The sequence below is a fragment of the Pezoporus flaviventris genome, unplaced genomic scaffold (assembly GCF_033815535.1).
Source record: "Pezoporus flaviventris isolate CSIRO_AGI_PZ_B2104156 unplaced genomic scaffold, CSIRO_AGI_Pfla_v1 ptg000213l, whole genome shotgun sequence".
NCBI classification, from domain to species: domain Eukaryota; kingdom Metazoa; phylum Chordata; class Aves; order Psittaciformes; family Psittacidae; genus Pezoporus; species Pezoporus flaviventris.
The window spans coordinates 13491920-14508980 of NW_026892761.1; the positions used below are offsets into that span (position 1 = coordinate 13491920).

The following is a 1017061-nucleotide window of genomic DNA, read 5'->3' on the forward strand; positions in this document are numbered from 1 at the left end:
GAAAGACTGTGCATTGCAGATAACACTTGGGAATTAAGCATCAGGGATTTTCCCATCTGTCACTGGTCTGAGCTGGGTAAAACTGGCAGATGCCTCTGTTCCACTCTGACCTGTATAGAAGCCAGGCACTCGCATCCTCAGGCTCTAACTTTGGCTAAGCTTAAATGGTTCAGGTTTCCATGAGAGCCAGTGGAGCAGGTTGGGGAGAGACCAACATCCACTGCCAAAGCCCAGTAAGGCTTGAACTGAAAATCAGAATAAGCTGCAAAGCTCAGCTCCTGGTGTGGGCATGGATCTGTCCCACCCAGGCTTATGTTCTTCATCTCCACACAAGCCTGAGGATTACCTGTATGTACCTGCTCAAATAACATCCTAAGAAAAGCCTTTCCAGAAGGCATAAATTGAGATACATATGTTTTTGTGGACTTAATAGATCACAGTGACCAAAATGCTCATATGGATATACACTGTTCAGGTGTACTCAAGGCCCCATGACCCGGCCCTTGACTCTGCTGGGATTTATTTTTTTAGATGACTGCAGCAGATGTGAGACTACAAATAACAGTATAAGAAACTGCATCCTCTACTAGCTGCTTTTCTTCATGATCTTACGCTAGATTAGAAGCGAGCCCTCAGTACTAACACTCACAGGGTTTGTTTAGTCAACACTGATGGAAACCTTCCTACTGTAAATCTAGGCAACATGGGGCTTTTGAGAATTTTTGGACGCCTGGAATGTCTCATCACAAGGTGAGTAAAGGGTTTGCTTTCTAGCAAGGTAGGAGTAACTACAGTTAAGAAACTGAACAAATTTTTAGCTAGGAAACACGAGCTGATGCCAAACTGGATTTGCGACTGGGATCTTGTCCTTTAGGAAGCTTTTCAGGCTTTGTGGTGCAAGATTCTAACTTGCAACATGTCAAGAGACCAGGAAGGGAGCTGTAGATGGAGCGTTCTCAATCCCTAGAGCTATCAGAGCCATCACCATTACTGAGAACAGTTCTCGCTGCCTGTCTGTACGGGAGAACAACAACTCAACACCTGGAGCTGGTTCTTTCCCACCTGTGCTTCTCAAGAGGTCAGTTGTACCAGGGGTAATGGCAAGGCAGCCTGCAGCTGTCATGGTCTCCTTTCCTTCACCGGTTAAGGCAGGAAGGAGAAAAGGCAAACTGGTGTTTTGTGGGGAAATACAATTACAGCAGCTGTAAAGCATGGAGAAAACTCCAGGCCTTGGACACTTGCCATTACCTGTTGTATGTAGGTCTTAGACACTGAGCATATCAAGGACTTGGTTATCATTTAAAAAACATAAAATAAATATAAATTGATTAACCAATGGGAAAGGTGATATGTTTCTTGAAGATCTTTCCAAAATTCCTATTGTAAGGACATGCCAAGCGTTCTCCTGTATTGGACATGGAGTCCCAAGACCCTTAACAGGTGGAATTAAATCACAGTCTTTTAATCTTGCAATGATGACCTCAATTGCAAAGGTATTCCTCATCATCTTGTCTTGGCACTGATCTAGCTCTTCTTAGCATTTCACACTGGAAGCTCAAAAGCACTGAATATAAGTTGAATAGATAATAGACAATTAAAAGCGTTAGCTCATTTTTTAAGACTCAGAGGAACACCATCATTGCCTGTAGGAGACAGCTGGGGAATTCAGGAATCACTGTGTTCATAAGGTATTGTTATCATATTGAAGTCTAACTCTTGTAGGTATATGATGATAAAGTTTTGAAGATGAAAGATTGGCCTGTGGAAACTACATTATGGAACAGCCATTAAATATTAATCCTTGGGTACCTGAGAGATTTCCGATTAAAATTTATGATGTAGAAACGTATCCGTGCTCTCTTCACACAAAAGCACCGATTGTCTTGGTAAATGCAGTTACATCTGAGCAGGGAAAACAATCCGGGTGGAGAGCCAAGTGCAAACCATCTCCAAGTAAAAACGGAGGGATTTTTAGGGAAGCACCAGAGCGACTGACTGGTGACAGCACGGCCACAGGAGGGCAGCAAGGAAACATTGTCCTCTCTTCCTCGGGTGCTCCTCGGTACCCAGGGCACCCTGATCCCTCCATCCCGGTAGACAGTTTTCAGGCGCTCTGGGACTCTGGAAGAAGCAAAGACTGTGTAGATACCTGATTTCTTGGCCACGCTTGCAAAGTGGAAAAGAATAATCACCCCCAGGTGAAATTGTAATTAAAGGTGTGCCAGCATTTTCAGTGAATGAGGGTAGAGAAAAAAGCCATCCCTTTAGGCCAAAAGATTCATGTAAATCCCAAGTTTTCCTTCATCTTTTGAAATAGAATTGAAATAAATCTGGAGATTAAGTGTTGATTGGAGTGTATGTTAAAAAAAGTGCTGAACTCGGCACTTCAATTTTCTAACTGAATATTTCCAGATTGGTTTACCCTGCTTTTGGGTTATTTTTGTTAGGGTCATGGGTTCAAACTTAAACAGGTGAGATTTAGGCTGGATATAAGGCAGAAGCTCTTCCCTGTGAGGGTGCTGAGGCGCTGGCACAGGGTGCCCAGAGAAGCTGTGGCTGCCCCATCCCTGGCAGTGTTCAAGGGCAGGTTGGACACAGGGCTTGGAGCAAGCTGCTCTAGTGGAAGGTGTCCGTGCCCGTGGCAGGGGTTGGAGCTGGAGGAGCTTTCAGGTCCCTTCAACACAAACCAGGCTGGGATTTTCCCAAAGTAAAACCAGAATTCATGGAAAGTTTCTGTGTATCTGATGAAGCCCAACCCCAGCCCTTAGTGATGTTTGTCTCAAAGCCTTGCCCACTTCAGTACCTGTCCATGGCTCAGTCATTTCCTCTTCTTACAGGGCTGTGGGTCCCATCCCGCAGTAGCCAGCCCTATGCAAAGCCTACCTCTACCTCTGTGTTGATGTGCTATAGCCACCTCACTGCTAACTGGCACAACAATTTCATGTGATAAGTGTCAGACAGACTCTTTCAGTCAACAATGTTATGGAGAAATAAAAGAGGATAAAAGGATTTCAAGAAATGACGTGCTTGGGCAGACAGCAATTAAGCACAAGGGCTGAGTGAAGAGCAGATGTTTAATAGGGCTCCAGTGTAACTGAAATGATATGCTATATTAATACTTCTTTTTTTTCTATTGATCTCAAAAGCTTCAATCCAGCAAAAGAAAGTCCACTGCCGACTGAACAATATGCTAAGCCTTATCTTTATTGAGCATTAGGGGATGTTCACGTGGGCAGCTCAGGGCTTTTGCTAATTCAGCGTTCACGATGGTATCTTCCAGTTACTGTGATTAGCAATATATGTATGGAAAAGGTTTTGTTCTTTTCCAGGGAGGCTGAGCACCTGGAAGTGTCACTGTGCATGAGCAAGGGTGCAGACCTGCCGTTTGTTAGCTACGCTGCTGTAAGTGCCCTTCTACCTGCTTGTAACCTCCTGGTAAATGCAATGTAGCTCACCCCTTTTTTATACTGTTGGGAAAGATGACTGAGATTACCTTGGACAAAACTGTGGGATTAAAGCCTGCGTGCAGGCAGACTCTTAAGTTACTATGGAGAAGACAGCACGCTGTAAATCCACATCCCAGTGTATGCTGTGGTAACTTCTATACAGACATAACCCTTCCCACCCTTCACCTCCCGTACTGCAGACTGGAAGCTGCCATGGTGACTGGACCACTGCGAGAACCAGTACATCCAGGAGGCAATTTCTGGCTATTCACACACAGGAGTTTTGCTAGTTCATTGATTTACCCATTTCTCCCAGCCAGATACATTCCAATACCAGAAATCCAGTTTGTCACATTATCATTTTCCCTTTGGAAATGATTTGTGACTGGAGCACTACAAAAATATACACCAGCTGCAGTGTTATTGAGAAAATCTATTTAAAAATATGTATTTATTTCACCATGCAAATATTAGGGAATTGATTTTTTTGTTCACTCCTTCTCCTGCTGGCTGGAAGTGCTGTGATACTGTAGATCTCTTATACTATGGCCAGGCTTGAAGAAAGCAAACCAGATTGTTTTCTTGGTAACTTCACTCTTTATTCTGGATTTTGGGGAAGTTCCGGTGTATAGTATCTCTCCCTAGATTTGTTTTCAGCATGCAGGCTCCTCCAGATGAAGTTTGGAGTCTGGTGTATGGAGTTGCTGCTGCCAGATTATGTTGTGTGCAGCCTCAGAGATTTTGTTTATCACGTGGTTTCTTTACCAGAATACTCAAGATCATGTTTTTCTCAGTTCTTTCCTGAAGACGTGCACAAAGTGATAGATGATTGTCATCTGGCAGAGCTGGTTGCTGTCCAAGAGCCGTAAGTGAATGCTCGCAGGCAGCTGCATAATGTGCAGCTTTACAAAGAGAGCTGTTGTGTATCGCTGCCTGGCCAAGCAGAAGTTACCTATTCCAATGTAGGCTGCATATGACAGAGAAGACAACACTCCCATGATCCGGCCAGGAAGGACATGAAGATGTAGAAGGCAAAACTACTTCCCCAGCAACCTGGGGAATCAGAACAGGCAGCGCAGGCTTTGGCTAGGAAAAGAGATCACAGGGGAGGGAGTGGTTTTCTCTTGTTAAAGGTTCTAAGGAGGGTTGCCAACTTGACGCTAATTATATAGTATTCACCTACCACCAGGGCCAAAAGTGATTGAAAGAGACTTTTTATCCTGTCATGCAGTTTGAATTGTCTGTGCCTAAATGAAATTGGTCTTTGGAAGTCTCTCCTTACTTCTATCTTGGAAACTGAACCTCTTCAAGGACGAAGCCCTACAGTGTATCTTCCTATTCCCAGCCAGAAATTAGCTTAACAAACAAAAATGATTAAACTCAAAATCCAAGTAATTATAACCATTCAACACACCAAAGCTCTTTCAACAGTAAGTTTTGTGTGTCTTTCTGTGCTTTTACAAAATGCCTCTGTTCTGTCTCTTGACTTTAAAGATTTAAACGTTCAAGTTCCCTGTTTCCCCTTAATGCTCTGTATTTTAGCAATCAGCAAGTCTGGATCAGGACTTCAAAGTAACTTATACTCTGAGTCTGTAAGGACCTGTTGCTGTCAGACATGTGTCTACTCTGTCTTCCCTTCCATTTACAGCATTGCTGTACTCACAAAGTGCTACATAAATCCCTTCTAGTTGTCTTCCATATTGTCAGATCATTTCAGCTCTGCTGGAACTTTTCTGCTGCTCCTGTCTTCCATTTGGGATATTTTCTTTAATTTTCTCTGCACACCTGGTAGTGTGCAGCGCTCAATAATCTCTCAGAGTCCAAAACACTTGAAATACATCGTCTATATGCAGTCTCACATTTATTATGGCTTCTGTTTCAATGAGCATAGATTTCTTCAGTGTGTCATGCTCAACTCCCCTGTTTCTGAGATCCTTTTCTAAGTTACAGTCCCCAGTAATGTAGTTATCACCTTTACTAATTTTCATTCTCCATTTTTATCTTGGGGAGTTCTTTTTAAGGAGTTCTTGGGTGGGGAAAAAGCTGTAAAATACCAGAGCAGTTTGGCAGGCACAAGACTGGTGCTTCATCCCTCCATTTGTATAGGTTCACTTAGCAATAAGAGTAGCTCAGTCATGAAGCTCAGCAGTATGTAGTGGTAAATTGTGTGTGACTTCTAGGAGTTGGACAAAAGATGTTGGCCATGAGGTGGCCAAGCTGATAAAGCTCCACTGCATCAATCCCCTTCTGGGCTGCCTTGGTCCAGATGAGCTGCAAGTACATCCTCAGCAGCTTTCCTAGGGCTTCCTGTATTGACATGACAAGTCAGAGAGCTGTAGCACATCACACATTATAGATCCTAGGATGAAACCCAACTTATTTACACTGTAATTTCAATGCCTGTGTGCTGGGATGCCACAGGGTAGGTGAGTGCAGGTAGTGGGATTTACCATTGGCTCCATTTCAGCTGCCACCTTTGTGTCTTAATGAAGCTTCATCCTTGGCAATAGCTTCCTCCTCTGAACCCTCACAAAGCTCTGGTGTAACATGGTATTTTATCCAGCAAAGCTGTAGAGCTAGACAACCTCTTGCCTTGCTCTGCACGAGCTTGGGAGTAATAGAATGACTCATCAGCTGGGAGCTTAAAATGACAACGTGTGCCACCACTTCTGAAAAGCTAAAGAGATTAATAGTAAAAAAAATCAGATACAGTTCACTCACCAGTGTAATGAAGAGGTATTATATGTACCAGGCACCTGGTGGTGAAGGTATACCTTTAACAATCTATTACCATTTGAATGCAGAGAGATTGAATACACATTAGAAACTAAGCATGAGGGAAGTTATACTGTTGTTTCTCCAGGACTGTGCTATGAAAGAAAAGCAATGGCAAAGGGAAATGTTAAAATAAACCCCCAAAAGACTTAAAAGCATCTTCCTGTGCTATATTTTGGGTCTCTTGTTGCTCTCAGCACCAGCTGATTCTGTGAGAGGACACAAAGTCAAGGCGACAATGCACTATGCTGGAGGAGAGTTAGGTCAGCTGTTTTTCTTCCACATACAGGGACTGAGTTTAGTGAGTCTTAATGGAGATGCTGCCAAAAGAGTTTCCAAAGTCCCAGTTTTGTAGCACTTTATATATGTTACTGGCTGTCATGTTTTGTTGGAAATAGCTCTCAGAAGTTCTGCAATAAATGCCTGCCAAACTCCAGGAAACTAATACTTTACACACGGCGGCATCTTACCACACACAGGGAAGTACTTTCCTTGCATTTTCCTTCCCATTATTACCAATAAGTAAAATAATCTTACTTTTATCTAGAGCCTTTGTGAAGTGCTATACACATTATTTGTTCAAGAAGAATGCCAATGAATACATTCCTTTTTCCTTTACTTACACAAGAATAAACCCAAATTTCCCACATCTCTGATACCTAGATGGGGCAAGCCAGATTATTTTTCTATGATTAACTTGAAATTTAACAGTGCTAATTTGGGTGTTTTCTAACAATAAAACTACAACGCTTTTGGAGTAGATCACTGTTGTATAGAAGTGTTACAAAGTCGTTAGGTACTCTGCAAATCCCACACAGTCCCAGTACAAACTAATGTATTGATGGGTAGCTAAGTTTTCTGCTGTCTTCTGCAGCGCAAGATAAATTTCATTGGTGGTCCTTCTATTGCTCCTTCTGTTGATGGTGTGCGTGACCACCCAGAAGTTATTCAAAAGTAAGCTTTTTATGTCTTAAACATGTTTGCCCCGTTTGATGCCCCTCTGACTGCCAAATGATGGAGGGGTGGTCTTTGGAGCAGATGAGCTTGATCGTGTTGTAACATCTCTTGGCCTTTGTTTCTGTTAGGAACTGTGGATGTTGATGCAAGCCAAACCGTGGCACTAGTTGAGGCGTAATCTTGGGATCATAGCCATGTTCAAATTTCCTTACCCTTTATACAGATACATTTAGTATCCCTGCTGTCCTGAGTTCAATTTGTGCAGCAGAGTTTTATCAGGACATCCCCAAGCTATCCTGCAGATTGATTTGTTGGCTTATTTTCACTGAGAAAGATGGGTGGCTGAGGAGGAAGGATGTTGATTTTTCCTGCATTAACACCAGCAAAGAAAAGAAAGAAGCTGAAACCTAAGAAAATTGCACTGCTAATCATATTTTCGTAAGCAGTCCTCTGTAGCATTACAGTCACAGAATATATTTATCTCTGGGTTTATATGAGCAACAGTTTAAGTTGGGGAAAATTGGTTTCCTTTTTAAAATGTCATGTTTCTCATTTCCTCGCAGAATCTTGGGTTGCTTCAAGCTTTTATCAGCCTTTAAATCATTCAAAACCACACTCCATAATTAAAATGCCATAAATCCTCATTAATCAATTTAGGTTTTTAGATTTGTTCTCAAACACATTTAAATAAAGCTGAAAGCTTACTAAAATATCATATAAACCACACAAATGCAAAGCAAAGAGAAGATAAACCCACCCTAGGAAAGCTGCACAGTGATGGAGATAGACTTCAGATGAGAAACATGACTTCTGAACACAAGGGACATGGTTCTGGGTTCTCAAACCAGGAATGAGCCAACTGTCTTTTCAGGTATGGGGGCTCTGACAGCTTTTATAGTTTGCTGTTGCTTAAGCTTTGGCTTCTGCTCCTGTATCTTGTAACACAGTTGTTTTGCTCCACTGAAGGGTTGGTGGGTCTATTTGCCTCTAGACCCTATTACCTGTGCCAATGCAGTAACACAGTTGTAAACTGTCCCCAGCTACTTATATTCTACTCCTTACTACACCCATATAAAGGAAACAAATTAGTTATAAGTGTCTACATGCTTCATACCTTGCTTCAGCAGTGGTTCCTTTACCTGGTTTGCATTTTTGTGTGCTTTGTCACTGACCACTCTGTGTCTTGGGTTAAAGGCTTCAATTTTCAACTTTGTGACTTTTTGGTTTGCTTTGGAATGTTTTCCTTCATCTCTTCTCTCTGAAGTATTTAATTCTCTCTACAGAGCCTACAGTCTCCAAGCAGTCTCCTGGATCCACGAACTCTTCCCTGGACACTATTTTATCCCATATTCCAATCAAGATCTCTATCTTCTAGGGTAAAGGCTCTGAGATGCTTTATTGGGATGGAAAGGTATAGAGCTCTGTCACAGTTCACAGACATTAAAGACATATTTTGGACATTTTTCACCATGATGGTGCTTGTTAGGAACAAATCACTGATGAGCACAAGAATCTGCTTCTAAAGTCCTGCACAGTCTTGCAGCATTTGCTCTGGGGTTTCGACTTCTCCTGTTAGTAATTGTTAGAATGTGACAAAATCAGAGCGTAGGAAAAAACATGGAGTCAGAAACTGTTGGCTCAAGGGACAAAAATTCTGAGCTTCACAATGTCGTGTTGGTCAGCTGTCCCTTCCTTCAGCCTACTTTATGTAACATGAAAATAGGCTGGTTTATAGTCTTACAGAGGTCCATGCTAAGGCTATATCCAGCTATTGGTAACATTATTTGAATTTATTCAACCTGAGTAGTTGCCTTCAGATCTCCGTAAGTGATAGAATAAAGGAAAATAAACTGAAATTAAACCAAAGAGAAATGAAATAGAAAACAACTGACCCCTGGGCCCCAACAACATCTTTGCTTCCTGCAATCCTTATGCAGAGGCAGATACAGTTAGACACCGGTTGCATTAGAAACAGCAAATAAAGAAGCCACCCTAGAGGAATCAAAACATCAATATTTCAGAAAGGATAGCTCCAGACAGAAGAATACTGAGCCTTCTTTGTTCAGACTTTTCATGTCTGTTGTTAGGGCAGGTAGAGCCAAAACCAATAATTACACCTAGAAATTTCCCTTCAAGAAAATGTGGCAAGGGAAAAAAGCAGGTTGCTGGGGATAAGCACTATTAATGCAACACTTCATGAAAAGGAAAAACGAAGTTTGTCTGGAAAGGCAGACAGATCAGGATCCTCACATGTTTCTAATAAACTGTGATAAAGCCCTCTTCTCTCAAGTTACGGGACATTGACAGACACGGTGCATATAGATTTCCCTTTTCCTGCCAGCACTAGGCTGGATGAAAGCCCAGCGGTGCATTCTGTTAAGGAGCTTATTCATACAATTCAGTTTAATTGTCAGCAGTTTTGATACTTCAGACTAAAATGAAACCTGGCTCTACTTCTGCAGCTTAGATCCACCTGCACCCTAGGAGAATTCTGATGGTATTGAAATCAGAGTCTTGCATGGTTAAAATACCAGCCAGTTACAAGGAGAAATTCTGCATAAAGAGGTTTTTTCCTCCTAGGTCTGGGTAATTGGGCAGCATAGAACAGCATCGAACAGAGTTTATTTATTTTTTTTAAGCAGTTTGTTGCATAGGGAGAGCATCTTTCCCCTTCTTGCCAGCACTGTGGTTCTTCCACAGATCAGTGGGCTTCGGGGCAGGGTTTTGAAAGACAGACATACATACATACCATATTTCATCTTTACATGAGGCTGAAACACATGGCATTTTGCAAATACCACTAGACTCATACAGTGTGTTAATGAGCCTTAACATTATTGTTTGCCCCAGTATTAGGACAGAAAACTTTAGGAATACTTTACTTCTGCTGTTGCTTCCTCTGACACTTAACCTTCACGCTCTCCTGCTCGAGAGCTCCCATGCTTCATTTCTCTTTCTTTTTAAAACAGGATCACAACAAATCAATGTCTGCAGTCCCCCAGCATCAGTTTTTGCTTTTCTTGGTGCTCGTGCACATTCTCAGCTGCCTGGAATGAGGATTTTACACAGTTAATACTAGTGCTAGCTCCCACTCCATAATAGGTAGGTCTGTCTAACATCATCCAAGCTCTCCTTTAATAACAGTATCAGGGTGGGGAGTAGGGAATTCATCATCTATTTTGCCTTACGTCTTAGTGTAAGGTTGTGACCATGACTGGATACTTTGGCCTGGAGGATAATAGTTGAGTTAGATACTCTTTATTTGAACAGAGATGGAACCAAAGTGCTCTCCTCTGTCCCTGAGTGCTTAGCCACCAGGCTGGGAAGCCTAACAGCAAGAGCAACAGAGCTGTGGCAGAAGACTTTTAAGTCTAGTGACTGGAATACTCTCATAAAAAACAGGAGTATTTGAGTCAAATTGCCACTCTAAGTCAGTGCAGTGGAGGACTTGAACCTGAATCTTCATCGTTTTGGATGAGTCTTTTAACACTTGGTATATAGGACCAGAAGGGTTGTATCCTATTTTCCCGACTGTTTTGTAAATGGTGGCAAAACCTTTTTCTAGATCCACCACTCTACTTCCATTTATCCTTTACTCTTCAAAGTATCCAAACTCAAAAAAAAAGTCTTCTGTTTAATTTAAACCACTGTTTCACATATTCATACATTTTGTTTTAAATGCTGTTTTCTTATGATTTTAATGGACATTTCCTTTTTTTCCAGACCTCTCATTATAGTCACCTTGCTTACACATTAGTAATCATTTATTTGTGCTATAATCAACATCAACAGGACTATTTGCAGGAACAAGAAAATGTTGGGCTCATGTCACAGCCCAACTCACGTTTCTGTGACATGAGCAGTGCTTTGCAGGAGCAGAATAGCCACAACTAATCACATTTTGGAAATCATGGAAAGTGTAACATTAATTCATCATGTGCTGCTGTGAACACTGAAACCTTCTGTCCTCCTTTAGAAACCAGATTACAGGAGAAAGTATCATCAGAGCTTTACCCGTCCATTATAACACTGCTGGCTCATTAGGTAGAATAATTAAACATCAAGCAGAAATAATTATTATAATGACATTTGAGATTTCATTTGCCTTCATGAAATATGACTTACATAAACTAATTCCTTTTATAAAGGCCACTCATAATAGCAGTGAATGTCTAAACAGTTATGCTCTTTGCCTAGTTATTTTTGTAGCATTATTGGGCCAACCTTACCGTAGCCATTAAGAACTCAACAATTACCAACTATTATGATACCAGGATCTCCAAATGGCCTCTATATAGTTAGAAAAAAGGAAATTACCATAGTAATTGTATTCATTCGTTCTGTTCCTGCTTCTGGAGGGAATACGGGATGGAAGGGGGGAAGCTATAGGGGAAGAGCTCAGTGTTTTCTCTACCATGCTGATTACTACAGAAAACGTTCAGCTCCCGATAGCAACAGCCACTGCTTTTATTTCTATGGTATTTTACATTTTGTGTATAGCTGGATTTTGGTCCTGGGATTGCTTGCTTTTGGTCTTGTAATATCCTCCTGAGCTGTGTTTGCTCGAGCATCTTTGCCGGCACGTCTGAGGCAATCTCAAGTGATCCAAATTCAAACAGCAAAATGGAGCGCCACTGAAATACTTCAGAACAATACTTCAGCCTTTCCTAGCATAGCTGTTAAGAGAAGTAAGCTGTCTCATATTGAAACACAGGGCAGTTTCCCAAGGGACACTAATGAGCATGTTCTTCTGCAGCTAATCATAAGATTGCTTTGACACATGTATCGAAAAATATAGATGTTGTCAAAAGAGTGCATTAAGTTTAGACACTCAGACTTACGCAAACTACTCACCTCTATATTTACTGCAATAGACCAGATGACAAATGTACCGTATTAGGTAATCTCATTCACAGAGGCTTGCAGTAAGAAGGCACAAGTCATGCAATAGCAAAATGCATGTGTAGTAAGAAAAAGGGAAAGAAATAACAGGAATATCAAAACCACCAGTATAATACTATCTTACAATTGAATTTCTCCAAAAAAGGGAAGCTGTCAGGCTAGTAGGGCTCCAAAGCAACTTAAAAGATGGAAGTGAAACTGGAGAGATTGCATTTATGTAAAAAGCTTGAAACAGTTATTGTGGCTTGGCTAAACAAATGCTGTAGAGCTAAATTCAGAGCACTTGTAGATAGATATTGTTACTATTGCATTTAAACAGCCCTGGATCAGTTTGAGGTTGACAAACACTTCATGCAGGGTACAGGGAGAAGGATACAGTCTTGAAAATGCATCCAGAAAATGCCACCAGCATCAGGGCAAAACAACTTTATCTTGCCTGATTTCTACTAAAGGCATTACCAGATTTACTTCCTAACATTGAAGCAGCAAAACAGGGCTCCAGGCTGTGGTAAAGGTTTCTCCCCATGAGCCAGCACAAGCAGAGCAGGGCTAAGCAGTGACAGTGGGCATAAATCAGGGGGAGGAAGTTATCTCTTAACTCTTTTTCCTGCCTCTGGAGTGGGGATACCTGATCCGCATTTTTAGTTTAATACAAGCCTTCCTATCTTTCTTTCCTGCCCTTTCATGATCTCAGCTCAAATCAGCTATGGCCATCCCTACTGAGCTGCTCCAGCCATGATTTGGGCCAGCTGCCCTTTCAAATGGAAATAGGTCCGGACTGGTCCATGAATACAGACTTCTTGAAAGGTTTCCAGGATTACACTGAAGCAGGTGATTTGGGCACAGAAGATCAAAAAGAAAGTCACAGTCAAGGTTTGCTGAGGCCTCCAGGGAGCAACCTAATGAAGAAGTGTAAATAATGCCCAACAAGAGGCTAAACTTCTGTCAATTCAGTTGTTGACTTGGCTCTTGGAGAAGCTCCTGCTCCATTGTTCTGCAAATGAAGCTCAGGTGGCTTTTTATTTGCTTATTTAAACACCCTCCCCGCTTTACCCTGAGTCCTGGTGGGTTTGTGAATGTATCAGGCCAGTACTGCTGCTCTTATTCCTTTGAATGGCTGAGTTTGTTCAACCCTCCATGGGATTATCAAACAAGGAAGAAGGTAACAAAGAGATCATCGTCTGCAGGTAGGAGAATAGACACATTTAAAATTAGTTCAGCATCTCCAGAAAAGTATTAACCCTGGCAGAAGATGTCCCTTCTCCTCATGCAGTGAAAAAGGAATTACAAAGCATCACTGAGAAACCAAATTAACGCGACAAGCTGCTGTTAATGTATAAACTCAGCAAGCTTGGGTTTTAAATGTTTTTCTCCTATTCAATTTCAAATGCACATAATTAATTATTGCATATGATCTCTGTTCTCCCTCTGGTCTGCAGCATGCAGACCAGCACTTAATGGTGTCAAAACTCACATCAGTGTTAGACAAAAATATATATAGGTTATTGTTGTGCAATTTCTAGGCCTCTCTGGTATAGTCAGACTAGCAATTAAGATGTAATTGGAAAGAAATTAATTTATATAAGCAAGTTATTAGCATCACCATTGATTAAGTATAATCAGAATCAGTGTCTACATGAGATACTGATTGCTGCTTGCTTTTGTAAGTGCAGTTGTAACATGAATTAACTGTGCATGGCTGGACCTTTTATTGTTGTAAATACTCAACTGAAGCAAGAGATTAAATTTTGTGCAAGCTCTAAATTGTCTGAAACAAGTGTGACTCCCTTGCTTTCATTTGGTGCTGTGAAGATTTAAGTAGAGTATGAAGGAGTATTTTTCTGTTTCCTGGATTAGATTACAGCCCTTGTCATGCTTATATGTGGATAACAATCTCTAGACTGTGAAGCAGATTTATAACTAGACTGAAAATGGGTCTGCAGTCTCTCGGGGTTTATCTGACAGTGCCCACAAACCCGTGTGTGGTACAGAAGAAGTGAGTTCTGTGAGACAGATAGGCAACTCTACATGCATGGTTTAACTTGTATACATTCTCCAACTTGACCATAGGCTTTATCCAAAACCTAACACAGTAGGAGTTCAATCCTAGTAGACTTTGAAGAGCTGCAAGATCAAACCCACTGGATCTGCCTTTTGCTTATGGCACGTTTTGGTATTTGACAGCAGTATGGGACATTTTCACAGCCACATTACTTGAAAATCTGACTGCATGTTTCATCTGGGGTATTTGTCCATAAAAAAAATAAAAACATAATTCCAACGATTCAGACTTTTGAAGAAAATGCCAAGAATCAAAGAGGGGTTTGGGTTGAAGGGACCTTAAAGCTCCTCCAGCTCCAACCCCTGCCACGGGCAGGGACACCTTCCACTAGAGCAGCTTGCTCCAAGCCCCTGTGTCCAACCTGCCCTTGAACACTGCCAGGGATGGGGCAGCCACAGCTTCTCTGGGCACCCTGTGCCAGCGCCTCAGCACCCTCACAGGGAAGAGCTTCTGCCTCAGAGCTCATCTCAGTCTCCCCTCAGTCAGCTACTACAATAATTTATGAATAGAAATAATTACAATATAAACAAATTTGGTGCCCATGATGATTAATTAGGAAGGTTACCTAATCAAATTCTTGTTTAAACTTCTTTAAACTCTGCTGATGCTTTCTCACTTTACACACAATGCGGGCCCTTGCTTTACTTTCCCTTTGGAAATTCCATGCAGAGCAGTAGGGAAGGAGGGGCTGGCAGTCTCAGGGCATCAGTGTCAGATTATGGTGTGGAATTCTTGCAGCCTTGGTGCAGTTTGAACAAAGTCTCCAGAACTTTGTGGCTGCGCTGCTCCCATTCATCTGACCAGGGAGTCACATTCTGCAGGTGAAAAATGAGGAGCAGATATCGGCACTCACGCAGCTAACATTGCCCTCAGATGGGTTAGTAGCCACATGAGAAAATCATTTTGGAATGCTTTAGCTTCACTATTGGGTTTTCCAAACCAAAGCTGAAGCTTGCTGATGAAGCAAGGCAAAAAAGTCTGCACAGCTCCTGTGGGTGCTGCCTGTTCTGTGCCCTGGAGATGTCATTCTCCAGCTCCACCACGGCACAATTCTCCTACTTAATCATCATTAAACAAAATATAGATATTTCTTGATGACCTTGCTGATATCCATAGCTTGCATCACAGATGCAATCGGTTACGCTAGGATAAGATGGGCACTGGCTCCTAACCCATTTAGGCTGTTGGGTCTTGTCAATCCAAGCTGGCCTGAGCTCTCCGTGCAAAGAACAAATGTAGGTTGTCTGAGCAGGGTTTCCAAAGCTGTTTCTTCACCCTCATCAGCAAATTTAGAAAGAAATTTGAACCGAATGCATTCGGCTCGGAGAGTTGCCATGGTTGCAACACAGACGATCTAAATGTGGGACATTATATAATCAGCCAGAATGACTATTTATACAAAGAGTTTAATTTAAACAAAAAGGGAGAGAAAAGCCAATGTGTGGCATAATACATGGCTCTGTCACTTTGCACTCCTGTGCAGCAGAACTGCTGCAGCACCGATGGTGTTAAATCACAGCACTCGCATCTGCTCCCCGTGAGGTGTTTATTCTGTGTACTAAATGTAAAATAAATATATAAAAAAGAGCATTAAGTAAAAAGTAATGGACCGGATCTAGGCAGGCAGGAACGAGCCTATTCTATTGTACCTGGATCAGTGACAGATGCACAAGCTTTTCTATAACGTTTGTTGTTTCACTGTCTTACAGACTTAGTAGACACAGTAGTGTGGATCTCCTTTCTTGGAAGGCTCATCCTATGTAATACTATCGCAGGATCTAATTTATCTTAACTTGAAGCAACAAAACATATGGGAGCAGCTGCTATGGCCCACATGATGTTACCTATATGTGGTAGTTTCATGCTTTCATAAAATCATAGAATCGTTTGGGTTGAAAAAGACCTTAAGATAACCCAGTTCCAAACCCCTACCGTGGGCAGGCATGCCTCTCACTAGACCATCTTGCCCAAGGCTCTGTCCAACCTGGCCTTTAACACTGCCAGGAACAGAGCATTCACCACTTCTTTGGGCACCCTGTGCCAGCACCTCGGCATCCTCACAGTAAAGAACTTCTTCCTTACCTCCAACCTGATCTTCCACTGTTTCAGTCTAAACCCATCACCCCTTGTCCTGTCACTACAGTCCCTGATGATGCAATTTCCCAAACACCTTCTAGGAAGGAAAGTTTCTGTTGAAAGGGTTTTGCTGTTTTGCACTGGGGGCTCAGGAGATGCAGCACTGAGCTGGGCCTTGGAGCTAAAGGTGGTTTGTTTTGACTTAGGGAAGGTCACTCTGCGGCCTCACAGAGGTTCACAGCACAGGCAGAAAAGCATTTGATATGGCTTTGGCCTCCCCAGGATGCCAGGTTTGTGAGCAATATGCTCAAGACAATTCCTTTCTGCTCCCCTTCCTATCAGCGCAGGCTGGGCTGGTCCAGCAAAGCTGTCCAGCTTTTCAACTGCTCCCTCAAGGCTGGTTCACTGGGTTTCCCCCTCTGGCACATATGAAGCCATCTGCTGCATCACTTGGAGTGTGGCTGGAGCGGGGTTCCTTCCCTGTGGATTTCCCTTCAAATGGGCAGTGGAGTTCTATAAACATGATTGAGCTTGGCAGGGATTTTCCTAGAAGGAAATCAGCCATTTTCCTATGAGAATATCAGCCATTAGCTGATAGTGTGGCAAGGAGCAATAATAATAATAAAATACATTAACTACAGGGAACGCAGGAAAATAGATGTGCCCCAAATGTAATGGGGTCTGTAGCTTGGTCTCACCCTTGGCGGTGGCAGAGTAGACAGATGTGAACAGATTGCTTTCATACTTCAACACCATATGCCTAGTGCTCCCATGAGGACCCCTGCATGCTGGAAGGAGTGTGTATTTATTAAGCATCTCTTTGGAGTGGGGGAACTTTTTGTCCAGTGGCAGCAAATGCTGGGGCAGCCAAATTAAACTGGAGCTGCATTCTGGCATTAGTCAACTGAGCCATTCGTTTGAACAGTGGGTATTTCTCCTCCCTGCCTTTCACTTTCTGTGATGATAGACTTTCCATGCATGTATGGCTCTGTTCAAGTGACAAAGAGGAATGGACTGTGTAAAAGCAGGGAACAAGGACAGTAGAAAATCTCTACTGCAGGCACAAAAAAGATATTAAAAATGTTAATGTTGCACAAGTAAATCCAGTTAGAGAAGAGAGATACGGAATACCTCTATCTAACAGGCCATGGAGGAAAGTGTTTCACCCCTTACTGATTTTCCAGGTTTATTTATTGCCTTGTAGCATAGTGTGAATACATCAAGAATGTGGTTTGGGTACAAATGAGCTCTCTCTATTTTTAGAGAAACTTGGCCCTACCAACCAAGAGGTGGTGTTTGATGCCTGTCACCAAGAGCCAGTGATGGGGCTGCCATAACTTCCCACAATGGGAATGTGAGCCAGTGCTGACCTCTGATCTGCAAGGAAAGGGCTGTGCTCCCCATGGCTGCTCGGAAGATGACAACTGCCGTCAGCGCTGAGCTGTCTGGGCATGTGGCTCCAATGGGAAAACTTGGTCCTCCAAGGAAAATGAAATCAGGCAGTTTTCTGTAGCTGTTCTGAGAGTTAGATGCTTTTCCACTGCAGAGAGAGACATCTTGGACTGTTCCAGCCTGTAGAACATAGTGTCTTTGGTACGACACTCTGCTTTTTGCTGTTCACTTCAAATCCTGCAATGCATGTCTCTTGCCAAGGTAGGGTTCACCTCCTCTATCTTTTGCAGTGAAAAAGACTTGCAAATGTTGGCTTTCTTCTGTGAAGTTCATTTTCATTTTAAGGGATTACAAAGAGAAAGCTTATATTTATAATTCAAGCAGAGAAGGCAGACTCTCTTCTGGTTTTCTAAAGTAAAAGCACTGTGTGAGAGAGGCCTTGCAGCAGCCCAAAGCATGTTCCTGCTGCTCTGCTATCGATCTCAGAAAACAGGGGTGATGCAGCCTCAGCTCTGGTTTTGTACAGACCGTTGTCACTAGAACATAAAAGGGATTTTTAAAGGTGATTAATGTTGCTCTCCCACACCACAAGCAGCCATTCGCTTGCTGTCTGCAAAGCTTGTGTGAAAGGAAGGGATATATGGGAGCTGGAGAAGAAGCTCCTGAGAAAGCAGAGTGTGAGCACCTTGCTGGTGGTCAGGGGGCTCCAGCGGTTCTGTTCCTATAGAGAGCTGGAGGTTTGTGGTGCATCTGTTAAATATCTGGTGTTTTCTTCTCCCGTTGAGCCTATTAACTGAGAGCATTAGATGCTACTGCTGCAGGCACACTGCTTTGCCTACCCTTTGCCACATCTTTCTCGGTACTAGTGATCAAAATGAATATGAGAAGTGATCCTTAAACAAGGTTACTGGATGTGGAATATGAGAAGTGATCCTTAAACAAGGTTACTGGATGTGGGAAGTGTTTTCCATGCACTTGTGGCCTGCCAGGCTCTGTTTGGCTTCCTTAACTGTCAGTCTGGACACAGTCTGAGGAGATGGTCCTAATTGTGTTTTCTAATCAAAGTCTAAGCAGAGCTGTTTTCTCATTATTCTATCTGCTGCACATCCTGAAACACATCTCAGACAGCGCCTGCTTCCTTCAAACCTTGTTTTGCAGGAGGATGACCCTGGTACTGCTCCTCTGTCCTTCCAACCTCCCTTTAGCAACAGCTATGGATCTAGAAAGACGAAACCTAAAATGTGGGTAAGACAGTGTTAAAGATCAGAGGTTTGTTACAACCCTCCCACCTCCTGCTCATGAGCAAGCTTTTGGCAAATAGTGGGATGGCCTTTTGAAGAGGACTCTGAGCTTTATTGGTCCATGATGTAGACATGATACTGGACTGAGTGACCCTTAGCTCACGAGAGAGGAGTGAATGCTTTTATGGGAGGATTCACCTGACTGCTCTGTTAACACAAGTGAGAAGTACACCCAAAAAATACTTATTTCTCCCTTTTGATAAAGGCAGTCCTGGCTGACTTACTGAAATGCAGACATTTACGTTGGGACAAAGAGTCCTACCCTGATGGGTCAACAGACCCGTGTGTCTGCCATATGAGTGTCAGAGATCTACATGGTGAGGTGATGAGTTCAGTTATTTGAAGGTGTTTGGTTGTGGTTTTTACTGAGATCTAAAGCTTTGCATTGGTTTAATTTTAGACTTTTCATTAGTAATCTTCCCTACAAGACATCATGTTTATTTTACCATTCCCCAAATCCTGTTCACTCATACTTGTTTCCTTAGTGCCATTTCTGTGATGACATGGGATTGTACTCAAGTCTGAAGAGGTCCTTTTTCATCTAGTCTTTTATCTTTCTAAAGCCTCGTGTTATCTGAGAAGTACTTCAAACTGAAGTCTCATTGTCCTCTCATGTCTTCTAAATAAAAAGCATGAAATAAGCTTAGCCCAAATCTCTGGAGGAATTTTTTCTGATTGACAAGGCCGTGCAAATATGTCCTGGGACCTGCCTGTTCTGCTTAATAAATCATCATTAACCCTCACCAGATAAAGAGAGATTCTCTTCATCTGACAGCGTATCAATTCAGTTGCCTTAATGTCTATAAGGTTTTAAGTGTCTCCACCAGCAGGCTCCAAGAGAGGATTTTTGTCAAGTGGAAAAATGGAATTCAGGCAGCAGAACTCAGCTGCCAGGTTTGCCAGTGATGGACGATGCAGATGGGAACGTGGCTCTTTCCTCTTCTGCTTTATTGATCCTGTGGCTCTGACCAGTATAGCAATGTTTCTGTATCAGTAAAACCAAGCAGAAATGAATAAGGGGGAAGGTGATGGCTTTAAGTCAGTGTCAAAGGCAGAGCACTGCTGGGGAGAGCTTTTGGGAGGTCAGTGGCAATGACAGCTCTAATGTGGGTAAGTGCTTGACCTCACAGGACACTAAGTTGCAGTGTAGTACCAACTCACTGCACAGGAAAACTAAGTGGAAGGTAGTTTTCCATTTTCTTGGTCATCTCATTTAGGTACGTCCACAAATATATGCTCATCATGGGCAAATCAAGAAACCAGTACATAACATGCAAGCCACAGTTTCACCGTTCATTGTTGGCCAGAATCATGCCATGCTGGAATTGAGAGGTTTGATCTCATTCTTGGGATGAATTCTTGCTAACATTAAATGTGATGCAGATAGCTCACTATCTCCTTGGTTTTCTTTAGTCTTTCTCAATCTTAAGATTTTTAAAAATTGTAGATTAAAAAATACTATTGCTCTGTTTGACTGCAATTTGTGTCCTTCTGCGTTTTCCCACATAAACAACAAGATTAAAAAAAAAAGTATTTAAGGATATTTCACTTAATCCTTTCCCTGAAAAAGCTGAGCTATTAAGAAATGCACCAGACAGAAGTCTTTTAATGCACTCACAGAAATGGCAATACTGAAATCACTGCAGTATTTTAGTCCTTGTGTTTAAGTATCAGGATTACAAAAATATATGAGTTAATACCCTAAGTAGTTTATTTTCTACCTGTTAGCTTACTTGCTCTGGCAGAGAGTTCAACATGAGTGAATCTGTGGGGAGGTAAATGTCACCTTATATCTGAAACTGGGCTATGGTCTTTAAGGAACTCAACAGAATTTTTGCTGCCCATTGAAGTAAAGCAAACAGGAAAGGACTGACTGAGTGTGGCCTTTGAAGAGCCCAGGGCTTTTCTGAGTTGCTGATGTCCCAGTAAGAGATTAGTGTTTCCAGATCCACACTGACAGCAATGGTACCAGGGCAAGTCAGATAAATATGCTGAATTGGTTGTAGGGAGTTGACTTGAATCAAATAGCCATGGGTAACTTTGCCCTGTTGGGGCAAATTCTGAAGGAGGAAGTTGGGCCATGAAGCAAAATACCAAGGAAACATACAGCAGATGGCCACCAGTCATAGAAGAAAAGGAGAAGAAAGGAAAATGTATGTGGTCCAGGCTGTGTTATAAACACAGTTTGGGTGTCCAGATAAAGGTGTCACCTATGGGAAAGCAAAAGTCAGTAGTTTTTTCTGTTAGCATCAGTAAAGTTTGTGTTCTGGAGCACAAACGAGATCAAAAGGTCTAGTCAAATGTTTCCTTTCTGAATATGCAATGATTTTAATAGTCATCCTCTTAAAACTGCCCTAGAGATAAACCAGGTCCTTTTTAGTATATCTACACAACTGGTTTTTCAGCCCTCCCTGAATGCCAGCCCCATTCCACAGCTAAACTGAACACCTGAGTCTGTTCTCCTTTGCAGCCTTGGCTCTATAAATAAATGATAATTATTTCTATAGTGTGGTCCAATTCTTTAAGCTTTTGACAGGGCTTTTAAAGGAAACTGCTTAAAATCTATGTTAACACAGGAAATAAATATAAGCCACCTATATCCCTCCTGACTTTGTTCAGTACTCGGTGAGAGCACAGTAATGCAGCCAGAATGTAAAGATGGCATTTGGGGAGCAGAGCTGCTGCTTGCAGTGCCTTTAGGGCTTGAAGATAAAACAGTGGTTGGGGCATGGAGCAAAACAACAAAGAAATGTGTAGCGGATGGCCACCAACCAGCAGAAGAAAAGATGAAGAAAGCAACTCATGTGGTTGGGGATGTGTTATAAATGCAGTCTGGGTGCCCAGGTCAAGGTGTCATCTATTGGAAAGTAAAAATAGGTAGTTAGAATTAGTAAAGTCATCCATAAAGCATCAGTGTCAAGAGTTATGAAACAAATAGCAGAGTCCCCTTTTTCTGTCATTCTCATTTGCCCAGCAAATGAAGGAAGTGTTGGCTTATGTTAGAAAAGAAATATCTTAGCATGCCTCCCAGCACTCAACTTGGAGCCACTCAGTCCTTGGCACTTCTGCAGCACCTCTCTTATGGGCAAACAGTGAGTGAGAGACCTTGTAACACTTATGTGGTGCAAGGTAAATCACGTCATTCTGATTATCATGAACGTGGTCGCCTTGTTGGATGGACTCAGAGATGCTGGAGTGCCAGAGGACTCTGGCTTGTCCAATTTCTCAGTTGGATAAAGCAGAAACAACCTTGTGGAATAAGAAGTTGTGATGTTTTCTTTATGGGATGTATCATAAACTTATAAAGGGTTCCCAACAGCATAAACACTGTCATGTTCGTTACAGCATTACTGCCTATTTATAACTGAGTTAATAGAACACAGACACAAAAAATTCCACCAAAATTGAACAGAATTCATAGCCGAAACTAACATTAGTTACTTACTGAACAGTAGTTTATCATGATCATTAAATTAGGCCTCCTTCTGTAGCCTACCTATGATTTTGTAACTGTCAGTGAAAGAGGCTAAGCTGTGTCTTACTGCATGCACTGGCTGTATTTTCTCATGGCCTGTTACTGAAATACTATGTCTGTTACCTTTGTTGATTGCAGCTTCAGAAACCGTGGCCAGTTCCCAGAGCAGTCCCTTTTCTTCATCAGTGTCAGCTTCTGTCAGTTCATCTCTCAGTTACACAAATTATAAAACAAAGTCCACTGCCTGTTGTCTAATATTTCTTCCATTAAAAGATGCCCTGCACTTTTGTTGCAGGCATCTGACATTAGATTTTGGCACAGAGAGCGGTTTACAAATCGAAAATACCTTGCTGACACTACCTGACCCTCCCTCCATGCTTAGGAAATTGCCATAACTATCTCTACTTTACAGAAAAGCTTGAAAGAAGCCTCAGAGTGATACCCCAATTGTTGTTCAGGGCTGGTAATTTTGATGTGTTGTTAGCTGTGCTCCCAGCACTTCAGCCTGAATTTCATTCCTGTTAAATAATTGACTCTAGCAGGATACGTGTGTGCTTTATTCTTCCAGAAACATGGTGTTGCTAACAGGGTGCCCCAAAACGATGTGCAAGCAATAGCAATTTTCACCTAGCTAAAACCTGAAGCTTTGGTCCTGAACAATAGCCAAGGATCTTGAGGAGCCTTGCAGATCCTTGGCAAGAATTTCAATGTACTTACAACTGTTTTATTATCTGGCCATTACTTACATTTGTTTCCTTATCTGCGCTGTTTTCACACAGTAATCTCCGAATCTTCTGCTGAGATGCTCTCTGCCCCAGGTAGCGAGGTCTCGTTCCTTAGTACTGCCTGTGCTGCAGTACTGCAACCTGTGGCTCAGTTTGTAACCCATCGTATTTTCCCTGACTCTCTCCTGAGGAATAGTGCTTCTGATTAACTTTATTAGTGGGTATATTTCAGTTCAAAATGAGGTGTGGGTTTCCAAGTGACAGAAAATCGTCCCTTTCTTAGAGTACAACAATGTAGTTCAGAGATGTATTATCCAGAGAAAACGAGAAGATTTTAAAAGCTTCTTTAAAGGAGGAAAATTTCAAGCTTGATTAAAGACAGAACTAAAGGGAGAAAAAAAAAAAGCTAAGCAGTAATTCCAAAACAGGAGTGGCAAAGGTTGCTTCCATGGGTTACTGCTGTAGTCTGTCACACAGGGAAACAGGCCTGAACACTGGGTGCTGAGAAACGCTTCATGCTAGGAGCTAATGTACAAAATAAAGAAGCTTCTAGGTAGAAGAGAGGAGAGGGGCTGGGAACTTGAGGAACTAAACCTTAGTGCAAGAAGGAAAGGAAGGAACAATAAACTCATGGCAGTCTCTTAGTCTGTGGCAAGAAACAGAGTGGTTTCCATCATCGCATCTCCTGCCTTGAGTAAGACTATTCATCTTCTTTCTCTTGTATCAGAAAGTATCTGATACAGTTCGCCATATAAGGCACAATACTTGATTTTTTTCTTGTTCTCTCAAGAGGGGTAGTCTTTTTCCACTGAGGACCATGGTCCTCAAGAAACATTTGCTCATTCTTATTCCAGCTTCCTACCTTTACAGCTGAGCTCCTTTCTCATCTATGAATCATGTGCCTTGCCTCTTGATACCAGAAGTGATCTGACTGTTCTGTTTTGCTTAAATGCAATGATCTTCTTTCCCAGCCCATCTTCTAAAGCATTCATCAAGCAAATGAAGAAGTCTCAAGAGCAACTGAGTCTTCCTGTTCAACTATATGCTTCAGTTTACTTAAAGTTGTGAAGACAGAGAGCAGAACTCATTTACAGAGGACTGAATTGCAACTTTTGTCTCTGCCTTGGCTCCAGAGAGCTCTTAACACAGAGCAATTTCCTCTCATCAAAAGCTTTCTTCAAGGTGGTGCTCGCTTTACTCAGAGTGAGCTTATGCTTATTCATCTTCCTCAATACTTCATTAATCACACAGGGGAGGTCTGTTGTGGAGGATCCTGACTGAAATTCTACCTAGTCTCTTGTTTGGTTTAAAATGGGAGTTAATGGCTTAATACCTTTGTAGAAAAAACTCTCGAGAGCAGGGAGCACTCGGGGGAGGCTGGAAGCTCAGCTCAGCTCAGCTCAGCTCACAGTTGTTGACTCAAACTGCTTCGTTTAAACTGGGAGTTTCCATTTAAGTTCTTCAATGTCACCAAGTCCAGCCCTGCCTGGTTCTAACACCCTTTACTGTGCCTTCCAGAAGTGACTGACTTTTCAGTGGTTGACATTTATAGTAATTTTATAAATGAAAGTTTGCATTGCTCTGTTCGTGGTCATGCAGCTGTTGACAGCTACACATATTTAACTTCATTTTTATGAGTTATTCACAGAGGCAGAGTCAGCTGTAGTTGTTTGCTGCACAGTTTGCATACAGCACATACAACTTGCATACAACTTTTACACAGATTGTTTTCAGCATGAGTACAGTTGCAATACAAGATTGCTTTTATCTATCATCTGATAGTTTATTGAAATTATTTATCATTGAAGTCTCCCCAACAGATCTTTGGTGAGTCCGATATATCAAGGCACACCTTGAATAGTAAGAAGCAGCCATTCAAAAGAGGAGAGGGTATCAAATAGGTTCACTGTTGGTCATAGTTTAAGAAAGGTTTAAACGCATTGAAGAAGGAAAGTATGAACTCCAGACCTAGCACACACATAGGCCTTGCCCCATCTTACTGCGCTACCTGTGGAAAGGAATAATGTCTCTCTTCACCATTAAAAATACTTTGAATCAGGCCCCAAATTAGCAGAAGTCTGACCTAATCATGAGACATACTGTTTTCCCATTTCTCTTTGATTTAAAACTTGTGGGATTCCAAACATCAACTTCCTTGACACAGGCTAATAGACAGAAATGTTACTCATGAACTTCAGCTTAAATTTAATTGTAAGTCATCAGAAGTAGCCCAATTATTTTACTTGAAAAGGGGGCTGAAACAGGGATGTCAGCATGACTCTGCTAGTGTCACACACCAACTAGTTAAACTGTTGGGAGTTGAATTAATAGACTCCAGGCTGCTTAATCCCATGGTGACAATCAGCCTTAAAGATCTTTTTAACCTTTCATTAGAGATAGGAAAAGGAAAAACAGTTAAAAAATGAAGATGTTAGGTATTAAGCAGGACTTTCAGTTTAACAATAGCCCTTAATCCTTTTTCCTTTAGCTATTGAGAGATATTTATTTTTAAGGAAAACCCAGGTTTGGAGACTTTCAGGTGGTACAAAAAAAAAAGACATGTTTAGGAGAAAAGATCAGTTAGTAGAGATAATGGAGCTGATGTTACTGCTGCTGCTATTGTTCCTGCTGAAATCTAATTCTCATTCCCGGTGTGTGTGTGTGTGTGTGTGTGTGTGTGTGAAGGGGAGAAGAGAAGAAAATGAAAACAGGAGCAAGAAGAGATTAGCAAAGAAAAGGTGCGTCCTCTGTTTTTTGTGGGGCAGATTTTTCCTGGTAGTCATGCTAGTAGAGAAACAGAGATAGCCTGTGATCTGATCAGCTTCTCCAGCACTGATGTGATACTGAAACCTTTGCTTTTAGCTTCATTTCCAGTAGCAAACGCAGCAGTGCTGCAAATGCGATAGTGAAGTCTTGCCTGGCTGACAATGTCTTTTTGCTGTTTAAATAGAAGAAAACAGAAAATGAGAACAGAAAATACAAGTAGATCTGTGAGGACTAAAAATTAATGAAGCCTTGTTTTTTATGGACGAGTGTCCAGTAGCTGAGTGGATTTTCTGCCTAAGGATGTTGCAGTGGAAACTTGCATGATTAAGACCCTTATCTTACAACGACTACTTTATGTGCAGTAGCATTAGCTTGTAATACAGCCCTTTACGCCATGCTGGGCATTTACAGGGGACATGAATGTGTTTCTATTTCTGTTTCCTGTTCTCCCAGCTGCTTATGCCCGCAAGACTTTTGAGGATCCAGTTGTCTTTGTTCTACTGGTCTGTCAAATTTGATCAGGGCAGAGATACAGGCTTAGAAGTAGTGTGTTAGGTGAGAGGAATGAGAAAGACGGTGGGATCACACGAGCCTTGTTTCCATAGTAAATGAGGCTAAGAATGTGGAGGAAGAAAGAGGAGACATATGGCAAATGGTGATAGCAGGAACCAGAGCTCTCTTTCTGAGGGTGGCTTCAGGTTTTAGTCATATGTTGGAGACAGGGATGAATTTCTCTGAATCAGCCAAGATGCTTTTCAGGATCACATGAAGCTGCAAGAGCATCAGTGATACAGGAAATAAGATTTGTTGTTATGGTAAACACAGTTCTTCCTCTTCATATCTTTCTATCCAACGTCAAAATGCTCAACCAACTTCCCTTTAATTTCATCTATTTTATTTTAAAAAATCCCCAAATGCTGATGGCTTATATAGTTTTTTAGGTCCATTTCCCCCCCCCCCTTTTTTGCTGTTTAACACAATAGGTAAAAATTTGTTTACCTTTTCATCCAGTTGTATTTAGAAGTAAATAGCATTTATTATTCTTACAGCGTAGACCTCTGCATAACACATTTTCAAGAATTGTTTGTTGTAAAGAATAAACTAAATATGAAGAATTCATGGGGTTAAGGCAATAGCCAGAGTGTATGTGTTTGCAGTTCTAGTGAAAGAAACTTAATAACATTGTGACATTATATAGATGGGGTTTACTGCTTGCTGTTTACTACTAATAATCTGTTTTATAACGTATTCTTAATTATCTTCATTAAAAAGAGCTCAGAAAAAATCTTGTTTACAGCAATGCACTTACTGCCAAAAAAGCAAAGCGTTTTCCACACATTCTTCAGAGAAAATAGGTTTTAGATACATGGCTAAATCATTTGGATCACACACTGGAAGCAGCTGGAAAGCGGTAAATGCTCTAAAGAACGCAGGAGTTTTCAGTTCTGCGAACACAGAAGTAAACAGGCAACTGACACACACTTGCTGGAGATGGCAGTTGTCATCTGGCCTGTATTACTGACTCCTCCTCAGATTTAAACCATAATGGTATATCATAGAATCACAGATTGGAGTGGGTTGGAAGGGGCCTTCCAACCCAAGTTCCACCCCTCTGCCATGGGCATGGACACCTTCCACTCGATCAGGTTGCTCCAAGCGCCATCCAACCTGGCCTTGAACAAATATGCCGTAGGCCTTCCCCATGTGCTTGGATGACAATCAGCTGGAGAAGTACATTCCTTGACATGGCAGGCGATGCCAGCAGCAGTGATAAGAAAACCCGAGCTGGTCTTTCAAAGCAGGTGCTTGGGATCCCTCTGCCAGGAATCCTGCCACCAAATCTGCATGCTTGATTGAATGCAACTTGTTTGACTCTGCCTGCCTCGTTACCTCATGCTCTGAAAGATTCGTTGTAGGAGCAAAGATAAATGAAACCAGAGTAGAAAGGTATCTGTATCTGCAAGCCCTGCTCTCTGTGGCTTATGGCTGCAGAGACCCAGCTCCAGGATGCTGCTATGGGGAGGTGGTAGAAACAGAAGCTACTTGTATACCTTGTTCTGTGTTAAATCAAACCTAACCTTGTCTCCTTTGGCCGTTTCAAATTGTGGGCTGCAGGGCAATGATAGGGAGGGAGATGCTGCCTTTTGCCGAGTGGCAAAGAGTGAATTAACACAGCAGGGGAAATTTTTTTTGCTTTTAAGTAATTGTAAAACATAATGGCAGTTACCTGCCTGTTTTCTTGAGGGATTTGTACTGAACAAGGGGAAGAGCTGCTAACAGCACCCCAGGGTTGAAGAGAGATTTGAGAGGAAGGATCAGAAGAATTAAATATGTGGCGTGCAGTGAGGGAAGATGATAATGAATGGGTATATCTGCCTGGCCCCGCACCGTGCCACTCACTGCCAGCCACTTGAATAAATTTATTTAGGGAACAGAGGCAAAATAGCCGAGTTACCATGATTCTCCATCCAGAAACATACCCTTTTTTGTCAAAAATGCCAGTTAGCCTAAAGAAAGCCTCCCTTCCAGTCCCATGGGGCTGAATTGTTAGCATAGATACACTGTTGGGATGATCCAAGTCAGTCAACTCATTGGAATCCCTTCCTTTACCCAAGATGTTTAAATCCAACCATTTGAGAAGGAAGAGAGATGATAAAACTCTGGAGGCTCTAAATGCTAAGGTAAGAGGAGGGTGTTATTTCATGTTGTACAAAGAAATCTGTTTAAGCACAGAGTTACACTAAAATAGGAGTTTTTATATGAGCTATAAGAGTGTCAGATGGCTCAGATAATAATAATATCACATAAAATAAAGTAATTGTATTTTATAAAGGTTGTCAGTTTATTTGCAACACATCTAGTCATAAAGCTGATCATTTTCTGTTAAATTAGAGTTGCACAATTTGCCTCTGAGCAAGAAATAACCGGCCTTTTATTTTGTATTTGTAATTTGGGTTACTCTCTTTATTGGATTTTTTTTTTAAGTCATTAACTGAAAGACAGAGTTTTACTCACTCAAACCCAGCGCATTTCAACTGAAAAGTTCAGGCAGCCTTAGAAAGTTGCTTTTCAAAAAGCCTTTGGATGATGGGAAAAGAGTGTCTCAAGGAAGGCAGGAGCACTGTGACTCAGCGTGGTTAGAGCAGGCAGGACAAGGCAGCAGCAGCCGTGTTGGATTGACTGTGCTCAAGGGTATGGGCTAGCTATTAAATGGGGCTCTTATTGAGGCTGGGAACAACTTGTAGCAGAAAACTCTCTGTTGCAGAAAAGCACAGGCCAGGAAAAATTAAGAGGCCTTAGTGGGCTGACATTAATATTGAACAACTTGGCCTGGATATCAAAGTGTCTCTCAAAGCAGGGGTTGAAAATACGTATTTGGGAAAAGTAGGCAGTTCTCCTTTCAGCACCTATGAAATGTCCCTGGGAAAGGCCTCAACACAACTTCAACTCTTAGAAGGCAATTTCAACTACCTGACAATTGCCACTGGAAACTTATTTTCAAGGTGAGTGACAAACTGGTTCCAACTCTGAATGCTGAGCAGCGAGTCTTGTGCATCTTCCATCACGGGTGGCCTGAGTTTAGTGGTACAGCCAATAGGCACTCACATTCTATTTACTCCCTGGATCAGGACATATGTAATTGTCAAAACTTCTAATAAAATCCTTTTTTTTTTTTTTTTTTCCCTGCTAAATGAGTTTAAAACTTCAGCCCTTCAGGTCAGTGAGTCAGGAAGATGAAGTAGCAAAGCAGAGAAGATACTTGTTTCCAAATGGATTAGGAATTTGAGAACTCTCCCTATATAGGCTATAAATCCCAAATCAGATTTGATAAATCAAGTGATACTAGAAGAGGAGATCTGCAGGGCTCAGTAGACTTAAATATTGCAAGGAACTATTGCTCTCATATCCATCTCAAGAGACAACTGAATGATGTATACTAATGGATCAGTCTCCCTACACGTGTTGCATTTTTGGAAGACAATAGATCAGTAATTTAATAAATAAATAAAACCCAGTCCTAATTTCTGTTCTGGAACTGCATGAAGGATGATTTGTAGCTATTCATTTATTTACAGATTACTTCTGTGTAGCAAAATCTGCTTCCCCTCCAGGGGTGCAATACAGCCACAGCTGCATTAGCACAGGAGCATGGTTAGGATCTCTGAGACTTGCAAATAATCTTCTGCATTTCATTGAAATTATTCCTGCTAGAAATAAAAGTAAGGTTAGAGCATCATCTTCCCTGCAGCATGTTCAGACACCGTAGTTAGAGAATCTGCACTAGACCTTTAATCCCTTCTGCTCTGAAAACATGGTTCTACAATGAATTACAGTGAAAATCTTGCTAGTACTCAAACTCCTTTTGCTTGTGGAGATTTACTTCAGGCTCGTATCATGCAGGGGTATAGATGACATGTAAAGAAACATTGTGTGTGTGACATGCTGTACTGAAAGGATGCACCACAGGGAAATTACTCAGTTAAGATGCAAAGATGTGGCTTCAGCAAGCACAGTGTTTACAGCGTACAAAGACAGGAGTTTAGCACTCTTCGGAAAGACTTTAAAGCAGTGGGGAACGCATCTCAGTTCTTCCCTTTTTTGTGTCTAGTACTTCATTAAAGTAAAACATGTGGCATAAATCTGCCACGCTTTCTGTCAGGCTGTCACCTGCACCAGCGTGCAGGGCTGAAAGCAGCAGCTGATGCCTTCGATCTGGTCTCAGGGAAACAAAACCTGCCTCACACAGAAGGCACCTCGGAGAACAACGCACTCGTCTTTGCGTTGCTCCTGCCTTCACTTCCCACATGCCCTAATTCCTGGGAGCAAGAAGTCTCACTCAGCTCTTTGATTAGTGAGTAACTAGAATGGCGTTGGGGATCGCATGTGCCAGCACAGGCAGAGCTGGTGAACGCGAGAGCTGGGGTCAGCCATGTGTTCCTGCTCCCCGAAAGGACTTCCATAGAGTTGATGTTCCTTTCCAGACACCAGCTTTCTTCCAGGTTTCCTGGAAAGTTTTAAGGCAAACACAAAACTTATTTAGATCAAGCGTGATGACCTGGATCATTTTGAGGATATTCATGCTTTTTTAGGTATGTAATATAGTGACTCTGAACAGTCCTATGTGGGTATCCATAGTTCTTGGTAGACAATTTTATCTTCTAGATGTAGGTGCTCTAAGTTTTAGCTTGGATACCTGTAGTACACAGAAGCAGAGGCCACTAACACCTTCAAACTGCCTATGTCTTCACAGCTAGTTCAGTTTTCACTTTAATTGGGGTCTGACAGTTCCAGTCCTCTTACCTCCTGTACAGATACCAAAATAACAGTACTATCCCTGATAAACCAAGGATTATTTCAGAGCCTGTATACTTCACTCCCATGAAGTATAAAAGTGGCAAAACAGAAAGGTAAAAATACTTTTGTCAACTTAGTCTTTAGCCCACCTTTAAAGCCTGGGCTGAATTCCACAGGCAAAATATTTCTCCCTTGTAATTATGATGATTTTTCATTATTATCACAACCAAGATCCATTTAACTAAAGATATTCTCATTAGTAATTTCTTCTCCTGCCATTCACCAGTGCATTTACATTGCCAGCACCTATTTTTGTGCATCCAGGTTCTGGAATAACAACCAGAGACTGGCCAGCTGCAAAGTGCGTGTATGTTCAGACATGTGAATTACTCAGTCTTGGAAATGAACCCCTTATAAAACCATCTAATACAGGGAAATATTTGTGTAGTGTAACGTCAGTGTAGGGCTGCAAGGACTTGTCAAAGGACTCCAATTAAGCTTCCAAGGAAGGGAATGCTGTCCAATCCAGCATGCAGTTTTGGCTCGGACAATCAGGCCCTAGACATGTACAAATGTGTGCATATGATGAGCCTATTTAAAGGGAATCTAATTAGAAGTATAGACAATCCACCTTTCTTCAAATGAAATTATTGTAGTCTCTGATCCATAAATCTGACATTTATACATATTTATATTCTACTGCTTAATGAATATCTGATTAAGGAATACAGCTGCCAAGTGAATAAATTTGTTGTTAATCAAATGGCACTATAAAGACAGATCATCAGACCTATTAGAATATACTCATTCAGCAGATAAATCTGCACACCACAGCCTGTTAGTGCAATGTGTAATGCAAATCAAATTGTTCTTTAGAGATAAACCTTGAGCTTTGCCAGAATAAACAAGACTTTGCACAGAGGCAGATGAGATGAAATCATATATTCTTACTGAGGGTGTGACAGCCCTTGGCATTATGTCTTGTATTGAAAGTAAATTTCACCCTAATTGAACACTAAAGACTAAGGAATGCTTAAGTCTGTGCACTAAAGATTTTACTGTGGTATATAATTGCCTCTCTCTTTTGTTAGTGTATCTAATTCAGCAGTATAAATTACCAGCTTAATTTTTTTCTTATTGTGCGATGTACTAATACTATTATTTTGTACTACCAAGAATTAGCAACTGGCATTTAGGTTTATAGATCCTTTTATCCAGGGAAAATCTAATAACAACATTGCTCTAAATATTACATTAAAGGGCTGAAGCACGTTAAAGATGAAAAGATAGCCTGAGGTAACTGTGAAATGGCCACAGTGTTTACAGGGATCCTTCAAACACTACAGTGACTTTCATGAGCTTGGAAATGTTGGTACATTTTTGAATTGAGATTTGAAGTGCTGTTTGCAGGATTGTGTTTCATACTGAAGCTTCAGAAGTGTGTCTGTGCTTCACATATTAACAAACTGCCCACTCTTCTCCAGCAGGCACCGATTCTGCCTGCATAAGCACATGTAGCTGAAGTTTCTAAATTCCCCTGGTGAAGAACCTATGTCTTTACTTCAGTCCTTTGCCAAATCTGGGCAGTGTTTTGATGGGCAATGCTAGATCTGCACGTAGCTGAAGTGCTCAGGGCAGTTTTATGTTCCACACAGCCCTTTTCACCCTCATCAGATACAACACATGCAAAACTCCTGGTTACCTTGCAGAGAATATTAAATCAGGCAGATGGCCCATTTTTTCACTTCAAGCCTACTTTGACTCCCTCACCTCCCCCTCCCCTGCTTTTCACCTGATGAGTATTTGCTGATGGCAATAGATATAGTAAAATCATAGAATCACAGGATGGTTTGGGTTGGAAAGGACCTTAAGATCATGCAGTTCCAACACCCTGCCATGGCCAGGGATGCCTCACACTAAACCATCTAATCCAAGGCTCTGTCCAACCTGGCCTTGAACACTGCCAGGGATGGAGCATTCACAACCTCCCTGGGCAACCCTTTCCAGTGCCTCACCTCCCTAACAGGAAAGAATTTCCTCCTTATATGCAATCTAAACTTCCCGTTTCAGTTTTAACCCGTTACCCCTTGTCCTATCACTACAGTCCCTAATGACGAGTCCCTCCCCAGCATCCCTATAGGCCCCCTTCAGATACTGGAAGGCTGCTATGAGGTCTCCACGCAGCCTTCTCTTCTCCAGGCTGAACAGCCCCAACTTTCTCAGCCTGTCTTCATACAGGAGGTGCTCCAGCCCCTGATCATCCTCATGGCCTCCTCTGGACTTGCTTCAATAGCTCCATGCCCTTCTTATGTTGAGGATACCACAACTGCACACAGTGCTGCAAGTGGGGTCTCACGAGAGCAGAGTAGACCTGCTTTAGGTTGTGTTCAGCTGAAATTACTCCTACTAAGTTTGTTAGTATCTGTGAGTTAAAAAATGACACGAGGAAAAAGTCCAAGAAGAAGGGAAAAGCTTTTGAGAAGTTCAGATTTGTCCCAGCCTGTGGATGGGAGTACCAGGTATTTCCCTGCATTATTTTACTTCCTCTGGATGTTGAGGACTTGTTGGAAGAGGCTTGGGGAAGGAGCACAGTTTCCTCCCAAGCCGCTGCCAAAGGAGCTGAGCTGGTTCAAGGGAGATTCAAGAGATGTCAGCATATCCAGGGAAAGATTGTAGTCCTTGGCTTATCTCCAGGAGCAAGGTGAAGGTAAGCATTGCGACTGCCCCTTGGTTGCTGGCCTGCTCCTGGCACAGAAGAGCAGTTTCCTTCTTTATCTGCTGTCCAGGATTGAATGCGAAAATCTAATCTAGTGCCTTATTAATTGCATTTATCATGTACTTTTACCATGTCACATGAAACTTACCCATTAATTTTCTCTGATGACTTGCTCTTAAGAAACCTTTGGATCTGCTTCAGAAAATGTTTTTTTTTCAAGCAAACGTTCTGGGAAATCTCTCCTTAAATCCCAGTTAAATCCCTTCAGTCTGCTCCATTCATTCAGAACTGAGGTGGGAAATGCACCAAATACAGGTCAATCTGCTTGCGTGTGCTGTGAATATTCCCTTCACCACTGACTATCCAGTGGGCAAACAGCAGTCAGCAATTTAAAGCTTGAGCCAAATAATCCAGTAAATGCAATGGAGGAAATTGAGATGCAAGTGGGCACAAAATTTCATTGTCTTCTTTTGTGGTCTAATGTGAGGTGTTCCTGCCCATGGAAGAGGGTTGGAACTAGATCATCTTAAGGTCCTTTCCAACCCAAACCGTTCTCTGATTCTATGATTTCATTGACTTTTGGCATTCTTTTATATGTATGTGTATATGCATATGTATATGTATATGCAAATGTGTACAGATGTGTATGTGCACACATGCACATGCTACAGTGTTTCTAGAGTGCTTGGAGCTGGTCCTGGTGGATTTCCAGCTGTGGTGGGGATCTGTTCTTCTACTTTCAAGCAAACTGTATGTCCGTAACTAAGCAGCTTTCTGGTATGATTAATGGGCTTGATGAGGGCTTTAGATATTTTCTTTTTTCCTAGTATACAGCACATTCTTTTTCCCTCTAGCATGTGCTTAGAAGGAATCTTGGTGGTCTTTACTGCAGGACTTGTACAGAAGCTTTTTTCACTGTGAGAAGTTTCAACTGAGATTCGTTTTACACTCATCAGCCTTTCTCAGTTTGCATTGAATAACTTAAATGTCACTGAGAACAAGAAATAATAGTTTTGCCAGAGTCCCAGAAGTCTTGCAAGCAGTGGAGTCCACCCTTGTGGCCCAGTTGTGTCAGAAAAGGCCATTTTTAGTTGTTTTTTGGGTTCCATTTTTGAAGTTGACAGAAGAAAACTGAGCAGCACTGTTTTGTTTGAGAATACAGAGGCTCGGCAGTCAGAACTTTGGAATTTCTATATTCAGAAGCATCAAATGTATATAACCTTGGAGGAAAACAAGGCTTGTCCTGAAAGCAATGAGTGACAAAGGGATCAGAGGATGAGCGAGAATTTGATTTTTGTCTTCTGTTTTTGGAGGTTGCATGTCAAGAGGGAGAAAATGGCAAAAAATACTTACAAAATTCAGAACAGGCAGAAGAGAAAAGATTAAGCGGTGATTATACACATGCTGTCTGAAGAATCAGGTCGTGCATATGCGTAGGTTATGCATAGCTCTATGATCTCACATCCCTCCCATCCATCTCCTTCCTTGTTTGTGCTGTTCCTTTGTGTCATCCCAAGTTAAATGGCAGGAAATCTGTGAAGAGACTTGCCTGCTGTCTCCTGTTGACATACCATCCAATGCACAGGATTTCAATACCAACTGGAGTTTCTGAATACCATTCAGTAATACAAGTTCAACCCTCCTTTTCTATGTTCCAGAATGAAAATGCATATAGATGAGTGTTCCAGTTTTTCACTAAAGTACATACAATTTGAGTGGTTTAATACTTGCAGTTCAATTTTCAGTTTCATTTCAGCACAGGCAGTCCTTATCTGTGGTCCCGTTGTGCTAAATCATTACAACCACTGGAGTATGAGATGGGCACAGATTTCTAATAGCTCTTGGATGGCCTGGCTGAGCAGTGCAGGCACCCTGTTTTGTGTCTAAGGTCCTCATCCCCCATCAGTCCCCGAAGGCCAAACTGTGCGTTTTCCCTTGCTGTCTGTCACGGAGCAGAAAGATGTGTGGCAAGTCCTACAAAACTGCATCAGCAGCAAGTCTGAGAAAATTACTGAATCCACAGTGATGATAATCATAGCCTTAGCAAAGTGACTGAAATTAATGCGCCATCTGAACAGTTCTGTGTGCTCTGCCTTGATGTTCCTCATTTCAAATGAATCTCTTTAGACCTGAAGGCTGTTTGGAAACAGCTGATGGTGCCTATAATGAAGATTCCAATCTTCAAGTCTCCAAACTGAAATTAGACATATGTCCTGCCATGTTGACATTCATTTGAGCTGTTATAGCTGTAATGGGTTTATTTTGCTAGCATTTTCAATAGAGTTTCAGGGGAGACAGGCTTTGCTCCCTGAGTCAAGTTGGGGAAAGGCTGTGAGCAGCCATAATTCCAAAGGTTAATTTGAAAATGCTTTTCTCAACAGAAATTTTCTGAATTGCAAGATTACTTAAAATGTGGTATTGTAATAGCTGGTACTATGGCTGCAAAAAAAGCAGGCTGGATGCCGTGGTGGGAATACACTAGCCTTTCATTTCCAGTATTCAATTCCATCTTGACTCTAAGTAAAATGCAATAATAAATAAATGCAATAAAGTAGAAGTAATAGATTCATTCTACTCCCTACATACGACGTCAATGTGTAAACCAAAAGGCCAGGTCCAAACTGCAGTTTTCTACTCAGACTTTTAAATAGCAACTAGAACACACTGGCTGAGCACGTTAACCCTGCAGAGGGTGGGTTCAGTGCCTGGTTTATGGGGTTTTTAAACCCATGAAGAATAGGTCATGTTGAATCTTGCCTGCTGCAGGGAGCAGCCGACGGCTGAGCTGGTGGCAATGGTGGAGAGCAGCAGTGTGCACCCCAATGGGGAAGGCTGTCCCACGGCACCTCAGCAATGCAGCTGTCCCCAGCTACTTCAGCTTCCCCAGCCCAATGTCTTCAAGACACCGGCTGTTTATGGTAAAACTGCAAAAGCAGTTGCAAATGCAAAACCCCCTCACCCATTCCAGGGACTCACTGGCACTGATGGAAGAGCCTGTCTGCTGCTCCACACCCCCACAGAAGGTCCTGAGCTGAGCCAAAGCTAAGCCAAAACTATTCACTTGGTTTATTAGGTATCAGTTAAACCCAGTTAAACCCCAGTCTTTCTAGTGAGATTTTGGCCCAGGGTGCCCAGAGAAGCTGTGGCTGCCCCATACCTGGCAGTGTTCAAGGCCAGGTTGGACACAGGGGCTTGGAGCAAGCTGCTCTAGTGGAAGGTGTCCCTGCCCGTGGCAGGGGTTGGAGCTGGATGAGCTTTAAGGTCCCTTTCAACCCAAAACATTTTATGAGTCTATGATTCTGTGGAGGAGTTCTGTTAGAAGGAACTCAATATAAGAGAATGGGATATAGCTGTTGGTTTTGAAGGGTAAAATGTCACTGTTGGCAGATTTTAACCTAGCTCAAATTAGGAGATATTTGATGCTTTCATTTCCTTCCACTGACTTTATACAGTGGAACAAGAAGTGGTTTGCAAAGATTAAACAATATTCTGTCCACAAAATAAAATCAATAACTTATTTATAGGGCTGATGCTGCTCTCACAACAAAACAGGCCTGCCAAGTGGCTGTAAAAGTCCTGAATCAAATGCCCACATCTCCAGCCCATCTATGCACCTGGCTGTCTGTGACTACAGATAGATCACAATCTATCCAGTAACTGTATCACTTGGTAATCATAATACATAAATAAAGCTGATTCCTGAGCCAGGCTGTGGTGATGGTTGTTTTAAGATCTCTGTTTTGCCGGGTTGTTTCCCACATTCACCATTGTTAAATCGCTCATCTGGGGTTTTCAGGAATCTATTTATTTTCACAAAAGGGGGTTGGACAGATGCTGTACTGTGTTTTAAACTTCTGCAGGTGTTCCAAAGAGCAAATCACAACCAGTCAGGGGGTATGACAGAAGAATGAAGCTTGATAATTGGCTTTTTCCTGTTCCTTTTGCCACTATGGCAGCAGTGGTATTTGGAGAAAATGAATATCAAAATTCAGTGTAAGTGCAGTTCTGCACTGTTGGTATGCTGGGTCATTATGCTCCTTTTGGGGCTAAAAGGTTTCCAAGATGTTATGTCAGCAGTGAGATCATTACCTGGATAGGAGGCCTGGCAGCAGCTTTGTTCAACAGGAGAACATCCAAAAGTACTCTCTCCTTCCAGTAGCTGCTTTTCCTCTCCTCACTGGGTGCAAGACACCCTGAGAATGATGTTTGCTAAGCTCTAAATGTCTTTTTTCATCTGGTACCCAGCACTGAGAATGGATATTTCAAAACAAATGTGATTAAGTTACTCACAGCAACTTAGGGATCACATAACCCTCCATCGATACACAGCCATAACGAGAACGACTCTGCATGCAAACACTGGACAGCAACACCAGGACTGTTCTATCCTCGAGCCTGAGCTCCTGCTTAACAGTTCAAGTATTTGGCCTGAAGATCTGGTAAAAGTTCTTTGAACCACCAGACCTTGGCGGTGGGATGTAAAAGTCCCAGATTGTAGACTTATCTCTTTCAGGCTGAAATCACTGCATCCAGTGCCTTCTGTGAGTTGGAGAATCTGAAGCATTTAAGCATTCAGGTACTCATGCACTGGAGTTTTTTGCCTACAGCTTTCTGCCCTTTCCTATCCTTCCCTCTGTGTTGGTGCATGGGGCAGTGTCAGTGCCTGCTTCCTTAGCAGCAGAGCAGTGATGGACGAATCTCCCTACTGCTGCCGAGAAAATCGAGTGAATGGGAATGGGAAGAGGGATGAAAATAGATGCAACACAAATTGTCATTTTGCAAAACGACTTTTTGCAAAAGCACTGCTCTGAATACATAGTGACACTGTGCAGATGATTCTTGGCCTGTTAAATAACAGATTTCCTTATATTTATTGCTTTTGAGCTCTGCCTGACAGTTTTATTGCATGCAGACTGGCACATTATGAAAAGAGAAGTAAATAGGTCTGTGGAATCATGGCCGCAGTATTCCTGTTTAAGCGGAAAACAGCTCTGGGTTTACCACATGTTTGAAAAGAGAAGACAGTTCTCCCTCAGTGTTTTATGGCAGCTCCCCCTCCCACCACCCCCTTCTACCTTAAACAGTCTGGATTTGTTTTGCTTGTATAATTAGGCAATAGCAGCTGATCAGATTTGAATCAACGGCATTATATCATCCCAAAGCTGCCTCAATTGATGGACAAGAGAGGCAACAGTCTGTTGATTTGCAAAAGCTATAAAATGGCCTGCCTGTGCCATGCACATAGAAAAGAACATTAACTTTAGCTTTTTTATTATTTTTTGAGAGTAGATATACTGCTAAGACACTTGAACTCTATTATTATGTCAAGCTTCTGCTACTTTCTGTTATCCTTGGGATGAAAGCAAAAGAAATCCTGTATATGGGCTCATAAAAGTGAATCTATTCTTTGAGAAATAATTGTACCCATAGCCCTTAGTGTGCCATCGAACCTATACAAATTAAAAGACCATTATCAAAGTTAGTACAGCTTTTATTTAGGCTAAACCACCTCTTTGCTAAGTAATTGCAATGATGGTGCACAGCAGCACTGCTGGAAATGTGTTTTACTGACTTATTTCCTTCCTCACAAATTCAGCAAGAAAAGATACAGCTATCTTCTATCAGCCAAGATTTGGATTTAATGACTTGCCCTCTTTCCTCCCAGCCTTTTCTGGCTGGCCAGTTAAGAGCAGAAATAACGCTGTTTTTTCCGTGTATACCTCCCTAGTTTTGCCCTCAATTGCTCACTATTATCTCCAGCTGCGAACATCTTCTGGACAGCATTCCTTAGTACAACTGCAAGTGCAATGGTACCTAAATGATGGCTGTACAAAAGGATGCTAACAAACTCAAGGAAGTACAACCCCACAAAGCCATGAGGTTTTCACTCATTTAACAGAGACTCAGAGGCTTAACTAGTTGGGTACAAAGCTGTGCTTAAGAGTTCAGCAATGTCTCTTCCAGCAACACAGCTGAAATTGTCTGCAGGACAGGATTAGAGCTGAATTACTTGGACAAGACATACATCTAATGTAAGCAGGCACCTGTGGATTGTTCACAACCAGATTCATTTACCAACTGAATTATTATTAATACTTTGAATTTTTTTCTTTTTTCATTTGAAAAGCAGGATGTTTTTTTCTCAGTGCCAAACCAATCACACAGATGCTGTGATGTCCCTGCAGCCCTCGGCTTGGAAGCTTGTCACATCAGGATGAAATGGTCAAAGGTCCTGAAAGATTGAGTGTAGGGGAGAGGAAGGACTCACTGTTGGACCAAGTATCACAGAAGCTTATTTGTTTAGCTTAAGAAACTCTGCTGCAAACAAGCTGTCCCCCTTTCATTCTCGTTTCTCTCCAATCTATGACATCTCTGTAATAGTCTCCAGAGTAGAAAGAATGAAATGCATCTTTGGAAGCAAATTTCTGCAGCCACAGTAGTGCCATGGGTCAAAGTGGTTCTCTGCAGTCCCCACAGCACAGCTTCTATTGCTGCTCAGGTCACTATTGAGGAGGTCCTTTGTTTCTCACAAGATACTGACTCATAATAACACCGAATGCAGCAGCACAATTGTGGCAGGCTGGAGGAAGGGGGCTGCAGGGCTCCACTGACTGCTGCTTGTCTCCATCAAACACAGAGTGCACCGGCTGAGATATATGTGCAGGAAGATTAGATTTCAGTGTGAAAGGCTGTGCCTGGCCTGGCTGAGGCTCTTGCTCTCATTTTCATAAATACCAGATTTATTGTGACATTACAGTGAGTATTTTTCTCTTGTCTGAGAAGGGGGAGAACAAGCCAAAAACCAGCACTCGGCTGAACAGGCTCTTTCAATTCAGCTGTATGAAAGGTACCCTGCCATACTTGTAAATATGAGAGAGAAAATGGTGTCATCAGCCTGTAATAAAGTATTCGAGCCTCAAATTGCTGTCTGTCAATGATATTTTAGCTTATTTTCTTTCAGGAAAGAAAGTGAGGTTATTTTCTTTAATCTCCTGATAAATTACTCCAGTTATTTACAGCACTGGTTTTCCGTTAAAAGGATTGTGCTGCAGCCAAGGGGATTATTTGACCAAATAGGGTCTTCTGCCTTTGTTTCACTGCATTAGCTCATTTTAAAGAAGCAAAGAAAACCTTCTCTGGTGCTTTGTGGAGGCTGCTACAAGTTTCTTTACTTGCCATTTCTCTTTTCTCTGCAAAAAAAAACACATGATACAGAATTATCAATGACACTCCTGTTAGAAGTTATGAAACCCAGACTACGCAGGACTGATTTTTAAGGTAAATTTTACACTATATATTTTCATGCTTTTATTTGCTCTGTTTTGAGCCTCAGCTCATTGAAAATGCTTTATCATTTGGATGCTATCAGACTAGGAGCCTTCTGAGTGCAAGCAGGGCTTTGTGACCACCTCAAAGAACAGAGACCCCAGATAAAATGACCAAAACCTCAGCTGGTCATGGCCCTAGTTTTGGTGCACATGTACAGTAAAAAGACTAGAGAGAGAAAAAGTAAAGGTGAAGGAAAGTAACCCTGTTTGCCTCCTGATGACCAAGTGACACCCAAGTGACAAGTGGTGTGTGAGTTAATAAAGCAACACGGTGTGGGCATGTTTCCTTTCATCATTTCTAAGTCCTTGAGGAGTGTGTTCCTCACTCCCGATATACAACCTGCATTGAGCAAGCTGAGGCAGGATCAGGAATTCAGAATTTTAATTACACTCAAGGGATGCTGGTGAGATCAAATCCCATATCCTGATAGATGGAGGCGGGGAATACACCTGGAGGCGGCTGCACGGAGCTACTGATGTGCAGATTCGAAAACTGGGAAACATTTCCCAATAGGATTACTCTCCTTAAATATTACCTCTTCTGTTTACTAAAGCTGCTGATGTTGGAAAAAGCCTAAAGAATCAGCTCCAAACCCCATTATTCTCTTCACTACCAGCTAATGAATTTTCCCTCTGCCCTTCTACATCAGTTTTCTTTCAGCAAGAGACTTCTTTCGTATTACTTTCAGCTATCTCTGGTGCCAGAGCTTTGATATCTAGTTAGTACAATCTGTAAATATGACTCTGCAGACATCGCTCAAAGGCAAATTTTGACCCTGAGCACTCCGGCTGTCTCAGCCTTAGAAAATACATCTACCAAAAGCTGTTCCATGATAGGGGCTGGCACTGCAGGCTGGTGCTTCAGCAGAGTTAATGCGAGAAAAAGGAAGTGGAACGTGATGGTGGCCAAACTTATCCCTGTCACACACAGTTGTTTTGGCATAAAAATACTCTATTATGACAAAACGTTGCCAGCTCTTACAGTCTTAGTATGGTTCACATGTTATATTTGTTTGGGCTTTTTCCCTTCAAGTTCTGGTTCCTGGAGTTACGCCAGTGTAAGAAATTCAGCTTTTTTCCCCTCCTAAAAGTAAGTTTTTCTACTTCACGATTAAGAACAAAGGCTTGAAAATATGATTTAAATGCATTTTGAAGAATCAGAAAAGCAGAAGATAAATAACTCAACACATATTATTTTTCTGAAAGATAACACATGTTTTCGTGAAGGCTGACTCGTGACTTTTAAATGCCGGTGGTTGGCAGCACTGTTGTTATAATTTATGACTAAGTTTGATTTTTCTAATTTTTTTTAAATTATCAGTCATATCCACATCTATGTATTTCTATACATTCCAAAATAAATGCACGTCACTCACATGTTGGTAAAGCGGAAACTGGTTTCTATATATCTGTATAGATACAGTGATAATCTAAAGAGCAGGGAGAAGCAGTAGGCAAGAGGCATGGTTTAAATTTGGACGTGGTATCTTTGTGTAGGTGTATACAAAAAGCGGGGAATTTAGGCCCCAAAAATGTCTTCCTCCTCCCCACATTGAGCTTATCTATTTCAAACATGCTCAGGAGGAGTTGTTGGCCCTCTTCATACTAATTAAATGATTGCTTTACCATGTTTGAGGATGGAGATGTTGCTCACACAGAACAGATGTAATGTCCAGTGGTACTTGGAGGGCTGATGAGCAGCTCTGGCAGAAGCAGAGCTTCTCACTCCCAACATCTGCCTCGAGGATGTGTCTTTTTACAGTGCTTTTTAAGGAGTTAACCTTCACAGGCAGGTTTTATGCTGAATGAGGTGGCATCCATCATAAAATGTAAATCTTTACAAAATGAGCTTTGATCTGATAGATGGGTATCTATGTGCCTACAGCTGACCTGGGTAAAATGGTGCTGATGAGCGATCCAGCAGCACGGGGATGATGGGCTAGTGGAGACTGCGCTCTAGTCTCAGCATGTACACTCCAGTGTGAATTATCCCTGCGCAGAGCTATGTCTCAACTCGTGAGCTGATAAACACACTCATTACAGGGCTTTAACAGCCTTAACTCACCCAAGGCACAACCAGCCCTTCCAGAGTGACAATAGTGCAGGGGTGGGAGGCTTGGGGAGCCCTCCCTGCCTGGAGGCCGTTTGAGTTGTCAGGCTCTGCTCCTGCTGCCACCCTGGCAAAAGGGCACCCAAAGCAGAGTGTTGGCAGAAGAGAAATAGGATTCAGTGTTTGCTTTCCTTTTCAGAGCTCCTCCTCCCTTCAGCCCCAGAAACCTCCCTCCTCCCCATAAAAACAAGGAAAAACCTTGTATCATTGACATATGTACCCATTGAGGCCACTGCAAAGCAGAACATCTTGTGATAAAGAATATTTCAGAGAACCGCAGCATCCTGAGCGGAACTTTTCCAGGGTCTCTTCCATGTTGACAGGACAGGATTTCATGCGTGCAGGAATCTCTTGCTCAGTACAAACTTTAGTGAGGGTCTTTATTTCAGTAAAGCCTTGGCATTGCAGCAGTGAACAAAATCTATTCAGGAAGCACATGAAAATATATAGAAATAGTAACAAGGAACCGATCATCTTAACCCCAGATATGCTGAACAATCACTGCAAAGCAGCACTTACTTCCCTGAGGACATTTTGTGTCTGCCCACAGGGTGAATAAAGCGGATCTGTAGATACAGAAAGTGCTGCGCTGCAGTTCTGGCCCTGAGGAGCAGCGCTGCCTGCTCACCTGGGATGGGATATTTAGCTCTGCCTGTCCCAGCAGTCCCAGTGTCAAATGGGACCAAGCTGGAAAACAGCCTTAAAGCATGAAGGGCGGTGGAACTAAATGATCTTTCAGGTGTCGTCCAACCCAAACCGTTCTGTGATTCTATGTCTTGCTGAACCACCTTCAGCTTTTGCAGTTAGAGACCTGTTTTAGTTTCTAATCACACGGTTCACAGCTACATCTTCCAGTTTTAGGTCTGCTCTCCAAAACCCAGTCTTCAATATTTGCTGGGCTTCCAAGTCTCCCAAAAGTGCCCCCTTGCCAATCCACTGCTGTGGCATGTGATCCATCAGCACACCAGGTGCTCCTTCAACCAGCACGCAGGGCAGCCAGTTCACTGCTCATAAACACTGCAAGAACCATGAGAGCTTGTTTGAATGCCCGCAGAAATAATACTGGATATTGGATTTCCAGTGTTCAGAGCCTCCTAAGGATCACAGCTCAAAATTAAGAAGGCAAAACTTATTTTTAACAGCTTGGAGGATGAGTAGAAACCAGTAACTGCTTGCTTCTTTTCTTGCTTAATTTAAACTTTTGATCCTCTCTGTCTAAACATAGTCTTGATACTTCATTATTTCACTCCGGAAAATTCCTGAAGGGTGACTAGCTGGAAAATCTGGGGTAACATTTAGTTTAAGCTTTTTAACTGGAAAGTATTTTAACTAACTTCATCCTACACATTTCACCCATTTTCACTGATGCTCGCTCTTTGTTTTGCTAAAACTGCATGAGTTTAATCAGTCTGTATACTTTTGGAGCAATAAAGAATTAGTTCAATTAAATCATTTCCTCCGTTATCATTATAAGCATTTTTATTTTTTCAAGGATTTACCTTTATACAAACATCTCAATTAAAAATGTTCAGTATTTTCAGCCCTGAAAAGCATAACAGGGACCAACAAGACAGTTAAGATCTAGGCAGCACCTAACTCAGTTGAAGCACAGCCTCTGCTCTTTAAAAACTGAATGAAGCTGCAGAAACCATGGCCGAATGAAAACAAATCCCTGCTAGCCAAGGTACCCATGAAATTCTGCAGCACACGGCTCGATCCCTCCCAGAAATTGAAAGTACACGAAGGAAAAATGAGGAGATTCATGCAGCATAGCAAGTTCTCCTCAAAGCAGGAGCACGAGGCATCCTCCTAACGTCTTCCCGATGACTCTCATTTTGAAGAGAGCATCTTCCTGGCTGTTCAAAGAGTTGCAACTGCCTCTGAACTTCAGCCCTCGGTGCTCGGTGAGGCTCTCTCCCTTGCCTTATCAACACTTCATGTGGCAGATAGAGCTTAGATGAAATTTGCAGTGGGTGGAAGCCCGGCAGCCTCTTGTCTCTTTGTTCCCCATCCTTTCAGTCTCAGAACCAGGTATTCCACTGGCACTCAGTGGCTGTGGAGGGGTGAGTAAAACCCCCCTTTCCTGGGGTCAGATGTCCAGGAAAAAGGTTTGTGAGCTGGCATAAACCAGAGAAATCTGGTATTTCTAGTGAAAGCCTTTGGTTTTTTTTCTTTAAGTGAGAAAAAACTTCTAGTTTCCCACAGTTCTGGCTGCAGCACCTTTTCCAAATCCCATTGCACTGGCATGGGCAAGTCTGCCACGATGGTTTAGCAGGATTTGGAGCTTGACAGAGATGTTATCTTAATTTTTCATTCAGGAAACCCCAGTACATGGACACAAAATACCAAGAGAGGATTCCGAAGACAACTGGTTAAACACCTGGTTGGCAGCAGATGAGGAGCTTGAAAATCAAAGCACAGGCTACATGACAAAAATACTTGGTGGGTTTTGGCTTTTCTGGCTTTTTTTCTTTTTTTTGGGAATTGTTTAAATTTTGAAGAGTCCTAAGAATTGTTCTCTTGATGTTGGTTTTTCTGTAATAGTATAGAAAAAGAGACTCAGGCCCTTCATTTATATGATAGGATTTTCAATACACACATGAATACTGAAGGTAAGTAACTGTGTCCATCTCTACTGGGAAACAAATTCATTGCTGCAGCAAAGGTTTTCTATCATATTGCTGTGATTTGATAATTTCAGTGCTGGTGGTAAGGGAGTCTACAGCAAAAGCTTAGAGAATTATGAGCTAATAGCTCCTGAAGGCTTGTAGCTAATACTGAGCTTTTATGAAACCAGATTTTCTTCTTCAAAGCTGTAAAAAGCAACTTGAATCTGTGCTAAATGTGAAACCATGTTCTCCCTTTGCATGGGGTTATCTACTTCAACACCTGCCCTGCCAGACCTGTGGCTAGCAACTAGCAATATTTGGCCACTCCTGCTTGCAGAGCCACTGTTGACATGGCTCTACAACTGCCCACTGGGAGAAAAGGGGTGGTTTCCACACTTGGCTTCTTATCTGCGTGGATTCAACCACACTCCACTCTTGATGGCAAGACAGCAGAATGTAGAAGGTTGTGGGGAAAATGTGACAGCTGCCAGCACTGTGGGAAAGACTTAGAATTAGTCATAGTGTACCCACAATGGCCGAGTGGCCCAAAAATCCTTGTGGTGCAGAGCTTTGATTCAAGGCTTGTGGGTATGAATGGGAGGTTTATCACAGATTTGAGAAGACTCAAGTGCAGAAGTTGTAATAATGAATGATTTAATAAAGAAACCATAATTCGATGAGCCTGGAGAAATAAAGGACATAAGGAAAAAGTCAGGAACTAAACACCTAATGGCATACAACCTGCACGGGCATGTTCTTGCACGTGGCTAAAGTAATGAGGAAGCAGCATTATTAGAAACTGGGTAAGATACTTCTGTCACCCTCTAATTGGACACACTTGATCTTGAGACAGAAGGAAGTTATATTCTTGCTATCAATCAGAAAGACAAACTAGAAAATAATGCTGAATTACTGTCTAAAAACCCCAAACCTAGCTAAGAAAGGCCTTTGAGAGAATACTGGATGTTCTGACTGACCTTCTCTTTTAATATATCTGTGGAATATGGAAAGTCGCCTTCATAAAACCATCACATTGCAGAATCGATTATTTCTTTGTCATAGTGTGTTGCTGGCATTTGAGACTTGCATGCCTTTTAGACATTGCTACCTTTGTGACTCGCATGATGAGAATAGATCACATACCACACCATATTTTAATCACTCACATTTTATAGAAGAGCTCTTAGCAAGCTAAATGAAGCATGCTGTATAGCCTTTTAGCTGCCTATTAATACCTAAATTTAATACCTAAATTCTCTGTCTGGGTAAAGTTGCTTTAGTCTGCAGGTGCTTGAGCAGGAGAATTTTAATGGAGAATGAGCAAATCTGGGCCAGGTGCTTGCAGCAAATCTGAACAAGGCCCCAGCATGGACACTCCCAGGTCCTGGCAATGGGAATGACCCTGAGTTTTCAGGCACTGCAGGTATTCTGCTCCCAGGAGTCAAAACTTCATGAAATAAATGAAGACTGCAAATTATGGGGAGTCTGGTGGCTGTGGTCAATCCTCTTTTTTTACGAGTGATAATGTGCTCATCCAGTCTGGTCAGAAGACAATTCAAAGTTCAGTCAGGGAAACCCAATGGTGGCATAAAACTGACTAGGAGGCATCTGAGGACTGGAAGACCCCCAACTTGCCAGGCTCCAGAGCAAGGAGTGAAGGAGACGACCTCACAAGATTACCATCTTCTGGAAAATCTGTCTGCTAAGAGCAGACAAGATGTGAGCGCAAGCAAAGCTTTGTAGACAGAAGTAATGTCTTCTATTATCTATTTATATACCAATTAATACAGTTATGGAAAAAGATCTGGTGAGCTATTAATTCATTACAGAGGTTTTCCAGGCAAGGCATTGTTCCAGGGTGCAATTGGGAGGACGCTCTCCTAGGGCTTCCATTACCCAGTGAGCCTTTGGGTGTTTTCTGTCCCTGTTTAAAATCTTGAGTTTCACCAAAGTGCTTTTATAAAGGTCTGGCTGCAGCAGTCTCATGGTACGTGTTTCTTGTGGACTATAATTAATCTGCTAACTGATCCCAGCTGGAGCACAGAAGCAAAGAAACTTCCAGTTGTGGTTACAAAAATGTGGTGATATACAAAAAGCTAAATATTCTCATGCTTCTTCCAGGTTTTCACTAAGTTTCTCTGGCTGGGGAAAACCCCATCATTTAGTTTGCTCACTCATGTGTTTTAAAGCAGTGCTTCGGCCAGGTGAGTCCATGTGGAGGATGCAGTACAGGAGCCAGCTGTGAAGAGGTGAGGGAAGCAGAGTACAAAGAAGGGGAGGGAAGCAGAGAAGCAATCAAATCAGGTGTGAGCAGGGGACCCAGATCACCTTGGTTAATTACACAGAAAACCTAGCCTGCAGCAAAGTCCAGTAGGGTCTAAAGCATAGAGAATAAGTAAAGATAAAAATATATTGAAAAATAACATGCTTTTGATCATCACAGAGTTGCCCATTCTTAAAGTCAAACCCCTCTCTCTGCAACACTGTTAACAAATCCTGCAAACTTTGAAGCCTGCTGTGATAGCATTGTTTTTACTGCCTTGTTTTGAGGTGGTATTGTGAGGGAGGGTGTTTGTGTATCTTTTCCAATGAAGAGAGAAGCTCTGTTGGATAAAGGGAGGTCCTGCTTTTGACAGGGAGGTGAGTAGAGATGGTTCTGGGCGGGGGGGACCTGAGCAAAGGAAGGAGATGGTCTAAGGGATGTGTCTGGCTGGGGACCTGGCTGAGATGGTGCTCGAAAAGGCTTCCCGGAGAGATGTGAGCAGTGTTTAGAGTTGGCAGCAGCCCAGAATTGTGATAGCTGGACTAAAGAAAACCTGAAAAGATCTCACGTGTATGGGTATAGTGGTAGGGAGCACACTCCATTTAGAAACCCCGCTTAGTTCTACTGTGTTTATTTCCTCTGTTTTAAAACTATATCTGGTTAGTGCCTGTTCAAAGAAAAAGGGGGCTTTCAAATGTCAATGCTCTCAGGTGGTCTAGACTCACCTACCTGAAAGCTGTGGCTCACCCTATGTGAGCCACACTCCTACTATGTCCATCTAGTTGGGAAGATGATTGTGTGCCTTTTTTTACCATTATAAAATGAAGAGTTAGTAAAAAAGAAAAGAACAAAGGAATAACTAGAGGTTATCCTGTGAACTGTTCTGACTTGAGGGATTTCAGCTTGCTTCTAAGTGTGTTTGGGTTTTTTTTTCTTTCTGATGATCTTTTTAGTAATGAGAATGCAAGTTATTTAAAAGGGTTTAGAAATGTTGATGGTGCATTATTATTGGTCTGTTGGGTGTTTAAATTGCAAATATACTCACAATCATGCTTTACAAGGCAAGCTCTTCTTGAAAGATTTATGGCTATAGTCACATTGGAGTATAATAAATTTAACATTGGATATGAAGCTGTATTTGTCATGGCTGTCCTTATTGGATTACTCTTTGAATAAGTTTTCATAGCTGCTACCTGCTCTTGAGACTTCCTGCAAGCGTCATGCACTCAGATTTACTTGATGAAGAGCTTTCTGGAAGCTGTGGAAGTCACCACCTGACATACAAGGACTGGAACTGATTGTGTGTGTCTGCCCAGGGGCCTGCTAGTGGGAGCAGGTCTCCTCTGTGCTTGTCTAATGGGGATGAAGTCAGAAGTGAGGTCCAGAGTTTAGAAACTGCACCTTTTATATCTGCTTCCAGATACATTTAAGGTAGCAAAGCCAGAAGGAAAACTAAAGAGGCTTCTAAATAATTTAAGATCCATTTCAGTTGTGGGGCAGATATAGTTTTTATTGTGGACTGGATGTGTCTTTTGGGTGTTTTCTTCAGAAGTAGGTTGAATTTACTTATAATTCAGCGCCTGAAATTCATTTGCTCATTTTAGTTCTCTTCTTTATACTGTGACTGCAGTGACTGATCAGCTGCAACAGAAACAACATCCCCATCCGAATGGCTTACTGAACTAAACACCCCTGCATGAACAGTGACCTTAAAATCCCATCTGTTCTGAATGAGTTGCCTGGTAGAGGTATGTATCTTGCCTTCCCATATTCTTGCATACCAAAAGTAATCAAAGTTGCTTTTCTGTTCTTGTTTTGAGTTGTAATTTACAGCACAGCTCCTGTACTCCACTCCATTCTGAAGTAATTAGGAGATTATTTTGGTCAATATGACTGAACTATGATTTAATGCTTTTCAATGGCTAGTTGCATTAGTGACTCTTTAAGGATTAGAAGCTTAATGAAATGCACACATCAGGGCAGCAATTTAATCTTTTTCTCATAAAAAATGTTCACAACGAGATAATAAACTATAGGAGTAAAAATCATTTTGACAAACCTGTCTAGCTTTGAGGCTGTGTGAAGTGAGAGATAATTACCTGTGGGCCACTTCTGCTATACCAAGGATTATTGAAAGGGCAGCTTTCAGTAAAGGTGTAACGTTCCTTTGTAGACAATTGCATACAGAGAGATGTATCCTCAAACATATGAAAGTGTGTGTTTGCCAACAAGTTACTTTACATTTCCCAGTTTTATTTTCTTTTAAAAATCTCAGCTATTGTACTGGGAGGAATCACTCTTAGGAATCAACTAGGTTTCAACCAGTTCTCACAATTAAATAGAACAGCTAAGCCAGTTTGGTAACCTTTTGCATTCTTAAACAGTATCATCTCATTCCGATTAGTCAAACAAAATCTCTCTCTTTGGGTTATAGAGCTGAAATTCTCCAAGGCTGATGGAGAAGCCAAAGGCTTCATTTGGCAGGTCTCCAATGTGAAACAGGTTTAGTGTCTCAGTCCAGCCTGCAGTTTACAGACAGGTCTTTCCCCCTGTGTATGTGTTGTCTTCTACTTCATGCCTGTACTAGGAGCCCTTTGTTCTTCTCTGCATTAACTGTAGGACACGGGTAACAGAGAGAGGACCAGTCCTATTCTGTACAACCTGTTAAACCCATGGCACTTCTTGAAAGTAAATAACTTCTGAATGCTGCTGGAGAAGGGATTTATGCCACAAAAGTAGAAAAAGAAAAGTAAGTTTAAAATTACTCATCTTCCAAAATTGTTTCTAAACTCAAACTAGAGCTCTAGTGCTGATCTACTGCAAGATAGAATAAGCTGAAGGCTGGATGCTTCAAGGCCAGGTTGGACAGGGCTTTGAGCAATTTGGTCTAGTGGAAAATGTCCCTGCCCATGTCAGGGGGTTGGAACTGGTTAAGGTTTAAAGCCCCTTCCAACCCAAACCAGGCTGGGATTCTATGTGTTTTCCCACTCTCTTTTCCTCCCCCTTAGCTCCCCTTTAGCTGGTACATGTGGAGATGTGTGCTACTAGAATCTGTCTCCCAGCTGTGTAGAGAAAGATATCACATCCCCAGATTGTCCTTCAGATAAGATAAGGAAATAAATGGAGCTTGTGCATTGGAGACATTGCATAAATGCAGAGTTGTGCTTATTCCTGGACTTGGAAGCCTAGAAGAAAAATGTATTAAAACAGAAAGGCAAATGCTATGTTGTCAACTGTGTCCTAGAGCTTTAAAAATGGAAAATAAGTTGTATTTAAAAAGGACTTTAAAAATAAATGGAATAGAAAAATAAGGCGGCTGAATTTTTTTTCCTCATTAAACCTTATTCTGGGTTTTGCGTATTTTTCCTTTCTTGCTTTGAGAACTTTTGTAAACACAATTGATTTGCTTTGTAAGTGGTTATAAAATGAAAATTGCCCCTTAAATGGCGTGGTTTTGTCGAAAGAATATGGACCAACAGTTAAGAGTGAGCATAGTAAGTTTTCATGTTGTAATGTCTTCTGACAGTCTTGTTCTCCTTTTCTTGTGCTGCTCTAAAACATTGGGAGAGCTGGGAATGGAAAGGGGGAACAGAATGTCTTTCTTTTCAGATTTATATAACCGTTCAGGGAGGAATAGAACTTGCATGGGGAAATCTCATTTATCGTTGCCACTACTTCTAAACTTGGACTTCTAAGACAGATGTGAGGAGGATGAATAAGACTTCAGGGAGGTTGAAATGTATTTTCTTAGGGATAATAGCAAGACTTCCTAGAGAAAACTCTCTTGTTTCTGTAGACTAGATGCCCTTAATCTGTTATTCTGACACCTCTCTCCATATTTCTGGCTTCCTGGTAATCAAAGCTGAAACGATTCTCAGAATTTCTACATTGAAATGAACTGCTTTCTGGTGCTGTAGTTCAGTGATGATTTTTTTTTTTTAGAGGATAGTTCAGAGGTTTAAGTCATTATTACACTCCAGTTCAGAATAGAACATACAATAATGCACTGGTTTGAATAATGAACTAGAGTTTACTTGGATAACATGTATTTGACTGTGATGCTGTGCTTTAAGATAGTCAGTTTTTCAAAACTAAGCTAGAAAAGGCAAAATACCTTTCAGTATCATTTGAAAGCAGATGGGATTGGAATAGATGCCTTTTATCATAGAGCTGTACTAAAGCAAAAAGCTCAGATGACAGTTTTTGCCTCCGCTGCCACAAAAAGGAAATGTCATTGTTCGATCTTTTCTGACTAATAACTAATTGGCTGAGCCCAAATGTTGTGACCTGGGTCTGTGAAAGTGCTTGATTTATATTCAGCTTATTCTGGCAAGCTGTACTACAGCTACCTCTCTTGTTGCTTACTTGTGAGGTGATGTGATGCTTGAAATGGCTCTTTTCATCTTTGAGGTGGCTCCTAGAATCTGCTAACTAGGCTACCCAGACATGCTGCTCCTTCGTGTTTGCTCACTGGCAGTCCCTCCAGTTTGCTCTACATAATAAAGAAGCTAATTCCAAGCAGTATTTTGAGGGCAAAGTCATGTTTTGAATGGGAATTAAAAGGTTGCATGGACAATAGCTGAAGGAAAGGCAGGGTACTTAAATGACGCCATATTGCCTGGACAAGAAAGGAAGCAGAGGAAAAGAGAATGTGATCTCGTTCACCTTCATAAAACAGGGTCTGTAGTGTAATAAATAGGCAAGTGAACCTGTAATGAGGGAAGTACAGCTATGGGAAAATCATGAGCTTAATGCATCTGTGTTGGAATGGCGAGCAGGAGCAAGTAATAGCCTCATTCTCAACTTTCTTGAGAAGGAAATAATGGCAAACAGAAATCAATATTTCTTCAGTATTTCTGGCAATAAAAGCTATTCCGTCTTCAGAAGTCTCTAGCAACCCCAGAAATCAGGAGATGAAAGTACAGACCTGAGAAGGATCTTAAGAGAGCGGTACCTGCCCTAGACAGGCTGTGCTGGAAATCCTTTCAAGCTAGGTAACAGGTAAAGAGGCAAGGTGGAACTGTAGAATGTATGGAGGAGAGCTTATTGAAAGAGAGGAGCAGCACAGAGCTCATTAAGATGTGTGCTGCAGGATAGACCAGGCCATGGCATTAATAATGAGAATTCTCAGGTGATTGCTGGCAGAAACAACTTTGTGCGAGTCAGAGCTGCAGGAATTCATAGCAGCAGAAGCCAAAAAACATGTGCAAGGCTTATGCATAGACAGAAAGGATTTAATAACCTAAATGTACCTCTTAACAGGTTCCTAAAGGGAGTTTCCTGCGTGATGAGGTTTAAATTCTCATCTTCCACCCACACGTTGAAGTTGTAAGTGACCCCGTGTTCTAAATACCTCAAAATCGGACACTTGAAAATTGGGTTTTGACTTTTACAAACCATGCAAATAACCTGGAAGTGAGAAGAAAACAAAAGATATTTGCCTCAAAAGAATGCAGACTCCTGTGAAGCGGTGGGAAGAGTTAGTCATAAAGTGTTGGTATGTGGACTTCCCTTGTTGCAATACAGTAATACACGTCTCAGCACTGCAGAGCAAAATTAAACATCCTGGTGAATGTAGAACTAGCCATGCATGCTAACAGAGGATAAGCCATGATCTAGTCCCTGTCAAGGGGATATTGGAATGACAAAAGACACAAATTGCTGAGTCTTAATATCCTGGGCCAAAGACAAACTCTAGTTGCAAGAAACTAAAACTACATTTGGTGAATGCTTTACCCATAGGTGGTAGCCAAATTCCAGGGCTCTAGGAAAACTTAACTTTTAGGCAGCCATTTATAAAGGAGTTTTACTGTATTTAGCAAACTTTGTGGTTGAGATAGATATCCATCTGGGGGGGGTCCAGCCCCATACTAGAAAGCTGGACTACTGTGTGTCTCCAGAGAGAATGTGAAGGGACTTAAGCATGTCTGGAAACATGAGAGCATCTTAGCAGAAAAATTGTAATGGATCAGCATAGATGATTGATAGACCTGACTGTTGGCATGTTGTCATGGTTTAAACCCAGCCACGCAGCTCGTTCACTCACTCTTTCCCTTCTTGCCCTCCCTCTGCTCCTGGAGGGATGAGAAGGAGAACTGAAAGAATGTAACTCCCAGGGGTTGAGATAAGAACAGTCCAGTAACTAAGGTGTAACACGAATCACTGCTGCTGCCACCAATAATAATAATGATAAGGGAAATAACAAGGGGAGAGAATACAACACCTCACCACCCGCTGACTGATAACTCACCCCACCCCACCTGACCAATACCTCCTCCAACCCCGCAGTGAACTCATCCTTCTGGCTAACTCCCAGTTACATCCTGGGCATGACGTGCTGTGGTATGGGATACCCCTTTGGTCAGTTTGGGTCAGGTGTCCTGTCTCTGCTTCCTCCTGGCTTCCCCTCCTCCCTGGCAGAGCATGAGACTCACAAAGTCCTTGGTCAGACTAAACATCACTGAGCAACAACTAAAACCATCGGTGTTATCAGCGCTGCTCCCAGGCCAAAAGTCAAAAACACAGCACTGCAGCAGCTACTAAGAAGGAGAAAAATGACTGCTACTGCTGAACCCAGGACACATGTAGAGAGTATAAATTTATTATGTATGAAGTCTTAAGCTTAGTGGTTACCCTGTTCTCTACGCACATGGCTCACTGCTTGTCCTATGCATTACTGTCTGTGTGGCTAGGGGAAGAAAACTGTTCTGGTGTTCACCTTGCATGTGAACTGCTGGGCAAGGTAAAATCAAGGTTAAATGCAATAAATAAGAAGACTTATCCCAGGGGAAGCCTGAAGTTTTCTGAGATGGAGAAAATTTGTTGAAAGACACATTCTGTAGTGAGGATTGACAGGTTTTCCATACAGCAAGAAATGAATCTGAACATTCGTCAGTGTTGGAAAAGGTGTTTCAAAGATTACAATGAAGACAGCTTTTGGTCCTTTTCTTCCTGGAGCCAGATGTGAAATTCTTGAGATGGGGGAAGGAAACACTTGGTGTGGAGACAGTGTTCTCACAGGAGAATGGATAATGGGTACACGAACTCTGAATAATCCCAAGTGATACAGCAAGGCCATGAGAGGCCTGAGGAAGCTTAAGCAAGCAAGATAAGAAGAAGCTGGAATTCACTGAGTTATGAGAACTGTGGACTGTTGGCAAGCTTTCGAGGTCAAGTTCTCACACCTGTGTTTAACCAATTATATGTTAGTCATTAAGGGTCTTCAAGACATGTATCCAATCATAATATGCCAAATCACTGTAAGTGTATGTAAGCAATAGTATATAAGGAGTTAAGGCTTTGCAATAAACGGCTTTGGTCTGATCATATTAATCTCTGACTGAGTCCATATATTTTCTGTGGCAACTTGGTAAGAGAGCAATGCCTAGTAGACACATTGCTGTCTGAATACAACTGCTGTACAGGCTTGTTGGACGAGCTATGGTTACTATTGCAGCTTTCTGCTCTGTTTTCAACATATTAAACATCCATCACCTGCTGGAAGATGCCATTTGCATTGAGCAAAGAGAGGGTTTTCCAAAAGCCTGAAATTCTTAAGGTCCCTGGAACTTCTGGAGCTGTTCTTTGTCAGCATCAAAATGATACCAGCCAAAACTTCACGTGAAGCAGCTGCTCTTTTCTCCCATGAACTGTGGGTTATTGGCAAACAGTTTACTGCATATCCATCAAGGTCACCACCCCCGGAGGAGGGCGGTTTCTCCCAAGTCGAGAAAGAAACTAATTTTTGTTTTCTTTTGTTTTAATTTAGATGTCAGTAATATTTGTCTGGAAAGCTCTTTATTCTTCTGACACATCTCAAGTCCTGCTGCAGGGTTTTTAAATGGATGCAAAGGCATGGATGCTGTTCTCTGCCAAAACCAGACCACGTTTCTCCAATGGAGATCCCAACCTTTGAACTGACTTTTTCTTCAAGAAAAATGTAGGTTGGCAGAAACATCTGAATGTAATCTGTATAAGCCCTGTTGCCTAGAACAGAGCCGCCTTTGGAGTTAGTGTGTTCCCCAGGGCTTTATTCCATTCAAGTTTAGAAAATCTCCATGGATGGAGGTCTCATATCTGTCCTGTGTCCTTCTGGCAGTTGTTCATTGTCCTCACTGTGAAATATAATATATAAATATATCTATAATATATAAATTTACTTGTATTTCCCCCAAATCTAATTGGACTTTCCCTTACCACAAGTTGCATCCATGGCTGCCTCTCCAATCGCTGTGCACCTTCCATGACTCTGGCTTTACCTTCCGTACGGTTTCCAGCTGTTAAAGTTCTAGCTGAAAGATTTGTTAGTTTTAGGTGGGGTTTTATTGCTTTCCTTGCTAAGAAGCCTTGAATAAGATGAATTTTGGCAGTTGAAATCAAAGCTGAATTGATGTGTATTGGTTCTGGTTTTGCTTTTTGTTAACCAGACTGTAGGGACCTAACTTTTGATAGGAATTTCCAAATTAACTGAGACCAAGGTGGGGAGGTTCCTAGCAAGGGGCTGACAAACAAACCAGTAGCTATCTTGCAAAGTGTGAAGTGCACGCTCAGGGTTTCAGCACCTGTAAGTTAATGTGGGTTTTGGTACTCTTGAGGAAGAAGGACTTTGTGTGACAATAATCATAAGACATCACCCCGATCATGAGGTGTTCCTGTCCGTGGCAGGGGAGTTGGAGCTAGATGATCTTAAAGCCTTTTCCAACCCTAACTATTCTATGACACCCAGTACTGGAGTTCTTTCCTTGGGGTAGTGACTGTACGTAGGAGGAGTAGAGCAGGGCTGCAAGAACATGATTTGGAGTAATAGCAGGTCTGCACAATAGGAAGTATGTCCTTCCCCTGAGGAGAGACTTCGTAGCTGTAAGGAGGTGCTGTTTTACAAGAGAAGGACGCTGTTTAATTTCAAGAGTGCATATAAACGCAGTGAAGTGGATGAAGGAGGGAGGTTGACAGTTCTCAGGAGCTTTATATGCAGTGGGGGCTGTTTCATCTTTAAGTTAATAAAAGTTTCTCTTTGTTTACCATTCAAGTAAATTAAGTGGAAAGCTGTAACCCAAAAAGCTGGGAGGTACTTCCTTCCCTCCATGGCCTATCATCAAATGTTTTCCTTCAAGGGGAAAGTGAAGGAATTTCCAGAAAGCATATGACTATGTGTTGGTTTTTTTTATTGTCTTCTATTTGAAGAGGAAGGTGCTAAAATAGTCTCATTTTGTGGTTTTTTTTCTGGGTTTAGGTCATATCAAGACATCAGGTTATATTGAGAATGACAAGGGACTTTCATAACTTAGCAGAATACCTTGCTCAGCTGCTTTAACTTGAGGGTATTTTGGTGCAGAGGGGAGGAAATACACAGATAAGAAATAAGAGCTTCCGCAAGCTTGGTTTTGAAAAAGTTTGGTTTCTTCTTGTTGTTTTGGGTTTTTTTTAAGTTTAAAATGCATGAAAAATCAAAGTGTTTTTTAAAATGAAACCAAAGCAAACCAACAAAAAACCCATCAAGACTGAAAACTCAAATAACCTGCGAAACGAAATAAATGAGATTACAACACGTAGGCAGTGTGAAGGGACCTGAAACTTTCAGACAGCAGCTGCAACTCTCCCAGCAAGTGCAGGGCTACCATTAGCAAGCGTTGCTACCTGCCTCACATGGACCTGTGGTGGGGACCTTCCATTATGGGCTGAGAAGTGGGAGAAGGTCTGAGATGAGAAGGTGCCCAACCGAAGAGCATAACCAAGTATAGGGTATCTCAGTATTTTTAATGCTTGCTACATTGTCCCCACAGAAATGACTTACAGGAGATGTCATTCACGTTTTCCTGTCACCCCATTACTTGAAATATGATTGTAGTAGGAAGTTATGTGTTATAGTTGTGTGGAGCACTAGTGTCCTTCGCATGGCTTCACATTTATGCTGTGTACTCACTGTGGCACACCCCGATCTCGAGCGGTGCTCTGAGCAGTGAAGGCTTTCTCCTGGGGTTTTCTCCTCCTTTAGCACAATGATTGAAAAAGTTTTGTGTGCTGACTGATGCCTCTGCTCTGAGGTATCGATTGGGTTTGTTGAAAATGGTCAAATGAAATAAAGTAGCATTTAGTTTGGTGCAGGCTGAAAAATTCATCTCTTGCAGGCTCTTGAAGATTAGATCACACCGGGCTGATTTTCTTTGCACATCTTTGCTTCAACTTGGCACTAAAAGCCCTTGTGATATCTTAGCTGAAAGACCACAGTAAATAGCTCAGCTGTATTTCTGAGGTTCTTTAAGAGAAACAAAAGAACACTTCCCTGTGCCACAAATAAGGACTGATCCAGTGACCTGACCCTTTCTCGAGCCCACCCGTAAGAAGTGAGGCTGTCCTTTTTTCAGTCAATATTGCCTTCCAGTGTTCTGGATAGAAATCATTGTGAATTTAGTTTTGTCTTCTACCCAAAAAACCCCAACAGACATAAAAATAACCCTCCTAATACCCCCAGACCCCTATATTTTACCTGTGAAGCTGATTACTGTCGCCACTGGGGCTTTGGTAAGAATTGCTGAACAGCCAGCTGAATGATATTAATATTTTCCCGTTTATTAAACCCAATTTCATAACTTGAAAGAACTCCACAAAACCTGAAGTCGTCTGTCTCCTGACGCCTCTGGGGGGCTGCAGCATTTTACACTCAGCAATGGCAAAATTGTTTCTTTCCCAGCCCACTCAGCAGGAAAGCAGACATACAGAAAGGATCATAGAACCATGGAATGGTTTGGGTTGGAAGGGACCTTAAGGTCATCTAATTTCTATCCCCCTGGCATGGGCAGGGGTGCCTAACACTAGATCATGTCACTCAAGGCTCTGTCCAACCTGGTCTTGAACACTGCCAGGGATGGAGCATTTGCCACTTCTTTGTGCAACCTGTTCCAGCACCTCTCCACCCTCACGGTGAAGAACTCCTTCTTTATATCTAACCTGAACTTCCCCTGTTTAAGTCTGAACCTATTATCAGCCTTTCTGGACCTGAATTCTGGGGTTTGTACCCTCCAGGAGAAGCTGGTGGCACACAGCTGAGGCAAGGCTGGCCGTGCTGGGCTATGAGAGTGCAGCAGCCAAGTATTTGAGTATATTTGCAGAAAGCATCAGGCTAAGACTGAAGAAGCACTTGGCTGCTGAAGGGCACTGCAGGAAAAGGGAGAAACGCAGAATAACTTTTTAGCCCATGGAGGGTTGCACAGTGGCCAAAGAGCTGGAATTCACACTGGAGAAAACTTCTGCACCCAAAGGGTGAGGGAGAAGGTTTAAATAACTTTTCTTGTTGACAATATCTCAGCCAGCCGTGACTTCCTGTGCTGGATGAAATCTTTCCCCAGCAGACATACACAGTGCGCTGAGCAAGCCCTGAATGCAGGTATTCACTGGCCTAAAGCTTTTGGAGTGTGTATGATCCACATTAATGCAGTTAGATTTACAACTGCATGTGGGAGGCTTCAGCAGCGAGCACTCTTCACCTTGTGTTACCTGATGGTTGCAGGTGATGTTCTGGTAACTCCAGCTCTGATTATTTTATGCCTGCCCATTTGGAACAAAAAGTTATTCATTGTGTCAGAACGGAATGGTTGTTCTTCTCCTGCGCTGACAGCTAAATGGCTTGATCTGCATCTCTTGTTTGCTTCAATGTTCTCCTATTGTATTAGAACATTTTCAGCGGATTAAAGATTTGTTTAAAAAACACTCGATTTGGCCTTCACTATAGCACTAAATTCTCTTATTCTGTTTTCTGTGAAACAATTTGTTTCCTTTTGTTGTCTCTGCAAAAGGTATTTCAAGCGCTTGGCAGAAGAATAAACAGACATAGCTTCAAAATAACTCATGGAAAATAACAAGAAGTCTCTTAAAATGAATAGAGGAATAAACAGGTCTGGGGGAAGCTTATTTAACACTTTGCTGCAATAATAAATTACCCACTTCCAATGTTTTTATTTCTCTGTTAATGACAGAAGTTCATTTTTTGAAGTCATCAGATGAAAGAAAAATTGGGGCTGCTTGCAACTCCCCTTGTAAACTCTGCTTCGTAGCATTTCTTAAGGAACTTTGCTTTAACATATTAGCATAGGAAAAGCCAATAGATTTAAAACAAGGATGTGCTTGATTTGGAAGTTTCTTAATCCTGAACTCTTCTCTATAAAATACAGCTATTCCCGGTCACAAGCAGTGCTGTGTTGTGGGGGTTAGCAGCCCACCATGCAGCCTCAACCCTGGTTTGCAGACAACAGTTGTCTTACCCAGCAGCATTGTGCATGTGCTTGAACTCCTGTGGGGAAAAAAGGGGGGAATGTTAATGGAATCCAGACCAAGAGCTTTTTTGTTACATGTAGGTGCTTAGCTTTGTCATAACAGTAGGAAAACAGGTTAATGCCAGTGTCCTTGGTGCCTTGAACACTCCTCACATCCAAGAACATCATGAGAAGAAAAAAAGAGTTATTACATCAGATAGAAATATACATCAGAAAAGTATTGTTGCTGGTGAGAAGCCGCTGATGAGCTCTTGGGCTGGATGGATTGCAAAATAGTTGTGTGTTCCTCTCTCACACTCTATCCAGTCACAAATGGGCATAGGGCTAACAGTGTGATCCACTGGTTGTTCCCATCTCCCCAGCGTCAAACATTCTGTTACCACAGTGCTGGCTCTGAACATCCATAAATGCCGAGATGTTTCCTGGGTAGTTGGTTGGTCTCCTCCCTACAGTCACACTGATCCTCTCCTGGGTGAGGTGGGGTGTATTAACCCAAATTTTTAAATGTTAAATGTTTTAAATCCTTAAAAGTGGGGTGTTTTTGTTTGCTTTGGTTTTGTTTTACCCCAGGTTTGTGTCTGCAGGAACAGGACCATGGTACTATCACAGCATCCTGCGGCTAAACTAAGCCATATTTGCAAAGCATGCTTAGTATTGCTTTCATTAACTATTAACATATCTTTGATATGGCAGTGTGCAAGGTACGTGAGTGAGTTCATACATGGGTTAAGGTGTGAAGGTTTGTTGTTGAGGTTTGTACAGAACTCCTCACTGCATTTTGGCATCTGCTGCTACTTCACATTTCTGATGTGCAGGATGAAGGTACTTTGTTGGTAGTGCACAAAGAAGTCCTATGGCAAATGCAGTTGATGTGCTCAAGTGCCTTAGCACCTTTATACTGTCTGATAACCCATTTTCTCCAGAATTGTTTGAGTCATTCCAGGTTGTGTAATTAAATGGATTGATGGGTGCCAACAGATTGGATTGCCAAGTCTGCATGTGTTGACTTATACCTGTGTTAAAGAAAAAAAGGCAGGGGGGTGTATGTCTTCTGCAGATCTAGGTAGGGGAGCACTAAATAAGCAGTGTGAGTGCCTGTGATACCCAGGGCTGTTTGAGGTAAAGCTGCACTTTGTGCAAGTGTCTCTTGGTGTATTTTCTCATTGCAGGGCTCTTCTAAGTACTGCTAAAGTGCTGTTTCTATGCTATAAATTCCTAGAGTTAAAACCAGAGAAGCAAGCAGAGCCACCTCTCCAAGAGGCCCTGTAATTACATTTCTGATGACTCAAGGCTGGTGTTTGTCTTTTTGTTTGATGCTGGCAGGTAACATGTAGCAAAAAGGCTTTTGAAGTTAATACCTAATTAAGATGGATGGAGAAGGTCACAGCCCAGATAGTGTTATTGGTTCAGGCTGTCGACTGCCTCAGTAAGACATCAGTGAGAAGATTTACAGGGAACTGTTCTGTGCATCCAGGATGGGAAATGTTATTTAAAAATCAATGGGTAAACAAAAGTCCCGAGTTCTGCACATGGAGATAGCTGTCTGCCAAACGTGAAAGCTAAGGTACTTAGCTTACTTCCCTGTAAGAATATCCATGTCTCTGTTCTCCTCTGATTAAACACAATATAGCAGGGGCTAGATGCACCTAGGGGAGCTCAAAGTGTTGCTGTTGCACTCACAGGTGTGTACTGTAGATGCACCCACAATTTGGTTATCAGGCTCTAGCTAAATGGGGCAGCCCAGAGCTTTGGGTGATGAACCCCACTCCTCAGCTGTGTTTGTAGTTTGCAGTATGGTCCATGACACTATAGCTGGGCTACCACCGGTACCCACAGCACCACAACACTGGACCTAAATATAGGACGCAAACACTGAAATAAGGACAGGGACATGTTCTTAAGTGTACACCTAATCCTGAGCTGATGTAAAATGCTCAATGCAAGCTGTGTATGAGCTTTAAGAGAACCCTGGACCTCTTCATTATGAGGGTGCTGAGGCGCTGGCACAGGGTGCCCAGAGAAGCTGTGGCTGCCCCATCCCTGGCAGTGCTCAAGGCCAGGTTGGACACAGGGGCTTGGAGCAAGCTGCTCTAGTGGAAGGGGTGCCTGCCCGTGGCAGGGGTTGGAGCTGGATGAGCTTTAAGGTCCCTTCCAATACAAACCATTCCAGGATTCTATATGGCACAGGAGAAGGGGAATTAAAAGGCAAAGTTTTAGATAACAGTAAATTAGTTAACGTTCTTTAGAGCCCAGCTATGTTCATTGTGCAGCATAGATCTGAGATACTGATCGTGAGATAGACATCAATCTCACAGTAACATGAAGCAGGTAAGAGAGACCGTTTCACAAAGAGTTGATGTGTCCTCTGTGCCTAAAGCAGGCAAAGACTAATGTGTACCTGAGCTATGGGAGTTCACACTGCTGCTAGATGGGATGTAAAAAAGCAAACTAAAATATATAGAATGCTTTAGCCTGCTGTGTGTACATATGAGTTTATGCACAGCAAAAGTCTAACCTGTCTTACTCCTGAAATGAGTCCCTCCTTGCTTATATTTGCAACCTTACTCGCTGCTTCTGCTCAGCTAGCTGAAAGCTTCCCAAGCCTTAGATGAGGCATTACTGCTAAACTACATGGATGTGGCCTCAAGACGGGAAACAAGAGGAAGGTGGTGCCTCTGGGTAAGCCATACTTGAATTTATTCACACAGGCACCAGTAAATGTTTTGCACCACCTCAAAACCTCAAGATAACTAGAGAGAAAACATTATGTTGGATAATGACAATGCAGAAACTAGTTTCATACTGGATAATTCCTTCCAGCTGAAAATGAGGTCTTGCTGGTGCTTTCTGGAAAATGAAAGCACTCTGGGGAAGAGCATTGGTAACCCAGAGACAAGCCTCCTTTGCACAGGATGGCTCGGTCATGTCAGAGCAATATAACACATATCTAGGTCTAGTGGGTGGGGTGGCATGTTAGATTGGAGAGAAAACCCCCTAACTTTTCCACCTAACCGGGTTTGTGCTAACTACAACCTTGTTTCTTTGTGTCAGTTTGTTATTGCTGCCTCCTACACGTTCCTCAGCACGTTGGCCCTGTCATGATCTCTCCTGCTGCTTCACATAGTTAGGAAAATATGTACTTGTGCCTGCAGTAGAAGTACGTGGTTAAACCGGGAAGCTTTGGAGGTGTGTTTATGAAGATGTGGAAGGGCAGAACATCTGGTTCAGCTGCTAGCTCTGGTGTGAAGGTGTGTGGATAATGCAATTGGGCTATACACTGGCTCAGGTAATTGAGAATGGTTGTGTTCTGGAGTTATTTTCAATTGCATTTTATTCTTCTTGCTGCCTATTCAAATAGTTACTACAGCAAAATGCCAATATTTAATTGTCATTCTATATTTCTCTAAAGAAAATAAGGAAGTCCTTCAGCAGTATTAACATAAAAACTTGGGAAAATCAGTAATATAGGTTCAACATTGCTGCAAGTATGTTGTTACTGATTTGGGAGAAATTCCAGCTGGGTTTAAATGAGCCCTTTTGTCTCACTTTGTCCAGCAGCACCTTGGATTAATTATGGGAGAGAAATAGCAATTTTGCCATGCTAGAAGAGACTGCTAAATACCCAGATCAGTAGACCACCAGAGCAGATGAAAGTGGAGAATTAAAATCTGAAGGTTTGGATACCCATTAGTAATGCATCTTTCTTCAGTTTTTAGAGGCCTTATTCAGGAGTGGAGACTCAGTCCTGACTAACATGAAAGAAGAACCCTTGGTCTAAAGGTGTTCGTGGTTTGGTGTGTTGAAAAGCCTACAGCACAGGGCAGTGGCACTTTGTAACCAGACATTGTAAGGCAAGTATTTACAGTAGATCTGAGGGATTCCTCCTGCTTAAAGGTATGAAAAGTAGTGATGAGGATTTCTGTGTATGCGTGACTGATTTTTACTGAGCAGAAAACCTTTGTCTGCATCAATATTGCAGCTGAGTGGAGGAGGATATGTGTAGGGACTTACATACTATATTGCCCTGTGTATTCAGAATGGCTATGTTGCTAGGAGGGTGGAGAGGGAGGAGGAGGACCTTTGGGATCATCAACCAGGGAATATGCTTGGTTTATGATACTGTTCTGGGGGGGTGGATTATTGCTCTCTCCATCTGCTACACTGAATGCCCAGTGATTGCTGCTTTTTTTTTCACTTCCTTTAACTGTGAGTGCTGCTGATTCATTTGGAGAGTGCAACAACAGATCTGTAAGCATTTAAAAAAGGCACTAGGAGTGCTGGCCCTGAGATTTACATTGGGTATCGAGTCCTCCAGGTGAAGCTGCTGGCAACCTATAAAAGAGTAAAAGCATCCTCTCTGTTCCTCCTTTTCTATCCTTTATGACACATATATTCACCCAGTGCATTTCTTAGGTCCCTGAATTAATTCCTCTGACCCTCCTGTATTGATTTGTATGGGAAATTAATCTCAGATGAATGATGGTTCATGGAAGTGGATATTAAATATTTGGAAATGAACTCTGAAATACCACAGAGGAGTGATGTCCATCAGGGTGTTGCTGTACTGTAAACTTTGCATGATGTAAATATGAGTGATGCTGAGTGGGGTGGTGGAGAGGTTTGTTTATTCTGAGATGAGTCAAGATGTGGTAGGCTCAGGCCACCAGGAGAATGTCTGGGGTGACTGAGAACACGTAAGGTAAATTTGGCTGTAAAGAAGAAACAACAAGATGAGGAGCAGGTTTTCAAGGGCTAAGGAACAAGAGAATTTACAGGAGAAGAAGAAAGAAGGGGAGTTTAAAAGTGAGTAAGGAAGAAGAGTGGAGATGGTAGAAGAAGGTGTGTTCTTGGAGCAAAAAAAAAAACCCAACCAAATGTCAGACATTGCTAGAGAACTAAAAATAAGGTGGGTTGACTAAAGGAGTTGATACAAAACAAATCAGTTGTAAGACTGAGGAAGCAGTTAATAAAAGCAAACACAGATATCTAGCAAGGATGGTTTAGGACCTAGGAAGAGATTATTTGGCAAGAATTTTAGGAAACTTTAATCATGTGTGTAATATTTCCCATGTGAGTCAAGAAATACATATGTTCCCAGGCTGAGGAGTCTCCTGGGGACCTACGTGTTGCAGTCCTTGGTGAGGGATAACACAAAGCTCTGCGTCACAGCTCCTTTGTGCCTTGCTGTATTTCAAAGCTGCCTGGGGAAGCCCCAGTATTGGAGAACATGAGTTTGGGGGCAGAAGGGGCCCTATGGCTGAGACTGTTTATGTACTACTCTGCTTAGTCATAGAACGGTTTGGGTTGGAAAGGACCTGAAGGTCATCCTGTTCCAAAACCCTGCAATGGGCAGGGATGCCTCACCCTAGACCATGTCACCCAAGGCCCCGTCCAACCTGGCCTTGAACACTGCCAGGGATGGGGCAGCCACAGCTTCTCTGGGCACCCTGTGCCAGCGCCTCAGCACCCTCACAGGGAAGGACTTCTCTGTTCTAGTTCAAACCCATCACCCCTTGTCCTATCCCTACAGTCCCTGATGAAGAGTCCCCCTCCAGCATCCTTGTAGCCCCCTTCAGACACTGGAAGCTGCTCTTAGGTCTCCATGCAGCTTCTCTTCTCCAGGCTGAACAGCCCCAATGTTCTCAGCCTGCCTCCATGCAGGAGGTGCTCCAGACCCTGATCATCCTCATGGCCTCCTCTGGACTTGCTCCAACAGCTCCATGTCCTTCATGGACTTCAGAGCTCCTGGAAGAATAGTATCTGAAGTTTCTAGTCTGCTTAAAAAGGCTTCTTTTTCAGCTGTAATTGTCCAATGGCCTCAGGTTGAGCACTGGGACAGTATGGGTTGGGGGTCATTATTCTTGAGACAGAAACCCTCATTTTCAGATATCTTCCTCTGGTTGTTCAGTCCTGTTTTAAACTGCTATTGTTAATCAGGTTATTCCCTGGAGGGAAGGTGACGTTTGCCACCTGCGTGTAGTCCTTTGCTTTGCAGTTATTTTATATTTTAAGCAAAAATGTTGTCTCTGCATTTGTTCAGAGGGCATCACATTGTCACCAGCCTCTTCGTAATACCCTTGCAACCAGTCATAAATGAGTTCTCCATCGCTAATATTTATTAGTGTGCTACACTACAAAGTACTTTACAGCCTATCATATGTTCCAAATTGTTCTACTTCAGCCAAACAAATTGTCCAGGCTTAATTTCTGAGAAATCATTGTCAGAATTGCTGAACCAGTTTAATTCTAAAGCACATATTTATACTGAGCTGCACAAATCACAGCGGCAAGTGAGATTACAAATGGGAGAGAGAAAAGTTTAATCAGAAATGAGATTAAATTTGAAAACGTAGTGTTAGTGATTGCTGCTGAGGCTCAGACAGGGTGTAAAGTCATAGATTTTTCTTAGCAGGGCTCAGAATAACTCACTTGAGGAAGCTGAAGAGCACATATGCCCTTGTGCTGACAGCGGGAGAGCGGTGGTGGCCTGAAAACGGAGGCTGTTATTTGTAGCAGGCTGCTGCAATGTTGTGTTGTGGAATGAAGTTAAAGTGGGAGGGAGAAATAATTCAAAAGGCGTGTCCTGGTGCCAAGTGGAGATGAGGGACACGGGAGAAATGACTTGGTTTGTGCTGATGCTTTGGGAGGTCTGAGCCTGTCACCCCCAGCACCTCTGAGGTGACTGGTGATGGCTGGTGGCTTCTTTTGGGCAGCTTCTATGCATCTGAGCAGAAGGATTTGTGAGCTGACGTGAGAGAAGAGGTTAGTAAAATAGCATCATTCAGTGGATGCTAGTGTCCCTGCCGTGCTCCAGCTGTAAAATAATCACACTGTGCTTATTCATACCAGCTCAGTTTTAATGTTGCCCTCACCTGGCCTCATGTGAGAGGTGCCTTTTGATATCATTCTTTATGTCATTACAGTTGGAGTCTCCTTGCTCTTAACTGTTAATACACAGTTGTGCAAACACGTTGTGTTTGTACCTATAGAGCTGTCATACTGCAGAGCACCTGGTTACTCTGCATGAAGAAGCATGGATCTGCTGTGTGGAGGAGTACGAAGAGACAGTACTGCACACAAAACCTTGCCTGAATCTGTTTGTCAGTGAAAATGTACACTTGGCAGTGCTTCACTGTTTCTTGGATATAACCGTTGACGGTTTCAGCTGTAGGAGGAATTCGGAGCCTTGAAATGGGATGTTTTATCTCTGTGGAAACTCTTCTCTCTTTTTTTTTTTTTTAATTTAAACATTTTGTTGTCTTTCCAAGTCATCTCTTCAACATTTCTAAATAGGAAAGAGAACTGGTACAAACCCGCTGTCATTGCCATATTCCCTAAGCTTCATGATGAACTATGGAAAGCTGCTATCCCCTAACTGAGAACTGATCTGATCCCTGCCCCCAGCACTTCACAGATGATGTTCTGGTTTACAATCACTCCAGGGAGAAGCAAGGCATAGCAGCAGCTTCTTATTACAGAGCCCTGTATTAAAGCTGGGAGACCTCTCTTCAAATTGCAGGCTGATTAGAAGTGCAGCCCAAGAACAAAATTACCCTCAGTTTGCTGTATAACATAGATTACACTTGCCACTGGTAAGCTGCTGGTGTTGACTGCACTCCAAAATGCACATCTTGTGGCCACCGCAGGGGTCCTGATTCTCTTCTTTTTCTTATTATTATTAATTAAGCATCACTGAGATAATTCCTAGTTTGGTTTGCATTTCTCTGACCAGTTGTTTCTCTGCTCTGTTGGTACTACCTTCTTTTTTCTCTTGCAGCTCTTTGTTTTTGCCTTTCCTCCTAAAAGCTGTTCATCAGGTAGCTCTGTTTTGCTGATAGGTATTTCACTGTACAGTGGGGAGGAAATTAGAGGTGGTATCTGGGTTTAGAAGGCCATGTCCCTCATCTAAGGCATCTTCCAAGGCCCTGACACTTCTCTTCTTGGTGAGTGGAGAGAAACAGGGGAGTCTGCTCCTAGGTGGGTGATATATGCATGGGAAGGTTAACCCATAGAACAGTTGCCAGTTGGGACCAATATAGAAATGGCATTAACCATAGAGGAGACACTGACCACTTGGCTGGATTAACACATCAGGCAATGACAAAAGCTCGGCATCTCAGTAACCCTGCAGTAGGCAATGATGGTGAATAATCCAGCCACAGGAAAGCCTCCTACCTCATTTAAATCTTGGCACTCAAAGTTGTGCTGTTTTGAATTATCCATAAAGCTGCCTGCAGATACATTGGGTAAATGTGTTTGTGTCAGGACTGAGGCAGAACATCCTAGGAAGTAGAAAAAATGCTTTCCTTTCTTTTGTACTTGTATTTGATATCTTGAAGTGAGTGGTGTAATCGTTAGTGGTGCTGGATTTGTAGCTGCAGAGTGAAGTTCACGTTCAGTCACAGTTCAGTGTCTGTGTTTAAAGAACTGGAAAACTGTGGAGCACGGTGACCAGGTGCTCAGCAGGCCTGGCTGCTTCCTATGGACGTGAAGCCTGCAACAGTGTTCTTAATTGGCTAAGAAAAGGTCAGAGCTGTGATACAGCACACCAGACTCAACCTTTCCTTTGCATATAGGTAGCACAGGTCTTCTGACATGTCTCTCCTTTTGTAAGTAAGCTGGTATTCACAGTTAAAAGAACAAAACCCACACAAACCCACCATTTTATCCCCCAGACTTTGGCTTGCAAACACCTGATTGCCTAACTCATTTCATATTCTGATTTCATTTGCTTTAGTACAGCTAGCCATAAACTAGGCTGTAGAGCAAGTGCTGCATTTGGTCTTTGAAACACTGACTTTCAATGCAGTAACGGCAGAATATAATCAGAACGATTATATTGTCATTTCTACCTAATGTAGAATTATTAAAGCATATAAGGAGAGGAGCAGAACTGAAGGCAAATGCATCATGCAATAGACTTTGTGTCAGGCTGCTGAGGGAATGATACTCTTGGAGGCCAGGGCAAAAGTGTTCCTTCACAAGAGAACAAATTGGACAAAGTGGCAGAAAACTCTGCAAACATTAAAGAGTGGCCCCCAATTAGGAAGGAGAAATGGCACTTCCGAGGACAAGAGGAAGCTGATAGTCACAGCAGAAGCCATGGGAAGGAAGGGCTGTGCTGATGAGATCAAAACTTGGTGCTGTGGAGAAATCCATCAGCATCCCAGAGGGACCCATTAGACAGTAAACACTGTATGTGGTCCTGCACTGGAATGATTGAGAGAAACAGAGGATGGATAACATGTGGGGTATTAAATTGCTTGATAGTATGCCCTTAAGTGTAATGATTGCTACAGTGCTAAAGTGCCATGCATAAAACAGGACTCAGATGTGCTGTATGTATTTTCCCTGTAGCCCTAAAGAGGTAGCATTGTCTGCATATAGCAAGAAAATAAAAATGCCTAGGAAAATCTGAAGTGAAGTAATAATTTTCTTGGGAAAATCATTAGCTTTGCATTGACTGAAAGGAGAGTTCCTCATCTGCATGAGCGTGGATCCTCTCCTTGGTTTTATGTGCTATTGCAGCACCTTCACGAAGCTACACTGTAGAAAGGTATAAATTAGTCTGTAACCTAAATCTCAGCTTTTACACCAGGAGTGAACCTGACTTCTAATTGTGTAGTGCCAGTACAAATTGGATGGGTTTGTAATAGCTGGGCTGTGTGTGGGTCAACCAAGCCTTTAAGCATGGGTTTTTGTTGTCCTATGAAGGACACTTACTCAGTTATTTTCCTCACTGTCCTTCGGAGCATAGATATAAAAGGAGACAAAACTGAAGACCGAGACAGTAATTTTGTAGCATTACAAGGACTCTTATTTTGTTCAGTTCTTTCCTCTTTTCCCCTCAATATTTTGTTTTACATCTACTTTTATTTCAAGGCAGTGCTATAGCTCCTTGCAGAGGACACCCCTGAGATGGTGACCTGGGTGACTTAAGTGTGGCAATCAGCATGTAGCAAACTGTATAAAGGGATGAAAAACTTTGGCTATGGGCACCGAGTTTACAAAATGTGTTTACAAGAATAAAATGCCACTCGGATTGCAAGAGCCTTAACAAGTACTGGAGAAATTATTATCCCTACTCCGTGTATCAGAGAGCTGGTAGCAAAGAAGAGGTATAAGGGAGGTTGTGTGTGACCAGTCCAACCCAGTGTTGTAGCCAGGAAACTGAATATGAGGTGGAGCTCATTTAAGACCCTGAAATAGCTTTGTAGCAATTTTAGGCAATAAAATGGTATGACTTGTTTTTGTTAGACATTAAAGGGAGTGGTGCAAGGAGAGCCTGTTGAGATTTGAACTTGTAGGTCCACCAAGGCTAGCTATTAAAAAATTAGACCATAGACCATTTGACCAAGCTGCCAGTGTGAGGGCAGCCAATGTGGTGTGTGAGTCACCAGCAGCATCCTAGGAGGGGCTGTGCTTTTGTGAGGGAAGGTTCCTGCTTCTGTCAGCCAGCCAGAAATGGATTATTCTGGAGGAACAAGAGACGGACCCTGGGCTTTTGTCAGCTGCAGAGCTGCTTTTCTCTGGTTGGCAGCCAGCAACTTGCTGTGCTACTATTCTGCTCCTCAGCTGGGGTCCTTCAGACAAATGAACCAGCAGTGATGATGAAGAAAGAAGTGGCAGCAGCATTAGAAGATGCCCCTTGGATTCACATTTGCTTAGCAGACCAGAAGATCCTGCAGAGTCTTATGGGGATGGAAGTGGCAGTGCTTAGCTCTGCCGTGACATGAGATACCTTCTCCCCCCCTCCCTTTTCTGTTATGACTAAAAGGAGAACTGGGCTATGTTCCAGACCTGTAGCCTGTGGCACTGGGCTGAAGAGATAAGAATTCACAGAAATGTAGAGCACCACAAAGTGTACAAGAAAAAATGAAATGACAGAATTCTTAAAGTAGAACTTCCGTAATTGGAAGCGTTTCAAACTGTTCCGTCCTTTCAGATAAACACAGTCAGCTTTCATGCTCCTCTCTTATCTTCTCCTGCCATGTATGCAATTATCAGAAGTGTTTGTTTAAAAACTTCCCTTGCTTGAGATTTCTCTTCTGCAGGAAATACTTAGAGCCGAACGCAAGGTGCACACAGGTGCCACCTCCCAGAGGTCTGAGCACCACGCTGACGTCTTCTGTCTCCATAGCTCAAAACCTAGCATTGTACAGTGGAGCAAGACTTGGTGTTTACAGACACCCTCAGCGCAGGTAAGCCGTGGTCATTGTGTATGCACAAAGAATACACAGTTGTTTGCACTGGGAAACAAGGTACTGCTTGTTTACAAATGGCAGGTGCAGGATTTTGCATATGTAAACTATTTTGCAGGCACGTTATTCTGCTCAAGAACTGCCTGGGTGCTGATATAGCCACTACTTCATTGGCAGGGTTTTCTGATATATTGGGGAAAATAAGGATGAGCTGGGCAAATATCTCTGTCATCCTGCTGTGATCCTCCCCCTCATGTTTGCTTCTCAGTGAGTTGGTCTGTCTTGTAGTTACTTGAAGCATTTTGGGGAAGGAAATGGCACTTGGCACAGAGAAGCCCTTGATCTATCAATGGGGCCAAGGGAAGATCTCGCTGCTCCCTAATCTGAGAGAAGGTACAGCTTTGTTGTTAGAGGTGTGTGTATGATGCTCTGGTATTCACAGTGGTCATGAGCCGGTACCTGTAGGGTTTGACATTCTTTTAAACTCATTTGTTGCTTTCCTTTTGCCAGTGAGTAACTTATTTGACTTCTTGCACCCTTAAAAATGGTCTGTCTTATAGCGTCCTTTAGTTTCAAAATAGTATTAGTAATCAACAAGTCTTTCCTCCATAACAAACCTGGCCAAACATCAGGGAGGAGGAAGGATGAGTAAGGCATGATCTTGATCCCATTGCAATATATCGTAACTCTTGTTCCTTCCTTCCCTTCCTAGAAAGGAGGATTCTTGTCAAACACCAGCATTGAGGGATGCTTGACTGGAATGTGTTCAAATTTCTATTGCATTTCTTTTACAATTGTTTTTCTTGCTCTTGATCCCGTGCTGTTGGGTAGGATTTGAGGATCATTGAAAGAGGAGTTCAGGAGTAAGTCTGCCCATCTGTGCATGTGTGTGTGTATAGTCTTCATCCCAAGTAATGTTCCTTTGCTAGCAGAAGAAAAGGGAAAGGCTAATGTACAAATTTGCTAGATCAGGCTGATCTGATGAATGTCATCAGTCTGACAGAGCTCTTTATGACAATTCAATAGCTGGAATAGATTCAGTAAATTTTCCAAGCCCTGTAGCTCAGAATACATTACACACTGCTGGGTTCCTGACACGGCAGCTACCGACAGCTGTGTAAAGCAGGGGACCCTGCGCAGTTCTGTAACACCACTCCATGGCAGTGTGATTTACATTACCAGGTGTAAGTGGTGCTCTCTGTTAGAAATACAGCGCAATTTTTCCCCTCTTATATCATATTAGGAATAAATCTAACACCCATAAAGACATCTTTATTACCCGTGCTCTGTTTTGTATAATAGATGCATGCACCCTGACATACAGTTTTCTATTGCACTGCAGGACTCTGCAGGACTTTGTCTTATTCAGGTCTTCAGCAATAGAAAAATCAGACAGGCAAGTTCATTAGGGAAGGCCAAGAATTTCTTTTTTTGGTGGGGGAAGATAAAGGGGAGGAGGAGGAGGAGGAATAGGAGGGTGAAATATCATTGACATTTATAAGTGAATAGATGGTAATAAATGAATGTTGTAACAAGAGATTCAGTGGTACTTTTCTCCTCTTACTGACATTCAGTGATGCTTTGAAGACAGCAGCGAGCTTTGCTTTGAATCCTGAGCATATCAAAATTAGATAATTTAAATATTTTTCCTTTTTTTTTTTCCCTCCAAATATCCTTATCCTCAAGCAATTTCTGTTAAGGATGCTAATTGCTCAGACCCTGACTAATGCAGGCTGTACTTTGCTGCTGGATCATTCTCCTTTGCATCTTCTGAAGTCAGGCAAGGCACAAATTAAAGCAGAAGATGTAAGTACTCCTTTAGTGCTTTAATATTGCAACTACCATTGCCAGTGTAATTTAGCCTGAAGCCATGGCACCGACGGACAGCTTGCATAGCTCTTGTAGCTGTATTCTTATTAGTACATATGAACTAAGTGCTGTGGACATAGTATCTTGCATGTCAAGAAGCTTTGTCTTTGTTCTATATGCTTGTCTAGCTCTGTATCTGAATTGGGTCATAGTTTCCATGTATCACTTGATATGTCAACCTTATTAAATTGTGGAGTCTGAAGTAGAATAGCCATCCTGCAGTTGGTGCTTGTATGTGTGTGTCCTTCAAATGTGTGGGATGCCTCTGTTCGTGTTCCACAGCAAACAGCTACTTGGTTGTGTCAATGTGTGTGTCTTGGATAAAAGGAAAGGATAGTAAAAGTGACAGTCTTCTGCGTGCTTTCCTTCTTTGTTGCTTTAAGGCAGCCTTCAGGTTTTCCTTTTACTTTTCTTGCAGTAATAAATCTAATGTCTTAAAATATCAACATTTCTTCATTATTATTATTATCTTCTTGACTCAAGCTTTATTCCCATACAACTTCTTAAAAACCCTCACACTGGGTTTATCTGCTTCGAGTAATTCAGTGCTTCTTTAAATAATTAACTGCCCGAACATTCTGTTCTATATTACCTTCACTGGTAAGAAAAGAGGCTGTAGGTGTTTTCAGGTGAAAATAATCCATAGGGCAGAGTTGTTTATGTTGGATGAGAGCCTGGGAATCTTAACTGCTTTCTTCACAGACTGTAAGCACAACTGACTTAATGGCTGTTATGGATTGTATTGAGTTCTAGCTCTTCAGTGGTCTTGATGCTTATTCAGATTGTTTTTAAAGGATGCAGGATGATTCCACAGCATGCACTATATATTTTAATTGTCCTTATTTATATTTCAGTCTACTTTTGCTTTTAAAGCTCTACCAGTTTAACTGGTGACTTATACTGCTGCTTTTTATATGGGGAAGAAACTAAAAGATACAGACAGCAGCAATGCAATTCACTGGCTGACATTACACAGCAGCCCTGCTGGGCACCCACAGGATCTTGTCTGGATTCCACAGGCAGTTTTGTCTCCCTGCTCCTTGGATTTATCCCAGCATTTCATTTGTCTGCCATACTCCTCAAAGGCACAAATCCTGTTTTCCTGACTGTTTCCCAGGGGTAACCTGGGAGAAGCAAGTTCTTGCATGCAATGCCCATTACTGGGTTTACTAGAAGGAACAACTTGATCTGAAATGAGGATTTGGAAGGTCCTTATTTGCCCTTGTCAGAAGGACCGTGTGAATCCATGGTTGCACAGTGTAACAGGTTGGTTTCATCTCAAGTTGGAAGTTCAGGAAGTCAGCAAAAGTTAGGGTGCCTGTGGCTTATCATAGAATAATACTAAACTACAGAGCAACTTTCAAGTTTCAGGACAAAATAAGCTGAAATGTCCCTCTTCCTTGCTTACTTTAGGTACAGCTGCAGGTACAGAACGGTTTGAAGTTTTTGCTTTCGTTCAAAGAGCAGCTTTGCTCTGTGTGCAAGGAGTGATAAATGTGCCTGAAACACAAACTTTCAGAGGAACTGGGGTCAGTCATGTACTGACCAAAGTGTAGGTTTCCTCCTAGATGCTAAGCCAATTAGTCTTAATTTGAGTGGCTTAAATGGTTAAAGGCAAGGAGACCTTCTTGTACCCCTGGTGAGGTGCAGGAGGTGAGGTGAGGAGCTGTTGGGAGAGTAGTGAGTTTTTATGGGGGTCTAAAAAGAGTTCAAATATACTTTTTCTTTTTTTTTTCCTGTATTTGTCAAGAGATATTACTTTGTATTACATTACAAATGCTCTTTGGATCTAAAAAGCTCTACAAACCACCAGCTGGAAGCCCCTGTATGTGATACCCTGTAAATTCCCTTCACCACTGGTGGATTCCAGCTCCACTGAAAGCATCTGCCCTACAGCTACAGGCTTAGGTGGTTTTATTCTGGGGTTAGAGAGCTTTTAGGAATTAGAAAAGTCTTTCAGGTCAGTATGGGCATGCTGTGAACTATTTCTTCAGCAATAAGAACTGTAGGATCCTGCCCCAACATTAATGATTTGTTTATGCCTGGAACTCAGCTTGTGCAACATCATAGTTGAGAGAGAAGAAGGAAAGATTGATCAAGACTGAATTCTGATTAGAGTACCTTGTAGTCTACTGAAATGTATTCCTACAATTGCAATCTTCTTCCTCATTCCTGTTTTGGATAGAGAGTGAGTTTAGAGAATGGAGATACATGAATGGACATCTCTGGATGTGCTTAATCAGTGCTTGAACTTTAACTTGAGCCTTTCCAATGAAAGATGCTGTGCAAGAACAAAAATACTATGTAAAATAAACCTAATTGGATGATATAGCATATGTAAATGAGCTAAATATCTGGCCTATATGCTTAGTTGAAGCCTTCAGAACAGATCCTTGGCTCACAGAAAAATGACTTAGCTGGAGCTTGGGGGAAGATGGGCAATTGGAAGGCAGAGATGTGCAAGCACTCTGCAGCAAGCAGAGGTGAACTTTGAAGTTGAGGAGTGAGCTTTTATGTTCTGATTGCTCTTTGTTATTTGTCATTTCTGTTGAGCCTTCCCACTGGGTTGGTATTAGCTGTATAAAATACGTCTTCATGAAGGTGTAGAAACGTGTCATGGGCTCCTTTTTGTTTTGCTTCCTAAAAAGCACTGCATGCTGGGCAAAGTAAGACAAAGTAGTGTGTGTTTACAAACTGCCGGCAGAGAATACAGTAACGGGATGATTATGAATTATTCTGTATGTAGTTTCTTAATAGAGAAACTGATCTTGAAACCAGTTTTGTTCATCAAGGTGATACCACACTTGTTTTTCTGGCAGAGTTTCAGTAGACCCGAGATTGAAACAGAAACGGGTGTATTTATAAAGTTAGCAATGTGCCATATTTAAGAGTTAAGCCATGTCAGTTTGGTCTTCAGCTACTAAATTCAGCATCCCTAATGACTATTTCACACTGCTTCACCAGGTATTAGATTTTTAAGGATGGTGTTGGGGCTTTGTGATTTGCTTCAGATTTTTTCCACATGGTGGTTGGGTAATGGAAAAAAACTCACGGAGTTTTTAAACTGGCCTGATTTGGCCTTGCAGACATTGCTTCTTGTTCTGTTGTTCTTTATTACATTAAGAAGCTCTTTAGTAGCTGATATCTTATCCCCAAGGACACACCTGTAATCAAGTCCCTTTCAATCTTTTTGATAAAGTAACCAGACTGATCTCTGTCTTACAATCAATCCAATGTGAGACACTGTCTCCTCTGGCTTCAAAGCAAATATTGGGATGCTTTCCATAGCATCTTGATTTCTGGGGTATTTTTTTCCCCCCAGCGTCATCTCTGAATGTGAACATGGGTTTTAATCATTCCAGTAAGTCTGTGTTCTGCCATATGCAGTGGTTGGAATAACTGCTGTTCTTGTGTTTCTTACATCCTGGAAAGCCTTATTGCTTTCAAATCGCTCTGGTAATTAGTGTGTTTTGTTACTAACCAGTATGACCCATCAATTCCTCTTGATTTCTTTCTTTACCAGAATCTCATTCCACAAGTACTCTCATCCTTTTTAGAAGCAGCACTCAGCACGAAGTTGTGCTAAAATACTTTTTGTGGGAGTGGATGTGTGCATGACAGAGCCCTCCATGCTGCTGGACGTGACTGGCCTTCAGATCATCAGTTAGCACTTCTCCAAACACTTGTAGTTAATGCGTTTAGGTTTACCCCACGTTATTGATATACATGATACTACCGGATATAGTTATCGTTCCTTGCCAGAGAACTCATGATGACAAAACTGTATGATGGCAGCCCCTGTTGTGGAACAATCAACTTCCTACTGATTACTCTAAGTGTTTTATCTTGCTTTATAACTTGCAGTATCAATTAGGGAATTGATATTAGGGAATGATGTGCACCATTAAATCAAATATCTTAAACCACTCAATATACCTCACATCTGTCAAGGTCAGTTTAACTAATGGATGTCAACCCAATCTTCCATAAATTCCTCTCCCATAGCTATCCCTCAGTTAGAGTTGGGCCCATTTTTCCTTTTTGCCCAGGACTTAGGCCAGAGCTAACCAGCTTTTGTGAAGCTGAGTCATTTCACTTGCCTTACTTGGATCCTGGTATGATGTTATCCGTCATCAGAGCTGTATTTAAATTAGTAGCAGCATGTCAAACATGTCCCAGGGTGTTTTCAGTGAGTTCCTGTTATCCTTCCTGAGTTGCTCTTGATTGCAGCTGCAGTATGAAGTGCTTCATCTTTCTCAAGTGATACAAGTATATCCTCCTGCTTCTTCCAAAATGTAAACCAGAAATATTTATTGAACTTTTCTCCCATTATTCAAAATTTTACCCTTCTTATGCAGTAATGGGTCTATGCCAATGACAAAAATCTCATTGTTTTAAAACAACTCTCTATCATACTTAGCCCTTCCTGCCATGGACTTTCCCTAGTGTCTTTTGATTCTTCTAAGACTTACTCTACATTTTATAGGCTCTCATGTATATTGACTGCCCTCTGTTATTTTTTTTAATGTTTGGGTTTATTTTGAACTGCTCGTTCCAGTTTTTAGCTGAAGCAGGATGGATTTTTAGTCTTCTAGTTTCCTGTTTCTTGCTGAGAGGAATGTTGGCCTCATGTTAACCGTATCAGAGGTGGAAATGATAAAGCTTCTCAGATGGGAATAAAAGAAGACAATTGGTCCCCAGTGCAACTCTCTGCGCAATTTGCCTATTGCATGTGATAGCCAAGTGTAATCTAACCACTAAAGTCTGATGCTGGATAGTGCTTAACGTACTATTTTACAGCAAATCAACTTTTAAGAAACTTCTTTTTTTCATGCCACCTAAGGGAATTCATTTTAACTTTCATGGGATTTATTGGAAGCTTAATGTTACCTTTGAGACTCTCTGAACTCCCAGCCTAATTTCTTTTTTCCTAAATGCCATGAATATATGCCTAAGTGCTGCTGATTCTCTATGAGAAACTGGCTCTTGTATCACTTTCAAAATTTTAACTATCCACTTTTGCAAATTACTGCTTTTTGGTGTGGAAAAAAGTCAATTCGATATCGCTTCACCACATGGAGCACAAAACGGGTGCAAGATGGAACAGGAGCATGCTCTAGGCTTGACACTCTGTGCTTCTCATTTTCAGGGGTATATTTTTGGGGGATCTGGGGGACGAGATACTAGGTATGGCAGAGGTCCAAAGTTGTACCAGCTTGTGATCACTGGGATGCTCAAATCTGATGTTATTCCTGAGTGAACTGGATTTTTATAAACACTGTGTTATGGTTGTGCCCCCAAGTTCAGAGGAAATCTTGTCTGTTTATCTACAGACGGAAGCAGAACCGAAGACTTTTGCCTTCTGTGAGCTCTTTTGTTGCTGTTACTGTGCGACATGGACAGTGAAATTTAATCTCTGGCTCTCCTAGCCTGGAGGTTAAAAATAGTTCACCTGTCATGTAAAGGAAAGGTTTAATATTATTAGCTAGTACTTTGGGAAAGCTTTGAGATAATGTAATGGGGGTGTCATGTAGGTGAACGTGTTGGACTATATAACCTGCATCTTATTTTTGCCTGCCTTTCCCCAGTGGCAGCTCTGTTAAGAGCCCATTAAATAATGGGGAAATCCATTTCTGCTGGCTGCAGTGGTAAGAGGCAGGTGAAACGCTTCCTAACTGGAAGTCACTTGTACATGTTTTACAATTAGCTAGCAAAATGTTCCCATGTGAGGTTTCTCTGATTATATAGATTTCGGATGTTGTGCTTTTACAGTTTCTCTTTTTAAGGTATTGCTTTTACTGCAGACTTAACAGGTTTATTTCTGGCTCCAGCAGAAAGCAATTACTGCAGCTACCAAAATATTGAGTATTGAACAAGAATGTTCAGCTTCAGGATTTCTGGAACAACATTTTTCTCCGACGAAGCAGAATCTGGTGGTATTACACCAAGATGCATTTGATTTGGGGTAGTTTTATTTTAAAATGAAACACCAAATAAACAACAACAAATAAATCACTGCACCACCCCCAAAGAAAACCAACCCCAATGCCAAAAAATACCCAAGCCGTGGTTTGAGGCTTAATGCATGTCAGGGAGAGGTTTTAGAATGGTGGGTGGGGTGTTTTTTTTTGTGGTGTGATTTGGGTGGGTTTTTTTTGGTGTGGTTTTCTGCTTTGGGATTTGGGTTTGCAATTTTTTTAGATATTGTTTTGGTAAAGCAGTGTGTCTTATCTTCAATTATATTTATAATGGCTAGCTAAAGACTTCTAGGGTCTAGTTCCCCTTAAACCTAAGGTGACATGAAATTGCAGCTAAGGGTATTGTTTTCTGCCCAGTTTGAATTCAGTCTTGTATTCACTGAAATCAATGGCAAAGCTCCTGTTAGCTTCTCTTGGTGGTTTCAACTGCAGCTTGTACTACGGTTACTTACAGGAATAGAAACAGTGCAGCAAACACTGGGTGAATTCTCAAACGTTTCTGCAAACACCAACTTCTAAATGTGTGAGTGAAGACCTCTTGTTTCTGTTAGCTCATTGACGTGACTCTTGTTCCCACAGGGTTCTCATGATTTGTGAGACACTGAAACTGGGCATGCCTATTTCAGCAGATACACCTGAAAGAGCTAGCTGGTTTAATGACATTTTTTCTCAGTGTTAGGAGTGCCCAAATTCTGGCGTTCCAACCTGTTACACAGCCTGACTCTGCCAACTGCAGGCACGGGGTGATCTGTGTGGTTTGCAGCCAACCGGCAGCAGCAGCAGGAGCTCCAAATACCAAAGGCTTGCAACAAGCTGCTTTCAGAAAGACAGCAAGCATCCGTTGCTGTCGTGGTTTAAACCCAGTCAGGTAATTCGTTCACCCACTTCCCCCCCTTTCGTGCCCTCCCCCTGCTCCCGGAGGGACGGAGAGGAGAATCGAAAAGAATGCAACTCCCACGGGTTGAGATAAGAACAGTTTAGTAACTAAGGTATAACACAGATCACTACTGCTACCACCAATGATAATAATGATAAAGGAAATAACAAGGGAAGAGAATACAACGCCTCACCACCCGCTGACCGATAACTTGCCCCCCCTCAGCCTGACCAAGCACCGACCGATACCTCCTCCAACCCTGCAGTTTCCCCAGCCCTTCCGGCTAACTCCCAGTTACATCCTGGGCATGACGTGCTGTGGTATGGAATACCTCTTTGGTCAGTCTGGGTCAGGTGTCCTGTCTCTGCTTCCTCCCAGCTTCCCCTCCTCCCTGGCAGAGCATGAGGCTCACAAAGTCCTTGGCCAAACCAAAACATCTCTATCAGCTCTGTTCCTGAGCCGAAAGTCAAAACACTGCACTGCACCAGCTACCAAGGAGGAGAAACATGACTGCTACTGCTGAACCCAGGACAGTTGCCCCATCAAATGAGTCAAGAAGATGGGAAGTCTGTCTGCAGCTGCTTTCAACAAATAATTGAAACATTTCCATGTACTTTTACTCAAAGCTGGGCTTTTGGAAAACTGATTGTTTGCCATGGTTTTAATCCTTGGGTTTTGTTTGACTGCTGTGGGCCATAAGGATGCTGATAAAGCTAATAATTACAGGTTTTAATCCTAATTCTGCTATGTACCTCTTTAGTGCGTTAGGAGAACTTGACCTCTCAGCCTGTTTTCTATCTGTAAAATGGAGATAACGATGCTACTCTGTTCAGCAGGGTTATAAGGGGAGCTGCTTGAATATGTATGAAAGGATGTAAGCTGAAAATGAAGCTTAAAGAGAAGTTTAGGTATGCTTATATGTCATGTACATAACCAGAAGAATTTGTGTTCTTAGTTTAAGAGTGGGAGTATGATAGCCATACAGGCTGGTAGCAGGAGGCTGGAAATGAGGTTAGATGCTTTTATAAAATACTGTATAAAATTCTCTTTTCTATTAGCTGGTAAAGCTGATGCTTTTGAGTACAGAGATCCCTGCCATGTCCCTGGTAGGAGACTAACTCTTCACACGTATCTTTGAGTGCGTACCCACTTAGTAACTTCCTAAGCTACTGTTTTCTCCCATCATAAGCTTGGAGCTTATGATTTTGTGTTGTTGGTTGGTTTTTACTAGTTTGTTTTTTTTTTAAGAGATCCTATGTAAGTGAGCTGGAAATATCACCAGTAGCTTTGATTCAAGTGCTGCTAATTACACAGGCTTTTTGCTAAAGGCAGTAAATAGAGATCCTTCATGGGTCCTTAGAGGCCTCAAAATCATTCAGTATTCATGGTAAATATATGAGGGAGCTTCATAAGAGAATCATTTTAAAACAAAGTCTGGTCAGCTCTTTAATAATTCACTGATAGTGATAGCAAGGAGAATATCTGATAACTAGCAAGACTGCCTTTCAAGCAGAAAATAAATTAGTGTTAGAGGAGTGGGTTGTGTTGTTGGTTGTCTTTTTTTCCTAAAGAATCATAATTACTATTAGAGAAACATTTGGTTATCGTGTCAGTTCTTGATTGCTTTACAAGCACTTACCAAGGCAATGACACTTTATTTGATTATTTAGGAAGCTACAAAGCCAAATTTGTTCATGTGAAACTTACCTGAAATGGGAAGCTCTCAACGGGTTTATAAAGTCCAGTCTCAAAACACAGGAATCTTTCATGGGCCTGAGTGCAACATCTGATAGCAGTCCACATTCACTGGTCAGTGTGAAGGGACACTCCTTGACTTTGGCCAGCTGTATACACCTATTTGGCTTCATTTTTAAAAACTAAATTTGGCTTCATTTTTAAAAGCTAAATTTAGAATACCTATAGGAATATATATATAGGAATATATATATATATTCCTATATATAAAAATACAAGCTTACGCAAAATTTGAGTCCTTGCCATAGAATATCTTGCATCTGCTGATGGTCATGGCCATGGGTAACCCAGGTTACAGCCAGCAGAACAGTAAGGAATTAAATAAAGGAAATGTGAGCAGTCCTTGCCTCCATTCTTCAGGCCCTGAGTCTGTTTGCATTCAAGTGGCCAAAGTGAGTGGGCCACTGAAAAAGCAAGAACAGGGAGTTTTGGTTGTTGTAAAGAGATTCAGGCCCTCAAACAGGAAATGTGGAAAACGAAGGGAGCTGGGACCTGCCTGCCTTGTGCTGGTCTTGAGGGTTCATCTGCAATGGTTGGTAGTGTTTATCTAAACAGTTTCAGATGGGTGGGTGGTCAAAGAAGGAGGTTGAATTAATTAAATTAAAGTTTCAGTAATTAGTAAAGGAAAAGGTAGATGGGTGATTGAGTTTCCTACAGGCCTTTTGTTTCTAGCACCATATGAGGAAGAAATTGTTCCCTTGTTTCCAAAGCTAACACAGCTCTGTGTGTGATACCGTGGTCCTGCCTCTTCTACTAACAACTGCTAATGACACAGTGGCATAGCACTGAGAGGAAAATACGGCCTTAATAAACCCTGATGAATACTTACACCTTAGAAAGTATTTAACGGTATTTTTTGAAGTGGGGAAAAGTGAAGATGCAGTAATTGATTATTTTTTTTATGGTATTATATGTTTTCCAAGCCTTTGGTGAAGTTTGTGCTCAGCAGTGGGGCTATAGTAAATTCCTAACAATTTATTTTTCTCTCATGATGCTAGCTTATAAATTTCTCTATAGATTTTAATAGCTGAGCTTCATTAGCAATCCATTTAAAAAAGGGTGCTCTAGAACTGGAAAGCTTTTCTGTGCAGTTTTTTGTAAAGTTCTTTTAGTCACAATTCATGGGCATATTGCTGGGGCTGGCATTTGGCATGCTGTGCAGGAGGAAAGGCTTACACCTCTGGTGAACATTTAGCTGTTTTCTTTATGTGAGCTCAAATCCCTCAGGTAGAACTGAGAATAAGTGAACAGCTTATGGTCAACAGTGAGGTAATGCACATCGTCATAAATTTTAACGTAACTGGTTTGCTTTTAAAGGATTTTCTACCATTCACTAATGTTCTAGGCCTATTTCTCCTCCTAGAGAACTTCTTGTGTTGATCAGTTCTGGGCCACCTCCGTGTAGTGACAGAGACACAGCTTGTATCTGCAAAAGAGAAATGCAAAACCCGCTGTAGGCTCCCATGCACAGAATGCTGAGGGTTTCTTGCTTCGCTGTTCTGACAAACTGTGCTTTCGTACACTTGACAAAGTTGAAGCTGTTGAGCGCGCTCTTGGCTGACCTCCGTTCTTCACTGATTAGCTTAAATGGCCTCTACTGATAGAGGTTTTTGTTTATTTTTTATCTGAGTTGGGAAGGTGTGAAATATGCCCTGTGGAATCTTAACTTTCAAATTAGGATTCTGCAGTTTCTTGGAGGGAAGAGTGAGGCAGTGAAAGAACTGGCTGTGATTTATCAAACTGAATTTGATGTATTGGGGTGGAAAAAATGACTTCAGATATGCTAGCTAGAGTTAAACTCGCCATAGTTGTTGAGCCTCCTTTTTACCCCTAATATCCAAGGGAAATTAGGAGGAATAGATACTACAGAAGTAGAATTTGCATCAAGATAACTGGAAAATATATATGTACACTGAAGGTTACTAATTACTTTAGTAGTCACAAATTAAACAGATTTGCCTCCCTGAGTCTGGTGGGATGCAGCAAGTCAAGTATTCTTATGATCTTGCTTCATATTTCAGCTTGAGCTTCTCTTGCTTCTAAATAAACTTTGGCTGCAAAAGCACATAATAATGTCCTTACTAACTGATTACTTGGCGTGTAAGGAGGAGCTGTTTGATTGGCTTTATTGGTGCAGCAGGGTGTGATTTAGAACGGCTAAAGTGAATGCTCAGTAAATCGGGCATATAGGAGGTGGTGCTGGTTATGCTGCCCTGTCGCATGCTGACAGACCTCACCGTTTAATTATTAATCACATTTATTACATTAGTCTCTAATGGTCCTGTTGCTCTAGGCACTGTATATACAAGAGCCGTGTGCCTGGGAGGTTTCCATTCCCCAGGGCAGGAACAGGATGAGGGGCAATGGGCATTGTGGCTTGGTTTAACCCAACCTGTTTCTCCATGCCTAACCTGGATGTCGTTAGGAGGCTGAAACTCCAAGGTTCAATGTGCAGTTGGTGGAGAGTTGCTCTTCTTGGAACAAATCAGTTTGGTCCAAGATCAGAATCATCTCCCATGGGTGCTTTTTCTCTTCCCACCCACTCTCCAGTAAGTACAGGGGAACAAAGTTCTTGTTTTAGTTGCTTGAAGGGATGAGCCCTGGTGAAAGTGAACTATAAGATGGCAGTAAGTAGCATAGGTTTTCCCTTATTTTTAATGAAAAAGAAGGGGAGGGGGGAGAGGAAGCAGAAGAAAGTATATTGAAATGGTTTGGAGGAGTAAAGGAAGAGAGAAATTAAGGTAAAGGAACAGGGCTGGGGGAAAAACATCAGGTTGAAATTCTAGACGGGGCTTCAACAGGGGTTTTTGTTTCTGTTTTCGGAGGTACTTCTAGTGGCTTCTTTCTTCTTTGTGAATTGGGTATTTATGGTCTCCAACAGCTGAGTATCTGAGCATGGTTTATTCTTTCCATTATATTACAAGCAGAACACACCTTAGAGGGATGACTTCTTCCCATATTTAGATGTGAAGTGGAAGCACAAGGTCTGGGTTGAGTTTCTGATTTCTTCAAAGAGAAAGATTAATGTCAAAGGATAAATACTGTACTGTGTGGAGGGGAAAGAGAGACTTTAATCCAGAGGTGCTAATGCAGTTACCCTTGTTTTGTCACTTCTTCTGTTACAGCAAAGTGTGCTCTGCATCACTTAGTGATGGGGGAAAGCACCTAAAAGCTGGAAAGCTGCATTTGAAATTCCATGTGTGTCTGTTTGTGTGGGATTGTTTTCATAGAATCACAGAATTCCAGACTGGTTTGGGTTGGAAGGGACCTGAAAACTCCTCCAGTTCCAACCGCTGCCACGGGCAGGGACCCCTTCCACTAGAGCAGCTTGCTCCAAGCCCCTGTGTCCAACCTGCCCTTGAACACTGCCAGGGATGGGGCAGCCACAGCTTCTCTGGGCACCCTGTGCCAGCGCCTCAGCACCCTCACAGGGAGGGGCTGGGCTTGGAATAATCTTTAACTGGAATGCAACTATCTGGCCTCCTTTCTTTAGAGCTGACAGATTTGTTTAGTTACTTATGAATCCAAATAGATCAAAACCTACAATGATACAATATCATTTTCAGATGTTTTTCTGAGGTCTCTTATTGCAGTTGGAATCTGTGAGTTGTCTGAGGCAGATGGCAACTAATTTATGGCCCCTGTTCCTTTTCTTGTAACTAATGAGAAGACACTTTCTTCCCCATTTAATGGCAGCATCCTCTGGAAAGTTGTGCAGAATGTGTGTAACTCCCTGTTTAATAATGCACGTGTAATCCACACCCCCATTTCTTAGTGTTAATTCAAGAAAGTTTTATATCAATTGAAACTTGCATGGAAGCTTTTAATGAGATTAGTGAGCAGTGTCAAGGTCTAGCGCTCGGAGTGTATTGTGGTACATAAAAGTGATGAATCTCAGCTAAAACATGAGTTTATACCTGTTCAGAGGTTTGGAAACAGCTAAAGGTAACAAATTAGTGGGAAAATAGTCCACACAGAAATATGCTCAAGGTACTACTGAGTCAGGAGATGGCAGTAATGACTCCAGCATCCTTTGTCTTTGCTCCTTACCTTGAAAATCAGTTAGAGCCAGCACTGCTGGAATGACCAGCTTTCTCAAACAGTAAAAGCTCAGAGTGATCTGGAAAATATTGAATACAAATAAAAGGTTGGCTAAGCAAGCATCCCCCTGCCCAATTTGGTCCTTCAGAGTCAGCCTTGTCCTTCAGGTTTGCTTTCATCAGATGACACGGTGGCTTCCTGCAAACGCTGCAGCATCTATTCTGGGTGCTTGGGAAGAGCTTCTCTTTTTATTCCCTTCAAGGCCTGGCTGCTGCTCTTCCCTGCAGTCTCCCTGGCTGTGGTGCTGATGCAGGCTGCCTTTGACCGGCTCTGATTTTTCTGTCCCTGCCATCTCCACATGCACATGAGGCGTTTTCCTCACTCTGAGCAGGTTCAGGTGTTTTCCAAAGGGAATATCCCCCTCTCCCAGGCCAGGGTTTCATCCACCTCAAGTCAGCGGCAGGGATAAAGAGCCAGGCAGTGCCTCTTCTGCTGTTCAGCCTTTTCAAAGAAGCACAACATACAGTAAGGTACAGACAGGCAAAATTAATATTGTGTATTAGAGCTGTCTCTGAAGTGTCATTAATTTTAACTATAAATTAAATTACAGCCATGAAGAATTGTGCTTTGTTTTAGAAGGACACTAGCCTAGCTAGAGCCACAGCCGGCACGCTTCAGCGACGCGAGGGTCAACGGAGATTAGGAAAATCAGAGGGGATAGCGCAGAGACATCGCGATTCCCGACATCTCCCGATCCCCGAAGCCCCAGCAGCCCTTGCGAGAGAGAGGCTGACGTGGAGGGGGGCGTTCCCACGGTGACGGCGACCACTCCCCTGCTGCTTGCCTTGAAAAAGCCTTTGAGAGGGCAGCGACAGGTTGTGGCCCACCGGGCACAGGGAGGAACAAGCAGGTCGTGTTGCTGGTGTCCCAGACTGCGCACCAATATGGTTGCTTCCAGAAAGAGAGCTTGCAGTAAGGTGACTACAGCAACTCAGACAGAGACCCCGTCCCAGACCGTGGCTGTTCAGGTCTCTGGGTGCAGGGAGTGCCAGAGCCTGCTGCTGCCGGGGGAGGGAGGACAGCATTCCACCTGCGTGAGGTGTGAGCAGGTAGAAGATCTGCTTAGCCCGGTGGCAAGACTTAAGGAGGAGGTTGAGACGCTGAGGACCATCAGGGAGTGTGAAAGGGAGATCGACTGGTGGAGTAACTCCCTGGCGGGCCAGTCAAAACGGTTCCAGGGAGATACCCCCCAAAAGGGGAAGGACCCCCTGCCTTCTCACACAGAGGGGGATGGCCTGAGGCAGCCCCTGCCCTGTAGCTGTTGCGCAGAGGTAGGGGACCAAAAAGACGACGAGGGTTGGAAGCGAGTTCCGGGTCGACGTCGTGGGAAACCCTCCCCCCTTCCTGCCCTGCTTCCCCAGGTGTCCCTCCATAATAGGTTCGAGGCCCTGGATCTTGAAGGAGAGGTAGGTGAGAATGTGGGGCAAGGCCAGCCCACAAGGCCACATAGGAAAAGGGAGTCGACTTTGCACCTCAAGACTGCCTCTGTTAAGAAAGAAAGAAGGGTCATTGTAGTAGGGGATTCCCTTCTGAGAGGAACAGAGGGCCCGATATGCAGAGCTGACCCTCATCATAGGGAAGTGTGTAGTCTGCCTGGAGCCCGGATCAGGGATATCACCAGGGCGCTCCCCAACCTGGTGCACCCGACAGACTATTACCCGCTGCTGGTCTTCCAGACAGGTGGGGAGGAAGCTGCTTCCCGCAATCTGAGGGGGATGAAGAAAGACTACAGGGCCTTGGGGCGGATGGTGAAAGAGTCTGGGGCTCAAGTGATCTTCTCCTCACTCCTTCCATCTTCCACTGATGATGTGGGAAGGAATGGGAAGATTCAGTTCATGAACAATTGGCTTCGAGACTGGTGCTACAGGCAGGGATTTGGATTCTTTGATAACGGCTGGTTTTATAGGGCACCAGTCTGGACAATGACAAGTGAGAAAGGTTTGTCTCACAGAGGGAAAAGGATGCTGGGGCACGAATTAGCAGGGCTCATTTGGAGAGCTTTAAACTAGATTCGAAGGGGGATGGGGTTGTAGCTGGGCTTGCCCCAGTGGGGCAGCGCTCCAGAATTAATGAAGACTGGGAGGCCTCCTACAATCCTAGGGTGAAATCGGTGTGCTCAGCTCGCTCCCTGAAATGCCTGTACACCAATGCGCGCAGCATGGGAAATAAGCAGGAGGAGTTGGAAACCTGTGTTAAGTCAGGAGATTATGATCTGGTGGCAATTACAGAGACGTGGTGGGACAGCTCACATGACTGGAATATAGTCATGGAAGGCTATGTCCTTTTCAGGAAAGACAGGCCAGCCAGGCGGGGTGGTGGGGTTGCTCTTTATGTGCGGGAGGAACTACAGTGCACCGAGTTCTGTCCAGGGACAGATGATGAGCAAGTTGAGAGTCTGTGGGTGAGAATTAAGGGGCAGGCTGGCAGGGGGGATACTGTTGTAGGTGTCTGTTACAGACCACCGGATCAGGGTGAGGAAGTTGACGAGGCCTTCTACAGGCAGCTGAGAGCGGCCTCACAGTCACAGGCCGTGGTCGTCGTGGGGGATTTTAACTTCCCTGATGTTTGCTGGAAGGACCACTCGGCAACCCAGCCACAGTCCAGGAGGTTCCTCCAGTGTATGGATGATAACTTCCTCCTGCAAATGGTGGATGAGCCGACCAGGAGAGGAGTGCTGCTGGATCTCATCCTCACTAACAAGGAGGATCTGGTTGAAGCAGTAAGGGTTGAGGGCTGCCTTGGTTGCAGCGACCACGAGATGGTGGAGTTCAGGATCTTGTGTGGCAGGACTAGTAGAATAGCAAGTAGAATTGCAACCCTGGACTTTAGCAGGGCAAACTTTGGCCTTTTCAAGCAATTGCTAGGGGAAATCCCATGGGCAGGGCTGCTTGAAGGTAAAGGGGCCCAAGATACTTGGTTGACATTCAAGGACTACTTTTTCCGTGCTCAAGATCGGAGCATCCCGACACGTAGGAAGTCAAGGAAGAGGGCCAAGAGACCTGCGTGGCTAAATAGGGAATTGCTGGGTATGCTCAAGTGGAAGAGGAGAGTTTACAGGTCATGGAAGGAGGGGCTGGCCACTTGGGAGGAATATAAGGCTGCTGCTAGAGGATGTAGGAAGGCAGCTAGGAGGACTAAGGCATCCTTAGAATTAAACCTGGCAAGAAGGGTCAAGGACAGCAAAAAGAGCTTTTTTAAATACATGGCAGACAAAACTAACACCAGAGGCAATGTAGGCCCACTGATGAACGGGATGGGTGCCCTGGTGACAGAAGATAAAGAGATGGCAGAGTTACTGAATGCCTTCTTTGTCTCTGTCTACTCTGCTGCGGGCAGTCCTGAAGAGCCCTGTACCCCTGAGACCTTAGATGAAGTCAGGTCGACGGAGCGGTTTGCCTTAGTCGATGAGGAATGGGTTAGAGACCAGTTGAGCAATCTGGACATCCATAAATCCATGGGTCCAGATGGGATGCACCCGCGGGTGCTGAGGGAACTGGCGGAAGTCATTGCTAGACCACTCTCCATCATCTTTACCAAGTCTTGGGAAACGGGACAGGTGCCTGAGGACTGGAGGAAAGCAAATGTCACTCCAGTCTTCAAAAAGGGCAAGAAGGAGGACCCGGGTAACTATAGGCCGGTCAGCCTCACCTCCATCCCTGGGAAAGTGATGGAACACCTTATCCTTGGTACCATCTTAAGGCATATCAAGGATAAGAAGGTTATGAGGGGCAGTCAACATGGCTTCACCAGGGGGAAATCATGTTTGACCAATCTCTTAGCCTTTTATGAGGAAATAACACAGTGGATGGATGATGGCAGAGCGGTGGATGTGGTCTACCTTGACTTCAGCAAAGCATTTGACACAGTCTCCCACAGCATCCTCACGGCTAAAATGAGGAAGTGTGGACTGGATGATCAGGTAGTGAGGTGGACTGCGAACTGGCTGAAGGAGAGAAGCCAGAGAGTTGTAGTCTATGGGGCTGAGTCTAGTTGGAGGCCTGTAACTAGTGGAGTGCCTCAAGGGTCAGTACTGGGACCGGTATTATTTAATATATTCATCAATGATTTAGATGAGGGAATTGAGTGTACTATCAGCAAGTTTGCTGATGACACTAAGCTGGGAGGAGTGGCTGACACGCCAGAAGGCTGTGCTGCCATCCAGCGAGACCTGGATAGGCTGGAGAGTTGGGCAGGGAGTAACTTGATGAAATATAACAAGGGAAAGTGTAGAGTCCTGCATCTGGGCAGGAACAACCCCAGGTTCCAGTATAGGTTGGGGAATGACCTGTTAGAGAGCAGTGTAGGGGAGAGGGACCTGGGGGTCCTAGTGGACGACAGGATGACCATGAGCCAACACTGTGCCCTTGTGGCTAAGAAGGCCAATGGCATCCTGGGGTGTATTAGAAGGGCGGTGGTTAGTAGGTCGAGAGAGGTCCTCCTTCCCCTCTACTCTGCCCTGGTGAGACCGCATCTGGAGTATTGTGTCCAGTTCTGGGCCCCTCAGTTCAAGAAGGACAGGGAGCTGCTGGAGAGAGTCCAGCGCAGGGCAACTAAGATGATTAAGGGAGTGGAGCATCTCCCTTATGAGGAAAGACTGAGGGAGCTGGGTCTCTATAGTTTGGAGAAGAGGAGACTGAGGGGTGACCTTATCAGTGTCTATAAATATATAAAGGGGGAGTGTCACGAGGACGGAGCCAGGCTCTACTCGGTGGCAAACAATGATAGGACAAGGGGTAATGGGTACAAACTGGAACACAAGAGGTTCCACTTAAACTTGAGAAGAAACTTCTTCTCAGTGAGGGTGACGGAACACTGGAACAGGCTGCCCAGGGAGGTTGTGGAGTCTCCTTCCCTGGAGACATTCAAAACCCGCCTGGACGCATTCCTGTGTAACATTATCTAGGTGTTCCTGCTCGGCAGGGGGATTGGACTAGATGATCTTTCGAGGTCCCTTCCAATCTCTAACATACTGTGATAGTGTGATACTGTGAAGAGTAATCTGACCCTTATCCTATTATATAGGAAGATGAAGACTTCAAGTTCAAAATTCACTGCTAATGGAGAAGAACTGTTGGCCTGTTTGACATTTTCAGACTACTTCAGTGTTGTTGCCTTGCTGTACCTCTCTACTTGCTTGCGTCTGCCCACAGTATTAATATATTGCTTTTCCATGATACAGCGTCAGTGAGATAAACTGCTAGATCCAGGCCTTCTAGGCACTTCCCAGAAAGACTCATTGTGTTTGTGTGCAAAGGGGAACTTGGATTTCCAAACAATTGGTGGCTGCTAGTTAGCTTTTCTTTATCTTCAGAAAGGAAAACCTTAACGAGAACGATGCGTAAGAGATCAATGCCAATGTGTCTGACATTGATTAGTGATTTCAGCCTGTAACTGGACTAAAAAAAGCAGCTGGTATCTCTATTTGCACACCCAGTTATCTGCAAGCGTGCTGATAACGTGGTGGGAGTGGAAAAACAGGGAAGGTACCACTTAAAGGGTACAGGTAACTGGGCAGACGTCTTCTCCCTCATGTTCAGTGAGTTGGCCTACATGAATTCCTCAGTATTCAAGGTGATGCACAGCCATGGTATAGGTTTCTCTTTTCTCTGGGCATGGAGTATCTGTATTTGCACATGTACGTATATAAATATGGGTGAGACACTGGCACAGGGTGCCCAGAGAAGCTGTGGCTGCCCCATCCCTGGCAGTGCTCAAGGCCAGGTTGGACACAGGGGCTTGGAGCAAGCTGCTCTAGTGGAAGGTGTCCCTGCCCGTGGCAGGGGTTGGAACAGGATGAGCTTTAAGGTCCCTTCCAACACAAACCAGTCTGGGATTCTATGACACAATTTTATTTGTAATAAAAATCCAGAAGGCAGAAGAATGAAGGTGCAAGCGATATCAGGAGAATGGCACGGGGTGTTAAGTTTCCTTTCTTTGACTCGCCTCTGCCCACCTGTGACAACAAAAAACTTAACAGGTCACGTTCTAGACCCAATAAGAATACTGGGTTCACAATATAAAGAAATGGAAACTTTACCTACAACTTTCCCCCATAAATCCTGCTGACTAATTTTAAGGAAGATGCTCCATATTGAGTAGTTCTGTAACAAAAGCTGCAAACTGTGTATTTATTAGTAATAAATACTGCTTGACTCGAGGGAGAAAAAACAGTCTCACTATTGGATCAGGCTGATCTTGGTGTGTACCAAACTTCTTAAGTATGACGTTCTCTTTATGCACCTATTGGGTGTGTGTTGCTGTGTACATGGAGCAAAGTTTCTCCTGTATCTCTAGGAATCTCCTTATACCCAGGTAGTTGAGTAGCAGTTGTGTTTTGGTGACCTATGCACCACCAAAGAAGCCTGTAGAGCTGCAAAAAGATGGGTTCCTACATGTTTCTCTTCAAGCCTGGCAGCAGACTGACTTGCTCGCTAGACACTTCAAAAACATACATGTTGAGTCAAGTCCATGAGCATGAGTCCATTTTTCTTTTAATAGCTTTCCTTGGTTTAATGCATCTGGTGCCGTGATGTGACAGTGCCCCCAGTTGTTTGGCACTTTGCTTTCCAGGGGCGCTTGTGGTTGAGTAAAACTAAGAATTAAATTTTCTCCTTAAAAAGTAATTAATTTTTAAAGTAAAATAATTATAGAAAATAAAAGTTAATTAATTTTTCTCTCACTGAAGTGAAGGAAAAGATTTTTGGAGTCAAGAAGCCTACAGCCACAAGCTCAAGAAAACTTCAGAACTTATGTTAATGTTTTCTTGTTTAAGCCACTTGAGACCTTGCTGGAGTTATTAGTAGCAGCAAAATAACGTAGCTGATGATACACACCCGGATGGGGTCAGATTTAGAACTATTCTTTTGCCATCTTTATAAATAGAATCAGAGAACCCCAGACTGGTTTGTGTTGGAAGGGTCCTTAATGTTCATCTCGTTCCAACACCCTTCCATGGGCAGGGACACCTTCTACTAGACCAGGTTACTCCAAGTACCAGTGGTCCTGGCCTTGAACACTACCAGGGATGGGGCATATAATAATATATAATAGCAACAATTCAAATAATAATAATAGTAATAATTCAAATAATAATAATAATTATTATTAGAGACATTAGCCCAGAAACATAGAGATCTAGCAAGCCCATTTTAGAATCAAAGAATAGTTAGGGTTGGAAAGGACCTTAAGGTCATCCAGTTCCAATCCCCCTGCCAACACCTCACACTAAACCATGCCACCTGAGGCTTCATCCAATTTGTTCCATTTTGTAGGGGCTTTAATTCTTGTGCTAGCTCAAAGGCCACAGAATATATAAAAGCACATCCTATGAATCATACCATTCTATGATTCTGTGATACAGTGTTAACTGCTTGGTTAGTGCCAAGAGTCTGGGAGCATGGCTTGTCTGTATCTTTCTTGGTGGTTTATCACTGAACCAATCTTACGGCCCTGTTTGAATTTCAGAGGTTCCCTTGACTGTCAGTGAGTTATACTGATGGTATGTCTGTTTATTTTGAACTAATACATAATACACAACATGTTTTCTCACTGTCCTTCTCCAGTGATACAACTTTTTGTCATAGTTGCATTTCATCCAACCATCATCCATTCAATTCTCAAAGATGATGACTCTGGAAGACTGTTTTGATCCTCTTGTGTTACAAACATCTATGACTTTGCCATCAGTACATTCCCTTACAAGTCAACCCATGGTATTAATGTAAAGGTTTGAACTTTAAGGTGGCTGTAGAAGTACCTTACCATTACATTCGCATCTCTGTGATCTCTGCTTGCCCAGCCTTGGTCCCTTTCTCTTTTAGGGCAGTTCACTGCTGCATGTGCTTTCTGCAATACTGCCTGTTTTCCTGGGTGCCATTCAATTGGAAGATCTGGGAAAACGTTGATAGATGTGACCTGATCATATTCGTTTCATTTACAAAACAGCCTGTGTTGTGCGGTGCTGCTTTGAGGTGGTCTTTTTAAGGTTGGATCTGCCCAATTTCCATTGGAATATCCACACTGTATTTTAAACTTTTTTTTTTTGTTGTTTAGCTCTACATCCTTATTCCTCCATAGTTTATTCTACTAAAGGTCTTGCACACTGTGGGAAGATAAGTGGCTCCAGAGTTCATACTGTGCTTGTTGTTCAGCACTTAAGATTATTACCAGCTCAGTGCTGCTGTTAACTGAAATACTCACTTCAGGGTTTGGGTTTTTTGTCTAATATCGCCTAATTTTAGCTTATCCTGTCCTCGCTGCAGTCATCCTGTATCTTATCTCATTCTTTGCTTTCCTCTCTCCCAAGAAAATGGTTTTTAGCTCAGGCAATCCTTTATAAGGCTTTAAAGCCTGATTTAGTTCAGCCTAGTATGTGGCTTCACACTATTTGATATCTAGGGCATAATTGTCTCTTCTGATCAGTCTTTTTTCCAGACTCTTGTAGATTGCTTATTTCTAACTTTTTTCTGCTTTATCTAGTTAGAGGTAAGGATCTTCTGCCTTTCTTCACCTTGCTTATGGTGCTGTCTCCGTAAGTATTATGATGCTTTTTCTTAGGTTGACACCTTTCTTTGGGAGAAGTACTAAGCTTCTCTGCCTTCCACTCCCTCAGCAGCTTGCATCTCAGGAAATCACTTAGTTTATCAATTTTTTGTCATTCTGAACACAAATTCCAGACTTGCTGTTGTTACTTCCCATTTAGTTTTTATGGAAACAGCTGGTGATTTCAGGTTCATTTTTTACAGCTTGTTCTTTGCTGCCATTTGCTTCGCTTCTTACCAGCAACATCTCTGTGTTTCAAGACTCTCTGGTCTTTTTGTCCAAGCATTTGACTTGATATGAAAGAATATTCCAGCAGTTTCTGACTGTGCCTACTGTGAGGGCTGGATCCTTTCTACTACCCAGAAGAGTATTTAGTGGTATTTTCTTTCTTTTTGCTGTTCTGTTCTCTGCTTGCCCTTTATTTCCAACTGTATGCTTGTTCATGATCATCCTTATGCTCAACAAAAGATAGCAGCATGTCATAATTGTATAGGTGATGCTAATGCCTAAAGAAAGGAGCACACTTTGGTTGTTGGAAGGCTTTTTTGGACTGGGGGAGATTTGGTTTTGAGTGAGATATGTGGACCTCTGAACCTCAGCTCTGGGTAGGGGTGCTGAATACTTCTGAGGGGAGAGTATCAGTTGCAAACTGAGGTTGTCTCCATTGGCTAGCAAGGTAATGCTTGCACTTCACCGAACAAATGATGCAATGTGAAGCTCTTCAATGGTGATTTCAAAATGCCAAACTTGGTGCTCCAGTGCTCAAACCACAAGCCTCATCAATGACCACAGTCCTTTCTGGTCATTGAAAGTGAGCTCGTCAGGGCGCAGCTAGACCTGTGCTTGGTGTTGGCAAGCAAGCACCCTCCCTGCACTTCCAGCTGAGTGCTCTGTCTCCCTCCTACACTCAGGATGCCATGGCTCAGCCCCAGAACCTCACTCTCCTTGCAACTGTGCAGGAGAGGGCACAGTGCTTCCAATGGGTTCCTTCACCAAGGCGAGATCTGTCTCAGGCAAGAGAGTCTGTCAGGATGGGCCCTGAACTGAGCCCTAAAAGAATCCCAGAATCCCAGACTGGTTTGGGTTGAAGGGACCTTAAAGTTCATCCAGTTCCAATCTGCACCACGGGCAGGGACCCCTTCCACCAGAGCAGCTTGCTCCAAGCCCCTGTGTCCAACCTGCCCTTGAACACTGCCAGGGATGGGGCAGCCACAGCTTCTCTGGGCACCCTGTGCCAGCGCCTCAGCACCCTCACAGGGAAGAGCTTCTGCCTAAGAGCTCATCTCAAGTCTCCCCTCTGGCAGGTTCAAGCCATTCCCCTTGGCCTGTCCCTACATCCCTTGTCCCAAGCCCCTCTCCAGGTTTCCTGCAGCCCCTTTAGGCACTGGAGCTGCTCTCAGGTCTCCCCTTCAGGAGCCTTCTCTTCTCCAGGCTGCCCCAGCCCAGCTCTCTCAGCCTGGCTCCAGAGCAGAGCTGCTCCAGCCCTCGCAGCATCTCCATGGCCTCCTCTGGACTTGCTCAAACAAGTATGAAGGAAATAATCTTCAACCTTCCTGTGTGACTTTTAAGTGTCCGGAGCTCTCATGTTAAATACACACCAGTAGTTTTAAGTACAATTCGGTGTTAACGGCCTAGTTCCTGCCCTGGTTTGGGCCAGGGCCAGGGTTAGGATAACTCACTGGGACGAGAGAGCTCTTCGTGCTGGTGAGAGCCCGTGCGCTGGGCCAGGTTCCAGCGCTCGGGAGGCTCCGCGCGAGAGCGGGGCCACCGCCGGTACAACACCCCCCCCTGCGGGCTGCTCCTGGCCAGGGCTGAGAGGGAAAGGGAGCTGGGACGGGAGCTGGGACGCTGGCGGCAGCAGCGCTGGGTGTAACGGGAAAGCGGTGTGCTGGGAAACGTGAATTACTCGTGCCCGGCACCTCTGGCATTTCTGTTGCGAGCTGAGGTGCTAACATCCCCCAGTGGTGCTGGTGGTTACACGGATGCTTTAGCCGGGTATTCATCCACTTCCTTCCAGTGTGCAAATCCGAGCTCAGGTGGTTTATCGGTATTGATTCATCTACTTTGTGCTTCTTTTTCTCTTACGAGGGGCACGCTGTTTGGGTGAAGAACTTGCCGGTGCAATAAGCAATTATTAGGGGTTTGTTCAAGCTTGTGCCTTCACCTGTGTATAAAGCCTCGGTGCGCAGCGGTGCGCGATGAGGTATTTAGCAGTTAACTCGAAAGTAAAGTGAATAATCATGACAATGAGTATTTTCAGCTGCAACCGCCTCCCGCTGTTCCCAACCGCCGCTCGCACAAAAGACCCTCGGAGCCCACCGTTTCCCACCGCCGGGTTCTAGCAGAGGGTGGCTTCTCTTTCCTTCCCGTTTCTATTCCTATCCTCATCCCCGGGCTCAGCCGCACTCTCCATCCTCCGGTTAACGCCGTTCTCCTCGTTCACTCCCCATTCCCGCTGGAAGCAGGGCAGGAGCTGGGAGCCGGCACTGCCTGCCACGGCGCTGTGCTCCAGCTGCCGCCGGTGGGAGACTCCGGTGTGCGCAGCTGGGCTTGATTAGGAATTAACACACACACACACACGCACACACCCCAGCCCCTGCAGAAGCCTTTTAACCCGCGGGAGGGTTGGGTCGCGCCCCTCACCGTAGTGGGGCGGCGGGGCCGGCTTAGCGCGGGCGCGGCCAGTTCTGGGCTTGGTGAGGGGGGGCTCGCTGCCTCCCGCCTCCCGCCCGCTCCCTGCGCCGCCCGCCGCCACTTCGGCGGCTCCTCCGAGCAGCGCCGCGGCTCCGCGCCGCCGATGCGGGCGATGTTCGCGGGCAGGCAGAGGCAGCGCAGCAGCGTGGGGGGCAGCTGAACTCCGGGGAAGGATGACCAGCGCCGCTGCGATCCTCTTCCTCCTGCAGCTCTTGCCCAAGGCGCACGGACAGGTTTTCGCAGGTGAGTGCCGCCGCGCTGACTGACCGGCTCCCCGGGTGCATCCCCCGCGGCGGGGCGTGCGGCCCCGGGGACGGCAGCGGTCCCTTTCCCCGGGCTTGCGGGGAGCCCCGGGGCAGGCAGGGCGGCACGAGAACGGCTCGGGAAGGCGGCGGGGGAAGGACCGGTCGCCCTGGGAGTCGGTCCCCGGAGCCCGGGGGTTTCTGTTGCTGACCCTACAGGGCTGCGGGCAGCGGCGGGTGGGGGGCCCGGTCCGCGGGATATTGATGCGATTGGAGGTGGAAGCAGCGCCTTTGTGCTTGGATTGACCACCGCTGAGCCCTCTCTGTGGTGAAGAGGCTTTCCGAGGCAGTCAGCTCCCGGGGATGGGCAGCTCGGAGGAGCCGCTGCCTCTCTTCCTCCAGCCAGGCGAAGGGGCTCGGGGCTGTTTTCACAAGTTTAGCGGCAGCTTTTTCTCCCCTTGTATCTCGCAGCTCAATAACTTTCTCGGTGGGCTCAGCTACTTGGACCGGCCCCTTCCTAGTTGGCACTTTCCCTGTCACTCTGCTGAGGAATACTCTTCTCTCCTGGCATGTGGACAGTAATAGTAGCCAGCTATTTTCACTCTCCTGCGAGTTTCTTTAGGCATAGGTTGAATTACTTGAAGATAACAGGTGCTTATAGAGCTCTTTTTCTCCTTTTGTGCTATTTTGTACCAAAGATATGCGTTGTCTTGTTTTTCACTTGGCTTTTGTAATACGCCATTAATTTTCTCACTGCAGCTTTTTCTTTACGTGAAAAAAATTAGTTGTAACTTTCTTCTCTCCTGACTTCATGTATTAAGCTTTTCAAAGTTATTTTTTTCTTTTTTTTTTCCATTTTTTATTTAAATCATTTTTTTTCCACCTATATCTATGACAAGTAAAAATTCCCTGTCCAGCATTGCCAGGAATAAATCTCAGTGCTTGTGGCTCGGGCACGTTGGAGGTTGGAAACTAAGTTTAGATGGTCTCAAACAGCAAAAGATTTTTCTTAATTAAGACTGAGACAGCTCAAATGACTTCGTCTTGCTTCTTTAAGACAGAAATAGTGCCGAGGGTCGTAGATGCAGGGCAGCCGGAGCTCGTGTAACCCCTATTGGGTCCAGCCTGGCTCTAAAGCCAACGGGCGTGCGAAGGGCTCCGGGAGGCTCAGCTCAGTGAAGTAGCTGCTGTCATCAATCCTGCCCGGTGCGACACCCCCTTGGTATCTTGTCTACATTGCTAGGCAACTGCACAGATCCCCAGATTTATTAGAAAGGCTGGGAAATCTAACCTAGTTCGATAGCTGCTTCGTTGAGTAAGCAATATGCGGAGCTATGTTTTTTCTCTCTTCCAGATGTATGTTCATGTTCTTGACATTTGCCATACCAGTTGATATTAGATATTTGCCTTTTGGTGACTCATTTACCCAGATGCTTAGAAAGAAGAGTGTCCTGTGAAAATATCAAACTTTAAGGGAGTAAACCCCACTTTCCATCGTTACTGCCCTCAGATGCAGTATGAGCCGTTTGAGCTAAACACATGCACATTGAAGGATTGGCCAGATGTTGTCATTATTTATATATAGCCATGAAATATTCTGTTTGAATCATCTATTCAGTGGGAATAGTGACCGCGAGGTTTCCTAGTTCTTACTGCCTCCTACCCCCTATTTGAGTCCACTGCTTACCATTCAGAGAGGAGCTCATTTGAAAAAATGTTTTCTGAGCTGCTTTTATTGGCTATAAAAGAAAGTTTGCTCCTCTTAGACTGTATTGAGTGGCTTGAAGTGTCGTGGTCTGGTCTCTGTCCATAGAGCTGATATTTTTATGGTAAAAAGCAAAGTTTTTCAGATGCGCGCTGTCTGTAACATTTCACTGAAGTTTGGAGACTCGCTACGGCCACCTGTGCCTTTTCGCATCTTCCATGGGGTGGTGCTGTCTCCATAACTATTAGGATGCAAATAGCTCCCGTCCGATTCTTTTTCAAAGCTTAACGCGTTTATTCAGCAGCCTTTTGTTAAACATCCCAAAAAATCGCTGTGCGAGAAGTTGGCTGAGTTTTCGTATTTATTTTCTTACATGGTAGTGAGCTAAGAAGTAGGAAAGACACAAGTCAAGGCAACGTGGTATTCTATTCTGACCCAGCTTGCACAGCTGATGCTGATGCTTCTTCATATTATCCACGGCATATAAAATTAGGAATACTACACAGTGACAGCAGAACGCCGATGGCTTTGTTCAGGAATACCTGGTTTCACACTGAGGGAGCTGGTTAAAGGTTATTTCCTTGTGATTTCTGTACTGCTCGATTTCCAACTCTCCTCCCCAGCAATTACTTTCCGTTGCCTGCAGTCGCTGTATTTATTTGTAACTGGAGATATGCTTTTGAGGTTCTACACTTTTTGTTAGCTTTAGGGTCAGCTACTAATCTAATTCCTCCACTATCCCATAGAAGAGACAGAAATAACACCAGTTAGCTCTAGCAATTGCCAGTTCTATCAAGGTTTCACAAACTAAGGAACTTTGCTTATGGGGAAGTTTTTTCCTTAAAGCACATGTGCATTTTTTCTCCCCCCCTCCAGATCTGTGGGATATTCTTGCAGTTGCTGTCTGGTTTGTGTGTGTTTTTAGCACAACAGAGTGGAGAATAGAGAGATTAAAGTCATGCGCAGCTGTGAGAAAGCATTCGGGGGGAAAGTAGGACAGTGGGTTTACATTGGGTCTGTTCACCTGAACACTAGCTTACTTTGACACTTGGTTTTCTTCTGATACCAGTGTTTGCTTTATTTCCCCCTTGTATTGCTCCTAGTTTTACTGTGGATGCTCCTGGGTGTTTAGATAGACATGTAGCTGGCTGCTTTCAAGTAGAGCTGCCACATCTTAAAGTTGCGGCAAACCACTAGCTTGTTACACACGGTTTGTCTAGGGAAGAAAGAAGATGAAAGGGGAGCAGGCGGGGAGGGAATTTTTGGGGGAAGGTGAATTAATTTCCTTGGAGTTCATTTACTCGCAGATTTTGCCGTCAGTAAATTGGCAATGAAAAACGGGATCTCCCTCAGCAAGCTACTCTGTGTGGCAACTGTTAACAATGCAGCCATTTAACTCAATAATCACTTTTCACTCCCTCTGGGGAGCTGTTAGCGCTACAATCCCACTTTATTTTTCACTCCTGGCTGCTTGATTTGTTTTCTAGCACATAAACAATTAATATTAAAAAGGTGATATTGTGAAAGTGCCTGTTTCCACGGTGGCAAGGAAAGGTCACTGTGTGTATAAAGGCATTTGTAACTCTTTGAGTGATATTCTCTTCTCGCTGCATTTCAGAGCCCTGTTTTTTACCATCCACCCTTCTGAAAGTCTCTCACCACAGCTTTCCCTGTTTAATTGTCCTATTTTAGTCTGTTACGCCCTCTGTGCAGGCCCATATGCTCTGGCTTTCATTTATATTATGGGAATGATTTGGGACACTTATTGCAGAATATGATAGTATTTCTTTTTAGAAGGCACCATCATCTGTTACCATGGAAACCCAAATAGTGGCAAAGATGTAGGTCTGAGGCTTTGAACCTCAAAAGATATGGACATGGGTTGGTTCTTATAGGAACAATTACTTTTGTACATAAAATCCAGTTAAGTGGGGAGCAGAAAGGGAAATAAATCGATCTGTTGAGCACTGTGCTGACAATCCTCCTTTTGAATAACATTCAGCATAGAAGGATCAGTGTCTCTGATTCTCTCTCTGTATGTGTATGGCTTTTTTTAAAGCTCGTTATTTATCATAATAGTTGTTTTATGCCTGTGGTAATTTTCATTATAATTTTATAAATGAGGTAAAAGTGTATTGGCAGGTTTTATTCTTTGCTTGAATGGAAAGTGCTGCATGCAGAATGCAGAGGTGTGCAACGTTAGCACTGGAGCTTAAATATTTTGGCACTGAGTAAATTTGTGACTGATTTAATATAGCCCTAATTAAAAAAAAAAAAGAAAAAGGCAGAAGTCATCCAAAACCCACCTGCCAATATCTGCTTGAGGTATATATGGGTTTGCTCACTGATCTGAGCAATAAGAGTGATGATACTTATCTGGTTTGCCATAGAAATACTGAAGCCTAGTTAACATTCATAAAAACTCTTATGATGTTTGGGTGATGAGCAGCAGGAGTGTGTGTGAGTATTGCTATATAAAGCCTATGTCCTTTAGAGACTTCTTAATTTTGTATGGAAACTGCTTCAGTCTATTTCCTCAGTGTCTGGTAACGCATAGATAAAACATGTAATGAAGCTTCTAAAACGTGCTTGGAGGTATGCTCATAGATGAGGCTTTTCTGGCAGATATTCTAAACAGCAGCAGCGTCTAGAGGTCACCTGCTGTTGTAAACTGAGCCAAGCTGTAGCCCAGATTTCCTGCTGCAGTGCAAGAAACCTGTGTTTCCCATTGCCCCAGTAGCACAAATCATGGCTTGTGAGTTGACATTTATTGACTCTGTGGTGTCATTCTTAGAAAAGAATATGCTGGACTTCTTATGATATTTCTTGAACTTTTCATGGAGTGGTATTGGCTTACTTAAGCCAAAGTCACTTTTTTTTACTGGTACCACTCATGTTTCCTAGTTCTCTAAGGAAACATAAGGGCACGTAGGGATAGGACAAGGGGAATGGCTTTAATCTGCCGGGGGGGGGGGGGGCGCTGGCGATTGAGATGAGCTTTTAAGCAGAAGCTCTTCCCTGTGAGGGTGCTGAGGTGCTGGCACAGGGTGCCCAGAGAAGCTGTGGCTGCCCCATCCCTGGCAGTGTTCAAGGGCAGGTTGGACACAGGGGCTTGGAGCAAGCTGCTCTAGTGGAAGGGGTCCGTGCCCGTGGCAGGGGTTGGAACTGGATGAGCTTTAAGATCTCTTCCAACACAAACCAGGCTGGGATTTTTAGGTTTCTAATTTTCCTTCTGATGGTGTTCTCCTGCTGTGCTGGTTAGCACTACCTGGGTATTTCATTTGGATGACATTCTCCTTTTTTTTTTTTTTTTTTTGTGGGAAATCCTTACCCATTTCTTGACCTATCACCTTCCTAGTCTTGTATTGCCTTTTACTTTTGAATGCCACTTGCCTCCCACCACTCTGCTCCTTCCAGGCAGACTCAGAGGACAGAGCAACTCTAAGTATGCCAGAGCAGCCACACAAAGAAGGTGACTGCTATTGATGGCATCGATAAGAACTTGTTTCAAACTGGCCCTGTCTGTACGCTCGTAATTGCAAAACAAGCATTTGCTTCTAGTGTTCATTATTGCACGCTCTAAAGATCATATATCTTCATGGTAGAGGAGGCAATTACTATGTCTTAATCAGACTATATATCATTTAATCAGACACACTTGTTTTTTAATATCCAAAAAATACATCCCATCTATCTTAGCACTGTTCAGAGATGTCGGATGCTTTGCATGCTGGATGGTAGGGCACTGACTGTCCCAGAAGAAAATGCTACAAAGTCAGTTAAAGAAAACAAGGACCTTTGAAGAAAGAAGACTCCAACTATTACTTAGTGCCACAGTTAAAGCTGATGTAATTCTGGGGAGTGCAATATCCACCTGTGAGCAGAGCTGGTAAACAGGGCAAGAAACCCCAGGAAGAGTGAACCTACGTAGTGCTTGGTCTCCTCTGGCTTTCTTCTTTTAACTAGTGCTTGTAAATCAATCCAAGGCCAGTAGCTTGGTTTCTTCCTTTCTCCTGAGAGATCTCTCTGTGACCGTGGGCTTGGAAATTCAAGCCAATTTGGCGAGTTCTGCTGTGTTTGTGGCGCAGCTCATGGAGTTAAGAATGATTGAGCTGCTTATGAATTTTGGGAGGATGGGACCTGGCTCTTGTGCCTTAGTGTTTTTGAGCTCATCCTGCAGAAGGGCTGTGGGGTTTGACAGCTGCTGCTAATGGGTGGGCACAGATCAGTGCTGCAGCCTGAGCAACCTGTAGTTATGCAAACCTCTATACAGCTGTGCTGCTTCCTTCGTAGTGGCAATGCTCAAAGTAACCCATATCTCATGTTTTGTTAGCTGAAACATCTTCAGAGCCAATCTAACAGAGGAAGTGGATTTTTACCACATTTCTTTTTATCACGTACAATTCTTGTCAGTCTTAGCTTCATTCCTGGGTAATGACTCTGTTAAATCACTGGGAAGCAGCTCTTGGCTGCTAATTCAACTGTGCATTGAGCAGAAGAGGGCTGCTTCAATACTTCTCTGTGATGTTGTAAAGAACAACAACATAAAGAGTGTTACAACTTAATCCATGGTTTATCTATTTTTTAATGTGAGAGGGTCAATCCTTCTCTCTTTGTATTTGAAGAAAACATCATTATGTCCTGCTTAAGCAGAAGTAGGGCTTTGTCCTGTACTGGGGATGATCTAGAAATGTGCTTTTGACTTCAGTACTGCTGAATTTGTTGCTGTTACTGAAAAGACCTTAATCTGTGTGTCTGTGTGAGCCTTCATTCCCTTAGTATCAGCTCAAAACTCAGCCCCTCAATAACGGAGGCAGGGGAGGCCAAAATAAGCAAAGACAACTTTTGTGTGAAGTGTGCTTTCAGGTTCTTTATTTAATGAGAAAGCACAGGGATGAGAGTGGTCTTGGTGCTATATTCTGTTTATTTGAAAAGATGCTGAAGCTGGTAAAACTATGCCTTGACAGAAAGCATATGACACGGCTGTGCCCAGCTGGTAGAAGCAGGGCATGAAGGGGAAGCAGGGGTGTGAGGAGGGAGTTAAAGCAATTTAGCTGCTCTATAGGTGGGTCTTCCTTCCTTTAGAAACTTACTGGAATTGCAGCAATACTTGCTGGATAAGCAGAAGAGCACTTCTGTCAGCAAGATGGGAAGCTGCTGCACTTGATGGTTCATTTCTCCAGAACAGGGATTTTCTGTCAATGCACACCCATTTATGTGCTAGCAGCATTTCTAGGTGTGAATTCAGTGCTTTAATAGAAACAGTTGTTGATGAAAGTGCCAGTGTAATGCCTTTCTTCCACAGTCAGTTGTTTCTTGGCAAGATATTTCACGTTTTGATACTTTTTCAGAGGTGTGTGACTGTAAGAAGTGTGTTTTAAACAAAACCCCAACCAAGCAAAACCCCCAAACCAACCCAGCCCTCCCCACAACAAACCAAGCAGTTCCACACTTGGCTGCACTGGTTGGTGTCTCTCTCTTTTCAGTTCCTAAGAAGTGAAAAGCACAGATACAAACATTCACAAGCTATTTCTAGTGTTTTCCACGCAGCTCCATCTCTTTGCAAGAGGTGTGTGTACCTGCATTTCTGTTCTAGCAGGGGACCTGCTTTCTCCAGCCTTTAGGTTGGGTGTGTATGTAAGCTTACATTCACTCTCATTCTGGACTTGATGGGCAATTGTCCGCCTGTAACTATATCAAGTCATCTTTCCTAGTGAGCATCTTTAATAGAAAGTCCTTTTTTTCCTCTTTATTGTTTATTAAACCCGAAGTGATTGCTTTATTGTATAGTAACTTTGAAATATCTGAGGAGCCAACTGTGTTAAGTGCTTCAGAGGCACAAATGACTCATTTTTGTACCCTGAAGATCATTTTTATCTTGCAGTTGTACGAGAGAGAAATAGCAGAAGAAAGGGGAGCAGCATCACAGCCAAGCAGCAAGGGTGGCAGCTGACAAGATGTTGGCATGTTTGGGTGGGGGGTTAGTTACAGGGAAGGGGATGGGAGGGCGGTATGATGAGATTATAGCAGTAGGAAGAGGAAGGGAGCAAGTAAGAAAAGAAATATGAAAGGTAAGAGGAGCCTGACAGGCTAGAAAGAGTGAGGAAGCTGACATGAAATAAAGCTCAGAAATTGGCTGCTGTTCCTGATGCTTGCAGGCTGGGAGGATGGCTGGCACTGCCATCAGATTGTCGTCTCCCTTCTTGCAAGTTAACTGTCAACCAAAGTTATTGCTGCAGAGCTCAGGACTGCAGATTTTGGTCCTTAGGCTGAAATGCTGGCTGCCGAGTTGAGGTGTTACTGTCAACCCTTAATTTTACGATGTTTTCTCAAACTGGTTGATCACATCTCTTCACAAGCCAAACTGATACGGATATTTTGCTTTTACTAGCAGCCCATTCAAGGTTTGCTTAGAGAAGTACAAGATTCATATCTGTTGTTACTGTAGCTCAAATGGTACATCAGAGATCTGTTCCTGTGTTCACACTACAGTTGCACATTGTTTATTTTGGTAATGAAAAAGAACAAGAGTGAGAAAAGAGAAGACTTTGGTGCATTTGCCCTCTGAAAAACAAGATCATCATCCCCGTCTGTACCAGAGTAGCTCAACATTTCTTCCCTGTGAGGGTGCTGAGGCGCTGGCACAGGGTGCCCAGAGAAGCTGCGGCTGCCCCATCCCTGGCAGTGTTCAAGGGCAGGTTGGACACAGGGGCTTGGAGCAAGCTGCTCTAGTGGAAGGTGTCCCTGCCCATGGCAGGGCTTGGAACTGGAGGAGCTTTAAGGTGGCTTCCAACAGAAACCATCCTATAATTAGGATAGCAACTATGTCTGGGTACCTTGGTGTATCGCTGGGGTTGGTGCAGAACCTATGCCAGCAGCCCAGATGTGATGGGCAGTAGCCAAACTCAAATGTCTGGAAGTTGTTGCTTTCATCAGCAACCTAATGCCAATTCCTCATCTTTGCTCCTTCCCTTCAAAAAATTGTATTTTCAACTTCAGTGTAAGTCTGCTGCAGGCCTTTTGTTGCATTGCTGGATCTGGCTAAACAAGATGTCATCTTCTGTTAAATTTGACTTTCAGATTGGTGGCTTCCAGCTCTCAGTGCTCCTGTGGTCTGGCTGTTGGTTGTCAGCCCTGACTTACTCCCTTTAGGGCAAATGGATCTCTCGGAGATGCCCCATGGTATCCTGCCTGCAAAAGGCAGGTGAGGAGATAGCAACGCCTGGGTTCTTTGTCAGCAGTCAGACAGTTCTTTCATGTTACTCCTGCGTGCAAGGAGTATGTATAGTTATTGCCAGGGATGCTGCTGACTGTTTGGATGCTGCCTACTTGAATTGGACCCGCTGTTTAATTTTGGTGGGAGAAGGAAGTGGAAAAAAAATGATTTCATTAAATCCAGGACCAGTTGAAAAGTTTCCACAAATGTGATCTGAAAATCGATTTGTAGGAAAATAGCTGTTCTAAACCAAGCAGTTCCCCTGCAGTTCTTGAGATTCAAGCATTTCAGCATGAACTGGGGCAAAAAAAAAATCCATAGAATCTAGTATAAAATAATAGGTTTCAATAAATTCTGTAGGGAGTCTGATATGTGGGCATTTTAAAGGGGTTCCTACTATGAAACTGGTGGTAACACCCTTCCAGCTTCCTGAATAAATGAGTTTTGTCAGCAGTAGGGTCTCTTAGGCAAACAGTCAATGTGTTTTTATGATTAAAAACGGGGAGATGGTGTATGTACTAACAGATACCAGCACGTGATAGCAGTAATCAGGGAAGTGGGAAGCTTGGTAATAAACAAACATGCTGCCTCTGCTGGCACAGGAATAACCCTGGAGACTGCCAAGGCCAGAGCCTGTAAAAATAAGAAAGTATAATTAATTGTCCTTAAATGAACCTACCAAGCAAAAATAACCCTTTTAAAGTAAACTCCCATCTTTGCATCTTTTATTATAGAGCTGTTCCACGTGCCAAAGTTTCTAACGTGCTTGTTAACATTTCTGTGCATGCTTGGTGTAAAGAATTAGCGCACAGAGCATAGCTGCATTAGGACAGCTGGTTTACTCTTGCACTTTGATGCTTTTCTAGCAATAATACAAAAATTAGTTCCCCAAATGGCTGAGAAGACAAGTTTTGGAGCAAAGTCTTGGTGGCGTTTGAAGGTCACTTGGCAGTTGTCTATATTAAATCACTCCCTTTTTAAGAGGCTTTCTCTTCCTTCCAGTGCTTCCTTATACCTGTGTTGATATGAAGAGCATGGTTAGAAAGCAGAAAAGAGCTATTTCCCCCCACCTTCCCCCAATGATCTCTGCTGATGCTGTTGCTAAAATAATGCTGAGGAAATGAGAGCTTAATTGACAGAAGTACTGAACTTCCTTGTGTCATTCAGTATAACTCCCAGTGGTTACTGACTTGAGGGTGACTTGCAGGTGTTTGGGACCCTGAGCATGCAGGCAACAGCAAAAGCATTGTCAATACAAGACAAAGCTTGGAGCGTATCCCGCTTGCCAAGCGTAATTCATGTCAGAATTTCCAAGGAGAATATAGAATGAGTGCTTGGATCATATAATTAACCTGTAACTTGCTTCCTCATAGTGCAAGTGTTGGCAGAAAGATTATTCCTCACAATCAGACTTCAGATACAATTCCTATTAAAATTCAGGAGAAATTCAGAAGTAATTCTTTTGTAAGTTATTTTCTTAGAGCAGGTGAACTTTAAAACCCTGCAAATTGGAGAAGTAATGCTGGAATTAAGAATCCCAGGCAGAAACTCGGCACCAGTCTTGGGAAGTATTGCAATATAGATCCAGGGTAAATAGATACGAAGTTATTTTGAGTGGATGAGAGAAATCTGGGAGTGATTAATGCTGAGATTGAGAGGGCTGACAATTGACAGCATATTTGCATGCAACTGAATATGAATTTGCGAAGAGGCAAGTACACCGAAGGCAGAATGTGCCACCTGCTGTGTATGTGGTTTAAAGAAGCGTGTGTCTGGGATTTTTTCCTGTCTGGAATATTCCCCTCAGCCCTGGAGATCATCTTATTCCTGAGAGTGACAAAGTATTGAGAGTACCTACAAGTGACAGCAGTTTCTTCACTTCTGAACAAAGATTTGCAATCTCTAAATACATTCAGCTTCTGGAGCTGTAACTGAGAATGGAGCTGTGAAAGGGAGAGCACCTCGGAGGAAAGGAAGGGCAAGAAGGGAGAATTACTTGATGTGTATCAAGAGTAATAGAATGAGATTAAAACAAGAGAATAATTTACTTTGAGCACTAGGAAAATCTTATTGCACATCCATGAGATTGTGGGACTATGTCCCAAAAGAAATGGTGGAAACTCTGCTGCAAGAGTCATTTTAATTTAGACGGGACAAAATAATTGACTACCTTGTGTAGACAGGGAAAAAGCTACTCCATTCTGTCAGAAAACAAGTAATCCACTGCAGGCTTTTTGCCTCGATATCCCTTATAGTGGTGCTGAAGAGGGAAAGGAGGAGGAGGTACAGGGAGGAAAAAGAGAGAATGCTGTATTTAGCATATAGTAAGTGTGAGTGCTATTAACACATACTAATGCTTCTCAACTGTGTTTTTAATTCATCTGATTATCTGTTGCAGATCTGTTAAATAGGAGCAGCATTATGGTGAAGTTAAGTTTGGATGACTGCCTCATGTCCCCTTCCAAATTCCTCCCACTCCCCCCACCCAAATCTGTATTCAGACTTGATCTAACACGGGGGCAAATAGGGAACATGGTATTTCAAAAAAACAAAGCAAAACAACCCCAGAGCCCCCCCAAGTAAGACAAAACTCCAGCTATAAGTGCCATGTATGACATGTAGGTGCTAAAAAAGTACATAATGTATGAGTTGGAGAGAGGGGGAGTGTTAAAGTGATGCCTTATTTCTGTGGAAAAGCTCCTGAATGATGCTGGGTAAGGTTGTTTAAGTTAAGTGAGCACTAGCTGTTGCCCCAGGAGGGCCTGGGTTGAGGCCCTGGATGTAACATCCTGAAGGGCTTTAGAAGTACTGTCTGCAGCTGAAATCGGTGCTGCTGTGTTTCCCATGTGTGGTATTGATAGAGATTCCCAAGGACCCTGAAAATCCCTGGGTGATTCAGATGGGGAACATGGGAGTTAACATGGGTATCCTTCCTTCATCTCTTTGGGTCCCTACATTGGGAAGGATTGGATGTGGTGCTGTGAGGTGGGTTGGGGAGTGCATATCTGTTTGTGAATTCTATGTGAACTCTGAAAGGAAATGATTAATGCTCCCTGTGGAGATCAGTTTGCATAGCATGCAGTAAATAATGCATGGGGCCATGGAGTTAAGGATAAGAATAAAACCAAATATTGCATAGCTGTTCATTCAGTAAGTACCATCCACCTCCTGCATAGAACAACAAGAGGTCCCATGGCAAGAAGAAAGTACGTGACCAGGTAATATTTTTTTAAGTCAAATCTATACAGGTTTTTGTGGACAGCCTTCTGCTGGGGCATTTAATACCTGTCAGAAAGCTTGATAAGCTTGATTTTTCTTGCCATTAATAACATTACCTTTTTCTTCCCTTTGTGATAAGCAAGCCCATCACCAGTAAGAGCTGGAGAATAAGTTTGGGGCTTCTCTTTTTGGCTGCATGAGTATACTGGTGGGGGCTTTTGTCTGCTGCTTTGCAGTCACAAGCTGGTCTGTGTATAACTGTGCAGTACCCTGCCTCTTTTGTTGTACAGTGCAACCCCAGAATTGATAAAGTAGTAAAAGCAGAAGTTTGGATACTTTGGAAGAGTGAACTGTGCAACCGGCTCCTGTGGAAGGTGGTCATGGAGAGTTGGGAGGATCTGTATTATGGCTTAGGCTTGACCTGTGAGCAGACAGTTGGACTGTAATGAAGTGGGATTTGAGGCTTCATGATTGTTTATGAATGTATTTACTGGGGGTGCCTCATGGCGCACTTGTCTTGTTTGAATCAAACCAGCATCATGTATGCAATTAAGGTCACCCTGTGTTTTGTTCATTTTAACTGTAATATTAGAAAGCTGGGTGGGGCAACCAGTGCTGCTGCAATTAAATTGAATAACTGATTATTTGAGTCCCATTAAAGAAGAAAGGAGGTGAGGAAAGAGACTGTGTTTTTTATCAGTCAACACAGGGAATTCATGTCTGTTGAAAATTAACTTTAATTCTATTGTTCTCAGTATTTACTGCAGTGTTAAAGAGAAAAAAAGAGTTTCTTCGAAACTTTCTCCATTATACCCTCAGGCTTCCAATTCATTTTCCTTACTCTGCTCTTTCCACTTCAAGCCATATATAGTGGCCATTCATTCCTCCCATGTGTTAATGCAATGCCCATCAGTCTTATGCTGTAGGAATTTACTGTGGCACCACGGCAGGTGTGTGTGCCTGTGTGCTCAGATACATATGCTTAATAAATATGCAGATCCATTCCTGTTCTCAGGCCATAAAGGTGAATAGATTTATTTAGGAATCCTCTCTAAATTCTTGACTGTAACAACTCAGGGCTATGAAGAGTAAAAAGGTAAGAGAAAAACGGGAATTAAAAATGCTTTAGCAGAGCTTTTTCTAAGTGGATTTTTTGTCAGTTTTCTGACTCACAATTTGAATGTTAAATGTGTTTGATAGAGGGAAGACAGCATTGTGGTGTCTTTATGCCATGCTGTTGGTAAAAGAAGGGAAGCCCTAGCAAAGGGTTTTTTCTAGTGTTATTGGGCTGCCATCAGCTCATGGGTTTTGTTTTCCCAAGGCTGGTACCTGAGCTCGTTCCAACCAGCCATGAGTGTATCAGTGTCCTGTCAGCTGCTGCTGTGAGTTAAAGCATCCTCTGCTGAGAATGCACACCAAAGATCTTGAAATCTCTAGAAAATCATAAATAGCGTGGCCAGTAGGACCAGTGCAGTGACTGTCCCCCTGTGCTGGGCACTGGTGAGGCTGCACCTCGAATCCTGTGTTCAGCTCTGGGCCCCTCACTACAGGAGAGACATTGAGGTGCTGGAGCAGGGCCAGAGAAGGGAATGGAGCTGGCGCAGGGCCTGGAGCACAAGTGTGATGGGGAACAGCTGAGGGACCTGGGGGTTCAGTCTGGAGAAGAGAAGGCTCAGGGGGGACCTGATCGCTCCCTACAACTGCCTGACAGGAGGATGGAGCCAGGAGGGGCTGGGCTCTGATCCCAAGGAACAACGGACGGGACAAGAGGAAAGGGCCTCAAGCCGCACCAGGGCAGGTTTAGATGGAGCTGAGGAACAATTCCTTCCCCAAAGGGTGCTCAGGCATTGGAACAGGCTGCCCAGGGCAGGGCTGCAGTCACTGTCTCTAGAGGGATTTAAAAGACATAGATGTAGTTGTGGCACCTGGGGATATGGGTTAGTGGTGGCCCTGGTAGTGCTGGGATAAAGGTTGGACTTCTCCAACCTAAACAATTCTGTGTCATAGAAGCAGCTGGTGGAAGGTCACAAAAATCTGGGAGAAGCATGGTGGGATTAATGAATTTGCTTTTTGCTTCATGGACTTAGATTTCATTGGCATCTAGTTTACTCGGGAAGGAAAGGATGTCATTCTTCAGGGTATCTGCCTGTATCAGAAGATGCCTTAGTTAATTGGTCAGAAATAGAATGCACTTACCACTTTTCTTTTATGGGAACTTGGGACAAAACAGAAGCCAGGAAACTTGAACTACGGTTTATTGATTGTACATGTCCATAGGATACAGTAATGAAATAGCACAAGGTAATGGAAGTGGGAATCGCATATTCAAGCGGATATTTGTGTAGGACTTGACCTTGACTCATTCTGCTCCCTTCCTTCCACTTAAATCTTTTAAAAAGAAAGTAAATGCAGATGAATTATTTGTTGTATTGAATGCTGTTCCCCAGAATACCTCTCTGCAGATCAAACTTTGATTCCAAAGATCTTAAGGAGAAGGAAAATGTTTACAGCGCCATTTTATAGCGAGGCAAATTGAGTGCAAGAACATTATCTGTAATATATGTATAATTACACAAGGGAAATGACTTAAAGAAAATGTATTCGGAGATGAACATGAGTCAAAGCCTTCCCTTTGCCTAGTACTTTATGATGCTTCACTGTTAATTAATTGTTCTAGAAGTAAGTGTATTGCAGCCCTCTGCACTCTCTCTGCTTCTGGTTTTCCCAGAGAACCAAATTGCTCTGACTCACTGTGCTTGTGTTTTGCAATCTCCCAGGTGAAAATGAAACCGTGCCCTTTTTAGCTAACTTGAGCTTTCCTTGATGACAAACCAGCCTATTGAATGTTGTGCTGAAATCATGCAAATTGTGTGAGAAGCATGTTCCCTTCATAGTACTTTTTATACTCACAGGAATTTCTGTTTTGTGAGTTCCTCTCAATTGTAGGGAGTAGATGAATGTTTTTTAATGTATTTAGATCAGGCATTTGGGATTTGGAGGCTCAGGTCTTCTGTTCCAAGCTCTGTCCCCATCTTATTTTATAACCCTTGGCAAGTTATTTTTAGCATGTCTCTATTAAGTGTATTGTAAATGGTATATATGTTTCTTTTCTATCTCATAGGAGTCTGGGGAAGTTTAATTAGCACTTGTGAAATCCTTCAAGATCTCCTGATGAAAGGCAATACAAGTGCAGTGTGCTTTCAGGCTGGCTCCCTCTAGCTCCTGGTATTATCAAATGATACCTTCTCCAGAAGGTTTGATAAGATCTTGACTGTCATTCATGAATACACATTGAATGAAATCAATAGAGCTCCTTACTTTTTACCTTGCAAAAGTTTCTTGGGAACAGTAAGTGGTGCACAGCTCTTCCATGCAGGAAGAGATACCAGTTCTCTACTCACCAGTCGAAATGAGAGCTGGTGGTTCCACTACGGTCTGAAAAAAAACACCTGTCAGAACTCTTATTCTGAGGCTTGTGTCTTTCAGAATTTGTTTTAGATTGCGGCAGTTTTGTATCTTCAAGCTCATCTGCCCTTGTTGCCTTCTGTAGCCAAAGTGCAGATGTCAGAGTTAGACATGAAACTGTGCTTTCGTTGCAGACTTGTGTGCAAGAGAGGCAATATAAACCATTATTTATCGTAGGGATTTGGGAGGCAGTGGTTGTGATTATCTTTGGGGAGCTCCTTTAGGTTAGGGATTGTGCACAACCTTTCTAACAAAAGAAATCGAAGGGGTTTCTGCATGGTATGGGTGACCTTTCTCCTCCAGATTTTTTGCCCTTTGTCAGGCAAAAATGAACTCCTGTAAGTGAGCCCCGGTCCCAGGTGCATGCCCATGTGTCTGCTCATCCTGCTTTTCTCCTTGCAGCTGGTCAGGTTTGTGTTGTAAACAGGCCTGCGTATCGGACTAGTGCCTGAATGAGCAGTGGAGTGCGTTGCTTTAGCAAAGTGGGAGATGCCTGGGGATGTCTCCATCATAAATGGATTCAGGAACTCACTCTTTTGGGCATTGCTCTGTGGCAGATGAATTGTGGCAGGGCAGACATTGATTTTCCCCATAGCGGACAAGTATTCTTTTAAAGAAAGATGGTGTAATAGTAAATACACAAATGCTGGGAAGTGAAAGGGGTTTGTTTTTTCATTTGAGCTGTTGTTAAGAATTGATTTTGAGATGCAACTATCTTTTATATTTGTGACTGATTTATGTCTGTGTTGTAGTAGAGAAAATTAAATGCATTTCTTTTGTGTATTGGGGGCACTTATAAAGTGAACAGTGACAATGCCTCTAACTTATGGCCTAAAATGCTACTTTTCACTTTCTTGGTCTGTGGTTGCTCAAGTCTAGGTAAAGAGATAGGTAGCTGTTAAGTTAAATGGTATTGATATTGGACTTGAATTTCAGAATGATTGAGATGGGACCTCTGGAGATTGTTTAGTCCAAGCCCCTGCTCAACACCTCCAGCAGGTTGCTCAGGGCAGAGCTCAGATGGGTTTTGAATCTGTGTAAATATGGAAAAGACGGGATCTGTGTAAAGATGCCTTTCTGTGCAACCTTTTCCAACGTTTGACCACCTTCACAGTAGAAAAGCTTTTTATTTTCATGTTTAAATGGAGTTTCTTGTATTTTAATTCATCCCCTTTCCTTCCTGCCATTTCACTGGATGCCAGCAAGAAGGGTCTGGCTCAATCTTCTTTTCTCCTTCCCATCAGGTATTTATGGACACTGGTAAGAGCCCCATGACTCTTCCTGAGGCTTTCCCAGCCTCTCCTTGTGTGTTGGATGCTCCAGTCCCTTAATGCTAGATTCTCATCAGTACATCCATGTCTGTCCTGTACTACTTGTGTATTTGTGCGCATGTGCATGTTTTAACTCTGCACATATTAGTGTAACCCTAATGCAATAGCTGTTTTGATATACACATTTTTGTGTATCTTCAGACACACAAACCTAAATAGATTGGGATTTCATTTGGAGGCAGCTGAGGCATAGGACAGGATTTCCCAAGTGGTTCTTGTTTGATTAAATTTCAGTGTGTGCTTCATCAAATATTTGCTTTTGCTGAATAAATTGGTGTATTATGTTAGCTCATCCTGATTTACTGTCTCGGTGCTGTCCACTAGACACAGAAAGGTAATAATCAGTGTGTCAGTAGCTGTTATATTTTCATTTAAAGCGAATCATACTAATTCTATTTTGAGGCAATATACAAGAAGGGAGAGACATTTGTTGGTAAAATACTGATTTATCAGAATGTCTTGCTAGAAGCTGAGACAGTTTCATTTAAGGCATCCTGAGCAATGTATTTGGCTCTAGAAATCCTGAAAAGCCTTCTAGTTCTTGGACCTCCTTAAAGGTGGGAGGTATCCTTGCTGTCGAGGTGGCTTAGCTTGGTAGAAGTGAACTTAGAGTATGTTTGAATTCTGTAAATTGAGAAAGCAAAGTCAATTTATTCTCTCTTAAGGTGTGTTGAATGAGTTGGGGCTGTTTGTGGTTTAACTTACTCGTTAAACTCTTGTTTTGGGAGTGGTACTACAAGGTGTAGTGTTGAATATTTGATACCTCCAAACTCCTTCTTCTGCCAGAACTGTGTTTTAAACTTATTTTTGCATTTATTCACATCTTAAAATAGCATAGCAGTCTGTAGGGGAAAAAAGGGAGGGCTTTTTCAGTGATGGATTTAATCTTGACTAGCGACAACTCTGTGGAATTAGATTTCTGCCTTGTCTGCCTGAATCCATCTCTGCTTAGTCTGGCCTATGGTTGTTGACTCTTATATGTTCGTTCCTGGCTGCACTGGTACTTCTAGTTCCCGTTACAGGATTGATAGTATTTGATGCTCTGCCTCCTTGGACCAATCTCATTAAATTTAATGATTTGCAAAATATAACTTTGACTACCTGCTTGCTGTAGTCTGTAAACTGCAAGCACTGCAAGTAGTCTTGGAAACACGTTTAATAGTGTTTTAAATGCATGCATTAAACAGGGAAAGAGAAAGCTCCTCAAGGCAGTCCAAGCCTCTGTTCTAAGCTCCTGCTGCTTTAGTGAGGAAAGACATAGGTGTCTATGTAGCTTTGTATGTGTAGCACAAGGTCAATAATGTGATGAGTTTTGTTATTATTCTTTGAACCAGCTGATTGCCAAGATTGTACAGGCTCCTCTCTAGCTTTAGAGAGGGTTTGGTTAGTATCTGCATGCTCACAAGGTAACAGCCACCACCAGACCAGAGCTGGCCTCAGAAGTGCCTTTAACAGACATGAGTCTTCTCAAATCATGGAAGGGTTATAGTTGGAAGGGACCTTGACGTTAATCTAGTTCCAACCCCTTGCCATGGGCAGGCCCACCTTCCACTAGAGCAGGTTGCTCCAAGCCCCATCCAACCCTGAACACTTCCAGCGATGGAGCATTCCTGATGGGTCCCTGTCAGGATTGCAGATCTCTTTGCAAAGATCCTCTCAGCTGCTCTGTCAGATGGATGCTGTCTCTTGCTCACAGTCATCAGCTCTTGGAGAATGCTGGGGGTGTAAGAGCCAAAGCTCTGCCTGGGACACCTGCAGTGCAGATGTGTCAAATAGAACCTCCACCAAAACCCCTGCCCAGTGACATGCTGAAATCTCAGTAGGACAGTATTCTTAAAAACTGAACACTGAATAGGAGCCGTGGTACCAGGTAGTTACAAAGGTTTGTCTTCTCATAAGTTGGTGTTTCAGGTTTCTAGTTGCATGGCTGTACTCAATGTCACTATTGTAATTTCCCACCACTGAATTTTTAATTGCATGTGTTTTAAAATTGACTGTTAAATAAGTACATCCTTCTTGGAATGAGGGGCTTTTGACAAGGGTATGCAGTGGCAGGAGAAGGGGGAATGTCCACGAAGAACTGCAGCCAGTGGGAAGGACTCATCTTGGAGAAGATCATTGAGGACTGCCTCCTGTGGGAGTGAGCCCACACTGGAGCAAGGGAAGAGTGTGAGGAGTCCTCCCCTGAGGAGGAAGGAGGGGCAGAGACAAGAGTGCGATGAATTGACCACAGCCATCATTTCCTGTCCCTGTGCACTGCTTGGGGAAGGAGGTAGAGAACCTGGGAGAAAAGTTAAGCCCAGAAGAAAGGAAGGGTGGGAGGAAGGTGTGCTTAAGGTTGGTTTTATTTCTCATTACCCTACTCCGGTTTGATTAGTGTATATTAACTTCCCCAAGCTGAGGCTGTTCTGCCCATGACAGTAACCGGCGAGGAATCTCCCTGTCCTTATCATGACCCATGAGCCTTTTGCTGTATTTTTCTTCCTTCTCCAGTTGAAGAGGGGGGTGATGGAGCAGCTTTGTGGGGCACTTGGTGTTCAGCCAGAGCCAACCCACCACAATAAACCAGAAACTTTCTGAAGAGAATGGGAATGTAGGAAAAACCTGTGACAGATGTCACTATGTTCTTAGAGTGCTGCTTAATTTTTAGGTTAGAAACTCTCAAGTTTTATAATATTAGAGGCTGAAATTGAGTTTGTTTTACTGATGAGAAAGCTCTTGATCAATGCTCAATAATCCTTGTTGAGGAGATTTCTTTAGCAGAGAACACGCAGACCTTTACCTTGAATTCAGAACAAAACATTGCTTTGAACTGAACAATTAAAATCTATTGATTTTTTTAACTTGGCGGTATTAAAAGCAAGGAAGCTTGTGTCAGTTTCTAAACTCCTTTCTCCTAGTGGTGTTTTGCACACAGATAAAGCCTTACATATATAGCTGACTACTTCCTTTTTTTCTCCAGCACCTTCTTCCAAATCTCTTAATGTCTTTGCTTAGCTGTGGGTATGGGCACACTGTTGCTGGTCAGAATTACTAAGGGGTGTCTGTTTGCATTTGCAGAAGTACTCTGAATCTGACAGCAAGTGAAGTGCTTTTGTGAAGCCTCTGCTGGCTTTGGGAACCTGAGGAGCTTTGAAATGAAGTTTTGTCATGTTTCTCTTCTCCATCCGCATCCCATCCCTGCCATGGGCATTTTCTACTGTAGTGAAAAATACCAAGTTTTCTGTGGTGAAATGAATAATGTGGTGAGAAGTACTAAGGTGAAAGAAGGTAGATTTGGGTTAGATCTTAGGCAGAAGCTCTTCCCTGTGAGGGTGCTGAGGCGCTGGCACAGGGTGCCCAGAGAAGCTGTGGCTGCCCCATCCCTGGCAGTGTTCAAGGGCAGGTTGGACACAGGGGCTTGGAGCAAGCTGCTCTAGTGGAAGGTGTCCCTGCCCATGGCAGGGGTTGGAGCTGGAGGAGCTTTAAGGTCCCTTCAGCACCAACTAGGCTGGGGTTCTATGAAGTTGTAAATTTTATGCCGAATCAGAGATTGACTTAGATGATGCTTGTGGGGTTTCAGTTTTAATTAAAGGATATTAATCTCCACAAAACCTCTCTCACAAGCTAGTGATCCCTGCTGAGCGGAGCTGGGAATAACCCCCCTGCTCCCCCAGACACATGTGGCCTTCTGCAAGTAAGGTCTTTTACCATCTCAAAATACGGAACTGTGTGTAAAAGTGTTTTTTTTTTAACACCCCCCCATCTTTGAGAGTTTAAAGCTTAATGTAGCTGCTTGTAAGTCAGACAGTCTGCACTCTTTATTTAGACTCCTGAGCAGGATTTTCTGCACCTTCATTTTGCAACTGCAAATATTCTAGAGGGTTTGTTTGTGAATATACATTTATGCACACAGCCCAATGAAGAAGAGGGGACAGAGGCTTCTGGGGAGGTCTTGAAGAGAGTTCCTTTAATTCTAGCAAAGCTGAAGAGTTGATTAGCATTCCTCTAAACACAGTGAGTTATCTTGAATTTCTTTGCTATTAATTATTACAGGTAAATTACAGTGCTAAAAAATAGTCTGTGGAAAGATTGTAATTTACATATATGGTTTAAGTGTCTTTTCAGTTATGGTAATTTCCATTAAAGGGAGAAGGATGCTAAAGAAAAGGCTGGTGGGGGCAGAGATGGTAGACTAATTTTTAGATTGAAAAAAGATCTGTATTTCTGATGATGGGAGCTTTCATTGATGCTGGTCATGTAAAACAGAAGCAGCTGAATTCTGGATGTGACTTCACCCATGTTAGAGGTATTGAGGCATTCTTTGAATTCATTTGAAGGTTTGGGTATTAACTGGGCAGCTGTGCTCAAGGGTCTGCTTTAAAGCAAAATATGTAGGAAAGCTCCCATTGACTTGCTGGAGCTGACTCACAACCGTTCCCTACTTGCAGCTTTGTTGAAACAGATTGAGTCCCAGCAATTTTTAAGCCACCTTTCTTTTTGTGTTCCTCTCTTGTGAGCATATCATCTCTGTCTGCAGAACTTTGACAGGATTATTGCCAACAGCTCAGCTGACACATCCTGTACTTCTAGGAGGAGACGGTGCTTGGTTCAAGTTCCAGTAGGAACAGAGACCTTATGCTGCTCTGATTGAGAATCCTCGTGCTCTGTCAACATTTGGTGGTTCTACTTCCCATCTGTTGGAATATTGCCCTTCTTAGAAAAGCAAACATTTTCTCTTCCCTTGTTTCAGTATTGGGCTGTGAGAGAATGGTGGTGATTACTGCTTCATACCAAGTGCCTAAAAGGCATCTAACTGTTGCTGGGGTTTTTAAATGCCAACTTGTTTTTCTGCTTGGATAATAATGTGTCTGTAACTGCTCTGTAACATATGCAGATGAAGGCCCTGACTAACTGTGAGGTTTTGGGAGTAGCTTGGCCCAGTATTAAGAGGATTAATCATATATGTGAAGTTATGCATGTAGGTTCACTTTTGCCAAACGCAAAGCTTATCTGGTGCCTACAGTATCACATTTGGGCTGATGTCCAAAAATCAAAACTGGTCAGTGACGATTGCCAGCTCCTCTGGCAAGGCACCAATTATCCCATTCTGTTTCCATCCCTCTGTGCACATGTCAATAAATTATCAGTCACCCATCATCCCAATCAACTCTCTGTGATTAAGCATGTGTGGCCTGAAAGCTTCTAAACTGTAAGTGGTTGCAAACATCAGAATGCCTTTATTCATTTGTATTCTTTCAAGTGGATAAAATACCTATGGAGGCCTTAAGTTGTTTGATTATACTATGGAAAATCAGTTACACATTTCATGGACTGATCCATATTGGCACAGAAATACCTCTGCACTGTCTGAACTGTGTAATAGCACTAGGAAAGCACCTCAGAAGTGAGTAACGGGATGCTGTGCTGCAAATAACTGGATTTCTGTCTGGTTTAGAGCTGTTCAGCTTTGAAAGTGGTACAAAGCGACTTTGTAGTTGTCCTTGTTTGTGAGAAGATTTCTAATAAGCTGTTGTGCATGTAAATTATGCATCCTCAAGACTGAGATAAATCCACAATTAAAAGAATTACTTTATAAACAGTAGATACAATTAGTAGTAAATAGAGTTGGATGATTTGCTGTAACTGGGGTGGTTTCAGTGGTAGTGAAGGCATCACATTCTCAGCATTGCCTGTAGAAGTTGTCCCTGCCTGTGGCCGGGCGTTGGAACTAGATGAGCTTTAAGATCCCATCCAACCCAAACCAGTCTGGGATTCCCCAGCCCACAGCCATGCTGTGCTTGAAATTAATGATCACTTTGCTCCCTATCAGACCTGCAGCAAACACCATCCAATTAGTTCCTGGGTTCATAAGAGAGCCGTTCTGGCTGTGTAACTTCAAAGCAAATGTGGTATTTGCGTTTCTCCATGTGCATGCTCTGTACTGCAGGAAAAAAGCAGTTGTAGAGAAAACTCAAGTATCTAGGGACCCCTTGGTGCTGCTAGTGTGTTTGCTGCTGTCAATCTCATGTTATGATGTGAAGTATCTTTAATTTTTATGGCATTTTTTTCCTTAGAGTGTTCAAGAGCAGATGTCCTTTTAGCTCAGGAGGTAACATGCAGATATTGGAAGAGCTGCTGGAATAAGAGGCTGAAGCTTTGTAGGCAGAGTATGAAATTTGCCAGAGGCACAATTTAATGTTAAATGTAAATGCAGGACTGCAGATGGCATTCTCAGGTTTTCAGCATGTGAATTCAAGCTGCTGCCGAGATGGTTTTGAATTGTCTTCGAAAGTGGAAAAGCTGAAGCTGAGCAAGTTGGATCTTGAGTTTTCCTTTGTTTTGAGGGGAACAGATTGCTGCTCTTATAACTGGCAGCGTTTTGCACTGAAAAAACCCAAGTTCTCACAAAGCTCCAGGTGCAAGGTCCCTCGGCTGAGATAGGTTTTCCTTACCTTACTGCTTTGTTTACCTGATCCAGCCATGTTGTGCTTCATGCGTCAGTAATAATTTAATTTGTAATGATGTTGCAGTACCACGAACTTTCTGTGCCCAGTTTTCTCTCAAGCAGAATCTGTTTTTAAAAGTAGTGTTGCTTCCTAGTGACTCTCCCAGGAAAAGAGAGGGGTGTGGGGGGGTGGGGGTTCAGAGAGAGCCATCCTCTACATATTTGCATTTAGTTCTTTCAGTTGGACGTGTTGTTTTTTCAGTTCTTGCTCTAAATCATTGCAGTGTTAACAACTGGCTCACTCCGTCCCATCTGCATTTAGTACAGTATGAGTTATAATGCCATCGATTTTTGTAAGGCTTTTCTTGGGATGAATAAAAAACTTAAAGATAAGCTAGGATATTTTATTAAGATTGTTTTAATTATAAAATATTATTAAATATTTAATTTGACTATATCTTGAATCTGGTAAAATTCTTTTCTCTGCTGTACCAAAACCTTAGTTTTTGATGTTTATTTTGGTGGCTTTCCTCTTGCTTATACAAATGAGTTATATCCACATAAATGAATTGAGATTCTGTAATGTGGTAACTGCCATGGTTTAAAAACAGGGGATGGGAGCTAAGGTTTCTGTTGCAGGCTTTGTAGTTTAACACCCTTCGATCGATATTGGGCTGTTATTTTGGAGATTGTGTGCTCCAATATATACTTGTATTTAGATCCTGACCTCAGTTCTAGAGTAGTTTAGCTCTTGATAAGATCAGGCTTCTTAACTTCAGTAGCAGTGAACTTGAATATATAAATTTTACTCAAAGAAAGCAACACTTACCAAATGGTTCATTCAAAGATCTTTCTGTGTAGTGCTTCCTCTGATGCTCTGGTTTTTGGGCTTGCCTATTTCTTCATCTCAGTTCATCTGGAGCTCCAGCCTGTGGTGGATCTTGAGGTGATTTGGGCATAATCTGGATGTTTGCAGGTGCTCTGCAGGCTGTTCAGATCATGAGCTTTAACTCAGCTGCAGGATGTTTTGATCATGTATACTATACACACGCAGTGAGTGTTATCTGTATCTTCTCAGATGCAGTAAACATGTGGCAAGGGTGCTGTTTAAGTAGTGAACATCCAGTGCCCTTGTAATGCTTTGGACATACAGTTTGTGCGTGGTCGTGACACACTTGCTCACTCTTGTGAAGCTGCATAACATCAACTTCCATAAAACTTGCACTACCGTGTTGAGAGTTTTGGAAGGGACCATGGGCTGAATCTATATAAAGAACCATACTTCCGGTATCTCTGTGCATTCAAGGCACAGCTGGATTCCACCAAGGAAGAAAGAATGTGTTTAAAATACACTCTTCTATAGTAATGCATTATCTGGGCCTGAAGTTGGAGAACTAATGTGCAAGTTTGACTTTATCACAGGGCACAGTTGTTTCCCCTCTTGCAGAAAGGTTGTGTAAGAGCAAAGACGTACTTGCATGACGAGTATTAACTCCTTAATGCACAAAGAACTTGTTCAGTTCCCGCTGTGTAACTTCTTTGTAAAGAACTTCTGCAGAACAGAATTTGAGAAAAATGGTTTGTAGAAGTAATTTTTGTGAAAGAAACAGCCAAAGGGGGGCTGTTCTTGTGTGTGGTGTTTATCTCCCTGATATTTCAGTGGTTTAGTGGTTCAACAGGGGTTGTTTTCAAATTAAGGTTGTCTTTGCTTAAGTAAGATGTGGAAATGGTTCTTAAAGCTTTCTCTGTGCTTCATAAAAGTATAAAGCATCTTCATATATTGCCTTTCAGATCTTGATTTTTGCAAACCAGCTGTTCTTTGCCTATTATATTTGGGATAGAGCTCACTGGCCATCCTCTGAGATTGGAGAAGTCTTGTCTACTGCAGTAATTTCTCCAATCTAAATAGGCAGAGGCCACGCTACAAGTGACTTGTGTGTGAGAATGTCCGTGTCTAGAGGGTTATGTACAAAGTATTTGGGAAGCTTAACTTTTATTACTTTGGGGCAAGCTAATAGCAGTTCTCACTACACTGAGCATGGAAAATTGCTTAATGTGAACATAACCTGTGCCAAAGGAAACTTGACTGTGCTGTAGATGCCGTGATCAATAGGAAAAAAGAAATATGAAGAGATCAATAATTCCAGATAGTTCTTCTGATTTGGAGAGAGGCACAGCATTGATTTGTAAAATAGGATTATGGATGCAGCAGTTAAAACATGCTGTGTGTACACACGTTAGATAATAAAATAATGTAAAACGCCCTCAACCTCAATCAAAGGCAGATAGTAAATCATCAAGCAGTAGCGCGCATCCCCTCGGAAGCAGAAGGCGATGAAGCATGCAAATGAACACTGGAGCCATGCAGAATGAACTGCATGAGAGAGAAAATAAAACCCAAAGATGATGATCATCAATCAGGAAGAGGAACAGTCCTTGCTCCACATTGTGTAGTGTTCCCGCATGATTCCATGCGAGAATCAGAAGTGCTAGAGGATTATGGCAAAGCAAAAAAAGCAGCATCTGGTTTGGTTTGCTACTGTGGACATCTCAAAAGCCTTAGCAAGCAAGTTCAGACAACTGCTTTGGGAACTACTTGAATATATAAGGTCAGGAAGGCTCAGCTTTATCTCCTGATGTATCTGGCTGCTTGACAACAAAGCCACCCAGAGAGGAAAAACTGACTGTAACTGGAACTGACTGATTGATGTGCCAGCATTTGGTTTATTTTGTTTTCAGACTTGATTCTGTTTATGGTCACCTTGGTGCACCCTTTCCTAGCCTCAGATCCCTAAATGGGCACCAGTGTTATGGGGAGAGATGTTACATGATTCCACTGTTAGCAGTGTATGAAGTGGGGAAACCCAATAAGATCGCAGCAATAGGCGAGCTCCAAAAGGCATGCCTGTAGTAAACACCAACAAGCCCCTATATCTGGATGAGAAAAAGATGTTGATGTTGACCAAATGTTAGTATTAAAAGCATTGTATTATAAAAACGCCAAACCAAACAACAAACTTGTGTTTTATGGCACTTCAGTGCCTCTTCCTCACATCCTCAGACCCCTGCAACTTTAACCATTGCCATATTTCTAGGTAAGCATATCAGTTTTAACATGCCGTAGGTTATACTGCTTCAGATGTGGGTGGTATGTGTTAAGGTAAACTAGATGGGGTTTGTGTGTGATGTTGATTAACATGTACCAAGATAAGTTATTAACTGCCTCTATAAATTTTCTGCTCTGAACATAACTGAAATTGGGTATTTTGAACCCATGATACAGCACACCACAATTGCTCAGCATTGACTCTTGATCTGCAGGCTTTCAGGTAGTTTTCCTTTTAGGTAGGCAGTGGTAATTAATAATCAAGAACCATACAGGCAGTTGTGATGTTGAGTATTAAGTTTCTTTATTTCACTTCTTGCTTTTGGAAAAAAATCTGTAATATTAATGAGAAATAAAAGCTGCAGCTTTGTCGTTGTCGGATGCCTTTGCTGCAGCAGTGGAGAGAATGACTCTCCTTTAAGTGCAGATTTCAGAAGTTCCTTATCCTCTGCCAAAAATGATGCGAGTAGGAGTCTAGGTAGTGACTGCACAAGTGTGTGCTACACAGGCGTGTGTTCTGTTATGTCTGTGTATAGGGAGGGGAAGAACCTCCAGATGCCAAAATTGTATTAAAAGAGCGTCTTTCTGTTCTAGTCTGTCCTGTTAGACCAGCCCATATTTAGGTTTAAAAGCCGTACAAGATAAGCACTGCCATAATGTTTCTAACTTAAGAAGGTAAGCCCTACACTGTGCTTCCGAGTAGGCTCCTCTGTGCAGAGGAGACTTCATAACACTTTGAGAATCATAGAATTGTAGAATTATAGGATTGTTTGGGTTGGAAAGGACCATGCAGTTCCAGTCCCCTGCCATGGGAAAGGACATCTTCCACTAGAGCAGGTTTCTCCAAGCCCCAACCAACACGGCCTTTAACACTGCCAGGATGGGGCAGCCACAGCTTCTCTGGGCACCCTGTGCCAGTGCCTCAGCACCCTTTGCAAAGCAAATACCTATGTGAGGTCCCTGTGAAACTTAGCTGAAACAGTACTTGAGGATTTGAAAACCCTTGATGCCTGTGTTGGTATCATTGGCAAAGCTAAAAATAGTCACTCCAAAACAACTTCTAAATAAGAAGTTTAATTCACTCAGCCTTGCTTTGCCATCTGAATGATATGCTGTCAAAGATAATGCTGCAGAGAGATGTTGAAGTATTATACAAATGTTATTGAATTAGAATGCAAGCAAGATCCAGCCCAAGCCATCCTATAAATATCTTATTATGAAAGGCTCAGAGATGTTTCTCTTAGCAAATTTAAAATAATCATTAGAATCCTTCAGCAGATTGCTGTTAATTGGATTGAGAATTAAACAGCTTTGTATGGGTGCAACGTTAATTATTAGTTCATTACTTTTTAATAAGGCAAATTCATTCGGAAATAAGTGATGCCACGGAGTTTACCACAGATTTGGTGCGAGATTGGGAATATTGGCCTTCTTTTGGTGGGACAAAAGATTGATAATTGAGTTGCAAAGGTTGGCTGCTGGTGGGGGAAATGGAAAGGAACAGAATTGATTTCCAAGTCCTCAAAGGGATCGAGCCCCTGAGATCCATCCATGTGCCTTGTGTTGGTTCCCACCACTGCTCGAGAAACGTGAGGCATTGCAGAGCAATGATGGAGATCAAGAAGCCCGAAAGCATTGTGTAGTTCAGTTAAACGTTTTGGAGAAGAAAAAGAAAAAGCATGCTATATCAAAAAATGTTTCCTACATATCAAAATGTTTGTGGCTTTTTTCCTTTCCTTGGGAAGTAGTTACCTTTCACAGTCTTTTCACCAGAAATAGCTCACTTTCTCTATTTGCTTTTCCTTTCCTATCTCCTACAACATCTGCCTGTGTCCATGAGAAGACAGACCCTTGCTTCTATGACTTTTCCTAGTCCATGAAGTTGTTGACAATATATTTTTCATTCCTCGTGTGCCAATTTAGCTTCATACCCACAAACTGAGGGAAAAAGGAGCTGCACTTCTATCTTTGTATCTTTTAGCTGCCTTTATTTATGCCTTGTAAGCTGTACTGAGGAAATGTTTCATGCCAGTGATACTGAAGGAGGCCTGGAAAGCAGCCAGGCTGGCCTTGGTTCTTGGTATCAGAGGCTGAGAGAACATCTTCACCATGCAGTAGATGTGGAGAAGGTACAGGAGGCAGCTCTTGCTCCATTAGTGTGTGCTGTGTTCTGGCAGCAGGGTGGTTAACTGAGCAGGATGTCGGATCATGCCAAGTGAAATGCCTTGTGGAAGCTTGAAGCATCTTTGTCAATGCTTAAACTTACTGGTGTTTAATAAATTTTCATGGAAGAGATGATGCTAATCTGTCAAAGCCTCTTATTTCAGTCAATATGGTTTTATAGATGAGTTTTATTAGTTTCTTTATTAATTGAGTTCTGTATCAGCCATTCAGTTATTTTACCTGGGATTGATGCCAAGCTGCAACTCTGTAGCTGCTCAGGTCATTTAATTTGTCCTTTAAAAACATATCAATAAAACCCCCTCTATCGGACATCTCCTCTAGGCTAAATCATAATTTTTGCTTTTTTACTCAGTACATAAAATACATAATTTGTTTATTTCTCTTTCCTCCCACCCAAACTCCCAAGGGCTATTTCTGAACTTCCTGTCTTCTAGAGCTACATTTCTTCTCTGTTTCCCCCTTTGCAGGGGTGACAATATGTGGCAGGTATCTTCCCCTGCAGAGGAAGAACTTCAAAAGTGTCACTTTTCTGTATGCACAAATCCAGAAATCTGTTTTATTTCAAGTTCCTCTGTATTTTCTTCCTTGGCTGCAGTTACCAAAGTGGCTTCCAGTCACTTTGAAATGTAGTTAACACTTCATATCATTTATTAAACCTATTTGTTTTTAAAGAACCTTTTCTTCCCCTCTCTCTCCCTCTCCCAGCTGAAGTCAGGATACAATCACCCTGTGCTCTCCTCTGTTCCACACCCTTCCCCCCCCCCCATAAAATACAGCTTATGTAAGACTTTGTCATGTGAAAAGTCTATTATGATGGCTATAAAGAAACCTCTATTGTTTTGTGATACCTCTGAGGGGAAGGAGCTCACCTTTGTGTTACTTTGCCACTACCAGCCCTTTTGGCTGGTGCTGAGCAGGATCTGGTCATGCAGCAAGAGCAATCTGTTGTTTAACAGGTTGCTTTTATGAACAATCACTGGAAATGAATAAGAGTGCAAGCTCATTAACTTTGTGGTTTCCTCAACTATGACTTTTGAGAAGAGGTAGGAGAGATGACCTGGATTAAGACACAAAGATAGTACTAAGTCTAAAAGCTGGGGGGACATCACCTGATGTCTTTAGGGAGTGTTAAAACTCCAGATGAAAGCTGAGCATCATCATCAGCTGCTTCTAGAGTAAGAACAAGGAGAGTAATTTAAGTACCGAGGCAGTTTGTTCCTGAATCAAATAAAGCTTCACGAGAATCTCCCTGCAAACTGTGTGTCAGTTAAGGAGTTGTACAAACTGATAATCACCTGACCATGCAGTTTTGACTGGGTTCATCATTTCCCGTCCTCAGGACTCACTGTGCCATGGGTGTATGCCTTGCAGATGGGCCCAGCTGCACACTGACCTTGGAGGTTTCCCATGGTCAGTGGCTTGTTGTTTGAGCTCTCTGTTTAAAAACTTTTCAGAGAACACTTGGACACTGAGCATCCCACCCCTCAGCTTCTGCTACTAATATTTTAAGAACCCTTATCAAAACCACTGGGTTAGAAACATGGTTAAGGACTTCCAGTGTCACCTGGAGAGAGGGGAGGGGGAAAGGCCTCAAACCTCTCTGAGCTCATTTAGAAATAATTAGGTCAGAAGTAATGCCTGAACCACACAGCTGATTTTCATCTGTTTCTAAACTATCTGGATTTATTTCCAGGGCAGAGCACCCTGCTCCTCAGGTGAAGTGATGGTCACTGTATCGGTGATCTTGGCTAAAACCTAGTGTTATTAATGCTTTGAATGGAGGAGTTCTGCAATTAAACCTGTGTCATTGTAGGCAGATAATCAATTTAGATGTCAGCACGACTGGGAGTTTTGCTTTTAACATTGGGATTTCACCAGCGTGTGCTCTTGGTTTACTCACCAGTGTAAGTGGAGTGTGCCTTTTCCATTTAGCACCCTGCAGTACTCATCACTGCTCACTTTACAGCCAGCAAAGTTACACTAAATCCTGGTATGATAATTCACAGGTCTGTAATTGCCATCTAATGCAGCCACTTTTTAACCTATTACCATGCTGTTTCCCACCAGTGGTAGGGAGTTGGTAGTTCAAAGAACTAGGATGCACCTTCAGGTATGACAGTCCAATTAGCACAGGAAGGAGCCGAGGGGCCGCATCTCGGGATTACAAAAGTAAATGTGACCCTGATTAGAGCTGCAGGCAGTGGCGCTGCAGGTCCTGAGAACTTGGTTAATGCAGCTCTTTCTGCTTAAAAGAGACATTGACTGGGCATCAGTATCACTTACAGGCTCTCTGAGACATCAAACCAGGGCTTCCTCTAAGCATTTGGTTTTAATTTCAAGATGTTTTGAAATAAGCTGAAGATGAACTTTTAGTTTTAATTCAGAGGTTACATTCCAAGCTTCAGGATTTAAAAGAGCTTGAAATGGGGGTTAGAACTAGATGAATTTTAAGGTCCCTTCAAACCCAAACCATTCTATGAAATGAGAATGTTTGTGTTCTTGGAACATTGCAAAAAAACCCTGTCACTGGATCTGAAAATTGTTTATTAAACAAAAGTCCATGAAAACTATTCAATTTGAAGCAATTTGTTATCACTTATTTCTGACTAGTCAGAGAAAAATCTTTCTTGTCCACTAAGCCACTGCAGAGACTCTCTTGTGAGTACAGGGGCTCACATGGTGGATATTTTCTGTTCTTTTCATGGTCTTTTAAGGGCTCGCCTTAAATGTTATAGGAATTTCTATTTTTTTGGCTGATTTTGTGTAGCTGCCCTTTAGAGGAGAACTTTATTACTGTTCATGTACTTTGTGCCATGTCAAGAGTTTGCTGCTTTTGGGAGCACCTTTTCCAACAGGCAAATCTGGGAGGGAAGCAACACTGATCTGGAGAGTGGGGTGGAGGAAGGAGGATGCTACAAACTTCATCTTATTGTGAATAAAATAGTAGGACATTACTTCTGCTGTTCTGAGGAATTGGGCTGTATGCAAGAATTGGCAATGTAGTTGCAGGTCTTAGTGTTTTCTCTCTTAATGTAATGGGGTTAAGATCTTCATAAAAGTGCTGTTTCCTGGAGTCTTCTTGCTCCTTCACTGCTCTCTTGGTGCCATAAGGTAGCTGAGCTGGCAGGTTAAGCTCTCTGGGTTTGTTGACTGGTACCCAGCTAGGACCACCACAAGCATCACCTCCTCTAAAAAAGTCAAGGGTGTCAGTGGAGTGCTCTTGGGGGTAATAATGATCCCACCTACTCTATCAGCCCCTGTTCAGTGAGAAGGTGGTGATGAGGTGTGGCCTGTTCTTTGTTTCATGCTCTTTGCTGAGACCTGGAGGGAAGAAGTAGAGGCAGCAAATTGGCTTTTGACTTAGATGAGAGTTAATTGTATGTGGTCATCAGGAGTGGTGAAAAATAGACATGGAGGTGTGAAGAAGTCTGTGGCCAAGCAGCTTGTGGTTAAAAAAGCTAGGTTATCATTCAGATCAGCTCTTAAATTAGGAGCCAAAAAGGTCCTTTCCTTGGTGCTGTGTTTAAAAACCTGGTAAAACCCCAAATGACTAAACCAAGTTGTCTCTTCTCCTTATGTGTACAGTATCTAGTATTTTCGGTAGGACTGGGATTTTCTTGCTTTGAGGTTTTTTTCATTTCTTCTGTGGTTTTGTGACTTGTGAGAAATGTGAAGATAATGATAAATGGGGCTCTTCTTTTTGCTTCTCGACTTCTGCATTGCAACGCCTGTTAATTATAGTAGGAACTTAAGCCATGCAGGTCTTCTCTGAAGAAGTTGAGTTGCTTTATTGTAAACTAAAGCGTTGATCATCCTGCAAGCAAATGAATAGAAATTGAAATATCTGACATTTCTGACAAGGCCATGGAAGAAAACTCTGAGAGTTGGTTTGATTTTTATCTTATTTTTAAAGCTCCTGTCATTTTTGTTACATATTTAATACCTACACAAACCACTAGCTGTGTATGTAAAATGCCTTCCGCATTGATGTGTGGATAACAACACTGCTTTTATTTACTTTGGTTTTGGAAAATGAAACTCTCTTGAAGTGTTTTTCAAGATCAATCAGTAACAAATTTGTAATATATCTCTGCCCAAAGCAAGTTTCTTTTAGGGTGATGGATAGCTGGAAAGATGAAATTTGCACCTTCTGTAGACTGCTTTCCACCACTTACCTCCAGATGGGTATAAATCTTCCAGTATTTTCCCCTCCAGCACTGCTGTGAGATGTCTCAGTCTCTTATCTGGCACTTTCATTATGTTTCAGGAATGTTCGATAGCAATTGTATTTTATACCAGCGAATGTAGCCAGGAGATGGGCTTGGTCACTGGTTTCCTCAGAGGTTAGATTTGTCTGCTCTGAAGTCCTGATCTTTTTCAGGCAATATCAACATTTATTCACTTTAGGGCATTTAATTTTGTATTAAAATCAGTTTTCAGAGATCAACAGGTCCCAAACTTCTGCTTATAAGTATACATGGTCAGTGATTATACCAGTTGCAAGACCCAGTTATCCTTAGGGAGGTGCAGATGATGTTGAATGTCGGTTTGACTTGTCCATAATTGTGGGGGGGTTTGTAACATGGTGCCCACTATTACGTTTCATTTCCTACAACTACTTTATTTTTCAGCTTAAAAAAGGTGAAGAATAATAATCAGTAATGCGTAATAATAATGATTGAAGTTGGCAATCAAATAGGTATTAGAAAGTTCAAAGGCATAAATGGCTATTCCTGTGTTACCAAAACCTCACAGTCAAAGGAAAGCTAAATCTGTGGATGTCTTCCCATTAGAGCTGAGCAAGCGACCACAAATACCACATGGTTGGAATCCAGCTGACAGCCACTTATAAATCCTTTACTGTTTCCAGGATTGAGCCACAAGGTCATGCTGAGGCATGGTGTAGAGTGAGGAAGTTAAATGAATACTTCAGATCTGTTCTAACTTCTTATCAAACCTCCTTTCCGAAAGGGGCAAATAAGATGAATGCTGCTTTCAAAGAGAATGATGGTACTGGGGAAGAGATGTTTTGCCTCAAGGCAATACATTTGAATAGGTGCTAGCTTAAACAACTGAATAATTGATTTTGAGAGTAAGGCTCGATTTTTGTGTATTTCAATACACAATATTGGACCTTTTCTTATTTACCTGAATAGTAATAAGCTTTTCAAGGAATTAAAAGAAACCATTAGGTTTTTGTCCATGTCAGGTAATGCCCTGCGAGCTCTGTCAAAAGACTGGATTTGTTTCTCCCAGTTGTTAGCTAAGCTTGTTTCTGGTTAGACACTAGAGGAAAATTATTCACAATGAGAACAACTGCAGCCATTGAAATAATCTTCCCAGGGAAGAGGTGGATCTCCAACACTGGACACTTTCAGATTCAGGTGGACAACAGGGTGCTGGCCATCTTGTCTAGACTGTGCTTTTGCCAAGAAAGGATGACCCCTGAGGTCCCTTCCAACCTGGGATTCTATGAAATAAATGACTAGCATTGTTGTATGTTTTTGTGCATGTATTTGGGAGGGGCAGAACACAGGTCATTTGAAAGCTGCGGCCACAACTAAAGAGCATCAGAATCCAGACAACTGGTCAGATGTAAAAATTCCTGTTTCATAGACTCACAGAGCGGTTTGGGTTGGAAGGGACCTTAAAGCTCATCCAGCTCCAACCCCTGCCACGGGCAGGGACACCTTCCACTGGAGCAGCTTGCTCCAAGCCCCTGTGTCCAGCCTGGCCTTGAACACTGCCACGGATGGGGCAGCCACAGCTTCTCTGGGCACCCTGGGCCAGCGCCTCAGCACCCTCATCATCTTTTCTGTGGTCAGTTCTCCTGTGCCATGGGATTTTGGACCAGTGCTTGTGGTTAGCTTTTGCAGGTCAGGGAGGTGTTTAAACCCCAAGTTGAACAGCTCTGTCAACTAAACTTGTACAGAGAAGTGTCTCTTGCGGTGTTTTAACTGCTTCAAGTGCATTTGGTCTCCAGCAGGATCAGAGACAGATTTGGGGGAGGATTCTAGGTGGACATGGACTTGTGTGCTGGCAGAGCTGCCTCTGCTGGGTGGCAGCTGATGGGCTGAGCAGGGCTTCTTGCGCTTAGCTTCTGGAATGTGGGACAGCAGATGCAGAATGGGGATGCTTCTGACAGAGCAGCTGTTATTCCTGTTGGTGAGTCATGGAATAGAAATGTTGCTCTGTAAATTTGAAGCAGAAATGATGGCAGTCAAGGGGTTTATTATATTTCGCTCTCTTAATGAGCAGAGATTGTTTATAAGAAATGTGCATAACTAAGAAGCTGCTTTTATAACATCCAAACATTGTGTTCAAAATGTGCAAGGACAAAACAAGTGATGCTGTGAAGGATTGCCAGTCTTTTGCTGTCTGTGTTGTCCAAAACGTGTGCTGTCTGATTGAACAACTCCCTCTGCCTTTCTCACAGTCCTCTGCCTCTGTGGTGACTTTTTTTTTAAGATGCATTTAGGCATTCAAAACTGAGAACAAAACAGATGCTGATTTATCCCATCTGGAAGGGGAGCTGCCTCCCTCCTCCTTCTCCCTCATTGAGCTCCCCACAGTGCTGTGTCTGCCTGACTGAGCATGTCCATTTATACCTATTTAGCACCACTGACAAGATAGCTAACCTGTGTTTGATGGATTTTTGGCGCTTCCCACTCCACAGCATCCTATTTCTTCTCCGTTTGCAGCATTTGACAGGTTAAGGATTTGATCTACCTTTCCTTTCCACATTGGAATGACCTGATTGCAATTCAGAGCAGGCACAGCTGATGCTTTCCATGTTCTTGCAAATGTGAATGATGGTGCCAAATGCCACAAATAAGCCAGCTGATGCAAGGCATGGGTGGCTGTGGTGGGTCATGTTTGATAACAGCATCTCACAGAAACACTACTCTATAATAGCAGGTTTGATGATCTCCTATTTTTTAAACAAAGTCTTGGACATGCTGCTGCTGTGAATCCTCTTGTGTCAGCTTTGCAGCTGCTTTGGGGAGGGGAGGAGAAACCTTTGCTGTGACTCTTAAGCCAGCTCTGTTCTTGCTCTGTACCCCCTCCCCTAAATGCTCATGTCCTGTGTATCGGAGATCACCAGGAAAAGTTGCTGCTGGGCCCTCTCCAGTGGGAAAGGTGGAGGAGATGAGACCTGTGAGCTGAGTGGGACCTCCAGGAGGGAGGCTCTGGTGTTTGTGGGAAAACAGCCGGGACAGATGGATATATGGTCATGGTTGTTGGCTTCAGGTGCTTGGGACAATGGCCACTGCACTCTCTGTCTTAACCTTTAATTATTCTTGGGAACAAAATGAAAGTTCTGCCAGCAGAAACATCCAATCACCACTTGTTATGGATAATCCAGGAGGGATACTCTGCTGAATGGGCATGTAATGTTCCTTCCCCAACGCCATTTACTGGTTTTTGCTTGCTCTTGGTAAAATAACCACAACAAGATTTAACATGGAAAGCTGTCTGGTGTGTTGGGGGTGGGGATTAAATTAATGATCCCAAATTTAAGGATGCTACTTTCTCCTTCTATTGCAGCCTTCAAATAAATGAAATTCATGAGGTTTATTGGTGTATAGTTATAAAGCATCAATAACGTTCCCCTTGGCAGGCTTTTTATATGTGCGTCTCTGTGTGTATGGTGAATAGAGGGAAATGTAATCTCCAAGTTATCAAACTGTTTTACAGTGTTCTTCTGAACTGCTGAAACCCTTGGGAATATTTATGCTTCTCCTGAGTCTTATTATCACAAAAATTATATGTGTATTTTATGGGATAGAAAATATATTGTATTTCTTTGTGATAATACACAAAACAGAAATATGAGCTTGTACAAAAAAAATAATTCTTGTGGATGCTTTTGGGTTTCAGTTGTTACATCTCTTACTGATGTTTTCCCTTGATTCTTGACACTGCCACCCCTGAGAAACAAAAGGTTCTTCCCCTTTGGCTACATCATGTGTTCTGGATGCTCCTGCTCATCACAGCTTATCCCGCATCAGGGCTGCTCCCCAGGCTGTGCAAGAGCAGGCAGCTGCCCAGGACCCTCAGGGGAAACCTGTGGGTGAAGAGATAGGGCTGAGTGTGGGCTTTGTTTTCCCCAAATAAATTGGTACAGCACCATGGAAGAGTCTGCAGCTCACACAGACCTCGCTGGGAGGTGAGTAGTTTATTGGTTTGCAAGATCAGGCACTTCTGTTGTGTATTTTTGGCTTGGACTCTTCCTCAGGTTGTGCATATCCTGCCTCTGCGTATGAAAGGGCTGTTTAATGATGTGAGGCTGAGCTGTGGACCAGGGTTCACTTGCCTTTTCTTCACAGACTTGTTGCCTAATCTTGGATAACCAAGGTCTCTTGGAGCTGTCAGAACGCCTGCTGAGTTCTCTGTGCTTATCTTGACAAAGCTGAGCTGTGGTTCTGATTTATATGCAGGTGAAATATCGGAACCACAGTTCTTTCATGTCCAAGGATCTAGGCAAAATATTAAAGACTTGATGTGCCCAGATGCTATGGTCATGGAGGGCTACATAATCCATGTAGATGTAACTTACAGTTGGTAGTGTCTATCCATCAGGTAATACATGTTCCCTGTTCCACACAGTATCCGGTCATAGAGGTGATTCTGAAGACTAGGGTAAAGAAGTTTCAGTGATACCAGGGCACAGGATACCCATGGAAGAGTGTTAAATCGGGTGCAAAGGATAAGGGCAGTGTGGAATAAACCTACTGAAGTGTTTCCTCTTAATATGCTGCAGGTCTTCTTACATGTGTGACCATAAAAAGCAGTTTGATTTCTCTACCGGTGACAAATGCACATGAAAGCATTGTTCAAAACCAGTATTTTCTTTTTCACTGGATCTGACATAAAATCTGCCTTTTATGAAATGTACAGAAATTATTTAATATATAATGCAGAACACAGGAGGCCACCCTCATGCACCTAAAAAGCTGGTATTTCCTACTGCCCCCGAGGTAGTAACAGTCTAACAAAGGACATTTCCTCCTGACCTTCCAGTGAGTTCGACAGTCTTGAAAAGCAAGGCATTATACATGTAATGCCTTATTTGCAACAATAAGAGTGAGAGCACCCTGTTCTTTATGTAAAAATGGAAAGCTGCCACATACCAGATCAGGGAATATAGCGTATCCATCTGCTAGACATGCTGATGAGTAATTCTTACTACTGCAGCAGAGATTCTACTCACCTCATTGCTGATGCTTTTCCAATTGACTCTAGTTTTTAAAAGTTTTTTTGTGGATGCTGAAATCAGGAGGGTAAAAATAAAAACCCCAAACAGGCAATAACCAGACTATTCCTTACCAGAACACAAGAACAGCTGAGGGAATTACCTTGTAGCCTGGACTGTGGTCCTGAGGTCCGCTGGTAATACATGTGCACCGTTGTTTGTTGTAGTGGTGCTAGCGAGGAAGCTGGGATGAGCCCCTCTAGGGTGAGGCAAGCTGGCTTTAGACAAACATTTTACTAAGAAATTTACTTAGTTTCTTCTAAAATCCTGTGCTATCACCAGGACTTCAAAGATTGTTATGGCTGTAGGGGCTACTTCTTTTTATTTCCTTAGCTCAGTTTCTCTATAAATATTGTTCAAAGTCCTTTCTTCCCAAAAGACCCTAATTATTGTTAGAAATTGCTCTGTATTTTCTGTACTTCTTTTACCATGGCAGCACAGCTACCTAGAGTGTGAGATATGGTTCTTGCTCTGTCAGTATGGAGCTGCTCTGCTTTTGTGCTTGCTCCCCCTGGCTTCACACTCAGGGTTGGTACTTCTGCTGTTGAAAGGTATTGTGCTAACAATCCTAATTAGGAGTGCCATGAACCACAGTTAAGAACAGAGCAGCTAACTAGGACAAACAAATGGGGAAGTGACAGTATAATTGAAACTGCAGGGGAGTGTAGCAGTGATAGTTTGCGAATCTCAATGAGAAATTCAGCAAGGGCACTGGGGAAAACTATTACTCTTAAAACTTGCCGTAGGAGTTTTCTCAACGACCATAGGCAGTCAGGACCTCTCCTGGGTCTTTCATCCATGTTTAATTAACTGTTCCCTTGTGATTGATGACTGCTTCTTGCAACCTCTTCTAACAGTCTCCGCCTGTCCCAGCTGTTGCCTTGGCTGAAGCAACCTGTTGCTGTCCCCATGGCTGCTCTTCCATAGATGCTGTTCTTGCATGGCTCCTACCCAGTTGTTAGTGTGGCTGAGGTGGATGCAAGTGCTGGAATTCAGTATTAAGTTCCTGGACACGAACTGCTTCACAAACTCCACTTAGAGGATTTGTCTAATTGACTGAGGAAATAGTTTGAAGTGGAGGAACATTTCTTTCCATTAATGTTCAAATGAACTGCAAATTACAGAACTTTGAAGCCTCCACATTTCCTTAAGATAAAAGCTTCTTAAAAAATGGGAATGGAACTTTGTTTTAAATCAGAAACAGATGCATTTTTATGTGGTGGGGGAGGGGGTTTAAGTAATTTGCTGCATGAATAAATTGAAAGCTGCTGATGACTAGTGAGGATGGGCTGCAAGATTTTCTCAGTCTTAGGCTGGGGAATATATATAATTTTTCTTACTGTTTATAGAATGGGAGCTGATGAGACAGAGAAAAGAAATTCCCTAGGCTTAGCAAATGTCTCAGCATCCAAGTTGACTCTAGTGCAGAGTTGTCCTGTTTATGCAGTTGTGGATGTTAACTGGATTTAAGATCTACCTTGCTACTGTGATATACCAGTAGAATTAAGGTGTGGATAGCAGAACTCATCCTTGTGGGATGAAATATTGTGTGTGTGTCTACATGGAGGGGGAGCTCAAAATGGGAGGGAAGGGGCAGGGCTACCAGGTGGACGTCTGCTTTCCTTGTGACTCTTTGGTGACCTATACAAGATCTCCAAAAGTCTTACATGGTGCTGTTAATACAAGGTCTGACATCAGTCACTCAGTGTATGGCAGCTGAGCTGCAGTGGTGAAATAGCAAATTCAGGATGTTGTTGTATGTCCCTCTGTCCTGGGTTCAGCAGTAGCAGTCATTTTCCTCCTTCTTAGTAGCTGCTGCAGTGCTGTGCTTTTGACTTTCAGCCTGGGAGCAGCGCTGATAACACCGATGGTTTTAGTTGCTGCTCAGTGATGTTTAGTCTGACCAAGGACTTTGTGAGCCTCATGCTCTCTCTGCCAGGGAGGAGGGGAAGCCAGGAGGAAGCAGAGACAGGATACCTGACCCAAACTGACCAAAGAGGTATTCCATACCACAGCACGTCATGCTCAGTATAGAAACTGGGGGCAGTTACCTGGAAGGGCGAGATCACTGCTCGGTCAGGCTGGGTATTGGTCGGTGGGTGGTGAGCGGTTGTATTCTCTCCCCTTGTTATTCCCCTTATCTTTATTACTATTGATGGTAGAAACAGTGATTTGTGTTATACCTTATTACTGGATTGCTCTTATCTCAACCCCTGGGAGTTACATAGTTTCAGTTTGCCTCCCCATCCCTCCCCGGGGGGGGGGGGGGCAGGAAGTGAGGGAATGGTGATGTGTTTTTTCTGGGTTACCAGCTGGGCTTAAACCCCGACACCCTCCCATGATAGCTCATTAAGCCATGTTGTCTCAACTCACACTTGTAAGTTGAGAGTGCTCAGGCACATCATTACTGTGAGTAGCCAGGTAAGGTAACAGCAACCAAAAAGTAGCTGTGGGTGATTTTTTCCTTTCATCTCCTGCAAATTGCTCCCCTTGTTAATGTAGACTAAAAAAAAATCGGGACGCTGGCAAGCCTCCTGAATACTGATAACAGCTCTTCTGCTTCTGGAGAGGTTTGTGCCCACTCTGCAGTTATTCTATAGCCACAGGTAAGGGGTTGTGGACTAAACCTAGTTTGCATGCTTCTATCTACTTTTCTTAGGATGCTGCCGTTACAAAGAGCTGGCTGTTTGTGGTCTGCAGTGTGTATATGTCACAATATGTTTAGCCAGTATTAAGCATGAAAATCAATCCTTGGTGGTTTGTGTGTTATTAAATACTCCATATTTAATAGCAATGGACTTAATATCAACACTTCCATTATCCTAGCTATAACTGAAAGAAAAGGCTTGGGATCAAAGGAACTACAGCTCCATATATGCTAGCAGCAAAAGAAGTGGAGCCACTACATTTAATATGGTGACTTGTTTTACAGAAGCATCATTTACACTGGTCTTAAAGTGTATTATAGGTTTCTGAATGTAGTCTTTTGAACTTTTTCTGTTCCACGCTGCCAGCAAGAAAGAGTTTTAGTATTAAGAAATACATCAAAAGTTTCTTCTCTGTGGAGAAACAAACCTCGGTAGTAGAGGCGTTGCTTTAGCTCCTGGGAACTAGATTTCTACCAGTGCTGGTTACAACAGTTGGTAAAACTGCTGTAGGACCTGCAAAACTGTTGTATAACAGTTAAGACCTTTAAACAGAAAACCAAGTGAAAAGTGCAGTTTTGTGGCAGAGGGGATGCTGGAGATCACCTCTTGGATAAAACAAACATCTCTGTTTAAGAGCATCCATGATGATTAACTGGTCTGTTGACAGAGATCGAAGAATATGTGGGTTTCTCTTCTATGATCATCTAGGAGCTGACGGTGCTTCAAGTTTAAGCATTTGGCATGAAAGATCGGGGGAAGGTGGGTGCTGCAGAAGTATAGCCATGGATTGATGCAAGAGGACGCCACCATGAGAACAGGCTCACTTTTCCTTGACCCTGTTGCACAGTGATGGAGAAACTCTTAAAAAAGGCCACAAAAACTACTACTATTTTACTGTATTCTCTTTTCCTTTTCAGTCCAGACTGCCCATGGAACATTTTAAGTGCAAATGCTGCTGTTCTGCCATGAAGAATGCTTATTAAGATCTATTCTGTATAGTTTTTACATTTCCAGAAGCTGCAGTACACATCTACAGTTCACTCCTTATAGAAGTGTTCCATGTAATATAGCTTTGTCCTAATAATATCCTTGTATTGTTTTTCCCCATCTGTTCTGCAGCCATTATATTTCTGTGCAGAGCTGTATATAAGGGAAAGAGTCTTTACCTACAGCTAATGTGGGTACTCTCGGGAGATATAAATACCATGACCCTTTTTCTGGGAAGGGTAACAGATGGCACCCAGCCACACGCACACTTTGATTTCCTGTGAGCTGTTTTGACACTATCTCAGGAGAAATAAAGTTTATCATGCAGCCGTTCTTGCTCCCCTCAGCAGCCCCAAGTCTTGAGAGAGCTGACCTCTGGTGAGCAATGTCAGTGTGGTGGGTGAAGATGACAGGGAAATCTTTGTACCTGCTTTTATTTTATGGAGAGAGGATGCCCTCTGAGTTCTGTTTCTCAGATGTAAAAGGTGGATGGGTTCTCCTAATTACAGCTCGCCCACGTCCCTGAAACAAAGATGAAAGATGTTTCCTAAGGAGAACAATGATGCAATATTTACTCAGAAGATAGAGAGGCAGATGAAAGGAACCGCTTTGTTCTTTCCTTACACTGTACAACACTGCTTTGTCTTGAAGAATGTTAAAGGAAACTAGCTGTTAAAAACAGAGCCTAAAGAAAAACAGATAATGGGGATTGACTTCCACGAGGGTTATTTACTTTCGTAGCTTTGCATCTCTTTTTTATTAAGGATGGTTAATATTGGTTTGTATTAAACTAATGTAGATCTACACTATGTTAGCTTAATTCTAATCTATAGCACATATCTTACTCATCTTTCAGACTATTTTGGCTCTCCAACTTTTAGAGACTTAACTTTGGGACACTAATTTAAGTTTAGAAATTGTTCTGAACCCTGGGCCTGGATGTGATGCTCATCGCTCTCTGACCTGTGAGTGCTGCTGGGGTGAGCTGTCACAGCTCTGCTTTTGTCAGTGGATCCAGAGCACCTGGGAGCCACCACTTGGAGATTGCTGTTTACAGGGAAATGCAGGCTGTGAGTGTGCACACATCAACTGCATTGCGTTAAGGGACTCTTCATCAGGGACTGGAGGGACAGGACAAAGGGTGATGGGTTCAGACTTAGAGGTTAGAAATAAGGAAGAAGCTCTTTCCCTGTGAGAGTGCTGAGGCGCTGGCACAGGGTGCCCAGAGAAGCTGTGGCTGCCCCATCCCTGGCAGTGTTCAAGGCCAGGTTGGACACAGGGGCTTGGAGCAAGCTGCTCTAGTGGAAAGTGTCCCTGCCCGTGGCAGGGGTTGGAACTGGATGAGCTTTAAGGTCCCTTCCAACACAAACCATTCTATGATGACTGCATAATAAATTCTGTATTTGCTGAAGAAATTCACTTTTTCTGAATGATTTTTGAGCATTCTGTGCATCAAGTGATTTCAGGTAACTGCCATTAGTGAAGTTAATGTTCTTTTTCTGTTTCAATGCCCTTTTCACCATTTGCTACAACGGGCTCTGCCTTCATGCTCAAGACAAGTTCTCTTCAGTTATGCAGCAATTACAGGTTTTTTCAAAGTCTTTGCTAGACTGTAATGAGAACCTTGGATCTCAGAGCCACAGGAGAAGCCCATCTTCCCAACAGCAGAGGTTAGGTTTTCATGTATATAGTGCTTAGCAGAGGTAGTTGAGAATCTTTTATCATTTTTCAAGGCAGTGTTAGGAAGAAAAAAAGTCAAAATGAATGGGTATGTCAGAAATTTCTCTGTATAGTGTAGAAGATACATGCAGTATACTCTACTGTACAGGTTGAGCACTTTCTGGAATGTTTCTCCCTAGGGGAAATATGATCCCAGAATTGTATGGTGAAAGAAGACGTTACGAAGAAAGATATGTTATTGGCTGTAGTCTGCAGAGCATAAGCTGTGTGTGAGTATTGCCTTGTCAAACTGAGCTTTGAAACAGACCCCAAATTACACACTGGGATTTGCAGAGGAGATGCAGCCAGCTTTAGGCATGGGGCAATGCCCTAGCAGCATCCTGTGCTCCAGCAGCTTTGTGTTGTGTTTCAAGTCAGTGGTTCCTTTAATGTAAACCAATACCTAACTCTGCTGAACACTCTGAATTACGATTCTTATTTAGAGCATGCCTGAGGTTTTCTACCAGTGCTGCTTCCCTATCTCTCTGTAAAAGTGTTGCTTGGTGATGAATGGATGGCCACGTTTTTTGGTGGTATGAACTGTGACTGAAAACCCTTTTATGGCTGAGAATTGCTTTGAGGGGGGAAAGTAAGGTCCAGGAACTAGAAGGTGACAGTTTCAGCCTGAGGAGGGGATCCTGCCTTTGCACTCTGTGATTGGGGTTGGGACAGGCACACAGCTGAAATGCTCTGTGGAGTCAGACCTGGCTCTTGTCAGAGGTGAAGAACTGCCATCAGCAGGTGAGGTGCTACCAGCTCTGGTGCGGGAATTTCAAGGCTTTTGGACAGGTCATACAGCTCCAAAGGTCAGCCATCCAGCTGTAATGTAATGTATAGGTACCAGCCTGCAGAAAATCCCTTCATGTCTAATGTCGTCAGTTCATTCATCTGTTGAAAAGAAATTATTGTAAAAATAGCTCTAAATGCCTTTAGGAGACTTCTCTTAGTTCCTGTGCAGTCACACACATCTCTCAATCTCCCCTCAAGGCTGCTAAGGAGGAACCTAAATGATAAATCTGTGGAGACAACTAATGGGAAAAGCTATTGATCTTTCAGAGTGTTAACTTTTAATATGAATGGCTTGTACATCAGTTCTTCATATTCAGGTTATTTTTATGCCAGTTCTGTTACGGGGCCCTGGGGATGTTTGGAGTGATGGCAGGTGGTTGATAGGACCTTGTTTTAATTGACTTTAAATTCTGTGTTTGAGAACTAGCAAATGATAGCCAATTCCTGAGTGTGTCATTTCTGTCTATGAAGCACCCTCAGCATAAGAGCTTCTTCTAGCCCTATGAGGACAACTGTGAGCATTCCTTATTTCAGCCTTTTATGTTGATGGAATGTTTTACTGAAGAACAACACACAACTGCAAATGCTCCTGAACAGACAAATCATAGAATCATAGAATAGTTAAGGTTGGAAAGGACCTTTAGATCATCCAGTTCCAACCCCCCTGCATGGGCAGGGACACCTCGCACTAAACCATCTCATCCAAGGCTTCATCCAACCTGCTCTTGAACACTGCCAGGGATGGAGCATTCACAGCCTCCCTGGGCAACCCATTCCAGTGCCTCTCCACCCTAGCAGGAAAGAATTTCCTCCTTATATCCAATCTAAACTTCCCCCATTTAAGTTTTAACCTGTTACACAAAGCTGTGGTATCTCTCCATCCGGTATAACTGCAATATAGATTCTACTGATGAAGTTGCAGCTCCTTTTCATATCATTGTGGCTCTTGCATAGCATTGACTCAAGCAGGCTGGAGCAAAGTCTCCATGTGAAATTTAGCCCTTGTCAATATGTCGCAGTCCTCAGTGTGTGTAACTGGTGTTCAGGACAACTGTGAAAGCTGGATATGAGGCTGGAATGGTAACAAATTCCTGCCTTGCTTGTTTGCCAAGGAATGAAAATAAGAGAATACTATGCCTTTAAAAAGGAGCTAGATCTCTCCTTAAGATTTCCCAGTTTACTTTGTTATCTCTAGCAACTATCATGAGCAGTGAGATTTCTGATGAGGGTAAGCAGCTGAAGTTGACCTCAAGCCTGGCTTGTTTGTAATTGTATTAATAAGTAACTGTAGATGCAGTACTATTACACTGCCCTTGCAGTCTCTCCTGGGTAAAAAACAGTTATTGTCTAGTAAAAGGTAGCCTTGCCTATGGCAGGGGGTTGGAACTGGATGAGCTTAAGATCCCTTCCAACCCAAACCAGTTCGGGATTCAATGATTGCCTTCCTCTAAATTCATGTTCATCAGCCCTGATCTGCTTTGGATGCAACGACAGTACCAGCAGTAAACAACCCTCTGCTCTCTTTTTTGTTGCTGCCAATGTTACCAGATAACCCCTGTCTTTTCTCAGCCCTGTATCAGTCAGCTGTCTAAAAGGCTTAAGAAAACATTGTGCTATTGCACAATTAGTAGAAATGAATATAGATCTCCTGGAATAGAAATGCTATGTCTACTTTTAATGGAATAAAAATGATTAAGTTTGTTTGTCATGGGCTGCCCGGAAAGAATAAATCTCTTACTGGAACTCCTAAGAGACCGAGTAGCAGTTTTTTGTCTGCTTGAAATGTCATTAAGAAATAGTGTCCCATAACTCTGGGTGATGTGCTGTATAGCCATTAACTTTAACAAGTGGGTGCTTTTTTGCCACCTCAGATATTTGCCTAGAACATATATTGTGATACTGGAAGACAAGCCATTGCAGAGAAGAAACAGTCGGGGCTGTTCTGGGTAGGCTGAGGATGTCATCGTGGTTTCACAGTTGAAAATGTCGGAAGCGTTGCCTTAGTGTGGGAGAAGTCACTGTATTTGGTATATGGTTTTGAGTGGGTTTGTTTTGTTTTGTTTCTTTCCCTTTCCAATCTTTACTCTCTTCACCATGTGTTTTTGTGGGATTGTCAACTGTTGTTATTACATTTGGCATCCTGAACCCGAAGGTTTTCAAAAAAACAGATTTCAACTGTTGCAATTGCTTTCCTTTTGATAAAACAGACTTTTTTTGATGTTGTAAGATCTTTAGAGCAGGTACAGCTGTGTTTGCACACTGCCTAGTACAGGGAGCAGGATACTACAACATTTTGGGCACCGCAGTGTAAATATACAACCAGATAATGTTGGAGGGGAGGAAAAAACCCAAAGAAAGTCAGTCCAGTCCCATGGCTTCTGATGTGCTTGATCTCTGCAGCAGCAGTTTAATCTTCGAATTTCAGCTTTTTGCTATACTTTAAGTTTTGGCCTCACAGTTTATTCTACCTCTGAGAAGTTGCACTCAGAGCAGCCCTGGGTTTCTGGGACCTTGTTCTTCTTCATCATACAGGAGATGTTCCATTTGTGCTGGCATAAGCCATAGTACTTGGTGCAGGTAATTGGGGGTGGGAAAATGAACCTTGAAGCTATAAATATTCATAACCTGGACAATGTGTGTGTATGTGTATCTCTGTCTTTGGTCATTTACAGCAAAACCTCCGATGAAAAGGCAGAATAAGTTTTAGGATATAGAATCGGTGAATGTTGAATACTTAGAAGAAAAAGAAGTAAATTGAAAATCTAATTACCTAAAAATTGCATGTCTTTAGCTCGGGAAATTAACCTGGCAGTGTTCAAGGCCAGGTTGGATGGGGCTTAGAGCAACCTGTCTAGTGGAAGTTGTCCCTGCTTGTGGCAGGGGCTTGGAACTCGATGAGTTTTAAGGTTCCTTCCAACACAAACCAGTCTGTGAGTCTCTGAAATTAAAAGCGAAAGATGCTCTCAAGCAGTTGCAGTGTGCAGATGCTGTGGTGTGGAACTGCTGGGCTGTGATCTGTAGCCTTCAGTTGCCTAGCTTGGAGCTGAGCCTTGCATCAGTATGAAGTGGGATGTGAGCAGGCATGAGAGCCCCAGTGTTCCCTTCCCATGCAGCCCGCACAGTTGAGCTGTGTCCCAGCTCCAGCCTGTGAATGCCGGGATTGTAGTGGAGGATTGCTGGCTGTGCCAGCTCCTGCTGTGGGGAAACCTTCTGGGTCTGTGGGAAATAGTGGGGGGCCCCTTTCAGCCTCCTGCATGCACCTGGAGGCGCTTCATGGTCTGCCTGGGGTTGGGTGTGAGGTTTCCATATGCTGCTATGTGTTTAAAGCTATATGTGCCTGTTTTCATTAGAAGGAACATTAATATTAGCAAGATTTAAGTGTACCTTGCGGAGGGTAGAGATAGGTTAGGTGTTAGGCAGAAGCTCTTCCCTGGGAGGGTGCTGGGGCGCTGGCCCAGGGTGCCCAGAGAAGCTGTGGCTGCCCCATCCCTGGCAGTGTTCAAGGCCAGGTTGGACACAGGGGCTTGGAGCAAGCTGCTCTAGTGGAAGGGGTCCCTGCCTGTGGCAGGGGTTGGAGCCGGATGAGCTTTAAGGTCCCTTCCAACACAAACCAGCCTGTGAGTCTATGATTGCCTTTGCCTATGGTCATTTGGAAGGGATTTGTTTTCTTTTCCTCTTGTCTTGAAACCTCATAACCTTGCTTTTTATGTTATGAAGTACCAAAAAATCCCGTTTCATTCAAAACTATAAACATAATAAAGTAATTATAATCTGTTTTTTCCCATTATAGATTTGTGAATGTTCTGGTAATGGTGCAGAATATATTCTTAATCTCTTGTTTAAAGTTTGAGTTAATCTTTTATTTATACATGTATAGAATCCAAAACCCTAAACAACTTCCAAAATAACTCTCCCTATAGGAAAGACTATTTTACTTGTTTTTGCATGCAGTGTGTGCATCAGCATATCTATGTGATCATCAGTGCAAAGCAGCTAAATTACTCAAAGGAGATTTTCTACTTTAGGAGCGTCGGTTTACCTTGTGTACTAATAGAGTGCCTGCCAGTCCTTCCAGGTTTTTATGGCTTCTCTGAATAACCGTGGCTGCTGGATGTGAGCTGGCTGTTAAATAGTGTGAACCTAGTGACAGTGTTAAAACTCATGCTTTAAATGGTGCTTCTCTCTGCAGAGGACCAGACAGTGTGTGCTGTGCCCCAGCTCCCTGGGTAGCTTAGGCTTTAGGGTGCTGCTCTACCTCCAGCTGTAGGATCATTTTTTCACTGTTTCAGTTCATTTCTAGGTGCAACTGAAATAAGAAAGGGAAAATAGATTCAGAATGTACTATGGAGAGACAAGGAGAGAAGCTTTGAGGGGAGGACACAAGTCCAAAAGATTCTCTCTGAAGGCTTGGCAGTCAGCAGAGGAATAAGCAGTTATGCTGTTGTGCATTCTGTTAGTAAGTTCAAGAAGCATTAGCTAGCAGGGAAGCCGGAGGTGGTATTTTTTTTAGGTGCCTTGTGCAGTCTCTGGTTTTATACCAGTCACATTTTGAAACTCTGAGAAAGAGGAATTCACAGCAGAGAGCTGAGCCCCTGAATGGTTAATCTTGTATGCTCTTAAACTTGACATTTAAAATTGACACAGGCCATAATAATACTGAGATTGGGCTCTGCTGAGTTTATAGCCAAAGTAACTTAATGATGTCCTCCTCTGCTTCCTCACTACCGCCCTCCTTCCCAGAACACTACAAGTGCCTGTTTTGATTTTTTCAAAATCAAAGACATCCATATTGGAGGCAGTATGAAGTCTCCATAATAAACAACCACTAATGGATGACATAAAGTCGTTTGCTTTAGTAAGAAACAGTCAAGGTCTACAGTAACCTTGTGACAAAAGCAAATCTAACGTCAGCTATTCAATTTAGCATCAGCTGCAAATTGGAAATGTATAACGGAAAAAGCTGACTAGCTCTGAAGAGCGCAGGAGTGAAGAATAACTGAAAAGCATTATGAATTGCCACATTGAGAAGCACGTGATGACCTCCATGTCCCTGGGGCACAGCATGGCTTTGTCCTTGGGCTACTTTGGAAGGTGATATTTTTCCAAACCTGGCTGTCAAGCTGTGGCCAGGATTCATTTCTGGTGGGTTCCACCAAATCAGAGGAGGAAAAGAGATGAGGAAGAATAGCAGGGCTACTCAGTGGAGAGAATAGTGGAGATTGGTTTTTATTCCCAGATACATTGAGATAGCTCCTGGTTGAAATGTTGGTTTAAATGGGGTGAAATATTTCTGAATAAGAGAAATCTTTCAGTCATAGGGGAATTTATAAGGAGTTTTCTCCACTGTAATTGGGTTTTAATGTTCAGTGGATCCTGACACATCAAAGGGACTTGTCTGTCTGAATGTATCTTACTGGAAAGCAAAGCCATTCTGAGGAAAACTTAACAGGAAAGATCTCCAAAAGGGGAGCATAAGCCCTGGTCAGCCGGTCACAAAGCAGCGACTGCATTACAGCTTTTCCAGTTGAGTCTTGGGCTTAAATGTTAAGACTTCCCTTCCTCTAGTTAAAATCCAGCAGTGCTGTCACGAGAGGGATAGGACTGTAATATTAATGATATCTCCTTAAAAAGTGTGGTTTTCTTCCCTTTGTTGGAGTGATGGTGTTGGTCGTCTTGGGGTGGCCTGATGGGAGCATGTGGGAGCTGCCTGGCTTGTGCAGCCAATGCCACAGTGGAGGATGACCCTCACAGTTGGTCTGTGTTGATCTGGAGTCCCAGCTGCTGTTGCAAGGTGTCCCTGCCCATGGCATTAGGTTGGAACTGGGTGAGCTTTAAGGTCCCTTCCAACACAAACTGAGACTGTTGTAGGTTTTCCTATAAGCTATATTGTAAGTCTCAGGGGGAAATGCTTTATAAGAAGGTTTGACAAGAGTGGGAGGGCAAATGGTTGCTTTACTTGAAGTGGCTTCTTGGCTGTCCCTGTGGTGCTAGGAAACCCAGGGGCTTGAGAAGCTGGTGTCAGCGGCTTGAAAAAAAATAATCATCTTTTCATGGTTCTGGAGTGGGGAATTAGGAGGAATATTTCACTTCATGAATGGCTTTTTCATTTTTAACATATGTCATTTCTAGGAGAGTGGTTAAAATGAATAATTTGATTTTCTTTTTCTAAGCTAGAGATACCTCCTGTCCTATGTAGAACAAGAGAAATGAGAATAGACGGGAAGATTTAGAAAAGCTTTTATAGTGTAAATGTCTGCTACATCTGTTTATTATGCTTTTTACCCAATTTTGTCTACGGCAAACAGTAAAAAATCTTTTATCCAGCATTTACAGCACACTTCTTTAGACCTTCTGAGTGTTGTATACTGCCTATGGCAGAGACACTCTGTAAATGACCATAAGAAGAATACGTAGTATTGAGATGCATAATTGTGATTATTTAAATAGGAAATAATTTTGGTCAAGCAAAATGCTAACTTTATGTTGTATTTCTGTCTTTTAAAGACCACTCTAGAGAATATTCTGTCAAATAATTTGTCTTCTGTATAAATTTAATGCAGAAGATGATCAGTTAATTTGCCTCTACTTCATACTCAAGTATGCAAAGCTGCTAAAGAGTTTTTGCCTTAAACATCCCTGGGTTTTTTTGCCCTAATTTATTCTGTATTTCCAATTAAGATGGTTGTTGTAAAGAGGGAAAAAAAATGTATCTTTTCCTTTTTTAATTTTTTATTTTTCCTGAAAAATACATTCCTTTCCTAGTTGACAAAATTCCCAATGGAAGCCTCTTTCAGCCCTTATTAAGACAAAATTATGTTTTTTCCTGAAAGATCAAGATCTGCTTCAGAGTAAAACCTGTAAGCTGGCCCTGTAGAAGCCAGTCATAGGTGAAAATGAAGGCTTGATGTAAATGTTACAGAACTCTTTGGCCTGAAAATTCAAATGTGGAGCACTTAACAAGGAGAAACAACAGAAAACAGTGAATTTGGGCTTTAACATTTTGAGGATAATTTCACTGCAGTTAAGTGCAGCTGCATTGATGGATCCTAGTACTGAGTCATGATAGAGGTCTTCCTCTTGTCAGGAATTGCAATCGGTGCCCATGCACTGAAAGGACAAAACTGGAGGGCTGATTTTGAGCACAGAGCCAGTGTTGACCCTCAGGTATGATGCTACTCTGTATTAATTTGTTTTGTTCCTTTTCTCCCCCCCTCAATCTACCATTTATATCACAATTGAGAGAGCTGGGAAATCACCTTTGCAATATCTTTTGTACTGATCTCTATAGCTGAAGCAGATTAATGTAAGAGTTTACACATCCATGTGACAGAGAAGAACTTTGTGTCATTCAGGATGAGGATACCTAGGAAATGGAAGAGGGGGAAGGATAAAGGATTTAACTATGCAAGATCCAGTCAAACACAAGGTTTGGGGTCCAGTAGAAGAATGTGTTTGAGTAGGTTTATTATAGCAGACAATGCTGTGTAACTGTTCACCTCCAAGTATAGAGCTTCTTTGATTCCCAGGGATGGGTATTTCCTGTAAACCTGTAAGGCTTTTATATATATATGTATCTAGGAATGATAATAAAGCCAAGAAGCTATCTCTTGCAAGGAAGTATGAAAATGGCTCTTTTAAGGCAAATTCCAAGTTGGGCTTGTGCTGCCTGGGATGTGACATGGCAAGACTGAACCCTTTGCTTCAAGGGCTGTCCCACAGAGTATTTTCTCACTTTGGGATGACTCGCTGGTCTGTCCTGATGTCTGTAGCCTTGGCAGAAAGCTGAATCGCTCTCAGTATTACCACCCATACATGGGTGCACACGGTACTGTAGGGAGCAGGCAAGAGTTTCCCAAGATAACTGGTGCTTCCCAGAAAAGCTGTGGCTGCCCCATCCCTGGCAGTGTTCAAGGCCAGGTTGGACACAGGGGCTTGGAGCAAGCTGCTCTAGTGGAAGGGGTCCCTGCCCGTGGCACGGGTTGGAGCTCCATGAGCTTTAAGGTCCTTTCCAACACAAACCAGCCTTGGATTCCCTATGTCCAACTATTGAATATTTGGGTTTTGAGACTCTCGGGTTGTGGCTTTTGAGTCTCTTGACTCTACTGAGAAGTTACTGGGAAGCAAATAATTGGAAAACCAGGGTTTCAAAATGTTTCCCTGCACTAGCAGACCTTTTTCCTAAAGCCTAGTTTAGAGACTTACAATCAGCACATTGCATTTCTGTGTTTGTGTGACTTTTAATGTTGTTTTAAGGTGCTTTCAGGAGTGTGACAGTGGATATTTTTCTTTAAATATAGGTAGCAAATACTTTGTGTTTTACATAATACTATCAATCACCTATATGCAGAGGAAAAGTAACTACCGCACACAGTACATACCAAGCAAAAGCAGGGCACTGCCTTGATAATTACAGTATCACTGCAGAGTAAATGTATCGTTCTTCAGCTCACAGCATAATTAATAGCATCTATTGAGCAGTTTGACTGCTGCATTTTGTTCCTGTTACAAGAAGGATTATTTTCGGTGGTGCTGAACAGCTGTAGATCCCCATAGCTGCAACTGGAGCCGTTTGCTCAGTGCCCTAGAATTCACACCAGCAACGCCTGCGGTTCAGGTATTTCTCAGCTCTTGAGTTCTGAGAGCTGGGATTAAAGCAAACTCGCCTTTTTGTAGAAAATTCTGCTCCATCTGAGAGAAAGAGGGGGAAATCCAGAAATAGAAACCTCCGGGGTGAACTTTTGGTGCTGGGTTTTCTGACAGTTTTGTCACAGAAGTCATAAATGCGACTATTCTGGTAAAACCTCTGCTGAGGACACGCAGCTTCAGCCTTCCTGTTCTGACAGGACGCGCTGTGCAGATTAAATTTTTAATGTCACTGAAGGAACAAAAAGTCTTTCTGCTTTGCTCTCCCAGTCTCTGTGTTCTGACTGCTGCAATGTCCAGCTCATGAAGCCTTTGCCATTGCGGGGCCATTCGTGGTCATAGGCCTTTGGCCATCAAAGTGATTTCAAGAGAGAGCTTTCCGATTGTTTCCATGCTTAGAAGACAAGAAAAAGAGGATGTAAAGGTGAAAAAACTAAGCAAAACCTTCCCAAACCCAACAAACAAACCCAAAACTACATATAAAACCCAAATGAATAGAGTTTATTTCTGTCTTCCCAGTGATTCTCACGTCTCTGCATTGTCGTCTTCACAAAGGCATGAGAGTGGCTTAGACAAACTGCCATGCTTCATAATGGTGGGAAAGTTATTTTGCTTTTCATTTCATTCTCTGCTTTTACAGCCTCCACTTTTCTGCTCCTGTTTGTTGTCAGGGGCATTACTTAGAAAGCAAGGAGAAACAAACAAAACCCACCAACACCCCCTAAAAACCCCAATTCTAACAAAACAAACAAAAAAAGCCCTGTCCCTCCCCTCAAACCCACAACCAAACCACAAACTAGCAACAGCAAAACTCGCCAAATGCCACTTCACATGCTTGGTTGGCCAGATCTGAGAAACTTTAAAGCCATGATAGTATTAATTAATACCATTAAGACTATGTGGCCTCATCATTTTTAATGTTAAGCCTCAGGTAGTAGTTAATGGTGCTGCAAAGTATATGAATAAAATTACTTGTAGTAATTAAGGAAGAAATTAGGAGGATGTGAGGAGCTCAAAGTGTTAGGTTGGAAAGAAATGGGAACACAGCCCAAGGGGCCTCTAGCTTTTCATCTCCATCCTCACCACTGTGTGTGGCTGTTCATGGGTGGACACTTGGCTTCCGGAGCTGTATGAGAGCATCCTCTGCCTCTCACTCGCTGTGGCAGGGGACTAGCCTGTGACAGAAAGGCAGCTGAAGGAGGGATTGACCTGTAAGTGTTAAATAAGAACAGGATAGTTTTAATTTTCTCTTCGTTTACTCAGAAGAATTAGTCATGGATCGTTTGCAATGTTTTTGTTGCTGTAGTGTAAAGACCTGAAGATTGATTCCCACTGCTGCTTTGTAGGAAGCATCTCGATTAGTTGTATTACCAAAGTATCCTCCAGCTTTGGGCAATGGCTCTTTAACTTCTGGCACATAAAGTAACGTGTATGAACCCAGACATGAGAGCAAATGAGAGTTTGATTCTGAGCACCACTGGTCTGTTTTACTTCCGTTCTTCCTTTTGTACATGTAACTGGGTGCTTGTTTACAGCTAATCGTTAAAATCAAAGAGGTTTTGTTGACCGTATAAAGATTGCCCATCCCGCCAGTCTGTTTGTTTGGGTTCTAGTGGATGGGTGTAATTGCTTTGTTAATTGCCAAGCTGCTCAGAGTGAATGCAGTGTGGATTTTGCAAAGTGGAGATCAATAGGCACATCTTTTGTCCTATGCTGCTTCCTCTTAGTAAAGCCTATAACATTCATTCCCAGCCTTATGCTCATCCCTCTACAAACGTTATTGCATCTGAATCTCGTGGGTGTCACCTACTTTAACAACTGGAGAGATGAAAAGGTGATCTCTGTATTTTGCTTTTCTTTCTTTCTTTGACTTCAAACTGTGGCACTAACCAGCTTCCTACAATTAAAGGTTGTGACATGATAGCTGCCAAGGATAACGTATGTTCAGAGTAAGAGCAGACCATTGTGGGGGGAAAAGGGAGAACACGGTTGCCACAAGAAATAGGAATGGTAAAATAATTGCCTCTGGACCTCTCTTCTGGGATAAGGAGAGGATTGAATGGTAGTTCATGGCTCAGGATACTGCATGGCCTTTTTTCAATCCCATGCTATACATACCATAGTGCTAAATACCAAAACTTCTATGACTGCAATATTTTATGTTCATTCTGGAAGCTTCCTTTCCGTATTTAAATTAATTTGATCTCTTCTCTCAATGCAATAAGAAGACTGAATATGAGCAGCTCTCCCAGACGCTACGTGAATGTCTATGCCTGCTGAATTTCCTCTGTTCTGGCATTGCGTATCGGTATTCATAGCTTCCTCGGATGTTTTTGCTGGCTGCTTCAGAAAAGACAAAAAAAAGGCAATCCAGAGATTAATGATAATTGGAGTTGATTGCAGGGGGTGCATGTGGCCCATCAAACAGTACCCCAGCCCTTAGAGGAGCATTGAGGGGGAGAGAAGCTGCAATGAGAAGTTCAAACATGAATTAACTTCCAGTTTTACAGAAAAAGTGTTTGGGAATTATTAATCATAATTATTTTTACTGTAGGAAGAGCATTATCTTCAAGGTCAGTGTCTATGTGGAAGCTTTAAGCCTAGAGTCTTGAAAACAAGCAAGAAGCTGCCCCCTTTGCCCTTTAAAGAAAACAGTGTTTTTTTCATGGTCAGTAGAAATACGCTGTTAGCTGGACCAAGGTGTCTGAACTGTCTTCTAGGGTTTTCCTTTGGAATGGTAAAAATTGTCTGTGGCTTTCTTTTGCTATGAACTCCTTTCTGTCCACACCCTGTAAAGCTGCTGAGTGCTCAGCTCAAAGCTCAAGCCTCCGATCTGTATGTCCCGTGACGCTCTCCAGGCTTCCGTGCCGAGTGTCCATGCAGAGATGGTCCCACCAGCCTGTAAGGAGATGTGAGCTCTGCAGTAGGAAAACAGCACTTAATATCAATCTGACTTGCAGCGCTGAGAACTAGAAGAAGTGTTTGAGAAATATCAAAATGTGTCATTTTGCTTAAAAAGACTATCAAAACAGTGTTTGAGTCCTGTTTTAGAGGTTGAAAGAAATTCAACTCCTTACTCTAATCTGGGATGCAGAGAAATATTTTCATGTTTAAATTTTTCCTTAAATTTTCAGAAATTGTGAGTTGAATTCAACTTCTATTAGAGCCTGGCAAAAATCTCCAGTGTCTTTGATCCTTCTCTTCATTATGGAGAAATGTTAAATTAAGATAAGAATGTTTTTGGTTTATTCAAATGAGAAATTCTTCATCTAATTTGGGACTTGGAGCATGCAATCAATGTGTTTTCCAATATAGATCTATTTTCTCTTTGAAAATGTAGCAAGACCAGAAAAAGAAGTAAATATCCAGACTGCATTATCCTTTCCCTGGTAGAAGCCTGAAAGAGTATTGCTGTTAAGCAGACAGAAGAGCACCAGATGGAGAGCCTGTAGGCTGTGTACTCAGTTGAGTCCTTGTCTGTCTTATGGCTTTTGGGCAAATTATATCTATGTTCTCCATTTGTAAAGTGTGAGTAACAGGACTTAACTCCCAAGAATGCTTAATATACTAATCTTTCTGCAGATGTTTCTCCTATCACAGCAAATGTGCAGAGCCTGATCTCATCTTGTTTTCCTCAGGCTTGCCATTTTAGGGTGGAATTCAGAAAGTATTTGACATGGTCTTAGTTTTTCTTCCTTCCATGTTAAGTCTTGCAGCAGTACTCAAGCCAGCTTCATCCCGACAGGAACTGAACTAGGCTTGTCAAAACTCTCTCACTTTTAATTTTCTCTAGTTACTTAAAAAATGGTATTTACCAAGTCAAAAATAGAAATATTTTTTTCATAATGGTTTTAGTAATATTATGCAATAATAGATTTTAAGAAACAATCATGTTTCCAATTTTGGGGGCTGACTTGGGCAGTAAGCAACAGAGCAAGAGTAAGAGCAGTAAGTAACAAGTCAAAAGATTGCTGTCTGGACACTTTAGCAGCCGATATAATACTGTGTGGTAGCAACATCATACTTCCTGCAGTTAATACCAGGCACATGAGAAAGCTGCTCTGCCAGAGCTGCTTCAGAGCCCCTGAGTTAGCAGGAATTTATCAGGTTTCTACTTGACGGATCCAGCAGGGATGGATAAAATGATAGATGTGGCAAACGCTGGGATGCTCTCTGCTCTGCCCATATCTTGTGACACTGGTGCTTACTGGGTATAATGAAATTTGGGATGCGGAGGTTAGGAGAAGTTCTAGTTAGCCTGATCTCTCCAAAATGACTGACATGGATCATAAAGAATGTAAATTAAAAGCATGCTGTTGCTGTTCCTGCACCACAGCTGCTGTCTGTGCAGCATCTCTGGATGGGAGGTATGAGCTTTTGACTTAAAGCTGCAGTTTTGCTCCTAGGCTGGACTGGTAACCTCTGAAAGTCACTTCATCTGACAGCTCTCTCACGGCCTATGTGGAAATGATTTATCGACTCCTATATTCTGATTTAAAAATAAATGCCCCTGTTTAGTGCAGTGCTGTTCTGGCTTGCGCTCAGTTCAGAGCTGACCTCTATCTAGGGGTTCTTTGCTTTTCCAAGTATGTGTTCCACCTCAATTTTCTCTTGTTCCTGTTGCTACAGATGGGTAGTTGTTTTCAGTTGTGGGCACATTATGCTTTCTTAACCTCTTGGAAGTATGTGGCTTGGTTTGCCTTCAGTGCCTGCTACACAGCAGGTAAAAGTCTATTAAAGCTCTAGCCAGGGGGTTTCAGATGACTTTTTGCGGCTGCTTTTCCTGCAGGTAAAACAAAAGCCAGCTCAAGCAGTGAGAAAGGCATTTTTCCTTGTATAGGAAACTAATGCAAACAAGTGGCCATGTCGTAACAGCGAACAGAAATCATCAGTCTCGGGGAAAAGGTCGGAGCCTGAATGAGTGCTGTAACCTCAACTGAGCTGTACATATAGCTCAGATGTGTTGCGAGATTGAAATATGCCCGCAGTGCGCCATAGGAGGCTTCTCCTTGCAGTTTTCAGTCTGTAAACCTTTTTCATGGACTAGTTGAAAGGTCTAGGCTGGACACTGCTGTCTGCAGCAACTTCTGAGCTCTGAATTGCCCTCTGCAAGAGAACAGCCTGATGCAACTTTGTGCTGCCATGAGAGCACTGTCATGTGCTGAATTCCCCTCTCTGCTCCACCACTGGCATCTCTCCAGCTTCCCATGAAAATCAGTTTTACACCCAGGGCATGCCTGCTTTATAGCCTACTTGCAACTTCCCTTTTACTGACTGACTTTGGCATTATAAAATCCGTATGCTTATGTAGACTGCCTAGAAGCTTTGAGGAGGCACCAGTGAGCTACATTAGGATCCGTTAAACCACGGCTCTTCTCTAGAGAGAAATTTTCCCTAAGCAAAAATTATGTTTGATAAAGACATTCATGTTTGCATTGTGGCTTTCATTCTCTGGAGGGTTATTTCATTAACATATGATATTGGTTGTGGATTTGGAAGGTGATGCTAAAAATGGAGCTAAAGGAAAAAAGCAAAGTTAAGTAGATATGACACTCCTGTATCTGACGGCAAAGAATTGGGTGTCAAAACAATGCAGTGTTTAAACATGGAGAGGAGCTTTGAGTTATAGTGAAAGAGAGCTAGCAGGTCATATTTGGAGCCTCCTATATCTTAAAGGCATCTTGAGTCCTTTCCTCTGATTTTAAGAGATTTTGTTGAGAGGAGCTGGTTTCTGAGGGGTCTGAGTTCCTGTCCTGTACTTCCGAGATGGTACTGAATAATGGAACGGTTGAGGTTAGAAGATGTCTCCAGATGTGTCTCAGAGCAGGGTTAATTAGAGCACATTGCTCCAGGCCTTGTCTAGTTTTAAATATCTCCAAGGATGGATATTCCACAGCTTTTCTGGGCAACCTGCTTTAGTGTTCAATCATTTTTATGACTAAATTAATTCTTATGTTTAAATGGGATTAACTGTATTTCATCCTGCTCCCATTATGTCTTGTCCTTACACTAGACATCAGTGAGCACTGTCTGCCTCCATGGTCTTTATTCCCTCCTTACATGAGTCAGTAGTTGCAGTTGCACCTGATAACATCACAACCCTGAAGCTGTTTATTGCAAGTCCCTTAGGAGTACTTTACAGTGTCTCCATCCCCCCTTGCTGTTATGCCTAAATGAGGGATTTTCACTTACCTGTTGTCAAATTCATGGGCTCTCAGGCTTTCTCTCACTGCTAGCTAGTCTTTGATTCCTTTTCCCATGCTGCTGGCACAGGGCTGAAATGAAACTCCGCTATCTCTATCACATATGTTTGCTTCTTCCTTTTGCTCCAGGCTGTCCAAACCCTCTGAGAGATGCCAGACCCCTTATCACTTCAAAGAGCCACGCACAGTCTGCAGAGCTGCTCTCATAGTTTGCCCATGGGTCAGTACAATCACCTAGTACACTTAATGCTGCTGTGTTCTTCAGCTCATTCGTGGTGATTATTGCCTTGCTCCTCGTCTTCATTTTCTGTCTCACAGAACTGCTTTTTGAACTATTATTTCTGTCAAATTGGTGGTCAAACCTGAAAACAGATTTAAGTCAATCAGTGGTAATTGGCGTGTAACAAAATTAAAGTATAAGTATCACACCTAGATGAAAGGCTTGAGCCAGCTTATAATGTGAACCAATTTAACTGCTCTAACAGTAACCAGAATGGTTGCGATACTAAAGCTCATACTCCAGGGAGACGGGAGAAAGTTCCCACAAAACCATTTCTGCTTTATCCTCTCCGCCCTTCCCCATGATAGTTCTCAGATATTTTTTTCTTAACATTTATATGAAAAGATTAAAATTACATTTTGAATAATCAAAATTTAAATCTTTATCTCCTTTAAAAGCACTGTCTAAATAAACCTGAGTATCTGAGAGCTGTGCCATTACTTAAGAGATTTGGGTGCATTATCTTGGTAACCTTTGTGAGCTGTTATTAACAGAGCTGCACAGATTCCCCAGGCAGCATTTGCAGGCTGTGGGGGGAGGGCTGGGATGAAGACACAAAATCCAACCAATCTAACCAGATTATAGCGCTCCAACTCCTTTGTCCAAATATGTGGAGATATTTGAATAGGAATTAGTAAATAAAATAACTGCTCAGAATTGGGGTGGGATATAAAGCTCCCCAGTCCCCATTTTCATTCAAGGTGCAAGGTAACTGTTTTCTTGCATTTCACAGCATATCCACAGCATCTCAGGAAGGGGATATTAACCCTTGCTGTTCCTGGCAGCTCAGGAGGCTGGGATTGTCTTTCGCAGAGACAAAGAGAGGTTAACAGCTCTGAGATGCCAGATTTAACCTGAGAAACCACCCACAAATGGCAGCTGTTACATAAATCTTTAGATTCCTGCCCAGGCATCAGACAGATGCTTCCTGCAAAACCAACTTCTGGTTTTCTGTCCTTCACTAGGATAAATGAGGTGGTGGTAGTGTCATTTTTATTGGCCAGATGTGCCCAAACATCTGGAGCTGCCTTGCCGCTGCTATGTCAATGTCTTTTCCACTGATTTCTCCCCCCCTTATTTCCATGCTGCTGTAGTTTTAGCTCAGTTAGTGGTGGCAGTGCTAATCTGCTGCCTAGGTGTTTGTATTTTTTTTTCTATCTTTTTTTCTTGTCTTGGCGTTCAGTGCCTACAGGAGAGATACTGGGCAAGTAACAGGTCTCTTGCCACCTGCAGTACAGTAGGAGAAGATGGCAATGCTTCTGATGAAGGCTGGCAAAATAGAAATCTTCAAGATTCTCAGATAACATGCTGAAGTGAAAACAATCCTCCAAAAGAATGTAAAATGTTCTATTGAAATCCAAAGAATCATTAATTCAGGGCATCATTTCCACTGATGAAAACCATTCATATTCGATATGGGCAATAAAGAACATTGAATCTATGACTCTATAAATCCTGCCCCTTGCCTCTCAGAGCAGCCTCTTCTTTTCCAGGTATTGTCTCAGCTGTACATAACCTGTCAGGAACAGCAAAGTCATCAGAGCCTAGCTTGGGTAAAATAAGCCTAAATCAAAGACACTGCATTTGCCATAATGGTTTATAGCAGTATCTGTCATCTTCAGTGTCTTATTTCCTGTTATGTCCAACACTTGATTCTTCAGAGAAAGGGGGTGCTCCTCCCAGCAAGCAAGGTAATCCTTCTGCTAAAATAGTCCTGCTGTGATCTGCTTCTTCCCGAGTATGATTCTGTACTTTTGTGTCTAGCTACTATGAGGAGAAAAAAATGACATTTATACCGTTCTGCTTTGTCACAGTCTTAGACGCAACCAATTATTTCAGCTGATGGATCCACTTACTCTCGAGAAGCTATAGCTGGCTCTTTGATATCTAGTAAGAGTATTTGCCACTTTCACTCCTTTACAGCTTCAAAGCACTGTATAAACATTTAATTTAATATAAAACCCACTAGGGATAGTAAATGAATGAGGTATGTACAAACTTGCACGTACAGGACTAAAAGGCCTTTTGCAGAACTGGTGGGAATTGGCGCTTGCTTTACACAGCATGTTATTTATGCCAGTGCTGAGCTGTCCCTCGCAGGCAATATGTAGGTGCAGCAAAAGGAGCATGAGCAGCAGGTCAAGGAAGGCCTTCTCTCCCTCTGCTGTGCTCTGGGGAGACCCCCCCTGCAGTCCTGATCCAGCTCTGGGGCAGCAGCACAAGAGGGACGTGGAGCTGTTGGAGCGAGGCCAGAGGAGGCCATGGAGATGCTGCGAGGGCTGGAGCAGCTCTGCTCTGGAGCCAGGCTGAGAGAGCTGGGCTGGGTCAGCCTGGACAAGAGAAGGCTCCTGAAGGGGAGACCTGAGAGCAGCTCCAGTGCCTAAAGGGGCTGCAGGAAACCTGGAGAGGGGCTTGGGACAAGGGCCTGTAGGGACAGGCCAACCATTCTATCATTCTGTGATCTCCCCTGGTCTGATCAGCACAGATTAAAACCTCTTTTCCCTCTCCTTGTCCTCATTTGCAGCTATTCGTTTTACCACTGTAAAACACTAAGCTTGTTCCCTCATCAGATAAAGTGGAGTTTCTAGGAAGGAGGGTAGCCGGACCATAAATTGCCAACGGAACCAAACAAAAGCTAGAGCTTTCATATTTAAAGCACATTTAAAGAATGTATTGCAGATCTCATGCCCTGTTTCTGTGTCCTTAGCAACTGTTTTGTTTGTCAGTACCAAGGTTTCTGTCTCGTGGTATTCATGTTTTATTATTGTGCTGAAGAGATCATAGAATCATAATAGTATCCTAACCTGGTTTGTATTGGAAGGGACCTTAAAGCTCATCCAGCTCTAACCCCCTGACACAAGCAGGAACGCCTTCCACTAGAGCAGCTTGCTCCAAGCCCCTGTGTCCAACCTGGCCTTGAATGCTGCCACAGATGGGATCTAGTGAAAGATCTTAGAAGGAGGTTGTGACTTGGTTTCAGTGTTTTATATGTGAGTATAAGTTCAGGCACCTGTAATGGTTTCTTTCCTGTGCTTGCTGGCTCTTCTCTGTGTTAAGTCAATGTTGTGAACCTCTTCTCAACATTGAATCTGATCTACTCACAAAAGAGGCTGTACTTCATGAGGTTTTATTTCCAAGTCTTATTTCTGTTATCATAACTTCAGCTTCCCAGATTAATCATTGTCATGTGTCTTGTCTGTGGGCTGCACACAGCTGCTGTGTTGGGTTTTGGTTTAGGTGTGGGATGCACAGTGCTGCAGCAGTGGTGTGCTGTCAGGCTCAGACAGCAGCAGGCACTGCTAGGGGGGTCATTAGGGTCCTGCTGTGTTACTTGCCACTGACTGACATGATGGGCTCATCATTTCTGCCACTGCTGCCACTCACTTCCATGCAGTGTAAAAAGGTGCTGCATGTTTTGTTGTTACCAACAGCCCAGTTAAGTGGAGGGTGATGGGTGAGCTCAGTATGTTGCAGTTAAAACTGCTGTTTTCCAGCTAGTCATGGAGACTGGAAGTGTTAAACTAACTTACAGAAATCCTCCCACTGACCAGCTTCCAAGGAGTTTCTTTTATCTTAAACCAACCAGAGATGTGGGTAATGTGGTCTGTCCCCCCAGGCATAGGATGTCTTTTTGTGCAGTGCTCTCTGCTGGGTTTTATGGCTGATGATTTTGTGAGCTGTTTCTCTGATCTATAGGCATCTATAGAGACACAATTAGAGAGGGGGCTTTGTGAAGTGTGGTCACCACTGGCTACCAGTGCTCCAGCACAGATTTCAGTGTGAGCTGGGCTCCACACAGGGTCCTGTGAGATGGAACTTGTATCCTGCTGCTCCATCAGTGGTGATGCCCGAAGGCAGCACGCTCAGCCAGCTGCCCTGCAAATTCACCTCCCAACAACACAGATGGACTTTAAATCAACGAAGGAGGGTCAAGGCAGGCAATGTTGAGCACATGCCTAACAGACATGGTACATGGTGTTACCTAGTTTTTGCTCTATGACATTTGGTTCTTGGAGGTGTTTCCATCCTCCTGGAAGCATTAGGCTTGATGTGGGCTAATAATTAGTGCCTCCAAGTAGCTGTTCCCTCGTACTGTATTCTGAATTCCTCCTGGGTGTGTTGGTAAAAAGTGAATACAAATTACCTGACTAATTTATCTTTCATAAATACCACTGCAAAAGAAACAAACTTCATATTTGCGCATCCTTTCATTATTATGGTAATTAATTTCAATTTATAACTAATTAATGCTGTTCTACATCTAACCTGCCCCTTATTAGCAGTACCAAGTGGGAATCTGTGAGTGTCTGAATTGCAGATGCTGGCCTGTACGCTGACACGCTACCTGGCAGCAGCCGCCTTTTGAGAAGCCATATCCTGCCACTTTGAGACTGTCACTTTTCCTGCTGCTGTAAAGCATGATGGGTACGTTGAGCTCTGCATCACTGTGCTCTGTGAGGAGGAAGGTGAGAAATGGGGATGTCTTGCAGTTAGGAGCTGACGGAGTGATCAGAAATACAAACCTTTCTCAGGGAGCAAGGAGAGGGGAGGAGGAAATACAGTAATGCTGTGCACAGATGCTCTTTGATCTTGGCTGTAATTCAGAGCAGCACAGTCCTGCTGCAGGTGGCATTAGATAAGAGGATGTAATCCCTGGACGGGTTTTGCTGGCACTCTGAAGCAATTAGCTTCTGCTTGTTTGTAAAATGAATTAACCAGGTGTGCTCCCCCTCTCTTTCCCCAAAAAGTGTGTTTGAGACATTCCCATCTCCCAGTTGGATTAATTACAGTTTCATCTCCCTCCTGGATCAATTACAGCAGTCTATGCTACTGGGTTTGCTGAGGGGGTTTCTTGTTCTCTTTCTCTCCATCTTTTTTTCCTTCCCCTGAAAGGTGCTCTTGAACTGAAATATCTCCTAATGGGTGTAAAGCAAAAAGTTCAGAAGCTCTGCAACATTAAAGGGAGACCCAGATAGTTTTAGTTCAAGGGCTAGAAAGTTCCTTGTTGTCATGCATGGGTACTTTCAAGGTGGAGGAGGAATGGGGTGAGATGCAAGGGAGGAGTACCTCGGGGAAGGGGAGCTGTTCTTCAGGGCAGAAATGCTGCACATCCTGCTTCAGTGATATACTGTTATTTTTTAGACAATCTTTGCTATACAATACAAGTCTGTCTGGCTGCTTTATTGCTTTGTCCTAGCTCTGTGCTAGATGACCCTTATGAGAAATGGTGATGTACGTTAGGAGCTGCAACTGTGCCTGCATGGCAGCAGCAGCAAAAGGAGAAAGCTGCTCTGGCTTGGTAGAGCAGGAGAGGCAGGTATGATGCTGCTGTGGTTGTAAACCTGCAGCCCTACAGCCCCAGACTTAAAGCCTCTCCTTAATAGGTGTTTTCTTTCTTACAGACTATAGGTGGCTGGCACTGAGACTTGGCTCACCACAGCCTCAGATGCAGATGAGAGCTTGCTAGTCGGGAGGAGAGGTGTGCTGCTCTGTCAAGGGGATCGGCTCTCGGAGCTCGAGGCAAGCTCCTGCTGCAGCTTATAAAATGCACATGTTAAATAAGACTCCTTTCTCCTGTGAAGAAATGCATAGGTGATGGCTCAGGTTGCTTTGTCACCCAGTCCTTACTTTATATCTTTTTCATCTCGAGGAAGATTGAAGGCTCCTTCTGTAGTATCCCCTTGGAAGCGCTGAGATTTCCTTTTGAGCCATCCTTCCCCAAGTTCTTACCTCCAGCAATTAGTCAAACAAATCAGCTTTTCAAGCTCCTCAGCCGTTTGCCGCCTTAGAGTGTAATTGTGCATGACTGTTCCTCATTAGACAGCAATATTTACCTCTAGGGAATGGGGCTTTTCAGCTGAGGATGAATTAAATGGAAACTTTGGCGAATGTCACTGCTTTTGTCAGGACTGAGATAAATGAGCTGGCGTTGAGCACACGTAGCTTTCAGCACCTGGATATCATGCCTCTGGATGCTGGGGGGGGGGGAATGGGGGGGGTGGTGGTGGTGTATGAAGCTTTGGCAAAGCTACTGGTCTTAAATCCCACTCCTTTACCATGGAGCAGGAATACAGAACTTGAGCAACATTGGTTTATTGTGCACATTTGGGTTGCACTGGAGACCAGTTGGCAGAGTAGACTTATTCATACCAATGCTGCACAGGCTGCCAAGCATGTTAGCAGTTGTGTTTTAGGATATACACATCTGTGTTTCTGACTTGAATCCAAACTATTAGCCTATTTGTGCATGAATGCAAGAGGTAAATTCTAGCTTTAAGCCTGGAGATTGCAGCTCTCCCTTACGTTCATCTCTGCAGGGGAAGGATGGGAATTCCCCTTGGTCTAGGGCTTTGACAGAAGTGTGTGTGTGAAAGTCCTGTTTTGCTCACTTCATCATCTATTATTTTATCATTTTATTTATATTTTGCTGCTTTATGCAGTTCTGCTCCAGACAAAGGACTCTCCTCTCCAGGGTCCAAGCACAAGAAGTTAATGAACCATTTGAACTCCAGTAACCACTGCTCTCTTGTTTAAGCTGAATAATGCAGGCTGCAGCTGTGTCCTCCTGTAATCAGTGAGGAAGGGATAGTGATAGGATGGGGGTGATGAGAGGGAAAGGAGGAATTGGGCTAGTGTGGAGAAGAGAATTTGCCCAAGATTTGTCTTTTACCAGTAGTTCATCTATTAGGGATGCTGTGTTCCATTGAAGCAGAATGAAGTAAAAGCAGAAGAGCCCTGCATGGATTATTTCCCCCTGCAAAGTGAATTTGTTTCCTTTGGGCTTTGAGTGCATTTGCAAGGAGATGGTAGAATAGAGTCAAGGCTGCCTGGTGACTGCTTTTATATTTTCCCCTGGAACTCTGCATGTGCCTCCATGGAAAGGTGAAGTATCTGAGTTACCATGGCGCAACCTCAATGCTCCCTGCATTCCCCGGGAATGCCTGGTGTTGGTGTCTGGCAAACAGAATCAGACACCACCATCTTCCAATGGTGTTACTTTTTTTCAGAGACTAGTACAATTCTTATTCTCTACTGTCTGCTTTCACTTATCAATATTAAACAGTAGGTGGATTTTGCCTTACGGACTGTATGTTTCAAACAGAGGACAGAGCAAATAGATATGTTAGAATGTGTGGTGGTGCAGCCTGCCTGGTGTACCTGGTGGTGGTACTCAGTTCAGTGAGAAGCATTTAATCTGGTACAGCTATGAGCTAAATTAATGTTGGGGGTTAGAAGAAAACCAACCCAAACCAAAGCAGAACTCCCCAACCCAACCAAACAGCAAACTCAAAAAGCACTGAAGCTCCTGGAGCTGGGTCAGTTCAGGACAGCCAAGTGAAGGTAGTGTGTTTGTGGAAGAACAGGGCTCTTGTAAGAATTGAGCTGGTACTTTTAATGCCTTGTTCCAATTTCAGTGGATGGATAGGGTATGTTGTGCTTCTGAACCATGAAACATGAAGCATAAGATTAATCTCACTAACTTTTAGATGTCTGTGGTATAGGTAGCTGCCCTGGAGTGAGCCTTCAGCTCCCCTTAGAGCAAATGGAGAGGCATAGGTGGATCTTGGGGATGATTCGTCTCACCTAGACATCTGCATGAGGAAGAGCTGACATGCAGAATAGAAGTACCAGTTTCTCTTCACCAAGAGTGAAGAGAGCAGAGATGATGTGGGTTTATTATTTAGATAAATCCCACCTGATACGTTTTCTGTTCCTCTCTGACGTTGGTAGGGCTTCAAAGCATTCAGTTTGGTGCCAAGGGATGCTTAACATTCACAAAACCAAGCTGGAACTGTGTGAGGTGTGAAAGCTGTTCCACCTTTGTCCTAAACTTCTGTGGGTGGTGAATGTGTTGCTTTTACTTGTCAGGTGTGACAGTAAGAAAAATAAATATGTATTCTTTCGATCTCTGCAATAAACTGTAATGAGGAGATTTGGAATGAGCTACTGTCCAGTGACATCTGAGCATAGCTCAGTGTATTAGCCTAAAGCTGGATAGATCCAGATACTTAGAGTTGTCAAAGATCTTACTTTGTTATACTAATGTTAATGCTTTTCCAGGGCAACAAAGTTCATTCTCTGCCTTGCATTTTGCATGCAAAGCATCCAGTTTAAATACAAATTAGTCTGAAAACAATCCTCTTTTCACTTCAAATTTTTAAAGCTTGGATTTAGCTTTTAGTCTCATTAATATTCACAAACACTGCTTAGTTAAGCTTGCTTTAATTTCTTGGTGTGCTTTGTTAACAGGGATTATAGTGATGTTTGCATTTGCATGCAGGGCTTTTACTATTGTGTAAATTTTGGTTATTATTATGGAAAGAAATGAAAAAAGCAAGTTGAAATTCTACCTGGGTCCCTCCAGAACTTTCTCCAACTCTTGTACTTCTTGATAGCTTTGTAAGAGTGTTTCTTTCCATATTTATTAGGTGGATTTTTCATCTGCCTTTGAAAGGTATTTGAGAGTCCTGGAAGCCCACAGGAGAAAGGCAGGCTTTTGGTCTCCAGGTATGCCTTTGGCACACAGCATCAACAAGGGACCCTTTCAAATCTGGAAAGCAAAGACAGCCTTGGAAGAGTCCCACAGTTGTTGTGTCTCTCACTCAACCCAGGTGGTTGCAGGCGTTAGTTACCCCCGTTGCTCTGGCCAAATGAGCTGGAAAGCACAGCAGCGTTTTCCTAATGATGTGCCAGAGCCAAACCCTGCTCCCAGCAAAACACCTGTATCTGCAGTCAGTGCTGGCTGTGGGGGCTGCAGAGTGGGTACAGGAGGATAATCCTTCCAGTTTAATGCTAAACGTGTTCCGTGTTCTTGAAAGGCAGCAGACTAATCACTCTGGGGCTGCAGCCTGCTGTCTGTCCTGAGAGAACGCCACTGGAGCCCCAGCTCTGGGGCTGTACCACAGGTCTGCCCTGATACCCGAAGAGAAGCTGTGGAGACCTCAGAGCAGCCTTCCCATACCTGAAGGGGACTGACAAGGGTGCCAGAAAGGGACTTTTCAACAGGGACTGTAGCGACAGGACGAGGGGGAAGGCTGGTTACAAGGAAGAAGCTCTTCCCTGTGAGAGTGCTGAGGCGCTGGCACAGGGTGCCCAGAGAAGCTGTGGCTGCCCCATCCCTGGCAGTGTTCAAGGCCAGGTTGGACACAGGGGCTTGGAGCAAGCTGCTCTAGTGGAAGGCGTCCCTGCCTGTGGCAGGGGTTGGAGCTGGAGGAGCTTTAAGGTCCCTTCTGACACAAACCCATTCTATGAATCTAAGATCCCAGGGTGCAGAGCTCTTTAGCCCTTGCATACGGAGGTAGTGAGTGCCTGGTCAGTGGGATACCTTGATTGCTAGAAGTGAAGCAAGATTGATGACACAAGCTCATCTTAGATGAGCAACCACTGCTGCTGTTGAGCTGGGATGACTGGGATCACTTTCTGAGGAGTGAGAAGACTTGATTTAATGTCGAAACTTCGGAGGATTTTTTTTGTTTAAGCATAGCTCAACATTTCCAAGACAGTCACATATATGTCACTGTAGTGCCCCTTTAATGTTTGTAAGTTCATTTGAGCTTTCTGCACCAAGTCTTCCCTTTGGCTAGGTGCCACTGTGTCTTGATCCTTTTGGTGGGTAGGATAGCTTGAAACTGCTGTCATTTCTTAGGAACTGGACAACAGGTAAGTGTTTGCAGCTGAGGCAGAATCTTAATCCTTGTTTTTCACAGAGTACATGTTATACCTGCCCTGGCTGCAAGATGTGTCAGACCCAGGACTACCTTGTAAAGAAGCAGTCTTGGGTAGCAGTTGTCCATAGAGAACCTCTACCTCATACATGAATGCTATAGACAATTCCTTCAGTCTTTGGAGGATCTTAGGTTATGGTTTATTGTGGGTTTTTGTCATGTATTTTCTGGCAGGTGTACCTAGGTATGTAACTAACATTAACATAAGCTGCATCTTTCTTGATCCATAGAGGAAAACCAGTACAGTGCAGAGGCTGTACCAATGCACAAGGCAGCGCTTGAGTTGAGCAAACACCCTCTGCCTCTCAGCTTGGATTTAGCACAAGCAGCTTTTGGCAAGGATGGAAGTTAGGGCTAAGAAAGAATAAATGGCTATGTCATATAGGCAACCTCCCTTGCAGATCAAGAGTTAGCAGGTACAGATCACTGCACAATGCTGTGGAGGAGCAAAAGGAATGTGTTTCAATGTGTGTAACTTGGAATAACTCTGCAAAGGGAGCAGAGGTCTGCTGAGGCATACCAGGCGATAATCCTGCTTCAGATGTTATGGATGCCTGTTTGAGCCCTAGATTCAGCACAGGAGCTCAGAGTATTCCCTTTTCTCTCCTCTTTTTTCTTCCAACTCACAGATGAGTAGCCAAAGGAAACTCATACATTTAGGAACTTCCCATGCAAAGAGAGAGCTTCCTGTTCCCTGGCTGTTTCGAATGCATGCATATTGTGCCTTCCTTTGGCATCTTTACAGACTACAGGGAACGTGGTGTTAATTTCATGTATCCCTGTAATTCATCACTCATATAGTTTTGGCTTCTGTAGTGTGAGATGCAGCAGAATCTATAAATCTGATAAACTATTACTGTGCCTGCATAATAAGAAGTACCTATATTTAGTTCATGTTATATCTTCAAGAAATGCGTCTTGGATGTGTTTTCTGGGGGGGATGTTAAGGGAGAAAAATGCAGTTCTCTGGCAAACCTTTTATATTTGGACCTGGCAGGAAACAATTTGTTATTTCCTGTAATACCTGTTTCAGTAGTCCCTATTTCAGACCAGCAGTCTGCCCAGGCCACTTTTCCTCTACTGAGAACGTCTGTTGTGTGGTGCATTGCAAGAGCATGTAAGGAACACAGGAGGAAAGTCGTGGTGTAACTCATACAGATGTTCTCATTCCCACCTTAGCTAGAAAGGTGCACAGAGTTAATACTTAGGATTTGTTTATTTATTTATTTATTTATTGAAGTTCATTCTGATGGATTTAGGGGTTTCCATTATCCATGTCTGTACCTAATCCTTTGAATCAGCAGCAGGATGAATCTTTGCTCCAATTTAATAAATCACAGGAAAGCCTGGAGAGGGATATAATAGTTTCTGTATCTGTTTGCACTACAAAGCGTTTCATCCAAAATGTCATTAATCTTTAAGTAAGCTCAAAAAGAGATGAGAACCTGAAGGTAGCCTTTGAAAAAATCTTAGAAAGCAAAGAATGTCTTTATTTAATACATGTGCCAATTAAAACAGGTTGCATGATAGTTCCATGCATCATTTTGGGCATCTTTCCTCATATATGTAGGAGTTGTGTGTATGTTTTTTGTCTCATTCATGCCTATTCAAACCTTTTATGAAGTCAAGTTGTGATGGTTATTACTCTGGAGTGTCTTATGAATGTGTGTAATCTCTCCCTATGTATGTCAGATTGTAGGCTTGGGGACTGTAGCTTGAAAGCAATATTATCAGTTGTTCTCTGCTAAATTTCTTTACAAGGATTCACTTTTCTACTTTTATCCTGTAAAATAATTGTTGCATTTTTCACTGCAGTTACTACTGTACCTTGACCTTCCTCTGGCCATACATGAGGTCTCTGCAGAGCCCTATTGAATATACTGTGCGGATCTGCCACGTGGAGTGGATTTTGGGTTGGAATTTGTGAATTAAAGGGAATAAACCAATGCAAATCTAGTGCTTATAGTTGAGACTGTCAGAACTTTGTGGGACAACGTTGCACTAAAAATCAATGTTGGCTTTTTGTGCATAAGATTCTGGCTTTCTGATATTGATTTATTTTGGGGGTTTTGTTTAGTTGTGGTGTTTATAGATCAATGCTGTAAGAGGCAACACACGTCATCCCGTCAAACACACACACCTCACTTGAGTCCTGCCGAGTCAGATCAGAGTGCTTTAGCTTCTGTAAATGAACATCAGCATCATTTAAAGGATTTGGAGTTAAAATAGAGAATCTGCCATAGTTTACAGAATGTGTCACTCCAAGATAAAGTAAAACTGCCAGAAAATCATAAAACTTTGAGATTTAGTTTTAAAGCTTAGGAAAAGAACGTTATTAGAACTGCAAAAGTCCTGCTTCCGTATTGGCGATGCTGTAATGGAGGAGGCAGAATCCCTAGAACTTCCACAATTTGCTTTGCAGCAAGCACTGCCTTGCTGAATCCACTGAAATGATCTGACAAAGAGCTGCTGAGGCTGTAAAAAGACCCTCTTCAAATGTGCTTCCTTCTCTCTCACTGTGTATCTATAAAAACTCTTGATATAGCCTTACCTAAATAGAAATTAATCAGTAAATAACTGACAGTAATTCTAACTATCATTATCTAGGACCAACTAGACTTTACTGGGTACAGTTTTTGTTGTGATATTTTGGGATGAAAAAACCCACATGCATATAGTCCCAATATTAAGGGACTAATTACCTGAAATTTTACTGCTACAAGTATTTTCTGTTTTGCGTTGAGTTGTATCATGGCTTCAAGATACTACTTGGATCGGTAACATCTGAGCATGTAAATGACTTTGAGCCTGAGGTTTAAGGTATGTTTGTGCTTCTGTGTGGAACTTAATGCAGCATCGAGGTTTAGGAATTCTTGTATGTGTGATGCATTATTGTTTGAAAGAAAAGAAGGGAAAAAAGCACCTATAGATCCTCTAAAAGCCGTGAAAACACCCAGTTGCACAGATCTGCAAAGCTGAGATTATTGTTTCTGAAAGCATGCTAATAATGCACGCTCTGCTCTGAGACCATGGTTAAGTCCCTTCATACCCTTTCTCATTTTAAGAGGTGAAAACTGCTAGGCAACTGAATACTTCAGCTGTGTACTAGGAAGAGCCTTCTGACTACATAGGAAGGTAATTGCAAAATCACTTTTTAAAAGAAACAACAGTAAATCATCCTTCCAAACTTTCATCACTTACAAATAATAATAACGAAATTCAAAGTATTTATTGAAATAAACCTGAAATAGTTTTCTCTAAGCAAGTCTTTTCATTCATGTTTTTTTAATATCTTCAAACTTATGGTATGCTGTGAGGGGATCAGCGTCGCCAGATATGTTCTTCTGAACATCCTGTAACCCTGCCTATGAGGTGATTTTCTCAAGGAAGCTGAAAGGTGGCTAGGTTAGAAATATAAACCTTCAAGGCTGGGTGAACTGGAAATGAGACTCTTGGCCTGGATGATGGTGAAATCAGGCACTGTGAGATTGAAATGGTTCTCTTTTTCCTCACCTTTCACTTAAGTTCTTACTCCTCAGGACATGTGAACCCATGTACAGAAGCCAGAACAGATTAACTAGTTTATTGCATCCTCTTTTTCATGCTCAAGCCATAGCAGTCACTTTTATCTGAAACAAAGGAATTGTTCAAACTCAAGCTATGGCTTATCATAGAAAAGATCATACTAGGATAAGAAAATACTTGTTCAGAATGAAAGATTTATGTTATCTAAAATAAGACTATGGCTCTGCAGCTTTGAAATCTCAAATTATTGACTTAAAATTCTCTCTCATAAAACCCATGAGCTCACTAAAAAATGGTTCTTGTTTCAGTTCTCTCGGTAGATGATCTTTCTTGGTCTACTGAAGCATGTCACTGTCCTAAGGAAAACCTTGTAAAGTCTATTATGGAATATGCAATATCAGACTTTTAGGACCTAACGTTTGTAACAGGTACCAATCCAACTTTTATGCTGTCAGAGTTGCACTACTTGATTTTTTTGGGTAGTGGTGGTGGGGATATTTTCAACTGTAGGTCATTTGCACGTTTCCTTTCCCCATTTCTTTTGTCATGCATACACGCATATTTTGCCCTGGGAAGAATTCAGCACTAGAGCTCACGTGTGGATTTACCCTGAAAATACAAAATCACAGTCGATTGGGCACCTTTGATAAGTATGTGAAAGCGCTTTCACCGCCTCACAGTTCTTGTGCATATCTTGTAAATTACTGCTTGTTTAATTTTTTATTCTGTATTACCCTTTCCAGCCCCCACCTTTCGGTACCTCAGCCATAGACCAGTCCCAGAGAGAATCTCATTGTTAGCACTGGATTTTCCCATCTTAATCTGTCTCAGAAACTTTTGACCATATTCCAGAGGCAGAGCATCCTTTTTGTCAGGTCTTGCCATTCTTTCAAGGCTCTCTTTTTAGTCTTGCAGTTCTGTGGCACAAAGGAAGTAGTAGGAGCAATAACATAATAGAATCAGTGAGGCTTTAGTTAGTTTTCCTCTAACAACAATAGTAGCATATATTTTGTCTATATTATTCCCAACAGTGGTAGTTCTCATACTCAGTAGTGAGGTTACGTCTTCAGCAGCAACTTCACTAGAATGTGTTCTGAAGTTTGGGGTTTCCCTTTTGCCTATTTCTTTAAACCAAAGGCTTGGGGTTTGTTTTTTCTCCCCTACAGTCCTCTTCTGAAGAATTACTGGTCTGTCTTGCTCCTTTCCTTTGCTCTACTATTTGCCCGTTAATTTTCAGTGAGCTTCTGCCTTGAATTTTAAAGCTCTCAATCCAAGCAATAGACGTCAGCAAATATCCTCCTGTATGAGTTTTCCTACCCTTGGAGTGTCTGCCTCGATTTTTATTGAAACAGTCTTTCCCTGGCTGTTTGGCTTCTCCATTATTTTCAGTAAGACAGCAAGCTTATTGCTTTCCTCCAGTCTGCTCTTTTTAAACTGAGGGCCTTTATGTTATGATTTAAGAGTGAAATCAGTCAAAGATGTCTCAGCAGTTTCTTCTTGCTCTGTTAAGGCACAGAAAGTTCAGAAGTTTGCCAAATTGTGTGTGAGAACATTCATTGAAACTCACATTCACAGGAATTGGGCACAGGAGGAACCATCTCGTAGCACCACCAGCATCTCCTGGTAGTCAGGCTACTCGTTTTCACTCATTTTCTCACACTCGAAGCCAAGAAATGAACTGTAACCTCTACCTGTCTTCTGGAAACTTCATCTCAAATACCAAGATAGGGAAGACACAGCCCTTTCCCTCTGCAGGGTACACTGGGGATTAACCACCCTTCCTGTTAAAAACGTGTCCCTTCTTTCTAATTTGAAGCTGTCTGAAATTCCCTGGAGCAGCAGCTGTGACTCTGACAGAGCAGTGTTTCATGATGTTTCCCTGAAGTGATCTAATAGTATTTAACATCTGTGGACCACTCAGCTCGCCAAGATTTTACAAGCCTGCAGTTAGAAAGCTTGGGTTATAAAGGGCACCCCACTTCTGTGCTGGGTTCATACATGGAATTTTGATGGCTTTTTAAGAAATCAGCTAACATCTTAGTACTCAGGTAGGTGTGCATTAGACTTATTGTGCTCTAGGGTACAGTGTACATGTGCATTTGCTATGTTCATCTTCCCTACCTGTATCCATACTGATTCCATATACTCTATGCCTAGAAAGACAGTATCTTGGACAGAAATACTAACTGGGTTTGGGCAAATGTGGCAATTATCTGTCAATCCTAGAGAAGTAAAAATTAAAAGCCAGTATGTGCATTGGTTTAACAAAAAAAAACAGACCCCAACAACTGAACAAAATAAAACATCATCTTTTGTTACTCTCAAAAAGGATTTGCTTCAAATGTATTTGCTTTGTATTGCTTTTCTTTAATTAGAAACAGAGCTTGTTATTTACTGAGGGATGTGTATTCAGAGGCAGAATAGAGGATTTGTGCCTGAAGGTTACATGTTGTCTCTTCCTCTGTTTGTGAGATGCCCCAAAGAGCCTTCAAGGTGGGGCTGTGTGGTGCAGCATCACTCCTAGAGGAGAGCAGCTGAATGGCTTTGGGTGGTTATGGGAGATGTGAACAGTGTCTGAGCTCATCAGGAGGGGAAAAACATGAGCCCCAGAGGGCTGTTAGTTGTGTGACTGCTTGGAAAAGAGATGGGGGCAGGGAGAGCAGAAGGGCGCGAGGAGTCATGAGTCAGATACCTGTGCCTAGTGCAAAGGCAAATGGAGCTTGTTGATGCAGCATGTTAACCGTTGTTGTCCTTAGTTCTACTTTGCAAAGTATTGGGTGTCAAGGGCACAGACTGCTTCAGAATACCCTAAAAACCTAAGGAAGTTGCACTACAACCTGCTTTGGATGGGCACTGTGCTCTCTGCTTGTTTCTTAAGGTACTAGGGGTGATGTTGCTGTCATTCATCTCTGTTGTAACAAGTGTAGAAATATGCTGAGAAATGGGAAGTGAGAGAAGGGTCCTGGTCCCAGAATTTTACTACTTGAGAAATCCACTATCTCTGCTACTTGAGCGTAGTGGTTTCCACTTTCAAAATCATTTCTCCTTAAGCTAACCTTTACACACTTCTCTAGAGCTTTTGGATCAGTGGCGCAGAAATGCTGAGTATTTGCATCAGGATACAGGCATGTGCTGAGCTGAGTCATTCCTGTCCAGCTGAATGTCCAAGCTACAACCCAGCACTCATCATCACTTGCCTTTTCCAGGCTGGCTCAGAGAAGAGCAGCTGACCCAGTGGCAGGTAGGGAGGAGCCTGGATGTTGAGCCTTTGCTGTCCTCCAGAGGTTTTGTGCTAATTTGCTGAACACTTCCAAGGTGTTAAGGGCACAGAAGGTATATAGGAACTTAATGCCAGCTTTAGCAAGGTGTTAAGTGATTAGTTCCCACTGGTTTTCAGTAGGAGTTATATGCCTGGCTGCTGCTTTAAACCCTGTTAATTACTGTCTTATAGCTTTAGGTACATTATTACATTTAAAAACGTGTCCTGTGGCCTTTACACAACAGTTTCTCCCTCATTCAATAGGGATAATGTTTCTTCTTTCACAATAATGACAAGGGTGAGCACATGAAAAATTATGTTCTTGAACTCTGTGGAATCATGGACTACACATTTAAAGTAATCCTTTGAACAGCACTTGATCAGAAACAGTTCACTGCTTATAATTTTAGTTGCTTGGGTTTTTTTTTCAGCAACACCTGAAGGATCCTTTCATGTGAAAACTGAATTTTGTATGAAAAAAACCCAAAGTTTTCTCTATCTTGCCTCTGGAGCAATGCCCAATGACCTGTCAGCATAGAACTGGGGCAGAGGACTTATTTCTGAGAACTACAATTGACACAGGATATTGAGAGGGGAGAGGATGCTTGAATTAATTTCATCTAGTTTTAGGATATATAACAGACTGTGCTCTGCATTGCTGCAATCTCACTGTACTTCTAGGGGCTAGAGGGATTAGAGGAATAGTGATTAAGGTTATCCTTTCCTTTTAATGCTTATGTCAGGTCTGTATTGGAATAGCCACCGTGATTATCCGTATACACTGAGACTGATTTCCTGCTGTCCCCCTCAGATGATGGAGTAGGAGTGTGGCTTTTATGCAAACATATTGTGAGTGCTGGGCAAACTCAATGTTGGTTATGAGCTGAGAGGATCGTTCTTTAGGCACTGGTGTGAGATGCAATCTTGTTGTGTTTTGCTTTTACATGCAAGATCTGCCTCTGGCCTTCAAACAAAACATTTCTGTTCATTCTTGCTCCTCATCTCCAGCAATATTTCTTGAAGTGGATTCAGTTTTTTTCAGACTGGGGTGTGCTGCTTTGTTGATACCAGTCCATAATGTGTTTAACTTCAAATTATGTTATATTAAAGTTCAGTGAAGCTGAATGTTTGATATTATTTCTCTGCCAGTCAAATCAATATCCTTCATCTGTTTGCCAACAGGAGGCAGAAAGACTGGTTTGCGTAAGTGGGATGACTTGACAGGCACAAACAGGAGGGGATAAGTTGTTTCCTCTTCTGAGCTTTTGTTTTCCCAGTTCCAGGTTTTACGGTAGGGTCTTAAGCAGTTCTCAAAATGATGCAACTTCATCTTCTGAGGAACACATGCCCTGCCAGTGTATAATTTGCTGTCAGCTGCAACAGAAGGTGCTTCCCCAGTGAAATCATTCAGGACCAGTTGCTCCTGCAGGTGTCTGTCATATCATCCCAGTCAGACTCAGCCGATTTCTTTGACAACACCTGTATGCACACTAAAAAGTCTGCTTGAAAAGGAAAACGTGAATCTGACCAACTGCTTACATCTATTCCTGTGCGTAAGAACTGCAAAGAAAGCCTCTTCACTTCTTAAAATGATAGTCATAGGATTTCATTATTGTTCTTTTTGAGACAATTAAAGCTGAAATACCATTTTGATAGGCTGTGGAGCAGAGTAGAAACTAGGATAAAGCTGTGACACAAGTGATGACCACAGTCATAGCAGCCAGTGGGAAGAATACTTTGGCATCTCCATGCTGTAAAGGTTGGCCACTGTAAAACTGCAGGCTGCTTTTTAAACCTGACACCACTAAAGTGCTGGCGCTCAACCAGCTCTGGAATGGCTCAGTCTTTAAATGTTAACATTTCAGTTTCTAATTACCACAGAATCCCAGACTGGTTTGGGTTGGAAGGGACCTTAAAGCTCATCCAGCTCCAAGCCCTGCCACGGGCAGGGACCCCTTCCACTAGAGCAGCTTGCTCCAAGCCCCTGTGTCCAACCTGGCCTTGAACACTGCCAGGGATGGGGCAGCCACAGCTCCTCTGGGCACCCTGTGCCAGCGCCTCAGCACCCTCACAGGGAAGAGCTTCTGCCTAAGAGCTCATCTCAATTTACCTTCTTTCAAGCAGGACATAGTCTTGCTTTGCTTCTCTACTCAGTTTCCCAGGTAAGATCCTTAACGGATGATAAATCCATTTAAAGGTTAACGCAGGATACATTCTTCGAGTTGAGTTTTTCAGTGTGGGAACTGCAATGTAGATACAAGCACTTATTCAAGAAAGTTTATGGATTGATATGGGTTTTTGGTTATCTGTATGTTTCTATCAGTGGATAAACCCTGTGCTGTTTTCATGAGATTTGGTTGTTGCTTTTGATTTGACTATTTGAGTTGAAATTGGGAAACAAAATGGTCTTTCAAGACAGATACATAAAGCAGCCTTAACCATACTGTCTAGAGCAGAAGAAAGTAAGTTTTTAAGAAATGTTTGAAGAAAATAAGTTAAAATTTTTTTAAAAGAATGATTTAAATCAATTAAAATGGATTTATTAAAGTAACTTATGACAATAAAGTTGAATTAGAAGTAATGCAAGCCATGCAGACACTTCCTCTTACTTGCCTTGAGTGTGACTTGCTAGAAATAGGAAGGTATCTGTGGTTTTGCAGTGTGAACAATGCCTGGGAAGGAATGAGAGGGAACTGAGGATTCCTGCACTGGGTGATGCTCCTGCCCAAATGGGTGTGAGTCGTTACTCTGAACTGACAAACTTTATCATGCTCTAAGATCAAGGGCTATTTTCTGTTCCAATTCTCTCTCAAGTTAGTAAGCTCTTCGCTAGCAAACTGTAATACCTTGCTAGTCGTCTTTAAAATGTTCTTTTGGATGAATCCACGCTCTATATTTTCAGTTAATTCCCACGTTTTCACTTCTGCTGGCCTCCTGATCACTACAAATCCTCTTTATCCCAGTGAATAGTGAATACGAAAACCTCCTTTTAAATAATGCTCGCTATGAGCACAAGATAATTATGTTTATCTATTTCACACAAACCTAACTTTCACACCACATTAAGTCTGCGAAGTCAAGCACTTACAAAAAGCACTATTACAGCTGAGCAGCAAATTTATGTGCTGTTCTTATTGCCTCTTCAGAAGTCTGCCTCTGCCAGCTCTGTTTGCCTTCTTTCTTTGCTGACTTCAGTCAGTTTGGCTCAAAAGGGCTGTCCTTGAGGACAGTATTTCTTCTATTGGAAATCTGTTTTCTCTACTTGTTCCTTTTCCAGTGCCATACTGTAACTTTTGTTGGTGGAGGAAGCAATGAGCTCTGATGCTGGTTCTGCACCTATAAGCTTCCTGCACGGTTGGGATGAAAACCACTAACTCTTTGTTAACTGTAGCCAGCTTGGTTTCCTTCTACTTCAGTGTCCAGGAAGGTTGAAGTGATTCTTCACATTAGTTATTGGATTAATCTGTTGGAGCTTTTTAAGAGCTGAGTAGTGGGGCTTGCTAGCACTTTCCTGAATCACAGAATCAAATGCATTGGAAAGCCCTTTCAGCTCATCCAGTCCAACCCTTACCCCAGCACTGCCAAGGCCACCACTAACCCATGGCACTGAGGGCCTCGTCTCCACGGTGTGTGAACACTTGCAGGGATGGTGACTCCAGCACTGCCCTGGGCAGCCTGTTCCAATGCCTGAGCACCCTCTGGGGAAGGAATTGTTCCTCAGCTCCATCTAAACTAGTATTCAATTTGTATTTCTGTCATATTTTCTTTTTCTTTTCATTCTGGATAAGTGTAGAGCTTCAGCAGACTTTACAATAAACCAGAAGGTATCTTTTGGTGCACTCAGCTACTGCTCAGGAACAAGACTTATGTAATTTATGTCCTTTATTATATTTTAACACAAAAGCCTCAGATTGCAGCTGCCAGCCCATATATGTTAAGCCAGGCTCCTGAAGTGGATTATTTTATACACTGTGAAACTACATCGAATGCAAGCACTTAATGAGATTCGACCCCAAAGACACATCTGATGGCTTTATGCAGCTGCCATGTATGCACCGATAGAAAAGAACATGTAAGGGTCAGGCATGTTTTTCAGGCAGCTACACCACTATTGATTCACAAACGTGGGTACTTTGACATGTGGGTATGGACATCCTGTGAGCTAAACCTGTGCCTGACAGAGTTTTGCCCTTTCATTGACAAATATGTAGTTAATAACTCAGGCTCACTTCTGTTCCAGAAATCAATCATAAGGCTTTTACTCAGCCCTTTGGTAACTTCCTACTCCTTAATAAACAAGACAGCTGTTCTCTAATGCCAGGATTATGAATCTGGGTGAGCATCCCTCTGTTACAGAGGTTGGTTTCTGCCTGCTCTGTGTTGTGGCAACTCATAAAAGTAAATTTTCCTGTGTGCAATACAAACGGGAAATAAAGAGGATGTGTGCCCCACAGTGTTCAGAGCATAAATGCAAGGTGAGAGAGCAAATGGCTGGAGATGATACACAGAAGGATATTATGAACTGGTGCTGCTTTTGTGTTATCTTGGAGGGAGGGATGTGAAGGCAGAGGCACTGGGCTGCTGTCAATAAGTCAAGATTCTCCTGTTATCAAGTAAAGGTTGTTCTGTGATGAAATGCCTTCAGCAAATGATGCCATGGGGTGCTGTGCAAGAATTCTCTGCAATTGGTACCTTTACTGTGAACTGGGCAAATACTTGTGTCTTCTAGAGAATTTTCCCTCTTTTGTACAGATGCTTTTAACTGTCAATACTTATTACTTCAGGTTTGTGGTCAATTGTAAGACTACAATGAAAACTCCTGGGTGCTTGTACTGATTCACTATGTCATTGCTTGCTATATCAGATATGTTTTCACTTGTTGGGACAAACCTGTACACTGTTAAGACTGTTTAACTGTACAGTAAGGTTTAAACTTACACTAGCAGAAGAACAGAAAACCAATTCTGAGGGAATTCTCATACATCCTTTAACAAAAGATCTCTTCACTGGGGAGGATGCTATGTCTGTAACTGCGCAGTGTTTATATTCTCTGCCTCGCTGCTGCCCTGTGACGGACACATTAACTCACTGGCTGATGTTCTTCTCAACTCATCATAGAAATAGTTATTTTCGTCAATGGCAACACGATATCAGCTGAAGATGGATCAAATGGCTTGGGCAGAATTCTCTTCTCTCTGAACTCTCCTGCTCAGATCATTCTTTAACCATTTTGTGATGAAGTTTGGGGCATCAAGTGAAGTAGTATGTTTGTATACATAGAAAAGAATGAGTAAGATGACAAACATTTGTTTGGTTTTCTCAACACTTTCCTTTTTGTGTGTGCTCTGTGTTCCACTGATGAGTTTTAGATACAGTGGCCAAGTGAACAGGTTGGAAGTGATTTTAAATTCAGCCACTGTGGAAGAGTGGGAGCCTTTTTTTGTTGGCTCAAGGGCTGTATGTTAGTAGCTGGGAGGAAAGAGAGACTGATATTTGTGGGTAGTTGCAAGAAAATGCAGTTCTGTATTCAGTGGCTGCTGCCTGGCCACTCCAGAGATCCAGACTAACCCTGGATGCTGGCTCTGCTGGAGGTATCAGGGCAGGAAAGGGAGTTACTGAGAGGAGGATGAGGAAGGAAATAGATCCAGTGTAAATCAAGCTTCATTACAGCCTCTGCAACACATTTAGCACTGTCTTTACATCTTTCTCTCCCAAAGCATTAAAACCTAAAGGTTTGCAACACTACAAAAACCAGATGAAAGTATTTTGGCAACCAGACAGAACTTCTTCTAATGAAATAGCCACCAAAACAGTGAAAACATGCTATGAAAGTGGCAGTTGCTGACCCAAGCCCATGAGCTGCAGCCCCACAGAGGTGTGCTCATTTGAGTTTGTCTGATTGCATCAGCTGAGGCCGTGGTTCTGCAATGTGAAAAGGATGTAAAAGATCCCTAAGTAACAAGGGATAGAAGAGGCAATGGCCTCAATGCCACCAGGGTATGTTTAAACTAGATATTAGTAACAATTTCTTCCCAAAGGGTGCTCAGGCATTGGAACAGACTGCCCAGGACAGTGCTGGAGTCACCATCCCTAGAGGGATTTAAAAGATGTGTAGATGCGGCACTGAGGGATGTGGTTTATTGGTGGCCTTGACAGTGCTCGGGTAAAGATTGAATTTGATGATCTTAAAGGTCTTTTCCAACCTGGTTGATTCTATGATTCTGTGGCATTAGTTTTGTGGCTTTGAGAACTATAGGCACAAAGGAGATGAGATATCCATCTGGTACCTTGTTTTAGCAGGAAAAAAAAACCTAAGTATTTTGGGCATTATAATACTGCTGGAGAGGATCACTGCTGATGGCATGCACTGGAGCCAAATCCTGTTCTGAAACGTGTTAGCACAGATGTAGTGTCACTGCTTTTAAAAAAAGAATGAAGACATCTGGATTTGTGCTGCTCTAACAAAGCAGGATGTTGTCCTCTGGGTATAGTTTCCCTGTACTGAACAGACAGAGCTTCCAACATTTTAAATATTGACATTTTATGATGTTTTCCCAAGGTGCTCATTTGCAAAAAACTAACCAGGAAAATACGGAAGGTAGGTACTGGCTTTCATGTGCCTCCAAGGGAGAGAATCCATCCCTATGCAAGCAGAGCACTCAACAGCTCACCTGGAGACTTCAGGAACTCTCTAACGTACTATGTCCCTTCCCAAGGACACAAGGATCACAGCTGTGGGAAAAGATTTCCTCTGGACTGGCAGGATTTGTGTACTTTGCACTCTTGGAGTTCGAGGTCTAGGGACTGTGCTGTTGGTATTTGTGTAACCTGAAATCTTGTCTCATGTTTTGGTTTGCCTCGATGCACCGAGTTCTCTTCTCCTCATGTATATTGCATTATCTACAAAGAAGTGGAGCTGAGTTTGCATGAGTGTTCTTTGCTCGTCTGCTGCTGGTTTTATTGGAATCCATAATCTAAATTGTGTTTTAAAAATAATGGTCAATGTTGACACAGCATCTCCCCTTTTTAATTTCCTGCCTTTTCCCAGCAACCTCAGCATCAAACAGTTGCCTTTTCAACCACTGCCACACTAGGCTTGACCCGAAGCCTATTCTTAATGATGTTCACTCTGGTCTGCCAAGTAAGTAATTTCTGTCTGCTATTCTGTAGACACCTCATGCTATTAGGTCCTTTATTACATCTCGCTGTGCCTTATCTCCTTGGATAGGCCAAATATTTGCCTCCTTCAGATTGCAGTGAGACTCAAACACCAAGTTGTCACCACAGTGATTTTTTTTTCTTCCTTGTACCAAATTAAGGTGGGTATTTGTACAAGTTATTGAAAAGCAGCTTAATTAGCCATGTCATTCTGCACTACATAAATCCTTCTCTGTTTAATTGCATGGTTCATTCCTTTGCTGTTGTAGAGGTGTCCTGTTTGTCAGTGCCTTCCTTCTGGGTCTACTCAGGGATATATGCTCCTTGGTTTTGTCTGAGTATTTAAGAAGTATGACAGCTCTAGAGATAGCACATTGTCTCAGTTTTGGGGAATGTATGTTCTGTGTGGCATTCCTGGGGTGCATCCTCACAGCCTGTCCTGAAGACACTGTGAGGATCAGCCCATTCTAGGACTTGTTTCATCTGCTGGAAGCAGAAAAGATCAGGAAAACAATGGAGGCATGGCTGGATGATGACTGTGGGTAATGAAATTCATCCTCCCAGGGTCCTTGGTCTGCAGCCTCACCTTTGCTTCCCAACATAAAATAGTAAGAAGGAAATGAAATACTTGATTTCTTTAAAATTTTAATGCTATTGAAATCTCAGCTCTAAGATTAGAGGAGACTTAAGCTGTCATTTTAAGTGGCTTGTTTTCAGGATGCCGAGATCAAACTTTCATCTGCACTAGGTGGTATCAACAGTGCTAGGATCAGGCACGTCTTGTATTATGGGACCTACCTCACCACAATAAACCGTTGCATTTCTTATGTGTCTTGGGCATGGGATGGATTGTTCTGCTACTTCCCAAAATCCAGGTATCCTCCTGGGGATGTGTTGCATGTTTGCTTTGAGAGCAAAATCTATTTCTTCCTTTTTATCAGGACGTCTGAAATAGTCTTTGGTTTTCACTGTTTCTTCCATTATTTTCTGGATATCTCTCTCTAAGATGTGAAAGGCCAATGTAAGATGAAGTGACTGATAAAGTCTTTCCATAATGCTGAGGTGTCTGCTGGCATTAAACTTGCGTTGATTTACCAATTGAGAGAAAATTGCTGTCCTAATTGGGAAGGATGCTAAGAGTGGTTTATGGATGATGACATCACGTTAGTTTTCTACAACTACTAGTAGAAATTATTCTGTAGATAATAATAATAATTCTTGTTGCTGTAAAGGCAGGAGACTTTTTCTGCCTTTTTGAGAAACTGAAACATCAAATCTGTGAACCAACTTCATGTCATACTATGTTAAAGAGTACAGTAAACTTGGTTCAGTAGCTGCTGAACTATATTAGATAGAGTTTCAGGCTTCAGCTACTTTATATGGTTGTTCTTTATTTGCCTTTTTTTTATCCTTTACCCAACAAAAATACTAACAGATTTTTTTCATTTTATTTTGCCTAAAGCAAATGATCTACTAAATGACTCTGTTTTGAAACTGAAGCTTGAATAATAATGTAAGCATTTAGAAGTACTTTGATTAACCACATCACCCTTTTGCAATTTGACACAAAATAGGAGCAATAAATTCTAGGCCTCTTGTAATGGGAATTTTAATTCTTCCTATGTCTTTGGGGCAATAGTAAATTGGAGATTTTCTTGCTGGGTCATATTCATGGGAGCTGAAGGATTGTTTTGAGTGAATACTTCCCCTCTTTCACTATTGCTTTGACAAATTCATCTGCTCACTTTTAAATGGACTACCCAGAGTGAAGCATTTGCTCTACTTGCGGACACCCAACAGATGTGACACTTAAGTTGCAAATATGTCTCTTTCTGAACTCCTATAACACGACAAGGGAGGAAAAAGTTAATTTGCAAACTTTGCAATGGAATTTGCAACAAGATTCAAAGTTAAAGATGAAATATTCTGTAATTAGGAGTAAAAACTGCATAGCAGCTTCTTGCAAAAGTAGATTTGCTGTTGAATATGAATGCATGTTGGGGAGCAAGTTGCCTGACTCCCTGATTTCAGTTCACAGATAAGGGTAGTAAAAGTGAAAACGAACTCATGGCTATTCTTTAAAGCTTGCTGTATCTAAAATGGGCTCAAAAGGAATTATTAATGTCTGTGTAAAGTAGGAGGACTTTTTTTAACATAATTCCTATTATCCCTTTTGAAAAGCTCAATATAACTCAAACAGGTCAAGATTAAAATTCCAGCTGCAGAAAGACAAGGCATTTCATCTGCATGTGGGCACTAAGGCTCTTCCTTTTATACTGGCTGGAGGTACTAGCAGCTCAGCATGGCAAAGGCTGCAGTCATTCAGTAAATGCTTTCATCTTATTTGGTGTGTGGAGCATCAGCTGAGAGTTTTGTCATACGAATGAAGCTACTGCCTTATATTTCATATATAGTTTGTGAAGTCCGGAACCTAGACTGTGATTTTTCTTTTGTTTCTCAGCATGTGCTCTGCCTATTGGTAATTTTAGTTTGAGCTTGTTTGCTGTTTGATTTGAAAGAATTTGGGTTCCAGGCATAGGCCTTTGGCAGTATCCAGAAGCAGAGATGCTCGGAGGAGATCTATGTAATCAAAGCTACAGAGGATTCCCCTGTGTCTGCCGACACAGAGCTGGGGTCAGGCAACCAGCTTAGAAAGAGAAAATGATTCTTCTCTAAGTGTTCTGCTTATGTTTCTGGAGACTGTTAACATTCTAGGATTTCCTTTAGGCTTGAGTAGCAGACAGGGCACCTATGACAGAAAAGCACTGTTCATGAGGCAGTCCAGGGGAGAAAAACAAAGTGTGTTCGTGTGGCACTGATTCAATGCAGAGAGAAAAGAACTGCAGGGGAGTTCTGCCGTGCCTGTGTTACAGGGATAAGAGTCTGACAAAGGGAAGGTGGATGTGGGGAAACATTAATGAATAAAATGTCACCTATGGAAGCTGTCATTGTCTTCCTTCTCTCTGTATCCAAGAACACACAGGAGGCTTGGATAGGTAGCAAAAATAGTTAAGTGTAGTGGGGAATAGAGAGTTTGTCCTGGCCTTTTAGTTATACACAAAAGACAATATACGTTGTATTGTCACCACTGACTAGAGAAGAATTGAGATGTTGGGTTTTTTCCCCTCACTGTTCTTTCTCCAGTGAGATTATACACATCTGCAACTCCTGTGTTAACTGTCTTACACTTTTGCTTTTGACTTACAATTACCATTTCTTGACTCAGCTGTTCTTGTCATCCTTTTATTACAGATCACTTGAATTAGATATTCCGAGAGTTTAAAACTCGGAAGATGCCGTGAGTTTCTCTGAGAGATCCATCCTGTTTATAGTTACCATTACTCTTAGGTTTCTTCCCCCTTACTTGAGTGCTGGGCATTAGCTGCTAATGTAAACCTCAGCAATAGACCTTGTCCACCCTGAGCCAGTGTGGGGCTCTTCTTGGTTGACTCTCCAATTACTTTGAGCTATGGGACTTATAAACTTTAATGGTTGTGCATTAAAGTATGCATTGCTCACCTCCTTCAGATCTCTGGTTCTTCACTATAACTTATACAGAAGCAAAACACTGTCCTGCACATAACGCACTCCAAGGAGAAGATGAAATAAAGCTGGAGTGACAGATGTTAATCACAGTACTTTATGTGCTGCTGGAAACACTGATGAGGGCTGGTTATGAACCCACAGCTGCTGATGCTCCTCTTTCCATACAGGCGTGAATGTGTGCTCAAGGTAGTCGGTATCCGTGGAGTGGCTTTGGGTTTATACCAATGTTACAGAGCAAAAAACCATGCCTGTGATTATATTTGAGGTCTGGCAAACTGAAAACTTCTCATTGATCGCAGCTGCAGCATTCAAAGTAAAACCATGAGGTTTTCTTACCCCTGCTGCTCGCGCTGCCCCGTCCTTTCAGGTTTCCAGGGACCCGAGGGGGACCCTTTCATCTCCTAATTGAGGTAAAGGGGGATACTTTTTCTGCTGAATTCGGATTTTGCTGCTTAAAAGCTCTTCCTTCAGGCAAAAGTCTGCACAACACTCCATTAACACCAAGTGGCAGGGTTTTGTCCCCCTTCACTTGGGAGCAGTCTCAGAAAAAGGGAATTAGCAACTTCTGTAAAACTCTGGAAGTGGATGATAACTTCCATTTTTATTTAAGCATAATACGCATGTACGAATTTCAGGAAAGTTGGTATTTCTTCTACCTTACAGAACACGTAACACAGGAGAGACAGAAGGGGTTGAGTTAAATCCTTGAAATTTTAGTGGAGTGCACCAGCCTACCTGAAGTTCCTTTGTGAATCTTCCCTTTTTAACCTTTGGGATTTATGTACCTCACCGAGAATACAGAATGCATGTAATAGTTTTTTCTGGATAAGCTTTACCTCTAAAATCTTTGCTGTTCAGCAAAAGGATGCTGCCCTTCTACCATTAGATCTCCAAGTGTTTAAATTAAACATGCCTTCTGTCTGTGTTCTCCAACTCGTGGCCATCAGCAGTTCGGGAAGGACTTCCCCCTGCACACCCTCTCTCCTGCCCCCTTCAAGCAGATGGAGCATCAGGGCTCAGCCTGCCAGTGTGCTGTCGGTTGAACAGGAGTCCGAGAAAGCAAATTTCAGAGCTCAAGGCCATCCCCATGGATTGCATTGCATTGTGCCCTCACATATACATCTGTTTCCACTGCTGTGTCCCAAGGCGTTAGTAGAGGAACTAAGCAATTTTAGCTATTCCCAGGAGGTATCTCTAATTTTCCTTTTTAGCAGCCAAAATGCTTCTTTTTTGCCTAACCCCCTGGAGCATTGCAGACTTTAATTTGTAGAAATCAGTTTCTCAAACTAAAATGAGATTAAATCTGTGAATTTTACAGAACTTGAGGAAGCCACAGTGCATAAATAAACCAGCAACACTGAGTTGAAAGAGGTTGAATGCAGGACCAGGGAGCCAGTTCTCTGCAGAACTGTTTGGGGCTGGTCTTTTACATATAACTTCATTTATATACATTCATATTTCAAGTGCCTTGCACACGCTCCAAGTCAAAGTTCCAATTAATTTGAGCAATGGGACTTATAAACTTTTACTTTAATGGTTGCATATTAAAGTATGCATTGCTCACCTCCTTCAGATTTCTGGTTCTTCACTATAACTTATACAGAACCAAAACACGGTCCTGCACATAACACACTCCAAGGAGAACCCTGTCAACCCCCTTTGTGTGGCTTCAGGACAGCACAGAAAAACTCTTCCAATGTTATAGATGGGGGTGATTGGGTTGCAAAATGACTCTTTTAAGTCATTTTGTAAGGAAATGTAAGGAAAATCTGTACCGAGATGATGCTAGTGCTTGAAAACTTGTTGACCTCTGCTTAGATTTCCTGAAACCAAATCCCATCTGAAGGGATACTGGGCATCCTGTCTGGAAGTCTGTTGCAAATGCTATTGTTGATGTCAATGAATTTTGTATCAGGTTCAAATGATTGTGTGATGTAATGCACTGAATTTTCATTGGGTTTATTTCTTTAAACTTGTCTTTCTGGAGATGTGTGATTTGTGCCTGTTTACAGCAGATTTTTTATACGTAATATCTTTTCGGGAGTTATCTCGGGTAACATTTGTATTAAGAAGCTGCTTGGCTTTGCAGTGCTGATTTTAAAGTTGTCTGTGTGCTTTGCAGCAATTTTAAATGCCTTGAAAACCTATCAATCCTATTTATAAAGGAAAGGAAGAAAAAAACATTGTGTGCGCCAAGTCTGAAGTTGTAATCAAAAATGTGTGTAGCTACAGCAAGTGCTGCTTTCCTATTTTTGTGTCACAGCACTGGTTTGTAAATGTAAATCAGTGTCACTTTCTAATTTCTCATCTTTTACTCTTTTAATTAAAAGTAAAACTATTAATGGCAGGCTCTGCTGGGAATGCTCTGCTGTTCTCTGCTGTCGCAATGGCATAGGCTTTGGTGGGCATCACCCTCTTTCCTTGTGCTCAAAGGAGTGAACATACTGGAAATAAAAACCAGAGGAGGCTTCTGCAGGTACAAGAAATTCTAGTTAGTCCATAAAGCTCTGCAGCAACACAGATTGCCCTTTGGCTTTGCAAGAAAAGGCGTTTTCCTGAGGGTACGACCTCTGGTCCATCTCTGAATTCTTCCTGTAAGTGAAATAAAAGCTACAGGAGCTTTAGTTGTGCTCTTTTCAGGCATATCTCCCTTTCTTGGTCTTTCTCAGCTGAAGTTCTGGCCAGTCCTTCCCCACTGTGTGCTGTTCCTGCTAAAGCTTAGCTCAAGCTGCCTCCTAATCCTTTACAATGACTTTGAAGCAGCTTCATCAAGGAAGTGAGCTTAACCCTAAGCTAAGGGTCTGCTTAAGTGTGTAGGATGTTCTTCCATTTCCTCTCTGTGCGTAATAACTGTTTGGAAGATGGGAGAGAGCAATGGGAGCTACTCACCCTGTGATGAGCACCAAGTGTCATTTAAGGTTTTAGGAGCCAGGTACATGCTTTTCTTTTTTCTGGTTACAGTGAAGCAAACTATAAATGTATAGGAACATAATTAGGAAGCTTCAAATTGAGGCAGCTCACTGAATGAGGCTGGGGTGGAAGCGCAGAAGTACAGCAACGATGGGTATGCATGGAGACATCTGATAGCTGGTAATTTGCTTTGGTCATTCACTCTAAGCTTGTTGTTTGCTATTACCTAAATGTGGAGAAAAAAGCCAAGGAATTTTTTTTTTTTCCATGGATGGTAGCGTTGCTGGGTTCTTCATGAGAAGAATTAAAAGATCTTAGCACTCTGATCTCTTCTTGTAACACCGTCTTCATGACTAAGTGGAAGATTTCCAGTTCTGTAAAACAGATTGTTGTATTTGTGTTTATTCACTTTTACTGTCTGTTCTGCTATTCATCATCTTTGGGTCTTGTTCCCAGAAGAGCTTTTCTTGATGTCACTTTATGATCCAGAAGAAGTGTCCTGCTGCTTTTTGTTCTCTTCAGCATCGCAGCATCCTTCACACCGGTTTCCCTGCCTACCTCACCTTGCTCCCTGTGTTTCACTAAACATCGTCTCTACTCTAGTTCTTCCTTCCAAACTGATTTGTTCTGTGCTTTTCTCGCTCTGCATTCCATTGATTAACTACTCCAGAATGAAAACAAAAATCAGTAAAGTTTATTTTTGTGTATCTTGCTTATAATGCTCAAAAATCCATTGGAGGGAATGTAACATCTGTGCTGTTCTTCATTAGCAGCTATTTGTTATTCTTGTCATGCAGGGGAAAAAAGGGACATCCAAGAAATTTGGAAGGTAGCATATTAAAACTGATAAAAAAAGAGCACACATTTTACTTGTGCTATTCTGTCTTGAGGCATTTGGAGAAAATAACTTAGTAGGCTTGGCAAAAGATTAGACATTTACTTGAAAATCCACAGTTAAATTATGTAGGATGAAGTTGGGGATGAGATATGAAGCTGCCTGCTTTAGGACATCAGCCAACCATTCACTGCCTGGGGTTAGGCACTGTCTTCCTTCCCACGAACCTTGTTACTGCACATAATGATCTCTTGCTGGTGGTTACACCTTCCTCAATAGCCAGCTCCTGTTGGGGGCTGGGTACTGGACAAGATGCTCCGTTGTTTTAATCCAGTATGTTGTAACTTTAGTTTACCTAAGTACACCAATTAATGGGTCATAAAGTTGTTCAGGCTCTTCATTAACAGGGAGTACAAGTGATGTACAACCCATGGGAGTAATGCATCAGATGAGCCGTAGGGTTTGCCGTAGCTGCTTTCTGAAAGGTTCGGGATGGTTATGCCACTTGCATAGCAAAGACCTGTGTGGCAGCCATTGGTATTCCGGGAGTGCTTCCCAAAGGGAATTTCAAAAAAATAACTGTGGCATTTTATCCTTTTCCTCCCTTTTTCCTTAGTGCTTTGCCTACATGATGATTTTTATGGAGACGTACGTGGCGCAGGGCTCCCTCTCCCTTCTCGGTGTACTTTGGCTCATTGTTCCTGCAGCAAAGGGAGGCTGTTGTTGTGAAAAGGAGGAAGGTTACAAGATCACAGCCCTCATAAATATCAGATGAAACCAGCGGGAAGGAATTTAGGTTGGGAGTAAATGACACAAAGCCCTGTGTTGGTTTTACACATGTGGGGGAAAACCTAAACAATCAATCTTTCTGTGCTGACAACTGAATATTTCTTCCCTTTGCTTTACTATGGTATTTCTGTTTCTATGGCAACCAGGGATTTTTGCAGGCTGGCAAACTCCCACAGCAAATCCCGGGAAACAGGTGTTGGCCAAGGCTTTTAGTTTTGCTAGGGATGCTGCAGCTATAGCCTTCAGAGGAGGATTTGGCCACGAGTCTGTGGGGTGCTCCCTGCCAGCAATGCTCTGCATTTGCATCCCATGGGTCAGGGCAGCTAGCATTCCAGTGTTGTCTGTTAAGGATTTAGGCTGAAAATTGAAATGACTTTATCAGGACTCCAGTTTCAGTCGAAGTGCACAGAAGGGCTCAGACAGCCCCGACTTGTCTTTCATATACAGCATGGGGTTGTGGTATTTTATAGAATCATAGAATCCCAGACTGGTTTGCATTGGAAGGGACCTTATGGATCATCTAGTTCCAACCCTCTGCCATGGAAGGGGGTTTTCAGGAGGGTAGGGTTTCGTTCCCATTAAGCGTGAGTCACTATTGTTGCAAGCTCAGTTGCTTCATTCTGTTCCGTTCTCTGGATTCATTGATCCACGTTGTTTCTCATAAGCTGCAGTAATACCCAGCACACATTAGCTTTGGAAGCTAAGGAGTTTAAAAAGTAAGGCTTAATAATTTAGATCCACAAATTGCCACTGGAATAACCAGTCTGGGAAAGTAAAGTCAGAACTGCGCTCTTCTGTTTTCATACGTCCTCTGTTAAGAGAGGAACAAACACAAACTTTTCTTAATCTTGTCTCTGTAGGCAGCCAGTGAGATGTCTTGCTGTGATGGTTGTACCAAGGGGAGAGGGAAAGCTTTCCATGAGCATGACTTTGTTAGTGCTTGGATGTGTGTAGCAGCTTGGCAGCTCTGGGCTGACAATGGGGAGATGTGCTGTCAGGTTGGATTCCCTTTCCCATCCCGTTGGTGGTCTTGGCATCAGAGCTGTGTCCTGATGGCTGCTTTTCCCATGAGTCTGCAAAAAGGGAATGTTTGTTAGACTGTAAAATCAGGTCTGTGAACTTGTATTGCAAAAGGACTTCGGGGTTTGTTATCTTTGTGTAGGGAATGGTTCCACATTGCCACAGCCCGCCAATAATGATTGGTAAGGAATTATACTGCATTTATGCTGTGATTGTAGTATTCTTCTCCCATGATTTCCTTACTGCTGGACATGTTGCTGAATGAGGGGAACTGGGGGAGAGAGGGTTGGCTGGCTAAGTGTCTCTGTTTCACTGAAAACAATGAATAAGGTGTAAAACAGTCGCTAAAGCTGGTTTGTTACAAAATGGTATTCTGTTTTCTTGCTCAGGAAAGAAGGTAAAATAAACCAACCAGAGATGAAAAATGTATTGTTTTCCTCCTAGCACTACATTCAGTAATATGAAGGTGTGAACTGTAAAGTATGAACTAGTGTTCATATGCAGGCTTTAGTTTAGTGTAATATGCAGGCTACCTGACAGCAGCACAGATTTGCCTCCTCCCATACACTATCCAGTCAAATGGGGTTTTGTAAGAAACAAGTGAAATTAATATTGGTTCTTAGCAATGTGTTCAAATTCTTAATGTGTACCCAGGTCTTTTCAGACTTGGTCCAGAAGTGTCATGGGATATAAGGCTGCCATGCTGTGGCAGGAATGGAAATGCTCTGAACCATCTAATCCTGAACTGGTGAATTTGGGACACATCTATCTGTGCTCCTGGGCATGTTCTGGAGACAGAGTCCAGTGTTTGGAGACAGGCAAGAAACCCGATCTTTAAGTTGCTTGGTAGCAGCTTAAGTGTGAGTGTTCTGTGTTCCTGTCTGGTTGACAGAAGCAGCAAAATCTTAGAGGTCTCAAACCACCAAACTGTAAATGTGCTTTACCAGCAAATGTAAGTGGGGTCTTTTTTTCAGCCCCTGATGGGATGCTTTTATCTCTGTGTGCTTGCTGTTTTTGAGTAGCATGTGTTCTGTGGTTCATGCTCAGGAAAGTATCCAACCACAAATGATGCTTTAAAGCAACGCATCTCTTCACCGTGGTGTCAAAGCAGTGCTTATTTCTGCCAGACCTGGAGGGCTCCTTGGGGTGAAGTGGCAGGGTAGCAACCGCGGCACTGGGAGCTCAGCTCTTTCAAGCAGAGATGATTTGATGATGATCCTTCTGGATGTTCTCACTCTGCCTGTGCCATTGAGACAAGTATGAGAACTGAGGGGTTAGATGTGGTACTTGTCTGAAGCAAGCTTTCAGCAAAGTCTACGTGCTGGTTGAACAAATCAGTAGGGCCTATGAGCTCTCCCTACTGAGTAGATAAGAGATGGATTCAGGTACTGTGCCAGCCACTTGTCTTTACATTTGTGACTGGAAGAGGAGGATATGTTCTTTTGCTCCCTGTACCCTGCAGAGATTAGAGCCCAAGAATTAACCCAGTCTGAGCGCTCAGAGTGGCAGAAGGATTCAGTGCTTGGTTTTGCTGACAACACCTTGAACTAATCATGTAATCACTTGTTGCCTCATTCAGCCATCTGTACAGAGAGGTACTAATGACGGTACTTATTAGCAATTATAAACCGTGTTCAAGTGATGAGAAAATTAAGCATGGCATTTTGTCTCTGAGAGAAACAAAGTCCGGTGCAGGAGATCCAGTGGCATTCCAGCCTTCCCAGAGAAAGCGGTCCCATTGCTTGACTCTTAAGGGGAGATGCTTCCAAATCTCTTGTTTGCAGTGGTCCTCCACAGTCAGTTATGAAAGTTCTTTCAAATGTTTCCAAAGCTTTCAGCATTTTGCTGGGCCACAGTTTGCTTTGAAGTGTTTGTCTCATTAGAAATTTCTGAATCATGTTGGGAAACTATTGTATTTACAACATGAAAAAAGAAAAATAAAACCATCTCTGCAATGAACAAGTTTCAGAAACAGGGTTTAGAAATCTGATGAGACAGTGTCAAAGCTGTATCAACATAGAATTGCAGAATGGTTTGATTTGGACCTTGAAGCTCATCCAGTTCCACCCCCTGCCACGGGCAGGGACCCCTTCCACTAGAGCAGCTTGCTCCAAGCCCCTGTGTCCAACCTGCCCTTGAACACTGCCAGGGATGGGGCAGCCACAGCTTCTCTGGGCACCCTGTGCCAGCGCCTCAGCACCCTCACAGGGAAGAGCTTCTGCCTAAGAGCTCATCTCAGTCTCCCCTCTGGCAGGTTCAAGCCATTCCCCTTGGCCTGTCCCTACAGGCCCTTGTCCAAAGCCCCTCTCCAGCTTTCCTGCAGCCCCTTTAGGCACTGGAGCTGCTCTCAGGTCTCCCCTTCAGGAGCCTTCTCTTGTCCAGGCTGCCCCAGCCCAGCTCTCTCAGCCTGGCTCCAGAGCAGAGCTGCTCCAGCCCTCGCAGCATCTCCATGGCCTCCTCTGGACTCGCTCCCACAGCTCCAGGTCCCTCTTGTGCTGCTGCCCCAGAGCTGGATCAGGACTGCAGGGGGTTCTCCCCAGAGCGCAGCAGAGGGGCAGGATCCCCTCCCTTGACCTCAGTGGACTCTGGGTATCTGGTTTCTGTTACACCTTTATCCGACAGCCTGTTATGTCTTGATGAGTCTGTGTTGGCTGTTATGTTTCCTTATCACCCAAATACATACAGGTGGTTTGTCTACTGTGTGCTGTTGCTTTGAGAAGGAATTTTAACTTAGGTGGCCTATAACTGTCTTTTTCTCTCTTTTTTTGATCGGTACTATGTTCACCTTTGTGCATTTTTTAGATTCTCCTCAGTCCTCTAAGTTTTATTCAAAGAAAAAACTATAAAACCACAGGTTCCAAAAATTTTATCAGGTCCAGCCAAGCTACAGACATCTGACTTTTGTAGCTGTGTGCAACTATTCTCTCCTCCCTTGCCTCGGTCCATTTTACTAGTTATCATAATACAGTTTTCTTACCAGCTTCTGTAGTGTTAACTCCTTACTTCAGTGCAGTGATTTATTGACAGCTTTTATAGCCTTTAGTTATTTCTGTGCCACTGGCCTTTCTGATTTTGGTCTTTTCCTGCCCCTACTGTATTTTTGAGCTCACTTAAATGGTATGGTCCAGTTTCACCACCTTCTTCAGACTTGCACATGAGCTCATTGAAGAATCTGTGATTCAGATCTTTGTTTCTCACCTCTATCCATTCTCTGTGCTATAAAAGTTTGCTTTATAGAACTGCAGGATTTCTAGAACTGCTGCTGTGTTCTGTGTGGTTTCACGAGGTACCTTACCTGCCGGTCACTTGAACCCTCTGAAATCTGCTTTTTCAGAGGTCCATTGTTCTTGCTGTTCTTCCATGAGTTGGAAACTTTACTGTTTCATAGTTGCTATCATTCAAAATAGTTTCAGTTTTCATAGCATCAGTCACTTCCACTTCATTTAGTCAAGTTAAAGCTAAATCACAAACTGGTTTGGGTTGGAAGGGCCCTTAAAGTTCATTTATTCCAACCCCTTGGTTGCCTTTCTCCTTCTGTATCAAAAAATGGTTCCCAATATATTTATTGTCAAGCCTTTTTGAACAGTTACTGATGGCTTATATTACTTTTCCATCAAGTGGTGATCCCATCACTGCAGTTATCCAAGCACTGATCATGGTTCTGTCATCTGGGCTAGAAATATTTCTGTATGATTAATCTCAGAACAGAGGTAAGAACCTGCAAAAATGACAAACATGAGTGTGCTTGTACAAGAAATACGGTTAGCAGGGACGTAACAGGCCATGTAATCAGGGTTGTTCTCCTCTCATCTTTCCAGAGCTGTTGAAGTTGCCCAGAATAGGGAATACTTCCTGCCAAGCTGCAAAGCATTTGGATGAGGGATGAAACACCACTGAGCAACAAATTTTGGGGGAACTTTCCTCCTACAGGTGGAAACCAGCCCCCATTTGCTCTCCAAAGAGCAAATCCCAAACACTAGAACACTACCAGTATCTAGAACTGGCTTCTGCTTATGCGGTGTGTCTATGGGTTAAAATAAGACAGTAATTTAGCTCTGAGTGAGGATGGAGCGACTGATAGACTTTGCTTACTATTGTCCAGTTAGATTTCCAAAACCGAGCAGAGGGACTTAATGAAATATGAATGAGAGGGAATGCCTTGGAAATGGTGCGGGATTGGAAACATCTTTCCTGTTCCAGCACTAGCACAGGGTTCATTAATATACATTTCTCTCTCACTGTTTGATCTGATTGCTGTTTAATTTCTTGGGCTCCTTCCAGAAGGAGTCTGTGCCTTCTGTCTCTATCTCTCCACCTCATCCTGCAGGAGAGGAGCACCTAATTAAATTGCATGCTCCAACCCAACAACAACCTCTGGTTTTGGCTGTCACTTCACACAACCACAGTGAGAGGGTGAGGGGGAGTTGGGAGGAAACAGTGACTCAGGCAGATGTTAAAACATTCTGAAGACGAGGGGAAAAAAAAACGGGAACAAGTTCTCCTTCTGTAATTATTGCAGCATCACTTAATATCGCTTTTCGGGGGTGGGTGTACAGTAAGCTATAGTGTACCTGGGAGCTTTGATTTTGGGTTGAAGATGAATGTCCTTCTCAAGAGCACAGAGTTCTCTGCGCTTTCTCAAGGCACAGAAATGATAGAGGCAGAAAATTTAAGGTTAAATGAAGGATGCTTCAAACTACTTCAGAACATCATAGGTATTCAGCTCTGGTTACACCTTTTCCTTCTCATAATGGTCCTGGTGTGCTCTTTGATCCTCTGGCAGCCAGGAAGCGCACCCATCACTGCTTGTTAAAGTGACATGTTAGTGGAATTACAGGAACTTCATTCCAATTCTTGGCTCAGAAATAATGAACAGTGAGTTTAGGGAAAACCTGACTCATAAGAGAGCTGAAGAAACACGGGGTTTTAAAGCTCTGTTTTGTACCTTTAATCTTTCTGCAGATTACAGGGTGACAGGATTTTCTGGGAATGGGTAGGACTGTTAACGTAGTGTGTGGAGATCAGCTGTGAAATGACTACTTCTATCATAACCCCTCAAAGAGATCTCTCTTTATGCTGTTGGGAGATAAGCATAGATTGTACCTGGGAACTTATAATAAATGCTAATTGTGTTTAGGAATCACTTCTAAAACTGCTCTTTTTCTGTGCCTAGGGAGGAAAGAAGGGAAGAGGGTAGAATCATAGCCCCACTGAACGGGGACTGTTATTACTGTGCGTAAAGGTGTTTTTCTGTGCTTTGTAATAGATTCCTCCAGTTTACAAAACACTTTGTTTAGAAACAGCTATGGTTGCATGAGAACCTGCTTTGCCCACCCACATGGTTGAAAACACAAAGATATTGTGAATGAGGAAATTCATCATCTTTTTCTGCTTTCATGATACCTCCTGAGGTCCACACTTCCTTTGCTTGCAGCAGATACCAGAAAGCAAATGTGCATCCTGCTGTCAGCCAATATGCACAGATTTCCTTGGCTCTGTGGTGAGTGACACTGCTCTGACAGTGGGTTGAGAAGTTTTCTCACAACTGACAGTGCCTGTTTGCAGGTCTCCTGTGCTTTTTAATCTGGGTCACGGGCAACAAATGTGCCTGTTGTGGCTGCTCGGGTAAGGTTTGGTGCCTGTGTAGCTTTGTCCTCTCTGTAGGTGTGATGAATGGGGTGTGTTAGAACAGGCAGGCAGCCTTTAAAAAGGAGATACTATAAAAAGTCAAAAGCTGGTCACCTTGTGGCATAGGAGATCAAGGATTAAGAAAATGGTTTGTTCACTCATTCTACCTGTCTAAAAGCTTTACGAGACAGTAGCCCAGCAGCCTGGCCTCGCTAAGCTGCTTTGTCTCAGCCTGTTGTCTTGAACATGACTTGCCAACACAGCCCCTTTGCTCTCTAGAGAAATGTTTGCTGTTCTTAGGTTCTTAGCTCTGACAGAATGCATCCTAGGAGCAAGGCAGGTTTGCAAGTAAGTAACCGAGTCTGCTGCATCCTGTGACAGCTTTGCTGGAGGCATAGTCTTTTTGTTCTCTTTTGCTTCCTTTGTTATTAATTCTGATCATGAGATTTTCAGTGCCACAATAGAGCATTCAAAGCGTAGGCTTAGCATTGAGCTACTGGGACGTTGTCTGCCCTCCTCTGTGCTTTTCCAACCTGGCTGGATGAGATTGCCAGGAACTCTGTGCAAATTCTTCCCTTTGGATTTTTGTGGCTGCCCCAGACACAGGTTTTGCTCCTGTTTGTGCTGTGCCATCCTGGGCAGGGAGAAGGGAACTGCATACTGAAGCCTACTTTTGACGAAAGGAGCAGTGTCTACGATAGCTAAATGTTCCCTGTGGGCCTTTGCGGTTGTCAGGAAAAAAATCAGTGTTTTCTCATGAAAATTCTACTTCAGGCATGTGCTACATGAACAGCGCTCTTGCTCCCATCCCTCCCTTGTGTCACCATGCCATCTGAAGAGCTTAATGAGGCTCAAGTAAGCAGGAGGCTGAGAGATGTGGCTGTCAGTATCCCCATAGGTGGAGTGAGCTCTTCTGCCAGCAGTGACAGCTGGGAAGCAGAGCGCTGTCTGTTTAACTACCTGTTGGATGGGTTATGTGCACGTATCCTGGGACCAGTGATATTTTGTACTTGTTAAGTTGCCCACGACACCTTTACTGCAAACACCGTGTAAATGCTGTGAGCCCTCTGCAGGTCTCAGCAGCTCTCCAGGAGCAGCATTGCCTGCTGAAGGTGAGAGCTGGTGCCTGCCTTTGACCTACTTCTGATACTTGTGTCTAGAAATCCATCCCATAGTATTCACTCCCCTGGAGCAGACTCCAAGTAGAACGTCACTATGCATAAAAAAAGCTACTAGGGAAGGGAGCAAATACCGAATAGCTGATGTTAACGCATGATGCAAAGTGCCATGTGCCACAGGAGCTTAAGTAATCTGTGGGGACTGAACATGGTGCTTCCAGGCACGGCAGCAGCACCAGCCAGTGCTCAGGCTGGAGGAGCTACATTAGGTTGTAAAGAATAATATGTTCTAACCTCTATAGGTAGACTGGAAACCACAATGAAGCAGCTGCTGGTGCTGTGCAGGTTACAGACTCCTGCTAGTTAGGGAAAGCTTGAATTATGTTTATGGGAACAAAGAAGGACTTTCTCCATCCAACAGCTTTATTGAATGAAAAATACAGAAGAGGAAGAGTGCAAGTCCTGGTCACTGGGGAGGAACAGGAACATTCGAAGTGTAGGACAGCTTAAAGTGTCATCTTCTCAATTCATGTCAGATAAGAGAGAACTGAAATCCTGCACCCATAGCTGTGACTGCTGTTAGTCTGTCATCAGATGATGGGGTCCTCCTTGGGTGGTTATACCTACTGAATGTCAGCAATGCCATCAGTCAGTTATTACAGTGGTAAGGAAAGGTTTTAGAATTTAAACCCCAGGAAAACCATAACTATTAATAATAGTATCTGTGCGACTTGCAAGTTCTTTGGTACAGGGAGATGAACCCTGAACGATCCTTTTGGTTTCTACCTTCTGTCCTAAGGTCTCCATAAAAAACCAAACCAAAATATCAACAGCAGCAAAAAAGGACAAAGTTGCAGTCAATGGCATGAGGGAACAGCTATGTTTAACTGTTTTTCTCAGTGCAAACTGCCAAAGGAAAAACAGCATTGAGGTTTTTTGCAAGGTGTAATAAACACTTCCTGATGATGCACTGGCTTAGAGTTTATTTGAGCTTTTTTTTTCTATGTCATTACAATAGAAACCCTGATCAGACATGTCTCTACAAGAGGGAACTACTCACTACAAGCAGGGCAGTATAAATATAGAGGGTAATTTCTCCCAGGTCTTGAGAGCAAGAGAAGTGCTTGCAGGGAACCAGGGGGGACAGAGCAGCCCAATTTTCCTGGTTTTCTTTCCTCCCTGTCCACGTGAAGCAAAGAACAGGGCAAAGTCCTTCATGTGTAATTCTAGGAGGTTGAGTATCCTCTGTGTAACAGAGGACAACAGCAACTACAGAATCACAAGCATAGCGCTCTTTGAAGCTTAAAACCCCTCCAATAGAACTGTTGGCCACAAAGGACAATTTGAGACCTGTAGGTACTTTTATTTTGGGTGCAAGATGTAGAAATAATTTGTAATTTCATGCTTTAAAATTCCATACACTTCAAATCACAAGGCAATGAGAACCATTTTGTGCTTACAGCAAACAGATGTGAGATTGCATTTTCCCTCCAGGACAGGCAGAGCAAGCAGGGAGCTGTGCATTGCATTTTGGTACCTTTTCAGGTTTTGGGTGATCTAAAGGGGCTCTATGGACATTTTTAGCTGGCCAAATTGGTCATCTTCTGTGACCTACTTCTCATCAAGGAAGAACAGGTTCTTATCTACACAGGTAATAGCCCATGATCTACGCTCACATTTTCAATTTAGCTGCTGCTGCTGAGGCAAGGCTGACAGCAGTAACATAAAGCAGTTTTAGCCTGAGATTCCTAAGCTTCACTGCCATGACAAGTTACTTTTTTCCATATTGCTCTGTCCCTTTTCCATAGTAATTTTTAAACAAATAACCAACTTGAGACACATTCCAAACAGGAGTTAGTCTTGGCTAAAATTTTGCTAAGATGAAGGAGAGTAGTAGGTAGGAAGGAAGGAGACACCCAAATTACCTGGTGCTCAGCTCTGGCTGGTTCTGCTCCAGCTGGCTCACATCAGTGAGCTGCTGGTTTATGGAAGGCATGGGGAGGTGCTGTCATTAAGCTGTGGGAATGTAACAGCACAAAGGGGACAATGATTGAGAAAGGGACCTACAAGAAACCTGAAAGAGGGGCTTTGGACAAGGGCCTGTAGAGACAGGCCAAGGGGAATGGCTTTAACCTGCCAGAGGGGAGACTGAGATGAGCTCTTAGGCAGAAGCTCTTCCCTGTGAGGGTGCTGAGGCGCTGGCACAGGGTGCCCAGAGAAGCTGTGGCTGCCCCATCCCTGGCAGTGTTCAAGGCCAGGTTGGACACAGGGGCTTGGAGCAAGCTGCTCTAGTTGCAAAGATCTGGCTGCAGCATCCTTTCTTCTTAATTTGGGCAAGTGGTGGACATTGGAGAAAGTAAGGAAGTGTTCTCTGTGTCCTTCCTATCCTCATTATTGCAGGAATTGGATCATTTGACTGAAATGGGGCATGTGTTTCATGGAGCTAAATCTGATTATAGCGATTATGGAGAGAGGCAATGGGGCAGCTGAGAAGTTGTGGATGAGTTGAATAGCATGGAATCACTGCACTGTGAAGCAAACCTGCCTGTCTCTCCTTGCTCTCTGATAACATATTTAGGCAATTGAATTTAGAATCATAGAATCATAGAATTTGAGACACTAGGTAAGGAACAGAATAGTTTGGTTTTGTGTAAATGCTCCAAATGAAAACTGCTATTTTCTGCATCATTCCTGCATCATTTCTGATGTGTGAATGGTAGCGCTCTATTCTGTGGTCAGTTAAGGCTGGAAATCAAGGTTACTTGGGTCATCTGTATTTTCTGCAGTGCTGGAAGAAATTTTCAACTATCCCCTGGCTGTGCCTCGGGATCTTTTCAGGTCTGCAAGGGTTTAGGATTGGGATTTGGTTTGCTGTTTGTAAAACAGATCAGGCAAACAGCTGAGGATACCTGCATGTGGCTGTTGCACCACTGAATAAAAGGACTGAGATTTTTACTGAGACCTCCTCTCCTGTGGAGGATGTCTAAACAGTACAGCTCACATGAAAGAAATTAATTTTATTTGCCCATCTGAAGCTGTTTCTTCTCCTGTTTGTCTCTGTGGAGAATGCTACACAGGAGAAAAGGGGCCAAAGTAATAATTTAGGACCATTTTGAGCTGCTGTAAGTACCTGGTGCTTCCAGTAAGAGCACTTTTCTAATATTAAGGTTGGCAGCACTCACTTTATAGGTGGAAAAGGAAAGCACACAAATCCCAAATGTCACAAGCACCAGAATGCTTTTTCTTGCAAGGACTTAATCCTGCACATACGCAGAGTTTGCCTTGTGGTTTAAGACAAACTTAGGATTTCTCACCTGAGTATTATATTTTCTTTGTCACTTCCATCAGCAGCTGAACCAGCTGATCCTGATTCCCTCACTTTGGTTTCCAATTCCTTGTAGCTGCAGGAGGTTTGAATGATGACTTCCTGAATATTGACAAATTTTGCAAGTGTTTCAGGTAAGAACCAATAGATTTTTGTGACTCCCAAGTCCAGCAGAGCTTTACTGGCTTAAAGGCTTTGTAAAAATCATTTAGAACTAGGATTTGATCTGCACTTGCATTTGTAGCATGCATGGGGCACAGCTGTTAGTACAGAACTGTCAAGGAAAGTTCAATGGGTAAGAACCTCTGAGCGTCCATCAGTGTTATTTGCTGCTGCCTGGCTGTTTCTCTCTGGCGCTGCTGCTGCTTTGTGTATTGTAACATGCCTCAAGTTGTGTTGGGGAGGCTTAAGTTGGATGTCAGGAAAAAGTTCTTCACTGAAAGGGTTGTCACTGGAACAGCTGCCCAGGGAAGGAGCTGAGGCACAGTCTCTGGAGGTGTTAAAAAGATGTGTAGATGTGGCAAGGGATGTGATATAGTGGTGGACTTGCCATTGCTGAGGTAGCAGCTGGGCTCAATCTTGAAGGTCTTTTCCAACCTAAATGATCTGTGATTCTCTAACACTGGCAATCCCAGCAGCTGCAGAAAGGGCTAAAACCACAACAGTCAGTGGTGTGTCAGGGGCAATGTGCTCTTCTTGGAGCTGCTGTTCTTGCGGGTATTTATCCCTTCACAAGATATCCCCAGCTGTAACCAACCCTGGTCCTTCAGGATCTGTTCAGGTGTCGTGCTGCTCCAGACTCCCATGAAGGACATGTCATATGGATACTGCAGTTTTTCTTAATCACTGGGAAAGCAAAGAGATTTCTCTATGGCATGAGGTGTGCAGCTTTTCTCCAAGAGACGATGAAGCCTCCTTGTAGTGCTCTGGCACAGGTTATCCATCTGTAAAGCAGAATTCACGTATCAAAACCACTTAGGTTGATTGATCCAGCCTCTACGAACCAGAAAAAGCAGATTTGCTGAGATGTTTAGAGATGGAACATAGCAAAATGGTGACACTTTGATTTGTGGGAAAGCATTAGAAAAACAGCGAGTTTTCTATTTCCACAATTTGTGGAATTCCTCTGTTCAGCCTGACAAACAGTGGCTACAGCTGTCACTTTCTGTGATGGAAAGCAGACACATATCCATCTTAACCTCTGGGGGGAACCGATGCTGTTTAATCTGAAAGGCAGTTTAAAGTCACTTGTATTTCTCTAGAACAATCAAACAGTCTCTGAGGAATTCTTGAATTACAAGATAAAGTCATTGCTTGAATGCACCAAGCATGAGGATGTTCTGTGGGAAGCAAAAGCTGCTTGTATTCCTGCACTCTGTAGAGGGAGAAATAATCCTGCCTGTCCTAATTGCAGCTCGTAAGGGAGGGGGGGGATGATCCATATTCCTGATGGCCACAGCTTTTCTGTGCATGTGGTGGCAGGAATGGAGCACCAGGTGGGAATGGCTGTGGTTATTTCCACATGTAGCTTGCTTTTCCAGATGCCTCTGGGAGCTGCAGGTGGTGGCTGTATGCAGTCAGCTCCACTGGAAACTGCAGCAAACCAAATGGATGATTTTTGTCATGCTGTTTCTTTTCCTCCCAGCACTCCCTGATGCTCTGTCCCCAGAGTGCTGCTTGCTACCAGCAGCTGCTGCCTGCAAGTTTTATCAGGCCTTTGGTACTTTAAAATCAAGAGTCTTTGGCTATTTAAGGTCTTTACTAAGTAAAAAAATACCAGATGCTTCACATGGGATGGGACATGGAAAAAAGAGCATAGGAATTTTAAGCAAGCAAATGCTGTGCATTTAAACCAAGGACAACTGCATCTGAGACAGCATTATGGGGCATCTTTAGGAAATTCATGTTTCTGTCTGTTATGTTCCCCTATAGTCCTAAATGTTTCTATAGTCAGCCCATAAATGCACAGCAAAGAGGTCTTTGTGGAGTAGCTGTGCTACTGGTGGCTGCTTTGCTTTTAAGTTACTACAGAGTAGGGTTAGTGTAAGCTTCTGTGGGCAGGGGCACTAGCAACAATTGCAAAGTCTGTCCAGGTTTCTGCACTAAAAGGAGCTCTGCATTCCAATTGTGTGAAAGGGTATTGCTGCTCTACTGCTGCCAGAGTCACGAGAGTGATAAAAGTGCCAGGAGATGGTGTAACGCTTGCAGAATGGGATGGAACAGAATTGGGCAGTGCTGGGTTCTGTACTATGGGTTGTCAGTTGTCTAATACCGTCCTCAGAATGCTGGAAAGCTTTTCATACTTAGCAATTCCTTTAAAAAGCAATTGCCCAAAGGGATTAAGTGACATTTCTGCTTGTGAAACTGTATTAAAAGCAGGGGACTTGCAGGAACTCTTGTACAATGTCCCAACAGGTTTAAGTCCCAGCATCTTATTTGCATTGCTGTATGGCACTAGTTGGAACCAGCGATCATTTTTGCATCCAGTCATAAAAAATCACTGCTGTTGAGTTCATTTTGTTGTTATCTTCCCTTCTTTTCCCCCATCCCCCCAAGCTGTTATAATTTCTCAGGAAGCTCTGAGTTTTGCTCATTAAAGAAGAAACAGAAGGGAAGGATCTGCACAGGAAAGAGCAGCAAGTTAGCTTTTGGGTCCATGCACAAGCCCACACAAACACTTGAATGGAACAGCAGTGTAGGTGGGAAGGGTGTTACTGCTGGCGAGAGCTCCGGGATGGTTTCATACGAGTTACAGTAGGGAGGGAGGCAGAGGGGAAGCTCACACTGCAGTGTGTGTTTTTGCTGTCCTTTCCACAGCCCTAGAAGATTTACCAAATGAGCTCCCCTCTCACTCTGTGCAGTTTTCGAATGTCCACTTGTATTGCAGGAGAATGGAAATGAGTCCCTTGCTTTCACTGAGGCATCTGTACAGTGAGAACAATTGTTCATTTACAGCACTGGGGAGGCCACTAAGCTGCAAACTTCTAATCAGAGAATCCCAACTGGTTTGTGTTGGAAGGGACCTTAAAGCTCATCCAGCTCCAACCCTGCCACGGGCAGGGACACCTTCCACTAGAGCAGCTTGCTCCAAGCCCCTGTGTCCAACCTGGCCTTGAGCACTGCCAGGGATGGGGGATGTTTCTGCATTCCTGATTCTATTGCTTTTAACTGAAATTTTCAGCTCATAAATTATAGCGGTGGTTTTTAAGTTTTGTTTTTTTTTTTCCACCTAGGATTATCGGTTAAAAGGGGCAGTGAGGTGGAGAGAATTCTTGTTCTGAATTCTGTGTGATGCTGCTAGTACTAGAAAAAAACATTGAAGAGTCTGGCAGTAAACCCCAGAGCTGTCAGTGCTGGCGAAAGGTGAAAGGAAGGGAGAACATGCAGGATGCGGTCAGTTTAGTAGAGTGGAGAGGGAAAGGACAGATGTTACCATTGTTTCAGTGGCGGATAATCCCTTCAAGCAGTAGTAAGTCAACTCGGAGTTTTAGAAAGTTGTATTAAAATTGTACTTCAGAAATCCCACAGTTCTGAAGCTAAGCCATGTTTTCCTAATACATTAAGCAGCTGTCAAAGGAGGTCTTCACACTGTCTGGTCTCTCCGTGTGCATGTCCTGTTCCTAATGTCCTTGGCTGCTTTTCTTCACTTATTGCCTTGTTGACTTTTCCTGGTGTGTAGTGTTAGGGAGGGCTGCAAACGAGCCCAAATGAAGTCTGTCAGTATTTAAGTTTCTCTCAGCTAAGTGAAAAGCATTTCTTTTACTGCAACATTATCCCTAATGCAGGTAGTTCTATGGAAAGAGCTAAAAAGTAACACTCGGAGGACTTTTTCACATGGTCTAAACTTCTGATGAGTATTGACCAAAATTGTGGCCTTTTCCAGAAATACTGCTTTGCCCTCTGGAAGAAAAATCTGCTTATTCTTCTATTTAGGCTTTTTTTGCCTAAGCTAGAATCTGAAGGGGGAATGACTAGCCTGCTGTTTCAGAGATCTTATCCATGAATTTAACGTAGTCTCCTAAGGGGGCGTCTGAAGTCTCTGTAGATGCATTGATTTTAGGATTCCACATTATGAAAGTGTTTCCAATGTCATTTGCCTTTCATGGAATTTTAAACTTAAATTGTAAGTGAAAGCTTTATAGTCACAGGTGCTAGAAGATTGCTCACCTGTGAATGCAAACATGACAGCACTCTGTGCGTGCGTGTGCAGAGTCTTGCATCAGAAAGTAAACTACCACGTTCTGCAGTTTGTCCTCTGTGTACTAAGTGTGAGCAGAGCTGCAGGTTCCACCAAACTGAAGGCTTAATGTCTTCTTGCTGCTGAGCTGCTGATGCTTGTTTGAGGAGGGTCAAACAAGTTTGGGGCATTACCTGCAAGGGAGCTTTTGAGTTTGCAAAAAACCCAGAAATGGACAAGGAACACCTATAAATGGAAATGTGTGATTTCCTTTCTGGGACAAATAAGCCTATCTGAAGCAAGAGTCAATGAATGATACAGGATCATAATATTTGATTTATTTGAACAAACTGTTTCATCTCTTAGGGAGGAAAAAAAAACAACACCCAACAACTCCTTCCTCAAAAGCAGCATTTGCATTGAAAATTCCACTTTGTTGTTGTCTGGTGAACATTTGATACCTCATGCAGTAGAACATCACTGGTGTATTCAGTTTCTCTAGAGATAGAAGTATAAAGGTGGCAGTGGTATGAACTTTAGCAGTCAAGCTTTTTTGTTAAGGCTTTTGCACCTTTCAGGCAGTCCAAGTATGTTACTTGTGTAAGAATAATTCCATGAAACTTTTGAAAAGTAATTAAAATACCTAATGACCTGAATTGGGTAAAGTCTGCACAGTCCTGTGTGAGGAAGGGACATACACAAGTTTTAATATTGACATTTCTTCCCCTAATCTGAGGTTGTCAGTGTCTAAAATCTGTCCCCCTCTACCATGAAACAGTCAAGTCAAAAGTAATCCAAGCAGATGCTTGAAGCCTTGTATTTAAAAACCTGACACCTTCAGGTATGAGACCGGCTTGCTGGTGGGCAGCCAAGTTTAAGTTGGGTGAACCGATAGTAACTGCTTTTTTATCTGTCTAGGAAGTAGCAGGTACAGACTTGATGGGTCAGTATTCTAAAATGGAGAGCTAAGGTACCCGCCAAGGGCTTGGTTGTTAAAAGTACAGTATGTATTACCCCTTTTAATGTATTTCACCAAGCTAACTATTACAGATTGGGATTACATAATGGGGTGCAGCTGCAGAGAAGAGAGCTCTAGCATTTGCACATAATGCCTGACTGGTTACCAGAGATCTCCTACCCTTCTACTGCCTGTGACACCAGGGCGAGAATGTTACCTAAACAGGAATAAAAGATATATTCAAATTACTTGGGCATCACTTTCGGCCAGGCAGCTTCTAAATCATAGAATCCCAGCCTGGTTTGTGTTGGAAGGGACCTTAAAGCTCATCCAGCTCCAGCCCCTGCCATGGGCAGGGACACCTTCCACTAGAGCAGCTTGCTCCAAGCCCCTGTGTCCAACCTGCCCTTGAACACTGCCAGGGATGGGGCAGCCACAGCTTCTCTGGGCACCCTGGGCCAGCGCCTCAGTACCCTCACAGGGAAGAGCTTCTTCATGGTATCTAATCCAAGTCTACCCTTTTTTTTGGTTTAAAGCCATTCTCCCTTATCCTGTCATTACATGCTCTGGCAAAAAGTCCCTCTCCAGGTTGTTTGTAGGCCATGTTTTGTTCTAAAACCATGTTTTAGAAACCAAATTATACCAAAAGTAAGACACTCTGTAATTCTTCACCTTTCCCCTCCAAAGCACACCTTTTTTGTGAGGGCTCACGCTCTAATCAGGCATAAGGAAACAAAGGTTTAGTGGGTAAATAAGTCCTATCCTAGCAACAAATCTTAGACTTAGTATTTGGACTCCTAGAATCAATCCTAACCTCTCAGCCTCCCACCCAGAATCTCACTCACCTATAGAATCCACTACCAATTTTTACTGCGGACTTTACTGTGCAGTGTAATAAAAATTCCAAAGGAATTTTAGCACAATAACCTGAACTTATTCAGGTTCTGGCCATCATTTATGTCTCTGGCATGCTACAAGAACATGGGAAATTGAATGTTCAGCTGGGGGTATAGTTTGTATTTCTGGGAAAAAGGATGAATATCCATTTGGAGGTATTTTTGGATAAGACCTGTGGTTGATATCTTGGCCAGAAAGATGTAAGACTATTGGAAAACACTTTATACTTGTTCAGAAATGCTGGCACTGAACAACAAATGTAAAAATTAAGATAGAAATATAATAATTTATAATCTGATGTCTCATTACATGCCTGTGGTGTGGGTGGTTGCAAGCAGATCATGCTGCTTTAAAAGTCATACAGAAAAGGAATGTAATTTAACTAAAAAGCCTTAATAACAATAAAAAACGTAAATAATGGGTAGTCCAGTTACCTGGTCTGTGTATCTTCTGGCAGCCTTTTCAACATACCCCATGTTAGACAGTGGGTAATGTAATGTAATAGCTTAAGAGCTCATAAAGGACACAAAGCTCATTAAAAATAGGTGAAGGATTTTGGTCTGCTTTAGAAAAAAATCATATATTTAAGGATAGAATTATGTGACATTTATAGGAGCCTAGAAATACATGAAGCTAACTGAAAATCTTATAATATATTAAAAAAAAAACCCAATCTAAATTCCCTGGTAGACACATTTATTATGTATGGAATCTCTTCTTTTTGAGATAACCTTAAACAACTAATGGTAGTTCAAAGTGATGTGGGGTTCTTGGTTTTTCTAAACAGTCTTGCAGGAGGTGCTCAGTTTGGTCTCTGGAGCAACAGATCTTCCACTCAAATATAAATGCACTGTAGACCAGTGGAAGGAAACAGTCATCATGCATGATTTATACTTCTCATTGACACATTACTGTTCAAGTTGTAAGTGTTTGAAGACTTGCTTCCACTAGTATAAGACATTAATTTGAAGAAACCTGCAATGTAAAATGTCTTAACAAGGAAAAGGTTGAACTTTTGAGCAGAAGGCTTCATTTCTGTAACACAGTTCCCCCAGTGATGAGTGTTCTCTCTCTTCTCTCTTGGGAATTTAAGTATAACCCTTTAACTTGGACAGTTCTGTTGTGAAGGGTTGTAGAGAAACAAAAAGAAGCATTATGATAGTGTGGTCCTCTGGGATTTAGCAAAATAACCTTAAAAGGACTTCAGTTATTTTTCTGTGCTTTATCAGTTCTGTTACATTGTGTTTACCAGTTCTGTTGCATATCTCATAGATTGGGTAGTACCACATTGTTGCCCTATAAAACAAGGTATAAGCCCGATGTTTTCAACAGGTTTCCGGGGCTTGTTCCTACCCAAGCACTCACCCATTATCTTCAAGGAGTTGTCTGTTGCCTGCCTCACATGAAAAATGGAGCAGTGACTGCTGTTGGTGTGTTTTCTCACACAGTGAAGGAAAAGCAACAGCTACTACCAATTCAAGTATAATGTAGATCAGCTTCCTCAATGTTATAGTTAGCAGAAAAAGGATCGGATTTCTTTTACTAGCTATGTGTACAAATATACTTACTTCTGTCTGTATATAAAAGAAGTAAACTCTCAAAGCCAGGGTGGGAATCAGCTTTCTATGCATAGTGTGCATCTGCAATATTGTGAAATTCTCCCAAGATTCAATGAGGAAAAAAATCTAAGCTTGTAGTAACTTATAAAGGTACTTATGAGTTACTAATTCAAGATTGTTGATGCTTCATGTCAAAACGGGAACTTCAAATTTAAGCAAGCCCAATGGAAGCTTGTGATATGAAGGGGTTTAGAGCAAGTGTACTTGTTCTTCTGTTTCTCATCATCATTTTCTCCTCTCAAATACTGTATCAATTTGACAGTACTGGAAATCAGATTCTATTTAATAACTGCCCAATTTAATCAGTACCAGCATGCTAGTCCACTGACTTTATCTCAGACATTATATCACAGTCAACATTTAATATCATATGGAACTAGATGGATGGAAAATCGGTGCAAGCAGGTACAAAATCTTTCATTCACTATTGAATCTTGCCGTATTGATTGCTAAAGCCAGACAGGTTTAACTTAGCCTACAGTTTTGGAAACGCACTTATATACATGTGAAATGATACACTTTACAAAGGAATCGGTGACTGGATGTTACTGAAAAATTAGTTGTGGGTTTGAGCTACAGTGGTAGGGAGGCACTGCTTTGGAAAAGGTAGTGTAGGAGCTCTAACTCAGGTTTTATAACATTATTATGGAAGAAGTGTGTCTAAATGGGTGAGTCTAGGACTAAATAACAAGGAATTGGCTAAATACAGTCAACCACACACAGCTGGAGGAGGATACAATTATGAGACAGGAGGAATTAGGACTTCGAAATGCGATGAAATGTTTTATAATGGAATGTAATTTAGCATTACCGAGTGCAAGGTCATGCACCTCAGGACCAATTAGTTTTTCACTTTAAGATTATAAATCAGTTGGAAATGACAAGAAGCTGTTGGAGCATTAACAAGCGGAGATGGAGCTGAGTCTCTGAGAATTGGTCCTGAAAAGAGAACACGTTTCTGTAAGGTGGGATGGTGAAATAAGAATACTGTTATATAGACCAAAAATCATTTCATCTGAAGTATTTGGTACAGCACAGGAACTCCTTCAGAAGAAAGATTAATTCAGCACATCACAGAAGTCGGACTTCTGCTAGAGTGAACCTGTGGTTTGCACAAACTGCTTCACAGTTGAAGTATTTTCTTTTCCTAAACAGCAACAGAGCTTCACTTTTACACTATTCTGTCCTTGCCACGGTGTCTTCCAGCCATCCTAGGGAAGTTGCGATGATTCCTGGTTACACTGGGATGAAAATACCAATGCCGTGTCACTAGTCATAGCTCTCTTGAGCATGCCCAGCTATTTGTTTCCTCATTCAATGTAGGTCAAAAGAAAAATCAGATAATTTAGCTGATTATCTGCTAATAAATGCTGTAATTTTTACTTCAGGCTTACAGCTCATGCTGTCACTATGAGTACAGTGCTCCCTGTGGCTGCTGTCAACTCAAAGGAAAGAGAAGGTCACTTTTTAATAGCTCATATTTTCATGTTCATGTTTTCAGAGTGGTGTGTAATTAAATTCCTTGTTTGTGATAATGCTCAGTCCATTAAAGAAGTGTCGTGGCAATTAGCTCTACATACATGACAAACCTCACTGTGAAGATTGCACTGACCCTCAGTGGTGATGTGAGGAGTGGGATCACTGAGCTATAACTGCTTTTAAAGTTAGTAGTGTAACTAAGTCAGGTCAAATGTGATCAGTAACTCAGTGCTGACACCTGTCCTGCAGCTGAATGCAGCTGATTTACAGCTGTATCATCTCCTTCTCTGAGGAAAGACTGGAGGGGAAAGAGCAAAATTTCATTAAAACAAAACCTGACCTCTGCAGCTCTGGCACAAGCTTCATGGTTGAAACCAAATCCACTCACTTTGATTCTTTTTAGACTTTATGCTAATAGAATTGTAAATGCTGTTTAAATATTGCTTTTTTTAAAGTCCACTTTAATTGTAGTCTCTGTTCTGGGAAGTTCGAATAGTTTTTGCCACAGATGAGTATTTTTAGATGTACTTAAATAACACCTTTATTCCAGCTGGGACCTCATCATCGAGTTTGTATTCATTATCTAATCTTAAAATAGTCTTAAACTGCTAAAAATGCTGCAGTACTGTCAAGGACCACAATTTTGTCCTCCCTGTGAGACAGTGCCTTAGAAATCAAAAATACGCACTGTTGATGGATAGCCTAGTGAGAAGCCTGTCTCCTCCCAAGGTGCAGAATGTGATTTACAGCAGCTGAGTCTCCTGGGTACAGCCTGACAGGCACACTTTCTTCCATGGGAAAATATACTGCAGGCCCTTTCTCAGACCTGGAGTATGAGTTCAGCACAGGGCAAATGCTGTCTCTGCAAACACACTGCTGCTGTCCCATGGTTGTACAGCATTGCATAAGGACAAGAACGCTCCTGCCCTTCCTGTTCCTAGTTGTCCCCATGAAAGTAAGAGCCCGCAGCTGTCAGAGCGTGGCTAAGATGTAGAAGTATCATAGGAGTTTATGGATTCCAGAATCCCAGACTGGTTTGTGTTGGAAGGGACCTTAAAGCTCATCCAGTTCCACCCCCTGCCACAGGCAGGGACACCTTCCACTAGAGCAGCTTGCTCCAAGCCCCTGTGTCCAACCTGGCCTTGAACACTGCCAGGGATGGGGCAGCCACAGCTTCTCTGGGCAACCAGAAGTGTGCATAGATCTGGAAACATTTGGGCAAATCCATTGAAAAAACAGCAATCTGTATCAGTGAGGCTTGTTTGAGGCTGGGAAGGTGTTTCAGGGAGTATTCAGTGTGTGTTTGTTCTGCTCTTGTGACTTTTCCAATTAATGTATAGCAGATGCCTGACATGTTTCAGCCATTCCTCTATTTTTAAGCTCCGTGCAGTGCTCTGTTGTCTTTTCCTTTGCCAGTCCCAGATATGTGCTGCTCAGGTGATTGTGAAAGGACTCTGGCATAAAAAAGATAGTCTGATGCTATAATTGTTCCAATAGGCTGCAAAGCAGGTAGATAACAAATGGTGATGCCTGATTAACTTATTACATTATTGGTTTTACCTATGCAGTGTGCTAAGGCTTGCACCTGATAGGTATGGTTGCATCAGGTTACGAGAAGGATCATAGGGCAAACACCAAAGAACAAGGCTTTTGCTCCGTCTCTCACATTTTTGGCTGTAGTGCCTCATGCAGTTAACTGATATATCGATATAATTGCAGTATGGTTCTAATTGGGTAAGTATTTTCAATTCTAAATCAGAAACTGAATTAATTTCTGAATTACTTAATATCACAATGATAACCTTTTGAGGAATCCTATATTTAATGAAATGTATTCTTGCAGAGGTTATCTTAAAATGACAATGACCTGTATGAAACTGAACAATGAATTCATTAGAAACTTTATGCTCAGTTGAACTTTTGGAATCTTTAGAAGGATGCTTCCTCTGCTCCCAAGTGCCTATGCTTTCACCTGGGGGCTCTGGGAATGCATTACCTTTTAATGAAGTTTCTTATGCTGTTAAATACTACATGCAGTTGTACTCAGAAATACCCTTCTAGCTACCAAAATCCAAGTGGAAAGGTGTTTTATAGGGCCTGATGAGGATATGGATAAAGTGATGTCATGCAGAAGGTATTTTGTCTAATTTATGGAGACAGTGTCATTCAATGTCTAGTGTAAAGAGAAATCTTTCAAGCAAGGACAATTATCTTCTTAAATTGCTTGTAAGACCTTATTTCCAGAAGTAAATGGCCAATAGATGAGCTTTTTGTGCATCTGAATTGCTTTTATGAGCCTAGACAGTGCAGGAACAGCAACAGAAAGTTTGTCTGCAGTACTTCCCAAGTGTCTTGTTTTATACTTGTGTAGGTGTTAACAAAATCCTCCTAAGTTACTAAAAGGAAATACTGATGTATTGCCTGTTAAACTATTTCACAGCATGTTTCAAATGTAGATGTTTAGAATCTGTCCTTCACAAAGCCATCTCTGTTTGGATGGCAACATGAGCCTGGGGATAAAAAGCTGAGTGTCTAGCTCATGTCTCGAGGAGCCAAGGGTTAAATGATGACAGAAACCATGGTTTATATGACAGAAAAAGGGCTTCTTATTAGAATCTGGTCATTCAGTATCCTGAACAGTGATTACATTTAGGTTCCTTCACCTTGTGCCTTTCAAGTCTCAGAAATGCTTTAAGCTTTTAATTCTTCCTGGCAGGGTTCAGGCTTGATGCTATTTTAAAGGCATAAGAACTGGGGAACTCGGAAAGTCTTTCTTCAAAAGTATTTTCTGTTGGAAATGTATTATTCTATATTTCAGCCTCAAACTGGAGATGATATATCCCAGAAACAGAAAAAATGCCTTGGATAATGGAATAGGGAATCTTCTGCTGTATTTTACCAAGTAAATTTTGTATAACAAGGATAGTACAGCCTGAAATTGTTTTGACATGAAGTCCACAGTGACCATAAACCATTGCAAATTAGTACGCTTTACAGTTTGGAATTCCTCTAATATTAAGAAACTCTGCAGATATTGAGCTGCCCTGTTATTAGCAAGTAATTTCCCCACACAAGGGGATAGGGGGAAGCTACCTTGTAGTGGCTTCAGTGGGACTGTCTCAGCAAAATGTGGCTGGTGGTCATATTTGGAGATTGCCTGTGATTGTCACTGGCTGCAGGTGGCTAAGGATGGGTCAGAACAACACCCTGAGTGGGGAAGTGTGTGTGATGCCTCCTTTCTAACAGAATGCAAGCTGGTTTTAGAGCGAACTGCATTTCTGCTAATGTTGCCCTAAATTTCCCCTCCTTTTCCTTGTTGTCACTCTTTAATACAGAGTTTAGAACACTGCAGCTGCAGCTCTGCTAAATGCATGTTCTAGGTCAGCTAATGTAAGTGGAAAATTCATAGCTGTAATTAGAGAGGCACTTTTGCACATCTGCTTTACATAGCGTAGTAGGAAATTCGGTTAAACAGAAAAGGAGTTCTATATATTTTCAAGAGCTCACATGTGCTGTTAGGCAGGGATCTATTTATTCCTGGCACGTATTTACTCTGTTTTGCTTTTTGGGTAGAGAATTTACACAGAGGAGTCTGGAGGCTAAAAGCAAGCAAACCTTCCCATCATTCCCATGTTTACAATGTGGTGCAGAGGACAGCAGGGTTCCAGTGCTCAGTGCTTGCGCCACTTTGCTGTGATTCCGAAAAGCATCCACAAACATCAAGGGAGAAAATGGGCATGAGAAATGGAGAGATAAAATAAACATATATATATAGCTTTTCATATATATATGTGTATATGAAAGAATCAGGTAACAGATTGTTAAAATTGGAACCTCTACCTGATTGTTAGTCCCTCAACTGTCAATCAACCGGCCAAACTTTGCAAGGTCTTTTGCATAGTCTAGTATTTATCCTCCTGTTCCCTGATGACCCCAGGGCATGTGAAAGCAGAGCAGCTGGCTAACCACTGTCATTTCTGAGCTTGACTTGCTCCTGACACATCGAATGAAGATCATGGTTCAACTGAAACCAAATTAAAATACGTATTTTCGCATATCCTTGCCATTGCACTTTATATGTAATTTGAAGCAGTAACTGTTAGCAGCAAGCAAAAGGGTATCTAGTAAGAGAACCTCAGTCTGAAGAATGCACAGTCTTGTAGCTATAAGGATTGCTAGACCTCAATAAAAGTTATTGATAGAGCCACTCCCTGGGAGTAGCTACTAGTAAGAGAACTATTAAATTTAAGAAAATATATCAATTGCTACACCCATTGCAAGTTACTGCCATTGTATCAGTCAATAGATTTTATTTGTTGATGATCAGTATCAGATGATATTTATCTTTTTAGATAGTTTTCTGTCATTTAACCAGCATACAGTTGAGCTAGTTTATATTAAGCCTGCTAGCTCAAATATCAAGGAGCAGCCTTTGGAGACTGGCACAATGCTGGAGCTTTAACTGCATGTGGTGTTCTTTAGAAGCAATTTGAACAAAATATCAGTATTGTTCACCAAGAATCTCTTCTACAATAAAACATTTAAACTCTTTTTCGAACCACTTGGAATACAGATGGGATGTGTGTGTATAGATGCACCTGTTTGCCCTTATGCATACTGTGGGTAGTTTTCTGTAGGTGCACAAGATGTAGTCACTAGACCATGGTAGGTGTTAGGAAGGGGTTAGCTTTGCTAATGTGGTGGTGAAGCTTCAGAGAGTGCCAAGTGCAAAGTTTCACAGAGGTCTCTGCAGATGGAGTGTTAAGAATTTCTACAGAGAACAAGGGACCTTCTGAAGTTCAGCACTGCTTTGACTGACTTCCTTTGGCTTCATTTGGGAAGGCTGTTGTGCTGATGGAAGTATTATGAAAATGCCAGCCCAATAAGCACTGAACTTCTTCTCTAAAATATGTCTGTTCTGGTTACATTTGACTGTAACCAAATCATGTTTAATTTTATGCTGTGGTCACTGGCAATAAACCAGACTTCCTACCCCTTAAGTTTGTCTTCATGTCTTCTGACTGTAAGTTCCAAGAAAACATCTCAGCTAAAAGGAGATCCTATTCCAAACCAGGAGCCCCAGCAGCAGTAGGAAAAGAGAAAGATCAGAAGACACAATTGTAAATGGTATTGGAATCCTTGAAATTGTCTCTTTTGAGATATTATTCATCACCAAAGACAATGTGAGTCAGTCAAAGCCTGCTTCTTGCTTACAGTCCAAACACATTCATTTGGTTTGTACAAAAGCTTATTGAGGAAGATAGGTTTTTAATGGAATATAAAATAAGTGAGAACCAGCTATCTTCAGACAGTTTTTGCTGCCTTGGTGGATGGTAAAGTAAAATAAATACATCATTTAAACAACTGCAGCTTGAATAGGTATTCCACGTGACATTACCTAATGCTGAAATGAAGTAAGTCAGCAGAGAGTTCTGACTGATCCAAGACTCCAGTGCAGCAGTTGATGTAGCATTTGGCGAAATTGTAAAAACAATGAATACTCACAAATGGTTACTGACAAATACAGCACATCTTCAATAACTATGGCTAATCATTTCAGATGTTTTTGGAATACAGAATGGCACTATTTTAGGGAAAAACAAGTGGCCTTGTAAGTTAAAAAACAAATGGAAGCAAAGTAAGGCTTTCTACTCAGACTACAAGAATAAAAAAGTGATATAAATTTGCATTTTTAAAAAGGAATCTTCATTTCATCTTATGAATAAAGCAGGAAGCCACTAACTACTGAATTACAAAGGTTATTAGCTAGAAAAATAAGAAAAGATGGTGGGGAATGTCTGTTTAAGGATCTTGTATGGTTTTGAAGACTCTATTAATTTTACAAGTTTCATTACACTGGGACAGACAAGTCTGAAATCTCTTCACATAAATCTTGGTGTTTCAGCAGGCTGAAACTAAACTGAACTTGCAAAGTTAGGGTTCTTTGAAAGATGCAGTGTATTAACGGGCTTTCTTCCATAGCTTAAGAAATCCAATGAGATTATAGATATGTTAATAATGACACTTTTAAATAAAGCAATAAAATGTTAATATTGAGCTATTGAAATAGTGACAGCTAAGCTGTCAGCAGGAAAAAGATATTCCTGGTATTAAATAAAGGACAGACATTCTGGCAAGTGAAGTTAGATGAGTCATCCTAGAATTTGGACACATAAATTTAAACAAATGACATTTAGTGTTAGTTTTACTCCTAGGATACTTCAAAGCGCTTTCACTCATCTTTGGTGGATTATAAAGTACAGAATTAGTAATGAATGTATGAGCTGGTCCAGGGCTCAAATCATGAGATGTAGGTAAGCTTCTGCAAAGAGAAACCTATAACAATGAATTTAAGAATGAAAACTTAACCTGACAAGTTTAGGAAATACAGCTTAAATACTTGTTCCATATATGCCAGGATCCTAGGCACAATGGTTGTTTTGCAGCAGAGTGGTTCCATGGGATTAGAAGATAACTGATAAACTGTGTCAGACTCTATTGCGCATTTGGGACCAATAACTTCTGTGGAGAAGTATTGGAAGAAAAACTTGTTACTGGGAGGTGATTTTGTCTTTAGGTGTTTCACCAGACAACATTAGACCTGTTTGATCTCTTCCTTTCACAACATTCAGATACGTTATTGGTGACAGTCATGAAGACCGCACAGGATTCCTTACGCAGTGTCAGTAATATTTTGAATATAGCAAGGCTTCTATGAAATGAACATGCAACCACTGAATTTGTGCGTATGCGTTGTGTGTGTGCATGGAAATTGTGCTCGTGAACCGCTTCAAAGCGCGTGGAAGTAGATGTGTAACGTTGTAATGTAAGTGACAGGACGAGGGGCAATGATTTCAGCCTGCCAGATGGGAGACTGAGATGAGCTCTTAGGCAGAAGCTCTTCCCTGTGAGGGTGCTGAGGCGCTGGCACAGGGTGCCCAGAGAAGCTGTGGCTGCCCCATCCCTGGCAGTGTTCAAGGGCAGGTTGGACACAGGGGCTTGGAGCAAGCTGCTCTAGTGGAAGGTGTCCCTGCCCGTGGCAGGGGTTGGAGCTGGATAAGCTTTAAGGTCTCTTTCAAACCCAAACAATTCAGTGACTCTATGCAGAGATAGCAATTTGACATGGCATACAAATTTGGAAAAGACTTTAAAAAGATGTACTGGTATGACAGTCTTCCTTAATAGGTTGATAGCACTTGAAATCACAGTGGTATAAAAAAACGCCAGTCTTGAGCCTACTTTGCGACCATTACCGTTTCCAGTTGAAATGAAGAGCTTTTCTAAGCTGTGCTCCAGTTTTAGGGGTTTAGTTTTTTTTTTTTTTCCCAAGGATTAGCTTGATATAGGAAAACAAACCCTAAAGCTATACACATATATATTAATCCTGAAGTGATTTTTCATTGGTGCACTTTCTGAGAGATCTGATTGCCAGAACAGAGACCATGAGAAAGGAATGAAATTCAGTCAATTCTAACAACGATTCGTACCTAAACCAAACAATTGTTACCGCTATCTCAGAGGACTTGCACCTTCCAGAGTGTAGAGAAAACTTTCTCTGCTTATATGTGACTCTAATAATACTGTGTTAAGAGTAAGATGGAAAGGAAAAGAGATGGAACTCATCTGTGGCAGATGAGTAATACCTCATCAATGAGGAGTGATCTTGCAGCAGAAACCAAATCACATACAGCAATGTGTTTGAGGCACTAGAGAAATCACTGATGTTTACTTCTAAACCCCAGAACATCTGGATACCTGGAGAGAAGCACTTTTGTGAGCACCAGAAGCGGAGAAGCCGGTTTTCAGTGCATCTGTGTTTCATGGTTGAGTGACTTACCTGAATTTACGGTAGGCCTAAGCTCAGTTCTTAAACAACTGACATCAGAAGATGTTATGAATGTTTTACTTTGGAGTTTATGCCTTATTACACACTGGGGAATCTGTTTCTCAGTTTCTTTTGGTGTAGATCCTTGAAGCAAGGCACACAACTTGATCAAAGCTTTTCCTTGCAGTTTGAGGACCTTTCCCTTGCGGAGTTTGAGTTTAAATACATGGTGAACATATGGTGCCCTTTGACTCAGTAAAGAGAACTCCTTTTTCTTTGCAGAAACCTTTTTCCTGAAAATCTGGGAATACAGAATAAATCAGTAAAATAATGAAGTACTGATTGAAACTGGCCAGTTAGAAAAACAAATATATAACAATGCTGCTAATAACTATATAATAAAATAATAAATGCTACTACTGATAAATAATATTAAAAATAGATATAAAATAATGAAGTACTGATTGAAACTAGCCAGTCAGAAAAGCAGGTTGATAATGTGATGGCAGCAGGATGATTTTCTGACAGATGAGATACCCATTACTGTTGGCTCTTCTCAAGCTTCCCATCCTGTGCTGTGCAGATACCTAAGGCTATACAAAATGCATTGCTTTCAGGGTGTCACATTTAAAACTAATGATACCTCAAGTGACAAGTTCAGTCTCTCCATGCTTGTCCTCTTTGGCATGATGTCTGTTGAGAGCTGAGCCTGTGGAGAGTGCTCGTTAGCAATAACTCTAGTCTGGAGAATCTGGATCTGCTTTCTTGTTCAGCTTAGCATTTTGGGTTGCTTGTGTGCATGTTTCTGATGTCTTCTGTCGTAATCTTTCTGGAAGGAGTAGAAAGCACATAAAACACTAAGTACTCTTCCTGAGGGAGGGAACCCCCAAATCCCTTTGTTTATCCCATCTTAAACAAAGCAACTCCACACAGACTTTACATGCGCATTTTTATTCTCTTCTCTCTCCATAAGAATATGAAGTAAGATTTCTCAAGCATATACTGTGTGAGGTCTCACAGTTTGATAAACAAAAAAGTTATTAATGTGTTTTTGTATAATAAATCCCACAATAGAAATGATCCTAATGAGTCAAATGTATCTCACAGCCCTTGTAAGCAAGAATGTCTTTGGAAAAGATGAGAATGGATGATCAGAAACAGCAGCGTGTTCATTTCTGGAGTTTTATAGCTCCTACCTCACCATAACAGTGTTTGTTTCTTCCTCTACTTGCCTCATATTTCTTGAGGCCAAGGTCTAAGCTGATGAACTGGTATCTCAGCTCTCAGGAGAGCCTCAGAAGTGTTCCCCAGCAAAGTACTGCATGCTTTTAAAGCATTTCTGTGCTATCCACCACCCCCCCCACCTTTTTTTTTTCTTAAGTAGTTACTTTTCTCCCTTATTTATTATGTCCCAGAAAAAGACCTGAAATGGGACAAAGGAGACTGATGTACTTGCTATGTCTCTACCCCCTTCCCACCTTGGGAATGTTGTAAGCACTCCAAACGATGTCTGAATCTGTGCTGTTTTCTGTGTGTATTTAGAAGCATAGGATAACCAGTGAGGTTTCTCACGCAGTGTTTCTTTATCTCTTTTTGGAAGTATTGGATTTTTTTAGATCTGTTTTGTCGTAGGGAGTTTGACATTGGATGACTTTATAAAACATTTTCCTAATTGGATTTGTTAAAATAAATAAATCAAATACTAATTGGACTGTGCCCTGCCATTATTTTTGCTTACTGAATTAGATATTATGGCGTGAAGTTCTTTTTATCATATTTGTGCACTTATTTAAACACCCCCCTGGCGCACATTTCTGCAAATTCAATTATATATTCAAAGGAAGCATTCAATTTATGCAAGGCTGGTTTACATTTAATCCGGGGGCAAGTCTCAGTGACTGATGATAGGTCTGCTCAAGATTAATTAGCATCATTCAGATGAGCAGTGGCATTGTTACAAGCCTGCAGTGTAAAACAAGGGATATTTTATCCTTCCTATGTGAGCTGTTATTTGCTTCAGTATGACCCTTTTCAGGAAGAGAAGAGCTTCTTGTTTGGGTTTCATTTTGTGAAAAGGGGTCAACACCACATGCATTATCTAACAATATCAGTCATATCCATTCGCTTTTCTTTTGCCCCGCTTAGCAGCTGCATTTGTCACTGTTTAATTTTCAGCCAAACATGGGAAATACTCCAAGATCCCTGTTAGCTTCCTAAAAAATCCTCATTCTTGTTAATACATGAAGCTGTAGAACCCTGTTTTAGCAGATGTGTAGGTGTTTTCATGTTACTCAAACACCTTTCTGATACTGCGGCTAAAATGATAACGTGCCAACCTGGCACCTAAATTCACTGAGTGGTATCTTTGTCTTTCAATTTGAGGATTATTATTCTATGTTTATGAATAGCTCTGCTTTCCTGCGAAGCAGTCGTGTTTCAGCAATGGATGATTCTGCATTAGGATGGATCTAACCTTCCCCTCTTCCCCTTTACGTTCTAGTGTATTTAGGTGTAGCTCATATTTAGGTATCCACGTAAGCAGTGTGTCTTCGGAAATACTTGAAGTTAAGCTTATGAACGTAACCTCTCTGGTCAATTTCGCCTGTCAGTTCACTTGACAGTTATTACCCCCACTGAAGTGGACGCTTGAAATGTAGTCTAAACTGAACTTCGCTAACGGGGTGTAACCGCGTGCTTAGGGATCTTGCAGCGCGGAACGCTCGATCCAGGCGGTGAGCACGGGAAGCGCCTCCTCCAGGAGCGGGACGGGTAACCACGAGCCGCGGCTGGGTTTGCGTTTCGGAAGCCGGTGTGTGTCTAAGAGCCCGGCTCCACGTCCCCGTGCTGGAGGCGCGGCCTCGGCGAGGAGAGAGCGGGCTGCGCTGCCCCGCAGTGCGCAGGAGCGGGGCGGAGCGCTGCGGGAGCGCGCTTAAGGAAGGGGAAAGGGCGGGAAAAGGGGGAGGAAGAGTGAGGGAAACCGTCCTGAGGGGAGCGCGGTGGGCATGGAATTCTCGAGGTGAGGTGGAAGGTTCAGAGCCGCTTTTGAGCGTGGCTGCCTGTAACTGGAGCTGTGTGCCGTGCTCTGCAGGAAGGGTAGGAGTAAGGCCACCTATGGTACGCTCGTTTGGCAGGTATGAACAAGTAACTGCTACATCTGGAATACTGTACATGTTGTGATTTTTCCCTTCCTCTTTCTGAAGTTTCTTTCCTGTTCTGTAGTATTATGTATGCTGTAATAGTGCAGAGGAGTTGCTGACTTTTATCTACCAAGTTAATACAGCTCTGAGTCCAAACTTCCCTTTTAATTCTGCTCTTTTGACGCCCCATAGCAAGAAGCAGATGGAGACTTCCCTCCTCTTGGGTACCCGAGATTCCTGCAGCCAGCCTGCTTGTCTGAGCATTAAAGTTGACTCAGGTTTTTTCTCCTTGTCCTCATTTCCTGCAAATTCACCTACAAGCTCCAATTCTGTTATCTGGTAAATTAATCCTTCTGGTTTATTGCCCTGCCACTCCGCATTTGGAGGTTTCTCCACTAATCTGTTAGGTCTTTAAAATGTAGGTGCCTTGCTGCTATTTTTCAGCCTCTATATGGTTTATTCTTGCCTTTCTTACCTAATTGTACTGCAAGGTTAGCTTTGACTTTCAGACAAGGCACTTTAGAAGCTTTCCCAGGTGTTGTCTCTTATCAGTGGAAACTCCCAGTCTTGCCCAGGTTCTCACCGTATCCTCTCCTCAGCCCCTCTGCTGACTTTGCCTGCTTCAGCGTGTGTAAAATAACTTACTTAGCTGATTAGAGCAAGGTATTGATAGTTACATTCCCTGTTATATGAGGATTGCTACCCCATATTTTGCTGCTGTTGCTTGTTTTGCTTCTGGGACCTCGGAACAGTGCCTGTGCAATTTTCTCTGTGTGCGTGAGGCCTCGTACAATTGTCTGGCTCCATCAGAGACTTTGTGTGCAATCCCTTCAAAGTGATAGCTCAGAGACAGCACCGTTATTGTGCGCTGCATTGCGCTGAGCAGAGGTTGTGTGGGGATGGTTTGTGTCTGGAGTTGTGCTATTAAAGGGGATCTGTCAAAATTAGAATGCTCTGGTTGGAGGCTGAGAACAGGCAGTTTGATGTCTCTCATACCCTCTCGCTGTGAAAAAGGTGACTTTCAGTTGCATTGCATACTCCCACACAATCTGGAACACCTTGATTTTTCCCCTAGACGTTTTAATGAGCATGTTTAATATTCTAAACTTGAACTTTTTCACCTATATTAGATTTATCAAATTAAGGAAACATTTTAAGTGTAATCCTGCTCATTTTGACAGCTGGCAAAGCTTCACAAGTGCAGTAAACTTAAAGAAGAAATTACTAAAATAGTGTAAAATAATGACACAAAGGAAATATTTCTAGAGACTTGACTCTAACAGGCAAGTTTACGAGGGTTATAGAATGTGCTGTAGTCAGATTTATTTATCATGGAAATATATGGTCTATCAAATGTTTTTTTAGGAGAAGCTTGTGTTTAAAGTCTTCTTCAGCAACAGGGTATTTTTACTTTATTGTAAGGGTGGTGAGGCATTGGCACAGGGTGCCCAAGGAAGTTGTGAATGCTCCATCCCTGGCGGTGTTCAAGGCCAGGCTGGACAGAGCCTTGGGTGACATGGTTTAGTGTGAGATGTCCCTGCCCATGGCAGGGGGTTGGAACCAGAGGATCTTAAGGTCTTCCAACCCTGTTCTGTGATTCTGTGATTTTTTTGGGGTGTCAGGCACTCTACCCAACAAATCCTTCCAGTATACACTTAAATAGAAATACTGTGTGAATCTTTGTAGAAAACCAGATGTGGTTGGAGTGAGCATAAAATCCGTTAGCAGAATGAGGATTTAATAAATATTAATGACATGGTATATATTTGTGTTCATCATTTATGAAGAGTTCTACAGGAACAAAGACAAGTTTGGGCTTTTCTGGAACTAGACAATAGAAAATATAGATGGAAACCAAAGAAGGCTTCTATGTCCCCATGTTGGATAATCCTTAAAGAAGAACCATGGATCACTCATGTTCCATCTATTCATTCAGTGCATATAGGCAGTGCAGCCTGTGGGAAGGAGTAGAGAGTCAGGAGCATCTCTGCCTGTAACTCCGATTAGCGTCAAGAGCAATTGGCAGCTTGGCTGGCAGAGCAAGTTCGTGTTGCCTTGAGCTCAGTCCTTGCAGCCTGGAAGTGTGAGATGTCCAGTTGCCTGTGGAGGAATAGTATCTGCAGAGAAAATGTATCCTTGCTTCCATAAGAGAGAAAGCCAGAGCTGTACAGAGACACTGTTGACATGATTAATGTCTAAACTCAAGGACCTGGGATGCCTGATCTAATAGATCCAGTACTGGAATATGTTTGGCAGACTAAGTTGGGTGGATGTGAAGAGGAAATGTGCCCGAAGTACTTGTAAGGGACACCAGCAGAGGAATATCCATCCTAGCAGGGAATAAAGTAGCTTGATTTGTCTGTGTGACACACATTTCAAATCTGTGCTGGAATACAGAATTTCATTGCAGTGTTCATGGATTTCCCTTGATCCACAAGTGTTGAGGCAGCTGCCAGGTTATTTGTGACAGTTAACTCCTTCCAAGTATTTCAGGAACTGCAGTAGTGAAGATCACAGTCAACAGTCTGGAAGGTGTGAATGTGGGTTGCCATCCACTCCTTGTTACTCTCTTGTTGTCAAGAACAACACTGCATTCAAAAGTATGGAAAGACCTTGAGGAATGGTCATGTGCCACTCAGAGCTGCATGTTGTTATGCAGAAGAGATGGTTAAAAGGCAGGTTGCACTTTCCATAGGTGTAACCCAACCTTGTGTAATTCGAGGCTTAAAAGTGAAGTGAGGATTACCTGTAGGAGCAGCAGTGTACTTGTTTACCATCTGTGTTCCTTCTTCCGTCCTCCCACTTCTCACTCTCCTGTTCTATTTTTTTGGGGTATTTTTGCTTTTAATACCTGACTTGGGGGGTTATGTAATGAACTCTCAGTTTCAGGGACCCAAATGCAAATTTTCTTGCATGTGCACATCATATGCTTGTAAATGTAAAGGCAATAAGCTGAAATAAAGGGAACTGATCTAGGAAACAGTAGCATGGAGGGAAGAAAACAAAGGCTTCCAATGGATACAAAGTGGGGAAAGAACAGAAATGTTTTCTGAATACCTCCTCTGCTGCCTGAAATCTAATTTTTTTTTTTTTTTCCCCTGGGTAAACTTGAATATGAAATATTTAAGTAATTGACCGGCCATAATGAGGGATAAACAAATAATACAGGAATGTGTTTGTTTTTCTTGGTTTTAGGTGGTTGTTCGTTTGATGAGCACTACAGTAATTGTGGTTATAGTGTGGCCTTGGGAACCAATGGATTTACGTGGGAGCAGATCAATACCTGGGAAAAGCCAACAATGGATCCTGCTGTCCCAACTGGTAAGTAAGAATCCCCAGCAACAGTGGGGAGATGCTGTTCTCCGAGAGAATCAGTTCTGAGCCCTAAATGGGTGTGTACAGGGTCTGGGTACCAAACCAGAACCCAGTATGACTTTTGTGTTCAAAATAATTTGACAACAGAGTTCATAAATGTGCGTGTCTTTTCCCAACATTTGCCATTCGATATGTTTGTTGAGTCATTTTACATAGCTTATTTATACTTTAATCCTGTGTTCAACAGAGAAGCAGTGTTTCAGGTCTAACATTCTAAGGCTTGGCCAGTTTTTTGCATGTTTCAGAATCGCAAAGCTGGCTTTTCTGGGAGAGACATGTTTGAGAGGTCAGAAAAAATAAAGTGTTGTAATGCCTGGGAATATTGGACGTTCCAGTAACCATTTAGCTCTTAACTGACAGCTTTAAATTCTAATTCTGAGAAAGACAAACTCCTAAAAAACGAACTGCAGTAGTCAGTGCTTGATTTGGCTGGGATTTCAGACTGCAATTTTCATGTGCAAAACCCACCCATTTCCAACAGGGAGTTACCAGAATATCTAATTTACTAACATATATCGAGAGCATCCAATAATATCAGTCTTCCACGTGGTAGGAATATTCTCTGAAGAGCTCACAATAATGGTGATTTCCAATAGTTTTGTTTCCCACTGGAGTCACCGTTGTGGTATGTGTGGGAGTCAGTTCTCTAGCCTTAAAAATGTTGTGGAATGCTTTGTTCCCATTGAAAAAGAACTTAAGCTCGCTAAGTTTGTGTTCCTTGCCACCTACAGTAGCAGCACAAGCCCCTCTAATGGAAATAATGATAGTGAGACCTGACCAGCCAGTTAAGACTTTGATTTCAGTCTTAAGAAGGAAGTATTTGTTACAGTTAGTGCATTGCACTCTGAGAAGCATGAGCTATGTGGCAGAACCGGAATGTTGTGTTGTTCAAGAGGTATTCTTATGGCTGTAATTACTGGGATAAGAGACTTGTAATTGCTCACTGTGTGCTAAGGCTACCATATAGAGCTGATACAATAGCTCCCTGATTGACAGCCCAGTCTTCATCTCTGTATGCTTTTTGTCAGTAGAAAACAAGCGCACAAGATACCAGCCTAGCTGCAGTTTCTCCGTCACTAAAGGCTGGTTAAGTTGTGGGGTGGTTTTATTATTGGAGCTTGTTCAGAACAGGATCTTTCAGAGCATGTAAAGCCTCGTTCGAATTGATTTGGCTGTGGCATCCCCAGAGTTAATTGGGAATGTTGCAGCTTTCTGGTATTTCATTGTTCTGGATGTTGTTCCTTTTTAATCACGGCAATTTAATCTCCGTAGTATCTTGGCTCTTACCTTGTGTCCTGTTCCCTGACCCTGCTGAAGACCTAGCTAGAGACACATAGCAGATCTTTGAATTAACTGATACCAGAGTGAACTGAAGGAATAGGAACATGTGCAGTTTTGATCCAATTTGGAAAGAAAAGAATTAATAAGAACGCATATATGGCTTGGACTGAATGAGTTCAATACTTGTCAACTCTGAATGGTAAAGGATCTATCTTTCAGGACTCTATATGGAAATGTATTATCATCTGAAGTACACTGGAACCATAGAGAAGTAAGTAGAGAAACAACAGTCTGGAATGCAGGGTAAAAACGCCAAACAAACCAAACCCCAAAGCACAAATGTAATTTTTAACAAGGCTTTCAGAATTATTTCTTCTAAAACTAGCTAGAGGTGTTTTTCCCCCTTAATACATCGCTTCATGGTATCTAGTAGCACTAATAAATGATACAAAGATCTTAGAGCAGCTGCGAATTTAATGAAGGCCAGACAACAAATAAGAAACAGAGTTCTGTTGTAGAAAGATGCACAGGTAAAGCAGCTGCCAATGTGAATGTGCTGATAAAGAAATATTACCTGAAGAGATTTGAAGGAGCATATGGAGAAATTACTCGGATCCTCATGTTACTAACTGATGTCTTAGGAGTATTCACACAGCACAAAATGTGAAATTAGTAGGTAGAAAAAAGCTTGACCGCAGCGAAAGTGCACAGAAGGCTCTAGTAACAAAAACACGTATTCAAGGGCTGTCCAAATCACACTAACCTTGAAGTAAATTATAGTGGTCAATTAGAGTCCCTGAAGCTAACAGAGACGTTCGGAGCTATTATTGAGAGTCTGGGCTGCTGCACAGAATCGTAATGCATGTTGCTTGTATTTGGTATGTATTGAAAAGTCTGTTTTGTGAGAATTAAAGATGTTTATTTAAAATTCGTGTAGTGGCAGAGTTGGGCGAATCAGCTGATGAACAGCACGTTCCATTCCCACAGGTAGGGACATCTTTAAAGCCAGAGGGCTGGAATGATTATGGTGGTTGGTTTTCCATTGCATTTAATTTCGTCACAGTAGCTGGAAGCAGTGGGGTGTAAATCCATTGAGCTGCAGGGTGTAAGGGATGGCAAGAGAGGTGTTCATGGAATAGAGGTTAGCTTTAGATTAGATATTGGGAAGAAGTTCTTCCCTGTGAGGGTGCTGAGGTGCTGGCATAGGGTGCCCAGAGAAGCTGTGGCTGCCCCATCCCTGGCAGTGTTCAAGGCCAGGTTGGACACAGGGGCTTGGAGCAAGCTGCTCTAGTGGAAGGTGTCCCTGCCTGTGGCAGGGGTTGGAACTGGATAAGCTTTAATGTCCCTTCCAGCACAAACCAGGTTGGGACTCTATAAGTGAGTATCTTCTGGTGGCCAGCTGTAGCTGGGAAAGCTCTTTGGCATGAAGGGAGGAGACAGGAGTGCCAGAACACATGGGTTCTGAGAATGCAATAAGTAATACAGATTTTCTTTATCAGTATGGCAACTTAAATATTACCTTACCATTACCTTTTTGTAGTTGTTAATAGGTTAAAATACTACATTGTGGAAGTGGTGAAAACAAAATGGGAGCAGGAGTTGGTTTGGTTCAGTGATACTAAGCAAGTCTGCAGCGCAGCCTGCCGGGAGCCGGTGGCAGGAAGCATGGCCTGGCCCCGGCCTGGGCAGCCCGCCTGCCTTCACAGCAGAGCTCTTCTCTCAAATGTGTCTGCTTTCAGAAGATCCCTTTGAATTCAACCTAAGCCATGGAATTCTGGCCTCCTGAATACTAATGATAATATCCAGCCCTTTTTACAGTACTTCTCATCCTTAGATCGCAGGTCAGTACCATGGGTGAGAGCCTGAGTCTGCAGTGCTGTGTAATCCTCTGCTGACACACTGCTGCAAAGCTCTGCCTGGGGACAACTTTCTACTCTTTATTTTTTAAATTAAAATGTCAAAAAAGGAGGGGAAAAAAGGACAGTTCTCCTGCTCTATTAGCAGTGTAGACGTTGGTAGGCAATTTGTTTTACTCCATTGCTGGCAAATAAACTGTTTTCCATGATTTCTATGATTAATTCCTTAGGGCTGAAAGCAGCATTAACTGGGGGATTAAGAACCAGATGTTTGCTCTGAGTAAATGTTTCAAAACCTGAAATTAATTGATGAAATTAATGAAAGAAATGAATTGTAGGTGTTGTGTCCTCAGTCTTCGGTGGGACTCTCATTGCACCGCCTTGCAGGAGGTATTACAACAAAACATCCTTTAACAGATGGGTGTTTACTTAAGCCTGAATACCCTCAGCGATGAGTAGTAGACAGCCTTTGGGCTGTTTGTTCCACTGCTTAAATTAGAAAGTTTCTCAGTCCTTCATTTTCCTTTTTATGGCTTCATCTCAGTGGTTTTTTGTTCAGTCCTTCACTAGGGAGAACAATCAGTTGTTGGTCTCTTTTATAACCTCCTTTATATAGTTGCACGCAGTTAAGTCTTTGCTTTGCAGGGCTGAACCTGACCTACTCCTTTTAACCTTTCCTAACTCAGTGTCTCATTTCCTTCTCTACCCTATACTTTCAGTCATCGCTTTCTGATCTTTTTGGGGTGTTTGCCTAAGTTTGTGTTACCAAGGAGGGGTTCAGTGCTCTGCATGACAGTGCTGGCAGGGCACAAGACTTTAATCCTGTTATAGAAGTTCAAAGTACAGCCAGTAGATTTCCCCTGCGCCTCTTTATTTCCATCTCACAGTTTTCATTGCCCTTTTTCTGTAAATACTCAGTCTTTATGTGCTGGTGTTGGGTGATGTATGATGGACATGGCTGTTTAGTTTATGTTGGATTACAGAAGTGATTGCCTTGGTGGTAAAGTAGGGCCTGAGCTTTCCTGTATTTTTAAGCCCGATGCTTGGTTCATACAACAAGGAAATGTGTTAAAGCTAGCCAGGCAAAAGTACTGGCCTTATTTGTCATGTTACAAGCTTGCAGTATTCCGAGGATTTGGCCCTGCCTGTTCCTGCAGCAGTTGCAAGAATAATATTAATAAAGCATTTAATATTTGCACATTCAAAGGATTTCACCATCAGTTGCAAATGAACTCTAACGGAGACTTAACCAGGGCTGACTTGACTGAAGTAACTACTTTTAATTGTATTAAATACGATTCTACTCTTTCTACAAAGCCATCCTGCCATGTGCCTGTCTCCACAGCATTCCTTGGTGTTAGATTTACTGTTAAATCTCAGGCTTGCTTTTGTGAAGTTTCCCTGTTCCAAGTTAGCACATACACAGCACACAGAGGCTGAAGATCTGGCTCCATCTGCTTGACTGCTTACCCCTTCATGTATGTAAATCACACTTAGTGTAAGCACTGCTTTACTTTTTGTGTATGTGTGTTTGTATATACATAGATTTGTATCTATACCCGTGATCCATATCATGCTGTTTCTTGCTGAATTGCTTTCTAAGTAGACATTCTGTTTGTCTAAGAAACAGTTTAGATACTATGAATTTATGGATGAGCAAATTATAGTATTCAGAGTGAGAATTGCTGGGCTTTGCTTGCTTATTCCAGAAAGAGCCCACACATTCTCTGCAAAGGGAAACAGGATCTGTTATTTACCAAAGGTGTGTTTGTGGTTGAAATTAATCCATTTTTAACTTGCTAAGAGCCACACTTGCTTGCAGCATCTAACTCCTAGTTTGGAAGATGCAATATACATGTGGGGAATGCCACTGATCGTATTTTCATGGATTGTGTGTCTGTAAAGCTTGTCGAGTAGCAGGCAGCTAATGCTAAGCAGTGGCTCAGAAGTGCCACAAGTGTCCTTGTACTTCTCTGTTTGCAACTGAGCTAAAGGATCAGAGCTTTTTTATGGTGCTTTAGGAGATTATGGCAGGATATTACCAAAGGGTTGCTGACTACACCATTAGTGTTCATGGCACTTGCAGCACTGACAGGTCTGGTTCACCCTCCAGAGATGCAGTCAGCATTTGCTCCCTAATTTCCCTCATCAACTTGGAGGAGGAGCCTGTTCTGAATGCTCTTAATGGGGATCATTTTGAGGTAATAGATGGCAAGGTTAAGGCACAAATGGGTTCCGAGTGCTTTCTTACCCGAGTCTGCTTTGCCTGGCCTAGGGAAGTGAACACAGCTCCAGCCGTGTGTGCAACTCATCGCTTCCCTTGAATGCGTTGCATCACCTCACGGAGAGCTTGTAGCAGAATTCCTTTCCTCTCTCTGCAGCAGAGAGGAGGAAAGAGGACTCTTCCTACTTCTGAGTGGGTGTGTTCCTTTTGTTCCAGTAACTGGAGGGCTTTCTGAGCTTCTCCCAGAAAGAGCAGAAGGGTTGTTATCATCATTAGTGTTGCTTCGTGAACTACTCATTTAGTGGGCAAACATCATAGACGTGATGTATGTATGAATACCAGATGGCTGAATTCTGCTTGGACTCCACTGAACTTAGTGAAGTTTTATGTTAGCCTAATAGGCCAAATGCTTTCCTAAGTCACCTTCCTGGCTTTGTGGAGTTACAGCATGAATGAATAATTAGGGAACAGCTTTCCTAGAGGAAGGTGATAATCGTCTGTCTCTGCCCATGCTGAAGATGGGCAGAATCCTTTTGTTCGGGAGGTCACTGATGTGAAGTTAGTGTTATCCTCTGCAGAGAACAGAGAACCTCTGCGCATAGGTCACACATTGGTCTTTTTTTCCCTTCAGGCTGGAACAAATGCCAAGAGGAGTTAGACTCAACATTTGTGAATCTGAAAGGCAATGCAGTAAAATTAACATTTGCCTGTGTCTGAGTGTATTAATTCTTACTTACAAGAAAACACACAAAGGAACTTGTTAAAGGCATAAATTATAATTCAACTGTGTATATATGATGAATCATGATCCAGTTTTGTCTGAGAGGGAGAAAGAGATTTGGCTCAGCTGTCTGGGTATCATTTTTCTCCAGAATTGCTAAGAGTGAGTCAAATACATTTCTCCCCACTTTTTTTACATCCATACAAGTAAATACGTTCATCTGGGGCTGGGTGATGCACCTGAAGTCATTTCTCAGGTTTTAAGCACAGAAGGGGATCTCTGGAGGCTTTCCTCAGTGTATTTTTGTTGTGCTGTTTACTGTGCAGCTCTATGGCTGCGTTTTGGGGTTCTTTTTAATAGCTGCAGTTGTAAATAGTCTTTCCCCATTTGCAGAATTTCATCCCTGTTTTATGCTAACCTGAGTTCGGGGGTTGCTTGCTTCATTTCCTGGATTGAGTGGATATGCATGGAATGTTTAGATTGTTGGGGAAGTACTATTTTGGCCTATTTGTGAATATAGCTTTGGGAGTGAGGTAACCTTGCAAGCAAGTAGAGGGAACTTTTGCACTCTGGCCTTTGGTTGCTCCCTCTTCTCTATCCAGTAAGTCCCCCAAAGCCATTGCTATAACTGGTACTGTAATGGTTTCTGGAAGCCCAGCATTAGGATTTGGCTGTCCTTGGATGAATGTGTTGTCACCCATAGTTTTTGACTATCTCCCAGCAGGTCTGGGCTGTCAGGAGCTAAGTCATACCTGCATTAGTATACAGTTCACCTGCTGCAGGCAGGGAAAGGCAGCGATGATGACTGTGAACTTCTTTTGTGTAGAACTGGTTTCAGGAAGGTAACAAAGCAATTAGTCTTAAGAGTGATTTCTTATGCATTATTTGCTTTCTGTCATGTGTCCCTGTGTTCCAACACCAAGTAGAATCTTTCTTCTGTGATTAGGTGTACTAGTTCTGGATGGAATAGAAATAGTGAAGGACCATTTGACCCAAGTACATGTGGAATCACAGACCTGTAAATTAAGACCATCACACTTAAAAGCCAAATAGCTATTCCATGATGTAAGGTGCAAGAGGAGTGATTTAATTAAGAACATTTACCCCTCAGAGGCCTTATACTGAAGTGAAATCACATCTGGGTTTAATACTTGTCATTCCTATTGTAAAAGTGAGATAGAATTTCTCCTCAGTGCTGTTGAGAGAGGTTAGCAGAAGCAGACTTCCACTTAGATGCAGATGGTATGTCGGTTCTGAAATCCGGTTTAGCAAGGATGTGTAGCCTTCTCTGAATGGGCATGGTATAAAGAAACCTTATCAAAGGAATCTGAAAGAATCTCTTCTAGGGAGGCCTTTTAATGACCTTGAAGGGATTGCTGTCTGTAGGGAATACACGTAGTTACTGCACCTTGATGTGTTAAATGGTACATTTGAACTGTTGTCAGTCTATTTGTGATCCTTTTCTGTGAAAGCTGTCGGAAACAGATCTGTTGGTGAATGTCAGAACCTTTCTATTATCGCCATTAGTGAGACCTTGACATTTTTAAAGCCCTGCTGCAACATCATTCAGCATCACACAGGTGGGAAGGACAAGAGAGCCACTGTTGGTATGTGTTTTTACCTCCATAGTTTTGAGTACTGAAACATAATTCTCTCAGCACCTCTTGGCTCTAGCAGGTGCTGATGCCTTTTAGCATCGTAGCACACAGCCTGTGGTTTTTGTAATCTAGCGTTTTGAGCTCGATTAGGACATGTTGTCCCGAGGCCAAGTGTGTTAAAACTGGTTTTTATTGGAGAGCCAAGTTAGGGAATTGTATAGCCACACCAATGGAAAACCATTTTTCATGGAAAACTTTAAAGGCTTCAGGAGTTGGGGGATGGAAGGAAGAGAGGTTTCTTTGAAGTAGGTGAAATCGAGTTGAACTTCTGTTGAAATAAACATGGTTGCATTGAAATAAAGTTAAGAGACAAAGCAAGCTTTGCCTAAGATCTTTCAAGTACTTATTTCTGTGGAGATTCTTTCTGTAGTAAGGATCACATTGATAATTTAACAACACCCTTTTGCTCATATTAGAAAATCCCGAGCAAGAAAAGTGTGTTGGAGGAAGAACAGGGTAAACAAGGTACATGGGTAGGATGAGGAATGGGAAAGGTCTTTCTGGGGAAGATGGGATAACAAAATTAATGACTGTGAAGCAGGTGGATAATAAGGACCAGAACAGTGTCTAAAGTAGGAACATGTTTTGGAAGGAATAGGTAGCTACAGTGAAGGAATTGACAGGAGTAGGGAATATTGGAGCTCTAGTAAGAGCTAAGGCATTTGTCACAACCTTCCACAAGGGAAATTTATACAGAATTGGTATTTTTGTTTTCCCAGCCTGTGAACCTCCTCTCCATTGGGTGCATCTTCTTTATTGCTTAGATGTTAAATTCAGTGGGAAATGGGTGTAATCTTTTACACAGACTTTGTACTGCAGTGGATTGTCTGGATAATGCTCTAATTTCTTTCTCATTTGTCTTCTTTTGCCCTCGTCTTTCTCCTTACTTACTTTCTTCTGACTTCTGTCAGAAAGCTGTCACACCTCTTAACAGACTCTCAGCATCTGAGTAAGGAGCTGTAGTAAAGTATCTTATGTTCCAGTGTTAAGAGTCATTTAATGCTGTCTCTTTACCAGAGTCCTGATTAAGTGTAGAGTAAAATTAACTGGAAGTCTTTTCAGCAGCTTCAAATGAACAGGATGGGGATTCATAATGAGCAGCATACCCAGTCTGGATTTTCACATACTTCTCTGTGAACACAGAATCATAGAATAGTTAGGGTTGGAAAGGACCTTAAGATCATCCAGTTCCAACCCCCCTACCGTGGTCAGGGAAACCTTACGCTAAATCATATCACCCAAGGCCTCGTCCAGGCTGGTCTTGAACACTGCCAGGGATGGAGCATTCGCGACCTCCCTGGGCAACCCATTCCAGTGCCTCACCACCCTAACAGGGAAGAATTTCCTCCTTATAGCCAATCTAAACTTCCCCTGTTTAAGTTTTAACCCGTTACCCCTTGTCCTATCACTACAGTCCCTAATGACGAGTCCCTCTCCAGCATCCCTATAGGCCCACTTCAGATACTGGAAGGCTGCTATGAGGTCTCCACGCAGCCTTCTCTTCTCCAGGCTGAACAGCCCCAACTTTCTCACTCTATCTTCATATGGGAGGTGCTCCGGTCCCCTGATCATCCTCGTGGCCCTCCTCTGGATTTGTTCCAACAGTTCGATGCCCTTGTTATGTTGAGGACACCAGAACTGCACACAGTGCTCCAGGTGAGGTCTCACAAGAGCAGAGTAGAGGGGCAGGATCACCTCCTTGGACCTGCTGGTCACGCTCCTTTTGATGCAGCCCAGGATACAGTTGGCTTTCTGGGTTCTGGGCTGCAAGCGCACAATGCCGCATACTTAACATACTTAGAAGGATGCCGATTGTTTGGATGGAATGGTAGTAACAACCTCTGTTCACTGGTTCCACTGAGAACTGCTGCTATTGGCAATTCGTGCAGGAGAGAAAGAGTTGGTTTTTTTTTTTTTTTTATGCTTAGGATATATTAGCATTTGCTACTCCCATATTTGATTTTTAGTGCATGTAATTTGGCACAATTAAAATACTGGCTTTAAGTAAGTCTGTTTTCCAAAAGTCATTTATATATGTACAAAAGGAAATGGATAGCGACAATATTAATATATTCTCATGGGGAAAAATAATTGTGTGCATCTCCTGCCTTGGCAATCCAGCCTGCTGTGTAGCATTCACCTCTTTTAGAAGAGAGTGGGAACTGTTGTGGTTGTATTCCTTTGAGATAAAAGCTTTAATATTACAAATTATCACTTGTTTTCAGTATTGACTAGAAAAATAAATGCAATTATGTTTATGAATGTTGAAAATTAAGCAAAATAAAGCAATTGTATGTGTTTGAGGAGCTTTTCAAATGAAAAGCTGCATTCACTGCGTTCTCATCGTCTCTTTCTCACTGTCATGTTTCATGATGTGAACTCTCAAAAGAATGAACAGCTGCAGTAAAAATGGCACCAGCCAAGTCCCAGGGAGCTCACAGGGAATTGAGACATCTCAAGCTGTAACACAGCTCTTTGGGCCCTCTGTTACCTTGAGAAATGCTTGGCTTTTGATAGGATAGCGGCTATGAATACAGAGGTGTCAAGCCCTTATTTGCAGTACTTAGACTTGGTTCTTCAGGGTTGGCATTGTACAAACAGAACAAAGCTGCTTTGCCAGCACTAGAGGGTTTCTGTTTCCAATCATGGCAGCAGTTTCTTCTGCTCTTGTGCTTTGGGTTTACTGACAGTGTAAGTATGAGGGTGGTAGCAAGGAAATGTGTTGGTCAGAAGAGTATTTTAAGGAAAGCAGAACATGAAACCCACAACACACTCCGGTGTCCAAGAGTTGTTTGCTTAATTTTAAGATGCTATAGAACAAATGTTTTATGTACTGAAAGTTTATGAAGTGCTTCCATTTTTTAATTCACTTTTATACCACACATCTTTCGCACCCCAGTGAGTGTGCTGAACATCTTCACAGGATAACTGTTAGCGACACCTCCTCACGAGTCAATCTGCACCATAAACTCAGGTTTAACTCCTCACTATTCAAATACCACATGAAAATATAAACACTTTAAAAATTCCTTTTCACTCATCCCCATTTTGTTTTCTATGTGTATGAGACTCTTTTTGCATTTCTTGTCTCCTGCAATACCATGTTCATTTATAATCTGCTCTGGTTATGGTAGTGAAGCTCAAGCTGTGAAGAATGCTGGCAATAAAACCCAGATCACATCTCCCTCACCTCCAGCCTAACTGGGATATAATCAAGATACTTAAAACCAACGCAAACAAAACAACCACCACCCCCCACCTATATACTAAATTCTTGCTAAATGCAATGCACTGAAGATGTACCCTGGATATCACTATGTGATCTCATGGCCACTTTTACTACTCCATCTGTCTCTAGCAGACAAATGCCTTCTCCCCTTTCAGTTTTATAGGTTTAAGTTGTTTAGCAGCATAGTTATGGGAATATTAGAAGGAGGAATCATAACCAGAATGAAGTGGTTTAGCTTAGTTCTCATTAGCTGTTCATCTAGAACAGATTGCATAGGATGGTCTTCTGGAGTGTGGCTAATTGCTGCAGCATGGGAATTTAATGGGGACACAATTTGATAAGCTTGTTCAAGTGCATGTGTGCCAACTGACCTCACAGCTTGGTGTGCAGTGATTTAGCTCTAGAAACTAGACTTTAAACGTAGGAGCTTGTTTGTATGGTCCCCTTTGAACTCCATTCGCTGTTATGTATTTGTTTGATTTTCACACAGCATCTGGCATCACTGTGATATCTGAATTGAAACTTCACCCTCTGTGCTGTTCACCAGCCATAAATGTTTTCTTTAGTCCAGCTTTCAAGTCCAAACAGTCCTGTTTTCTACATTTTTACTTCTTTATTCTCTCAGCTGCTCTTCTCATATAACATCCATGTTCCTTGTCTTTCTTTGCCTAGGAGCTAAGATTTCCTCTTTTACTTAAAGGGGTTTTTGCATAGTACCAAACCAAGAAGCTTTCGAAACTCACTGCTGTGTCTCTTCCTGCATGGTTTCTGAGTGTCTTTTCTCAAGACCTTATGTCCATTTCCTTTTCTCCTTTGTTCATTTCTTCTTTGGCCTCTTCTCTCAGGATTCTGTCCCTCACAGCCTCAAGTGCATTGAGACACAGATCTGTAAAACTGTTTCCTTGAGAGTGCCAGAAAAAGAGGCCAAGCACACTCTGTGTAACTCAGCTGAACTTGTACAGAAGGGATTCCTCAGCCTTGCAGCCTTTAAGTGAGAAACAGGATTTCAGAAGATAATGTGTTTGTTTTCATAGCACGATCTTAATTCTACAAGGGTGAGAAGATGATTGGATCTAATTGAATTTTCCTCTTTGAGAAGAAGGGAGATCACTTGCCCAGCTGCTGCTCTGAGCAAACATGGGAGCGTACAGCCTGCAAGATAAGCTTTGAACTTTATGGAGTCTCTTGACAGTGGATGCTAATGTGTGCTGCTGGAAGAGGGCTGGAACGTCTGCCTCTGGTTGTATTAATTAGTGTGGTGCTCCAAATGAGCTGCAACTTGCTGTAAAACAAGTAAGAGCTGTTACATACAGGGCTTTCTCCATCCTTGATGTCTTAGTGTTTGGGTAGGGTGGATTGCAAGTGTTTGTTTGGCCTGATTCGTGAGATCACAGGACTGGTGTCTCCCTTGATTCCTTTTAAAACTTGAAGCACAGTCTCTTTTATTCAAGATGTTCATTTGTTGGAAAATCAAGCATGTGCTCCAGTCGTGTGTTTGAAGAGAAACTTTTTTCTCCCCCAGTATTTCAACTTTTAATGTAACTTCAGGAAGTATCTCAGAGCTTCAGTGGTCATATGAAATTCCCTCAGAAATGAAATCTGCAATAATTTAGAAGTTTTGGTCTCTTTAATGTTCCCCTGAGGTGGATTTGTTATACTCTTAAACCTGCAGTTCCCAGGTGGAGGAAGTTTGCTAGTATGTTAGGATACAGTTTCATGTCTATCCCTTTTAGAGCAGCAGGCAGTGCCTCAGACCCTCCAAATCTTCCATTAACGGGAGTCTGCCCTCTCTGCTTCCATCCCTGCTGTGCATCCCCAGTGTGAGCCCTGGCTTCTTCCGAAACCTAGAGAGGTGCATGTTGTTGGCAGATGTCTGTTACCCATGCACAGTAACTTCAAAGTCCTAAATATTTTTGGGAAAACAGAGCTTTGCTGTGATTACCATCTTAGCCCATCTTGCTGATGAGCTCATTGAACTGGTGCATAATATGCTCTGCCTCTTTATATATCTTCTTGCAATGCAGTAGTGGTCCAGGCTGCTTGGTTGAGACCTGCCTGTCTTCGGAAAGATAAAACTCTCCAGGAGTCAGTTACAGTAATTTTATTCTGTATTCTTAGATGTACAGCAAAAGTCTGTGACTGTTCCAAGAGAAGAGTCAGTGTTCAGTGCTTGAAAGACTTCACTGCTGTCCTGAGTAAGACACAGGATGAAAGCAAATAACCTGTGTGGTACTACAGGGAGGGGCTCATAGCGTACAGTGCATTGAAACTGCTCACCAGGGTTGGTGGGAGGCTATGAACACGTGCAGTTGGTAACTTCAGTATGTCTCCTCCCTGCATTCCAGACTGCTTTCTGTTTGCAGATCCATATTTGCAAATTTGCAGTCAGTTAGGACAAAAAGATTAACTTTATCTCCATTATATCACCTTAAGATATTATAATTTCTTCACACACGTGGCTTAAATCCAGCAACTGACTTTCCCATCACCTGTAGTGAGATCCTGGCAAGCACAGGTCCAGACTACAGCTTTGCATCTACTCTGGCCTGCTGCTAAATGTGGTGTACCTTATGCCTGCAGGTTCCAGGTTATATTTAGCCCCCCTTAGACATCTCTCTAAGCAGAGAGATCGAAAAATTTAGTCAAAATCTTGGTATTGGCTCAAAGACAAGAGGGAACGGCTCAGAACTCCTCATTTGGATCCAGACACTGCTCTAGGAGAGGTAATACACTGAGAATTATTTTAGCTTTTTTATTCTGTCAGCTCTCTGTTTAGATTTCTTTTCCTCTTTGTCTGAGACATGAAAAATAGATGAATTGCCAACATCCTCCCTCTGAAATAGAGTTCGTGCCTTCCGTATTAAAAATAAAACACTGCATTACGTCCTTCCTAAGGTCTTCTCTCCATCTCCCTCTTCTGTGGGAAAAGAGAAGCCACCATTTCCACCTGAAATGCATCTTTGCTCAGATTGATAGCTCAGTGATTCTCCCCAGCTACTTTTAATTCAAGGGCTGTGACCAGCACTAGGGGCTTTTAGTCACCCTGCATCCCTGTGCCTTACTCTTTTCTTCTTTGGCTCTTGAGACAGCAGACTTTACCCTCCCACCTGCTATTCTTGAACACTTTTCATTATTCCAAAAGCAAAGGCAATAAGTATTATCTCACTTGATGGTAAATATATTTAAAGCTTTCTCAAATGAAGTTCAGATCTGAAAACTTGAGCAGCACTGTATCATAAATGTACAGTGGAATAGCCTATAGAGAATTCAGTGGGCTATGGCAAATGTTCTACACTGTGCTGTGCGTTTGATGCATGTACTCCCGTACATCTGCTTGAACTTGGAGAAAGTGATAAAAACCTGTCAGCCTTAGAGCCAGTGCCATACTTTATTTAACAGGTGTTTTTAGGGCAGTGACTTAAGTCTTTCCATTCAGTTTACACACACCCTTGGAAATTCGTTGACTATGTGCATGTCTCTTTGGTTAAGAGTTGCAGCTCTTCCCTTTTGCACCTCTGCTGGTGTGCTTGGACTGCTGCTGAGCCTTCTTGTGCACTCATGGTAGAGGTGTAATTCTGCAGTAGGATGATTACAGGGCTGTAGAATGTGTACCCAGTTTGCAACTAAATGTGTGTTCTGCCATTACCTCATCCTGCAACCTGAGCTCCAAACACCAGTCTGCCCTTTTTCCTTGCTATTTACATCACCATAAATAATTACGCTTTTACAAACCAATTATGTTTCAAAAACATATGTATAATCCCTGTTGCCTTAATTTATTGTCTTACTTGGAAGTTTGCCACAAAACCCATGTTATCTGGGACAGTATAACATTTTCTGTTGTGTTTGTTACTGTCAGCTTCTGTTGGTAAGGCAGTACAGCAGTGCTGCCATGGCCATGGCTGCACCCGTATCAAAGTGAAATCAGCACATCCCTGTACACAAATATAAGCTATGCAGTCACTTCAAACCAGCAGGGCTGTGGCTGACCTAGGTGGATCAGTGTTCCATAGGTGAAAACTGTGAAGCTGAAGATGTCTGCATCTTCAGTAGCGAGTTCAGTATGTAAAAGAATTCAGCTACTTTTTGATTGCCTAGAAGTAAATGCAGGGTTTGGTGCAGAAGTGAAGGAAAAGTGAAGGGGGTGCTGGCACAGGGTGCCCAGAGAAGCTGTGGCTGCCCCATCCCTGGCAGTGTTCAAGGGCAGGTTGGACACAGGGGCTTGGAGCAAGCTGCTCTAGTGGAAGGTGTCCCTGCCCGTGGCAGGGGTTGGAGCTGGATGAGCTTTAAGGTCCATCCCGTCATGAACATTACTTGTATTTCTTGAGGATCCTGGTGTAACTGCAGGAGCAGTCAGTCACCGTTGCAGTAGTGCAGACTTCCTGAATCTCTGCCAGGAATGTAAATGAAAAGCCATTCTGTTTTCAAAGTGCTAGCTAATATAATTAATTGCATTCATTTTCCAGGTGATGTTTGGGGGAAGTGAGCAATAGGGGATAAAAAAATAGAGATTTCATCAGTGATTACAAAAGAGACAGTGATTTACTAATTGCCTTTTGCTGGTGCCTGACAGTTTGTATCTCTTGCCACCGAACAATCTGCCTCAAGTCACTGGGAACATTTTGTGTGTTGAGAGATTAGGATAAATGTACTGCAAGTAATTCTCTAGTGGTAAGTTTGTTGTTTTCTTTCATGGGGAGCTAGATTTGTCTCCTGTGTGTCATAGCAAATGCAGCCATTTACCATGAGACCCCAGAAAAGTGTGTCCTGAAGACCTCAAGCGAGGTTTCAGTACAGAGCTGAACTCGCAGTGGAGTTGGGAGCGATGCTCAACCCCCTCTTGGACGGTGCGATGGAGCTGAGCTCTCTTGGCACCTCTGCTCTCATGGTTTTAGCTCCAGGAATCATGAAACCAGTGGTGACTTACATCAGCTGAACCAAGGGGCTGGGGGCTGCTGCAGTGATTGCAGGTTTCCCTGTATTGCTGCCTCTTTACAGCTCAATCTCCAATTAAATGAATGGAGTCAGACTTCATAGTCTCATTCAATTGCCAGGTACCTGCTAGGACAGCAGCTCACCTGCTGGCATGGCTCCTGGTTCCTTCTTTGCTGCCATGAGATTTCATTGTGCAGTGACCTGTGCTCGAGGTAGTACATGATCTATTCGTGGTTGTGCAGGTTCAGATTGTAAAGAAGCACGTTTACTTTGAAACCCAGTGAGCAGCATTTAAGGGAAACACTCCTTTTATGTTGACATAAATGCATCTGGGCTCCTGTGCCAGTGCGAAGCTGGAGCCTGGCTTAGGTTTTACAAGATAAATTGTAAAAAGAGAAAGCTTCAAAGCCAGAGAACCCTGAGAACAGTGTGATAGGACAGACAGGGATCTTTCTAAAGCTGTTTGAGCTTTGATAGAACCTATATTTGTACTTCAAATGGTTATACTTCTACTCATACGTTAAAATGTTCCTCATTTCATACCTACAGGACACTACCTGTGCTATGACTCAGGATGTCCAGCGTACCCACCTACATAGATTGACTTTCATTGCAGAGCACTGTGTATCACATGTAGCTGGTGCAGGACAATAATGGTGGCTGCAACCACACCTATGAGGGGCTGAATCATAGAACCATAGGTTTGGGCAGGAAAGGACCTGAAGTTCATCCAGTTCCAACTCCCTGCCACAGGTAGGGACACCTCACACTAGGCCGTGTCACGCAAGGCTCTGTCTAACCCAGCCTTGGACACTCAGGACAGTAGTTTCACCTCTGGTGTATTCTCTCTGGCAGCCTGTGGATAACTTGTTAATCTGTTTAATGAGATCGATCTGATTCTGTTGAATTCTGTAGAAAAACATATTGAATGTGGACTGCATCATGGCAGTGGTGGCTCAGACAAGTGCCTGATGTGTGTGGGATCCTTCAGGCATTTCTAAGTTTTACATAGAAGTACAAACAGTGTCAGCTTTGTGACCTGAGCGAACTGGCAGATTTGGAGCCGTGAGTCTGTGGATTCAATGAGGCAGAGCCCCTGCTGATGTCAGCAGTAACCCAGTTCCAGGTTGTTTAACAAACCACAACAGGAACCTCTCAAAACTATCAGTAGATAAACAAAGCATCAGAAGCTGAGTAAACAATAAAGGCTTGGACAGCATATGGAGAAAGATCATAAATGATGCCTGTGATTCACTGAGGCTTAAATCATTTCCCTGTAGCTAGTTCTGTTTGGGAGTGAATAAGTAAATACTTTGTACTGCAAGACTGGGCTTCTCTAGTCAAAACAAGTTGACAGTTGTTCTTTTTTCCCTGAAATACTTCTTTTAGGTAAAATCAATGCAAAAGAGCAGACAAACCTGGAAGTAACAGTGTGTTAAGTGAAGTTGCCCTTGATAACTGTGTGTGAGGTTTGCCTCTTGCTGCTGGCAGAGTAATGGGATTCAGCATTTCTGTGCTGTGATGATGTGAGATGATCCTGCCGTACTTTGCAAGCTGGCTCCATTGTAAATTTGCTTCATTTCCCCTTGGTTCATCTGCTATTCTCAAGGGAAAGCAGAGCAGGAGCAAATGAAACAGAAGTGGTATTTCTCCTTGTGGAGGATGCTCCTCTGTTCTGTTACAAACTCGTGTGTTGACTTTGTCACCTTAAGTGGTGACAGAAATCTGAAGCTATTTAGGACACCCATTAAACTGAATTCAGCATGTACTCCTTTTACTCCCAGTAGTTTTTACTGGCATTTAAAGCCCCTGAGCTCAGTTGAGTTAACAGTTGTGACTGTCACCCAGTTGTTTTTCTTTCCTGCCCAGATGAGATGTGTCCCCTGAAGATAACATGAGTCTGGTTTGCAGGAGCCCAGCTCTGGTGCATTAAACAGATGGCAGTTATCCTCAGTTACTGTCATTTGTGGTACTCCTGGGTTTTGGATTCATTTAAGCACTTGTGATTACTGTCCTCTGACATTTAAAGACTTATTTGCTTTGAACTGGTTGCTAAAGCCATGTACTTGTGTGTTAGAAAGGCACTGGATTTCTCCTGGGGACATGACAGTGGCACAGATGTGCAGGAGGGACTTGGCTTGCTTCTCATCTATAGGGAGCATTAATGGTCCAGTACAGAACAGGAGACTCCGTAACCTGTGTTCCTGTTCAGTCAGTCTACATCATTTCCCTTTAAATGCCATATTTGCTCTATACCATATTCCTTTGATGTTTTGAAGCTTTTCTTTCTTTTAAAATTGTTTTTGAGATATAACCTACAATGGAAGTCAGAAAGCAGGAGATTGTCTACCAGCTTATTTAACTTCCAGTTACATAGGCTGAAGATGGGTTGTGGAGCCTTTAATCTCTGAAAATGACAGTCAGAAAACTCAGATCTGCCTCCTTCAGGTGCAGGTAATGTTCTAGTGGTAACTATGAAGATGTGGAACAGTTTAATTTTCATTTTGTAGTATTTCACAACCAAATCATTGTTTGATCAATGAGAGGAGTAATGTGGATTTTAAAAATGTGAATACTGATATATCTGAAATGTGAAGATCTGAGGTATTCTTGTGTCATTTCTCTGCAACCAATGGAAGTCAGCTTGCCTGGATCAGGAAAACATGGAAGAAAGTTGCTGCCTCCATAGAATTATTCTGCCTTTTACAGTTGCTCTGTGATCACTTTGGGGATGGACTGTAGAGTGAAAAATAAGTGGTCACAAATGTTTCATTCCAGTACATTCAGGATATTTGTTTCAGTCTGTAAAATGCAGACATCCCTCTGTCTGTTCTGATTTGTAACCTCACTTGTCCTGGCACAAGCCCTGAGGAGGGGTTTGAAGAGCAGGGGGACATCAGGTGTTTGTGATCTGAAGAGGTCTGAGGAAGTGGGATTTGTCTTACATAAGTCCAGGTTTGCTGTTCAGGGGAATCTGTTCTGGTGGGTTTTAGTCTTCCTAAGAGAAGTTTCCCCTATTCACTGATTGCTGGGGGTCACCATATGGAGTTTCTTCTCTGCAGGAAAACAATCTCTGACAGCTTTGGGCCCACATCTGCCAGGGGCACAGTGAAGGTGAGCATTGCCATTTGTTATTCAAGGTAATAAGCAGTTCTCAGCTTCCTTTCGGTATCTTCCTGAAAGAAAGATTGTTGAGCAGAAAAGAGAAAGGAAAAATGAAAGTAGCTCCGGAAGCAGAACTTGTCTGTGTGGTTCATCCAGTCTTGCTCATTTTGAGGACTACCAAAACTCACTGGCTGAAACAAGCTGGGCATCAAACCCAGAGTTCTGTAGCTCCCGCTCCAGAGACGATGGTATCACTGAGACATACCGGGGAGATCAGATATCCTTCTTCATCCAGCAAAGTACACTTGATTGTTATTTGTATGTTCACAAATGAAATCTTGAATATGAGAAATCTTAAATTCTGGAATCACAGAGTGGTTTGGGTTGGAAAGGACCTTAAGATCATGCAGTTACAACCCCGTGCCACAGGCAGGGACGCCTCACACTAAACCATGTCACCCAGGGCTCTGTCCAACCCGGCCTTGAACACCTCCAGGAATGGAGCATTCACCACTTCTCTGGGCACCCTGTGCCAGTGCCTCACAGCCCTCACAGTAAAGAACTTCTTCCTTGTATCTAACCTGAACTTCACCTGTTGAAGCCCTATTGGTGCTTTCTTTCTACCTCTTAGGTACTTTGGAGAGTGTTAGGTAAGAAGTGTTTATTTATAGCCATGGACTGTTCTAAGTACATGCAATAATGCTGCATATTTCTAATATAATTCCTAATAAGAGGACAAGGAAATGTTTCCTATATCACAATCAATGAGCTGATACCAGGATCAGAATATTCACAGGTGCAGATCTGAATTCCAAACCAGGAAGTTGGATGTTCTGCAAACATTGTACTCTTCTTCCAAATCCTGTCCTCCTTATCTGGATGTAAAGTCAGCTACTAAATGAGAGAGGAAATGAGCTGTTGAATTTATTCTTGAATCCCCTTGGATTGAGTAGGCAACAGAACTGAAAAGGGGAGCGTTTCTTGTGTAGAAGTGGTGATAAAGGAAGAACAAGTGTAATCTGAAGTAGGGGAAGGAATTGCATCATCATCTGGAATGAAAGATGATATTTGTATGCATGAAATTAATCAGAGATGCGAAGTAGGTCCACTGAAGATCTGAAATCGGTGCATGAGCTGAGCTTCAGTAGGTATTTCACCCCTTTGTTATATAGCAAGTTATCAGAATGGTAACTCCTAAAATTGGCTTTTGGAATTTCTAACAGGGATGTCACTGGGAAGTCTGTAGCAAGATGTTGAAAAATCAAATGTGAGATTTTGTATACAGGTTATTTATAATGAAAGGAATAAAAAAGATTAGAACTGGTTCCAGCCCAGAGGGTAGGACATAGGTGGTTTGGGAGTTCTGGATAAATGTAAGGCAATGAAGCTGTAAAAGCCAAAAATAGGGGGAATATAAGTAATCATATAGTTTAAAAAGGAACAGGAAAAGAAAGAGGCAGTAATAGAAAAAAGGTTTATAAAGGATGAAGCTGCTGCCTTTACTGCATTGCTCAGCAGCCTTAAACACAATAAAAAGCAAACCAATTCTGGAGTGAATGTCACAATTCTGGCTGTCTGTTCAGCCCTGCAGGACTGGGGGGTCTGAGGTGAGTGGAGCTCAGCCTATTACAGAAAGGCTGTTAGGGAAGAAATGAGAATACAGCAAAGGTCAAACTGGAATGGTCTTGGGGTCCTGAGGATCTAAAGGTATGAAGGGAAGTCAGGAAAATGCAGGTTTAATAGCCTTCGGAAAATAAAGGTGGGAAAAGCCATTAACGGGGGGCCTCATGGAATTAAAGATGTTCTGGTGGGAATACAACGGGCAGATGCTCCAGAAATGTTTGGGCTGGTTATACCTGTGAGAACAAGGCTTATGAACTAGAAGTGAGGCAGGGCTGTGCACATTAATCACAATTCCTCAGAATAGAGGGAAATACATCAAATAGAGACCTTCAAGGACAAGAGTAGGGTAAATGCTCTGTGTGTACTATTAAAACAGAGCATTTAAACATTATGTTTTCTTAGGAGAAACTTTGCTGAAGACACAGGCACCGCACTCAGAAGGGTGCTTCTACTTCTAGAAGCACTCCAGGTTGTTTCTTGCAATACCAAGCACTGGATTTTTTAACAACTGTATGTAATCTTTCTAAAAAGGCTACAGAAGGATTCATTCTCCAGTAGGATACAAGTTTATAGAGGAAGAGACTCTCTTTAACTGAAGATGAATGAGATTAAAACAGAAACTTTATTGCCTGGAGTTAATTTCTGCATCAGGAACTGTAGTATTAAGACTAGGGGTGATGGGTTTAAACTGAAACAACGGAAGTTCAGGTTGGATACAAGGAAGAAGTCCTTTACTGTGAGGGTGGTGAGGCCCTGGGACAGCTGCCCAGAGAAGTCGTAAGTGCTCCATCCCTGGTAGTGTTCAAGGCCAGGTTGGACAGAGCCTTGGGTGACATGGTCTAGTGTGAGTTGTCCCTGCCTGTGGCAGGAGGTTGGAACTGGATGAACTTTAAGGTCCCTTCTAACCTAAACTGTTTCATGATCCTATGAATTTCGAGCTGTCCCACCCATCAGACCCAGCTCCTCAGTTATAAATTGATAGTGACAGTGCTCCACTATGTGCTGCAGACCTGTTGTACTCAACCTTCCCCAACTACAGTACTTGTCTGAGGTTCTTGCTTATGTGCCTTTGTTAAGGAGATCTGATGTGCAACACTGTACTAGTGATGAAAGTTATGGGCAGCAGGGCTGAAAGCAAAGAACTGAAACCAACTCTCGTTTTTGTATGACTTCTCCATATATACTATTGTTGTGTTTTTCTGTTCTCTGTGAGATTTTTAATGGACAGCTTTAATTATATATTCAGCATCCAGAATGCAGTCAAAACAGTGGATCTGGTACATTTTGTATGTCCTAAACATGATGTTTGGCCAGTCTGTATGTTCTTCCTGACTCCTGTGGAGGAGGCGTTTGTGGAGTTTCGGAGCTGGTTTGACTAAGAGACATAGTGTTTATTAGCTTGTCTATATGTTTATTGTGTATGTGTCAGGGTTTTCAACACTTCCCTTGTACAGCTGATGTTTTTCAGGCTGGGAAGACATTGCTTTATCCTCAAGAAATGATCGTTGTTTGTCTTGGTAGATAAGAATTAACATAAGTATCTTGATAAATAGCAAATAGAACAAAGTCATAAATATTCTTTCATTAAAACAACCTTTATTTTTTGTTAACTTGTTTCCAAACTAATTCTTGCAGGCTAGAAGTAGACATTTAAACATTATTGTTGTTCATGAAACTGTCAGGTTTCCCAGAATGTGTGCTTCAGATTCCCAGGTTGGTTTTGACATCTGTATATGAGGATGCAGTCACTACACTGTAGAACAGCCTGGTAATATTTGACAGCAAAATAAAACCAGTGCAGTCTGTGATCCTATTCATGATGGGAATGTCCCTTCTTTTCCATCTGCTTGTCCTGACTACCCATATATACCTGACTACCTTCTCTTCCATCTGCTTGTACCTGACTGCCCAAACATACATGGTGTGTTTGAATGTTTTAGCACTTCTCTTGAAAATACTCCCATGGAAACTATTCCATCACACTGTGCTTTGAGAAAACCATGTACAACATCATTAAAGCCAAGGCAAGGTCTTGCCCCTGGGCTGGGGCAGTCCTGGGCACAGCTACAGGTTGGGCAGAGAAGTGATTCAGAGCACATTCAATCTCCCCTCTGGCAGGTTAAAGCCATTCCCCTTGGGCTGTCCCTACAGGCCCTTGTCCCAAGCCCCTCTCCAGGTTTCCTGCAGCCCCTTTAGGCACTGGAGCTGCTCTCAGGTCTCCCCTTCAGGAGCCTTCTCTTCTCCAGGCTGCCCCAGCCCAGCTCTCTCAGCCTGGCTCCAGAGCAGAGCTGCTCCAGCCCTCGCAGCATCTCCATAGCCTCCTCTGGACTCACTCTAATCTCAGTGTGTTTTCATCTTCCCTCACAGTGTTCTGTGAGCAGTACTTTGCAGACTGACCCCAAAGAGAGCTTATTACCATGGTCCCTTTCCTCTTCCAGTAAGAGGTGCTGTTAGGAAAGGCAGAGATGATCATTCAGGAGCCCTCAGTCACTGGTGCAGTACTGACTTTGGTGAGCTTGTGATGAAAATTGTTAGCCTTCAGGGTTATATTTGGGCAAGGGATGGGTTGTTTACTGTCATATGGCAAATCTTGTGGCAAACTTTGTTGTATGTCTTTGCTATTTGAGCTCTGCCACTTGGTATGAGGTCTTAAATCCTGTTGCAAGTGCAGAGCTGCACTTGAGAAGTGTTGAAGATGTGTCCTTACTTCATGTGCAAATAACAATGGCACCAGTGTATCGTGAGGCTAAACTGAAACTAAATGGAGCTTTATGGGCTTTGCTGGTTCTCTGGAGATTTTGGTTTGTGTTTTTTGAGGTTTTGTTTTTTTGTTCATTTTCTCATTCTTTAATATAGGCCTTACCAGCAGGCCAGATTCTCGCATGGTGGGTGCAGTATCTCTCAGTTTATCTCTCCCTCGTCTTTCCTGGAGCCTGGCAAGTTTGCAGCAGTTTAGGGTATAATTCTTCCCTTGAAGGGCATGTGTCTGTCAACTGCAGTTGTTTTCCCAAGGAAAACCCAGTCATTTTCCCATTGTGCAGCCTGCCTTTCTCCTTCATGGTGCTTTTCGGAGGTCAGCATATCTTAGCACATTTGAAACGTCGCGGAAGAGTTGAAAAACTTCCCCTTCAGCGTATGGGATGTGCCATCAGTGAACTCTGCTCCGGACACTGGGAGATGCAGGCAGATGGCATGAGGGAGCCTTGGAACAAAGTGAATCAGGTGGAAAGAATAAAAATGGGGAACTAGTGAGATAAATCAATAAACCCCTTTTAGATATTTGGATAAAGTAATATGCTTGAAACCCCAGGAGGAAGTACTGGCTTCTTTCCAGTCCATGCCCAATATTTATTTAATTTTATGTCTTCTGCCTGTTTGTAATATACTTTTATTAAAAAAACCCTAACAACTGTGTACATGTGAGGTAATTTGAAGTAGTGACTTGCAATTTAAAAGAAATTGTCTTTATTATAGCTAGAAGACAAGGTAGGTTAAGCTTGCTTGTGTTCAACTAGAGAGGGAAGGAGTGTTTCTGTGGTGTCCCCAGGACACCATGTGTATACACAAATCATTTATCAAGAGCACATGGATCAGGGTTATTTGGTTCTTAATACTGTTTGTGTTTTTTTTTTTCTTTTAGTTATGGTTATTTCCAGTCATTGAAGTGCTCTGTTATGCATGAATGTACTATGTATATCCAGGCACTTTCTGTCAGGGAGGGATGGAGCAGGTTGGACTAAATGGGGACTTAGTGAATTTCCATGTAGGTTGTTCTGAACTCCAGTTTGACTGTTGGCTCTTGCTATAGGAATGTCTCACTCCAGCCTTCTGTGTCTGAACTAGTGTAACTGGATCACCAGAACCTGCAGTGTCACTCTGAAGGGTACAGTTGTGCTTCCCCACTCTGCCGCTTTGGAAATAGCTGAATGCCTTCTCAGAGCTGGGAAGGAGGTGGCTTTGAACACTTGTGCATACCTCAGAAATGAAAAGCAATAGCTCAAGTGCCCTGGAATACCCCTGAAACTGCTTGTGGAGGAAATGAGTAACGTCAAGAGGTTCTTCACTGCTTGCAAGTTGTTCTTTCTTCTTTACTTGCAGTGTATTTTGCATATTGAGTTGAGAAATTAATGCTGTTTTCCTGTGGCACGTGGCCTCTTTTACTGCATGTGTCTGGTGGAGAAACCCTGCACTGTTTGGGGCTCTGTTGCCTCATTGTGTGCTTTGTGATGCAGCAGGTCACTGAGGAAAGAGAGCAGTAGGGAGCTGTTGTGCAGGATTTCTACATTCCATTGCAAATGCTGTCCTTTTACTTGGGCCATTTCTGCTGCTCTGGTCTGAGCGATGGTCACTTGTTCAGTTCTGCACAAAAGGCAGAAATCCTGCCTGGGATTTGTCTTACCACAGTCTTTGGCTTTAGCCCATTGAAGTAGACTGGGCTGAACCAGGGGCTGAATTTCTCTGAGCGCAGCAGGCGTTAGGACTCTTCAGAGGGTCACAGTTTATCACATACATGTACAGTATGTCTTGCTTCACCCAAACTGGACTTTCAGAGTTTTACTGAAGTACGTTGCTGTTGGAGGTGTTTGGTCTCACTTTCTTTGGTATCCAAAACAGATCTTAAAAAGCAAATACAGAGAGCTGAGTGAAACCGAAACTGGAACAAAGCACAGTGTTACAGGAGCAGCTGCCCCTGTGTCTGTTTTACCAAAATGAGCTTGAAGGTGCCAGAGGCATTTGTGACTTTAGAGCTGAAATTGATTTTTCCAAAGCATGTAGAAAGGACACAGTGTAATGCAAGACTTGGAAATGGACAGGCACAGAGCTGGGTGGTTTTGTCTGGAAGCATGGGTGGGATCTGTGGTACTTTTAGGACTAAATCACCTTGCATGAGTGGTGCCCACAGCTCTAATAGTCTTCCTACTGTTCCTCAGCTGTATTCTCTGTCAGGGCATGGGCTACCTCCCAGTGTTGCAGGTCTAAGCAGCTGCTTACAAGTACATCAAAATTAAAAATACTGAGGAACTTGTGTGTGTTAAACCAGCATCTGCAGTATATGCTGGGGCTTGCACTGCTGCATGTGTTTTGATGCTTGGGTGCTCCTTTGTGAGCTGACAACACTTGAGGTTTTTCATGTTGTTGTGAGATAGTGATGGTGGAGATACTTGCAAATGCTGTTGTCCCAAATCCCCAAGGGTAGTGAGGCACAGCTACTTGGAATTGTTCCCATTAGAGCTGTTAGAAGTACATATACCTGTTTGGATGACTTGAAAGAGTATTTGTGTAGGATCTCAGCTTGTCATGAAGTACTCTGTGTTATTACAGTGATATTAGGCAAAGTTCTTTTCTGTTCATATGCCAGTAAGTGGCAAGAACATGTCTGCTGGTGGGGGGGATACAGAGGGTGTTAACAGCAAGAATACTTGCAAGCCTTTGAGTGATGATCTGGGCTGTGCCGGTGCGATGGGATCAGAACAGGATGGAATGGTACTGGAGTCCTTGAGCTGAGCACTGTGCTCCATGGGATGCTTGAGGCTCCAGCTAAAATGTTCCTTAAAATGAATCTGGCATTGAGCATTAAATTCAGAAGTTGCTGTCGGTAGGTCAGACCCCAATTCCATTCACATCCAAGTGCTTTTAAAGTGATTGATAATGCATTTCCAAAAATATTTAAAAGCAAAACCGAACATTAAAGTTATTAATTTTTTTCAAAGGCACTGCTGTTCACACAGGACGTTGGGAATCCGGTTGCTGTGTCTTCCTGGGAATCTGGTTGCTGTGTCTTTGTTCCCTGGGCATCAGAGGTTATGCTTTTTTCCAGTTTCATTCCCATACTATGACAAGAGGGTGTTTCTTCCTGCCACTCAAGGGAAAGGTGTGTTCAGGAGTTGGCAAAACACATCTTTACTGCAAATACTGCTCCAGATGCCGGGGTTGCTGCAGTCCATTTAAAAGCTGCTCCTGGGCTTGCTCTGCAGCTCTGCCTGACCGTGCCAAGCTAGTTGTTCTCATGTGGTTCTAAAGGCTTTCATCTTATTCTCTGGATCAAGGTCATACATACATGCAATGGTTTGGGTTGAAAGGGACCTTCAAGCTTTAGTTCCAGCTCTCCATAGGAGAGCGTTCCAACCTTCTGATAATCTTTGTGGTACTGCTCTGGACTCACTCTGACAGGTCCATGTCCCTTTTATGTTGGGGGCCTCAGAACTGAACACAGTAAAAATTGAGCTGGAGAGAGCAAGGGCAATACTGGGAAATCGGTCACAATGTGAGTGGGTTTGGGTTTTTAGGGAGTGGGAAGCTTAGAGATTTGCGCAACTGGCTGTGAGAATTCAAGTCTGCCTGTAAAAAGCCTGTCTCTGCTATTTGCTGTTTGTTGTGGGAGCAGTTGTTCTGTGCTTGTAACAGGCTCAGTGATCCAGTCCAGGAATAGAAACAGGGCTTTTGTTGCTTAGAGGCACATGCTGCGATGAGCAGAAATGAGCAGTGGGTAACCCATCAGCTGAAAAATGGTACGTGCAGGATTCACACTATTACAGAGCCCAAACAAACCCATACTTGTCAAGCTGGATTGAGAGTAACGCATAAGTGTCCATATTATTGGGTGAACCGCTTACATGCAGTTGCTCAGCCCCTTCTTACTGTGGTGACTTACGAGCTTGTATAATTCTCCCCATAGCATCCTTTTCTTGTTCCATTTAACTAAATAGCTATGTCAGGAATTCAGCTGACATTCGTCCCTTCTGCCAAAGCTTCTGAAGGAGCTGAGACATGGATCATTCCTTCAACAGATGGGCTAGCAGGCTAAAAGGAATCCAGTTCATGCCAGCATGGCCTCTTGCATTACTTCCCTGAGATTCTGTTTCCATCTGAGCAGAGAGAGAGAGTAATGCAAAGCATATGCTGTCCCATTCGTTACAGGGGTTTGTAGAGCAGTGTGTCACGGAAAGCTGATCCTGCAGGAATGCTCGTGTGAAGGGCTGAGTGTTCCTAACACTTATACATTGTTCTGCCTCTCTGAGAGATACTTCATATCAGGGAAGTAGAAGGATATCAGTGATTTATTCATTTCGCTGAGCAGAGGATCAGCCCTGCTGACATTAACCCTCCCAGGGAGGCAGAGTTTCGTGTGTTTGGTTTCTGATGTTGTGGCAATGAACCAGGAAGGCTCTTACCTTTAGGGGAAGGAAGGCAGCAGGAGTATGAATGGCAGAAGCAGCTGAACCACTGCGATGTTTGAGTAGTTTTTGGTGTGTTATCACCTCTGTTTTCATTATTGTATTAGAGTTCATTGAAGCCAGTTGGATCTTTGAACTGGTGGCGCAATGTTCCCTGAAATGTTTTGCCCAGCTCCTGCAACAAGCTGGTGTGTTAGTAAATGAAGCCCTGAGTCTGAACCTTGGGTTTGAAATCTCTGGTGCCACCTCAGTGCTGGGGAGCTGGGTGCTTAACAGATAAGTGTGGTTTATGTCCCCCTTAACTCTGAGTGATACTGATAGAACATACCAGGGATGAGGCACATAAACACAGAGTCTGGAGCACACTGACCACCTTGTATTCATTGATTTCTGAAGGAATCTTTGGGACCCCCTTCCAGCAACTGCAGATCAGCATGGTCAGCTATAAAAAATCCTGGTGGCCACTTTGAACGAAGAGGTGAGGCACAGCTATTCTCTATCCTTTCTCTTCTATTACACTGATTTTCTATGTTGAAAAATGAATCTGTGCATGCTGCATGTGGTAACAAGATACCTGTAGCATCCGGATGCCTTGTGAGACAAAAGCCCCAAAGAAAATCACAAATAAAACTTGTATGTTGAGATCAGACAGTACCAGCCTTAAAAAGCTTTTTTGTGAATGTGGTAGGACTTGGCTATTCTTATTCTAATGACTTATTCAACAGAAGAAAATCTATATGGACAGAACAAGATAAATCTGTGTTTCTCCACAAACACATGCATCAGCACATACTTCAAGTACTATAAAAGTGTGTTCTTTTCCTTAAGTCAGTCATAAAGGACTAAATGATGCTGCTGTGCTGTGAGGTGGGTAATACATTTTAGCAGTTCTGGCTTCAGAACACTAAAGCTGTGTCTCTCCATTGATTAGGGAGCACATCCTGTTACCTTTAGCAGGGAACCTGCACTGGTTGGACCATTTGAGGAGGGAGGAGCACTTGTTTTCCATGCACACACATTGAATTTTGCAACATTGACAGGTGGGAAGGGGCAAATCCACCTGAACCTGAGGTGCCAGGTACCAGATACGAGTCTTGACTCATACGTGAATTTCTATGGCATTGGAGGTGGCCTTCACATCCTCAGCTTATTTAAAACTTGTCTTAGCAACAAATTCCCTGGTAGCATATCTGCTGTGATTCTCAGTAGCTGAACAGAAGTTATTTTGCTTGTGATTTTTCACTGTATAATAAGCCTGAAACATCTTAAGTTTGAAGGTTTCAAGGTTGATAACTAATTACCCAGCCTTAGAAGAGTTTCTGTAAAAGGTGTTATTCTCCAACCGTTCAGTGTAAGATTTCTTGCACTATTTTATTTGAAAGCATTCCAGTGTAGCTGATTCTAAAGAGAAAATACCAGACTCATTACTTACCTTTCAAATGTGTTGTGTTGGTTTCTGTGTTTTTTATCTGAAGTAAAAAACAGTCTCACACTGATGAAATATAAACCAGTAGGAGTAATTTCAGGTTGACTTTAAGCGTAGACTTATAGACTGGTTTGTGTTGGAAAGGACCTTAAGGCTTATCCAGTTCCAGCCCCTGCCATGGGCAGGGACACCTTCCACTAGAGCAGCTTGCTCCAAGGCCCTGTGTCCAACCTGCCCTTGAGCACTGCCAGGGATGGGGCAGCCACAGCTTCTCTGGGCACCCTGTGCCAGTGCCTCAGCACCCTCACAGGGAAGAGCTTCTTCCTTATCTCCAACCTGAACTTCCCCTGTTTCAGTTTGAACCCATCACCCCTTGTCCTATCACTGCAGTCCCTGATGAAGAGTCCCTCTCCAGCATCCTTGTAGCCCCCTTCAGATACTGGAAGTTGCTCTGAGGTCTCCACGCATGCTACAGTATGGAATATCCTTTGGCTAGTTGGAGTCAGGTGTCTCGTCTCATGCTCCTTGTGCCCCTCCTCACTGGCAGAGCATGAGAGATTGAACAGTCCTTGGTCAGGGTAAGTGCTACTGAGGAACAACTAAACCATTGGTGTGTTACCAGCATTGTTCTCAGGCTGAAACCAGCACACAGCACTGCACCAGCTACTGGGAAGAGAATTAACTCTATCCCAGCCAAAAGCAGGACAGCATACTTGAGACTTGCTGTAAAATGGTGGGGTTGAGGATGTGAATTCCTGCCATGCAGCAAGCATACCTGCTTCAGAGTGCAGAAACACAGAAAATTGCACCTTTAAGTAACTTGAAGGTGCCAGGAGCTGTAGGAAATATTGATGCTGTATTGGAAAAGAGTTAGTGTTCTGCCTTCCCTGCCATTGCTGCAGTGTGGTGAGTGTCCTTAGTTCCCAGCGCTGTCCCAGTGTTGGTATAAGTACTTGGGAGCGTGCTGTGCTGCTGTTAGGTGGCAGCTTCCCTGTCCAGGCTTGCGTTTGGCATTTCTGCCCAACAACAAAGTACTTCAGTTTGTCAGGATGGGGAAGTTTAGGTGCTTCTTGGTGTTGGATTTCTAACATCATTGTGTATGAAATAGACTTGTTCGATGGTTTCCTAAATAGAAATTGGTTAAACAACCTTCTGTACAAAGGCATGATAGAAGTATATGAGGGGAAAAAGTATGTCAGTGAGCCAGGGAATCCCAGGGAGATAAAGGATATACTCTTTGGAAACACAGCTCTTGGAAAATGGAAGTGAAACAGTTGTATGCCCAGTCTGACAGATCGTGTGAGCAGGAGGAAATTACGCTGCTGTGCTTCCCAGTTAGTGCCCTTCATAGAGGCTGTGTGATTCCTAAAGACAAAGTGATCCAAACAGGACAGATTTTATCTTAATTCTTGTTAATTCATTTATGCACTGTTACGAATGCAGTGACTAAAGAAGTATTGATCTGCTTAAATTAAAATGGTCTAATATTGGATCCATATTTTAGAAGAAAGGAAAAACAAGGTAGCGTTATTAGAGTATTATTTTGGAGACAGAGGAAGGGTTCCCTTTAGCGTGTGGTAGGCACAGCACTGTGAAATCAGCATTTCCTAAAGCTCTCTCTGCTGCACGTGTAAATCGCGGGCACATTACCAGTTTTTAGTGGGATATGCTGAGCCTTTGCCTTACGAGAGTGAAACATAATTGTGTCCTCAAAGCACAAGCTGCAAGTGGTATGTGTTCCGAATGGAAAGATGTGTTTTAAATGGACTGCCTGGAGGTTTGGAAATTGGATTCTTCCCTCCAGGGTAAGGAGGCAAATTTGCCATAGGAATTGTCAGGCGGGATGACTGCTAAATCCAGCCCTCAGGGGGGCTCACATCGTGGAGCTCTGCTTGCCAAAAGTAACAGAGAAGACTAAACAAATGGAAAAGAGCTGTGGGTTTGTAAATGTTGTTTTTACATTTGCATCACAGTGGTCCCTCTCAGGTGTGTTTCTTCCTCAGCCCCTGGCAATGGTGTGTTCATAGAGCCACTTCGAGCAGAGCATTAGCAGGGAATGTCTTAAGCTGTGAACATTTCTACTGTTCTTTTAAACAAAAGGTTTGTTTTATTGTAGCATATTCTGATCTGTGCTTCCAGCCCAGAGCTGGGAAGGGCAGAGTTCTGTGTGCGGGGCAGCCCTGAAGTCCCTGTGTCTGCAGCACTGCTGTCCATCCTGAAAGGGTGCTGGAGAGGAACTCTTCATCAAGGACTGTAGTGATAGGACAAGGGGTGATGGGTTCAAACTGAAACAGAGGAAGTTCTTTATTGTGAGGGTGCTGAGGCGCTGGCACGGGGTGCCCAGAGAAGCTGTGGCTGCCCCATCCCTGGCAGTGTTCAAGGCCAGGCTGGATGGGGTTTTGATAGTTTGCAAAATGCTCAGATCTATCCAGCATTCGGTGTCATTGTCCTTGACAAGAGGGATCATCCTGGCAATGCAGTAGGCTACCTGTACGTGCACCCTCATTTAAAGGGCAGTATTATGGGTTTCATGAGTTTCCTCATCATAATGAGGTTGATATGGGAGGGTTCTGTGTGGGTGACCAAGTCATGAGCAAGTTGTGCAGGTTGCTCTGAGTGTCAGTAGCAGTAAAAACCACTGTTGTGTACCTGTCATAAATGCTGGGATTATTTCAACAGTTGTTTTTCAGAGGTATAAACTTTCTAGTTTGGTCTTTAATAATCATCTTCTGCCTGTGGAGTGCCATTCTAGTAGCTGTGGGTGGGGTACATATGCTGATCTTGCTCTAGTGCACATGGAGTTAATGCTAGTAGTAGTCAAAGTGAAAGTGTCCTCTGGAAGGGGAGAAGTTGTTGAGATGTTTAATCAGATGTTTAATGTTAACACTGGTACATTTTTAAGTAACCACCTATTTTTAGACTGTTGCGCGCTTAAGTAGTATTGATAAGTAAGCTTTTGTAATGGCACACTTTATGTTGTTACAACTATCAGAGGAATAAATCCCATTTAATTATGCATTTAGAGACAGTCTCTTATTTCTCCTGTGATTTTTCATCTCCAAAGCTGTCTGGATGAACACAGTGTGGAAAACAGGAGTGCACTCAGTTTAAGTTAAGGAATCTGGCTGTTCTTGTACTACTGGTCTTCTGCATGGGTCAGGTCAGAGTTCTGAGCGGTTATTTGACAAATAGTTTAAAGATCTAGGGGATGTATCTGCAAAAGGTAAAGTTTTTAGAAGAGATCTGAAAGCTTTCATCACTTCAGGGGAATATCAGCACCTTGTAACTGAATGACATGCACAGACACATGTTTTTCAAGAGAATATGATGAATTGTATTCCTACAAGCAAGGCACCTCTTTAATGCTTAGTTTGGTGTTGTGAAGGCAGCTGAATGATTAAGGGAATAAGTGACACCAAACAGCATTTCTAGTGGCAGTAGGAGCACAATGAATATGTGTCACACAGTGTATAATTTTGATAACACTAATACACACCTTGAATTGCAATGTTGTTGTCAGGGGATTACAAATTCTTGGCTCCGAAGCCTGACAGGAACCTGGGGTGTGCGTTTGTGCAGGATGGGATCCAAATTCTCTTCCTTCAACTCCTCCTTGGAATTCCCAAGTGAGAAGTGGAATGAAAATCATCCCAGTTTGCCTGAAACACACCTGGCTGTTTAAACAGGGTTCTAAAACTGAGCAGGCTGAGAGCATTTGGGCTGTTCAGCCTGGAGAAGAGAAGCTGTGTGGAGACCACAGAGCAGCTTCCAGTGTCTGAAGGGGGCTACAAGGATGCTGGGGAGGGATGCTTCATCAGGGACTGTGATGATAGGGCAAGGGTTGATGGATTCAAACTGGAACGGGGGAAGTTCAGGTTAAATACAAGGCAGAAGTTCTTCCCTGTGAGGGTGCTGAGGCGCTGGCACAGGGTGCCCAGAGAAGCTGTGGCTGCCCCCTCCCTGGCAGTGTTCAAGGCCAGGTTGGACACAGGGGCTTGGAGCAAGCTGCTCTAGTGGAAGGTGTCCCTGCCCGTGGCAGGGGGTTGGAACTGGAGGTGCTTTAAGATCCCTTCAGTCCAAACCAGTCTGGGATTCTGTGCTGGGGAAACCTCTATCCTCAATCCCATTTCTGAACACTGTTGACTCTTGGAGCAGACAACAACCCTGATAACTCTTGTACTAAGAGCAGAATTTGACATATTAAGCAAGGAAAATTAGAAGTATGACCCTGGACTAGTTTTCTCTAGTAGAGATTAATGGGAAAACTGAAAGCTAAATAGTGTCCAAGTGCTGAGGTGAGCCTCTTTGCAGGAATGTGTGGAAACTCAGTGTAAATCCTCCATAAATGGCCTGTTTGAAGCAAGGCCACTCTGCACTCGCTCCAGCAGCTCCACATTCATTCAACCATTGCTACATTTGGGGACATCTTTGAAGATTGAAAGCTCCATCTGGGAGAGACTGCTGGGACTATGCTGACTGGCAAATAGATGGAAACTTTGAGGATAAAAATGTCATTCTACTTTTAAAATTAAAAGGCGCCTCCTAAGAAAAAATTCAAACTGTAGCATAGACACTTTAAAGTGGGGTGAAAAGAGAACTTCAGAATAAGGTAATAAGAGATAGGAGATTTAAATAAACCTGCTAGTTGGAGGAGACAAGGAGTAGTGAGTCAGCAGCACGTCAGTCATTAGCTGCTTCCCCTTGTGAAAAATGTACCCGTCTGATGGTTTAAATGATTATTTTGCACTGCTTTTAGTTTTAGGAATTACTGTGTCTATTTTTGGACCTTTCTGATTGGTTGTCAGTGTAAGATACTTTGGGGCAAACGATCAGGCATGGTTTTGGTGAGGAACAGCAAATCTTCAGAATTGGAGGAAGTTTTGCAGAGAAGTCGTTGTTTTGCTGATGTGGGGTTTTCGGGGGTGGCAGTTTCAATGGTGACTGAAAAGAAGAGCAAGGAAATGCCTTTCTTTAGAGAAAACAGGATGATCCCAGAAAGCTTGGAGGTGGAACTGCTTGAACCAGTAGCAAACAGATGAATGAACTTAGGGTGAATCCAGCATGGAAGTTCAACCAGCAGAGCCTTTGCAGAGGGAAGTTCTCACTTTCTACTGTACAGAAATTACTGCCATGCCACTGTAATTGTGGATTAAAACTGGGTTTACCAGGGATTTCCAAGCTTTGGAAATAACTCCCGAGAGTTTATTATCTCAAGTAATCCTCAGGGGGACAGAATTCTGTGTGGGATTTGAAGACTAGTGGAGATAGTCACATGTGGCAGGAGGTTAACAGCTGATGAACCAAATGGCCTTCCTGATAATGTATAAAATTGCATCCCGTGAGAGAAGATCAGCAATTAAATGTGTAGAGTGGCACTGCCAGGAGAAGTTGTTGAGAGCTGTGAGGAACTTGAGACAAACTGAACTGGTATCCTTGGGATGGGTTAGGGGCTGTGTCTTCTGGTTAATGGGATGAACTCTGTTTACTCTGCCAACTACAATTCTGTGTAAGCTCAGTGTTGTCGTGTCTGTATGCTTCAGCTCCATCCGTTGAAACAAAGTGCCAGGAGCTGGTGCAGTGTTTGTGATGTGGTTACATTCACCTTTCCTTTAAATGAGATCCTCCCATGCAGTTCAGTGCATTTATGACTGTATCATGGAATCCCAGCCTGGTTTGGGTTGGAAGGGACCTTAAAGCGCATCCAGTTCCACCCCCTTGCCATGGGGTCAGTTCAGCATCACCTGCAGGGCTCAGCGTGGCTGTTGTCATCCACAGCAAGAAAACCTTGACCAGAAAATGGGATTTGTCAGATAGCATTAATATCTAATAAAAACATAACCTCATGTGTGTGCCACTGTGAGGTTCTACATGCGCCGCAGTCCACAGGAAATAAATCTCTGTGTTCTGCTGGACAGTTGAGTGAAAAATATTTACACAGGCATCCAGCTGGGCTCAAAGAACCACATGGGAATAAAAGCCTTGGAAGACAGTGGTAAATGTGTTGGGCCTAATATCAAACAGAGCAAGGAGTGAGTCATAATAAAGCTGTTGCGAATTCTGTGTATGGGAAGTGTGCTGAGCATATTAGTTTCATTAAAATATGGAGCTGTATATACAGTGGCTCAAAGGCAGCAGATTTCAAACCACTCAAATGCTTTGTTACTGCACACAGCTGTCAAGTTATTTCAGTACAAATATTTGGCAAGTTTCAGTAGCTGTCAGATGTTTCCTTAAATAATGATTCAACTTTTGTGTAATGACGTATCTAGTTTTATAATCTTGAATTGCATCTGCATGGTTTGGGATGTTTTGAAGCACAAATGCAGTTTTGTGTCATGAGCCAGTCACCAACTTGATCATGTTATGGACAAATACCTTTTATTTGGATTAAATATAGTATTCTTCTCTGAATGCCAGTACAGCCACTGTTGGCAACCGAGCTGCTTCAAGATGGCATTTCTTTTTCTCTTCTTGAAATAGGTCATAGGATTATAGGACCACAGTCTGGTTTGGGTTGGAAGGGACCTTAAAGATCTTCTAGTTACAGCCCCTTGACAGGGACAGCCTTCCACTAGAGCAGATTGCTCCAACTTGGCCTTGAACACCGCCAGGGATGGGGCAGCCACTTCTCTGGGCACCTTGTCAGTAGCACTCAACTAGGAAGTGTCCACCTGAGCAGGGCAATAGCCCTGGAAAAGAAGATGCTGGTAGTTATTCCTGTGCTATAACTGTAACAGGCAAACAAACATTGCCTGTTTAAAAGAAAACTATGGTGCAATGTGGTTCCCATGGGGATGGGAAATGGCAGTGGTTGCAGCTGGGGAGATGTGGGTTGAAGTCAGGGAGGTTTCTTTCTCCTGTGCCAATTCGCCTCCCCAGTGGTCTGCAGCAGCCTCTGCTTTGGCAGTTCTGAGCTGCTCCTTTTGAGAAGCTCTCGCTGCTGCACTGAGTGCTGCCTTCTGAGGTGGCCCGGAGTATTTTCTGTATTCACTGTGCCAAATTCCCTTCCACCCAGAATAGCATCACTGCCTTCAACAGCACCAGCACACTGAAACTCAGCTCAGCAAAGTTGAAAATGTGATGCAAAAATAGCTTAGCCTATAAACCTCACCATATTCTGGGGTTAGAGCTGCAGTTTCGATATCTTAAATGTGCAAACAAGTGACCATATGGTTAGAACACAGCTATGGAAAAACAAACTGTTGAAGAAACAATTCCTCTTCAGACATCGGTTGCCATAGTTGTCTTTTGGCTTTAGGTTTAATATGTGGTTTCTGATACAAATATAAAGGTAGTAAATCCCTTTGCCGTTTCCTAGCGAGTGTTACATGTGCACAGCATATGGAAGCTTTACACAAGTTGCAAAGATCATAAATGTTGGCTACTAATGTAGCTGTATGTCTGCTAATGAGAGATGGAATTCTGGCTGACATTCTAATTACAGAATGATGTAATGAGAAACACTGAGAACACCGAGCTGCACCAGGGTGTCCACAGGATAGGATACAGCATCAGTGGCTTTAGAGTAGCCAAATGAAACCAAATTATATTCAACCTTACTATGATCCTTCAGCCATCCATCTGCACGTCTTAAACGAGACTGCATCCCACAGAAGCTGCTCCATACTTGGAAAGGGAGGAGTAATGGGGATTGTAGCATGTGTCCTTCATCTTTTGAAATGGTAGAAGGGCAAAAGTGAACAAATGTATTCAGAGAAAAAACAGAATTGGAGAACAAGATAAACACCAAATACAAGTAGAGCACAAAGGGCACCCTGGGAAAGGATTGCTGTTAAGTTTTTAATGTCATAATCGATCAACCACTGTACCTGGATAATGCAGAAAGTCAGTGAGGACACTCATGTGTTATATTAGGGTTTTTTTGTGTCTGATGACCATTACATGTATCAGACCTTCATAGGTAAGACAGGGTTTCAAAACAGAAACTCTAATCCTAACGTTGTGCATGTCAGGTGTATTTGGGCAGATCAGATCCTGTTCCTGTTGGCAGTTTTCATACTGAGAGGCAGCCGACTTTTGACTTCTTGCTGCCCCTTGCAAGGAGAGCTGCTGATGTTGCAGTAGCTGAGATGGAGTGATTTAATTATTGAATTCCTTCTGGTCACTGCACTATAACATGGTTTCCTTCAATCTGTATCTGCCTAGGTGGAGAGCTTTTCATTTTCAGCCTTTGCTAAAATAATGCTTTGCTGCATTGAAACAAGTTGGAATTTTGGTTTTAAAAAGAGTACCAGATTTGAGTCCAAAGCTGAGACACGTAACAAGTAGTAGTTACCTTTTCAGAAAAGTCTATACAACACCTCTGAACTCCTTCATTGTTGGCATTTCATCCTAAGAGAGTTCTTTAGCTTGTTCAGCCTGGAGAAGAGAAGGCTCCTGAAGGGGAGACCTGAGAGCAGCTCCAGGGCCTAAAGGGGCTGCAGGAAACCTGGAGAGGGGCTTTGGACAAGGGCCTGTAGGGACAGGCCAAGGGGAATGGCTTGAACCTGCCAGAGGGGAAACTGAGATGAGCTCTTAGGCAGAAGCTCTTCCCTGGGAAGGTGCTGAGGCGCTGGCACAGGGTGCCCAGAGAAGCTGTGGCTGCCCCATCCCTGGCAGTGTTCAAGGGCAGGTTGGACACAGGGGCTTGGAGCAAGCTGCTCTAGTGGAAGGTGTCCCTGCTCGTGGCAGGGGTTGAAGCTGGAGGAGCTTTAAGGTCCCTTCCAACAGGAACCATTCTGAAAGCCTACAATACTCTCATTGCACAAGTACTTTGTATCTTGAACTTAGAAATCTGAGTTGTTTTCCAGAGGTTGTCTGTAGAGGATCATTACTGAAATGCTCCTGTGTTTGATGTGAGAGGGGCGGGCATTTGGCAGTGGTTCATGGCACAGGTTAAATCTGGTGACAGAGATACTTGGTATTCAGCTGAACCCTGATTCTTCTTGAGAAGTGCTTGCAAGAGGCTTTGAACCAGAGGCTCATTAATGGTCCTACAAGTCATTTCACTGTAATAAAGCTCTTAGGTGCTAAGAACAGGATTTGCAATGTCTTTAAAGGAAGACATTATGTTGAATTATGGCTGTTCCCCCTATTTTGTTTATTTGCTGTTCAATAGCCTAAACTATTAAGTGTTTCAATAAATTGCCTGCATTTTATGAAAGTGTTAAGATAATGATTGATAAGATGAATAGTTGTCAGGCTCCTGGAGTTAAAATGCAACAAAATCTATTCAGTTTTCAGTGTTTAGTGCGCATTTCCATCAGTTTTGAAAGAAGACAATGTAATGAAGAAGTTATAATTAAAGTTATAGAGAATTCTTGTTGTTTATAGAGAATTATGTTTATTATTGCAGGATTCCTTCACCTCAGACTAGTATGGCTCCAGTGCTTACAGGGCCTTTTGTTTTATAACACTGCCAATTTATGCATATTTATAAGTAATGAAGTAAGGACGTTCCAAGTGTACTACAGGAGTGACCTGACAGCAGTGAATGCGGGCAGTGAATCTACTAAAATGCTTTTCACTGCTGGGGTTTCTAGAACTGTTTCTGATGGTAGAGCATGCCCCATGGGTTGTCTCTCAGTGAATCTGGGCTTCCAACTGCTGCCATTGGCCTCTATTTAATAAACTTTTACGATATTGGGGAAGAAAATTCTAGAAATAACTGGAGCTGAGAGGTAAGCAGGAGATACTCAGAGCGGGTCCTGATGGCTGTAACTTCAGAGCAATGGCTCTTCTGAGCTTTGACAGAGTTCTGCTTTGTAAATTGGAATGTGAGTTTGTTGGTGAAGAGGGAGAGGTGATTTGACCACTGATGCTGTTCCAGCAAACATCAGTCACAAATGTTTTCCAGCTGATTTATAAGGGGTTTAAACTGACAGAGGGGAGATTGAGATGAGCTCTTAGGCAGAAGCTCTTCCCTGTAAGGGTGGTGAGGCCCTGGCACAGGGTGCCCAAGGAAGTTCTGAATGCTTCATTCCTGGTGGTGTTAAAGGCCAGGTTGGATGAAGTCTTGGGCGACATGGTGAGTTGTCCCTGCCCATGGCAGAGGGTTGGGACTGGATGATCTTAAGGTCCTTTCCAACCCAAACCATTCTATGATTCTAAGATTTTTCTGCCCCCCCCCCCACATTCTTTTTATGACATGAATTTTCAGAGCAGACTGTCTCTTAAAAAAACTACTTCCCTATTATCTGACAGTTGCCCAAGTGACTGGATTGGCCTCATGAATTATGCTGAACTCAGCTTGCACTTTATATTCCTATCTGTCTGTGACTCTGTTTCACTAGTAGATTAATTCAGTATGGCCACATTTGAGAGCTAAACCCCATGGGTCTGATTTTGTCCTAATACTTGAAGGAGGGGTAGCAGCGAGGAGATACAGCTTGGTTAATCTTGAGTTGGTACAAATGCTGCTGACTTCAGGGAGAAGAGATTTCTGAGGCTTGTTCAGGTGATGCACATGAGTCTGAAGAGCAGGGATGTAAAAATGTGGGAAGTGTGATGCAGGTGGGTAATGACAACTTTTCATAACATAAGGACTGCAAATAAGGTTGTGGCAGGTGAAAGCATGTGCATGGAAACACATATTTCTTTTCCCCAGCACAATGTCTAATTACATTATAGATCTTGGTGACACAGTCTTATTCCTGACTGACTCAACAGAAATTACAGGAGGAAGATCAGTCTGTGGCTCATCAGTGAAAGGGCTTGATGCAGCTTTTGACTTTAAGAACTTGATAGCGCTGACCATCAGCAGCTTGAAATGGAAATTCCTCTTCACAGTACCCTTGGCAGATGGCAAGCTGAACATGAGCCAGTGGCATGCTGTGGGAGCAAAGGAGGCTAATGGCATCCTGGGTTGTTTTGAAGGGGTCATAGCCAGTAGACAAAGGGAAGAGGTCCCCCTTTCATTGCCACTCATTGGATTGCATTGAGTATCCTGTGCCCAATTTTGGGCATAACATCAGAGACGCTGATGAACTGGAGCAAATTCAATGAACACCACCAAGTCTGTGGGACTGGAGCACTTGTCTTGTAAGAACAGGCTGAGAAGTTAGCAGGGGTTGCTCAGCCTGGGGCAGGGAAGGCTTTGCAGGCACCTAGCACTGGCTCCTGAGTGCTTAGGAGGAGGTTGTCGGGAATTCCAAGTCAGGATCGCTGCAGCAAGTGATTAAGGGTTTAAGTCGAAAAGAGAGGTTTTGGACTGGCTATGAGAAAGAACTGTGAGGGCAGTGGAGCAATGGAGCAGGTCTCTACAGGGAAACAGGGCAATGGAGCAGGTTTCCACAGGGACAGCACAGGCTGCCCTCCTGGGAGGTGTGTAACACAAAATAGATAAAAGCTCCGAGAAACCTGGTCTGGCCTCGTGGCTGACCCTGCTTTGAGCTGGAACCTGAGGCCGTTCCAACTGGGATTATTCCATGGTGCTGTGTTCTACCTTAACAAGGACAGACAGCACACTTACTTTCTTGCAGATAGAGTTGTTTTTGGCAATAAGCAAAACTGTGTTTAAAACGGGCTCACGCGCCTGATGGAGCTGCTGGAAAGCCTGTTCCTTTATTTTGGGAAGGAGTTTGCAGTTTAAGAGAACACGATGTACCTGATTGTGGTTTTCAAGGTTCCCAAAGTCTCATTTTGAAGTTGAGCATTTTGACAGCTTTCTTTCCAAGTTTACATTCAGCCTTTAATGGTTGCTATAATTTCACTTTTAAACAGCCCTGTTCTTCAAAGGCAGTAATGAAACCACATCAGCTGAGGTCTGTGGGGTGATCACGAGGGTTCTCTGTGCCTCATTCCTTCAGCTGTCATTTGTCAGCACACACTCATGTAATCTTAATGAACAATGTGCAAAGCCATTAAAAACTCAATTATGGCTTTCTTTTTACTGCAGACGTGAGAAAATGCAATCATAAAGTGCTGATGTGTAAACACAATAGCCACCATCTGCTACTGAGTAGCATTTCAGCTCCAGAAAGAGGAGATATGTTGCAGATGCATCAATAATAGGACGCTTATCAAAGCATCATTATGCACCAAGCAGGGGAAAAATTGAAATTTATGGCCAGCAAGAGAGCACTTCATGGTTTAATTTCCCAATTTCCAGTGCTCTGTTTAATAACTATGAGAGAATGCTGCTTTATGGGCCTGGCGGTTGAGGGGGGTTTTAAAAATGAATTTATTTACCAGCTTCCCATCCTCCTGCTTCTGGCTGATCCCAACACAACACGTTCACTTCGCTTACACAGGACAAAACCAGCAAGGTATTAGTTGCTCTAACCTGTTGATCCAAGAGCACTAATTTTCATTGACATGATAGTCAAGCTGCTTATTTCTTCACCCAATAACTATAAATTTTGCCCCCAAAAAATCATTTTTTCACTTCACTGTTTATGACACAAGAAGTTGCCTTAAGAAGGTGAACAAAATGAGGCCAAATGATTTTTTTTTCCTACTGTTACTGTTCTGCAAAATTGGATATGCAATGGTCTAAGGCAGAGTTTCTCCAGGATATCTTGGGTTTTATTCACATTCTTGCCTGCAGTCACTGAAGTGGCTTTCAGACATGCGCTGATCAATAATTTCCATTTATGACATGTGAATTCATTCCCTAGTTCTGTATAGGAGTGGAATATGTGGCAAGTGCTTTGTTGGTGCCAGACCAGATTGTACTCTTTTATTTGCACATACAGGCCTATAAATTGAGAATAAGTCCCATCAGCCTCAGTTCTGTGTTCAGGCTAAAGAAGGCTGTCAGGCTCTGTATCACAGTATGTCAATTTTGGTAAGGATAATAAGGAAAACCACAATTGTCCTTAAAATGCTGTTTTCTCTCCACCACCCCCTTTCCCTTCCCCTACCCACCCTCCCACCCCCAAATTTTCATGATCTCTCACGTGCCTCTAAGTGACGTATCCTGTCCAGACAAGCTTCCCTGGGCATGAAATCGTAGACTCCCAGATTGCTTTGTGTTGGAAGGGACCTTAAATCTCATCCAGTTCCAACCCCTGCCATGGGCAGGGACCCCTTCCGCTAGAGCAGCTTGCTCCAAGCCCCTGTGTCCAACCTGCCCTTGAACACTGCCAGGGATGGGGCAGCCACAGCTTCTCTGGGCACCCTGGGCCAGGGCCTCAGCACCCTTACAGGGAAGAGCTTCTGCCTAAGAGCTCATCTCTCTCTCCTCTCTGTCAGTAGGAAGTGATCTCAGCTGCTGATCTTGGAGTATGCAGAGTGACAATAAGGAGGTCCTAGAGTACAGGGGACAGGATGCTCATTCAAGTTCATGCTGTGGAAAGAGAAATAAGAATTTGTACACATGTGTACAATTTGAGGCCAGTTTAGAGAATACAGGGTATAATAACGTGTGCACAACTGCATGTTGTAGGTTGGCATATTCCTGTGACTGAGCTGTGGGTTCTCCTCCCCACCACGATGGCCAGGCTGGAGATGCTCTGCCTGGGTCTTGGCCAGCAGCAGGTATTGTGGGACCTGCTGCGCTTCAGTCTGCAGAAATAAGGAATGTGACTTAGTATATACCAAACTGCTCTAAACAAGGTGTGAAGTGTGAGTACTGTTCTCTGACAGATGGCACTATAAATGGAAATATTTCATCTTTTCCACTCCCATATAAATTAATGCCTCTTACAAGGACTTCACCAGACAGTTGGGTTTTTCTAGGATTTTGTTCTGTGTCTCGAGACATACTGTATTAAAAAAAAAATCACAAACTATAAATAGGGAGCTATGAATAATTTGCATATCATAGTGGTTTGTAAGGCTATTCTTTAGTAAGTCAGACTAATGATTTTGCTAAGTGCTTTTTGGTTGGATGGATGTTTCACTTGCTTGTGTTGTCAGTTTCTAGATTCAGGCTCCTTGCCTGTTGTCAGCACTTGCACAAAAGGCCATTGACATACCTTGTGATTCCCTTTTTGTGGGTGGTGAAAAATCAAATTGTGATTATTGCTTTGAACTTTTTCTACATGCTGATGTGTTTTCTGAGGAAAGCTTGTTAACTTTTATAAAGGAATCTGTGCAAGTGAATTTCTCCCAAACTTCATCTGTCACTGAAACACTTACCTGTCCCAATGGAATCCCAGCCTGGTTTGTGTTGGAAGGGACCTTAAACCTCATCCAGCTCCAGCCCCTGCCATGGGCAGGGACACCTTCCACTAGAGCAGGTTGCTTCAAGCCCCCATGTCCAGCCTGGCCTTGAACACTGCCAGGGATGGGGCAGCCACAGCTTCTCTGGGCACCCTGTGCCAGCGCCTCAGCACCCTCACAGGGAAGAGCTTCTGCCTTATATTTAACCTGAATCTCCCCTGTTCCGTTTCAAACCCATCACCCCTTGTCCTATCCCTACAGGCCCTGATGAAGAGTCCCTTTCCTGCATCCTTGTAGCCCCCTTCAGACACTGGAAGCTGCTCTGAGGTCTCCATGCAGCTTCTCTTCTCCAGGTTGAACAGCCCCAATGTTCTCAGCCTGCCTCCATATGGAGGAGCTCCAGCCCCTGCTCATACTTGTGGCTTCCTCTGGACTTGCTGCTTCCTCAGCCCCTCATCCCGCCTCCCTGGATGGGATGTGGAGGAGAATCAAAGGAATGTAAACCCCACGGGTTGAGATCAGAACAGTTTAATAACAAAAGTACAACAGGTTATATTTATATAGAATATAAAACTAAAAAGAGAAAGAGGAAAACCCCAAGAAACACAAGTGCTGCACAATACAATTGCTCACCTCCCACTGATCGATATCTTGCATGACCTGAGCAGCTATCTGTCTCTCTGGGGTAACCCCCCCCCCCCCCCCCATCCAGTTTCTATACCAGGCATGATGTCCTCTCGTGTGGAATACACCCTTGGATAGTTTGGGTCAGGTGTCCTGTCTCTGCTCCCTTATGGATCTGTGTGCCCTTCTCATGGCAGAGCATGAGAGACTGAACACTCCTTGATCAGGGTGCATGGTACTGAGCATCAAGTGAAACATCAGTGTGTTATCTGCATTGTTCTCAGAGTGAAGCCAAAACACAGCACTGCACCAGCTACTGGGAAAAAAATGAACTCTATTCCAGCTGAAACCATGACAGTTTTCCCCCCTTATTCCATACCATTCGTGACATGCCAGGTCTCACACTTTCCACCATCAGCTTTCCTGTCCTTTGAGATATATATATGTATGTATATGATATATATGCATACATGTATGCACACACAGATATCATTCCCCTTGTCAGTGCACCATCACTACAAATGTTTGTTGAGTTCATTCAGTCCATGACTTGGGGCTCCATCTGTCATGTGTCTCTCTGGGCAGGAAAGCTGGGTGGTGTGTGGTGCTGGCTTGTTGCATGTTGAAGCTTATTCTGAATCTGTCTTCCTTGCACTTGTCCAATTTTATTGATGAGTGCGTGCTTCGTTAATGTGATGATCAAAAGGGTTCAGATCCTCCAAGCTGGAGCAGTGGAGATGGGTGCCACGAGGTGTCCGGTGCTGTACTGGGTGCATGGCCACCGTGGCAGTGATAGTATCCAGTGTATCCAGCATCACACAGTTCAATTCAGTGGCCGTTCTCACCTAAGAGTAAATCCCCTTGAGGCACACACCAGACTTGCCCATCCTCCCACATCACCCACCAAGTGCACCCATGTCCTTGAGCGAAAGCAGTCCCACGAGTGGGTTTGCCTTTGCCCGAGGCAGGACTAACCCATACCGGCTTCCCAGCAGATTCTTTGGTAGTCTGTGGTACAGTGGGGCCTCCCAGCACGTGTCACCTCCTCTTCTGGTGACATTCCACAGTGTTTGCCCTCTGCCCAGTCCATGAGGACTCCTAGGGTTCCTGGGTGACTGGAGCGTATTGGTGATTATGGGTGACTTATTTGAGCTCGTTGTCTCCATGTCCCTCCTGCCAGTTTATTCCCAAATACCGGCTTTCCTGTGCAGGTCCCTTGACCTTAGCCTGCTTTATGGCAAAACCGGCTTTCAGCAGGGTTTGGATTATTTTCCTTCCGCTCTCAAAAACTTCTGCCTCTGGTTTCCTCCTTTTCTTAGCTGGGATGCTGTCCTGCTGGGAGGACTCTTGCTCGCTGGTGGTGCTGCCTGTCATGGGGCGCTTGGCCGGTCTGCTGCCTGCCCCTGCCAGTGTGGGCACCCCATGGCATGAGATGAGTCCCAGGGGGAGTGGCAAATGGCTTAGAACCACCCTGGGCTGGCTGAGCAATGCCTCCTGCTCCAGTCTGTCAGTGATGGGTGGCTGGTGCTGGGGGTTACCTGATGAAATGGCTTGAGGAAAGGGCACTGGCAATCGCTTTAGAACCACCCAGGGCTGCCTGTTCAGTGTGTCCTGCACCAGTCTGTGTGTGATGGGTGCATGGTGTGGGAGAGCAGCCGGGTCCAGGACACTCCGCAGTGGCACGTGGTTCAGAAGCACCCTGGGCTGCCAGCGGGGGCTCCACGCTGGATTTTCCATAGGAGCTGTCATGGGATCCTTCTGGGGACTCTCCGCAGATCCATGGAAGGTGTTGTCAGCATCCTCCGTCTCCATAGTGCTGCTGTCCTCTGCCCTGTACACCAAGAGGAGGGGGAGCGTGTTGAGGGAGGTGGTTGGGATGGGGACTTTGGGGACATCAGGAACTGTGTCCTGGCCAGCCCCCAGCCCCACCACCACCACCACTGGCTCTTTGGAGCAGCCGCCCTGTGCCACGTGCCTGCAGTTTTCAGGGAGCTCGTGGGGCACCTCAGCAGAACATCTGCGGTCATCAGTGGGCACGATGCTGTCCTCACTGTTGGGGAGCTGCGCCAGCGCTGCCTGGTCCAGAACGCAGTCTCCGTTCACCACACGCTCCAGGAATTCAAAGAACTCATTGAAGAATTCGGTGATGGTGAGGCTGTTGGGGAAATGGAGACATTAGGCAGAGTACTCAGTGCCCCTTCCCCCGCTCCCCCCCAATGGCTCTTTGTGCAGCCGTCCTGCACTGTGTTCCTGGAGTTTTGGGGGGCTCAAGGAACATCTCAGCAGAACAGCTGGGTCCATCAGGGGTCGCGGTGCTGTCCTCAATGTTGGGGAGCTGCGCCAGCGCTGCCTGGTCCAGAGCACAGTCTCCATTCGCCACACGCTCCAAATAGGCAAAGAACTCGATGAAGAAATTGGTGAGGCTGTTGGGGAAATAGAGACATCAGGCAGAGTCCTCATTGTCCCCTGCTCCCACCGCCACCACCCCCCACAACGTACTCAGAGCGTTCAGGGAACTGCTGGAGGAATCCATCCGAGTCGGGCACATCAGGGATGGTGTCATCTTCATCTCCTGTGTCAAATGAGGTGAGCTGATGGCTGGAGTTGGCGTCTTCTGCCTGGTCAGGAAAGTCCTCAGCAAGGGCGGCTGGTCCTTGCTGGGACAACTGCATGGGCTAGGCGAGATCTGCTGGGGTGGTCATCGCTGCTGTAAAAGCACCCAAAGGCAAGGCAAGCGTGGGGCGATGCAGGGTTTGTTCAGCTTGGCTCAGGATCCTCAACCCCCTTCTTGAGTGCAGTGGGACAAAGAAGTGAAAGATGTTGGTTGTGCAGTGTAGAAAGGCGAACAGTGCTGCAGTTCTAATTGCACTGTTGCTTGCAGAAGCATAAATGCCGGTGGATTGGGTGCCACAGGTGCAGTTTTGCCCAGAGCAGCCCTCATCTTGGAGCTTGCCGAGAGTCTGTGCTGCAGCAGCAGAGCAGCACCAGTCCTGGATGGCAAAGGCACTTTGCAGTCACCATTGAAATGGTTTCAGTTCCTTGCTGTGGGACTTGGGATTGTGCCTGCTCAGTCAGGGGGATGGAATCATCTTTGCTTGGGAGCAGAGCCGGTGGTGAGATGGCAGCCTTAAAAAGAGCTTAGGATGATGATCTTAAAGGGCTTTTGCAACCTGGCTGGTTTTATGATTCTGTGAGCAGAGTCTGTTTGAACATCTTGAGCTGTAACCGGCTGCCTTCTAACACATCAGCTTTGGGAAATCCTTCCTTCTCATCACCTTCTCTTCCTATGCTTTTCCAAATTGATTTCATCTGCCATCTCCCATGGGATTTGCCACCGGCTCGTTTGATTTTGCAGGCACTTGGCTGCCATGGAGCTCTCTTCCAGGTTTGTCAGGGCAATTTCTGGCTCTGTTACGGTTTTGTCACGATGGTCACAGTGGCCCCAGCACCTTCACTCCTTGCCCCAGCCGGTGCAAACTCGGGATGGAGTTCAGGAAGCTGCCATGAGGTCGGTGCAGGGCGTCCTCATCTCCCCCCTTGCTGCTTCCTGCCCGCTGTGCACTGCTCCCCACCGCTGTTCTGTGCCCATGTGTCTGCCCCCAGCACAGCGTTTCCTAGCGCTTCCTCAGCCGGCGCAGCTCCATCTTCCTCCTTTTCTTAGCTGGGATGCTGTCCTGCTGGGAGGACTCTTGCTTGCTGGTGGTGCTGCCTGTCATGGGGTGCTTGGCTGGCCTGCTGCCCACCCCTGCCAGTGTGGGCAACCCCTGGCATGAGATGAATCCCAGAGGGAGTGGCAAAGGGCTTAGAACCACCCTGGGCTGGCTGTGCAATGCCTCCTGCTCCAGTCTGTCCATGCAGGGTGGTTGGTGCTGGGGGTTAGCCAAGGAAATGGCTTGAGGAAAGGGCACTGGCAATCACTTTAAAGGCACCTGTGGCTGGCTGTTTAGGGCCACCTGCATCAGTCTGTCCGTGATGAGTGGCTGGTGCTGGGGGGCTGCCGGGGAACAGGCCAGCGGACTTGGTGCTGGCAATCCCTTTAGAAGCACCCTGGGCTGGCTGTTCAGTGTGTCCTGCACCAGTCTGTGTGTGGTGGGTGCACGGTGTGGGAGGGCAGCCGGGGCAAGGACTCTCTGCAGTGGCACGTGGTTCAGAAGCACCCTGGGCTGCCAGCGGGGGCTCAGCAGTGGATTTTCCATAGGAGCTGCCAGGGGATCCTTCTGGGGACTCTCCGCAGCTCTGTCCCCTGCAGCCTCTGCAGTGTCCTCAGAGCTCTGCACAGAGCTCTCCAGGGAGCTCTCCTCTGCAGTGTGCGAGGGGCTCAGTGGAGGCCAGGGGGGGAGGTCTGCTAACCCCCTGACCTGTTCCTCCTCTATTTCCTGCAAGGGGTGGCTGGAACCCCGCAGGAGGAGTTGGCATCCCCCAGCATTGCTGACACTGAGCAGCCCTTGCTTCTCCTGATGTGCACCCAGTGCTGCAGCCAGTCAGGGACTTGGTTGGAGGAGTCGGTGCTGTCAAGGATGCCGGGGCTATCACTGAAGGTGTTGTCAGCATCCTCCATCTCCAGAGTGCTGCTGTCCTCTGCCCTGTACACCAAGAGGAGGGGGAGCTTGTTGAGGGAGGTGGTTGGGATGGGGACTTTGGGGACATCAGTAGCATGTGTCCTGGCCAGACCCCAGCCCCACCACCACCAATGGCTCTTTGGTGCAGCCGCCCTGTGCCACGTACCTGGAGTGTTTGGGGGCTCATGGAGCATCTCAGCAGAACAGCTGCGTTCATCAGTGGTCACGGTGCTGTCCTCATTGGTGGGGAGCTGCGCCAGCGCTGCCTGGTCCAGAACACAGTCTCCGTTCACCACATGCTCCAAAAAGGCAAAGAACTCGATGAAGAAATTGCTGAGGCTGTTGGGGAAATAGAGACATCAGGCAGAGTCCTCAGTGTCCCCTGCTCCCACCGCCACCACCCTCCACAACGTACTCAGAGCGTTCAGGGAACTGCTGGATGAAGCCATCGGAGTCGGGCACATCAGGGATGGTGTCATCTTCATCTCCTGTGTCAAATGAGGCGAGCTGATGCCTGGAGTTGGTGTCTTCTGCCTGGTCAGGAAAGGCCTCCTGCTGCGAGGACTCTTGCTCGTTGGTGGTGCTGTCATGGGGTGCTTGGCTGGCCTGCTGCCCATCCCTGCAGTGTGGGCAACCCCTGGCATGAGATGAGTCCCAGGGGGAGTGGCAAATGGCTTAGAACCACCCTGGGCTGGCTGTGCAATGCTGGTTGGTGCTGGGTTACAGCCGAGTTGCTGGCCTGTGAACTTGGTGCTGGTATTTGCTTTAAAAGCACCCTGGGCTGGCTGTTCAGTGTGTCCTGCACCAGTCTGTGTGTAGTGGGTGCACGGTGTGGGTGGGCAGCTGAAGCCAGGACTCTCCTCAGTGGCACGTGGTTCAGAAGCACCCTGGGCTGCCAGCGGGGGCTCAGCAGTGGATTTTCCATAGGAGCTGCCAGGGGATCCTTCTGGGGACTCTCCACAGCTCTGTCCCCTGCAGCCTCTGCAGTGTCCTCAGAGCTCTGCACAGAGCTCTCCAGGGAGCTCTCCTCTGCAGTGTGCGAGGGGCTCAGTGGTGGCCAGGGGGGGAGGTCTGCTGACCCCCTGACCTGTTCCTCCTCTATTTCCTGCAAGGGAAGGCTGGAACCCCGCAGGAGGAGTTGGCATCCCCCAGCATTGCTGACACTGAGCAGCCCTTGCTTCTCCTGATGTGCACCCAGTGCTGCAGCCAGTCAGGGACTTGGTTGGAGGAGTCGGTGCTGTCAAGGCTGCCGGGGCTATCACTGAAGGTGTTGTCAGCATCCTCCATCTCCAGAGTGCTGCTGTCCTCTGCCCTGTACACCAAGAGGAGGGGGAGCTTCTTGAGGGAGGTGGTTGGGATGGGGACTTTGGGAACATCAGGAACTGTGTCCTGGCCAGCCCCCTGCCCCTCCACCACCAATGGCTCTTTGGAGCAGCCGCCCTGTGCCACGTACCTGGAGTGTTTTGGGAGGTCATGGAGCATCTCAGCAAAACAGCTGCGTTCATCAGTGGTCACGGTGCTGTCCTCGCTGTTGGGGAGCTGCGCCAGCGCTGCCTGGTCCAGAACTCAGTCTCCATTCGCCACATGGTCCAGGAATCCGAAGGGCTCAGTGAAAAATTTGGTGATGGTGATGGTGTTGAGGAAATGGAGAGATCAGGCACAGTGTTCTCAGTGTCCCCTGGCCCTACCACCACTACGCCACCACCCTCCACAGAGTATTCTGTGAGAGTTCAGGGAGCTGTTGGAGTAAGCCATCCCAGTCAGGGACATCAGGGATGGTGCCATTTCTGTGCATGGTGTCCAGTGAGGTGAGCTGATGGCTGGAGTTGGTGTCTTCTGCCTGGTCAGGAAAGGCCTCAGTGTGGGCGGCTGGTCCCTGCTCCAACACCTGCATGGGATCTTCCAGGTCTGCTGGGGTGGTCAACACTGCTGTAAGAGCACCCAAAGGCAAGGCAAGCGTGGGGTGATGCATGCTTTGCTCAACTTGGCTTAGCCTACTCAACCCCTATTTTTGGGTGCGGTGGGAAAAGGAAGTGAATGATTTTGGTTGTGCAGTTTAGGAGGGGGAGCGGTGCTGCAGTCCTAATTGCACTGTTGCTTTTGAGGAAGCATAAATGTTGGTGACTTGGGTGGCACAGGTGCAGTTTTGCCCAGAGCAGCCCTCATCTTGGTGCTTGCCGAGAGTCTGTGCTGCAGCAGCTGAGCAGCACCAGTCCTGGATGGCAAAGGCACTTTGCAGTCACCATTGAAATGGTTTCAGTTCCTTGCTGTGGGACTTGGGATTGTGCCTGCTCAGTCAGGGGGATGGAATCATCTTTGCTTTGGAGCAGAGTAGGTGGTGAGATGGCAGCCTTAAAAGGAGCTTAGGATGATGATCTTAAAGGTCTTTTCCAACACAGCTGTTTGCAGAATTCTATGAGCAGAGAGCCTGTTTGAACAACCTGTGCTTGAACCGGTTGTCTTGGCTTTCTCGCACCTTCTAACACATCAGCATTGGGCAATCCTTCATCCTCATCCCCTTTTCTTCTCTTCCTATGCCTTTCCAAATTGATTTCATCTGCCACCTCCAAGGGGATTTGCCACCTGCTTGTTTGATTTTTTCGTTTCAGTTGTTGGGTCTTGGCTGCCATGACGCTGTCTTCCAGGTTTGTTGTGGTCCTTCCCAGCTCTGTTACGGTTTTGTCACGATGGTCACAGTGGCCCCAGCACCTTCACTCCTTGCCCCAGCCGGTGCAAACTCGGGATGGAGTTCAGGAAGCTGCCATGCGGTCGGTGCAGGGCGTCCTCATCTCTCCCATGGCTGCTTCCTGCCCGCTGTGCACTGCTCCCCACCGCTGTGCTGTGCCCGTTTGTCTGCCCCCAGCACAGCGTTTCCTAGCGCTTCCTCAGCCGGCGCAGCTCCATCTTCCTCCTTTTCTTAGCTGGGATACTGTCCTGCTGGGAGGACTCTTGCTTGCTGGTGGTGCTGCCTGTCATGGGGTGCTTGGCTGGCCTGCTGCCCACCCCTGCCAGTGTGGGCAACCCCTGGCATGAGATGAATCCCAGAGGGAGTGGCAAAGGGCTTAGAACCACCCTGGGCTGGCTGTGCAATGCCTCCTGCACCAGTCTGTCCATGCAGGGTGGTTGGTGCTGGGGCTTAGCCAAAGAAATGGCTTGAGGACTGGGCACTGGCAGTCTCTTTAGAACCACCCTGGGCTGGCTGTTCAGTGCCTGCTGCACCAGCCTGTGTGTGATGGGTGCATGGTGTGGGAGGGCAGCTGAGGCCAGGACTCTCCACAGTGGCACGCGATTCAGAAGCACCCTTGGCTGCCAGCGGAAGGTGTTGTCAGCATCCTTCATCTCTGTAGTGCTGCTGTGCTCTGCCCTGTACACCAAGAGGAGGGGGAGCTTGTTGAGAGAGGTGGTTGGGATGGGGACTTTGGGGACATCAGGAACTGTATCCTGGCCAGCCCCCAGCCCCACCACCACCACCACTGGCTCTTTGGAGCAGCTGCCCTGTGCCACCTGCCTGCAGTTGTCAGGGAGCTCATGGAGCATCTCAGCAGAACAGCTGCGGTCATCAGTGGTCACCCTGCTGTCCTCACTGTTGGGGAGCTGCGCCAGCGCTGCCTGGTCCAGAACGCAGTCTCCATTCACCACACGCTCCAGGAATTCAAGGAACTCTTTGAAGAATTCGGTGATGGTGAGGCTGTTGGGGAAATGGAGGGATCAGGCACAGTGTCCTCAGTGTCCCCTGGCCCCTCCAGCACCGTGCCACCACCCTCCACAATGTACTCGGAGAGCTCAGGGAACTGCTGGAGGAAGCCTTCCCAGTCGGGCACATCAGGGCTGGTGCCGTGTCTGCCCATGGTGTCAAGCGATGGCTGGAGCCGATGGGTGAAGCTGGTGTCCGCTGCCTGCTCGGGAAAGGCGTCAGCGAGGGCGGCTGGTCCTTGCTGGGACACCTGCACGGGCTGTGCCATTGCTGCTGCGGCGGTCACTGGTGCTGCAAAGGCAAGCAAAGGGGAGGCAGGCGCGGGGCGATGCAAGCTTTGCTCAGCTTGGCTGCCTGCGCTCAGGCTCCTCAGCCCCCCGGGCCTCACCTCTGGGCTTCGTGGTTGCCAGCAGAGCCGGGGCAGTCTGGTGGGGCCTGGCGGAGCCGATGGTGCCCCCCGTGGCTGCCCGGTCCTCGGTGGCGGCCGCCTCCTGCCCACGGGCGCAGGGGAGCTGTGCCGCGGGTGGCAGCGGCAGCGCAGAGGGGAGCTGCAGCCGCTGCCCCGGGGCCCCGGGGGGCCCTGGCACCCCCTGCGCCAGCTGGTGGGGGCCAGGCCGGTCCCGGGCAGGCCCCAAGGACAGCGGCAGCCCCGCGAGAGGGGGTAACGCTCGAGTCGCGATCGGTCGCTGCGTGGCCAGAGCATCCGAGCTCAGACCAGACACTTCCATTGCCGTTGGCAGGCGGAGGGGAAACCTCTCTGTCGGGAGAAGCGGAGAGAGGCGCTGGGGTGAGAAAGTGGCAGGCAGAGCGGGCTGGGGGTTACCTGTGGGGCAGGAGCACCGGGAGCTGCGGCCGTACCTGCCCCGAGCGAGGGTCAGTGTCAGTTGGGCGTGGGCCAACGGCCCCTCTCCACCAGGCCCCACCCAGCGCTCCGCCAGTCCCGGCTGCTCCAGCGGCCTCGCGGACCCCGGCCGCTTCCCCTCGCCGTGGTTTCCTCCCCTGCTGCCGATTCCCTGCCCTAGATCTCGGTTTCCCGGCCCGCAGTGGTTTCCCGTCCCAGTGATGTTCCTTAGGGCCGTGTGTCCTTCCCAGCCCTGCTGTGGTGGCGGTGGGAAAGGCGCTTGTGGCGCTTTTGGGTTGTTGTTGTCCTTGCCCCTCTCTGCTGTGGGCCCCCTGCACGGCGTCTGTGCTGGCTCTTGTCCCCCTGTCACTGGCTGGTGGGACCCATAGGGCACGTTATGGAGCTTCCCTGCCCGCTAAGTATCAGGTCAACCAGTCTTGAAAGTGTTAACGTGTATATGTGTATGTGTGTGTATATCTCTGTCTATGTATCTGCACATATATATTTACATGTGCAACTACATATATATAGCTACCCATGCCTATCTACGAATATGTCTCTCCCTCTTTCTCCTTATGTAGTTATCCATAGAGCTGTCAGAACTATTTTCCAGGCAAGTTTTGAATTTTTTTTCTTCAGAGCAGGGCTGTAAGTAATTGTAGTGGTGGCAGGAGCTGTGTCAGCTGTCAGTGAAATCCTTTGATTTCATGACTTGGTATCCTGTGTCCCTCTGCGGTTCCTATCACTCTTTTCTGCTTCCTGTGGCAATGTCTCTGCAGCAAGCAGAGGATGGGAGATGGTTTCTGAAGTGTTCCAGTGACCTGCTTCAGCTCTTCTGCTTGCAGGTGCCTCTTCTTTGAGCAGAGACTGCTTTTGTCGTTTCCTTCTCCTTCCTGAATCCAGAGGAGCTGTTTCACAGTGGTTTGCTTGGACACTCATGGTCCTTCTATCTTCAATGAATTGATTTGCTTGGGACAGTATTTACAGACAAAAGAGAAGAGTGAACTTGCCTCACTAAGGCTGAGGCTTGGGTTTTAGAGCCACATCCCTGGTTTCTCTCCCAGTGGTTTTCGGCTTTCTAGAGGAACTTAGCTTAGCAGCAATCCTGTTTGCCACCAGCTGTTTATAATGGATAGTCCCCATAGCAGTGCTTTTCTTGTCTTGGAGCAGGATTTTTAGTGACATTTTGAGCACTTTCTGAGGCTGGGTATCTCCTTCTGAGATGTCACTTCATGGGGTTTCTGCCTACCTCTCTGAGCAGTTTTTGCTGAGATGTGACCTTTGAGAGCTCTGTGTTTATATTGTGCTGCTGGACACAGTACCTGTATGAATACCCTCTGCTGTTCCTTGCCTGCTTTTGGCTTGCCTGCTCCCTTCAGTGTTTCTGGGTAGCCCTGGTTCCTGACCTGCCAGCTCCTGACTGCTCAGAGGTTTTTGGGTGTCAGGGCCATCCTGTCTCCTCCCTGGCTCCCCATGCTGGCTGTCGTGGGCTAGGCTTGAGCAAAGACTGTTGTCAGTGAGCTCTCTGGTATGAGGAAAGCACAAGAGGAAAGAGGCTTCAATGGCAAAGCTGATTTGTGTAGGAGCTGTATGGCCAGAGGTGGGGCTTGACTGTGGGTTTGTCATCTACTGCCAGGGATGGGGCAGCCACAGCTTCTCTGGGCACCCTGGGCCAGCGCCTCAGCACCCTCACAGGGAAGAGCTTCTGCCTAAGAGCTCATCTCAGTCTCCCCTCTGGCAGGTTCAAGCCATTCCCCTTGGCCTGTCCAGACAGGCCCTTGTCCCAAGCCCCTCTCCAGCTTTCCTGCAGCCCCTTTAGGCTCTGGAGCTGCTCTAAGGTCTCCCCTTGAGGAGCCTTCTCTTCTCCAGGCTGACCCAGCCCAGCTCTCTCAGCCTGGCTCCAGAGCAGAGCTGCTCCAGCCTCGCAGCATCTTCATGGCCTCCTCTGCTTCACTCCAACAGTTCCACGTCCTTCTTGTGTTGCTGCCCCAGAATAGTAGTTCTTACAACTGTTCTTGCATAATTTGTAAGGGAAGATCAGGCAGACTGTGTGTGCTGACAGAGATTGCTAAAGGAAGTGTCACAATTACTCTTAGAATCCAGGCTGTCACATTTTCAGCCTTAACTGTCTGCTTGTGCTTCCTCTTCAAACCTCATCAGTTATATTTTCTGATAATCAGTTAGCTTGGGTCAGAGAAACGGAATCCAAATTCCAGTGTCTCTGCATTTCAGTTTACCTGGGTAGGTTTTAAGATTAGCATGTACTTGCTGAAGAAGGAGATTTTGTGGTTGATGGGGAGCAGAATTATATTAGCAGTGAAATGTGTCAAGATCCCATGTTATGGACTTCGATTATTAGAGAGATACTAAGAAATTTGGATTCAGCTCTTCCATTTCTTTAAGTCCTTGCTGTGAATCTGGATTTTTTTTTTATTTGGGGCCATTGTGATTTCAGCATATCAAAATGATGTTGTCTTGCCTCTCAGTTTTCCTGTTTCTTAGCCCACCCTCTTCCTTGCATTTGGCGTGATTTTCCCAGGCTCTCTTGAGTTTGTGTTTTCTTTTTCTTTGAAAGATTGCTTTCCTTCTGCATCCATGCTTTTCAGTGCTTTACAGAACGCCCATCTATCACAGAAACACAAGGGAAAAAACATTTTTGTAGGAGCAAGTTTCTGGTTTCTATTCATATAGTTTAGAGTATCTGGCTGTTCACTGCTCAGAATTGATCAAAATGCTTATCCGGCTCCTCACAGTGTTACCCTACTGGAATAGGGAAGTCAATAGGTTAGGAGTGAGGCAGGGCTTTTCAGACTCAATCTTCTGGGAGCTGCAAGAGGCCAGCAAAGAAATACATCTGCAGCAGCATCAGAACCAGCGTGTCGAGAGGGCTGTGTTTGATTAAAAATTATCATGCCTGGCTGCTGACACACAAATTCCTCCCAGTCTTGGTATTTTCTTTAGCTTTCTCCAAGGGTGAGTGTCTGTGCACACGTAAAGGAGAGCCTTTCAATAGAATTGAATAAATAACTTTCATAATGTTTTGCCTTATTGCTAACATTTGTCACCTTGATGCATCTGCAAAGACATGAGTCGAGACACAATGTGCTATGAAATAACGGCTTGATGACTCAAAATGTCAGTTCAACATCAAGTGTCGTGGTTAATACAATGCAAGCTTCCAGGTTAACAAACTCATAAATTGCCTTAGTATATATTTCCTTCCTTAAATTCAGCTTATTCTTCTTTCCTAGAAGAGTAATAGTCTTTGTTCCATTAGTTCTAGTCAAGGTATTGCGGATGCTTGCAAGCCTCATGCGTTTGGCCTCCTAAAATGGTTTGGTTTTCTTTTTAACACATTACAACCTTTCTAAGTTTCTAGTGCCAAGGTGCAGGTACAGATTGGCTTGAAAGAGGAAAGGGCCATGTAGGCAGACAACAGCTGTGAATTGGGTCCCTTTGTGGTAGTAGTTCTTTATTGAATGTGCCGTTGGGTATAGCAGTAGAGCCTTGCTGCTGCTGCATTGTCCCTGTGCTGCTGGTTACAGGGCCTGTTTTGTCACAGGTTATAGAATCATACATGAAAGCCCAGTATTTTTATCTATATTTTTGAAGTTATCTAATTAAAGTGCTGCTAGTTGGTCCTCAATCTATTTGTGTGTATATACATCTTAAATTTTACTACCCTTTCTTTCTGTTACCTGACAACGAGCATAGGATACTTGGTTTGAGCTCTTCAGGTGGGTGTTTTGTTTTCTGGTTTCTAAGGGAATCACTGACTTTTCTAATGAAACTGATTTTCGCAGAATCCCAGCCTGGTTTGGGTTGAAGGGACCTTAAAGCTTATCGGGTTCCAACCCCTTGACACAGGCAGGGCCACCTTCCACTAGAGCTGCTTGCTCCAAGCCCCATCCAAGCTGGCCTTGAGCACTGCCTGGCTGGGGCAGCCACAACTTCTCTTCTACGGCAAAAGCCAGGTAAACCCACTCCTCCTTCTCTTTCTGCTTTCTTTTATAGGCTCCTTCATGATGGTGAACAGCTCTGGGCGAGCATCTGGGCAGAAAGCTCACCTGCTCTTGCCTACACTGAAGGAAAATGACACCCACTGCATTGACTTCCACTATTACCTGTCCAGCCGAGACCGTTCGAGTCCTGGCTCTCTGAACGTCTACGTGAAGGTGAATGGAGGACCACAGGGCAATCCCATATGGAATGTCTCGGGGGTTGTTACAGAAGGATGGGTGAAAGCCGAACTTGCCATCAGTACATTCTGGCCACATTTTTATCAGGTATGAGTTTGGAATGTTTTTCCTTAGAACATTTGGCTGGGTATGAGCTAAGCTATTGTTAGCAACGGATATTCTGAAAATCATTTACCCCTTGCCCTCCTTCCCGACTCTCAAGTCTGACAGCAACTTTGCTATCATTGTTTTAGTTTTAATTAGGTAAATTGTTCACAATGGCCTCACATACTAGGTGATACATACATGTGTTGCAGGGGGGTTGGAACTGAATGAGATTTAAGGTCCCTACTCAACCCAAATCAGTCTGTGATTTTATCAATAAGATACAGGAGTGAGAGTGGGATTAGGGTAGAATAAACTATTAAAAGTCCACAAATAGTCTGTAGATAGGAAACAGCAGGTAGAAATGCTTGCTTTCGTTTTCTTTATTTACTTCTACTAACTGTGTTGCAGGTCTGTAAAATCAGAGCTGAAGTAGAATGTTTTCTTGTTCTACCTCTGGGAAAAAGTTGGGGATAGCAGCAGCATACATAGAACCACACTGTGCAGGGTGAGACGGAAGGATAAAGGGATTTAAACGGGTGGAAAAAAAGGGCTGTTCTGAAATCATAGTGAAATGCTTGTACTCCATTCAGATTAACATGAACCTCATCATGAGCCAGAATTTGCTTCATAGTAGGTGCTCCACAGAGGTAACAGGAATGAGCTTTCACCCAGGTAATCAGTGCTTTAAAAACCTGGAAGAGACAGTCTGATCTCACTCCATGAGAGCTCCTGTCCTTAGCAATACCAATAGCAGATTGCCTGAGCCTGCCTTACTTCTTTTGCAAGTCCTTTTGCAGGTCAAGTTTGCTTTTCCTGAGCAAAAAAATCCTTTAAATCAGACAAGATTTTTTTCACTGGAGTGTAAAATGAACAGATTGGAGGCAGCAGCAAGTGCTCAGGAGGAGTTCCTCCCTAGAAATACAAGGGTTTTCCGTTTTACTTTTTGTTGAATGGGGTAATGTTTCCTTCTGCATATATTTATATTCTCTCTCAAGTGTGGCTTTGAGATTGATCCCACTGTTATAGAATCATAGAATGGTTTGGGTTGGGAAGGACCTTAAGATCATCCAGTTCCAACCTCCCTGCCACAGGCAGGGACACCTTCCACTAGAGCAGCTTGCTCCAAGCCCCTGTGTCCAACCTGGCCTTGAACACTGCCAGGGACGGGGCACCCACAGCTTCTCTGGGCACCCTGTGCCAGTGCCTCAGCACCCTCCCAGGGAAGAGCTTCTGCCTAAGATCTATCCTGAACTTCCCCTGTTTCAGTTCAAACCCATCACCCCTTGTCCTGTCGCTACAGTCCCTCATGAAGTGTCCCTCCCCAGCATCCTTGTAGCCCCCTTCAGACACTGGAAGCTTCTATGAGGTCTCCATGCAGCCTTCTCTTCTCCAGGCTGAACAGCCTATCTTCATACAGGAAGTGCTCCGGCCCCTGATCATGCTTGTGGCCTCCTCTGGACTTGCTTCAACAGCTCTATGTCCTTCTTATGGTGGGAACACCAGAACTGTATGGTGGTCTAAGTGGAGTTATGGGAAATCTAATGGACTGACCTATCCTTGGTCCCTGATTTCATAAACCACTCCTGTTGATGGTCTGCTATCCTGTGAGTTTTTACATTTAACCAAGGTTTAAAAAAGAAAACTTTAAGTTTGCAAAGGTGAGGAGGAAAACACAGTGAAGGATTAAGTCAGGATTCCTGTTATTTGGCAGTTTGCAGTGACACTTAGGACTGAGGGAGTCTGGAGGTATGGGCTGACCCAAGCCTGGGTGTGCTGTTTGCTAGGCAGTGTCCTGTTTCACACTCCCAATCTAGGACGTGCCATCAGTGTTGTCAGCTTTAAATGAAAATTGCACGCCTGGAAAAATCTTTTGCATGACAAAGAGGCCTGAAAGCATGGTCTGTGTTATCAAAAGCGCCAGGGAACACAGGAAAAAAAAGAGCATTTTTCCTAAATCATGACATCTGTGTCAAGCAAAATGTGGGTTATTCTGTTAATGCACAGAAACCACCATCTTGAACTGCAGTATGCATCGAAAACCCAGTCAGGCAAAAACTGCCTGCCCTGGGTCTGAGGCTTACACAGCTGCTTTGGTCTTTGGAGATTGGACTAGTGGAATACTAGTAACTAGCTGCCAGAGTTCATGTTTTGGGGCTGGTAGTTCTGTGCAAGGGTTGTAGGAGTCATCTAGATCCAAAAGCACTCTGCTGAGCTATAAATGGTGGTGGTGGTGGTGGAGATTTATGATGTCTGCCCTGGAGTTACTCGTACGTGGATTCCCAGCCTACAGATGTTCTGAGTATAGTGAGAAAAAGCTGTAATAGTTCTTGGAGAAAGGTAATACATGTAATCTTGAGTTACTGCTTGCCGTAAGGATGAGCTTAGTCCCAGAATGCACCAAGGGCAGTGCAGGAGTCTGCCTGGAAGAGGTTTTTTGATGTATAGCAAGGAATGTTATTGATCCATGCCTGAAGAAAACTGTTGTACCACAACAGATGAGCCAGGCTAACACAGGCGCTGTTGGTATAGAGCAGCAGTGAAGTGTAGGATTATTTATTGGGAAGGAAACATGAAATGACTTTGTATTTCCAGGTCTCCCAAGCATTTAAGAGTGTTTTTTCAGAGTAAAGTTTTGAATTTTTTCATCTATATTAATTTTTGGGAAGTATCTTAAATCTAAAGCATTGTTAAAGGCCCGTCTCTCAACCATTACACTGCATTTCCAGCAGAAGGTAAAAAGATATGAGAGATACTCAGTGTGGAATTTGCAGAGCTGAGCCTCATCAGCCTTTATTCCTGCCCATTCCTCTTCAGGAAATTCCTCCTCAGTTCTCAATAAAACCGTGCTCTTCTTGCTTTGGTAGGGCTGAGATGCTGCAAGATACAGATGAAGACAACATGGAAATTTGAACTGGGAAATAACAGGAATATCCATGTGTAAAGCAGAATAGATAATAGTTTAGTCTGTAAGAACAATGATGTGTGACTTGAGAGGATCCTCCACCCTTCCCAGTGGATTCTGCACCAGTGTGCATGGGTTTTGTAGGAGCCGACTGTTACCAGTGCAAATTGTATTGTGCTGCGTTAAAGACTGAACATGTAATTAACGAAGGTAGTTCTCTGTATATTGGTGCTTCCAGTTGCCATGCACTAAATGCCAATGCTTTGGAACTTTTCTTTCCAAGCTCTTGGCTTGCAGCAAATTGGGATTTAGTTCATTGTGGCTTTACAGCTTCTTGGAAATACAAAACGAAAAGAGGATTTTGTAGCTGTAATGTTGCACTGGAATTGAAGGCTGAAGGGAGCTGCAGTTCCTTCCATGCCCTCCTCAGGAAGTGTGATTTTTGTCATGAATGACATTTCTAAAATTACTATAATTTCCATAATAAGGGTTTGCATTATACTTTTATACTGTCCCTCAGAAGCATATTAAGAGCCTTGATAACAAAACACTTGGGGGTTTTTGTTGTTATTATTTTGTCTTTCAGAGACTGGCTTCCTCCTATTGTTCCTTGGACAATTGTTCATTCCTGGTTTTTGTCCACCCTCCTTTGGAGTAGAACTTTGTTTCTATGTATTTAAGCATTTCACCTTTTCTTAGTTTATAACTTTGCCTGTTAGTTTTTTGTGTTCTACCTGTTTTTATGGTGTCTTTTTTCCTAATGGATGCATTTCTGAACATCTCACATTTGGATGTGTTCTGAGTTAGAGAAGCAGACCTTATGGAGTCATGGAAACATGAGTAGAAACTGCACTCTGGAAGCCCAAATGCAAAGCTAAATGATTGAGGGCAGTTCTGTACTTGCAAAGGACATGCTGCTCACTTTCATAACCAGGGTGTGCGGTGACCAGCTTTTGGGCAGCTGAATCTTTTCCTGGTTTATATCTGATGAAGGAGTTTAAGAAGAGGCTACACAGTGACAGACTGGGGATACCAGCTTTTAGGTAGAGTGAAAGTAAGTGTTGAAAACTGGCTTTAAGTAGTTAACTTCTTGTTCGAGTGATAAATTTTAGAGGTTACAAATTACTGAAGGATTTTCTTATGTGACACAAGTATCTGCACTGGAATCCTGCTCTGATAGAGGTAACAGTGCCAGCTGAACATGTTAATTCACTCTGTCCTTGCGAACATTTTTGTATACTCATGCATACATGAGCAGTTTAGAACAGTGTGAACATTACTCTGGGAAGAGGGAATAAAGCTGAGGACATGTTTCAAATGCAGAGGATGGCATTCGTTATGTCTCCATCCATTCATTCTTTTTCAGAGTAGTAAAGGATTCCTTTGGGAGGAGAATCACTAATTGAGAGGTAGCACCACCGGCACCTTAAATAACCAGGCTGCAGTTTCTGTTTTCTCTTGCAGTTTAATATTTCTAAACTTCCCTTTTCCTCACAGGGTAGCTCAAGTTGGAAGGGATCCATAGGGACCATTGAGTCCACTTCCCTGTTCCTGTGCAGGAGTACCTATGAGTAGTCCAGATCATGTGTGAACTCTCGCCAGCTCAGTGCCCTGACCACTGTGTTGGAGGTTACAAATTAGGGAAAGATTTTTTTCTATGAAACAGGTAGCCCAGGGAGCATGTCCAGAGGCAGACCAGCGTCTCGGTGAAGAACCTTTTCCTACTGAAAAGTTGCTCTTGAACTTCCCCTGATGCAGCTTCATTCCATTTCATAGAATCACAGAATCCCAGCCTGGTTTGTGTTGGAAGAGACCGTAAAGCTCATCCAGTTCCAACCCTGCCACAGGCAGGGACACCTTCCACTAGAGCAGCTTGCTCCAAGGCCCTGTGTCCAACCTGGCCTTGAACACTGCCAGGGATGGGGCAGCCACAGCTTCTCTGGGCACCCTGTGCCAGCGCCTCAGCACCCTCACAAGGAAGAACTTCTGCCTAATGTCTAGTATAAATCTATCCTCTTTCAGTTTAAAACCATTGCCTCTTGTCCTGTCACTGGTCACCAGAGGGGAGCTCAGCGCTTCCCTTCACTGCCCCCTCTGAATAAGGTGTAGGCTGTGATTATATGTCCTAATGTCCTTTAATTGTTGGTCAAACTGTGCATATTTAGTGCTGTTTTCTCCTGAACTTTTGGTTAGCTTATTTGGCAGTAGTTAATGATCATTTGTTTAGGTTTTACTAACTGCTGACTCTGGGATAGCTTGTGTATTTTTGGTAACAGGGTAATTCAGGGCAGTTTTCCAGGTAAAATCACAAAGCCATAGGGAAGAATGAGATTTTGGTTCATGTGTAATTTACTATCTGTCTATTCAGACACAAATTAGTGGAACACTTTCATTGCCCAGCTACATACACAATATAGAAATTGCTACTTAGTGTACCATTAATGTAGAGAAATACTACATGTGGGTTTTATGAATATTCATTCTCAGACTGTGTTAGTTCAAGCCATGAAAGGTAGAAACATCTTTGTTGTATCTGTGAGAATCCTATTTCATCCCAGTAACTGAAACTCAGGATCAGCAGTTGCTCATGATTTGCTTTCCAGTACTGAAGTGGTATGTGTGCCAAATGAAGATGTTCTCCGGGAGGATCCATTCAGCGGTTTTGACTCAATTGGAGTACATGTACAGCATTCTCCAGCATTCCTAGGCATACTAAGAACAAGGTGATTATCCACCTAATGTTCTTGGACTGGTGCTTAAAGTAAATGTAGGTGTGGATATACACAGTCTATTTTTTCTCTTCCAAATGCAAGAAGCACATAGTTGCATAGTTGTCTCTAATCCTAATGAATGTTGCTCTAACTTTTTACTTTTCATATCAAACAGATTTCCAGTCTTTGGTATGCCTGTACAGACTGTATTGCCTGGTATCCCTTCGTTATTCCTGATGAAATGCCTTGAATGACTCAAACACTGGAATAAGAGCAGAACTGGTGATTGGCCATGTGTAATTGTTCTTCTTAAGAAAATTTTTCTTGTTTTGTGTTTCAGGTGATATTTGAGTCTGTCTCTTTGAAAGGACACCCAGGGTACATAGCTGTGGATGAAGTCAGAGTTCTCGCCCATCCATGCAGTGAGCACTCTTTGTTTTTCTAACCATATTGGTGTGTTATTACCAAGCTTTACAGTCTAAAGGAGTGATTTACCCAGTTTGGTCAGCACTAAAATGTCATCTTGCATCCCTCTGAGGCACCTAAAGACAATCAGCTTTGTATAATTATCTAACTTAGCAAGTTGTGCAAGAGACAAATGTGCTCTCAGGCTATAGCTAGCGCCAGGCCATCTGTGGAAGTCTTTTTTCCTCTCTTGTTATGAGAACATAAAACTGATTGTTTTATTATTTCTGAATCATATTGCTCTAGAAAACAATTTGAAAAGCTTCTGATGATACCCTGTGTGGGTAACTTCAGGAACAAATAGTTTCAGTATCTCCTTGGTAAAGGGCATATCCTAAGGGTCTCTTAATAAAGGTTAAACCCAGTCAGCCCATAAAGATATTATAACTAAATCTCAGTCAGACAATACACTTGCACAGGAGTAGAAACTAAAGCAGGTTCATTATTATGTTCAAAAATATTAATGCCATGTTTCCCCTACTGCAGCCATAATAATACACTTAGATTTATGTTTTTTTTTCTATTTAAAGAACCTTGAGCCTCAGTCTTGAGTCTGAACTTGTTTGGTTTCTTTGTGCATCTACAGTGTGGCTTGAGGACTTTGTGTGTTTGTTTTGTGGATGTTATATCCAGTTTCTTCTAAAGATTTGTTTTAACAGCCACTCTCACTGGGTCACAGTTTTAGTCAGTCCATGACAGCTGCTCACACAAAAATTCATGGATCATGTCGATGGAGTGAAATCAACCGATTTTCTTGCAATGAGGATTTCAGAGAACAGCTGCCACTCAATGTGACAGATACGGTTCTGCTCAAGTTTAACAGGACATTCCTGATAACTGCAGTATGGTTAATTGCTGCTTAACTGAATTATATTTGTATTTACCATGTGCTCATTGCTCAGGCCTTTGGGTGCACTTACTTCATTAAGAAATACTTAGAATCTGTATGAGCCAGATGTTGCTGATAATGGCAGCATCCAGACAGATCCCCTGAATGGTCTGTGTGTTTTCCACAGCCTGTTGGGTGATGACCTCTAGCAGCCTTCCAGTGTCTGAAGAGGGGCTATAGGGATGCTGGGGAGTGACTCTTCATTAGGGACTGTAGTAACAGGACAAGGGGTAACAGGTTAAAACTTAAACAGGGGAAGTTTAGATTGGATATAAGGAAGAAGTTCTTTACTGTAAGGGTGTTGAGGCACTGGAATGGGTTGCCCAGGGAGGTTGTGAATGCTCCATCCATGGCAGTGTTCAAGGGCAGGTTGGACAGAGCCTTGGGTGGCATGGTTTAATGGGAGGTGTCCCTGCCCATGGCAGGGGGGTTGGAACTGGATGATCTTAAGGTCCTTTCCAACCCTAAATATTCTATGATTCTATAACCAATCCCTTCACTGAGAGGCAGGCCAGTGTGGGGCAGAGCCTGGACAAAGTTTGGGATTTAAAACCAGAGACAGGATGCTCTGTTACACCCCTGCTTGATTTAACTGAAGCATTCAAACTGGTTTTAAATCCATTTCTCCAAGTATATGCACTCTTAAAAATTAAGTGCATTCTTAGTGACTCAAACCGGAAGTGATTCAAACAGTTAGCTACTCCGTTTTGAATTGGTTTGCAACCTGCAGCATACAGTACCCAGTACAAGCTGCAAGGTCTTTGTAAATGCTTTTCCTGTCTGATTGCCATCATTGCTTTTGTGCTGAGCAATGACAGCCACCAGTGTAAATATCACCAGAGTGTGTTCTGTTGACTTGTACAAGCTTTTCCCCTCATACTTGTTTTGCAATTGTTTGAACTCAAGCCATGGGGACCATGGTACTCCTGATGACCCTGGTGGTTACTGAAATTACTGGTGTTATTCATTTCTGCTTTACCTTGAGAGATGACAGCACAGCAGGCAGACCTAAGTAGCAGCAAAACCACAAGGAAGTGCCCCTAATGACACAGTAATGGAGACAAATAAGTATTTCACTGGTCTTGCCTTTTTTTTCTGTCCTGGGAAGAAATGCAGTGCAGTATTGATTCTCATGAGGCTAAATCACAGTGACTGTATGTGCAGTCACAGACCAGCCCTATGCTCTGGTCGAGGAGTCTGAGGTTCATGTGGCTGCATTCACCCACTCCAAACAGCTCCATATGTGGAGCTGGCTTGTATCTGCCCACACAAGACTAGCAGAAAGTGCTAGTATTAGCCTGCAAATACCATGTAGTACTTTCTGTCACCCAGAGGTAGTGTTCCAGTAAGCTTTGGTGCCAATTGCTGATCCCCAGAGAGCACGATGGTACAGTCACTATCTTTCAGGAGGTGTCAGCAAGCTGAGCATGTGGTGAATGGGATAGAGAAACTAGATATAGACATCTGGCGTAGCGTATTGGTGTGTGTTCTCTGTTCATGTTTCTGTAGTACACAAATACTTCTGTGTCAAGCTTACACACAGACACAGATGCCCAAATCCTTCTGAAGCTGTTTGGAAATAGACAAATATGGGTTAGCATCCTCTGAAGTGATTGAATTGGTGTCTGGTCCTACTAGAAATGCAAAGATGAAGTTAAAAATCTCTGTCCTTTGGAGTCTCTTGAGGCTTCAGTGTGTCCTGCTCAATGGTTCCAGATGGTGCCCAGACTTTCTTCTGAAGCCCTGGAGGAACTAAGTTCATTTAAAAGTGTCAGATTCATTATTGAAAGCTTTTTTGTTTTCTTCTGTGTTAATATACAGAGGTGAATGAGCCTGGTATTTAGTCAAAAAGAGTCTCCTCTGCTCTGGTAGCTTTGTGAACAGATGTGCTTTTAATTTTAATATCAGTGGTTTAATATTGAATTAATACTGAATTTAGTATCAGAAAAACTCGGATATCCACGATGTTAAACTAATGCAGGGATTCAATACTGTCAGATGAAAATTTCATTTAATACCTGATTTGGTATTAATGACACATTATTATTCTAAAGGTCTAGGATGTATTTGATAGTCAATAAAATTAAAAGGAAAAAAGACCCTTGGGAAAACTGGCTTTGGGTCAGTTGTGCTTGACAAGCTCAGGAGCGTTTGAGGGCTTTTTTGACCTTTTTAGAAACATAACTTTCTGAAGAAAAGAAATTACTCAATTACTCTTTATAGCAAGCACTGAGAGATTGTGCTGATGCCCATGAACTTGTGATTTGATCTCAGTCTGCATTTTTAGCTGTGCTAGAGCTCTCTATGGTCCCTCAGGCCATCCTCTGTCGGGTCCATCATCCCCAGCACTCTGCAGTGAGCAGTTAAACATTGAAGGACAGCTTTATTTTACAAAATCTTTTTGTCCAGGGTAGTCCTTAGTGCTTTGCTGAGTGTTTGTATCTGTTGGTGTGACACAGCCCACCACTGCCTTGCTCTACCCTTGCAATACTTCTCTTTTGTTAGGAAAAGCACCTCATTTCCTCCGGCTGCAGAACGTGGAGGTGAACGTGGGACAGAATGCGACGTTCCAGTGCATTGCTGGGGGGAAGTGGTCGCAGCATGACAAGCTCTGGCTTCAGGTAATGTGCCTTTTTGGGGGTTTTTGGTTTGTTGGTTTGATTTTGGTTTGTTTCTTTTTCCAAGTAGAATAAGTCAATGGAGAAAGACTGGGTGGTGGGGCAAAATCTTCTCATCGGGGTCTTTTGAGAACTGCCTTGAACTGCTTCTAGGTGAGAGTTTAAGGTGACAAAGTACAGAATTGTGATAGAGAGGATGGGGAAAATGCCCAGTGACAGCAAAAGTTAGGATTCAAATGAATGCTGATGTACCTGTAAGGAGGTCATAAAGCAGAAGAGAGAGAACAAGTGGAATAGTTCTTCACTTCTGCTTTATTATGCAATCTTCTTTCCTCTCACTCTCCAAAAACATCCTCAGCCCAGAGTCAGTGACAAAATGTCAAGAAGGAAACCTACTCTTAAATTCTGAGATTGCTCCCTGGCTGGTGAAACCAGGCAAAACCATTTTGCAGCCACTGTTTTTCTTCCTCCCAGTTTGTCTCAGCTGCATTGTGCGCAGATTGTTCCTTTTAGTCCCTCACTAAAAGGCCAAACCATTCCCTTTCTTGATATCTGTACTTTCACCCTGCTGGTTGGACTTCAAAGCCTGGGTCCTGCTATTCAGGTGGGTGTAGAAACAATTTTAAGAACTCATTTTCAGTTCTAGAGTTAGAAACGGGGCATACATCAAACTGAAATTGTGGAGTGCATGTTTCCTAGCGAAGGAAAAAATTACTTCTTCTGCCCTTTGTTGTCATCTGTGAATCCCAACATTGCACTATACACAGTGCTCTTGTAGAAGCTTTTAAAGTAACTGAGCTCTTTACTGCTTCTAAACTTAGAGAGTCATGGAATGGTTTGTGTTGGGACCTTAAATTTCATCCAGTCCCAACCCCTGCCACGGGCAGGGACCCCTTCCACTAGAGCAGCTTGCTCCAAGCCCCTGTGTCCAACCTGGCCTTGAACACTGCCAGGGATGGGGCAGCCACAGCTTCTCTGGGCACCCTGTGCCAGCGCCTCAGCACCCTCACAGGGAAGAGCTTCTCCCTAGAGCTCATCTCAGTCTCCCCTCTGGCAGGTTAAAGCCATTCCACCATGTCCTGTCACTTCTGTGCTGTTAAACACCTAACATCCCAAACAAGTCAAGAGGAGTCTCTTGCTGGATGTACTGTACATGTACATAAATGTGTGCCAACTTAAGTCATCACCAGATTTTATTCTCAGCTTGGCCTGATGTGACTGATGTCTGACAACCCGATCTTTGTGACGTCAGAGGCAGCCTGGAATGGCCTTCATCATGGTCTCTGTGGCATGTGTAGTCAAAGAAGTGAGAGCTTTTTCTCAAGCGTTTTTATTGTCTTCAGATGTTTTAATAAACGTGAAAAATAACAATTTCAGATGTAGCTGAAAGGCTGGGGGAGGAATCAGTTTACCTAATCACGAGAACGGAAATTCCTGTTGGGAAAAGGCTTGAGCTGGAGAGGAAAGCAGTTGGCATTATGTAAAAAGGTCTTGACAGGCACTTTAAGTGTACTCTTGTCGCAGCTGTTCTCCTAAAAGTTCCATTTTAATCTGAAGTTTATTAACCTGTGGTGTACTTTTAGCAGCCACTGACATATATTTTTGGCTTATTCTTGATCCTTTTTTGCATTCTTTCAGTGAAATCTTTCTGCATTATGTCTAGATATGTGTAAAAACATTTCTGACCTGAAGCAGTGCCTTTTACTGTGAGAAACAGGGTCTTGGGAGGAATTTGTTATTGTTGCTGCTGGAAACTTGTTTTCCATTCTCCAAAATTGAAACATTTAATGAAAATGGCATTGGAAACATCCCCAAAAACTCATTACTGGGAATTGGCAAAGCAGCATTGTGTGCTTCTTTGAAACTCCTAATAAACTAGGCCAGCTGAGCAAGTTTAGGTATTTTTCATGTGAAGAGTTTCTGTTTCTTTCTAGTTGTTCATCTGTCCTTTTTTCCAGTTGGGAAAATGTAGGCTGGCATTGGCAGAGAGGAGTATTGGGGAAGGTTGGACATAAAAGGATGTCTGCTCATCCAGCCAGTTTCTTTGAATTGGTCCAGAGTCAAAGTTTTACATCTGAAAATGCCAAGTTTATGAAATCTGGTCATTTGTAGCATTTTCCCAGGTGTACACAAGCCATTCAGTAGTTGTCTTTTCATATCCTAGCCAGGCTTCTAAATACACTGAGTACAATTGCACAGTCTGAGCTCGCTCTCTCTAGCCTTTCAGTAAATATAATGCATTAAATGCCCAAATATTACACAATCCCAGCCTGGTTTATGTTGGAGGGGACCTTAAATCTCATCCAGTTCCAACCCCTGCCATGGGCAGGGACACCTTCCCGTAGAGCAGCTTGCTCCAGTTCGTGTCCAACCTGGCCTTGAACACTGCCAGGGATGGGGCAGCCACAGCTTCTCTGGGCACCCTGTGCCAGCGCCTCAGCACCCTCACATGGAAGAAGGGTAATAAAGAATGAATAGCACATGGGTGCGTGATCTGGGTGTCTTCATGACTTGCATTATCTTTGTCTGCCTTTGCAGCAGTGGAATGGAAGGGACACAGCACTGATGGTCACTCGAGTGGTCAACCACAGGCGCTTTTCTGCCACGGTGAGCGTGGCTGACACCTCCCAGCGCAGCATCAGCAAGTACCGCTGCGTCATTCGCTCCGACGGCGGATCTGGAGTTTCCAATTATGCAGAATTAATAGTCAAAGGTAGGTTGCATTAAACCAGCCAGTTTATGCAAGATGAGTATTTTCTCCTAGATGGCAACTCTGTAGAAACCTGACAGCCTATTGGACCGTCTTCTTTCATTCATATTTAATTTAGGTGAGAAAAAAGGGTAAAAGTGACATGAATTTCAATCATTTTATCAAAAGGAATGTTTGAATTGGAGCTATGTCTGGATACAGCCCTCTTTGTAAGCTTTTGGAGTAGTGCATGGTAATTACGGATACTTTTACTGTAGTCAGCTAACAGTTTGGCTGTCAGTCAGCTTCATCTGCCTGCCTTCACAATACTTTATCAGGCATAAATCATCTTGTGATGGAGTATTGCACGTCAGAAGAGCCTGCTCAGGGCTGCTGAGAGTAAATGCTGGGATTGACTCTGCTGATGTCCTGAAGTACACAGTAGAACATCAGTAATTCTTCAAGGATACTAGGGGCTTACCTTTGTTATGTACTGTGATTCAAGAACTGATACTGTGCCTGACACATGCCAGATGTGTCTTAATCCTGCCTTTATGTGGCATGTGGTGAAGTCTGTTCACTGAGCTACTTTTCTCTTTTCTGATGAACCCTGAGCTGCATCATGGGGACATTCAATGACTCCTAGGTGGAAAGATCAGAAGGTGGCTCCAGAGACATAATGTGTTTAGGGTGGGCATGATATGAAGTTAGAGGAAGTGTGGGATTGCTCATAGTATAATTTCATTGATCTGTATGTTTGACTTCTGTGTGCAAATAGAGGGCTGCTGCAAAAATGAGATCATTTTTGTTCACTGTCCTGCTTCCTGCCAACTTACTCTCTCATGTGTTGGTCAGTATGTTGATGCTTTTACAATGCCTTGAATTTTGTTGAAGAGTGTTGTGTGGTGCAGTTATTCAGACCACACAGATCACACTTCTATTATATGCCAAGTGCTTTTAATTCCCACTTGGTAATCTTGCATCTTGTTCAAATCTGAATGAATTAATTCATGCTTAGAATGGGACTGAGTTGCCAGGAATAGCATATCTAGTGTTGTATCATAGCTAAAGAGAGGGAAGGCAGTCTTCCAGAGCAGCCAAATATCAGCATATGCAAAGTTGAGTAGGTGCCCAGCCCTTTCATGTTCATTGATATAAGAAGGGAAAAATCCCAGAAAGATAAGTTAGAACCATGAATGGTTGGATGCCCACCAGGAGAGACATTGCTGGATTACTTGGGCAGGCACCCAGTTACAAGAAACGTTAGGAGGGTGATTCAGTTATGGGAAGGTGCATCCTCCTTTCCTGGCTCTGTGTAGGAAGCAGGTAAGGTTGGGTGGCTCAGTGAAGGTTAGTTTGCTGCAGCACTGTGACATGCTGGGGTTGCACAGATGAGTGCTTCCAGAGCCTGACACTGATTTTAGTGGGGATAATAGCAAATCTGTAATGCAGGCACATAGGCTGAGCTGAAAACAAACTGGAATTGTTTAATTCTGAAGAGATGTTTATTGAATTACAATCATGTACTTGGGTATACATCAAATTAGGCTGTAATTGAAGTTTCGCTCAACTGAGAGTCCTGCCCCTAACCCGCTAAATCCAAGCTAATACTCAGCCTCTCATGTGCTTTTTCTCGTGATCAGCTGAACATCAAACCAAAGGGAGTTTCTTCAGCAGAGGTTAAGGTTTAAAAGTGTATCTGTGGATCTTTTTAATTTAAAGATCTGTTTGCTTCCCTGTGTGTACAATGTTTTATGGTAGTATTGAGAAAGGAAAGATTAATTTATGTTGCTCTGTATTGAATAATAAGATTTGGTAGACACAGAAAGAGAAGTTTTGCTTTGAAATGCACATACTGCTTCACCCTAAGTTGGAACAACAGAAACATATTTCAGCAAATGATCAGTTGAATTGAAAAATGATCAACGAAATGAAACATCCACTTGCCGCCCCCCCTTTCCCACCCCCAAGTCCTCCCCTTACATGTGTGTGTGAACGTCTTCACTAAGGACAGTATCTTACTGTCAAGTAATTATTGAAGGCCTTATACTAAAGATCATCACTATATTAGTTTCAAATCATTACAGTCTGTGTGGTGGCAGGAGATACATTGGTAGTGCTGTGAGAACGCTGTTCTATAGACAGCTATTTGCTGTGTATGCTAATACCTTCCTGCTTCCTGGCTCTGTTGCAAGGTTTGTATGAATGACAATACATTCATTCTGCTCTTTGCACTAGAATCGTAATAGTCAAGCCAGAGAAACCTATCATTTCCATCTGTACACTTTGCCATCCTTTGGTGCTCCAGTGGAAGTAGGTCTTCTCTATTTGTTATCTCTCACCATTGCACATATAGCAATTTAAGCCAATTTTGTGCTGGGTAGTTTTCCACAAACCCTGCGGGTCTGATTCTCACTGCACTGATCACATGTGAATGGGAAGCTGCTTCTCTGTAATTTTCTTTTAAGTAAAAGCTGCGTGGCACTTGCTCACAATGTGAACTAAATGTAGGGCTTGCTTGTGTAAAATTGTTTAAAATACTGTGGAAATTGGCTGGAGTCTTACTATTTAAGGTCTCTATTAGTGATGGTGTCTTTCTAGATGCCTGTCACATTAGGTAAGGCTGTGAATGACATTTTGAACTCTGTGTGTGTGTAGCAGGTTTGTTTGCAATTCTTTGTTTGGTTTTTTTTTGTCCTGATTCCTTTCAGATATTCTGGATGCCTAAATCAATGATAGAATCCCACAGTGGTTTAGGCTGGGAGGACCTTAAAGTTCATCCAACGCCCTGAGACTGGGGTGTTGATGTGAAGAGCAGACACTGCACTGCAGTTCTCCTCTTTTGCTGTCAAGGTGGCTGGAAGTCTGAGTCCATTCCTTGCCTTGGAAGCACTTAGGAGATAAGTTTAGCTGTGGTCTATGTGTCTTTTAGATTTTACTGTTTCAAACTACTTTTTCTAGCCTGCATTAATAAATTCAGATGGGAATTTTCCTACCTTCCAGCTACTTACCAGACTCATCTGGATCATGGAAGATGCAGTGTAGATTTGAGTTCATCTGCCTGAGTAATGCCCATTAATCAAAGTCCTCAAGGTTATCACCTTGTGAACAGGAGAAAGGCTCTTGCTCGTGCTGCCCTCAGTCTCAGAAGCTGTGACAACGAGGGTTCCCCTGGGGCTGCCTGCTGCCTCCTTCCCTGTTCTTCCAGCTTACACAGGTAGATTCAGTCTGCAGAGTTTACATGTCCATGAGAATCTATGTACAGGTTTGATAAAGCATGCAATGATGCTGCTCTTCTGAACACCACCCCAACACAGAAGGTGGGGGGGGGAGTGTTTGTGTGCCTGTGAGCCATTTAGGAAGGTTGTGCTGCCTTTGGAATTACTGAACAAGGGAGAACGGCTTTGTGATTGTGGGGTGTCTGGAAAAGCCACTTACAGTCTGTTACTTCTGTGCAGTCTCAGTGGTGGAGGCAATGCAATGCTCCCTTCCTTGGTGCTCGCATCTGGCTGGGATTTACTCAGTCTTGTCATTGCTGTGTTTAATTGCTTGGTTCAGTGAGTTGCTTTACCTTAGTTTTGATCATTAGGTGAGGGTGTGAGAAAAGTGATAGCAAAGAGATTACAAGCACTCCTCCACTCTTACAAGAGCTTGAACTCCTCTTTCTCTTCTTTCAGTCCAACTTAGCATCTTTCTGTGAAGTGGACTGGGGGGATAGGAAGACAAAGCCCATGTTTCATAGACGTCAGTAGTTAGTATGAGCCATATATGTTCCTTCCAAAGGAAACATTTCCTTCTCCTTCCGTTTAACCTCTATAATAGAACTGGCAAATGAAACCATTTCCCTGAGAACCGATTAATGTCTACTGTAGAGATTGGATCCTGCTTTCAGAATAACACAAAGTATCATGCAGGGGTGCTCCAGCACAGGGCAGAAATTAGAATAAGCACATCTAGGAAGAATCCCAGCTACAGCTGGGATAAGGGGAAGTTCACAAATGCGTATTGACAATTCACTCTATATATTTGTTCCAACTTTTTAGATCTCTTCCTTCAGTAGCATTTCTGTTTCTGTGTAACACAAGCAGGGAGGATTGGCTTAAACTTCATCTTGGAAGTTCCAAGTAGCCACTTGGGAAATTATGATGACTCTCCTATCACACCACTGAGTTGTTTCAGGAATTTCTTGACAGATTGATGCTGTCCATCATTTGTGGGGCTTTGTTTTGGATTTCTTTGTCTGGTTTTTCTTCCTGAGACAAATGTTAGTCCAAGAGTTCTGGTTTTATCCTGACTGAAATTTCATTTGAGACTGGTAGAGAAATAGGCATGGGATGGATTTGCTTGGACTTGGTTTTAATGTGTAGATTTCTAAGAATGATGTTGCTGATGTTATATTGACTAAATACAAGATATAAATACAATAATAAACAGAGAAAGATTAAGGAACAATCTTTCTGAAGCAGAAGGGACTTGAGTAAACACCCTTCAGTTTTCCAAGGATGAAGAGTGTTATGGGAAGCTGTTTCTTCCTTCCTTGTTTGTGGAATTGTCCCCAGCCTCTATGATGCACAGTGGATACCAGCTGTTGCTGTGGCTTGGTGAGCAGACAGCTCATGTCGGGAGTGGTTCTGAGTGGAAGTCATGGGGAAAGAGTCCTCACTGCTCCTAGAGAAAGCTCTAGTAGCTAATAGTAGTGAGAAAGTACCTGATGGTTCTTTCTTTTTCTCTCTCTCAACACTCTAAGAAATAGCTTCTCCTTATTACATGAAGCTGTAAGTAACTTGGTGAAAGATTTGTTTTTTAAATTTATCTTTGATTGCAGTTACTTGAACTGTGCAACTGCAGGATTCCCTGTGGGGAGAAAGGAGCTTCTTGTTGCTTTGGTTAGTAACTGTCTTTTGTACTTCATCTGTCATGGTTCTTCTTCTCCCCATTCAAAGGGAACAGAGGGAATCTCCAAAGAACAAACAGTGACAGAAGAAGCAGCACTGCAGGAGTAGGTCTTCTCTTTCCCTTAGACTCTCTCTGCTTCCCTTGACTTCTCAGTGACTTGATCTTGCAGGGCAGACCTCTATAGAAGAGCCTGGTTCTGTTATCTGCAGTTCTGAGGTGCCTTATCAGAGAATATAAAGGAGAAAAAAGGCATCCAAGTCTAAACAAGCTGACTTGTGAAAGCGTTCCCAGTCCTGTGAAGGTAAAAATGCTTCAATAATTTATGTTAGATTTTGGTCTTCAGGTAAAATATGAACCCCAATTTAGGAGAAATAGTATTATTTACTGGTGTGTATTCCAGTACAGCACCATCCCTATTGACTTCCTATTCTACAGAAAGCTCCCAACAAATACTGCGGCTGGTGGGAGCTGGGATGCTGCAAACCCGAATGGATCTGTTTCAGCCTACTTGGCAATACACTCATATTTAGAAGGTATGGACAAGATAATTTCACATATTTCATGCTGCTTTCCATCCTGCAGCAGTAACATGACTCTCCAGTGTATTGCTACTGGGTGTGGAGTGTTAGCAGTCAGCTCCAGTTCTGGGTTTCAATGCTGGAGGCTTCCATTGAGCTGTAGTACCCATGTGTCAGGATGGAGTGTTGCAGCTATCACTTCTCATGTGTTTATTTTGAAAGGAAGGGGGGAGTAGCAGTTACTTGGCTACTATTACTCCTCTTCCCTGTTGCTTTGTAGCATGCTTGCCAAGTGTAAACAAAATATAGAGCTAATTCTTGATGCCATTTTTTCTCCAACCTATGCTGCTGTGGCCAGTGGGGTGTGTTCCTGCTAGATGATCCCTATGGTTTATGTCCTGTAGTCTCAAGTCTTAGCCTTTCCAGTGTCTAGTTAAAATGAGCAAGAAGGTTTAAGGCAACTACACAGAAACTGATTCAGGACCGTTGATACTCAGAAAAGAGCATCAAATGTGAAGGTAAAGCCCCAATGCCTTTGTAAACTGGAAACTTTCTTGCAGTGGGTAGGTTGGTAACTCAGATGTGCCGTTGTAAAAGGTGTCTGGCAGCTTTCCCTTGTTTGTTGTTTCTTTTTAATGTACAAATTTTCATGCAAGTTGATTTCTGATGATGCTTATGTGACATTACACTGCACAATGACAATTCTTTGCTTATGCCTTAGCTAAAGATTTAGCAGAAAAAATGAGTCACATTCAGTGCTAACTCTTCTGTTCATCCTTCTTCTGCCTAATTATAGGTAAGTTATTAACGGGCTTCTTCTGGAAAACAGAAACTAAAGCTGTCCTTATCCACTCTGTGGTTAAAATCCTGTTACATGCTTTTAATTCAAGAGAAGTCCCTTAAAGTATCATCTGTCACCATACCTGGATGTTGGTGAGGAGTGTGCTTTGATTTAGGTTTACTTGGGCACCTGTGAGATATATTTGTTGGATATGAGCTGTTACCTCAGCAGGAAGGGTACCCTTTTCATATCAAATTATTGCTTCTGTTGCAGTGGAAAAAAGCAACCTAAAAAACGTGGGGCTTTACTTAAGTGAAATGCAGAGATGCGTCATAAAATCAGAGTGGTTTGGTTTGGAAGGGACCTTAAAGCTCATCCAGCTCCAATCCCTGCCACGGGCAGGGACACCTTCCACTAGAGCAGCTTGCTCCAAGCCCCTGTGTCCAACCTGGCCTTGAACACTGCCAGGGATGGGGCAGCCACAGCTTCTCTGGGCAACCTGTGCCAGCGCCTCAGCACCCTCCCAGGGAAGAGCTTCTGCCTAAGAGCTCATCTCGGTCTCCCCTCTGGCAGGTTAAAGCCATTCCCCTTGGCCTGTCCCTACAGGCCCTTATCAGAAGTCCCTTCCAACCCAAATAATTCTGTGATTTTCTGACACAGGCTGTTAAAAGCAATATATTGGTTCCTTACCTTACCTTGGTTTATTTTACTTAGTTTTTCTCCCTTTGTACCTCTTAAATCATCCTGGATTGTGTTGAGGTCTAACACTTTCTTCAAAGATCTCTATGTCTATACTCAGCTTCCTCACGGACTTCCAGGTCTGTGTGTTACATACACCCTTCTACTACCTCTTCTTTTATTATGCCACTTGCATACGCCGCAGCTGATCTACTATATGGGCCCTTGTTAAACTCTTCTGCTGGGTTTGGAGATTGGCATTTACAAGCTGAAGCTCTAATACTAAGGTAAAGAAGGTTGCAGATTTTGGAGGAAAGACTGAGGGAGCTTTGCAAGCACTGAATGGTTGAGTTCTGAGCTAAGGATGTTCATATTATGGCAGCTTCAGAATGTTTTGAGCTTCAAAGCTTGGAAATGACAAAAATCCTTTGTTAGGGTGGTGAATGGAGGCTGTTCTGCGCACTTGTGTTGGGTGTTCAGATGAATGGGGTTTTTAAAGTTTGCATAGCATTTACCTCTGAATGATGGATCTGAACTGCTTTGCTTTCAAAGCCAGTATAACTGAACTCCAGGGAGAAGCTGGGTTTTGGTTATGTTTGCGTTTGTCCTGTCTGAATGAAGAGATTAAAGAGTGTGTTTCTGTGTTAAGGAAAGAATGATCACTTTGAAGTTAGTTCCCCGCTCAACTGTGAGAGTATTTGAGGCAAGAAAACAGGCAAAATTGAGGTTTGAAGTGAGATTCTGTAGTCCTTCTCCATCTCTACCCATTCAAATAATGCTTCATTTTTTGAGCACATAATTTCCCAGCATCCATTCTAACTGTAAGATGATGAAATACAGTTCTTACAGAATCACCACCCTGTAATCTGTTGTGCTGTTTTTCAGCTTTGATCTGATGTGTTAATCGTCTGCCATGTGCTGGGACACTAGATCAGATCCCATTCTCACTGTTAGCCCTGTGCAGCTGTGACTTTTAAAGTGTGCTTCAGATGTAAGGAGCAGAATCCTGCTGAGCAGCAGTCAAACAGGGTGATGATTACAGCAAACTCTGCAACTATTTTAATAATTAGACTATCAATTTCAGAAGAAAGAAGACATAGTGTGACATTTACTGGCTCTGTACAGTCCACGCTGCCTGCTGAATGCGATGCTAGAACATCTTCCAGGTGAACCTCGTAAAACTCTGGCTTGGCTTTGTTTGTAGAATCCCAGCCTGGTTTGTGTTGGAAGGGACCTTAAAGCTCATCCAGCTCCAACCCCTGCCACGGACAGGGACCCCTTCCACTAGAGCAGCTTGCTCCAAGCCCCTGTGTCCAACCTGCCCTTGAACACTGCCAGGGATGGGGCAGCCACAGCTTCTCTGGGCACCCTGTGCCAGCGCCTCAGCACCCTCCCAGGGAAGAGCTTCTGCCTAAGAGCTCATCTCAGTCTCCCCTCTGGCAGGTTCAAGCCATTCCCCTTGGCCTGTCCCTACATCCCTTGTCCCAAGCCCCTCTCCAGCTTTCCTGCAGCCCCTTTAGGCACTGGAGCTGCTCTGTGGTCTCCCCTTCAGGAGCCTTCTCTTCTCCAGGCTGCCCCAGCCCAGCTCTCTCAGCCTTATTCATAGATCTCTCCTAGTGTTGCTAATTTTTCTTGCTTTCCTTTTATTACTATGAGTGATTCCAGCTGCAGCACTGCACTCTGCTTTGCTGCACAAATACGTAAACACCCCTCTCTGAAGAAGTTATTCCAGTCCTCTTTCTTTTTTGCCATCTTTTTCTCCAATGTATCTCTTGCCTTTCTCTCAGCAGGAAACTTTCCGTCAGTGCTTGTTTGTATGTGAGGCAGATGCAAATAGCTGCAAGACTTGGTGTCTCTCTCTTTGGATCCTATAAATCAGTCTTTGCATATGCTTTACAGTCCTATTTATTAGCCTGCAGCTAATACAGAATTACATGACAGACTACAACTTACAGTGTTTGTTCCCTCAGCAGGATACAGACACAAATTAAAATGGAGGAGGTTTGGATTGCTTCCTTCCTTATTTTCCTCCTTTCTTTCCTTCATGTTATGGCAAATCCGTCTTTTGTTGCTACTGCTGAGGATTTGACTGACCCTCCGAACACTACTGATCATATGCTATTGGCTTTTGAGTAGCAGCATGGTATTATTAAGTCTTCTGGCCCATGTTGCTCACTAAATAATGATTTGTCGGTATTTTCCATGATTTTGAGGCTGAAACTCAAACTGTCATCAGTTCTGTTCTTGCTCTTATATGGTTTTCTACCACCTCCCTCTACTTAACCTTACCTCTGTTACAGACCTTTGCTCTGCATGGTGAGTCCCACAACTCCTTTACTTCTGTTTGCCTTGTGCCAAGCATACAGCACCTTAAGGATGACCAGGAATTTTGGTACTTTTGTTTTCTAATAGAATCATAGTTTGGGTTGGAAGGGACCTCCAAAGCTCATCTAGTCCAACCCCCCTGCAGTGAGCAGGGACATCTTCAAAGAGACCAGGTTACCCATTGGTTTGGCCACCCAGAGCTGTGTCTTAGCTTGTCGGAAGTTTTATGGTTATTGTTGTAGTCACAAACCCATACATTCTTGAGAACTGAAATCTTGTAGCAGAGGTATTTTGCATCAATTTCTATACATGTAACTCTGAGACATCCCAAGTGCAGTACTGTGTGAGTGATTCCTTTCAAGATTTAAAATGGGGATGTTCACTTGATGCCAATAGTAAATACTGTGATCTCTGAGAATACACCTCAAACTCTGCAAGCTTGAGTCTTGATGAAGTAAATGGCCTTGGACAAATGAGCATTCTGCTTATTTTCTGCTGCCTGCTAAGGGAGGACAGGGCTACGTTGGAGCTGTAGGGATGGGGTGGCACATGTTGAGGCAGACAGGGCTTAGCTCCACTATGTAGAATTGAATTGCACACTGACAGTAATTGGGAAAAATACATTTTTTGTCTTCAAGATAAAACCTTTTCACCATATTCATGGTCCTCTCCAAAGCTGTGCCAATTGGATATGATTTAGCGTTAGTTAACACAGCATTTAGTCAAGGCATCTGAGGAAACTCAGTCTGTTACAGAATTATCCTCAAATTCACTGTAATTCCTTTTAATGTTGTTGTCTTGGAATCACAGCCCTGTTCTAGTCTTTGCAGTAAGATTATTGGTATTTCCTGAGCAAAAAGGGAATGTTAATACTCTTCATGAAAGCTGGGATAGTTTCAGTAGGAACTAGGATGTTCTGTCTTCCAAGATTTACTTTTAGAAGGGAGGATGTGAATTTTCTGCATGACTCAGCCCCAGGTACAGGAGTTCTATACTCATAAGGAACTTTTATTCTTTTACATATATCTCATCTCACTTAGAGCTGTAGTGACAGAAAGAAAAAATGTTTCATCTAATTTGACCTTTTGCAATATACAAGCCATAGACTTTCCAAGTCATTCCTGCATCAGGAGCAATAAAGGAGCAGAATTTTCAAGAGAGGTTGATCACGATTTAAAGTTTTTAAACTATAGAAGATCTCAACAATTTTAGGTGAGTTCTGATGATCTTCAGTGCTTAATGTCTAGCTTATTCCAGGCAAATGTTTACAGCTTTTACATCTAACAGATATTAAGTCTTTCTGCTAAGTATAATAAATCTTAAAGTATTGAATATTTTGTTGCTGTGTAGAAACTTGTGTTGACCATGGTCTTGGCTTTGATATTTGGTTAACTTAGATCGGTGTTGTCAGTATCTTTGCAGTGTCCCCTGTCCTGTTGAAGCTCTGCTGCCACCTCTGGGGAAGTATCTCATATCTCTCAGCCTGGCTCCAGAGCAGAGCTGCTCCAGCCATCGAAGCATCTCCGTGGCCTCCTCTGGCCTTGCTGCAGCAGCTCCACGTCCTTCTTGTGCTGTTGCCCCAGAGCTGGATCAGGACTGCAGGGGGGGTCTCCCCAGAGCACAGCAACAGGGGAGAATCCCCTCCCTGAGCTGCTGCTTATGCTCTGGGGATGTGGCAGGAGGTGACTTTTCCAGATTTTATTGGGATTTTAGCAATAGCTTTCCAGAATTCCTCGTGTTTCTCTCTGTCTTTGTGTGCTTTAACCCTGCTAGGAATAAAGCATGGATATATTTTGGGAGCACTGGCAAGCAGTCTGTCATCAGCAGGTAAGTGAACAGCAGTTTGGCCATAATGGAAAATGAAGTGCATATGCTTCTGGAATAAATGAGACTCAGGCCTTGTTTGGTGCTGGCTCTCCCCACTTTGCCTGTTTTGCAGGAGGATTGTGTGATAGTTTCAATCTTTCCCAATTTCCTGCAGGCTCTGGAATGCTTTTTGTGGAAATACCAAGGCCTATCAGGCATCATTACTGCTATCACAGTAAGCAGCACACCACACAGCGTACACCAACCTGTAACATTTATTACTGCCTCAAAATGCATTTTCTGAGAAAAGCAAAAGAATTGGTCTTTCAGTGTAATACTTTAGAGACTCTCATAAGGAACAGCCTAAATCAAGAAGTGTGTTTCAAGGCTGAGCTTTAAACTGAAAATAAGCAGAAATACTGCCCAGGAGAGGTGAAAGATGGAGGGGGAGTGTTGTGATCTGCAGGGGATTCTGAAACTATGGGTCATAAAAACCTGATGTAAAAAGGTCAGTATTGAATGGAGGAGAAAGATTCACCTGGTTTCCTTATGACTTCACAGTTTAGCAGACCCTTGCAGTGTGTCTGCCAATGGCATCTGGGACATTAGATTACAAGGGGGATGATAATACTATTGCACTTCATATGGGAGGTGGCACATTTATGGCACAAATCCTGAAGATGCTTCAGCCAACATGGGGGGGAATTTTTGGAAGGAAGTCACAGGGAAGAGCAATACCTTCCTGCTGAGCACAGACATAAAGGGGGTCTGTGTTCACTGAATGATCAGACTAATGGTGTGAAGGTTGTATGAGAACATTCCCCTCTCCAAACCCATACCAGGGGGTGACTGGAGCACAAACATGTAGGTAAACCTTAATGAAGGCCCACAGTAAAGTAAAAGGCTTCCATTGTTAACTATTTAGTGTAACACTGTGGGGTGTAAGATAGACAGAACCCAGCCTTGGAAAACTTTGGGTTTATATGAGCATTTCAGATGCTCCTTGCTCACTATAGCAGTTAATGGCTGGGTTTTTACATCTAAAATTTACTGGTGCTTAGCAAAGGTCTGTTTCTATCAATTAAGTTTTATTCTTGCTGCTCAAACCTCAGTAAATTGGCAGCTTAGCTTTCTCTGGTTTGAATTTTCACCTGAACATTTCAGATACATGGACCTACAGCCTCACTTTAAATGTGAGGCTTTTCTCTGTGGCTTACAGTGCTCCTTCCAGTTAGGGAAGAGAGAACCTCCCTGGGTGTAGGTAGAAGATGGCCAAATGGAGTGAAATAGTGGAGGAAAGAACCGAACAGATGTATTTACTTGAAAAAGCCAACGTGGTGCTCAGTAGCCAGGCTGGCATATGAATTGGCATATGCACAGTGTGGAGGGGCTGTGACCTCTGAAGGCGTGCTAAACACACCAGAATATTTTTCTATGGTGTACTCGTATGATTTGCTTAACTCTATAAAGTCTAAGCAGCCTCAGTAGCATATTTACTCAGGGACAGCTGAACTAGGAGCCTGAACTGTTTGGAGTGAGGCTTGTTTGGCAGAGGATTGTGTCTCTGCTTCAGAAGCTCTGCAGCAGTAATAAATGACAGGGATGGGTGTGTTTTCTCTGAGATGTCAGCAGGAAAAGATGAATGATGTAGAGGCAAGTGCATCAGCAATGGACTTGCTTTTCTTACCTCAGTGAGGCTGCCAGGAACTACAGGGAAATGTATTCTCTGACGCAAGGGATGGTCTGAAGATCATGTGAGGGTATGAAGCAATGATCTTCTGAAGCTTAATACTGTGCAGCTTTTCAGGCATTTTAGTTGAAAATTGTTTCAAGTGGGTTGTGTGCGCTAAATCAGCAACCTTCAGCATTTGCTTCATTTGCTTGGAGCAAGCTGCTCTAGTGGAAGGTGTCTGTGGCCATAGCAGGGATTTGGAACTGAATGAGCTTTAAGGTCCTTTCCAACACTAATCATTCTGTGGTTCTACGCTGTACCACCTGTTTGTATAAACAGAAAAGGGAGTTTGTCTATCGCAGATCAAACCATTGTACATGTTTGTGTCAGCTCTTCCGTTTTTGTACCCACCCATTCCTTCTTTCTCATCGGCTGCTCTCCAGGGCAGCATTTCCAGTGCCAGGCCGTGATGTTTTGCTGCAGGTGAGGTGATGATTTTCCTTACATCAATCACAATTTTGGCAGTAAGATCAACCAAATGACCCTCTGGTTTCTGCAGCATGTGTTTATCCTGTTTCCAGTTTGAACAAAGGAAAATACAGTAGGTAATATTGGAAGAAGTGAATGGAGAAAATAACTGGTAATTGGCCAGTAGACACTCAAGTTGCTAGGGTTATACCCAAACGGTAGAGCTTTAGTACAATTACAGTGTTGCAGTTCCTTGTATGTGATTTATGAAAGGAGAAGAGGAAAGCCAGTTAATTGCAAAACAAGGAATGCTGTATACACAACAGTTCCTCCATTAAGCCAGCATTGCTTGTGCATTGCTAAGCAGAATGTGGTGTTACATACCTACAAGTTACAGGCTCTAATGTGCTCTTTTTCTCACCGTTGAGCAAACTAATATTCCAGGCACTCATATCACAAGTGGAGAGTAAAAAGAAGTTCAGCTTGTTACAGGATGTGTGAGATACTGTTTGTAACCATGGGGAGCAATAAGTGAACTTTTATGATCAAACTATAATTCAGAAGTGCTTTGTGACAAAATGTATTTGAGTAACAAAAAAAAAATGGAACAAACTTCAAAACTATATATCTTGTCCCATTGACCACTGCAGACCCCATCGTGATTTGCTCATCTCAGAAGTTCCTTTTAGGTTAAAAGCCATCTGTACCTGCCAGATGTGGCCTGTATTATCCAGGCTGGCCAGAGGAGCTGTGTCCTTGGACAGGAACAGAACTCTTAGCTCTTCTCTTCTGCTCTTGTCTCCCCAGGCATTACTTGGTGGTTATTAAAAAAGACACAGCTAGATTTTTATGTAGTTTTGGGTTTAACTGTGTTTTTTGGATTCTTGGCATTCCATGCTTGGCCTGGGCAGTGGCTTTGATTACAGATATTCCTCAAAAATTGCTTCACTCTCACAGCAGTACATGCACTGCATCTCAAGAACCTCCTGTCCAGTACTTTAAGGCTTCTTAAAGGGGAAAGTCATTCTACATGCACAATAAAGTCTATATTGACTAGACTTTTGTAAATAGATGGAGAGAGGAGACAAACTAAAGGCAGTAATTCTGGTGGCTGTTGGAATTATTGGAAGCTTTCGAGCAGAAGTTTGGTTGTTTAGAACATATGACATCAGCCTGCCAAAGCTGAGCCTAAACTTGAGCAGTCCAGGTTTTGCAGAGCTTTTCTCAGTTAGTGCTCTAAGCGACTGAGGCACTTGCTGTCTGAGGCCCTTTCATTAGACCACTAAGGTGAACACTCAAAATAGCTGTACTAGACATCACTTACTGTGCATATTGTTTCTTGGTATTCCTAAAGTGGCTGTAGCTTTATGCCCTGGTGAACTTAAAATATTCTTATGTAGTTAATAGAGTCATCCTGGAGTACAAGCACCAGTTCAGCTGTTGCCATGCACTGTCACACACATTAAAGCATTTACTGTACTGCAAATCCAAGCCTATATTTGTTAACATTAGTGAAAAACTGGACCCAGGGGACTTCACATGCTGTGTAACTCAATGACTGTGATTAGGGCCCTGAGCCAATGGCATAAAATGTGGCAAAGATAACTTACATGGTTTGAGCTATTATTTCAGGTATCTGTTAAATGAGTCGTCACATACCTTAGTAGGGTCTGCAGCCTGCTTTTCCTTATAGATTGTGTTCTGTTCCTGTTTGGAACCATCACTTTGAGAGAGTATAAAAATAATCTTCAGTAAAATCCTACTGGGTTCCATCATCAGGAAAATTAACAACTGCAAAGTTAATTAGAGTAATAAAATGGTAAAGGATGAGGCCTTGTTAATATTGCATGAAATGCATATCCAAGATGAAAACCAAACCAGAATTTGGTAGGTATGTGCATTTGTGTCCTAAAGGGTTGCCATTAAATCCATGCACGTTGCTCCAATCTGAGCTGGTAAGCCAGTGTAGGAGGTAGAGACATGGACTCTGAATACACTGCTTGGCTCCCCTCCACCCCATGATAGTAGGAAAATTCATTGTTTTCATTTGTGGTTCATTTGCACTGAGGGTTGTTTCAGGATGAGACCTTGATGGATGTCAGAAGACTTGATGGGAGCTTCCAGAATTCAGTTGGCAGTGGTCATCTTCCACCTCCCATGGGAGCGTTGTGCATCCCTAGCTCAGTGCAGGACTATCCGTGCACTTAAATAAACCCCTTCCTGCATTCTTTTGCACATCCATCAGAACCAGAGCTTCTCACGTTACTCCTTCTTCTTCTCCTGCATCACTCCTCTTGTGCCCAGGTCTTCCTGCTTCACTTTTGCGTTGGTCCTATTGCTATATCCAGGCCAGGAAACAGGTATCTAATGTGCACTCTGGGTGTAGGCTTGGAGCTGGGAGTCCTTGATGCCCTTAGGAAGGAATAACTCTGGATCTTCATGTAGTCACACAAGCAACTGTATGAAGGAAAACCAAGTTCCTCTCCTATCCCCAGCTACAACTCTTGCAAAAGCTGTTATATTTTTACCAAATTCAGTTCCACCACTGTTTCTGTGGAGTGAGATTGCTAATAGGAGACATTTTCTAGGTGAATATTGCTGCTTGTTGAAGTCACAATATTGCCAAGCCACAGGCTAATGCTACTGGCATGAAAGGAAGTTTGAGTTCTCCAGCCTTTCCAAATGAAAGGCAAGCAGGCCATTACACAGTGCCTTAAATCTGAAATTCCCATCAGTTCCAACCAATTAGTATTTTACTTATTCATTGGAAAGAGGGAGTTCAAATTTAATTAGTCTACAACAGCCTTTCCTGTTCTTTAAAGACACCCTTAGGGGGATGCTGCTTTCACCCAGGTTAAAGCTAGTTAATTTTGTATGCAGTCAGGTTGAATGTTGTAGCATGGTTTATTTTAGTGCAAGACACTTCAGTGGATGGAACCAACTTCTTGAAAACAGCTTTTTCTTTGTGGATTTTTGAAGGAAAAGAAAGTGCAGTAAATACCACTGCCATCTGCTTCATTTAGGAAGTTTGGGGCTGTGAATGGCCTTGCAGAAGCTGAAAAGCCTGCACAGATTTATCTTTTCTTTAGTAGTTAAAAATGAGTAATTTTAGAATTTGCGTTGAATTTTTCGTGGATTTGATTGCATTGAACCAGATGTTGTTTTTTTCTCGGAGAGCCTGCACCAAATCAATGTGTGCATGTGATGTATGCTCTGAGAAAATACATGGCTAGCAAATTCTGAGGGCCTGATGTAGAGATCTGAAGATGCAGTGTCTCACACTTTTCACAGCATTGAAGTAAGTACAGAAATAGCTGCAATCCTGGCACACTACCTGTGATGAATGAGCTTGTTTGTCCAAGCAGATTTCCTTTGTATAATGCACAGTTTTGCTTCTGTCCATTCCCTTACCTGGTGTAATCACTCTGAAAGCAAACCAGCTTTGATTCCGGAAAGTCTTTTCCTCCCTGAGGTAGTGTTCATCACTGTTGTGTGCCATGTGAATGGAGCAGAAGCCATGTATTGACGACAGCAAGTGAAACTTCTGCATGGGTTAGAAGCTGCTGATACAGTAATGATTGCTTTTATGTATCTAGAAACAGTGTGTTCCTCTAAAGGATTGCTGATTTCATTTTAAACAGGGAACAGAAATATCTGACTCACTCTCTGATATGTCTGCTGGCCTTCTATAGAGAATGCCTCTGCTTCAGTATTCAAGGCATCTAAAAGTGCTTATTCACTTGCCACTTTGCTTTTTAATAACTAAAGGGTTTCTGAATAAGTACCATCAAACAAATTAGTACAGAGCATAAACATCTATTGTATTATGCCTGATAAAGAAGTACCCTGTTATCCCACTCTGATTCAACCTCCCTTTCTTTTGTTGATAAATGTCTTCTGAGGAGTCTGTGCTAGCAGGCCTGCTTGACCTCTCTGATCTTCTGTACCAAACTGACATGTAGCACTGCTTTGGGAGACCATTTTAGTTCTTATTCCATGTGGTGGATTACATAAGCATCACTGAGCTTCTGAGACATTTCGGGAATTTCCTGTGAATGAACCTTAAGTATTCTGTGTATCTCTCAAGAGCTGCAGTTCCTGTTGGGTGCCGTTAGTTGCTACATTTGGATTTGCATTCTCCCTTTGGAGCCTACCAGTATCACTGTTTGGCACTGTGGACTGACCTTCTCTTTGTATTCATGGTGCATCTCCAGGCATCGTTCCTCTGAGCAGCATCTATTGGCTCTCTGGAAATCTTGGACAAATATTCTGCACTGTTCCCTCTACAGTTCGTCTGCTTTGGCTTCTTATCTCAGGACTTATTTCTTATCAACTCTTGTCTCCTAAAGTCTCTTGCTGTATTTCCTGAGCTTCCTTCCACTTGTTAATGTGAAGAACTTGCTTGTGGGTGGTCTGGAGTAGTTTTACAGTAGATGCTGTTAAGCAGTTGGTGAACAACTAAAGCCAGCAGGTTGGGTTATAGTGGTGATGATTTGCTTTTCCTCTTGATCTGTTGCTGGGTGAGGCTGGCAGCATGTGTAAACCCTGCTGAAGCCAGTGGCGATAGCCTGAGCCCTGCTGGCTCCCTGATCCAGGTTGTGCCTTGATTCTGATTTCTCGTCTTCTGCCTGCTAAGATATAAGCCCCTAGAGCTTCCTATCCACTGGGCAGCATCACCCATGCTTTTGTCCCTGTGGTTGTACTTAATGTCATCAACCTGGGTGGCTGTGTATTGGCTGGTCATGCCATCTTTTTAATCCATACTTGTGATCTGATGAGTTTGGAAATAGATAGAGAAAGCCATCCCTTTTGATTAAAGCTATACACGTCTGTTAAATGTGTATGAAATAATGCTGTTTTGGGAACCATCTTGCTGTTACTGATTGTACCTCAGCACTATTGTGTGTTAATAAGCAAAGCACCTGGGTATGGAGTAGTTTTCCTTTTGTATCCTAGTGCCAGGGCTGCTGATGGAATTGTATGTGGTTATAGTGCTTTTATTCACAGGCTGTCACTATTACTCTCTAATCTATCTAGTTCAGAGGCAGATAAGGTATGGCATCTTTCAGGACTGTGTTATAGGGTGGAAATAGAAAAGTTTAGTAAAAAAGTAATGCCTAAACAGTGGCCTTATTCTTCAGGGAGAAAATAAAAACCTGCTGACAGTTCTTACCTTGGTGACATTCTTGCTTCTGTCAAAACATCAGACGCCCCATCATCTCCATTGGCATTTGCAAGACTTTGAAAGAGATGCATAGGAAAGCAGAGTGTTTTGATGAGTGCTTTTTTTCAGTTGGCATCCCTTTGCATAACCACTGCCATGCTTGAAAAGGAACTTTTTTTCTATCTATCCCCTCTCTGGTTGATCAGAGAAGGGTTTGGGAGTGAGAGGAACTGAAGGGAAGGTAACATGTAAGTTTCTCTCCTGTACCATAATTAACCTGTGGGAACTGCTGCTGCACAATATCATTGTGGTGATCACAAAGAGAGCTATGTGTAACCTGGACAAGCTGGCAGTGGGGAAAAGGGATGCTCTGCTGATCCCAGCCACTCCTGTGGCTTTGTGTGTATTTAGAAGATACTGGAATCCTCTTTGTAGAGGTGTGGAGTGGAGGAGGCAGCAATGTCCACTTGCAGATAAATGCAGTTTTTCAGCATTCAGGATCAGTCCCAGCCTCCTCTCTGCAAGTTCATGGAAAGACCAAGCTCTTAAGGTAGAGCTGACCTGCTTCTCTGGTCATGGGCGAGGTCTCTGTGTCACGGGGCTATGCAGGGATATGGGGAACAAACACTTAGTGATACCCTCACTGGTGAAGTAGGATCCAGTGCAAGACACACGACTGATTCACTGACAAATTTCACTGAAATACTGCTTTGTGAAAAGTGGGTTTCTCCTTTAACTGTTCTTTCCTTTCTTCCTGTATCTTAACTTGACCAGATGGAGTCGAATTCAAATATAGGCAGCTCTACCTTCATTCTAAAGGGGCTTTTAAGGGAAATTACAGATCATAGGAAATTATATTCATCCTCATCTCCGCTCTTCAGAGCAGATTTAGATTGTCTCATTACAAGTACTATTTTCTTTACTTTGAGAAATTTCTTAGAAATTTTGTTTTCCATTTTATACTTCTTCTTACTGTCTGGCTTTGCTTTTTTTTTTTTTTTTTGTGTGTGTTTTTAAACAGGGAAATGTAATAGGACTGATGTTTTTAGAATGCACAAACTTGGGAAATGCATTTGGGAGGCTACTCTGAATGTAGGAAGTGGTCTCAAACATCAGCCTTTTGAACAGATTTTCATAGAATCACAATAATAGAATCATAGCATGGTTTGATTTGGAAGGGACCTTAAAGATCATAGTGAAGAGCTTCTGCCAAAGAGCTCATCTCAGTCTCCCCTCTGGCAGGTTCAAGCCATTCCCCTTGGCCTGTCCCTACAGGCCCTTGTCCCAAGCCCCTCTCCAGCTTTCCTGCAGCCCCTTTAGGCTCTGGAGCTGCTCTCAGGTCTCCCCTTCAGGAGCCTTCTCTTGTCCAGGCTGACCCAGCCCAGCTCTCTCAGCCTGGCTCCAGAGCAGAGCTGCTTCAGCCTCACAGCATCTCTGTGGCCTCCTCTGGCCTCGCTCCAACAGCTCCATGTCCCTCTTGTGCTGCTGCCCCAGAGCTGGATCAGTACTGCAGGGGGTTCTCCCCAGAGCACAGCAGAGGGGCAGGATCCCCTCCCTGAGCTGCTGCTCACGCTGTGGGGGTGCAGCCCAGCACACAGGGGGTTCTGGGCTCAAGCACTCACTGAAGCTGAGTCATGGGGAGCTTCTCCTCACCCAACACCCCAAGTCCTTCTCCTCAGGCTGCTCCATCCAATCTCCCCAAGTCTCTGTGTTTGGGATTGCTCCATGCCATGTGCAGGACCTCGCACTTTTCCTTCTCACTGTTGTCCTGGAGTAGTTTTCAGCAGCTGCCCCTTTCCTGCAAATTCTGCCAGTTTTGCAGCACATCTGAAGGCTGAAGGTCTTGGTCCTTCAGGTCTGTGAAAATACATAACGTGTTACCATACAGGCGAGGTTGGACACAGGGGCTTGGAGCAACCTACTCTAGTGGAAGGTGTCCCTGCCCGTGGCAGGGGATTGGAACTGGATAAGTTTTAAGGTCCCTTGCAATCCAAACCACTCTGGGATTCTGTAACCACAGCTCCAACAGCAGAACTTGTCATACTGTTGGACACAGGAAAGGGGCTGTTGCTGCCATATCAATCAAATGCTGCTCCTGCTCCACACTGTTTGTCTGTTGCATTTCTATTTATCTCATGAAAGGAAATAAAACAAGCAGTGCTTTAGGTCATCACACTGTGTGGAAGGGATACTGAACTCTGGCAAACAACCAGAGAAGATAACTTGCTAAACAAACTGGCCTCAAAACTGCATATTACAGCCATACATCCTGCAGTGTTTCTGCTGGTCCCTAAGGCCGCATTTAGAAAGAAAGGAAGCAGCAGTGGTCTTTGTCCTGAGCCTGAGTTGCTGTTCCTGGATGCACTCCAGGTTTGTACCAGGTCTTCCTTGTTTGGCGTTTGAAGTGTCTTGTAAGGTGAACACATTTGATGATACGCGATGGGTTTATAGCTGGGAATGTGATGAGAAATGCCTGAGCTTTGATCATGATATACTTGCCCCCAGCTATGAAGTGAAATAGGCAGAATCTTGAAGTTCCTCGGGAAAGAGGGGACAGAAGAGTTCCTACGTCCCCAAGAATGAATCTCTGTCCATTTTTGAGAACCTTGCAGGAACAAGAATGGGATCATATGTTTTATAGAGGTGGGATGAATCATTTACTAAGTCTGGAGCCACTTGACTATAAATTGGAAACACTGGCATTGATTAACTAGAAACTGTAAAGACCAGTCAAATAGGACTGGCAGAATACAGATCTTACCTGTGGTATCTTTTTAGGCTAAAGCACACCACAAGGTTTACCACTGACTGAGCTTTTGTGCACTACACTGTGACATCCAATCCTGGTGGTGGAAATAGAAGGAAATGTGTGTTGCATATTCAGTTTGCAATTCTTAACTGTTCCAGGAGTAGCTTGCCATTTGAACAATCATAAATGATCCATGATGAAATTTTCCACTGTGCTGCTTCCAACAAATGAAGCAGTGGTAGTGTATTACAGCAGGTAATCTTGGGGTAATAAGATGTAACAAGATGATTTTTTTCCCCACTATGAACCACACTGCAATTCTTTAGCTTCTTTCTTTTGTGTCAGATTATATATGTGCCTTGCCTAGATGTGACTGTATTCAATTGTTGTGTTTCTACATCCTTCATTTAGATTCTCAAGTGTTCTGTAGACAGGACTTGTTAAGTTTGCCTTAAAACTGGCTCTGTATAGGAGAGGTATTTAAGTGCTTGTCTGAGTCATTGCATTTATTTCCTGTATTGCACTAGTCTGTAGTTAATTCTATTAAATTAGTTATGGCAGCATTCTGAGAGAGTTTTTTTTTAACAAGGAACACCAGAATCCCAGGTTACCAGTTGATTCCTCATTGTAGGTAGCTGCTAAGCATTTTTTGTTGTTTACAGGAGAAAATGGTACCTTTGGATGTATTCCACAGTACTTGTGAGATGACTATGCTATTATTATCCACGTGAGTTACTTTCTGTAGGAACACATTGTATGTAAACCCACCTGAGTTTAATGTCCAGGCATTTCTAACTGAACAATGAGGAATGAATAATTCTGATGAAGCTGACATCACATTGGGATGTTTTTCTTTCTCAATTCCAATGAAAACAAGACAAGCTGTTGGTGCAGCTGATGCCCTACCTTAGCTCAGTTATAAGAGCTTCTTGTCCTGAGAAGGTGGTAGGTGTATAGATTTCATCACTAGGTCTTTGATGTCTGGTTATTATGCCTCATTTAGACACCGTTGATTCACAGGCTTAGAATCTTCAGTCTGTGCTGTAATTTCTGAGAGCAAGAATTGGTGCAATTCAGTGGTAAATTAACCTGGCCAAGTAATTAAGCAGATCAGATGAAATGCTTAAAATCTCAATCTCCATGTGCCTGAGCTCCTTTCATGTGGTTACCTCAGGTCTCTTGGGTTCCACTGATTGAAGAGTCAGATACTGCTGTTACTGTGTGAAGGAGGCATTGAACTTAATGAATCAAAGAAATGAAGGGGTTTGTAACATACAATTCAAGCAAAAGGCACTTAAAAGATACTTGAAAAGGCCTTGTGGGTCAAGTTAGCTAATTGTGGATATTAACTTGTGGGTTGTATTCTAGCCAAATAATGTAGCACGGCTTCCTATGTACCATGGGAAGACTGTGTGTGCTGCTTCCTTCATCATCTGCTTCGTTGCCTCCTGCCTTTGCACAACTAAAGCTTAGTGAAGGCCTTTGAGTACCTTGTGTGGGTAAGACAAACTGCACTACAGTCCAGTTTTATTTCTTCAGGGCTTTTTGTTTTCTTGTGTTGAATAATGCAAAGAGATAGTTTTGGTTTGGTGGGTTTTTTTGATCTTAATGTTTTCAGGAGACCTGCTCTTAGTTTTTCACAAGTTCCTTTTGGGAGGTGTTACACTGCTCTTTAGAAGTCTGGGCCTCTAAAAACCAAAAACCTTGTTTATGACTGAAGTGAAAGCAGCCTTAAACATACACGTGTAAAATGTAGCAGTACACAAAACCGTTATGGAAATTTTGGCTTTCTGATGAAGAAAATCTTCACTACACTGCAAGCACAAAGTCGATAGTCTGGTCTATGGAACCACCAGCAATGAGCTACAACTGACTGGAAGCCTCTGGCTTCTTAGGGTTCACTGTTCCCTCCTAGTCCTGAGCTGTTGCAGATGCTGATGTGGATGTTCCCTGACTTGAAGTCCCTCTGAGCTGAGGGTGCTCTGCATAACCCTGAAACCAGTTCCAGTAGTTGCATGTTCTCAATGATAGTAACTAATGAGCAGCTTATTTGCCAGTTAACACCGAGCTTCCACCAGGTGATCCTTGAAAATCAGCCAGTTCTCCTGGACCCCTCTTCAGGACCTGTGGGATTCTTCCTAGCAGAACCTTGAACAGGCCAAAGTCTGCTTTCCTCATGTCGAGGGCATGATCCTGCTTCTCAGGACCATGGAATACTGGAGGGTGTCCAGTTACTCCTACAAGCATCAGTGGATGCGCTGCGCTGGGTTTCCCAGCAGAAGATAGGCTGCTCCCTGTAGCAGTGGTGGGAGAACCCATTGTGTGCTGACTTCTCAGTTGGTTTAGTTCCCACTCTGTAACATGGGGCTTTGCCAGTCATTTCAGCTAGGGAGACGGAAGAGGCAGCAGAGTCTTCTTTCTCCTCTAGCCCATGCTTGCTCTAGTAATGTCACATAAAGAAGGACCTTAAACATTTGTGGTTAAATGGTTAAATTTAATAACTGTCTGTAAAAGCCACTTAGGTATTGAAATCCTTTCCCGTGGAACAGAGCTTATTTGTAGCCTCCTGTGTGTTCTTGTTTCCATGATGAAACATTGGGCACTGTTCCACCGTAAGCACACCTTATCTGGGAGGTGCTGTGAAAATGTTAATCCTGTGATTTCCAGGGGATAGCAAGATCATCTAAATAGAAAGCAATGGGCTGTAAGGACTAGAATCCAATACAGGCAGTTAGGAGCTGTAAGTTAAAATTGCAAGGGGTTGTGTAATGGATTGGCAGCTAACACAGTACTTGAAATTCATGTGGCATTTACATGCATGGTAAATTCCAAATGAGCTCCTAAGAACCCTATAAAAGAAGAAAATGTGTGTGTGTGAAGTGCTTGTTTCTTCCTGTAATGTATATCCTCTTGTTCTAGAGCATAATTTGCCTTTGTTTCAATGGGAGGTTTTTTTAATTTATATAACAAGGGGATTTCCATTCTTAGATGAAGTTCAGGCATTCCCAGTAATAACAGGAGCAGTGTTACCATTGCAGCTGAAGTTTGTACGTAGAATCATAGAATAGTTAGGGTTGGAAGGGACCTCAAAGCTCCTCCAGCTCCAATCCCTGCCATGGGCAGGGACCCCTTCCACTAGAGCAGCTTGTTCCAAGCCCCTGTGTCCAACCTGGCCTTGAACACTGCCAGGGATGGGGCAGCCACAGCTTCTCTGGGCACCCTGTGCCAGCGCCTCAGCACCCTCACAGGGAGGAGCTTCTGCCTAAGATCTAACATGAATTTACACAGTTTAAGTTTGAGCCCATCACCCCTTGTCTTATTGCTGCAATCCCTGATGAAGAGTCCATCTCCAGCATCCTTGTAGGCCCCCTTCAGATATTGGAGGGCTGCTCTGAGGTCAGCATTCTGTGCAAGTTCACCTCATTCTTGCTGTCCGTGTTTCAGGATAGCTTGCTTTTAGCAGTGAGGACTGGTAGATCCCAGGAAAACACAGCAGCAGGTTTTATGAGGGAGGAGGTGAAGGGCTGCCATTCGCAGGGCAGGTCATGTTCGCGCTGACAGCTTGTGACAGATGGGTATGGGATGCCTCTAAATCACTGCATGGATTCCCTGTATTCCATATTTTACTCAACTTTCAATAGGAGTTACACAAATAAATCGAAAGGCAGCTGTCAAGCTCAGCAGCAGAGTAGAAGGCAGATTTGTAGTATAACTGATTAGCGAGCCAATGACTTCTGGAAAACTTTGGAATACATTTTGCTAGATGAAAGCAGCAGATTTGCTTCCACTGTTTGTTTTTCTTGTCTTACATTTAATAATTGAGAACACTCGTAATCAAGCTGGTTTCAGAAGGTTTTGTTACAGCTCTGGGACTGGTTCCATGCCTGTTCCATTAGTCCCAGTGTACCCTTCTCTGGTTGTTTCATTGCTTTAACTCTTCTGGAAATGAAACCCTCTAATGCTCTGCCTAGGGTGTGTAATATGTGTGCATGAATCAACCACTGCTGCTCAGAAGGTCCAGATGGGCTTAGCTCAGTTCTTTTGTTCTTAAAATCAGGGGGTTGTGTAATCTTAGACAAACCATCTACAGACAACTCTATTTAAATCCCTATTCTTTCGTTGCTGTGCCCCAGAGCAGGCAGCTTTGGATACCGTCAGTGTGTGCCTGTCAGTTGGAGTAGCTCCCCAGCAATTTCAGCTGTCTCTAGTCAATTCTTATCCGGTTGGCATTGCTTGTTTTGACTGTAAGCTGCTGGCTCTGCTTGTCCCTGGTTTTATTATGGAGCAGAGGCAGATCCTCGGAGGCCGGCTTCACTCCACTGTCCTGCAACACCTGTGTTTGTTGAGCAGCATCCTGTCTTGATTGCCCCTAGTTCCTGATATCCTAGGATCTACTCAAATACGCTGGGGTGAGGAGCACAGGTAGCCAGGCAGTGGTTTCTTTTCCCTTGCTCCTGCTTTTTGCTCCTGGTCACTGCCAAGCTCTTGACAGACATCACTTAATGGCATTCGGATGCTTGAAGTTTTCTGTGCCCAGCTTCACAGACCTGTCCTTGTTTAAACCATTCTAGAAAGCATAAAGTATTTCCACCTAGCACACAGTGCTTTTGCTCTCCCTCCGGACTGCTTATAGCCACCTGTTTAATAGACTAAATTCATCAAGTCACTTTTAATCATGTTCATTGGACTGTGGAGCTGTGCCAGGGTCCTGCTAAGCACCAAATTGGTTCAGAGCAGGCACAGAGCAGATTCTGTTAGAAGATAGTTCCCTCTGGTGCTGGTTCTTATCAGCTTGCCTGTGAAGGATAAGAAGCCATCAACATTTCAGATTACTGGCAACAAAAGAGCAGAAACTTGGCTTATTTGCATCACAGCAGTAACTCCATTTATTTTGGATCTGTACCAGCATAAACTAGAGAAGAATTAGGCCGAAAGCCAAATATCTTTGTGTTTCTTAAATAATTAAGCAAACCTACAAGGAGCTAAGCTGATGAATGGTTAACAAATGATAGGGAAATGATCAGATGCTATTCATTAGAGCCAGGCATTACACAATAATCTGTATTTGCCTGTCCTCAACTCAGGAGATTCTCTACTGCTTTTAAGAATACCTGGAAAAAGGAACTCTGGGTGAAGCCAGATAGACACAGTTTTAATAGCCATACCTAGCAGTAGACCTCCTGGTGCAAGTGTTTTGAGTAAGATTTGATCTATAGTATTTTTCTCTAGTTCTTCTGAAGGTTGTGGTTATGTCTAACCATATCTGGTGACTTTTATTTGGGCTCCAAGGAGGGAATGTAAATTTACAAGTTTGAGGAATAAATATTATTCTGCGGCACTGAAGGATATTCTGATGAGGTACTAACTGGACTCTATTTGGACAGTGTAGGTTTCTGCTTGTGAAGACAGAAAATAAATAGAAGAAAACTGGAAGAACTGAATACTTTACTATGCATGATCAGGTCAGGTCCTTTCAGACACTTGTGCAAGACTGTTCTGGATGTTTTGTGTTGCTGCTCTTGCTTCCAAGTCTCTGTGTTTCAGTGGAATACTGCCCTGTTTCATGCTGAGATGTGCTAGCAATGGAATGTCTCACCAGGTCCTGGCAGGGATTACTGACACCATGAAAGGTGAATTTTGACCCCAGGCTTAATAAAGATGGAGCGATAAAATCACTAACACAGACATTCTTGATGGTGTATGTGACAGCTTACGCAGTGACTTGTCTGCTTAAAATTTGTTATCCACAGCAGCTGGAATTCCACATACACAAAGTAATGCAAAAGAAACCCTTATGTGTCCTAACTCCATGTTATGTGCTTAGCAAATGCTTAGAAAATTGCCTTTGCTATTTTGCTTCAGTGTGAAAGATGCAGCTCTGGAGTTCAAAATGGAGGTTTCCAAACTGGTGGCATTTCCGTGATGAACTTGTTTATCCATCAGCACTTCAAATCACAGAATAATGGACTTGAGCGTAATGACTTCTCCATTGAGTTGAGTATGGTCCTGGTCCAAAGTGATAAACATCCCTTACAAAGGAGAAAAAGAACTTTGCAAGTCATGATTTGAAACTCTAATGTAGGAAGAAAACTTTTGAATCTCATAGTTGGTCATTTTGCGTTTCAGCTGCTGATTCTTCAGTTTTACAGGATGCCATGTTGTTCAGATGCTGCTAATTGTGGGCTTGCTGTTATGGTAATTGGCATCTCTCAGTTTTGTTGTTATGACTACAGAGTATTCTGTAGCAGGCTGATAATGCAGAGAGACTGCAGCCTGCCTTGCTGGCTGAGCCTCATCACTGTTCCTTTCTGTTCCGTCTGTCTGCGTGTGCTGAGTTACAAGCTGTTTGGTGTAGAGACTGTTTGTACACTGTTTGTACAGTGCTTATCACCACCATGCTAGAACATCACAGCATATAAATACTGCAGGTGTGTGCATATATGAACACATCTAATCCACTTCCCTCCATCAGTGGTGAGCTCAAATCCCACTCTGCAGTAGTGTGGTGCTTAATCAGATGTTTCCTTATGTTTAGGTAGTCCCATCATCTTGTTTCAAGCCAGAAATTGTGGATGAATTCCTGTTTCTTGATGATTCTTGGCCTGTTTGATAGCCATACTTAGGGAATACTGGTTTTAAAAATGGTTCGGTTGTATATCAAAGCTGGTATATGGGTGTGCATCACCCTGAACATATGACCAGTTGTTATGATCTAAATCCTATGTACTGTTCTTCATACTGTTAAAAAAAAAGAGTTTCTTCTGCATCTTAATAGATTTCCCACCCTCTTTTCCCTGTTTTTAGCCTTTGCTGAACTCAGGAACCTACTAAATGTATGCCTGGAGGGGACCAGACTATGTAAGAAACTCTCAGCTGATTAAATCAGTAAATCCAAATTGAATCTGAACCTCCTCAGGAAAACACAGGTTCAATTTGCATTGGTTGGGGAGTAATAATTTACTGTGAGCAGAAAACTCTAGATGGGAAAGTGTGCTTCAATGAAGAAACTACTAGTAATCTACTTAGTCATCGATGCAGATAATGATTGGATAGCTGCAGATTCTGGTTTAGGAAGGTGTGTAGCACAGTAAAGACTCTGATAGCTCCTCAATAAAACCTTTTAATCTACTATTCTGCCATTGGAACAGATATTTTTATAATAGAGTTTTTCTTTGAAGGAAGCTGATTTGAGGTCATGGATATGCATAAATAGTATAATGGGAATCAAGCATAACTTATTCTCTAGGTGAACGGGTTTCTGTTGCATAACTTCAAATGCAGAAGGCTCCTGGCTGTGCAGGACCCTGGTTGACTTAACTGGGTTTCACATACAAGACCCATTAAAACCAGTTCAGTTCTACAGCCTAAACTCCACAGGCCCTTGTGTAGCTCTTCCAAAATCTAAATAGGCTCCCAGATTTGTCTAGTGGTAGGAGATCTTATTTTTGTTAACTGTCTCTGGGACAACACAACAGTAAGCAAGGATATGTATGGAACAAAAGAATTCCTTTACCAACTGCCAAAATTCCTGGGAATATTCGAAGACTTATGAAAAACCAGAAAAACTCTAACATCCAGGATCCTGGGTCTCTGGTGCCCTTCAAGTTTGGGGGAAATACCCTGTTTGCTTTTCCTTAGTTGGGCTATTGGATTTGTGAGAAATTGGCCTCATGGTTAGGCAGTTGTTCCTGGTGTTGGATGGTTTTTTCCCCTCTGCTGCCTCTGGGGAAATAACCGGCTCTCACTTCCCATCGCCATCATTTCTCTGCTACTGGCTGCTCACCTGGTTGTGGCTCTAAGAATACATGAGTGCAAGTGTCACTCATTGTTCACTGCTGTAGATTGCTGTCTTAGGCCTTCAATCTCTTGTCTTTAATGGCTACAAAATAGGTTCCTTTATGACTAGAGAGGTTTTGAAATGTCTCCTCTCTGCTGTTTCACAGGTGGCATTGTGATATTGGGTTAAGACTCTTGAAATAGAGTGGGCTGTATCAGACATGAAGATCATGATGTTAGTGTGACTTCCCAGCTGTCTGCAAGTACTGTGTGCTGTGGGAGTATACAGATAGTGTATGGATTCAATCTACATGCTCCCCATGTTCCAAACCAAGCTGTGCTTCAAGGCTATTTTATTTGTATGAATGTGATTGATGTAAGAAGGAAAAGGAGAGAAGACAGAAACGAAATTGACTGTAGTTTGCCTTGTCTCTAAATGAGCAGGTACATCTGGGTAGATAAGATGGAATAAGCAGAGAAAGTACGTTTTGAGAAAGGTTCCTCATATTGTTGGAGCATATTTAGGGTTAATGGGATTGACTGTCACATATTCTTTCAGCTACATTCAGAAGTAGGAAGTTTGTTCATTCTTTGAGGAAAAAACCAGTTGGAATACACCAGAATGAGTGGGAACATTCAGTTCTGATTGCGTGTCTCTGTAGCAGACCCGCTTCTTTTGTGCGTGTTTACACTGGCCAGAGACTGATGTATGACTTAGCGGTGGAATAGATTCCTTTATGTTCTGGAAATTGCCATGGAACTTCAAGTTGTTCTCCTGATGTTTGTCTTGCAGGCTATGATTCTTTTTGCCACCAGAAGCAAAGATTCTTGCCTCATCGACATGTCAATAAATGCTGAGGTTGCTCACATAGCTGTATAAGCAGAATGGCCTTCATGGCAGCACAACAGTTATTGGCAGCAACTTGGCTCATTTTCACACTTTGTTGTGTATTTGTTGTGGAAGGGTGATTCATCTGTGTTGAGTTTCTAGGATGAAAAGTGCTACTCCAGATGTAAACTACATCTGAAGGGCAATTTTTGGAGGTGTTATTATTGTGAATGTTCTGGAATCTGCCTAAGGAGTATTTAAACAGCATTTATATCCTGGTGTTCAAGTAGTTTCCTTCGGTTTCCTGGGGAGTACATCTGTAGTAACCCCGGAGAAAGAAGAGAGGAATCTCTTATATTTTCGTGAAGCATAGCTGTGATGACGGCAAAGCCTGCTCTTTCCCTGTGCTAACTGCGTGCCTCAGCCTGCCCAGGTCTGTCGTTTCAGTCAGTTGAGACAGGAGTGACTTCCAAAATGAGCACACAGCAGAGGTCCTTTTAAAATCCGTCACCTTTGATTCATCCAGGGTTTGAGATCTGACCCATGTTCTTGTGCAGATGAGTATCAAGCAAGCGTGCACTCAGGTGGTCATCCACTCTTGGACTTCATTGCCTGGATACTTGTTCATGCTGCTTCCCATGATCCAGGTGCATGGCTTGAAATGTTCCTCGGGTGCTGCTTTACTGGTGTGTGTGTGTGTGTGTGTGTCTGTACCATGGTGGATTCCCAAGAGCTCTGTCACTGACTTTGCTATGTCCATGACAGCTCTTTAGAGGCTGTGTCAGACCTGACTTGCCTCCTCATGATCAAATGTGATCAGTGTTTCTCACAGACCTGCCATGAGGAAATAAATGCTTAAATGAAAACATTGTGCTGTATGGGCCAAAAAAGCCTAAATTTATGTGTCAAGCCTGGCATATGCTTCTGTGGAGGGGGTCATAAAGCCTGTAGCCTGGAACACCAGAATGCATTTAGTCTGTGGCCCTACAGCTCTCCATTAATCATGATTTCCTATTATAAACCAACATACTCATACTCTCTTTACCAGTATATTGTGAGGATTCACTGTGAAGATGCCTTGAAATGTGCTGTCTTCCCTCTTCAAGCTGACCCAGCTCTGGGGTACATATGTATTTGCAAGAAGAGAGATCAGTATCTGTGGTGCAACATCAGAATGGATGTTGTTGAGTCTACAGGTCTCTGCCATGGTGGTCTCGCATATTTAAACTCCAGCCTGGCTATTGCCTTGGCTCTCCTTACTGTTCGCACATCTCTAGGCAGTGCACAGGGTGGTAAAGGGCAGTGGGATGTTTAATTCCCCTCTTTGCCTTAAATGAAATGAAGACTCCTGCCTCAGCTTTTCCTGCAAACCTAGCAGGCTGCTATGGATTAAGCAGCGTAATCAATCCAGAGAAACCATTCTATGCTGCTTCATAGTGGTTAATACCTCCAGTCACTTGCCATTGCAGCAGCTTAAAGACTAACGATCCTTCAATCTGCAGAGATGTGCCGGAAAGCAAAAGGTGCTAAATAGCCACTGTAGATGAAGCTGTAAAATCCTTTTGCCTTCCTCCTTTCCCACCATCATAAGCTGGTAGCATAGCAACTGATGAAGCTGCTTGAACTTGAGTTGACCTGAAATTACATGTTTCACAGTTTATGTGTTTATTCCTGCTTTCTCCTTTTTTGGTGCATGTTGAGTTTACATTTCCAGTCCCAACAGGAGATCACCAGCTTGTTCATGCAGAAAGCTGAAACAGATTTAATAACACATGATGTATGAGCTTAAATAGTCCATGGAGCTAGATACACGAGGGAGAGATAAAGCTGCCCCTGGCTATGGGCTGCTGGAGAGGACATTCTTTTTGATAGGATGTGAATGCAGCTTTCTGTATCTTTGTGCAGTCTTCCTGGAGTCATAAGAAAGAAAGAAGAGCCTCACATAGACTGATGTTTCAAATTGTGGAATTGGCTGTTAAAGGAAGCAACGTAGGTTTTGAGTATGCATAGGCTGTAGAAACCTGGGATTATAGAAAGTCAGACATAGGTCCAGAAGTGACATGCAACTTGAATGACCACTAGTGCATGTGCAGTTGAAGCAGTTTCTGCTGAAGAAATCGGAATGTTTTCACCAGAGTTTCTGGAAAGTTCCAGTATTTCAATCTCCATTGTCAGAGAAGAGATGATGCTTGTTTGTTTGTTTGTTTGTTTTGGGCTTTATTTTTCTGATCCCTTTCAGATATTCCTAATGCCTAAATTAATTGCAGGGTCATAGAATGGTTTGTTTTGGAAGGGACCTTAAAGCTCCTCCAGTTCCACCCCCTGCCATGGGACACCTTCCACTAGAGCAGCTTGCTCCAAGCCCCTGTGTCCAACCTGCCCTTGAACACTGCCAGGGATGGGGCAGCCACAGCTTCTCTGGGCACCCTGTGCCAGCGCCTCAGCACCCTCACAGGGAAGAGCTTCTGCCTAAGAGCTCATCTCGGTCTCCCCTCTGGCAGGTTCAAGCCATTCCCCTTGGCCTGTCCCTACAGGCCCTTGTCCCAAGCCCCTCTCCAGGTTTCCTGCAGCCCCTTTAGGCACTGGAGCTGCTCTAAGGTCTCCCCTTCAGGAGCCTTCTCTTGTCCAGGCTGACCCAGCCCAGCTCTCTCAGCCTGGCTCCAGAGTAGAGCTGCTCCAGCCCTCGCAGCATCTTTTAGTGCTTCTGTTCATAATGGAGCATTGTGTGCAGTTCTGTTGTCCTCAACACAAAAGGACATGGAACTGTTGGAACAAGTCCAGAGGAGGCCACGAGGATATCAGGGGACTGGAGCACCTCCTGTATGAAGATAGGCTGAGGAAGTTGGGGCTGTTCAGTCTGGAGAAGAGAAGGCTGCGTGGAGACCTCAGAGCAGCTTCCAGTGTCTTAAGGGGGCCTACAGGGATGCTGGGGATGGACTCTTCATTAGGGACTGTAGTGATAGCACAAGGGGTAATGGATTAAAACTTAAACAGGGGAAGTTTAGATTGGATATAAGGAAGAAATTCTTTCCTGTTAGGGTGGTGAGGCCCTGGAATGGGTTGCCCAGCAGGTTGTGAATGCTCCATCCTTGGCAGAGTTCAAGGCCAGGCTGGAAAAAGCCTTGGGTGATATGGTTTAGTGTGAGGTGTCCCTGCCCATGGCAGGGGGGGTGGAACTGGATGATCTTAAGGTCCTTTCCAACCCTATTCTATGATTCTATGTCAGTTTGAAGCTTTTTTGCAGTTGAAAAACTCAGAAAATTGCATGCACATTAAAAATGAGAGTTAATTGTCTGTGATTCCCAACCCTGGGGAGCTTGTCATTCTTAGGGATTACCTACGAGACAGCCTGTGTCCTGTGCAGGGGAGCCCTGTGAATAAAGGTTTCTTTCTAGCACTCAGTGCACAAGCCTCATGTACATGTTCTGCTGCAATCCTGGGGATTCTTACATATCAATACTGAGCCATCACTGAGCCATGGGAGTCTGTAGTCACCTTTATTTCCTCTTTTCCAGTACAAATAATGACTCAAAGAGAAGCATCCAGTTCTAATCCATGTGAGTTCTTGTAATAAGCTTTACAATTAGAGCACAGAGCCTTCCATCTAATTCAGTTAATTTACACTGGGAAATGAGATAGTGTTCACCTAATCCGATGCTATTTTCTTCTTTATTAGAGAATGAAAGCATCCTCTGAGGCTCTCGTGGATCCAGGCTAAGCTGAGACACAAATAGTGTGAAATGCTAATGAGACAGTGTGCTACTGGAATTTCCCCTTGGTAGCACTGCCCCTCTCCCTGAAACCTGTACCACCATTGGAAGAGTTGGCAGGAGGCTCTGCTCCAGTTCTTCCTGCTCTCAGGAGCTTGTGTTTGATAAGTGACACCAATGCAGATGAACTTTGATCAGCTCAGGTTTGTTCTGCTGTCTTGCATGGTGACTGCAGTGCTTTTAGGAAATAGTAAAGATGTTTTCTACTGCTTTATAGTAACTCTTGTCAGCATTACAGGGTTCTTTTCTTTAAACCTAGTTGCTTAATTTAAAACACATGTGTTCAAATCACTGAGGACCTTTTCCACTGCTTCTTAAGGGGAAAACACATAGAGAGCATGTGTTCTGCATTTTCATCACACTGCTGCAAGTTCTCCCTTAGTATGTAAGTGCTGCACCTACGCTATTTTAAAGGGAATAGTCTTTGAATTGTGGGTTTGGGGGATGTCAGAAGACGAGCATCCTGCCAAATATTTGGTCTCTTGCTCCACTGGCTTTCTTTGGTGACACTCTATGTTGTTGCCCCAGAGCTGGGTCAGACTGCAGGTCTCCCCAGGGTACAGCAGAGGGGCAGGATTCCCTCCCTCAAAGTCTTCTCTCATTTTCCTGGATTTTGGCTTTAAGTATTCCAAATTGCTAATGTCAGAGTTGGATGTGGGCATTTCTGGTTTGGAGCACACAAACTGTGCTGTTTGCTGGTGCAGTCTATCCGTGCGGGTGAATTAAGGAATCACTTTATTAATGCCGCTGTCATATTCTTCTGACACTGTTGACATGTGCCACTGTTGTCAGCCTGATCTGTCACTGTGAGACGCATCTGAATGTCTCTCTTTCAAACAAAAACCTGTTAGCATGGTGTCAGCACAGTGAAATAGCCTCATGCTAAATACTGTAAAAGTCCTTGTGCCATTTCTTTGTGCAGTAGATGGAACTGGGAGTTGGACAATCCCTGGAAAACAAAATTCAATGGCTCCATTTACTACAGTAGTAGGAAGTGTGTTAATGAGCACTGCCAGGATAAATACTGTCGTTAAGAGCTCAGATTGCTTATTGCTGTGGTGTAGAACTGAGAAGGGTACTCAGATTTGCTGCTCAGTCAAGTGAATCTCCAGTAGCCAGCAGTAAGGTTTGCAAAGGTGACAGATTCTGCCTAAAGAATGGAGGGACAAAAAAATCAGAACAGAGGCATTCAACGTGATTCCATTTTTATTTAGAACAGCTCAGTTTGCCTTCTTAAATGCAAATTTAAGTACCTGTGATCTAGGTAGCTTTTAAATTGCAATAGTCTGTGGTTGGTCTGTAGAAAACCACACAAATATGTTTTGCTCTGTATTGGTTTTGCTTAAAAAAGTTCTCAGAACTTGAAATTTGGTTCCCTTGCTTTCCAGTTCCATCTTCTCCACTTGGCAAGCACAGTCCACAGCTGCTCCTGTAGCTTGCAGTTCCCATTAGTAGAGGAATAAGCAGTGTCATGTTTGAAAACACAGATCCTGCTTGTTGGGCAAATGTCTTCTGGTAGCAGCTCCCATCCCCACCTCTTCAACCCCCAGAGAATGTCGAAGACTGTTATGATCTGATTTTGGAGCCTATGCTGTACGTTGTGTGTATGAGAACACTGCAGGGCTGTCTGTACATGGTGCAGCCACCTTCTGTTGCTCTGCAAGCCTGGCCTGTGTGTGGGGAATCCACAGCGGATGGTTTGGAAGGGTTTCCAGGTCAGCTGGAAGTGCGGAAGGTGCAGACCGCATGGCCCAGCCAGATACAGGCCTGTTTTTCTCCTCTATTAAGCAGGCTTGGGTCAGGCTCCTCTGGCTCCTCTCTGGTTTTCTGATTCTCTTAGTCCAAAATTGAGAGGTTATTTCAGTGTTTGAGAGAGTTGTGTGAGGAATTCATGTGTTGGCGTGGTTGTTCAGTAACAAAACAACATAGAGGTTAGTACTTTAGAAGCAGAATTGCTGAACCTTGTGATATACTGGTGTTCTGTAGCATAAGGGGTTCCTGTTGCCTAAGGCCATTGAGAGGCCATCACTGCAAGTTAAAGTTCCTGGCCATCTTGGCTGTACATTTTGTCAGATGGTCTTGGTATGACCAAGAAAGGAATTTTCAGGAAGTTAAGTTTTATTCCTAGAAGATCCATAGTTTAAGGGGTTTCTCCAGCTGGTTTTATGTTTTCTATAATGCCTTTTTTTTATGGATTATTTCACAGGAGACAGCAATAACACTTGTTGGGGGACTTTTCTCCTATTTTTCAGTCTTCCAGTTGCATCTGAAGGATTCATGGAGCGCAATTTTCTTCCATCCTCTAACAATTGCTTAGAATTGTCTTGCTTAAAAGATCACATAAAGAAGTACTCCAGTAGTAGAGTAGAAACACTCGGGAGGAGTTTCCAAAGAGTAAAGTATGTGTGTTTTTCACAGTAGTTGCAAAGTATAGTATTTGTGGCATTGATTCTGTCAGAACTCAGACACATTAAGAGCATCTGCATGATGCTCTTCATCATAGGGTTGAGTTTTAGGTATTCGTGCAAGGAGCAGGGAGTTGGACTCAGTGATCCTTATTGGGTCCCTTCCAATTCAAGATTGTCCATGATTCTCTTTGGTCTTTTTTGGTCCTTGAGGTCAGTTTAGTCTTGTTTTCTCACAGTCTTTGCATTACCAAACTTTCTGTCATGTTAAAGCCCTAGCAGGGTTCTGCAGCTTCAAAGCTGTAATCCACAGCTGTATTTCTTCTTCTAATGGGAGGAGAAAGGCATATCCCAAATTCCCCTTATGTCTGCACAACTGGAACTGATTTGCACATCCCATAAAAGCTACTCATGTTCAGTAACTTCCTTTTTTGAGCTTGTTCAACATAGGTCTTTTTATTTCCTTGAAAGGGGGCAGCAGGGAACCACGTTTTTCTATGTCTTTCCATCTGGGATTCAGGCTAGATACTGTTCCAGTTCCAGAAATGCATTTCCAGATGTCCTCACTGCTGGGAAGCCTGTGGCTTTCTCCTCTGCACTTGGAGGAAAAGGAGGAAGGAGAAGAGCTGAAGGGAAACAAGAAGCCAAGACAATGCTTCCAATACAAAACACTGTCTCGATCAAATGGGGCTGGTTGGTCCCAGTTACATTTGCATGAGGCTTATCTGTCACCATGTCTTTTTAATCAAGTTCATGTAGGGATTTTAATTAAACAGCGAGATCACTATGTCAGGCTGGTCACCTGTAACTCGCAAGTGAGTTTAGTTAGCAATGGCAAGAAATGGTTCTTAGTTATGTGCCACTTTTGGTAAATAATGGGAGACCTGTGCCCTTCACTTGCAGGAACCTGGCACAGAGCGATATTAAACAAATTGCTTCTTGTCCAGTTGGTGCCAGTAGGGAAGAGCACACTGTTTTTAGTGAGATGGGATTGAGCCTTCAGTAGCTACTATAGGAGCTGTAAAATTTGGGAAGAATATGGTTTAAACTCCTCATTTTCCAATATTCTGTAGCACCTGGTTTTCAAATGGTACTTAAATAGGGGGAAATGAATGGGGTGGAACCACCATCAATTTTTTGGGGGACTGTCACTTTTTTGTGGGGAAGGTTTAGGTGTGATCTGCAATAGTGAAGACAGTAATGCTGTGTGAGTCTTAATTTAAATCATTTTGGCAATGGTAGTTTCTAGACATGCTAGATGAGATGTCCATGGCTGGTTTTAGCAGGACAAACTGCTCTATTAATTAAGTTCTGTCCCATAAATCTCTTCTAACTTGCATTCAAATCCCAAAGTAACCAGGATCATGCTGCTATTGAAGTCTGCAGTCCAGGAGAATGGAGTTTAATATTTCATTTGCCTTGCGTTCCGCTCGGATGTCACTTGTAAGATGTCTTTTTTGCACTGGGAATAAAAAGCACTAAGTCTATCTTTTAATTGCCTTGCACCAAGAAGCAAGTAATAAACTGTGATTTATAATAATTTGATTTTTTAATGAAAATGTATCCACATGCATTTCCTGAAAGCAAATTTCTTGGACAAATCACCTTCCTAAGTCAAAACATAATCAGCCTGACATATCAGAAAAGGGTTCTGGCAGGAGTTAGGGGAGCAGTGCCAAATCCAAGCAGAAACAGACATTCCACGCAAAGCTTACCTCGCAACAGTGGTTTTGGGTCACGTTGGATACCTGCTGCAGTGACAATTCAGATTGCTTTTTGTTCCAGGGGTAAAATGCACAACTGCTGCAGTCAGTCTCAAGGAGACAGCTTGGTTCATTGCCATTAGCCAACAGAAAGGAAATTAATGATGTTTCAGTCGATCATTTTGTGTAATAATGGTTTCCACACATAATGGTTTCCACACATGAATTTCTCTTCATTGAGCAGATATTTAACTTGCAATACTTCTCCAGAGGGGAGGACCCATCTTCCTCCCTTCATGTGGTGCTGATGCTCCTTTCTTCTCCCTTTCTGATTCTTCCAGTTCTGTGGGTTCTTTGAGGAATCACCTTTAAGCGGGGTTTAGAGTAATTGCCCCAGAACTCTAACATGAATGTTGTGTTGTAATGTTCATAGGTTCCCTTTTCTGAGACAAAGACGTCCTTTTGTCACCTTATTTTCATGACAGAAGAGAGTTTGTGTCCTTGGGGCTGAGGGCAAAACGCATTAGTGTGTGACACAGGGATGGCCAGGGCAGGTTAAGAGAATTGCTCATAATCTTGCAAAGTTCAGCTCAGGTTTGAAGGTTTTCAAAACCACAAGGCATAGGCTGTTCATGCAGCTTCCAATATGCAGGTGTTATTTACACACTGATGAGAGGGGGAAGAATAAAAACCAGGCAGGTAGCCAGAGCCCTGTAGACATTTTATTTTGCTTCATTTTGGAGCTTTAATCAAAGGGTGCTGCTGAGATGTCTTCTATTGGTTTGCTTTTCTTTTTGTCACAGAGGTGATATTCAGCAGCCAGGTTCCTGCCTCTTCATGATGCTTTTCAGACGTCTGGGCACTCTTCAAGCCTCGTAGACACTTTGCTTGAGTGCCTTTACTCCTGAAGTTAAGCAAACTCTCTAAACAAAAGTGACAGGAGGTGTTGATTCACTGCTGCCTCAGAGTTTGCCTTAGTTCTGAGCTACACAAGCTCAGTTCTAGCAGTATCCTGACAACTGATACTGTCAACCGTGGGAATATCCCATGGTGAGGCCATGTCACAGGTTGCCCAGAGAAGCTGTGGCTGCCCCATCCCTGGCAGTGTTCAAGGGCAGGTTGGACACAGGGGCTTGGAGCAAGCTGCTCTAGTGGAAGGTGTCCCTGCCCGTGGCAGGGGTTGGGACTGGATGAGCTTTAAGGTCCCTTCCGACCCAAACCTGGGATTCTGTGTTCCCTAGTGTTTAACTTCAGTAGTATTTTCTCACACACGCAGCCAGTGCTTTGATTTAAAACCACATCCTATCTTTAAACTTTCTTTTCCTTGGTAAAATCACAGAATAAGCAAGTCATTTGAGTTTTCCACTCACAGCTAATTGTGTCACAGTAAGAATTGCACTCATTTATTTGGCTGAACCCTAACACCATGAGTAATGATTGTGATATTCTGCCATGTTAGGTCACAGGGTAGAGGAAGGGCTGTTGTACTTTTTATATGCCAAGTGCACTCAGTTGTCTGTACTTAAAGTTTCTTTACCCCTCACCCTACAGTATTATATTGAGTGCTATTGCTCAGATGTTTAGAGGGGGAATAAGTGTAAACCTTCTGATCTCTTAAAAGCATCTTATTTTAAACCATAGTTGCTTTGAGGTTACTGTATCCCTGCAAGTGGAAATTTGCTCCTTTAGCCACAATAGTCTCATGCTTCCATGATTTTTTGCTGTCCACAGAGCCCCCAACTCCCATTGCCCCCCCTGAGCTGCTGGCTGTCGGTGCCACGTACCTGTGGATTAAACCCAACGCCAACTCCATCATTGGAGATGGGCCCATCATACTGAAGGAGGTGGAGTACCGGACGACCACTGGGAATTGGGCTGAAACACACATTGTAGACTCTCCTAATTACAAGCTCTGGCATTTGGACCCTGATGTGGAGTATGAGATCCGGGTGCTGCTCACTCGCCCTGGAGAAGGAGGCACTGGCCCCCCTGGACCACCGCTCACAACAAGGACTAAGTGTGCAGGTAGGTTGCTACAGCTTCATAATACAGTAGAGATGATTTTGTTCACTTACTATCATAGTAACAAATGGTCTTCCACACATCCTTATAGATGTGCTTTGTCAGTGATCTGAATTAACATGATGAATTTTCCTATATCCTGGAATATTTTACTTCAAATGCCATAGGCCAGTGTTTAGGGAACTGTAGTTTTTATGCATGTCGGATATTTGCCAAATTCTCTGTTCTGGTGTATGGCTGCTTTCTGTTGGAATGGGCCAGAGAATGAGACTTTTCCAGCCAATTTTCCAGTAGGCAAATTGTTCTTCTGTCAGACTGGTCTGCTGGAAAATCTTTACCCTGTAAATGCATAAAAAAATATATGTTGTTCTTGGGTAATAGTTCAGCTTTGGTTCTTAACAAATAGTGCTGTCCATTCATGAGTGCAGTGTGGTGAAGTGGGAAGCATTTAGTTTCTTGTATTCCATTTGATGGAAGTAATTCCTCTCCTCACTCCTGACAAAGAAACCTGTTCAAATGCTGTGCAGCATCTCCCCTTTCTCTTTTGTATTGTTAACAAATCGATTTTGCTCCAGGGACAGGAAGCCTCTCTCCTCTTTCTAAGCCATATTGGCCTTCCCAGGAAAAATCAAGGGATCATGTTCCTCATATTTCGCATATAATGGCTAAATATATGGTTTCATGCATACATTATCAGCCATTAAAGAAATCAAGCTCTGTGATTTGCAAGGGGGTGAACAAGGCAGTTTTCTGTCCAGCACTTTTTCCTACCACACACAGCTGTCTTCTGAAGGTTTGCATTTCTGTAATGTTTGCAGAGTCCTCACTGTGCTGTGAACAAAGGACAGATTAACAGGCTGCTCTCTTCCTTCTAAAGCCTTCCTCCCCACAAGTTAGTGGTTTGCAGCGAGTGGATTGAAGTAATGCAAAGCTTACACAAAAGCATTCTGGTCCCAGTTACTCTTTCTGACCAGTTAGCAAGGCTGAAGTGGGAGGAATGCCTCAAGAACAGCCAAATCCTTCCTGGTATGGGATTGAGCAGTGCAGTGTTAGCTTTCCTCACCCACTGTCCCAGCCTGTGCATCCCCAGCAGCATCCTCTTCCTCTACCAAGAGAGGAAGGCAGGCAGGTTGTGTGCATTGTGGGGCAGGGATGTACATCCTTACTGCCTTTCCTTTACTATACAGGTTATATACAGTGAACAGTTAATGCATCTTTAGAAGAATTGGTCAAAAACATAAATTTGAGCTTGAGGATGTGGTATGGAGTTGTTTGCTGTGTTCGGCATCTGCCCATTAGCAGAACACAGATGTTTGGAGGCTTTTCTGCAGCTGGGTGGACAGCATGTAGTGATGTGGGTGATGTCCTGGCCCGTTTGGGAAACAGGCACATGCTCTGGTGCTCATCTTTGACTGTTTCCTCCTGTGTGGTCACATTCTCTAACCCTCAGCAGAAATAACTGCAGGCCAGGCCTGGGACAGGGCATTTGCAGATGGAAGTGGGATGTGCTGAGCTGATATGGTTCATGTGCTGGGACTCTGCAGACACACTCTGCAGCAGCCAAACTGGTCTGCATTACCTTTGAAGAAAGCATGCTTTAGCTTACTGCAGGGGTAAAAATAAAACAACAGAAAGGCTGTTGGCGTTGTGCTGAATGATGTCTTTTACTGGGTCCCCAATTGCTCAGCACAGGTATCAATGGACATCATGAAGGATGCTGTGGATAATCTGTTCCACTTGGCTGAGCTGAGCCACTCACTGTTTTCTGTCCTAATTTACTAACGAAAATCTACCTGGAGTAAAGGTCATTCTGTTAATGGTAGTTGTCATACAGAGCTTGTGGAGATTGATGGTGATGGCATTTAGGTTCTTTGGAGTGGAGAAATTGTAACGATCTTGATACTAAGAATGGATTTGAAGAAAGGGAGAGACTTACCCAATATCTGAAGATGTACGGCTTCCGCAAAATGCTAGCTGGTACGGTGGAGGGGGAAATGCAACTCATTATTCCAATTTCCTTATGTTGTGGAGCTCCCTCAAAATACCCTATTTTGAGGATAATTACACAGAACTTCCATGGTAAAGATACTAAATAATGCACTGAACCAAGAAGAGAGCGCTGCTTCCTTCATTTTTCTTAGAGCACCTAATGACATCAGTGAAAAGGGCAGGGTTTTAAATAGGCGGGAGATGAGTGATGCTGCTTTTTGCAAGTGAATTTTTGCTTTTTTTCTTTGTCATTGTTTTTTCTTTGCAACAGGCAAGTACCAAACTGCTACACATCTGTCTGCAGTCAGTTGATGACTGAAATTGTCCTGTTTTACTGGACTATTTAGTGTTAGCACTGTGTTTATTAGAGCCTCTAATAAGAGATAACAAAATCAGCTGCGGAAGTAGTGGTAGAGAATATCACCTAAACTGGTGAAGAAGTAGTTACTTATTTAAATAGATATTTACATAAATACTTTCTTCCCTGTGAGGGTGCTGAGGCGCTGGCACAGGGTGCCCAGAGAAGCTGTGGCTGCCCCATCCCTGGCAGTGCTCAAGGGCAGGTTGGACACAGGGGCTTGGAGCAAGCTGCTCTAGTGGAAGGGGTCCCTGCCCGTGGCAGGGGTTGGAGCTGGATGAGCTTTAAGGTCCCTTCCAACACAAACCAGTCTGTGAGTCTATGGTTAAGTTGCAAGAAATCAGTGCAACTATAAACAGAAGGTGTCTGCAACCTTCCAACAGCGAGAAGTCAATGTCCCTTTTACTAAACAGTCTTATTGGTGTCTTTTCACATAGGCATTAGATGTTCATGTGCTAAGGAGTAGCTGCTGGCATAACCTCACCTTGCAGTGAGATCTTTTTTCATTGTTATTTTCATCTCTAAATCAGAAGAGGATTTGGGAAAGACCATGTTTTACTTCCACTTCAAATCAAGCACCAGAAGCTCACTTACAGAGTTGTAGTTGTCTGCTCTGAGTTTCTTGGCTCTCAACCTTGCCTCAGAGCAAAAGCATGACCAGAATGCAGAGCATGAGCTTACAAAGTCATTGTACTGTGATGTAACTCGTATCATGATCATTCATTATTTTCTGGTTGTTGATCAGAATGAATGGTAGTTGATTTCATGGACTTCAAAAAGTTTTCATTATATAAACCCCATAAAAACTAATTATGAAAAGTCTCGCTCTGAGCACAAAGTTTTATTAAACTGGATAATATCTAAATTTCTGAAACCAGTATGTGCCTGGGCATGTGTTACCCACTGACGATGCTTTTGGTTTCTACAGGACAGCATTACAAGACTTCATTTCTCTATTTGATCTTTAGAGATGATACTGAAAATTAAGTCCCAGTTTGGCTCCATCCAGGAAAAGCCAATGGCCAGAAAACATGGCAAACCCTGCCTTTGGAAATGAGTGATCTTTTTTGGTTGTGGGTTTGTTGTTTGTGAGGGTGCTGAGGCACTGGCACAGGGTGCCCAGAGAAGCTGTGGCTGCCCCATCCCTGGCAGTGTTCAAGGGCAGGTTGGACACAGGGGCTTGGAGCAAGCTGCTCTAGTGGAAGGTGTCCCTGCCTGTGGCAGGGATTGGATCTGGATGAGCTTTAAGGTCCCTTCCAACACAAACCAGTCTGTGATGCTGTGAAGATGTGTTGGGTTTTGTGACCTTGAGGCTTGGAAGGAGGAAACTTTCCAGTCTGACAGGAGAATCGCTTGGTAAGGAATGGGAGGGGAGAAAAAGTCCTGAGAAATGCCATAATTTGCCCCCCAGTCAGTAATTCTTCATTGGACATGCTTATCACAATGGGAGGTTTGTTCTTATATGAAAAACTTCACGTGGTTCTCATGCAGCTCATCTCTTCAGATAAGCTGCTAGAGACTGGGTAATTCAGCAGGAGGGTGTGATTTAGCTCCTGGAGAAAAGAGCAGTTGTCAAGATCAATACTCAATTTTTGTTGTTGGCCTGGGGAAATAGAAGTTACTCTTGAGCAGTGTGGCTGAATTCAATACTCCTCTTACAGTCAGTCGGGATAAAGCAGCTGATATAAATGCAAATAGTCTGTACATTCAGAGTTTGATACAGTATTGCAAGGGAGTGGGAAAACCTCTTCCTTATTATTAAAGGGTACTTTGTTGCCATGAAATTTTGAGAAGTTTAGAACTGGGAAGCAGCTTTTGCTGTTTTGTTTCTTCAGTTTAAGGCCACATGTCTTATAGAAATGTTTTGGTCTATTGATCTGTTACAGATGTTAGAAAAAGGAAGGAGCTGTGTACTGCTGTGAAATACTCAAACTGAACAACCAACAGCTTCATTGTGTGCTAACATAAGTTGTTACAACAGGTTCATAAATGCTTCTTTCTGATTTCATTTTAAGGTGATAACTCCCATTAAATAGCAAACATTTACATATTGGAAACTAAGATTGAGGGGTGCTGCACTGCCTTCATTTTGTACTGGTTTTCAAGCTTACAAATTAAAACCAGACACCCTGAAAAAGGCTGATCTCTGAGTCAAAGCACTGCACAAATGGCGTGTGGAGGGTTTGAAAGAGTTCTGTACAACTGATGTGGAGGTATTATTGCAATCACTCATTTACAGCCTCATTTAACTTGGGAGTTAGTCTAAGCCTTGTCCTGAAACATGCATCGCTTCCCTGTTAATATTAGTTAAGCTTTTGGCTCCACTGTCTTTATAACTTTAAATGTAGACAGTGGTGGGAACGGATGCTGTTTTAGCAAGTTTGCTGCTGTTGGCTAATGCTTCTATAGAGTATTAGCAGTGAAGGAAAACCTAACCTGGCTTTCTTGTTTCCTGTGTCGCTAAGTGCTGTGAGGGGCTTTCTTCTCTCAGCGATGGTAAAACAAGCCTCTGCCGTGCAGCTTGTGCTTGTGTTGGGTTTTGCTCTCTTCTGAATTTCCTGAAACAAAGGCTCATATAGCACAATGAAATGCTGCTGCTGTTCTCTTGATAGCAGCTGTTCCCAAGAGCCGTACCCTGCAGGTGCGCTGTTGAGGATATGGCATCATTTTGCATCTGCCCTTTGGAATGTGGATCCTGTGAAGCCTGTAGGACCAGTACCCATTTCAGTGACTTTGTCTGCGTAGCCTGATGATTGAAACTCTGTTCTTATTCCACCTCAGTAGCCTTTGGCATGACAGCTACGGAGATAAGAGTAGAGTTAAAAATATTCTTTCCTTTTGATTCTTGATCCCCAGTTTGTGCTTGGGAACAGCCCAGTTGTGTTGCTGAAAGATAGGGGCTTCATCTGCCTCACATCCTCATAGCTAAAGTCTCCCTTTCAATGCAAGATGATGTTTTTCCCTGCCAGGTTGATTAAATAGATAATAAACGTATCTTGACTTCTGTTTATTCTTTCCCCCTCCTCACTTTGTTTTTAGGGAGCAGAAGGACAGCATCCACCCTTTAAACACGGAGAGAAAAGACAGGTGGAAGAGAAGGTGAAGTGCTCCTGAATGGCTGACATCCTGTGGCTGTGAGCTCTGCCAGGTCTCAGCTTCTGTTCAGCCCACAGCATGTCCCTTCAGACCTGTTGAAACAGTACAGACAAGTGAACTACAGAGCTCTGTAGGAAGCAAAGTGTACTTCAGGTTTCTCTTCAAGTTGGGGTGCAGGTGGTTGCATGATAGGGGTGCTCCAGGCAAAAGATGTCTTTCTGAGCTATGTTTGTGATAGGAGGGATGATCTATATGGAACAGGAGGAATTTGGGAGGAGAAGGGAAGGTAATTGAATGGTGAAAGGGGAAGTGCTTGTGTACTTTGGGTGACTGGGTAAATACAGAACTCCAGAAAAGCCAGACAGATCCTTGGAGCTGACAAGATACTTGATTTGGTGTTAGACACTGATGCATCCAAAGTTCACACACTAAATTCCATGTGTTAGGAAGCAGCAGGGTGAAGAGAAGAGGCAGGGATATACTGCTGGAGCATATCAGTGTGCCAGAAATTTGATACTGGTTTCTAGCAGTGACCAATGCCTGAAAATTCCTGAGTCCAGCAAAGCATGTCCCCCGATGCCTTTAACCATGGAGCATGTGGTGAGGAGTCTTCTTTATCCTGATCCGTGCAGAAGATGGGCTTTTTGTCCTGAGGTGTGTGGATTGATTGCTCTTATCTTAGTCTGCATAAATACAGTTATGAATACAAAGGCAGTCACAATAATGCTTTGGTCAGGATTTTTTTCTCCCAGAGGGATTTTGCTCATGATGGATTTAAATTCTAGGGATTTACTTTTTATCTGCAAAGGCAGTTTGTTATCCAGCAATGGTTTTTATTTTTATTTATTTATTAGGATGAAGTGTAGTTATTCATTTCCACATCACACTGGTTCTGCTTGGTGCTGTTACTGTTTAATTTAATATATTTCTATAATGTGGTTTGACTATAGCCTGGTTTTCTGATTGGACAGGCTGGGCAGTAAGGTGATAACTTTCATAATGGCATGAGGCTTCCATGCTAAGAGCAGTTCTTACTAATGATCATGGATTGATTTGGGGTTAAAGAGAGCTTAAAGTTCATCCAGCTCCAACCCCCTGCCACGGGCAGGGACACCTTCTACTAGAGCAGCTTGCTCCAAGCCCCTGTGTCCAACCTGGCCTTGAGCACTGCCAGGGATGGGGCAGCCACAGCTTCTCTGGGCACCCTGTGCCAGCGCCTCAGCACCCTCACAGGGAAGAGCTTCCTAATGTCTAATATAAATCCTAGATTAGATACCTAATCTATCCCAGCCAGGTTGGACGGGGCTTGGAGCAAGCTGCTCTAGCGAAAGGTGTCCCTGCCCATGGCAGGGGTTTGGAACTGGGTGAGCTTTAAGGTCCCTTCCAACCAAAGCCACTCAGTGAGTCCATGATCTAATCTTTGGGATGGGAGCCTGGACACAAATGATACTCAGAGAACCTAAATCAAGTTTATATCAGCTTCTGCCTTACCAAGGCAGCCCGGGGTAATCAGGGAACTGAGTTCTTATCTTTATGCACAACACAGTTTTTCTTGTCTGTGATAATTAGATAATAAAATCAGATAATTGTGTGATTTCTCTTTTTCAGCTCACTTAAAGAACCCATAGGGGGAGGGAAGCACAGTAAGCAAATATTCGTTGCGTTAATAGCTTCTTTCCTCTTTGCTTATGCAGCTTCATTTCAGCACCCTCAATTTAAGGGTGTCTCTAGTCTGGTCCTACAAATGGGACTTCTTGGGATGATGTCCTTAGCTTGTGCAGAGCTGACACTGCTTTACCCAAGTCAGCATTTTCCATCCATTCAGCCTCTCCTCCACAATTTGCCCAAATGGGCCAGACGTTTCTTCTTGATTGTCACTCAGTCCCCTGCTAAAAGCAATTCGTTTAAATTGCATGGTGTGTTAGTCTTCAGTTAAGTGGCATCTTTCATAAAATGTCATCCCTTATTACCATATTATTACTGCTTCTGTTAGTTTTGAGATGTGATGAGGCGACTGTCTCCAGATGTTGCTTTATAGGAGTGTGAAAAGCTCTGTTAGTGGGAGGGCATTGGATGGGATAGTGCTCTGTGTGTGTTCCTGCATTGAGCTTCCACTGAGGAGCCACCAGAGGCAGGTGTCTGCTTCCTTTCTCTGGGTAAGATGCACCAGAACTCATCCTGGGAGTGAAATGGCAGGCCCAGTCCTGCAAAACATTTATTAAGCTCTATGCATTTCCATGGTCATGATCCCTTCTTTGTCCTGGGACAGACGTTGCTCACTGCTTCCTGCTTATGTTCCTCTTTTTGCCTTTCCAAAGACCACAGAAACATAAATGCCTTTCATCCTTAAATGGGTTTTTAATGTACACAAGTCTGCATTAAAAAAGCACTCAAATAATAAGAGATGTTTAGAGTTTATACACTCAAAGTTTCCAATTTTAAACCTTTCAAAGGCTGAACCATGTTATTTGGCTTTCTTGGAAGCTCTAACATATAAAAGCAAGGCAGGGGCAAAACGGAAGAGCACACTACACTTTTCACCTTATGTTAATGGCTTTTAACTTGAAATATTTGTGGGACATTTAGGAATATCTTTGTTCCTTATGTGTTGTTTTACATTTTGTTGTCAGTATTTTACCCTGTTATTTTCCACAAGTGGACTCTGAACTATTGAGATAAACATTACTTGTTGTTTAATGTGTGCCAACTTACCCAGAGGAGCAGAGGTGTTGCACAGCTTGGGATAGGGGGGTGGGATGTTGGTATCTTAAGTCATACTGTTGCAGAATGAACAGATGGAGTATGAGTGTGAGAGCACAACCCCTTTGGTAACGGTGTGTATGTGTCTGCAGGAGTTGCATTTTCATACTGCTTGAGCTTGGTAATGGAATTTTATTTGTTTAACCACCTGTTCTGTCCATGGGCATTTCTCATTTTAGACTCACAGAATGGTTTGGGTTGGAAGGGATCTTAAAATCATCCAGTTCCAGCCCCCTGCCACAGGCAGGGGCACCTTCCACTAGAGCAGGTTGCTCCAAGCCCCATCCATCCTGGCTTTATTTCAGTTACATTACAGTATCTGAACATGTCAAACCAGAGAGGGAATGGGATATATGTCATTCTATTTGGTTGATGCTGGGCTTCTCAGCTCACATGACAGAGGTGGAGAATTAAAGACCCCCTGATCTCCACAGGCCCGGGATTGGGGTCCTGGTATTGCCATGGCCATGGGGCTGGAGAGGGATTCATGTGCTCAGTCATCTTAATTATTTGCTATTCCAGTGAGTGCAGTGAGGGATAAAAAAGGGAAATGCTTTCAATTCCTTTTAGCTTGTGTTTGCTCTTTAGTTTCTAAGCTAAAAAGCTTTTTCTTTCTCCTTTTCTTCACTTGTTTTTTGAGCTATGTTTCCTGAGAATTTGAAGCAGTGAAATATTTTATGACTTTAGAAGCAGCATTTGAGTAGAGCATAACTGTGACCATATCAAAGTACTCAACCATTGCTGGAGAGGCACACAGGCCTGAGCATCAAAATCAGACTGACAGCTGCTGTGACAATGGATTTCACTCAAAATCCACAAATCCTTATTTTAGCTGCCAATAATCCTTCAAATTATTAAAGTAAAATCTTGTTGCAGAGATTGGGAGGGGTTTTAGAGCCACTGGGAGGGGGCTTAGAGCAAGACCACGACTCACAAGATAACAAAAGCCGAAAGCCTGAGCATCACAGTTTCCTCCCTGTGGCACTGTGAAAGGTTTTGTAGCATTTACCAGAGACCCAGAAAGGAGCAGGAGGGAAGTGGGTCTTGCAGATAGATCCAAACCTCCAGAAGCTGGAGTTGTCAGTTAAGGAAGTTTGACGAAAATCTCTGGTGAGCTTGAAAGATTAGATTGGGTATCAGGAAGTCTGGCGCTTTGAAGATAAAGCCTTCAAGTGATAAATTAATTTAATAATGGTTTTAATAAGAAGATAAACTTCGCATTAAGTTGTCTTTTTTTAAGAGAGATGGGGGGAGGCAGAGGAATGGGATGCCAGATTTAAGAGAAGGGATACTACACCAAAGGCAATCTTTGGTATGAACTACTGTATGTACATGTAAAACCCAGTCCTTCCCAGCTGGTTTTATTCTGCACAGATGGGTTATTTTTTAACCTACTGTTCTATCAGTCACTTTGCTGTAATGTTTATTACATTCATAACACATTCATCTGTGAAAAATCCACAGGGTTCTTTTTCCTGGTTAGAAAGAATCCCATTACTAAAGAAACTGTGCCTGAAAGCAAGTCTGCAACTGGGATGCTTTATTGTTTCCTACGTAATTAAAACTGTGGTGTGCCACTTGGGACAAAGCAGCTCCCTTTGCTGCTGGGAGAGACCCAAAAAGTCTTTGAGCTGTTGTCCAACACATACAGTGGATTAATTCCTGTTGTGAAGCATTGCTTGTTGCAACTTTAAATGTATAGAAATAACCTCGCAATGTGTTGCATCCGGTAATTTGCTTTGTGGTGGTGGGTTTTGGATGAGCAGTGTTAAGTTTCTTGTAGAACTGATGCCCGTCACATCAACACATGGTATTTTCTTCTTGGAAGTCACTCAACCATGCACTTGTACTAGTTTCAGTTACAAGGCTTCCCTTTGTGAAATCTCAGTGCTTTTGATTCTCACTTTGTCCTACTCTTCTAAAGACACCAGGAACCACCAAGTTGAAAGATGAGCGTTGCAATACCCAACATAAGACCTGCAGAGTGAAAATGAGTTTTGTATCTACTTCTGGTGCTCTCATTTATGTTCTGAAGCTCTTTTCAATAGTTGTTGCTTTCAGTTAGCATTGTGCGTGTGAGCTCCAGATAGGCACCTTCTGCCAGCCTTCTACTCTCTAGGAAAGGCAGTTTTTGGCTTTCCTCGATCCAGCTGGCACAGCACAGCAAATATTTACTTATTTTCACACAGAAGCAAATATCTCAGTGTAAAAGAGTTGGAATCGTGCTCTGTGCAAGCAGCGCTTCATACAATAGTGGTACATGATGCTGCAGCCGATCAGGAATTGCTCTGGAATCCTCCAGGGCTCCCACACTACTGGCATTGTAGGGGGATGGGGACTCACAGGTCAGTGTCAGTGCTCCCAGGGGGTCAGACTTGGTTCCTTCCTATGAGTGACAGTTTGTCTACCCTTGCTTGTGTCGGTGTATGTCTCAGTTTAGAAGATGCTCTTGCTTGTACCAAGAAATCATCTCCAAACCTGATCATGATAGCCTATGCTAAAAGTAATCTATATTATCCTGTTAAAGTCCTCTGTAGGCTGTAGTATACCTGCACCTGTGTGCCGAAGGAATGAGGATCAGCAGCTAGGTACTCTTAACTTTTCTCTGTCATAGGAGTGCCCCTTGGCAGTAAAACGCTGAGATATTTTAAATCAAAGTGCTCTTTATCACAGAATCCCAGCCTGGTTTGTGTTGTGACCTTAAAGCTCCTCCAGTTCCAACCCCTGCCACGGGCAGGGACACCTTCCACTAGAGCAGCTTGCTCCAAGCCCCTGTGTCCAACCTGGCCTTGAACACTGCCAGGGATGGGGCAGCCACAGCTTCTCTGGGCACCCTGTGCCAGCGCCTCAGCACCCTCACAGGGAAATGCTTCTGCCTAAGAGCTCATCTCAGTCTCCCCTTCTGGGAGTTTAAAGAATGGGGAGTGAGGTTTGCTTTTTTCCCTCATTCATGGTACGAAAAAGGACCTTGCAAATAATCCAGTGTTTCTTTGTGATTGCTGCTGTATGTCCATGATTACCTCATTGCAGATCTTGCAGTGTTCATCTCTACAGAAGTGCTTATGGAATCACAGTTTAAATTAGGGAAATAGAAGGGATTATGAGGCACTATGCTATTCATCTTACAGAAATACTATAATCTTTTCTTGTATGAGTATTAGGAAGAATAATGTCAGAGTGATATGATGCTGTACAGCCCATCATGAAGGAGGCACCAGAGGTTTCCACACTTGCATCTGAGATCTCAAATTGTGGATCAGTTTCTTTAAGCCAAAATAACGGCCTGCCTCTTCCCCTGATCCTGGTACGTCCCTGGTCCAGGGAAGGAAGCAGGTCCTGCAGCTGTGGGGCAGGTGCTCAGTGCACTCACACAGAACAGAACCCGCCTCGTGGTCCAACTGCCCTGGTACCTGGTGTTGATTCCCCCTGCCCTCTACACTGCCATCTGCAGTGTGTGATTTCTCAGTGCTCAGCTGGGGGAACTCAGGGGCTGTAGCTTTTGTGTTGGGAAGAGCCCATCATTCAGAATGCACATGAGGGGGTTTTATAAATGCAGTCATATCTGATTGCTGCTGTAAAGAGCATGAAGGTTTAGACATCCATATATATTTTTGGCTCCCTGGTCTCTGCCTCCTTTTTAACCAGGTTTTGCAATGTGAGGCTGTTTCAGCTAACTCAGCTCTTTTCAAATGATGTTTTCTTCTGCTGCTTCTCAGTTCAGAAACCAGGGTCCAGGTTTCCTCCTACGTGACTAAAATCTATAGCCCTTGGTGCCTGTAAGAGCTGTTCCTCTCGGTGATGTATTTCTCTTGCTGCAGCACCTGTCCTCAGCTGACCATCCACTTGGCACAGCCAGGTTTATCCATTTGACTGCTTTGAATTGGATTGCTTAGACCTTTCCAGTTGTCAGCACATGGTAACAGTTCCTCTCTTAACCCAGACATACACATTTGTCTGCTGACCATGTATTTCCCATTGCAGGTAAATAACTCGAAACCCAGGTTGTCCTCTAGAGGTTAGGTGAAAAAAGCAGGATGTGCTTAAATTGCTGCCTGAGTTAGAGGCATAAACACCATGCAGGAATCTCCTGTAAGAAACTTGCTGCACTGTGCAGGGATTTGCACAGGAATCGCAGAATGCCATTGCCTCTGATCATGTACTTGAATGTGTTGACTGATAGGAATGCTTTTAAACTCAAACACCTTAAAGACTTTATGAAATAAATCCTACTTTAGCTCATCCCCAGGGTTAAGGACTGGGGTACCAGTGGCATATCACCTTCAGCATTTTCTTTAGATTTGTATTCCTTAAAGGAGTCAGGAAATAGCAAACTGTGGCCTCCAGCACTCCATCTGTTCCCTCCTGGGTGCATGGAGACAACATGAAATGCTCTGGGCACCCTTCACACCACTGCAGGTTGCCTTCTTTTATATTCAGAGCACAGCGATAATGATAACGTGGTCATATTCTGGGCAGCAAAGCTGAGGGTTTCCCAGATTGTGTTGGCAGGTCTATCCTTAAAAATCCTTTCTGCTTTGCTTTTGTGATATTTACGAGTGTTACAGCACCGTTGGTCTGTTTTTTCTTTATTTTTAAACCTTTCTTTTGCTTACCCTTTTGTGAGTACGTGACAGTCACAAATCACTCATTAATTCTCCATGTGAAACTGCAGGCACTGGCCCCCTGCTTCCAGGCTGCTCTCTGCACCCCTCATCTCTGCTGCATCACCTCACCTCGAGGTGGAAAACCCTCCTGCAGTGGCATACAGCTTTTCCTGGGGTGACCTGGCAGAGGAAAATGGGTGTTCACTCTAGTTGTGTGGTGGGTACATGTCTAGTTCTGTGAATAAGGAGATTAAGGTAGGGGCAGGTTGCTAAAACAACCTTTATTGGATCTGCGTCCTCGTGTCCAGCCCCAGGAGAGTCAACAGGTGGTGGGATGCAGAGCCAGAGAGTTGTGCTTGGCTGAGAACCTGCCTTGGAGTGCTGTTCTCCAGCCTCAAAAAGTTGCTGAAAAAGCAGATTCCCTCCATGCCCACACTGATTCTTTTTGCTGTGCTGGAGGCGAGATGGCAGAAGATCTGGTGCCTGTTCTGGAGACGCCCATGGAGCACCAGGGACATCTTTGCTGCTGCTGCAAATCTGTGGCACTGTGGCCTCTACTGGTGACAATCAGCTCAAACAAGTCCTTCGAGCGTTCTGCATTTCTTACAAAGGCACCCACCAAATTACATAGCTTGCTATAATTTTAGCTGTGCTGACACTAAAATACTATCCTGGAGTATCCAGGGAACCTCCTCACTCTGTGTAGTATGTTGTCTGCTTGGAGAACGTGGGAGCCCCAGGAACCCTGCCAGTCCGTGTGAGCTGCAGAGCTCCACATGTCCTCCCATTGCTCAGTCAACATATGGGTGTCAAGATGTACTGTACTAGAGACACTGGTAAGGGCAGCTTTGAAGGAAGCTTCAGAACAGCGCAGCTTCTTGGCAGCCATTTCATTGTTTTGCACCATTTTGGGGGTGTATGGTGATGTTTTGGGGTTGGTTTGTTTAATACAAAGCTATTTGGGTATTAATCCACACCATTCAATGTAGAGGGGTTGTCTGGAATGCTGTTGAGCTCACTGTGGCTATAGCAGTGCTGGGTTGAGTACTGTTCACCTTTTACAATATCATATCTTCTGTTTCCTTTATTTCCTTTGTATTTTATTATCTCTCTTTCTTGCAGTGGAAAGGCTGTATTTGAATTGCAGAGCTGTGGTGATACTTTGTGCTTGTGGGAATAAGAGCTTGGCTTCTCCTGCCTCAAAGCACAGTCTCAGATCTCGGTTTCCTTTAAGTGCTGTGCCAGCTCTCAGCTCTCAAGTGCCTGTTTGCTTTGACTGGTGCCTTATGTGGGTAGTGAGTCCTGCTGCCTTCAGATTCCAGTGTTGTCCTGGGAGGATGAGGCATTATGGAATAGGTTCATTTCATCCTGCAGGTTGTGTTGTGTGTGTCAGACCTTTGGGTTATAATTAATCTTCTTAGGAACTTTCATGGTGAGGTATACAAGGCATTTTCAAAGAATAATTCAAGCCTTATAATGTTCCTTAGATACAACTTCATTACTGGGGGGCAAATTGCCTGAAGAACTAAACTTACAAAGCTGTGTGTTTGCAGGGAGCAGGAAATAACCTCCGAGTAAAACGCATGGTAACTAACTGCCTAAGCAATGTCGCTTGCTTAGAAGCAGCTTTGGGGAAGATCTCATTATTTGATACAATATAATGTGTTCTTTATAATAACATAAGTTGGGGACGTTTTGTTTCTGCTGTTTATTGTATAGAGAAGCTGATGCCTATTCAGTGTGTGTGTGTGTGTACAGACCTAGGTAAGTGCTCAGCAGAATCTGTCACCTTGTGTGTCTATGCTGGAGGAACCTGATCTTCATGCGGGGCTCCTGTGTCCTGATACTGATCAACACAGAAAGAGGCATAAAATGTGAAAACAATCACTGTTATGTCATTGCATTCAAATTTGACAACTCAAGGAATGTACTTTGTCTCTTTTCCATCCCCATGTGCATACATAAACAAGCAGGGATACAACTCCCTTTGTGAAAGGAGCAGAAGGTCCAAGCCCCAGATGCTGCAGTTCAGTTCAGGGGCCTTTCTCCTCCCTGCTTCTTCCTTAGATAATCACTGCTAAATTTTTTTAGACATAGTATAAATATTTATTTAGACACTGTCTAAACCTGCAAAAGAAATCTGAAGATTGATGTTGTTTTCAGGGTGCCTCAAGTAGCAGATGAAAGAAGATGCTCCTAATTATTGCCCAGCTCTAAGCGCTGGTTTCAAGTGTGAAATGTCAGTAAAGTAATTACAATGGGGGAGAAGCAGTGAAACTTTCCCAGCGTCAAAATGTTGAGGTTAACATAAAAGAGGGAAAATACAGAAGACTTGTTAAGATTTCTATGTTAATCAGTGCTGAGTAGCTATTTTCTTTATAATAACATCTGCAAGTATCTATCGATAGTGTGCAAGTGTTGATTGTATGTTACAGTGCTTCATTTTAATTAGACTCCATAGGAGATAGTTAAAGGGTTGATGGGGAAAGATACTGTAGTAGTAAATATTATGGCACATTTGGAAGCGGAGAGGGTAAGAACGTGTTGGCTTCAGTGTTTGCTGTAACTAGCACTGCACTCTGGGACACACTTTTCACTTCTTTTGACTGTAGATGCTCAGTGATACATTGCATTTCCAGTTGGTAAATCTTCCTTAGGGGACTAGTTTGTCATTGAAACACCCTGTTGAGGCAGCTGCAGCAAGCCTTGCCTGTGGTAATCAGTGATGGCTGAGTCGGACTGGTTTGTGTTGGAAGGGACCCTAAAGCTCATCCAGTTCCAACCCCTCTCACGGGCAGGGACCCCTTCCACTGGAGCAGCTTGCTCCAAGCCCCTGTGTCCAACCTGGCCTTGAACACTGCCAGGGATGGGGCAGCCACAGCTTCTCTGGGCACCCTGTGCCAGTGTTACACTGGCAGAGGAGAGATGGTGACTGGGGGCCCGTGCCTGAAGAGCGGATGGTACCAAGCTGAGTGCTGAGCCCACGACCAGTAGATGTGAATGGGGCTGGTGCTGCTCAGGGCTCAGCAGCCCACCTTGACTTGCTGTGACTCCAGAGGTTCCTTCCCAAGGACTCAGTGACATGAAGAACAGTTTGACAGGCAGGAGGGTACAGATGAGCATCCCTGTAATAGGAAAGATAAGAGCAGGCATCCAATAACTGTCCCAGTCCTTCAGTCCCAGGATCTGATCAGGTGTTTTATTGCCTTTTTGCTTTTATTTATTGATTGATTTTTTTCTGGTCTGTAGCCTGTTCAGCAAGTATTTAGCCCTTTGCATAGTGCTTTATTGAAATCAAAGTCCTTTTCCTTGCTCTTTAGATGTAACTCATGAGGGTCAGCAGGCTGTGGCCTTCATTCACACTAAATACTGAACAGACTAAAGCCTAATTAGAAAACCAAGCAGCTTCCTTCCTATCCCTGCATGCAGTAGGAAAAGCAGTTTCAGGGACATGAACTTGGTTTAGGTTCTAAAAAGAAAATAAATAAATCTGCACATGTGGGTTTCAGTCTGACTCCTGTCCCAACGGTAACTACCCCATTTAAAATGCAGCACAGCTTCTCATCTGGCTTCTTAGTTTCTGGTTCTGCCATCCCAAGATGAGACAAAATGAGGTTTCGTCTTGTGTAGTAGGTGGCAGTTTGAAGCATTAACTGCTGTGGAAGAAGATTTGAAAGACAATTTGCCTTCTCAATTTTCTCTCAAGTCATTAAAATTCATCTTCAGTTCTTGAAACATCCCAATTCTTGTTCTGCCTAGGTATCAGGATTGGAGATCTTACGCTTGTTCAATGCACTGAATACCCCTTAAATTTATGGCAAACTGTTTGACACCATTTTACAAATTGTCTGTGATTCTACAGTTTTATCTTTAGAAGTTTAATTCTTCCCCCTGCCAAATTGATGATAATCTCACTATGAACTGAGTTTACAACTACTTAAACCTGATGCTACTTCTTTGCTTTCTACCTACTAGAGGTTTGCACTGCTAAGACAATTTCTTGGTACTTGTCTGTCTTCAGGTTGGACGTATTTTGGCTCCTCAGTCCTTTGGTTTAATACACTGTTCTCTGGCACCAATTCCTCTGTCATCAGTAGGTGGATGGTGTGAGGAGCAAGAGTGTGCTCTTTGCTGATCCATGCCCTAAAAGCTGCTATCTGGGAAGTGAGGAGGCTCAAAGTTTGTCTTAGAAGTGCAAACAAGTATAAAAATGACTTAAGAGGTGTGCCACCTGATTTGAATTTAAAATAGCTCCTTTTTAATTCACAAAAGCTGGTGGCAGGAGTTGTCAGGCTTTGGGTGTCAGCAGGGTGATGGAATTGTGTGGGAGTGTGGAGGCAATAATAATACATAGGACTCTCTGTGCCTCTTTTCTTTGGGAAGCTTGTGGAAGGGAATAGCCTCTTGTCATACTCGTGTCACATTTTATTTTGTTTTAAGACTGATGAGAGAGGAGCAATCTGCCTGTCCAGAGCAGCCTGTCTCCTCTTGCTGTCTTTTCTGTTCCTCTGATCCTCAGCTTCCACTGTTCCTTGGAGCACAGAAGAGGCCAAGCTCTAGTTAATCCAAGCAGAAGCATCTGGGGGGCTTTTCTTCTAGATTCAGGTGCTATCTGCTCGTTCTGCTGGCTTTTAACCAGTGATGTAGTCTCATCTCTTCTTAAGATTGGGTCTGTGCCACACTTGGTTTTACTTGTTATGTGTAACTCTGCAACCAGTTTAAGTGTGAGCCCTCTATGATGTGCTAATTCACCTGGGATAGGGGAGCTGTGGATGGGGTTTGTGCCTAGACAAAGACCCTAGTAACTGATAATTTGGAAATGTAAGGTTAATCACAGCATTCTTTTCAAGATGCTGTGGTAATAAAGCACTAGGATGTGGAACACAGAGATAGACAGTATTTATTTATATCCTAGCATGACACTTCCCTGTCCTGGAAGAGGCTGTTGGCAACTCTTGCTGCCTGTCATGTACAGTAGAACAGTGAGGGTAGGAGGGGGTTCATCTTGTTCTCTGACGTTACTTTGTGCTTAAAGGAGAACACTAAAAAAGAAGGTTAAATGAAGGGTGAGATGCTCCTTTTCTCCTGTATTTTGTTCTTCAGTTGTGCCTGTAATTGTGTGCTGCTTGTTAAGTAGCCAAAGGCCTTTTGAAAACTCCTTTCATTGGAGAAAGATGTTAGACAGAGCTGCTTGTGAAATAATTACAGAAAATGAGTGTTGATGGATGTTTTGACTCTGCTGCAGGAGTAATTCTGTCTTCTCCAGTTGAAGTAATTACATTTGTTTCTAAATAGAGGGAAAGAAATGGTAATTGTCAAAAGAATGCATAGATCTGACTTCTGTGGTTATGCAGAGGCAGAGAGATGGGAAGCAAAGAACTAATTATTATATTGGTGTAGTCATTATTGTGTGTTATTCATTGAAGTATGGTGCTGCTGTTGAAAACAGTGAGTCATGAAAGATCTGTGGTATCCTTTCCTGATGGTTACCTACACACTCCATACAGTGGAGTATGAACACAGGATACTAGGTTAATAATGGATTCAGTACATATCTGCAGGAACTCAGTAGCCATTAACAACTATTTCCTTTTTTCCCTCAGATAAGGAACCTTTTCAGGCATTGTAAACTAGATTCCTCAAGTAGGAAAGGGACTACAGCTGATATATTTCTATGCCTGTGAAGCTGCTTCAGTTCAGACTGCTGCGGGGGTAATATCGTGCCAGCAGCTGGGATGATGCATTTGCTAGTTTTGGAGTGGGATGGAGCTGCTGTGTTTTATGGGGGTCACGAACAGTTGTGAGACAGCACTGCTACTGCTGCCTCTGGCAGCATGGCACCACCCGCAGGCCTGGGAGCCCTGTCAGACCATTCACATTGCACCTTCTAGCTTTTCAAAAGGATGAGAAACGTGTTTTGTCACCCTGAGATGAAGATCCCTGTGGTTTTCCTGCAGTATCAAATGAGAGCGCACAGCTTTCAGTGAGGACAAGGGTTAAGTGTATGTTAAGGATGAGAATTCAGAAGCAGGGTGAGGAAAGCCGAGGTTACAGCTATCTGTGGAGGCTTGCTGGTGATGGATGTGGTTTGTTTTTCTGTTGTGGATGTGGGCCTTGCAAAAGCACCTGTATTCCTGGTCTGCATGTGAAAGAATCCCAGACTGGTTTGTGTTGGAAGGGACCTTAAAGCTCATCCAGCTCCAACCCCTGCCACGGGCAGGGACCCCTTCCACTAGAGCAGCTTGCTCCAAGCCCCTGTGTCCAACCTGCCCTTGAACACTGCCAGGGATGGGGCAGCCACAGCTTCTCTGGGCACCCTGTGCCAGCGCCTCAGCACCCTCACAGGGAAGAGCTTCTTTCTGGTATTCTTTTGAATTCTATTGCAAGGCAATTCTCTCAGTTTTTAAGGGAGAGCTGTCAACAGGGATGCCGGAATCATCCCTGCTTTTTGGAGAGCAGAAGGTCAGAGTCACATGAGCTTTGTTTCAGTGTAAAATTCTGATGAGTTAACCAAAGCACTGTGCGGACCTGCATATAAATTGCCCCTTAGTGAGTCAGGAAATAATACTTCATTTTCTTTCTTTATTTTTCCTTGCTTGTGCTGGAAAGCTTTGGAAGGCACATGATGCTGTCAAGGCTGTCAAAACTTCACGCAGTCAATATCAGCTCTAAAAATATATATATGAAAAAAATACATCTCTGGTGTGAATGGGAACAGGGAGAACCTGGCAAGCTCTCTTGACATCAAGGAATGAGGAGGGTGTTGAGAGATTTCCCCTTTCCAAGATCATGAGCAGCATATGTTCAACTTGGGTATTCTTGTTTCTTCAGGAATTAAAATAAAGGCCTGCTTTTTGCAGGAAACTTTCCAGGCTTGTGAAAGAAAACAGAATGTACTGAATCTTTGCACTAGCATTGTTTAATGTGGAGGAATGTCCCTCCTAACTGATTGCACATCCTAGTGATGACATTGAGCTGTGGACTGGCAGATGTGGGACTATTTGTGGGCTCTTCAGGAAGCCTTTGGATTACTGGAGCTTCTTGGAAATGCTGTTTTCATGCAGGAAATGAATCAGTCCAGCATCTGCTGGAAGGGCAGCATGGCAGCATGCAAGGAATCCAAAAGGGGTTGGGAGTGCAGCAAGAGTAATTTTAGGTTGCAGGTGCTGGGTGAGCCAAAAGTTGATTCTCAGTTGAATCTATTAGCCTGGAGAGGGACTCTTCATCATGAACTGTAATGACAGGACAAGGGGTAATGGGTTCAAACTGAAACAGGGAAGATTTAGGTTGGATATAAAGAAGTTCTTCCCTGTGAGGGTGCTGAGGCACTGGCACAGGGTGCCCAGAGAAGCTGTGGCTGCCCCATCCCTGGCAGTGTTCAAGGGCAGGTTGGACACAGGGGCTTGGAGCAAGCTGCCCTAGTGGAAGGTGTCCCTGCCTGTGGCAGGGGTTGGAACTGGATGAGCTTTAAGGTCCCTTCCAACCCAAAACAGTCTGGGATTCTATGAAGTTTGGGACTCTGGAGGTTAGTGGCAGCTTTGGTTACAGTGACCATACGGTACGTAAGGTCCTAAGGGAAGTGAGGCAGGTGAATGGCTAAATAATGATTGTAATAAAGAGGGCAGATCCAGGTAATCTTGGAGCTGTGTAGTGAGAGGACCAGAAGAAAGGGATCTGTTAAAATTTCCAAGTTTAATGTAACCTTGAAGCTACCTGTGCTTTGGTAGGGAGTTGGACCTGATCACTTGCAAATGTCTCCTCTTACCTGAATTATTTATGATCGATGTCATAGCCTTTAGAGACGTATATGACATGTTATTTTCTCCTCCGTTAACAGGACTCTTTTATTTACTGTTCCTCTCACTCAGAAAGCTCACTCCTCTGACCAGGAGTCCAGACTCCCACATCCTTGACTTTTAATGTTGCAGTCCCAGCTATTACTGTATGTTGGAGGGGGGATGAAGGGTGAGGAGGCTGCAGACTACACCAGGAGCCTGAGGATTTGTAGTCAAATTAAGGAGAACTGGGGAAGAAAACAGGACTTTATGGTCGTCCTGATAGGGCATCATGGTTCCTACTTCAGCCAGACCAAAGGCAGTTGTTCTCCCAAGGTGTTAGGAATGAGGAGGGCCACGCTGCATCAACTGCTGCAGAGCTGCTTGCAAATATTTCTCTCTGCCCTGTTCATGAGCTGCGTGTTCTTAACTGTGAGGGAGTGGCATTTTGTGTGAACTCTGTTATGCAGCCTTTATAAATCACCAGAGCTACCAGATGGATCACAGGTTAGGGAAGAGCAGCTCTATGAGGAGTACAGTCATTTTACTCAATGGGAAGTTGCAGACACTGGACTTTGAAAGACTCCATTTAAGGGAAAAAAGGATCTTCAAAGCTGGCATTTTTCAAGTAAATAACTCTTTAGCTTTGATATGCCTGCTTCATGCTGCCTTGTCAGTATAGCGGAAAGATGTACCTTAAATCAAAGTGGACAACTGAGAATGAAAGCTAATAAAAGATTACAATAAGAAAGAAATCCCTGTCATAAAAGAAAAGAAAGAGACATTGGTTTCTATCCCTTGCAGCAAGCATTCACAGGAGGGAATAGCTAATGCAGAGTCTGGGCTAAGTGTGAACTTTTATCATGTACTTAAAGCTCTGCAGAGTGATGTGAAAAATAATCACAGGGGGAACAATATCCCAAACCACAGTTTTCCATCACCTTGCAGAATTTCATGTTACCACTCTGAAAGCAAAATCTCTAATGGGCTAATGTTAGTTTTGCTGAGCTGGCAGGGCCACGGTGCATTAGCACATGGAGCAGGATTCATTAGCTTCTTATTTTCTCGTGAATTCAACATGATTGCTATTTAGTAGAGCAGCAGGCCATGACCCTGAGCAGTCCTGTGGAGGCCAACACTACAGAGCAGGAGGCAGCAGGACCTTATTTGAATTGAGAGCATTTATCACTTGTAAGGAAGTTTGTTAGTACTCCTGGACTTGACTGAGCGTTTCAAACCAGGAATCACTGCGGAAAATAGGGTAAGGCAGTCTGGAGTTCAGCTCTCTTTCTCCAAGAACTCCAAGTAGCTGCTGGTTTGGGTAGGTTGCTGTTCCTAGCTTCAGCACATTTCCACATGCGACTCAGCAGTACAGCACAAGGGTGCAAGTCCACTGATGTAACCCTGAGGCAGAATAAATATGATGTATGCAAAATGTATTATTTCAGATACAATGTTACTGTTTGATAGATTTGAATGGCACTCCAGTGTCAGTAGTGAGATAGCACTGATGAGGGCAAGCCCTAAATAGCTGGCCTTGTCCCATCTGATCTACTCGTTTCATTTACTGTTAGTGCAAATCTCTATGTTGGATGCAGAACCTGCTCTAGTGGAAGGTGTCCCTGGCCATGGCAGGGGTTGGAACTGGATGAGCTTTAAGGTCCCTTCCAACACAAACCAGTCTGGGATTCTGTAATTTATGTGAACATAACCTTGGTCTGATCCAAGTTCTGTCCAAGTAAAGGGAGTTCTCTTTGAGTCAGGTTTACGTGGTTACATTGGGGTTTGACTTGCAAATCTTCAAGAACAGCACTTAACAAATCCTAGAGACATCACACATATAATTTCAAGGTACAAACTCTGTTGTAGGTGATGCTCATTATCATGGTCCAAAGCAGTAGGTTGAAACTACCCAGTATGAGATGTTTTGGGAAATAAACTGTCCATGCTGTGCCTCCCCAATCCTGCATGGCTTGTTCCAGCTGGCAGGGGGAAAAAAAGGCCACTGGACACTAACAGGCTCTGCTTAAGAGGCACAGCCTGGCTGAGCTGTGGTGGTAGCACAAGGTAAAGCTGCTTTCATCGAGAGATATTTGCAGTCTCCTCTGATATCCTCTGAGAGCAAGTATTCACCTGGAGTGTACTCTGCTGTGAACTCCCATTGGGAATCACATGGGATAACTTGTCCCTGAATTGCTGTAAGTGCTTCCTAAGACTTGAACCTGGATTTGCCATGCCTAAAGGCTTATTTTGAGAGGGATAAAGTCAGTGGCAATTTAGATGTATAACGTGACCTCGTATCTTTAAAATCTGTTGTTCTTAGCCTGTAACGATCTTAAACCAAAGTGTGTGAAGTGCTGCAGGACGCTGTGTACAGTGGTGGAGGAGGAGACACACAGGTTGTGAACTTGAATTCTATTAAAAACAGGTAGTAGAGAAAAACAAAGAGAGTTGGAAGCAGCTATAACAGTCTTTTTTAATAGAGAACTGATACGTTTAAATGTCAAGGCCATAATAGCAATTCAGAATGCTTAGTTATTGTGCTGTGTCCAAATTTGCTGTCCATGCCTCAAAGCCAAATAGAAATTTAATTGCCTACCCCTGAAATATGACCACTAAGAGACTAAGACACAGTAAGCAGTTTACTTCAGGAACATCATAAAATGACCAATAGTTTTGGTTAAAATGAGGTGGAAACATCACTTAAGTCTCTATTTTAGTATGAAAATGGTAACATCTCAGTGTATCTCACATTACTATGATTTTGCCAGCCAGGATGGTTGGAGGCATACCTCCAAGTGGAGCATGTTGCGCTGGGGATGAGTTTTTGGGGTTAGCTGTGTTTACAGACACATGCAAATGCTCCACTGCCCTGGGCTTTCTGGTGTGTGCTTTGAGGAAGAATTTGTCAGCAGACAAAGCAGGACGTTCCAGGAGGCAGGGAGCACTTTTCTTCCCCGGCATGCTCAGTTCAGCCCCAGCAGTACTGTGGGGCAGGAGCAAATGGCTCCATCTGCTGCATTGGGTCTCAGAGGGAGAAGAGCTGCTGTGCCGCATCCACAGTGCTTCATGCACCCAGCACAAGGGGCAGTGGTAGGCCTGAGCACACTCTCCTTGGAAGCTTAAAGTGCAGTTTTGCTGTTACTGCATTGGCTTTGCTATAACCTGAATGATTTTCAGCACATCATGGCGGTAGCCAGAGTTCTTGTGTGTGTGTGTGTTATCTGTCAGACCAGAATCAATGAGGTTTGTTGTTTGCAGTCAGAACTTGTGTTGAATACATTTTTCTGCCTGTTGGTTCAGTACAATCTTGACCAAAATAAAGCTTTGTGTGTGTGCAGACTGCTGTGCAAAAATGCATGTTAGCATCTGCACAAATTGCCATGGCCTGATACTACATGTACGTTTGCAAAAGAAGCCCTAAGTGTTCAGTAGTTCGTGTAGATGGTGTGTTTTCCTTTGTGTAAAAAAAGATGGTCTGTTTTTCTTTGTGTAACAAAAAATGGTCTGTTTTTCTTTGTGCATTGGCTTTTCCATCTTGAAACGTGTCCTGCAGTGTCTATATCCTTATCCATATGTATGAGGTTCTGATAGATCTTAGTAATCTTATGTTTATCAACTGCTTGGGGATTCTGGAATGGCATTTGCAAGATATTTGGGAATTAAAAACGCAGACTGAGCTGTTCACTGGTATGTGCTTTTTGTTACTGTTTACAACTTGAAGTATAAAGGCCTTAGTGCACCTTCCTCTGGATCATGTGCAGATGGAGCCCGGAGCTTCACCTTCATCCTTAAACTAATAGGAAGAGAATTCATGCCCTGACCAAGAGTATTTCTGATTATTCAGAGTTTGTGGCAGTGGCAGTGAATAGCTTTTACTGGTCAGCACCTTCTGTTGTTTAAAATGCGTGTGAACATCCAGTGTGTAGACTCTGTGGTGTGTCGGGCAGTGACTGATAAGTCTTGAAGGAACTGGATGTGTATTGTCTGAGCTGTTGCTTGTAACAGCACTGCGCTGCATCCTTATTTCTTTCTGGGGGCCTCTTCATCATCATCATCGAATCAGAGAATGGTTTGGGTTGGAACTTCCAACCCCTGCCAACACCTCCAACACCTTCCACTAGAGCAGCTTGCTCCAAGCCCCTGTGTCCAACCTGCCCTTGAACACTGCCAGGGATGGGGCAGCCACAGCTTCTCTGGGCACCCTGTGCCAGCGCCTCAGCACCCTCACAGGGACGAGCTTCTGCCTAAGAGCTCATCTCAGTCTCCCCTCTGGCAGGTTAAAGCCATTCCCCTTGGCCTGTCCCTACAGGCCCTTGTCCCAAGCCCCTCTCCAGGTTTCCTGTAGCCCCTTTAGGCACTGGAGCTGCTCTCAGGTCTCCCCTTCAGGAGCCTTCTCTTGTCCAGGCTGCCCCAGCCCAGCTCTCTCAGCCTGGCTCCAGAGCAGAGCTGCTCCAGCCCTCGCAGCATCTCCATGGCCTCCTCTGGCCTCGCTCCAGCAGCTCCAGGTCCCTCTTGTGCTGCTGCCCCATAACTGGATCGGGGCTGCAGGGGGGGTTCTCCCCAGAGCGCAGCAGAGGGGCAGGATCCCCTCCCTGAGCTGCTGCTCACCCTCCTCTTGGCTTAATATAAATGGTAAAGCTGAGTTTTCTCCAGTTGATCCATGGCTGCTGGCGGGGTTTGTCAGTCACTTGCAGAGAAGACAGGAAAGGAAAGGGAGGGAAGTTGTCAATACTCAAAATTTATCTTTTGCTGTCTGGTTAGCTTTAAGGGGATGTGGATTTGAGCTTTAGTTGCATGTTTCTGGGTGTGAAACCTGGTCAAGTTCAGGTGAAGATGTATATGTATAGCTCTGTGGTGAGGTGACAGGTGGGTTTCTCAGAACAAGAATGTCCTTTTGTAGCTCTGGGTGTAAATACTGGCATTGAGCTCGTGAGCCTAGTTTTGTTAGGGGATGTGGCTGAAAGTGAGCTCTCGGAAGTGTCATGAACATGACCAGGGGATCGGCAAAACAATTCATTGTTCTGGCTCTCATGAGGAAGGAGAGCTCATGAAGGCTGAAGTAGCAGTTCTTAAAGGTTTTTTAAGCAGAGATGTAATAGTCCTGGAAGGGCTGTGCTGCTTCTGACAGCACTGTCTTGTTTTGTGTAGAACATTGTACTCGTCTGTGTTGTGTCCAGCCCAGGTTTAGATCACTGAAATGATGGGGCTGTCTCAGGGTGCGTATACAGCTCTGGGTCTTAGTTGCTGACATTATGCATAACCTCAGATCAGCTCTGCTGATTAGCTCATGAAACCTCAGCACCAAACTTTCATCTTTGCTGTGTTAGAGATTTAAATGGTACAGCAAGCCTGTGATTTTCTGTTCAGAAGTCAGAAATAAAGAGCACAAATTTAAAGAGCCCAGGTGGTTTCTTAGCAGTCTAGCATTCTCTTTATGATACTTTATTTTGCAACATGCTCCACTTCTCTCTCTTCTTCTCTAAATACCATTGAGCCTTCCCACCAAAGACACAGTGATGTGCTTGGTTTGCTCTGACTTGGGCTGCTGGGGTACGTGCAGAGGAAGCAGAACTGAAGCACCAAATTGAAGCTTTCTTCCCATCAGGTTGGCACAGGAGATCCAAGGGTGCATCTCCCTGCATCCTGGTTAGTGAAGGGGTAGATGACAGGACTGGCTGCACTGGGAGCTGCTACCATTGCTGCTCTTGGCTGTTCTGCTTCTTCTCAGCCCCTTTGGTGGCAGCAGCAATTCAAAGAGTTGAATGTTGCATAGCTCTGTCTTAAAAGTGCTACTGTCGGAGGTAACAAGTACCTGGACCCGTTATCGCCAGGTTCCATTTGTTACATCCTTGTCTGTAGCACATCCTGGTATTCCTGAAGAGGGGGAGATGCCTGTTTGCGAGGCTGAATCATTTCCCTGAGCCACATTCAGTGCACAGGTTGGAATCGGGCCAACCTGAATGGTGAAAAGATTAATTTTACTTTATTGTCTTCCCTAGTTTTTAAGTTTAGCAGTTGAGAAAAGGATTAATTATCTTTCTCATTTGTAAGATTCAGTTTTAGACTTTACAATTGATGTGAGCGTGCTTTGAGATGGATAACGCTATTTTGAACTGAAACTTAATACTGCAAAGATCAACACTTGAGAGCTGGGGCGTGGTTCTCAGTTTGAATTTATGGATAACTGAATGGCTGAAGGAGAAAGCGAAACCTAGGTCTGCGTTAAAGGCTGATTTTTGAGGAATTGTTAGCTGTAGTAAGTAATATTGATTTAGTTTTGGAGAGTCGAGAGTTCAGAGAAAGCACTTTTCATCTTGTGCCTGGGTTTGCAGTTAATAGAATCAGAATATTGCAGAATTGTGTTAGAAGAGACCTTAAGGCTCATCCAGCTCCAACCCCTGCCACAGGCAGGGACACCTTCCACTAGAGCAGCTTGCTCCAAGCCCTGTCCAACCTGGCCTTGGACAAAGGAAACGTATGAGAGATGTTGTGTTTTTCCCCTCCTACTCTCAATACCCACATAAGTTAACTGAACTGTCCAACTCGGTGACATGGCAGCAGCATCTGCTTGGCGCAGGCGGTAGTGGTTGCAGCTTATTCTTTCTTTAATAGCCGTTGTTCAGTGATTATTATTCAAACAGCCATGGAATCATTGAATAGTTTGGGTTGGAAGGGACCTTCAAAGCTCACCGAGTCAAACCCTCCTGCATTGAGCAGGGACATCTTCATCTAGATCAGGTTGCCCAGAACCACATCCAGCCTGGGCTTAACCATGTTCCCAAGGGGTGGGGGGACTTCTTCCAGCTGAGGAATTTGACTTTGTTTAAAGTATGACAGATATGTACTGCTTGGAATACAAAATAGCCTGTGAGAAAATACGCTTAAAACTAAAAGCAAGCAAAGCCAGAAGTCCCAAAAAGTTAAGCTATAAAACACCCCAACCAAGCAAACCAAGGTTGCAGACACTGAAAAATTACCTTCCCACGTTTTACCCCACGTGAGATGAGTTCATGATCTCGGTGCTATCTTTGTTTAAAGACCCCTGAGCATGTGCATACTTACTGGCTGGTGCAGCGGGAAGGTCAGTGGGGAGCAAGTTCTTGGGGCTGAAATCTCGGGTGCCTTCCAGTAGAGCTGCATCCAGAGAAAGCTGAAGCCCCCCAGCAGGGTGCATAGGGTGGAGGAGGGTTTTGCTTACCCTTGCTCAAGTGCTTGTGTTGCTGACTCCAGTTTCCACGAGAATCAGAACTGAATCCTCTCCTGTCACCTCTACAGAGGAGAGGAAAGAAAAATCGGAGACAGCAACAGTCCTTGGTTTGGTTTCTGTAGCTTTAGCATAGAACAAACATGACAGGAACAAGCTTGCTCTCCTTTTTAAAACCAAACAACAAACTTAGGTGCTTGGGTGTTCTGCGATGACCTATTTCCTGTGCAATAAAACATACAACCTAAAGAGATAAGGCTTCTTGTAGAGCACAGAAGAAATAAAATAGGCAGACATGCACACAGGCATATATGTGAAGGCATGCATCCACGTGGGCTTTAACAGTTCATTTTATACACATGAAAGCCTATGACATGTAGTAAATGCGACCTGATGCTTCAAATAACTTTGTGATCTGGTGATGTTCTGTGATCCAAAACTTGCAAGCATTTCTATAAAGAGGTTTTGGAATAGAGATGATCTTGGCAGAGGGAACCCTGAGTGTTTGGTTGGCTCAGAGGATATTGTGAACTAAGTGATAAGAGGAATTGCATGAAGGTGAAGTTTCAGTTCCTGGAAGAGCCTAGAATAATATAAAAGTGCAGATAATTTGAGATTTATCTCTTGTGAATTTGGATTAGTTTCTGTAGTTGTTGTGTTGATGATGTGCAATCTGCATCTCAGCTGTATGGAGGAGCTCATTCATGTACAAATCATTCAGGGGAACTTGAGCATCAGGAAAGAGGAGCAGTGCACAGCCTGCAGCTCTGGTGGGGGGCAGATGGAGCTCTTGGCTCTCCTTCCCTCCCACTGCCATGCTTTGCCAGGCTGCATGTGATGAGGACCCTTTTCCCCCTGTTTTTTAGCCCCTGTGCACATTATTCCATGAATAACACTTTCCTGCAGTGTTAAAGACGCAAATCAAGAAACTTAATGTCAAAATTGGTATTTGAAATCTGCTTGGCCCAGGCATTGGAAGGGGACTTTCAGATCAAGGCGCTGGGTAGAAACCTCCAATGGTCCTGCATTGACTGGTTCATGCCCTGTAGTGAGCTGAGGCCCGTGACCAACCAACAATCATGAAATATGAGCTGAACCTTGATCAGAAGATATCCTGTTATTTCAGGCCAGGAGTTACAATGTGCACAGCAGTTGGTAAGAGCTGTGGAGGTGGCAGGAACCAGTCAGGGGAGGAGGAACAACAGCATCTTCAGAAACACACTTTGGTTTGAATTAGATTATTGTCCTGTAACCTCATGGCCAGGTGGTATCCTGCATGCAGCCAGTGACTTTAAGTTTCCATATGCATATAGGTTAAAGAATTAGGCCATATTTGCATATCAGATCATGGAGGAAGCAGGGAAGAATATAGAAATCCTTGTAACAGCAATATTACTTCTGTTTTGTCGTAACCAGACACAGAAGAGTAGTGAATCCCCTCTCTTAAAAAGAATCGAATGATCCTGGCTTATCCCATGGTTGTTTCTTGAAGTGGAGGATGGGAATTTAAATAGGAAATACATCTGATGCTAGATGATATGTAGATAGGTGAAAGAGGAAGAAAAGGGTGGCAGAAGGGATAAATTGAATGTGTCACTACAGGGAAATGTATAGCACTGCACCATTAATACAGTGCAGTGGTAATGGGAATCCATGGAAAAACAAGGCTAGGAGACAGCAGAGGTCTTTTTCACTAGTAAGCCTATGGACCTTCAGGCTACTCCCTATTAAAGGCATGCAATAAAACATTCTCAGGTGTTTCTAGAACACATTTTATGGCAGTGACCATGGTAATATAGTGAAAGTGTTGGCTGCATTTTATAGGGGCTTGTGGAAGAGCGAGAAATTACATTGGAGAAATGCTTGAAAACACTCTGAGTGTACCCTGAGGCCACTGCTGTAATGTTGGGCTGCTTGCTGCTCTCCTGTATTGTTAATCTTTCCCTTTTCTGTGTGCTTGGTGCTGTGCCAGGCCTGCGGTATAGAAAATCACAATGGCATTGACAACAGAGTGGTTTGAGGAGCAAGCCTGAGCTGGCCGGGAGGTGGGGGGTGGCTGCCCTGTGAGCACCATCCCACCCCTGGGACTGAAGGTCGCTATTCAAATAACATTTAGCAATTCATTATCTAGGTTTCGAGGGGGCTGAAGTTGAGTATATTCTGATGAAGAAGTCTGAATTGCATGCCCTTATCCTTTTAAAACACTTAATTGATGTAACCATTTATTTAATGGCCCTTCTTTTTCTTGCCCATTCATCCCTGGAAGTCATTGCTGAGTTTTAAGGAAGGTTTCCCTTTTCCTCTTGGGTTGTATATTAAATTACATGACCAATTGTGGTTTATTTCCATATCTTGTTTTATATTTCTCCTAGCAGTTGCGTTTCAAGCTGTGCTTAAATGAAAGGGGCACATCAATCATTTTCAAAGGAATTGGTGTTGGATGGAAGAAGGATTTGATGCAAGCTTGTTGTTTGACAGTTCAGCCCTTCCTTGCTGGCCTTGTGGTCCCTCATCAAGTGCTGTAAATAGTCATTTAAGTAGTCATTTTAGTTTATTTATTTATTTTGCTAAAGGGTTTTCTGCTTCCTCAACAGAGGCTGAGTGCTCAGTGTGTTTCCTAAATGTTTAGAAATCCAGTGACATAAAAAGGTAAACTTTCTGAGTGTTGCAGCGTGTTCTGTTGCACTAACCACTTGTTTTGCTTTGCCCACAATAATACTGGTTTGAAACCGTTCTTCATCATAAAAGATGGTATCTAGCCCCCTGTAATCCTGCTATTCATGAAGTACAGCGTGTAGAATGAGTAGACTTATTTAGGTGTATCTGCCCCAGCCCTGGCAGTGCTCAAGGCCATATTGGACAGGGCTTGGAGCCAGCTGTTCTAGTGGAAGGGGTCCCCCTGCCTGTGGCAGGGGTTGGAGCTGGATGAGCTTTAAGGTCTCTTCCAACCCAAACCATTCCATGATTCTATAACTGGTGCAGTTTCTTAGAGGACCCAAAAAGGATACAATTCAACACATCACACATGAGAGTAACTGAACTGCTCCTGAGAGTGCGGTCAAATAGAGGACTTAAAAAGATGGGTGGGTTTTGTTGGCTCAGCAGTGTGTAATCTACATGTATTGATGGGAAATAGTGTCTCAAGTCATGTGGTGGAGAGATAATGTTCATTCTGAAATGAACAGCTAATTCCGCATCTCTTTGTAGAGGGTCAAGAAGCTGAAGCTTAACACTATCATAGTTTCCTATTTGTAAATAGGGACAGAATTGAGTGACCCTGGGTGCTTCAACATGAGGTGTCCTACCTCAGCTTTTAAGCTTGCTAAAGACACTGTGGTCCACATTCAGTAACATTTATGAACTCTATCTGAAGAATTTACTGTGGGTGAAAGCAACGAGGTCCTGCAGGCATTGCTTTAAAAACTAGTAGAAATTAATAAAGAATTATGTCTAGTCCTAAAGATTTTTAAGACCACCCTATAAAGTCTATAGCAGGAATAAAATTAAGTGTTAGGTTCTATACAAAGATATGAAAACACTACATATAGAATGTAATGGAGAATTAAATATGTTGTAAGGTACTTTCTCATAAGGGATAACTAAATATCAGGCAAATGCCTGGACCTTTAATCAATACAAAATTCAATTTGGAAGCGAATAAAAGGGGTAACAACTTCTGTGCAAAGAAAACCATGATCTGTCACAGTCCTGGGGACGCTGCAGACCTGAAGTGCAGCAGAAATGTTTCAGCAGCAACAAATGACAGAGAAAAATGTCCTTTGAGTGGTATTTGCACCCCAGAAAAGAAGTGTTGGCTGAGTGCTCTGGTGTTCATGAAGGGAGGGAAGACATCAAGGGTACAGAATGTGAAATGAGGAAATGGGCTCCAGGCTTTGTGCTATCAAATAGAGGTGACTTTTTAAATAGCCCCAGTCATTTTCCCAGTGCTCCTCACTCAGCTGCAGAGCATTGACTGGTATCCATGTGCCTGCACCAGGGAGTAATTCAAATCACCAGAAAGACACAGACTGCAGAGGTGTAAAATGCATCATCATTCTCTGTGGAGGACAGCGCTGGTTGACTGTTATCTGAGGGCTGCTAGTCACAAACTGTACTTTTAGGGGTTCCCAGTTACTTCTGTGAGGTTTTATTTTGTCTATTACTACATAAAATCCATAAACTGCATTATAAACAGCATCCACATTCATGGTCTCTACTATGCGGAAGGAATTGCATTTCCAGTGATGTTCGCTGAGGAGATGCAGTTCCCTCAAATGTTTGCCAACAGATGCTCTGGGGTTCTTCAGCTGCTTGGTGAAATGACCAAACTCCTCCTCCTGTTACTGTTTTTTGAAAGACTTAATCATTGCTGGGCATTTAGTACAAAAAGCATTTTTCAGATAGCTGACCTTTTCCAGTTCTGCTTACTGTAAGTGCAATTAATGTCCAAGTTCCTTGAGAGCTACAACAGAAGGAAATGTCAATGGCATGTAATAGCTGATGTGGTGCTTTAAGAGATAGGAAGAAATAAAGGGAAGAAAATGGACGATTTCATAGGAAAGTGGGTTACTTGAGGAGATGGCTCTTATCTGAACATGTCATCGGAGCAGGTCACACTGGTATTTTTGATGTTCTGTTTTGTTTGGATTTCATCATGACTGTGACAGATGAGACGTATTTTAGTCCCAGATCTCTCACATCACTTGATCCCATTTTAAAAACCAATTTTTAAAGGTGATGTATTGGGATATGACAAAGGGGTGCTAGCATAAGGGCTCTCACATGCCCTTGTGCCATTGACCATATCTTAATCACATCTCATATTTGCTTCACATCACATTAAAGTCACATAAATTATTTCTTCCTTCCCCCTGTTCTTCTCCCATATCAGAAATGAGATTGCTGTGGTACCTGCAGAATGCTTTTTCCCTTGTAAAATGAAAGCAGCAGCATTCAGTAGCCTGAATTTCAAATTAAGCTATAGTAGCATGGTTTCAGGTAGTTCTTATAAAATAACTTCTGACCAAAATACATAGTTTTAACATTTAGGACTATGCTGTGAAGTAGAAAATGGCAAAAGAAAATGAAATTATCTTACTGTTTGGGTTGTGGGTATAGCTATAGGTATTTTAAAGGCTATGGCTAGGCAGCAGGGAAATAGCCAGTCTTACTGGGGAATACCTGAGCTTTTGGACTGACACAGAGCCTACAAACACAAATGGCTTGCAGCAGAGCAAGGAGATATTCCTTATTGACTTGCACTGGTTTCTGGTTTTACCCTTATGCTGTACTGCTGCAGACAACATTATATATGGGCTCCAACAGAAATCTGACTGAGCTTCCTGATCCAGTAGCTAGTTCTAATAACGTTAGAATAGATGAGCTAAAACTTCTGTTATCACTCTCTATATATTTAAAATTAAACAAACAATAAAAAGCAGGCAGAGTATTTGTATTTTATTGCTGTAGCCTTTGGCAAGAGTGGTGTATGCTTCTGTAATTTTACTTTGATATTGCTGGGTCTCTTATGTGACAGCAGCATTGAAGTGAAAGAGTATGACTGCAGAGAATAACATGTCAACCCAGTGGTGTTCAGATGTGGGAAGGTGGCTCCAGCTTTGAAACCAGGGGTTTGCTTTGTTTTCCTTGCTCCTTCCTGGAAGACTGGGAGAAATACGTTTAAAGGGTGCTGTTATTTACAGCAGGTAACTTGGTTATTCACCCAACCTTTATTGTCTTCCCCCTCTGCTCCTTCTCTACAAGTAAATTCCTAGAGGCTGGAGATGTTTCTAGATGCCTTTGAAGATGTGAAAAAAACAGCAAATGGCATAAACACCAAAGATCAACTCAAGGAAAATCAAAGGATTTCTTTGAGTATAACCCATTGCCCATAAATTGAAATGCTTCAACTGCTGTTGAAGAGAGGGGCCCTCTATAGTGGGCCCCTTACAATTGATTTTGATACCACCCAAATAGAGAAGGATGGGCAGTACGCACCACTGGGCCTGGTGCGTTATTCACGCCTGGATTCTCTGCAGTCATGCTCTTTGATTTCAGTGGTGTTGTCATGTAAGAGATCCTGGTTTTCTGTAGAATTCTGTATCTCAATTCCAAAGCAGTAGTTTCACCAACCCACACCAAACTTGCTTCCTTAAATCCCCTGTTTCTAAAAGTATGGGGGTAGAGCCAGCAGCCCTTCTCACTCAAACCTATGAGGAAACCTGTCATCCCAGAGCTGGTTATGGGTGTTGCCTGTGCCCATTGCCTCTGGTAGTAGATTGCCTTATTGAATTAATATTATTGGTCTTAGTACTACCTTGTTTTGTTATCAAATGTTATATGTCAATATACTTGTGTAAATAGTGTATGATAAATAAGTAGTTCAGTATTAAATACATAGTAGTAGTACTTACTAATTGGCTAATTCTTCTGGGCTCCTAGTTGCTGTTACGTTGTGGGAGATGTGTTCATGGCTTTGCTGCAGGGCAGGAGCAGAGAGGAGTATCTGACCATGAGCTGGATGTGCATGTTGGGCAGTACAAATTGCCAATAGCAATGTAGAGAATGAATTCCCTGGAATTAAACCTGAGTAGTGCAGGTGTTTGTTTCCCCAGGGAGGAGTTAAAGGCTGTTCTGACACAATTTTATGTACTCAGAGGATCATAGAATCACACAGTAGTTTGGGTTGGAAAGGACCTTAAAGTGCATCCAGTTCCAACCCTGTGCCATGGAGAGAGACCTCCCACTAGACCAGATTCTGCATCCAATGCAGAGGTTTGCGCTAACAGTAAAAGAAATTGGTAGGTCAGAGGGGGCAAGGCCAGATATTTAGGGCTTGCCTTCGTCCTTGCTACCTCACTGCTGACAGTGAGGTCATGTGCAAATCTCTCAAAGACAAACAGTAATATTTTATATGAAATACCATGGTTTCCATGCATCATATTGACTGTACCTTGAGGTTACTTCAGTGGGCTGCTGTGCCTATAAGATTTTCATTATTGGAAGACAACCATCTTGAAAACACTTTAAGAAGTTTTAAATATGTCTGGGTTTGACAGAAGGTCTCTTCTCCTTGTGTAGATCAGCAATTCCTCTCCTTGCAAGCACTGCTTATGTGCCACAGGGGCCTCTTACAGACCTAAGTGCCACTATGGAATGAGGTTCGGATGCTGTCAGCAGTTGCTGCAGCTGTGGCTGCTGCATGGTGTTGTATTTGTCAGTGGAGGTGCAGAAGGGGAGTCCATCAGGACTTCTTCCTGGAAAATAGAGATATTCAGCACTGGTACTGGCGATGTAAGGGAACTTTTTCTTTTTGGGGTATAATGCTGGTTTGTAGTGACTGAGCAACAGAAACTCTTTCATATTGGAGAACAGCTGAATAGCCTTTAGTGTTTGCATGTGCCTAGAGAATGTTGAGGTCAGGAGAGAACAAAATGAGGCATTTCTGGTGAAGCCCTTGTTTTGGAACCATGATTTGGACATCAGTTTATATCTAGGGCTGTGGCTCTGCTGCTCACCAGCCAGGGATCCTTGATATGATGCACTGCAGAGTGCTGTGGGCATTGCACCTCCCCAGCAGGGTGCTCTGGGGCCTTGGGAAGTCCTGCTGAACCCCTGCCTTGTGCTTACGTGATTCTCATCCCAAAGCCAGATGCTTGAAAGGAAACCTCAGTTGCTTGAGCTTCAGATAGATTCTGTTGAAATTCTTGTTTCTTCGAAGAACTGTCAGATTGCTTTAGTCTGCCTGTGGCTCACATTTCTGTGCCTCCAGCACCGCGTAGGCAGTGTCAGGGAAGTCATGGATGTTAAGCTGATAAGAGAGTGAAAAGAAGAAAGGGAACGGCTTTGACCACTTGACAGTGAAATACCAGTTTAATAGCTGTACCCTGTGAAGTTGTACTGCTGGCTCTAGCATGGTGTCCCTGCCAGCTTGGCCTACAGAAGCAAAGCACAGCATGATCCACTGGTTCTATTTCTTCTATAAATGAGAAAATTCCTCTTATGTTTCTCCATGCAACCTTGCCCAGAAGCAGTTCAATCCATTTAACACTTCTTTGGCATCAGGAATTAGGCAGGTGTGGTAAATTGGAGTGATCTTTGTTTCCTTTCTGCTCTTTCATCACCTAGGATTGGCCCGTCACTGCTTGTCACGCATTCATGTGAATGCTAAAACCTTGTTAGATGCTTGATCAAGTTACCCTTCTCCCTGCCTGAACTGAAAACCTTATTTCCTTTTCCCTGACTCACCTCAAAAGCTTTTCTCCTCTTCCCTGTGGATTTTACTGCTTTTAAAGGCTGCAAAGTAATATTGTTGACTAGGAGGTCAGAAGTATGCAAGAGTGTTTCCAAGTGATGGGTTTGGGAGAAAGAGGAAAGATTGCGTGAGATTGGCTCCTTGTGCCAAGCCAGAGCCATTGGAAATGGTTTTCCAAATGAGCTGGTACATGGGGGAGAGTTGCTATATGTCCTTCTGCTGCCCAGGGCTGCACTCTCTCTGTTTAACATGTTTCCTGGTACCTTTCTGAGAAGGAGTGGAAAATGTTCTCCCATCAGCTGATGCTCATTTTAGCAGATTCATCTTCACATCAGAGCACAAAGAAGCTACCTGCTGGTTTGAAGGCGAACTATTGCACGGAGGTCAAAGCAGGACATCAAACTAAGGACTGCTGCCTACAAAGGGACAGCTCCAAATGACTGCAGTGACAGACAGTGCTGCCATCTAAGGAATTCTATAATCCTGCTACAGGGGAGGGCAGGAATTCCTTGTCATTACACTTCATGCAGGCTTCACAACTTGCTTTTGTTTCTATGAATATAACTCTTTGTGTGCAGCAAATTCCTTTTGTTAGATTTTTCATGGCCTGCTTTTTATCTGTATTTGCTTTGATACAGAGATTGTCTCACAAAATCTAGAGACAAAGGAATATGAGGCTGCTTGGGAAACACCTTTCGTTTCTGAAGGACAAGGGGCTCTATGCTGGTCTTCTTGTGTTGTGTTCTTCCCTAGAAGAGCTGCAAGTAGGTGACAAATCTGAGGAACATCTGTATTTGACATAGTGAAATACTTGGTGTTTATTAAAGACAAAAGGGCAATTTTGAAACTACTGGGACTGTTCAGACTGTATATGGAGAAGTGTCATAATTCAAAGTAGGTTGTTATGTTGCTCAGGGTATGTTGTATGTCATTTTTCTTCAGTCCCGGTGGGATAAGAAGCTAATACAATTATCCAGGTGTACTGAACTTGGGGAAAATCACCTCTTCATTATACCCTGCTTTGCAGGGGGAAAGAATGTGTGTGGTGTTTTGTTCTGGTGTGAGAAAAAAGACATAGAATTGAGTGGTCTTAAGGGAGTCTTGAGCCATGGAGGGGAAAGAGCACTGAAATGAAATGTGTCTCTTTACCTTTCAGTGTCTGCAGTGAGGGATCCAGGGTGTTTAGTAAATTAACACCGTGTGTCAGGTGTTTAGTAAGTTAACACCGTATGTCAGGTGTTATGGGGGTTTCTCTGGAGCTTAGTCACAGTGAAGGGGAAGGAGCTTCTGACTCAGCTCTTCAGACAGGGATGTGATGAGTATCCACCAGAGAGAACAATAGTGGGAGGTGACAATGAGACCACAAGTGCCTGCACTGTGGTTGGAGCTGAAGCTGTGACAATACTTGCATTAGGAAATGATGATTTAATTATAAATGGTATGATAGATTGATGTGATTTTAAAAGGCGCTTGGTAGCGATTAGCTGAAGTTGTTGGTACAATATGAACATCATGAATAAAATCCTGGCTAGCTTCAGTGCTGAAGAAGTACTGGCTTTCTTTTAACAACATACATCCATAAATTCCTTATAACTGCTGTTCTCATCTGCTCTATAGGCATTGAGAGTCTCCAAGTCTGTGCAGGTCTCTGTCCAGCATTCCTGTGCCTGTATAGATGGGAAAAGTTGATGTCGGATTACAGAAATGTTCAAGTACAATTAAAACCTTCCAGACACCAAGTGTGTGCCTCATGGTGCGATAAGTTTGGAGACTATGTGTTCATTTCAGGAAAGAATAAAAATACATCTTTATTTCCTGTTGTTTGTGATACAGTCAGCAGTTCCTGCAGGGAGGAGGGCTTTATATAGCAGGACCCACTAGAAACTTTGGAGTTTTTGAATGTTCATGGGTTTTGTCTCTGACTCCAAGGAGGCTGTTCATTGCCAGGTTCCTCTCTTTATTCTCTCCTTTCTCACATGGCCTGCAACATGCTTTTACAAATGAAACATTATCTTCTACAAGAAAAGTGTCCATCTCTCTTAATGCTCACAACAGCACTAAATCTAATTCAGGTAAAACACACAGTTCATTCAAGTGCTGTTTCAAAGAATGCCCACTGGGTTGAAACCAACGGATCACACATCCTAGAGCAATACAAGGATTACATGGATGGTTGCTGAAAGATCAAACTCACTGTCCTATATGGCAAAATAAATCAGCTGAGCTGTTCAAAGAGTTCCTTTTTTATCGCCCATGCTGACTGCAGGGCTTTGAACAAAAATCTCTTTTAAGAAGTGTTTTCCAAGCTTATGTTTTCTTCTCTGTAGTGTGTAAACAAAAAGTGTCTATTGTGTGTTTTGGGAAGAGATGGTAGAATTAAGAAGGAAGTTGGTATTTGAAATGCAAAACCCATACGTAATTCAAGGGGTGCCATGGCTAAGGCACAAAGATATTGAGCTTATATCTCTATCTGTGGACAACATTTAGAAACAGCTCTGTAGGAGAGGCCAGGGCTGGTGGAGGGCACTGAGGTCCAGTGGGTTTTCTGCAGTGCCTTCATACAGTCATTGTCATCTTCATTTGCCATTAGTCTGCAGTATCAGATGCTCAGAAATACATGCAGTGCTTCTACTTTAGGCAGAGACAATACATTTGGTTTAGGGACTGTTTCTGACTTCTGGCGTAAGCTCATGTGAAATGCGTGAAGGGGGTTGGACCTGGATGAGCTTTAAGGTCCCCTGCAACCCAAACCAGTCTGGGATTCTATGATAATTTTTTGGGGTTTGAAAAAATGTGAAAGGAAGTACAAGAAGGAATTTAACAGGAACAAGATGAAGGGGAGAAAAAATTACAGGTGTTTTCACTATTGTTCTAATGCTTTCTAATTCTACATTCTTTTTTTAACTTCTACATTCTAATTCTAATATTCAAATTCTACAGCCATCTGAGAGCCTTAGAAACAGCACTGTCTCTTTAGGCTCTCTTCCTAAGTACAATGAAGCCCAAAACGATCCTCTAACAGCACCAATACACCTACTGCTGCAAGAACCCAAAAGCTTTCAGCTACACCTTAGCCACAGCCTGAAAACCAGATGAAATAAAATGGCCCACTTTAATGGCAACAAAACACTCCAGACAGCAAATTTATAGGTATTAATGAATTTCTCAGGTGGTTTAAGGCACTTAATCTTCGACTTCATTCCTTATTGTACCACCCAAGTGAGGTTATATTCACCCAGAAACGCATTGCCTGATGAGTCTTTATTGCTTAATTATCAAGGTGAGATGCTTGTATTTAATTGGGCATTTAATTACAAGCACACACGTCTAAGCATTGCTACCAAAAAAGTTCACTTGGCTACAGAATCTGATTTATCTTTTTTGATGTTGTTTCATTCTTGCATGATATTAAATGATACTTTGGAGCATAGCTTTTAATTTTGTCAAATGGATATTGAAGAAGAATTTACATATCAAGTTTGGCATTTGTATAATAATCCTGTGTCAAACTTCAGGACCCTCCTCAAGCATCTTTTTATGGAATCATAGAATGGTTTGTGTTGGAAGGGACCTTAAAGCTCATCCAGCTCCAACCCCTGCCATGGGCAGGGACACCTTCCACTAGAGCAGCTTGCTCCAAGCCCCTGTGTCCAACCTGGCCTTGAACACTGCCAGGGATGGGGCAGCCACAGCTTCTCTGGGCACCCTGTGCCAGCGCCTCAGCACCCTCACAGGGAAGAGCTTCTGCCTAAGAGCTCCTCTCAGTCTCCCCTCTGGCAGGTTAAAGCCATTCCCCCTTGTTCTGTCATTATATACTCTGGTAGAAAGTCCCTCTCCAATTTTGTATGTATTTCACCTAATAATGTGCTCCTTGTATGTAATAACAAGATGCAGGTGGGTGCTTTCTTGCCATTTTTATCTTTAACTCTGTAAGACTTCTCTCAAGATCTTCCAAGTGACTGGATAGCTGCTGTGACTTCACCAAGCTCTGTGCGCACGGTGGTGTGTTAACCTTAACTGGATTCTCTGGGTACCACTCTGAGAGAAACATGAGGCAATAAAGCATCCAGGAGTTGGTATTACACAGAGCAGAGTGCTGGGTGTTTAATAGCTTTGTGATTCTCTGTGTTCTCTTCATAAAACAACCGACTTCAGAGTCTTTTCTCTTGCATCCAGCTTCCCACCAGAGCTCTAATGGAGTTAGTCTGGATTTACAGGCATGTAGGAAATTGGAAAAAAACCAGCCCACTGTAGTATATTTTGACAAATCAAACCATTATACATGTTGTTTTTTTTCCCCTGTTGATTCCTTCAGGATTTATGTTCTTAATTTCCCTTTGCTCCCATGTGCGGCCCCAGAATGTCTCTCAGATTTGGTTTTCTGATTACCGCAATGTAATGGATTCCTAGTCTAGCACAAATACCCATGTACAGTTTGGTGTCAGTGGGGGCTTATGAGAGCTGTGGAGACGATAGTTCTGCCTGTCATCAAAGATGTGATGCCTGTCTGTATAGTTTGGGTCGGATGAGGTGGAATTGCTCTCCGGTTGACATTAATACATGGTGGTGACTGGAGTGTGCTCTTCTGATTGCTTCGATGAATAATGTGTACCATGTGCTGATTTTTGAGTGTGAAACAAACATCTCATCGGAAGAAAGTAGATTATTAGCCTCTTGCAATGACATAAGAATTAGACACTATAAAATGGGAATGAAGCAGGGTCTTATGCTCTGTCCTGGGTTCAGCAGTAGCAGTCATGTTTTTTCCTTTGTGTTAGCTGGTGCAGTGCTGTGTTTTGACTTCTAGTTTTGAGAACAGCGTTGGTGAAGCCGATGTTTTCGGTTGTTGCTAAGTGATGTTTACCCTGACCAAGGACTTTGTGAGGCTCATGCTCTGCCAGGGAGGAGGGGAAGCTGTGAGGAAGCAGAGACGGGGCGCCTGACCCGGGCTAGCCGGGGAGGTATTCCATACCACAGCACGTCATGCCCGGGGTGGGGGGTAACTGGGAGTTACCCGGAAGGACAGGAGCTTCCGGGTGGAACTCGTTTTCTTGGCCGGTGGTATCGTATTCTCTTCCCTTGTTATTTTCCCTTATCATTGTTTTAGCTGATAGTAGCGGTGGTGATTTGTTGCTGGACTGTTCTTGTCTCAACCCGTGGGAGTTGCACTCTCTCGATCCTCCTCCCCGTTCCTCCGGGAGCGGGGAAGGGGAGAGCCCCGGTGCAGGGAGGGGGGGGAGACGAACACGGACCTTGATTGTTGTCAGCTCGGCACCACTCACTGGGAGTGAGTGAACAAGTTACCTGACTGGGTTTAAACCACGACAGTTCTTTTTTTCGATCCTCCTGTTACTCCAGAAATATAGATGGGTTCCACCCCTTGACAGTTTGATGGCATCAGGGTACACTGTGCACCGGTATCTACTAGAGCCTTATACTTCTGTGGGACTGATGTGCCAGGCCATCTGATCCACACAGTCCAGTAAATCCGATTGTCCCCTACCTCCACCTGGCTGGAGGCAGGGCCCCTCTAATGGTCGTCACAGCATTGGACACTTAAGTCGTGTTGAAAGGGATTATTCTTCGTTATCACAGGAGCTGGAGTAAAATCAGCTCTTCCACTCCATCTGGGAAACTGCTCACCAGAGACTGAAGCCGTAGCTCTCATGGGACGATCAGTCTTGGCCCTTGCTCCCCTCTTCAGTTCACTCACCCGTTCCTCCAAAGCTGAAGTAGGTTTTCCATCCCACTTTGTCATGTCTTCTCCGTGATCCAGCAGGTAAAACCATAGGGTACCCCGTGGCGTATACCTTCTGTATCTCCTCTCTTGAACAATAGGACGTCTTTTGTTAATAGCTGAGACGCGTGTTGGTACACGTGAGGAGCTGGATAAATCAGATACATCGTCCCTCAATTTGTCGAGGTCCTGGGACAGTTTTTTCACAGCTGAGATGATGGAAGGAGTGAGATTGTCTTCGAACTCTCGGAGTTTATGAACCATTTCATCCACTGTTAGTGGTACTATGTCATTCCAGGTCACTGTTGCCAATGAATGGGCATATGATGACGGTGCATTCCGTGTAAGTTTTCGCCACATGGGTCGTGTACATTCAACTTCATCTGGATCTATAGGTGTATCCCCGTTATTCGGCTTGATGTGATAGATCATCTCTACGATGGCCGATTCCCTCAGAGACTGGATGCCTTTGTCTATAGTAGTCCACTTGGCCGAACGACTCGTAACATCGTCCTTGTACGGAAACCTTTCTTTCACAGCTGCCAAGAGCCTCCTCCAAAGGCTGAGGGACTTTTTCTCTCTTGCAATTGCTTTGTCAATTCCCCCTTCTCTAGCAAGTGATCCCAGCTGCTTGGCTTCTGTACCTTCTAGTTCGTGACCATCGGCCCCATTGTCCCAGCATCGGAGTAACCAGGTGATGATGTGCTCCCCTGGTTGACGGGTAAAATCTTTTCGCATATTCCGCAGCTCGGTTGAGGTCCGAGGTCGAGAAGTTACTTCTTCTTCTTCTTCGTCATGTGAGGATGACTCCTGATCAGATTCTGGACCGGGTGGTGAATTCATTGGTTCTTCATCTCGCTTCACCCTTTTTGCCTCCTTTTTGCTTGTTCTCTTGCGTACAGGGGCAACTGATATTGGTACGAATTGGTCCTCTGGTTTGGCTGCAGTGATTATCACTGTGGTTTGAGTAGCAACTGTACTTGTTGCTGGGGGTGGTGTAGCTACCGTGCTTGGAGCTGGGGTAACCGCGCTGTCTGTTGCAGTTGAAGTTTGAGCAGCTGCTGTACTTGCCACTGGGGTAGCTGCGCAGTTCATTGCAGCCAAAGTTTGAGTAGCGACTGTCACTTTGCCCTCAAATCCGCCGACATTCTTTTCCTTTTGAAGGTGCTGAATAGTGTTGAACAAGGCCCTGTAAGCATAGGCCAAGCCCCAGCACGTTGCCGTGATTTGTCCATCTCTGGTATGGCCAGAATGACCACACACCTCATTTAAGTGTTTTACTAATTCTTCTGGATTTTGCAGTTGTTCGGTAGTGAAATTCCAAAATACTGGAGGGGCCCACTGACCTAGATACTTGCCCATACTATCCCACACACCCTGCCACTCATGGCTGTCCAGCCTCTGGGAAAATCTCTCGGTCCTCCTACATCGTCGTTTGACCCCAGACAAGACCCAAACCTGAATCTGCTTAACTCTTGAAATCAGTAGTGGGCAAAACACACTCTGTATGCGTGTTAGCATGGTGATTCCCATCACCATCAGCAAACAAGTCTCAAGAGCATTAAAAGGCCATTTAAAAAATTCAAAACTCTCAAATGTAAATGGTCTGGGGGGACGACTAGGAGGGTAAAAGGATGTCTCCTTCACAGGTTGAGCACCTGAGAAGGAGAAAAAAGATGTGTAATTGCTAAGCACCTCCATCATATACCTCCCAAAGTATAAAGGTGGTGACCACACTGGGAACATAAACCAGATCAGTTTCATGATCAATGATTCTATTGTATTACAAGTCATTACCATAAAGTACAATGGGATAAAAACCTTAGCCCAAGCCCCACACTTGAAAAACACTAATACAGCCAATACCGGATGGACGTAAGATATGGTATACTGAAACTGTGAGATCAAGAGGAAAAACCTTGAGAGCCAATAAATCAGCATTGTGACGAGTGACTATCAATCCAGTCAGATCTGTTCTTATCTCAACCCCTCGAGCCCCACGTTGGGCGCCAAAAAAAGAACTGTCGTGGTTTAAACCCAGTCAGGTAACTTGTTCACTCACTCCCAGTGAGTGGTGCCGAGCTGACAACAATCAAGGTCCGTGTTCGTCTCCCCCCCCTCCCTGCACCGGGGCTCTCCCCTTCCCCGCTCCCGGAGGAACGGGGAGGAGGATCGAGAGAGTGCAACTCCCACGGGTTGAGACAAGAACAGTCCAGCAACAAATCACCACCGCTACTATCAGCTAAAACAATGATAAGGGAAAATAACAAGGGAAGAGAATACGATACCACCGGCCAAGAAAACGAGTTCCACCCGGAAGCTCCTGTCCTTCCGGGTAACTCCCAGTTACCCCCCACCCCGGGCATGACGTGCTGTGGTATGGAATACCTCCCCGGCTAGCCCGGGTCAGGCGCCCCGTCTCTGCTTCCTCACAGCTTCCCCTCCTCCCTGGCAGAGCATGAGCCTCACAAAGTCCTTGGTCAGGGTAAACATCACTTAGCAACAACCGAAAACATCGGCTTCACCAACGCTGTTCTCAAAACTAGAAGTCAAAACACAGCACTGCACCAGCTAACACAAAGGAAAAAACATGACTGCTACTGCTGAACCCAGGACATGCTCCTTGGTGATTAGTGAGGATGAAGTAAAATCAACAGGAAATGAGCTCAATTCATGTCCCAGGGCAGGATGTGTGCTTCGTTTTTGATGCTAAATATCAGTGAAAGAAATGAAGCCAGGATGTTACATACAACAGCACAAGAACTTTTGAGTTGGATCAAATTTATTTAGAATCCTACATTTCACTTCTTTTAATGCAAAACTGGCATATCTCAGCATAGACGTAATTGCTGTTTCTGAATTAGAACTGAGATTTGGGATGTACTAAATGTCTTTGGTTTCATTCTGGCCCAAGTTCTGCTTCATCTGAATAAACAGACTTTGGAAGGGGTTTTGTGTAAGTGATTGAAAGGCAGAGATTTGAATTTCCTTCCCATTTCCAAATAGAAATCTCTTCCAAGCTCTCCCTTTTCCACCTGCAGGGTTTGAAGCATCTTCCCCTTTCTCTGCTGGCTCTGCAAATGCTCTCCCTAGCGCTCAGCTCATCTCCCTCTGTGTTTGATTGCTAAATTTATTTCCTAATGTTTTATTTGTGACACTTTTCCATGCTTACTAATATTCCTAAAATAATGCCTACATTTGTGCACTGAAATTTGTCTCCAGTTATTTTTTTTTTCAGAGACCTTGTGATACTGAATTCAAAATAAGGGCACACAGGCTTGTGAATGCCTCTTTCCCAACTGGAATGGAATACCTGCTGGCTTCCTTTGTCTTTTCCAGATACATTCCTCACATCTCCTGTGTGCATGAATTTCCTGAAACAGGGCAGAAAAGCTGCTTGATAAGAATTGAGTCTTCCATTGCTCACTTAGCCTCGCTTAAATTGTTCCCTGACTTCTCCTAAGTAAGATGATTTCATTTGTTGCATTCATTGTACTTTGCAGGCAGAGCACTTAGGGAATGCTGCAGATCCTGACAGAACTAAAGTGCTGGTAATCAGCAGGAGTGGAGGTTTTTCCAAGGTGATTTATTTGTCTCTTGTCTTTTGTGTGCCACTTCCATTTAGAATGGTTTTTTTCACGTTTACTCATAATATTCCAGATACAACTTCTGGAGGTACCTATCCTATGAGGTAGGAGGCTTAGCTGATGTTCTGGCTCAAGGCATGAAACTATATAATAATCAGTTGTTATCTTGGAGGTGCTGAAAAACTGGAAGGAATTGAAATACACTCCAAATGCTCAGTGAACTAGGAGGAGGTATTATGGGCTGCAGAGAGGGAATTAGACACACATCTTATGCCTCTATTGGGCAACATCAGGGCAGAAAGTGAAGAAAAAACTCAGTATGTAATTTAGGCCTTTGTAAACACTCGGAGGAAGAATGTAGGGTGATCCCAGGAATAGAGCTGTGAATAGCTGAATGGGAACCAAGAAAGAAAAAAAGCAAACTAATTCTATTAAACATCAGAGTAGGGAAATGTATTAGAATTAGTAGCCTGTTTGCCTGGGGCACTTCAGCTTAGCATGGAAATTGCAGTGCCAGATCATTTCCTGAACTATGCTTGACAAAGGCAGAGGAGATTATCTTAATGACCTCTGGTCCTGAGGCATTTCTGAGTGAAACTTCATGTACACATAATGCTTTGGAAAGACCAATACTCCCATTTTCTGTCATTTTTTCTGCTATTTATTATGTTCAAGACCCAACAGCAACACTCATTTGTGTGGGCAAGAAGGATATCACACCAAGACTTGTTCCTTTAGGAATAGTGGTTGTGCTGCTGAACCTCTTACCCGGACACATAATGGATGTGACATTGAGCGATGTGTGATGGCACGTGCTCTGCTCGTTGTGTAGCTGCACCACACACTTGAGCTTGTTCAGTTTAGAGCAGGTTTGGAGTTACAAATCTTTGGGTAGCCAATGGCCAAATAAAATGGTAAGGAAAAGTTACAGTTAAAGGTAGATATGTTGGAATATGCGGTTTGAGGACTTCTGAATGTGATGTGATTGATTTCATTGGTACCTTTTGCAAGCATTTCAATCTTTAGCCTTTTCCCTTCTGGTACTATCACACTTTGAATGTCAATCACAGGTCAATAGCTACTAATTTACAAGTGTCCTTTCAGTCTCCAGAACTCCTGAAACTTCTAATGAGCAAATTTGAGTGCTGTTAAGTTCAATCGCAACAGAGAAATAGCCAAGGCATGGTCCAGGGACCAGTAGAAGCAGTGGTGCTAGTGCTGGCAAACCCTTCCTCACACAGCTGCTTGCATGGACTCTTTGAGGCCCCTTTGATGAAAGAATTTTGAATGTGTTTCTTCCTAACCCTCAGATTTGTTGTTCTTGGGTCGTGTTTCTAATGTAATGATCTTGGTGCTGTCCAGAGAGTGCACATCTGGGCTGCAGGGTCTTCTATTACCTTGGGAGAAAAGTGACAACTTTAGCCGCATTTCTTCTTTGAGTTGCTCTGTGTATTCCAGCACATGTCTTTTATATTGTTTAGTCTGTACCATAGCATCCTGGGTTCAGCAGTAGCAGTCATTTTTCTCCTCCTTGGTAGCTGGTGCAGTGCTGTGTTTTGACTTTCAGCTCGGGAACAGAGCTGATAACAATGATGTTTGGGTTTGGCCAAGGACTTTGTGAGCCTCATGCTCTGCCAGGGAGGAGGGGAAGCCGGGAGGAAGCAGAGACAGGACACCTGACCCAAACTGACCAAAGGGGTATTCTATACCACAGCACGTCATGGCCAGGAGGTAACTGGGAGTTACCCGGAAGGGCTGGGACTGCGGGGTTGGAGGAGGTATCGGGCAGAGCTTGGTCGGGCTGGGGGGCCGAGTTATCGGTTGGCTGGTGGGGAGGTGATGTATTCTCTTCCCTTGTTATTTCCTTTATCATTGTTATTATTGGTGGTAGCAGTAGTGATTTGTGTTATACCTTAGTTACTAAACTGTTCTTATCTCAACCCGTGGGAGTTGCATTCTTTTTGATTCTCCTCTCCGTCCCTCCAGGAGTAGGGGGAGGGAAAGAAGGGGGTGGGGGAGTGAGTGAACGAGCTGCGTGGCTGGGTTTAAACCACAACACATAGCTAGACTGAGATGAGCTCTTGGGCAGAAGCTCTTCCCTGTGAGGGTGCTGAGGTGCTGGCACAGGGTGCCCAGAGAAGCTGTGGCTGCCCCATCCCTGCCAGTGCTCAAGGGCAGGTTGGACACAGGGGCTTGGAGCAAGCTGCTCTAGTGGAAGGTGTCCCTGCCCGTGGCAGGGGGTGGAACTGGATGAGCTTTAAGGTCCTTTCCAACCCAAACCAGGCTGGGATTCTATGATGATGTGCATACAAGTTCCTATAACTTGAATGCAGAGTGACCTGTGAAAGCAGATGGAAATAAATGCATTGTTTCCATTAAACACAAAAGGGCTGTTCAAGACAAGTGCCATGCTGCAAGTTGCATACAAGTAAACCAGTATGTTCCTGTTCCAAGAGGCAGATCAGCGCTTTTCTGTCTGCCGTAGCAGGGCAATGACACAGCAACCAGCCACCCACCCTGAGTCCTCGTGCTCTGAGCCTGAGTATGTAATTGGAAAAGCCACAAGTACATTGAAGAGCCACCTGTTTCCTCTTAGGATTATAGAAGGATGTAAATACCTCACTTCAGGAAACCTGAGGAAAACACACAAGTATTTGCTGATTCATGAGCAGTTTCTCCTCGTGGTTGCCTACCCTGTGCTGCAAAAACACCGTCTCAAATATTTCTTAAGCAGCGTGGAAGCCTCAGAAACTTGCCAGTGGCTCTCCCTTGGGAGCATATCCTGTGCTCCATCACTCCCGCGGGCATCTCCTTCCTTAGATTTCCCTGCCCTGTTCTTTCTGCTTGCATAGAAAATCTATGAAGACTGAAGACACCGTCAGAGCACATTCCATTCTGAAGAGCAGTCAGTGGGGCTGCTGGAGCTGAGGACAATCAACCTTCATTTCTTCTTGAGCAGGCTAAAACAAACTGCTTGCCCTCTGAACCAGGGCAGAGCGTGTTTTCATTGTCAGCTCTTGAACACTTGGAGAGCAGCTATTCTGAAAGGAGTTTGAAGACTTTTATGTACTAGGGCTGTGCTTAAAGGGCAAACTTGCATTTTTGACAAATGGGACCATTATACTTTTGGAATAACGCTTCTCAGAAGTGCCTTTTAGAAAGCTTCAAGTTCTCTTTTAACTGTTTGAGATTTCAAATAGGTCAATATAAACACACCAGCATCTATGATTATCAACTGACAAAAGCTTTGCCTGCTACGGACAAAATAACATCCTCATAGAGGGCTTCTGGTGCTTTTCATCACCATTACGTGCTCATCAAAGAGGACTCCTTTTATTCCCTCTTGATTATATTGCAGGTTTGGACTAGGGACAGAAAGTTCAGAGATAAAAGCAGATTATCACTACTGAATTAGAGTTTTTCCCCTGTGGACAGCTATAGACAAGTCTCCATGGACATTGGTTCTCCAGTGACAAATACAATACATCAGGCAGGCTTCTTCACAGCTTCTTGTGGCGTAATTTCTTTCAGTGGTGGCTCCTTGATAGAGGCTGCTTCATTCCTGCTGTGGCTGTGTAATGACTGGTCATGAGCTGACCTGAGAGCTGTTATTGTTAAAACTGGAGTTACTCCAATAGTAGTCAAGGCAGAGCCTTCACGTCTCGCATGGTTCAGCACCATTGAAAGGGGAGAAGATCCCCACAGGTACTCAGTGCATATTCCTGCTGCTTCTGATTCCACAGCAGGATGTTCCCAAACTGCCTGACCTTTACAAGAATTTTAGGTGAAACAGAAATCCCATCAAGTTGCAGTCTTGGTGTCAGGGTAAGTTGGCAGCTTCTGAGCATGAAGCACAAGAGCCGTCTCTAACACTGTGAGTACAGTATTTATGGTATCAGGGGGACAAGCCTTTTGTCCTGCTCAACCTGAGGAATAGTTTTTCCTATGGAATACAGGTACAAATTGAGATCTGAAGCCATTACAGTGGTCCCTTTTTGCATGTCATGCTCATTTAGGGCTACTGATGGATAGCAGACTGAAGATATTTTAGTATTTTTCAGTAGTCTAGTTAAAAGTTCTAGGGAAAAAAACTCAAGATTTTTACCTCGTTACCTATTCCAAGAATGAAATTTCTCTGCACAATCCTGCAGCTAATCTGGTGTGTTCTTTTTTCCTTCCTTTGAAGCATTAGGCACAAAATGAGAGAAAAAAAGGCAGTTGCGGACTTGTTATCAAATGTGTTAGATCTCACATGCCTCTGTTCAAAGCACAGGCACCAAGTTTCTTAGATCCTTTTGCAACAGACTGAGTGTATTGTAGGTGAAAATACACAGGTCTGCCTTTTTCAGAGTACAATTATAACTGGATCCCAATTGCAGCAGTTACTTCCCAGTAAAACTCTTACCGTATTAACGTGCTGAAGCACTTTTGATCTGTTTTCTGTCTGAATCCTGTAGGTCTTTATGCATATATAATGATTACTTGCATAGAAAATCCATGCTGTTCTTGAATCGAGCCTCAAGTGCTGAGCTGTGCATTTGAGCTGCTTCATGATCAAGTTAGTCATTATTGCTGTATTTAGTTTTGGAGCTGGCATCTCAGGAGCCTGGCACTTTCAAACTTAATTCAGGCCATGGAGATGCTGCGAGGGCTGGAGCAGCTCTGCTCTGGAGCCAGGCTGAGAGAGCTGGGCTGGGGCAGCCTGGAGAAGAGAAGGCTCCTGAAGGGGAGACCTGAGAGCAGCTCCAGTGCCTAAAGGGGCTGCAGGAAACCTGGAGAGGGGCTTGGGACAAGGGCCTGTAGGGACAGGCCAAGGGGAATGGCTTGAACCTGCCAGAGGGGAGACTGAGATGAGCTCTTAGGCAGAAGCTCTTCCCTGTGAGGGTGCTGAGGCGCTGGCCCAGGGTGCCCAGAGAAGCTGTGGCTGCCCCATCCCTGGCAGTGTTCAAGGCCAGGTTGGACACAGGGGCTTGGAGCAAGCTGCTCTAGTGGAAGGTGTCCCTGCCCGTGGCAGGGGTTGGAGCTGGATGAGCTTTAAGGTACTCTGCAACCCAAATCAGTCTGGGATTCTGTGATATACTTGCTCCTTCTCCTTCCCAGCTCCTATGATGTTTATGGGTGCCCATGCACTGTGAGCAGGACGCCCTCCCTGTGTGCTGTTGTTTCAGACTGTAAAGTCAGATCCAAGCTCTACTTCTCAGCTTACCACCCTTCCTGATTAGCAGACCAGGATTAAGTGACGAGTCTGGCTTTTTATCACAATGAAGTGTGAGATTGCAAGTGCCAAAACTGTATTCTTATGTAAAGGCTGGTATTTCAGCTGATGAGCTAAGTAAGACTGATTTATGGTTATTCCTACCTGGGTATTAATTTCTGCTTATAATAAATGCACCAGACATGTGCTGTCCAGTGCAGCTGAATGCAGCTTTATTTCACTTTTCAAAGCCATCTCCTAGGAAGTTGGATTTGTCACATCTTGGGTAGGAGGATTATCTTCACAAGAATATTAACCCTGTATGTGAAAATTTCTAGTTCTTAATTTCTGGTCTTTCTTCCTACGTGACTTATTTTCTGGCTGATGGACTGTGCATTTACAGTATACTATGCATTTTTTATTTCTCTTTGATGTTGTTATTGCCTACTGTTTGTGGACAAGCACTCAAGTTAGTTTAAACTACATTTTGGAAACATACCCCAGAAGAGAACAGGATTCAGCAGGAGAAAGCAGTCCCCTATGTAATGAATTTCTCCAGTGGCATTTGCAAAGTACATGGAGTTTCAGTGGCTGCAATACAAGTATATGCAATCTATGCACTTTAGGTTGGTATGGGTAAGTAGGTGAGCACACCTTGGAGGTGGCAAGCGTCTTGCTTTGCATCCTCATTACTGGAGATTAAAATCTCCTTCCTCTAGGAAGGAATAAAAAGAAGGAAGCTTTCTTAACAAGCTGTCAGATGTGTGTATGCTTTGACAGTGTGGTACACGATGTGAGGAGCTTCCTCATTGCTTTGTAGTTTCTCCACATTATCACCCAAGACTGCTGCGGTATCAGCACTTCCTTTGCATGCCGCTTTGCTTTAGATAGAAATGGATTAAGCAGTAACAGTAACAGAAATGATTTATGCAAGGGCATGTAAAATAGAATTTCACACATAACAGGAATATTTCTTGTATCTCATCTGGCACAATGACCTCTCTGTTTGCAGGGTTGGAGGTTCATCTTTCAGCACTAGGAAGTTCCTAGGTGTATGAAGCTGAGGCCTGTAGCCCTTCTTGCTGGCAGCTCTCAGGGATTCAGCTGGATGGAAGCCCCTGCACAGGGGAATGGCTGTTGCTTTGTTCTCTGTTCTCCCATGAGCCCCATGGAATCGTAGCTGGGTATGTTGCCTCTGCTGAGGCAGCCTGCATGGGGATGCATTACTCAAAGTGACTCTGAACTTCTTGTGGCGGTAATGCTTCTGACAGGAATTGAAGTTCCAAATTCAAACTGCTGGGAGTTGGAATAGAAATCTTCTTATCCTACTCCCTGTGTAATAACATTAACTTTTCTTTTGCTGTACTTCTGGAGCAGTTGCTATGGAAGTAAATCAAGAGATTAGCGCTGTATGGGGAATCTGTGACTTGGAAACTGTTCTCAGGTTCGTTTAGTCTCCATTAACCCTTATGTGGCTTCCTATTAAATACACACTGTTGGAATCATCTTTACCACACCCAGTCATTGATAGATTGAGAGATGGAAATACATTCCCACTTCATCTAAATACCTGTTTTCTTTAACTGATAATCACATCATACTTACTGTGTGAGAAAGTAGCGCCTTTATCCAGGTAGTTGATGCCTGCCACAGTTATTTAATAAAATTCAGCCTGAGCCTCTTTTGTGTATATAATCCAAAGGGTATCTTGTGAGCAAAATATATACATTTTGGTTCCCATTTAAAATGAGTGTCTTAGGTCCAACAGTTTCCTTGTTCATCTGTGTGGGGATGGGAGTCTCTGGGTTTTACTTTGGAGTTTTGCAGTAGCTTTAACCCAGCAGTGTCACAAATCACTGCAAACATTAAAAATGCAACATTCTAATGTGGAATGAGAAAGCAGGAAAAAATCATCTTGGTTCACACAAAAGGTCTAAGCTGTGTCTGATGGATCTGCTTCGACTTGTAAATTACTTCAAGGTGTTTTCTCAGGGTTTTTAACGTTTTCAGTACGATGCATGTAACTGGAAATCACCTTTGACACTGTCACATCTCATTGCCTCATATTGCTACCCATTATTTTGTCAAGTCTTTTTTTTCATATAAAAGCACTTACTGAGATCTACTTTAAAACCTAAGTAGATTTATTTGGTTTTAACCTATGCTTAAATCAGAAGCTTATTTCTCCTGGCATTTGGAAATACAGGACTGTATGTTTTATACTTTATTGGTTACTACTGGCTCTTAATTTTGCACTAAGAATATGAAATCAAAGGCAGAGGGCCCTTTCCCCATCCATCAGCCGTCTTCCCCCAGGACCAGACCACTAGATTATTTCATCTTACTTGCTTTTAGACAGGTTGCTGTACCATCAGTGGTTGACCTGAGTTAGTTGCCTGTCGGGCCAGCTAAGGGTGTGAGAATGTTGGGGAAAGAAAGGAAGCTGATGACTCTTGATCCTGATCAGTCTCATAAACTGTCTGTCTTTTACATAGAAGGTACCACCACTACTCTCTGACTACAGGAAAAATTCATTCCTGTCCGGAGTTGCTGGAAGGTAAACCAAAGAGAAGACATGAACCCCAAAGCCATACTGGAGATGAAGGGCAGTATGATTCATGGTACATTCTGGAGATAGCTTGCTGAGTTCATCCACAATTGTATCTGAAAGCTATCAGGACTTGCAAACTACTCAGATGAATGTGAGTCATCTTGTGAACGTGTTGAATATGCTGTGGTGGGATAAAGGGATGTTGGCCAGGGTAGAAGGGATTGGTACACTCCAACATCCATCAGCGCCTAGGACAGAATCTGCCATGCCATTTCTGTGAGTCAGACTGGCAGACAAGGATGCTCCAGAGCAGAATTTCTAACTGAAGTAACTAGGGACTGCCTGTTTTGCATATAGATTGATGCATATATTTCAAAACTTAGCTGAGAGAGAGCACAACAGCAAAACTCCAAGTGCAGACCATGCCTGTGGACAGCCTGCACTTGGCATATGCTGGCATTGCCCCTTGTATCTGATGTAGAACCAGCTAGTGAGCGGGCGTTGATGGACCTGGTGCTGTGTGAGAATGCTTGGAAATATCCCAGGCCCCACTGGGATCACAAATTCAAATCCCAAACCTTGTTCTATTATAGAAAAAGCCCACCCCAGGATGTTGTGCTGTTCATCATCCCGTGCAGCAGATCCCCACAGTGTGCTGCTGCTTATTTCACCAAAAAAGCCCATTTAGTTGCTTAAGTTACAGCATAAAGTTATTTTAAATCTTACTGTTTTCTGCTACTTTCTCTTCACATAATTTCTGAGTGAAATAATTCTGTTTGGCTGATTGATTCAGGAATTTGACTGTCACATTGGAAGCATGACATTTGCAAAGGCATACTAATAGACTGTAAATGCATTGCTGTAAGTTTTAAGGTGATATTTTTAATGTCGAGGTGGAGCACCAGTATCTCTTTGGGTAAAATCTATTACTCCTAGAAACAATATTTTAAAGTTTAGTAATATTCATTACTACATTCCTTATGTAATTGCATCACTAAAAGAAAACCAGTGTGCTTTACAGCCTGGCCTTGTCTGACACAGCTTTGCAGAGACCTGAATTTTACAACAGGATGGTGAAAAAGAGAAAAATAGTGCTGGAGCAGATGAAAAATGCGGTAAAATCTAGCTGCAGTGGTCTGGAACTTCAGTGCTGCCTCTCTGCCTGGTCTCGTAGTGCCTTTCTGGTCCAGTCTATAGCTGACCATGATGCGGCTGTGAACTCAAATCACAGTCTTGCTCACATCAGTACAGCCCCCCCTTAAAGAGTGCAGATTGCAGCTTAATGGCCTTATTGGCCAACTGAATATTGGTTTTATAAACTGGATGGTTCCTCTTGGAGCTGAGGAAACAGGTATTCATCAGACATGCGTATTTGGAAGTGCAAGTATTTATTTAAATTCACCATATTAATGCAGATCTGCCTTTAACAATACTCACACTTAGGATCTTGGATGGTACATGGCTGCTGGTAAGGTCATCTCTGTGATGAGTTTCAAAATTGAAGGCTTTGATCACTGAAGGAGGTACTATTTGCCAGTCGAATGGCAGCCTTCCATTACCTGAAGCAGGGGGTCTGCAAGAAACCTGAAGAGGGGCTTTGGACAAGGGCTTGTAGGGACAGGCCAAGGGGAATGGCTGTAACCTGCCAGAGGGGAGACTGAGATGAGCTCTTAGGCAGAAGCTCTTCCCTGGGAGGGTGCTGAGGCGCTGGCACAGGGTGCCCAGAGAAGCTGTGGCTGCCCCATCTCTGGCAGTGCTCAAGGGCAGGTTGGACACAGGGGCTTGGAGCAAGCTGCTCTAGTGGAAGGTGTCCGTGCCCGTGGCAGGGATTGGAGCTGGATGAGCTTTAAGGTCCCTTCCAACACAAACCAGTCTGGGATTCTATGGTTATAATGTCCCTGCCATGTAAACCACAGGCATGACGTTTCTAGTACCCTGTTCATGGTAAGATTATCCTACTTGAGTTTTAAGTTTGGAGTGTGTGTATTCTCATATTGGAGGAATTGAAGCGAGTTTTGTCTGATAACTGCACAACTAAGCCCACTTCAAAAAAAGAAAGGTGTGCCAGTCAGCTCCTTGTTACATATCCCTCTTGAGCAAGACAGCAGGACCCTGATTCCAGATGCTGCAGTGGCTGTATGTGTGCAGCAGAATGAAAAGGATGCAAGTGTGCGTCCTACAGTGAAACAGGGGGTGGCAATTAAAACCATCTTACTTTTTCTCTCAAGCAGAGCATGAAAACCTTTTAGTGCAGAATGAATGGAGACCAGCAAAGTGACGTTTTTATGGTCTCTTGACCACCATCATGCTTTAAGCTCTTCAGTGGTGCTAAGAGTTAGTAGTGGAAATGATACACTGTATTTGTATTTATACATACATATAGTGGAAATTATGTGTTTGTATTTATAAGATGTGGGAAATTACTAATCATATCACCAACTAGCAAGCAGCTCACCTGATAAAAGGAGCTGCAGTCGGATACTTCCCACAGGCCATCATTTGCTCAAGGACAAATTGTGTGCTCTATATGAAATACTCTGGCTGCAGCCAGAACAGTTTGAGAGCATGTGGCTGAGAGCTGTGTGCCTGATGGAGTTACCCTCCACTGCTGCTCTCAGAGGGCTCTCTTGAAAATCGGATCTGTAATGGATATTATGCAGATTTGAAAGAAAAAATGAAACAAGCGACTTTTTGATCTGCTTTTGATGTTCCATTCAGCTGCTTTCATCTCACAGGATAAAAGTAATTGAACAATAATCCCAAAGAGAGTCAAATACACAAATCAATAAACTGCTCTCACAGGAGAATTTAGTTTGATGAGTGTGCTGGTACCTAACACTTCCCCAGGCTGTTAGCTTTCCATTAGGTGGTCTTGTAGTCTTTAATAGAGATAGCAGGATCTAGATTGGAGAACATAGGCAGTGAATAAGACAGATACAGAAAACAACAACAGCTTTTTACCTCCTTTGGTTGACATCCTAAATCTTCACTGGGTGCTGAGAGCCGGTTACTGACTTCTTATTTTTGTGTTCTTTTTGTGGAGTATAATGAAAGCAAAAAAGGTCTGGTGCTTCCACTAGATATAGTAGTAGAGTACGCAGTTGTTAGGCTGCCTCTGGTGAGCATTCTCTTATCTTCACATCACCCTCTGTGGTGGGCAGAGAAATCTTTGGTCCTTTGTATTCCTTTTCTCTGCTGTGTTTTCCAGTGAGCTTGGATCTTAGCTTGTATTTTTATCTATTATTATTATTTTGAACAATTTCATATGCAGTCTTTAAATAAGTATTTTGCTAATCCTCTTCACCTTTGTGTCAGGTGCTCATAGGCAAAAAGAGAAAGAAAATCCATGTTTCATGTTCTTAAAGTCCAAATATGAAAGCAAGTTGAACATTACTGTCTTATGTGCTGCTGTGGCAAGACTTGACCCACCACAATCTTTCTGTGTGTTTGAATTAGATGAAATGCGAAAGTTGTAGCCCATGTGTCCAGTAGGAAGTTCACAGATGGTAATAGTTAAGCCTTCAAAAGACTGCAGTCGCTCTCAGTTCCTCTTGACCTGTCCAGTGTTAAATTAGATATTAGAAACGAAAGGAACCTTAATCCTCTAGCAAAAATGGTTTCCCTACCATGTTCAGTCAGTCTGAAGGGGAAATGTGCTGGACTTGAACTTAGAGCTGATGCAATGTGTTGGCAGAAAGAAAATGGGGAAGTAAGTTTAGAGAGTTATCGGGAGCAGAAGGTGAGAAAGATAATTGTGTAGGGCAGCGGGGCGCAAAGAGCAGGAGAGGGAGCTGGGCTGTCTTTTTAGGATGAGTGTAGAACATATGAGCAAGGTCTGAGACTAAGACCCAGTGGCTGATAGGGGTCAGGAGCACAGGCTGAGGAGGAGCTGCCGGTCCCTGTTGGAGGGTGGATTGGGATGGGCTGGTGACTTGGATGGAATAAGAAGGCTTGGGAGCAGACGTAGTTGAGGACTTTGAGAATGCAGGAAGTGCTGGAGTGGAGAAAAGACTGGGACGAGGTAGGCAGATCAGTGGCAGTGGAGGGTATGGAGCAAGAAAGAGTAAAGGAATAGAAGAACGTCAGTAGATAATGTTCTCAATCATGACCAAATTTAAGTCTTGTGATTTTTTTGCTGCCCAGTGGCACAGCTGAAGAGATACATGGCTGCAGCCTACTGCTATCTGCTAGTCAGAGCATCAGTGAGTCGCTGAATTGACAGGCTGCGTTGGGACTTACACCTGGTTTACTTTATGTGTGTGTACTTGGGGAAGGAAGTGCTTCTGTGGGGAAAACCACTCCTCCAGTAGAGTGGTCCATGGGCAAGAGGCCCGGGGCTGCTTGGGAACTGTGACGGTCTGAAAGTGTGGGTTTATCCTCAAAGGGAGGCTTGGGTTGCCCTAGAGCACCAGGATACTGCAGGGGGTGATGGGCTCTTCCCGAGTCCCTGATACCAGAGACACTGAAAAATCTCTGTAAGTCCTTGGGCACGGTGCCTAAGCACAAATAACACAAAATTGCCATTGTATATGCAACCTTAATTCTGACAGGACCCAGCACTTGGTTGCTTCACACTGTAGCTGTAGTGCTTGTGGATTTTAAGTTTCATAGATTTTCTGAAGATGAAGAGGGAGAAGAAAGTGATTGTCTCTGTAAATCCTGAGAGATTAGAGCTGAATGGATGCCAGTTGGAGATCCCTGATGTTTCTAATCTTCTGCTTCTTGACACAACTTATAACTGTCTAGGGAGCAGATGCTAACGCATCTCCAGTAGGATTAGTGTTATTTTAATAGCAAAGCAGGAACTATTTTTTCTCTGCCCTTCTTTCTTGCCCTCTGCTCTGAACAGAAGGGAATCATTAATAGCTGGAGGACAACCAGCCATCGAACTGGCTTTTTCAGCACTTGTTCTGCGTAGGAATATTAGAGGAAAATGAAATTAGGAACAGTATTTTCTTCATGTGAAGTCAGTGGTATATTAAATGAACAAACAGTGTGGCTCCCCATAATGCTGTCACAGCTCGCGGCCCGGTGGTGCCAGACTGTGGCAGGAGTTATTAGAATGTTTCAGTGACATATTAACAGATCTTTTCTTAGAAACTCTCAGCTTTCCTTAACTCACTTCCAGCAAATGGATTTCCAATAAGCATCTACCTCCTTTCTCCTCTTTCCACTTCCAAATAGACTCTTTCAGGGCACAGTGGTGCATTTGTGTGGAAATGGCTTTGCTGAGAAATTGAAAGGCAGGATCTGGATCAGTTCCCTGCATGAGCTTTGCAATATCCCTGAAAAGTGTTGTGATCTGTATTTGGTGCCCAGAGCATTGCTTAAGCTAGTGAGGGGAAAACTAATCTCTTGCACTTTCATTGGCAGCACTGTCTCATAGACAGATCCTAATGGGGTGGAAATGAGCTCAGCTGCCTAATTCTGTTAAAAACATAGGCTTTTTTTCACACATGAATACTCATCTACTTCCTTCTAGCCTTGTTGTTAAAGCCATGGCAGCAGAGAATCAAACCATAGTCGCAGCAAACAAAACACACTGCCTTTTTCCGTTTCAGTTCTTTTTTTTTTCTTTCTATGTGCAGTAAGCCAGAGCCTCAGCTCACCCAGAAAAAACCCATTCTCAAGTATAAGATCTTGATGTGAATAAATGAGCTGTTTCCCAACTTTTAGGCATGACTTAGGAACAGCTTTAAGGTTGCCCAGAGAAGCTGTGGCTGCCCCATCCGTGGCAGTGTTCAAGGCCAGGCTGGACACAGGGGCTTGGAGCAAGCTGCTCTAGTGGAAGGTGTCCCTGCCCGTGGCAAGGGTTGGAGCTGGATGAGCTTTAAGGTCTCTTCCAACCCAAACCAGGCTGGGATTCTGTGATTCCGCAAAAATCCCTTCCAATGTCATCAAGTGCATGGAATCAGTGAGTGCCCAGCATACAGAGATTCCCCACATAAAGCTCCTCATCAGTGATGCAAAAGGGAGTTACTGCTGCTCCTGAACCTGAGAAAAATGATTTAGGTCAATGAGGATATTTCATTAGTGCCCTCAAAGCTGATGTGTCATGAACTGGTAGCTGCTTCTGCTAGAGCTGCAAGGGGATCTGGAGATATTTATTTATTACTTTTGCTTTTGAAAGTCAGGATTGTGAGGGAACACAGAGAATTCCTCTTGCAGATTACCCAATGGAAGCCACAGTTGCAAATGTGAGAAAGCCCATCTGCAAGAGCGGTGCTTTGCTTTGCTGCTCAGAACAGTTCAACAGACCCTGACTGGGTGGAGGAGCCTCTATTTTTCCCTCCTATTTTAATTTCCTTACTTATTTCTATGGCAATAATTTCTCTTTTGTCAGGAACTAGCTTCTCTGTTATTCTGATCTCTTTCACTTACTCCAGTTGAAGCTGGCAACTGTACACAGAGGAAGAGGCAATATAAATAACTGCACGTGCATGGTAGGAAAATAAATAGTTAAAATTTATACATAATAAAATGAGTCTATAAAAACCCCACATTTTACTTGTGCTTCACACAACCCTCAAGTTTACCTGGTTCGAAATCTCACTTTCATTAGCATATTTAATTATGCTTTTGTATTTAATCAGCAAAATGCTCAATAATGTACATTTTGTTCCCAGCCATGGAGTGCCACGGCTCTGGGTATCCGTGATAGATGACTTTAATAAAACCAGTCATTACCCTTTATTGTGGGTTTAAATTATTATTTTTAAGTTGGTTAGGGAACAGCAGTTTTAGGTACATGGGAAGAGAACTTTCATTTCACCACTTCCTAACATCATGACAAAGAAATCCATTTAAGCAGATGCTAATATACCTTTTTAGACAGTTGTGCTTCATTAGTGAGCGGTTGTTGGCAAATAGAGGTTTGGGGCTCTGTTCCAGGTGTAGGGAGCATGAGCAGACCTGGGAAGTGATTTCTGTGTGACTTCAGGTACCTGCCAGCATGTGGATTTTGAGTCTGTGAGAGCAACAGGCACATTTGGGAGCTTACTGAAAGGTCACAGGATGTTTGATGAGATTTGTAGCTTAGCAAATACTTTCCCTTTTATTATTTTTTTTATATCTTGGGTTTCTTCCAGTGCAGAATTCAAAGTAAAATTTGCAAGTAAACCAAAAACCACATCAATCAAAGAATGAAGCAGATGTGCTGTGAGCTGAAGTAAAATGATCATAACTGTGGCATGCTTTAGAAGAGACATGAGGGAGAAGCTCTTCCCTGTGAGGGTGCTGAGGCGCTGGCACAGGGTGCCCAGAGGAGCTGTGGCTGCCCCATCCCTGGCAGTGTTCAAGGGCAGGTTGGACACAGGGGCTTGGAGCAAGCTGCTCTAGTGGAAGGGGTCCCTGCCCGTGGCAGGGGTTGGAACTGGATGAGCTTTAAGTTCTCTTCCAACCCAGCCCAGCCTGGTACTGCATAATTCGGTTAACTGATCTCAGTCCCTGACTTACCTAAGCATATATTCCATTCTCTGACTTCTTTCATCCTTTTTAACAGATTCATCTGTATGGCAGGCCTCCTTCTTCATTGCTCAGAGAATGCCATAAAATAACTTTGGTGACATGGTTCAGTGTGAGGTGTCCCTGCCCATGCAGGAGGGTTGGAATTAGATGATCTTAAGGTCCTTTCCAACCCAAACCATTCTGTGATTCTATGATTTGAGTTCATCAGCTTCAATGACACCTGTTTCTTTGGGTATAACTTGGGATTTAGTTGATTACAGGTATCTCAACAAACAGGCTGTTTGTTCTGCAGTGATTTTATTGTCAGTTTCCTTTTTCCCTTCTCTGTGTTGCAGTGTCTCTCAGAACATGCCTTTCCATCTAATTGCCTGCTTTCAGCCTTGTCTGCACTGACTTTGGAGAAGTGATGAGAACTGAACTCATTAAAAAAAAAAACTAAAAATGAGATCCAAATATTAGGGTGATGTTCTTTGTGCATAAAAGGATAAAGCCAAAACACTTCTACAGCACTGAAAGACCAGTGAATTCTGTTTAATCAGTGGTTTTATCTGTCATGTCTGAAAAGGCATTTCTAGTACGTTCAAGAGCACTGAAATGTGATGGGCAGCGGTGTGTGCATTATGCTGCTCAGCAAAGGAGCTCTGTGACAGACAGCCACGCAGCACTGCAGGGATGGACAGGGTTGTCTGTCATCCCGAAATGTCCATGTATAGGACATAGGATGTGGGACGTTTATGGAACAATTTCTCTGTCAGGATCCCCGACAGTGAACAGCACACACTCTAGAGGGGTGGTTTTATGGCACGCAAGAATTGTGGATTTAATGCAAACTCCTTGAACGCTTTTGCTTTGCTTATTTTGCTGTGGGTTTGGAGTAGGTGTTTCCCTAGGCTTGTTTCATCTGTGGAAATTTGAGGAGGAAGAGGAGGAATAGAGAATAAAAGGAGGATGGGGAAGGCTTCAGCTCTAATCTAAAGCATGGAGGAGAGGCATTGTCAGACAGATTGTTTAAAAAGTACAATGAATTGTAAAAATAATTGATACAAGGGCCTGTAGGGACAGGCCAAGGGGAATGGCTTGAACCTGCCAGAGGGGAGACTGAGATGAGCTCTTAGGCAGAAGCTCTTCCCTGTGAGGGTGCTGAGGCGCTGGCACAGGGTGCCCAGAGAAGCTGTGGCTGCCCCATCCCTGGCAGTGTTCAAGGGCAGGTTGGACACAGGAGCTTGGAGCAAGCTGCTCTAGTGGAAGGTGTCCCTGCCCGTGGCAGGGGTTGGAGCTGGAGGAGCTTTAAGGTCCCTTCCAACCCAAACCAGGCTGGGATTCTGTGAAACGACTGCTTGGTTTTCCAGCTGTAGAACAAGAGCAATGTATTTGGAAAACACAAGGTTTATCCTAATCACCATCATAAGGAGTTTAGCTGCTGTTGTTTGACAAGTGGCCATTGTCTTGATTTGTCACGAGAATGAAATATTCTGTGAAGTTCTCAACCTACTCTGATACCAATTTTATATTTTGTAAATTAAAATGGATTTCAGTATTTTCTGGGGTACAGAGAGAGGACTTACCATGCTGGTAGTTGGAAGAACACAAGTTTTGGTCTCATTATCAGCTACCAACACACCTAGTCTTGTCCTTGTCTTCTCCCAGTCTGCCTAGCAGAAAGGGATGGGGACCTTACCTGGGTGTTGGCCTGTTCTGGTGAGAGTGACTGGCTGATGAGCTTATGTAAGGGTGTGTTGAGGAGAAGGCAGGAATCACACCTGTTTTCCTACTCTTTCTCCATCAGAAGGCATCAGTTGAGGGCTCACACAAAGCTCTTGCCACACTCATTTTTCTTCTGTTTGTGCATTTGCAGTCTTTGTAACCTGCTGGGAAAACCAGGTCAATCAGTGGACAACTGCACAGCTAATAAAGTGCCTCCTGCTCTCCATAGGTCAGGAGACACGGACATGAGGACTCAGACTAGTAAGGACACCTTCTGTGCTGTCTTTAGTGACAGCAATGACTTTTCCCAATTACGCTCCTGCATCAGATAGTTAACCCGGGGGCAACAATTGTCTCTGTTTAACTTCACTGCTCAACTTGAGCTTCATGTTCAAACCCCAGGGTTTCTCCATTGCTGCCTTTCTTCTCTGTTCTTCTCTTGATGGAGGGCTATAAAGCAAACACAATTGTTACTATCTATCTGAATCCCCCTTTGGTTTTCTGACTGCACAATGAGCAAGAAGGCTGCAGTGAACAAAAGGAGATCTGTTACAATAAGGAAAAAAGGAAAACCGGCCATAAAAGTCAACTTCTCTCTAAAATTGTGATGGCAGAAAATGCAGTCTCTGAAAACTGCACATCACTGTTGGGTCAGAAATCTGCTTCCCTGGGCTAAGAACAGAGAGTGCAGCTGGGAGATCCCTGGGAGAGCTTCATGGAATCCCAGCCTGGTTTGGATTGGAAGGGACCTCAAAGCTCATCCAGCTCCAACCCCTGCCACAGGCAGGGACACCTTCCACTAGAGCAGCTTGCTCCAAGCCCCTGGGTCCAACCTGCCCTTGAACACTGCCAGGGATGGGGCAGCCACAGCTTCTCTGGGCACCCTGTGCCAGCGCCTCCGCATCCTCACAGGGAAGAGCTTCTGCCTAAGAGCTCATCTTGGTCTCCCCTCTGTCATCCTGCTGTCACTATGATCTGTACAGCATCATGGTCTCATTTTTTTGACTGGACTGAAAAATCTCACAGTTTAGTGCTATTGAACAGAGTACTTGGGAGAATGCGACATGTTCTGTGATTGTGTAGTGGGGTCTGGACTATGTTTGTGATCTGTATTTTAGCTTCTTGCTTTGGAACTAAATTCATCTGCAGTCTGGGTACTCTATTGAAAGGTTGTGTTGCAAAACCCCAGAAAGGCCTCAGGATGCGTCTTTTACAATAAATTTTGAGTAGAATTAGAAACTGGTTGATACAAGACAGCCTCCAAGACTTACAGTTTTGGGTGTGAAAGGAAAGGGCAAATGTGAGATGAGCAAGCTAAAAACTGCAGGTATTCTTCCATAGTCCAGGTTTTGGACATCTGACTTGGTGAGATGATGCCGAATCAGAGTTGTTCCTTACCCACTAGTAAAGTCAGCGCATCTGACATCAATAAACCAAACACCCTCAAATTACCCTTTCATTTCGTAACATGACTGACTTAAAGAAAATAACTGTAATTTAAAGAACAGTGTAGCATTAACCTGGAGGTTAATTGCCATCTTCAGCTACATCCTTGTCTTGGCATGAAATGTTTTTCCTGTCGCAACCACATTCTGTGTTGGGGTCTTGAGTGGATTACTTTGTGTAGAGTTTGGAAGGATGAGCATCTGCATCTGCTCTTGGTTTTCTTGCCTTTCGATATAGCTTGGAAGGAGGTTTGTGCTTACCTGTATAGGTTCAGAGGCTGAGACTTCACACAGTCATTCTTCTGTTCGCCTTATTTATCTATCCAAGTCATCTATAGAAAGGTTCTTTCATTGAGTTTATAATACAAAGAATAATTATCACCTAATGCTAAGTATATGTGTGTATACTGATGCATCCAAACTTTCTAATTTCTAAATTATGATTATTTTGACAGACTACTAAAGAATCTCATTTAAGGTGTGTTTTCTATGTCAAGGAATTGACATGACTGATATGGAATCCTAAGCCAGTTGCTCGCTTCAGCCCACTGGTCCTTTCATATCCATCCTGTTTCAAAAGTGGCTGCATCTATATAAAGATTCTGAATTCTGTTCATTTTCAAGGTAGCTATTTTTCCAGTGCCACTCACTAGGGTTTTCTTGGAAGTAATACAGAATATGCTGGTTATTATAGTGTATTTTCTGCTTATGCATTAGTAGATTGAAGTCAGTGCTGTGGGTGCTTTAGTTTCAAGAATTACTGGAAGGCTTTTTTTCACTTCAGTTATCTTTCCAAGAAGCATAAGTAGCATTCTGGAGGCCTTATGACTTTTTTTGTTCCCATGAAACATTCTGTTCCTTTCATAGGTCGAAATTATGAGAGAATATTAGAAATAGGCGAAACACTGAATTGTGCTGGAAATCAGGAAAATTTCCATCAAATGATGTATTTTCTGATTCCCTTGCTTAGATCTATACTGAGCCAAAAAAACAAATGAGCCGTGCAAGTTGAGGAAATGTCAGATAAGCAAACGATGACATGGGTAATATTGCTACCATCTGACGGATTTCAGACACTGGTTTTACTCATCCTTCATTCTCTATATCCTCCTGTCTAGCAGCGCATGCATTTATGCTTTATATAAAGGACATTTGAGTTATGCTGTTAAAAATAAGTTAAGGAACAGCAGGTGAAAATGATTCCTCCACATGAATATTCAGCTGTACCTCAGTCAAATACTGTGGAAGGGATGATAAAGAGCTGGTGGGGCCAAGGCGTTGATAGGATCTGAAAGGAAAGTTTTATTGGCAGAAGGTGGAGATGACTCAGAACATACCCAAGGAGCAGCGTGATCTACTCGGATGTGCCATCGCCAGAGCATCCAAGGGTTTGGCAAATGGAGGTGGCAGTACACTGGGATGTTGGAAGTCTGACAGTCAGACTCCTAATCCTGATTCTTACACTCCCGTGCTTTTGTCTCTGAGCAGAATGGGTTTAGGGTAGGCAGGAGAATGTAGGAGCTACATAGCTAAATTGAAAGCTGAGTCTCGAGTTCATCCCTTCTCTGGCAGCCATTTCCATGTGTCTGTATCACTAGGGCTGGACTCACCGAGGTAGTTGGGCACTTCCAAGTGGATCACCTACCTTTCTGGGGCTTAGGGGTTTTTTGTTTGGTTTGGGGGCTTTTTTGGTTGTTTTCTGCTCCCCATTGTTTTAGTTAAGAATGAAGCAAGTGTGACTTTCACACCACTTACCTGATGGACTCATGCTGCCACTGTTGGAATCAGTGCAGTTTCACAGGAATCAGGAGCATGACCACTGATTCAAGGCCCTGTGACAGGGGAGTTTTCAGGGAAAACTCAGGAGCCAGTATGTATTTGCGGCTCTGACGTTCATTTCCCTGTCACTTACACGTTGTAAAGACAGGAACATTCAGAGCTGTGAAATACTCGAATGCTCTGACAGGAAGCATATTATTGGATAGCTGACTTCTTTTAATGTCAAATTAATGAGTTTTTTTTCCTCTTTGCTTGCTCCACAGATCCTGTTCATGGACCACAGAACGTGGAGGTGGTTGATATCCGCTCCCGGCAGCTGACGTTGCAGTGGGAACCCTTTGGCTATGCGGTGACCCGCTGCCACAGCTACAATCTCACCGTCCAGTACCAGTATGTGTTTAACCAGCAAAAGTTCGAGGCAGAGGAACTCATCCAAACCTCGTCCCACTACACCTTGCGAGGTCTCCGGCCCTTCATGACCATCAGGCTGCGGTTGGCCCTCTCAAACCCTGAGGGTAAAATGGAGAGTGAGGAGCTGGTTGTGCAGACGGAGGAGGATGGTGAGTTGTGTTGGGTTTGCTTGTTCTGGGAGGAAGACTTAATATTTCCAAGCTGTAAATAACAACATAACTCTTTGCCCCATGAAGCTTACAAATGGATTCTCTGGATAGTGTGTGTTACACAGTATTTGTAAGTGTAAATCCCATTCCACAGCTGTGGAATGAAACAGCGAGGATCCCCAGGGTGCTTGGGAATGACAAATGCCAGTTTGAGCAGTCACGAAACAGCAGTAGCTTTAATTCTATAGAATCATAGAATAGTTTGGGTTGGAAGGGACCTTCAGAGTTCATCTAGTCCAACCCCCTGCAATGAACAGGGGCATCTTCAGGTTGCCCAGAACCACATTCAGCCTGGCCTTGAGGTTGTGTTTTGAACTACTCACAGAGCATCATCCTTTCCACGGCAGTGGGGTTGGAACCAGATGATCTTAAGGTCCTTTCCAACCCGAACCATTCTGTGATTCTATGATATGGGCAAATGTAATTCTGGTGTTTGTTGATTTTTCTTGTGCATGCACATCACTGTCCCATAAAAAGAAGTATAGCATCTTCTTTTCCACACTGTAGCTTTTCTTAATACTGATCTGGATGTAGTATTTTATGTATGTCTCAGAAGCTAAATTCATCCAGTGCTAACTCTTCCATTCTGGATAGAAAAGAACTGTTTTCCGGAAGTACTGATGGAAAGCTTTAAAGTGTTATTATCCCATCTGAGCTATTTCGAGGACTCTCACAGATGACAAGCCTCCATTCTGTCTAATGTGTTAAAGAAGAAGTTCTTCCTGTGCCAGAGCTGGAAGGAATTGCTGTCCTAAGTTTCTCCTGTTGAAAGTGGCTCTTGCAGCCCATTATATCATCCAGGGGGACATAAGAGGATGGCAGATCCTTCAGAAAAATGAACAGGGTTTTCATCAGCCAGGTTTGGGAGTGCATTTATTAGTTACCTTCCACAGCATTCAAGTTTTGCTTGAGTAGGTGGATTTTTTAGCTGGCCTTGTAGCCAGAATGGAATATAAATTTTGCATTGTTACTTTGCTGAGGAAATCAATCTTTCATATTGATAAAGGTGTGCAGCCCAGTAGCATCTTTATGCCAAGGTGCAATCTGGCTGTTTAGGGGGATAGAACTTTATTGTGTGGGAGGAGAAGGACACATTAATTCCCTGCTGCTGTTGTGCTGCACTTCAATAAGGACAAGCTGAAATTAGCTTCATATTTTCATGGATTATGATTTTATTTATCACTTAGTGGTTAGATGAGGGTGTTCCTATTTGACCCAGCGGTTAAGAATAGGCCTTTCATATGATTCAAACCTTGGCAATAATGGTGCCTTGAGCTTTGTGGGGTTTTTATTATATCTATTTAGCTATTTTGAGCTCTGAGTTCGGGTCTGGTGGCTTTTTGGTGTCCTCTGATGCGTGTGCAGCTGGAGCTGTGGGAGCTTCTCACACAGATTTTTGGTGGGTTTTTTTTTTCCCCCTGTAGTTCCTGGACCTGTTCCCTTGGAATCCATCCAGGGAGGACCTTTTGAAGAGAAGATCTATGTTCAGTGGAAGCCTCCAAATGAGACAAATGGCATCATTACACTCTATGAGGTGAGGAGAACAGATTGTTGTCAAGGAATACATGCCACAGGGCCCTTTTCATTTGTGTTTAAGCCAATCCTGAGCTCTGAGATTTCAGCAGGTGCTAAAAGAAGCCTGATTAAAATAGAGAAGCTTCTTCAAGATAGTGTGCTGCTATCACTGAAAGTTTTCCAGTTCAAAAGAGAGAAGATCTGTTGCAAAATGAGAGCCAAACATTCCCCCTGTCTCGGGTGTTCAGTTCCTGCCCTAATTTCATCTGCAGTATCTCCATGGTCAGTTTTCTTTCCTTCTCCTTTTCTCTTGAGGTAAACGTCAGTTAGGTTTTATACCTAAATACTGCAGTTAATTCCTCTCTGCCTTTCCAAAAGTCACACTACTTCCTGGCGAGCTCAGCGGAATGTAGCCATTAAGTCTTATCTTGCAGTGTTCTCCCTGGATCTCTCAATGATAATCTGTCTGGCCCAACTACTCTCCCTGCCTCCAGACAAAACACACAGCAGACTACAGGATGATCACTGGCCATCCTGTGCTGAATGGGAAAACTAATGAATGTGATTAGAGTATATCAAAGGAGGTGCTTCTTGTTAAGGTAAGGAGGTGTTACTGTTGTCGTCTGCTGCTGGTGAGACCATGGTAATGTTGGGCACACCAAATGTGTGGAGAAGGAATATAAAAGGCTGCTTTAGAGGATCATGTGAAATGGGAGATAGTCCTAGAAGAGAAGGTACGGGCACTTTTATTAAATAGCAGAAAGTGGAGCACCAGTGCTGGCTGAGTGTGTTTCAGTTTATAGGTTCAGCATCTATCACTAAGATTAGAAAAAGATGCTTTTATGGTCATGTAGGAATCCTCAGTGTGGGTTTGTGCAGCGTTTTCTGGTACAGAGGGGAAGAAATGCTTTTTTGATTTCTTTTTTATGATGACTGAATGTAAAGACTTGCTTTGGAAAAGGCGTGGGTGCAAGAAACCACTCTGCCATCACCAGTGAGTTCTGCTCCTTTCCTCTTCCCTCCAGCTTCTCACTTTGGCCAACATGTCGTGTAACATGTCACTGCTAGATCTCCTCGCTGACACTGCCTTTTTCTGTCACATTGATGGTCGAATGGGAAAAATGAAGCAGGTTTCACACCAGTGAGCTCTTACACTACAGCGTGAGCAAGAGATACCGACTTTCTCTTGGGCATAAATGTTACTTGACTCTTAGGTCATCACTCCAGCTGGCTCACAAAGGGTAGATGGGATTTGATATGGCAAGACTTCATAAATAAGTTTCTCTCAGTAATTTCAGCCAGGCGATAACCCATGACTACATAAGGAGTCATTTTTTGTTGATACACTTTTGGCAGTCTGTGCAGGTTACATACTACCTGTCTGTACTAGAACAGAACTAACCCTTGCAATATTTTGAACATGTACTGCAGCCTGTCCCGTGTCTGTGTAAGGAATTATGTACTAAAGCTGTCTGTATTTTTAAGGAATTAAGCTGAAGAGAATCAGTTGCAAATTCATTATGTTTCTGGCAACGCAGGTGACCTATAATGAAACACGTTTAAAATAATCCAAGTCAAATGATGCAAAAATAACTCCTTTTAATTTTTAAAGAGGCAGTTTCCTACTAAAATATTGCCTTGGGCGCAGCTCATTGAAAGGACTTCAGCAATCTGAGTAGCTTTTCTGGGTGAGCAACTACATAGAGATACTTCAGTACCTCCTGGGTAGTGATGCCTCATGACAGTGCCTTTGCCCCTCCAGCCATATAACTGCTCAAGTCTCAGTGGAGACAAAGAGATTTTTCTTTCCTGATAATGATTCTGTGCATATTCAGCAGCTGAAGCCAAAGAGAAGTCAAGGTGAATTAGAACTCTTCCTCCTTTTCCTTCTCTCCCTCTGCTCCAAAGGGATGAAAATCCAAGTGTTAAAAACACCAGCAGAACCAGAGTGCCTGAAGGTTGTCAGGAATGAAATGTTTGCCTTTCCTGTCCCTTCTTACATGTGAAAATACATACAGAACATTCCCTGAAAGAGTGAGATCCTGAATCAAGGACTCATGTTCTGCCAGTGAGGGGGGGCACCAGAAACCAGGAAGGAGCAGAGGCAGGACACATGACCCACACTTGCCAAAGGCATATTCCATAGCATAGCACATCATGCCCAGTATAGAAACTGGGGGGAGTTGCATGGAAGGGGTGGATCACTGCTTGGGTCAGGCTGGGTATCAGTCAGTGCGTGGTGAGCAGTTGTGTTGTGCGTCGCTTGTTTATTCTCAGTGCAGTTGTCAGGCTCTAGGTCTGTATCACAAGCAAATCTGTTCCAAGTAATGGAAGATCCTGGTTTTGAAATTGCTCAGTAAAGTTCAGGTCTTTGCACAGAAACATCTCATCCTGCAGTTGAAGTTCAATCTTCCTAAAAATACTGAGATATTTCCACTGTTGTCCAGGTAGCTGCATCTTCTGTGTCTCTTGCTTAATCCCCAGCCTATCACAGCTACTTAGACCAGCACCTTTGTCTCTGCTGGGGTTTTTTAAAGATTTCGTGCTGTGTGTCTAGGACCAAAGTAATTCCTCAGCAGTAATGACCTCCAAGAGCCTTGTGGAACCTCATGCAGGTAACCTCACCCCATTGATCCAGCCTGCCCAGATCGCTCTGCAGAGCTTCCTACCCCCCAGCAGATCAGCACTCCCACCCAACTTGGTGTCATCCACAAATGTGCTGAGAGTGCCCTTGATCCCCTCATCCAGATCATCAATGAAGATATTAAACAGAACCAGCCCCAGTATTGAGTCCTGGGGAACACCACTAGTGACCAGCCACCAACTGGAATCAGCTCCTTTCAGCATCTCTTTGGGCCTGCCTACAGAGCCAGGTTTTTATCCAGCGAAAAGTACTAGTGTCATAGAATCATAGGATGTTTAGGGTTGGAAAGGACCTTAAGATTATCTAGTTCCAATTCCCCTGCCCTGGGCAGGGACAGTAATGACTGAGTACTTCTGAAGAGCCTAAGCAAAATGGAAGGAACTTAACAAACCTTTTGGACTTACATAAATCTCTTCTATCCTTCACAATGATACTGTAAAAATAAAGGTGGCAATAGCCTTGCACTTAAAACTGCTTTAACCCCCTGTGCGTTCAGCTGGATACAGCCAGAGGTGGATTTTTAAACTAAGGAACTATCTAGAGCCCCAGATGAGTAGGTAATTGCTGTCTGTTTCTGGAAAGCAGAAAGCTCTTGTTCACAGGAACTCGGAAAGCTCCCAGAATTACAAGTCAGTTAATCAGTATGCTGAAAGGATTAGGGTACAAGCTGTGTGAAAGCAAGTGATGGTACAGCTCATTCTGGGGTGCTGGAGAAGCACAGCAGAGCAGTTGAGAGCACGAGTGTATGCTGAGTTATCTGCAGTTGATCTGTCCAATCAGGAAAGCCATGAGGGAGATGTGTAGCCTGCTCTTACAAGTAAGCCCTGCAGCGGAGAGGAAGCTTAAGAGCTCTAGTTACAGTAAAGTCCCCAGGTAGCTCCAGGGTGTGTAGGTACTTAGATGAGACAAACAGATCAGTCTGTGTTCAGAATCACGGCTGCACAGTGATAATGGATTTGCTGGTACGTTGGTTTGGGTGGAATGCTCTACAGAGCTGTTTTTGCAGGTGACATTCATGGAAGAGGTGTTACTACAGCTGTCTCTTGTAGCAAGCTGTGAGTGGCAGCATCTAATAATGTTGTAGTAAGTCCTGTTCCCCTTCAGTCCCCTGGCAGACTGAAAGCACCACAACTTGTATTCTTTTTATGCCAGTCCTGAAAAGCTGCTACGCTTTAGAATCCCTAGTAATGAAATGCTGCTTATTGTGCTGATACCATGTGGGAGTTCAGCTTCAAAGCCTTTGTGTGCAGAGACATGTAACAAAGATTTCATTTTTGTTCTTTTTTTCCTCCTATGCGTGTAAAGTCAAACCACCGTCAAACAGCAGAAAGACCCACGCTGTCATTGGAGAGTAGGAGCAAGCAACCTAATTTAAGGTCTTGGACCAGGGAGGTTGGAATTGGATGAGCTTTAAGGTCCCTTCCAACCCAAATCAATCTGTGATTCTATGACCAGCTTTGGCACTTAACTTTTCCTGCTTTTAGTTGACATAAGGTGGTCTAAAGCATGTTTGTTCCATAATCCAAACTGAAGTGATTCAGAGACATATTTTGTGCAAACTTGCATTGTAGTGATAGAACAAGGAGTGATGGGTTCAAACTGAAACAGGGGAAGTTCAGGTTAGGTATAAGGCAGAGGGTACTGAGGCACTGGCACAGGATGCCCAGATGAGTGGTAAATGCTCCATCCCTGGCAGTGTTCAAGGTCAGGTTGGACAGAGCCTTGGGTGACATGGTCTGGTATGAGGTGTCCCTGCCTGTGGCAGGGGGTTGGAACTGGATGAGCTTAAGGTCCTTTTCAAGCCAAACCAGTCTGTGATTTTGAAAATGTAAGTTAAAATTGCATATTTATATCTGCATTTAACTGCCCAGTTGGGCAGCTGGAGGCTCGTAAGTGCACTCCATTGGTGATGTTGGCTTTCACCTTTGACAGTACGTTTTTTGTTTGTGACCTAATTCTTAGAATTGCCAGGTTTTAGAATATTTTGCCCTTAAAGGGAAAGAAGGGAAAAACTCACCCAGTATTCCTGTCATTTGTCACATTGTTATAAGCTATTCCAGTCCTAGAGGCATTTAAAAGGTGGCTACAGTATCTTCAGCTCCTTGGCTGGAGAAACACTCTCAGGCTGTTGAAGTCCTTTTGGTAAGCCATGCCTGAAGGTGATGTTTAAGCAGCAAAGTGTCTTTTTAAGCAGTGTAAGGTGTAGTCTAGTAATCACGTTCTCTATGAAGTCCCATGTGGGTTGCACATCGGTCCTGGGGACAAATGATGATGCAGCTTCCAGCTAGCTAGTTTTCTCAGCCACTGTTCCTGAAATGTTGTTAAATCTCTATTTAGATGCCAGGAGTAATAATATAGTGGACTTCCATATACAAATTCAGGTCCTTAATGGGATGTTTGGAGCCTAGTTCCTCTAATCCCAGAGGATTTGAGTTTAAATTGCACTTCCTAGGTTACACATCCTCTTAGTTGCCATGTAAAATTGCAGTCTGCCCTTCAGCAGTTGCCAGTGCCATTTCTTCTCCATTGCTTCACTCTTTCCCAGCATGAGAGGTTGTATACATGGGGACTGTCTCTTAGAGGGTCAGGAGTAAGGTCAGTATTTGGGGGATGCACTGCCTGCATTTGCAGTAGGTTGGAAACAAATTTCTTCCCCCTTTAACCCCTGAAAGTACATACTTACTGTAACACAGAGCATGATCTTTTGGTGTGGTAGCTACTCACTGCATGCATATGTGTGCATTCCTATTTATAGCCCTTCCTTAAGCTATTCAGGAAACCTGACATTTTCAGGATAAAATCTTCCTTGCTAAAAGGTGTAGCCAGAAAAATAAAAGAAGGTTTCCTGAAAGGACTGAGAGCTCAGCTTGGTGTTGGCAATTTTGGGGGTATTTAAAGGGTGGGTTTTGGTTAAGAAGAGTGAAAAATGGCTCCCCCAGGAAAGAAAGCAACAGCCATGGAATCTTGTAACTGATTCTTATAAAGCTCTACAGCTGAAATAGTGGAAAGATGACAATTCAGGGAAATTGCCTTCAGTGAGAAGTGGCTTTGAATGTTCCCATGAAAATCAGTCATGTTACAGCTTCTAAATTGCATTCTGTGGATGCACGATACTCCTGGGACGAAGCTTGTTCACTTCAGCTCACCAAGCTGCACTGAGGGAAGTCCATGCTACAGGCAGCTGCTGCTGCATTTAGCTGAACATTAAGAGAACATTAAAGAGATGATATTAAGTGCTCAAAACCCAGGAAATGGTCAGTTAAGATGGTATATTCAGTCATAGCTTTATCAGTCATCTGTACAGGCATTTGACAATGGTCTTCACACAATTGGGCATTATTCTCCCTTCATGTGCAGCACTAATGTTGTTTTCCTGTGACACTGGATTTATACAGTGTCTTGTGCTGCAGTATATTGTTTGTCCAGAGCCCATGAAAGTCAATTACATGAGGAATAAATGTTGTACTGCATCTGTACTGCGTTGAATTACTTTTTTTAAATAATCTAAAGATGCAACAAAACTGTGTGGCCGTGTTTAATCTGCTTAACTTTGGAACTGTCAGCTCTATGGTAGGCTGCATCATCCTCTCAATTACGTGTAAGCTGTGAGTATATAGCCAGCTAAAGGAGTTCTAAAAGAGTGAACTCTGTCAGAGTTAGTGGCCTATAGTGCTGAACTGTACTGGAAGAGGGCTGGGCTTTCCAAGAGAAGCCCATCTGAATGATTGCCGACTGGTATTTGCTGAGCACTGGGTGGACGTGTTGGTTAGTTGCTGGAAGTGTTCTGGGTCCCACTCAGTAAGGATTCAGCCCTGAATTTGCAAAGTGAATGGTGCTGATTGCACTGATTTATTATCTGTCCTTGGCAGTTGAGAAGGGCAGTAAATCTTAGAATCATGGAGCAGTTTGGGTTGGAAGGGGCCTTAAAGCTCATCCAGTTCCAATTCCCTGCCACAGGCAGGGACTCCTTCCACTAAAGTAGATTGCCCCAAGCCCCATCCAACCTGGCCTTGAAAGAACCTGCTGTATCTTTGTTGCTGTTGTTTCTTCCCATCTTGTCCCAGTTAAACACAGCCTTAAAAGCAAAAATCTTGAATTGATTTCCTAATTAGGGATATCTCGCTGCATAAACACCGTACAGAGCTTTGAACAAACTTCTTCAAATTATATAGGATTCTTAATTGTGTGTTACTCGCTTAGTTACTTGCAAGATCCACTTCACTTGGAAGCATTTGTTGATGATGCTCTCTTAAATCTTATTATTTCCAGTAACATCTTGATGAGAAAATGAGAGGGGGTTTTTGAGAAACTCAGATGTCAGGGTTTTTAACGGGATGACAACCTCCAGGTAAACAGCACACTTGTGATATAAATAGTATGAATCAACTGTTTGAGAAAAGTGCTTGATCAAGCTTTCCAGAAATAAAAGCCTAATACGGTCCCTTGAGCACAGCATTTCCTTTGATTACCTTTTTATTGTTCTTTTGAAGCCAACAGACTTGCAGCGATATAAATCCCATGCAAATGAGAAAGTGTTTGGCTACCACAAAACTGTTTCTTCCTTAAAAGGAACTGAATAATTTTAGTGTGAGTGTTGGGCTCTTTCTAAGCCAAACTGAGTGGTAAGAACTGAACAACTCCCCCTTTTCCCCCCACCCGAAAATAGAACCCCAGCAATTTCTTCTTTCTTATAATAAAGTTCAAATGTTAAAAATGATTTTGGACATACATGGACATCTTGTCTTTCTGCCTTCAATTCCTCTATTTTCTTTTCCAGGAAAAATATATTTTGGGCTTCTCTCTCTCTCTTCTTTCAGCCCTGCTGTTTCTCTGTATTGCTCATCCAGGAAAACAGTTGATTCTTAGTCCCATTTCTTCCATCTGATCTTCCAAGATCTAGTGCAGCTGGGCAGTTCTGGTAATACATTTCAAGCTCTTTAACAGTTTCATGTTTAGATGTTACAATACCTAGCTTACCAGAATGTGGTAGTTACCTAAATTGAAAGCAGACTACAGAGACAGGTCTGTGCTTCCTTCCTAGATGGGTTTTTTCTGTTTCATCTAAAGTATCACTTAATTTAGCAAATAGATGGGATTGAAACAGGCAGAAGTGGTGGCTTTATCCTGTTAATTGGTGCAGCTGAGGCCCTGTGTAAAGGAGAACAGGCCAGTCAAGGTGATGTTTTCATCACTTTCTAAAGGACAAGATGCCGGTATTATGGTTCCTTTTTGGAAATTAATCTTACTGCTGTCCTTTCTGTGCGTGTCTTTAGGATCTTGCTGTGCAGTGGACAGAATGGGTTTGGGTTTATTTTCCTGAGCCCTATTCTCATTACCAACCTCTGTCATTTTGAGTCCCTTGCCTCCGTTTTTGCCTTCTCCTGTTGCTCTACCTGTTTGTTACTGGTTTGCCTGGTTTCTGCTTTCTTACTGCCCCAGTGGTATCAGTATCACTGGCAGCAAGGGCTGAACAGCTTTAGGAGTCTGATGGCTGCTGCAAGGTTGTAGCCCGGGGAGAACAGCTCACTTCATTTTGTTTCTAATTCAGTCACAGAATCCCACATTGGTTCGGTTTGGAAGAGACCTTAAAGCTCATCCAGTTCCAACCCCTTGCCATGGTCAGGGACACCTTCCACTAGAGCAGCTTGCTCCAAGCCCTGTCCAACCTGGCCTTGATTCAATTCAGTCCTCATTCAGTTAATTAATCATAATTGATCATAATTCAATTCAGTCAAATAATTCAATCGCTTTTGTCTGGAATGGTGAAAAGTAACTTGGGGTGAGGCAGAGCTTTGGCTTGGAAAAGAAGCACAGGTGGATAGTTTAAGTGGCTAAAAATATGTGGTCTTACAATTATCATCTAAAGTAATAGCTAAGTTATCTCTAAATGTGGCAAATCCATTTTGTAGGGTTGTGGTCTTGTTTCTGTTGTAGATGTAGATATAAGCAGATGTAGATGTAGAGTGAGCAGAGAACTGTTGTTAGTCCTGCGGTGTGTTGGATTGGAGGTTTGTTCATTGCCCACAGCTCTTGTACACCCAGTGTAGCGTGGCCACCCAGCCCTGGGGCTTTCATCATCAGGAACTAACTGAGGCCCAAGTACGGAGCTGGAATAACTGCCTCAGTGCTGCAGTCCTATCAGAGCAATTCCTATAGTTGTCATTTTCTGCTATTAAACTGAACAATGAGGCTCACCAATAAAATAATATGAAATAACAGCTCATTAAAAACTCTCCTTAATATATAGCATGCTAATTAATGTCAGTGGGGTGCAAGCTTGAATGGCAGAATAGACTATAATGTTTAGAAAGTAGGTAAAATAAAAGAAGATATTTTATCATTAATGACCTTTTAGTAAACCTAATGAAATCCTTAATGGCCTGAATACATTACGGAGGCGCTCCCAATTGCTTTGTTACCTACTCCATTCCTACTCCCTTTTTCATAGATATGAAATCTGGTTTTATTTATAGAAAACAAGAAGTCATAAAGCCCCAGGGAAATAGGAACAGGAAAAAGGAGATTAGGTGAAACTTCTCAGCACTACTCTCCCTGTTCTTGGTCAAGAGAAAGGTTGGGTATGGGGTATAGAATCATATTATAACCTGTCTTGTATATGTGGCGTCTGTGTTTGTGTTCAAGTTTAATTAGCTCCGTGTTTATGTGACTCTTAGTAATAGGTTACAGAGCAAATGGGGCTCTTTTATTCTTGGGGTCTCCCTGGGTTAAATTCCATATTTGGACCAAGAGCTGTGCCATGGCTTTTTATACCGTTACCAACCATCCTGTGCTTGTGCTGGGACTAAATTAAAAGACTTTGTTCTTCAGGGCTTTTAGTCTTTCACATGTTGCCAGCCTTAAATATAACTTGCAGAAATGCTGTTTAACTCTCCCTTAACGTTCTATCAAAAGAAGTAGTACAAGAATGGAAAAATGAAAGCCCTTTGCTTCCTCCCAGTTCCTGGGTGAAATGTAGTGGGCCAGGGAAGGATGTAAGTAGCAATAATTGCCTGGCTTAAACTGAGTTTTAAGAGGGAAAATGCACACATTCATCTGGTCATAAAGTACATTCTTTAGTTCTGAAGTCCAGCCCTGGAGAAGGATTGTTCACTAACCCTTTCCTGTTCATTAGAAGATAACTTGCTTCAAATAATTCCTTTTGTGTAACATTTGGTACAATCAACTTTAGTCTTACCCCCCAAATGTCTGAAACTTTCTGATAAGATTGAAACTAATGCCCATCCCGGCTGCAATCCCAAGTCACCTGCAGAAGTATTTGTTCCTAAGAAGCACAGGCAATTGGTGAGTCCTGGAGAAAAGAGCCTGTGGCTTGCTGTGTAATCAGGTTTCAGTCAACTTTATAGAGCATTGAAATTGATTGTCCCCCTGACGTACTGAACGCTTCAGAGCAGGTACTGTTCTGGAGAAGTTAATTCCTTATTTGGCTCCGAGCACACACCAAGAGAGCTTTGTGCTTCCCCTCCCATCCTCAGGAACCAAGGAGAACGGGAGCACAAATCACCTTGAAATCCGCATTGGAGAGCGGATTTCAGGGAGCATCAGCCAGCCCTGTTCTGTTTTCCTGTTTTGTTTTGCTGTTGGCTGCATCCAAGGGAGCTTGGATGAATGACAAAACCAGCAGTGGTGATGAGCAGGTGATCAAGCGCTATAGGAATCATAAAAGCCTGACACAAGGGAGAGCTGAGTGAGGGTTCAGTTAATGTGGTGCTCTTCAATATTCTGGCTGGCTTCTCTCTTCTTCTGGAGTTGAAGGAAAGGGGATGCTGTGAAAATACAGTCTCGAGGCAGTGAAGAATAATCCTCTTCAGATACCTGCAAAGGCAGTCTGGCCCTGTCTCCATAGTCAATTCCTGTTTCAAACTCCCTCATCTCAGGAGCGTTTTGGTCTTTCAACGTAAGTGAAACTCCACCAGTGAAAATTCCAGGAGTTCCTTTTTAACCCAAGTCTCATCCTTGGAAGATTTAGTATCTCCAGTGTTTTGTATTTTGTGCTGAAATGTTGTCAGTTCAGGGTGACTCTTCAGCCTGAAAAGCTGCTTCTGCTAGAAGCGGTTCATTACTCTGTGAGCTTTTATGGGCTAACTTTTAAGTTCACAAGAAGGAATCAAAAAGAGCAAGGCTGCTGCTGTCACCCTTAAAAAGCTCCTACAAGGCCCTTGTCTCAGATAGAAACTCTGAGGAAGGACACAGACTAGAAAATACACAGTAGAAGTATTTATTTTTAATTGGCACAGGGTGCCCAGAGAAGCTGTGGCTGCCCCATCCCTGGCAGTGTTCAAGGCCAGGTTGGACACAGGGGCTTGGAGCAAGCTGCTCTAGTGGAAGGGGTCCCTGCCCATGGCAGGGGTTGGAGCTGGATGAGCTTTCAGGTCCCTTCCAACCCAAACCATTCTATTAAAACAAAAGATAAAACCCTGCTGAAACAGCAGCAGGTGCTGTTTCTATCCAGATTGATGTTGGTTTCAGAATGATCTTTCCTTAAGGCTCATTTTGGTCCCTTTTCCAGAGTCAGACATGGTTCCCCAGATTGTAGGGGCCTTTGCTCCTCCATAAGATCCTGCACAGAATGGTTCCAAGTGTGAGTGCTGGTTGACCCAGGCTGCAGCCCTCAGCTCTGCCTCTCCCTGGAATACTGGCAGCAGGGCAATGGAATGTTTTTTGCTCTTAGTGCTTGATAAGGTTCCATCCACTGACCCAGAAGTTTTTTTCTGAGCCGTTTAACTTTACCAGTCTCTGTGACAGTGTTGAACTTGTGTTTAATTTAGAGGAAAACGAACCAGCATGTATATGGTGTTTCTGTTTTCTTATTTAGGACACAGATAAATCAGAAATCATTCAGGTTATCCAGACAAAAGTTACATCCTCACCTACATATCATCCTTATTAAGGACAGACTCTGTGAACTCATCCCTGCTGCTGCTGAGCAAACACTGTTTGGTGGATGTAGCTCCATCTTTTTTCTGGGTATTATAATCTTTCTCATTATATTTTGTATAATCTGTCTTGTAATGCTCCACATTCCAGAAACACTCTTTTTTTTTTCCACATTTCTCTCTACATTAGACCAGATTTCCAGCTAAATAGAACCAGAGCTCCTGCTTACAGAGCAGTGCCAGCAAGAGGCACGTCTGTCACTCAGCTGACTGAAGTTCGAGCAGCCTTGGCTTGGGCAGGAGTAATGAGGCACAGCCCTGGGCTAGAAATTACCAACGAGGGGAATTCATTCTGCTTTGCCTGAGGCAAAGGTCTGCTGTGCTGTCAGCTGAGTTTCTCAGGCTCTCACTTTTCTCTGTCATGGTAATAAGTATCCAGAAAGCTGCTTATGAAAGAGTTCTGAGGAAATCTCTTGTTACCTGCTACTAGTTTAACTTGTGTAATCTCAACAGCAGCAGCAGAGGGACATCTATTTCTAGCTGCTTTACTGACAGATTTAAATAAAGACCGTGGGCTTTGTGGACCTTTTGGAGCCTTTCTGGACCACGAGAATTCCCCGCAGCTGTAGTGGTTGCTAATAGCTGTTGTGGGAAGAACAATAGCTTCAAGAGTGACAGTTCTGTCTGTTGCATGGAGAGCTTGGTGTTTTCCTTTGTTACTCTGAGCTCCTCAGTGGCACAGGGAGAAAATGATGTCAAACTGTTGGACATGATAGGGGAAGCGTGGTTTAGCAATGGCTCTTTTTCTCCCAAACAAATCGGAGATAAAGAGCAAGCCCTAGTGAAGCTTTTGTGCCTGGGAAGAATCAAGATGTGCAGCTCACTGCTGCTTCCTCATGGCATTACCTAATTGTTTTAGCAGCTCTCCTCCTGAAGGGCTCCACACACATCTCAGTGACCATATTATTTGCTGGGATTTAACACAGTGCTATCTAAACAGAGTATCTGTGAATGTAATCCTTACTGATGTGCTGAGGGCACACACTGCTGGGGAAGTCTTGCCTCTGATTAATCAATGAAGAATGAGCTAAACCCAACAGTGGTTCCTTTCGTTTGGTCGATGATTCGAAACGCGCTGAAGCTGAACGTGCATCTCTACTTGTTTGCAGTCCCACATAAGGTTTTCAGTGTTGTCTTAAATTAGACAAGCTTAGAAAGAAAATACTTTGCCAAATGTTTCTGTGTGCAGCAGGGCCTTTCAGAATGGCGGCATCTGGGGTTTGGAGAAAACCAATAGTAATTTTTGTACCAATAGTAACATTTATGGTACAGACCAGGACAGCAACGTTTTTATACTTTTACTGAACAGTCTGTGTGTAGGTCTATGTGTAGGTGGTTAAAAGAATGTGGTTTGTGTTTGCTGGTCTGCGTTGAGGGGCTGTTTGCAGGTTGAGCCCAGGATAAGACTGTCTGAATTGCCATCTGGTCAGGAGAGCCTCAGAGTTTCCCCAAGTCTATTACAAGTCATAGAATCATAGAATGGTTTGGGTTGGAAAGGACCTTAAGGTCATCCAGCTCCAACCCCCCTGCCATGGGCAGGGACACCTCACACTAAACCATGGCACCCAAGGCTCTGTCCAACCTGGCCTTGAACACTGCCAGGGATGGAGCATTCACAGCCTCGCTGGGCAACCCATTCCAGTGCCTCACCACCCTAACAGGAAAGAATTTCTTCCTTACATCCAATCTTAAGTCTTTTCTGACCTTCCATGCTTTGGCAGTGCAGATGGGAAAACCAACAGAAACCCTTAACCAATGAAGAGTTACTGTTGGACTCTACTGATGTCACCAGGAGACCTGCTGGCTGCAGGGCTTTACAGCAAAATACTGTTGTCCCTGAATACTCAGGTGTTTGCATCATGGGCAATGCCTGTCTCTGACCTCTCTCCCCAGATAAGCAGAGTGGAAAATGCAACAGCCATTGACAGCTTTGAGTTCTATATTAGCTGTTGGAAGAGAAAGTTGCATTTCAGAAGCTGGAGATGCATTTTATTTTCATCTAGTTACCTTCAGAAGATGTGGGAGCTCCTGCTGCTAATCGCTCTGGGACTTGATGTGTAACCAACTATTAATTTATGGGAAGAACACTTCCCTCTGCATCCTTTTTTCACTACAGGGGATGAAGGATTTGGGCCGTGTACTCTCTGACATGGGTAGAACAGCTTTCAACAATGTGTCAATCTCTAAATTTACTGTTTATAACTATTTCTGCATATAAATTACTGATTTTAAACAGTGCCAGCAGCTAAATGCACTGCAGTTTGGTACAACACATCCAGCCTTGTCTGCCCCTCAGAGAGCTGTTACTGTGTGAAGAAGGTAACTGATGAGGTGATAGAGCTCTTGCCATTGCAAGCAGACATGTACCTGCATTTAAACATAGAGGATGTTGCCTTCTGTTCAACATCTTTGCCTTTTCATGCTAAGGTCCCTAGAGAGAAATATGCTTCAGTGGATTGGAATATTGCTAGGTATCATTGTGATGTTCTGTAAATGAAGCTTAACATCACTGCCAAGAACCTGTTACGTTAAGCAGTCAATGTCATGCATTCAAGGAGGGGACAGAAGACGACACCTAAGAGCTGGTGGGTTCCTGGCTTCATTTAAAAATTTGGAAACTCAGTTGAGGGCTAGATAGAGTTTTGTGGCTCAGGAATCTGAACCCTCTGCAGATGTCTGTGTGAAAATCTGATTGTTCTGACTTCTAGAGAGATTCTGAAGTCCTGGCTATCACAGAATCGTAGACTTCTTCCTAAAATCTCATCTCAGTCTCCCCTCTGGCAGGTTAAAGCCATTCCCCTTGGCCTGTCCCTACAGGCCAAAGCCCCTCTTCAGGTTTCTTATAGCCCCTTTAGGCACTGAGAGCTGTCCTAAGGTCTCCCTGCAGCCCGGTTCACGGGTTTTGCTTGGCTCTCAACCAAAACTGGCTTTTCTTCTCTTGTTTCCTGGTCTGTAGCTGTGGTCCCTGGCCAGTGCTGTTCCTTGGGAATGTTACTGTTCCTTTAGCCTCTCCTGGGTGTCACAGACCCTGCAAAGGCAGAGTCTGTTCAGGGTCTTGTATGTGAGTGTCTCAAACAGAAATGTTTCTAGCGTTGTGTTCTCAGTTCATTTATTTTGTCCATACAGTAGTAAAAATCGAAGTATCTGTGCTTGAGAGTGAAAAAAGGAGGAACAAAAAGCTCTGCCAATGTATTATATCCATATAATATATACCTGCCAATATCTGAAGCTAAGCGGGTCCTCACTGCTGTAAGAGTGAAAGATGAGTTCAGCAAGCAGCAGGTCATGCAAACATCAGCATATAAAATAATGACTTTGTGTCAGTGTAGCTTGTTTCCTCGTACTTGCATTCCTTCCCTTCCCACTTAGAGCACTCACTGTACCATACCTCTAATGTGATAAACAGATCTGGAATGAAAATGCTTAGCTGCATCCTGATTATAGAAGCTCCTAATTATAGGAGGTATCCTGAGGTTATGGCGACATGCTGATTGAATGCAAAGTGGTACCTTCTCAGAAGAGTTTCTAAAGAGTAATTCAGGCTTGTCTTGCTCTGTTAACGTTGTCGGCATTTTGGGGTCAGTCTGCTTCCGTGATGGATGTATTTTCATATTGTATTTTGGATCTGTACAATGCTGTCCCAGGCAGGCTATGATTAGTTCTGTCTCCCCATCCTCATTCTGATAGTCACCTGAATATTTGGACCTGCAAAACGAAAATTATGAGTAGTGGTTCTCTATGGATCTGCTAGTGACAGTGCACAGCCTGTATGTAGCAGATGGACGTCATCTTGGAAGATAGATGCAGGATGCAGTTGTGAGAAATGTCTGTGTAAATCACTGCTTCTGGAGGGACTAGGTCTGTCATGTTCATGGACATACTGACAGAGGGGGGAGAGTGAAATGAGCTCTTAGGCAGAAGTTCTTCCCTGTGAGGGTGCCCAGAGAAGCTGTGGCTGCCCCATTCCTGGCAGTGTTCAAGGCCAGGCTGGACATGGGGGCTTGGAGCAAGGTGTCCCTGCCCGTGGCAGGGGTTGGAGCTGGATGAGGGTTAAGGTCCTTTCCAACACAAACCAGTTTGTCATTCATTCTGTGATTCTGTAACAGCTTCATGGAGTGAGAGGTAATAACTGAAGTTGTTTGCCTTATGTGTCCAGTGCTCTGGGGAAGCAGCTGTGCTTCTGAGAGCTCTTCATCGTGCACTGGTCACGCTGTGTTTGTGCAGCTCAGCTCAAAGAAGCAGGGTTTGTAAAAAGACTTGTGTGCCAGATTTGGCCTCCAGAGCCAGCTTTGGTGAGACTGGAGAAGAGTTGGACCCAGCTTGGCACTTAGAGCGAAAAGCAGATTCGTGAGGTTGGCTTGTGTGGCTTCCAGCTTCACTGCACTTTTCATTAAATTCAAGCCATTAAGAATGCACACCCTCAATACATTTCTAATTTTTAAAAATTGCTTAAAAATAGGATCATAATTAGATCAGCAGGAGGCAATTCTGAAAAAATTTATTGCCCCGTGAAAGCCAATAGAAACATGATGCAATAATCCCAGAGCCTGGGTCTGAGTTAAGTTATGGTGGTTTTCCCTAGAAATGGCCCATAAAAATTGATATGATTTTTTTTGAGCATTAATTAGCCAAGTCTGTAAACTAAAACAGATTTGAGTTTTGTAGAGTTTCAGTGGGGAAGAAAAGACAATATAACCGTTCATTCTAGTCCCTATTTATTTGTAATTATTTCCTTTGGTGCGAAATCACCTTTTCTTCTCCTCAGCCAATCCATGAATTTCCTCCCTGCTAACAGAACCTTGGGATTTGCTTCCCCATAGTTTGGCCCTGTCATTCAGCGTTATTGAACTGGCAGTTTTGTTTGAGCACTTCAGTTACTCATTGCACTTTACGTTTGCTCTGGCTGTATTAATCACTGTTTTTTACAAACTGGGAATGTAAATGATGCCTTTGTCATCTGCACCGTGGGATAATTTCCCTTTGTAAGAGGCTCCTCAGCATTTCATGCAGTTTTCCTAGTTGTGTAATAAGTGTTTTATTCCCTTCACTGTAAGATTTACTTAGGATCCTGCTTTTTACTGTTGTTTTCCACAGAAGAGCTCCCCCAAAATCCAGATTTTCCATGAAGCCAACATTCCTGTTTCTGTGCTTCTCTGGTGTTAAACTGTATGCATGCAAATGGCAAAATACAAACTTTGGAGTCTGTTCAGGCTGTGTCATGGCTCAGGGAGAGTAATTGCTTCAATCAAATGCTGGAGTGTTCAGAGCATGTACAGAGGAATGGAAACTTGAGTAAGTCCCTCGTGAGAATTTAGCTTACTGAGATCTATAACCTGCATGTGTGACGTGTGCTGCACAAACAGCCTGTTCCTGGAGATGGGATCTTTGGTAAATTTGCTTGTGGTCTGACAGCACTAGAATCCCAGACTGGTTTGTATGGGAAGGGCCTTTAAAGCTCATCCAGTTCCAACCCCTGCCGCAGGCAGGGACACCTTCCACTAGAGCAAGCATGTTCATTGGTTGAGGTGCACATGAATTCTTCAGCATCATAATTTGTCTAGGCTTATCGCTGGAGTTTCAAATCTAGGTGTGAGAAACACCAGACCTGGAAGACTTGAGCTTCCCCATGAAGCAGTAGGCTTCCCTTGGCAAATGTCTTTGATACAGAAAACACCATTATCAGGATTGAGACCTAGACTCAAATGTCCTCTGTGGTAACCTCATGTCCCTGGAGTAGTTCAGATTTGCTCCCTGTTTCCTAGGACTAAGAGCTGTGCAACAAAGACACCTCAGATTTCCTGTAAGGACAAAGATGAGGGGTCCTGGGACTCAGTAAAGCTGCAGGACAAGTAGGTTTTATTGCTTGGGAGGGACAGAGTGGATGAGAATGAGCACGCTGCTTGTCACACATTAAAGGAGGGGACAGGCTTCTGTTGAAGTGCCTAAGGATTGAGTTATCTCAGAACTAAGTGTTAGGACTTTTCCTCTTGCTGGATGATCATAACCTGAAGAGCTGAATGCCGAGCAGTACTGCTGGCTGGGTCCCTCTGCTAGCAGTCTGTGTGTGTGTGTGTATGTGTAAAACATCAAAACACACTTAGACTGCTGTGGTTTTAGGCAATGTCTTTCATGCAAATCACGGCTTGTTTTGTTTTTTTTTTCCCAATAAATTGCCTTTAATTTGAATCAATAAAAAAATCTGCCTTTCCATTACTGTGTGATGACTCTCTCCAGCTCGCCGGTGAATTCAGAAACCTGTTTCGCTTCAAGCCTCCAAATTACTTTAATAAGAACCAAGGAGAAGCAGCATAAACTAAGTTTTCTGCATGACTTTTCAGGACCAGGTGCCTGCACTTGAATTTGCCACATTTTGATGCCACCCTCCTCATGCTTTAGACTTCGGAGTCTGAGCTGAGCCTCATTCAAATTTACATTCTCATTATTACTATTCAGAGTGTGAATGCTTGTTGGTAAAAGGCACTAATGTTGCAGTACGTCCAGGAGCAGCTGGTAAATCTATTTGGACTGTACTTTAAGCAAGCGCGAAGCGTCAATGTCGGGTATTTTTCCTTCTTATAAAATGCCCTGTTATTTTTTTCAGGGTAAGTTTAGGCTGCAACTGGAAGTATTTTATTTGCAGTGGTTTAGTTATGTCTAAGCATTATGTTTCTACACTTTCTGTTTGAAAACTATTGCTATCTTTCAACTGGTACAGTAGGTTTTGAGAACTCATATAAGGGGCCTGTAAAGTCTTGAAGCTGGGCTAGAAGAACCTGGCACAAAATACTGTATTCACAGCTTCGATATGTTCTGTAGCAAGCAATTATTTTTATGGTCTTTGGGGCTGAACCAGTATAGGCTTTGAGGTTGAAGCCATGAATCGCTTGAGACAGTCACAGAATATAGGCCTGCACTAACCAAGGGGGGTTTTGTTAAAGTTACAGCTAAAGCTTCACTGCAAAGAGCCATAGCTTTTCTAACAGTGTCGTTTAGGGTTTTGAAATGTCCCCATTTTTGATTTGTGGAGACCCCTGGAATGCTTCCTTCTCCCAAGATGTTTTTGTGCAGGAGCACAGCAAATCTAACTCTCCTGGCTGAGTGTTTTTCTTAGCATCTTTCAAATAGCCTGCAGAGTGTCAGACATCCAGGGGAAGAACAGAATGATGTTAGGATTTGGAAAGGATTTGGATGGATGGAGGGGAGGGTGGCAGTAGGAGCATCTGCAGCATGACTCACTGTGACTAAGTGTCCTTTATGTACCCGCCTGGGGTTGCCGAGAGTGTGGAGGTTCTTCCTGCCTTTTGCTCCCATTGCCCTGCTGCAGTCCTCTTCAGTGTAGGAGGCATGGCTTAGGGTTACTGTGTTTGGAGATCGTGTGGGAGGCAGTACTGAGAGAAATGCCTTAGAGAGAAAATACCTTCATCATCAGAGAAAATATCCAGTGGCTCCTGTTCTGCACTCCTCTGATTTTGCTTTGTAGGTGGCTCCTAATGAAGAACAGTTTGATAAGTGCCTGAGCCTTTCAAGTTGAGTTTTATCCTGTGACTTGCAGCGTGCAGAGCTGAAGTCTGCATCTGCTGCAGTGAGCCCTGTTCACCTCCTCCCCATGGCAGGTTAAACCCTTTGGCTTCCTCTGGTTGCTCACCATGGTGCTGTGGCTCTGCCTGTCCACCGCCCACTCCAGCTCCGTGTCCAGACGTTGGCACAGCAGTGGTGTTAGCAACGGGGCTTTTCTCGGTGTCACTGAGAAGCCAAGCTGCTTTCCTCTATTTCTGGCCCCTCAAAACACTCCAGGAGTTATGGGGAGGGAGAGAATTGCACCAAACAGGACAGGCTTGGTGCAAGCTCCCACTGGTTCTCATGGAGGCCAGGAAAGATCCTTGCCCAGGGGAAACAAAGAGTTGTGGTACAGGCTTTATAGAGATGTTGCTTCTTATTTCTAAGGCAGAGTTGGAGCTAGACAGCTTGGTCCTTGATTTTACAGCGCATTAGAGAAAGGGAAAGAAGCAGCAGAGCTACATTATAATAAAGGGAGAGTTGGAGCTACAGATTGCACTATTTTGAACTTTGTCTTTTGATACTCCTTTAACTGTGATGCCTTTTAATGGAACGTAAGGTCTGTCCAGTGCATCTTTGGAGCATCACGAGGAATTTGGTGATAAAAAAGAGGGGTGGAGAGAAGATTGCTCTAAATATCCCTGCTGATGTGGAAAACGAAGAAGAGGGGATGAGCCAATCTAATGGACTATCCTGTGACCACAGTTTATGGCTGACTGTATTCCTGCAGATGAGGTAGAAAGAAAATCCAACAGACCATTAAAAAAGGGAACAGAAACTTTTCTTTCACTGACATTCTGAACTCAAGAGCATGTACAGCAAGTGGATTATGCCAAGAGATTTACAGAACAGTTTAAAAGTGAAATGGAAGTGTTTTCATGAGGATGGGAAGTGGATTGCAGGACCATAAAACCAGAACTGAAGCTGAGAGGTATCTGGAAATCTTAACGCTTCACTTCTCATTCATGTGGTCCCCATAATGTGCATTCAGAAAACAAAATAGTACAGCTGTAAAAAAAACCCTTAGGACGTAAAATACACCATCATGCACATGATACAGTCATCATGCACATGATACAGTCATCTCTGTGCTGGTCAGTGTTGGAGTGAATGCCTTTGTTTTCTCAAATTGAACAAAAAACAAAGAAAAAACTTGTAACATGGGAAGATCTGTGTGTGAGCAAAATGAATCGGCCTCTGATCCCAGTGCTGTTTGAGACCTTTGCTGATGTAGTTCTCAGACTTGCCTGTTTGAACATGTCCCCCTCTTTTAAACAGTAGTTCTATTTGAAGGAAGCCGGATTTTGGTGTTTGTGAAAGTACACTGCTTTGGTGTTCACTCTGATCAGGTTCCTTACTGGATCCATGCACCTTGAACATGCTGTGCCAAGCTTCAAAATATATCTGGCTCCTGGGTCAGTAACTTGCAGTGGGCGAGTGCAATAACAGCGCTCAGGAGAGGCAGGGTGGTGACATCTGGCATGGGAAGAGAAGAATTTGGGCATCGTGTGATTGTGAGAGCCCAGCTCTCTCAGCCTGGCTCCAGAGCAGAGCTGCTCCAGTTCCTGTCAGCCTCTCCATGGCCTCCTTTGGACTCGCTCCAACAGCTCCATGTCCCTCTTGTGCTGTTGCCCCCCAGAGCAGAGGAGAATCCCCTCCCTCGATGTTTTTGCCCAGAGAAAGCAGCTACAAATAGAACATCCCACAGAGGTGGGTCGGGGCTGGTGGGCACTTGCTTTTTAGACCTTACCCTCCAACATCCCTGTCTGGCCAGTCATTTCCAGTGTCTAGGCAACAGGGTGAGTGAGATGCTCCCAGGGATACTGCAGCACTATGAAGGGCTGGGCAGGACCATTGCTTCAGCTTTGAACTACTGAATGCATTTGCTGCACTTTAGGTTACTGTATGTCTTTTTCCCCTCTACCATAGGTGTTTAGTTGCTGAATGAGCTGTAGCTCTCTCAGCTAATGGGTAGCTCAGAGACACCATAGGTGGGGAAGTCACTTAAAGAAAGGGAAACATACTTTTGGTTGGAATTGTTAACTTGCTTTATACCCTGTGCATTTTACAGCCTCTGGCTTTTGTGGAAATAGACCTCTGGTGAATAAACCAGAACTGCAGCAAACCCGATTGGAGGCAACTTCGTCTGTATTAGTAACAAGACTTTATTCATGTAGTACCCAATGTGTCTGCAAAAATTGTAATCGCAGGTATTTGCTCCAAAGCAGTTATGTCCTGAGGAACAAGGAACGATGTTTTTCCAAGGTGATGGAAGATTTCCAGCTCTGTTCTGACTTTGGGCTCTCCCTGGGACATAAAGAATCAGGTCCAGGATTTATTCAAGATGAAATGAGCAACAGTGACTTTATTCAGTGGAAGTGGTAAATAGTCTGTGCAAAGCCCTGGGGCTGGAAACACTGTGATGTCTCTTCAAAGGCACTGATGTATCAGGCACAGAATCCATTTATTCCGATGAACTGTTTTGATTAGGGTGGAAAGTAAAATCACAGTGTAAAGTCATGTGCGCCTAAGAGAGAGCAAGGGTGGGATGGAGGAGGATGTTGCGTGTGGATTAGGAATTCGTGGGTTTGGGGGAACTGAATGGCTTTTTTACATGAAAACATAGGACCAATCCCTGAGGGTAGAGGTGATACAAAATGTATGAAGTTGAGATGTAGAAAGCTTGTCAGAAAAGGTTTCTAGGGGCAGAAAGTTGTTCAACCCCCAGGCTCAACTCATGCATTGCTCTGAAACAGGGTTTGTGCTGTGGGGTGCACCTGGGGATGGGGTGTTCCTGTCTCCTCCACTGAGCCTGGGCATCCCACCTGTGCTGGACCTCTCGTGGGTGCCTCATATCCACATGTTACAAAGGTGCTGGAGGCACATCACACCCAGGCAAGGGTTGGTGCCTCCTCCATGGTGGCATTGCTTTTCATTCATGCAGTGCAGGGCTTCCTCATGCTCTCCTAATGCAGCTATCCCAAGCTGCTTGACCCATAGGTGTTCCCTGTTTGAGATGCTCCCTCTGCATCAGGGAGAAGATGCTGCATAGCAGGTGAGGTGCCTGCCCACTGTAACCTGTTGTAGTACCAGCTCCACCAGGGCCTGTCCTCCCCGTCTCCATCTCCCCGCATCCACTCCAGGAGATGGGCCTGGGTCCTCAGTGTTGTACCACGCTGTGACAAGACGTGGCTGCAGCTCTACTCTCTAAATCACTATTGAGCAGCACAGTCACATTCATAAGAACCTTTGCAAAGCTGCTCAGGAAAACATGGTCCATCTTGCTGTAAATACTAATATGCAGGGCACCATCTTAACCACTAAATCCCAAGCAAATATTTTGCATATACAGATTTATTTGCTCCACTGTTATCTACCTGCAGAGCCGACCATATTTCTGCTAGAATATTGCAGAAGCTGAAGCAGTCCAGGTGGATTTATTTGCTGTTACTTAGAAAATTAAAATAAGGATTTTTACCTGGCTTCAGGAGGAATTTCTTGCCCCATTATTTATGATGGGTGTGCATTAACTGGGGAGCTGGGTTATCTTCCCTTTGGTTCTGTAGGGCTGAATTAGACTTGCAACACTTCTCAGAGTCTTTGCAACTGGTCAGCCTGTATTTTAGGGAATTACGCTGGACAAGGTGGAGGTATTCATTTACATTGGGTTTGGGAAATGCACAGCCTATTTCCATCTTTCCCTTCTTCTGTATGGCTGCTTTTTAATATGTCTAGTGAGAGAAATCCAAAGCTGCGACAACCTGATGGCATAGCTTGGGACGCTGCAGAGTCTTCGCTTTAATGTGTAATGCCAAAAACTGGTTGTGTCCTCAAGTGTGTGTATTCTGCCTTTCTGGCATGCTATGGAAAGCTCCTCAGTGTATGAAGATGATAGCTGCAGGCCATCAACTTATTTGATGGTTAGCAAAGCATGACCTCTCTTACGCATCTTATTCATGGATATTTGGTGTTTGAGATGCCAGTGTTTCCAGTTCTGATCCAAGTCTGAAAATGGGAAGATCCAGGCAAAAAAAGGAAGGACCAAAAATTCAACATACAGAAGTGAAATTTGGTTCAGGAATGCGTGAAAGAGAAAAGACAGGCCAAACACTGCGCTGCTGGATTGTGTCAGAGCTGATTTCCAAGTGAGTTCTCACCCTTAGTGCTCTGTGCCTCCTTGACTGAAGATGAATCTTTAATTCCTTTGTAAATTTTCACAGGTTGATCTTAAGATAAGAACACTTGGGGCTTGATGTGCTTATCCTCTGCTTTGGAGATGAGCATAAAGAAATGCACTTTAAATTCCCTTGGCAGTAAGGGAAGCTAAATGTGTGCTTGAGTGGTTTGCTGGGCTCAGAACATTTGCTTAGGCGTGTCAGGTTGGTGTAATGTGTATTCTTACTGACAGTAATACCTTGCTGGTGTGTTGAAGTGTGGAGCCAGGCTTCTTATTTTGTTATGAGTATCAGAACCTCTGTAAGACTTCCCACGTAGCCATAGTTGTGGGTTTAAGCTTTCATCTGACCAGTCCGTGCTGCTTTTGCTTCTGTGTTAAGTCATCTCCTGTCTGCTGCAGGGTTGAGCATTCTGGAGAAGCTGTGGATATGTACCTGAGTTGAACTAGCTGATCTGGCACCTTTTCCCCCTCCACTTCCCATGTGATGGCCTGTTTCAGCAAGTTAATGAAAAAAGTGCGTGGTTTAGTTTGCTTTATGAAATAAATTGGAGCTTTTACCACTGATTGTTGTTTCTAACTGGTGCAGCAAGTTCCCCAGCATCCCTGGATGGTGCACAGGTTGCTCTCCATGCCAGTGCCTCCATTCCCACTGCAGGATGCAGTCAGAGCAGGTGAGGTGCATCCTGAAAACTGCCCTCCTGCTTTCCTTAGCCTGCATCCAGAAAGATTTGGGGTTTTTTGTAATGCCCATAGGTATTGGGTTGGTTTGGGCATCCCTGGCAGTCTTCAAGGCCAGGTTGGACATGGCTTGGAGCAACCTGCTCTAGTGGAAAGTGTTGCAACAGGGGTTTGGAACTGGATGAGCTTTAAGGTCCCTTCCAACACAAACCAGTCTAGGATGCTGTGATGATTCTATGACCATATTAGCAAAGGTCACCCCAAGCAATCAGGGGGAATACAATCTCTAATACTATACTTCTTAAAAAAAGCACAGCAAGCAACAGCCCGTTACAGGGTGTTATAGAGGGATTGTGCCTCTCTGCAGTTCACTCTAAGAAGGCAAGCAGCTCTGATAATATATGTGGCAAAGAAGGGGTTGCTTATGTTCTTTATGTCTTACCTTTCACATCAAGTGAGACTTGTGCTGGGCTGGGAAGACGGAGGTGAGCTAGGCAAAGTATTTGTGTGCTTTGATGTAAAAACACAGAGCTGAGTCCTTCCCCTCTGACACTCTCGGCTTTCAACTTGAAATCTAAAGGATATCCCGCATTCAGGGCTCTGGTTGTTTATGATTTGCACTCTGCTGGATACCAGCCCTGGAACTGCAAGTGGTAAGTGTTTCCAGACAGTCATGGTGTGAGCAGGAGTGGGGACTGAGCCAGTTTTCATGTAGCTGGCAACCTTAGCAGAGTCTCTATAGCAGGGGAATAAGCTACTTAAAATTATACAGAACAGCAATTATGTTTCACCTTTGGAAAGCAAATGAAAAGATCTTTAATTTTCTGCTGAAACTCCAGTTGTGCCAAGATTAAATATAGAATTAATACCAGGAGATACAGATTTCTGCAGAAAAAGCAGTATAACAAAAGTTCGGGCTCTGTATCCTGAATCTGTAACTGCCCTTTGCTGTCATTTTCAGCTGACAGTGATGCTACTTCATCATTTACTCCCTGTATTGCCTTAGCTTCTTAAAGCATTTGGTAGTTGTGCAGAACCACCATGAAGGGTGGTTATGAGAATGACCCTGAGCAAGAGGCTGTGGGAAGAAAAAAGCTGATTTTCCTTCTTGAGTACAATTTAGGCAGGGAGAAGGCGTTGGATGGCCAGGTTTAAATTCAGCAGTGCTAATTGTTGTTATTCGGCTTAATCCCTCGTCTGAAGAGATGTCACTGAAGAGGAAGGGGCAGTTAAATCTTTATCACTTATCCTGGTGTGCAGTGGCCAGGGAGGAGCCCAGTCATGCTGATCTGTGTAAGGAATATGTGTGGAATTTTAAGAACACGTTCCTAATCTTCCTGTTTTCAGGTCCAGTAGAAGGCAGGAAGGGAAAGCTGTGGTCAGGAATGGCTATTCCTTGCTATTCCTTGCACTGATATCTGAAGCTGCTGTTGCTATTGAGTATTTTAGGGGTGAGGCACACTTGGGTTCAAAAAGAGAGGTTTCAGAACTCGGTGTTGACTATGTGAGAGTGATGCAGATGTAAGGTGAACAGAGGAGAAGCCTTGCAAAATGCCTGGAAGGTCAGTGGTGCCTGACCTGGCAGCAGCCGAGGTGCTCTGTGAAACACCTTCTTCACCTTGTGCACCCTCTGGACATGCTGAATTCAGTGAAACAACCTGCAGGTCATACCAGGAGCTAGAGGTGGTTTCCTTCCACCAGAAGTCATTTGCACAGGTTGGTCACACTGCACTTGGATCTTAACCCTGGCCTGGGGGACACTGCTTCCTGAGGCAGTGAGTTGGGAAGGGAAGGAACCGATCAGATAACTTTGAGTTCAATAATATTTAGGTCAGACTTTAATGCATCAGGGTTTTTTTTTGTGTGTTTATTTTGCTGAAACAGGGAAACGTAAAGTTTTCTGGAGGCTTTGTTAGAGCATGAAGTATGTAAAGCAAGGTTTGAAACTACATAGCCTATTGTTTCCCAAGGTGTTGCCAAGTGTGAAGTCTTTCAGTTGTCTCCCTCCATCCACCTGCAGTGGTGGAGCCTGTGAAACACATCCAGCAGTCTCCACGGACACCCAGCTCCCTCACCTGGCACTCCTATGAGCTGTGTGATGAGCTGTAGTGCTGGAAAATCACACTTTGCCTGTGACAAACTTCTTTCTCATCTGTCTGTGAAGTTTTGTGCTGACCCTGTTATGAATCTGAAGCAAGTGCCATAGGAAAGCACAGGAGAAAAGTTCCACAGCATGGCAGTCAAGGAGATGTTCTGCACACTCTGGTGGGGTGCAAATGTACCGGTGCTGGGCTCCAGACACGTGAGCGCTGAGCTTTTCTAAAGCTTCACTAAGTAGGGCATAAACACCACTAAGGCTGGTGCACCACTGAGTCTGCCCGGTTGTCTTCTCGTTAAGTAGAAGTGATTCTCATTCAAGAGAGGATTGTGTAACTGGGAAGTAGCAATGTCTCCAGTTAAGTGGTTTTCAGAATCATGGAATCCCAGCCTGGTTTGGGTTGGAAGGGACCTTAAAGCTCATCCAGCTCCAACCCCTGCCACAGGCAGGGACACCTTCCACTAGAGCAGCTTGCTCCAAGCCCCTGTGTCCAACCTGCCCTTGAACACTGCCAGGGATGGGGCAGCCACAGCTTCTCTGGGCACCCTGTGCCAGCGCCTCAGCACCCTCCCAGGGAAGAGCTTCTGCCTAAGAGTTCATCTCAGTCTCCCCTCTGGCAGGTTCAAGCCATTCCCCTTGGCCTGTCCCTACAGGCCCTTGTCCCAAGCCCCTCTCCAGCTTTCCTGCAGCCCCTTTAGGCACTGGAGCTGCTCTCAGGTCTCCCCTTCAGGAGCCTTCTCTTGTCCAGGCTGACCCAGCCCAGCTCTCTCAGCCTGGCTCCAGAGCAGAGCTGCTCCAGCCCTCGCAGCATCTCCGTGGCCTCCTCTGGAGCCCCTTTAAAAGAAAGGCATTAAAGCTGTGGCTGCTCTGTGGTTTCCGTTCTCAGGGATGCCAGCAGCTCTGTTCTCTCAGCTCAGTGGTTTGCTGTCACCTCTCTGTCAGCCCAAGCAGGCGGTGGCTGGGCTGTTGGGCTGAGGTGGCAGTGTTGGGTGACGCGGTGGCAGTGTGTGGCCCCACAGGGCAGCCCTAGTGCGGGCTGTGCCTACAGCTCCGGCTGCTCTGGTCGGGAGCACGCTGCCCTCCTCATCCGCTGCTGCTGAGCAGCACGGGAGGAGCTGACGCTTGTGACAGTGACAGGGAGCCTTATTCCCAGTGCCCCTTCTGCAAGCAGTGCACCAGCCATGCCCCAGCATGCAGCGCGGTGCGATGAAAGCCGATGGTTAAAAACCCAAGTCGTGATTCCAGGTCTTGATGCACACGACGGGAGTGAGTTCAAAAAACAGCAGTAAGTCAAGAAAAAGCTTCATTTTCCTGTAGCTCAGCAAAGTGAGAGAAGACGTGAGTTGGGGTCTGACATTATGGACTCATAGAATGGCTTGGGTTGGAAGGGACCTGAAAGATCATCTACTTCCAAACTGCCCGCTGTTGCACAGTCACACACACAGTGGCTGTGTGATGGTCCTGGCTCCTCTGTGGTCCATAGCAAGAGATGGGTTCAGTCTTGAGACATTGCTAACTGAAAGAGACCCAAAAATGTTGTGGCTACTTGTCAGCTCCAGAACATATGCAGGAGCTGGGGGTTGGATGTTGTGTGAGCGGTGTGGGGAGGTATCACAGTATCACAGTATGTTAGAGATTGGAAGGGACCTCGAAAGATCATCTAGTCCAATCCCCCTGCCGGAGCAGGAACACCTAGATAATGTTACACAGGAATGTGTCCAGGCGGGTTTTGAATGTCTCCAGGGAAGGAGACTCCACAACCTCCCTGGGCAGCCTGTTCCAGTGTTCCGTCACCCTCACTGAGAAGAAGTTTCTTCTCAAGTTTAAGTGGAACCTCTTGTGTTCCGGTTTGTACCCATTACCCCTTGTCCTATCATTGTTTGCCACTGAGTAGAGCCTGGCTCCGTCCTCGTGACACTCCCCCTTTATATATTTATAGACACTGATAAGGTCACCCCTCAGTCTCCTCTTCTCCAAACTATAGAGACCCAGCTCCCTCAGTCTTTCCTCATAAGGGAGATGCTCCACTCCCTTAATCATCTTCGTTGCCCTGCGCTGGACTCTCTCCAGCAGCTCCCTGTCCTTCTTGAACTGAGGGGCCCAGAACTGGACACAATATTCCAGATGCAGTCTCACCAGGGCAGAGTAGAGGGGAAGGAGGACCTCTCTCGACCTACTAACCACCCCCCTTCTAATACACCCCAGGATGCCATGGCCTTCTTAGCCACAAGGGCACAGTGTTGGCTCATGGTCATTCTGTCGTCCACTAGGACCCCCAGGTCCCTCTCCCCTACACTGCTCTCTAACAGGTCGTTCCCCAACCTATACTGGAACCTGGGGTTGTTCCTGCCCAGATGCAGGACTCTACACTTTCCCTTGTTATATTTCATCAAGTTACTCCCTGCCCAACTCTCCAGCCTATCCAGGTCTCGCTGGATGGCAGCACAGCCTTCTGGCGTGTCAGCCACTCCTCCCAGCTTAGTGTCATCAGCAAACTTGCTGATAGTACACTCAATTCCCTCATCTAAATCGTTGATGAATATATTAAATAATACTGGTCCCAGTACTGACCCTTGAGGCACTCCACTAGTTACAGGCCTCCAACTAGACTCAGCCCCATAGACTACAACTCTCTGGCTTCTCTCCTTCAGCCAGTTCGCAGTCCACCTCACTACCTGATCACCCAGACCACACTTCCTCAATTTAGCTGTGAGGATGCTGTGGGAGACCGTGTCAAATGCTTTGCTGAAGTCAAGGTAGACCACATCCACCGCTCTGCCATCATCCATCCACCGTGTTATTTCCTCATAAAAGGCTAAGAGATTGGTCAAACATGATTTCCCCCTGGTGAAGCCATGTTGACTGCCCCTCATAACCTTCTTATCCTTGATATGCCTTAAGATGGTACCAAGGATAAGGTGTTCCATCACTTTCCCAGGGATGGAGGTGAGGCTGACCGGTCTATAGTTACCTGGGTCCTCCTTCTTGCCCTTTTTGAAGACTGGAGTGACATTTGCTTTCCTCCAGTCCTCAGGCACCTCTCCCGTTTCCCAAGACTTGGTAAAGATGATGGAGAGTGGTCTAGCAATGACTTCCGCCAGAATGGGCTGTTTGATAAAGACGGGCAGAAAACATCAGTGGCGATGTAGGGGGATAATGTAATGGATTTGCAGGTTTCAGATGTCTTCCCCAAACTGTCACTACAATGGGAAATATATCTAAGGTTGCATAATGTATGTACAACCTAGTGTTTGATTTAACAGCAGTAATTACCATTTGCATTGTAAGAGGTTGCAATTGCTAAAATCAGAGGGGAAACTTAAAGCCCTGATGTTTGATGGTGAATATGGTTGTACTGAGCAAAATTCTGCTTGCTGCGTTTGATTAATTCCCTATGACAAAAGATAGAAGATGAAGTGGTGTGTATACTGGGATCAGCTGTGGTGGGATGAAACATATGAGCATATTCTTTTGTTTTGACTGGCTAGCTCTCAATCCTGAGACATTAGAGCTTGCTGCCCTCAGTTTTAAGGTTGTGAACACATGAAATCCTGACAACTCAGTTATTCATCAGTGTGAAAGCTTACTCGAATGTATGAAATGCATGGGAAGGCTGAGTGGATACATCAGCCCTGATGTGAGCAGAATATTCTGTCTTGTTAATTTATTTATTTCACAGAATTAAAGGGAATCTGAACAGCCATCCCAGATTCCCAAAGGGCTTTAGCAAAGGAGGGAAAAGAAGGACCATTACAATGAAGTGATATTTATCACAGTTCATTCTTTTATTAAGCTTAGGTCCCAATGATTGTGCCGTAATGCATTCTTCCAAAGGAATGTCTAAACCCAAAGGGTAATTTATCACATTGCCTGATGGTGCATTTCCCTGTTTAATCACCACATTTTTAACAATATGTACCCTTTTTTCTACAGGGATTCTGGGTTTTTTAACCTCCAGTTTCCAACTATACTCCTGATATTTTTACTAACCGCCATGGCAAGGGGGTATGGAACTGGATTACCTTTTAGGTCCCTTCCAACCTACACCATGCTACGATTCTAGGATTAAAAAAAAGCACAGGACAGAGTCCCTCTCCTGCCTCCACCATGCAGAGGGAGTAAAATTCCCAGGACTTGGCTTACTGTCTGTGTTTGTGGAGATTCAGCAGGCACCTGGGCACAGGATAACTGCTGAAGAGGAGGCTGAACTGCTGAATATTCATTGAACTTCTTGAGCAGCCTGCGAAGTCCTTGCGGAGTTTTGTGTTCTGGTCGATGGCTGATACTGAGGCTGAACAGATATTTTCAAGGTGCAGCTAATGAAGCATAATGTATTATGTACGTAGAATCATAAAATCATCACAAAACCTTAAAGCTCATCCTGTTCCACCCCCTGCCACGGGCAGGGATCCCTTCCACTAGAGCAGCTTGCTCCAAGCCCCTGTGTCCAACCTGGCCTTGAACACTGCCAGGGATGGGGCAGCCACAGCTTCTCTGGGCACCCTGTGCCAGCGCCTCCGCACCCTCACAGGGAAGAGCTTCTGCCTAAGAGCTCATCTCAGTCTCCCCTCTGGCAGGTTCAAGCCATTCCCCTTGGCCTGTCCCTACAGGCCCTTGTCCCAAGCCCCTCTCCAGGTTTCCTGCAGCCCCTTTAGGCACTGGAGCTGCTCTCAGGTCTCCCCTTCAGGAGCCTTCTCTTGTCCAGGCTGCCCCAGCCCAGCTCTCTCAGCCTGGCTCCAGAGCAGAGCTGCTCCAGCCCTCGCAGCATCCTTGTTGAAGATATAACCTGTTATTTTATATATAATGATATATTCCAGTACCACAGTCTCCCATTCCTTGCGTCCACATACAGTTGCCTAACACCCAAGGGGCATAGGAAAAAAAAAGTGGGTTAAGGATATTGGTTTATTTTTAATTTATTATGTGTTTTCTTCTGAAGTAAGATTTGCAGTGGAAAATAGCCTTGTGCTTCCTAGTTCAGTTAATAGCTCTCCTCCGGTCTTTCCCTTCATAATGAAAGCTTCATAAATCCTCACATTGCAATAGAAGTTTTCCAGTCGCAGATGATGACAGTTAGCAAAGTGTTCACGTTTCCCTAGCAAAGTGTGTTAAATTAGGCTCTGTGAAGGAGAGAAGAGCTATATTAATGTTCTTAATATTATGTCTTCATCTTTGTGGTTGTTAACATCATATTTACTCAGTGATTTCCAGGAGTTAACATTCTGAACTCTTAAAATGGATGAAAACCAGAGGGGAAGATGGAGCAAGAGGGGATGCTTTGGACTTTAGAGTGCACTGGTGAAAATTGGGTGTCTGCTTGACTAACAACAAGAAATAAACTCACTAACCATCCCATTCTTTACACTCATCTGTTCTTGTTTTATTCTCCATAGTCTAGCATAGCAGCTATATATCAGTGAACACTAGGAAATTAAATACAGAAAGGCTTTTTTTTTCTTTTTTTGTAGTTTCTACTAAATGTGTACTTCCACTGTTGACCTGCTTTACATGTTACAAACAATTTGGACTCATGTAGCCAAACTTTGCAGATTGACCAGGGACTTGGATCCTCTGTGCACCTCCTGAGTGCATCATTCCCATCCAGCTGGATGGATGATAGAACCAGGGTTTTGTCCCTCCTGTCCAATTGGGATGTGGCTGTTCTTCATCCTTCCCAGACCCCTTTGCAATCTGACTTTCTGATTACTTCAGATTTACTGCTGTTGTTGCTTCAGTTTGAGAATCATTTCATTAACTCAGTGAAGGAGGATCAAAGGAAGATTTAGGATTTATTAATGTATGTTTCTTAGGTTTGCTGTATTTTAGCCTGCTCTGGGTTTTGCTGTGATTAGAACCACAACAGTGTTGGCTACTCAGAATTTCCCTTGGGACCATCAAGTTTTGCCTGGAGCCAGGGTGTAAGCTCTCCGTTACCCGTGCAAACTCTGGACAGCTGTCGTGGTTTAAACCCAGCCACGCAGCTCGTTCACTCACTCCCCCCCTTCTTTCCCTCCCCCACTCCCGGAGGGAGGGAAAGGAGAATCAAAAAGAATGCAACTCCCACGGGTTGAGATAAGAACAGTTTAGTAACTAAGGTATAACACAGATCACCGCTGCTACCACCAATAATAACAATGATAAAGGAAATAACAAGGGAAGAGAATACAACACCTCAGCACCAACCAACCAATAACTTGGCCCCCAAGCCCGACCAAGCTCTGACCGATACCTCCTCCAACCCCGCAGTCCCAGCCCTTCCGGGTAACTCCCAGTTACATCCTGGGCATGACGTGCTGTGGTATGGAATACCCCTTTGGTCAGTTTGGGTCAGGTGTCCTGTCTCTGCTTCCTCTCAGCTTCCCCTCCTCCCTGGCAGAGCATGAGGCTCACAAAGCCCTTGGCCAAACCAAAACATCCTTGTTATCAGCTCTGTTCCCGAGCTGAAAGTCAAAACACTGCACTGCACCAGCTACCGAGGAGGAGAAACATGACTGCTACTGCTGAACCCAGGACAACAGCCCTTCCAGTTTGCAGACAAAAAGCAACTTTGTTCTTATGTTGCTATGCAAGAGATAACCAGAAAGCTGGTTAGAAAACACAGAGTTTCAGTCTTGTGAGAAATTTCCTCATCTTTATATTTGCATTTGTTCTGCATCAGAATAAATCCAAATATTTTTGATATTTCAATCAGAGTGACATTCTTAAATATATTTTTTCAGTATTTTATTTGTTTTCTGTCTAGGTTTTTAAGTGTTTAAATTAATATTGTTGTTTCCTTTTCTCACAACACAGAAGTATTGCATGACTTGGCTTGTCTTTAAAATAGCTTATTTCAAAATAATTCAGGACAGCTGCTTTCAAGTGATTGAGTCATCCCATCTTCTGGATTAGAATCTCTTGTTTGTTTTGTAATGAGATGGTTCAACACTTGGAACAAGAAAATCAGATAAGTACTCAGCATGCCAACTAGAAGAGCAGGTGGTTTGTTCAGCGTCCTTCTTATTCCAGGAAAGAGATGTATTTCTTCTCCAGATGTGTTTCTGTGCCTGTACTCCAGAGTTAGAAATTTCCATAGTTTCTTGTTGAATTTTTTCAGTGTCCGATTCCCTGAGATTTCTCTTGCTTCAGAAATTCTAACTTAAATCAAGTAAGAAGGTGGCAACTTCTCAGTATCTTCTTTTCACCCGATTATAATCTGATATATGTTGCATTTATACGTGATAGCCAACATAAAAGTCGTACATAACAACACCTTTTCTTTCTGTAAGAGAAACTCTTCTGCCACAGAGGCAGAAACACAAATACATTTGGTGTGGTCCTTCCCAGATATTGCAGTAAGGATGTGCTTCTAAGCGACATGATCTGGTTGAAGATGTCCCTGCTCACTGCAGAGGGTTGGACTGTATGAGCTTTGACAGTCCCTTCCAACCCAGACTGTTCTTTGACTCTATGAAATACCAGCAACTTCCGTAACTGGAGATGATCCTGGCTATGAGCAGTGCAGAGCTGGATGGGCAGTGTGCTGGATGTGTCCCGGGTCAGGAGGGAGCAGGCAGCCAGCACTGCACAGGACTTCTTTGACAAGGAGAGATGTAGTTGTAGCTGGAATTGCCTTGAACACTGCCAGGGATGGGGCAGCCACAGCTTCTCTGGGCACCCTGGGCCAGGGCCTCAGCACCCTCACAGGGAAGAGCTTCTGCCTAAGAGCTCATCTCAGTCTCCCCTTTGGCAGGTTAAAGCCATTCCCCTTGGCCTGTCCCTACATCCCTTGTCCCAAGCCCCTCTCCAGCTTTCCTGCAGCCCCTTTAGGCACTGGAGCTGCTCTGAGGTCTCCCCTTCAGGAGCCTTCTCTTCTCCAGGTGGTATTTTGCACTATCATTCTCCTGTTCTCTGTGTCATTCAGGTCCTGTTGCTGTGTTCAAGGTAACATGTTTTGTGGACAAGGATCACTGTTTTCTGAATGTCTGCACATCCCCTGCTTTAGCAAGGTTCATATCATAGAGCCTGCTGCAGGAATAAGGATCTCACAATATGATAGTGCCATGGATCTCTCTTTACTGCACTTTACATATTCTCAAAACTAGTTAGAGTCAATGCTGGGGTCTGAGTTGAGAGAGCAGTCATCCTGAAAACTGCCACACTGTAATCTCCAGTTGTGGATGTTCTCCCTCTTAAGTACAGTTTTCTCTTTTCCCACTCGTTGTGAGTTGGCCCGAGTTGTTTTAAGCTCCCTTCTACTCCCTTCTGTAGTCAACAGGAACAAGAAAAGCTGTTGAAGTGGTTTAGGTTTTTTAATCAGTGTCTTTCCTCCTCCCCTGAAAGCTTTTCTAGCTCTATTTGCCTTAAGGGAACAGGGTTTTTAATGAAGAAAAACAACTGTTTTTTGTAGTGATTTTAGAGCTGGTGAAGGTCGCTGAGTGCTTTTATTTATATGGAGATCAAGGACAAGTGCATCTTCCATTTATGTTTATAGTCTGCTTGAGAATAAATCCCCCTGATTTCACAAAGGCACTCTCTGGGAATCCTGTGCATGTGGTTCAAGCTGTGAGCAGTAGGAAGTTCCCTTTCATTTTCCCCAAGCCCCTGCTTTGCTGATTCACCTATGGGATGTATGGAATTGCTATTTCTCTACCGCTTGATTTGCAAACAGAGCACACATCAGTTCACTCCTGCCTCACAGCTTAAATACATTTTTCTTTCTGGACTTGGCTATGGCATTGACTGGGTCATGTCTCACGTTAAGGTCTTTGGTGCTCACTCCAACTCTGATGGTGGTTTTGCACAGATTCTCTTGCCTTGCAGTACCTTGATGCAATAAGAACTGTGGGAATATTGTCCCAGGCCATGTGCATTGCATGGTCCTCACCTTAACTAAGGAGAAGGAGCCAGGGTAAAGATTTCTCCTTCCTGCATGACTTTGCTTGGTTCGATGACCACTGTGCTGAGATCTCTTTCTCGGGCTTCTGGTGAATAATAAGAATTTAAAACCAGGCCCTAATTCCTGCTTTTGTAATTTCTTGCTGCTCTGTGGGTCTGGTGTGATTCATGGCCCTTCCCATTTGTGCTGCCTCATCTTGGGTGTAGCACAGTCTAAACCATTTTCTTTCCAAATCATGGGGTTCACCCTCACACCTCCTCTGGTGCCAGGAGCATCAGCCTTTGTCTCTATTTATCCAGTTATTATTAAAGTCTCCCTTTTTAAGCATTGTATATTTATTTTTGCTCAAAATGCACCAATTTCCATCTGCATAAAGCAACTTAAAATTTTTCAAAGGCTGTTTCAGCAAAGCTGGGAATAGCATTCTGTGGAGTCCTTCATAAAAAATTGAAGACTTGGTGTATTAACATACATTGATTTATTCATAGTGTTTCATTACAAATAAGCGAGGAACCCATAATATCAGGAGAGGTTAGGAGAGCACCGGAGCACGTTACATTATATTGACAGCTCAGTGGAAATTGAGCTGCCTTTGGATTGAATTTGAAACGCAGGCAAGGAACTGGCTGGTAAATAAGTCATGAGTTTTACTTGCAGGTGTCTGTATGTCACCAGGGGGGCCGTGGGGAAGCATAATGGAGCTCGAGCATATTCCAGAGGTGAGCTTTCAGCCTGGAGTGCTCTGAAGGTGTGTTAGCTCCAGCCGCGTGTGTTTGCATGAGCAGCTCTCCAGGCCTGTAACCTGCTGACTTGTTCTCTCAGGCAAAAACCGGGCACGATGCCATGGGTAAACCTGCAGGCTGAGGCTCAGCACGGGGAGGGAGATGCTATCCAAAGCTGACTTACAAATCAGAGAAGAGAAGGGCTTTGGTCTAAGGACTTGATGATATTTATTTCATTTAAATTCATTTAATTTCATAAATGAAAGGACTTCCCCAGACTTTGTTGTCATTCCCATTGTTTTCAGCAGCCTCAGGAGAAGCCCATTTATGAGAGGAAAGAAGAAAACTTGATGGATAATGTTTTCATGTGCGGGGGAAGGGTTTTACGGGAAGGTCTCATGGAAGTCCTTCCCCTTGTGCTGTGTGCTCTGGGTTGGCTGCAGAAGTTCTGAGCTTCGGAACCAAAAGCAGTTCTGTGCGTTTTTGTTGTAAATTGGCTCATGCTGAGGTTTTAGTGGAGAGAAGAAATGCGTTTTTCTCTAAGTAAAGCCTTGGAAAAATTGTTGTGTTTGTTTGGCAGCATCCAAATACAGAACCATGCACTGGAGATGCTGAAGTTGCATCTGTTCTTGTGTTTTTGATGTCCAGTCTCCAGGGATAGCAAAATGGGGGAGCAAAGAAAGACCAGCTGCAGCAGGCTCCTTATCTCCTGACCTTGCTTGTTCTTCATTTGCAGATCACATACAAGGCCGTTGGGTCTCTGGATCCCAGTGCTGACCTGTCCAGCCAAAGAGGGAAAGTCTTCAAGCTAAGGAATGAAACACATCACCTCTTTGTAGGATTATACCCAGGGACTACATATTCATTCACCATCAAAGCCAGCACAGTCAAGGGCTTTGGGCCACCCATCACAACACGGATTGCAACCAAGATTTCAGGTACTGCTTTGGAGAGAAATAAAAAAGAACTTTCTAGGGCTTTGTTCTTTAGACCCCGAGCTGAATAGAAAGATTGTCAGCCTAGTGTCTCTACTAGTTTCATATTGCAAATCTTTAAACCAGGCACAGTCCAGCCTCTCTGTTTGTTTGGGTTACAAATGCAGTGGTTAATTTGAGGATATCTTCAATATCTGTGAGCATCTTTATGGAGCATTTTAAATTAGAACCTTCATTAGTTCTACAAATGAATGTTCCCTGTAATAATTGTTGGTATTATCTGCGTGGCTGAGGAAGCTCCTTCAATAATGTGGCATTTCTTTTCAGAATGCACTGGAATGGATGTAATGAAGTATTTGAATTAATAGTGCAAGGAGCCTAAAAATAAAAGAGGAAAGCTGGTTTTATGTTTCCTTTCTGAGCAAGGGCAGAGAGGAGCCTTGAGGTAGGCAGGCGAGTATATGAGAGGGATTAAAATCAGGAGGCATTGCAAAGAAAAAGTGCATGTGTGTCTAGGAAAAAGAAAGGAAACTTAGGCTGACTGTTGAAAAAAAAGATAGATAAGGGTTAGAAATAATATTGGGCAGATATATGTAAACTTGAATTTTACCGTTTAATTGTTAGCATTAAGGTAGGCTCTCTAACAGAGTTTAAGACATTAATTTATTTTTAATACCTTGACTGTTATTTCAGTAAAGTCAAAAAAGAATGTTTGGGACATTAGGGACAATTGTAATGCTTGAAATTATGCCTGGGTATGGTAGAAAAGAGTGCACAAGAGTCTGTGTTTCCCATTGCCTTATCTCAAAACTGGTTAATAAAAAAGAGTTGTTAGCAGTAACTGACAGTGTAAACTGTAAGGCAGTAAAATATATCTGTTCCCTGCACTGGCCATCAGCAGGGTGTGAACACTGAACATCCAGTGCAAAAGCCCATGGTCAGTCCTATACGATAAACTTGCTCCCAGAGCAGTACCTGAGGTTAGTTGGGAGAAGAATGATTTTTGGATTGACTGGGATGTCCTTGGAAGACTGCTCTAAAATGAAAAGACATATGTGCTGTAGCAATGTGTGAGTGTATGTGTTTATGTGGGTGGACATGTTTGTTTATGTCCTAATCGCAGTTAAATGGCAGAACTCGTGAGGATTTCTCCTTGGGCAGGACTGGGATCTTGTAAAACAGGCATTAAATTGATGAGCAGTGTTGGTAATGGAGAGAGAGCACTGCCAACTGGAGTTTTAAAGAGGTACTACACAGCTGCTCCACGTTGAGCACGCAGGAAAACTACTTCATCTTACTTCAGTGTCTTGTGACTAATACAGATCGATAAATGAATTACAGACTCTGACTGGTTTGTGTTGGAAGGGACCTTAAAGCTCATCCAGTTCCACAGGCAGGGACACCTTCCACTAGAGCAGCTTGCTCCAAGCCCCTGTGTCCAACCTGCCCTTGAACACTGCCAGGGATGGGGCAGCCACAGCTTCTCTGGGCACCCTGTGCCAGGGCCTCAGCACCCTCACAGGGAAGAGCTTCTGCCTAAGAGCTCATCTCAGTCTCCCCTCTGGCAGGTTAAAGCCATTCCCCTTGTTCTGTCCCTACAGGCCCTTGTCCCAAGCCCCTCTCCAGGTTTCCTGCAGCCCCTTTAGGCCCTGGAGCTGCTCTGAGGTCTCCCCTTCAGGAGCCTTCTCTTCTCCAGGCTGAACTAGCCCAGCTCTCTCGTGCTCAGTGTTGCACAGTTACGGTAATACCTTCAGCTAGTCAAGGCTGCCAAGACCTATGCTTTTGCATTTACTTTTCATTGTATGTGTCTGAAAGTAAGATTGTAAATGCTCTGCATTTACCGCAGGCAAACGTTTTACAGCAGGCAGGGTGTTTTACACAGAGGATAACTGAAGAGGTCAGAAGGAGCCACCCAAGCTAGCTGGCATAGCAGAGACAGTTGCGTGGCCCAGTGCGTGCTGCAGTTAGACTAGAAGAAGCTGCTTCAAAGGAGGGTGATGGAGCCTGCAAAGGCAGAGCCCAGCCTGTTTCTGGTGCCCAAACTGGCTTTGCAACCTGTTTGTAGTATTGCGTCGGCCGTAGCGCCATCCCCTCTGGTCAGAGCAGGTGCTAAACAGTTCTTGTGGGTGGCATCTCCAGCAGCTGCAGTGATCTCTGGTACAGAAGACCACTGGTAACACGCATCTTCTTTAAATGACGCACACTGCTTCCCCTTGGTGCCGAGCACCTTGTTCAGAAAAGTCCTCATTAAGGAGCTGGCATTCATGCTGAACTCATTGCCAGCTTATTGACCGGGAAGTCCGTGGCTGAGCTGATAATAGCAACCACCATTCTTGACAGTTTTCAGGCATTTAGATAAAAATCCTGATTATAAACAGGATTACAGTGGAAAGCTCTGTGAGAGGATTAAAGAAGGGCTCTCCGCGATGCAGCTTGCCCTTGTGAGTTACAGATGAACTAGCTGTGTGAATTCCTCTGTTTGCTCTGTGCTTCAAAGCTGTTTCAACAAAACTTGCATCTTTGGAATAAATTTGGTGCTGCTCTGATCTCGTGATTTCTTCAGTTCTTCCACAGTCAAAATTGCCCCAAACAGATGTCTGCTGTGGAGGAAGCAAGAAGGAATGTAATAATGTTTCCGTTTCCAAAGGGAAGCTACTCTACTTTCATGAAATGATCCTAATAGAAGATAACAAAGCAGAAGTAGAAACTAGACTTTGGCTAAGTGTGAATATTCAGTGGGTTGCTCTGTTGCTTTGGGAAGCACCGAGCACGCTGTTGGAATTCTGCCTGGTGATTCAACATCACTAAAGCGTTGGGGTAAAATGTCATGGGTTGGAGTGCTAAAATAACCTGGCTAATTTGGGCTTCTCTCTTTTCATCTTTCGTGCTTCATAACACACCCTCCAGCTAATGAAGGAGATACAGTTTAAGTCTCTGTGTTAAAAATTCTTGAGTTGTGGGGGGCTAATCCAATGACCTGAACAGTGAATAAGGGCCAGGTTTCCTGGGTGCTGTTCTTAGCTCTGCCGTTGACTCCCTCATCCTAAGTGGCCTTTAATAATGTCCAGGCAGTTTCTCTCTTCCCCTTTAAAATCAAAGGAATGATCCCATCTCAAAGGATTATTAAATGTTAAAAATTCCAGACAGGATTTTTGAAGCCATCTGGAAGATTCATGTGTGCGATTCCTGTTTAATTTTAATAGGAAGAGTGTACAAATATTTAAGCAATTTTGACAATTTTGGGCATAATATTGGGAAGCATTTTGATGTTTCTTTTGAGAAATGTTAAACTGTCTCCAAGAACTGTTACTATCATGTTGCCATCACTACCCAAGGCAGTAGCTGAAGTATAACTAACGTGTTGCTCTTTGTTCTGCTTTAGCACCATCAATGCCAGAGTACGACACAGACTCACCCCTGAATGAGACTGACACGACCATCACCGTCATGCTGAAGCCCGCTCAGTCCCGGGGTGCTCCTGTCAGGTAGGTCTTTCCCCTTCTCCTTTCACAGTTCTCCCCTCTCCGTTCTCCCTAGGCTTTGCTCACTCCTCTCTCATTCGTGCTTGATAATGTAGCTGCTGGCTCAAAGGCCAACTCTGCTGTTGATTCTGCCTTTCACAGGCTCCTTTTATCAATGCCTCAACCTGCTTGCCTCCTGCTGTTAACCTCCAGGAAGGATGCTGATAGCCTTGCACGGGGTTATTACCCTTTCAGCATCACTTCAGATGCGTTTGCAGCACTGAAGTACATTGGTAGCGCATCTCTGTGCTGTGCTGCTGGGAATTCAGCATCGCCATGAAAAGGTGGAGGAGGCTTCAGGCCTCCACCTCCTGCCCTCCCTCTTGGGGCCTTTTTGTAATTATCGTAGGAATGTGAGCATTATCTTTAATGCTTGTGGATGCTTTTGTCCAGATTCTGGATCTAACCGCACTCCTCGGGTTATAATCAAGATGTTGTTGCTGGGTTGGTTGTGGAATGAAGTACTCATCTGGTCCACAAAAGGTGAACTCTGGTGTAGCGAGGCTTTGCCAGTTGTAGGCAGCTTCCACTGGCAGAGAGGATTTAGGGCCAGGAAGCTGCACAGGCACCTGTGGAACAAAGTGGGGACCTTGCCAAAAACATTTCTGGCTGTCTCTGGGCTGGGTCCATGTTCTTACTGATGAGCTACAGCAGTGGGGCTCTCAACTGCAGATCACTGACTGTGGGAACATGACTCACAGAAGCGTCTTTCATTGCTCTCTTCCATCCAGGTGAGTTTGTACATGGTGGAAGGCACCAGCACAAATGAACCCTTTGAGCTGGCACTCAGTGGCAGAAGTGCCAGTTGGTCATTCATCCTGCCAGTCTCCTCAGCTGAGAGCAGGAATTTGAATCCCTTATAAAAGTGTCTGCTTTGCAGTGGAATCCAGCAGCCATCAGCTCCCTGGAGGCTCCTCAGGCTTTTACCTCCAGTTTTCACAGGAGGCTTTTGAATTTTTTCCTGTGGGTGGCATTTTAAAAGCCCAGAGACCCTTTCCAAGTGACTTGGGTTCCTAAACCCCACTGAGAGGTTCTTTGTGCTTTTGAAAGATGTCCCACAAAGTACTTGGGAGCAGATTGCTCAGACGTGAACTACCTATTCTAATGAAACAATGAGTTGGTGGCCTGCTGTCACAGCTCTCCCCCAGACTGCATTGATAATTTCAAGCAAAATCTCTGCTCTCTCACACTTAGCACCATCCCTTTTTGACTGGTTCTGAATAATGTATTTTAAACTTTCCCTTGCAATCTCTGGTACTCCGTATAAGCGAATTTAGGAGCCTATTTTCTGAGTCCTTTAGAGATGATTTTGTGCTGGAAAAGAGCAGTAAAATCGCACAGCTCTGTTTTGTTTTATTTCTTTATATGGGGGAACATTCTTATATCTCGTTTTACCACCTGCTGTGTTAAAAGTGTTGCTATTTTGTCTTTTTATTGAAAAGTCTTGTGATTTTTCTCCAAGTCAATTTACCAGCCTTTAACTGCATTCAGCGAGTAATGTCTTTCGCAGAAAATGCATCTGTTATAAAATATTTGGTAGAGATCTTTAGAAGTGTTCACTGTGTTTTTTTTAATTGTGTCGTAGCCTGTTCTGCACACGTTTGCAGGGAGTGCGGTATTTACATGCCACATCGAAGTGATAACGTTATTTCCTATTATGAGCTCATTTAATTGACTTACAGACATGTGTATGAAAACCGGAATAGACAAGGGGGGGGGGGCAAAGAAGAGAGGGTCTTGGGGTGAATTGTAGCTTTTTATTAACTGTGACAGGCTCAGAATGTGTGAATACCTTTCCCTGTAAACACAGAGACTGTTCTAAGTCTGGCTTCAACAAATCCAGTTGGTTCAACCTTAGATTTTCTCGACCTTTTCCCTTTTCTCTCAGCCCGTTCTGCACACGCTCCAATTTGTGTGAATTCTCTCCAAATACCGCAGCCAAAAGCAGGTAGCATTCCCTCGGTGGCCTCGGTAGCACCTGACAGATTAGAATAGCGTACTGTGAAGTGCTTGTGACACTCGTACCACACAAGAATGAGGCGGTCTTTCCTCCTCAGTGTGTTTTTTGTATTCCAGCTGAGATCCACTATATCCTCTTTGTTGTTGTCTGGTTAGTTGTGCTGCCTTTTGCTTGTGTATGATTTATTTCTCCTTCACAAGTGTAGTATTTTGCATTCATTGCTATTAAATATGATAAAATTGATTTTCAGAATGCTTTAAAAATCCTGATACAAACTTCAGTGAGTCGGAGCCCCTCCTACAGGCTGCCCAGAGCAATGCTGGAGTCACCATCCCCAGAAGTGTTCACATGCTGTGTAGACGAGAGCCTCAGTGACATGGGTTAGTTTTGGCCTTCACAGTGCTGGGGAACAGTTGGACTTGGTGATCTTAAAGGTCTTTTGCAACCTGTTTGATTCTATGATTCTTAGTCAGATGCCATCCGCTGCTCAGTTACCAAAGGCATTAATGCAGACACAGATTGAAGACAAAAGACTGGGAAGTGTCCGTGTGCAGCAGTGAGGTGGTGCCGAGGTCACTGGAGGGGATCCCATATGATGCAGCATCCTGTAGGATGCCCCTTCTCCTGGCCTCCCTTGTAGACATGACCATGCTTTCCTAGACCCCCTTCCTGAGAGGGGTCTGCAAAGCTACTTGGCATTAGTCTGAAATGGATTTTCCTCACACCTTCTTATAAAACCTTCAATATTGAGATATTTCGCTCTGCAGAAATAGGTCAACCCTTCATCTCATCAACCTGACAATTTCTGTTCTGCAGTGCTCCAGGTTTTTATTATAATCCTTCCAAACTGTGAAGATGAAAATAGTATCGCTGTACAGTAATTATTCTTCATATTTCATCTCATATGCAGGGGGTGGTGGCTTGGAGTACCTGTGGAGTGTGACTGTAGGCCAGTGTCCATGCAGAAGATAGTTCTGTGTCTTTGTCTTGTGGTGTTTCACTGTGCTGGGGTCTGAGCAGCATACAGATAGATTAGGGGCTGCAAGATCATTTTTAGAGTAATAGTGGAGAATATTTGAAACAAGATTCATTGTCTCCCCATTCATCTGAAATGCAGGCATACCAAATGCAAAGTCACTTTCGACATTAAGACGTTTCTGATGTTCCCCAGAGCTCATGATAAATAACTTAAATGAGGTTCTTCAGAAAACTAATGATCATGATCTCAGCATTGTTAATGATCTATAGATAACAGTGAAGATGCTTTCGTATAAACTAATAGGAATAATATACACTTAGATATTCTTTGAAATAGTTTGTCCTATTGCCAAAAGAATGATGCATCAGCAAGCATAAATATTCTCCCTGGTGGCACAGGCATTCCATTCTTGCCTTTATTTTTCCATGGTACAACCTGCAGAGCTTGACTTCACGTTGCCCTTTAAAAATAACTTTCAGGTGTTCTTGTATCAATCTAAAACCTGTGAATGGCGCTGTGATTGATTTGCTGAAGACTGACATTCATCTATAATAAATTCAGAAGAGGAAAGAAGAATGCAAGTGTTCTCAATCTTTACTCCTCAACCCTTTCCTCAAAAATCTCCAATGTGATCTTGAGGATAGTTCTGCCTTTTGCATCTGTTATTGTCAGGAGGGCTGAGTCGGTCCTTCATAGATTATTCACGTATCACATCTTTAGACCTCTATTTGAGAATTTATATCCCATTCACAGCTTGAAAATACCACTGTGAGGGATTTTATCTACATGATATGTCCACTGGGCTGGTTTTTGTGTGTTGGATATTTGAAAGTCCACTTGGTTTGTTAACATGTGGTTGGTTCTGTCAATCCACCTATACTACTGTTATGGACAAAATAAATTCCCAGAGCACGTATTAGTTTTGAGGATTTCAAAGTTTAAATTAATGCTCCACTTAGGGGTGATTTTTTAAGTTTGTCTGGTTTTGAGCTGGAGGAGACTGTAGGAGGACGTAAGAGAAGAGTCTGCAATTATTTTGTGTGGGGTTCAGACAATGGAGAACTTGTTTGTTGGAAAAGGAAGGATTTCATCTCCCTTATCTTCCTGCAGCACTCTGAGGTGTAACAGTAAATAGTCTGTGCTGTTCTTTGTGTGTCTGCCCGCACACAGGTACAGCCTTTAGGCACCTGAGCCCTGTACTGTGCTAAAGAACAGTGTTATTAGCACAGAGATATTCAATCTTTGCACTTGCCTTTATGCATATTTGTTTGGGGATATATATTTATATATATATATATGCTGTGTAGGTTGAATGTTTAAGTGATTCTGGAGAAATGCATTCAGGTAACAGTCATGTGCTGTGTATATGTGTGATGATCAGATACTTGTATTCACTTTGGTGAGGAAGGATGGGAATGTTTATTAATATACATCTTAAAAGGAATTAATAAATCTGAATAGGTGAATGGGACTTTAAATATTTTAGATACATTTAGATGTGCTGAGCAAAGGTGAAACAGGTATTTTCATATTGATAGCCAGCCAGGAGGAGATATTAATTTATATGGGCCAAGCGCCGTGTTACTCTTGAGTATTATCATCTGATTCTTAGGCTCCCGAGTATGAAATAAAGGAAATATTTGTGGTGTACATGATGCTAAAGAGATCAAGAGAAAACAGCTGTAGTATTGTTTAACAGAGACCTAAGAACAGTGGGGTTTTTCTGGTTTTATGTTCAAGCTGTTCTCCAAGCAAGCAATCCTGTATGGTGTATCTGTACACTTCTGCATTCCTACATGTTGTAACAAATGAGAATTTCCTGTGACAAAGGCGAGTGGTGTCACTTCCATTTTATGTTGGAATACTGAGACTTTGACTAGATAAAACTTGTCTTCCATGTCAGTCTGCAGCAAAGTAGAAACTGAAACTCTCTGGAGCCATAGGCTACAACTATGACTTCAGGTAATGCTTATTATCTCCAGAAAGAATTAGCTGCAGATAATTCTTTCTTTTTCTGTGATTTCAGCCATCATCTGTTCATCCTAAGCTTACCATACATCCTTACATTATTACCATACATCCCTCTCATTAGCATCCTAACTTTGGTTTTGTATTTAATGCACAGCAGTTCTCCCCATCCTCCTGTAGGAGTGGTTGGCAGCCTAGTGACCTTGGTTCTGTGGTGGAGGAGGAATGACAGAAGCAGCTATAAACTTGTAAGATCTGCTGGAGGACTTGGTTTTACAGAGGGTGGCTTTGGTGCGCTGCTCTCCATAGCTGTGCAGGGAGCAATGCCGTTCAGCTCGCTGCTGTGCAACTTCTTAATGGCATCACATGAGCTTGCCTCAGGCATTTATGTGGATAATTAATTCATTAATGCCAAGAAAAGGTGGCAATTTCTTGTTCTTAAAACTCCCACACAGTGTACCTTGTGTTTGGAAATAAAGACTGGAGTCAGGGAGCAGGGAAAGGACAAAAAAGGTTCTAATGTTGAAAGCAATGGGAAGCATAACAAATTATGCTGCCCTTGATAATCCTGCAGGTTCGCTTGCCTTGATGGGCATGTTATAAATACCTGGAAAATCAAATCCTGGTCGTTCTCAGTTGTAGGCATCACATGAGTTGGTTGATTGGATATAGGGAGAACAGTCATTGTATTAGATCTTTTAATTTTGTAGTATCTAATAAGGAATGAGATTATCAACCTAAGGTTCTGATATTATAAGCCTAATTATCTGTATTAATTAACATCTCATACAATAGACCTCGGGGATATTGTTCTGATCTTCAAGCTGGATTTCTCCTGCATGGCATTCTGCAGTTCATTTAGGCAAGAGTATGAAGGTAAATGAGTTTCTTTCCTCTTAAACATAGACCAGATCTGCTTTTTTCGAACTATGTGTGAATGTGAGAGAGTGAAAGTAAGAATGTGGGTGGAAGGCCTGGAATAAAGGCAGCTGCATGGATCAGCATGGAGTTTATGGGACCAAAAAGGAACAGAACAGAGTTGCATGGTAAGCATTTGCAGGCTTGACCTCCTCGATGTGTCCAAACCCAGGGCACTGCAAACCTAAGGTTCCACTTCAGTTGAGTCCTTGAGGAGTGGGTTTAGATCACACATGATGGCTTCAGCTGTACTTGAAGTTGTTCTGGATCTTAGAAGTGCTTTCCCTCCTGTATCAGGAGGCATAATGACAGATAACCATCATCAGGAAGGAATATTTAGTCTTTTATGTAGCATGCCATAATTAGTTGAATGGGTATTTTAAGGGTTTTCTTTAGTTCCCCCCCAAAAAGTCAGGTGTTGGCCCCAAGAAGTGAGGATGAGGGCCATTTGGGGTCAATAGTCTCATCTGGTACAGGAACTGCATTTTCTCACTGGACCAGCATATTGTTATCAGAGAATACTGCCCCTTAAAAGGCCATAAAACTGCCTTTGCCCATTTTTCTGGGTCCCCAACACCAGAGGGACATGGAGCTGTTGGAGTGAGTCCAGAGGAGACCATGGAGGTGCTGTAAGGGCTGGAGCAGCTCTGCTCTGGAGCCAGGCTGAGAGAGCTGGGCTGGGGCAGCCTGGACAAGAGAAGGCTCCTGAAGGGGAGACCTGAGAGCAGCTCCAGTGCCTAAAGGGGCTGCAGGAAAGTTTGAGAGGGGCTTGGGACAAGGGATGTAGGGACAGGGCAAGAGGAATGGCTTTAACCTGCCAGAGGGGAGACTGAGATGAGCTCTTAGGCAGAAGCTCTTCCCTGTGAGGGTGCTGAGGCGCTGGCCCAGGGTGCCCAGAGAAGCTGTGGCTGCCCCATCCCTGGCAGTGTTCAAGGCCAGGTTGGACACAGGGGCTTGGAGCAAGCTGCTCTAGTGGAAGGTGTCCGTGCCCGTGGCAGGGGTTAGAGCTGGATGAGCTCTAAGATCCCTTCCAACCCAAACCAGTCTGGGGTTTATCAACCATCAGATACAGCCATTGTCTGAGCCTGGATGACCTGTTGTGTCTTTCCACAGAGAGCTTTGGCAGGAGACAGAAATGGTAGATGAAAGCCATAAAATTTGCATATATTTTAATAATAATATTTTAACAATCAAATTACATATAGCTCCAATTCTTCTGTGTCAAGCAGCATTTTGTTAGCTCTACAGTAAAGCTTTTGCTAATGCTTTTTAGTTTTTGAAGGCCTGAGGTTACTGAGAGGGGGAGTAAATGGTTTTGCATAAATCTTTTATGCTGACCATGTAAACTGTCAGATTAAATTCCAGCAATCAAAAGGTTAATGAAGTCTGAACTTTAAGCTGAGAATTACAAATTGATGGCCATTTTCTCACATCAAGCTGTCAACCAGCACGATGAGGGAACAGCAGAAAATACCCATGGCTGCCAGTTTGAAGGTTCTTTTTCCCCAAGACATTTCTTTGCTTTACAGCTCCCAGAGCCAGCATGCCCCTTACCTGTTACTGCAGAACAAAAGGATCAGAGCAAACCGTGTAAAAGATTTCAAAAATGAGAAACTGCATTTCTGGAGGCGTATGCCAAGCCTCTCTTTGCCTGTGAGAGCCCTTGGATCAGACCCTTCAGTGGGATGAGCTGAGCCTGACCACTGCTGCTTGGGTTTGGAGCAGCCCAGGAAGCAGCTTGGCTCTTTCTCGGACCACCAAGGATCATTTGCCTATTTGAAGCAGCTCCTTAAGGTACTTCAAATCAGATGCGATGAGTGTGGGCACAAGTCCCTGGCAAATGTCCACCCCTCAGAAGCAGTGCAGAGCTTTTCATCCAGCCAGCAGCCTCTACTAGGAGTGAGGATGAGGGGTGCAGAGGGGGAGCTCTTTGCTGTTGCACGTGGCAGGCGGTCTTTGCACTAGCACATGCCCCTCAATGCATATAATAACCCAAAAATGCAATAAAAGGGAAGATGAGTAAGCTCTGCGTTGTTGTTGCCGACTAAGGCATTTCAGGATTTAATTATACTACAGGTATATAAAATCTGGAAACATGTTAATGCTCCCGTGATTAAAATTATAGAGGGCTTAATTGAAAAAGCATAAACCGAATTGAAGAATTCCTAATTATAGTTTGCTTTGAGGTGTTAATTTCCTCCATAATGAATGCATAATTTCTTGGAACTAGAAAAGGGGGTTGCTGCAGCAGCGTGTGGGCTGCAGATGGAATGAAGGGATTATCATAAATGCAGCCAGACAATCTGGAAGAATAACCCTGTGCCGCCATGGGGCTCTCCTGTCTCTCTGTAATTTCAGTCCTCCTTGCACAGCACTTTCCCAAAGCAAGAAGCAGAGGTAGGAGATGGGCAGGGATTTGCTGACTGTGCAGGAGGAAGGGGAAATAAGGCTGGTTTAATTAACAGTAGTCATGGGGCAAAGGAGGAAGGTGAGGAGAGGAGAGCAGGCAGTGTTTCTGGTAGAGAGGAAGTGATGCTGACTTCCCTTGTCGCCTTTGATGAGTCCCCAAGTGATGACAGGAGCAGATGTTGATGCAGGGTGAGGGCTTTTTCTGCCAAGGATGCACGCTGTATCTAATGCTTTCTCTTGTATCTAAAATATGGTTAGCTTTGAAGGGAGTTGGTGAAGTACAGGATTATCGGATACAATCTCCAAATGTTGACATCTGCCCCATTCCCACTATGGTGGAGGTGTCCGCACATGGTGTATGGTTGGACTAAATCATAGAATCATAGAGTAGTTTGGGTTGGAAGGGACCTTCAAAGCTCATGAAGTCCAAACCCCTGCAATGAGCAAGGACTTCTTCAACTAGATCAGAGTGCCCAGAACCACATCCAGCCTGGCCTGCAATGGCTGCAGGGATGGGGCATCCGCCACCTCTCTGGGCAACCTGTGCCAGTCTTTTACCACCCTCATTGTACAAAATATCTTCATTCTGTCCAGCCTGAATCTCCCTTTTTTAGTTTAAACTCATCACCCCTCATCCTGTGGCAACAGGGCCTGCTGAAAAGTCTCTCCCCTTCTTTCTTATAGGCCCCTTTTAAGTACTGAAAGGCTGCAATAAGGTCTCCCAGAGCCTTCTCCAGGTTGAACAACCCCAACTCTTTCAGCCTAAAAGATGTCTTCAGAAATATTTGCCTAGCTGCAAATTGCCATAAAGAATTCCTTGCCTTTGGTACTTCCATTCTCCCCTTCTTCATCCTCAGTTTGCCTTCATCCTCGAGCAGATGTAGTGAAGGTACCATCAAAGCCCTCTCTCTGGTGTCAGAGACATGATTACTTTGCACTTTCTGAAAAGCATTAACTGTCTGGAAAAGGTGGAATGGATCTGACTGATGCCTCTGCAGCTTCAGGTGCTGAAAGATCTCTTACCCAGTGGAGCTAATATTTTGTGTTGTACATCAATGATACAGCTGGGACTAGACTCACACCTGACCACGTGGGCCTTGTCTAGTGAAGTTTCTCCTGAGGTTAGAAACAGAGCCGGTTCCCCCTTTTTATCTTGTGTTTTTCTTAACCTTTTAGTTTGGAAAAAAACACACACAAAGCCAACAGAAATATTTGTTCTGTTTCCTAGCGCTCTCTCTGATGTCTTAAAACATTGGATTATTCTGTAGGGGTTTTCCCTCCACAGACTAGTAGCCATGGTTGTGGAAACGGAAGAGGAAGCTTTGAAATCCAGACGAGATTATTTCTGCATGCAAACGGACCTAGTTTCATGGAAGTGGTTGGAAATGCCCAAATTAATTTTAAAGATGTATGCAGATATACCCATCCCCAAGCCACCATGTTTGTGAAGGCCGTGGCAGAAGGTATTGGATAGCGCTAGCAAGGGAGTGCCAGTCTCTCCTTGGCCTGCAGGTTACTCAAGAACCACTTTGGCTCTTCTTATACTTGAAACTTCCTTCTAGTCTTAAACCAGTGATCACTGAGGATGGGGACAAGACCTCAGCCAGCAGTGCCTGTTGAATGCTGAGGGACATGAACAACAAAGGGGGTGTTTTTTTGTAGATAAACAGATGGTAGGTGGCTCAGGAGGAGAAAACCAGCTCCAAAGCCACAAATATGAGCTCCTGTTGCAGCAAAAGCTGTATCTGTCTGTGCTCGTCATCTTTAATCTGCTAACTTTGAACTGGAGACATTGGGACTGGGCCTGTTCCATTGGGGAATGGCAGCTATTGTGTCTAATCTGTGTTGGAAGCCAGGTCAGGCTTATGGAGATGGTTGAGATAATGGAACACAGAGCTTTGAAATACCCTCTAGTTCTTTATTTTTTTCTCTCATTTTTTAAACTTTTTATTTCCCAAAATATTAAACTGAGAGGTTTACAGCATTTAAAGGAAGGATGCATATAGAATACAAGTAAACAGATGCAGCAACAGTGTTCCAGTGGTTTGGGGATGGAAAGGAGGTGATTTTGTGAGTGTGGATAGCATATTTTATAAGACCTAATGACACAGCTGGGAAAAACAGGCTTTGAAGCACACAGCCCCTTCTTTTTGGTCAGTGCATACTGACAGCCAATACATTTGCGTTTTTGACCGCTACTTACGTTTTGTGCAGGTTACCGTGTTCCTTTGGTAAGGGTTATAGGGGAATATTGGCATTATGAGATTTCTTACTGTATCTGTCCTTCCTTGGAAGGACGGTGTCATTAGTCATTCATAGAGAGCAGTGGTGGGTGGAATACTGTGAGGTTGGAACAAGACCAGAGGAGGCCATGGAGATGCTGCGAGGGTTGGAGCAGCTCTGCTCTGGAGCCAGGCTGAGAGAGCTGGGCTGGGTCAGCCTGGACAAGAGAAGGCTCCTGAAGGGGAGACCTGAGAGCAGCTCCAGTGCCTAAAGGGGCTGCAGGAAAGCTGGAGAGGGGCTTGGGACAAGGGATGTAGGGACAGGCCAAGGGGAATGGCTTTAACCTGCCAGAGGGGAGACTGAGATGAGCTCTTAGGCAGAAGCTCTTCCCTGTGAGGGTGCTGAGGCGCTGGCACAGGGTGCCCAGAGAAGCTGTGGCTGCCCCATCCCTGGCAGTGTTCAAGGCCAGGCTGGACACAGGGGCTTGGAGCAAGCTGCTCTAGTGGAAGGTGTCCCTGCCCGTGGCAGGGGTTGGAGCTGGATGAGCTTTAAGGTCCCTTCCAACCCAAACCTGCCTGGGATTCTATGATGCACAACTGATAGTGTGTAATACCAGGCAAGTCACTCATTGCACTTTCTCCACGCCACTTTCTGTACGCGTACAACAGTGGAGTCATTATATATTGTGCCACCGAGGTCTGTCAGGATAAATGTCTACCCACCTGGGGTCCAAGGCCATGTGATTGCATTTGACATTACATTTTCACTTCTTTTTACCAAAAAAGCCCCAACAAACCCACCCCCCCAAAAAAAAAAACAAAACAAACCAAACAAAACCCAAAGCTCCAAAAATCTTTTGCTACTTTCTAACAGATTTTTCATGTTTTACTCAGTTGTGGGAATTTTCTGGGATGCTGCAATTTGACTGCAAAGGAGTTTCAGACGAAGTATCCTGGCCAAAACTAGCACTTAATACAGAGATACTGGCAGGATGCTATTCTACACATACAAATAGTTTGTTTGGGTTTGCTTTTTTGTTTTTAAGCTTGACAGAGTGCACAAGTCCTGAAATGAATTGAGGCTCCCACCGCCTGTCCCTCAGGAGAACACGGGAACATCTCTCTTTTCTACAGAGGGAGCGCACAGCCTTTAATCTTCCTGACTTTTTCTAGAGCCCCTTTCCATCACTATAGAAATTTAACAAAGCCTGAGATTTTAGTGAGAAAGAAATGCCTGTGTGAAAGCTCTGCCTCCAACAAGTATTATCCAAGTGTGAAATCGCTTCCCTTTGTTCCATGGATTTCAGGGTACCACATCCCTCGGTAGTAAAACCAGACAACTGAACTGAATAGGAGAGCAGAAGAAAATGTGAAGAGACTCCCTTACCAGCCTTCTTGATTAAATGGATTGCATTATGATTGGCTCCAGCTCAGCAGGTTTTTGTCACAGCAGTAATTACCATCTCTTCTTTCTATGCCATTTTTACAAATCTGGCTGAATTTTGATGTTTTGTTGGCATTCTTCAACTTCAGTGAAAGCAGGAGAAGAGTTGTTTAATTTAAATGAGTGTTAAAAGAACATGCAAAAATAACTGCAAAATGAAGGATCTGGTGTGAATAACTTCGCAATATGAGAGACTATTTCCTCGAGTAGCATCACTATTATAAGCTTTATTTTTGTGAATGCTTTGCAGATGTGAACAAGCTGATTGATGACATTGCAGCCCAGTATCCATAATGGGCTACTTCTGAATCTTTGAAATAGCCAAGCATATTCTAGGAGGTGACATGGCAGAACAGTCTTTTTCTCCTATTTGCTTCATAAAAACATTTCTTGAAAGCTAACCTTAACTTCAGTATATTGTATTCCCATGCATAGAGCTGTTCCAAAGCCTAATGGGAATAGTCGCAATCTTTGATTGATTTTAATGGGGTTTGAATCAGTTCTTAAATAGATAGAAAATTGCACAACAGAGCACTGTGTCCTGCATGCACAACCTAGGTGGCTCTGCAACTTGGTTCATTAAGTTTTGTAGATGAGTTTCAGGACATCTGATTAAAGGTGCTATTGAAGGTACAAAATGGTGACAGTTTAGAACATGTGAAGCAGGTGACTCAATTCTCAGGAATATATTGCGACGTGTTTGAACCCAGAACACTGGATGAACTTGGAAACAGGCTGTGGAGTTACTTCTGAATGCCAGAATGTTTGATTACAGGATTGCAGGAGCAGCCTGGTGAGGAAATACTCACTATTATAGCCAAAGGAAAGCAGTGCAGTGTATGCTCAGAGCAGCGAGTCTCAGCATCAGGCTTTATGGCAGTTACCCATTTAGTTCTTGTCAATTTTAGGAGAATTTATGATATATAAATCTTTTTTAGAGTTTTGTGGGCTTTGGTTGCATTTCTTACAAAATCCCTTCTGTGCAGGTTCAGGAGAGACTGGAGGCACTGTAAGAAGGATCTCATTTACTGTTTAATTTCACCATTTCTTAGGGTAAGCTCTATAGAGTGTTGGTAGATTTTTATAGGATATTTCTAGCTTCTATCCCTGTTATATTTCCTCAAATTTCCCATTATTTTATTTCTTATAGTCTCTGTGTCAGAATTCAGGCTTTTGAATAAAATATTATATAAATATTTATATAAATATAATAATTGTATAAATAGAGATATCTGAATAGATACCTTTAAGAAAAAGAAAATAAAGATGTTGATGCCACTCTTCTCTCTCTGTTTGCATCAGTGAAACCATCTTGGCCATAGAACAAGCATGTGCATATTCAGTAGGTAATGTGGATTCTAAATGTAGGTATTGGACAGCACATTCAGCCGTTTCCCATATCAGTATCTTGGGAGATGGCTCCATCCTGTCAGAATAAACACCATGAACCTTCATGGATATATACTGATAGATTTACATTGGCTCCATCAAATTTAATGGGATCATAGGTTAAATGGAAAACCAGATGGTAAAAAGCCTGGATTCTGCAACTTCACTATTGACTTAAAAAGTGGGCTCTTAAAGCTGGGTGGTACCAGTGGGTGCCAGTGTTAAATAACAGCCAGGGAACTGGTCTCAGGGTGTGTTTCCAGTACCAGCATCTCCAGTGGGCAGGTCTGGTATTTGATCACTGAAGTTATATCTGATTTCTGCAACTGGAAATCAGCACTGAATGTGTGGGGCTTCTGTGTGATGCTTGCAGAGGGTATGAACCATACTGTTGACAAGGCTCCATGGCCTTAAAAGCATGCTGCTTAAAAATGCTTACATCATAAATAAAAGAAGCTGAATTGGTTGTTGTTATTGTACTTTTGAACCTGCTCAGATGCACCTAATGCCTTTTATTCACCTCTGTGTAGCATTAACTCTTGTGGGTTGGTCAGATAGTATTTGGGTTTGAGTTTCATGGGTTCGAGCAGCCTTTTCAGAAGAACTGAATCTGTTCATCCCATAGAAGAGGTGCAACAGTGGAAATTCAATGTCCAGCTCCGTATTGGTTGCTACATCCCCATGCCTCCAGCCTGAGATGACACAGCTGCTGGAAGCTGCAAGTCTTTTCTGTCCTTACTTCATTTGCCCCTTTTTGTACTTTTTAATTTGAATTAAGATAACCATTCTTAAGGGAATGGTCTGCTGGTAGTCTCTTATTTACTGTAACCTGTGGAACATTACTCTGAAAGCAATGTGTTTGAGAAGTTCCTGTTCTCTGTGAGCAAAACCTGCTCACACTGATGTGCTAAAACCCACATCGCAACATCACGCTGTACTAATTGCCACTTACTTTTGTTCCCCAGGAGAAAATACTATTGGAAATAATACATGGCTGTTAATATATTTATGTGTTGCATATAAAAAATAAATGAAAATGCATTAAATGTTTCTAAAATACATTTAAGAACGTTTAGTACCAAAATTGGCCCAGAGGGGGTACTGAGCTGCAGAAGCATTGTTTCTTTCAAGCTTTCATAAGTCAGGTGAAGGGATCACTGTAAGGTTACAAAGAAATGTTATTCCTTTTCCTACTCTACAGTTACATGGGGTGCAGTGAAGATTTCACTCTGTTGGCAAGTACCATGTCGAGATACCGACCTGAACCCACCAGATGTTGAATTGTTTATTGAAAGTTCTGACTCAGCTTTTCCTCTCAATGTTCAAACACATCCTCTATCCAAAACTTGAGTCTTGTCTAAATACGTGGCTGGATTTCTGGACAAGAGCTTCCTCAGTCCATCCAGTAACACAGAAAGAAATCAAAGAGCAGGGGAAGGAGAAGTCTAACAATGCTCAGGGATAGCTCAGTGGCAAAGAAATGGGCTGTGATTTGGAATGTTTATTATCCACACTTGTGCTTCGACACTAAATAGAGAGCTCATCATTTAAATATTACCTTGTAGGTGATGGTAAGAGCACATTTTCTTCCTCTGCAGACAACATTTGTGCTGTGGCGATCATTATGGCTGGTACTTTTATCAGTGATTTAGGATGGAGTTGTCAAAAACTTTTAAAAGCTTCTATTAATGAGGATTTATCTAAGACTTGTGAAATCCATCAAGGCACACTGTTTGGGCCTCCCTTTCTCATAGGAGTGTGCAGCTGCACACCATGGAAGTCAGCTCTCCTTCTTCTAGGAAGTCAGGCTGAGTAGTTCAGATTTGAGAATCTCTCAAGAGCTTCCTGGAGGGCAGAGCTTATGGATGCTTGGGAAGCAGTCCTGTCCTGTTGTTTGTGGGGACAGCAGTGGGAAGTGGCTGCGCGAGGTGGGATGGGGTAACTTAGCACTGGGAACACAAGATCTCTGCTTCTATTGCCCTGCAGCATGCATGTGTGTGGGTTTGTTTGCAGTGTTTGCAGATGTGGCTGAATATTAAAAATGTGGGTTTACTGTGTCATCTTTTAGTTTATTGGTACTGAAGCTGTTGTACAGTGTTGGGAGTTTTAATGTTCTGCTTCTATTGTCTCTTTTAATATCATTTCAATGTACGACACTGAAACTTTTGTGTATCCAGCTGGGCATTTGCAACTGATTTATTGATTCCTGCTATGAAAGCAGTGTTAGCTGGTAGTGGCTGGAAGCAGTAGCTTTGAAACTTGAGACAGGGAGAGTCCCAGGAGATCCATGTTAGTAACTTTCTGGTAGCCAGAATAAGAGCTATTAAAACAGTTTGGATATTTCCTCCTTATTTCTGTTGCCCACATTTCTTTTTCCTTCCCTCTAGCACTTCCTTCTGGAAGGCCACTCCTCTTTCCCTTTGATTGTCGTAACACTGTGTCAGTCCTAACAAGTAGCAAACGATTACCCTGTTCAGCACCAAAGCACAGATGTAATGGCAGCTGGAGTGCTTCTGCAGGACAAAAGGGTAGGTCCTACTCAGTTTAGTTTGAGTTAGTGCCCCAACACAAATAGGGATCGTAATGTATCACGGAAAGTTATAATCTTCTGAGCAAAGTTGACTGTTCCTCTTTTGAGAATAGTTGCAGTGATGCAGATGGTTTGGCTGGAGTTCAGAGTGTGTAATTGGATGCTTGCTATTCGGAATTAGAAACATAGAATCATAGAATCACAGAATAGTTAGGGCTGGAAAGGACCTCAAGATCATCAAGTTCCAACTCCCTTGCCATGGGCAGGGACCCCTCACACTAAACCATGTCACTCAAGGCTCTGTCCAACCTGGCCTTGAACACCACCAGGGATGGAGCATTCACAGTCTCCCTGGGCATCCCATTCCAGTGCCTCATCACCTTTACACTCACCTTCCTTATATCCAATCTAAACTTCCCCTGTTTAAGTTTTAACCCGTTACCCCTTGTCCTGTCACTGCAGTCCCTAATGAAGAGTCCCTCCCCAGCATCCCTATAGGCCCCCTTCAGATACTGGAAGGCTGCTATGAGGTCTCCACGCAGCCTTCTCTTCTCCAGGCTGAACAGCCCCAACTTTCTCAGCCTGTCTCCATACAGGAGGTGCTCCAGCCCCTGATCATCCTCGTGGCCTCCTCTGGACTTGTTCCAACAGTTCCATGTCCTTTTTATGTTGAGGACACCAGAACTGCACACAATGCTCCAGGTGAGGTCTCACAAGAGCAGAGCAGAGGGGCAGGATCACCTCCTTGGACCTGCTGGTCACGCTCCTTTTGATGCAGCCCAGGATACGGTTGCTTTCTGGGCTGCAAGTGCACACTGGAGCTGGCTTATGTTCATTTTCTCATTGACCAGCACCCCCAAGTCCTCCTCCGCAGGGCTGCTCTGAATCTCTTCTCTGCCCAACCTGTAGCTGTGCCTGGGATTGCTCCGACCCAGGTGTAGGACCTTGCACTTGGCATGGTTAAACCTCATGAGGTTGGCATCAGCCCACCTCACAAGCGTGTTGAGGTCCCTCTGGATTGCATTCCTTCCCTCCAGGGTATCAACCGAACCACACAGCTCGGTGTCATCGGCAAACTTGCTGAGGGCGCACTCAATCCCACTGTCCATGTCAGCGATGAAGATGTTGAACAAGACCGCTCCCAACACCAATCCCTGAGGGACACCACTCGTTACTGGTCTCCAGCCAGACATTGAGCCACTGACCACAACTCTTTGTGTGCAGCCATCCAGCCAGTTCTTTATCCACCCAGTGGTCCGTCCATCAAATTGATGTCTCTCCAATTCAGAGACAAGGATGTCGTGTGGGACAGTGTCGAACGCTTTACACACGTCCAGGTAGATGCCATCAGCTGCTCTAACCCTGTCCATCAGTTCTGTAGCCCCATCATAGAAGGCCACCAAATTGTTCAGGCAGGATTTCCCCTCAGTGAAGCCATGCTGGCTGTCACCAAGCACCTTGTTGATTTTCATGTGCCTTAGCATGCCTTCCAGGAGAATCTGCTCCAAGATTTTGCCAGGCCCAGAGGTGAGACTGACTGCTCTGTAATTCCCCGGGTCATCCATTTTCCCCTTCTTGAAAATGAGGGTTATATTTCCCTTTTTCCAGTCGTCGGGAACTTCACCTGACTGCCAGGATTTCTCAAATATGATGGCCAGCGGCTTCACAACTTCATTCTCCAGCTCCTTCAGGACCCGCGGATGGATCTCATCAGGACTCATGGACTTGTGCGCATTTAGGTTTTTAAGATGGTCTCGAACCAGTTCCTCTCCTACAGTGGGTGCAAGGTCTTCATTCCCACAGTCCCTGCATCTGCCTTCCAAGACTTGGGTGGTGTGGTCAGAGCCTTTGCCAGTGAAGACAGAAGCAAAGAAGTCATTAAGAAGCTCAGCTTTCTCCAAATCCTGTGTAGCCAGTTCTCCCAAGAGCTTCCTGAGGGGGCCTACATTCTCCCTAGTCTGGTTTTTGTTTGCTATGTACCTATAGAATCCCTTCCTGTTATCCTTCACATCCCTAGCCAAGTTTAATTCTAACTGGGCCTTAGCTTTCCTAACCTGGTCCCTAGCTTCCTGGACAACATCCCTGTACCCTTCGCAGGCTGCCTGTCCTTGCTTCCACTTATTATAAGCCTCTTTTTTCATTTGAATTTTCATCAGGATCTCCTTATCCACCTAAGGAGGTCTCCTGGCCCTCCTGCTGTACTTCCTTCTGGTTGGGATGCAACACTCCTGAGCTTGCAGCAGGTGATCCTTGAACATCAACCAAGAGTCTTGGGCCCCTCTGCCCTCTAGGGCTGTATCCCATGGGAGCTTACTAAGCAGGTTCCTGAAGAGGCCAAAGTCTGCTCTCTTGAAGTGCAGGGCAGTGAGCTTGCTGCACGCTCTTCTCACTGTCCTGAGGATCTCAAGTTCGACCATCTCATGATCGCTGCATCCAAGGCTGCCCTGGAGAGTCCCATTTCCAACGAGCCCTTCCCCATTGGTGAGCACGAGGGCAAGCACGGCCCCTCTCCTTGTCAGCTCCTCTATTACTTGCAGAAGGAAGTTGTCTTCTACACAACCGAGGAACCTCCTGGATTGCTTGTGCCGGGCCATACTGTCCTTCCAACAGATGTCAGGGTGATTGAAATCCCCCATGAGGACAAGGGCCTGAGAGCATGAGGCTGTTCCTGTCTGTCTATGGAGGGCTTCATCCGCAGGTTCTCCTTGATCAGGCGGTGTGTAACAGATCCCCACAGTAATGTCTCCCATAGCTATATTCCCTTTAACCCTGACCCACACACTCTCTGTTAACTGCTCACCTGTCCCCAGACACAGTTCCATACTCTCCAGCCTATCCCTAACATAAAGGGCAACCCCCCCTCCCTGCCTGCCAGGCCTGTCCTTTCTACAGAGCCTGTAACCTTCCAACCCAACACTCCAGTCATAGGAGCCATCCCACCATGTTTCTGTGATGCCTGTTATATCATAGCCCCGTAGACGTGCCCGCATCTCTAATTCCTCTTGTTTGTTCCCCATGCTACGGGCGTTTGTACAGAGGCATCTGAGCCGAGTTCCAAATGAAGCCGGCTCATTGCCTGGAGCAGCTGGAATATCTCTGCATCGCTCTGAGCATTTATTATAGGTGCTGGCAACTGAGTGGGTGTGTTGGGGTGGAATGATGCCCTCCTGCCCCAACACATCTAGTTTAAAGCTTTAAAGAATATAATTCTCACAGGACTTTCATTCGGATGTAGGATCATTGCTTTTTGCTCCTGTGAAAAGGCAAAGAGTTATGGGAGCATCTGAATGCTGGTGGTAGCAGGTATGGAAGCACTTGATGTGCCTTGCAGCCCCTCACTGGTTAGTGCAGGGAAGCTGATCTCTGAAAATGCCCGTATTCTGACTCCTAGGTAAAAACTGGATAAGAGGAAGAGAGAGCACAGCCTGAAAAACAGAACTACAGCAGGGAAAGGGAAAACAGATGAGATGGCATCAGTCTGTGCACTAGCTAGGGGTGAATCCAGGCCTCAGGAGGGTCCTGGAAGATTAGAATACTGGGATTAAAGTATCAGAAAGTGAGACCTAAAGTAATTATTTTATGCAGGAACAATTTCTCAGAGCACTAATCATCCGTCCAGAGTAATCTCCGAAATAAGACATGCTCTTGGCCACTCAAACACTTGGAGATCTCCTCATTTCCATTGCCCACTTGCAGAGAGTGGCCTCTTGACCACTACCAAATAACAGAGAGAAGAGTGAGGCTGAAGGATGACGGTCACGAGGTCAGGCAGGTTAGGAACCCAGAGATGAACGTGCTTGTCAGGTGGTGTGGGTGGGGATAAAGGTGCCAAGAATGCAGTCAGTCACTCATCCTGAGTTCCGCTAGAGAGAACAGTGACAGCAGCTCCAGCTCAGATACTTGTTTCATGGGAAAGGAGACAGTGTTTGGGCAGGAGATTAATGGGGTTTTAACTTTGAACACAAATGGGACATCTATTATATTTCAGTTGAATGCACATAAACATATAGTTGTGCTTCCAGAAACACCTCAAGTTATACCAAAAGAATAAAGTGAAATTTCAGGTTGCTGAAGAGTGCGTTATCCCTGTGAAAGGAAGAAATGTGTCAATGGATAAGTAGGAAAGTGAAAATGAGAAAGAATACAGGCAAAAGAGTATCTGTTATCAGGGTCTATACATTTCAGAACTGTTGCTCAGGATAAAAAGAGTGCCCGTGCTGGTGGAGCATATATTAATGTTGTCACAGGAGAAACTGAGAATGTCATCAAATGATTGTCCCTAATGATTAGGGAAAGAGTGCAGTTATTTGGTGATCCACGTTCCTGGGAGCTTCCCCTTCTCCGAAGACAGACGGGTCCATAGGGTCATTGTTTGTAAGTGGGATAACCAAGAGAAGGAGTGGCAGCCTTTGAACACTGCTTGGGAGAGAGGGGGAGGAATCCCTTCACCTCTGTGTAGGCTGAAAGGAGATTAACTGATATTTAGCCATGTATATTTATGTCTATAGATAAAGGAAATATTTTCTGTAATCAGAAAGTAAGAGTGTTTGGGATTGGATAAAATAGAAGGTGTCCTTGCCTGTGACAGGGGATTGGACCTGGATGAGCTTTAATGTTCCTTCCAACACAAGCCAGTCTGGGAGTCTGATTTGAATGCCTTGCAACCTCTCTGAGCCTTAAATAGTGAGCTAGAACTAACAAGATTGCTGTTGCATATCATAGAGGCCAGAAGCTTAGAGGGAATTGAAAAGTCTTAACGTTTCATAGAGTTGGAAAGAATATGAAGAGTTTTTTCCTGAAACAAAAGTGAATTGGGAGAGCTGCTCAGCCCCCTTCTCATTATATAAGCTAACATTTTAGTGATGGAGCATAGGGGAAGACTTGCCATCAGGAATTAACGTTAGAGAGCTCTGCATTGCAGGATATATCCCAAAAAGACATGCGAGGGAGGGCCAAGAAAAGTTACATTCTTAAAAGATATGAGTATCTTTTTGATCTAAACTGGTCCTTGCACCTTGAAGCCATTTCAAAAAGGACCTGGACCCCATTGCCACTTTCTGATGCTCTGCTCTACCACAATCACTGGCCAAAGCAGTTTATGTTTCAACTTGGTGGCTGAAGAAGAAAGCATCTGCTTTCAGCACATGGAATATCCATTATAAGTTTGATGTTTTATTAGTCACTCCTTATTGAAATTATTCTGGTTTTCACCAAAGCATGTCTTGATTAATTCAACTAAGTCAACTGAACAAGTGATCAGCATCTTGCCCACGTAGTGGCCACTGCCACTGTTACTGGTGCGTAAGAGCTGTGTGTGCAGTGTTCTACCTGTGTATTTCTTACTTTCCTTTATTGTTTGTCTTCTATTGTTGGAAACACTCTTGATACTATAGGCTCTTGGGTCTCTAATCTTCCCTTCCTCTCTCCCCCCTAGTGTCTATCAACTGGTTGTCAAGGAGGAGAAGCTGCAGAAAGCACGGAGAGCTGCAGACATCATAGAGTGCTTCTCTGTCCCAGTGAGCTACAAGAATGCTTCCAGTCTGGACTCACCACACTACTTTGCAGCCGAGCTGAAACCCATCAACCTGCCTGTCACTCAGCCCTTCACAGTGGGTGACAACAAAACCTACAATGGCTACTGGAATGCTCCACTTTCTCCTCTGAAAAGCTACAGCATATACTTCCAGGCTCTGAGCAAGGCAAATGGAGTAAGTGAAATTTTGAAACTGGATCTGTACATATGAGCACCTCTGGTTATCCTTGTCTTTCTCCTTCCTTCTTTCTCCACTGGATGCTAGTTTAATTCCTTATTATCCTCTTTAATGTACATTAAACATGCCATTACTTGTCCTTCTCTCAAGTCTCTCTCTGATGTCTAAATCCAACAAGAAGCCTACTAGGGAGCCAGACTCTAAAAGCACATGTTGGCATGTGATTTATGAAACGCATTGCTTAGCATTTGGACTTGTTTTTCTTTGCATATGTATGAATGTCACAGGCAGGGGCTATTGTCTTTTTAAAAGACACAACTGCAATACCTTGATAGTCTCTATATCTCAGTTCTTGTGAATTTGGAGGAGATATGAGATGAGAACTACCCAAAAGCCATGAGGTTGGATTACCTTGTAGCTTGCTTTTGGTTACATCATAACGTAGCACTTACAATTGGGAGCGTCCACTTGAGGAATTCATACTGTATGTCTGTGTGCATGTCTGTCTTACTCCTTTTGAATACCCTGGACATAGACTTTGTGATACTAAGTTCAAAATGGAGACTGCACAGAAAAGAGTTTGCCCTATTCTCAGACTCAGATGACATCCATATAATGCCCCACCAGATCCCTTTATAGGAAGAGGGAAGGCCTCTTTTCATGCTTCTATTCAGCCTAGGACAGTCTGTGACTTTCTCTTTTACCTCTCCTGTTCCAGGCCAGCTCAGCTAACAGTCTGCAGACCAGATCCACACTAAGCATTCACCTTCCTCCCCTTTGACTCCCCTGATTGTTTTTCATTATCACATAACATGATACAATTTGACCCTCTGACCTCATGAAGAGTGTCAGAGCATTAACATGGCATCAGGAAGTTGGGTAGCCAAGTCTATTATTAACACATGTGCCAGTACTTCCATGAATCTTAACCTTAATGTACATAAATTCTCTGAGACATCACCTCTGAAAGAGCAGAATTAGAAAGACTCAATCAAAGGTGAATGGTGGAGGCTTTGGTCTCCACTTGGGATAGTGTCTTTTGCATCCAGAACGGTGCTGCACATCACAGAGGACTGTGCACTGCCTTAACAGGCTGACAATGCCAGTGAATGCTCACAACATATCTCGGTGGTTTACTACCTTCATTTATCACCATTCTCCTGCAGAGTTCCTGCTGTGTGCCCAATAAGCACAAATCTCTCTAATACTCTGCTGCTTTTCACCTTTGTTTCCTGTGTAGTTGATAGTTTCCTTCCAGCACTGCTCAATTAATTCAATTTTAGTTTTGGCTTTATAAAGGAAATTATGAACTATCTATGTGTGTCTGTGTCTACTTAGTTCCCCCTTGTGTGATAGTTAATTGCTAGTGAATAGATCCCCAGGGAAGAAGAAACTTTATTTGCTTAAGTACAACATGCCATAAATGGGTTATATGGATGGAAATGTTGGATCCCATGGCATTCTAGATTAAAGCAGCACTGATGTGTGGTTCCTGCTTTTGCTGGATCTCTGGAGCTGGCAGGTTGCATCACACTCTACATATAAGGTGCTAAGGATTCAGAAAAGGATGACTTGCTTGTGCTGCTCTGATAGGAACATTAGGTTGTAAAGGATGTTTTAAGCATAGGTTAATCAAAAGAGCCTGTAATGCAATGATACACAGTTTATATGATGTACAGTGTTATATATATGTGTTGTGTGCAGTTCTGGTGTCCTCAACATAAATAGGACATGGAACTGTTGGAACAAGTACAGAGGAGGCCACGAGGATGATCAGGGGCTGGAGCACCTCCTGTGTGAAGATAGGCTGAGAAAGTTGGGGCTGTTCAGCCTGGAGAAGAGAAGCTGCGTGGAGACCTCAGAGCAGCTTCCAGTGTCTGAAGGGGGCCTATAGGGATGCTGGGGAGGGACTCGTCATTAGGGACTGCAGTGACAGGACAAGGGGTAACGGATTAAAACTTAAACAGGGGAAGTTTGAAATTCTTTCCTGTTAGGGTGGTGAGGCACTGGAATGGGTTGCCCAGGGAGGCTGTGAATGCTCCATCCCTGGCAGTGTTCAAGGCCAGGCTGGACGAAGCCTTGGGTGAGATGGTTTAGTGTGAGGTGTCCCTGCCTCTGGCAGGGGGGTTGGAACTGGATGATCTTAAGGTCCTTTCCAACCCTAACTATTCTATGATTCTATAGCAGCAGGAGAAATCTCTTGCCAGGCAAAGCAAATTCCTGTTTGAGCAAGCAAAAATAATTTATGTTGGTGCAATATATGCTTATACATCCTGGAAGTGCTAAGGGAAAAATTATACAGGAATTAGCCAAGAGTGGGATCTAGATCTTCAGAAGAGTAGATGTGACATTTCTAATTTTGTGTTAAAATCCCCACATTTCAAACATTAGCTGTAAATAGTTAAGTTTTGTTTCATTCATATATATTTGTATGTAAGGGTATAATTTGTGTTTAAGAGTTATGGGTTTTGATGTGTGTCTATAACCTGAGCAGCTTTGACTGCTTTTCCTAGAGCCAACTAATAGTTCTGACTGCAACATGGCGTTTCTGATAGTGCAATACCCAAAAACCCTGAGGCAGTAACAATTTAGCACAAATGCAATACAGCCTCGTGTTCCCTTGCACATGAAAAACTCAACACAACATTGCCACCCAGGTTTTAATTAGGATATTTTGTAGTTTCATTAATCACTGACAGGGGTGGAATCACAAAACTCCTGTCCACATCTGAAAGCTGCAGTGTGAACCCTCCATGCAGTGAACCAGAACAGCTTCCTTTGGAAATGTAGGGCTCTGGGGAGAGCTTAATTTGAAGAAACATTCGGTATGTGGTCAAAAAGCTTGATTAGGAGGAGGTTGGAAGTGTTATAGGAGTTCTGCATTGTTTCAGCTCTTCTGTACTTTGTGTTCATTTGGTGTTCTCGTCTGTTCTGCAGCCATTAGCTGTGGTTGTTACAGTGAAAGGAACATAATTAACAGCTGGATGCAAAACAAGTGTGGCAGATTGCTGCAAAATGAGATCACAAGCTTTTCTGCCTTCCCTGGTGCAGGGCTGGGCTTCTTGTTTGGAAGCCTGAATGAGATCGCTGTCGCTGGCTGACTTCTTTTCTGTGCGCAGTTGCCTGAAGTTTGGTGAGTGTGGTGCTGCTTCCAGACAGGGGTCTAAATGGAACATGTGTGAAACAGAAGAGTTTTGAGCTTTGTTATACAAAACGCTTCCAAATTGTGTGAATTTCCCTCCTAGGGGCTGTCGAAAGCCAGATGCTGAGCTGAAATGTGTCAGAGCCTGAAGTAAGAGGGGGAAAAAGAGAGAAAGAAAATACAAGCTCCGGGCTTTGTACCAGTGGGGGTGAGAAGCAGCATTAGTTACTTTATAATTGTTAGAAGGAGTTAGCAGTAGAAATGACACAGGATGAAGACTGGAAAACAGGTTTCATTTCCTCTGGCAGGATGTCCACACATGCTGTTGCAGGTAGTTAACTGATACTTGTGCTGTTGCCACCTGCTACAGATGGCTGCGTGACAGCGCAGGAAGCTTTCCTTCACTGATAAACATTCCCCAGCTCAGCCCCTTCAAAACATGAGCTCCTTCAGCCTTCATCCCCCTGCAAGAGGTGTAAGGCACAGGTACAGGGTGCCCAGAGAAGCTGTGGCTGCCCCATCCCTGGCAGTGTTCAAGGGCAGGTTGGACACAGGGGCTTGGAGCAAGCTGCTCTAGTGGAAGGTGTCCCTGCCCGTGGCAGGGGTTGGAGCTGGATGAGCTTTAAGGTCCCTTTCAACCCCAAGCATTCTGTGGTTCCATTAGGCAAGGCATGTGTGGCAACACCCTGTTGCTCCTTATCCTCTCTTATCTTTATACTGACTTAAAAATCAAAATCCAAATGTTGCAGGTTTTATTGTCCCCAGGTTCTTTATGTGGGTTGCCGCAAGTGACAGTCTATGGTTAGTGATCCAGCAACACGCTCTGAGGGGGAGATCTCTTTGGCTGCTCTGTGAAACCTGCCAGCATTTTTATGCAGCTTCCTGAAAACCCTTCCGGGAGTTTAACTCATCTCAGTGAGTTCACGTGAAATCTGCAATGGCACCATTGCAATCAATAACTCTTGGCCATTTTTCCTCTAAGTGGGAGATGAGGCAGGGCCTTATTAGCTCAGCTGGAGATGATGTGAGCCTGGTGGTCCGATGGGTGGGTGATGTTTTCAGGCCAGGATTGTGAAAAGTAGCACCACTGGAATCAATAAGAATATTATTTGTGAGGCAATAATAGGCTCTACAGAGATTCTTATTGATTTTTTTTTTCCTCTTTAATGACTTGTACTACATGCACAATCAGGCAGTTCATTATTAGCAGGGGACTTCTGGCTGGATGTCTAGATGCTGACAGGTCTGCTCACAGTACACAGCATTGTTCTTCTGGGACATTTTGGAGGTATGGATAGAGCTGTCAGTAGAGAGGTGACATTCATCCACGTAGAGATGGGCCATGGAAGAAACAGTGGGGTACTTCAGCATGAGCCGTGTTCTGACAAATGAAGTGTCACCCAGGCTGCCCCATGGCTGCTGTGAGCTATTAAACAGCTTTGGGGAGCTCAGTTCTGTAGGGTTTCAGGTGTGCAGTTTTGTCCACTTATGTTTACTCCTCCTTAATCTGACATTGGGGCAGAAATAAAGCAGCTGTGGAAGCGCTTCAGTCCGTGTAAGCTTCTGTTTCCACATCTGGTTGGCCATACTGGGCAGAGTGTGTGAACCTGTGAAGGTGCCTTCCCAGCTGTTGGGTCCCTAACCCAAACTGTTCTGTGATTTTATGATTCTATGACCTGAATGATTTTTGGAGAGTAAATACAATCCTTCTCTATTCTACCTCATATCTGAGAGGTTGAGAGGTCTGGGTATTCAGTGATTAGCTATGTATCACTGAAATAACTGTTGTAAATAGTAAAAGCCCTACCACTTTGTTAAACCTCCCTTCCCCAAGTAACACAGATACTAAAAGATAACTGGAATGGCAATACTAGGTTTATGTTAGTCTTAGAGAGCTACATTAGAGAACTAACAGTTTCCTTAAGCTTGTGATACAAGTCACAAGGAAGTTCACTGACCTAGAGAAGCTGTGGCTGCCCCATCCCTGGCAGTGTTCAAGGCCAGGTTGGACACAGGGGCTTGGAGCAAGCTGCTCTAGTGGAAGGGGTCCCTGCCCGTGGCAGGGGTTGGAACTGGAGGAGCTTTGAGGTCCCTTCAGTATGAACCAGTCTGGGATTCTGTGATTCCTTGAGATGTTCCCCAGGGTTTCTATGCTGTGTGAAGCAGCCCCCAGCAAGCATGCTCTGTGTATAGCTCTGGGACATGGAGAACTGGAGCTGACCCTGAGGCCAAGAGGAGGTTGCTAATTACTTGTCTGTGCACCCGCAGACGTTCGTTCCAGCTGCCTGATGGAGCCATGCCTGTGGCAGCGCAGCCCCGCGCTGGGGACGGGTGCTCTCACTGGTGTTGAGACAAGGCAGGAGCTGGTTAACAATGCACAGTCGTAATAATAGTAAAGGGAAGCAAAAATGGTGGGTGCGAAAGCAGATGGATGAAAAAGCTGGGCTGCTTTATTGTTGTTCATAGGCTGTAAACAGCAAGCTGTCATTTGAAAAGAAAAGAATAAAAAAATCAGCTGACCTTTTAGGTTGTGAAGACTCAGCTGTCACATAAACATATGTCCTGCTGCCCTCAGAGCCCTTCTCTGCAGCAAATTGTTCCCATCCAAACACTGAAGAGACAGAGGCAGAACTTGTCTTGTTATCATCCAAGTGCTTCCGTGAAATGCACCTTTAGGAACCTAAGTAATTAGTAGACAGCATCAGCTCCCTTGCTTCAAGAAAGACACAAACTGCATGAAACAAACTATTTTAACTACTACAAAATGTTAACAAACTTCCTGAAGATTCAGAGGGATGCTAGAACAGGTTCAAGTCTTTGTGAAGGAGCTGTTGGGAGTGAGGGCTCACCAGGCTCCTCAGGGCAGTCTGGCTGCTCCTCAGAGGGTCTGCAGCTCATTCTAACTATAGGTCCAGTCTGTCTTCCAAGAACAGTCTGCCAGCACTCTGCAACACTGTCCTGCTGTGGTCTCTGTCCATGGTGTATGAACCTACAAATACAGCCAGGGTTTAGCCTTCAGTGAGCGTATACAGGGATCATGCTTTATTCATAGGGAAGTAAGTTCCGCAACACAAATATACATTAATATGTTCTACTTAACATGTAGGTGGGCTTAATATGTAGTAAGCTTTCTGGATATGAAGCATGATAGAAAATGAATACAGCAGTCTTCCAAAATGAATATAGTGGCCTTGCAGTGCCTAAAAGGGCCTCAAGAAACCTGGAGAGGGGCTTTGCACAAAGGCCTGTAGGGACAGGACAGGGGAATGGCTTTAAACTGCCAGAGGGGAGACTGAGATGAGCTCTTAGGCAGAAGCTCTTCCCTGGGAGGGTGCTGAGGCGCTGGCCCAGGGTGCCCAGAGAAGCTGTGGCTGCCCCATCCCTGGCAGTGTTCAAGGCCAGGTTGGACACAGGGGCTTGGAGCAAGCTGCTCTAGTGGAAGGTGTCCCTGCCCGTGGCAGGGGTTGGAGCTGGAGGGGCTTTAAGGTCCCTTCCAACACAAACCAGGCTGGGATTCTGTGATACAGTTGTCTGAAGGTTTGATCAAGAGCTGTAGGACGTGTTCATGCAGTGGTTTCCCATTCCCAATGCCTGCATTGTTCAATGACTGGATATAAATGGCTGCCTTAACCTGGCAGTGATACCGAGATGAATTAATAGTGCTGCTGAGATCTGAAATTATTTGTCTGACTTCAGCCATGAGATGAAGTATATGTAAGATCCTGGGTCATCATTAAGATTGTTGCAGCCATAAAAGGCATTTGAAAGAACATTTAGAAATAACACAGAAACTGAAATTTGGGGATTTTATTTTTAGTTTTCCAAAACTTTTGTTATTATCTCTTTCCTTCATTGCTTCTTGTATAATTGATTTAAGCCACCAGGATAGATAATGAAGAATTACCTGTGGTGTTTATTCCTGCTTTACAATTGGCTAAGGAGAACCATTCTCACTGTGCAGGAAAGCCCCTGGTCTGAATCAGAAGTTGTATGTATTCTGTTTCTTGGTAGAGAAGTTCAAGCCCACGGTTTGCAGCATCAAAGAAAAATATAGTAAATTTAAAGAGATCGTATTTCTGTAATTTAGCAAAGAGATGAGCAGTGGGTTGATCAATGGGCTGATCAATAGAAATCAATGGAATAATCAGCCCTAATCAGGATTATGGACAAAGTTTAAGTCTTTCAGCTTCAGCATCCCTCATAGGTGGACGCCTGTGTCTGTGAACATTTCTTTTATGTTTTCCTTCTCAGAAGATGCAGTCTGAAGTTCTGAAGTCCAGATGTCTTGTTCCTCTAGTGATGGATTGCCCTTGCTTTTGGCAGTGCCTGATCATGGTCTTGGAATAACTGTTATTGTCTGTGCTAAATGCAGCAATTAGTAGATGCAGACAGAACACACATCCTGTCTTCCCAAATTGCCCTGTGGGAGGGTAATGTGCAGGAATATGTACATGCTCAGATGAGATCAGTTACAGCATCATTAACAACATTTCAGGTTTTGTTCTCTCACCTCTTCCTCTCTCAGCATTGACTGATTACTCCAGCTTTTTTGCTACACTTTGAAGCTAACAGAAAGCAAGGAAATTGACCTCATCAAAATGCTATCAAGCGTCCCCCTCCTTTTAGACTGCACAAATGTCATCTTGCTGGTCTTTATTTTAATTTTCATCACACATTTTCCAGGTCACCTTGTCATAGATTGTAAACTCCATCAGGATCTGTCTGTCTGATAATTCCCAGCATTGTGTGCTGAGGCTCTGCACTGAAAACAGAGCTGTGTTTTTCCTGCTTCATATATCATCGCTAGCAATAAAGATTTTGGTTCTCAGCATCAACTGGCAATTCCGACTGATTACACACATGCAGAGATGAATGGGGAGCTCTGTTGTACAGCTGTGGTGACTTTGCAGTGCTGATGGATGTACAGGTTGTGTAGGGGAGATGATTTTGAAGGGAGAGAAAGGTGTGTGCACCAAAGAGATGCCTCTGGTTTATTGGGATTACCAGTGCTTCAGTCTTACTCTGGGAGCTCAATGCCTGGGAAAAGATGGCCTTAATAGATGTGAATTGTCCTTGGTGATCCGGGGATTCTTTGAGAGAGTTTGAAGGCAAGATGAAAGGGACAGTTTGACCTTCTGCATAGCTCATTGTTTCTAGACTATACACAGGGCTGCTTATAGCCAGGTAGTGTGGCTGGCTGATGTCTTCAGGCATGCATAGAGAGGCATCAGAGGGAATTGCTCTTGTGTGTCCCAGTGTGGATCCTGCAGTTGTCCCCTTCTGACGTGCAGCATATGAAGAGAAAGGCACGCTGGGGCTGTGTGTTTCTGCTCTGGCTGAGGCCTGTCACAGATGGAACAGATTCTCTCTGTGAGCAAATACAGCTTTTCCCAGTGTTCATTTTTCTGCTCACAGACAGACTGAGGTGCTCAGCAGTGCATTTGTTAGGCTGTTGTTTCCAGAGCACAGGCAGCATCCATATTAATGTAGCATTGTTCCACACAGTAATTTATGCAGTACTCATTACACCTGAGACATGTACAAAAGCGTGTAAAGACATAAAAGTGCTACAGAAGCCTGCAGCAGATGACTGCCTGACACAGCTTTTAACCAAAGCAACACATTCAGATTTGGATAGCAATCATGGACTGGACAGAAGTGACCCATGCCAGCAACGGCTATAGAATGAGGAGCTGGGGATAGCAAAAAGCAGGTTTTTCAGTGGAGGTGGCCTCAGAAGGCTGCTGCCTTTGAGCTGTTAGTTAAGCCAAGCACAACCTTGCTGTTCTGATCCAGGCTTCTCTTTATGTGGATCTGTGGGCTCTGAGGTGGATGGAACAAACGTGTTGGGTTTTAGCCCAGCTCTGCACTGAACCACCGCAGTGGTGTGGGTTGTGATGGAGCAGCTTGCTTGGCAGAGCTGCCCTACAGCAGCTCTTCTGCTTCCCATACATAGCAGAGAGCTCCACTCCTCAAATGGCTGCTCCAGTGTCTGCCTGCTGTGTGTTTAAATAAATACCCAATTTGCAGAACTTGCATGGAAATCAGATGTACACTTGCATGTGCTTTCGACCCAAGGCTTCTCTGCCCGTTACAGATCAGGTCATTTAACCGGTGAATTTTGTTGGTTAATCAGGGATCCATTACTCACGCATCAAGTATGGAAGAATGTGTTGTCATTCTTCTCAAGTTAGAGAAAGCAGCTGTGGACAAGTCCATTAGCATGGAGTGTTTCATGCAAATAGAACTGTTGGTGCTATTTTCAGGAATGAAGTGCAAGAAAAATGCGTGTTTTAGTTCCTTTTTAAGTATGTTTGCTGTAGATGGGCAAATGACACATCTTGATGTTTTCCTCTGTTGTTTTTGTATTTTTCAGGAAACAAAAATCAACTGTGTCCGGCTGGCAACCAAAGGTATGTGGGTCTCCTTTTCCCTGCAAAGCATAATGCCAGTATTGTAAAAGCTGCAGTGGTGACACAACTTGATTACAGTTACTACCCAAAGAACAAGCCTCTTGCCTTCCTTTTTATTTTTCCTTTTTATCTGGTTGTGTTTAAAAGGAGGATTACAAAGGCAGAACACAGTTTCTAGGACCCTTCTATGTGTAGACTGTTAATTTTTAAAGACAGGTTATTTATCACTGTGGTTCCTCTTTTCCCTTAATTCTGTTGTCAGTCCTGGGGACTGTTCTTGCTAGTGGCAGAACGTCACTGAAAAAGCAACATTAACTTCATATAAAAATTCATTCTCTCTGCAACTGTGTAAAGTAGATAAGTAAGAGATCTTGTGTCAGCCTAGCAGTGAACGCAGCGGGGCACGATTCTTATATCACACCATTCTCATGGTGTGATTCAAGTAACTAGTAGAGTTTATTCCTGACTTTTATTGCAATTAGTCCAGGACAGACCAAACTGATAAATCGGATAGACCAGACTGTGCAAGCCTGAGACATATTGTTAAGATGCAATGCTCCCATTCCAGGTTGCTTCACAAGGTAGAGCCCTCAGTGATGACAGTGTCTGGGTTCCTTCTTGGAATCTAGAGCTGATTTTAACAACACTTGTAAGGACTTAAATATCACTCCAGGGCCTGCTTTGACAGCAAAGGTGTCAGAAACCAATTTACCTGTAACACAGAGGAGTGGCTGTAAAAGGGCTCCTCAACACGTGTCGCAGAATCCCAGACTGGTTTGCGTTGGAAGGGACCTTAAAGCTCATCCAGTTCTGATCCCTGCCACGGGCAGGGACACCTTCCAATAAAGCAGCTTGCTCCAAGCCCCCGTGTCCAACCTGGCCTTGAACACTGCCAGGATCACTTTTGTCATAGTCTCAAAATGAGCCATAAGGAGATGATCTGGTAATGGCAATGGACCATGCTATCCATGGAGGTAGCTCTCCATTCCAAACTTACGGTGACCACCTTGTGCTCTTGCTGCTTTGCTGTAATATGAAATAACTGCATCACTGCCTGTGGAGTCTTTCTTTAGAGATTTAAAATGGCAGGGGCTCATGATTTATTTTCTTTTTCGAGGCACTATCCCATTTTCCCCATGCTTTTCACTCCTTTGTCTTTTGGCAGTAGCAGAAGTTAGGTACTTTTAGGTACTTTCTCGTGATCCCTTCTGCATCTGCACTTACAGAGCTTCTGGGAGGCCTCAAAAAAACCCCACCTAACAGTTCTTGGGTAGCATAAGAGGACTTTTTCAGTCTTCACCTGGAGGCATCCCCCAGTCCATTAGAGAAGGCCGTGCATGAAAGATGGTGGATGCATGTGCATCCCACCCCTGCAGTTAGTTCACTGCCGAGAGCTGGTGTGGCGCCAGGTGGGGCTGTAAGCAGTTGTGTCACCACTGAGAGCTTAAGGAGCATGAGCCGTTTCTCCCTTTCTCCTTTTCATCCGTGGCTCTGGTGCTCCCTCGATCCTCTCGTGGCCGCCCTTTTTGAAAAGTCCTTGTAAAATCTTTATCTAACTCATTCTCTGGTTACAAACGTTCCGTGTGTCTCCGTCTCTCTTCCTTCCCCCTAAGTTCCAACTGGTAGAGATGTGACCATTTCAGATACCTTATTTTGGCTTTCTGGTGGTGGAAAGAGGAAGAGCAGGACTGGCTGGGACGAGTCTGCATGACAGGAGTCTTCCCAGGGTTTTCCCAGTGCATAAGTAGAGGTCTCTTCATGAGATCAGAGAAACTAGGTGAAATCTAGTAGTTTCTTCTGGTTTAGTCATTCCTTTTGGAGTTGGTGGAAGAAAGTTGTCATGCTAGCAGGAAGGATATTTGCTCTGTGACTAACCAAGAAAAACCTCCGTAGTTTGGAAAATGCCAGCCTTCATGACCTTTTGATTTGCACTGCCTGATCGGAGTCCTTCAGAAGTGTCACAGAAGTGTTTGACCTGCAGTTGACTTCTGCAAACTGATTTAATCTTCATTAACCTGCCAGGTCAGCAGGAGGAGTCACTGAGCCTCCCTCATGCTGTTGTTTCTGAACGTCATCTCTTTTTATAAAAGGATCTCTTACTAATATTAATTTGATAAAAGAGATGGGGAGAGCCTGAGGATGCTGAGAGCCACTGCTCTGGATGGGCTTATTGTTTAGGATTTTTCTTGATTGACGTGCATGGAAAAGGACAGGAAATTATGGTAGGTCTAGTGTTTATTCTCACTGTCTCAATAGATATCACTTTGGACTTACAGGCAGATATCTTATTTCTATATCTCTATGGAAGTTTATTTTTCCCTTCTTTTTTTATTCTTGTCCTCACTCACTGAATGGCAGTGTTGTGTTTCCCAGTGCCTGCCCATTGGGAAGGACACTGGAATGTGCCCAGCAGTGGCAAATTTTACGCAGCCTTAACTCCTTGAAGGGACAGTATTTCCTGCAGCTCACAGCAGGGGTAGCGTCACGAGCAGATCTGTGGTCTGACAGTATCTCCCATTGCTAGCACCCTGGAAGTGCTTCCCTGTGAGGGTGCTGAGGCGCTGGCACAGGGTGCCCAGAGAAGCTGTGGCTGCCCCATCCCTGGCAGTGTTCAAGGCCAGGTTGGACACAGGGGCTTGGAGCAAGCTGCTCTAGTGGAAGGGGTCCCTGCCCGTGGCAGGGGTTGGAACTGGAGGAGCTTTCAGGTCCCTTCCCAAACCAAACCAGTCTGGGATTCTATGACTCTATGAAGGATGTGCAGCCAAGCAATAGCTGAACAGTGTGGTTCTGTGCTTTGGAGCTTTCCTATAGTTTCTGATTTCTGTATGTCATGAGGCTGAATTCCCACCATACATTAACTCCATATGAATAGGATTCAGACACTCCACATCCCAACTCCTGAGGAGGGGTGTCATATCTGCCCTCTCTCTGATGGGTAGCAACAGACAGAGACACTCACAAAATCAACATTACATTGTGATCTGTTCAAAAGCTGTTAGCTGGGATGTTCTTGATGACCTATTGCTGTCTTCTACTCATTACATTGATTATCTTTAATGACATTGCCCTGTATTTGTCTTTATTTGCATCGCTGTCTTTCTGAGGATAGAATGAGCAAACCTCTAGTCTGAAGGAAATCATCAGAGCTGTTCACGAAGATCCCCTTGTGGAGTCAGGGAAAAAACGTAAAAGTTTTTTGGAAGCAGGGCTGATCTCAGCACTGACAGCTTAAAAGCTTGGAGTTGGTACCAGGGAAAAAGCATATTTTGTTTTGATGCAAGAAAATAAATACATACTGCTAGTGCCAGACTAAATGTTCATTTGGGGATACAGGCCTAATTTTTCCATTCCTACACATCTGACACTTGCAGAAGCTCCATTAACATTAGCGAGATGAGTTTTGATTTACACCAGTGCCAGGAAGATTGGGATCAAGATGTGTTTAAACGAGGCAAGTGGTTCTCTTGGAGCACTGGATTAACAAGGGCACTAAACATGAATGTGGGAGTAATTAGGCAATGAAATGTGTTAGGCAGCGTGTTTCTGGGGGTTTAACACATCTTGGGTGTTGCTGCACGGCACCTGGGCAGAAGCAGCAGAGCTTTAATTCCTTGAGAGATGCATGAAGCTGCTTCGCTGCCACCGCTTCAGCAGGCTGGGAGGCAGTTCCCTTTGTAAGACCCAGGAAAATGGAAGTAGACGACTGATATTGGGAAGAAGCTCTTCCCTGTGAGGGTGCTGAGGCGCTGGCACAGGGTGCCCAGAGAAGCTGTGGCTGCCCCATCCCTGGCAGTGTTCAAGGGCAGGTTGGACACAGGGGCTTGGAGCAAGCTGCTCTAGTGGAAGGTGTCCCTGCCCGTGGCAGGGGTCAGAACTGGATGAGCTTTGAGGTCCCTTCCAACCCAAACGAGTCTGGGATGATTCTAGTTCATTTAAGAGAATTTTGGAGCTGCTCCCTTTTAACAAGAAATAGACTGTTCAGACCAACCCCTGTTCAGTTCAGGTCAGATTCTCACAGGAGCTGTTCTCACCCGTCACAGAGGTGCATCTTCTGCATGGTTTTGTGCTTGCTGCTCCTGTTGAGATGAACTGGATTCTTGTGGTTGCCAGAAAGGTCTCTCAAATCTTTGTGTATTGGTTTGTTAAATGTTGGAGTATCAGCATTTCAGAGCAGGAGGTCTTGGCACCAGTAGTGCATCCTCCAAAGGAGAGCTAGGAGATATAGCAGATACCCACTGGGTAAGCACAGCTGTTGAACTCATTTCCTTCTATCCAGTGTCTTGGCTGATCCCAGAGGGAAGGGCCAGTTGCAGGGACTCATCATCAGCCTTTGCTGTGGTGACAGTGCATCAGAAAGCTCTGTGTTTGTCCAGTCTCTGTAGTCCTTCCCTGTTTTGCCAGCATGTTTCTAATCCAGAAGCATTATTAACCTCTTGTGTCTGTGTATGTATTTTCTGATTCATTGATCTGAGATTTCTTACCACTTCCAGCCATAAACATCTCTCCTCACATGGACTACTCCTCTTCTCTGAATTACTGGAGAAATGTCATCTTTCACAGCATTAGTCACTTGGGTGCATATCATTAGCATAAACCACTCGTTAAAAACAAGTTTCTCATTAAAGCCTGATTTACCAGCTCTCTGCCATACCATTTTCATTCAGACGCTTTATTTATTAGTTTTGCCATTTGGTTTCCTTGATAGCATTTGTTTTAATCTGTCCCATTCTTTCTGAATTAACTGACTTGTTCTCCCTGTCTTAAAGTAACATATTTATATTGACATTTTATTAGAGCAAATTGCAACCTCTTACCAAGAGAGAGCGATTACCTCTTGTGTTCTTAAAGTGCATTAAATTAATTTTACACTGTAATTGAAACCAAGGCAGAGGGCTCATTAATGGTTCCTTATCTCTTGATGCTCATTTCTTCTTCCTTGAAAATGTGAGTTCTTGCAAATGAAAGAATGGAACTGTAATAATCACTATAAGGTACATTTTTATTTTTCCCTTTTTTTTTTTCCTCGTGCATGCTGCCTGGGAACCGTTTTGCTTGTTCTTAGCAGTAATGGGTAGGCAACAAGTGACCACGCGAAACCCGCCCAGCCTCTTGAGCACAGGTGATTATCAGCTCAGGACAAGGAAAACTGCTCCAACTTCCCAAGTCTGAGCAGCTTCGTGACTTCTTGTTTCATATTTGGTTTGCATGGGACAATATGACAGTTGTTCTAACTACAGCATACAGGGGGCACGCCTGTTGAATAGTCGATGTGAATACTTGCCTGTGCATCTGGAGGACCGAACACAGTTTAAGTCTCCACAGGGGCGCTTGAGCATGGCTGGAGAGCCCCATGGAAGCCCTGCTGGTCCTCTGCAGCCTGAATCTCTCTGAGCATGCGTGGAGATGATCTTGCATTTTTTTAATTCGAGTAGCTATGTCATTAGGTGGGGCTGATTATTACACTTGGACAGTCGAGTGCTGCTGTTAAAGAAATGATGGCAGGGAAATGAACTTGATTCTGTAAGCCCTCTGTATAGAAACTTCTGCTTGAATCTGAGATGTTGTAGGATTGAGCCTCAGTAGCATCATTCACAGATCACTCCTGGGGAGGTTCAGAACTTCCCAAGGGTTTCACAGTTTCAATCAGAATGAACTTGGAGGTCTGTGTGTCATAAACTTCCCTTGTCATGTGTAACACTGGGAATAGGACCATCATTTAATTCCAGAAAATTTGAATAGAGAGCGAATCCTGTCAGCTTGTGGAAGCAGTTTCTTCTACTTTAGCCTGATGGGCACAGAATGACTTCCTGGGATGTGACAGAGTTCCATGTGATTAATATGAAGGGGAGGAGAAGGAGGGTTGGTTTTCTGATGAGAGATGGATTAAGTTTGTGTAGGGACATTCCTTTTCTAGTGCTCTGTGATTATTCCTATCTAGCTGTGACTTCCTCACCCAACTATTATTTCAGCTACACATCAGAGCAGTTGTGATGATACAGGTGCAAAAGGTATCGGGATTACTAGGAAATTCAAATGTTTTTAAGACTGAGAAAAGTGCTCCTGCTTTTCTGTAGCACATAAGCACTGGAAGAAGGAACCTTCACGGGACATGAGTGCATAACAATATTGAGACCTCAGTAATGAGCCTGTGTCTGAAAGGTGACCAGGGAAATCATGGTGGGGAGACTGAAAAAAACTAATGGAAAATGAGGAAAAAACCTCTTACTGTTCACACAGTTTTGCTGCATATGAAAACTGTTCATTTAATGGCTCTTTCTCCCTCAATTTAAGGGGGCTCTTTCGCTTTCTGAAATCTATTCTGGTTTTGTAGACAGATAATGTATTTTTAAAACAGATCTAATCCCACTTCATATCTGTTTGTATTGCATTTTGTCTTCTGATAGACTGGAATGTTACTCCTTTGACAGGTTTATTCAGTTTTGTGCTATTTATTTCAGAGGGTTTTATCACACTTTTCATGTTGAATGCATGGAACTGTTTTGTTTTGGTTTTTTTTCCCTGAACAAATCTCTGCCTTCTAAAAGTGACTTTCTAGCACAAGTTTGTGCATCACCGGAATTAGATGTTAATAAGGGACACACTGATGTTGCTCTTGCTGAAAAATATTCCCTGCTGGGAAGACAAATCGAACTTCCAGGTGTGTGGATGTCCACTTAACCCAGAGAGCATCTTTATTTGCACCAAACTTGCTGTCAGGACTTAAAGGAATTTAAAATGTCAGCTTTAGGGACAGGCTGCTGCTAATGAACCAGCTTCCCGTTAGTGAAGAACCTGGTGCAGAACTGGATGAGGCCACAAGTGAGTGAGTTTGATAACTTCAGCCCAGGTTCTAGAGTACATTCTCTACTGCAGAGCTCTGCTGCACTGCCAGACCCTCATCTTGGGCTCCCCTGTTTAAGTAAGCAGTGGGAGGGGAGAGGGTGGAAGCTTCAGAAAAGAAGGGTCTTTATTAAAAGCAGAATGAAATCCATTATTACTGTGTGATCCAAGCCCTCCTGGAATCAAAGCAAGATTCACCTGAGGTGCTGTGAAGGTCTTTGTCTCCTTTCAATACCCACCTGGTGTGAAAGGATGCTGTTGGCCATGTGTGGTGGCTGTGGCTGGTAGGTTATACAGTCACCTATGTGTGCAGATAACCTGGCAGCCAGGCAAAAGAGTGGAGGAAAAGGCAGTAGTTGGACATTAAAGCCGCAGTAGAAGGTTGAATTGGAAAGAATTTTTGCAGTGGATGATTAATCACTTGTGAGGTTCAGGGGATCTCTTTTCTTCCTCTCTTTCTGCTTGAAGATTTGCAGGGAGAACTTTCTAAATGTCCCCTGAAGCACAGGGGCTGAGGGATAGGGCAGAGGAGGAGGCAGTACAGGAGGGCTGTTGCATTTCAGAGGCCAGCAGCATTGCACGGCCTGACCTGCATACACTTGCACCAACTTACTTGCATTGTCAGTATTTCTTCTTCATTTCCCAGCATCTGGAGGTGCTTTCCAAGGTCTGTCAGCTCTTGGTCAGGTACTGAGGATCACTTAGAAAGTTATTCATAAGCAGATGATCATTGTCAGTGTCCTTAAATAACACTTCCAAAGGCATGATGAACCCAAGGCTATTACAAACACATTATCCCTCTGCTTCCTTAACTAGATGTTTCAGTGGGGCAGTGTTCAGGCTCAGGGTTAGTATCAGAGCATCTCAGTGTCTTCCAGACACTGGACATTTAAAAAACTCTGTGGTAGCATTAGGGTATGTGACAATGTTCTAAGAGAGGTAAGTGCGAAAGAGACTGTTTTGTAATATCACTGTAGAGGAAAATTAAAATCTGCATTCAAGACGTGCCTGGCACTGCTCCTTCAGCTTGGCAAAGTACAGAAGGTTTCCCAGTGTTTTATGCAGCACACGTAGGGTGTGTATGCACAGACTCCCCAGTGCATTGGCCGTATGACTCCCTTTGACTGTAACGTGGTGAGTACCCTCTTTTGCATGCTGCTCAGTCAGCTCCAGGGTGAACTAGCAGACACAGCTTCTGTAGGCCACCCTGGTACTTCAAGTACCTTTGACCAGCCAGGCTCAACAGGTGCCCTGATTCCAGTGGTCATTTTATACACACCACTGGACTTTACTCACTGGGCTTGGAATATCTCCTGCTGGACTAGCTGTGGAGATTTCATAAGAGGAGAGCGATGCTACTGTAACAACAGGACAAGGGGTGATGGGTTTAAACAGAAACAGGGGAAGTTCAGGTTAGATAAAAGGGAGAAGCTCTTCCCTGTGAGGGTGCTGAGGCGCTGGCACAGGGTGCCCAGAGAAGCTGTGGCTGCCCCATCCCTGGCAGTGCTCAAGGCCAGGTTGGACACAGGGGCTTGGAGCAAGCTGCTCTAGTGGAAGGTGTCTCTGCCCGTGGCAGGGGTTGGAACTGGAGGAGCTTTAGGGTCCCTTCCAACCCAAACCATTCTATGATTCTGTAACCATGATGAGCAGAGATGTTTAGAGGGGACTGGCTGGTGCAAAGGTTAATTAGGTTTTGTTTGTTGGGTGCGATGAGTCTATTATACACCTATAGCATTGTCATGTACTGTGAAGTTTTTGCCTGATCACTCAAGATTGATCTCCCTGTGACTAAGAACATGCAAAAATGAAGTCACATCTGTAAATGTGAACTTGTGATAATGGGAATTTTTCCTGTTTTCCATTTTTATAATTGCAAGCTAGTTTCTAAGTCGCTCTGCAAACGTGGAGAGCTAGGATGGAAGCATCACTCTGAACCACTGCATCACTGGTAGGCATCACAACAGCTGCTCTTTATCTGAGCTCTTCTTTCAAGTAAATATAATAACCTTGCTCATTCTTGGAGGCCATGTATCTGCCTCCAGCACAAATCAAGAGCTGCTGTTCTGAAGAGAGTGGAAGAAAAACAGGAGAAAGTAAAAGCCTTTGTGGTGGATTTTCCTGGAATCTTCAGAATCAGTTATTCTCTTACTGCTGGTTTTTAATTCTCACTCAGTTTCGTAATGCTAATCTTGATTCCTTGCTGTGTGTTTACCCTCATCCTCCTACAGATTCAACCCATATGCCTGATAATCCCTCATACAAATGCTGGTCTGTCTTTCTCTCCAGGACTGCTTTGTTTTGCTGCGCTCTCTCCTTCAAATATGGTCGAAAGCTTTTGGCTCTCATCATTCTTTCCATTTCTTTTGAGCTTTTTTAAAGAAATGAGAATGTCTCATTGAAGTCCTAAGTCTGTGCTGTGCAGTCTTCAGTAATAGGAGGTAGAAAATTGATGTAGTGATGTGATGTGTAGTGGTACTGTTGATGTTCTTCTTTTTTTTTAATGAATTACAACAAAGAAATAGCCCAGGTGGAATCTGTCAGATTTGGTGGGCTCTTTCACTTTGTTGGTTTATGATGGGCCTAAAAGAAACCTGGAGAGGGGCTTTGGACAAGGGCCTGTAGTGACAGAACAGGGGGAATGGCTTGAACCTGCCAGAGGGAAGATGGAGATGAGCTCTTAGGCAGAAGCTCTTCCCTGGGAGGGTGCTGAGGCGCTGGCACAGGGTGCCCAGAGAAGCTGTGGCTGCCCCATCCCTGGCAGTGTTCAAGGGCAGGTTGGACACAGGGGCTTGGAGCAAGCTGCTCTAGGGGAAGGGATCTCTGCCTGTGGCAGGGGTTGGGGCTGAATGAGCTTCAGCATCTGTTCCAACCCAAACCAGTCTGTGATGATTCTACGACACACAGAAGCATCAGCATCATGTTAGCTTTATTTTAGTCCCAGTTCTCTGGCTTATACAGGGGAAGGCTACAAACTAATTTTGTCTTTCACAACCCCTGCATGTGGCCAGTTCACACAGAGCTAACAGGTATTGTGGATCAAGAGCTAGAACGGTGCCCTTCCAACTTTATCTCAACATTGCCAACCTTACAGGTGCCTGACTGCCCTTGTGCTTTTACGTATTGGCGACTGTGTTTCAGATGCACATATAATCAGGTTCTCAGGGAAAACATTTCTACGTGCAGTGAAGCTTTAGTCATTTGTAGGCCACTCACATAGAAAGCACCATAAAAAAGAAAAAAAAAAGAAAAAGAAATCATGTTTACAAGTGATTTGAGAATAACTGTCTTTTGAAAATAAGCCTCTAGGTCTATTAGGAAATTTTACATTCAGCATACTGCCTAGCCATTATGTGCCACAAGGAAATTACTCTGATTGAGCAGCTCATTTTAGCTTGTAATGACTTTGAACCCATTATTTTTCATTAATTTTTCTGGGTTAAATAACACTTTGAAGTAATTTTTCTGATTGGTTTTTGTTTCTTTTCTTTTTTTCATAACTATCTAAAGAAGCTACATTGTTAGGTGTTAGAAATTGGAAACCAAACCTAGGCTTTGCCAAACTGACTTGTCTCCTTTCTGGGTCTTTCGTGTCATCTGGCCATGGCTGAAGCTCCCATTATTGTGTTGCTTCTCTCGTTTGTCCCTCCCTCATCTGCATTTACACTGCCTTTTGCTGCCAATAGAGCCTTTCTCTTTGCTTTCCCTTCTCCTGGCGGATGTTTCTCTCTCCTGTGCAGTGACGCAGCTACTGATGGTTGTGGTACCACTTCCATTGCAGGACTTTGTTCTTCATGCCAGTTGGAAATCTCACACAAAACCCATCTTTTCCACCTGCCCATGCCTCTTTTGAATTCTTCTTCATGCTAATTACATTTTTTTAATGCAATATTATAATTGGTCATTAAATAAAGAGCATTTCAAATTATTGTGAAATAGGTTTTTTAGAAGTATCTGTGTGTATTATCACTCCTGCTTAGCTACATGTACTCAATAATCATTCTTTCCTGGGTGATCTTCAGTGTGCTGCCTCCTCAGAGAAGGTCACATTATATCTGGTGCCTTATTGTTTCCAGACGATACTTCTGTGCATAAACTGCTGGGTGAAGGATTCCTGTGGTACCTTTCACTTAGCTGCCGGTGTCGTTCCCCACGGAACAACATCACGGTCTGATGGAATTGTCACAGGTTGTCAGTCTAGAAACATCAGTCCTCAGCTCTGCTGTCGAGTGCCTGTGATGCCAAAGGCATATCCTTAATCTTTCCAGATCAATAAAGTAAATAACATAATTTATTAGTTACCTTGCATGAGCATTAAGAGGACTTCAAGTACATATTAATATTGCTCTAGGAGTATGTAGCACTCTATGCATGCTCACTGGTAAGTGGATGATTTTTCACTTTCTTAGAATTTTGAGAGGGTTTTCTTCTTTAGTTATGACTGGCAAAAGCTTGGGTTTAGATTTAGGCTGTTGGAATAACTTGCAAACCATCTTCCAGCTCAAAGTAGCTGAACACCTCGTCTCTTCTCCCCTGGGGACAGAAATGCTTTCAGCTGAAGAAATGTTCTGAAAGATTTAACTCTGGAATATGAGCTGCCCCTCTATACTGAAATCGGTTTGAACCTTGGAATTCTTGTCCTTATGTTATCAGCCACTGAAGGGCCAGCTTTAACCATGGTCTGAAGCAAGGGCGAATTTAAAAGATTGAAAGCCATCAGGAGCTGGCTCCATGATTCCGTATGAAACCATGCTTCCAGTAGCTATACTTCACTGAGCCAGTCAGGGTAGCTGGATTAGACCTTAATCAAACCATCACCAGCACCATCAGTGCTTGATGATCCATCAGCCTGGCTTCTTGTGGGCTGATGAGGTGGATGACTCTAGGAAATAACCCACTTGCCCCTTCTCTCTTTGCACCTCTGCAGCATCTCCCATGAACGTGCTGTTTGTAACTTGTCCTGTCTTGCTGCAAGATGCTGTGTCCCTGGGAATTTTGAAGGGGATTGAAGAAGCAAAGGAAATAGATTGTTAGGAAATCTTGAAATAGCTATGGATGTAACATGGGGTGCTGGGTAAATGCTGATGCCTGTGAGTCAGATTGATGCCACTGGTCAGGCTTCTGGGACAGCGCATTTCATACAGCTCATAAATGTTTATCTCTGAAAGCAGTTGCCTAGTAGAATCATAGAATCATAGAATAGTTAGGGTTGGAAAGGACCTTAAGATCATCCAGTTCCAACCCCCCTACCGTGGTCAGGGACACCTTACGCTAAATCATATCACCCAAGGCCTTGTCCAAGCTGGTCTTGAACACTGCCAGGGATGGAGCATTCACGACCTCCCTGGGCAACCCATTCCAGTGCCTCACCACCCTAACAGGGAAGAATTTCCTTCTTATAGCCAATTTAAACTTCCCCTGTTTAAGTTTTAACCCGTTACCCCTTGTCCTGTCACTACAGTCCCTAATGAAGAGTCCCTCCCCAGCATCCCTATAGGCCCCCTTCAGATACTGGAAGGCTGCTATGAGGTCTCCACGCAGCTTCTCTTCTCCAGGCTGAACAGCCCCAACTTTCTCAGCCTGTCTTCATACAGGAGGTGCTCCAGCCCCTGATCATCCTCGTGGCCCTTCTCTGGACTTGTTCCAACAGTTCCATGTCCTTTTTATGTTGAGGACACCAGAACTGCACACAGTGCTCCAGGTGAGGTCTCACAAGAGCAGAGCTGAGGGGCAGGATCACCTCCTTCGACCTGCTGGTCACGCTCCTTTTGATGCAGCCCAGGATACGGTTGGTTTCTGGGCTGCAAGCGCACACTGAAGCTGGCTCATGTTCATTTTCTCATCGACCAGCACCCCCAAGTCCTTCTCCACAGGGCTGCTCTGAATCTCTTCTCTGCCCAACCTGTAGCTGTGCCTGGGATTGCTCTGACCCAGGTGTAGGACCTTGCACTTGGCTTGGTTAAACCTCATGAGGTTGGCATCAGCCCACCTCACAAGCGTGTCAAGGTCCCTCTGGATGGCATTCCTTCCCTCCAGGGTATCAATCGAACCACACAGCTTGGTGTCATCGGCAAACTTGCTAAGGGCGCACTCAGTCCCACTGTCCATGTCATCAACAAAGATGCTGAACAAGACAGGTCCCAACACCGATCTCTGAGGGACACCACTCGTTACTGGTCTCCAGCCGGACATTGAGCCATTGACCACAACTCTTTGTGTGCGGCCATCCAGCCAGTTCTTTATCCACCCAGTGGTCCATCCATCAAATTGATGTCTCTCCAATTTAGAGACAAGGATGTTGTGTGGGACAGTGTCGAACGCTTTAGACAAGTCCAGGTAGATGCCATCAGCTGCTCTAACCCTGTCCATCAGTTCTGTAGCCCCATCATAGAAGGCCACCAAATTGTTCAGGCAGGATTTCCCCTTCGTGAAGCCCTGCTGGCTGTCACCAAGCACCTTGTTTTTCATGTGCCTTAGCATGCCTTCCAGGAGAATCTGCTCCAAGATTTTGCCAGGCCCAGAGGTGAGACTGACTGGTCTCTAATTCCCCGGGTCATCCATTTTCCCCTTCTTGAAAATGAGGGTTATATTTCCCTTTTTCCAGTCGTCGGGAACTTCACCTGACTGCCAGGATTTCTCAAATATGATGGCCATTGGCTTAACAACTTCATTCTCCAGCTCCTTCAGGACCCGTGGATGGATCTCATCAGGACCCATGGACTTGTGCACATTCAGATTTTTAAGATGGTCTCGAACCAGTTCCTCTCCTACAGTGGGCCCAAGGTCTTCGTTCAAACAGTCCCTGCATCTGCCTTCCAAGACTTGGGTGGTGTGGTCAGAGCCTTTGCCAGTGAAGACAGAAGCAAAGAAGTCATTAAGAAGCTCAGCTTTCTCCAAATCCTGTGTAGCCAGTTCTCCCAAGAGCTTCCTGAGGGGGCCTACATTCTCCCTAGTCTGGTTTTTATTTGCTATGTACCTATAGAATCCCTTCCTGTTATCTTTAATACCTCTAGCTAAGTTCAATTCTAACTGGGCCTTAGCTTTCCTAACCTGGTCCCTAGCTTCCTGGACAACATCCCTGTACTCTTCCCAGGCCCCCTGTCCTTGCTTCCACTTATTATAAGCCTCTTTTTTCATTTGAATTTTCCTCAGGAGCTCCTTATCCATCCAAGGAGGTCTCCTGGCCCTCCTGCTGTACTTCCTTCTGGTTGGGATGCAACACTCCTGAGCTTGCAGCAGGTGATCCTTGAACATCAACAAAGAGTCTTGGGCCCCCCTGCCTTCTAGGGCTGTATCCCATGGGAGCTTACTAAGCAGGTTCCTGAAGAGGCCAAAGTCTGCTCTCTTGAAGTGCAGGGCAGTGAGCTTGCTGCGTGCTCTTCTCACTGTCCTAAGGATCTCGAACTCGACCATCTCGTGATCGCTGCTTCCAAGGCTGCCCTGGAGCATCACATTTCCAAACGAGCCCTTCCCCATTGGTGAGCACGAGGTCAAGCACGGCACCTCTCCTTGTCAGCTCCTCTATTACTTGCAGAAGGAAGTTGTCTTCTACACAACCGAGAAACCTCCTGGATTGCTTGTGCTGGGCCGTACCGTCCTTCCAACAGATGTCAGGGTGATTGAAATCCCCCATGAGGACAAGGGCCTGAGAGCGTGAGGCTGTTCCTGTCTGTCTATGGAGGGCTTCATCCGCAGGTTCCCTTGATCTGTAACAGATCCCCACAGTAATGTCGCCCATATCTGTTCTCCCTTTAACCCTGACCCACAAACTCTCTGTTAACTGCTCACCTGTCCCCAGACACAGTTCCATACTCTCCAGCCTATCCCTAACATAAAGGGCAACCCCCCCTCCCTGCCTGCCTGGCCTGTCTTTTCTAAAGAGCCTTTAACCTTCTATTCCAACACTCCAGTCATAGGAGCCATCCCACCATGTTTCTGTGATGCCTGTTATATCATAGCACCGTAGATGTGCCCACATCTCTAATTCCTAATGGTACAGTGGGTAATACACAGATAGGAAGTCAGGGGACCTGCAGTCTTCACTTCTCTGGCACTGTCTGCTATCATTTGCCTCCCTTATTAAGAAAGTAAGCTTAGGGCAGGAAATTGTAACTTCATGTTAGCACAGTGTAATGGGGTCCTGACCCTAGTGGGGGCTCTGGGTGCCACTGAAATGGACACGTTAATAACAGTGGTGACCTGCTCTATATCCTGTTATTCCAGTATCCAGCTTCAGTTATGAGGAACAATTTATTCCAGGAAATCTGGTGGAAGTATCCATTAGAAAATACGGTTATAGTTTATTTTTGTTCCCTTTTAATTTCAGCTGTTTAAATATAAACATTTTTCAGAAAGAACAGGGTGCCCCTCAAGTACAGTAGTGCAGAGCTTTCCAAGTGTATGTAAAGATATTTGTATGGAACGGCCATCTGAACAGTTTTATGGGCTTCTGTGCTCAGAGGATTTCAGACCTTCTACGTGTCCATAAGGGAGAGAAGCAAAACTGAATTATAAATAAGCAATAGAGTCAGGAGCAGCAGAAGTCATCTGCTGCAAGTACAGCAATAGCTCACAGACCTCCTCCTGCCAGAATAGAAGTGTCCTTGCTTACAGCTGGTGGTGGTGAAGGTGGGAGTACCATAGTAGATATAGCATCTACAAGGAAAATACACCAGAATTGCAGGAAAACAATGGACTTTTGCAGTAACACTTCACTGCAAAGCTTTAGGAATCCAGGAGTTTACTGACACTGTCATATTATCAATTCCTAAGTGCTATTAGCTGAGACAACTTACAAATGGTTGGATTAGTAGCCTAAAGGACTTGTTGGCCTTTGCCAAGACAGATAGAAGGAGTTACATAGAAGATTCAAGGGAATCAGTCACCCCAGTGTGTAGGTGTCAGGATGGATAATAAGCCATTATTCTCCTTCTAGGACTGCAGTAGTGTACAATAGGATGAGAACTATCAAGTAGAAGTACACTGAGCACACATTGCCTGTAGTAATGCAACAGCCTGGCAAAATCAACCCAGTCAAGCAGATTAGAGGATGGAGTTGACAGGACATTCTTATGGGTGCTTTTCATGTGGCTAACAATTCATGAGTGTATTTGGATGGTACAGAAACTGACTGTGCTGTTAGTGGCAGAAAACCATTCTCCAGCGTCTATTATTTAGGGTCACAGGAGGAACTGTATCTCAAGTGAAGGATAATTTGAGTACTTCAGAATTTCACTTTAACAGACTTTTAGCCTTTTTCAAGGGAAAAAATATACCTATATTGTTTACTTTGTTGCATGATAGCGTTGGCCTGTATGATGCTCACCTCTTGGACAGATTTGCTCCAAGACTGTAAGAGATGTTGTCAAATAAAGATGGTAATATGGAACTGATATTTTATTTTCACACTCCAGAGTCCCATTAATGCATTTCAGATATGTGAGCACAGAAGGTACCTTAACTGAATGGGAAAATCAGACACAGCAGAGCAGGGATAAAAAAAGCTGAAAATTACATGTGTTTCCAACAGCCATCATTTTTGCTTGGTAAATAGTGTGCTTTGCTGTGGCAAACCAGATTAACAGCTTAGCTGTAGGAAAAATGGAGTCACACTTTTATCACTGCATGTGGTAGGTTTTTGTTTTGCATCTATTGTGTCCTTGTTTTCTGTGTACTCTTCAAGATATGATGGCAAGAGAATACAACACTTCATTGCAGTTCAGCTCCTCATCCCTGGAAGTCCATCAGCTAAGGCCCTGTTTAGAACATACCAGAAAGCCCTATATTTGGTTATATGATTTTATCATGGTCACCAGTGGGCTCATTCTTGCAGACAGAGATCTTTTAAAGCTTATACAGTTTAACATGTGGCAAATGGGCAAAAGAATAACCCAGTGAGGCTTTCTATTATCTCACCAACATAAGGACCTGATTGAATATTATCTCCCCAAGCACTGACTTAATGAACAGAAGTGATTCAGCTTTTCCTGAAGGTCAGCAACACTGAGCTGTTAGAAGAGCAAAACATTACAGTCTTCTGATGACAGCACTTTGTTCTCACTTTTGATTCCCTTTTTCTACTGTGTTTAAGCTGTAGAGGAAGACTTGGCTGACTCCAACAGCAAAAGTGAAGCCCAAGATTGTGACCTGGTGTAACGGGAATTCATTTAACTTCAGCAAATGCAATGGTGATGTCTTTAGGAGTAGCTAAATATCTCAGGAATATGATAAAGATGGGCTTATTTAGTCTTTAGAAGAGGCTCAACTTGAATCTTGTGGGGCTTTCTAAATCAAACTCAGTAGTTCAAGCTATATCTGGAAAAACTCTGTTCAGCAAGTAGTGAAATCAGCAGAGCTCAGGTATATAATGAGCACTACAGAAGTAGTCTTAGCAACAGGGAAGAAGGCAGCATCCTGCAAGGTCCTCAGTTGTTGCAGGAGCAAAAGACCCTTTAAGTCAGACAAAGGAGAAAAGGAGGAAGTGCTGCGTAAGCTCTGTACCTAAATACGTTTTATTTTTAGGTGTGTAGGCCTTACTCTGAAACAAGACCCCAAAATTCCAACTAGGAATGATGTTTTCTTGCCTGGGCTGCAGACCTCCTGCCAGAAATACATGAACTGATGTGGAGGGTGCTCTGTGCATTGGCTTAATGCTGGTTGCATGTAGAATTATAACCATGTATTTACAAAAGCCAGGCCTCTGGTATAGTGAGAAATACAAATGGGTTCTGATTTTAGAAGAAAATGAAAGGTTCTGTGAGTAGTACTATGGGATATGTTACTGCAAACTTCTACATCAGTATTTCGATGGGTAAGGATTGCACCTCCACTTAAGCTGTTTTGAGATGAAAATGATAACTGCTATTAATTCTCCTGCTTCTGGGTGTATGCTGAGTGCTTCAGACAAGTAAATTCCCCATTACAGTATAATGTAGAAAAATATTGGAGCCAGTTGCATTACACTGAGATTTTACACCCTATTACTGCTCTGAATTATTTGTCATCGGCTCTTATAAAGGCAGATTGGGTTAGCTGGACAATTGTCTATTGCAGTTTGATTGCAAATACGCTGTTAGGCTTTCAAATGAATATGTAAAATGGGTCATTGCACGACTTTTCTACAAATTCTCTTTTTATCTCCTCCTTCTTCTTCCTCCATCTTTTAAGGAGCTTCCACCCAGAATTCCAATGCAGTGGAACCAGAAAAACAAGTTGACAGCACGGTGAAAATGGCTGGAGTTATAGCTGGTCTGCTGATGTTTGTTATTATCCTCCTGGGAGCAATGCTTACCATCAAGAGAAGGTAAGTTTCTGCTTTGCTTCCATCTCAGACCTTCTGGCTACCGTGTTGTTACTAGAAAAGAAGAATAGATTTGGTAGAGGTAAAACATTCAGTTTGGGTTGCAGGGGGCAGCAGTTGATCACTGTTTACTACCACTAAGAAACAGTCCCAGGAGAGATGCCTGTTCTGTTGTATGAGCAACAAAAGAATGCCTGTTACTGCAAAGTGTTAATAATAATGAACTGATAATTAATGAGGAGGAATAGCCCGTGAAAAAGTATGGGGAAGTACAAAGTGACAGTGAGGCAATGGAAGTGGGCACATGAGCCTGTGCAGGTAGTGCTGCAGTGGTCCAGGAGAAGGCAAGAATTCTTCATTCACAGCCAAGGAAAATGATGTCTTAGGATAATGTGACCAAGAGTCTTTCTCCCAAGTGAGTCTTGATGAGATATTCTTTCACACAGCAATTGATTTGCAACCAGTTTTCAGCTGGAATATTGTATCTTGCTGAGGGTTAGAATCTTTCCAAGAGTTAGTTTTAGTTTACAGGGGAATGAAACTTAGAAAGATCATAAATGGTAATGAAATTTGTTCAGACAGTGCATTCTGTGTGATTTTCTTTGGACCATTTGAAGTAGACTATTGTAGTTGCTACTGAAGAGCTCCACATTTACAGTGTAATACACTGATTCAGCAAAGCAATTAGGCAAGAGGTTTTCCTGAGAAAAGGGTGCATTTTCTGTATATTTCACCAGTCTCATTTCTGAAGTGAAGCCTACTTCTCAACAGTAATTTGATTCTAAGTGAAACAGGAGCTAGGTGGCCTGGTGGACCCTCCTCTAGGGTACAGGTAACATTATGTGTGAGAGCCTTGATGATTTGACTTGATCTGTTGCAGGGATTGAAGCTTTTCAAAGCACAGCTGTGTTTCTTTGAGATCTCTGACAGTCACCCATTTCCCAGAAATAAGAGTAGCGGTTAAATCTAGATAGGATCTCCTCTATCATAACCCAGAGCACATGCAAATGGATAGCTCCATGCTACAGATGCTGGAGTGCAGGGCTGCTATTCAGAAGGACATTAGGAAGCTGGAGAAACGGGGTGATGGCAACCTTGTAGAGTTTAGCAAAGGCAAAGTACTGCATCTGGGATGGAGTAACTCCATGCATCAGTACAGTCATAGAAGGACCTGGAGATCTTGGGAGACAAGTTGAACAACAGTCAGCAATGTGCTCCTTGCAGCGCATTGCTGACTGTATCCAGGGCAGTGTTCAGCTGTATTCAGGGCAGTGTTAGCAAGAGTGTAGCTAGTAAGTTGGGGTGAGTGATTATTACCTTCTGTTTGCCACCGGTGAGGTTGATGTAGGCATAGGATGTCCATAAGGGATCCTCAGTACATGAAAGGCACTGATGTATTAGAGCAAGTCCAGAGGAGAGTTAACAAAGTGGAGTGGAGTTGGAGAATCTCCATCCTTGGTGAAACTAAACACGTGGCCAAGGCCCTGAGGGACTTGCTGCAAGTGAAACTGGTTTGAGCAGGACATTGGACCGCATGTCCTTTGAGTAACCTTTCCAAATGATGTAATCTACAAAACAGATGGCATATGGACTGACTACAGTGAATTCCTGTTGAATTAACTGAAGGTGAGGGAGAGCTAGATTTTTAATCCAATTGTGTGTGTGTGTGTAAAGGCTCCCCATTTTGTGGGCAAATGCATATGAGTTTTGTTCTCGTGTCTGGTGCACTTTGTTCAGTGTTAACCCAGGCTGGGTTAACAGATGTCTCTGATTCCAGTCCCCTGGGAGATTTTCAGTTCATAAGCAGAAAAAAATCAGATGCCTCTAATGAAAACCAGAGAAAGGGTTTCAGCAGACGTGGAGCTGGGTTTCTGGTTTGGTTAATGCCCAGCCCTCATCCAGTCCTCTTACCTTCCTAAAAGCTCTTCAAGAAAAGCTTTTGTTTTCAGATTGAAAAATGAAAAATTGAAGGAAAGCCATTAGAGCAATGCCACATCTGGTGTATTTCACAAGCTATTAAAAGCTGATAGCATTTCTGTCCCATCATGTATTATTATTATAAATCATGTATATTGCTGGGCAGAAAACAAACAGTGACTTTTCATGATGACCAGGACAGTTTTTCTGTGGTGTAACCTGCCACATGCTAAGTCAGAGAGGCAAGGATACTCTTATGAGGCAACGTACTTTAAAAAGTATTCATAAAGTCATAGAATCCTGGACTGGTATGAGTTGCAGAGGATCTTAAAGCTCATCTAGTCCTTGATCAGGGTAAGTGCTACTAAGCAACAGCTAAACCATCAGTGTATTACAGGCATCATTCTCAGACTAAAGCCAAAACACAGCACTGCACCAGGTACTGGGAAGAGAATTAATTCTATTCCAGGCAAAGCCAGGACAGCTTGATATAAAAATTCCCAAGCTAGAGTTGACTGAGTGCTATACACACGTTCTTCTTTGAAACCAGCCAGGTCCCAAAAGCTTCAATGTTGAGTCAGTTTGGGTGTGATGTCCCATGGACAGAATGTTATTATATCTAGCTTTGCCATAGGCTCTGTTAACCTGCGCATCTTCCTTCAAAATTAAATTAAGAAAGTGAGTGAGTTGGAAGTATTAGAAAAATAAATTCTCACCTTTTTCCTTCCAGAGCTGAAAACTTACCTTTTCCTCTGGGTCACTCCTTGCCAGAATGCAAAATCCCTGCAGCCTGTATTGCTCTTGGCCTGTTTGCTATCATTTGCAAGGTTACCCACTGAAATACAGACTATTATAAGAAATAATCTGGCTCATCGGCTTTAAAATCTTTTCCCATTTGGAAGCTATGAGTGCAGGAAGGTTGGGGAGCATTGCTGTCCTTGGCTGTGTGAGCATACCTAAACCAGCCCATCTCTCCAGTCCGGGTCTCCCTTGAACGGGCACCACCACTTGCATCCAGTTGAGTCTTAGAGCTGCATATGGACAAGTGGTCCCTGCAGATGAACTCCAGCCTGTCAGGCTCATTTCATTTGTAGACTAATGCAGATTGGGAGCAGCGTTTATAAAAATGAAAGGCCTCTGGACCACAGATTGGTTTGAATTTCAGAGGAGCGCAGCTGAAAGCTCACACTTGCCTGAAAGAGCAGTTTCACAGCAAAGTTCTCTTTCTATTTTACAAACAGAAACATCAGGAGCTTAAGCTCTTGCAATCGATTTTTACATTAACCTTACTTTAAAAAGAGTTCCCTGCTCAGTTCACCAAAGCTAAGGCAGGCAACAATACAGAAAAACAATGTAATTAGACAAAGGTGAGGCCTTTTCTTGAAATGGAGCTGGAAAATATCACAGTGACATTTGTTCATGGGCCGGGACATCATAGATCATGGGTAATAGGCACAGTAGTGGATTTCCTGAATGAAACCTTTTGTTAACCAGGCAAAGAACAGAGGAGGGAAAGGGACTAGAAGAGACAGAGCACTAAGAGAAGGCAGGCACTGGTTTGAGATTAGTACTAGATCAGAAACTGCCTTTTGTTTCTGTGAGATGCACCAAGTAATATGAGCCTTTCATATGCAAGACATGAGCAAGTGTTGCCCAGTTGCTCATAGCTTCAATAGACGATATTGCAAAACCTCTAATGACTTGCGAATTTCTGGGGGCTGCCAGTTTTTTATAGGGTTTAGTCAGATCTGGGAAGATAAATTAAGCCAGGCAGAATGTTTATGCAGTGGACAATTTGGTTTGACTTTACTTTTGTTATTACAAGTTTTAGTCTCTTGAAGTGAGCTAAAGTTTCTGTATGTGTGTGTCTGTGTACAAATTGTGTATAGAGAAAGTTCTGTTGTAAGTATGACTGCCTTACAGTCTCTAAAATCAAAACCATTAACATTTGTTTTCTTGGGTTTGGGAGTGCACTAGCTGCGTGTTTGCAATTCTGCTGTCATCATACGTAGACGGACACTAATTGTAACTGCATCGTTTAGCCTGTTAATGTACAAGTGGTACAGTGAGTGCCCACATGGGTGTATTTGCCCACGTAACTCAGCACCACTTTCATTAATAGATACATACCTGGAAATAACTCATTTTATTGTATCAAAACATTGCTGTTTCTCTAAGTAGCTTGTTTGTCCTTACTGTTAAATATTTTTATGTAATAGAATCCCAGCCTGGTTTGGTTTGGAAGGGACCTTAAAGCCCATCCAGTTCCAACCCCTGCCATGGGCAGGGACACCTTCCACTAGAGCAGCTTGCTCCAAGCCCCTGTGTCCAACCTGGCCTTGAGCACTGCCAGGGATGGGGCAGCCACAGCCTCTCAGGGCAATTGGGAAGACAGGACCAGTTAGTAATAGAGAATATAGGGCCAGTTAGTAAAAGCAAGCTGAAATAAGAGAAAAAGACATTTGTAAACTTCTTTTCTGGAGAAAATACCCTTTGACTCTGCCCCCCCCCCCCCCAAAGGATTAGATTTTGGTCAGTTCTGATTTCGGTCAGGCAGTTTGAACACTCGTGTCATCCTGACTTGCATTTCCCTGGAGTGAGGAGTGTGACACTTTTCAGGCTGGTGCGTTGAGCAGACAAAGCCTCTACTGACCCCTTTAAGGATAAGACTGAATAAATAGGATCAGACGGCCTGTCATGGGTGCACTGTATATAAGTTCTTTAAACTGCTGTTGGTAGCAAAAAAGGGAGATGTGGGGCTATGTAGGGTCTAGGATTAGTTCCTTCTATGAAAATCCAGCTCCTTATTCTGCATTAGGATTTAGGTTGTTACCTTAAACTCATGAAATAAAACCCCAAAGCCTCTTGAGCAGAACATACCCAAGCTGTAGGATAGAGTTAACAACAGGGGCATTTGCACAGTCAGTGATCCGTGTCCCTTCTGTGTCCATATTTCAGGTGGATGACAGGCAGGTTTGCAATTTGTGTGACACATCTTAAGTTCAGGGCATGTTTTTAGTGATCCGTAACTCTCACAGTTTTAAGTTAGTTTAGAAATATTCCTTAGGAATTCCTTATTTTAGGTCTCATTTTGGGGGAGAATTTGGGCCAAAATATCCTGTTCAATTCCAAAATATAATCCTCCTTTTGTTTGTCTTCCTTTATTTTCTGTCCTGCAATAAATCTTCCTGAGCTTTCCTCTGCAGCCTTGAGAGATTACACAGCTTTTTAATGAGAACTAAGAGTCTGTGATCACATGTGTCTGCTGGCCAGGACATGAGGCAAGCAGAAAGTACAGCAAGATGTTCAGCAGAGTAATTATAGTTGATAGTTGTGAGTGAAACCTGGTATTGGCTATCGGAGGGGTTGGTTTAATGGGATCAGTTGGGGGATGTAGAGGCTTCAGCTATGTGGCCTCTTCCTTTTCCACATCCTGTTGATTTTCCCCTTCATTTAGAGGTTCAGTGGAATTTCCCAGTGAGTGAAGCTCAAGTGGCAAGCACTGCATCTTACCTGATGGATTGCTATGGCATGGGTGTCAGGAGATAATAGCATTATGTTAAACATGCATTCAGATGGACCTTGTAATTGGTGTCATTTAAATAACTTGGTACATAGCAGGAATCTGGTCAGAATTTCAGGCTTATAGTAGGGGTCATCACCAGGAAAAACATGTTATTTCAGAGTAATCCTCTTGAACGTCTCTTAAGTGACCATCCTTTACCCAGTGTATGCACAGCAAGGAGGGCAATTGTGCACAGAGTAATTGTACTCAATCTGGATTTCGTGTGTGCTTATGCAAGCTGTGTTCAGAGCATCCATAAAGTGAACACTTGAACCTTGCTTTTGTACTTTCTGGTATTTGTAGTGTCTTCGAGGATGGGGTTTTAAAGCTGTGAAATTGGTTGAAGCTTGTATTTCAATATTGTTTCCCATCTTGACCATTACTGCTGTTTTTTCAGCTCTGAATCTGATAACATGTGCTAGGTCTGTTGTGAACCAGCCTTTTCAGAGAAGCCCTTTTCCAGCTATAAGAGGGAAGACATCACCTCTTAGGTTCTGATTGCTAAGGCTCATTTTGTGGCGCTGCTCAAAACCGTATCAGAATGTTCTGAAGTGCATTGTTGAAAACCTGTGATAGAAAAGGCTTAATCACAGTGACGCAAAAGCTAATGCATATCCAGTGCTCATCTATAAATATGTAGAGAAGCTTGAATTGTTAATGAACTATTTGCATTTTAGAGTTGGATGAAGCTTGATTTATCATTACACATTTTGTTCATTGTCTAAGTATTCCAGAAATCTGGTGTTCTTGCATGTCACTTTCCTGTTTCTTGTTATTTATATTAATAGCTTGTACATATTTCTTCCCACTCCAAAAATCTCAAAGCACTTTAGAGGCGAAGGTAAGTCTCATGACCTGTGTTACTGACATGGCAAACTTAAAGAGGTGAGGGGATTTTACTTGTGGTGACACAGGTCAATAGCAGAAGTGGAAATGCACCCTGCCTCCACTTCAGTATCCGTTGCTCACCCACGTAAAAGCTGCTGACAAAAAGAGTAGGGTAATAGTAGCTCAGTGCAGGAGGCAACACAAATTCTTTGTAGATTGAAAGGAATAATCCCAGTGTTCATATAAATCTAATTCTGTGTTTTTTCTTCTTTTTCTCCTTTTGGATACTTTGTTCATCTGACTGGCTGACGATATTTAGAAGAAATGCATATTCCTACTCCTACTACTTGTAAGTACTTGGCTGGGGTAATTCTGTGCTTTGTTGTATTCTTCTTTTTTTTTTTTTTGCCACTCCATTTATCCTTGTCTATCCAGCAGCCTCTGTTTTATTTTCTGTTTCCCTCTCTTTATGTTTTCCTTGGTTTACCATTGCACCTGTAACTGTGCCTGCAAACACAGATATGTCAGTTATGGTTGATAGTTATTCAAATGCTAATGGACAAATACAGTGTCCCAACTGCAGCTTTTTGTCATTCTCCTCTGTATTTAGCCAGGCTGCAGGGAAATGCCCACCAGAAAGTCACTGTTAAGAATTTCTCAGCCATGGATATAAGCTCTTTTAAAATGTAAGGTTTCAGACACACAGGACTTGCCATTAGCTCAGCAAACATCCCTGCTCCTGGAGTTTCCAGATTACAAATTCCAGCTTAGACGTGGATGATGAAGTGGTTCAGCTATTCAGACCCAAATCACCTGTCCAGTCCTAATGACAATGCTGCATAATTAAGGCAGTTGTTAAGGTTTGTGAAAAAGCTTCACACATCAGTTCTTCCAGAGCCATCTGTTCTCTAAAGATTGAGGGGCTGGAAAGTAATCAGGGCCAAGCTGTTTGTGCCAGGATAATAGCTGTCTGAGGATAAGGAGGAGGAGAGGACTGGATCAGTGATCTGAGGAAAGAGCCCTGGAGAACTGTGTTGGATGCCTTTGCTGTCACCAAGAGAGTTGGGAGGCATGGAGAAAGCAACTTCCTGCTGAGAGAAGCAGGTCACCCCTCTCCATCTTGCAGAATCCACAGCTGTATCACTGACCTAAACCTTGCCCCCCCCACAGCAGCAGCCTGCCAGACCTCCCAGGGCTCTGACATCAACAGTTGTCAAAGGGCCACATCTGCTGTGCTAGCCCTCCACCACCCCTGGCAACCTCCTCCTTTGCCTATTCCTACAGTTTGTCTTTGTCTTGATCTTGTGACTTTGTCCTGTGGACACAGCTGGAAGGTGTTTGCGGGTCAGTGAAATGAGTGCATTCAATAATGCACTAAATAATTTTAGTGGAAGTCGACTTCCACTTCCAACTCATCCATATGAGTTGATTTGCATACAAAGAGCAGGGCAATGGAGTTAAGTGTGAGGATCCCTTTGTGCCACCTGTTGGAGTGATTTTGCTTCTCAATGACCCATCAGAAAATAATTGAAAGAGGAACCTTCCCCACCTAAAGACACCGTAATGAGCATTGGCTTTCTCCAGTTGTAAATGCAGAGTAACTCTGTTTCCTCTAGACTTCTCACTGGTTCACCAAGAATGGAATTTGTCCTTGAGTAGTCACATTCCAAGAGAAGTTTAACCAAGTGTTAAAGTAGGAAACAGTCTTAACATAGGTGCTCCTAGCTGGTTGCATTTCTTGCTACAACCTTTTCTCTTCTGCACATTTCTCATGAACGTCAGGAAAGTGCCCTCTGCACTGATCTGCTGGTTTGGTTTCCTCACCAGTCAGCACCATTGCCTGAAAAAATGCAGACCTCAGTTTTCCATGGTAATTTTGTGTTCTTTCAGCAGCAGTGTGTGGTCAGGATGTTTCCTGCTTTATTTTACTTTGAGATGCGTGTATTTAAAAAGATGAATCAACTTCTGAGCCCTGTGTGACCCCTTTTGAACAGCTGCACAACAGCATTGCTTTAAACAGCTGAGAATTACTGTGCTTGAGAAGTAAGGGTATTATTAAGTCTCTTTGCTGTCTTGTAATGGCTTTGGTGGATCAATACACTAGAACTTTATTCTCAGGGAACTGGAGAATGACTCAGGAAAAGTGAAGAGACAGATCTCTGGAGGTCACCCCAGCCTGAGGTTGCAGTGAGCTTCAGCAGTAGCAGAAGCAAGTGGTTTAATAAGATTTAATAAGGCAGGCGTACACCATGCAGTATATCGTAGCAGAGACAAGCCAGAGGTATCATCAGGCAAGCTTGTCTTCATAGCAGCCCACTGAAGCACTCGATGGAGATTTGAGCTCAGGATGCAAAAATCATGTAACTGCATCTCCCTAGTACTGCGCCCAACATTGTTTGCAGGGAGCTCATTCTTAGCTCTGTGCTTGTGGTGTCCCAAGTGCCTCATCAAGCATGAGCTCTGCTAGCTGGAGTATATTTGTGGTAGAGGTAACACGTAAGTAGTCATCACACAGTAAATACTTCTATCATCAGGCTATGCCTTGGGTGACATGGTTTAGTGTGAGGTGTCCCTGCCTATGGCAGTGGGGTTGGAACTAGATGATCTGAAGGTCCTCTTCAACCCTAACTATTCTATGATTCTATGATCCTATGTATGTCAGCATTTGGTTTCAGATTGACAATTTGCTTATTCCCTGATCTCGGAAAACCAAGCTCTGCTTGTGGTTTCTTTTTTCCCTTAACAATGGGGGGATGCTCCAGTAGTGAGAGAAGAAAGGAGTAGAATCCATAAAGGAGCACATGATAAAGTTTTATTGCGTGTCATCTTTCAAGTTTCACATGAAATTGGACATTTCATTATGATTGCAGATGAAAATCTGAAATTGCAAAGGACTGTGTAATTCTTAGCCAAAGCTGATAGAAATTGCAGCAGCCTCCTATGAGCAAGAGGTTTGATTTAAGTTTATTTGAGAAGCTGTGAAAATAAGAGCAGCAGAATGTATATGTATTTCCAATAGAATTGATTTTGGTGTTATGACCTTGTATGAATGTTTTAGTCCTGAAGCCCAATTCGGTTGAATGAGTTGCCAGTAGGTTCTTGGATGGATCTGCTGGCAGACATTTAAATAAGATCACGTGGACTACATCACTGTAGTTTTAGTTTCAGTTTCTGGACTTCAAAGTTGTGCTTCTTGGAGTAATTTTTATCTGCTTTCAGGTAATTCTCAGCCCTATGTCATCTGGCATTTCATCTTGTTAGGGAGCAAAATCTCCAACCCAAACTCTTCTAAAGAGGTCTTAATGATAAGCCTGCGAAAGTCACAGAGCCTTACATCAGGAGTAACTGTTTTTTACAGAGAGAGGCCATAAGTGTTGTGGTAATCTCTAGACTGGAGTTCTGCCTTCAGCCTGTCCTGTGTTCTGCTACAATCCAGGACCACAAAGCCTGATTCTGTAAGATGGTTGAGGTGAGCTCAGCTTGGGTGAGACCAACCAAAAATACTGATTCATAAGAGCAGCTCTTTTAGCTATTTTGTGTGTACATAGTTATGGGTAAATAGTTATTATGGGGGTTCTGTATAGCAATACTTCATAAAAAACTTCCTACAACATATAGGAAAGGATATTATGGTTGAAAGAGAAGGTCATAAAGATCTTTAACATGCTTCAAGTGGAAATACAAACCCAGAAGGCCTCTATTCCTAACTAAGTCATTGTGCAGGATTGACACAGTTTTGTGTACTTCCATTTACCCATCATTAAAAGCTAGTTGCTTATGATATGAGATCTTTGAACAGAACTCAAGTTTGTGATGGGAAGAACTGGATGTGGAATCCTGAGTTCCTGTCCCGGTGCACTCAGCACATTGCTGTTGCCAGGGCGATGTATGAACCTTTTCAGAGGAGTTACTCTGTATTTACACCCATGCAGATGTCATCAAAGGTTTGTTGTACAAAGTTACTAGCTCTGTCACACTGCACTGCAGTTTAATAGGTGATGAGCTACGATGTGCGGTGTCAGACAGCAGCCCATCCACGGGTGGAAGCTGCAGTTTCTTTTCCTGGCTGGAGCCACAGACAGCAGTTCATCTGCTTTGAAGGAGGCTTTACAAACGCCTCTTCTGAGCAGTGTTTTCGACTGCAGCAGCCCATATCAAGGCTTTATTAAATCCTCACCAGGAAAAGGAATGGAAATGCTGTTGTGAATGGAAATGTTGGTTTAGTTTGTTTTGGTTTTTTTTCTCCTGGGCTGCATAATGTTTGTGGAATGAAATGGAATCAAGGCTGTTATCAGGCCAGAGACGTATTTCTGGAAATACATAGCTTCGCATATGTGCTACAAGCACTCAGGGTAGTGTTATTTGTAAGGAAAGGTCACTCCGTGGCCAGTATGTTGTTTCCCTCTTCCCTGAGTGGCCAGAGTACCAAGGCCATTGCAGTGTAGGAAGCCCCTATAACTCCCATCACAATTCCATACCGTTTTTAGTTGTGGTGGTGGTGTCAGCCAGGAGTTTCTTTCCACCAGAGAGGCTCTGTCAGAGGTATTAAGCTAAATTTACACTTGCCATTTCTGAAATAACAGAGTTTGTGCTGAATTTATTTCCACCCTTTGTGGGCCATTTGAAAAGAAATAAAGCATTGATTATTTATAGGCAAAACTGTATAACCACAGACATACATAAATACCTCCATATATTTCCATGGATGGGGGATTTGCCTGCACAGGTCAGCTTGCTAAATCAGAATGTTAAGAAGAAACTGGTTTCTTGTTAGATGCAGGAAAACCAGAACCATGAATCACCAGTTCTGCCAGTCTAGTGAAAGCAACTAAAAGAAAGTATAATTAAACTCCAGAAAGTGAGATTTATTTAGAACATCTGTGTGGTGATTGCAAGCCTACACTTTGCAGAGGACAGTGTTTGCTGGCTGTACCAGCATCTGCTTAGTCTGTATGGCTCTTATATGTGTCTTTCTTGTCTAAGGTTTATGTAGTTATAGGTAAATGATAAGTAAAGCTTCAGGAGTGCAGCCCTACATTTTTCAAGACCCTGTGTTTGTATACACAGAGTGTAAAATACTGACGGCATCTTATATCTACACTAGGTCCCTTCCTTGTGTCAGGTAATGTTTGCTTTGCAAGTAAAAAGTGATGCCGCTGGGCCTCACTCTTCACCTTTACTCTAGGGAATTCCTTCTTCTCCTGCAATGACTTGCACTGAGCTTGGCTTCACCATGGCAGCTGCTAAAACAGTGCAAGTAAAGTTGTCATTATATGTGCCTGTAAGTGGAGGATTTGCCCTTAGAGTGGCTATAAGAAGCAGTAAGCTGCCAATATGCTTAGGCTAGAGAGTATTTGAAGACAGGCTGATAGAGCTGGGCTGGGTCAGCCTGGAGAAGAGAAGGCTCCTTAAGGGGAGACCTTAGAGCAGCTCCAGTGCCTAAAGGGGCTGCAGGAAACCTGGAGAGGGGCTTGGGACAAGGGATGTAGGGACAGGCCAAGGGGAATGGCTTGAACCTGCCAGAGGGGAGACTGAGATGAGCTCTTAGGCAGAAGCTCTTCCCTGTGAGGGTGCTGAGGCGCTGGCCCAGGGTGCCCAGAGAAGCTGTGGCTGCCCCATCCCTGGCAGTGTTCAAGGGCAGGTTGGACACAGGGGCTTGAAGCAAGCTGCTCTAGTGGAAGGTGTCCCTGCCCTTCCTTACAGTCTGCACAAAGGGAGCCTGGGTTGAGCTGCAGTTTCAAGCAGGACCATCAAAGCATGGGCAGGAGATACCCACATGTCAGGCTCCCAGAAGGCTGCACTGCTTTAACTCTCCTTCCTCTCGCTCTCTGGTTAAAGAGCTCCAGTTGCCAATGTTGCTCAGCCTGCCTGCATGGTCGGCTGGAGATGGGCAGCCTCCAATGCACAGAGTTTAACATGAATTGCACATCCATGGCTTAGCCCTATTGCTTTTTCCTAGCCCCTGTAGGCAGGCAGAACAGCTTCCTCATGTGGAGTCTTTTCATATGTTTGAAGACCTATCAGCTCTGTTTGATTTTCTTTTCTCTGCATTAAAGATCCATATTTCCTTTGGCCTTTGCTTGTAGGTTATGGTTTCTAGATTTACCTTCCTTGTTCATGTCCCCTTGGCAAACGTCTTATTTGATGTGCAGTATTGCAGCAGAGGCCTTAGGGATTCTCAGCACGAGCAGGAGGATTACATGTGGTTTGCAGACCCTATTGCCGTGTATAATCCCTCCCTTATTTTTTACACCAGCATGAAACTGTTCTTTCAAATTAAGTTTGTGATCTACTACAGGTTTAGGGGGCAGAGAACTGCTATTTAACCAGTGCTGGGTGTTTGTGCGGCTGGTCGCTGCCTGCCTGAAATTTGTGCAGATTTCATCCTAACTAATATGTATACTCCTAGCAGGCTGCTGCACACAAATATCTAAAAGGAATTGTGTTCTGTAGCTTTCTTAAATTGCTTATAGAAAATGAGGGCAATATGCAATTCTTCTCTGTAGGAGGAAATTTCATGTTTAACTTAGGTGATCTATACCTAATGTCTCAATTACCTGTGCATGCAAATCCACATTATAGTGTATGTAATCCAGCCCTGTGAGACATCTAAAATTAAATCTGTCAACGTACATGTAGAGGAGCTCTTTAGGAGTGGCTGATACAGTTTTAACATTCATGCATGTAAAACTGATATAAAAAGAGTTTGAAGCTGCTTTAGGAAAGTAATCCCTAACATTTATCCAAAAACTCTGCAAAATGGGGACCTCATCATATAGTAGAAGTTTCAAAAAGAGCTGAATCAAATCTCCATCTTTATTTTGTTTTTACCAAATTCACACTTAGTTGAGGTTCAGTGCCAGTAACTTTTATCTGTGCTTCAGCTGGGTCAGCGTCAACTGCCTGATGATACAGCTGGCTTCACAGTTTTATTCTACTTTGAGCATCTTTCTGTCTCATTCCTCCTGTGTGTGTATAGTGCATTCATTTACAAACCCCGTGGAACTGAAAAGGGCAATCCAGTAAACCCCATCCCTGGATTCCCATTTTCTTCTTGTCACATGTTCCTTACACTTAAATGTAAATCAGCCATTAATATCACCTTGTTGAGTTTGCCATTTCACCCTGTGTTTATTGTATCAGAATCTTCTTCCAAATATCTGCCTGGTCCTTCAGTTCTTCCCCTTTTCAGCTGTATAATGCATGAGATGGGAAGTGTCCCTGTGCCTGGTGTCAGAGTGTGCTGGGTGCATGCTGGTGGCAGCCTGCAGCCCACCCATGGCTGACACCCATGCACTGATTGACACGCATGCACTGATTGCAGTTTCATCCGGGTCTGCAGTTGTGTCTGGGGGAGGCTGGTCAGTCAGGAGAGCAGGAGCTGTGGCACCAATGCAGCTGGTCAGTGAGTCACAAAGATCTCTTGAAGTGCCCTATTTTGGGAAACAGAATTTCTGGATAAATGCTTTTCCAATTTGAAGGCATTTTGACATGCTGTGAAATAAACCTCTACCTAACTGTGGGTTTAAGTCGCATCCCTAACATTCTAGAAAATGCTAGTCATTCGATTTTATAATCCCTTCTATGAATTACAATGATGGTAAGGCCCAAATAGGCTTAGTCCTGTGCTGCCACTCCATCCAGACACGTCACGGAGGCAGAAAAGGCACATTTAGAAACCAAGAGCCCCTTGATGTGTCTGGCAAGCTTAGCGCTGAAATCCTCAAAAGAGATCTGTCTGCCTCTTCCCTCTAAATTTAGATGAAGAGTTTTTAAATTCCTGCACTAGAGAGGGAGAAAGGTGGAACCTGATAACGTGCTGCGGAAAGAGCGCAGCAGCCTTTTCAGGCGCAGCAGGATTTCCTGTGCGGCTTCCCTCTGAGCGCGGGTGAGCGGGAGCTGGTCCCCCCTGCGCAGAGGCGGCCGGTTTGTGTGTGCGAGTTAGCGTGAGAACTTGAAACTCATGTCACCTTTTCTTTTTAGGCATTCAAGCCAATGTTTTAGGGGCCTCTCTGTCTTCTACAGGACCAGGTAGAACTGCTTTGCATAGGGCTTTTGTAAGCAGGCCTGTGGGGACTAATGGGCTTGGGTTTGGGGTTATTTTGTCCTGCCTAGCACATGCAGAAATGTTATTGTTCGTTCATTGAAAGAGAAAAAGAGTTTGCCAATTCCAGCTTTTTGTAGCTTATGGCGTTTCTGAGAAGATACCAGGCAATGGGACTTAGAGATAATTATTGCCACAAACAATTTAATCGGGATTTAATAAGGACTTCACCCTTTTTGACTCACCTTTTTTAACCAGCAGTCATGGCTGGCTGTAATGGCTCACCCCAGCAGTCCAGAGTGCTTGTTATTAAGGACTTGTGCATTTTGGATTAGTGTTTCCCACTGAGAGATTTTAATTCCTGTTGCCAAAGAAGTCACATAGGCATGTATGACTAGCAAATCTAAAGGATTAAAGTAAGCACACAGCAGGGTTAATACACTTCAAGACTATTGTTGTTAACCACAGCCCAAAAAAAAGAGGGGCTCCCATGTCTGTAGCTCGTCGTTAATAAATCTGGCTGTGCTAAAACATTGCCGAACATTGGAAGCAAAGCTTTTAACATCATTAAATGCCAGCTTTTTGCTTCATCACTCAAGGATGGTCCCCCTGTTTGTATCTTCATCTACAGAAGTGGATACACCATGGAGATTTAGTGAGATCTAAATATGCACCCTGTAATTATGTGCCCAGTTTGAGTAGCTACAGGTTTGAGTTGAAACCACTTAGCTGTAAAAGGCTGAACCTCAACTGGTTGAGCAGATGAAGCAGATGTATTTGTTCAAAAGTCTGCAGCAACCATTGAACGTTTCTCCATGGACCTGTGCTCACCTGCTCTGGATGCTCAGCTTTCTTTGAAAGAGGGATTTCCCACAGGCACAAAGGTTTTAGTTCTCTTTGACCCTTCTCTGCAAATGAGTGTAACTGGCCTCAAGAAGGGCTGGAGTGCAACTGTGTGCTTGAACTTGCTTGGAAATGCCACTCTGACATGTATTTTGAGTAAAGCAAGCCTGGTTGAATATGTTGCAAGGAAAATCTTTATCAGAATCTCCTGCAGTTTAAACGACGGGTAGTACTTTCCATGAGCATGTAAATTTAGTGAAGAAAAACCTCTTTGCAAAATGATTTTGTTGTCAGGATTTTTTTTTTTCTTGGAGTTAAAAAAAGGAAACTGAAGCTCCTTCTTACAGAAATCTCTTTTTTCTCACTTTTGTTTTGTTTTATTTTCTTATCTACGGAAGTCGTGTAAGCAAAGTGCTTTGCTGGTACTGGGGATTTGTGTGGTTTCCTCAAGGTGTTATTGCAGAATGTCACACATTCATTTTTAAAGAGTTCTGCTTTCTTATATGAATGAAGCACGGGGCAGTCAAATGTCAGTGGAAGCTCAGCAGCTCACTCTTCCTGCTTCTCTCCATTTTCCTATTATTAGCTATGTTTGCATAAGAGGAGCCTCTGACACTCTTGGCTTTGGTTGTGTTTTCAGAGCATGCAGTGCTGCTGCTTTTGCCAGTGGTTTTGATGGCTCCTCAAAATAAGAAAAGACCAAATGTTCCCAGAACAGAGACATATTTGGCCATTTCTAAAATATCTTCACCCTTTTCTTTTGCCCCACATTTCACTGACTGTTGATCCTCAGTGCAGTGTGGGTCCGTGTCAGAATTCCATAGAGGCTGCTGTCCTGTAGGCAGAGCTCCTGCTCCAGCTTCCAGTTTACACAGGCTCAAGTCACACTTACCACCGCAGCACACAAAGGCGATCCCAGGTCGAGGCACCTCCATGGGATGGATGCAGATGTCCCATTTACCTCCCAGTGAGCGGTTCTGATCCCATGCCCTCTGCTCCTCCTGGAGCGGCTGACACCCATCCAGGACTTCACCTCTGCCACCCTCTTCAAGGGTGACTTTAGCACTCCTACTGCTGGGGTGATGCAGGTTTGTGCAAGATAAGCCCCTGGGAGGGACAGCTAAGATCAAAGACTGGTATCATTCTATTTACTGTGCACCACAAAACTTATATGAGAAAGTTGTGGGTTTTCCTCTTGTGCAGTTTGTCACAATGCCCTGCATGTCTGACCAAGTAGGATAATCATGATTTTCAAAGTACTTTGTCATTGCTTTGTTTTTAATGAGGGAAAACTGACCTTGATTTCTCCCCTCTTCAAAATACCCTAAAGGAAGCTAGCCAAGAAGCAGAAGGAGACTCAGACCAGCACGCAGAGGGAGATGGGTCCCATGGCTACTTCCGACAAGACCTGTACCAAACTCAGTGCTGTTCACAATGAAGAAGCTTTCTCTTCCAGCTGCCAAGATGTTAATGGATTCAGTAAGTTTAACTTGCTTGCAATGGATATGTCCCCCTTGGAGAGCTCTAGGTTCTTAAAAGAACCTATTCCTATGGGCACAATATTGAGGAGCTAGGAATGACAGTGACAGAGATCGTTGCAAATGCTGGGTAGAAATCAGTTGTCTGAAATGTCTCTGACACTGCCCCTGTTTTAACTGTCAGAGCATTCCTTCTAAGAATAATTTATATGGGCTGTTCTAATAACTCCATCAGGCAGACAAAAAGGCACATGTTTATGTGCTCTTCAGAAATATTTTTTCCTTTGTGAGTAGAAGAGTCGAATCAAATCACTGGGCTGACTTGTAGGATGAGAAAACATCTTTTGTATGAAATTGTTATGACAGAAAGCGTGGTCTCCTGGTTAGAGATCTGGAATGGAAAGAGCATTTCTTTTGTCTGAATGAACCTGTCCTCAGTTCATTCTTCACATGGGTTCAGTATAACTAAACTTAGTTAATATTTGTAAACCAAGTAGCTGGAAGAGTTTTGTGGGTAAAGCAATGTGAAGTCATACTTTAGCCTCACTAGATGCAGATTGAGTGCATGGTGGCTTGCATGGTGGCTGTGTAACTGCTGTCATATGAAATAAATTTCAACTTAGACACTGTGGGAATGTCACTTCTTCTTTTGACACTTGGCCTGCTACAGTCTGAACAGGGAACAGCTCTGAAACACAACTATGTGCTAAACCCCTTTTGTCTTTCTTAAACATCTTTAGTAAAGAGGCTTTTTTCCCCCTAATTACTAACATGGAAGTGGTACAAATGTGGTTTATCATTGAAACCTTTCTTTGTCATCTCAGAGTGAGTGGGACAGGCTGAGTGAATTCTTTTCCCTGTAGGTCATGGCAGATGCCATCTGCATGTGTTGCTGCTGTCCCTCTGTGTAACATCCCTGTGAGATGGATAGATAGGTGTCGGGGGCTGTCAGGGCTAGCAGTGAACACTTCTCTCTGATACTAAATTGACATGAATCAAGATCTAATTTTCTCAGGTGCTGAGTAGCTCTATCTCCTAAAGAGACAGTAAGAGTTGTCAGTGGTTCATCTCTTTGAAGGACAGGATAGCAGAGGACAGCATTGTAGCAACCTAGAAACAGCAAGGTACTTTGTCTAAGGTGTATGGGGGAAAGGAAGTTTTAAACACTTTCTGCAGTATCTGGATTTTTACAAGTTTGAGGAGTTGTTTCCACCCAGAAAATAAGAGAGAAGAGATGAGCTGGAAATGTGACCTCTTTTTTTTTCCCCACCCCCTTGGTATTTTGGGAGCCTAATTAAACCAGCTGAATCATTTACTTGAAATGGCAACGATGGAAAATATGTTGTATCTAATTCTGTAAAAAAGCATCCGTCCAGGTTTTCTTTTTTTAAATCAGTTAGCCCTTTGCTTGTCTGACATCACTGCAGGTTTTAGCACCACCTCTCTCTGTAGCACAGCCTGAGTCAAGTCACAAGCCCATGCTTTTTTTGTTTTCCTTATTATATCCATGAGGAACAATTACCATTAAGCCTTCCCGATTTCTCCAGATATTTCACTGGCAGGTCCAGGGTACCGAGGTGTTGGAGGCAAGTTCTGGTCTCTGCAGTACTGTGCACGTGCTCATGCAGGAATTTAATGGGTAAAAGACTTCGTCTTAAAAAAAAAAATGCCTTAATAGAGTTTAATACTTAAAGGCTTCTGTGGAGGCCTGTTCCAACTTTTGAATAGCAGGATAGGATTACTTCTTAACCTGCCTGCTAACTAAGGCAGTTTTACAGGGGTTATCCATCCTGGCTTTTGAAATCAGCTGTTGAAGCAGTAAATTGTCCTTTTGCCTCCCAACAGTAAATAGCATTTGCAGATATCATGATGGGTAGTTACCCTCTCCATAGAATCACAGAATCATAGAATGGTTTGGGCTGGGAAGGACCTTAAGATCATCCAGCTCCAACCCTGCCACAGGCAGGGACCCCTTCCACTCGAGCAGCTTGCTCCAAGCCCCTGTGTCCAACCTGCCCTTGAGCACTGCCAGGGATGGGGCAGCCACAGCTTCTCTGGGCACCCTGTGCCAGCGCCTCAGCACCCTCACAGGGAAGAGCTTCTTCCTTATAGTTAACCTGAACTTTCCTGTTTCAGTTTAAACCCATCACCCCTTGCCCTACTGCTACATTTCTTGATGAAGAGTATCTTGCCCCTCAGTTATGGGAGCCCCAGTTGGTCGGAGCAGTGACAGGGAAATACCCCTCTCCTCTTTGAGGAAGGCCCAAGAAGAGAAGCTGAGTGCTTTAAATCCCAAGGTCACCTTGCCAGCTCACAACAGCAAATGGAACAAGAACAACTTTTTAAGTAGGATGCCTCACAATTCCTGAATGACTTGCAAGCAAGGTTATCTCCAGATGACAGTGTCTTTGCAGGGCATGTGTCCTTCCCTCCAGCTTTTCCTTCCTCTCCCAATAATTTTCAATACTTTTCCAACAGGAAAAAAATCAATGGGTTCCCTATGGAAGCCTTTTTCTTCCCATAGTGTCTCCAGCTTGGCCACTGGTCAGCTCCTGCTGCCACTATTGCTGTTCCTGGGTGACCCCTCTCTGCCCTTCTGCTGCACCCGCCCTGTTTGCTGCCTTTCTCTTACCCCATAGGGAGCTTCCAGCTGATGGTCAGTCTCAGTGCCTTAAGGGAAAACACGTATATTTTCAATATTAAACTGATGCAGATGACATCTGGAAGATGTGTAGGCTCTGTGCTGAACAGGGAGACCTCAGGTCTTGCTGAAAAGTGGGAGAGAACTGGGCATTTATCTTTGCTGGCCCAAAGCAAAGCTCCTCTTCCCTCCTTCCATTCTACACTGTTAGTCATTATTCAGGCCAAATTCTTACTGGTTCATACAGGAGTTTAAACTGAAGAGATTTTTGGACTCAGCCTCTGTCTCTGACACCATATGGCATCAGGAAAAGGTGTTTGCGGAGAGATAGACGGGTTTGTGGCAATTCCAGCTTGTCTGGTTTTACCCCAGGGATTGTGTGAAGGTGAAGCAGGCTCATCACAGTTGTTAATTTTTTTCAAATATCTTGCTTTTTTAAAAATAGAAGTCTGTCCTAAATCCATTGAAGTTAAATGATGGGACTTGCAGTGTTGGAGCATGCTCCTGTTACAGGCATGTTTGGAAAGCAGCATCGTGTTCCTCCAGGTACTGCACACTCATGGAGGCATTGCCTTCATGCAGGGTTATTATGAAACAAGATGACAAATTTGAGACAAGGTGAGCCTAAAATTATCCAGCAGTATCTGTGCACAGACCAGAAGAGCGTGAGGGGATGTTATTGCACATAAATTGTGTGCAGTTTGGCACTCCATCTGTATGATGGGAGAAGCAGTAGTGTATTGTCTCAGCAGAGATGCACAAAGGAGCTGCTCTTCTGGCTTTACTCTGCTGAAATGGCATGGATCAGGCTTATCCAGGAGAATTCCAGGTCACCAGCATAGCCATCCTGACATGCTGGGAGGGTTCAGGCAGGATCTGTTTGATTCTGAGCATCCGGAGAGAGACTTTGGACAAGGGCCTGTAGGGACAGGCCAAGGGGAATGGCTTGAACCTGCCAGAGGGGAGACTGAGCTGAGCTCTTAGGCAGAAGCTCTTCCCTGGGAGGGTGCTGAGGCGCTGGCACAGGGTGCCCAGAGAAGCTGTGGCTGCCCCATCCCTGGCAGTGTTCAAGGGCAGGTTGGACACAGGGGCTTGGAGCAAGCTGCTCTAGTGGAAGGGGTCCCTGCCCGTGGTGCGGGGTTGGAACTGGATGAGCTTTAAGGTCCCTTCCAACACAAACCAGTCTGGGATTCTGTTATTTAATATCTTAAAATGCAGCCAGTTTTGCCAAAGGCTGATTTATCAGGGTGTGCTTAACTTCTGTGACATGCCAGTTTGGGAGGCTGGCTTTCCAGACAACCTTCTGGAGTGACACTGATGCAGGTTAGCTAGGTGGGGTCAATGTGACAGGCAGAAGTACAGTTTGAAGGCAACATTTTGGAAGCTTAGGGAGCTGAGTTTTGCATTAGTGGAACTAGTGTACAGCGACCAAGTTAGCGTGCTTTTACTAGGAAGAACAAGGAGATGAGAAAGATGTAGTGAGTGGCACTCGGGGTATTAAGGATCATATTTAATAAGAAACATGTAAACTCACACATTTCCATATCCTGCATGTTTTTATGATGAATGAAATACAAGGGTATTTAGATTTACTCTGTGTCACAATAGTCGGTTACATCATGATCTAGTTCTTGTTCCTACCTCCTAGATAATTTTAGGTTACCTGCTAAATACAGACTTGTGGAATCATGACCATCATGCTTTCTTTAGTGAAAAGTTCTAAAATCAAATTTAAAATAAAGTCAGATTTCATCAAAGGCATAAAAGGAAAAAAACATTAAATCCCTTTTACTGGTTTTCACGCTGGTTTGGGATTTTTGTGGGATTTGCTAGTTCAGAAAAATCTTATCAAAAGCAAGGGAGAATCATTTCCAGAAGAGGAAGGAGCCCCCACCATTCTGCATGGCCAGAGGGGTCTGTGTGGCCTCACCTGCCACCGCAGGGAGCTCGGAGAGAGCTTTTAATGAAGCCTTAATCTCTACCCTTACATGGGGCCCTCTCTGGAAGTGTTTCCTGTCAGTGCACATACTGGTGCTTGTAAGAACCTCTGTTTAGGAAGCAGCACTGTGCACACATCTCTCATTACACAAGCCCCTAGCTGGTGAGATTTGGGGAATAAGCTCTGCAGAGTTGTGGGAAACATGGGTTTTTGGTGGGTTGGTTTTGTTTTTCTTTTCTGAATCTAGGCATCTCCTCCCTGTCTCACAAGTACAGTTCAATTCATAGAACTCTGTTAGTAAGTTTTAATCAGACTCACTGCAGTGAGGTGTGTAACTTCCACTGTCTCAGTAATGTATCATTAGCAGTTCCTGGCAAGGCAGGATGGCCCAGTGAGTTCTTTTATTCTCCCAGATACCTGAATCCTGCTCCAAGCCCTGTTGACTTTCTGTGACACTGGGCAAACAAATTACTTTCTTGACACCTTATTTTATAGGTCTGCAAAAGTGGCCAGGTTCCAAGTACAGTAAGAGAAGGATCTGATGTAGGCTGAAAAACACAAGGGGAAAAGTGGAAGAGGCCCCGGAGGAGAGATGCTTTATGGCTTGAAGGCAGCAGGGGCAGGACCAAGCTGTGAGAAATTTGGTTATTGTAACGTGTATTCAAAGGGTGTAAGTCTGAAAAATGGCAGGAGAATGCACAATGAGAGCGAGTTCATTTACTAGATGATTCTAAACTGCTTAGGAGGCAATTCTGCTGACTCCCAGCCTAGTGACTTCCTCGGTTCACCCTATAGAGTAGCATGAATTTTTTAAGTGGTATTTGCTCTAGAGATACAAAAATTGCTTCTGAAATTACTTTGATGTATACTGAGTTTTATCTACTTCTATTGGATTATGGGATAGTTTTCCCTGTTATCTATTGTCATCTTTCTGATATACTGAGATTTGTATTAGCTTGTTTCCTCACACTGCGAAGAGGAGATAAATAAATGCCTGTAGCTCTCTGAGAGTGAATGCAGAATTATAACAAAGGAATATGTGTTCAGAAATGATGGATTGCCATAAGAATGTATGTGTATGCTGTTGTAGATAGAAACCAGTCTCACAAATTTACTATCAAGAAAAGAATCTACTGGGAAGATGTTGAGCCCTGCCTCCTTTCCATAGAGATTTGATTAATATGGAAATACTTTGTGATTCTTGTCCAGGGAATGCTAATGCTTTAAATGGGAGACAGGAGAGATGTTTGTCCTGAAAGAACCCAGTTCGCATGGGAAAGGATCATAGGATTTGCTATGAACAGTCTTGGGTTGAAGAACAAGTCCCCTGTTACTTTGCATTGATCTAACAAAAGAATTGCTATCCTACCTGTGTATTTCTGTGGCACCAGTGTACATTGTGTTGAGTATTTTCCTGTTAATACTGCACTTGATTGTCTAGAGTTTGTATTTTGGGGGGTGTTTTAAAGGATACTTCTCCTAGAGACAAAAGCATAAATTTGTTCCTTTGGTTAAAAAACAGGATTTCTAGAATACAGTTCCGTATGTGTACCCTGTGTAGGAGCACATTGATTTACAATAACTATAATTCTATATTTGGGGTCTGGAGTGCTTATATTAAAGAAAATCCATCATGGTGACAATGTAATAAATGTAATATGCATGTCAAGATGAAAAATATAATTCATTTTGATAAGCCTTATATATCCCATATTACTGTGTTCTTTGCGGAACATTCTCCCTGTTCTCTTTCTCTCTCTTAATATATGTCTAAAGTCTTTTCCTTATGTCTTTCCTACCTAGCATCACCCTCTCCTTGTTCATTTTCTGTCCAAAGCAAAACCCTTCAGAGCAAATCTTTGTTGAATTCCTACTATTCAGGTACTAGTGCCAGACTTTTCTTTCATTTCTAAATGTTCTTGGCTTTTGTACGTTCCAAATATGAGCTGTAGACCGACTCTTCTGCGTGTGAGATCCAGCTAACCTTGTTTTCATCTTTTGTGACTTCTCTTCCTGTCGATCGTCTGTTGATTTCCATTGATCTGTGTCGTGTGGGTGAACGGAATTCCATCTCCAAGTATCATCAGACACTGTTCCATCGACCACGCTGTTAGGTAAGAAGACAGGTATGGTGTCCTGCACTTCACTGGAGAGCAAACACACTAAGTGTCTCTTGGGAAGAACTTGGAGAGAGCTCCAAAATCATTATTAGTCCTGTGGTCATGTGTTAGTTGGAAAGCCTTTTGGCTCATGCTTTATTATTGCTATTAATTGATATTTTATCGTTAAAAACAAAAGGTTTAGGAGTTCTAACAGGTGTCTGTTGTTTCTTTTTATGAACGGGATTTGACATTCTGGCCAAGTCCCAGCAGGCTGCCTTGCCTTCAGCTTAGTTCTGTCTCATGTAAGTGTGCAGCTGGTGTAGAATCATGGAATGGTTTGGGTTGGAAGGGACCATATTAGATGCCCCATCCCTGGGAACATTCAAGATGAGGTTGAACAGGGCTTTGACCAACCTGGTGTGGTTGTAGATGTCCCTGTGCATTGCAGGAGGGGTTGGAACTAGATGAGCTTTAAAGTCCCTTCCAACCCAAACCATTCTGTGATTCTGTGAATCAGAAAGATGTTGTGTAGTTGATCAGAATCTAACCACTGGTGTTTACCAGACCTGTTGTTTTGACTTATCTACAGTAAATGTTCACTTCCAGGCACAGTAGTCTACTATGGCTGCCTTAAACGTTTTATTACTCTGATGCCCACTGGTAGACCAGAAAGGAATTACAACCCATTGCTTAAGTGTCTTGGCTTACACATGAACAGCACAGGCACAGAGGCTTGAAGGGACTGCCACCATACACACATTTATCCTGATGTCTATCACAGTGTTCATGTCAGTGAATGAGCCTTCTTTTAAGAAGGGAGGGAAGGAAAGGAGTCCCTTTTCCAGACGGTTTGTTCCCATTTCCGAGAGACTCAGTGTCATCAGTCAGAAAGTCTAAAGGTAGATTTATCTTTCAGCCATACTTGCGCAGCAGGGCACAGACCTGCAGCTTGCTGGGAGGTGTCAGACTGCTCTCAGTCTGGTACTGGCATCTGTGACAACCGGATCCTCCTCTGCGGGAGCTGTTTTCCCCCCTCTGTCCTGGTAGTGAGAATGACGGTGTGAACTGCACACTAAGTAATCTGAAGCTCAAGGAGCAACAGACAGATTCAGTCTGCACTTCTCATGGGAAAGCAAAAGCCGAGAAAGTCCCCAAAACTTTCAAAATCCCAGATTTCAGAGAGGAAAAAGAGGAAATAGGACATAAACTTGTATAGATATATTCAAAACTCTTTCAGACTTCAGTTCTACTAACCACTCTGTCTGAGTAAGGATTAATATCCCTGTTTTACACGTGAGAAGTTAAGTACAAGGCACTGTTAAGACATGATTTACACAGACTGGTCACCCTGCCCAGTTCCATCTGAATTTAACAGCCACAGGTGCTATGAAACAGCCCTTGGCATTGGAGAAATTTCTATCTTGTGCCTTGAAGACAGATTTAAACCTTGGCGTTCTGGCTTCTTGGATAGATTCACCAGACATTGCTGTTGAGCAACATAAGTTTAGTTTTTGACATTTATTAATATTCAATCCTGGGAAAGAAAAAGAGGTCCTAAAAGGGGCATCAGTCATCCAACCACTAGTATCCATCTTTGGGCACTATCTGCAGTTCATTGCTATTTGTTCCCATCTGTTATGCCTTCTGCTAATAAATGTTCTGTATCTGCAGTAATGGATGAGTCCCTAGGCTTGGCTGTTACATGATTTGTTGATAGGAAGATATAGGGGATTTTGGTTTTGCCTCTACCCTATTCCACGCTTGATTAATACTTTTTGATGTAATGCATGTTTTTAGCTCTGTAATTTTCTCCTCCAGCTGTAGACAGCTCTGGATTTAAATGTTTTGCACAAATATCTTCATTAGAGAAGTGAATATTTGATACTAGGAAATAAAGGAGGTAGATTTCCCTGTGTTTCAATTTCATTAAGGCACATGTGGTAGCAGCGCTGTAAGACCTGAAGCAGAAGTTGCTTTTGGAGAAACTGTACATGGCCAGTAGCTCTTGAAGATGTTCGGCAGATGCCATCAAAGCGTTCAGCTCAGGGGAACCAGCATGTCCTCCCCTTGTACCCATTGACATCTCCCAGCAGGATGTAAGGACATTAACCCTTTGTCCTCATTACAACTGCTCAGGAGGTTCCTAATAACGGGAGTCGCTGCCCAGAGAGCATGAGGACTGTAGTGCCTTGTAGTTCCTTGCAGGTGCGCAGGGCAAGCTGAGAATGCTCACTGTCACAAAGCCTCACACAAAAACTGGCTTCTGCTCAGAAAAACAGTATAGTAGCTGCCTTGCATTTCACTCTTCCGTAGCTTGGATGGGTCCGTGACTAATCTGTCTGCTGCGGGTATACCCACAGCCTAATGTCCAAGGAACTAAAAAGATGTTAAGCTGATACTGCTGTTTTATCAATTGTCATCATTGGCAGCTTTTCTATTTGTGGGATGAGGGAGTTTTATGCAGTAGAATCTTGAAATTCAGTGGCTTGTTCTATTCAGTTGTATCTGTAGCTTTCCAGGCCATGTCAGCCTCTAAGGAGATGTGGGAGAGGCTTTCACAAAAGAATCCCAGACTGGTTTGGGTTGGAAGGAACCTTAAAGCTCATCCAGCTCCAGCCCTGGCTTTTAAATCAGCTGTTGAAGCAGTAAATTGTCCTTTTGCCTCCCAACAGTAAATAGCATTTGCAGATATCATGATGTGTAGTTACCCTCTCTAGAGAATCACAGAATCATAGAATGGTTTGGGCTGGGAAGGACCTTAAGATCATCCCGTTCCAACCCCTGCCATGGGCAGGGACCCCTTCCACTAGAGCAGCTTGCTCCAAGCCCCTGTGTCCAACCTGCCCTTGAACACTGCCAGGGATGGGGCAGCCACAGCTTCTCTGGGCACCCTGTGCCAGCGCCTCAGCACCCTCACAGGGAAGAGCTTCTGCCTAAGAGCTCATCTCAGTCTCCCCTCTGGCAGGTTAAAGCCATTCCCCTTGGCCTGTCCCTGCAGGCCCTTGTCCAAAGCCCCTCTCCAGGTTTCTTCTTCCAGTTTTCATGTTGGCCTGCAGCAGCATGAGCAACAGAGACAGGTGACCTCATAGGCTGGTTTTGATCTGAATTTCTCTGACATTTCTTTCTGCCTGCAGATGATCATGTGGCTTGGAAAACTCTTCCAGTCTTTATGGCTACTAGCTTTGTGTGCTGTATTGAAGTTGCCATCAATAGTCTTTTATCTGTAGCTAATGAATTACTGTCAGGTCTACCTACCTTACACACCCTCTACAGAGGTGGCAGAGATGTGTCTTGGTGAGGTCCACATATTTGAAGAGCTGCACTGTTACACATGTACCCTGTAGTCCCAAGCTTTAGCTCACCTCACCAAAGTATCTTCCTTACATGTTCAAGGAGATTTGCTTCTGTGCTAATGGATGAAACATATGCAATATGAGTAGAATAGACTTGTGTAAGGTGTTTGCCAAGAAGTTCTTAGAATTCTCTTTAGAATCTAAAGAAAAGCACTTTCTGAAGCTTCTTTTAATTATGCATATGTGGCTTCTTGATAGGCTTTGAAAAGAGGTCCATTCTCTGCTGTCTGGCAGACCTGGTGTCAGAAGGCTTTTTGTTAAGGAAAGTGCCTTTTTCTAGGTCAGTTGATATCATTAGATAAATGATGCTTTCACTTTGGTTTGCCATACCACTGTTTGTATTGTATATAGCATATTACAGCTGAATAGTCATCATATAATAAAGCCTTGATGCATGCAAAAAAGCAAATTAATTTTACCAGCTTGCACCATATTCTTAGTGAGAGGGGAACTGATATTAGCCGTGCTGGAGTCATCCTTGGGAGATGTCAAATAACTGACAACCCTTACTCTAGTATGGAGAGACTGGATATGTGTATAATTAAATCCATCACAAACACCACTCAAAGTATAATTTATTGGGTGCAAAGGATGTCTTACTGTGTTACACACTTGCAAGGCTAAGAGCATAAAAATATAAACAGGGATGATAGGCCTGTCATTACAGACACAGAAGGAATTTGTGATATTAAAGCAAAAGTTCTGAAAGAAACTTCTCTGCGTGTACAAGATGACACATCAATGCCATGTTGCTCTCAGTTGTTTGAGGCAGTTTTCTGGTCAGAAGGCATCATCATACTCTGTGTCCAGTATCTACCTCTCACACTAACAAAACTACCTTTACAAAACAAGGTGACATGTATAAAAGGATCTAAAGTTTTCATTCCCAGAGGTGCCCTGGAGGAGCAGGTCCTCTGTCAGCAGCCCTGCTGGGATGGTGCACAGGGGTCTGGTCACACAGAGCCACTGCCAGGCTGGAAATCTACTTTCTCAGCTGCTTTTCATCTTATATGTGACATCCATGGAGAAGTTCATCAATTTTTTGGTGGAGAGAGCTGCTTATTTTACTTGTCTGAGTAGCACCAAAATGCGAGGTGTTGTAGGCAAGCAATAGTCTCACCCTCACAGTTACTCATCATATGGGGAAAGATGCCACCTAGCTGGCCTCTGCTGCAGCTTTTCTCTTCACCCTGCACTCCGTTAGGTTTCTCTTGGTAGAGTAAAACCTCAGAAGTTACTTCAGCAAGCTCGTGATTATTTCTCCATCAGTGTCCCAAAAAGCCCATTTCATAAGCAGGGAGAGTTTATGAATATTAAAAGTGGAGAGTCAACCCTGTTAAATTTGATTATCTGCAGTCACACACTAAACAGATAAGCTGAGATGCCTGAAGAGTTTCCCAATCCTGGTAGTTATGTGAGGCAGTGAATCATTGATTTAACGTCTTGTAAAAAATTTCAGGGTATTTTGGGAACTCTTGGGCTGATAATGAAAGTGCCAGCTTCCAGGAATCGAAATATCTGTGTTAGCAAGGGACATCTTACTACAGGGAGTAAGACTGTTGCCCTAAAAAGGGTTAACAAACAAGCTGACAATATATTTTGCTATTGCAAGCTGCTAATATTAGAAATGATCCTCTTGCAAACAGCATGTTTCCAGCAACATGCAGAATACCTGTTATTAATACAGCTGCACAAAAAGATCTGTGGAAAATTAGAAATGGTTCTAGGAAAGAACGGGAGCCCTCAGCAGCCTGTCCTAATGAGACTTCAGAAGCTCTCAATTGATTTACATTACCAAAGAGAAACTGAAGAAGTGATTTGGTCAGTGCCTGCATGGGTCAGGATTTCAAATGCTCAGAGGGCTCTTAATCTAACAGAAGGTGTATTAAGATTCAATGCCTGCAAGTCAAAGGAAATTCAAATTGCAATTAAGAACTGTTTAGACAGCAAGGGTAATTAAGCATTGCCCCAATTTCTGAGGTCAGAATGGAATCGCTGTCTCTTGAAGTGTTTTAATTTGGATTATTTCTTGGTACTGTATTCCATCATTGGCATGAAGTGGAATATGGTGACATGTGTTCTATCAAAACAGGAGGACATATGACTAGAAATAAGATGTGCATATGAAAGATGATAAAAACCCCAGTGCACAATTCTCTGTGTTCAGTAGTTTCTGAGTATTAGAGTGAATTATTTCAAGCATCTTTCAAAAAAAAAAAAAAGTATCTTTTGCTTTGCTCTTCTCACTGAAAACTCCCAACAGGCACACGTGTTTCAGAGGCCAGTTTGTCCTACAAACTCAACCTCACTGGTCCAGAGAGGTGGTAGATGCACCATCCCTGGAGACATTCCAAGCCAGTCTGGATGTGGTTCTGAGCAACCTGGTCTAGTTGAAGATGTCCCTGCTCACTGCAGGGTGTTGGACTAGATGAGCTTTGGAGGTCCCTTCCAACCCAAACCATTCTGTGATTCTATGATTTGCCTGGGGCATGTTTGTGAGAAGAGGACAGAGAGGGGTGGTCTGTGGAAAATTGCCGTGGCTTGCCTTTAGTGCAACGATTAAAGCAGAAGGTCTGACTTCACTGAGGGATTTTTTGTTGTGTTTTCTGGTAATACGAGCAACAAAGGGAACAAGATGTGGTTTATAGCTGCAGTCTGCAGGAGAAGCACAGCCTCTTTGGAAGCCCTTCAAAGACTTTTGGTTCGTTGTCCTAGAGAGAGAGCAGTTTGCTGCTACCTCCCCTCCTGCCTGCATTTGGAATTGGTCACAGCACATCTTGGGAGAAGGTGTCATGCCTTGCTTAGGTTTGGACTCATGGTCTGATTGGACAGAGCAGGAACAATATGTTGCTTGCATCAGGCTTTATTAGCAGAACATATGACCATGGGGCTCACCTCATACATAGCAGTTGGTCTTCATAAAAGCCCCTCCACTCTTTCCTTGGCCCAGAGAAAAGGCTGGTGGAAATACCTGGCAGCCAACCTGAGCTGGTGCAGTTCTAGGGTTTGGGGTGTTTTTCAGGTAGCACAGAGGCCATTCAAGATGCATTTGTCACAGATGGCCAGAGGAGGTGATCTTCTCCCTAGTTCCAGGTCTGTGTGTCACAGGGTTGAGTAGATTGTGGGATGCTTTTTTTAAAGCAGAAGTGCTTGGCTGGGTGAGAAGCACATGAACAGTGTGATGCCACAGACCATGCTGCAAGAGCTGTTACTACAATCAGTGGAGTTTGTACCGTTTTTTATCTGAGCAAAGAGACCAGAAGCACAATTGTCACTGTAAACTCAAAGAAGAGAATCACTGAGCACCTTCTTCTAGCTCCAGATTGATAACATGGGCACCTACTTGAGGGCAGTTATCCCAGAAAAGAAGGGGCACTGCTTTCCTGCCTTTCACCTCTCCTTATGATACTTCTCCTTGACAAAAGAGCCAAGTATGCCAGAATGAAAGGATCTGATGAAGACAGAAATTAATAATTGCCTGCAAAGGAGCTGACTGATCTGAGCTACATTGTACAAGTCGCCTGTGCTCTGCATGTGCCCTCGCCGTATTAGCACTAGAGCCACACATTAGTTTTAAGACTCCCTCTCGAATAGGGATGTGGTAATGTTTCTTAATTGGGGCTGATAAAAATGTGGCATTACTTGCAGGTTCCTCAGAGAAGCCAATTGTGAAATTGGGTTTGTATTAAACCTAATGATGGAAAATTAAGTGTAGTACGTCTGTCGGAAATGGTCCGAGATAAAAATCCTCTCCTCTCCATTACAGGAGGTTAATAGGGAATAGGGGTGGAAAGATGCATTGGGAAAGCGAATCCAACAAGAGGAATTAATAAGCCTTGAAATTCCCTCTGTTCAGAGTGCTCACACTGTCATTAGTCGGAGCATTAGGGATGATTATACAAATGCTTCGGATGTTACTCTTCCTTAAATCCCAAATTTATTCACATTTTGTATGTGAGGGTTGCTGCGCTAGAGCCATAGCTCTGTAAATCTCCGAGTGTCCTGGGAATGTGACTGTGTTTATGAGAACCTGGGACTCAGAAATCCTTCAATTCGGAAGCCTAATCTTCAGAGCTGATGATCACTTTGTGTAATTTATTTCAGGAGAAGCGGGATGTGTTCAGCATCTCCAATAATTCAACCACCAGACTTATTTATCTCTCACTGGAGGTGACCTCCTTGTGCAGCAGTGTCCACTGCTGGCATTCTGTTCTAGTTCTTGTAGTCCTGCAACTTCACAACTTCAAAACAGAGCGTACAGTCTTGGTATCTTCCCCATAATACCATGTTAAACCAGCTCAAGCATCATTTGTCGTGTCCTGTCACTGCACAGGCCGCCCGATGCCCTCATCCCTCTGCCCTGGCCACCTCTGCAGCAAGGGACACGGCGCAGATTCTTACTGCTGCCGATCACACTCCATGGAGATTTCCCAAGGACAGCAGTGTTTACAGCAGCATTCCAGACATATTTCTGCCTCACCAAAATCACCCTGAAATTGAAATTTGATTTATTTATTCCTTATCCCTTCAGAAACATGACTGTAGGATTGCTGACAAGGGATGGGGGGTAGGCTCTTTGTCAGAAACAAGCCTTGTGCATACAATGTTAAGGATTTTTAAGAACAATCTGAGGGAGATGCATTTTCTGTTTGCTCGTAGGTTGGTTTTGGGTAAGACCAGACAATTGCTGCAGTCTGTTAAGGCCTGTATGTGTGAAAGGACCCAAGCACCTCACATACCTGTAGTCATAGGAAAAAACAATGGATTATTTGGCCAACTGTTTAAATTTGATCATCTCTGGTAAATAAGAAACTGAATTTTTCATTTAGTCTGAGTTTCTGTTGTTAAATATTGTGACAGTCAATTGTTTGGTTATTTAAGTTCTTCCCTGTTACTTCACCAGGAATATCTTTTGTATATATAGAGTTTTGCTGGGGATGTAAGAGATTACAGCTCCAGCTGCATAGTGATAGAGGGGTTTTTAATCCATTTCTTTAAAAAAGAAACTTTCTTCCGTGCTTACGTGCCTGAAATGTCAATTTCTGCATGCAAGATAACTATATTTTTATGCTGGCTTATTATTTCTGATAATATTACAGCTTCATAATTGAGATAATTTTAGGCCTGAACCAGCAGAGCAGTTTAATTCGCCTCTAACACCCTGTGTGACTTATTTGAAATGCTAATGATTTGTTTGCTATTAACGTGGCCCCTTTGAGTTACCTCATGCTGTAAACCCCAAATCCCACTCGAGTATCTTGCTCATCTGTATGTATCTCTCAGTCATGTTCTTTGCAGGTTTGTGAAGACAGGTATGTAATTCGATTGGAGTTGTTACGCACAGCTCACCCTTACAAAATGTGCTATTTCAGTCTCTGTGCAGTGTCCTTTATCAGCCTGACTGGCTATTTACTCTGTTCTATCTCATTGGGTTTACTCAAGTGTGGTTTAGTCTCTCCAGGAAGCTGTAGGCAAGTGTGTGTTTCCTGCTTACTTCTTTGCTTTCTTTTGCCTGCACCAACCTATGGGCTGGTGGAGAAACAAATAAACTAACAGAGCAAGAACAAGAATGGAAATACCAGATAGGTGAAAGCTTGTTTTGCCTCCCTGTCTTTAAAACAGACAGTAGCCATGGAGAGATGACCCAGCCAACCCTGACTATCCAGACCCACCCGTTCCGGAGCTGCGAGCCGGTGGAAATGTCCTACCCCCGGGGGCAGTTCCAGCCAGCCATCCGAGTGGCCGACCTGCTGCAGCACATCACCCAGATGAAGCGAGGACAGGGCTATGGATTTAAAGAGGAGTATGAGGTGAGAGGAACCTTTGCTCACATGAATGAGTAGAAGGATAGATGCTTGGGAGGGGAGGATAACTGTTTTTCAGAGCTTCTGTTCCTTAATTTCCTTACCCTCTTAATCCTTTCCTTTCTCCATGGTATTTCCATTTCTGAGGGTAGGGTTTTGCTGTGCTAGCACTCTTTGATGGCCCTCTAGTCCAAAGAAAAGGTGTTTACTAGCAGTGAGATTACACTGTGCTCATCTGTTAGCACGTGCCCTTTCTCTCATAAAGAGCAGACAGTAAATGCCTAATGGTGCTGAACTCAATGCAGGAAGCGGAGCCCCATAGTTCCTTACTTGTTAATGTGCTTTTGTTGCCAACAGTGCAAGTCAGGCAATAAGAAAAGGAAGAATTTTTGCTTGCGCTTTTGTACTCTGTAACAATTGGTCAGACTAAATCACAGTGTAATGACCTGGCTGCAGGATTGTAAAGGCAAAGGCAGGAACCGCATGAAGCTTAAATTCCAGTATGCTTAAGCCTATGGCTCCTGATGTGTTTGACTGATGTCCTCTTCTCTGTCTGGAGAGAAGCAAAGAGTAAGCTGTAGAAATGAAAGCAGCCATGCTCCCCTCTCATCTTTCCACCAGGCTGGAATGACCAGGAGCAAAATCCAAATGACCAGAAGAAACTTGACACTGGGGAGGAGATGGAAAAGGAGTATATATTTAGAGCAGAGAGAACTAGAAGAAGAGGGAAACAACATCAAACATATGTGAAACTTTGCCCTGGCAAGCAGTAATTGTAATGAATGGAGTAAGCTTGTGGGAAAGCAATTAGAAATTAATATGCATAGTGGCATTAGAACTACTTAAAAATAACATAACATCTGTGAAAAATAAGCTACTTAATGAAAACAGCTCACTTTTCCACCCTGCAAGCCAGGGTCCATGGGGTTTGCATCGCTGATGCTGGGGTTTGTTCTAAATGAGAGGCAATCTTCTCCTGGCTGTCACCAGGGAGTATTTTTTTAATCGGATGGCATCAAAGACTGTCATAACAAACGTTTCTGGTAACTGTATGTTAACCAGGTTTAGTCACTCATGCCCTGCAATCAAGCACACTAATCAAACCATCAATATAAAGAGCCCTGTTTAATACTGAGAAAGGGTAATAATTCTCCTAGGAGACTTACTGAGCTCCCCCTTGGCCTCTATTTCCATGATAGTACCCAAAACTACATTCAGCTCAATTACAGATGCCCTAAAATCTAGTTCTTGATGCTCAAGAAGAAAACAGGTGCTGGCATATATGTAATTTTCTGGCACTGGCATTGGTAATTATCAAAATAGCACATTAGCATGAAAAATGTCAATGCAACTTTCAGCTCCACAAGTTCTGCCTTTCCCAGAAAGTGCTATCTCCATACGTATGTAATGACTGTGACATTATAGAGATTTGCATAATTCCTTTCTTTACAAGAAATAGCCTGGAGAATGCCACAAGCTCTCAAATCACATGTGCTGCTCTACCCTTCAATTAGAGGTAACTGCCTGTAGCAGCAGCAGCAGTGGTTTTCAGTGGTGTAATTTGGTTTTCAAAGCACAGGATGCAGGGAACACTTCAGCTCCAAAGAGCTTCCAGCCACCACCAGCAATCCTACAAATGTAAGGATTATCATAGAATCCCAGACTGGTTTGGGTTGGAAGGGACCTTAAAGCTCATCCAGCTCCAACCCCTGCCACGGGCAGGGACACCTTCCACTAGAGCAGCTTGCTCCAAGCCCCTGTGTCCAACCTGCCCTTGAACACTGCCAGGGATGGGGCAGCCACAGCTTCTCTGGGCACCCTGTGCCAGTGCCTCAGCACCCTCACAGGGAAGAGCTTCTGCTTTATCTCCAACCTCAATCTCCCCTGTTTAAGTTTAAACCCATCACCCCTTGTCCTATCACTGCAGTCCCTGATGAAGAGTCCCTCCCCAGCATCCCTATAGGCCCCCTTTAGACACTGGAAGGCTGCTCTGAGATCTCCATGCAGCCTTCTCCAGGCTGAACAGCCCCAACTTTCTCAGCCTGTCCTCATACAGGAGGTGCTGCAGCCCCTGATCATCCTCATGGCCTCCTCTGGACTTGCTCTGACAGCTTCTTGTCCTTATGTTGGGGAGACCAGAACTGTAACACAGAACTCCAAGTGGGGTCTCATGAGAGCAGAGTAAAGGGATGTCAAGGAGTGTTACAACTCCCAGAGGGCAAGAGGTTGAAGTTGTTCGAAACGATGTCTCAGGCTGAAATCTGGAGGAACACAAAGCTTCTTTGGCTTTATGGAATGACTGAGAAAATCTTAGAAAAGAATCTGGTGTCTCTTTTAAAATGCCTTTTGATACACTAGTATTAGTGTCATCTTCAAATATGTTTTTTTCTTCTAAAGAGCTGATTTTCTACTTACTTTGCAAATTGATAGCATGAATTACAGCCTGTTTAGTGACATGTTAGCAAATAATCTTACTCTCATGAAAAATCACTTTGAATGGAGTGTATCAGTCACTTTGTGACAATCTCTTATCTCTGTATGTTCTTATCTCCACTAGATAATTGGAAATTGCATTTGGTACTTGTTTAGCACACCTTCACCTGCAGACCATTGGAGCATGGGTAGCATGTTCTACCAAGGGCATCTAGAAAAGTATTTCTCGCTGCTTGCACCTTGCATGGAACTGTGTGCTGAGATGAAGAGCAGGCTGTGATTGTGGAAGTGGTGTCACTGCTGGTGTGAAATAGATGATAACTGTGTGTGTATGTGAGGGTGGAAATCTGTCAGCACTTGCCATGTATGTGTTAGTTTGGGTCTGCCGGCTGACCTGGGGCTGAAGTGGGATTTGGGCCTTTTTGGCTGCTGCTGTTTAGTAATAGGATGTGTAGACCACAAGAGAATAATGTGTCACCAGCTCTGGATGTAGATAGCACTATTTGGGGTCAGGCATAGTCACAAACATTTACAGAGGACACATTTAAATGTCCCATATTCCTTCTTCGGAACTTATCAGCCCTGATTTGTTGTGAGCTGCGGGACTAGTCCCCTAGACTCACTGCGAGCACCAATTACTGGCTATGAAGATAATAAGCTTAAGTGTCCAAGCTCATTTTCCAGTATGATTTAGGATGTCACTGAAGTACCTTCTCCTGCCGCATTACTGAGGCCATTTAGTTATTTTGGATTTTGTGGCTTCTTCCTTGTGCATCTTCATTTTTGAGAGTCTTGTTGACTTGTTTAAGTCGCCTCTCAATTTTAACCCTTTCATTTCAGGCTTCACAGCTTTTGTCTGGTAAAAAGAATAGGTCCCATGGTTCAGGCGATGACACGACGTTACCGCGTGTTTGGCAGCAGGATGTTACTGTAGGTGCTGTTGTTGGAAAATGCCGATTTAAGGCTTTGCTGTGAACCAGAATAGGCACCTGAACTGGTGAGATACTGCTTTTCAGGTTATGTTTGATTTTAGCCAAAACAGTTTTTAACCCTGGGTCACAGCAGACTTGTGGGATTGGTTTTGCCACCACTGCTGAGAAGACAGTGATGCAGAGAGAGGAGCAGGACTCTGTAGCACACTTTGAGATGAGCAGCACAGCTTTTAATTGATGTTGCCTTTGGCAGCAATATTGTAGCATTGGACTAGAGCACTGCAGATGAATGATTCAAGTTTTCCTATTTAAATTAAAAACAGCAAACTAACTAAATGCATCCATTGGAAATTTAAATTGGCTCGCAGGAAGCCTCAATTTAATGTGAACACTTTAGTTATATTTGGGCCGTGGTGCTTAGAAAGCTTGATTGAGATGGAGCTGACTTTTAGAGTTCTATTCTTGTCATTTCAGATCAAAATCGGATCAATTTAGCTTAAAAAAACATCTCTGTAACATAAATTTTACAACTGGGAAGATATTTCATTATACGTTTTATAAAACTTATCTAGAAAATGAAGCCTAAAAATCAAGTCCAGATTTATGAACAATTTTGCCATTAAAACTCAAAGAAAGAGGGAGTGTTTCCTGTGAAAAACATATCAAATACCAACATCTGAGTGATTTACCCTATTTACCATTACTGATAATGCAGAGAAACACAACCAATAACTCTTTTTGCTATTATACTGTGTCAACAAAACCTGAAGGAACAAAACATTAGGTGTGCTTCTCTTTTTCTGGATGCAACCAAATTATAAGTGATACTATTGCATTTGTAAATGCAGTTTCCATTCTTGGTGCAGGATTTTCAGTAATCCCATAGAAAGTTCTCTGTGCCGTACCACCCATGTACACACAGTTTACTCCAGTTTGTTCATCTGGTGTATATAAAGTTAGGGGGAAGAGGTACACTTCTGCAAGGGTAGCTTGTGTTCCTCACCAGTCAGAGCTGTGCTGTGGGTAGTTCTGTGCAAAGCAAAGATTTCTTTGGTATTGAATGAGATGAAAAATCCTGGACTCTTAAATCCCTGGAGGCTATCAGGCTAATATAAAAACATCAGTTTCAATGGAGAATTTCATGTTCAAATCACATAGGGTTTGTTGAAAAGGTATTTATTGGAACTGATGTATTTTCTTTGGCCAAGATAACTTCTCCCAATGGTAGTCATGAGAAAGGATTTTCCCTTTTTTTTCTTTTTCTTTTCAGATGGCTGTGATTAGATGTCTAATGTCTGTTGTCATTCTCTGGTCAATCTGCTGTAATAGTGGATATTAGTGGGAAAATAAGGCATCTTTTTGCTCAGTCTTTGAAGATGAAAATGGACCTTCGTTAGCTCTTTTCTTTTGCTTTGGGATTTTTTGTTGTGTCTGGGTTTGTTGCTTGGGTTGGGATTTTTTGCTCAGGAGATGAGTTGCTGTTTGGAAACAGCTGCCTGTAAAGGAAATAGATGTGTGATCAAAGCCCTACCAATTACAGAGTTATTACTCTTTATCCTGGGCTTTTGAACAGGAGCTCACTCTCCCTGTCTGTTGCCAGCAGTGCTGGTGGCAGTGCTGTAGTGCCTGACATTTTCTGTCCTGGAACCCTTCAGGGGGACATTCACAGTGATCTGCTCTGCCAGGGCTTTGCTTGTATTAAACTTAATTGTAATGTCAGTGTTGTAGATCCTAATAATTATGTCATTCTGCTATTGCATTCAGGCACTGTGATAGACCTGTGTGGCTTGTGAAGATGAGTGTAAATTCATTTACTGGCACAGCTGTGTCACGCTACCCACCGCTAGCTAAGGAAGATACGATTCTACAATGATTGCAATATAAAAACCCCCATAATTTCCTAGGGACCATCAATACTACGATTTATAACATTGCTTTTGTTTTTAGTAATGTGGGACCATGTTAAGGAGTAGATCTTGGTGGATGTACATCTATAGGGGCAAGTCAGTGGGAGGTGTGCTCCTGACCTGTGTTTTTGGCACAGGTCAAGGCTAGGCTCTCTGTAGCCACCAGCAGTAGTTTGTAGATCATAGAATCATAGAATAGTTTGGGTTGGAAGAGACCTTCAAAGCTCATCTATTCCAGCCCCCTGCAATGGGCAGGGACATCTTTAACTAGATTGTGGCTTTCCATTCAGTCATAATGAGCAATGCTCAGGGAGTTCTTGCTGTTGCTGTTCCAGCAGTAAGCACTGTTGTGCCTGCTGCTTGTATGTGTACTGACATTCCCGACCATCCTGAGAAAGGGAGAAGGCTCATCCTGCTTACAGGCATCCAGGCCATCTTCCAGGGAAGGCCAGACCATCCTCCAGCCAGATCCCATGAAACTGATATTTTAGAATCACAGAATCCCAGACTGGTTGGGGTTGGAAGGGACCTTAAAGCTCATCCAGTTCCAGCCCCTGCCACGGGCAGGGACCCCTTCCACTAGAGCAGCTTGCTCCAAGCCCCTGTGTCCAACCTGCCCTTGAACACTGCCAGGGATGGGGCAGCCACAGCTTCTCTGGGCACCCTGTGCTTTTTCTGGCTCTGCCTTGATAAATCTTCCTGGATGTGCCCCAAGGGCAAAGTGGCTCTTTTGAGTGTGTTCAGGATAGTTGAAGGGCCAAGCAGTAGGGCACCACCATGTGCTGCCAGTTTCCTTACCCCATCCTTTCTCAAAGAAAATAGCAGATTTTAGGAAAATGCCTGGTTATTTTCATACTTCATGAGCACATTTTACCTCCTTTTGCCTCTCTTCCTTACAAATGATCTAAACCCTGAGCTGCTTTAATTTTCCCCAGAGAAAATCAGCTAGTGGTTTGCATTGCATCACTCCATTATTAATACAGAACTACATGAAATCACTGTATCTGTTTTCAACTTAAATATGAAAGACTGAGTGTTGTGTTTGTATGGATGTGAAATCCCCACAAACCCTGTTCTGCAGGAAGAATGAAGTTAACCTGTGGCTGTGAAGCCAGAAACAAATTCCCCTGGTCCTTTTACATCAGAAGTAGGAAGATGCAAATGATTCTTCGCTGGCAGAAGCCAAGAGCTGCAAATGGTCTGCACCAAGCTCTGCTTCTTGCTTTAGTGGATGTGCCCTTTCCTCAGGAACACTTGTGTGCTTGGTTGATGACTGAATTAATGCGGTGCCTTTATTTTAGCCCTGCTCAGTCATCTTAAGGCATTGGCCAGCTATTTATAAACTCTCCATACTGTTTGTTTTACAGGCACTACCCGAGGGGCAGACAGCATCCTGGGATACAGCCAAGGAAGATGAAAACCGCAATAAGAACAGATACGGAAACATAATCTCCTGTAGGTGTAAATTCACATTAACCTGGCCTTTCTGTGAGGTGTTGTATGCATCCTGGGGAAAAGGGTGTGTTGGAGAACCTCACTAAAAGCTGGTTTGCAGTGCTGGTTGATAATTATGTTTGTTCCAAGCTATGTTTCTATGATTTTAGTTTATTTTAGGGGCTTTTCTCATTGTTTTACATAAAGTCAAGTATGACTTGATGGTTTTTACACTTTTTCTATCTGCTTTGCTTTGTGCTTAATGTTTGCAATTTCAGGCCTAAATCCTTTTGCCAGATGTACATGGCGAGTGATGATGCCCGTTTTCTGTCCATTTCTACTGCATAAACCAGAGCTTTCAGTGCCACAGATGGGAGCACTGGAGGAGATGCAGATATATCAGATTCTTATTTGGGGATCAGAGATGAGATTTTCTCCCTCCTTGTGGTCAGGAACTGGTGAAGCAATCACTGCTTGTCTCCAGAGATCTGGTTTGATGTGAGGGACAAGCTTAGCTTCTGCCTCAGAATCACAATTAGGCAGCTGAAAATGCACTAAAGCTTCTTAGTTTTACTCCTTTCAATAACCAGTTGCTGTTGATGTTATAGGAATATTGATGCATCACAGAACTGCAGGACAGTGAATGGCTCTATAAAACCATTCAGGTCAGCTTTGTTCTCCAAGTCAGGACTAGATTCACCTCTGTCATTTTGATCAGATACTTCTCCAGGCAGCTCACCCCAGTGTTTCATTATTCCTTACAGTGACTGGGGAGAGGAGGTGGGAGAGGTAATTCTTTGTAAGGGCTGCTGAGCAGCATCAAGTTGGAGAAGCCAGGCCTGAGACCATCAGAACAAGAAATAAGAATATGAATGAATGTGCCATAGATTTTCATGACCGGGTAAATCTGTAGAACGCTAGAAGAGCAGAATGAAGTCATGCTGAGTGATACATTTAGTGCTCTATTTTTTCTGAGGTTAAATATGTATTTGCTGTAAAACAAGCAGATTTACTAAAGAATAAAAACCCCTTGGCCATAAGAAGGATCCTCTCACACACAACTATCCCTCTCTTAAGACCTGAAAGAAGTGGTTTCATGTAACGGTTTTGGGGAATGGCATAGGACAGCTCAGTTCAGGGACCCCATGGTAAAGATAAAGAGATATAGAAATGAGTATCAGAAATTTGTGAGCCCTGCTCTAATCCCACTTCTGCTTCCGGTTTCCTGTCTTGGTTGGGAGCAGGTCACCAGTTCCATCAGTCCTTTTTTTTCTCTATATGGAAAATGGAAGTGGTAGTACTGGAGTATTGCAGTTAGTGTGGAAATATGTCACTGAATCTCACTACAAGTTTCCTGTGTTCCTTATGGCAAAGCGAGATGCCTCCAGACAGAGGTTCAGTTTACCTGTCGATACAATTAGCTTAGATTAAATTAGTTTAAGACAGATGTATCATCCAGCTGTAACAAGTACACAGTGGATTGAAGATGAAAGTGCCATAGTAAAAGGAAGGGAATGTGAAAGACTGTTTTTTTTATGGTCTTGATGAAACAGTTGATCTAATATAAAAGTAGAGGTGGGAAGAGATAAGTCTGTGCAGTAGCCACCATCTCATCTATATTGAAGGTCGCAAAGAAAATGTTCAACCCCAAGTGAAATGTGAGAAGAAATTAAGGAAGCAAAATCTAGGAAGATAAATGTGGTATTACTTAAAGAGAAGATGAAGATGTTCACAAAGATGAATTGTGCTCTAACAAAGAGTGATGGTAGCCTTTTGGCTATAAATACAGTAGAAGTACAGATAGGAGGTTATACACTTGAGTAAGGGAATGGAAAATGTGATAAAAGCTAAGGAAGAAGTATAAAACATAGCCACATAAAACATCAGAAAAGAAGCTCAAGTTTGAGGCCTGTTGGGAAAGTTTTCAGGGTAAGGTAGAAAGGAATAGATCAAGAAATGAACATAGTGAGAGGCAGGATGCACAAGAGTTGAAGGTAAATTACAAAGTTGAGTGGGTTTTCTTCATTTCAAATATTTATCAGGACAAAGAATTTGAGGAGGAGAAAGCAGCTCTTCTGAAACACAGCAAGAAGAATTCAACAACGTGCAATAAAAAGTGATAAATTGGAGTGAAATCCTCGCTTCACTTTGCAGAGGCTGGGGAGAAGGGAGGCAGGATGCCTAAGGAAGGAGCATATTGTTCATCAGATGTTCTGTAGAACCACTGGGAAATGCTCAGTGGTGTCACTGGTTAAGCCTTGAGCCAGAGCCCACTGGTGGCAATGCTGGGCACCTTCCATGAGTAAAGGCAAGGATGGGATCCAGGATAGATAGCAGGTGAGTAGATCCCTGTAGGGAGATGATAAAAATGAACTGTGCTCAGAGGGTGCAAACTGTGCACAAGCCTTCACAGGGAGGTGGAACACAATGACCCCCCTAGCTGCTTTGCTGTACTAGAATTGTAATTGCTGGTAAAACCCAGAGTATGCAGTGATTGCTTCTACCAGCTTACTTGGTAAAAGGCTGCAGATGGCAAGTAATGTGATTTATTTAACCACAGTTACCTTTCCCCTACTCCTGGAACAAGCTACCCCATGTGTTTTGGGCAGTGTATTGAAAAGTCAGATTTGATCTAACTTTTGTAACTGCTTCAGAGACTTCTGTTAAAATGTGGGTTTGTAAGCTCTCGCAGTAAGTAGCGTTGCTCAGTGAATCACAGCAAATGAGATCTTGTCTTTATGGCCTTCTGGGTAATAGTACACTTCCAGCACTGTTTCACTCAGCTCACTGCTTTCCCAGGGCTGTATTAACATCGTGCCTCCCAGTGAAAACCTAGATCTCCCTGCCAGCCCCACCATCTGCTGTTCTTACATTTGCAAACCAAAACTGCACATGAGGCTAATCTCTTCATGGAGAGGAGATGCAAGAGAGTTCTTAGCTCTAAGTTCTCTCTCTCTGTAACTGCCTGAGAGGAGGATGGAGCCAGGAGGGGCTGGGCTCTGCTCCCAAGGAACAAGGGATGGGACAAGAGGAAACGGCCTCAAGCTGCACCAGGGCAGGTTTAGATGGAGCTGAGGAACAATTCCTTCCCCAGGGGTGCTCAGGCACTGGAACAGGCTGCCCAGGGCAGGGCTGCAGTCACCATCCCTGCAAGTGTTCACACACCGTGGAGATGAGGCCTCAGTGCCATGGGTTAGTGGTGGCCTTGGCAGTGCTGGGGAATGGTTGGACTGGATGATCTCAAAGGTCTTTTCCGACCTCATTGATTCTATGATTCTCCCATGCTTTAAACCCCAGTTTTCAAGGTTCCCTTCAACCTGCAATGCTTTTTTTTGGAAAAAAAGAAGAAAACCTGAGGAGTGATTTGTGGTCTGTGTGACCACAGAAATCCCCTGTTGATGGTGGAAGGATGGACTGTGATTGCACAGATTTGCCATGCTGGAGGAAGCTGCTCTACTCGAACTTTTTATGGTATCGGCAGTATCCATGAGCTTTGCTTTGGGTGTAAAAGTTGTAAATACAAAGTTAATTGTGGAGTTGCAAGATTTTTCTGTGGGGGGCAAGGGTAGGTGGTAGATCCATTTACATGCTGAAGCAAAATGATTTAACTTGCTTCAGGGCCTAGATACTGAGGCCTTCAAAGCACACTGGCAAGTGGTTGTTACGGGAGGGATGTTGAGCTGAACACGTAGAAGAGAAAAAATCCAGAAGCTATGTGGGGCCTTTGGTTCTATTCTTCTATTCTATTTCTCCCTATCTTGTCCAGATTTAGAGCTGTTATAATGGGCAATGAGAGTGAAAACTTCCAGGTGAGAGCTGAGGACATGAAGACATAGGGTTGTGCTTTGGAGCAAAGCATGCTCCTTCTTAGGCACCACAGGTCTGAAGTCTTGTGATGGTCTGTTAAAAACTTGAGTTGATGATAAAAGATGGGAGAAGTTCGCTTCATTTCCTTCATGCTCTGGCTACCAGATGCTTCGGGCTGGAACACGGTGAATTAATAGGGAATTTTATGGTAGAAGAGACAAAGAACAGATTGAGATTAACGGATATTTCAGCTGAAACATAGGTGGAGTGCACTTCTTGGCCATGGAAAGGGATAATGCACAGCCAGTATCGGATTTAGAATAAAGTTCTTATCTTTCAAGCATTTTTATTCCATGGTTTCTTCTGTAGTGCCTAAACGCTTGCTTTTCTGTGCAGTGTCCATGAGAGGATGGGATAAATCACACCTTGCCGTTACCCAGTTCTCAGGGCACAGTTTGGGATCAAAGGGGATGGAGAGAGGAGGAGGATGGTGTGTCCTTAAGAGGGCAGATCGTCCTTCCATACCAGAACTGGGCTGAATCATTTCAGAAGATGTCTGTGTACTTCTCTATTGGCTTTGTGAGGAGCTGTGACAGCCGGTTTAGAGGAGCTGTGTGATGTTTAGATGGCGAAAGTTGTGTGAGATTAATCCAGCGCTGGTTTCAGAATGAGATGTGGAAAAATTGCAGTGATCTTTCAAATGATCACTAATGGGAATTTTGACAGAAGTTTGAAGCCATAGCATTTTTGTGCTAAAATGGGAGCACGATGCTTCTGGGTGAAATTCTTGTCACTTTTGAAATCCTTTTTAAGACCAATTTTCAGTCCAAGTACTCTGTACAGATTTAGAGTTCTGCTCAGTTACATAGGGACTAGAGTAAACAGAGGGAAATCAAAGCATTTATACACTTAATTTCCACTCTTTGCAGTCCTCAATGGTATAGACATGCAATTTTCTTCCTGTTTCTCCCTCCATTTCTCAACTTACTTATAATCCATTTGGAACACAGTGACGTGGTGTCTGACAAGTTTAGAGACGAGTTGAGCAATACTTTGATCCAAAGTATCCAAATAAGTTGTCTCCTTGGCTGGTACAGTCCAGTGAATAGACTGCAGAAGCAGAAATAGATTTTAACCACTGAGAGAAGATATAATGAAGACATTTGCTGTGCTTCAAAAACCCTTTTAAAGTCTTTAGATGAAAAAAAACTTAAGTAGAATATTGTTCTTGCTAATAGCATAAGTTGCATGGGATTTTTGCCCCTCTCCGTTAAAATAAGAAGACACATTCCAAAGTTTGGGAAGAAAAAAGAGATTTACAAGATAAGTTATTTCATGAACTTTTATCCACACTGTGCTCCTAAACTTATGAAAAAGATTAAAGACACCATTAGGACATCATTAATATTTTGTGTGCTTACCGCATACACTGATCTTTTTTCTTTTCTGCTGCACTGTTCACACTTATAAAGAGAAATAAATGTCCTCCAGGAATTAATCTCATTTTTGTAAAATATGCAATAAAATATTTTGAATACTGTCCTAAAAAAAAAAAAGTATTTTTTATTTGCTCCCAAAATATAATAGGACCTAAATCTGGATGTCTCCTCTTTGTAAAGTGTCATTCATTTCCAATCATCATTTTTCATCCTTTGCTGCTTTTCAGAGATAGAATAACCATATTGGCTTAAAGGAAAAAACCCAGGCAACAATATTTCCTACAGCTATAGAGCATCTTTTCTTTATCCATAATTGTCTTAAGTGCACAGACCTTTTCTGCAGTCTGTTCCTTGGGTCTTTCACATTTAGCTGCCTCGGAAGGTATTTATAGAATCCCAGCCTGATTTGGGCTGGAAGGGAACTTAAAGCTCATCCAGTTCCACCCCCTGCAATGGGCAGGGACACCTTCCACTAGAGCAGCTTGCTCCAAGCCCCTGTGTCCAACCTGCCCTTGAACACTGCCAGGGATGGGGCAGCCACAGCTTCTCTGGGCACCCTGGGCCAGCGCCTCAGCACCCTCCCAGGGAAGAGCTTCTGCCTAAGAGCTCATCTCAGTCTCCCCTCTGGCAGGTTAAAGCCATTCCCCTTGGCCTGTCCCTACATCCCTTGTCCCAAGCCCCTCTCCACGTTTCCTGCAGCCCCTTCAGGCACTGGAGCTGCTCTAAGGTCTCCCCTTCAGGAGCCTTCTCTTGTCCAGGCTGACCCAGCCCAGCTCTCTCAATCCATCCCTTCTGTTTTGAGTTTATGATGAGTGTCTCAAAGAACTGAAACTTAATTTCAGGGTTTGGTTCCATTAGAAGAAGAGGGGCAGGGTTTTTTTTGCTGACTATTCAGAGCCCTTAACTCCCCCCCCTGCATAGACAGTGTCTCTCTTAAAACATCATTTTCACTTTTTAGCTGTATTGTTGCAATAAGTGAAGACTTCTATAACATTTTTTTTATCATGGGATCTCAAGCAGAGTTAGTAAAGTTCCCCTCTAAAACATCAGCTCTTGGAGCTTTCCCTTTCCGTTTATTCCCTGTGATCCTTTCCTAGCTGGGTTTGCTGCCTGGAATTACAAGTGTGAAATTCTCGACGGGAGGGTTTGTGTATTTCATCCGGATGTCCAGTTTAATCAGCTCTTTTTCTGTCTTTGGGAATTGGTCCAAGTATAAATTCTTTTGTTGTCTGTCTCACCACATGATTTACTGCAACTCCCGGTGTCGTTGCCTTGAGTGCAGGTAATTGGGAACAACATCAGCACTGTGATTAACACACATACCTCCTTCCACTGCGCCTGCAAAGGTTGTATTTATTAATACCAATATAATAGAGCTTTTGATGGATTCACCTGCATAACCTTTTTAGAATGCAAATACGGGATTTGATAAATGCAGCAATTGTGGTTGTATTTTGGGGGGCTGAAAATCTCATCCAAAAAATGAGCACAGTATGAAAATAATTCCTTTTCATAACCAAATGAATATTTAATAAATATCCAAATCTTGGGTTTCAGGACTGCAGGCGCATCTCTCTTCACAATTATTATCTGATCCTGCATTTAATTAAGTCATGACTAAACCCTTTTTGACTGAGTTGCTGCAGAATCACACCTCGGATTTTTATGTTTCATTGCTGTGATTCTTCTTAATGGCATATAAATCATGCTTAGGCCCATATTTTGCAAATTGCTTCTAAACATTCATGCTTTATTGACTGAGGGCTACAGTCACATAACTGGTAGAGAGGAATTAAATTTAATGGACTCAATATTATACTCCTTTTTATAAATCCCTTATAACTGAGCCCAGCATGGCCTGCGGTGACCTCTGTCACCCAGTACCTTTGCCAAGCAACTGACCCTCAGATAGAGTTCTGCAGTGTAATCACATGCCAGTGCTGGGATTGCCAGACCAAATCGGATCAGAGCCCAGCTCAAGGAGGATCTCCTGTGGCAGGGCCCAGCACCAGCTCTTCCAGGGACAGATCCGGATAGTCCCATGGCAGAAAATCGTGTCATGATCTGCCCGCTGGTGCAGTTCCTGTCTGTCTCTGAGCTGTAGTGCTGGGAGATGGAAAGATCAGTATCTGGTATTTCACTGCCTTATCTAAAGTAACTTTGAACATCCTCAAAACCATGTATGTTTTTAATTTTGTTGTGTTTTGACACTGCCTTGATGCTGTTTTGCTGCTGTGAGTTCTGGGGGTTGCATAAAAGAGACGTCTCTGATTTCTTTTAGTGTTTCTTTGGTTTCTGGGTTGTCCCATTTCTTATTTGTAGGATTGCATTTGCCATTTTACCCTCCTTAATCTTTTTATACCTCTGATGTGATCTGTTTATTTTTATCCTCATCTTGACAAGTTTCAGCTCTTGCCTCAGTTTCCATAGCTCAGATGAAGGCAGGGAGGCTTCAAGCATCAGTACGGCTTTTGTCATGGAGATAAATCCTGTAAGGATCTGTCCTGAGACCCCCAAGCCAAGCAGAAGCAGCATTTGTGGTCTCTGTAAAAGCTCAGTGAGCATTATGGCAGCAGTGACCTTGATGAACACAGAGTATGAATGGACACTAACTTCAGGATCTAAACATTACATCTTAAACACAAAAGGCTTGTAGGAACAGGAATGTGATATGGTTTCATTTGTTATTGCTGTAAGAGTTCCCTTCCCCACTTGCAGGAGCCAGCAGATCCAATGAAACGCTGAGAAACTCCTTTTTATCGTTACTGTCACTTCTTTTCCTTTCCTTCTTTCAGATGATCATTCAAGAGTGAGATTGCAGCTGCTGGATGGGGACCCTCACTCTGACTACATAAACGCCAATTACATAGACGTAAGGCTCCTGGACATCCCCACTATGACAAACATTGCTGATGACAAGTCTGCTTATGAATTTGGTGCATGTGACATAGGGACAGACTGTTGATCTGATATGAATGACAGCTGAACATTACACAAACATCATGTTGTGACAGGGAGAAGGTTCTCGGTCTTCTGTTTATTCTGTCTGACCAATCTGGACAGATGGAGATTTCCTATGTTTGACAGACCCACCAACATAAGTGGAATGTGGGCTAAACTGACGTATATGGAAAGCAGTATCAGCCCCATGCAATAGCACTGGTAGATATGAGACTTACTAACTTCTTAGAGTTGCAGTGCAGAAGGCATGTAAGTAGATTGACATATTTTTTAGTGTTATAGAATAACATTCAAAGAGCAGCCTCCCTCACACACACAGAATCATCAAATGAACGTGTGCTTCTTGCATGCGTGTTCTAAATCTTAGGAACATAGACTCATAGAACCACAGACTGCTTTGGTTGGAAGGGACCTTAAAGGTCACCCAGTTCCAACCCCCTGCCATGGGCTGGGACACCTCACACTAGAGCAGCTTGCTCGAAGCCCTGTCCAACCTGGCCTTGAACACTTCAGAAGAGTTTCTTTAAAGGATGAAAAATCTACCTGATAAGTTTACGTAGGACAGGCACTCAGCATGTCCACACTGAGGCAATGCATGCTTTTCTTCCTTTTGCAAACAATAAGGTGCAGCATTTTGCCTGTTAGTTTGCAGAGTTGCCCACAGGTGAGTCCCAGGGCTTGTGTTTCTTTGAGAAAGTAGTAAAAGCTGCCTCATTCCTGTTTTCTCTTTGGCATGATGAGATCTTGTTTCTCAGCCTGAGCAAGATACCATCACTTAAAATCTCACAGGGCAATCCAGTTGCCTATCTTCATTCATTCAATAACGGGTGTTAGTACCCTGTTTAGGCTGCAGCAGCTGTTGTTGCCTGGAAGGTATAAAATACACAATGTTGTCTGAACTGTGATCTCACAGACCATCACTTATTTTCTTTTCTTCCAGGGGTACCACCGGCCTCGCCATTACATTGCAACTCAAGGCAAGTTCATTCTTGTATGTCTAAATATTTGTAAAACCACTGCTGTTTTAAATGGTTCTGAGAGCTATTTCATAGACTCCCAGCCTGGTTTGGGTTGGAAGGGACCTTAAAGCTCCTCCAGTTCCAACCCCCTGCCATGGGCTGGGACACCTCACACTAGAGCAGCTTGCTCCAAGCCCTGTCTCACCTGGCCTTGAACACTGCCAGGGATGGGGCACCCCAACTTCTGTTTGGGGGAACTTATGAAAACTCAGTATAGGAGCACAAAAGGGGAGGATATAGAATGTTCCAAGATCTTTAAGGCACTCAAATGCAAAACCTCAGCTACAAGAATAAGAAATGCTTCAGACTTAGAAGTGGCAGTGTAATCTATAATGTGTCTGTTGTGCATGAAGTATGACATTAGAACTACAACAGACTTTATGGATCTTGGGTTTACCTTCTGGTGGTATGAAATTGCTTGAGGAGGGCAGTATGAATAACCCTGTGACTGATGAACATTTGGTTACTTGGGGGACTTTAGAAAAGGGCTAATCTCTGCTTATTTCCTTCCTCTTTCATAACTAATAAATACAGAGTGAAATGAAGGCATTTTAGTGCTGCACCAGGTACAAATTTCAATACAGTCTTAATACAGAGTCACTGTAAGGTGCATCCCATGCCCTGTCACTTATATGTGTTTACCTACTGGAGCCATCTCTGCTGGTTACAATACACCACTATCACCTCTATTTCCAGCATGCTATAACCTTAAATACCCCAAATACCTCTGCAGGGAAGTGTCTGATCACTTAAAGAGCTCCTGGCTGTTGAATTGCAGAGAAATGCTCTGAAAAGGAGAGTAGGAATCCAGGGGAGCAGCTGAGAAGGGTTGCTGACATTCAGTACGCTCTCTTAAGGTTTCCTTGTGTCTTTTCTCCTGCCCTAGGGCCTATGCAAGAGACAGTGAAGGATTTCTGGAGAATGATCTGGCAAGAAAACTCTGCAAGCGTGGTCATGGTCACCAACTTGGTGGAAGTGGGCAGGGTAAGGATTCCACTTTCCCAGCATACAAAGCCAGTTCAGTTCTGGGTACCACACTGCTGTTCAGGCAAGCTTGGCAAGTGAAATGCCTTTTGCTTACTGTGGGAAGGGAATGAATTAAGCCACTCTGGGTCTTTCTCTACAGTGCTAGATTTTGTAATACTTAGCTGCTTCCCTTCTAGACTAATAGGGATTGTGTTCCTGGTGTAAGTCTCGGCTTTAGCGGAGTTATCTACAAATTTATGCTGGCTGAGAAGCTGTCTCCTTCTTCACTACAGAAGGAAAATGTACTTCTGTAATAATTATTCTTTATCTGTATAATTTGAATACTTCTCTACCCAGGAAAATCCAGAGGGCACGGATGTGTGTCTGGTGTTCAAACTGTTTAAAAGAGCTCTTTAAATAACAGTTCAAAGCCTAGAGTTTCCAGTCACTTCAGAAGATTCGAGGTGGTATGAGGCTGTGCACGGCTGGATCCCGGGGCACACAGCAGCTTGGCCTCCTCAACCCCCACCACTTCACTCTTCTGCACTCAGATGAACCAGTGGCCCTGTGTCAGCACAAGGCAATTGCCAAAGCCCACGGTGGGAGCAGACATGAGTAACTCCAAAGGCATAGGCTAGACTGTACGGAGCAGGAAGAAGGCATGTCTGGGGTGGCTTTCCTCACCATGTTCTTCCCACTCCCGATGGATTTTGGTTTAGAGACATTCTCAGCCAGAAACTGGAGCTCTTATTTATTGCTTTTCCTGGTGTTTGTCACTTTCCATTGCTTTGGTACTAAGAAAAGTTTAAATGATCATTTACCCACAGCCATTAGTGATTCAGCTGCTTTGTATTTGATTTCCTTTAGATCTCATGGTTGAATGCCAGCTGGTTCAGTTCATTTATTGTTACTTATTCTAAGTTACCTTCTGCTGACACTTCACTTTGAAATAAATGCCACTGTGTAAAAAAAAACCCAACAAACCTGCATTAATCATATTTAATACTTACAAAACCCCTTCTGATTATGACTGAAACATAAAACCTGCTTTGCAGAAGCTAATTGCTTCAGCTTTTAGGTGCTGTTCCTCTCTTCATGCTAAAGCATTTAAAAACTTGATAGTCTTTGTTAGCTGTAAATATCCCTTCCAGTGTTTCACAGCCTTGGCTTTAATTTCTACTATTAGTTTAGCACACATCTTCTAGAAGTGGCTAAGCTTGGGCTATATTTATGTGATCAGGAGATGCCTTTCCTGAGCCTTAGCTGAGGCCTGCCACAGCTGGTAAAATGTCAAATTTGTGTCCACATCTGATAAGGAAAGATTAGAGTCAACCAAATTTAATGTATCAGCAAGTATCTCGCAATCCCTGTGAACTGAAATGCTTTGACTAAACAGAGGGAGTTGGGCATTACGGTAGCAATAGCAAGAGCACAGATTTTTCTCAAAGGGGGTGGTGGCAGTGGCTGCCAGGGAGTCTGTGAACCTCATACATGCTCAGGGCATGTATGGAAATTCAAGGAAGACTGTCTTAAAGAAGATGAGCTTAAATGCATCCTTTTGATTTGCACTGACAACAGAGGAAACCAGGATAACATCATCCCTGTGCTTTCTATATGTGATAAAGGAATCTTGACATAATTTATACAGTTAATTTTGACAAGGTCTGTACATCACAACTTGTGTTGGCTTCAGCTGAAAAATGTCCAGACTCAACTTGAGCTAGTTCCTCTCAATGTTTTCTTTCCCTCACCCAGGTGAAGTGTGTTCGGTACTGGCCAGATGACACAGAGGTCTATGGAGATATTAAAGTCACATTAATTGAAACAGAACCGTTGGCAGAGTATGTCATACGCACATTTACTGTGCAGAAGGTAAGGAAGCCTTCAGTCAGCTGGAATTCTGATACAACACTTAATTTGTGTTCAGAAATCGTCTGGGAAACAGATCCAGAATGTTCTTGGAGATGGGACCTGTTGCTATTTGGACAGGTTTCACTTCAGAAACCTGAATCTTAAAGAGAGTCCAATTTTGGACAAGTGATTTTAAGTGAACATCTTGATGTAGCCATTAAAGTAGAATCCACAGTGCACAAAGTTTAAATGGATCCAAAAGCCAGCAGTTGATGCTATGCCAGACATAGCGCGTGTTTCACAGTGGCAGATTACACATCAAAAAAGCTACCAGTTAAACTGGATGCCAAGTAGGGTCCCTTTTCAACAGAAATAAAACATAATAAAGGCAAGAGTGTACGAATTATCCCCAAATTGGCAGCATTTGGAAGATTTTTGTTACTTGTAATTAGAAATTGGAAGTGTAAGTGCCAGAGTATTCCAGGTCTGCCCAAGTTATTCTCCAAACACTCAGTAAATGCTTTTAAAGCTTTCAAAAATTCCTGCTAAATGAACTTCAGTTACACTGGGAATATTGATCCAGTTCTCTAATACATCGGCTCCATATGTCATTAAACCACTCTGTGCTGGTTTCAGCGGGGATAGAGCAAGTGGCTGCCTGGTACTTAGGTGGAAGCTGGGTTTAAACCACAACACATTATAAACCTGGTTCGAAATGTTATTGCCAAAAGTCGACAGGTTAGGGGACCGGCTGGTGGATTCTACCTGCATTTCCTGTGACCATAAAATGTCACAGCTGACAGGCACTTCTTTGTTACCCTTGCAGTGTCCATTTTCATGTGCCAATCACTTGGTCTCACCAGAAAAGCCAGCTCATGGGTCTGGGTACCAGTTTTTGCCCTTTTTGACACCAGTTGTAATCTCAAACTGAGACCTTTTGGCAGCAAATGGCAGAAAATCTACCATTGTCATGGGGCCTGCCTACCGTCAGGGTGTTCATTCCCCAGGCTTGTAGCTTCAACACCTCAGGAAGGATTTAAGAGTGACTGCTTGGTGGTTTATGGTAAAAACACCGCAGGAGTTTATGGTAAAAACACCACATGCAGCCATGGTTTACTGGTGCTAAAGTCAGTCTATGAAGTGAGCTGGGTTTGAACTCCAAGACTACAGGTTTGAACTGGGAGCTGGCATTCACCTTCACAGCTCTCAGTTGTGTGACCCACCTCATTTGTTACTGGAGTTCAGCTTGAAATCTCTTGGAGTAAAAAGCAGCACAGGACACGTTCCTGGGCATAAGGAGAGCTCAATGCTTGCTCAGGGAAAGGAGCAGTAATCAGAACATGCTGACTGCAGTCACAGAGGCTGTGTTGTCTCCTCAGAAAGGCTACCATGAGATCCGAGAGATTCGGCAGTTCCACTTCACCAGCTGGCCGGACCACGGCGTTCCTTGCTATGCCACCGGCCTCCTGGGCTTCGTTCGCCAAGTGAAGTTCCTCAATCCCCCAGAAGCAGGACCCGTTGTTGTGCACTGCAGGTATGTGAGCTCTTTGACTGAGCCTTTGCTCCATCAGCTTCTTTCCTTCTCATCTGGCAATAATCAGTGACATTTAGTTTGTGTAAGGGTGTAATCTGTGGGCCTCACCAGGAAACAAAGCGGAATCTGATTTACTTTACTAAAGTGGCAGCTCTGGAGCCTTGCTGGCACGGATTGGAGATGATATAAGTAGGTTTAAGAGGGTCATTTGAATGTTAAAGACTCTCTGGTGACCTATACTCTCTTAGATACTCATAGCAGAGCTGGAAGAATGGTAAGTATTTGGGTCAGCCATTCCAGTTGTTATCTACAACAAGACCTCGCACGGCTGAAGGGTCAATGTCAACAAAAAGAGAATTTTAAAGCAACTTTGCTTTGCTGTACCCACATGCACTTTAGTTCAGCTTTGTACCAGCACCAATAGGCTTATCAGGAACATTAGTCTGTCTTCCTGGGTCTGGATGCCAGTGCTGTGCATCTTGGACTCCTCAAAGCCCAGGAGTTGAAATGGAAATATCAGATTGAAAACCTGTTCAGGGTCTTCCAGCTAGTTAATAAAAGAGGGATGCCTGAGGAAACCTCACTGCTTGGTTTTCAGCTGTGAGAATTCAGAGTATTGAATCACATGCTTGCTAACTCCACTGCTGCTGCTGTTACTGGTGAGGGCTCCATAGAATCATCACAGAATCCCAGCCTGGTTTGGGTTGGAAAGGACCTTAAAGCTCATCCAGTTCCACCCCCTTGCCATGGGCAGGGACCCCTTCCACTAGAGCAGCTTGCTCCAAGCCCCTGTGTCCAACCTGGCCTTGAGCACTGCCAGGGATGGGGCAGCCACAGCTTCTCTGGGCACCCTGTGCCTACGGCTCAACACCTTCACAGGGAAGTTTCTTCTTTACATCTAATCTTAATCCAAACTGATCTTAAAGCCCTAATTTGCAAGGCTCTATATATGTAGGAGTGTTCCTATCACGCAGAAGAAACAGTTTGCGGTGTGAGCAAGCATGCAGCTGGTGGTGGGAGAGCAGACACACACAGGCTGCTATCAGAGCTGGATGACTTCAAATGCAAGGCAAGAGACTGATACAAAACCAGAGTCTGGGTTTGTAGCATCAGTGCCAAAACTTCAACCCTAATCAGTCTACGCTTACCTCTGAGTGCCATGCTGTGTGATCATGAAGACAGAGACAGTGCATCCCACAACCACTTTAAAAAGGAAAATCAATTAAATCTCACCCTTTTTAAACAGTTTTGGATGGGGGGGGGGGGTGTGTTTGTTCTGTTTGTTTGTTCTGTTGTTTTTTTTTTTTTATCAAGCAGTGAATCATTTCTATAATAAAACACAGCTAGGCCTGAGGAGGTAACAGAAGGGAATTCATTTAGAGCTCAGGGCCTGAATTTGCTGCCTCGGTGCCAGGACATGAGTCTGGCCCTGGAAGGAGTTTGAAATCAAGGAGGAATTTTTCATCCTTCCCGTTGTAATGAATAGAGGCCATTTCCTCACCGTTATTTATCTGCTTTTGAATTTAAATGACTTGCTTTAAGTGGTAATTACCAAATTCTCCCTATCGATGCCTGGCTGGATAATATCACTGTTCGATATTTATGAAGTGCCAGGATCCTCTAAATATAGAAATGTTATAACTATTTGTTAAAATTCTGAAGAGCTGAGAGATAAAGGGAGAGGAAATGCCACTTATTCATTAAAATTCTGCAAATGAAAAATATCTTTCCTCTATTCAGCAGTTGATTAATCTGGTCCATTAATTTATGGTCATTCATATCTCCTTGCTTTCGGCACTGCTGGAGTTTTCATGCAGCTGAAGTTGCCCTTTTTTTAGCTGAGTTTTCCCTCTTCCTTTGGAGTAATGTGAAGAGACGTTCCCCTCACTCTCTCCTTCACACCTAAAGAGCTTGGATGATTTCCCAGGAGGGAAGAAGGACACAGTGACAGCACAGCTTTGCAGGAGATGGTTCAATTCCCACAAGCAGTGGGAGGCTCTAAACTGAAGGTTTTGGGTAGCCTCGAGCTCCTCTTCTCCATCCTCTTACAATCCACAACATGAGATCACCCTCCTCAGGACCCAGACTCCTCTGGATTAAGAAGGGAAAAGAAATGTTTGAGGTGGAGGACTGAGCCCCTTTCATCTTGCCCACTGGAGTAAAGATGTGCATGGCTTTTTTAAAGAAGGAAATGTTTGGAACTGTGTTGATTTGCAAGTGCTCTCCCACATCCTGTGTGGTGAGGGATGTGCAGGTTAACCAACCATTATGTAATGGCATAATGATTATTTGTCATTATTTTCTTGGTGTTGAAGAACACAGGGATTTTTTTCCTACTACCCGAGTCCATTCAGGAAATAGTATTTCATCTCATTCTCATAAATCCTAAGCTAATTTAGCTACACATAAAAATCAACTTTAGAGGGAGAGGTAGCAGCTTCCAAGAGGAGATTGCTGTGTCCGTGCTGCAGTGTTCTCCACAGAGCCCAGCCTCTCCACGGTCCCTTGATCATGCAGCTCCTTGTGTTTGTCTCTTGTTTCAGTGCAGGGGCTGGGAGAACAGGGTGCTTCATTGCCATCGACATCATGCTCGACATGGCAGAGAATGAAGGCGTGGTGGATATATTTAACTGTGTGCGAGAGCTGCGATCCCAAAGAGTCAATTTGGTGCAGACAGAGGTAGGTGCCAGCAGGTCTTCTCTTACAGCATGCTGCTTTTCTGTCAGCTTCTCTGCTCAACAGGAGCCCAGCAATTCATTAAGTCAACACTCCCTTGCTCTGTGATGTGATTATACAGAGCTTTCGGTGGCTAAACGTATCCAGATGTGCCCTGAATCACATTCACTGGCAGCTCCTCAGGGCCTCCAAGACAGGAGGGCAAGCCTTGAAGTTTAGGTCTTAGCATTGCTGATTATTCTCCTAGTAGAAAAAAGCTAGCTCCTGCATCCTCTCATGCCTCATTCATAGGCATGCCACAGACTCCAGTAGTGCCCGGTTTATATCAACTGCACACTAAACAAATGAAACATCCTTGACTCAAGCTTTGGGTGCTGATTAAGCAAAGTTGCTCCATCATGTAGCATCTAGCAGCTGCACAAACTCCTATGGAGCTGTCACCCTGCTGCAGGTTTATGTATGTGCTTCAATGCCTTCCCCTCCTGAGGGACACCAGCAGAGAAGTGCTTTTAACTTCGCTGGACTTCCCATCGTTAGTTCCAGGGAAGAGCTTTACCCAGAATACCAGAAGTCCAGGGGTTTTGAGCAATAGAGCAGACCTGTTAGTACAGTTGTTTCTCTGGTATTATCAGAGGTCCAAAGCACAATTCATTCATGACCACTACCTCATGGCTGTGAACAGAAAAGCTTTGCACCCTGATTTCCTCCTCAGCCCGCTCCCATTTTGTCCCAGTATTCCTGAGAGTGGTGACTTCTGATTTTACTTGCAAATCTGAAATGAGTACATGAGCCCTTGCAGTCAGTGATGGATGAAATACACTCACAAAGCTGTCACAAAGCACACTGTCATTTGTCTCTGCATGAAACAGAGCCAAATGTGCATATTGGGCATGATTTAAGGAAAAAAAACATGATGTTTCATTATCTGTATTGAAAATATGATTTTAATCTCTTATCCCCCCATGTGCAGGAGCAGTATGTGTTTGTCCATGATGCCATTTTGGAGGCATGTCTCTGTGGCAACACGGCCATTCCAGTTTGTGAGTTCAGATCCATATATTACAACATCAGCCGACTAGATCCACAGACCAATTCCAGCCAGATAAAAGATGAGTTTCAGGTAATTTGATATGTCTGTCATTGCAGCTGGTGTTTAATCAATTTCTGTGTGTTATTTTATGATTTCCAGTAGAGCAGAGAAGGGGGACACTGAGTCCAGGTCTCATTTCAGCTGATTTTTGTTATTTTACTGCTGCATCAAGCAAAGATTTATTTCTGAGCATGGACTTCAAACATGGACTGGTATTGAGCATCCCTCTAGGATTTTCAGCCAACACTGACATAGAGAAAATGTGTAATATTGTGGGAAATTTGGGGCAAGGTGAGTCTGATAGGAAAAAGAGGCCTCAGCTATTTATGAAGAAGCCATGCTGCTTAGTCAGTAGTAAAAAGGTGAGTTTCCTTTAATTGTACAAAATGATTTGAGAAAACATTTGAGCTCACAAAGTGGATTGAGAGCAGCCTGAGGAGAAGGGCTTGGGGGTGCTGGGTGAGGAGAAGCTCCCCATGACCAGGCTTTAGTGTACGCTTCAGCCCAGAACCCTCCCCGTGTGCTGGGCTGCACCCCCAGAGCGTGAGCAGCAGCTCAGGGAGGGGATCCTGCCCCTCTGCTGTGCTCTGGGGAGACACCCCCTGCAGTCGTGATCCGACTGTGAAGCAGCAGCACAAGAGGGACGTGATGCCTCTTTTCCTCTCTCCCTCTGCAAAGGGACAAAGTGTGGTTTTTATCTGAAACCACAGAACCATCAGGGTTGGTATAGTGAGATAAGGAATGTGGATCCCAGCTGGTGACAGTTCAATTAAAGCAAGATCTGGTTTTATCAGGTGATACCACATCTATAAAAGTGTTTCTGGTTCTGGACGCTTGGCCTGATGGAAGCAAAGCCCAACCACATCTCATGTGTCATCCTATTAAGAAGAAAGGCACCGTTTGCTGGGCTTACTTTGTTATGATAGGAGATGAGATTTGTCACCTGTGTGTTTGTTTGTTTGAGATACCATGGGCTGGACGCTCCTGGGGGAAGGAAATACTCCACTGTACTTTGATAAGAGGTTCGGTCCTTGTCTAGTTGTAGAATCTGTTTGTACGGATTTTGGCTCAGGTCATTCTTCAGCCCAAATTGTCTGGATTTAATGCAAGAGATAGTATCTTTTACTACAGTCTTTATGAACCAGTTGATCTAACTATAGATCTGTTGGTGCAATTTGTATTATTTAGGTCCCACTGGCCCTTGGGTAAGGCTCAATGCATTTCTCATGCACTACATGTTGTCTGAACATGGCAAAGCTCATTCTGGAGAGGTTTTGTAAGCTGAATAAATACTAAAACAAGGGAGCGAGGAGAAGGGCATAAAATAGACACAAGTAAATCATTGAGTCATCTATTTATGTGCACTGGCAGAGATCTGAGATTTCGTGTTGCTTCCCCAGCCAGATTATCTGCTTTCAATCTCTAGACTAAACGACTTCAGTGCAGAATCTGCCTAATTTAGAGCAACTAGGTTGTTGCAGCTTTAAACTTTGACACATGCATTTATCTTGGGTTGTTTGACCCATTTGTAACCTCTCCTTGGCAGAACTCAAGCTCTAGGTAAGAATTTTTGAACCCTAAATATTTCGGGTTCCTCTGATGGCTGCAGAGGTGTTCACTCTTATGACTGCTTGGGCTTTGCTCAGGTTGAGGACACATAACAAGTGAAACTGAAATGACATCAGATAGCCACTGACATACGACAACTTAAGCAGCAGTGTTGAGATGCATCCACTTTTATTCCCTGTATTTGATCCCTGCTCACCAATCTGGACTGGTTGGTCACAAAAGAAAATTAGATACAAAGAAATACATTTTATCAAGTTATGGGAAAGACAGATAATGGTAAAAGACTGACAGCAAGACCCCAGAGATAAGTTATAACTATGCAAGTGAAGCATTCTGTGTGCCACTCCAAAAGGAAAGTAGCAATGTAAATAATACCAGAAACAAAGAGACTTTCCTGTTAAAAAAAACCAACATTTTCTCTGGGTTTTTATATGAGTTGTTACGATAAATCAGTAATTAACCTGAGGAATCACGGGAGGATCTGAACCCAGTCTGACCTGCTGGGTGAGCCTGGTCAGTACTCAGGGTACTTCTGCCCAGGATCCACATGAAGAGGGAGAAGGATGTGTGCTTCCACCCTAGGTATAGTAGAAGCACGAGGATGTTTCACACCATGACGGGGTCAAAGCTGAAGCTTGTACCGGTGACAGCTGTTCCCAACCTCTAGGAAAGAACAGAAATGTTACCTAACTGCTGTGGGGTTTTAGAGCTGGAAGTTGTTGGAAGGTGTATATAGTGCCCTCAGTTGTTGCTGGAGCTTATGGACTTTGGAAGAGCACCTCAGGACAATGTGCAGAATGCAGTGTATTATAACAGCAAGCTCCTCAGTGCTCATTCTTTTCATTCTCTGGGATCCCACAGATCTGCTAGTCCATAGTGCCTTTACAATACATGTGCTGTGCAGATGGCATTCCTCTTGGAAGTTAAGCCCAAGACACTCAGCCCGCTTCTGTCTTTCCTTCCCTTCTCCCCTCTCCTGCACAGACTCTCAATATCGTGACACCGCGTGTGCGGCCAGAGGACTGCAGCATCGGCCTGCTGCCCAGGAACCACGACAAGAACCGCTGCATGGATGTGCTGCCCTTGGACCGGTGCCTGCCTTTCCTCATCTCCGTGGATGGAGAATCCAGTAACTACATCAATGCTGCACTCATGGATGTAAGCAGCACTGCACTGTACCCACTGATCCTACTCTGCATTGAGTTTATTCATTCTCAGGATACTTTTCTGGGAGAAAGGGATCCAAAGCAAAACACTTTCTTACATGTGGTTTCTGGGTCCGACCTCTCCAAACTGGAGAGCCTGGAGGAGGTTCCAGGGATATCTTATTATGGCCTTTCAGTTCTTAAAAGGGGACTATGAGAAAGATGGGGAGAGACTTTTCAGCAGGGCCTGTTGAAACAGGGTGAGGGGTGATGGGTTTAAACTAAAAGAGGGAGATTCAGGCTGGATGTGAGGATGAGATTTTGTGCTATGAGAGTGGTAAAACACTGGCACAGGTTGCCCAGAGAGGTGGTGGATGCCCCATCCCTGCAGCCATTCCAGGCCAGGCTGGATGTGGTTCTGGGCACTCTGATCTAGTTGAAGATGTCCCTGCTTATTGCAGGGGGCTAGACTTGATGAGCTTGGAAAGTTCCCTCCAACACAAACAGGTCTGTGGTGCTGTGAGACTGGACAAAGGGGCATGGCTTTTCTCTCCTTCACAGAAAGGTGTTCCCTAGACTAGTTCTGCCTCACACTGGTGGATAATTACTGACAAGAAGTTTACGAGAAGTCTGAGGTGGTGTCTTCCCATACGTTGGTTGTTGTACAAGTTGGAAGAGAAATGTTTGCCAGATCAGCAATTTGAGAAGCATCATTTGTAGTATGGAGCACAAGATTTGTATATGCAGTTAGAATATGGGATTGCATGGATCAGATGTGCAGGATACTTTTAAGGCCTAAGGACATGAGTTAAGCTGATTTGGATCTGTCTGAAGGCATTTTCCCTTGCTTAGTTTACAGGCTGGAGTCCAATAGCACAGGCCATTTGTGTAGGGTGAATTATGTTAATAGTTTCTTCTGCTGCGGTACCTGACTGCCTTTGGACAAAGATGTCTTTAAAGCCAGTAATTGTTGGAGTATGTGTAAATAGAATGAAGGGTGAAACATCTGCAGTGAAACATTTTGTCCCTAACAGTGTTGAGGTCAGTCTTGTTTAATTCTGTCTTTGGCAAACAGTAGTACTGCTGCATTGAAGAGGTCAAGTCAAATGGTGATGGAATTAATTTCTGATTGTTTCAGAAAGATTGTGATGTTTTCATGGCCAGTATGCCTAAGGAACCTTTTTGGTTTTCCTTCAGAGTGGGTTTCGTGCTTTGGCAAATCTGCAGAAGCACAATCTCTTCTTCTGTGATTTCTTAGGGACTGGGAATGTGTTTGCACATTTCAGCCCTGTTACCTCAAATCACTTTGCTAATACTTGTGTCATTCCCCACGAACTTCCTGTGAATTTCTATGAAGGAATTTTTCACTTGTCATTGAAATTCACCTTCTGAGCTGGTCTCTGGCTCTGGTTTTTCTTTGCCATAGATGGATCAGCAGCTTTAAAAAATATAATAATCAGAGGGGAACAACCAAAATCCCACATTTTCGTAGGCTGTTGAGGACAGACCTTGGAAATCCTTTGTCTTTCCCAGTAGCTTCATGACTGCATTCTTGTGCTGAGCCTGGACTCTTGTAAGAGATCATCGAGCCCATATTGCCTTGAGCTATCATTAGTTCTTTCACTGTGTGCAGACAGGCACATGCTGGGGAACACTTGACAACACAGTCCCAGTGATGATTTTATTTACAGATTTGTGGTAGACTCATAGAATCAGTGAGGTTGGAAAAGCCCTTTAAGATCATCAAGCCAACCATTCCCAGCACTGCCAAGGGCACCACTAACCCACAGCACTGAGGGCATCATCTACACAGTGTGTGAACACTTCCAGGGATGGTGACTCCAGCACTGCCCAGGGCAGCATCTTTATTTCTTCTTTGTAAACTTCTCTCCCACCCTTATCTGCCTTGCAGCTCACTCTGTATATATCATGAAAGCTGTGATGGAAGGAAGTGCTAGAGCAGGAAGGGGTGATGGTACACGTAGGATGGGTTAGAGCCTGGGTTTGGAAGCACGAATTGTCCCAGGAAGACAGTCTTGCAGGCTCCTCTGGACTGTGTTTACCAAAATTCGCCCTTAGACACAGAACACCATTTGTACCCTCTCTCAGGGGTGAAGCACTCAGCATGGGTCCTAGCCTCAAACTGGGCTGTTGACTGCACAGCATTAAAAACCAGCCTCTTCTGCCTCAGAAATATTGTGCCTTATGATTCAAGTCAGCTTCACAGGCGGACAGCACCAAGTACTGAGCAGTTTGTAGGCTCACTTAGGCTGCCATTGTTGGAAAGCAGTAACCTTCCATCTCCAAGCGCCTCACAAGCATCCTTTGACAGAGCCCCACAGAGGTTGGTAGCACAGTTCTTGCCCTCCGTAGTTAGGGAGGCTGAGGTCAGAGAGCTTTTCTCAGGTGAAAGAATAACACCAGACATTAAATGCCATTGCTGCAGACTCTGAATATTGCCCCACCAGCTCTTAAAGGATGGCTGGGATCCAGATGTGCCACCTCTGTAGCACTACATCGCCAGGGAGCCATAGCAGACAGGGGGGCTAATCCCTTCTGTAGCTACTAGTGTTCATCGCAGCAAAAAAGGATAACATTTGCTTCCAGCTGTTTTCTTCCCATTTATTAATATTTCTGATAGTAGTAGTAATAGTAGAATTAGTATTATTTGCTGAGTCTCAAAATATAAATAATTGATTTGGGTAATCTCTGCTCTTGTGACACTTCCTTAATGAAATGCCTTCATTGGGAGCAAAAGAATCCCATTATGAAAGGTTCATTCACTGCAGAGCGATAACAAGGAGAAGGATATGTGATTTGTATAATCTGGTTAAATGGCTCCGTTGCCTTGCCACAGCCTCCCGGGTGCAATAGTCATTGGGAAAAAAGGTTGATTGAATTTCTTTTTAACTAATCTCACTCTTTTGTTAGAGCCACAAGCAACCTGCTGCCTTTATTGTCACCCAACACCCTTTGCCCAACACCGTAGCAGACTTCTGGAGGCTGGTGTTTGATTATAACTGCTCCTCTGTGGTGATGCTGAACGAGATGGATGCAGCACAGGTAAGTGGCTTTTCATCATTCCTGTCATGTAACTTTCTTCTCAAATCCAGATGGTCTTAAGAGTGTTTCTGCTGCCATATTCTTGTGCCCCTTCCCCCCTTCCCAGCCCAATAAATAAATGAAGGGTAACTGGAAAGTAATAGGTAATATATTGGGCTATAATGAACAGTAAGTATGGACTTACATATGGATACTTGGCTCCTTCCAAGGCAGCTAATTCTTGCTGCAGTAGACAGGGATACCTGAATACATTGTGCTTGTGGGCCCGTATTTTCCTCCCAACACTGCTTTCATCCCTTTCATATTTGTATCTGTCTTTGGTTCAGGAAAGTTTTCCCTAGCCCTGCCCAGTGTGCTTCATGCTTGATGTTCACATGGAATTTCCAGAAGAATGAAACCAAAAGGGATGCTGACCTCATTTGAAAGATCTTCTCCCTGAGTTTTCCAATGCAGTTCAGTAACAGTGAGAGTGTGGTTTGCACAGGTTCCGGAGCAGCACGTTCTGCTCTGTATTTTTCTCTCTAGTGTCATGTGTAAGTTGTTTCTTGGCTACTGAACACACCATTATTGAGCTTGCCAGGGCAGGAGCTGTTGCAGCTCCTCCTGTAGCAGCATTTCCAGCCACCTTGCTCATGAGTGGCAGAACAGCTTTCAAAAAGGCATAATCATACAATTTGTGTGAAGAGTACATTTGGCATGGCTGATTCACTCATTACAGCACTTGTGCAACGAGAGGAACCCTCAAGTAACTGGTGCTTCATGGATTCATTTTGCATTTGTTTCTGTATTCAAAATCTTACCACGCTTGAAGGCAGCAAGTTTATTGGTCTCTTTTTTTTTTGATGGTAATGGAGAAACCAGTCACCCCATTCATTGAGGGCATCTCTTTCAGGGTGAAGGAGATGGGATTTCATTTCCAGGTACAGTGAGAGCTCTGCTCAGAAGTGTGCTCCCTTGCTGACCCATGGAGTCCCACCACTGAGCTGTAATGAAGGTCCTGTGCACTTGCTGCCTCCTGTCCTGTTCAGCCTGCCTGATCCTGTATCTTGGCATTGAATCCACAGGCAAATTTAATCTTTTCCTTTTCTTTCCTGACACTTAAAAGAAAAATACAGAGTATTTTTTTCTGGAAATGACACACTTTCTCACACTTTGTATACTTGGAAAGCAAACCTGTCAGCTCCAGCCAGTGCTATTCTTGAGACTCTCTTTCTGCACAAGATTTCACCTGCTTTGATTTTTCCCTAGCAAAGTTTTGCTACTATGAGGTAATCTGTAGGCACAGAAAAGAGGATTTGGCAATGCACAAAGTCACTTTGGTGGTTACTCAAGCATAGTGTCACCTAGCTTGAGTGTGCAACCCTTAAGATCAAGTCCAACCATAAACTTAATGCTGCCAAGTCCACCACTAGACCATATCCCTAAGGGCCATATCGACAGGTCATTTAAATACCTCCAGGGATGGTGACTCCAGCACTGCCCTGGGCAGCCTGTTCCAATGCCTGAGCACCCTCTGGAGAAGGAATTGTTCCTCAGCTCCACCTAAACCTGCCCTGGTGCAGCTTGAGGCCGTTTCCTCTTGTCCCATCCCTTGTTTCTTGGGAGCAGAGCCCAGCCCCTCCTGGCTCCATCTTCCTGTCAGGCAGGTGTAGGGAGCGATAAGGACCCCCCAAGCCTTCTCTTCTCCACACTGAACCCCCCAGTTCCCTCAGCTGTTCCCCATCACACTTGTGCTCCAGCTCCATTCCCTTCTCTGGCCCCGCTCCAGCACCTCAATATCTCTCTGGCAGTGAGGGGCTCATAGCTGAACACAGGATTCGAGGTGTGGCCTCACCAGTGAGTGCCCAGTGCAGGGGCACAACCACTGCCCTGGCCCTGCTGCTGCACTGGTGCTGGTACAGGCCAGGATGCTGGTGGTTCCTGGCTGCCTGGGCACAAGCTGCTCATGTTCAGCTCTGTCAGTGAGCACCCCCAGGTCCTTTCCCATGAGCAGTTTCCAGTCACTCTGCCGCAAGCCTGGAGCATTGCAGGGGGTTGTTGTGGCCCAGGTGCAGGACACAGCACTTTACTTTGTTGAACCGCACACTGTTGGCCACAGCCATGAATCCAGTCTGTCCAGATCCCTCTGCAGAGCCTCCTGCCCTTCTGCAGATCAGCAGCTCAGCTGTGAAAGTGATGTGCTTGCACTGTCATTGCGTGACCATGTTGTAATTATCTAGTTGTTCATCACTGTGCTGTACCCTAAGCACTACCAAACTGTTGGTGTACAGTTATTTGCAGGTACTGTATTTGTGTGCAGGGTGTGTTAGTCCTTTCTGTTAGTGGAACACAAATACAGAAATTGCTTATATAAAAGCTGTGCCTGAACTATAGAGAGGACAATAGTTAAAATAAACAGGTAAGAGAACCTTTAATACATTATGGAGAGAAAAGGTGCAACTAAAACCATGTGGAGGTCAGAAAAGATGACAGACAATTTTAAGCAGTGTATATCCATATGCATTTGGGTGATGGCCATTCACAGACCTGGTCTATGAAAAGCAGATTCTCAAGATGAAGGAAAGGTTTAATCTTATTCTTCTTTCCAATGCACCTTGAGGTTGTTCCTAAAGCATCAGCTCAGCTCAGATCTCCTTGGCTATTGGGCAGGTGCTTTGACAGGAGATGTGTGGGCTGCTTGGAAGTCTGAATGAAGAGTAAAACCTTCAAAGGAGGACTTGCTTAGGTGGTCTTGGCTGGCTTGCTTAATCTTGAAACACTCACAAAGGCAAAGATGCATAGGACTGCATGAATATCCCACCCAATTTCAATCCCATATGATCAAAGGAATAAAAGGGATACAGAATTACTGCAGCACCATGCACACTTGACACACCTGACACACTTGATGTTAATACTGGCAATGACTGAGCTTGAAATGCATGAGATCAAGTTCAAATGAGCATCTGGGGGTTTCAAAACTTCTAAAAAATTACACTTGAAAATAGGAAGAAAACCCAGAAAGAAATAAAATTCAGCAGAAACTGCTAATGAGACCTCCACAAAATATTTTCTCACCATGATCTACTTCAGATGGAGTTGAAATACCTGGATTGTAGTTTGTATGGGCAGGATTTTTTCTGTACTTTCAGTAATATCTGCATAAGAAAAGACTCCTGAGCTGCTTCACAGACTGCAGAGATTGCAGGGCTCACCTGCAATCAGAGTTGCTCTCATTGCTTTCAGAGGAAACTCACCCTCCCTCCCCTGCTCACTGATAGAGCCCAAAAGCTAAAAGGTTCATCTTACATTAAAAGAGCAGTTCCACTTTGCTTGAATTAAGATGAACTTTCTTGGTGCAGGCACTGCTTCCTCATTCACACCAAACCTCTGCTTCCCACCAAATTTAGCTACATACACTAATCTTTTATGTTCATTTTGAATCTATACCCCTACGGAAGCTTCATTTGTCAGCCACTTTTTCTGCACCTTCAGAGCCCAGAATTCAGTCAGCTACAAATTGTGTCCATACAGAGAAAGAGAAGGGGGGAAAAGTCAAGCTTTTAAAAGAGATTTCTTATTTTCTTCACATCCATGATATAAAAAAGCTTGTACTGAGGTAAAAGGAGGACTTCTCTGAGCAAATACATGTAATACAAGATGGGTTATGGAATTTGAGCTGGTTATAAATTCAGTGGGAAAGAAGACTGAACACGCATCTCCCTGTTAGTAGTTAAGGTGCTTTCTGTTTCTTCTGGCTTTTTTTCCAGCTCTGCATGCAGTACTGGCCAGAGAAGACTTCCTGTTGTTATGGCCCCATTCAAGTAGAGTTTGTTTCAGCAGACATTGATGAAGATATCATCAATCGGATATTCCGGATCTGCAACATGGCCAGGGTAAGAGCAGTGAGATACCAGCTTCCCTTCTCTCAAATGTCTATTTTGGCACAAGGAATAGGCAGAACCAAGACTTGTGGTTTAGAGATGCTGAATCCCTCACCTAGGAACAAAATTCCACTGCAGAATTTAGTAGCTACTTCTTTTAATTAACATTTAATTGCATCAGTCTGTGTTGGTAAAAGATTCTTGGCTGAAAGTAGAGAGTGGATGATATGAGCTGAAAATCTGTATTTAAATGTAAAGCATTTTTGTGTCTGTATTTGAGATAAATTAATCACTCTGTAGCCAATATAAAACCATTGGTATCATAGGAAATAAAACTGGGATGGTGTCAGCAGCTCTCCCATCTGTCAGCTGCTGTGCAATGTCTCTGAAGACAGGTCCATTGTTTACTGGCTAGACTGGGATTCCCCATGGCCCAGTTTTCCTATAAACAAGCAACTGCCATTTCTGTAACTAATTCTGTCTCTGTATTCCTCAGCCCCAGGACAACTGAAACGATAGAAACAAAGTTTATCTGCGCACTGGACCCTGACAGCACAACTTCAGAGCTGCAGGGAAGACTTCCAGGAGAGGATTTTTCTCTCCTTAGTTGTTTCCCAGATTGATTATGTCTCCTTTCTAGTTTTTTCTAATCAGAAATGGAAACAGGCTCCCCAGATCACTTTTCCATGCTGTTTTACACATCAGTCTCTGACTGCATGATCAGAGCCTGAGCAGCAATTCAGTCATGGCATTGCAGAGTGAACCTTGTGGTCCAACTACACAATTGATGTATCAGATATTTACCTTCTGTATCCCACGCCAGCTGCCTCAGAACCAGTCTTGAAATCATACAGCTGATAAGACCAAGGCTCTGGGTCTCTCAGGACGGAGCTGGCTCCTGACTGCGTGGCTGGCAGGGTGGATGTTGGGAACTCACAATTCTCTGCACCCATCTTAGTTAGACACCAGTGGCCACTGCTAAAATCTTTGTGAGGATCCTTTCCTGCCATGGCCCCCAGAGATTTTTCTGAGGGCCGCCTTTGCCGTGTTCTTACGGCACAATGAATCTGCAGCACAGGCAACCAGGAAAGAGAGATTTGATCTATTTGATCTACTCGTACGGTTTTATGAGACTTTATTCTCTCCTGGGAGCAACAAAGGATCCTGTGCACCTGCTTTCTGCCTGGCTGTGTAATATCTGAGATCATCTTTGTTATTCAGATTACTGAAAAGTCCTTGTTTCCCCACTGTATCAGGTATCCAGAGTGCAAGATGTTAATCATAGAATCACAGACTGGTTTGGGGTGGAAGGGACCTTAAAACTCAACAGTTCTACCCCCTGCCATGGGCAGGGACACCTTCCACTAGAGCAGCTTGCTCCAAGCCCCATCCAACCTGGCCTTGAACACTGCCAGGGATGGGGATTAACACTGATGATAAGAGATCCAGAAGGGAAGATGTAACCAGTGCCCCCTGCTTTACCCTATCTCTGTGTTCTGCAACATCCCATCTCACATCTTGAAAACACTCTTTGTTTCAGCCGCAGGATGGGTACCGCATAGTTCAGCATCTGCAGTACATTGGCTGGCCAGCATACAGGGACACCCCTCCTTCCAAACGCTCCCTCCTCAAGGTGGTCAGAAGGTTGGAGAAGTGGCAAGAACAGTACGATGGGAGAGATGGACGGACTGTTGTCCACTGCCTGTAAGTAGGACTGGAGAATGTCTGTAAGCTCATGAAATGCTGTCTGAAGAGCACTGATGATGGATCTGGAAATCTGGTGGCTTGCCAGGCTTCAGCTGAGGAAAATAAAGTTAATTATGTTTGTAATGAACTTCAAGTTGAATATTGTGCTACTTCATAGCATCCTGGCCTCGAGATTTTATGACTCAGGAGTAGCTGAAAAAGCTCTGCTAACTTTCTGCTGTATAGGTAGGTCTCATAGGTGGAGCCCAGATGCAATCAATGCAGTGCTGCCACGTGTTCCAGTGTGACCACAGAGCAGTGAGGAGCAGCACTGCAGTCCCTGGGACTTCCCTGTCCACCACTGCCAGGAATGAGCTTAGCTCTTCCACCCATCTACTGCCCTGCAGGTCTCCACTTTCACAAACCCTTGAATGTTCTTCACCTATCCTTATATTACAGACCTTCCTTAGCATATATGGTGTGAGAGCTGCAGTGCAAGTAGTGCTCTCCTCCATTCCCTCAGTCTTCATAGAATCCCAGACTGGTTGCGCTTGGAAGGGATCCTAAAGCTCATCCAGTTCCCACCCCTGCCACGGGCAGGGACCCCTTCCACTAGAGCAGCTTGCTCCAAGCCCCTGTGTCCAACCTGCCCTTGAACACTGCCAGGGATGGGACAGTCACAGCTTCTCTGAGTAACCTGTACCTGTGTCTCACCACCCTCACAGGGACTCGCTCAAGCAGGTCCATGTCCTGTCTTCACCTCTTGCCTCTTTTCTTGTGCTCCCAGGAATGGTGGGGGACGCAGCGGCACTTTCTGTGCCATCTGCAGCGTGTGTGAAATGATTCAACAGCAGAATATCATTGATGTGTTCCACATAGTGAAAACGCTACGGAATAACAAATCCAACATGGTGGAGTCATTGGTAAGCTTTTTTAACCTGTGCCTTACCCATCCAGCATATGCAGGGAGGCTTCAGGATAGGTTAAAGAACCACAGAATCCCAGAGTGGTTTAGGCTGGAAGGGACCTTAAAGCTCATCCAGTTCCAACCCCCTGCCACCTTCCACTAGACTAGGTTGCTCCAAGCCCTGTCCAACATGGCTTAGATCAGTATGAATCAAAATGAATCTGAACATGGATCCATCAGAGTTAAAATCAGTCCTATTTTAGTATGTGCAATGAATCCTCTGGTCCTGCTGCTTCCCTGAACAATGTCTGCCATGCCCAACTGCTTCCAGGAGGTTAAACTCCAAGTCGCCATCACCGTGGCTTTGGGGAGTGTGGGGATTTCTCTTCCTGTGCCTGCATACAGCCTGACACTTAATGCTGTGACATGCCTTGAAGCCAGGAAGGGAGAACAGACCGAGCCCCAGGCCTTGATCCCTGCAACCAAAGAGATAAAACTGTCCTGATTTGAACCATCCCAACTGATCACACTGAATTCTTTCCTCAGAATCAATGTGTGCAATGAGTGCTTGAAGCAAACAATGAATAGTCCATACTTTGGCTGTTGCTATGAGTGTTTTGTCTCTATGACTGTTTTTCTCTTCCACTGGTGATACCATCCCTTAGTAGTGCTTGCTCAGGATCGCGTGGAAAGGCAATTACTGTTTGCCTGGTGCTGCCAAATGGTGTAGAAAAGAAGGCATTTTTGGCAGCTTGCAAAATGAGGCTCTGAAGAATTTGCCCGTATCCTAATGCTGGTGATTTCTATTCTCTCTTTCAGGAACAGTATAGATTTGTATACGAGGTTGCACTGGAATACTTGAGTTCCTTTTAGCGCAGTGGAGGCATGGGAGCCTCTGGAATGCCAGACCCCAATCTCTGGCCAATGCTTCTCCCTTCTCCCACACTGGAAGGCAGTGACAAGCGTGGGAAGGAAAACCTCTCCTTCCCGGAGCAAGAGACTGAGACTGCACAGACCTGTCTGGATGGAGGAGCCGATGCCTGTGTCTGCAGCTGCCTGCTTTCCCTCAAACATCTCCTGCTTCATGAATAACCTCCTGTAAAAATCAGCAACACGGGAAACAGGCTCAAGACTGGACTTCCAATCCCCTCTGACTTCTTCTCTCCTCTTTGGGATTGTATTTTTGCTCTCCTTGCTGCAGAGTGGGGAAGGAATGAAACCCTGAGGAAATTCTCTTTTCAATGTCTCCTTTTTAATTTATAATTTTGTTCTCAAATCCTAGCCTCTAAGTTTTTAATTCCATGCAGCAGTCATTTGGGACAAATGAGATAGCCATAGGGGACATCGGAAATGGTTCATTACCATTTGTCTGCCTTCCCTGTTTATTTGTTTTTCCAAATGAAAAGGCCAACACAAGAGAAAAAAAAACCCAACCAGCCAACATTGGAATTCTCTTCTCATGTGTAGCTCCTTTTAGCATGAAAACAGATGGTGGACATGAGAAGCTGTTCATGGATTCACTGCCTTGGCTTCTACCCAGATGTTTCCTCCCAGTTTCTGCTAGGCTCCCAAGGCTGTGCATGAACCAGTTCCAGCTCTGGTCTGCGTTCCTTTCAGTGCTGGTGAAGCAATACCAGGAATGAGTTTCCCACGCACTTGAACCTTAAGGTTAAATATTTGCATCAAACAAATTGCATTTGTCTTGCAATTGGTAACTTTGTTACCACGTTTTTCAAGTATTTGCTGGGGTGCAGTGTGTTTGACGAACAGGGTATACAGTAGGTATTATTGATCATATACTATGTATTGCTATTTCTTATTTATAACTTGTATTGCTGTACAATACAAACTCGGGACCCCTAGTCACGACAGGACCCTGCTGAACTAGGCACTGTGCAAACAGAGGACAAAGAAGGTTCCTGCTCAGGAGCTTCTGAAGATAAGTCTTAAAATTGGGCTTGCTCAAGATTTCCTCACTATTTCCAAACTGTTGTACAATCAGATGCAGTTGAGTGATTTATTCAGACCTCCTTAAAAACAGTAACCCATCCAAGGTGCAGGAAAGGTGATGTACATACAGAGAAACCTATTCTGGCATGTGCTAAGGAGGGGTTAAACCAGCAACTCCCCTTCTCAAACGAATCAGCTTTTGTTTTATTCTGCAGAAATGCCTGTGCAAATCTCCTCCTTTGAAACAAACACCAGATGTGTTCTGCCATGTTCTGGATCTCACTCTGACTTCTCAGCAGCTAAGAAATTGCTTTTCTGAGGGGGGATGTTGCAGTAGTTAATCACTGAGATCTGCAGGGTAATCTTGGAGAAAAAATAATTGAATGAACAAGGCCTTACAATATTCAGTATTTCAATTTAGCCATTTATATATCTTGAGGGTGCAGGGATATGAGGCTGCTCTGTGTGTAAATTAGATTCTGGGAGATGAAGGTTTCTTCCGATACAGACTTGCTCAAAGATAGACTGAAGAGTTGAAGGAAACTCCACTTTCTTACCTCTCTCAGGTAAATACCTGGAGACTGTGCTGGGAGCTCTGTCATGTCAGTGCCTGGTACAGAGCATGCCAGGAGTTCCAAACAGGTTACTAATTCTGTATGTAAATTCAAAAGGCACCTCTGCTTCGTGGTCATTATTGTATCAATAGTCATGCCTTTACCTTGACAACGAAGGATGAAAATCTGATAAAAACAACTCTCAACTCATACAACATACCAGTATCTAACCAAATAGTTATCATCAATACCAGGACCTGCAACAGGCGAAGGAAGGATGCTTGGAACAGCAATAATCCTCCTCCAGAGTGAAGAGGAGGGGCTTCTTAGGATGCTGAAGCACCTAGCTCATATTCTTTTCGAGGAGCTTTGGATTCTTAAGAATAATGAAGGTTTTAAATGAGGTAGAACCAGATTCTTCCTGATGTAGCCACTATGCCCTAAAGTATCAGTGAGAAACCCTTCACAGGTGCCTCTGCTCTGCTTCTGTTTGGTCCTTTCTGTTGTCTGCATGAAATCATTAATCATAGAATCACAGACTGGTTTGTGTTGGAAGGGACCTTCCAGCTCCAACCCCTTCCACGGGCAGGGACACCTTCCACTAGAGCAGCTTGCTCCAAGCCCCTGTGTCCAACCTGGCCTTGAACACTGCCAGGGATGGGGAAATCCCCTTTAGTTCCTATTGGGGCTGTAGATGGATGTCTGGCATCTCATGAAACAAACTACTGGTTGTAATTGTTTTTTTGGTTGTTTTTTCCTTTTGCCTCTAAGAAACACAAACAATTCTGTAGAAGAAAAGAAAATGGAAAGCAAAGCAAAACTATGAGTTAAAAATGAGAAGGAAGACGTGTTTGTGTTCTGCTTACACGTGACTGGCTGCAACAGTGTAGGTCAGGAGCTGGGAGCCATTAGCAAAGAGAGAATCTGGATCCCAGAAAGGGCTTTTCCAACAACTGCCCAGGTAGGAAGAAGCTACAAGTCAGTGAAGTTTTTGTGCCTTCACTAACTCCAGAAGGCCAGAGGGAGTCATTCCCTGTGGATACTATGGAAATGGTCATTAGTAGTTAGCATAGAAACTAGCATAGTGATAGGGCCTCCTCATGAGTTACTGAAAGCACTGAGGGGAACAGCCAGGATAAAAGGACTAGACAGGTAGAAGAAATGGCAATAGGATTGAGATGTGAAGTGTGGGAGGTAAATCAAGGCTTAACAGTAGCATGAAGGAAAGTGAATTAAAAAGCCAGAAGGAAGCTCATAGGAGAGATGTGTGTGTGGAGAGCAGGAGTTGCTGGATGAGCAGAGCAGCACAGAACTTGCAGTGGAGTTATTTAAGGTTTTGAGGTAGGTTTGAATGTGCTTGACTGAAGGGCCAAGTCCTGTCTCATCTGACCCACAGCAGCACACCATGTGCTTTTAGCCCTCTGCAAATGCCAAGTGATGGTAGCATACACTGCAGGGAGAGAGATTAAGCTAAATTTTACCTTTAATTTGCAAGGAACAAGTTTAATGCTGGTTACCACAGCCTGTTAGTCACAGCTTATGATGTGGTGGTAACTGTGCTGTGTGTCTCAACCTTCTTCTAATGCCCACCATACAATCCCTGGGAAAGATGCTCAGCACACTACGGATGGTGTTGCTGTTATATCATCATGCTTTTGGGGACTGACCAGCTCCACTCTGTGTTAGCTCAGGGACCTTTATGCTGTTTCTTACTGGAAGATGCATGTATGCTGAACGGAAATTAATGATGAAGGGAATTGTGTGGCAAGAGAAGAGAAGCTCATTTAAATAACCTTATTACCTTGAGCTTGTTTAAACCCTAGAGAAAAGTCTGTAGCAAAATAGGTGACATGTTGGAGCAAGATTATGGGTGATGGGTTTGTTTATGCTAGGAAAGGGAGAAAATATGAGATGAGCTGAAGGAGCTTTCTCACTGCTGAAAGGTTTAATAGTCAAGTTGAGCTTTCCCACCTGAGCATCCCCTGCTGTGGTAGAAAGCAATAATGTACAGTAGAAAAGGTGAATTCCTCCATGTCTGAAGTTTAGGCTGATAAGATGTAACATTGACAGTGTTTGAATGGACATAATGACAAGAAACTTAGTCCCATTCAGACATCCTGCAGGAGTGAGGGAGCACTATTTATTGATAGCATAGCATTGGTCTAGTGTTTAATCTGAATTACAAGGGACTAGAAATAGGTAAAGAAGGATGGTTCAGGGGTCACTGACTCAGGGTGTAACTAACATCTCAAATTGTTAAGGGATATAACCAAAGCAGTGAATTCCAGAGCTATCTAGGCTGGCTGCTGGAGAAGGAAGAGAGTTGTCTGCAGGGGAAAGATAGAGCAAACCCCCTAAAAGGTGCAGTAGGTCTTAACAGTCTGTTCTTTTTGTAGTTCTCTGTGTGTGTTTGGTGGTGGTTTGTAGGTGGGGTTTTTAATCACGATCTCTGCAGGAGCTGTGTCCTTGCTCTTCTTTTTGTTTTGCCTTCTTCAAATTACCTGTAAGGAAAAAAGACTTTCGACCTCCTGTAAATAAACTGGAGGGACTTGTTTATTAACTGAAAGAAAAGAGAAGATGCAGGGGAGCACAGTGTACGTCTGAAGGAACTGAATCAGGACCTCTGGTAGCAAGCAAGCAAATGGGAATTTGGTGGTTTTATTTATGGCTGCAGTTTGAAATAATTGGTATTCTGTGATCAGGGCAGTCAGCAGGAGGCCTTTCAGTCTGTGGTTTAAATTCTTCAGCAGGGTTGCACAGAATTATCATAGAAATCATGAAGTGAGATCTGCCTTTGCCAGTCTCTGGTGGTTACTGTAATTTAGTCACATTTTAGCCATTGATGTGAGTTAAAGTTGTCCATTTTGGTCAGTAGTTTCCAACCTTTTATTCTGGATCTGAAAAAAACTCCCTGTAAAAAGAAAGCCCAGTGGCAATATAGACCCCACAGTAGTAGGTGTAAGCATGCAGATGGTAGACCTGCTTTTCCATTTACTTTTCACAGGCCCTTTAGAAGTAGTTTGTGGGATTTCCCTTGGGAATCTCAAGCCAGGGATTGCTGGTCACTGCTCTTGATGAGCTGTAGAGTCAGAGAAAGGAGGTGATTCAGAAAGCAGTTAAACCAGTTGCCATCAGGAAGAGAAGGAGAAGAAACCTCCTTTGGGAGAAATAAACATTGGAGAAGGCAGATTAACTGGAGTCCTGAAACAGGTGGAAACTTGCACTTTGTTCTGTCTCTCCTGCTTGCACAGCTACTCTTGTTTCTTACTATTCTGAGTTCATGCCGAGATCATAAACACCAGGTAATGCTGCATTCCATGCTGTGGAGCTTTACGGAGATGGAGCAGAGTGTTACAGAGGGAATAAATCCTGAGAGACAAAGATAAAATGAGGTTTGCTGGAGAGAGGAACCTGCAAATACGAGGTGTTTCTGCCACACTTGCAGAATTCTTATCAAGCCACCCGAGCACACACAGTCCTGGTTCAGCCCTGGATGTGCCAATGGAAATGTGCCACTTAGAAAACTTCGTTGTCCTGGAGTCAGTTTAAACAAACAGCTCTGTTACACGGGTAGCACAGTTAACGTTGGTATCTCCAGCTGGTGCAAGGGGCATCTGCAGACCTTGATGTAAGCCGCTGTATTTTCATTTGGGGTTCTTTCGTTTCTCTTCACTGTACACAGTTCAGTCAACCCTGGTTTGTTAGACAAGTAGAGCCCCATGTGGCAAAAGTTATTGAGCATAACCACTGCCTTTGGGTCAAAACCTCAGCATACCTGCTAGGACACTCTCAAAAGGTAGGCAAACTACTGCATCTTCCCTGCACAGACGTTTCCAAGATAGAAAGGGGGAGCCAGCTAATGAAAGTCAGGGGGACATAACTGAGTACTAAAGATTCTGTTAACCCCACTGTTCCCAGCTATTTAGATTTCAGGCTTCTATAGACATACATACATAATACACAGTTTAAATGCAAGTGCTCTTTCTTTCCCTGCTCCCCAAAATACCTAGAGCTCTTCCTTCATCAAGGGCAAGCGAACAGCATAGCAAGCAAAGCCCACTTTCTGCAGTTCTGCCACGGACCACTAGGAAAATCTGTCATGTATTATCTGTTCATTGACTTGGAAAAGTTATCATAGAATCACAGCCTGGACCTTAAAGCTCATCCAGTTCCAACCCCTGCCACGAGCAGGGACACCTTCCACTAGAGCAGCTTGCTCCAAGCCCCTGTGTCCAACCTGCCCTTGAACACTGCCAGGGATGGGGCAGCCACAGCTTCTCTGGGCAACCTTCATCTTCCTCATATACATACTTGAAGAATGTACAATTTGCTGTAACTGTCTGGCAAAATCATCTATTTTCATACACAGGGACCAAATCCTGGTGATACTGAGTGTGATGGGAAGAAAAAACCCCAAACTTGCTGACTTCCAGTGATTATGTAGTCTATAATCTTTATTTGCTCTGTTAAAATATTTTAAAAGCCTCCCCTGTAAAAAACCACCTCCCCTCAGCTGTCCTGCAGTTGGACTGACATAATGGTGAAATCCTGGCAGCTTTTCCAGTTTGTAGAAACATGAGAGACAAATCAGCCTTTCCACCCTCAGCCCAGTGCATGCAGCAGGTTTTTCACCACTATTCTGTTTTCAACCTGAGCCTTAAAAACCAAAATAATGCAGGAGACTGAACGCCGGATGCTGGTGTTCCCGTAGTGTTGGCTGGTGGGGGGAAAGAAAAGAAAAATGGCATGAGAAAAGAGCACACTAACATGTTTTCCTTGCAACTCAATTCAGCATGAGCTGTTTCTAAGCAGTACAAACATGAGCCATTCCATGCTACGTCATCTGCAGAAAGGATTTGCTTGTTGCAAGGGGAAGGTATGCAGTAAAGGCACCCCTCGGGACCTGGTATTTCATATGTAGGTATCCAACAGCACTGTGGTTCCTTTAGTGGAGATGCTTTCAGAGAGTGATGGTGATTCAGTGGAGGTGTTTGTCACTGGGAGATCTGATACCCTGAAGCACCACTCTTTGGGAACGTGAGATACCTCAAACATGTTGGGATCTGTTTCCTTGTGTGTGTCATTTTAATGGGGACCTCCAGGAAATGTTATTTCTGTGAAATTATGGAAAGGAGTGCATTTGGGGGATGGAAGTGGGAGTGTGGCCAGCACTTCACAAGCTTTCATGAACTTAGATGCTCTAACCAGACTCCCCAGAATGGTCAGTTTTTTGCATTGCTAACAGTCTAACCAGACACCATGTGCTAGACTTTCATGTACCTGGAGCAGAACTGGCATTACCCTCTCATTGTCCCTGTAGCCCTTTCTTACATCTCCAGCCCTTAAACACTGTACTTCTATGCCAAAAGTTGGAGCTGTATCCTTAACACATCCTCTAACCCATGTGGACTAACTGCATTGACAAAATTCACTCCCATATTGATTTAACCTCCTCCACCTCCTCCCTCCCCACACCACTCCTGTTGACATTAAACTGTATGAGCATCGCTTATTGCCACACCTGGCACTACTTCACACAGCAATGCTGTGGCTGCATCTGGATCAGCAGTATCCTCTTCCAGCTCCCTCGATGCATTTTGGCAGCAGGGAGGAATGCTGCATGAGAGAGAGTCTCTGCTGTTGCAATGCCACCCCCATCTGCCCCCCTCCTTTGGCCTTTATGGATTACTGGTGAAACTCACTTGTACAGTTTGGATGTTTGATAGATAAAGCACGTATGGAAAAAAAAGGAAAAAAATATAAATACAGAAATCTCAACACTGTGCATTCAGTGTCTTTCTAGCTTAAAAGAAGGAAGGTAAATAATGTCAAGTCAATGAATATCAGATATATTTTTTGACTGTACATTACAGTGAAGTGTAATCTTTTTTTTACAACTGCGAGTCCATCTTATTTATTCTTGTAAATGTTCCCAGACAATGTTTGTAATATGGGCTGTGTTGCAAATCCATAAAATAAATCTGTGATCTGAGAGTAATGTTTTACTAAGGACTCTTGTACTCGTGCCTTTTCTTTGCACTGAGGGACAGCGTGTCGCAAACAGCACTACTAGAAATGCTGGGGTGGTTGCATGGAAAAAAACAAGTGCAGTTTCTTTGTCACAGTGATGGGCTGTGCATCACTGATGTCATTCAGGAGGAGGTTGAGAGCAGCAATGGGCATTTCAGTCTGCCTGCAGATTTGGGGTCAGTCCTCTCAGAACTTCTGTGTATGAGAGCTAAGTAGTTATGAAAATTATAGTCTTAGCAGCATGGGTTAGAGTGAAGAATATTTTAGCAACGTTTTCTTTCTAACAGGTATTAATATATTGTTTCCTTGGTGTTCAGTGCTGAATAACAATTACTGATACTGAGCTTTTTGTGGTGGTTTCTGTCGACAGACACCCAGGGGGCTTTAGTGCAGCTGTTGCATGCCAAGCCCAAGCACAAGAGATGAGTGTCAGGAGGAGCGTTCTCACACGTTTCCCAGCAGGCTGTCATCTTATGGGCTTCTACACTTGTTTATTAACAGACCTTGCCACCCAGGTCAGCCAGTGCAAAGGAGTAGATCATAGGCAAGGCATTACACAAGGCTGCCGTGCTCTGAAGACCTCTTCTTTCCCAGAATACAAGCAGGAGTATGTCAAGGGTCACAGCTTGGAGTGTCAGAAGAGCCCAGTCGTGCCATGCTCACACAACCCAACTGGTAAGATCGACTCTTTCTGGCATTTTTCATTAGCCTTACTAGAAAAGTTAACAAATCAGGCACCTTAACAAGGACAATGTCACTCTTTTTCTTGAAGCATAGTAAACATCCCTGGGATCACCTTGGAAGCATACTTTGCTATTACTTTACTGTTTCTTTTTGTATGTATTCACTATTTGCTTTTGAAAATACTGCAATTCTTCACTGCTATGAACAGAGCTCTGTTTCTGCACCAGGTCTGAGTGTTTGGCTCAGATGCCTGTGGTTTTTCATTGGCCTGATGAAGCAAATTCCCCATCTTAATTGCAGTGAACGTTCAGATATAGCAACTGTTTATTCAGAGCATTCATTATAATGGGGTTAGACTGTGTAAAACACCCTTCAGTAACAGTTATTGTTATGCTAGGAAGAAGTTGACACCAAAGAACACCTTACCACAGCTCCAGATTGAGAGGCAGTTTTACCTGCTCAGCCCTAGCTTTACCAGAGACAGCTGGATGTTCATGGTGATTAATTACAATTCATCTTGGCACTTGATCCAGATTTATCCAAAATATTTTGCTGACACTTGGTAATAACAGCAGTTTGCATGTGTTGAAGGTAAACAGCAGAGACAGCTCTGCCGTATTCCAGATGGTCTTACAAAGATCCATGTTGAAATGCCAGCACTGAGAAACAGACACGAATTCACCTTTCTGTCCTGCTTTCTACCCAGCACAAGGGTAGTGGTGGCTTAAAGTGCTGGGGAAAGACAGATGCAGAAGCCTGAAACCCAGTGGGGTTCAAAGTCTTCATACCCTGTTCCTGCTGCTGTGACTGGCACGTGCCAGGGTGTGAATGCAGCATAGATTTTACCCAGGTGAGTCACTGCCTCCAAGTATCAGCTGCTGCTTTCCCATCCATCCATCCATCCGTCCGTCCGTCCGTCCATCCGTCCGTCCATCCATCCCTCCATCCATCCCAACATCCCCACCATGACTGGTATCATCACACGGATACTACTGCAAGGTCTGTCAAGTGTGACCGATGCTCTTTGCTGAGCCGAAGCTCTGGGTTTCACAGGTTAAACCTTTAACTATCATATCTCATACAGAACCGACTCTGCTGCTGCTGTTTAACAGCAGACTTCAAACCTGGGACTTAATCAGGCATGGCTGTCTACGTGATAGCTGTCCACGTAGAGAGGGAACATGAACAACTGTCTTGATGGTGAGAAAGAGGCCTCCCCAGAGGATGAGTCAGTCCTGAATAAAGCAGTCTGGGGCAGATGGGTTGGATTGTCCTCTGAATGTGTCCATCTTGCTCCACTGATTGAGTTCACCAGGTAACCAGTAACTCAGACAACTAATTCTGAGACAGCTGCAGTTAGACGAGGTTTGTTCCCCTAGTAGATACCTGTAAGCAAATGACCCGTGTCATAAATTAAATGGCATAAAGAGAGAAGGAACAGATTGAATGCTTCTTGCTTATGCTTGGAGATTCTTCTTCTGAGCCATGTAGCTAGGCCATTCCAGATCCTCTCTTTTGTCAAGGCTCACAGTTGAAAAAGATATTTTTCTTTTAAATGCTGTCCTATGTTAATCCTACTTCTGTACAATGAGGCATTACTTTAATTTACATGAACTAAACCAAATAAAAAGACGTGTACTTTTTCTCGTAATGATCTTGGGGTTTGTGACTTATTTCTATGACTATTTGTGCTTATTTTATGTTTCTCACTAAGAGTGTTTATAACAGGCTTGTAAAAGCTTACCCATAAAGTCGCTATATATCATGCATTAGTAGCTACAAAGCATTTATGCTGCAGGTCAATAGGGTTACTTAAAAGTCTGTAACATTTACTGATGTGTTTATGAATACCTATAATAGACTCTTTATGCCCAAAACAATGTAATGTTTAGTACTCCTTTATTAATACATCGTAGATGATATATAGCTAGGATAAACCATAACCTGATGGAATTTTCTGTGATGTAATAGAACAGCTTTTTTATTTCATGTAAAAATGTTCCCTCTAAAACGAGCAAAAGAAAGCCTGGCTTGCACAGAAAATCTGTGAAATATGCAGAACCTTCTTCTGGAGATGAATAAACCCAGAAGCCTCAGCAGGCTCAAATACAGGATGGACATGAGCCTTGTTCCATGTAGGATCAAGAAGATGAAGAGCTTGTACTAAATATCCTCTTATTTGAAATTTCTAAAGGTGTTCCTGGATGTATCCTTTCACTTGTGTTTCATTACTAAGTATGCTGAGAAGGAAGGTGATGTTAAGAAGGAGAGGCTACCAGTTATCACCTGAGCCTGTTCTGTAGGAAACTCTTATCACAGCTCTCAGCTCCACCATGGACTTACCATGTTACTAGGAAAGTGAAGTGGTTGGTATGTACAATGCTAATTTTGCAATAGGCTCCTCTGTTACAGTGCCTGAGTGTGGGATATCACGAGGCGATACCCAGATGGTTCTTTCTTCCAAGAAACATGCTGAATTGTGCTTGAACTAACTGATTTTTTCCATCCACAGGATCCATGTAGGACCCACCAGCAGAGCATGGACCTCCATGCAGGACTGAGGTAATCCAGTTTTCTGCATTGCTCTTGCAAATGAACCTGTTTGATCAGCAAAGTAGAGAAGCAATTGTTCGTACAACTGTGTGTGCGTGTGTGTGCTTGTCTGTGTCTTCCTGACTGGAAGGCTTTATTGATGGTGTTGGTACAGTCCAGGGTGCTGAAAATGGAAGAATGGGTTGTCTAGGAAAATGCTGCTGATGTGCAAAGAAACAAAACTATTGTTTATTCTGGTGCCATAGGAACTATCTTGCACAGGAAAATAACCTTTGACAAAAGGAGGTAATAAGCAACTCCAGTTCTCTGAGCTTGTGTGTATATGCGTTTGCTTATAATTACACCACATGGCTGAATGTGTGAATACACCAATTGTAAGTAGCCAGTTTCCAGAATGAAGACATTTTGTCCAGTGAGAGTGCTAAAACACTGGCACAGGTTGCCCAGAGAGGTGGTGGATGCCCCATCCCTGCAGCCATTCCAGGCCAGGCTGGATGTGGTTCTGGGCACTCTGATCTAGTTGAAGATGTCCCTGTGCTCACTGCAGGGCGCTGGACTGGATGAGCTTTGAAGGTCCCTTCCAACCCAAACTATTCTGTGATCATACCTGACCAGACCTCAGATGCTATCAGGGCATAAAAGAAGCCCCGTGGGCAACCATTTGGACTTGCTCCTCCTCAGAGCAGCGGGCTGCAGCTGGGGACTCTCCCCTTGGGTCAGGATGCCATCCAAGGCAACTCCTCCGGATTGAGAGCCTTCCCTTTTCAGGGGAGTGACTGCACTTTCTGCATCACTGGCCATAAGCTTGAAGGTTCAGCAGTGTAGAGACGAGCCCACGTGACATCCCAAATCTGTAGTTAATGGTGGTGGAGCTTTAATTGAGATTGAGCAGTAAATTCAGTTTAGCCTCGTTTCTTGGTTCTGTGGCCATTTGAAAGAATGATTCGTGGTGTGCGTTTTCAGCTGCAAACAGAAAAAGGCAAGAGGGGCTGGCAAGGCTGCGAGGAATCTGAGCAAACTCTCTCTGATCTGATGAATCCGACTGCCTTAAATATCATCTCTATTTTACCTCCATTACCTTTTAGTCACAGGATGTCACAGATTTTAGTGCCTTTCAATGAGACAAATCCCTCTTCCTTGACGCAATCCTTCCTTCAAGGGGCTTGGAGCAACCTGCTCTAGTGGAAGGTGTCCCTGCCCATGGCAGAGGATGGATCCAGAGGAGTTTTAAGGACCCTTCCAACCCAAACCAGTCTGGCATTCTGTGCTTAACCTAAAATCTCTGCCTCAACTGACTTTCACCTTCACCTGCTGATAAAAACGTACAAGGAGATGGAGAGAACTGGGTTTGATTTTCTGCACAGAGATGTGTTAGGTTGGTGCAGACAACATCAACATGGGGTTCTGCAATCCCCAACCCCCTTCAGCGTCAGGGGTTTGATTTCTTTGGCTCCACAGCCAAGCAGGATTCTAACAGACCTAAAATCTTTGGAGACTTGGATTTCCACTCAAAGGAGAGCGCGGGAACATTTTACAATTGTGACTACTTCAGGTCTGAAGCATGAAGTTACTGAGTCCCGTAAGGGTGTGATGTGCATCGCTCAGCAAAACACCTCCTAGCAAATGCACGCTCTCTGCCTCTTCTTCCCTGCCCGCTCTCAGACAGGGTAATTGCAAAGCTCTGAGTTGTGTTTGAAATGCTGCTGTTGAAATCTGAGTGTTGTGGTCTAGCCCTGCTTGTAGTAACGCTGCAGGGGGAATAAAGGAGTAGTAATGTATTTTCTGAATGCAGAAAAGTAAAATTTAACGTGAACTCAATTACAGCCATGTCAGATTAGGTATTAGAAAGAAGTTTTTCCCTGTAAGGATTGTGAGGCGCTGGCACGGAATGCCCAGAGAAAGCTGATTCTATGAATCTTAAGAAATTTATGAGTCAGAATTTTGTGTTACTTGAAAGGGTAAAGGAAAAAAAGACTGTGTATAAGTTCAAGTTCCTTTCTCTGTGCCTGTATTGTAAAAACATAATACTGGGATCTTCCCAGAAAGTGGCAAGAGCAGTGCAGGACCTGGAAATGCAGTGAAATTGTGGGATCGAGAAGAGAAGAGTGAAGGGACTCTGAGCAGTTTCTTATAACCATGGACTGTAACCACAGTGGCAGCCAGATTGTACAGAAGAGCTCCTCGCACCACTGAGGAGACAAAAATTGGATCCTTTGATGCCACATTGGTTGTGGGTATGAAAGGATGCCCAGCCAGCCATCGTGTTCAGTTCTGCTGCTGATAGTGGGCAAAGCTCTTCCTACACTAGCCCAGAAAGGGCTCTCTCCCTATGTGAGAGCCCACAATGATGCTGCAGAGGTAGAGGATCCCTTCAGGCAGCCATTTGTGGGGGATACTGAATAGGAGCATATATATTTATTAATCTGTGGACATTTTAAAGCACAAATACTTGATCTGATTAGACAGGAAGAGACACGGAGGCTACCCTGGGGTGCCAAAGTATCTCAGTCCACCTGCATGCATGCTTGGTGGTGCCAGTGCCATTAGCAGTGATTGGACTGTGACAGTTATTAGTGTTGAGCAACTGCCGTTCATAGGGGTGAACCTCCTACCTCTGGTCTTGAGCTCAGGGGAAATCCTTGAACCAAGGAGAGAAGATGCTGATGGCTGCTTTTGTCCCACAGTTTAGACATCAGTGCAGAGAGAGATGTTAAAAAAGAACTTACGGGCGTTGTTAACAACAAAACTGCTGTCTCCAGGCAAAATTTTGCAGCTTCAGTTTTCCTCTCTTTCAGCTCAATATACTGATTAAACTATGACTAAAGCAGAAAATGGCACAGTTTTATTTTTAAAGAACATAAACAATAGTGTTTTATAAATGCAGCAGTTTAACTTTGTCCAGAAAGAAGGAGTATTTTTGGCTCCCTCCACAAGATGCAGTTGCCAAGAGGTGTTCAGCTACTGTCCCAGCTTCGTGATCCCCAGAGCACATATGCCTAAGAAATGTAATCCTTCTGCTATTGTCTGCCTGCATTCCTCTCTGAATACACTTGCAATTGCAGGCGTGAAAAACAATTAGAGATGGGAACAGTTGTTGGCTTTAAAACTTGCTGGATGACAGCTCAAAAGAAGTGATTCTGCCAGAGAATATGGGGTCCCACATCTGCACATGGAGGACTCTGCTGAGCCTTGTGTGGGACTGTTTCATTTTCTGCTGCCATAGTTTACCCTGCTTGGTTAGCACTGCTAAGATTCTGCCTTTGTTTTTCTTTTGTTTCCCGTTGCTCTAACTCTGTCCTAAATACAAAAGGGCTCTTGGGAGGAGCAGCCCCTTGGGCTGTCGTGTTGAACAGCCTCCGTATCCACATGACAACAATGAGAACTCTAGCATCATCTGGGATCAGTAAGGACTTTTCAGCACAATTCCTTGCTTTAAAGCAATGGAAGTATTCTGAAATGCCCGTTTCTAAAGTCCTGTCTCCCTTTTGAAATATGTTTGGTGATGTTGACGTGTGTGCATTTAAAAGGAAAAGTACTGGTAAAAATCAAACAGAGGTTTCTGCCTTTCCCTTTACTGAAAACCCAGGCTGTGTTCCTTCTATTAGTTTCCTGAAGGTCTATAGCTACCTATTACCTTGGACTGCAGTGGCTTCAGTGGAGTTTTATGAACCTTTCACCCTGTTGCTATAAAAACCTTCCATGTTTCTGCCAAACCTCCCTCAGAAAGATTACTTTAGCTTTGAAGATGCCAATAAAGGAAATTACTTTCAAAAGGAAAGAGCTAGGAAGACAACCCGAGACCCTTCATTTGGATTTCCTCCAATCTCAAATGTATTGGAACTGAAGAGCAATCCCAAATATATTGTAAACTGCGCCGTGGTCCGAGCAGCGAGGTCTCTCTGGGCAGTACTTGGTTGTGTTTTGGTGCCTCCTGCCCCTTTGTCAGCTTTAGAGCAAAAGCTTCAGAGAGAAAAAAACCAAACCCCTCATGGCCCAGCCTCCGTTGGTCAGCCGCTCACAGCTGGTGAATAGCAGACCTGGATCCCTTCCCCTTCCATTTTACCCAAATCCCTTTGTACAATCTTCTTAAGAGCAGCACATGCTGCAGGACCACCTGGAGGATGCTGTGTCGTGGCATAAACATGAAAAGATGTGGCAGAGCAGGGCTGTCATCTTTGTCCACAGGGACAAACTGGAGCCTGATGTAAACCGAGAAGGAACCAGCTTTGGAAGTTAGTCAGAGTTCTGTCATTAGCCCAGCCAAGGTGAGAAATGAGGTTGTGCAAGTGGATGCATGTTCACTTGAACTTCTTGCCCAGGTTTCCTAGATGGAGCCTGGAGAGCTGGAACTCGCAGAGGGAGCTGGGAACTGACACAGGAGGCAGCGCGGCCACTACATGTTGTGCATTGCTGCTTCTGCTGCTGCAATGAGTTCCAGGTTCTTTCAGCCTTTCAGCAAGCAAGTACTTCACATCAGGCGGGCAGGTGACAAGGTGTGAGTACATCTATAGGTCCTTTAATCAATGTAAGGGAATCTACTGTATGTTGTCACCATATTCCCTACCTGAAGCAGGTGCAGGGACACTCAGGTCACCCTTTGCTGCCCAGCTCCAGCTGGACCATTCTCTAAAGCTGGGTAAGCCATGCTTGGTCTGATGAACCATTCGAACACAGCCTCTGTGTTATCACCAGGGCAGGCGAGTGGCAACCAATGGTACCCGCATACAGGTACCTCATCCCAACCTTACCGAGTGAGAAATAGCCTTAAAATGGCTTGTGTCTGCATGGAAAGAGACAGTAGAGGGGAGGCAGCTGAAGCAAGTCCTCCAACTGTGTGGGGAAGGGAGAAGCTTGGGCAGGAGCATAGGGAAAGGAGAATTTTTTGCTCTCAGCTTCATGTCAGCCACTTCCATGAGCTGCAGATTAGGACAAGCAGTAAGTAAAAAGTAATATTGCTTCTCACTAATGAAGATTCACATTTTAATCTTTTTTTAGTTTACCTTTTATTTTGAAGGACTTCGAATATGCTGGAATGGGTCACTTCAGATTTTTAAATGGTTTGTAGCTATTTGACCACAAGAAGCCTCTTTTCAGCAGTATTTTATGAAGACAGGGGGGTGGTTAATACCAGGAAATGGCCTGCTCTCCAGGCAGGCTGAACACACACTAAAATGAGGTTTGGATGCACACTAGCACATCCAGTGCCAAACCAGAGATGTAACTCAATTACTTAAGTGAATTATCATGTAGGAATAGGCAGTTTCTTCCTTTCTCTCCTTTTCTTCCCCCACCATCCTGAGGGCAGCTGCTGTGACTGTTTCCTTTTGCCCTTTCACTGTGCACTGCAGAGGAAAACCTGTCTCCATCTCCTTTGTGACCTCTCTTTAGAACTTCTGTAAGCTTTAATTAAATCTCTGTATAAAAGAATTGTTTTCTTGAGGAGCTGTCTCAGTACCTTCATGCTTCACTCTTCTTATAATCTTCAGAATATATCCTTGTTACTGATTTGTTATATCAAAGCAGATTTAATGGCTGGACATACAAAAATATCTATATCCCTGAATGTCTGCATCCCTGTGACTTCCCTGACCCATAGGTAGCTACTCAGAGGGGTTGTGTGGAGCTGCATGGCTCTGCCTTCAGGGAGCTCTTCCAGAGCTGATCCCTTTGCTGGTACATTCTTCACCTCCTCTATTTTTTGGGTCTGGTTGAACCTCTTCTGAGGTCAGAGAAATCAAATCACTGCTACTGAAGATTTCAGAATGCAACAGACAAAACAGGGACCCAGTTCTCTTTTGATAACACGTTCTTCAGTGATAATGGTGATACTTTGGTTTTCCATGTTGTTATGAGGATGCTTTTCTGTATGCATCAAAGCAGTAATAATTTGACTTGTCTTCCTTGAGTAATGATTTTGTCTTGTACTTCTTTCAATTACATTTATTTTCAAGGCATTGATTTTGTTCCTTTTAAAATTTTTTAAAGTTTTTTCTCCTCAGACTTATTTTGTAGGAATTCTGAACCAATTACCCATGCTTTGCAATTGTTTTAAATAGACACTACTTTTATGTGTAGTACCTAAAAACTGTAAAAACCTGAGGCTAAACCCTCCTAAGGATAACTTTCCCTGCACCCTCAGAAGGCTTTGTTAGTAGTTTCACTGAATGCATCAGCTACATTAATGGATTGTTTCTGTGGAATAGTTCCTGACTTTCCTACATAACAGCACTCATAAGAGACCCTCGGAGCTGTTGCCCTGCCTTGCCTGGGGTGGAGGGAGTGGGTGCCAGGATTGATGGGCTCAGAGGGTGCATGCATTGCTGTAGATCACACTGTCTGGTTTAATTTTAAGGACTTGGGGGTGTTGGTCGATGAGAAAATGAACATGAGCCGGCTTCAGTGTGCACTTGCAGCCCAGAAACCAACCGTATCCTGGGCTGCATCAAAAGGAGCGTGACCAGCAGGGCGAAGGAGGTGATCCTGCCCCTCTACTCTGCTCTTGTGAGACCTCGCCTGGAGCATTGTGTGCAGTTCTGGTGTCCTCAACATAAAAAGGACATGGAACTGTTGGTACAAGTCCAGAGGAGGCCACGAGGATGATCAGGGGCTGGAGCACCTCCTGTATGAAGACAGGCTGAGAAAGTTGGGGCTGTTCAGCCTGGAGAAGAGAAGCTGTGTGGAGACCTCATAGCAGCTTCCAGTATCTGAAGGGGGCCTATAGGGATGCTGGGGAGGGACTCTTCATTAGGGACTGCAGTGACAGGACAAGGGGTAATGGGTTAAAACTGAAACAGGGGAAGTTTAGATTGGATATAAGGAAGAATTTCTTTACTGTAAGGGTGGTGAGGCACTGGAATGGGTTGCCCAGGGAGGCTGTGAACGCTCCATCCCTGGCAGTGTTCAAGGGCAGGTTAGACAGAGCCTTGGGGGGCAGGGTTTAGTGGGAGGTGTCCCTGCCCCTGGCAGGGGGGTTGGAACTTGATGATCTTAAGGTCCTTTCCAACCCTAACTGTTCTATGATTCTAATTTTCCTAGATTTCTGGTGGAGATTTGAGCCAACAACTTAATTCACTAAGTCCCTGGAGAGTACAGATGCTCTGTACACTGCAAGTTGGCCTCGCAGAAGAGTTGCAGAGACAAGAAGGTAGGAGCATGGCAAATTCATGCTCTTGTCTGCATGGATTTGCCGTGCAGATGTGGAGCTTGCTCTTGACTCGACAGAGCAGCAAATGTGCATTCATAGCATGCAGCCGACTGTGCATTAAATCAGGCCTTACAATCATTGGAATAATTTATTTACCTAAGTTTGGTTTCCGGGACTGTGTAGCAGCATGAATGTAGCCAGATTAGATGATGGGCTGTGTGCTGTGGTCATAGTCCTCATCACAACTATTATGCTCTAGCACACAGGAGGGAAGTGACTGGTCTCTTCTCCCAAGGAACAAGTGACAGGACAAGAGGAAACAGCCTCAAGCTGTGCCAGGTGAGGTTTACTGGAGCTGAGGAACAATTCCTTCCCCAGAGGGTGCTCAGGCATTGGAACAGGCTGCCCAGGGCACGGCTGCAGTCACCGTCCCTGCAAGTGTTCACACACCGTGGAGATGAGGCCCTCAGTGCCATGGGTTAGTGGTGGCCTTGGCAGAGCTGGGGTAAGGGTTGGACTGGATGATTTTAAAGGTCTTTTTCAACCGGGTATTCTGTGATTTAAGTTGGGATGGGTGCTCTGCTTACTCACACATAGCATCCTATTGATGGTCAGTGTTATTGGCTCTGATGTTCAGTGTCACCAGAACTCCAGACCCCACCTCTAGGATCTGGAGTTCAGTGACATAGAGACTGTATTGTTGCAGTGGACCTCCTGGACTTTGGGAAAGGCTCAGGCCATCTATGCCACTCTAACCATGAGCGGTAGGAGAAACAGAACTGTTGTGTGAGGGTACAAGCGGCACTGGTAAATTCCCCAGATATTTTTTCCCTTGCTTTTTATTATTTTGTTCTTTCATCCTTTCATGTAATGGTTCTAAATGTTCCATTGTTAGTTCTATTCAAATATAATTTTGTGCAGAGCAACCAGATGACCACAATCCCAATATTTGAGATGTAATGTTTGCTGTGATAATAACTACATCATGTAACTGTGACAGTGATGGTCCTAGCTGTCATATTAGGAGAGATGCTGCAATGTGACAGGGGCTGGGGTTTTGTTCTAGTAAAAGAAAAGGCTATAAAACACTTGTGTCGTGAATTCACATCCATTTGAGTGATTTCCCAGAATTACCAGTGGGGAAATTAACCCATTCAGACCTAGAAAAAAGATATTTGAAGTCAGACACATACCTGATACCTCAGAGAATCCAAAATACCAGTTCCAAATTCTGAAGTTGTCGGTGTTTAACCTCAGTTGACAACTAAGCACCGCACAACTCACTTCCCATGGGATGGGGAGGAGAATCGGGAAAAGGGAAAACTCGTGGGTTGAGATAAGAACAATAATTGAATAATTGAACAATAATTAATAATTGAAATAAAATAAAATAAAAAAATAACAGGAAAAAGAAATGAATAAAACCCAAGAAAGACAAGTGATGCACAGCACAGTTGTTCACCACCCACTGACCAATGCCCAGCCAGTCCTCAATCAGAGGTCAGTGGCTCCTGTCTAACTCCCTTCAGTTTCTATACCGGGTATGACTTGCTGTGGTATGGCATATCCTTTGGCTAGTTGGGGTGAGGTGTCCTGCCTCATTCTCCTTGTGCCCCTCCTCACTGGCAGAGCACGAGAGACTGAACAGTCCTTGATCAGAGGCCTGATTATAAAATAAACTTCCAGAGGAAAATGGACAAAGCCAAAGGCTGTCTGATTTAGGAAACTGCTGTAGCTCCATCCTCTTCTGCAGCACTGTAGAAAAATGAAGTTTGTTTTCAGCCTTGCTGGAAATAAGCACACGTGGACTTGCCTCACATAGGATTCTGCATACACCCAAAATGACAAAGAGCCAGAACCCCCCAGGGACTTCGAGTTTGCTAATCTACTTTACATTTCAGATATTCTGATACCATGGTGATGGGCAACAGTAGAAAGACCTAAAATAGAGCATAAGCATTTTCAACAGCTTTCTCTTACTAAGTGCACTTCATACGATCATGAGAAAGTCATCTGGATTTTTTTCCTCTTTCTCCCACTTCACATAAATTGTCTAGTACCTAAAAGGTCATTTTGAAGAACTTTGCTTTTCTAGAAATTACTGGATTTTGTAAAAACACAGGGTATAAGCGACAATCTCTTGTCTGTCTGTATTTAGCATCCTTCAGACTGCTAAGAGAGAGCCTTTAGCAATGCTCTCAGAAGGAATGGGCTGAGGGAAAGAGAGGGGAGGATACTGTATGACATTGTCTTTTGAATTTTCATGTATATTGAGCAAGACAGAAGTGAATAGCCCAGAATAATTAGTGTAATGATAATAAAGAAGGCTGTGAACATGTTCTGAAGACCATGTTTATTGTTCCTCTCTGCAGAGTGTTGTGAATGGCATCTCGTCTGGTGTGCGCAGCTTTTTCATAGAGTGGTATTTGAATAGTACATGGCAAGTTCTGTGGGATTTTGCTGATCTAATAACTTTATTCCCCTCTGTCTTCCAAAGCTAATCTGCTGCCTGACTGCAATAATTCTGAAGGTATTTAAGATTTGGATGTTACTTGATGGGGTTCAGTTTATTAATGTTCTTTCGACTTAAGTTCACTACATGATCTCAACAGTGACAAACTGGCGACCACAATTACTGCCAATAACTGAGAAGTGACACTGCACACATAGGGCTGGCTCTCAACCCGTCCCAGATAACCAAACCTCTATACAAAGCAGTGGGTTTTTAAAGGCTAAATTTAAAGTGAAAACATACCACTTTCTCATACAGAGGCATTCTGTGCATGTAGGAAGTGCCAGGCCTCTTGCAGGAGCAAGTCTTCTGCGTTTCAGTTCTTTTTACACCTTTCTCATACCTATTATCCATTTACCTTTCAGTTTTCCTCTTTCTGCTTTAGGTAAGTTTCCCCTCCTTTGGTGCTGCTGTGATGCTCAATGCCCCATTCTAATGCAATATTTAGGTGCCTCCTGGCTGTGGTTTAAAAGTTACTTTAACATTTTCTGCATTGAAGTAGATTTTTCTTACAGCCCAACAGTTGTCAGTTCTTAGCTCCTTAGGCTCCTGCAGTTAAAACTTCCAGAGCTGTATCAAAACCCCAGATCTCAGTGGCTCGTTTCCCATTTTGAGCATTAGATATTTTTATCCAGTAGTATCTTATCTTTTGCATCATTCAGTGTTGTTGGTACCGGTTCTTTCTTATTTTTCAAGCACTAAATGGCACTAGGAGGCAGATGAGTATTTATATAGAATACTTGCTATATTGCTTCTTTGTGCATGTAAAGGAGTGGGATGAGATTCAGGCTGCGTGTGAGGCAAGCATCTGAAACTGTGCAGGGAGGAGAAGCTGAAAAGACTCTGAGAAAGCAGGAGGATCATTTCTTTTGCTTCTGTTTAACATCTAACAGTTTCTGTTAACATCATCAGGTTTCTGTTTAACATGTAAATCTCCTTGGTTTTCCATCTCCTCCTCAGGTCCAGGAAGGAAGAGAACAAGAGCTCTCAATGCCTACCAGGGATTATTCCATTTCAGATGTTACTGAAGCATGCAAAAATCGCTCCTAAGAAATCACAGGATCACTTGACCTTTCTGATGCTCGCAGCAACTACTTTGTCATCTACTCCTCATTATAATGCCATTTTCAGTGGTATGGAGCCTGTGGTATAATCTGCTGCTCCAACATTTGGGGCAGTGCCCTACATGCTTTCAGGCCGGCTGTTGTTGGCAGGCAAGGGAAAACCTCTGGGGAAATACTGGAGCTCAGACTTTAACAGGCTAATCTGTACCAGGATGGAGTCTTCTCATTCCTTTCCAGGGACCTGGCTGAAGGCTTTCAAGCGATGCAATTTGTGATTTTAGAAAGTGGGGGCTCTGTATGAGCTGTAGGTTGCATTTCTGTACAGTTCACATTTCTTTCTCACACGCACCCATTCACAGGGTCCCATAACTGTGACAATAAACAGCAAATTCTGGATTGGCTCATGCTAAACCAGGCAAGGCTAGGATATATCAATAACCCATTTTACAGAAAAGGAGTTGAGAAAGATTAAATGATTTCTCCTGATTAGCACGTAACTTGGTAAAGTTGGAAAAGGCAGCTGAGCTGATGATGCTGATGATGAGCTCATTGCTGCTCAGAAGTGTGATCCTTCCCCACAATTTCTCTCCTTGCAGCAACCCCCCAGCCCTGCTGAACCCTTGATGAGTCCATTGAGCTTTCTGAGCTGCAGAACACCATTATTATTCCTTGGTTAGCTTTAGGTATCTGAGGGAGCGACAGGTTGAGGCGAGGGTTGAATGGGAATGAGCAGCTACCTGGACAGGGGGTGACTGGGAAGAACATAGCCTTTTTTTCCAGTGGTGGCCACACCGAGCATCAGGAGCTGAACTGTCTTCCCTCTTTCCCTGGCTTTCCCAAAGTTCAGAGAGAAAGCATTTATTCATGAAAGGTACCTGGCTTGGATGAGGAAATATGTCAGTACTGAGACCCAGCTCTTTCTCCATCTCGGCATCTTGTGATACGTGAAGTGTTGTGCAAAAGCTTCGTTAGCTGGTTACTTGACTTGTTCCTTGAATTACTGCATTGCCCACAGAGTAATTGCTCTTTCCACTGGTGGAGCAGACCCTCTGTGCTGTCATTGCTGCAGTCACCCTAACACATGTAGCTGGGTCAGAATAAGGTACAACCTGTAGTGTCAGCACATGGGTGTCTGTGGCCATAGAGCTCTTCCCCTGCTCCTTTTGCACTGCTCACGTGCACCCAGCCACAGCAGCACCAGGAAAACCAACGCAGCACACATGCTGTCCCTCCAAATCCATCCCCTCCGTTCCCAGGGTGTGACAGCCCATCTTTCTGGCTGTATCTTTCATGAGATGGCATGTTTGTAATCGATGCTTTCTGCACTGGAAGCTCACCCATCATTCTTGGCAACATATGGCAACTAATTTCTTCTTAAGCAGTTAATTAGGCACCATTTGTATGCACGTCGCCCTTTGCGCGCTGGAGCAGCTGCGGCTCCAGTAGGAAGCTGTTTGTTCTGGACTTTCTCCTTCCTTTGTATGGAAAAATGAGGTGGTTCGTGCTCATTTCTTTGTGTATGTCCTTTCTAAAGAGCTGAAGTGATGAGGTGCTGCACTGGGCTGCAAGGCTGGGTGAGAGAGTCATCTGGTCTCTAAGGCATTGGGCGAGGGCTGGGATGAGCAGGGGGTCAGCTTCCTGACTCAGTATTACAGGAGTAATAGTTGATTTGGCAGGAATTGCCCTCCCTGTATCCCAAGGAGGAGCAGGAATGAGGTGCCTTGGCAGGACTGATCAGGCAAACTTTTTCAGAAGGCATCTGTATCTTAAATGCAATTTGCTAGCCAGCATTACCCATTTCTACATTTGAAAGCACTAACATACTGTATTTAAAACTTAAAAGATGCTAGTGCTTGGTCTTAGCAAAAAAAAAAAGGGGGGGGGGTAAAATCACACTGTGTATTTTGGTACCTGCATGTGATTTACTGGCCTTTGTGTGTGGGTTTACTGCCCACACTGCTGAGCATCATCCAGAGAACTATGTGAAGCCATTTTGTGGAGGGAGAAATAGGTATTGCTGCAGCCTGCAGGTGTCTGAAAACATTTCAACAACAACAAAAAGGAGAGTGAAAAATGAGCTATCTATTACAGGAGACAGACTGTGTGACACAGAAATTACAATGCTCTTCACCTTTTATTATCCTTTAGTCTTTTGTATTACAATCATTTCTGCAGCCCCCAAATCAAAGCTCTTTTGTACTAGGCACTCTCCAGACCATCCCATGAACATGATCCTTATTTACTTTGCTCATACTTGATATCAAAGGCCATGGAAGTTCGGGACTGGAATTGTTCTTACTTTCCTGTTATGAATGGGAAGGTGCAGAAAGGGTAAGTGAAGTTCTAGGGGTAAAAACAGTCTGGATGCTTTAATGTCAGATCCAGTGCTGCAGTGAAAACATACTTTTCTTGCCATGCTGATTTGCTGTTTAGTATCTTGTCTCTGACCTCTGGGTGGCATTTAACAACTTCAGAGAGGAAAAAATATCTAATGGACAATTAATAAACTGTTTGTTGGGGAAATTTTCTCCTACTGAACGATAGAATCAGGAACAGAAAACCATGGGAAGACATTTCAGAGCTGTTCAGGGATTATCGCTCCTATTTAGTTTCCTGAAATTGGAAAGGAAACTGGTGCCTTTTTGGTTTGGAGCCCCAGAAAGTGCCTGTTGTTCCATTGCCACCAGCTTTGGTGAACTCCTTGTAAGCCTGTGACAAATCGCTGACCAGTCTGCAATTTTTCATACCTGTCTTGTCTCTATTTTGCTGTGCTTTGGTGTGATTACTGCATGTTCTATCTCACAGCATCTTGGAAATGATATATCAGCCTTATTGAACATGGTGTTCCCTCCTGCATTTGATGAGCTTAGTCCAAACCTTGGGTGCTTGTATGCAGCAGAGTTGAGCTCATGCATGAGGGCTGAGCTTTCCCTGCTCAGTGCAGGAGGCAGATTGCTGAAGTCAGGCTCTGAGCTAACAGGCTCTGATTTCCCCCAGTAAGCTGGAATTTCTTCCGTTCATAATAACAGCAGTTGTGCTGTGCTTCAAATAGCTTCAGACTTTCCTCTAGTGTTTACCATCTTCTATTAAGTTTAATGTCATTTTCCTTTAGAAGCCAGTATAAACACAATAACACCAAATAATACACAGCAAAAGCACTGTTGTAACCTGAGTGCTTTGGTTAATTTGGCTGTGAATTACTCTTTCCTCCATCACCAGCCTCGTTAACCCAATCTCATTTGTGTTTCTTTCCCACTGTGATTGCTGTTTTGTTGAACCCAGCTGATACACAGCCTGGAGAAGAGAAGGCTCCTGAAGGGGAGATACCTAAAGGGGCATCAGGAAACCTGCAGAGGGCTTTGGACAAGGGCCTGTAGGGACAGGCCAAGGGGAATGGCTTGAACCTGCCAGAAGGGAGACTGAGATGAGCTCTTAGGCAGAAGCTCTTCCCTGTGAGGGTGCTGAGGCGCTGGCCCAGGGTGCCCAGAGAAGCTGTGGCTGCCCCATCCCTGGCAGTGTTCAAGGGCAGGTTGGACACAGGGGCTTGGAGCAAGCTGCTCTAGTGGAAGGGGTCCCTGCCCGTGGCAGGGGTTGCAATGGGATGAGCTTTAAGGTCCCTTCCAACCCAAACCAGCCTGTGAGTCTATGATAAATTCAATTTGTTCAATATAGCTTTAAATCTATCACAGATTCCTGTGTGAATTCTTCAGGATCTTTCTGAGGATAGCCTGAGACCTAGGGTGCAGCACGAGCAACAGCAGCTGCGAGAGGGTTTTCATGACTATTACTCCATTGCTACTCATGAGCCCATACAGGTCAGGCTCCAGTTGAATTAGGCACATTACGGTTGTGACAGGAAGGCATTCCCCCTTCTGCAGTCTTTACAGGCTGAGTTCCCAAGAGATGGGACATCCACCAAGGCCAATTACTGTGAGGTTTCTAGAAGAGTTACAAATAAAATGAGAAAAGCAGCAAGCTACAAGCCAGCATTACAGGACACCTTTATGTACTAGGGACAGATAAATGGGATGGAAAGCTTTTCTTTACAGCCATCATTGCAGTGTCTCCTGGCTGCTATGGGAGCAGCTGACTTACTGCATCAGTTAGCAAATGGGACAGGTTTGTTGCCTTTCAGAGACACAGGCTACAGGCATAGCCCAAGGCTGCCCACTTTAATGGGCTCTGTGCTCTCCATCATGGTTATGTCATTCCAGAGCAAAGAGGTCCTGTGTGGGATGAATACATGATGCTAATGGCCAACAGTTCACTGCTTTGGCTGCCTTCCCCTTGGAATTCTGAAGAAGTGGGACTGTTGTAATCTCAGCTATGAGGATAAAGCTGCATGGAGACCTCATAGCAGCCTTCTAACATTTGAAGAGGGGCTACAAGGATGCTGGAGAGGGATTCTTCATCAGGAACTGTAGCAATAGGACAAGGGGTAATGGGTTTAAACTGAAACGGGAAGTTCAGGTTAGATAGAAGGAAGACGTTCTTTACTGTGTGGGTCATGAGGCAGTGGCACAGGGTGCCCAGAGGAGTGGCAAATGCTCCATCCCTGGCAGTGTTCAAAGCCAGGTTGGACAGAGCCTTGGGCGACGTGGTCTGGTGTGAGGTGTCCCTGACCGTTTAATGGGGATTGCAATGATCTTAAGGTCCTTTCCGACCTGAACTATTCCATGATTCTATGGTAAAGCCTTAGGAAGTGAAAGGTGGCATGTATTCAAGAGCAGAAGGTCCTTGAGGCCACAGAGAACAGTAGAAAATCAAGAAACCCTAAGTCATGGTAGGAGACAATGTACAGAGGACAATGACTGATAAGTCTTGTTTGGTGCACTCCTGCAGGGCTGAAGATGTGTTAGGTGGTTTTGGAGTAACACAGCCCCGAAGTGAAGGAAACAGTCAGATAAAACTAACATAATGATGGTTATTTGTATGCTAAAGTGACATAAGGTTGAAGCTAAAAGGTCAGAAGCTCAAGAGAGAAGTGGGCTTTGTGTGTTGGCTGGGAGAAAAAGAAAAGTGAGAAAGAAAAAAGGGAAGAGGTGGCAGAAGCAAGGGAGTTGAGAGGTTGCTACAACTTGAAAAAAGGCATTAGAAGTGCTATTATGTTACATTGGGGGGAACATTTTGCTTTTTGAGAAGTTGTGAAGAAGTGTACTAATAAAGTAAGGTGAGCACTCAAGGTGAAGGGGCCAGAAATGAACAATGAGACAGCTTTACTGTTCTGACAGATACATGGCTCTCCACCTGCCATGGCCCAGATGTGGCACAAAAACCTGAAGTGAGAGGCATAAGATAAATAGTGGTGCTGGAAGGGTTTAAATTACAGGGGATCAATTTCTCTGACAGAAATTAAGTTTCTTTAACCTCAGCTCTCCCATGAGTCAGCATTGCTGACTGGAAATGATTTACACAAAAAGTCCAGAGATATTAGAGACATCATTGTGAGAATGTAAATTTAAGGAAACCAGCAGTTAGCGAGGAAGGGTGGGATAAGATGCAACAGTTCTGCAGTTAAACAGGACAATATATTCATTACCCAGTGAGCAGGGCAGAACTCAGAGTGTGTTGTCCCCCAGAATCTGGTTCCAAACGTCCTGACTTCAGGAAGAGTCTCCACTCATTCTGCTTCTATTAAAGGTAAGATCTGTTTTAAGCCTGGCTTTCAAGGGCCTGGACTGCCCCAGGCCCATACAGATCTACCCTCCTTTGCAGAAGTGTGGCATCATGACACTGATCATTAACCCATGAACTTGGCATGAGCAGGCACTGACTTCAACTGTGCTACCACTTAAGTTACTCAGTTTTATCTCATTTGCACACACAATTAAATGCTAAGGTGAAATTATCAAGTGCTCATGACAATGAGGACATCGTTTAGGGCAAGGGAAAAGAATAAGTACAGGCTGGAAATCTGAGCTGGAGCTAAGGTGGTTTGAATGGGCAATGAAACACAAAACAAAGGTGGTTGTAGGGTAGGGCTTCTTTGGTCTCTGGATGTGGTGCCTGTACTGTTGTAAATCCATGTAGGTCAAGGTGTATGATACCCGCAGCTGTTTTTAGGAACCTTGCTAGATGTCTGTTTAAGATAACTTTTGCCATGCAGCTTGGTTTTGGTTGGGTGTTGTGGTTGTATTTTTCCTTGCTTGATTTTTATTCTTCAGAAATGGAAAGGACCAACAGAGCTCCCCCAGGCCACTGACTGTCCCAGGACCAGTTCAGACTGAGTGTGGAATCAAATTGGTTCTCCTAATACTTGTATCCTCAGATCTTTTTCACTGACTATTGCAACAGTAAAAGCCTTGACTATTTGGGATAATCCTTACATATAACCAACTTTGTACCTCTTATAAATCCCACCATAACCTGCTTTGGAAAGGCTTTCAGTAGCTGTGCTGCTCTCCACTGCTCACAGTCCCAGGGGGGCAGAGGCTGCAGACAGCTGAATATGGCTGAGGTGGCAGCATCTCTTGTGATGCCTCAGAGCAGGAATCTTGCTCAGATGCAGATGGAGGATGTTTGAAGTATGAACTGTGCCACATGCATCTTCTTGAGGAAAGCCAAACAGTGCAGCTTTTGCTCTGTAACTCAAACAGATACTGCATCAAAGAGGCTCTGAAGCTGACTCTGCTGAAGCTGGTTAAAACTCTGGGCTTATGGGAGTGGGAAAAGAATGAGCATGAAATTTCAAGCATTGACCAGCTGTTTTAAACTGACAGAGGGCAGATTTAGGTTGGACATTAGGCAGAATTTCTTCCCTGTGAGGTGCTGGCACAGGGTGCCCAGAGAAGCTGTGGCTGCCCCATCCCTGGCAGTGTTCAAGGCCAGGTTGGACACAGGGGCTTGGAGCAAGCTGCTCGAGTGGAAGGGGTCCCTGCCCGTGGCAGGGGTTGGAACTGGATGAGCTTTAAGGTCCCTTCCAGCACAAACTGTCCTATGATTAGATGATTCTGTGGTAGCCAAGCTGTGGTAACCCTCGAGATCCACATTCCTTGCTTATTGTTATTGCAAAGTAGAACATAACAATTTTACTCAACATCCATTTATTTTAAAGACCGCATTTTCCTTTTTACAGTGTTTGAACTATATACATATTTTAATAGCCTTTAGAAACCAAAACCATCTTTCAGCCTCCATGGTCCCATATGACAGAAAGCTTCAGAGAAATTCATGCTTGCTATTCACATTACCCCCATGCTGCTGTGATCAGGAGTGGTGGGAGGTCAAGATAAGCGAACAGAACATGGGGAAACTCGTAGGAACTGCTGGGCTTGAACATCCCAGTTCACAAGGTCAGAAATCACGGCTGCTTCTCACAACTCATGCTTGCAGCCCTTGGAAAGCCCAGACACTTCAGGGCAAAGGGACTCCTGGAAGAGGGAAAAGGAAGGGGACAAGGACCAGAAAGGCTAAGATTGTCCTGCGAGTTGTGTATCGATTTGAGCTATAAAAATGAATGGGGACAATGCCTATTTTTAAATGCTCAAATAAGACCAAATAATTTTATATATTTCTCTTCATTTTCCAGCATTAGCTGTGAGTACTTTTAATGAGTCTTTTTATGAAAACCTCTTTTGGTGAGGGGAAGTTATTAAGCCTCTTATGAAGGGATTTTATGGTTTTAATTATAAACAGGTAATGGAGTCTGTGTAAAAAATACCTTTTGACTTTGCAATAAAAACCCATTTCCCCCAAGGTAAAACTCCATAAAGAAAGAATTACACAGCAAAGGAATGAAGCAGTCGGCTCTGAAATCACAAGGTGCCTGCACAGCACCAGCTCTTGAGGAGCCCCAGGGATCCATCGACCTGAGTCTGAGTGTCTGTCTGTCTGCTGCCGGCCAAGGTGACTGCAGGGGGCAATGCGAAGTTGCAGGGTTGCCCAGACTGTCTCACTGCACTGCATTAGAGCAGCCTCAGGACTCTTTGTTAATAGTCATGTACAGACCACCCAAAAACCACAGCTGGAGACAGATGCATAGTGGAGGGAGAGCTGGGCAGGGGCTTCTTACAAGGGCCTGTAGGGACAGGCCAAGGGGAATGGCTTTAACCTGCCAGAGGGGAGACTGAGATGAGCTCTTAGGCAGAAGCTCTTCCCTGTGAGGGTGCTGAGGCGCTGGCACAGGGTGCCCAGAGAAGCTGTGGCTGCCCCATCCCTGGCAGTGTTCAAGGCCAGGTTGGACACAGGGGCTTGGAGCAAGCTGCTCTAGTGGAAGGGGTCCCTGCCCGTGGCAGGGGCTGGAGCTGGATGAGCTTTAATGTTCCTTCCAACCAACCCAAATCATCCATGGTTCTATGATACTACCGTTCTGCTTTTTTCCTTTGAGCTGTGCAGTGAGCTGCCATGGTTGGAAATACTCACTTCTTTTTCCCTGGGTACTATTCCTAGACTTGTCCACCCTGGCTTTCTCACTTGTTGCCCACTCTGCAGCAGGAATCTCTCACATATCAAGCATGAAGAAAGTCCCTGTATTTGAAAAACTTTCTCTTCAGTGTTTTTGACCAGAAAGAAATATGACTTTTCTGCTAGCCCTGTTCTGAAAGGGTTGGTCAAGGTCTGAGCTGTCAGCAGCCAAGGTTAGTAGCCACAACTGCCTTTTTCTTGAAGGGAAAACAGTGCTTTTCCTCCTGATGTGAAATATACATTTCCCCGAGTGTTAGAGGAGGCACTTTCTTGGCTTGCAGACCCAGTGCTGGCATTCAGTGCTGAGCTCAGCCGTGCTAGTCCCGCAGACTTTCTATAACTTTAAGTAACTTAATTTTCCTTTGCTTCATCATTTCTCCCCCTTTCCTTCCTTCCTTCTCCTCCTTCTTCCTGTCCACAAGGAGGTCCAGGCTTTGACAAATGAGTTGTCTTTTAGCGTAAGGTCAAGTGATCCAAAGAGAAGGAGTTACTGTGACTTAATGAGTCAATTACGCGAGTTGTCTGTCAGCAAGAATTGACTGTACGTGTGTGTGCTCTTAGCTGGCTCCTGCTGGGCAATACAGCATGTATTAAACCAGTATAAATAGTTTACTCCAGCTTAGAGTCTGCATTTGCAATTAGGAAATGAGGAAAGGCTCCTGAAAGCAAAGACTCCGAAATAAAAACAGTTATAGAAAATATTAAACCTCTTTTTTCAGAGTGCAACCCCAGTGTCCAGACCCTTGCAGCAGAGGTCAGTGAGATAGCGGCAGGACCCTGCCTTGCAGCGGCACCTCTCCTGGGCGACTTGGGTAAGTTGTGCACTTGGCCCAGCTCCACGTGAGTAGCAAACCCAGCAAATCCCAAATACAACCAGGGGGTGGCTGTAAGCTGGCTGAGGGGGTAGAGAGAGATGAGGCAGCCCCATGCCGATGAGCTGTTGGCCGTGGCACCCAGGGTCACCATGTGAGTGGCACCGTTGCAAGACCTCAGTCTCTTTTCATGTGCCTGGGTATTATAACACTCTAGTCCAGAGCAGCCTCCTACACCACCTGCTAGAAGTGATTAGTTTCGATTGAGTTAATACCCAGTTGGTCAATATAAGTTCTGATTGCCTTCTTTGAGCTGAAAGACTGATGAAAGAAATAGGTGAGGAGTTAAAAGGTACAGCACCAGAGGCTGTAACACCCTGTCTTTTAACTCTCCCTGCGTATAATTTATAAGGATATATAGACTGTTATGGCTCATCTGTATCCCTCTAATCATTAGTGAGGTGCCTTTCATGCCCTAAAGTTAAAGTTGTAAAAGTAAAGTGTGTTTTCTACTGCAGGTCCATTTTAGCTCTTTATACAAATGTCCTAGTGCCCTTTATAATGTAATTGCTATAAATCTTGACAGTGTTATTTGTTTTGTTTTTCTATCTCAATGCAGTGTTGAGTGGAAACAGCCTCATTATCTCCCTATTTCTAAAGAGAATTCACTGTCTTTGAAAGGTGCTATATTAACAGCCCCAGAGATAGAAATTCCTGTACATACAGAAAGAGGCATAGCACAGGCAGATAAATTGAGCCTCCTGCTTCCTTGCTGTTGTGCTTTAAGTGATGGATGTGGTACTTCCCTTATCTGTCCTGGACTTGTGAGTTCAGTAGCACACAGGCTCATCCACACCTTGTCTTTTCCCTTGCTAAAGCAGTGCCAAACGGAAGATTTTGCTGAATCTAGGGAAACAAATACTTGCTTTTTACAAGCTAGGTTCCCTCTATTTTGACTTTGAGACAGCTTGTAAGATGTTGAGCCTTGTTCTTGTATTTGTAATAATCGTATCGATCGCAGTAGTCTCTGACTGTCAACTGAGTCCCCACTGTAGCAGACCTATGAGTTTTTTGAGGTCTCACTCTGATGATGTTTTTGTGGCTGTCTCTGATGCTTCCTTGCTTTCCTGTATTTGCTTTTAGACTCTCCAGCAGTCTCCAATCCCACGAGTCAACATCCATAACCCTGCAGCACCATCAAGGAGATTATTCAGGTAACATTCTTCAGTGTCTGCAGGAGCCAGCTATAGCATGCTTCAGACAGCTGAAGTTTCACTTCAACTGCCTTAAATCAGGGTGTTCAGTTTGGTTTCAAGGACGTTTAACTCAACTCATGTCAGGACTTTAAACAGCACTAGGAAAGTACGGTTGGTTACCCAAGATTCGTAAGAACTAGCTCAAAATTCAGTTGCCACATTGGGGTATGTAACCTTTTGCAATACCTTTCATTTGTTTTTGAGATATCTCGTTACATATACTGTCAGCTCTGACTCATCTGCATAGCAAAGACAAGGAGGCTTTCCTGTCAACACCCCTGTGATGCCTCATGAGATTCTGAAGCAGGATGGTCCACTGAGAAACTCCATTTGAAGCAGGTGGATGTGCAGTTGCTTTTCATATCCCAAATTTCATCATAAAAAACTTTGTTTCCTGGTGTGAGGAGGAGCCTGTTACCAAAAAAGTGTGAGAGAGACAGAACAGGAAAACAGACAGTAATAAGTAAATGGTGTTTGAAGTGTGAGACCCTCTTTTTCTTCTGCTAAACTTACCTTTCTCCAAAACAGGAATGGCTCTGCCAGCCCAGCTGCATCTTCACAGCACCATAAGGATTGCTTTAAGTCAGTCCCCAAGCCTCTTCCACAGTTGCTTGTGTTTGACGGTTTAGATAGAGCCAATAGCTTATCTCCTTCCTGCACATACCCACATGCACACACACACAGCCTCTCTCATGACCCTCCATTTCTTCAAAGATCCTTCTTAAGTACGTCTCTGGTATCACTTAAAGTCCTTTGCAGGCAAGGAATACCATTCTTTTGGCTCCAGTGAGCTTTGGCTCTGGGCCTTATCCTTATTTCAGAACAGGCTTCTTTTCTTCTTAAGAAATTCCTCTGAAGATTCTCAGAAAAGGTGAAAATGATGTTTACACCTCAGGCCTCTGCTGGGAGGTACGAGACTATCATCTATCACCATCACTTTCATGTCATAGACATTTAAAGAGTTAAAAAGTGGCAAGGGATTTTTCTAAGCCCCTCTGTAATAAAGCCCAGTTCAACAAACAGGTCATGAATATGTTTAAATCTTGTTAATTCCCTGGGAATCACCCGTGTGCTTTGCTGAATCACAGCCAAAACACAGAAAGGGCTGTATTGATTTTCTCTTTCCATGCATTTACCAGGGGGTTTAAAGACTCAGCTGTAAGTGCATGAGGCCCTGTGTCACAGAGTCACGTAGCTGGAATCCCTTTTCAGAAGAGCTATCCCCTACATGTAGTATATTTAAAATCTGTGAACACACTGTATGCTTTTTCTCTCATTTTCAGTCACCTTTTCTGGCCTGCAAAAGCCCCGTGATCCTCTTTGCACAGCTACTTTGGTTCAAAGCAATGCAGAGGAATTACTGCTTGCCTTCAGAGGGCCGGGCTTCACCTCTTCCTGGGGATTCTCTGTAGCATCGCAGCATTCCAGCACCTCAGGAAACGCTTTGCACCAGGCAGTATTTCTGTCACCAGAATGTACCTATCTACTTTGATCTTGGCAATTAAGCACCACAAAGGTTTTATGTAGATATCATTGAAAAATATATCTTGATGGGGAAAAAAATGTTCCAAGTGGATGTTTTCATTCATCGTCCATCTGCCAATCTTCCTGCTGACAGCAACCCAGCTCATCGAGAGTCCTCTCTTTTATAGAGACCCTGCTCAGAAGAGCTGTTCTGAGGCAGATCTCTTCTTTCTTTGGAATTACGCTGTGTGTCTCTTTTTCTTTGTTATTGTGAAGGCAGCTAACCACATGCATAGAAATAAAGTAAATAGTTATCTATTCTACCTGCACTTATATGCAGGTAGATCTCCAGGTGAGATTTTTTTCATCAAACAGGAGGTTGAGGGCTTGGCTTTTTCCTTAATCTCACTCTTATCTTTTAAATTACCTGATAACCAAAGCAAAGCACATCTTTCATAAAAATGGATGTTTACAACTAATGGCATGGTTTTTAAAACACAGCAATTGCCAGAGACTGCTGAATGGTGCACCCACATATGGAAGTTTTTCACAGCTTTGGAGCTAATGAGTTGTAGACATTGGCAAATACTGACTTTTTAAATTAGAGCTACTATAGTTCAAAAGAGACAGATGGCTTTATTTATAAAAAGGGATTTGAGGACCACACACAGAAGACTCCACAGAAAGACAATGTGTTGTCGGAGACCGTATATCATAAAATGAGATACATAAAACAGTTCAGATTTCAATTCCCCTTTCCCTTGTCTCCAGCCAAATCTGATGCAGCTGCCTTTTTAAATCCAGTAATATTTGTGCCCCTATAAAGCCAAGCACAAAACAAGAAGGAACATTGAGAGGTCACCTTCAGATCTGGAAATAGGGCAGAGCTCCCCTTGGGCTTCATTCAAACCCCTTTTTGTTCATTTCTGTTATTGCCAGTGTACTTCTTTCTTATCTCTTCCATTCAGTACCCATCATCTCAAACTCTGGAGGCTTAAGTTGAGTAATCAATAACTTGACTTGTTTCCTGTTGCTCCTATGGACCAAGACGCGCACAATTCCTCTGTAGAAAGGCTGAAATGACAATTTCCCAGTGTTGTACTGTGCCATCACTTTAAAATACAAGTTTGATCATAGGTTTAGATGACCCAGAGTTACTGAGTTTCCAGTTGCTGGTTTTCAGCAGAACTCAAAGCAGTAATGGCTAACAATGTGTATTGTTGGGGGCAGAGGAGGAACAAAGACATTCTTGTTCAGGAGAAGCTGTACAGTGACACAGCACACTGGAGAGATCAGAAACTGGAACAAAATGGTGTAGACATTGACAAGTTTTTCATTCACCCACAAAGCATTGAGAGTTGCACCAGGCTGGACAGAATCGAAAGCAAAAGAGCCTCACTAGAGACACTGCTTCCATGTAGAGACACAGGGGATGTGATGATAGTACAGTGATGGGTAATGGGCAGTACTCTAAAACCTGTGCTTGTTTCCAAAGGAGGATCAAATCACAAACCAGAATGGTACATAGCTGTTTGTGCTCTAAAGGGACAAACTCCTCATAGGGGAAGATATTCCTTTGCTGTTGCTGTTATTTTCTTTCCCAGCTTTCAGAACGCCTCCAACAATCTCTTTTGTGTTAGCACAACATATGTCTCCTCTGCTCTGCTGTTATCTGAATAGAATACAGAATGGAAGCAATTTCCAGAGAGCACAGGAAATATTAAGACATGCGGAAGCGCATGGGACAGGGAAAAAAAATACCCCAGCAGTTACCTGGCTTTCCTGAATGTAGTGTGACAGCTCAAATAGTGATCAAGTCGGGACTGCTTCAAACAAGGAGGGAAATTCTAACCCTTTACTTACACAAGGTGAGTTGGTTATGTGTCTCACAGCCTTAATATGTCAGTGCTACTTCTACGTTTTCTTGGTGGGGTGCCTACATCTCCTGGAAAGCTGGGCATCCTGCATGGTTGTGTCCAAGCATCGTTGCCATTTGTGGCTATTTGAATGATAAAGATAATCTGTGTAAATTGTCTTTGGATGCTGGAGGGGGACTCTTCATCAGCAGCTGTAGTGATAGGACAAGGGGTGATGGGTTCAAACGTAAACAGGGAAAGTTCGGGTTAGATAGAAGGAAGAAGCTCTTCCCTGTGAGGGTGCTGAGATGCTGGCAGAGGGTGCCCAAAGAAGTGGTAAATGCTCCATCTCTGGCAGTGTTCCAGGCAGGTTGGACAGAACCTTGGACAACATGGTCTAGTATGAAGCATCCCTGCCCATGGCAGGGGGGTTGGAACTGAATGATCTTAAGGTCCTTTCCAACCCAACCTATTCCATGATTCTATAGTCTTTCGTTCTCTAGAGTATAGGAACAGCATTGAGGTAGTGGTATGAGTCTTGCAGAGGACACCAAGGTAGTGAGGAAACTTTGAAATCTTCATCTGTTGGGGCATTCAAATCTCAGCAAGTCCCCTCAGCAGTGCCTGAGGCCAGCAAAGATCTGGTTCCTATTTTAAAAGAGCTTACTCTTTTAGGCTTACTGGCTGCTCCAGTAACATTTGCATTTGTGGGTTTAAGCGGGAAGATCTTCTCTCTCAAACTCCTGCTCTCTATCTAGTTATCATGATAGAAGGGTTACAGCCACCTTAGGTCAGGCATACCCATAGTGTAAAGAGCACTAGGCCGAATGGTCATTATCCTGTAAAAAAACAGAATTAATCTGTACATCTCCCCATTGAAAACAAGACTCAGCACCACAGGGGCAGACAACAAACTTCAAGCTGCAGGGCGAGGGAAGGTGTGTGAAGCTTAACATCGTGTAATCTTTAAATAAAGCATAATTTTGTCAATAAATGTAAGCCTTTACTGGTTTAATGTTAGACCAATATGACTCCTGGCACTAAATGTAGCTAGGGATGAAGGCAGTTAATAAGAAATTGTAGGAGAATAGTGTAACACAGTTTAATTTCTAGCAAAACATAAGGAGGGAGAAAATCCATTTATTTGAGGATTATGAAATTGCAGTGGGTTTTGTTTTGGTTTTTATTTAACAAGATTCCAGCTGAAGAGGATAAAGCAAGATAAGTGGCTGACTCAGGCATTCTGAAATGCACACTGAAGCTTTCTGTTGTAGCCTGTCATTATTCTGTGGACTTGCAAAGCAAGAAAAAATGGCAGTATTAAGTGAAGATATCATTGAAACAAACTGTTCAGTTATCAGGGCTAAAAACCAGCTTGTTTTTATTGGCCCTTGCACATTTTCATTTCGTTCTTCATTTCTTGTTATACATGGCATAGCTCTCCAGAGGGAGAGAAAAGAGACATATGGGGAACCTACTGACCTCTGCCTAGTATTTAGACTTTGTACATGCATTACTGTGCTACATGGATTTATTACATACTAATAAATAATCTAATAATATCCTAGATTTATATAGCACCTTTCTATTCCCAGAGATTCCAAACCCCTTTGAAAACAGCTGGACTTCATTGTCTTCTCACCTTGCTTTTCTGCACTCTTGGCTTCAGGGGGATTACTCTTGGTTTACACTAAAAGTATACAAGAACTGGTTATCTTCCCTCTGGACCACAGCTAAGAGGAACCACAGCAATTACAAAAGATCACTTAGAAGCATGATAAGGCATTTAGGACACAGAATGAATGAGGGGGTTTGGCATCATAGAAAACCACAATACTCTAAGCCATGACTGGAATTTGGTTAGCAGCTAATGCTCAAAACAGTTTGTTCACTCTCTTAGTCTAAAGTGGCCAACCTTGAGTTAATATTTCATGGGAGATAGGGCACTTTTGATACAGAACTGGAATCTTGTAGTTGCTCACAGTCATCATCTCACATTCATGTGGTTTGGAATATGTAAAGGTCATTTGTAGTTAAAGATCTCTTATGAAACAGTCGTTGAAAATATTATTACATTTTTTTCACTCACCTACGAAATGTGCATGTCCTGAAACGTGTAGTAGAGAGCTCAATGTCCTATAGAGTACAGTACGTATTGAGGTGGTGAGAACACTGTCCTCAGCTTGCAAATGAACATTTATCAAAGCACTTTAAAAAGCAGATTTCCAATTTTGCAAAAGCTGATGCTTAAAACTCTCTGCCACACTAATCCACGCAGAATTATTCATTAGAAAAGAAATCAGAATATTCAGAGGTTTTAAAATGTTGTACTGGTTTGAGCTTTCCCTTACACCGAGTTTTGTCTCTGATCTTTTTTATGGTGCAGTGCAAATAGCATTCAACCAAAACCAAAATGTGAGGAGAAATCTAATTGATCCTTCAGATTCTTTAGATTTTCAGGCTTCCTAAAATGGAATATTTTTGGTTTGATTAGAAACACTTTTATTTTTCAGTTCCTAGAAATTCTCTAATTGTTTCTCTAATGTGGAAATACTATTGAAGTGCTTCTGTTTTGACATTCGACCATCAGAGCCAGGAGAAGTGAATTCCTTCCCTCTCTACCAACTCAGCTATTGCTGAGGCACAAAAAGAAGAGGGAAGGGTTCATAGCTAAGGGAGAAAACACTGCTGCTGTGGTTTAGAGCTGGGGCTTCTCCTTCTGAACCCTGGCTCCTTACATCCATGAAAAGAACAGATTGAGGATGAGCTGCGAGTTCCAAGGTCTGTGGCTGGTCTTCAGGCTAGATCTAGCATCACCTTAGTTCTGCTTCATGTTGGTTTGTTTTCCTGAAGCCGGAAATGTAGGCAGCATGACAAAGATGGCTGAAAATGGATAGAGCTGCTAAGGGCAAGTGAGGTTAACAGCGTTCCAGGGGGAAAGATTCTACATTTTCTCACTTGTTCAGGTTTTTTTTGAGCAATATTTGTCCTTGAGAGTTGTATTCATTCATAAGCTTGGGAAAAGCATGCTTTTTTAATGTCAATAAATGTCACTGATGCTTTCAGGGCCATCAGGGCTAGATCTGTCCCCTCCTTTGCAAAGAGCTATTTTCAATTCCTTTATAAACAGAACCTTTTGAGCCTGGCTGTGATAACCACAGCTGGGGTCCCCTTGTGTGTCCACATGGAGAGAGCAGTGACTGCAGTTAAGACAGCACCAGTGGTTTTGGCAGTGCCAGTGCCTTGCCATGTATCAGAAGACAGCCTGAGGCTAGTGTCCCTGGTGTACAAATGGGCAGGATTCACTGGGGTGAGCAGGAGGTACCAGAACCCAAAATTCACATTGCAGATGCAAAACATAGAACAAGCTGAGAAAACCACAGCTGCCTGTGGTGACAAGGGGGTGTGTGTGGGGATAGATTGAGGAATCAGGAGCACCTGGCACATCTCCTTAAGCTGCAGTGAATGACATACCCTGTCCCATGAAGAGGTCATTATATCCATTCAAATTAATGTAAGGGGAGGCATTTCAGGTGTTTCCTGTGTTAGGTAGCCCTCCACAGCTGGACATCTGGAGTACTGCACTGAGCTCTGGGGGCAGCAACACAAGAGGGTCTTGGAGCTGTTGGAGTGAGTCCGGAGGAGGCCATGGAGATGCTGAGAGGGCTGGAGCAGCTCTGCCCTGGAGCCAGGCTGATGGTAACTCTGCCCAGCCCTGGCTTTTGCTCTAAGGCCTCAGGTCCTGAAGCAGTTTTGTCCAGGCAGCCATAAGTCCAGCAAAGAGACAGAAAAGATGTGGAAGTGAGGATTGCATCTTCTGTGAGGAAGCTGCTAATGATCTGCAAAGTTCACAGCACAACAAATGAGGGCCAGTGGGTGAGGGCAAAGCACACTGGCACCTTTAAAAATATACTTGTTTGTTCTAAAGGCTGAAGTGGTGCTTTAGAGAGAAATAAAACAAGGGTGAGGAAGCAGTAATAAACCAGGGCTGTTGTGCAACTGAACAGTTGCCTTCCTAAGGGAGCAGTTACAAGCCCTACTGATGTGTGAGGTACTCCTCATCACTCGGTGCTACCAGCTATTGTAATAAAAGTGGCCTTGTAATGGCTGGATGGGAGCTCCTGGCTGGGTTAATGACTGCACTCCTTCAGCCTTGCTGGGAAAGAATTTGCCTTGGACTTTGGAGGGTCTTGGTCTACGTCCGTGTCTTCCAACTTATTGATCTCCAAGGAGAAGACTCCACTCAGGGTATCAAGGGTCATTTCTCACTGCCAGCTAGTTAAATAGGACAGAGCAAGTGGTAAATATGAACAGAAGAAAGAGAGTTTAATGAGTGCTTCACTTGAAATGTGATGGTTCTTCACAAACGAAAGGGATGCTCATCTCAGCTGATTAGTTCTTGAGCCTCTGACATTGCACTATTTTGTGTCAGATGTGTTCACAGTGTTCAGAGGTAAGTTCTAAATGGCCTGGGAACCAAATGGGCTACAACAGCGTCCTTGCAAACAAATCCAACTTGAAGGTAGTATTAAATACAAACTGAGCTTGCTCACAGGAAGCATTTGCATGTGAATCTGCCAAAATTATTTCAAGGCACAATAGAGTCTGATCTCCTTTTGTGCTGAACATCAGTGCTAAATAACTGCTTAGACATCAATGTATTGAACTGCTGTTTTTCGTGAACATACCTGCGTGCAGTGGGTATCAAATCAAACTGACTTGCTCCAGGCAACTCAGCCTCCCACGTGTTTCACATAGTTGGGAAAAGTACATTTGTTGTATTCTTACCAGAGCTCTTATTTTCTTAGGTTTATCACAGGAATGACCTAGAATGGGAAAGAAGTTTGATGTCCAGAGCCTGGGTGCAAGAGGTCTTCAAACCTCAGGTAAGCCCCTGGTCTGGCATCTGCTTCCAGCCAGATCTCTGATGCTGAGAGACCACAAGCATGTCCAGGGAGGTGTGTGTCTCCTTCCCCATTGATTGCTGAAGGAGCCTGGGTTCCTTAAACAGCAAACTGTTTAAGTGGCTGGTGTTATGTGAGATGACTGTGCCCTGGGGAGCTCTTATGGCTCTCCTAGGCTTTCAGCCAGGGCCCTAGAATATAAATACACCATCCTGTAATGATATATTCACATGGCTTTTTGCTGACAATAGCAATCTACATTTTGTGTATAGGGAAAAAAAAATAAAAAATATATATTTCCTTATTATCCCTACAACACCGGTTGAAATCCAAAGGCTTCTTTAGCAATGGTGGTATAAATGAACAGTGCCTCCAGATTTGAAAGGGCTAGCTAAGTCTATGTCTAGGTGCCAGGTTATGTTGTAGAAGGAGGTCCAGAAATGCTCCAGTAGCTCTAAGAACAAGGAGATGGTCTTTTTCTGCTTCTAGTTGGTGTTCTGCAATCACACCAACATACAGAGTTGTAGGGATGCTTCTACTTAATATCTTAGATGATCTTTATTGATGTGTCGTTTACACAGCTCATGAACTTTGTTATCCTTGGGACACCTCTGCAAAGGGAGACTGAGGCACAGCAAGCCTGGGTGACGTGCCTCAGGTTATATGAGGATTCTGGGAGAGCTGGAAATTAGTCTGAAGTCTCAATGTAGTTCCCTGACCACTAAGCCTCCCTCTTACAGCATTTTGGGACAAGATTGTACAGCACTGCATGACTCCTAATGAGCTAGTGAGACTTCGCAACACTTCTCCTTAGCATGTTCACACATACGGAGGTGCTTTTGGCTGGAACTCAAAGCTGAGATTATCAGAAGTGACTCCAATTTCTGATACCTTGGAGTTTACAAAACAAGGCCAAGAAGTAGGAACCCTAAATCTTTCTCCTCCCCCAGAGGACAGAACATTCCCTTTTCCACAAGTTCCCATTCTCTGTCATTGTTGCAATCATTATCAAGAAAACAGCTGGGAAGTTCACTTCCCCCTCTCTTGCATCCAGGTTGAAAAGAGCATGGATGGAACATCTCATTTATGGAGCCTATAGAGAATGAAAACAAATTCTTTTGATCAAGTCTTTTTGTAGTATAGGAATGATAATGCTCCTACTGAGATAATATTATGAGCATAGTTAAAAGAACTCCCAGAAGAACAGAGTCAGCAGTTTGGGGAAAAAAATCAACTTTATGCAAACAATGATATGAAAGGGCAGGACAGAGACTTTGGAGTGTTTTAGTTTGTGTTCTCTCTCTAGTATTTCTGCTAGTAGAAAAAAGATGCTGTCAAACACTGCTTCTCCACTTAGACACCACACAAATACGCTTTAATAGTAGAGCATTCAACAGAAAATTGAGGGACTCTTCATTAGGGACTGTAGTGATAGGACAAGGGGTAATGGCTTAAAACTTAAGCAGGGGAAGTTTAGATTGGATATAAGGAGGAAATTCTTTCCTGTTAGGGTGGTGAGGCACTGGAATGGGTTGCCCAGGGAAGTTGTGAATGCTCCATCCCTGGCAGTGTTCAAGACCAGGTTGGACAGAGCCTTGGGTGATATGATTTAGTGTAAGGTGTCCCTGCCCATGGCAGGGGGATTGGAACTGGATGATCTTAAGGTCCTTTCTAACCCAAACTATTCTATGATTCTATGATTGGGTTCTGTCTCATTCAGCAGTGGTTAGGAGCATCATATATTGACACTGTTTTAAGGAGGTGTGACCATCTCTCTCTATGCATTTGCTCTGAGGAAGAAGATGTGTGCACTGTGGTTGCACCACCAGATTACAGCGCCTGGACATGGCTCATTATATGGAGCAGGACGATGACCTTCAGCCATTCTCTCTGCCTGCCACCAGCTTCAGCACTCACTAATTCATGTGTCCCAATGCTCACAAATAATATCAAAGGATGTTCTTGTGCATCTCCAATAGCACAAGGCCTCTGCCTGCTAATGTTGCCCACTGGCTTGGGCAAGTGTGTGCTCTTCTGAAGGCACACTGGGGCAATGGGGAAAACACCAGACCAAGGTCCTGGGGGCGATTTTTATTTACTAACCTGAAAGCAAAAGTGATTCTGGAGTAGGATTTATTAGGTAGGTTTATAAAGTTTCAAAAAAACAATCGCATTTTTAGTCCATCAGATGGAACAGGGATGAAAGCTGGTTTTTCCCCTTAGGGAAACTTAAATGACTTAAACTTTGTGACCAGCAAATCCCTTGCAGAAATGAACTTTGCTCAATCTGCATTCAGCTACATGAAACTGGTATAACATAATGGCTCTGCCAATTTATTCATACATCTGATATTTGCTAGTGTGCTTTGATTTATTGGCTTTCTCATATCACAGTAAAACTGTATTTTTCTATACTTTATTTCCTCTGCAATCCCTACCATGCACAGTTCCTGCTGGGCGTTCACAAATCAATCTTGGATATTTTCCCCTTGCGTCTTGCACAAGCAGAGAGCACCATCCATCTCATTTGGAAAATGGGTATGCTCCAGCTTTCTGGTTTTCCTTTTTCTCTTGTCTCCTTCCCGTTCCATAACACTTTCCAGTGGGCATATGTGTGTGTGTTCACCCCAGGCATCACTCACATCAGTGTGTCTCTAATCCATGGTGTGGCAGGGGGTGGTGTTAAACTTACAGGGCTCCATGTAGGGAATAACATTGATTGATTGTTCTGCCATGGGTTTTAGGGGGATGCCCCAAATCTGCTATTGTGTGTCCAAGGTTGAGATAGAGATGCATTTTCAGAGGATTCCAGCCTGACTGGGGTGATGAAGCTAGAATAAGTGTAATTGCCTATTTTTGCTTGTACAAAATCTGAGGAATGATAATGTCTAGAAAAATCAGCATTGCTTTTCTTTGTTGCTGCTGCTGTTCTTTCCAAAGACTTTGCTATTACACATGAATACAAATGCCTAAAACAGGCAATGGGCATTGTAAGCTCCATTCTGGATGTCCTAGGGATGGAAGAAGGCGATACAGGGGCAGTAATAAAAGCTCTAATTTTGTTAACCATGTTTGAAAGCTGGATCCACAAAGTGGTTTAATGGCAGGATTTGGATGATGGATATCTTTTCCTCAACCCTTTTAGGTGCACTAACTGAGAGAGGGATAATCAAATTTAAGTGACTGCTTAATTCACTGGAAACTGTGCAATCCACCACTGTGACAGCTCTTTTAAATGGCTTGGTCCATTATCCCAAACCATTTGGGACCCCTGGTGTATAGACTAGTGCAGAACCCAGGCAGCCAAAGCCAGCAAGACCATTTCCCAAAGCTGCTGGAATTTTATGATTGCTGTATTTTAAACTACTTACAAACATTGTGTTAATCTGCTCCCAAATACACCTATGTTTTAGGATCAAGATAAAGTGCATTTGAATGCAAATGTGGGTAATGCAATGCAAATTGCTTTAATGAAAACGAGACTGCCTCTTTAAAAGCATTGGCATTAGAAAAGAATGCAGACTAATATAACTTCCCAGAGTACAAGGCATCATGAGTTTGCTTTCAGAGGCAGACACTCACCAAAGAAGGCACATACAAAACATGAAATAGAGGAAAGTACAGTGAAAAGGGAATAGAAAAGGAAATAAAGCTGAGAATGAAAGGCAACAGAGGGAGAGAGCAAAGCAAGAGGGAAAGAGGATGCTATGAGAATGAGCAGAAGATTAAACTTTCATTTGGTCACAAAAGAAGAAAGAATTACATCGGTGCAGTCTAGATACAGCAATATATATACATTTAAAGAAAAACGAGGGTGAGGGGGAATGGTTTGGAGTTGACAGTGGTTTGGAATGAAAATCCGGAGATGCATTATGTTCCAGATCTGATCCCAAGTTGAGTACAATGGATACGATTTCCCTCCAGCGCTCACAGACAGAAAGCTCTGTCCCTGGGGAGCTGCATTGGGATCTTGACCCTCTTTTGCATCTTGCCAGGTCTGAACTGTAAACATGAAGAAAAAAATCAGCACTCCCTGCTCCCCCTGCCCAGAAATCCAGAATTAATCTACATGACACAAAGTGAAGAGGGGTCGTCGTAGGAAAACCGGGAGGGACCTGGTATTGTCACTGGTAAGCAGCAATATTCTTTTCTCAGTGTATCACTATGTGAAGGAGAAACAGAGGGAGAAAAGCAGCCCTGTTTGCCCTAAGGGCTTTGCTGGGGCTCTGCTCCTGTGTCATAAATCACTAGAGCTCGTGCATCATCCCACTGACTTCAGTGAAAAGGATGCCAAATTTTCTTTTACATTAAGATTTCAAATCTGGGGGTCAAACAAGCAGAGTATGTGTGAGGAACATGTATTTTGGGGAGAAAGAAGAGAGACACGCTCTCTTCTTTCTCTGCTCCAGATGTTTTCCTCCTCCTGCCATTTGGATTATGCCCTTCCAGAGCACCACGAGTTAATCTACAGTAAATGAACAAAAGCAAATGGCAGCTATTGCCAACACCTCTCTGCATAGCCCTGGAGAAAGAACCTGCTCACGTGTCTGCAGAGTATTAATGGTGACATCCTCTCCTACTGATACTCAGGTTATATCTCTTTGAGGGAAAGGGCCTGGCTCTGGGTGCTGGACAGGGAGGCAAAGACAATTGCAAGCTGGTGGTGTCATTGTGTGGGGTGACATTGTGCTCTACGGCTACATGGAGCTGTGCTGCAGCAACAACAAAAATCGAATTGCAGCAGGATTGACTCGGGAACATAGAGCACAGGACTGGAACTGCAATGGGGTGTCCTTTGGTCCCTCAGAAGTCTAAATGGGAAGCTGAAATATCTTTTCCCACTTGTATACTAGCATGGACAATAATGATCCAGTCACTATAATGTTGTGTATCACAGTATCACAGTATGCTAGAGATTGGAAGGGACCTCAAAAGATCATCTAGTCCAATCCCCCTGCCGGAGCAGGAACACCTAGATAATGTTACACAGGAATGTGTCCAGGCGGGTTTTGAATGTCTCCAGGGAAGGAGACTCCACAACCTCCCTGGGCAGCCTGTTCCAGTGTTCCGTCACCCTCACTGAGAAGAAGTTTCTTCTCAAGTTTAAGTGGAACCTCTTGTGTTCCGGTTTGTACCCATTACCCCTTGTCCTATCATTGTTTGCCACTGAGTAGAGCCTGCCTCCAACCTCGTGACACTCCCCCTTTATATATTTATAGACACTAATAAGGTCACCCCTCAGTCTCCTCCAAAATATGGAGACCCAGCTCCCTCAGTCTATCCTCATAAGGGTGTAAGCAGTGTTAGAGATAACACTTTATTCTGACCTGATCAGGGGTCAGGGTGGGGACAGCAGGACAGGAGAGTTGGTTATCATAGCTAGCAGCTTGCAGAGCTATCCATAGCAAATAGCAGTAAGCAAAAGGATCAGATTTAGATTCTGACAGACCGAACACCACTATGTGCAGCTCAGAATGGAGGGGCATTTCACTGATGCTGGGGGTCACGGACTTAGTCCCTGCTATCATTCATCCTGGGCTCTCAAGAAGGTGAGGACATACTGCTTCAATGAGAAACTTAACATGAGCTAGCTTCAGTGTGTGCTCGAGGCCCAGAAAGCAACCGTATCCTGGGCTGCATCAACAGGAGCGTGACCAGCAGGTCGAAGGAGGTGATCCTGCCCCTCAGCTCTGCTCTGGTGAGACCTCACCTGGAGCACTGTGTGCAGTTCTGGTGTCCTCAACATAAAAAGGACATGGAACTGTTGGAACAAGTCCAGAGGAGGCCACGAGGATGATCAGGGTCTGGAGCACCTCCTGTATGAAGACAGGCTGAGAAAGTTGGGGCTGTTCAGCCTGGAGAAGAGAAGGCTGCATGGAGACCTCATAGCAGCCTTCCAGTATCTGAAGGGGGCCTATAGGGATGCTGGGGAGGGACTCTTCATTAGGGACTGTAGTGACAGGAGAAGGGGTAACAGATTAAAACTTAAACAGGGGAAGTTTAGATTGGATATAAGGAAGAAGTTCTTTACTCTAAGGGTGGTGAGGCACTGGAATGGGTTGCCCAAGGAAGTTGTGAATGCTCCATCCCTGGCAGTGTTCAAGGCCAGATTGGACAGAGCCTTGGGTGCCCTGGTTTAGTGGGAGGTGTCCCTGCCCATGGCAGGGGAGTTGGAACTTGATCTTAAGGTCCTTTCCAACCCTAACTATTCCATGATTCTATGATTCTATGCTTTAACAACAGTGCAGCAGCAAGGCTCATGCAGACACATGCTCTGGCCTTGCATTCCACACTTGGTGTTTTCCTCTGCTCCCTGTGTCATGCCCCAGGAGCAGTGAGTGAGCACCCAGCACTTTTTGACTGTCAGTGCCAGGCAACAGATGCTCTGCCTGTTCAGGGAGTAACGACATTTCCAGCCCCTGTCATTCATTCTTTCTATGTCTCCTTTAAGGTAAGTATGTAGAAGTCGGTGACAGCAGCACAAATAGAGCCGCCAAGGATTCACTGCCCCTTCCAGCACTGAGTTATCTATGAACTGGTCGATGAAGGGATTCCACACACAGCTCTTTCCAAAGACTTTGCCTTAAAATGCTGATTACTGGACAGCAAAATGACACATTTCTGGCCATTTCTTTTCTGGCCCTTCGCTGCCTAAAGGCCACAGCTGGAAAACTTGGAAGTCTGGATCATGGTGCTGTGGACAGAGAAGTGCAGCATGTTAGTGCAGCTGGGAACAAGAGCTCCAGCTTTCTGTCCTGTAGTAGGCAAAAGGATCGGATCATCCTGCTCGGTGCCTATGGTGTGGGAGCTGAAATCTGTTCTCTGGAGTCATTTACGTGAATCCACTCCTGCAGGGTCAGAAGTCCTGGAGTGAGATAATCCAGGCTGCTATCAGTTTTCTGCTCTATTGGTTTTCCTTGTAAACCTATTACCAAGGATTGAGAGGAATGATTTCCCATAAGAGCATTACATTAAGGCAGATTCCCCATCCGCGTTGGCATTTCTGCATCCGACTCTACCTGGTTTCCAAATGTCCCAAACACATTAGAAGCAATGTGGGAGGTGCAGGAGGAGGGATGAAACTGTTGTATTTCTCTTTTCTGGTTGTTGCCAATTAAACAGGATTTATGTCTTATTCCTCTGTTCTGCAATTACTCCCTGGGATTTATTTCAGAGAGCTCAAGAAAACAATAAACCTCCAGAACTTTCTGGCAGGTGAGAAGAGTTATTGCTGCACCTCCTGGTTGTCTAGTAAAATCCAGCTCCATTACTCGCTTTACCTTAGTAGAGGAGAGCATCCATTGCAATTTGGTGCCTTTTCAGGAGGGTACATTAGAAAGTGGTCCTGGACATGTCAGCTATCGTGGTCCTCTAGGGCAAATGTAATCACAGATGACGGAGAGTGTTTAATTAACCTTTTTGCACGTCAGGCTTTGAGAGCTCCCCTGTGCTAATCCACAGAGTTGGATTCTGCAGCAGAGTTGCCATTAGTGATGAGTAAAGGTCGACCTGGTTTTTCTGGTGAAATGCTCACCAATGATGGTCAGATGCCTTGGGGGGGGGGGTATTGTGTGTTCATGTCAATAGCACAAAAGAGATACTTTATTTTCGGCTTACACTTTGATACCTGTTATTCACCAGCCTTTTAAGATCATTAGACAGCTAAGCAAGCTCAAATTCCTGTGCTGATGAGGATGTTCCAGTGCTCACCATGTGATGCCCAGCAACAGCCTTCTGTGCTGGCACCTTAGGTGTGGGAGCAGGGGCTGGATGTTTTCTCCTTTGGAGTTGCTCTCTCAGCTGTATGAGAGAGGGGAGGATCTGTTGTTGCTTGATTTTCTTTGGAAGCTGAGTGGTGGGGAAGTAATTTGTGTGCATCTGAAGGAATGCTTGAAAAAAAGAAAAAGAGAAATATTGCCATAATTTAGGTAACCCAGACTGTAAACAAGCTGCTAGATTTTCCTTCTAATAATTTACACCCATTCCTCTGCAGAGTGCAGCCTCTGTATTTCTCCTCATTTGAGACAAAGCCAATCATTCTGACTCGGAGGCTTTCTTGAACATAACTCTGCCACATTTGCCTTGAACTTTTGGTTTGATGAAACCCCATATCATGTCAAACTCTGCTGAAGCTGTCAAGGGTTTAGTACAAGATAACAAATTAGCTTCTTTTATTCAGATGTGGCTTTCCTTCATGCAGCTCAGCCTGAGGTTGAAGACAGATTTACTTCCAGCACAGTTGTTTGGGATTGCAGGTTAGCTTGAGGTCATGCAGGTCTGCTGCTGGAGAACTTGACACATGCTAGGAAAACATGCCCAGTGGGATTGTATAGCTTCTCCCTACAAATGCAGACAAATTGTTCTGCTTGCAGCCATCCCACGCATGAAAGGCTAGGTGATCATTAGTGAAAATGATGCGAAAGTCGCTTCAAGTAGGGCCATAACAGTAAGTCACACGGCTCTGTTGGGTGAGGCTGCACACTCCTCTGTAATGTATTAAGCATGTTTTCCCAGTGGGGCACTTAGACCTCAACACTTTGCACAGGACCGAGACTGGACACATTGACTCTTCCATCCCTTTAAAGGGCAGATGGCTGTGTTGGTTCCAAGGTGGGACTGGTGCATGAGCTTGTTATTGCTGATGCTGCTTTAGTCCCAAGAGAACAGAATTCAGGTTGTAAGGAGCATCCTTGGAAGAGGCACTAGAACAAATTGCCTTGCTCCTGCCTTTAGACCCAGTGTCTTTCTGCTCAGCAGAAGCACTTCTGCTGTCAAAGGCAGGCTGCAAAGTACTGCTGTGCAAATAAAACCTCCCTTGCTTGCCAACAGTCAGAAATTACGCTGCACCTCATTTATCAGGTTGCTCTGTCATAGCTTGGGTGTGAAAAGCGTGTTATAAACCCACATTTTTGTTTCTCAACAGTGCCTTTCTATAACAGTCAGGCCCTAAACGGTTGTCTAAGCGTTGTCTACCCAGGCAATACGTCATGAGTCCCTCAAGGCCTTCACTGGTTATTCCCCATGGTGAGCATCGCTATTTACCTTTGTCTTTCTTGGTTATTCTTCCTCTCTTTTGTGGCATCCTGTGTTTTGCTCTACTTACATCCCCAGTTGTGTTCTTCCAGGGTCTGGAAAGCCACAGTCATGTCCCAGAGAGCAGAGAAAAATGTCGATGTCTCTGGAGGAAAGAGCTTTACCTTTGTCGGTGCCTGGGGCTGGTTATAGCAGGGAGGGAGGATGAGGTTTTACATTCATTGCAAACTCAGGGGGATGGAGTCCCATAATTTCTGGCTGTGGTGTTTGTTTCTATCAGGTGAGTACTCAAAAATAAAGTTAGCAGAACAGAGTCCCTTTTTCTGCCTCCAGAAATCCAACCCTGAGCTGCAAAGATTACTTTTGCTGTTAAAAATGCTAAAAATCAGAGCAGTTGTTGCTGAAGTTTCCTGCTAATTATTCCAGAAGATGCTGCTCATAGCCATTTGTCTTTCTGAACATGGCTTCATTCAGAACTTCGTGTCACCAAAAGGACTGTTTGCTTATTAAAAATGAATGATTGGCTTGAAAAGTAGCTGGGAGCAGCCAGAGAGAGAACAAACATCTTCTTTATTCTTATTTCCAAGTGAAAATGAAAGGTCCAAATTAGAGCTCTGGCATGTGTTGGTTGAAGTCTCCATAAAGGGTGCTCACACCACAATTGAAATTGCACATACCACATCTGTGAGTTTTTTCTTTTGTCATCCCTGCAGTGCTGGTAATCTTAATGCTTGCTTCTGAAAGTGTTTTTGCTGAGGAGCTGCAGGCATGTCTACTTCTTTCCTACTGATGGCAACAAGGTCGTGAGTTCTGGGTTCACCTCCATCTTTTTTAAATGAATCTACAAGTAACCATCAGACTTCCTGGAAACAAAAAATCATGGGTATTTTCATCTAAACAAATATACGGGCAGTTTTCAAGTTCCCTTTTAAGCCACCGTCTCATAAATTCTCCCATAAGGTAACTCCTGAGCCAAATTCAATGGGGTCAAGAGCTCTGTACAATGAAGCTGTGCACAGTAAATGATAGCAGAATGACAGTGTCTCACAGTCTATATTGCAAACCAGCGGTGAAGCTGGCACTTGGAATTGAACTGTTTGCTGAATAGCAAATCTTCAATGGTTTGCAATGTAATTTCTCCCCTTTGAAAAAAAAACACTTTCTTTTGGAGAGAAATGAAGGAAAATACAGTTTCCTTCAAGTAATCAGCTGTAGAAAGTAGACTGCCAAGTCCACAACACTCTTATCTTGGTGCAAATTCAATCTGTAAGGAAAATCTGGGCAAAAATAGGTAAAGATTTAGAGAACTCTGCTGCTTTTGTTCCGCATTAATAGAGGAGTTGTGGGTTCAATCAGGTCCAGCGAGTGAGTGCCTGGGAATACTGGCAGCTAGAAGCCAGAAACACAGCACTCGTATTCCTGTCCTCAGGGTCTATCAGCTGTGAAAACTTCCTCCACTGCTTTGACATTTGCCTTTCTATACGAACAGAAACATTCAGATTTCTGTCTTCACTCCCTCTGTCATTGAAACCCACAGAGGGCAGGAAAGAATGGGAAGGAAAAACCTCCGTCTGATGCTGGGTAGCTCAGGAACTGCGGGTGAACGTCATCTGCTCTGACTGCTTTACGTGCTGTGGAAGGCAAATGGCTTTCAATGGACTTGCTTCTTAGTTGTGTTGTGTGGCCAGTCTGAAATTTAGCCTGTTAATTGTGTAGTTTTATAAACAAAGTTAGAATCAGAGACGGGTTTGGGATGAAGGGACCTTAAAGCTCATCCAGCTCCAACCCCTGCCACGGGCAGGGACACCTTCCACTAGAGCAGCTTGCTCCAAGCCCCTGTGTCCAACCTGGCCTTGAGCACTGCCAGGGATGGGGCAGCCACAGCTTCTCTGGGCACCCTGTGCCAGCGCCTCAGCACCCTCACAGGGAAGAGCTTCTGCCTAAGAGCTCATCTCAGTCTCCCCTCTGGCAGGTTCAAGCCATTCCCCTTGGCCTGTCCCTACATCCCTTGTCCCAAGCCCCTCTCCAGCTTTCCTGCAGCCCCTTTAGGCACTGGAGCTGCTCTAAGGTATCTCCTTAAGGAGCCTTCCCCCAGCTGAACCAGCCCAGCCTGGCTCCAGAGCAGAGCTGCTCCAGCCCTTGCAGCACCTCCGTGTCCCTCTTTCTGGCTGCAGGTTGCTTCAGCTGGTGTTGAATATTAAGTTTGGGTATAGGGAAGAGAGCAAAGGTGCTCCTATAGACAGGAATGTATGAAAGTGTGGAGGGTGGATGCGGAAAGAGGCAGACCTGGGGTGTGAGTGGGAAACTACAAGGCAGCCAAAGGAGCTTCAGCAGGACCAGAAGAGCCATACGTAGACAAGGTTACACCAGGCCCAGGCAGCAAGCAGCTAAGAATCCAGCTGTCAGCGCTGCATTGGACTTGGGTCCAGATGTTGGTCCCTGTGGTTCCAAACTGGTGGTAGCACTTCTCATAATGTAACAGCCTTAGGACTCCTTAGGGAAAATGGCACACAGGGTTTTTCCTCTGTGTCTTTGGATTCAGCCAGGATTATAGGCAAATGTCCCTTTCTTCCCTCTACACCCTATGATCTGCTGTGGTTATTTCAGAGAGAAACTGAAGTAGCAGAGAGAAACTGAAGTAAACCTTGCACTTGATTTCCTCTCTCATATGGCAAAGTCCTCTGCTTCATATGTTGGTTGGGTGGCTGATGAAGAACACCAGGAGGAAAAAAAGCAATTATATCCAGCACAGGCACTCACAGCTGGTATCACAGCTATGTATTCAAAGTGATGCTTACAGTACTGCTGGAAAGCCATAACATTTAGTTTCCAGTTATGTTAAGTTCTTCCCACTTAAAACCACAGTGTTCTTTCTCTCCAGGGCTAAACCCCCAGATCTGTGCTTTGACTACCCCTGTGACCTGAGTCTTTCTGTACATGCTGTGTAAACCCAGCAGGGAGCATGGTAGCTGCAGTATGTAAGGCAAGAGAACTATTTGAGTGGGTTTGTGTGAGACTCATCTGCTTTAAATATCCCTGCTCTGGGATAATTACCAGCTTCTTCTGAATCTTTCCTGATTCCCTGTTTCTGCCACCCACATTTAACATGGACAACAGGAGTTCTCAGTCTCGGCTGTGTCTGGCTCCCACTTCACATGTTGTCAGAGGACTACTCCAGGAGTGAAAAAGGTATGAAAACTCTGTAGTGTATTAAATTATTGTTAGCAGGTAACTCCAAATTACACTGTGCAGGCAGGCAAAATACATGGAAATTCAACACTGTACAGGTTGCCATAAAGAAAGGTTGGTGACATTCAACAAGGGAGTAAAACACTTAGAAAAGCATTGCAGTCTTGAAACCCATCACTTTTCTCCCTTCCAGATTTGGAGCATTTCTCAAAGCCTGTTGGTTGCTCCCACATCCTCTCACCCCTCTGCTCTCCCTTCCCTCTCTCCCATCTCAGCTCAGTGAGCTATGTTAACGCTGCCAGTTAAGGCACAGGGGCTATAAGCAAACACTAAGTAATTTTGTGAGAACGCTGCTGATGGTTTGCAGTTTCTTGTAGATCACTTTGGACACACCGTTGGTAGGGTTGCAGCATGTGAGGTCTCTGCTGAATCACAGAAGACCTGCACCTGCAGTGCCATTGCCATCAGTCAGTGCCTATAGCTGCAGATCTGATGGGGCTCTGTGCAGGATTGTGTATGTGATGGGATGCAACTTGATAAAGACAGCAAAGACCCTACCTTGTCAGAAAAGCAGAACTGGATAGTGGCCTTGTAGCTACAAGGTTAAATAAAGCAGGGCTTGGAAATATATATGTGAGAAATGGGAATGCTGAGACAGAGGTAAATCAGTGAAGGTAACGGCTGCAGTGAGGAATACCACTGCCTACTCCTTTCCTGAAGTCCTGAGAGTTTCCAGCTTGCCTTGAGCAAAGGCTTGTGTAGCAAGTGGCAGCACAGGCTCTTGGCTCTGAGAAACTTGCTTTTAAAATATCGACAGCAGTGGTGAGTCTGGAAAGTGTTTTCCCCTCCCAGAGAGGACCAAACTCCTGCTAAGCCACCCTGCTAAGAACATTTGCATTCTTTTTTTCCCTGCCCAGTCCTTCACTTTAACAGCATGTTTGCAGAGTTATTATTAGGATTACTCAGCACGAGGGAGCTTTTCAGCCAAAAACCCTTCAGTGTGTTTTGATGAAGCTCAGTGCAGCTGGTGTGTGACCCACTGTGCTGGGTTTGCCACTCATAGCACCAGCAGCTGTACCTGCTATGGGGAGTGCCAGGTGGGACTGGGAAAATGCTTACATACCTGTGAGTAACAAACCAGGCTGTGCTGAGGAACAGGATGCTCTGTAAGACCCTCCTGCAGCCCTGATCCAGCTCTGGGGCAACAGCACAAGAGGGACGTGGAGCTGTTGGAGTGAGGCCATGGAGATGCTGCGAGGGCTGGAGCAGCTCTGCTCTGGAGCCAGGCTGAGAGAGCTGGGCTGGGGCAGCCTGGAGAAGAGAAGGCTCCTGAAGGGGAGACCTGAGAGCAGCTCCAGTGCCTGAAGGGGCTGCAGGAAAGCTGGAGAGGGGCTTGGGACAAGGGCCTGTAGGGACAGGCCAAGGGGAATGGCTTGAACCTGCCAGAGGGGAGACTGAGATGAGCTCTTAGGCAGAAGCTCTTCCCTGTGAGGGTGCTGAGGCGCTGGCACAGGGTGCCCAGAGAAGCTGTGGCTGCCCCATCCCTGGCAGTGTTCAAGGGCAGGTTGGACACAGGGGCTTGGAACAAGCTGCTCTAGTGGAAGGTGTCCCTGCCCGTGGCAGGGGTTGGAGCTGGATGAGCTCTAAGATCCCTTCCAACACAAACCTGCCTGGGATTCTATGAATCCAGTGACAAGTTTGTAGACAATTTATAGGTGGTGAAAGGTGGAACTAATTAATCTGTCCATAGTAAATGATTAATTTAATTTTCTCAGCTCTAGTCTGTGGTGAACAAGGTAAGCAAAATCTCCACGTATCAATGCCAGCTGCCAGGTCTGATGTTGTCAAGGCTGAGATATTGGTGTTCTGCTTCTGACGTTTGATGAGTACCAGTAAATCCCTCAGGCTATGGACAGCTTTGGTTTCTTCCACCCCACAAAAGACGCTGGGCAGCACCATGTGCCATAGGGCTCAGGGAAAGGTAGTTGTTAACCTCCAGGTTTTCTGCTTCAGCTTTGCCTGGAGCAGCAATGTGGCTATCTGGGCCTTGAAACATTAAATTAGTCCAGCCCTTCAGCCTGGGAAGGGGGATTTGTTCACACAGACAAGTGAATTATTAATACAATTTGCAAGAGGTAACCTCCCTGAATCACTCACACAGCTGCCTCTCTCCCTGTATACAGGGCTGCGACTGCAGCAAGGTTAATACAGAGCATCCATCATTTCCATTAATAGATGGCAGTGCTGTGTAGATCCTTTGTGTGGTCTGCCTTTAATTATTTTTTAAGGTGTCCTCTGTGTATTCCCTTGCAGTGGAGGCTGAGGTGGAGAATACAGGTCAGGTCTGCAGGCTGACTGATTAAACCTCCCCATCGCACCTTCTGTGCAGGGATCTTTCCAGTGTAAATAATGCCTTATAGCAGGAGAAATAGATAGGAAAAATGTGTTTGTGCAGCCTGTATTTCTGGCAGATTTTGAATAGACTTTTTTTTTTAGAGGGGAAGAACAGAGTTTTTCTTTCACTTCTGAAATACAGAGGGAGCACTAAGCTGCCTCTTGCACCTCCAAATCCTAGCTGCTCTAAGGGTGGAGAGAACTTGTTCCTACCCTGTTCTTGGTCAACACTGCTCTCAGTACTTCAATGTGCACTGAAAACTATATTAATAAATTGTGTGTTTAAAAGGATGTCTGTTACCGGATGATGAAATGACATGCAAAGGTCTCTGTTGTCTTTGTCTGTCCTCTGGGCATCCAGACTGACTTCACGAGATTTACACCTTGTGTGCAGGAAACACAGAAAGTAACTGGGGTTTACCAGATTATCACACTTCACCTCTCATATTGCACAATAATATTAACATACAGTAATCCACCGGGAACAAATATTTGTTCCTTGTGCACTGCTCTGACCAAGAGGGAAATAGGTCACCTGAAGCCTGTGTGCATACAGATACATATGATATAAAAATATGAGTGTTAAAAGTAGCAGCCAAATGAATTCACCCTACATGCAGAGACCTTATGAATAGCATATAGAGAATGGTAGCAGGAACAGAATCCCTGGCCTAGACAGAAGGAGAAAAGATTTGGATCCTGGGGAAAGGAACTGGAGTTCAAAGTCAAGTTTCTGTAATAAGTCTGTTGTCATTGATGTACAGTCTCTTTGTGTTTGTCTTTACAATTGCCAATGAGGTAAGAGTGGATCCACCCTATTAGAAACAGTGATCATGCCAAGGATGAGAAACAGTAGATGGCTTCAGATTTATTCTTGACTGGTTTATTCTGGCACCCAGCAGACCCAGGAGTGTTTGTGCTTGTCATTGTGAGTGTACATGCCGAACTCTGTTTCTGCTGTAGAGCCATGGGCTGAGTCTCCATCTCTGCTCTGGAGTGTAAGGGCTCTTCGAGCATGGCCTGGAAAGCAGTGCATCCATGAATTCAAGCTGCAAGTCTGGGGAGTCCCTGCCTGATGTCTGTGGAGCCAGCATATCGCTTCTGTCCCCAAGCCCAGGGTGCTGAAGGCATCCCTGCGGATACAGGTGTGTAAATATCTCTGTCTTCACTCTTTCTTCTCTAATTCTGTCTCTGTCTCTCTAGTTATCTATAAGAAATAGTTCATGAGAGAAATACATGGCTGACGTTTGGTGAGAAGTGTTGATTGCTTTCATCACATGATGTACTAAGAATGTCATCCTTTACACCGAAGAGCACCAAGAGCTGCTTTAGCTCCCATGGCTGAACCTCTGATATCTCCTGGTGTGTTTTGGTTGCTGCACATTAGCGTGTCATGAGGTATGGAGAAAACTTTTTGCAGAGCCTGTGCCTAATCCACCATTCCGATCATCCCGACTCACCGGCTACTTGCGCACCACTAACTGGTATCCAGCCTCAAATGAGCACAGGCTGCTGAGGGGTCGTTCAAATTCCTTCTCAGTCCTTATCATTAAATAAACCGTACAAGAGGCAGACTCCGCACCTGGAAGAAACGGCATGTTAATGGAGATGCACCCAGCATAACTGCTGTAGTCCATCACCCCCGTCCAGCTGGTATTGACAAAGTGCAGCTAAATATTTAAATAAGCCATTTTTCTTCAGAAGCCGAAGGATTAGATGGAGCCAGATTTCTCAGTCTAGTCATCAAATGATACAAATCCAGGGATTAAACAGGATTTTCTAGAGTGAATGAGAGCTGCTTCTACATTATGCTTTATGAAAAGATATTCTTTGCTGCCAAGGCTGTTGCTTGGGGTGAGAAGGGGAGGAGAGACAATCCTCCTTCTTATTGAAAGCAAGCAAAATAGAATTATTTCCTCTTTATTTGACACTCCTGATATACTTTGAGGGTGTAGTTGAAGGAAAATGTGGCTTTCCCAAGTGCCATTAGACACCTACACTACTACTAAAAGCAATACATTTGAAATGAAGATGTAGGTGTTACAAGGCTCCCTGCATCTGTTTTGCTTTAGGGTCAGCTCCTTGAAGGCTTGCCAGGTAACTATCAATAAAGTAGAAGAGAAATGCTTGTTGAAGTCATTGGCATGCTGTACCTTCCCCACATTTGGTGATGGGTATATTGAATTTATTGGGTAAGAGAAGAGGTTCTTATTGAAGCACAACAGGTACTTGCAAGGGGAGACAAAAAGGGCTTATAAACATAAGAAAATATATTTACTGGGGGTTGTTGAGAATTTTTTGAACAAAATTTCTTTTAATTCGGAATGTCTCGGTTCATGAAAAGTGGATTAAATCATTCACAGAAAAAAAATGGGTTTGATTTATATTTATTTTTCTTTAAGTGTAAATTTCTAGGCTTTGGTTATCCCTTTTTTTCCAGCATAAAATAACTTGGGTTTACTCATTTGTCTTTAACCATAATAATACTATGTTTGAAAAACCAAAACAAAACAATGGAGTGGAGTGAACTGAACTGATTCCATTTAAATTGAGCTGAAATATTTGAAATGACCCAAACCAAGAAAGTTAAAACTCCCGTTTCCAAAACTGATCTGAGTTTGAAGCTGAACAGGGTGAGAATGCCAATACCTTTCATCATTTTTCATGGCATAAGAAAAAGCAATCAATGGTCCTTCTTTGTGGTCATCTCAGCACTGTTTGGCAACTAGCAGGAGTGATTTGTGAATTATGCTCTCAACCAATATGAAGTCCCCTTGAATACTGCTTTGTTTTCTGATGGCTGCATGCTGGTAGGGGGAGGAAGAAGAGATTTGTCTTTGCAGTGATGGCAGAACAGTTTGCATGTCTTCACATTGTTTAGGTAGTGCCCTAGATTTGTTGGTCTGACTGATTTGTAAGCTGAGCAAAAGTCCTGTCCATTCACCTTAGGCAAGGGATGAATCTCAATAAGAATTGCACGACCTGGCCGGAGCCATTCAGTTTATGCAGTATCTGGGAAGCCTTTTTCTCCCAGTGCGTTATTTCTCTTTGCTTATTCTCAATGATTCCTTATAGAATCTGAACCCAGATAACACCTGAATAGATTCAAGGCTCAAAATAGTACCTCTCTCACTGGTACATCTGTCCAAGGATTGCATGTGCTCATCTTGTCATATCAAATGCTACATACTTCTCCCCCTTGAATCAATCAGTGTCAGGAATGCAAACCTAGTACCCATCTCTAGGGAAAAGCAGCAGCATTTACAAGTCATAGAGGAAAAAAATTTAAATGATAGGAGAAATGTTTTTCAGCTCAGGCTTGCAAGGGATTATGGAGTGAATATTTTCCTCTAGATGATGAGGAATAAAACTGTTCTACCTTTACATTATAGAGAGCAGGTTTTGATGGAAATTAAGTAGATTATTCCTTATGACTTTATTGAAATTCCACTAAGATGTCCAAAAATGCACAAGCCTGTTGTTTTGCAAAGGCATTCAGTGTGTTTCATCTTTTTGAATTGATAGCGATACATAAACATCAGCTTTATTGAGCATGTCTCCACTCTCTGGCTATCCAAACAGCGTTAATGAACTCTCAAAGTCCTGGTCCAGCATGCATTTGAGCTCATTTAAGAACTTGCTCTAGAACAGTTGCTAGACAAATGCAGACTAGAAATATGGGACACACCTTTTAGTGAGTAATTAAGCACTGAAATAAATTACCTGGCAGCAAGGTGGGTTCTCCATCATTTGAAGTCCTTAGCTGGAGGCTAAATGTCTTTGTGAAAGATATGTCATAGCTCTGGCAGAAGTTATAAACTTAAGGATGTGCTTTCTGTAGGACACGTAGCTGTATTTACAGCCTCATTGAGCAGGGTCTGTAGGAGAGTAATTCATGTTCTGTGCAGTAGTTACAGAAATCACTGGTGGGACGTAGCTCTCCTGCTATGGGAGCAGGACCCAACACTTGCCCACTTCTCAGGGGGTGCTTAGTACCTGCTCCCCACAGTGAAATCAGCTGCCAAAGGAGGAGCTGGCTCTGTTCACTGCCCTTCTCGCCGGAGCTGAGCACAATGCTAAGATCTGTTGAATGTCACCAAAATGGAAAATGCTTCAGAAATACTATAAGCACATTTTCCTTCCTTTCCTATTCTGTGAGCTCTTATTTTGCTGAAGGGAGTCTGGCAAACCCAAATGAGAGTTGGCCTGAATGAGTTGTGAGGCGGTAAAAATAACAAGCTGCTGTGGATTTCATCCTCAGGAAGTCAGTGGGATGTCACATAAAAATGTGCATCTGGAGAGGGATCAGAAACTCTTTTTCAGGTTGTACCTGTGCTTTCTGATGCCCTGTTTCCATCCACCTGGGTGAAAACATTGTGCTGTATCCACACATGCCAGCGAACTGATAGGAAGGGAACAGGTAAAATACAGCAGCCAGATTAGGAAAAAAGGGATGTGTGTGGTGCAGCCTTCAGCTGCTCAGCATCACATGGAGACTCCAGGAGCATCCTGAAACCAGGAGGCAGCTCTGTATGATCCCCAGTGCAGGTCAATGTCACATAAGCTGGTCTCAGCCTACCTGAAAGCTGGTGGATAATGAGATTGACCAGTAAGCATGTTGTCACAGTAATGAATCCTGGCATCCATCTTTCTGATATGATTAAATCAGTCTGGAGACAGATTCTTCAGTTCTGACACCAGGTCACTGCACAAGTATGCAGTTTGTTTGGGGGGGTTGGGTGTTCCTGGTTAAGCAAGGTGCTATGAGCAGGAATGAGCTCACTCAGGATTAATTTCTACCTTAGTAAATAGCAGGGACCATCAAGCCTCTTCATTTGCTCAGCTGTGGATGCTGGCGAAGTCTCTGCCTGGCAAAATGGTGCCTGGTTTCTTTCTCCAGAGAGGGCACAAAGAATTACCTTGGTTTGTTCCAGTTTGCTCAGTGGTCTTTGGCTCCACTCATTAATAATATCACACAAAGCCCACTGTGACTTGCTGAGCAGGATTCTGCCATAAGGTATGCAGAAAGCTGTTAAAGGGCCATATAATTATTGTCATTGATGAAAAGTCCCTTTCACAGCGGTTCTGATGCTTGCAGGTTGGCGAAGGCTTTGGAAACACTCTATCAGCCATTCACAGTTAACTTGGTTATTGATGGCACCCTATAAATGTTTAAAAGCACTGAAGGAGAAGTAATAAATGGTTAATTTGTTTTTTTGACTGCAGCTGCTGCAGGCTTGCACTGTTTGTATATAAGTCTTTATACCACTTAACACCAGTGGATTTATCTTCTCTTACCTCCCTCCCCCTTTAAAACTGGGCTAATGAGAGATCTCCTGGTTTTATGGCAGGATAAAGGAAACTGCCTGTACTTCAGCCCTCTTCCAGCCATCACCTCTTTGCTTCTCAGGGGCTTAAGGGATTATTCAGTATCCGCCTGTGGAAATGTGGACATGTCCCCAACCTTCCAGCCTGTTGCTTTTACAAACAGTGCTTTAGCCCAGGATCTGCAGCACTGAACAGAATCTCTTTGCTTCGCCACCCATGGAAAGCCTGGCATGCAGGCAGCGCACACGTATATCCTCACCCCTCCTCTAGATACCTGGTAAATCCAGAATCACCTGGACTTTTCTGCTAATCTAATCTAGGGCTGCCTTTCACTCATCATTAAGATCTGCAAATACAATTTGCACTCAGGTGCAAGTCTCAGGAATTCAACGCATCTGCCTTAAACCACCACCTTCATTATCTTAGGTGCTGCTGCAGTGATTCGCAGGGCACAGGTTATAAATCTGGTTATGGGTTAGAAAAGAAGACAAAAGCAGCTGTGTGACCCACCAGAGATTGTAACTGTGGTGTTGTGGGAGCAGCAGGCAACACTGCTGCTTATCTTAAAAATAGCCGTCCTTACTCCATGTCCTTTTTCACTCGCAGCAATGGATTTGAGACTCTTCTAATCACTGTTTGCTTTCCTGTGTGCTGGCAGGGGCATCAGCCACTGTAAAAAATAGTCTGTTTGGTGGAATCTGTCTCCTCGTAAGGACAAGATCGTTCTTATTTTCTCTTCAGAAAAAAATCTCTGCAAAAGGAAATGTTTGCTAAAATTCCTCTCAGAGTTGCTGTATGCTTGGTTGTGTTTGTATTGGTTTACGGTGCACTTTCCCCTTCCTCCAGCCCTCAGGGCACTGAAGGCACCATGCATGAAAGGCTCCCCTTCTTAGAGTAAGAAAGGAGAGGTCAGAAATAGCCATAAGCTCCCTGCTTGCAGCTTTCACTGCACATCCACTCATAGCACCGAGCTCCTCTTCAGCCTTCATTCAGTCTCAGGAAAAGCGTGGCCCCTGTGCCCTTGGTGCAGGATGAGCAGTGGGGAAGGCTCGGTGTGAAGATACCTGCGGCAGCTCTGGGCTGCCTGTTCCTGTGGAGGTCTCAGCTGTTTGTGCAGTTAACTGCTGAAATGCCATAATCCACGATGAAGAAACCTGCAATCAATTCTGATTTGCCTAAATTGTCCTGGCTGCAAACTGCGGTCAGTTCAGCATCCCCATGTGTGATGCTTCCCCTCTGCTGCGCTCTGGGGAGACCCCCCTGCAGCCCTAGGGCAGCAGCACAAGAGGGACATGGAGCTGTTGGAGTGAGTCCAGAGGAGGTCATGGAGATGCTGCGAGGGTTGGAGCAGCTCTGCTCTGGAGCCAGGCTGAGAGAGCTGGGCTGGGGCAGCCTGGACAAGAGAAGGCTCCTGAAGGGGAGACCTGAGAGCAGCTCCAGTGCCTGAAGGGGCTGCAGGAAAGCTGGAGAGGGGCTTGGGACAAGGGATGTAGGGACAGGCCAAGGGGAATGGCTTGAACCTGCCAGAGGGGAGACTGAGATGAGCTCTTAGGCAGAAGCTCTTCCCTGTGAGGGTGCTGAGGCGCTGGCACAGGGTGCCCAGAGAAGCTGTGGCTGCCCCATCCCTGGCAGTGTTCAAGGGCAGGTTGGACACAGGGGCTTGGAGCAAGCTGCTCTAGTGGAAGGTGTCCCTGCCCGTGGCAGGGGTTGGGGCTGGATGAGCTTTAAGGTCCCTTCCAACCCAAACCAGGCTGCAATTCTGTGATGCAGAGCAAAGAGACCCCTGATGGCAGCAGAAAGGTTCCTGCAAAGGTGGTGATGTCCACATTGCTCACATCAGTACTGATTGTCCCAGCACTTGTAGTTAAATACAGCCATGTTTCAGCTGATGCAGCTGGCAAGGAAAATTGCTGGTGGATTCACAGAATGGGAGGTTCTGTCTTGGACCACGGTGGCTCTGGCATGGACTTGGGGGTCATTGTGGGCAACAGCCACAAAGTGAGCTCTCACTCTGCAGCAGAAGGGCAACTCTGAAAAGAGTCAAGTGGAATTAGGAGAGCATCCTCACCTCTGTCTTCAGTACTGTAGTGATGGCTGCTGGCAGACTGCATCCACCTCTGGCCTTGCCTCTTCAGGAGTGACAGGAAGATCTTACACAGACCTCAAAGGAGCGCTATGAAAATGATTCAGGGGATGGAAAAGGAGTTACATGACCTGAAGCACAGAAAATTCTATTCATTATCTTATTAAAACATGGAGAGGAGATTTTATCATTCATTTTAAGAACTTGTGCATGGAGAGGAGTCAGGAGAGTCAAGGGCCTTTTGACCTTGCAAATAGAGCCTAACAAGAAGGCTGGGAAATGGGTGTGGAGAAATTCAGTCTTGAAATAAAGCAGCATTTCCTAGCAGCCTGACTGAGCGGAGTTGGCTGTGGACTTGCAAGTGTATAATGAGGTGAAAAAAATCCCATCCAATTTCAGTGAGAGCTGAAAGATCCCTTCCTTGTCTGGTAGCCTTGCTGGGAGTCTGCACTGCTGGCATGCTTGCATTGAACCAGTCCTGCAGCACCATCCCCTTTCTGCTGCCTTAAAGGCTATGCTCACAGGTCCCTCCTCCAGGGCAAAGAGCAGTGCTCCTGCCAGAGCACAGGGGGACTGCAGCATCTGAGCTCTGCCTTCTTGCCTTTATTTGATGGGTTTTGAGTTGTAATTGAGGTGCAGTCCTGGGCATTCTATACAAGTTCGGACTTCTCCCTGTGTGGTAGCAGCAGCCAGGCAAAAGACATAGGAAGCCATGGTCCTCTTTGGAGGCTTCTCCCCTCCGTCCCCCAGCTACTTAAGTGTAGGCATGAATGGAGGCACCAGGTATGAATTCAGAGTTTTCCCTCGCAGGGCTTGTTAAATAGCATTACCAGGGAGCAAATGATAGATGTGAGTGCTTATCTGTGAAAACCTCTGCCAAGTGGAAACATCATCTACTGACCTGTTGAACGGAAGCCAGGAGGAGAGAGAAGGCAGGCCTTTATATGGTTTCAGTCTTTGTTCTTTTCCCCTTTTTTCCACCATTTCACTTGCCCAACAGCTTTGATCTGAACTAAGCACCAATACATCCCATTGCATTACACCAGGGACACGTTTGACCTGTTTATTTTTAAGGGCTCAGGCTCTCTTTCCAATATCTGCTCCAATGTGTGCTATAAAAAAAGAAAGCTTCATTAAAGTGAAAGCTATTTGAAAAGGTGCCTGTGTGTAAAAGAACACATTGGGAGCTAATAGGGGCTTTCAGGGGACTTGAGTGTACCAGTGATAATTGAAACAAACAGACCTCAGTGGCCTATACTGATTCAGTGCAGCTATATCCCTCTTCCTTTTATATTATACATGCAGTAGTTTAGCACTCTGCAGCTCCCCACTGGCACTAAGAGACACTTACAGCTGTTCTCCTCTCCCTAATAACAGCACTCTGTGGAGTTAATGGTGGGCTCCAAAGGCCTGATGAAGTGCTGCGGGGTCTGACTATGCCAGCCACAGGATTTGTCATGTGCCTGGGGAATTTCACCCCTGTTCACTCAATTCAGCCCAAACTCCCAAGGTGAAATTCCATTTAGGTCAGTACAATTCTGCACTAACAATTAGAGTTACGTGGTGAGTGCTTGCTTGTATTTCTGCTGGGCTGGTGTCTGTTGTGTGTAACCAAATAATCGCTGCGTTCACTCCTGCTGTGGTGACCCCAATTGCAGAAGGAGGAAGCAAACTGAGATTTAAACAGGGAAAACTTTGGTTGAAACAGAAATAAGTAAGAACACAAGGAAAATCAAAGGCTTTTTGTGCTGATTTTCTCTGTTGCTGTGCTCGCAGAACAGGGAGAAGAGGAGTAAAATAGACCTTTCTGTCTGATATGAGTCTAAGATAACCTGTGGAGGGTGGTGGGTTTATCCTAATTTCATAGAAAAGCAGAAAAATGATATAGAATGTATTAGCTATATTAGATATATACAATATATCAGTATTGTATAGAAAGCAGAATTTGTGTTGGTCACAGTGATTGCTAAGCATAAGCATGCCCAAATGTCCAGATGAGTGAGAAAATATCTGTGGAAGTTGGATAGATGGTGACTTCCATAATAACTTTTATACTTATGTCTACAGAGCCTTGAATAGATGGTCAAACCCCAGGGTGCTCCAGATATGCAGTGCCCTTGGGCTGGCTCATGGAGGACTGTCTGGCCGTGCTGTCTGTGGAGGGAGGTGTACCCAGCAGTACCCAGCGATGTGCCACGGGTGGGTTACAATTCCAAGCTTTCCTTCACAACACAGAACTGCAAACTTCTTCTATTCACTTGCTTGCATTCTTTTGCTGTTCTGTTGTTACCTATTTTTCAGAACAACCAATCTCAGGTCTCAATACCAATCCGTGTTATCCATAGCTACATGAGTCCTTAATGAAGCCTTGGATAGTGTACGGTCTTCTAACCCCTAATTACCTATAAGTGCACCACATTTGGTTTAGAAGGTTTTTATTCTTAAAGGAAAAGCCTGAATGTGTTTGTTTATAGATGTTGCTTTCGTGCACTCTTGGCAGATTGCATTGGAGAAACTGCTTAATTAATCTGGGGCTAAAGGAAATCTCCCCATCTGTGCTCTGTTGGCCTGTGCTGGAGACAAATGTGCCTTGTACCAGACCTTGTCCTCCACTTGCTCCATCTGACGTCCGTGGGGAGATGAGGGTGTCAGGGCTGCAGCTCAGACAGCGGAGGGAAGAGGCAGGGAGGCACATGCAGATGGAGACCTCTTCCAGCTTGGCCCACGTGTCTCATGGGCACTGCACGGACTGGGAAGGTTCATGTCACACTGTGACGGGCCATAGCAGCTCGGATCTCCCTGATGTGTGTGCTAAGTGCTTCTGGAGAGAGGCTTTGGACAAGGGCCTATAGGGATGGGACAGGGGAATGGCTTGAACCTGCCAGAGGGGAGACTGAGATGAGCTCTTAGGCAGAAGCTCTTCCCTGTGAGGGTGCTGAGGCGCTGGCACAGGGTGCCCAGAGAAGCTGTGGCTGCCCCATCCCTGGCAGTGTTCAAGGGCAGGTTGGACACAGGGGCTTGGAGCAAGCTGCTCTAGTGGAAGGGGTCCCTGCCCATGGCAGGGGTTGGGGCTGGATGAGCTTTAAGGTCCCTTCCAACACAAACCAGGCTGGGATTGTGTGATTCTATGAATTAGGAGGGAAATGGCTTTGCAGACGTCCATGAGGAAAGACGCACATTGGGCTTTAGCCTTTTAAATGGCTTCATCAGCAGGATTCAGGAGCATTGGGGACTGGATATTGTATAGGGATAGTGGGTCTTTTAGTACTGTCTACATCTATGTGGGTCCAATGTGCCTGCTACAAACCTGAACCCATTGTTCAACTTTTAGCTCCTTTCAGATCTGATGCTCTATGCAGCTACTGTGAGCAAGGAAACTTGTCTCTGACCTTTCGAAAGCACGGCTTCTGTCAGTCACGTCTCTCACTAATTGCTGCTGCAGTTCATGGCCCTGCATGAAAGGAAGAGTGTTACCAAGCTGCCCTTGCAAAATAGGAATGATTTTAACTACAGTCAACATGCACTTACTGTGGAACAGTGAAAGAAGTTTCCAGCTGCCTTTTGAAACTGCATCTGTTGAATGCACAAGCATATCTCGGCTGTGCACAAGCTGGGAGACCTGTGGGGGGGGGGTTACTGAAGTTATGAACTGTGGGCTCTGGAGCTCCTATGTGCACATGTTGTACATGAACACGTTGTACATGCTTCAATGAGGATTGTGCTTTCATAGAACAGAGAGCTTTGTAGTTTCTGCAGATGCAGTTAGGGAAGTCTGCTAAAAATGCAATCTACTATTTAACTATTTAGTTTCCTCTTCTTTCTCTTTGCATTTGCTAATGGGTATCAATGTCAAATACTTGTGTGCTGAGATGCTGCAGCCAAGTAATGATCTTCTCTGCACGCTCAATAGAAGTCTAGCTTCACACCACAGATACTGTCTTTCAGAAATAATGATCCTTTTCTGAAGCAAGGTTCATCAGGAAAGGTGCAGGTACTAACCTAAAGCTGCTCCTAAAGCCCTGGCTTGCGGTTCATTCCTATTGAGCAAAGCTTTTAAGCATGTTTCTTTAGTGAAAGCCTAAGATCTGCATCAGTCTTTGCTGAAGAGGGATAGATTTAAAATCAGGCTTAAATGCCTTGTGCAAAGAGGCACTGTCCTGGGTTCAGCAGTAGCAGTCATGTTTTTTTCCTTTGTGTTAACTGGTGCAGTGCTGTGTTTTGACTTCTAGTTTTGAGAACAGCGTTGGTGAAGCCGATGTTTTCGGTTGTTGCTAAGTGATGTTTACCCTGACCAAGGACTCTGTGAGGCTCATGCTCTGCCAGGGAGGAGGGGAAGCTGTGAGGAAGCAGAGACGGGGCGCCTGACCCGGGCTAGCCGGGGAGGTATTCCATACCACAGCACGTCATGCCCGGGGTGGGGGGTAACTGGGAGTTGCCCGGAAGGACAGGGGCTTCCGGGTGGAACTCGTTTTCTTGGCCGGTGGTATCGTATTCTCTTCCCTTGTTATTTTCCCTTATCATTGTTTTAGCTGATAGTAGCGGTGGTGATTTGTTGCTGGACTGTTCTTGTCTCAAACCGTAGGAGTTGCACTCTCTCGATCCTCCTCCCCGTTCCTCCGGGAGCGGGGAAGGGGAGAGCCCCGGTGCAGGGAGGGGGGGGAGACGAACACGGACCTTGATTGTTGTCAGCTTGGCACCACTCACTGGGAGTGAGTGAACAAGTTACCTGACTGGGTTTAAACCACGACAGTTCTTTTGGCGCCCAACGTGGGGCTCGAGGGGTTGAGATAAGAACAGATCTGACTGGATTGATAGTCACTCGTCACAATGCTGATTTATTGGCTCTCAAGGTTTTTCCTCTTGATCTCACAGTTTCAGTATACCATATCTTACGTCCATCCGGTATTGGCTGTATTAGTGTTTTTCAAGTGTGGGGCTTGGGCTAAGGTTTTTATCCCATTGTACTTTATGGTAATGACTTGTAATACAATAGAATCATTGATCATGAAACTGATCTGGTTTATGTTCCCAGTGTGGTCACCACCTTTATACTTTGGGAGGTATATGATGGAGGTGCTTAGCAATTACACATCTTTTTTCTCCTTCTCAGGTGCTCAACCTGTGAAGGAGACATCCTTTTACCCTCCTAGTCGTCCCCCCAGACCATTTACATTTGAGAGTTTTGAATTTTTTAAATGGCCTTTTAATGCTCTTGAGACTTGTTTGCTGATGGTGATGGGAATCACCATGCTAACACGCATACAGAGTGTGTTTTGCCCACTACTGATTTCAAGAGTTAAGCAGATTCAGGTTTGGGTCTTGTCTGGGGTCAAACGACGATGTAGGAGGACCGAGAGATTTTCCCAGAGGCTGGACAGCCATGAGTGGCAGGGTGTGTGGGATAGTATGGGCAAGTATCTAGGTCAGTGGGCCCCTCCAGTATTTTGGAATTTCACTACCGAACAACTGCAAAATCCAGAAGAATTAGTAAAACACTTAAATGAGGTGTGTGGTCATTCTGGCCATACCAGAGATGGACAAATCACGGCAACGTGCTGGGGCTTGGCCTATGCTTACAGGGCCTTGTTCAACACTATTCAGCACCTTCAAAAGGAAAAGAATGTCGGCGGATTTGAGGGCAAAGTGACAGTCGCTACTCAAACTTTGGCTGCAATGAACTGCGCAGCTACCCCAGTGGCAAGTACAGCAGCTGCTCAAACTTCAACTGCAACAGACAGCGCGGTTACCCCAGCTCCAAGCACGGTAGCTACACCACCCCCAGCAACAAGTACAGTCGCTACTCAAACCACAGTGATAATCACTGCAGCCAAACCAGAGGACCAATTCGTACCAATATCAGTTGCCCCTGTACGCAAGAGAACAAGCAAAAAGGAGGCAAAAAGGGTGAAGCGAGATGAAGAACCAATGAATTCACCACCCGGTCCAGAATCTGATCAGGAGTCATCCTCACATGACGAAGAAGAAGAAGAGGTAACTTCTCGACCTCGGACCTCAACCGAGCTGCGGAATATGCGAAAAGATTTTACCCGTCAACCAGGGGAGCACATCATCACCTGGTTACTCCGATGCTGGGACAATGGGGCCGATGGTCACGAACTAGAAGGTACAGAAGCCAAGCAGCTGGGATCACTTGCTAGAGAAGGGGGAATTGACAAAGCAATTGCAAGAGAGAAAAAGTCCCTCAGCCTTTGGAGGAGGCTCTTGGCAGCTGTGAAAGAAAGGTTTCCGTACAAGGACGATGTTACGAGTCGTTCGGCCAAGTGGACTACTATAGACAAAGGCATCCAGTCTCTGAGGGAATCGGCCATCGTAGAGATGATCTATCACATCAAGCCGAATAACGGGGATACACCTATAGATCCAGATGAAGTTGAATGTACACGACCCATGTGGCGAAAACTTACACGGAATGCACCGTCATCATATGCCCATTCATTGGCAACAGTGACCTGGAATGACATAGTACCACTAACAGTGGATGAAATGGTTCATAAACTCCGAGAGTTCGAAGACAATCTCACTCCTTCCATCATCTCAGCTGTGAAAAAAACTGTCCCAGGACCTCGACAAATTGAGGGACGATGTATCTGATTTATCCAGCTCCTCACGTGTACCAACACGCGTCTCAGCTATTAACAAAAGACGTCCTATTGTTCAAGAGAGGAGATACAGAAGGTATACGCCACGGGGTACCCTATGGTTTTACCTGCTGGATCACGGAGAAGACATGACAAAGTGGGATGGAAAACCTACTTCAGCTTTGGAGGAACGGGTGAGTGAACTGAAGAGGGGAGCAAGGGCCAAGACTGATCGTCCCATGAGAGCTACGGCTTCAGTCTCTGGTGAGCAGTTTCCCAGATGGAGTGGAAGAGCTGATTTTACTCCAGCTCCTGTGATAACGAAGAATAATCCCTTTCAACACGACTTAAGTGTCCAATGCTGTGACGACCATTAGAGGGGCCCTGCCTCCAGCCAGGTGGAGGTAGGGGACAATCGGATTTACTGGACTGTGTGGATCAGATGGCCTGGCACATCAGTCCCACAGAAGTATAAGGCTCTAGTAGATACCGGTGCACAGTGTACCCTGATGCCATCAAGCTGTCAAGGGGTGGAACCCATCTATATTTCTGGAGTAACAGGAGGATCCCAAGAGTTGACTGTGCTGGAGGCTGAAATCAGCCTGACTGGGAGGGAGTGGCAAAAGCACCCTATTGTGACTGGTCCAGAGGCTCCATGCATCCTCGGCATAGACTACCTCAAGAGAGGGTACTTCAAAGACCCAAAAGGGTACCGGTGGGCTTTTGGTATTGCTGCTTTGGAGACTGAGGAAATTGAGCAGTTGTCCACCTTGCCTGGTCTCTCAGAAGATCCCTCTGCTGTGGGGTTGCTGAAAGTTGAAGAACAACAAGTGCCAATTGCGACCACAACAGTGCACCGGCGGCAATATCGCACCAACCGAGACTCCCTGATTCCCATCCATCAGCTGATCCGTAGACTGGAGAGTCAGGGGGTGATCAGCAGGACCCGCTCACCCTTCAATAGCCCCATATGGCCAGTGCGAAAGTCTAATGGAGAATGGAGACTAACAGTAGACTATCGTGGCCTGAATGAAGTCACACCACCATTGAGTGCTGCCGTACCGGACATGCTAGAACTTCAGTATGAACTAGAGTCAAAAGCAGCCAAGTGGTATGCCACGATTGATATTGCCAATGCATTTTTCTCCATTCCTTTGGCAGCAGAGTGCAGGCCCCAGTTTGCTTTTACTTGGAGGGGTGTCCAGTTCACTTGGAACCGACTGCCCCAGGGGTGGAAACACAGCCCTACCATTTGCCATGGACTGATCCAGACTGCACTGGAACAGGGGCAAGCTCCAGAACACCTGCAATACATTGATGACATTATTGTGTGGGGCGATACAGCGGAAGAAGTCTTTGAGAAAGGGAGGAAAATAATCCAAATCCTGCTGAAAGCCGGTTTTGCCATAAAACGGAGTAAGGTCAAGGGACCTGCACAGGAGATTCAATTTTTGGGAATAAAATGGCAAGATGGACGTAGACAGATCCCCACAGATGTGATCAACAAGATAACAGCAATGTCTCCACCAACTAATAAGAAAGAAACGCAAGCTTTCTTGGGTGCAGTGGGGTTCTGGAGAATGCACATCCCAAATTACAGTTCGATTGTAAGCCCTCTCTATCATGTGACCCGGAAGAAGAATGATTTTAAATGGGGCCCTGAGCAGCAACAAGCCTTTGAGCAAATTAAACGCGAGATAGTTCATGCAGTAGCCCTTGGACCAGTCCGAACCGGACCAGATGTAAAAAATGTGCTGTACACTGCAGCTGGGGAGAACGGTCCTACCTGGAGCCTCTGGCAGAAAGCTCCAGGGGAGACTCGAGGTCGACCCCTCGGCTTTTGGAGTCGGGGATACAAAGGATCTGAGGCCAGCTATACCCCAACTGAGAAAGAGATACTGGCAGCCTATGAAGGGGTTCGAGCTGCTTCGGAAGTGATTGGCACTGAAGCACAGCTCCTCCTGGCACCCCGGCTGCCCGTGCTGGGCTGGATGTTCAAAGGCAGGGTCTCCTCTACACATCATGCAACTGATGCTACATGGAGTAAATGGGCTGCACTAATTACACAACGAACTCGAATAGGAAATCCCAGTCGTCCAGGCATTCTAGAAGTCATCATGGACTGGCCAGAGGGCAAAGATTTCGGAATGTCACCAGAGGAGGAGGTGGTGCGTGCTGAAGAGGCCCCACCATATAATAAACTGTCAGAAAGTGAAAAGCAGTATGCCTTGTTTACTGATGGCTCTTGCCGTATTGTGGGAAAGCATCGGAGATGGAAGGCAGCTGTATGGAGTCCTGGACGACAAGTTGCAGAAACTGCTGAAGGAGAGGGTGAATCGAGTCAATTTGCCGAGGTGAAAGCCATCCAGCTGGCCCTGGACATTGCTGAACGAGAAAAGTGGCCAGTACTTTATCTCTATACTGACTCATGGATGGTGGCAAATGCCCTGTGGGGGTGGTTGAAGCAATGGAAGCAGAGCAACTGGCAACGCAGAGGTAAACCCATCTGGGCTGCTGCACTGTGGAAAGATATTGCTGCCCGGGTGCAGAATCTGGTGGTGAAGGTACGTCATGTAGATGCCCATGTACCCAAGAGTCGGGCCACTGAGGAACACCAGAACAACCAACAAGTGGATAAAGCGGCTAAGATTGAAGTGGCTCAGATGGACTTAGACTGGCAACATAAAGGTGAATTATTTTTGGCCCGGTGGGCCCATGACACTTCAGGCCATCAGGGCAGAGATGCAACATATAGATGGGCCCGTGACCGAGGGGTGGACTTAACAATGGACACTATTGCCCAGGTTATTCATGAGTGTGAAACATGTGCTGCAATTAAACAAGCCAAGCGGTTAAAGCCTCTTTGGTATGGAGGACGATGGTTGAAGTATAAATATGGGGAGGCCTGGCAGATTGACTATATCACACTGCCACCAACCCGCCAAGGCAAGCGCCATGTGCTTACCATGGTGGAAGCAACCACCGGGTGGCTGGAAACATACGCTGTGCCCCATGCCACTGCCCGGAACACCATCCTGGGCCTTGAGAAACAGATTTTGTGGCGACACGGCACCCCAGAGAGAATTGAGTCAGACAATGGGACTCATTTCCGGAATAACCTTATAGATATTTGGGCCAAAGAGCATGGCATTGAGTGGGTATATCACATCCCCTACCATGCACCAGCCTCTGGGAAAATCGAACGGTACAATGGGCTGTTAAAAACTACACTGAGAGCGATGGGTGGGGGAACTTTCAAGCATTGGGATACACATTTACCAAAGGCCACCTGGTTGGTCAACACCAGAGGATCTGCCAACAGGGCTGGCCCAGCCCAGTCAGAACTTTTACATATTGTAGAGGGGGACAGAGTTCCCGTGGTGCATATGAAGAATTTGCTGGGGAAGACAGTCTGGGTTATTCCTGCTTCAGGTAAAGGCAAACCCACTCGTGGGATTGCTTTTGCTCAGGGACCTGGATATACTTGGTGGGTAATGCGGGAAGATGGGGAAGTCCGATGTATACCTCAAGGGGATTTGATATTAGGGGAAAACAGCCAGTGAACTCAATTGTATGCTGTTGCCTGCTGTGTAATGCTTTTATAGCCCATCAACTAGATGTCTCCAGGTCACCAGCGACTGGCCCTGACTTCCCTCCAGCCATCATCCCAACAGAGAATGAACTTGGAACATCATGGACCGAATGGACTCGGCAGCATTATAGGGATTGGTCCATGCACTAAGAAAATGATTTTTTTCCTCTTGGTCTGTATGTATATGGATGTATATATGTGGGAGAGCGATGGTGTATTGAAAATGTGGGATCTGAGCACGACGTGAATGGTATGGAATAAGGGGTGGATAATGTCCTGGGTTCAGCAGTAGCAGTCATGTTTTTTCCTTTGTGTTAACTGGTGCAGTGCTGTGTTTTGACTTCTAGTTTTGAGAACAGCGTTGGTGAAGCCGATGTTTTCGGTTGTTGCTAAGTGATGTTTACCCTGACCAAGGACTTTGTGAGGCTCATGCTCTGCCAGGGAGGAGGGGAAGCTGTGAGGAAGCAGAGACGGGGCGCCTGACCCGGGCTAGCCGGGGAGGTATTCCATACCACAGCACGTCATGCCCGGGGTGGGGGGTAACTGGGAGTTGCCCGGAAGGACAGGGGCTTCCGGGTGGAACTCGTTTTCTTGGCCGGTGGTATCGTATTCTCTTCCCTTGTTATTTTCCCTTATCATTGTTTTAGCTGATAGTAGCGGTGGTGATTTGTTGCTGGACTGTTCTTGTCTCAACCCGTAGGAGTTGCACTCTCTCGATCCTCCTCCCCGTTCCTCCGGGAGCGGGGAAGGGGAGAGCCCCGGTGCAGGGAGGGGGGGGAGACGAACACGGACCTTGATTGTTGTCAGCTTGGCACCACTCACTGGGAGTGAGTGAACAAGTTACCTGACTGGGTTTAAACCACGACAGGCACTTACAAAGAAACATGCAGCTGGAGTTCCTCTTTGTTGCCTGACATGGATCAGGCATAAATTCACTGAAACCAGTGCTGAAAATGTGGGAGATGAACCAGATCCCAGGCATATTAGAAAATAGCTGTGGATATTTCAATTGTCTTACAAAAATAAGCCACATATTTTGGAATAAAAACTATCAGCCATAACTCTGCTTTAAAAGTCAACCCCTCAGCTGCCAGCACCATGGCCTGTTAGCTGCTCCATTAGCCCATATCTCCTTTCGAAAAGACGTATTTGAATGTTCATGCAATCAAGCTATCATGTTGGCTGAGCATCCTTCAGAGCTCTCTGATATACAATAATATGGCTATCACTTTGTGCCTAATGTTTCATAAAAATGCCATATATAATCCTACCTTCTCTGCTCCCTATCTTCTTTAATGAAAGGGTGCAGGAGTTTCATTTCTAAATGGTTATTCTACCAATCATACAGAAGGAAAAACAAAGACCTAGGATGTTATTGTAAAATGCTCTGTAATTGTGATGGTGGGGAGGGAAGTGAGCATCCTATTCCCTGGAGTACTCAAAAGCAGGAACATAATGAATGTATCATCAGCTACAGGAATCATCACACCTAATCTCTGCTATTATATTTATGTTCAGCATTTCTGATGTCTACCATGTATAAACATAGGAGAGATGCTGGAATTTGGAGAGTTAGTAGACACATCAAGCCCCTGACTGTGGTGACATTCCCAACTATTAATTCATGCAACAAAATATATGGACAAGTAGAAATTGATACAAACAGCTTCGTAAGTAACACACATGTGATGCTTCTTCCTCCTGTTACCTTCCTGCCCAGTGATGTTGTCCTATGTATTCTGAGAGAATTTCTCATGAGGAATTGCCTCTTGCAATTCTCAGGAACCACCTGAACTCTGGATTCTAAAAAATAGGCTTGTGGGAGATTCATTCCCCCCATCATTTCTGATCCCTCCCTTTTTACAGGCTTGGAAACGCCACAGTGTCATTTCTGCTCTAACTTGTCCTGGTTGAATATTTTAGGTACCAGACTCTGCCCATCTCTAATAAGTGGGCAGACATCTAAAAGCTGCTCACCATTTACATGGGTTCATTGACATTTTGAAAATGTGTTTCTTTTTTATCATCTCCAAATGTCTTCCCCTCCACACATCACACTCAGGATGATTTATCAGCCTTCCTGGAGGCTTCTGCCTCGTGATACCTGATGGGGAATTTTCCAGGACTTTGCAAGGATGTAGAAATTTGCACTGAGATGCTACATATAGATGTGTGTATATATATATATGTAGGTAGAGATGTATATCTATGCACAGGTCTCTGTACACTTGTGTGTGTATATCCAGCCACACTTGGCTAACAGCAGGAAGAATTAACCTAGGCTTATGAAGAAAAGCAGTGTGAAAGCAGATGAGGCAAGAAAAGCACAAGCAGAAACCTTTTCTTAAGGTTTGCAAAGAGGAACTGATTTGAAACCAGATCTTGTTTATGTACTACAGGGCACATCCTTATTTTCACATCTCTGCCAACACTTGGGTATGACTTCTTAGATCCAAGTGTGACCAAAACACTCACAGCTTTTGTGCTGAATTTCTTGTCCCAGGCTATTACACAGCTAAATCAAGGCAACACAGTGTCCCAGCAGCAGTGTGTGGCCTCCCAACAAGGAGTGCAGATCTTTTGGACATACAGGAGTTCTGACTCTTCATCAGTGGAGCTTTGGTCTGAAATACTTGCTCTTTCACCCAACAAAGAGAAAATGCAGTTGACCCTTTGAGCTAAGGATGTTACTGTCGAAAATTTAGGTTCTTATCTATCAGTGTTAGAAATCTCAAACCCAGTGACTCCCATATGTCTATCCAGATTTCTTGCCTGTTTCCCAGATGGAAATGCAGATGCTGTGCTACATTTGCAGAGCCAGACCACTAAATCCAAACCCTACATATTTCAAGTCTGTACAAACCCAAATACCACTGTAAGTATTGGTGTGCATTGTCACAACATGCATTTAGAGAAGGACTTTTGACAAGGGTATGTAAGGACAGGCCAAGGGGAATGGCTTGAACCTGCCAGAGGGGAGACTGAGATGAGCTCTTAGGCAGAAGCTCTTCCCTGGGAGGGTGCTGAGGCGCTGGCACAGGGTGCCCAGAGAAGCTGTGGCTGCCCCATCCCTGGCAGTGTTCAAGGGCAGGTTGGACACAGGGGCTTGGAGCAAGCTGCTCCTGTGGAAGGGGTCCCTGCCCGTGGCAGGGGTTGGGGCTGGATGAGCTTTAAGGTCCCTTCCAGCACAAACAAGTCGGGGGTTCTATGTGCACCTGCCTGTTTATTCAGACTGGTTGAGAGCAAGAGCTCTGCCTGGGCTATTAGCTCTCTGAAAAGCAGGACAAGCATCTACAACAGCAGAAAGGATGTCAACAACATGTACAAAGTGTGATTTGTGAGCAGTGGGCAAAATGTGGCACAAGAGGCCAAGAGAGTGAATTTCTAGTACAGTATTTAGCTTTCTCTTCAAAAAAGGGGGCAGCTTGAACAATTTTCTTATGCTGTTGGTGTGACATGAACAGGCAGAGTATGATGGTGCAGCTTTTCTCTCTCCAGGCTTTGAATTACAGCAGTAATCCACCGCATCACCACTCATTGCTATGAACGCTACTTACTTTCTTTAACCTTAATAGGATTTTCAAAGACTTGAAGCTGTCTGGCAGTCTTCTCCTTGAATCCTTTCGGAGATAATCAGGCTGATGTGCTAATCACATTTGTGCTGTTTATAAAAATAGTGGGATGAGGTCTGCAAAGTGCTGAGCAGCACTGCTCACCTGCAGCTTGTTCACAAACAAAGCAGGAAGAAAAGAGGTGGTGGAGAGCAGAGCACATGGGGAGATGTCCAGATGCTTTGCATTCAAGCCAGGACATAAGCCTAACCTGGATTATCCAGCAGATAGAAGTTCCTTTGCTGTGGTAGCGGGTGAACAGGGGAGAACAGTTGTCTCAGCTAGATCACATCTGAGGATAAACACTGCACGCTGATCCTTCCTCAGCCCTGTGAGCAGTCTCTGATCTATGGGATTTATGCTACACATGATTAGGTGTGAAACGGGGAGGAAGTTTATTGCAGAACATTTGGCATGGGCTCAGGGAGTAAATTGATAAAGACGACATGTACATTGTCAAGTTAGGTGTTGTTAATTTATAGAAACCCTGAGAGCCATTACTCAGTTCCACCTGCACAGTTTTCCCTGCCATATCTTCCAGTATTTATGGGAATAAATAAAAAGGAAGAGCTGGTTGAAGATGAAGAAGCCACTGGCACAGACATGCACACACTTGTACAAAATAGTCAAGTTTCAAGGTCTGACTATCTTTCTTTAAAGAGATTTCTTACACCAAACTCTAACCAAGGTAGAGATGTGCAAAGTGATTTCATTCTCCAGCTTTTTTTTTATTCCGAGGTTCTCTTGGGTGTCACAAATCCCATAATTGGATGTAAAAGTGGAAGGAAAGAGGCAATACACTTATAATTTCCTAGAACCATTACAGCACTGCACATCCTAAAATGACCACTCTTGATCTCAGAGGATACCTCCTCACAGGTGGGTTAAGTCTATTATTCTGACTCCCAGGTGCATTTTAAACTTTAGGAGAATAAAGAGGCTGCAGATCCCTTTCTGCTGTCCTAGTTTGGAGTGGCACAAAAGAAAAGGCTCTCACTCTCTGATGTGTTGCAGTGTCCTGCAGCATCCTTTGCTTGTGCTCTGGGTCACCCCAGCCTCTATGGTGCAGTATCTTGGGGTGTTGTCTGGTGAGCTGGAGATGAGGGCTCCGCACAGGGAAGGGAGGATGTCGGGACCAGTACAGCATGTCTCAGCTGCCCTGAGCCTCACTGCAGCAGGGGCTCAAGTCAAAGAAGCTTCAGACACATTAGTTGCCCTTGGTGAGAAGACACTGTCCATGTTAGCTTCGGATGTCGCTGGTAATAAGTACGATTATTCTCTGGCTTGCGTGTCTCTTCCCATTAATCATGGCATAGCGCAGCCTGACACCCTGAACATGTTCTCTTTCTGCTTTCCGTCGTGCAGCCTGCTGCATAAATGGCAATTCAAATGTTTCCTTGATAATTTTGTCACACCAAATCTGATCAAATTTATTCAATGTCATGCACATGCAAACACACACACTCAAAGACATTTGCCCTGAGGCATTCGAGCCAATCTCTGCTCTCTTAGTTGAGGAGACCCAGCAGGAAGTTGTCCAGAGTGCTTGTGCATTAAGTGACCTGTTTTAATCAGTTTTATGGGCTGGCTGAGCTTTGTGGCACAAAAGGAAGACATGGCCTTGAAAAATAGCTGTGTCTAGTCATGCACAGAGAATAGATTTGAAGCAGCCTTAGCCATAATGACTTTGCGACTCTGTGCCTTGATTTGATAAAACTTCCCTATAGGTTTATTTACTGAAGGCTTAATTAATCTGTTTGCCATGTTCTTTCAGATGGGGTGTGCACAGATAGTGTCAAGACAAGAGTAAGAACAGTCACTTCTTAGTGAAAGGGCATCAGCAGCCATCGCTCAAACTTGAGCTTCCCAATTCCAGCTCTAACACATGGATTCCCTGAGCAAACGTGGCAAGTCCTGGGCGGCATCAGTTCACAGACTGAGCGGTGCTGGAGCTGTTGATGTGATGCTTTCCTCTAATTCCTTCCCTTTTCAATGGAGAGATCTCTCAAAGGCGTTTTTGAGCACAGAGCTGTTCCAGACCTTGGGAGATGAAAGCCAGTGTGAGCCAGGTTCTGGGAAGGATCTATCAGAGTTTGAGCTCCACTGTCAGCTTCTCCTCCTGACATCAAAGCCATTCTATTCTCATTTGCTATGGCCTCCATATTTCAAAGGGTGACTAATTCCACATTCTCTAGTCTCTTGAGACCTGTAGTTTGCTTCTAGTCCTTTGATGGTTTGGTTTCACCTGTGCTGCTAGAGAAACAGGTAAAAGCCCTTTGTGCCTGGAGGCTGCTGGCAATGCCCACCTTCATTCAGCCACTGGCTCACACCTGGAAAGCTGTAAAGTAACATCAGAAGGAATCAAATATCATTCAGGTAAGCAAGAAAAACAGTTTGGCTTCCTAAGATATGGGGAACAAAATCCAACTCTTTTTGATGTGCAGAAACAAAAGGAGGACAAAAAGCATTTCCTGCTCAGAAGTGATGGGTTTTCTTCTTTTTTGACAGCAGATTTCAGTTTGACATTTCCCTGCAATGTGAGCCCAAGCTCCAGGACTCTTAAAGCCAAGCAGCTGGAGTTGACACGGGTTTAGCTGAGACCTCACCCTATGCTGCTTTATTCAATCTAGCATGGCAGCAGCAGAGCTGGAGATAAGCATTGCCCTCCACGCTAGAGCCAGTGCACGAGCAAACCAGAGCATTAACAGCTGCTCAGTGTATTGTATCTTTATTTCCAAAGCATTTTATGTAAAAAATTAAACATCAGCAGCTGTTTCTGGGTGAATATGGAGCAATTCGTCATTTGCCGTAATAGCCCTGAAGGACTAGTAAAACGTTTATCTGCTCCGCTCGGTGACATTGCCAGGCTGACACAGATCTGAGCAAGGCAGGGAAGGGAGCATTATAATCAGGAGCTTATTGATTGCCTTAAAAAATTAAATAAGCAGGGTTAATGCTGCAGAAATGTGTCCTTCTTGTTAGCCATTAGATGAGGCTGGCACAGTTTGGCACTCATGGTTATGTAGGAGCCTTGGGCTGCACCAAAGCAGGAGACAGCAGAAGGCTGCAGAGAACATCACTCTAGGAGCAAATCCCAGGATTCCAGGAGCTGTGGGGATGGGTGGACAGCAGGCTTTGGTGGTTGGGCAGGGATGGCATCCCACAGTGCCCCGAAGGAATGCGAGACTTTGCCTGTGGGGCCCTGGGGAAGTGGGGTGCACCTTCCCCTTTGCTCCTGCCTTTAGCCTTAGGTGTGGATGACTCTATGATCTGACCTGGGCAGGGACGCCAGTAAAGCTGCGTATTGACACCTCAGCCTGCCTCTACAGGAGCTACATGCAGGAAAACATTTGAAGTAAGTTCACAAGCCTTCGGGTTCCCTAAGGAGAGGAAGCTCATTTGTGGCTCTCAGAGCTGTTTCCTGACTGTGGGCTGACCCTGAGCAGCACTGTCTTGGTGGCATGCTGGGCCCGTTTTGAGTTTGCCTTGTGTCCATGGGGCTGAGGAACATTTTAGTCTCCAGCAGCTCCTGAGTCTGTTTAAACTCATATGGAACAAATCTTGCTTTCCTCTCATTGCTGACGTGTTGATAAATGCTCACGTGCCTGCTCTTGTCTCTTTGTCTTGCTCTGTCTTCTTTATGCCATCCATGGGAAATGATGTCCCTTCTTTCCTTTCCTTTCCTTCCTGCCTTGAGTTCAGAGAATGATGACTCTTTCAGCACGGAAAGTAGCTCCTGGCTCCTTGATAAAGACCTGGATTAAATAAATCCCTCACGCCATTGTTAGTGATGTGACCCCAAGGAGATCTCATTGAGACTTCACTCAGCTGCTCCCCAAATGATGTGCAGTTGTGTTCTTGGAGGGTCAAAGTGGCAGTTTAGTTCAAAGTTTTAGTTCTGTTATACCTGAATTCCTCCCCATCCACTATTTTAAGCACTGGCAAACTGGTAGTTGTGTCAGATCCTGGTAAACCTGTGTAGTAACAGACATTCAGACAATGTAAGCCATTATATGCCACTCAAGTCAAAACTAGGAGCTGGCAATGTGTTGCATAAACCTTCTTTTGGGAGGCTAATTGTGCATAATCCTTTCTGGAGCACAGGCCTCCCCGTTTCCCATTTTTCCTGCTGGTAAATGGTACCCATTTTACCCCTTGCCAGGGCTGAGCCGCTGTTCTTGCAGGCAGTGAGAGGACAAGGTCCAAGGATGATGCTCAGAGCCTCAGAGCCCAGCAGAGCTGGGGAGCGAGAGCTCCCTGTGGAGCTCTCAATGTGGAATATATATTTCTGCAGTCACTGGGGTCCTCTGAATGGTGTGAAGTCCCCTGGGCTGCCTCAGCAGGTCCTTCAAGTGGGCTTTGGTTTGATCTGGTCAGCTGGCACACACTAGTGGCAGAGCTTAGATGAGCACAGGCTGTGTGGGTCCAAGGTTTACAGCCAAGCAAGGGAATGAGAATGAAAAGCCCTGTCTGAAGCCTTCTGGACTCCTGCCTGGCAGTTGGTGGTTTGGGGAGCTTGGGGTCAGATCAGGTCAGACTCTGACAGCGGTGGCATGGGAATTAATGACAAAATGGGGTTGTAGCAACATCAAAAGATTGCTGCATCAAAGTGTAGTAATTGCCAGAACAGGCGAGATTTGACATATCTGATAACTCCTTTATGGGATTACCAGCTATCTGAAGGGAAAAAACGTCAGAATTAACAAAGTCACGTGAAGAAAGTTAGGAAAAGGGACAGAAAAGTTTGGATGGGGCTTGGAGCAGCTTGATCTAGGGGAAGGTGTCCCTGTCTGTGGCAGGGGGTGGAACTGGATGAGCTTTAAGTTCCCTCCCAACCCAAACTGGTCTGGGATTCTATGAAACAGCAGCATGGCATTTTGGATCTTGTTCTCAGAAGCAGAGCATCAGTGAGACAAAGGCAGCATTGAAACTGTAATCGAGACATTAGCAGTGCTTCCCAACTTGCAGAAGTTATGGGGTTTGTACGTGTCTGATGGAAGGATTGTCCACTTACTACCTGTTTTTCCATGAGATGATCCTGACATCAAAGCTGATGTCATCCCAACCCATCTGAGTGTTGATCTGAGGAGGTGGATGCTGTTTCATGGTTGGACGACGACCACACTTCCTGGGTGCAGTTGCAGCACAGGAGATGACACAGACTTCTCTAAGGAATAAATCCTCTGAAGGAAGCAGCAGACACTTGGTTCACCAAGGCAAAGTGTTCAATCCATTTATCAAAGAACATGCAGTTCTCATTTCAAGGCAGGTGAGGCCTTGATGATAACTTTCAAGTGCAGAAACTTAACCTACATCCAGAACATTTTTAATTAACTCTGCAGCTACCAAAGGCAAAAATCAGCAAATGACTTAGGAACTTGGTGTCAGTTCTTGGATGACACCAGGCTCTAGGGCTTTCTCCTGCTGGTGTTCTTCTTTCACTCCTCTTGACCGCTCCATCAAGCTGTTCCGTGCAGGGTATCAGACATGAAACTGTTGTCAGTCTGATTTTGCCCGGCACGAATCTATTTTGCTCTCAAGTTAAGGGGGAAAACACATGGTGAAAATGGCAATAAGTGTTACTTCATTATTGTTACAGCTGCTTCAGCTGCAACTGCAAGTGCTAAACTCTAACTGTTGTGACTGAGGGGGATGTCAGTGAGCACCTAATTGTCAAATTTACAGAAACAAGGGGAGGGGAATAAAAGGAGGACAGGGAAGTATTAAATGGTCTCATCCTCCTGAGCCTTAATGGAAATGAATCGAGGCTGCCGGACAGCTCAGGAAGGCAATTACAGGGCAATAATCTGTGATTTTTAGTGAAGCGGTGATGTGGGGCATGCTGAACATGATGGATCTGGCTGCTATTGCCAGTTAATAATAACACACTTTGAGAAAAGGTGGTTCTACACATGTTTGTGCTTTAGTGACTGCTCGTGTCGTAGAGGAGTCAGATGAATTCATTTGATTTCCTGCTCTAGGAATTGCCTTGAATCCAGTGGCTGCAGTGCCTTGTATCAGTGCGAGTTTCCCCTCGAGGCAAAGGTCCTGGAAGGCAGTATTTGCTTTTGTGAAGATCTTGGCCTTCTTTCCAACAGTCTAGCTGCTGGAAAATTGTGGCTTAGGGAGCAGTTGCTCTCATTGAGAGTTGGTATGCCCCTGGTTGATAGGCATCCTTGGCTGAAGTCCCTCCTATAGGGGAAAAGTAGTTGTTAATAATAAAAAGTCTGAGTGCCTGGAAATATGCACTTACTAATAGAGCCCAACAGGGACAGAATTCCTTTCCTCTTAAACCTTATGTCCTCGTTTCTGCTGCAGGGCTCTGGAGACAGCGGAACAAGCTGTCACAAAAGAGGCTCCTAAAACTGTCCTGAACTATTTACTGAGGTTAGAAAAGTTAGTTTAGGTTTTCCTGTGCTTGGTCTCACTGGAAAGCAGAAACACCCAGCACCTGTAAGAAGGGCTGATTAAAGGAGGATGACGGGGGTGTGCAGGACCCACATCAAAGGACCAGCCTTACTGTTATGAGGCTGACCCAGGGGCTGGTTCTCCATGGCACCATCCTTTACCTCTGCCTGCCAATAGAACCAGCTATGAACTTGGCTATAAATGACCAGAGGAGGCCATGGAGACACTGAGAGGGCTGGAGCAGCTCTGCTCTGGAGCCAGGCTGAGAGAGCTGGGCTGGGGCAGCCTGGACAAGAGAAGGCTCCTGAAGGGGAGACCTGAGAGCAGCTCCAGTGCCTGAAGGGGCTGCAGGAAAGCTGGAGAGGGGCTTGGGACAAGGGATGTAGGGACAGGCCAAGGGGAATGGCTTGAACCTGCCAGAGGGGAGACTGAGATGAGCTCTTAGGCAGAAGCTCTTCCCTGTGAGGGTGCTGAGGCGCTGGCACAGGGTGCCCAGAGAAGCTGTGGCTGCCCCATCCCTGGCAGTGCTCAAGGGCAGGTTGGACACAGGGGCTTGGAGCAAGCTGCTCTAGTGGAAGGTGTCCCTGCCCGTGGCAGGGGTTGGAGCTGGAGGAACTTTAAGATCCCTTCCAACACAAACCAGGCTGGGATTCAATGACCATGGGGTGCAAGGGTGCACTGAGGAAAATGCTGTGAGTGCAATGAGTGTATGAGCAGCTCCTGCTGGCAAACCCCAACTCTCTCTACTTGTCTGCCTTCTTCCACTGAAGGTCCTAAATCCAGTCAGATGTATTTTTGAATACCTTATCAAGCCTTATGCTTTGTCAAACTACCCAGTGCAACCATGAGGCATCACTAATTTGTTCTGCGTTTGTGGGCTTTGCCAACCTGATTGAGACTCCAAAATCCTCAGGCTGCTTTCCAGGCCAAATACATTAGAATAAGCTCAGAGAAATGTAATAAGAACACATGTATCCGAAATGAATGGAATCAAATTCCAATCTCTTGAGGTGTGCCTTTTGCTAATTACTTGTTAATAAGTCAGTCTGATGCAGGCTGACCAAGAAACACTTTTCCCAAGGTTTGTGTTTCTATCTCATATGGATTACTGGTTTCCCTACAAAAGAGACTTCTTCACCTGTAAATACCTTGAAGTTGGGTGGTAAGGAAAGAAAGAATCAACACATGATGCCATGGGAGCATTTCCAGAAGATGCATTGCAGAAGAGTAGACAAAAATCATGCTTTTATTATTCAGAGGTTTATTTATGAGTAACATTTCATAAATTCTTCATTTCCTTCCAGATCTGGGGCCTGCTTTATTATATCCCAGAAATGGAATGTGAAAATATATCCTTTCCTGGTTTTCTGTAACGGTGCATGTGAAGTTAGTTTAGTGCTGGTGAAATCTCGCAACCAATCATGCCTAGATTCAGGCCCTCTATTTATCTCCCTGTTACACTGAAAGCTTTTGCTGTCTGCAGTGTCAGTAGGTCCTGATTCCAGCCTGATGGTGGATCAACAAGGAGAAGGTCTGTCAGCAGTTTATCCAGTCAATAGTCCTCATGCTCCCACCAAAGGTATCACACATTACTGGCAAGACCTTACAAAATATCCATGCACACTGGGAATAGCATCATTTGCTAGTTGGATCTTCACTGGTCTATAAACAGCTCAGATCTATATTTACAGAGTAATATATCGATTGGTTTAAGTAGGACTCCTCTAGACTTTGATTCCCTCAAGGATGATTAAGAGTGTTTATAAAGGGAGAAAAAAGTAGCATAAGCATGAGGAATGGAAGGCTGTTTACAGGGACTAAATATGAAAACCAAACTGAAAGTTAGAAGGATGAAATTCATGCACAAAATAGGCTTCAACTCACTGTGTTCCTTTGGTGGGGATGAAGGAAGTAGAGGTGTGGTTATGAGGCTGCCATTCCTTTTCTTTCTCGGCATTTCAGAGTGCAACTTTGCAACCTCTTTGTTTCAATATTGCAGCCTTTCAAAGTTGCCTTCATTGTAAAGATTTTTTGAAGTAAAATAACCAGTGAGTAAAATGGAGCCAGCTTTCTCAAGGAATACTAGATACTGGCTGGCAAAAAAAAAGACTTTGCATTTTTATTTCATCACCCACAACTGCATGGATAGTCCACACAGATTCTACATAACTCTCCTTGTTTTCTCCTGTGTTTACAGCAAACTGTGAGGTCTGCTGTCCACCCAGCTCTAACAAGAAATTGCATTTGAAAATGGCATTTATTTGGTTCTTTAATACCTATATTTTTCTTTTGTGTTGCAAGTGTTAAGGTTAAAAAATTCATCTCTCACATGGATATTCCTGTTTCTGTGGAGGTTAGATTCACATTCAAAAGAAATGGAAAAGGAGTGGATTTCTAAGACACTGATGGAGAAGGATGTCCCAAGAAGGCAGCACAAGCCCCAGAGTGGGAGAAGAGCCCCTGTCCATGTTGTTGTTGATACAGAAGAGCCTATTCAGAAATGAAACATCAAAAAGGGAGCTGAAAGCAGGTGAGGATGTGAAATGGAAAGGAAAAGCTGGCTGCACAGTGAGGTGTCCTGGGAATAAACCACCCCAGCTCTGTGTTCAGACAAGTAAAAATCAGACATCCCTGGAAGTATGACTCCCCCCTACAGCCACAAGGCACCAGAAGTGATGGGGAGGGAAACCTGCTGGAAGGTAATTCCCAGCCAAATGCAAGCAGCTCAGATAAAGCCTGACGAGGGATTGATGAGGGATGCTCAAGCAAGAAGGATGGGGGGGGAGCACTGTGAAAAAGATGACAATTGCATCAGCTCGGATTCCCATCTCAATTCCTTTAGATTTGCCTTTCCATTTCCAATCAGCCCCTTGATCCACAGGCTCTGTCATCAACACCTGCTTCCCTGGAGCATCTGAAAACCTGGAGCCTTTCCCAGAGCCAGGAATCCATTTTACATTGTTTGCAGTCTGCATTTCAGCGTCATTACTCAGTGGTACAAGAGTGCATGCGTATGTGTGGAGGGGGGAATAATTGTGCCATTAATGATTGCTATTTTGATTACAGGATGCAATTGTCACTGCGGTTGGAAGCCAATCAATGCGTTGTGAGTGGGAGCCCGCTGCTACTTTCCAATGGTCCTTGATTAAAAAGGAAGCTCTTGGCTATCTTCAAGCAGCAGGAGAGGAAACAGCATGGATGAAGGTGAACCAAGTGCCAGACTCTCACTCCCGATGGATCACAGCTCATTTTCACCTGTAGTTTAGGCATGTAATCTGCTTTTTTCTCGACTCCAAGGCCTTCTTCTCCCTTTGCTCCCGAACAGACAGTACCTAGAGCAGCCTCTGCTTTTTGGTGACAAAAGCCGAGTGCTGCAGTCTCTGTTCTGGTGTATTTTCCTGCAAATTAAATATGTGGTATGCCTTCACAGTCTATCTGCAGTTAATAGATATGACTGCTTGCCTTTCAACACAGCCTTTCTCAATGCAATTGCAGATAACTGTGTAACCGGAATCAGTTCCAGTAGCTGGAACTGGAATTGTGCTAACTCAAAACAAGCACAACATACAGGTATGCTATTTTAGTACTGCAATGGGGCATTTTAATTGCAGTCGTGGCTGAAGGTAGAAATATCCAGTGTTTCTCCCAGATTTTCTGTGGATTTTCAGATGGTGGGAATTTCCTGGCACTGGGTGATATCAAATCTGTTCCTAAGAGGAAATTAAAAAAGAATGGAGGTTGTTCTCCTTGGTTTGTTTTTTTTTTTTTGCTAAAAAACGTAGGAGAAAAGTGAGTAAACCCATCTAAACTTTACTATTTTATCTGACGTAAGTCACTTCACCAGCAATTTGTCAGTGCTGTGGGGATGGGAAGGATTAGGGAGAAATTTGCACTAAAATGGTCACAACGTTTTGAACTGTGTCTCTAAGTCCTATAAATTTTGAAATAAGGCACCTAAAATGTCACCTCAGCTTTAGATGTACTGAATGGTCACAGTCCTTGGTCCAGCAAAGCAGCGTGTGTTGCTTAAGAGCACCTGAAATCAGTGTGGTTTACTAATTGAGCCTAGGTATTTCTGGTACTTTTGTGGGTTTATAGACCATAGCTTTGGTCTGTCTCAAGATACGGGAGATTCATAAGAGAAAAGGAGAGTCAGAGGTTCATCCCTGGGTTTCACTCTGCACAAACCATCAGCTGATGGATGCTGACAGGTTTCTGTGAACACTGTGATGTGAGGCTTGCAATCCACATGGACACTAGTTAGGCTTATGGGGATGCAGGGATGAAGCTTAAAACTTTACTTAGCACTTTCCCCTCTAAGTAGATAGATGGGATGCAATACAGTGTTGTGGTTTATTGCAGAAAATGCTATGATTTTTAATGTGCATTTGTAGATCAACATTGATATCTTGTGTGTAATAATTCCTGGCAGAGGTATGGCTCTTGCTCCAACCCACCATAAGAATGTCAATTCCGTGGTGGAAAACACATGGCCTCTGGTATCTGGAGTGTTCCTGCTTGGCTGGAGAGCTACTTGATTTTGTGGTTTGCCACGGCTAAATGGAAGTGGAAATACGTTTGGAATGTAAAGGTATATGTTCCTGCTCAAGTAGTGTTAGCCATTACTATGGAATTGAATCTGCTGTGTAAAAGGGGCTGTATCACCACATAGCCTTGAACCATGATGTGTTTATTACATCATATTAAACACTGGTAAAAAATACAGGACAGAAACAAACCTAAACATTCAGGCAAACTGCAGGCATCAGTAGCCTGTGCTTTCAGAAAGCTTCACATAGCAGCAAAGGAGACGAAAACTCTATTCCACTCTTTTCCCCTTAGAAGCCCTGCTCATGCATCCATCTTTTCAGCTTGTTAAATATGGGCTAAAGCTAAAAGGTAAACATTCAGATGCAATTGTCATAGCACAAATGATACAGCCCCCCCAGCTTACAAGCTCTTTTGATATCAGAAATAATTACACTTCTCCAGTACCAGGTCTCAGGCTGTTTTCTATACCCTTTCATTACCCAAACAATGTGACAAGGCAACCCACACACTCCTAAATGATGGAAAAAGCCTCTTTTGGGATGGAGCTGTAAGCTAGCACACAGAAAGATGGTATCTTTGTTCATTAATAATGTACAAGTGACAACTATCAGGGGAGTGGTTTTCAGCAGATATCAGAAATAGACAGAAGCTTTGAAGAAAGGGTCTGAGTTTGATCAGTTCAGCAGTGCTGTGGGGTGGCGGGGAGGAGGGTGTCATATAGCTGTAGGCAGACTGAGTGCAAGGACTAACCCAGGCTCAGAGAGTGGCAAACAGTTCTTGCCTTTTGTATGTGAGCAGCTGATCTGGATCTGCAATTAATGGCTGGGAAAGACAGCATAGCATTGCTTCCCTGACAGTTATCTGCCATGGATAATCGTTTCTGGGAACAGAAGCCTAAATATAAAATGCTGTGGAAAAGAGCCCCTTTGACTTCAGTGGTCTTCGAACGGGGGCAAGAACAGGATGTTTTCTGGATGCCCTTCACAGCCAAGAACCTTCCAAAAACCTCCTAATCCTCTTACAGTATCAGGAGAGGAAGAGCTGGAACTGAGAGGGGGCAGCTTTGAGGCTTATGGTCGCACTGCATCACCTCTCGTTTTCATCTTGTTTTTTACCCTCCACGTCTCTCTGTTGATAACCACCCCTGGTTTCCCACACTAAGTTTGACTCTACCACAGTCTAGTCCTTTCAGCTAAGAACAACCAGTTAGCTTGCACTGATGGCTCTATATCAGATGAGTGAAACTTGTTTCTATTGACAGATAGTCTTTTATTAAACTAGACAATTTTCATATGGTGTTACATTACTGCAAATAGCTAATGCTATTCTGGTATAAAGCAAGGTATAATGAAGGTCTAATGGATTCAGTGTAAGGTATAAATAGCTACAAAATCCAGAATTAAGGTAGGCCTCCTGCCCTTATCCAGAATGAGCTGTGGTTCAACTCCCCTCCAGGCAGATTCAGGCGGTGGTTGTGCTAAGAAAATGGAAGAATTGTGCAGTGCTAGATCAAAGAGCCATGTAACTCCATGTCTTGTTCTGACAGTAGCCAACAGCAGGTTATCTAGGGTGGCATCTGCAAGGAAAAAGTTAATTTTAAACTGATGATTGTCCCAGTTTCTGGAGTTCAGTGTTTTCTGGGCTTGATAATATGCAAGATGTGTAATAACTGTGTGCAACAGCAACAACAACAACTTAACTCAATGGATCTTTCCAATCTGTTCATGGTTTCTGCCACTGAAATATCCTGTGAAAATGATCTCAAAATAATTCTTCATTTTGTGCTAAAGAGGTATATTTTTATCTGTTTCAGCCCTCTTCCCGACACTTTTCATTAGGTGCTTCCCTGTTTTCATATTATAATAAGCCAAATAATCACTTCTTGTTCACCTTCTCCACATGACTGATAATTTCATAGCTTTATCTCATCTTTTACCCTTCTTCATCAACTATTGTGGAATAATCACCTTCTATTTAAAGTAGTTCAAACTCCTATAATCTATCCAATCATAAATTCCCTCCCACTGAATTTCTTCTATCACATCATGGGAGCTTTTTACACTTCCTTGAAATAAACTTCAAGTTTGATTATTGCAAATAATTTTCTGTCCTCGGCAATTTGTTGTATCAGTTTTCATTGCCTCTTCGGGGTTATGTAGAACTGTCGAACGAAACAAGTTCTAGCAGACATTATTTGCTGGAAACGAGTAAAATCCATTCTTACCTTTTGTTTCTTATTTTAAAACCAATTGTTAACCCACAAAATGAGTAGCTCTTTTATCCCATGGTGGTCTCATTTCTTCAGGAATCCCAGTGAGGAAATGTAATGAAAGTCTTTTGGAAATCCAGCTATGCTACGTTGATTGATCCTTTATAACTGCAAGCTCATAAACACCTCAAAGTACTCCAGATTTCTGATCAAAATTTGACTTAACAAAAGCAGTGTTGACTCATTCATTCTATTAATTCACATACTTACTCACTGTTTTCTGTATTATACTTCTACAAATTGTCCAGTACACACAATTATTTCCCTAATAAAAATAGGAATGGAAGAGGTTAGTCACCATCCTTTAAATTTAAAGATGAGTGATTTCTTCAGGAAAGCACATCTTGATTTAATATAGTTTTGTGTTTTGTACCTGCCATTCCTGACTTCCAAGGAGCAGGAAAGAGAAGGAGCAGCCAGGACCCACACACAGAAATAAAGACATTGATGCAGTTACTTATGATGGCATCATAAGTATCATGGAGGTAAAAGTAAGGGAAAAGGAATTTAAAAAGGGGAGATGATATTTTGCAGTCAACTGAATAGGACCTGCATGGGCTGAGGTCCTTTAGGACATTTCCTGTGCAGTGCTCCAGCAGAGATGATGGTAGAAAATCAAAGTTCCTCTGATGTGAAAAATGCTCGTTTAACTTTTAGTTTTCCTTTAACATTTAACTTTTCTGTTACGGTAGATTCATTTCTTGGGTTTAGTTTGCCACCTGCAGACAAAGTGTAAATGACAGAGCTGTAGCACTTCACCATATGTGATGGATATTTATAGGTGACACATGTTGTGCAAGGAGAGCAGTTATAGAACTTGAACTTTATTTTTAACTTTTTACTCAGAAATCAAACCTAACCATAACTGCTTAGGGCTGTAGTTCCTTAACCGCCATTGAGTATACCTGTAATGCTCTAAGAGGGCTGGAGGAAGCTTGCCTTGGTTGGCAAATTTGATTTTATAGTTATCCATGGCTGTAGCACTAAGTAGTCCTGGGTAGAAGGTGTCCAAGCGTTTAGTCCTATTACAGGAGAGAAAGGACAGAAGCAACAACTCTGGCAGCCCATATAGACTTTAACCCCAAAGTGGTATCTGCTACAACATGGGTGTTGCAAGAGCAATAAATCACAAGCTCAGGCTGGTCGTCTGAGGCAGATTCCTGTCCTGCTCTTATTAAAGTCAGTGACCATTCTGTGCCCTGGCTTTTTGTCATTGATGCAGAAAACGGACTTTCTCAGCCTTCAGAGACAATCTGGTATCCGCACTGCGGGGTGGACTTTAAGAGCTATGTTTTACTTGGCCTGGCTGATATCTGTCCTTACAAAGGAGGGCTGTGCAGTGTTGGCAGTGGGTTACAGCAGTTGGCAATGCTGTTACTGCACCTCTTGCAACAGATCCTTCCAGGAAAAAAAGGTAACGTTGGGTGTTCCGAGCTCCCAAGAATGATGCTGGTCACAGAAAACCAAGGAAAACTGACTGCTACATGGTTTAGAAATGTGGTGTAGGGGCCTGCAAATGCAAAAGCATAGTCAGGTGCCAGAACTCTTTGCTACTGGCAATTTTGCCATGTTCATGGCTGTTTTAGTGCCACATGATAGTATAAGGGTGCCAAAAGCCTATTTGCAAGTCCAGAAGTGGAAAAATCTTGAATTTTGATTGCTCGTGACATCAGAGGATTCACATGGATGCAAACCATCATCTGGGTTTTTAGTTTCAAACGTGATGAGAGCAAAAAAAAGAACAAATTCTACTTGTTTCCCACTAAAGCATTGCAAAATAGCAACTTCCATGTGCTGCAAGAGGATCCTGTAGCAAGGAGCTCCACAGACAGATTATGCATGACCTGAGTATTAAAGATCTGAGTGGGTTACCCAGACTGGAGAACCCAAAGTTATCTTTTCTCCTGAGGAACAGGTACTTAGATTAGGAAGACAAGGCAGGAAGTTCATAGCAATACCAAAGTCAACCAACCTGCAAAATCCAAATACCCCATCTGTAGAGAGATGTTTATTTTTCTAACTCGACTATTAATGTTCTATGACAATTAAACCCAAGGAAGTGGTTACACTTGGAGCACAACTGTGAAATTGTAACGTGACTAAAGGTACTGGGAGTTTGTCATTGAGCAGTTGTAGTATTTCTCCTTGTCCTATATGAACATGTTTTGACTGCATAAAGAGTGAGTTTGGACACCATTGTGATGGGAGAGCTTATAAAGCAGGCAGGGGATGAGGGGGAGAAAGAAAAAAGAAACATACTTGTTTATAGGTGGTGTCAGGAAAAGAAATAATCTCTGCAACAGCATCTGGGTCTCCAGGGCTATGAAGGTGGCACTTTCCACCTGCACAAAATTTACTGGGAACATAAAATCCAACAAGGAGGAATGTATCATTTGTGCTGATAGTCTGCTATCGAGATTCTGCTGGAGAGTATTACTTCCCATGAGTCTGTTCCTCCCAGTGCAGGATGGACTCTACTATTTCCATCCAGAAAGACTGGTTAATTGATCAGGGTCCTTTATCACGCTGTTGGCTTAACCTCTTATCTTCCCATTTGACCATAAGGAATTGGTCTCTTTCCCAGGGTGGAATGAATCAGGATCTACACAGATGTGAAGAGCAGATTTGTTCACAGACATTGTGGTAAGTGAACAACAACCACTCTCTAACACGTTGTACAAGGCAATTCATTCATCTGAGCAATGGGTGGAAGAATACAGAAGCCTGAGTCTTGGCCAGGACTACCAAATTCATTTCAGCTCCTGTATAGAAGTACCTGATTTTTAGCTATCTAAAAGTGTAATAGTTTATCATAAGGAAAGCTTCTGGATGTATTAAGACTTTCACAGCTCTTCTTTAGACTTCTTTTCTATTACACCAGTGGTCTCATTTTTCCTGGGTGGCAGGAAATGGTTGTAACACTGACCCACAATTGTCCTGTCCCAGCCTGAACACAAATGAGCTGTGCTGTACTGCCCTGGGCCTCCCAGCAAAGAGGTGACATCCAGCTGTGCTTTCAAATTCATTCTTCCTTCCTTGTGTTTGAAGGCAAAAGCAAAACAAGGGTTGGAAGAGAAAAGTAGAAGGCTACCAGAAAATGTTACATTAACACAGAAAAGAGAAAAAAATCTCAGTTCTGGGGAATACATATGTTGCTGAATTGATCTCATTTTGCACTAAGAGGCTCCGGCAGAGTTACTAGCAATAGGAAAACTCCCTTTCCCACATAGTCCCATTGCAATTGCAACACTGCTTGCTCTCTGCTATAAGTCATATCATTCACTACTTGGCAGTTCATTATGTCATTCCCAAATCTCTACACAGAGAACAATATTGATCATTTCAGAACACTTATGGGATGGATATATTCCTGACAAACCACATCTATTAAACAGATTTGGTCACTTTGCCTTGCACTGTGCCACATCCTTTCACCTGAGACTGCTTCTGAAAGCCTTGCACCCCTGTAGCTTTTAGACATCAATCACTGTCCCTACAGGCCCTTGTCCAAAGCCCCTCTCCAGGTTTCAAGCAGTTTTATTCTTTCAAGAAACATGTCCAAATGCCAGGATTAGGTTCTTGGGAAGCAACATGGCCCTAATGACTCTGGTATGGCTTGAGAGTGCAGCAGAAAGCAAGGAGTCTTTACTGCATCAGACTGTGCCATAGGAGTAACAACAGTAGGGCAGAGATGACAGGCTAACAGTAGGGCAGACTGTGCCATAGGAGTAACAACAGTAGGGCAGGCTTGCTGCAGAGATGACACAGAATCCGGTGGAGATGGCAGAAAGACACAATCAGAGGTGTTTAAGATACTTCTTAATGCTTACCAAATAGCAATTGTGTATTTTTCCTATGCAGAGGCTGCTATGGGTGGACCTAAGGATTGTTGAAGCTCTGGCATTATCTTGAAGACAAATATATCTCTATATACATACATTGAAGTAAAATCTTATTCCCTATCTAGTTATTTTTCACAGTGTATTGTAGAAAAAAAAATAAGAATGTGGTTGAGAAAATAAAGAAATAAGAACGTGGCTTGGAACAGTTTTTAATTAAAAAATTGGTGATTGCCGTTATCTGCCCCCATCCACCCCACTAGCGAAGGACTCAGACAGAAACTGACTGTCAGAGCAATTGATTTTATTTTTTCACCTCAGGACAACATTTTCTATTCATTTCTCTCTCCACTATTTGTGATTTGTATTGGAAATGTCTTTATCACACATTCCTAATACATGCTTGCCTGGAAATACCAATGGTTTTAACTGTATGCCTTGAGAAGGACAGGTTTGCGATGAAGGCAAGATTCAGGCATCCAAAGTGAATTTGGTTCTCAGTGGTGATGGAGGTTTCCCCTGGGGCTGTGGGGCAGCTGTGTAATGTGTGGGAGCAGCAGCATCTCCAGTGTGTGACAGAGCTGGGTCACAGCCCTGCAGCACTTTATTCCTGAATTTAGGAACTTGATGTGCCTTTAATCTCTCTGCACCTCCATTTAACCTCCACAAAATCAAAACAAGAATTCACTTCTCCTCTTCTTTTAGGTGTGTCCTCCATCTGTGGACAGCATTCTTGTACTGGAATAGATATGCGTGTGTGCGTGTGTGTTTAACAGATTAAGTTAAAAACAATCTTTATCGCTTCATTTAACTAAAGCATTTTTCCAGGCAAGTTCCTCTGCTCGAATGTTCCTTCTAATTATCATTTTCCCTTTACAATATGTTGTGTCATGCTGCTTAGGAGAAAATCTCATAGTGAGAGAGCGCTGGGGGTGCGGAGGAAATATGTCCTGGCTATTAGAAAGTTCAATGAAGCGCTGACTTTTATATCATCATGTAGGGATGGGTGAAACAGTCCAGAAAAAAACGTTGCCAGCTGAGCAGCAATTTGGGGCTTAAAAAATCTTGGTTTCACAATGTTTTTTTAAGGCTTCTCCATCAGTTGCAAGATTATTTTTCTCTCTAGAAGCGTTTTTGTCCAAACTGATTGGTCTCAGGGGCAGAGTTTGGATTAGAATGTGGAATTATAGCCCCAGCCAGGGTGCTTGCCAGGCTGATTGCTTTGTGCCCTGAGCACCAGTGGTTCTGCCCTGGCTGCGTGGGGGCCTGCTTTGCTCAGAAGGAATGATTTGGAGTAGCGTTCATTTGCTTTTATCCCAATTCCATGAGCTGTTTGCAGCTGTTAATTTAACAGTTTAGTGCTTCCATCTTCCATAGGCAGGAGCAACTGCTCCAGTGCCTTAGACATCGAAACTTCATTTCCAGTAACAGGACTTGGAGGACTGGGAGATGGCAGGAAAATGCTTTTGCTCCAGTGAACAGGGCCAGCGAGGTGGCCACATAAGTCAACTGAGACATATTTCCTAAAATGAGCCTCTGTAAGCTACAGCTCTGCAGGGATGAAACAAGGACAGGAAGAGAGCCATGAAATCAAGGCCATCCTGGGAGAGGTTTTCTAGGGCACAGTGTCTCTGCAGTGCCAAGGGAGCTCTATTAGCCCAAACAGCAAAAACATTAGGTACAAATAATCTCTGCTAATGCAGGTGGGAGCATGTCCCTAAATACGTGTGACTTCTGTGTGGGAGCACATCAAGCTGAACCTTGACAGACCCGTTTTCCAAGCAGTTGTTACACCAAAGTGCTGTAGAAGAAAGAGTGAAACTGTTGTATGGCATTTACCTATGGAAGAAAGTATATTTCCTTTTTACATCTTCTGAAGGACTGATAAACTTTATGCTGACAAAGCCACGTTAAGTTTCCTACCCAAATCTGCTCATGAACTGGTATCACTGAAGTCAACAGGGAACTTTTCAGTGATTTCAAAGTGAGGTTTTTTTCTCCTTTTTTATACGGCTCTTCTGCAGCCCCTGTGTTAACTTGTCAGATCAGTTGTGAGCCTGCAGGAGAATTTGAAAGCTGAATCAGTATGCTTATTATTTTTATGTTTAATTGTATCTATTAACTCTATGTTTCGTAAGTTCTTCTATCTGATAAAGAGGAATTCATTGTCCAACATTGCTCTAAACCCTTTTCCAAAGTCCAAATCTTCCATTTCAAACACCTACGCTCATCATGAGATGTTCTTCCTTTCAGCGTATCTGCTATGCTCTGATTTGAATTCCAGTGCCACTAGGGGAAAAATCCCTGTATCCAGGATTTCAGTGTTAGTTTTATTTTGCTTCAGTGCTAAGCTGTTCTATAGCACTTGAACATTATTTCACGCAGTGAATTGTGAGCATCAGGGACAGCCGTGAGAGTGTGATGCTGTTTAACCATGAAGTTATTTACAGAAATTCATTGCACAGCTCAGTCATGGGAATGTGCTGATGGGTCTCCATGGATGTCCAGGCCTTTGTAATTCCAAACCCAGCCTTCCAAGGGGAGTAACTTGGTCCTTTTCACTCTTAACATCCACATTAGGCAACAGTGAGCTTCAAAGCCCTGAATTTTCACTAATTCAACTAGTTCAGATCTTGCCCTGTTCTACACTGGAAACGCTGGATCAGCGTATCTCTACATCAAAGCTCAACAAGCATCTCATGAGCCGCAGCTCCTGGCTTTATCTAATGTTTATGCATTTGTGTAGAGACTATGGTTTCCAGGTTGATCATTAAGAAATACCAATACCCTTTCAGAGTCAGTGGAATATATGGGTTTGTCTCCTTTGGAGATGCTGCCGGGATTATTTAGGATTTTGCTGTTAAGAACATTGGGTTTTCCTTTGATGTGCTTGTTAGCTCACCCTGTGCTTTCAATATCGATGTGTTATTTATTGGCAATTTCTTATGCCTCTATAATTCTTCTTTGAGCGGTCATTTGTTTTGCTGGCCAGTGTTTAAGTCCTGAGATCAGAGATTTTCCTCATGGCCCATAAAATAAGAAAAGTAATTTCATACTTTATTTCTGCCTGGTAGAACTCCATGTCTGGAAAAGTGGCTCACAATTCATTGGCAGGCACTGGGCAACTTACATAGCATGAAATCCAACTGCAAGACGTTTCTTATGAATGGGTGTGCACATTTTCAAAGAATCCTTGTGCTCGGTAGACTCCTCTAGGTTAGGTAAATAATCTTCTAAAATAGCCTGTAATATGGATATTTTAGGTGGCCTGGTTAGACAGATAGAGTCATTGTATGAGCTGTGATACCTGAATTTCCATATGACTTTATTTATTTAGATTATTTTGGAGTACAGGAGTATTTATAATACCATACTGGTGCTCAGATGCAGTGGAATTCAAGAATGAAGCTAAACAGCTTCTCCAATATTGTCTATCATCCATCTGCTTGACAGACCACGGATAACCTTTGAGATTCAAGGACCCATGTCTGTCTTTTAACACTGCTAAGTGGTAAGTAGCAAGTGGTTTTCCTGAAGTGGGGTACCTGGGGGTTGAAGGAACTCTCATCAGCTAAAAGCCTCTCCCAGCAGTAAGAGGAAGTGGGGGACCAGGAGACCTGTGGAGAGATGGATCATAAGAGAGACTGGGGGGAGTCTGAAGGGCACAGGAGATGGGGAGAAGCAGGCTTGTACGCATCAGTTTGTTATTTTTAATGTAACTTTTCTCTGAAAAGCTTTTATTTTAATGGATGATAAAATATATTAAAAGCCTGTGCAGGCTGTCACGGGCTGCTTAAAACTTCCTCCACATTGGCCATTCTATAGACAAGTGCCTGTCATATCAAGGAAGAGCTGAAAGCCTCAGGTCTGGGTAGGGAAGTGCAAAGAAAGACCTGCAGGGATCATGGCTGTGCCTGGACTGGGAGCTCAGGGGCTTTCTTGTGTGCCTGGCCTAATTCTGGGCATTGGGGTGATTATTAGTTATGCTCATGGGAAAAAGCTAAGTTCACAGAAATATTCCTGGAAAGGGAATGTCGAACCTGAAATCACAGCCTGTTTAATTGGAAACCTGTTTCTAAGGCTCATCCCAGCAGAGATGGCAGTGATTCCAGGTGGTCCTCCCTCACATCTTACTGAACCAGAGCAAGTCCTGAAGGTTCAGCTGGCTCACTGGCAACCGTGAGAATTGCTTGCTGAGGTTGTCCAGCAAAATCCAATAGTGACCAAATAGAAAATCACCATCTGCCTGTGGATAATTGGAGAACAGGAGGCCAAATTCACAGAGCAGATAATTCCTCTAGCTCTGTTAGGAATGTTGAATGAGACTTTGATCTAGTCCAAATAATCTTTTGCTTTCATGAATGCCGAAGTCACTCACAAGCACCGCAGCTGATTACAGACACCTAAAACCATGCTTTTCAGCAGCTAATCAATGTGTTTATACACCCATTCAGGTGACTTGTGAGACTCAATTCATGGACCATGGAAATATTTTGTTGCATTTGTGATTCAGTGCGGTTTGCTGTTGTGCTGTAGCTTTTCTAACTTTAATTCATGCAAAAAAGGTAAAAGACAGACGTGCCAATTAGGTGACTGTAAATTAAACAGCTCATTTCTTAATTTAAGTGTTCAAAGTTAGGTCCTTGACTTAAAAGCCTGAGAGTTGTGTTGGAAAAATAAAGCAAATATTGAACAAATCTACTGCAGAATGTAGCGGGGTGAGACACAGTTCCTCTGTGACCCATCTCTTACAGAAGCAACCCAAAGCAGCAGCTAGCCTGGTGCTCTGAGAAGGAAAGCTTCCTCTGGTTCTAAAACTGGGTGCTTTATTTTATGTGCAAATTAATCTTGACCCAAAGCCCAGTAAAATCCCCAGGAGAAAACCTCCCAGTTTGAGAAGCTTTGGAATTCAAGCTCAGAACTAATTTCACTGAATTTAATAGATTTTGTGAGTACATCTGTGACTCAAGTTTCCCTCAAAGCCTGGATTTGGCAATACATGATGAGAGTCCTGGAAAGAGCCATCTGAGCCCTTTTAATGCATCTTTCCATATTACAACCTCAGATGTCTATTTTCAAAGCATTTTCTCTTAAATCTGGGTCCAGTGGAGTCTGGCCTATTTTTAGAGAAGAGCAGTGATTCTCATCTCCATCACAGGACTGTAGAAGCTCTGCTTTTCTGGGGGAAAATTCACACCTTTCACTCTGATAAAGCAAACCAAATACATATTTACTAATAAAGGACTGTAAGCAGGAATCCCTTGTCTACCATCAACCCATCTTAAAGTTCTTTTGACTTGAAATATTTTCCCCTTGAAGGTGAAAAGGCAGAAGGTTATATTCTGGCATGAAGAGCAATGATGTGTGCCTTAGGAGCCATACATTTGGCCCTGTGACTGAAGGTAATAATTATTTTTATCGTTGCTGTCATACAATCCATGTTTGTGTGTCTGTTCTATAGCTGCCATTGCAGTCTAAAAATGTAGTGGTTTAATAGTGTCTTCAGCTATAGAGACCATGTTATATTACTTATGGATTATGCTCATAATATTTTGTCTAGTACAAAAATGAGATTACTGGTCAAAAGGAGCATTGGAGTGACAAAGGTTTTCATATTTAGAAGAGTGTTACAATTTGGGGCAGCATAAACTAGGAATTTGTGGAAAGAAAAATATTGGAATATATAAGACACTTTCTCAGATTGCCAGAAAATAAAAGAACATGTTTGAGTGATCTGGGAAATGAGGCTGCTTTCTTGAGCTTAGAATTAAATATCACTTAATTCCCCTCCTCTTTTTCCCCACTTATTCAAGTTTATCACAATAGAGGTGGGAAGAAACAGGAAGGTAAGTATCCACCCTGGCAGCCAGATGATCAGCCGTCATGGTTATTTCATTTGATTGTTAGTTCTAGCATTTAAGCAAAGAGAAAGACTTTTGCTTTGTCTATTGTTTCCTTTAACAGTAGTTTTGTTTTATTCACCTCCTTCTCTTGAATGATATTAAAAACCCCACAGTAAGTGGTTTCTAGGGTTGCATTTTACATTAAAAACATAGATTTTTGTCTAATTTTCTGTTGGCTTCCTTTCATTGCCATGAATTGGAAGGGGATAAGAGAAAAACCTTCCACGGTGACATTTAACCCGTGGGTTTGAACCCATGTGTGATGGCATTCATATCATTTAAATACATGTCACCAATGCACTGCTATAAAGGCAGGTTTCAAAAATGCTGTTGCTTTCTTTAAAGCTGCTGTAACATGCGTTTGGAGAGTGCTGTGATCCAGTGGAGCCATTGTAAATAAGGTGCAATTATTGTCTTTCAAATCCTTTTCTTTACTGGCATTCCTCAGGTGAGATGCGCTTGGGGGGTTATAAATAATGGTTATAATCTTTGTGTTTACTATGCAGATAGAATTAGCAGTGTTAAAGTCACCTCACACAGAGCACTCCTGACCCTATTTCTAGGTTTACTACTCAGCAGGGGGGTCACTGCATATCAAACTCCCATAATTCAGACTCCCCATCTGCTGTCAGCAAACATATTCAACCCTTCTCTAACCGTATGCAGGGGGCAGAGGTGGGATGACCATCCCTGGAAGCAAGTGAATTATCTTCAGCAATCAGCACGTGTCTAATACATGTGATCAACCTCTCTCATAGTTCTCAGAAGGATCTCCATCCTCCTCCAACAGTGAGTACATGAACATCACACCCGTACCCAGGAGTGCTCCTCTAATATCCTCTTTTATGCTAGGTTTGAATTAAATTCAAGCATGTAAGCACCACTGACACTTGGGACTCTGATAGTTTGTGCTCTATTTGATTTAGTGGCCAAGCAGAGGTTTGTTCCTGGGGAAGGGTATGCACATGTGTGTGTTAATGCTGGTATTCACTAGCAGCATAGCCAAAATCAAACTCTTGCAATGTAAAAGACTTCCAAATCCAGTGCTATTGATGCTTAATGGGCATGATAAATCCAGAGTTCCCCTGTGGCTTATTACATACTGAAATGCTGTATGGTTAGTAGATGTGCAGGCTCCATTAAATATTTTTTATCTATAGTGTTTATATTATTTTCTTTTATAAAATTTATTAAATATTATGTATCTTACAAGTTTCTATTAAATAAATATTAACTCAGTGATTAAACATCTCTTGGTACCTTGCACAAACTTACTGAGACACTTACAGTGTAAAATCTATTTCCCATGAAACAACTGATATATAAATATCTGATACAGTGGTGTCTGAAAACAAATAGTCTAACACCTTTTTTCTAGCTTCTTCCCTTTAAGGGAATAGGAGGTGGAAGGGGAAATGGCAGTTGTGTATCCCAAGGAACATCACTGATGCCTGTGCAGCAGTATTGCTGCTCTCCATTCAGTGCTGCCAAACTCAGGTTGTGCTGCGTGGTGCCTTGACCCCATCTGATAAATACAAGCCTGGAAAAAAATCTTCAGAATGTTTTTTGAAGAGGCTGGATTAAGGGTTAACTTTAGTGTTTGTCTCATGTTGGCATCTTATTCCTTACTCTTCCTTCTCCCTCACCTCACCCTGACACACCGAGTTTTAGCGCTTGTGTGGATGGCTCTTAAATCACACCAGAGCTGTTCTAGAAAGGCAGCAACTTCTTCCTGGAATGTTTTCATCCTTTTGTTTTCATGGTAAAGTATCTGTCTATCTATGTACTTACATATTTAAACTGAAACTTGCCACTCATTAGCTGCATTAATCTCTCTTACCTTTGTTCAGAGTGTGAAAATGTTTATAAGAAGACATAAAAGCACCTCTTATCTTCATTAGATAAGAATTTGCCTTTTTTTTTATTTTTATATTTTTCACCTCTGTCTCTGCTCCCAGACCATCATTTCTATTTTTATTTTTCTTTACTGGTACCATTCTCAATGCATTCATAGGCTTTTTCTTCTTACACCTGGTTTGCTCAATCTTGTCTCCAACCTTTCCAAATCTCTGTTGTTATTCCTATGTCTTGTTTTCATATTTTACACTCCTTTTATTCTTGTATTCCCTCAGTCTCTTCACTCTTGGTGTTCTACCTTCAGCTGTGCTGCCCCTGATTGGACACGTTCCTCTCCTTTTCACCAGACAGACTCTGCTCTCCTCCATCCAACCCATCTTGGCACACATTCCCTCTAGCTGTCCTTTCCAATTCTTTCCCTTTAACCAGGTTTCCTCACTCCTTCCAACACTCAGCTCTTTTCTAGCATGCTGGTTTGGCTTGTCTGACTTTGCTGGAAGCTCTGCTGGGCATGGACTCAATCTTATTTCAAATTATTAATGGGGCTGGGAACCCCCTGTGGGAGCAGGAACATCAGGTTTCCAGGGCTGCATTGCAGAAATAACAGCATCACCATTTGAAGGCTGGGTCTTCTGCCCACTGAGACAACTCAGGACACGTTTCATCAGTCCTGACTTTCCCATATAACAGTAGAGAGCAGGAAAGATGTGAGTGCAGGGGGCCTGCTGGTGTCCTTTCACAAGAGGGCTATTTATCCTGGAGATGACTCCGCTATGGCATTGCCAAGCCAAGTGGAGCCAGCAAAAGCAATCTGGACAACGGCTGAAACAAAACCTGCCAGAACTGCCTGGGAAAGGAGTACTGAATCTTTCAGTATGTGAGTCTATGGACAGAGCAAGGATTTGGCGCAGCCAGGAGTCAAGTGGAGCAGCATGTGGTGCAGCAGCAACAGATAACAGGGATGAGCCAGCAGGCAGACAGCCTCGATGTGTTATAGATAAATGCTGGTTAACTGGGAGGAGCACAAAATTAGATTGGAAGGGATAAAGGTGGCAGAGGAAGGCTTTTCAAAACCACAGAGTTTGAGATGGCTGCTCTGCTTCCCGTCTGCTTGGTAAATGTGTGTCCTGAGTTCAGCAGGTCCACGTGGTCCACAGCTCCTGAGCAGGGAGAGTCACACCTGTGATGTCATAGAATCATAAGATCATAGAACAGTTTGTATTGTGTTGTGTGTCCAGTCTGAAATTTGGTCTGTTAATGTCATAGTTTTATAAACAAAGTTAGAATCAGAGGACTGGTTTGTGTTGGAAGGGACCTTAAAGCTCATCCAGCTCCAACCCCTGCCACGGGCAGGGACACCTTCCACTAGAGCAGCTTGCTCCAAGCCCCTGTGTCCAACCTGGCCTTGAACACTGCCAGGGATGGGGCAGCCACAGCTTCTCTGGGCACCCTGTCAGTTTAAAGCCATTCCCCTTGTCCTGTTACTGCATACCCTCATAAGAAGTTCCTTTCCAGATTTCTTATAGTATCAATACATTGTAATATCAATAAGGAGGGGCTGAGCCCCACTCATACTTGTATGGGACAAGCAACTGCCCTTTGTTGAGGCAACTAGAGGCACCAAGTGCCTTAGTCTGGTCATTCCCACTGGTCTTTTGTCTCCCTGGATCTGCACTGAGGGCTCAGAGCAAACAGAAGGAACTGGTGCAGGTTGGTGAGAGGTTAAGGAGATGCTAAAATTCTTTTCTTTCCCCCTGAAAAATGCATGCTGGTGGTATGCATCTGAATAGCATTGAGAATCTGGACCCAAGTGAATAAAACAGGGAAGAACAAGTTGGAAACAGTAGCAAAACTTTCAGGAGAAGGATTCATAGACTTGGGGGCAGAAGGGACTATTATCATCATCCAGTCTGACTTCCTGCATAATACAGTTCAGGAGACCTCGGCTAATAATTTCCACATTAAGCCCCTAACTTCTGTGTGAGTTATAGCATCACTTTTCAAGAGTCATCCAGTCTTGATTTAGTGAGGATAAGCTTTGGGTTCTTTTTATCTCTTCCAATGTCTGAGTCTTGAGGGTGCACTCACATCTGGTTTTGAGCTTTTCACTGCAAACATAAAGGCCAGATACTAATTTTAAAAACTTAAATTAAAGCTGAATTTTTCACAGTGCTTTTTTCATCCGTGACTTGGGGCTTGAAACAGCACAGCCCAAAAGTTTGCTTCTGATAGCATCCTAACTTTTGGCAAAACAGTTATCTCCTTCCTAGCAGTTTCAGAAGACAACCTCCTTTCTGAGGCTTTCCATCCGGTGACCTGAGGTGACCTGACAGGCAGCCCTTGCCCCATCAAATGGCATAACTTGGCTTTGGTGAAATGCAGCGCTCCAATTCCATCCGAGAGCTGACCAGCTCTTGCTCCAAAGCACCCGGAGCCTCTGATTTAAAAAGGCATAGAAACAGGGTTAATGGATGCTGATGTGGGAGTAACCAGGGCTGTCAAGGAGCGATTAAGCTGCTGTATAATCTTCCACCTGGAGCTGTCAGGCCGGTGTCTAATGTTTCATTCAAAGAAGGAGCTCTACATTCCTGATGAGTAAATGACAGAGAAGATTTCAATTAGAGCTGCTCTGTGCCTCAAATCCTGACATAACCTGACGGTTTACTTTCAGCTCTCCTGCTGCTCCCTGGGGGACGCCAACCATTAATAACACATTGTATGTTGTAGATGGGAGCACGGCTGCAGTTGATTAGCAGGTAGCCATCAGTAGGGAGGGAGGGCGCACATTTCTTGAGCTATAAATTGCCTTTATTACAGATATTTGGATGGGGCAGGAAAGGAGTTTCAAGCTGCTGATTTGAAGGAGCTGGTCCTGTTATTACATCTGTGCAAGGGGAGGCAGGGGAGGTTTGACCTGCGGTTAGATTTCCCTTCACTTTTCCACATAGTTCATGGAATCCCAGCCTGGTTTGTGTTGGAAGGGAGCTGAAAGCTCATCCAGTTCCAACCCCCTGCCACAGGCAGGGACACCAAAACCAAAACCAAGTGGTTTGCCAACTCGACTTGCATTTAGTACCCTAGTGCCATGGGTGAGGGCGGGGAAGTAAGAGAAACTGTTAAGCTAAATGCAAAGCATTTTGCCTAATGACATTTCCTGGTTTGAATTTAGCATAAATTAAGAAGTGGTTGACTACTGTGAAAACAAAATGAAAGCTTTCATTGTGGGTCAGACAGGATGTTGCAGTTGATTTAAGGTATTTGCTCCTTTTTTCTCATTATAGTGGAAAAAATGTTTCAGGTCAACACAGAACAGCTCTTTTTGTTTTCCAGATGAACTGAAAAATCCATTATGCTTGCAGCTGTACCTGCAATAGCTCTGCTCCTGAGGTCTCCTATGGAGCTGTCAGCAAAACACAAGCTAGAAGACAGATTAAGCCGTTACATTTTTGTGTTTCTTGCTCTTGTAGAGGTGAAAGTGAGCCATACCTCACAAACATGAACCTTCCTCTGGATCCCAGTCACTTTTAGAAAACCTTCCTCTGACTTTTCTCTAGAAAGGGTTCAAGTAAAGCTCGGGGTTTTGCCCCTCATCCCACCTCATACCTGTATTTTGTAATGTAAGATGGTATTTGAGGGGATGTGGTCTCACCCCTGTTGTTGCACGACATGGGAAACACAATGAGCCCAGTTGAGTCCAGAGGACACTTCTGTTCTCAGTCTCTGTCTGCCTTCAGGTCACTCCTCTTGGCTCCGATGCACCTTCCTGCTCCCACCAGCCTGTGCATCACCAAGCCGTGCCCTGGCATCACTGACTGTCCATCCCCACCAATACCCACCACGGGACTGGACTTTCATGCTGGGACACATGGGATTTCTTTCATGCCTTATGGGACAGAGTTGTATTAGCAAGCCCTCAACAGGAAAAGACCATGCTTTCAGAGTGGCTGGGTGTGAAGAAACCGGCTTTTGGTACAGCTAATTAGGAAGGTTTGTATGTCTGTCATGAGCATTTGGATGCCCCTGCAGTCAGTGCATGGCATGGGGTAGGGTGAGCTGGTGGTTTCCACGAGATGTGTTTATTCAGTTGGAGAGTGGCTGCAGAGGTAAGAAGGTAAGTTAATGCAGTAACTCCATGCAATAATCCACTGTGACAGACATACTTCACAGCTATCCATCTCTCTGCATTTCAGTGGCTCCCCTATGCCTCCCTGATCTCCCTTGCAGTGTATTTGGAATATTTCGGGCTACAAAGAGGTCAGAGAGCTCTTTGCTTTTTGCAGCCAATTTGCACCCTGCAGAGACTTAGTTTGTCATGCTAATAGGTAGCAGCATGTTCTTGCCGATGCTGTGCAGCAGTGCTAGTATTGTACTCTGTACTGCACTGCCCTGCACCATCTCCTGGTTAACTCCTCTCCTGCTGGGGGCTGCTCTGCCTGCAGGATCACTACAACAGAGGCAGTGACTGATGGTCTTGTGAAAATCAGTTTCCCACTCTGTTAAACTTGAGCTGTTTTGCTTTTTAGAGAGCAGTCTGGTGTATATCTACCATGTTCCCATGCACCTCAGTGCAAAGTGATGGGGAAGCGGGTGGAAAACACTGCCAGGTAGATGAAGTCAGTCAAAGGTTACAACAGACATGGAAACACTCCTTTTTCCTGTGAAAGCCCACGCTGGCTGAGAACAGCCTGATTTACATACATCTCTCTCTTTTCAGCACCCTGTTGTTCATCCTCATCACCAGACCCTGCACGCAATAAATCTCTGTGAGGAAGAGTGAGCTCATGTTTGGGCTCTGCTTTCTTTTCTGGTTGCACTCAGCAAAGGGGCACACGTGAAGCGGCACCCCTGAGCTGGTTCTGAACCTAGGGAACAGTTGTCAGGAGGGAACATAATTTTCTGACTCGCTCTTTCCTCTGGGCTCCAGAGGCTCCGGCAGGGATTTACTGCCTTGTTCTCTCTGCTGTCCATTGGGCTTCACTTTAATGACTGTTTGGAGAGTCATTCAGCATTACTTTGCTGTGCAAAGGGCCACAATTCAGTTACAGATTTAAGACCAGAACCTCTCTGCTGCAAGGCTTGTCCTACCATAACTTTGACTCTGTGGATAGCACTTATGTATAAAACCCCATGAGGGTTAGTATTTTTGCTAACTTGTAATGATGCTGTGCATGTAGGACCAAAACCATTCTGTGAGGTTTTAAGTTCTGTCAGGCTGGACTCATTGGGGGAGAGTAAAATTTGGAGGTGGTGTGCTCTGGAGTTTGCCTTGCACCTCTTGGGCCTCACCATAGAATCTTAGAATAGGGTTGGAAAGGACCTTGAGATCATATAGTTCCAAACCCCCAGTGGAAGTTATGCAGCCAGGGACAGAGATTCCCTTTTACTGTACTCATCCAGAGCCCAGAAAGAGAGAAGTGGTCCAGCGTTTGGCTGATGTCTACATTTGCTGTTTGCAAATGTAGACATTTGCTATAGACATTTGAATGACAATAAATATGAAAGAATAATTCTAGTGAAATTTTCTGGGTTCTTATATTTTCAGAAAACTACTGGTAGAAGCAGAAGCGGAGCTGTGAGAACTTCTTTTTAACAGGCTCCTAGAGCCTAAAACCTCTCACGTTTTAGAAACCAGCAGTAGGAAATGTTTTGTAAGCTTTTTTTCCTCCCCCTCTTCTCATATCTCGTCAAGGTACTTTAATCTTGACCTTCATAAGGGCTTCCATGTTTTTAGTTTCTTCTCAAATGCCTCCTGTCCTGCTTTTCGTATCTACAGCTGCTTCTGCCCTATGGACCTATGAGCTCTCAGACAGAAGTGTGCTATTCTACCTATTATATGTGATTCAAGTCCAAAGGCAGACCCACTGATGGAGAACGCAGGGGGATTGGAACTAGATGATCCTAAGGTGCTTTCCAACTCTAACTATTCTGTGATTCTGTGATTTGCCATGAGCACACTGGGGTTTTTAGGTATCCCGCTGTGCCTTTTCTCAATGTGTGCTGCCTTCCTGGACTGAGTGCATTTCCAGCATCCCCATCATACTCTCCTATGACAGTCACAAAACGGCTCTGCTGTCTTCACCACAGTGCTGGTCTTAGAAACACTCTGCAATGAAATGTCTTCATCCCTTCTCTTGCAAGTGGGAGGTGATGGGTGAGATCCTACAGTGGGTGGGATGCTACAGGACAAGGACACATCCATGTAGCTCCTCTCAGGTTCATGTGGCAATTTTCAAACCTTGCTTTTGTCCTTCACATGAAGGAGGGGAAGGAACTGCCCTTTGAGGTTGGTCTGGCAACCAGTCAGTAAAGGCAGGACTGGCTATTGCTTCATCTACACATCCTATATGATGAGGTCTTGTATAAGTGTCCTGTTATATATTATCATATATTATCATAGAATCACACACTGGTTTGGGGTTGAAAGGACCTTAAGACCATCTGGTTCCAACAAGCATCCTTGTAGCCCCCTTCAGACACTGGAAGCTGTTCTGAGGTCTCCACTCAGCTTCTTTTCCCCAGGTGGAACAGCCCTGACTTTCTTAGCCTTTGTATGGGAGGGGTCCCCTCTGGACTTGTTCCAGCAGTTATTTTTTCTGCGCCAAAGATTCTGCTGGGTTTTTTTACTTAGCAGCTCCCTTGTGCCATGCACTGCATGTACCCACTGATGGGGATGTGCTCATAATTTTGGGGAGTAAGAGAGGCACTGAGGAGCCTTTCCCCTGTGTCTGTGAACGACAGCTGCATTGTACCTGAGGAAGCAGCATATTACACATAATGAGGGTTTGTCGCATCTTGTTATTTTGCCATGTCACTCTGTCCTGCTTTCCGTTTTGTGTGTGTCAGCAAAGGACAGGCAGGATTTATAGTCACTCCTCACAGCTTCCAGCACCTGCCTGTGCAGGGGTGGTTTTCTTCCTGTGTCCAGAGCATCTGTTTAACAGAAGCTGTTACATAGGCTCTAAGTGACTAATGACTACCAAACCAGGAACATCCCAGTGTCAAAAGCTTGTGTAATATATGGATCTTTAAGATCAGTTTTCTAGGTGACACATTTAGAGATGTCAATGCGACATGGCAAGGTGAATGTTGACCTGAACCACTGCAGACTTTAGCTTTATGTTCTGCTTCGTATTTCCAGCCTCAGTCAAGTAACTCCCTCTCTGCTTCTCTCTTTCCTCCTTGCAAAGAGCCATCATAGCATGTCTGTGGCTGGAGAGGCTCTTGACGAGATGTTCGTTAGAGCCTGAGGGACAAATGAACATGACAGTAATGGAGACAACAGAAGTAACTCAGCAAGAGATACGGGCTTGCAAGCGTGGCTAACTGTAATATAAGGTCACAGCTCCAAATAAATTATATTCCCCAGAGGAAGCACCTTGCTTCTAATTCTGCTAGTACAGGGGCTAAGAGGGATGGAAGGGCCGGAACCGGGACCAGCTTGAGAACTTTAGTGTTGCTTTAGGGTCTTGGCTTGGACAGAGCTGATTTTTAGTCTGTAGAGCAGAGTGAAGGGGATGCACTGATGGCTGCTAAATTCACAGGCCACATCAGTCTTAAAAAACCCCTGAGATAACAGAGGAAGGAGCTGGAGGTGCTACCAGGGGCCACTGGGCAGGGCTGGATGGATGCTTGGTCTCAACGTTAATGACTCTTCCTGCATCCCTGAGAAAGAGAAGTCCTGGAGCAGATATGACAAAAATCAAGGCCAGAGAGAGAAAACAAGAGGCCAAAGGGGAGGAGTCATCCTTCTGTCCCCACCCCTCATCTTCTCCAACAGCATGTCCTGTTGCAGAGGATGGGTATAGTCATCCATAAGCAATGAGAGCTGGGGGTGATCTCCTCTTGGGGAGTCACTGAAGGAAATATCTCTGGGTAGGTTCTTGGGTCATGTCCCATGAGTCGATGTCTGGTGTCATTGCTCAAGACTGCTGAGAACTCCCTAAACTCATGCTTCTGGGATTTATTTAGGGGTCTATTTTCTTGTAGACTGGTGGCAAGAGGAAACTGCAGTACAGGTGACTCTGGAGTGGAATCAGGGTGCATAACAAACAGGGAGATGGGAGGCATTTTTCTCCTCAGTGTCGTCGCGAGTCTTTCTGGAGCTATCTATCACCAGTCTGTAGGTCCACAAGATGATGAGCTGGATAAAATGAGATTCTAATATTATGCTGGAAGAGGAACTGTCAACAGACCTGCTGATTTATTGCCCTTCCTGATTCAGGTGGATTTAGGTGTGGTGGGAGGATAAATTTTCCCCCATTTTTTTTTGCTGCTTTTAAATAGCCCTTAACTCTCTATGGACCATGGCTTTCATTTGCCATCATCTTTGAATTACTTAGGCTGGGACTAAGCTGGAAGGTAATCTCAAGAGGCAAAAAGAGGTGGGAAGAAACCTAACTTTTTATTTAATTCTGACTGTGGCTGGCTTAAATTTTGCCCTTTATCAGGGCTTGTATCAAAGACAGGCTAATGGGGATGCTGCTATGGGCAACGGCAGATGACAGGCTTGCATAGATGGTCAAGGAATTGTAGACCATTCCTTGCAAGGAAACTAAGGTGACCAAACAAAATCAGCAGAGATGCAATCAGCATTACCTTCAGGGTAAGGACTTTGGTGTGTACAGCCATGTAACAAGCAGAGGAGTAGTACACTGCTCTTTGTGTCTAACTGTAGGGTGATCAGAGAGCTTTTTCAATCATTTTTAACTAAGGTTGCAAGTACCATAAACCCTTAAACTAAAAAGTGTTATGAATGGTTTGGATTCTTCCAAAAAATCCATGCTTTGTCTCTCTTCTTTACCTTGAAATAATGCTGAAGGACAGAGGCAAAATCACTGCTTCACTTGGACAAAACAAATGGCTCCACATCTACTGTGGGCCCTCTAATGAATTAAAAGCTGTCTCTGAACCACAATAGAGATGCTCTAGGCTGGTTTCCTCACCATCCATCCATCACCCTCCATCACCAGCATGCTTTCAGGCAGGGAGCTCCACAGAAACAACAGTTTTTACTTTCCTTCTCAAAGGAGCTTTTTCTCCATTAATGGACATAAAATTTGTTTCTGACATTGAGAGCTCTGCACAAACAGGAATCCAAGGCAAAGATGGAATAGGGGGAACTGGCCCACATGTGGCAAGATCTTCGCCCACAACGAGCATAAATGCAGCAAAATAAGTGATAAATAAATCAGGAATGGGAGAGGAGATGAGAGATTTCTACCTCATTCTCTTTCAGTGTTTGCTTCCCCCACTTTGGAGTAAATTCCCCCTCTCTGGATTGTCACCAAAAGTTCTGAAGTTGCATAGTTTTGCAGCCTGGGAAGCTGACTACAAGACAGCTTCCTGTTGGCTTCCTGTCCTGCTGTGCTGGTGGGTGAGGATGAATCCTGGCTTCAGGTGGTGGCTGTTGGTCAAAAATGTGCAGAGACACTAGAAAGGAACGTAGAGCATCATGTTCGTAGTGGTTACAGCACACATTAGAAAGTGCTGTCAGTGTCTGGTAGCTCTCAGCTTGCTCAGTGAAACTGTGGTTGAGGCTGCTTTGTGTACACGTATCCTGCTGATAACTGTCTTCTTCCCCTTCCCCAATTAGGAGAGAAAAGATAAAATTCACATTAATTAAAAGCTAATTGATGACAAGATGACAATACTAATATAACAGCCCATGATCCTAAGTAGCAACAGGCTCTTAAAGAGCACCAATCCAATTTAAAAAGACAGTATTTGTAATACATAAAAACTGTTTTCTCTAATTGTAAAAAATGATTAAAAGGGTCCAGTTGGGTTGTTCTCTGGGTATTGGAGGGTGTGATGAACCACTATGGCACCCAGTGTGTGAGGCGAAACCCTTCATGTTCTGCACTTAAAAGCAGGAGGGTTTCCAAACCACTTGCATCAGCTGGGGTGCTGGCAGGAGCAGCAGCAATACCTGCCCAAGCCTGTCCTGTGCACACCTTGGCAGAGCAGATGAAGCTGAATTCCTGCAAGGATGAGAGCTCTCCCAGTCCTGCCCTGGCACAGGGCAGAGCTTCGTGGGGACAGCTCCGTAGGATGAGATTTGCAGTCCCTGCTTCTGCTGCCAAGCAAGGAGGGATGTGACAGGAGCGGTGCTGCTGGGGAGATGCTCTCCACCACAAAATGGATGCTCCCTCATAAACCCTGTCGTGAACATGCCAGAAAACAGCAGGAGTCAGATGGGCCTTTGTAGGCCCTGGCAGGCAGTAAGTCCAGCCCCTTTTGGCTGCTGCTGGCAGTCCTGTTGCTTGTCCAAGCCTGGAGCTGGCCCTGCCTCTGTGCGGGGATGGAAATCACAGCGGTGCGCACAGTCTGTCTGACCAGCTTTGTTCAAGCTCCCTTGTAGACCCCCTGTCCCTCTCCATGGGAGAAAGCCTGGCACATTGTCTCCACGGGGGATGCCAAAACAGTTTGTGCTGCTCGTTGGCCTCCATAACCCCTTTCCTCTGCTAGACCAGGTAGGTGCTAGCCGGCATCACAGACTGGGACCTATGCACACCCTGATCTCAGACCAGAGAGGGGCTTATGCCAACCAGCAGACATTGTGCTTTTGTTCCCTTACTTGCTGTTCCCTAACCCCAGGAGACAGCAGCTCGGTTAGGACTGGAGTGGTTTCACCCTCAATATAATCTCTAAATTCCTCCCGGTCTCTCCTTGCTTGGCTGAGAGCACCGGGCTCATCGCTGTGGTCCTGCTGGCTCTTTGTGAGCTTCTTACTGGAGATGGATGTGACCAGCATCCAAACGTGTGCAATGGAGTGGCCCCTGATATCACTTCTTCATAACAAAGATCCATTTTGTAAAGGTAATGAGACAACTAAGTTAAAGGAGAATTAATTATACTTCTTCTTGATTTGTTTTTAATTGATTTTGAATTTATTCTGTGAATCTGTGTTCTCCCAGTGAAGTATCCGTGGCTGGTGGCCCTTTCAGCAGCTTGGCAAGTCACCCGGGGTATCAGGGGTGGTCGAGAGTAAATAAAGTCTAGGAGGGGAAGATGGGGAGTCAGTGGTAACAGTCAGTTTGGGTAACTTGTTAACCTGCTAATCACCATTCAAGGAAGCAGAGAGACCTAAGTGAAGATGCCAGGAAAGCCCTGTAAATAAAGTCAAAGCAGAGGAGAGATGAAATGTGCTGTGGGTAGCACAGATTTTGTTTCAGACAAGTCCATTTTGTAAGCAAGATTTTACATTGCCTGTGAGTCAAAAACAAGAACTTTCCTGGGCTCTTTGGTCTCTCTAAACACAGGACACTGCAGATGAGGAGGAGAATTGTCTTTCCTCGCTCAGCCGAGACAATGTGCCACTGAGAGCTACCAGGGAAAATCTGCTCTGACACAGGGCAAAAGGAAGGTTTGCAAGTTTTCCCCTTTCTTCACAGAGCCCTGTGGGAGGTGCCAGGAGCTGGGATGTGTTGAAGAGTGAGTTGGTTTGGTTGGTCCCGCTCTTGTAGCTTACTGTGGCTTATGAGAATGATTACCGCTTTGGCATTTACTGCGTAAATGTCAAATAGTCACATTTTTTATTAATGTTCATCATACCCAAGTTTGAAAGTGGCTTCAGAACTACTGCCTGAGGGGTTTGGTGACTGTCCTGCAGATAGGAAAATAACTGCTGGACTGGGACTTTACCAGCTCCCATGGGACTCTGTCACACTGCTCTGATCTAATCCTCATGAAAGTCTGACCCTTCCTTTCAAATGAAGACTAATCCATCATGCCCTGATTGTGAAGAACATTAGCTGTTGACAAATGTGGTGTTTGTGGTGGTAATAACAGCCTGATTGATGGCCAGGGCTAGGGAGCCACAGCTCCGAGGTGAGCCAGCGAGCTGCTGCGCTGAGTGTTCCCAAAGGTGAGTTTAGCGTCTACGTGTGGAGGCTGGTGGGGAATGAAAGGATTTTTATGGAGCTTCCCTGCAGAGTTTAACATTTTGGACAGGTCTATGCTGATGTGTGGAATTCTCAGGGCTGCGACGGGAAAGAGGAGCAGCCTGCTGTGGCTGCATTTTGCTGCTGGGGTCCAAACTCTGTTGCAATTTGTCTCTTCAGCAAAGAAAAACAGTTTGCCAGTAGCTTTTTTAATTATATAAATCATGCAAGAAAAAGTACTCTTGAATAAAAGAAAAAGAAAAGAAAAAGGGCCACAGAGATGCTGTGAGGGCTGGAGCAGCTCTGCTCTGGAGCCAGGCTGAGAGAGCTGGGCTGGGGCAGCCTGGACAAGAGAAGGCTCCTCAAGGGGAGACCTGAGAGCAGCTCCAGTGCCTAAAGGGGCTGCAGGAAAGCTGGAGAGGGGCTTGGGACAAGGGATGTAGGGACAGGCCAAGGGGAATGGCTTGAACCTGCCAGAGGGGAGACTGAGATGAGCTCTTAGGCAGAAGCTCTTCCCTGTGAGGGTGCTGAGGCGCTGGCCCAGGGTGCCCAGAGAAGCTGTGGCTGCCCCATCCCTGGCAGTGTTCAAGGGCAGGTTGGACACAGGGGCTTGGAGCAAGCTGCTCTAGTGGAAGGTGTCCCTGCCCGTGGCAGGGGTTGGAGCTGGATGAGCTTTAAGGTCCCTTCCAACACAAATCTGCCCGGGATTCTGGGATTCTGGGATTCTGATTCACTGACCTGTTCTGCTATGAACTATTTGTGGTCCAGAAAACCATGGAGATGGATAACTTTTTAGAAATGCTAGACAGATGTACTGTGTGCTCTGCTGAGTTTTTCATTTGGATTTTAATCACTTGTCTGTGTATTCTTCACACTCGCTGGATTATGCACTTTCATGTGTCATAATGAGAATAGCTACAATCATGATAGTTTGGTGTGTTTTTTTTTTTTGGGAGGGGGGAGTTGTTTTTTTTTGACATCTTTTTTAACTCTTAACATACAATGATCTTAGAGGACAGAAGCAATCTGTTGAAATTAGAAGGAAATATCCCATTTTATGTTATGTTTTCCTATTTCTAGTGGTGGAAATGCAATTTGAGCCTGGGCTGCCATCTGAATTCTGCAGGGACTTGTAGTTGACAGAAATAAACCATGTGGTGAGGGTGCCACATGATCTGAACATAAACATGAATTAAACCCCACAAGTGTGATGGAACCAGAGCTGTTGAAAAACTAGAGCTAAAAATGTAAATTTGGACTCTAAACAAATGGATTAGAAGCAGATTTAATTGCCTCAATAAAGGGGCAGCAGGAAAACGATGAGGTTCAGAGAAGATTAAGTGTACCTCAGAAATCAGAATAGACTGTTAATGTGTGATAGATGAATGGCAGAAGCCTGACAGAAGGCTGTTATACTGATGCAATTACACAGACAAAGTGGGTAAGTGGTTAAAGAAGGCGAGTGGAAGTAGGGAGCTCTTGCTGGGGTACAACAGGGTCTTTGCATCATAGTTCAACCTCGGACTCAGTCTCATTTTTGAGCACGTCTGGTTGAACTGCTTGGAGTCCCACCATTCCCTTACTTGGATCCTGGATCTTGGGAGCTGTAACCTGTTCTTTGGAATGCGTGCTGCATTAATTTGGGCAGAGTCAATGTGGACTACATGTAGCCAATCCAGTGGGACAGGAGATCGCTCACCTGATTTTAGACATCTACATCCCCAGGGACCATTCAGGCTCCCTTTGTAGTCAATGGGGAAATAATCCCACCCAGTTTTAGGCTGCAATTAATCTCAACAGTTTTAGACCTAGGTTTACAATACCATGAGGAATCGCTAAGGAATGACTTCTTGGTCAGGATTAAACATCGGAAAGCCTTTGGTGAAGGTGTCAGAGTTAACATGAGAGGTTATGCCATCATCATTGAGAAGTCTGTTAGATTTGATTTCACTATGTATAAATTTAAAGTCAGAGCAGGATGCCAATGCCTGCTCACTGAATTCCCATTCCTCTTGTGCTGTAGATGATGTTTTGCTGATGGAGGAGCCCACATGTTGAAATCACTGGAGAAACTTCTGTTGCAAAAGAGGTTCCATGACAATGTGGCTTCTCTGGCCCATCTGTGAGTGAAGGACACCTGTCACCAGTGCCTCTGGGGTGGCTGCAGGGGGGTGGCACTTAGTCAATGGGAAATGTCAGGGGCTCCCAGAGCTGATGGAGTGTCACCGTGCTGACAGACAGAGGCAGATCAATGAAAGGCTTTGAAACAAAATGTGGTTGCCAGATCCTTAGCAATTTTTCCAAAAAGATTGTGTCCAGAAGCAGGAGCAACAGAAAAGACTTTTGTATCTCATCGAAAGTTTCCATGTATTTCCTATTTCCAGCACCAGTTTTCCAGGAAAAAGGAAACCCCCACCCCCTCCAAACAACAAAAATGTGTCTGCTAAAAATGGGTATTTCTGAATATGCATGGTTGGCCTTAGACACAAACGTGATGTTCAGGGGAGGAGGCTCTCATACTTTACCAACACCCCAGCACAAATCAAAAGGCAAAGGTAGCTGGTGGGGGGCATCTGCCACAGGCTGACAGTGTGGCCAAATTACCTAAACCGTGAGTGTCTCAGGCTGTCTTGGTGGCAGAAAATACATGTACTTATTTCCCCACCATTCAGGGGAGCTGCAGGGCTTAATTGTTCAGTGTTGAGGAAGCACTTGTGTTATGGCAAGATGAAAAAGTCATATTATGCAAGTTTATTCTGATTTAATTAACTGTAAAACTGCTCCCTGCTACTTCCAACCAAATGAGACTGCTTTATAGTCTGCTGGTTTTCATTGTCCAACCACAAAACCGCTTTCTGTGCACAGATCAATGAGTTATCAGCTTGGATCAGAAGTGCAAATGTCCAGAGAGACAAAGTGTCTGCTCTATCAACAGGGCAGATGAGAGGAGATGTCACCAAGTGAACTAAAGGAGGAACAGGCAAATGACTTTAACTATAGGAACACCTCAGAGCTGAAGCCTTCTTACTCTGTGGGTGAGTTTGCTGTGCCCTTGCAAGCACCTTAAAGAGTCTGAACCTTCCAGCTCCCTTTGGGGTGGACTTCTGTGAGACATCTCCATGGCAGTATAGGCTGCATCACACTTCTTCATGTTGACTGCAGCTTGTTCAGCAACTGTTCATTTGAAAGGTTTTCCTACAGAATCATAGAATCATACAATAGTTAGGGTTGCAAAGGACCTTAGGCAAGTTCCAACCCCCCTGCCGTGGGCAGGGACACCTCACACTAAACCATATCAACCAAGGCTTCTTCCAACCTGGTCTTGAACACTGCCAGGGATGGAGCATTCACAACCTCCCTGGGCAACCCATTCCAGTGCCTCACCACCCTAACAGGAAAGAATTTCCTCCTTATATCCAATCTCAACTTCCCCTGTTTAAGTTTTAACCTGTTACCCCTTGTCCTGTCACTCAGGATTTTGGGAAAAGAAAACCCAACCCAACACAAACCAAAAATCAAACCCCAGACCCCACAACCAGACTCCCAACCCAAAATCTCTTATTTTAATCTCCATCTCTCACAATTCCTTTCTGAAACTGCAGGAGCAGGCATCAGGAGGCACCTGCTTACACTGGCTGTGTAACTCCCCTGCTGCCCATCCTTTTCTCTTCTATCTCCTCTTCAGTTTTGGTGATATCTTTTTACCTCTGCCAAGTCATTTTCTCTACCATTGATGCTGTCCGACTCCAGTGTGGGCTGCCAGCACTACACCACAGTTACTCTGCCTGTGGATATCCTGTATTCCTCATCTGCTTTTTAAAGCCTGTCGAAAGCTGCCATAGGTAAAAGAACTGCAGGGAGCCATAATTTGGGAACATTTCAGAGCTGCTTGCAGCTTTTTTTCCTGCTGCCATGCCTGACAACTTGAACTGGTGGAATTATTCATTGGAAATAAAGCTTTTGAGGAATACAGCTATTGATTGCTATGAATGATTTATGTATTATTTATATTGCTGTAGCCTCTAATGACTCCTTATAGATTGAAGCTCTACAGTGTTAAGCTTTGCACTAACATGGTATGTTTAGTGGAGGATAGTAGAATAGGTTCAGGACAGGGAGCCTAAGGTAGAAGAAACAATCACATTTGGTGTAGTAAGTGACTGTCACAGTGCAGCCTGCCCTGCTGTTAGCAAGTGTTTCATAGGCATCTTGCCATAGGTAAATTTTAACGAGAGATTTGGAGGAGGACAACATGTTTTTGCATTCCTCCCAGGGGCAGCATGGTAATAGGACAGAAAAAAAGGAAAGAAAAGGCTTGTTGGAAAATGTAACCGACGGGCAATAAGAGCTGGCATTGTTATCAGAGCAGAAGGTGGGCTTGGTATGTTTTACCCTGTCTGCAAGCAGGTTGCCTTGGCTGCTGTTGAGCTGCTCATCTCTCACAGTTGCCTGTTAAATGCTGAAGCCTATTTGCACTCTCTCACATACATTCTAGCCCAGAGGCTGGCTTGCAAAATCAGGCTTATGTACTACCAGTTGGTTATTCAGCTGGTGGGAGAGGCCCCAGCGATTCTCCCTGAGCTGGATTGCACCTTTATCCAGTCCTGTCTCCTTAGGAATAACTCAGCCAGGGTTGAGTCCCATCTTTCATGATTGATGAAGTGAACTTTGGAAGGTGACAGGCAGGATCCTTACTCAGACTGTTCTCAGGCAGTGAAAAGAACTCAGCTCTGCTGAACTGCCCAGTGTCATCCTGGAAGATCAGCATATGCCCATAGGTATCACTGAACTAAAGGACACTGAGCCTCAGCCAGGGACTGAAGCGGACCCCGAAGTGGCAGAAGATGAATGACAGCACCAGCAAACTGACAAATTGGGTTTAAGTAATATTAAGGAATAGCTTCACTGGTGCCTCATTGACTCTGCCAAGGTGACCAGCATATTTCTTCCATAGGTGCTCTTTCAGTGACCCCATATTTTAAGTCATGTTTCCAGTTAATACAGACACAGTGTTAACAGTATTTTGAGTATGTAACAAAGCCTCCCACAACTCCAGAATGGGAAATACAGAAATTCACTGCAAGGAGGTTTTACATCAGATTTCACTGCTTCAGAATGGAGTTGATTTTACTTAAAGAAGAGGATTGAATGTTTCGAATGTTTTAATTTCACCTTTTGGGGTTTTGTAGCTGTTTTCCAAACCTGGAAACTTTGGTCATTTTAGGTGGGTTTGTAGTTACAAAGCATCCTATGCACCCTTATCCTACATAAAGCTTAAGCACAAGTTTAACATATGGAATTTAATAGATTTCAAGAAGGGAAAAAGTTTTCCAGTATATAAAATAACAACTCTATTATATTATGAGCTTCCACTGGCTGAATACTTTCCCGAATTAGGACCTATGTTCTCAATCTCCCTACTAAGCAGTTTAATTCAAACAAAAAGTCTCTGCCTTTTTTTTTACCCCTTGGATTTATGATGTTACAGTTTAGCTATAAGCTTTATTGTGTGATTTTGCTAAATTGTAGCTATTATTGAAAGTAATATGCCATAACTGAAAAGGGGATAATGCATAAGAGCTGTATGTATTTAACAAATACACAAAGGCCATGAAGAAATACTTCTGACCCAGCCATGCCCCTGAGTTCTTCCTCAGAGTAAAGATAGACCCGAAACAATTCTGTAGCATCTGTTTTGCTGCCATCCAGCAGCAGGCAAAGAGGTTTTATTTGTTTTAAATAAACCAAACCCCAACACGGGTTAAAGCAGAGCAGAGGGTGAGCATGAAGAGGAGCTGTCTGGAGCTGCCTCTCCATCTGCAGGTCCTGTGGCAGCTCTGCTGGCTGCTTCTTCAGGGTGGGCAGAGCCTTCTGAAAGAAAACCTGTCAAAGCTGTGGACCAAAGTTGGGGGTTTTATCGGTTTGAACTGCTTTGGAAATCTAACTGTGCAAATGGGAAGGTTGGATGGAGCTGGGAGCAACCTGGTCTAGTGGAAGGTGTCCCTGCCCATGGCAGGGGCTTGGAACTGAATGAGCTTTAAGCTCCCTTCCAACCCAAACCAGGCTGGGATTCTACAATTCTATGAAATACAAGAAGCCATAGTCTAACTGTTGGAGACCAAGATGGGTTATTGTGGATCATTCTCTGGAGGAGAATTATCTCCCTTTAGTAAGTTAAGATCTTTGATAAAAGAATCAGATTTATGTAGAAAATGTCATTTTTCACTGAAAAAAAATGAAAATCACCTCAGAATCAAAGATCAGATGGAGGCACAGCATTGAATATCCATGCAGCATGGGCTAGTGCTGGTGGAGGACTACAGCTTCATGTCCATCAGCCCCAAAGTAATGGCCTCTCAAGCAAGAGCAAAAACCCCTTCCTAGTTCAGCATCACAAGAATTATGAGTTCATTAAGAGCTGGAAGCCTTAAGTCATGCATAAGGCCTGGTGTTGTAACACAAGAGTTAAACAACTTCTTTTATTACTATAGTTGGAGTTATAGGAATTATAGTAAAGGAACACCAAAAGGTAATTCCTGGCATGGCTGAACCCTTCCTGAATCCCTCTGGCCACAAAGGATCATATCTCTTCTCTGAAACAGACCTCTCCTATGTTTTCAAGCTCCTGTAAATTCAATGCTGTTATAGAGGTCTCTAATCCTCACACAGTCCACTGGCATTCTCTTTTTTCCCTTTTTTACACAACCTCATTCATGAGATGCTTATACTGAGAGCATGATCTTGGCTTCAGCTCAGCTGATAAGTAAGCACAGAAAGACTTGCAGATTAGAAAGACAAATATTTGAACCTGATTAAGCTAAAAGAAGGTTCAGTTGTATAATGTTCCAGGGCTGATTTGGATACATGAAGTTAAGAAACAGCAGAGAGAACGTGAATACAACAATCTCTTGGTCTGAGTGATGTGAGGTCACATCTTGGTCCAAGATGCTCTCACAGAGTGGGAAAAAGGTTGATTTAAGCTTCTTCAGTTTGTTTAAACTATACAACTGTGCTAAGCCAAAGTAGGTGGAATAAACTGAAAGTATAACAGACAAGACCTGCCACTGATCAGTGTATTTTGTTGTTCCTTCTTGTTACCCTGAATATATTCTACACGTGCAGTGTGGCAGTTGGCCCTGAGACAAAAGAATAACGTTGTAGAAGAACTTAAGTTTAATACAAGATAGATGCACTTAAACTGAGCTTCCACTGAATGTCCAAAGCAGGTAACTGCATCTGCAGAGGCATTTGGTGAAAATAATGAGTGTGCAAATAGCAAATATGATTCAGTTCCCCAGTCTAGGAAATAGGTCAACATAATCCATCACTAGTCTCTGCTTTGTGCTGGTCCTGCAGTGAGTGGAAACTTCCTGACATACTGGCTTTGCTGTCTTTCAATGGATACTCCATATTCTGTAATAATAGTGGCAGCTACGGTCAGTGTTCCTACTGCTGCTCATTGCCCTTTGGGGGAGGCCAACAAATCTGAGCAACTTTCTCCTCTTTTTCTGAAACAGTCCCTTAACACATGCTGCAATCATCCCAAAATGCATCCAGTAAATCATCTCTGATTGCACAGTTAAAGAGCACTACTCTGTATTGGTCATTTAAAACGTCTTCAAGGGTTTCATTGTCGAAGACTTTCCAAGAGGAAAGAGGCAACAAGGAAGATCTATTAAATTCTGAGTCATTGTATGCTGGGTGTCACATTAGAACTGAAATCAGATCCAGCATTTCACAAAGGAAGGAAAACCGAAAAGACAAGCGAGATAAAGGACTGTTTATCCATAGGAGGACGTGATATGTGTAACAAGAGCCACCATACAAAAGGGTTAGCTGTTCAAAATGCCCCCTTAAAGAAGATACAATTAGAGCTTAATCAGTTCTTTCTTCAGTTCAGAGCTCCCACATTCAAGTTAATGAACATGTATGCCAAGTCAGCCCTATTTGTACCTTAAATCTTGACCATTTAAACAAGCTGGCTTTCTGCTAACATTGCTGATAATGGACGTTGCACATCTCTGCAAGGGAGTATTGCTCCTCTTTGTAGGTTTGATTTTGCTCCGTGAAGGCTGTTGAGCATCAGATGTAATTTCTTCCTTCTAAAAGTCTCCTAACAATTAATTTACAAATAAGTTGATAAAAAGCTAATAGATGCTAAAGTAACCACAGGAGGGCTCCTGATCTGTTCCTCGACCCACAGGAAGAAATCAATAAATCAATGAAGAAAGTTGTAGCCTACAAAGTTCAGGGAATATACAATTGTTACTTGACACTAAATGTAGAACAAATTAGTTTATTCATGTGTACAATGAAGCACCCTGTGTTTGAAACTGCTGTATGTTATGGAGAGGCTGCAATGTGAAGTCAAGCTCTCAAAAGCCGTGTTTATGCTGGTAAATTAAGTATACTTGGTGTCACTGTCTAACGCCGAGGCTGGCAGGCTCATCTCCATACCATTTAGCTATTTTCTCCTTCAGTGTAGGCTGCTGCTGGCAGAGTGCTTGCTGAAACAGCTCTAACATTAAATCATAAATCCTTCATGGGAATTCTCTAGAAATGGGTTGTAGCCTGGGCCAAAACTGGGGATTGCTGTAAAGATTTTGGGCAGCAGGTATCTGCCGAGAGCGTGAGGAGAAGGTGAGGAGGCAGCAGTATAACACCATTCAGAACCGTGCTGGAAGCCTACCTGGGACCTGGAAGCAACACAGACTTCTCATTTGGGACTGCTAAGCACTGATAAACTCATTATGGTTTTAGGCTCAGGTGCACACTGCTGTGTTGTTAGGCACAAGCACTGTCCTGCCTCTGAAACTGGCCCTTTTCAAGTACTGTTTGCCAGCCTTGTGCATGCAAAATATCTTTCTGGAGTTGGGCTTTTCCATTTTCTACCCCCAGATCAGTGCTTCTCAGTGTTTGTGTTCCACGCATACTGCATGTTTCTCTTCTGCCATTACATCTTCGGGGGGAACAACTTGCTGAGGCCAACAGATACAAGTATGTATGTTCCTGAGGGTATGGCCTTTGGTTCTAACCCATTATGTTCCATTGGGCCTCATCCACTTTAAAGTGTGCTGGCCCTTGTGCAATTTTGCTTTGCACCTACAGGTAACTGAGTACTTTGCATATTCACATACAAGACATATACACACACGTATACGTATGTATACACACAGATACTCCTCTATAGGATGTGGGCTATCAATCAGTTACACATCTAAATGTGCAAGCATCTCCCTAGGTATCTGCTCAAATGTAACTGGTCAGGTTGCTTCAGGTATGGTATTTCTGTCACTTAAACTTTGCTGTGGTCATATTAATGGTAGTGTGTAATGTGGGTCTTTCCATGGTTAATTCACTGTTGCTGTCTGCTAGCCACTGGCTCAAGGTGGAGTGATGATTCAGAAATATAGGAACATAGAGGTTCCCCATGTCTGTCAGTTCAACACCTACAAATTGATGCCCATCATACTTCATCAAATGTGGTTTTATAGACCCCAGGAGCTGTTCATCCATCCTGCAGCCCAAGGTCCCAACAACACCTGCAGCACCCAAGGTCTCCTGTAAGCAGTGAAATCCAATCCCTAAAGCCTTGTTTTAGCAATGAGCAGAAAATCACGGCAGCCAGTGTTGGAAAAACAGGAATTCAGCTAAAGCCTGACAACACTTGGCGCTGCAAACATCACTTAACTTGACAAACAACCAGTAATAGCTAGAGTGAAAATAAAGGGTTAGGCAGGTAAAGAGATAAAGTATGAAGAACATGCTGAGCAAATAACAGCCTTTTGAGAATCAACATTAGCATAATTACTAAACATACGTAATTGCTGAAATAGCATTTGCTGGCAGCGTTTATGCTTCTAAATGCAATACTTTCTTCCCTACGTTATCTTCTGCTAGGACTACGGAGTGTGCTTGCATTCTGCTTTTCGCTGAGAGAGCTGCTATGGAAATTGGCAGCATCTGAAAGCCAAGGGCATAGAGAGGAACAAACATGTTTAACACCTTGGAGTCCAACCATCCTTTATAAATAAGGTTGTCATACTTGGATACATGTCTTCTTAAATGTTATACCATCAACTCAGCATTTGCCCCAGCACCCTACTCGATACTTGATAAGATTGGACATACTCAAATCAATTCCCATTGATTTCTCACTGCTGAAATAAGATAAGCATGTGACAGACACAATGAGAGTTCAGCTCAGCAGATCAAGCCATTCCAGCACTAGAAAACAACTTTGTTGATAAACTCCAAACAAAACCCCCACCAGACACAAATGTAGCAGCATGCAGTGCATAAGTAAAGGTCCTGCTACAATCAAAAGCATTAGCTGGCACTGCTTTAAAAGGCATTTGGCCACAGTTCTGATGGAAGAGCAGGTGGCAATTAAAATGAATAAAAAAGTAAGGAAAAACCCAACAGCAGATGAGATTGCATCTGTGAAGGTTGTGGAGCTGATCTGCAATTATTTATGAGCACTAGATATGACCTGGGTACCGAGACCATGCTGTACTGGCTTACTGCATCTCGTACTGTATATTGCTTCACAGGTCTGACAAAAAGCTGTCAGTGGCAATAGCTGGCCTCTACCTAACTAAATTACCTATACAATAGCTGGCCTCTACGTAACTAAATTACCTATAAATACCATAGAAAGGGGAAAAACTGTATGTGCACAATTAGCTGTGAAGATTCCTCTGGATACAGAAGTACAAACAGCAGATGGCAAAAAGAGGACTATGCAAGGGTGGCTCAGAAAGGACAGATACCACAGAGACAGCCCCCATGGAGAAGGCTGAAGAAGTGCTGCCTTCCAAACCTTCAGCATGGGGGTAAGGTACAAAACAGTCATATGCAGAAGGACCTCTCCAGGGCTGAAAACATCTTCGTGTTTTAAACCTTGCTGTATTCTTGCTGTGAATTCAGAAGTTGATATCTGTCTCTGGCGCACTGATCACGGCTCACTTGCCAATCCTCTCGGATGAGCTGAGAGAAGTTGGTGTCATCCTGACGTAAACCATGGATTATGGGATCCTGAAGCCTGCAGCAAAAGCATGAGGCCTCATTTACACAGACAGCCCCAGAGCAATCTGTATATTGCCTTGCTGGCTCCCTGGTGAGCCTCTGCAGGAGTCTCACCAGCAGCAGCCCAGGCACGTGCCTCATGGAGCATAAATTGCACTGCCCACATGGACAGCTCAAGCCTTGAAAATTCACACTTACCCATAATGTCCTCAGAGGAAACTCAAACACAATAAGCCATAAGCGTGAGGCCATTTGGTGATCTCTACATAAATAAGAGATAAAGAATGGCAGACCCTTCAAAAATAAACCAGAAAAGCCTTCTACTGCCTAGCCCTGTGGTGGCATTTAGACAGCTGTTTCTTTAGGCAAGAAGATCAGTATTTTGCTGTCATTCATTACGGATTTACCAGTTTTGTATTGATTTTGTTGTGGCCTCCTATGTACTTTAATCGCTGCAATAGAAAAACAAGTTGCTATAACATGACATTTCCTTTCTGAGAAGCTGGCAACAGAATTGCATGAACCACTGGTAGATTCACTGATTTCCCTTGTGAGTCAGTAATAAAATGATGACTGAAACAGCTTGTCCTTCTTTCTGTTCCAAAACAGCTTTTTGTTGTTGTTTTCAAGAACTCTCACTAGCTGTGAGCTGAAAACAGAAATCTTCCTAATTGCTGGATTATATGGGAGACTTTCCTATAGCATTTCTTGGTTACTAACTCTGAGGTTTTACTGACTTATTGTGAGGGACAGCAGGTGGCTTTGCTGGAGCAAGCAGGTTGCTCAGGCTCTGGGTCAGATCCACCCAGAGCTGGCCCAGGGCAATGGGGACAATTGGCAAAGTGGCTTCTGGTGCTCTCATTGTGTTATATTGACAACTCTCAGGAGTCTGGGGTGAAAAAGAAGCGCTTCCTTCCTCTGGGCTGGAAGTTACCAAATTCATGGTTTCTCACCAGGGAGATCTGCAGCAGCTGGAAGCTCATACGGTGTGTGGGGGCAAAAAGATGCTGTGTGCTGGCAGACTGAGGAGCAGGTAAGACTGGTGAAGTTATCTCACCCCATCCCTCAGGAAGAGTCTTCTTTGGTGTTGTAGTTTCTAGAAGTTCTTCTAGGGCATTTTCATCTGTCCCAGCTGAGCAGGTTCCTCTTTCCCTGAGGAGCTGTCGTGCCAGCAGAAGGCATCTGCTCCCCCAGTACCTTCAGGCTGAAATGGAGGTGAGAGTAAGAGGCCTTATTTGCATTCCCTGTGGTTTCCACCCTCAGCTTTTGGTATTCCCCCCCAAAATAATGTTCTAATCTTCTGTGTGTAGCCATCTGCTGACACTCTCTGTTGGAACTTCCATAGCTGGTCTCTTCTTGTACATGTCCAATCCTCATGCCTTCTTTTGTGTATGTTTGAAGCTGTGACCCTGACAGAACTGAGTCCAAGGGAGGTGGTAGACAGGAGATAGTTCACCTCATTGGAAACTGGGTCTGAGCTAGAATTCATGGCAATACCCACTATTCTCCTTAGTCTGGTTTTGGTCTCACTGCATGGATTAATATGGCAAGAAAAGACTTCTTCCCTCTAGCAGCTTGGTATGTGCGTATTTAGCTACTATTATGGAAGAGAACAGATGAAGGCCTGTGAGGTGAGCTATTAAAATACTTCAGTGTGTCCATAAATAAATAAGTTCTGCAGCAACCCTGTGAGTAAGTCAATGTAACAGATATTTTGGGGATGGGTAAACTAGGATGGAGCTGGTGATGAATTGTCTCAGCAGCATGTTTTAAGTAAAGCCTGGGCAATCCCTGGCAGGATTGTAGATGTGGCAAGAGAGGAAGGAGGAGGGTTTGTTAGGGTTGGTCCATCTGATAAGAAATAACTGTATGCAATCAGGCGAAGTAAAATCGGGTCTGTCAGCTCTAGGGGTGTACTGGGATTTGTGCACGTATTTCGTGGGATTTTCCTGAAAGGTGGGATTGACAAAAGAGGCAAAACACGCTCAGTCCAGAAAGCAGAGGTGGGCTGAAGGGGAAAACAAACCCAAAAGGCAGCTTTATTTACCTTCTGCTGATCTTGCTTCAGATCAGAGCTGCTGGAAAACTCCGCAAGGAGTATTTACAAGCTGTTCTGCATGGCCATTTCGGCATAGCCCAGCTGGTTAATGCCAGCAAATCTGGGCTGGTAACACTTCCTGAAATAAAACCCATCTTGCCAGAAGAGGAAAGTCTAAGAACAGAAAAGTCTGTTGTATTTTTTTTTCCATCGTTGCTGATGTACTTCTCGGAGACGCGTAAACAAAGCCAACTTGTTGATGAGAAATATGTCAGTCAAAGAGCTGCTGAATGTTCTGGAGACAGTTATCACTGGATGTTTTGACTACATGTCTGAGAGCTCATGCTCTTGGGAAATTTCCCAATAGATCTGAAAATAAACACACAAGCTCTTGGCATCTCTCCTGCCTGGATGAGCCTCTGAGAGCTGGTAATTATTTACGTTTAACCTGAGCACCTTCTAAAGCTTGTGGTGCAACTTTCGGAAAGCAGCGTTGGAGCGTTTCGCAGTGGTGTTTATTGAGGACAAAGTCCCAAGAACATTTAAATTCTGCCAGTCTGCTTGCCTTCACATCGCGTCAGAATAAAAATACTCTCTGTTGTATTGATCTGTAGTCACTTCGTCACAGTTGATACATAAAGGTAGTAAAAATCAGATGAGTGAAGCTGCTCTGGAAAGCTCTCCACTGGGGGTAAGATCACCAGGCATTTGGTGAGGCGGTGAGAAGAAATTTGGTATTCAAAGCAACTTTCTTAAGTTTGCATTTAAGTCAAGTGTTCAATGATCCCCTGCTGCAAAAGTCCCCTTCTGCTACAGTTCTGAGCTCCTGAATGATCTTTCATAGGGTAGAACTCTACTAAATCCACATTTGGGCTTCAGGGAGGCAAGCTGAATTACTGGGAGGTTGGTCTCAAACAGCAAGAAGTCAAGACTCACAACTAGGCACCTACAAGAGCATCAAAGCGCTGTCACTGGTGGTCTCATTGCTTGCTTTTCTGCACAACCCTCTGACAATGCGCATGGTTCACTGTGATCCAGTGTCTCCTCTACAAGCATGAGTGCTCTTGAGCAATGATCCAGAGCAGCAGCCTGGGATGACTACTTGAACTGTGACATGGGGCAGTAGAGGACAATACAGAACAATGTCTAAGAAAATAAGCCCTCCTTAATCTGACCAGGGTTTAGCTTCTTTTCCACCTTATTTTTCTTTGGATTTAATTCTTCTTGTGAGGACATAGGCAGCGTCCACTGTGCAGAGCTCTTGAGCAATGGCTTGAACTTGGAAGAGGAATCAATAAGCAGATATTTTTAATTGGAAAACTCAAATTTTCATCTCTGCTTTCTGATTTGTTTATCAGGAACATGCACAGGAGTGATTCCCTTGTTCTGGTGGCAAGAACAACGGAGCATAAGTGGTTTTGTTCTCCATCTACATTACAGGTATGCTCAGTTTAATTTTACCTGTTAACAATCAGTCTCTCCTCCATAGCACCCATGTGACTGGCAGAAACACAGCCCATGGGATAGTAAACATATCTGTGAAATGCCATAGCATTAACCAGAATTTCACACATCAGCACAAGGAATAAATATAATGAAAAAATGATTTACCCTTGAGAATTAAGCAGCCTCCATTAGTGGGAGTAAATAACCAATTGGCTTTATTTCTGGAGCCTGTAGAGTTTTGTAATTCTCCATCTCTGTGTTAAGCTCTCAAGCTGCTCTAAAGCAGAGCTAAGGAGGGTCATCAACTACTTTAAAATCCAGTGTAGTATTCCCCTGGTGAAGATGTATTGCAATGAAAGAGGAGTGCAGAGAGTTGTACAGTCTCAGGTCACTGTTGCTACTGGCAATAGCCCTAGGTGCAGTCAACAAATGTATTAAGGCTTAATTCTTGAAATGTGCTAAATGAGTTTTTTTTCGTGATAATAAATACATAACAATGTGGTTGCCCCATCCCTGGCAGTATTCAAGGCCAGGTTGGATGGGGCTCGGAGCAACTTGCTCTAGTGGAATGTATTCCTGCTTGTGGCAGGGGGTTGTAATTGGATGAGTTTAAGGTCCTTTCCAACCCAACCTCCCGTATGAAGATAGGCTGAGAAAGTTGGGGCTGTTCAGCCTGGGAAAGAGAAGGCTGCGTGGAGACCTCATAGCAGCCTTCCAGTATCTGAGGGGGGCTGTAGGGATGCTGGGGAGGGACTCTTCATTAGGGACTGTAGTGACAGGACAAGGGTTAAAACTTAAACAGGGGAAGTTTAGACTGGATATAAGGAAGAAGTTCTTTACTGTAAGAATGGTGAGGCACTGGAATGGGTTGCCCAGGAAGTTGTGAATGCTCCATCCCTGGCAGTGTTCAAGGCTGGGTTGGACAGAGCCTTGGGTGGCATGGTTTAGTGTGAGGTGTCCCTGCCCATGGCAGGGGGATTAGAACTAGATGATCTGAAGGTCCTTTCCAACCCTAAATATTCTATGATAATCCGTGAGAGAATATGAGAACTTGCCAATATGAATGAAATATACAACCTTAGTGATTCTTAGCATAGTCTTCACTTTGGTCATAAGCTCACGTGTTTATAGCAGGGAAGACCTGCCCTCCGGCCCATGGGAGCTTGCAGAAGCCCTGAATGCCTTTGATGCCCACAGCACCTGGCTTCCAGGGAGCAAGCACATGGGCAGCAGCAGACCCTATTCGTGTGCTTCAGGTCCAGTAACCCACAGTTGGAATAGCTTCTGTTCACTAGCCTGTTCTGTCCCTACCTGGCAGACTTACAAAGAGGCAGGCAGACCATCTCACAGGCTCAGCTAACAGTTTACACATTAATTGCACCATGTCTTCCTAGGTGACTTTGACAAAACTGGTTCTTGTGTGTGCACTTCTGTACCAGCTGTGAATAGCAGGAATACTCCAGCTGTCCCTATTATACCCATTGCACTGGGTTTGGATCTTATTCCTCCCTTTCATCTTGAATAATCAATATAGGTCTTAGAAGAGCTGTATTACCAGCTGTATTCTTGTTCTGGCAACGGAAGTGAGATGATCTAGAGCAAAAGAAGGACAGAAAGAGGATTGCTGCCTTCTCCTGCATGTTTTCAGATCTGCAGTCAGCTCAGCCTGTGACCCAAGGCAATGTGTGAGACCATTCTGTTGCTGCAAATAGTCCATGTTTGCCAATCTTTAGAGTTCCCACAAAGCTCATTGCTGAGAAAAGAGGTATGCTGGCTGGCTGCCTAGGTACTTGTACTGTTTCTGGGTTACTGTGCATTTGCAGTGGCATTATGGGAGCAGTTAATTACAATAATTTGTTTGTCTAAAACCTCTTCTATATGCCTGGATCTAAACATAGGAGTTTCATAAGTCATCAAAATTAAATAACTCAAACAAACAAACATGAATTATAATTGAGTTTTGAGTCTTCCAACACTCCCAGGTCACCCTGGGACTTGCCAGTCTTGTCAACGCTTTAACTTGTTCAGCAGCTTTTGTGAGCAATCAAGTGGCCATTGGTGGGGAAGCACTTCTTTGTTTGCTGTTCAGAATGAGCTGCTCGGGTACGCTGCATGTGTGTGGCAGACTGAATGCATCAACTCCAGAGGCACAGAAAACAGGATCAGGCATCTGTAAATGCTGAAATCTTGAACATGTTCATATCAAGCCCAAGCCTTGGAATACATTAAATGTTTTCTATACCAACTAAAAGCACCACTATAGGGCAGATTGGAAATCAAGGACTCAGACATATTAGTCTCCCAGCCCTTACTGACCTCTAACAATCCCTTCTCTTAGTACTTTCTTTGGCAAATAAGGGGAATTTCACAACACATAGAATAAGAGCCAAATTCAGTCTGTACAGATTCAGTTTGACAGTATCCCTTTAAAAATCACTAAGAAAAAACATGGAATGGCACTGTTGTCATATGGCTTTTCAGATTGAAACTCTAGATGATCAAGAGTGGCTGCTCATTTTTCAGGACCAAAAGTCAGTGAGGGAAAAAGGCATGGGAGAAAGGCATTAGAAAAAGGCATCAGAGACAGATTACTTATACAGGGAAGAAAACTACACAATCAGACTGCAGCTCAATATAGGGAGTTCAGTTATTAAAAGCCTTAGAAGATGGTTTGACATGGACAAACAGTGATGCCTCTGACAGTTCAGTGCATCTGATGATATCAGGTGGAATAACCAGTGGAGCTGATACAAGTTACAGCCCAGAGCAGCAATCCCGCTCATGCACCTATGGAGAAATTAGGCCTTGTCTCCACTGATGTTAAAGCTCCAGAGGATGCTATGGCAGAGAAGTTATTTCAAACCCTCCCTGTTGAGTCAATGCTCTGCAAGGCAGTTTCTTGCCCTCCTGTAGGTAACCTCATACTCATCTCGGGGGCTCGACTTGAAGGGAGAAGGGTGTAAATGCAAACACTGTATGCTGGGTCAAGAGCTGCCCTGCCTGCCTGCTTAGCTCACTGTGATGCAAGGAGTGATGTTTGGAAGTAATTACTGCAGTCAAGCCCTCTTAATACACTTTCCTTCTTATTTTTGTAGTCAAGTGGAAAGAGCTCTCCACCTCCGCTGGGTCACCATGCCCCTTACAGCCTGAATTACGCTGGATTGTCATAAAACCAACAAATGATGTATCTTCGCTGTAAAAACCAAGCACATGTTAAATTTCAGTGTCCTGCTCCAAGGTACCAGAAATGTTTTACCTGGACATATGTTTGTTCAGAAATACCCAGACAAGCAACAGACAGGCTTTCAGCTTACAGCCTGCTGTAGTTCCGTGTCACTGAAAAGAGCTACAAATGCATAAGCACCAGGCAATTATAATAATAATTGAGCTATTTCATGCACATCACTACCCACAAAAGTCAGCATCTGGGCTTCTGTAAATATGCTGATACATGCTTAATTATTAAAACCAGCAATGAGCTAGGAATGCATACATATTATATCACTATGTAGCCCCCATTAGTACATATAAGCTCATTTTCTTAGTTGCCATGTAAAACTATTGCCTACTGAAATACTGTGGGTGGTTTGAAACAAAATACATTCTTGAACTAGCAAATAACTTCTTGAGTAGCTTAGTTTAGCATTATATAGCTGCAATAAATGTGTATCTTGATTATATGTTTAATATTACATTACATTGTACAATTTTCCATTGAACTGAAATATGTTTTAGCAGTCTTCCGCAATTTAAGATGACAGCGATCAATTACAAAACTATTAAATGTCAATTAACATCTTTGCAATCTGAATCCCAAATGAACCTGTTAAAACTACCTTTTTATATGTCACTCACACATATAAATACTAGTTAAATGTTTAATGAATGCATCAAAAAGTAATCACCTATTTACCGTTGATGTAGTGGTAAGCTGATCCCATCACCATTACTTATGCCCGCTGGGAAACCAAAACTCAATTTGCAGATCTGATTGGCTCAGATGGGCTCTGAAATACATCATTCATTAACCAGGTACACCTCAATGTAGTGCTTAAAGATGGATTTGGGAATCCAACTTTTAGCACTTCAACAGGTGTGTTTTGTCCTGTTAAGCTATGAAGTCATTTTTGGTGTGATCTGGTTAACACTCGTCCTCCTTCTTTCTACAGAGTTTTTGTGCAGCATCTACAAAGCCTTGAGCTGGAAAAGGTTGGCATCATATTAAAAAAAAAAAAACAAACATCATGCTTTTTAGTAATAATTTAGGCTAAAATATAGTCAGTACAATGAGGCTGACACCTCCACTCATAGGAAAATGCTGCCATTGTCCTGTCTGTAGCTGTCATTGCCCTGGGGATAAGAACTTTCCCCTTGCAGAATATTTAAAATAGGATTTTTTCTTTATTTATTACAAGTAATCAAGACCTTGCTTTGATATCTCTGCTGAAAAATGGCACCTTTAGGAACACAGCAGAGGAGATCACATTGCCTACTTCACTTACAATCTCAGTTGCCTTTGCTAACACCTTGCTGTCTGTATCAGGTCCATAGAGAGCATGGAAGTGCCCTGAAGCATGCTCTGGGAACAGCTAAACTCTCTGTTGGCTGTGCAAAGCCAAAGGGGATGAGCATCCTACAAGTCTGCCTTAAGGTGGGTGAAGTGTACTGGGGAATGGTGTTCATGTCAGGGGGGACCTGTCCCAAATAAAAGGTACCTCTCATGTCACTTAGGCCAGCACAATTAGGGGAAACATGTTTATGTCCAGTGGGTACTCTTCTCTCATCTCCCTTTCCTCTCTGATGAGTAACTGTGCAGGAGTGAGATCAAAAGGGCTGTTAAAAAGCCAAGCCAGACCAGCAAGAGTACCAGCCTGTACAAGAGCAAAGCAGGGAGTTACTAATTGGGGAATGCTTCTGCGTCACCCTTCTCTCTGGTAAAGCATAGTCTTCCCAAGGCTAAGCTGAGGATCAAAGGGAGATACTAAACCCTGCAGATCATAGCCTGCAGAAAGAGCAGCAGAGATGGAGGCTGTCAGCCATGGCAGGCAGATGGAGGGCTGGAGAGGAGCAAAAGCTCCTCTTCCACAGGCAACATGGGACTCTATGGACAAGTCAGTCCATGGTAGACTCCTGAGGGAGCTGCCAACCTTCAGGAACAGAATAGGTACAGCTAGATCTCTTTGTCCCTTTCAGCCATCCTTCTGTTCTTGGTAAATACAACATTCTTTGTATTGAAAGAACTGTCTCTCTAAACAGAAAATACAGTTCTCAAGTCCTGAAGAAAAAGTATCTGCAAGTGTGTGTGTGGCAGAAGGGAGGGAGCAACCTGGAAAGCATCAGTTGCAAAGATCCCACTACAGGGATACATGTGGTCACCAGGTCACAGTGATGTACCTGTATCAGGAGCCTGGACCTGGCTGTGGTGCAGCACAATGATAGTTTGGAAGTAAAACTGCACAAAACCTCATAGGCTGTTCTGCTGGACAGCATGGTAGCCTGGTCATGGTTTCCTCAGTCTATCTATTATTCTGATAATATTCTATTCTAATAGAAGTCTGTCTATTATGCCAGGGCCAACTGGCTGTCTGCTGACTGGGACAGTGTTTAACTCAGCAAGGTCCCTGAGAGAAACTCATCAGAGGGAAAATGCTTCATCTGAAGTTTGCCAACTATCCTCTGGTGGTAGACATTGCTTCAGACTGATTCCTTCTCTTTCATGTGCTGGATCAGCAGCTGAAGATGCTAGGGGACTTGCTCACTGAATTCTCATTAAGACAAATGCATATTGGCCAGCAGACCTTGCTGTATGGCTCTGTAAACCTGACCTTCAGAATTTCCTCTGCTTTTCGTACCAGATGACTTCACACAAGGCTGTTAACAGTAACTGGGGAGGAAGGGGATCAAGAGTAGGCTCTGCTGCTGCCGTTGTCCCATCTGTAGCTGTCACAAAGCAGTATTTTGAAAAGCCCAGATGTACTCTTTCCTGTTAGCCTGAGGCAAAATGGAGCAATAGGCACAGAAGTGGCTTTGCTCTTGAAACTTGAAGATTCAAGGAATGACGTGTTTTTGTGGGAAGCACAATATCTAACGGAAGAAAGAGCATTAAGAGTGTTGTTAAGAAGTGAGCCTCTGCTGAGATGATGCTTGCTCTTCAATACCTCCTGTTTTGCTGGAGTCATTCTGGTGGATCTAACAATAGCAGATGCTTCAATATAATTTGGAAGGAAAAATAGTGGCTGTTTGGGTCATATCCTGAACCCAGAACAGCGTCACAGAGGGGCTTTTTTGTTCAGTTGTTTTAGGAATGCAATTTGGTAATTCAGTTGCTTGCCTGATAAATGTCTGTCCTCTGATCCCAGCTACAGGAGATGGAATCAAATGTAACTGGGTTTGACAGACAGAATTCATCTGCTGCGTTTGAGGCACAGTGAAGCAGCCCTGGAGGAAAACATTACAGTAAATTATGCTTCTTATCTCCCTATGCTAACAGTGTCAGCTCGGCTTGGAGCGGTGGATGAGCAAGTCTTTGAGAGGACAATACCCACCAAGCCCAACCACCAGTGCTGCCTGGGTCTGACTGCAGGGCTGGGGATGTGGGCATGGCTGAAGCTGCTGTCAAGTCCCAGCTATTTCACTTTCTTTTTCTGGTCCCCCTCCTATGCTTGGTTTATGAGTCTGGGGCAAGGGATTGCTTCCCAGCAGGATTAGCACATGGACCTTGCTCTGAGCTGCAGCCCCTGTTGGCTGCTTCATTGCTGTCTGCTTGCACTGTCCCCTCTGCTCTGCTAGTGGTGAGTACCATCTGCAGAAAAAGCTTTTGCTATGTTTTTTGCAGAATTATTCAGTGGTTTTGGAGCACTCTCACACTGCAGATAGATCCAACAGAGCCCAGCTCTGCAGAACAGGCCCAGTTGTTTGGGGTTTTAATTTCCCAGTGTGAAATGTGTTTATTACTCTTTGGGTCAAGTCAGACCTTAGAGGTGGTTCAAAGCATCACCAAGCACATCCATTGATTAAAGTTATTTCAAACACACTCCAGTTTCCTGTGAACTGACTTGTATTTAATGGCAGTGGACAGCCATCAATCAGGCTGGAAAGGCTGAGTCATCCTTCGAGCTTGTGACTAATGGTACCCTTCTGCCTTTCTGCTTTCTCAGTAGCTGTGTACTTTGGGGATGGGCCATGTTGAGGTGTGGGTGCTCAGCAGTGGGAACATTGCACATGATCTCAGCATTCTGCCTAGGGGTGACCCATATCAACACCTCTAGCACCAGGCTGCCTCTAGAAACAGAAGTCCTTATATTTGTGAGGCTTATGAAGGTGTCTAGATGCCCCTAAAATTCATCTTGCAAATAGCAGAGCACAGTGGGTGAAGGAAAATGACTGTTATCCTCTCTGGAAGAGGAAAACTACTCATAGGTACTTGCCTTCTAATCCCTAAATTCACATGGTGCCATAGGGACTTTTCTATCCATGTGGTGACTCTCACGTATCTTCAAAGTAATGGGAAAGGAGAAAGAAGTGATTTTTGGTATTTTTTCTGTGCTCACTGCTGGATTGTAATTATCTAACCTGAGCAGATGTCCTCCATTCCCTCATGTCAGAGCCTGCCGGGTCCTTCCCTGAAGCATCCATCACATTGTGGGTCAGCTCTTCCTTGATTTGTAGGAGATGGTTGCCCAGGCTGCCTCCCCTTTAATCATTCCCCTGACAGCAGCTGGAGAGATGACAAGCTGGGGGGATCTAAGTAATCCATTTCTGAGTGTAAAAAAGCCCCCAAAGTAGGGGAAGAGTGGAAGAAAGCAGGTTCATCTACTGAGCAAACAGACTAGTTACGTCAGGGGACAGGAAGAACAGTGCTTGGAAATCGATAAGGATGAGGCTTTGAAAAGGTTGACTGACTGCACTGGATTAGCTATTGATTTTTGTCATTTTCACAGCAAGTGCCATGCTCTCCACCCACTGAGGCCATTAAGCTCTGAGGCCTTAAACTTCTAATCCCCTGCTAATAACAACAAGACAATGGCCGGCGAGCTAAGGATCTAACTGGATGTCCAATAGCTCCAGCACTGTATCGAGTGTGCCAGTGTCTAGGAAGCTGTTGAGGCAGCCCAGAGGCACTGTGTGGAAGCAAAATGCACAGAAGAATTCAGATCACACTCCAGAGGCCAACTGTAAATCAGTGTTGATTGGTAAGAAACTCCAACTGGTTTCCAGTTAGCACCAGCAGCATGGGATGCATCGGTTTTGCAGGGTCTCTCTCAGCACTGATATTGTTAAAATAACCGAAGAGACAAGAATTTGTTTGTTTTCAGGATAACTTTGGTACTGGTGCACAGCAGTGTGCGCCCTCTCCAGTGACTAAATGTGATGAATACATCTGAAGCTGTATTCAAGCACCATGTCATTGCCATGACTTTGTTCACTCGGCATATCCAGCTGTAAAGAAAGCCTGAGCTTATTTTAAGGTAGGACTGTAAAAAGGGATGTTGGAAGGATTCAAGACCTTACCATGCACTCTGAACAGAGACAGAACATAGGGAATTATTAATGGAAATGCTCTTCTGAGATGAATGGGAAGATGGCTGGAGAGTGGATAAAAGAAATGGATAAAAGAGACCTGACTATGAGTGAGTCCTTCCAAGCCTGGGGAATGAAGCCAGCTTCTTCCTGTATCACCATCTAAATAGAGTAGATCTGTGAGGTCATGTCAATGAGCTGATCAGCCTTGTCCCAGCTCAGCTTCCAGAAAGTCTGCAGGTACTAGTTGTGTGAACATCATCATGGATGTGACCTAACAAACTCATGCCAGTACAAGAGGGACCACCTCAATTTACCTCCTGTGCACTGTGCTGATTCAGAATCATAGAATAACTTGGGTTGGAAGGGACCTTCAAGTCTCATCAAGTCCAAACCCCTGCAATGAGCACAGGGACATCTTCAACTAGATCAGGTTGCTCAGAACCACATCCAGCTTGGCCTGGAATGGCTGCAGGGATGGGGCATCCACCTCTCTGAGCTACCCGTGCCGGTGTTTTACCACCCTCATTGTACAGAATCTCTTCCTCACATCCAGCCTGAATCTCCCTCTTTTAGTTTAAGACCATCACCCCTTGTCCTATGGCAACAGGTCCTGCTAAATTCTTTCCCCATCTTTCCTATAGGCCCCTTTTAAGAACTAAAAGGGACTGATTTGTCGATTATCCATCTTTATGATTCAAAAAAACATAAAAAAAGGAAATGTTTATCACAGCTAAACATAGCAGACAGCAGCATCTCTCTCCTTTGCAGGCGGCGCATGAATACGGACCAGAAGCTGCTCAGGCACCTGCCGCTTTACACAGGAAGATATTCTGATCCTTGTGCAGGGCTTTGCCAGAGGAAGTATTACCAAGAGTGTGTTTCACCCTGTCACATTTGCAAGCTCTCTCACCATCTCTGTCATGGTTCTCACCCCCCTTTGGGAGGAAGGTACCACATACCTTTGTCACCATAGCAGGGTCTTATGGGCCACTGGCCACTTGCATTTGCACGTGTAGCCCTGCACCCCCAAGGGAAGAGGAAGGTGCAGCACCATTTACTTCACAGGAGGCAGAACGCTTTTTTTTGTGGTTTTATCTCTTTCCAGACAGTTGGATCAGTTTAATGGACTGTCGTTCAGCCTGTGCATTATTCTTCTCCAAATTAAATTCTCTTAGAAGCCCAGCATAACACAGACCGTGTTGTCAGCTCATTACTTTTACATCCTTTCTTGTTCTGTTTATGTGAGCAGAGGTTTAATTAACTATAATCTACTGTGTAGGCAAGAGGGGGAAAAAACCCACTCTACTTGAAGGTATGTATTTTCACTCTATTTTTGACCATTTGTGGGGGGGGAGTTAACCTTTTTGTCTATGAGCAAGGCTGGCTGCCTTATGTTCCTATGCAGACTCTCAGGGAAGGCTGAGGCATCCACATTTGTCACCCTCGTCAGCCTCTTACTCTGTAGTGGACTGGATGCAACTCTAAAAGAAAAAGTGGAGCCTTTACTGCCTGCAGCCTGGTCTCTGCAAGCTCCTGATGCAGGCTGATGGTTTGTCATGCTGTCTGTGCACAGCCTGTGCTGAGCCCCAGCCACTGGCCATGGGCAATGGGATAAACCACTGGTGCTTCCGCAGAGGTACATGGGCTTGGTGGCAGGCAGCAGGAACAGGCTCTCATCCCTCTCTGCATCCAGAAGGCAGTTAAAGTGCCCAGATGCTGTGTATGTGTCCACCCATGACACCTTCTATGTCTACAAAGTCACTTGTTTATGATGGCAAAAGCACAGGAATTCCAGCTAATCAAATCTGGCTTCTGGAGGCATTACTTTGATTTCTCAAGCTCTGGGTTAAAATGTTGCAGAGGTTTTCCTGGTGACAAGCTTTGTTAAACAGACCCATTCTGGTGAACATTGATAAATGATCTATTGCATCCACCAATTATGCATGTATCTGGAGAACCCTGAGTGCCCAAACAATCCCACATGCTTGAACAGAAGGGAATACAGCAGAAGGTGCTAACTTTTGCACCAGCGTCAGGGTTATCTGTCAGATTAGAATGAGATTAGATAGGGGTTGACACTTGTTTCTTGAGCTAAATTTAGACCTCACCAGCCAGATTCAAATTCCCTCAGAAATTCACAGGTTCCATTCAGAAGATAACAGGAAGCAAAATTAGCATTACTTATTATTAGTCTCAAAGATTAAGTAATTAAGCTAAATTTAGAGAAATTATTCCTATACATCTTTCACCATTGTGTAGTGCTATTTCTGTTTCATATCCAAAGAAGGGCTGTGATTTTGAAAGTTTAACTGGCTTTTCAGAGCTGTTCCCCATCCCAGCTCTGCCCAAAGAGCTTTGTGTAGCCCTTTTGCATCCACACAGGCTTGACTGACAGAATGAAGTAACCAGCTATCAGGGTGGATGCTGTCCTGGGAATAGCTCCAAAGAACTCTTCCTGAAACACACTGGCTTGTGACTGAAGCAGTCTGATTTATATATAAAGCTATGGCATATGTTTGAGGATCTTTATTGTATTGGCTGAATCCCCATCAGGTTATGCTGCTAAGATCAGAGTAACTTTACAAATAATTTATCAGGATTGCCCGTGTCAAATCACCTGAGACATTACAAGTGTCTGCTAAAAATGATTTTAATACTCAGTCTCACAATTTTGTTGCCTTGTGCCCAAATAACAATAAACTAGTGGCTTCTGTGTCCATGGAAAATCATCTTGCTCACATGTCTATTGCACTTAGCAAAACTCCTGCATGATGAGCTCCCTTGGGAACCTAATTTCTTTCTACTCATCTCACCATAATTGCCAGAAAACTTCAGCTTATTAATACTGATGTATGTGCAGAAACAGCCAATACCTGAAGGGGACCTACGAGAAACATGGAGAGGGGCTTTGGACAAGGGCCTGTAGGGACAGGCCAAGGGGAATGGCTTGAACCTGCCAGAGGGGAGACTGAGATGAGCTCTTAGGCAGAAGCTCTTCCCTGTGAGGGTGCTGAGGCGCTGGCCCAGGGTGCCCAGAGAAGCTGTGGCTGCCCCATCCCTGGCAGTGTTCAAGGGCAGGTTGGACACAGGGGCTTGGAGCAAGCTGCTCTAGTGGAAGGGGTCCCTGCCCGTGGCAGGGGTTGGAGCTGGATGAGCTTTAAGGTTCCTTCTGACACAAACCAGGCTGGGGTTCTATGAAGCAGAAGGCACCTACAGTGATGGGGCTGCAGTTACCAATTATTTGGACCACAATGTATTTTATTATGGTTTTCCAAACAGCAAAACCTGTTAGATGTGACCTGATACGATGTGATTCACCATCTACAGGTGACTGTCTTTCAGGTGGCTGGAGGGTCTGCCACTCACCAGCATCATGCTGGAGATAATTCCTCAGGAAGTTCAAGATATGTCTATTACTAGAATCATGGCCAAGGGAACATGTCTTCAAAAGACCTTTGGATAAGGTATGGTCTCTTGCAGTTGTTTTGCTTGAAAGCAAGCCAGACTCCAGCTACAGATGTGGTAAATTGCAGGTGTTGCTTTGTACTCTCATTTGCCCCAGTGGTACACTGAGGCTGTTCAACGCTGAACAGGCCACATGATTAACTCATCATGAGCTATTTCTAACCAAGTAGCCTTTCTTTCCACCCATAAACTGCTCACAAGGTGTCACTTTTGTCCTGGATGCTCAGCTTTATGCACTCTTTCCTTGCACATTAGTATCATCTGGTGGGCTGTATGTGAGTCCTTAGCATTGAAACCTCAAAAGCTGGGGATCGGTGATATGTGGAGGATGGAGTTCCCTGTTCCCTGCCATGGGGAGGGTGACCCTTGCAGTGAACACTCCTACTGCACGTGTTCTCCCATGGGGACTGACACTTGCTTTCCGTTCAGGCTTTCCAGTTTGAAATGTTCACCCTCCAAACGTCTGCAGGACTGAATATATTGGTCCTCATACTCACAGAACAGCGCTGCACACACCAATGAACGGAGCTCTTTCATGTCAATATGCACCAGTGAGCTTGAAACCAATATTTTTTAACATGAGAGACTGCTCATGCAGCTCCTCTGGGCATTGGTTTTGCTCTAATTACAGCTACTTTTTTCCCCTTTTCTCCATTAATGAACAAAGACACTCAAGCCTCAGTTCACAAAGGCATTTAGGCAGCCGACTCCTGCTGATGTCCCCGGTGAATCTAAGCATGAGCCAATCCTCGGCTCTCCTCTTGCTCATGCGGTAATGCTGGGGACTTGCTGGGATTACTACTGATTTGCACCAAGCCTGGGTGAGTGAAGGATCAGAGTCTCTGTGAGGAGGGGGGAAGGATATTTCACTGATTGAAATCCCAACAGGGAGGTTGATGATACAAGTGCTGTTTCCCAGCTCTGCATCTGACATTGTGAATGACCTCAAATATATCACATCTCCTCCATCTTTCTGGCCATCTAGCTCATCTCTACCTCAGGTTTGTAAGGATCCATGTCTTTAAGTTCATGGATAGACTAGTCTGGGTTTACCCAAGGGAAATGAGTGTTTGTGTCCCTTTAGGGACTCTTGCTTCCTTAGTCTCTTTGAAAATGCCAGTTTTAGAGATTACTGCAAGGAAATAGCGATAGGACCCCGAGCAGGAAGGAAGAGTCTGTCACCCAACTTGGAATCCCCATCTTTGAAAAGAGTAAAGAGGACAGAACAAAAAAAATCACAGGAAAAGTGAACAGCCTGGTGCTTATACTGGAGGATCTCAAGTTTCCCCTCAAGAGTCCCTCTGCTTGTGTGCCCACATCTGTTCATCACCAGGGCTGTGGCCCCCCATTGCTGAGTGACAACACTGAATGTGAATACATCAGCATCTGTAGACAGAACCCGTTGACTGTTCACTGCTCCATGTGTCTTCTTGTGTCTCAGCCAGCTCTTCAAGGACAGTATAAATCCCCAGTAGAAGGTTGCACTTTAGCTGAAAATGCTGAGGAGTGAAGCTGATCCTGCTCCATGTGTCACTGCTGTCCACCCACTGAGGGGATGACTTCAGAGACATTCTGGGATATGGACCAGCTGATGTTTATTGTTCCTTTCATGCCCTCAATTGTGGGTTGTATAACACCACATATACTTTGGGTTGTGTAATGCTTCATGCTCATTAAATCACAGAGGGAGGGGGGTTAAGTTTTTTGTTTCCCTCCTTTTATGATTTTGCCATGCAGTCATCAGAAATCCTGAGCCTGGCTTCGCCTTGCTGAGGAACATGACTTCAAAATAGAGATGAAATATTGCTAAACCCCAGCTCTTGGGGTGCTACTCTGACTGAGTTCAGGAGTCCATCAAAAAGCCCTAAAGAAAGCAAACTTCTAACAGTCGCCTCTAACATTCATTCTCTATTTCATTTAGCTGCTTAAGTTTTACTTCTTGTCTTTGTAACATCATAACTTGCTTGTTCTCTATCTAACCTTCTCATCATTCAAAAAGTGAATTGTATGGTAACAGACACAGAGAAAAAGGTAGCCTGAAAGTCACAGATGACAGAAGTGCAAGTTTGGGTACAGTTGAACCCAAATTCTTATGAAAACCTAACACAAATATGCCTCAGCCCAGCTCAGTTAAGCAGGGGGTACTGATCGTGGTGGGCTGGTCATGGTAAGCTGGTGCTCAGCTGCCTGCAGCAGTTGGCTCGGGTTAGCAGGAGCATGGGGCTGTCACAGACCTGCTGCTTGCAGTCTTGCAAGAACAAACCATAAATTTCAACCCAATGAGGTTTTTGAGCAGCTACACAAGACAAGGAATGAATTACTGAACCCATTCATGCTTAGTGAGTTATTAAGTGTAAGGCCAAAGACTGCAAGTGCTCTCTACACAGCAATGTCTGAGTTAATAAACCATCACTCAGCCACTGCAAAATCTGACTGCAGTGTTGAAGTGTTATTATGAAATGTTTTTTTTTCCTTAATATTCATATTTGTTCATTAAGGGAAGATGTTCAGAAGTTCTGTGCAGTACATCATCCCACGTCACATTCATACCTCCTGGTACCCCTCAGCCAGGTCTGCTGCCCTCGTTTCTGCTGTCTGGTTTCACGGCCAGGGATGGTGTTCCTCTGAAGAGAATATGCTGCAGTGCTGTGTAAGGATTTGTTGACTCCTTCGCATGGAGCATCGTGAAGGCCATCCCCAAGAAGGGCAATAAAAGAGCAAAGAGGAGGTTGCAAGCAAGGCTGAAGGTAAGGAAATTACTCCGTGCCACTGTTTGGAAACAGGCTCTGTTGGACCTCATGTTTCCTCTGCCCTCCTCTCCCTCCCTCTTTCAAAGCCATGTTTATCACAATTCAAAGGCACCAATTCAAGAAACCCCACAGATCCATATATTTACACAGGTAACCATACAGCTCAGGATCCGAAAATACTCATGAAGACTTACAAGCAAATCTAATGCTCTCTCTGAAGTTATAGCAATAGAAGGCCTGAGCTCCAAAACTGCACCATCTTTCAGTATCTCCACTTGTAGGGTTGCAGTTTTCTCATGAATGGCTGCATGAACTCACCCACAGAAAATAGTTGCTTCTTAAAACTATCTGAACTGAGTAGCCAAACTAAATACGCCTCATCTGAATACCCTGAAAGCCCACTGAGAACACACTGAATATAACAGCTTAAATCTTGCTTTTTTAATAAGTGCTACTTTCTTGGCTTCCCTTACAAAGCTCATCTCTTCCCTGTGCAGTTTCCACCCTGCCTTCTCTACCTGCTTCCTTGATAAAGCTAAAGGTTTATAATCTGTTGCCAGGAGGCTGTATCAACTCAGCTTCGCAGAGACATTTCATCAGGAGCACTAAGCAAAGAGTAGAACATCTGTCCTCCGTGTAAGGACTGTTTATTACCCAGTGTTTCTTGTAGGTCTCCTATCACCTACATCGAGGCTCCACTTGTATAAATCTGTTTTTCAAAGCTAAAATAGATGGACTTTTTAGGCTTGGGGATGTATGTCATGTACGAGGAAGGCAAAGCATGAGGCCAGATAAAGAAAGGGAAACCTTAGGAAAGAAGTTGTTGCTGAGATCAGACCTTTCACCTCACAGTCACACTGCAGAGCTTCATGGTGCTTCAGCCACATCCGAGGGACAAAAATTCCAACTCCTTAGCACTTAAGATGGCCATACCCATGCCACAGCCTGGAATACAGCTTTGCACGACAAACATTTTTGGTTTTCAAATGGCAGAGAATATCATCATCTGCATGAGCAACACAGGTCAAGCATCAGAAATAAATAGGAATGCCTTCAGATCTTTTCCAAGATTTGTTATTAGGGCATTTGTTTCATTTTGTTTTGCAAAGGTAATGGCCTTCCAGTGCTTCTGGTGAATTAGTACGTTTCTCTACATATTTCTGTCACATACTATTCCTAGACTAAGACACCATCTTTTTGCCTGGTGATGTGTACACAAGGTAGAAAGTCTCTTTCCAACACATTAGAATAATACAGTATTATCTGATATTTAAAAACAACAATTTATAACTACATTTTGGACCTGCAACTGCAAGTTGATTGTAAGGCCCTGGTAAGGTTTTCAGTGACACAGAGAATTGCAGGATTAGGTTTTTTTCCAATGAATTTAATACAGTCCCAATTCACTGCTCTTAGAGGAGCTTTGAAATCTTCACGCTCATGTAAAAATCCAATGTTTGAAAGGTTAGAGTAAAATTCAATTATTCTTTTCCTCCAGCTTGACAGCAGCTATGGAGGCAGTAGTGCTATGGCAGATATTAACTATTTCAGAAAGGAGAAATGACACCTTACAGTGGTGGGGTCTCTCTAGAATGTACCTGTACATCAAGTAAAAAGCCCAGACTTACTAGAGGCACTCAAGGACCAAATCAGACTGGGTCCATGTGCTTCCACTGGTATCACAGGAACTCTATCATCTCATGAAGTCTAGGTCCCCAAAATGCTAACATTATGTTATTATTCCATATATTTAATTGATCATAATTAGCAAAAATAGGTGATGTTTTTCCTTGCAATCAGCTTCTGGAAACTGAAAATATTCTTGGCTTAGGATAATGTTTCCTAAACTGGTTAGGTGTTGTTTTCACTGGGGGTTAGTAGGTTAAATACCTTTGGGGTGTTTGAAGTCAAAATCTCAGATGCGAAGACACGTACAATGGAGCCATGAGCTTTGATAGGAATAGCACTGGAATACTGGTAGTGAATAAATAAAACCAGAGAAGACATCCTTCAGGCAGCGTATGGATCTTGGAATACCCTACGACACACGGTGCAGTTCTGTTTATAATGAAAGAAAATAATAAGGAACATAAGGTCATAAGGTAATTAAGGTGGGAATGGACCACAGGAGGTCTCTAGTCTAAGCTCCTGCCCAAAGCAAGGTCAGTTATGAGGCCAGGACAGGCAGTCCAGGACATGATCATGTTGGGTCTTGACAAATTCCAAGGACAGAGACTGCCCAACCTCTCTGGGCTTCAATGCTTGACTGCCCTCATGGGGGACTATGTTTTTCCTTACATCCAGTGTGAACTCCTGTTTCCATTTACACCCTTTCTGTCTCTCATCTCCCACATTTGCTGCTGTGAAGAGCATGGCCTGTTTTCTCAATGACCTCCTCATGGGTATGGGCGAGGCTGCTCTTAGATACCCTGAAGCCTTTGAAGCATTCTCCTCTCCCAGTTGAACAAACCCTGAGCCCCCCATATATGTAGATGGGACCTCACAAGTATATGCTGGGGGAAAAGGAGAATGAATCTCAATGTCCTCAGAACCTTATGAAAAACAGAGTGAAACCCTGTTACTAAGGTCTCACATTATAATTCCAGGCAATTAAAAAATGAAATTAGCACAAAATAACCACAGACAAAATATGGTAATTAATGTCAATTACCTTGGTTGCTATAGAGACATGACTGAAACAAGCAGAAGTTACTGCTAAGTTCAAGGTGAACCACAAATGTAAGTGGCTGGCATGGTGTTTTTTTCTGTAGCTGATTAGGACTTTCAAGTCTTCTGGCTCATAACCAGTTATCGATAGAACTTAATCCATTTAATAATCCCATAATCACTTTAATCCAGTTGGCTCAAAGTATTTTGCAACTGGTTGCTCTAACTGATTAGCAACAGTCTTTTAAGAAATAAATAAAAGCTATCTGTGCACTGCAAATGCAGCAGCTTTTAGCAAAGGACTGGTTTCTGCAAGGCAAAATTGAGTGTGGCAAAATCTCTGTAAATTATAAATGTAGAACCCCAGGGCACAAAGGGCTTTTAAGAGTCTTTGATTTTACTAACATGCACCAATATCTCTTTAGCTTTTGCAAAATATAACTGGGAAGATGCAAGGGAAACTTGTCAAAGGACAGTCCTTGTATCAGGTGCCTTTGGAGGCAAATATGCAGTGAGGGTATCAATTGGAGTGAACAGTGAACTCTGATGGCTTAAGGTTCTTTGGAGGTCAAGGACATGGAAGGCATTGAATTTTTTCCTGATTTGCCCCTATTTTACTGGGACAATCTGAAATGGTTGACTGATAATTTCATGGCAAATGCTTTAAGAAGTGTTTTGTTGTGGCTTGGAACAACACTCAGCCGTTTGGAAGACGTGTTGTAAACTATAAATTCCTCTCTGTGTTCCCTCCCTCCCCCAGCACTATTTCTGGAAATTTCATTTTAAACACAATTTGTGGCTCAGATGAAAAAAAAAACACAAAGAAGTTTTGAAATCACTTCATTTTTTGTATGGCTTTTCACTGTGCAATGGCAGTACCTAAAGAAGGGGCAACGCAGACGGGACATCTCGGGTTTATTGAGACATGATTTCTCAGTGGAAAACAGTTTAGATGAAAACATGCTGAACAGGTCTGTAATGACACACTTTGAAACCTACTAGCGAGAAAAGGTATTTTATACAAGATCAGTATTAATTATTATTAGAATGATTGTTTCATTGCTTAACTGCTGGACGTTTTTGTGGTGTGATTTATGAGCTGCAGGATTAGTTATAAATAGTGTCTATTGGTGATTCTTCTATGTCTGTACAACGCTCAGGAGCTCAGAAGTAGCACTCCTTAGACTTCTGATTAACCACCCTGTGGCAGTTTGTGAGGCTGAACTTGTTAAAAGTTTTAAAGGAAAGGACTTCAAATAGATTTTTTCCAGATTTGGGCTCTACCTCATCATTTGAACTTGCCTAAGACAACTGGCATGAAACGCAGTACAGAAAGATAGCCGGTTGGATTGGATTTGCTAGCTCAGATCTCCTCAGCTGTCACCTGTAGTACCTGGGAAGAGTAATCAGCTTGGAGCACATTTCCTGGCTTATCTATCTGAGGTGTTTTCACAGAGCACAGCAATCTTTAAGCTGTCCCATACCAAGGCTTTTGTCTGCCGACACTTCTCTCAGTTGACAGTCACAAGGAAATTAAATACTGCCTGAGTTCACAGTGCCCCACAGCAACAAACTCAGGGACTATCTCTGCTTTTTGGACTCAAGTCCATGAGTTACAAGGGCTCTCTCAGAGTGGAACAAATAGGAAATAATAAAGACAACGCAGATCGATGGCTGCCTTGTGTTTGCAGCTGTAGGGAGTTTTCAGATTTCATTAAGTTTCCAGCTGAAGTTTTGGCCAAGTCAAACTTAACACGTGAATGACTTGAGACAGGGTTTAATCACGGGATGGGGACTGGTAGCTGGAAATTGGAAATTGGATCCAAGCCCCGAGTGATCCCGGGCTCTCTCTTCAAGGGAGGCAGAATTCATCTCTCCTTTTCAAAGAAGGTCTTCATAAGCTGTAGGTTTTGACATGAGCTGGTCTAGAGGCAGGATAAAAGGATGTCCATAGGCCAAATAAATAGTATGGAAGAAATATTATTTCAGGTCAAATTGGAGTAGAATATGGTTTGAGGTTTTGGTGATCTGTTTTTGCAGGCTGGGGAGAGAAAATGTTAATGAACCTAACCAGTTTTTAGGTGGAAAATCAGAAAACAACCCCAGAATTGCAAATGCTTTGGATTAACTGAGAGCATTTCATCCAACCTAAAAATTGTAATGTGCTTTCTCATTGCCTCATTATTTCAGCTTCTTTTAAGCTTCAGAAAATCTGTGACAGTTTTCTTTTTAAAAGTCCAAGAAAAAATACGCATTTTTGAAATAAAACCTCAACATTTTTCAGTTTTTCCTACTTCTACGCAAAAATGTTTGTTAAATTGAAAAAAAGAAAACCAAACCATTTTTCTACATATTTCTATTTTGTTAAATTAAATCAATTATTAAAAAAAAAAGCCTTTGCATAAAGAGGGAGCTTGAGTCAAACTGAACTTTGTGCTGCTGGTTCTTCGCATCCATTGCCATTCACAACAAATCACCATAAAGGGGCTATAGGTTTATTTTTCTATGTAATACATGGTTGAATGAGAGTAACTGCCCTTCTCCACTGATGAAGCTCTCTTCCACATCTCACTTCCCAGAGATAAGGCTTATCTATAGTTTGTGTTAGTTACCACAAATCAAAAGCGATGGATTTTCCTCTATTTGTAATGAACATGTTCCTTTTCTCCTTTGGGGGAATTATTTAGTAGAATTAATGGGGCTGTAAGTCCACAGAGTAGTTTTGAGGTGGGTTACTTGCACCTTGGTTAGTATCACATATCCTTTTACAGATGCAATGAAGAGAGAAAAAACTCCCAGCCAATGCTCAGAGTACTTTAAGGCTCTTGTAGAGACTTGTTAAAGATGGTGTTTAATTTGATGTATTTGCAAAACAATGAAAAAGAAAGAGAAATAGTGTTATGTGCTACTTTACACAGGTGTGGCAAGTAAAGGGCTTGCTTTCATGGGGGTTTTTATGAACAGTGGAAGGAAAGGCTGGCCAGAGAAGGAAAGGATGAATACCTGGGTGTGGAGAATAGCTAAGAGGGAAATGAACTTAAGGAACCACCAAAGCATCATTTACAAAAGTCAAGGGAGGTGCAGGCAATTTGGGAACAGTCTATTCTGCATAAGCAACAAAGGTTTTGAAGAAAATACTTTTCCTCCTGTGAAGGAGAAAGAAGTTCCCATATGGGTTGCATCATGAGGACTGTGATTACTGCAGTGGTCACAGTTGAGATTGCAGAAGGGGATGGGCAACTGGTGGTTGTGTGACTCCAACACTCAAACACTGTGCAAGTCTCTTGGTTTTCAGCACTATCTGAGAACTTGTGGTGAAGCCAAAGACTGTGTTTGTAGATTTATATCAGCACCCAGAAGCAGCAAGAACCTAATTTTCCTTCTATGTGCACTTCTCTGCCTGATTAAAACATATAGCAAGGAACATTTAGGTTTTTAATTTCTTCATCTAGAAGGTACCACCTCTGAATTAAGTTTGGAAAAACATCCAGCCATTGTTACACCCCATAAACAAGTCCTAATTCGGATGTGGGCAAAGCATAATCACTGTGTGTGTCTCTACTGCTAACAGAAGCTTTCTCTTAGTCTGGGTAGGCACTTGGCAATTCCAGCTAGGGGATATTTCTTGGGACTGCAGAAGTAGGCATGATATCCTGAGTTCTAGGACTTCCAGATACTTTGCTGCTTTAGGAAATATCAGTGAAAGGGAGGTGAAGGAGCATGAAAGAAGTCTTGGTTTTGAACTCCCAGTGAAGTCTGATCTCTGTCCAATTCAGTTTGAGTGAATGTTCTGGTCAATCTGATCTTTCCCAGTTTTCACTATCCCTGAGGACAACCTGGGACATAAAAGTGGGATACAAGTGCTTGGAGTCCTACAATCCTGCTGTCACCATCACTGCTGCTGTCACCTGTACTGGCCAGAAGACACAAGCTTACATTGCACTTGCATCGTGTGACTGATGCACAAATGCATTTCCGCTGCTTTAACAGGACTTCCTGATATGCCATTATCCATTTGGCTTATTTTGCCCTCTGCAGCTGATAGCAGTTTTATGCAAGATTAAAGCAAGTTTTCCTATCCAGGAAGATGAGAATGTTCTGCAGTTGGGTCATTTCTGTTTGATCCTCATTAATTCATCTCTCCAGAAACAGTGATGTCCTAGTGAAGAAAGACTGGAGCCATCTCACAGGCGTAGCTTTCCAGTGTGTTTGTATTCTGCTGGGTACCACTTTCTAATGCCTAGAAACAACTTTTACAAGAGGAAAGCACAAGGCAGCAACTCTTTGCCCATGCAATTACTGTGATTGTCTACACAAATCAAGTGGGTTTGTATGCAAATGGCCAGTAAGCATTGAGTGGAATCAGTGGCTTGAATTTCAATTTGCAATGAATAGTCGCATATGCAAACATGTAGAAATGTGTGTGTGTATTAATAGCTGACAAATCAACATCCCTTTCAAAGAGTTTTTTGGCTTATGTCAGTTAAAAAATCTTTGGTGTGCGTATGTAACCCCTTGCAAGTGAATAGGAGCTGTTCCGAAAGCAACAATTACTGTTAACTCCCAGTCACTATAATGCTTCCAGATATGTTAGGAAGCTTATTCCCAATAATTAGTAATTAGCAGCAACTATTTTATGGAGCAGAAAAGAGTTGATTACAGTTCTTTTATCAGTTGATATAATAATAGAAAAAAGCTTGTTTCAGAGAGAGGAGAAAAAGGGACGATTTCAGAAAGCTGGGTCTCACTTGCCAGCCATCCATCACCGAAAGAACAGCTTCGAGGATTAGGAATTATTGATTTTAAGGGGATTAACTCTCAGCTACAGATAGTTCAGTTTCAGGGCACCATTTGTAAGCCAAGCTGGAGCCATAAACCAGCTGGCACTGGGGGCCTGATCTAAAACTTATTTGAACAGCAATTTCAGGGACACCTCTGAGTTAGGAAGTCCCCAGCTTGAGAGGATCCTCAGCTCTTGGAGCATGTGGCAGCAGGGAGAAGCCATTTACAGACAATTTCTTCCAGATGGAAGAAAAGTGGTTTCTGAAATGAGGAACAGGTTTCTTCCATGAAAGTGAGCCGTGAGGATTGCACTTGGCACACATTAATTCCTGCTCTGCCTCTAGCGCCTTCTGAGCTGGATGAGAAAGTACCAACAGGTAAACATCATCTCTGCTGACTCCACTCTGCCTCCTAATGCTCTATGAGTTAATTAATTTTTCCTCACTTTGATTTGACATTCCTATCTGTGATATGTTTATCCTTCTGATGGGAACATCTCCTGTTCCTAGCTCCCTCTGAAAGGTTTAATAAACGGCAGGGACTTTGCGGGGTGGGTAATGAGCCTTTCATTTTGCACCTGTTTATTCATTATGATTCCATAGTATCTGGAAAACAACGCATTGAAAGGCTGTCTATGCATTTAGTCTCTGTTGTTTAAAAATGAAACCAAAACCAAACCCCTCTCACAGCCACAGGTCCATTATTGCCTTTGTGGGAGTTAGACCTAAGGTATCTCGAGGATTACATTTGTTACTTTGCAGCTAAAGCCTATGCCATCATAACGTGTCCTATTGCTCTGAAAACCTCTGTGGCCTACTCAGTCCTTGGACTTCCTATGGGGACTTCAGACAATTCTAACAAGCAGCACTAGCTCTAGATGTCTTCGTGCAGACCTGAAGTGGAACTCGTTTCCCATTTCCAATTGCTCCTTGCACATTTATGTTGCTAGAATCCTGTGCTACATGCAGAGGTTGAAGAAGGAGGGGTGTTTCCCACTCAAATCCTGTGGAACATCCTATAGTGTCAGTGCAGAAATGGATACACTTATTGACATTCATATCAGTATGACTTTGAGATGGAAGAGACAGAATGATTTAGCAATGGAAGTTGAGACAACAGAAGAAAGAAGAGGATGGCAAATGATAGAGGGGTAAGACAGTGAAAGATATGGGAGACAAAAGAGGGAAAGAGAATGGTAGAAAGGAATAAGCAGAGACCAGAGCCACCCCTTCAAAAGCATCTTGCTTTAGTGACCATCAAGACAGGACATTAGTCAGGATGAACCACTGCTAAGGACAGTTGGACAGTTGCTATGGACTGCACGCAGGCAGCAAAAACTATCCCACCACTATAATTTTAGATGTGGTGATGTTAGCAAAAGCTGGCAGGCAGCTGGCTACAGCAGAGGCAGTCAGCAAGAGAGCTGACTGGGAAGTTGTATTTTTTCCCACAGACAATTTTCACAAATAATACTGTTCCATTGCCTTGGAAGAAACCCTACTATGTCTTACATATGGGGAGGACTTAATGGACTCTGTTTTCTTTTATTAAACCATTCTGCCCTACAGCAATACTTCTGCTCCCGCTACCCAGGGTAAGCCTTCTGCTCCCAGCTCAGCTATGGCAGTGCTGGAAAGGGCTTGGAGCAGGGGCAACAAAAAGTGACAGGCTGAACAAAGGCTTTCCCCCACCCTCCTGCTACTGATAAAGTGATAATTGCATGTGCCCAAGTGTTACCCAATGCTGCTTGAGGGAGTCTCTCCCATGTATTACTGGTAACACAAGACCAGTCAGCTCCTCTTCCGGGGTGAGTTCTAACAGTGTGGGAGCTGAGTCGCCCCCGATGGTCCTGGGCAGGTTTTCACTCTGCTTGGATAACTGTGTCAGGCTTGGGTGAGGACATGTGATAACCGAGCATCTCTGTGCAGCTCTGCCTCGCACTGAGGCTCCTTGCTCCTGGGTATGAGCACCTGATCGAGCTGTGCGCCTCAGCCCTGGTTTTCACTATCCTTTCCCTGGCTTAGTTCAATCACAAGTACTTTGTAACTACCCGGATTTCTTCGTCCTCTCCTTCCTCTTTCCTTTCCTCCTTTCATGTTCATCTTTTTCTATTTTTCTTACTCACACTTCCTCTTACTCATCAGCTTCTCAGTTTCCTGAGTCCTACATCCTACTTGCAAGTGACATTTGCAGGAAGGACCCTGGAAGAACACCCTTTACCAGGACTTTTCTGCAGCTTCCCAATACTTCTGCAGGTCTCAGAAATAAAGGGCTTGCTGTTCTGCACATGGCAAAGAGGGCCCTGTTTGCTCCCAGCCCCCTTTATTCTTGCATTTCAAAGCACCTTCATTTTCCCAGCTTTACAAGGCTTTCCCTCACTGCTGTTCCCTGCCTAATTCTTTCAGCAATATTATGCTTTCAGCATTCTGATTGTGTGTCTGTAAGAGGATGTGCATGTATGTGTGTGTGTGTGAGCAGGTCTGACCCAAGAGGCTGATGTGCTTTATGCTTTGTGCCCATTGACATGCACACTCTCCTCCTGCGCAGCAGAGCTCTTGGGGTGCTCTCAGCTAATCAGCTGATATACACTTCTGATCTTAACCCTGTAATTTTACCTAGTGGGTGGCTCAGGCATGGCTGACAGCAACGGGAAGGAACACATTGTTGTGATTGTTAATTGTTCTAGGGAATGTCACGCTTTGCCTTCAGATGTGGGTCTGTGGGTACATTTTGTTCCTGATTTCTGTGGTGTGATTCTTATGGTCCATGATGATGTTGTTTTTCCCTCCCTGTACAGTATTTCCAAAGCAGAGTTCTTTTGTTGGCTATTTTTATCTGCTGGACATTGTATGTAGCCTTTTAGCTTTGGAACACTTATGATCCACTATTCGCTTGCAGATCAACCAAAGGCCTCTTGAGACTGTGAAAAATAATGTCTCAAAACCTGAGGTTTCTCTCTGGTATTTCAGAACCCAGCACCGATCAATGAGTGTGTGTTGCTGCTTTTCCAATATCAGGCCCCTGCAGTCACCGCAGCCTTAGGAACATCAGCAAAAGGCTACCTCAAATGCTGTTGGGTCATGGTGATCCATGGGGGTCATGGTGATCCATGGCCCTGGATGGTATTTGGTGCTGTCTTTACCACCTTTATAGCACCTTATCCTTGTGTCTCACTGCCCTCCTGCTGCAGCCTGAGACAGACTGCCTGATTTACCATTTGTTCATCTATAACAGGTTCCTTTTTAGTTTGAAATCCTGGTTGTTTACTGCAGCATTTCACAGTTTCCCTCATAATTGGGTTGCCTAGAAATTAGGCTGTGCATGCACAGCAGGAAGCCAAATGCATCTGCCCTGCTGTTAATACAAGAGTACACTCACATTGCAGATGAGATCCCCAATGCATGCTCTGATGAGAGATGAATCCATAAGATTTATCAAGTGGGGTCCATGGGGAGAGGGCTGAAGGTAAAATCACCTGGAAAAGGAGAGGGTCTGTGGGGCCTTTGGGCCAAGCAGACCTGCCAGGCAAATGCCAGTTGGCTTTAAGACTGTATCTGCACATTGCAGCTTCCCCATGGTCCCCACCACAGAGCAGCCACGACCTAAGTGAATGAGCAGTTGTTTACTTGGGAGTTAATCTCAGTGCAAAATCCATGATGGCAACTAGCCATGGGATGTTGCCTTTTACACTCTGCCCTCAGCCCAGGCCCTCTAGACCTTTTACTGGGTAATAACCGGCCCCTAACCTCCAGTGATGCCTCTTCATCAGCTGCAGCACCCAGCACCAAACACGCACCCTGATTTCAGTTTGCTTTTGCAGCCTTTTGGCAGGATGTGCAATGGGCACAGGAGCAGGAGTTTTCTTGTTCCATGTTATTTCCAGACCTTCCTGCACCATCAGTAGCTGTTTCCTTTAGCACAGCATGGGAAAACTCCTTCAAACACTGTGTTTAGCTCTTTGATGTCTTTCTCCTTGCTGCCTTCTTGCTGCTTCTACCTGCTACTCATAGGTACCACACACGTGGTGAGCTCCTTCAGTTGATGTCCAAGCACTTGAGTTTTCTCCATCACTCCCAAGGGATACTGCTTGGGCTGCATGATTTGGCTTCTCATCAAGCATGCCATGCATCTATTTGGTGACAGCTCCTCCAGCCTTGGCAGCATTTTCTGTGCCAAAGTTCAGCTATTTTGGGAGCCTTTTGCTTCAGCTTCAGTGCTCAGCCCTCACAATACAGGACACAACCTTCCACTGCATCCGATACTTCCTCCTGTGAGTACCACAGTGCCGTGCAAGCTGCCTGAGGAGGCATAAGGAAAGCACAACTGTGTTCACCCAGTGTGGCACAAAATAATAAAGAGTGAAAATAGATGCAGTCTGAATATTATGCCTGAATTTTCTATTATTACTATATCACTGTGTCAAAATTGAAAGCAATGTAAGATTTCTCAAGAGGGGCCATCCATAATGCATTGCAGAGCTGTGTGTAGGTGTTTCATGAAACGTATTTTATTCAAACCAGTTTATACAACACTAACATTATTGAAAGAAATTGAAGGCCCAGTCTTCTCTCCTTAAGATATTCATTATTCATCTTACAGTCTTTTAACAAAAACTAAAGCCAAATACATATTCAGTTTTATTTTGTTTCCATTCAGACTCACCTGCTATTCATCTCTGGTGTCCAGTGGAAATGAAGTGTCCTGTTATTATTCCTGTATTAGGTTCTGACAGTTCAATCTCTCTGAGTGCTGTATTTGAGACAACCCTTGACAAATAGCCACACAGGTAATTGCTCTGATCCAAATTTCTTGCCAAACCTTTTAGATCCGATGTAGATCGGAGGCAGTAGGATGTCGACACATTCTGATTCAGCCTTGGCAGCTGCCTTGGCGAGGCTTTTTCTTCTGATAAATATTATTAGAATAGCTTTCAACATATGCAGTTTCATTCTCTCCTTCCAAATAAGACCTTGCAAAGGTATTGTGCCAGACATGCTCCACAACCTGGTTTCTGTCTTCATTTTGTATTCATAGAAATTATGAGGGCATCCAGTGGTTTTAAATTGCTATTTCTTTTCAGGTTACTTCTTGGAGAAGAGATCATCTCACCAGTTCATATAACTTACTAGCACCACGAACACTTAACAACTGCAGTTTGAGGTATAAGATGACTTAATATCCCACCAGTTCAAGGCTATGCTTTACAGTGTGCTTTTCCTGATGAGATTTAAGGAACAAGGTTCTCTCTTGGAAATCTGTTTCTTCACTAGTGATTTCTGTTAAGAGCAGCAGTTTGAGGTGCTTGGAAGGTCAGGAGTCTCCTGGGCAAAGCACTGTGTATTCAGACAGCAAAAGCTCTCTGCCTTTCACTACAGTACAGTATGAAGATGACAAAGAGATCCATCAGGAGAGAAAAGAAACTTCACAGTTTTGTAAACAGGAAACTGAGGCAAGGAGGGATTAATGGCCACAGTTCTTGAATGATATTTAGCAGTCAAAGCTGGCTAATTTCTTATTTTTTAATAAATATTTATTATTTATAAATAATAATTGTGTCGAAATTGTTTTCAGGATCTACGAGTTGGATGGGCCAGTTTTCAGAGGAAGCTATAGGAGGGCTGCAACGTGATGCAGCGACTCCTCAATTTTAATCACAGGCTCATTAGCCCTGCTGCAGACTGCCATAATTTTGCCTTGTCCCCCGCAGTGGGATTTTGTGTTCCAGAAGATTTTGCCTGTGATGAGTTACTATCGATTTTTCCAGGCTGCCATAAATCTTTCAAGCACTTTTTAATCCTCTGGATTATCAACACATGCCTGTACTTTTGTACCACTGAAATCCAAGCTGAAAATGCTCTGTCTCCTGACCCCTCTCCCTCACCTTTCCCTTTGCTGGATGTACTTACATCTATCAAACAGATGCAACAAACCCTCTGGCAGCAAGAGCTTAATAACAGGGACTGTGAACAGACAGAAAGACAAAAAGAGACACACTCCTGAACAGCCATAGGTCCTGCCAGCCCATCCATGGGCTTTGCAGGGGAGTGGTAATGCACTGTGAATTTCTTTAGTTCTAATGGTAAATGATAGGGAGCTGGGTAAGATGAAGAAAAAACACTTTTCCACTGGGAACAGTACTTAGATGTAGCACTTCTCACTCTTGGTCTCTGGGGAGAGCAGCTAATGCACACCACAGAGCATGGATGAGGAAGGCCTTTCCTTACTTTCAGAAAGGGAATTCCTTTGCATATGCATAGTTGCACGTAAGATTTGCTCAAGAGCCTAAAGCCAGGAACTAGATTGCCTTTCCTTCTCTATCCAGTCTAAATGTGAGTAGCTGAAATCTGTCTTGAATTGCAATGTAAATAATAAACTTACACATGAAGATCAGTGCTGGTGGAGAGAGCCTTAATGGAATGCAGACTGAGAGCCAAGTGTCTATTGCATTTGCACACCAAAACCGTGCCTGTATAACAGCAGTGGTTTTCCCTTTGTGTCTTCTTTCCCCAGGAATGATTCAGGGACTTCTCTACTCCTCTGTTCATTGGCCCTAGCACTGAGAAGCAGCAACGCCATTACGGTTCCCAGTTGCTGTCAAGTTCTGTTGTCACTTGAGTGGTGCTAGGCATTACCAAACATGGCAAGCTACATCTGTTATTATTGTAGGGGCAAATCCTATATTTTTTTGTATAAAAATAAATTATTTATGTGAATACAGTGTTTTCTATCAATCTTTTCAAGTACCAAAGAGCACTAGGATACACAAAATGGGGTGGAGGTTTTGTTTTTGTTTTCCTCCCAGAAAGGCTATGTGATTTCTGGGACTAGTAACACTTGGGAAAGTCTGTTCAGAGCTACAGTAAGGGCTCATTTGTACAAAGGCAAATGTATCTTCTAAATCTGTCTCTCTGAAAGGAAGTAAAGCTTTAAAAAATAATTAAGATTTCCTTACAAGTGCTTCATTCACAATAGAATTTCATAATGTAGTTATGTTGAGAGGAAATGAATGCCTCTCATTTGAAGCTATTACCACAAATGAATTAAATGAGCAGATACCTTTTAGAGACTGGCTTTAAAATCTGGATTCAGCTCAGAAATGGCATAGTTCCAAAATGCTCCATTAGTGCAATGGCACATATACAAGATGCGTAAGTACCCATGTTCTGGTGCCCAGGTCAGGATGAGACCACTACATGTTTAATGAGTATGTGCTGCAAACGCCATTACCAGTGGCTTTTGGCAGGATGAAGCCAGTGACTTTATGGCAAAATAAAACAAATGAAAAGATGTTATTGTTGAAATTCATCTGAAATAACAAACTTGGAGTGGTCCCAGTAGCTCCTGATCTGACCCTACTGAAATCAACAGAAGATCAGCACTAAGCAGATGTGCTGGCCTGGATGTGGACTACCAGCTCCACTGCTCCCTGGCTCTATCTCTTCACCAATAAGCTGTTCTAAAAAGCAGGTGGGTAAATAGTGTATTGAAGCAGGCCACTGCTGATTAACTTGGCTGGGTATGTTTATTGAATCACACAAGTGAGGAGTGCTGGTAGTCCAGTTGATATGAATGACTCCATATTTAACAAGAATATTTTGCTTTTCCTTTGAGGACCCCACAGCTCCATTGTCAGGGGGCCCTTCTTTTTCCTTCATCTCAAATATCAAGCCTGCCTGCTTCTCAGCCACCTTCCTATTCAGGGAAAGGTAAGGATTGCTCTCAACTGTAAACCAACCCTTTCACATAAGTAAAAGAGACAAATCCTTGGTTAGTCCAAAGGACCATTCAGGGACCTCCACAAGAGTCACTCAAACATCCTCTCAGGATGGTATTGAGTGTATGAGAGCACTGACGTACAAATTGGCACTCTTTAGCTCTATCAACAGTTCAGGCTGTAACTGAAGTAACTCTAAGCTTGTAAACTCATCTTTTGCGCCTTCTGTGCTCAAAAGGAGACCTCCAAGTCAGGGGGAGCTCCCAGCCTTCCTTGTCTCCCACATCATCTCTCCATTTCGCAAGTGAAGACTCGTTTTCCTTTTAGTCTGGGGACAGAAAGAGACTCAGAGCAAGGCTGTAGTTAGGGGTGAGCTCCTGCGAGCCTGGATTTCACTTGGCCACTGGCTTCACCTTGCCCTCTGCTCCTGCATGTGTGTCGAGACCAGGCTGACCAAGCTGTGGTTGACATGAGGAGAAAGAAGACGTGTGGCTGTGCTCAGAGCTGAGTGCGGGGGAGCGGAAAACAGGTTGTGGGATATAAGGGGAACAAGCTCAGGACCTCACAAATTACAACAGGGCTCTTGTCCTGTGTTCAAGCTTGTACCCTACACTGACTGCATGTAGGACTTGGCTTATTTTCAGACCTAAACCCGAGTTTCTAGTATGGGCTGTGCTCAAGCCTGCTCTCTTTTGCAGCTGTGTGAGCTCACTGCCTCCTCTCCTGAGTCACTGCAGAGCCAGTGTTGGAGTCATTCCCAGAGGGCTGTAACTTGGCTTCTGGAGAGAAGAGCTTCTGCAAAGGAACATCAACGCACCCTGAGACACTGGCCAACCTGCCCTCCTATCTGCCCAGCCCGACCCACAGGGCTGCAGGCTGTATTGTTGCCACAGAGAGCAGGGACTCTTCTCTTCAGCTGAATGAATAAATAAGGCACAGGAATGTGAGCCCTTAGTGATGGGAATGCTACTGTTTTCCAGCAGGATACTTCCTGCTCTCATCAGGAGGAGCTTGTGCTGGCACACCATTAGTGCAACAGCAAATCCAACAGCAAATCCGTATTCCCCATGCCTTCATTCCCATCTTCTCTCCAGCCCACCTCTACCTTGTGATGCCACAGCTGGGTGCCTTCTTTGCTGGAAGAAGTGGACTGAGGGTTTCCTATTTTCTCTCCTTGTGCCGCATGCTGGCGCCTGCTCCAAGTAGCGTGGCAATTCTGACAAGCAAGGCAGGCGAAGCTGGAACTCGCTTTGCTCAGAACATTTGAGTTTGTAACAGTAGCTAGGTTGTTTTGCAATAAATTCTTTCAGCTTAAAAATTAATACCAAGAATAAATACCTTCTTATGCACTTCCCCCATGTGTTCAGCCCATCAACATAGGGATTTATAACCTTCTTAACAATTAATATCCATTCTCCTTGCAGTAACTTCTCATTATAGTGGGCTTTTGTCTTCATACACCAACAGTTTTTAAACAGCATTTGCAGGGTGCACTATAATTTCCTGATAAAAGACACAAAGTTTGAATCTTGTCACTAATTCTGCAAGGTGATCACTGTATTTCAGTCACATGCTTGGATATTACCATTCAATGTACAAACAGGATGCTAATTCATTAGCTGTGCCTGCTCAACACACACAGAAAAGGCTTTCAAAGGCCAAATAAAGAGATGAAATCCAGGTTGACATGGAGACCAGTTTAGTAGCTCCTCACTAAGTACATCTGTAAATAAATGTGTCTCCTCTGTTTTCTCAATATTTGAAACAAGATGATACAGAGAAGGGCACACAGCCATCATCCCATGAGGCTTGACTTCTGCATAGTCATAACACAAATACCTCACTGCTGCTATTCACTTGAAGCATCAGCTGTGTGGAAAGGCACGTAAGGGCCCACAATCAGTTGTTTAATCAGCTTTAAATAATAAAATAAAAAAAACCACAGACACTTAGACAACCTACTTGTGCGTAACTGATACGCTTGATTTGTGAGAATTATGGGCACTAATCATATTATCATCTCCATTAGATTTTTCTCTTCCACAGATTTTATAACTCAAGTGATTCATCTAGTAGCTGAATACAGAGACACAGACAGATACTTCAGAATGGCTTTCTGGCACTGTTTATGTTTAATTTGTCACATAACAAGTTCATCTCACCTAATTTTCTGAGAGCTGAAGTTGTTATTACAAACACAGAGACAGGAAAAAATCAAGGCCATGGAGTAGACAAGGGAAGGCAGAACTAGGCACCGGAAAAGGACGGTAAGAAACAGTGGTGTGTGCAGCACCTGCTGATGGAAGGGTGCGGCATGAGAGGAAACAGGGAGCATCATGCTGAATGAGAAGGTTTAGGCGTTTCACAGGTGATACTTGCAGATTGAGAAGGATCTGGCATAGATGAAGTAATAATAGCAGCCAATGCCTCGCTCAGGAGTCCAGCTGGTCAGGAGAACACAAAGCTGCCTCAACTGTCAAGACTTGAGGGTCAAATTGGAAAGATCAGTTCCCCATAGTGACAACAGAATCGGTGCTCTGATTCAGGACCTTTACAGTTGATGCAGGTGACGATCCCTTGCAGCTCAGAGAGGGATGAAGATGGACAGCTGGAAACCGTCACAACACTTCCATTATCTCTTGTTTGAAAAATTCCTAGAGCGTTATTAATGTCTGATGCTACTTGCAATCAGTGGAACTCATTCATTTTTTAAGTTGTGCTTATTTGCAGTGAATGGATCTGTTTCTCAGCTGGGTAGCTGCATTCATTTTGCAGTAATGGTGTTTGTTTGACATCTGAGAAATTAACAATGCAAATGCCTCCGTGGCTTCAGAGCCCATTGAGAATAAAATATCTTCGCATGCTGAATTGATGGCACAACTGTAAAAAGGGCTCCATAATAGCCAAAACATTTTTCAAACCCATTATAATGGCAGGCACTCTGGATGTGATGGGACTTGCTCTTGGGGCCCAGCTCTACCCATACCCCCCCTGCTCTTTCCCTCAAAAAAAACCCCTAGGAATCATTGTTCAACTCTGTGCTGTGGTTTTACTCCTTCTTCCACACCTACCTGCTCTTAGGGGCAGCCTGTGTTTCTGCTCTCCCTCTCTGCCTCCTCCATAGGACAGACTGCAGTGATGGATGCAAGCCCAGGCCTACTTGGGCAGCATTATTGGCTTCATCTCCCTCCTAAAGGTGATGATGTCAGAGAGCAGATATCCCCAGAGCACACCTGGGCACCCTAATACTGTGCACTTCAACTGAGAATCTTGCAGTGTTACCCTCAGATTCATGTGCTGCCACAAGAGGTGCCCCAACAGTAAATACTGTGGTCTTTACCCTCGTGTTTACGGATGAAATCTGGAACTATTTAACAAATACTAGAAGTGGAAAAGAGAAGAAGAATCACAAGTAAACTGCAGGCACAGTGCTTGGAAAAAAAACAACCAAAACCCTCATTATTTTTAAGCAAATATGTTTCTTTTTAGATAGGGAAGGCTGAATGTAGTCTGTTGGCACAGAGAAATAACAGTGCCTGACAGGAAGGCCCACAACGATTCATACTGTAGAGCTTTCTGATGACCTCCTATGTCTATAACCCATTTAATCCTGCTAATTTCAGTTTTTTCTTTGGTCCGTAACCATGAGGAAAGCCCTTTGTTTACAAGCCATTGATAAATTGTCATTTACAGAAGGCAATAACTTCCTTTAAAATTTGCATAATGTTTTTGCTGGTCATTTAGGGCTCTTGCATATTATATTAAACCTTAAATGGCAATGTTTTATTATGCATTAAGCCTCAAATAGCATTACAAATCTACCAGCCTCCCTGGAATATTTTCTATTTCCTGAGATTTAATTGTGTGGCAAGCCAAGGCAGCTCATCAGCTTCAATAAGTCTCATTACTAAATTGGGATGTTGAGCTGGCTATTTCAGATCACTTACATTAAATAAAATGAACACATCATATTGCTAGCAGGCCTGCAAGGACTGAGGTCATGGAAAAGAGCTTCAGAGACAGACTGAGGAGCAACCCAGCTTAAATAGTGCTTTCAAGCATTACTTCAGATCTTCTCTCTGCCTTGCAAGCTCTGGTATTAGGAGCAACATGTGTATGTATATGTAAACGTATAGAACAAGGGCATAGTCTCCAGAGACATCAGACTTGGAGGCTCACTTAGGGTAGAGGTATAGGAGTGGCTGTAGGATGGTAGGGCAAGAGAAGGCAAAAAAGGACTTAGAGAAATTACTCCTCCTTTTCTGGGAACATGGGTCACTGGGGCCAGTAAATCAAGCAAGGCCACTGCTGACTGCCGATGTTGCCTGGGATCTACTTCAGCAGCCATTAAGTCAATTGAAAGTCTCTCATGGACATCAGCTGGCTTTGAGTTAGAGCCCAAGGTCAGGTTTAGCTCAAGTGTACCTGGCAGTATGATTTGTGCTCATAGAAGTAACTGGCCTCAATAACAAGTGCTCAACAGTCATGGACAACCTCACTGCTCAAATTAACTTGCTCAGCAGGACTGTCAAATAAAGCTGTTTTAAGAAAGCAGTGTACCATAGAAAGCAATTTGTTTCTTTAAGATTTAGTACCAAATGCCTAGGTTGATTTTGATTCTAGGGAAGGCAGCAACTGGTAAAGTGGGTAATTTGAAACTTAACATATTTCTCCTCCCTAAGATCGGAACACATTAAAATTAGGTGCAAAGTGCTTCTAATTTGTCAGTCATTCCTGATGTCATTTTGTTCCTCCAAGAAAATTGCCTGGGAGAGTGTTTCCTTTTTCCTCCATCTCCTTTCACCGTTCATGGGACTTGACTTTAGGCAGACAAACAACACCCCACCGCCCACCTTCACGTCGTCTCCCATCACGCCAGCGGCTGCCTCCAGATGACATCTTTCTCTTGCCATCTGCACAGCAGCTCCATAGATAGGGCAAAGATAAAGGACAACTGAATGAGCCTTCCATCTGAAAGACAAACTCTGATTCATACCTACACTTAAATTAGCCTTAGCAGAGGAAGAAGTGGAAGTGTCCCAGCACCTCTGAGAAAAAATGGTTCTGCTATTTCCCATAAAGCCTGTTAAGTGCCAGAAATGGCATGAGGCAGCCTTTTCTTGTGATGTTTCCACCTCACGTCAATAGCAAACAAGTTCAGATAGGTTGCTGACTTAGAGCCACCAAAAGTAAATATAAAACCAAAGCAAATCACAGCAGTTCTGGAGTTTGTCAAAAATGCTTACATTTACATCAGTTCTACAGAGCAGTTTGGAAAGGTTCATAAAATCTGAGCCCAAGGTTGAGGGCTGCACTTCCTGTGAGCTATGCAGAGAGAGACAGATCATTGTCTGCTTGCCTCAAAATGAGTTCATGTCAAACAAAACCAGAAGGCTGGGTGATGCTCAGAGTCATGTCAAGATACTTGGGGAAAACCTGTGCTAAGCAACGCTGCTTCCCAGCTCTAACAAACAAATGTAAGCAGCATTTAACTGATCCACCCTCTGGAACTGCAAGACACCAGCCTACCAGCGATGTGTAATTGGGAGAGAATGTATTTATCTATGGCTCAATCACAAATTCTGCTCAGAATGTAAATGCGCCGGTGTTATTTACAATGTCAGACCTCTAAACCAAGCAGGAACTACTTGGATGCTTTAATAGCAGCTGTCTTCTCTCAAATGCAGGAGCTCTGGCTTTGCTTTAGTGGATTGATTTCTCTGAGAGTGGCCAGCTCAGAGTAAAAACACCCCAGTCCTCTACTATAGTAACAGGTATGCAGTGCTACAAAGGGATGGATGCAGGAAAATGGAGATGGAAGAGCAAGAAAAAAATCCTTCTGGGAATTTTATGCTTTTTATGTACATTAAGAGCCTGAGCTTTTCGTACACTGATGAGTACATATGAAATAGTGCAGGAATCCCCACAAAGAGAACAGAGCCACACTCCATCATTCCTCATGCATCCCCAGCATAAACCATTTCTGCAGCAGGAAGAACTTAGCTTGGTTTTCAGCCATTGCATTTACCCATCAGCTCTGGCAGAGAAAGGAAAAAGAGGTTTTGATCAAGTTTTGATTTTTAAAATGAGCAAATAGATGTGGAAGTCACAGATGGTGAATAAATACAGGGCACAGAATTGTCATTTGGCAACCACTTCTCCTGACCAATTTAAGAGGGATATGCTGTTATCTAGTTTGGTTTAGGGAAAATATATTCTAAGCAGCAGTTTGTCATTTAAGAGGCCTCATTGTTTCATAAAATATATTTGGGTTTGACACAAACACAATTAATTCAGCTTTCTAATATTGTGTTTGAACCAAACCCAAAATATGTGTTGTGAACATTTATTCTTTTATGTCATTTACTGATTCCAGGTTCTTTTCTGAAGGCTTAGATTCAAAAAGGGATTTGCCACAAAGAAAGAACATTTGGGGTGACTGCAGCTGGTGCAGCAAACTCCATTCTTATGCACTGTTTTGAGATGTGTCTCCAAATTATCTGACAAATGATATGTTCCAAATTAAGCCCCTCATTACCCATGCTTTTCTATCGCTAAGTGCTTCACAGCATTCTTCATCATTATACCACTGTATTCTGGGGACTTATTAGGCTTTGCTTGTTGGGTCTAGCAATTGAAGCAGAGGATTTGAATCAGGCGTAGCACAGCCAGCAGTTCTGTCAGCTGAGTCACTGAGCAACTGCATTTAAACACTCACGCTTGGTTTCCCGAGTGACGCCTTTGAGGAGATAACAGTCTTGTGAAACACCATTGAGATCTCTGACCTTCCTGATTCACAGGCCTCTCTTTTCCCAGCTACAGATCATCTTGGGTTTGTTAGGATAATTTGTGCTTTGGATGCTGAAAACAAAGGATTTGGCAAATGAGTTGAAATGCAAAAGTTTTTCCCGGTAAAGAACTAGCTTGTTGACCCCCATCTCATCCTGCCGAGTGCTGCTGTGGTATAAAGGAGCTGTTTGGCACAACAGGTTGGGCAGCAGGTCTTGCTCTGCATCCTGGTGACTGCAGTCCCTGTTAGCAAGTGCCATGAAGCTCACCATCAGTTATCACTGCTTGCAGCTGTTGTGCAACCTAGGAGGCACTGGCCACCACAATTAAGCTCTGGTCCTTGACCTGCAAATCAACCCTGCCTTTCCTTCCCTTCCCTTCCAGAAATGTTCCTTAGTCGATGGCTCCTGTAAAATCCTATTTCACATCATACAGCACCCAAACCTTCCCATGGTTCTGAGTTAGGCCAGGTTCAGCATCAAACTTCCCTGAGTTCAATTGCCAATTACTGACACTACAGATGACAGAGGGGGAAAAAATCAAATCTCCACTTAGACATCAGTCCTGTCCTCCACCTCTGTGTAACTTCAGGGAGAGAAAGGAATTGAGCACAAATATTTCAAGACTATGTTTGGGCTTCCCATGCAGGTTCAGGACCCTATGATATAAAGCTCTGCTGCAGATCCCCCTCTGTAACCAAAGTGAGCACAGATCTTTAAAACAAATGAACCAGCCCTATTCTGCTGTACACTCTTCCTCATCTGGTGGTAAATCAGGACTGTTCATATCACTGACTTGTAAAACACATCCCTCCATCCCAGACATAAATGCTAATTAGTGGGATTTCTGCTTCAAATTAGTGACGCCAAAGCACTTTGAGATCCACACATGAAAAGAGCCACAGGGGCCAAAGTGTTACTGTACTCTTTGGTCAGTGTTTAAAATAGATATCCTTGAACAGCTCTGTTTTCTCCTAACAGGTAGTTTGGTAAATGAGCCCTGGTGCCCAGCCTTCCTCAGAAACACAAGACAGCAGGAGCAGAGCTCTATGAAGCTCCTCCACAATTACAGTCCTGTGCTGGGGAGAGGCAGTGGGGTGTTAACAAGTCTCAAAATATACATATGAACCAGAGACATGAGGACTTTCATAAAAGCCTTCAATGAGAATCCTGGTCAAGTCTAAGATACATATCTAGTTTATTCTCTGTCTCCAGAGATGAAAGCAACTTCTGATGGTATCGTCTCTACTCACCACATTATCATATCAATGATAAAAAGAGCAATCAAACTTCTCAGCTTTGGAGCTCATAATGCAATTATTAATACTTGTCTGGTTTTTCCTCCCTTAGATGGGTATCTATATCGAGGAAAGGCAGGCAGCTGAGGAGCAGAGAACAATGCAAGAGAGCCAGCGCAACTAACTGCATCATACTCTGCATTAATGCACCTGTGATGAGGAAAGTTGGCTATGGCTACCGGTATGAAGCCAGGAGGTGGAGAAGAACAGAGCACTCCACCTCATCCATGGCCTTGAAACATGCAGCACCAAACACCCTCCAAGGTCACATCAACCCCACCAGATGAGACACGCTTCTATCTCTCCTCACCAGCAGGTTTTGTGAAGCTTACTGCATCCACAGAGCACCTCAGGAAGCCATGCTAGGGAACTGCTATGGCGTCAGTCGGTGTTCAGCATCTCTGTGCGATCTGGGGGATGCTACACATGGTGGAAGGGAGACAGTGAGATGTGTATGGTGCTGCTTTGATACTGCACACAGGGCCTCCTGCAATAAAGAAATAATAGTAGCAATGATTAGCGGCAGGTTTAGAACTAGGTAATCCCACTGGGTTATACACATATGGTCAGGATCTTCTCCACTTTGTGGATGGAGAAAGAGGATGAGTCACCTGCAAACGCACACCAGGATGGGTAAAAGTGAGAGTAAAGTACTTTTCAATAGTGTGATCAGATTTTCAAACAACAAATACTTTTTGTTTTAAAACCAACTCAATCTGTTTAGGCTCCAAGATTAAATGTTCCCTGCGTAAAATTCTTATTACACACCTTCAACTAAAAATGCTCCATCTGAATGTCACATGCTTGTCACTGCAGGTGAGAGGAGGTCAAAGCAACTAACTTGTCTCACCCACAACTGATGTTCACAAAGTGCATTAACTCATGGTCACTTTTTCAGGAACTGAAGGACTATTCTTCTTAATTTCAGCTATTTAACTACTGTAGCAGTGACCAGCCAAATCGGGAAGTCAAAAAGTCAGGATCTGTTCAATTTAAGGGCATAAATTAAGGGTGAGAGAAAAAAGATCTATCATCTTTAAAAAGACACCATCAGGTAACCAGAAATCCTGCCCTCATTCATTGTCCTTTACATGTGGTACTTTGATGAACTGTTATTTAATAAGATACATAAGATGCTGCTTTTTCAAATCCTTAAGTCCCACTTCTCATCCAAGTGTAAACTGAAACATATTGCATGGGATTTCCCACTGGTAAAGAAGTGTCTCATTCACCATTGTTAATGTTGTTGAGAACTGATTAATGTGAGGTTAAAAAAAATATTTACTTAAATCAATTTGTAATAGTTAGAAATGACACTCTTCTAACTAGCAGAAAAAGAAAGGCAACTTGACTATCAATCATCTGTTTAGTACTTATGTATCCAAAGATTTCAAGGTTTTCCATTGAAAAAAACATATATATATATATAATTTGAATTGATAGTATAACCACACTATAAATTGTCCATCTATCCAGGCTTGACATTTTTCTCTGTGTTTTCTTCTTCATATCCATGTTGGACATCTTAAATTCCTAGGCTGCACACGGCTCACACCATCCCATCCTGCCTATGTGAGCATCTCTGCTCCCATCCTATTGCAGAGTGGTCATGGCTCACACTCAGTCCTGCAATCCCCCTCCTGCACTTCCCAGCTCTTTGGAGCACTCCCTCTTTTAGTGCTCTTGGCAGAAGCCGAGAGGTACTTAATACCAACCCTCTTGGCACCTTCACTCTGGGCTGCCTATTTCAGGCTGCCAATACAAGTGCAGCAGCTCCAAACTGCCTGGCTGTGCCAAGAATTCAGTCCCTGTGTGCAGCTCACCAGCCAGAGGCAAACACATGAACTTTAGAGATTGCCTAGAGGGAATATTCCAGGAATTTAGATTTTAGCCCCAGCGGTAGGACCGTACATCATTAAAGCTGCTTCTCCTGCCAATGTAAAAAGCAAACATCAGTGATTTAAATCATGGTTCTCTGGTGCCTCATTTAAATCACTTGGATTGAAATCAGTCCGCCTTGTCACCGTGGAAGAGGTAGAAAGGGAAGTTGTGGATTCATGAGTCCCAGGTCAACGCTCTGCACTGGATGTGGACCAGGTGACAATAAATCCTGCGAGGCACAGTATATAATAAGCAGTTTTATGAGGTGTGGCACTGACGCAATCTGGTTCCTACAGTTGTGTGTGTTATGTTTGGAGTTTCTCCTGTCTGTGAAGTGCGACTGTTGGCCAAAGCTTTCCCTGCAGTCACGATATGCAACACTGTGTTCTTCTGGTGTCTTGTAAGCTCAGTAATCAGTCTTCCTTTCTGTGAGCACTTTCTCACAGTGTGAAACGCAGCTGCTCTTTCTGCAAGTCTTTCTCTCTCTTATTTTTTACATATTTTAAAGAAACGTGCACAAGACACAGCAGGGGCATTTGCTTTTGCTGTCCCCTTGTGTATGGGACCACACTCAGAGGCACACATCATGGAGGAGAAGCCTTGAAAGCATGCGTCTGATGGCATCGTCCCAGGAGCAGCTCAACCTGGACTCACATGCCCGTACACATCTTGGGAATGCTCTGTGCAGCCTGGCAGATGCAGGCACACAGACATCTAAGTTCAACTGGTTTGAATTTTTATGGCTGTACAATACCAAACAGCAGCAGAACCTGCCATGTAACAAGGATTTGTTGGCTCCACATTTTCCTACTTCTTTGATTTTTTGAAAGCAGCAGATTTTGTTGCCCGTGTTACCTGTAGAAAGAGACAACATTTAGCATGAGAGCAGGTATCAGAACCCAGCCCCAGATGAGTACTTTGTATGCAGGCAGCTGCCCATGTTTTGACAAACTTGTTTGACACTTCCAGCCCTGGAGAGGCATTGGAGAGGTGACAGCTGATTTTGGTCTCCATGGCACTGCATTCTGATCGCTGACACTCACAAGTGCTGTTAAGAAATCTGCCTGGCTTATGTACAAATAAATAATAAAGGGAAGAAAATAGAAAGATAGAAGTGATGTCACATCACTGCTCTCGCCAGGACAGGTTTATGGGAGCAACACAGGGAAGAGGACAAAGGCATAAGTCACCCTGGCTTGCTTGGCTGCTGAGTTTATAGAATCACAGACTGGTTTGGGTTGGAAGGGACATTAAAGCTCATGGTTCTAACCCCCTGCTGTGGGCAAAGACACCTTCCACTAGAGTAGGTTGCTCCAAGCCCCATCCAACCTGGCCTTCCTGTTTTGTGATGTTGCTGTGGCTGCCTTTTCATTGACTAGGGCTAGAACAACATTTTGGTGTCTCCCACAGTATATAAAAAGTGCCATAGCTGATATAATCTGAACATCCTAAAGAGGAGAAAACCTCCACTAAATGAGTATCCTCAGTCAACAAAAAAAATTTACTTAATATGCCTACAGAAGGCTTGGGAGAAATGATCGGAGATTGCACAGGCAGCTTTGACAGAGCCTTGGGCTAGTGGAATTCCTAGACTGGAATTCAGCTTCCTAGATCTAGTGTGAGGTGTCCCTGCCCATGGCAGGGCGGTTGGAACTGGATGATCTTAACATCCTTTCCAACCCAAACCATTCTATGATTCTATGATGAGAAGGTGCTTCGTCTGCACATGTACTTCAGTGGTTCAAGTCCTTACGAACTTACTCCAGCCTTCACTTTCTAACATAATCACAGCTCATTAATGAGGGGTTTACTTCCTATTAGGGGATATAGTTAGATGTATTTTCTCTATTTAGAAAGCATTCAAGCTATGCTTGCTTGCTTTGTTCCACTTAGTGCTTTTTTCTCTTAAATCTTTTCAAGTGGTCAAAGGCAAAAAAATTATTCCTACTTGCCTGATAGCAAGGGCAGTGATATTATACTTCTTTCCAAAGACCCTTTTACAGGTTTTCCACTGCCTTTCTAATACTTCAAAACTGAGAAAGAAACCTGGCAGCTGGCAAATGTGAAAGATCTGGTAAGTCCCAGCATGAGGAAGGGCTCGAGGAAATAACTGGTCCCCTTCTAAGTGTGATGGGGTCTGCACTGAAGCTTCTTCTGTTCTGCTGAAGTGTCAGAAAAGCCCACCAGCCCTCCCAGTGCCCTGTCCTGAGCATCAGGGACTGCCCCGTCTCCCCAGGGTACTGAGTCCTTTAGATACAGAAGGGTAAGTCTTGTTCAACTTGTACAACTTCCAGACCCTAAATAAGTGACCATCAGCAAAGTCAGTGCACTTATATCCCAAAGATGTGGGTAAGGGCCTGAGTGTGCACATGCCTTCTCCCACTTTCCTGGTAACACAGTCCCTTTTGCCTGCATAGCCAGCAGCATCGTAAGGAATCAGTAAAGAAATCAGAGATTAAAGAACATTATAGTGAAAAATGGTGGGTAGTGAGCAGGCTGCACATGCACAAGAGCAAGAGGAAACATGATAAATTTATGCTAAGACCTCTGAAGACAGGGATAAGAGGGTAGAAAGAGAAGTCTGTAGAAGGATATAAATATAATTGGGATATGGCTGGAGCCACGAGATCTGTTAAATTGAATTTCTGTTTGGTGTAACATCCCTTGTATATGTTAATCACTATGTGCTCTAGCAGCCTGGTTTAGTGCTATTATCAAAAAGGGTTCCTCAGCTGCCTTTGTCAAAGGGAGATTACAAATTATTCCAGATAAGTAATGGAACTAAAGACCTTTAAAACTAATTGACCATTGCGCAATCCTGTTAATATCCTTCCTTGTCTAACAAAAGCTGAGAAGGCAATTAAGGGCAAATACCAAAAACCCTGTACCTGGTCTCTTGCATGAAATGATGACTTATACACCCCCTGGCTTTTCATATATAGAGGAAATAGATGGAACATGATCATTCAGCATGGCCAAGAAAACTTTAGCCACATATTAAGGCTTGAGTTGGGAATGGTTTATAAACCACCCTCTCCTAGGCTTGCTACAGAAAACAGGAATTTCCATAGGATCTTTATATTAAATAAGGAGCCCTAGTATTTACTGAGCTTTGACAAGCCTGAGATGTAGTATCCTTTGAGACAGTTGCTTACTAGCAGCTCTGAAAGCATTTACCTGCCCAGCAGGGTCTTGACGAGGCATGAAACAGGTTAGCAGGACCTGGTCATGCCAACCTGCCATGTCCTGGTGACAGCTGCTCAGGCTCCATTAGAAAAGGCAAAACCAGATGCTGGGAAGTGCTCTGAGGCCTCCTGGACCTCCCAGTCATCTTTAATCAAGCAGGTGCCAGCTGCTGCTTGATGTTACTATTAATAATCACCATCATAACCAGCTGACATTGTCTGCATGTTATCGCCTCTGCGTACAGCCTTTCCCCAGTCCTAAATGTCTTCCAGGTTGCTTGAGAACAAAAGAAAACAGGAAATCAAATGAAGGTGGGTTCCGACGAAATCAGCCCACTGCTGCTACCAGAAGGCAGCAGGCAGCGGCGGGCAAAAGCTGCTCCAGGAGGAGCATGGGCAAGTGATAGTGGGGAATCCCTCTGGAAGTGGGTGAGAAAACAGCTCTTCTCAGGACACTAAGGGAATTTGCTCAGTTTTACTGTGCATGAATTCATGACATGATTTTCTGAGGCAGTTCCTTGATCTTGACAAACTTCATCCCTTAGCGTGTTTCCTGCTTTGTTCCTTTGTCTGACTACCTTAATCTCTCCTCAATGACCTGCACCAGCTGTTAGATCTTTGCTTTATTTAATCCTATGTTTCATGTTCACTTGTACAGTTAAAAGTGGGATAGAGTCAGTCTAACAATTAGGACTTCAGGAGAAGATACCCCTTTGACCTCATTGTTGAGCTCCATCCTCCAGCCACGGGCACCTCCCTGAGCCACATTCCCAAGCATGAGTTTTCATGTTTATCACACAAAGCTGAATGCCAGCTTTGGACTGCATCCTCGTGGACCACATGGGTGCAGCAGCAGTTCACAGGTCTAAATGTTGATAGAGACGCAAGAGGAGGTGTGCAGCTTTGGGATTCACATCCTGCATCAAAGGCTGTTCTCTCCATTGTGGGGGGCATGCAAGGGAAGAAAGCTGATGGCTTGAGGACAGAGCCAGCTCTGGCCATGGAGGGTCCTGATGGAGACTGTGAGTCTCTAGCTGGCAGAAATCAGTTGCAAGTATAGGGATTTCTTGTTTTATAAATGAGATTTAGAGATTAAGAGATTAAGAGAGATTAAGCTAATATATCTGCTAGGTCTTAAAAGTTGCCTAAACCTACATGCTTTTGTATTTTATACCCCCAAATGACAGCAGTCCCCTCCTGAGTCTGAAGCTTTTGCACTTCATCTTAAGTGCTGTTTCCCTTACTGATAGCCCAGCTAAAGCCTCACCTGTGGGAAGGCATCTCTGCAATGTTATGGCAAGGTCTCCATGAGGTTGTTATCCTTAAAAAGTCTTGAAGGTCTGTTTCTTCCTAAAACATGTGACAGGATTGGTCCTGGGAGCCCAGACAACTAAGGAACTGGTAGAGGGAAACATCAAAATTAGCCAAGATTGAGGAAAGTGCTTGCTCCTGAGCAGGGGTGCTGTGAAGTCTTAGGGACAAGCTCCAGTGGGAATTGCATCCAGCTGAAATTGGCCTGCACCCAGAGGACCTGTGGTCCCTGCAGCACCCAAGAGCATTGAGGCATTGGCCATAACCTCACACAGACTTTATGCCACTTTGTTTTCAAGGTTGGTGGTTTGTGTCCACCAAGTCAGTAAACCCACCAAGATTTGGTGACTGCTGGGTAAAACATTGATCCCTACATAGCCCCTGCCCCATGCTAACGTGGTTTTCATGTCTGCAATAAAAAGCCACCCATTTTGGTGCTGTATCGACGTCTCAGCAGCAGCTCTTTGCTGCTCAAGTAGCTAGTCAGCCCTGGCCCCTCTTCACGTCATTGTAAGGGCAAACAAACACCAATATTACATATTGTTGCTGCTCAAAACCCTGGTGGGCATTTATGTCTAAAGATACACTTTGCCTTTAATGAATTGTTGCTTTTTACCGGGCTGCATTTTCCACGTGAGGCAGAATCTTCAACCTCCCTAGTAAAAGGGATCTTAGGAAATCTCATTTCAATTTCAAGGACCTCTTAGGGATAGTTGCTAATGGTTATGCTAATTGGCATAGGGTCTGAGTGACAGTTATGTCCTGGAATGATTCACAAATCACATTTTCTTGGTGCCTATTAGCAGACTCATTAACTGCACAACACTACATTGCTTTCAGAAACTCAGATCTAAGCGGAAAATTAAAATTATTTACTAAATGACCTAATAAAATTGAATAAAATGTGCTGAGAAAGTGAAAATGGAGGTATAGCAGGAGCCCAGAATTTAGCTAAGAACAATCTCCAATAACATTGGTGTTCACCCCTCCTCTGGGAATAGCTGTAGCCCAGGTGAGACTCAGAAGCCTGTTTAGATATGAAATCAAATGAGTTCAGACCAACAGCAGCAATGCCAGTTTGTCACACCCAGAGCTGGCATTAAGATGTACTGCAGACTTAGCCAGGACTTTAGCCAGCAATGCATCTTGTGGTCCCTCCTCCGTGTCTCCCTTTCTCATTCCCTCCATGATTCCCTGTGCAATCAAAACCCCAAACAGCCACACTTTCCTGTTTCTCTGCTGAAATCCATTTGCAGAGGTATTTATTATAATAAAAAGTCTTCCTTGGAGTCAAGAGGATTATGGAAAGGAATGAGAGTCTGGGTATTTAATTTTACTTACAGGTGAGAGATAAGACACAGAAATTTCAGCCCTGGTTAAGATACATTATCCAATCTTCCTCTGTGCAAACAAGATGTTTCCCAAACTCCACAATATTCACCTGCAAAACAATTTAATGAACACATGTGTAACATTTTACAAGACTATCAGGTTTTCATGCTGTGAAAAACACACATTTAAGTGTAGGTGATATATACATGTATTTCTACATACTTTAGTGGATTGCCAAGACACTTAGTGCCAAGTCTTTGAAGAACATGATTTATGATTGTGTGTGAGCAAAGAATCATGGAATGGTTTGGGTTGGAAGGGACCTTAAAGCACACAACATTGATGCTCCAAATCTCAGGTTGCTAGCAGGCAAACCCTCACACATCTGATAACTACAGACTGAAGATCAGGATCTGCATTATCACCTGACGATGTGCCACACAGCATTGCCCTAAACTTACGTCCTCCAGATCTGACTTGTGAGTGCCAGGTGTGAGATTTCTAGCACCAGTTCCACCTCCTCAATGTACTTTATTTGGCTCAGGTTTGGCTCTCTGAGGAGCAACCAATGGCGTTTTAAGGCACTTTAAAGTTCTTTCTGAGGAATTCAATGCAAAAATCACAAGAAGCCTGGGTTGGCTCAGATACACTCCCAAGACACAGGAGGATCAGAAATGTCTATTAAACTTTCAGGGAACCTGGTCTCCTATTCACAATTCAAAAAATGTGATGTAGAATCATAGAATAGTTAGGGTTGGAAAGGACCTTAAGATCACCCAGTTCCAACCCCCCTGCCATCGCAGGGGATTTCTTTTGGTTCTGGATTTTACTGGGAGCTCTTTAAATATCTCTACCTTAGAAACGCTTGAGCTGTAGCAGAAATAACTGATGAGTGAACAGTTCTCTTGGCACACTGAAGCACTTGACAAATTCTCCACAGTTCTCTGTTTCTCATAGGCATTGTTGTACTTGCAGGTCCTGTCGAGGTGAATGAAACACATTCTGGTTTGTGACATTTTTTGGTTGGATTTTTTTTCCTTGAGTTTAAGACACAGAACAGCAGGGCTTAAATAGAATCTGGGGAAATCTTTTTCACTAAAGAAATCTCAAACCAAAAGAAGCTATTTAAATATAAACGTGCTTGTCAACTGCAGAAAACTTTGGGTTACAAAAGAAGCAATCTGCTAAGAGTGATCTCCAGTGAAATGCTTGGCTTTCTGCTTCACTTCAAAAGAGCCAACTTTGGAAATAAAAGGTTTAAAAAGCAGAAATCAGAATTAAATATTTTGATGCCATAGAAACAATCATTTTGCATGAAAAAATAACTTTGGCTCCAGCTCTTTGGACCAGAGATGGCTGAACTTGTCATGCTCTCAGTAAATCTGTGTCTTCAAAAACATTGGGGTTTTGGAGTGTCCTGTATTTCTAGCATTCAGATATAACCTTTCACTCTTAGCCACAGTGGGCTTTGACAGACAGCAGACCTGCTCTGCTTGAGTCACTGCAACTCATGGAAACAAGCCCAGCCTGGAGAAACTCTTGGAGAAAAGGAGAGTCCTCAGTGATGGAGAAGTCAGTCCTGCCAATGCCACAGCCACATGTCCTGGGATGCTGGGTTAACACATCCTGGCAGGTAGCAGTCTGGGGAAGAGAAGGCTCCTGAAGGGGAGACCTCAGAGCAGCTCCAGTGCCTGAAGGGGCTGCAGGAAACCTGGAGAGGGGCTTGGGACAAGGGATGTAGGGACAGGCCAAGGGGAATGGCTTGAACCTGCCAGAGGGGAGACTGAGATGAGCTCTTAGGGAAATATTAGGTTTCAGCTCCTTTGCCTCCCTCTACTTTGCTTCTCTGAGGCACATGCCAGGAAGCACTGAATCAGTGGTTCTGAATGCATGGAGCAAAGATGCCACCATGCCATGAGCAGGCCTTACTTTCCAACCACTTGTCCAGGACTGCTCTTTCTCCAAGTCCCTTCCCAGACCATTAGATTCAGTGTGGTGAAAGGTTAACCAGGGCCTGTGGTGAGTCATGGACTGGCATGGTGTCCTGGGCTCAGCAGTAGCAGTCATTTTTCTCCTTGGTAGCTGGTGCAGTGCAGTGTTTTGACTTTTGGCTTGGGAACAGAGCTGATAACAATGATGTTTGGGTTTGGCCAAGGACTTTGTGAGCCTCATGCTCTGCCAGGGAGGAGGGGAAGCCGGGAGGAAGCAGAGACAGGACACCTGACCCAAACTGACCAAAGAGGTATTCCATACCACAGCACGTCATGGCCAGGAGGTAACTGGGAGTTACCCAGAAGGGCTGGGGGACTGCAGGGTTGGTGGAGGTATCAGGCAGAGCTTGGTTGGGCTGGGGGGGGGGGTGCAAGTTATCGGTGGGCTGGTGCTGAGGTGTTGTATTCTCTTCCCTTGTTATTTCCTTTATCATTGTTATTATTGGTGGTAGCAGCAGTGATTTGTGTTATACCTTAGTTACTAAACTGTTCTTATCTCAACCCAGGGAGTTGCATTGTTTTTGACTCTCCTGTCCATCCCTCTGGGAGTAGGGGGAGGGAAAGAAGGGGGGGGAGTGAGTGAACGAGCTGTGTGGCTGGGTTTAAACCACAACACATGGGCAGATGTCTGCTTCTGCCAGAAGTCTACTAATGTCTATTTCTAATGTCCCAACTACCTTTCCTATCACAAAATTATACCCAGGTCCTGTGAGGGAAATTTCTGGTACATATAACTGCATTCAAGTCCAAAACCTGTGTTTTCATCTCAGCAGGTCTTTTGAAAGCTTTTCCCTCAAACTACAGTGGAAATTCAGTTTTAATCCACATATTGCTCATTTTCATATGGTCTAAATTTCAAGTGCTTACAAGCAAGAGAGTGATCGCACCTGGGGGAGCTGGAGAGGTCAAATCATTAAAGGCTGTAGTGCAAATAGGGGAAAAGGGGCTCCAGGGAGATTTGCATCTTAGTAAAACCCTCTACTTTTGGCAAAATTTGTCATATTTTCCCCTGATAAATAGGGAAACCTGTTGTAAAGAACCTGGGAGTCTGCTGTCACTGCCACATAAGACATTATACTCTTAGAAGGATAGAGATATATATATATTGTGTATATATGTAATATGTATGCCAAAATACAGCATGGTATTTCACTACGGGAAGGCAGTATAATCTGCACCGCAAAACAAATCTGTTCTGGGCTGCAAAGAGCCCCTACACAGATTTAGCTGTGTTGTGATAAACAGAAATAGCATCTCTAGTTACCTCTTGGTAACTGGAGCATGGTAAGTGAGCATGGCAGGAAGCACCTTGCAACATGGTGTGTGAGGACAGCGGGCAGCAGGACCACATCAGGAATGAATTAAGAGCATAGATAGACATTGCCTCGGGATCCAAACATGCCCCAAACCAGGCTGGGCTGAGCATGGAAATTCTGGCCAAAGGTTGGCCTGACCTGCTACCAAAAAATGTCAAAGGCAAAATGTTTGGCTGCAAGTCTGAACCTTACCATGCCCTTACCGCTACCTACACAGGGAAATAGAAACTCATGTTCTAGGAGCAAAGGACAGCCAGGAGGACAAATTACAATAGGAAGAAGACTCAAATTCTTTAAGAGTTCAAACTTGTGATATAGGAGATCCAAGAAGCCCAGTAGTGCTGCCCAATACCGGCATCTTTAGACTTGCTTAAGCTTCAGGGTCTGCCTGGAAGTCTGTGGAGTCAATGCAACTCCACGACAGAAACTTCCCTGCAGTGCTTTTCATCCCAAGCCCTCTCACATTAGTGACCCAGCTGTGTCTCCAGATGAATTTGCATTCAAATCAGCCTGCTCATTTAGGAAACCACATGCAAAGTTGGGAGCCCAGCGGTACATCCTGCACTTGAAAAAGCCATTCTGGCTTGACTTCTATTTCCCTAGCTTGAAAATGGGGACAAAAAAACCTAAACCAAACTTCTCCCAAACTGAAGTGAGTGGAAGGGGCTGCGCTCTGGGGCTCTGTGGTGGCAGAAGAGGTGGTCACCTTGCAAGCACCCTTCACTCTTTGATTTTACATGATCTCAGTTTGGCACAACTTGACTGGTGCTACTAGTTTGCTTGAGGAGATCCCAATTTCCCAGCATTTTCACTCAAATGTGTCAGCTGCAGCCATTCTTTCAAGGCATTCACCCTATCCACAGGCAGCATTATTCTGATTCTTCTGAAGGAGGAAAATACCTAAAGCATTCACCCTTTTAAAGGCATACCCAAGTTTTTGCAGCCCAACCTGTTGGCTGTTGGAGGTTTTCTTTGCAAATACATCTTTCCACTCTCTTTCTGTGCCTGTAGTAATAAAAACAAGCCAATAATTTAGCTTCCATGACTGCTGTACCAAAGCTTGTTTTTTATCCCAGTCTCTTATCTTCTCCATTCAGAGCCAATGTATCTTATTACTTTGCAGCAAACATGGTCAGAGATGAAAGATTCTGTCGCATATTTTCCCTCATATTAAACCACAAGGCTTTATCCCTTCTTTTTCATTTTTCAATCTTGGATTTTATTGTTTCTGACTATCTCTGCCACATGTGGTTTTGGCTTTCCTGTGGATGTGAATATGTGCATTTCTCTGTTTATCCTCTTTATCACAATCAAACAAGAGTGGGAGCACTTTAAAACAACTGACCACTGAATGTTGTTTCATCAGTTATTCCTTGCAATAACCTCACCAGAGCACACTCGGGGTTATGCAGATACAAGAATAAAACATTTTGGAAGACTTGCAATATTCCTACACATTCTCTTTACCTGTTTCATACCTGAGTGTGACACAGCAGGAAAAACATCACCGAGAAGCAGTAGCGCCAGGCCAGCTCCTGACCACACCAGGACAGGGAAATGGACCCAGAGGACAAGAGCTCAGGCAGATCTCCCCAGGATGCTTTGGGATGCTGTGGAACTGCCTAAAGTGAATCATTTTCCCCTCCCTCTATCAGCAAAACACAACCCAAGGATTAAAATTCTTGATTTCTCAGTAACACAGGTAATTATTTTCCCCTCTATCTTCTCCCTTCAGATCTCAGATTTCTTTGTGTGTGTGCAGGAAAGGGCTGGGTTTGCTCCAGAGTCAGGGAGCATCATTTCTATCCTGCTGAGGGAGAAATGGAGGTCGGAAAAATAATCAGAGCTTTGAAAACTATTTAAGTAATAATAGTTCATCTTTTTAATTTGTACTTTGAGGGAGGAAGGGAAGAGAAGCCAGAAAGATCAGCATGCCTGAAAGATTAGTATCTGATTTGAGTTTAAAGGAGTAATCACATCACCTTATTCAGTCTCCTAGTGCCAGAAGCCGTATTTCTCCGGATAATCGAAGAACTAAGGCGGTTATTCTAGAGCGAAACTCAAACTGTGCTTAAACCACAAAACTTCCAAGCACTGCCCATCGTTATTCCATTTTTCACTCCTTTTCCACTGGGGTTCACCTCCCATTCTTTCTGCTTTCCAGACGGGAGCTGGGGCACATTTCTGCCAGACTCTGTTTAGGACAGCCAGCAGAGAAGGACAAGAGAGGGTCACACAGTGCACCCATCCTGCTGCGAGGGCCCTTCCAGCTCACTGGAGATAAGTGGTGGCTTGAATAAGTGTCAGAAGACCACTAGCTTGGTCTACAGAGAGCCTAAGCAGCGCAAATCCCTTTATGGCCCACAATTTCTTGGGGTCTGACATCTCTAATGGATGCAGTGACAGGGGTTGTACTAATCCAGTGTAGCACTGGTATTCCCAACAATAACCGCACCTTGTCCTTCCACGGGAAGTGCAAAAGCAGGTTCAATTGTTTGGCAGTCTTATACAAGCACAGAAAGCCAAGGTATGGGTGAATCCCTGCAGGGCTGAGTTAGCAACCACAAGAGCCCTCCCCATTTACACAATGAGTTTTCCAGGCAGTGCACAGTGGGTCAGCCCACTGCAGTGTGACTTTCATCAGGTACCAACTGTACAGAAGAAAAACTGTTGTTTTCCCATGGGTGCAGTGCTCTCTAAGCCACAGTGAGTCCCAGAACCCCAGAATGGTTTGGATTGGAAGGGACCTTAAAGCTCATCCAGCTCCAACCCCTGCCACGGGCAGGGACACCTTCCACTAGAGCAGCTTGCTCCAAGCCCCTGTGTCCAACCTGGCCTTGAACACTGCCAGGGATGGGGCAGCCACAGCTTCTCTGGGCACCCTGTGCCAGTCCACCTTTACGTCGTTATTTTACAGTTGCCCAACCACTGTTTAGCTGAAGCAGAGGTTTGGAATGGTAGAAAAGGACACCCAACAGGGGACATCACTGGGTGTGTTTCCTATTCACACCTCCATACCTTTAATTAGTGTCAGTGGAGTCATCAATGGTGCATTAATTACATTAATTACATAAGAATGACAGCTACAATAACTTTGAGAATAAGTACAGTTTTACTGGAGTGCCAAGAAGGACATACCTTCAACAAAATATCAATACTGAGTGTATTAAGAAATAACTTGTGATTTAAAGATTTTAATATTAAAATAGAGTATATTACAGTAGCAATAGAAAAGATGAAAAAAAAAAAGGAAAAAACCACTGTAGAATTGCTGCTGGTAATTAGTTACCAGAAGTTTCCTACAAAATGGAGCTATAAATACTTCCATGGTGGGCATTAAGCCTTCCCAAATCTCATCTGATAGGCACCATCTGTTCTTCCTGCCTTTGCTGTAAGAGAGTGTGCGTGACTTGGAAGCACAAAGGCACATGGAGCAACCTTGTCTAGTGGAAGGAGTCCCTGCCTGTGGCAAGGGTTGGGACTGGATGAGCTTTAAGGTCCCTTCCAACCCAAACCAGTCTGGAATTCTGTGATTTAGCCCACAACAGAAGGTGAGTCTTCAAAAGGTGAGTTAGACCATGAATGGGCTCAGTCACTATCTCATTTGATCACAGGGAACTCGTGCGCTCTTCTGATGTTGTTCAGTGGCTACAACTGAGTGGAAAGATCCTGGGTGGCTGCACCCCTGTGTCAGTGGAATCACACAATGATGTAGATGAGGATGTGTCTTCTCAGAGGTTGCCTCTACCAGGCAGCGTGTAGGTGTGATAGTAGCACAGGTAGATATGCCTGCAGTAGCTCTGATCTGGCACAGGAAATGGATGAACATTCTGTAGCACGTCTTTCCCAGCCAAGCTAACTGCAGAGATTTGGAAATCGCCACTGGCAGGACAGGCAAGTCTGAAGCGTTGCCCCTTCCCTGGTTCCTGGTTGGAAGAGGACCAGTTTCAATTACACCCCCTTAACGTCCGCATGCAAAAAGAAACAACTTCCAAACAGTACAGGGATGAAAAACTCATGCTACAGACAGCATTCTGCCTCTGAATGTGATCAGTGTTGGTGTTTATTTATTTATTTACTTCCCATTGAGGCATTTTCCTGGCCATTAGCAACCCTGTGCCTCCTGTGCAGAAGTGCAATACCTCTAACACAGTAGAGCAGACAAGCAGCAAGGGCAGCGGAGCTCCCCGATGGTTAAATCTATAGGAAACCTCTGGTGTTTAATGAAAACCCTATGGAGACCTTCATATTAACCATGGTTTAATGCTCCATAATGGCAGGGAATAATTTATCTATGAGCAACAGCAACTCCTAGTTCTCTGTGCATTAAGAGTTATTTATGAGGTAATTTTAACAGTTTCACACTGGCTGGTCATTATGCTGCTGAAGGCCAACTGTTAGCAGTGGTAGCCTGGGAGCAGAGAAATGCTTACCCTGTCACTGGCAAAGTAGCAAACAGTGACATGGAAGCACTTGCATGTTGATGTGTGCACAACTGGAAATAGGCGGCAGAAGAAAGAGCTCTACAAGAAGCCTTCTTGGACAACAGAGCCTACTTCTCACCTCACTCCCACCAGCTCTGCCCCAAGGTTCCCTTCTCTGGTGGTAATTTCATCTTCCTCTTGTGTCTGTGTCCAACAGCTGTGCTGGAGAAGAGTTTAGAGAGCAAGGGGGACATAGGGAACAGCCCAGAGACAATGATGAGCTGGAAAGCCATCACAGATGATAGGAGATTTGCTGTGGTCCAGCTGCACTGAGATGCTGTTGAGGCAGGCAGCTGTCCCAGGACAGTAGAGAATGGTCACAAGTGGTCAAACAGAATGGGGTAACACCTGGACTTTCTGGAGCACGCAGAACATTGTACAACCACCTAGTTACCACTTCGGGTCCAGGTGTGTGCTGCAGACAGGCTGTGGGACCGGAAACCACGGCAAAGGTTGAGAGCACAGCCACAAAGTCATAACAAAGGCTCTTGTTGCAGTGTGACAGCAGACACAGGATGCTGGCAGAGGAGGATGGCACTTAGAGATGGATGCGCAGTGGCACCAGGGCAGATAAGCTGGGCTAAGGAGGATGTAGAAGCTTTAGACTTCAGCTGGCCAGAAGTGTCAGTTAAAAGATGAGGTTTAGGAATGGGACATAAGGTGAGTAACCATGGAAGTAGAAGATAACTACAGAATGGAAAGAGCAAAACCACAAATAATGATGCCACAGACTAGAACCTTTGTGAGGCTGTGATGTCAGTATCCTGAAGCAGATGAGGACCCTGCTGCCAGGCAGTCCTTACAACCAGTAAAGCTCTGGCCTTGGCAGATCAGCAAACGCTGCCACAAGCAACTGAATAATGAATACTATTGAAGGGAAGCATGTCAGAACCCCAGACGATACTGAAAAGGCTCGGGCTGTGGTTGGAAGCAAGAAGTTGACCTTTAGGCACACAGGTTGAGTGCTGGTAGTAGTTGTGGCAGCAGCTGAAGGAGGTTTCTTACCTCACATTTGTTGTTTGGTTGGTGTTTTGTTTTTCTTTAAAACTTTTCTCACAAACCCCCTGGTTTTGTGAACCAAGGTTTTTGGAGCCCTGGCACAAGAACAACTGGGTAAGATGGAAGCAGACTGCTCCTACACTCAAAAGCTGCAGGATCTTCCTCCTGCAGTGTCCCTAAGGCTTGGATTCTGGCTCAACTCTTGTGGCTGGCAGCCACAATACACTGCCCACCAGAACTAGGCAGTTGTGTGATGACAAAAGTATTGGTTTTTTAGGTAGCTTCAAGCCACAACTTGTCCAGAGTTCATTCTGTTGGCAATGTCCAAGCCAGAAATGAACCCATCCTTTTTGTTCTCCTTTGTTCCAGAGATTAGCAGGTTCTGTTAAACTTTGTGCCAGATGTGATGCTGCACAGATTTGTAGAGCAGATGTGCTCACTATGAAGGCCCTGCAGCTAAACCACTTTTTCAGGCTGGAAGTTCACATCAGGAGAATTTACTTAAGGAAAAGATAACTCCTTGTCTGTACATATGGGTTTGCTGAAGCCAGTTAAAACACATTTGCTTATCAAAAGGAGCATCATCTGGCTTTCTGGATTCAGCCCAACAGGAAAACTAAAAATAAGCCATGACACAAACCCATTCTGAATCTTAAAGACCATATTCCAATGTATGGGCTCTCTTCTGTCTTCAAACAACAGAGGACACCCTTATCATTCATCACATCATCATTTCTCCATAACCCGATTCATAGAAAGTGCTCAGTCACTTTTGCTGAAACCTTCAAAAGGATTCAGGCTGACACAGGTACCCAGCACAGAAAATATCAGCTTAAGCCGTTTGTTTAAAAGAGGATAAAAAGATCTTATAATGGGAAGCGCTGGGCCAGCACAACTGTGAATTGTGGCTTCGGTACATATTCAAGCTCAACAATATCGAGGCCCAGGGAAGAACTCCTTAAGATGCAAATATTTCTATAGGCTATAAAATATATTGCAGATATCAGGAAAAAAAAGTAATGTTTTGGACACCAATCTCCTGACTGCAGGGAGAAACTCAGGAATTTCAGCATTTTCTGAGCAGATCAATATCTTCTTAACTGAATCCATAAAAGTCACACTCCCAAAGAGACCCCCGCCTGCTATCCCACTCTATCACCTTTTTCTCTCTGGCATCACCTATCTGACATGAATACCAGCTGAAAAGCCATGGCAGGGGGTTGGAAGAAGATGATCTTTAAGGCTCCTTCCAACCCAAACCAGTCTATGGCATGATTCTATGATATAGCCCTGGAAATGCCAATTGTCGATTCCCACAGGATTTTTCTGATATGATTTTCCACCCTTTCAATAAGAGACGAACCTGAATAAGATTTTCCAGGGTTGGACTTGATCATTTTCCATCATTTCCTCACAAAACAGTATTGTATTTTCTACTAACAGCCAGTAACCATGCAGTTCACCATGGTCTTAACACTGTGCCTTGGAACGTTAACCAGACCTCCCAAGGTGTATATGAAGCAGCAGCATTGGCTCACAAACGTGTACTTAGATACATTACCTGGATCAAAGCTGTAATTTTCTATTTACAAAACCAGAGCTCATTTCCATCCAGTGCAAGTTTCTAGAAGCCCACAGGACTGTGCTGCTGTGAAGCTGCCTTCAGAGGGACTAGATTATTTTATCTAGTACTCAGAGAGAGTAAATGCCTGAGTCACCTGCCTTTTTCACTGCTTCAGAGGGGAAGACTTAGCAAAAGCAGCAAGGCAATAAGAAAGTTCATTTGTGCAAAGCCCTCAATATGCAAACCCTCGTCTTACCTTCCTTTTTCTTTTCCTGAACATCAAATGAAACAGATGAGCCTTGGAGAGTCACTTCCATCTCTCTCCATATGTTTGGTTGAGAATGAACACTTCTCTCCTTGAATTCTTTTGGACTTTCTACTCAAACTCAAGACACCACCAGACACTGAGGAAATGCACCCAGCAGCAACATAACGGCGTCAAGGTGGGATAAGAAGAGTGGCATTTGTGCAAGCCTCTGCCTAGCAGCATACACCTGGAACAGACTTTGACTGGGAAGAAAAGTGATTTCCTGAGATTTTCAAATCAAGCTCATTCAGAAACAATGCTGGAACAACTGCATGCTGCTAGGAAGAGTTAACCTCTGAATAGGTTCAGCAAACTCTATTTTCTTTTCTATAGAAACAATAGCTGCTCAATCCTTTTACATGTTTCTAAGCTGCTGTAGCTGGAATTTCAATATATACAACTTCAGTTATTCACACTGCTGAAATTACTTATTTACACTTGTAAATTGGGGACTTTTATGAAGCTGTCTGCTACTGAAATCAATGCAGGTGCTTTGGTTCATTTAACAGTTCTCCTATCCACCTTATGGTTTTAAAATGCACCCCAAAATCAAGCCTGCATTTCCATTTTAGACAAGTTACAAATATATAATATTTGTACATTTTAACCTTATTTTAACCTCTAATAATGTGAGAGGTAAGATATATTCACACAAGAAAGTGAAGACGCTCATAGAACACTTGGAAGGGAATGTACTGTGCTGGTTTTGATGAGTCTGTTCTGGACCAGGGCTACAAAGCCCTGGTTGCCATTTCAGCTCTGCTGCACTTCTGCCCAAGCTCTCTAGAGGGAAGCTAACTCAGAGTAAAAGTAGGGAAAACTCGTGTGACACATCCCTCCTCCCAAGCTCCTTTCAGCTCAGGGTCTTCACGAATTGCAGAGAGATTCTGTATACTTTGAAACCCTCAGATTCATTTCCATGAAGTCATGGAAATAGGGGAAAATAGTAAGCAATCAATCCCAATCCACCCTCCCTCCTAGAGTGTTATGGATCTCCATGTCCTCCTCAGCTGTTTATTTTCCAGGATGTCATAAAGGGAGTAACAGAGAGTTAAAACTGATCAGAGATATTTACAAACAAGCTATTGCGTTATTTAAATCTAGCGCACCTACAGCAACCCCCCCATAGGGTAACATTTGTATAAACTGTTGCTAAAAAGGAACTTTTATGCAAAGTATGGGAGGAGAAAAATCAGTGTATTTCCAGCAAATCAGGTGAAAACGGTAACTATAATGTAATTATTGCAAGGAAGGGGTTTCATCTGTACATGGCACAAAACTGTGCAGCAACAATGCTATTTAAATCTGCAATTTGTCCTCGCTGCCGATATAAAATATCACTGTGACACAAGAACAAATGAGAAATGATCCCCTGGGGGAGAGTAAGTTTAGGCTGGAAACTAGCAGGATCTGAGCAGTGAAGAGAATGAAGTATTTCAACATCCTTCAGCTTGGAGCAGGAAGACTAAAAAAGCCGAGGTGGTTTTGTCTTGTCTGTCATTACCTTCATCTGATTCAAGGCAGAAAAGATTTGCAGCAGGAAAATTTGAACTTTTGGCCTCATATGAGCTGCTTGTGAATCCAAACCAATGCCTGGACTCATAAACTCAGGTGAGGGACATCTGCAACCAGCCCTTCATGGGCACGCATCTGCAGACTCAAACCATGGCCTGACCTGCAGCAGCTGCGGTATGATCTAAGGGTATGTTCCTAATAGGAATGCTCATTCCCAGAGGAAGCTTGTGTAAGGCTAAGTCAGGGCTTTCATCCAAGGTATGTACACTTGAGAAAGACTAAAGTGACATTACCTGGACCAGATAAACCGAGCTTTCATTTCCAAGGCTGCCAGTGTTAGCTTTTGCTAGTGTGACACTTGAAGGGGAAAGAAAGAGATTTTGCTTTTTGACCTTCACAGTAGGATGCAGAAGGCAGTGTCCAACAGAGTAGTGTGCAATACCTTTAAAGCTGGATCTGTGGTGCTGTTGCTTGCAGTTTCCTTTTTTGGTTTGGCTTTTTATTTGTTTGGCTGGTTGGGGTTGTTGTTTTGTTTTGTTTTTTTGTTGGTTTGTTCATTTGGTTTGGCTTTTTGAGACGTGAAAGCCATCTCCAGCTGATGTATGTAGGGCCCAACAAATCACTGCAAAGAAGAGAGCAATTCTGTTGTGTGTTTATTTGACCTTGCCCCTCTAATTGCACTGGAAAAAAAGGCCATTGAAAAACGGTTTTGTCTGAGCCCATGCAGGCTGAGTCGAGTCAGCAGGATGCAGGATGCTTCATGCCAAAGCAGAGCTATGTGTGTTAAGTAACAATTAAAATAGTCAATATTTGCTGTGGCAAACATGGGGCACAGGGCTCAGTGGTGCAGGAGGGAGAGTGCAATGTGTGAACTTTTCACTGCTGCTTTTGATTTAAACAGTTTAGCAATTAACACTATTGTTAATCACTGCTCTCGCAGAACTGAGTGAAGGGCACTTTGCTGGCAGAAGAAAAAGAGATTCCCTACTTGACAAAACATCACAGCAAAAGGCAGGAAGAAATCTAAATGGGAAAGATGGAAGTGAAGAACATGTTGGCACGGGCAGGCAAACCTGCACCTCGTGCTTCAGAAACACAATGTATTAATCAGAGGCTGTTCTGAGTGAATGATGTGTAGGAAGACTCATCCTCTTGCCAAAGAGGGGAAAAAGGATTCATGAGCTACAAAAAACTGTTTTAATTTAACACCTTTATCAAGCATAGGCTTTTAAAGAGGGATCAATTGAAAACATTGACTGTGAGCGCAGCAGACCACAGCGAGTAAACAATCCCACTAATTGTGCTTGGCTATACTGTGCCCCTGCCTTCAGGATTTTGGATGCAATTCTTCACTGATGGAACAGCGGTTCGGGCTGGTATATAATGCACACTCTGATTATAAAAGCAGAGAGGATCTTTATTGTTGCTACGCAACATTCCAACATTGCAATTATTTGACAACTTTATACCCCCAGTGCCCTCAGTTTGTTTTGCTGTCCCCTTAGCCAGAGTACCAGCTTTTGCAGCTTCACTTTCAGTCAGAATCATGTTGCAGTCATTTCCCTATGGCTGCCTCCATGGTAGAAAAATCTATAAACAACAAAAAAAAAAACCAAAACACTAACATCAAAACCAAACCCGAGCCCCCCCAAACCCCCTCATCAGCACTTCGTTCTCGGGACAAGGCTCATACCACAGAGCTGCTTTGCCACCTGGAAAGATGTTTTGCCTGGCATTTTGTTTTGACCAGTGACAGTTTTATTACAGGAAGAAAAATGAATTTGCAGCCCTTGTCATTTCAGTTGTTGGGTAGTGAAAAGCATAAAACTTGCATCAGAGCTGACTCAGATGTAGACCAAACCATACCTACTTCTCTCTCCTGCCCATCTCACTCCTCCTGTAACTTATCCCCTTATTTACCCTCTCTGCCAGTGTTTGTTTCACATTAAAATGTCACCCAGAAAGACTTTGAACCATCTTCAGCTGGGCTTCACTGCACAGGGCACTACTGACAAAGTTCTCCTCTTTAGATCTGACTTCTAAGAGTGAGACAAAGTTTGCAGTACAGAATACTGGAAACCTTTCTATCTCTTTTCCACAAACACAGAGGAGAAATTAAGCTGCTGGATATCTGCACAGATTTATTGAATAACCACTTAGGATGCTAATATATATATGGTTTCAGGTAGCTGGAGGAAAGTAGAGGGTATTAATCCAATAGACACATGAATACCAAATGTTCTGCACTGTGCAAAGCTGAAGGTGCTGTAATAGCATCTTCCCTTGAGTACCAGAGTTGATGGTTTGCACATAGCATCTTCCCTTGAGTACCAGAGTTGATGGTTTGCACATCCAGGTGTAACCTCTGCAGGAACATACCAAACCCTGAGCAGCAGCACTGTATTTCACGTTGCATCTGAAAGCATCCCACGACCTATAGCAGAAGTGAGCTGTGACCCTGTCACCATGGCACAGCCATTTCCAGGCAGCAGAAGCAGACCTAGAAGTTCCCAATCACCCGCAAAGACAAAGAACTCAAGCTGTAGAACTTGAACTTGCTCACAGGTTTTTACAGAGGCTAAAAGAAATCAGGTATCTTGGTTTCTGTAAGTTATTCTTTCCACTGCCAACACACCCTGAAACTCCCTTGTAAAACAGTCTAAGTAGTATCACCTTTGGTACAACTAAGCAGACACATGGACAATGATATTTAACTTTCCTACCTCCACAAACCTTTTAGCTCCTACTACTATTGTGGCACTACAGTGCCACAATAGCTATCAGCCTGTGAGGTTTCTCAGCAGTGGAGAAAATAAACCTAAGCCTTAAAGAAGGGGTTCCCATGACTCCCACCTTTCTATGCGCAGTGCAATTAATGCCAGGTTCAATGAAAACCACTTGGGAGGGGAATCAATCCTACCCACAATACTGACATTTGTATGTTAAAAGAAGAGCATTGCAAACCAGTTCCAGTAGTCACCTGTAACACCGAAATGACAGATCAGGGTTTACCAGCTCTGTGATTCATACCTCTCTAGACTGATCAATAATAGGGACTCTTGACATTTTTTACCTTTCTTGTGCAAGAACTCCCATTATCTGAGCCAGAATTGAAAATGCAAAGTGAAGCAGATGTTTGTCAGAGCTCTCTGCACCTTAAAGAATAAGGTAGTATTTTACATTGAAGATGATGTCTGTGCAATATGGTTGCTCCTAAAAAAGGAACTTGTTAAAAGGTGACCAGCTTTAACTGGAATCAAGACACAGCAGTGTCACCCTGAGCTGAGCCCAGTGCCAGAATGTGCTAACAGCCCAGTACATTACAGCTGAAATGCCACTTTCTCAGATGAAGCTTGGAAAGCTACAGCTCATCCCTGCTTTTCACCATGGCTTTGTGGAGATCCTCAGGCAGGGGGACCTCTCACCCTGTGTATGGGAAGGGGACGGAGTCCCAGGGGTCAGGGTGTTTGTTTACCTGGCATTTGAACCTACATGGGTCTGTGTATCTGCTCCTGTAACGTCCGCACAGACATGCCATGGTGACATGGGATCCTGCCACCAGGCTGCTCGCTCCAAGCAAACCCACTTGGGTTGTACTCTTCATGTCTGTCCAGTCCTGGAAGAATCTGAAATTCCCTCTTTCTGTCCCGCAGAACTGAGCCATGAGGTGGTGGAGGCAAGGTTTAAAAGCTGACCCAGAAGTGAGTCATCCCACCAGCAGAAGGATATATTTGTACCCTCTTCTCCAACTTACACCTGGTGTGAAAGTCCCTAACAGGGTCTTTGGAAGCAGAACTCCCTTCTCAGACAGGCATTTCATGCTACCACTGCTGATCAGGTCGTATAACAGGTTACCTTTAGGGTCACCTGTGGTGTATGGTGATGTTAAGGTATATATGGCTTTTGGGCATCTATTGGTGAATAAAGACTCCAACTGATGCTGGAGGTCATGTGAAACTGGGAATGAATATCTCTAACATGAGTTTTGGGGTGGATGAGCACCTGCTGCAGGCTTATTGCCACTTGGGCTTGGTGGTTGATTCCAAAAGGCATTACTTGGCTCACTGGGACTAGTTACATTTTTGTCAATTAGATCTTCATTAGGGAGCGTAGTGATAGGACAAGGGGTGATGGTTTAAACTCAAACAGGAGAAGTTCAGGTTAGAGATAAGGCAGAAGCTCTTCCCTGTGAAGGTGCTGAGGCGCTGGCACAGGGTGCCCAGAGAAGTAGTGAATGCTCCATCCATGGCAGTGTTCAAGGCCAGGTTGGACAGAGCCTTGGGGAACATGGTCTGGTGTGAGGTGTCCCTGCCCGTGGCAGGGGGTTGAGCTGGGTGATCTTAAGGTCCTTTCCAACCCAGGCCATTCTACGATCAAACAACCAAGTGACTAAAATGCATCCATGAAGTACAGAGCCTGGGTCAGCAGCTGCAGCCTTTGTGGAGACACAGAAATACCACAAAAGTGGTTTTTTTTTCCAAAGGTTTTTCATAAGTAACCAAAGAGCACATGAAATTCTAAACCTGAAACAGCCAAATGCCCGAGAGACATTTTCGTGTTTACCTTATGTGAATTAAAATACACAGTAAGACTTTATGAAATAAGCTGCATTTCTCCTCCAGACATTCCCAATGTGCAATAGGGCTCATTTGAATTGGAAAAAAGCAAAGCCTTGGAATCGCTCTAGACATAATCTTGGGGATTTTCCAGTAAATTCAATTTATTTTGGACTTTGTGTGTGGGCCTGACTGAGCTTTGGAAGATTCGAGAGAAGTTTTTGGCACCTCTGTGTTAGGTTTTTCTCTCTGTAGCAGAAGTGGGAGCCTGAAACAGCAGCGTTTACCGCATGAGATTCACTTCAGTGTTACATCTGGATGCATTAATCGTGATCATACTCTGGCTCCAGCCCTAAATGTCTTTGTATGTAGATCAGAGGGAAAGACAGGATGACAGCTCCTTGTATCCATCGTACCAAATGAAGTTTATGTGCAAAAAAAAAGAGAGGAAAAAATGGCAAAATATCTTATCCTCTTCTAATTTCCTTAAGTTTCTCATTTGAACTATTCAAGGTCTTGGATCACATGGTGAAAGAAGGGAGACTGCCTTCCCATGTCCACAAAAGCCTTGCACTGGAGACAGTTGCGTTTTGTACTTCATTTCTCCCAAAGCAGTATGTTTTCCCAGCTTTGTGGCAGTCCCATCTCCCTGTCATATGGCAGATATGGCTTTCTCTTTTACCTACTTAAAAATACAGAGATAAGAAAAGCATGTCTGTGTCTTGGACATTGCAGGAGCTCAATGCCAGAAGGAGCCTCAGGAGATCGTCTGGTTTCTTTCCTCACTCCCGGGCAGGATCAGTCCTCCCTGCATCATCCCTGACAGATGTCAGCCACACACATCTGCAGCTGGAGCACATGGAATGGCACTGAAAGGCAGTGAAGTACACCAGGATCCGCAGCAGTGACTGTTCATTTGAAATTGTAATTATTGTTGCTTGGGATTGTTTCGTTGGAGATGGTCTCTTCTAGAAGCAATGCCATGAGCTGAAGACCAGGCTATCACTGGCCTGGCCCAAGTGAGAAGTGGGGGAAGCTTGGGACTGTTCTTGCATTCTTGTTTGCACAGAAAAGAAAAAAAATGGACCGGAGCAGTACTAAATGGCCACTTTCACCTTTTCTGCTTTATCTACATATAGAATCATAGAATAGTTTGGGTTGGAAGGGATCTTAAAGCTCATCCAGTTCCAACTCCCTGCCATAGGCAGGGACACCTTCCACTAGAGCAGGTTCTCCAGGTTTCCTGCAGCCCCTTTAGGCACTGGAGCTGCCCTAAGGTCTCCCCTTCAGGAGCCTTCTCTTCTCCAGGCTGAACCAGCCCAGCTCTCCCACATCCTGGCTCCAGAGGTGCTCCAGCTCAAGCTGTATGTTCCTTTCTGCTCCTGGCATAGCTATGCATTGCTTTGCTTGCCTTGAAAAAACTTGCCTTTTGCATCCAGAGTATATATAACAATATATTGCAATAACCAGAAGCAGGTTCTTCTTCCCCTTTGACTAGACAAAAAAATTTTATCTCTAGAGTCTGAAGTAGCTCGACAAGCAGATTCATCACCGCAAAGTGGAAGACAAGCTGATCAACTTGCTAGATGTAGTTTACAATTATTCTTGATCCCTTAAGTCTTACTTTGATAACAGGTTTGGGTGGGATGCCCTCCTTGCCAAGGTTAGCCCCAAAAACTGCTTCCTCGAGGGCCAAAGATACCTTTGAACTCTCCACTGATGCCTTTGCACAAATGTAATTCCTTTTCCAGCAGGGAGGCTGCTAGAGAGCTGGCTCTGACTGCTGGGTGTCTGAAGATCTGATATTGCCATGGTTAAGAACTAATATGATTATGCAAAGTAAGGCTCTGTGCATGTCTGGGAGTGAGTATGTGGATGAAGTGAACACAGCAGCTTCCCTGGAAATGTGACTTCTTTTTCTAAGATAGATAGTGAAAAAATTCTGCTGTCAAATGAATACTCCCAGAGTGCTAATGGCAATGGGGATTTGAGCAGAGATTAGGGGTCAAGCAGATTGCACAAGCTGGATCCTTTGTTGGTGTAAATCCACGCCTACAGAGGATCTGACTGCGAGTCTACTCTAGGCTAGGCTCATCCATCCTGCTCTCATTCTTTTCACATGCCCATAGGCACGGAGGCAAATGTGTGTGCAGTCAGGATCCATCCCATTATTGTGTTGCCTGCAGACATGGCTTGAAGAATAAAATCACAGAATCCTGGTATAGTTTGGGCTGGAAGCTCAAAGTTCAAAACTCATCTAGTCCAATTCCCTGCAATAAACAGGGACACCTTCAACTAGATCAGGCTGCTCAGAACTACTGCCAGCCTGGCTGGATCATTCATGGAGACATCCAGGGATGTCTCAGAGCAGCCAGGAGTCAAGGCAGGAGAAGGATCCTTCCCAGGCCACAGTCCCATGAACAAAGTGCAGTTGGGGCAGGTCTTTAAAAGTAGGTTTTGTTTCCTTCCCAGCTTGCTTTCTCTTCCAGCCACTCTCCCCTCTCCTCTGACAAATACACCTTGGTGGGACTAAGACAACACTGACAGCTCAGGAAGCGTGTGGAGTTTGGAAGTCAATGCTGCTTTAAGAAGAGCGGGTGAGAGGCAGAGCAAGGTGTGAGGAAGAGGGGAGTCCAAGGAGACCACAGATAAACCAGACTCTTCTCAGCAGCAGCGCTTTGAAAAAAGGGACTTTCCAGTATCTCCTCTTTGCTTTAACACAAGTATTTCATGCTGGTGTTTGTGACAGTCCATGAGAATGAAAGGGAAGAGGAACGCATCAGCAGCTGAGATGAGGAGCAGCGGCAGCCTAAGAGGTGTAAAATGAGTGAGAGATGCCAGTAGGAGGAGAGGAGATGGGCTGTGATGTGCCAGGACGCTCTGTTATTTCATGGAGTGCCTGCTGCACCGTGTAACCACCCGCTGCTCCTGGCAATTGCACACAGGCGGGTGGCAAAGCAGGAGAAGGAGAAGGCAGCAAGCGGAGAAGTGGGGCAGCTCTGAAGTTCCATGTTGGTTCCACTCAGTGGCACACATATGGGAGGACATGGGTGTCATTGCACGCCCGTAGATCTGTTTCACTGTCTGAAGTGAGATGTTTTGTAGAATCAGAGACAGGGAGAGGTGGAAACACGTCAGGGGTGTCTGGAGCTGCAGAAACACCCATCCTGCCAGCAGCAAACATTGAGAGGGAGCAGGAATTGTGCACAGTGCCCTTCAGCATGGAGCAGTGCCTGCCAGGAGACCAGACCTCTGCACAGAGGGAGATGGTGGCACACAAGCCCTCTTCAGAAAGCATGTCTGGTTTTTCATCTGTGGATCTGGTTTTCCATCTGAGGATCTGGTTTTCCATCTGAGTTCACACCGGTGAGAGGTTCCCTCAGGACCGCCCCATCACAGCCCCAGTGACAGAGAAGGAGGACTGAATTAGGTGCTGTAACACCTTCCCGAAGGCTTCTACTACCCAATGTCTTATGTGCTGTGGCTAAGAAGATGCTGGGACAAACCCTAGGTCCTCTCCTCCAAATAGGAGTTAGAAGGTAGTGCTGACTACCTGATGGCTGATGCAGAAGCATATCATTTTAAGAAAGCTTTCCAGGGTCAATAAAGAAGAGACATTCAATGAAGAGACTGGGGATGAAGTCCTGGCCCCTCAAGGGTTAAGAGCATCTTTACAGAGTGCTCAGGAGGGCCAGGATTTCATGCTGTATTTCCAGGATGTGAAATACTGTCTCCTTATTTCCGTGATGCAAACACCATCAGAGCAGCCAGAAAATGGATTTCAGCAGATACTGACCATAAGCAAAAGTGAAATAAATACTTCTTTTCCTTTAGGCATGCAGCCAATCCATAAGCACCCAGCATCTGAGACTCCACTCCGCTCACAGATGTCAATGCTCATCTTGTGCCCATTTGTAGCCCAGCTGCTTGCTCCTTGTTCTGCATTTCCTCTGCTCTCTGACTGGCCACGGGACTCCCCAGTCACGTTAAGCTTGCCTGGTGCTCCAGGGCAGTCACACAGATGGGGCTCTACCTCCAGCCCCTTCACTGGATATGAATTAAATAAACTCTAAATCCTCATCTGTTCAGGAATTTCAATTTTCTTTTCTGGGGGCAGCTCTGGGAAGAAACCAGGAACTGCCCAGACACCTGCAGCAAGGGCTCAATCCTCAGAGAGGCAGGAGTTCATCTCCATCATGCAAGAAAGCCCTTTTGCACTAGTCTGGGATCCTGAATTATCCACGCCTCCTCCCTACACAGTGTGTGCTCTACCTGCCAGCCCCTTTCTGCTATTTAGCACAGTATTTCACTGTACAGACTTATCCCAAGAGCTTTCAAAAGCATAAGTAACTCTCTGGAGATCGTTTTGTCCCCTCTTACAAAGCCAGAATCCTCACCCACTTCAAGGTGCTGCTTTAACACACAGGGTGATTTACTGACACTGACAGAATAAGTTGGTATCTGAGGCAAAATAGCCCAGACATCTCAGTGCCAGACTCCGGAATGTATTTGATGAGGTATGCATTAATGTAAAATTAAAGGATATCCATCACTGTGTAGCAGCATTTACTGATGGTGCTGCATAAGCTAGTAAATAATACAGAACACTAAAAAGTACATGATTTTGATGGCCAAATGCTCTTCTAGTGACAATAGATTCTGCCAGTAGGGAATCTGGCTCTCTAATTCCATATAAACACAATTAAGGGAGATATATAAGGAACTGGCAACTCAGCTTCTGTAACTGGACTGTTCTCATTTAGATGAAGGTTGAGACTCAGACAATTTATTTGTTAGGGATTCTTTGTCTTGTGGTGCTTTCAGGATGAAAGGGAATTCAAAGGGAAGAAGACAGGAAATAACAGGAAATACCAGCAGGTAAAAATAAAGATTAAGATCCTGGGGAGATTATGTATGTTTTATTCTCCCTTGCCACCAAGGCACCAAGCTCCAACATACTCACCCTAGTACATATCATGGAATCCCAGACTCACAGTCTGGTTTGTGTTGGAAGGGACCTTAAAGCTCCTCCAGTTCCAACCCCTTCCACGGGCAGGGACCCCTTCCACTAGAGCAGCTTGCTCCAAGCCCCTGTGTCCAACCTGCCCTTGAACACTGCCAGGAATGGGGCAGCCACAGCTTCTCTGGGCCACTCGTGCCAGTGCCTCAACCCAGTCTCACCATGCTCTTTCCACAGGTCTAGTCATTGCCTCTTCAATAACAGAAACTGGAAACTCCTCCTATCACCCTGCCTGAGCACCAGCGAGGGGCCCTAAATGCTGGGGAAAGCTTTTTGATCTCTAAGTGCCTTTGGGTTGGACAGGTTCACAGCATCTGAAGCTCCCTGCCACACCAGCGATCCTCCTTCCCCAACATGTGAGCACCTTCAGTGCACATGAAGCAAGAATACAGCATTTTCAGCAACAAAGACCTGCGAATCTCCATTTTTCATGCACTGCATTTTCCCGTATGCATGAGGGGACATATCTGGTGATGTTTCCAGCCAAAGGAAAATCCCCAACTGAGGTTTCAAATCCCAGCTCTAAAGCAAGGAGCTGTCTCTTGGAAACTCAAAATTCCTTTCACCCAAACTGTTTCCTAACCAAGTCAGCTGCACCTCCTGCAGAAGATTTCAGACCAAATACTTAGAATCTTGGAGTAAGATGTGTAAAGGGCTCAGTGACAGGCAACACCCTGGCATGAAGAGGGGCTGAAAGTTGGATGGAGACAGAAAAATATAAGTAAAACTGAAGATCCATTTTATCAGTGTTTTAAAGGGGCAGAAAAGATTCACCTAAAAGGAAGGATGTGACTGAGGCCAGCATGGGAAACACATTAATTCAACACCTAGTTATTACATTTAAAAGAAAACCAAACAAAATACAGCTTAAGTAACCTTCAGCTGAGCCAGCTCCCTGGCTGACTGTGTTTGGCTTGCCAATAAACACCAAAATCTATCGGTAAAGCTTATTCACACACTTCTATTTCGGGTATCAATTTCAGCTCAAAGATCAACTCCTGACACTTCAGTAGGTGAACTGACAAACAAGCTGTTTGCACTGACTGAAAAGTAACAGGAAGAGAAAACTGATGCTTTTATCCCTCTGTGTAGATGGAAGAAGCCATGGGAGATATGGCAAGACTGGGATGCAGGAGGGAGTTACAGCATCCTTCAGCACTGGCTGCATGGGAATGCACAGCTGGCAGCTGATGTGAGCATTGCTGTGAGATCTCACCTGCTGCAGAGGGGAGCAGAAAGGTCAAAACATTTCCCAGCTAGCAGCTGGGAATGCAGATGATGTAAGATAATGATTCTTTCATTGGAAACATCAGGTCCTGAGGACAGACTTGGTTCTCCTTTTTCATGGTGCAAAATGATAAAGACTCTGTGAGTAAAAGAAGTTACCCAGTTTTTACCTAACTGCTCCCCACTTCAATACTGATGTACTAGATTTGGAATGAAGGCTGAGTCTGCAGATGTATCTGTGCAAATAGGCCCCAAGAGGCAGGTTCTCAAAGGCATTTAAATGATTAATTCCCTTTAAATCAATAGGGCTCAGGCAGCAAAATATTTTTAGAACTCCAGGCATTGACCTGTAACATTTAGTGAAATCAGAGCAAATCAAAGCAAGCCAAGCCAGCAGCGGCAGAGGCCTGGGAAGATGGAGTAGGAACCACACTGTACTTACACTACTATCGCAGCTATCGGGTCCACATGGGCTTGGCGGTACCTGGAAGCAAGTGGTTAAGCAGATGCAGCCCAAGCGTTTTGTTAGGAGCCTGCAGTCAGCTCACGTCCCTGCAGCCCAGCGAACACTGGCAGCGATACAGCAATTACCACAATACTTACACATCCCTGCACGCCACCTTGGGATTGAGAGACAGAGACGCAGCTCTGAGTAAATGACAAAGTATCATTATCCCCAGGGTGGAGGTGGAGAAGCTAAAAGATTGTTAGGGGCCCAAGACTGCATCGCGGCAAACAGCAGCGGCAGGAACAGAAACTGGTTTTGCTGCTCCCCAGCACAGCCGCTGTTTGCACAGGCTCAGAAACCAAACACTGTTTCCGAATCGCCTGATGTTTGGGGATTGCCTGCCAACCAGTGTCTATGAATATCTTTTTATTTCAGTGAATAAAGTCTCCTGTCTTATTTTAGTGAAGAGTTCCAGTGGTGATTATTGTATATTTATGGAAAAGTAGGGAATATGGAGAACGCAGCAAGGTTACCGTATTCCAAATTCCAGTTTCTTACAAATACGGAAACTATAATCATACTGGGTCTGGTTCAGGATACATAAAAATGATCAGCTCTCAGTTAACAATTTGAAAATTAACTTCTTTAGCTTTAGTCTACATCATTACACCCGGTTTCACATCTCTCTTTCTCTATGAGTGATAACTGCAGTCTTCCCAAAGAAGAATGATGGATTTCCTTGGTGCTTGGATACAAATCTGAGAAAAACTTCCTGGAAATGGAAGAAAAATGTCTGTGTCAGCAGATAGAGCTGAGAGAAACTGCCATGAAATCTGGAAAATCCAGGATTCACACTCACATCTTAAAGGAGTTTCCCAAGGACTGTCAGCAGTTGGCATTGTCCCTTGACAAACATCAAATACACAGTCCAGTTTGCTGACATGACCATATAGAATCATAGAATCATAGAATCATTAGGGTTGGAAAGGACCTTAAGATCATCCAGTTCCAACCCCCCTATCGTGGTCAGGGACACCTTACACTAAATCATATCACCCAAGGCCTTGTCCAAGCTGGTCTTGAACACTGCCAGGGATGGAGCATTCACAACCTCCCTGGGCAACCCATTCCAGTGCCTCACCACCCTCACAGGAAAGAATTTCCTCCTTATATCCAATCTAAACTTCCCCTGTTTAAGTTTTAACCCATTACCCCTTGTCCTGTCACTACAGTCCCTAATTCAGAGTCCCTCCCCAGCATCCCTATAGCCCCCTTCAGACACTGGAAGCTGCTATGAGGTCTCCACGCAGCCTTCTCTTCTCCAGGCTGAACAGCCCCAACTTTCTCACTCTATCTTCATATGGGAGGTGCTCCAGCCCCTGATCATCCTCGTGGCCTCCTCTGGACTTGTTCCAACAGTTCCATGTCCTTTTTATGTTGAGGACACCAGAACTGCACACAATGCTCCAGGTGAGGTCTCACAAGAGCAGAGTAATTATCTTGTATCCCAGCATTATTTGTACCACTCTTCTGGAGCTGACCTTAGTAAATTGCACATCGCACGTTTAAGCCTACATTTTACTGATCATAAATGCAATCAAAGCCAAGCTACATCCCCATACACGCAGTGGTCCAGCCTGCTGGCATGCTCATCTTAAAATGCGAATGAAGCTTAATACTGTCCATATTTTTCATGCACAATTATACAACTGGCTTGTCAAAAAAAACCTGGTTTAGCAGTTGTGCCTGCAAAGCAGCTGATGGTTGTGAGATCTGTGGGGATAAGATAAAGCTAAAAGGCAGCTTGAAATCAGGGCAAAAAGCAGCACAAAATGCAACAGACAAGCACATCCGCTGAAATCCAAAGATCTAACTCTGCCTAGAAGTGCCAAACGGGCTTAAATTGGAGGATCACATCGTAATCCCATATAAATGAACGTGTGTCATCTCGCTGTAAACTGCCAGATTATCATCAGTTCATCTTTTGTATTTCCAGGAGAAACTCATTACTTAGCAAGTGAGACATCGGGAAATTATTTACACTCGGGCTGCTGAGAGCAGTGGGCTAATTCCATCTCCTAATTAGCATCACTTACATAAGTAGAGGTAGAGTGCTATAAATAATCGCAGTAACGTGTGCCATGCTGGCACCAGTTCTTTGGCTCCCTGTGCAGCAGTGGCAGCTGCCCCCTCTGGTGGCCTTTTCTTGAGGTTTTACTCAAACCACAAGAAATTCTCCTTAAAATTATTCTTTCCCTAAGGTGCAGAGATGGAGTGACCTGCAGAGCAGGTATCCCTGACCTCCTTTCTGCAGTGGGCACCTTTACTCAGCCACCAGTTGACGCTTTGAACCTGCTCTGACACCGCTAGGAGAAAACTACTTTTACATGGACCTTTAGGGGAAGCAGTGCTCATAGAGGTAAAAAAACCACCTAGAAGATGTTGTGCAGGTTCCAGGCAGGAGCCAAGCGACAAGGTGTAATGGATTTTGTGCCACTGGTGGCTCCAGTCTCCTTAACCACTGAACCAGGCTGGAGTCACAGAATCACAGAATCCCAGCCTGGTTTGTGTTGGAAGGGACCTTAAAGCTCATGGAGCTCCAACCCCTGCCACGGGCACGGACACCTTCCACTAGAGCAGCTTGCTCCAAGCCCCTGTGTCCAACCTGCCCTTGAACACTGCCAGGGATGGGGCAGCCACAGCTTCTCTGGGCACACTGGGCCAGGGCCTCAGCACCCTCACAGGGAAGAGCTTCTGCCTAAGAGCTCATCTCAGTCTCCCCTCTGGCAGGTTCAAGCCATTCCCCTTGGCCTGTCCCTACATCCCTTGTCCCAAGCCCCTCTCCAGGTTTCCTGCAGCCCCTTTAGGCACTGGAGCTGCTCTCAGGTCTCCCCTTCAGGAGCCTTCTCTTCTCCAGGCTGACCCAGCCCAGCTCTCTCAGCCTGTGAGTGTTGCACATCCCCTTTGTACTGGACTGTTTGCAGTTCTCAGCAGCAACAGCAGTTGCATTTCACATTCAATAGAGATTAGACAACAACCCACCACCAACAAAAACCTGCCTCCCTTCCAGCTGGATCAACTAATAAAAGCCTGACTGGTGCTATGTGAAATAAGGAGATGGGAGAATCTTACTCAGGGAAGTGTTTCAGATTTTAGACCTTCCATGGAGAAAAGCAGGTCTCAGACAGGCTCTCTTCAATCCCAGGTGGACCTTCCTTTGGTGTGTAAAGCCAGGCACGTTCCCAGAATGCTGGGTCCCTCTTGAAGGCCATGATGCCTGGAAATGAAGAAGGCAAAGCCCCCATCCTTCCTTGGATTTAGGCTGATAAATTGACACCTGTTTGGGAAAAAGAAATGCAAAGGATTAGTGTACACTGGAAATGCAATCATTTAGTTTAAGCCAGCATTTATTTCAAGGGTGGTTTCTTAATGACTTTAGGGACATCTGGGATGTTGGAGAGGGAAGATGAATGGTGTTTTAACACCAAGGCATATACTAAAAACCAGAAGTCCAGAGTGCCTTTTTCCTTAAGGCACTGAAATAACCGAGGAATGTTATTTTGGCATATGACAGAAATGTCCCATCCCAAACCACTTTAAATATTAGTGACTTATAGTGTCTTATTTTCCTTGTTTCATACGGTTTTCAGCTGGCACACTTAGCAACAGACAGGATTTCCTAAGAGCATGGAACTGGCCAACAGATTCAGCCAAACAATCTCATATGTTAGAGTCCTTATTACAATGTTCCCAGCACCAACTGCCTTTAACTGTTTAATAAGATGGAATTGCAATTTGAATGATGCATATAATCAACATTCTCATTTGTTTTCAGGTAATCTCCAGCAGAAATGAACGGAAGTGGTTCTTAGGCAGACGGTCCATGTTCCAGTATTTATTGGATGCAATCTGAAATATAGGATTTGCTTTAACGGATCATCAGGTCTTAATATAGAGGGAAAATGAAGATATAAGAAGAGCTGTCGAATGAGAAGGAAAGGCCATGTTAAAAGACAACAAAAGGGAAGGAAAATAAAAGATGTATTTCTGTGACTGCAACTAGAAACAATTACTGCATATGGTGGGATGTTTCAAAACCCTTTGGTCACTTGCTATATACAAACCATTTTCCTGCTGTGGCAAGAATGGTCCCTATGGTCCATGATCCAATTTGCCAGGCAGCTTTTCAATGACCCATGCAAGGCAGCGAAATAGTCCCTACATGGTTATTACATCATTCCAATCTCCAAGATGATATCACATAACTTTCATTACAGGGAAAAGCCTCCATCCAAAATGACTTGCTTGAAAAAAAGCAGTGAAAAGGAATAGTTTATTGGATTTTTTTTTTTGCTATTTTAAAACATGTAACATCAATTTTTTTCCAGCTCAGTTCTCTTTTTCTCCTTGCTATCATTCTCCAAAGAAAACTGGTTTCTTCTCCAAGTTCTGAAATCCTGATGTTTTTTGTTGTTTGCTCAGTCTCTCATGTCATCTCAACTTTTAATTATAGAACCACAGAATGGTCTGGGTTTGAAGAGACCTTGAAGCTCATCCAGTTCCAACCCCTGCCATAATAAGGAACACCTTCCACTAGAGCAGCTTGCTCCAAGCCCCTGTGTCCAACCTGGCCTTGAACACTGCCAAGGATGGGGCAGCCACAGCTTCAAATACGTTCTTTAGGAAATAATCAAGTATATTCTTTAGGAAAAACATGCCAACAAAGTACATGCCACTCCCTCCCCTAAATATAGCATTTATCTAGCTCCCATGCCTGCTAAACCGGTGGGTTGCCCATTACAAACTATTTCCCCCCCAAAAAACCTACGGAAGTCATCAGAGAACACACTTCAAGCCCCTCGTTCCCCTCTGCAAAGCCTGAACGCTTGGCCCATCAGCCTTGATCACCTAAGGGTTGATGTGTGTTGTGTTGTATTAGCAGCTCTGCTGGCACTAGGGCTCTCGGGGAGCCCGAGCCCCAGCTGAGGGGCAGTGAGTTTGCAGGCTTGCTCATACCAGGTCAGTCTGCGATGCACCAGCAGCACTCCTGGGACCAATCTCTCCCAAATGCCATTCCTAAAACTTTCCAGACCCCGTGGCATATGTGTTGTGCTACAAGAAATTTTAGGATACGGTTTACTTGGCCACGTATTTGCCCTTGCACTCACTGGTGCTGCTAATCCTGTCTCCCTCTCCTGGGCTGGCATCTGGCTCTAACCACAGTCCCCCTCCCAGATGCTCTTCTGTTCCTTGTTGGAAAGGTGCCCAGAGTCCCCATATTCCTCCTGATGATCTTCCTCCCTTTGGGGCATTTTCCTGATTTAGTACAGGTTAATAAGACCACATTTCCCTACAGCTTGCACTTCTTCACTCTTCCGCAGCCCATACGTCCCACAGTCTTGCATAGCCCTCGGCCCTGTTATACCTGTTGTGGGAATGACATTGTTAGAGGTGGCAATAACAGAGCAGAAGCTGCATCTGTACCCTGAAAATTACGTGTGCAGCACGTAAAAGCACCACCTGGGTCAGGACTGGACCCCACATCCCTCTGAGTCCCAGCACAGGCTGTGGGTCAGCCCAGAAGGCATCAACAGGGAAAGTAAAGGTTTTACTGAGAGCCTCCAGGAAAAGCATCTGGCCAGCAGGAAGCAGCTCTGCATGCAAAGCGTTGTACTTACACTCCCTCTTGATAAGTCACGGTCATTTGGATGACTTTGATTTGATCTGTCTCACAGCATTCCCTCTGGGTCAGTGGATATCAGGATTTGCTTTGTTGAGCACCAGGGAAGAAAGCCTGGACAGTGAAAGTTACTTTTAGGCAGGTGTATAAAACCAGAAATACACTGATGTAGACACATTCCCATTCAGTTGTTTTCCTTGTAAACTTTAAAGACATCATAACGCTTTTATATGTCAAATTCAAACGCAAAATTTTGCTGTTATTTTTGTTCCCTCTTACTTGATTTTGTATTTCCAGAATGTTACAAATCACAGGTTTACACCAGGATGTCAGACATAAAAGCATTGCCTCATTACACACACAAATGTTCGGGATTAAAATTATAGGCTAGTGGCATATATGAGGCAGATTATAATTAGTATCTAGATTGCTGGGTGATGAATTGCAACAGAGGGTTACATACCATCAGCCTTGCACCACGTTGCAGGTCAGAAGTTAATGATCCTAGCAATGCTATTTAGCACAAGTGCTGCAGGACTGGATGGATGATGCCTGTGTGCATGTCTCAGAGCTAATGAGTGGCATATTGCTCCTTGTGCTTTCCCCAGCACTGAAGGCAGGACGTGTGATGGGTGCTAGACAGACCACTTCAGATCATGGAGACTAAGAAGGTTTATCTCTGGCTTTTGCATGTCAGGAGGGATTAAGTAGAGAGAAAGCAGGCAGGAAGCTGGGAAAGAATGAGTAGATAGCTATTGAGTGCCGGAAAATTTTCAGCTGAAGAGGTTTCTTCAGGAAAATACCCACCTTTGGAAATGGAAAGTTCCTACAGGGAAATGCAAGACTTCGGGGAAGTTTTTGCACCCACATGGGCTGGAATAGTCTGTCCCGTGACTGATTGTCTCTGCAAAGCTGAGCAGGTTCTCAGAGGCTCCAGTCCGGGCTCATTTAAAAAGACAAAAATGAGCAGCCTGCACAACTTGATGACAATGAGGAAATTCAGCACCAGGAAAACCTTCCAGCACAGGGACTACCGTGGACTCATCCCTCTGTGAGCCCTCTGCATTTAAACACTGACTAGTGCTGCTGTAAGCTGGCAACATTCTTGTTCTTAAGCATATTTCCCTGCTGACTGAGCATTTAAGAAACTGCAGATTCTGTTTAAATGCATGGATATGTGTTTGCGTGCCTGCTGCTCCCAACACTGACTCTATCATTAGAAGCACAGCATACATATATACATTTATATATATATAGTCATGTGTGTGCTCAGGAGACATACACACATAGGAGTGAACATTTCACTTGAAAAAACAGCCTGCATCTCATCTGTCACTAATTCTGCCCTCCAGAGAGACACAAGTGCTGACAGTGAGACAATTACAAAGGTGATTGAGCTCTGAAATGTATTGTTGCTCCCTTCAATAGTGCTGATTGGCAGTGGTGATTAAATGACTCAGGCAAGGGGAAGTGGCATTCAGAGGCTGACCAGGCAGATCATGGATGCAATCAGCATAAGCACCTGATAATATGTGCTAGTTTTCTTCCTGATGTAGTTCAGAGGGAGGATGGCTGCTACGGTCACCTGCTGCTGTGGAGCCAGGTGAGATCCTGCCTGTGTGGTCAGGATGGGAGCAGGACTTCAGCTATTTTTCCATTCTTTTCCTTACCCCATCTGGTGGTTTCAAGGGAAAATCCAGGTGCTCAGTCTGTATGGCCTGAACATCAGACCTTGTGAGTCCAAACAGGACTTTGAGGCAATTCCCTCCCCTGCAATGCTCTGGAGGTACGGGGCCTTCGGGTTCCTGCTTCTTTTATCCACCTCACTCCCCTTGGGTTTTCTCTGGCTCTTAACAGTGTTGGAAGTGCTCCATTGTCAGGAGAAAAGAGGGGTATTGACAAAATTACAAGATGCCCACCATGGGATCATATGCTCATATCACATATAGACTTGATTTAAAGCGCTCCTCTGGGTTATTCCTGGTGACATCTGAACCCCCTCTACTAGCCTGGAAGAAGTCCTGACTTAAGGAAACTACTTTTCAGATCTTGCATGAGAACTCCCATCTCCAGTGGCGAATGTTTCCTGAGCTATAGAAAACACCAAAACTGTAAGAGTGAAACCAGAAAGAGTATTTACGCACAGTATGATACTCCGAGGAGCAGCCATCAAAATAGACTTCTAATTTAGAGATGCCTGTCAAATGCCCAGCAGAATTAATGCATCATGCATCAAATTTCCCTTTTGCAGGTTTTCATTTTTAACTTCCCCCATAGGGCAGAAACAGATGCATTATTTTAACAATTGCTGACTGTAATTATATCATCAGAGCATCAGCTCTTCCCTCAGTTATGACAAGGCCACGAGAGCAAACTGTCCAGCACAGAAGTGACCTGGGCCCTAGAGGAGGGTGCTGCTTGCACTGTCCTGCATCACAGTCATGTGTTAATGCTCCTCATCCCAGTGTATGGTCAAGCACCATCATCTGGGTGGACTGGAGAGGAATATCTTCCTCTCCTGAGTCATGGGTACAGATTTCTGCCATGGCAGAGAGGTCTTCCCTGGAACCTGCAGGCTAAAACCCTGCTTTACGCCTTTTTATGACTTTAAGGCAATTTGTCTGCAACAGAGAAGGGAGGACAGCCAACATGGGTGAGGTTAAGGAAGGATCTGGAATTCCTGCCATGCAGCCGGATGGAAATTACATCCTATGCAGGGCAGCACAAGCATGGTGCTACTCATATACCTGCCTTGCTTGGCACCCTCTTCCTACACACTTCCCAGCACAAGTGCTGTGAGGAGGCAGTGGACAAAGGACAGGCCGAGGAGCAGGAGCCTCACAGCTCCTGCTGCTCACTCACACACCTCCTAGGACTCATTACCAGTGAGCTCCTCTTTACTTCTTTTGCTAATGTTCACAAACTGCAGCAGTAACATCTTTCAGTATTGAACTGTACTTAATGATTTCACCATAATGAAATTAATAATTAACTGGAAAGACATTTGGACCCTTTGTCGAACAAAGCTCACTAATTTTATGATGCATTAGGACTGTCTGGTCTGGTCTCTGGAGCAGCTATCCCACAGGGGCTGCAGGAAATGTGTCTTTTTCTTGTCAAGAGCATTTCTGACAGGCCTCCACCATGCAGTAGCAGCTCTGCTCACAGGCACCATTAGCTCCTGGTTTCTGGATCATATCAAAGACAGGAGAACAAAAGACAAAGGTCAGCACATATGGGGAGGAGGCAATGGCCAGCTCCCCACCAACTATCTGCTGTTTGTGAGAAGTCCAGACAAAGGGGTTTTAAAAGGAATGTAGAGGGCACCAGTGGTTTGACATCTGCTTCAGAGGAGGACACCTGAAGTCCTACAGTAGACCAATGCAATGTAAGTCACCATTCATGGCAGGAATGTGGTGTAAGGGAATGACCATCTCACACAGCAGTGCTCTATGCTCTCAATCATGATCCCCAAGCTCATGTCATTGCCATGAGGACAGCAAATAACCATGGCACAATGGCGTCCTTCAGCTGACACACAGGACTAGCAGATTCTGTTGAACTTGGATGCTTTGCATGAGTTACAGAGGCTTGAAGTTGGAAACCTTGCATGGAAACACACTGAGTCTTTAAGATCTTGGACTCAAATCAACTGATTAGTGGCATATTTTGGCAACCCCACCACAACCTGAAGGTGCAGGTCCTCTCCCACAGCATCATAGTGAGTCTGCCACCGAGCCAGCACTGTTCTTTAGTATTGAGGCATCTTAAACTCACACTTTAGCTTTCCTTTGAAGCCAACTGAATTAATCAATTCATCCTTGGCAGTGAAATGAAGCTTGCTTTCTGCTAGGTGGGTCAAAACCACACAATCTATTTTGGCTGTTCTGTTCCCATGAATTCTATTACCATACGTTGCAAAGGGGAAGATTACAGAGAAGGCAGAGCCAGCGGCATTCCTTGCTTTATGAGGAGGAAAAAAAACACACACACAATTTATTTTTCATTGCTTTATGATGAATATGAATTCAATTACATGCAAAGGAGAACTGCAGTAGTCAGTCAGAATTACACTCAGCTAGTAGCAAATATAATGGCTTTTAACAAGGAGAGCTTATCATCAAGGTTCAGACAAGCCTGCGTCTGTGTTGCTCCTGATGATGCTGCACAAGAAGACAATGACTATCACAGCTGAGAATTAATCTCTCATCTTCATGGCTGGAGATGGGAGGAGGAAGCAAGGTGTTAGTGGAGCCCTCTGGTCATTGCAAGTCCTCCAACCACAGGTGTCAGAGCAGCCGTCATGGGCACCAGGGAGCAGAAGGACCATCTGTCAAAACACGAACGCATGCAACAAAAGCAGCACAGAAACGTGTCTGTCTCCCTTCTTGTTTCTGTCACATTTCCCACCAAACAAAATGCATCTCTCCATGTTAGTGGATAATGTTTCCAACAGCCTGGTGAAGCTTTGCCTGCAAAGCTCACAGGCTTAGTGGCCATGTGTGCAGAAAACAGCTCACCTTCTGCCTTGATCCAGTCTGGGAAGCATCTGTACAAATGGCATCACAGCACACAAGAACCCCAGTACACAAATGCATGTGCATCTATATATCCATGTATCTGTGCCTTTTTGCTTACAAGGCTCTAGTCACTCCAAAACAACCACCTGTGTAGGAGGTATGAGTTCCTCAAGGAGACCTTTTCAGTCCTTCTAATTGAAAAGAAATCCATGATCTGTGACAGGCGCATGGTGCCTCATAGCACAGCTCTATGGGAGCAACAAGCAGCCTTCCTCAGGCATGGCAGTGAGAGTCACTGCAGCCCTAGGAGAGCCCCCACCGACCCTTGTGCTCTGCAATGCTCAGCCATCCCCAACCCCTGGACCCTCTGTCCTGCTCCCGAGAAGCAGCAGTGTGCTGGCAGCGGCCGTGTTTCCCCAGCTGCCACAGCATTAGCAAGAGAAATCCTGAAGCAAATAGGAGGAGGAACACATGAGGCACATGCTGTGCCTTCTTAATCTCCAGCATGGTGCAGCTCTCCTTAGATGTCACTGCTGTTTGTGCAACACTGATACACCAGGTTTGTTTTCTTCGAGGTAACTCTCCAGATGTTTCTTGGGGTGCTGAGCAACTCAGAATTGGAAATTAATGTAATGTTAATGTCAGGCAACCACATTCAGCCCTCCTCTGGCAGAAGGCATGGGAAGATTATATATCTTCAGTTACCACTTAATAGAGCAATCCTTAGCAGCAAGTCCATCTAACTTGACGTTGCTCAAAGCCCTATAACCCTCAGCAGTGCACACACACACACAAGTGTGCTGCTGTCTGTCAAAGCTGCCTGTGGGCCAGGCACACTAGTCAAGCAAAGGGGAGAAGCTGGAAGCAAATGAGAGGGCACAGGCAGCAGCAAGCCAGGCAACGCTGGACAGAGATGTCATGTGTTTTGAAATGCAGCTATTAAAGCCCAGCCCTGGGGCAGCAGATGTGCCAAGCTGTGCTTCCCAAAGAAAGCTGGTGGAGACAAACATCCCAGGAGAAGCTGGTCTGCCATCCTCTCCGCACACAGGCAGTGCACTCAATGCTTTCCATTTCTCAAAAGGACAATGTTATTTTGGAGCAGCTGTCTGGAAATGGATGCTTCCATCTTGCCAAGTAACAAACATTTCAAATTCCCTTACTACTTTTCATCTAAGCAGTTCATGGCTATTTATGGTTTAACTTTCACCTTTTTCAGCATGGAAGCTGAGTGTTGCTGCTCTTTAGACAAGAGAAATAAGACACGGGGCATCGCATTCTTGGCCAAACTTATGAATCAAAACAGAGCACAGCTCATACAAACCCCTGACATCTGTGCTCCTTCACCCCCATGTGTTTGCTCCTTCTCATCAGCTGAGATGCTGATGGCAGCATCATGGCTCTGGAACACAGCAACTGCTCTGCAAAGTATTTATTCAGTGCTGGAGACACCGTCAAGCTTCTGTCCAAACTGCTGTCATTAACTGACTTCTGGTGGCAAGCAGAGTGGCTCTGTGTTTAATGCCCTGCTCAGAGCACAGTGCTGACACCCCAGCAGTGCTGCTGCTCCACTTGGGCACAGGAAGGTGCAGCAGCAGCATTTTATGACCAAATCCCACTTCCCTGTGAACCCCTGTGCTGCCTCATCTCAGCATACCCATCACCTCTCTGTGGTCACACAGCAAGAGATGCTTCCAGTCATTAACACAAGGGAAGGTGTTCAATCCTGCTTCCATCCAGGCAGGCTGCCAAGCTGATGACCCAGCCCTGGTTCTCCCCTTTCCCAAGCCCACGCTGCAGCAGCATAAGCAGAGCTCAGCTCTGCCCTGAACACAGCGACGGCACCAGCAGCCGGCTCTAGGTCTGGAAATCAGGCAGCACCATTAGACAAAACCTACAGGCTTGAGCTCCACCATCTGCTCACCAGGCTTGACTGAAAGTGGAGGAATTACATTAAATTACCTGATTATGCGAAGACTGACAGATGATAGCAAATATTACAGCCACAGCTTGGTCAGTACTGAAGGAGTGGGAGTTTTGTCCTGGTAATAACAAGCATTGTGTGTTTCTTCTCTTTAGAGCTGTTTTGCTTGGGGTTTGTTGGGTTTTTTATCTGAGGATGGAGAAGAAAACATACAAATTGCACATAATAAGTGGGACACAGAGAAAAAGAGCTGGCTGTATTCAGATGTTACAATACAACCAAAGGTGCTTCTCCATTTTCCCTCCTCCTAGAATAAGCTGTATACATGTAACGAATAACACAAGAGATCTCCTCTATAGAATTAATAGCACACAGTCCTTCTTGACTTGCCTTTAATCACATTTGGTACCCAGTGGGCCTGGGAGGGAAAGTCAGCATTCCTCATCTACTCAGGCGAACTCAGTGGCTGTCAGCTATCCCAATCTGTCATGACTTTAATACCACAGCTTAGGGAATAAAACCAGAATCTGTGGGCAGCCCTACGAGCTTTGCTCCTCACTAGGGGCAAAGTTGGGATTAAAGTGAATCCACATTTCACATTTCACTTGAACACAACCACTGTTCACAAATGATATGTGCAGAAATAGCCTTTGCTTAATTAGATTCATGCACAGTGATGCCTGAGTTTTATATTTACGCAAATTCATGGAGATCCACAGGATTTCACTCACTTAAAGGAGGTAGCTTAGAGGCAGATCTTACTCTATCAGTCTATAAGATGAAGAGACTGTTTATTCTGAGTCTTTTAGACATCTATTATTAGGGTGCAGTTAGAATGGTGCTGGGTGTCTGTGCAAGCCTCCAGCTACAAAAGTTATCTGTGAAGCTTTGCAAATTAGATGAAGCGGGAAAAGGAATTCAGGTATGGCTGAATCTTAAAATGATTCCTGATTTGCAAAGCAGGGCTTGTAAGCGGTCTCTCCTGGTGTGGCCAGGGCTGGTGCAGACCAGAAAACAGCAAGGTGTAGCACAGTGGGAGATGTGCGTAAAGAAAAAGCAAATCAAATATGAGTCATGGGCAAGTGTCGTTAGAGAACATTGCAAACTGGAGTCTCATCCATCAGAAAACCCCACGACCTCAATGAGTTTTGTTTAGAAACATTTCTACATACATAAATCAAGAGGTTTTGCTTTGCCTTGTTGAACGGGTGCTGCAGCCAAGCAGCTTGCTTACCTCTGCTGCCTGGCCTTCAGCCAGCATCATCTCCCAGCTCTCCTGCAGAGCACAGCCTCGGAGGGACGGCTCCCTGTCCCTCTGCCCTGCCTGGGGAGGCAGATGATCCACCATGCTCTCTGGGCAGCAGGAGGGCTTCACATAACACTGCAAGGCTCCTGCAGGGCACTGAACCAGCTCTGGTAAACACAAAGAAACGTTGAATTAACTGAAAATGGCATGTTTTGATTTGGCTTAATGCTCCGAGATAGTTTGATCTGGATCCACTAGACTGGAATGACATGTTTTGTTTAAATATTCTTGATGAAAGAGAAAAGGATATGCATTGATTTTATACAAAATGATTATTTTTTTTTCCCATGGAAAAATTGATCTTTTTACGGAAACATCATTATCCATATCCACAAACACTTAAGCACCTCTAATTACCACATTGGTGTTTGCTAACAGATTTCTTGTGATCTATAGGGCTTAATTCTCAATTACAGTATAGTCATTTTACATCCTCTTGCTCCATGCTACCTGAAGCCATAAAATGGGTGTAAAAATAGTTATGGAGAGACTCTGAGAGCTCCCAGCCAGAACACATTTCTGCCTGCATACAAGGTAGACACAAGAACGGCCCTAGGCAAAGCGCATTGCACAGCCTGACCCCAGTCCCCCAAACCATGTTTGCATGAGGCTGCTGGGTCTTACAGCATTGCAAGGTGATGAGAGAGGCCAGGCTGCAGAGGTGAGCAGGACTGGGCCCAGATGGGATAATGTAACCTGCAAACAAACTACATCCGATTACCCAGCAAGGGTTGCTTGAGCCCCAGGGATCCCTCCCTTTCTCTTCTTTCTCTTCCAGGTATCAACAAGAGGTTCAGAAAAAAGTGCCAAAGTTGGAGGCAGGAGAAGGGGGATCTTCATACATCTGGATACATAGAAATAAACCTTCCTAGTCCCATGACGACTCATACATTTGTCAACTGGTCTTTATGGGAAAGCAGCAAAGAAGATTTTTGATGCCACTGAGGAACCGACTTTGAAACAGGTTCTGAATTGTAAACCTCCTGAGAGGAGGAATTATCACACCCAAGAATTACTGTGTGTGATGGATTTCTAGTCTGCTGGTAATTTATTTTACATTCTTCATAAGCATATTCCCAGCAGCACATATTCTAGAGCAATAAATAGCTCCAAGGACTCTCCACTTTTACTCTCCCCACAGCTTCGGACTTGCTTCATTTCATAGCCCAAGGCTGCTTTGTCATTTAGGTGAGTTTTAGACTGTGCCTGTTTAAGGTGACAAGACATCAAAAAGCTCCTGTTGCCTCCCTCCCAGTGCACGGTATCTTACCAGCAACAGGTTCCAGTGCTCTCTATATTGGAAGCTATCCCCTGCTTTTTAATAAGCATTTTCATTTGGTCTGCATCTGCAGTATTCCAGTGTTTCCATATCCAGAGTATGTTTTCCTTCTGAGCAGGCTGTTACTTTCTGTTTCGGCACAGGGATGTTTCCCCAGAGCGCTCATTGTGAATGAGCAAGACAAGAGCTGGATGTTTAAAATAGACAAGCAGAAACATTATCAAATGAACAAAATGAGCCAGAATGAATGGATATTCATGGGATGCTGGAAGGCAGCAACAGGGACCATGAAGATGGTCAAATTGGTCATAGCGTGCTGCCCCACCTGCCTCCTGTTCCACAACCTCCCTGCAGCTCCCCTGAGCAGGGCAGAGGGTCTGCATGTTGGGGCTGCTCAAAGTTACCCACAACTGTGATTTACCGGCACCACAGGAAGGCAAATAATATTAAAATCAATTAAAATAAACTCAAAACATAACAACAAAACAGAATAAGACACCTTTAACATTGCTTTTTAGCTGGTGGGTTTTGTCTATATGGATTAGTGAACTACCCAAAGGTGTGAGGACATGTATGTATTTTCTCTGCATAGAAGGGGATACCGAGGCACAGACTGATTAAACAACATGTTTAAAGTCATAGCAATAGCAAATAAGTTTGATGCTCAGATACATGGCACGGAAGCTGCTGAGTTTAGCTGCTCCTGGGAGGAAATCTTTGCCTAACGTCACTGGTCCATACTAAAACAACTTGTTCATTGAACAAACTTTCTTACCTTTCACAGCCTGGGCAGAAAATCTCACGTCCAAAACTCCTGATGAAAGTTGAGAACTGAAAATTCATGGTCAATTTATTGCTAAATATATTCCAGATACGGAAAATGGTGAACACTGGAAGATGGTCTTTAATTCCTGGCTTTTAAAGCAATTCAGAGAAGCACTGTGGGGTAAATAGGAGTCTTCCTGACTTCCATGTGAATTCACCAATATTTTCATGTATTACTGTCCTACCTTCGTCTTGTTTTGGGGCTTTCTTCAAACCCACCTGACAGTTCATCTAACAGGGATGAAACAAATCTGTATTTAGGTATCTTATTTACATATATAATACAAACAGTGTATTTGGGTATCTTATTTACGTATATAATACAAACACTGTATTTGGGTATCTTATTTACCAAGTATCTTTGAGCCATGACTTTCAAACACCTTTCTCTGTCAAAAAGCCAAAGGACTTAATTTTCCTCCACACTGATTCATCTGCAAAGTATTCAGCCACAAGGGAAAGCAAGGAGCATTCACAAACAGGGTGGAAATCAGCCCCAGTTCAGTAGTGATCTAAGATTTGTTCTCAAAAGATGATGGACTGCTACAGGAATTTAGGTTGAAAAAGGCCCTCCCGGGTCATCCTTACCCCCTTACCAGTGCCTGTAATCAGGAGCACAATGTCTAATCCTCTTCCTGAGTTTACCAGTGGCTACTTCAGCTCTGAGGTAAGGTTTCAACATCACTTTGGGAAACCTGCTCCTTTTTCCTGGGGACTGTGTCCTCAATGTCACCTCTCTGAATTGCACTCAATCTGCCCCACAGTCCAAGGCAGAGACTTTTGCAAGGTGTAAAGAGCCACCCATTTGGCAGAAAGGGCCCAGGACCTCGGCTATAGCCAACTCCCCTGGGCTTTTGAGGACTTGCAGCTGGATTTCATACAATCACAGAATCACAGAATCCCAAGGGTTGGAAGGGACCTCAAAAGATCATCTAGTCCAACCCTGCTGCAGGAGCAGGGTAACCTAGAGTACATCACACAGGAACTTGTCCAGGCGGACCTTGAATATCTCCAACGTAGGAGACTCCACAACCCCCCTGGGCAACCTGTTCCAGTGCTCTCTCACTCTCACAGTAATGAAATTTTTCCTGATGTTCACATGGAACCTCCTATGCTCCAGTTTACACCCATTGCCCCTTGTCCTATCACTGGACATCACTGAAAAAAACCTAGCTCCATCATCCTGACACTCACCCTTTACATATTTATAAACATTGATGAGGTCGCCCCTCAGTCTCCTCTTCTCCAAGCTAAAGAGACCCAGCTTCCCTTGTGCTGGAAGGGACCTTAAAGCTCCTCCAGCTCCAACCCCTGCCACGGGCAGGGACCCCTTCCACTAGAGCAGCTTGCTCCAAGCCCCTGTGTCCAACCTGCCCTTGAACACTGCCAGGGATGGGGCAGCCACAGCTTCTCTGGGCACCCTGTGCCAGCGCCTCAGCACCCTCCCAGGGAAGAGCTTCTGCCTAAGAGCTCATCTCAGTCTCCCCTCTGGCAGGTTAAAGCCATTCCCCTTGGCCTGTCCCTACATCCCTTGTCCCAAGCCCCTCTCCAGCTTTCCTGCAGCCCCTTTAGGCACTGGAGCTGCTCTCAGGTCTCCCCTTCAGGAGCCTTCTCTTCTCCAGGCTGACCCAGCCCAGCTCTCTCAGCCTGGCTCCAGAGCAGAGCTGCTCCAGCCCTTGCACCATCTCTGTGGCCTCCTCTGGACTCACTTGAGCATTGCCATTATACTGGGGGGCCTTAGACCTTCTGCCTGTCCTTGAACAAGCTGCACTTAGAGCTGCATCTGCTGTAAAGTGAAGAATTACCCCTGAGGCATAGCCAGAGGCCTGACTTGCAGATGGCCCCAGCTCTTCACTCGGTGGAGGATGTGGATGCTCCTGGGTGGATCAGGCTGTGAACACAAGATAGATGGGCTACTGGGGTTGTGCTTGTCCCCCACGTTCCTGCTTTGTAAAGATTCACATAATGACTGAACCTGGGGAGATAAAGTGGCCCAAAGATCTTAAAAGGATCTTGTCACCTTCCACTGCAGCAGATGAGATTTGCAATGCAGCCTGTCCATAATGGCAACAAGGATATGCAGATCTGAGCTGTGGGATGCCGCAGGCTGCTGCTCCCAGGACAGCTGAGCCAAGTTAACTGTTAACATAGCTCCTGTACTTCAATTTATGCTGCAAAATGAATGCTGTTCTCATGGGCTGCAATGAGGTTGTAACATGCTTAAATACCTCATTAATGAGGGCTCTGTAAGTACCACAGAGACAAACAAGATTTGAGAGGGGCACAAGCTTTTGTGCTTTCCCCTTTTTCACTGGGGAGCATTTCAACTCACCGTCCAATTTGCAATTGCTAATAGTAAATTTGCACATGGAGATGGGTTTGCTAGAACAGTTTTTGCCTCTGTCTTAATTGTTTTTAAACTTTGCATCTTGGGAAGAATTAGCCATCATGCTGGTCTTATAGGCTCTGATTTGTTTTAGATTTTATTCCCATAATATCCCATATGTTTCTATTGTCTTCAGGGGAGCAGAGCCAAGTCATCCTCTGACTAAGACCAGCTAACTGACAGAGCACATCAATCTACTGGGCAAAGCATTTGCAGGCTGTTGTAGAGGTTAAGACAAACTTCCCCAGTGGGGAAGATTATACCAGGAATAAATGCAAATCTTGGGAACATGATTATTTGTATTCTTTTGAACTATACACGTATGAACTGTTCATTTTCTCAGGGCTTTTTTATTCTGAAGTGAGGAGGAGTGAGGAGCTGAGGATAGGAGGATGTCTGACTAAGACTACTAAGGCCAGGTCTTTGTACGGAGACATTCCTTCGAGCCTTGACAGTTGCCATGGTTTAAACCCAGCCAGAAACTGAGCCCCACACAGCCACTTGCTCACTCCTCCCTGGTGGGATGCAGGAGAGAACTGGAAGGGTAAAGGTAAGAAACTCCTAGGTTGACCTAAAGACAGATTAATGGGGAAAGTAAAAGCCACAGACACGCAAGCAAATCAAAACAAGGAACTCACAGAACCCAAGACTGGTCTGTGTTGGAAGGAACCTTAATGCTCATCCAGTTCCAATCCCCTGCCACAGGCAGGGGCACCTTCCCCTAGACCAGGTTGCTCCAAGCCCCTTGAAGGAAGAATTGCATCAAGGAAAAGGGGTTTTGCTCATTTAAAGGCACTAAAACCTGTGATATCCTGTGACTAAATGGACATAAAATAGAGATGATATTTAAGGCAATCAGATTGACTGTGTGTCCCTAAATGTGAGACAAAGGGGTGGACCTTGTAAAGATCTGCTCTATAATGGCTGCAAAAAACTTCTGAGGTAGTTAAGCTGTTGTGCCTAAAACTAACACTGGCTTTGGTTTTAAAGTGCTCCTTTAAATCCTCCTACTCAGGGAAATAGAATAGAAATATCCCAGCACATCTGCGCAACTTGGCCACTGCTTTTTGAGGGAGGTATTTCAAGGTGTTGGTCCCTAAACCGCTTTCCCCTAGCATTTGACAGTTTGGGTGTTTTAGGATTCAGGCAATGTCCACCAGAGCAGAGAAAGGCCAAGAACTGGAGGCATTTGTGTGTGGTGGAAGCAGAGCCTGGATCAGAGCCTCACTCACTGCAGCACTGTTACAGCCATCCCTTTACTCTGGCTTCCACAAAAGCCTCTGAACTAATTTCCTTCAAGGGAGACTGGTTCCCTATCCATTACTGTATTGTAGGCTTATAATCCCAAGCAAGCTCCTAAAAATAGAGCCACTACCTAGCATCTGTGCCCTTCTAATGTCAGTAAAAGCAGCGCACAAAGTGCTTTAAATCAGACTCTCATTGCTGGAATAAGATGGATCACCCCTCTCTGGTCTAAAGCCACAGATGGCAGATGTTCATTTTTATTCCCTTTGGCCATCAGCAGTGGCAGATTCAGAGCTGCTACAAAGCACCAAGGCTCTGCACCAGCTCTCACCTCTGGGAAATCCTGGCTGTCTGCTCTTCTTCATTCTCTTGAAGGAATCTTTAATCTTCCCAATGTCCCCTTCAGGGTCTCTGTTCCAAAGCCACAGCTAGAAGAATGTTTTCACAGACCTCAAATTCAAGGTAACCTAAAGGCATGGAGTGAAAAAGTGAATGTGAAGGTTTGGGCTTCCTTTTGTGGTTGTTTTAAAACTAACACCAACTCTACTGTTAAGTCAAAGTAAATCCATTCCCAGCTTCCCCACCCATGAACAGACCTAATCTGCTTATTCCTTTGAATGACAAAGCCAAGTAGTCCTGTGCTCCCTCTTCTCCTCAGCATTTTCTTCCCCTCAACAAACTTCCTCACTGCAACAGAAGCACCGCCAATGGACACACCGAACCTATGGGTTTGGAGTAGGTCATACAGTATGTATGGTAGCTGGCACTTCCCATCCACTTTACCTGCCTTTAGTCTGCTCATTGCTATGACTTATCCATGATAGGCTTCATAAAACCATGGCTTTCAAAGGATCTCCAGGTTCCTTTGACTGAAGCTTGGATGGCCATGAGGAAAGGGAACCCAGAGCCCTGGCTGCTTCTGTGGTTCTCTGGCCCTTAGGATCTCACATGCAATGTAAGAGAGAGTGCCTGTGAGGTCCAGGACCTTGAAAGCACTTGAGCACACCTTGCATGCACTTCCCTGAACATGATCCTCTTCCCTTCCCAACAGATCCAGCTTTAGCACGCCCAAGACAGACATCAAATACGGAATGATGTGTCTTTTTTATTATGTTGAGGGGAGACAAAGGAAAAATAGTCAAGGACTAAGTGAAAGTAGAGGATGAGAAGATGGAGAAATTTTCAAGCTGGCCGGGGAAGGCCAAGTCTGAAACAGAACCAAGTTTCTAACCAGACCTTTGGAGACATCTGAGGTGAGATGGGAATCAGCAGAGATTTCATTACTCACAAATCCCTCCAGATGCCTTAAATAATTCATAGCAAATGCTGGCACATAAAGACAAGGCGTCCCATTAGGAGGCACATTGTATTGGGTTTGTTCATTAGGGTGAGTCACACAGAACACATTATTACATAAAGCAGGATGTCTCACTAACTACATCAGTCTGGGGGCTTATAATGAGCAGTGCCTGGACGAGCTCTGAGGGACTCAGTCCTTGTTACTGATGCTCCAGAAAGTCCCCCATCACTCCCTTGGGGTCTGGGTCCCAGCACCCTTGCTATGACTCTGCCCGTGGGTGCCAACATGTGTTTCTCCAGCAATGTCACCTCTCCCATGTACTTCCCCATGAGGACACGAGTCTTCTTGTGCTCACCCCACACAAGCAGGGCACAGCTCCAGCCGGGCACCTAGCTCTGACATCAGTGAGGAAAAACCCATCCCTGAGCTGAGGTCCTGCAGCTGCCATCAACTGACAATATGATGGAGAGTAAAGGAGGAGCATCTATCACTGTTACATCTGGAATAACAAGGCAGTGCTGCACTGTGGCTTTCAGGGCGAGGGGAACTGAAGTATTTCATTGGCAGCTGCCAGCGTTTGCCCATACAGGCACACAGTAGCTGTGCCTGCAGATGGAGGGGAGACCTCCAGACCCCACATTTCCACACTGTACCTCGCAAACATTCACCAGGGCCAGCCCTGATTGCATGGACAACAGTGCAAACAGGTACCCAAAAGGGAAGAGCTTGAATTTCATGAAGAAAATAGAGGTTTAGCTTCTCCTTGCTACACAGATGTTACAGGGCATGAGGAGAGTGCCCAGGTTTCTAAGGCTTGAGTTGTTTTTGTAGAGACTGGAGAGAATCCCTCCCAGGGGATGTACCAGCACTAGCTGGGGAGCTGTAGTCAGGCACAGGCAACCCATCCCATCTGTGCCGCCTCTGCCCACTTTGAGAGCTCAGCAATGCAGCTCCCTCCTACCTCTTTGACAAAAAGAGTTGTTATGGGAGACATACACCAATTCACTCCTCTACAGACTCAGTCTTCAAAAATCTACATCAGCCTGTTGAAGCTCACTGCAACCTCAGGGGCATGGGGTTAAATAAATAAACTCCCCAGACCCCCTGCAGCCTCCTTTCTACTATCCTACAGCTTTCCAGGCAGGACAGTGTCCAGTGATGGATGCTTGTACCCTGCAATGGTATGAGACAGATATCAGAAACACGAATAGGAATTAGATTTCATTGTTTGGCAAAGAAGAGGATCATGTAAGTCAGGGGAACATCAAGGTCTGCACCAGCTTAGGCCTTCTGAATAGCACTGACCTCATGCTCAGTTATATCCAGACTCTATGGACACTACAGAAATATGTACATTACCAAAATAATCCTGCCAGGATACAGTGTTGGTTACCTGTACAGAACCTGTAGAATTTACTGCTGGGGAGAAGGGAGAAGGGAAAAGGTCAGGGAACATCCTCACTCACTACCAGTGAGTCCTTGTGACTGTATCAATATGCAGTAGCAATGACAGGGACAGATGATCCAGAACTTCCTGTATTATTAATATACAGTGAAAGATGAAGCAGCTATTGTGAAGAGTATCTGTTTGCATGTTTAAAATACAGTCTCTAACCTCAATGCACTAATGTTGCTGTATTAAAACACAACTAACCTTTTCAGAAGTCCCACACTGAACAGAACAGAATATATTTGCTGAGTTCAAACACTCTTAAATATTCCAAGCTTAGAAATAGGACTGTTAAGATCAGGAGAACAACACAAATCAAAAATGAAGCAGGGAGGGGAGAGAAAATGCAGTGACAAATGCCAATCATAGAATGGTTTGGGTTGGAAAGGACCTTAAGGTCATCCAGTTCCAACCCCCTGCCATGGGTAGGGACAGCTCACACTAGACCATGTCACCCAAGGCTCTGTCCAAGGCTCTGTGCCCCTGTTGAAGCCCACTGCAATGGAAGTGATGTAGAAGGAGAAACAAAGGGAGGGGAAGTAGAGACGTGGAGACAGGGCTCAAGGTGTGCCCAGGCTCCACCAACTCCCCTTCTGTCTGCCAAGGCAGGACTTCAGCTTCTGCCACGGGACACCCAGACCATGATACAGAGCAGTGCAGCACCACCCCTCACGTGAGCAAGGGAAGGTGCTTCCTCACTCCTTTCTGAGCTTCCATCTCCAGGCATGCACTGTCCACTTACGCATGCCTAGCCCAAGAGAAGAATTTCACCCCAGCACTTCACATACCATGTTCTTATCCTGTCATTGCATGAAACAAGCTCCATTCGTAGCCCTGGTCTGGCTTCCTCCCTTGTCCTGAGCTCAGCCTCAGGACAACTAGAACTAATAAGCAGCAAGATCCTCCCTATAGCAGCAGGAGAGCAGGAAGAAAGGAGAAGGGGGTTCAAGGACCAAGGGGGTCATTCTCCTCTATGAACCCCTGTACAGTCACATTATGCCTGGTCATGATGTCTAAAGAAAGTGTGAATATGGCAGAGCCAGGCTTTTAATCTCTGTACTAACCAAATCCCAGAAATACTTTATCCTAAGGTCTTTAACAGGGAGTGACTGAGCAACACATGTAAAAACTGGCCTTAATGCTTGCAGACAGCAAGGACTCCAGGAGACATGGGTTTCTTTCTGTAATGTTAAGCCTAAATAGAATTATATGGTCTTTAGTTTACCTTGCCATGCAGGCACATTAGGCATGGATTTCTCTAAAGCCAGAACATCACAAGCTACCCAACCAACCCTGTCATTGCAATTTCACAATTTCCCTCTTTTGTGCATCTCTGAGCTCTGACTGCGGTAAAACTCCATCTCCTCAGCCCACAGCCATCTGGAGCAAGGTTCAGACTCAGTCACAAGCATAATGGGACAGGGTATTTCTGGAGAATGGTGGGATGGTTAATGATAAGTGTGCTTAAATCTGTTTCTATGTCTCACTGTGACACTCTGGTCTCCATTGGTTCCATCTGGAACCACTAAGTGGAAGTTACTGGGAAAATACCAGCTCTGAGATCTGACAGGAACTGGGGACCACAAACTGCAGTCAGCTACGCAGGGAGAGTCTCCCCGAAAGATCTGCAATCTGAATTATCCCAATTCATCCAGGAGACTGGAGCAGGCCCCAGACCATCCGCAGAGCATCAGAGGGAGATTCCTAGGGACTCTGCAACTCCCAGGTCTGGGCCAGCTCAGCTCTCAAGGGGACAAAACCGGATGCTGTTCAAATGGGTTAATTGCAGGTTAAGATTCTCAGGATATACCAGGGTTAAAAATGCACAGAGGATGCCTTGTAACCTCCTGTCATCAAGAAAACAGGTGATGCCCGCTGCTTTGCACAGCTCAAGTAACACACCATCTTTCCAAGCTGCCCTCCAGCTATGGGCTGGATGCTCTGTACTGGCTTCAGCAATGCATGGCATCTCCTTTAACAGCTGCAGCCTCTGAGAACCTTCTTTACCATTCCAGTGCTCTTGCTCTTTCTGCCATGGCCCTGCCTTACAAGGCTACATCTCTCCAGCACTCCACAAGGCAGAGACTAGGAAAGAGAAAGGGAAGAGAGATGCTAATGCCATCACTAGTAGGTGTTTGAAGCCTGTATCAGACAGGCTGTTTATTCCTGCTGGGCTTAGCTGGAGGTGTTTGGATGCTTTTATACAACTTGACATCCACCCCTCAAACAATCAAGCCTCCATCCCTGAAAAGGCCAGAGACAGACATAATTCTGGGATGCTATTTCTAGTGATGTCCAGCAGACACCACAGGGAAGGAGAACAGCTGCAGCTCAGGCAGCCTCGCAAGCTGTTGCTGTCCTGGCAGTTCCAGGCAATGCCTGTCAGGTCCGAGCGAGCCGGACTCTGGTAATGGAGCAAAGCTGTTGTTTGTTAGCCCCTCGCGGTCTCTTGACTTTTCATCTTGATTAAAGACTATGCTGAGCGATGGAATCAGCAAAGCAGGAACCTTCATCCGTCCGCCGCGCCTGAAAACCAGTTGCCTGCACACGTGCTCATCCTCGGGGCTACCAATTAGTGGCACCAGCTGCCAGCCTGGATGCCAGGGCCAGCAGCTATTACTGCACACACCATTAGCTTTCAAAAGCATTTGGACCTTCTCAACGTGTTAGGGTTTGTGTGACTGATGCACTCTACAGCCATATGTGGCTCGCTGTCCTTTCTGTCAACCACTTTTTATCCAGAAATTAGTTGGTTTATCAGAGTGATCGAGGTGGAGCAGCTCATGAAAGCTTCTTACCAAGAGGATTCAGTACCTGTATTCAGTTAAATAGTTGTTTCCTGCTTTAGCTAACTTCTTTGGCATCTCTGAGTTATGAACGGCAAATGGTTGTGTAAAAGGTTGAATATCTGCACTCTATATTTAGCCCTGTCATTTGGCCAGTTAGTGGTTCCAGGGATATAATTTCATTTCTTTATGCTTCAGTGACCCCATCTGTAAGACGGTGATGATGAATCTGTACCATAGGGTTTGGACATCTATGCTTGTAAAAAATATAATAAAGTTCAGAATTACCATTTGCTGCCTAAAGCAAGGGTGCCAAGGAAGCCCCGTGGGCCTTTGCATGTTCTGCATGGATTTTTCTTGCAAATCCTGTCCTGCCACAGTATCAGACCTGGTTTCTCCCTCCGGGGCTTGGCAATCGCTGCTCCGCGCAGGTTAGGCTCACTGGGGGTTGCTGTTGTTGCTGGGTCTCCAGCAGAGGTGGTACCAGCAAGCCATGAAGGCTGCTTCCTGAGGTAATGATCAAGGGTGCTTTCATTATGCACTTTGGGGGAAATGAATCCCACAAAAATTGGCTGATACACAGCAAGAGGGATGGAGCCATTCACTTCAGCTTGTTTCCCTCACACTGCCTTCATTTCCCCGCTCACAATCACAGCCCAATGCTGGGTAAATCATGAGCTACTCACCCCTCTTTCCACTGTTATCTGGGTCAACCGGCAGATCTCCACTCCCCTTTGGACTCATCCCACTTCTCAGCCTTGTCTCAGCCAGCATCCAGGAGTGACCGCGCCATGCAGGACCTGCTCTCTGTGAAAATCAAGAGTTAAACTGGAGTTACCTGGGCATAGTTACCAGTGCAAGTGCAAGGAGAGCCAGAAGATGAGGCTGTTTGCTATGAGTCTTGGGCAAACACAGGAGAAGCATGTCCATCAGAAGACCACCTGGCTACCCAATCATTAAGCCTGACCTACAGAGACAAGCCAGGTGGCAAACCAGAGCAAATCAAGCTAAAAGCCAGCTTGTCTCCCCAGCCTAGCTGAGCTCACTGCAGTCTGGCCACAGGGAGATCCTCTCATTTCTTTCCCAGCTTTCTGTTTAAAGCAGAGCTGTCATGGAATTTGGAGTTCAAATACAAGATTCTTTTAAAATCTCTAAAAGCAACTTTATAATGTGAAGTTCTGATGAAATTTCCCAGCCTTCCTCCTCTATATAGCTGGTAAACAGCAGAAAAAGTATTTTATCACTTTAAAAACTATTTTAACATTATGCCCCTTTGCTGGATTCCTGACATAAAAACATTGAATCAGTGTTGTTCTAAGCTGGTCTTTTTATCCTGCGTGTGGTGGATTTTTCAGGCTCAGGACAGTTGTTTTGCCATTTGAAATGACTCTTCCCTGAGTAAGGACACATTCTTCTACTTACCCAGATGGTCTCTTCTCCAAGCTAGAATAATAGATTCAAATTTACCCAATGGCTTTCATGACTCAGATTTCCCATAACTGGATGGTTTTTAACTGTCCTCTGCTCCTATTCAGACATTAAGGCAACACTCACTGGCTCACAACCTCCAATGCTGAAGTTCACCAGTGGAGGGAAACGGCTGTGGGCTCAGGGAGAGGCTTTTAGCTGGCTTAGTCTATCACACAGCAGTTCTAGAGCAGCTTTACATTCACATAACTCATGGTCTACAGCTCGGTCCATGGCAGTCCTGGAGAGAAACCATGGCTTTGAGAAACTGCTTCCAAGTTTTGTTTCTTCTGAGGATGAAGGGGATGTCCTGAAAGCAGTCATTTCAATCTGATCAGACAGATGGAAACCCACACTTTCACGCCACCTCAAATCTCCATCTCCTGAATATTTCTCATCAAACTACTTATTCAATCCAACAACAAACTCATTCGGCAACCACGAACACAGCAACTTCACTGTCTATATAGACAGATCATTTTCTGGTTTGGATTATAGGAGAGAAATACAAATCCTTCCATAATGATGGTTCATCATCTGCCTGGATCACTTCAAGGCAACAGGCAGTGTTTTAAAAACCATATAAGTGATCTAGGTGCCCCTCATCACTGCTGTTCACTGAGATCTGAGCTCCTACGCTACACAGGTCCTGGTAAAAATGCCACCAGCAGCTTCCAACTCACAGGATTCCTTCTGGAGCAAAGGCGTTTTTGGAGAAAAGCATCCTAAATGACACTGACATTCAAGAAATCCTTTGGAATTGCTGGCAGGCTTGAGTGGTGGCTCATCATAGCCTGGAGCAGCTGGAACCCAGATGTAGGAGCAGGCGAGGGAGGAAGAAGTGAGATAGTTCAGAGAGACGAAGGGGCGAGAGGCTAGATAGATGTTGAAGCTGCTTAGGTAAGCTGTTAGGTTGAAGGCAGAAGTGAACTGAGCTACAGGATACTGTCCTGCCACCATGTTCCATAGGCTATTCCCAGCTACCACAGAAATGGCAGGCTATATGAAACCATTACTCTGCCCCAGCCCAGACCCCACAGGGCACCAAATGCACCACATTCGCACAAGAACCTGGCTACATGAAGAACAATGACCAACAAAGTCTTGCTCCAGCAGCCAAACAACAGTGATGACTGGGCACAAATTCCTGCAGCCAGTTTGGCTGTTCCTAAATTCAGACAAGCCGTGAAATGGCTAGAAACAGAAACCCAAATGAATGAAAGATGCTGAACATAAGAAAACTAAGCCCCTTGCCAGGAAAGACGAAACAGGAAGGAAAGATTAGCAAGGACAAACAGGTAAGCATTTAATTACGGAGTAAATGAACTCTCCAACCATGTACATAATCAGACAAGGGATATTCTAAACATAAACCAGCAGTTTCAATAGCAAAGTTGACAGAATTCCCATACATCATTCCTGGCTCAAGCAATAAAGTTCTGTTTGAATGTGTCAAGATGCAGCTACGGGGAGCACCATGATCACCAAAGCCCTCGAATCAGGGCTCTGGTGGGAAGATGACTCCTGTCCACAGGACCCTGGTGTCATTTGCCACAAAAGCTATGAGATAAATAAAGCAAAGCACTTCCAAGGGTTGAGTGCTCCCTTAGTAAACTGATGCCATGGTTTGAGACATTCAGGGGCAGTTTTGTAGATCTGAATCTTCAGAAAGCTGTGAAAATCCACTAAAAAAAGTTCTGTAAATAAATGAATAACCCAGAAATTAAGAAAAGCCCCAGAGATTTTCAAGTTGGAAGAAAAACCACTCTCCACAGCTCTTCAGTGCCTCGGTTCCTCAATTACAAAGCAAGACACTGTACAACATGCCTGGGATACAATTAAATATATATATATTATAGAAGTCCAGTCATGACCAAGAAGCAGAGGTAGGACAGAGAAATAGAGCCAGGAAGCAGTGAACCTGATCCCACACAGGGTCTGTGACAAAAAACCCATGAAGAGAACAGGGAGAAACACTGCAGGGTTGTCCAAGCACTGAGCAAAGCAGAACTTCATCAGAAAAAATCTGTGGTGTCACCGTATGTACAACTGCATTAACTAATTTAAAGTCCTGCACAGAATATTAAGTGAGGCATTTCCAAACGGCAGATTTGATTCCCAGTATCATTTGTATAGGGTTCCTTACAGTTATGTATATGTTGAGTTGTTACCATTTTTAAGGAGTAAGATGGTAAGACAAAGCGACTTTTTTCCCCTGAAATTCCATGCTGAGACTGTGGAGAGCTCTGGTGCCTGCCTTTTACAGCTGAATAACAAAACCTGGCTGGTTCCTGCAGTGTCCTGCTATGATTTCATCTGAAATGGCAGATAACCATGGAATTAAGTGGAAATGAAAGAAGCTGGTCCAAAGGTTGCCTGAGAGTGCCTGAGCCTTGCTGGGTGCAAGGGGCTGATGCTGCCTTTTGTCACCATCCTTCCTTGTTGGGCTGGTGCTCCTGTCCTCACCTGAAGCAGATCAGAAGCCAGGTGATGACAATCCACCTGGTGGATAAAGGACAATAAGCACATGGCACCTGCATCAAAACCACAGAAAGGGCGAAGTGAGGTAAGGAAAGCCCCAAGTGATATTATGAGATGATGGGAAACCTGCCTGCAGTCCCCTGATGCACTCCAAGAGGATGGGTTGTTTTTTTCCACAGCAGCAGTGGCAGCAAAAGAAAAGAAAACCAAACCAACTGAAATTGGGTTTTATTAGCTGAAAGCAAATATTTTCTTCTCTGTTGCTTCACAGCCTAAGGAGAAGCATGCGGGTTTTGTCAATATGCCTGAGGAAAATTTAAGGCTTTCAACATCAATGTGTCATTTCCCATAACAGCCCATCAGTGGGGCAAGTCCTACAAACAAGCTTTCAAGCCCTTAATATATGTTTCACAGTGCATTTTGCTGTCTCTGACAGAGCTTCCCAGGCTGCTTGCTCAGGCTCCAGGCTGCTGTCTGCAGACTATGAACAAGCAGTGGCTGGGACCATCTCAGCAATGGCAATCCTAAGGCTGCTGCTAACAAGACAAAATCTGCTGCCACATTGCCATGCTCACTTACATCCTGCCTCTCACCCACCAAAGGGTGGTGGGTCAGGGCAAACCCACACCACCATGTAGGCAACCTGAACTGGGGGTGCTGTGAGCATTGGAGCTCCTGTTGGGACACCAGGAGATCTGCAAGAAGGCCAAAATACCATCTGTATCCGAAATACAGGCATTTTCCCTAGTAATCCAAATACTGTTGCATTTCTTTTTTGTGACAAAAGGGTTTTTTCATGCTGTAGATGTTGCTGGGTTTAATGCTAACATCGTAAGATCAGATTTGGCTCAGGCTCCCAGGCTTGTACACTGTGGGTTTTGGGAGTCAGGAAGGTTTGAACTGTGAGGCATGTGTGCTGGGGTGGTGATGCTATTGCTGTGCATTGCTCTAACAAGTTTCTGAGCAGCATATCAAGGGTTGCTGCAGTCTCATGTAACCTGAGGCCACCCTAAGTGATCCTGGGGATGGAGCCACCACATGAGGGACCAGACCCTGGCCTCAGCTGGACAAAGCAAACCACATTCATTGAAGCTACATCTGCCCCATCCCTACCTGAATTTGGCCTGGAACTATTCATAATCCAGATGGCAGCTTCGTCTCTTAGGCTAGGGACAAAACACTGGAAATACGTGACTTCTCTATAATGACTTTGGCAAACCAGGTAATTGCATGCCAGGCCTGCAGGTTTCATTAGTCTGCCTTTATCCATGGCAGGTTGATGCTGCTTCTGCCTCTGAAGTGGCTGCATGCCAGCATTATCCATCTCTTTCTGTCCTCTTGGCTGCATAGTCCAGGTTTTTAATGGACTTAGCCTGGACAGATCCAAGAGGTGGAAGGAGCAAAGGTGCATCTCCGAACATAAGAATGACCGAGCATTAGACAGTCTCCTAGACACTTGTCTTTCTAAGGTCAAAGAGTGGAGAGGCACGGTATCACCATGACACCCTGAGAGAGATCATCAGTATGTATGAAGATAGGCTGAGGAAGTTGGGGCTGTTCAGCCTGGAGAAGAGAAGGCTGAGTGGAGACCTCACAGCAGCTTCCAGTGTCTGAAGGGGGCTAGAAGGATGCTGGGGAGAGACTCTTCATTAGGGACTGTAGTGATAGGACAAGGGGTAATGGGTTCAAACTGAAACAGGGGAAGTTTAGATTGGATCTAAGGAGGAAATTCTTTCCTGTGAGGGTGGTGAGGCACTGGAATGGGTTGCCCAGGAAGTTGTGAATGCTCCATCCCTGGCGGTGTTCAAGGCCAGGTTGGACAGAGCCTTGGGTGGCATGGTTTAGTGTGAGGTGTCCCTGCCCATGCAGGGGGGTTGGAACTGGATGATCTTAAGGTCCTTTCCAACCCTAACTATTCTATAATTCTATGCATTTAATCCCCAAATATTCTCTACATCTTAAAATACAATGCCTGGAAGGAAGACTGCTGCCCTGAAAGCAGAGCTCAGCAGAGCTCAGAGTGGCAGAGTGATGAAGGTGGCCTTCATCATTCTACACTTCTTCATTAAACTGTGGTGAGTGAACAAATACATGAGCTACCAAGGCCTTTCCTGCAGCTCAGCCTGGAAGTGCTTTTGGGACAGGCAAGGTTATGTTTTCACAGTTCCTGCATTTAAATTCCTTCTTTTGCATCTGGGATTTGTGATTGGAGTTTTATTCTCACAAATATTTCCTACAGCTTTCAAACACTTCCAAACTACTGCTCCTAATTTCTGCCTGAAATGAACCGAAGCTTTGGTGAACATCAAGAATTCAGGAACTTCCTGTGAAAATAAAAAAGCAGGAAATCAGCTTTGAAATATAAAATAAAAACAAAACCATAAAATGAAAGAAAAAATCCAGAAGTAGGAACTAATCTGATTTCATCTGAACCTCCCCAAGCAGAGAATGTTCTTCAGGAGCCAAGCACAGGGCTGTACCTCATGTTCCCTACAGTAACCTTCAGAGCTCAGAACGCTCTGTTCATGCCCCCACGTCCTCTCGAGTGGCGTTTGCAAAGGACGCAAGCACTGGGCTGTGATCTGGCTGTGTACCAGCCTGGCACACCCGCCCTCAGTTTTCTCTGGAGCAAGTTCAAGCACAATTTGTTCATGCTGGTGTCCATCCGTCATCACATGTGTCAGCTGAGCCTCTCTCAGCTGGAGTGGGGAGCAAGGAGACAAAAGGTCAGCTTCTGCACAGGACCTGTTCTCCAGGAGGCAGGAGAGAGCAGGAGGAAGCTGTGTTTTCATCTACCTGACACGAATCTTAATGCCTTTCCCCCCTTTCCCTTCACATTTCGTTCCCCACACTAGCAGCAGAGCTCAGTGCAGTGCCCCGGTAGTGCTGAGGCACCCAGCTGGAATGGCTTCCATAGCGTGCCCACAGCAGGTGTGCTCACCGGGAACAGGAAGGGCTCCACAGGCTGCTTTAGCCTGCAACAGACACTCGGCTCAGGTGCAGGCACCAGCCTTCAGCAGCTCAGCAATGCGGAGCCTGAGCTCTCTGAAACAGCGATTCTGAGAGATCAATCGGGTGGCTGAGGCAGACCGTGCTGCTCAGTGAGGCAGTGCAATGCAGTGCCTGCATGGTGGTGCACAGAGGGTGGTGACGACCCTGCTGACTGCTCAGGAGCATCGCCCTGACTCCCAGGCACCTGGCAGGCTGTGATCTGGAAACCACTGCAGAGCTTCCATCCCACCAAGGACCGACATGTCTGATCCTGGGGAAAGGCTTGCCGTGCTCCGAGAAAGCCATGGTCCAAGGCATATCCTGGAGCACGAAACTCGCAGGTCCAACTACCACTTGCTTTCTAGTTTGGACTAGAAAACACAGCAGAGGAAAACACAAAGTGTGGTGTGAGTGCTGCCCACACAATATAACCTCTGTGCCATTGTGCAAGACTGCTTGGCTTGGGAGGGAGACAGAAAAGTGGCTGGAGAGGGAAAAGAAGGCAGCGCATCCATCTCCATAAGGATCTCATCTTTACTGCAGAAAGGACCACAAGGACCTTTTTATCCTTGAGGTTCATTTCGTGTTTCTGTATCTGACACCAGTCAAAAGGCATTATGGGAGAAAAATAAGGGGTACTTCCAGTGTTTTATAAAAGGAGATGTAGAAAAGATTGGAGATTTATTTCCCATTAGATTGTGGCAGATGGGGAGGAAGGGGGCACAGACAAACCGGATGATTTGATGTACAAGCACAGCTGAAATGTAGACAAGGCAAAAACCCAATTGAGACAGGCTGAACGTTTGCCAGTGCAATGTTACTGCATAGGGTCCAACTTCTTGCAATTGAGGGTGTCCGAGCACTGGCAAGAGCTGCCCAAGGGGGCTGTGGAGTTTGCCTCTCTGGAGACATTCAAAACCACCATGGACACGTTCCTTTCCTGTGAAACGTGCTCTGGCTGGCCCTGCCTTGGCAGGGGTTGGACTGAACAATGTCCAGAGGACCCTTCCGACCCCATTGATGCTGTGATTCTGTGACTAGCCGTGTGTCTCTGCTCCAGCTCCTCAGTGACTTCAGAGATGCCCTGTTTGGCAGCGGGTATCACGGCACAGCTTGTCCAGGCTGGGGTAGCGCAGACGAGCAGCTGCTCCCTCCCCGCAGCCCGAACTGCGCACCCCGGCATGGCCATTTCTTCCTGAAGCCCTTATTCCGCCCCGGGCTGCCTCGGGACGGCTCCAGATCCGGGCGCGCCGGGCCGGGCTTTGTGACCCACCGGCCGGACCCTCCGCTCCCGCCCGCGCCGCGCTCGTGCATCTTTCCGAGCCGGAAAGCATCCCTATGCCTGGGGTCCTTGATGGCAGCTTCAGAGAGCGGAGAACGGTGGCCCCAACCTCCCAGAGCTGCCGACGTCCATCCCCGGCTACGAGCAGCTCAAGAGGCTTTTAGAAGGCACCAGTATCTCCAGCACGGCCACATCAGTGGGGACCCCCCTGGGCAGCGACATCTCCCCAGGGCAGAGACGTCCTCCCCAGCTCCTCTGCTGATCCTCACAGCCAAGGCTCTGGGGACAAGGCTGGGGACTTTGTGGAGCAGGAAATGGAGAGAAAAAGCCCCAGAGCCAAACTTGAGGGCTGGCCACAAGTTAAAGCCTGTTCAGAAGGGCCCTGCCCACATGGGCTCCTCTTGAGCCTGTGGCACCTGGATGGGAAACAGCGAGGAGGAGCTGGGAGCTGCAGTGCTCCAGGGAAATGACGACATTGTCGCCTGCACAGACCTGTGCTGGAATGATTCCCATGGTTGGAGTGCTGCAGTGGATGGCTACAGGCTCTTCAGAGTGGTGGGGTTGTGTTGTGTGTCAGGGAGTGCCTGGACTGCCTTGAACCAAACGTTGTGAGAGAGAAGCTGAATGTTTGTGGGTAAGGATCCGCAGGACCTTTGCTCTCCTCAGGTCCAGGGCAGTGACTCTGCTGCCCCTTCTCTGCGCTCATCTGACAACCGTTTCGTGCCCATGGTGGCCAGGACCATGGCAGGCCCCCTGCGTGCTTGTCCCCTGACAGCTCCCAGCCCAGGAGGGCATCTTTCCGAGCCGGCGCAGTGAGAGCTCGGGACAAGAAGTTCTCTTGTCCCGGGCTTCAGAGCTGGCCCCAAGGGGAGCCCGGCCCTGGGAACGGAGCAAGACTGCAGCCAAAGGCACCTGAACCCCCAGCCCCGGCCCCCCTTAACCCTTTCCCTGCCAGGGAGCAGCTGGGGGCAGCGCAGGGGCGTGGCAGCACCCGGGGAGCCCCAACATTCCATGGGTGATGTCAAAGAGTCCTTAGCAGCAGGCAGCGGCCAGCACGGGCCATGGCGCTGCCGCCACAGCAGCTCCCAGCGCGCGGCCCCCGGCCCCCCCGGTGCTGCAGAGGCTGCAGGAGTTTGTGCTCCCCGAGAGCTTCTACCCGCGAGGTGGGGACCGAGCGCGCAGGCGGGGGGGATGCTGGGGGCAAGAGCGGAGGTGATCGCGGCCATGGCTCTTGTTTCAGCCTTTGCCATGCTGTCGCGGCTGCTCAGTCAGGTGGAGTGTCCGCAGCTGCCCCGGTTGGGGTGAATTTCATCTGTGGCCACGAGAACACCGAGGGGGTGTCTGCAGACTCCAGCATCCCCAGCACAGCCACCTCCATGCGGACACCCCCCGGGAGCAACAGCCCCTCTGGGGGCCACGTCCCCCCAAGCCCAGCTGCTCAGCCCCACTGCCAGGGCACTGGGGAGCTGGGTTTCATGAGGGAATACGCCAGGGAGGTGGAGGAGGCCGTGCGCTCCCTCGGCCTTTACAAGGAGATGGAGATGGTCAGGGAGGAGGGTCCCATTCTCAGCCCCTCTGGCTGCCACGTCCTCTCCAGCCCAGTCTCTCACCCCCACTACCAGGGCCTTGAGGAGGAGGAATTTTACACCTTGGAGTATGCCAGGGAGGTGGAGGAGGCCGTGCGCTCCCTCGAGCTCTACAAAGAGTTGGAGGGGGGCAGCCAGGAGGATCCTGGCAGCGACCCCATGGCTGGGGAGCCTGGTGGCCTGGGCTCATCCCCACCTGCCAGGGCAGGGATAAAGCGGGGGGGGAGCCACTTCCCGACTCCCCCCACCAAGCGCAGGGCTCCCCTATGGGGGGAGTAGATGAGAAAAAGCTTAGGATGGGGATGAGGGGAGCGGGAGTGAGGTGGGGAGAAAAGTTATGGGGATGGGAGCAGTGGGGCTGTGGGGAGTGGGGATGGGGGGAGGAGGGCTCTGTGGTGGGGGGGGGGGGGGTGTGTGACATAATTAATAAATTGTTCTGTGTTTCATTTAAACCAGTTTGTTCTGCACTGCTCTGTGCCTGTGGGGCAGGAGGGAGCAATGGGGGCACTGGGAAACAGCTCCCAAGAGGTGCCAAAGCCCCGCTGGGCCCCACATAAGAGGTGCCCAGGGCAGAGTCACCGGCAGTGGGGCAGCAGTGGCGGGGGAACCTCCTGTCCCCTTCCCCCGGAGCCAGGACAGACGGGTCCCTGCGGGACCCACGGACACGGCCCCACACAGGGGCAGCACAGAGACCCTGGTACAAGGACAGAGCTTGGGGCCAGGCGGGGACGGACACACAAGGTGTGGCCACATCAGTGGGGACACCCCTGGGCACCGACATCACCCTGCTCAGCGACCTCCCCTCCAACACCTCTGGTGTCCCTGGAGCCAAGGCTTTGGGACAGGGCTGGTGACAGTGCTGGGTCCAAGGAGATGCCTCTCGAGGAGGCCCTGAGGGTCTGTAGGTGCTCGGAGGACACCATCTGGAAGGAGCCCTGTGAGCAGTGGGGGGATGCGGGGAAGGAACTGGCAGCGTCCCACCCTGCAGGGGCAGAGAAGCGCAGGGGGAGCAGCTTGCCCAAAGCCCCCCAGCAAGCTCAGGCCCCTCTCAGCCAGCCCAGGGCTGCCAGGGCAGATTAGGAGAGAGCAGGGTGGAGAGGGGATGGGGGCAGTGGGCATGGGGAGGAGGGGGCTGTGCTTGGGCCAGGAGGTGTTTGTGTAGAGCCAACGAGTCCATTTTCTCCTTCCTTTTTCCATTGTGTTTTGCTGAGCGATGCACATCACACCCTTACGGGACTCAGTAACTTCATGCTTCAGACCTGAAGTAGTCACAATTGTAAAATGTTCCCGCGCTCTCCTTTGAGTGGAAATCCAAGTCTCCAAAGATTTTAGGTCTGTTAGAATTCTGCTTGGCTGTGGAGCCAAAGAAATCAAACCCCTGACGCTGAAGGGGGTTGGGGATTGCAGAACCCCATGTTGATGTTGTCTGCACCAACCTAACACATCTCTGTGCAGAAAATCAAACCCAGTTCCCTCCATCTCCTTGTACGTTTTTATCAGCAGGTGAAGGTGAAAGTCAGTTGAGGCAGAGATATTAGGTTAAGCACAGAATGCCAGACTGGTTTGGGTTGGAAGGGACCTTAAAACTCCTCTGGATCCATCCTCTGCCATGGGCAGGGACACCTTCCACTAGAGCAGGTTGCTCCAAGCCCCTTGAAGGAAGGATTGCGTCAAGGAAGAGGGATTTGTCTCATTGAAAGGCACTAAAATCTGTGACATCCTGTGACTAAAAGGTAATGGAGGTAAAATAGAGATGATATTTAAGGCAGTCGGATTCATCAGATCAGAGAGAGTTTGCTCAGATTCCTCGCAGCCTTGCCAGCCCCTCTTGCCTTTTTCTGTTTGCAGCTGAAAACGCACACCACGAATCATTCTTTCAAATGGCCACAGAACCAAGAAACGAGGCTAAACTGAATTTACTGCTCAATCTCAATTAAAGCTCCACCACCATTAACTACAGATTTGGGATGTCACGTGGGCTCGTCTCTACACTGCTGAACCTTCAAGCTTATGGCCAGTGATGCAGAAAGTGCAGTCACTCCCCTGAAAAGGGAAGGCTCTCAATCCCGAGGAGTTACCTTGGATGGCATCCTGACCCAAGGGGAGAGTCCCCAGCTGCAGCCCACTGCTCTGAGGAGGAGCAAGTCCAAATGGTTGCCCATGGGGCTTCTTTTATGCCCTGATAGCATCTGAGGTCTGGTCAGGTATGATCACAGAATAGTTTGGGTTGGAAGGGACCTTCAAAGCTCATCCAGTCCAGCGCCCTGCAGTGAGCAATGGGGACACCCCTGGGTAGCAACATTCTGCCCAGCCCATTCGCTGACCCCTACAACCAAGGCCTGGGGGAGGTGGGTGATTACACCCGTGAATAGTCCAAGGAGGTGGAGGAGGCCGTGCGCTCCCTCGTCCTGTACAAGGAGATGGAGATGGTCAGGAAGGAGGGTCCCATTCTGAGCCCTGTGGCTGGGAATCCTGGTGGCACAGGCACAGCCATCACCCCCTGTGGCTTCACCTCTCTGCCACTGCTCAAGGAGCTGCTCACCTCCAGCTACAGCGTCCTTGAGATTGACAAAACTGTTCAGAACCTGGAGGACTTGAGCACCATTGGGATGGAGCCCTATGGGCAGTGGGTGGAGATGCGGATGGACCAGGGACCATGCCAACCTGCCAGGGCAGGGATAAAAAGTGGGATAAAGCATGGAGGGAGCCACTTGCCCACACCCGCACCAAGCGCTGAGCTCTCTTAGGGCAGGATGAGATAAGGGGTGTCTGTGTGGGAGAGGAGGGTGAGCAGGAGTCATGGTGGCAGGCAGCCAGGACTTGCCCAGCAGCATCCCAATGCCTTTGGTCCTTGATGGCAGCTTCAGAGAGCGGAGAACGGTGGCCCCAACCTCCCAGAGCTGCCAACGTCCATCCCCAGCTACGAGCAGCTCAAGAGGCTTTTAGAAGGCACCAGTATCTCCAGCACGGCCACGTCAATGGGGACCCCCCTGGGCAGCGACATCTCCCCTGGCAGCGACTGGGAACTCCTCTCTTGCTCTGAGAATGAAACAGCGTCACTTTTGTAGGGACTGGTGTGGGGCAGTTTTCAACAGCAGATGTGTACAAAAATAAAAGCCAAGCACCCTTCAGCTCCATGTGGGTGACCCAGAAACCCAGCACATACGCTGGAAATCCGGTTAAGAAAGGGCAGGGGACAAATGCCTTGAGAGTTCCCATTACTCATGTATTTGAGTGTTTCTGTTCTCTGAAATAAAGCTCTCTGATGGGCAGAGTACTTGGAGGAGTCCTTAGCAGTTCTGGAACTGATAGCAGCAAATATTTCCTATCCAGAGTGGAAATAGTGCATGGAGAAGAATGTCAGTGAAAATAGGATTACATACACACTGTCTATCATTCCTTCTGCAGTTCCATCACCGTGGTAGGAGATCAGATAATGTCCCCCACCTTGCTAATTGCACTGCTCTAATGTAGAAGAGGCTATGGTCCTTTGACCTTCTCTGCTGTGATGTGTAGAGTCTTCTAATTCCCAGCTGAAGCAGGATTCCTAGCATTTCTTTCAGAATGAGGAGAGAAGCACAAAAACCTCACTCATAAACATGTTTCTATAATGAATGCTTCCTAACAAACTGATGGGATGAGATGAAAAGAGCAATCTCTCTCTACCCAGCATGAGAGCGTGCCTGTACTCTCCTCTGACACAGCTTCCATAGGCTACTGCAGCATCCAGGGAACAAGCCTCATCCATGACTATTGGCCAGCAGTCCCAGGGTGAATGAAATGAGATAAATTGACCTCCCACTTAGCAATGGTAGATGGCTTCCCCAGAGCTTCCTTCCAGCTCCATAAATCAGTCATTCCAAGCAGAGGTTTGCCAGAGGGTGCCTCATCCTTTCCAAGACTCTCAGCCTGCCCTCCTCTCCCAAAGCCATTTATTTGGAAAGAGCAAAGAGAGGTCCCAGCAAAGCTATGACTAATGCCTAGCTAATTCCCAGCAGGGAAAGTAAACCAGTCCCCAAGGAAACAGTCTTACGCTTGCCTGACCCAGGCTGTGACAGCTGAAGAGAGAGCTTGTTCTTACCAGTAATAAAAGCTCTTTCCTCATCAGAGTTACAAAGGGCAGTTCTTCCATCTGTGTTACATCTGCAGGGCCAGTGGTGCAAGGGCAGACGCCAAGAAGTTGACTGCAGCAAAGATTTGCAGCAGTGCACCGCAGGGATTAACCTGGGTGCAGTCCAGAGGAAAGGCTTAGTGTGACTCTTGTCCTAAACATTTTAGGTGTTAAATGCTGAAGTTACTGGGTGCTTTTCATTGCCACAACCAGGCAAAACATACATTCACCTCCCCAAGTACTTGTTTTCTGCTTTGAACACCAAAACATACATAGTCCTTACTGCAGTGCTCATCACATTCACAGGCATGAAACAACCGCTCAACTTCTATACACACCTCCACTGCAAGCTGCTCTTCACGTAAGCCTAAAAAGCAGGTTCTGAGAGGAGCAAACAGGCAGCAAATACAGCATTGCTTAATAAACGGAAAATACAGTACACAAAGCAACGAGGTTCAATGAAGTTGAGGAAAAATCTATTAAAATGAAGAATACTTCAAATTAGACTTTTTTTCTCCTCAAATGTGCATGTTTTAATTTAGTATTTTTAGCGCTTTATGCTTCCTACACATTACCAGCTCATTTGTACATTCCAGCATTTTGACATACTTTTTAAGCTACATTTGTTCTTTTACTGACAATTAATGGTTTATTCAATTAATATTTTTATATTCACCAAAGAGATATAAAATCTTTTCTCTTTGAAAAAACTAATCTTTTAGTGATCTCCCATGTTCTGCTGCAGGCAATATTTTGAAGGTGTACGTGGGAGCTGGGGAACAACAGAGCTGGAACTGCCAATGTTCATTCTCCATTTGGAGGAGAGAAGGATTCCAGCACTCAGCAACTAGTTCTTAGGAGGAAGGATGCTGCACTGAAATAACTGCAGTTAGTGCAGCTACTGTTGTGCATTTTGCTCATATGAATTGAACTAAGTTTTCTCTTTCTAAAGGAACATGAAATGTCTCGTTCCATCAGTTCACTCTGGGCAGTGAGCAGGAACACTAAAAGACCTGCCTCTAAAACCTAATCCTAGAGGGAAACTTCTCCCTTGGAGAAGTTGAGGTACTCAAATAGCTTTCCAGGGTAGGCAGCATCCTCTGAAGGGCCCCTGCAAAAAAGAGTATGAACATGAACCTTACTCTTTCCATGCAGGTTTCACCCTTCTGCAAGGGTTGATTGCAAGGATGCCCAAGAGGGACTTTTCATCAGGGACTGTAGTGATAGGACAAGGGGTGATGGGTTCAAACTGAAACAGGGGAAATTCAGGTTGGAGATAATGAACAAGTTCTTCCCTGTGAGGGTGCTGAGGCGCTGGCACAGGGTGCCCCGAGAAGCTGTGGTTGCCCCATCCCTGGCAGTGTTCAAGGCCAGGTTGGACACAGGGGCTTGGAGCAAGCTGCTCTAGTGGAAGGTGTCCCTGCCCATGGCAGGGGTTGGAGCTGGATGAGCTTTAAGGTCCCTTCCAGCACAAACCAGGGTAAGATTCTACAATTTCAAGGAGCTTCAGACCCTGGAGGGGGTGAGCAGAGTGCCTCTGTAGCACGACTTTGCAAAGCAGGACTGGAAAAGCTCACTAAGTCTGAACTGCAGAAGGAATTTAAGTTTGAGCATGTCAGCAGGGAGCAAAAGTACGTGAGAGCAGGAACTGCACAACAAATGACCCATGGTTTTCTGTACAAAAAAGGGGGAAGTTCATGGGGCAAAGAACCACAAGGAAGGAAACTATTTTAACCTTATTTTAAATAAAATAGGTTTTAGTTTAACAGAAGTGTTTTCTGACCTAGGAACACTTTCCTGGTACAGAAGGAACCCAGTATCCAGCTTTGCTTTCATGATGCTGTGCCAACACAGCTTGCTGTGCAAGAGAAGACTTTCAAATTCTTATTGAAGAGAAAAGGTCAGACTGAACTCAAATGGTTTCTCAATGAAATGCAGCTTAATGTGGATTTGGCTAACTTTCATGGCTCAGTGCCGGGCAGCAACTCCAAAGGTTTTTTCTGAGGCAAGATCTTCAACCTTCCTTTGCTTCAGTCCTCCTTATTCAGGGAAGGAGAGTAGAGCAATGAGACTGAGAGATCTTCATAAAGCAAAAACTTACAGAGTCTTGCCATGGAGTCGCTATAACTTGCAAGTCAAGGTATCTATGCCAGACAATGTGTCTGCTGGTTTGTTGCTGGACAGCATCTCACCTTAAGGGAAGAAGGAGAGTTGTCATCTGTAGGTGGGATGAACAGAAAGTTGAAGCCATGTGTGCTGCAGAGATGGACGGGTCATATCAACAGTTTGTTTCAAGCTCAGGTTGGGATGGACTGGAGGGTGACATCATGGCAAAATCTTTTATTTGTCCCCATTTCATGGCTGGATCTGTGAAAGAATGATGATGACAGTTTGGAAAAGCATCACCACAAGTGCGTTTCTTTATTTTGTTGTCTTTCTTTGTTGTTGTCAAGGCGTTAAACCTGATGTATTCCATCAATTCTTCTGCTCCAGGTACATTGTTAATAGCAGAAGCAAAACAGGATGCCTTATTTATTATGTATAAAGCTTTGGAAAATCATAAAAAGTGAAAACCTAGACAAGTCATCCAACTCCTCATTAATGGCCTTCAGCAACAGGGAAATGAGACTAACTGTAGTAAAAATGCAAATAAAAAGCAACACAGGAATATTCAAGCCTTTGTCTTCATTACAGAATCAACAAGAAATATGTTTAATTCAGGCAGCCAAAAGTTTAAAGTCAAAAAAAGGAAAACAAGCCCCAGTCTTTCACATGTGTAGCTCTGGCAGCAAGGAAGTCTTGCCAAATTCCTGAACACTTATATCACAATATATACCTCCCATTGGCCCACATGGGCTCTAGCAGCCTGTGTCAACAGTGCAGAGAACAAGTCTCCAGGAACAAAAGTGCAGTTTTCCTCTGGGGACAGGAGGAGCCTCTTTTGAAGTCTCTTTTATGATGAGAGTGTAAAATTATCAAGACCCACTGAACTGAACAGAGTTTAAAGTGGGATTTCTGACCAGTCCTTGCTTCTTCTTCCCAGATGTTTCTCATGCAAGAAGGGCTCAAGCACAGTGACAACATCTGCTCTAAGGGCTTTTCAGTTGTGTTAAGGAGCAAGACGGATCAGCAGCTGCATGAGAAATCCTCTTCAAGGTAAGTCTGAGACAACGTGCTCTGGATAAAATGTGGGAACTTGAGCAATGCAATTGTGATACCAGCTGCTTTTGAGGAGTCTGTTACACAGCCACCAGCTCATGACAGCTCTTGGCTTTTAAAGACTGAGCTAGTGACATAGAGGAGAGAGATCTTCCTGCAGCTACCTAACCTCAAAGCCCCTATGTGGTGAAGCCTGTGCAAACTGAATTTAGTGCTGAGAAAAGGGAGTTCAAACAGGTACAGAGCCCTCACTCACTGTGTTGTGTGTATGTAGTTTCTACCTCCACATAAACCACACCAAGGAGAGACCATTTCACAGGGTCTGTGTGCTCTCCTGCCCTGACAGACATCATAGCACTTTTCTGCTGGTTTACATGTGCAGATATTTGCCCGGATAAATAGGTTTAGAACAGTTTGAATAAGATGCACTTTCTCTTTGGAAGCTGGATCCTGGAAAAGGTCTACAGCATAACCACAGAAAGGAAAACAGGGAAGTTGGCACTGAACAATGCATCAAGGGTAGAAATGTCCAGGCTATGTGAGATGTCACTAGCCTATAGATTTAACGAAAATGTGTTGATGGACACATTTCCTCAAGCTCAATCTTTATGAAAACTGTTTCATAAAACAGTTGGATGCAAACCTTTTTAAAAATGCAAGATATCTCCTTTCTTTTTTATCAGGAAAGTCACAGACAGTAAGCTCAGCAGGAGCAGAACTCCTTAAGGTGGTTACACACACAGCTGGATGAACTGGACTCTGTTAGAACTGGACACTGTCCTAACACAACCTGTGAGCGCCAAAGGTACTAACCAGAGGGAAAGACTTTCCAAACCGTAGTTGGAGGCAGACCTTTTCTCCCCAGCAAGTGTCTCAGAAACCCCAAGGAGTGTCTCCATAAAGCTGTCTGCTTGGCTGGACTGCCACAGTGCTGCACAGTGCTCCTAAGACAGCCCATGCAGCAATGTGGCCTTAGTGCTGGACTCAGAACTTGCCATGCAAAGGAGAGACAACTGAGAGGGGTTTGAGCAGAAACCTGCCCAGCATGATGGAAACATCCCTGGCAACGTGGCACAAGCATCTGAGGTGCAGCAAAGCCAGTATTTTCCCCTCTCTTGTTACTCTACTTGTCCCACAAGGAAGCAAAGGACCACAGTAACACATATACTGTAAGAGAGGGCTTGAGTTATAATGTTGTGTCTCTCAGGACACAGTGAGAACCCTCACATGCTACAGAAAACCAAGTGGAGATCTAGTAGGTTATGTAGATCAATTGCAGGCCTAGGATGAGGGAAGCAGAAAGTGATATTCCAGCCATTAAACAGAGGTTCAAGCCTTAATAATGCACAAAGTGAGGGAAATGAGAAGCTTTTAAACTGATGTTATTATGCACTGTAGCAACTGCCAGGAATTAAATGCTAATGTCATTCTCTTGCTTTTATTCCTCTCCAGCTCAGGAACAAGCCACTCTCTGCAGTCTCTCCCTGTATCTGCAACTGTTCCTGTTGCACACATTTGACACCTGTCTCTAGACAGTGGACGCTCCCCCATCAAAACACGTCTCCCCCCCAAATGCCTCAAACCCAAGAACTTCACCATGGATCCAGCAATATCTCTACCTGAAAGCACCTTTCCCCCACCCCACCCTGCACCCCCCCAGCATTAATCCCGACAGGCTGGACCTTAATCTGAGATATTACTCATATCAATTCTTTCATACCAGCAGTAAAACTGCTGCTTATAAGGCTCCACTTTAGCCATTTGAGCTTTCTCAGCCTTATCTTTCACTTCTGTGTATAGGAAACAGTAAAAAAAAAAAAAAACAAAACTTTTGCATTTACTTCTCCTTCCTGATTTGCTGCATTTAAAAGGAACAGTCCAAGGTTGGCCAACTGGAAACTTGCAGCATGGCAGCTTCCATTGCTTTCCTGCCTCCAGGAACACAGGAATAAACCCAGACTTTCTTTTCCCCTGATCTCCAGCTTCTGGCTCTGCATTTGCACATGCAGCGTGCAGTCAGTAACTTTCTCTTACATGCACTCACACCTCTAATTAAACAGAAGATCATTTCAGCCTTTGGTTGTTTCCTTTACACAGGGCCTCCAAGCCTACATTACTTCTGCTCTGTCCAACCTGCAGTTTCACACACCACCAAAGGCAGGAGGATTATGCGGGCAACACATCATTCTCCAGCAATACTGGTCTTGTTTGGCAGCCCCTGTGCCATCCCCAGATGACTGAGAAGCGTCTCAGTGATGCTTACAGTGCAACAGAGCACGTTCAGATACTGCAGAAAATTAGAAATGCAACCAAAGCGCAGAATTGCCTGGGGAAAGGAGGGGGGAAACAATCCCATGGGGCTGTTAACACCTAGAAGCTGTTTAAAACTATAAATCAGTCTTATAAGGGTGTCCTGCAGCCCACATACAAGTGCACTGTGCTCTCCTCAGCCACAAGTAATGGTCCTGAATTCCCTCTGCAACTCTAAGTAACTGCTGTCCTTACTTCTGTGAATGGCTGCTGTTTTACAGTCACCATGGGTACTGCACCCAAAATCAGACCACAGCAGAGGTTTAATCACAGCAGTAGCGATAAACATGAAAATGGTGTTAATGTGAAGCAAAGAACCTGGAGAGAGAAGGGAAGGAGAAAACCCAAAGCCACTCAAACCCTATTTCCAGGGGAAGAGAAGACCAAGGTGAAAATCAGAAAGCCACAAGATCACAGGCAATTATGGGTGACTTTCTTGGCAGTCACAACTTGCAAATCAAGGCCACCTCCTGCCCTGGTGGTTGATTGCCAGGAACAAGTTCATTAACCAGCGCTAATAAATGCACGTCTGGTCTGGGCTTTAACCAGCCAGCTCCACCTCCTCTTGGCAGCTTCCCCTGCCTGACCTCCTGCGGTTGCCCGCAGTCCAAATGGAGCCCTGGGGAAGGTCTGGGGGATGTTTTATCTTGCACCAGGATTAATTCAGCCCGAAAGCATGTCCTGGTGTCCTCCCATCACCTACAGGAGAGCATCTAATCTTTCTTTTGGCTTTTTGTTTCTTTAACCTTCCCTCCACATCATTGATCTTTCCCGTCTTCCTGCAATCACCTTCATGCCAAAGGCTCACTGCCAGCTCCTTTTCTCTTTCAGCTGATATTTGCAAGCATTTATTTTATTTAACATGTTGCTCATTGAACTTTTTCCAGTTCATGTGTCTTATTTTAAAACTACAATTCGCAAAACAGCCTAATGCTCCAAATGGTGCTGAACCAAGTGGAATAATTACCTCACTTGTTTTAAGCCTCTGCTGGAGTCCAGAATTATACACTTGGAAAATTATGATTGTTTTGTCTTCTTTTTTTAGTTGCACAAGATGTGTGAAAGACAGGTTTTTATAAAGGACAGAAACCAGCCAAAACTGTAATTACCACAGACAGAACAGAAATCAGAGAAAACATGATTTTATGATTAAGGCATTGGAGTAGAAACGCAGGAATTCATATTATCTTTGAGGCTCTGCCAAACCCTCTCTCTCTAACCTTTGCTGAGGGAGTTAATTCCCCTGTGCCTCAAATAAAATACTTTGGCACTTCCCTGTTTTACAACTCCTCCTGCGGAAACACATTCATTCCCAGTGGTGAGATGTTCAACTCCACCAATACCCGCAGAACCACACCGGTGGGGACGGTTGCAATCATCTGGCTGAATTTAATCATCTCTTGTCAAAAACATATGCATCTTTAATCCCAGGCACATGGGATATAGATGCACTGCTCAGCTGACCGAAATGTCAATTCGTATCGCACTGGAGATGTGGAGTCCAGAGCAATTATGGCAACTCCTAGGCTTCCATATTGATACTAAGTACACACACAAGGGGGCTAAAGCCCTCCCATAAGCTATTAAGAAACACTACTAAAGGCATACCCATCGTTTTTAGAATAACCCTGGAAATAGGATGCCAGAGGAGGCGGGGGCATGGGGGCTGTGAAAGTTTCCAGGGCCTGATGAGGACCCTGGAATTTGAGAGTGAGCTCCATTTTAAAACCCTTGAGCAACAGCTCACATGGAAAAGCCGGAAAGTCAAGCCCCACAGGCTAAAGCCACATAAGAAGCGAGAGTCACTGGTGGCGTGTGTGAAGGCAGCTGCCTTCACCCGGCACTTCAGTGCCTTGCTGGCAGCTTTGGGCACAGATTAAAGCATATTCAGAAGGTCTTTTATGCTGCCACCATGAACCATGCTTGCCTCATGCACTTGCATAGAAGCTGCTGCCACCATCCTCCAGCCCAGGGAGAGAAGGCAAGCTCACGGGTGTCTCCCTTCTTCCCTTTTCCTCCCAAGCACCAAAGAGTGGGAAGGCAGCTATGTCAACCGATCCCCCCCTTCCTTTTTCATTGCTTTAATAAATTAAGCTGAGCAACAATAGAGATGAGAGAAAGCAGGACAATGTGGTAAATGTAGCAGAAAGAAATTTGAATTGTAATGAGGAAAGCTAATCAGGAAAAGAATGGACTATAGAAAAAGCACTAATGAGTTTCTAAATAAATTCAAAAGGTTAATATTGTTCTATCTAGCAAATACGAGAAGAATCCTAATGTGAAATTAAAGGCCTCACTCCAATGCCCTTGTGGCCACATGTTAAAGCCACACAATCCACCCTCTCTATTTACCACCCCAGCCTTCTGCTGCCTCTCATAGATGGCTGTTGCACATGGGATCCCTTCAGATGAGCTGCATCTCACCATCTCTTATGTTTCTGTATATCAAATGTTTGATCCAAAGTGCAATAAGTCAATGGACAGATTCTCTTCGACTCACAGATTGTGCAGCAAGATTTTTGGGACTCATTTGTGTTGGTATTAACAAATCAGTAATCAAAATGCTGTTTTCTAACCATGAGAGATATGTGTGTATTTGTGAAGTGCAGGATGATGTAGTTTTCAAGCACACTTATAATCACTTCTGTTACCACGTGGATTACCAGGGTGAGTAAAAAGCCACTGAGGAAAGAGTAAGTAAAAATAAAAGCTTATACAAATAAAAAGCTGGAGGGTTTTTGTTTGTTTGCTTGTTTTAATTTATATGATGTCAGTAGGTCAAAATAGAAACCTAAGACTTTCTAGACATAATCAAAACTGAGAATATTGAGTCCTTTATGCATCTCTCTACAAAACGCAGGAAAAATTGTATTTCAGCCAAAATATGATATTTTTATGGTGAGAAAAGCAGCTTTTTTCAAAGAAACAAGAAAGTACCTAATTCCCAGCAAAGTAATAGACTCGGAGGCTTTTTATAAGAAGATCTGCTCAAATATTTTCTTGCTTGAAGGAAATGGTGCTGTTACAATATTTTACCCTGAATATAAAAATCCCTAGAATGACATCATTCTGTGGGGAGAAATCTGAGTGTATTTGTGTGCATGGCTGTCCATCTGTCTTCTGAACTGCAAACCAAGCCTACAGGGAGGAGATGAGGGCAGCTGCACATTCATTTCCCTCCCCGGTCGCACGGTGCCAGGATATGAGTTAGGTGCAGCCCCAGAGCTGTGTTATGATCCAGCTTCACCCACAGCAGTAAATCCATCTGCACTCATTTCTGTGCACAGTCACACACTGATGTGCTGGCACAGCCAGTGACTCACAGCCCATGCGGTCTGTGCACCTCTGCCCTGCCCCAGGCAGCAGACCCCCACATGCATGGTCCCAATAGGCAGAGCTGCAACTGCTAAAGCTTGACCATCAAACAATCTCCTTTGCTCCAAAAGGGTCACTGGGTATTGAACAGGCTTCCTAGGGAAGTGTGGAGTCACCGTCCCTGGAAGTGTTCACACACCGTGTAGATGAGGCTCTCAGTGACATGGGTTAGTGGTGGCCTTGGCAGTGCTGGGTGAGGGTTGGACTTGATGATCTTAAAGGGCTTTTCCAACCTTTAGACTCAACCAGTAGTTGGTTCTTTGATTCTATCACTTACAGAAAATGAAAAGAATTAAGATGTGCACCTTTTTCCTTCAGGCATGTGAATTATTCTACAGTTGGAGTAATGCTCCCGTGCCAAGACTGACCATCCTATGTATTATTCACGGGAAACCTTGCAAAATGCTGCTCAGCCACTTACCTGCCATGAATAATACTGTTTGAGAGACAGGTTAAATATTTTAGCTTTTTAATCCTCCTTCTCCTCGCAGGGAAGGCGGCATACGTGCGCTGCACTGAGGCAACGCAGCAATGATGTTTGATAGGGCTTCAGTGGAGTTCGAGCCTGGCAGGCAAAGACTGAAAGCAGAAAACCTTGCACCCAAGAGACAGGAAGAGTGGGAAATGCATGGAGGCAGAGACTTGACAGTCAAGACGTGTAAACTCTTTGCAAGTAACCCTTTGAATGCCAGTAGGAGATGTGCACTTACCCTCACATCAGTTACGGAGAGCTCACCAGAGCTCCTCAGTGTCTCCAGCCCAACGCATGAGGGCAATAAGATGGAAAGCAGTGGAGCAACTTGTGCTCCTGAGCCGAAGGTGGAAGTTTCATGGCTGAATGTTTCTGGCCTTAATCTGTCTGTAAAAGCGTAAATGCACAAATATTTCTGAGACAAAGAACACTGTGATGAAATTGCTAGCTGGGAATAAACAGATCAGCTCAGCATAACCCTAATGCCCCTCTAGATCCTGCAGGCCCATCACCTACATCTACTGGTCTCATCAGCACACTGCTGAGCATGGGAAATACGGAGAGGATCATTTTAAAGGGTTTTGTGTGCTGTGCCCATTGGGAACCCTTTGAGATGGAGTCTGAAGCAGATGGTGAAATGGGAGAATTAATCATGTTCTTTTGCAGCCTAAAATACATAAAATAATTCATGAAACAAGGAAAGCCCCATCCAGCCATGGCTTTGCTTTTGCAGCCCTCATAAAAAGCCCCAAGAGGGAGAACCCAGTGCTGCCACATTCTGCACCACAAACCTTCTGCGGGTTCATTGGCTCAGTAATACCCTGTAAAAAGATACGAAGTCTTCCCCTTCATAAGCTTTTGCTCAGTGGCCTGATGAAAGAGCAAACAAGATGAGGCAGCAAATAAAGCTCACTGTACACTGCTGAATGCTGAAACCCTTTCAATATTCCTTCACACGTTTTCTACACAGCATGTTTTGATTTAAGCTTCTCATCCACTCTTACAGTGATACATCATTGCCAGTCCCTCATTTTACAGACAGGGAAACTGAGGCCCTGCTTTCATCAGAGGAGTAAAAGCAAAGTCAGATCTAGACTGCGTCACATCCAACCCCAAGATGGTTTTCCTGCTTATTTTGCAGGTGACCTGAGGTCTCCTGAGCTAAACCGACTGCTCCCTGCACAGCAACACCAGCACTTGTAACCTCTCAATTTTTCCCTCACCCAGACGAGCCAGAGGACCTGCGGAACTGCAGGGGAGCCCCACTGCACAGCAGCACACAGAATTCTGCAGGAATTCTACGTACCAGCTAAACCACACGAACCAACAAAGAACATTGCAGAATTCATGAGAGTTCTGTGTGAGAGGAGTACAAAGCTCTGTGAAACCACTGAAAGCAAATGAGGGAGAATGTAAATATTTCATACTGAAAATGCTGAAGTTCACTTTTGGAATCACCAACACCAAACTCATCTAATATTAAGACACAATATTTGCTAAATGATAATCTCTGAGTCCATTTTTGCTCCTGACACTTTATGGTCCTGTTGCTTTCTGGCTCTTTCATTTCCTATTAATTTTTGGCCTGATGAGTAAAACTGGTTGAGGGAAAAGTAAGCAGTTGAGGCTTACAACCCCTTGTAGCTCTAATCTGTGCTTCTCTAAGCTTCTGCCCATGCTCCTGATGCTATTTTATTTTATCCTCTTCTCTCTAATGCACTAAGGTGTGCAAAATGATTCCAGATCACACAGTGAGAGCTGCTATCAGCAGAGAGCTGCTTCAGTGATGTTTTCCCCATCAGGTTAGTGCTGGCATAAGCAGCCAGCTGTTGCAGTGGATAAATATATGTGGGCTTGCCTCACCAGGACTGGCTGCCCTGCCTCATTTCCCAGAGTCCAGCAACAGTGAGACAAAAGTTAATGCAACTCCAGCACTGTCTGCTGCCTGCATGGATACACCTCTGCAGCCCAGGAGCAGGGACCAGAGCCACCAGCAGTGCCCTGAGCTGGGGACAGGCTCTGGGAGCACTTCCCTCTCATCTGACCGCGAAGTCTCAGACACATCTGAAACATCCCTGGGCTGAGGCTTCCCTGCCCTGCTCCCAGAATGAGGAATCCTGCTGGAGGGGAGGAGATGGGAGAAAAGTTACACTGGGCTTCTCTTGCCTCTGCCCAGCATCAGCTGAAAGCTCTGAGGTCTGGGAAGAGCAGCTTGGTAAAGGTCATGATCTGAATGCAGATTATTCATGGACATGAATTTGTCTGATGAATTATTCTCAACCTATAATTCATGAAGCTGGCTCTACTGAGCATGGATAGGATGCGCCTCTGCAGCTACTCTAACTACAAAGCAGGGCATGAAATAAGGACTGTCTCTTGCTTGAAAGCATAATATTTTATTTGCCACAAATATGCTAATTATTTCATTTTCACACTCTGTGCTAACGAGGAATACAGCCTGAGCAAGGTGTGTTTTCTTGTAGCTGATTAGTAGGTAGCATGTCACAATTGGTATCTTAGCCTTCAGACCCTGCTTCAGTGTTTCCTTAGGCTCTTACCTAATTTTGATCACACAGTAATGGATTCTGAGTTGCTTACAAACATGTAGGCCTATCATCTGTCAGCCATGTCCCCACGCTGCTCATTATTTGTGCCTACTGAGCAAATTCCTTTGGCAGGTTTGTCAGAAAATGCAGTGATTTTTGTGGTGCCTTCTAAATAAATAAACACTAAGAGGCAATGAAGAACCAGCCATTTCAGTACCTCCTGGTTTCTGGACTCCCTAAACTGGATTCAGATAATACAAGCAAAACCAGAGCCCCCTTATCATTTAATACATCTTCTTGTCTGAAGCTTCACTAGTCCTGCTGTTAATGCTATAGAACTCTTCATTCTAAAAAGGCTATTTTCTGTCACGGTGGTCTCTGCTGAGCACAAGCTCCCATATGGAGGGACCACAGGCATTTTCAATGGGATCTGGGGAGGTTAGAAGAATTTATTCTGTCTGATACAGGTAGATCTAGTTAGAGCTAATCTAATTAAATAGGAATTATGGGAATCGTCTCCAAGGAGGAAGGCATGAGGCCTTGGTCCAAGAGGAATAAACTGCAATTCACCAAAGCAAGAAGGCTCAGAGATACAGACCTGGGACTGCAGCATGTAATTCAGGGGTTCCCAGGGGCTCAGGGGTGCACTGCTACGTGGTTAATTAAACTGACTTGAAGGGGGCTTGCCCAACCTGGTGAATGGAAGCACGCGCTTAAAGCTGCACTTCTGTGCTGTTAGAGGCTGAGGCAATATGAACATTTCAGCTCGGGTCCATCTCTGACATAAGCAGCTCTATGGAGTTATCCCTTTCCTGACAAGTTATAGAAGTCTCTCCAGAGGCTTTGAGCCACACCTGATGCTTGCAGTATTTTGCCATAGCAAAGGAGGCAAATTGACTGTGGGTGTTTGGGACTGTTGCTTGGTTTAGTGCCCGAGTACGGCATCAGCACAGAGAACTGTAGAAGATGGAGAAAACAGAAAAGCTATTTTAAAAATGAGTGCAACTCTTTGGATCTCCTCAATAGCTCAAGTACATTGTTGGCTCAGGACAAACATTCAATTTAACTCTTATCCAAACTCCCAATCTCTTTTGTCACTGGTTATTTTCCAAGGCACTGAGCAACAGAGCTCTGAACTTAACATTCAAAAGACACAGACACAACACAAAGCCCTTCTGCTTCCCCCCCAGCAATTCTCCCAGCCCAAACTCGTGACAAACTTTAGATCCTGGGGAAGTTCAAACCCAGAACAAGCCAGAAGGAAATTCCAAAATGATGGAAATAATGGCATCTAAGCATTACAAGTAAATTTCCAAATGTATCAGGGCAGATCAAAACCCAGGACAGGTCACACTAATTGATGTAAGCCTGTTGCACAAGACCAAGAGCTTTCTTTAGATCTGTGTCACGTTCTCTTCACCATCTCCTCCTGTCACCTATAAAATTGATTCTTCACTTATTCCACAGATGGAAGAAACCGAAGCAAGCAGGGCTTAAGCCAGGCATTTTTCTTGGCCATGTCCAATCACTGGAGCTCGTTAGGAAAGTTGGATGTAATTATCCCTTTGAGAAGTACACGTCTAGTAAATGGGAGCTGATGAGAAGATTCTCTTCCAAATGTTCTCTTGATTTTGAGAAGAAGGTCCAAAAGATATTTTTAAAGTTCAAATTAAAAATGCTCAGTTAGAGGAATTATTTTTACAATTGCAGGAAATCATTAATTCTGTTCAGCTCAATAATGTTGACTGACATGAGCAAAATGTCCAGACCCCAGCTCCTCCTGATTGGAAATCTCACATGCTTTCCTCAGAAAAGAAAATAACCTATAATCTGTTAGCAAACCAGGTATTGTCATCTTCCTCCTCATTCTTCTCTTCATAACCACTTGTTGAGAGCAGTTTTCCCATTATTAAGTAAATAATTTGGGTGTTTCCACACACACAAGTAGCTCTCACAGATGAGGCCACTAAAGAGCAGGTCACATCATTTCCACATGGACATGCAAAGAGCCCTGCAAGTGCTTACCTTCTCCATCACTGAGATGGTAAATCCACAGCAGTGTCACTCAGAGGGATAACAGGATGGACACAGGGTGTGTTCCCTTTCCACTCATCATGGGGAATGACTAGAAGTGGACAGAGTACAGATCCTGAGGATGTTCCTCTCCAGATCCATGTTTTCTGTAAGGAAGGATCCCTGTGCTTCTCTCAGCTGTGAGCATAATGCACTTCTACACTGAGAAAAGTAACCTTGCCTGACTCAAAGTACCTACCCAAAGTCAAAAACGACCTTGGGCCTCATAGCCACAAGGCAAGGTTTAGGCATGAAATCACCACGTTTTAGAAACACCCTTCCCCTGCAGTCAAAGCACCACCAGCTCAAGTAGTATTGTAGTGGCAGGGTACACAGAGCATCCCCAGGACCCATGGGGATACTGTGGAGAGTTTTAGCACAATAAAGATGCTTCCCCTGTTGGAAATACGAATGCCTGGGGCACTCTCTTCTACATCTTCATTTTCCACTCATCTCCTCCACAGTTTAAAGACGAAATGGATCCAGTGGACTTCAAGAAGGAAAACAAGAGAAAGAAAAGCATAACCCCTTCCACACTTACTGACCCAAACCCTACTCAACCTAATGGTTTCCACACTGAGTCCTTCCAAATGCAGGAGGCATTGTGCTTACACACATGCCAAGAACAAGTCGAGGCCCCTTTGACACTCCAGAGAACATCGGGGTCTTTGTGGGCACAAAAACACACCTCCAGCTTTCCACACAGACCTCAAAGGGGTCGTGCACAGGAAGGGCAAGCCCAGCAGATTTTGGATGTTGCAGGACTTGGAGCTAAGCATCAGCTATTGCAGTGGAAGTAAATCAAAAAGCACTGACAGGTTTAACTCTCAGCAGGACACGTTATGCTGTGGAGTGTACGTGTGGGAAATAAAGGATAAACTGAACAGATGAAACTGCTGCAGACAGCATCTTTATCCAACCAGCAGAAAAACAGCTGCTCAGCACTGGGCTTGGTTTATTTGCAAGAGCTGGGCAGCCTGATATGAAAATGCAAAGGAGGGTCACTAAGATTCATTTGCACCATTGTTCTGTGCTAACTTGAGGTAGAGAGACTGGTGCTTCAGCTCGATGAGCTCTGGAGAAATGAAACCATTGCTGCCCTCCCTCAGGAGCCTTGTCTAAGCCCCGGCACTAATCTATGGATTTGTTAGCTTGAGTGTCCCCTTGGATCTCATTAACCACCATGGGTTAGGTGGGGACAAGAAGGCTCTCAGATGCCTTGTAAGGCCTATTGACTGCACTTGGAATCCCTTCCCCTGCGCTGGGTCACAGCCTGCATCTGCAAAAGCATTTGCTGCCTCTCCCCAGCCCCTCCTGCAAACTCAGTTTGCCTCAGAGCAGTGCCAGTCCCTGCCACTGCTGTCCAGAGCTATTTCACACTCAGGTGACTGGCTATTGACTACCCATACTGAACTCATGGAGAAACTGAAAGCAGTGAGTTAAGGAGGAAGACTCAACAGAAAAAGTCTTCCCTTGCCTGGGAACGGCATGTTAAATTTACACCCACAAAACCACATTATAATTACCCAGGCCTTCTGTTTGCGCAGTAATTACAATTGAATGGTTTAAGGAGGAGGAAGAATCTTGCATATCAGCACAGTTGGTCTTCTATTCAACTCCTCCATCTTAAATTCTTCTCTCCTCTGCAGCAAAGGATACCCTCTGGCTGTGACCCTTGGGGACCTGCTCCAGGTCTGTGGGATGCAGCTGCTCAGGATGGGCTGCGGGGAACTGCGTGCCCCATCCCATACACTCCATCCCTGACACCGGGACCACCATGCAGGGAGCAAACAGTGCCATGGGCATGGCTTTGTGGCTCGGCAATATTTAAATGCCCTCTTCAGCTTCACCAGAACAAGCCCTCATTAGCTTCCGGTCTCCCATCTGCATGAGAGGAAATTCCCAGATTCCCTAGATCAATGGCCAACTGCTGTGCAGGTTCAGCTGGGACCGAGCACAGAGGCTGCACCCACAGAGGTGGGACCGTCCCCCACCATGCTCGGTGGCAGATGAGGAGGTTCAGTGTGGGCAGATCATGCTGGGGCTCTCAGGCACCTCACTTCAAACACTGATACAAGCTCCCAGCTTGAGGCACCAAGATTGAATCTCCAAGGACAGCTGGATCCGACTGAGGAGCCAGAGGAAAAACCATTCCACAGCAAGCTGGCCAGCACCGAGGAAGAGGACTCCAGCCATGTATTATTTGTGCATCTTCAGGTCTCTCAGATTTCCTTCCATCAGCCTTGGCTGGCCCAGCACCGACTCCAGGCTTGCAGCCTGTGGTGCACACCTTCAGGGACAGCCCCAGCTTCTCCCTTTGAGGCACCTGCTTTGCCATGTCCCTGCTTGTTGGGAGGCAGCCGAGTCCTGCCACACAGGTGACACACATTGTAGGGGCCGCACAAGGCAGTGGGGCAGGACACAGGTACCTGCGCGCACACCCCGACTCAGGGCTGGCTGCTACTGTCAGTGCTCACCAGCACCAATGCTGGAGCATCCTCCAGCCCTTGACTGGATTACAGCAACACGTAGGTGACAGGTTTCATATTTTCTGTGGGAAATGAAATTCAATCTCACACAAATAATTGTGTTTGTTTTCCCTACAGGTTCCAGTCAGGCAGAGTCAGATATTGAAAAAGCCAAGCACTCTTCGAATCTGCTTCTCCTCTCATTTTCAATGCTGTAGGTTCCAAATTTTTCTCCTGGATGGGTGATTCTAACTTAAATACTTGGGCATCAGCTGTATTCCAGCTTTCAGGGAATCAGATCAAAGCTGGGGGAGCAGATGTCTTTATACACATGAACAGTGGTTTTTAAACAGCCTTTTTGTTGCAATGAAAGAGAGAAAACCAGCAGTTCTGAAACTGAGTTTGCAAGATGAGCTCAATCTACTTTACCCCAGCAAATCAGTTGTTTTAAGGGCTGCTGTGAACACACATCTTTTCCTGTTCCAAAGGGATAGCGGTGCCATGCAATAGCAAAGGAAGACGAAGCTGGTCCCTGCGGCACGGCCAGCCTGCGACCAGCCTCACGCCCACTGCTGGTGCTTGGAGCACCCAAGGGTGCAGGTGGGGACCTGAGACCCCAGAACTCAGGTTGGCGGGCTCCTGGAAGGAGCTTTGCGGTGGGAAGGAGGGTTAAGTCCGGCACTTGCCGTGCGTGGGGCTTTGTCCCCCTCTGGTGACTGGTTACGGAAGGGACGGAGCAGGACGAGCTGCTCAGAAAGCCACAGCTGCGGCTCAGGCACGGGCTGGGGCTGGCATCGTCTTGGGCTGGGTCAGGCTGCAAAGCAACACCGGTAGAGAGCCAAGGCTACAGCATGGCTGAAAACAAGGAATACACAAAACCCTCAATTTAAAATGCTGTTAAAAAAGCAGCTCAGTGCCATGGAACCTCCTTGGGGCAGAGACCAAACCGAGTCTTCTTTGGGTTGAAGGGTCCTTAAAGCTCCTCCAGCTCCAACCCCTGCCACGGGCAGGGACACCTTCCACTAGAGCAGCTTGCTCCAAGCCCCTGTGTCCAACCTGCCCTTGAACACTGCCAGGGATGGGGCAGCCACAGCTTCTCTGGGCACCCTGTGCCAGCGCCTCAGCACCCTCACAGGGAAGAGCTTCTGCCTAAGAGCTCATCTCAGTCTCCCCTCTGGCAGGTTCAAGCCATTCCCCTTGGCCTGTCCCTACATCCCTTGTCCCAAGCCCCTCTCCAGGTTTCCTGCAGCCCCTTCAGGCACTGGAGCTGCTCTCAGGTCTCCCCTTCAGGACCCTTCCCTTGTCCAGGCTGACCCAGCCCAGCTCTCTCAGCCTGGCTCCAGAGCAGAGCTGCTCCAGCCCTCACGGCAGCTCTGTGGCCAGAGGGCGAAGGGCTGGTTTTGCACCCTCTCCAATTGGGGTGTAAGCAGAGATGCGGCACTGGGTCTGAAAACACCCCTTGTAAAAGCAGGCAATAAACTGTATACGTGAAGATTTCGTACCTGCAGAGCAAGGTGCCACTCGCCAGCCCAGAAGGGAAGTTACCACTGCTCCTCTGAAGGCCATGTCTGAAGGATGTGCTTTGCCCCATTTCTGATTTGAGTTAAAGAGGGGTAGGATAGTTCCCACTGAAAGCAAACACCATCCTTAGAGAAAGGTGAATCCCCATTTTTCCATTAAAGGAAATCTTTTTTGGCCAGCCAGATTTTTCATCTATTTAAGGCTCACTGAAGAGATGAACATTCATGAAGGAACTATTTGCTCCTTGTCTATGATACAACCAGGAAAACCACTCCATTTCACCTTCTACTGAGAATGCTGAAAGGAATTCTTGTTTTCTAGCCACACTGTTCCAGCAGGTTCACCAGGAATCCACCCGAATGCTCTCCAAACTCCTTTCATTCCAATAAGGAAAAAGTTTCACTTTTTTTGAAAGTATTAATTAAAAGAGAGAGTGGAAAAGTTCCACCTTGTAAATCTCCAGTATTATCCTTTTTGAGCTCTATCGCACATTCAGCTTTGGACCCGAAAAGTGCTTTAACAGCAGAAGATTGCCTGCTCGGTTATAATTCCTTTTTAAGAAGCAGTCGGAACCATCTCGTGTGTTTGGGGTTTTGCCATCCTCGTGGAACTGCGGAGATTTGGTTGAAATGATTTAGAAACATGCCCTCAGGCTTGGCACAGCCCTCCCACTGCCATGCAAAGCTTCTCACAGGAACAGCAGCCTCGGCGGGCAGGTACATTTGGGTGTCTGTGATTTCAGCTTTCAGAAGCAAACTCAAAGCCATTTTAAAAAGCATTTTAGAGGCAAGGGGAGCGTTTTCCTGAATGCTTTTCATTCCCTGCAATCCCTGGCAGTTGGAGGTTTAGCTGGTCAATATAGAGAATAACAGAGGGAAGGCAAAGGCCAAACACAAAATCCTGCTGCAACTGGAGCCATGCTGGAAAGGCCGTCCTGCAGAAATCACTGAAGTTCGGTGATGAAGGGGTGGGCAAAGGCACACATGCAACCCCAGGCTGGTTTGTGCTGGAAGGGACCCTAAAGCTCATCCAGCTCCAACCCCTGCCATGGGCAGGGACACCTTCCACTGGAGCAGCTTGCTCCAAGCCCTGACATGGTGAGCAGTGTCACCTCACCCACTCCCCTCCCCTGCAACAGGGTCCTGGAGCTTCTCCAGGTCCATGACAGCCGCTCTGCAGAGCTTACGGGAGAAGCTCCTCCAGGCAGATCTGGTCAAGCACCATTAGGAAGATGGATGAAGAGCAGCTGCAAGGATTTATGCATTCCCAGCCTATGCCTGCTGCCTGGCAATAACGAGGTGCTTCATTAGCCCCGTCCATCCCCAGGGAATGGTAGGAAACAGCATTTCCCCATCCCTGCTCCTTTTGGTTTTCCCCAGTTTCTCTGTTTCTGGCCATTCCTCTTTGCTTCATGAGTCGTCTGTTGGTGTCCTCTAGTGGTTCCTTCCTGCACAAGGAATGCCAGCTTCCTTGGCTAATTTATGTCAGAAGTGCTGTACAAGCATTTGGGGGAAGGAAAGCCAGCAACTTTTGACAGGACTCGAAGGAATAGAAAAATAGATTAAATTCCTCTCCTTCATTTATGTTCTTAAAAGTTAGAGCAAAATTCAGTCCGTCCTAATGCTAAGGACATTTTAGGAAAGGTAACAAACAGCACCATGATTCAATGCTTTTGAAGTGATGGCTTGCTATAAATATAGAAAAAACCCAGAAATGGCCAATAGAACAATTAATTAAAATGTGAAGCAGATAAATAATGAATAGCAGTGTCATGTATTCATTAAGATTCTACAAATGAAAACTCTCTCTCCCAGTTATTCCTTTGATGAATCTAGCCCAAATATACTTGAACTGCAACATGAAAAATTCAGGCTGCTCGTATTTCACTCTGTATCAGGAATTCTCAGATCCTCAAATCTCAAAGCCAAGAATTGCAAATGCCTAATCACAGCGCTGACACTGACCTCTTTCTCTAGCCTTAGACAAGTCATTTAACCTGCCATGGTCGTACGGATTTAGTGAAGTTGGGAGACCCTTACAAGGAGAGCAGTTGGCTAGTGTGAGGTCCAGGGCTGTGGATGGAAATGTCAGTGTTTGGTCCAAGGACTGCTGAGAGCAGGGGCTGTGTCTTATTTATTCAGGGGATCATCTTAGAAAGACAAGAAGGTCATAGGATCCCAGACTGGTTGGAAGGGACCTTAAAGCAGTTTCAACCCCTGCCATGGGCAGGGACCCCTTCCACTAGAGCAGCTTGCTCCAAGCCCCTGTGTCCAACCTGGCCTTGAACACTGCCAGGGATGGGGCAGCCACAGCTTCTCTGGGCACCCTGTGCCAGTGCCTCAGCACCCTCACAGGGAAGAACTTCTTCCTTATCTCCAATCTGAACTTCCCCTGCTCCAGTTCAAACCCATCACCCCTTGTCCTATCACTACAGTCCCTGATGAAGAGTCCCTCTCCAGCATCCTTGTAACCCCCTTCAGACACTGGAAGCTACTCTGAGGTCTCCATGCAGCTTCTCTTCTCCAGGCTGAACAGCCCTGACTTTCTTAGTTAGGTCCCACATCTGCTTGCTCTGGCTATTTGCTTTGTGGAGATCCCATAGACTTGTAACTTTCTACTTGGCAGGAAGAAATCTAAACTGTTCAGCCCATCCTGGGTCTTGGCAAGCACATTTGTTCCTTATACTGTTTTCCTTTTAGATACAGAGATACCAACTAAAGCCAAACCAGATACACTGCTGGCCTCTGCCTCATCAGCAAGATGAGCCACACTGTTGTGGTCCACCACTGCCTTGAATCCAGGGGTCCAGTTCTTCCTCATCATCACAACTGCAGACTCACAGGGAAGACTTAGTCAATTAACAGCGTTTCTATGGCAACTGTTGACACCATTTCAAACCCACACTACCACTGGGGAGAACATTACAACCATCACTTACAAGACCTTTTGGAGACCAGCCCATAGGCTTCATAGTGAGAATGGCCATGATGTCCTTGTCATATCACTGTCACCCTCAGCAGGATTTGATTTGAAGACCCAGAACATCAAGGTCTGTGACCATTCTCTAGCAGTCTACTGCTTCCGGCCCTACTTACAGGAATAACCATCCTCAGGAGATGGGGGCTTTCTGCTCAGCACAGTACAATCAGTGTATTGATGTATTTTGGGGCTCTGTCAAGCAAAGGAAGCACACGGAAGCAAGGATTCGTAGCAGTGCTGGAATGAGAGGGAGAAGAGAGCTGTAGGCCCATATCTCCCAGATAATTCTCCGTTTGTGCAAGGCAGATTAAAGACAGGAATGGATCCACCTGCTATTGTATGAATATATTGAAAATGAAGCTGCAGAGGTATACCTGTATAACACACTAATGTGGCTTCTTTGTTCAAGTCTTACCTAAACGCCCCTTTTGAAGAACCAGAAGCCAACATGCCCCTGAAATCCAGGGGCAGCCTTGGGCCCTAAATCACCTCAACACTAAACACGACCGTCCAAAAAATTCCCCACAAAACAACCCAAAAAAGACACAAAGAAGAAACAAGCAACCAAAAACCAGAACAACTGCCTTGTCACTGATCCCACACAAGGAGTTCCAATGCACAGGGAGGGGTTGATGGGGACCCAGCAGTGACCATTGCTGCAGGCTGGTCCTCTCCCACCCCACCTTGTGTTCCAGGCACTGTGGAGGAGGGGAGCTGGAGGGTGGATGGGTACTGGAGCCTCCTGACATGGCCAGTGGATGCCTCAGCCCCGCGATGCCTTTTGATCACACAGAAAACACTTCCACTAAACATCAGAATCATGTTCCTGAAGCGTGGTTGTTAATAAAAGACCTGCTTTCCCTTGGGCTTTGTCAGCTCCACACTTCAAAGCTCATTTTACACGCAGGCCAATGCTGTGTTTTAAAAAGCAAATGTTAACTTGAGCTCTTGAGACAGTTGAATAAAAGTATCAGGAGCCCCCTCTTCTTCCCTCTCCATCAAATTAAAACCCAAACATGTCTATTTGAGATGTTGTGGTCCCTTCCAACCCAAACCATTCTACGACAGAGTCACAGGAGATGTTGGAAGGGGGAGGTAGGAACGCACCCATAGAATGGGATCTTCTTCCACAACTGCAGAATAGAAAACAAACCTAGCTGACACAGACCAAAGACTGGGATGTAATAATCAATGTGCCCACTTCTTTTCTATCAGATAAAGGTTGATACTGCTACAGGCTATCTCAGACAGACATGCTGGAGCTGGGGGCTGCAGCCCAGAAAGGTGAAGGGCTTGAGATGCCCATTTCCTGATCTGCATTTATCTCATACCTCTTGTTTGGGTTGCTCTGCAGGGGCCATTGTAACACTCGCTTCTTCACAAGCTCTGCAGCTGCTCCTGTTCATAGTGAGACAGCGCGGGCTCACCAGACCAGCATAAGTATGGTGGTCCAAAAGCACCTCAGACCCTTTGCTGTGGGGTTCCACACTTATGAGAGCACGTAGGCAGCCTACATCCTGCCCCATCTTCCATCCCTGGCCAGAAAGAAACTGCTTTATCCTCTCACAGGAGAGGAATACTGTAACCCTCTCTTTCAGCATCACTTGTCTTTGGACAAAGCCCAAGTCCCCACAAAACCAGGCTTTCAGCTGAAGCACAACATTAGCTCAGTGACGTTCACATTTGGTTTCCTTGCCTGGAGTTTTTGGAGGTTGTCTCCTGCTCACACTCCCACCAAGGTCAACACCTCCATGGAGGTGTCCTGCAAGAAGATGCTGGCCCCATCAAGCTGTGTCAAGAGGACCTGGCTCGCAGCTTCCATGTCACTGGTGGTGGAGAAGTGCTTCTGGCTCTGGGATCCACAGCCAGGGTGAAGACACCAGATGTAAGGGCTGCAGTACTGCAGGCAGCAGCACAGGCCAAGCAAGACTGCCTGACTATGCATATGAAGAGCCTGGCTTCTCCTGCGACCAGAGGACAAACCCCTCCCAGCGTTAAATCAGAGCATGTAAATTGGGTGCTGTCTGCTGGTAGGGATAAATTGTGAGAGATGCAGGGTCTCAAGCAAGGGACAGCTCCTGAACCCATGAATGTGAAGGAGAATTAGAAGGAAGATATATTATTTCTAGTTCTGTGGACAGTTAATTGCAATGATATATGTGTATATTAAGGTTATATTTATTGTAATTACTGAATAATTTCTATCAAAGTGCAGTTGACAGAAACTGTATAAAGAAATGAGAATGATTTTTAATTATTTTAAGTGCTTTGAATGCTTGAGAAATATTTTTAAGATGTAGTGAAAGGCTCTAAATCTAATTACAACACCAAGTTCCAGAAAGCTCTGTTTGAGCTAATGCTTTTTCCTAGCAATTAGAAAATGGTTTATTATGCAACTACACTGAGGTATAAATTTTTTTCAACCCAGATAATTTTATATTTAAAAATAATCAGAAAACACAAGATGTGAGAAGTGGTTCTATTCAGGGGGTTTCTATCATCTTCCCTAGACATATGTTGTAGCTCCGGTGTAGGTCTCGCAACACAAAAGGTGGGGTGAAGTGGGGAAAAGGAACAAGGAAAAGAGTCAGGACAAGCAATGAATGCATTGCAACTCTCTTAAGAAAGGACCATCCCGGTCTCCATTAGAGAAGCATGCAGTTAAGGTTCATTTCAAATAGAAGAATAATCTCACACATGAGATTAAGAAGATTAAAAATCAAAAGACAGAATAAAAATTCTTACTGTCATTTTGTTTTCCAAATCTCATGACTTAAAGATTATGATTTAGTGGGTGGTGGAGGGTTTTTTCCTGTGTTTTTCTGCATCTCCATTTCCTGAGCTGGCAGCATTGTAGCCTTGGAGCAGCAACCAAAACCTCTTTGGAAAAGACAGTCTTTACACAAAGGTCAGGGCCAAGTTCCCTCACTCAGACATCCAAGAATCTGCCCTGGCACAACCTGATGCCTTGTGGGAATCAAGCTGGTCTCAGCCCCAGGTAACCCCGGGAGCCTGGAACAAGAAAGGCAAAGGAAGCATTTGTGTCAGGGTCCAAAGGAAGGAAGTCTTCAAGTCACCTTGAAGCAGGTATATTCCTTCCAGGAGCTGGCAGGTCATAGAATCATAGAATGGTTTGGATTGGAAGGGACCTTAAAGATCACCCAGTTCCAACTTCCCCGTCTTATACTTTAGTCTTTCTCCTTGGACCAGAGCTGCAGCAGATGCGATGGGCCAGGCTGCCCAGCCTGTCCAGATGCACAGCTTTGAAAAGGCTCTTTTAGATAATTATAAGCAGCTAGAATTTGAACTGTTAAGATTTATCAGTGGCTAAGGAAATCACAGATGAGAACTCAAAGACCACACTATCACTCACCAGTAATAAATGTTTCTCTCTTGAAAATGAAAATCTTATGTAAAGAAGCATTCATTACCATCCATCACGCTACTTCTGCAGAGTCAGCCTTCACTCTACCCTGGGCTGGCCCCATCCCAGACATGCAGCCATCTATCACTTGTTTTGAAATGAGCAAATTCTCCCAAAATTTTTATCCCATGTTGACTTCCTTTGCTCATTTACACCAACTGCATCTCCACTGAATTCCGTAACATTATTGCTGTCGAATTCCATGAACAGGAGTGAGCTTCAAGACTGCAAAGCCAAAGGATGGGTTCTCCAAGGGAGTCTGGGAGTCTCAGGTCAACTTCACTGAAAGATGCAGAGAAGGATGATAAAATCCTTAAGCAACTATTGAAACACTGAAGCTCAGGAGATGGCATCAACTTCAGTGGTGAAGACTGGAAACCAACATTGGACTCCTCTCCAGAACTGCCTTTAGGCTGGCAACCACTTGGGTGTCCTGGGCATCGCCACACTGGAGGCACAGACAGCACTTCCTTAAACAGCCATCAGCTGAGGGCTGCAGATCCTCCATGGCACAGCCAGTTATGCAGAGACCACAGGATGCCTCCACACTCCATCAGAGCATCCCTTGGCATTCCAGATTGCTAAATAAGAGCACTGCTTGTCCAGTGATGTGGTACTGGGCAGGTCTTGCAGCTGCTGACACAAGTATCCCTGCTCTGCAACTCATGTGGAAGGAGTAGAAGAGGCTGCCAATACCGGTCACTTTTGTTTGCTGTAATTTACAAGTTTAAATATTTATTCAATTGGTGGGTTATTGTGGTGCTCAAGGAAAGACTGCGTTGATTCACCAGAATAAAATCCCTGGCATTTGAAAATCTAGTTATTAAACACTCTGTCCAGATTTCCATATCTTCCCATGATATACTCAGCTTTAGAAAGAGGCAGATGTTGTTACATGGTCTACCAGGCTGTTAAAGCTGGGTAGGAGAGGACCAACTAAACACACTGACCCCTTTTTGCCTTGCAGAAATCATTTCTTACCCCTTTACGTTCAGAGATGTGACCAGCTGAGAAAAGACACAGGAAATTCCTGTCGCAAGCAGATCAGCTGGGTAACTGGATGAAGTTGTGCTGGCAGAAGCGCCTGGAGGTATAAGGCAGGTACGGATCAGCAGATGTGGATTTACATGAAAGCACCGACCTGTGGGGAAAACAAGGTGGAGGAGAGCTAGCGTGAGCATGAGGCCAAGGGGAAGGGTCATGCAGGGCTTTGGGGGACAGCCAGGAAGCAAAGCAAAGAAGAAAAGTGGAGGGAATCAGAAGGAAGTGAAATGTGGAAAGCAAGATGTTCAGTGCAATAAAATGCAATGAGCCAGCTGTTTCCCACTGCTGCGTGGGTGAATGGAAAGCAGCCGTGCTGACACCACTTCAGTTGGAAAGCATGGAACTGGGGCTGGTGGGATCAAGCTCAGGGTTTGTTTTAACATAGCACCAGCTCCCTTGGATCATAGAATCATAGACTGGTTTGAGTTGGAAGCTCTGGTTCCAACATCCTGTCATGGGCAGGATGCCTTCTACTAGATCAGGTTGCTCAAATAAAATATGGATATATGGATGTATATAAGGATATATGCCTTCTGTGTCAGTGCAACACAACTTAGGTGTCATCACCAATTGAATCCAAACAGTTTCACTTACTGACCCCAGGGAAAACTGCAATGCAAGGAGCAGCCTGCACACACTCAAGAACCAGGCTGGACCAGATGCTCTGTAGCACAGCTTCCCTGATGGAGACAAAACACTCAGGAATCTGCTCAGCACAGATGGAAGTTTGAGATTCTGGGATTAAATCATGTGCGGCCTGCAAAGTGGCTGTAATTTACAGATGGAAAACCAAAATCACAAGCAATGCTTCTGCTATCCATCTGCACAGCAGGATTTAGGGTTAGCTGGCATCTTTTCACCTTCAGATGGTTGCTGAGATGTCCTGTTTTCCTATGTCAGGTTTTCTTATGCACATTTTGTTAGGGAACCCAATCATATACTTTTGATCTTTCAAATACAACAAAACCTCAGAGGCTTTATAGAGAATAAGATGTTCCAATGAGCTCTTGAAATTGAGTATGAGGCTGACCTGCACAGCATCTGGAAATGCTGGCAACGAGAAAACATTTGCAAGCAAAGGAATGATGAATCAGGCAGTTTAAATTACTCCAACCTTATCTGAATGAAGGTCTGAAGAAGAGTTAGGAGAACTTATTTTAACAAATTGGAACAGATTGCCAAGGGATGCAGCAGCTTTTCCATCACTTCATATCTTTCAAAGAAGATTGAATTTTATATATACAGACACACATTTTCATTCCAGGTCAACCAGAAGTTACTGGGATGGATGTAAGACTGAGTGAAGTCCTGTGACTTCTGTTACACAAGAAGTTAGCCTGGGTTATAACATTAATCTGTCTGCTTCTCCTAAAAAACTATGGGTGAAATAACAACATCATTTGGAATATAAAGAAAAAAAGCCTTCATTTTAATTATAACAGCAACTCAGCCTATGAACCTATTGAAATCCAAGACAAAAGTAATAGCTTTTATATACATCAAATAAGCATTTGCAACTACTGAAGGTTCAATAATGTTTCATTGCAACCTTAAATAAACTATGGTTATGCTCAGTCACTGTTTTAAAAAGCTATTTTTATCTTTATCTGGTAAAGAACATGAGCCAAACCAGAGCCTGAAAGCTCCCAGGGATTTTTACAATGAATTCCTGTGAAAAATAACACCTATTTTCTATAGAGAAAGAAAGAGGGTTTTTCTCTGTAATGCATTAGAGCATTTTCCTAACACCAAATTCAGTATCAGAGACTGAGGAATTTCTAGATCATTTTCCATATTTGCCCCGTTTGAAGTTTTTACACCAGGAGTTTTTGGTTTCATGATCATGCGCTGTCAGTGTCAGCAGCCTTGGGTGGCTCTGGCACTCAGCACCGCAGCTCTGCACAGCAGCTACAGCATCACAAGGGTCACCACGAATCGTAAACAGTTTTACAGAGCATAAAATTTAACAAGGAATATGATGGCAAATATAAAAATTAACAACGGGAGTGCTCCATCATTAGACAGGGATCAAGGAACAAGCAGCAAAGCTGGCACTGGATCAGGGAGCTGACACAATAACTGAGGGTGACCAGTTTACTCTGCCTGACCTCATGTGCCACGTTGGCTCTGGGTTGCACAGTCATCCTCTGCCTCGTGTCTCTGCACGCACACAGCACTCAGTAGCTGCTGGTTCTGTTTGCAGAAAAGCTGCCATGAAGCAAATCATCACATTTTATTAAAACAGAAAATTGGCACATGTAAACTTCTCCTGTGCTCCCTGCAGTTGGAAACCTGCCTATAAATTCTGTCACTGGGGAGCGAATAGCTGAGGAGAAATCAAGAAACTGCATTTCTTCTACTGCCTGATCAGTTCAAGATCCAAATCATTTGGAAAACTATAGCTCGTATTTATTTAGATAACAAACATTCAGCTGTCCAGAACAAGCACTCACCCCACTCTGCAAGAAGGCAGAGCTCCATTATTTGCAGTGCTTGAAATGGCACATATTGACCCAACAAAGAGCTGCACAACACGAGAGGACTGAGAAGGAAAGCATTAGGCTGGGTGACAACATCATAAAGCGGCTGATAGGGCAGAGAAACCATGATTTGCCTGAACAGATAGCCTCAGACCCAGGCTGAGATCCACAAGTCAGGAAACCATAAGGAAACAATGGGAAAGTAGCATGACAGGCAGTGGTAAGGGTCCAGAGAAGGGACACAGACATGATCAGAGGGCTGAAGCACTCTGCTATGGGGACAGGCTGAGAGCTGGGAGAAGAGAAGGCTCCAGGGAGACCTTATTGCTATGTGCTGCACTCTTCTGAATTTCTCCTCTGCAGCCAACCTCACTGTAACTCTCTTCCACAGTGAAGAAAAAAATCTACATATTTTTTAATGGTGATTCAGTATGTTTAATCAAAATATTAAGTTTGGGAGTCCAAATACTAAGCTCTGAGGATCTTTTCACAGGAAAGTGGAGACCTCAGAAAGCTGAGATCACAAAGACACCTGCTCAAGAGACACCTGCATCAAAAGACAGTTTTCCAGGCTCCTGGCACAGAGGTATTGCTAAGACTTCCTAACTCCCGACCATGAACCTACAGCATCTTCTCACTGCTTACTGCAGTAAAAATTGGTCTCTGCTGAAGACAGCATGCTCTCTTCATGCATTAGCCTTCAATCCTGATGTAACAATTTCTTGTGCCATGTCTTCCATATGACTTTGTTCTGAGGGTCGTAGCTCTAAGATATGCTAGTGGATACTGGGAGTCATCCCATGAAAAGCAAAGTCTTATCAGTGGAAGGCAGAGGCAAATGAAAGCAGAGGAGAAATGCTCACGCAGCTGTCCTCTTCTGAAACCTAATAGTTCTATCAGGAGGAAGAAAAGCAGTAGCAGCTCTAATAGTCTGAGAAGGCTCTAACTCACAGTAATACCTGACCGCTTCACAGCACCAAGATGAACAGTGCTGCCACGGTACTCAGTTTGACTGGGGCTGAAAGGACTTGACGAGGCTCACCCAGAAATCCTGGGAGTAACAGGAAAATCAACCCTGGCTTTTCCTATAGGGAAGAGTCCTCCCTTTCTCCTTAGTACTACATGCTGCTCTCCCACATTGTAATAACATTTTCTCTGCCTCACGCTGCGTTCCCAGTTTTATATGTACAAAGCACTGTACATACCATTTATCCTTGACGTCGGTATGTTCACTTTTTCTGCGCTATATGTGTGCATATATATGTATATATATATATATATATATATATATAAAACCACATTTCCCTGAGACTGAGAAAATTCTCCCTTGCCATGGCCGAGAAACCAAAGAAACCTTCTACCCAGGAAGCCCCGGTTCTGTGATTTGTAACAAGTGTACGTGAGCAAGGGCTCCTGATAGCAAAGGTATGTGAAAGAAACACCCGCAGGACGCTGCCATGCACAGCCTGCTCCTGTTAAGGATGCCAGAGCTGCCCACACTTTGCTCCCTGGGGATGAAGAGAGATCCATCTCCTCACCTCAGCACAGGGCCAGGGCAGAAGGAAATGCTCATTCCTCTACACCTCAGCTGATGGAGCAAGCGCCCACAACCTGACAAGGATCAAAGCCCTTTCACACTTCTCATGAACATCTCTGCACCCCAGTGTATGTCGATGTGTGCATCCAGGAGATTATCCAGCACAGTAAATATATCCCCAGTTAGCCCCGCTGAGCCATCACAGTGCAGTGTACCAGATGCATTTTCCTCTTCAGAAGCACCAAGCTGCTGGGCTCTACCTCGGATGATGCCCAGGACAGGACACTTGAGGGAAATGTATTCTCTACCAACTGCATGGTTAAATGTCAGCGTCCAGTCTGACAGCAGAGGCCAGCTCACCCACCCTGGGCACTGAGCTATTGCAGTACAAGTCCACAGCGATGATGCACTCACCAGTGCTATAAACATGTGGACTTCACTGTAAAACAAATATAAACCCAAGCATGCAACAAAACAAAACAAACAAAAAACTATAAAAGCAAGCAGAATTTGTGGTGTGTTTTACAACACTCAGGGAGAAAGAGGAGAGATAATAAATCTGGGAGCTAGTAGCCACAGCAACAAATTGCATTTCTCCCCTGGATAGCTTCCCCCCCCCCCCAGTCAACAGCAATTACTGGGCACCTTAGAGTAATATAGTAAAGTTTATGTTGCTTCTATGGCAAAGTTCTTTGCACAAGACTAATTTATTCCATATCTGCAAGGTGCTGATTCATTACAGCACATTACTGGGGGTCAGGCCATGACAGCCAGTGATAACACAGAGAAAAGCCCTGAACAAAGCTTGTCCTGATACCAATTAGAAGCCCAGCACACTGAGCTGGGAAGAGAGATGCCTTCCCCGGCTCTTAGGAACAGGGGAAAGGAAACAAAGATTTAAAGTATGTGGGGGAAGCAACTGGGGGTGAAAGGAAACGTAGGCTCATACCTGACAACATCAGTCTCAGTAACGGCTGTGGTTGAGAAACCATGTACGTGCTGCATGAAAAAATACTGTGCTTCCTTCTGCTCTTCAGAGGCTGCCTACAAACCACTTCAGATTCTCCCTGTGTCGCTGCAGTGCCATCAGGTGTAATAAGGGGCTGGGAATCTGGTTTCCATAGATTTTATCCAAAGGAACTTTGTGAAGAACCAAGATTGATTTGCTCTCAAAACATCTGTGTGAATACAGCACAGATCACCTACCTTGGCACATCGTAAGACTAGCTCAGCAGTGGACAAGGTGTGACAGGTACTGCTCTGTCCTAGGGCATGGTACAACCACTGACACTTCCTGCCATACGCTCTGCAAAGGGCTTTAAAGCAGGAGCTAACATAGAAGGACAGAGTGAGGACTAAGACACGCATGGCAGGGCAGATCAGATCCTTCCAGCTCTGATGTGACCCAGCAGTTGCCACTGTTGGATTTGAACCACATTTGCCTTTGCTACCATACAGGCCCTCAGGGTTTTCTGCTTGCCAAGCTCCCACCTAGAACAGACAGGGTGACAGCACACCACATGCAGGCGCATTCATTCAGCCAGTGGGAGAAACAGTGGGAAATCCTGCTGCCCAGGGATGTGTCACCCCTGAGCAGAGTCCCTCCAAGACAACAGAGCCTACAGCATGCTCTCAGCAGGCAGGGTGAGCTCTGCAGGCTGCAAGTAGGGCACTGCCTGTTCTAATGAGAAGGAAGAAGTGGTGGAAAGAGCTGTCTCCAGCCATATTTAATTATTAAAGTAGACAGCAGGGATTTGTGTAGCTTTCTAAATATTTTGCAGGAAAGCTGAGTTCATCTGTGTGAAACAAGAGATTATTTCCATGCAGGATGAAGAGCTTTGTGCTTCCATTCAGGAGCAGTCACGTCCTGTCTGTATCTACAGAGAGCACAAGACGTGCAGTGGGCTGGATGATACACCAAGGTGATACCTAGCATCACTTATGATAGCTTGACGCGCTACTTTACTTGCCTTAAACGCACTCTTACATCTATGAATCCTACACAACAGTTATCTTCCCACAACCTCAAAAAGTGTGGAGCTCACAGGACACACCATTCATCCCTGTCCAGATGTGCCACTTGTTCCTTTAACCATGTAAGACGATCTAGAGATACCATGTCTACTTGTTGATGGTACCCACATCAAACACAAGCTTCACCTGGATTTCAAAGCATCCTCCTTTAGCCAGGACTACCAGAATGGATCTCTCATTTCTGCTGCCTTTAACAGCTTGCCTTCATGCTGTTTTTACCAAATATTGTGATTTTTCCAGAAAAAAAGCCTTCACTAGGGTCCTGGAGATATGCCCAACACACTAATACAAAGCATAAGGGTAAATACAGAAGCCTTTTCCCTATTTGAACAGTTCCTGCAAACTACATGCACCCAAGCAATGTTTTTTGCCAAAGTAGTTCCCCAGCTCACTCTCCGGAATGTTTCCACCTACTTTAATCTAGAGCTACAGCACCCTGCCCTGCTGCTGCTAAAATTCAGAGGTGCTTTGCCATTACCCTGAGTGCAATGAAAATTTAGCCTTAAGAAAGCCAGACAATCCCACTCCAGTTCATATTCATGTAGGAAATACAGCAAGCAGGATTTAAAAGGACGTTGCATTTATCTTCATGCTGCCTGTGCTCCATCTGCATACAATTGCTTACGTCTGCAGATGCTGGAATGCTCATCAATGGCTATATTCTTACCCACACTTGGTCTCTCTTTCAACTGGTAGGGAATTCTCGTTGCTTTACAATCTCTACACAACCATTCAGCATGTAATAATTCAAATTGTAATACAATATTTGATGGAAAACAGTCGTTAGGGGTTTAGAACACAATGCAGGTAGCTGAAGTACACAGATTTCAGCATTTCAGGGAATGGTACTATTTTCAAACAGAGCTAATCCTATAACAAAAAAAATCCATAATATTATCCATAATCTTGCTGCACGCATCTATGGGTTTTGGTTGCTTTCCTCCCCCTTCTTTTTAATGCTGAAGCAACTGAGTTAAAGCAGAACATTTTTCTACACTCTGAAGCTTATTTACATACTGTAAATAACTGTGAATGCAATAAAATTGTGGTGCAAATAACATGAAATAATGCCTCAATTTGCAGTTGGTTTACATCAGCATAGTTTATAGCAGTGTTTACTGTAGGCTTAGGAATAAATAAATAGAAAGTCAAAAACTTCTCTATTCCCCACACCCCACAGTGGGTCTTTTAATCCAGTAACCAGCGCTGAGCTTACTCACCACTTCAATAACATTACAAAGCAGAGACCACAAATGATAGCAGGTCCCAACCTGGCCAGCACAGTACAGGGACAAGGTAATGACTGGGCTTCTGTTCCACATCACGCACAACCTTACGTGCCAAGAGCTACACACTGATATCAATTTGATGAGAGTGAGGCACTGCTTGGACCTGGATAGCCAATGGACCCTTCCCCACATCCCAGTCTTCATGTGTGATCTGGGACCAGTTTCTATCTCTTGGAGCACTCAGGTTCCCCAGCCATGCTAATATTTTCCCCTCTAACTTGTCCATTGGAATGGTTTGATTGGGGTGCCAACTGCAGAGCAGGGAGAGCCTCAGACCCTGACCCAGCTCTGGTTTCTATCACCTTTTGTAACACACTCCAGGCAAACAATCCTTGCGACTGATTCTCACCCTCCACTTTCTGAACCTGAGAGATCCTGGTGGAACCTGTCCAAACTACCCTGCTGTTGTCAGTCAGCCACCAGAAGGCAGGTACTGCCTGGGAGCAGGGAAGTCTCGTAAGTCTGGCTGACACCCAACCTGACATGTACACAAACAGGATCTTACATTCCCCCCCAGCAGCCCACTGCAAATCTGAATTACTGATGACGTGAAGAAAACCATCACCTTCCTATCTGGAAGCTTAATGTTGGCTCCTGATTTAGATTTCTCTGCCTGTTGGTTGGGTTTTGATAAGTTTCCACAGAACCTACATGAGGATTTGCTATGCCTTTTATTAAAAAAAAATAAAATTAATAAAACCTCAAGCTTTTAACACATTGGAAGGGCTCATGGGAAACATTTTGGGCTGTGTCAACAGGGCTTAGCTAAGATAGGCTGTGTATAATGGCAGATCTCATAGACCACTAGCTACCAACCCAGCAGTCAACCAAATGTGTCAAAATTGTGCACTCCCTGGAATAGATGGGTCAGGAGAATGACTTCTCTAAATTCTTTTTCCTTCCTGGTACATCAGAGAGCCAAAATAGAGCCTCGAAACGATGCAGTGCAATTTTCTCCTTCCTTTAAGCAGACATCGAGATGTAAATAGTCATTTTCGAGAGCTTAAAACCCCAGGGAAGCAGATAATAAGCAATTACTGTAACCAGATAGCACTGATGCCTAGAAATTAATTTCTGTGCTAACATCCCACCCCTAAAGTTTTATATTTCACAGCAGAGCATCTTCTGAGAAGGGTACACATGTGTACCATTGCCTTTTCTAGACATCTGTCTCCATCGACTCTGGTGGAACATTTACCCTGCCTGCTTGGAGCACAGAAGCCCACAGCCATCTTTCCTCCACATTCCCCAGGCACATGTGCCTCCAGACAAGAGCTGCTGATGGAGTATAAGGCACTGTGCTCATCCAAACAAACTGACTTTGTCACTGCAGCCTTCCTGCCAAGCTTAGCCCCCTACACATTGCCTTTTTTATCATTGCCAGTATTTACAAATCAGTTTTATTTCTGAGAATGTTCCTGTTTTCCTCAGGACCTGCTCAAGCACTGGACTAACATCTTCAAAACCCATTGAAATGGGACAATAAAGCCATCATAGAACGGTTTGGGTTGGTAAGGACCTTAAGATCACCTAGTTCCAACCCCACTGCTGCAAGCAGGGATGCCTCACACTAGACCATGTCACCCAAGGCTCAAAGTCCAAAAGGTGATCAATGTTAGAAGAATCAGGAACACAACCACAGAAATCTGGTTCCTCCAAGCAGCTCCTCTGGTCACAACACCTAGCTCACAGGCAGCAGTGCTGAAGCTTACACTGATGCTCTAGCACTGCTGTCCCACAGGGAGATGTTTCACCTTCATGGCTTCACACCACAGGAAGAGTCTTCCGCTTTCTCAGCATTCAGAGATGTCATCCATTAGAATGGCATCAAGTCTTACTCGTAAATGCTACCTTCTTCCACTAGTATTTGTCAGAAAACAAGAGCAGTTGTAGGTTTTCAGACATTGTGAATTCACTGCACTCTTTATTTCAGCCTATATAACTAACCATTAAAAATAACCAAATGAAGTGAAGCACAAACAAAGAAGCCGTCTTCAAAGGCAGCAGTTTGGGTTTACAATACTATTAGATGGACATCATTTATAACAAATGAGCCCATCATGTCCAGTCTTTCTTGCATCTAGACTCCTCTGAGACATCTACAAATGTGCCTAAATAATCATTCCAGCACCCCAGGCACCTTTTATCATTTATTTGCTGTCATTCTTTGAAGGCAAAATAAATATTGGGTATCTACATATGGATTTAGTGGCTACCTTACTAAATGCTTACATTTGGAACCTCATTCCACAGCTACTGTGTAATCCTTTAAACAGAGAAAGGGAAAATTAGTTGATTTGTAGGAATTCAGTGATTATTCATTGACTAAATATCTATTAATTTGCGCTATTCTACAAAAAACAACTCCAAACCAGATCCTCTACCAAAGCCCACCCTGTTGTGCTACTCCCTGCTCCCTAACGTTCACTACTGAATTGTAGGCAGAAACTGTATCAGCAGTAAGTTTGAGCCCTGTGATCTCATAGTTTATATCATTTGCCAAACATTCCCTTATTTTTTTTTCCTGCAGCTCTGAGTGCTCCCTGCCCTTCATTTCAATTCCTACTATCAGAGTCAGTATATTCTCCCAACAAATTATTAAATTAACTGCCACGTTCTTCCTCCATTTTTTATTCAGAGAGAGGAAGGAAAAATAAGCAGAGCAAAGTGATGCACTTAACTCTTTATGATTTCAAATAAAAGCCAGAAAAATGATGGTAATGTTCCGCCAGTCCCAGCGTTTAGCCAAAAAGCACACTCTACATCTTAGTTATGTCATGTTTTATTCCTTAGCCTATGAAGATGCTGGAGAGTGATGCATCTAGAGTCAAAAAAAAACCCAAAATGAGAAGAAACCAGTAGCAACTTGAAGACAGAGATTTTTCTCTCGCTTAACGCCTCCACAAATAACCTCGTTTCTTCCCTCTCCCTTTAAAAACAAAGGTGCAACACAAGGAAGTAAAAAAGTGTCAGATGAAGCTTTTATTCCTAACTCTGTGGAAGCAGTCATTTTTCATCCTTAGCTTTCCCAGTTCTAACCCCCGTCACGTCCTTCCCCTGCTGACGATGGGAGCTGATTGACAGGGTGCTGTCTGCATTCGTGCCATGTTGGAAAGCGGGTCAAATACTGCCCTGACAAAGAGGCTGAAGGAAACGGCCCCTCAACGCCCTCCACATTAAATATTTACAGATATCTTTTCTCATGATTGGACCACCAAGGACAGAAAATTCTCCACCAGGAGATTCAAAACTTCAGCCACCCCTTTTCCAGCTACTCTTTCTCTCTTCTGAACGACAATCCCTCCCTCTCCCCCTCTGCACCCTTTCCTTGTCCTCACTTTCCCTTGGCTTCCTACAGTCTTCTCCGCAGAATCTCCTCCATCAAATCTTCCATTCAGCATCAGCCTTTCCACCTCCCACCCACCCCTTTTGTTCATTTGTTTTGAGGAAAACTTTGAGCTTAATTAAGTTATAAAGCCAGTAACAATGTAGGTCAACAGCTAGACACACTCCTTGGAAGAAGCAGTGGTAACGGACCTGCTGCCACTGACAAACCCATAACTACTGCAGATTTGCACCTTCCAGGGCGTTCCTTCTTGATGGGGAGCTGCATCCACTCACGTCACAGTTGAAATCAGCCTAAGGGGTGTCTCTGTTGCTCATGGCAAGGACAAAAACCTGCCAGGCTCCCCTCCAAAGTCAGCAATCTCTGCACATCCCCATGCTCTTCCTCATCATGCTTTGTGCTTGAGCACTGCCTGGCAAAGCAGGGCCTTGGGCCAGGAGCAGGGCTTCCCACGGCCACCACAATACACAAGTTACTACACTGCAGATCATCTCCTCCGCAGCACCGAGGTCAGGCATCCATCAGTCCCACATCCAGAACTACACACACCTCTCTTATCTACACATGTGATTTTTCCAGTTCATTTTATTCCATTCTGTCAAGAAAGGATTTCAAGCCTGTTAAGGAGACCCCTGACCTGCCCTGTGCCATGGCTCTAACTAGCAATGTGTAAGGAGCTGTTAGATGTTTAGGATTTGGGGGAATCCTTGTGCATTAACTGCTGATGGAATTCAGAGACACTCCTTTGAGCTCTGCAAACAGACCATAATAAGAAACTCTATAACCAGGACAACTGTGAAGACGTGAGAGAGAAAAAATGAGATAGATTGGGAGTGAAGACAGAGAAAATGAAAGAAATTACATGAGCTGCAAAATGATGCAGAGCAACACTGCTCCTGGGTGTCTCACACTGACCAAGGACAGGGAAGAGGGTCCCAGTTCCTCTCCCATGCACCTTCACAGGCACTGCAGCAGTCAGGGCAGTTTCCTTTCTGTTTCCAGGAGGTGACTTATGCAAGCTCAGGGTTCCCTCAGCAGTATGTTTCTTTCATGGAATCATGGAATGGTTTGGGTTGGAAGGGACCTTAAAGCTCATCCAGCTCCAACCCCTGCCATGGGCAGGGACACCTTCCACTAGAGCAGCTTGCTCCAAGCCCCTGTGTCCAACCTGGCCTTGAGCACTACCAGGGATGGGGCAGCCACAGCTTCTCTGGGCACCCTGTGCCAGCGCCTCAGCACCCTCACAGGGAAGAGATTTTTCTAATGTCTAACCTAAATCTTTCCTCACTCCAGTGTCCAGGAGCTATGAGTTTGGAAGCGGTGCAGAGAAACATGGTGAAGGGTTTTTCACCACGATCTGCCCTCAGCTGGGTCCACAGACAACAAAAGTAAGTACAAGGACCTGTTTCTTCCTCATTACACAAAGGGGAAGACTTACAGCCATAAGTCAAAGTCCATTAAGTTGCACTTCAAGGACAAACTCACCTCCGCAAGAGCTCCTCAAAAACCAACCCACCAGAGGAAACTGTGAGTTGCAAGTCACAAGTTCTCTTTACAACTAAGACTGGCACAGGTAAACTCCAAAGCAAAAGCAAGAGCTGGCCCTTTCTCTGGTGCTTGGGCTAAGGGAACAAGATGCCCAGGATTAACTCCCATAAAAACTTCCACCAGCCGAAGGTGCTGCATCCAGGATGGGGAAGCAGACAAACCACATCACAGCAGTTCACACAGATGCTGGCATAAGTGGGAATGAATCCCAAAATCAAATACCCAGGACCCAGGTTTGCTTCTCTTCAGCACCCCAGACCCAGGGGAGAAAACCCGATAGTTTCATGGAGGTTAACCTGAAGAGCTGAACCCAGGGATTAAAGGAATCTTAGTTTCTAGTGCCAGAGGTTGCAGAGGATATTTTTAATTATCACCCCTGGGAGCTCCAAATAGAGGTGGAAAAATATGAATGCATATGTTTAGGAGAAACTTGCTTAACTTCTATAATGTTGTGGGCAGGCAATACTGCAGGGGTCTGGCCACAACCACACAGCTCTGACCTTTGTCGGGGGACATCGCTCACCATCATCAGGCTCATTTCAATTGCAATTGCCTTTCACCATTTCTTTTCTTCAGGGGAAATCTATCACAGATGCTTCATGACTACCCTCATTATTAGTTCTGCTTTTTAAGGGCCATGACTCACAAGCTGGGTTGTCCTCTGCACAGTGAGAAATGAGCAGGAAGGGCCATGAATCACTCCAGGCACCATTACCTCTCCCAGTGATTGAGTAATGGGACAGAGGCACAGAGTCAACCTTTCCTGCAAACCCACAGAGAAATTTGTTGCTGCTTGGGAGTTGCCATCACTTGCTTCATCCACAGAGAAAGAACAGAGACTGCAGCAGGGACCATCATCCTCCAAAGCTCCTGGTTGCAACCATTGCAATGCAGAGGACAAACCATTCCTTCGCCTGAGATGGCATGCAGCCGTGTTCTCCATAAGCACACCTCCATAAAGTGGTACTGCTACAGGATGTTGTCACACCAACTTCCAGTAAACAGGTGCAAATATCTCTCCCAGAGCTGACAGATTAGCTATGCATTCAAACATGGTTTAATTACACCCCTTTCACATCCCACTCATGGCACGTGAGCCTCTGTTGCCCTGTAATGATTGTTTTGCCTGCAACTGAAGCACTGGGATCAGAAATACCTCTCAGGTCACCAAGTCCTACCCTCCTTTATTGCAGGCAAACACATTATATAAGCCCTCTAATAAATGTTATCAATCCCGCCTGTAAAAATTCATTAGGCTAATCTGGTGTTATTCTTATTAAAGCTCAGAACTTGAGTTTAACGGCAGTTGCACTGTTGAAACATGAAACAACTCCAAAATGATAAAAGCCAGAGTTTGATGCCTGCTTGTGGCCATTCTTCAGAGTCAGCTCTTCACAATCTATCCCTCATACAGCTGTTCTCACTACCACCATCCATCAGCAGTGAAAGGCTCTGGCAAACCCTGCAGCACAAGGCCATGTTTTTGTTAGAGCTGCAAGCACAAAACATCAGGTGTCCATGCAGCTCTTTCTCTCTGGAGTTCTTGAAGGGAGAGGACAAGTCCTATACTCCTCTTCACACATCAAGACATCCTAGAAAGCAGAAGACCTCACCAGGCATCTTTCTGAACATCTGAATGGAAACAGTCGGAACCAGCATTTATGTGAACTTCAAAAAGCATTGTTTTCAATAAGGACTTCTATTTTCATCAGCATGTGCTTCTGGAGTCTATTAATCTCCCTAAAACCTTCATGCTCAGCAACCTGGCAATTATCACACACCTTGCATAACCACGAAAACAAAAGGCCATAGTTTAAGTAAAGCTGGTGCTGAGTCCTCATTAGTTAGGTGTTGGCAGGACTTTATTAATGGCAGCAATTAGTGGAAAAAAAGTTCGGTGGAAAATTCCACCACTTAAATATTCATTATTATCGACTCCAGCCTCATGGCACAAGTTATCTTGTTAGCTTCCTTTGGGCAGCATCTCCGGTCAGCTCTAATAGTATCGCTGAAGGTGAGAAGCTGGTAATGTTAAGCTTCTTTCAGAAGTCAGCAGAATTAGAAGCTAAGATAAACGACCACCCCTCAATTCCCTTCAGTTCTGCAGGGCATCAGAGCAATCTGGGCATGGCTAACAGGTACTGCTCTTCATTCAGAAACGATGGTAAAGCAGTATGAAGGACCAAGAGGAAAATCAAGCACCAATTATAGCAGCAATGCACTGACTATAGAAAGGTCATAGATCCATAACATGCCCTGCAGTTCTCTAATAGGACTAGGTAATAAACATCAGCAGAGAAATCTGCTGGGTTTAATTTTCCCACAAAGTGGGACATAATTCTCTCTAACCTCTGTCTCCATCTGCGGATGTTCAACTTTGAGAGTTAGGTCTAGATTATCAGAGCAACCTGAATACTTAAGCATGCTGAAGTCCATGCGAAGTAGAGGCACAAGCCCTGGGGAATCAAGAACCTGATGTCTTTTTTTTCCACTCTCCCATGGAACTCACTTTTACCTTGGCCCAGCTGCAGGAGATGAAGGCAGCTCACAGACACTGTGCTTTGATGAAATCCTTTGGTTTTCAGTTGACCGAGGGTCAAATGTACTGCAACAAAAGCAACTCTACCTGAAATCCTGTGCAGTCAGTATCTCAGTTGTCCAACAGATGTCGGACACATTAAATCCACAGTCTCCAACATACGCAAAATACAGGCAACTCTAGATACATACACTGAAATACCTGCTTTTCTTCCACATACCCTGGGACTTCTGGCCACGTGCAGCTTCCCCTTTGAAGGCCACTTCCACCCAACAGTGCACAACCTGTTGGGTGGAAGGCCAAGGACAAAGCCCACCAGCTACAGCACGATGGTGTTTAATTCCTGTGGGTTTTCATTAAAAAACAGCTCCCAAATGTCTCATTTCATGGGAATTTTTCCATCAGCATGAACACAGATGGACCTAAGCCAAATTCTGCCAGCTGGAGGACCTCAGAGCTAAATTCTACTGGCCCAGCATGTTTCTGAGGTAAGATCTGTGATTCTCAAAAGCCAACCAGGTCCTCTGTGGCTTTTTCTCCTACCTATGAACCCATGAGAGTACTTTGCTGTGTCTTAGTGGTGCTGTATATCATAACATAATAGCTGCTAAGTGCGAGAAGAGCCTCAGTCTGGAGGGGGAAAGCATAAACCTACAGAGAGTTTTATTGTTTAACGTGAATGATAGTCTTAGTGGGGCACTTGTACAAAGAGGCTGAGCAGATCTGACCTTTCTGCAGTCCTATAACTTTTACTACGATGACCATCCCAAACTCAGCCAGCAATGAAGTGAAGCAAGCTCATGGTACACTGCCACAGTGAGGAGTGGCCAGCTCCAGAACTGAAAACCTGTCTGGGGCTATTTATAGATAGATGCAGAAATTGAGCTCTTACAGAAGGTGTTGCTGTTTAAAGAAGCCTTCATAAAAAAAAAGCAGCGTATTTGGTGAGATCATTCCATTCCTTGGAGTTGAAATGTTTCTACAAATCTAGCTGATTCCATATTTATCCTTAAAATCCCTGTATGTGTGAAAGGATTTAAATAAAAAGCAACTCCATTTCCCATCTTATTAGATATCCTGTGATACCTTTCTATTTGTTGTTCTGTTTGCAATAGCTGTTCAACCCCACGGTGCATAATCCATTCTCATTTGTACCTCTGCTTTCATCCCTGCTACATGTGGTCTGCTGTAATATATTGACTTTTTGTTGGAAAGTTGTTTTAAATGAAATGTAAAAATGGGAATGCTTGGAAACCTGCATGATTCTAGCAATGAAAAATGGAGCTTTCCCACTGTCACCTGGGCTGGAAAAGCAATGCTCCCTGCCTGGCATTAGACATGCAGAGCACTGGCAGCAAAGCTCTTGAGACACCATCTGTGCACATAATAAAGAACAGTGGGATTTTTGTAACATAAATGATTGAATCTGCTTTCTGCTCCCCTTGCAGTGGGAGTGTGCCAGCTATTAAGCACCATAAGAACTTGCCAGACTACCTCTGAATATAAAATTTATCTTCTCTGATTCATGCCCTCTCCCACCTCTGCAAGTGAAGCTGGTGCTGCTATAGAAAATACCATAGTCTTCACCAAAAGTGAGTCTATCTCCCTGTCACACCCATCTAAATGAAGAAGGTAGTTGTGAACTACAGAAAGCACGAACTGCTTTCGGGTCTTGCCTTACTCTTCAGTGACAGTGGGTCAAACACTGGGTCTTAACACCTCTCAACAAACCTTTTACATTTCAGCGCCAATCTGAGCCCTGCAGGAAGGCTGATGCACAGGACCTTCTGTCTGTCCTGTTAAGAGCTTCTGACCCTTGGTTTACTCCAGCACTTCTCTATCACTTATCACGTAAAGGGGAACTCTGAATGTCCAACATCTGCCAGTATTTTTCTTCTGTAAGCAAAAAAATCACATTTATCAGCCACATGCATCACCATCAGGACCAGAAGTGCTGTCCAGTAAAAGGTACCCCTATTAGACCCATTTTCATTTGATTATAACGCCAATTTTTCTACAAGAGCATTAGAATTTTATACGTTGATGTTTGAAATATCTCAATCCGGTATCTCAGAAAACAAGAGAAAACAAACAAAATCATTCCTATGTTAAAAAGATAACCAAACCAGCTAGTGACGCTTTTACTAGGAGCATTAAGAGCATCTCTTCCTGGCAAGGACATGAAGTGCTAGCAGGGAGGACCATGAACAGGACCATGCAATTAAAGATGGCCATAACGAGTGTGTGCACAATGCAGCTGTACAAACCATCAATTCTGGCCTCTGCCTAACTCTGTTATGCTTGACTTTTTACTCTCCTGATATCTCAGATGTGTTGCTCATGTGGTTAGAGGAACAAAACACAACCCAATTATGCCCAGGCAAATCTTTTCAATTTTATGGGACTGTGGGATGTACGTGGTGGGAAAACTCAGCCTGTACAGATTGAACAAGCAGAGGCAGTGGGAGGAACAGCCACAACTGTGGAGTAGAAGCAGCTCTCACTGGTCCCATGCATGGGAGCCCTGGGTTCTCGCTGAGCCCCGCATGGCACCCTCAGCAGGCTCAGGGCTTAAGAAAGAAAGAATATGCTGAGTACAGAAGGTTCTATGTTGAATATAAAGGACAGGAACGTGTCCCACAGCCTCAAAGGGAAAAGCCCTCAGCAATCCCTGCACTTGGTACAGCCAGCTCTGCACAGCACCCCAGAGGAGGCCTGGTGGTGCTGCAAAGAAAGACTTCAATCCACAGTAAAAGATTGCTAAAGTGCAAACAAAAAAGGTTACTTCAGCTCCTGCTTAGCTCCTGTCCCTGTTCAGCTCCAACGAAGAGCATTACCGCTTCTATCCACACTGGCAAATGCATTTTCCTTGCAGTACCTCTGCTTGTCTCCCCTCTTCTAGGCTTCTCATGCCCACTGCCAGCCCTGACTGACGTTTTCTGTGGTTACTTCATTACTGCATCTCCAGAGAGTTCGGGGGGGGGAGAGAAAGGAAGAAAAGAGAAAAAATAATTACAAGGGGATTTAATTGACAAGCAGAAAGAGGGAAGCGTCCCTCTGGGTTTGATCAATAATGCAGCACTTGTTATCTTGATCTTCTTAACAAACCATGAGCAGCCCAGACATATTTCTATCTGGGAATCAATTCTTTGTAATGTTTCTATCACAATATAGCCAGTAAAGGCAACCACACACAACTAAAATGAAATGGTCTGCTTCATTGATTGTCCAAACAAGAACCCTTGTTGTTTGCATAGATTATCAGCAGAAGTGCTGCCTGCTTTGCTTCTGTTTAATTACTTTTGCTTTGGTTCAGACTTTCTTCTCACTGGGGACATATGCATTACTAAGCAACCTCCTATATCAATGGCTAAATCCTTCCAGTTTAACCCCAAAGACATTTGCTAATCCTGCAACAGGAGCTGCCTCTGTTTATGTCTCCCATCAGAGAAACAGTCCTAGACACTGCTGTTATTGAAGTCTTTCTTTCTCTTCAGAGGTGTCCCCACGCTTCACAGGATGCAGAACTGGTGCAGAGCTCCTTGTCCCAGAGAAAGTTTAATTAGACAGCTGATTATATGGGGAGCTTTTTGTTCCTGTCCTGGAGCTGGCTTTCAAATTCCATCCTCTTTGACCCCTCACTATGCAGGCTACAACCACCCACCCAAGCCCATGCCAAGGAGCAGGAACTGTTGGGCTGGGGACAGACTGTAGAGTCCTCCAGGCTGACCTGGTATTGGAGAATAGAATCATAAAATAGTTAGGGTTGGAAAGGACCTTAAGATCATCTCCTTCCAACCCCCCTGCCATGGGCAGGGACACATCACACCAAACCATGTCACCCAAGGCTCTGTCCAACCCGGCCTTGAACACTGCTGTCCTGGGTTCAGCAGTAGCAGTCAATTTTTATTCCTTAGTAGCTGGTGCAGTGCTGTGTTTTGACTTGCGGCCTGGGAACAATGCTGATAACACCGATGTTTTAGTCTGACCAAGGACTTTGTGAGCCTGATGCCCTGCCAGGGAGGAGGGGAAGCTGGGAGGAAGAAGGGACAGGACACCTGACCCAAACTGACCAAAGAGGTATTCCATACCACAGCACGTCATGCCCAGGATGGAACTGAGAGTTACCCGGAAGGGCTGGGACTGCGGGGTAGGACTAGATATCAGTCAGTGCTTGGTCAGGCTGCGGGGCGAGTTATCAGTCGGCTGGTGGTGAGGTGATGTATTCTTCTCCCTTGTTATTTTCCTTCATCATTATCACTGGTGGTCCCAGCAGTGATTTGTGTTAGACCTTAGTTACTAAACTGTTCTTATCTCAACCCGTGGGAGTTGCATCCTTTTGATTCTCCTTCCCATCCCTCGGGTTGTGAGTGAATGAGCTGCCTGATTGGTTTTAAACCACGACAGGATGGAGCATTCACAGCCTCCCTGGGCAGCCCATTCCAGTGCCTCACCACCGTAACAGTAAAGAACTTCTTCCTTATATCCAATCTAAACTTCCCCTGTTTAAGTTTTAACCCATTACCCCTTGTCCTATTGATGCAGGCCCTGATGAAGAGTCCCTCCCCAGCATCCTTACAGGCAGCTTTGTGAAGCTGTGCTGACCCTCATGACAGATGCCCCATGAATAAAATGCTCGAAGGCATTTTGTGCTTGGGTATTTTCAGGTCCCTGATGTACCCTCTTGACTCTGGCATACCAGCACTGGTACAACAGCGTGGATGCTGGAAGCAGTCTTTGGTAGATCTGGCCTCAAAAAAGGCTGAGTGACCTGCAGCAATGCTTCCCATCGTTAACACACGGGAGATAAGGATAACCACCCCACACATACAGTGTGTCAGTACCAGGGTATACTCAAACATCATAAGTATCCAAAGAATGTTCTTACTGCCTTAGATTGAATTCCAATGTCTTTTCTTTTGCTCTTCCAATTCTCAGTAACACCTGGAGTCTTCTGCAGAGGAAAATTGCCTTCTGCAAAAGCAATTTAAGAACAAACCAAGCAAAGCTTCAAGATTTGACCAGAGAAGAAATTACAGATTTTCTGACCGCCTGATGAAAGCAACAAGCACAGAAGGAACAAGGTAACATCTCACCGTCTATCAGTTCAGGTACTGGGCATGCTAATGTTCCCTGTGGGTCTGGTGGATCCATGCTGCACCTTGCACTGCTCAAATGAGCATCCGAAAGTAATTTCCCACCTTTCTTAGGCATTTACCATAGATATTACTAAGTTTTGGGAAGACAGCCCCCTAATGAATGTAGATGAGCCCCCTTCCCACTGAGCCAGCACAAAATCCTTTACGAAGAATTGTAATTAAATTAGACTTTTCTAGTATAGTGTGTTTCTATTGCACCCTGCTGAGAGTAGCAGCAAAAGCTGAACACTCTTTTTCACTCTCACAACCAAGCAGTAGCTCCTTTATTAGAAGCAGGGATGGTGCTGATAGGCTGGGATGTTGCAGTCCCAAAATTACCTGAAGACCAAACTCTTGTGAAAGATGATGCTGTGGATTAAAGCTCTGTAATAACATACACAGATAATGGAGCTTCACTCCAGCAGGATGGTGCTAAAAGCCTCAGAGAAACCCTTTCTGGTGTGGTACAGCTCATTGGCTGCACTGTATCCATGCCCACACCACACAACAGCCTTTGTGTGACTCTTCCATCTCCTGCAGCCACCACTGACCAGCACCATGAGCATGCAGGTAAGAGGATGAGCAGTGAGACATACGTGGGACTGTTCAGGCTTGCTGAGCTGGGAACTGTCCATCTAGGACGGGAAGCCCTTTGTGATTTTTCCTCTGGACAGTTTTGCTCAGTCAACTTTGTAAATGTAATGCCAGGTTTTTGCTTTGGGATACCCGGTACCCAGGAGCCCCACACCTCAACAACCTCCTGCCTGAGGCAAACCCTTCTTTGGGCGTTCCTGAACCTGCTATTTCAGTCTGAGTGCACGTGGGTTTAGGAGAACCAGTGAACCTCTTTCCCTAGTTCAAGCCACTCCTGATTTTCTTGAGTTCTGCCATAATCTCCCCTCCACCTCTGCTGTTCCAGGTTGGATGCCTTGACCCCTTTGCTGTTATCCCTGGGGAAAAGCCTCTGTGTGCCCCTTGCCCAGACTTGCTGGACATCCCGCAGCAGGGGGCCAGAGCTGGCTGCTGGGCTTGGAGGAGATCAGCAGTGGCTTGCACAATGTTGTGACAACACCTTCAGTTTGTTCTCAGTTTACCTCTCACACTTGATTCACCTATTTGAGTCTTCTTCAGCACCAAGCTTACACTTCCTTGGATATTCTCTGTTATAGGTCTGACATCTCATTCTTCAGAGCACGAGTCAGGTCAAGGACCATCAGAGTCTATAAACACACACACATATATATATATATCTTTATGTATATTTGTATGTATACACATACATACAGTTAACGCTGGGTATTTTTTCCCCCATTATTTTTCCCTGCATACATTATATTCAACATTGAATGTCATCAGGTCCTGTATTACCACTCACTACTATGAGGTCTTTACACACAGCCCTTGTTCACTTTGGGCATTTCTGGGTTTTAAGAATGAAATCAAAAAACCCAAGCAATCTGATGGGTTTCTTGCGATGCAAAAGAGGGGAGCTTTTCCAGACGTAAAAAGATAAGAGTTTATCCAGGACCCCAAACACAGCAGGGTGAAAACCTCCTGTGAATTTTATCCAAGAGAGTTCATTGCCTTAATCCTGGATAATCCATATCTAATCCTTTTTATAATCTTACTCATCTACTTGCCTCAATAGTTTTCCACAGCAGGGAGTTTATGCTTCATAAAAGAAATATTTTCCTTTTCCTATTTCAAAATGAGTTTTATTGTCGCAGAGTTTTCTCTTCTGCAAGAGTTCTTCATCCAAATTGAAACCAAACTTCTTCTGTCTGATGCCATGCCTTGTAAAGGACTAAAGCATTGTTTTGCTTCCCAACAGGACTTGTATTCCAGGTGGTGATGTCTGCTACCATTCTGGAGCCAGGAATAGTGACAGACCCCTAAAACCCACGAGTGCCAAACACATACTGAATAGAGTAGATACATACTCAGTACTGAACAGAATATATTTTATCAGGAGAAAAGCAGTCTACATTATTCTATAATAAGTATATTTCTGATGGGGATATTATATATAGATATTATAAGTATATTTCTAATGGGGAGAGAGAAGAAATCCTGTCTCCTAGATGGCATCATATGGGACAACGACACCTTCCAGCTGCATTTTCCAAAATGTGGTGCCAAACAAGCATCCTGAATTCTTTCTCCAAGATGCTGAGACTTGCTCAGTCCCTGCCAGGGAACCTGGACCTGCTGGCCAGGCCATTAGGGAGCCTTCTGCCAGTGAGGACCTTCATCTGTGAGGATTGGGGCATCTGGGAGACTGCAGGAGGCAAGCAAGAGCAGAGAGCTGCCCTCCTGCTTCATGATCCAGAGGCAGAAAGCCAAGAGTAGTCTCAAATATGTGACTTGAGAGATTTAGTTTTCCGGTCACAGCACTCCCTGGTGTGGCAGATGTGTTGATATCTGCCTTAAAAACTGCTTGAATTATCTCCATTGTGCTTAAGGAAACAAGCCTGATGTGCCGTTCCCTTTGCATGTGTGTGGATGATTAAAGAAAAAAGGCTGCACAGAAAACATAGCTGCTCCATCTCACTGCTTTCTCCTCCTGACAGAAACAAATCAGCCAGCCTTCAAAGTTCTGTTAACCACTCAGGCTGAAGGGGACATGGCATGTCCTCGGGAGTAAATCACCTGAATGTGGCAAATATTCAAGGTGGGTATAACAGACACACCAGAAACCACAGCATTAAACTGGATCATCTATTCAGCCAGAGTCCACGCTCTACAAATAACGTGCCAAAACTGAAGTGCAAACTGCATACCAAGGTGGGTAATAATTAAGAGAAATAGGAAGATCTGTCACCAGGATGCAGGTGGTGCAGCTATTGTAACCCCTACAGATTGTAACCCCTTAGCAATCCCCAGTGAAATCCTGCCTTTCATTAAGTGGAGCATCCTCACTTGAAATTCAGGTCTCTGCTCAGCTACCCACTTTCTCATTTTGTTATGAATTTCAGAAAAGCTCCTTTGCCCCCAAACCCTGCACGCAGTTTCCAAGCCACAGGCCAATTACATGCAGCTAACAAGCGTGGTTGGCACCACAGTGTACAGCGCTGCTGGCTTGTGCTAATGAGGAACCTGGTCCTTCTGATGGGATTTTGGGGAGCAGAAGATGAGTCCCCCCTTCCTCACACAGTGCATCTCCAGTACCTCTCTGTAAACCCCTGCAGTTTCTTCAAGTTGCTGCTAACAGAAGCCATTTCCTGGCAGTGTTAGATCTTAGATGCAAGCAGATCACTTCCAGCTGCTCCTTATCTAATTTCCCTTGTCATCTGCCACTGTTCATTTACGGTATATCAATCTAGCTTGGGAATGTTTGAAGTATTAATTATGTGGCGGCCTCAGCTCATTACAGGGGATGCATTTAGTGGGATGCAGCCTGTTTACAGGTATCCAAAGTGCTGAGCAGCACAAATAATCAGTGCCTTCTTTAGGGTATGTCTGTGCAGAATGACTCAAACCAGCTTTAATTGAGCCAGCTTAGGTGCTGCACTGGTTCTGTGCTTCAGCCACGATGATGGGTTCTGGGGAGACAAAAATACATCAGGATCCACCGAGGATCATGTACAGCTCCACTGAGAGGCACTACCAGGCTGTACCATGCTCCAGGCTGTACCATGCTCTTAGTTTTATTCATGTCCATCTGAACCTACCATATGCTTAGTGCCCACACTGGTGGGCACAGAGACGCTGTTAATAACCCCTCTACCCTGCTCTGGGGCAGAGAAGCATTTCCTGTACCCCATCACCCCACTGACTGGGATGCAGGAGAGTGATGCTGGCATCAAACCTGGGTCAGGTCATGCTGCCTGGTCAGTGCTTGCCCCAGTTTCCAGCCATTTTACAGCCAGTGCTGAGCTGCTCCACAGTCAGCAGCACATTGAAATCCTGCTCACCCACCCCACCACAGCTCCTGCATGATGACCGTGCCCTCTCCTTTATGGCAAGGCTGGAGAATGCAAAACATAGGAGAAGGGAAACACTGAGAGCTGTTCTCCACCTAAAGGAGACAGGGCAGCAAGAGGCAGCCCTTCCTGGAGACACCCAACACAAGACATCTGACAGCACTTTGCCCTCACCCCTCTTCTTGCTGAGGCCTGTGGCCATTATCATATAAGTGAGAAAATCTGGGCTTTTTACAAAGTAAGCCCCATAATACAGTTCCTGTGGCAGTGCACGAAGCTGCTTCTTTCTCATGCACCTTCTTGACTGCCACTATCTGTGCCCCAGCTGGCCTTGCCTTGGTTTTTGCCAAGAGGAGTCAAGTTGGAGGGGAAGAAGTAGAGACAGAGACACAAGTCCCACTGTGCTGTATCAGCAACACTGCAGCTCTGCCCAAATGCACTGTGAAGTACCAGCATAGCCAGGCACAGGCTTCCGCCGCTCCCGCACTTTTCCCTGATGAGGCAGAATTGAGGAGCCAGTCAATGAATACACACAAAGACGAGCACACAACCACTAAAAGCTGTCATTTAAATGCTTGGAAAATAGTCTAATTTCACCATACTCTGGCTGCCTGTTGCTGAGATACTGGAGGAAGATGGGCCAGTGATTGACAAAGTGAGACATTAACTCCATCAAGCAGATGGAGAATGGCATAATTATGAAAATAATAACAGTGATTGGCCGAGATAGGACAAAGAAAAAACAACCCTGTAGGAATTATTTGCATTGAGGGATGTTGGGGCCTAATTTATTCTAGTGTTTGAACAGCAAGAGAAAACACAAGAACTCTCAGCTCCTGGGTCAATGCTTGTAATAGGTAGCATAGCCCATAACAATGGCTACAAGCCAAAGTGCTTTAATCACACTCCTGATGAATGAAATTAACCTTTCTTTGGGGCTGATATGCGCATGTCAGCCAACAGCATCTCCCAAAAGGCTCATGCTTGCTTCCCTTGTACTCAACGGCTTCAACGAGTTCAGTGTGGTCTAGAGCAAGCTGAGCGCGGGTGCACTGGGATGCCAGATAAGAGGAATTACACTGTACCCAGATCATCAGCTCTGGAGCAATTAAAGCTCCTCATCAGCAAACAATTTACAAGGAGATGATGAAAGACTGATAAAGGAGTTGGTTTTGAAACAAAAGAAAATGATGCTGCAGTTATGTTTCAAGAGGGACAAATCTGGGCATGTATCCTGGTGGCTGGCCAGGAGAACAGTGACCTTCCTAAATAAACCACTCTCATCTAGGAACTGAAATATGGCTGTGGGGAATGGGGCACTTACATTTTTCATACTTAACCCTCCATCTTGTCACTGCTCTGAAGTTTGTCATCAATTTCCCTGCCACATTTGCTGTTTGTCAAAGCTCGCTGGCCCTGCCTCACCCTGCTTCCGCACCCCTGGAGCAGTGCTGTTACCTGGGGTGGGTAGGATCAGCTCTCTCCATGCAGACCTGCCCTCTGCATTCATCCTGCTGGGCTGTCTCCTCCCTAATTGGCGGCCCTTCCTCCCAGCCCGCTCTCTCCTGGATGAGGGATGTTTTGGGATTTAGTCACACAGGGTCCCTGCCTCTTTCGCAGCACAGGACAGACACCGCTCAGGGAACAGGAGAGTTACTCAGTGCTTAAATTCACTCTCATTCTACAGGGAACGTCTGCCTTATTTGCTGCACCCCTCCAGCCCCTGCGCTTGATTGTTCCTCATCTTCCCGGGGGTGTTCATCATTCTGCCTCACAAATGCTCACCAGCTGCTCTCTCCTCTTCGCAGGGGAAAGCAGAAAACTGCTTTTGCCCTTGTTGCAAGTCGGGAAGCCAAAGCAGAGGAGCACCCTTGAGGTTGAACAGAGCCTGGGGTGACGTGGCCTATGGTGAGGCATCCCTGCATATGGCAAGGGGTTGGAACTGGATGATCTTAAGGTCCTTTCCAACGCAAACTATTCTGTGACTCTATGACCAGAGGAAACCAGCTGCAGAGGTAGAAGTCAAGCCAAAGAGGATGCTCCCTACCTGCCTGGCTGCACCCCATCACCTTGTTCCTTGGGGAATGCTGAGATACCCCTCAGCATGAATGAGGGGCACACGACTCCTCCAGTGGTGGACCCAGCATCACCCACCTTATATATTTTTCTTTTTCTTTTTTCTATAGTCTGTCTCCATTTTGATCCAAACTGCTCATTTATATGAGCATATTTAATTCCCTTTCTGTTCAACCTCAGTTCCCTTCCATGTCCCCACCACTCTTCCTCAGCACAGAATCAGTGACTACAGGATGAAATGATAAGCTGTATTTCTGTATTTCTATTGTTTGTCTCCTCCCAGCCTCAGTGGCCATCACTCCATAGTCAAGACCAGCTTCATTTCCACCTATTGCTGGCAACCAAGGTCCTATACCACAAAAGAAGATGAAGTTTGAGAAATGGAGTCATCCACATGCTCCCCAACAGCCCCATACCACAGAATCACAGAATCCGAAGGGTTGGAAGGGACCTCAAAAGATCATCTAGTCCAACCCTGCTGCAGGAGCAGGGTAACCTAGAGTACATCACACAGGAACTTGTCCAGGCGGACCTTGAATATCTCCAACGTAGGAGACTCCACAACCCCCCTGGGCAACCTGTTCCAGTGCTCTCTCACTCTCACAGTAATGAAATTTTTCCTGATGTTCACATGGAACCTCCTATGCTCCAGTTTACACCCATTGCCCCTTGTCCTATCACTGGACAAAGACTTTTTGGTCAGAGCAGCTCTCAAACAAATAAATGCCCCATCCCTGGCAGTGTTCAAGGCCAGGTTGGACACAGGGGCTTGGAGCAAGCTGCCCTAGTGGAAGGTGTCCCTGCCCGTGGCAGGGGTTGGAGCTGGATGAACTTTAAGGTCCCTTCAAACCCAAACCAGGCTGAGATCTATGACAAGTGTCTCTAGCCCTATCCTGCATTCTGGGCACTGAGCCCTGCCCATGCCCTGCTTGGGGATGGCAGAGAGGGGCTGTTCTCCTCCCAGGCTGGCTGACTGCAAGTACCAGGGGAGCTCTTGAACCCGATGTTTCAGATCTCGCTGATGCAGCAGCCTCAGGTCCAGCTGTGGCTGCAGAACTTCCTGACCCTGAGCATATCCTGCTGTGAGCTGCCTGCTCCTGTGGCCAGGGCGGCAGCATCCCTGCCTGGGGGGGCACAGCTCCCACGCTGCACTGTGCGGAAGGGGGAGAAGGGCAGGAAAAGCTAACAGAAAAAAATGAAAACCATGGCTATAAAATCCCCTTGTAAGCGCCTTATGCATGGACAGAAGCCTTGTTAAACTAACAGGAGTCTGCAGAGAAACCTGCAGCAGCCTAACACCGGCATAGGCTGCTGCACCTGAACAGAAATGAGCAGTGGCCGCAGTGTTTGTGCACTAGTTCAGGTAATGCAGTCACCTCATGCAGCAGCATCTGGGGCTTTGTCAAAATCCAGATTCATAGAACCCCATCCTGGTTTGTGTTGAAGGGACCTTAAAGCTCCTCCAGCTCCAACCCCTGCCACGGGCAGGGACCCCTCCCACTAGAGCAGCTTGCTCCAAGCCCCTGTGTCCAACCTGCCCTTGAACACTGCCAGGGATGGGGCAGCCACAGCTTCTCTGGGCACCCTGTGCCAGCGCCTCAGCACCCTCACAGGGAAGAGCTTCCAGCACCCAAATGATTTTGAGCCAGTTCCAAACTCCAGCAAAGTTATCCCTTGGAGACACGTGACGGTGCCTGCACAAAGCATAGAGCCTCTGTTAGCCCTGTCCCTGCTCCAGGAACAAGGAGAGGGCTGCAGCCACCCATGGTTGTCAATCTGCTGCCTTCCAGAAACATGGAATTCACACAATTAACACTTATAGGAGAAATGTTGGAGTTTGTCTAAATTTTCCCCCACTTGGGTTGTTGTTTTGCTCCAATTTATTTAAGGGTGAAAAAAAACCAGAAGGTATTAATTACACACTGCCAAGATCTTTGGAAAAAAAATTCACTGTTATCTTTTACGGTGAGGAAGAACTGGATCAAGGCTCCATTCCTAATCTAGCAGAGCCCTGACTTTGACGTACTGAGGAAAAGAATAACTTCCAGCACATACTAATTGTCTTGTTAACATGGATTATGCAGCCAGCCAAAGAAACGTCACTCATGCTTTTATGAGGAAGAGGAGAAATCTCCAAATCAGGAACGTGGAATCGTTTTTCATCTTTTCTCCCCATTCTGCATTCAGAGCTGAAATGTATTTACATTTCTAATCCACACTAACAAAGCCAGACCCTGCTGGAGCCTTCAGAACCCACCAGGGGTGCCAAGCTTCAAGGTGATCACATCTTTAAAACAAGCTGGGATCCCGTGTAGCCCTCAAGCCAGTTTATCCTCCCTTGGCTCTGCAAAGCAGGTTTGGAATAAGGATGCTTTACACTCAATTAGATGTACGCTAAGTCCCCTCCACCCACTGAACCTGGCCTGCGCCACGCAGGGAGTGTGCTGAATGCTCATTTCATGCCTTTGCAGGGAGCGATGGGTCCAGGAACCAAGCAGCAAAGCCAAGCCCCAGGGTGGTTTCCCCAGTTGAGGTGGCTGCCTCACCCCACCAGACCACTGCCTCCCTGGTTCAATCCATCCCCCTCCCAGCAGCATAACAGTTACTGCTACTTATGTGCTTAACTGAATTTTCTCTCTCAAAGCCCTCATTGTGCCTTCACTTGGTGCCAGGGGAAGGAAGGAGGCAGAGGTGACATGACCTGCAAAGCCACCCACAGCCCAGGACTCCTGGCTCCTTGCAGCCAAACCTCCTGAAAGGTAAAATAAACGTTTAACTGAAGGAAGGAACGGCCAAAAAGGAGACTTTGGCTAACACAGGTCACTGATAAACCTCACTCATCCCTGGCAGTGTTCAAGGGCAGGTTGGACACAGGGGCTTGGAGCAAGCTGCTCTAGTGGAAGGGGTCCCTGCCCGTGGCAGGGGTTGGAGCTGGATGAGCTTTAAGGTCCCTTCAACCCAAACCAGGCTGGGGTTCTGTGATCAATATTGCCTCCATAGTTACTAAAATTCAGCACCCATCTCCCGCACATAGATCAGGCCCTGGCAAAGCCGCATGCACTGAGGGACCCACGGCACAGCCTCGTGCCTGACCTCCCTGCCACTAACTGCATTTCTCAACAGGAACTGTTCCTTGGGCTTTCTTCCATCTCACAGCAGCCTGGCAAACAGCACAGCTCTGGCACAGCACTGGCTAAAGCCCGTGGTGCTCCTTGGCTCCTCTCCCCAGCCTGATCCCGTGCAGGATTATCCCTTCCCTAGCCCCAGCATTGCCACAGCTGCCCCAGTGCTCTCTACATGCTAATCCAGCTTCTGTCTTGGAGATCTCTTCTAACACTGCTATTTATCACCTTGGTCTGCTGGGATCACTTTAATTCCCAGTATCCCATTTCTCCTGATCTCTTCTGCTCTGGCTGGCCAGTGTCAGCAGCAAGAGCACTCCCAGCAGTTACCAGGACAGACCATGCTGAAGTTGCCCACCACACAGCTACCCTTCTCCACCTCAGCGCTTGTCCTCCTTTGTACACATACCATTGCCACAGAGTGCAAACGTTCCACACAAGGTCTGCTTTACCTGACCCCAAGAATGGCCCCTGAGCTTGTGCATCACAGTATTGCAGCACACAGATGCTGCCTCTGCATTCAGAAAGTGAATGTCCCCAGCAAGACCCCAAGTCTGGATTACTGAGTACCAAAACCAGTGCCAAGGTGCTGCTCTCCTTCAGAGCAAGAAGCAAGCCGGCTCGGAGTGCACATGTGGTGCTCTGCAGGCTGGAGACAATGCCCCAGGCCACAAGCACCATGGAAAGCATGAAGACAGCCCTGTCTCTGCAGGAACAGGCTGAGGGATTGATTTTTGTGCAGTTCTGAATCCCTGCTGCACTTCACAAACGTAAATCCAAACCTGCTGTAAAAAACCCTGATAACGCAGATCAACCAGCTGAGGAGCAAAGCCAAAAGGAGCAGGAAAGCAACCTTGACAGAGCAATTCCAGCAAAAGCTTATGGACAGACACAATTAAAAGCAGCACTAGAGTTTCAATTAACTGCTCTCCCCAGCAGCACAGGCTTGGAAAGGCCTCTTAATAGATCTCTTCCACCGCAGTGCACAAACTCTATTGCCATTGCTTCACCGATTATTGAAAGTTAACAGAGTGAGGCAGCTCTCTCACAACACCTTCAATAGTGATTTGAGGGTCTGTCTGTTATTAGCTGCCCATTTCACGTAAGGAGAGGATAAGCAGGGTATAGACTGTAACCATTTTGCAGATAGTTTATCTACCCAGGCCCCCGCCTGCTGCCTTCAGGGATGCGTTTGCCCTGCTGCCGCATCCCGCACATGGAGCAGCATCCCGGCCTCTGAGGAATGGCTGGACCACGCTGCGTCTGCCTTGATTAGATGACAGGAGCACACAATTCCCCCACCGCCTCGGGTTGATTGGGAACAAGGCTCAGAATAATCTCAGATAGATTTTCTTTCCCAGACAGAGAGACAGTCTGCTGGGTTTAAGCTTGCTTTTTTAGCTTGCCAAATACTCCCCAAGGAGGGCAGGCTCCTACCAGCCCCACCGCAGGGCTTTCACAGGTGAACTCCTAATAGGGCAGGGAGCATGGAGCAGACCTGTTCCACCAGGTGTGAAGGTCAGGCACCTGCACAACTGCGCATTTGGGAGCAATATTAAATTTAGCATCCACGCTGTCAGTATGCAGAGGCTCTGGAGGAGATTCTGGCTTTAGCAGCCAGCAAAGCAAAGAGCATCAAGGAGAGCAGAGCTGTGCCTTTGTTCCCCATCTCAAAACACTCTGTAAGCAGCAAAGGGTTGTTTTTAATGGAAATTATTAACCTTTGGAACAAGTGAACTCGAGATGTCAGAGATTCTCCAACTCCACAGGTTTGGAATTAATCCTGGCAGACTTTCTAAAAAAACATTACAAAAATAGACAATCCCACTCATGTTTTTCATGAGGAATGACAGCTCCCAACAGCTTCTTCATTTCCTCTCCCTCTGGCTTCACCCTGACTGCAAGACAATGAAGTGTCCTGGGACTGAGGCTCAGACACAAGGACCAAGATGGTCAGAGATGTCTGGTCCTGACACAGACTTTCCATGCTCTTGTGTCTCCACTTTTGTACTGTAAAAAGATGATGGAGACACCCCCCAACCTTCTACAGGAGCCTTGAGTGGCAAGCATGATAGAACTGCAAGTTATTAATTTTCCCCTAGAATTGGCTCCTCCCATGATTTCCTTCAAGTCCCACTCAACAATGGTCTTGTCCCGTCTTCCTATCAATGTTCACTTTAATTTAGGTTAAACCCAATAGTCAGCAAGGCCCCCAAGGCTTGAGACACTATGAACATCCAAGCCATCAGCTCCTCCCTTTCTTTTAGCTGTAAAACACACTCTAAGTTCCCTTGTAGCCAGGAGAATTACCAAGTCCTGCTTGCTTATGGAAAGCACCTGAGCAGATTTTTTTTGATCTCCCAAGATGCGAGCTCATGCTGTAGGTTTTCGCTCAGGTGAGCCCATGGAAGAGCCTCTTCTTTACCTGTGCAAGTCTTTTTACAGAGCTTTGCAGAAATCTATCACCTTTTGAAGCTCTCGTCTGTCCAACTGTATTGAAATTGGCCAATTCTTCAAGAGTTAGCAAGAACAATCTGGCATGTGGGCTCACACACACTTGGGGTCCCCAAGGCCCTTGTTCTCTCCACTAAAGAAACATACAAAAGCCAACAAACACCTTCCTCCTCCCAGCCAGGCTGGTACCTTTGGGATCAGCATCGCTCAAGCCAGCACAGGCTATGCTGGATCATGGGGAAGGGTCCAGGTGGAGACTGAGATCTGAAATCACCCCTCACAGAGTGACCCTATACATCAGAGGGAAGCACAGGAGGCAGACAAGGCTTTGAGGTGACAGCAGCACTGAACCAGAGAAACCTTTCCAGTCTGGATCCTTACCTGGATCTAACTTGGGTCTAGCACTCTAAATATGATGCCAGTATCCTGGTTATGTCTGCCTGGTCCGACAGGGATATCACCGTACAGTTTACACCACAGGGGAGCTGGACATCACTAGCAACGCCTGAGCAAATTTGCACACTTTGCTGTGTGCTCAGCTATGAGCTCTGTTGACTTCATTTTCAGATAGTCTGTGTCCTGCTGCTACCCCTCTCCTGGAGGATTCCAAGATTTAAAGGTCTGGCAACCACCCAGACACATGGAAGACCTGCTGGTTGGTCTGTATGTAGCAGAGAGCAGCAGAGCATCACACCACTTTGGGGTAGCTACCCCCAGAACAGAGCCCAAAGGAGGAATAGATTCCTGAGCATTAGGCAGCTGTGGCTGGGTACTTCCTCCAAGCACCTCACATTGCTTCCAGGTGCCTGGGAGAGGAGGGAAAGAGCAAGAGAAAGTAAGTGTGAGTGTGTAAGGCGAGAGAATGTTTTCTCTTTGGATGAAGGAAGGTGCCGTTAAAGGCAATCAAACGCAGTTAAATCACACCCCCCTCTCCTGCAAATATCGCAACAGAATTGCTCAGGCATTGTTGATGAAAATTTGGTTTCTTTCCTCTGAAATATCCACCTGTGCTCAGGGGAAATTCCTACACAAACCCCACTTTGAACTGTATAACTCCAACTTTTCTGATAAAAGCCCTGTCTGAATAAGGTCAGCATCCCTCCAGGCTGCCTGCATCCCTCTGTTCCTCACCAACACCCTGCTACCCTTGCTTTTCTCATCTTCAGAATGGTAATGGGTGCTCTCCTCTTGGTCTGGATCTATATCCCATTTTCCTCCAAGGGGTTTGAAATATTGGACAACACAAGACAGAAAACCTGTCTTTTTTCTAGCTTAAAAGAAATAATTTCACCTAGATGGCTGCAGTGAACATGCTGCAATAACAAGAAGCTTTTCTAGAAGGGTAAATTACTTAGTGGTGGTACCAACTGAGAGTGATGCTGGTTTATAACATCAGATGCAATCTGTCAGCAACAGGGGGAAAAATGCTTTCAGGAAAATGCTTTTTGTCACTGGCCACTGTGGTGGTGCATCCAATTACACCACTTTCATTTCAGGTCCAGGGGACACAGCTCAGAGGAGAAATCAACAGCCACAATAAATGTGTGTGGCAGGGGTTGGAGTTTGTACGTGTCCTGCTCCACGAGACAGAGCACAAAGTGTGTCCTATTTCTCTTCAGCTCCTTTTGGACTCCTTGGAGAAATCTCGAGGTTTTTGGTAGCCCAAAGATGTGCTCACAAAAGAGGCAGGTTAAAGGGAGGGAGAAGCATCATGTCCTTCATTCGGAAAACTGCAGATTCGTCAGGACATCCAGTCCTGTCTGGAGGCTCTGGGAATCTGATCTGAAGGTTCTAAGTCTATTCTGAATCTTCCTGTTCCCCTGGTATCTGAATTATTTATTTCTTAACAATCTTAACCTCAGAGGGTCCCTCTGGCAGAAGCTGACACAGCACACACAGAGGCTGGGCTGTTGGGCATCCTCCTGAGACCCACCATTGCTGTTATGAACTACCCCATCGATTAATCCCCCTCTTCCAACTCCATTGCTCTCCAGCTGCCAATATTATCTATTGTCTTTTCTGTCATTCTCAGTGGTCTTTCAGGCTTCCTCCCCTGCTCCACCCTTGCTGGCAGCATGTAGGAATTGGGTTTGTCAAGTGCAGTCTCACCACCCAAAGAGAGGTGTGTGACCTCAGGGAAACACTATGGGGTGCCTCTTCCAGCCTGCCTGCCTCCCATCACCCCTCCAACCCTTGCAGAATTCCTGGGGTGCCCAGGATCTGGTTTTGATTTGGAATCCACTCCTGCTTTAGGAAGCTCTTGCCTCTGTCGGTACATAATGGAGCAATTTGTAGGGGAAATGGTTGCATAATGTTCATTTCTGTCTTTTCTGCCAGTTATTAAAATACATTTACAAAACCCCTTTTCCCAATATTCAGCCAGCTCAACAGATGAGTGAACAATACACACCAACTACATCATCTGCAATATTTTCCTGTCAGTCATCAACTAATGCATTCATACATGAATTCCCTTTGTCCTAGGCCAGCTTTAAGTCAAATTTAGTGACTGAAAACAATATTAGCCTTATTGATGCTTCTATCAGAATCCCATTTGTTGGTGGGGAGACACATCCCAGCTTTTCATGAATAGTAAGGCTGATCATACTTTAAAATCACAAGACTCAAGGGGAGAGCAGGGCAGGGGCAGCAATTTCCATGGCCAGATTGGCAGCAGTAAGGTCCAAGCCCTTCTCCCCCACAGCTGAGTTTAGATCTGGGTTTGAACTTCGCCACTAACACACAGAAGCTGGGTTCTGATAAGGACTCTCCTTCTCTCCACCCTGGCCTCCGACCACCCAGCGGTGCCTTCAGACCACAGTAAATCCCTGTTAAAATCCTTTTCTGGGCTCTTGTGCACCCATTGTCTGATTCGGCATCTGCAGGGCTTTCCCTGCAGTTAAAGCCACAACAACACAGATACCCCCAGAGCCCAGGCAGTTTGCACCCCCAAACCAGTAAGCAACCAACCCCTTCCCTGGCAGGGGTGCAGGCACTCAGCAAACACATGCAGGGGCAAGAAGAGCGCTCAGGTCTCCTCATTCACAACCACCAGCCCATTTTTCTCCTTGATAAGCAAAACTAGCAGGCTCTGCTCTCTGAAGAATAAAATACCTGCCTGCCCCGTAGTCAAAGCCGACGTTCTGCTCTGTAAGTCATGGCCACAGCACATTTATCTGCCTTCAGCACATGTAATCTTCTGTTTCCCGTGCACTGCGCCCTTCCTTGGGAGTGCAGAGGCACATCAACATTCACACAGCTCTGAAGAACAGAAACAAATCATTTACATTTGGTTGCCAACCAATAGTATTTTCATTTCATTTCCTGGCAGCTTATTGTAATCACCCTCTACACAATTTCAAATCAAATCACATCCATCGATCTGCCCAGCCCAAAGCTTAGTGTCAGTGACACTCCTGTGTGCCCCAACATGGAATGCAATTGCAAATTGCAGCAGGCAGCACTCATCTGACCCATGCTCACTCTTCATTGTTAACCTCCTGCTCCAGAGATTATTTGCTGTATGAACTCATCTCTGAAGGAGCTCTTGGGTAAAGCTGTCACAGATTCTCATATGAAGGTAAACTGTAAAAGGAGAGAATTCTCCATTTTTAAGTATGGGGAGCTGGCAAGAGAAGCCCTGTCTCTACAATTGCACCTCTGCTTGCCCTGGTACACTCAGCTTGGCATTACCTCTGCACTCCACAACCATGTCCAGGTTACGTTTTGATGAGCAACTTGGCAGACCCATATCCCTGTAGAGACCAAAGCAGATCCCTCCTCCAGGTACTTCCAGATGCCAGCTAGGAGTCAGGACAACCTCCGATTTGCCTCCTCCAAGATCCCACAGTGCCGCAACTATCTCAGGTGTTCTGGTTCAATCTGAACACAAGCTCTATACAGCAGGCGCTCAGCCGTGCTGGCTGGACCAAGAGCTCTCCAAGGAGGTACTCCGTGCTCTCAGGTTTTGTGCAACATTCAAGACAGTGAAGACAAACTCTCCCAGTGTCAGATGAGTCAAATCAGGAGTTGTCTCATGTGGGACAGTCCCCCGGGAGAAATGGGATCCAAGTCTCGCATAGCTGAGCAGCTTCATGGAAAGCTCCTTCACCAAGCCCATGCCCGAGGATATGTGTGCTCAGGATGGTTCTGCCTTCCAAAAGAACAGAGGTAAGCTGTACTTCGAGCTGCTCTGATGTGTTACTCTACCTTAGTTATGCCTGGCTAGGAGCACTGAGGAGAGGAACAGAACAAATTAAGGGCCACATACCAGACTTGCACACATCACTGCCCTCTATACCAGGGCAATCACAGCCACCTGTATTACACTGAAAGACATTCAACCACTGCCACCTCCCAGCACAGACATGGCCGTGGGATGCCAGGATCCAGCTCAGAGGGTTGCTGCTGTGCTTTGCCTTTCCAATGACCCTGCAGCTTTGACAAGCACTGTATGCAGAGCTGCAAATCAAACTGATCTGTACATGAAAGTGTCCTTCTTCAAAGGCTGCAAATCACCCCTAAAACTGTCCTGTGAGAACAGCCACAAGAAAGAGGTTCTGCCCAGGCACATCACAGTCGATGACGTCCAGGCCCCACAACGTATGGACCCAGGAGCATCCTAAAGCAAGAGCTGGGGTCACCAGCCTATGACCCCAGGGCTCCTCAAGGGTGGCTTGCTTTGGTGCGAGGGCTGAACCTCCTGCTATGGCTTTACATCTCTGAGAAACACCTACCACAGCTTGCTGGGGCAGGAAAGCTGAGAACAGCACTTCTCAGCCAAATAACAGGGGGAAAATCAACCCACTTGGCAATTACAGCTGCTTCAGGTCACGTCCGCACCTCGACCCAGCAACAGCCCTTCCTCCTCCTCCTGCCACCAGCACATTGGGCACTGACACAGAGCAGATCTGGCTCTGCAGTAGCACAGCAACCTGCTGCTAGCAACAGGCCATTATGCTGCATGCAAGTAATGAGGAAACTGGGAATAGTGTGGAAGGGAAGAGATTATTAGTTAATAAATTACCAAGCACTAAAAACTGCTCTGTACATATTTTCCCACCCTTACAGCTTCCCCAGTGGCCTGGGAGAGCGACAATTACACAATTTAAGGAGGTTAAGTTTATTAAATTTTTTTTTTTTTTTGCCATTACTTTTCTTTTAAAATATGGTCACGATAAAGCATCTGATTGGAGGAAGGTCAAAAAATAAAGTATTTAACACTTGTGGAAAGAGCAACTCGCCCTCCTCTCTGCATGCAGCTGAAGCAGAGAGTGGGGGGCTGGTGAATGCTCACTGCAGAAGCCAGAGACTGAGCCTGCTCTTCCATGTTGGCTTCACCATGCTGTGACAGCCTTTAGAAATGATAAAATGGGAACTATTTGCACAGTGAAGTTCATTATTTTTCCCTGTTTAGGAGGAATATGGCAGTCTTTAGGGCACTACAAGTTGTTACTTGACAGCATTTAACCCTATCATAAAAGCTCTGAGAGGCATGGAAAAGTCTTGTTGGTCAGGTCACACCGTGGGGCCAGGGAACACTCTCTTTACTTTTCCAGCAGGAAACAAACAAAATCACTCATGTTTCATAGGTGGTCCCAGTGTGCTCAGCCCAGGGATGGACCTGGTTTCCGAAAGGAGAAAGGGCCCACTTAACCACCCAGCACCCTCCTTTCCCTGGGGCAGCCCCATCACTCCTCTCCACCAGCATCCATTCCCCTTACCACCAGCTCCTTCTGTCCCCTCTCCTCTCATTCAGCACAAACCTGTACTGTAAATTAAACGCTTGTGACACACAGCCTGACCAAACAGAGAATCAGAATCATCAACACAGACTGGTTTGTGTTGGAAGGGACCTTAAAGCTCATCCAGCTCCAACCCCTGCCACGGGCAGGGACCCCTTCCACTAGAGCAGCTTGCTCCAAGCCCCTGTGTCCAACCTGGCCTTGAACACTGCCAGGGATGGGGCAGCCACAGCTTCTCTGGGCACCCTGTGCCAGCGCCTCAGCACCCTCACAGGGAAGAGCTTCTGCCTAAGAGCTCAGCTCAGTCTCCCCTCTGGCAGGTTCAAGCCATTCCCCTTGGCCTGTCCCTACAGGCCCTTGTCCCAAGCCCCTCTCCAGCTTTCCTGCAGCCCCTTCAGGCACTGGAGCTGCTCTAAGGTCTCCCCTTCAGGAGCCTTCTCTTGTCCAGGCTGACCCAGCCCAGCTCTCTCAGCCAGAGGATACTGCTTCCACACCCTCTGCTGCACGGATGCTATGGTCTGTGTACAGCTCCAGCTGTGAGCACCATTGTGGCAGCAAAACTTAAAAAGCCCCTTAGTGTTTGTAGCACCCTGCAGCCCCCGTGGATACCTGCTGCGTGTTTATAGCCCTATCTAAGGTCTGATTTTCCATGAAGAAGCTATTTAAGCTTTGCTCACCTCCTTTAAGCACCAGTGCCAAATGAGCCATCGATGAGCTGTATTTAGCTGTTGGACCCTGCACTTGGCTCCATGTTTGGGACAGGGCCCTCAAAGTCACTGCCTTGCAAACGCCTCACTTTGAGCTTTGCCAAAAATTCCCTGCTAGAAGTGGTTCCCCATGAGCCTTGGCACATCCTGACTCCTTTGGCACTTGCAACTTGGGCTTTGTGCAAACCCAAGAGCTTTGCAGTGAAGGTGGATGGTGAGTAATGTACACTTTTATGAGGCTGAGAGTTCTTGCGTGTCCAGAGGTAAGAGGTCAGTGCCCTATTCAACAGCATTTTGTCAAGCTACCTGGATTAATTCAATTGTAATGGTTTCCAAATGCTCCTGTGTGACAAAAAGGCGACCCTTTTCTGTATACTCCTTGCAGTGTGCTGTGAAGCGAAGGAATAAAGTATATGGTCTGTTAAGTACACTGCAGGTAAGAAATAACAGCCCCAGGCTCCCAAAGCCTTGTACAAACACTGTCAAATTACTCCTTATTAGCAGTTCCATGAGCCAGGTACACACTTCCATTGCCCAAAGCCAAAATAAAAGCAAGCAAACAAAATCAGTGTCCCAGGGGGTCAGCAGAAGTTAGGTCAATGCTCTGAGCCTAAAATCCAGGCAGGCACTTACCTGTCTCAGGTACAGCATCCAACCCCTCCAAGCACGTGGATGTCCAGAGGCATGACCAGCATTCCCAGATGGACAAGTGATGCACGGAGCCTTTTAGGGGCTTGAGCTGCCTGTTTCCAGACCAGGAGCCTTTCCCTGGCACTGCTGCTTCCTGAGCCTGGGGAAGATGCTGTGGCTGCCCCTGTGCTGCTGGGAGCTCTGGGTGAGCCAACAGTGCTGCTGATTAACACCACACATGGGCGAGGTGAAATAGAGTTTCACTGTTAGCAGTGGGCCCTGCATGGCTCAGCTTGATCAAATTAGCAGACTGGAGATGGATGAAGCTGCAAATTACTGTGGAGTTACAGACATAACACAGTGACAGAAACTGATAGAGTCCTCGTACCTGGAACAGCAGGGCATGTGTTTAATGTAGAATGGCTGAAAGTAAAAAATCATTCCTGTCACATCCCCAGGTCACCATTTGACTTACGAACTTCTGCTTTGGGCAGAGGTAAATGAACCAAGCCACGCTGCATGCAGCTGCTGAAGTTACACAGGGTGTTGTAGGTTTCTAACAGGGTCATTACGAGTTGCTCATACATCTGGAAGGGACATCAAAAGAAGTATTTTCATTTAATAATCAGGCTTAATCTTTTTAAGTGTTGCTGAAGACACTTTCCTAGGGCTTTAGGCAAAAATCAGTCTTAAAAGCATTAAGAAGCTGTACAATGCTGGTTAGAAAATGTATTATTCCGTAACTGTGGATCTTAATCTACTCAGAGATTGTAACTAGGATTTGTTTCAACATATAATTATTTTCCTACATTTACTTGCAAACATTCACAAAGAAATGGCATTGTAAGGGGGAGAAATGGGATGGATGCTGAGCTCTTCCTGCTGGGTTCCCACGATGCACTCCATATTTAGTTATCAGAGACAAAGAAACAGCAAAGTCACTTGCAGAACTTCAGCACAAGTTTCCCACCTGCAAACTAAAAGGAGAAACCAATGAAAATCTGTTCAAACACAAACTCATCCTTCCCAGACTCCGCCATCCCGTGTGGTCTGCATCAGGTTTGACAGTTCATTGCCCTGGACACCAGAATGAGCATGGTGCTCCCCACCAGCCCTGCGGAATCAATCACTGGGCTGCCACACTCCACCACGGGACTTGCACCTCGCTTGTTCCACACCCTGGGGGAGCCCTCCAGACAAGACATGATTTATTTGTATAAAATACCTAGAGGCACCTCCCAGAGCCTGGAATAAGCACTGGAGGTGCAATAAAGTGCAAAGAGATGGGGGGGGGAAAGGTAATTTATGGCATATCTCAACATACAATCATTGGGGCAGCACGAGAATTAACTAAGCCACTCACTCTGCTCCATAGCGAGCCCACAAATACTCATTTTCTTCTTCTGCAAGCAGAAATAATAGCTTGTTTTGGAAAGATTTTGCCCAAATCTTTGAAACCAGCTTTTTTTATGGAAAAATCTAAGAGATTGAGTTGACACATCGGAAAAATAATAATTTCAGTTGCTTCTGACCTCTGCTTTCCAGAAGGAAAGTTCCTACACACTGCAAAACACGTTCAGGTCCCTTGCACTCACAAGCTGGGGCAACAGGTCAACAAAAACCAGTTGCATTCAGCAGCACATACTTCATGTAAGGGAAAGCAAGACTCCTGTGGACATGAAGTCGTGAAAGCCTTGCTACTCACAGCAAGGGGAAGAAATGAGGCTCAGGAAGGAGCTGGTGGTAGCGCTCTTCAGAAAGAGACAGCTAATTTGCACCTCCTGGGAGACTAATTGCAAGTTGTCTCTTGCTCCTTGGTTCATACCACAGTGCACAGCAACAGGAAGGGCTGCTGCTTTCCCGAGTTTGCCAGTCTCTCCATGAACTCCTCCTTCCTCGCTGCCTTGCTCAATCTCCATGGAGGAGAATGCATTCCATTTCCTACATTAACGGTGTGGTACTGTTTACCTGAGTCATCCTGAGAAATGAAGCAGTAACTGATGTGCCTGAGTGTGCTTGTGCTTTGGTCTCCTTTGCTCTCGCTGCTGGGGACTTGGGGCACGGCACAGAACTCGAGAAATGAACTGCATGGCTGATGGGATGCTCCGCTCTCCACCAGCCCAGGAGCTCTGGTTATAGCAGCCAAGCTTGCAGAAGGTACCAAAGCTGTACCCAAACGGACACTCTTTACACACTGGCATAAATTCCAGGCAGATTAGAAACTAAAAGCAGAAATCTTCAAGAAAGATTCCTGTGTCTGTTTTACAACCATCTTTGACCACATGCCCTGTTTATAACTACATGGGCACTGCTATAAAGGAACATACCTTCTTACACAATCTTTTTTTAAAGGAATGGCTAAATCTGAACATTTGCAGCTCAGAGGTGTCCTCACAAATACATTTAAGCATCTACTCATAACTATCGATACCCAACAGTGCACTTTAATTTAATCATATGCTTAACTACGTTTCCCAGTGCAGACCCTGGGGGACAAGTAGATTAATAACATTGAGACACAAATGAAAGAAGCTGATCCAAACCCCTTAAAATTCAAGAAAGTTTCTTTCAAGGCCAGGTTGGACACAGGGGCTTGGAGCAAGCTGCTCTAGTGGAAGGTGTCCCTGCCCGTGGCAGGGGTTGGAACTGAATGAGCTTTAAGGTCCCTTCCAACACAAACCATTCCAGGAATCTATGAAAACCTATTTTTTCCCATTGCTTTAATGAGCTGAACTGGCTCCTGGAGGCATTCCTGAAGTCCTAGAGCTGGTGTAAGGTGAGTTGTGAGAAGAGGTGCAGGGAGTGTGGAGAGCACTGTCCCCTTTCATCAGCAATGAGCTTCTCTCTGACTTGTCCCTCAGAAGTACCACCAGGCAAAGCTCCAGTAATCTGGAATCCTGCTGCCCTGCCAGGGGTTTACACTCTCATAACACACAGAATAACGTGCCTCTATGTTTGCAGCTACCTGATCTGCTTATTGGCTAATGCCAGGCCCCACCAGCCCCCATGAGAGCAAAGCAGCAAAACCCACTGACTGCCCATCAAAAGTTTGCAACCGGCTTTCTTCAGCAAAGACCAACCCTGCAGACAGGAAGGGCCCACGTCAGACTAAATTTGATTATGGAAAAAAAGTTGTGCAGACTGAAACAATGAAAAGTTGTCCGAAATTCTGCCGTGGGAGTTCAGCTGACTTAAGACTAATCACTGCATTGCACTTTGCCATGGGAGTTGCATTAATTATCACTAAATCAGAAAAGGCTTCATCCAGCTCTCCTGAGTCACCAGGAAAAATATTAAAACTTATTAGCTTCTATTTCCTTCACTGGCTCTCTTCAAAATCTCATAACAGCCAGAAATCCAGATCAAAAAAGATGACACATTCCAATTTGCCTTGATTGAATTTCCTCAAGCTGACTAGTTTAATTGCGATGTTTGCCTGCTACCTCGAATTCTCCTTTCTTGCTCTCTTCCCGTTGTTGAAACCTGCTTCCCAGTGCTGCTCCCTAGGCTTAAATCTGCACAGATGTTTCCAAATTTGTATCTGTTAGAGACTCATTACCCTCATTCCCCAATGGCTCGTTCCTTAGGGATCAGACCGTCCGTTTGCCACCATAGATGTAACAAACACATGCATTTCATGTGGTTATCTAAAGGAGGCTGGTAATTAGGTATCTCAAAAGGATAAATTGTTTAGAGACAGTTTAAAAATTAAATCTAGACTATTACTTGAGCCTTAGCTGTGGTATGAGCCTGAAAGCTAGAGCTACCTGGCAAATCTACTGGAGCAAGATTACAGTTCAGCTTAGGCACCGAGAGCTCAAACAGCATCAAGGTGAGGCAGCATTGTAAAAGTCCACAAAATAAAAAGTTTTTAATGTATTTCAGACTTTCTCTTTCCCCCTTGTTATATTTTTAAGTTTGGAAATAATCATAATAAAAAAATAATGGTGCCAGCAGTGAAACCATAACCCAAAATGAGGTGAAAAGAGGCAAGAGATGGGTTATTCCTTGTGAGTATCTGCTCCCTTTCCCACCACTAAGTTAGTTTAGTTTCTTTCACCAAGCTAAAGGCACCAGCATGAGAATCTGCTCTGGGAAGCGGAGCTGAGCATCACCCTGTGCCTTGCTGCAGCAGCCTATTCGCCCGTACATCCCCCAAGCCTGCCTGCAGCTCCTCACAGAACCAGCAAGAGACTTTCCCTTCCCCAGGTTTTATGCAGCAAGTTTGTTCCGGATGAATACTGTGAATGTGAGTAATGCTTTTGAGCTGGAGACGAATCCTCCTGTGTGCAAAGCTCTTTATGTGCACATATATATTTCCTAGTTTGGGCTTTAGCAGCAGACTTTCAAATGTAAGAAACGGGGATCATAATCTTTGGGGATTTATAGCAAACAAAAGGCTTTAGAGGCAGGCTACTCTGTGGATGACTAACAATCATCAAGGATCCTGCAGCATTTTCCTCAAGACCAAAAGGACTTGTGTTATCACACCCTGGCATGGCAGTGGAAATGGGTACAAGTTCTGCCTTGTGGTCTCAGCCCTACCTTCATGTACCCTGACCCAGGGTACCAGGGCTTCTCATCTCCCCTCTCGGAGAAGGACACTTTTCTTGCTGTATAAACACACACAGCTGTAGATCCTAACCAGTTCTGCCACATAGGACCCAGATGAGCCCCTATCCACTCTGCTCCCAGGACTTGGCCTGGATTTGTCCATTGCCACCCTTTTATTCTCAGGACCCTCAGCTCCATCTCAAAACACCAATACACTTGGGGTTTTGGCATTTTCTTGTGGACAAATCGCAGAGGGAGCCTGGGCTGAAGGACCATATTATCATGAGATCCATCTCTTAAAGGTGGCATCTCTCCTTTATGTCCTGGCAGAGACAGGAGAGGTGCTGCCTTTCGCTCCCTCATGCCCTGTTCAGCACAAAGCAGCCCCGCTCAGGGAAAGCCTCATGGCACCAAGAACATCAGTATTAATAAAACTGGTCTATCCATCAAAGGTAAAAGCAGAAAGAGGGAAGAAACTGTTTGAAGACCTTGACTGGAATATGAATGGAAAACTATGCTATTTGCCCCTTCCTGAACAGGACATCGTTGTACCAAGAGTTCTTTAGTTATTCAGATTAGCTTTTGACTATGAACAAGCTGGAAATTACTTATAATTATATTCATTATGATTTTGCTTACAGATTCAGCCAACCTGCAGGCTTAGACTGGGCCCTGCAGAGACCTCCTGTAGCAGCACTTAGACCCAAACCTTTTAAATCCTGCATAACTTAAACACAGCACACATCCGGCAGCTTGATGCTGGATTTAGGAGTCACTCGTGAGACACCCTCATGTACACACTCATTACCCTATCTCTAGTCCCTTGCAAACCCCACAACACCTCACTACGTGCCCAGCCTTAAAAGCCGATGACTTTAGTACCAGTTGCAATCCTAGCAGCAGCACAAGAGCATGCTGTCAGGCTTCAGGCCGAAGGAGGCTGTTTGAGCCACCAGGTCACAGGTCTTGATGGCTTCTCAAACATTCTCCATGGTTGGATTTGAGCAGGATGAACCGCGAAGAGAAGGAAGGTTTTACACTGCAGAAATAAGCCTTTTCTTTAGCCCAGAGCAGGGCTGGCCACAGAGACTTGGGCTGTTTGTTGTCCTGGGTAAAAACACAAAATAATGATATTTTTCCCTTTGTTAAATTATGAATTACCTTTGCAAAGGGAAGAAAAAAATCTCCTCAACTGATACATTTCACTTCAGCAAGTTTTAGCTCCTGATTTTTCCTCCTTCTGCCTTTCCTCTACTTTGAATTAAAACATTATTTCAAACTAAAAATATCAAAACCTGTCATTCAAATCCAGTCGATTTCCAAAATACTGCCTTTTCCCCTGCAAAGTTAAGCTGTCAAATTAATCCATGTCTGCTAGCTGCAGAAACAGCCAATTTCATCTAACTACCTTTCTTCCAAAGTCTTCTGCAAAGAAACTTCCAAACACTCTGCATGGCCCAGGCAGCCAGGCTGGGGCAGAGACGATACGGGTCAGTGGATATCTGCAAAGCATTAGAACTGCAAACACCAGAGCTAAAGAATCCATCTGCAGTACTTCTCTTTTTAGTCAATACTGTCCTACAAGATTAAGTAGTTACTGGATCGTCATCCTTTATAGATCATAAGCAGATTTAGTTAGTTACAATGGCTTAAAACAAGAACGTGGGGCAGTTTCCCTTCCAGGTCTATCTCCTTGAGCAAGCCAGACCATCACCAGTTAAGGTGCAGCCAGGTGGGACCCAGGTGGGCAAAACCTTCCCCTCCTGCTCTTCCCCACAGCGTCAGTGCCACCAAATCTCAGCTGAGCAGAGGGGCTGAGCCCTCAAATCTACCTCAAATCCTACCCCCCAAAAAGAGAAAACCATTGAGAGATCCCAGGAGGCAGCAACCAGTGGTATTTCAGAGGGCAGGATTCCTCACGGAGCGGAGGCTGCAGGCAGTATTTATACTTCAGCAAAAGAAATGGACCCTCCTTGCCAGCCAGAGAAGTAGAAAGGACAGTGCCATCATGTGCAGGACAGCAAGGGCAGTGCTCGGGGCTTCCTCTTGGTTTTGCCCTAAGCTAAAGGGCTCCTTTGTGAGAGGAGTGACCTGACCCTGCATTGGCCTTGGGTTCACCAGCAAGGCTCCTGCAAACATATAAAGCAGAAGATTGAATGATTCATGGGAAGAGGCACTTACCAACACAATCCAATATTTAGCACCCGTGTAGCCTCTCAGGGGTCACACTTGTCCATCTTCCTGAAGGGCAAGAACCCTTTGTTTTTGTTTCTCATCCAAATGTCCTTCAGTTAAAAGGATTCAGTTTTATTGAAAGTGATGTGAAAAACTGTTCTTTTCTGTCAATTACCATTAAGAAATGACATCGTCTTGTCTCAAAATTTTCAGTAAGAATTTAACTTCAGAACTGTGGAATTTCAGTTTCAATTCTGTTCACAGCTTTGGTGGGGTATTTTTCCATTTCATGACAAGTCCACTACAACTAATACCACACGTTACTATGACTGACAAGGGCTGCCATCAGGAATGATGAGCTGAAACACCTTTGGCTTTTTATTTAAGCACACATCAGGGACAACAGATACCAAATACTTCTTCTCTAGAACAAAACATTTCTTGTTTGTTCCAATGAAGCAAGTTGACACACAGATCAAAGTGTTGCCTGCTTGAAAACTGTCAAACCATTTCATTGCAAACGAGATGGGGAACACTCTGAAACACAGGAAAAAGCTGATGTTTCATTCAGCAAGCCAAATCCCAGCCACCATAATGCAAACAAGGAAAATGGCAGTGTGGTTTGCTTAACAGGATGTCATAGTATGTTATTATCAGTGAAATCTGCTCTTCGCTGTTAACACAGTGTCACAAAATGATCGTGAAACAAAACAAAGATAAAAGTGAATTTAAAGGGTCAGAGTTCCAAAGTGAAAATTCTTCTGGTCTATTTTAAAGGCATATTTTCACCTGGAAGTTCAGGTACTGAAGAACAGCAGCACATTTGCTGTCCTGGCCCTGTCCACCAGGCATTGTGGCTGGTGGAGTAGCACAGGGTGCCCACCCCAGCCATTGGCTGCTGGAGCCTGCCAGGACACAGCAGAGATATTGTGGCACATTAGGGAATTTCTACCATCTCCAGCATAACATTTTCTCACCCTCTGACCTACCTGCCCTTAAACCATTAAACACCAACACATTGAATGAACTATGGAAAAGCATCTAGTGAGAACCACATCCTGGACCACAGAATGGAGGTTGTAGAAACGGATTAATGTAGTTAAGGACTGTGTAAATGAGTGGGGCATGCATTTAGGAATTAAAAAATAGTTATATATTGCTGTAGAGCTTGAAAGGAACCTCCATAATAAGAAAAAGGTCAAATTCGTCATAAGCCTGAAGAGTTCCTCTGTTATTCAGCAGAGCTGTTACCAGCTGCCATTGCAAAAGGTAATGCTTCACTACTAAAAAGGATGGATTTATCTGCATAGATATTTCAATTGTTACTTGTGACAAAAAGGTAAGAATTCAGACTACAAGGGAAAGCAGCAGTCCAGAGATATTCATACAAGTTACAGGTTTTCAAATCAGCTGGGTCTGCTGAGATTCACTGTCAGGCACTTAGAAGTGTTGGAGGCAATCCAAGGGCTGTTAGGGCTTATCTTTGAAAACTCAGGGACTGTGGTGTGTCCCAGAAGAGCAGAGAACAGCAAACAGAGCAGGGAATTACAGGACATGCAGCTTAACTTCAATTCCCAGGAAAAATACTCCAACAAATCATCAGACACACACTTTCTAAGTGCCTAAGAGATAAAAGGCAGTGAGGAAGAGCCAACATGGCTTTGTCAAGAACAAATATCAATCCAGTCTCATATTTTACTATGGCAGGGCAGCAGGACTCATGGAGATGGAGATGTGGTCACTGTTGTATACAACAACCTCAGCGAGGCCTTTGGCATCATTTTACACGGCATTGTCTTAAGCAAGCTGTAACAGCATGGTTAGGTGAAACTGTTATAGTGGTAATGCACCAGAAAGCAGCTTTCAACGACTTATTGTCAAACTGGAGGAACATATCTGTATGCATTAGGTGAGGATTTGTTCTGAACCACTGTTATCGCTATCTGACCAGGCAAAACATCAAGTTTGGAGACCCCATCAGCTGGGGCAGCGACGCAAGCAAATGGGTGACAGTGGGCACTTGGACCAGCCTTGGTAAACAAGGGAAATGCTTCACAGAAGCAGCAGGTTGAGGTCAGTGAGGACCTGTGCGGAAACTTATGGTCAGATAGGAAAGACCCAGCACATGGCCATCAGCCGAGGACAAACCTGAACAAAACCAGGGCCAGCAGTGAGGAAAGCAGGGGAGTTCAAGGCATGGGGCAGTGGTGAGGCTTCCAGGCACTGCCATCCAGGAGGGGTGGGAAAACAAGAAGGGTGACTGTTAGGAAAGATGAAGGAGCTGGGATTCAGTTTAAAGAGGAGAAGTTGTAGTGGAGAACTTAGGATAAATCCTCATGTTAGAACACAGAAGCCTCAGAGAGGGAGGTGGACAGATCATCCTCTGTATCTGCTATGGATAAAGTGAGAATGAACATGTCTGAATCACAGCAATGCACATTTGGGGTCAGTGTCAAAAGAAACCTGAATTCGAGGGGTAGCAAAGCGCCAGAACTGACTGCTCAGAAAGTATAAAAACATAAACCCATCACCAAGCACTGAGGAAAGGTCAGGCAAACAATTAGAAGGATTATATCAGTTAGAATGCCCCATTCAGAGGCAGATCCACCCTGAGCTGCTCTTCCCTGCACCCAGCTGCCTGCCTGGCTGCCCAGCAAGATGAGCACCATACCCTGCCCATCAGGAGGATGCTCTTTGTCTCAGGTTTTATTATTATTTATGGGCTTTTTTTAAGGAAAAGCCAAAAATCCCTTTAAAGAAGCACCACTCATCATTGTTAGTGACTCATGAAAGTGCTACCTCTGTGAACAGGACGATTAATTCTCCACAATGTACTCTGCCACAGAGAGAGATTCTTTCTAGTGTCTAATGAAGATGGTACTAAACAGAAGATAAAACACACTTCCATAACAGCCACAATAATCTGAGTCCATTTTAAAAGAGCAGCAGAACACTGACATTTTCCAGCACCACCACCCTTACCCCCATCAAAAATAAACTCTGGGCAATAATGAAGCACTTGTCATTTCATGCAGAGCCAAAGTTGCTGAATTTTTTTTTTCATATTGATTTCTCTACAATATCACCTATAGATTGTACCCTCAAAGGAATAAAAAGGATACTGGCACAACATAGGAGCCAGGAGCACTTACACAAGGGCTTAGCTGAGGGGAGAGTGCATGGCTTGCCCCTCAAGAGGAAGATTCAAAGGAGCAAAGAAAGAAGAAGGGAAGAAATTGGGATCCTTCTGCTCCTCCAGACAGCACACACAGATGCAGTGTCCCCGGTGGCACAGCACTGTAAATCCTCAGGATCAAAAGCAAAGTCACCCACTTGTGTCAGGCCAGGAACAAATCACCCCTATGGGGAAGTATGGATCAGCTGGAGAGGTGAGTGCTGCATCAGCCACAGCCCCGGACAGCAGCACTGCCAGGAGCAGCCTGCCAAGCTCAACTGAACTAATGCTCCTCTCTTTGACCTCCCTGGCTGTAGGCTCTTACAAACCGAGTGCGGGTCCCAGGATGGAGCATTTTACTTGTCCTGGGTCTCCCTTCTCACCCCAGGCCCCACACAAACTCTATTACCTTAAATTAACAGCTACAGGCTGGGCAGAGAAGAGATTCAGAGCAGCCCTGAGGAGAAGGACTTGGGGGTGTTGGTCAATGAGAAAATGAACATGAGCCGGCTTCAGTGTGTACTTGCAGCCTAGAAACCAACCGTATCCTGGGCTGCATCAAAAGCAGCGTGACCAGCAGGTCGAAGGAGGTGATCCTGCCCCTCTACTCTGCTCTTGTGAGACCTCACCTGGAGCATTGTGTGCAGTTCTGGTGTCCTCAACATAAAAAGGACATGGAACTGTTGGAACAAGTCCAGAGGAGGCCACGAGGATGCTCAGGGGCTGGAGCACCTCCTGTATGAAGATAGGCTGAGGAAGTTGGGGCTGTTCAGCCTGGAGAAGAGAAGCTGCGTGGAGACCTCATAGCAGCCTTCCAGTATCTGCAGGGGGCCTATAGGGATGCTGGGGAGGGACTCTTCATTAGGGACTGCAGTGACAGGACAAGGGGTAACGGGTTAAAACTGAAACAGGGGAAGTTCAGGTTGCAGATAAGGCAGAAGCTCTTCCCTGTGAGGGTGCTGAGGCGAGGGCACAGGGTGCCCAGAGAAGCTGTGGCTGCCCCATCCCTGGCAGTGTTCAAGGGCAGGTTGGACACAGGGGCTTGGAGCAAGCTGCTCTAGTGGAAGGGGTCCCTGCCCGTGGCAGGGGTTGGAACTGAAGGAGCTTTATCGTCCCTTCCAACACAAACCAGGCTGGGATTCTATGATTTTTCCCTAAGCTAGGACTCCCAGAGAGATGCTGTAAAGCAGAGATTGCAGCCTCCTGAGCCTGTAGGCCATCCTTCAATAAAAATCCAAAGAAATTTTAACTACCTATTGCTTTCATCTCTTTTGTCCCAAAGCACAAAACCACAGCTGCAGGGCAGAGCCTGAAGCAAGCACAAAAATTGGATTGATTTACTTTGGGCCTGTGCATGAGTGTGAAAAATGTGGGGCTTTGTCAACCCTTTGTCTTCTGGTGGTATCCCCCAGGGACCTAAAAGCCTCAGGATATATGGGCCATACCGTGATATTGCATTGCTGCCCAAGGTCCCCAGACTTCCTACCTGCATCAGAACCTCCTTCAGTTGTGGCCATGGGACTTGCATTGCCCTGAAAACAAAATTTAGCTGAGTAATTGTTAATACAGAGCAAGTACTTGGGGTTTCTCCAGATATCTGCCATCAGGGACCTCTATCTGCCCCAAAGTCTGATGGCAAGTCTATGGTTTTGGCCTGTATCTCTGTTTTCTTCTATTTAATTTATCCTTCTCTTCCCAAACGTTCCCTCCCATCATAGCTACTCCCAGTGAATCACTAATTCCAGCCATGCACACCTGGTTTTCACTTCCCATGCTAAACCCACTCTGGTTGCTGCTCTTGGCCACCCTGTCACAAATCTCACCCAACTGACCCGACTTCCCTGCTGTAATGCCCAGGATACAACAGCAGAGATAAGCTGCAGTCTGGCTCTGCAAATGCAACCCACATGTAAAATGCAACCTTGAGGGCAAGGCAGTGAAGAATTCAGCTTGGCAGCATTTTATCCCCACTTAGCACAGGTGTAAATGGCTCCACATGGAGCAAGGCAGAGGAGAACCAAGCCCAGAAAAGGAGATTACTCAGCTGCTGAGGTTTATCTCCATTCCCCCATAGTTTACCAAGCTCCTCTTATAACGATCACCCAGAGCTTCTGCTGGGTAGAATTTAGACTCCTGTTGGCTGCATTACATATTAATAATTTACATAGATGGGACAATATATCAGATATTTTTAAAACAGTACAATCTTGCCATACTCTTTATGGCATTTTAAAATGGATGGGCCCTGGTTTCAATATAAGGAAAATCTGAAACAGTGTTAACACTGACCGTACTTTGCTATTACATCCATTTTTAATTATCAAGAACACTCAGCCAGGTTTGCAATATTTTCAACAGCTTTATGTGTTGTCACAAGTACCTAAATTATGGATGTGCACCACGTTTTGTTAAGCATTGCATGAAAACTATGTTGGGGGACATCATTTTCTTAGCATTAAACTGTTAAGGCAGAAGGAGGAGCCTCCAGAAGCAATTCTTGAAGCAGGAGGAGGAAGATGGGTGACAGCAAGATTGATTCTGCACTTCTCGTAGTGTTTTGGAGGGTGACGACCCAAACCCCAGCTGCTTTCCTGTGGGGAGGAGAGGAGATGGAAGGGCAGACATGATCCTGGTTTTTTTGCCTTGATGCTGAAGAGAGGTCTCCAAAGTGGCTGTAGGTGCTTCCTCTAATTGAGAAAGGGACTAAGCAAAGGATTTGCCTTCTTTAAGAGCAACTGCTCCCTATAGCTACACCTGGAACAGGTAAAGCTCTACACATGGAGCATTATGAAGCCTAACACATCCCCTCTTAGTTTAAACACCTTTGGCCTTTGAGCCCTCCAGCAAGACTGATCAGTGCTGTATCAAATTCAGACAAGGGAAGCTGAGGCACATGGACACCAATGAAAACCCAGGTGATGCAGAGAGCCAGAAGAATCAACAAAGGCATCCCCAAACCACTTGGATACAAGAACCACACAAAAAGCATTAGACCAGCTCTTGGCTCTTTTCCTCCTTCCTGTTATGTACCTACATAGAAGCTTCTCGCCAAACATCACCTAAAGATCTCAACAGACAGGACATGAGGAAGGAGCAAGACTGCAGCCAGAGGGAGTAGCTGAGACTCAAACCCAGCTGAACAGCCCCATCTCAGCAACTGGGGGTCACTTTGGCACAACACCTTTGACAAAAGCCTCAAGAGGCACCAATGCCACCCTTCCACACTGTTTTTCCTTGTTGTTGGGGTTGGGTTTTTGTGTTACTGAATAGACTGGCTCTGCCGGGCACAGTTATGTTTCGTCCACAACTGAAGTTTGAACAAGCTGCCTTGGGAAGCAATTCTGGAAGCAGCTGCAAAGTTTATCATCAGCATACGTAGGTTTTTATTCCTTTCATATCAATCTATCATGCCCCATTTGATCAGTTGCTATTTCTTACTGTTTACCCTCAGATGGGCTGGAAATGTTTCTTTTCTGTCCTGGAACTGGAGAAAACCTGGCAACATCAGCTTCTGATAGCAGGGACCACAGCAGCATCCTGAGGCGCATCCCCTGCTGACCTGCAGAGACACCACGACTGTGTGCACCAATAATGGAGAGGTCTTTTTATTCCCTCCCTAGAAGGGATGGGCTAATTTACATACAAGTGTTTCAAATCAGGAAGCATCCCTGGGCTCAGTCCTATTTCTGTTTGTACTTTCAAGTGACTCTTGAGCAGAAAGGTTCATTCTCATTGGTGGAAAATCATTAAAACATGAACTGCAATTAAAGGTAGCCATTACATTCAATTCCCTGCTTCCTCTGAATGCATCTAAGCAAGTGCAGATCCTGAATATTGCCAGAGTCTGAATATTTCCAATTTTTTGCCATGTTAAACAATGTTAAGAGATACCTTCACAATCTACTAAATGATTCGGACAACAACTGGAACTGAATGAGAATGCACAAATCAGCATTTCAAATAGCTGCCTCCCAATTACAAGTTCTTCATGTGTGCTAGGCCATAAAAATGCTTTTATTAAAGCATGCTTTGCATTTCAATCTGATTTACTACACAAAAGAATTATCCCCAGTCAATAAGATTGAATCACTTGTTCCAATAACTGGGGCCACAACCTTGGAGATGTTAGAGCTAATATCCATTATCTTCTTGTACCTGATTTATTCAGAGGTTGCAGAGGCAAAACAACTTTCCTGGACTGCTTTCTTGGGTTTGTTTATAACCAAATTTGGATTCATTTGAGCTTTATTACTGGCGAAAACTGCTATAAAACAGTTATTCTTTCTGTAACTCCTGCTTTTAAAGTCAAGGCAGCCCTTCAGCAAGGCTCACTGCAAGTGTTCAGCCAGGTTACAGCTACTCTTCCAGTGGTTTGATGCACCAGAAAACTTCAGAAGTAGATGAGTTGCTTTAGCATTTGCATTTAGTATAGCTTACTTAAATATATTAAGGATTTGAATATAGATGGTCAGAATGTCACACTTCATTTTCTAGTTTAAGAAATTTGATGGCTTTAAAGCCATTTTTTTTATCTGCCACATCTCCTGTAGAGACTCTTTTGCAGGTAGAACCTAAATCATGGCCCCCAAAGAGCCCACAGCTTCAGCTCCTGCAACTTTAACATACGGCAATTGAATATTCAGCTCCTCACCCTGCAGAGTACAACACTGCCTTGATCTCTGCACACCACCTCCTTTCTCCTGCATCCCACAGGGGTACAAAGATGAGGGTGGATGGATGCAGAGGACCAGACAGCCCCTTGCCCTCAGCCAGCAGCAAGCTTAGCCAGTGATCCTGCTCTTTGTGCTTTGAAGATGACAAAAAAAGCCTCTCATCTTTCCAGGCTGTGGGTGGAGGTTGGAGAGGCTTCATTTTCTTTGCAGCAGGACCATCCTGTGCTCGCCCATTGCTGCATCCTGCCTCTGGAGCACAGAGCCCAAAAGCCACACGCAGGGAAGATGCTACATACCTCTACAGCCACCCATGCTCCCAGGGCCACAGCCCTGTGCTTCAAAAGCTGAACAAGTCATAGCACCTCTTGGGCATGACAAGGAGCAAGAACTTCACTGTCCTCCGAAAAACTAACACTTGCCAGTGCATTTTTGCAGCCTTGGCCCAGGCAAAATGACAAATCCCTAATGCTTTCTGCAAATCCCAGGTTTTGCCTCCAGAGATACCCAGCCAGCTAAACCTCGCACTAGGATCCAATTTTCCAGAGCAGTGGAAACCAACAGACAGCCGGTTAGGACAGCAAGCCCCATTCTGCAGCCTGCATTTATTATTACACCAGTCTGCTGTTAGTTTTAAGCAGCAGTGTTCAGCTCTGATTACCTTTTTGCCAGACCGTTGAGATCTACCAGGAAAATAATTTTCACCCACATCAAGGGACTTCAACTGCTACGGAAAAGTAGTAAACAAGTTTCATTGAGGGAAGTCTCCTTTGGACCATGTTCCAAAAGTCACTGATGACTGAATAGTACTGGGGACGTGGAGGGTGACTTCAGGAATCAATGCTGATCTTGTTTCCAAAGAGAAAATGAAACACCAGGACAACAAATTGATTTGGACATGAGTAATTATTTCATTTATTAGTGTACTTGTCTGTCACACCAACTAAAGCAGAGGTGGCAAGGAGCTCAGGAGGAGCCTACGAGTAAGACAACCACAATGGGCACATTCCTGGTGCTGAGCAGCCCGGGACCACTTGGACCCCCAAAGGCTCCTTCCACCAAATCTGTTGGTGTCTCTGCCTGTGCACAACCCTCCTCACAAGTGCAATCCAGTACCTGATGCGTAGAGCAGCAATTTCTTCCAAAGGGCAGAACAGGTTAGGCTGGGAAAAGCACAAATAACAGGAGATGCATCATGGAGGAAACAGTATTTGAGAGTTGTGTTATGAGAGCAGGGAGATGCAGGCGGTAGATGTGAAATACACCCATGTGGGGAGCAGTCTCCCAGTCAGTGCTCTTTCCTTTTCATGTTAAGAGGAGCCCTTTGGGTTTATGTGCCTGGATAGGGAAATGCTTTGGTAACCAACGCAGCCTGCATGAGGTACCCTTCTTAAAACAGCTCTGTAGTGCTGAGCTCCCTTGTCAAACTGAACACTGACCCTCAGGGGACATTCAGGCTCCACTGAACACTGGAGCTCTGCATCCCAGCAGCCATGTGCCAGGCACATCACCTCTCTGATGGCACAAAGACAGAGCACCACCTCCAAGGGATGGTGCAGGGAGAAGGAGCAGTTCACACAGCAGAGAAACAGCAAACCCAATTCAAAACAGAGGGCACATCTTCAAAGTTTTGGCCAGGAGGCAGAGTCAGATGGTGGGGAATGTAGGCTAAGCCCCTGCATGAGGGACATGCATTTTTCATGACCTTCCCCATTCTTGATGTTTCCAACCTTCAAATATATGTAAAGAGAGGTTTCTCCTCCTCTTCTCCCACCAGTGCAGCTTGGCTCTGTGTACACAGGAGCAGCTCAGGGGATGGAGAAGAAGGAGTCACTGAGGAGTCCCTCACTCCCTTAAGGGCCAAGCCTGACCCTACAAAATGAAGGAAGAATCTGAGACTTCCTCGAGATGGAGGACTCAGAAATAATGCACCCCATGGAGCACCGAAGTGCTGCTTGGAAATGAGCAAGTGAGCAGCAAGAACAGAAAATTATCCTAAAAGGTGCTCTCATTTAAATCTCCAGCCTCAGAGACCGCCTGTCTTGGGCAGACAAGGCAGACAACATCAGCAAGTGGGTGTCCCAGATGGTGGCTTTTTCCCATCTCAAACATTTACCACCCCCTTCTGTGCAGGGGAGAGGGAACATGCAGGAAGCCTACACGAAAACAGAGATGAGAACAAGGAAACTCCCAGTCCTGGTGGAAGAACAGCAGAGGGGGGTGGGGGTTTGAGGATTACAGCAAAGAAGTCAGCAAACTAAGAACATTTATACCGGCCTACTAGATACAGTAAGAGCTTCACTTCGTATGTACTGTTGTCTCTGCTCAGTCTGTGTGTCACTGCCAACACCTCACATGCTCTACCGGGGCTGTTTAACGCTCACATCACTTGCTCCATGTTAGAGAGCACCAGCTGAAAATGCTGCCATCCCTTTACATAGCTGGAAGCCACGAGCCAGCATTGCCTATTGCCACCACCGGCTTATGCACTTTGTCTTCTGAACTTGCCCACGTCCACCACCTTCAGAGCACAGACAGCATCCTCAACTATCCCACATCAGCAGCAGGGCCATGCATGAACGGGGTCTGACCCTTCAGTGGATGATAATCTGCACCTGAGGTCCCACCCTGCTCCATAGCATAGAAACACCAGCTACCCCACAGCACAAACCCATCTGTGATAAGGCTCACACAAATATCAAGTCTGGCTTATATGAGTGCTACCAAACTACAATTCATGGGCTCTTCCAGACTGGGAAAGATTTGTCCTGGGGACAGAGTTAAGAGTTCCCCTGCAAGTGAGGTCAGTTTTGGGAGAGAACATCCATTAAAGGAAGCACTAATTTTGTGAAGCTTACAGGACCTCTCATCCCCATTTCTGAGCAGGACAGTGAGAGCTCCTTTGCATCCAAGTGTCAAATAAAGGCTTTGGTTGCTGATCCCTAAACGAGCACCTCCTTAACCAAGCATGTATCTGAACCACAGCTGCATTTTGATAGTACCAGCAGAGCAGACATCCCCAGTCCAAACAGAAGGTTTCCACATGCAGAGTCCTTTCAATCATCCTCCCCAGAGCTCCAACTCCTAGACCTGTTGCCCCACTCTCCCACACACAGGTGATAACGTGCATGAGCAGAGTTTAACTCTTTTGGCATGCTTGCCTCCTCCAAAGGGGCCACATGATAATAAATAACTTACATTCACACCCAAGAAAGCTGCTGCAGCATTTTGGTCTCTGCTCCTGGCCCATCAGACAGTGATGGGAAGCACAATGCAAGGCAGGTTTTCTTAGCATGGGGTAAGGAAGAGATCTGGAACCTCCACAGTGCATAAAGGAAGAATTTTCAATCACTTCAGCTTGAGACCAGAAGCAGAAGGGTGATGTTCCCATGCCTTGCTGCCGGGAGACCCAGCTTTGATGCCAAAACTCCCTCTGCATGAGGGACCTGGGCTAAACCTGACTTCTGGCTTTGCAATGCCCCATGGTTAAGTGCGACCGACCCAGGCAAAACTCATCCCCATCCCTCCTGCTTCCCACACGAGCCACAGCTCATCCCTCCCTAAGGGATGGACACCAGAAAAAGATGTGTCAGAGGTGGGAGTTTTGTTGTCTTGTGGGTGTTTGGTGTCAGGGCTTTTTTAAACCATATAAAACTCCAGTGCAGGAGTAGGTGATACAGAAAAGCCTCAATCAGTATTGCTAACATGCACTTCTTATCAGTCAATATGCTGAGTGACAATACAGCAACCTCATGTCCTAATTGCCAGCTCTGCCCCACCAGCATTCACCCTTCCCTCAGCCTGCCCAGGAGCTGGTATTTAGGCACCAAAGGAAACTTTCTGAGGGATCTGCAAGAAATCCAGGACTTGAAACCACACCAGGGTCCCAACAGACACAAATAGCATCCATAGAAGATATGGAGCTGGAATAGCAAGTCCCTGAGCACCCGCTCAGTGAGGTTTTCACCAGGATACAGGGCATTACACAAGAAAATATTCCTCTTTGCTGCATAAACAGGTTGCAGTTGTGTTCATTGCACAGGCTCACGTCTCTGCTCGGCCGGAGCACATTAAAAGCAAATCAAAGAGGATAAGTTCAGTTGCAGTTAACCACATGGCACATTGCAGGGAAGCTGCTGCTGATTAGGGGCTCACAGAAGCATTTCCTAGGGAAGGAACAAAGCTCCCAACCATCCCTCTGTGCAAATTGCTACCTGCAGCCACAAAGCTCACAGCGCTTTTACTTCTTTCCCTTGGTTTCTGGAGCTGTAAACTGAAGTCATGGGAACAATTGCTTCCCACACCAGCAAACATTCCACAGAGCCAGTGCTGTCCACCGCTGGCTGGGGTTTCTTTTCCTTCTTATTTGTGGCTGACAGATTAAACAAGGAGCACAGAATGTTACCCATTAGCACGAGCTCTTTACAACTTGCTGAATAAAGCTGCTTTGCAGCATTTCCAACAGGAAACATGAGGTTTTGAGATAAAACATCCCCAGAAGCTACCTGAGTAACACCCAGGAGAAAGAGGGTCCATGGTGCAGCAGACCTGAATGAAGGAGGTCTGAGATATGGATGAATCTCTGCCATGATGGCACAAAAGCTTATAAATTGGGGTTGGCGCATCCACAAGTGACTGTAAACCCTGTGGTCCTCAGCTACTTTTAACAGACAGGCAAAAAGTTGAGCAACCTGAGGCACTTCTGGCCTGTGCTGTTGTTCATACCAGGTATCATTAAGGCTGGGGAAATGTTTTGGTCTGAAAGCGATGGAGGCAAAAGCTGTACATCAAAGGTGTTCCTAATGTGACTATTATAGAGCTTTGCTACCCATGCAGGAGGGCATCCCAGCAGGCAGTGCCATCTCTCACCCATTAACAGATAACCCCCTTAGCTGCCTGAACATTTCCAGTTGAGCAGTATTTGAAAGCAGAGCAGGAAAAGACTTGCAAACGCATCTGTAGGTTCTCTGTGTCCTGTGCTCTCTGTTTGGTGGTTATTTTTAATTACAATTCACTCCCAAAATAAATTGTGAGACATTTATCTGCTGCCACTGCCACGACCACCCAGCCTGGGCTTGGCTGAGAGCAGCAGCTGGCCAAGGAGCACACGAGCACAGCTCTGCTGTGGGGCCAAGCACCCACCACCCCCTTGCTGATTGGACTCCTTTTAAATACCATCATTCCAAGGGAACTTTGGCTTTGCGATAAACCTCACAGAGGCAGGAAGTGCACTATTCCTTCTTGTGTCATTTGCAGTTCAAAGATACCATATCGGTCGGAAGCCTTTCTGCTCCGCCAGCTCTCACCCCAGCTATAACCCCTCGCACTGATGCAAAGCCAGGCTGCACAGGGACACTGCTCACCACGCCAGCAGCTTCAGAGCCCTGGGCCTCTTTCAAAGCCATGCTGGCAGATGGCACCTCCCTACGGTCACCACCAGCCCTCTCCTCCATAGCCCATGAAAGGGGAAAGAAAATCCCCCGCAGTTCACTATCGGGGCACCCAGCCCAGGAGCAGACCTGCTTGCACTGAGGCCTCCCATTGCATTACTGGTGTGACATGAAGAGAAAATGTAGATTAGAAATTAAATGTAGATGCAGAAATCAAAAGTAGTGGGATTTTCAGACTCAGAAGCATTCTCCACTTTTGGACTTCAGCTTCTCAGCTCCAAGAGAATAAGAATACTGCAGTGCTCCATAATTATTTAATCTTAATTTTCCACATTAATATAGAATAAGGGAGATTTGCTTTCAAATGTTAATTCTTTCTCTTTTTTTTTTTTTTTTCTTGTTTAAAGTACAAGCCTCTGAGCTGGCTGGCTCCATCTGAAGGCTTTGTTTTAAAATTAAACTTCCCTTCACATAGATTTCAATAGCTACAATACTTCCAGAGCTCATGTGAGCCAGCAGCAAAGATGAGTCTAAGGACTTGTAGCAAACTAAGCTGGGTTTTGCTTTGTGCACCCAAAGAGGCAAGAAATAGCCTGGAACTAAGCTTGGGGAATGGAAGGAAGTGCTTAGAAAAGACACACCAGGGAGGGCATCTCCTGCATAACTCATCTACGTTCAAGCACCTTAGAGCCACAGACCTTACTAAATGGCTTCCAAAAAGCTAAACTGTGCTGAGATATCAACAAAAGAACGGACTCAGCCACAATCCCAGCTCCCAGAAAAACAGAGATGCTGTTCTCTGCACTCAAAACACGCTGATAGCAGTTGTCAGTGAGCCACCAAAAACACCCCAGTGTTTAGAGTCACTTTAATGCTGCTTATCCAGAGACATACAAATGGCTTACAAAGAAGCTGTATAAAACCAATAAGCCAACACTTCTCGCCTTTCCTTGGTAAGTGCTATTCTTCATCAAATTAGTTACGCTCAGAAAGCCTCATCTCTTTACTTGGCCTTTGTGTGTTCACTCCAAAGCATTTCTCTGCACAGTGAAGTGCAGCGAGTGCTTCTTTGCAGGTTTGCAGTCAATGGACAACCAGAAGAAACAAGCAGCTATTTGATTTGTGGTTTTAATACTGCCAGTAATTACAAGGAACCGGGTGGGATTGCAGGGAAATCCCACGTTACAGCTCTCTTTTACTCTCAGCACTGGCAGCACAGAGAGCCTTTTCCAAGGTCCCTCTGACATTATCCCACAGGTAGGTTCACTAAAGCAGTGGTTTCTGCCTCCATTTGCAGTGGGAAGAGCACCAGAGGGTGCTTTAGGGTTGGCACACCTTAGTGCACTCCTGCTGCCAGGCAGAGGAAGGGGAAGGCACTTAGCTAGCTCAGTAGACATCCATTGTACTAACCCCGTAATTATGAGTATGGGCCACCATAAATCCATTTATTTCCTTTTTACCTTACTTTCCAGTGGGGCTTTACGGGGAAGGCACATTTTCTGTAAAGAACTGAGTGCATTTCAGTGACTTTTGCCCCATGCCATGAAACAATGTACAGATGTGCAGATATCCCTTCGCTTTACACAGCCCTGCATGGAGCCCAAAGCCAGCAGTACAGTCAGTTAAGAGATCAAGGATCACTCCTAATAGAGACGCCTACCGGAGTTCATTTAATATTCTCCTTGGATTTGAAATAATAATATTGTCAACTAAATAAAAAGCAAGCATTCATTTGTATGTAAAACAGTTGGTTATATCAGGCATATTTATGTCTGTTCTGCCTTCCAGCTATGAAGAGTTATGACTGAACACCCAAGGGACCTTTATATATCTATCCAATTTCATGCATTTTTTTCCTTTAACCTATGTACTGGCATCTTGTACAACATGGCATGAAACAATAAGGTAGGGGGTTTTTTTCTTTCATATTCAGGCAAAGGAGGAAAAAATTCCTGCCAATAACAGCAATAATAAACTCCTGAGCTGGTTTGTCATTCATACAGACCTGTATTTATATGTGCATGTATACATATGTAAATGTATGCACACAGAAACATGTTATGGACACATATTGTACACACACAGAGATTGCTTCTTGACCTCCCTCTGCCTGTTCTGTTCCATCTCCCATTCCAATTCTCCCTCAGCCTTCCCACCTTCTTGCCATGCCAGACTTGCTTTTCTTTCAGTATCTCCCTGGTGACAGAGCAGAAAGAGCCTCAATAAATTACTCTATGCGCTTTTGTCATTAAGTATATTTTTAAAAGTGAAACTTTGAAAGACAGAGATGTATTTGTATAGAGCAAGAACAACACCTTTATAACCCCAGGAAAATGACTGCTGGGTGAAAAAGGTGGAAATCTGGAGGGTACGGAACAAAATCCAGCTGCTGATGACACTAACAGGAACAAAAGGTTCTTTAGGTTGACTACTTGTTTGGTTTTGCTAACTCTTATCAGTTGGGCTTGACTGATGCCCTTGCGTACATTTTTAGCCTAGCAAAGCTGTGCCACCAAAGAGTTCACATCTGAAGTCCCTGGCACTTGGCTGCACCCTAAGAAGGGGAACAGCCCCCAGCCCCATTTTGTATTTGGGGACCCCAGGCACTGCTTGGCCAGAGCATCACTGGTGCTTCTTGGGGAAGGAGAAGTGAGAAAACAGGAAAACCATCCAGCTCTGATGGGGACAGTGGCAGGGCAATGCCTCAGGGCACACTGGGGAAAAAACCCATGTGCCTTCCCCAAAACAAAGCACCATCGGCATCAGAAGCTCAGGATCCTGCTGTGCATCCAGGCTGAAAGACCCAGAGCGGAATCACCCTCCTCTCACTGCAATTCCACCTCTAGAAAATGCCACTCTTGTGGCAAAATGCTTCCTGATTCAGGTGCCAGCAGAACCACTGCAGCAGCAAGCATCCCCCAAGCCCATGATCTCCCTGCTTCATCCTAAATCCACTTGTCAAAAGAACCACTGCTTACCCAAGAGATCCCCGCTTCCTACTGGCATCCCACACAGAACCCCTGAGACTGAGGCACTGCAGGGGCAAAATGACCCCAGTGGTGTGGGGCTGTGTTGCAGTGGAAAAAGAGCACATTGCCTTCCAGACTGCCTGGAGAGCCCAGGGCAGTTTTAAGGCAGCAAGAAGCATACTGAAATCCAAGAGACATCCATAACTCTGAGATCTGACTGACTATTGAATTGCATTAAAGCTCAAATTTTCTACTTAAAAAAATAAAGACAAAACCAAAAACAAGCTCCCAAGAGAGTCTTATTCTTGTATCTATTTCTCTAGGAACTGCTAATGTTTGTTGTTTGAGGTTTGGCAGGGGGGACACATGCAGGATGTTGAGGTCTTTGGGGAACCAGAAAAGCATCCAAGTAGCAAAAGCATCCATGCCCCACCTATCCTCAGACCTGGACCTTCATCTGCCACACATGCACTAAGAGGAATACTGCTGGAATAGCACTGCCCCATTGCTGCTATCCAAACCCATCCCTCTTCCTTCCCACCCACAGCCAGCAGGCACTACACCTCTCTGAAGCACTGTGCCTTGTCATTTAGGTGACAAGTGTCTTCCACACCTTCTGCCTCCTGCCTCTTCCCAGAGGGAATTGAGCCCCTTAAGTAAGCAGTAAAACAAACACAGAAGCTGGGTGGAAAAGCTCCAGCATAAATCTTTGGGGGTTTATAGTAGTTTATTCTATTGCATTCTTGTATTTTTTCATGTTTAATAACACATGCTGAGGCAGAGCAATCAATCTTCAGTGAGAAGAGCAGCCTTTCCAGGAGGAGCACAGTACATCTGCACAGTACTGCTCTCATGCCTGAAAATCTCAGAGTATCTCAGTTTTTAATAGAAGCAGCTCCTTTGGGGTACCATTTTCAGCCTACCTTCATCCCACACTGCTGCTGCATGGGTGCAAGGGAGCACTGTAGCATCCAGCCACAGCCTGGTGCCAGCAGGGGCATAAAGATAAGAACCAGCACTGGGATCAGAGTGCAATAGACAGTCAGGATGGGCTACTCAGGTGTTCAGGTCATCCCATGCTGACATTCTCCTGGGACTTTGGCTCTACAACAATCCAAATCAGGCCCTGACCTGGCATCTGTGCATTTGAGAAGTCTTCCTACCATCAACTGCCATAAGTTGTTTACAAACACCCAGGATGCTGGACATTGCAATGTGTCCAAGCAGGTCTTGGAGCCAGCCACAGATTAAAGAGCAGCCGGGAAGAATCTCACCTTTGTGCTGTCATCAGCCATCCCTCCTCTTCCCATGGAGATGGACTCGGTCAAGATCTCATCCAATAAATCACCTCAGGAATGATCACTAGGACATGGCACTGCCTTTTGAGAGATATTCGTGTATCCTGAGCTAATGAGACCATTGCCCGGAAGGTCTGGTAACCCACTGAAGTTGTGCAAATTAAATATGTTTTTCCCTACTTGTTAAGAAGAGCAAGTCCTGCCACCTATGAGACACTCACTGGTGGTGACAGGAAGGAGCTGGCTCACCACAAACCACCCACATCCAGCCAAACACAAGGCTGGCATTTTACAAGTCACATTTGCAGCCTCCTCAGCTGCTCCTCAGGTACAACATCTCTGAGACTCCGGAATAAATGTACTACACTGTTCCCTGGTGCAGCCCCTCAGGTACACTGAAAACAGTGATTTTCATGACTAAATGGATAGGGGCGTTGCAGAACGTGACGGCAGCTTGCTAAGTGCCTCATCTCGGAGTTACACATGATTATTTTCCCTACAAAAATCAAAGGTGATCCATCAATTACTGTCTTTTTACCCCATCTGCTTTTCTATTATTTTGTACTCTTAAAACATTGTGCGTATTAACTAAATAGAATTTACAGCACACACATTGATTTCCCATTAATCTTTCTTTAGCTGAATCTAAAATTCAAGCCGCTTTTTTCTGCCACAAGTATGTGCAATTGATAGCAGCATAACCGAGATCTTGGTAGACTACTTGCTGGCCACTGATGGCTAACAAACCTCTAACATCATATGAGTGTATCTATTGAAAACACTGGAAAGATCCATCAGAGACCAGACTGCCAAGTGCAGACACATAAACACTGTCATCTGTATACACCTTTTTAAGGGAAAACAGGATTTTGGGTGGGCAGCGAGTGAGTATTCAAAGGCAGGGACTAGCAAGAAAGAGCCTGACTTTCTCTTGGGCTGTCAAGCAGGTGTCCTTGTAATCCAGAGCCAGGCTGTTACACAGAGGAACACAGCTTCATCCAGGGACCTGGGAACAGGCCATGGTCATCCCCAACGGCCCCTCACGTGATGTGGGAACAGATATCTGCATCCCTCCAGTGATGCTCTGCACATTCACACCACCACAGCCACGCATCTCCTCCCCTCACCCACTGCTTTGAGGTTTCTAGATAAAAAGCTGCTAATGTAGATTAATGTATAATTAAACACATGATTTACACACACAAGCAGCTTGGCACAGCTCCTACCAATACATACATATTTCTAAGTGGCCAGAGACAAATGAAACAGAAGTAAGGCGAAACCCCGCTGCTCTTGAAGCTTCCCAAAGTTAATGGTGCTGCATTCCCAAAGCCACCACAGAGCTTGGGACATAGCTGCACCACCACAGGTCTGAAACTTGGGTCTCTTCCAACCCTAATCATGCTATGGGCTCTTTTGCCCAAAGAAGTGGTGAATGCCCCATCCCTGGCAGTGTTCAAGGCCAGGTTGGACAGAGCCTTGGGTGAGTTGGTTTAGTGTGAGGTGTCCCTGCCCATGGCGGGGGGGTTGGAACTGGATGATCTTAAGGTCCTTTCCAACCCAAACTATGCTGTGATTCTGTGATGGCGTTTGTCTTCCCAGGTACAATTATGCACCAGCAGGGAGGGGGCTGAAGGGGCACTTGAGCTCCCTCAGTGATGCAGCAGTGACATTGCTGAAGCCTGGGCAAGCCAGGGTGCGAGGCATTCCTGCTCACACAGACAGCTCCGCCAGCAGCAGGTACAGCGATTATCCTGCCATGCAGACAGCTCCGAGCACACCTCCACAATGGCACAGGTGTATAGGAAATGCTCTCACAGTCCTATTATTCCATACTACCACCAGGATAAATGGCAGCTGGGGAAAGCCAGGGAAGGTTGTGTCTTTTTGCTCCCCTGTGCACTGAAGATTAATTTAGAACAAATTAATTACATTTGCATACGCCTGAAAGCTGGCAGAGAGTGAGCAAGTGTCCTGCAGGTGAGTGAGCGCTACAACAAGGGAGGCATTTCTCTTTGCAGGGTGGGGTGAGTTTGGAGATGGGAAGAGGCATGTTGTGGGGCACAGCTCAGAACATCCCTCTGACACTGCAGCATTGGGTGGGCTTGGACACGAGGTCTCGCCTCGGACACTGCAGGCTCCAGCTGGGCTTTCACTCCAGGCTCATCCCCATAGGATTCAGCTGCTGCAGCAAAGGGACCCGTCCATGCACAGCGATAATCTGCCTCCTGAGGGGCTGCAGGGGAACACCTTCAGTGTACTGAGAAGGATGTTCATCCTCGGGGGTCCTCTGTCAAAACACAGGCATCCCTCAAGCAACTGCTCTCCTTAGTACAGTACCACTGCTTCTCCTTCAAAGGATCCTGAGAAAACCTAGAGGAAAACCTTCTCTAAACCCAGCTGAGGCTGTAGCTGGGACTAGGTCAAGTCTATGTCCCATTTCAAAGCAGTTCACCTTCCCACCCACCCCTATTTTACCCTGTCAGCACAAACCCAGCCCTCAAACACTTCCCATGAAGCAGAAGCATAACAGAATAATCCACATTTTGCATCTGCATCCACCAGACGTTTCCCCACATCTTCAGCAGTCGCTTCACCTGGTTCACCCTGAAGACCCCTTTTGCTGCTCTACAGAGGGGAGACCATATCAGCCTCTTATTCAGTGATGAAGTTCAGCCTTTCTCCCAACACCCCTCCTGCTAAGCAGTGTCCAAGGTGAGACCTCTGTGCTTCTCTGCCCGGAGTATATCCCTTAGCACATCTCCCATTTAACCCTGCTGGGTATCAAACACTCTGCAGCAAAGAGCCAATACCTGCATATACTCTAAGTAATATGTTGAAAAAAGATATCAAGTCTAGTTCTAGACTCTAAGGGAGTTCTTTTTTCGAAGTGCAGGTTTAATTATAACTCCCACAGCAGCTATAATAAGGAATACCAGGAAGCTGCTGTTCTTCCTTAACCATTGAATAGCTATTCAGATTGAGTAACCCTCCCAGCTTGGCTCTGCACTCAAGAGCCTGACCCTGCAGCTCTGGGGGCCAGTTTGTCCACGAGCAATTTCAGTCTCTGATCTCTGCCCGAGAGTCAGGAACACACAAATCAACCTCTTATCCTTTAAAAGCTACCTGTCATGGTAAATACACAGCCATAATGGCTATTCACAAAGCACAGAGCAGTTAATATAATGCATATTTAGCAGAGTTCAGTTGTACTACCCAAGATCCATCCAGCAGCATCTCCCAGCACTGTGTCAGAGGGCTCCTAACTCTTCACAACCAAGCACAGACTCCCAAGGAAGAACCCTTACAGTCCCCACAAGCAAGCCAGAAACCTGTGGTTTAGGTCATATTTTCTGTCAATTTTCCAACAAAGCAGGGAAATAAAGGAAGGAAATTAAGATTAACTTCTCCCTGACACCATGCAAGGAGCCTGCTCTTCAGGCAGAAAACACCTTTGTGCTCAGTACTAACTCAGTCTTCTCCTGAGCTGTTCCAGTTTTTCAAGGTTCCTCTGAATTTCATACAAAAGAGAAAGCACAAACTCTTCCCATTGTTTTACCTACATTCATTTATCAAACTGTGACTAAAAATAGAGCTAGTTCTGTAGAAATCACTTTAACTGGTTTTGCACTCCTTTACCATCTATTGCAACGCTGCTCTAGCACTTTTCAAAGCTATGTGTAAAGCAGAAGGGGGTATGCAGTGGATGGAGGAGAACATTGGCATCACATTGGTTCCCCCAGAAGCCCTTGGAAGTGGTTTAGAAGGTGGCCCTGCTCCTCTCCGGGTTCAGCTTGGGCGCAGTTCTCCACCCCTGCCTACACCAGGGCAGGAGAAGTCTGTGGTCACCTTGGTGCTCACTCATGGCAACCTTCAGCAACCAGCATTTCTCTTGCTGCTCCTATCAGTGGCATGAGGCTTCCAGAGCTACAGCAAGTGCTGGGAGACAGGAACCTCCCAAGTCACAGGGCAAAGCAAGCCTCGGCCCCAACCACTTCATAACATCTCCACCCATACCCCAGACATCCCTCATGATGGAACACCTTTTCCAGTGCAGAAGCAACCTTCCAGTGCACTGTAACAACCTTTTTCCCCACACTTAGTGAACCTATGGCTGAAGCCCTTGGGAGCGTTTGTCAGGATTTGAGATGGAGGAACCTTTTATGGTGCCTGCCCAGCTTTTAGAGGCCAACCCACAGCACATTGCAACCTGTGAGCAGTTCAGCTTGCCAACCCTTTTCTGACAGCAGAAACCTGTCTTGTTTCCACACAGAAAATCAGTGCTCCAGGAAAGGCAGAAACAGAATTGCCACCTGATATGGCTCAGAGAAGTGAACTCCGTATTTGGCCACAAGGGCTGGAGAGAAACTACGTTAAAAGTGGGTTTAAATCAAGAACTGTGCATGGAGAGGATCAGAGCGTGGCACTTCAGAGCTAAACAGCTGCTCAGGTAAAGCAGAGTTGCTCTGGCTGGTCCATTACTGGTCTCCCAGCTCTTCTCACCCCTCGCTTCTGCAGCTGGTGGCAGAGCACAGGAGGAGGATATGAGCTACAACAAGGCCTGGAGGAGCCATAAAGTCTGGACTGATCACACTTGGAGTGGAACAAAGTGCTCAGCACTCTTATGATTACAGCTGGGACTCTTAACTTCTTCCTTCGGTTTCAATCACCTGGCCCCTATTCCTGGCTCTTCATTTTCCTCAAGAACTATGGGCTGTGCCAGAGGAGCAGAGGGAACCTGCCAGGAAGGATTTGCCCTGCCATTAAGCACAGCTACTTCAGCCAGTCTCACAGCTGGTACAAGCACTGGTCAGCACCTCAATGCAGCAATAAAAGCCACAGAGGTTTACCATAAAACAACTCAGCATCCCAATTAAGAACATCAGCATCTCACCTAAGGGTTAGGCTACAAGGATGCTGGAAGGTGACTCTTCATCAGGGACTGTAGCAACAGGACAAGGGGTGATGGGTTCAAACTGAAACAGGGGAGACTGAGATGAGCTCTTAGGCAGCTCTTCCCTGTGAGGGTGCTGAGGCGCTGGCACAGGGTGCCCAGAGAAGCTGTGGCTGCCCCATCCCTGGCAGTGTTCAAGGGCAGGTTGGACACAGGGGCTTGGAGCGACATGCTCAAGTGGAAGGTGTCCCTCTCCATGGTTGGAACTGAATGAGCCTTAAGGTCCCTTCCAGCACAAACCAGGCATGATTCCGTGAGGTTTCAGCTGATAAAGCAGCTGTGGGTATCATTCAAGGGAACATGCATCAGAGACCAGACACTGGAGGGGTAATCATGCCTCTGAGAATGAGAGAGGGTCTCACAGAGGCACAGCAGCACAATGGCCTACCCAGGGTCCATACCCAAAGCAAGGGTGCTTTGCACTCGATCAACCTGGCCAAGATGTGCCCAAGCATCCTGCATGAACCTTCCTCCCTCAGGCCATCTATGTGAGAGCAGGACCAGTGCTCCCAGCAGGGCTGGAGAGCACACCATGTCCCCCACAGCTCACACTCACCTTGGAGTGCTGCTGCTCACAGAGAGCAGCCACAGCATGTGGGAGAAGAGCAGGTTCAATGAAGCACTGTGAGGGGAAGCAGGGAGAGCTCGGGGGACTGAGCACCCCATCAGAGCAGCCTCCTGCCTGTCAATATAGTACTTATTTAAAGATCCCAGCCCTTTCAGTTAGCAGCAGGCAGCATCCCATTAAACCTGTTGGGTTACCAGCTGCACCATGCAGCTGGTGAAGCGTTAGCTTCTTGCCACCTTATCACAGTTCTTCTTCCTTTAGTTCATCTTTATTTCCCCAGTCTGTGCTTCCTCAGCTCTTTTTCTTTGTACCCATCCCTCAGTGTCCCCATCAGAAGCTGTGCTGCAGAGTGCATCGCAGGCAGCCTCTGGTGCTTTAAAACTTTGCCAGCACCTGGAAGCAGAGAGTAAAATCTCACTCTGAGCCCTTAAAATCAGCTCCTAAATCCTGCAGCAGCCCGGCACAGCCAACCCGCAGCCTCCAGAGCTTGGGAACAGCAGGAAGACAACATAAAGGAAAAGCTGAGTATAAGCATCTCTTTATTCTGGGCAACAACCAGCTCCCGCAGAGCAGGGGCTGCACAAACACTGCTCCTCTGGAAATGGTCCTGAGGGCACCTGTAACTGCTGCAGCTCTGGCAGTAACTCACTTCAGCAACAGCCCCACTCCCCCTGCACACACCCCTATGCCCTCCCCAGCATCTGCACTGCCATTTTCACTGCTGGGGGGTGGGTGCTCCTGTGTGGAAGCAGCAGATGAGGTAACCTTAGGAAGAAACTGGCCTGTGTCTTGATAGAACCTCTTCCATCAATAAAAAGCATTAAACAATAAAATAGAATAAGCCAAAAGCTGACCTACCTGAGGATAAAGCATCAAGAAGCAGCAAGAGGGGGCTGCTCTGTGAAGGAAGATGAGACAGGAGCCAAGGAGAACGGCAACCTCACCAACATGGGGCTCGGAACCAGAGCAAGGAGAGCCAGCTCTGGGGCAGTGATTACCACCACACAGGTTCATAGCAACGGAGAAGGTCCAAAAGCAGTGCTGAAGCCAAGGCCAAGGAGCATGGCAATGCACAGCACTCACACAGCACAGGCAAGGAAAGGAAGAGGAGTAGGAGCCTGAGCTTAAATACAGCCCCAGCAAAGGGCTGGAGGTCAGTGGTAGCTGGGAGAGGTCCCAGGTGAGGTTGGTCAGGGTGGTTGGATGCATGCAGACCTCCAGGGGATCCTTGGCACTACCCCATTAGCACTGATGCTGGGGCTTTACCTGCTGTGTTCCCAGTCCAGCATGAGGCACCCACTGCAGTGTCTAACCTCCCCTGTCCCGTCTTTTATCCTCACCATAGAATGAATTCAGAGGTGATGTTAGAGAGGTTCCCCACAGCTACATAGAGAAGACAGGGTTTACACCACCTCTTCCAGGAGCCAGAGTACTACAGCCACCGATGTGGGAGGCTCCAGGAGATCATTAAGTTCCTCTTTTAGAGCTTGTGTGCTCAATCCTGGTGGTCAGTTTCAACCCACTTGCCCTAAATACACCCCTGAATTCCAGGTTTGGGAGCTGAGTAGTTACCAGTGTGTCCCCTGCAGAAGCTGTCCCCAGAGTCCTGCCCACACAGGACACTGCTCTGCTGCTCCCCAGGCACCGCTGTCACCCAGAGCCACCAGTGTTTCCAGCCAGGAGCCACAGACCAGTGCTGCTTTTCAATGCAACACCCCACGAACAGAGGGGATGGTCCCCAGGTACCATTTTAGTCCTCCTGCTGCCCTTGTGCACTGTTGGCACAATCGCCCTCCCTGCTCATGCAGGGGCAGATGCAAAGCCATGCTTCTCCCAAATCCACGTGTCCTCTCCCGGCCTAGATGGGAGGGAGCACAGCCCCCATGGGTGGTGTGAGAGGACCCACAGAGCATCCCTGGGCTGGCAGCACATATTGAATTGTCCCATCAGCACAACTGGTCCAGCATGGGGGGAGCACAGTGAGGACCCTCCCATCTCCCTTCTCCATGGCCATACATCCCAACCCACAGGGCTCCACCAGCAGCGCCACCTTTCTCCTCAGAACGCCTCTGCTCCAGCAGGTTTGCATTCATGCTGATCATTTCCACTCATACCAAACTTTGATCCCTTAATTCCTCCTTCCGTTCACTTGCTGAGCCCTGGGAAACCCATCCATAACCAGCAGCTGCTGTTTCTCAGGCTGCACATTTGAAATAAACCCACTCCTAACCCTCCCTCCTGCTCTTACAGCAGATAAGTATGAAGAAACAACCCCTCCAAGCACAGCACAAAATGGCTTTAATGGGAACAGCAGATTTTGGGCAGACCCAGAGAAACCACCCCAGTTTATCTGGGGTGAGAAATGGGGCAGGGCAGGGGGGACAGGACTGAAGTCCCCAAACTTGCACCACCAACCTCCAAACAATCCTTCAGCTCTTAATGACAGAATGAGAACAGGAGGCTTTGTGTTTAGAGAATTGTTTCCTTTCAAACCCTTTAGGCGCTTTTAAGGGCTCTAATTCATTAACCTTTCCTTGGCTGAGAGCAGCAAATGCATATCCAGAAACACAGAAAGCAATTAGACAAATTCATGGGGAAAGAAGCCTATCAACATTATTAAACACAGCCCCTCAAGACACAGCCTGTGGGCTGGAGCAGTGCAGCCAAGGCTCTCCCTGAATTCAACCCATTCCCTCGGCTGCTTTTGGAGGTGAGGGTGCTGGGGAAGCTGGGCCTTTGTTCTGACAGGTAACCACCGTCCCCCAGTTAACCTCGCCAGTAAAGCCCAGGGATGTCTGACCTTTAGAGCCCTCACTCCACAAAGGAAATACCAACATTTTCATATGGCCACCAGACTGCTCCCACCGAGAGGGGCACCTGCTGGAGAGGTCACTTCTGGGGTGCCTGGTCCAGCTCCAGCAGCAGCTCTGCAAAGCACAGCCTGCACATGGGCATCACATGTGGGCAGGGTTGCTTCTGTGCTCATTCAGACCCAGCTGTGGGTGACTGCCTCCAGGCTGAGCCTCGGTCTTCAGCACTGGAGAAATTCAGAGTCCCAGAGTGGTTTGGGTTGAAGGGACCTTAAAGCTTCTTCAGTTCCAACCCCTCTGCACCCAGACGGATGCTCTGCTGCAGTGGAGCACAAGGAGGAGGGAGATGTCCCCCTTCTCCTTCTGGCTGCTGCCACTGCCTGGACAGGGGCTTCAGGGGCCAAGAGGAGGAGGAGGAGGTCTGGTTACAGCCCAAACCCAAGTGTTTAGAGAGTGCTAGAAGGGCATTTCTGAAAACGCTTGTGTCATTATTTAGCAGATGCAGAAGAACTGAAATCAATCAAACTGAGAGCTCAAATTCAAACATGCTTTGATACGGAAATGGACTTTTTACAGACGTTTCAAACAGGCACTCTGGGAACAGAGACATGGCAGTGCCAGCCCCTGCGGCCCCTTCCCTCACCAGGACCCATCCTCAGCAGCAGTCCCCAGCTGGAGGAGGCAGGGGCCAGGGTCCTGCTGCTGCCTCCTCCAGCCTTTGCCTGGAGCTCCCCCTCAGTGCTCCACGTTGTGGCTCGTCTCCACTACATCTTCACTATTGGTTTTCCCTCTCCCTTCCCCACTCCCCACCTTACATCTCCCCACTTCATCTCGTTCTTCCACCTATTTCTTAGTAAAATTCAGGAGTTTTCATTCCCCTCAGATGCCCTCTTTGTATCATTTTGGAATTTCTTGTGTGGCATTTGGCATCATGTGTATCCCAGTGCCGCCCAGGAGCTGACCTCCCTCGGTGTGCTCAGCAGCTGCTCTGCTTTGTCCATGTCAAGGCACAGGCACATACTGCTGTTCTGTTGTTGGGGGGATCACATGCAGTTTATGTATTATTATTGAATCATAGACTCAGCCAGGCTGGAAAAGCCCTTTCAGCTCATCAACTCCCATCGTTCTCCAGCACTGCCAAGGCCACCACTAGCCCATGGCACTGAGGTCCTCAGCTACACGGTGTGTGAGCACTTGCAGGGTCGGTGACTCCAGCACTGCCCGGAGCAGCCTGTTGTCCCGTGTGATCTTTTACCACGCTCTGCACGGTTCATAGGAGAAACCACAGGCCCTCCAGAGGTGAAAAACTGAAACTGGTTTTGCTGTAAACTCCCCTAAAACCGTGTCAGCAGGAACAACAGCCTTGGCAGGTTCTTATTCTTACAAAAGATCCGAAGTAGAAAAGGAGAAAGGACAGAAAGAAGGAAACAAAGCAGTAGGCTCGGCAGCCCATGGATCCAGCGATGTCTTCCCCAGCAGAGCCCTTCCGGTTGGAGTCCTTGCGGTCCTCGTCGCCAGCCCGGCTGCGCTGCGCCGGTGAAGGATGCTCCCTGCGGCTGCAGCTCGGTGCCTCTGTACAGGGCCGGCTCCTGGGACCTCCCGCGGGTGAGGCTCCTTCCCGGGGGATGCGGGGAGCCCAGCCCGGCCTCCGCCGTGCCCCGCAGGCGCCGCCGCGTCTGTGCCGCGCTGCCGGGCGGGTGAGGGTGGCGGCCGCAGGGCGGGCAACGGGGGAAAGCATCCGCGCTTCCCGGAGCAGGACCCCGGCCCTGCCCCGCTGCCGCCTCCGTCTGTGCCCTGAGTGGGTTTGAGGCGTACAGGAAGGGTCTCTTGGCCGTCCTCTTCCGGTGCCTGAGCTCCCTTGGGGCAGGAATTGTTCCTCAGCTCCACCTAAACCTGCCCTGGTGCAGCTTGAGGCCGTTTCCTCTTGTCCCATCCCTTGTTCCTTGGGAGCAGAGCCCAGCCCCTCCTGGCTCCATCCTCCTCTCAGGCAGTTGTAGGGAGCGATCAGGTCCCCCCTGAGCTTTCTGTTCTCCACTGAACCCCCCAGGTCCCTCAGCCGTTCCCCATCACGCTTGTGCTCCAGCCCCTGCACCAGCTCCACTGCCCTCCTCAGTGGCATGAGCCAGCAGGGCACCAGTGAGCAGCAGCACAGTGCTGAATTGGCTTCTATTGCAAACACTGCACTCAGACAAGGTGTGCAGACCCTTGTGCCGGGCACACACCTCATCAGACAGGCTTGTCCCAGGGGAATGACCCCCCAAAGCAGACACCCAAAAGCCCAGCCAAGAAACACAACCCAGCTCACACTTCTCTGTGCAGGGCTGGAAATGCTCATGGGCTGTGGAGCTGTCATGCCTGGTACTGCTATCCTGCCTCTGGAAAGTTAGGAAAGTGTGCAGAGGAAAATGTCAAGGAAAAGAACCAGAGCAAGCAGCTGGTTCATTTGAACATCAAAGCACTCTCAGCCAGCTCTACCCCATTATTTATGGTTTACTTGTGGATTTAATTTTTCTGCTTCAGTTTTTGTTTAGTGGCTGTTGTTATTCCTGAGGAACAAGACAGGCCTCTGGGGCACCAAGAGGTTTTCTTGTTCTGCTTAGTGCAAATTCTCAAACGATTGTAAAAAACAAGGCAAAATCGAGAGGATTATTGTCTGCAGTGATTCAGCCACTCTGCCTGAGTGACGGTGGCGGCTTTGCCTGCCTGTCCCCCTCACAGCGGCTCCTCGCAATAGGGCAAAGTGTAGAGGAAAGAGGAAACACTCCAACGAAGGCACATTTATCTTACTTTTGACTCTGGCCATGGGATATTTCAGCCTCAAATCAGAATTCAGCTCCCTGCACATCACTGCAGGGGAAGGACATCACTTACACCAGCTGGGAGGGGCTGGTTGGAGTTTACACCAGCTTGTAGGTCCAGGGCATGAGAGTCCTGCAGGGGACTCGGCAATTTGGCTCCTTTAAAAGAGCCTCTAAGTCCTTCTGCAAAGGCAGCTGGAATAAGGGACTGAGAACCCATACCTGCACTGCCAGACAGCCCCATTCACCGTCACAAAAGGCTGTTCTGATGGTGAGTTCCCTTTGGGGGAGGACACACACTATTTGTGCCCTGTGAGCACAGGTGTGACACACAACTGGCACGTGGAGGCAGGAGCGGATTCTATAGATGCAGGTGGGCTCTTTAGGGGTAAGGACAAACTCAAACACACACTGAAGGAGAAAAGTCGCATTTATGCCCTAACCCAAAACTCCCATCAAGGAGTTCTCGTGAGGCAGCTTCCACAGAGACACAGCCCTTCTGCACTGCAATGTTGTCTTAGAACAAGGGGCAAGGGGAACACAGAAACAAAAACGGATTAGAAGCCTTTCATGTAGGCAGGGGGGAGATGGCGCCCCACAAGGACAAACCTCCTGGTCCTTGTTCTCAGGGAGACCAAGGAAAGGTTTGTGTCAACAAGGACTCTTCAGACAAGAAATGCAGGCAAATATAACCTCAAACAAGTCTTTTGAATGTCCTCAAATAAAATTATTCGAATTAAATGAAATAAAGGTATTTTACAAATAAAACAAAGAGGGAGGAGCAGGGTGAGAGGTGATATAACAAATGACCAGACAATTGAGTTACTCCTCAGGAAATCAGATAATTCCCAGGCAGACAGTGGCTGGGGACTGATTCATTTGTATGCTGCGGGAAGTACCCCATGAAAGACAAGACCTGCTCCAGATCTTGCACCATGGACTGGAAACGAGCTGGGAAAGGCACATCCTGGGGACTTCTTGTTGCCTTTTCCCTCCTGGAACCTGGGTGGTGGCAGGGTCCTGCCAGGGCTCAGCCCTCCTGCACCGGCGGGACCATGGAGGGGATGATGCTGCAGGAGGTCGCTGCCTGCCCCTGGAGCTGGCAGGAGCAGGAGCAGAGAGTGGGACTGGAGCAGCCACTCAGCTCAAATGAACACTCGGTGCAGTTGGGGTGAACTAAGCTTTAGTTGAGATCAGTGGAAGTTATAGGACCAGAAAGCAGGGATGAGGCAGCGCTTCCCATGGCCAGGAGAAACAGCCGGACCATCGTCTTCCCAACAGGCATTATTTTTATCTCCTTGAGATGAAGATGAAATGTTATGACCTTATGTATCATGCATCAATGGAAATATATTATGGATATAATAAAAGAGGAGTCTGGCATTCAGGTATGAATTCACCCAGTCTGTGTTGTGTTATTCTTCATCAACTTCTTGTATGACATAAGTCACATTATTTTAGTCTTTTTCCCTGAACACCCTCTGTGGGATGGATTGTTTCAGCTTATGAGGTTTCCCAGTTGATTTCCAGGGGTGGGAACAGGCACACACAGAATAGGCTGCCCAAGTCACTGGGGATTCTGGCAGCTGGGTCTTCCTCTCCATTAGTCCAGTTGTGAACTTACTGATTACAGCCCCAGCCCACCCAGCTAGTCATTTTGGATGACAAGAGACAGCCAAGTACCCAGAGCAGTTCCTGCTGGAGCCGGCAGCCATTCCTCTGCTCCCAGGTGAAGGTACCAAAGCACACAAGGAAGCAATAAAAGGCATGGCATGAGCACCAGGGAGAGGTTCTCTGTCCAGAGCTGCCCATGGATGTGGATGCTCATTGCATTGTTCGTTAACACGCCAGGTCTGCACACTGCTTGGAGTCCTGCTCATGCCAGGGCTGTAGCATCTCCTGCTCCATCCAAACCAGAATATCAGCTTTTAACCTTTTACAACTTACCCCTCACTGTTTCTCCCAGCAAACAGAGTTCCCTGTAAGCAAATTGGAGCTTCAACAGTGGTTCTGCTTTACTGCAGCTCTCAGCTTGGGCCAGGCCAGAGCATGGGCTCAGAAGCAGTGGTGATGGTTTGCTGCAGAGCTGGATGCCACCGTGCTGCCACCCTGTCAGCAGACACAGCCAAGAGCTTGGCAAAGGCTGGTCATGCAGCTGCAGCAGATAAAACCCAGCGTGGCAAGACATGCTCATTGCAAACCCACCCTCTGCACGAGCTGCCAACTCTGCAGCTCCTCACTGGTGCAGAGAAGGAAAGGCTGGTACTGCTTTGCTGAGGATTGATTCTAACCCTGATATAAGGTACAAAAAGAAAGGTAAATTGCGTGTTTGGAGGAGAGGAAGGGGTGCCTTCTGGTACCTTCTGGCTGGGGGATGCCTGGCCATGGGCACAAGCATCCCAGAGTGAGCTCCTGTGTTTGATACAATGATAATGGCTTGAGAGATGATGAGCACATCTCTTCCAGCACATGGACTCCTACATATTTGATAGTGATGTTGTAACACTGATTACTTTCCATTTTTCCCACTCTCCCATTTGAGCAGCTTTCCCTTGCACAGCTGCCCAAAGTCTGCCTGGGGAATCTCCAGACACTGTGTTGAGAAGCATGATAGAAATGTGTTTGAGCTGATGCCTGGCTAAGCAACACCCATCCCATCATCATGTCAGTGGGGTGGGTCTTGATGTATTTGCTTTCATTTGCCTAATGTCAGCCAGAATTCTGAGCAGGGGGGTGCTGCTGTTGTCCCACAATCACACAAGCAACCAGCCAGACCTGGGTACCACACTGCGAGGGGCATGAGCATGCTGCACAAACAGCCTGCTCCAGGTTTAGGGTGGGAGCCTAGGAAGCCTCCTACACACCATCAAAACACCTTTGGTTGCTGCCCATGTGTGCAGAGCTGGGAGGGTTTTCCCAGGTTCAGGCAGCTTTGCAAAGGAGCAGTATGGAAGGATGCTGCGGTAGAAGGATCTGGGATTTTTACACCATTAAGACCCGCATAAGGTGTAACTTTCACTGTAGGCAGGTCTTCCTCTTTGCATTCTAGTCCAGAAACAGTCTCTGTTGAGCTTGTCTGCCCCAAATCAACCTCGTGACACAAGCAAGGCAGCCCCCAGGCTTTCTCCTGGACCCTGGGACCCCCAAGCTCACCTGTGTGTGGTCTTAGCTCGACGAGAGACAATACAGCCCTAGGAAGGCAAAACCAGCTTGTTCTTCAAACCTGCAGAGACACCAACATGCTCTCCAGCATCAGTGCCACCAGCTGTACTACTTCAGGCCATTATAGGTAATGGTTTGATTAAGAATTTATACATGGGTTTTACCTTGTTTCTGTTGCTGTCAGCAGAAGCAGCCCTCAGCTGAGAGCTAAAACCTCACAGCAGAGACAAGTCAGTTTTTACCTAAAGGAAATGCCTCCAGGATGAAGTTTCTGGATTGTCATTCCAAGGGGAAGCAAGATCTGCACCATGGCACAGGCTACGGAGAAAACTTTAGGCTCCAGTGCTGGTGCGGGGACAGCAAAGCCTCTCACCGGGAGCTTGTCTTAATGTCCTGGGTGGGCAGCAGAGGCGGGATGTCCCTCTCCAGGGGCTCATGGGGTACCCAGATGCCAGAGACTCCTTGTTTTGCTCCCCACCTCACCCAGACAGGGGAAAACCTGGCCCCAACCTGTGCCTGAATGCATTAAGGAGGCACCTGGGGGATCAAGAAGCCAAACAGTTCGTTTGTGCTTTGTCTTGACAAGAACAACCAGGGACACATACAAGAAAATTCAATAATGTTATTTTCCTAATGAACACCAGTGGGCTTGCTTTGATTTGGCACTTTAGACATTTACATATAAATTGCTCTGTAATGGCTCTGCCCTCCTTCTCTTTAGCGTTTGCTGTTAATGAGCTGTACAGAAGGTCATGGGGCTGAGCCGAATGCTGCTGCGGGGCTGTGGTGTGATGCCATCCGTGGAGCTGAGCTGCAGGTCCCTCCTTTCCCTCCCGCTGGCTTGCCAGGCCCCCAGGCACCCGAAAAAGCAAGCAGTCACCTCAGAGATGCAAGATGCATTTTGCATCCCCTTCCCAGTGAGGTCTGGTCCCATCATATGTGACTGTGTGTTAAAGCAGCAGAGCTGAGGAAGGAGTTTGGGCTTTGCTGGCATGAATAGCAAAGGGATTAATCCAGTTTCTAGCAAGCCTTCTCCATCCAGCCCATTGTGCTCATTGCGGCCAGCCTGATGAACCCCATCCTAACAGCACTGCGTCCATAATCTGCATCCACACAGCATCACACTAAGCACACATTTGCTCCAAGACACGTTGGAGCTCCCCTGAGATAAAGGGGAAAGAGCTGCCAGCAGGGCTCCAGCACTGGAGGGTGCAGGAGGCAGCAAAGGGAGACTGATGGATTGGGGGTGGGAGGCTGGGGGACCCAAGCAGAGCCTTGCCCTGTGGGCTCCCAAAGGCAGGAGAAGGCTGGAGGCAGCCCTGTCTGCCTGACGCTGACCTATTTTCTGCCATATCCCCAGGATGCGCTTGTCTCTGGGACCAGATAAGGCTCCCTTTGATCAAAGGAGGCTTGTGCTAAAGTCAACTTTTGTCCATAAAGAATTTAGGATGTGGGTGCAGGAGGGAGGGGGCTGCTCTGCAATGGGAGAGATGGGTAGGAACGGGCTTGAGAGAAATGCCATTAAGGGCGACAGGCTTTGAAGTGACAGAGCCAGGAGGCTGTGACATTCCCCAAGTGCAGCAATGCCTTGAACAGTGAGGAAACAAGAAATAAAAGGGGAAAACCCCTCAGAGAGCAGCTTCATCCTCGAGTTGAAGCTGGAGATTGCCGGGGGATTGGGGGGGGGGCTGCATCTGTAGGAGCAGGGCACCTCCCATGCATCAGCTCCTCACTGAAGATGAACTGGCTCCTACAGCACACGGAGCTTCATGACTGCCCCCTCATTGCCCAAAGGCTCATGGCAAAGCTTCTCTGCACGGTTCTGATGTGCTTAACAAGGGGCAATAAACTGGCAGAATGCAGGGCTGGGGGGGGAAGGTGTTCAGGTTTACTGGCATGGGACAGAGCAAGGGTGTATTAGAAGAGTGCTGCTACCCAGAGGCTGCAGGACCCTGGGGCGCTGGTGCTTGTCTCACCTTAGGTCTTGCAGATGACCTGTAACTGAAAAAGGCAGCAAGAGATCATGACAGAAAACCCCAATGTGTTTGTATTACCCCAAACCTCCAGCCAATTCTACCTCTTTGCCGCCCAACCACACAGTCAGCACGACTCCACCTCTCATCCATGAGTCCTGCCCAACCCAGGGAGGACCAAACAACCCCTCTGCCACTGGATGGAGGGTTTCTGCAAACCCCTGCACAGACAGGCAGTTCATATGCTCATGGGCGTCCCTTGAACACAAGGTGCTGTGACGCATTCACAAGAGACAGAGTACTGGGAATTTGTGCAGGGAATAAGGATATTTTTTATTGCAACATCGGTTTAATCCAATGCCTGCATTTGGTCAAAACCACTTTCGCTGTTCATTTGGATGAGTAAGTCTAAACTGGAGACAAAATCCTTACTGCCGAAGCAGCAAAGGAGAGAGAACATCCTCTGTCTTCCACAGGCAGTGCTTGGCCAAACAACAAAACTGGAAAAGACAGCAAATATCCTTTTCCCTCGGCTTTAAGCCCAACTTAAGCCCCTGGGGGCTTTATGTAGGTGTTGCTGTAAAAGCACTGCCAAAATATTAGTGGCCTCTGCAAGGGAGGCAGCCTGCAGCCCTGCCAACACTCTTTCCTCACACTGCGAAGCTTTAGAGATGCCCTGTGAATCCCAGGTTTGAGATCAGAACTAGAGCTGCGAGCAGGACTCTGGGGCGTATTTATCTATGGCAAAGTTGGGTTGTCACCCTAGCATTTCCTCCAGGCCATCTGCACCATTCCCTTCTTACCAAATGGAAAGGTTTTTGCTGAGAGAGATTTCCTCTGGCTAATCTGAATTCTTTCATTCTGGAATATGCAGCTTCGGTACTTAGAGGCAAGAAAAACTGAAAGGGAAAAGAAATGCTGGCATTATAATACCAGAAAGACAGTTACCCCCAAACTGAACAGGCTCAACAGGAACATCAAACATTTTAGTTATCTTACAGCAAAGAAAAATGGAACTAAAGAAGACCTGAAGAGGTGAAAAGTGTAAGAATGGATTCTTTTGTTTTCGGAGGGAAGACAAACAGCTGGGATAAATCCACAGGAATAACATGAAACTTCAACTGGGAGCTGGAAAGAGGCAAGCAGGGACAAGGCACGGGGCAGTGCTGAAGGCACACACTGCTTCAAGGCTCTGCCTCTCCTTTCCAAGTGAGAGAAACCTGCCAGGGTGGTAAGAGGGTGAGACCTTGTCCCTGTCCCCCACCAGCCCAGTTCCTGGATTCCCCTTCCTGCATGAATCTGCCATGCACAGCACTTCCTGCTCCTGGTAGCTGTCTATAGCTATCCGAAAGACAGTTTCAGAGGTGACTCTAAGCCACAGTTGGCAGACTGTAAATAGCAATACATAGAATATAATGTTGGGCTAGATACTAAGGAAAGAATATCCCCTGGGAGGCTGGTGTAGCTCTGGACAGGTCAGCAGAGGTGAATTCTCCTCCCTTGGAGGTTTCCAGGACATGGCCACACAGAGCCACATCTGACCAGATCTGGTGGTGGTGACAGCCCTTTGAGGCGGAGGTTGGGCTAAAGACTTCCAAGTGGTGCTTTATAGAATCATAGAATAGAATCATTTAGGTTGTAAAAGGACGTTTAAGCTCATCCAGTCCACCCATTCCCCAGCACTGCCAAGGCCACCACTAACCCATGGCACTGAGGCCTCGTCTCCACGCTGTGTGAACACTTGCAGGGACGGTGACTGCAGCCCTGCCCTGGGCAGCCTGTTCCAATGCCTGAGCACCCTCTGGGGAAGGAATTGTTCCTCAGCTCCATCTAAACCTGCCCTGGTGCAGCTTGAGGCCGTTTCCTCTTGTCCCATCCCTTGTTCCTTGGGAGCAGAGCCCAGCCCCTCCGGGCTCCATCAGGCAGTTGCAGGGAGTGATCAGGTCCCCCTGAGCTTTCTCTTCTCCAGACTGAACCACCCCAGGTCCCTCAGCCATTCCCCATCACACTTGTGCTCCAGGCCCTGCACCAGCTCCACTGCCCATCTCTGGACAGCATTTTATTTACCTTTATCCCTTTTCAATCTTTCACCCAACACAACCCATCCATGAAATGTCAACAGGAGGTTGGGTACGAAGTAACCATGCCAAGTGCAAGGTCCTACACCTGGGTCAGAGCAATCCCAGGCACAGCTACAGGCTGGGCAAAGAAGAGATTCAGAGCAGCCCTGCAGAGAAGGACTTGGGGGTGTTGGTCGATGAGAAAATGAACATGAGCCGGCTTCAGTGTGCGCTTGCAGCCCAGAAACCAACCATATCCTGGGCTGCATCAAAAGGAGCGTGACCAGCAGGTCCAAGGAGGTGATCCTGCCCCTCTGCTCTGCTCTCGTGAGACCTCACCTGGAGCATTGTGTGCAGTTCTGGTGTCCTCAACATAAAAAGGACATGGAACTGTTGGAACAAGTCCAGAGGAGGCCACGAGGATGATCAGGGACTGGAGCACCTCCTGTATGAAGACAGGCTGAGAAAGTTGGGGCTGTTCAGCCTGGAGAAGAGAAGCTGCGTGGAGACCTCAGAGCAGCCTTCCAATATCTGCAGGGGGCCTATAGGGATGCTGAGGAGGGACTGTTCATTAGGGACTGTAGTGATAGGACAAGGGGTAACGGGTTAAAACTTAAACAGGGGAAGTTTAGGTTGGATATAAGGAGGAAATTCTTTCCTGTGAGGGTGGTGAGGCACTGGAATGGGTTGCCCAGGGAGGTTGTGAATGCTCCATCCCTGGCAGTGTTCAAGACCAGGTTGGATGAAGGCTTGGTTGATATGGTTTAGTGTGAGGTGTCCCTGCCCATGGCAGGGGGGGTTGGAACTTGATGATCTTAAGGTCCTTTCCAACCCTAAGGATTCTATGATTCTATGATGTCTGAAAGAACTAATTGCTGCAGTGTTTTAAGTAGGAGATACCAAGAAGTATCTCAGAGATGTGGCACTTCATGTAGAGCCCACCCAGTGCTTTGGGAGCTCCACTCCAGGTAACTTCTGAGCTCATGAAAACAGGGCATGAGTGCACAAAAGAAGAAATTGTGTAGGAGATTCCTGCCCCTTCTTCCTTGCAAATAAACTGGAGATGCTCATAGGAAAAGCTGCCCCAGACCTGCCAGGGAGCCAAATGCACTGGGGAGCAATGGGGACAGTGTAGGTCAGGTCCCTGGAGCCTGGCCACCTCAGCAGAGCTGGGGTTGCTCTGGTCCCTCCAGAACTGCTCAGCCACAGAGATGAGCATCCCCAGAAGCAGTGACCACAGGAGGATCTGTGAGCAGCAAATCACTGCTGGATGAAGTGAGAAATACTACGTAAGTGATCACCATTTAGTATAATTTAGAGGACAGCCTTGTCCAAGGAAACAATCAAGCACTCCTCAGAACAGAAAGGGAGGTAAACAGCCTGAGCAATAGGTTCCCAAAGCTGGTGAGAATGTGAAATCCCTCTTTTTGTTAGTAATATCATGATATTGCAATTAAAACAGTTGCCTGAAAGAAGGAAAGTGTTAACCCAGCCCGTTGGATGATCCCACCACAGCTCCAGCAGGATATGGGGTGTCTCTGGAAATCCAGACCCTCAAAAGGGCACAGAGGGAGCCAAGTGACGGTGATTTCCATGGTGAGCACAGGTAAGCTGGTTATGGTGGTTACAGAAAACTCCTAGGGAAGCATCTCATGATGGCCATGGACACCTCAGCAATTCCCTACAGCAGGCAGGAAGGAGCCAGTGAGGGACAAACAGCCAAGGCAAAGAGGTGCTTTGGATGATGAGGATGTGCTGGTGAGGGATGCTCACATCCCACTCATTACCAGTCTCCAGAGCCCTCCCATCTCGCAGCTGATTAGCAGAAAACTCATTTGAGAGGATGAGGGCTTCTCCCACCTTTGCCCTCCTGCTGTGTCCCCACAGGAAGCAAACACTCATTGCTGTAACTGATGGACAACATTCACTGCAATTAGTACTGCAGCAGCAGGCAGTTAACCCTCAGGGCAGAGCGTGGTTGTCTCTATTTGGCTTGCTCTGCCTTGCCATGTATTTAGAGCAAGCTCTTTACATCAGTGTTTGCTTGCTGACCCTCTGCTCCTCCCACCAACTGCCTAAAGCAGCAGCATTTTGCTGCCTCAATCCCTTTTGGCTGCAGATGCCAGGCCAGGAGAAACCCTGGGCCACCACTGCCTGCTGCTCCAGTAACAAGGCTGAGGTCCTGCCCCTGCTAAGAGGATCTGGTACGAGTCATAAACGCAGGCACTGCTGCAAAACACCTTAATGGCTGCAGCACCCAGGCTGATGTTTAGACAAAAAGCAATTTTTGTCCTTTAAGTTCCAGATAATCTGCATTCATTTTAATTGGCACTCATGGCACTCGTTTGCAGACAGCAGCTGGGAAGGTGTAATTGTGCTGCTGTCTTAAGCGTAGGTACAACCTAAGGGCTTTCTGCTCACAGAAAAGCAGAGGGAAGCGGGACAGTCATGGACTGTTTGTGATGTGGACTGGACCCAGCACGGAGCGCTTTGCACACTGCAAGGACAGCGCTCCCAGTGCTGGAAAGGGCTTGCCATCTGCCAAGGCTCCAAGCGCAGTACCGCTGATGGGGAGCACCATGCACAGGACTCTGCAAGGGAGGGGAAAACGTGGCAGAGAACCTGGCAGGCATTGAGAAATGCAGGGATTTCCCTGGGAATAGGAAATATCTGGGGGGCTCTTGGGGAATTACGAACAGAAAGAAAAGTCCTGCAGAGCTCGATCACACGTTGGGGGTTACGAGGAAGCAAAGTTTTGCAGGCAAAGGGTTGGGTTTGGGGGCTTTGCACTCTACTCTCTGCCATGCTGTCCATAAAGAGCTGTCACCACTGAGACCAGGAGCACAGCATCTGTTCACAGTGTCTGCCTCTGGAGAGGAGCAGTGGATGCAGCGAACTCCCCATCCATCATTCTGAACCCTGGTCTTGTTCTCAAGGACCCCGGCAGCCCTTCTCAGCTTTGCCTGCCTGTGCTGCCCACAAGCCATCTGCAATATTCAGCCACAGACATGAAGCCTGCACTGGTGCTGCTCACCTGAAGCTACAGGAGCTGCAGCTCAAGAGTCAGGATGAGAGCACCCCCACGACATCCAGCCTCACGTCCCTGTGCACAGAGCATGAACCCAGCCTTGTTTCTCTGCCAGAGGTGCAGGAAACCACTCACACCTCTGATTTCTACCTCTACATTGTGCCGCTGCCTGGAGATCCTCTCACTCTCCAACACAAACCACACCAGCCTTGGTCCTTCCCACTACATAGACACTGTTTTTGCAGCAAAACCTGCCCATCATGATGGCAGCTCACAGACGCTGTGTACCATCACCCTCACTCCTCACTGCAGAGCTGTGCTGGTAGTTGAGCCTTTTCCAGGTATTTGACTGGGAAAAATAGTCTTCAGGCTTTCCAACTTGTATTTCCCAAGACCTTCTGCATGGAGTGGATGCCTGACAACATGCAAACACATGGCATTTCAGTGGGCTGCTCTTCATCAGCTGAGTTCTTTTGCTCCAAATACAAGGTAAAAGGGTTTGAGTTTAAACTTTCAGAGAAGGCAACTTAAGCCAGTGCCTTATTCTTCACAGTTGGGTTGGTCTCAGAGCACCCACAGAGCCCAGCTCAGCACCATGAGTGGCAGCTCACTGAGCTGTTGTTACCCAAATCATGTTCGATCCTGTTCATCCCTCCCATAGTCTAATAAGAACTTGTTTTCCCTCTTCCTCCCTCAGAAAATAAATGTCCTGTCTTTACCAGCCTAACTCTGCCCTAGAAAACTTCTTGTCTGTGAATATTCATTTATTTCCACAGTGTTTTTAACAGCATCACAACACGCCTCAACAGCTGCCTTAAATCCTCTCTGTCCTGGATATATTGATGATGCAGCTAAAAGCCTGGGCAGGGTATTCAAAACTCAAGTGGAAAAAAGCTCAGGTTAATCATCAGAAAAAATATGATCACCCTGGACAAAAGCCACAGAGCAAAATAAACCACCCCTGGCCCAAATACATGGAAGCAAGGGCCAGAATACAAAGGCAGGGGGGAGATTACCTGCAGGAAGTGCCTCAGCCCAGCCCAGGAGGGCAGAGGCAGCCCCAGGGCTCAGGGCTGGCATGGAGCAGCACGGGTACAGGGTCCAGCCTGCTCCCCCTGCCAGCTCCAGCATCCCTGTGCCCACATTCAGCGTGTCAGGCTGCTCCATGGAGCTGACTTCTGAAGTGTAATTTGTTATTCTGTTACGGTCATTTTCCATATTAAATCTATGCAGCATCAAAAAGCCCTTTCATATGTTAAACTGGAATTCATATGCTAATGCCCCATTTATGGCAAGTTAATTATTTTTCATCAGATTTATTGTTCGGTGTTCACTGGGGAAGGTGAATTTGGGCCCTGTGCAGAGCGGATGAGGCAGGTAACACCCTCCTGCCTGCACCCAGGCACATTGCTCCTGACAAAACTCCCTCCTGTCCAACACGGGCATCCCAGTGCACCTATTTGTCTCCTTACTGCTGGCATCTCTGGCAGTTTGGAAAAGTCTGCTCCAAAGCTTTGAAAGAGCACTGCTCAGCTCACCAGAGCTGTCCCTCTCACGGCTTGGGCTAGGGACTTGTGTAACCTGCTCCAGGGGAGCAGGGAGGGGAAAAGAGATTTTCAAAACATGAAGTAAGGAATAACAGAGCATTCCAGGCAGAAATCAGACAAAAATGAAACAGGAGAAGGACCTGGAGGCAGCTTCCAATACCTCAAGGAGCTACAAGAAACCTGGAGAGGGCTTTGGACAAGGGATGTAGGGACAGGCCAAGGGGAATGGCTTGAACCTGCCAGAGGGGAAACTGAGATGAGCTCTTAGGCAGAAGCTCTTCCCTGGGAGGGTGCTGAGGTGCTGGCACAGGGTGCCCAGAGAAGCTGTGGCTGCCCCATCCCTGGCAGTGTTCAAGGCCAGGTTGGACACAGGGGCTTGGAGCAAGCTGCTCTAGTGGAAGGTGTCCCTGCCCGTGGCAGGGGGTGGAACTGGGTGAGCTTTAAGTTCCCTTCCAACCCAGACCAGTTTGGGATTCTGGGATTCTGTGACTTTTGCCCCATGCTGCCATGAAACAGTGGCTGCAGTTCTGCAGTTTCCACTCAACATCAGGTTGTGACAAGCAAGAGGGGATGTGGACAGCCCAGGATGACCCCATTTCAGAACTGAGCACACATCTCATGCGCAGCACATTGCTTTACCCTCTCTCCTACCCCAGGAAGAGTTTTGCACATCATCAGGAGCATCCACACCTCCGCTGTGAGTGTGTATTAGAGCTGCGTTCAACCAGACACAGGGTAGAGGTTTCTCTTTCCATCTTGCCCCTGTTTCGCCTCCTGTCATCACCATGACCTGCCCTGACACCACTACAAGGGGCTCGGGAGGACTGAGCAAGCACACACATGAAGAGGGCAGCAGAACGGGGATGGGGACCATATGTTGAACATAAACCCCACAGTAGCAGCTTAACCTTCACCCAGTTTTTGCTACCAGTCTATTTTCTGCTTGAGGAAGCAGGTGCGTTTCCCATCCTTGCATCAAGAGCAGACAGGCTGTCGGAGTTGTGACGGCTGCAGGACAGTTGTACAGCCTCAGATTTCACATTCCTGACACATCCCATAATTATGCCAAATGAGCTCAGCTCATCCTCAGCCTTCGGAGCTGCACAGATTCAATTAACTGAAAGCTGTCAGTGTCGCAGCCAGGAACGGCAGGAGGGGAGAGGCACCCCCACGCCGTGCAGTGGGCGATGGGATGGGGCTCAGGGGGTCCCCACCACCCGCCTTGGCAGATGGTTCACCTCGGAGAGCAAGGACCAACCCTTCCCTTCCCACAACTGAAACCTTCACCTCTACCAAGCCCCTGGGAGGGATGATGCCAACCGCAAGAGCTCTGCTGTGCTTCTCTCCCCATCCCCAGGCACCAGCCTCTCCCCATCTCTCTTTTCAATTAACCCTTTTCCTCAAATCCTGCTCTTGTACCGCAGCCCATGCAGGGGGGGGGTCCACATTCATGTTTTTCTTCTATCTTATATTTTTAGCATAACTCCCCCCCATGATTTATTCCAGTGATAGGAATGAGCTCCACCAGGCAAAACGAAGCTGCAACCCCCTCAAGCTAAACTCCAAATTCATTTCCTAATCCTCAGATAAAAGCTTAGAAGCCAGAATATTCATTACCAGCCCCGGCTCCATGAGCAGCTGGGGTAGGAACGGAACGGAGCAGATTTGACACAGGGGATGTTGCTACAGAAATTAGCCTGTCATAAGATTACAGGCACTAAGTGTTATTGGGTGATAAGGTGTGATGTGTTCATATTAAATTATCTCGCCAGTTAGAGGAAAAAAGGCACTGATGAAACTCCCATTTATTAAAAGCCCTGAATGCGATATTAAAAGATCTCCGATAAGTCAGTTTATTTCTATAGTGGGGACCAAATTGAAAGTATTCTCCAGGAGGGATTGCTTTGAACAGAGCATTACAACAGTGAAACAACAACAAAAAGAGTCTTTAGTAAATGTTGCAGGACTAAAGAAGCCTTAAAGATTCCAGACTAATCTCTCGGGAAGGGTTCATTAACCTTTCATTCCCTCTCTTGTTGCATCAAAACAGGGATTAACTAGAGAGTGTTTTCATAGGAACTAAAGCTCTGTACATCCCAAATTCCCTCTCTACGGCAAGTGGAGGTTAAACTGTGCTGCTCTGTGCAACACAAGGCTGGGATAGGACAGAAACAAAGCTTTCTGGCAAAAAAAATCCAAAGCCAACTCAAATAAACCCACAAGCACAAAGCTCCAGTGATTTGTCCAAGTCAGCAGGACCAGTGAGATAACAATGGGACCATATAGGATCTAGACTTTGCTTTAGAATTTGATTTGTTGCCATCAGACGGCAACAAATAACCTGGCACCCAGGGCACATTTGTTCTGGAGCCATGCAGCCACATCCATCACCCACTGTCTGTGCTCCTGAGCTCCGGGTTTAAGCCAGCATGGTGGGGCCCGGGGTGGAAGGCTGAGAGCTAAAGCACAGCAGAATTAATGGGGCCTTGGGAGCGGGAGGGATTTAGGATGCAGCCGCCTGGATGGTGCTGCGGGAGCGCAGCCTCAGCAGCAGGTTTTAACCCAGATAACCCATAAAACACATTGCAGTGAGTGGTGATGGGCTCTGCGAGAGGACCCCTGCCCTGCAGAGCATGTGGGGAGCTCCTGAGGGTGTCAGGGGCACCAGCCCTGAACTGGCAAGGGGATTGAGCTAGAGTTAGAATCACAGAACCCCAGCCTGGTTTGGGTTGGAAGGGACCTCAAAGCTCATCCAGCTCCAACCCCTGCCACGGGCAGGGACACCTTCCACTAGAGCAGCTTGCTCCAAGCCCCTGTGTCCAACCTGCCCTTGAACACTGCCAGGGATGGGGCAGCCACAGCTTCTCTGGGCACCCTGTGCCAGCGCCTCAGCACCCTCACAGGGAAGAGCTTCTGCCTAAGAGCTCATCTCAGTCTCCCTCTGGCAGGTTCAAGCCATTCCCCTTGGCCTGTCCCTACAGGCCCTTGTCCCAAGCCCCTCTCCAGCTTTCCTGCAGCCCCTTTAGGCCCTGGAGCTGCTCTCAGGTCTCCCCTTCAGGAGCCTTCTCTTCTCCAGGCTGCCCCAGCCCAGCTCTCTCAGCCTGGCTCCAGAGCAGAGCTGCTCCAGCCCTCGCAGCATCTCCATGGTCTCCTCTGGACTTGCTCCAAGAGCTCCATCTAGTTACATCTGGGTCAGAAATCACAAGAGGTTCTCTAATCTCTTGGAGCAATAGAGCGAGAAAAATAATTAGCTTTAAGAGGCTGCTAAGTTCATTAAATTCAAACACAAGCCAGTGCATTCAAGTAGGGGAGCTGGAAGCTCCATTGGTGAGGCTCCCCAGCTCCAGGTCCTGGTCCCTATGGGTGCTTCCCCATCTCTCTAGGTTAACAGTGAGTCGCTGCCCCCCAGGGCAGCTGAGGGATATCTGGGAAGGGGTCTATAAAGGAAGTCTATAGCCCGAGACACCTAGATCCCTGAGAGACCTCTAGGAAGGGATGTATGCATTCCTAAATAACCACTTGTGGTGTTCTCTCAACTCCCAGCTGTTTTGCTTTTCCCCCTTACAAGAAAACCGTGGCACGTTCTGCCCATGGCCCGGCCAAATGAATTATTCAAACCTTTTCAAATCCAGCCGCATTACATCTCACTTCTCTTTGCTCTGATGCACTCAGCGCAGCTCTGGCTTCCCAGGAAGCAGGAGCTGTGGAGATGAACTCACACTACTCCTGTTCCAACTTCTGACCCGCAGGTTGGACCATCCTGAGCTGATTAACAGCTGGCCTGAAATCAAGCCACTAGGATAAAGAGGAGAGTTTCTGTCCCCAGCTGCAGCACGTTTGGCCGCAGTGGGATGCTTCTGTTCTCTCTCTCAAAGAATTCCACTTTTTTAACATATTCTGTGAAATGTTTTGTGCCCTCTGAGCAGTACAAAACCTCCAGCTCAGGGATGCTGCACGAGGCTGTGTGTCCGCTGGGGGAGATGGAAGCAAACAGCGTTGGTGCTTAACAAATCATAAATAACCATCAATTATTGATCACAACCCCAGCTAATTACGTTTCACCCCTGTGGCTACCATGATACCAGCAGACCCCTTTGATACAGCCTGTGAATGGCCTTGCAGAGCTCAGCTCTCCTCCCTCTGCCCCGGGAGCCTGAGAGATGCGGAGCAGGGATCCAAGGAGGGGGTGGGAGGTGATTCCACACACACATCCTCTCCACTGCTGGGCTCCCAGGGGATGTGTGCACATCCAGAGCACGCAGTTTCCAGGGAAGCAGTTGTCTGCAATAGCATCCTGGGGCTGTCATAGGGTGGGAGAGTCTGGGATTGCAGCAGATGCCTGGCACTGATGGGCTAAGCACCAGCGTCAGTTTGGGCTGTGAGAGGGGTTCTTGGTTGTGCAGTCTGGGAGTGAGTCTGAGGGCATCCTTGTGAGAGCATCCTGGGGCCTTGAGGATGCACTGATGAGGCCATGGAGCCCAACAGCCAACACACTACTGTGGGTCAGGGCAGCTGCCCGCAGTGGGGTCAGACAGACACTGGGTCCCCCAACACAGCCCCGTTGCACAGTGGTGGCAGCAGGAGGCGACAGCACCTTGTTCCATCCCTGCCTGCCCTTATTCCACAAGCAATTTGTGGAAGTGTAGGACAGGAGAGCTCCATCTCGCAGTTCCGACAGCAGCCGGCTGCCTGCTCCCTTTATGGGGACGTTAAATCCTGTTACTAAATGCAAGCCATTATCAGGATGTCAGCAGCGTCTCCTGATGAAGCTATGTACCTGTGCAGACAGCTGCCCCACCTTACCTTATTTACTATTCATTATAAATACCCTGGATTGATTTTCCTCTGCTCTATCTCTGCGGCTGGAGGATTTGTTTTCTCTGTGGAGCCCAGGGCACTAGAGCTTGTTCCTCCTCCCCAGGGCACAGACAGGAGTGCAAAGCTCTGCCTGCTTTTTGGGCAGGTTAGCAAACCCCATCGCTTCTGCTGTTGTGCCAGACCCTTGGTTGCTCATAAACACAGACCCTTGGTTGCCTCCAGCGGACACTCATCCTTTGGGGAAGAAAGAAAGAAAAACCAAAATATGTGGTTTTTTCCTCCTGAAACCTCATTTCCCTGTGTTTTTCTTCAGGGAGGAAAAAAGTACTGAAAAAAAACCAGAGTTTGGAGTCAAAGGCAATAAAGAGGGGCTTCCCAAAACCAGAACAGGGACCTGAGCTCCAGATTCATAGAACCCCAGCTCCCTTTGCTCTGGAAGGGACATCAAAGCTTGTCCAGCTCCAACCACTGCCACAGGCAGGGACACCTTCCACTAGAGCAGCTTGCTCCAAGCCCCTGTGTCCAACCTGCCCTTGAACACTGCCAGGGATGGGGCAGCCACAGCTTCTCTGGGCACCCTGTGCCAGCGCCTCAGCACCCTCACAGGGAAGAGCTTCTGCCTAAGAGCTCATCTCAGTCTCCCCTCTGGCAGGTTAAAGCCATTCCCCTTGGCCTGTCCCTACATCCCTTGTCCCAAGCCCCTCTCCAGGTTTCCTGCAGCCCCTTTAGGCACTGGAGCTGCTCTCAGGTCTCCCCTTCAGGAGCCTTCTCTTCTCCAGGCTGACCCAGCCCAGCTCTCTCAGCCTGGCTCCAGAGCAGAGCTGCTTCAGCCTCACAGCATCTCTGTGGCCTCCTCTGCACTCGCTCCAACAGCTCCACATCCCTCTTGTGCTATTGCCCCAGGACAGTGAGGAATCAGGACAGGGAGGATGCATTCCCTGGATGAGGAGCTGCCTCCTGCGTTACACAAGTTTCCGACCAAATTGTATTCCCTCCTGCTCAGGCCATACGCATTTGTTAATTTGTGTTGGAAAGGAGGGAATTCAGTATTCCCCTCCCTTGCTGCATGGGGAATAGCCCCAGTTTCCCAGAATTCTTCCCTGACTTGTCCTTTAAATAAAGTGTGATAAAGACACACTGTCTTTTAGGCAGCTGATGGCAGAACATTAAGAAATTGGTACAAACATTTACTCATGTACAAACGTATTTACAATGCCCTCCTTCAAGCTGCCCAGCAAGTGCTGTAGTCAATCACACCAGTCTTCACACACCTACAAATGAATGCTGCAGGACAGGCCATTAACTCTTCTTTGTCCCCACAGGATCCCAGACACGCACTTTGCAGAGATGCTCCAGTGCGATGTGCTGGCCCTGAGCATCCCCATCCCTGCTCTCCCCCTCTGCACATTATCATCCACAAGGTCAGGCAAAACACTATTGACAAGGTTGTGATATTTTCCTAGGAGGGAGCACAAGCAGCCCTTAGCCTGGCTGACCCTGGGGTCTTCATCTTCCATCAGGTAAGGAATTCCAGCCCCCCCCCCCCCCCCAGCTGGGGTCCTTATCCAGCCCTGTAGGGGAGGGAGTCAGCAAGGAGCCAAAACCCTCCTGCTCCACTCTGTGGAGGGCCTTTGCAGCCCTGGTCCTCCTTTTCCTTAGCCATAGGCTGATGAAGTCCCTCAGCACCCGTACATCTGGGTCCTTGTGTTTAACCCCATGGTAGGAAAAGCACATCCCAAATCTGCAGGGCAAAAGGAGGGTGCTGGGGGCACGGATGCTGCAAGGAGGAGACAGGATGGGGCTGCCCAGGGACGAAGCACTGTTTGCACCCCATTCCCAAGCAAGCTGGAGCATTTTATCCTCCACAGCAGGCCAAGCAGGAACAGAAACTTTCCCTCTCCTCTCCTCATGCCTTTCGTCTGTGGTGCATCCCCAAGCTCCACAGATCTCACGTTGCTCCAGGGTTTAAGGCAGATTCTTGCTGCCTGACTCAAGGGATGTGGAAACAAGCATTAAATGGGATTTAGGGAGCTGTTACTAGGGATAAGCGAGAGCAGAACAGGGGATGTCTGTTGAAGCCAAGCATCCTGTCTGGGTGCACACCATGCTGCTGCCTTCCTATATAGGGTATGTTGCACTGGTGTGACAAGGATGCAGGGAAGGAATAGGGCATCCAAGAGAACCTTTCCTCGAGCCCATGGGGCTGAACATCCCTTCTGCCCTGATGTCCCTGCTCAGCTCACTCCTGAGGGACAGGGAGCCAAGCCCCAGCTCCCACCGGAGGAGAGCAGGGAGGAACCTGGCCCGGACGGGCTCTTTTCTCTCAATGGCATCGATTATTTGTGTAATCAGCACCTCGCTGCCAAATCTGAACATCCATTATTACGGGATTCTAAAACAAAAATAACCCAAGGGAAGGAAACAGATATCATTGGGAAGCTGCTGCTCCCAAGCCATGCGCTTTGGGTCAGTGCCATCTAGAGGCAGCAAACCAGCCGAAGGCACCTAAAGCACACAAAAACACCCTCACCCTGTTCACCCAGTGCCCTGGGGCTATGTGACCCCAAAGCGTCGGGGAAGGAGACCCAAGAGGACCCATGGGACACAGGGAGGAGCTACACCACAGATCTGGCAGCCCTGTAGAGCGGGCAGCACCGCACCCTGCATCCTGCATCCCACACCCTGGCGCGGCAGCAAGGGCAGCCACAGGCCTGTGCCACCGAGAGCAGGACCAAGGCATAGCCAAATGTGCTCCCCCATCACAAGCAGCCCAGCTATTAATATGCATGCAGCTGTATTAATAGAGCTGGTTAAACACTGCCTCTGGCCAGAGAAATATTTCAGCATTTAATTTTCATCCCAAACCAGACTAAACAGCCGAACAGGAAATTCTTTCTTATTTTTATTTCTCACTCACGGAAATTTCAGGAAAAATGCCAAAGGAGAAAATGGGACATGAGCACATCTCACATCTTGCCCATCGCTGGGGTGTTCCTGTCTGTGCCACCCTGCCCTATGGGCACTGTGGGCTCACACACCTTATGGTTGGTGCCTGTATTTCAGTGTGACAAAGCTGCCCATGGGAGCAGACAGGCTCCCCCGGCCTGGCAAACCCCACCTGAGATGGCTGCAGCCATCTGTGTGTAGCTGCTCTGTAGGCAGGGCTGGGACACAGCTCACACCAAAGCCAGCTGCAGCCAGGAAGGGTGGCACCAGCTCTAAACCCTGTGCCAGCACCAAGCCCAAAGGAGCCTCCATCCCCAGGCTCTCCAGCAGCACCCCCACAGCACACACCTTCCCATTCACACATTTCTCTTCAGCATGTTTAAGAGCGAGGAACCTGCTTAATGATCGGGCAGAATTGCCTCCTGTCCCTGGGAACCCTGTCCTATTTTGCAGTGATTAACTGACTGGATTTGCATACTGTCCATCGCTGCTTGGAGACTCAGGGGAAGCACTTCCCAACACTTTCTCATCTTGCCCAGAGCCTGCACGCAGCGTTGTCATTTCCTGACAACCCCCAGTGTGGCTGCATCTGCCAAGCTCCACTTTTGCTTCCTTTTATTCATATTATTTCATAGTTCCATTGCCAGCTTGCCCATAGTCAGGGCCCCACTGTGCTGGGACCTGCACTAATGAGAGGGATGATGCCTTCCTCCCCCGGGAACATTGCTGTATAAATCAAGTGGTGTCTGCATGAACAGTGGGCTATTAAGACCCATGCCCACATAGGCACTTGAGGGCACCATGGGTTTTGCTGAGGTTTTATGCCCATGCTCCCATCTAGGCTACTGGGGTCACTGGGAATTGCTGCTGCTCTTCTCCCCCTGGGGTTTGCATGAGAAGGATTCCCGAGATGGTGTCTCCCCACACGCACTGATGCCAGTGGGGTCTTCAAACCACTCAAACGTCCTGAGGTGCTACCTATCCACTGGTGTCTATTGATGAAGCAGCAACAGACCAGCCCATACAACCCCCAGTTAAACAATATAAACCCTAGGCTGTCACTCAAGGGAAATGCAGATACTCCGGTGCCTTTGGAGCCGGGAATGCAATCGGAAATCAAAAGGGCTGGGGACTCAGCAATCACCATGGCAGGGTTTTATTAAGCAAATTATTACTGCACAAGTAAATAAAGCAGCAGGAATCAAAGCAGCAACTGACAGCACAGGTCGATGCGGGCAGCCCGAGCACGGCCCCGCAGCTCATCCCACAGCTCTGCCAAAGCTGGGGCTAGTGCCAAGGGGGGGACACCCCACTGCACGGGTGGGTGAGTGCAAGCCGAGGGGAAGTTAAAACTACAGACACCCCAGACCCCAGCTAGATGAGCACAGGCTGGGATCAGGGTGTCCCGGGGTCTTTGTTCTCTTCTACATCCCACTTACACACCAGCCTTCCCCACGCTATGGCCCCACATCACAGCGGGAACACCGGGCAGCACCGGCACAACGAAGCCTCTTTTCTGCTCACAAAACCACCAGCAGAGGATTAGCTGTCATCTGCTGCAGGTACCCCTTTTCTTCCCTTCCCTGCCGGCACAAAGGGAAGGAGTCACACCACAACTCACAGAGCTTGTCATTTCTGACAGCATCTCACGTGTGGTATCCTCCCCTGTGCAGACCCAGCAGCATGGAGCACACGGAGGTCCTCCCACCATGGAGGAAAGTGCCCCATGGGTACCCAAGGGAAAGTGTCCCATCTCCACACTGAGCTCGATCTGTTTGCCAAGGTCAAACTGGACCACAGCATCCTCACATGGCCGGATGCACGGGGGATTGCTTCCCTGTGCAAGTGTCTGCCCCACAAGCAAAAAGCATCTTCCAGTCACAGCCCACTGCTGTCCTGTGGCCTCAGGGCTGCCCCCAATCCCTCTGCCAAGGACAGCACCAGTGCAACTCCCCTGGGTGTCTTCTTTATGGGACTGAAGGTGACCAGATCCCCAGCAGTTGTTAATAAAGCACAACAGAAGTGATGGACACCTCCCTGCCCAGCAGGGATACATCATCTCCCTCTGAGCCTGGAATTTATGTGCTTGGTTTGCACAGGCTGCATTACTCATCATGGGTAACCTGAGAGCGTGGCCAAGCCCACGGACATAAATCTGGTGCTCAGGAAGGCTGTGAGCACTGACCCACACCTCAGGGAGCTGCTGCAATGGGCACTTGTCACAGCAGGGGAATGTGAGTGCTGGCAGTGAGCATGGCCACCCTTACCCATCCCACCACCAGTCCAGCCCCCAGTTCCCTCTTTCTTTTCCTATCTCTTTCTCTTTTCCCCACCTCTGGGAGGAGACCAGGAGCTGGGATCTCAAGGGGAACTGGTCTCTATTTGCCCCTCCATGCACACATGGTCACGAGCCCTCCAGCCCTGACACGCACAGATGGCCCTGCACTGCGTGATGCTGCTGGGAAGTGTCAGTGTCCAATATGTCCCAAATTTCCCACTGCACCATCCCAGCTGTAATCAGCTTTGGATTACCATCGTCTTGCACAGCACCAGGCTCTGATAACATCCCTTCTGTTACCAACTCTTTAAATCTCCCCAGTCACGCAGATGGCTTCCCCCCAGCAACCCAGCACCAATTACAAGGAAGTGAAAAGAACCCCAAAATAGGAGAAAATCATCATAATCAGGTGAGAGCCAGATGCTGTTGCCATGCAGCTGATGCCTGGGTTTTTGCAGCAGAATGTAAGAGGATATAGAAGGAAATCAGACCACAATACATTTGCAACTGACCACATGGTATCATCTACCTCTGGAAGATGCTGCCACAAATTGTCTGTGAGGTTTCAGTGGCACAGGGCTCGAGCTGATCGGGTGTTCAGACTGATGGGGAGCAGAGCCGTGCGTGTGAAGCACAGGAGAACAAATGGGCTACAGAGGTTTACCCTTCAGGACAGTGTCCTTCCCTTGGAGCTGCTGGCACATGTAGCACCAAGAGCATCCTCCACAGGCACTGGTCCCCAGGGTTTTGAGCTGCCTGGTGGGAACTTCTCATCTCTGATTCTCCAACGAGTCCCCAGAGGCTCCTCACCTGAGCTCCTTCTGCATCAGGATGCCCTTTTGTCTCCAGCTTTACAGAAGGTGCCATTTTCTACACAGACATGCTGTGTGCACCCACACCAGCACAGCCCATGCACCCACAGGGGCACAGCCCACTGGCGTCAGCTCTTCTGCGCATCACCTATTGGAAAGGGAAGATCCTGAAAATCAGAGATTGCTGCTGTTCAACAGCTTTCCTCATACACTTAATTTGGGGTTTAAACCACCTTGCAGAAGGGTCTTGGTTGGTAAAACTCAGGTCATGTAGGAGATGGGGCATCGTGAGACCAGATCCTCAAGGTGCTGTTACAGCCTGGTGTCTGCTTAGCAGAATACAGTCACACAGGGACATTCTGGTACCCAGTGATGTAGGAGAGGTTCATCTCTCACATCACCTCAGTGCCCATGCAGCTCACAGCAAGCACTGCAGCTTTCAGGGAGGGACACGTGGCAGGGCCACCACTAACAAAGCATGGCACTGGGAATGCTCCCCTGGTGACTCTGTGCTGGCCCTTTGGCATCCTCGCTGAACACCGAGGGCAGAGGCCAGCAGGAACAAAGGTATTTACAGCCCAGCCAAGCACTGTGGAAAAGGAGAGAGAAAAAGAGCTGACGGAGTGTGATGAGAGAAACTTTATAGGTTCTTGCTTTCATCCCTTTCCTCTTGCTCTATGGAGAATGGGAAAAAACAAAGAGAAAAGCCCAGTGCCTCTGCAGGGATGCAGCGGGCTGGCTCTCACTGTGACCTGCCGCCATTGGCATCATTTTGCTCCAGGTAAGTCAGCCGGTGTCTTCAACTCTTTAACATTTCCAAAGGACTGATAAGGTAAATCCTCTCAAAGCTGAGCAAGGCTCCTACTGGACCCCACAGGAGTTTTGCCTGAATGCTGCAGGATTATTATAACCAAAATGTTTCTGTGCATTCAGATCTGAGCCTTTTCACATAGAGCCTGTAGCTGAAGGTTTGCCAGTGAATGGCCCTGATAAAGCCTGCCTGATTTCACCCCCATTTTAATATAATTGGTATTTCTTCCCCTGTAATCCAGACAACTCTTTCTCTGCCATTTGCACACCAGGACTGAGGGGTTTCTTTTTTCTTCCTGAAAAGCAAAATTCAAATTCTTCACCCTGTACCCCAGATGCTCCTTTTCTGCCTGAACAAGCCCGGTTGCTCTTCAGGTGCCAATGCCAGACCCAGGAACCCTAAAGCTGAGATGGGAAGAGACCAGCAACTGGAGTCCCAGCTGCAACGAGCTCCCCTGCCCAGTCCCAATGGGATCAGAACACAGCCAGGAAAACAGGAGGGAGTTTTATGTGCACCATTCATGGGTTAAATTGCTGCCCAGTAGAGCCTGCCATGTCCATGGAGGACAGGGGCAGCTCTTGTTGGCTTTGTGAGGCTGGGGTCACCCCAGGAGCTGTGGCATGGAGTGAAGCACCCATCACGGCCAGGACAGTGACAAACCAGCCCTCCCTGGGAGGATAGCACTGGGGACAGGGGCTCACACACTGCCCCAGCTGCTGTGGGGCTTCCAGCCAGCTGAATTAAGTCTATCCATTCAGTTTAGTGCCCGAAGCTGCTTCTGCAGGGCAAGCGGTGAGGATGGGGGGATTACTGGCCAGTGAGGGACGCTGGGCAGCATCTGGAGGAAGGAATTTCTTCTTGGTGGTCTTTTTTAGGTGATGAGCACTTATGACACCTCCTGTGAGTGATGTCCTGAGAAATGCATCACCCAGAAAAGAGGGGGAGCTCAGAAGTTCCTTTAAAGAACTGACGTCATGTTCAAATTGCAGATTAAAGCCATTCCCCTTGGCCTGTCCCTACATCCCTTGTCCCAAGCCCCTCTCCAGCTTTCCTGCAGCCCCTTTAGGCACTGGAGCTGCTCTCAGGTCTCCCCTTCAGGAGCCTTCTCTTGTCCAGGCTGCCCCAGCCCAGCTCTCTCAGCCTGGCTCCAGAGCAGAGCTGCTCCAGCCCTCGCAGCATCTCCATGGCCTCCTCTGGACTAAAACTGCCCATTTGCTCAAGGGATTACCCATCCACCAAGAACAACAGGAGCTCCACCAAGTGTTGGCTCCTTCCTGTCAGACGGGGGGGAGCAGATGCTGATATTTGCTGTATCCACAAATGCACTTCAGGGCTGTGAGGTGGGGGGACCCATGCACAGAGCACTGAGCAGCACAGTCCTGCCCAAGGACCTCCCTGGCACATCATCAGCAACCACCTCTGCTGAATGGGATTCACTTTAATTTGGTTTTATTCACTTTAATTTGGTTTTATTTTGGTTTTATGTCTTTTCATTTGGTTTTCATGTCTAGACACAAGGGCCACGATCTGTAACTCACACAGAGGAAAATATGAAATGGACACATCTCACTGTTTAAGACAGTTGCAATCATGACGTGTGATCTGCCCCGTTATTAAACGCTGGTCCCAAACCCACCAATCCATGGGAAACAATTTCCTAGCAGTTTAGAGCTCAGCCAACCCTCCACTCTTGCATCCAATACTCAACCCTGGGCCTGCCTGTAGCACCTCTGCACATCACCCTGCTTCGCTATCTCACCAGCCTGCGACACGATCTTACTCCTGATACAGGAAGCCATTGCATCTGATACATTGCATGCAATACAGAGAAGGAATTTAAAATAGAAGGTGTATCCAGAGGCAAGTTCTGAAATGCTTCTGCACCTCTGCCTTTGCCCCCACCATCCCAAAGCCTGTAACTTGGTTTGAGTGGAGGAGGTAGCTTGGGGCAGTTTCCAGCTATCCCTGGGGCACAGCAGAAGCCAAGAAGCTGAGCTAAAGTGCACCTTAATAACGCAGTCTTGTGCATCCCTTCCAAACACCTGCATCTTAATTACTTCAGAGAATGAATTCCTGACACTGGAAATGCAGTTAAACTTGCTGGGGTGTCTCTTGTGCCTTCCTAGCTCATTTTGCTACTGGTTCCTTCAAAGGAAACCATAAAGCCAAAACCATTTCCTTTAATGCACTTGATAGGGGTTTGATGTGAGTGGTGGGCTCTTTCATCTGCTGCTTCTTCAAAAACGGACGTAGATAAAAAGAAAGTAAAAGGGAACCTCTGGTACATTAGTACTGCTTTGAGAGACTTGTTTGCTCTGCTCTTGCTCCATCAGCACAGCCCATGTGCTCACACACCATGGTTTCCCCTGCTGCCCCAAGCAGGGGCATGCAGCACCTTGCCTCTCCTGATGGCTTTTGCCCATCTGTCACAGCCTCCTGGACCACTGGAGTTACAGCCAGGATGGGGACAGGTCCCCAAGAGTCTCCCTGCTGTTGCTTGCCCCATTAACACACCAAAGCTACATAGGGGCTTTTGGGCATCACAGTCCCACCCCAAGCCACAGCCCTTTAGCATCTCATCTCACCCAGCCCAGCATGGTCAGCAGGACACAGCATGGATCCCCCATCCCCTCAACCTTCCCCTGTAGCCTCCTAGGGGCTCATCTGCCATTTCCTCCCCCCATTTCTTTCCTCCAGGTCTAAGGGGTCAGCCTTACTAACCAGAGGGCACCTTGGAGTTCAGAGGAAGCTCTTTCATCCCCCTTCTCCTCGGGAGCTGAGTGAGCAGGGCCCAACAGCACAAGGAGATGGGTCATGCCAGAGCAGGGCACCATCTGTGCCCCAGAGCCTTGTCTCGTGCTGTGAGGGTTCAAAGCATCCTCCCTGTGTGCCTGGGGCAGCTTCCCTACCTCCCACCACGCACACCGCAGGCACCAGGTAGGATTCCAAGCACACACACAGCAAATTCATCCTCACCACGACTTCCGAGCACCCCCTGGGCTGTGTAGGTGCTGCCTGAGCCCAGCAAAGCTCACAGAAGAAGGGACGGTCTGAGCACTATCCAGCACCAGAGAGCTGCCACTCCTGCTGCTAACCCTTGTGGGTAACCTGCTGCAAAAGAGCATCAGCCAGGGCCAGGAACGCATGTTCCTTCCTGGGAAGAGAACAGGGAGGGAGAGGAAGAAATAGGAGAGGAAAGATCCGGATGAGAAGATGTGGGAGCTGCCAGCACTCCCATCTATCACCGCAGGTCTTGGCCTCAGCGCTCATTAAAGCCCTGGGTCTTCAAGTCATGCAAATTAGAAGTGGCAAAAGAATGAATAAAGCCCCACCTCTCTGGGAATGGTTTCTGGAAGAACAAAGAAGTGGCACTTGTGTTGAAAAGGGAAAAGAATCTGTTTTGACATCAAAATCTTTTGCTATTGTAAGTGAAATAGAGAGGTAAATACATTCCGGTTAGGTTTTATTGCTACAACTCATTCTGACATTTACATTGTGTTGAGGTTTTAATATTAATACTGTGCTGCTATATAATATTTAACACAAAAATTAAATATATATATTTAAGTTAATATTTCATATGTTAAAATCCAAATGGCAAAATCCTTTTGCTCCATCAAAGATAAAAGCACCCAGCTCTAATTAAAAGTTAGCTGATGCTACTGTGGCTCAGGACCAAAAGCAGCAGCAGATAGATGCCCTGAAAGCAAATCACTGTGATGCCAGAAATGTTTGCAAGAGCATCTCAGGGGCTCTTCCCTGACCTGTACTGTTGTGGGGCCAGGTAGAAAATGGCTCTTCCTGCTCGTCACACCTTTGTGCATCACACACTGAAAGCAGAGCAGGAGCAGCACTGACAAGCATGAGGGAAATGGGTGCCCTTCCGTAATGCAAGCAGCCATGGAGCCCACACAAGAGATCAAGAGGAACTGTTCAACCCTACAGTAAAACCAGTACCTGTCCCCAGCTCTGCGCTATGCACCATTGTGGCCAGCAGGAAAGGGAGGCTGGTGCTGAGACTGGGGGTCTCAAACACCCAAAGCACAGATCCCAAAGCCATGCACGGCTCTTTGGATCTTACAAGATCCAGTGCCCATACTTCCTTGTAGTCTGCAGCTTGCTGGACACCCAAACACGTTGGAGCCATCCAGGACTTACCCCGTCATGTACACAACTGCCCCACCATGGCACAGACTTTGGTCCTATCCAGGTCTATGGAGTTCAGATGTTACATCTCTGACAGTCAGAGAAAACTGAAGGGGACACAGTTATTCCCTTTTATTCCCCCAATTTCCAGTCAGTCATATTCTCCTAGTTGTTCCAATGAGCACCACCTCCAAACCTCTCAGGGAACCTTTGGAGATCACCAGTCTGGAGACCATCCTTGCTTCCTTCATGCTGAAGAATGGATCTGGGCTAATTCACTGCTTGTGTTCTGCCCATGACTGGCCAGGGGATCAATCCCACCAGGGGGGAGCTGCAGATCCATGGGGCTGCTCCACAGATCCACCTCTCCCTGCAAGTTCTGCTTTTCCAACAGTTTCTGCTTAATGATAGGCCAGCTTTGAACTACCTGTGGCTAACAGGGCCCATCTTCAAACTGAATGTGTTTAATAGAACCTGATCTTCATAATGGCTCTGTCTGAGGGTGCGGATTTCAAAACAGCTCCACTTAATAGGACTTTGTCTGGACCCTCAACCGTATAAGAGGGCCCAGGCTTAAACCAGGAGTGTTTAATAGGACCTGAATTTTAAAGCACACACATGTAATTGCACCTAATCTTTACAGCTCCCATTCCCTCCCCTTCTCTGGTGTCTCTTCTCCTTCTTTCCTTCTCTCCCTCCCTCCAGCACCGAGACCCCCAGTCCTGCCATGGCAGGTCCCTGGCCCAGAGGCCCCCCAAGGCCAGGAGCTGCTCTCACAGGGACCACCCCAAAGCCTTTGAGAACCCTCCAGGGCTTCCCAAAGCAGCTGCTAATCCCCACTGCATTTCCGGTGCTCGCACCATCTCCTCCTCAGAAACTCCCCCAGACCGAGATGGTCCTGGGGATGCAGGCACAAGCCTCTAGGTTGGTTTTAACAGATCATGAACAGTAGCAAAAAACTCAAACACCCCATTTGGTGAATGGAAAATGTGGGATTTTCCATCCTCTGCAAGAGTCAGCAGCCTCAGACTATTTTACTTCAGTATTGCATCCCCCAGTGCTATGAGGAAGGTTGCACCCTTTGGGATGAGAGTCCTCTCCCAGCAGGAACCAAGATGTTCCATTTTAGAGTTGTAACCAATTGGCTGACACAACCATTTTTTTTGCCTCATCATTTATGAAATGGGAGTTTATTTCACTTTTCAATAAGCTCCATCTCACAAAGCTCACCAGCCATCAGCATCTCTTCCAAGCAAGGAAGCCACAAATACACACAGAGTGCTTCAACAGCAGCTCTGAATAGTCCCATGCTCAGCTACATCCAAGTGTTTAATGTGCCCATGTGCAGCAAAGCCCCTCATCTCACACAGCCATTAGCACTGCACTGGCCAGGGTTTCAAGGCATTCAAGTCCATGTGGTTTTTATCACACACAAACATTTCAAGCCACCTTCTTTCTACGTGCTCAGAGCCCGAGACCTCATGGGGCCAAACTGCACTGCTGAGATACAGCTCTCAGTCAGTACAACAGGACCGGCTCTGTGCCCCCGCTGCTGATCCCTACCCTCACATCACCTTGCTGCCCCGGCATCTGCTTCCAAAATACCTCCGAGGCTGCAAAAGCTTCAATAGTCAATTTTAACACCAGCATTGACCGCGCATTAGAGCAGTGCTGTCCATGGGTCATGGGCTTTTTCAGCACATCTCGCATCTGAGGAACGATGCTGTAACCAAGCCATAAAGTTTACTGTTCCCTGAGCTCTCAGCCACCTCTGGATCACAGAGCGCAAGGAACAAAGTGCGGTGGGGTTTGTCCCCTCCCAGCCTGGGCTCTGCCATTAGCACAACCGCTCTCTGTAAAGACTTATTTATGTCCTGAAACATTGCTTCAGGTCCCACCACGCAGCCAGAGATGTGCTCCCGAGCCCTCCCTGAGGCTCCCCAGGGTCACAGCAGCCATCCCCACACCTCATTAGTGATGGCAGAATTAACCAAGCCTGTGCCCTGTGGCCTCAGTCCCTTATCTGCTGGTCCTTGAACCTGCGCTTTTGCCCAGAGACCACAGATTGGCTGCATGAAGCCATACATGAGCCCTGGGTGAGACAGGATCCCAGGGCAGAGACCTGTGTCCCAGTTTCCCCTGCCCATCCCTGCAGTGCTGGGAGGGAGCAAGAGCAGAAGGAATTTGTACTTCATGGCCCATTGCTGCAGCATCTTCCACAGTGCTCCTCAGAGCCATCCACCTACAGTGTGGAGGAAACAGAGAAAAACATTCTTGACCCCAAGTGTCCGAGGGAAATTAAAGCAGAAAGCAAGCAGCAGGTGGTTCAAAGGGCAGGGAAAGATGGAGCATGCAGCAGAGACTGCACAGGGCAGCTCTTCTCCATCGCCTGCACAGGCAGAGCATGATGATGAGAAGCTCTCCATGACCCGGCTTCAGTGTGCGCTTGAGCCCAGACCCCCCCACCATGCGCTGGGCTGCACCCCCAGAGCATGAGCAGCAGCTCAAAGAGGGGATCCTGCCCCTCTGCTGTGCTCTGGGGAGACCATAATGCAGCTCCCGGTGCCTAAAGGGGCTGCAGGAAACCTGGAGAGGGGCTTGGGACAAGGGATGTAGGGACAGGCCAAGGGGAATGGCTTGAACCTGCCAGAGGGGAGACTGAGATGAGCTCTTAGGCAGAAGCTCTTCCCTGTGAGGGTGCTGAGGCGCTGGCACAGGGTGCCCAGAGAAGCTGTGGCTGCCCCATCCCTGGCAGTGTTCAAGGGCAGGTTGGACACAGGGGCTTGGAGCAAGCTGCTCTAGTGGAAGGGGTCCCTGCCCATGGCAGGGGTTGGAACGGGATGAGCTTTGAGGTCCCTTCCAACAGAAAGCAGTCTGGGATTCTGTGACCTCTCACATCCCCAGTCCATCGGATAATCAATGAACCCTTCCCTAGGACCACTATTCTCTCTGACCTCCCAGGATGGGGCAGCCCAGCTCAAGCCAGGCCACGGGGCCAGGCATCCGCAGCTGCCCCACACTTACATCTCCACCAGTGATCACCATCCGCTGGGTTCCTCCAGAATTCATTTGCCACATTTTATCTTCATTTGAACCAAGCCCTGGCACTGCCCTGAGATTTATGCTCTGCAGAAGCCTTATTGATGGACAGCGGGTTTGGAGGTTAGAGGAGCAATAGTGCCAGAATCCGCATAAAACAAGAGCGTTTCACAGTTTAGCCGATGCTGGTTTGGGTGAGATGAAGCTGTGACCATTTCATTATTAGATGGCTAATCATAAAATAACCTTCGCGAGTCATCGAAAACCATCATTACACAAACGAATTTCTGCTCAGTACCAAACTTCCCTTACCCTTGTCCTTGAAGATCAGAAACAGTACAAGTGGACCTTTATGGCAGAACGTATTCTGCAGCCAGCCCCACGTTGTTACTATGGTTTATGGATCACAAATCCATAAGAACCACAAATTAATCAATAAGGCAGCGCTCTGGGGAATGCTGCTCTTTCTCGTGCCTTTCCATGGCTGGAATTGTTTGGCTGGCTGCTCACTGATCTTTTGACGTGGATTTATTGTTTTGGAGATACCCTTCTCTGCATCTCAGGGCAGATCCGCCAGCTGACAGAGGAGGAGGGGGAAAGTTTATTAGGGTAAAAAAGAGGTGTCCTGGCAGGCAGCAAGAATCATTGCTCTGGGTTCGCCGGCCAACTTGTCGGGTTAATGAATGGCCCTAAGAAGCCATTAAGTCTGCAGCGGGTGGAAGATCCCTTCTTCAGCAAATAAAAACAAAGCTGAAGCTCCTCTTCCCCATGCCAGTGCTGCTCTCGTCAGAAAGCCCTGCTGGGAAAGGTAATTGCTGCAAAGGGACCCTGGAGCATCCCTTTGCTCCCTGCCCAGCCCTCTGGCACTGCTGCTTCCCTGCAGCAGACATCCCTGCCTGCCCAGGAGGGACCCTGTGTCTGTGCCTCGACATGGAGATGGTGTTTTCCAGAAATCCAAGTGTGCTTCCTCCAGGGTTTTCCTTACACTTGATTTACAGTCCCATTACAGAGGTGTTGCTCCATGGTTAGAGCTGAAAGCGGGGGTCTGGGGTCCCACACTCCGCATCTCCCCTCATATAATAGTAGGTTTTTTCTGACAACTCCATCAGGCAGCTTACAAAGAACCCTGCACCAGCACCGAGGACTTTGCTCAGCTCCAGGCCAGCCCTGACCCAAAACTCACACCAAGCTTCAGCAGCACCTCGGGCTCCTGCTGCCACTCCCATCCCTGCACCAACAACTTCAACCCACCCTATGCTGCAGGATCAAAGACAGAAGCGCTTTCAACATGCATAGTGCTTGGAGGTGGGGGGCAAATCAGCATAAGATGCTTGGACATTTATACATCTGGAGGCAAAGCAACAGCCGTGGATTGCAGGGCAGCCCCTGCCCAGCAAAGCTGGTAAGAAACTTCCTCGGGAATAGCCTCTGTAAAATAAGGAGCCAGCCAATTCCTGTCCTCTGTTTAATTTTCCATGCTTATTATAAGTCTAATTCTCTATTGTAGCTCATCCTTCTTTGGTGTGCCATTAGGCCATCTCACCCAAAAGCCATCATTCACCTGATAAAGCAGAAGTATCTCTTTGTCCAAAATAAGAGGGATTGAATAAGTTGGGGCAGGTGGGGGGAGAAGGGGATTAAGTCTATAACCTTTAAAACCAAACCCACTTTAAAATGTGGGTCATAATACATCATTTACTGCAACCTGTGTGCCCACATCTGTGTGCCGCAGCTCAGACATGCGTGAGATCCTCCTCTAAACCTGGAGCTAATCCTAAAAGCCTAAAAACTGTTGACCTATCACTATTAATTAGCTTGTGTTACCAAAATACACAGGAAAGATGATCATGTTATTAATGTCTGTGCAACCTGCTGTGCTGCTGTCTTGGGCAGCAGGAGTCTGACAGGTCCAAAAGATTCCCTCCCACTCCCCAGCAGCACCCTGGGAATCAGCTGCTCACCTGGAGCAGAATCCAGCTTGGCTGCAGCCTCATGCATAGCACAGGGCAGTGTCACCACTGCAAGTGTGCAGTAAACACAGTTAGAGAAGAAACCAATGATTATTTGGAGTGTGTGTGGGCAGAAGCAAACACTAAGGGATGTAGGGACAGGCCAAGGGGAATGGCTTGAACCTGCCAGAGGGGAGACTGAGATGAGCTCTTAGGCAGAAGCTCTTCCCTGTGAGGGTGCTGAGGCGCTGGCACAGGGTGCCCAGAGAAGCTGTGGCTGCCCCATCCCTGGCAGTGTTCAAGGGCAGGTTGGACACAGGGGCTTGGAGCAAGCTGCTCTAGTGGGAGGGGTCCCTGCCCGTGGCAGGGGTTGGAACTGGATGAGCTTTAAGGTCCCTTTCAGCACAAACCACTCCTTGATATGTAGAAGCACGTCAGTAACTGCAGGAGCACTTTCCAGATCTCCATGTTTTATCAGGAGAACGGGGGAGTCGGGAGTGGAGGCTCTAACAAGCCTCCCTCTTTAACGTCAATGCTGCCACCAGCAGCGCAGGCTGAGCGGGGTTAACTCACACCTCCTGCTGCTCACGGCTGTCTGAGGGTCACAAAGTTGGTGGCACTCGGCTGTTCACGCCCAGATCTCCCTCCAGAAGCTGCAGTACTTCTTTCTGAGGGAGAGATGCGCGGATCCCTTTGTACCTCGCTTTGCCTCTCCCACCACCCAGCCCCAGTGGGGCCAGGACAAGCACACTGGACCACATTTTATCCCATGCCCTAGGGCCCAGGCAGCCTGATGTTGCCTTTGAGTCACATTATTTATGACTTGGGTGATGCAAAGCATTACCAGACACACACTGCGAGACACCAAGGGCTGACGTGCAATGCCTGGGGCGTGTTTCCTAACTGAGCTATTATGGATTTAAACGATAGCATTTTCCAAGCACTTGCACCATGATGCTTTCAAAAACCTGTGTGCGCTAAGCTTCAGCTGAATAGCTGAATGATTTCTTGCAGAGATGCTGACACAGAAAGGAGGAATTTAGTTGATTCCTTATCAGTAACACCAAAAAATGGCTTCTATTGTTTTTCAGAAGGACTTAGAAGTAGCAGCTTTGCCTTCCTCACCTTTACTGGCTAATGCAGAGCTGTAGCTCTTTCTCCTTAAGGAGCTATCCTGCTGTGTCCTCTCCAGCTTCTCACCCTGACCTGGCTCCCGGTGCTCTCCATCTCCTAAAGTCATTCTGAGGTCCTGGCATCTCCCTTATTCCAGGGACATGGCCCTAGAGGCAGGAGGTGAAAGCAGCCAGCCCAGAGCCAGAGGAGCACCAGTAAAACCCCAACTAGAATCTTAAACAAGGCAAGGGAGAAGGATGGGAAAGTTTTGTACTTCACTGTGCCTTGTTGCTGGTAACAAAGGGAACTTTGCAGGTCTCCAGCCAGCCAAGGAGCGCTCCATGACAGACACAGGGTGGCTTTTTATCAAGCAGAAGAGCTCATCTCCCTTCACCTTATCTTAGAAGACACTTCTGGCGGTCACTTGCCCAGAAAAAGCCTTTTCTAACGTAGATACCCAACGTGAACCCCCTGCCTGATGCAAAACCAGGGCGAATTGATCTTAAGGTCCTTTCCAGCCCTAGTTATTCTATGGTTCTCTGCTATGGTAGAACCGCTGGTGATGGGACTGATCCGGTGGGATCGCTCAGCATTGCTGATCCTCGGGAGCCATCTCGTGGGGACGATTGACGACTGCACCTTCGGTCTTTCCTCCTCGGAGAGCCAACCGGCAGCAGGAGCAGCGCCCTACACCTTCCGGCCTTCCTTTCCCCCTTACTTCCTTCCAATCTCCTCGTCCTCCTCCAGGATACCCACAGCAGCGTTTGAGAGTTCGAAAGGTTTTGAACAGAATTCGAATAGCCTTGAAACCAGCCCGGGTCTTTCACTAGGAATCAGCGATGTTAGAATCACAGAATCCCAGCCTGGTTTGGGTTGGAAGGGAACTTAAAGTTCATCCAGCTCCAACCCCTGCCACGGGCAGGGACACCTTCCACTAGAGCAGCTTGCTCCAAGCCCCTGTGTCCAACCTGGCCTTGAACACTGCCAGGGATGGGGCAGCCACAGCTTCTCTGGGCACCCTGTGCCAGTGCCTCAGCACCCTCCCAGGGAAGAGCTTCTGCCTAAGAGCTCATCTCAGTCTCCCCTGTTTGTTTGAATCCACTGCCTCTCATTCTAGAATTAAACAATCAACCAGGTTGGAAAAGCCCTTTCAGCTCATCCAGTCCAACCATTCCCAGCACTGCCAAGGCCACCACTAACCCATGGCACTGAGACCTCGTCTCCACGGTGTGTGAACACTTGCAGGGATGGTGACTGCAGCCCTGCCCTGGGCAGCCTGTTCCAGTGCCTGAGCACCCTTTGGGAAAGGAATTGTTCCTAATATCCAATCCAGACTCTGTTGTTGAATGTGGTTCAGGTCTTGCTTAGGGTTAAAGAGCTACTGCGGCTACTCCAACCCCTGTGGGAAGCACTGCGGCTCCAAGGAGACCCATGTAGTCCTCAAGGTCCCCTACAAGAGCAAGATTTAGTTGGTCTTTTCTTACCTCTGCCGCCTCTCCCTCTCTCCCCCCGCAAACTCTCCCTTGGCTCCTGCAGCAGCCACTCCTGCAGATGAGAAACATCCATCTCCGGGTAGTTCAGAGGCATCCTCTAGCGTGGCCAGGTCCTGCCAAAGCTTGTTCTGGAGGGTGGCACAGGTTGTGCTTGCTGTAGCCTGGACAAGCGCTCACTCCTCTGTGTGCTGAGGTGTCCCATGGGCTCAGGACAGGCCCTGCTTCGGCCACACAATGAGAGCGGAAGGGAAATGCCTCCCTTGAGACTCTGCATGCTTGCACTTCCCTGCTGATGCCCAGCACCAGCTCAGCCAGCAGCAGCGCCCAGCCACAGTGCTGCCCTCACCTCTTCTGCACTGAGCACCTCCCCGCGTTGCCACAAGTAAAGCCCCATCCCTGGTCACTGTGCTGCTGACCCGTGTCCATGAACACTCCCCTTTGCCTACACCCTCTCACATGAATGTTTTCTCTGCCTCCAGCTTGAGGACCTCCTCTGCTATGAGGAAAGGCCGAGAGAGTTGGGGTTGTTCAGCCTGGAGAACACTCCAGGAGACTTTATTGTAGCATTTCAGTTCTTAAAAGTCCATAAGAGAGATGGGGAGAGACTTTTCTGCAGGTCCTCTTGCCATAGGACAAAGGGTTACGGCTTTAAACTAAAAGAGGGAGATTCAGGCTGGACATAATGAAGACATTTTGTCCAGTGAGGTGGTAAAACACTGGCACAGGTTGCCCAGAGAGGTGGTGGATGCCCCATCCCTGCAGCCATTCCAGGCCAGGCTGGATGTGGTTCTGGGCACTCTGATCTAGTTGAAGATGTCCCTGTGCTCATTGCAGGGGGCTGGACTAGATGAGCTTTGGAGGTCCCTTCCAACCCAAACTACTCATGATTCTACATTGCCTGTAGTCATTCAATCCTTCAGAGTACAAACCACCTATGGAGAGAGGAGATAAATAACCCAAGAACTGTCAGCTATTCAGACTGCCTTTGTCTGAACAGCCCAATGCCAGCGGGAGGGGAGCTGCTCCTCTGCACAGCCTCCCCTCCCAGGAGGTCTAATTCCAGAAGGGGAAATTAATGATGCCAGAACAGCACAGTGCATCACAGCTGAGATCCTCCTGCATCTTGATCATATGAGAGGAAACGTGTGCCTGCAAGGGGAAAACTAGTCCTGATTCAAGCACAGCATGACAGGCTTTGCTCTGACCATTAGTGCTTTAAGGGGCACTGTGGGGGTCAATAATAATAATAAAATTAATAATTAAATAAAACCAACAACACACACACACCCCCCAAGTGGGAAATTAAACACTGGGCTTGTTCTCTCCTTCTCCCTGCTAGAGAGAACACCACTGCCTAACTCCTGGGTTGTCTGGGCTTAAATCCCGGCTAAAGCTCTAGCAGCTGCCCCCCAGGAGAGCACCCCGGAGCTAGGAGAGGTTTGGAGAAGGGCAAAAATGAGGATGGGACTGGCTGAGTGAGATGGGAAAGGTCCACAGCAGCCCAAGAGGCTGGGACTGCCACTGGAGCAGGAGCTCATATCTAGTTCAAACCCAAACACATACAGATGGAGTTACTGAACCTGTTTTGCACTGTGTTGCAACGTGAATGGGACAGACTGCAAGCAGTTAAACCCTGGCATGGGAGAGTAAACTCCTTCAGCAGTCAGTCACCACCTCTGAAACAGCCACAAGTACGAACCATTGTCTCGAACGACAGCTTCAAATGACATTGTCAATCTTAAAAACTAACGATGAGGAAGAGGAAACGCATCGGGAGGAAATCAGGCGAAAGAAGCAGCACAGGCAGGTTTGCCATCCTGTCAGAGAGGGAGGGAGAAATGAAGTTGTACCAGGGACAGGTGAGAGCGCTGGAAAACCGCACAGAAAACCACAGACCTGCTCTCTCTCAGGTTCTAACAGAGAGCACCAGAAGGTGGCATCCCAGCGAGAGCAGGCACAGGACCTGGAGAGGCGGCGAGGACTGCGGCCAGCAAAGAGCTGGAGGAGGGAAACCGGGGGATCCAATTCCAGGAGGGGAAAACAAGAGATGCTGGAAGCACGCGGAGCATCGCGAACGGGAATCTGCCAGTGGGTCTTCAGCGTATGAAAGGAAACTTGAAGGCGAAAAACTTCGAGCTTGTGTCTGTGACTCAGCAGATGCGAGAGCTGGGAGCGGAGATACAGGTAACGCAGAGAAACGCAGAGATTGAAGAACTAAACCCCGGCAGCACGAACCCGGCCTCCTGTGCTGCCCGTGTGGATGCTGCTGCTGTGGCACGGAGCTCCCAGCACCCCGAAGCACTGAGCCCATTTGGGAACAGTCACCCAGAGGTTTCCTCCTCCCCCAAGGCTGCATCGGGACTGCAAGGGATTTGCCTAGACCCTGCCATCAGCAGCTTCAGCTCTCCCTGAGCTCCAGCCATCTGCAGGCAGGGGAGCAACAGCTATTCCTTTGCAGCAGAGCCATGCAGACGCAGCCCTGGCTTTCCCAGAAAGACCTTAGGAGTGGGATCCTGCTGGAGGAGAGGAGCATTTTGGGTGTAATCAAAGCAGCTGCTCCCAGTTACACTCATCCCTGCATAGACCTGCTGGGATGGAGCTGGCTGATGGGCTTGTCCAACACCTCCTGTCCCTCTGTCCCAGGGGACATGCTGCTCCTACCCGTGTGGGAAGAAACCAGTTCCTTACTCTTTTAACAACTGCAAGTACCAGATTTGGGTTCCTTTGATTCCTAATGTTTGGGTTGCTCTCCTACTTCATAACTATTCAACCTCCAGATGCTGGATAAAGCACCCATGAACCCCCCCAGCCCATGATGGAGCAGATCCTGTGGCTCCATCCTGCTGGGGTCCATCCCAAAGCTTAACACAGGATTGAGCCCATGGCCAAAGCCAACAGCCTGTAGACAAGCGCTGCACCAAAACACACCCACACACAGAGTGCAAGGCCATCAAAACAGCCCAAGTGGGGTGCAGGCTGGGAGATGGTCCCTAACCACAGGAGTGGCTCTGGAAGGACATCCCCAAGGAGCAACGGGATGCAGCTGCTCCCTGGGAATTCAGGTTTCCTGTGTTTCCTTCCCGGAGCACCATAGGATACGCTGCGCTGCTGCTCCCCCCCAGCCTGCTCCACAGAGGCAAAACCCAGGGGGCTCCCTGGAGCCCAGGGCAGGATGGGTTTGAGGGAGCCTGATGTTTCCCTGCTCCCTTTCCCAACCCCGTGTGCCCACTCAACCCGCGACCAGCTGGGGACACACACACCTGCACCACTGGAGTGCATCAAAGCTCCAGGCCGCTGGACACCCCCTCACTGACGGCTTAGCCAGGGATGGAGGGGCTGTGGGAGAGAGGAAGAGGGAATAAACCCCCAAACCCTGCCTCACGGAGTGCTCCTTTTCAGCGGGGCAGGCTCCCAGCGAGGGCAGCACTGAGGGCAGGCAGCATCACTGCAGCCCCGCCCCGTGCCTGCTCAGTCCTGCAAACCCCAGCTCCCGCTTCGCTGTCCCGTTTCTTGCCAGACTCACTCTGGAGCATGTCAGCATGCTGTCATGTGAGGAATCTCACTCTGGAGAGGCTTATTCTCTCTCTTTTCCCCTTTAGATACAAACCAGACACAGCTACACTCGATTGGGTGTGAGGGCAGGGCTGCCTGCATCCAACCTTCCCTCCCCAGAACGATGCTGGAGTGGATTTGGGTTGGGCTGTTCCGGATACTCTCCACTGTGCATGCAGGGACCATCCGTGCATGGGTGCTCATGTGCAGGACCCTTGCACCATGCTGCAGGAGCTGTGCATGGGGAAAGAGCCAAGCTGCTCTATGAGGTGGCTTTGGGGCTGGCTGGGTGCAGCATGCTGAGCCCTAACAAGACTTGGAGCAGGGTGATGCTGCTTCTTCCTTCTACTGCCTCATTCTGAGGACCAATACCCCATTCCCAGAAGAGTCCTGCTCCCCACAAGATCCCTGGGGGTGCTCACACCCTCCTCTCAACCTCATCACCCCAAACCCCCTCAGTGAGGCCACAGACCCTGCACATTCCTGCCCCTCTTATTCCAGGTGAGTGCTCAGGCCCTGGAGCCCTTTACCTGCCTGACCCTGGCTGGAGGCTCCATGTTCTGGGGATAGAGAACAACAGACAAGTCCTGGCCTGGCCTCCCCAAGTCCTTCTCATCCCCCTGCGCCCCAGCCCCATGGTAAAGCAGAGATTTCCCTTCTCCAAGTAACTCATGTTTCTGGCTGCCTGGGGAGGCAGAGAGCAGTGTCATCAGCAAGATGATTGATTGATTGATTGATTTTGGGTGGTATTTATGGACATGGGGTAATTTCACTGATTTTCTGATGATTTCAGCACTGCTCCATGTGGTATCGGGGCTCCCAGCTTAGCCCTGCACATTTGTACCACGATGGAAGATGCCCAAGGATCCACCTCAGTATCAACACTCTCTAGCCCACCAAAACTGACTGCACTGAGACTTGCTGGGGTGCGAAATACTTGGAATGTGCGGTGGATGAGGGAATAGGAAGTTGGAGCATCCCTGCAACCCCTTCCCACCACTGCCTCCAGTGGGCCAGGCAAGGCAGGGGATTGCCAGGTCTGACCCATGCAGACATCAGGAAATGTATTTTCTTGGGAGGTTTTCCTGCTGTTTTCTCACTCCTGACCTCCTGCTGTGAAGTAGCTGCCATCCATCTGTGTGCTGTGAGCTGGGCAGCCTGCTCTGTACACCTGATGTTATCCTTCCTTTCCGAGATACTTGGCCTGGGAAGCAAGAGCAATTTGCTTGGGTCAGTGAAAGATTAAAACCCTCTCTGGGCCTTTAGAGCTGTCCATCTGCATAGAGGGGTTTGGAGCTGGGGGCTCCAGCCAGACATGCCTAAGAAGGGCTCCGAGAGCTGAGATGCCCCTGTGATGGAGGCACAGCACAAGAGGAGCTTTGAAAGGCTGTGAGTGCTGATGCTCCCAAAGTGCCCCCCATCCCACCCAAGCCCCCTTTCAGTCCTGTTCACAGCCTGTGGGAACTCTGCCTCATCACTGACTGGGACCAGAGAGGTGACGGATGGTGAGTCCACAAAGACCTGAAACACGGTTGGTGTCTCAAGTTTTACCTGTCGTAACACTGGAGTAGCTTTTGCCTCATCCTTTAGGATTAAAGCTCATTCTCACAATCTCCATCATGCCAGGCAGATGTTCTGGGGAACATTTTGGATGCAGACTGCTGCACTCAGTGAAGCATCCTGCCAGCAATGCCAGGCCTGGACCTGTTCCCTGCCAGATGTAGTCCTGAGTGCTCCCAGGAATGGTCGGGATCTGAGGCAGCACATCCCCTCTGCACAGCATCCATCACCTCTGCTCCCGCCTGTGCTCCTGCAGCAGCGCAGCCATCCCTGACCTCACCTCTCCCCATCTGCAGCACTGCCCAAAGGTGTCCTGAGCAGGTTCTGCATCCCCAGGGAGGAAACACCTCCTGTCCAGGGCGCCCTGGCCCACGTGGAGCGCAGCTTTGCAAATGCACCAGCATTTGTTCAAGAGCTCACTGCAGTTTAAAGGGAGAGCTTGTCTCAGATGCACCCTCTGTGATGTTTTTCCATCCCAACTCTCATCAAATCATCGCTGGACATTTATTGTTTCTGGGCATGCTCCAGTTCCTCCAGGAGGCAGCAATCAGAGGGCCCCTCACCTCCTTTTTCTCCTCCATCCCTATGTGCTCAGCCCCATCCCCCCCGGTTTCCATCCTCAAAGCATCCAAACTCAACACCCCAACAGCCCCCACCAGGAGCTGGGCTGGATCGAGCCCCAGAAGGGCCAAGGGCTCTGCATGCACGGGGGGCAGCCAGGCCAGGCCATGGTGCTCACCCTGGATGGTGGTAACAAGAGGGTAAGCAGCATGGAAAGGGCTGGCTGGGGGCAGAGCACTGCAGTCTGGGGAGGCAGAGGAGGTGAGGTGGATGCCAGCATCCCTGCTGACCAGTGCTTGATGCTCCCTGTTGCAATTTGAAAGCTGCTGCAGCCTCAGGATGAGGTTTCCAGTACAAACACTTGGAGGTTTTCACTCCAAGTCTATGTTCCAAGACTAATTTCCCAATATTCATTTCGGGAGGCTGCCTTTCTGTGGGTGTAAATCGGTGTATCTCCACTGCTTCGGAGAGGCCTGCGCTGATTTATATCAGCTCAGACGCTGACCCCAAATTTGCAGTTTGCACAAATGTTCCTGCCAATAAAACTGTTATTTAAAGTATTCACAGAAAGTGAACCCAGGAGGCATGTGAATATGGTCCAAACAAATCTAATTAAAGCTTTCATCCAGAAAATTCTTCCTTGCTATAGAACAAGAATCCATAAATTAATACTTGTCCTCACTTCACTGGGGCTAAAAAACTCATCTTGGAGGCCCACGGTAAGTGATACTTGTGCCAGGCTGAGCACTCACAAACCCTGTGGGCTCCTTTGCTCCCCCCTGCATCCCCGTCCTTACAGCATCTTTCTGAATGGCTCCGAGGTTTGTAAAGAAGCTGCTGCTTAATTCAGAGCAGCCCAGCTGGGCTGCCACAGAGCAGAGCCACATGCTGCTGCCTGTGCTGGGGAAACAGCTAAAGCAAACATCCTGGAAGGGGCTGCCGGGAGCAGAGGCGCCAGCATAAGGGGAGCTTGGGTGCCACCAGCTTGCAGAAACAGCAGAGGTGATCCAGCTGCTGCATCCCGGCTGGACCAGTGGCTGGGTGCTGCTGGTGATCCCAGTTCAAGCCTTTCTTAGGGTGGATCATGTCTGGTTTTAATCACTGATCATTTATTCTGCACAAGCTACCACAGTAAAGCTGCCCAGGAGGAGCTCAGCCAGCCCTTGATGTCAGAAGGCTCCACGTTGCTCACATACTGCCCAGGAAACTGGATGCACAAATCTACACCCATTACATGATGAGGGTGCTGAGGGTGCCCAGAGAAGCTGTGGCTGCCCCATCCCTGGCAGTGCTCAAGGCCAGGTTGGACACAGGGGCTTGGAGCAAACTGCTCTAGTGGAAGGGGTCCCTGCTCATGGCAGGGGTTGGAACTGAAGGAGCTTTAAGGTCCCTTCCAACACAAACCAGGCTGGGATTCTATGGTGCAGACACAGCACCCTTGACAAGCATCACAGCTGCACTGCCTCAGAATCTAACCTGACACACCAATACTGGTGCTGGTACATGAGCCCTCTCACCTTTCAGTGCCTGCACAGCCACCTTCACCTGCCACACCAACCTGTACTGTCAAAGGACAGAACTCCACCAGCAGCCTTGCTGGCAGATGAACTGAAGTGGGAATGACCCCATCACTCACCCTTTTCTTCCTCACTGCCTCTCCAAGGAGCTAAACAAACAAATCCACCCCCCCGAATCACCTTCATTTCATCTGCCCTCCCCAAGCCCCATGTTTATCCGCAGGATTCCAGCAAGATGACCCTGCGGGCATTTTCCAAGACAGGAGAAGCTTCAGACAGAAACAAGAATGTGTAGAATTTGGCCTATTCTCATCCCTTACCTTTTGGTGACCTTCAGGGAGCTTTAGACAGGCAGTACCTTCTCGGTGTGCCCCAGGAGAGCTCCTGCCAGCCCTACCCGGGGTTCCTGCTGGGGAACAGGCCACAGCAACAGCCAAAGAGAAGAATGAGACGGGTGGGGAGAAAATGAGTTGAGCACTAATGTAAGAATCTTTCCCATGCACATTCCTGGTGCAACCAAATGGCTGGAGCGAGAACTTTTGGTGTTCGCCATCCCTGCTCCCACCTTGCCTGGCCCAGGGCTCTGCAGAGATGCACCAAGATGGGCATCACCAACAAGTCTGCAGCGGGAAACAGAAGCTTCACACTCTCCAGGGCTCACAAGTTGCTCTTTGGGCACAGACAGTGCCAAGGGAGTCTGGCTGCTCAAGGGGATTCCTAAATTTCACTCACCTAGGAGGTTCTTCTGGCCATCGTACAGATGGAGAAATCCAAGATAAGATCTGAACCAGAAGGCTTGGCCTCATCGGTGCCTCATTATCACACCCCTTTCCTCCACCACATTGCCAAGGAATTGCCAAGAGCACAGGCATCCTTCTCTCCTGTGAGGAGCCAGGCCTGGATATCCCAGGAAAAAGTACTGTGTCCTGTCACTGAGCTGGAGAGCAGAGCTGTACAGGGCAGACTGATTTCTAAGCTACCCAGTGTGTCCAGCTAAGGAATGGCTCTTACCACAGTGGAGAAATATTTTTTCACCCCAAAATTAAAGTTAGATCAGGGCCAAACACCAACAAAAGAGCATGAAGCAGGTCTGTCACAATCAACTGAGTTTAATACTTCCTGAGATTGTTTCCTGCACAGGTCTTCTCCCCTGCTCCCTTCATTTCCTTCCTCTTTCCCTGCTCTCCCTCTGAGCCAGCATCCCACCTACTTCTAACCCAAAATCTCCTGTGCCACATTTCCCAGCAGAAGCAATGAGGAATTCAATGGAAAGACTGAAAGGTCAGGATGGAGCCATGCCAGGGCTGCAGAACACAGCTACAGCTGGGAATACGCTTCCAGAAAGTGTCCATCCTTCCCAGTGACAATCCTCAGACGTCCTAGAGATGATACACTGAACACAGACCTTGCCAAGGAGGAGGAGTCCTCACTGAGGCTCAGGAGCCCAAGCATCGTGGAGAGTCAGTGACAACCCCAAATGGCAACCAGGAAAGGCAAGAACCTGGTTTGCAAGTGCAAAGGGGCAGGAGATCAGGGAGGCAATTAGATAGGCGAGCATCTGATCGGTGACAAACCGGGCACCGCCACACCGGATGGGCAATGAACAAAGCGCCAGTGACGGGCCCAGCAAGCCCCCGTGCAGCCAGCACATGTGTTCAATTAGCCCAAGAGCCAACATCCAACCCAACACCAACCTAGCCAGCAAAGGAGCAGACAATAGCCTACTTGTTCCATCAAACAGCTGAGTTAATAGCAAAAACGTGCGGGGAGCGAGGCAGCAGCCAGAAGCCCACGCCAGCCACGCAGTAAGTCAATTAACCAAAGAGCCACATAATCGACCACTTAAGTAGAGCCGAGCAAATAGCTCACAATGAGTTATTTATCCATTGAATTTAACCTCCAGTTTTCGCTCGGGCCATCTCTGGGAGCACATGATTTTCAATTCATCTTATTTTGGCTTCTTCACTCTGTGCACGGCTGGCCAAAAGTTAACATTTGAACTGCGCTCATTAGCTGTGATTGCCCAGGAAGATTACATGTTGCTCTCTAGCCTCGGATTAGACAAGCACAGCTTTGCCAGTGAATCTCAGTCCCCAAAACATTCAAATGAGACTGCAGTGAATCAGCCAGGGCACGGTGAACACATTATTCAAAGAGCTTGACAAGGAGTTATTGAGCACTTCTCCAGCCAACCAAGTAGTGCAACTAAATAGTCCTGAGGGAATGCGGCTGCTGATACTGCTTAAATAGGATTGGGAACTGAAGGGTTTGGGTTTTCGGCCTCTGATGTTGGGTCTCATTTCTGGGATCTTTTCCATCACCGCAGGACAGTTGCTGAAGACATAGGCCCATGAACAGGCAAGGATGGCCCAGCTCTGTATCTCCAGCCCTTGTCTGGGGGGTCACAGAATCACAGAGTAGTTTGAGTTGGAAGGGACCTTCAAAGCTCATCAAGTCCAACCCCCTGCAGTGAGCACAGGGACATCTTCAACTAGATCAGAGTGCCCAGAACCACATCCAGCCTGGCCTGGAATGGCTGCAGGGATGGGGCATCCACCACCTCTCTGGGCAGCCTGTGCCAGTGTTTTACCACCATCACTGAACACAATTATTTCCTCAGACACTGCCTGGGATATTGCAGTGCCTGCTGCAGGGCCTCAAGCCTGGGGACACAGCCAGGCCAGCTCCTTCTGGCAAGGGCTGGGGCATGCAAGGTTCTGATTGCATCTGGATGCTCCAGGTATCACCAGAGCATTAAAATCACAGCAACACCTCACTGAAAAACCTGACTGGGAGCTGCTCAGAAGAGATGCTGTGTCCCCTATCCCACAAGCCTTTGAGGAAAGGTCTCCATGGTGGTGTGAAATCCAGGGCTGCTGTTGTCCTCTTGGTACAGAAACACCTCCTTCTGCACACACCACACTTTTCCACTTGCTGCCAACAGACTGCAGGTCTGATGCACATGGTCAAACACAAGCCCAGGCAAAGTCCTTGCTCCTGTGGAGCCGTGCCACAGCAGGATTTGGCTCATGCCATGGGTCACACTGCACTTCAGGGAGCCAGATAGCATTAATCCATGGCCTTTTCTACACCAGTGCTATGGGTGACGGGGTAGGTACCATTCCTGGCTGTCTTCATCCTGAAGAAACAAGGCAGGCAGACTTGAAGTGTGGCCTCACACAGCTGAGGGTCTGCCACAAGTGCTTTGCATTGGGCACTGGCCAGGAGGAGGATGTGGTGCTGGCTCCATGCTGCCAAACCACGCTGTCAACCACTGCCTGGGAATCTCAATCCCACAGGAAACATAAAACCAACAGGAGCCACCCATCTTTGTAGTGAGAAGTGGAACATCAGAGGAACACTCCTACCACCTGCCTCTCCAAGAGGCATTCACAGGGACCGTTTGAGACCAGGAGTAGCAGCATTTAGCTCACTCCAGCAGCCAACTGAACCAACAATCCTTACATGTCCTGATTCCCAATGAATCACATCTGATTTCTCACCCAGCCTGGAGCATGGAGCAGCAGCACAGCTCAGACCTTGCTGCTTCCATACTCAGAGGGCTGTGCAAAACCTCCCCACCCTCATTACCCTTGCAAATGAGTGTTTTTAATCTAGCCAGCATCTCCCACAGCAGCTTCAGGTTTGAGCTTCACTGTCAAGGAGAATTGACTTCTCGAAAGCCAAACTCGGCTGCAAGCATCACGCTTCAGCTTCGAGACCAAACAAAAACCCACTGATTCCACATTATTTCCATGCAAAGCTATAAATCAGCTCAGGCTTGGCTTGACTCTAGGCCAAGGCTTGACTGAAAGGTTCATGAACCTTAAGGAATCCTTTGACAAGCTCAGTCTGAGATTCAGATCTGTAATGAAACCCCCGAAACAGCGAAGCTCTCTGGTTCCATGCAATTTCAGGTTTTGCTGTGAACATTTCATGCAGGTCTGGGGACACGGTTACGCCGGCATAAACCCGGTTACTCCTTAAAAATCAATAGAGCTGGCCTGGATTGATGCCGGTGTAAGAGCAATCAACCCAGCCCAGAAAATAAGAAGTTATTTTTACTCCTTGCCTTCCGTTTTGCTAGAATCCACCCAAGAAAAGTTAAGTCCAGACTGCAGAAATGCAAATGCCAGTAGAGCATAAACCCCAGCGTGTCTGGAGGAATGTGTGTAAATCAACAGGGTTACTCCAGCTGCATGAGGCTTCTTCTCTCATGCAGGAGCTGATTGAGCTTAATGAAAACCAACAAGAACCCAAGAGCCACCCCCTTGGGCCAAATCTGCTGCTGCCCTCAGCGGCTTCTATAGGAAGAGGCATTTACTGCATGCTGCCTTAAGTGGGGACCGCTTCTGAAGGGCAGAAGCATCGTGCCCCATCAGGTTGACCCCAGGCCAGAGGTTCCACAGCCCGCAGAGGGCTGGCTCCTGCTCCCCAGTGCGGTGCTGGGCTCTCAGCAGGTCGCTCAGGCTGATTCCCATTGATTCTTCCCAGAGCCCCAGCTCTAACAAGGCAAACCGAGTTTGTGCTCTGGAAGGAAAGCGCTGCGGGGCTCAGGGGATGCTGTCCTCCACCCTCACTCTGATTTTATAGCAGATCTGCAGGGGTGGGTCAACACCAGATTGCTCCAAATGGGAGAACTGATGCAAGGTGCTGGGTCAAAGCCCATTTAGCACCTTCCTTCACAGGAACCCACCTCCATGGGTTCAGCTGGATAACGGCGGAGACAAAGCACTTCAGCTCCCCTGCTCCCTCGCCTCTGCTTGCACAACAGAGAACTCCTGGGGTGTAAAACCTGATGCAGAAGCAGAGCAGAGCATGGCAGCGGGCTGGTGAGCTCCATTACCCTGCAGTAACATCAGCCCTCTCAATGGAGCTGCTCCAGATGTGCTACAGCAGCCTTTGGCCTGGCACCATTCCTGCTCCTTCCCATGCCAAGCGTTTCCCCACACTAAGACAGCAAACAGCAGGAATTCCCTGGATTTGCTTATTTAAAAAGTTTCTTGTTGCAGAGGTTTAAGAGCTGGCAGGAAGCTGGAGCTGTTTATTTACCTGGGGGCTCGCAGCAGCCCCAGGGATGTAATGCAAGGAAGTGCTCTTGCTTGCCTGCTGCCCATCTGCAGCCCAGCCCTCCGCAGGGGCTGGCAGGCAGCTCTCCTTTCACAGCTCATTCTGGTACCCAGAAAACCATTGGCTTGCCTACACAAATCTCAGCCTGCCAGTTACTCTTGCCCTTGTTTTAATCCCACACCCGCTCCCAGGGGCAAAGGTGTTCTGATGCATGTTCCCTTCTATGTCTTGGGAAGGGATGTCCTGTAAGGCAGCAAGGCCATTGCTTTGGCAGACTTCATCATCCTGTCAGTACTGAGAAGCTGGCTTGGCTCTTTACCTTCCCTGTTAGGCTCTTCTGCAGTGTAAAGAGAATTTCTTGCTGCCTGGCATCGTCTTGCTGACCTTCAGTGCACATACACTGCGAATTAAGTGTCCAGGTAAGCAAATCCATCATTGATTTGCTGCCCTATCTGAACATGTAACTGTATCTCAGACAGCTTTGAGGTGTGATCAGTGGGACTTCAGGTGCTGGTTGTGCCAAGCTGGCTCCCTCATGTATGTCCTGGAGCAAAGACTCCCTGCAGAGCCTCTGTGCTGAGTGTGGGGCTCATTCCCACAATCACTGGGTTGTCCAATAGCCATATTTCCTAAAATATGACCTTCATGTTCCTGGGGATGCTGCTGGGGTGAAGGGGACGTCACTGCAGGGTTGGTGCTCCCCGGCAGCTAAGCTGTGTGCTGAAAGCACCAGCCAGGGAGTCAGCTCCTGAGAGCACCAGGCTAAGTTTTCTGTAGCCCTCCATCACCTGCCCAGCAAGTTCAGCATACACCTTGATGCCTGGGCATACCTTACACCTCATGTTGGTGGTATCACTCCAACACACAATCCCAACCAGTGTGGTACCTGTCTGCTGTCCATTTTGGAGCTTCCCTTTGGAAAACAGAAGACCTGCTGCACTAACAAAGACAGGTTTCCAACCTTAGATGCCAATCTGACCTTTAAAGCAAGACTGGGGTGAAGGATAAGCCAAGGGCAATAACAGTACAGGGGTACCTGAACCAAACACAGCAGGCAGAGAGAGCTCCAGGGAGCAATGAGCCACATCCAAGATCCAGTCAGCAGCAAAAGCAGCCAGAGAGAGGAGGGGAGACAACCTCTGGACCCATACCTAAGGTCCATCCAGAAGAAAGATGCATGCTAGGAAAGCAATACCCTAGGGCTGAGCCTAAATAAAGCCCAGGGTGCATGGGCAGGAATGTGGAGGGTCCCAGGAGGCTGGTCAGGGCAATTGGTTTGCGTTAAGGTGAACCTGACAGTGCATCAAGGCATCTGGCAGAGGCCAGCCCAGATGTTTGAAGGTGCAGGCGTTTGAAGCACCCTCTCCCCCTTCCTGTCAATAGCATGGAGGAAAATCAGTTTCCAGCACTCACACACCTCCTTATCAGGGCTGTGAACCAGTGTCGGGAGGGTGGTTTGACAGCTCTGCTGTGAGCAGGGAGCAAGGGAGCCCCTCCTTGGCTGCAGCACCAAGCATCCACCGCAGCAGGCCAGGTCTTCCCAGCAGAGATCCTGGCAGGAGCCTGGACCAGGGATCCCTCGATTCAATGAGGGGTGCAGTGCAATGCGTCACAGCAGACACCAGGGCCTGGCCCCTGAGCACCACGCCTGAAGGGAGAGAGCCCACTGGGGAGCACAGAGTTATTCCAACTGGATGCAAGCTCCGGTTTATGTTATTGGAACGGGTTTGGAGGTGATGTAATCACTCAGTGTGCTCCTGCGCTTGGGATCGGGATGAGGTGCTGTCATGAGCTGACAAGGCAAGGATGCGAGAAAATGAGCTGGGACTTCCCCTGCAGGACTTGCTGGAGCTGCGAGCTGGGGAAGACGTGACTGGAAGCCGTAAGGATTAATGGCCTCTGTGCTGCTGTACAAGGCGTGAATGAATGAAATTCTGTTCTCCTTACAAAGGAATGCCATTAATTCAAGGGGAGATAGTCCAGATTTTACTCCAGTGTGATGAAAGCAGAATTTGGCCCTTGATCTTGCACAGAAAATGCCTGTCTAGCAATTTTGAGGTGCTTCTTTCCATTTCTCTTTTGATTTGATTGCATTTTCTTCTGTAGAAACAGCTTTTGTTCAGTAAATGCAGGAAGAAAGAAATAGAGACAGGCCAGAAGGCAGGAATAGGTAGCAGCAATCAGGAGGGAAGGAAAAACAATGGAGCCAACAGGAGCAATGCCTGAGAAATGGGGAGCTGCTCAGTGGGAGATGCTGGGGTGCAAGGGGTGAAAAGCTGGGGTGGAGGTGTGGGGAGAGGTCTCTGGCACCTTTGTCACCTCTTTGGCTGGAATTCCTGAGTAAATCCAGAGTTGACCAGATCTGCTCCCGCTTGCCAGCAGCCCCTCTTCAGTGCTCGGTGAAGACTGGGTTGGGAGCAGTACAGGTGAGGTCCGTATTTGCTCACATTCCAGTTCATTTCTGGAGGCCGGTGGAAGCAGGGGATGGCAGTGGGGCCGTGTGTGGCTGGGAGGGGTGATGGGCTCCCTGGGTTGCTGGCAGCTTCATTCCCTGGTAGCTGGTCAGGGAAGGGGAGGCGATGCTGTGCGGTGAGAAAATGAACATGAGCCGGCTTCAGTGTGTGCTTGCAGCCCAGAAAGCAACCGTATCCTGGGCTGCATCCAAAGGAGCGTGACCAGCAGGTCGAAGGAGGTGATCCTGCCCCTCTGCTCTGCTCTTGTGAGACCTCACCTGGAGCACTGTGTGCAGTTCTGGTGTCCTCAACATAAAAAGGACATGGAACTGTTGGAACAAGTCCAGAGGAGGCCACGAGGATGCTCAGGGGCTGGAGCACCTCCTGTATGAAGACAGGCTGAGAAAGTTGGGGCTGTTCAGCCTGGAGAAGAGAAGCTGCGGGGAGACCTCATAGCAGCTTCCAGTATCTGAAGGGGGCCTATAGGGATGCTGGGGAGGGACTCTTCATTAGGGACTGCAGTGACAGGACAAGGGGTAAGGGGTTAAAACTGAAACAGGGGAAGTTTAGGCTGGATATAGGGAGGAAATTCTTCCCTGTTAGGGTGGTGAGGCACTGGAATGGGTTGCCCAGGGAGGTTGTGAATGCTCCATCCCTGGCAGTGTTCAAGACCAGGTTGGACAGAGCCTTGGGTGATATGGTTTAGTGTGAGGTGTCCCTGCCCATGTCAGGGGGGTTGGAACTGGATGATCTTAAGGTCCTTTCCAACCCTAACGATTCTATGATTCTATGATTCTATGATGGGGAACACAGCACAGGGACAGGGTTTTGTATGCAGAGGACCAGGCGGTCAGCTGGGGGGGATGGGGGTGGCACTGGAAGCTGGACAGGGATGGGAGCCCCAGCAGATGAGGCTGTGCCATCTGCCAACAAGGGACCAGGTGCCTGGGGAGCACGAGGAAGCAGTGCCCTAGCTGCCAGCACACTAATGCAATGGGTCTTCTGTCCCATGTGTGCATTGGTTCCAAGCAGATGAGCACCCAGGAGGGACAATGGGACAACATGGCACACAGCCACCCGCCAGTCAAGGAGAGCTGCACCCAGCCCCTCTCCTCCAGGCTGTGGTCCCACCATGTTTCCAGCCAAGGGGTTCTCTGGGACCCCGCCAGAATACACTTCACAAGCTATTTCTGCTCAGGCTCTCTAATGTGTGGCTTTGCTATTCATCACAGCAGGGAGCTTCACCCTAAACTGAGCCAGTGGAGCAGCCAGGTCAGAGCCGCTTTGCTGTGTGCTGCTCAGAACAGTGTCAGCCTGAGCTCTCTGCCGAGCTCCATGTAGGATGCAGTGGTACAGCCGTCCACAAGCAGAAGCAGCAGCTGTTTGTTGAAGAAAGGCAATAATCCAGAGTTCTGCTGATATAAACACGATACCAGCACTGAATGCAACTGAAGGAAGACAAAAACATCCTGAAGACATAAACCATCAGGCTTCTTGGAAAACCTCCAGGCTGCATGCACCGGACTCTATCAGCCTCGGAGAAATGAGTGCTTAACCCCTTTTCTATCTCTTTGGCAGCCCAGCGCTTGAAGATTTACAGCAGAGTGAGGGATCTTCACTGACATGTCCTGTTCCTTTAATTATGGGTGAGGAAAGTAACAGCTGCCCTGCAGACACTCTCCTGATCATCCCACTCCCCACCCCGTGGGACCCCTGGCCCCTTCCCCACCAACACCTTGGGCCCACCTGCCGAACAGCCGGTGTTCAGATCCCCACTGGTCCCTACGAGCTGCGCCGGCAGCTGGCGCATCCCTGGGATGCTCCTCTGGGAGGCGGGTGCCTCGGGGCCCTGCCTGCGCGGGTGATGCGGTGCTGGGTGCAGGGCTGGAGCAGGGCACCAACACGACCAAGCAGTTGTTGTGAATTCCTCTCTGCTCATTCCCAGTGCTGCAGGGACCAGCCTGGATCCCGGGGTCGGGTCAGGCTCCGAGGAGGCGCGCTCCAGAGGCAGTGCTGATGGATTTTGACAGGACTTAAGGACACTGGCTACTTTTGGGAGGTTTCCTCTTCTGCCAGTGAGCTTTCGAAGGAGCATGTGTGTTGACAGGGGCAGATAGCACCGGAGGGTGCTGAGGAGGGAGACAACTCCGGAGAACATGTCAGGAAGGATGGTTCTTGGCTGCCCACCCTACAGTGAGCAATGGGCACCAAGGAACCAGCATCCCTTGGACCCCACTCATGCGTGCTACCTTCAGATATGAGGTCTTACCATAGTCATTTAACAGCACTCTGAAGCCAATTAGTAGCTTTAATTCATGGAGACCACACACATGCCCAACCCTTGTATTTATGCTGGATGGCTTCCATCTTGAAAACTTTCTTGGCTTTCTGTCCATCCCCAGGATGTTTCCAGACTCCACCTTCCCCTGCCCAGCCTCATGGCCACAGGGGAGCTGAGAGGATTCATGGCTAAAGCACCAAGAGGGAAACTGAGCTACCAGCCTTTCCCACCCATTGGAAGTGTCTCAAGCTGAGCAAAGCACTTGCTGCAGGCATGGGAAGGGAACTGCGTTAACTCGTGAAATAAAGAGCATGTTCTGCTCTGTAGGTGCAATACAGGGAAGAACAAACTTCTTTTGTCCCAGTGCCAGGTCTCATGGGCTGCAGCTGAGATGTTGCACCCCAAGAGATCTAGCAGTCTTGATGGATTTGCTCCGAACCATATGACACTATAGCAATCCCTATGGACCAAAGGGAGAGGGACTTCAGACAAGGGCCTATAGGGACAGGTCAAAGGGGAATGGCTTTAACCTGCCAGAGGGAAGACTGAGATGAAACCTTAGGAAACCAGGCTGGCATTCTATGATTCTAGTCCACCCCCCCTGCGGTGAGGAGGGACACCTTCAATTACATTAGGTTACTCCTGTTCAATCTGACCTGGAACACTTCCAGGGATAGGAGGTCATCTACCACCCCCAGGAGCAACCTGTGCCAGTGTTTCAGTACTGTCATCATAAACTGTGTCTTCCTTGGAAACCATCCCCTGTCCTCTCTGTCCCGGTTTCCTTCATCTCCCAGCCAAAGGGACCACCTGCCCAGCAACCATCAAGTCCAGGCTTGACCCTCCCAGCTGTACTTCTGCTGGGCCCATCACTGGAGTGACTCAGTGCAGGGTCCCTGCTGCACAGTGGGCAGGAAGCACAGGTCTGTGCAGGAGCTGGGCATGGGAGATGAGCTGCCTGTTCTAGCACAGGCAGGTCCTTGGTGGGAGTGACTGGGAGCCCAGCGAGGGCCAAATGGTGCGGTTTACTGGGAGCTGCCATCCCATCCCACACAGTGTTACCGTGCAGAGCTTCCTCTGTTAAAGTGCCTGGTGCAGTGATGGAGAGCCGTGTTGGCCAGATCTCCCTGTGAGTTTCCAGGCGTTATATATACATGGAGATATTTATACATATATATATGTACGTGCTGTTTTGCAGCCAGTGGGAAATGAAGGCTGCTCTTAGCCTTGTTTCCTCTCTATGCGTTACCCACACTCCCCCTTGCTGGCATTCTCTGGACCCATTCCTAGCATGCATCAGAGGAGAAGCCAGGGATTCACCAGGCAGCGAAGGTGCTTATCAAACGGCTCCTCCGGGAGCTCTCTGCTGGGCTGGAGGCGTGGGATCATGTGAGGAGGGCTGGAACGAGCATCGCTGCACATCTGCCCTGGCGCCACAGCCTCTCCATCTGACTGCTTTCATGAGCAAAGGCAAACCAGAAATACACCTGACCACTGAACCCTGGTCAGGGCCTTTCACCACCTCAGAGAGGTTTTACCTCCTTCCTCTCCTTGGTCCAATGCCTGGACACTTCCGTCAAGTCCGGTTCTCAGCACATCTGCTCCAAAGATTTGGGAGGTCCCAGGACCAGTCAGACCCATAGTCAGGGCTCTGACATCTGCTTCTGCCTCCTCTATGAGTCACTTGGGGAGTTTGGAAAAGTCACATAACTGTTCCTGGCCAGTGCAGCTGGGCGCGAGTCCCATTCCAGCGGGTCTCTTCTCCAAGGTTTCACCTCTGAGCACACGCCAAGCGCCTTGAGCTCTTCTGATGGAGAGCACATCCCAAGTGCCTTGAGCTCTTCTGATGGAGAGCACATCCCAAGTGCCTTGAGCTCTTCTCTTCACACAAATGCCCCGTGGTCTGATGTCCCATGATGGGAATATAGATGTCCGACACCAGTGGTCCTCTGCCAGCCATCTCCAGAAGAGGGAGGCGCAGAGATGTAGTCTTACATTACAGAGATGTAGATTTACATTAGCTGTCAAGATTTCAATGAGCACTTCCACGTAATTCCATTTTGTGGGATTTACCTGCTGCTCCTCTGCCCTGTGCCCACTCCATCCCACTATTTTAGAGACATTTCAACTCCTCTATTGCATTTTCTTCTCAAGACCAAAGCCTGCTCACACATCGCTGGCATTGAGCTGGAGAAACACTGCCAGACCCAGCTTTGCGCCAAGGTTAAATGAGCAGAGTCTGGCCCTGTGTGTGTTAATTGTTCACAGACTCATTACTGCCCTTTCCCAGTCTTTGCTGCTTCCTCAGAGGGCTGGAAGCCATGGACTTGCTGCACACCGGGGCCCCAGCAGAAGAGCGCTGCAGGAATGGGAGCCACCAGGTCCCCAGCTGTTGCGGAGGGTTTTTTCCACCACCTCTGCTGGGGCTTTGTTTTTCCATGAAATAAACACTTCCACGTGTCGCTGAGTCCTGAGGATGGAGCTTGGGAGCTCTGATTTGCTTTCTATGTCCCTGCGGAGCGGATGCCCCCGCTGTCCTCCCCACCAGCACAACTTGCTCTAGCTGCACCTCCAACCCCTTCAGCCGAGCTCTCCTCCCAGCGACTCTGGTGGCTCTTTTCCGTAAGGAGGAGTGAAACCTGGTGTCAATGGGACATGGTGCAGGACCATCCCTGCCTTGCACAGCTGTGAATGATGTGAGCCTCATGCCCAGCTGGAGTGGTGGTGGTGTGGGGTGAGGAGCTCAAGCACAGCAGGAGGAGGACACCTTTCCTAAGGCATCCCCAGGACGCGCTGCTCCTCTCACCAGGGGATGCCAACTCAACCACGTCCTCCTTGGGAGCAGCCAAGCTCAAGGCTTTGTGCTCTACTGAATGAATCCCAGGATTCATCCAGACCTTTCCCCAAGAACCCCTTCTCTCTTCTTCTCTGGGTCATATGGGAAAGGAGGAGAAGGGGATAAGAGGAAAAGAGCTTATTCAGGCCCTGTTGTTTCTGCTCACAGACGTGGCAGTCCCGGTGCGTGCTGCAGCCCCAGCACTGGCAAGCACAGCCCAGCACAGTTCAGCTCAGCCTCCTGTTGTGTTTCCTGCCTCTGCTCCCAGGCAGCCCTGACAGCCCAGCACCACAGCACCACAGCACCGCAGCACCGCAGCACCGCAGCACCGCAGCATCACACTGGCCAGGACCCACCCAAGCTGCCTGCACCTGGGGGGATCCAACCCTGGGAAACTCCTCTGAGCATCACAGGATGTGGCCAGTAACAGAGGAAGGGCAGCTCCAGGAAGAGGAAAATCTGATGTGGTCCCCTGGTGTCCCCTCTGCTGGCATGGCTCTGGAGATGCTCACCAGCTGGGTGATGCCGTCACCTGCACTAAACCCTTCCACAGGGGAGAGCACAGGAGGAGGCCTGGTGCTTGTGTTGGCCTCCCTGGCCCTCTGCCACAATGATTTACATCAGCACAGCCCAGATCCAGCCTTGATCCCATGGGGAAGGTCCTGTCCTTCCTGCCCTCCCTGCTTGTGCTTGGAGAAGGTGAGAGGGTCCCTGGGAAAGGCTGCAGACCCCAGCAGAGACACAGGAGCTGTGGCTGAGGCTGAATGTGGCATTGTGCCCATGGGAGCATCCCACTTATTCCCAGTGAGATGAACTGTCCTCTGGGCCAAGCCGGGGCTTCGGCCACCTGGGACATCCAAATCAGTGCCACCATCTGCAATGGGTCACAGATCAGGCTGCCCTCTGCCCTCCCCTGGTTTCACCAGAGAGTTTGAGGTTTAACCTGCACGGCAGGATCCCGGCCTGGTTTGGGTTGGGAAGGGACCTTAAAGCTCCTCCAGCTCCAACCCCTGCCACGGGCAGGGACCCCTTCCACTAGAGCAGCTTGCTCCAAGCCCCTGTGTCCAACCTGGCCTTGAACACTGCCAGGGATGGGGCAGCCACAGCTTCTCTGGGCACCCTGTGCCAGCGCCTCACCATAGCAGAGAGGGTCAAATTCTCCTAAAAGCTGAGTGTGTTGGGCCTGGCTCTCCTGGGTCCTTTTCTGCTCCCGGTGAGAACGGCTCCACTTGTGCTTTGGGGACATTGCTGCACAATCAGGGACTCCCCAGAAATGGGACCTGGGTTTCACACGGGACGCATGGAGCAGGGAGGCAGCAGTCACCCAGCAAGGAAGAGGTTAGGCTGGGAATCCACCAGGCTGGGGCACAGGGAATGAGTGGCCGAACATCCCCAGTCAGAGCCAGGCTGGTCCTTTTTTGGGTGCCCGGTCTTGGAGTCTGGTGTCTTGAAAAAACACAGTTTTTGGAGTATCCCCACCAGGCAGTGGGGAACCAGGCTGTGGTCCAGGGGGAAACCTGCCAACTCCTCCCTTTCCATCCACGTCCCCAAACCTGGTTACATACAAAGAACAGACATTTCATGGCAGAGAGACCCTCACACCCCCACTGTGTTTGCATCCTGGCTGCTTTAGCTCCCCAGACAGCTGAGCCTGAAGCTTCCCCTCTGCCTCTGCTGCATTTCAGCTCCACTGCTCTGATGCCATAAATAGAAGACAGAACATGAATAAATAATAACAACAATAACCCCCCTGCACGAACACTCAGCAAATCAAACTGACCCATCTGTGAATGAAGGGGGAGAAAAGGTGGCTCCTCCCGGCAAGTCTCCAGAGCTTCCAGAAACAGGCTGTGGTCTGGCCAGGGAGAGCACAGCCAGGGTTTGCTCCATCCATGCCAGCACCGGGATGGAGCCGCGGTGTTGCAGCTGCTCCTGCCCTGCTCCAGTGCCCACAGCTGGCTGTGTCGTGTTCCCTGGGCAGGGCCAGAGCAGCCCAGGGCCCCATGGGGCAGAGAATGGCAGCAGGGGCTGAGCAGCGTGAAGTCCCTCCAAACCTTAGGGGGAAATTACGCTGTGCTATTTACAGCTGAGCAATCCATGTGCCACAAAACACCTCTTCCCAGCACGTGTGTCCAAGGTGGGCATGGTTAGTGCCATAGCTGGAGTGGTGAAAAGGGTCCCGTGAGTGTGCAGACGCCAAATTCAGTGCCCAGCTGCCTCGCAGCCCTTGTGGTGACTGTTACAGAGCTGCAGGGTTTTCCTCCCTTTCCCAGGAGCCTCCGCACTGTGGTTGGAACCAGCGATCGAATACCCTGCACCTGGGATACCCCGGGGAGCAGTGGCTGCTGGGGGTGCCAGGGTGGCTGGGGGGGCAGAGGGACTGCTCCCACAGTGTGGGGTGATGCTGGCAGCAGCCTCTCCCCACTGTGCATCTGCCCAGGATTCGAGCTCCTCCCAGGCTTTGCTGCAGGAACGCTCCTCATGCTGGCTGCTGCCTCCCACATCTGGGAACCATGAATGGAGCAGTGGGGCCAGGAGTGGAAATCCGGGCTTGGCACCACGGGTTCACCTGTGTCAGCCCAAAAGACCCAGCAGCCCTCGACACCCTCCCCTCGTGAGAGGCACCCCAGGGTAGGATGTGCCATCCTGCTCAGCGAGGGCAGAAGAACAGGAGAGGGAGGGCTGGAGCCAGAGCCCAGCAAAGGCAGCATGGGCAGCACAGGGGCACAGGAGGCACAGGGGACAAAGGCAACACAAGGGGCACAGGCAGCACAGGCAGCACAGGGGATACAGGGGACACAGGGGACACAGGCGGCACAGGGGACAAAGGCAGCACAAGGGGCACAAGGGGCACAGGGGGCACAGAGGGCACAGAGCATCACAGCGTCCCCTCTCCTCTGGCCACAGACACGTTTCCCTTCGCCGGGCATACCGCGGCTCAGCCAGGGTATGCACGAGCACACACGTCCTGCAAGATCCCAGCCGGTGGCCAAGAGATTCCAGATGCTGGAGGAGCTGTGCACAGCTGCCGTCCAGAAGCGCCAGAGCAGGGGTAAAGCACTGACATCCTTTCTTTTCCCCTTTGCCTTTCCCTTATCCTTTCCTTTTCTCTTTCCCTTTCCCTTCCTCTCGGTGGCATCACTGGGAAGAGACAATCTCCCTCAGTAATTCCATGGGAAGCAGGTGAGCTTGGCTGTGCAGGGCCTGGCTGAGAAATGAGAGCATGGAGCAGGAATGTCAGCTATTTCCTTCTGCTCCCCAGTGCTAGAGCAGCTCCAGGTAACAGGCAAGGGACCAGCGCTGCTCCCCCACATCCCTTTGCTGCTGGGGAGCTCTGGGGTCAGGCAGCACCTCCTGACCACACCACCTCCAACCACATCACAAGCAAAGCTGCAGAGGTGGAAGCGAGGCCATGTCCTGCCGGTGGGGTATGGATCTGCTGTTGAGAGCTGACATGGGAAAGGGAATAGAGAAAATGCCTGTGAGAATTACAGGAGGTTCTGTTTGAAGATTGGATCGATTGGAACATTTCTGTATGTGGGAGCTAGGCAGGAAGCTGCCTTCCAGCAGGCCAAGTGCAGGGTTCGTAGTGAAAGTATTTCTTGGGCCACCAGCCCTGCGTGCCTGAGAGTGGGATGGGGATGGGGATGAGGATGGGGATGGGAAGGGTTTCACACAGGCACTGGTTCAGTGAAGGCCCACAGACTCTCCCATTCCACCTCCTCCTCAGCAGGGCTGGGCATCCATCCCCCTGGGATGTTCAGCAGGGATGGGAAGGACTCACCCCTAAAAGCGAAGGGGGGATGCAGGACTGGAGAGACACCAGCCCCCAGAGTTGAATTCAGGTCAGGCTCTCACTGCCCCTTGGCTTTGTTTCTTCCCTTGCGTGGCGTGCGGTGGAAACTCTAACCCAGCTCATGTGGGAGCGGGGCTGCGGAGCTGGATCTTGGCACAAAGCTCCACACAGCCCCCAGTGTTTGTACAGGCTGGAAAAGCACAGTAAAGCTTTTGCTTCCTACTTTGCATCAGCGTCGCTGCCGTTCCCAGAGAGGATGGGCAGGGTAACAGGCAGCTCTGGGAAGGGGGGCAGGCTGGAGAGGGGCTCGGGGGTAACCAACAGCAGCCGCAGAGAGGGCAGAGGGGTTTCGTCCCGCTGTGAGTGTGTTCTGCACACACCAGCACCGCCAAAGTGGGGCTGAGCTGAGGCAGGGACATCAGTGTCCTTGTACCTGCACAGGGCTCCCTGCTGCAGGATGTGCTCGGTGTGCAAATGCCCCCTTGCTTTTCCTGGTTTTCCTGGCCCGTGTTTCCAGCATTAGGGGTGCAAACGCGGCAGCTGCCCCGCAGATGAGTGGTTCTCTGGCAACGCTGCAGGCGCTCCCCATTACATGTGGTCTTCGAAATGCAACCAAGCAGCAGAAGAACCCAGCAGCTCTGTCCTTCCCTTTGCTAAACTCACAGGCTGAAGCAGCATCACCTCTGTGCTTACACAGAGGGATGGGAGCAGGTCCCAGCTTCACACCTCCCAGAAGAAGATTATGAAATGGAAACCAAAAGGAACAGAGTGAACCAAGAGGATGACCTCAAACTGTTATTTTGCTTTTACCTTCTTCTTCCTCCTCATGATTATTTCTGGGCATGAGCAGCTCTGGCCATGCCAAACATGTGAGGTTTGGCTTAAACCAACAGGAATGCAGCTGCTTTCCATGCAGAATACGAAGCTTTTCTTTAAAAAAGAAAGAGTTTGGGCCAATCCCCAGATCCCTCCTGGTGGCTCTGCAGGCCAGGGTACCCTCACCTCTTCCTGCTGAGCTCTGCTTGGATGAGTCCTGCCCTGCCATCTCCCCAGGAATCACTGGGAAAGGGGGGACCCGGGGGAGTGGCCTCAGTGGGACCTCTAAGTGTTGCAAAGCCCCGCAGTGATGGTGCCTGAGCTCTGTGTTCACTGCTCTGCCCAGGACCCAGTGCCCACTTCAGCTCCCTCTAACCTTGTGCTTTACAGTTCAATAATTTCCATTTTTTACCCTTTCCCACACTTACTCCTCCCTGGGCTTCAATCCTGCCCCTTGCAAGATGCTCCTGTATCCTCTATGCTCTTACCAAACCCCCCACCACAAGGCAGATGCTGGCAGGGCTGGTCCAACCTCAGACCTGAGGTCCCACTTCCTGCCCCTTCCCAGCTCCTCGTACTCAGCTGATACCTGATATTCCCATCTCTGCTCTGGGCTCCTCAAAGGTCATTTTGCACCACTCATCTGTTCTAATCTGGGTCTCTGATGGGATGAGTCTGTCTCCTCTCTGGCTGCAGATCCGACCTGTGCTTGTGACCATGGCTGCAAGCATCTGTGTCCAGCCGCACTGCCTGCCTGTGGCCCCGGCTTGGGATGCTCCCAGTGCTTCTCAGGGAGATCTTCAAACAGTCAGGAAGCACTGCTGTGGCAAGCGCCCTTTGGTTGAACCTGAATGGGGGCATGATCCCTGGGTCCTCGGGACAAAGAGAGACTACAGCACACACGCTGTGCCCCAGCCCTGCCCCGTGCTCCAGCATGCATAGGGCTGTCAGGGCACCCATGCTGCTCACCCATCTTTTAGCATGAAAACCCTTCCCTCCTCACAGCCGAGGGCCGGGGCTGAGCAGAGAGCGCAGCTCCCCTTGTGCTGGGGTGTCAATACAGAAATGAGGGAGGGAGCTGGCGCTGGCGGGGATACCCCAAAGCAAACCCCCCCCCCCCCCCCCTCCGCATCCATCACTCCACCTCCTGCAGACCCAGCGCTCCCCGAGGCACCGCAGGGCAGAGGCTGCGGCAGGAGCGTGGCCGCCGTGCGCTGGCCCCGGCAGCGCCCCGGGAGCGGCACCGGCGGCTCCGCGTGTTTCAGACCCTGCATTTCCGCCGATCCCGTTCTCTTCCCCCCGGCAGCCGCAGGTCCGGGCTCCTGAGCACGGGCTGCGGTCTGAGAGCAGCAGTGGAAACTCTGGCGGTGCAAAGGGTACAAAGGCAAAGGAGGGGAAGGAAAGCGGGGCTGTTTGTGCTCCCTGGGCTGTCTGTGCTCCCTGGGCTGTCCGTGCTCCCTGGGCTGTCCGTGCTCCCTGGGCTGTCCGTGCTCCCTGGGCTGTCCGTGCTCCCTGGGCTGTCCGTGCTCCCTGGGCTGTCTGTGCTCCCTGGGCTGTCTGTGCTCCCTGGGCTGTCTGTGCTCCCTGGGCTGTCTGTGCTCCCTGGGCTGTCTGTGCTCCCTGGGCTGTCTGTGCTCCCTGGGCTGTCTGTGCTTCCTGGGCTGTCTGTGCTCCCTGGGCTGTCTGTGCTCACTGGGCTGTCTGTGCTCCCTGGGCTGTTTGTGCTCCCTGGGCTGTCTGTGCTCCCTGGGCTGTCTGTGCTCACTGGGCTGTCTGTGCTCCCTGGGCTGTCTGTGCTCCCTGGGCTGTCTGTGCTTCCTGGGCTGTTTGTGCTCCCTGGGCTGTCTGTGCTCACTGGGCTGTTTGTGCTCACTGGGCTGTTTGTGCTCACTGGGCTGTTTGTGCTCACTGGGGTGTGGATGCTCACGGGGCAAGGAACCACAAGTGCTCTGCTCCGCACCGAGCAGTCCCTGTGAGGGTGATGGCGCATCCAAGCTGGTGCCATCTCCCGTGCTGGAACAGGAGAGCTCGGAGGGTCCCATCACCCCAAGGCCACCCCACGGGTGACCCATAGGAGGGTCAGAGCTGTGTTTGCTGGTGAGCTGACACACTTCCACCTCCATCCCCTGCCCGAGCACATCCCGTGGGGCACTTCCTTGCCTGGCTCATGGCCAGAGCTTTCTCCTTTCCCTGACAGCTGGGGAGAAGCAAAAGTGTTTCTCCCCATTCCCAAGAGAGATCTTTATTTACAGGGACTTCAAATATTTATCTGAAGCACAGGAGCCCTGTCAGCACAGCCCTCTCTGTGTGCTGCGGCTCCAGTGCCCCTCCTCAGCTTGGGCCATCTCCTGCTCGCTGTTTATTTCCTCAAGGATCTTCCCTGCAGTAAATCACTGCCGGCAGGGTTGGTCTGAGGTGATGGGATTCAGCTGCACACTGGGATTTTGGCTGTGAGCTGCAGGAGCACCTCTCTTTATTGGGAGCTGGATTGATCCTCCAATCAAGGAAAAGCACTGGGATCTCCAGAGGCTATTTCCCTGGATCGGGGAGCTTTGAGGCAATTTGGACAAGACCTTGACAGCCATCCTCTTTCCTCTCCCTCCAAGCAGGGCTTTTCCCATTGCTGCTTCCCTGGTGGCAGATGCCAGGGCTGTTTCCTGATGTCTTCAGCAAGGGATGAGTTTGTAACCTGGGGGTCCAACTGCTGGGCCTGTGCCTGGAAATGGCATCCCTGGTCCATGAGTGCTGGGGGAGAGGGGGGTTTGTGACTTCTCCCACCCCATGCTGCCCCATCACCCCCCGCAGCCCACTCTCTGTCCTGACTCCTTGGCACCATCACCCTCTGTCACGATGCCCCCCCACTGGGTGCACACCCCACATGGGTGCTGGAGATGGAGACCCCTTCCCAGCTCCAGCCTCAGTTTAATGGCACCTCTGGTTCTTTGGTTTTCTCTGGTTTTAACTTCCTCTTCTTTGAATGCTCTTTACAGAAGATGGCCAGAGGTGCTCAGGCAGAACAGTGCCAGGACAGATATAACTCAAGAAGGGAACACTCACCACACTACCAGGCTGGGGCAGGAGAAGAGACAAAGATGCTCCGTGCAAACAGGCTCTCCCGTAGTGCCCACGACGTGGCTCTCAAAGGGTGGGTTTCAGTTCAGATCTCCCTGCAAGAGCAGTTGGCCAAAACCCAGTAGAGAAGACCCTAAGAGACCCATACTTCTTTGGTTTCTCCAGGTTCCCAGGACGCAGCAGCAGCTCACCCCCCAGCCCAGCCCTGAAAGCAGTGCCTGGTCCTGACAGTGCAGCCCCAGTGTGCAAAAGCATCCAACACAGCATCACAGAATCCCAGCCTGGTTTGTTGGAAAGGACCTTAAAGCTCCTCCAGCTCCAGCCCCTGCCACGGGCAGGGACCCCTTCCACTAGAGCAGCTTGCTCCAAGCCCCTGTGTCCAACCTGGCCTTGAGCACTGCCAGGGATGGGGCAGCCACAGCATGCTCAGTAAAACAGGGTGAGCTTCAGCAAAATGACCTTGCTGGAAGTCCCCAGAAGCCCTTTGACCTCAGTCTCAGTGGGGTTGCCCAGGGCACATCAGGGACCATCTCCAAGTGGCCCATTGCTGTTGGTGGGCATCAGCTGGGAGATGCAGGGACAGGATCAGGAAGCATCTGGAGGGCTGGTCCGGAGCTGGTCATGGACTCAGGAATCATTCCCAAACAAGTTTCTGAGCGTGTTCCCATTTCCATCACCCGTGCAGGCTCCTCAGGGGGTGGGCAGCTGAAGACCTGGCCCTGCTGCTCCCCACAGCCCTTGCTTTCATCACATACTACATCCTAAGAGAATGACAAATCAGTTTCTGGATTAAATTCTGGCATGAATAAACATTATGCTAGAATTTGCCAGTCCTTCAGGAACTACAAGCATTTTCCCAGTCTCAAATGTTCATTCAAATAGCGGATGAATAATGACCTTGATTATGTCAGATATTACAATGAGCAGAGCACTGGGCTTTGGTTCATAACAGTATCTGCAAATCAGTGCCTTAACTAACTTTTTGCTCTTCTTGGTAGATTCCTCGTGCTCCAGCACTTTGAAGCCAAAAGCCTGTGTTCTTGGACAGAGCAGCAGCAGCAGCAGACCAGCACCTTCCTTGCAACGGGACCAAACAGTGCATCCCCATGACATGGCAAAGAGGTGACCTCCTGGGGGCTTCTGGCTGCATACCAGGGTCCGAGGCACCTCCTGCAGCTCCCCAGGGTGGAAAACCCAGGCTGATCTGCAGCCAGGCAGCTGCAGCAGAGGATATAGGAACATCCAAGAGCGAGCTGGGTGCAAGGGGACCCCACTGCCATTGATCCAGGGCTGTTTCCTTGCTGGGGGGCCAGGAAGAATTTTTCCTGTGTATATCTTAGTCCAGGTTGGACAGGGCTTGGAGCAAGCTGCTCTAGTGGAAGGTGTTCCTGCCCATGGCAGGGTTTGGAGCTGGGTGAGCTTTAAGGTCCCTTCCAACACAAACCAGTCTGGGGTTCTGTGACTCTAAGAGCAGGAGGAATGTGGCAGCCAGTGGTTGTGCCTTTGGACAGAGTAACACCATCCCTGGGGCCGGGCAACATGGGGGCTCCTCCTGCCTCCTCCTGCCTCCACACTCCAAAAGGAATCAGGGATTCCCTTTGGAGCATGGCTCAGAATCAGCCTCTGCCGCTGACCCCATCACTCATGGGAGCTCCTGGTGTTTGTAGAAACACCTCTTCTTCCGACGCCCTGTCCCAGGAGCGGCTCCCCAGGGACAGGGTGACCGGGTGAGAGCTCTCTGCCAGGAGCACAGGAAGGGACCAGATCCAGCAGCTTTGCTGTCTCTCCAGTGAGAGAAATGACATCCACAGGATGTGGGCAAGGAGAGCACCGGTGGGAAATAACAAGGCAAATGCAAGCTGAAGCTAATCTCAGCCTCTGCTTTTTATCCAGATTGCTCTGTTTATTCACAGCCTTTCTCCGATAAAATCGTTAGAAAATCCAAGGCAGCATCCACTGCCTTCCAGATGCATAGGGAAGGATAGCAAGAAAGCCAGGGAGAGAAGGCAGCTCCAGCAAAGAGCAAGGCAGAGGGGCCGTGTAAGAGACACGAACAGAGAAACTGCACTCAGTTTCAGAGCCCATCTCTCAGCAGCCTCCATGTGCTGCTCCTTCCATGCAGCATTTTCCCATTAATGTCCAGTGTTTGAATCTTCAATTAGGAAAAAAAGGAAAATAAAGCCCTTTTGTTTTCAGGGCTCAAAGCAGCTGGACAACATCTCCCAAGATGATGACTGCAAAGGCGAAACCAAAAGCAAGCACCAGCTTCATGTCAGCCTGGAGCATTGACCAGTGTCCTTGTCTCACCTCCCACTGTTCCCTCTTCCCCCTGCCCTTAGCTTCTCAGAAGCTGGCTATGTGTTGCCCACTTAGGATGCTTACAGGGTATAGGAGAGATTTAGTAGCAGCTGGTACTGCACCAAAGCTGCATCTCCTGGTGGTGAGATGAAAAGTCACCCAGGTTGTAACCTCTAGAAAACTGAAGTCTGGCTGGTACATACGGCAGCAAAAAGGAGAGGCTGGGTTTAAGTCCACGGCTTCTATAGACTGACGTGAAAGGAAATGGTGCAGCCTTGTTCTGAGTCCCTGAAGATGCTCACGCAGAGTCCCAGCCCCTGCACAGAAAGCAGCTTCCGCTTGGATGTGGCAATACAGCTGCTAAAACCCACACAGAGATTTATCCCTCCAGTCCAGAGATGCTTTTCTTCTTGCTCTCCCTTTGGGGAATTACATATCAGGAAAGAGCCCAGCCAACACCACAGGGGGCAGCCGGGACCCAGCACCATGTACCTGAGCTGTCCCAAGGGCAGCAGTGTCCCTTCCTGCCAAAAGCCCTTTCATTACTTGCAGGAAGAGCCTTTATCACAGGGCCTCACGTGGATTTGTGTTCCAGTTGTGTCCAGGTACCATTTCAAACCCCATTCCTGTGCCCGGCTGCCTTGCCCTTGGTGAGAGGCCAACAGAGATGTAAGAACCCAGCCCTGGTCCAGGGCTCCCTGCGCAGCTGCTTTCCAGGTAGGGGAAGGAGGAAGCTTTTCTCCATGGGCTTGGAGCTGGCATGGGAAGCCCAAAGCTTTTCTTCCAGAGGCTGAGGACCCGGCAGCAGATGTGACAGCCAGATGCTGGCCAGAGAGCTGTGGCCATGCTGGAGATGGAGGTTTTCTCAGCATCAGAAGGCAGCAGTTTGGGATGAGGGTGGCTGAGCAGGGAACGAAGGGCAAGGATCAGCTGCTGTGGGACAAGTGACATGGCCTCGCTGCTGCCAGGAGCTGGACCTTGCTGTGATGGGGTCTCAGGCTGCAGCGGGTTCAACCCAGGAGTTTTATGGTGCAGGATGGGGCTTGGAGCAACCTGCTCTAGTAGAAGGTGTCCCTGCCACTGGAAGAGGCTTGGAAATAAGATGATCTCTGAGGTCCTTTTCAACCCAAACTGTTCCATGATTCTATGACTCCATGATTACCACTTTCTGGTTCAACTCTGACCTGTAATTTTCTGTGTCTGGGTGTAGCCAAACCCCTCCTTGCTGCCACCGCTGCTGCTGGGAGTCTGCTAGCATCAGGAAAGTCCTCAGCTGCAGGTCCAGGTCTGGGCTGAGCCCTGCAGGCAGTCAGTGTATGGCCTGGAAGGGCTGAGGAGCTCCAGGAGCCAGGACAGTGACACCACAGAACACTGCACCATTAGAAACCTATGGAAGGAACTGGTAGAGGCTCAGCCTGGATCTTGGCCGCTGCAGCCGAGTTAGCCCCTTGCCCTGGCTGGGAGCACCGAGCTCTCCCTAGCAACCACTCTTCAATATTTAGCACCAGACGCATGTGCCCAAGTGACCTCCCATGTCCTTTCCAGAGCACTGCTGCTGAGCCGGCTCCAGGAGCACAGCAGCTACCAACTGAGTCACCGCCAGCTCAAGATTTCCTCTGCTTCTCCCAGATGAGCACTTGCTGGGCTTGCCATGACTTGGTCTGCTCGGCCATGGGGAGCTCATGGCCAGGGTGGAGCCTTCAGGAGAAGCAAGGCAAGAAGGTCCATAGGGGAAGTTAGAGACCAGGGGGTCCATGGGTAGAGTCTGTATTGTTGTAGCCACCAGATGGAGAGGAAGGAGACATGTTTGGAGAAGTGATGTGCAAAGGGGTGGAAAACAACATCTGGCTTACTATAAGGAGTAGAGCGAGTGGTATAAGAATGGGACTTCCAGGGACATCTAAGGGTGACGCGAAGATTACAGGTGACGACGAAAACCAGTTGGGGCTCTCAGTCTAGATTACACAGAGAGGAGATGGGGTGATGTGCTGGAGAAATGGGAGGCCATGAAGTACTTGAGGTCTGAGGACTTAGATGGGCCCACTGCAGAGCAGGTTAACAGAGCTGAGGGCATAGAGATAGAACCAGCTGAAGAAGTTTTGGGTTAGCTAAAACCCGAGGAAACTGAAGCATGGGTTCACTTTTTGCGGCATCTCATCCAGGAAGCTCTTTCCTCCAAGCACAAAGGGGCAAAGGGGAATGCCCTGAGGTATGTAGCCCCTGTCCCCCATCTGGGGAGATTGGCAAAACCCACAGCTTGTTTCATCATCACACCAAAAATCAGAGTTTGCTACACCTCGATGACAAAAAGGCACCATGGTTTCAGCTCCCCCTGGCCCTCTGTGCCCCCCATGTTTTTGGTGGACTCTTTCCCATGCACAGACACTGTCTGGACATGCTGCCCTCCCCTCAATGAGTCCCCTGCCCTAACGAAGTGCAGCCCTGCGTGCAGGCTGGGCAGTTCTCTTGGCTCAGGGGCAGCGTGGAGCCTGCACAGAGCTCGGGCCCTGGTGAATCCTCCAGCGCTGCCCTAGCTCTGCACCTGCCTTCAGCCTGGAGCCTTCCCCTCTGTGCTCCGCGCATCACGGCGGAGGCGCCGGAGGAAGCAGCCCTGCCCCGGGCGGGAGGCGGGAGATGCTTTATGAGCAGCAGCCGCTGGCGGAGGGCTCTGGCTCCGGCCCCGCTGCCACATTCTTGGGAGAGATCATATCAAAACCCTATTTTTGCTAAAAGCGCAGCGGTAACAGGCTCCAGATGCGCGCTGTTATGTAATGGGGCTTGTTTGAACGGATCCCACTTCCAGATGTGCAGCTCGGGCTGCAGGCGTCTGCCTGCTCCTCGGCAGGGCGGGAGGGAGCAGCAGCTCGGGGTGCTGTGCGAGACGCGGCCAGAGCCTCCATCGCCAGCGGGACCTGCCCTGCCTGCTGCGTGCTTCCCGAGCGATGCTTTTCCATGTGCCTCTCCCCAGCGCAGCCTTGGGCAGCCCGGGCAGCTCCCACATCCCATCTGGGAGGAGGTCAGCAGGAAGGGTCCTGAGCACTGGTTTGCTCAGCTCCACGTGAGAAAGAAGGGGGCTCGTAAGGAACAATTTCTTGTCTCCCATGCCTGTAGGACACCATCACGTAGATGAGAAGTATTACTTGTTTGGGGATTCACTATAACCACTGGTTGAAGACTGGAAGACAAAGAGAATTAAGGGACTTTATTCCCCAAGGCCCACTTTGTGCTTTCCTAGCTGTGAGAAAGTCTCAGGCAGAATGGGTGCCAGGAGGAAAGAAGCAAAGGTTTCATCAGGCAGAAACATTTTGGACCTGGAAGTGGAGAGGCAAAATGGGGGCGTCTGAGGAAAGAGATGGCCACCTTCCCATTGGGCCTGTGATATCAGCTCAGTAAACACCGGTGGGAGCAGTCCACACACCCTTCTGGACCAGTTTCCAAGCTGGCATTGATGTTCACCAGCTGAGCCATTGCCTCTGTTCATCTCACTGGTAGAGGTTCATTTCCCTGCTGGAGGCTGGAGAGAAGGCTTTTGAAGGCATTTTGTGTCATGGTGGTTTCTCCTTCCCTCCGTGCCGGTCTGGGTGCTATGGGTTGAGCATCCCCCTTCTCCAGCACTGCTGGAAATGTTGGAAACATTGGCTGCTCACCCCTTTGGTGGGAATTGCTCCAAGTCGGACGCGGGAGACGTCTGGATCCTCACTGCTAGGTGGACAGGGAGATGAGTGGTGCATGCTAAGCCAAGGAGGATTTGAATTCAAAGTATGTGGCTCTGTGCCATCACTATTAGCATCTCCTAATAAAATGCTAAGACTTACTAAGTGTTCGGAATCAGGAGGGAGGTTTAAGGGGGATGCTCTTGGACTGAAAGCAAGAGGCTTAGGTGCTTTCCGGAGAGCACAGAAACAGCTGGGGGCCGGCTCTCCCCAGAAACCGCTACCTGATGGCAGAAGGAAAGAGCTGGAGAGGCAATACTGACCCCATAGTGCCCCACAGGACACGAGCCGAGCCATAGCTCCAAGGAGAAGGAATGGTCAGAGGAGCAGTGACAGATCTGCCCCCCGTGGAGGGGGAGCTCATCCTGCAGGATCAGTTCCTGCACCCGCATCACTGCCTTCCCCAGCTGAGATTCCTGCAGCAGCTCAGGCTTCCTTTGGGATTACTGCGTCTCAGTGTAAACCTCCTCAAGTGTCAAACAATAAACACAGATGATGGGACAAAACCACTGCTCAGCTGGAGCCTGGGAAGTCCAAGGGGGAAAAGAGCTGCTCTGGGATCACGGGTTCACATCATGCCTTGTGCTTGATTTTACCTGCAATGAGACCTTTGTGAAGCTGGCTCTGTTCTGCATTGCAGCCACGTGCTCGTCCCAGCGTTCGGGTTTTTCTCTGGCCTCAGTGCAGCTCTGCTGTGCACATGCAGCCTGCCCAGGCCACGGAGTCGATTGCAAAGCCATCTGCTCACACACCGCTGCGGACGTTTCCATGGCTCTTTGAAAGAAAGGGACTCGTTTCTCTTCTCCCCTCTCTGTCTATGATGAAGCCATACGTGCGCACAGACCGTGTGCCAGAAATGTGGTGTTTATCAGAGGTGTATTCCCACACTGCCATGGGATGGAGTGGGAAGAGGGGAGGGAAGGGGAGAGGGGATGCAGAGGCGCACCCAGCCCGGCAGACAGCCTGTGGAAGATGCAGAAGCTGGGCTGGGGAAATGAATGAACGCTTGAGCCTTGTCCCTCCCCCCCCAGCACGTCCATGTAAAATGTGGAGATTAGGTGGAAAATCCATACAGAGGGGAAGTGTATGCCTTTAGCAGAGCGGGGCTCGAGGCGGGCCAGCGAGCTGTTTTGAATTGATGTCCTGGCACACAGAAAGTCCGCTCCTGGTTCCCTTTCCTGCCTGGGGCAGTGTTTCTGCTGTTAACCCTCTGAGGGAGGAGAGCGGGTAGGAGGGGACCATCCCCGCTCTGCTTAACCAGGGCAGCAGCGCCCGATCCCTCCAAATGCTTCCCAAAGTCACAAGGGGGGGAAACATTCCGGGATGAGATGTGAGAGGTAAACAGACGGGGCTGACAACAAACAGCCAAGGGGAGGAGGGAAGCGCTCTCGCCTGTGCTCTGGCCAGCTCCTGGACTGGCAAGGATGAGACACGGAGGAGATGGAATTAACTTCCAGGCTTAACCATTAGTCATTTTTACAGTGCAAATGGATTTCTCCCAATACCTTTTAATGTCAATATCCCTGGGGAAAGAAGCCTCATGTGGCATTCAGAGGGGGTGAGTAAATGTGGAAAGATGAGCATGAAAGAGATATAAGAGATGATGACCTCTGCAAGCTGCCTGTGCTGGACACACTGGTGTGTGGCAGGGAGAGGATGGTACCCTCCAGGGCTTTGCCTTCGATAGGCACCAGCGGCCTTCACATATGGTCCCTTGTATGCTAAGGTGACACACAAGGGAAAGAGAAATGAGGGTTGTCAGACACAGGCTTGGACCAAGGTGGGGAAAGCTGGTGTCCTGGAGGATGTTCTCCTGGGTCACGCCAAGCACCCAGCTCATTCAAGAGCTGACTTACCTGGGGCGCCAGTACTTATGGCCCAAGTTGCTCAAAGCAGCTTGGGAAGGGAGAAGGAAACATCCATGTGATGGGAGAGCAGAGACACAAAGCAAGGGGCACTTGGTGCAGGCAGGATCCCTGGCAAGGTCTCAGCATCGCATCCTGCAGGCACAATGGGGAGGGTGGCAGAGCCCAGCTCTTGTCCAGTTCTGAATGGATCCATCAGATTTCCCACCAGGGACCACAGGATTCCTTCCAGCCAGCCCTGGTGAGGGTTGAGGAGCCAGGTATGGGCAGGCAGGAGGGCACGGGGTTGCTGACAACTGCAGGCAGGCAGTGACACTTGTGAGCTGGATCCTCCAACACAGGACCTCATCCTGTCCCCAGGCCTTCTGGCCACCTCCCACCCGGGGCTGGAGGGATGATGGAGCAGGGAAGCCCTTCGCTTATCTCCTGCTTTCCCAGAGCCATGCTCAACACTTCTGTGACACATTCTATAACCCCCAGCCACTCATGTCCATGAGCTGCGGTCCCTGGAGGTGCAGTAGCCCGGGAGAGGAGGGCAGAGCACCGCGAAGGCAGCACGCTGCGGCGTGTTGAAAATACTACCACTAATTACACAATGGGTTCCTTATGTTCCCTGGAAATGCAATATGTGGGAGGACTCCCGGCCAATTCATGTTTTAGGACAAATCAAGGCAATATATTACTCGACTCAGCTCCTAAATTTGGTCATACTTTAGCTGGTGTTTTCAGACGTTTGTGAGTTAGGTTGGCCAATGCCACAGAGAAAAGTGATGGGGCAATTATCTTAATTAGGAACAAATGCATTACTTCTGCAAGTTATTTGGTGCTTGGAACAAGCCCTCCCCATTGCGTGACTACTTTGCGCAGAGTTAACCCCTGCCGAGACCTCCTGGAGGTCAGCTTTCTGGAGGATGAGAAGGAAACTCGGTGCCCATCGGACTGCTGGGGTTAAAAGCCGTGCAATGCATGAAGCTTTCACAGCATCTGGCAGCAGCCTCAGCAGCTTCACTTTTGCCGTTCACAGGGGTCAAGAAGAGGCTGTGTGTCCTGCAGAGGGGTGAGGGACCAGCCCTGGGAAGCCCAGCTGCCTTCAAGCCCGGACCAGCCTGGGCAGCATGTGTCAGATAAGGCAGCAACTTCACCACGCAGATGAGCGAGGCTCCTCTTGCCTCATCCCTAAACCACAGCCTGCAGGTGCTGGTGATGCCATGTGCCTGTGGCCCCATTTAGAGGACCCTGGAGAAGAGCTGGATGAGCTCAAGCAAAGATCTGACCCTTCCCAGGCAGCCACTGGCTTTGTGGATTTGTCCCAGGTTGCAGCCCCCACTACTCCAGCATCTTCCCACAAGAGCAGGGGAGCAGAAGTTCCTGGTCTCTTCACCCTCATATTTTGCCTTTTTTTCCCCCTTTGCAGCAGCATCCGCAGGTGATTTTAGAGGCAGGAAGGACCCTCCTGCCTCTGACATTCAGGTTCTTGTGTGGCATCAAAGAGGAGACAGAAATTCATCCATCCCCCAGCCCAAATGACAAAGCTTTTAAATGAGCTACCAGTGCCGACATCCCAGCATCATTCCGGGGCTCCAGCATTCCAGCCTGGCTCATGGTGCGAGGCAGGCTCCAGCAGCTTGCTGCACCTTTCTGGCAGGCAGCCCTGTCCAAACCAGACCCCTGATTCCTTCATATCTCACCCTCCTCCATAGGAGTCTGTGGCCCACCCTGAGCCCCCATCCCTGGACCAAGCACCACAGGAAAGCCAGGGGATGGAGAGGGACAGGGGGAGACCTGCTGGGAGAGGACAGCCTGGCAGCCCCGGGCTCCATGCCCCATCCACAGCAGATGCAGGGCACAGGCTGGAGGAGCCGCTTCGCTCCCAGTCCTTTTTGCATCTTGCATTTTGTCTCCTTTTTCTGCTTTCTCCAGAAGGGCCCAGATGCCTTTACTTTGGCTGGGCTCCCTTGGCCAGCAGCCCGCAGAGGCACCAGAAACGCTGTGTGTGAGTGTGTGTGTGCAATATTAATACACAAAATGGAAGGCAACCAGCATATAAACATTCTTTACTGTTTGGGTCACAGCCCGGGGAGCTGTAAGAGCTCTTGTGCTGAGTTTTGAACACAGACTAAATAGAGAGAGGCAGAGAGGAGGAGAGGCTGGGAGAGACGGGGAGGGAGGACAAGAGGGAAGGACCCTGTGCATGGGGTGCAACGGGAACACACAGAGGTGCTGGTGCAAGGCTAGGAGGTATCCTGGGGACACTCACATCTGCTCCCTGCAGAAGGCCGGGCAGGAGGTGGGGGGGAAACCAGCGAGGGGCTGCTCACCAGGGCAGCGAAAGCAGAAGGTAAATACTAAATAAAAGGCACGAGAGGCTGGGGGCTGGAATAACCAGGATTCCTGTGCAGAGCTTGGCAGAGTGGCTTAAGTGTCTGCTTGGGAATAAGGAGGAGGGGGCTGTGTTGGAAGTATTTCTGCAGCAGCCAACAGGAAGGACGGTCTCTCCGGAGCTAACGAGACCCATCTGGCTCCCGCCTGCAGCCGAGAGTGTTAAATCAGAAACTATTCCATCAACAGCCAGTTTGGCCAAATATGAAACATTTCCAGGGAATCAATGGCCGGTGCTGGTGACGCAAAAGCCAACAGTCTTGACTTCTTTTCCAGAGCCCCCAGAAATACACTCATAGGTTTGGACTTAAAGGCGCAGACCGTGCTTTTTCCACTGGTCTAGGCAGCGTTCAGCTGAGACAGCCACATCCCAGCAGCGAGAGCGATGGCTGGGCTGGTTTAATCCACTGGTTAATGCTTGCGAAGGGTCCCAGGGGCTTTTGGACCTGCCAAGCTGCTCCACGCAGTGAATCCAAACTGGACGTGTCCTCCCCTGATGTTTTCTGTGGGGGTGAGCTCAGGCAGAGGACTCGAGCTTCACACTGCTGAGCTGGGGCCACCGTTGGTCTCATCCTGTGCTGGTGTCTGGGCCTTTGGCCCTCACCTGTGCAGAGCACAATGGAAACCAAATGGTCAGGCTTTGCACGTGAGGGTGCAGGAGAACAGGGGCCATCAGAGTGCCTGGATGGTGCCCACCTTGGTGCTTCAGACACGTTTAGTGTAAGGTCAGCAGCACTGCTGGAGCCAGCGCATCTCCAGCACATTTGGTCCTGTATGGGTGAAACAGGAGAAATGGCGTAACTCTTTCTGTAGGTCCATCCCCCTCAGGTCTGCTCCAACTTTCCAAGCCAAGGGAGCATCCCAATGGCTTATCCCAGCCTTCCTGCCAGCCTGGGTCACACTTGTCCCATCCCAGCAGAGAAACAGCACTGGTGGCACATGCCAAGTCACAGCTAAGCAAGACAAATGAAGTGATCCCTGGTGATAACACAGAAGGGGAAAAGTGGCAGAAAAGAGTATAAATAAAAGCAGATGACACGGATAATGTGAGGTCTGTGGAGCAGCATTTGCTGCAAATCAGTCTGTATTTGAAGCAATGTAAAACCTGCCCAGCTCTGAGCTTTGCAGTGCAGAATGCAGAATGCATCCTTAAGCATCCTTCCCGTCATACATAGATCCTTCCTCACTCCCATCTCCAATGGGCTGTGTCCTCCATCAGAGGAGATCCAGTTGTGCTCTCCACCTGCAAATGGCTGCATTTTAGTTGAGGGCATGCAGTATCTGCAGTTTGACACTGTAAAAGGCTCTGAAAACCACTTCCCCCACCACAGTTTTCCTCCATAGAGGCAGAAGCTGCTGAGCAGGGCACACCAGAGCCACGCTGCCCAGATGCTGGGACTGTGGTCACAGGTCTCACCTTGCCCAGGGTGTGTTCAGACACACATGGATGGGTCTTCTTGCTCTGCATGGCTCATGGCTCTGGAGGTGAGGGGTACTCCATCCACAGCATCATCAGCTGAACACGAATTCCCAGTTGCATCTGGACTTCAGAGGCCCGGTTGGTGGTCTGCTCTGGTGAGCACGGCTTTTATCAGGGGCCAGGGAGCTGGGAAAAGGAGCCAAGCATCTTGTTTCTCCTTCCCTGCTGGAGGCAGCCTCATTCCCACCGGCTGCTCCTGGGAGTTCTCCAGTTAAGCAAATCTGGGGAACAAGCACAGTAGGGGTGGGGTTACCATGGGCTGGGGAGGGGTGCACGGGACCTGGGCACAATCAGAGCAGGAGAGGAGGCATCTGCAGCTCCCTGGAGAAGGTGGCTCTGCTGCAGCATGAAGGGTGTTCCCCATCACTCTGGGGGTGATGATGGAGCAACCTGTGTCTGCAGGGCACCCGGGGCACACATGCCCTTGTCATGGAGGAGTCAGCACAGCCCCTGGGCTCCATGGGGTGTCTCTGGGCAGGGCAAGAGCTTGGGATTTGGTCTAACCAGCAAGGGCAGAGCGTGGGCAGTGTGAATCGAGCCAGTGGCTGGAGAAGGAGCTCATGGTCACGCAGGAGCTGGCCCATGAGCCATGTCCCCTTCTATTCCCTGTCCCCCACAACTCTCTGCACCTGCACCCATTGCTCATGCTGATGGCTCCCCCTCCGTGTGTTTCCAGAGGTACTTCCAGCATGGAAAGTTCTATTTAAAGGGCATTTTTCCTCTCCTTTTTTTTTTTCCTTTCGGATGAGAGGCCAAAGGGCTGTAAAATGCAGTTTCCCACCTCTCCGAACCAGAGGAAATGATGCTGACAGAAAGCTTCATTTACCCCATTGCACCAGTTTTGGGAGATGGACAGAAAAGGCGGAGTGGACAAAGTGGACCTTGGCTTGGGAGGTGAGGCCCTGGCTCTCCCACTGCTCCCTAAGCAGCACGCACGGCAGAGCTGGGAGATCTTGGAGCAGGGAGTCAGATCCCTGCAGCTCTTCTGCTCCTGGCAGCTCGTGGGGCCAAGAGGCTGTGAAACACCTCATGTCTGCAGGCACTGAGCAGAGACCTTCCTGCTGGAGCTGAGCGCGCCTTCAGAGGAGCAGAGCAAACAGAATGCACCTCCCATGGCCCCCATCACCTCTCCAGAACCAGGCTGTGGTCATGGAAGGGCTGCCCGTGTGGGGCAGGCGGAGGCTCCTCCTCGCTGGAGGTCTCGCAGCGGGGCCCCTAAGAAAGCAGCCCCCACTTACACGCAATCCAACCTGGTTTAGCTTAGCATCCCCTGGGAACACTGTGGGAAAGCAGGCGGGGGCCGGGCTGCCCACGAGGAGCCAAAACCCAGCATCACCGTTCTCCTCCTCCCTCTGCCCCCGCAGGCTGGGGGTGCAGAGCCCGTGTTAGAGGGCACCGCTCGGGGGGCAACACTGGGAAGTCATCGGGGTCCCGCCAGCCTGTCTGGGACACAGCTCCGCGCACCGGGGCCATTCCCTTGGAATTAGGACTGATTAGTGCTGATTCCTTGCTCTGTGGCACTCTGCCAGCCCCATGGCGTGCCTGGTTCAGCGCAGGGACCCCGCTGTCAGGAGTGTGTGGCTGTCCTGGTGGGGCTGACGGATCTCCCCACTGTGTCTTGCCATGAGGACAGCCTCGTCTCAAAGCCACCCAGCCGCTGGTGGGACATGAGCAGGGACTGGAGAGGGCTCTGTGTCCTTCTGCTGCTGCTCCAAGCAGCCAAGGAACTGAGCACCAGGAGGGCAAGAAGCACCCTCCTGCCCCTGCACGCACTGAGGAAGTGGTATGGACGGATGAGAAGAGGCTGGGGGCAAACCTTTGCTCCCAAGAGAAGGGGCGCTGGGTGACTGGGAGATTTCAGGGATTCTGGCTCTCCTGGAAGCACCATGGCTGAAGGGAATGCCAGGTGTTGTGTGGGCAAAAAGCCTGGGAAAGCCTCCCCAGGGACACCCCCGGCTGCTCCTGACCCTGAGAACAGGCTGAGGATGGGGCTGCCCAGACCCGGGGATGTTCTCGAGCATGGAGAGCCCTGTTGCTAAGTGCTGAGTTGGGAAGTTGGCCAGCCCCACTGGGAGCTGGAATTTCTCCCTCCCCTCCAAGCAAAGCAGCATCAGTGTGACAGTGATACCCCTCAGCACTGCATCGGGTTCTTCTGTGTGGCTTCTGCAGCCCTTTCCAGGCCCCAGACTACCACCAGCACCAGCAAAATTAGCCCTGAGGACATCCTGTATAGCAGAAGGGTCAAACTGAGAAGTGCCAAAGCAAACGCCCTGGGGCAAGAGGCCAAATCCAGCTCCAGCTGCAGGCTGGGTTATGCTGGCACTGCAAAGGGGAGCAGATCCTCACCTGGCTGCAGTAGCAAGCGGGTCAATAAGAGGTGAAGATCCAAGCCAAGCATGCCAGGATCTCCCTCCTGTGAGTGAGCCCATGGACACTGCCCTCCGCTTTGCTTCCAGTCTCTGTCCTGGGTTGGATTGGGATGGCCCTTGTGTCCTCAGGGGTAGTACAGAGCTCAGGTACCATCTGCTGCTGCGTGCTGGTGCCAGGACACAGCCCCCTGCACACAGTGGCCTCAGCCTCTGGGGCTGCTCAAACTCAATGGTTCCTCAGTTCTGGTAAAGTGCTGGCACTTGCTGCTTGTGTCACCCTTGTGCTGTGCTCTTCCCATGCTGAGCTCAGCAATGGTCCCATCAAACGTCCCTCCACCTCCCCCTTCCATTCAGAACAAAGCAAAAGGATTACCAGCTTCAGTGTTGGAGTTAACAGTGCAGCCTGCTTTGCTGTATGAACAGTATGAGGAGCTCTGCCTTGGCTCTGCACCATCCTCTCTGGATGATGCATTAGATGCACCTATAATAGCAATAGGTGCCAGAGCAAGTCCTCTCCTGGGCAGCATCCTTCCTGCAGGCTGCAAATTGCCCTGGGGAAACTGCCATCGCTTTGCACACCAGAGCTCAGTGATGGGGACCTGTGAACTCGGACCCTCCATGGTGACACCTGGAAACGCTGCAGCTCTGCCCCAGCAATTCCTCTGAATGCTCTTCCAAACTGTTAAACATCCAGGATGTGAGCCTGAGGAGCCTGCCTTCCCCCTCCAGGCGCAGGAGCCACGCTGGTCAGCCCAGCCAGCTCTGCACGCTGCAGCAGTGGGAGAAAACGGAGATAAAAACATCCTGTATGGCATGAGCAGGATGGTGATTAATCCTTGGGAAAGGCTAACTGACATGACTATCAATAACTACAGTAACTTGTTGTGGCTGCCTCATTCCAGGAGGATTACATGCCTGAACACTCCTTAAAACATTTAATGAATGTCATTTTGGTTTTACTCTCGCTGCTCATGCAAGTGAAGCACTCAACAGCTCCGGCCAGAACCATGGGGAGAGCCGGCAGGGCTGCTCCAGCTTCCCACACACCGACCCACCGCACACCGCCCACTGACCCCAGTATCCTCGCTGGGTGCTCCTGCTGCCTCCAGCTCTTTCCCATCAGGATCCTTATGGCCAGTGCTGGTTCTTGATGGCTTCAGATGACTTTGTGTGATGTCTCACTGGAGGACACCCTCCCCACAGCATGGACACCGCAGCTCACACCTTTCAGTGACCTGAAAGCAGTGTTTCGGTTAAGCAGAGCAGGTTGGACAGGGCCTTGGGTGACATGGTGTAGTGTGAGGTGTCCCTGCCCATGGCAGGGGGCTGGACTACGTAGTATTAAGGTCCTTTCCAACCCAAACCGTTCTATGATTCTATGGCTCAGGTTTTTCTGCCGGCTCCCCTTTCTGGGGTTTTCTATGGCAATCCCCAAGGAGGAAGATGGTGAAGGTATGGGTGCTGACACAAGGTGTATTTGTCTGCTCCACCTTCAGAATTCTCCTTATCCCTGCTGAGAGAACAAACCAAAACAGCAATGGACCTGCCATTAAAGGCCAACAGCCATGAGCCCTGCAGGCATCAGCAAGGTATAGAGTGTTCAGAGAGGGTTTCCCAGTCACAGCTATGTCTGGGTACACACCACCCCAGGCATCCACCTTGCTTGGGTCTGTGAGATCCATGCAGACTACAATTCCTCATTTTGCTGCAGGCTGCTCTTAGAAAGGAACAACAGTGGAAGCAAAGCTGCAAAAGGTGCTTTTCGCACTGAAGGACCACGTCACTGCCTTTCCTGCATGGACGAGACTTGGTGCACCATGTCCTGGGGCACAGCCATGCAGGCTGGGGCTGGGAACCACTCCAGAGTTGCTCACCTGGTTTGGTGTATGGCCTTTCAGGAGAGGGGGAGCGGGATCATGCGCAGCTCAGATCCTGGGGGTCACTGCTCCACCTCGGTCATGCTGCACAGGGACATCACCAGGGAAATTCGGGAACCAGTGTCAGATTGTCCAAACCCCTCCACGAGCCCATTGGTGTCAGGGATGCCCTGGTTAAATGTGGTCTGTGGTTTCACAGTGGTGATTTCCAGCCACCACAGGTCACTGCTGGTAGCTGCTCTTGTCCATGCTGACCAGCACAGTACAAGTGTGATTTCAAGATACCTTGAGATGATACAGTCCTAATTAAAATACATTTAAATTATCCCTGCTCACCGCAGGGGGTTTGGAACTAAATGACCTTTGAAGCTCCCTTCCAACCCAAGCTATTCTATGGTTCTATGAATCATGTCCAGTGTTTCCTTCTCAGACATGGCTCCAAGGAAGGAGTTTTCATTTTCTATTGGCAATGCTCTGGTTCATACCAGGCTCTCTCCTCATCCCCACGTGAGGGGCAGCTGCCAGTCCTGCCTCACCCCCTTACAGGTTCAGTTCCCTGGGCACTGGCAGTTTCTTGCCTACTGATGCTGTGGGAGACTGTCCGGGCCCTGAAAGCATGGAGATGCTCTCTGGCCTCATGCTCCCCATGTCTGGAGCCATCTGAAGAGAGAGCTGAAGAGGATGTTAAAGCAGACTTGGCCACCAGGATCCCACCCCACTCCTCCCCACATCCTGCATCAGTATCAACAGCCTCACCAGTTACTGACTGGAAACCCTTAAGCACGAGCCTGTCTGCAGAGAGGTGGCTGAGCCCAGCCCCATGCAGCAGCTCTCACCTGACCTTCCCTTATCTCCTCAGCCCCAGACGGGCTTTCCCTGCTAGCAGAGGACCTTTCTGCTGCTTCTTGTACTCTCAGCCTCATATTTCAGATTCCTTCGGAGCTGTATCTGGTTTTCATTTAAACATATTACATTTAGATAGATAGATGGGTAGATAGAGTACAATGAGAAAGGATTTTCAAGGTAATAAATGGAACATGCGAGCCTAATTATTCAGGATGACCCGCTGCAATTCGGTAAGCCCGGCGAGTTGTTTATGTTGGCAAAAGGAGAACAAAATATCATTGGATATGGTCATTACTCGTAAGATTTCAATATGTATACATTGTCAGGAGTCCCTGAGTTATGAAGCCTTCCTTGCTGAAGGAATAAACATGCTGGGTAATAACCCTGGAAGCAATCAAAATGCCTTCAGCTCGGTGCCTGCAGAGCTCCCCTCTCCTGTGCTGTCTGCAGCCAGCCCTGAGCCTGGGCTCGCTCACAGCCCAGACTCACCCCCAGTTATCTCACCCTGAGGCCATGGGCAGAGCTCATGGGTGAGCAAAGGCAGAAGCAGGATTCTCGGCATTTCAGGTGGAGCTATTGAAGCCCCCTGGTCCAATGGGAAAAAATACCATGAGGGAGCTGGCTGCGCCCTCAGTATGGCTGGAGAAGCCTGAAGGGCTCCTGTGTGCTGGCCTGGGAAAGGGTTTGCAGAGGCAGGACTTGCTTTTGTTCAGTTTGCTCAGGACATCCCCTGGGTGCTGCTGCCCCCGTTTCCCAGGCTCTGAGCATGCCTGCAGCTGGCTGCTGGGGAGGATGCAGGGAGGAAGGGCCGGCCTCCATTCCCAGCCCTGCGCACACCTTCCTGCTGCTTGAGAAAAGCCTTCTGAGCATCCTTATTACTAAACCTGCGCTGAGCCCTAGCAGTGGGCACTAAGGGGATGTGGGTCACAGACAGACGATGCTGGAAATGCAACAGCAGCCCATTGGCTCTGACCATATAGAAACCATTTTGTGACACACACACCCCTCCGAGAAGCAGGGATAACGGAGCCGAGATGCAGCCTCCCCGCTCCTGTGTGCAGCCTTGGATTTACCTCTCCTGTGAGCTCAGGGACCACTGCAGGGTGGTCCACGCGGTGACATAGCTCAACGCTGCTTGCTGCCAATGGGGCAGCCAGAAAACTCCTGGCAAGGCTCTCCGTCGGGAAAGGACCCACCCTCAGCTGCGCCTGGGGGGCATAAATCAGCCCCAAACCTGTTTCTGTTTCAGGGAGAAGTTAACTCCCCACTGAATGCACAGAGCTGACAAGCAGTGAAGCTTGGGCTGTTTACCCCGCAGCCTGGGCATCATGGTCTGCGTGGCTGGGAGCCTCAGTGGGGCTCTATTCACTTTGATTTTACACCAGGGTTAACCAGACCCCGGCAATTATCCCCTTTTAACAAGGCAGTGTTTACACCTATGAGAAAGGGTCAGCTCCTGCCTTGCTCACTGCGGCTGGGAGTATTGCTGATGGCAGCTGGAGAGGTGATGTGACAGTAGGGGGGGAAGGAGAGATGGGAAGAAAGAAAGAAGTGGAAATAGGAAAGGTGATCTTAATGCTCAAATGGAAAATATCCCCCGTGATCCTTGACTTCACAGCTTGCTCCCTCCCCATCACTCCTTACACCCATCACTGTGATGCAGCTGCAGAGTGCACACAGAGATAGTTGGAAGCTGGGCTGGGTTGATGGATTTCTTAGCTCCTGGGCTATTAAATGTCTGGACAGGCTAATTTTAAAGCAAACAGGCAAAGGCCAAATGACAAATTGTTTGGGAGGCCCTTTAGCGAGAGGATGGAGTTTTACGACCACCAAGGGCACTGTTGCTGCCATTAAACCTGTGGATATTGGGGAAAAATAAGATCTGATTTATTTGGTGATGGTGGAAAATATTATCCAAGCTGTAGTTCATTGATCATTGCATCCTCCTGGTTTTCAAGGCCTCTTCCTTGTGCATAGGGAACATACACATATTTTTCCCTGCATATGAGGCTGAACACATGGTTGCTCCTGCACTTGAGTTGTTACATGCTCTGCTGCATGAGACTTGGCCAAGAGCTGGTGATGCCAACAGGGAGCAGCTTCCTGCAGCAAAGGACAGGTCACCTCAGGGCAGCTCTTTGGCAGACAGCAAGGAGCTGTGTGCTTACAGGGAATAACTCAACACTGGCAGGAGCTGCCAGTCCAGTGGGGGCTCATCCAGGCCCAATGTCTCCATCAGGATGTACAGTCCAAAGACTTGAGCATCTTCCACCTCCTCCTTCCTGATGGACACTGATCCTGCAGATCCTGCCATGGGATCCTTCCTCTCATGTCCTGCTCCCCTTGTCCCTGTTCCTGGCCTCCCGCCCCAAGGCATCATGGATACACGTGGAGCAGTACCACCCCTGGGGAAGGACAAGTGACCAGACCCCCTTGCATACCCATGGTGAGGAGAAAGCGGACCTCAAGGAGGATTTGCACTTGCACAGGAGAGCAGGGACACGCTGCTGTGCCAGCACAGCTCTGGCACAGCCACATCACACCCTCAGCCTCAGCTCAGCCACAGCGCTCACCCCGGACTGCCTGTAGCAGCGTTCCCCACCTGCCTCCATCCACACCGGACAAGGTTTTCATTTCCCAAAGGAAACAAGGGCTCAGTGCCTCCGAAGCGGGGTCCACGGAGCACAGCAGCCTCCATTTCCCAGCTCTGGGAGCAGGATTGATCCTGCTGCACACCCGGGTGGCAGGAGCAAAGTTCAGGATGGTCAATGGAAAGAGGGCAGGCTCGGGCCACCAGGAGCCTCACTGGGGATGGAGGCTCTCTAAGCTGGTCCAGCTGGTGAGGGCAGAGCTTTGCTCTGCGGGCATAGCCAGAAACAGCAGCACTTTCTGCACTTCTGTTCCAGATTTTTTTCTCCAACCATCAAACAATACCATGAGAAAAGAAGAAGGATCATCCTGGTGTTCCCAGAGAAATCCAGAGCCTCTTCCCACCCTTTGGCTCACTCCTGCTCCGTCACAGCCTCCAGGCAACCCGGTGAGAGCAGCCCTGCTCTGCAAACAGCCTGGGCCACCTCCTGCCTGTGCAAAGCTTCCCAGTGCCAACCCTGAGCCCTGCAGCTCCCAGAGGTGACTGTTGTGGCAGAGCATCGCACCCCTCCTGCCCGGCAGGGATCCATCCCGGGGGATGCGGGAGCTGGCGCTGGGTGATGCCTGTGGGCCAAGGGCTGCTCCTGGGGCAGTGGAGATCCCAACCTCCCACCCCGGGAGGATGCTGCTCACTCCCACGTCTCCCCACAGTGTCTCCAGGGCAGGTATCGCCACAGCCCTGACCTGCTGTTGGTCCAGCAGGAGCTGCAGCTCTACCCCACTGGGGAATTACAAGCCCATTCATAGGGGGAAGCAAAGCCTCCCTGTCTGTGTTCCTACCAGCTGGAGCCCTGCACAGCCTGTGAACATCAAAGCCCCAGACAGATCCCAGGATGCATTTTGGCTCTCTGCAGTCACCCACCGCTCAGCACCACATGTGTTGGACCAAGAGATGCAGCCCAGGTGAGGCACATGGAGATGCTCTGAGCTCCTAGGCCAGCATCCTGCTTTGAAGGAGAGCATGGAGAAGAGCAGCAAGGAGAGCCCCGGGAGCACAAAGCACTGCAGCTGCTGCTCATTTGTTTCCCTTGATTTAGGGAGCAAAGGCCAGGGCAAAGGTGGGGTGCCCAGACCACCCACAGCCCTGTGTGGTGACAGGGAGTGACGTGGTCAAGAGGGACCTGCCATCCCCTTCACACAGAGCTGCAGCAGGCAGGCAGGGGTGCACAGGCTGTGGTGCTGATGCCAGTGGCAGCACCCAGCAGCCCAAGGATGGGTGAAGGACAGCAGGGCTACATTCACCTGTGTGACAAAAGAATACACTGCCTGTTTCTCCGCTAGCATCTGGAAATGAGGTGAATAAAATACGTGGGGAGGGAGGGACTGAGGGTTCCCATAACACCTGTCAGGTTGGGAAATCAGGGAGAAGACTGATGAAACGAATGGTGTCCAGAGAGCTGCCAGGGCTCCTGCCTGCAACTCAGATGGACCACAGCACCCGTCCCCATGCCTAAACCTCCAGCGGGGGAGTTTGACTGAATGGACATCCCAATGAATGACTCTGGGATGAGCCAGCCCCTGTCAGCACAGATCACCCTCGACGGGAGCAGCCCTCACTCTGTGCAAGCAGAAGAGGATCTCCTTTGGCGCTGGAGCTGTTTTACCTTCCTAAAGTAAAATGTCCAACTACTCGTTATATTTAGACACTGGGTTTTTCAGGAAACAGAGGCTCGTACCAAACCCTGTGTTCACCTCTGGAGATGGCTCCTACCTCCTGACCAGGGCTGGCCCCAAAGCCCGTCGCCTTGCCCATGCCAAGCCCACACATGCTCCCTGCCCTCCAGCCCTTCCCGCAGGCATCTGGGGACCCCCAGACACCCTTGGCCGGCAGCAGGCTCTGTGGCGAGCCCCTTGCACATGGGGAAAGGCTTAGGAAACCTGGCGGGAGGCCGGTGCTGGGATGGGACTGAGCCGCGGTGCCTGCCTCCGGCTGCCACGAGCGAGGGCTGCTGGTGCTGGACGGCAGAGGGCACTGGAGATGGGGAAGCCATCCCGTAATAAAGGCTTATCCAGCTCCCCTGGTGCGCTTTCCTTGTCACTACGGGAAGGGTTGCCCTTTGCACCACCTCGCTGTTGGAGGCTCGCCCCGGCTCCCGCGCTCCTGGGCTGGGGTCCCCCCGCTGCGGGGCAGGCCTCCCCCCAGCGCTCCCTGATCCAACTGGATGGGCTCCCGGCAAGGAGCAGCGGGAGGAATCTTGGCTTCTGGCGGGGAAACGCAGCCAGCGCCGGGGAAGGGCGGGGAGGGAAGCGCAGCCCTTCCAAGGCTCCAGCGTACCATCCCCACAAGCGGCCCTGTAATTGCAGCCACATGCTGGCTCCCGCAGCCCCGCTGCCGGGGCTGCCCCCCGGCGCAGAGGTGCCCTTCACCTCCTGCGTGAGGCCAAGGGACGGCGCCCGCTCTGCATCACGGAGCTGTAAACGCAGCAGGGAGCCCCGCACAGCCTTCAGCTGCAGAGACACGACGGGCTTCCCTGGTCCCCAGCGTTCCCTTGCTCTTCCCTCCCTCTCTCCTCCAGCGTGAATATTTATCCCCTCGCCTTCGGGCCAGCTTCGCCATCGACATTCCTGCAGGAATTCCTCCTTCTCCCGCCCCCCGGGGCCGGGGCGAGGGGGAGGCAGCCCTTTTCATGTCCAATACCCCATCCTCGGTGGAGAGTAAACATTGTTCCTCGCACAAAGGCGGGTATTGTGGCGGGATGGGGAGCGGGAGGGAGGGAGGGCGGGCATGGGGGAGCCCCCTGAGAAGAGGCCGAGCGGGATGTGAATATAAATTCTGTAAATATTTTCTTTAAGGTGCTCCCTGTAATCCCAGGAAACAGAGCCGCTGTCCCGGGAGGGCGGGGGCAGTGGGCAGGGCTCGGCTGCGGGTTTCTTCACGTTGATTAAAACCCTGATGGAGCAGCAGGGGCAGCATCACAGGCAGCTCCGAAGAGCACCAGAACCTCCCCACCACCACCTCCTGCCTCCCACCAGGTCCACACAGCAGCCAGGCAGTGTCTTGCCCCCTGTGCTGTCCCCACTTGCACTCCCCAGGCCCTTCTCCTCCTGGATAATGTATGGCCAGGCTGGTAAAGCCAAGAACACCGGGGTCTGAGTCCTGCAATGAAGGGCTTGCTGCCCATCAACCACGTGGCCCTGAGCCTCAGCCAGGATCCTGAGTTGAGGCGGGGACATGTGGCACCCAGGAGAGGGTGCAGGGACACCTCAGCGTGGCCATCACCCCATAGAAGTCAAGCACAAGGCCTGAGATTGTCTAAAGGGGCCGTTCACGGTGATGAATATGGGCATTACCAGTGAAGCAGCAGCAGCAGAGGCCATGGGATGGCTCCACTGGGCCCTCTCCAGCCCAGGAGCTGCTGTATCTGTCCTTTGCCCATCCCTGGACCAGCTCTCCCTTGCCCAGGGAGAAGCAGGAGGTGGATGTCCTGGACCAGCACTGGTGCAATGCCCACTCCATGGTCCAGGGCCTTTCCCAGGCCTCCTGCAGAGCCTCCTGGAGTGGATGAGCCATTATCCCGCAGCAGTCAGATGAGCTGGTGTGTCTCCTTCAGAAAAGGATTACCAAAACACCCAATTAGGCTTTCCCTTCTCCTGCCTTGCCTCCTTTTGGTGCACTGCATGAAACAAGTGTGTCCAGAAGCCAGGACTTCCACAGACACTTGCTTTAATGGTGATTCTTCACTTGCCCAGCTCCATCCCAGGAGCCCCATCTATTCTCCCGCGGGCAGAGCTGCTCTCTTCACCCCACAGCCCACTCGCCTTTGGGTCCAGGATCCAGCATATCTAGGGACCTTTGCTCATGCAGGAGCTCAGTGCTCATCCCAAATTCAGCCTGTGGAGCAGGGGACCTTCCAGTGCCTGCAAAACTTGTGGACATCCCGCAGCATCCTCTGGCAAATGGCAGAGCCTGGGAGGCCACCACAGAATCCCAGCCTGGTTTGGGTTGAAGGGATGTTAAAGCTCCTCCAGCTCCAAGCCCCTGTGTCCAACCTGCCCTTGAACACTGCCAGGGATGGGGAAGCCACAGCTTCTCTGGGCACCCTGTGCCAGCGCCTCAGCACCCTCACAGGGAAGAGCTTCTGCCTCAGATCTAACCTGAACTTCCCCTGTTTTACCCCACCTGATCCCACGCCACATGTGAGCACAGAAATCCCTAATTCCAAGTCATTCCCAGTTCTAGGGATGTAACATTACTCTCTATAATGGTTATATTTAGCCCCCCGTTGCTTGGAGGGGATCCTGACACCATCAGCCGCCGCCCCCCCCCCGGGTCCAGAGGCCATGGCCACAGCCCCCTTTCACCCGGGGCACCATGAAACGTGCCCTGTGCCATGGGGGCTGTGGGGAGGTCAGGGCTGTAACCACATTGCAGAAGAGATTAGAGCCACGCGGGGAGGTCCTGGGGCTGTGCCTCACCCTTTCACTGCCAGGAGGATCCCGGCACGCTTCCTTCATTCCTCCTTCCCCATCCCCATTGCTGGCGAAGAGCTGAGGGGACGTGGGGCTGCTTTGATCCGCTCCAGCACAGCTGTTCCCAGACCTTTATGTAAGGGATGAGAAACGTGACTGAAATACCCGAGAGTGAACAGAAGCAAGTGTGGGAGACTATAAATAAATATGACACAATGACTGTGGTCACTGCTAAATAAGTTCTACCTTGAACTGACAGTATAAATAGAGTCAAAAAACACCACCAGCAGGTGACATGGATTTGAGGTTGGGAGCAACCAGTGTGATGCAAGCGCAAACACAGTGAAACCCCATACGTGTTCTAACTGCGCTGCTCCATCCCTGCTATCTGCCAGCCATGGAGGTGGTTGTTTCATTCCTGTTTTGGGGGGGAAGATGAGCTACAGCCAGTACTTGTGAGTCCCCCCAGGGTGAGAGTGCCCATGGAAGGGGAGCTGCAATGGGGAAAAGCCCCCAGGATGCTCCTGCATCCCTCCAGCTCCCAAGTGCTCTCCCATCCTTACCCATTCCTTCCTGCTGGACCCGGAGGAACAGGGCATGGTGGGATGTGCATGAGGAAGGTTAAGCCCCTGCGGTGGCACGGGCCCCTCTCTGCACCGCCCAGAGCCCCCATGGCAGCCGCAGCCTCGCAAGTGGCCTCCGAGCAGCCACAAAACGGGTTCAGATTTCACTTTCCGTGTTTAAAACCTTTTCCCCCTTTCCTTTCCCTGCTTTCCCAGCAGATGTGTTACCTTGGCTCCAACACGTCTTGGCCCTTCATGGTGCTGTTTACGACCCTGTTTCCAGCAAGGCACATTGAGTCCCTCACTGACTGGTGAGCTCCTGTGTGAGCTGCACCTATCCCTCACAATCCACATGCTCCAGACACCTCCATCCCAAACCCACACAAGCATTAAAGAGCTGCATGTATAAGCACTGCGCATAGCTTGGACACCATCCCGTGTCCTTTGTCCCAAACACAGACCAAGGAGGAGAGCCCAGGAACCTGCCCCTGGCTCCCCACATTGCTACCACAGCATCACCGTGGCCAACTCTGCACAACAAACCCCGGGATGCTCAGCAAGCATTGAATACTGGGATCAGGCATGGGAGATGCCCATCGGGATGGGGACGGCCCATGCCATGCTGTGGTGGGGCTCACACCACCAGCCACCCTCAGCACCAGTGCAGGATGCTGCCAGCACCACGATGCTTGACAGTGCATGTAGGAAGACATCCCAGTGGGGGCTGCTGGCGCAGGGCCCTCTTCTGACGTGACCCACAGCAGGCTTGCCCAGCTCGGATTCACAGCAATCCTGGTAGCATGGAAAACTTCCCTGTCCCCTTCTCCCTCTTTTCCACCTTCCTCACTGCGGGTCCAAACCCCATCTACCTGCAGCGGTCTGACGATTCCCACTTGGACAAACACCCCCTTGGCATGCGAGCTTGTAGCTGGAATCAGCTCAATGCAGAGGGCTGGAGCAGGGGGAGCGTGGGTGGGAAGGGGCTGCAGATCAGGCTGATAGCGCCTGGCATTTGGGCTGGATTTCTAGGACAGTTTGTACAGCGCCTTGCCTGCACAATGGTCATGTCTAGCCACCGCGCTGCGGCTCTCATTTCCATGAGCAAGGAATTCAACCGAAAAGTAAACAGGAAAAAACGTTGCGGCTCAGTTTATAAATATATAGGAATTATTTAGGCAGTCAGGCCAATTTGCACAGATGCCGCGTATTCGCTGTGACAGATCCCTGGGTTGTTTTGGAGCCACCCCTTGTGAATGGGAAACAGGGCTGGTTTCTTGCCATGTCTGCATGAAATATTGGGATCCTCCTGCAAGCTGGCTGCCAGCAGCGAGTGCTCCGGCTCTTGGGAACAGCGCTGTGAGCTGATGTGAGCTATTTGCACGTAGAGCTCTGAGACTCGAGCCCCCGTGTTTCCAGCTTGGGATGCACGAGGCCTTTGGAAGAGGCAGGGGAGCTTTTCCATGGCGATTTCAGCCTGAGATGTGTCAGGGCGATGGGACAGAGCGTGCCTTGGTGGGGTGGGGGGCAGGACCAGCCCTGGTACATGCACCCCACAAGGGCTTGTGCCAAAGACAACAAACTGGGACCACGCTCCATTTTGGAGTCCTAACTGCCCATGTCCCACAGGCTGGAGCTGCTGGTCCCAGGGTTGGGGGCAGAGAGGGGTGCAGGCAGGACACCACACCATCCCTGCCCATGGGAGCAAGGAAACCGAGCCCCAAACCCCATCCACCTCCTCAGCATCCCAAACCCGGAGCCACAGTTCAGATCAAACCAATGGGACCCGGCTTTTCCCAACCACGTCCCTGGCTCCCGCTCCCACAGCCGGCCTGCGCCCAGAGCTTTATTCAACCTGACAGCCGAGTGACTTGCTCATTGGAAGCGACGTCTTAATTACAGGACATCCTCCATGGCATTTCTGCCTACAGCCCCTAAAAGAAACTTCTCTTTCCCGGCTCTGCCCCCAGCTCCGCCGGGCCGCGGGAGCTGCTCAGACAGTGGGGATATTGTTTGGGCCATTGCCTGAATGGCCCAGCCTCCTCAGCTGTAAAATTACCTAGAGGATAACTAAACAAACCCCAGACAAGCACTTCTTTAAAGCACTGCTTACTTTGCACAGCCATTTCCTCTGCCTGCCACATGTGCTCACGCTGGGCTTGCTTTTCCTCCCTCTCACTGTTGCAGTGCCCTGCAAAGCATTGCATGGGGAAGGGGGGGCACAAGGGATGCCATGGGCACTTCTGGTCCAGGCTCTGCTCAGCCCCAGCTCACAGCTGGATAACTCACAACACAGAGGCATCAGGAGCAAACAGGGAGGCAGAGACAGTGACTCCAGGCTGGCCTGTGTTGGAGCTGGGAGGTGTTCAGCCCTGACCCATTGCTGGGGAGCACTGGGGTATCCCTCAGAACAGCACTGCTGGCCCACAGGGAAACTGGTCCCACCAGCCCAGTCCAAAACCCCCTGAAACCAGGGGGGTTTCAGGGGAACCAGGGGACACATGGGAGCAGTGCTGGCCATGGCTTGGAGCAAGCAGCTCTTGACCACAGCCAAGCAAAAGCAGCCCTAGGGGTGGGCAGTCCCAGCCTCCAGCATCACCACAGCCCAACGGGGCTGCCGAGCCCCCAGGGATGAAATCAAGTGGTAAAGGACAACAAACCCCTCCAGGCTGGGTTGGGTGAGCGGGGAGGTCAGCACAGGTCACCTCCGGGAGGTTTTGCTGGTTCCAGCTAACCCTCATAAATAGGAGAGGAGTTCTGGCCAAGCCCTCGTTCGGAGTCAATCTGAGCATTTCCTGACTCGGTGTTGATTTCACAGATTAAAGCCAGTCAAAAACAACCTGGTCGAGATCCAGCCAGCGTTAATTTTTGGACGAAGACCTTGAGGAATTTCATTCGGGTTTGTTCTGAGGGGAAGGGCTGTGCTTTTCCCACCCAGGAGCTTGTTTGCTTTTGAAATACATGCAATAAACACATGAACGCAAGCCCCAGCTCAAGCGAAGAGGCTGTCTTCTGCTGCAAAAGCGTTACCTGTTCATTAACATAGGGGATATTGGTCAGTGTGGGGTCATGCCTTTAATCCCAGGTCTGCCAGTGAGCCACTAACCTAAACTGCACCCAAGTTTCCATGTTCACATGAAGGCTGCAGCAACAGCCCGGGGTTTGGCACAGGGAAGCAAGACAGGAATTGAAGATCAAAAATCCCATTGATCCCAAAATTAAGGAGGGGAGGATGTTGAGCAAATCCCCGAGTATTCCCGTGGCCGGTCAGAGGGAGATTTTCCTTTCTGGTCCTGGTGCCCTGTGCAGATAGAGCACGTCCCTGCAAAGACAGGGCTGGGAACCCAAATCACAGCACTCCAGTGCGAGCTCTGAAAGTATGCACGGCCCAACCGAGGCAGATCCCAAAGTTTGGCAGATTCTTCTGATCAGGAAATTCCTTGAGAGTTCAGGAGTTTCTCCAAGGCTGAGCCCAAGCTATTCCACTTGGATATCAAGTTCTCCCAACTTTAAGGGTTTTTCTGGTGATGGGTCAGTGGGACCTTGGCAAGCACACGTACAGTGAGAAAGAGAATCAGCAAAACACTGAACGAGGCCAAACGCAGATGCAGGGCCCAGCTGCTTGCAAAGGGAATCCAGGGAAGCCAAGTATCAGCCATGAGGTCCAAGCAGGTCTGGAAGGAGCCCAAGCTGGTATCAGTTACACTGCTCCTTTGCCCGTGCATAAATAACCACCCGTTATTTATGGCCCTTCACATCACACCCTACACGTGCCTGCAGGGTCACCTCGGAGGACAGGGCAGAGCTGGCTGCAGGAGGGGCACCAAGGGGCCCTCATAGGACCCAGAAATAACTCCTGCTCATCCCCCTGCTGTAGGCGACGTGGATAATGGCAGGGTTTCAGGCCAGCTGTTCCCATATTTGCTATATCACAAAGTCACCCCGTGCTTGGGGACACATGGGAGCAGTGCTGGCCATGGCTTGGAGCAAGCAGCTCTTGACCACAGCCAAGCAAAAGCAGCCCTAGGGGTGGGCAGCCCTCCTGCTGCCCCAGAGCACCATCCCTGGGCAAACCACCAAGAACAGGCACAGAATAGAGAATGGAGCATGCAGGTAACTTACCCCAGGTGGGCTTGTAGGGTTGCTCTCCATCATCACCCCATTAACACGCAGAGACAACCGTCCTGCAGGCAGGCTGCTGGGCTTCATGGGGGTCCTGCCCCCAAAATGCAGGAGATGGGAGAGGCAGAGGGCAATGCTCAGGCTGCTTCTGCACAGAGCCCTGCAGCAGGCTCCACGCGTGGCCATCACCCGCTTGGACCCACCTCATGCAGGGAAACCTGCACCTACAGCTGCCTCCAGGTCCACCTCTCCTGCTGGAGCCACCCCAGCAGCCCTGGCCCCTCGCCTTGGCGGCAGGAACCAGGCACCCACAGGCACTCATCCCTCAGGAGCATCCCCACGCTCCAACAGCAGGCAAACTCCTTGCCTTAGGGTGTTGAAGAAGAGCTGAGGGGTTACAACCCGCTCAGCTGTGCCTTGGTGCCAGGTGACTATAAACCAAAAACAAAGCCAAAGAGGCCGGTTTGTACACGTGTCCTTCACTATCGCCCGGCTCCCAGAGGAGAAGTGTTTTCTTTCCGCTCTCGTGGTGTGTCTCTTCCGCTGCATGCAGCAGCGAGGTCACTGAGCAGAGGGTTTGTGGCTGAATCGCTGGGCTGCTGCCATTATCCTGTCCCCAGGAAAGGCAGAATCTGACCCAGCTGGAGGAAACGGAAAAGGAAAACATGGATCTTCCCTAAAGCCAGAGGCACGGCTCTGCAAAGGACCTGCCTAAGCCCTGGAGAAGCAACCAAACATACCAACAGGGGCATTTCTCTAAAGCCAAATGCCAGGCTGCTGCTGTTCCCACTTCCAGTGAACCTGCTTCTTGCACCAGGGGCTGTCCCTGGGAAAAGCATCCATGGAGGAGAGGCCGGAAGGACCATCCCAAGGGCTGAACTGCCACAACAGCGTGGAAATCACCGAGTTAGTGCAGTAGCACGAGGTGAGCTCCTCCTGCTGCAGACATCCCCTCCATGGCCTGCACAGCTCCCCAGGCCCAGACACAGGGTTTGCAGGGTAACGTGTTGGTTCTGGGGGACAAGCTGGCACCAAAGCCCTCTCCATGAGCGGTGGGATGAACAGCTCAGACACCCAATGTCACAGCTGACCCTGCTTCAAGCAGATTGACCAGGGAACCCCATGGTCCCAGACAGGCTAAAGGAGCACAGGACCTGATGCCAGAGCCCTCACAGCCAAGCCAGGGACACAAACATCCCTCAGGGGGCCCAATGTTGGAGGGACCCCTCCTGCAAAAGCTTCCATCACAGGACCATCACAGCCCTGCTCCTGCCAGACCCAGCATCAAGCCCCCACCCCAAAGGCATTTTCCTCCCCTACCACCCTCCCTTGGCTTTGGGGATACCCTTGAAGGTAGGCAGGAGCTGACAATAAAGACCTTTTGCTCACCCAGACCTTTACCTACCAACAGAAGAGCTTTATCTCCCCCACATCTAACCCCTGTCCCAGACACTACCTGCTCCTCATCACAGGCACCCAGCCTTTTATAGCATTCCCAGGGTCCTGCCCAGCTGAGCCCAAACTGATAGGGACCAGCTGAGCTCACAGGAGGGTGTCACCTCCTCCCTTGCTCCATCTTCATCCTCCTCACCCTGCATCCGTGCGCTGCTGCATCCAACTGAGACAGCCCCTGGAGACTGCTCCTGCTCCACAGCTGTGGCCTGATAATGCTTTTTCTTGTTCCCCTGGGTCCTGGCATGGATGGGAAAGGGTTTCTTTAAGTACACCACCTCCTGCTTGCCCCTTGTCCTTGCTGAACCTTCCCTGCCGGCCTCCCTGCGTGCTTTCCTGGAGGAAGGATGCTAACGGATGTGCAAATAACACAACCTGTGTATTCTTCTCCCTGCTCGGAGCTTGTATAACCTGTGGTTGACCCCTCCTAGTCCTCCCTAAACCGCAGCCCCAGTGTGTGCTGCCGCCGCTGCTGCTGCTCTGGCATTTTTATGAATGGCTTTGAGCCCGGGGAAGAGCTGTGAGCTGGGTTTGGAACAGCTCCATCCCTTCTACCGCACGCGCTAATCTTGACAAATGATCAGCGTGTGGCTTTGGAAACCAGAGATAAGGCTGTCTGACCACTTTAAGTCATTGCACTTTCCCACGAAGAAAGGGGTTCTGTTCTCAGCCCCCGGGCACAGCTTCCTCTGGAGCCTGGGCACAGCCGGGTGCCCTCTGCCCCACAGCTTGGGGGGCACACACTGCACTCACACCCCCTGGCACCGCGGCCAGGGCCTGACCCACAGCAAAACCTCAGCACACAGGGCAGATGTTTGGGCATTCCCTTGGCTGCTGATGCCACCGGCTGCCTCCTGCCCACACACCTACATCTTCCCACTGGGGCCAATGAGAGCAGTGATCCATGCCCCTCGTGGAGCTGGGATGTGGCAGAAGCATGTACTGGGAGCCAGAAAGAGCTTCCAGCCTTGCAGCTGAGCCATGACCATGGTGGGCTTCCATGAACTCAGTTTTAGCTGGGAACTGGAGCACCTGGAGGGCTCCTGGCTCTCCTGGGTCACTGCTCCCCTTGGGGGGCTACCCCAGAGCTGTGGTGTCTCACAGGGGCTCTGATGGTAGAGCAAGCCCTGGATGGATCCTGTTGGATATGTACCTGGGAAAGCTGGGCTTTCCAGAAGGCTCCTTCTCACACAGACACAAGACCTGCTGCCAAGGGAAAAGGCCTCTGCTAGTGCCAATTCAAGGAATGCCTTTGATCCGGTGGGAATCGTTAGAGAGAAACTCTGCCTCTAAATCGAGCTGCTCTCTTGCCTTGCCACTTTGGGAAATGAATTTGTACTCGGAAAAACTCAGGCTGGGAGAGCTCTTGGGAAGCCATCCAACCCCTTTCCCTGCCCCAAATTGGTCCTGACAGGCTTTTTTTTATCTAACCTTTCCTTTAAAATCTCCAGATGGCTCAATCCAGCCTCCTCCTGGGCTACATCCATTTTATTAACAGATAGTTGTGTATTATTAATATCCAGCTTCCATTTCCCTCGCTGCAATCTGCTCCCATCCCATGGCAACGACTCTGACCTCTGTGCCCGGGGAACCCACCCGGGTGCCTTTCCAGCAGCACCTATTTCAAGCTTGGGACTGGGAAGGACAAGGCTGGTTCTGGCCAAGCGCAAGCAGAGCTGGGAAGCCCGGGGGCTGCCCTGTCTCTTCTCCTATCGCTGTGGGAAGGTTTGGGGCTGCAGGCACTGCCCGTTGGACCCGGGTGGGAACGGGGGGTTCAGGGGCTGCTGACCCATGAAGGATGGGATTGTTCAGCTGATGAGGCCATGCAGGTGTTAATTAAAACGGATGTGAGGCAGAACAGTCACTGTTTGGTGTCATCTGCTCCTGAAACGAGCCTCATGGTGCCTCACCCAGCCCTTCCTCCAGAGACAGCAGGGGAAGAGCTGCCCCTGGAGCCTCTGCTCTTGTCTCCCCCATGAGCTCCTCCTAGGAGCACCTCCTGTCCTGCACAATGGCCCTGCTCTTTGGCTAAATCTCTGCTGGACTCTCAATAGCACAAAACCCTTTCGCTCCCGGACTGGCTTGGAGCAGGGCTGTGCAGGGGTGAGAGCTGTAGCCAGAATCATGAGCTCCTGGAGGTTCAGGTGCAGAAACAAGCTCCCTGCACTGAGCTGGGGCAGGAGGTGCTCCCATGGGGACACTGGTGGACACTGCCCCCGGGTCAGGCACCCCTGCGGGAAGGGTCTCAGGTTTGCCCAGCGTCCAGATTCAATCAGCAGCAGGAGCCCTGGTCTGATCCCCTTTGCTCTCCAGCCAAGGCAAGGAGGGAAAGCAGAGCTTTGCTCTGGGAAGCACCAAGGGCTGGTGTTCCCAGTGAGCCGGTCTGCAGTGCCTTCCGACTGCAGTTCAGTATGGCAAAGCCCTTCCATTCTGCTGCACAGCCCAGCACTCAGCACCCTTCACAGCTCTGGGAGATGGGGCTTGGCACCTTCTCTGGGACATGCCCATGCCAGGAGAATGCCCGAATACAAGGAGTCTCCTCATGAGCACTTCTCCCAGGCGAGGATGCTGCGCCAGGCTGCACAGAGTCCGTGGTGTGGTGGGGACCAGCAGCAGCATGGCTGAGCACCACTGAGTCAAACCTGGGCTGCTCCAGAAGTGCAGCTTAATGAATCTCAGTTTCCTGCCGCTCGGTGTCTCATGGTTGTTTCAGCTCACAGCTCAGACGGCTCATGAGAGTTTTTCCCATGGTTTGGGGCACTTGTAATGGCTCTGTCCTAAGTGGATTCTTTGATGTCTTGTAAAAGAGCTGATGATGAATCTGTTTCCTCAGTGGGGACCCAAGTTTGTCACTCTCCTGTCTACCCCAATGCCTTTTTTTTAATGAAACAGACAACAGCACAAGGAAATGGAATTCAGCCTCTCCAAGGATGAAATTTAGCAGAAAGTGACCTGGAGCCTCAGCACTGCAGTTGGATGGCAGGAACAGGCAGATATACACACTCTTCCACAAGGGCAATGGAGCCCTCCTTCCCTTTCACAGCCAGGCTAGCGAGGAAGCAAAAGCAGCTCTGTCCTGCTGTGCCCATCCATCGCAGGAGAGGACTGGAGGCCAGGACCAAGGGCTTTGACACCATGCTCCACCAGATGGTTTTTCCTGAGGCCTCAGACACACACGTGCAGCACGCTGTTACTAAACCTGGCTCGCACTCCCTGCACTCAGGGGGAAAGAACTCAGGCTTGCGAGCAAGGTTCACTCAACTCCGGCATCCAGCATTAAACCGTGCAGCTCGGTCGACTTTTGTTTGTTGTGTAGAGCTGCTCATAGAGCATCCCCCCTGCAGCATCCCAGCAGAGCATAGAGCATCCCCCCTGCAGCATCCCAGCAGAGCATAGAGCATCCCCCCTGCAGCATCCCAGCAGAGCATAGAGCAACCCCCCTGCAGCATCCCAGCAGAGCATAGAGCATCCCCCCTGCAGCATCCCAGCAGAGCATAGAGCATCCCCCTGCAGCATCCCAGCAGAGCATAGAGCATCCCCCCTGCAGCATCCCAGCGGAGCATAGAGCATCCCCCCTGCAGCGTTCCAGCGGAGCATAGAGCATCCCCCCTGCAGCATCCCAGCGGAGTGGAACGAGTCCATGTCCCCGCTTCATGTGGTGCCAGACACACCGTGCACAGCCCACGCTGCAGCCACCTCTGCGGTGCAGCCTGACAGGCGGCTCGCAGCAACACCCGCACCACGCTGCACCGAGCGGAGGAGCCGCTGCCCAGCACGCTCCGGCTCGTTACACACACTTCCTCCTCCTGCTGCCTCCAGCCTCCTCAGCTCTGCTCTCCTGCTAACGTTTCTGTTCACCTCAGGCTGAGCCAAAGACTCCTTGAAAGGAAAAGGCCATTTGTCTCAGTATCCCACCATCTCTGTCTCAGTGCCAGCCCGAGCCTCCATGCCTCCTTCCCTCATCAGCCACAGGTTTCACTCCTGCATTTGGGATTCCATCCCTTCTCAACCACTTCTTGTTTTCCTCCAGGAGTTCTGGAGAAGCAGTGCACCCCTCATGTGGTGCTTCCCTGCCTGGGCTGACATGGGGCAGGAGCCTCATCAAATCCTTGCTGTGGTCCTGGGTGATGCTCACGACTGCAAGCGTCCTGGGAACAGCGGGATGCTCAGCCCTGGCTCTGCTTCTGCAGGGCCTCACCGCTGCAGGGCTGTGAGCTGACCTTGCCGTGTAGCAGGAGGGATGTTACCCCCATCCCAAACTGCCCAGTGCCCCTTGGGGAGGGTCCTCTCCCCCTTGCCCAAGAGCAAAGGCTCCCCGTGGCTCACACAAAGGGTCTTACACTGCTGTGGTCAGTGCTGTGGTGCCTGGGGAGTGCTGTTGGGGCAGGGCATGGTGCTCAGCACCCAGCACACGCTGCTGTGGGCACAGGCAGGATGCAGCACACAGGAGGGGCAGGAGACCCGAACCTGCCTTCCCAAGGAAGAAGTGCTGGTGTCTGTGGGAGATCCATCGCTCTGTAGGGAAACACAAGGGATTCCCTTGTCCCTCCTGGAGCCTGTCACCAAAGCCCAGATGTACTGGGGAGGGCTGATGCAAGCTCCAAGCCAGCATCGCTTCCCGCTTCCCACTTCCCCTCCCTGCAAACCGCAGATGCCGGGTTTGCTGGGACCTTGGTGATGCGGTTCCATCAGGCCAAGCGATCGAGCTGCGGGTCTGCAGCAGCACACGTCGCCGCGGGCCAAACACGCCGAAGGGGCACAGCCAAGGTCCCTGCTGCCTTTCTGCTCCCGTGAGTGAGGCAGAGTCGGGAAGGGGCTGGGGGGGGACGAGGGCCCGTCCTGGGGGGAGCGGGGAAGGGGCAGCTCCGGCACGGCTCGGGGGTGCCGCAGCCCCCCGGGCCCCTCCGGTCGCGCTCCAGCCCCGGGGCTGCGCGGGAGGGTTCCGGGGGGGCTGCGCTTTGTCTGCCCTCCCGCGGGGCCGGGGGTCGGCGGCTGCGGGAGGGCGGGAGGAGGAGCGCGGCCCGCCCCGCCGCCGCCGCCTTACAAAAGGGGTCGGTCGTGCTGCGGAGCCCCGTGTGCCGCCGGGCAGGGCCGGGCCGGGCCGGGCAGGGCAGGGCAGGGCGCAGCGGGCGGCGCTCCGGTCCCCTCCGCAGCGGCCGCCCCGTCCCGCTCCGCCGCCGCCGGGCCCGGGACCATGCGCCGCCGCGGGGCTCTGCTCTGCCTCTCGCTGTGGACGCTGCTGGCCCTCTCCGACGCCAAAGGTGCCTTCTACCCGCCCGCGGCCCCCCTGCCCTACGGCGGCAGGTACAGCCTCTACACGGCCGGCTCCAGCCCGCAGCTCGGCCCCGGCAAGCCCGTAGGCAAGCACAAGTAAGCGATCGCCTTGCGCGTCCCCGGCCGCGGCCGCGCAACGGACCCGGCGCGTACCGGGAGGCGGCCTCGGCCCTGGGTACCGGCGGGGCTCGTTGAGCATCCCGTACCGGGCACGGACGGTGGGCACCGGGGACCGGCAGCGCCTCTGGGGTCAGCAGCAGCATCCGCGGTGGGTATCGCACCCGCGGTACCGGCAGTGGGCAGCGGCCCCCGAGGGCAGCCCTTGCTGGGGAGCGGTCCCCGTCCCGGTGCCGGGGGCAGGTGGGCAGGGCAGGACGGGGGGGGCTCAGCGCTGGACGGGGCGGACCGTGTGCGGGGGGGGAGGTCGGGTGCGCTGCGGTCCTGCGGGGGACAGGGGGGTGCCCGTGTGTGTTAACGGGGGTAGGTGCGTGTACCTGTTCTGCAGGACATGATGGGCATGGGGGGGATGCGCGGGGGGGTGGCTGTGCTCAGACCTCCGCATGGAAACACGGATTGGTTTGGAGGGAATTTGCTCATTTGCTTATAAAGCACAGATTCAGTGGAGATCAAATAGGTTTTTAAGTAACCTGGAAAACTCAGCAGAGGAGGAATGTGGGCTTTATACACTCACTATAGGCTTTTTCCATTCAATTGCAAAAGGGCTGTTACGGGGTGGGGGGGGGGGGGTTGCGGAGAACACTTCCCACCCCCCTTGTTCGCTAGAACCGTTTCTGCAGGGCTGCTTTGGGAAGGGGAGGATGTGGTGTTATGAACAAGCTGAAATGAATAAAGTAACATTGAGACGAACAATACTGGCAGTGCCAGCAGGAGCTTTCTAAACCCCGTAACATTTTCCAGCTGCTCACTCCTAAAGCATCGGGCTGGAGCTATAAAACTGCAGCTCAGGTGGGTGAGAGGGAAAGGGGCTTCTGAGGGGGAGAGAGAGCCAGAACCACCCTCCCCAAGTAGCCGCAGGTAGGCAGTGTTCATCAGCAGCGGCCGGTAGGTCTGCCCATGTAGGCTACCAGCTTACTTGCAGAAGGGGTTTACAGTCTGTGAGCGGGTCCTGGATCTCTGGATAGACAGTGATTCTAAGTTTCCACATGCACACTCACACATGATCTCCCTTCCCTCCAGCTCAGAAAAGTGGATCGCCTGTGCTCTCTGTGGCCCAGTGCTCAGATAAATGACTCACTTTTGGAAGTGCCGGGAGCAGCACGGATCCCTGCACACGCTCTGAGCCTGGCAGCCTCTCCCCTGCATCTGGGCAGGCTGGGAATGCCAGGAGTGCCCATCCCAGGGGAGCAAAGACGGCCCTCAGCAAGGGCTGGGGCAGAGGTGCTGGTGCTGCTCCCAGGGGGATGCACTGCGGGTGTGGGATGGGGGGTCCCTGCTGGGAGGTAGCAGAGAGAGCCGGGTGTTGGAGGGAGGATAAGCCTGCTCACACCTTGCTGCTTCATGGAGGGAGCTCCAACAGGCAGAGGAGCCAGAGGAGCCTGACTGGGGGCAATGGAGGGCTTATGGTGGGTCTTGGCATGGGCAGGGGCTGTACTTTGTCTTCACATGTTTGCCATCATTGCTTGGCTCTGCTTCACCTCTTTCGGCACTCAAGATGAGCCAGAGCCCTGCTGCTCTGTCCCCAGAGGGTGATGGTGGGAGGGCTGCACACACACCCCCCCCCGTGTGCACACACACTTGTGCACAGCCACATGCACACACACACACACGTGCACATCCATACACACACACACACACGTGCACATCCACATGCACACACACACGTGCACATCCATATGCACACACACGTGCACATCCATACGCACACACACACACGTGCACATCCACATGCATTCACACACATGTGCACATCCACATGCACACACACACGTGCACATCCATATGCACACACACACGTGCACATCCACATCCATATGCACACACACACACATGCACATCCATACGCACACACACACATGCACATCCACATGCACACACACACACGTGCACATCCATATGCACACACACACACGTGCACATCCACACGCACACACACGTGGACATCCACATGCACACACACACACACGTGCACATCCACATGCACACACACACACATGCACATCCACACGCACACACACGTGGACATCCACATGCACACACACACACACGTGCACATCCACATGCACACACACACACGTGCACATCCATATGCACACACACACACATGCACATCCACACGCACACACACGTGGACATCCACATGCACACACACACACACGTGCACATCCACATGCACACACACACATGCACTCACACACACGTGCACATCCACATTTACACACACACACATGCACTCACACACACGTGCACATCCACATGCACACACACACACGTGCACTCACACACACGTGCACATCCACATGCACACACACACACGTGCACTCACACACACGTGCACATCCACACGCACACACACACACACACACGTGCACATCCACATGCACACACACACACACATGCACACACACACACACGTGCACTCACACACACGTGCACATCCACATGCACACACACACACACGTACACTCACACACACGTGCACATCCACACGCACACACACACGTGCACTCACACACACGTGCACATACACACACACACGTGCACTCACACACACACGTGCACTCACACACACACACACGTGCACTCACACACACATGCACATCCACATGCACACACACATGTGCACTCACACACACGTGCACATACACACACACACACATGCACACACACACACATGCACTCACACACACGTGCACATCCACACGCACACACACACACATGCACTCACACACACGCACACTCACACACACGTGCACATCCACACGCACACACACACACATGCACTCACACACACGCACACTCACACACACGTGCACACACACACACATGCACTCACACACACGTGCACATCCACACGCGCACACACACACACACGTGCACACTCGCTCCCCCAGGCAGGGGGCACCTCAGTCCTTCACCCCAGGCAGCTCTGCTCTGTCGCGGTTGTCCTGGTCCCTCCCCTCACCTCTACCTGGCAGAGGTGTCTCAGTGCCGCTGCGCCATCGTCCTGCTAAGCCCGTGAGAGCTGCGCTGCGGCCCTGCAGCTCCTTCCTCTGGTCGGTCCCAGGGCTGCTCCCAGGCCGTGCCATGGTGATGCCAGGGAGCTGCAGCTGCTTCCCGGCTGAGCCGCACTGACCGCAGAGGGAGCCGGGTCCTCCCGCGTCACTGAGCACCCCGCGCCGGCCCATCTGCTCCTGCCTGAGCCCCGCTCTGTGTGCCTGCAGCCGCCTCTCCTCCCGCTCTGCCGTCTGCCACGTCCCTGTGGCCTTAATCCCTCCCTCACCTCACATCCCTGCTGTCTCTGCCCCTGTGGGCCACGTCCATCTGCTCCTGCAGCAGCGCTGCCTTCAGCTGAAGCAGCTTCTAGCTCCATCTGTCCCACCAGCGCTCCTGCACCCTTCCCACGCAGCCTTCCTCCCAGCCACCTCATCCTCAGCGCCTGGGTCTGCTGCTTGGCTCTGGAGAGTTCAGTGTGCATGGAGCTGGCTGCTCCATGGCAAGAGGGAAGAGACTCCGCTCCACCCAAGGGATCTGAGGAAGTTCCCAGCCTCCATCCCACTTGGAGCCTGGTTTGTTCCTGCCTCCCTGGTGGAGGGAGGTGCGTTGCTGCAGCCCCACAGAGCAGCCAGCCCCCACCTCCTCTTCCTGTGCTCACTGTAGCATCACACACGGCCCAGTGTGACAGTACCCACAGCAAGGTCCAAAGGCTCCTGGGCTGGCAGCACCCCAGAAGGACAGATCGCCCCTGCCAGATGCTGCTGGAGCTGTTTCTGGCATGCTGTTCCCATAACCTCTGCTGCAGGTGGGGTTCTGTTTTGTCCTCCCAGGCCATGATGTGCCCAGCACAGCCCAGCTCTGAGGCTCTGGGTGACCTGTGCACTGGTAGCAACGTGGCCAAGACTGTGAGAGCAGCAGCTGCCCTCAGCACCCAGCCTCCCATGCAGAGCAGCACCTCAGAGGTGAGGGTGCTCAGCCTGCTTCCAGCACCAACACAGCTGCACCCCTTAACCCAGAGGAGAGGTGCCTGGGCCCCCAAGGGCTGAGGAAGAAGCTCCTCCGCGTTGCTGGGGATGGAACCACGGGGGCTGGTGGGATTGGGCAGTGCCGGCTCCAGGGAGGCTTGGAGCTGGGTGCTGGGACCCAGTTCAAAAGCCAGCCCAGGCACCCAGCAGCAGGCTGGCACTGGGGACCCTGTTCCATCCCCACTCCCTGCTCTCCCCAGGCCCCTCTGCTGTCCCTGTTCCCAGTGTGTGGGCTGGGCTGGGGGGTCCAGCAGCAGGGTCACGCAGAGCTGCCTGGGATGGGTGGCACAGCCGGGTGCTGCTGTGTGCCAGGCTGATGGTGTCTCCCTGGGCTTCCCCACAGGAGCTACTGTGCCTACGTGGTGCAGCGCAATGTGACGTGCGTGCTGCAGGACGGCGCCGAGAGCTACATCAAGGCTGAGTACCACAAGTGCAGCTGGGGACCCAAGTGCCCAGGGAAAGTGCTGTGAGTATGGGGGACCCTGGAGCATGGCTCCCTTCCCACCAGGCCACAGCTCTCCTCGGGTGCCACCCATCTGACCATGAACCCTGCTCTTCAGAGCACAGCGAAAGGAGCTGAAGGGCTTTTCCTGGCTGAGGCAGTCAGTGCAGGGCAGGGGTGCTGGGAGGAAGCAGGATGGGATCTGTCAGGAGGGGCAGGGAGATCTGTCCCTTATCAGAAGTAAATCAGGAAGCCATGGGAAGCTGGTGAGGTGCATCCCTGCAGCCATTCCAGGCCAGGCTGGATGTGGTTCTGGGCACTCTGATCTAGCTGAAGATGTCCCTGTGCTCATTGCAGGGGGTTGGACTGGGTGAGCTTTGAAAGTCCCTTCTTCCCATCACAAGTGTTTAAGCAGCATCTGGGGACTTGAGGACATCCTGCAGTTGCTGGTACCTGTGAAGGAGATCCCCAAAGCAGCTCCCATCTCTGCAGTGTCTGCTGCTTGGCCCCTCCAGCCCTTCAAACAAAACTGGGGTGAAAACAGGGTGTTTTCTGGACCCACAGCTGAGTTTTCTGCACAGCCTCAGATGCTGCATCACACATGAGAGGGAAATGTCTCTTCCACACACTTGGGGCATCGGCTCACAAATCATTTCATCCCAGCCCTGAGGAGAAGGACTTGGGGGTGCTGGGTGAGGAGAAGCTCCCCATGACCTGGCTTCAGTGTGCACATGAGGAGGCCACGGAGATGCTGCGAGGGCTGGAGCAGCTCTGCTCTGGAGCCAGGCTGAGAGAGCTGGGCTGGGTCAGCCTGGACAAGAGAAGGCTCCTGAAGGGGAGACCTGAGAGCAGCTCCAGTGCCTGAAGGGGCTGCAGGAAACCTGGAGAGGGGCTTGGGACAAGGGATGTAGGGACAGGCCAAGGGGAATGGCTTGAACCTGCCAGAGGGGAGACTGAGATGAGCTCTTAGGCAGAAGCTCTTCCCTGGGAGGGTGCTGAGGCGCTGGCACAGGGTGCCCAGAGAAGCTGTGGCTGCCCCATCCCTGGCAGTGTTCAAGGCCAGGTTGGACACAGGGGCTTGGAGCAAGCTGCTCTAGTGGAAGGGATCCCTGCCCGTGGCAAGGGTTGGAACTGGAGGAGCTTTGAGTTTTGTGTTGGCACAAACCAGTCCGGGAATCTACAATCTTGTGCTCTCTTGGGCCAGACTGTGTCATCTGTCACAGTGGTCATCTATGGGGCCAGAGATCAAAGCAATAAAAACATTTGTGATTTTCCAAACAACGGGGGTCTGAGGTTAAAACCAATTCCAAGCAAAGCACCTCACCAGAATCCACAGGTTCAGGACTAACAGCTCTGCTCAGACAGTCCCTCCTCACCCCGGGCTGGTTCTCAGGCTGGTCTGTCTGCGTTGCCAGCCTGCTGGGGAGGACTGTTCTCTCGCCGTGTGCTGTCAGACCTCGTGGTCCACTCCTGGAGAGGGTGGGCACAGATTCTGTCGTTGTGGTGTGATGAGCTGTGCCCCTGGCCAGGCACTGCGCTGCTACACTGACCTATGGTGCAGCAAGAGCTCTTGGAGGAGGTGGGTCATGGTCTGCAGGTGCAGGACAAGGGTCTCAGCTAGGCTTTCCACTGCACCCAACAGGAACCATGACCCCCCTCTTCTCTATTGCTTGACATTGAGGTTGCTTCTCTAAACTGATTTCTCTCTTGGTCAAATCTCCTGGAAAGGTACCGCACCTTCTTCAGGCCCAAATACAAGATTGGGTACAAGACAGTGACTGAGCTGGCCTGGAGGTGCTGCCCCGGCTTCATGGGAGAAGGGTGCCACGACAGCCCCACGGACCAACCTGGCCTCCTGCCCCAGCAGCCCAGCCCCAAGGTGCCTCCTGGGCAGAAGATGTTTCCAATCCCCGGGCTTCCTCCCTATCCCAAAAGCCACCCTGACCTGTTTCCAGGCTCAAAGAAGAGTCACTATGGTGAGATCTCGCTCCTGCTTCACATCGCCAGGTTACCACGCCACCGCATGCTCTCACACCTCCTGGTTCTGTCTGTGCTGTTCCAGCACAGGACATGAATTAGGCAAACCATCAGTGGATGACGTGCTCTCTGATCCGAGATCTGGCACTGATTGCTTCGAGGATCACTTGCTTCTTAAATGTCATTTGTTTCAAAATGTGCAGCTGCAAAATTTCCCTCATTGCTTTAAAGCATTTCCCATTAATTTTTGGGGTCAACAGAGTGTGTCTCAAGACAAAGCTCCCCCAGGCTGCTCTCATCACCTGCTGTTGAACAGAGGGTTTGATCCCAAGGAGGAAGAGGGTTTCCTGATCAGCTTAAGAAGAGATGTAGAGAAAAGGAGGAAGGGTGGGCTGATAGCTCTCTAGCATGGCACTGAGAGGGATGCAGGAGCTAATGTTAGTATGGGAAAGGACTCTCATCTAGGAGGTAGCCAAGGAGGGAAGTTGAAGGAACACCAGCCCTGACTGTCTCTGTTCCTTTCCCTGTGCAGGCAGGAAGCTGCCGGGGCTCTTCGGGGACCGCCTGGATCGGCTGGAGGAGGAGGTGAGGCGCCTTTCGCAGTCCTACGACAGCCTGCACACCATGGTGAGCGGGCTGGGCGACCGCCTGCGCCTCGCCATCCAGGAGGACACCACCAGGATGATCGGCTCGCTGATGAACAGCCCTGGCACACCGGACTCCTCGGTGGGCTTCGGCATCATTCCCGACGGCCTGGTGGATGCGGCGGACAGAGCCGACATCGCCGCGTTCCCTCCCGTGGGGGACATCCTGACCAAGGTGGCGGAGGTGAGCGACGTGCTGAAGACCAAGGCGGATCTGCTGCAGGAGGTGCGCGGCATGGTGCTGGACCATGACGGGCAGATCAAGCATCTGCTGGAGTCAGCCCGGCCCTCGCCCCTCACCTCCATCGACCTGCTGGAGGAGTACGTGGACACGAGGCTGAGCAACCTGCGCGGGGAGCTGCTCGACGGCTTCGAGAAGAAGCTGGGCAAGCTCCAGAGCACGTGTGATTTCCGGATCCAGGAGGTGCGGCAGCAGTGCGAGGAGGAGAAAGCTGCCAACCTGCGGCTGCAGCAGACGCTGGACGGGAAGGAGCTCGAGATCAAGAAAGAGATCTCCCAGCTGGAGACCCAGATCCAAGGGCTGACAGTGGTGGAAAGCTGCTGCAGCAACCTGGACTACCTCACCGATCGCATGAACATCCTTGAGAAAGGCCTCCACAGCATCTCCGAGTCCCAGAAGAACTTGCACTCCCGGCTGGATGGAGAAATCTCCACTGTCACCCTAGGGAACCTTTTTGAAGGGCGCTTTGAAGACCTGGAAGCCAGACTCAATGCTACAGAGAGAGAAACAGGGAGCTGCTGTTCTGGTATAGAGGACAGCATGAGAGGCACAGTGATGGCAGAGGTGGACGGTATGAGGACTGCCTTTGACGACAAAGTGCAGACCCTGGAGGACAGGTTCATGACCATCGTGGGGGAGCTGAACAATGTGAGCTCTCCCATGGGAATGGACGGTGCGGTGGTGCCCGTGCTGGAGGGGGAGCTCGCCAGCATGAGGAAACAGACAGACGAGGCACTGGAGGTGCTGCAGAATCGCCTCGTCACGCTGGAGAGCACTTGTTCCCTGGGCTGCAGCTCCGCCTCCAAAGACGTGGAGACCTTCCGCACCGAGATCGAGGACTGCCAGAACAAGAACCAGGACCTGCTCCTGCGCATGGACAGCAACTACGACCTCCTGCGCAAGCTGAACGCCACCATCCTGGAGATCCAGCGGCGGATCGAGGAGGAAGCATCGGGGGCTTTGCAAGGGGAGATCACCCTGCTGAAGATCAACCTGAACACCGTGAGCAAGTCCCTGACGGGGCTCAAGGACTCCGTCTCCCAGTACTCGGACACCGTGACACACGTCAATTCCTCCCTGGATGAGCACGAGCGGAAGATTGAGGATGAGGTCCACTCCATCCAGGAGAAAGTCAATGACCAAGGCTCCCAACTGTTCTTCAGCAACCGACGCGTCCTCAACCTCAAGGGAGACCTGGAGCGACTCAAAGCCAGGATCATCAACGACCTGAGCTCCTGCAAGAACGTGGCCCGTGACCTGCAGAAGGAGATTGCTCACTTTGATGACCGGGTGGCCCGGGTGGAGAGCACCTGTGGCAGGCTGGGAGCCATCACGGGAAGCCTGGATGGCGTCAGGGATGAACTGGAGAAACACACGGGCAGCCTGTGGGACTACATGGACCACATGAACGGGACTCTGGCTGCCCACTCTCAGGAAATAACGGGACTGAAGGACAACCTGATGGACTGCCAGGCCAAGGTCTCCGAGCTGGCTGAGCAGGTTGGCCACTTGGAAGAGCAGGCGCAGGGGAAGCAGCATTAGCTGCGTTGCCACGTGCTTCTTCCTTCTCCTCCCTGTGAAGGACGGGATTAACTTCCATCACACAGACTTGCTCCAACGTGACGACAGCTCTTGGGATATTTTTTTAAATTAAAAGATAAATTAAAAGCTGCTACAACCCCTTTATTTTTAATCCTGTCTGCCCCACTCCTCCATAATGTGCCCATTGGTACCCGCCAGCCCTGACCCTGGTGCAGCAGCATCACTGCTCTGGCTGGGGCATTGCTTTGGCTCCTGGGCTGATGACCCCAGAAGGACAATTCAGGAGGAAGCAGGAAGCAGAAAGGGGAGGATGTTTATTTTGTTTGTGTGGATTTACCACTTCTTGAAGACTAAACCCCTGTAGTTACCAGCTGAGGAATAGAGGTTCTCTGACCTGAAGACCACCTGCATCTTAATGAAGGGACTGAGCAGGGCCAGGGCTCCTTACAGGGAGCAAAACTCACCACAGGAATTATGGATCTCAGAGAACACATGTGCCCACACATCCCCTGGGAGCTGCTTTCCCCTTCTGAGACAGCAGCCCACCTTGCGTGCCATAAATCCATCTACACTGTGCATGCTCCTTATGGAGCATGTGAGGATCTGCCTTCGGAAAACACACGCATATATAGATGTACGGTATGTGTATGTATATTTTTGAACAATCACTTGCTACGGTTCTCATCTGATTACAGTCTCCTCTTGCTGTCCACATGTCCCTTGCTGTATTTTGAAGAACCAATTGAGCAGCTAAAACCTGTCCCTCAGGACATCCATGTCCCGCAATCCCACTGTGCTCTGCTCACTGCTTACACCTGGGGCTGATACGAAGGGTTATGGAAAACCTGTGTCTTCCCTCAGGAGACATGTGTCCACAAACCCCTGCAGGAGCTGGGCACGGAGCAGTCCTGTCCTCCAGCTCTGCTTCTCTCCTGTTTTATCACTGAAACTGTGAACATGGTTTTCCCCATCTCGTGGCAGGGCAGGAGAGCTGCAGCAGCTCCAGGGGCTGAGTGTGAGGCTCTGTCTGTGCAGAGCAGGAGTCTGCATCGTCTCATGTTCCTCTGAGCTCACTGGGATGCCAGCAGCCCTCGGGACCCGCACCAGTGCGGAGCAGGGTACCCTTGAGAAGACATCTTGAGACCTCAGCTCAGCCTGGGGATGAAGACGTGATTTACACAGCCAGCTTGGCTGTTTTGCCACAAACAGGCAGGCTGGAAAACACTGAACATGTTCCCGAGCAACTCCAGCCTTGCCCTATGGAGCAGGAGCCTGGACTGTGTGGCTGGGGCTCACAAAAGCCACCTCTCCCAGGAAGCCGGGTGTGGATGTCCCCTGGTGCTCAGCCAACATGGACTTCACTACCAGAAAGGATGAAGACGAAATGAAAGAGCCTCCCTCGGACCAGCTCTGGCACTTTATAGCAGAGGAACATGATTTTCTATCAGCTCAGCACTGCAGCTGATGGACCCTTCCACACCAGCTTGGCCTTCAGCTTCCACCCGGTGCTCATCCCCCTCTCCAGGCTGCACCACCCGATAAAGGAGCAGCTCTGTGCTCTGATCAGCACAAAGCAGAGATTTATCTGGATGCCTTTTCTCCTCCATAGAAACTGTATGAACTCCCTGGATCAGATGCTTCCAGGCTGGCGAGGGCAGCGGGGATCACTGTGGCCACATCGTGTTACCCTGATGCGGTAGAAGCTCTTTCTCCTGCCAAGGGATCATGGTCGAGCTGTGTGAGATGGAGAGGGGACCTGGTCTCCCACCGCTCACTTCTCCCCACCAGCTCAGAAGGCTGCCAGATGCTCCGAGCACCTGAATCCACTCCTGGTGCTCTGGGCTTGGCTGATTTGGAGCCGTGCTGCAGCTACCGAACACTTCTCCAGCAAAGGGGCAGCTTCCAGCTGCCTTTGGGCATCCTGCACAACCTGCTTGTGGACAACAAAACCCAAGGCTTTTTCCCCAGTCCAGGAAGGAGGCTCAAGCCAACCCTCATCCCACTGGATTAACCCTAACCCTGCCCAAGCCCCATCCCCATCCTCTCACAACAGGGAGAAAACAGACTGCAAAGAGAACAACCAAAGAGAAGGGCAAGCCAAGGGCCAGGCTCCCCCTTCCCAGGGCTGGGGCAGAGCAGCTCAACAGCATTGGCTGCCTCCAGTACAGAGAGGCCAGGACTGGCCATAACAAACCCAGGACAAGGAAGAAGTCTGACCTTCCGGAAAATGGTGCTATATTTGGACTATACCTGACGAGTCACTTGAAGCTATGGACAGTTTGTATTGCAGTTCTCAGCTATTCGTGTTTAAAAAGTGAAGGAACTTCCTAAAAATAGGGCATTTTTATTGTGGTTTTGCTTGCAGAGAGGAAAGGAGATGGTGCTCATGGGGCTGTCCTTGCACAGGCAGTGCTCCGAGGCAGTTGCCAAGTGATGCTGGTAGAAGGCTGTGTTTTATTGTGTTTAAAACTTTGTACATTTGTTCAGATTTTTAAAGCTGAAAATGTGTTTGTACTGGAAGACAAAAATAAAGTTATTTCTTGCTGAGGTTTGCAGATCACAGTGATGTGTGGGGCTTGCAGGAGAGCAGAGCTGCACCACAGGGCAGGCAGAGTAGATTTACACTCACACCAGTGATAAAGAACGGGGATGGCCAGGCTGGGTCAGTTTATGCAGTCACAGCTGAGAGCTCCCAGAGCAGGGCACCATGCTTGGACAGGTCCCTCACCCAGTACAGGCTGGTTGTGTCCCACCCAAACCCACTTTAAGGCAGCCAAGCATTCCTTGAATGCTCCACTTCAGGGCACAGGAACAAGCTCCTGCCCTAGCAGGAGACTGCATCAGGAGATTCACCCCACGCACGTAAAGCCAGGCTTTGCTTTCTGTATGAAATCAGGTCTGCACCAGTACCTGAAGGCAGAAGAGGGAAAAGAAAGAAAAATCCTTTTCTAGTGCCCTGGCTCCACAGGCCAAGGAAGCTGGAGCAGGTCCTGCCCTCATCTCCACCAGGATGATGCTCCTGGCAGGTCAGAGGACACAAACTCAGCCGCAGCTGTAGAAGGTCACAGAGCCTGGCTCCCACCTCCATGCACAGGGCTACAGCACACAAGAGGCAGCACAGGGTAATTGCTAGTACTGAAGAACACCCAAACCCCAAACAGCTTCCAGCCACCTTAACAAGCTGTTAAGCCACAAGACGGCTTCACTTCACCAGCGTTCAATCTGCAGGTAGTTGGACTGGTGGGAACACTGGTCATACTGGAGATAGCAAGTTATACTCAATAAGACAGTGAGTGACCCACCACCACTTTTAATGAACAGCCAGGCTTTAAAGGTGTTAAGAACATTAAGCAGGGACCCAGCTTACAGGAGTTTAATTTTAGTAAATGCAGGTTGTGTAGAGTCAGAGCTCTCTGGGCCCCATTGGGTGTTTCTAGTGCAGAACATGACCCCTGCGAGAAGTGCAAAGTGCCTGAGCAGCAAGCAGGGATGAGCAGAGGCATCTGGAGCATCCCATCCTGGCAGAGGATGCACAGGAGAGCCCTGGGTCAGGTCTCCACAGGCAACAAGGTCAGGAGAAGGCACCCAAGTCAACAGCAGGCAGTGGGGGTCTCCAGTAGGCAAAGTGGCTGTACTCTGGGCACACCAGAGCCATGCTCCCGCTCTGGCCCAGAGGAGGGAAGATGAGCTCCACCAGCTCCGACAGCCGCTCGTACCTAGGGGGGCAAGAGAGAAGTTGCATTGAGGTCACTGGGGCTTTGTTTTCTACCCCAGAAGATGCTTCTCAGGGCTAAAGCCAGGTTAACCCAAAGATGCCAAGGACCAGGCCCACTGCTTACGTTGACTTGTGGTTCTTTGCGAGCTCCTGGATCAGCTCTCCCTTGGGGTTGACTGTGAATATGCGGCTCCCTGGCAGGCCAACCTGCTTGTAAGCATAGACATCCTGCCCAAGGCAGGCCAGCGAGGCATGAGAGCTGCAGGAAGGCACCACTGCCCCAGCCCCAGCCCTCCCTTCTCCCCACGAGACCCGCTCACGTTGGCTCTGTTCCCAAAAGCCGCATGGAAGGGCAGCTGGGTGGCAAACAGGTTCTGGATGTCCTTCAAGCAGGCGATCTTGAACGCCTCCGGCTTCTTCTTAATCACCTCCCTGAAGCACAGAGCAGAGGTCAGTTGGCATCAGCTGCTCAGGACTGGAGGCAGCCAGGCTGCCCGGGGCCAGACAAGTGATGGGAAGGGCAAGAGAGGCTTTGTGCATGAGGAGCTTCCCAGGCAGCTCAGGGAGGGCAGAAACAGTTCAAGGCAGTGACATCCCTCAGCATCAACCTGGGGTAAGGGGTGACATCCCCAGGGACATGGGATGCAGGGCTGGCAGGACAGGATGTGGTACCTGCGGAAGGCAGAGAAGAGGCTGCTGGGGGCGAGCAGGATGGGGCCCTTGGGGAGCGCACAGCCCTGCTCGTTGACCCATTTGAGGTAGCCTTTGGTGATGTGCGCCATGCCGATGGCTCGGGCTGAGCAGTACAGGAACTTGTAGCCATTCCTAGCGGGAGAGCAGGGAGCCCTCGGAGCCGTGCCCTCGGGCAGGGCAGCCTCCTGCGCCTCCGAACACGAGGAGGTCCAACCTGTTCAGCCCGACCCCGCTCACCCCTTCAGCAGCGAGCGGCTTCAGGCACAGCGCGACCCTACAGGGACCCGGCCTGAGCCCGGTCCCCGCCTGCCTCACGGCTCGGCCCCACGGCTCCTGCCCATGGCGGGTCCCCACCCGCGGGCCCACAGTGCCTCCTAGCGGCCACGGCCGAGGGGACTCGGGCTGGGGTCCGCCGTGTGCGGGCGCAGCTCCTGCAGCCCACGGAAGGTGCCCGTGCCCACGGCAGGGGTGGAGCTGGAAGGGCTTTAAGGACCTTTCAACCCAAACCCTCCATCTCCACCCAGCCTCTCCTTCACCATCCTCCTGCTTCTCCCTGGCTTCACCTGATCCAGGTGCAGGGATGTGTGGGGAGAGAAGAGCCCTTTACTTGGTGATGGTGCCATCGATGTCAGAGATCACCACCTTGTCGTCCCAGTTCCACAGGTAGATGGTGGCCTCACAGCGGCACGTGCCCTGGTACTGGGTTGTCACGCTGAACGCCACCTCGTTAGGGCCATCCTGCAGGTTCAGCCTTCCCTGGGGCGCAGGAGGAACAAAGCGGTACATCAGCACGGGTTCATGCCAGCCCAAGGCTTGTCATGGGCCAGACTGCCACCCAGACAGACCAGAGACCTTAAACCTCTGCAGGGTAGCCACCCACAGCAAAATACATGGGTGCCCTATAAAAACACGAGTCGGGAGTAGAGAAATCCCTGTCTGAGGGTTGTCTCACCCCACCACACAAGCACTGAAGGAGCAGTGGAGTACATACTATTTGCTCAGAGGACAGCCGCAGGGATTTCTTGTAGGTTGGCAGAGATTTCTGTTCAGGAGCATCCATTGCTAATATGTCCCCGGGGCACAGGGGCTCTTCATCACAGGATGACCCCTCTTCCTGCCTATACAAAGGGAAGAGCATGGTGGCTTCACTCTGCAGACCACGGCTTTCCCTGTGAACACCAGGAGAGATCTGGAGCATGCCCAGGACAACCCACCCAGGAAGTAGCCATGGAGGAGCTTGGCTAGACCAGGGTCAGCCAGAGCCTTAACAGAGCTTTCTGCCCTCACACAAGCTACAGACATGGGAATATCTGGTCATTTAGGAGGAGAAGAGACCAGCAGCATGCAGAGACTCCTAAAGGCAACTTGGGGTGGAGGCACTCACCTCTGCTGAGCAGAGACAGGCTGCAGCATCCCCACATTGGCTTTCCCTGGCCTCAGCTGCTCCTGCAGGCAGAGTGGTGTCATGAGCACCCCCGTGCCAAGCACAGGGGCTGCCTTGCTTTACTGCCACTTGGAGCAGCGATACCAGGGAAGAGGTGGCAATGAATCCCCTTGACTTCATGAGGACACTGCTCCATGGAAGAGCCACAACCTGGTGCTGTGGCTGCACAGGGAGACCAGCACACACATATGGCGGGTGGGCTGCGGCATGAAGGGCACGTGGCACCATCACAAGGTCCATGCCACCACATTACCAGGCACTGTCCTGCTGCCCAGCCATTAACAGACCCGAGGGGACAGCAGCAACCTTCACAAGCCACCTTGCCAACAGGTCTGGCTGCCCTGGTACCCAGCCTCAGGCCATGCCCAGGACCCTGCTGCGCTCCTCCCCTGGGACATGGGAGCCACAGCCACTGCTCAAACACACCTCCTCCAATGAGGATTCTCTCCTCCTCCAGGAGAGCCACCACCTGCTGCCTTTCCTGGGCATCTTTTCCTTCACCAGCTGGTCAACGGTGCTCTGTGAACAGGGGATGAAGGCAGCCCTCAGCCCAGGGAGGCTCAGCTGCCAACAGGCCAAGACCACCCTAAAAGTCACCTTGAGGTCCCTCTGAAGGACAGACTTCAGGGTTTGCTGGACTCGAGGAATGCTCAGCTCTGCCCAGAAAGCCCCACATGGGCAGCTTGGCTTCTTGCAGCCCCACTACAACAATTCAAGCCCTGCCGAAAAGCATGGCCAGTAAATGGATTGTGCCACTGACCTCAGGAATGTTCCTCTGGAAAGCCTGCAGGGACAGGACCATGGGAGCAGCCACTGCCCAGTTGTAATACCTGGAAGAAGCAAGAGGGGTGGAAACATCACCACTCCTGGAGCAGGGGCTGTTTCCAGATCACCACCCTGCAGTGTGGCCAGAGGGTCCCTTGCCACAGCTACTGTGATATAACCACTGTCTGGGATGGAGTCCCACTCCTGCTGGAGTGTTTCTGTAGGGATCGCGCTGGTGGTGTCGGGATGAAGCAGCAGGAAACGAGAGGCACTCACTCCTTGTGGACCAGTATCACCAGGTTCGGGTCATTGATGAGCCCCGGGTTCTCAGCAAACTGCTGGTAGGAGACCACACGCTCCATGAACTTCCCTGGCGGGACAGGGGCTGTGTCACACCACTGGTGCACAACATGGGGGCAGCAGGTCCCCCCCTCTGCTCCCACCTACCGTGAGAGAGCTGCCTGCTGCCCCCCAGCCCTCCGCACCGGGACAGGGCGGCCGCGGGGCTCTCAGCAGGCACATGGAGGGGCAGCTGGGCACAAACAGCGCTGCTGGGGGCTGCCACGGGCTTTGAACTGAGCTCCGGGTCACTGCAAGAGAGCAAAACAATGGCAGCACCGGCAACAGCTTTGGACACCCCTGCTGCAGGGGCACTGCTCAGGGTCTGAGCTCTGCCAGCAGGGACAGCCCTCACCTCCTGGGGAGACAGCGAGCTGCCTGCTCCTCAGCCGGGTAAAACTCACTGGGAGCCACGGGGGGAATGCTGATGGCTCCTCAAGGCACAGACAGAAGGGAGAGAGCTTAGCTGAAACTCCTTTCCAACCACCTTACCACCTATCAAGGAAGCTAACAGCACATTTGTACATCATTTAAAGAGAGCATCTCATTTCTTATTGGAAAAGCTGCCTTAAATCAACAGCAACAGAAGTACCACAAGACACCTGCACTGACATGAGACCACTTGCCAAGAGGACACAAAGGACAGGGCAGACTCCTGCCTATGATCTGCTGTGACAACATGGAGGTGCTGTTTGAAGTTAGCACCATGCAAGATAATGCTTTGTGATGTCCCTCTTTGTCCAGTGAGGAATCCCAAGTGTCTCTTCTTCAGGGAGACAATTTCATTCTCAAATTATGCTGCCTGGAAGAGTGAGGTTGGTTAGAACAGGAAACAAGGATAAAATTCCTTAAATACACTGTCAAGGGAATCATCCTCTGCTCTGTGTGATTTTCCACCTTGCTTGGCAGGGTTGGGATGAAGACACAAGCCCAGCCAGGTGCTGCCGAGCACTTCAAGTTAAGGTATGGTCTACACTGCTGAGAAATCTTCCAAACATGCAAAAAGCAGAGGCATCCAAGCATGGACCTCAGGAAACAAGGCAAGAAACCTTCCTGGGGATCCACTGAAAGGAGGGGAGCTGACGAATGTCTCTTCAAAACATAGGAGCTGGCAGCACAAGGAGAGGGCAAAGCACACACAGCACACCTTGAGTGCCCAGTGCTGGGGAAGTTACACTGAGTGAAGACCCCAGCCCTCCATTCAGGTCAGGTCCACCCGCAGGCTCCCAGCAGCACCAGTCACCCCCTCACCACCCACCTTGTCTCCTCTGGCTTCCCAGATGGGGCTCAGGGCGCTCCAAGTTCACCTGCCCCACAGCAGCATCTGGCTGAACCTCAGGCACCACGCTCCTGCCTCCCGCCTGTGGGGGCAAGGGGATGTCCAACAAGGTCTCTGCCCTCACAGCCCTGGGGACATCCTGCTCCTTGGGGAAGCTGTTCCCATGCCGTGGTGCAGGTGTTGGCTCCATAACAGACACAGCAGCGGAACACGGTATGGCCTGAGGTCCTGCTGGGCACAGATCTGCTCCCAGACCTTCAGAGGTGGCAACAAGATGGGTTACCTCATCCTCTGGGGCCAGTGCCACAGAGATTGTGGTTTCTGCAGTAGCAATGCTCTTGGTGGACTTGGCTGGTTCAACCCATTCGGATCTATTCACCTAAGGAAAGCAGAACAGGTTTGAGGACGGGAAGCTGCCCAAATCATCAGTCCTGCTTAGAGGACACCTCCAAGGCTGCCTGGCCACAGCCTCCTCCACTCTCTGCAGCCCTGCCACCGGCTGCTGGACAAGGGCGAGAGCAGGGACTCACCTGAGGGAGCCTTCCCCAGGTCCACTGCATGTGGGACTCAGTCCCCAGAGGGAAGCTCTCCTGGGGTCTGATCTCCAGCTCAGAATCACTTCTAGGAGAGGACGGATGGCTCATGGAGGGGCTGCAAGAAGAAAAGGCAATGTGAGACCTCATCTACTCTACAGCCCTATGCTTTCACTGCAAGGACATTGAGGGCCAAGAGCCCTGTAAGGCTGCTTTCCTATAGAGTCACTTCTGCCCTGAGGCTGTCACAAATGAGCAGTCCTGTGGGTTGAACCCTAACGGGTTCAAACTTAAACAGGGGAGACTGAGATGAGCTCTTAGGCAGAAGCTCTTCCCTGTGAGGGTGCTGAGGCGCTGGCACAGGGTGCCCAGAGAAGCTGTGGCTGCCCCATCCCTGGCAGTGCTCAAGGGCAGGTTGGACACAGGGGCTTGGAGCAAGCTGCTCTAGTGGAAGGGGTCCCTGCCCGTGGCAGGGGTTGGAGCTGGAGGAGCTTTAAGGTCCCTTCCAACACAAACCAGGCTGTGACTCCTTAAGCTGAGGTCCGAGGAAGCAGTGCTATGCAGGTCAGCAGCAAAGCCCTGTACACACAGGCCCCTTGTGTCTGTGACCATGGCCAGAAGTGTCACTTGGGGGCTCTCAGCTTTCTTCTAGCCACACCATAAGGGGCCCCCTCTCCTGCCGCTCTCAAGTCCCTTTTGGTGCCCTGCTGTCACCAAAGCCAAGGTGACTTGGCTCTGCCCATTACCTGTCCACAGAGGCCAGCTCCCCATCAGAGTAAGGGTGCATCTCCAGGGACTGCAGTGACATGGTTCTTTCTTCAGGGAGATCAGCAAAGGAGAAATACACTGAATCACTGCAAAGAGGGAAAGAAGTCCGTGATGCTGCTCACAGGCACCAGGTCTCTCCTGGCAACCCCCCTTCCCATTTCCACTGGCTTTCTGCTTCACAGGAGTCTGGGTCCAACTTGGAAACACTTTCTTCATGTTTCAGTTCTGCCGGGCACCAGCAAGTGATGATCACCTTGGGGCTGGCAGCTCACATGGCTCCTCCATGGACATCCCACTTCTGGTCTCCTCGCAGCCTTCTAACAGTGAGTCTGACCCTTCCTTCCTCCTGGGCTTTCTCCTGCGTCACCTCCTCTTGTGCAAGGTCACTTCAGTGCTGGTGTCCTCCTGTCCACGAGCATCCTCCTCCAGGCTCTGCTCCATGGGGATGGGTGACGTGCAGAGGTGGGAAGGGATGCTGCCCTGCAGCAGGGATGGGAGAGCCCATCAGCACCAGCACCCTGCTTCCCAGCCTGGCCGCTCACGGCTCTTGCCTATGCAACGTGTTCCACCAGCACAACCAACATCATGGTTGGACTTGGTGACCTTAAAGGCCTTTTCCAACCTAGATAATTCTATGGAGCTCTCAATTTGGGGGTGGGTTTGTGGCTAGACCTGAAAGGAAACGTTCTGTATGTACAACTGGGAGGGGGGGACGGGGATGGTACCATGGTTGACACACAAAACACCCAAGCCACAAACCGAAACCCAAGCCACAAACAACTTGGGGTATCCAGCCACGTGCTGAAGACATCTTTAACATGGGCAAGGAGAGGCAGGCAGGAGATGGCACCACAGGACCAGAATTACAAAGACTGCAGCTGGGATTCAGCTCTAGAGCCCTCTCCCTGCTCCCAAACCCAGCCCAAGCCAGCAGCGACCACAAGTCCGCATGGGAGGGAGCTGCCAAGAGCTCTGGAAGCCACAGCCAGTCTCATCCTGCTTCCCAGTGGAGTGGGCAGCCTGCCACAGCCTCTGGCTTCCTCCCATCCCTGTCACAAGATCCCCAAGAGGCCAAGATCCGAGGTGTCTGCCTGGTTGGCCAGCAGCCATGTCCATTGATGGAGACCAGACTAAGATTCAGATACTCAGGCCCTCAGGGCGCTCCACTGTTCAGATCCACCACACTGCCTGCAATGTCCTTTGCGTAGGAACCTGTCTGGACACACAGAGCATCAGTGGGATAATGCAGTTACCCTAGGGAAGAGGAGCAATCCAAAGCTGCTCCTTCCACCTCAACCCTGCACTTCCAGGTGGTCACAGCAGGACACAGACCAGCAGCAGCTCTTCATCACCAACCTCACTCTCCTCTGACTCCTGGACAAAGAAAGCCTCTCCATTGTCACCCAGCTTCATGTGCAGGTCTACAGGCTCCCCATTGATTTCAATGTCGACCTAGCAAGGGGCAGAAGAAGCCTGTCTGTCACCCATCAGTGAGCAGGAAGGCATTTCCCAAGTGAGCAGATGGGTTGGGATTGCTGATGGGGCTAACAGCCAGCCAGGCTCCCCTCCAAACACTGGCAAGCCCCGAATTGAGCGGGGCTCCCATTCCCCTCAAACGCATAACCCACATAACCCCCGGGTTATGGGAGATACTGGGTGAGCAGAAGCCCAGTCCCGGGGCAGACACCACTCACCACCTTCTCCCTGGAGCGCAGCACGCCCAGCTTCCCGAAGCGCACGTGGAATGGGGAGCACTGGAAGGAGTTATCGGGCTGCCTCACCACCACCACGTCGATGCAGCCCGTCAGCGTGGTGGGGTTCAGGCCCCGGTACAGCTCCTTCACCGTGACAAAGACGGTCTCAGCAAGCTGCCCCACGTAGTTCATGGTTTGAGACTGCAACGAGAGACAGGGACAGACTCGGGTGGGGAAGAGGGCTCCAGCAGCTAAATGCAAGGTGAGGACATGAGGAGAAGTCATCTCATAGCTGCAGACACAGCCCCACCATGGGGGCAGGCAAGTTTCCCTAGGGAAACTGAGGCACACACATAAAGGGCCTTGCAGAAGATCAGCCAAAGGCTGTGAGCACAGGAAACGGGGGAGAAGCCAGAGCACAAGTTATTGCCTCCAGCTTGGACGAGAGATGCCATTAGCTCAGCACTTGGGATCAGCAGGACAACAGTCTTGGTGTCAGCACATCACACCAGGGGCTGGGAACCACGCAGCTTCCCGAGCTCCGCAGCCCACCTTGCCTCAAGGAGGGGATGAGGACACAGGATGAGCACTTCAGAAAGACCATGGGTGAGCCAAAGGAAGCCTCTTGTGCCAGCAGCACGGTCAGCCGACGGCAGTGTCCCGGGGGCTCTCAGCACAGCCCCTGGTGCACACCCAACCCAAGGGGTGGCTGGTGAGAGCTGGTTCCTTACCCAGGGGGATGAGGACAACCCCTGTGCAGGCACCCGGCTTCTCTGGCCCGTTTTGCACAAGCTCAGCCTCGTCCTGTTCCCAGCCATCCCTCCTGGAACGTGGTCTGCATGTCCCTGCCCCACGCTCTGCCCCCCCACACCTCTCCCTGACAGCCAGGAACAGCCCAAAGCCCAGAGGCTCCCTAGGGCAGGATGCAGGGAAGTGCGAGCCTGTTCGCGAAGCTTCAGCAGCTCTGCTGTGAGCGGGGCCACTCACCAACCTGCTGAGCCCAGCTTTCCCGGGACAAGGCAGCGTTCCAGCTGCAGGGCCTGGAGCACACAGCACAGAGCTCCTCACTGCAGGGAGAGAGGGAACAGTCGGGCTGGCCCCAGTGCCCCCAGGGCAGCGCTGGTGGGCTCCCAACTGGGACAGACCCAGACCTGGAAAGTGCATAGAGAGCATCCTGGGCAGATAAAGCCACACAGCCTGTGGTGTTGGCGTGTGGGCTTGGGAAGAGCCCTCAGGAACAGCCCTATGCTCAGCAGCACCTTCATGGTGATGTGGAGTGTCCCTCAGCAGCACACACAGCCTCATGACAGGGCTTCATCCCCTCTGCAGGGCCAGCATTCCCACAGGAACTTCACGTCCCATGGCCTCAGTGAGCAGCAGCCCCATCCCCAAACCTCTGTCTGCACACTGCTGAGTTGTGCTCAGGGGACAGGATGGCTCTGGTACAGCTTTTGGCTTAAGTCCCTGTGGGCTTCACCCAGGACAGCTGGAGAAACGGAGGGAAGAGGCTCAGACTCCTCCCTGCAGCCCCCAGCCCCACCATGGATGGAGCAGGTCCATCAGGGGCACAAAGAACAAGTTCCTGTGAACGGACATCAATAGGTGGACAGGGTAGCAGAAAAGGTTTTCAGGCCACCCCGAGGACACCAACCCACGGTCAACAAATAAACCCTGCAGAGGAACGGGGCATCCCCACCCTCAACCCCAGGGTGATCCCAGCCCTTCACCACGCAGCTCTCACAGAGGGCAAAGGGAAGGTTTCCACAGTTCCCACCCAGGGCAGCTAACCCCCCTCCCGGAACAAGCCAGGTACTTCCTCAGCACCAGCGAGCCGGCCCCCCCGCAGCAGCGCACCCTTCCCTGTGCTTCCAACTGACCGGGACCTTCCCGGCTCCTGAACCTCAGCATCCGCTGCACCACGGGGCAGGACCCACCCCGCTCCGCTCCTCCTCCCGTGCCTGCCGCTTCCTTCCTCTCACCTGAGCCGGGGCGGGCTCCCAAGGCACGGAGCGCGGCCCTGCCTCCCGCGGGGCGGACCTGGGCAGCAGCCGGGCTCGCTCCAGGCAGCGCTTATGTCCCGTTGCCCGCCCGTTTGCTCCCTGCGGAGCCGCAGCTGCTGGCAGTGATGGAGCCCCTTCCTCCCCCCCCAGCCCAGCATCCCGCTGCCTGACCCACCGGGCCGGAATTCCTAAACGCAGTCCTTCCCTTTTCCAGACCAGATCTCCCAGAGCTTAACCCCTCAGGGCACAAACTACACAAAGCACGGGCTCTTGGGACTGAGCCCCCTGGAAAACGTGCTGGAACAGGCTGAGCACACGGCTCTGGGAAAGCTCTGCCCTCGGAGGGAAGAAGAGCTCATCTCGATCTCCCCTCTGGCAGGTTAAAGACATTCCCCCTTGTCCTGTCCCTACAGGCCCTTAGTCCAAAACCCCTCTCCCTGAGGTCTATAGGGATTGCTATCGTGTCATTAGGACCATGTAGGGTGGTAGTTGCTGTGTTGCTCACTTAATTGGCCCTTGATGTAAGATTGGGTGCACCTTGGCCAGGCTCAGTCAGGGAGGAACACGAAGGGTGCTGCTAGGGAGGAACGAGGCTGCACCAAGGTTCTGGGGGCTCTAATTTTAGCTGCTGCTCAATAACGGCAGCCTTTGGGAGCGTGAATGTGGGTGAGTTGTCACTGCACAGCCGGAGGCCAGGAGCACACCAGGCCTCTGGGACCTCACACCAGCCAGCCCCTGCCCTGAGCAAGGCGGGGAAGGCAGCCCTGGCTGGGACACAGGGAATGTCTGTGCCCTCCTGCAGAACCCCCCACCCACAACTGCTGCTGTGCCACAGGGAGCCTTGCTCTACCCTCTGCACCCACCCTGGGGCTCCACAGACCTGCCCCCCCCCCCCCCCCCCCCCCCCGACCAGAGTGCTGCCTTATCCCAACATCGAGCCCTCCCTGTCCCACATTGCCCCAGGATGTCCTGCACCCAGCAGCCCCATATCACCTCCCCACCTCTATCATTGTGGCTTCCTGTCTTTTTGGGTGAGTTTTTATGCCCCTTCCACCCCTCCAGCCTTAGGAAAGCTTTGGGACACAAAGCAGCAGACAGCATCACTTTAGAGGCACCACAAAAGCAGAGCCCAGCAGGGAAGTCTTTAACAAGACATAAAGGGAGGGAGTGGGTGGCCAAGCCCCAGGGACTCCCCTGCTCTGCATTATCTCCAGTGGGATGAGAAGAGAAAGCAGGAGCTGAAAGAAAGGCAAAACAAAGCAGAGGCTTCAAGTGAAGCTCTGCAGACCTCAGTGGGCCTGGCAGCAGTGGGGCAGCGACGCAGGGACAGCTGGGGGGCTCCAGTGAGAAACTGAGGCAGGAAGGGGGGGGTGTTTGTGCCCCCCAAACAGTGCATTGGCTCCCCCTGGACCAGGACTCTCCAGGAGGAGGGATGTGGCTGGTGTGGGCTCTGCCCTGACCCCAACCTGCTGTGAAGGGGTTTTGGAGTGCTCACAGCTGCTGGTCTGCAGGAGAGCTGGTGGTGCTTGGGGAAGGTAGGGTCTTCTGCTGGCGTGGGCACGGGGCTCTTCCACCCATCCCTCATGGAGCTGATGTTCCTCCAGGACAGCAGGGAAGTGCCAGAGCGTGGCTGCTTGGGACTGCTTTATCCCCTGAAGAGAAGGGACCAAACCACCCAGGCTGCTCACAGCCCATGGGTTGACGGCAGAAACACCAGAGCTCATCCCCAGGCAAGCCCCATTACCTCCCTGTGCCTCCCTGCCCTCAGCTGTGCCATACGGCTGAGGTTGCTGGCAGTGGCAGGCATGGAGATCCCCCTGTGCCCATACAGCACCAAGCACAGCTGGGACAGGAGGTCCAGGCCCTTGGGGACTTCCCAAAGGCTGTGACAAGGCAGCTAAGGCAGGCAGCCTGCTCCCAGCAGCTTCGTGTGCCCAAGAGCTCTGCTTCAGTGGAGCTGGATGGGAAGCAGCTCTTGTGGGTGCCCAGGCATGGCCATGGTCCCCGAGGAGCATGGGCTGGCACCAGTGCTGCAGCCTGGAGCCCGACCACCTCCGGCTGTGCCACCTCAGATCTGTCCTTTGCTCTGTGATGCCACTGGAGCAGGTCTCACCCAGGGCACTGGTTTGCATCCTGCAGACCCCAGGGCTGGGACACAATGAACCCAACGGGTACAATTCCCAACCATCATCCCTTCACCGTGCCCCTCCAGGGAATCCCAGCCACAGGCTGGGATGTGAAAGAGCTTCTCTGTTACCACGGCCCCTTCTCTCAGCAGAGACAAGCTCTTGCAGGAGCTGGCGAGGGCTGGCAGGGCAGCGGCTGCCATCTCCTTCGCTGGACCAACACAGAACTCCAGAGGCTTGTGAAAGGGGCAATTCAGCAAAACAGGAGAGGCAGAAACACGGAGCCAGCACAGCTGGATGGGGTGAAATTCCCACCCTGTGAAAGTCACGGGGAACAAGGCTCAGGTGGCCTGCTCCCTTGGGAATGGGGGCAATTCCTGCAGGTCCAGGTGCTCTGACTGGAGCCAGGAATACATCAGGAACAGTGGTGTTTTTTTCCTTTCCTATTCCCAGACAGGTCAGGTTAGGCCTGGCATGTGATGGAGCGGGTGGGAAAGCCACTTGCCTGGAGAGGAGAAAATGCCACCCTCAGTCACCCATCACAAGCACCAAAAAAGCCACAGGTTGAAAACCATTTGTACTGGCTCACAGACATGCTCTGCTGATCTGGATCCCCGTTTCTGACCTGTTAGAAGTCCACATTTCCTCTGTGAACACTAATTTCTTTAAAAGAAAACCTGGAGAGCTGCAATTCCCAGGGCTTGCAATGAGATATAGCCATGCTCCAAACCCAGGAGAGCCAACAGGCCTGAGCACTGGGGCTGATGGAAAATGGAGTGTCTGAACTCAGAGCGCTCTGAGGACCTGCAGCCTTTTTGTCCCTGCTGCTGCTGACCCGGGTGGGACCATGCTGCAAAGCCAATGGCTTTAGGGGAGCGACATCGTATTTACAGTGATGTAAAAGCCTAACCATCAGCTCTGGATGCAGGGAAAGCGGGATGACGTGCACAGCCGGGCAGCTGGAAAATCATCTCCCGTCCAAAGCTGGTGTCTCGTTTCAAGACAGATGATGCTGCCAAGCCACGTTTCATTTATAAGATATCTGGTCTCTGCTTGATCCCTGACCTGCTACAGTGGAATGATTTGTGTTGGGAGGGACCTTAAAGCTCATCAGCTCCAACCCCTGCCACGGGCAGGGACCCCTTCCACTAGAGCAGCTTGCTCCAAGCCCCTGTGTCCAACCTGGCCTCGAA

The 1017061-nt window shown here is 45.6% G+C and overlaps 3 protein-coding genes and 3 long non-coding RNA genes across 18 annotated transcripts; 4 read left to right on the plus strand and 2 right to left on the minus strand.

Annotated features, from left to right (window-relative positions):
* The first annotated feature begins 97414 nt into the window (after positions 1-97414).
* On the plus strand, positions 97415-566726 carry PTPRT (protein tyrosine phosphatase receptor type T). 11 transcript variants are annotated; one of them, XM_061441416.1, is made up of 35 exons: positions 97415-97726; positions 223029-223154; positions 280280-280551; positions 286505-286586; positions 290024-290139; positions 292675-292849; positions 332097-332390; positions 398158-398454; positions 399939-400048; positions 436474-436675; positions 440055-440157; positions 461447-461720; positions 471242-471278; positions 476341-476397; positions 489282-489417; positions 496044-496073; positions 503708-503755; positions 505942-506090; positions 512473-512550; positions 512748-512783; positions 521747-521934; positions 528568-528655; positions 536676-536752; positions 537782-537818; positions 538747-538844; positions 540582-540698; positions 542057-542211; positions 544755-544890; positions 545858-546007; positions 548531-548704; positions 551623-551754; positions 555504-555629; positions 557158-557321; positions 558091-558226; positions 559030-566726. In XM_061441416.1, the coding sequence occupies exons 1-35, from the start codon at positions 97657-97659 to the stop codon at positions 559081-559083; spliced, it is 4524 nt and encodes a 1507-aa protein (XP_061297400.1). In that variant the 5' UTR covers positions 97415-97656; the 3' UTR covers positions 559084-566726. The 11 variants fall into 11 exon arrangements, with proteins under 11 accessions (XP_061297400.1, XP_061297401.1, XP_061297405.1 ...); XM_061441417.1 differs by having other exon boundaries at positions 476344-476397; XM_061441420.1 differs by lacking the exon at positions 512473-512550 and having other exon boundaries at positions 97416-97726.
* Positions 566727-573392: 6666 nt separating this feature from the next.
* On the plus strand, positions 573393-591657 carry LOC133262535 (uncharacterized). 3 transcript variants are annotated; one of them, XR_009741342.1, is made up of 4 exons: positions 573393-574258; positions 582968-583032; positions 588398-588546; positions 591060-591657. It is a non-coding gene; the product is annotated as an uncharacterized LOC133262535 (long non-coding RNA). The 3 variants fall into 3 exon arrangements; XR_009741343.1 differs by lacking the exon at positions 591060-591657 and adding an exon at positions 589824-589845; XR_009741341.1 differs by lacking the exon at positions 591060-591657 and having other exon boundaries at positions 588398-588982.
* A 205374-nt stretch (positions 591658-797031) lies between these two features.
* On the plus strand, positions 797032-798900 carry LOC133262528 (uncharacterized). The gene is made up of 3 exons (XR_009741337.1): positions 797032-797341; positions 798028-798149; positions 798797-798900. It is a non-coding gene; the product is annotated as an uncharacterized LOC133262528 (long non-coding RNA).
* Positions 798901-878941: 80041 nt separating this feature from the next.
* LOC133262570 (uncharacterized) lies at positions 878942-889031 on the minus strand. The gene is made up of 2 exons (XR_009741354.1): positions 888735-889031; positions 878942-879437 (listed from the first exon to the last, which is right to left on the minus strand). It is a non-coding gene; the product is annotated as an uncharacterized LOC133262570 (long non-coding RNA).
* A 102340-nt stretch (positions 889032-991371) lies between these two features.
* Positions 991372-1001993, plus strand: EMILIN3 (elastin microfibril interfacer 3). The gene is made up of 4 exons (XM_061441786.1): positions 991372-991563; positions 996010-996132; positions 997837-998084; positions 998618-1001993. Exons 1-4 carry the CDS (start codon positions 991388-991390, stop codon positions 1000510-1000512), a joined length of 2442 nt encoding a protein of 813 aa, XP_061297770.1. The 5' UTR covers positions 991372-991387; the 3' UTR covers positions 1000513-1001993.
* Positions 1001994-1003806: 1813 nt separating this feature from the next.
* LPIN3 (lipin 3) lies at positions 1003807-1013161 on the minus strand. Its single transcript, XM_061442072.1, is given in 19 exon segments — positions 1003807-1004228; positions 1004352-1004455; positions 1004548-1004659; positions 1004900-1005134; positions 1005457-1005676; positions 1005912-1006038; positions 1006305-1006366; positions 1006791-1006883; positions 1007125-1007194; positions 1007406-1007499; positions 1007577-1007719; positions 1007824-1007902; positions 1008518-1008576; positions 1008720-1009126; positions 1009278-1009398; positions 1010027-1010134; positions 1010302-1010528; positions 1011381-1011500; positions 1011743-1013161. Coding segments are annotated over 19 exon segments (2811 nt in total). The 5' UTR covers positions 1012028-1013161; the 3' UTR covers positions 1003807-1004083.
* Positions 1013162-1017061: the final 3900 nt, after the last annotated feature.

Coding starts and splice junctions, on each gene's coding strand:
- PTPRT (XM_061441416.1), top strand. CDS start 97,657: ATGACCAGCGCCGCTGCGATCCTCTTCCTCCTGCAGCTCTTGCCCAAG. Junction 97,727..223,028: donor GCACGGACAGGTTTTCGCAG/GTGAGTGCCGCC, acceptor TCTTGGTTTTAG/GTGGTTGTTCGTTTGATGAG. Junction 521,935..528,567: donor GATTTAAAGAGGAGTATGAG/GTGAGAGGAACC, acceptor TTTGTTTTACAG/GCACTACCCGAGGGGCAGAC.
- EMILIN3 (XM_061441786.1), top strand. CDS start 991,388: ATGCGCCGCCGCGGGGCTCTGCTCTGCCTCTCGCTGTGGACGCTGCTG. Junction 996,133..997,836: donor AAGTGCCCAGGGAAAGTGCT/GTGAGTATGGGG, acceptor TCTCCTGGAAAG/GTACCGCACCTTCTTCAGGC. Junction 998,085..998,617: donor CTCAAAGAAGAGTCACTATG/GTGAGATCTCGC, acceptor TTCCCTGTGCAG/GCAGGAAGCTGCCGGGGCTC.